General features: G+C 38.3%; 35 protein-coding genes, 8 long non-coding RNA genes and 1 other non-coding gene across 103 annotated transcripts; 25 read left to right on the forward strand and 19 right to left on the reverse strand.

Annotated features, from left to right (window-relative positions):
- Positions 1-410: 410 nt before the first annotated feature.
- LOC126921386 (uncharacterized) lies at positions 411-2557 on the reverse strand. The gene is made up of 2 exons (XR_007712313.1): positions 2247-2557; positions 411-1472 (listed from the first exon to the last, which is right to left on the reverse strand). It is a non-coding gene; the product is annotated as an uncharacterized LOC126921386 (long non-coding RNA).
- On the forward strand, positions 518-8461 carry LOC126921362 (sodium-coupled monocarboxylate transporter 1-like). The gene is made up of 15 exons (XM_050732885.1): positions 518-1061; positions 3178-3380; positions 3494-3653; positions 3727-3792; positions 4070-4121; positions 4194-4261; positions 5923-6074; positions 6156-6296; positions 6384-6608; positions 6681-6864; positions 6938-7024; positions 7321-7490; positions 7673-7831; positions 7896-8007; positions 8072-8461. Exons 2-15 carry the CDS (start codon positions 3193-3195, stop codon positions 8105-8107), a joined length of 1800 nt encoding a protein of 599 aa, XP_050588842.1. The 5' UTR covers positions 518-1061; positions 3178-3192; the 3' UTR covers positions 8108-8461.
- A 975-nt stretch (positions 8462-9436) lies between these two features.
- On the reverse strand, positions 9437-13718 carry LOC126921383 (uncharacterized). Of its 2 annotated transcripts, none has more exons than XR_007712307.1 (4): positions 13525-13718; positions 11977-12170; positions 11295-11814; positions 9437-11174 (listed from the first exon to the last, which is right to left on the reverse strand). It is a non-coding gene; the product is annotated as an uncharacterized LOC126921383 (long non-coding RNA). The 2 variants fall into 2 exon arrangements; XR_007712308.1 differs by having other exon boundaries at positions 11977-12173.
- A 70-nt stretch (positions 13719-13788) lies between these two features.
- On the forward strand, positions 13789-493213 carry LOC126921379 (LIM domain transcription factor LMO4.1). 14 transcript variants are annotated; one of them, XM_050732924.1, is made up of 10 exons: positions 13789-13967; positions 55092-55278; positions 97350-97402; positions 205882-205965; positions 270143-270175; positions 360888-361018; positions 408394-408931; positions 416867-417075; positions 486843-486986; positions 488582-493213. In XM_050732924.1, exons 7-10 carry the CDS (start codon positions 408563-408565, stop codon positions 488739-488741), a joined length of 882 nt encoding a protein of 293 aa, XP_050588881.1. In that variant the 5' UTR covers positions 13789-13967; positions 55092-55278; positions 97350-97402; positions 205882-205965; positions 270143-270175; positions 360888-361018; positions 408394-408562; the 3' UTR covers positions 488742-493213. The 14 variants fall into 14 exon arrangements, with proteins under 14 accessions (XP_050588881.1, XP_050588884.1, XP_050588879.1 ...); XM_050732927.1 differs by lacking the exons at positions 13789-13967; positions 55092-55278 and adding exons at positions 64431-65204; positions 70944-71093; XM_050732922.1 differs by lacking the exons at positions 13789-13967; positions 55092-55278 and adding an exon at positions 64431-65204.
- Positions 212990-217477, forward strand: LOC126921274 (uncharacterized; the record flags this gene model as incomplete). Its single annotated transcript, XM_050732730.1, has 3 exons — positions 212990-213123; positions 213256-213278; positions 213341-217477. Coding segments are annotated over 3 exons (225 nt in total), but the record flags the coding sequence as incomplete, so codon positions are not given.
- LOC126921388 (uncharacterized) lies at positions 363042-364056 on the reverse strand. Its single transcript, XR_007712315.1, has 3 exons — positions 363673-364056; positions 363494-363589; positions 363042-363407 (listed from the first exon to the last, which is right to left on the reverse strand). It is a non-coding gene; the product is annotated as an uncharacterized LOC126921388 (long non-coding RNA).
- Positions 493214-507099: 13886 nt separating the features above from the next.
- LOC126921384 (uncharacterized) lies at positions 507100-507969 on the reverse strand. 2 transcript variants are annotated; one of them, XR_007712310.1, is made up of 2 exons: positions 507836-507969; positions 507100-507617 (listed from the first exon to the last, which is right to left on the reverse strand). It is a non-coding gene; the product is annotated as an uncharacterized LOC126921384 (long non-coding RNA). The 2 variants fall into 2 exon arrangements; XR_007712309.1 differs by having other exon boundaries at positions 507100-507620.
- On the forward strand, positions 507633-511283 carry LOC126921380 (uncharacterized). Of its 3 annotated transcripts, none has more exons than XM_050732937.1 (7): positions 507633-508125; positions 508193-508736; positions 509498-509682; positions 510142-510258; positions 510321-510438; positions 510695-510956; positions 511125-511283. In XM_050732937.1, exons 3-7 carry the CDS (start codon positions 509533-509535, stop codon positions 511261-511263), a joined length of 786 nt encoding a protein of 261 aa, XP_050588894.1. In that variant the 5' UTR covers positions 507633-508125; positions 508193-508736; positions 509498-509532; the 3' UTR covers positions 511264-511283. The 3 variants fall into 3 exon arrangements, with proteins under 3 accessions (XP_050588894.1, XP_050588896.1, XP_050588895.1); XM_050732939.1 differs by having other exon boundaries at positions 507634-508125; positions 511026-511283; XM_050732938.1 differs by having other exon boundaries at positions 507636-508125; positions 511039-511283.
- A 416-nt stretch (positions 511284-511699) lies between these two features.
- On the forward strand, positions 511700-518725 carry LOC126921369 (uncharacterized). 3 transcript variants are annotated; one of them, XM_050732903.1, is made up of 9 exons: positions 512717-512890; positions 515366-515482; positions 515880-515997; positions 516073-516334; positions 516406-516522; positions 517610-517700; positions 517767-517903; positions 518136-518268; positions 518360-518725. In XM_050732903.1, exons 1-9 carry the CDS (start codon positions 512741-512743, stop codon positions 518405-518407), a joined length of 1173 nt encoding a protein of 390 aa, XP_050588860.1. In that variant the 5' UTR covers positions 512717-512740; the 3' UTR covers positions 518408-518725. The 3 variants fall into 3 exon arrangements, with proteins under 3 accessions (XP_050588859.1, XP_050588861.1, XP_050588860.1); XM_050732902.1 differs by having other exon boundaries at positions 511700-512890; positions 517610-517903; XM_050732904.1 differs by having other exon boundaries at positions 511700-512890; positions 516256-516334; positions 517610-517903.
- Positions 518726-519486: 761 nt separating this feature from the next.
- On the forward strand, positions 519487-529315 carry LOC126921368 (odorant receptor 67b-like). 8 transcript variants are annotated; one of them, XR_007712302.1, is made up of 10 exons: positions 519487-520269; positions 521013-521129; positions 521935-522389; positions 522468-522584; positions 523037-523127; positions 523191-523327; positions 523623-525509; positions 526253-526369; positions 527077-527194; positions 527269-527521. XR_007712302.1 is itself a non-coding variant. In XM_050732896.1 (7 exons), the coding sequence occupies exons 1-7, from the start codon at positions 520120-520122 to the stop codon at positions 528925-528927; spliced, it is 1293 nt and encodes a 430-aa protein (XP_050588853.1). In that variant the 5' UTR covers positions 519487-520119; the 3' UTR covers positions 528928-529309. The 8 variants fall into 8 exon arrangements, 5 of the variants coding, with proteins under 5 accessions (XP_050588853.1, XP_050588858.1, XP_050588857.1 ...); XR_007712303.1 differs by having other exon boundaries at positions 521935-522052; positions 522128-522389; positions 523037-523327; XR_007712301.1 differs by having other exon boundaries at positions 523037-523327.
- Positions 529316-529372: 57 nt separating this feature from the next.
- LOC126921371 (uncharacterized) lies at positions 529373-536663 on the forward strand. 3 transcript variants are annotated; one of them, XM_050732908.1, is made up of 9 exons: positions 529373-531101; positions 531416-531596; positions 532097-532213; positions 532276-532393; positions 532789-533050; positions 535157-535279; positions 535366-535456; positions 536008-536141; positions 536321-536519. In XM_050732908.1, exons 2-9 carry the CDS (start codon positions 531447-531449, stop codon positions 536508-536510), a joined length of 1185 nt encoding a protein of 394 aa, XP_050588865.1. In that variant the 5' UTR covers positions 529373-531101; positions 531416-531446; the 3' UTR covers positions 536511-536519. The 3 variants fall into 3 exon arrangements, with proteins under 3 accessions (XP_050588865.1, XP_050588866.1, XP_050588864.1); XM_050732909.1 differs by lacking the exon at positions 529373-531101 and adding an exon at positions 536540-536663 and having other exon boundaries at positions 531112-531596; positions 536321-536453; XM_050732907.1 differs by lacking the exon at positions 529373-531101 and having other exon boundaries at positions 531112-531596.
- A 182-nt stretch (positions 536664-536845) lies between these two features.
- On the forward strand, positions 536846-541287 carry LOC126921370 (odorant receptor 13a-like). Of its 2 annotated transcripts, none has more exons than XM_050732905.1 (9): positions 536846-537805; positions 538222-538338; positions 538407-538548; positions 539068-539332; positions 539396-539515; positions 540024-540114; positions 540187-540320; positions 540770-540902; positions 540971-541287. In XM_050732905.1, exons 1-9 carry the CDS (start codon positions 537659-537661, stop codon positions 541019-541021), a joined length of 1200 nt encoding a protein of 399 aa, XP_050588862.1. In that variant the 5' UTR covers positions 536846-537658; the 3' UTR covers positions 541022-541287. The 2 variants fall into 2 exon arrangements, with proteins under 2 accessions (XP_050588862.1, XP_050588863.1); XM_050732906.1 differs by having other exon boundaries at positions 536847-537805; positions 538407-538524.
- A 71-nt stretch (positions 541288-541358) lies between these two features.
- On the forward strand, positions 541359-553545 carry LOC126921275 (uncharacterized). Its single transcript, XM_050732731.1, has 17 exons — positions 541359-542522; positions 542656-542772; positions 543309-543426; positions 543513-543774; positions 544051-544170; positions 544401-544491; positions 544563-544693; positions 545315-545447; positions 546323-546517; positions 546755-546871; positions 546940-547057; positions 547604-547868; positions 547932-548051; positions 548511-548601; positions 548678-548811; positions 549149-549281; positions 549350-553545. Exons 1-17 carry the CDS (start codon positions 542373-542375, stop codon positions 549395-549397), a joined length of 2343 nt encoding a protein of 780 aa, XP_050588688.1. The 5' UTR covers positions 541359-542372; the 3' UTR covers positions 549398-553545.
- A 48848-nt stretch (positions 553546-602393) lies between these two features.
- On the reverse strand, positions 602394-736328 carry LOC126921382 (uncharacterized). The gene is made up of 8 exons (XR_007712306.1): positions 736073-736328; positions 735402-735763; positions 735227-735326; positions 733419-735145; positions 732017-732297; positions 731632-731731; positions 602938-603166; positions 602394-602810 (listed from the first exon to the last, which is right to left on the reverse strand). It is a non-coding gene; the product is annotated as an uncharacterized LOC126921382 (long non-coding RNA).
- Positions 617881-729739, forward strand: LOC126921357 (storkhead-box protein 2). 2 transcript variants are annotated; one of them, XM_050732871.1, is made up of 8 exons: positions 617881-618903; positions 674960-675220; positions 689945-690140; positions 721141-721596; positions 724258-724464; positions 725012-725196; positions 725380-725853; positions 726383-729739. In XM_050732871.1, exons 2-8 carry the CDS (start codon positions 675020-675022, stop codon positions 727622-727624), a joined length of 2961 nt encoding a protein of 986 aa, XP_050588828.1. In that variant the 5' UTR covers positions 617881-618903; positions 674960-675019; the 3' UTR covers positions 727625-729739. The 2 variants fall into 2 exon arrangements, with proteins under 2 accessions (XP_050588828.1, XP_050588829.1); XM_050732872.1 differs by having other exon boundaries at positions 725033-725196.
- Positions 736329-736410: 82 nt separating the features above from the next.
- Positions 736411-783179, forward strand: LOC126921358 (follistatin-related protein 5-like). Of its 2 annotated transcripts, none has more exons than XM_050732873.1 (17): positions 736411-736594; positions 769477-769563; positions 775429-775564; positions 777449-777688; positions 778216-778400; positions 778481-778615; positions 778702-778834; positions 779008-779168; positions 779327-779450; positions 779519-779812; positions 780150-780271; positions 780451-780588; positions 780679-780894; positions 780978-781128; positions 781219-781419; positions 781505-781651; positions 781724-783179. In XM_050732873.1, exons 1-17 carry the CDS (start codon positions 736562-736564, stop codon positions 781951-781953), a joined length of 2733 nt encoding a protein of 910 aa, XP_050588830.1. In that variant the 5' UTR covers positions 736411-736561; the 3' UTR covers positions 781954-783179. The 2 variants fall into 2 exon arrangements, with proteins under 2 accessions (XP_050588830.1, XP_050588831.1); XM_050732874.1 differs by having other exon boundaries at positions 736434-736870.
- Positions 742819-752631, reverse strand: LOC126921376 (acyl-CoA Delta-9 desaturase-like). 4 transcript variants are annotated; one of them, XM_050732918.1, is made up of 6 exons: positions 752500-752631; positions 745127-745372; positions 744498-744628; positions 744206-744411; positions 743636-743818; positions 742819-743514 (listed from the first exon to the last, which is right to left on the reverse strand). In XM_050732918.1, the coding sequence occupies exons 2-6, from the start codon at positions 745338-745340 to the stop codon at positions 743250-743252; spliced, it is 999 nt and encodes a 332-aa protein (XP_050588875.1). In that variant the 5' UTR covers positions 745341-745372; positions 752500-752631; the 3' UTR covers positions 742819-743249. The 4 variants fall into 4 exon arrangements, with proteins under 4 accessions (XP_050588875.1, XP_050588874.1, XP_050588876.1 ...); XM_050732917.1 differs by having other exon boundaries at positions 745127-745341; positions 752500-752628; XM_050732919.1 differs by having other exon boundaries at positions 745127-745355; positions 752500-752626.
- Positions 744510-745131, forward strand: LOC126921385 (uncharacterized). The gene is made up of 3 exons (XR_007712312.1): positions 744510-744640; positions 744717-744771; positions 744851-745131. It is a non-coding gene; the product is annotated as an uncharacterized LOC126921385 (long non-coding RNA).
- LOC126921356 (uncharacterized) lies at positions 782096-789997 on the reverse strand. 3 transcript variants are annotated; one of them, XM_050732870.1, is made up of 15 exons: positions 789878-789997; positions 789550-789767; positions 788835-789069; positions 788618-788727; positions 788525-788557; positions 788130-788410; positions 787784-788054; positions 786968-787695; positions 786443-786715; positions 785554-785811; positions 784680-784988; positions 784366-784583; positions 784173-784289; positions 783972-784090; positions 782096-783892 (listed from the first exon to the last, which is right to left on the reverse strand). In XM_050732870.1, exons 3-15 carry the CDS (start codon positions 789041-789043, stop codon positions 783720-783722), a joined length of 3099 nt encoding a protein of 1032 aa, XP_050588827.1. In that variant the 5' UTR covers positions 789044-789069; positions 789550-789767; positions 789878-789997; the 3' UTR covers positions 782096-783719. The 3 variants fall into 3 exon arrangements, with proteins under 3 accessions (XP_050588827.1, XP_050588825.1, XP_050588826.1); XM_050732868.1 differs by having other exon boundaries at positions 788525-788727; XM_050732869.1 differs by lacking the exon at positions 789550-789767 and having other exon boundaries at positions 788525-788727; positions 789878-789986.
- Positions 789998-790414: 417 nt separating this feature from the next.
- Positions 790415-795699, forward strand: LOC126921360 (type II inositol 1,4,5-trisphosphate 5-phosphatase). 3 transcript variants are annotated; one of them, XM_050732880.1, is made up of 19 exons: positions 790415-790636; positions 790838-791015; positions 791110-791290; positions 791412-791546; positions 791632-791747; positions 791827-791969; positions 792045-792218; positions 792326-792488; positions 792571-792749; positions 792829-793050; positions 793127-793262; positions 793340-793519; positions 793580-793676; positions 793746-793883; positions 793954-794051; positions 794326-794503; positions 794579-794706; positions 794785-794896; positions 794966-795699. In XM_050732880.1, the coding sequence occupies exons 2-19, from the start codon at positions 790950-790952 to the stop codon at positions 795130-795132; spliced, it is 2613 nt and encodes an 870-aa protein (XP_050588837.1). In that variant the 5' UTR covers positions 790415-790636; positions 790838-790949; the 3' UTR covers positions 795133-795699. The 3 variants fall into 3 exon arrangements, with proteins under 3 accessions (XP_050588837.1, XP_050588836.1, XP_050588835.1); XM_050732879.1 differs by having other exon boundaries at positions 790880-791015; XM_050732878.1 differs by having other exon boundaries at positions 790415-791015.
- A 346-nt stretch (positions 795700-796045) lies between these two features.
- On the reverse strand, positions 796046-798880 carry LOC126921365 (importin subunit alpha). Of its 2 annotated transcripts, XM_050732893.1 has the most exons (9): positions 798714-798873; positions 798466-798533; positions 798248-798349; positions 797782-798092; positions 797432-797687; positions 797225-797363; positions 796774-797132; positions 796349-796681; positions 796046-796268 (listed from the first exon to the last, which is right to left on the reverse strand). In XM_050732893.1, the coding sequence occupies exons 3-9, from the start codon at positions 798311-798313 to the stop codon at positions 796173-796175; spliced, it is 1560 nt and encodes a 519-aa protein (XP_050588850.1). In that variant the 5' UTR covers positions 798314-798349; positions 798466-798533; positions 798714-798873; the 3' UTR covers positions 796046-796172. The 2 variants fall into 2 exon arrangements, with proteins under 2 accessions (XP_050588850.1, XP_050588849.1); XM_050732892.1 differs by lacking the exon at positions 798466-798533 and having other exon boundaries at positions 798714-798880.
- An 826-nt stretch (positions 798881-799706) lies between these two features.
- On the reverse strand, positions 799707-801280 carry LOC126921381 (vesicle transport protein SFT2B). 2 transcript variants are annotated; one of them, XM_050732941.1, is made up of 5 exons: positions 800881-801279; positions 800743-800756; positions 800455-800624; positions 800036-800153; positions 799707-799947 (listed from the first exon to the last, which is right to left on the reverse strand). In XM_050732941.1, the coding sequence occupies exons 3-5, from the start codon at positions 800619-800621 to the stop codon at positions 799819-799821; spliced, it is 414 nt and encodes a 137-aa protein (XP_050588898.1). In that variant the 5' UTR covers positions 800622-800624; positions 800743-800756; positions 800881-801279; the 3' UTR covers positions 799707-799818. The 2 variants fall into 2 exon arrangements, with proteins under 2 accessions (XP_050588898.1, XP_050588897.1); XM_050732940.1 differs by lacking the exon at positions 800743-800756 and having other exon boundaries at positions 800881-801280.
- Positions 801281-801474: 194 nt separating this feature from the next.
- Positions 801475-806870, reverse strand: LOC126921359 (nuclear factor NF-kappa-B p100 subunit). Of its 2 annotated transcripts, XM_050732876.1 has the most exons (19): positions 806855-806870; positions 806580-806697; positions 806058-806195; positions 805835-805980; positions 805551-805717; positions 805280-805418; positions 805019-805160; positions 804839-804943; positions 804634-804745; positions 804399-804526; positions 803943-804146; positions 803804-803871; positions 803471-803716; positions 803221-803344; positions 802733-802977; positions 802490-802645; positions 802283-802399; positions 801924-802178; positions 801475-801852 (listed from the first exon to the last, which is right to left on the reverse strand). In XM_050732876.1, exons 3-19 carry the CDS (start codon positions 806182-806184, stop codon positions 801748-801750), a joined length of 2586 nt encoding a protein of 861 aa, XP_050588833.1. In that variant the 5' UTR covers positions 806185-806195; positions 806580-806697; positions 806855-806870; the 3' UTR covers positions 801475-801747. The 2 variants fall into 2 exon arrangements, with proteins under 2 accessions (XP_050588833.1, XP_050588832.1); XM_050732875.1 differs by lacking the exon at positions 806855-806870 and having other exon boundaries at positions 806336-806697.
- Positions 806871-806930: 60 nt separating this feature from the next.
- LOC126921377 (lambda-crystallin homolog) lies at positions 806931-810322 on the forward strand. Of its 2 annotated transcripts, none has more exons than XM_050732920.1 (6): positions 806931-807038; positions 808776-808963; positions 809078-809286; positions 809397-809554; positions 809621-809763; positions 810014-810322. In XM_050732920.1, the coding sequence occupies exons 1-6, from the start codon at positions 806974-806976 to the stop codon at positions 810229-810231; spliced, it is 981 nt and encodes a 326-aa protein (XP_050588877.1). In that variant the 5' UTR covers positions 806931-806973; the 3' UTR covers positions 810232-810322. The 2 variants fall into 2 exon arrangements, with proteins under 2 accessions (XP_050588877.1, XP_050588878.1); XM_050732921.1 differs by having other exon boundaries at positions 806968-807129.
- A 145-nt stretch (positions 810323-810467) lies between these two features.
- LOC126921366 (serine/threonine-protein kinase pelle) lies at positions 810468-813436 on the forward strand. Of its 2 annotated transcripts, none has more exons than XM_050732894.1 (5): positions 810468-810812; positions 811172-811376; positions 811488-812114; positions 812193-812632; positions 812731-813436. In XM_050732894.1, exons 2-5 carry the CDS (start codon positions 811244-811246, stop codon positions 813070-813072), a joined length of 1542 nt encoding a protein of 513 aa, XP_050588851.1. In that variant the 5' UTR covers positions 810468-810812; positions 811172-811243; the 3' UTR covers positions 813073-813436. The 2 variants fall into 2 exon arrangements, with proteins under 2 accessions (XP_050588851.1, XP_050588852.1); XM_050732895.1 differs by having other exon boundaries at positions 810468-810735.
- A 773-nt stretch (positions 813437-814209) lies between these two features.
- LOC126921364 (scavenger receptor class B member 1-like) lies at positions 814210-833049 on the reverse strand. 3 transcript variants are annotated; one of them, XM_050732890.1, is made up of 11 exons: positions 832783-833049; positions 829317-829415; positions 823552-823643; positions 823242-823402; positions 822998-823142; positions 821748-821948; positions 817208-817368; positions 816834-817120; positions 816218-816336; positions 815637-815762; positions 814210-815154 (listed from the first exon to the last, which is right to left on the reverse strand). In XM_050732890.1, the coding sequence occupies exons 2-11, from the start codon at positions 829348-829350 to the stop codon at positions 814894-814896; spliced, it is 1587 nt and encodes a 528-aa protein (XP_050588847.1). In that variant the 5' UTR covers positions 829351-829415; positions 832783-833049; the 3' UTR covers positions 814210-814893. The 3 variants fall into 3 exon arrangements, with proteins under 3 accessions (XP_050588847.1, XP_050588846.1, XP_050588848.1); XM_050732889.1 differs by having other exon boundaries at positions 832696-833049; XM_050732891.1 differs by lacking the exon at positions 832783-833049 and adding an exon at positions 831813-831831.
- A 6735-nt stretch (positions 833050-839784) lies between these two features.
- On the forward strand, positions 839785-852065 carry LOC126921353 (HEAT repeat-containing protein 5B). Of its 3 annotated transcripts, XM_050732863.1 has the most exons (35): positions 839785-840085; positions 840296-840464; positions 840604-840815; positions 840895-841042; positions 841109-841219; positions 841291-841474; positions 841548-841708; positions 841788-842037; positions 842129-842272; positions 842348-842598; positions 842686-842797; positions 842895-843147; positions 843247-843356; positions 843436-843599; positions 843812-843844; positions 844145-844219; positions 844292-844567; positions 844652-844933; positions 845067-845256; positions 845332-845501; positions 845590-845911; positions 846000-846266; positions 846343-846524; positions 846600-846845; positions 846906-847125; positions 847208-847474; positions 847551-847713; positions 847781-847896; positions 847965-848249; positions 848312-848548; positions 848631-848782; positions 848853-849066; positions 849175-849189; positions 849311-849456; positions 849550-852065. In XM_050732863.1, exons 2-35 carry the CDS (start codon positions 840333-840335, stop codon positions 849724-849726), a joined length of 6267 nt encoding a protein of 2088 aa, XP_050588820.1. In that variant the 5' UTR covers positions 839785-840085; positions 840296-840332; the 3' UTR covers positions 849727-852065. The 3 variants fall into 3 exon arrangements, with proteins under 3 accessions (XP_050588820.1, XP_050588821.1, XP_050588822.1); XM_050732864.1 differs by lacking the exon at positions 849175-849189; XM_050732865.1 differs by lacking the exon at positions 843812-843844.
- LOC126921374 (prostaglandin reductase 1-like) lies at positions 851994-854645 on the forward strand. 2 transcript variants are annotated; one of them, XM_050732911.1, is made up of 4 exons: positions 851994-852138; positions 853444-853738; positions 853872-854148; positions 854226-854645. In XM_050732911.1, the coding sequence occupies exons 1-4, from the start codon at positions 852033-852035 to the stop codon at positions 854565-854567; spliced, it is 1020 nt and encodes a 339-aa protein (XP_050588868.1). In that variant the 5' UTR covers positions 851994-852032; the 3' UTR covers positions 854568-854645. The 2 variants fall into 2 exon arrangements, with proteins under 2 accessions (XP_050588868.1, XP_050588870.1); XM_050732913.1 differs by lacking the exon at positions 851994-852138 and adding an exon at positions 852921-853079.
- A 719-nt stretch (positions 854646-855364) lies between these two features.
- LOC126921363 (uncharacterized) lies at positions 855365-883945 on the reverse strand. Its single transcript, XM_050732888.1, has 4 exons — positions 878971-883945; positions 874533-874742; positions 872744-873024; positions 855365-856500 (listed from the first exon to the last, which is right to left on the reverse strand). Exons 1-4 carry the CDS (start codon positions 879845-879847, stop codon positions 856258-856260), a joined length of 1611 nt encoding a protein of 536 aa, XP_050588845.1. The 5' UTR covers positions 879848-883945; the 3' UTR covers positions 855365-856257.
- Positions 883946-896510: 12565 nt separating this feature from the next.
- Positions 896511-913889, reverse strand: LOC126921361 (uncharacterized). 5 transcript variants are annotated; one of them, XR_007712300.1, is made up of 10 exons: positions 913349-913889; positions 912790-913222; positions 912551-912691; positions 911532-912220; positions 910841-911222; positions 910601-910766; positions 898384-898544; positions 897850-898237; positions 897632-897772; positions 896511-896968 (listed from the first exon to the last, which is right to left on the reverse strand). XR_007712300.1 is itself a non-coding variant. In XM_050732883.1 (8 exons), the coding sequence occupies exons 1-8, from the start codon at positions 913443-913445 to the stop codon at positions 910224-910226; spliced, it is 2085 nt and encodes a 694-aa protein (XP_050588840.1). In that variant the 5' UTR covers positions 913446-913889; the 3' UTR covers positions 910217-910223. The 5 variants fall into 5 exon arrangements, 4 of the variants coding, with proteins under 4 accessions (XP_050588840.1, XP_050588839.1, XP_050588841.1 ...); XM_050732883.1 differs by lacking the exons at positions 896511-896968; positions 897632-897772; positions 897850-898237; positions 898384-898544 and adding exons at positions 910217-910329; positions 910416-910486; XM_050732882.1 differs by lacking the exons at positions 896511-896968; positions 897632-897772; positions 897850-898237; positions 898384-898544 and adding exons at positions 910217-910329; positions 910416-910524.
- Positions 913890-914006: 117 nt separating this feature from the next.
- LOC126921373 (transmembrane protein 115) lies at positions 914007-915751 on the forward strand. The gene is made up of 4 exons (XM_050732910.1): positions 914007-914556; positions 914789-915044; positions 915126-915302; positions 915440-915751. Exons 1-4 carry the CDS (start codon positions 914106-914108, stop codon positions 915642-915644), a joined length of 1089 nt encoding a protein of 362 aa, XP_050588867.1. The 5' UTR covers positions 914007-914105; the 3' UTR covers positions 915645-915751.
- A 2234-nt stretch (positions 915752-917985) lies between these two features.
- On the reverse strand, positions 917986-920354 carry LOC126921435 (E3 ubiquitin-protein ligase Hakai). Its single transcript, XM_050733033.1, has 5 exons — positions 920141-920354; positions 919814-919917; positions 919374-919685; positions 918952-919140; positions 917986-918873 (listed from the first exon to the last, which is right to left on the reverse strand). The coding sequence occupies exons 2-5, from the start codon at positions 919913-919915 to the stop codon at positions 918193-918195; spliced, it is 1284 nt and encodes a 427-aa protein (XP_050588990.1). The 5' UTR covers positions 919916-919917; positions 920141-920354; the 3' UTR covers positions 917986-918192.
- A 191-nt stretch (positions 920355-920545) lies between these two features.
- LOC126921424 (choline transporter-like 1) lies at positions 920546-925634 on the forward strand. Its single transcript, XM_050733006.1, has 12 exons — positions 920546-920874; positions 921014-921159; positions 921244-921635; positions 921710-921799; positions 921890-922029; positions 922108-922294; positions 922371-922502; positions 922579-922723; positions 922808-922948; positions 923026-923185; positions 923279-923500; positions 923577-925634. The coding sequence occupies exons 1-12, from the start codon at positions 920761-920763 to the stop codon at positions 923727-923729; spliced, it is 2022 nt and encodes a 673-aa protein (XP_050588963.1). The 5' UTR covers positions 920546-920760; the 3' UTR covers positions 923730-925634.
- Positions 925610-927061, reverse strand: LOC126921439 (ribosome biogenesis protein BRX1 homolog). Its single transcript, XM_050733043.1, has 4 exons — positions 926919-927061; positions 926525-926801; positions 926059-926414; positions 925610-925967 (listed from the first exon to the last, which is right to left on the reverse strand). Exons 1-4 carry the CDS (start codon positions 927030-927032, stop codon positions 925686-925688), a joined length of 1029 nt encoding a protein of 342 aa, XP_050589000.1. The 5' UTR covers positions 927033-927061; the 3' UTR covers positions 925610-925685.
- Positions 927062-927226: 165 nt separating this feature from the next.
- On the forward strand, positions 927227-929670 carry LOC126921434 (prenylcysteine oxidase 1-like). 2 transcript variants are annotated; one of them, XM_050733031.1, is made up of 8 exons: positions 927227-927260; positions 927589-927642; positions 927817-928023; positions 928100-928241; positions 928335-928638; positions 928712-928835; positions 928897-929246; positions 929324-929670. In XM_050733031.1, exons 1-8 carry the CDS (start codon positions 927242-927244, stop codon positions 929576-929578), a joined length of 1455 nt encoding a protein of 484 aa, XP_050588988.1. In that variant the 5' UTR covers positions 927227-927241; the 3' UTR covers positions 929579-929670. The 2 variants fall into 2 exon arrangements, with proteins under 2 accessions (XP_050588988.1, XP_050588987.1); XM_050733030.1 differs by lacking the exon at positions 927227-927260 and having other exon boundaries at positions 927382-927642.
- A 181-nt stretch (positions 929671-929851) lies between these two features.
- On the forward strand, positions 929852-931857 carry LOC126921437 (solute carrier family 35 member E2A-like). Its single transcript, XM_050733040.1, has 5 exons — positions 929852-930439; positions 930555-930806; positions 930944-931130; positions 931240-931443; positions 931528-931857. The coding sequence occupies exons 1-5, from the start codon at positions 930178-930180 to the stop codon at positions 931718-931720; spliced, it is 1098 nt and encodes a 365-aa protein (XP_050588997.1). The 5' UTR covers positions 929852-930177; the 3' UTR covers positions 931721-931857.
- Positions 931858-933352: 1495 nt separating this feature from the next.
- Positions 933353-936708, reverse strand: LOC126921436 (putative cystathionine gamma-lyase 2). 6 transcript variants are annotated; one of them, XM_050733038.1, is made up of 9 exons: positions 936556-936698; positions 936195-936372; positions 935960-936098; positions 935397-935684; positions 935158-935292; positions 934956-935091; positions 934722-934874; positions 934320-934485; positions 933353-934245 (listed from the first exon to the last, which is right to left on the reverse strand). In XM_050733038.1, exons 3-9 carry the CDS (start codon positions 936092-936094, stop codon positions 934101-934103), a joined length of 1158 nt encoding a protein of 385 aa, XP_050588995.1. In that variant the 5' UTR covers positions 936095-936098; positions 936195-936372; positions 936556-936698; the 3' UTR covers positions 933353-934100. The 6 variants fall into 6 exon arrangements, with proteins under 6 accessions (XP_050588995.1, XP_050588993.1, XP_050588996.1 ...); XM_050733036.1 differs by lacking the exon at positions 936195-936372 and having other exon boundaries at positions 936556-936708; XM_050733039.1 differs by lacking the exon at positions 936195-936372 and having other exon boundaries at positions 935960-936094; positions 936556-936683.
- Positions 936709-937366: 658 nt separating this feature from the next.
- Positions 937367-940164, forward strand: LOC126921440 (transmembrane protein 59-like). The gene is made up of 4 exons (XM_050733044.1): positions 937367-937611; positions 937698-937812; positions 938029-938312; positions 938583-940164. Exons 1-4 carry the CDS (start codon positions 937471-937473, stop codon positions 938910-938912), a joined length of 870 nt encoding a protein of 289 aa, XP_050589001.1. The 5' UTR covers positions 937367-937470; the 3' UTR covers positions 938913-940164.
- A 538-nt stretch (positions 940165-940702) lies between these two features.
- LOC126921425 (uncharacterized) lies at positions 940703-945616 on the reverse strand. Its single transcript, XM_050733007.1, has 5 exons — positions 942321-945616; positions 942012-942222; positions 941832-941941; positions 941392-941766; positions 940703-941310 (listed from the first exon to the last, which is right to left on the reverse strand). The coding sequence occupies exons 1-5, from the start codon at positions 943455-943457 to the stop codon at positions 941164-941166; spliced, it is 1980 nt and encodes a 659-aa protein (XP_050588964.1). The 5' UTR covers positions 943458-945616; the 3' UTR covers positions 940703-941163.
- Positions 945547-946660, forward strand: LOC126921450 (uncharacterized). Its single transcript, XR_007712337.1, has 2 exons — positions 945547-945683; positions 946107-946660. It is a non-coding gene; the product is annotated as an uncharacterized LOC126921450 (long non-coding RNA).
- Positions 946592-951190, reverse strand: LOC126921418 (protein PFC0760c-like). The gene is made up of 8 exons (XM_050732988.1): positions 949493-951190; positions 949331-949421; positions 947952-948994; positions 947657-947870; positions 947427-947588; positions 947059-947347; positions 946802-946997; positions 946592-946724 (listed from the first exon to the last, which is right to left on the reverse strand). Exons 1-8 carry the CDS (start codon positions 950834-950836, stop codon positions 946656-946658), a joined length of 3408 nt encoding a protein of 1135 aa, XP_050588945.1. The 5' UTR covers positions 950837-951190; the 3' UTR covers positions 946592-946655.
- Positions 951191-952201: 1011 nt separating this feature from the next.
- On the forward strand, positions 952202-959973 carry LOC126921429 (lamin Dm0-like). Of its 2 annotated transcripts, XM_050733024.1 has the most exons (9): positions 952202-952806; positions 955661-955973; positions 956090-956382; positions 956512-956706; positions 956825-957053; positions 957148-957369; positions 957451-957555; positions 958087-958145; positions 959163-959973. In XM_050733024.1, the coding sequence occupies exons 1-8, from the start codon at positions 952403-952405 to the stop codon at positions 958108-958110; spliced, it is 1785 nt and encodes a 594-aa protein (XP_050588981.1). In that variant the 5' UTR covers positions 952202-952402; the 3' UTR covers positions 958111-958145; positions 959163-959973. The 2 variants fall into 2 exon arrangements, with proteins under 2 accessions (XP_050588981.1, XP_050588980.1); XM_050733023.1 differs by lacking the exon at positions 958087-958145.
- On the reverse strand, positions 959644-961438 carry LOC126921454 (uncharacterized). Its single transcript, XR_007712347.1, has 2 exons — positions 961299-961438; positions 959644-961203 (listed from the first exon to the last, which is right to left on the reverse strand). It is a non-coding gene; the product is annotated as an uncharacterized LOC126921454 (long non-coding RNA).
- Positions 960737-960809, forward strand: Trnav-uac (transfer RNA valine (anticodon UAC)). The gene has a single exon. It is a non-coding gene; the product is annotated as a tRNA-Val (tRNA).
- Positions 961439-961862: the final 424 nt, after the last annotated feature.

Genomic DNA, 961862 nt, shown 5'->3' on the forward strand with positions numbered 1-961862 from the left:
TAAGTCTTATTAGTTTTTCCTATTAAATTGTAACTACGAATGCGTACTTATTATGCATATATTTTTGCCAGTTTTTAGATATTTGTTAATATTTTCCCAAAGGATATTGATATCCCATTTTTCTTTATGAAAATTATTCTGCAGACTTGTAAGAATATGGACATATTCTTTATTTGTTAAAATTTTGTTAATATACAATATTCTACAATATTCTTTTTATTTGTTGAAATTAGTTACTGTACGAATATTTTGTACACTGACCGTAATTTGCTGTAAACACTTATTTCCGTTTTATTCTACATCTTATATACTTATCTACCTTACATCATTAACCAATGATATGCAGGAACATACATATAGATCTATCATGTGCCAATTGAGGGAAGTAAAAAAGCAACAGGATACGTGAGTAGGTTAAACCATATTTATTAAGAAGGAGAATATTTATTTACATCCATGATTAGTATATTTGTGAGATTATTATTTTAATTTCAAATTGTGGAAGTTTATATTCTTAACTAACATTCCTTTATTAAAATTTGAAGTAACATAAGAATATTTTCATGATTATTCTGATTCAATCGCTATTTGAATTTTGTAATGATTTCAATAATAATTACGGTTTTTGCTGGAATTTATCTTCGCTTAAAGATCGATATAAGGATCGATCGAATGAATTATGTGTTTAAACTTTGTTACTGCATGCTTAATGCTTGGAAAAAGTTGAATGACTTAAGTCTATCGAGGAAACCGGTTGCTCTGTGTTGAGTCTCTGACTTCACGACAGTTGGTTGTTGATCACGGTACATGGTCGTTCGTTACGTTATTCTCTTCGTTCGATTATACTTATTCGCTGTATTATTTTGTCTGGCTTTTTTTTTTTAATATTTCAATCGTATGAACCTATCGATGGAAATATGTATACCAACATTAACATCACGGGTCGCGTAATCGTACTTTCTCATTGTAATTTTCGCGGTCTTGTTTGATGTTCTATGTCATTACTTGTGTGAAAGGAACGCGCTTAATTTCCTGATCGGTAGCTCTGAAATATTGTTACGGTATGTAAGTCAAGACAAATAAAATATACAAGTGAAATGACCAGCGGCACTTTATTTTTTCTAATTGTTTTCGATAGATTGTGACGTGACAAAATATTTGCGACAGATATAAACGATATTATGTCACATCATTTCCCTATGGATATCGTTTCTGTTCTACGAATATTAAGTTGTTTTTCGTGTGACGATTTATTCACATCCTATCGTATTGGTATTTAAATTAGTGATTGATATACGTATATTCTCAATATTTAAAAATGTTTTTTCGAAACTTATGATAATTTTATTTGTTGTCATATGGAATTTTTGTAACGATATAATCAGTTTCTATAATTCCTTTATATTTCAAATTTAATTTTTCCACTTTTTTATTGAATTTCAAGTTAACTATGCCATTCCACGCATACTTTACTAAAAAAGAAAACAAAAAAGAAAAAGATCGATTGCTTTCTAATATTACTCTCTAGAAGTAAATTGTTTCGTGGAAAGTATCTCTTGAATAACGAGGCAAGAGAGAGACAGAGAAGATGGGGATCAACTCAGGTAAAATAGAAGCAATTTACGTCAAAACTGAAGAATTCAGTTATTTGTTTGCACACTTTTTACCGATTATCGATCGACATCAAAGTGTCACTGTCAGAAATATAATTAACTCTTTTTGTGAACGCGAAATAGATCCGTGTCCGTAATATTCTCATGTCGTGAACGTATAGAGGACAAAAATTTAGTCGCGTAAAACGGATACTAGTGCACCACAAATTGTTACTAAATATACAGAAAACTATTTATAAAGTTGAATAGCAAACGTTTATCAACGATCGGTCTCTACTTCATCGTTTACTAATTGTCCGGTTCAGTCGGTAATATCATTTAGTCAACCTTCACGTATGTATGTGCATATTATTTTTGTATTAAGTTGCATGCGTATAATTGCATGTAAGTAGTAACGAAAAAAATACAGTTATGTATCAAGAAAGCATATGAAACCGAATATTTTTTCCACTAGCACGATTCACAACGAACCAATGTAATTAAGAAAGATGTGGATCGTGAAATATATTATATATTAGAATTCTCTTCAATGTAATGGTTAATATGATCAAGAATTATGTCATCGTCATAGGATAAAAAAATCTTAAGAAGCAATTAGGCTTTTGTTTTGTGAAGAAAGACGTAAAAACTTACAATGAGGTGTAGTGTTTACGCAAACCTATATCCGTGATACGTAATTATTGTTCGTATTCCTGGAATGGTGTTTCATTAAATCCTTTAGTGTCTTTCGCTTTGTTCTCCCATGATTTACTGATCCCTGACTATTCATATTACCCGGTAACATGGTACACAGTTCACTTTCTCGAATTGAAATTGATTTCCGTATGGCTCTGACATCTGTGACTCATCAGGCGATACTAATGCAAACAGCGCCAAATTCAAACATTTGATATTCCATAATCGCTGCTAAATACATTAGTAAATATGTAAATATGATAAATAAATGTCTCACAAATGTTTCTATCGAAAAAATGTGAATAGCGTAGCAAAATTAATTTGCTTATTTATCGAAGGAAAACATAGAGAAACGAGCAGTTTGCCCCGATGCTGTGTTCAGAAAGTGCAACGTTTAGGAAGTTAACAAGCTTTATTGAAACACTAACAGCTGCGAGTCGCATTAAGGTCGCATGTGTCAATTACCAATTAGGGATATACACGCAATAGATACATGCATTAGTGTAAGAATTCCACAAACTCATTGTGAACTAATGGACTTCTGTACGTCTGCTACGTTCCATTAACACCGCGCATCGGTATATTATCGTTTTCCAAGACTATATTATATTCAGCTCTATTCTAATAACAACAATCTTTATTTCGTATTTTTTTCAAAATTTCAATAAAAGCTACGATTTATTTAAGCTTATTTATTAGTAAAAGCGAATTCTTGCCTATTGCTACATACTGTATAGTAGTGGCAAGTAAATGGCCGTCAAAGATCCATTATGCGTATCATCGCAAGAGCTATTAAGCTTTCATATGTGTTACTTGACTTCCATTACGTCTATTATCGGTGTTATCAAGCAAATCTGGCTTCATAAATCAGGTTTTCGCTCGTTTCCAGCTTCCCGAAGCTAGAATGCTGGAAACACAGGAGAGGGGATACTTTCATTGGGCAGATTGGCTGGTGTTCGCGCTGATGCTAGCCGTATCTGCCGCCGCAGGATTATGGCATTACAGGCGAGCGCAGAAGTCGAGCACGGAAGATTATCTCTTAGGAGGAAAGAGTATGGGACTCTTTCCCGTGTCCGCTTCTCTCATTGCTAGGTAGTTTCTCCCTTGAATCTTTCTAATTGCCACTGAATTAAATCGTCAGAAATTTCATCGTGATTGATCCGTGAAAATATAAGTATAGGAAAAGGAATTTTTATTCTTTCCAGCTTCATATCTGGCGTGACGATTCTTGGAACACCCGCGGAGATATACAATTTTGGAACACAATATTGGATTACTATTATCTCAATATTCTTTTCGGGCGTTGTCGTGGCTCTTATTTACGCTCCAGTCTTCGTTTCGCTAGGATTGAATTCCGTTTACGAGGTATATCTACCGGCAATATCTAATGAACATGCTAATAACATGTACGCATAATTTATTTATGATTTTCTTGTAGTATTTGGAAATGAGATTCAATCGCGGTGTAAGGATTCTTATATCGGCGATTTTCGTCGTTGATGTGGTAAGTGCGACAGTATCGATAAAGTTTACGTTGCTATGTAGCACCTATTTATCCTATGAGCTTAGGTATAAAATTCGATAGGCACAATTAAGAAATTCGAAACTCTGAAAAATATTATTTATTAACGATTTTAATTCGACGAAAAATTATTAATAACAAAGTTACATCACGTTACGTTACGAAAACACGAAACTTTAATTTGCTTCTCTTTGAGAATGACCAATGGTACCGACTGATCCCATGTTGCATTAATAATATCGTAATAAACCAATTTTAGGTACTTTACCAATCGATCGTGGTCTACGTTCCAGCGTTGGCGCTAAATCAAGGTATTACGTGCCCATATTATCCATAATAGAATATTAACCGAATATTACTAAAATCTTTCTGATTAATTACAGTCAGCGGCATTGATGTACATTTGATCGGGATCATTGTATGCCTTGTATGCGTGTTCTACACTGTTATGGTAAGTTCTCGTTTTGAAAATTCATCACGGTATATGTTTAGCCGATTTGTCGTTAATAAAACGAAATGATATTCTACAAAAACTGTTCCTTTGTTGTCCAAATGATCTTTGTGTTAGACTAGAGCTATATCACTAGTGATTTTCGCTTACTTTGACTTTTACGAAACTCAATAACTCGCGCTACCTCTATATCAATAAATTCGATTTTGCTTCGTGAACGTCTCGATCCCATGAATTCGTATAAATATTGAACACGTAGAAAACTGTGTGCGCTGTCGTACACAAAAAATTCTGGGGTCACGTATTTGAAGTTAAAAATACTCGGGCAGTGCGAGGCAAGGACACGTAGCTTCTACGAGCTGTAAAACTTGCATGCCTCCACAGTATTTCGTGTGAATTTTTTTTACCAGCCTTCCTTCCTCTTAATAATAGTTTCATGAAGCTTTCTCTTTGATCCTCGCCAGCTTTGCTTATAAATATCCCAAAAAACGAAATTAAACTCTATAGGTTGTTAATAACGATATATTTATACATAATAACGTTTAATGTATTGAAAATTATGTTGAGGGTTTCTAAAAATTGAGTAGAATTGAAATAGCTTTGAACAAGTTTCCAACAAACTTGATATAACTTTGAAAGCACTGATCCAAGTGGTAATGATATATTTTTCTGTCTTCGCAATCTTCTTAAATATAAATAATAATAAACTAGATATAATGATAAATAAAATAAATAGAAATACCTTCGTAGAAACCATGACGGTAATAATGATCCAACGATTACGATTAGATCAAAAATCGATAAACGTATTTAATTAGGAGGATGTGATCGCGTTGAATTATCGTGACGAAGCTGATTCATCGTGAACCCTCGGGGACTTAACAAGACGTATCGCGGTGACGGAACACATGTAAAACGAGCGTAGGGCAGACTAGAAGTCCAGCCTCGACCGGGTGACTCGGTGTCTAGGTATATGGCAGCTAATTTTCCAAGGACGCCGGTTCAGCGAATTCTCCCGGGGATAGCTGGAGTTCCTCGGACGGGAGGATGCCGGTAGCTGGTAGGAAACAATTTTCGGTGGACAATGCCGCGAAGAATCTCTCACGCGGACCCGGCTACTGGAAATGTTTATGGACGGAAACTGAAAGCTCGACAATGGCCCAGCGGAAACAATGGCGCGGAGCACGTCGAGTGCTCGTTCCCCGTGGTAGCAGATCACAAAGCCAGCGCCGAAGTGATTAATCGCATGCTCGCGCGCGCTTGTAATTATTCAAGCAATTTGTTGTAGCTCGCGAATTAATGAAAATTTATCGCGGCCCAGTGACTCCTTGGAAATTTGTTTATTACCGCCATGGTCGCTTTCGCGTGTCTGTAAGCTTGTCTTTCGCTTAACGATCGCGTCTACCAAGACTGTAGTCCGCTTTTTCCTGGAGCTTTCGAGGTCATTCTTTCATGAAGTTTGATGGTTCTTGTTGTTATGATAAAGGAGCTTCGCGTAATGACGCTTTGCAGGTTGCAGGTGGCATATACTATTTCTTGTAGATTTAAGTGTAACGATGGATGAGACGGAATTCAATGAAAGGGTAGTTAGTCACGATTGTTCATGGCTATCGATGGATACATAGATGAAAGGTGGGTTAATTGGAGAATGTCATTACTAGGGTGGTATCAGGGCAGTAGTTTGGACGGATGCGCTTCAGGTCGGAGTCATGATTGCCGCTGTACTGACTGTTAGTATATTGGGTACTTATCAAATGGGTGCCACTGAAATATGGAAGATGTCATTGGAAGCCAATAGAATTGAATTTTTAAAGTAAGAAGAATTTAACATTACGTTAAGCAGACAAAATAAGTTTGAAACTCCATCGTTTTATGTTATATTTCCTTTTTGTAGCTTTAATACGTCTCCTTATATAAGACATACGGTATGGACCGTGTTAATTGGTTCGTGGCTCTATAGCACCGCTTACATTGCTGTCAATCAAACTATGGTACAACGGTATAGGTCGTTGAAAGATTTGAAAACGTCCAAACTGTAAGTGAGTACACTATTCATTTCGATATATGTAAAGTTATTTAATATATTATTTGCTTGTTATCGTATATAAATGTGTGATTTCAGATCATTAGCGATATTTACTATCAGTATTATGTTATTCATTTCATTATGCTGCTGGTGCGGCCTCGTCCTTATAGCCTGGTGGTCTCCACCTAAGTGCGATCCTAGAGCTACCGGTCTGATAACTGCTGACGATCAGTTATTGCCCGCTTATGTAATGGAAGTTGCGAAAAATTTACCTGGAGTACCGGGCCTCTTCATTTCTGGCATTTTTGGAGCAGCTCTTAGGTAAGTACTTATCATGAATTTACCCTTATCTATAAATAATTTTTTGTTAAAATATGTTTTATCTTGTCTCAGTACCCTGTCTGTAGGCCTTAATTCAACGGCCGTAGTGGTCCTGGAAGATTTCGTGAAGGGTTGCTTCGGCTTGAAACTGACCGACCGATGTTCCCATCTCTTTGTAAAATGTCTGGTTGTCTTGCTTGGTTGCATAGCTCTGGGTTTGCTATTTCTGGTCGAGAAACTAGGAGGAGTTTTAGCTGTGAATATTTTTTCATTTATTCGACTTATAAATTAAGTATTTTTTTGATAAGATTGCTCTTATTTTGTTATAGATAACTGGAAGTCTAGCAGCAATAGCTGCAGGCACTTCTTTCGGAGTGTTCACGCTAGGTATACTCTTTCCATGGACAAATGCTAAGGTGAATTATTGAAAGGCTTGAATTTGCTTTTTTTATATTTCTTTCCTACATGCCTTCTTAATCTGATACCTCGACTGTGGATATTTATGGGATGTTTAAAAATGAGATCTAAGCAGAGACTCGTGCCACCTATTAAATATTGTAGCAAGTACCGTATTTTTTCACATCATGTGCATTTTATGCATTTTTATGCCATTGAATTTCCTATAAATGCATAAAAGCGATCTATTGATATCTTTCGTCAACATCACAATAGACAGATATAAAAATTTCAATACTTTTGTTCCGTCGAATAGGGTGCATTTATGGGTGCTATCGTAGGATTCGTGATCGCTGGCTGGGCGAGCTTAGGTGCAAATTGGTCTATCGGTGCTGGGTTGCTGGTTCCTAAGAAACTTCCAGTCCCCCTTTCTCATTGCCCAGGCAATATCTCCGAAAGTTTCCTGAAACAGTTTGATCGTCCGAAGTAAGTTAACCTTAGCCTTGGCTATAATTATTAAGTCTTTCATAATCAATTAAATCCCAAGTGGCCACCAGCGTCATCGTTGAAACGTATGACCAGAGTTATAAATTGTTCTATTATCTTATTTGAAACTGTAACGATACGGGTTTATCCTCGTATTGAACAGAATCTCTCCTTTGTTTTAGCGAAGACGATGTGTTTCCTCTGTATCGATTATCGTACCATTGGTTTACTGGTTTAGGCACGTTAATCGTTATCGTCGTAGGCAATTTCATTAGCTGGTGGACTGGTCCTATGGATCCTTCTTCTGTTGATAAAAAGCTGCTTTCGCCGTTAATTCATTCGTGAGTTAAAAATAATATGTGTTTAACTACTCATAGAACTCTTACAAAATTTTGTATCTTTCAGATTGTTACCAGAACCAAAGGACGAAAATATTGTTCCTACTGGAAATAACGCTGGAAATGGCGAATTAGCAACAACAGCAAGTCTCTTATTATATGATTTAAAGAAAAAAAGGGTAAATATCAAAGATTAATATTAAAAATATTTTCTAGTTAAAAATTTCTTCGGTTTCGTTACAGAGAAGTCAAAATTTTCCTAACGGGGCTACAACATAATCCATGCATCAGGATTGAATAGCTTGCTGAACATTTATAAACACATTGGAGCTAAACCACTGCTATGCTGCTGTGGATAATGCAATACTGAAAGTAAAATTTTCAGGTCGGGCGCACGCGAAATTTTACTTCTCTTGTTTGTCCCTCTTTCTGTACTTATTTAGGTTTAAACACCATTGTAGACAATAGTGTTCACATCGTTATAAGTCGTAGATCGACTCACTCACGTAAAGCAAGGTTTCGTTAGTAAGGTCATATTAAGACGCTGTTACTAGAAACGTTTACGAATTGTTTTATATAACTTTTAGAGTATATATAGAATAAATTTTTATATTATATTTTATGAACCACATACTTCATGTCATGTACTACTTTTCGTTATGTACAATCCTACCTTAATTTTTTCAATCTTATTTACTTCAATTTTATAGAAAATTATTTTACAGAAAATTACACCGTGATTGTCAGTAAAAATGTACAATCTTTCAGTACAATCACCGCTATTAAATTAATGATCGCCTAGGACGAAACAAAGTCAGTCCATAAACGTGGCAAGCTGCGTAAGAGAATCGTGGATGCGGAGAAGGATGAGTTTTGCCGGCAGGTCCGGTTGCTCCTCACACCGAGTTCTCTAACTGAGTTTGTTCGGTTTTCAAGCTTTGGTGATTCCCGACGGTGTCCGCCGTGCGGAAGGCGAGCGAGTCAATGGAGAAAGGGAGACGAAGGAACAGAGGGAAGGACAGAGAAGGTAGACCAAGGGGAGCCAAGGCCCCGGGATATTAGCCGTCTTGTTAAGGGAAAGCTAACGCCGTCAAACGTCCTTATTAAGGCCACGCAAATAGCTGGTACGCTTCTCCATGCTTATCTCTTGACTCGGCTTCCTCGAAATTCAATTTTCGCCTGGTCGAAATACGCCTGGTCAAAAGCGACATCCTCCTCCAGCTCGATATTGTTCCTGACGCTGATCGTCAAAATCGATATCCGCTGTGTCGTCACAGTTTTTGCACTGACGCTTTGAGGCGTGTCTCACGATTGGTCGGAATCGCTTGAAAGCTGGACGAAATGACGACAGGTGATTCGAGAAGAATTTATTGGAAAGAGGAACGGTTCATCGGTGTACGTTCTCAGGATGGTGGGGATGAATTTATGACGCAATGGTACGAGACGCGATTTCTTGACGAAAGTAAGTCAAAAGTTTGAGCTTGATAGAGATTATTTTGTGGGAAGGTCCTATAAATGTTATCGCTTTGAATTTGACCATTAAACATAGAAGCAAAATAGAAGTTTCGTAATACAAAGTCTTCTATTTATAATGGGAATAAAAGAAAATAGTTCTTAAGTCTATCGTTTTATTTATATCCATAAAGTTTATTAGATAATAGAATTTCCGTGATTTACTAGAAAAGTTTTATTCTATGGAACTTGTATTCTTATGAACGGATCTCTTTCTACAAGGGAGTTGAAATGGCCCTCGTTCTCTCCCCTGGGCCGAAGCTTAACGATCCCGAGTGCGTTCTTTTTCTAACGGTATCGCGGGACGGAGATGCGTGTTGAATGGGAGCGTAGCCGCGAATTGCGCACGGTGCATGCGAAGGTTTCATTAAGAGGAGCGTGCGACACGTAGCGTCGAAAAGAAAATTGCGAGTTGCGGGCCGCGTGCGAGGCTTTATTAAGCGCGCTTCATGCGCGATTTGCATTCGTCTGGGTCGCTGATAGATTTGAAATTCCCACGTAGAACGTGCCACGGTTATATAGGGTCGAGAATTCGAATCGGGACGAATACTCGGTGACGCCTAGCGGAATGTACCTACGTAACCATGCGTGATTGTGTCGATGAATGAAGCAGGTCGAACAGAGACCGAGAATAGATATAAGGTACGTCGGGGGAATAGGTTGAAAGAGGAGAGGTAGTTGGTTGCGGTTCGAAAGGGTAGAGAGAGAGAAAGAGAGAGGGAGAGAGAGAGAGAGAGAGAGAGAGAGAGAGAGAGAGAGAGAGGGAGAGGGAGTGAAAGACGGACGAAAGTGAGAGAGAACATAGATTTAAGAAGGGGGAAAATGAAGCAGTGCTGCATAATCGAGAAAAGGAACGCGAAAATCAAACGAGTGAGAAGCGGTGACGGTGGAGCAGGGAAGAAAGTGCATGTAGGACTTACATTCTTAAAAGGAATGGCTAGAGGCGAGAATGTATGAATTTGTGAAATAGAAAACGACGGAAGTCGAGTTAAACGAGATGCACGATTTAACGGATGAAAAGAAAGTGGAAACATTAGATGGACGGAGGACCAGATAACGGGGCGAATGGAATCGCCGGAACCTCGAAAAGAAAAACTTTTTTGAGAGAGCTGAATAGAGGGAGCGAGATAAAGGATGTTAAATGGAAGGCAAAACATTCGATCCGCGAGGTGAGATTGAAAAGAGATGAGGCTACGACTGTATGTGTATGGAGCGAGCTATCGCATTAGGAAAGGTAAAGCGAATGAAATAGAAGATTACGTGTGTGGCGAGAGAGCCGGTCGAAAATTAGAGAGGGATACAGGGCGTGCAGAAGAAACGTGCGGCAAGAAACGTACGTCGAATTCGAACGGCGAATGAGGACTGAGTTTTCACCGAGTAGGAGGGAAAATCGTCCTGTGAAGTCGGTGCAAACGAGACGCGAGTTGAGAGCAACAGAGAGGCGAAGTTTGGTGATGAACGAGACGCACGGGTACCAGGGGGAGGGTGGCGGTGAATGAGGGTTGGAACGAGCGAGACACAGAGGCTGGGCTGGTAGATAGAGACGGCTAGAGAGAGGTCGTGGCGGTTTGAATGGGGCTAGTTTGAGATAGTTAGCGGGCCTTCAGAGGCACAATCGGCCGCGATTGGCGGGCCTACAATCACACGTCGCATTATATGTCCATCAGCGCAGCGGATCTTGCAAATACGTTAGCGCGTGAGCCAACGAGTTACCGTCCGCAAAAATCTTCAATTCAAACCGTCGTCGATGCGGATACGGGTTTCTGTGGTCAGAGACGAAGGATTCTTAGAAGCGTTGCAGTTGGCATGAGATGTTGGCCATTTTGGACGTGACCTGTTAGAAAAAATATGGAACTCGTGAACGTTGGAATTGTGAAAAAAAAAAAAAAATAAATTCGATACTAATTTAAATATGATAAAGAATTGAATGGAACGATTTTATGGATTATCGTACCCTCGATTTTTGTTCTATCTGTGTAATACCCACGTCGGAAATTTCCATTGTAAGGGAAGACAAATAGTAAGCGATATTAAGTGAAGGCGCATCTGCGATTAGACGCAGAAGCACCGAAGCAAATATTGTCTTTTCTAATCTGCTGTTAGAGTCGTACTATCTTAGAATTACCATGGGATAGGATCGAATTCTTAGAGAGTTAATTGGGTCCTGGCTAGGGATTTCGCGCGAAGATTCTCTGGATGCAAAGACAAACGAGAATGGTCATAACCCTTAGTCTTGTTTGCCCAAGAGTAGAGTTACATTCAAAGGATATACTCCGGAACTGTTATCCGATGATAAACGGGCCAGCTACGCCCACTATTAAAGCTTTTCCGAATAATTTATAACCTTGTATAATCTCTAACATCTGACATGTATCAGATTACATGTATTACATCAAATTATGTCAGCTTCGCGGAAAAATATACTTTTTGATTCTGCAACATTAAATCGCCACAAGACCTGTAGTTCCTTGTTTCTGAAATCAAGAAAGAACAGAAAGAATATGATCAGAGAATATTTCCATCGAATTCTATCCCAGTCATCGCGTATATGTACTTAGATAGTCGAACGTTGGGAAAGCTCCAAAGGTCTTCAATATAAATAGGCATGACTATTCGAAACCTCAAATCAAACGTACCTGGAGGAACAGCAGCAGACGACTGACGGAATAACTAATTTATCAATTCTTCGCTTCGGTTGGCTCCGATACCTATGGCTATATTTGCGAACTCGTGTAAACAGACCTTCGAACTCCCAGAGCATGTTGTCGCGTCGTCGTCGTTGTATTTGGCTACGGAAGATCTCCAGAAAGCTTAGGATTCCGATGTTATCCTGCTGAATTACGTATATTTGTATTTATTCAATAAAATTTTTTATAATGCGTTATTTTATAAATCATATTGTATCGTATTTAAAAAAAGGTATGATATTATATTTTTAAACGAGAGCTAAAATCGTTACAATATTTAAAAGAGAATAGCATCAAAGTAGGATCATTAACAAAAAAAAAAAAAAAAAAAAAAAACAAGAAACAAAAAGGCAGCTAATTACAAGTTCGGATTATTGTTATTGCTATTGTGCTCATGGATTTAAATTTCCACGTTTTCGATGAAAAATATTTTTAATGCTTGAAAAAACAAGGTTTTAAGAAACACCACTCGAGGCAAAAAGCGTAAAACAAGCGTGCACCGTGTAATGCAGAGCAAGGGACGGGAAATCGGTTTATCCCAAAAAATGGGCAGCGCAGTAATGATGCCAATTAATGCAGATCGAGTAGCGCCATCATGGATTGTGGCGGGCTTGTGTTCCGAAATATTGTTCGCGATACGACGAGATTGTTAGAATAAAAATTTCGCGCGCAAACGTGACGTATTAGCTGGACGAGCGAGGCATAAAGGCGTATAATTACCAGTAGGACGTTCGATAAATTGTAACGAAGATAGAGTGACACACTCGTGAAAGGAGCGTGTTTAAAGGGAGCCGTTTCGCTAATTGAAGAAAATTGCACACACGAAAAGGCTTTTAATTAAATTGACCGATTCAGCGAACGAGTTGTATTTATCTACCGTTTTATCGAAATTAAAAAGAATTGGTATTGTCAAGAGAGCCTATTTACAATTGTCAATGCTACTTGTTACTTTTTTTTCGAATATGTATGACGAACGAATCGATCAAATTCCTTTGTATCATAATTTATTTAAAGAAATTAAATGAAAAATTGATCTTTTTCAGTTATCCGGCAGTTCGACGTTTTGTATAAAATTCAAGTTGTTGCTCGTAGTAACGGTTACGACTTATTAAGGGAGTTTTCGCATTTACGCTGTCGAATGGGTACAAACGTGTGCGCGACGTGTTGAAAATTATAATTCCCCTGTGTATACTTTACAGTGTTGCCCGTACGAATTTTAAAAGGTCTCGATGTTCAATTTAAAATTTTTTAACACGTAACACGCGAACAGTGTTGTGCGTGACTATTATTAATAGGGGTAGGAAAAAATCCAATCGAATCGAGTGCGGTTGTAGCGGCGATTTTATCGTTCGTCAAGATGAAATTTATAACAGCCGTTGCGCTTAATTTGTTTCGAGTGATCGAATGGCGTTCGAATTTTTTTTTCCTACGTGCAATTGTTCTATTTTTGGCGTGACCGTTTAGTAAATTTTTCCACAATCGTATATATTTACTTACCATTTATATGTTTCCGTGTGTGCATTCGTCCGTTTCATTTCACTAACGATGATTGATGCTGCTCGTTTATTAGCACACAATAATCCGATGATAAAAAAAAGTTTCCAATAAGACACGTGAATTTATCCATTAACCTCTAATGACGCGAATTTATCTACCAACCATGGGAATCGAGCGTGGAATCGAGCTAACGATGTCTCGCATCTACGCTTCTATTCGTTAGTTGCGTGACGTCACGATGCAAAAAGACGGCAACTGTGGAATCAGGCGTTCGGTGTGTACATTTTTTCGTACCGCGATGTTTGGATTGTTCTGTTGCTATTTTTGTTGCAATTCTTTCAAATAAATGGATAAATGTGTGTTCCTTATAATGTGAGACGTGTAAAGGCAGCAGAAATATGAATGGATGATATATTCAATAATGAAATATGAATTGCAGTTAGGTAAGTACGATTCCAACCTTACAATTTCATACGAAATGATACTATCATACTATGCATATGGTATCTAAATATATGCTAATTATGAAATTAATAAGTATCAATTTAATAAGGATCGACATTATAATATCACGATACTCAATAGATAGATACCCTGAATGTCTATTAAATAAATATAATTCATTTTGCTATGTAATTGTCTATTCGATATATTGTAGAAAGGTTAGGCTATGATTACAATGGGCATAGAGGGATCGTCTAGAAAGTAATACTCGTTTTGAAATAACAGCAATACAAATACATTTTAATAAGATTTCTCGATCTATATTTATAACTTTAGTATATATATTAAGTTATTTTTCAATATATCCGCCAGCTCTATTTGAGCACTTATCGTAACGTTATACGAGCTTTTGTATATCGTCATACGCTTCCGCCGCCAATTCACATAACCATCGTCTTACGCAATCTTTTAAATCATCGTTTCTTCTGAAGCATTATCGACCAAACAATCCTTTAAGTTTTGCAAAAAACTGTGATGAACATCATTTGCAGTAAAATCGCAGACACGTTCTTGAGCTCCTTTGTAATAAGAGACGGACGACCTGAATGTTCGCGATCACTTACAGTTTTTCTCTCCCTATTGAATTCCCGCATCCACGATCTTACCAACAGTTCATTTATAACTCTACTACCTACTTTAATTGCTATTTAATTTATTTAATAATTTACTTAATTTAATTCTACAAAACCCTGCATTAACTGCTGTAATTCGGCGGTGAATTCCTTTTAGAAGAATTTTTTCAGCGTTCGCATCATCATTTCAAACGTATGATACAACGACGATGCTAAATATTTAAACACAAAATTTTGTATGATTTATGTCGATACATGAACGAAGCTAGACAACCTCCTATAAGTACATTCTATCGTTTTATGTGACTTCTATATATAAACGGGTAGTTCTTTCTGGACGACCCTCGTATATTTGATTGTTCTGACGTATTCGTCAGAATGACAATTTGTCAGGACACGGATCCACCGTAACCACAGGTTTGTTAGACGTGAAGTATAGAGCGTGCATTATTCAAATGACAAGTTAAGGTTTTACGAAGGAAATAATTTTCATCTATTTCAAATAACTGTTCGAAATGTCAATCGAAACATGACACATGAAAACGAATTGAAACAATAAACTCGATATCTTGTGTGTTGATACAAAGCACAGGTGGTTAAACGCACATGAAAATAAGGCATTGTTTCGAGAAATGTGTACCATGCAATTGAAGAATCAGATAACCGTGGTTCCTTTTTTTTTTTTTACATAAAGCTATTAACGTTTATTCATCAGTTAAATATTAATCCCTTCTATATTTGACATTTCCATCTTGTAAACGATCGTTTTTATTGGTCGTACATATTGCCAATTTCAGGGTTAATTTATATATGATTTCGGTTTGAAACGTCCATTGTAAACAACCACAGACGTAATTAGGACGGTTATACGACTGAAAACGTGTATTTTGTTGATATTTAATTTACGCTAGGTCGATCAAACGAGCGCGTTATATTCATGAATTTTGACTTCATACGCCAGGCGAGAAGGAAACGCCCCGAACCTGAAACCCAATTGCGTGTTTTTCATTTCCAAGACAATTGATGAATCAATTATTTTATCGATTATTTGTTCCACTCATTTCGTTTAAATTACCACTAGATCTTTTTCTCTAAATTTTTTTTATTTATTTTTGACATATTAAAATTAATGATTCAAAATTCTCTGTAATACAAATTACATAGTAATAATGTAAAAATAAGTAATAATGCGAAATAAATTAAAAAAATACTATTTCAATTATTTAAAGGTTTAAGTCGTTAAATTTAAACCACGACCTAGCGTGTGAGATCGCGAACGATCTTCCCTTAATAGAATCTTCTTTTGAATTGAATTCTCCAATTACTCAAACCGTTAATGCACATATTTCAACACATATCTTTGCAATCGTAGTTGCAACATTATCATTTCCTACGTTCGTTGGAAACTTTCACGTTTTCATTCGGCGTAATCCCTCAACACGCGCCTCGGTGATCGGTAAAAAGGATCGTGGACGAGGCAATTAATCACAATAAACGTCATAATTACTTAACGCGTGACGCAATAAACATAGCTCGTCGTTGGCAAAGCGAGAGGCTGACAAAAGGTTAGGTGGTTTGAAAAGACGCGGCCAGGTGACTTGTCGGTAATTTTTTAACCCGCCCCGAGTCCTCGGGGATCCAGGACACAGAGGTTCGCGTCATATCGAGATTACGCGAGGAAACGCTGCCTATCAAGCATCCACCAATCTCCGGCCGCGAGTTTCAATGAAGGTCCACTGGGATCTCGTGACTTCGTGTCGAACATAATGATACTGAATATTTTTCGCTGGCATGCGGATTGTCCTAGGAATCCACGTGTCACCCTTCCAACAAAAACATTCAGTTTCGTCGGTCTGTTCGTTTTATTCCCTCTTTTCACGGGTTTAAATACACGTCGACGATAATGCAATGTATTCTATGAATTTCGTGATTGGTAGAGATGTTCGTTAATTTTCCGTGTTTTGTTAGTTTTTTAGAGTGAAGTGGTGCATTTAGTTAGACGCCAGGGAATATGGATTTGCAAATGAACGTTTGAAATTTACGGAATCGAGAATTGGAACACGGAATTCAATATCGGGGATTTTTCTTGAAATGTATTTAATGGCAGGATTTATGGGGGAAGAAGATCGATCAATTCGTCATATTTATGAAAATTTATACCTTTATAGACGCTATCAGAAAGATTGGATCTAAACAGAAAGCTGGTTTGCTTATTAAATATTATAACGAATATTCTACATTGATTATTTTAATATTTTACGTTATAAAACATATATACGTTGGAATACGTGCGCTAAATATTAGAACGTGTCCTAATACTTCTGATCGGTTGCGTACATCCCACGACTTTTGCATTTTTAAATTTCTCAAAAATATCTAAAAATCCCCACTATATATAGTTATATTACTATTTCATGAAACTAACACAATAACTTACTAACAATTTTAGATCTAGAAATATCATCTTTTCTTACAATCCATTTTCTCATTAAGCCTACAGAATAATGTTAACTATGTATTTCAATATATAAGCAATTCATCTCTTATTCTCACTAAAGCGAACAATCGGTATCAATTAATCTTACAATTATTCGCGTAGTCCAATAAAATAAACGAGCGAGGAATATCATTACAAGGATCAAACGGCATCCCCGTGTACAAGCGTCTAACTAGGGTCTGCTTTGTTAGGAGAAAGCGACGAGACTCCTCTTACTGAGAATGTCTGCGTAGGTTCGTGCTGGTGGTCGTAGCCACGGTCGTGGTCGTGGTCGTGGTCGGTAATATTTCACGGTAACGGTATTTAGCGGAACCGTCGCGACTGTCATCCGCGATGAAACGGTGGAGGCAGGGAAGACATTAAGCGTAATGAATTACTAGCCGGGAGGAGTAATGTGTCTTAATTACGGACCCGCGGCACAATAATTATGTAATTAGGCATTGTTTGCCGACCAGCCCCTAATCACAATCCCGATGTCGCAGCCTCGTCACGGCTCGAGGTGCTGCACCGCGTTATCGACCGGCTCCGTTCCAACGTCGTTCGTCCGCGTCTAGACGCCGACGCTCGCCTCCTGTGTGACCGGCTTTGTACGACCAACTTACTCCCCTAACGAACTTCATCGATAAACGACTAGAACATTCTTATTCATTTACTTCTTTTTTTTATATAATTTTATGTTATACATTGAATGTTATATGTTGGAAGATGTTCTCTGGGCTAAAGAGCGTGTGGTAATTTGTATTTAGGGTGGTATGTTCTTTAACGATATGCTTATTAATTTGTTAACTGGATCATAGATCAGCCAAAAAGATCCATAATCATGGTATTAAAAGTTGGCACAGACAGATCAATTTTAGTTAGATTGATTTTAATCCTTAGAAATTTAAGTATAATATAATTTATCAGTAACAAAAATGAAGCTTTATATTGAAAACGGTATATTGAAAAATCAAACGAAGATCTATAAATAATGAAATCACTTTGTCCAAGAGATTAGGAATTCGTGTGACGAGTTAATTCGTCTTCTTCGGTTTCCATTAATATTTTTAAAAAAATTGTATTTATAAATATATAAGCAAGACTACACATAGAATATATAGAAAATATATTGGATATGTGGCTATTGTATCTTCGTACATCGTAAAGTATTAGCTACATATGGGACAAAATGATGTGGCAATACAGTTTCTTTTAAATACCACGGCACAGTTAATGAACGTGAAATCACGCGATTGCAGATATTTATTAAACTATTTCTAGTATAAATACGGTGATATTGGAATTTTCGATTCTTATCGCCTTATGTTGGCATAGCAATTATAAAAGGTGAAAAATGCTACGAGTTTTAATACCAAGTCGTTGAGAGACATGTAGTAATATCCGGGCTTTTTTAGATTCTCGCGATACGATACACGTTAATTATACGCCTATTCCTTCCTTTTCGCCTACGCTTGTCAGAACCGCGTTCGCCGTGGTTAGGAACGATTATGTCGAGTTCAGCTGTCCTTTCCCCTTTGTCAACATAGCGCCTTCAGATTCAGCCAGTCTGCACAAGTCATCTCTTGGATTGCTATCATAACCAACGTTTAACCAACTACAATTGTTCTTTGTTTTACCACCGTAATCGATTAGAATGAATCGAAACGAATAATTTTCTAGAATGATATCTTTTGATAAGTAAATCTTGTACCCAGATTTCACCAACCTGTTCAGTCGTCGCTCTTAGGCATAATAATATACATGTATAAATTTATGTATAGATTGTATTTATACTTCAAAAAATAAAACTAACGTAGGTGGAGAATATGATAAGTCAAACTTCTTTTGTAGAAGAACGATTTTAAAATTCAATATGTTGCCAATCAATTCCACTTCAATATTATTTTCTCATGTGATTTCGGACTGAAATGTATTTTTGTACTAACGTAATAACTAAACTGAAGTTATCTATTTTTTTTTTTTAATTACTGAATTTATTGTACTTCTGTCGTGCAGTCTTCAAGTTTTAATTTCGTGATTAGAAGTTTCTGGTTACAAGACGACTAGATTAATAGGTTAAATCTCTCTCTGGTAATCAAATAATGGAATATAATAAAATTATAGAGTACAATCCAATTGCCAAAATATTCAATCGAACTTTTTTAATCTTTCGTCGATGCAGTCACACAGCATCCATCGACACTTCCGGCGCACAGAGGCCAGGGTGATCACGATGCATTAATATTTATGCGCGAAATCAAATCCGTAAGCCGTGAGGTCTCGACCTGGTGGAAACGTAAGCACAGGAATCGAGTCACCTAAAACGCAAGACAAACACGATGGTATGTCATGGGCTTCGCAGATTTCCTGCAGGTATTTGGGATACCTTCTCCCCCGGCGTCGTCGTTCTCCTCTTCATCGTCTACAGTGCAAACCGTTCCATTCCAAAATTTACATCGTTCGTCGTACTCGCGCTTCCCAACTTGGTGTCGTCGGATTTAGAACAGTCGGATTAAATTTTCAGCTTTGTATCGAGCGGTGCGTAAGGCGCGTGCAAAATACCGTGTTTGCCTATCCGTGAAATAACACCAGTTTAGCGGTGATATCCGCTTAGCCGTCGAAACCTTCGAAATCGATGAAAATAAACGATGTTTCTACTGGGTTGTTCATAAAGTTCGTCGAGGAATTTTGGGAAAAATTTGAAGATATCGTATCTTTATAGAGTTATCAGATCATTAAACAATATATGCAGCGTATCTTCCGATAACTTTTTGTTATTTGTCGAGTAGCATAATGATCGCTTTTCCCAAAAAGTTATTTTAGCGATGAATTGAAGTATTGTAGCCTTTTTCAGGTTTATAAATTATACAATTTCTTATTATGAAAAAACCTTTGCAAAAATTGGAAATCTTGTTAGAAACTCTCTCAACAAATGTATTTCCACAATTTCTCAGGCAATATTTACATACGTAGATATCAGGTGGTAATATGTACGTTATAGCAGAATATATTGCTGCTTTTCGAACCACTCGATACTAGAACATCCACGAGATACGGCTATCTTCTTTAATAAATGGGACGACGGTTACAGTGTCTCATTGTTTCTTTAAATAATAATCAACGATGAGAAAACTGTTTAAGTTACTTGGTACTTCGATCGCGTAATAGACTTGCGTAACGGCGAATGAAAATAAGAAAGGTAGCTATAAATCGTATCGGTCGAAGAAAACAAAAGAAATAAAGATTTGTAGGGAAAATTTAGCGGAACGATAGTTAAATGAGGGACATTCTGTTTTCTAATTTATTTCCTTATCTCATTTGGTATAAACCGAGGCCTACACGCTCAATTATTCCTCTTGGAATAACCGCGTAAACTGGTTTGCAGAGTTAAGGCTACAGGAGAGGCAGCCTGTACAAACCAGTTTGTGCAGTTCAGTACGCACGGGCAACACGGCGTATTTAGACGGTTCTACATGCTCGGCCTAATCCGTACAAACCAGTTTGCGCAGTTAAATACGCGCGAGCAACACGCTCCAAATTCTTGATTATGTTTTCCAACAATGCCGCTGTACTTTTGATATACCATCAACTTTAATGGCATCCGAGAAGAACGGAACTTTCTTTCTTGTGTCAGGAGTACAATATAGTTCAAACTAACCCTGTTAACGTTATAAGATGATTTTATAGTAAAATCGTTCAGGAGATATAAATGGTAAACGTGGAAGGTAATAGTACACTTTAAGATAAAACTTCTACTTGAAATACGTAATACGAGCATTCTATATTGTCGTGAATAAATCAACCATGAATTTCGGAGCCATTAATCCCGAAAACAGCTTATTGCAGTTCGAGATCGAACTTTTACATCGGCCTCCTTATGGCTGATTCATGAAGTCCGTTACTACTGCCATGAATCTATTACGATTGGCTGTTATTCAAACGGCGCGGCGGTTGGACATTCGAACGGCAACAAAAGATCATCCACGAGCCTTACATGGTCGTTATGTTCGATCTATTCCTAATGGTCTCGGCCTTCACGGTTCTTGACCCTGTTCGCTATCATAAATCGCTCCAACATTGGCGAATAATCGATGACATAGAATCGGCGGTTGTAGGGCGTTCGAATAGTCATAGAGAGATGTATGTACACGCGTTTCACGTGAAAGCCAGCGAATTAATCTTGAACGAACGAGTTTCTCGAATTTTTCTTCCTAAAATCGTCTAAGCTGATGGAGTGCTACGACTTAAAATTATCGTAGCAGACATTTTCGTCGAGTAATCGATGTTCAATAGCCCTGTTTACTCGATCATTGCGATAATTTACCGAATATCAGCGAACGTATCGAATATACCATATAGAACGCGAATTCTCGATGACATCTTCATTTTCTTGATACCTCGACGACTCTATCGTTCTTCCGGAAGGGATAGAGAACGGGACGACAAACAGGCTTCGCCGGGACTTGTCGCGAACGCGAAATAGATGGCACGCTGCCATCGCGGAATGATACAATGGCACGGAATTATTCATAATTTTCGCAAGTTGGTTTAATAAACTTAAAGCGAAGGTGGGCATTCATCAGGACGCAGTGAGGAGCGTAGCTCGAAGGAAGGAAGGAAGGAAGGGGTTATAAATACGTCGCGAAGACACTCTTTAGCCGACGGAGAAGGAAGAATGAAGAAGATAGGGGGAACGGGTTAGTTACATACACTTCTCTGAGTCCTGATTTGCATGTCTAAAGCTTAAGTTTAACATCCACGGAGTGTCGTGGTCTCTGGCGGGAACAGCTCATTTAAACGTAAAAAGGAAAAGAATGTAGAGAGAAAGAAAAGAAAGATCGAACGTTTTACGCTTATGACGATAGAATGCTTTCGGCTATACTTGAACGATTAGGGACACGCTAATAGAGGAATAAAGAAAAATTACCGAATTAAATATAAATGAAATAGTTTCGGGATCGGCATAGGAAAACTAATTAAAGTTATTTGTGAACTTTTGCATTCCGTAGAAAATAACCCCAAACTTTTAAAATTCTCTAGAAAGTAATTTTCTCGTAACGACCTAAATTAAAAATAATGGATTCGATGATATAAAATTTGTTTCTTCAATTGGATAGCTTTGATAACTCGCAAAAGCTACTATCGATCTAGGCAATAAACTGTGATGTATGGTAATAAGAACCAGTTTAATCACGTGCATTTATACAGTTGCCATACTCGGTAAATGTTTACCATAGAAAATTCATTACAAGTTTGTACGGAACGTTCTTCTTTCTCCTGTTAATGCCCAGTTGTATCAGTTTCATTGAATATGCATAGTGGTGATCCAGGCTAAAGCGAAAATAGAGATTTCGTGGGATAAAGTGGTATTGATTTATGAAGGTTTCCAAGCATCTGTCAGGCCGAAACAGGTATCGTGAATCGTAGACTGCGGAATAGCCTGCGATATGAAAACGATTTTTTCACCTAGGTATATCCTACCTTTGTTTAGTTCTGATACCATTTCCATGATCGAACGTACGATTAAATCGCGCTCGTCATCGAACTATCCCATAAAACTACTTGTATAAATCTTCCTTTCTTTTTTATAGAAAATCTAACAGATTAAAATAGACGCCGAAACCCTACAAAATCTAAAATAACTTTCTCCGGTTCTTACACGTAACTCGGTTTAGAACGTAGGTAGATTACTTGATGAAACGAAATTCACTCCGTGGAACAACTCGGCAACTTCTGCATCGGATTCTGTCGGTGCAAATGGATGTTAGGGAGATCCGTCACTCTCTCACCGGCACTTTTATAACTTTTCTACTCTTCGAGTGGGCCAACTTTTGTTTCCATAATGTATTAACGAAAACGTTTTAACGCGATCGAAGACAGACACATCGAGATGTGTATCTTTCTGGATCGTCCCGTATATCGAGCACCCCTTTAAAAGTAGCCTCCGTCGAGTCGATTGGGGAGATAAAATTGAACGTGGCTGCCGCTATCCTGGTTAACCAAATGGTATAACGAAATTCAAATGGTATGCGATAAGGAAGTTGCTGGAATTCGAGCTATTAGTCTTTACGATGTGTAATAGTCTCGTAAGTGTATGCTACCGTGAGCGGAAAATCATATAACGTTCATAAATAAGGCAGTGTCATGGCTCGATGTAATGTAATGCAATAAATCTGTGCGCGGAGGAAGTGGAAGTGGAAGTGGAAGTGGAAGTGGAAGTGGAGGGGTGGAATAAATTCAAGTTTGCCCAAGGCTCGGCGAAACTGGCCAAACGTAAGAATGCATGGCGTGGAACCGACACGCGGTGTAATATCATCGATGTAATTGTATGGAAATAAAAAGCACACCTTATCGTTTACATCTACGTGGGTCGAACTCGTGTCGAGGGTTTAACACAGGGCGAGGGGATGGGGAAGAACGAGAGGGAGGGAAGACAGGGTCAGAGTGGTGTTGGTGGAAGCCGATGTAACAGGACGAAGGTGGAGAAAGGGGGGCGCCAGGGATTTATGTCTCGAGTAATACTACTCTTAACCGTAGCTTATTATGGAAATTTCCTTAAATTGTCGGTTGCCTCCGCAGAGAACAATGCAAACAGAAAATGGATAATTATTGGACTGTAAATTGTGGCGGGCATTCGGTAATTTATGTTAATACCGATCGTAAAGTAAATTCCAGTGTAGCGTAAGTGATGCGCACGTGGTACTTTGTAAACCAGTGAAAGTACAAAGCCGTTCGACGAGCAGCGTTTTTAGAACGTTGTTTTGCTGGCAGAACCGTCCGACAGAGAGGTAAATCGCGGCCTTCCATTAGCTACCCGAAACGCAGCCAAGCTTTATCGCTTCGTTTACTGATCTAACGATGCGTTTCCATTATGACCGAAAATCTCCATAATTACGAACTACGTTCTTCATTTTTTTTAACAAGTACAATTACGCTCGAATACACAATCCTTTGTAAATATAATAATATGGATAATGGACGAAAGAATGTGCCACTTTAACCAACAAATATCGCTGGAACGTGCCCAGTTGGGGGGGAAAAAAGTTGCACCGATTTTCACGAACGGCGTTTTTGACTTCCCTTTTTGCCCCGAGCCGAGTATAGAAATTGTCGACGCGCGAATGAAGGACCTCTTCGGGGGGTGGTCGCCGGGTTACGTCGATTCCAGCCGACAATCGCAATTATCCAGTAGATAACGATTCCCGGAGGGCCGCCGCTAATTAATATAACCGGCGACGATTCGTTCACGATTGACAGGAAAATGCGCGGAGGCCGACATCGTGGCCACCGGCTGCTACCTCATGGCCACCGTTCGAGTTGGTTCGCCTGATGCCGCTCGCTCGTTCGTTCGTTCGTTCGTCGGTTCCGCTCGCGCTTCCATTCGTCCGCTTCTGTTCGCTCGCTTCCGTTCGCGCGCGTCGATCGTGTCGTGGCAGCCTGTCGGCGTAGAGGGAGTTCGTCACCGAGTACGCGGAAGCGGAGGGGTGACCGGGAGGCTCGCAATTTGTCAGGTGACAGCCGAGAGACTGGAATAAATGGACAATTACACAAATACAATGTTTGACGTCATTTCAATGACGCGAGAGACACCTGTGATTGATTGTTAATTGCCTCGGTTTGTTACCCCGACCGGCGGTGTTGGTCGGGGCAAGGGAGGGAGGAGGGTGGTGTTGCGGACGAGGATGGGGTGGCGTGGCGGCGGGGGGTGGCTTGCCAGGAGGAGGTGAGAGAGGTAACACGGGATGGGCGCGAATAATTTAATTGAACCGATCGATGCGCGGCCTGTTTTCACCGCTTTTTCCGCTACTTTGCCACATTCTTTTTATTCAAATCGAAACCCGTTCGTCTTTATCCGCGCGCAACCGACATCGCTTTCCGGCTCTATCGTTTCCATTATCGGTCCCGGACGGGAATACCGAGGGGTTTTTTTTCGATTCGTTAGATTTGCTTCCTAAGTGGTAACTAACTGAACGGCGCGTAGTCTTGATACGTACCGTTGGGTTGTTTCTCTGGTTCTTAATATTAACTTGCTGGTATCATGGCGTTGTACGTACGTCTTTATTTCTCTCGTTTTCTTTTTCCACTCTTAACGCGTTACGAGCACGAGAACGAGCGCGAGAAGAGGCGCGACCGACACTTCGGTGGACGTTCGGCTGAATGTTTCAAAGCGGCATAACTTGCTGGCTGAGGGGTGAATAATGGAGAGGCAATAAAGTGCGCGGGCAAGAGGTTAAAAGATACTACGAAAATTGTATCTTCTGTCCCTTCTCGCTCTCGTTTCGATATAGTAGTATATCGTATAAGCATAAACATACGCGTTCAACCGGCCAATCGAAATACGGCGGCGTTCGTGAAACAAATGTTTAATTTCCGAAACTAAGTTATTCATATCCGTGTTTTCAATAGGAATGAAATTTATTAGCGGTGTCTTTGTTTGTTTGTCCGTAAGTTCGTGTATATGAAAGTTTCGGTTATGTGTAATTACGAGGATACTAAATAAATTGTACGGTTATTGTTTCTAACTCGGATTTTCAATGTAAAATGTACTCCCATCAAGCGTTATGATTGCCTCGTGCGCGTTCGACCATTCGGGAATCCATGGAACGATTACATCGGTCCTCGAATGATTTAATCCGTTGATTTTGCTCGATCGATCAACCCTTATCCCTTTAGACTCTGGTCCTATGTCTGGGCTTGACATTCGATTCTACTTGACCTTTTCAATTTTTGATATATAACAAATATTTTCTTGTAATATTATAATGTATTAGGTATATTATTACATTTTTTAGAATTGCATGAAATTTGGAAACATTTTACCGATTATGAACTAATAGAGTTAAACGTTGATGAGACTGTAAAGGATTTGTAAATTCAAATATATTTAAAGAAAACCTTCGAAAAATTTACTTTGCACTCGTCTCTTTTTTCCATCAACTTCGATACGCAGAATCGTGGTTTTTTGCCGGTATCGACCGTTAAGATTCGAGATACGAACGAATCCGGTAAATTAATTCGTCGGACGTATCCCATTAGAGCGCATATTCGCCGGACTAACTTCGTTAAGAATGCATCGACTTGCTCTATCGTTCGCATCAGAACCGTGCAGCTGCTCGTTTAAAACTGCCAAACACACGTTGCTGCCTGCCCCACGAGCTATCTTTTTTTTTCACGTAGCGTTGATATCAGATACTTATAACCACGCAAATTAAAAGTTTTCATCGCGCAATGGAAACTTTTCCCGCCCTTCTACACAGCACGCACGCAACTTGTAGCACAACATTTCGATCGCAGTCTGCTTACTTCTACGGATTTTCGACTCACCTGTTTACCATTCCGTTTATTCACTCCGTTTATTCACTCCGTTTATACACTCTGTTTGCCAGGGATTTGCTTTTAATTATCAATCATTTGATAACACTATAGGATTTAATTCTATTCCAAAATATTTTCATTTCCCTGTGAATATTTTCACACGAGAAGTACCCATTAGAGGACTGAAATTAATCAAATTGGGAAATGTATAAATGTACGAATTGTAGCATCTCGTTCACTTCCACTCGCAAATATGTGGGAAACACAGCAAATTTAAAAATCTCCTAAGAAATTATTAACACCTTTAATAATAGATAATCCCACTGACCTCACTAGAGAAATAAAATAGTCAAACTCGAAGATGGTATCCCGCTGGGGATAGCCATCCACATGTTATTTAGCAATAAAGCTAGAAAAATGTACCGAATGCCCAGCTGGGCAAATTGTAAAGTACAAATTAAATAATAATAAAAAACCTTTAATAATTACTATTCCGTAAGAAACTTCAGGCTATGAAAAAGAGTTCATGTATTTAATGGTATAAGTAATGTTAAGTAATATCGTTGTAAAATCAAATTCCCTCTCTCGGAGTTTAGATAAACTTCCTTAAGTCATGCACAATTTTCTTAATAAGATTTCAATCTAGAAATTGTCAGAAGCAATCTATGATTTTGAATACATCCTGCTCCGTAACTCCTGCAACATTGTTGCTCGCTTTGTATTATTATTTTCCATCAGTACAAAATTCTGGCCTGTTAATCGCTTTCTCCACACTGCAACTCAATTTTCCCGTTTCGTATAAGATCAGCAGCTGTCCTAACATCTATGAACGTACATTCAGTTTTCCATTAAAATGCATGTACAGATACACTGTGAACTATGTTTATTCGCCTCTCGACTAGAATTTCGACTCATACAGCTGGCTCGCGGCGCGTTATTACGCGTATAAGCGCAACGCTCGCGATCAGCCGGTGTTTGGACCGTAAACGAGTGAGGATGAGTGTGGATGGCTAACGGAAGGAGATACAGAGGGAAGCGTAGGCTCACGTACATCGCAGACTCCTAGGTACGCTGGCAAACATAGATAGTGCGTCAGCGTGTTAATGGAGCTATCAGTCAACATACACGTTTGAGCGACGTCTCAATCAAACAACGATGCACTCCTGACCTGCGCTATATCAACGGCTCTGTTTTCGTACTGTGCTCGATTCACCGTCGCGTCGGCCAGATTCTCTGTGCTACCTCTTACTTCATTATGCCCGGTGATTAGGCCTCCAACAGCCAGTTAATTAACGCTGGATTTCCTTAACTTTTAATTCTTCAATCCCCGCTTGAACAGACAAGGAGGTAACGACCGCGATTCGAATACGTCGATTGCGACCCAACAGCCGTGGATAGTTCGGTTTTCGACGATTAAGTTGAAATTCGAAGTTATATGTTGAGTAGAGGATTTTCTTTTTTTTTAAATTAGCGATTTGTTTTCAACTTTCAGTTTTGATTCTCGTAGACCGTAAAAGCTGTTGATCATTTAGTAGCGTTGGATCAGTAAACGTATGGCGTAATGCGTTTGATACATATCTAAGAACATGTAGATATCGTACAAAGAAAGGAAAATACATAGATTTCGTAGAAAGTAATATGTTAGATGGGAAATATGAGAATGGAAAGAAAGGATAGCAGCCTTAAGTGATAGTCTTCTCAAACGTTGTGCGAGCTTCAGGTGTTTACAAATACATTTTAACGGACACGGACCGATCATTGAGACGTACAGAACGAAAATCGACCTGTCCATCGCCGACGAGTATAGCTACGCGAAAAAGACGCGAGAGCGACCCCGGGGACAGGAGAAAATTAATTTTCCACTGTCTGTATTTTACAACAGACGCTGCACATCGGGAAATCCTATTTAATCGGTCGTATTTCGACGTCGCCTTTATTATCCGATTTTATAAATCGCCGTAGAATATTCTCTGTAAAATTAATTAATATACACGTACAAGTAAGTGCAAGTCCTGTCTCGTGTATGTATATTCTTGATACGAGACAGGGGTGTGGCGAGAGGGAACCGATCCAGGTCCGTTTTAATCCGCCCCTCGACAATTTTCTTTCCACGTTTTCCGCCGATGATTTCGACCGGTCTGCCATCTATCCATGGAAAATTCTCTCTGTCTCTTCTAACAGAGAGGACATCCGTCCGGGGACGAGTTGTCCCGTATGCAAATTCGTTTTATTGTCGCGGCACAGAGAGTCGACCAGACGTGGACCCGTGTAAACGGCCATCTTCGCTACCCGCCTTAATTTCATTCATACCCTCTGCACTGACCCCGTCCGCCCCCGGCCACCTTTATCTCCTCCCCGCTTTAATTACTGCCAATTGCCCTTGCCGCACGCGAATTATGTCATTTCCACATGAGCAGCACTTTAGCGAAATTTTCGCCAGGTAGTCAGGAACGAGACGACCTGCACACATGTGTATACGTACATGCACACACACACATACACATACACACACTCACGGATATAGATACATATACATATACACGTATACATAGTCGCTTTCCTAGCCTCCTCTCTACTTTTCCAGAGAAACCCTTCGACCCCTTACCTCCGCAATTCCCTACCCCTTCTCCGCCAACCTAAACCATGCCCCCATCTCTTGTGTGCCCTCTCGTAATAAGGGAATAATTAATTAACTGCACTTTCGTGCTTCGTTTTTGCGCCGGTGAGCCTTGCCAGGAATAAAATTTATGTGTATCCGGGACCTTAATTAAATGGTACAATTTGACGGAACTGGCTGCATGGAAGTTTATGTTAATTTGCGAACGTACTTGCACTACCCTGACCCGTCGCCCGACCGTAGTCCTCAACGGGTGTCGCTACTCTAAATCGTCCCTTATCCTATGCTTTTAATTAACGCGCGATTCGTATCTCGCCGATAAAAGGCCACGCGTGACTTACGATTTTCTAACTTTCCAATGTTTCTAAAATTTTCAAAAAATCAGCTAGGTTTTTCGCGCGAACGATGGAAACACACGAACGCCAGTTCGAAACTTTCCATTTTCGTTGCGTTTCTATTGAAACGTATTTCACGAGGGCCGCGCGCGACGTTAATGCAGCGTTTCGAAGCTGCGCGAGATGAAATAAGGCGCGGGCTCGTGTTTTTTATTCGGGCGCTGGCTACAAATCAGTAGAGCGAGCAGTGTACTCATGCCGCCTAGTCGTAGAATACTCGCGCACGCTCACCACGGGGGGAACAACACCGCTAATGGAGAAAAATCACCCAGGTATGATAACATGCCTCCGTACTAATGCAATACACGATGCTACAAGCGGCGTTGGTGTGACGCCAAAAATTTGTCCGACGCGCTTCTTGTTTTTCGAAAAAAAAAACGTGGTGCGCGTACGCGTACGCGTTGCACCGGTTCCCTGTGAAAAACCGGGGCTAAATTTCGGCCCGTCGTGTAACCCGCGTTCGATTTTCCACTGAAATCTATGCGCGACGAGAAACTGAAACTAGTAGCTGCGACGACGGACAACGACAATATGTTCTTCGAAATGGCGACGTTGTCGCGTGATCATTTTCGAAAGTAGCAGATATAGTAAATCCTACGCCTTTTTGTGGGACAAAGATTCGAATGTTTATTAAAACTTTGGATTTTTTAAAAAACGCTTTCTTATTAATACTTTCGAGTATTTTAAGAAACTTGCAAATTTTTAAATATTCGGAGATTCGTATATATTTGGAAGCTTAAAAATTTGAAAGTTGTAAATTTTATAAGCTTGAAAATTTGAAAGTTGTCTTCCTACATTCCGAGACGATTCGCAAAGTTCGTGAAGAACCGTAATAAAAAGACAGAGTTTTAATAATCCAGCGCGATAATTTGTCTCTCACAGCGTTGCTTGTCAGAAGTTGTTAAGTATCGAAGAGGAAGGGATGGACTTTGACAAGTATTATATCATTCGGTCCGTTTACCCTTCTGCGTCTGGTCGGGGGTTAATACGACTGATTTATCTAGAATGGCGAGTGCGTGGTAACCATGCATCTAGGAAAAGGGATCGGGTGACCTGATTTTCCGCGAAATTAGCTTTGAATTCACTTTCAAAATTGTTCGACGGTCGGCGAATCGAGCAGCCATGAACTCTCGATGTGCGCTTCGACTGGCGTATATTTTTTGGTTTATTCCGTGACCGGTAAAATCAACTGGTTTCCTTTGCCGATTAAACGTGCACGACGTATCTAAAGGAGGGGATTAAACACGATCGAATCGGGACGAAGTTTAGGCAACTGGCAGATCTTTCGAATTGTCCGAAATCGAGAAACGTGAAACTTTTATGGGTTCTCCCTTCGGACTCGTTGGAAATGTCGAAACGTCGCTACTGACCGACCCCGTTCGCTGAAAATTCACCCCTCTGCGCATCCGCGTTTAATAACTCGAACTTGATGGGGTGGTTTGTGCCCGCGTATGTCGGTAACAAGGGATAACTGTATCAACGTGACTCTTGCAGTTTTTGTAGATTAAACACTCAAGTTATTTTTCTCCTCGAACCTTATCCTTGTCGTTAATTTCTTCGAATTTAATAGCACGTCGGCCACCGGAAAATTTATTTCACAGGGAAACAGAAAATTAAAGGATTACGGGAAAAATGGCAGGGACCGTTTCGTTTAATTTGCATCGAATCGGCCCAGTTGCAGGAAAGCAAGGATAAGAAAGGATTTGGCCATGGCTGCCATTAATTCTCATCTTCGGACCTTACCGATTGCTCTTGGATTCTCTTCTTTTCGGGACGCGGCAGTTTAGTCGTCACTTAGTTAGTTACTCGCTTCCTTACGTTCCTTAGACCACTTACTTTAATCGGGCGCTCGTTCCCCGCCGCTTCAACCCGATTTCCACTTGTTTTTACGCCTTATCCCTTAAGGCTAATTCATTAATTAATTCCGTTAGTCCTCGTACCATCGCTTCTTCGTGTTCCACGTCCGCCTCCTTCGTTGGAACTGCCACGAACCTCTTCTCCACTGAGCATGGTTGGGTGCTCACTAATTAAAGTAATTACTAAATAAATTGCAATTACACTAATGGATCGGGTACGACGACGAATACAGTCATCAGGAACTGTCGTCGAACTTTTCCAGGGTTATGTTGCCGATTTACACGCTTTCTATTTTCCACCATCACCCATCCAACCCTCTTTCCAATTCAACGATATTTGCATTTAAACGAGATTATTCGCTTTATTGCACGATACGTTCATTGTCTTACATTAATGTTTACGGTCGACTAGGATTATGGATTTTTAATTAAGTCAGTTTTTATATAATATTAACAAATTCTACAATTAGTCGTAATATTTCTTTTACATACACTACCGTCCATAAGTACCGAATCGAATTGAAATTGAAGCAGGTAAACCTATCACCGCTAGACTAATTTTGGAGAACAATTTAGCTAGCGATTTATATTGTCTGGCGTTCCAACGACCGTAAAAAATGAATCCAAATACGGATTTAATTAACGAAATAGATAGTCGGTGGACGTGGTGATTGACTGAAAGCTTACCGGAAAAGACATTTGGATATTTCATTACGACCGGTGCCAGGATAACGTCAATTATTCAAATTATAGGCGTATCACGGAGGTTCGAAGAGAAAAGCTGAAAACTTATTTATTATAAGCTTTTTTTAGAATGAAATGTTTGTCAGTTAATCGTGTTACGTATGGCACGTTAACGTTCGATTATCTTGCTAAATCCATCTGACCTTTTTTCAATCTTTCACTCACTTCGATATCTCGTTGTAAATTCTTCGTTTCTTCAACGGCATACGCTTCTGTTCACAAGTATTAGGACATTCAGGAAAATTTAGATAAATCCGAAGAATCATTAGGAAACTCAGAATGTTTGAGAATTCTTATCTCATTTGAAACGATCGACCATGAAGAACTCGTACATTCGGTATTATGATAATAATCCCATGTATTTGGTATAACAAAATTAATTTTCACTAGATAGGATACGTGTTAAGCTTCGTTTACGAGATTCTTAATCACGGGCAAAGAAAAAAACGGGGACAATGCGTTAAAATGACAGAACGTGAAAGGAGGATAGTGTCGCTGGTTTCGAATGGAATTACAGTTGTTGGTCATCGAATAAACGTTCTCAGTGGTAACGTGATACAGACTTCAATCGCGTCCCTTATCCTATCTACAATTTTCGAAATGGAACGGCTCCGCTTAATGAATTGACAGGTAAAACTCTATTATCGAGCCAACCAAATATTTCAGTTTGTACGCGAAGATTAAAGGCAATCCATTTTAAAAACATTGCGTATCGCGCGCGTATACTCTTTTTTTGTTTCGGTTCCGTTCAAATCTCTCGAATAGCTCGAAGTTTTCCTATGATGCGCAACAAAAAAAAAAAAAAAAAAAAAAAAAAAGGAAAAAAAGATGGAAAAGGGAAAAAATTGGAGGAAGGAGAAAAAACAGAAAAACAAAATACAAGGTAAAAAAATCGGGGAAAAAATAAAAAACAGCAAAACATCAGACTCGCACAAAGAATTTCACGCATGAGATTTTGCCTTTCGGTGATCAGTTTTTCAATTATTGGCGTGTACACGAAGACTGGGCTAGGGCCTTTGATCGCGTCGTGTTGATTTCCGTTCTCCGCAGGCGATAAAAAAGAGAGAACTCCAAAGCAGAGAGAAATAAATCGCCGCTGTCCACTGTGTTTGATTTCGACTAAACAATAATGATCAGTAATATCGACTTGTTTATTGTTCCATTCCATGGCTAACCCAGCGCGCCGACGTTATTGCGGAATTTTTCGCCGAACCGGCCTTCATAAAAATGAATAACCATCCACCTCGGTTCCCCTGTCCTATCCACTTCGATAGAACTCTGTTACAGAGATAGCATGCTCGTCAGAGTTTCGTTCGGAACAATATTGTTATTAAGTCTCGGCTGTCCTACCGGTTCTGTATTGCAAAAATTAATACGTACGCCCCGCGTGTTCGTCTCTTTTTGCCCTGCGAATCTTGCGATTCGTTGCGTATCGTTACGTGATCAGCTAGTTAAATCAAAATAGACGATGCACACCTTTGATCCAGTCTATTGCATCCTTCGGCCCATTTTATCAAACAACAATTGACGTAGAAATATCCAATATTTAAAAATCGAATGTTCCTTGAAACTCGTCTAATTTTACAACTCTTTCGTCGGCACATATTTCGAAGCTATTGGAGTCACCTAAGCATTCAATCGAATAATTCAGTTTTGAATTTTGCGCGTAGTAATAAACTTTGTTGTAACTTGCGAGGCACCATTAGACTTTCATATAATAACAAAAGAATGAGAATGTATCGTGTATTTTTGATGCAGCAAGAAAGTATTAAGAAACGAGAAAATTATTTCATTAACACTATGGTAGAGTTCTTTGAATCGGCGAGGGGACATTATACGAGAAGTAATAAAATAAAAAAGAAAACAACTTGCAGGAATAAAGTAATGTACGCATGATACGATTTTGACGGATTAAAAAATAAATTATCAGGTTGTCCGAAAAATTTCTTTCGTTTTATAAGGAAATAATAGACGCACAATATTTTTTGTTTTATATTAGTTTATTGAATTATGCACGAACGTAATAATAGAAATAGAACGAAATGAATCATACCTAATTCAATAAAATAATATAAAACCATATATATACCATATAAATAAACATATAAATAATATAATTCAATAAAATAATATAAAATAGAAATTGTTGTTCATCTATCATCACTTTATGAAACGAAAGAAACTTTTCGGACAAGCTAATACTTATGTTGACTCAAATATCTTCCTGATTCAAACAATCCTATAATATAAAGATATCCTCGTTACAAGACCAAAGTCCATATTTCGAAGAATAATCCGTACGATAAAATATCCAAACGGTAGTTTATTTTTGGCTATTTTTAATACGAAATTGCTAGTTTGTCCGTTTCCGAGTGCGAGGATGCGATCGTCCGGATATTTCATGGATGCTTAAAATTCAATAAAAACCATGTTCCGTGCGCGTGTGTCACTTGGCCAGCAGGGTACAGGGCCGTTTTCGATTCGTGACAACGATCGCAACGTTTGTATTTCGTGATCGTTTTGCGTTTCCCCATTGTCCATGACACTAGCCGGTTCGCGCTTTGTGACGGCAAATGAACTGGAAATCAGGAAATATGTTGGGTGTTCGGGGTGCCGGCCGATTTTACCCGTGTGAAAGGTCGTGAACAGAACCGCCCCCTTCCCCCACTTTTCGTCCCGCATGAATCGCGTGTATTATCCGGAAGGAAGACGATCGATTTGTACATGTATCTCGTGGTTTCGCGACCGTTTTCGAATCGTTTTTCCGTGCGTGCCGCTGCACAGCGTTCCGCCGTATTTCGCGCGGGGAGCATTTTATTTTATTATGACCGGCTCTCTGTAATCGGTATCGCGCGGCGTGATCGGAACCGTAGAACCGTCACGGTGCGCCGGACCATTTAAATCGATTAGAAACGTTCGTGGAAAATACAAATTTTAATAATTTATAGCGGGCAACAGACCGCACCAGGAGTTCGGTTTTTCCATTCTTTTTCCCTCTACTGCAATGTCATTCGTGCGATTTTCAAGGCTCAAATATTTTAGGCCAATTACCTTCTCCTCTGTTTCACAGAAATTAGTTTAATCTTTGATTTCCACAGAATTTCGTCAGCTTATCAATTACTTTTAAAAGATTTGTATCTTTTAACCTGATACGTCCATTTGGATGATGATTCTCATTTACAATTATATCATATTTATATCATATTCATATTTAATCGTGAAGAACATTAAAATGAAAACATGGCAGGATATTAGAATGAAAATACCAACAAAAATGCAAAAGTAAGCATATCACATTTTTCGCTCGCAATCTTTATGTGATTTGAGATTTGGTCTTCTATGGTTGCTGATGAAATTTCAGAAGAGGCTTAAGCTTGATATTCTTAATATTCTACCTAAACTGGAAACGACTCGATAAATGAAAAAGATGCGTGTCTGCACTTTGAAACACGATTTCACTTAGTCCGTCGTGGCAATGTATCAAAGAGACGCGAGAGCATCCGATCGAGCTCGTTCGACAAACGACAGCCTATTACTTCGTTTTCCCAATGAAAAGATTCCCCATGTAACTCTATTTCTATTTCTCTCCATTGAAAACTCGGTTTCTCAGGATTCGATCTCTGGTGCGAGGGGGTTCTCTCCTCGGCTCGAATCGAAGGTGCAGACGGACGCATTGAAGAAGCATTTGCGTTTTGACACGCTCGGTTGCCGTAAGCCAACTTCAATTGAAAGGTAGGGAAACGGAAGGTGAACGAGGACGGACGATGTGAAATGAATCGGGCAAACGGACAGACGTGACAGACATAATTCCCCCGGTAAGCAGTACTTATCGGGGGAGCTACCTCTAGGGACACCTGTCGATTCCCACCGGGAAATATTGCCGAGCCACACGAACTGTCTTCTCGCGTTTGGACTGATACCGTTGCTGCTCCGAATGCACATGCGTCTACCGATACCAACTTCTTCCATCCCCTGGTGTGTGTACTTAGTTCTCTTTGCTCGTCGTGTTAGTCAGTCGTTATCATGTCGGCGCGCACAGTGTGTCGAGCAATGGACAAAAGTCAAGAATCTGAAGTCTATGAATGATAACTTTTTATATGTTTCAATATCAAGAAGTGAACGTAGATTCTAATACTAACTATAATTTTTATTAAATTTATCAGTTTGTTGTAAAAAATGATACCAGAAATTTATTGGAATTTTCGGCACATTCTTAAATGCTTCGCCATTTGTAGATTGTTTGTAAGTTTAATTTGATTTCTATAAGTAGTGTTTTGTATTATACTACCTTTGAAATGTTAATCAACTTTGAATCGAGTTTGAAAGAAAAGTACCAAAAAGTACCTTCGTGATGTTTTGTATATTCGATAAGTACACGTTAAACATTATATTAATATGAAAGTTAACTGCCCAAACTTGCTCGAACTAGAAAAAGTAGTCAAAATCATTATCGATGTCTTCACCGTATCGTGCACGGTACCGTCTAGACCTTCAGTGTCATATTTATATATTTCTGCATTAAAAAAATTGTACTGTCATTGCCATTCCGTCGACCTTCCTCGGTCTTATGCGATTTTCTATGTTACAATAAAAGGAGATCCTTTCAGAAGAGTTTGATTTGCATGGTGTAATTTTGTAATCGGGAATTATTGTTATCCGCATCTTTGACTGTAATAGGCAATTAATGTCGTCATAAGTACCAAGTAGATTGCGGATTTTTATGTATTTATAGAAAATTTGAACATGTAGAAACGCCCAGAATGTATATAACACGGAAAAATATAGTACCTTGCAGTATTTAATAGACAAAACAATTCATGTACCTAACATTCATTACTTCACTATTTATAAAAGTATACATTTGCATAGATATCCACATGTATGGCATTAAGAAACACGTTAAACGTTGTAGAGGTTGTTCGTGATTACAAAATGTAATAACCGCGTGTAAAAATGTATCGTGGTGAAATAAGCGAAAGTAAGAATACGAAATTCAACTGGCATTGAATGTATCAAACGATCGCCTTGCAATATCGAGTCAAGGCTTGAACATAATCGACTTCACCTACGAAAGAACGAGTTTCGATCGCAATCAGGTCGACTGACATTGTTTTTTGTTAATTAAGCGGTAAAAGCCAACGGCGTCAAAATAAGAAAGTAAGGTGGCTGGCGGTGAATGGAAGCATCGTTAATGGGGCATTATTAAATATCGTTAAGCTAGATTTATTACCTTGCCAGGCACGGGAAAGTGGCAGAGTTTTTAACTTTTTTCCTCGAGTAACTGAACGAATTTTCGAGGATAGAATTGTCAGTTGCGTTGAGAAATTCGAAAATTTCATCCGGTGATTTATGTCGGGAATTACCATCGAGCATCGAGGTATAACTTACCTTCTTGTTCGTTCGGTTAAGCGTGTCTTATTTTCGAACGAGAAGGAACATATTCAAAGTTATCGACAGAACGTAACGCGTGACCGTCTCGCGACGATGGTCGAGGTAATTGAGTGTCTTTTGGTTCACCGATGTCCGTTAACTTGTCTTGTATATAAATAATGGCAGGCGAAAGGATAAAACGGCCACGAAATAAAATTCACCGGGCTCACGTTCTTCCCATAATACATAAACGTCAAATTTTTACTTTATGCCGACGATTAATTCTTTTCCTTCTTCCTTTTTCTCCCCTCGTGGTCGTTCCTTTGTATAGGTCGCATCGATAGCAGTAATATTTGTCATACGTATGTACAATATTTCGCTCTCATGAATCTAACGTAAGCTCATTTAAATCACGTGCGATCTTGATGGCGACTGCCAAGCGAATTTACGAACGTTCTCGACACCAGTGGGGCTTGTGTAACGCGAGGGAGCGTATTTCTTGTTTATTCCGATCGTAAATAGTACTTCATCGAGATGATAAAGAAGCAAAGAGAAAACGGTCGACGAGAAATTAGCAAGAGAAGGAAGAAATGAGCGATGACATGAAATATTTAAAAAGTTAAGATATCGTGTTTATCGGCATTAATCTTTTATAAACTCGTGTGAGTTACAAGTTACATACTAGCATATGTATACGTTTCTGAAATTTTATTCTATTTTTGTTAGTACTATACGTGATGTGGATGTCTGTGCAACTTTATATTACGATATTTAAGATTATGATATAATTATATTATACTAAACAAAGTAGCTATTTATTAGATATATTAGTGTAATATTATATTATATTAAATATATAACATAATTTTCTTTTTTCTAACAAGAATTATTAATCTTTTATAAATCGTAACTTTTTTTTCAAATAAAATTATAATTATAGAAGGCTAACAGATTTGTTGACCATTTTAACATACTTTTTGTTGCTTACTTTCAACGTTCACCCTAACTGATCTATTAATGCGTTCTTCAATTACTGAACGTGTTCAGTAGTTTAACTTAAGAAAAATTCAACCGTAATTTAATTATATATAACTCATTTAAATCAATTATACATAGTTGAATTATTATAACAATTACTACCGCTACTACTACTATAATACTTCTCCGTGTTCTTCCTTACTTTTTCCAAGCAGCAGTAAACTTGCTTGTCTCTTTTAGTTTCCCCTCCCTGATTGTATTCGCTTTTGAATAATAAAAATATGTTTGCTCTAACGATACTTGACGCGCGCGTTATCTATACGAGGGAAGAGACTACGAATACATTTTAGGTATACACGATGGAAGATACCATGCATACAGCGAATTCAGCTCAGATCCTGCCACAAATGGATGTAGCTCTATGTTCTTGGGGGAATATCATATGTCAATAGCAGGATAAGCGGCTTATACTCGCTTATTGTCGTCACGGCGCGTCGTCATAGCTGTTGCACGGCCGGAACTTCGCAATTTCTCATGCGATACTTAATTAAAATTAAAAATTAACGTGGTCAAAATTTGCGAATAAATTCCTTTGACTTGATGGAACATTAGCTTATTTAGATCTTTATTTTCGTATCTTTTTTTCTTTTTAGTTAAAACGAGATCTACGGTTCACGGTTATTAATCCGGTTTTGGTAATTGCAAATTGCAAAAATGGATTATCCTTTTCTAAAGTAAAATTGCCAAGGATACGCTACAATGGGTTCCGTAAAAGTTATATTCCCATGGGCTTTTGTATTCGAAATTATATTTTATTACGTAGATATTTCGTATCGAAACATCGGGACTGGGCCACGCTAGGGATGTTTGTTATACTAAAGAGTCACTCGAATTTCATTATAAAAATTGCCGCGTTGTTGCTGTCGCGTTTGGCCACGGAGAGTTTGGAGTGTTGGTGGATACTCGAGTGCGGATCTTTCTTTTTTTTCCACCGAAACGGTCTCATCTCTAAATTAATTCGCGATGCGGTGTCCCCTTTAAAATGGTTTAATGTGTATATTATAAACCGGTGGCGGGCATCTCTCTGCGTCTCTCTATACCGTATAATCGTGTCGGCCGGTTTGGGTTAGGTGGAATGTTTAAAAGGGTGGAACGCAGCGTGCCGCTTAAAAAAAATCTCTTTCCACAAAGAGACTCGCGCCAGCCAGTCACACGCGAAAGCACTCGACACGAATTTGTTCTATTTTACGATATTTGTCGGCGCTTAATATTTTCAGCAAACAGGTTAAGTGCCTCTAAGTGGTCGAGCCAGAGAAATGAAGAGGGCTGCCGCGCGTGAGGGTTTGTCAGGGGAGGCAGACGGATAGCGGAGGGGGTGAGGAAACGAGGCAGGGGAATCGACAAGGATCGAGGGAGGAAAAGACAGACCGTTGCCGCATATTTGCGTATACGCGGGAACTGAAAAGAAAAAAAGCGTAAAGCGAAAGGCGAAGGTAGACACATTAGTCGGCTGGCATCTACCTACCTTTGTTCATTTTGCAACGGTCGAACGCCTGCGATGAGGTCAGACGTATATACGTAGGTATCCGGGAAGATCGCACGTTTCATCACAAATTAACACATTTTCGTGAAAATTCTCTGACCAGAGAGGTCGAACCCTCTCACTCTCTTTATTCGATCCTGGCTTTTTATCCCACTGTTTATGTATGAAGGAAAAGTTAACTGGTCGGCGAATGTTGCCACTGCTCCTCATTTTCCCTCCCTTAAATTACGTATTCCCAGTGTGTAACGTAGTTTGGAGCTATCGGGAATCAAATAGTAACGGCGCCAGTGAAAAGAGTCGCTTTTACTGTCTGTGTCGTGAACAGCTTTGATTCGTGATATATCAAAGGAATCTTATATCATTCTTTACATATCGACGGTTCGTAATATCCGACTACATGCTGCGGGCATTTCATATCCCGCCGATTACTTTAAAATCCTTCAAGGGGTACCGGGATAATTAAAATATTTTCTTACAATCAATATTATACTTACAGAGTGCAGTAAAGCATACAAAGAGCGGAAGAGGAAACGTTGGTGGGGGTGGTGGATGGTAGGAGCGAGGCCTTTGATCTGCAATGCAATCTGAAAGTTCGGCGTCCGACGTTTTCTCGGATAAATACATCCTCTCTCGGATAGATGCTAATGGGACACTAAGTATCCCACGTAGGCGGTTACGTTCTGTCAATGTTTGCCTACCCTTATGGCGTCCTGCTTGCACGGAGTGTCTTCTTAAACATAATTTTCTTTCTCGATCACGCGGCCTCGTACGACCGTTTAAATTACACACGTACGAATTATCACTATGGAATACCGACTGGTCGTAGAATTCCCTCTTGAATAAATCATCAACCAAACGACATTATTATTCTCATCGTAAGTTAACGATAGAACAAGATATCACGACCGACGACGACGAGAATATGATTTTCTTCTCATTCTACATTCTACATGCTTGTGAGAGGAAGTATGACCGTTGACTACATACAATTTCACAGCAAATAAGAGGGTAGACTGTTTAGAAGGGAATTGTGCACGCGGCGCATAGCTGCTGTGTTACAGCGGTAAGCATTCGCAATCAATGTCTATAATTCAATCGTAATTCATAACGCTGCCCTGGAATACAATCCGGCTAATTAACTCTAGAGACGTGCGTACATAAACGTACGCACGCTTGGAGGATTAATTACTTACTTACTTGCCCGCCATACTTGCTTAATTCGAGATACAATAGGGGTCGGCTCTCATTTGCAATCGTAAACTGGAATTCGTGCGCGAGACATTAAGCTGAGAGGGTGAGTCGATTCTCTCTCTTTCTCTCCCTCTCTCTCTCTCTCTCTCTATTGCTCTTGGTTTCCCTCTCTTTCCGGTTCTCTTCGTCTGTCGCGCGCGAGATCTCTTTCTCTTCGTCTTTCTCCAGCGCCCTTCGTCTCGCTCTTTCCTCTTTCTCCCTCTGAAGCGCACGCTCCGGGGTTAATTGCAAATATAATTAGCGGCTCAAGTCATAAGCGCAGGCGTTCGTATTTGAATGACTGCCTTGGTGTTCTCACGACCCCGATTGTCTATGAAGTGGATCTCGGGGCCGCACGCGGCAAAAGTAGCGAAACTCATTGCTAATTATCCGTGGAACGCCGTTTAATTAAGGCTGCGGCAATGACGGAGGGTATCCAGATGTATAGAGGTGTAGGTAGTAGGTACGTGCCTGCATGCAGAGGGAAGGCACACGCTCAAATTAGGTTTCCATGGAACGAATAGCTCGCTCGCTCGCTCGCTCGCTCGTTCGTTCGTTCGTTCTTTCGTTCGTTCGTTCGTTCCTTCGTTCCTTCGTTCATTCGTTTGTTCGTTCGTTCGTTTGTTCCTTCGTTCGTTCCTACGATCGAGACTCGAACGTCGCGTTTCGAAATTTCTCTCCTTATTTCCTTCCTCTCTCTATTCTCTCTCAGCTCTTTCGTTTTCTCGCGAATGTCTTTTCTTTTTTGTTTAAATTTCTTCTACCTTTCCGCCCGCTTACCTCGTATTTCCTTCTCTTCTAGTACCTAATTTTGTATTTTTTATGTTCTTTTATTTATTTGGAATTTTTATTATATTTTTATCGGTTTGCGCTATTAATTTTGTCAAGTACCTGGGTGACTAAACTCTAGCACTCGTATCGCAAAAACATCTCTTTCCTTCATTACCTAAATTCTTCCATATTGTTTCACGCGATCGACAGCTCATACAAAATCTTTGACGATTAAGCAATATTCAACCTTAACAAGCTCAAATTAAACAAAATATCTTCGTCCTAGTAACAGTAGGGTATTTATTACATTTAATTACAAGAAAGTGGCAATGTAAAAATCAAACTACGAAAGTACTAAAGCGAAAACATATTTTATATAGACATCACTCTGAAAAATATTTACAGATCATTAACTCAACATCTTGCACGTTTTTCTCTTTTTTTAAACCAATTAATTGACAATTACTTAATTCGCAAAAACAGCATGATTAGAGTGCCATCGTGAACGTTCGCTTTCGCAGCAAGAAGTCTTGGCGGAGCCGAGGATTGTAATTGACTGGTAATTAAGAATTGCTAATTATTCTTGGTCGGCAAGCGTGGCCTCCTCTTCACCCCTCCTGTTCGTGCACCCTCGATCTTTCTACGTTTCCAAGCCTCCTTTGTGAGGCATTATAATGAGAGGCCGCACAACACTCGAGACTCGCAACTCTAACTCGGAGTCGTGGCACGGGGAAGAGACGTATTATTATTTCCTAATTGGGCCATTATTCACGAAACTAAGACCACGTGACTGTGGTACGCGTCCCGCCATACAATCCCGCCGACGGTCATAGTATTTACCGTGTTTTCGCGTTACTTTCGCTGCGATTACCTGCCATTTTTCCTCGTTCACTCAGTTCTTCCTTCTAATAACGAAGCTCTTCGTGATCTCCGCTTTTAGGGTTTTCGTAGCTTTTTCCTGTTTTACGATCACTCGAAACTGCGTGATTTATTGGGTCGCTCGACAAATTCGTAGCGAAATTGAAGAAAAATTTATAGACGACGTATTTATTTTCGTTGAATTAATATTTTATCGAATTTTAAGTAGCGGCATATTATTGCGTCTATTATGACGCTTACAAAACTATGAGTACGAAAATTTAACGCTATAAACACGAAACATAGAACATCATAAACCTCCGGTTTCTTTTTCAAACCTCGGGTATAATATTTGTTTTAAGAGCTTTGAAATATTGGGCGAAAATTCATGATAAGTAATCCTCTTCTAATCCTACCAAACATATACATTATAATAAACAAATATATTATACATATCTACTGCCAAAACTTTTTGGACAACCTAATAAAAACATGGATCAATTCGTTGATTTCTAACATCGTAATAATTTTTAATTGGCTTAGTTTCAAGTAATTTCAAGTAGTTTTAATTATTACTCCGGGAAGAAGGGCTTCGATTATTCGATGAAAGCTTTCGCTTGGATTTTACAGTGACGGTCCAGGAACACGCGATAAAACCAATCGAATATTGTAAACTGCACGGCGGATACAGCGATTAAGGAGCTTTAGATGGAAATTACAACGAATTTACGCGCAACTTTCGCAACGGTTTGCCATCCTCTCGTTTCCTCTTTGTCTCCGGCAAACAATTGCCGCCTTTCGATGAGGCCGCCGCGTATTTAGTCGGTACGCGGGCTTAGTTTTAATAAATAATCAGCATGCCGTCCCGGCATATAATTCCAATTAATAATTCATTCGTGAACGTTATGGGTGGTCCTCGCGAGCTACACGACTGTAGTATTAGCATATACGTAAATTAAGAGACCAGCCAATTATAATAATTGTGTAATTACGATAATTGCTGGTCCAGGACCTCTCTCGCTCTCGAGCGTGCTTTTCTTCCTTTACCTTGTTCGCCGTTCTATCATCGCCTAACCTTCGTCGAGGTATCGTAACGAGGTTGTCTCTATGCATGTGCGCGGCTTGATGGACCGATTAAAATATTTCTACGAAGCGAACGTGTTGTACAGGACAATATGAAGCGGTTGAAAATGGAAGTTTCAAATTTATATAAAATTGTTTCCATTATTTCTTTCTTAATATTAAAATAGAATCCAGGATTGCGATGGTTTAGTAACATTCTGTATTAATTCAGTGGATATCAGTAATTGATACGTTGAGTTAGAAAATGTCTTTCTTTAACGATTGATGATAATTTAAAGATATAAGATGTATACAAATATAAACATATCAAGTTTGGAATTGCAATTGAAAACGTCATTGAACTAAAGAAGTAAATAATAGAATGAAATGTCTGGAATATAAAATAGTCGACGGTTAAAAAATCAAGTGACGAATAAAAATTCCACAATCAAGATCATCGACCCACCAGAGTACAAATTAGAACTGTACAAACCTTACTAAAATATACAAAATATATGAGTTTGAAATATATCCAAACTCAAAAGTAGTAACTCAGCGCAATAGAATGTTTTTTTTTTAGAAACTCGATAAGGTGCATGAAAATGTATTGGGAATCTACTCGAATAAAGCGATGACATTTTGTTGGAACAGTGGTTCGAGCGTCTCGTATTTGAGGATCGAAGAATACAACGAGCGGAAAGATATTCGCAGCGAAATAGCAATCGCTAGAAATCAATTAGAGAATCCATGAAAGCGGCAGTGATGTCAGAAAGGATCGTAATCAGCCGCATAGAGCGGCCGCGAAATATAGGCGCTGATAGATCAAACAAACGTCGGATTGGATTATTTTTATCGTTGTTAATGGGGATGGCTCGGCCAGGTTTCATTTCACAAAGCCTGGTGCTAAAATCAATTCTCCACGCTGTGATCCCCACCCTCTTTGAATCTCCTGCTCGATCGGCTCTTCGCTAGGCTACCCTCGCACCACCCTGCTCCATATCTATACGTATCTCGCTTATATTTATATATCTATATATATTTATACACGTACACTCGCACAGTTCACTCTCCACGCGTATGTGTATCTACATTCATATATATATATATATATATATATATTTTCAACTTCGACATGCAGAGCGAACAGGTATTCATCCGTTTGTGCGATTTCGACGGAATCATTTGAGCGGGTCGCTCTGCTATTAATATCGGCCCTCACGCGCCATCATCATCCGTGTACACTATGTAAACCGTTCAATAATCGTTGGACAATTGCTGGAAACTATTTACGGTGGCTCAAAGGTGGTTCGTTCGTCTATCCTGAGGAATTTTCTCATAATTGTTTCATAAACGTAAATTATATTTTTTAATTTGATTCGATAGGTATGTCGATGAACGGTACTAATTCTAACTAGTTCTTTTTTAATTTATTAACCAGAAAAGACGACTCGTTATTTATTGTCGGTGGATATCTATGTAGGAGCGTTAGATATCTGTTACGAATTTACATAGCTTTCTTTCTCATCACTTACGAGTTACCATACGCTACTCGATATTTACACTATATTTAAATACCATCACGTATAATCTTTCCATGTTATTAAAAACTTCGATGTATATATGAAAAGCATTCTTTGTTTCAAAGGTAGCATAACGAAGGATATCGAACAGTCATCGAAGTGTCGATTAAAAGCTTATTAAACACCCTCTATTTGTGCTTAACTGCGGAAAATGAAGAGTTACCGCAAGATGACACTTGGTTATACCATCTCAGGGGAGGGAAACCATCGTTTATACTGAAACACTTGGAACGTCAAACACAATGGATCCGCAGACGGTCGGCCCGTTTGTTTTTCGAAATGGCCCAGGGGAGGATGAAACGAACAGAAAATCGATACATCGATCTCGATGTCGTACGAATGGAGGAGACCTCGTGAATAATTTGACGAAAGACAAAACTGATACCGCGATCGGTCGTGTGCCGTGTCAATAGGAATCTTGGCAATGGAAGGTACACAGTCAAATATTTGAGGCGGACTGTCGAATTTCAAAAATATCGTCACCGACTGTCTGCCGTGCATAGTCCCGATGAAATGTTTAATTCACGGAAGGTCGCAGGGGGTTGAGAACCGGTACCCGGTGTGACATTCGCATAGAAGTCTGCATAAATCTCTTTTCAGCTATTCGACCTCTCGCCTTTCTTTCGTGTTTGCACTACCTCGTGCCTTTCTGACCGTTCAGCGAGGCCAAAATCGCCTCTCGATCCTCATTGAGTCGAGGGCGGGGCGCGACGGTCGCTTTTGTTCGATGGCCGTTTCGTTTTACACAGGCGCGCGCGGTTCGTTCGCTTTTTTCCTCTTCGATTACGCAAATTTATAGCTGATGCAAGACTAGCCGGAATTACACTGTCTTTTACGCATATCTTTCTGCCAGCTACATTTTCTTGTTCATGCGTGTAATTTTATGCTGCAATGTTATCTCTCCTTCATAATTATTCGAACCACGTCAATGGATAATAGGCGTGTTTTAAATAATTTAGAATTAAAATAGGTACGATTTATAATCAATTTTTAACTGGAATTTATCATTCGATTACACGATCCGGACATCAGCGTCTTCCTATCTTATAAAACAGAGTTTAGAAATCTGGAACGGATGTATTTGTGCATTGAATAAAAAGAAATAATAATAATAATAATAAAATGGCTTATAAGCTATGGAGTCCAAAAAATTAATTTCTGGAATTTTTCTCTGTCTGTTCGTTTTTCTGTTTATACTTGCATCACGCAAAAACTAGTGATTTAGTATCCGGGGAAGAAAATAGAGTATCTTTCATCTCGATCCGTTTTATTGAAGTTGAGAAATAACCTGGCGTCTGAGTTGTATGCGTTCCAATGTTTGATAGAGGTCAAAAGCAACGATGGTTATTCTTTACCTCGCGTTTATTTTCAAATCGAACTTTTCCATAATTTAATACTTTTTTACTCCGAAAAATAAACTAACTGTTAATATAAAAAATATATAGGTATTTAATTCGTAAAAGTTCATCTGCTTAAAAATTGTTCCGTACATTAGTAGTCCGCGCGGACGAAGTAGCGGGCTAAAGCTAGTCGCTAATAAATAATTAAACAATATCCATCCATCCGTATTAAGCGTGACAGATAAAATCCAAGAAGATTAAATCCTCGAAAGATTTGATTCGTACATAAAGCGGAGGCTCATTCCGCTTTCGATGCAGCGGGAACAGCACCATTAAGGGATCTGAACGAACGGCAGAAGTACAGCAGACAAAACTTGAACAGCAAGAACTACGTTACCGTGGAGGCTTCCGCTTTTTAACGGTCACTTTCGCGCCGTTGTAGACGTTCGGCCGTCCTAACACGAGATCCACGCGCCTGTTACCGCCTAATCGGAAGTTTATGTCTTCATCCGAGGGAATAAAGGGGCCCTGCTCCCCGACGCCGCGAAATATTCGCCGGTATGGAACATTTAACGCCGCTCGCGGTCCCTCGCGCCGCGCGCCGTGACGCTACAGTAAAAACGACGATGCGCGAAGAGCGATAGTGAAGTGAATCGGCGAAAGAGAGACAGACCTCGGTGGAAGAGAGCCTCTCTCGTATTTGTGCTCTATACCCGAAACCGGTATATTCCCTGTGAAATTCACCTGGTTTATATTTTCTGTCGTTTCCGGTGCATCGCGTAATTTTCTCTCCCTTTCGCGCGCCTCGTTCTCTTTCGCTCTTACCAACGCGATCCTCGCTCGTCCTCTGCATACCCTCTCGTCCGCCATCCCGTGTCGTTCCATAGTACCCAGCTCCGGCATTTTTATGGGGATAATCCACCCACTCGCGGATACGGCACTGACACTTGTTTTATCCGTCGCTGAACGACGTTTCATGCTCTCCCGTGTCCTGCCACTTTTGATACGAGAAACGGGGTGAACACGGCGAGTGGGTGTACAGGGCTTGGACATCGGGATGGGTCATCGGTGACAGGGGTGGTGCGTAAACGATTTTTTATTTCGTCGCTTTTCCTCCGTGTACCAGTGTATCCCGATGAAGTCCTGCAGCTGCATCCGATGCGCCATGTAATCGTTTATTAATTGTCGCGGAATAGTCGAAAGGACGTTTGTGCGGGAATAGAAAGGACGGGAATGGTGACGCTTCGTTTTGGGAAACTGTCGATCGAGCGATCGCATGTGCCTCGTTCCGTTAATGTACTATAAAGCTGGCCGATTCAAGGCAAGGGATTGATCGGTTTATAGCGGGATATCGTGTTGGCGTACGTCGTTAATCGGAGTATGATAGCGGTTATTGTAAGGACGTGTTGTTCGAATGGATATACTTGTTGAATTAGTATTTTAAGTAATAGGGGATCTTTATCGCTCGACAACAGAGGGACGAATATTCATTTTTTGAAATCTTTATGTCTTGCAGAAGAAAATTTTATCGACGGATTATCCGACATGTACTACGATACTAAATTCACCCTTCCATTTACTCTTTTTCTTCTTCACTGCTATTTTACGATATAACTCTCGTACGTATCTGGTACATTTTTGCTTGACTAAAAATACGACGTTTTCCGTCTCGAAATTCCCCTATTCGATTTCCACAGAATTGTAAAGCATCGCGCGACAAGCTAGCAAAGAATTTCTTATCATCGTTTCTCCTGGCCGTATTCAGCGTTACCGGTGTAACGGCGGACTAAGGTGGATAATGCCCGGTCGGGAAGCAGATTCGCGAGAGGAGAATTTCCCTTCGTTCCAGCCGGGTATCCGAGAAAACTTTATTGTTGGCATATTTTTAAAAATTCACGATCGTCTCTAAGCCGTCGTTCCGCGGGCACTAAACGTTCCGCAAACGGCCACCACGAATGTAATTTCTACTCGGCTTTAGCCGCGTACTACTCGGCCCCGCCGAAACCTGAGGATATTTCACGGTTTTCGCGGGACGATCGAAACGGCACGTCTGAACGTTTATCGCGCGTTCTCCACCAACTTACACGACTCGGGGTAAACGCGCACGAGTGCGCCCAACATTCGCGCCGGCTTCTGGTCGTTATCATCCCATAACGTTTCCTCCGTGAAATTGTCGAAAATATTTCGATAGTACTTTTCGTCTATTTCATTGAGAAGCTTCTTTCGTGAGCCAAATTGGCTGAAAACTTCACAAATTATAGAAAATTTGAATTTGAATTAATGATTTCTGATTTATTTATCAGTAACATTATCACATCCCTTTTTCATTTGTCGTAGTTTGGTTGAATGAAGTTTTGGCTTTAAGAAATTACAATTGTGTATGCGGCGTTACTCGCGATTTGAAGAAAGAAATAATCATTTCTATTTCTCATTCATAATTTCTATTTCAACATGATATTTCACGAAATATACACGTACGTACATGCTGAAAATATTTCTGGAATCCTGTTGCTTGTATCTTTTAACAGTTCAAGCGCTCCATTTTTCCGATTGTTCGCTAGACAAGAAAACGTTTAACCAGATTCAAATACCTGCCATCAACCAGCATCTTCATGGCCCTGAATCATTTATCAGTTCCAGGTCCGCGTCAGAAACGTTTGTCTAGACTCGTGACTTGTTTATGATGGCTGCCCTCGGTGCAGTTTCATTTCAGCTTCGCGCCTCATATGGACAGAGCAAATAACTTTTCTCGATAGTCGGAGTTCGCGCTCGCTTTCTAGAAGGAGAGTAAACAGCGTGCCAGAGAGGATGGAGAGAAAAAAAAATGAAGAAGCTCGTTCTCTCTTGCGTTCACAGTCGCGTAAGGGAAAAGCGGAAAGGAAAGAGCAGCAACAGCGGGTGGAAATTCATTCGTAATTCATGAGTATCGGGCCGAAGTCCCCGTCAAAACTTTGGATATTCGTCCGTCAAACGTTTCTCCCGTCAACTTTCCGAGTGTCTAAAGCCGCCTATCCCCTTGGTCCTCGTCCAGCTGACGGTTCTTCCCCGAGAAAATGATAACCTTGTTTTCGACCACTTTGCGCCCGCCTAGTCTCCACGTACGAGTTTCACGAACTACTCTCTACGATCCCCTTCTACTCTCCTCTCTTTCTCTTTCTTTCACGTATACCTGACGTAATCGCGTTACCTTCACCATTTTCTCTATCGCACCACATTTCTATTTCGTTCCAACTCGGGTTTTTCCCCAGGACGAAACGCGTCAGGATAACATCAAAATAGCTGTGCGTGACCGCTAATCCGCGACAGTTCGAGTATCACGTAGCCACCGTGTATTCGCGTCAATTTACTTCCACTTACTACGATTCGCCTTGTCGGGCTGGATTAAATTCTAACAATTCTGCCTCTGCCGCTGGCTATCCATCAATCGAAAAACTCTCATCCACGTCGAGAGCAGCGAAATATTATCCGGTCGAGTTATTCGAGAGAAAGCAACGATCTTGGACTGCGTGTCTTAAATAACAATCGAGTAAACGGCAAAAAGGAGGGGGTGGAAGGGGGAACAGGTTTGAACGACGACAGCGCGAACTGTTTAGCCCCGGAGCTTCCATCCGAGACGGGCAACAGTAAAACACTCGGTTTCGTTCGCCCTCCCGCCGTTTCTCCAATGAAGATTCGAAGAAAAAGGCGGAGAAAATGTGCGCGTTTGCACACGAAGCGAGAACGAGATAGACGGGGCTCCAGGTATTCTCTCCATGGCGAAGAAGTCGAACGAAGCTGCCCAAGGCAGTCGTCGTTGTCTGTTCGCCGCGCTCTGTACTTACCGCGAAATGAATCAAGTCTCTGCTTCCAAGCCGGGCAGGTGCTTATTACTCACTCGTAGAGGCCACGGCACAGCCCTCTTTCCACCTCCGTACCAGCGTCCCTTGGCCCTTGTCTTCTTTCTTCTTCTAGTATCACTACTACTACTAATATCTCAGACTTCTTTGTCTTCCTCTTTCTTTCACGTAGGTACATATATCGTTGCGCGGAGACCTCCCTCGCCCTCTGGCTTCACTTCGGAACTCCTCCCTTTATCGTTCGCGCCTCTCCAATGCCTCGGAAGCGGAGGAGATTGTAAACGTCGCGATTCGTACGATTATCGCGCATGAGAATAATGTTCCCAAGCTTTAGTTGCGCCAAGTTGCCACGGAAATCATCCGTGTCCTCCGGTTCGAAGCTTCCGCCGATAGTTGCACCGACTTGCACATTTACCCGACACCCCTTATGAGACTAACTGTACTTGTTATCTTTGATTCCGAACGAATGGTGTTGCTGAGTAATGGCGTTGCGTGAATTTTCAGTCGGTTAATTTATGAAGTTATCTAAGCATTACGTTCATTAGACAGGGAAGTAGGTTGTATATTTAAAATTTCTAACTACAATTTTATGCTTCGTATTTAAAAATAAGATAATTGGTATACCATGTGTGGTTGGAAAATTGGATAGTGTGATGGTAAAAGAGCGAGAGACTCGATTACTTAATGAAAAATTTACTTGATGAAAAATTGACTCTACCTAATGGAAAATTCACAGTTGATGTATAATAAATTGATACTTTCATGAACATAATTTAAAAGGTAGAAGGTAAACAGGAATTTAATATAATAACAGATACTACGGTTTGAATATTTCGTATATTTTTGCGTATTACGTACATCTTGTGCATTTTTGTTCTTTGAAATTTATCATGAATGCCTAAAAACCCGCAGTTCAGTAAGAAACAAATATATTTCAATGATATATATATATATCGATGAAATATATATCGTATCATGAAAGTTGAATGTATATCGTACATATAAAACAGCATGTTTATGCGCGTGGACTTGCGTGAAATTTTGTAGCGGGGAGTTTGTCGTTTGCGAGGGTAGCGGAGGAACAACGAGGAAAACGGAACGAGGGAGAGATGAGGGACGCGCTTCTAATGGCGGTCATCTCGAATGCCCTAAGGCGGCTATTGTCTCGGTTTATGCCCTCCTTGCGCATACCAGCCCATACACAGGCCGGAAGACCTACAACATGACTACCTTCCCGTTTTCAAAGGGTGATCAGACGTTCACGGAATGCTTACGTGTACACACTTGGACGTCCGACTCGTACAACATCCCGCTGCCTTATATTCCCTTTAAGGCACTGCTTCGTTAGCTTAATGCCCGGTGATAATCATCGGTGGTTTGTTATATTTCGAAGGCTTCTCGAATGCTTTAACAACGCGTGATCCGACATCGCAGATGTCGTATTATACGTCTAGCGATTTTGATCCTCATGCTGCCTGTGAATCACGCGAGACATTCTTGTACTCGAACACATTGTTGCATGGTAGACAATGTAGCTACGATGGAGATAACAATGTGGAGGAATGTTACATCGATATTGGAGCCTGTAATTTTGTTAATTGCGCAGCTGGAGGGAAGTAGAGGGTAGGATATTCAATCCAGGGTGGATTACGTCACGAGCAGTTTGTAGAAAGATAGGTGGAATGATAGGAGATTCTTAATTAAGCAGCGAATGCGGTACGTGTTACGATTAAACGTAGTTTTTCATTCAATCAATTCAACCAATTTTGTTGATTTTTTAATACGCTCCTATTTTATGATCTCTGAATTTGTCGAGTAAGATAGGAATTTCCATCCCTAGCTTAAAAAACGTAATCTCGTAATATTCGAGTTATACACAATCGTGTTAATAGTGTACTAGACAGATATAGGTGCATCGTAATTTTACTGACATAATAGTTATCCGTTTCAAACAAGTTTAAATTTGCTCCCTCTTACATAATAATGTAACAAATAACAATAATAGTAAACTGATAAGCTACAAGTTATGCAGTTTTCTTTCCTGATTCTATAATCTTCTCTTACATACGATAATGAGATAATTCGTGGCTTTTACAATTTTACTAACAACACCATCTCTAAGATAGCTAATTAACGACGATAATTAATGCTATTATCCTAAAATTAAGATAAAATAATACATAAAACCTGTGAATACTTTTTACACATCGTTACTTTCTTACCAAAGATTCATCAAAGACTCGGACATGAAATATTTGCATATATAATAATAATAATAATGATAATAATAATAGTAATAATAATAATAGTAATAATAAGAGTAATAATAAGAGTAACGTCGTCGTAGGTATAATTGTGAGACATTAGGATGAGAAATTGGGCTGAGAGAGACGAGGGTGCACACGGTACGTAGAAGAGCCGAATCCGCCCGGGGGGACGATTTCGATCTCTTGAACTATCATCCGTGGTGCAGCTATAATGCTGGTTTGTGTAGTACGTATCACGAGTTACCTGGTTGGGGTGCTTTCTATCGGCGATGTAGTCGCGCGTAATAACCGCGAACGGTTCGTTTCGTGGATCAGATTAGGAGAGACTCGGTACGTCCGCGTATTAGATCCTCCTGAGTGCGGTAGGCCGAGATTTTATCGTGGCGACGGTAAAGAGGAAGCCAACCCTCTCAGACCCTCGATCGGACACTTTCGACTGTCCTATAAAACGGCTCGATTAACTGCTTACACCTATGCCACAGGATAAGACAGATAATCTCGACGTTCTCGCCGTTTCCTACTCGATTTCCTGTGGTTCCAAGGACGTTTTCGGGGTGTGTTCCAAGCTTTTTTATCCTTCAGTCACATTACTTGGGATTTGGTTGCGGGAACCGTGACTCGAGAACTTTCTTCTCAAGAGTTGGAAACTTGATCCCAGTAGTAGGAAAGTTGGAAGAAGTTAAATGTGGGAACTATGTATTTGAAATTTTGTTTATGATTTGAATTTTTGTTTGTTTACATTCTTTTAGTTGCTTGGGCGTACAAATAATCACACACAGTAGGCATACATCGGTCGGATTCGCCTCGTATTTTAATCCAGAAATATTCTTCGACCAATGTATGTCTCGGAAGCTTCTCAGCGCCAAATGTATCTGTTCGTGCTCAAGATATTTGATAATTTAAATAAAATATTTACCACGTACCATCGATGATGATCAATTGAGGTTTACTTAATTTTTTACTAATATAATATTGCCACTCCTGAAATTAGTGCTCTAGCTATCGAAAGGAATTTCCTTTACTTTCATAAATTTTTGGCGATGAAATGTTCTAAAGTAACGTAAATTTAAGCAAAGCTTTTCTTTAAATTCTTCTATGGGATCTTAATTAGGATCTTAAATTCTATAGGATCTTAAATTTCTCAATAGGAATTAATGCCAACGTATAACTAATAATTTTCAACTCTTTAATACGGCTCTCATTTGAAACGGCGAAAGCACAGAAATATAATATCCTTCCTCATTTGTAAGAAATGCAATCGTCACATCAGAGAGTGCATCGATAATTTCAGGTAGTTCAAACTTTGACGATGTCTAGGCATTCGCGTCAGACACGGACAGGCATTTTGTAGGGCAGTATTTCAATCGGTAGATAGTAGACGAAACGTATGGATAGGGTAAAGAATTAACCGGAACATCGTGAAAGTGCCGCGGGGCTTCACTTTGACAGCCGATCACCGCCGAAGGGTGAATGATACGAACAAACTCGCCCGGCATTATATTTCAATCACGTTTGTGCAGCCTTTGATTACTCGCGATTCGAGAGGCGACGCTAACTGAGAGACTAACGAACGATCTCTCTGATATTATTGATCGAGTTGTCTAACAATTTTACACGGCTTTCTGGCTTTCCCCTCATCCTTTTTTCGGATGCATCACTCACGCTTCATGGATCTTCATCGCGATGCAAATAATTTTTGCAAATTGCAAATCGAGTATATTCACTTCATATAGATACCAATTCTCTTTAGAAATATTCCTTTTATAAAAAATAATTGGTTAAAACAATAGTCGTATCTACAGATTCTTTGTAACTCGTTAAACACGGCATGGTGCAATAGAATTTCCATTAGATAGGTACTAGTGATATAACAGAATTTGTGTTGAGAATTTAAGAAGCACGTCGTATCGTTAAAATGGAAAACTTTCGAATTTACGAGTATTTTATTCGAAATTCGTGAGAATTGTATATGAAAGAAACGCAGAGGATAAGGATATCGATATAACAACGTAGAACTAAACCAACATCGACTAGCCGTAAATTAAAATATTGTTCTTTCGCGTTTAATTTTATATAATGCATCGTTCCGCAAGCGGTGCGATAAAACGCATAAAAACGCTGGTTGAATAAAATACGTTGCACGCGGAACATTTATCGGAAAGCTTCTTTAGATCCCCGGTGAATGGATTCGCCATGGAAAACTAGCATCTCTGGCGTTACAGTTCTCTACTCTTGATTTTTGCTAATTTACAGGTGAGAATGCTCGAGGAAGCGGGCCCGGCGAATGCAGCATTAAGGAGTAACCGGTCGACTTTTTTCTCCATCTCCATGGCATTTACCCGAGATAGCCGCGGAATCGACGGTTAAAAAAGCATTTCACGAAGCTGCAACCAACCAACCAACCAGCCAACCAGGCAAGCCAGCCGGTTTCGAATAAGAGGTAAGCCGATAGTCCTTCCTTTTCGTTGAAGGTGGAACAATAGGGTAGATTTTCCGAGATCTGTTTTACGTCTGCTCGCACCGAGGGTATGGCCCAGCATGGTAGCTCGGCCAGCCCCCGCGAATAAAATGAAGTAGAACGTTCCAACCGACCCCGTGTGTTTGCTTTTTGCTCGTAATAGCACCCACATCCACCTGTATCTCTTCATACATCCACTTTCATCGTTGTACCTGCTCCCGTAGAGATCAGAACGACGGCTTTTGACTGAACATTTTCGTAGTTAAATACCGCCTCTCCCCCCTCTCTCTCGCTCTCCCTCTTCCCCTCTCTTTGGCGTACACTCATTCCTAGTCCTTCCTCTTTATCTTCTACCCTTCCTTCGTTTTTTTTTTTTTATTTTATCCTCTGTGTCTCCGCTTTCGTGTTTCTTCCGTCCCGTCTCTCTCCTTCCACTCCCTCCACGTTGTTCCTACGGGATCGTCCCGCTTACGGACGCACTTGTACGCTCGCTAGAGTGCGGGGCAGGGGAAAAAAAGCAAGATCCGTGAGTATAGATTCGGCATGGAGCACGCGAGCGAGTTTTTTAATCTTTCAATGGGCCTTCTACGCTCTGGAAATCTCTCTCGCTCTCTTTCCCCCCTTTCCCTGCTGTTTCTCTGTTTCTGTTCTTTTCCCGTTTTACTCTCATACTTTTTTCCCTTGCTCTCGCTCTCTGTCTGCCATGGCAGACTTCCTCTCCTTTCTCTCGATTCTGCAAACCCCTCTCGAAAGTTCGTCCCACTTCAACCCTAGCTGCGACCGCTCGGCTGCTTGTCTCTCGATATATTTACATATTTTCGTGATATTTCGCGACGTTAATCCCTGAGCCGGCCTCCGCCCCCCGCTTCACTCCGACGAGCGCGAATTAAATGTGAAAACTCGCCTCCGGCCTTTTTTTCTCTCCATCTCTCTCCTCAACAGAGGTTTATTGTTAAATTCGCGCTCAGCTACGGCTTGCTCGCTCGGCGATTTTATCTCCGAGCTTCTGCTCTCTTTCTAACTCGCGAACGTACGTAACCTCCGTTTCTCTGTCTGTCTTTTTCACGCTGTTTTTCCCTCTCCTTTTTCTATTTCTTTCCTTTTTCGTTTTTTACCTGGGAAGGTACGTCGATGTTGTAGCGTCGTTGTTGTCGTTGTTCTTCTCGCCGTTCTAGTCGATTCCGTTCCTTTTTTCCATACCAGTTCCGCTTTCGAACGAGTCTATTCACTCGTGGTTAGGTCAATTCAATTTCGTCTCGAAATTTCGTCGTTGCTCCGTGATTACGCGAAATTATAAGCGCAGAATTACATTGCCCGAGAATGTTACTTCACGTTAATTGTTCGTTAAATGTTCTATTTTATAGGGAACAAAGAGATAATTGAATGAATAGAGGTAATAAGCGAGCAATAAGAACAGAATATCGCGGAGCTGTTTGAATTAATAATTATGCGCAAGCTGGTTCCAAAGTGATTGGAAAATCATAGTCGATCCGTGGTTTCGTCCTTGCTTTCGTCTCGCGTAGACCTGCTAACGTAATTCGCACCGGAAGGCAAAGAAGATCGCACGAAGCCGGAACTCAGCTCGCGGTAAGATCTTTCGCATGAAATACGAAGTCTCGCGGGAGCAGGTCTTCCTGAAATATCGAGTATATATTCCACAGACAACCGTGACTCTTAAGACTTTCTCAGTATTTAGCGATGTTTCGAAGAACGAAGAAATAAAATAATTATAGTAGTTTGATGCTTGCGTGTTTTGGCCATCTGTACGATTTGCTTTTACATGGCTCTTTTTACCGTTATTCATTTTGTTTTAAACTATATTTTTCATTGGACATTTTTATCTGATATATATTCTCAAAGAGCCGGAAATTAATCGATAACGAGCTACGTTTAAATGATAGAAGTTTAACAAGTAACAAGGTAATCACAGCTGATCATTTTTGAGCGAATACAATTCTATTACGAATTTCTATACAAAATGCTAGTTCTCCGAAATAGCAGATAGTTCGTCTACAACGTTAACTGGAACGGATGTACTTACAGGGTATAAACACTTTACAGGTCTTGCCTAAAGTTTCTCGAATTTCGAGACACGGTGAAAAAAAAAAAAAGAACGCGGAAGATTCATCCATTTCGGGTGGAGGCAAAACGAGTGCAATTTCGTAGATTAAAAATCCCAGGTTTGGCAAATGCGCACGATTCTTACCGATTTCAATGAACCTTCGCGTTAATCCCGCGCGTAATTACGGCCACGCGATTGTTCGACGGCAATTGAATTGCGAACGGACAAACAATAAGCAAATTATATTTCCGAAAGTACCCTCGTTTAGAAAATTAACCGCGGTAAAAAAAAAGAAAAGAAAGAGAGAGAGAGAAGAATATGAGAAGAGAGAAACACGGCTGGAAACGATCGTTCAGCGAAATCCTTGGTAATTCGCGTCTTTAGACGGGGAAAACAAAACAAGAAGCAAAGAGGAGGGAAAGAAAGAAAGAGAAGGAGGCTCGAGAACTTGTATTTTCCTACAGCTTTTTATCGACCTCATTCTATACCGCTGAAAATGAAAAAAAAAGGAAGAGACGTAGAGGAACGAGGGAAAGGGAGAAGGGGAAAGCGAGGGGAGGTTCTTTTCGAACTCGACTTTATTCTGCGTCATTCAGCCGCTTCCGAGTTGCCGCTGTTTCACTTCCGGCCGATGATCGTACAGCGGATGAACATTTTGTCCCTTGCAATTCATAAGCTGAAAACTGCGTGGTAGACGGAAGGCGGAAGAGCACTCTTTATCCGTTTTGTTTCGCGAAACTATCAGCCACTTATCAAGCGCAAGTAGGCTAGTGGCGCGGGAAAAATTACGGACAATGCTGTGCTTAACGTTTCGATGGAAAAACCGGTATCATTTATTCAAACGGGAATACCTAATCAGTCATAAACCTTGAATACATTATTGTTTCGATTCGTGATCGGACAGAAATCCAATACATATTCAGGGAAGATCAGATCATTGTTCATTTGATGAACGATTGGTGACTCACAATGATTATAAGGATCGAATATTTAATTAATCTGTCTAAAGTACAAATATTTCTTTGGTTTATAGGTGAAAATTATTAAAGTTTGTTGTAAGAAAAATCTTTAATAAAGTGCATTAAATTAAACCCCATCCCTCTATATCAGATCCTACATTTATTTTGTTAATCAATTATTAGAAGTGGGAAGCGAGTAAGATAATCATGCCAGAATAGCGTAACGATACAGCGGAATTTGCCAGTTAATTTTTATATTTATCCTGTGATATTGTCCCAATATTTAAATGACTAAAACAAATATTCAAACTAAAAACAATCCTCTTACAAATACAATATAGCCTTATAAGTTATAATATATATGTGTGTTGAGAAATGCTTATTCAATTCACTACTTAAACACAAACAAACGCGATATAAAGAATTGTAAATTCTTAAGGATCGTCTCTATTTTTCATTAATTAAATATTTTCATAAAACAATTTCACCTTTGCTACAAATTTTAACCAAAACGTTTAACTTTCCCACGACGTATACCATTGTAATCGTTGGAGTTTGCGGAAGAAATCTGAATCGTACCTTACATGCGACACGCGTACTACAGGTGGTGAAGTTTTATAAAGTGACGATCCCTCGCCGTAGTAAACTTGTCGGGCTTGTAGTAATCTCGTTAACGAAGTCTCTTCGGGTACCAGGACGGCTCTCATGCATCTCATCTTATCTCGTTGTCTTCTCCATTCGTCTCCTCGTTATCGTCGAATCGCTCGTAAATCGAGCGTGCTCGTAGAGGCCTCGTTCAGGTTGTTCGCTTCGGGAGAATCGATATCGCTCTCTCGTGTCTGTGGGATGCCAGGCTCGACTTGATCTTACAAACCGGAGCTCTCGAGATCGCTCTTTGACTTCGTAGTCTCTCAAATCCCCTCTCTTCCTTATCAGATCGCGTCACCGGGTGAAAGCCGAACGAATGGACCGATCGTTCTCTGGTTCGATCGTCTGCCGGACACTGCGAAAAATAGTCTTACTTCGATACCTTATATCCGGCTTTTCCGAGTTCGTATCTTTTAATGTAAAAATCCTTGTTATCTTCTCTTTTCGTGATTAGGATTGTTCCGATTCTTTTCCATTTAATACAACAGTAATGTGACTTTATGGTGTACGAGAAAATATATAACGCAATGAATTTTATTTACATATTTTACAAAAATACAAATTTCCAAAAATGTACTGTTGTAAGTTTAGGAATTTTCTTTGAAGAATCGTGAATTGGACAGTTTGATTATATTTCGCATGGTTTATACGAAATTATGATTACCTTATTCGGTCTATATAATCTTTATTTATTATTCCTTTTTTTATTACTCTTTTTTCTTTTCCTTTCTGCATGTAATATATTTTCACAGAATTAAACATAGTATGAGACGATAAAGCCGTAGTTTCATAAGAACTTCAAACCTCACGGTAGAATGACCCATCAATCGCAGTAGATTTACCCAGTCGCCGTTCAGACGAAACAACATCGTAATACTATAAAACTAGTATCCTAACAAAGGCGTAATTTCAAAGACGAAGACGAAACTTCTTCACAGTACCAGGTAAAATGATCTATCAACCGCAATAAATTTATCCGATCACCATTTAAACAAACCCGTTAATCAGTCACCAACAAACTCCACTTCATCTAATGCTATATAATTTCGTACAAGTGCTATCAGCTTCTGTATGCGCGCCATAAACTCTTTTTCTCGTCTCGAAATCCATCCTAGTGAAAAAAAGGGGTTAACATGTTACTATCCGAAATGGGACGTATTATGAAATTTTGAAGCAGCGAGTGGATCGTGGTAGTGGTACGCGTGTATATATATCGAACAATAGGAGCGTCTCTATCCAAAAACAATGGTCGTGGCATTAATTAAATCGCACGAGCTCGGTCAGACCTCGGACCGGCCAACGTGTGGAACAAGAAGGGGACGAAGTACCGTGACCCGCTGGGCGATTCAAAAATAAAAGGAATAATTTTAGTCTACGTATATCCCCGGGCGGAACGGATATCATTGTTGGATAGGACGGCACGGCTTATTAGAATAATACGGTCGCAGGAGATCCTGGAGGGGGACGATGGCCGGCTAAATACGGAGGTAATTGTTCGAGGGATTGTTGTTCCAGGTTATTCTTATGTAAATCTTGACCAAACCTTCCATGAAGGGATAAAGCGGAGGAGAGCGGTGGGGTTGGAGGAGGTTGAAGAGTGGATAGGGCGCAAGAGTGCCTACGAATATTTGCACGAGGTAATTATTTCGTCCCCGGAGGAAAGCCGGATTTCCGCCGGAGAGTTTTCCACGTGTTATTTTGCGCCACGCCACTCGGCCTCATTATATAAGCCATTGTTCTTTCCCTTAGCGCCTCGCCGACTTAACTATGTTCCGCGAGTCGATCCAGCCTGGCTTGGCTTCCGTTTAGGGAGAGCCATTTTATGCTTGTCAAGTGTCCTCCTTCGGTCCTTTGTATACTTCTATTACGTAGAATCGATATAGCAAGATAAGCGATAGCGATCGTTCCGAATAGATTAAAAAATGGATTTTCATGGATTAGTTTCGTTTGTGGTATATTTGGATTTAGTAATGCGACGAGTAAAATGGATTTTATTATTGTTGGGGGTAAATGATGGTTTCTGAAATTGGGATGTAGAATGAAACGAGCGGAGGACGCGTTACGAACACGTGACATTCTGACGTTCTAAATAATTTATGTGCAGAACACGGTGGTGGCCTAACCTTTGCTCTTTTTAAAGTTTCCAGCGCGAACCATTGTTCGGCACTGCCTAGCACGCTACAAATTCATCCTCTTAGTTAATATATTACAGTATTTTTCCCGTTATTTTGCGCTTCCCTTGTGATATACGTGCTTTCACATTCTTTTTTTCGAAGAATTTTTTTGCAAAACGAAATATCGCCGGATTACTTTGTCACAGAATATTATTATACGTTGTCATTGAGTTTTACTCATATAACTTTTTATTTAGACTTGTACTTCATTTAGGTATATGTAAATTTTAATTTTAAAAGAATTATATATAACAACAAATTCGAAGGTTTGCAAGTTTATCAGATTCTTATCGTAATTTAAAAGAATTAATATAAAATTCAAAGATCCGCAAGTTTATCAAACTCATGTCGTAAAATTCACAGAAATATCGTCGATATTTTGTGGAAGGGACTACGCTTACCGTGCATCGCGGTTGATCTTTGTAATTTCCGAGCGACAGATAAGCGACAGGGCAGAAGTTAATAGCAATGTTATTCGATGTTGCGTGCGCTTTTGAAGCAGCTACGGCAGCCGTCTGTCTGTCACATAGGTTATCCACTGCCGTAGGTGGTTAGCTACGACTTGTGCTCAAACGAGCAAAGTCGATTACCTTGGCCCTTACGTGGCTCGCCGGAAGCCAGTCGGACATCAAAGTGCCCCGTCTGGCTTCCTGGGTAATTAATTCCTCCTGCTGCCAACTTTCATACAGAGCATCGTAACTGTCCTTCCAACAGATCACATCAAATCTTCTACGGAAAACAAAAACTGGCTACGCTGTAACCGGCTTGCCTACCATGTTCCATGTTTGCGATGAAAATCATGAATCAACTTTTAATTAGATGAATGCTTCTCCCAAAGAAATACATCTTTTATTTTGTATCACAAATATACATATTCAATCAGTTTTCAAAAAACTATTACGATACGTACGAAATAAAAATTTATGAAATTTCTTTTAAAACAATCAAACACTATTAATCGAAACTTTTTTCAATAATAATTAAAAAATAAAGATTTCATCAATTTTTGGTTCTTCGTTGTTCTTTTATCAAGATCCTATCAAAATATTTTAATAGTTTTATCGATATATCTCCAAGATCATCGAGAACAGTTAGCTCGCGTTAAAGTAGAATTATCTATCAGTGTCAGACACGTATGTTCGAGCGTTTCGGTTCCCAGCGAAGTTCACATGCGAAAACTTCTTATCATTGTGAGATATTTCTATTATAATACATTGAGAAAGCATTCTAAATAATTTTCAACTATCGTATTTGTGTTAACTAATCAGACTGTTGAATTACGACAGCGAGTTCTTCTTCTCATCTCTTATACTGTCGGCTATAAATATTAGGACACTTGACGATACTTAGTACGAATTAGATGTCTTTCACTGTTTGCATTTCCTATTTATTTTATTCCCATCATATACATTGGTGGCTAAAAATGATTCATCATTTTCAGAGAATGTATATTTACTTTCCACTTTCACAGTATGCTTTATAACGTGAAATATCAAATAAAATAAAAATTATTACTTCTCGACTAAAATACATGCTAATAATTGATAATGTACCATCTTATGTTCTTCTTTATTTACTAGAAGAAAAGCTCCTTTTCTCTACTGAATGTCTGACTACTATCGATTCGATACAACAATGCAACCAACGTACATGCACATTCTATCACATAAATTCGTCATCAAACAACGTCATCGTTATTCGTTCTCCCTATAGCAAAGTTTCAAGTCTGTGTGAAAGACGTGTGCACGCCTTATCGGTCCAGAACTGATGTGACCGGTCATGAAACGAAGATCAGTCGTGTGGTGGGGGGTGCAAGGTGATTACTAACATCATGCAGGTGTATTAATAGATTCCGTATTCGCCGCGGGGGAGGAATGGATGAAACGGGGGGAGTCTTTCTGGCCAGTAGAGAGGGATGGATCAGGGGAACGGGGTGAAGAACGGCAAGGACACCGGGACCAAGCAGGTGAACAGAGTCGCCAATCACGAGCCTCTCTCCGGATTCTCTTGCGTCTCGCTCCTCCCTGGCCGAGCTTGCGGAGGTGTGGTTTGCACCTGCGCTTGCGCTGCACGCCCCGCCTCCCGCACCTGCGGCTTTTCCGCGCTTCCGCGTACGCTTTCCGCACTTCGTGCTGGTGGGGCACGGAACCCGAGACGAGGTACCACGAGGTTTCGGCCGCTAGTGCTGTCTGGACCGCGCTGGCTGAATCTACTTGCATCGTCTAGGCGGCTTTCGTACCGCTCCAGATCGTGCTTCCTCCCAATCTTTATGATATTTTCTTTTAAACTATGTTTGACAGTGAATGAGTATTTGGGAAAACTAGCATCATAGTGATAAAATATTTACAGATCGCAATACGCATACGTAAGAGTAGTAATAGTCGTATACATATTTGATTGCTTTAATGTATTGAGTTCATTAGAACACCAGTTCGTTCGAATACTTATTCGCTATAATCAATAGCCTTAGGTATTTAGGTGAAATCTTTCCGAATGACAAATGGTAATTACTAGTTGAGAAATTTTGTTGCGATGAAAATGCAGTTTATCGTTGCTGTTCTTTTTGCGTTTCTTTGATCCTAAGTGGACGTTATATTTCAATATCTCATGTATCTCATTCCTAATAATTGATCTTGCCAATCAAACTAATCAATTCCATATTGTATAAGATTTTGAAAATTGAATTTTAACAAGCAACGGACTTATTGCCATGAAGGTATTTACCGCAGAAAAACAGCATAAGTAATCGCAAATTCCAAGATAAGTTTGAGAAGATAATGTCTATACTTGCCATTTCTCTTTGCATTTCAATTTATGCAGTTGACCGCCATGGCTTCAGGGATGTTCGTACATCCAGCCATTCGTCTCAATTATTTCTACATCCTCGTACACCGATTCTTACCAAACGCTCGATCTTTCTTCGTCATAGTTCGCTAAACCGTGTCTTCGATCGTTGCACAAGTAGCGATCGATGCCCGATCCTTGGGCACGAACATTAGCGCACAATGGTCGTGAGACGTCAGACTTGGTGCTTCCGATTTCCGATGTTCCTCATTGTCTGAAATCGCATAAAAGTTTCATCGCTAGTATTTAGGGGATACAATAGCACAGGCATTCAGAAATATACCCCAAAGTAACACAGACACACATAGAGAAAGAGAATTATAGAGAAGCGTAGAAATGGATCGTCTTCCCCTCTATCGTCGTCCCCTCCAGCGCGTACGAGTAGAAGGGTCGCGTTTTACGGCGGGTTCCGCTAGATGGCACGGATGCTTCCTTACGCGGTGGCTCGCAGTCGCTCCGCGGCGCCCAGACCGTGCGGTTATCCGTCTCTGCTCGAAAAAAGCCCGCCACGAGCAGGCGAGCATCGACGTTCTTCTCCGCTGCGAAGCGATATTACGTCCCTTTCTTGCAATCATCTCTCGCCAGACTTCTTCGTCTCATTCAGAATCTATTTACATATTTCCGTGGAAAAAATCATACTAGGAACGAACTTTGGAGAATTTAATTGGAACGTGTTCTCGACCGAATCAGTCGGTCCCAGGAGAACTCGGGAGCGCACACTCCTGACGTTTCTTCCCCCGTCGTTTCAGTCAGCCGCGGGCAACCGTCGCGGTGTCACGTGTTTTCGTATCGCCATCGTGTATATTTGCAATTAACCAGCAATTAACAAAAATCAGCGGTATTCAATTTTACTTCGAAGAATTATTCGCTGTGAAATTACTGCCACTTAACGAACGATGTTATCGAATAAAGTTCAATTAAACTTTAAATAAACATTTGGAATAAATTTCCATATATAGACTGTAGAATTTTCGTCGTCGCGATTAACAAGTTCGAAAGACCTTCGTGCACGGTCGTTTTCTGTTTATTCTTCTTCGCTCGCTCCTGTCTCCCCATTGGACGGCTCGCTCGTGATCGCCACGTGGTCGTGTCGCGATCGATCAGTGGTGCATCCTATAACCGGCCGAGAAGGAACGAGCACGACGTGGTGCCGCGAACCGGAGATAAGCGAAGAGGATCACTCGGAACTGGTGCTGCTAGGAAAACGTCCTGCCAGCCAGAGTGAGTACCCTTGTTACGATCAACGAACTTGTAGCATATTGTTGCCTTGCCGCATTTCACAACCCCCACCCTCTAGTCGCTGCCGCTACCCTCCTGTTTACGCTCGATGTCGATGGTCCTTGAACTTGCTTTGCTGAGAGAATGTGCGTAGGGTAGGTCTTTATTTGTTGCGCCAGGCTTAAATGTCAGAGTTTGTACATTCTCGTTTTATTATTTGCATATTTCTATTAAGTAAACCGCTTTTTCTTACTTCATTTTGCCGTGCTACTACATAGACAATTTTTGTGAAATTTTTGTTAAAATTTATATAGACATATAATCGATATGTGAATTTATACTTCTCAATTGCTTCTACTCGGTAACGCTTAGTAATGGAAATTTGTACGCCAAACAGAAACGTATCGATAGGACAAGTTTCTCTCACGCAATCATATACATAGGACACACGAATGTTTGCTATCGATGGACTTTTAAGATTTAGTTTCGAATAACGTATCTTATAATCGAATGTAATCGAATAATGTATTCAAATAGATACATTTTAGTATACGGAATAAAATATACATACATTTGATTTGCGTATTCACTATTCGATGCCCGGAAGAAGAAACGGGTCAGTTGTTGTGTCGTAATAAACATAATACATAGTGACTAGTCAATTCTACGCAAATTCATAACTAGACTGCGGATGTTTGTAGGAATTTTACGTTCTTGTGAATATAATTACAGAAACGAGAACTAAATATAGAGATTTGTTATAGACATTAAATATTCTTGTGTGCGTTCTATTAGGTTGTCCGAAAAGTTTCTTTCGTTTCATAAGGTGATAATAGATGAACAACAATTTCTGTTTTATATTATTTTATTGAATTAGGTATGATCCATTTCATTCTATTTCTATTAATATGTTCGTGCATAATTCAATAAACTAATATAAAACAGAAATAGTTGTTCATCTATTATCACCTTATGAAACGAAAGAAACTTTTCGGACAGCTTAATATTTTACATATTTCATATATTATTGCATATTATATACATCTTGCATTTTTAAATTATCTGCAAATGCATAAACATCCGCAATCTATTTATATCGGCAGATATCGCGATTACATGGTGCTGAGTTCACGTTCATGACAAAGTCAGAGTTTCCTTATATCGTGTCTGTCTGAATTAGTAATCTTCAAGAAGCTTAGTGTCTCAAGCTTCTAATTTTCTAATTCGGTCCGCAGGAAATCTTTTATCAAAGATAATCCGGCTAACCAACGTCGACCGATCAGAGATCGCAATTCAATCGAACTTTCCGCGTATTCTGGTCGAAAATTTCGCGAGGTTATCGGGTCTTAGGCGGCACACCATCGATCTAATTGCATCGATTGTCAGCAAACCGCGTGAAGAGACTAGAGCGAGGCCTGCGCCTGCACCGGGTTTAGCCCTTTAAATGACTTAGCAGACAATTTGCCCATTAACTCAGCCAGTCTCTAGCCGTAATGGAAGCCATTGTTCGACCTATCTTGTCAGTAATACACGGCTGACCTGTATGTGTGTGTGCGCGCGCGCGCCGTTCGCGTGGACGTATTACAGGTAGATGTTGCCGTGTGCACGCACGAGGACATCAAGACACTTGCGATATCGGGTAGCCCACATTGTGCGTCGAGATGAGATCGTCTCATTACGATTACGTTAATTAATCTAACGTATTATGGTCTGATAGTCCCTTAAGAAGGCTTGTCCGAAAAGCTAGCGCGAGGTAACTGTTTTCGGAAATGGGGTCTGAGAAGGATAAAACGAGGATATAGGAATATTATCCGGTAAAATAATTATTCGATATACGCCCCTATCTGAAATCAGATCATCTTAAAGATCAGAGCATCTTAAAATTTAAGAGGAAAGAATGAATTCCTTAAGTCGATAGATATCTTATTCGTGATATTCTTTTATGCTATAAACAGATATGTAATATTTATATAAGATTATATAAGATTATATTATATAATTATATTATATTGTATATTATATTATATTATATTATATTATATATTATATAAGATTTATGTAACAGATACTGTACAGTTTTATTTCATTTTTTCAATTTTAATTAATTAAAATTAATTTCAATTTTAATAAACTAAATTTTATATTTAAATGTAATATTCTTATCCTTTAGAAAAAGTTTGTTTCGAGCAGGAGCGTATATGATTTTGATAGATTAATATTCGGTACTTTGAAAGGTAGTAGTTCAGGATTACGTTTGACGTTGAAATAGATATGTGATTTTGATCTCAGACTATTTTGATATTCGGATTTTCGTCCATTAGACTGTTTTATAACTTGATAGGTTAGCTATTTGTATTAGTATCGAGTAAGTGAAGTATCTAGATAGATACTAATAGATATATAATAAATAGGCTTTTGTATCAATTATGTTCTGCCTATGTTCTAACTTTTAAAACGAAGAATGTTTTATTAGACTAATTTTAGTAATAAGTGAATTTTTTCGCACAGAATATACATTCAATTTTTACATGACTGCTTTGGTGAACCCGATTTTTATTAGAGCGATAGTTAGAAGAGAACAGTTTGTATAAAATTTAATGGAAAAATCTTGAGTTTGCAAAATTTTCATGCGGTTCCGCTACCGTGCTCTTTATATCAATATCTAATCCATTTTCGTTCGAAAAATATAAAAATTTTGTAAAAATCTGTAACACTTGATGCATCTTTCTACCTATTTGTTACTTTCATTCTTTTTATTTTACAAACTTTTGCATTTAAAGGATTTGCCAACAAAAACCTTTCATACCATATTTTATTTATTCTTAAGCGAAAGTTACATTAGCAATAGATAAATAATTATATCTAGAACCCACGTGGAAAGTTATTTTAAATTTTCCGATGTGATTATTATTACACATCGTCGCTCTCATCGGTAGTGAAAGGGTTCGCTTATTTACTCATCAATCATCATTCCGTTATCGAATTCATATACCAAGACAAATTACTTATTAACAATGTAGAACCTATCGTCGACCACGCTGCCATCCTGCTTTCTAACATTCTCCAACCTGCATCATCATTCGCTTATAACGTCTTTAATGGTGCACGATGTTCGTCGCCGTTGTCGCCAAGAGGTGCGCAGAGGGAAGCGGAACCAGCGTGGCGCGAAAGAGTTGTCGGGTAACTTTCACGCGAATCCTTCGCCGCGAGGACTTGCGGTCAGCGGAACTCGCAGTGGAAGGCGAGTTAGGACTCGGTAGTGGGGGCTGTGTCGGCGCTACCGGCGGGCGCAGAAGGCGCGAAAACGTCCTGCCGTGATTAGGCTGGCAGCTTGCGACAGGAGGTAGCACAGGACTAAGCTAGGTGGTGGCGCCGATCGCCGTGCGCAACGACAAGGAAGAACACCGCAAGAAGAAGGAACAAGAGAGACGGACCGACGTGTGCCGGTGAGCATAGTCGGCGACGGTCCTGGGACGAGTGCGAAACAAAGACGAAGAACGGAGAGAGAGAGAGAGAGAGCGTGGATAAAGATAAATCGAGGTCCTTGATTCGCAGAGCAGAAGGTGATCGTGCCGGGTCGAGGGAAGAAATTGTACAGCGATTTGTAATTGCATTGTACGCCAGACATTGATTGGGTTTCGCGATGATTTAGTCCTTTGTGCTCGAGCCTGGGTTATGTTACCTCGACGATTGTTCGATTAGGGGGAACGTTGAGTAAGATATTTTATCGGCCTCGAGTATCGCTTCTTGAGGGGTGGGGGTGGTATGATTGTGTTGCAATTTGGAAGTTCGACGGGGGCTTGAAGCAGGAGGGGGTTAATTAGAACGATAGATTACCGCCAGTAGTAGGGAGAGGGTAATTTCTAAATTGAACGTTGTCACGAATAACTTGTTAAAAAAGTATTCAACTTACACGAGTAAGAATTCAGTAGCTTAGAGAAGAGCTTGCCAGATTTTGTATATGTAGTTTGTAATGGCACATTGCGTCGATACAGGTATCGTACAGGAAATTTAATAATTTTTGTCAACGCTATTAGAAGAATATATTAATGAAGGGAAAATGTATCTGTATGATCTTATTTAGTTAAGTGCATCTAAATCTCCTACTTCGTAAACACAAGCCGATCACTTAATCCGAAATATTTCTTGTAACAAAAAGCAATTTCTCTACCACTTAGCAAATGTAAGAAGACACTTGTACCGGATCGATCGGTGCCGTAAGGTCATAAAACTCTCGGGATTCAGTGGGTTATCTGTGTGCTATAACTGGATTTTAAGAATCGGCTGGAAGCACGCGGGACACTATTGTCCAAGGTCGTTGAAGAATTTAATCGAGGGCTGCCGGAAACGATTACACCGGAGAATTTGATTTTCGAACACGGTATCCGAATTCAGTGATGGGAGCGAGCATAACGCGGATGGAGGGAAATTCGCGAGTGAAGATTCTTCGTGCGGCATTTATTGGATCGTGACAAGTAGAGAATGGGGAAAGAGGGTACGACAGCGATGAAACGCAAAAGGGGGAGAAGCTGCAAAGGGCAGAGGACACCAAGCGCTCGCTCCATAAGAGAAAAGACGAGCAGCTCTCATTAAAAGTCGAGTATTAATATTTTAACGGACGCTCGTCACTTGAACGAGGTCGTTGCGGTGCCCAACGTCTCCTTTCCAATAATCGACCGGTGTATCGTAAACTTTCCAATATTTTGTTTCTATGGTGTTCGGATGTCAAAATCGCTCGACAACATTGACGCAAAATTACTCGATTATTATCGTTCTACAATGCGATCGTTAATGCGTTCACCTTTCCTGTTTCTGCATTCAATTCCGGATCGATGTAACCGTTAGATAACGTCTCGTTTTTGTCCGGTGGTCGATCTTATCCTATCCAATTACGAATCTCACCAGGTGCGCACAGGCTGTATTGGTGCAACCAGATCGTCGTGATTCGTAAGAAAAATCGTCCAACGACGACGAGATTATCGCGGAACCGGCGAAAGAGGGTAGAGAGGGGCAAAGAAATTGCAGCGAAGGCAATCGCGAGATAAAATGACGCGATAATCGCTTTACAGATTGACGGCGGGCCAACGTGGTATGGCGGCGCGACCGTGTCACGTCGATGCTACCGGCGTCGATTCTTTGGAACCTTACGAAAGTGACGCTCGTTTCCGCGACGCTTGAGCACCGCTGCGTCCGCTCATATTACATCCAGGATTAATATTAAATTTCACACGATGAGTGCAATTTCATTACCCCCCTCCAAACGGCCCTTCGCCGTCCCAGCACCGTCGTTTCTCCACCTTTCAGCCAAACCTCGCCGATGCTCGCGCAAAGACCTATAACGAATTGGCTCTATGAGAAAAATTGCAGTCGCAATATAACGCGATAAGGACTTACTGGAATGGCGGGTTCCGATCCTATGGAGAAGTAAAAATTTCAAGAATTTCTACAGATCGATGTCTGACTCGTTGATCGTTGGTGTACCGAAGAGTCGTAGATTTACGATGAAACATAATATAAGATTGTGCTTTGTAATTTCGTGATTTGGGAACAGATACCGGTTCAGGCTACAAATCGAGCTCTGCAGGACGCTTAGACTTTTTTTTATATTAACAAATGTGACTTTATCATAATAGGAATCATGCTTTTAACTCGTTTGATCTGTACTCGTGAATCACAGATTAAAGTAAACATACTATGTTTTTTCCACTGTAGAATAATCGCGTCATGAAATTCTTCTTTTAGACGTTCGTATATCGGGTGAACGGTTGGTGCGAACGGAAAAGACCTGGACGGGCTGTTACGCACGAAAAGCCGAAAGTTAGACATTAAACCTTCCACCTTTCGCGTTCGTTTGCACGACCTACAGGCACAGATGCGTCGGCCGTTGTGCAGGTGCGTATACATATATGATTTTACATGTGAGCTTTACGCGCGCGTGTAGGGCCGAGAGGGTTGACTGGCTCTCCAGTCGATCAATAGCACCCCCACGTTTGCGTCCCTGGGTGAATGCATGCGATAGGCACCCCATTGCTATGCCACCCCGAAAGCCACTTTATATTTTAGTGGGAATGTTCTACAACCCTTGGAAAGACACTCTCGAACCGGTTCGAACGCCCGGAGACCGATGTGCCAGTGCGTCGCTGCTCTCTCCATCCGCCGCTTGTTTCGAGTCTGGCCTGGATGAATATGACAAGGTCATTTCTCTTGTTTAATCCACGTAATTAGTTTGCGCCTTTTCCCGCCCTCTGCCTGCCATGCAAATCGATAACTTCTTTCTGTTGTTTTTTTAACGAGGCGACATCACACAGCTTTGATACTCGAAAACGATTTCAGAACAGAAACTGTTATCTTAGACCATTTTTTTTTTCATAAACAAGTCCGTGTTTCAACATTCGAATGACGTATGTTGTTACTAAAATTTGACTATTCATCTCTTCTTTTTGTAACAAATGAACACATGGAAATAAGTAATTTGTTTTCGGAGCTTGAACATTAATCGTGTATTTATATAATGAAATTGTGAAATTCTGATAAAAAGTGGAGTTGACCGGCACGACTTCTGAGCAGCTCATTTATTACCGGCAGTCTGGCAATTGAATTTCAGATAATTAATATAAAGCAACGTATGCATCGATAGCAGCAAATATGTTAAACTTTAAGAGGTATCGTTATTCAATCGAACAGTAGGCAAATGAAAATATCGATCCTTTTTGAGATTGGAATTTCGTTAAGAAACTCATTACCGTTCACGACAAGCACGAAAACGTACTGTTCGAGAAGCTGGCCAAGAGGTCGAGGTAGCTTCGGCAATGAATTAAGGTCGCGACATTAATCCTGGCCGGGGTAGCGGCCATGCTATCACGACATGTCGTAAATAACCGCGGAGGGACGGTGGGCGCGGGGCGGGACAGAGGGTAAAAAGATTTCTAAAGAAATGTAAATTAAGGAATAAATTGATCCGTGCTGCTCGGTACCAGCGACACTCGCCTCTAACTGGCCGCAACGAGTGGCTCCTTAAGCGGGCCGCGTGCGCCGCTTCTTGAATGCGGTTCGATCGAACGGTCACGCAAAAAATTAATTTCGTTACCTCGGCCCCGTGCACGCTTGTAGATTGTGTCGCATTGCGACGTAATGGTCTCTGATACAACGATTGATAAGCTTACAAGATAACCTTTCCTCGATAAGACTAACAGGCTTACTTGATATTTGAGTCTCTCCCTCTGAAATGAAGCCTCGTCATAATAGAAGTATAAATAAAACGGTAGAAAGAAAAAAAGAAAAGAAAACAGGGAAAAAAGGAAGAAGATATTCATTATTCACGAAACAACGAAAAATGGACGAAACAACGCCAGCGGATTTCCAGAGAGCGCCTTTTAGGGATGAGAAGCACAGTCGGTACAGCAGGTAGCTGCAGCAGAATCATACTAGGTCACGTTTTCATCAAGACCTCAAGGTGCGGACGAGGATCCGGGAAGAAAAGAGAGGAAAGGACGAGCGAAAAGAACGGGCATACGGATAGGGGTTGAACACACCATTGTTTTTCGACACACTTTCTCTCGGCCTGGTCCTCTCGAAGACAATGCGTGCCTTACTTTTAACCCTCTCTATCGTGCTTAGCCCGATGGCCATCGTTCTTCTCGTTCTTCTTTCTCCCTTGGCTGGTATGTCGCTGTGCTCATTAAGTAAATCACCGTAATGGTGGCTCATCATCCGGGCTAAAGTGAAAATTCACTCGTGGACAGGACGCGGAATCTCGATCCTCGAAGGAATTCCTCTTCGTCGTTGTTTCGGCTTCCGGAAATTCGAGCTGAAAAAATTACAGCAACGCGTTCGCCAGTAGGGACGCTTTGTTCTTGCTCGTTGAAGTCCGCGTGTTTAAGACGTTCATCGTGGAACCTTGTACGGTATTTATGTATAAGGTGTCGCAGAAGTATAGGCCGATTAAGTAATAGGTGATGAGAAGATGAGATCTTATTTTTTGTGTATATTGTTTGATCTTGTAGTATTTTTAGTAAATGCGATAGATGTCTATAAGATTCATAACTAATTGCCGGTTTGATTACGATAGTCTAATCTATGTTAAATCTTCTGTATTAAAAAAATAAAACGAAATCGCGCACACGTTTATTAGAAAAAAAAAAGAAAGGAATGTTTCTTCATCGTCTTTTGCTACATCTTCCTCGATTGACCTGTTGTTATGAAACACTTTGTACCTTTGTAAGAAAGGTGACGCGTGTACGAGGTGTGTAGGGGAAAAAGAAAGAAGATACACGCGCGATCTCTGTCGTAACGAGATGGAGCGGCGACCGGTGTGTGTTAATGAGGTAATGAGAATAATGTGCATCGTCTGGTAGGAATATTAACGGCGGTCCGTCCTGGAATTTTGTACGCAATCTGTCTGCTTTCGAAGAAAGTATCATTTGCAGCGAAGCCGGAGAGAAATAATGAGCCGCGCCGTTGATCGATACCTCACCGCGCCGCTAACGATGCAATTTCGACGAAGTTATAAACGACCGTGGCGATCGATCAATGAGATTGAATTTTGCAACGGTCACGTTGAAAGGATCGACCGCCGCCAATGAAATAATACCGCTCGATAGCTTGTAAATATTTCGATACCCGGGCCCGACGTGACTTTTTGCTCTTCGAACTTTTCGTACTTTTCTTCTCGCTCCTTCTCCTCTTCTCTTCGCTTCCCGACCGACGTTAGCGTGTTTTCGCTTCTCCTCTCTTCTTTCCTCTTTCACTCTCTGTCACCCTCCTCTACCTTCCTACCTCACCTTCTGGATTTGATTGAATTTTTTCCCGAGGAAGAAATGTTTCCACCAAATGAATCCGTCGAAATATTGCATTCCGACAAGCACGATCCAATTTTTCGTTTAATAAAAGAGAGCTTTTCTCTTCGCAGACCTTTCATTTCTTTCTCACGCCTTTTCCGTAACCTTCACAGGGCCGAAGGGCAGAGTTTAACCCTCGCCGCCGAAACCTTCGATTTTCGATCTTCCATTGATCGCGTTTACACTTTTCCCCATTCCTGCATCTCCTCTTCCCTTAATTCTTCTTTACTATTTTCCTAATTCTCTCCTCCAACAGCAACATCTACAAAGTTCGTTACACAAGCTCGACGAGGCACAGTGCGAAGAGTTCTTTATCTGTTTCAGCGAATAAGCGTTCAACGATTAATAAAATATATTTAACAGATCTTTGCGTGGATCGTTTCTCTTTTTGTTCGTTTTTCCTCCGGACGGTCATCGAAAGTTACGATACTCGGCGACATTTAATCGCGCCGGTCAGACTGCAACTGCGACGAAATAATTTTTTATTAGTCGATTCCACGCAGCTTCTACTTTTAATTTACCCGTACATTTTAATATTGCGTATCGTTGCTTTGTGAGCTTGTAAATACAGCCGTCTCTCTCCGCGGCATCGTCCCAACCTATACGCAACTTCGCCTCTATCCTGCGGCGTGGAGGCAAATATGGACGATGGTGTGGGACGAGGGGGTTGACAGGGTGAAGGGAAGGGGTGGACCAACCGGATAGTACTGAATAAATATAAACGATAACCAATAATACCTGTAAAATTAATAATAATCATGATCGTATCGACGGGGCTCGTTCTTGCGGCCCTCCTCGCCGCCCATCAATCACATCAAAAATTCTGGATTGGTCGATACGAGCCGTCGTCGTCCGCTGTCGCTGTTCGCCGACTCATTTCGATGAGTTTGTAATTAAAAAATTAATTAAACGAAATCCCAGTCGCCGGCTGATTTTTTCCGCGCGTATCCCCGTCGTCATTGTATACACTCGTATCCTGTGTATATCGCAGGGGTCATTATGACGACTGCATTTCAACGATACCGCCCCCATCTCGCGATACTTTTCTCTACCATCCCCATTCCAACCGACGGGGATAATTGCCTATGGTCGATTTGATAGGTCCAATCTCGCTTTTATGAATTGTATATACCATTTTTCTGCACGGCAGAAAATGCCGTTTCGTTTTTAATCGACTTACGATTAGAGAATATTACAGTTTGTTTTAAACTTTATTCGATATTAACGTATCGACGATATACTCGAATAACGAAGAATTCAGAACGAACGATTTGAAAAATAATGATCTCTTTATTGCGAAGGTAGTTCGCGTTTCAACGTTTTATCGGATGCAAGTATCGATAATTGCTTTACGTATGATGACACTTAAAATGTGACATTTACAATACGAAATTTCGTGGCTTGAGTTTTTCACTCTCATCGCGAAAGTGTGAAACCAGCAACGATTACGAGAAACTATTATACGAAAAAGTCTCTGGAGATCGGTCCAAAGGACGCAAACGAGGGAAAGGAATGGAGTTCGGCATACGATCCGGACAATTCCTGAACGGTACACCGTGCTGTGACATAAATTTCCAGAAGCGCCGGCCAGGTAAAAGGGTGAAAAAGTCTGAGCCGTTAACAGCAGCGGGTTCTCCAGATCTGAGAATCGGCCCCGAAATTAAATAACTTCCCAGGGGGATTCGTCGGCAGAAAATTTACGTTGGCCAAATAAATTGTGCGCGGTCCCACATTCCACAGGCCGCTACTATTTTAACTATGTGTATAGAGAGCCGCAACGGGGTCAGGGGTGGAGGGTTGGGTGCCAGGGACCGGACGAGTTCCGACTTATATCGCGTGAAAGGCGAAAGAAAAAACTGGCGAGGAGGAAAAGAGACGCAGATACGGAAAGACACATATATCGGGGCCATTTAGAGCAACGCTCGACAGTTCGAATTGTTAGCACCCACCGGTCTCCACATCGGCTTTAATTTACTCTTATTGGCCGGAATGGGATTGCGTTGCCTAGCCTGGAATGCTTATCCATCGTTCTTTCTTTCGAACGAAGATAAAGTTCGCTCGAATTAATCGCGGAGATATGCTTGCATTCCTTTACAGTCGATCTTCGATGTAATACTCGCTGCAAATTGGGCCGTCCTTCTTTCGTTCCTCCATCTTTGAACTACGCTGTGTTTCCTCTATTTGTTTCGTTCGATGAAGTTGCAATAAGAGGTAGTAACCAACTCTGGCCACATACTCGCTACTCTACTCCTTGTCACAGTTATCCTTTTTTCCTTCCTACTTCTTATTTTCCTCTACATTTCGATTTCTTTCCTCATCCTCTTCACCTACCAGTTTCTATTTCTATCAGCCCTGGTCGTCTCCCTCCCTCTTTTTATTCGAGTCGTTCTTTATCTCCGCTTTCTAGTCTACTATACCCTTTCTCGCTCGTTCCCAGTCTCTCCACTTTGTCTCTCGCTTTCTCTCTCATTGCCACTCTCCGTTCGTCTCTGTCTCGTTTCTTCGTGGCCAGGAGTGAGCCAGAGGTCGTGTGGCCAGGGGGTGGGAGGTTCGGATTCAATTATCCGATATTAAACTGCCCCTAACCACGTTCGTGTCGACCCCTTTGGCTGTGTGGGTTCAAATGGTTGTTGCTAGCTTGCCCTCCCCGGACCACCGTCCTACCCGTAGAAGTATTAGATTGAATGGACTTGGTGTTGTACTCGCTGTTACCCGGCCGAAGATACGCCTAAAGGTGGTAGTTATAGGATCGCGCTCATGTACGCCACTTTTCTTTCCACGCTACTTCTCCCATCCTCCTGCCACCCCCTTTCTTCAATTCGTTTGTTATCGTACGGCCGGGTACCGGTACATTTGCTATAAATGGACGTCCATTCAATCTTTCAGCAGATTGAGAGCGTAATTTTAACCGGCGGAAGGCTACGTGCGTCGAATGCTCACCGATGGATTAAAATATGTGAAGTTAGAGGGATAAACGTTTAATAGGCGGATGAACAATTTCAGTATAGGATTGGTAATAGGGAATAGAACTGGCAGTTATTCTTGAAAATAGGTTTTGCGTATGGTTAACTCGGGCAGAGTTTTATTCGCGGAAAATCAAAATTCGATATATTGACAATGGAATGAAAATGAAAATTCCTTTTCGAGAATTGAAGTGGCCGGCTCCGCTCCACTTTCTGTTAAATGAAATTTTTCTCCTTTGATATCTAATATTCGCGAAAATCTGTACCATGTATTACCGATATGGCAAATTCCACGATTTACATTCGGCAAATTGTTTCGTTAGAATTCCATTGTTAACAAAGATTATTCTCTTTCGATATCTAATAACTACCAAAAAACCCTGCTATATGCCAGATAAATACCGATATTACAAATCTTGTAATCGTTACTTTCCCTTCGAGATACGATTTAATAACCCACGAATGTTAAATATCTCCGATGATATCAACCTCTGCCAAGCGAACTAATAAAGTCGAATTACACGTTTGCTGGTGCGGCAACAACATAATTTCTTCGTACACGTACCGATCGGCTTTCCCGCATGGTCGGTCGAGGAACTGGCACGACGATACACCGGCCGAGACCACTGATCTCGCAGCTCGATGATAATTAAATTGCCCCGCGGAGCTAGCGGTGACTAAACAGTCATTACAACGACTGGGTCATAATTGCGAAACTAGCAACGAACATGCTGGCAAGATAATCGTCGGCCGAGATATATCTACCTAACAGTCTAGGTCAGCCGTTAATTTACCATTATAATTGATTTGCATATAGATTGAATCAGATAAATCCGTGGGGACGAGCGGGTAGGGAAGGGGGGACGCAGAGAGGTTAGACTTACGAAGGAAAAAACCTGGGAAACATGGTCAAGTTCGCGTGTACTCTATTTTCGTTTTTCTTTCGTGGCAATAGTTTCGCGTCTCTGGTCATCGCTCGACATTTCCAATATTTTTCTCCTCTTCGACGAAATTGAGAGGCGTAAACGAATTCTAACAGCAAATTTTATCAGTTATTAAAGTGTTATACACGCATATGTCGATTATTTGTATATTTTCCCTCATGCGATAGGTCATATTCCTTTCAGTGCAGGTTAAGAGATACTGTCCTGTTTTTGCGACCAGGTTTTCAGGACAGAGATGGAAGTAAAAGACAATATCGTATATAAGCACCGCTCTACAGCGACTTAAATCTAATTTAAAAATAGTAATACTAAAAAATGTAATTTCGACACACAAAACATTGTATGGCTATGTCGTACCGTCACGTATCGGTACTTTTGCCTAAACCACCCCACAACCGAAATTCATTGTTTGTTGTGAACAACACACACATGTAATACTCTTCTACTGGTCAATAAACGTTATAAAAAAAGCACGCTAAGAGATCGTAGCGAAAGCGTATTTTCACTGACTTCGATTGGAATCACGGTTGATGTCTTTGAAAGAACGAAATGAAAAGGTATCGCGCGGGAAAGAACGGGAAAGAGAATCGGAACCATTTATTTAGTTTACCGTGCGCGCCACCACGAACGGTGCATTAACCGATTGGATGACCGATTAAGAGACGCCATTCTTTTTCATTCGATAGATCGAAAGGCTCCTCTAATGACGACAGGTTATTTACCGCTCGCACGGACGACACTTGATGTTTTTAATCGAACAACGAGATCAGCCTGTACGTATGCTACCAACCATTTCATGAGATCACCGTGTGTTTCGTGTTGCATCAGCGTTATCTTTCTTCCCATTCAGTAGTTGTTTCAGTTAGGCACAGTAATCCAGAAACAGAAGTCAAATTACTACAAGAGCACATCAGAAAAATAGAAAAATGGCTATAAGATAAACAAATAAAAGCAAACTCCAGTAAATGCAACCATATTACATTTACACTAAGAAAACGGAAACCACCAAATATCCAACTGAATGGCACGCACATAACGCAAACAAGGCAAGTTAAATACCTAGGACTTCACTTAGCACACAACTTACATGGAAGCAACATACTAAATCAATTATAGACAAAATACGGATAAAAAGAGACAAATGTACTGGTTAACTAGTGGGAATTGTAAACTCAGCATAGAAAATAAATTAAAAATATACAAAACGATAATTGTTGAAGTGGTCACCACTTCTACGAAAACTCCACATCTGGTCTTTTTAGTTTTCTCAAGCGCTGAAGTCATTGACAGCATATAGACAAAAGATTAGCAGGAAGGCAGACCATAAATAGTAGACAAGCGACGTTGGCTTCGGGGTTTTCAGTTATAAGGTAACACTGCTGGTGGACCAGCTCAAATTGTATTCCTACTTATTGTTACACTTCTCTATTAAATTAAATATATATATATTGTACCTTACACTTTATCCACGCGTTTTCTCTCTTTATACATCTAATAACCTCAACAATAATAAAACTAATTTGGACGTACGGAATGCCGCTATGAGGGACAGCAGCAATGAGCCACATAAATAAACTAGAATCGCTACAATCGAAGATACTGAGAACAATAATCAACGCCCCATGGTATGTCAGAAGCAAGGATATACGCAGACTTAAAAACACCAACGATCAACGAAGAAATCGGCAGGTACGGAGAAAAATACAAGGAAAGAACGGCAACACATCCAAACCAGCTGGCTGCTGAAGCGAGCAAAACTGTTATAGTAAGAAGACTAAAAAGAAAACACCCCATTGACCTCATTAAAGAAATAAAATAGTCAAACTCGAAGATGGTATCCCGCTGAGGGTAGCTATCCACATGTTACTTAGTAATTAAGTTAGAAAAATTTTACCAAATGTCCAGCTGGACAAATTGTAAAGTACAAATTAAATAATAATAATAAAAAAGGAGTAGTTTCTTTCATTTATCATTTTCTCTTATACGAATATTAACGTACAAATATGGCGATATTTATAACATTACTTTATCGAAGATCCAAATAAGGAAAGATTTCGCTCTGATCTGCTATCTTCATGGAGACTGGGATTTTGGATAGCTAGGAGATTAAAGTCGCAAGGAGGAAGAAAGCCGCGGCGCGATTAATTCCACGATAGAGGCGTTAACAAGCCGTCGAGCCGGGGGCGTTTCACGTTTCGTCGAACCGTTTAAATTTTCGTCTGGTCAGTTGTGAGATACATTCTCGAGCCATGATCCGGCGAAGAGATTCAGAGCAAAAGGCCAAGCACTATGGTTTCGTGATCGCTGCTGAATCTATTAGCATCGATTAGCTTCTTCGACTGACGAGATATCTGATCTTCCGGTACCGTTGTGTTTCCAGCAACTATTCTTGCTACACGAACGCTTAAAATCTCGAGTCGTATTAAATGCATATGCGTTTTTCGAAATTCCTTTGTCTATAACACCGTAGCTTGAAATCACAGAGCAAACAGCGCAAATCACAATAACAAATCAGGATGAGACAACTAGTTGTGCCAATTTTGGTCTGTATCAATCTTGTGCATCAAAGTTGGCGAATCGTGTGAAAAATCGGCGCGATTTCATGAGCGTTAGCCGGTCCAGCGATAAACTAACTGGTGCGTGTAATGTTTCATGCCATTAAGCGTAATTTGTCAATGAAAGATTATCGAGTGGTGATATATCGGCAGGCTTTTAGCCGAACGCATTGATATGTCGTATTTCAATAGCGACGATACCGTGTGGAGGGTTAACGAGAAAACATTTGTAGAACTAATTGAGGATTGTGACAGGGGTTGGCTCCGAAATAAATCGATCGTGGCCGCGCTTGTCATTGTTTCCGCTTGACAATTTTTTTTACGATGCTCAACGCCGTTTCTACGTATTTCGAAACTTAAAAATATCTACGAGAAAAAATAACTAGAAAGTTGAAACATCGTTAATTAACGGTAGAATTTGTCCTTTTCCTTAAGAATTTTCACCTCCTTTCATTATGGCCATTAAAAGGAATTAACTGGGAAGCGCCGCGAAAAAGGACTCGAAAAGACTTGCAAATTAATTAATTTCAACATTTGTTGTGACAATTTTTCAAATAGCTCTATTCTTCCTTCGTCTTATCTTCCTTCTTGGTTTTATAGTTGGTTTACTTTCATTCGACGTAAAAATTAATTCGTCGTCTTCTTTCTTTGGTACATTCTTAGTTTTATTTAATATATTATAAATTCTTACTTCAAAGTCCAAAAATGGTGTGTAAACGACGAAATATATAAAATGGATTTGTAATTATTTTAACAAGTAAAAGCATCGAATTAATTTCTACAGATAATATACATACAACCTCTTTTTTTACCTTTTTCCTCCTCGTTCTTCTTTTTTTATTGTATCACTTTTTAACATCGAGCATGGAAGCACTGTCCATGACCAAGCCCGAGTGTTACAAACAGCCACGCCGTCGAACGCAATGAATCGGATAATTAATCTGTGTTCCCTCTCGCATACTCGCAATATTTGCTCGCGAGTTAGTTGGCAAAAGCCATTTTAGCGATTATTTTCCACTCAAAAAAGCCCATAGAATAAACCCCGGAGATAGACGGCTATATGGGAGAGAGATGGCCCGGTTTAATATTTTTTAATTGCGTCGCTGGCCTGCCCGGTACCCGGCCCCGGCTTTATCACTAGCACGTAATTAAACTTTATGTTCAGCTGTCATATTTGCATTCTATCTAAGCTAGCCATTTGAAAATTAAAAAGCCCCGACGAACCTTTAATTTCGTGCCCGCGGTTTAACTCGCGGGGATTGTTTACGAGGAATTTACATAAAGTTGTTTCGCGGCTATTTCCCCAATATACGTATATATACCGTGTATAATCTTAACGAATTAATACTGTGTTACGAACCAACGGATCTATATGTTTAACCGATTTCCCCTTACTCTTTTTCTCCATTCTGTATTCAATTCTGTTCTCCCTTTTCTTTTTTCGTTGTTACTCCTTTTCTGTTCCTTTTTTCTATTTCTTTCTTTTTTTTTCTCTCTCCTCTTTATTAGACGCGTGTTTGCGTAACGCGGCCGCAAATTGTTCATTCGTAGACGAGGGGAAGGAAACGAGCCGGTCCGTAAATTGCGAAAGTTAACCGGCAAAGTGAAATTTCAGATTTCACCCGGGCAACGAGAAAAGTGTCGCGGAAAATTATGGGAATCGTTGCCGCGACGATAAATACCTCAACGTGATCTCACTGTGTACCTAAATATACCTCAGATAAATATACGAGATATCTCTCGTCACGAGTATACTGTTTAGCGGATCTCCGTGAAGCGATCAAAGTGATTCTTTAACGAAGAAAGGAGGCAAAGATCTGAAATTTGAAAGCGTTTCGCTAACAAATACGGGGAATACCATTTTCATACGATACGTTCGACACTTTCTTCCCTTTGAGTGAATGTAATTCAGTGGATATAAATCATCCGCGATTAGAAAATTATAGATATAATTGTTTTTTTATTATTTAATTTGTACTTTACAATTTGTCCAGCTAGACATTTGGTAAATTTTTCTAACTTAATTGCTAAATAACACATGGATGGCTACCCCCAGCCGGATAACACTCTTCGTGTTTGACTATTTTATTTCTTTAACGAAGTCAATGGTGTGTTTTCTTTTTAGTCTTCTTTCTATGGGAGTTTTGCTCGCTTCAGCAGTCAGGTGGTTTGGATGTGTTGCCGTTCTTTCCTTGTATTTTTCTGCGTACCTGTCGATAATAGCTATAATTGTGAAGCTTTTGCAGCTTGTCGGATTTAAACAAGGGAATATAAGATAAAATGGTGTTTTTCGTTGAAATTTCATTGAAAGATTTAGTTCTACCTTAATGTCAGTAACGTTTGAATTGATAATTAGGGTAGCTCTTATATTTACTAGATAAATGAAATTTTCACGAGATACATAACTCAATTGCTCTTCAATTAGGGATTTTTCTAACAAAAATCTTCAAACTATGCAAATTTCCGCCCCAAAATTTCTTCTTCGTACGATGCATCCTCGCGTATGTACTCGGACCGAAGGTCGAAATATAAAAAGCACAGTATTGAACAGGAAGAAAGTAGGCTGATTGTCCCGTGGTACCGTGACGCTTTGATATTAAAACAAACGTACAGGGAAAATCACTTGAATTGCGCGGTAATTAGAGCTAGGAAGTTGCTTGTTGACGTTTATTTTGGTCGCGCGAAACGCGCACAACTTTTAATGAGATATGTCTGAATTATAGAAAGCCGTTACCGAAACGGAAAGACGGAAAGATTAAAGCGCGCGCGGCCGTAATTACTTCATGTTCATTAATTGCTTTTCCAAACCTTCGTGAATTAAATTATCGCGAACTTGGCGCCATAACCGTGCCGAGGGACAAACAGACCCTGCCGTGAAATCCATTGGCCAGTCACGTGTGTCTCTCGCTGTATGAAACGATTTTCCAGGTTAAAAATAACCGGCTTCGCATCCAGAATCAACGTTGGCAGGATTTTCACTGTCGTATATCGTCTCCATGGATATGCTCGTAGCGTTGTTACGCCGTGCCGAATAATCGTTCTACGTCATTTGCACAGACCAGTCTCTGGAATTAACCAAATACTTAACGACGTATTTTAATGCAGTCAACAAGCTGGTTAGTAGGTTCGTTAAAAACTTGTTGGCTTGTCTTGCTTCATTTGAAAAAATGGAAAGTGGAGCCTGTTTTTCGAGTACAACCATGTCAGAGGATAGATACAGTGATATTCAGCTATCATCCTTTCTCGTTGAAGCTTTTTAACGAATGTTGTTTGTTTCACGTTTTTATTGCAGCATTTTCTACTTTATTTTTATTTAAAAAACGATATTGTCCTTTATCCAAACTTTTTCTCTTATTCTGCCTTTCTTCGATGATTTTAAAGTCTGACTGGTATACGCACATGTTCATCATTTAATACGTCCATTTCTATAATCCTTTGTGAAACAGTTGTCACGAGAAATTAATTCGACTGATAAATAAACGTATAAGGAATTTATCCATCAATCGGTTATTTACCTATCAAGAAACAACACGTTAGAACTTCAAACGGTATAACGAATAGGACAAAGATCGTTGATCGCTATTACCGATGGACGTCGATCAACGTTAGCGTCGACAGGTCGAAGAGGCCGTTGAAGAAAACGGGAGTCGCAGCTGTGGGACGCGTTTTATCGTGAATGTGCTAAAAGCAAAATCTCCTTGATATACCATGGAACCTTTTAGCGTCTTCTCGAGTGAAAGTCAAACGAGGTTCGAACGTCTGCGAAAGGCCCGCATGGCCGACGAATGGTCTTTGAGGGCACTCGCTCGCCTCTATTTTCATTCGAACTCGATTTTCACAAAAATTTACCATTCAAACGTTTCACCGTTAAAGTTTCACTTTTTTTTTTCCATGGGACCTTCGAAAGATTCCTTACCCTTTGATAGGTCTATACATTTTTTGACGCTGCTTTCGTTCCCCTTCTTTGTTTACTTGGAAAAGAAAACTTTGATACATAGTCGATCCGAGCGATACCGAACCGTTTACGGAAACGAGAATCCTAGATACGAGGACACTTTGCATTTTCATGGGCTCTCCCAAACATTCTACGTTTTTCAACTGATCGACGAATTTTTCTTCTCGTTCCGCTTCTTCGTTTACTTAAAGAAGAAAACCTTAACATACGTAACGTGTGGTTGTTATAGCGATACCGAATTGTTTATGAATATGAGAATCTTAGACGCGAGCACATTTTACTTTTTCACTCTCCTTCGCTGACTTTGATAGATTCAGTAACTTTCGATAGACTGATGGACTTTATTCGCACTCTTCCTATGTCTGTTCTTCGTTTGCTTCTCGAAGAAAATCTTAACATACGGTCGAACCGAGTCGTTTACGAAAACGAGAATCCCAGGCACGAGGACGTTGGCTGGGCGGGCTACCCCTTTTAATTAAAATAAATTCCGCCGGCGAAGCGGAGCGGCGGCCACGGAATCGGAAACCCAGCGAACACTACACGAGGACAAAGGTGAGGGAGCAGCCTACGTGGAAAGACAACGCTCTCATCGATGAGACGAACGCTCAATTATCAAGCCATCTCGTTCGAGGTTTCCGAGAACCTGTCCCTCGTTTCTCTGTTTTCCCTCCTTCCCTTTCTTCTTTTTTCCCTCCTTTGCTTTCCTTCATTCTTTCTTTCTTTCTTCTCTTTTTTTTTACCCTTTTACCCATGAGATTCCGCTTCGCGCATTTCGCGAATGGTCGATCGCTATTAAACGGAACGAAATAGCGCGGCAGAGAGCAGGAGAGAGCGAGTTGAAACCAGATGAGGGACGCGTGGATGGATTGGGGGAGGAAACACGAGGAACAAAGACAGTGGGAGAAAGGTGGTAGGTGGTTAGAGAAAGAAACGGATAGTATAGAAAAAGGAACGGGATGGTAAAGTTGGAAAAGGAGAAAAAGGGAAAGAGAAAAAGAAGCGAAAGGGAGGAAAGAAGGAAAGAAGAGCGTGGAAGAAGGAGGGAAGAGGGGTGAAGAACGCGACTGGTGTATAAGGGGGAGAGGGAAAAACGAGAGGAAGGGAGGAAGCTCGCGCATCGTGCCGGCACTTAGGCCTGGCTTTTAATCTTCGAGCCTCGAGAAGAGCTCTAATTAGAGCTGGCTCTAGCTCTAGCTACGAGCCCGGGCTCCGTTATAAGCAGGAGTTAGAGTAGGTAGCGTACGGGGAAAGAGGAGGTGGAGGTATGTTTAGTTTTTAGCCAAGCGCGCAGTTACACGCGGTGGTAATTAAAATCTTGATTAATGCACGTGTCCATCAGGGCTGCCTCTAATGAACTTTCACGTCGCCCGTACTCGTAAGTCCACACGAAACCGTCGTGATCGTCTTCCCGGATGATCCTAATCGTTCTAGACGAGGTAGACGGGTGAACTGTGAACTGGCGGACAGGAATGAACAGTGGGAAGGGGTTGTCGAAGGGTGAGAGACAGGTGAGCGAACAGGAGAGATGGACGAACTCGGTTCGACCATTGTCTTTCGCTTGGTACTCTTTAGTACCAGTGCTCTGCCTTCGAACCTGTAACATTTTTTCGCCAGGTGTAAGCTATTTTCCGCGAAAAACCGGACAGCTCGCGCGTTACCTCGTCGAACGGTGTTGATTCTTCCCGTTTCAACTGGTCCAACGTTCGATTTGCGAGCGAAGTAGCGGGAAGGGAGGATGGGGTGGGTTTTGTACAGCAGCGCAACGAAAAATAACGAGTTTATTATAGCCGGTCGGATGCGAGATATCAAAATCGCGCGCATGTATTTTTAAGCATCGCTCTTTAATTAAATATCGTTTTAATTACCGCGGCAGCTTTGAAATTCACCGGTCGTAAAAAAAGAAAAAAAAAGAACAATACACGTGGGCGAGTGAGTGTGCTCATTCGCGATCATTTCAAACATTTTCATTTCGGCCGATTCTTACACCCACCGGGCGGTGAATCGACTCTGACAACAAAACCTTTTATCGGAATTGATTTAAGTTGGACGAAGCTTAAATGAAATTCAAAGGGCGCAGTCCACGGGTTCGTTTATTAAACTTTTCTGCGGCTGATTAAATTGCCGACCGGTCCCGAATAATATGTAACGAAATAAAACATCGGTATCGCTGGTAACGCGGTTGCTATGCCTCTGCCTCTCCCGTGTATGGAAATAAATAATGAGGCGAAATTCGAAAAATCTGGCGATATTTAACTCGTTCTCTGACCTAGACCGTGATTAATTAAGTCGCGTAATCGCGAACAATGCGCGAGCTTTTCGCGGTTACAAACCGAAGTTGCTTGAAAGCCACGACAAAAATCGTACTACTATCGGTTGACTTTTTTCTACTTGTGGCAAAGTTGTTTAATTACTTTAGATATAACAGGAGCACATTTAGATAATTGGAACACGTGTCTTATTGAATTTTATGGATCTTCTGTTCTCTTCCCGTTTTTTCTTTAAACTCCCTTCTTCCTACGATAACCTAATTTTTCTTTTATTTCAAACCAATTAAAAACTCGATACAATAAGTTCTAATACCATTTCCTAAAAAAAAGAAAAAAAAGAAAAATGAAAAGAGCGTATATCGTATAGGAAATTTCTGTCAATTGAATTAACCAACCACAAAACCTCTTTGTATTTGATATTCCTAACCAATTGACAATTCCAAATTTCAATATTCAATAATTTTTAATATTCTCTTCTGTTTTTCGAAATTAATAGAAACAAATAACGAAACACCTGGGAAAGTCTGCTAATTGAACCGACTAACCACGAAGTACTTTCGTAGATGCTTAAAAAAGGAAGTGCTGGAAGTTCGACGCGTTCGTCGCCTTTTCAAACAGAAAAGTGAAAACAGGCAAACAGTCAGCTATGAACGGTGGACGCGGAGGCAGATATCATTAAATCACAGAAACAGCCTCTGTTATTGACTCCGCGGACAAATTTATCGTCAGCCGGGTACGCGTTTCGTTGTATAGTGGTCCTCAACGGTCCTCCCTCTCTACACGTTCCCGTACGTTCCTGGTAACCAGTCGTCTCTCCTCCTACCACTCTTCCCTGCCACCGACTACCGTACTCCGCAACCCCCTCGTTCCACCCCTTTCTAGGATCACCGTACCCAAGCTACGTCATTGTTCTGGTTTATTCGGTGATTTGTGGATTTTACTGCCTCCTACCCCTGCTCACCCAACTTTCACGGTCCTCTTCTTCCTACCGCTTGCTCCAACTGCGTTCTGGCGCCCCCAATGTCGTCCTATTTGCCGCAAGATCTATCAACCGTCTCCTTTTGGGATATCTTGACTACTTTCAGGTGTTTCAGCGTGTACTCTTTCCAATGTAGCATTATTTATCCTTTTCATTTTGCATGGCGAATTGAAAGCAGCAGAGAAATGTTATTTAGTGAACTTGATTCCCCGTTTAACGAAGGTTCGTGTTCAACATCAGAGAACTCTGTCTTGCATTACAATTATGTTGTCATTAGTTGCGCGTACGAATCGAATCGGTTGTCGTATAGATCCTACTCCAATCTTCTGTCATTCATCCACAATTGTTCATCCACAACGTGTGACTTACATTTGCATACTCGCACCTATCCACTCACAGTCGTTACACACGCATCTCACATTAGGCGATCATTACACACACTTTTACATATACATATATGTAACTATATGTATATTTGCTTCGTGGTGAAACGTTCGTGGACATCATTAACGTATGACGATTACGTGTAATGACAAGAAGCTTTAAAGTACTTAAAGTTTGGTGACACATATATGTAGGACGTTTACAAGAATATCATCTTAAATATCACGTTTACAGTTAAAGACTCGTAAAAGGAAAGAACTGATTGTATAGAAAGAAAAAAATGGTTGCAGGAAATTCTGCATCTATTTTCTAAAATGCAACAGATCTATTCGAATCGCTACGTACCTATCCGTACTAAATCGATCTCTCACTCCTCCACTTTCGAAGCATTATCCATTATCGCGCGAGCGCGGCTCGTCACGGCTCGAAGTTTATTTTTGAGGTACAAGGGTGAGGAGTACGGGGTGGCATAGTGGCGGGGGGCGGGAAGGGTGTATGAGACAAGCTCGTCGAAAGGCGGCGCGTTAAAATGAAAGCCGGGGGTGGAAGCCAGGGAGCGAGCTTTCCGAAAATCCGCCTTAGTATGGTAATTGATTTAATTTGGGGGATGAATCCGCCCTTAACGAACGCACCGCGGCGATGGGGTTGGAAGGCTAAAGGGACCGTAAAAGCACTGCGACGTCTATTTGAGGCGAGACGAGCGAGATTTAGAGACGGAGGAACGTCCACGCGAGAAGACGAGCGCCTGATTACTAACGATCTGATTAATTCATGATTTTTAATTAAGGGGAAAAGCGACTGGGGACGAGCGGGTGGTGGGTAGCACGGGGGGATGTGAAGGAAGGTGCACGCGGTCGAAGCACCAAGTTATTTAACACTCTGTGAACCGGGTAGAACCTGTACGAGTAATCATTACGAACATAATTACGGAGAGTGTCGCGTAATGATTACAACCTTTTATAGGGTGGCTCCTCTTCCCCTTCACTTTTTCTTCGCCAACCTTATTCCTGGCTAGAGGAGAAGAAAGAGAAATGAAATAAGAGAGAGATAGGAATCGTCGTCGAGGAGGAAGCTCGAAATTAAGGCCGATACAGAAGAGAAGAAACGTTCGTTTTACGATTTCGTTCAATGTAATTTTCTCCCATAATGGAGATAGTACGATGAAATTTGTTGAAATCAAGGTGTAAAAACTTACCTTGTCGTAGGTACACTTGTACGTACAGTTTATCGTGTATGTGTGTATTATTTGGTATCGTTCTGAATCGCTTGCGACGCGGTTAGATCGTTGATAATCACTCGACACGCATAACTCAAATTATATATAGGTTAAACTACGGAAGAGGGGTCTGCGAGTTTCTGGCGGCGCGTAGCAGTGGCTGGTATTATGATAGTAATGTTTATGGCTTGCGCCGGGCATAGTAATCAGAATGGTGACGGATTCCTAACCGAGAGCCGGAAAGGATCGCTAGGATGCCCTCATCCGTTGTGAAACCTCAACTTGAACGAGAACCACGTCACTGATATTGTCGTTATCCCAGTGATAAGAACTTGCTGGCAACCCTTGTGAATGTTTGCGAATATTTACATTACAAATTCATCTCCGTATTCTTCTCCCTTGTGCCGCGTGTCTACATTTTTCGTACATTGATCGGAGAATTTTGATTCTTCTCAGTTCTCTCAATGAATATCATAAGCTGGCAAAATTTGAATTCTTTTCATCGTAACACCCTGTATATGATAGCTCTGTTTCGAAATAACGTGTAATCATCATGACGAAGAATGTCGCAGATAAAGGCTGTGAATCGGACCGTGATCAGTGTGTATTAATAAATAACAGTAAATTCGGTCGACCTGACAGTCGGTGTACTAATAGTTGAGAAAACATTTGGATTATTAATGGTCTCTCATTTGAACGATCATTTAACCGATTCATAAATAATCGGCTAATCTGGTTCACGCCATTAGATTGATTAACCGATTAAACTCGTTAAACATTTAATCTTTTATCTAATTAGCTATTCGACCGATTAACTATCAGCCTGCACGGTTGAAATGAAATGTATATTTACCCTGATCTATCCATTCAGGTTTCGAAGTTAGCTGTCGCCTCCATTCTATATATATAAAATGTTTCACGGGATGTCGCGTTAAAAGTACATAAATTCAACGTATGAATAGTAAAATTCATTGTGACAAGTTTAATTCCGAACCTGTTATTTCTATTTCCCCGCTATTACTACCTTCTAATATTCTAGCTCTCTTGCATAGCAATTTATAGTTAGTTCACATAGATCCTAAAGTTAATCTGTTCGATAAAAATCATGAAAACTTGCTTTTACAAACGAGCAATATCTCACTATTTTTAACAGGCTTATATCTTTGAATCTATCAGATTATTTAGAGTCTTTGATCATTTCATATTAAAAGACTTCTTTTTCTTTTTTAACAATTTAATTAACAAAAGTGGGCTTGCAATGTTCTCATCCAATATTTTCCTTTCTTTCGTACGATCAAATTTTTCTATCGACACGAGAGTGCCTGCAGATGATGAACCTACTTATTCAATAAATAAATACTATAATAAATCTTGTCCACGATTTTGTATAGAAAAACATGAAAATCGTCCGTGACTAAAAGGCTAAGCGTCTTGGCATTATGCGTAGTTTTCGTTATCCTCCCGCCGGCTAGTTATCGCGTATGCGTAAGCGTATTGTGCATCGGCGCGAGCGAACGATTCATATCGAGTCGGTAGTCGCAGTTTTATCGGCGAGATGCCAAGCGACCGGTATAATTGGGCCATTGTTGGCTGGCAGGTGGTAACTAGCGGCCCTGTGTTCATACCAGCTCTGACAAGAGAAAGATCGATCCGAGATTAGACCGATGCGCGTACGTACGTATGTATATGTATATATATACGAGGCTTTCTTCATAGCGGCAAGATTTATGCGCGGCTCGCGTCAATTGGTGGCCGCGCGCGCGCCTAATGCGATCGATAATCGTGCCGGAACAATGAGAAAGATCGCTCCTGGATCTGAGAATCTAATAAGCCGAGGATCCACGAAGGGCCACGCAGGGACGACGCCGTTGATTTATGCGATTCACCAACTCGATCGCTCCTTGCATCTGAACCATCGAGTAGGTTAACGAAGAATCTAAACAGCCCAGGACTTTCGTGCATTTTACTTAAATTGTCAAGTAGAGAATGTTAGAGGAAAGAAATTCCAAAGTCTCGTTCGTATTATTTAAATTGTTTGAATTGAAGCGATTATAACGTAAACGATTCATATTGGTAATGTGATGTCAAGCTGCTCGAATGTATAGTAAGTAAATTTATTTTTCTGATAAAAGCTCGAAGGGATAATTTTCACCAAGAAACAATTTCACATTAGAAGATAAGCATTAAGTGCACTTACTTTCCAACAGAGTAAATCGAGTGAAGGAATTAACTGAAGTAATTTTCGATTTACTCCTCTCTTTTGGTTACGATAAAACATTTACACATAGTTATTTTATTGATGATGAGGTTGTATCATAGGAGCGCACTCATCGGTGATCGACGAACACGAAAGAGCGAGACGAGAGTGATAAACTCGTCGCGTCTCCGGCGTCGCGGTGAGTATTCGACGGCTGATTTGTATTCACCGTTTCGAGCGATTAATCTCACGACTTTTGACCCTGTCAGCTTGTCAGTCTGTCAGGAGTGCAGGCCGAGTTGTCGCGCGTCTCGCCCGATGATCGATCATCCCTCTCGATCCGTTCTATCCGCTGTCAGATATAGATCTTTCGCGGCTATCGACGTGGATCTCGATTTTGGTCGATGTTCTACATTTGTATTCGAACTACCAACGGAAGAACTTCAGCTCAGTTGTCCTTGGATCGACGATAAAATGGTACAAAAAAAGATGAGGAACATACGAGATTCCATTGAAATTTCATGCACGACGCATTTGGTTATTGAGAAATATTCTAATCGTCGATCGACCAGATTCCTTAAATCTGATTGTTTTTCTGGCGGACGATTAATATTCCATTCAGCATTTATATTCGAACAATTCTTCCTAATTTTATCAGGCAATTGTCGTTTCCTCTATCGATCTTTTCAATGTGGATTAAAACAAGGATACAGTGTAATAATAATACCATAACATTTTTTAAAAGATATTGGTTCACGTGGATTTTGTATTAGATTGTTCGGAAAGTATCTTTCCTTCGCAAACGTGTTTTTGTATAACAGTGCACATTCATACAAACGTGAAACCAAGTCTGTGAAATGTCGCGATGTCTATCTCAACAGAAGAAAATGGATCGTACGTAATTCGACAAAATAATATAAAACAAAAAACCTTGTGCGCCTATTATTTCCTCATAAAACGAAAGAAACTGTTCGGGCAACCTAATAAGTTGCCATCTATATATATTAGTCAATACATACTTTATGTATGGTAAATTTTAAAGCAAGAAATACATGGTTGTTCATAGTACCTTTCACCTCTCGATAATGAAAAGATTAACATAGAAATCACTATAGAGGACAGTGTTCTTCAACTACGCTCATCTCGAATGTCTTAATTGTCTGCATATCATACAAATATCTTTCTGTCGTTCTAATTCCTCCACAAGCCTCACTCTTATTCGATGAAACTGGACAAAATTTACGAAGTAAATACTCCACTTTCTCTATACTCACAACTACCTCACCTATTCACTAGAAATCGAAACGATCCTCACTTAACCGTTCGAGTTTGGTAACACATCAGAGAGTCATGGTACGAACTGGTGATGGTGAATGATGGGGCAACAGCGATAGAGAACGTTTGGTAAATATAAGAGAGAGAGAGAGAGAGAGAGAATGGAGCATAGGTGAAACGAGATGGTGAACGCATGATCGAGGGAGCAGAGAACGGTGTCTTTGTGCCGGTGGTGGGCGGCCAGGCGCATATGTCGGCGGAGTTCGAAATCGGGATATTGAATTCACGCCATTTCTGTTTTGACGTATCGCGGCTTGTGATACGATCCGTCGGGGTTTATCAGCGGCCGGGCACGAGGAAGTGATTTTTTCATTCTAACAAATAGCCTTTTGCGGTTTATCGGATTTCAGTCGGGATATCCACCGGCGCGAAATCAAGCGCGTACGTTCCGCGCCAATCGAAAAGCAAAGCGAAATCATTGAAAGATACAGTGGTTTACGATTGCGTTTACAACCGGCCGACTCGGAGGCCTGTTTTTCCTATCCATTCTCGGCTTTTCATTCGAGCTTCTTGTTTTTGAGGATAGACACGGCCGAAGGAGAACGGCGAGCAACGACCCACTAGTGTTTGAATTTTCTTCCCTTTCGCCACGGTTCCTTCCTCCGCACTTCGAAACGTAGATCTGTCCGTTAGATTTCGGTGGAATCTCGAATGTAGATTTTTCAGTTGAACTAGAGTAGATCGATTTACTCCCATTTCAAAGCATTTCTGTTTACGATTCACAGAAATAAAACTATTCCTGTGTCAGTTTCATTCTTCAGATGCCCTTTACCGTTCTCGATTTTTAATCGAATAAAAACGAAGTAATCTTCGCGACTGACATTTACTTTATTACTTTGAACCTTCGATCACGTTACAATTCTAATCAATACAAAAATTTACAACGTCTGTTTAACGATGGATAATATAACGAAACATCTTCTCTGATAATTAAATAAAGTTGGACGAACGAAAGATGCAGATTTTCACTTCGTCAAATTCGATCCTTCTCTCTCGAACCTATAGGTATAAAAATTACGGAACGCGAGCTCAACTTGAAACATCATGATCCAGCTGAATTCTGTTCTATTGACCAAAAAGAGGAGAATATATGTAAAGTGTCAAAAGCCGTGACATATATTTTCTGGATGCTTTTGCTACGAAATCCATCCTCTGTCTCCCGTCCGATACATTCGGAATTACGTTTTATAAAACTCGAGTGAAATACGTTTTCGCCGTATCCAGAGCTCCCGCGAACAATGATGCGCGTAAGATATTCTTTGTTTTTTTTTTCGTCTACCCGTTGTTTTATTATATATGTGTATTTGTATTTTTGTATACGAGTACACTCTGAGAAAAAGCGAGCGCCCAGGATAGAAGAGGACCAGAGCGCTCGATCGTGAAACGTCGGATGAAGGCTGATTTATACTGCGCGCGGGAAGTCAACAAAGCGGAACGGATCGTGACTGCCGCGTCACGATATATTGTAATATATTTAAATATAATATTTCCGCAACGGATAGAAGGAATAATTGTATTTGCGCACATTACACCGTATTACCAGTCATCCCTCGTTGACGTTTGCACGCGTGATCTACTGTTTTTCACGTATCCGTGATTCAACGTTGTTGAAAGCGACACTGGCGAGTAGAAAAAAATGGAATTTATCTGTTTTGTCGTTCGTTCGTTTCCAGTTTCGAAATTTGCATTTCTTTCACACTGTGTTTGCGATTTTTTCACAGATTTAATTGTTAAATATTGTTAATATTATTCTTTAGGCATTACAAGTTAAAAGTGATCGTAAAACTATTTATGCAACTTTGAGGAAAATGATAAGAAGACTGAAAGTGAAATTTCATTTTAACAATGCGACCTATAGTCGTTTCGTCCATTAATTTACTAATTGATGGTGTTGATAAATTGAGCATTGCCTTTTCATTTATACGTATCCATAAAATGATCTTTAATCAAACGCAAACGCGTGCTTAAGAAATATATTTCGAGGGTCGTACGAGCCGATATGCTTGAAAAGTTCGCTTTTATTAGCGCGAATTTGATAAGGACCCACAACTTCCAACCGATTGAGAGAAGCTGCAAGGTCGATTGGAATTCATAGGGTATCGCGCGAACTTTCGAATTTCCCCTGCAATTTCCCTTGCGCGACTAGGAGCGAGCGGCGCGCGTAACGGAAGTACGGGACGCGACACGGCGGAAATCGCGATGAAAATTGGTTGAACGCTGTCCCGATCGAGTAGCGAACGTCGTGTTCAAGCCTGAAAAATTTTGGCGGGATTCTGACGGCTCGTTGGACACGCGAATGGAGACTCGCAAGATAAACGAACTTTTATGATCAAAGGATCATCTTAGACGTTTAGATCGTTTTATCTTCTTACATGTATAATAGCAACGTAATGAATTTGTTAAATTGTCTCAAGAACTTTCCGTTGATTAGAATAGACGTAATTGTTTAAACTATTTTTAATATCTTCGGAACAGTGTTCGTTTTAAACTTACTGCCTCGCATTAACAATTCTACGACTCTATCAATTTCTTAATTTCATTACGCAAGAACACGATTACCGTTTCATTCTGAAAAAATAAACGATTATTTCAAAATTTCATTTACCGCGAAGAAATGACATAAGTAATCACTTAAAAAATACTGTTTGCAGCAGCATCGCGTTTCTCCGCTTTTCAATTTACAGAATTGATCAATATGGCTTTGAAACGGCTCTTATATAGATAAACCAAATAAACGACAGTAATATTAATGTACCTTTGAACACTGAAACCGGTAAGTCTTGATATACAATTCATAAGACAAATAGGGGTCCGTGCCATAAATGAAGCTCATAGAAACTAACCCTAAGTTCTATCGACAATCTCCCACTAACGATAATACGGCTTGTTATTGATTGGCAATTTCACGTTTCACGCACGTGTCAATTAACCGAGAGATTTTCTTGGAATAAAGGAAAATATTCATTTCTCTCGATTATACACGGTGTCCAATTATAAGCTGGAAAAATGCATGGAGAATGTGGTCGGAATACATCGTACGTTCGCGAGTCGCGAGTTTACGACATCGTTGATAATAAGCGAAATTTTCTCCTTGTTGGTCGACTGACTGATTTGCGCCGCGACACTTCATTAAGGGTGTCGAACAATCTCGATATGGCCAGCCAATTTTCCATGGACAATTTCTGTTCTACGGCACACGGCTGAAATTTACGCCACGTTTCTTCTGCAACGAACATCTGCCACGTGATAGCTTTGTCCTTTTTCCACGCCACCTAAATCATCGCTAACGGTTATCACTCGTACTCGATACGATAATTGTAACTTTTCCTACATTTAAGCTTCGTTCACAAATTAGTCAACTTGTCGGAGTTCAAGCGATTCGAATTTTAACAATATGAAACTATTTCCCTGCAGTGTCAATTCGTTATTTATTTGTTTTCGAATATTCTATCTTATAATTGTCCTATGTATCTTATAAGAAAGATAGAATGGAAGGAGCACTGACCAATCGTTTACCATAACGCCACTCCTAGACATTAGTCGGTTGTACCGGCTGACATTTGTTCAGGCACTGGTTCCTCGTTCGAGCACGCTTTCCTCTTAAGCTGATTGCTTGCCCGTAAACAAGGCGCTTCGATACCGCGTTGCTTCGATTGCGTGCTTCTAAAATGCACGATGGCTCGTACCAGTCGAGAGTGTCGTGATACGGAAGACACTTGCGACCATATTTGACTATGCAAATAACGGTGCTACTTATGACTTTTCTAATCTACACTTTCTCTGTAATACATATCCTTCTGATTCCTCTTGATCATTGGAAAGAGTTTCTAAATATCGACAAAAATTGCTTGCGAATTTACTATGTATTTTGTTATCGTATTCTTAAAACTACCACGTTGTTATAAATTTCTCTTTTCGTACTTCAAGTACAAAAGTTGCTAGTATGTTGCTAGTACTTGCTGCAGTAAACATAGTAAACATAGCACAATTGAAAATGGAGGGTCGAATACAATTTTTTACTTTCCCAATATTGAGATATGTGTAATTTTGTGTGCTACACTAGATTAGTCGCGTAGTAGTGACACACATATATGAGTATGAGTGTGTGGGAGTATGTGCGTGCACAGCGTCTCGTAAAACAGACGAATGCAACTGTTTCGTTGGTGATGTGGTAAAGAAGATGGCGAGACAAAGAGAGCGCTGAGACGCGTGTAAATGCGCATCGACGAATATCTTGTAAATCAAATATTAAATAAATCTGAAACTATTTCAATATCAATTCTAAGTGTAATCTAAATGTTCCTATATATTTATTTCGGCGATTAAGATCGACAATTCTCAACAGCAAAAAATAAAACTTTGTAGGAAGAAATTTCACTCTTATGTAACCATATGATTCCGTAATCCTTTTACGTACATGGCAATACAATGAAATTAGCAAACCCGATCTACCGATAACTTAGGATCGATAATTTCTCTAACAGACGTTTCTAAACCATCCATTGTTTCGTTTCAGTTGGAGAGGAAGCGTTACGAAGCAGGAGAGTTAGAGAGCTTCGTCAAAGATCGGTGAGTAACCTTCGTTCTATGGGGTCTAGATCGATAGGAAGAGGCAAAACAATTAGAAAGGAGAGGATGTATTTCCCATGAGAGAAAACAAAGGGTACTGCGGTGGGTAAAGGTAAAAGAGAGACGATACCGTGGCGCTGGCACGCTAATGGAAAGAGCCTCGATACACATTTACCGTCTACGTACTCGCGTGAGTCCGGATCGATCGATATATCGATGGACCCTCTTCGTCCGTGTATCTGCGCTGCATGCTTAAAGGGGTAGTTAATTACGTTTAATACCCTCGATTATGTGTTTGCGCCGAACACACGCTCCACTCGAGCGCGTCATACCTCTCTTGCCGCTGTCGTTTCCGCTGCGTTTTCATCTTCTCCGCTGCATGGTGATAGAGCCAATGGCCGTTTTAATGTTGTATTATAGCTTTCATTCGCACAGTACTTACCATGTTTGGATATTCGAAACGAACAGCTTTTACACATTGTATGTAATATGAAATCTTTTTTTCATTCTTCAACTTATCTTAAATTTCTAAATGTTAGGTCGTTTTTGTGTTACCTCTCTTTAGCAATTTTCAATCCCGTCAGCGTTTCCTTTTTCTTACGAATCTACTAAGTAGTTTTAAATTTTGAACAGACCGCCAAACAACGTGCTCCGCGGCATAGAGCCATGAACGGAACATTCAGCGTCTAAAATATGACCAGCAACAATCTCGCTTTTACGACTCGGCTGCAACAGACGTACCTATTCATATTTCAAGCGTTCCTCGCTTCATCTACCACCCTGTAAGACTTTTTCTGTCGAAACGTATTAACCGCCGCTTACAAGCCGAGCTTCGTCTCGTCAGAAACCTAAGATTTATCTACGAATTTTCCATTGTTGCAACGATCCGCTTGTGGATCTTTTCAAATGCAATTACATCGTGGCTTGTTTGCGCGTGCGGTAAACTCGAAGACGTTGCTATAAGGGGTGGTATGCCTGGGTTAAAAGGGAAATGAGAATGAATGTAATAATATATTTAATATTCGTCGGGTCCCTGCCTCCTTCACTCTCGGTATTACAAGTCGACCAATATTCTCGCCCCCGTCCTTTCTACTCTCCTCCCCCTATTCCATCCTCCTTCACTCTTATTCTACCTTCTCTTTCTCGAGAGAGAGAGAGAGAGAGATTCTTTTACCTTTCCCCTACTCTGTTCTATCGTTGTTCCTTCGCCTTTGCTGACTTTCAAAGTGCACCGACATTATTTCGGTTGTAAGCAATGCACGATGGGATGGTGAGTTCCAGGGCTGGAAGGAGAGTAGCGGTTTTCTTTATCTAAAGAAAACGCCAACTTGCACCATTAGCCATTTATTTTTGTACGTTTAATCCTTTTACAGACACAGACAAGATACGAAGACATTCCGCGTATATTTTCATTAATGCCAGATGCCTGGTCCAGCACATAATCCATAAATCAAAATCGAAAGATATGAAATACCTCGGCCGTGGATACTAAGAGATCAACGTACAGTGGCTAAAGAAATTATTGGCACGTATAGAAGCGTTTTCCTGATAACCTGCACACTTTATTTCATAGTACCAAATCTTGGTAAACGTATGAAAGTACCGCTACATAATAAGCAAATTCAATAAACCTGAACCTATTGAATTAGTACGTATCCAAATGGTATAACAGATACAGTGGCATGCCGATAATTTTTGTCATCAAGTATAGTTTAGGTATATCTTCAACATAAGAGATTTACGTATTTGGTTGTCCGAAAAGTTTCTTTCGTTTTATAAGGAAGTAATAGACGCGCAATATTTTTTGTTTTATATTAGTTCATTGAATTATGCACGAACGTAACAATAGAAGTATAACGAAATGGATCATACCTAATTCAATAAAATAATATAAAATAGAAATTGTTATTCATCTATTATCACCTTATGAAACGAAAGAAACTTGTTGGACAACCTAATAACATTACACCGTCGAAATTAAATTTTCAAATTTTTCTTCCACGCGAAACTTATACACGTTGCAATTTAAATCGCACGCAAATAACATCACGTCATAATTAAATATATCCAGTAGATAGTTTAAACACATCTCCCGATAGCTTCCTTTTTCTATCATATTCTCCAACTATTTATCACGGAGACAATCACATAGCCAGAGAACAACCACACGGAGGCAACCGCACAAGGCGTCTTCGACGCTCAAAAATTCACAATAGAGAAAGGTGAAGGGGTGTGCGGGTGGTGCACACGAGTGCCGCTGCGTTGGCATCACGTGCCACGTGATATTAGTTCATATATATCGCGGGGGTAAACATGCAGCGACGCAGAGACAGGTTGACGGGGTAAGGGGATGGTTGGCGAGGGGAAAGGGAATGGTTTTTGCGAGGGTTGGAAAAGGAAAGGGTATGTGTAAAAGTAGCTGGTCCCGCGAGGCCCTACGGAGGAAGGGCACGTATTCGATGTAAACTATAAAACGGTACCCCGTTTGTGGCCCTCTACCCCCGACCTCCGCCCCTTTCCTACGTCTCCGCCGCCGCTCTTCCAAACCCCGCTAACATCGTCGCAGAGTCTACCCCATTCCATTGCTGGCAACCTGCTCGCTCGCGTAGCATATTGAATCTTATGAATTTGTGGCCCGTGCGGTCGGGCCACCTCCGGGGAAAAATTTAATTTCCAACGATTTCGGGCTTTACGCTGACGTGGGCAGCGTTCCCTGAGATCGAGGGGGATGTCTTGTTCCTTTCTCGCGAAACTTATCTTCATCGCGCTTTGCCTTGTTATCGATACCTGGATTTTAATAATTGTACTTTAGCAAGGCACGAGGAAGAATAGAATGGAAGATGGTTTGATATAGTGTTTCGGAAGATGTAATAAGCTATGGTGTAAGAAAAGAATCTTGAAAGCGATTGATACTAGAACTATTGATCACGTGTTTCGAACAAATTAAATTGGCGAGGATGTATATTATTTGTTATAAGTAACCGAGCACCTGCTGATATTTAGTCCGATGTGAATGTTTTTCGATAGTTTCTTGGAGTTATTTTATCTCAGATCTCGTGTTAATTCGCATTATATGTATCTTACAATATCGAATACTAAACAAAGTAAAATTTGTTTCCCAATAAATGTAGTTGGTAGATGTCGTAGTACTCATGGCTGGTAGTGTATATGGAAAAATACATAATGCAAGGTGAAGAACAAGCTTCTATCATTGAAATTTGCAAAAGTGCATCGTTGCAAATCTGTGAAATTTCTATGAATGGGATTGATCAAGGACAGCTTACAGAAAGCTTGAATTCCTCTTGACGTGAATCTCTATAACGAATTATTCTTCTCTCTGCTATTGAATTCAAATTTAATGCTTGTCTGGCTTGCCACGATTTTCAAAACTCCGCTACCATCAAATTTCACAAATATCGCTAATTAAGCGCATCTGACAACTAAACAGTTGCTGAGACGTCGTTCCATGAAGTATTAACTGCATCGAAAGTTGCCGTGCCTCCGTACAGGCAAAAACTACGGCCATTGGTCGGCGCCGGATGGCCGATACGATTCTCGAAAACGCTTCATGAATATAAATACCAGCCATCCACTGAATTCGATCATAACGCGCGATAAGGTGGCACGCGATAGTAAATATCCGGCGAAGTGTGCACTTTCTTCGATCGGATCGAGCGGTTACGCGTCGAATATATTGAATTTCGTCTCTGGTAAAAATTATCCTGCTCGCCGCCAATTAGACGGGAACACGTTCATCGTGTAGGTAAAGCGTGCACCAAGTAATAATGGTTTATTATACGCCGTGTTACGCTAACCAATTTTCGCTTGGTATAATTCAAGAAATTTCGATTAAGTCTTCCAACTGCAAATTATCCGCCTTTCTGTTCCCGCCCTATTTCCCCACTTCGTCTGGTCTGTGTATCACGAACCGAAAAATATTTCTCATGAAAGGGACACGTTATTCGTTAAAAGAAAAAAGAGAAGAAAGAAAGAAAAAAAAGAATAAAGCTGTTGGTTCACGCTGATCTTCTTCCTGCCGGTAGAATCGTATTTTTTTACGTTCTACGGGCGCTGTTACATATTTAGAGGCGATATACGATCTAATATCGCGCACTACGATACTACCACCGACGCGACGTCGCACGTGCTACCGTATAAAACGAATACCTGTCAAACGTTCGAACGAGACGAACCGTTTTCGTCGTTATCTTTCTGGGACAACGTGGCAATGATTTTTTCCAATCATTTCCCCGATTGTTCTATTCTTTTCACGTTCGACAAGCGATACGCGTAATGTTTGTCCACGTGGCTCGGGCAGACATTACCATAGAAATTGGACGAAGTCCTCGGTTTAAGCAAAGTAACAACCGGCCTGCGTACATCGGTTTGTTTTTCCATCGATTCGAAATTATTATGGATAATATTATATGCCGTATACTATTCACTAAAAGTTTGAAACCTCTAGATGTTCTATAGGATTCAAAAGTTCAGCAAACAATTCACCTTCGAATCCTTCTATTGTGTTGGCAACTAAGTGAGTGCGGATTTTGTCGTTAGGTGGTATTGACAAGATCCGCAATCACTTAGTTGCCAACCCAATAGCTTAACGAGTGCTTTCCCTTGAAATTTGTCGAGGTAAAGTAAGTTATTATCTGTATCAAGATTGATCGGTATGCTTTCCCATCGATTTGCAATTATTACAGATATACTACACACGAACGTTGTTATCTAAAAGTATGAAATTGTTATTCGCTTCATAGAAACTTGGAATGTAAAATAACTACAGCTTACAGCTCTTTCCTCGACAATTTATCCGACTGAAAAGTAATTATTATTGACACGTAGAATATTGGACTAAATTACTACACTGGATTTTTGTATACATTTATGAGAAACTTAAGGTGCAAAAATGCATGAAATATGCCATATGCCAAGGATACTTACTGTAATGATAACTAAAGCACATCTCTGCATAGATTACCTTTATTTGCATTTATACACATGTGAATTTGCATAAATACCAGTAATCTATCGATATGCACGACGTTAATTTCCAAACGCTAAGAAAATTAGCAGAAAATTATAGGTGTAAGCGGGGAAAGTGATTCCAAATTTTTGATCAGCAGTGTATATGTGTATCGGGGACGCAGGTAATAAAGTAAACGGCGTGTTTTAAGATGGATGGCGTTTTAGGGAGTGGAAACCAGTCTCCATCTGATATAACTGTAATTGCATGGCCGTTTAGACACGTAGGTAGATATACACCCAATACCTATTGGTCGAGCAATAAATCACAGCCTGGCGTGGCTTATTATGACCGCTCGTTTATGTTCGTAAGTTATCGTCGAGGGGAAAGATTGTAGAAATTATTGACTTTACGGTACGTACCGTGTAACGAGCGAACCAACACACCGACGTGACGACCGATGTCGGGACCAGCCAGAGATTTTCCTTACTCGCGTTCGATTTAATTTCTAAATTATGACGCTAAAACTATTCGCCTGTGGGATAGTTCGACGATTAGGCCATCATTTTCGCTTCGACGATTAGATTGCTGGTTCGTTTTACTTGTTCCGTTTTAAAACGACGACGCATGTTCACCTTTAACAGGTCGACTATCCCGCGAATTTTGTATAAGTATCTTGCCATGAGGGCCACCATGTAACATTGAAATATGCTACACATAACATTACATTTTTGCAAAATATATCAGCAATAAAGAAACAGCTACGATATTTTGATTGTATTTATCTGAAAAGAAAGAGGAGTATAGGTTTCACAGTGAAGAGCGCGATGATTTATTACTACGAATATTAGTTAATATTACATCACATTCGAAAAACTATTTGATTTTTATTTTTTTTTTACTCAAATTACTGACAAATAGAGATATCTCCTTGTTACAAGAGTCCCTTCAATCTCTACGCCGTTAATCGAAGAAAAGAAAAAAGGGTGAAGAAAAGAACGTCGGGAACAAACTAAATTCAGCACATTCGAAAATAGTGAAATCGCTTTCATCGCGAAATCCGACAGCTTCCCCCGGGCTCCGTTAACCGCAGGAATCAGAACGATCGAGGGTATTCGGCGTAACGTTATCCGACCCGGTGGCCATTAATTTCTCGGCGCGGGGCTCGTTACGAATCGCAATTTACACGCGCGCCAGCGTCCGCTCGATGGTGATGCTCGTAAAATTATTCAGGATTTGTAAATCCTTGAAATTACGTTGTTACGAGTTCTTACACGGGACAAGCGCGTCTCACTCTCTTTCTATTTCACGCGTGCAGAAATATTTCATACGTGACACGTAATGAGTGAGCGAGAGTAAAGCTTAAAGCTCCCCCATCCCTTTTTCACTCTCTCCCCGGACTGCCTGTGTTGGTCGTTCATCGCGACGGCATGTCTTGATTTACGTGAGAGAGGCGTGCCTCCACGGAAGCCGCAATTAGTTTATTAATAATTAGTAAACGAGCTGCCGCCGCTCGAATACGCGCCGCGGGACTACGACGCCCGTCGTGAGGCGGCTACGGTAAAGAGAAAAGGAAGGAACGCGTGACAAACGCGAACGGTGGACGAAAAAGAGCGAAGAAGCAGGAAGACGTAGGGCCGCGGATGGCCGAGATGGTAAAAACTTGACGCCCAAATGCGAACACAGCTGAACGAGATCGGTTTTCGTGGAATCGCGCGGTTAATGAAGATATTATCTTCGATAATTTTACGAGGACTAAATGACTGGATAATATTCGAGCGCGCGGCTGGTTCATCGATCTTGCCTGCCGGGACCGAGGTGAAAGTAATTTGTCGAGTTAGCGTCTTTTTGTCCGGCCTCCGACGCTACCGGACGCCGTTGGAAGCCGCTCGACGATACGATATCGCTCAGAAAATTCGTCGATGATTCCGTTATTCAGGTAATTGTTCGTGAATGGCTGCTGGTTTAGGATTGTACGACGCAGACGTTCTTTTCTAAGGTGCAACACACTAAACATGCCATGTTATAACAACACTTATGCTTTAATAGTGGCATAAATTGATATGTCCGTGAATACTTATATGTTCATTATCAAGTACCAGTATGTTAATATTTCCAAATTCATTGTGACAACCAAAGCAAAACACATTGCCTGCACAGATAGAATTAAACAACGCGTAAGCCGAAAAACTTATTCATAAAATCACCAAAGACAGAAAGAAAAATAAAAAAGAAGAAAGAAGAGAGAGAGGGGAGGGAAAGAAGCAACCTTAAAAGAAGCAGATAAAGGAAAATGGTTCAAGTGTCTTTCCTCCGTTACTTTCTTGTGCCAGAGTCACCCTTCGCGAAGAGGACGCCGCTGACAACCGGTTGTCGTCTCTTCAACGTTCGCCGGTTCTTCCGGCGAGTTTTATTCATAGCGTGGCGTTGCTAATAAAAAAGTGCGCATAGGGACATTAAAGTCTCGGTGGATGGCGAGTTAGGGTGGCTGGTCCTGTCTGTGGTTTCGCTGCTGCCTTGCGGAAGCTCGCCTCTGTAGATGTCGCGCGATATACTTTGCGCGTGGCACGTTAACAAGGTATGCATTGTATCGCCAAAGCGTATATTTACTTACACACGCACGTGACCCGTAGCTGGTGCTCGTAAAAAGGGTCGGCTCGTACTTCCATTTATTCCCCTTTTTTCTTCATCCCCGATTCGCTTCGTCCTTCGTTCCTTCGTCGTCTTCTCAGTGACGTTCGGGCCTCGTTTGAGAGGTAGCCAATGTACACGGCCATACAGCACGGAAGTGCTCGCATTATGTACCGACAAACTCGAATCGAGTGCGGTTTACGATCGGTTTATTCGTCCGCCGCCCGTGAGCCGTTTCAACGCTGTTGAGCGACAACGTGTCTCTTTTGGCGATTCTTACGGCCCGTGAAAAGTCGCTTTACGAGTTGTGCAGCTCGTGGCTCTGAATAATTGCATTCGTTTTGATCGTTTAATCTAGCGCCGTCGAAACTGAACTGAAGAGATATTGGAACGTATCTTCGTTCTGTTCAATTTTCGTATTAAATATCTCATTTCTTTATTCGTTGAATATTATATATATATAATAGAGTTATTAAAAACCACTAATATAAATAATTGTATTATTATAAAAAAATTGTTGAGTTTGCATTTTACACGGTTCGCACATCGATTTTGGATTTAGTGAAAATTCGTAAAATATAACCGCGACAGAGAATTTATCGTGGTTTAGAAAAGTTTCGCGAGTAGTTTTAATAAGACGACGAGTATTAATTTAGAGAACAAGCAACGCGCATCGGGCAGGCCACGTAAACTGCTTACGTCTCCTGCAGACATGGCAAGATGAAGGAGGACGAGGCGGCCAGGATATGCAGATGAAAGAAAACTCGTTACTGTGTGACAAGTGCTCGTTGCGTCCTCGTAATTATCACATCCGACGTAATTAGAAAGAACGTGCCTTATCCTAACTCCAGCATCATAAACGATTCTAACGCTTGTCTTCTTTTGTGCAACCGTGGGACGCGTTTAAATATCGGGCAGCCGTCGAAAGAACCGCCTCAAGGATTGTTAAACCCTCGAAATTCTATACACACGACCTTTTGTCTAAGATTTTACTCGGAATATTTTACAAGAGAAAGTTTCCTTTGTATCCTTTGGAATCGTGAAAGAATTGCTTTTGGTCAAATTTTAGTGCGTTTATGTTGATCCCATTGACATACGTATGTATCTGATTTTCGTATATAACTTACCATACATATAGATAGTTTCAACACATCTAAATCAGCTAGCTGCTGAAGCGAGCAAAACTCTCATAGAAAGAAGTCTAAAAAGAAAACACCCCACTGACCTCACTAAAGAAATAAAATAATCAAACTCGAAGATGGTATCCCGCTGGGGGTATCCATTCACATGTTATTTAGCAATTAAGTTAGAAAAATTTACCAAATGTCCAGCTGGGCAAGTTGTAAAGTACAAATTAAATAATAATAAAAAAAAGAAATATAGATAGTTCAGTACAATTCTTCGTTGTTGAAGTGATTCTTACTTACAAGAAAACTCTACATATTCTCTGGTGTTTAGTTCTTAGTCCACAAAGCCATCGAGTATTGTTTAGCTCTAAATCAATGTGAAGGGCCTTCAAGCCTCATAGCCTTTTCTAGGAACATGCCATGCACAGATAGTGTAACGAGCCAGTTTTCGTGATTATATAAATTCCCATAGACCCATGGCTTCGAAGCTCTATTGTAAAATAACACTGCCAGCTTACGGATCTGGACTAGTATACATTCTACTTATACTTACTTAAATATATTTCTATTATACATTCATTCACGCATTTCCTCTCTCTATTCCGAGATAAACCTCAACACTCATAGTAGTTTTTTTATTTCTGAGAACTTATATTGGGCTTTGAATCGATCGACTACCATAAACTATCACATATATTAGGTTGTCCGAAAAGTGTCTTTCTTTCGCAAACGTGTTCTTTACAGCAGTGTACCTTCATACAAACGTGAAACCAAGTCTGTGAAATATCGCGATGTTTATCTCAACAGAACAAACCTACGTAATTCGACAAAATAATATTCTTTTTTATTTGGAAGAATTTTACAATCAATTCTCATTGAGAATTATAAGTAAATTATTCTGGTGTGGTACTATAACTTATGTCTTTTTAGCCTGCGGATCTGATCTGTCGTGTCAAGTAATTGAGTAACTAGTGGGTTTTAGTGGTTGTTAATTCTTATGTTATATCTATTACTGAATTTGGATATTTCTTTAACTGTAGGTATCCTAAGGTTGCGATGTATTGTTTCGTTGGTAACATACCAAGGTGCATCTATTAAGGATCTTAGAGTTTTTAATTAAAATCGTTGAAGAATTTCTATGTTGGAATTACTCGCTGTTCCCCATAGTTGGATCCCATAGGTCCAAACAGGTTTTCATATGGCTTTATATAGCATTATTTTACTCTGCACGCTTAAGTTGGAGCGTCTGCCAATGAGGCAGTAGAAATTTTTTAATTTTGATCTAAGTTGTTTGAATTTATCTATGATGTGTCGTTTCCATGTCATTTTTCTGTCCAGAATCATGCCCAGATATCTGACTGTATCTTTGTTTGTAATTGGAATATTATTTATGGTCACCTGCGGGCAGGATTGTTTTCGCAGAGTGAAGGTTATAAGACTGGATTTATTTTCATTTATGACAAAATAATATAAAACAAAAAACGTTGTGCGTTTATTATTTCCCCATAAAGCGAAAGAAACTTTTCGGACAACCTACTATAATATATATATGTTCGACTAGAAAGGAATATTTCCTACGTGTAGAAATTTCTATGATTTTACCTAGCTAAATACTTTAGAGCCAGATCTTAAAGTCATTATTGTACCGTGATTGATCGCCACTTGTGAAACACAGTCATAACTCCCCATTCCCTAGTCTAACATAAACAAATTGCTCCTTTCATTACCCTAACGAGCATTTGACAGTAACGCAAGACAGAAACTCTGCTCGTGACCATCTTAAACTATCTTATTTAGTTAGAGAATCTTATCAGCGTTATTCGAGGCGAATGAAAATCTGTTTCAACGTGACATTTGAAACGGTTGAATCACAACGAGGATCAATGGTTAGACTACGGGGCGACGAGAGTGGTACGCTTACTGTCGCCCACAACTCACTTTTCCATTGTCAGGCAGCTAGGTTCGTTCGAAGCACGTGGTTGGACGATCTCTTTGAAATCGAATTAGTTCCGATCCAGCCGGACAGATACAACACGAACGATATCCTTCGCCTCTATATAAACGGCTATGATATACCTAATACTACGCCGAATCGCTTCGTCATTCCACGGCTGTAATGCCGCGTTATTAGGCTGCGTCAGTTCTCAATCAACCAATTAAATCAACAAACGAGAACTTGACAGTTTGTCCTTTCATTGCTCGTTACATATTTGCCCGGCTTTGTGTCGGCGTACAGAAGAGGAACAGAACGATAGAAAGAGAGGAAGAAAAACAGAGGAGAGAATCGTTCGGCGTCGTTGGAACGCGTTTCCGTCCCGACTTAATGAAATACTTTCGAAGACATCGCTTTCGCGATTTAAAACTTGATTAAATATTTCGTGGCTCACGTTCTACTTGCTCGAGACACGTGTTTGTCCCTGGAAACTTCGTGTCCTTTACTTTCTTTTTTATTCGACGAATTAGTTGCGAATCTTCGAGATACCGCGTGCAAATCGGACAATTTGTCTAAATATTTGCCACATTGTTTAACGTGTGTTTTTACAACACACGGACTTTTTCTCCCTTTTACCCGAACTTAATAAAGAAGTTTGTAAAATGAACAATAAGATTGGCAAAAGCTAGCTGTTCCCTATCAACTCCGGCAAGCACATTCTACGATAAAAAGTCACCTACGAAAGACTGACCAACGATGTAAGTATCGTATCGCAAATTGTACGGTTAAAAATACACGACATCAGTAACGAGTATGAAGCTTGTCGCGAATAATTGATATTCAGATGGGAAGATTTGATTCGAGTCGTACAGTCGATACGTCTCCGACGGGTTTTCCAATTATCGTGGACGAGATGTCATTTCGTCAACCACCGTCAGGCCGCACCCAAATTCCCGTCAACGAATTTATTCCAGCCGGTACTTCTGGACCGCGAATGCATCGATACGTCTTACGGTCGCGTTCGATCGATATGCAAGGTCGACCACGAGCTCATCCCGTACGCAAATGCGTGCACCGAGCGCGAAACTCGCTTCTGCCATCCGGTTGTTCGGTCATTCGTTTTGCACACCGAGAATATTTAAACGAGTATTAAATGCATATTGAGATAAAGCAAATTAAACAGGCGATATCATAAAATTCAAACAGTTTAAGATCATAAGTTAAATCATATATTAAATACGTTGAAACATAAGTCATATTGAAAATATAGAGTTGTCAACCACTTGCACATCAAATTTATTAATTCAATATTTGATGATCGAAATTCATGTGATGCAACCATAATTCCGTAAACGAAGGAAACGTAGTTTCACGTAGAAACACAGTTTTTCACCGGCAATATGAAACGTTTATAACTTTGATAAGACAATTCCACTTTAGTTCCACTTTAGTTTTTGGTTCTTTCTTTTGCTTTAAGTCTTATTCGAAGCAGAGAGAAGTGCACAGTAAGCCATTTGTACAGTTTCGAACGACTGAAATACTCTACAGTTTTCAGGTTTGTGTCATTTTGATAAATTGAGCCGGATATTTTATATACTTCTCCCTTTTTCAGTTCTTAAGCTTTACTGCGTTAAATATTAATTAATATCAATATTATAAAACTTTGTCGCACGTATAAGATGTAAAATACGTCAAACCGATCGTTCGTCTGGAGATTATATTTTAGTCTTCGGCGTTGATCCGATTTTAAACTGTCAAAATAAAGAAAATAAAGAAAAGTTGTTATAATAATTTTTACATCTAATACGTTACTTTTTGCTTTACTATGTCAGTCACAGTAGAATTACGAATATACTTTTTCTAATAAATGCACTCGTTATCATAATTATCGCTTTCTAGGGACGTTAGAAAATATTTTTGTCAATTATTTTTCATGTACATTTTCCTTTCTATAAATGCACCCATTCTACGATAAGAAAGTTATGATCATCCGAAGTCATCGATTCGAGTTACCAATTTAACGATTACCAATTTTTCACTCTGTTAGCTTCATAGTTCAACTGCTTTTTTAACAACTTTCCCATCATATCGCCAGTAGAAAACTATACTGTTATAATTCATTGAAACCTACAGAACGATGTCTTATAAATATATTTGGTGCCTGAGCTACACAAGAATTAGCCATTTTCGAACATCTTTCTTTTATGTGACAAACATTTTGAATAACTTATTTCTTATCCAATTCTAGCTCCTTATCAGTATTCACGTTAGAATTTGTCTACGACTGCAATATCGCTTCAAGAACAGCGCTACCGTTGTATTTCAATTGCAAGAATTTCCAAATTCCAATTTCTACCCGTTTCTATCTTTCAACGCAGACGACGTTCACAACAGAAAAGCGAACGGTCCACGAACTTCCATGATGGAAACACGATGATTTCGTAAGAATAGTGGATCCGTCTTATGAATGGTCGAATCGGTCAATGACGTCATCGTCCTTTCTCCTTTGTGGCACCAAGACCTTCTTTCCCGCCCTCTCTCTCTCTCTCTCTCTCTCTCTCTCTCTCTCTCTCTCTCTCTCTCTCTCTCTCTCTCTCTCTCTCTCTCTCTCTCTCTCTGCATTTGCTCGTTGTCGTTCCCCTTCTTTATATCCGCCTTTCTATTTCTCCGTGTACGAGGCAGACGTTAATTTTCTGGTTTAATAACCGGGGCCGCGTTTATTAACGAAGCCGCCCCGAAAGCGGGCCAACCGTGAACTCTGGTTATTTGTTTCTTAATTAGAAAGAAAACTTTGACTCGCTCCGCGGCGACGATTATCGTTCCCAACTCCCATTAGAACTCGTTAACGCGGTATTGGAACGATACGTCTCGCGGGATGGCGACCCGATGGCCTTCCGTTTAATAACAACGCTCCTGGATACGCCGTTTTTCGGTGGGAACCGGAGAGAATACGGCGCGAGAAAAAGACGATAGGAAAAGAAAAAAGAAATGATTAAGCTTAGCCTAAGTTCCCGTTTAATCGCCTCCCGTTCCCCGTGTTACACGCAGCCGATTCAATTAAAACCAGACTCTTAAACGACGCGAAAATACCGCTCGATACAGCTGACCTCGGACTTTCCGCTTTAAACGCGAAGAATTTGTGAATAAGTTTCCACCTGCTAGAAATTTCCTGGATAATCCTTTTCGACTGTAATCAGCGAATCTGTAGTATTAAACGTGTTTCGATGTTCGACAATGTTTGTGTATGTCGATTAATGTTTGAAAATATCTCGAGCGGATCGTTAAAACAGCCGCTATAAAAATTGTCGATTTTTTATAATAGCGATGCACATAGTATAATGTATGCAAAGGCTAATTGGATTTCCAAGTTTCAGACTTCGAATTTAAAAAGTAAATATACATCGCAGGAAATCAGTAGCGGATAACTAGTATGAAAATACGTAATAGCGAATCTACGTGAAATAAAACAGCACGCTATAATTGCCGACTAAGCAAATCGTAAAATCCGAAAGTAAGAGCAAACGAGTAGCCACTTTACTTCTTTTTTTTTTTTTATATGTAACACATGTAATTTGCCTTACCATGAACGTACAAATTTTACTCCATAATCCAGCGTGCATCGGGGAGCCGCGTGCCGTTTTTACAACCGCACGCGTCGATCCGGTTTGATTTTGTTTGCCAGTGTAACACTCCGTTGATGGACCGCCGTTGATGGGAGCACATCAAACTATGATTTGGTATTTAGTCACCATTAGGGACGCATTAGCACTGATTACACGTGCATCTAGCCTATCCTCCATCGTATGGCCGTGTGCACGCGTACACACAGGCAAACATGCGTATACATACAGGTGAGTCCAATATACATTAACCCAGATACATCGTGCGGGTTCGCGTACGTTCACACTGAGACATACAAATGTTTGCACGGCCATAATCGACCGATCCACCGACGGATTTCTCATGAATTCTTAATTCCATATTTACTTTCGCTGGTCGGGGCCTCGATGCCCGTGAAATTCGTTAATATTCCACGATCCTAAGTGTGCCGCCGACAAATAATCGGCGAAATCGCTCGATCGATCTGTTCTTCGTACGTAGATCAATAGATTCTTCCTGGTATTAGTCACAATGAATATTTCTTTCATCCTTTTTTTTTTTTTTTTATTTTCTGCGCGAGGATACGGGCGTTGAAATTTGTACGATCGAATGCAGTGGCAAAATTGTTAATCGAATGTAGAATTTCGAGATTCGATTAGTCTGCGAAAGGACTAAATCAGCACGAAGGGAGGAAAGTTTGGACGAGTTTCGAGATGTAAACGGTTATAATTATCGGAGAGTGAATGGGTTTTAATTCTAGTCTGATCGGAGTTTATATTCGTTTCCAATTAGCCTCTAATCAAGAACTAAATTCATATTCGGAAACTTCGTTACGCTTAAATCGTCGATTTATTGCTAGCGTATATTACAGCCAGTCCATAAATTACAGTCGATGAATTAACAAGTCGATAAGATTACGAGAGCCAATAGAGTATGGAAAAAGTCCAAATACACAGACAGCCACGAGTGTGAGTGTTGGTATACAGATCGAACAACTACTCCTCTCATTTGCTAATCTATATTACCTATATCCTGTTCCTCTATCCGCATTAGCGGATTGAAACGTTTAGCCAAGGCAGCTGGATGCATCAATTAGCGTTCGACCAAGAAGGAAGCGTAAATTCATTGACCGCTGTGTTTATTCGATGTGATGAGAGTGCGTTAGAAGCACTTACAACTGTGTTCGCACTACGACTAACAGAGTAATTCCCGAAGAAGTAAGTAAGAGCATGGTGGCAGGATTCGCGCGTCCATTAAATGTCTTACGATTCGAACGTGGACCGAGTCGTTGAATCGTCGAGAAAGCCACGATGGTTCCGCTTGGAACGCGGCCTTATAAATCACGATAATATCTCTGTTCGCTCAGAGCGACAACGAATAATTATTTGTATTAACATCACGATACGTAATTGCCGAGTATTGCCAAGCGAGAGACGAGAAATTTCGTCTGGAAGATCGCGAACGAAAGATCGAAGATCGTCGATGAAAGAGGGAAGAGCGACCTTTGACCCTTCCGAATCGTTCTCCACTTTCGGTTATCATCGTTTCCTTTCGATGTTTTCTTATTTACGATCGTGCGCAGCTATGCAAATAACATCGTTGAGGAATGAGCTTCAATTATGCTCCCGGGGATCCGGGAATTCTTTCGAGAGTTGGTGCGCGAAGTGTGCTTACCCGCGGCAAACGATTAATTAAGTCGATTATCGGCGGGCATCGCGTGGTGCGTTTAATTAGGCGCATATTAAACCGATCGCGACTCCGAGGTTTCATTTTAGAGCGAGGATCGATCGCGTGATTTGTATAGAAAAGCGAAGATGACGGGTTAAGGATTTGACTAAAGATGTTGGCGGAAAATTGAGCAAAAAGTTGGCCTTCGAAAGACGAGGCAAAACGTGGATAAATCACGCTGTAAATTGTACTTGTGATTTATAGACCCGAGATACGAGAAGCTACATAATTCTTACTAGAGATTTTCCTCAAAGAAGGGACATTAATTCAGTATTTAATAAAAGATGTGATTTTAAGGAAAAGAAAAAAAAAAAAAATCGAGAATATTCAGATATTTGAGAATTTTGTATAGGTTCGCAGTACCTTCTACCATAATATTTTATAATGATTTATATGTCCCTTCGGTTCTGCTTCAAGCTTTCGATTCTAGTCATTTTTCGAATAATGAATATCGATGAAAAACACCAATATATTATGCACATTGCGTTCGTTCGTTTACAGAAATTTTTTATGAATATATTTTAAAATTTCATTAGCACGATAACAAGACCATCGACACTAATGAAATATCGACAAGTTTTCTACAACATACACTATACGTTCGTAAAATATTTCTATAATAAGCATCCAAATACCACTGTAACCCGTTCTATGGATATATTATTTGTCATTTATCTATTTCAATTTGTATCACCTCTAACAGCTCACGATAATCGTTCAATAGTATCTCACGACTACTATCATCCGCTCGTTCTCATCCTCCGTTCGAAACAATTCACGCATCGAACAACATCGACGACGGATCGCACCAGCCGCTATCTGTCACATCCTAAGGCAACTTCCCCTAGTGTGCGCATCTCGGTAGGGTTAAACGTGTGTGTTGGCGCGCAATTCCGCGTATCAGCGGGTAAACACACGAGTGCAAGTCCGGCGAGATGCATCTCGCACGCGACTCCAGTATTCGGCTCTTCCTCATCATCATCGCCGCGTTCTCCCCTCGATCTTTCCTCTCCTTCTCATCCCCTGTTGCTCGACAGAGGTCACGGGCCACGACTCAACGCTATACTTACCGAACTCGAAGCTCATCATCTCACAGACATTTCATTATATGAATCAGACAACGGCGTCCCACCACCTCCAACGTTCCCCTCCCTTCCCCTGCAACCTCACCTACACCTTCACGTTTTTATCCAGCAACACACGCGTTGCAGCGAACAGAGAAACGTTCGAAGTAAGACGAAGCGTATTCAGATAGGTAAAGGAAGGAAATACATACAGGGTGTTCCATTGGTCATAATACAGTCGGTGACTGAAAGAGGGCGATTCTTCGTGTGAAAATGAGTGGGAAGTGGAGAGTAACATTTTTCTTGAAAACTTATTCTATGCTTCTGATGTATTTTTGCATGTAGAATAACCTCTTCATTTTCATATCCGGTTGTTAATTATATTTTGATAATGACATAGTGATAATTCTGTAATTAATCATGCAAGTTCACATATGCAACGAAGGTGCGTATGAAAAAATGTTACTCCATACTTTCGATTTACTTTTCCCCGTAAAATCACCCCTTTGTCGATTGTGCTATGATTACCAGGACACTCTATATGAAGAGAGAATACTATCCGCATCGCAATCTCCGATAGGCCGAGACTTAATTCCTGATTGGAATTGCCTCGTACGAACGCTATGGCTCTTCGCGATCATCGTGGAAGGGGCCACATTGTGAGACTTGCGCGACGTGTTTTTCGCACGCGTCGACTAGCCGGATCTTCGATTCGACCTCGATAATTTCGATCGAGCATCGATCCGAAGTTCAAGTAGGATCGAAATCGTGATGAAAGTTTCGTTATTTGGCCTTCGACCGCCTTTTGTAATAACCACAGACAATTGATTGATTATATTGGTAAAATTTGAAACAAATCTAAAAATGTATACAATTAAAAAATATTTTTGCAAAGATATATTTAATACAAAATTTAACGCACGGTATGAACTTCTGAACTATCTTAAGCACTTAATAAATGTTAAATATTCAATATTTATTGTCGCACAAATACGTGTGTCACGTTATCTGGTAACGTTCTCTGAAATCAAATAGCTTCGCAAGATATCGATCTACATATCGTTCCGGATAAACCAACCTTACTATCTCGCTAGCTAACCACACCAGCGTTGTCTTCAACGACAAATCGTCACTCAGCTCAACCCACCAGAAACTATATCCCTCATCGTCACATCGTCCCGTCCCTACACACTTCCCATCAAGCCATCTTTCTCCCAGCAGATCACCGACCATTCACCGATCCCGCCGCAAATCAATCGTTAATCAAACCGTAGTCGAAGACAAGCGTTCGCGTTCCAGTCGAAATCGCAGAGCCAGCAACGACTTCGCCATCCTTCTTTTTCTCTTCTTTCGAATTACCCTTCCTCCATCGTGAAATTGTCGTCGCGTGCGGATTCCCTTTGGCTTTTTGGAAGGACCCTTCCGTGGAAGGCGGTCTCGAATTTCCATACACGCACCGCAGACCGCCGCTGAATATACTCACTTCCGGCAATAGATTTCCTCCTCCTGTGCCACCCTTCTCCTCGTCCGCCACCCCTTCACTGGCGCTGGCTCTCCCTTCCATCCCCCCTCTCTCTTGTGTCGGAACTACAGCAGGATAGTTAGTTAGGGGTTAGAAGGGCCGGGGGGTGAGCGCAGTAGCGTACACAATCGGGGCCATTGTGCGCGGTGATTTGTGGGGACGATTTTTTGACTTCCGCCCTCGGCAGGGGGTGGCTCGCGCGCTTTCTGTCTCTCCTTCTCACTGCCTGTGCCAGATCAACCCTCGCGCTTCTAGACGAGTCACCAGATACAGCTAAATTATCGGATGGCATCGGGTTAAAGGTCGATCGCCGATTTATTCCTGGAGAAAGAAAAAGGGGTGGATTCGAAAGGAGATCGTAAGGAGGAGGTGTGGCAAATCGGGCTTCGCCGAATTTCGTTACCGCTCCAACCTTTTTGTTTCGTTCTCGTATCGCTGCGCATGCGAATTTTTTTACCAACCAAATGTTTTCTTTCGCGATTTTCGCGTTTGGGCATTTGACGGAAAATGTAGATTACTGGTTCGGTATGTTTTGGATTAGATATCGTTTGTGTAATATTTGAAAGGAGAAGCGATACGATGATCACGCATTGGTATTTCGTAATAGACACTGTTACATTTATTACTTTTTATTAACTCGTTTCTATCGTTTTGAAACAGAATAGACAATTAAACCTAACGTATTTACTTTTCACTTTTATGTTATCATGCTCTTTGGTAATCATTGGGGTTTATATAAACGTGCATGAATTGATGATTTCCACTAAGTAACGGAGCATTCGAATAATTGAAAGTTATCGTCGCAGAATCTACGATGCTCGTTTTGCTTTCTAATCCGTGTTGATTGCAAATAAACTTGAATTTGCGCGCTCTTGATGAAACAAACGTTCGAAGACCAAAATCAATTTAAATGTAAATCAACCTATCAATCATCGCAATCACAAATTTCCCATTCGCAGTTTATAATTCATAGCTAATGAACTCTATTGCCTGGTCCAAGTGTTCATTTTCGACTTGGCTAATAAAGCGAATCGAATTCTTCGCGCACGTTGGAGGTTAATAGCAGTAATGAGACAGAATACCGCGAAATTCCGGCAGGCTGTATCTCGCTTATTAATAGACAGCGGTGTTTTTCACAGTCGGCCTCCAAATGTTCCCGTTCATCTCGCGCGTAATTACGCCCGGCATAACTTTAAATTTTAATCCCATTTTTGAAAGTGCTCTTTGTCTTTGCGTCGGCGCACATAAGCAATATCGTAATTAAGGGAAATGAGCAACGCGCGTCAGCATAACTCAACGTTACATGCCTCTGTTCGTGCACACTGTACGCGGACAAAAGCTTAATATAAATTTATATGCATTATTAACGAGGGCTCCTCGTCGAGTAACCGCTGTAAAAACACCGGCTACTGCCTAACTATACCACACGTTCCTTATTATTTGCTGGTATATAATTCGTCGAATCTGTCGAATCCGCCAGTTGAATATATCTTTTTAATGGGATTAATATAACATATAAGCGATGGGAGAGAAGTGAAGTGAAGAATTGGAAAAGAAGAGGAGAAACAATAAGGGAGAGAAACATTATAATATTAGGTTGTCCGGAAAGTGTCTTTCATTCGCAAACGTGTTTTTACAACAATGCATCTTCATACAAACGTGGAACCAAGTCTGTGAAATGTCGCGGTGTTTATCTCAACAGAAGAAAATGGATAGTATGTAATTCGACAAAATAATATAAAACAAAAAAACGCTGTACGTCTATCATTTCCTCATACTAATACGTTGTCATCTATATATTAGTCAATACATACTTTATGTATGGTAAATTTTGAAGCAAGAAATACATGGTTGTTCATAGTACCTTTCACCTCTCGATAATGAAACGATTAACATAGAAATCACTCAACTATAGAGGACAGCCTTCTTCAACTACGCTCATCTCGAATGTCTTAATTGTCTGCATATCTTACAAACCTTTCTGTCGTCCTAGTTCCTCCACAAGCCCCACTTTTATTCTTTTCGGACAACCTAATATTTTCGAATTAAAATGATCGTACTTTGTTCTAATTGACCATTCGCTTCTCCCAATTTCTCTTACCTAAGCGTGGTAATTAATTCCTAACAAACTGTCGCTATATCCAATCTAAATTGTATTTCATCGTTTTTTTTTTTTTTTTTTTGCATGCATCGGTATTCATCCATCGAAACGGGAAGTGTCAGAGGAGCGCAACGTGCGATTTCCATGGTAACAGAAGTGACAGGAACCGAATTGTTTTACGAGTCTGTTTTTCCTTTATGCTAATGTACGATTGCGATGATCGCGATCATTTCACTCTCCCACCCCCCTTACCACTCTCTTTACAATTTACTACAATTTTGATTCATAGACTACTACGGATACTTTGAAGTTTCGGAGATAAGTTTGCGAAGGATTTAACGGGTCTTCGACCAGTCATGACGTCCGTAATGTTATTCTCCCTGTGGTCGATCGTAAAAGAAGTGACTCGCATCGACCCCCCGTCTGTGGCCATCTTTTCCACCCTCCTTATCGTTCCGTTCGTTCGGGAAGCAATTTGTATACGTTCGTCATGCGAACGGGGGAGACTAATGGGAGTAGGAACTGAGGAAATTAGAGCGAGTCTGAATCTCGAATGAGACTGGAAACCGATACGAATCTCGCGTTTGTTCTATCGCCCCTTATGAATAAATCGAAGAACGTACGAATAAAATCTCTTTAACACGTTGATTACTATGCAATTTTTCTATATTTTGTCCTTGTAGTCTCGATAGATATACCACACCGCGTAACATTTAATCTCTGCAAAATATTATATTGTATACGAGAATTTTTTCGCTGATAACGTTATCTAAATCATTCACAATCTTGAAAATTTCATAATCTCTGAAATTTATCTTATTTTGATCTTATCTCTAATAAATTTACTTGATCATTCTTTTGAAAAACACCCTTCAACTGCTATCGCAACGAACCACTAGCATAATAAACCCGACTGAAAAAATAAGTCAACGCAATTGGAAGGAAATCGCGAAGAGAGAAGTGTATTCTTTCTTCGATCTGGGACTTGCAACGCGAGCGTTTAGACCGATTTATAAGTCGACTGTTGGATCGCGTGGACACGCCTGTTTCGTGCCAGGGCTGCCGATTTGCCATTCGAGCGGGGTCACGAAGACGACCCCTATTTATTCAAGAACGTTTCAACACCTTCGAACTACTTAAGAGACTCTCAGGAGTCGACGTGGATCCCGAGGGGGCAGGATCGACTCCGTAGGATAGAAATAAATTTTCGATGGAGAAATTGTGAGGTAAATTCGAGTTCGAGCGTAGGATATCTTCTTCGTAGGATGGTGTGCAACAGCGTAACGTTTTCTTGGAAGATGGGATGCTATGAACGCCGGGTATAATAAGGAGAGAAATCACGTATTCTTATGAGGAAATTTTTATCACAAAGCTTTATTCATCTATAAAGGAACGCGATAAAAAATTTGCCAAGACTCCAGACAGTGTAAATAGAATTATCCGTTATTACTAAAAAATTACCTTCCCATATGCATATTGTTAAAATAAAGAGCAAGAGTATGAACGCAGTCATGAAATGTCAATGAGATTCAATTGTACGAACTTTCTCGTATTTTGAAATAGAAAAAGGGTGTAACCATACAACTAAATTTTCTTTTTTATTATTTAATTTGTATTTTACAATTTGTCGAGATGGACATTCCTAAATGGTTATAAATTTGGTAGGTAGCCGCTACTACTGTATTTGTTTGTTAGGACCTAATGATTGGTACCCTCGTTTCTTCTTCTTTTAGGCATCATGCAGTGCAACGAGTATATTGTTATACAATGGAAGGTAAAAGAAATTTGAGGAGACAAGCGCCACAGAAAATAGCATAATTTTACAACAGAAGATTATGTTTCAACATTAAACTTGTTTTCCGCCGTCACTGTATATTTTATTTTCTACTACATACGTACGTTCAAATACAGACACACTATATTTCGGAACTATACTTCGATATCTGTTACAAGACACTAATCATTAACAGTCACGCTCACCTAAAAAAATACTGAAACCAAGAGGAACGACCGTAAAAACTTCAGTAAGCAACTAAAGAAATTCTCCATCAAAGTAGCTAACTTTCAAGCTCGAAAAATCAGCTGAAAAAGGGGAAAAATCGAAAAACAACAAACTAAAAGGAAAGAAAAAAAGAAACAGGGACACGCAGGAAAATAAAAATGATTACGTAGCCACGGTAGACGTACGTGCATTGCGTGACACCGGGATGGTGTGCACGCGCGTGTACGCGTCCGGCGTTTATGCTCGTACGGATATTGGACGAGGGTGAAGCGCGGCGGCGAAATGTCCGTGAGGGGTAGAGGATAGCCGAGGAAGAGGAAGGGGTCGGATGGTGTCGCGGGGGCGTACGGCGGGCCGCCGCGCCGTTACCGCGATGTTTTGTAATTTAAATTAATTGAAAAATATGCACTATGTGTGTTGTCCGATCGCGCTCGTGTTGCCGGCCCGAAACGGGGAATGAGACCTGTGCGGCAGAAAAAAAGAGCGAGACCGGATGCGACCGCGCAACGAGGATCGAGAAACTCCACTTTGGGGGTGAGGAGGGAGGCCGGCTCGCGTAGAATAGGGGTGGTTCACGCGTGTGTGTGCGCAGAGAAAAACGGCGGAGAAATGCGGCCAATGCTTCGACCTGCATCGCGGGATCGAGAGGCGTGCAGGCATACCGCGTGGCCAATCATTCGCGCCAGCCGACCAATAACTTATTGGTTTTTCACGTACGATTTGATTCATTATCATTCCGTTATTTATATTTGCCCGGCCTGCTGCGAATTTCGGGGATTTCGGGGATTTTGTGACAAAGGTGTGGGTGCGTCACGAGCCGGGGGTGACGCGTAAAAAAAAAAAAAAATGGAAAAGCAGTGTATGTACACATCGGAAAGCACGTCACGCCACGCAATCGTGTACGGCCGATGGTTTGCTGGTGTTTCCACGCGCGAACTTGAACCCGTGATTGGGGTTGTTTTTTTGCCGGGGGTGGGGCTAGGTGTTTGTCTTTGGTTTTTGGCCAACTTGGTGAAGTATCTTTGGAGGGTAGGTTAGCTGTGAAGATGAATCTAGGGGTAGGTGTTGGAGTTTTGTGGGGTTGTTAAAGTGCGTTTATTAATGCTTAGAGGGTTTCTTGCGGAAGATTTCGGTTGAAGAGGATCGAAGATTTTGGTTGAAGATTTTTGCGATTATGTTAATATCGATGAAAAAAGAATTAAGCTTGTTTGAGCTACGCTTCTGTTGAAGTTTATAATCCGGATAAATAGGGTAGCTAAATTTTCGCGATCGAACAAGTCGTATCCACGTCGGAAGATTTTTTTTCTCTAATTATGTAATGGTATTATTTGAGTGAAAAATTGGAAATATAACATTTTAGAGCAGATATTGTTATTTAAGTGTAATATAATATTGAGAAACAAAGGACCTTTTCCGTTTGCTATATAACCAATATCAGGAATTTTGCAACAGCTAACAAAGGTTCTAGTTTCTTTTCTATTCTTAGCAGAAATACCTTTACTGTTAAAGGTCGTGAATCATTATCTAATTCGAAAGTTACTACCGCATTTGTCAGATTATTTTCTATAAAGGAACATGTGAACTGTACTTTCGTTATTCCATTTGGCGCCAGCTGAATTTCTCTATCCATAAACAGTGGCAGCGTTTAGAATAGTCTTTAACCATGGACTGAAAAGAGCATTAAACAGCATGTTTGTTAGCCCGTACTTTTTACTTGGCGGACTTCTCGAGTTACGGTTATTGTTTCGTCTAAGACTTCTGAGACCCCTTATAAATATTCATCGGTTCGCTTTCAAGCGGCAATTGTTTTCAGCGTACATAATTTCGCGATTTGTGGACAGAGTCGAATTACTGAAAGGGGTCCACTGTTGCTCGACTCTCGCTCTCCTCTTCATAATACTACCCATTCACCAGTAGACCCCATACGGATCTTGTACGTTCTCCTTTTCTCCCGTGTAACATTCTTCACTTGTTCTCTTTTTTTTTTACGCGACGTTTCTTTACACTCGTACCGGAAACATACAAATTTGAAAAGCAGCGTTTCATCTTTGTTCATATATTTGCATGAATATGCAGTAATTCTGGTGAAAAATCATTAATTATACCGTGTGTATTTCATGGGAAGCAATATTGGTTAGAAAAATAGAGCAAGTATCATTCAGATATTCTAATTAGAAGCAAAATAAAATACACATAATGATTTTTATCCTAGTAAATCCGATAAAAAGATAAAATGTTGAAATATTTGCGATAACATTGCGAATAAGACAGCGTTTCCCAAATTAAATAAAAATTGTTTTCTAAATAACTCTATCATTTTTATCACCTTCCGTGAGAGTAACAGAACTGGCGAAATATCGTTCGGGCGTATCGAACGAAACGATGCAACAACAGGGACGACAGAAATCTGTGATGTCGCTCTAAATCTTCACCGGCTAGCCACGGTTTCACGTTATTATTCATCGCGGTGTATTTGCCCAGCGAAAACATTTATCGAAGTTCGTGCATAAATTAATTACGATATTTTAGTACAACTGATGTTCTCAAACATCGTCGAACGATGCATTAATATAACTCATTTATATATGTTTTTAATGCGCGTTAATGAGCTATAAGTACGTTAAATATTTGAGAGAAAATTAGAATTAATAATTAACGCTTCGTTGCCGTTTAATATGTTGATTATCGGCTACATTTGTGCTCTCTATCGCTGTTCCTGGTCGTTGGATATTTTCAGTCTGTTGCCGATTATTTAAAGCACTTTCGTGTCTTCCGCCGATTCCCAATTGCAAACGCTCCTGATATTGATTTAATTAAAACCGTTTCTCTTAGTAATTATCGCTTCGAAAGGGAAAAAGAAAACGTGAACGTTTCCGGACGATTAACTCTTTGCTCTGGGAAATCGTTTGAATCCCTTTGAACGTTGCCAAGCGAACTAAAGACTGTTTTGAAAGCTTATGCACACCCGTGTTTGTAAAACATCAAAACGTTTTCAACGTGCCCGACTTGTGGATTTATTTTTCAATCGTAACGCCGCGCCGCGCCGACGCGATAGGCGCCTCTCCAAGTGATCGCTGACGTCTATCAGAATCTGAAAAAAAGAGATAACCGTCCCGTATGAAAAAAGCAATTTTTCATCACCGTTTTCCATATTTATGTTTCAATTTCTTTTTCTTTTTTTTACAAACTACCGATACGAGATACAGACGAAACCTTTTAAATTACTTCAAACTCCTGCTCTAATCGACGTATCTCCAAAAACGACGAAATACAGAAGATACGGCGGGGATTACTTTCTAACCATCTCGTGGATATACAAACGAGCTGCGGTCAATTTTTAGGCAACAATTTCTCTGTATCACCCTCTGTACCATCAAATTTCGTCGACGAATAGTCAGAAAAATATCAAAACCATCAGTAACAAGGAATAAAAAATTCAACTCGGAATCCATCGTCGGTAATTCCAAGTCTTCCCAAACATTCGGCCAAAAGGGTTCGATCCGAAGCTTCGTGAAACGTGAAGTTGCAACTTTCTCTGGAAACTCTCTCGTCGCCGTTTCGACGGGACTCGTGCGTCGAGTTTACAGTCCCTTCTGGCCGTAAAGTAAGCCATGGGGTGCCAGGTATCGTGGCTTCATCCGTTGAGAAAAAAGAAAGAAAAAAATTCTCTATTTATACGCGAGCACGGGACGGAAAGTCGGCCGGCCGATATTTCGCCCCGGTATACAGTTTACACGTAGAGACAATTCCGGAGGAAAAGTCTCGCCAAGACGCAGGCTTGCCCCGCTCCTTTCCAGGACCAAGCCTTTTTAATCATTCACGAGGACCTGACGGCGGCCGTGCCTTTAAACGATCCAACTGAAATTCGTCCGGACGTCCAACGTCCGAATTTAAATCCTCTCAAATATTAAACGTGCATCCGGGCTGCTCGCGTGTCTACACGCATGTATATGGACGGCTCGTGTACACATATGTGTTCAGCCACCTGACTTCTTCTTTCCTTTGCAATCCTAGTTGGATCTGGTGTACGTACGTACGTCTGTAGAGAGCTCCGTTTCCAACGGGCGAGCTGTTAAACCCACTCGACTAGGAGGAACGGTTTGTATCTGGTCGACGAGCCGAGTCCGAAAAGCGGATATAATAACGTAGGAATTATTTGAGTAGACTCGGTGGAAAAGGTAGCAAGCAGAGAGAAAAAAATTCATATTTTGTATCACGTCTGCCGACGCAGATCGAGGATGGAACACGGCTCGGACGATTTTGTTCGAGTAGGGATTAGAGATCGCGTATCTGTAGCGTAATACGTTGGACATCGTGCTCGTATTTTTGATCCCTATGTATGTATATACACTACTGTCGATGAATTGGGACCACGTCAAACCGATTCCCCTTTCAGTCAAATAATTATCCTGCCTCTCTGTCGATTTACCAGGTTCATTAGCCACTTGTTCCCTTTTTTCCTGCTTCTTGGTTATTGAAAATATTCTTCCCTTTTTGTTATTGAATGTGAATTTTGACTATTTACCTTCCACAGGTACAATGGTACAATAGTACAATAGTACAGGTACTAGGTTCTTGGTATGTCCTTTGAAACTGGGATCATTGGCCGTCATTCAGCTTAGAAAATTGAATTTTTGTCTGAATATTTTTATCTATTTTATACCTAAATATCTTTGAAAGTTAACCCATTCTCCATTTTCCGGTTTATTTTTCAAGCAATCTATACCGTGTTTCATAAAAATATTTCACTTTTCAAGAATGTTTCCTGTTTTCTTTCAACGAAAGCCACAATCTACTCCCACCCCGTTGAATTAATCGAAGATCATCTTTCACCGAGTCGCCATCCAGCAAAAAGAGTGGCACAACGATTAAACAATCTTTCAGGCCGCGATCGTAAACCCGTACGACGATGCGACGGCTGCGTTTCTCGCGGTTGTAAAAGTCACTGGAGCAGATCTTGTAAACCGGGACACCCGGTATAAGCACGAGAAGGACGAGGCGGCCACGTTCGTTACGCGGTTCATAATAGCGAGCGTGATGTGGCATCGCGCGGACGTCCGAGCAATAACTCGGCCGGCTCTTAATTACTTTAATTAATTAGGAAACGCGGCTTCGTGGAAGTCCGATCTTATGGCCTCTGCTGTACGAGATGCCCGCGTTCTTCTTGTATGGGCGTGTATGTGTACGTGTACGTGCGTTTTTACACGGGTGAGAGTGTGTACGAGCGCGAAAGAGCTCGCGAATAACACGAGGAAGGGAACGCAAAGCACGAACTACCCTCGAAATGTCTTCATTAATAATTTCTGCTCGAACGATTCTGCTACGGGACCACGGGAATGTAAAATTGATATTTTTACCTCGAGGAGAATCTACCTGTTTCTTGCAGGTGTTTGTAAGTTTAGTATACCATTCGCCGTCTATTGATTCTGCCGCCATAGAAATGGAGATTGGACGATGGATTAGTGATGAGGACTTGCGATGGTCTTTAGAAATTCTGGTTCCCGTTACGCGTCACGCCCCTACGAATCTGCTTGTGCTGATTTTCCGACCTTGAAATTTCGAAGAACTGTAAGTGCCACCAAGAGCAAAGAATTTATTTAACGAGAGTAAAAGAGCATATCTAATGGCTCTATCTCAAAGACATTCTACTCTCACATCCATAAATAGAGCGTAGATTTTTATACAAGTTTATATTTTTATGAACGCAATTAGAAAAATATGTGTTTCATATTAAATTATAATTTCCTATAAAATCATATCAAAATACATAAAAATCTACGTACATAGAATATGATATTACATATGCTTTATCTACATAATCGAAGATCGAATATCACGGAATCTTGTTATCTGACGATTTTTCTTGGTCAAATAAAATACGGAAAACAGTGGCAATTAGTAAGGTTTCACCGTGGAATCGGTGTTTAACCGAAAGCGAAACTGGTTAAGATGGAGGCGATGCTGGTCCTCGACGGCGTGCCGCGGCACGGGCGCAATTGAATTAACCTTAAAAGAAATACGCGAGCCGCGGCTGAGGAAGAGAAGAGGGAAAGGAATTTTATCACGGACGAAAATACTCCGGAGGAGAAAATCCCGGCGCCGAGGTTACGTTAGGTTAATGCTTGCCCGTGAGGAGGAACGAGGCGAAAGGGCACAAGAGTTAACAGAGTCGTTTCTGTAATTGTGTGGTGGCACACACGAAGGAACAAGGAAGAACCATGGAAACTTCACCGGTCTGGCTAGGGTGGGAAGCGAGCGAAGAAGGGACATACGCCTCTGTGAATCTCAGCCTGTCTCCTTCCGCGAGAAGGATAAAATGTTGTTGTCGAAAGGAGCGCGGGAAAAGCTGGAGAAGGACGAGAGGATTATTCGGGAGGAAAAAGGATAGGACTGAACAGAAACGACCGACTACGAAGACGACGACTACGACGACGACGACGACAAGGTGGTAGGAACGAAGAAAGGGAACCGGGACAAAGAGGGACTAATGTCGTGGGAGGAAGACGGACAAAATGTGGATGGAATGGAAACGAGGGAAGGTGGAGGTGTGCAGCGAGGCACAGGAGAGAAAGAGAGGGAATGGAGAGAGTGGAACGACTCGATGGCATCCCAATAAGAGCAAAATCGCCGGAACATTATACCGGCAGTGTTGGTATTGCAACGTCTTAAACGATGCTTCGCGAAAAGAAAATGTTAGGCTCGGCTACAAATATTTCGAGACTTCGATTCTCGTGCCGCGGTATGGCCGAATCTTTTTCGATGTTCATTTTCCATCCTTGCCACGACAACCGCGGACTATCCAGTCATGAAAGATCGTTATTAAAGTCTATTATTCAACGATTGTCCCGACACGGCGTTCGTTCGACGACGTATCGCGTATCGAATCGGACGGGAATCGTGGGTTTCGCTATTAACGAAGTGTCAACGGTTAATGATATCGTGAAATCGTGCAACCTTGCGGGTGAACTATCGGTGAGCGCCGCTGTATTAATTGGTTCACCTCCCATTCTACCGTCCGCGTTCCCACTCCCATTTCTATCCACCGGCCTCCACTTTGTTGGCCCGGTTCAACGGAAGAGCGTTCTTCGATAAAATTATTTAATTAGAAATTGACTTCAATTAAACGAACAGGAATCACGGGGACGAAGAGTTTAATACACGGATACCGGCGGGCGACTAACGCAATAGCGGCACCGAGGCAGCAATAATTCTGATATAATATCGTTACGTTTACGAAGGAGGGTAATGCTGTTCCAATTTCTTGTAATATCGCGAACCGTATCTCGTCGTCCGGTATTATAACCTGAATTCCTCCCACCCTTCTCCGCCTCGCCACGGCAGCCGGCTGTATCTTCTACCGGGTCCCGGAGATTTTATTGCCACTTTTATTGTGACGGTGTATAGGATTAATCGCGTTTCTCTTTATAACGTCGTTGGATCGACCGGAGTAAATCCCTCGCCCGCTTGAAATCTTAATGCGGGTCGCGTGTCCCGAGAGGGTTTGTTCTCCTTTCTCGTTAATTATTCGATCAGATTGTTGGTATCCGTCGAATCTATTCGACGATCTACCGTGTAATTATTTTATCGTAATTTCTTCAAGACCCTGTGTGTGCACGTCTATCCCTTCATGAAGCCTGGCATTTCTTCCAAAGTGTCGATTATCGTTTAGCGTTGGAAAAAAGAAATATAAGAGGAAAGAGAAAAAGAATGCTGGACATCGAAGAAACCGAAGAATCGATCCCCGAAGGATCTCCTCTCGCGCGATAATCTGGAACATCGTCATTTTCAGCGGTTTAATACCTTTATGGCACGACAAGAACGTTATTAGCATCGACCACCGTCGTTCCTTCCCTATCCCCACGTCCTGCCTCGTTCACTTTCGCGTTCCTAAATTTAATTAAATTTCACGGTTTTTCGCGATTAAGGGACCGTCGCGGCGCACGGGAGACGTTACAAAATTAGTTTCGGCCAGGGATAATGAATTTCGTTAATTATGCCCCGCGAATCGGCGGTTCTCAGCCAGTGGCGTGGTTAAGGCGTCTTAATCTGGCAAGTCGCTTCCGGAAGGTGAAGCCACGCTTTTGGCACGTTCGTGGAATTACCGGCTTCGAGTTCTTGTCGAATTTAACCCCCTTTTAACCCGGTTCGATCAGCTGTCGGAATGCAAAGGAAATTCTAACGGAACTACGTGATCAAACACTCGTGATCACTTTCCTTTATACTTGATTGAAAGATTCGACGAGTCTGAGATTATAATTCGGCACGTAATGTATAGATCCTTTTCGTTTCTTTAATCGTAACTGTGTGTCGGTTTCACGAATTGTACTCGTCGTTATAGAGAGAGCAAGAACGTGTTTCGTATAATACGACACTATCTATTCGGTAAGGGGAAGCATATTGACGTCTTGGTGCTGATTAGTCGTAGGCACCGATGAGGTTTCTCTTCCCTATGGCGAAGCCCTTACGACACCGCGCGTACCCTCGACCATCCGAAGGCTTTTAACTCCTGATTAACAGAACCTCAACTTTCTGTCAATGTCATAATCTCTTTGATAAGTCTATTCTATACCCTATTCGAAACTGTGTACTTCGCCCGTATCGTTATAAATTAGTACTCTCAATCCTAGATAATTTAAAAAATAAAAGGATAGAAGCTTAAGAATTAAAAGTTCAAGATTTTTTCTATCTACATGGAAGTTAAATCAGGGATTCTCTTATTCGCACGATCGATCACACTTCTCGACTGGTTCTAACACCGAGTACAAGTTCGTCTACTATTTTTTCTCTGTTTATGGTCGTAGTTGATACGCCTAAAATTGAATCGCGACTTCGACCATACAGGTAGTCGGGGCAGACTCCGGCAAAGACTCGCCCTTAGACGATCGCAATTAATTCGCGACTGGAGAGTAGGTGGGGGATGGTGAGGAGGGCGGGAGGGTGGGCGGGGGGAGGTAGGGTGGCGGGAGCGGGGGAGGTTAATGGATTTCCACGCCGCCATCCGTACGGTCGTTCCCTGGAAGCTCGTCAGAGGTTCCATAATGCAGCACTGTGTGCAATTTTAAGCAACCCTTTATCCTGGCAGCCTCTTCCCCCCTCCTCCCTCTAGCGGAGCTCCACACGTATAAGACTCCGGTCCAATTACCTCCTTGCTACGCCGGCTGCTGCTGTTGGGAAGGGGTTGCATGATAGTTAATTACACCCCCTCTACACTCCCCCGCATCACCACCACCAGCATTACCACCACCACCACTGCCACCGCCACCGCCGCCGCCACTGCTACCTACTCTCCTTCCATCCTCTTCGTCCCCACCAGCATCCCTTCACCGTCACCCCCTTCTCTTCGTCTACCTCCTCTTCGAACCCTCTTCTCTCCCCTTTCACCCTGCTTCCTCCTCTTCCTCGTCGTCGTCGTCGTCGTCGTCCTCCTCCTCCTCCACCTCCTCCTGCTCTTCATACATCTCCACCTCCTCCTGTTCGAGCTTCTCTACCGCTATCCCCTGCTCCGCAGCCACCCCTGCGTTCCTCCTCCACCTCCGCCTTCTTCTTCTCTTGCCGCCACTGCTAATTACTATTTTTAAAACATTAAAAGTAAAGTTTGTTAAATGAGTGGGAGTTAATTATGAAGCTACCGGGAGAGGCCGGAGGTAATTGGAGCGAACGACAAACAAAGGCTCGTACCTACGGCCCCGGACTCTATACCTATACCACACCACCAACCCAGCTACCTACTTTATTTTCGCGGAGAATTTCTGATCCATTCGCCATCGTTAATCCCGACCACTCGTCCTCGTCCGCGGGGCTCTTTCATTCGTCCTGCCAATTACGAGCTCGAGGCGAATGTCGAACCGGTTAAATTGCGAGGCTCCTCCGCAGCCTGAGGCGAGGGCTGCACGCGAGTGTGTCCTCGTGTGCGTGCAACTACGACGCAGCGCCGCGCACCCTCCTCTCGCCCACACCACCCCTTCGACACCCCCTCGACATCCCTCCGTCGTTCACCCTCTCCTCCACCTCCATCTACTGCTCTACCTCGTCCTCTTCTATCCACCTCCTCCTCCGCCCCCATCTCCTAACCCTCATCCTACAACTCGTACTGTTCCTCCCGGAGAGCCACCCTCGTCACCCACGACACCCTACGCTCCGCTAGCCCGCGTCGCGTTTGATTCTCTTTACCCACGTTCTGTGTTTCTTTCTGCAATTTTCCGGTTATTAACGTGTTCGTCCGTTAATCGAAGTTAATCGATAAATTAGGTTGCATCTGCATCTTCGGTTTTTCTCTGGCTAACCTTCCTTTCTTTTGCGTTAACAAAGTACTCGTTTTCTGGTAACGATTATTGCACGTAATATGTTTAATCTCTGTTTCTTGGGAAATGATGACAAGCTGAAATTTCTGCGTTTTTACTATTGCTTGAAAATTATCATTTTTAAAAACAAAGGTGCAGCTGTGTACAGTGATAGGCATACAAAGAAGGAAATACTTGCAAATTCAACTAATTGTACTATGAAAGGTTTTATTCTTTCCTAAATTTCTTTTAGCTTTTACTTTATGATGCAGGGTTTAAAAATACGTTTCTTGTCACTTGAATTTGGGCCAATAAGCTAAATTAAATTGAATTTGTTATATTTATAAAAATGTTTCTGAAGGCCTCTAATAAAATACCATATATACAATTAATATATATATCCTGATTAAACAAAGTGTTAAAAACAGTTTTTGAATGCTGACAATCTTCTTATTAAGAAACATAATTTCATTGTGCATAATTGGTAAAATAATGTCACTAACAGCCATCCTAAAAAATAATACATTTTTAAAGTTCATTTCTGCAAACATCTCTAAATTAATGTTTCTTGGGACGTGTTACTCGTTTGACGAAGTAACTACAAACCTAAGGTGACAATTATAGGGACAGCTCCCCACGACTAACGAAGCTCAGTTCTCTCGTGTTTGCCTCGCATATGGCACCACCGTTGATCGACCAGTCCCGTTTAACGAGCGGATTTCGTGGATCCTAGCGATACACGGCCCGGAAGGAATTCCAAGACACCATCCCGAGGTGGCGTCTGTCACGGCCAGTTACCGATGAATTATATGCGTCGGACAATGTTTCCATCCGGCGACGACTCCTCATGTCGTGCGTTGCCACTGGCCGTTTCTTGGCACCACGCACTGGTGAGTCAACGCTCCCTGAGGAGGCGTTTCTGACGAGCTGTGACGTAGCATTTCTTTGGCCCTTTCTATTAAGGTTATTAGACTAGAATGGTTTGATCTGTTGTTCGATAAACGGGCCCATTTTAACGCGCGTGTATTGTATGAAATTGAATGGAATTGTAAAATTTCATTTGAGGAATTGTTTCCAATAAAATAGAAAATTAAAATATCCTTGAATGGTATAATAAAATTCGTAGCCTTCTAGCATTGTATCGTTATAAAACTATATTATATATTTATTTTTACATAACCAAATTTAAAATAAAATGTTTTACTATGCATGATTAAATGCATGATTAGTCAGTATATTATTGCTAGAAAAGAATGGATTTTGAAAAATTCGCTTTGGAAAATTTTAGCGAAATAACACATTTCAATTATTTGTAATTCTACGAAAAAGATTGAAATATTTTACAATATTGTTTTAATCAGTTTTTTACTATTGTATTATCACAATATAGGCGATATTGCTTCGTTTACACGTTATTATCACACAAAAGGTAATACGGTAATCATGGCGAATAACACGAAGCGCATATAACCTATACAGGTGGAAAACATGAATTAGATGGTACTATTAAGTACCACTCTAAAGGTTGGGTATGCTAATAAAGGGATGAGAGACATAAAGGAACTTTTTACCTGTTTGTGGTACACCGTTATGTAGCTCTTTAATGTAGTAAATAATAAGAGCTCTTGCGTTTGTAGTACATGGATGTGCCGCAAGGTGGCCTAAATAAGATATTTATTTTCTCGTGAATTGTCACAAAGGTAGTACGTTGGAATATATACAACAAGGAACAAGTAAGTAATCCATTGTAAGGTACACCCGAGTTGGTGGTGTACCAGTGAAACACTTGTAATCACTTATGTTATGTACTTTCTTGTAACTCATATGTTAAATAAAGAAAAAAATTTTTTTATTTTATCATCTCTACATCTAAAGAAATTATTGAATCTCGACAACATATATCGAGGTTTCACGCACTCGTATCGTAGAAATATCGGTCTCAGTAATAAGCATATCGGCATAGCAAGCTACGTGTAATACGTCGGACAACGTGATAATAACTTGCGGCCTCGAGTTTTAGTTCACCAAATTTATTCTGCGGTGATTGAACATCCGGAGTACGGAAGATTCTAATAAACGACTTCCGTTCCTGGGAAAATTCAAAATGTCAGAAGTTCGGCCTTAGATTTTAAACGTTTTTACGTGTATTCTAACTATAATTTTAACTTCGACTTTCGTGTCCGATGCATTTTTCAGCGGGTAACACTTGTCAGAAAAATCCTAAAAAATTATGATATCTTCAAATGTTTTGGATTAAAATTATCATAAAACTTTTATCGAATGACTTTTTTAGGCTAGGAAAGAGAAAGTTTTCTTCTTGCTCCTTGTGAGGAACTCAACGCGGTCAAAATGACTTGGATATGAAATACCCAGTTCTCTACTGTTCAAGGGTTAAATTTTCTTCATCTTTTACATTCTTGTACACTCTTATACTTGAACAATACAACAGCAGATTATTAGATCGCGACTGATGGCACTGCCGAACGAATGATCTTCTACATTAACGTAAAAGCAGCTGAACACTTTTATGGAATTTTAAATAAATTTTTCGCACTTTTCATAAACGTATTAATATGTGTCATACGTAGCGTGAAATTTCATTAGCACCCTAATGAGACTCGAAACTTCTGAATGTTTTATATAACACATGTAGTAACTTAATGGATCTTACAGTAAGGTCAAGTAGGGATGCTTTATTTGTTAACAAGGTGTTTGGTTTGTGTATTTAATAACGATGAATATAGTAGTAAATCGTGATAGATTATTCAATGTCAACGTGTTCGTTCGGGTTCGCGACTTCATCCACCCGACTTCTCGACGTGCACTCTTAGAATCTTCAAAAAGGACTGCTTTGACCTTAGATCATTGCTTGATCTTCTCGAGGAGACGACCCCCCCCCCCCCACCCACGCTCGGATCACGCCTCCGTTCGCGCTTATGATCACATATGTCGCATTCTTTTGAAACAACAGACTAAAATCGACGTTTCTGGAAGTCGCTGCTTGGCGACAACTATGCGCTCGTCGATACATTGTTTGCCCCTCGTTTTTACTATTGTTTTATATTTGTTGTATTGTATTTGTTTTTACTATTGTATTATCACAATATAGGCGATATTGCTTCGTTTACACGTTATTACCGCACAAAAGGTAATATGGTCATCATGGCGAATAACATGAAGCGCATATAACCTATACAGGTGGAAAACATGAATTAGATGGTGCTATTAAACTATAAAGGTAGGGTATGCTAATAAAGGGATGAGAGACATAAAGGAACTTTTTACCTGTTTGTGGTACACCGTTATGTAGCTCTTTAATGTAGTAAATAATAAGAGCTCTTGCGTTTGTAGTACATGGATGTGCCGCAAGGTGGCCTATAAGATATTTATTTTCTCGTGAATTGTCACAAAGGTAGTACGTTGGAATATATACAACAAGGAACAAGTAAGTAATCCATTGTAAGGTACACCCGAGTTGGTGGTGTACCAGTGAAACACTTGTAATCACTTATGTTATGTACTTTCTTGTAACTCATATGTTAAATAAAGAAAAAAATTTTTTTATTTTATCATCTCTACATCTAATGAAATTATCGAATCTCGACAACATTAATCGAGGTTTCACGCACTCGTATCGTAGAAATATCGGTCTCAGTAATAAGCATATCGGCATAGCAAACTACGTGTAATACGTCGGACAACTTGATAATAACTTGCGGCCTCGAGTTTTAGTTCACCGAATTTATTCTGCGCTGATTGAACATCCGGAATACGGAAGATACTAATAAACGGCTCTCGTTCCTGGGAAAATTCAAAATGTCAGAAGTTCAGCCTTAGATTGTAAACGTTTTTACCTGTATTCTAACTATAACTTTAACTTCGACTTTCGTGTCCGATGCATTTTTCAGCGGGCAACACTTGTCAGAAAAATCCTAAAAAATTATGATATCTTCAAATGTTTTGGTTTAAGATTATCATAACACTTTTATCGAATGACTTTTTTAGGCTAGGAAAGAGAAAGTTTTCTACTTGCTCCCTTGTGAGGAACTCAACGCGGTCAAATTGACTTGGATGTGAAATACCCAGTTCTCTACTGTTCAAGGGTTAAATTTTCTTCATCTTTTACATTCTTGTACACTCTTATACTTGAACAATACAACAGCAGATTATTAGATCGCGACTGATGGCACTGCCGAACGAATGATTTTCTACATTAATGTAAAAGCAGCTGAACACTTTTATGGAATTTTAAATAAATTGTTCGCACTTTTCATAAACGTATTAATATGTGTCATACGCAGCGTGAAATTTCATTAGCACCCTAATGAGACTCGAAACTTCCGAATGTTTTATATAACACATGTAGTAACTTAATGGATCTTACAATAAGGTCAAGTAGGGATGCTTTATTTGTTAACAAGGTGTTTGGTTTGTGTATTTAATAACGATGAATATAGTAGTAAATCGTGATAGATTATTCAATGTCAACGTGTTCGTTCGGGTTCGCGACTTCATCCACCCGACTTCTCGACGTGCACTCTTAGAATCTTCAAAAAGGACTGCTTTGACCTTAGATCATTGCTTGATCTTCTCGAGGAGACGACCCCCCCCCCCCCACCCACGCTCGGATCACGCCTCCGTTCGCGCTTATGATCACATATGTCGCATTCTTTTGAAACAACAGACTAAAATCGACGTTTCTGGAAGTCGCTGCTTGGCGACAACTATGCGCTCGTCGATACATTGTTTGCCCCTCGTTTTTACTATTGTTTTATATTTGTTGTATTGTATTTGTTTTTACTATTGTATTATCACAATATAGGCGATATTGCTTCGTTTACACGTTATTACCGCACAAAAGGTAATATGGTCATCATGGCGAATAACATGAAGCGCATATAACCTATACAGGTGGAAAACATGAATTAGATGGTGCTATTAAACTATAAAGGTAGGGTATGCTAATAAAGGGATGAGAGACATAAAGGAACTTTTTACCTGTTTGTGGTACACCGTTATGTAGCTCTTTAATGTAGTAAATAATAAGAGCTCTTGCGTTTGTAGTACATGGATGTGCCGCAAGGTGGCCTATAAGATATTTATTTTCTCGTGAATTGTCACAAAGGTAGTACGTTGGAATATATACAACAAGGAACAAGTAAGTAATCCATTGTAAGGTACACCCGAGTTGGTGGTGTACCAGTGAAACACTTGTAATCACTTATGTTATGTACTTTCTTGTAACTCATATGTTAAATAAAGAAAAAAATTTTTTTATTTTATCATCTCTACATCTAATGAAATTATCGAATCTCGACAACATTAATCGAGGTTTCACGCACTCGTATCGTAGAAATATCGGTCTCAGTAATAAGCATATCGGCATAGCAAACTACGTGTAATACGTCGGACAACTTGATAATAACTTGCGGCCTCGAGTTTTAATTCACCGAATTTATTCTGCGCTGATTGAACATCCGGAATACGGAAGATACTAATAAACGACTCTCGTTCCTGGGAAAATTCAAAATGTCAGAAGTTCAGCCTTAGATTGTAAACGTTTTTACCTGTATTCTAACTATAACTTTAACTTCGACTTTCGTGTCCGATGCATTTTTCAGCGGGCAACACTTGTCAGAAAAATCCTAAAAAATTATGATATCTTCAAATGTTTTGGTTTAAGATTATCATAAAACTTTTATCGAATGACTTTTTTAGGCTAGGAAAGAGAAAGTTTTCTACTTGCTCCCTTGTGAGGAACTCAACGCGGTCAAATTGACTTGGATATGAAATACCCAGTTCTCTACTGTTCAAGGGTTAAATTTTCTTCATCTTTTACATTCTTGTACACTCTTATACTTGAACAATACAACAGCAGATTATTAGATCGCGACTGATGGCACTGCCGAACGAATGATCTTCTACATTAATGTAAAAGCAGCTGAACACTTTTATGGAATTTTAAATAAATTGTTCGCACTTTTCATAAACGTATTAATATGTGTCATACGCAGCGTGAAATTTCATTAGCACCCTAATGAGACTCGAAACTTCCGAATGTTTTATATAACACATGTAGTAACTTAATGGATCTTACAATAAGGTCAAGTAGGGATGCTTTATTTGTTAACAAGGTGTTTGGTTTGTGTATTTAATAACGATGAATATAGTAGTAAATCGTGATAGATTATTCAATGTCAACGTGTTCGTTCGGGTTCGCGACTTCATCCACCCGACTTCTCGACGTGCACTCTTAGAATCTTCAAAAAGGACTGCTTTGACCTTAGATCATTGCTTGATCTTCTCGAGGAGACGACCCCCCCCCCCACCCACGCTCGGATCACGCCTCCGTTCGCGCTTATGATCACATATGTCGCATTCTTTTGAAACAACAGACTAAAATCGACGTTTCTGGAAGTCGCTGCTTGGCGACAACTATGCGCTCGTCGATACATTGTTTGCCCCTCGTTTTTACTATTGTTTTATATTTGTTGTATTGTATTTGTTTTTACTATTGTATTATCACAATATAGGCGATATTGCTTCGTTTACACGTTATTACCGCACAAAAGGTAATATGGTCATCATGGCGAATAACATGAAGCGCATATAACCTATACAGGTGGAAAACATGAATTAGATGGTGCTATTAAACTATAAAGGTAGGGTATGCTAATAAAGGGATGAGAGACATAAAGGAACTTTTTACCTGTTTGTGGTACACCGTTATGTAGCTCTTTAATGTAGTAAATAATAAGAGCTCTTGCGTTTGTAGTACATGGATGTGCCGCAAGGTGGCCTATAAGATATTTATTTTCTCGTGAATTGTCACAAAGGTAGTACGTTGGAATATATACAACAAGGAACAAGTAAGTAATCCATTGTAAGGTACACCCGAGTTGGTGGTGTACCAGTGAAACACTTGTAATCACTTATGTTATGTACTTTCTTGTAACTCATATGTTAAATAAAGAAAAAAATTTTTTTATTTTATCATCTCTACATCTAATGAAATTATCGAATCTCGACAACATTAATCGAGGTTTCACGCACTCGTATCGTAGAAATATCGGTCTCAGTAATAAGCATATCGGCATAGCAAACTACGTGTAATACGTCGGACAACTTGATAATAACTTGCGGCCTCGAGTTTTAGTTCACCGAATTTATTCTGCGCTGATTGAACATCCGGAATACGGAAGATACTAATAAACGGCTCTCGTTCCTGGGAAAATTCAAAATGTCAGAAGTTCAGCCTTAGATTGTAAACGTTTTTACCTGTATTCTAACTATAACTTTAACTTCGACTTTCGTGTCCGATGCATTTTTCAGCGGGCAACACTTGTCAGAAAAATCCTAAAAAATTATGATATCTTCAAATGTTTTGGTTTAAGATTATCATAAAACTTTTATCGAATGACTTTTTTAGGCTAGGAAAGAGAAAGTTTTCTACTTGCTCCCTTGTGAGGAACTCAACGCGGTCAAATTGACTTGGATATGAAATACCCAGTTCTCTACTGTTCAAGGGTTAAATTTTCTTCATCTTTTACATTCTTGTACACTCTTATACTTGAACAATACAACAGCAGATTATTAGATCGCGACTGATGGCACTGCCGAACGAATGATCTTCTACATTAATGTAAAAGCAGCTGAACACTTTTATGGAATTTTAAATAAATTGTTCGCACTTTTCATAAACGTATTAATATGTGTCATACGCAGCGTGAAATTTCATTAGCACCCTAATGAGACTCGAAACTTCCGAATGTTTTATATAACACATGTAGTAACTTAATGGATCTTACAATAAGGTCAAGTAGGGATGCTTTATTTGTTAACAAGGTGTTTGGTTTGTGTATTTAATAACGATGAATATAGTAGTAAATCGTGATAGATTATTCAATGTCAACGTGTTCGTTCGGGTTCGCGACTTCATCCACCCGACTTCTCGACGTGCACTCTTAGAATCTTCAAAAAGGACTGCTTTGACCTTAGATCATTGCTTGATCTTCTCGAGGAGACGACCCCCCCCCCCACCCACGCTCGGATCACGCCTCCGTTCGCGCTTATGATCACATATGTCGCATTCTTTTGAAACAACAGACTAAAATCGACGTTTCTGGAAGTCGCTGCTTGGCGACAACTATGCGCTCGTCGATACATTGTTTGCCCCTCGTTTTTACTATTGTTTTATATTTGTTGTATTGTATTTGTTTTTACTATTGTATTATCACAATATAGGCGATATTGCTTCGTTTACACGTTATTACCGCACAAAAGGTAATATGGTCATCATGGCGAATAACATGAAGCGCATATAACCTATACAGGTGGAAAACATGAATTAGATGGTGCTATTAAACTATAAAGGTAGGGTATGCTAATAAAGGGATGAGAGACATAAAGGAACTTTTTACCTGTTTGTGGTACACCGTTATGTAGCTCTTTAATGTAGTAAATAATAAGAGCTCTTGCGTTTGTAGTACATGGATGTGCCGCAAGGTGGCCTATAAGATATTTATTTTCTCGTGAATTGTCACAAAGGTAGTACGTTGGAATATATACAACAAGGAACAAGTAAGTAATCCATTGTAAGGTACACCCGAGTTGGTGGTGTACCAGTGAAACACTTGTAATCACTTATGTTATGTACTTTCTTGTAACTCATATGTTAAATAAAGAAAAAAATTTTTTTATTTTATCATCTCTACATCTAATGAAATTATCGAATCTCGACAACATTAATCGAGGTTTCACGCACTCGTATCGTAGAAATATCGGTCTCAGTAATAAGCATATCGGCATAGCAAACTACGTGTAATACGTCGGACAACTTGATAATAACTTGCGGCCTCGAGTTTTAGTTCACCGAATTTATTCTGCGCTGATTGAACATCCGGAATACGGAAGATACTAATAAACGACTCTCGTTCCTGGGAAAATTCAAAATGTCAGAAGTTCAGCCTTAGATTGTAAACGTTTTTACCTGTATTCTAACTATAACTTTAACTTCGACTTTCGTGTCCGATGCATTTTTCAGCGGGCAACACTTGTCAGAAAAATCCTAAAAAATTATGATATCTTCAAATGTTTTGGTTTAAGATTATCATAACACTTTTATCGAATGACTTTTTTAGGCTAGGAAAGAGAAAGTTTTCTACTTGCTCCCTTGTGAGGAACTCAACGCGGTCAAATTGACTTGGATATGAAATACCCAGTTCTCTACTGTTCAAGGGTTAAATTTTCTTCATCTTTTACATTCTTGTACACTCTTATACTTGAACAATACAACAGCAGATTATTAGATCGCGACTGATGGCACTGCCGAACGAATGATCTTCTACATTAATGTAAAAGCAGCTGAACACTTTTATGGAATTTTAAATAAATTGTTCGCACTTTTCATAAACGTATTAATATGTGTCATACGCAGCGTGAAATTTCATTAGCACCCTAATGAGACTCGAAACTTCCGAATGTTTTATATAACACATGTAGTAACTTAATGGATCTTACAATAAGGTCAAGTAGGGATGCTTTATTTGTTAACAAGGTGTTTGGTTTGTGTATTTAATAACGATGAATATAGTAGTAAATCGTGATAGATTATTCAATGTCAACGTGTTCGTTCGGGTTCGCGACTTCATCCACCCGACTTCTCGACGTGCACTCTTAGAATCTTCAAAAAGGACTGCTTTGACCTTAGATCATTGCTTGATCTTCTCGAGGAGACGACCCCCCCCCCCACCCACGCTCGGATCACGCCTCCGTTCGCGCTTATGATCACATATGTCGCATTCTTTTGAAACAACAGACTAAAATCGACGTTTCTGGAAGTCGCTGCTTGGCGACAACTATGCGCTCGTCGATACATTGTTTGCCCCTCGTTTTTACTATTGTTTTATATTTGTTGTATTGTATTTGTTTTTACTATTGTATTATCACAATATAGGCGATATTGCTTCGTTTACACGTTATTACCGCACAAAAGGTAATATGGTCATCATGGCGAATAACATGAAGCGCATATAACCTATACAGGTGGAAAACATGAATTAGATGGTGCTATTAAACTATAAAGGTAGGGTATGCTAATAAAGGGATGAGAGACATAAAGGAACTTTTTACCTGTTTGTGGTACACCGTTATGTAGCTCTTTAATGTAGTAAATAATAAGAGCTCTTGCGTTTGTAGTACATGGATGTGCCGCAAGGTGGCCTATAAGATATTTATTTTCTCGTGAATTGTCACAAAGGTAGTACGTTGGAATATATACAACAAGGAACAAGTAAGTAATCCATTGTAAGGTACACCCGAGTTGGTGGTGTACCAGTGAAACACTTGTAATCACTTATGTTATGTACTTTCTTGTAACTCATATGTTAAATAAAGAAAAAAATTTTTTTATTTTATCATCTCTACATCTAATGAAATTATCGAATCTCGACAACATTAATCGAGGTTTCACGCACTCGTATCGTAGAAATATCGGTCTCAGTAATAAGCATATCGGCATAGCAAACTACGTGTAATACGTCGGACAACTTGATAATAACTTGCGGCCTCGAGTTTTAGTTCACCGAATTTATTCTGCGCTGATTGAACATCCGGAATACGGAAGATACTAATAAACGACTCTCGTTCCTGGGAAAATTCAAAATGTCAGAAGTTCAGCCTTAGATTGTAAACGTTTTTACCTGTATTCTAACTATAACTTTAACTTCGACTTTCGTGTCCGATGCATTTTTCAGCGGGCAACACTTGTCAGAAAAATCCTAAAAAATTATGATATCTTCAAATGTTTTGGTTTAAGATTATCATAACACTTTTATCGAATGACTTTTTTAGGCTAGGAAAGAGAAAGTTTTCTACTTGCTCCCTTGTGAGGAACTCAACGCGGTCAAATTGACTTGGATATGAAATACCCAGTTCTCTACTGTTCAAGGGTTAAATTTTCTTCATCTTTTACATTCTTGTACACTCTTATACTTGAACAATACAACAGCAGATTATTAGATCGCGACTGATGGCACTGCCGAACGAATAATCTTCTACATTGACATAAATACACAGAAGCAGTTGAACACTTTTATGGAATTTTAAATAAATTGTTCACACTTTTCATAATCGTATTAATATGTGTCATACGCAGCGTGAAATTTCATTAGCACTCTAATGAGACTCGAAACTTCCGAATGTTTTATATAACACATATAACACATACATAAATTCCTTTCTATGGAAAATCCAAATACTTTTACGAGCTACCGTATGATGAAGATCGATCCACTGGAGTCGCAAACGTTATGAAGAAGAGATACGGAAGAAAACTATGATCGTCTCGAGGGAGCACAAATCACGGCGACGCGTGGTGCCGAGAAAAGTATTAACACGTTGAGAATCCGTGGGAAAGAAGCCGGAGGCATAGGTCAGGTCGGGCGATCGGAGAGGCTCGTCGGACGTCTGAGGTACGCAGAAAAAACTCGCGGATCTGTTTTCATTAAATAATTCGCTAATTAAGACGGGGCGGCCGGTACCGCGTATAATTCATGAAAACGTTTCGCTGAACCGGGAACAAAGGGCACGGTAAGTAACGTTACATTTACGAGAAAAAGTATTAGGTTTAAAAAACCCGTGAAAGGAACTTATTATTCCGGCAAGTTTTTAAAGCATCGCGTTTCATGCCATTTGTGCGCGCGGTTATACGCCGCTACGAGAAGCAAAAGGAGTGGAGAAGGGAGAGAAAGAGAGGGAGGAGAAAGAGAGCGTATCTCGAGGAAATCAAATAACGCGGCGCCGTGCACAAGCCGGGGGTTTGAGTTTTACGGTTATTAATTAACCGATACCAGATTTCTGCATTAGCACTCTGTCCCGGCTAATGCACGGAATACAAGTACTCGGATAATGTGTGTCCTTTTCGCGGTAGATGGATGCGCCCGATACGGAGACACTCGCGTGCATCGACAATAGTTACGCACATGGTAATCCTGCCGCCGTCATTTCACGAAGATTCTGGCCTTCTGCGAAACCCGAAAGAAACGATTTTCGCGCGTATCATATATTTTTTTGTACAAGTCGTTTTCACATATTTTACATTTGTTTTAATTCAATTGAAGACCTAATATCGCCCGCGATACCTGCAATTTCGTGGAATACCAATTGATATGTAATTAAAATTACACCAAAGTAGGGCTGTAAAAACGATTGGAAATGTATCGCTATTTAACGAATATTATAATAAGTATGTGGGCATTTTAGTCGATGTTGCAGTATGTAGTTACTTCGATGTAAATTAAAGATAGGAAATGATATTTATCATTTTTCTATGGTCCCGATAAATTATAAATTTTGTTACAAAATTTAATATGCCAATTAATCGATGTGCCTTATTTAAAACTAATCATACTACTATTTCTATCTTTATCTAGCTTTGACGATGGGAAACTTTATAAATAGCGAAACATCATATACTTACTCTACTACGTATAGTTAATATCTGAACATCAATTATGTCGTGATGTACATAATCATAACAAAACTAAAAACTATTCTATGGCATTTTCGTAATTTTTTCATTAAATCGTATCCTATCAGAGATAATCATGTGTACAAATACTGTGGAGGAATAGTTGGTGCACGCAAGTCGAGTGTCGAAATCAAACTCGACGCGTTCAAAGAAGAGTGAGGCGCGATGGTTAGTTGGCACGCGACAGAGAGATCGCATCATCGCATCGGGGCGACACTCGGATTCCCAGACGGCTCGACACCTAACCTTCGACGATGCTTTACGTTCACAGTATCCCCGCACGGTGAACGATATCTCTCGGCCGTACTTTTCGCTATTTCCGGCGCTATCCGTCAGGCCCGGTTACGAAGACACCGACGACGCCCCTCTACGAGAGCTATGCATCTTTCACAGACGGTGTGCGCCGAGTTATGCCCCTAAAGAGGTTTCTATTTAGATCGCCACTTCCCGCCAACACGTACGCCCCTTGTCTTATTCTTCTTCTCCGCTTTCGTCGTTTTCTTCTCCGTCGTCCTCCTAGTTTCTTTTCCTTGCCGATTTCGTTGATCTTATTCTCTTTTGATGCTACTTAGCATCCTGAGAAAATTAGGGTACATGTTCGCATAAGTGGTGTTTTCCTTATTGTATCTAATAGAAGAATAATATGTGGAGAATATTGATATAGACAAATTTTAGGGACTTTCACAGATATTTAAGAAATAAAGAAGCGGCAAATGTTTGTTTGTACCTATTATTTGAAAATTATTTTTTCTAAAGACAAAGATGCGGCTGTGTACAGCGAGGGGCATACAAAAAAGGAAACACATGTAAATTCAACTAATTGTATTATGAAAGGTTTTATTCCTTGATAACGAGGAAACAACACTCCTTGATGATGCGTTTCTGACGAACTGTGCCGTAGCATTTCTTTGGCCCATTCTATCAACGTTATTAGACTAGAATGGTTTGATCTGTTGTTCGATGACAGGGCCTATTTTAACGCGCGTGTATTGGATGAAATCGAATGGAATTGTAAAATTTCATTTGAGGAATTGTTTCCAATCAAATAGAAAATTAAAATATTCTTGAATGCGATAATAAAATTCGTAGCCTTCTAGCATTGTATCGTTATAAAACTATGTTATATATTTATTTTTACATAACCAAATTCAAAATAAAATGTTTTACTATGCATGATTAAATGCATGATTAGTCAGTATATTATTGCTAGAAAAGAATGGATTTTGAAAGTTTCGCTTTGGAAAATTTTAGCGAAATAACACATTTCAATTATTTGTAATTCTACGAAAAAGATTGAAATATTTTACAATATTGTTTTAATCAGTTTTTTACTATTGTATTATCACAATATAGGCGATATTGCTTCGTTTACACGTTATTATCACACAAAAGGTAATACGGTAATCATGGCGAATAACACGAAGCGCATATAACCTATACAGGTGGAAAACATGAATTAGATGGTGCTATTAAGTACCACTCTAAAGGTTGGGTATGCTAATAAAAGGATGAGAGACATAAAGGAACTTTTTACCTGTTTGTGGTACACCGTTATGTAGCTCTTTAATGTAGTAAATAATAAGAGCTCTTGCGTTTGTAGTACATGGATGTGCCGCAAGGTGGCCTATAAGATATTTATTTTCTCGTGAATTGTCACAAAGGTAGTACGTTGGAATATATACAACAAGGAACAAGTAAGTAATCCATTGTAAGGTACACCCGAGTTGGTGGTGTACCAGTGAAACACTTGTAATCACTTATGTTATGTACTTTCTTGTAACTCATATGTTAAATAAAGAAAAAAATTTTTTTATTTTATCATCTCTACATCTAATGAAATTATCGAATCTCGACAACATATATCGAGGTTTCACGCACTCGTATCGTAGAAATATCGGTCTCAGTAATAAGCATATCGGCATAGCAAGCTACGTGTAATACGTCGGACAACTTGATAATAACTTGCGCCCTCGAGTTTTAGTTCACCAAATTTATTCTGCGCTGATTGAACATCCGGAATACGGAGGATACTAATAAACGACTCTCATTCCTGGGAAAATTCAAAATGTCAGAAGTTCAGCCTTAGATTGTAAACGTTTTTACCTGTATTCTAACTATAACTTTAACTTCGACTTTCGTGTCCGATGCCTTTTTCAGCGGGCAACACTTGTCAGAAAAATCCTAAAAAATTATGATATCTTCAAATGTTTTGGATTAAAATTATCATAAAACTTTTATCGAATGACTTTTTTAGGCTAGGAAAGAGAAAGTTTTCTACTTGCTCCCTTGTGAGGAACTCAACGCGGTCAAAATGACTTGGATATGAAATACCCAGTTCTCTACTGTTCAAGGGTTAAATTTTCTTCATCTTTTACATTCTTGTACACTCTTATCCTTGAACAATACAACAGCAGATTATTAGATCGCGACTGATGGCACTGCCGAACGATTGATCTTCTACATTAACGTAAAAGCAGCTGAACACTTTTATGGAATTTTAAATAAATTTTTCGCTCTTTTCATAAACGTATTAATATGTGTCATACGCAGCGTGAAATTTCATTAGCACCCTAATGAGACTCGAAACTTCCGAATGTTTTATATAACACATGTAGTAACTTAATGGATCTTAGAGTAAGGTCAAGTAGGGATGCTTTATTTGTTAACAAGGTGTTTGGTTTGTGTATTTAATAACTATGAATATAGTAGTAAATCGTGATAGATTATTCAATGTCAACGTGTTCGTTCGGGTTCGCGACTTCATCCACCCGACTTCTCGACGTGTACTCTTAGAATCTTTAAAAAGGACTGCTTTGACCTTAGATCATTGCTTGATCTTCTCGAGGAGACGACCCCCCCCCCACCCACGCTCGGATCACGCCTCCGTTCGCGCTTATGATCACATATGTCGCATTCTTTTGAAACAACAGACTAAAATCGACGTTTCTGGAAGTCGCTGCTTGGCGACAACTATTCGCTCGTCGATACATTGTTTGCCCCTCGTTTCTACTATTGTTTTATATTTGTTGTATTGTATTTGTTTTTACTATTGTATTATCACAATATAGGCGATATTGCTTCGTTTACACGTTATTATCGCACAAAAGGTAATATGGTCATCATGGCGAATATCATGAAGCGCATATAACCTATACAGGTGGAAAACATGAATTAGATGGTGCTATTAAACTATAAAGGCAGGGTATGCTAATAAAGGGATGAGAGACATAAAGGAACTTTTTACCTGTTTGTGGTACACCGTTATGTAGCTCTTTAATGTAGTAAATAATAAGAGCTCTTGCGTTTGTAGTACAGGGATGTGCCGCAAGGTGGCCTATAAGATATTTATTTTCTCGTGAATTGTCACAAAGGTAGTACGTTGGAATATATACAACAAGGAACAAGTAAGTAATCCATTGTAAGGTACACCCGAGTTGGTGGTGTACCAGTGAAACACTTGTAATCACTTATGTTATGTACTTTCTTGTAACTCATATGTTAAATAAAGAAAAAAATTTTTTTATTTTATCATCTCTACATCTAATGATATTTCTACATATTTATTTCGGCGGTTAGGATCCACAATTCTCAATACGTCTCAAATTTTTTTGTCATATTCTCTACCGATTACAGATTTGATTTACGTTGAAACGTAAATAATACTACCTAGTATAACTGATTGTAATTCCAATATGGTTTTTTTATATTTCCAACATGAAAACAAATCATAAAATATATATGTGAATAAAATATTCAGCACAATCTTTTCCATATTGTTACTTTTTTGTTAATTTTAGCCGATTATTAAATGCTGAGAATTCATTTCTCGCGAGCCATGTGCAGCCGAGTTATGCGACCGAGTAGATGTTTCTATTTAAACCGGCGGCCCGTATACGTGTCATCCGGCCGCTTTTGATCTTGACAGGTGAACAACGTGAGAAAAGTCTTATTAACGAGGCGTGTTCTTCTGGTTGGCGAAAAGATTTTTGGTCGCCTCATAAATAGCCCCGCTTGATCACCGGTGACAGCCGTAACGGTCGGACAAATTCTCGACGGAGGGGTGTTTACGCCCCCGCGACGCGGATGTTCTCTAAATCCCGTTGAGAATCGAGAATCGAATAGCCGTTCAATCCGTAATTACTCGGCTACATATTTTATTGTGGCGCGAACTCTGTATCCACCCGCGGTGCTGCGCGCCTCGAATTATTTACTCGGCAATTACATTAATTATGTTGTCGATAATTAATCCAATTACAAATGAATATTGTCGTTGTCTATTCTGCTAATGGCGTTGTTTCGCGCCATAGTGCGTTTCGCGATCGGCATTATTATTCTCTGGTCGTTCATTAAGTAGCAGACATTTTGGCTAATCGTTTACATTGGGAATATACAATGGGCGATACAACGAGAGCGAAAAATGAGTACGCAGCTTGCAGATGTGAGATTCGCTTAAAAACTCATCGCATATGGTGTATAGATTAATTAAGATTATCATATAATTTTTGTCAAATAATTCGTTGAACTTAACTAACTTAAAACGAGAACTAGCTTAAGAAGTTACAAGTTGTTTTTGCATATACCCACTTTATGAAGCCAAGTTTATTTTAAATATTTCGAAAATTGTCTTTTACCATTATACGTTATTTTCTGTTGACCAGCGGCGCTTCTATCGTAAAGTGGGATTGTTAAAATCTAAACAGTTTCTGTTCGTTGTTCGTTTTATTGTATAATAATATTCTTTATCGTTCGATCGTTTATGGATCGTTTGGTCCTTTCCTTTTTGATGATATCGATTGTGTTTTATTTTGAGATTATGTTTGATACAGCAGGTGTAAAATTAGGGAACTCGACGCGCGTCTGTTCGATCGGCCCGCGCAAGAACAAAAACTGTTTGTTCGACGCGAATAAAAGTGCAAAGCGTCGCGATGGACGATTGCCTTGCCTTAAAGCGATAGTTTCGAACGCGCCGCTCTTGCGCTCGATAAAGGACACCGATGCATGGACCGACGCGCCCCTTTGCCTCTGTTTAGCAAACAGCACGCTGAATTTTCTGTTCATCTTCTTTTTCAATCTTTTTTTCCATTCGTCCAACTATTTCGTGACAAAATGGTTCTGTTATCGCTTGTTTTCCATCTCCAATGAAGAGGTTGAGTTACATTTACGGATTCCTGCTATTTCTTCAATGACCTTTTTTTTCTTACCTAGTTCCTAAACAATAAAAATAAAGATTTTATAATCTCTTTAAAATGTATCGATGTTTTTAAATCGGTACCTACACCACGAGATAAAACCCGGTTTTTGATACTTTCGAAAAATCTTATTTCCCTTTGAGTCGCGTGAATGGCAATTTCAGGAAGCAAACTATCGTTTTCGATTGTGCGAGATTCATTTAAGACTTCTAATGATCTCTAGAGTGCCTCTCTGCCTTTTGATTTTTTGCTGCCGGAAAAATCTATTAGACACACTTTTACAAGTGCAAAAAGACTGGCAATTCGAGTGACAAGATATTTCTCGATTAACAGGTTAAGTTCTCCTTGTTAATTTTCTGTATTTTATATCTTTTTACCCGCTCTGCATTTGTTAAATTATATTTACTGTTCATCTCTTATTTCATTTATTCAATTTCTATTATGCTCCTCGCTATGCACCGATATTTCTCTTTGCATACTCTCGTACCCTTTCCACCTTTTGATTCTCTCTCTCTCTCTCTCTCTCTCGCCACACATTTCCCATCCTCCTACTGTTTCGCGCTCTGTCTCATCTCCCACCCTCTGCCAACGAAGCCCCTCGAAATATCTATAACAGGGGGTACACTTTTATCTGCGTTACACGAACGTATCGAACGGGGCAGAAAACAAATGCGTTGTCGAACGTTCTCCACATAACGTAAAAATAATATGGCGATACGCTGCCAATGTATTACGAATTATGTAAAAGTAAAATTTGAATTTTAATTAATCGGAGGGGCACGGGAAAAAGCGTTCGGTGTACGGTATCCAGTAATTACGCGACGGTTGGTAGGGTTAGGGGTGGCTGTAGGTACACGAGAGGGACGGGAGGGACGGACGGGAAAAATTCCGTGCGATCGTCCGCGAAACACAGCGTAATAAATATATTTGATTTCCGCGATGTTTCGCGCGGCATAGTTCGAATTTTGCTTTTATTTTTTATCAGGCCACACCTTCTACCCCCGTATATCTCGCCCAACACCCTGTAAACCTCCCCACTCTGACGTTAATTGATTCATACGCGCTGCGTTTCTAATTAAAATTGTAACGATTTGCGAATCAGCGCGACTTTCCGCCAATATTTAACGTCCGACGTTTCTTTCTTTTTTTCTTTTTTTTTTTTTTGTTAAATAATAATGTTTTCGCGAGCATCGTTCGCGGGAAAATCCCGCGGAACGTGGAAACGTATTTGCTCCTCTTCCCCGATGATGTAGCGAATACGCGTCCGATGAAAAACCGAATTGTCCGCTTCATTAATGTCATTTCCGACTGTGACGAGTGTGCACGATGCAAGAAGCTCCGGCACTGTATTTGCGATAATTCGACGATAATGGAGGAAAATGTATAAAAGCGGCGGAAAAGTATTATGAAATTGTAACTGGGAAACGTGTATTTTTGTAATGTCGTTGTCGATCGACGCTCGTAAAAGGACGTGTTTTCAGGTCTTATGTATTAAACAATACGGATAACACGCTGGAAGATATATTATGATTCACGGAGAGGATTTACAAGTGTACCTCCGACAGCTTTAGTAGCTGCAGGTACGTCTACAAACAATGTCAGCACAAATCTGAAACATTTATAGTAATCGCATATGAAATGTCGCTTTTTAAAATGAAACTTTAAACACGCGGAGATTCTTCGATATATTGCATTTTTAATTCAAATAATTTCCATACATTTCTATATTATAATTTTATTATTTCTCATTTATGAAAATTGTAGATCCTGAAATAAAAGATTTCTTCGGCGCTGTTTTAAATGTTACGAGAAAGATAAGATTCGTAGAATATCGCAGTTAGTAATTATTCTTATTACGATTGTCCGATACGTAATATATCTCCATTACGTATCTTTGCTCAATGGATATCTTTAGTTCGAAACTTCAATGTTTCCTTATCAAATGTTACATTGTAATTGTCTCGCTACTTGAGTGCACTGATAAGTACAAATTGTGCTCTTACAGTTATTCTTCTACTTAAGATTACTCACTATCCTCAAAGATAAAAATTACAAAACAAACACCAGCAATTCTTAATCGTTTCAAACGATCGTTGGTTAGGAACATAGTGACGAACAATCGTATGTTACGGCTTTATAAATAAATTTTATAAATCCTCTAAGAAGCTGTTAAACACGTTTTAACGCATCCTATTCCGCTATTAAAAATTTAAATGTGAATTTTTCTGTCGTTAAAGCGCAGCATCAGAATAAAAAAGTTTTCCACTTCGAAACTATGAAATTAAACGAAAATTAATCATTTTTTCTCACTTCCCTCTTTTCTCGCGTTTCTCCTCTTCGCTCCTCTGGCTGCATGGCAGATTCTGTTGCTATTCTCTTTAGTCTATTTCGTCTACTCACAGGGAGAGAACGAGAAGGAAAATGAGATTCATAATTCGTTGGCGTATTAGCGTGAATCGCGTTATTACGCGTCGTCAGCGGAGAAGAATACTCAAAATCATTAAAACGTAGAAGAACGTACTAATTAGAGACAGTAAGAGTTTATTAGGGAACGATTTATCGGTAGGAAAATCCTCTGTCGAGTAAGATGGAACTCTTGAGAGGTGACGGTACACGTGTTGACCACGTGGTACGATGTAAAGGTTGTAACGATGAATTCGTTGACAGTGTGAATGGTTTAATTACTCGTGGTGAAGGGAAGTAATGGCGTTGTGAAGAAACCGATGATTTATCGTGTGAAAATTAGAAGAAGATACTGGTATATTTTCCTTTAAAAATTACAGAGACAAAAAGAATTTATTTATTTTAATATAGAAGTAGAAAATCTGCGAATAAGCATCCTGCAATGCAAATCGCCATATATTTAATTAATCGACACGAATTATGTTTTTGAAGCTATCGCTATCAAAATTAGATATCTCGATCGTGATCGAAATAATTCAAGCGGTTGCCGGAAAATATTTAATTGCTTATTGTCGAGCTAAGCAAGACTTAAACCTCTTCGTATGTGGTTGTTGACGAGGCGACGCAAACACTATGAAATGCATGGGGTAAAAGCCCGGCTTGCGAGGGCTAGGTTTACTGCTAATTGCCGTTGTATTACAACGACCAGTCAAAGGCAGCTCTCGACTTGTAGAGTGCCGACCAAACCTTCCCCTTCTTGCCGCTCGGTCGCTCCAGCTAGTTGCCTCGTATTATACGCAAAACTCTAACAGATACTCGGCAATAACTGGAACGACAGCAATGGAGTAATAACCAGCGGCCCTTTGCTCAAATTCGATCATTCGCTACCTTCGTCTGATAATTCACGCCAAAGGAACGATGATATACCGATGAATTTTAGAAGTAAAACGAAGAAAATTGTGCATACTTTTTTTTTATTTTTTCTCCTGTTATTGCATACTAAAGAAAAAATATGGCAAACTTTGAGAGAGAAAGGAGAAGCTTCGAGTTCTGAGCTCTTTTTACAGATATTTAGCTGTTACAAGAATTACATAGACTGTTGACAAATTAAAAGATTCTGGCTAATTTTAAATAACTAATTTCAACTGATCGAAAGGGAATGTGAGAGAAAGGTAAAAAGAAGAAAGAGAGAGAAGCAGAGGGAGAAATAAAGTCACGTGGCAGAAATCTGGAGACGAAAATCAATCGATACCACCGCGGGTATTGGCAAACAATCGACGAAGCAACTACTCTCACCCTCTCGGGATGTGTAAACGCGATCGAAATCCCGCGAGCTGATACGGCGCCGCGGTCGACGCGGTGGTAATTTATTGGAACTGTCAATAGCATTGGTCACGTTAATCAGCCTGTGCATTACTACGTCTGCGTTCGCGTGGACACGCGGGATTCTTGAAACGCGGTGAAAAGCGTTCGAACGAGGATCGAGCCAGGTTTACCAGACGTTGGCCCAACATTAAGCCGTGGCCCCGGCGTGCCGCGTGTGTGGCAATTTATCACGGCCACGTCTTGGCCATTATACGCGCCGCGTGACCGGGCTAACTCGAGAGGTCGACGGACATTAGGTTGTGACGGACGCTCGATTACTTTATACGCTTTATTACTTTATTTCCAGTATGGGACGACTGTGACGTCGTTGCTGTACATTTCTCTGAAAGTCTAGGGAAAAATGAAAGGAGAACGAATAATAAATTAACGTTCTTTCAACTGGTTCGATGTTATCAGACGACATTTACTGAAATTCTTTCTCGCTTGAAGGTAGAAAAAAGAAGGAGCGTCGTATTGTCGTAACTGGCGAACGAAATCGATTAAACGGCGTTGGTAATTTTGAGTGACGCCGGTTGATTAAATTTCTGATTCCGTTGCTAAATATAGCTCGCCTTTCGGTTATGCGGTAATTCGTTTCGCTTTATTATTTCTTCCATCTCTGTTCCTCCCACACCGGTACGGATGTGCTATTTGTTCCGCATTTTGCGACGCGATGTTGGATTACCGTAGGATTATTCCGATTCTGTTTGGTTTTCCGAATTTGTTTCGTTGATCGTTGCAACTTTCTCTTTTGCAGTTAATCGTGTGGATACTGATAGCTCTGAAATCGTTTCTTCATTGGTTACAGTTTCAATTCGATAACTGTATTTAACGATAGTTTACATTTAATATTTGAAACATTTACATATAGGTTTTATATAACCTCCAAAATTTTAGACACATACAGTTCCAGATCATTTTTATAGTTCCATAAAATGGAGCATAAAGACATTGGAGTAAGTCATTATCAACAATAACTAGGAAGCAAATTACGATTAAAATCTATTTCGTATCATTTTGACTAGTGTTTTGAGTTTTCACCTTATCAGTTATCTGTCTAACTGTTTAGACATTTTGAACTTGGACAATAACTTGGCCAATTTTATGGTCTCGTTACATACATGTATATATGATACGTATATAGAAGACCTAATCATATTGGAACCAACTGAAAAGCCAACAACGAGTTCGTAAGACGAGCAAAACCGAATGCTCGTTGACAGCGAGGGAAATCTTAATCATCGTAATCGAGTAACAGACAGCGTGAAACGTTTCAAGGTCTTCAAACAATCGCCGCAATGATTCTGCAATAAACAGGCCCGTCAACGAACCACCGTCATCCTTCCAGCCTTTATCTCTTTATTTTCTTCCTGCAGTTTATAACTTCGTTACACGAACTTCATCGATCGGTTGATCGAAATCTGAAACGAACCGCTCGAAATCACCTGTTCCTCGTCTATTGTCTTACCTTTCCTCTCTTTCTCCTCTCTTCTTCCACCTCTCTGCCACGATTCTCTTCGTTTCTTGATTAAAGAATTAAAAAGGAGGAGAGGAGAAAACGAAATATCGAGGGCGTGTGTCAACGGTGTCCCGGCAATTAAACACAGATACGATGTTATATTTGGCAGATCTCGAAGCAAGATCGCAGAGCCGTTCGATCGGGATCTTAAAAGCGTTTGAAGCCTCACCTGCCCAATCTGCATAATGAGAAGCGTCCATTAGCCACCGGGGATTGAACGAGGCATGGGGAAAGAGCGCTGTTACCTCCAAGCGCGCTGTCAGCCGTCTTAAATAATAACTATCGATTACCTTCGTGAACAGCGTGCTGTGGTCACTTTGTTGCCGAATCGTTGTACCACTGTCAGCCCTCGTTTCAATTTTCGCTCATTTTTGCATCGAGACACCGTTTTCGAGAAGTTTCGTTATCTTAATGGTCGGCCAAATCAATTTGTAGATTGAACTATATGCCTGATTATTGAGTCAAGAGAAGCAGGTTCTTGCGAGAGTTCTGATCACCGTGATAATTTTATGCAATTGGTAAAAGAATGGCCGAGATGAGAGAAATTAATTTAACGAGGGAAGTTTAAAGGATGGTAATTATAATAAGCAGCATTTTTTCTCCGGTTGTAGCTTACTCTTATTTTTCTTGTACATTTGTACATAACGTTATGATAATTAATTAAATGTAATACGGTATCAAATTAAATTCATACAATCCCAATGGCAAATATTCGCTTAATTATTATGTAAGATACATTCTTCGGAAGGTAAAGATATTACGATCGATATCATTTCGTGTATTAACACGAAGGAATTCCAACACCCTCTCCATTCAAGTTTATTACTCGTGCTCCTTATAATTCGTTCCTTCGACTTTGCCTGTAAATCAACCTGCGCTGGGACCTTGCGTTACACCTCAAGTGGATGACCTCATTACTTCTTTACGCGGACCTGCTTCAATGTTCCTCGGTAGCGCTCACGCGAGTCCAAAACCTTATTTATATTGTACCACTAGGTCCCGTGAATGTTTGAAAAAGTTTATGTCGTGCGCGTCTCCTCTTTTCCTCCCCCTTCTCAACCGAGACGTCGTGCTATGTATTATTTGCGTATTCAGAGCCATGCAATTCGTAGATTGCATTTTAATCGGGCGAAAAGGAACAACGGGAGAATCTTTGTCCCGAGGAAATTTTCGTGCAACTTGGACGCACGAGCATGTCTTGGAAGTGACACTATTTGAAAAATATCCCGACATTTGCTTATTTGCGATATTTCACGATTACAATTCATTTCAACTACAACATTATGAATAAGTGCAATGATTTTATCTTCCATAATCCCAATAGCTACGTATTAGATTATGATAGAAATTATCGATCGAATAGATTTTTAAAAGCCAATTTGAAGGAGTAGAAGTAGCTCTTATAATTGTTAAACTTTGTAGAATTATTGTGTTTTATTGAAATAAATAACCCAAAGCGTCCAGATGTAGTACCCACGGTACTATAAAAGATACGTAATCGCCATCTACCTGGCTTAATCTACTTATTTCTATAAAGTTGACTTCACGAACTCGTCCAGTTTCTGGTCGACGAAAAAATCTAGAAACGGTGGAATAATTTAGCTGAACGAATCAAGTGCATTCACTGGATTGAAGTATTCTTTGCCTTGAACAGGTTTCAATGGTGCAATTAAGGCATGAACGATGGGATTATAGCGTTAAGAAGGCGAGCCTCTTAACCCTTACGAGACTAATGGGACAATACGTCCCAAGGCATCTTTTAGGGAGATTGCTGGCTTGCTGTAAATTTTCTGACACTCCTCACATCTATTCAGACATAGAATTATAAATGGAACTATATTTTATTTAAAAAATTATGATTAGCCCATATATTTTTCAACTTAAGTGTATTATAGTCTGCATTACTATACGTTACATTATTACATATTACAATTACATTATTGTACGTTCATTGTTAGAAGAAATTTGATGGATTTTCGGTATATGTAAATGATGTAAGATTTACGTTAGGTTTCTGGCTTTGCATAAATTCTAATCATTGTTCGATCGTGAGAAACCGCGCGAAAGAAAAATGAAGTAGAGTGATTCGTTTCAATTAATTGTATCTTAATTAAATATACAAAGTATCTTCGCATATGCTTCAAGTTTCCCTTTGAAGAGAAATTTCGTATTCGACTTAACGTTAGCCAAAACTTTTATACCAGTTAAACGCGTAGGGCTACGATTTAAATCAGAAATATCCTGTTTTGAATGGCGCAAATTTACAACGGGGATTTCTAAAAGCTAGCTTTACAGCCTGGAAACTTTCAGAAATAACATAATCCGATCGTCACGTAAAATTTATATGTATTCCCGAAACTGGTCGGATAAATATACAAAAATTGCCTTCGAATAGAACCGTTTAACGAGCTCATAAATCCTCCTCTAAGACTTTCTGCCGTTCGACGGTGATGCTCGTCTCGTTCAATTTCACGGAAAATCCAGCCGTCTCGTAACTTTCCTCCTAGCAAAACAACATCCCCCGTCCCTGTGGCTCTGTCTTTTCTATTTGTGCCGCGCAATTATTGCATGAGGTGCTGGTGGTGCGCGCGTTCCTTTCGAGAGTGCATGCGAAAGTAAGCTTAAAAGAGATGGTGACGGAGGTACAGAGAAGATAGAGAGGAGGTTGGAAGCATTGTCGCGTAGCGAGTAGAGGGATAGATGGATGGATGGATCGATCGATCGATCGATCGATCGACGAAGAACACCAAGCTCAGGGGGACAGAGTAGGCCTTCCATTAGCTTTCATTTGTTTGGACAGCCGGTACCGTGTCTCGATCTTAAGAGGGATAGACCAGGGCTATAGAGACGGGGTGGGTTTGTTTTCTATCGATACCGTGGCCGATCGAAGCTAGTCGGAAGTCCCGATTAGCATCGTGGATTCGAGTCGCTTTGAATCGTTCCTCGACCCTGCCGTTGCTATACCCGGTCGCTTCTTCTATTTAGTCGATTGCCTGTCCCACCACCACTTTGCCTATTATTTCGCCGGGCTGAACCAGGGTTTGTTCGCGGCGACGGGTTTTGTGGATTTTCTACTGTCGCCTGTAATGCCAATAGTGCAATGCTTAGGAAATTCTTTATGTCCTTAAAGTCCGTCGTGATATGGAAGGTGTGAAGAAATAGATTACGATCAAATGATCGATGTTATCGTATTTTTGAAGGATAGGGTGTCGTTTGAATATCTTTTACGAAGCTGTGTAAAGAGATATTTATTATGCAGGCTGTTTCTAATATAATCTAGTTGACAAAATAAATGAAAAATGTAGAGTAAGTTATATTGTTTCAGTATCTCCTGTAAATAAGAAGAATATACAAAAATATAATTATATATTGTTTGAAAATGACTAGTAGAATTGGTTAAAATGTCTAACATTCGTTTTCCATTATCCTTGTCCCGATATATGGAACTTAGGGAGATGATTTGCGCTATAAAGTATAAGTTCATTTAACTCATTTGCTGCAAGGGAAGCTTGCCAAAAAGCATCTTCATTCTACAAGCACGGTATAATCTTCGTTATACTCTACAAGGACATACTATTTTCTATATGTTTCCCTGATGCTTCGCAACCTACGTTTTCTTCCATTTACACAATTATTGCAAGTCAGGTTATATGTACAAAAAGTTCTTAAAGAAACGCATTACCTCGTCAAAGTAATTTGTTTAATCATATACAGCGATAAAAGTACTATTAAAAGATACGAAACTTAATATATCCGAATCTAATTAATTAGCAAGTGTAACAAATAAAATGTCTTGCAGATACTTTTTATAGTCGTTGAAAATAACACACAACGTCATCATAAACAAGAGTATCGATTTGAAACTCGTCACCCTGTACATCCAGCGAATGCTTTCACAGCCATTCGGACGGTCTGGCCATTAACCCAAATTAGTCTTGCAAGTGCTCGTGCCTTTTCGATTCCACTCGAAAAGAATCCCCTGCAAACACAGCTTACGCCTTTCCGCGGCGGTCAAAGAGCGCTAGGAAGCGAGAGTGTCTCGAGGAGATCGAGGGACGAGCGTTGCAATCGTCGAATCCTATTTTCAGCGATCGATATCGCGCGTGCCCGCGCGAGAATAAAGCTGTCGCAAGCCAGAGAGAGATGCCTCGCTTTAGGTGGTGTATGTCAATCGGTTAGAGCGACACGGTTAAGTGGTTAACGCGGCCCCGAGATTAGAGAGCAGAAGCGGCGATTTAAGAGCTGTCGTTCGCCGTTAAGATGTTTTCATTAGCCTGAGCTGCACGCGTGTTCGCATTCAATCGACCTCTTAGCTGCCTGTCTCCACCAATCATTTGACAACTAGGGGTTGAATGAGTTTTTATTCCTTCACCAACTTGAATCACGTTGAATCACGGTAACGGATGTTGCAGATGTTGTGCGTATCGTTCGACAAAATGCTGAAGACATTTGTGATCTATGGCTTGATTCGTCCAATAAACAGCGTATCGTGAATTCCAATACTATTGAAGATTCAAAGGTATCATTCAAAGGAAACATATATAATTTATTTCAAATGTACTAATTAGTATGTCCGAATGTTTGTATAAGCAAATTTGTATTGTATGTTAAATTGTTTTATAGAGATTACTTTTTTATATAATACATTCCTATACACATACTTTGCATATTTAGTGGGAAGAAATTACCTTTGCCCTTAAACCCATAATATGATCGAGTCAGGTGAGTTTGAACTTTCTACTGAGAAAACAGTATATACATGTATGTGTACATACTAATACATAATACTATTTAATACGTACGGTGAAAGCATCATTATTGATACGTTCATATTGATCTTTTTGCGAATCATGGCTAAGGGAGGGGCATTCATTCAATAACGCCTTCGACGCGAATCGCGGTTGATTGAATCTAACGATCGTAATTAATTAGCAGAACGATCTGGGCGACGCGAGCACGCGATCGATATAATTTTCCCTTCCTCTGATATGCCACCCCACGCTGTTTACAGATCGCGCGTTCCCTGGTCCCTCGACTCGTTCGTCGCGAAAAAAAACTTGTCCGATTAAATCGCGGTCCATGTTTCTCCGGAGGGTTGCTTGCCATATTACAATTAATCAGCGACTGCAGCGGGTACGCTTCATAATATAAATAAAGCACGTTCCCTACGAATTGGTATTATAGCTCTGATCATTTGTATAGCATGCGCGATTATAAAAAATAACAGTGAAGCTCATAGCGAACGTGTTAACCGATCATTCTATGATTTTGTTTGTAAAAATAGCTGGAAGATTAGACTCGTACAGTACCAGAAGATGAACATCCTCGGTTCTTATCTTAATTCATGGACCTTCGCGTAGCTCGTTTCGTAGCAATGCCTGTAACAACGATTCCTTCCTTTTCGACCGGAATCGTGCCGAATTTGTCTGCGAATGATAAATAATCGATCCGGCCGCAATATTCGCGGTTCGTTTGATGGGACTGGCTCGCGGGCATGGGATGAAAATTTGGCCGGCCATTAATTCCGGCCCGTAAAATAAGCTTCTTACGAGCGCGTTATCTGGTCGCTGGTGCAAATACACCGCAAGGATAATAGAAACATCGTTCGCTTAATAACGGGACGCGATAGTGCCGGAGACAGGGGCCATTTTCGCGCAAATGCCTGGCCGAAGGTTAGGCCTGCCCGGAGACTGCCCCGTACCCTGTTCCCCCTTCCCCATTTCGCTACTCTCAAGGATGAACACGCCAGGTAGACACGGCCCTGAGGCAACACCGGCGGACCTTGATAAGCATTCAGATTAGCGTGACGCCTCGAATGTGTTTACGTTTAATTACGCTAAGAGTCTCCATTAGGCTGGACCGCTGCCAGCTTCAATTCGGAGGCCGTTCTGTTTTACCCGAGCGTAGGTGCACCCACTTAACTTCTTTCTCTTCTCTGTTTCTCTGTCTGTCTGTCTGTCTATCGTGCTTCATGTGCTGCTTCTATGTTCCTTTTACCCTTCCTCCGCTAACGTCCCTATTTCGTCCTCCAACTGCTCGTTCCTTCTTTTTCATCGTTAGATTGCTATTCCTCTTTCGGTATATACATTTTCTTTGCATCTGCATTTTTCACTTACTGATAATAACTCGAGAATTGTCGAGAATTTTGCTCTCTTACCTTACACTTAAAATTTCATATCGCAAATTAACAAATGTTCAAACATATTCAAACTGTAAATATAAATTCTAAAATTTAAAACATCCTTAAAAAATCTTTGCTCTTTGCTTAAACGATTTTTCAATCTTAACAATCGCCATTATAACTAAAACTATGACCAGTGTAACTGTGTAACTTAAATTATTAAGTAGCCTTAAATCCAGAAGTATTCGAACCTATCTAAACCTACGTACACCTAAGCAAATGCTGCTGCATTACGTTTTGGAGCATCGATACACATTGATGCGGGACTGATGACCTAGCAACAACAGCCTAGCGAAGGTTTTTGAGAAAGAGGAACGCGAAGAAAACGCGCGAAGCACACCGAGGGATGGGGGATAGGGGGTAGAGTTGGCGGAATTTAAAAGCGCTTTTAGCTTTTAGCCCGGGCGATACCGCTAAGAAAACGTTTTAGCGGATTTCATTTGCTCGTCGTCGCGCTCTTCGCGTACTGAGGCTCCGAGACGATGGATCTCAGAAGAAACGCCGGTTTGAGGGGATGACGGGGAGAGGGAAGGGTGAAACGCGCTTGGCAAAAGGGTGAGAAAAAGAGGCGGCCGTGGTGGTTGCTCCGAGGGGCGTCGGCAACACCGGTTATTAAGTAGATGCTACATTGGTGGATGAATATTTAAGACGTTCAACAAGTTGCGGATTTTTCTTTAATCAGCCTTTAACCCGCCCTCCAACCTCGCCACTTACTCGAGTTATCGCGGCGCGCCGACTTGAGCGGAAAGATTCGAAGAATCTGCCACTCTTTGTCGTTTGACAAAGCTGTTTCGTAAGTGAAACGAGTTCCGCGATGAATTTCTTTTTCATTGAAGGAATTATTTTATATTCTTCTAATTTGTATAGAGGATTTGTTAAAAACATTTGAACAATATTTGCTGGATAACGTTAATTAGATAAAGGTAGCGTACCTTAAGTTACGGAATTAATATCGTAGTTTGAATGGTTTTTTAATTACCGTTTCGATATTGTTTCGGTAACGAAAACGTAACGTACGAAGTTCCATTTAAACCGAGATTGCTAATGGAAACGGAAGTTTTCTTGGTCGGTTTCACCGGGGCTTACCTTTTCCGAAGTTTCTAATTATTATATCACAAAGCCCGATCGTAATCAATCGACAGACTCGTCAAAGTTAGTTAGCTACTTATTATAAATTGTTCGCTACAGTATGCAGCTAATAGCCGGCGCGCTCGATCACGCCAGTAAGTTAGTTTTAACTTCAATCCAGGTTAACGAAGGTTGAAACGTTCGTTCTATCGCCCGAGGAAAAGACGTGATTGCGCCATTTATTCTGTATTTAATATTGTCCTAAAAAGGAGAAAGCTGTCGCATGAAACAACGCGATCCGTTCAACGATCATTCTGCACAATGTGCTTCCGAATCGACACGTACTTTTAACTTGTATAATAGATTTAACAATTTCTTTATTCGAGGATTTCCTATTTTTTTACGTGACATTTTTTTTAAGTAAATTATACTTACAACGAGAGAAATTGGTAATATAACGCACTGAATTTAAAAATTATCTTCTGTGAAACATGAAAAGTATGATATATTCTTCTCCTGTGATATTCATGTGTAAAGTTTTACAACGCAAAGACAAGTACTACATTGTAGGTAACAAAAATCGAACACGCAGTGTTTGTGTCGATCGACGACCTATATTCTGACCACTGTAGATCATTGACAATTACGCGAATCTTTTAAAACTCAGCGTTACCGCTTCTTAAATTTCAGCTTCGTTTTTATTGCATCATAACACAGTGATCCGGTGAAGCAGCCAATTCGTTGAAAGAAGAACCTGGTGCACACGGCTAGAGCTGGAAAGGTGATCAAATTCTCGAGTGCAACTAGGAAGCATGTTCACCCTTCTGACCGCTCTCGCAGTGATTTAAATGTGGCTCGCACCGCGCCGGCCGAATCGATCGATTCTCTGTCCATCTGCTGAATTGGTAGCAACGGATAGGTCGATGTACAATCGCCAGGAATGAAGTTTTATTTGCTCCGTGTATTACTCTTCCTGAGATGGCGTTCCGTTAGGATCATCGCTCTCCTCGCCTTTTGCGTCAAGCGGCTGGTAAGCGATTCGAGTCGGCTGGTCGCGGAAAGGTTCGCGAAATGCTCTAAATCCCTAAGACAAATAGTTTTTTCTCGATATCCGTGGGCCAGAAACAAACAAGATTCTTTATAGACGAGGCGAACCACTCCACCATAAGTACGTCCTCTCTTCGCCCTTGTGCCCTTCCTCTGGAACACCGGTCCACCTCTGCCTATGCGATCGTGCAAACTTCGCGTATATGTTACCGCGACCGTCTTCGTCCTTCTTGCGCGAGGGCGAAAGTGCGACTGTATGAGGATTTTGATGGTGGAGATATATATATATATATATATATATATATATATATATATATATATATACAGGGTAGTCCGTAATTGATGGTACAATTGGGTGATTGTACGAGAGAAAATAGGGCGAAAATGTAAGTGAAATTTTGTCATATGACACTTAATTTCTAAGAAAGTCAGGTTTGAAAATTTGCCAAGTACACTTAAACTTAGCCAATTCCGGATCAAGTAGATTTGAACAATCGATAGCAGATTAAACTGCGTGTGAAAATAAGTGAAAAATGTGGAATAAAATTCCCTCGCAAGACGCTTTGTTTTCGAGAGAAATAAATTTATGTATCAGGTCGTCTCTTATCTAAACATGAGTATTCAAACTAAAAATTTTGCTTGAAAATGAAGTCTCAGACGGAAAAATCTTGTTTTACATTTTTGGTTTATGTTACTACGCATAATAACCTCCTGCTGATTGCTTACTCCTGCCTAATTAGACAAATAGTAAGTTGTCAAAGTACAATGTTACGTTTGCGTAATATCGATAATGGGTTAAAACATCACGAATTCTATTCAAACTTTCAGAACGGAAGTATTTTTGAAGTTTTCTGTTGATAAAAAAAAAGGCAGATAGATTTTGATAAAATAATCTAACATCAAATTATGCATAACATTTAACCACTTATTTTCCAAACACCCCGTATATAAACTTGCTTTCTCTATTTCTCTTCTGCACATCTCCCTTTCTCTATGTTCGAACACGCTTTGCTCGTGTTCGGTCCGCTCGCGCGCTCTTCCGCATGTATACAACTGTGTACGTGTCTCTCTTCCTCTGAATGGACATACACACATGGCCGCATGTTGTTTGCGCGTGGCCGCAACAGCTAGCCAAAGTAAAGTAAGCTTTTAGCGGAGTGGCTGATTTATCAATGTATTTATTCCGAGATATTGAATTCATCTAGTTAAGTACTGCTACCAGGGCCGGTCGGCTCTTTCTCCCTCTCTCTATAGCTATTTTCACCTATAGTCAAACCATCCCATCCTATGCTGCTGCGACTTTCTCCTCTCGTTCCCGAATTATTCCAGCTTTCGACAGAATTTACCTCGCGCGACAAAGTTGACTCGCTTCGACGTGTGTGTGAAAGTTGCGAAATGTCTTAAGTGCGAAAGATTGGTGATTGATACGGTAAACTGCGAACCAACAGGAAGAAAAAAATGTTCGGATAACGGAACAATCGCGTTTCTGATATCGAACTTCACATTTGTGTTCATATCGATTGAGACAGTTGTCGGTTCGTTTGAATATTCAAGGACCTCGTATTTCTTCGCTACTGAACTGCATAAATTTCCGAAAGAAAACGAAGTTTGAGAAAGTACCTATGTCCTGATCATTTTCATCTACATACTTATAATATCGAATCGGGACACACTATGGTGCACTATGAACAGGAATCGTATTGAAACTGAATCTTCATTTTAATTTCAAATTCCGTTCCATTTTCTAAAACTGAATGTTATTAAATTTTAACTTACACATATAGCATTGTTGCAAAGATGTTTTATCCACGACGATGCTTTAAAAGCAAATAATTCATTTCAGCGAATTTGTATACTGCAGGACAAATTATAAGACAAGGGATTGATTAATACACAAAAATACGAACGATATAAATTGTTCAATTTCTTACACCTACGGTCCCTTATTTCCCTATTTTCCATCACGAGGCAAAGTTTCGGTCGGATGGCTACCCATTGGAAATTACTTTTCCAAGGGAGTAGATTTCCGCATAGGCGTACCGTACGTCGGTTGGAAGGGGTTGGGACGACTTATTGGAATTTTTGTGCCGCGAAACTGGGACGAACTGGCAGTATAGTTTACAAATAAGCTTCGACCGGCTTTGTACGTGGTCCCGTGTCTCCGCGTTCGATTCGTTCGTGGCGTTCGCGCGACTTCTCTTCTGTCCGGGACCCGTTTCGATCAGGCCACCCTATCTTCGTTGTTTATTCGATTTCACGTGTTATTTTACTTTGGTCGAAACAGCGACGGGATCAGGTCACTTGTAACAAAGTTTCGTAATTTAATCTGACGGCGTAACGTGCTTGAGTGCTGGACGAAATTTTGCCCTGAACGAACCCCGTCCCTGTCGCGGACATTAAGTGCCATACACGCAAGCTTTTTACTTGAAACGTTTCTATGACAATCGGTTGGCTGATTAAATGTGTCACGTTACGATGTGTCTACTTTTTTTCCAACAGTCACGGCCAACTCTTTCTCTCTTTCAGTTCTTTTTTTTTTTTTTTTTTTTTGAGCACGATCCCTGAAATGGTCCTTCTACGATATTTAGATACACGCGCTGTGAAAACATTTTATTGGAAGATGGTGGAATGAAAGTAAGGGATGATTCATCGATTCGTAGTATGCGATGTAATCGTAAGAGTAGTTTGCGCATCAAATTTCGCATATCTGAATGCACATGATGCACGTGCATGCACTCAAATGTGAAACAATCGTGTCTTCTTGATTCGACATGGTTACTTGATGCAAGAAGTGGTTTCTCTCTTTCGTTTAAATTATACCGAATCGTACATTTCACTTTGATTATCCGAGACTCAATTGAGAAACTTGCTGAAAAACGGCACCTGTAAATCTATACAGTAAATATATACAGTGAGTCATAGAAGTACTTGTGCTGTCTCGACTGTCGACTTTTTATTTTTACCATACCTTTTTTTGTCTCCTTGTTTTTAAAAACCTCATCGATTTCTAAACTCACCTTTCTGCATAAACAAACTACGATGGAAATCTGTCGTGTGTATTCATCCGAAACGCGATCGACATCGATACGAAAGGAAATCGCGTCGCGACCAGAGGTGCAAATCTCCTCCAACTTTCGTGCGTCTCTTACTCTCGATCGTCGAGTGTAACTCTTTGCTTCTCTTTCCCCTCGACAGTTGCAGAGGTAATTAACTTTCAACTCGTTATCGCGACAAACGAAGCAACGAAAAGGGCGTTCACCAGAACGTCGACGAGTAAAGAGAAGACTATTCGCCCCGTAATCGAATCACGAACATCCTCCAAGCATCTTCGGTGAAATATCGAAAGATATCGAACGATCGATAGACGTCTTCCGCGTCCTTGAAGAACTTTCTCTGTCTTCTTTCGACATGGATAATTGCTGCGTTAAAATTGTCAGCCCGATTACGTAGCCAAAGTTATCGTAATCGGTTCGAGGAACACGCACGACCTGGAAATGTATCATTAGAACGATCGCTGGTGTTGCACAATCGACATCTGCGTTTACGTGGACGTCGTCCTTGTTATTAGCACGACTGTTCGCCGGATAATTGGTGGCCACTGGCCGACGTCGTTGCCCGGGAACTTTGTTACCATGCACACCACCAGACGTCTGCAAACGAAATATTTACATAATTTTAAGTAGCCGGTAATCGGCCGGTTAATTGAGGGTCACGTCTCAATCGTGCGGTCGGTACCGCGAGGCGACGAACGCGGTGTAAACCAGCACGAAATTAGTAGCCGGAACACGAGTGGAGCGTGTTGCGTTCTCGCGAACCACTGCTGTCAGAAAGTCGTGGCTTGTTCGTTGCTTGATATCTGTAGAGATGCGATTGCTCCTGTAAAAACAGCTAATAACGGGCAATTGAAGGAAACGTTTGTTACTTTTTGTACACGCTCTATATCTTGCTCCTGCTTTAAGCTATTTCACGATATATTGATCTCGTTCGAGGTTAATCGATCCAAGGCATTTTGTATTTTAATGCGAACATTATAATAATCGAGATCAGATTGCTCGCTTAACTAGTTTGGGGAGGATCATGGTCTATAACGATTGAGCCCTCAATGTCTGATTGCAATGACAGATAGCTCGTTTATTTTGAAGTTTTCTTAAATTAATTCGTCTTATCTATATTCTATCAATATTCAGGACATCATTGTCTATATTCGTGTCAACCAATGAATCAAAATCCTACGAAATTCATTTTTTTTTTTATCAGTAGAATATAATTAATTGATAATCTATATGTAAACTAATGTAACGATTAGCTTCTCGGTGTCTAAATACATGTAAATCGTTCATCTTAATGTTTTAAAATTAGTTCATCTATATCTGCTTAAATTCGTATGCCCAGAATCTATCAGTCGATCAATCAGGAATCTAAGAAATTGATATTTTCTCAAGAATCTCTTAGTACTTAAAATTATAACTAATCTCATAGCCTCCGAAATTACTTCGCGTCAATAATATCTAAATCTAAATCTCCTCGCAATTTCCATCAATCGATCGATCACGAATTACCGTCCAACTTTACTCGAGCGAACGATCGGCCTGGTAAGCAACTGCATCGCGAGCTCGCAACCTCGATATCATGTTCTCGAACGGAAACGTGGCGTCCTTAAACTGTCGCGTAAACCGTCGTAATAATTGCGTTAAACAGCCGATCGGTATCTCCGACCGCTTTCGTCCTCCCTTCGTCTTGTTAATCGCCCCCTCCCCTGACCGCTGTCATTGTTATCTTTCCTGGGATAATTACGCGAGCAATAATCAACGAGGTTATCCGTTTTGATCTCAAGCCTTGGTGCAGCTGATCGCTGGACTTGTCGTTTCGAAGAACAGTCGAGTCATACGCAGGCCTCACGAGGAATTATTGGCATTACCGAGGGTGTACGATGACGTCTTGGTGTTCGGCGATCGTTAATTGTGTACGTTAGCCGCGAGCAGTCGATCTCTCGTTTCTCGGTTCGCTGGCATTTCGTGAGCATCATGTGTCACGACATACCTGTCGTCTAGCGGTTGGCAGCTGCTTAATGCGTGTCCTAAGGGTAAACGCGACTGGCCGCTGCTTTCACAGCTAATTTCGAAACCGAGTTCATTTTCTTCTCTGCTTTCGTACTGTTTCTCTGTTTGTTTCTGCTTCTGTTCCTCCTTTTCTTTTTACTCGTGAGATATTTTCTTCCTTTATTCGATCTCGTTTTCGTTGCAGACCGCGCACCATATCCACGTATTTTTCCCTTTCCCTTTCGTTTGGAGTTTTATATTCTTTTTATTTTGGTACCCAATGGTCCATCGCTGTGCTTGATGTTCTTTTACCGACCGAGACTTAGATTCGTTTCATTTTGTCTTTTTACATTTTGTTCTTGTCCTTTTTCTTAGTTTTTTGTTAACTCTGCTTTTGTTTCGTTACTTCTCCGTCGGTTTGCTCTGCCTTCGTTCTTCTGCAGCGTTGTTGCGTTTCGACTCGTCGTTCCTCTTTTTACACCGACTAGTTTTCTTTTCCCGCCGTTTCCACCGCTTTCTCTCTGTTTTTCCTTTTTCCACCGTCCCCGTCCGTGCTCCACGACTCGTCCCTCTCTTTTTTCACCCTTTTCGGTCTTCTTAGTCTTTTTCCCTACTATCCCTTTTCGCTTTCTTTTTCGTTTCGTTCTACTCTCGCCCTCCTATCGAACGCGAGAGCCTACACCTGGCCTTCATCGAGATAACGAGAACGGTCCTTTACGAGCCTTAAGGCCCTAGCTGGCGTTAACTCACTGCGACGCGCCTATCGGTCGCCCGATTAATTGAAATATACGCTTTAAAAGTCGACAATGAGATAACAGGCACGCGGATTCACTCGTTCGACCGGTCGTAAAATTCAGTCATCCCGTAGTTGGTAAATAGTTTCTTCCTGAATAGAGTACCTTGAAAATAGCGTGAATGGAATAACAGTTTCAGCAAATATCGATAAGTTATCCGTAGAATTTGAAATTTAAATGGGACATCGGAATTAAAGATCCGTATGGAATAATTAGAAAATTTGGAAAATTACTATTAATCCGTAAATTTAAAAGTTCATAGATTCGGAGGTCTAAAGTTAGAAGCTCCAAATTTCGGAAGTTAGTAAATTCATAGATTTCAAAATCTAGCAGTTAACAAAGAATTTAAAAATCTACAATTTTGAGTTTAAATGAAAAATTGTCCTAGAAATTCCACGACTTTTACGAAACTATTACAAAAATTTCCAACCTTACCAGTCTCTGAAAAATTAGAACGAAAGAAGAGCTGATCGAATGTACCTAAATAAAACGGTTCACATGAATTCATCACACTTAGCTAAAGCCATGTGCTCGTCATAATCGACGACAAAATTATATTCACGATGGCTATTTTTACAATCGTTTCTTGGCGTTTCATTGCAACATAAAACTCGCATTTGCTCCGCCATTGTGCCTCGTCATCTCCTTAAATATAAAGCACTTCTAAATCACCAAGCAATTACCGCTCGTTACCCTCGTTTCAAGGTGAATTCTCGTGTGACATGAATCAATTCAATTAATAAGGATCGATAATTAGACCGGTTTGTCGATAACTTAGCCCGCTTTCCACGGATATATTGGCTCGCAGTCGAAGCAACGAGCACCGGTCCTAGATAATCGATAATAATACACAATTATTATCCTCCCGGCCCGCTATAATTATACTCAGCTTCAATTTTGGGAATTAAGCGGGGCTATATCGCGAAATACGCCATTTACAAGATCTCTCCCTTTCTCTTAGACCTGCTGCAGATGTAACATGTAGGTTCGTTTCTATTTCGAAAGTGACAATACTATTCACTTCATCGGTCTTGTATTTTATAGCGAGTGTCCTTATTGATAATAAGTAGACCGTCGATGTTTATATAGAGTCGTATCTTTCTAAATGGAAACTACTGAATTTGAAGCCAATTTGAAGCTAAATTTATTAAAATTGAAACTAAAATCGTATACTGAATTTTCTAAAATTTGTCTACGTACGTACTAATTTTTGGTATGTTTAATTCTATTTTGTACGTTACATTCTGCGTGATAAAAATGACTAATAGAATTTAATTAAATGAAAAATATTTTGAAATAAATTAATTATTACGGTCATATAGAACGTAACGATACCATTTGAGAGTTAATATTTGCTAAATTTCTGTTTTATTAAATTACCTGAAAATACTGAAAGTTCTCCGTGTACCCAACCATCTATTCGAATAGGAAAGCGATCGGAACACGTAGAAGTACGCGGTCGGGTGTCGCGGAGGCGAGAGACCGCGTTGCGTTTACACCGCTAATGAACTCGACTTCGCAGACGGCGGTCGGTCCATTGTCTCTGGAGGCGGGCACAGATTGCGACTTCTCCTTTTATCGTGCGGCTCGCTCGGTAATCGGATTAAAGAGAAAGGAGATTACGGCTTTTTAAATATCCCCGGTGAAATAATAACAAGGCTTAGGAATCCGACGGTGGGGAATAGAGTGTAAGGGCCACTGTAGGCCAGCAACGTAACATCGTTACAATTTCGCTGATTACGCTCTATGATTCAGCAGTTTTATGCGTATTATAATATACATACGATCATTGGATCGTAAATTTGCGTAATACTTTGTAGGGAAAATTTCGAATATGAAAGTAACCAGAAGACCTGATTAATCAGTTAACACTAGAAGTACCACACCAGTCATATTTACTGGTTTTACAAATTTATTTAAAAATTCGTACTTTATGTTATATTTTTTCCGCTATGATGTAATGACTCTCGCAATGATAATTAAAAGAATAATATAATGAATTTTATTTTGTTTTTTATGCATTTAAACTCGAAATAATTTTTATCAAGGCTAGTTATACCAAGTACCAGTCAAAATGACTGGTGCTTGTCAAAGTGTAAAAGGGTATTGCAATCTGTTTATCGAACCCCAAATAATCAGTTTCCTCGTTTTGTAAAATTTGCCACATGTTTTTAAAATTTATTATTCAATATGACGATATCAGTTATTAGGAAAATTCCGGATCGATCGCTGGATCGCTAGATGCTAATAAAAATACCATAGCAGTCAAACTGACTGGTTCTACAATTTTATAAATGTGTCAACCCTCGTTTAGGGATCATGGTCCCAGATAGATTAATAATACCAAAAATGTACTACATAACATGGAATTGCTTCTGTAAGAAAGTAATAAATCAATAAATATAAAAATATTCTAATATTACGTATTTTTTAAAGACCAGTCATTTTGACTGGTCTTTCGTGTTAACTATCGGTAGTTCTAGTGTTAGTTACCTGACCTACTTTGGAAACACGTATTTTAATATCTTTCCACGGGATATAAAGTATAAAATATTGTATAATTACAAGTAGATATATAAAATATGAAGTAAAAAGCCAAAATTGTGAATAGGATAAACAGTAGAAACTTTAGAATCTCTATTGGCCCCTTTTACCATTTTTAAATCTAGAAGAACCAGAGGATGCTACAGCGTCTTTAATTTCTGAATGCCATCTTTAACATATTTTAATCGTTTAAAAGGAAATACTACGATACATGTTTCTTATCAGCGCTTCTGTAATTATATTCCGGACCAATTACACCTAATTAAATCATGAAGTTGTGTTCCTCACGGCAAAGCCCTCTATAAAACCGGTTAATTCTCATTCGACGATAAATCAAAATATACATAATGGATCATTTTTTACAAATAGCAATTCCACTTACATTGTTAGTCTATTGTCTAACGATAAAAATCCTGAAACTATGACTTGGGTCGTTTTCTTTGCGTGTCTCTCAATTTTGAAAAAAGAAAGAAAAGAAAGAAACAGTGACAAAGAAACTGTGTTTAAGCTTAAAGTTTTTTTACAATGGCTATATCCACATGAGTAAATGAATTCATTATTTCACAGCTCACGTGATAAACCATTTAACAAAATTGTCAGAGGCTGACTAGGATTTGTTGAATAAATCGATGGAAACTGGTTGTGTACGCGCGAGCGTAGCGAAAACGACGGTAAAGTGTTTCCGTTTTCTTTGTGACCGCAACGCGACGCCGTGTTTCGCGCTATCGATCTGCTAAGTGACTTATTTCATAGCTGTACACGGGCTCTGACGTAAAAACCCTTTGCATGTCCGTCTGCGATGCACGACGTAGGAGTCGCGGTATGAATAAATGGCACGCAGCCCGACTTTATAGCATTCGAGCTCGCCGGCATCCATTAGTAACGAGGCTACATGCAATTTGATTAAGCAGAACGCACCATCCAAAAAGAGTCATTTTTCCTGTTTCTAGAGCTTCTTTTACATCTTTTGCATCTTCACATTTTCGAAATATTCGTTCGACCCTTCTTCTTTGGTTTCGTCTTTCGTTCGATTCAAATTTTATTTGTCAAATATGTAATTATTATACGAATATTGACGTATTTTTATTAGCCATAATAATTATATAAAATTGTTAAGAATTGCCGAAATAAAAGTAAAGGAATACTAAGGTTATACTTAGGATTCATATTAAAATAGTTTTAGATTTATTTAATAAACGATTTCCAGGATCTTCGTCGATATACATTTGCACGCTGAGTACACACATACTTCCATACACTCATACTCGCATACGTGTGTCACTACTACGCGGCTAATCTAGTCCAGCACACAAAATTATATATATCTCAATAAAAATTGTTTTCATGGAGCACATAATATATTCATTTATTTGCCAGCTTAAAATGAAATGTAAATTAATCTTTAAACGCGACACTGCGAACATGTTAAACGAAACAAAAACGACGATTTTAAATAAGAGAAATGTAAGTTTATACGTAAAACATTTTAAATATGCGAAAAGTCAGGTGTTTCAAAAACCGTGGGAACTTTCAGGCTGAACTGATGTGTATTTTACTTTATTATATTTTGATTATATCTTCTTTGTCATACATATTTAAAGCAGCGTATATTTATTACGAAGGTTGATGAACTTACAAACGGTATCTAAATATAAATAAAAAACGGATGGAATTTTTGAGCGGCAGCCTACAAGTTAGAACTAGAGTTTCTATATAACAAAAATTTACCGGCTCTTATTCATCCCGATTCAAGATCGTGTGTAGTCGACGGAAGAGGAATAAGGCGAGTCGTAAATTCTTGGCAAAGTTTTGGAGAAATAGCTAGAAAAGGACTCCTACGCTGTTCAGAATCGTATGAAATATCTTAACCCCAATACCATTACGTTCCCATTGCGGAATATATTTTTAAACTTTCAGTTCTGAGATTACGTGGATCCTTTTGTCTTCATATCGAATAAATCGAAAGATTATTATAGCTTAATTATATCGTCGGTTTGACAAAGGAGTAACACACATCAAAAAATTGCCACTGTTCAGATATCTTAAAAGTAAACTAAATTTTCTCAGATATCGAATATCAATCACGTACCTGTATAACAAAATTGGAAACTTCATAGAAAGCAGATCGTTATGGCTTTGAAGAGGATCCCATTATACTCAATAAAAATACATATCATCCATGGCTTCTGTCAGACACATAAAAGCTGTCTTTTTCGTCATCACTGACGTTAAGCGGACTCGTACATTGAAGAGGAATGATCATGAACGAAAAATAGGCAGTATCAGGGGAATGTTAAAAAATGTCCGACTCGGCCAGCCTGGCCTTTCACTTCTTCCTCTAATTAAAGGCCTGAATATTGCCGTGACCGTCTGTGAAACATCTCGATCGGTTGGATTCGCGAGCAGCGACGCTTATAATTATTGTAAACGGTGTACGCGCTGCCGATGATTCGCATCTCGATCGCCTTTGACGTGTCCTTTGCACGCGAGCTCTTTCACCTATCTATCAGGGTTCGTGCTTTATATGGGATACAACGGAGCATTTTATATTTTTCAACGAGGTTATTTAATTTTTTAAACCGCTCTAGGTTTCTATACAAGCAGCATTTAAAACACGAGTTCACGATTATTATGTTTCGCGTTACATTTACATTTGAAAATACGATATTTAAGAACATCGAGCAGTGTCATAGGAGAAAATAGGGTAAAATTATTGGCGATTAATTGCAAAAGAACTGTGTTTCATTATAGTAATAATCAAGCAATTTGCAAGCATTTGATAAGCACTGTACCGGAGCGAGCTGCCCCAGTTTCCCCCAAAATAAGGATCGAGATCCGCAATTTAAATTATGATCGTTCATTGCTAATTTCCGTAATTCTACCCGTACCTTTCATCGACATCGGGGCGTTATAATCGCGCGTTATTACCGGCATCGCCGGCCTCTTTTCGTCCTCGTTCGGTTAATTAGAGTAATTGTAGTGGCCGCGTCAGGGTGAAAGTACTTCGGCGAATGTCTTCGCCTGTTTGACTTTTTTCCACCGTGACGATCGTTCGTTCGATTCTTAAAGCTTCGCAGACATTCGCGGAACGTAAATTGAACAGACGTGTCATCAACCACGTGCCTTATTTGTTCGTTAAACGGAAGAATCAGAGAAATCGATGCTAATCTCCCCCATTTACGTTCACGTAGCGCGCGCAGTTTTAATTTCTAGCTTCCACCTTTAATATTATGAGCTCGTTTTACTTTTAAAGGTTCGAATCTTTGATATTTCTATAATCGAATTGTTATTCTTCTAATTCATGACAGTTTTCTTTTGCCTTTCGCAGAAGTCTGTTCGATCGAAACTTTTTTCGAAAGGAGATCGTTGTTTGAATGTACCTTGCGATGTTTATTTTATGTTAATGAAGAACGTTGAAACAAAGTCTACAAATATGTGCAGCATTTTATAGACAATGGGAAGATCGCGTTTTGCAATATATCACACACGATGACGTATACATGAGACGTAATAGTTCTAGTGTTAATAGTCGCAGCATTAATTCCAGTAGGAACACTAATAGTATCGATTTAGCCAGAGTGTTCCAACAAACAGGAATAAAACACGCAGCAAAACCTACCACGTTACGTTGTGCTCTAGATACGGTATTCAAACAATCGCATCGTTTTCAAGCAAATTCGCTTCTCGCATATATCGAGGTAAGCCATGGAGCAATATCTCCACCAAAGAACCAACCCTTTCTAGCTATTCCCTCAATTACACACCGAACATTCCTCTTTCACCAGAGTAATGTCTCAACGAAAACGCAAAGAAGCTTGCTTAACCCAAGCAGAACGCCAGAATTCATCTCCGTTCAACGATCCACCCCTTATTTTCCCCAATTCCACCAACAAACCACCTTTCCCCTCAGTCTTCCTCCAAGAAACATCGAGATTAGGGTAATCTCAAGGTCGATGGGGTTCGATTCGCCGAAAAATTCGTACAAGTATAGAAGGAAAGATAGAGAGAGAGAGAGAGAGAGAGAGAGAGAGAGAGAGAGAGAGAGAGAGAGAGAGAGAGAGAGAGAGAGAGGTTTTCCAGGTTTTGCCCGTCGGTCAGCCATTGCTGGCTCGCAACCACCCCAAAGCAGCCTGGCCGAGGTGGCTACCGAGGGTGGCTTCGCCTCCCTCCTCGCCTCAACCCCCTTCCGCTCTCTCGTCTCTCTGTTTAATGCAGTCCATTAGAGTGCATTTAGATCGAGGGATAGTTAAAGCGCGGACCAGGTACACGGCATTGTGCAGCGGCCGCCGCGTCACCATGGAAAATAGTGTGTTACACGTCGGCCGTCTACCCGCCCGTGTGTGTACTTAGAAATGACATTAGTCGCGTGATCGACTACTAGCTTCGACCTTTCTTTTCGTTTACTCCGTGTTACGTTTCGGTTTATGATCGGTTTACTGGATTTCGGATGTTCCCTTTGATACGTGATATTTTATCGCGTTGATTAAATGAGGTTGTGGATACAGTGGATGTTTGGATGAGTGGAATATCTGAGAAACGAAATGCGTTCAATGCGGTTAATGTTATAAGAATATATATTCATATTTGTTTGTTTTAATGTATTCGTAAAAAAATGTATGTGATAGTCAAAGATATACAAGAAACGGCTCTTTTCCGCTTGAATTTTCTTGTTTTAAAGAATCTTTACGCGAAGTTGTCGCACGTATGATAGCTATGTTGCACAAATTTCAGAACATCGATCGGGTTCCTAAATGAAGACACGAATAAGTTTTAGTTAATAATTAGTCAGTGTCATTCTCTCCGTTTGAAACCAATTTAGCTCGGCTGCTGTTTTCGGGTCTGATGAAGATATCCGAAGAAACACAAACGTGAAGAAGAACTGCGAAGAACATTAAATTTAAATCGAAAGCAAACACCGTTTCATTCCCTGTCATATCCATTCTGCAATTCATCGTCGATTTACCGATCGAATTCTCCAACGAAATAATTCCGAGAACCTAAGAATCGTAAATTTTTCTATAACACAACGAAATGCGTGGCTCCGCGGAAGAAGCAAAGTCTGTGGCTAACGAAGCTCGGAACGTCGGTCATAGCGTGGATGGTGTGCTCGTCGGAACATCATGTACGACAAGGGGATAGGGCCAGTCAGGCTTGGGAGTCTCGGCCATTGTATGCCGAAGGCCGTTATTCAGAGAAGCCGTCTCGATTTGAGAGCCGCGGCGATGCAGCTGGCATTTAGCAGGCATTCAATTAAATATTGATCCAGCTCCGTTTAGCGTCGGTAAACAATTATGCACGCTAATTAATGCCCCGCCGTTGTCGGCGCAATCAAACCGTATCGTCCTCGAGCGCGCCGAGCCGAATCCAACGATACCACCGCGGCCGTGGATCATCGATCCCGCGGGGATGTATGGCGACGCGCGCCTCGCACTCTTCCCTCGTTTCTACGTAGCACGCGTACACAGAGAAGCGTGTGGCTGTGCTCCTCGATCGGTCGATCCTAATTAAAAACTGCTATCGACGCCCAAGCGAAGCTGAGAACGTTGGCGAGCCTTCGTAACGAGTGCACCGTGCTTCTCGAAGGAATTTTCTTCGTCGCATTGTCGTTTTTAACTCGAGAGATTCTTTCGTTCGATCGATGGGAAATTTTCCACCTGGCCGAGTATAGCTCTTCCGGTTTGCGCGTAGTTGCGGATATTTATGGAATAATATTTTTATTTCGTCAAGATTGTTTCTGTCGGAGTAATGTAACTATTGTTGCGCAGCAAGGGACTATACCGGCTGCTAGCAGCGAAGGTTTCAGTACTATTGGAATTGCCGTAGATATATCGCAGAAACATCTTCCCAGTGAGAACGATGTTAGCTTGTTTCTAGGCTGAATATTCTACTTGAAGAATCGACTAGATGTAGAATTTGGTGTCGATTGTTTTGTTTTTCATATGTCTCGTTTTTCTTCCTCATCGCACGGTGCTATACGACGTAAATGGAGAGCCGATAAATTCATATACCTATCAACTCTGGCCATCTGGATTTTAATAAATGTTACAATATGACGCTAAAATTAACAAACAGAATCTCTCGACCGTCGAGGTACGTATAATGGAACGAAACCGCGACGCAACACGGTGTGTGATTACGCGAGGAAAATCTCTTTTCCCTTTTACCTGTAACAACACAGCGGCACGCGAGCGTTGCGATCGCCGTTCTAATCTCGCTGAGCATCGACAAAGCTTCCCCTTCCTCCGAAGGCAGCGTAATTAAACAGGAAAAAGACGTGGCGGGAAAACGCGAACCGTGTCTATTACTCGACAGATCGGTAGCGGTTTTTCCCTACGAATTAATAGCCGAACCAGTAACCGTTCGGCCCTATCATCCACCAACCACTCGAGGTACCCTCGCCGCGAGAATTAGCGATCGTCGAGTCGTTCTCGCTCGATTCGTTCTCCATCGGCGCCAGGCTTCTTCGTTTATTCGTTCGTGTTTTGTTTCCGGTTCACTTGGACACAAACTGTTTGTTTTTCGTGACAGGATGGATCAATACGCGTTTTCTAGGGGACGGAGAAGGGGCGCAGTTTATACGATATAAGAAATTTATTCGTGGGAGGAGAATTATTAATCGTATTTCTTGTTGAGTGTGGAATAGGAGCTTATAGCGTAATATTGAGATGCTTTTAAGGTTTCCTCGCACGATAATTTAGTATAATAATAACGAGTTCACCGATATGAATGATAAATGGCAAGTAAATTCTACGTTTCTCGCTCATAGTTAAAATTATACTATTTCGTTTCTACCACCGATCGATGGGAAATTTTCTTTTATTCAACTCTTTTCACTAATTCTTTATCACATTCTATCAAGTAACTCTCTCTTAAGTTTATTACATGTTTCTTCTCTATCGATGTGACTATTATTCCATCAAGTTGCGAATCAATTTTTTAACAAATCCAAATTCACTGGCAGCAGAGTCCTTGGAATATACCGACACCGAATTCGCTACGCCCAATACGATTCATCTTCCCTGCGGTAACCGAAACCTCGTCCGGCAAGAAAATCAGCCGCCTGTTCCTAGACTTTCTCTCCCTTACGCGAGAAGCAATACATTTCACCGGAAGATTCGACCATGCCATTCAGGCAGCCTCCTTTGCATCGCGCGAGCGCGAGCTCGTTTAACCCTTTAAACCCGGCTATTCCATGCACGTTGCGCGTCGATTCGTTAGCCACTTTGAAGCCGGATTCCCTTGAAAACACGAAACATCCCGGAAACTGCAACCCTTGCTAAACCTCCTTTTTAACGGCGCCGATTCACGAAGAACCATCCACCATAGGGGCGAGTAAAAGTAACGGGAGTTAAAACAGAGAAGATGAGATCGGGGAGGAAGAGCCGCGCGAGACTTTTAGGGAAGGAGGAAATGCGAGGAGAGAAAGTACGGGAGAAAGGGAAAGCTGCGAGAGGGACGAGGAAGCTCGTTCGTTTTGTTCCTCCACCAGCTTCTTAGCTCGCTGGCCACTCGAAGGAACGGCGCAACAGGGGTGCGAACGAGACTCGCCTTCGGTCGTTCGCTCTTATTTCAGCCATTGTGGCACATAAACGCGACCACAATCTCGGTATAACGCTGGTTCGAAGGGGGTTAATCACAGAGTAACACTGTCGGCTAGAAGTATCGAAACATCCGCATGAAAAATCAAACTTTGATGGTTAGACTGCGTTAAACAAAGCAGCGGACCCTAAACGCAGAGTTTCCTTCACCTAACATGTTACAAAAAGAATCATTTTTCCCATCTTTTGTATGCTTTTACATATACGAAATTGTACATATGCATCTGGTAAAAACAGAATAAAAAGAGATTAGGCTTACGAACGTTTATTTCATTAAACCTAGTTTATATATTACAAAAAACAAGTGTTATTGTATTTATTTTGCAGAGGCAAAATATGTATAGTGATCGCGGGGTTGGCGATAGGCAAGTATGGGCACCTGTGCAGATCCGTAGTTCGGTTGGCCGCCGGTTGGCGGCGCACTCTTCGCGGGCTCGAGGGTTGATTTAAAATTGATTTATGCAAATTGGCGCTGCACGAGCAATTAACAATTCCTTGTAGACCGGCTCGAGTATAGCTTTTCGAGGGTGTGGAAGGGCGGCTGAGACGGTAGGTGAGGATGGGTAGACGGTTGCGCGGAGGGAGGAAGGGTAGTGTTGGAGGGGAGCAGAGTGATAGAGGACAAGGAGAACGGAAGGGGGAGGGAAGGTTTGGTAAGGCACCGAGCCAGAACTCGAGCTTCGAGGAGGTCGGCGAAGCGCGAGAGGGTGAACGGTAGAGGAACATGCGAACGAAAGGGGTAGAAGAAGAGGAGGAAGTGGAGGAAGAAGGGGCTGAGGAGGGTGAGTAAGAGAGGTACCAGAAGGAAGGGAAACGGAGACGTAGGGGAGAGTATAGAGCAAGGGAAAAGGGGTAGCTGCGCATAGCCGAGCTGATGAAGGACGAAACACAGAGAATGCGCGATGCTCCGAGAAAATGGAATTAATTTGCTAGGATTAAATCCGCCTAGCGCCGCTACAGAACGCTGAATGTTTCTCGCGTACGTGTGCGGACTTATTTCAAGAGCACACGCGGGGAGAGATACTCGAATGTGCTTTGCACCTTCCACCGGCTCTGCCTTCTCGTCCCTTCTTTCTCTTTCTCCGCGTTTCTCCACTCTCTTTCCCTTCGCCCTGGCTGCGCCTCTTATGCTTCAGGGCTGCAGCTCAAGAAAGCGCTACGCAGGAAACGCGCCAGGGATAAAGCGTATCTTTTTCAAACATTAATTTAATATGGAAAACCATGGCGGAAAAAGCATAGCTGCGTTAACGTACACTGCGGATAGTTTAAATCGAATTTCGTGGTTTATGAACGCGGCTATCGTTAGGCTTGGCCAGCGTGCACGGTCGCTCCGATCGATCGCACATTTATTTCGTATAATATAACAATTCGATTTCAGTTTTCGGAATTGCACCGCTTGTACGTATACGTGCAACGTTTGAAACGATGCGTTCTCGATTGTAGAGTTGTTTTATCGCTTGCAACATCGTTGGAGAAACGCGTGATATTCGTGGATATCTTTTATATAAATTTAATTCTACTCGATATCTTCTGTTTTATTCGATTGTTTCGCTGTTTTGCCGTTATTTTCGATTATATAAGGTGAAAAGTTCAAGGTCGTTCTTTTTTATCAAAGTAATTTTCTCCGAAGAGAAGTCTTTTCCAAAAGATATTTAAAATTGCTATTTTCAATCAACCACTCTACGAACATAAAGGCTGCCATTGTGACAGCAGTCCATGAAAATCTTGGACTGGAAAATCAGAGGAAACGCTGGTTCTGAGTAGCGAGAAACGGCGAAACGAGGGGTATCTTTTTCAAACATTAATTTAGCACGCAAAAACGGGGAAACAAGACAGACGGGCAGAGGCATTAAGCTTGTTACACGGTTTATTAACGAAACGGGTATTAGTTTCACGAAGGAGACGTTGAATTTCTTTCCCCGGGCATTTTCCGCCCTCAGAACGAGATTGTTAAACGAATAGCGAAACCTTTTAACCGGAATTGAATTTCCACCCTCCTTAGAAACTCGTTTCTTGACGATTTGAATTTTAATCGAATCGAATCAGATGGCCATCAAACAGGTGTCAAAACTGAAAAATCCTGACGAGCTCCGAACATTCGCCTATTTTAACCGTCTGCACCCTTAAACTTTTCTGCTCCGATGCTACCTGCGACGCTGATCGCCAGCTTGCTGTTAGCTTGCTTCATGCTTGCACGCTCGCGTCGCGACATTATTCTACCCTAAAAGAATCCTACTCGAAACAAGCTCGCCGTTTCCCTACGAAAATTCGTCTCTTTCGTAGTTAATATAAAGTCGATAGCTCCAAACGTGTTCTGCTTCGTTTCTGATATATGCAAATCAAGAAATGTCGCTTTGTAACATAAAAACGCAATATTTTCGGAACGATCTTCAAAAATTCCAAATTGTCAACTTTCCCGACGTGGTTCACGCAAATTCGCGTGTAATTAACGCTAGAAGACCTGAGCAAGTAAGCTAGAACAAGTAAGCGCTGGATAACGCGCTCGAAATCCGAAAAAATCACAAATACATCAAACTTCGATAATTATACACTTACCTCTCTTTGTTTTTAATCCTCCAAACACCGCTCTTCGTTCCGCGAAAAGATTATCCTCGCACGGTCCATCTCGAGAATAAGGAGACGAAGATCGAGGGTGGACGAAGAAAGGACAACGCTGTAATCGAAATTTCTAGTGGCGGGCCTTGCGAGCATCTATCGCGGAGAGGTTTATACGCCGCCCGGAAACGGGGAACGTTGGCAAATGTCTCCGGTGAGTATTTCGCAATAACAGCAGAGACGTCGTGAGGCCGAGCGCACACGGCGATTCTCCACCTTGCACGTACACGCGCTCGTAACAACCGGCTTCCTTCGACAATTTTGTCTGCAGGGATACTAATTTTGTAACGTCTTTGTCTAATCATCCTAAAGGTCTCGCGGTGTGCACAAGTGTCTGTGTGTATTCCCCGCTTCCGCCCATACCAAACAAAAGGAGACAGTCAGAGAGACAGACGGACGGAACAGTGCTAAGAGAGAGGGTACACCGTGGTGGAGAGATCGAGGGACACAGGGGAGAGACGTTGGATTCATGGTAGAAGAGGGCTGCCCGAAACGGAGGGAAGATGTGCAACTAGCGAGAGAGCCCCGGTATAATTAAAACAGCGCCGAGGAGAGTCTACGAGAGGAGACAGACACCGTGCTGATTTCATTAAACGTCTTACCTCAACGCAGACCCGGGTCTACGCGCGTTCGGCCCGCACCATCCCCTCGAGCTTCGTAGTATCGTTTTCCGTCTGCTGTTTGCGCGGGAAAGATCGTTCGTAACGACGACAACGCGCGATTTTCAAGAACGGCGAACAAAAATCTTACGGAACACGGTTTCCTTAAATCTTTTTGAGGTGCATGTGTTCTTCATTCCTGAAGTACTTTTGGTAAAAGTTATTATATTATACAGTCATTTTTATTTTAGTTATCGCTTAAATATGGGCGATATCTCTGTTAGTCATGTGTCTTGACGCTTCCCTGGTACAAATAAATTGTTTGAAGCGTTAGCAGAATTACGTCTGCCGATCGTCTGAACAATCTACCTTTTGTTGTTTTTGTGATTGGATTGATTGACAATAATATGTGCAGGAGTAGTTAAGTTATAGTTAAGTTATGATATTGCTACATATATTTTCTTTGACGAGATAATCCATTTCTTTTATTATACTTTGAATAGTACCTCTGACTATTCGTAACACGTGAAAGATTGAAATTTCGTATTGAGTGCGTGCAATATGTCCTCCATCTTTCGAGCTTCATGGTTCATGACCGGTCTACAAATCACTGATTTATGCGGTGTTCGACATATTGGTGATTAATCGCGCGACGATAATTCACGTTTCGAACAGAACGATCTCGTCATTGCCAACATCGATGCATCGCGTACGTTTCAATTGTTCTTTTCTTTTCTTTTGCTCATCCTATAATGCTTGAAGACACGTGGAGCGTTATTCGTATAAAGCATTTTGTTTCACCCCTTGTGCTCGGTCCACGTTTAATTATTTAATCGATCAAAGCCATTGAGTTAAAATGGTAAAAGGAGAAACGTTGAAAAAGAGTTTGAAGAATAGAGAAAATGAAGGAAAATAGAAAGATGAGAACGTTCTTCTTTTGTGGATAGATAAAAATAATGATAATGTAGTCATATAGATCTCTGCTATTTTATTTCACGACGTTTCCTCATCGCGTTATACATTCTGTAATTTTCATCCTCTCTCTGTTCGAGATGATACGAATCTCAGAAATTTATCTAAAAGGTACCCAAACACTCAAGTTATTCAAACTACCTCACCTACATCAAACTACGTTACTCAAACTATTTAACGCATTCACTGCTATTAAAATATGAATATCTCTCATTCTGACCAATTCGTCAGAACTTTAGCTCATCGCAAAACGCGTCTGATGTAATCATAGCTTTAAGCTTGGCGATACCATGCTACCGCGCTTCAAACTTTGGACGCAAACTTTTTTGCATTTTCGTCTCTTCATCGAAGATCGTAACAGGAGCGATTCTCTTAGTGGAAGTTCACCAGACCACGTCCGGTTTGGGATAGCGGCCGACCCTCCAGTTACATTCTTTCTGTTCCCCGTCCGGTTTCGGGAGTAACGAGATCAGCAACGTCGTCGTCGTCGTCGTCGACTGCACCAATAAAAGTGTACAAAGCCAACGCCTTGTATTTCCTTTCTCTGAACGAATCTTGACTCTCCGGAGGTCACCAGGAATGTAATATGGGACCAATTACTCGTGGTACCTAACCTGACCCGCACCTACCATTCCGACAACACGCTATATCGCGTACCCGAGACAGGCTCCAATTTTTCGTGCGATCCTGTCGAGCGATTTCGTTTCTTCCGATGAGATATCTCAGCTTTCCCTTATCGATCCTTCCAATAATTTCATCGAAATTTCCAAGAATTTCTTGTTTAGTTGAGAGATATTGTAACGTTGAATCGTAACGATTATATAGTTTTGAGTATAGTTAGGGAGGGAAGATGTAAGATGAAAATTTATGGTATAGCTTTGTTACGTCCAGTGACTCTCTATACAAACCAGGTCAATTAACCAATTGACAGCGAAGTCTATTTCCCTTATTCTCCTAACGAAAACTTGTCCTTAACAGCTTATCAGCTTATCTCGTGTCCTTAGACCCACCCATCACAAGCTTTCCTCCATAGCATTATCTTCACAGAAAGTTCAGTTCTTTTACATTTTTTGATCCGTCACCATATAGACTTACGTTGCGTACTCTGCACAGTAACTTTGTCTATCAATCGAGATCTTAATTATTCTATCAACTTATATCTATCTATCTAGAACGGTCGAAACAAGCTTACAGTGATTTGTGAAGAAGTAAAGTAGCGATTTGTTTAATGCGACAGTTTACATCGAATATAATTCACTTATTTCTTTTAATTTCAAGTAAGAAAATGTACTATCTACCTATGGAAGAAACTAGTATTTATTAAAAAGTCGATTCATGGTAAATCGTAATAAACGTTTTAAATCATCGTGTCCGAAAATAAGCGATTTTGAGAAAAATTCATGACGCGTTCTTCCCCGTTCGTTGCATATTGGATCCCGTGCTGGTCTGGATTTATTGTATCCTGAAAGATTTCTCTGAATTGTCCACGCGCACCTCTTTCACCTATACTTCTCGCTAGCAGCCTGTTCCCACCCTTGTGATTCCCAGGCTTCGCAGGAGTTGCGTAGCGAAAAGATTACATGACTCAGGAATCATGGGTACATCCAACTTTGATATTGAATTCTTCATGCATTCTTCTTCGTTAAATTTGAATTCTTCGAGTCCTCTTTTGTTCGACGATACTTTTCTTCCTAAAGAGTACCATTCATACTCATTCCCTTCCCTTGTTCTAATCTACAAAGCTATTTCATCTTTCACTGTTTGTCTGCCTTATATTAATTTTTTTACGCGTATACATGTATCATATACGCTTATTGTCTTTTACTTTAACAGTCGGAATGACCAAGATAAGTCGCTCGTAATTCCAACGTCGATATTTACGCGCAACTATAACGCGAAATTCATAAAAATTCTTTCACCGTTTCAACTTCCATCTGTGGAAGTTTTTGTATAATTTCATGTTGTAATTGCGAGTTTTGGATTGTTAAATTCCTTGGCTAACGACTTCGTTATCTGTAACGAGATAGGAGACGTCTTTATTGGAAACTTTCACAATAAAAATATTCTTCTTCGCGCGATCATAAAGTACGCTTCTTTGCAACTTTTCTCCCTCTCTATTCGTAGTTTTTTTTTAGATGTAGATATATTCATTTGTAATATCAGTCGCGATACGATAACTACGGATTTATTAAATAATTCGAACGATAGTCGAACGATACAGTCGCTGCTATATCAAATCTCCTATCGCCTGGTTTCCTACTCTCGAAATTTCACACACAAGTACGTGTTCCATCAAACGCGGAATGTTAACCCCACACGAGCCACATACTAACTCATCAATTAATTTCTTTTTACCCATTTCGCTTCTTTTTTTACGTGTTTTGTACGACAGTTACCAGTGACCGACTTATCGTTAGAAATCCGATGCCAAATCGCTCTCGTCGGATAATCGAGGCAACCGTATGGTCGCACGAAGGCCATCGCGGGCGCACAGTTTTTCTAGTTGTTTGTCTTGCATTTACAACGTAGTCGCGCAAAATGCATTAAAATTTATATCCTCCGGGATGAAATGTAGTCGCGATCCTGCGACTACACGTGCACGGTCTGTCCACCTGTATTACAGCCACTCGATCGTGAGCCAATGGTGGAATGGAAAAAATGTTTCGGATAAAAGTTGCATGATTTAAAGCTTCCAATCCCCCTTGCCCGCTCTCCACCACCCTTTTACCTTCCCTCTTTCCCTACATTTCTCCCCTCCTCTCTTTCTCTCTGCCCCTTTTTTTCTACGCAAATTCGCTTTCGACCGAAGTTCCGACGTGAAATATTATTTTTTTAACAGGCCTCTATGTAGCTCGTGTCCCGAAACGGGAGGAGGAGAGAGAAAACGAGAGAAAGAGAAGGAGGCCATGCGCACGCTGTAAATAAGATTTACTGGAATCCGATGACGTACGATTACGTAACCGTTTCGATAACTAAATTGTAAGTTACGAGCGCGATGTGTCTTGATTCGACTTAGAGAATCGCCCTCGGACCGGCGGCATTTGTCACCAACCGATATTCACTCTCTTCCGCGCGAGCTTCGCCAGCAAATTTATTGCGCCAAAGACGATACTGCTCGTATGCGCGTATAATCGGATAAAAACGCACCGGACAGGGAACAAAAAGGCCACGAGATCCGTGTGAAACGCACCCTATTGTTTCTCTACGATTGAAATCGATCTACGAATCCTCGTGAATTGTTTCGAACGAACAACCCCTTCTTCGATCTCCCCTCTTCGAACAAAGGAAAATCAACGAATAAAGCTGACTTGACTGACTCACAATGGACCACAAAAAGACTGCCGATGTCTTCCACGCAGAGAAAATAGAGCAGTATACTCGATGTTCGTTCGTTTCAGCGTCTAAGCAACAGATTATTTACATGACAGTCGTGTGGTCGTCAACGTCGTCGTTCTCGAAGTGTTCCGAAGGGGTAAGGTTGAGTTCGGTTGACACATGGCGAGCCTGGACGCCCAGGAATGTGTTAATGAGATCATTTAGTTGCCCCTATCTTCTTCCTTTATACTCTTTAGTCTGTTTTCCCTTTTACGTCGGGCTCTGGGACCAGCTTCTGCTACCAGCTTGATTTACGCTGTCTTTCTTTCCCTCTCTTCGCTATTTCTCGTTTATTTTCTTTTTTGATGCGTAAGATTCGGAGCTTAGGTATCGTAAAATGGAAGTTATGCGCAGTTTCCGAACTAATCCTATTCCTCCTCTATGTCTCTTTTTTGTGAAACTACGCTATAAAAACGTATTGATATAAGGAGAATTTATAATCGGAGTTGTTTATAATCAACTTATTTCTCCTTTAGATGTTTGCGATAGCCAATTAAATCCTATTCCTGTTTTTACTTCTCATCCTCTATTCATCCTCGATATTTCTTTGAACATTTAATCGATAGTACTGAGAAGGATCTAATTTATGGCACCCCAAATGTCTGCCGCTTTCTCTTCATGGACTAAAAAACAGCCCAAGTTATAGCTTAAAGTATTAACTGGTGTGCTTGAAATTTCATGTTTTCCTACATACAAGATGTTTTCTTTATCTCGAAAAATCGAGATATCTCGTAAATGATTGGTCCTAGCAAAAAAATGTGTTCACAGAAATTATTCGTACCATCATACAGTGCCAATTATTTTTTTGCAGCTGAAGTAATGGAGGAGATTTTAAGGTGAAAAATTATTAATCTATTTATGTTGAAAAACTATCAGTTTAGCAGATATTTTAACTTGTATCTGTCAACTATAACAAATAATAATTTGCGCCACTGATGAACCCCCCGCCCTCCTCCGAATCAAACAAATTTTATTAACATTTTTTTTGATAAGAGATATTTGCGAGATATTTCGATTTGTCGAGATAAAGGAAACACTTTGCATATATTTGCTCGCGTTTTCTTCTTTACTATTTTGTGATTATACTTTTTAACGAGACGAACTGAAAGCCAAGTCGATGATTTCGACGTCATAATGAGAATAGGAGGTTTGGTACGGCCGCGTAAACGTACACACGTATGAATTAGCGTCACGTAGAGGCGATATTAATGTTAGGCGGTGCGGGATAATTATATTGTCTATTCTTCCGGCGGCCAGCCGACGTCGCTGTTAGTTTTCCCCGATAAGATAAGCCGAAGTTAGAGTGCATAGAGCCGGAGGATTTTAATTAACGCGCCTTCCATATTATATATCGCGACGACGCTTAGACCGGGCCGGCGTATAATGGCAGCCCGCTTGAGAAATTAATTGGCCCTGCCGCATAATGTAACGACAAATCTAGCACGCTGTAATTGCGTCCTCTGCCCCCTCGGCTAAATTACCGTGCCGCGATTCACTTTTCCTCGATGAAAGCGTGCTCCGCTTCGATCCTCCGTCACAATGGTTGCGTCATATCAGTTGAATTATAATTACGACTGAAATTGTATCGGAGAAAAAATGATCCTGACCAATCATCAGGCTGATGCGTACAGCGTGTATTGAATATTAATATGCGCTGTATTAATGTGTTAAATAAAATTGCTAGAAGTTTATTAGCCGACATGAATTATCCGAACGTTTGGCTTGTAAGAAGCTTGTGTAACTGTTCGTTACGAAGAATACGGAATACTCGGTTGTAGATAATTAGCTAAAGTTGAAGTAATGATCGTTTTCCGGAAATTAGTAATTTTCAAGCGCCATTGCAATCTATCCACTTTCACCGCTTAACACTTTCGCTGTTAATGACGCGTACATATATGTATGTATTACAGCGTTTCAGTTGTCTGTTGGTTATACAACTATTGCATTTTTGTTTCTATGCGTTTCGATAAAATGCCGTAGAAAAACAAGGAAGGTAGCGAGAATGTGATATGATGGAAGAAACGTTATTGAAATAAATAAGATTCTAATAAAAAAACGTATAATTCCACGGACCATTCAATCGACTTTCTACCAATGAATTCATCTAAAAACGCTTCGTATTTTTAAAGATATTCAAAGATGAATCGAGGATGCGACTGTTTGTCCAGTAAATCGATGGTAAAGCGTTATTAGCCATGTCCAATTCCACGTAGAACGCGTGTCCACGTAAAAGCGAAACACTTATAAATTTTCCTTACGATGGCGCCATTAACGAAGGGTTCTTAATGAATTTCTCAGCGGGCAATCTCGAGGACCAGTTAAAGAGTGCGTCGAACCTTTCGTCGATGCTCTGATTTACGCCCAGCGATCTCTGAACTTCGACTGACGCGTGGAATAAAATCTTCCTCACCCTCCTCTCTCAATCTCCTCTCGTCCGCTCTTCAACCGCCTCCTCCTCCTTCTCCTTCTTCTCCAATAACGTTCTTTATACGAAGCCAGCATAAATAATCCTCGCAAATTTATAATGACAATTACCATAAAAATCGTCACACAATAAAATATTCGAAGAAATTTACGACGTTGGTTGGAAACAGGATTTTCTGAACGCACGAGTCACGGAAAGGGGAGGCTAGACCTTGTTCCTTCGTCGTCCGCTTCGTAACCCTCTTCTGCCCTGTTCCACGTCCTCCCTCGGCGTCTTTTACTCCGCGTCTCGTGCAACTTTACAGCCAATTATTCTATGCGTACGTTTATTGTGCCCGTGCCTCGTCCGTGGGAGATCCTCGTTCGCTGTTGACCGAAAGTTGTTTTCTTGTCCACGAATACGTTTCTCAATAAAATTCAGCATATTTGCCAGGATATTGTTATCGTAATCTCCATTATGCTTATTTAGTTAAAATCGCGCTGAAAGTTATTTATATCGTCATCGAGTATTAATTTTATGTTACGGCCTCTTTCTTTAACGCGTTAACTGCGTTACTGTATTTTTCGGAGCGATTTGCAATTAGATAACATAGGGAGAAAAAAGTGTGCAAACATAATAGGAAATAAATTTAAAGGGGAAAATTTAAATATGTTTAGAAGATAAAAATGTAAAACGACTTGAAACTTACGCAACGATTAAACGGTTAATATTAATATTCGGTGGAGTTTCGATGGAATATGTTTCTATGGCGGAACGCGTGATTACATTTGCAAATTGCAACATTTACCGAAACCGAAGCGCAGCGTGGGAACGTATCGAGGCACGTGAAACGACGTTCCAAATAAGCGGGCACGATGGTATTTCAAATAATAAACGAAACAGAAATAATGTTTTCAATTTTTATCTGCGAATCGGTGAGCATCGATGGGAAGCGCGATCCGCGCTCGTGCTCGCGTACACTAGCCCCTCGGACGCATCGAGTAATTTATAAAAATACGGGAAAAAGTGGAATGTAAATTTCCGGGATGCGTTTTGCATGAAATGAGCCGCCTCATAAATATTGGAATTTTATTCAGTAGCTGCATTTCGGAAACCGGACGGTCCGACGCTCGTTATGGATCGCCCCTTTTCACTGGATTGCCAAGCATCTGTTGTATTTCGCCTTTTTGCTTCGTGAAACGTGTTCATTGTACCGAGCTTGTTTAATAGAATGAACTGTGCGAACTTTCAACCGGAAACCCATCGATTGTACCAGGCTTGTTTAACGGAATAAGCGCAAATTTCAAACGTATGGTTGTTCTACTCCTGAACTTTCCTAAACTTCACACCGTTTAATTTTCTTTGTTTGATCGATTTGAACATGACTCGAGAACAGAACTCCGAAGATAAGACGCCCCATAAATTTATGGAGATGACAAGCGGTATCGAATCTCAAAATTAAAATTTCTTTTCGTTTTAGCGACGTTTATAATGGCGCTGTCACAAACTTAATCGCAACAAGTTCTACGTTTTACGACTGCATAATAATTATATAATAATACGTCTGAGAGCGTCATGTGTGCGAATTTGCGTCGATTTTCTTTACGGTTATCATGGAATGATAACATTTCACAATGTCGAGCGCTGTCGTCAACGTCGTGTTAGGTCTGCGAGGTCGTTGCCATGCAAAATGACGATACTAAACCGGGAAATACGACGGTTAGGTGCAACGCGTGACGGAAAAGCAGCGTTTTTAAAGAAACATACTCTAAAATGAAATGACGCCTCCAGGGTCAACCTCGTCACAGTCCACCCGCATCACACGCGTTTACGATGATCCCGAGTCTTTATATAAAGTGGAGCCTCGAGAAATTCTCGCAGACGTTCGTTCCTCGTAGTCAGTTTTCCAAACGACTTCATGCCACGTACAAACTTTTTATATACAAGTTAAAAAAAGTTTGAAAAATGTTGGTAAAAATGTATCTTCTCCTTGAATAATTTTCTTATCGTCAATTTACTTATTTGCTTGTTTATTCTATATTAACCTGATTATTATGGTGTTCTTAATTTGTTAAATACGTGTAATATTCTTATTGTTACGTAGAAATTTTGTTTCTTTCTATTTGAAGGATACAGATTAAAAATACAAGCCGTATTTCTTCGAATTTCGTATATATTCGAAATTATTAATTCATTATTATTCCCTTTTTCGATTCTTTCATAAAGGCTACTTCTTTCCAGTTACTCAAGTGACATAAGAGTGAAAAAATGAACAGAAACTTGTCATGGCTTTTCCATTCGGTGTTCGTATACTTCGCTTTATTTTGCTCGTGGAGCTTTAAATTCATAGGAAATCTCATTCGTTGATCATTCTTCCGCATTGAACGGCGAAAGCAGCACGATCGGAAGAAAGGAAAATAAGATCGGATAACGGTACGCGATACGGTCGCGATAACCAGCCGTGCTAGACCTGACAGAGACATAATTGAACGTAATTTTTTTTAGGCTCTGAGATTGCACGTAAGGTACAGTCGAACACCGCTCGGCGATTAATCAGCCGCGTGACTTGCATTTTCGATTTTAATTAGAACGCTTCCGCGGCGTATCGGCCTGCTCCATAAATAATACTCGTCTTTTTTGCCGTTCGCTTCACCGCGATAATCAAATTCTGATAAATTCTAGATCGAAGTCTCCGGCATAAAAAGGAATATTATCGGACGTTACGCGTAAACCATCAATCTCAACACCTTTTCCTTCTTTCGTTGACCATAAGTTTCACTCAACTGATTTTATTCGTCTACTTTCATCGTGCCTATGTCGTTCATAAGTCTTTAGACGCTTCTAAGATATCAAAAATATTCAAATGTTCGAATATATTAGAATGCAGGATACGTTTAAAATAAAAATGGCGATACTTTATAATTTACTACGTATAGTCATTGCTATTTACTCCAGGATCTCAATTACGTTCAATGAAGTCGTTTAATTTTAAATACTCCAGGTATTCGTTTTTAACGACTTTTCAAGTTTCTCGTTTCCCGAAACCCAAAGAATAACGATATGTAGAAAAATATCTTTTCCTTTGAGACCAATAATTCTGATCGGAAAACCGCTTTGACCAAGACTAAGTTTACTATATCTTAAAATATTAGGTCGTCCGAAAAGTTTCTTTCGTTTTATAAGGAAATAATGGATGCACGTTTTCCGTTTTATATTATTTTATCGAATTACGTACGATCCATTTCGTTCTATAAAAATAAAGATCACAACGTTCAGCAGATTAGGTTTCATGTTTGTATAAAGATGCGTCGTTGTAAAAGACGTGTCTGTAAAAGAAAGACACTTTTCGGACAACTTAATACATACAAGGAAGAATCATAATCGAGATACGACTATACTACTACAAGTCTATATTTATGAAAAGAAGGTCGTAAACGAAGCAATTGCCATTTGAAACATGGAAAGTTCGCATTGAATTGAACATTATCGATGACGATGAGGAGAAATAAACGGCCATGGCGGACAAAATCGAGCGAGACCTAGGTAGATTTCATCATCCTTTACTTCCGGCGCGGCTCGCCACGATCGCAGCAACATACTGCCACAGGGAGGTTACGCAGTATTGCTGGCGTGTAAAGGTGGAACGTTCCACGTCTTGAGATGCGCATACATTACGTACACGCGAGCCCTCGTATAGAGGGCCCCGCTGCTGAAAATTACAATTTAAATGGCCGCCGTCCGTTCCCTCGTGCTCGCTTATCTCCTTGTTTTCATCTAAACATCTCATTTTTATGCGCCATTCAAATTCCACGTCCCTTCTTTTCACCCCGCCGACCGGACTCTCGGTCACGCGATACCACGTCGTTGTCACTTTGCGAAACTTTTTCGCTACCTCGCCTCCGTCGCTCGTCTTTTCCCTGTCGATGCTCTGCAAAACGAAGAACGCGATCACGAACGGTATGGCACGTTCCTTTCGATAGAAGAATTTGGAAAATTTGACCAGGACTCAGCGAGCGCGACTTGCTCAAATCCTTTCGAGGAAAGCTAGTAGCTGTTAAAAGATTATTAAAAATTGCCACTGGGAAGTCGATGGTATGTATTGGGTTGGCAAATAAGTGATTGTGGATTTTGTCATTAGATGGTATTGACAAAATCCGCAATCACTTAGTTGCCAATCCAATAGTTTTCGTATCAGAATATAAAAAATTTCGATGGTAAAGAAACAATTGATATAGAGATAAATAAAGAAACGAGAGATTGCTCATTCTGAATTCTTCTTCGTTTTAATATCCATGAGTTAATAACATTTAAGCAAGTAAGATTACTATAAATTGCTATCTTGTCAATCTTCTTGCTGACAGTATCGTTTTCTCATAAGGAGTCTAGTTAAAAGTATTGATACCAAGGTGATGAAAAATCAGCATACCAATTTATCATTAGCCTAAAAGGAAAAAGATAAGATGTAAGAAAAACACTTTGGCGTCGTAAAGAATTCCTTTGAAAGTGGCATGGGGCGAGAATAGCAGAGGTGAAAAGACGAATGCCGGCTATTAAAGCGGTACATGATAATAGAAAGCCGTGTTAGCCGCGAGACATAACTTCACGCTGGCATATCAATTGATCAGAATGTACAGCAGAAAGGGTAGAGGATATTAAAACCGTGCTTCGTTCCATCGTCCGATTTTATTGCCCGGCGATATCGATAAGCTTCGTTATTAATTATTGCTAACTATCTCTAATCGACGTATTGGGTTATCGGGTATCGGGACTTCAATAAAGCTACAATTTGATAACGTTAGAACGCAGTGTGATTCACGTCAATAAAACTAATTGCTCGACGTTACGCGTTACTCGTAAGATCGCGTGCCAGCCGGCTGTATATCACGCGTAATTATCTGAAAAATTACAGTTCCGGGAGACAAGTGACTGTGACGCTTTGCGATGAATTTCAGTTGCGCAGCGTGATCTAGAAAAAATACGATATAAAGGGGTTAACACGTTTTCGAATTGAAATTCTACAGATTCGCTCGCTTGGTGGCTAAAATGGTGTTATAGGTGATAAGAAATTTCGTGGTTACAGAATATGAAATATTAGTTGAACGATTGAATAAATTGAACTATCGAAGGTCAAATAATCAAATAATTCTTAGATATAACATTTATACGATATTATTAAAAAATTAAATAAAGTCAGATTGTTTCATTTTGTCAAGGCTTATAGACAACTTACAGATAAATAACAATTTGGGAATGAAATTGTCCGTTCTTCTTCGTTACTTTCGTGGATTTGAACGTTGAAGAAACTTTTGACAATCAAATTGTCTCTTAATCTTATTAAATTTTTGTTAGAATGTTAGAGTCAGTAGATTTTGAAGAATCTTTGTCTGTACCGTAAATCATGCAAGTAATAGTATAACAAATTAACTGAAGTAAACTATCGTTCAATTTTTCTCTGGCGATCGCAACAAACGCGCGTAATTATCCGCGAAATCACGGCTTTCCACTATGAAAGCACTTGTTTCTGTAGCGGTAATTGGCAGCGAATAGATATCCGTGGCTGGATCGATCGATCGAACGTCGCGGAACGCGCACCGGCCCGCTCGAGAAACGAGTACACTTTCTTTTTCACGGAGCCGCGTTCCACTTCGAAGCGGCCCGTGGAAATCGGCTGATCGAGCCGGCAATAATGGATTTAGGAAGCGCGGCGAGTTTGATTAATCGTGGCCCGTTGTATCGATTAATTGTTGCCTTCGACGGAGCCAGGAAATCGAACTGCCTTGTGTTCGTAAAGCCTCTGTTTCTCGCAAAAGTTTCTCGATAACTTCGAATGAATTAGAAAATCCGTGGATCGTAGCTTTTTTACAAATTCAATAAAAATTGGGAACCTGAAGTTTTTTCATTCTGGTTGCTATCTTTCTCTTTATTTAATTAAGATAATTCGTTTAACTTTCTAATTATATTTATTTAAAATCTATTTCTTCGTTTGATACCGTGAAGAATATGTTGGAACTCCTGAGAAGAATAATGTACACGCACGTGACTGGGTATGATCAAGATGCATATTACCCTAATTTTTTCAAACTAGATGATTCTTACCTGTTTTGTTCTTTCTCTTTGTTCTTAATAAAATACTGGTTGACAAATTGAATGGTTGAAAATATTTGACAACGACAAGTGTGTTTTTGATAACATCTGTAGTCGTCACCGTTTCAACGACGAATTTATTAAGCGCAGAAAAAAATAATTGTTTCCTCTTCTTTATTTGTATTTATTCACAAATATTACTCGATTCAATATTTTTGAAAATCACAGATATGGTTACTGTATCTTTGCATATTTAAACGAAACAAAGGAAAAACAAATACATACGTATATGTGCCAGTAACTCTCAGAAAGTTACGTAGAATTTAGATGTAATGACGATAAGAATTCAAAGATAGAGTTTGAAAATATTGTTAATGATTAGTAGAAATGATTTAAAGAGATAAAACTTACAATTAAATATATCTACAGGGCATACGTTAATTCGATTCCTATTATCCAGCGGTACGACTAAGCAGCTTCTACCGATTAAACACGCGATATGTACCTTCCATTTCTAGCTACGTTCTCAATCCTTCGGTAAACATCGATATCGAATAGACAGTTCCGTTCACGAGAGCCGAAAATGTCCATCCGATGTGAACGTTTAACGCTGAAAGGACGAAATTTCGCGCGAATTTCCTCGGTGTAGTTACACGCGCGTATTGGAACTTTCATTAAGTCGGTTGCTGATAATTTGTGACCGAGAACAACGGAGACATTTTTAATTCGAATGCTAATTAGTGTTATAGGTCTTCTATTTATCAGTGGAATGTTTTATAGTATAATTTGAGGAAGGTACAGAATAAAAAAAAAAAAGAAAAATTAAGGACATGGATAAATGGAAAAGAAAATAATCACTTTGCTATTTTTAAAAATTAAACAGGATGGATTAGAACATGAAATTATGTCACATTCTCTTATTCGTTCCATCTTGTACTCGCGAGTTATCGTTTCCGCACATCTAGACAATTTTCTAAATGAAGCAACCGTGAAAGTACTACGTTGGTACTTCAAGAACTTTTTAATTCTAAAACTGACGATTTTAATTAACAGAGAGGAATGAAATTAGATAATTGTTATAAAACCTGCGCGAAATTAACGACACTTACTTAAAAATTTTTCTTAAAAGAGCAATAATTCAAAGCAATGGTTCAACGAGCTAAAAATTAAAACGATCTCATAGGAAACAGATCAACTTATCAAAATACTATTCTGTGAAAAACGAAGTTGAAATTGGGTCGTAGGATACCGTCAGCTCGACCGTCGATACAACGAGTGGACATTACGGACGCGTTGTTCCGCATAATTAATTTTATAGAATTCTGGATTGTCCCCGGAGGCGAGCGACGTTTCGTCGCGACGTCGAGCGTCGCCCCGGTGAAACTTCCACGATTGTTTTGAAACGAAAGTAAATTTAATTTACCGGCTAATTATCGCCCGCGCAAAGTTCCGAATTAAACTTGTAATTGGCTTTCGCTTGATTCAAAGAAATTGCACCGAGCCACGCCGCACCTGGCCCGCGACCGGGACTTCTCGCTTGTAATTCGCGCTACGTGTACACGCGTGCGCACACATATACATACACACACATATGCTGTTGATCTTTGGTAGGATCGATTTTTCTACGTGTTCGTTCGATTCATTTAATTGTTTTTTTTTTTTACGTTAAGAATAAACATGTCTTAAACCTATTCAGGACCAAAATTGCGTTAACGCAACATTATTTCATTTGCAATTTTTTATCAGTATAAAAATACAGTTAGATTTAAATTAGCGTTACACGAAGTACCGCTAATTTTTAGGAAAAGAGCTTCCAATAGCTGTAGGATAATTTCATTATTCGCGTCACACCAATGCGGCTCATTGGTTCATACTAAACCGTGCCCATGTTTTTCTCATACTCTTGAAATTTATTGCTTTCCAGATATGTGACAAGTACTTTTCTATTTCAAGAAAAATCCAACATTACTTTATTACTAGGTTTCTAATTAATTCCTGTTTCTTCAATGTTCCAATTATTGAACCATCACCGGAAGATCCATATAAACTACAAGGTTAAAACGTTACTCAATTAGAAAAACGAGTTCGAACAATCACCACGATAAAAGTAAATCTACCTCGATCGAACGTCTATGGCTTTTCTATCTTCCTGTATTCGTTTCTTTTTTAACCCTATCGACTAATGGCTAATGGGCTGAAATGCCTGAAAGATTATTACCCGAAAGCATCCTCCGCGACCGGCAGAGCGGAGGATCAGTTCTTTTGGTTATACTCGAAGCATAAGACCGTGCCACCGGCAATCTTCTGTCTTCTGGTAATTAACCGCTTCCTTAAACCAAACCGTATCTCCCCTTATCTGTCTCGACGCATCTACCCCGTGTGGTTACACGTACGCACGCACACGCGCACAAGTCCGCCCACAGTAGATGTTATGACCTCAAAACAAAGAGTATTTTCCCAGACAAGCTTTCCCCGCAACACGATTTCATCTAAATGTACACCAATTGGAGAATTCCAATGATTTCGCAAAAATGAAACGAAGAAGTGTTTGAGGCAATTAACAATTTCTACAGATGATCTATGATCCTCAATTTGGATGGAAGGATGCCTAACGCTTTATTGTTTGCAATACTTGAATTTTCATGCTCCAAATGATTCAAAAATTACAGCAGCATTAATATATGAGCGTGGGGTTGTGTCATAGATGATAAGAGAACTGAAAGTCAGAAAATGGCACATAACGAATGATGACAATAAGTATAAAACAGGATAAAAGCAAATAAAGATGGAGAAGGAAGAAGAATCCCAAAATCAATGTCACGTATGAATCCAACTACATTATCAAAGAATAAGTAAACGAACAAATAAAGTTACTTGTAGAAAATTATTTTCATACAACGAGAATAAACAGTAAGAAATAGCATTAATAAATCGTTCAACATTTCCCGATATACGTAAAGTATTTTAACGGTTCTCTACTTTTCCTATTATTTTTAACGTTTTGTATCCTTTGAACGAGGCCGCACAAAGTCTCGTTATCTCGATAAGCAAATATAGATGTAATTCTCTATGGACGTTCGTTCGTTCGTTCGTTCGTTTTTCCTTTACGGCGAACGTACGTGCACTATTATACTTTCCGCAAACCTTTATCGGTATTGTCTCGCGAGTTATTCATATTTTACGACAGCATTAGTTGAATACATAGAAAACAGATAGGGGCCATACTTCAGCCCCCGTGACACAAGTGGATTTCCATTCCTTCGTGAATAAAACCAAGCACACGCTATAGGTGCATTACAGTTGACTCGTTACATGTATAGCTACTACTACTGCTGCTATTACTACTACTACTACTACTACTATTACTACTACTCTCTCTCTCTCTCTCTCTCTCTCTCTCTCTCTCTCTCTCTCTCTCTCTCTCTCTCTCTTTCTCTATCTCTCTCTTTCTCACCTTCCCTTTCTCTCAATAGTTCATTTCCAACATCTCATAAATTTACAAGTATAAATTTACAATTTGAATACGGGGATGAGCGACCATTGCCAGCCTCAAAGACTGTCCTCGCGCACATCCAGCGGGAAATTAGAACAGAAAGTTTCTCTATTTCTTAACGTTGCTCTCGCGAATTTTCGCGCTCGTCACAGATCTCTTAGAAATCGATGAAAAAGTTGCATAATGTCGCCTTACCACTGATTTTTATCCCTATCTAATTTTCCTCCTATAATTCTACTCTCTTCGGTTAAAACATTCCATTCGCCATCTAAACATTCAGGAGAAACTGAGGTTTTATTACTTTCTTCACTGTCTTTGATTTTCTTCGCTTGGTTGAAATTTCTTAGTTAAGTAAATAAATTATTGAAGTAATTAACAGTTGGTATAATTTTTTACACGTTTAATAGTTATACGTTTGTATAACTTTACTTGCAAAAGTAAGATACACGGCGAAATTGAAATATTATATTTGAACATGGCTTGAAAAATGAAAAAATGTTAGAAAAAATAGCTCAAGCAACGAAACTAAGATTACTTTGTGACAATATTTTTTAAATTTTCAACAGTATGAAAACTTCATAAAATTGAAAAGAATAGGAAATGTGACTTATCACATTCTTTATCGCGATCTTCATACACGTTTGAGTGAGATAACTTTATTTTAAATAACTGCGTCGTAAATTATTTTAATGTATATAATACGTTCTAGAACGGTATACATGGAGCAAACTCATGATCGTAATACACACCTTTCGAACGCGTATCACGGGGAATCATCGCTGCGTTACTTAGACGGTGCGATGCGCGCTCAGAAGATTATTAATTTCATTTTCGTCGAACAACGAATTACAAATGCGGTAACAAGCAGCTGGTAATAAGTAGAAAATTAGGCAAATTTGCGCCATTACGTTCCCGCTGAATGGATGAGTAGATTCCAGAATTTAGACTGAATTACCATCAGAAATTCCGGACGCCTGGCTGCGACTACGACTCCGTTGTTAGTTCATGCGAACGGGGCCGTGTTCGTCGTAGGAGATTTCACGTCTGTCCCGGCCAGTTTTAATCGATACAACGATGGTTATTATATTTTCGTCACGCTATTAGCCAATTAAAGCTCGTATTACTTCTGATCATTATCAATCCGTTTAAAGCAGCAGGAATAATAATCCGAACGGTCCTTTCGCTCTTTCGATCGATTATTCCGTTTGCGCCTAGCCCGTTGGAAAATTATCCGATGGTTGTATCGTTCCCCTGCCTAGTCCGTTGTTTTATCGCGCGATCGTTTTTATGAGCGCCATTATTGCCTGTCCACGTGTTTTCCTTCGAGTAATGAGAACGTACAGGATCGTGTAATTTCCGTGGCTCGGTGGTTGCAACAATTTTTACTGTCAATCTTCTACGCGCACTACCTACTTGTATTTTAATTAGCCTTCCGTTGAGAACTCGAAGAAACATATACTTTCTTCTTCTGCTTAGAATATTTTTTACGTCGTTCGTAATTGAGAGAGCTGGTTGCTTGATGAGAAATGACATAGAAGGAAATAAATTCTTTTTTATTGTAGCGAAAAGACTCACCTAAATTTCGCGCAATTTTATTCTTTGAAACTTGTACGTTCTGGCAAGCACGAATTAATTTCCATGGCGATTAATCGTGGTTTCTTCGACTCTAACGGTCAAATATTAACCTTCTCCGCCACTTTTCATTGTATCCGGCTGTTTCTTTTAAACCTTTCATGAAAACGGCCGGAGACATCGAGTATTTCCCCTCGACCCCCTGCATTCTTCGATACGTGTGTAAAAAAGAGCGGAACCGGAGAAGGAGCAATGCATAAAAGCCCAATTATGTGACTACTTGAAAAGCGAAAGCTCGAAAAACTTGTGATTGTTTAATATTTTGCGGGAGAAAGAGACGGAGTGGGCGTAAGAGAGAGGAGAGTGGAAATGAGAAAAAAAACTGAATACGTGTACAGTGAGCGAACAGAGCCCATTAACCGACGGCACGATTTTAAAGTCATTTGGCACAGTTAAAAGACCGACCAAAGAACTCATTACCAGAAAATGAATGGTCGTTGAAATTTTCATTGTCTTCGAGACTTACCTCGAAATGTGCAATTCGCGAGCAAGCAAACGAGACCGACCGATATAAAGTGAAGAAAGACGAAAACATGGAGGGGAAAGGGGCTCGAGGGAGAGAGGAAATTGGAACGAATTCACGGCGAGCGAGTGTTGCCGCGAAAGATATTTCCAACCACTTGACTTCGATGGCGATTCATTTGTTTTATTTACCTAAACCTTTTTAAAATTCCAACGATAAATTATTCCCTGTCTGGACCCCTCCGCTTTTAGATCGTTCTCCACCCCGAAATTTATCGTTTTCCAATGTGACGCACGTCCAAGGCTGCATTTCCAGCCAAACATTTGTTAATCGACCACGTTAGAGGGCGATAACCTTTCCGATTTTACCGAAGAAGCCACGAATCGTTCGAACACGACGATCGTTCGTTCGGTGCACGCGTAAAACGAGGGATTCTTGTTCCGCTGACGTCACAGGACACGTCGCTCAAAAGCCGAGAATGGCCGGAAGTCGTGAAATGGAATTACCTGTTCCTACGTATGCGGCCGTTCCAAGGTGATAATTGAATAGATAGCCAACGCCGTTTCTTCCACCATCTCTTCTTCGATTTTCCTTCGTTAGCCGACCAAACCGACGCGCTACGTGTATGATATTTCGTTTTTTGCATCGTCGTGTTTCATACAAAGCAACGAAAAATCTTTCGCCTTGGTTAAGTTAACGCAAGGTGTTCAACCGATTTAGTTAAACCAAGTTGTTGCAATTGAAAATTAAGTTACTTATACAGGGAAATAATATTAGGTTTTCCTCGAGGTTCTCTGGAATCTACTATTGTAGAATAAACACCGTTTTCTCTATATGCTCGCGTTTTATCGATTGTCCACACCTACCTTCTAAACTCTGTCGTAATATTACTCCCATATCGCAACAGGTTATCCACTGTTCCTCTGATCTCTCAAAAACTTCAATTTTTAACCACAATTCTTTATTAATAATTATTCTATCCATTAAATGAATCTCCAGTGTCACAACCACGGATCTGCTCAAAACATCAATTTTTAACCACGAGTCTGTGTTAATAATAATTCTTATCCATTAAACGAATCTCCAACAGTCAAACAGTGTGTGTTCAATCGCCAATATCTTTAACCCCCTGCCAAAATCTCAGTACGACTGTCACCGTGGTAAACCTCTGCTGTAACGGGGATTAAAAAAAAAAAAAAATGTACGTCGCCCTCATCGATGCAGAGCTTCCGCCCTTTTCAATCGGCAAATTCATTACCGTTCTCGATGAGCATCGGGGTCTGTCTGACTGTCTGTCGACCGAGGGTTGACGAGCGTGCGTCCCAACGAGACCTAACCACAGCGTTTTCTCTGGTGTGCAGGGCGAGAAGAGAGGGGTTCCGATTAATGAGGACGGTTTAACACGCGTCTCGGGTCTCTAGAGTCGTGCGTTCCCGGGAGCCGATCTCTCTCACCGGTTCCTCCGCATCCGAGGCACGCGGAAGAGGCGCGTGTGCGTAGGTGGCCCTGGTACACGTGTCCTTGTGTCGCGTTTGCTACCGTGCAAAACCGTGTATGTGAATATTTCTTGCGACATGGGAGCCTCCTTTTGATCTCTTTTTAGCCGTCGAGTGCAATCGAGGCTCCCGTTCCAGCAGGCTTCAAGCACCACCGGAGCCTCGAGAGGGAAACGCACAGGGGTACAGTAAAGAGGAAGGGGACGCGTCGCGTCTTGCATGTGTTTCGACTAATTAACATACGTGAAAATCCTCTTAATTGGGTGATTAAACGCCTGCGGAGACACTCTAATGGGGAACGGACCACCCCCGACCTCCCCCTTTTTTCTGCTCTTTCTCTCGCAACCTCCATTCTCGACTCTGAACAACGGTTCCTCTCCGATTACTGATTCGCTTGTTATTCTTATCGTTCCATTATTTTTAACGTTGATTATGTTAACGTTTACAAGGGGTTGAAGATGGAAGAAAGATTAATTATAGAGATTCGTGTGTTAATACATTAAGGGAGGGTGATATATTTCATAAAATTGTAGAATTCAGATGAAAAAAATAATAATGGGAAAAAAAAATTTAATGAATTCTTGGAATTTTCTTTCACAGCCATAATGTTAAGAAACAAAATTCGATAGTATCAATTGATTGCAAAAGATTACCAATCAGATATTACGTTAACCTAACTTAACTCTTACTGAATTAATGTCATTTTTTAGACTGATCGCGAACGGACTTTCTTGAGAAGACTAAGCGTTTGGTTTTCGTGATTACATATATTTTATTGTTCATGAAGTTAATAACTATGATATAAGCAAGGCGAGAATAATTAGTGTTTGCGATCACGGTCGCGAGTATACACGAGTTTCTGCGGAAATTTCGTGAAATATACGGGCAAGACCGATCATTCTCGCCGGGCATCCGTTTTTCTAATTAAATGGCCGCGTCGGTAAATAAAGTTGAAGCGGAATTTACGTCAGCTAGATAGCCGACCGCTTGCAATTACTTGCGCAAAGTTACCGCGAGTAGGATTGGTTCGATACTAGACTCTATCCGTGCTCGTGCACGTTTCCCTTCTCTTTTATTTCACCGTGTGAATGGTTTTTCTTCTCCTTTTTTTTCTGTTACGCTTCTTTTTTTGTCAGAGGAGATTAAGTAATCGAGCGGACGATCGCGTATCTTACAGCGAGGCTTCAATTCTCGAGCAGCGAAATCTCGAACGGACACGAGCGTGTTTAGCGCTGTTATAACGAAGTATTTGCGTAGCTCGGTTTACTTGGCTCGCGAGGCGGCGTAATTAGAGAAGTTGAAGAGACTTTTGATGGGACTTTGGCTATCCAAAGTATTTACAAAACGAAGACAAATGGAAATTATGATTTCTTGTTCGTGAAACGTCGCACGGAACGCCGTAGGAACAGAGAATACGAGAAAACGCAGAGGAAGAGTAAGCTCGTCCTTTCTGGTGATTTTATCCCGAAATAAAATATTTACGACGTCTTCGTTAATTTCCACTTTCCGAAACTTTCCGTCAGTTTTTATAGGAAACATTTAATTAAACCGGTGTTGTTTACCAGTTTACTTTACAACCGGTAACCAGTGTTACAACGCCCGTATGTGTTCCTTTGTTAATTGCTTCCCTCCATTTTAATTTTCTTACTTCTGTGTTAATTACCGTACCGCGTCCTTCGACTGTCGTACTACTTTTTTTTCAACCGTGTTTGTGTCGCTCGATTTTCGATTCTACCATTCCGAAACGAAATTAATCTAAATTCATATACTTTTGGAGTGCTTATTTATAGAGATAATGAAAAATAAACAGAGAAAAATTTCGTCTCTTTGTTTAAGATACGAAATATTTATATTCACGATTATATTAATGTATATTTGTGTTTTATAATCTTCTAAAGCGTAGTATCTTCTGAGATAATTGCCTGAATTACTAGGAAAATTAATTACAAAGCAAAATTTATTCATTGTAGATTCTAATTAGAAAATTTTTAATAAAATGAAATGTTCCATGAACGTTGCTAGATCCACACTGTACGGTATATGTTATAATGCTTTCTCCAATATTTATCAATAGAATCAAAATAACAAACAATTCTTTAAATCTTTGTCATCGTATCATTTTCATACTTGATATTTTATTTCCTTGTGTAATATTTGTGTATATGCATGTATCAATCAAGAAAATGCTTTCAAACATGAAATTCGTTTTTAATAATTCCGAAAATTAGATACGTTTGTAATAGTCATATTATGATAAGAAATTAATCTAAATTCATAAATTCTTCAAATATTTTGAATAACTTGTTAATGAAAGTTATGTGAGCAATAAACAGAGACTTTCGTCTCATTATTCAATTCAAACGTAACTCTTTTCATTTAGGATATATAAATATATACGTAACTGAAAGTTAAACGAAATCGATATCGATCGTAAGATATCTCAATTCGAGAATCGAAGGATCTCAATTCCATTTATCGACTGAGCGTGGCGCTTCGATCGCGCGTCTAACGACTAGTTCCCGCGTAATTTTTTCTAGGATAGTCATCCCGTCGCAATGTCAAATACTATTGTAAATAATTTATTTAGTATGTTTACCTCGATGTTGAATCGGTTATAAATCTGCGAAAGTTCGATTAAGTGCTCGGGTTTGTATTGGTGCGGTGAATAGAACGTTGTGTTTATTTACTTTATGATCGTGTCGTTGTCGTCATTGCGTGGTGCGAAATGTGATTCAGTTTACCGTATATCGTCATATCGTTACATCGTTGCATCGTCGCGTTCTGTGAAGCATATCGAGGTCTCTTTGATCATTTCGCGTAAAATAGAACGAAAGTTTCCTTAATTCTCGTGTTCGTTTCGTGTCCTTATTGAGTGTTTTTCGTCTTTATCGTAAAATCCGTGAGATAGTTCAGCGTGTCGTTCTCCCGTGGAATTGTGTGGATATTTTGAAGCGTCGAAAGCAGTAATTATATTTAACAATATTTAACAAACTGAATTCACCGTTTGAAATAGATCTGAGCATAAGATATTCATTGTAACAATTAATTTCGTTACTTTGTTTGGATTGATTTTGAAAAAGTGTGTATAATACTGGTTGTATCTATATATATTCTTTCTAACGTAACAAACGACATTTCCAAAACGTAACAAAACACATATGAAATAAATCTAAATTTTCGTATAAGTAATACAGTTTATTAGTATAATTTGATGTTCTGAATTTGTATTTCAGAAAAAATCTAACATTCCATTTTTGATCTCAATTAACATCAAAATGCCTTAGGAGTAAATTAAATATACGAAGCGCGTTTTAATACTATACCTACTGGCGCCATAATTACTTTCTGTGTACCGAACATGTAAAGTCGTTCAGCCATATTGAACTTTGGCTGTTTCGAAACTAGGTTGAGCAGTTACAAGTACGAATTCGTTAGTCGAGTCCTTTTCTTCCAAAGTGCAAACGATGAAAAACATTTTGCGTATGTTCCATAAAAATTATCAGTCAATGTTTACATCGATTATTTCTTATAACCAATAACCATTTCGAATACTGATTTATCGACAACTTAAATGGTTTAGTCGTCAAAAAACGAAGAGAGACCCACGCTGCCCGCCTAGTAATCCTGTCGATTAATTTATGTTTATATTTATGTTCACATTGCATACTTGCGGTATTTAGCATGGTAAATATATTTCGATAGAGCTATCTTCATTCGCTTAATCGTCGATTTTATATAAAACACAAATTCTTACAAACGGTTAATTCTAATTATGTACCTAATTATCTTACATATACATACATAATTGTCTTACATATAGAACGCAACAGGATTAAAAAACACATCGACAGATTCGAAACATTTTGTATATTACGAAATGTACAGTACAATATACAACATACACTATCATTCATAAGTATTAGGATACAAATTAAATGATTTCCACTTCTTTTACTTAAAATAAAAAAATAAGATATAAAGTCTAACTGACGATTTATTTAATCAAATAAAATAACATTTAATAGAACTTTTCAATAGATACAACGAATACGAGTCCTAGTATGTACATACGTACGGTCAGCAGCGTAACCAGAAACGTAACAAGATAAACAAAATAAGTAGAAGAAAGAACTTTGATCATTTCACTCTATTCTTGCAATCGTTTACGAGTTTTGACAAAGTCAGTCAGCGTGTTGAGTGAGTTTCGTTGTTGAAAGTTCTGGCAAGCAGAGTCGGGCTTAGAGTTCGGCTGGTAATTGAAACCTGCTTCTTTCTCTAGAAGCGAACTCGTTCACTCCGTCTCGTTGTTCGAATTCCGCGAGTCCGCGCGCGTCTTTGAGGCTCCTCTAATTTAAACTAGCCGACGGGTGGCTCACGTGTCGTCCCCAAGTATTTTCTGCAATTAAATTGACATCTCGTATATCAGGGAAAAGTATGATGATTCGCAGAATGGAGTGCACACACTCACGTCCCCTCTGATCTAAATTAGTCCCGCGAAATTCGTGGAATTTGGCACGCCGGCCATCCGGAAGGCATTCCGAACATTCGTCAATCTTTTGTCATTTACGTTTATGTTACATTGTAGTTATAGAGAATATGTTCTATTCATTTGGAAATTGTACAATGAAACGTATAGATATACATACGTAGTTGTTAATTTAGCGAGATTTGTTAGAGAAATATTCGTGGAAGTAAAATGTATATATTTTAAGTTTGGATTGTCATATTGAATAAATTTATACTTTTTAGATTATAACGTAATATCTTAGTTCTAGAGATATACAGAAAACAAATTGATCAATTCAATCGAGGTTACTCATTTTTGAAAGAATGTGAATTTAATATTAAATTTAGTATTAAATTTAAATTTAATAGTATGCATATAAGTTTATTAGAGGAACAGCTTAATAGAAATCGGCAAACAATCGTAGAAATGAAAGAAAATACGCTGTTGATTAATTATTAAATACATTATTTATGAGATAATCTAATAATTAGAAAGTATTAATTTAGATACAAATTGAACATTTCTCGGAAAATGGTTTGGTTTCTTAACGGTTTATATAAATTTGCATATATTATATTTTATTAAATTAGTAAAATGTATTGTTTCAGAATTATTTGTCGGTGAAATGGAACTCGAGTCTCCGCAGCTTTATTAAAACTTTCACCATCGGGTTTGAGAGACCAGTTGATAAGGTTTGTGATACTGATTACGATTTTTAATTACATTTCGTATGTAACCCCGGTAAATACAGTCTGTATATTGCTCACGTACATCGGAAACGTTTAACGAAATATTTTTGTACATATGTATCCCCTGTTACACGTATCGTTGATATTTTAATTACACTGCAGAACCGAAAAACCGAGGGGGGAAAAAAAGAAAGCATAACGAAACGCGTGTTCACGGCATGGAATAATTCACTCAAATTCGTAATTACAAACGCGTCAGAAGGAAACGTTCAATTAAACTGTCGGGTTTCGTTCGAACGAAATCAAAGCTTGTTCTTTTTTTTACACCGCCCCCCCCCCGCCCTTCTATCCCGACAAATCCTGGACCACGATGCGGGAGCATAATTGGTAATACGATATGTTTGTTGTTTCGTTAACACTGCCAACAGTATAATTATGAATAAAGAGTTTTTCAGTCGCCGTGCCTTTCAATGATCTCGATATCAGTCTCGTCTAATTAATTCATAATTAATATCCTTCCTCTGCGACGTACCGCGATGATATCCTATCGATTTAACGCATCAAACCACGGTCCTCTTATATATTTTAATTTTCCAGACTTTCAAACCACTCTCGATCCTTGTAGATCGTTTTTGCGGTAGTCACTCTGTCTTGTAATTAAACTACGTTACATAGCTTTTACGTGGGATATTTGGACGACGACAAACCGCGCAGCTAAATCTCATTAAAAAGTAACACCCTCGTCCATAAATCACGAAATATAATAGATCTACAATAAAATCTTCAAAAACATGGGATAATTTAGATTTCTTTGTAATACACGCGGTTAATCAGCGTTAGGTTGATTTTGTAATTCCAGCACTCATTTATACTAATCCTGAGTACATTAAGTATCCTCTCACTTTCAGTTACATTAGTAGAATTACCATGCAAATATTTTTGTATTTATACATTTCCTTTGCATCTACTTTTCTTCGTATACTAAATTAATCACTTAAAATATCATCTATGACAAACGAGTTATTCGAAAGAGCTATAGAAAATTATTTATCAAAAGAGATAAGATACATCACATGTTCGAAGTAAGGATAAGAGCTCGTCTAGAACTTCGCTTAGTCCGTCGAAACGACGACGACGACGACGAGAGAAACCTACATCCATCTCTTTTTATCATTTCGCGATCATCGTTATCATTATCGGCAACCGTTGTATCGGTCTTTCGAAGTCGGTCCGCTTTTCTGGCCAGGATGCTCAGACCACTCGTGCGCCCGTATATTTGACCACTTGTTAAATCGGCCTTCGTCCCTTGTCGGAGAATCGTATCGCGTTCGTGGCCCGAGGTCCTGCGGTAATAACTGGACGCCATTATAAAATCTCCTGAGGGAAACCAGCTAAGGGTACCTTTCCCTTTCCCTTCGTTCCTTTCCTCTTTTCTTCCTTCTCTCTCTCTCTCTCTCTCTCTCTCTCTCTCTCTCTCTCTCTCTCTTTCTCCCCCTCCTCTCTCTTTTACCCAAGCTCAAGCCTTTCTTTCCCTCTTATTCTTTCTCTTCGTTCGGGCTCTTCCTTCCCTCCCCCTTTGTCCCCCATGATTTCTTTCTCTCTGGCTCTCTAGCTGCCGACTCTCGGTCCCGTTCGTCCATCCCGGTCGTTACTGCCAGGATACGGATTTTCTCCGTTGACCGACGATATTTCTTTGCCGCGATTCGACTCTCGTTTTGCTCGCCGTACGTATTCCTATGGCCGCCTTGTTCGACCTTACGATATTCTTGGATTCCGTACCTCCCTGTTTCCTTCGTGGTTTCTTTTTTTTTCCTTATCCGGTTCCTCGTCATGCTTCCTCGTCCAGACTACTACGGTTCAACCTCTCGTCTTCTGTCCAACATCCTCGACGTCGTGGTCGTGGTCGTTGTCGTTGTCGTTGGCCGGGACCTCGTTCTTTCTCCGCAACCCTTTCTCGAAAAACGGCCGGATGGGAGCAGGATTTTGTGTGACGAAAAAAGGAGAAACTCTAGCGAACGATTCGACAGAGAAACGCGGCAGGAAACGAGGGAGGAGAAGGCAGTCGTACAGAGGGTGGCTGTTGAACAGCGAAGGTAAACGCGAAGGAGAAACGAGGAGAGGCAGCGAAGGGAAATAGAGAGGGACAAGCCGGAACAGGGATGCGATTCCGCCCAATTTATAGCGGACCGGATTAAGCCGTAATCCCCTTTGGTACACGCTGCGCGTGCGGTGTCGCGTAATAATGATTCGAGTGAAAATATAACAAATATACCGAGTTGGTGCCGAAAATGTCTAAATTAGAGTGGAGTCGGCTGATCCGCGGCCGAGTCGATCAGCGCGGCTTTCAGCCGAAATCGAACGGATTTTCCCTCGCGTTCGATGATCAGGCGGGGGTAGGGCAGTATCTGGTCACTCGCGTAATTGTATTCTACACCGATTTACACACCCCGGGATCTTCGGCCGGATTGTTTTAATAAGGGCCGAACGAAATTCCGGATACGATTATTTTGTTGCTCGTCCGCGTGAATTCGGAGATCTAGGAAATGGAACGTGCTCCGTGTTTTTGGAGATTTCCCTCGGAAATAGCGTTATAGTTGGTTACTATATTCGGGGGCAGGTAGATACGATATTAGAATAGATTAAGTTTGTAACGTTTTTCATTGCTGGCATATCTTCGATTTGAAGAATTTGAGTTTGATTGAATTTTTATTAAATAATAAAATGTTAAATTAATAATAAAATATTATGAATTTCAATACTGCGCATAGTTAAGTTTTCACTAATACGGGAGACTAAAAAGAATTATATGCTAGGATTGATTATTTTTGCAAGAAATGTTTTGCTTTTCAACAAGGCAATGTTGAACCTTATATGCGAATAAAATAAAACTGGAAAAAGAAATTATTACCGAAAAGTATGAAAAAAGGGGTCGTAACGCTAGGTAGAAAAAATTATCCAACAGAATATTGCATGTATTATAAAATAATATTTGTAGATCGCTAACAATAATAATTTTTTTTTTAATTTCGCGACGAACTTTCAGGATATCTCAATATTTATTAGATTTGCTAGACTACCAATGGGTACTGTATTTGTACTATTTATAAAATATTTTGGAAATTAAAATATATTCTTTTATTAAAAATATTTTCTATAGGATGTCTTTAAAATATTTAATATAGCGAAATTTCCAAAATATACATCAGAAACTATAACGTATAATAGTTGACCTAAGTACCTCCATTGGCTATTAAATTTTCATACGCCCTCTAAGCACTTGGTAATTATTTGTCATACACGATGGCCCCGAAACAGCACACACACATTTATCGTACACTCGAACGTGCAAGCTCTTGGGTGCATGCTCGACGTACGAGCGTCATTAACTTTGTTTCCGCGTGATTTTGTCAAAGAAGGGGGCTTAATAACTTCGTCAGATACGGAAGAACCATCGGAAAAACGAACGGAAAACCGAGGCGAATAGAAAATTGGCGAATGTAAATTCCGCGCGCGGATTAAGCGGCCAGATTCGTTGCCTCGTATTTCTCGTGCTCGTTAAATCCTGATGTACTTGTCATTGACGCGTTCTTATTATCACCGTTCATTACACGATAATCGCGTTTATGATTCGTATTTATAAATCGTATTTAAGTATCGTATTTATAATCGTGATCGTTATACGAGCATCAGGCCATTACATTGTCGTTAGCACGGCTGACTCGTCCAAGCCGGTAAAATCATTCTTTCGAACGATACACACGTACATACATACAGAGAGCTGTGCATATGCAAGAATGACGCGTACAAACGCATTGCCTCGATTTCTGCCGGCATAAAGAAGTTAATTATCGCGACGTTTAATTATGTATTTATTTTTAGAACCCTTTGTCGAGCCACGAGTCCTTTACCGAGAAAAGAGTTACGCCGATTCTCGGTAACCCTTCCCCCTTCGTCCATTGCTAGCTGACTGCTAATGAATTTTCACCTTTTTTCGCCTTATTTGCTCATTAGTGCCTTACCCTCGCCTCGTCTCACCCTCTCCCACCCTTTTCCTCCCTGCCGTCCGCTATTTCTCCACGCTATGCGTCGTCCACCATTTCTGCCTTCTTCCATCTTCCGTCTTCCTCCCCCGCCTTGGTTAATCCACCGTAGAAGGAACTCTTTTCTGCGTTCGTGTAAGAGAATGGAATCCGTATACACGTACGCACCGGGATCCTTTAGAAGGCTCCGCTTGAAAACTCGATGTTTGGCGGGTCGTTGGTAAAATACTTGTTTGCAGGACGGCAGAGTACTAATTAAAGTTTAAATAATTCGTTTGTTGATCGTTAAATTATTAGCCGGATCGTAGGAATGTAAATTGTTCGGTTGATTAGCTGCTATTCTATGGTAGACGGCCAAAAAATCGTTAATAATTAGAACGTGGACATTCAGGCATTTATGGGAAATTGAACGACACAAAAATGTTCACAATGAAAATATTGTAATGTGCAACGCTACATGTACAAAGTATCCGGAGCAACGGGTTTATTATAATATTCAGCAATGTGGAACATATATCTGTATTTAGTTTGCACTTCTTTATATTCGTAAAACACGAAATTGCATAAGTAAATCTGGTAACATAGATTTTTGAAACTACGCTATGAAGTAGAATCGCGCTTTGTCGAAGGGATCTATCGATTATATCGCGTGAATGGAGGAAGTGGTGTTCGATCGTGGACGACCGTACAGCATCCGTAAGGAAGCGATTCGAGTCGTTTAAAAGCGGGAGCAAAAAATTAATTGAACCGCCGGGAAAAAGGTCGCCGCGAAAACGTTCAATCTCTAGTGGCCTTACACGCCGGCCACTCATTACGCTTCTTCATTACGCTTTTTCTCGCAATAATATCAATCGTTCCACCACCGACCCTTCGATCCCCATTACCGAACGTCGGTGCTCCTTCGTGTTCCTGTGTCGCGTGAGTTACACGCACGTTCCTCCATGAGAAAAAGGACCGGCCCGAGCAAAGAGGAAAGGAGAAGCAAGACAAAAAAAGAAAATACGTAGGAACAATGAAGGTAGAAGCAATCGAGCCGGTACGACGGTAGCTAACGGCCTCGTTAAGAAACCGATCGCGGGCGCGCGGATCGAAGATGCGTTTTTAATGATTCTCGAAAGTTGCTGGCTCGCGGGTTCCCGCGTCTCTCGCGATTCCATAAGTCGCGGACGTCGCTTCTAACGAGGGAGTTGCGTAGTAGTAGCGTGACGAGCATAGCCAGGAAAAGGGGCAAAAGAGAAGGGACGAGCGCCACAGCATACAGCACGTTGAAGAAGGTGGAGTAGGCGAGTGAGAAGAAGAAGGGATGAGGGTAAGGGGAAGGTGGATGGTGCTTTACCGAGGGTACGACATTATTAACAGTCTCTCGTTATTTATTCCTCGTTAATCCCATGCATTTATTACACGGCCTCGTACTCTGCTTTCTCTCTAAGTATTCGTATAGACCTCCCCCAAGCAGCTCGGTTCTCTTCTCTTGGCCGCGACTGATTTTCCTCCTCGGCTGCTCCTTTCCCCTCCGTTTGAACCTTCCCGCGCGCACCATCGAGGAAGCATAATTACTCGGCCGTTGAGATACGCTTTCTCGCATGACCCACACGTAAGCTTGGAGCTGTAATGAACGGTTGGGAACAACGACTTGTAATGGCCGAATGAAAGCATGAACGCGAACGATAGAGCGAGATAGATGTCGAAGGAGGAGGGAGAAACGTGGCAGTGCGCGTTTCTAGCTTAAAGGTAATTTATTATCGATCGCGTTTGTAATCGCGTGTTAGCCTTCGTAGTGCGCCGTCTCGCTCTTCGTCGTTCTCTCGCTCTCTCTCTTTCTCTTTCTGATTCCCTGTTGGTCGGTCTCGCGCGCACAGACTGACCCCTCCGGGCGAGCGCGATGAACGCGCTTAATTAGTGTGCTTAATTAATAATTCCAGCGGCGGGGCCACTCCTCTACGCGGAGATGCGTGAAAACGCTCGTTATGCCTTCCTGAATTCCTCGGTCTCCGACGCCGGCCTTTGTCAGAGCATTCGCGGCGATCCTTCAGTCCCTCGTTCTCTTGATCTTCGATAAAGATCTCCGCTCCGAGGACCCTCACGGACTGTCTCAGTGTATCGGGCATTTGTATTCCGCTATTCGAACCTGCTCCTTCCGCTTGTAGATCTATGTAGATCCTTGTTCAACATCTAGATTACTCTAGGTCGCGAACTTGACGCGCGATAATATTTAGAACGACCGTAATACCGGTATTAGCCGAGGGAACAGAACGACGGATATGTAATTCTTTATAAGTTTTAAAAATTTGTCATTTTTTGAAAAACATATTTCTTGAAATTTTTACACTTTGCTCTTTTAGTAAGTTAAACTCTAAGGAATCTTTGATTTCTGTTTTATAATCTTAGGGAACCTCGAGCACACTCAAAGCTTGTTTAGTCAACCATGCAATAGTCCCATTATGCACCATAGTCATTCATGATACAATGTCCGTTTAAAGCCACGGGACGTGAATTAAATGATCCCTGACGGTCGATGCTAGGAAAGAAACGTCGATAGAAAGCCAAGCAGGAAAATCTAGAAACGGGTCGTACGTTGGTGGAGACCGTGAGGCGCGTCGTAAATACGTAGTTAGGGGAACACAAATACCTAAAATGATAATCTCTTTACGAAGGATACAGGAAGGTTTACGTTCCATGGCCCGTTTCGTGGCATCGCTTCCTTCTCGGGCTATATCCCCGTGGCTTACTAACTCGTTCGAATGTAAATGGTGAATAGCGGCCCGCTAGCCGGGGTGCAGCCGAAGGAGGCAGCCTCAAAGCGCACGGCAAACAAAGTCTTTGTTTCGAGAAGACGGCGCGACTGGAATGCTGCCACAGAACATTAACCAAGCAGCTAGCATAGCAGAGAACATAGTAATGTTCCGGCGAGCGGGCTAGGTGCATAATGTGACGTAACGTAATATAATGCGACGGGACCATGCCGTTCGAGCTGTTGCATGGAGTAAACCGAAAGACCAAAAGCAGAAACCACGTGGAAAGACGGCACTCGTGGCGAATGGCAGGGGAGGCAGATCATACGCTCGACAAACAATTCCATGGTTACAAGGTCAAAGGGACTGCGCTGTGGCTCGAAAACCTAGCTGCCGTATCGTTTTTTAAGCCCTTCGCTTTTTCCAGTTAGGAAACGTTACGGTTTCTCTTCTTTCTTTTCTTTTTTGCTAGGCAATTCTTTTTCACATTCTTCCTTTTTTTGTTCCTGTGTTTTAAGGAGCACAGGGTGGATGCAATATTTTCGTGGAATTTTCGAAACGAGATTTGCTCTGCCTACGCTCGGCTCAGGGATTAATCCCCCGTAGTACTGGCCTCTGTCGGGCTGTTTCAAGGCAGATTTCGTTGTTCCACGCGATTTCAACCGCGCTTTTAAACGTTAATAATATTACGACTGTAAAAAGTGATTTACTGGCCTTCGAAGTTCCTTTATTACTGTCACGAGTCGGTAGAAATCACAAACGTTTCTAGGACGAATCTAAAAATGATGTAAAGTAAATTAGCTATTTAATGGCCGGTAAAATTAGATTCGAGAAAAACAATGTACTTCGAAAAATGTGCACGGAACTCTTTGGAGAGTGATAATCGTTTTCTTGGTCACTACCCTCGACGTAGTGACCTATTTGCCCGCGTAGGCGAATATCGATACTCGTCATTTTCACGCCGCGGAAGGCAGCCCTATCCCCTAGTTCCCGAATCGTTTTCTGTTATTTCCATATTTCAAATTTCAATCTCGAAATTCCCCTCCACCTCGCCCTTCTTCGCGTGTGCTCGCACACGAACGGACTGAAACTTTTCGTGCTCGGAACCCACATAGGGACACGCGAAATTGAACTTCGTACGAATACACACAGATCTAACGGTTACACCAACGAACTCGGGAACGTTGTTGTATCTGTACGACACGCTAACTCGATAAAGCTACAAGCTGAACCGACGTTGTGTGGGAACAAATCAGGGGAGTTTAGAGGTCTGTACGAAGGTCTTAGCTGCGCTCGCGATGCAGAAATATTGGAAACGCGTGGATTAAGTAGGCCATGTAACGCAATTGCCATGAATTTACAGGCTGGTACTTGAACAATGCTATTTTACGTTGTCAGTTAATTGTTCTAACCCAAATTTAATCGAAATGGGACTTGTAAGAGTATATTTTAAAGTAACTTGTTTAGTTATTCGTCGTACAAGTTATTTTTTAGTATCTATCCATTCCCGATTGAAAAACTAACAGTTGTTTAGATTAAAAAATAAAATCTACCTATACTAATTCTTTGAACTTAATATTCATAATTTGTTAGAAAATTATAGAAATCTCCTAGATTCAAAATTCAATCTGTCCGTTCCAGCATGCAGAATTTGGTATTTATCTTCCATTACAAATCTGTAGAAATCTCCGCTTTCCTAAAAATTAATCTATCCATTTGTTTTATAATTTTCGTACAATACGGCGTCAAAGGCACCGCAAGATCACCCCAACGTGTTCATAATGCGTGTATACCCTGACGAGGGAGGAAGTTGGGAAGACGCAATCGTGAAGAAAGAGGAGAACGTGCGATAGGACGAGGAATGTGGAGGATCGTGATAGACGAGGAAAGAGGTTGGCGAACAATCCATATATGCAGATCCGAGATTTGCAAGAGGTGGCCGGCTTCGATTCTGGGCTCGAAGTTATTATCACATATATTAGATAACTGACCCTACTACCCCTTGCTGCCACCTTTCTTCTATCACTATACGTCTGTTGGCGTGTGTGGCTGCCGCATTTCGCCCACCCCCGTACCTTCTCGCCCGGCAGATACAATATCGTGCCGGCTGAACCGCGCGGTTATGGTAAGAACCCTTTATTGTTTTATATTGTTTCCAAGCTGCCTTTATTATATGGCCAGAGCAGCCATCTCCTCCTCTACTCTTCCTCTTCTCTCTTTTCCCTCCTTCCTCGTCGTACCGTAGTGCCGGCAGAATCAAAATAAAATTGCCGTGAACGTGCGCGCTAGTATTATACGAAGGATTAGGAGATGCGCAAGGGGATGCTAGGCAAGAATCAAACTTCGCTGAGAATCAAATTTAGTCGGAAACCAGATCTAACAAAAATAGGAAATGATAATTTCAATTACTAACGTATGATTACTTGATGGATGATTCGTTAGAGCTTCGAAATTACCTCTCTGATCCCTTATTAATTGCTTATATAAAATTTGAATGTAGCTTATTGTTGACTATACCACACCTCCAAATACTTATCATTTACTATTATACATCGCGACCTTAAGATACCCACAGTTAAAGAAGAAATATCCAAATTCAGTAACAGATCTAATATAAGAGTTAACAACCACCAAAACCCATTAGTTGCCCAATTACTTGACACGACAGATCAGATCCGCAGACTAAAAAGACATTACCCTTTAGATCTACGCATTAGGTTCAACTAGAATCAAACATACTATAAACACTTATAATCCAAGTTACACTACCACGCCAAAATAATTTACTTATAATTCTCAATGATAATTGATTGTAAAAATTCTAACAAATAAAAAAAAAAAAATTTACTATTAGGTCGTCCGAAAAGTTTCTTTCGTTTTATAAGGAAATAATGGATGCACATTTTCCGTTTCATATTATTGTATCGAATTACGTATGATCCATTTTGTTCTATCAAAATAAAGATCACAACGTTCGACAGATTAGGTTTCATGTTTGTATAAAGATGCGTCGTTATAAAAGACGTGTCTGTAAAAGAAAGACACTTTCCAGACAACCTAATATATCATAGTCAGTAACTCAACTATGTGTTGTATTGGGTCGTCCGAAAAGTTTCTTTCGTTTTATAAGGAAATAATGGATTCACAACATTTTCCGTTTCATATTATTGTATCGAATTACGTATGATCCATTTTGTTCTATCAAAATAAAGATCACAAAGTTCGACAGATTAGGTTTCATGTTTGTATAAAGATGCGTCGTTATAAAAGACGTGTCTGTAAAAGAAAGACTTTCCGGACAACCTAATACATACTGGATAGCAAAACTCACATTGCCACTCGTGTGACACGGTCGTAACGTCCGTCGCTTCGATTGTTTGCGATTTAAAACAATTTGGGTTAGACTTTTCTCTAGTTACGGTTATTTTAAAATGTCATCGATTGCGGAATATCGAATATTAATTGAGACACAGGTAGTTCTTAAATCGCCAGGCTCGTAGAAATATGTGTATATGTTAACAATGTTCGATTTTACTCGCGCAAGCGACAGTGATAAAGGCCCGGTACGAGGCGAAATTGACAATAACAGTGTTGCGGCGTCACGTTCATTGTTTGCCCGGCGCGTTACCATAACGAAACGGGAACTGATGAAGTGGTTCCTCGAAAAATGACAATGATTATCGAACATTTTAATTACAATATTTACACGCCTATCAACGTGAACAAAGCTGTTTGTCGACGGCACGCTTGTCCCGGCAAACGAACGATTACAGGTCGATCATCAGTCGCTCGATGCAGATGGTCGTTGATGGCGCGTGGACATTTGATGTTGTCCAGCTTCTATGGTTGTTAATAGCATAAGATCACGTGTGAAATATCGGTCACTGCAAATTTGTCAATAATCGGACCATTGTATTACCTTCTGAACGATACTTGTGAAATAATACTTTTAGCTATTATATGAATTTTTCTCAAAGTATCATTTGCTGTAAAACGCAATCAAGTATAGTAATATTTACTCTTCGCCCATTTCGGACCTTCTCTGCCTTGAATTTGTTCCAAAACTTGAAAATTTTGATATCTCTGATTCTATTCGCTATATATGTATAAATAAATTATTAAAATTGATGGAAATGAAACAATAAACGTACATAATCAACATATATAAAATAAACAAATAATATTTTAATCCGGATAAAGAAATTATTAATTTTGCACGTATTCTTAGTAATTGCAAAAAGAAAAAACTAAAATTCATCGTCTTGACGTGTTCGATAATTCTGGCATTAAAGTCATTTATAATACCCGTTAATGGCATCATTCGAACCTGTATACGAATCAAAATACAATAGCTCTCAATTATCGTCCTACTTAAAATTATTCAAAATTCTATAACAGATTATGTACACATTTAACACATCTAGCTTTTCGTCCCTTAAACCAGTACGCGGTTTTACTTAACGTTCCCCGATAATGGAATGTTAAATAGTACAGGTATTTTCGAGTCTACACAGCAAGAGCCAACATCTCCCTTTTTCATCCTCTAAAAGGGTGTCGAAGGAGCGATATAACGCAAATACAGGCCGGTTCCCTGGAAAGAGATTTCTTCCGTGACGGGATCGATCGATCATCCACGGTACTCATCGATCGAGATGAGTCCCGCGTGTCTTCCGCTCGCAACCACAACCCACGATACCACGCGAAAATCGCACGCACACGCGCACCGCTCGTATTTACCTTGTGGTTTCGATCGTAGCTTATTTAAATATAAATTACACGCGCGCGCGCGCACTCTTGGTGAACTGCTTCGATTATCGTGGACGATCTTGCGCCTCGCAGACGTTTCGATTCGATGGTCAAAAGAAGATCAGCTGTATCGTTTCGTGATCATAATTGCGAAGAGGCCAAGTGTGATCGACGATTTTCGACCGATAGTTGGAGACGGTTCGACGATTGAGAGCCACTCTTTGTGCCTTTTGTGCTTCGCGGATAACGATCATTATGCGATCGTAATGGCGCGAGATTGTCGGTCTACTCGGTCCAGCCGTGTAAAGCCACCACACCCGTTCTATACACGTGTATACCCACGTTCGACGTACCGATGTATCAATTTCTCAGAAGACATGACCAAGCGACATAATAATCTGCCCGGGTACCTACGAACGATCGATATCGATGTTTGAACGCTCGCTCATCGATGCTGGAGACATTGCGGAGAGGTTGTTGTGTTTGATCGATTTCAGCTGTTCCTTTTCGTATCTAGATTTTCAATTGTTTGAATATTTTTGAATTAGTAAAATCGAAGTTATAAGTGAATCGTAATTCTTCGTGTAGCGTTCACCTGGAGATGACTTTTTGGAATCGTGTCAAATAGATGTATAAAAACAGGCGTCTGTTTGTCTTCTTTAATTTTTAGTTAGATCTCATATTGATTTGCTCTTGAAAAAACTGTGGGAAAGTATAGTGCTAGTAAGTTTGGTAACGGTATCATTTGTTTCAATATCGTTCACGCCAACACAAAATCAAGTATGATGCTCCGTCAGTTTTTTTTTTTTTTTTTTTTTTATTATTTAATTTGTGCTTTACAATTTATTCAGCTGGACATTTGGTAATTTTTTTTATCTTAATTGCTAAATAACAATGTGGATGACTACCCCCAGCGGGATACCATCTTCGAATTTGACTATTTTATTTCTTTAGTGAGGTCAGTGGAGTGTTTTCTTATTAGTCTTTTTTCTATGAGAGTTTTGCTCGCTTCAGCAGCCAGCTGGTTTGGATATGTTAGCGTTCTTTCCTTGTATTTTTCTGCGTACCTGCCAATTTCTTCCTTGGCCGTTGGTATTTTTAAGTTTTGTGTGTATCCTCGTTTCTGACATACCATGGGACGTTGACTATCGTTCTTAGTATTTTCGATTGCAGCGATTGTAGTTTATTTATGTGACTCATTTCTGCTGTCCCCCATAGCGGTATTTCTTACGTACGGATTGGTTTTATTATCGTTTTGTAGATTTTTATTTTATTTTCTATGTTGAGTCTAGAGTTTCGACTAGTTAGCCAGTACATTTGTCTTCTTTTTATCCGTATTTTGTCTGTAATTAATTTAGTATGTTGTTCGTCAGTCTATATGCACGCAGTCACCATTCGTCACTCACTCCTCTCGTTACAACGGTTCCAACGCTCTTTTTTCACGTTGACCATCCTCCTTGACAACGCTGACAACACTAACTTCTCAACTTACGACTGCCTGTTAATTCGTCTTTCTCCCTTAAGCATCCCTTTGTCTTTTCTCATAGCCCCAACACGTACGTGTTCCACAACCATCCGCAGCCATCATCACATAGGGCTTTTTTCCAAGTAACTATTCGACTGAAGGACCGACAACACATTGAAGGGCTCATTGAAGTTTCCAGACCCTTTTGGCCTGTCGGCACTTAGGCTTTCTCGCAACATTGTTTATGGTTCACGCGATATTTCTTAGACAATCTGTCCACGATACTACAGAACCATCACGTGAATTTATCAAGATAATTTCATCCGGATATTAAAAGTTATTAATACGGTAGATTCCTTCAATAAATATCCATAAACATGAATTGTTGGCTGTCACGTGGATTCTTCAGCGAAAGGGGTCAATGGCCAAATAATTGAAATCGGAGGTATGCGCGTGATTGCCTAGTAAATGCTCGTTAATACGCGACGGCCAGCCGAAACGTTAGCTTTGTTCTAATAACGTTTAATTTACTTTGACTGGTTCTAAATCGTGGCAAATTACACGGGATTGCGGCCGCGTTGTTCGTGATCGAAACCAACATTCCAACGTCTGAATCTACGCGCGTGACGAGACCCCCCGTTGCCTCTGGTGCAAGTGCAACGCTCAAAGATGCGTTTCCAGCGCGGATGCGATCGATAGTTCGCCGAATGCGAATAGCAGCTGCGTAAATTTCTACATGAACGATAAAACATTCCCTAGAAAATGTACGGAAAATGGTTGTTGAAACTTGTAACAGCTTCGGGCTCTTCTGTACTCTCCCTAACATTTCACCTTTCTTTACACGATGCTGATTTTCACCAATAATAATACTGATGAAAATGCTATTAATAATGATAAAGAAGAAAAGAAAGAAAATACATTATAATTATAATTATTGAGCTGGAATTATGTTGTTTCATTTTGTAGAAATTTACTCTGCTAGAGAGGACATATTTTCTGTGTAAAAACTGTTGTGTAAGTTTGTTCACATAAGATGTATGTATCTTTGTTTTGTTATTCTTTCCAAATGGATCGATAAAGTTAATTTTTTATATCACAAAGAATCCATTTATGTACTCTTATGTTCTTCGTAAAACAGTTTTCCAAATATTGAGACAATTAATTGCTCATACGAACGTAAAGTACAATTTTCATAAAATTAGTTTGTAATCTAATTAGTATGCCCTATCAGAGAATTCTTTTAACTAAACACTTATTAAGATTTCTATTATATTCCTTAAAATGTATCATCGAAAAGCGAACGAATGCATTACACAAGCTAATAACATCTTGGGCTTTTCTTAGTTTTTCAAGTACAATCGAATCAAAAAGCTGTTGTTTGCTTCCAGAATGTATAAGTACTTGAAAAATACACAGTCGCTCACGGCATCTTATCTTATACTTTGATTACGGTACCAAAGAACAACACGTCTTAGCCCTGGAGCGTCTGTGGGCTTCTTGTTTTAGCCTGGGAAAACTGCTGTTAAATTATGCGACTTCTTCGTACGTTTCTTGTTGCTTATTCGCTTATTCTTCCCCTCACCCCGGTGGCTCGTGTAATTTTCTGCGTAATTAATCATTACATCGGACAAAAAGCTCTCCCTCGTTAACAGCGGCAATGATACAGAAAGTATTTTAACGAACCTGTTCTTAAGCAGCATGACTGGGTACAATTATATACATACATGCATAGACATAATCTACTTTTAGATTACAGTAGAATTACAATCTAACAAATTCTCATTAGTTAGTTAATTACGTGATATAAGAAGTGGCCGTATTAAACGTCTCCTTATTTTCTAAAGTACGAAATTAACAGGTGGATGCCAGGTTTGAAACTTTGTTCGATATTCAGTCGTCTTAACTTATCTTAAGAAAGAAGAAATTTTATACGATGCGCGTGTGTTGAGTATTAAGAAGTGTTATAATAAAATTGTCAGAACTTTATTATTTGACGTCATGAATCATCAGAATATTCTTAACCTTTTTAGAAGCTTAAGCTTGGGAAACATTTCGTACAAGCCTCTATGATTATAAATTTACCACTTGAAGACCTTATATACCTAAATGTTAAAATAATCTGACGCTGATTCGTGGAATTCATTTTTTAGATTTCAATCATCGAAGCAATATCAGTATGTATACAGCACCTTGGTGATTAACAAGCTTAGTCATTAGAATTCCATCGTAACCCACGATTCTATTAAAACGTTAAAAAGTATCGGAACATACGGCCGAAAATCAATAATCAAACGCTCTAACGATATTTCCTACATCGATAAAAATACCACAATAAATCAAAAGGATATCAAGACCAAAGCAAGAGACAGCAGACATCAAACCAATGAAGATGACGAGACATAAATTTCATTCCATGGAACGCAATATCCTGGTGCAATGGCTAGTCGACGTAAGAAACAAGTAAACTTGCTCGCGATCCGCGACCTCGATTAAGGCCGCAACGGGCAATGTTGGATCCTTCGTCCTTCCCGCAATCGTTCTGTTCCATCCAGATCAAGTTGAATGTCTGTCGAGGGAGCTACTTAATTCGCGATGGCGTGGCATCACGGTAGGCCGCGCGACACGCTGCACAATGGCTCAGAACGCGATTCGAACTCTGCTGTCGGGCAAAAAGTTAATTCATTTTCAGGGTTCTTACTGAGGATACGGTGACCCGCAGGGGCTCTCAGTTTCCTTGTACACTGCTATGCCCGGTGTCTATTTTGTGCAATACCGTTGTTAGAATGTACAGTGGCGTACAAAAGGAGGTTTATAAAATAAAAAATATAAAAAGACAGCGTAACCGTACAAACTGAATTTATATTTAATAAGAGCAACGAATAAATGTAATATATATTACACATAGATAATTGTTAACAATATGCTGAGAAATTTTTAGTATAGAAATTACGAAAATTGATAGCGTGTCGGTTTTAAACTTTCATTTATCCATCGCTCCTCCTTTTTTCCCTTTATTTGGAAGAATTTCACAATCAATTTTCATTGAGAATTATAAGTAAATTATCCTGGCGTTATACTATAATGTGAATAATAAGTCTTTATCGTATGTTTGATTCTAGCTGAATCTAATGTTTCTAATATTTAAATCTAGAACTCGACTCCTGACATTAATTTCAATTTTAAATAATCTTAAATAATTGCTTTATAATACAGGTTATTTCATAGTATAAGATAGTGCATATTTTAATTCGACTAAAGAATAAAGTATCAATTCAAAGAGTCGTATGTATATTCTAACAATCATATATTCATAAAAAATAAGTAAGTATCTGATGATTTATGGACGGGAGTGTACACCTCGGACGATGGATTTCCACGTTGGAAACGATATAGGAAGACGGTAGGAAGGATCTCGTTTCAACATCGTCTCGATCGCGAATCCGATTTCTAAATAACCGTGGAGATTGGGTGTTTGCAGTGCTCACCGGCTGAGGAACGGGGATTTGACTCGTCTGGAGGATCGAGGTTGAGCAATGCGACTCGAGTGCTATTGTATTCGAGGAGGAAATTACGCGAGAAATGATGAGGGGGGGAAGGGTGCTGGGCTCGACCGAGTTCCGCGGGCCGGCCGAACGAATTCGAGCACAGACAGTCGAGTTTGTTGCAAACAAACAGATGCCGCGACGATTTAAGGATGACGGAAACTCGATCGCGAGACTTTTTGATTTTCAAAGTGATGCAGAATGATATAAAAATTGGGGGATAGTAGATTTATATTTATATAGATTTTTCTTCACAACTATCGTTATTGGGGGGCGCGTCAGAGACTGTAAATGTTACAGCAAATTCAGAAGTTTTCTGAAAAGAGATCCTATAAATCTACGACATATGTGAAATATGTATAAGTATTATAAAATTTCTATTCGTTTTGTACATACAAAACGGACAAAGTTCTTTAAGAATGATTATAATTGTGAATTAATCTTCTCAATAATGTTTTACCGGTCCCTTTTCTCAACGAGTGTCTCTATCGTGACACGTATTTGGTGATCTTTCAATACACAAAGGCTAAATGGAACCGATCATCATTAAAATTCTTATGGTTATTTTATCACGAATATTTACTCGTTGTCAGAAGCTAGCTGCCATATTTCCAAGCATACAATATCGTTCTTATAAACCATTGTATCGCGGCAAGAATAACAAAATCCGCTTTCGCATATTCGACCCGTTTCTTGATACACAAAAGCTAAATACCATAACTGCGGCACAGTTCCAACATTGCATTGAAGTAGAGAGTTTTTTCGAAACACGTATTCTCGTGTATAGAAAATAGATTTCTATTTGCCTGTAAGGAGCTTGATTCGTATTATCAGTGTAATGCCAGTAATAGGTTCTTAATTATCCAGGCTTTGCAACGGTTGTTTTATATGTACATTAATTTCATCTGTGTACATATAGAGCTTACGATGTGTCATAGCTTCGAGTTTCGTGCGCCATAAGGTGCAAGGGACCGAAAACGCAGGTGTAGCCAACAACAGATGGTATCAGTCCCTGTCGGTCGATTGGAGCTCATGGGGATTTGTTAATTCAATTATAGACTCAGTCGACGACGCAATACGATCATTGAATAAGTAGATACAAATGCTTCCTCTCTTCCGACTATGCTAATTTGATATGCGTTTAAAGAGGGTAAAAACACCAAATGTATCTATCATTTGTAAATGTAAGGAGGATGTTTATGCAAATTTATCAGTTAGATGTATTTTATCTGCCAAACATCATAAGAAGAACCTATTGTACGTTGCATATTTTATATTGAAGATCACAAAGAGAAAATATGCAAGATCATTTATCTTCTCGTAGCCATTGTATTTAGCTTTAAAAATAAATGAAGTAGACTATTTTGGTAACATGAGATTGATTGACAATATTCTGAAATTAAGGACTGCTCCCCTGTGAAGAATGGAGAATATGACATACCGTGTCCAGCTTCTGTAATCATCATAAATTTTGCATGATTTTCGAATTCTGTGTGTTTTTACAACCGTATTTTTCGTAAATGCACAAACATTCCTGCTCTGGACATAACCCGATACAAAAATAGGAAGACACAACTTCGACGATAAGCAAAATGAAATCACACGAAGAATGTCAAACTGCAGGTGGCAAGGACGATCTTAGAGAGAGAGGGGAGGAGGAGGGGAGCAACAGCGTAACAAAAGGAAACGCGCAGCAACTCCTTCTTCCCTTGCTTAAAAAATCTCCCAAAGTATAAAACAAACCATAAACAGGCGCATTAATTCAACGGTATGGCCCTTAAAATGCGCCCGCGTGGGAATGGAGTGCGGTACTAATTAAAATCTCGAGCATAAACTCGCTCGATTCAAACGCATACAACGAAGAAGGCGGGAAAAGACTTTTGATCGGCTCCCTTCGTCCTTCGTTACGCGAAATGAGGGGCAAGCATACAGTCGGCCCACACCCTTTGTTTTCCGAATGCAAATAAGTAGCCCTCCGCCACTCATCGTCTCCCTCGTCCACCCTTTCTAACTCACGATTCGTCTCTCTTCAACCCCTACTTTTCAGTCCCTGTCTCTCACGCTGAAACACCCTCTCGTTTCCCAGCACCCTCTCTACTCGTCCTCCCTCTCTCTCTCTCTTATTTTCTCCTTCTGTCCCCGTCTTTCTCGCGCAAGCTGGTTCTACTCGCGACCTCTTCGTTGCTCGAACGTGGTGAATACAGTAGGCACTCTCACACTGCGAAACGCACAACAGACCGCATGCATATTCATACGTGGGCCACGGCTATGTGTGCACGAGAGGTTATTAATTAACCGGAAGCCTAATCAAGGCTCGTAGTCGAAGAGGGTAGCAGTCGCTCTGCATCGTTGAAACCCCTTCGAAATTGCGAAGCCACCGTACAGGTGACGCTCTCCCACTCTCTCTCTCTCTTTCTCTATCAATCTATCTATCTATCTATCTGTCTATCTCTTGTTCGCTCGGTCGCTCTCTCGCTCACACTTTGTGTTTGATCGACTCCGAGCGGATAGATATTTGGCGAACGCTTCCGTGCCGGGATCGAGAGGTTCCCGTGGCCGCGCGCTCAATGCTCGATGCTCGATCTTTGATTTTTTGGTTGTCCGTTACACGGTCGAAAGGGTGCTCCGTGAGGCACGTATTTGCTGTTCAATCTGTCGTATAGGTTTTTCGAGCGGCGATAGATACGTAAAACGCGACCGTTTTCCCGTGCCGACTTATTTTCATATCGATTCCCACAAGCCGTGTATTACTCTTCTCTTTCTATTTTTATTTTTTCCTGTTCTAGCCGGGGTGAATCATTCTGTATTGAATAACGTATTTACGCAAATTCCATACGAATTACCACCGTCCCGCGTAGAACGCTACATCATCCAACGTTTGCCGTATACCTCGATAAACCAGCGATTCGCTCTTAAATCAACCGGATGCATTTACGAATACAACCCAAATCGATTCTCCGTATAGAATGCTGGTTTACGCGTTAAAAAATTCAATTCGAACAACAAGACGAAGTTGCAGCGCGTAAATATAAATTTCGCGCTATTCAATTAAGAGAAACGACCGGTGGCCGCGCTATCCCACCAACGTCACTCGATCGCGGGATTGAATCAGAGGAGACGAATTTTTGCTCTCCAATCGGCCCGATTAGCCGTGGCATTATTTCGATCGATTAGAAAGCGGGCTTTCGTTCCTGGTTTCGGGGTTGTTCCACGGGGGATGAAACAGGGCGCGCCCTCTTTCCCCCGAGTAATCCAATGGATTAGTCAATTATGTATATACCATTACGACTCCATACATTTGGATGGGTCTCCTTCTCTCTCTCCCTCTCTCTCACCCTCTCTCCCCCTCTCTCTAAATGATCACGGACATACATACAGAAAATATACACACACGCGTGCGCGCACACATGTACACATGTACAGAGAAGAGCAAAGAAGGAAAGTAGGAAGAAAGGAAGAATCGTTGATTCGCGTGGCGACGGTATACGATGGTGTGGGATGATGGTAGAATCGGCTTGCCACCACGGAAGGGGTGCGTATATGTATGTGGGGTAGTGGCTGGGGTTGGGCGAGTAAGGGGTAGCGCAGGGGAGGAAAAACCAAATGAAAAAGAGCCTTTGTGTTTGGGATTCCTGCGCAGCGAGAGTCGAGGGATTGAGAGAGAGCGAACGGGGGATGCAACTGCAATTTGTACCTCTTACTGTCCGCGGGAAGAATAGGTATTGTCTTGCAGGAGAGAAACGAATTGAGCTTCTATGAAGCCCGGCGTGCGAATGGGAATCGATATTTTTAATTTCAGTAGAAGCCAAACATCTCCGGGTCTCGTCACTCCTCCGCCCTTTCTCACTCGTACCTGCTCGCCATCTTCCATCTATCCTCTTCCCTTTTGGCCGTGCCGTTTAAGCCACCACCGTTTGTACACACTTGTGGCTGTAAATACCTGTGGTACTTGGCTTATACACACCTGACCCCTTCGATCGACAGTCGACACTCGCTAATTGCAGTAGCGTATTCGCCTCGTGCCACGAAAATCGACACGTTCGCGTGTGACTCTCGAGCTCTCACGCGATATTCCGTCGTTTCGATTAAGAATGTACCCGTGCCAGTGGCGAAAGCTTGTCGTTTCTCTGTTTCGGTATAAACATTCGCTGAATAGACCGACTGCATCGTCCTGATTGCTTGCTTCGTGGGTTTGCGAAGGGGAAAGAGACAGGAGAGCTAAACAAATTGCGGATGAATGTTCGCAGTTTAAGGTCGATTGGAGTTTTCAGACTCATTGAAATATGGCACAATTTTGTTTCGTTTCATCTCGGCGCGGCCGATATTAAGAAACTTGACCGTTTTCTCTTTCTTCGTCACTTCATAATGGAATTACCCGCCACCGAAATTGTGCTTATAATAGCGACTTATTTCGCTCTCTAGCCTTACGCTAGACGATTAAACAATCGTTGTTGCTTCCCACGCGAGTAATGTAGGAATACTTGCGTTAATCGCATCTCGTAACGAGCGTCTAACTTACGTTCTCCGTTTTTAGCGTTGTCTTCCTAGAGCGCTCAATATCGTGTTTATTCTCTCGATGACGTTGGTGGACTCACTTTTTACTTGTGAGACAAATCGAGATGTACTTAACTGCTTTTTTTTAACTATTTTTATAAAAGAATGGCCATGTACATATGTAGTATATCAAAAATAATTCGAGTCATCTAAGCTTCAACACCTTAAAATCTTCAAACTAGATCGCGTAAGTACCATTCATAACCCGTTAATAACAGTCATAACACATACGAATTATAAGACAAAATATTTAGTTCGACTTAAATATCTTTCCGATACAATTAACTCTGTCTTGCATCTATCAATATTCACAACGCCAAGTTCTCCCATATCATTGCAAGTTATATAACATCGATTGCATAATACTTTCGATTAACATTCCAATTGCTCGATAAAGAGGCTCGTTCCAAACTAAATCGGAGATTCTTGGAATCGTATCTGGCGAATGAAAGGAATCCTCCACCACTATCGACGCACCATCCAAAGGTAACAATTTGCTGCAGTTTCTAACCAAAGTCCCGGACAATTTGCGCACTACATGTATCATCCTAATTATGCAGACTCCTCGAAGCCTATCCGAAGTTGCGAAGCAACGGGGCCGCAGCTAACGCCTAACTTCGCCCGGTTGAATCTCGTTTCGGACCTCGAAACACCTATAACAGGATCCGATTCGAAGCTAAAACGGAGGGAGTCCGCTTTGGAAGTTGGAGATCGCATCCGGTCGAATTATCAGAGGGTGCTCGCTGCGCGAAAGACCTCTAGAATTCGTTGGTTCTTCTCGGCTCGGTGGAATCTAAGCTTGGAGGATAAAGGAGGAAGATTCACCTCGCGGCTAGAGACAAGAGGCACGCTATCGATAGGATGAGCACGAACGGTGCCAGGATGATTTCATTCCCCATAACTGACCGTTCCCCTGGGATTATTATTTTTTCATCAAGCCACGGAAAGCCGTGTGTGCGAGCAAGGAGAACGAGGAGGTATAGAGGAAGGCGGAGGTCTAGGGCGAGGGTCCAGACGGACGGAGCAAACCAGCACCCCGAGAAATTGCATCTCCAGGGCCAGCAGCGGCAGCCGGCCTCTCTCCCTTCCTCGCTCGTTCCTTCACCAACCTTCGCGAAATATATACGAGCCGGCAAATTGAAAACTAGCGATCGGCTCGCCTGAATAAAATATCGTTTAAATTTATCGTAACACCTGGTATATCGGAACTCGACCACGCCACGCCGGCTGAGTGCCTACGTTATATCGACGCTTTCCAGGCTACGATTGCACTGTAAACGTGCCGTACCTCCGATACCTTCGCGGACTGCCGATCTTCTCTCCCTTCCTCTTCTTCGTGCAACTCGTTTGAGGATACTTAGGGTATTTTATTCGCGTCGGGGCTTCGATCTGCTAAAAGATGCAAGCGGCATTGGTCTCGCGTCACCTTCTACTCCGAGATATTAATATCAATGTTGGCATGAAAGTGTAATTGGACATTAAAATTGGACCCAACTCTCATAATTTCGATGTTGAGTACCTAGAAATTATTTAAACAAAAGTTCGCTCTCTGCAAGTTGGTTTGCTCGTCGGCTTGTTGAAAGAAGGTATCTATATAGAACTTGAGGATAGCAGCGATCTAAGTAAATTATTAAATGATATTACACCGAGTATCGGATCCATTATACCATAAACGGTGAACCCGCATAATACCATTCTTATTTCCATTATTATCCGCAATTTGATACCGATCTTTCCATCAGCCGGTGTACGTCGTGTGCACCTACCGTCTAAATTTAATTCCAAGGCTGTGCCACTACTTGGAAGTAGCTGATTCACAATGGCCGCGATCCAACAACACGATACACGTTAATAAAATATGCAACGAGCCCTGTGCGTTACGGTCCACGCGGATAACTGGCGGATGATTCGATGTTCGGCGATAAACAATCGGTGTTTTGGTGTTCGCAATCGATGTTTGAGATCAGTTGTTACGATCGTAGATTGTTACGTAAATCGTAAATTTCCCTTTTCGTATTTTTTTCCCCCTTTTGTGGAGCAGAAAAATTACGATCGAACTATAGAGAAACTGAATTAAACAGAATTTTTAACTTTTACGAAGGTAGCGTGTTCTGACCTCGATCGCGACCAAGTAGGAGGACCGACGAACAGAAACGCGGCGCTCTCGACGAGGTCGAGCCACGCCGCGTTACTCTGGCATTAACTCCCTTCTACCTGACGCTGTATAATGTAACACGCTCATTAAGAAAATACATATCATTTAGAGGAAGTATATTACAGATTACTCGAAAGCGAGTAATTATCGGACCCGGTGTTCTTCGTGCTTGGAGAGTGGAAACTGAGTAACATAATAATTCCGTTGCCAGTGGAGGAAAAAATGAACCCGATTTCTAGATGTAATATATCGTAGGAAAGTTGGTACAGCGTCTTGAGATAAGAATATTTAGTACCGCTCTAAGTCTCACTAAATAGAATCGAAATGGAAGTTATTCGTTTCTCGGTATGGAAATAGAAATTCTTCTTAAGATTTCTATATCCTCGAACTTTCTAAACGTTTTCCGCTCTACGTTTCTTCAGTCACACGCCATCCACGTAAATTCATATTCTCGCAATGGAGAATTCTAAATTATCCTTTGCCTTTCCTTCCACCATCGTTAGTTGCTTCTACCAAAGACCATGAACAATTCCGTAACAAATCCATCGAAGGTCAGTTAGGCTTTATGAACGGAACGTGTCTTAAACGAGTTGGGCATCGTTTTAAGGAGTATGTGTTGGGGTGGTTATTTTAATTACTGTCCGGCGGCTTTAAATTAAAGAGCCAGGTTATTCCAACCCCTCTGTTCTTCCTTCTGCTTCGGTAACTGGTAAGCACACAACCACCCTCGTTGAACGCGCGTCTCTGTCTCCTTGCTCCCTCGCTGCTTCTCGGTTCCCTTTTCGTTAGGTAACCTGGTGCGTGGACCGACATTACTGCCGTCATTCTTTACGCCCGGCCAAGTGGCGAGGTTATGTTTGACGCTAACCGTGTAACCGCGCTAAATTGTCTAAACTGCGCCAGATTAAGCGAGGCTGCCACCCGTTCAAACGTGGCTCGCCATGCCGTCGGTGTCCAGAAATTAACCGACCCTCAGTCCCGGTCCGAAGGGAAGTCACGAAGAATTCCAGGAATTGTTTCATTTAGCTGCGAACATCGAGTCCTCTATAGAGAGCCGAGTTTCAAGGAAGTACGAGACCCTCGGTGCACGCGAGTTTTACGCGACGTCGTTCGTTCTAACAGATTCGAAACATTTCAAAGTTTCTAAGGTGATTATATGGCTCGTAAACTGATCATGTAAAAGGGGAACGTTTTATATTTCACGCAGATTTTGGGATCGAGACGGTTATCTTACATTTCAAGTTGGAATCCTTTAATAAGACGATCGTTGGAAGCCAGAGTTTTTTCTTATTTATACAATGGTACTTCGATTAATCGTTTTTATTGGGACTGAAGCAGCAGGGACATATAAATCGAAACCTAAGATGAATCGTGCATTTAGATATTGAATCGCATATCTCATTCGTCGTCGACTTTGAATTACTTGATATGAAATAGATAAATGAACATATGTTATTTGTGGTTCCTGTAAATGTGTGAACGTGTCTAAAATAAGAAAGGGGATCAGCGGTCGTTCCTTCGAAAACCAACAAAGAACTCGACTGTTTTTCCAAGACACAGATTTCGATGGACCGAAGTGGGGACACGCGAGGACAGTATCCGGTACGCAAATCATCGCGTAGGCACGTTTCCTTTTCCTTCGCATACGAAGTCAGACGGCCACGACGATATTCTAATGTATTGTAATAAGGCTGTCGAAGGGAGGTAAACCTTCTCGCGCGACGGGCCATTGGCCCATTTTCACTTAAAACCACCGTCGATTGGTAGTCCGCAGAAGAAACACTGCATTATGTATGTTCCCGTTATCTCCTGGCCGAGAATGTTTCAACACGCAGATTATCAGCACCTTCTGTCCTTTCTCGTTCATCTTACACTACCTTTAGAGCGTCCCTTTGCTTTTCGACTTTCAACGTTCTCTTTCTCTCGTGCCCTTTCAATGGTTCCACTCGGAGGCAAGAACGATCACCTTCGTTCTCTCGTTAGTGTTTCCAACATGAAGAAGAATGGTTGGACGGAGACTTAGCGAGTAGGAGTGTCGTTGTCCCACTAATTTTAACCCCTACTGAGCTGCTCGCGGTAGAAGTGCCGCCACTCCTCCGACACCACGCTTCCTTTTCTCTCGAAATTGAACGAACCCGCCAGAGATTCCCGATACGGTTGGTAAACACGCTCGGGATTAGTATCGGCGATTCCATTGTCCGATTGCGTTCCTTGGATGGGATGAACCGGGATTTACGATTCGGCCCGACGAGTGGGACGGGATGAGTGTTCTTTATTCTATCAAAGAACTTCTGGCTAGGTATTTTGCACTATCAATGGGATGGTGAGGAGCGGAAAGGGAAGTAACCGAAAAGGAAAAAGAGAAGAAATAGGAGGGAAGAAAAAGAATTATTCGCAAATGGTCTGTACCTTGTTTCAGCTGTTTCCAAATTTCTGGCAAGACTACTTCGCAATTTCAATCTTTCAATGACATATTTATATTTCATTCAACGAATACAAATTCCATATATCCATTTTATCATAGAATTTAACATCCTCCATGTATTTGTATAATTTCATACAAAACTTGTAACCACGTAGCACAGATTAAGGTCATTGTACCTCTCAAATACGTCGCAATCTATGACGCCAATTTTAAGACCGCGGCCACCAAAAGGTTAACGAATAAATTGCACTAAATTTCTTCATACCGGACCATAACCTTTTCCATACGAATTTTCCGATATCGAAGTTCTTTCGTCCAGCTTTAACGGCGTAGCGTATCGCGGCTGCTCTACGAAGGGTTGCTTTAACGCGGTCGAAGGCTGTCCAAGAGGGATTCCACGTTGGGAGGAAAGGGGGTTGGCTGGCTGGCTCGCAGGCGTCCTCCTCGCGACGGTTGGAAGAAGGGAGGGCACTCGATGTTTAATACATAGGATAGTGGCGATATTGCAACACATAGAGGGGTAGTCGCAGTAGGTCCGTGTCTCGGTGACAGGGTGCGAAGTCGCAGCGGCCTCCTGGCGGGACGCGGCACTCAACCAGGGAAGTGTTGTCGGGCTTTTCAGGAGCTTTCAAGTGCTTTCGCAGTTGCCTCGAGTGCCGTAAGAGGCTTTCAGAAACGGAGGCAGAAACGGGCTTTTTAATAGGGCCGAGGAGAGGGCTTTCCCTCTCCCTCTATCTTTCTCTCTCTCTCTCCTCCTCGCTCCTTCCATTTTTCTCTCTTTCTCATTTTTTCCCTTCTATCTTGTCCTCCAACCTCCACCTCCTGTTCCTTCGTCTCACCGACACGAAACCCTCTTCCTCCACCACCGCCCTCCTCCATCACCACCTCTGCTTCCCCCTTTCTCGTCCTTAGCTTCTCAAGCACGCGGCCAAACGATTTCCAGGTTATCGTTTGACGCGAAACAGAGCGTGCTCTTGAATCCCAGCGGGGATACCGATGAACCTGGTGATAAGGTTTTCAACATTGTTGTAATGGATCGAAATTTTCCTGTAATACTGGCCGGGAACTGGTGTGAACAAGGTGTTTCGTGTGTTACGGAGATTTGAATATACGTTCGAAGAGTACGAACAGTCTAGTGCTTTACCGATTTCAATCGTTTCTCTTCCAAAAGATGTCTCAGATGATTTAAATTTTTTGGATAGAAGAAATCTTTATTTAGGTTCCATTTGTTTAGTTACATTCATAAAAATATGAAACTGTATAAACATACATAGGCTAATTGCACGTGTTTTTGTGTTTACTTCATTGGTTTTTCGAAAAGTATTGCATTTATGCCACTTTTCCACTGATTCTATCAATCAACATCAAAGGACAACGATTATTACTTATTGAAAATGGAAAATTTCGTTTTTCCTTCGTTACGTGTTAGACGCGAATTTTGCCTCAAAACAAAATTCGTATGCGAGAATAGTACATACATACACACTTCCTAATTACATTTCGGCGAAACGGTCGTTATAGCCCGTTATATTTAACATGCGAATCACTTGGTGAGCTGGTTCGCCTAAATTGTGCGAACCGAAAGCTTCGACCTGCAAGACGCGAGAAAATGCTCCGTTTTCTTCGCGATGGAACGTTACTCGGTAACGTAACGCATTGTTCGAGCTGGTTAGTAACGCGCAGAGGATTCGTTCTTTCTTTAATTAATCACGATCTCGACACGGCCGCGCATTGCGAAAAATTATAATTAATAGCGATTTCCATTAACGCGCTGGCGATGAATTTACCGGTGGCGGAACGAAGGACGGGGTGCAAGTATTAAGAAAACACGCGAAACGTTTAAAAAAGGAAACGTTTCTTCGACATTTTATTCACCATAGAAAATCATTCTTGGAAATCGGAATCGAATAATATCCTCTTGTCGAAGAAAATATTTCAATACTTCAAAGAATTATTTCCTAGAATTATTTATTAAGAAAAAGGCTTTTCTGATAATTCTGCATTTTATCGGTAGAACGCGAAGGAAAGATATTTACACGAATTTTTAAAACATTAATCTAGACATTTACAATTTTATTTATATCCTTCGATTTATTCGTTTACACTTTTCGTTTATTGATTTAAACTCCTGGTTTGTCCGATTACATTACAATATGTTTGCATAAAATTTCCGATGTTTCTCTGATTCGAGTGAAAGTTCGAAAGTATCCAGCGTTGTCTGACTACGTTGTCTACTCAAGTTTAACGTATCAGAAGGTTTAAATGAAAGGTTCACCACTATATCTAGCAACGCTGAATAGAAATAGACTGTCTAATAGCGAAAGAAAGGTCCACATGTGATTTACAGCAACGTTTGAGATAAAAGCCAAACAGCTTCGTCTCGTTTGTCGCCCTGTTCTACTCTGTAGGTTTATGTAACCATGTTATAAGGAGAGAATTTAATGTTACGGTTCAATATTCTCGTGGAAACCTGTTAGAACGTGAAACGCTTCTAAAAACGTTCTTTCGTGCATTTTTTTCACTCTCGTAGAAAATAAAATACTTGTAAGTTGAACAAAAGTAAGAATACAGGTTTCAGAAAAATTATATTGTTTAGTTTCGATAAAATTCAAATATATTCCTGTATTTCTTAGTAATCTTTTACGGTAACGTGACACGTGAAAAATATAGAAATTTGATATAATATTGAGCATAGAACATCCCTCAGAAAGGATCGATCGATTTAAAAAGAAAATTTGCACTTCCATTTGAAATAGAAAAGCACTTTACGACCGCACTTTTACACACACAAAGAGGACGAGTGCTTTCTCTGTCTCTGCTGTTCGGAACCAAGTTATAATATATGATGAGCGTCCCTCATACAGAGTTCGTAACGCAGAGTATAATTCTCAATCTGTATTAATATCTTTAATATCTATGCCTATCTAAATTGTAATAAGTCCAACTTTCGCGATTCAAACTTTAATGCGAATATCATATGATTACATAGAAAATTATACGAAAAATGTGAGGCACGTGATTCGAATAATCCAACGTAACGACTGAGATAGATATCTTTCATTTTACTTTATTTAATAGGAAAGTTACGCATAAAGTATCACGTACAGATAAATGTAACTACTTCAATGAAGACAGAAACAGTACGGATTTATCTGTACTTGCAATCAGTTCGTAAAAATTAATTTTTAAAAACAAATGTGTATTTCGAACGTCGAAAATACTACTACGTAAGTACAATAGAATGTGACGAAGTAATCGAGCAAAAGTCCATCGTTAAACAAGAATTCGACGATCATACGAATACAACGATTCTTTATTTACGGATATTGAAATTATTTGCGGTAAAGACTTCAACTTCTCCATTTTTATCATTAATTATTAATGAATTCTTAGTATTTGTGATATCAAAGTATTTTTCATTCATTAAAGAGATACGAAGGAATATTATGCTTCAAACTGCGGCAATTTTTCGATCAAATATTTGCCTAAAATATAAATAAAATCACACTAGAAGCTCAAGAGGGCAGTTATAAGCACATCTACCCTATAAACCTCTCAAATACGACTCCATAGGTAACTATGATTCTATTTTAAAATACGAGAAGCCTGTTACCGAATCGGAACACGATTCGTATATTACCACCATCCCTAAAACCGTAGAAACAATGAACTGAGAACAACGAGTTTGGTATGGAAGCTAGAGAAAAATCGAAAATCCGGAAACGGAAAGTCCTAGACTTTGGCCGGTCTCCACTCGACAAAGGGGCGACTTTTCCCGATTTTCGCATTTCGCGCACGTTTCGGCCGTCAGTCCGTTCGCGTTGCCGGAAACTCTCTTTTAATTTTCCGCGAAATTCGAATAAAGTTGCCTGGCCAAGCAGAGTATTAGGGACAGGGGTATTCGACGTGTGCACGTCGCCAGGCAACATTTTAAACTCGCATTTCACTGGCTTGTGAGCCCTAACTTTATCCGCTGGCTCGCAATCGCGCGCGGCGTTCGGGGTTTGAAGCCCCGCGATGCGACAACGTGTACCATCAAAACGAGATTCCGATGCCGGCCGGACGACGCGGCCAGATTTGGACAGAAAGAAAAGTTTCGCCCGGCGAACTGGCTTGAAACTTCCTCCAGCAGGGATTAGACGACCGTGCCTTCGTTTTTCGTCATCTTGCGAAGCAGATCCATGCAAATTTTCGTTCTTTAATATATATTGGTAAACCATGAATTTTTATGCATTTATGGGAGAGGAGGTACAAAAATGTACAGAATACATGTAACACGCGAAGGTATATAAATATCCGAAGCGTGGTATTTGTTATGATTTTTAATAGGTAAAACAAGTCTTAGTTTTAAAATTGTATTGGTAAAAAATATGAATTTGCATAAATAGAATTATGGTTGCTAGGATCTGTGATAATCTTATTCATCGTGATTAGATTGCGAATATTTGATTTGATTGCGCATATTCGCTTTTTATAGAGGTAATTGACGAAACTAAATTTAAATAGAGATTTGTTTAACCTGCTTAAATGTTATGACGAGCATCTAAATCATCGCAATGAAAATGATGGATCGATGCTGACGTTGAATGTTTGTTTTTGCTGTTGTACACGGTTTTAATAACTCGTGATATTTACGAGATTAATGTTGTAAGGAGAATGTTCATTATCCTGGAATAAATCGATCAGAAGATCTTTACTCATCAAATCGATCCCATCAGTAAATTAAACGATAGGATCGACATCTGTCAGATTTTTCGAACAAAATTCCCGCGAACATCCATCCGTTTACCATACCGTTATCATTGCGAGCGAACACTGTTGTACATAACTCGCGAAATTGCGAACTTGCAACGACCGTAAAGTAAATTTACGACTACTAAATCGATGAAACAGGTTTTATCCAAAAATTCTTCTCGTCTTTCTCGGCCATCATCTCAAAGATCCAATTAAGCCATTCGATGCATGGAACGTACCAAACACAACGGAAATTGACTGAAAATGCGCGAAACACTTGCAATCGAAATACTTTCTAACTTTCTCGAGTATCGTTGCAAGAACCGGACTGATTCGTTTCGAAACAACTGCAGCCTGGTCTTTTTCACAAGTGAAGTACAAAGTTGCAAAAAGGTATCCTGTGATGGCGAGATTTACGAAACAAAGTTGCATCGAAAATCCTTTCTATCTGACATGACCGTTGTCGAGAGTCCAGGTTTTTTGCGATAGCGCCAGGGATAGCCGTGGCAAATTTTTATAGACCGTTTACGAGGGCGCGGAACGATTTGTAACACGAGGAACACGAGCGTCAGCACGTTGCCCATCGGCGTCGACCAAAAGAAATCGTCGGTCGTATTTACCGAATTGTTTTCGACTCCATTAGCCGGCGCTGCGCCCCGCCGGTCTTCTCGAACGCAAGAATAGAAACGAAGCGATTAGTTCTGTTGAACCGCGTTCTCTTTCTCTATCGTTTCGAACATCGTCTCGTTTAGTGCTACTGTTAATAGCACCCTTGCTACGCTGATTTAATTGGAAAAATTGTTTATCGTCGTACGCATTCCCGACTGGGTTAAATGTTAATCGAATCTACTGGCAGATGGTAGACAGTTGCCTCGGTAATATCGATGTTTGCGATCAAAGGTATGGAAATTGTAGGACGAGGAAATTTAGATGCTCGATCTTAACGAGGTATCAAGCTAAACGTCGGTTTGATAAGCTTGAGAATTATAGCGTAATAAATTGGAACGTGTAATGCGTGGTAATTTCATTTTCGTGTTATATTCATAAAATTAATTACATTTGCGGATGTCCCAGAGGAAATTAGTTCTTAAGCACGAATTTGGAAGAATCGATTTACCTGATACACGATCTTAAATACTGCTTGTACTTACGTGTGTTACAAGCAGAAAAAATATATTGAATATTTTTCAAGCGAACGCTACTCGTTCCAACCATCTGATTCGTCTCTACCGCTACTATGTACAACCTACGAATTCTTTAACTGTGTAATAAAATGACAAACAATTTAAATTCAACTGTTTGGAAAATTATTTTCTTTTTTTTTATCGAGATATCTTGAATTTATGGAATCGTAAACAAAAAAACACATACTATCAGATTTTTATAGAAAATAAATATTCATAATTACGTTATGTATTACGAAAATAGTACTATATCCGATTACTTGTTCAAAACTTGTCTTTATGTATTTCCTGACACAAAACTAGTGTCACATCAATTATTCTTCCTTGTACAAATGGAACAGTAACTAAGTACTATTAGAAAGGTTCATGAAGAGCACCATTCAAAGAAGATCGGGCATAATAAATTCGTGTAATAAATTTGGTGCAGTGGTCGAAGCGACACGCGGCCGGTATCTAGCATCGGGCAAATGCCATAATAAACGGACGTGTGAACGGTGCCTTAAAACGCTGGGTTATCTGGCATGCTGGAAACCGAAAAGCTTTCGAGTGTCCACGGAGATAGTGGGTTAAGTGGCACGCCGGCAGAATGGTTGTACCGCTAATTGCCTTAATTCGATAAACTACTAACCCGTTCCTGCTGGGTTGCCTCCATCTTTCAACCTTTTCACGACTTCTTCTTCCTGCCATCTCTATCCCCTTACCCTGTCTCTGTCGTGATCCACGCTTTCTCGCTCGCCTCTTCATTACACCGCACCAAAGGTCAGCCGTTATTTAATGTCTCCGGCTTTGAATCGTTCATTCTTCTGCTTTCTCGTTACATATATTTCTTCGTTGAGCGTGACCAATCGGTCGGACGACTACGAATCGTCCTCTCTCGGCACGCGATCTCTCAGGATCGATTCTTTAACCGAGCCAAATTGATTTGACTCGTAATATCATTATCGAATCATGATTTATAGCCTCGTCGTAATTTACACGCGGTTAATTAGAGATTTAATCGCGACGTTGGATCATTCTTGTGATTTCTCTGCAATTAACAGCAAACGTATAAGATACACGTTTCTCCATGGGGAGAAGATTTCAGCGATGCTTAATCGCAACTCGTGCCCGTGTAAAATCGAACCATCGACAGTGTGTACAGTATATGTACGGTTCCTTCGTTGGTTTCTCTGGCTCGCGTCGCCAGCTAGACCCTGGAAGATGGGCCGAGTATCGGTTTGAACAAGGGGCCGAAGAGAGAGCAGTCTCAAGATATAAACACGTACACGAACGCCAATTTAATTCCGGCTCTCTCGATTCCCCTCGATTCCCTATCCAATTACACATAAAGCACTAATCACGCAATTAATCTCAATCTATTTAATAACACCTTCATTACCAGCCACTATAGGTACCGATTCAACCAGAGAGAATCTTCTTTGGCTCGTACTTTTTCCCCCTTCGTTCACCCTGTCTCTCTTTCACCCTTCACCCTTTCTTCGTTTTACAAATCTCTGCCTCTCTTTCACCCCTTACTCTTTCTTCGTTTCACAAACTCCTCCGTCTCTCTTTGCCGTTCGTTTCTTCTTCGTTGTTCGTCGGATAATTTGTTTGTTCGTCGTTCTTCCTCTCTCGCTTGGTTCAGTCGTCTTGTTTCTCTTTTTCTCTGTTTGTTGGATGGTCGTTCTTCGTTGGCGTTCGTTCTCTCGATCCTTCTCGCAAATCGTCGACACGCCCCTGCTATTCGCATTCCTGTAGAACGCGAGACCCACTCGCACAAGGCTCGATGTACACTCGCGGAGAACGCGAGCCGGATTACACGATTCCGGTTAATTGAAACAGCCTAAGAAGCGCATCGGTCGAACGTCGATTACACGTGCAGATATATCCTTTGCTATTGGTCACCGCGCACGATTCCAGCGAATATAGTTGTCACTCGCTCGATGGTGCACCCTTTCTGCTTGGGTATTTAAATATGCGCTGCTGAAAACGCTTCATCAATCGATGGAACGATCGATGGAAGAATTTGGGCTACAAGTGATATCTCTGTTTGAGATGTCGCACCTCAATTGCGATTTCCTTAATTTTCACATCTCCGAACTCAGTTCTTGACATTTTAAATCTTTAAAATTGTTTAATTCTCAAATTCTCCAACTCCCGAAATCTCACATTTGCCAATTTCCAATTTCTGCCTCACTTACGCGTATTATTTCAAACATAATTCGCACGAAATTTATTTCACTGATATCGTAAAACGGTATCGTGAAATAGCTTCAGAAGCCGCTCGACCATATCCCAGAGAAGACTTCGAGTGTACCTTTTGGATCGAGATTAAAACACGAAAGTGGGGGGAAACCAGAGACAGGGGCGCAGAAATAAGAAATTAGAGTGGAGTCGATAAACAGTAAAGCATCGGTTTCGTGACACCTGCGGCGTGATTTTTTCGTTTCTCGGCGCGGTTCGACGGTCAATTTGATGGTAGTCCGCGAAATTTTTCCGCTGGTCCATCCGACCTTGTCTCTCTTTCTGGTTCTTGGCTCGCGGCCGCCACTTCCGGCCGTAGGATGATCGCGGACTGAGACCACGACCACTTTCGTGGCATCGATGCGCAGCGAGGCGCGAAACTGTTATTGAAGAAGAAATTAATTCCTCGCCGATTTTGTCCCGGCCGTCCTTGTTTCTCGTCTCACGCCACCCTTCCGTTACGGATTCCGGCCGATCTCGATTTTCCGCTCGGGGATCGGACCGGACACTGCTCGAGGTGTTTTTGCGATCGTTAAGCTTCGCCGCTCGAGGACAGATAGGTGTTCTCTTACGGTGGAAACGTTGAGAATCGTCGAAATAAGTCGATTACAAAAATCTTTTTCCGAAATATATGGAGAACGAATGTAATATAAATAGATATATGGAAATTTACAGATTGTGTAAAATACAGTAGGTACAGAAATCTGCGACACCATTGTATTTAACGTGGTATTTATATATTAATTGAGCTCGAGTATATCAAATTTCGTATTATTTACTAGTAGTACTTTCATATAGCTTCGATAATTTGGTATTATGAAAATACAATGTAAAATCTGATAAAAAGGTGCTCCATTGAAAACTCAGGGTATGTACAAATACTTCCCGTAGCCACTGTAATTTATAGAAAAAAGCTCGTGTATAATGTTATTGACAATGGTAGAATTCCGTTTATAATGAGTGATAAGTTATGATAATCGCTTTGTATCGAGGAAATAACCGCATACCAACAAATTGTTAAGATTCTAGTCTCCTTTAAAACCTAGGAACGAGACATGCAGCACGGATAATCGGTATTTGTCAGTATGATAATTTTGTTCGTTAACGACTCGGCTCGGGGCTCGCGTAGTTTGGACTGAAATTACAGTTATTTTAAGGGCCCGTATAATATCCTCCGGCGCAGTTGAGAAACGCACGAATGGGCACGTTATTATTGTATCATCCGTGTGCCGTAGCCGCAGTAATAACAAAATTAATACTTGGCCCGCGCCCTCGCGTCCATGTTAACAGACGTTAGCGTCTCGGAAATGGAAGTCAAACAGAATTTTACGTCGCTCATCTCTGCGAATTAAATCGGCGCGAATTTTCAAATTTTCCTATACCGAGAAACTAACAAAAGCGATACTTATCATCTTACGGAATCAACAAATAGTACATTTTAATTGTTCGTTTCAAATTTGACAAACAGCATATCAAAATTCAATACGCGATTCATCGATATCCCTTAGAGACTTTTCCAGAACGATTTGTAAGTAAGGACGATAAAGAAGTTTTTCAAAATGATTTGTTGTAAATTAAATAACATAATTGTTAAAAAATTAGATCTGGCTGCATATGTACGCGAACTGTCATGGATTTGGACCCATAATGTATACTTTGCGAGACGAAACCAAATGTACGTGTAATCGACTAGATTGGATTACTAGCTCAAAGCCATCGACACGAATAGAATTAAAGTTCGTTACATATCAATTACGTTGTTTGTCAGTGAGCTTATTACGTGAAGCATATCATTAATCAATTAATCGCGCACCCCGGACCCCGTTAATAAAGAGAAAATAATCAATCAACGGCGTTGGCGGCGGTTCCCGTCGATTCCGTATTTTGATTGATTGTTCTATGAGCGCGAAATGCGGTTTTCCTTTTAGCATTCGGCGAATGTGTTTAAATAAAACGTCATTAACGGAGGGCTCCGAACTGGGTTAGCGGGCTGCAACATTAATGGCCGTTCGATGTAACCGAATGAGTTAATAGGAAATCGAATCAACTTATTTCCGTGCATTGTTTCGCGCCATTGAATGAAATTCCTCGTTGATACCAGCCACGTCGTCTATTTTTCGCAGTTGAAAATCCACGCTCTAATTTCTCACTCCGTATGCCTTTCGTATCTCGTCGAAAGTTTATTTACAAAAAAAATTCGACGAGTCTGTGTGCAAATCGACGAAAGGTACGCGTACGTTGTGCGGGGGAAAAAGTAAAATAAAAATCATTTTCTCTGCAAGCGAATAAACTCATCTCGGAGAAGGAAAAAATCTCTCCGGTGCGACGCAACCACGCTGCGATCTACGGACCAACTTTCCCTGTTTACGTTAATTTCATAATGGCGAAAGTTCGTTCGTTGGTTTCGATGGAACTGACTGGCCCTCGGAGATCAACGCGCCACTCTAAAACCAAGAGAGTTCTCTGGCAACGCACAGGTTGCGTGTACGTGTGATTTATGGGGTGTTACAGGTAATATGGAAATCAAAAGGAGAGTGAATGCTCATTATCGAAATTTATTACAATTAAAGTGTTTGATCAAAGATTTGAACCTCGTTCCTATTTAATTAAGCTTATCAACAAAAAATTGTTAGGTTTCCAACGTGTGGCTACAGCGTGCGGAAATATTAATACCCGTGTATCCTTATTTTCCAACGAAGCGTCCTTTTATCGTTCAACATTTGATCTTCGTATTCGTATGAAAGTATCGTACTACCAAGTGATACGAAATTTAACATGCAATTGCTAACATGGATGCAATTAATTAGTATGTAAATGCTATGCTAAATACGATGATGTACCAATACTTTTTGTAGCCGTACTGTATGCACGCGAGTGCATCTTAACATTCCTCGATGTATTAAAATAACTCCACTCGAGAAAGAACGGCTATTCATTGAACTCGACGTAAATCAGAAAGTATGTAATCGAACGATCGTGACCACAGGGTACCGCGAGGACGTAGGCGTCACATCGCGCGTCGTTTCGATCGGGCGACACCGGAGCCGCTGAAACATCGATCTGTTTTCAAGCCGGCGAGCGAAAAGATGCGGTACGGTCGTTGCGTGAACTGGAATATGCACTTAAACCCCGAAATGCCACTTTTCCATTAATGAAACCGTGTGCAACCCTTCATACGTAGGATACACCCTCATGCGCTTTGGCCGCCGTTCGGTTTTAGGTGGAATGGAAAAACGCGCGTGTGTATGCGCGCGTGTATCCGGCCGAGCCTATACAGATAGACGCGCACACGAATCGTGTGTATCGCGAATCAATCGATTCGATCGGCTTGCAATTTACCAGCGCAAGAAGCATCCGCTGGAATTTGCAGATTTTTGCCGGGCGAAACCGACTAATCAGTCTTCGTAATGGAAACACAAAGATCGTTTGACTCGATGATTCGTCTCAAATGGACCGTTTATTCAAGTTTATTGTAGTCCACTGAGAGAGGTCGAAAGTGGATCGGAGTAGAAGATAATGGATGAATGGCCGGTGTAATAAAAAGGGTTTCGTGGATGTTGGATTCGCGTGGATTATACTGGATGGTTCATAGATTCCCGTAGGTTTTATAGATGTTTGCTAATGTATTTTGCAGGTAAAAGCGAGACCAAAAGATAGTGCGATATATATTTTGTATTGAAAGGTGATAAAAATACGAAGTCTATAGGGAAGATAATGAATCTAATATTGAAGCAAATTAAGTGTATTAGATAACAAATTGTTTGACAAAATATCGACTTCTCTGATACAAATATCAAAATAGCCTACTATGAAAATAGATAAACATGAGCTGGTAAATTTAATCGACGTACAAAATATTACATCGTGAAACTAGTTCGTAGCAAAGTACGATTCTTATTTTCCTATGTTACTCGAAGAATAAAACCATTATCTCTTCTATATTTTAATTCACAAAACAACATTAAACTACCTCAATTTACGGAACGCCCTATATACTAGGCCCTATATACTATATACTAGTTAAATAACGTAGCATAATCAGCGTGACGTACAATCAAACATTATCATTCCAAGAAATATTATTAAACTGTCGTTCTTCCCAAGGTCCATTTAACTAACGGCAATCTTCTTCAAGACCTTCCCGCTCAAAATACATCCCATTAACACCCCGCTATCCCCGTGAATATGTGTTCACGCGGGTTCGTAGCTACACGAACTCACATGTATCCGCCCACCTATGTACTCGCACGCACACATTCTAGCAATCTCTGATTGGTATTCGTTTCCGCGCACGAATTCTACGTTGATGTGACCGTTGGCCCACGAACACATGCTGCCGTGTGAACCACACGTTACGGAAATGCGTACGAGTGCGCGTGTGTGGGGCCAAACAGAGCTGGATAGTATACGGGCCAGGGGGGTGGAGGGAGTTGCCGCGTAGCTGGAACGAGGCAACATATCAGAACGACTATCTATCGCTGCCTTTTACGCTAATTGATAAATCGTGTTACGTTAATGAATGCAGCGGACGAGGCGGCTAGTCGGGGAGGGTTCGATATACTCGCGGACCTCAGGGAGGCCACGTAAGGATAACGAGGAAATTGAAAATCTTGCGGTTATGCGGCCGGTATCTTAAAGATGCCGCCTGCGATGACGCGATTATGGCTGCGTTAGACCACAGGACAGAGTTTCTCTTTCTGGATCGTTTCTTTTCGAAATGGATTTTGCCTCTTCTTTCACGATCGCTGCCTGCCCTTGTTTCTGCGAACGATGACGCTGACGCTACACAGGTTCGACCAAATTCTTACTGTTTCCGGTTGGAATAAACGCTATATTCAGTGGTTTTAGTATATTTAGGATATTTGTTTAAGGTGTTAACTATTTAACCATAAAAAGATCTCGAGTCTGGAAGGGTTAATTTAGAATCTCGTAAATAGATGTTGAAGAGTTATCATGTTCAGGACATTTAAATATATATTAACGATACATATAAGCAAAGATCTGGCAGCATTCGGTATATTTTCTAACTATCATACAGTTTCTCTAATTAATCTGTTAATTAAATCATACCTTAATCACAAACGACGTAATCATGAAATCGAAAATGAATAAAGACATATGAGTTTCAGATAGGTTGGTTTCTATTCTTCCAAATATACGTATAACATGAAATAACGTGTTAAATAATCCATAAATAATGTATGTTATTCAAGCGACGAGTTAGCTGGTCTTTTTTCAGTTATCGAGTTAAAGACATTCGGTGCCCTTCTTTTTGTTACTTTATTACTTTAATATAAATGAAGAAGCAAAAAGGTGAAAATTCTGCAATCTTTCTCCACGTTGTTTCGTTTGAACAAACTCTCGATGATCCGTGACTGGCAGTGTATGCATGCCAGTGGCCGTGATCGGCCGTTGACAGCAGCGAAATGAAAGGCAGAGAACGCAGCGGGCATGTAATTTAGTGTACTTTCGCCGATTTCGCAGATAACCGGTGATGGGCGTAATGTTGCACGGGTAAAATGTTTCCGATGTCCTGTGCTGCGGCCTTTGATAGTCGGGCCGTCTTTTTAATAAAGCCTCGAAAAACAGACGCCCCGAGGGGTGGGTGTGGGCGTACGTTGACTTCGGACATCCCGACGCGTTCTCGAGTTAATCGCCTCGTAAATTTACCTCGTATCGGCAGAGTCCGAGTGTCGGTACCCGAGTTTTTCGGATCCTCTTACTGTGTAGTAGAGTAAATTAGACTTATAGCAGAAACTTGCTTTATCGGAAAGAAATCGAAGCTGTTATTGACTTTTTAAATCTTGGAACGATGGTCAATAATAATAACAATCAAGCGCTATATGCGCTAAAAGTGAGGTAAAATTATCATTTTAAGAGATCACTTTGTTATCGAAATTTACCACGATGAAATTCGCGAGTGTTCACGGAATAGAACGTTGGTACGGTGAAGTACAGAAATTACCACGAAAACAGAGCTGCGTTAAAAACGTTCTAAGCATAATAACAGGAATGGTCGTAAACGTTGTGAATAGTATCGTGTTTTCATAGATTGCATGGAGAAGGTAATAATACGCAGGTCATAGTCGTCGAAGGGGAACGTTTATGCGAGCTTCAATCGGTCCGCATAAAGTGGATCGCGTGAGTGCACGCACTATATAAAAATGCACGGTCGCACTCAACTAAGATTAAACCACCGCACCGGTACACGTCTTATAGGGTTTAATCGAATTAATAAATCACCCGTGTTCACCGGCCAATTCGCAGCGTGATATTTTTATTTCACGCTGAAAGAAGATACCGGTGTCTTTTACGAGTCCCGTCATCCTCGTCATTTCTTTCCCCTTCTCTTCCCCCCCCCCCCCTTTCTACCTTTGCGTTTTTTTTACCGTAATCAACGAAAATATGAAGCTTCGGGTTTTATATGACTGTAGATAATATTAAATTACTCTTATCTCGTCAAGATTTTGTTGTTAATGGGATTGAGTTTGGATTAAATGTTTCAGATAAAATCTACTTACGACTTACGTAGGTAGAATGTCGTTTTTAACTGACGTTAATCTTACGTAAATCGTCGATGAGCTTACATTATAACTTGTTGTCAAAGGAATTTTATGATGAATCTCGAGGAGGATTCTTCATTACGAAATATAAACTGCATAGACGATTATAAGACAGTTATGCCATATTAAAAAGACACACTGCGCTACTGCACATTTTTATTCATTCGTAAGAATCATAGAAATATATAAAATTTCCAATGTAAACTTCTCCTTATAATATTTAACGAGCGAAACGAACCTCTACTCAAGTTCTACTTCTTTAATCCCATTCATAAAAATATGGATTTACATAAGAATTCGCAATCTACTAATGACAAAATTTAAAAAACCAACCTTAAACTATCGTTACTAAATTTTGCATCCTTCATGAAATTCCCCGTATATTTGTATAAGCTGTTGTAGGAAAAGATTCATTGGACGTTCGATCGGTTGGGCCGCGATCGGCGCGCTTGTCGTCTTCCACTAATACTCGATCGCTCACGGTACGATTCCCAATGGCCAGCGAGAGATCTCGTCCGCTTCCGAACTTCTCTGGCCTTCCCGCACGAGACGGCCAATCCATTCATCAACCCCGTAGCATCGCATGTCGGTGCGCCCAGCGGGGGAGAGTTAACGCGCAGCAAGGGCGCTGCCCTCTGAACCCGAGAAGATTCTTCACCGTGCGAGTAAATCGCTCGATCTCGGACTTCTTCGCGTCGAGTTATCGTTATTGGCCACGATTGTGCTCGGATCTCGGCGGATACGCGCTTTCCAGGCCGATCCAATATACATAGGGATATGCACGTGTAATTCTCCGCGACTCTCGCGTCGAATGTTTCCCTATCTCGATCATCATCTTCAACACAGGGATTTCTCGTTGGCTTTTTGAAAATCTAAACGATCTGTCCCTATTTCCCTCTATCTGCTCTTTTCTTCTGCTTCTCTTTTTTTCCTTTTTTTTTTTTTTTTTGGTATGGTATCTTTCGTTCTCGACCCTCGACGGTCATCCGAGTCACCTCAATTATCAAGATTCGCGGCTAGATTCTAGAGGAAACTAGACTATCTGATGACGATTCAGACTGATTCTCTTCTGGCCACTTGCCTGGGATTTTGATGCGGTTATCTGCCCCTGAGATGAAACTGCGAGTGACACGAGTGCGAATTGCGATGGGAGATTGGAAAGGTTTTAGCGTAGGGTGATTTTCGATGGAGAAATTTGTTCTAGGCGATGCGTGTATTTTGTGGTAAGTTGGGGTAATGCGAAATTTAATGGGGATAAAGAGGCTTTATGGTACTGTCGGCTGTAACCGAAGAGAAGCATTTTGTTTCTACTTGCGAGTAAATGAGTGCGCTGACGAATACGTTAAAGCAATAAAATATATAAGTAGATTCTTATGAGAGTGTGCATTTCGATCTCCAGTTGCTTTGCCAGAACGATAGTTCGACAGAATCCGCATATCCACTGTAACAATGACCTAAGACGAAATGAAAATGTGAAATCCAAATTTGCAAAATTCGGAAATTCCAGTCAAGAAGTAGCTCACTTTCCGTAAACAAATTCGTGTCCTCAGCGAGGTGACCAAAACGCGAAACGTGTTTAGATAAACTATACCGAGGTTTTCGCGCGTGCAGGCAATCTTGCAGCGCGTATGTTTTTCCGTTTTCCATTCTTTTTTTTTTTTATATTTATTCAGCCCACAGATTTCCGCGATGGCTGGCTGCGAAAAATTATTTTGCGCGTACCACGGGGCGACGATGAGATATGTATCGGGCGCAAAAAAATTGCATGATGTCGCGAAAAGGACGGAATCGCGGCATTTCTGAGCGTTTTCGACCGGGCAACAATGGCGAGCTCGAACAAACAGTTGCTGTCTGCGAAACAATCCGCGTAACGCCTTGTTATCCCAACACCAATCGCTTGTACGCTTGCTATACCGGCTGTCCCGTTCGACGAAATTTTTTTCTCGCCGAGATGCGACTGATAACGATCACGCGGCACCCTTTCCGGTATCGATTTCGGAACGTTCGAAGCATCCCCTTTCGTCGTTGTGTAATTCAGGAGACATTGTCCGATGGTATTTGTCGCGAATCAAATTAGCTCGTTATCGGAAAACCGGAATGATTTACTTGCTGGAAATACTAGGAACCTCATTTCCTCAACGAACAAAGCTTAATGGACAGTTCTATGAATGCCGTTTCAAGATTCATTCGCTCAAACCGAACAATCGAGTTTTAGAAAGGTCTGAGACGCACCTAATATGTTTAAACTTTAAAACTGTCTCTTCCATTCAATCCGCGAGTGAATCCCGGGATCAGTTTTTAGAAAGGCCAACTATACCACATACTAATGTATTCAACGAATTAAAGTTCCCGAACAGAAGGAGAGAAAGAGAGAAAACGTCATTGGCAAACGAGGTCGCGATCCAATAAAAGTGTCCGTCCCTTTTATTCGAATCGAAGATTCATCGCAGCCGCTCGGTAATATTTATTGTTCTTACGGGCGTCGATTCGAGAAGATGGCCCGACGAGGTTGTATCAATGCACGAGCGAGGAAGAAGAAGAGAGAGATAGAGATCCGTGAAGTCCGATCCAGGCGACCTTGAATAGGCACGAACCGCGTGTGCAGGACAAACAGACGTGCACCGAACGGACAGAGAGACTGGACCGCTAACAGAGAGGCTGTATGGCGTCTCTGATTGCCCATTGTCCGACTAATAAGATATTCTATCATCTGTGGTCGTGGCGGTGGTGGCCCCGGCCGTTTCGTGAGACGAACTTTCCAACTCGGCACCCACGGCCAATCACCTTCGAGATTTAACCGAGATCGACCAATGGTATCGCGGTGCCGCGGCCTCGTAAGTGCTCGGCGCTCGTTTTTCTTCGGCTGGTCGTTTTGCCGGGCAAATGAGCTCGGCGTAAGTCAACCGATAAATAATATCTGACTTCGCGACCAGCTGCGAGCTTTAATGCGGCCCCGTGTAAAAGTGTAATGGGGGCTTAATTGAACCCACCCAGGACATCCACGGACGTCTACGTAGGTAGCCGTCTATTTATATTCGTTCGTGCATACATCTGCTCCAAGCACCGTTTCGCTGCCTCGTATATTCTTCGTTCGAATCGTGGATCCTCGATCGCGTTACGATTTTCTTCCTTTCGAGGGAAAGTATCGAATTCATCTTGAGAAAGTACGTATAGACAGAGGCATCGCATACGTTGTGCCAGATAAACGGCATTTGATCCTCGGATCGCCTCTGCCTCCCACGGTTTTCCGTCTTCCATTGCTTTTCAATTTCAGAGACGGTTCGATCGCGTTTTAATTGCCATCGATGAGACAGCAGGCTCGTGTAGTGCACCGCGCGTCGCGCCGCTACCGCTAATGCCCGGGATATCGATAATTAGAGTTAATTGGTTTTCGCAATAGAAAATGGCCGGCGCAGCGAACAAGAGCTGCGAACAGCGGCGCAAAGTCGCCCCGGAACTCGTTCGATTCCACGGTTTCTCTCTCTTTATCTCCCTCGTTTCCTATCGCGTAGCGAGTTTACCGTTCCGCCAGTCGTCCTGCGTAACTCGTTCTTTCCTCTCCCCTTTCCCTCTCCTTCCTCGTTTCTCGCGCGCCCGCTACGCGACAGGAATTAAAGGCGAATGATAAATTAATTCGATAAAGACGTTCATTAGGGAGCTAGCAATGTATCTCGTTTTGGATGGTGTGCCTATCTGGACACATGTATCTCACCGAATTCTCGTTCTCGTTCGCCAAAGCCGCGCGTTCAAAACAAATCTGCCTTCAAGGCCTTTCTAACGCGTTCGAGATTCGACATTTACGCACGTGTACCACCTGCGAGAATGTCTCTGCCCCTTCCACTTTTCATCTTTTACCCTTCTACTTTTGCTTGGAGAAGAAATCCATCGATGAGGTATCGCGTTACACGACGAAGCTCGAATGATTAACGATTGCGATAATCCTGCGTCTCTTCAGGAGTTTTCCGGCTCCAGCTAGGCTGGTCGAACGGTCATTTTGCAACGTCCATTTCACTCGGTCCCTCGCAAGCCAATGAGTGCGCTAGCACGCGAAATAAATGCAACTTTCCCTGGCAAGCCACTCGACTCTCCAGCAGCCTTGATATATCGCTTCTGAATTCCGCTCGGGCATTTCTTTTTTCCCCTGGTTTCTCGTTTTTTTCTTCTCGACCATCCGACCGCCAACCCATTATCCGGTGCACATTTTTGGACGATATCGGAGGGAAATCTATCTTCGTCCCTCCCCTCGCTAACCCTTCTATCGAGCTTTCTTCTCGCGAAGAAAGGGTGCACAAACATCGAAACGTTGGCAGCAAGTATCGCGACCAGTCATCTTTTAATCGAAGAAAAATGTTTGCTTTCGTTACGATATCGTCGAGTCGTTTGATTTTATCGTGCGGTAGATAGATAGAGCATGTATGGTATCAGGTACAAGGTGCTTCTGTTACTGGTGACAGCTATTTTTTAGTGGATAGATGGATTTGGAAGTCACGGACAGATTCGTAGAAAATCATACATACAGATACGTTCGCTGGTAAACGTGCCGGAAATGCGGATGTTAAATGTCAAACCGGAGGTATAACAGAATTTGCGTGGTATGTTTAGAACAATGAGTATGTATCAATATATTACAGCCTGGTTTAGAAAGCGACATAAAGACAATTCCTCGGCAAATAAATTATAATGATAAAAATAATACATAAGAATAATAATATGATTTCACTAAATTATCATCGAACTACTTCATCCCCTAAACTCAGCATCTAAGCTACAAAAACAAAAGAATTAAACGAAAGAATAGAGAATCCACTTGCAAGTCAATTGTACGTGATTATGCTAGTCGAGGCTGTTGGAAGGAACGTTTAACGCAAAAACTACGTGGCCATTGTTCTCTATAGAGTCCATTCTTGAAACGAGTACCATTAACAGCAGCACACCCTGTATATATCGACGTGGCCTACCCGGGCATTCAGCGACGCCGAGAAACGAGAATGGATTTCGATTAATCTGTAGGCAGAGGAACAAACACGGATCCGGTTTTGTAACTGAAAACGTTAACAACCGACTCGTAAAACACGTCATTCCCGTCCACTCGGGGATTAAACGCGTCTCGTACAGGAAGTTACATTCGACGAATCCTTAATTCGCGAACAGGGGTCCAGCGTGATTCGCGTGCGTTTCGAGATAACCGCCGGATACCCGGTGCTAATTGAGCGATAGTCTTCGTCGATAGTTGTAATACCCTTCATGCTCTCGTTCTTTTATTTCCTTCTGCTCGTCGTCTTCGTTGCATCGAGTCCTTAACAAGTGGTTTTCTTGGAAACACACCTGTCAATGTTCTTCTTAATTCAATATATTTTGCTTCTGGCTTTTCCCAACGATCGGTTCCGGTGTTTGAACGTTTCACGCGGGTTGATTCATTTGTCGTGTAATGGAATTTTCTTTATATGGATTTGTTGGGATACAAATACGTAGATAGTTCTAGACAGAACGAAATGAGAATTTTCGGAACGTAGAATTGATCGACAGTGTACTGAATCTTAGAAATTGTCGCCGACTATAAAATATGAAATATGATTTATCGTATTTTTCCATTTTAGAAAAATATGTAGAGACAAAAGAAATTATACACGAAAAGAAACTAGATTATTACAGTGAGACACGATAAAATTAACACCGTTCCACTTCAGCATCGTCTTTTATCTTGCGATAGCATCCGCGTCGTTGAAGTTTTCAATCTGTAGTTTACGAAGGACGTTCGCGCAGTTCCGTTTCGTAATCGAGACATCGCCGGAATACCGAATGGCAAGTTTAAAATCCGCCATGAAATTCCCCCGGCTGGTAACGAATTACATTCTCGAAAACGTTACAATGGTCGATGTAGAAATAAGAGGACGGAACAGGGATGAGAAGGGAAACTGTTTTTCGCCATCAGAGGAATTTCATTCGACGAAGTGAAATAATACGATCCCGCGCGAATAAGGGGTGGGGAATTTTGTTATTTTCGTTGGCGAATACAACAGACGAGCAGCGACTCGAATGTTTGCCGTTTAACACGGCCACGCCGCTCTTCAATGAACTTTAATAGTGTTGTAAATAATATTTCTTCCTAATTATACCGCTGGCGGTTCGAGCGTTTACGTCGCTGCCGACGCGTTGCTGATTAAGTTTCAAACTGCTCGTTTTATTTCCCGTTGCTGTTAGCCGTATGTTGTACGATCGAAAAAAATGATGTCACAAAGGGACGGAGAGTACAAAATAACCGCAGAAACAACGCGCCGTGTCGTCTCTTTAACGCGAAAAATGAATTCCAACGTTTACAAATCGTTCTTCGTCGCGTAATACGCGGGTAGCAAGTTGATTGGAGGCAGCCGAATTATATTAGCCGAAACGAAATAAAACAGAGTGAAAAAGACGGACGAGGAAGAGAGAAAAGGGATGGAGGAAAATACGCAGACAAATCGTAGAGGCGAAATTATAAATTCTAATTTTGTGCGCTCGCGACGATGTATTTACACGCCTTCCGGGCTGTTTTAATGAAAGCAAACAGCGATTTTTCAGTCACCGGCCCAGACGGAAATTCGTCAACGTTGTAAATAATAACGTTACGCTGACTGTACGGCGCGTTCGCTCGACGAAAATCTTCGACGAGAGCTGGACATTTTCTGATTCTACGAAGGTAGACAGAAAATTAGAAGCTGGGTAAAATCACGAGGGCCTGGCGGAATAAAATTAATTAAATGCATTAGAAGAAAAAGAAGGAGATAGAAATAGAAGGAAAGAAAAAGTAACGGAGGAAGGTGAAGAAGGAAAAAGGAAAAGGAGGGTCGAATCGAAGCCATTGGAAGCGGTATGGTCGTAGCAGGCTACGGGACGAAATTTCCCGGAGTGGCAGTTTCTGGCTCACACGAAAAGGGTTGTCGCATTTACGGTGGCTCTTTTGGTTCTGGTCCGTCTCCGGGAAAAACGCAGCGAATTTCGCTGTATGAAGGCGGCGATCGTTTGGGAAAGAAAGAGGGACCGAATCGACGAAACGTCGAATTGAGTACCGCCCTAATCGTGTCGAGATCTGGTCCTATGGTGTGATGCACGTGGGTATATGGCGTACTTAGTCGACAGCGACGAGAGATCAACGTGGAGAGGCAGCGGGGATCAACCGGGAAGAGATACAGGGAAGAGTGGAGGCCACGATGGGGACAACGCGAGAACGGGCCACGGGAGAAACACGGCCGATAGACGGAGTAAGAAACAGCGGAAAATGGACGAGGGTGAGCGAGAACGGGAACAAGATCGTGAGAGAACCGGGAGGGTGAGAGGAAGGAGGGGGTGGATTCGAGTGAATGAGAGTCCTGATGGTAGAAGGAGTACCAGAGGAGGGTAACATCGGAAAGGGAAGGAGAGAAGGAGAGAGAGAAGGAGAGAGAGACTGCTGACGGTGGTCGAGAGAGTCGATCGAGCGTGGGTTGCGGGGCTGGCTAATGCGAATATGCTGTCGTCCAGATAGAAAGAGATACCCGATAGCGAATCTGTGTCCGACACGGATGTCGAATTAGCTTGGATTTAGGTTGCCCGGGGAACTGACAAATAGTTATTGCTTGATTAGGTGCCGGTAGTACTGGCACCTACCATACCGGCGCGACCAACACCCCTTATTCTCCTTTTTCCCCTATGGTCGAATCATGGTGGGGCGCGATTTTTTGGCCGACAAGGGTACCTTAGGGTAGTTTATCACCGAAAGAATACGATCGCGAGGGATTTTCGAAAGAGAAGAAGATTTCGAGGTTGGCAAACATTTTGAGACGTCGATGAAACCTTCCGTTTCTGTGCTAACGATTCGTCGTATAGAAGAAACTCAGGTTTCCACTATCTTTTCGTGGCAACTTTTCTCGATTCTTCTGCTAGCTGTTTCCGTTTACAAATGGACACATCGATAAATGAGTTTGTCTCCTATCTTTGACCCGGAGTCGTCTTAAATCGTTTCGTTTCTTATTCGTCGATTCTTCCAACGGATCGCTCTGATAAAGAAAAGTTTTCGCGTTAAACTTGTTTTCCATTCTAGACACGGTATTCCGAAGGGAAATGGTAATTAAGCGATTCAACTCTCGTAAATACGTTAACAGTGTAGAGAATAGAGGAATTTAATATTTAAAAACAACCATCGGTTTATATACGCCAGCGCTAGAGCGAGCGGGCATTCAACGAATTCGTTTTAATTTCGCGCGGCACGGTATCACTCGGCGTATTTAGCCGAAATATCGAAAATCTATAGGGCGAGAATATCGTTAAACGTACGTCGAAAACAACTTTAAAAAATATTAATAAACTGATAAAAAGCGTCACGTCCCGCGGAAAAATAATCAACGCTAATTGAAGCGTGTAGCCGTGATGATGCGGAAAAACAATGCAACCAATACATAAACGGGAGAGCGCGAACATGTATACACGTACACACGTGGGTGGGCGGGCGCGCGTGCGTGGCATCGATTAAAAATTAATCATCCCAATTACACAAGCTTTTTCCGTAGCGGCCGGCGTGTGCACCGGCGTTCGTTATTGTAATTGAATCTCGAAAAATTCAATGCATCGAATATCACTGTCTGTAATACAAATCAAACTTTATACGCACCAGATTTATGACATTTATGATATCATTATTATTACATATTTTCATTATTGCTCGCAACTGAATACGTACCCTTGTTCACGGCTCGTATTGTATTGAGGAAATTGAATAGAAAATAAGCGAATGAAATAAAAGAAAAAAGGCAATACTAGCGTGGAAAATAGTAAACCATTTTCTCACCACCATGCGTCACGGCACGGTATATTATGCTGTATCCACATTGGAGTTCGTGAACAGATTTACAAACAGTATGGGTTAAAAATCCTCTGTTCATGAAACTGTTCGAGGAGAACTGGACCCAAGCGTTTAATTATTTTCATATGTCCTACGCTATCCTTCGGCTGCTCACAAGCTGTTCGTGATTGGTTCGCCTACAGAACCAACTTTTGGCGAACAGCAGACGAGCACAGAAGAAAAACACACTTGGATGTCATGGTGTATGTTTGTAATAACGTAAAAGAATTGATTGTGTTTCTTATTTAATATATTAAAATGAATATCGTTGTTAATAAAAGCATTTGCTTCATTCATTTAATACACATACTTCCTTAAATAATAAGCGATAACAGTATTTAATTTACATTAAATTATATTATTATATATTTAACGATAACAGTTGATACTTAATTTATCGCTTGCTATTTAAAAAGGTATATGCACTAAATGAATAATGTAAATCTTTTATCAACAATAATGTTCGCTTTAATACAATAAAAACTATCATAAACAAATATATTCAATAATATGATATTTTCGACATCATAGTACCGAATATTAAATATGAATCGCTACATACTGCTTTACTTTACTCTGTCTATTTTATGTCACTCGCGCTGCCCATTTCTCACTCGTGTTCTGGTGCACGCACGGTGCTTGGAAATCTAAATATCTGGAGAGGTTCGCAGGGACACCACTCCATTTCTTGGTATTCGGGAATTGTTCGCCAATTTGTTACAAGCACGTTCGCGAAAAATCAACAAGCAGCTGTAACATGTTTGCGAACAATGTTCGTCAACATGTTCACTGACAGGGACGCGCCTTACACGATCAAGTAACGCATCGAAATTCTCTATTTCGTTTGCATCTCTTTCGTCTTTACAACTTATTCTCCAATATAGCGCACACAGTTTACGACCAACGGTATCCCTTCCCTTTCGCTCCGCTCCCGAAACTTTTTCCATTTAATTAGTAGAATTATTCCAATTTAAATTTCACCACTGGCGTGAACATTCCGAATGTTTTTTCTTGCCCCCCCCCCTTATTCATACGTTTCTTTACCTCACGCTTTGTCATTGTTGTTATTGTTCGTTCGTTCATTTCAATTTATCAATTATCTACAATTATTATACACACGATGTGAACGATATACGATGCCGTATATATATTAAAAGAAAAAAAACGTGCATGAACGAAACGGGGTGGCAGATCACGTATGACGAGAAGGACAGAAATTAATGGTAATAACTCTTTTCCGAGTCATGTGTCGTACCATGGCAGAAACAACTGTTAAAGCCAAATGTCGTTCTCATCAAGGATTGACGATGGTGGCCGTGTCAGGCTCGTAATAGGCCTTTCTAAAACAGTGGCTGCTATGAGGAATGGATCGTACGTGGGTCAGTTGGGGATACGATCGGTTGGTGACGGTATAATGCAGAACTAAGAACGGCCATCTTTTCTCTTCATTTGACTTGTCCGTGTTTATGGAGGTTAACGAGACCTACGGGGGCGACCGATCGAACGATTTTATTTGTTAAATTACGCGCAATTAATGATTAATCCGTTCGTTAACGGCAAACACGAGCGTAATTGCTAATTACAAATTAATTTAGTCGACGGGCTTACGGTGCGCGTACACGGCAGACGTAATTCGAAATTAATTACTATATGATCCGTGATTTAAATTTATAATCCTATTCGGCCGCCATTGTAATTTCCGAGTTATTACCGTTTACTGTCCCAATTTCTGATCGAACCCACCACCATTAATATATTCATCCTTTATCCGCGTGATCGCACGAACAGCAAAATTAGGGATTTCCTTGCGACGAAAGCTGTTGCAGCCGCATCGCTGCCTGTCAGCTTTGAAACGTTAACGATCCACGTTTTAACCTATGTATATATAACGTTTTCTCTACGATATATATATGAATATAATATAACTCAATATAAAATAAAAAATAAAAAATATATAATAGATATAATATATGGTATAATATAACTATATATATATATATAATAAGATGTAATAAGAGATTTTATATATATAATCATATACAGTAACGTCAACATTCTTTGTCACCAGAAATACAGATTTTTCTAACCATGTAAAACACGTTGGCACGGCAGCAAAAAAATTAGAAAGATCTAAAAAAAATACAAAAAAAAAAAATCAGTGAGCGGAGGGAGTACAACGGAAAGCTGGATACGGACAAACGCGACGACGGTGCGAAATCCGCCGTTATAAAACAACAACCGTGAAAATTTGTTTCCAGTGTAGCAAAACTCGCGAGAGCGAGGCTGGCGACGTCAAAGTATCGTCCCGCACTGTTCTATCCTGATCTCTATGGCGTCGCTAACCGAACCGACCAAGCTAAATCCAAAAAGGTAGAAATAGAGAAAAAAAGAAGAGAAACAGGAAGAAATTTTTTTTCGAATAACCGATCCTCGACTCGGGAGCCACGAGTCGAACAAAAAAATCGATAGAAAACAAGCACGCGTGGCGCGTTACGGATCGTGGCCGAGTCATGCGACCGCCGTCATTTTTACCCTCGACCAGCCCCATAGGCCGGGTTGGTTCTATGCATGTCTGAGTGGTGTCCTACAAGTAATGATTACCGGATTACCAGAATTTCCCATGTGCCGGTCGGCGCGTACGTGTATCTCATCAGTCCGCGGCGGAACTTCTCGTTCGGAGATCGATAACGAAGGGCGGACGAGAAACGAACGAGATCGAGTCCGATCCAGTGTTACCTGAAGCCATTCCGGGAATCGTTTGTTCGTTGAATTAACATATAAATTAGGCCTCGACTGGCGTCCATTGCCTCGCGGACTCGTACGTCTCTCTTACCTCTCTTCTATAGCTATACGCGTTCAGGTTGGACGTATTTTCAATTATTCCCTGTGTCTTCCACGGAAACCACCGATATGGTTTTGTGTAGTCGCCGGAGTATCCCGAGTTTTTGTTGGTAAATAAAATATGTGGATGTTACGATTTTGGGGCGATGGTTTTGGAATTGTTGTTTGACGTGAAAGGGTATGCGGAATTTTTATTTCAGGAAGGATAGGAATTTATTTCACAAAGGAAGTATTTATATATATGAAGTATTTTATTGGTGAAGAATATGATATTGTTTATTGGAAAGATGATTTTAAAGATTTTGCTGGTTGATTTTTATATAGTGAATAAAAAATACGGGTGTTACGATTTTTGACAGGATGTTTAAGTGCTCCGTTATGGAATAGTGGAATTTAGTATCTTTTAGCGCACAAACCTGATGTTTTTCTCCTATGTATTTTTATATTTTAGGTGTTAAATAAATATTAGTCTAGCGATATTAAAAATACGAATTCCCATTTTTACTGCCTCAATTGTAACAAAATATTTGTCTCGCTTTTAAAATAACGCGCGGTGTGTGTATTTGTTTCCCTCCGTATATTTAGCCACGAAGATAAAGGTTATAAAGGTACGACTTTCTCCTATTTGTAAAATATACAGGAAAAACGTGCAATTTGAAATTACTTTATTTAGTTACGAATTAATCATATTCTAAAAAAAAATTGGCTACTAAAATATGGGCTACAGTTTTTAAGTATGATTGGCCAAATTGGAACACTAGCATGAATGTTAGTAAAATGTATGAATTAATGAGAATCTAGCATCTAGGAGCAATACATATCATGTTATAATGAAATCAACAAATAATCGATATCTTTGTCAAAAATATTGGTTATCATATCTTAAATGTTAGATATTTAATTTTCAGGTAGAATAACAACAAAATTATTACTTATCACATTTTGCCTTGCGATATTCTATTAAAATTGTTAGAATTGTTAAAATCAAATAAGAACAAATGAAAACCGCAATAAATTACAAGTACAGAGTTAATTTCGTTTGATAAAAGAAGCATTTTCAATATTTACACGAATTTTAAGTAGCGAGAGAAAGAAAGAAAATCTACGAAAAATTGAATTAAATCCACATAATTGCGGCAAACAGTCGGAAGGTTGATGGAAAAAAGGAGCAGGCTAACGTTAATTCTAGAGAACGCGGTTAATTAGAATTTTATTGGGGTCCGAGCGGGAAATGAATACGAATGAAAAGCCTCATTTTTACAAGCGATGGAAAAAAGGAAACGCGTTTGATAGATGGTTCCAGAAACAGCCGGTATTATTTGCAGTTTTATATAGAATATCAAGAACGAGAGTGAAGTCTCTGCAGTAACAGAAGATCAGTTTTATAGCATGTTCTGGTATTTCCATATTAAATCACGGTCGCCGGGAACGCGAATGCGGTTATGGAGCCACAAAGGCAACTCGTAAAATATATATATATATATGTGTGTGTGTGTGTGTGTATATATATAATCTATATATATATATATACAAAATGAAGAGAAGAAAGAACACGAGAGAAACAGAGACAGTGTATAAGTATGTAATTCATGCACGTGTTTCTGAATCGGGCGATCGTCCGAATCAAAGGTTACGAAACACCGACAAATAATTTGATTAGACACAATAGAAGGATTTACATGCCGCGGCCTCTTTAAAGCGGCCACCAAAAATATTAAGTAGTGTTGCGACGTGACGCACACTCTCAAATCCGAAACACAGTTCCAACTTCTTCGTCCCCTTTAACGAAATTTACGTCGGATACCTCTCGAAACCGGACAAAAATTTTGTTGAACAAAACCAAAGCTGCGGTTCAAAAGTATCCAGACACTTGCCTACTTTTGACAAGATATAATTTAATTACAAAATCGTGAATAAAAATTGTAATATGTGTCCATAAGTAATCGTATTATTATTGTCATAGCACTATAAAGCTAATAGGCACGAATAGATAGAAACGTATTGTACCATAATTTTTCAACAAAATTTATGACAGAACATTCTTTATATATTCCTTACGTATCAGGATAAAGATTCTTCTAAACCCGTAAAAAGGCTAATGTCATTAATTCAAGTATTAATATTCCACTTAGTGGAATTGATTCTAATTACATAGTTTTCAATTAAGATCAATTCCAAAGGACTTTGCTATTTAATAGCGATCGATTAATCGAAAGAGATTCACGGTCACTTTCGTTGACGAATTATCGTGGATCACCGCAGCACGAATAAATCCCTAATATTCCCTCTATTACGTTGGAAGCTGGGCCGACGCCGCCGTTCACCGATGAACCGTCAGTTCATTTAGCTTGCCCGGCCATCAATAGATAGTGTGTAACGAACGTGTAACGTAAAGTTTCCATCATGTTGCACAAAGCAGACGCGTGTATGCGGAACCACCGTTGCGGTAAAGCAGTGCGGTTCGTATCCCTATATGTCATATTAGCCTAAAAGGTTAACCTCGACTGTTTTACTCGGTTAATTGTAAATACTCTCCATGTACTCTCCATACTCAATAAAAACTCTCCATGACGATATATTATATATATTTTACAATGACGCGTTCGATGTGGCTGACTGTCGTGTAATTAAAAGACAAATATCACGAATTCTCGTGAGCCGGTGGTTACTTTGATCGTATACCGAAATTGACATCAAAGTAATTGTCGCGAAGGCGAAGAAGTGGTGTGGAATATGTTACGGACAAATGTGAAAAACTGATCGTTAACACGCTCGTATCTTTATTGCCAAGAACTTTGATATATCTGTTATTATTCGTTATAAACTTCAATAAACTGCGAGTTAAGTGTTTCAAAGATGGAAAATTGAAGGCTGAAGAAGATTTAGAAATTTAAAAATTGATTCTAAAAACTTAAAGATTCATCAATTTGGATTATTCTACCACAGTCACTTTAAATTTCTCCAGATATCTGGTTTCAACGATACAAAGTTCTCTCTTCATTTATCTAACGAATAAGCTACATTGATACCAATTCATTTGCGTCAATCAAAATTCGTTGCACCCTGCGCCGCGTGTCAAGAGCGCTAAAGCGAAATGTGAGTGTGTATCACGGCAGCTGGTTTCGATTGTAGCAATAATCGAACGTAAATATCTAGAAATAGGTAGCTGGGCACCGTGACTCGGTCCGTATTCTCTCATGGATTCTGCTCGATGATACTTATGGTCGGGTCGCGCGGCGAATTCGCGTAATAAGCTTACACCATGGGACAGTGGCCTTGTAAAACGCGAAACGATAACATATAGGAATACTTTTTAGTGGTTCGATTTATCCGCCGTTTTTACGGCGGGTCGGAAAAATGAAATTTTGAATAGATCCAATTTACGTTTTTAGAGCTATCGTTCCGCGATAAGATCAATCGTACTCGCTGGCCGGAATCGACGTATGAAAATTTTTACGTTCAATCAGCTTTGTTGCCATTTACCCCCGGAACTATTCTACGTCAACGGGATTAATCTTATTTTTTCTTTTTTTTTTTTTTTTTTTTTTTGTTTTCTTCCTACTTGGTCGAATCGATCGTAGAGAAGTCGACTTTTATTCACTTGCATTTTATATCCTGTCTTTACGATCGGAACTTTCAACGTCTGACCAATGCCAGAGTTCTTCAAGTTCGATAATATGTATACATCTTGCACCACGTCCATGCCTTCTATTGTTCGTTGCACGTTTCGAAGCTTGGTGTTCTAAAGAGTACGCGTAGCACGTGTTTGCTCCTTTTCCCGTGTATTCATCGCCAGATATCGACTCATTAACGACATATTGGTTTACCAACGTTTAACAAACAAGTACCTAATGAAGGCTCAAGTTACGGTGGATATATTCCATCGTGTATCTAATTTAGAACATATTCATGTTCACCATGGTCCGCGCGGCGAGATCGCGATGATTAGGCAACACGCGCACTAACGTGTTTATTCTACGAATAGTCTACATTTTCACTATAAGCTCGAGCCTTGCTTCACGATATTCATACCGTATCCACGGTATTCCTATCGAATATATAAAAATAGAGAAAGAAAAAGAATAAATGTATGTATTCTATACCAAAAAATTAGGAATAAATCATGTACGCTCATCCCCTGTAGCGATAGGGTAATAACTCGAACAGTGTAAACCAATGCATCGATAGAGATGTCGACGTCCATCTGAAAGCTACGAAGAGAAGGGATGCTGTGAAGGGTGAGTTGGCGATCGGTAGATGCGCGTCGTGGTAACGCCATTAATCGCGATATATTCTCAGGGAAAACGCGCGTGATTTGGACAGGGGTGTGGTGTCAGTGGGTGCGGGCGCGTGGAATCGATGGAGCGCGGAATCGGTCGCGGAGTACCGACCAATTAGTCGGCCGATGATTGGCGCGTGTAAACCGAAACGATGACGTCGCTGGCGAACCAACGACCGACGCCCTCGCCGTTCGTAAACCGGCCGGGACCGTACGGTTACCTATCGGTCTCTCTACCTGCTGCCAACACACCAAGCACACATACGCTTTCACATGGCGCTACACATACGCGTAATACATAGAGGCACACATAGACATTGTGCAAGAGAAGAGAAGCGAGCACGCGCACCCAAACAGGCCAGCACACTCGGGCTACCATCACGAGCACCGTCAAATATCCGTGTGGACGGTTACAGGCCGGACTAATGGAATTGATTAAAATGTGTTCGATCAACCGAACCGCGGGCCCACCCCTGACCATCCACCTAGCGTGTTCACCTAGCTTCCACCTCCATCCAGCATCGCTTCTATCTCTCTACGCCGTTCTGATCCACCCTGCTGCCTCCTCCCTGTCCTCTGGCTACCGAGGCTGACCCTAGAACCAGCGGGGCGCAATCGAATATTTGCGTTTAGGTAGCCACGTCGACGCGGAAAATGCTATCTTTGTCAATTAATTCAACCTGTTGTCGCTCGGCAGCTCGACGTGCTCTCGCTAGCTCGCTCGCTCGCCCGCTCTTCCGTATACTCCTGTCTGCTTACCAGGCTGGCCTACACCCGCCTCTCTGTACGAGAACGACGATCGGGAAAATTGGCGGTTTTGTGGTCGCCATCCACCGGGAAAGGACCAACGCCTGGGAAATTTGTCTCTCGCGAGCCTATTCGCGATACTTTCTACGTTTAACTTGCATTTCCTACATTTCATTTAACTTGGATTTGCATCGATATTCGAGTGTCTCTTAACAGGTGTCATTTGTTGCCTTTATCTTGTATCTGATAACGCTACGGTCAATTTAATCCATTCAAGACTGATCTCGAAATAAACGATTCCCCATTAGGTGTAGACATTTTAATGTCCTGATATTTCTGATCGTAAACTCGCTTGAACTCAAACTACTCACTTTGTTCTCCGTTTTGAAAATAATATTCTTTCTTAACCGAGTTGATATTGGTTACTATGAGATAGAGCTAAAGTTCAGGGTATTCATTTTCGTGAATAATGAAATAATGACAAACTATTTCTCATTAAATATGAATGAAATTAATATCTGGAATGTTCCAATATCTCAAGCTTAATTTATAAGGTGTAGATTTCGCTGTATGACACACATGGTCTGATTTCGAACGAATCAAACAAGGATTTGAAAATTTCAGAAATAAGAAAGTTCCTTCATTTCTATCACTTAGCAGCGATTATCAAATACCTCAGCATCTGACAGACTTTCTACCTGGCTTCTATAATTGTCCTAAGCTAGATATCGTCATGGGTTGATCAAAATCGTTAAACATACAAGAGCATGGTTCGTGTAGCTACCTATGTTCGTAGATACAGAAAGAGAGGAAAGGGGGCGAGCAGAGACGGATAAGGTGAAAAATAAGGGAATAAATAAAACAGATGTCTCCGAGGCAGGCCTTAGCCAGTGTCGCTAATGAACTGGTCTTTCTCGTCTCTCTCAGGCCGACATGGCAACCCACTGTTCGCCTTCGTTCGCAGCTGTTCCTGGACAGTACTCGACCGGTCTTCATTATACTCGCCTCTCTGTCGTTAATTGCGCACGCACCTACGTAAGCATGGCGCCGTGTCGTACCGCCCGGGAATTAACCCGATATCGCGTGGACTCTCGCGTTCCTGATAAATTTATGGCTGTTCCGCGTGCGTTGCCAACAGCGCGCCGCGTTGGAAAGCTCGCGTGCACACGGGCGCGCGTTTTACCGACACGTTGGCCCTACTTTCGCCACGACGAAAAATTATCTGTCGAAGCAATCACCAACACTGTGCCGTGTGATCACCTGGCTGTGGCTCTTTCTCGTCTCCCTGTAATGTTCGTATCGTAGTCAGGCTTCGGAGAAATTGTACTATCAAATTTAGTGGTAGACAAAGTAGACAAATATCTTCTAGTCGTATATGGATAAAGATCGTTAGGGTAATAATGTGGCCACACAAAACCATATACGTGTACGTCATTCTTTTCAGAAGTTCCAAGCTATTTTTCACAATATTATCCGTCTCAATCAATATTTGCTATTTCTTTACCATCCCAAATTTATTTCAAACTTCTATGATCGATAGGTTGCACGTTGCACGCGATAACCCGCTGCTATTTTTTCATCACAAGCATTTGACAAGCTATAAATAAGCCTCAAACTAGAGTCATTAAAAAAATCTTAATACGAATGCAAATTTGCCATGCTCCTATTAAAATATTCAGGGACTTACTCGCAATGCATCGAACCACGCAGGCTATCCGTCTCCTAATGGAAAATTCACAAAAAGAAGCTCGTCCCCTGTATCATCAACAGCTCCTCGAGCCTCTAATAGAACTACCTACATACTCCAGCAGCAAAAAGCTACATATAGTACAGTCGCGTCCGGTAATCACCGCGTTGTCGATGAAAAACGCGCGAAACCTCGCAATGGCGTTTCACACGTTGTAGATCGCGATTGACAACGAGGCAGCGATACCACACGCAAAGGGAAGAAAATCGTCGATGAGTCGAAGTCGACCGCGATTTATCGTATACACGAGAAAAGAAATAACGCGAGAACGAATCCGTGCATGGACGTTGGAGCGATTGGTCGCTAAGCTGACGAGGATACAGGGTTGAGACGCGTGGATTACAAATCGTCGCCAAGTATCCAGTTTCAACCTGTTACGGACATTGAAAAATCTGGCAGGTACTCGCGCTCCAAGGAATTTCCTATCAATTAAGGACAGGTTTCCACGGTACGCCGGCGTTGGAGGACGCCTTTTTTACATCCCCTCCTCTTCTACGCTCGCCACGCTGGTCGCCTTATCCGCGTTTTCATTCCTGTTTCTCTCATTTGTACAGTTAGCCGCTTAAACAGTTCCCGGCCATGAATAAAAGCGTCCATCCTCGCACGGTCATTCTTCTTATTTACATTCCCACGATTGCGCCGCCGCGTAACTTTTACCAGGGTGAATTAATTTACCGTTGTAAAACTGCTGCTAGATGCGAATCCATCCCGAAACCGTATCCACGGACGTCTCGATTTATGAAAATTGATTTTCCGCAAACGGTGCCTTGATCGCGATGTCTGATGCTCATGTGGAAAATGAATATTTTCTTGGCGTTTTAATAATGGTTGACGTGATATTATATGTTTTTTCGTGGATAAAGCATGGACAGGATTTTCTCTAATATTATCGATGAAACTATACTAACTAAAACTATACTATATATGTATACTACAAACTGAATCCAGATTTACTACTTAGGGATTTACAATATCAGATCTTTTAAGTATTTTACAATTACATATGAAAAATTATGAATGTTTTATTATTATATATTATATTCAATATTATCAAATATTATAAAAAAAGAATTTCTTCTGTTTATTTGAATTAATAATACACGATATAAAATATTAAAATCAAACTTTGAAAATTTGTACCTTAGTCGCAAAAATTTGCGGATTTAGACTATCGGTGATTTAAAGGGAAGAAAAGCTTCTTATACATATATTTGACAGAAAGTTTTTAAATTTTATGATTTAATTGTAGATTTATCTAAATTGCCGATTTATGTGTACCGTAGAAATCGAAGGACTGTTTAAATATTAACATCTCCAATACGACATCTCTGATACACGAATTCACGTGCCTAAGTTTCACTTTCGTACAGAACACCAAAGATTTCGACAAAGTTGTCCCATAACGAGAACTTATCGATTTAGCATGTTACTTAAATGCAAGCACTGGTTCATTTATAGCGTTGCAGCAGCGAACGAGCAACAGTTCCCTAACAGCGACTCGCATCTCGATCCATCGAACCCGCGTTACAGGCTGAAAACGCGATAACGCGAGTCGGCGATGTGGCGCGGTCGCGAGTAGCGGATTTGCAATTCGGATACGTCGTTATTTTTCGCGGCACAGTTTTACAGCGCAGTCCAGCAGCTGCATTGCTACAATTTAATTATTCGGCCCTTCTCCCCTTCTCCCGATACCCTGCGCGCTCTTTTTTCATCTGGTCCCCCTCTGGTCTGTGAAATCCGCGCGATGGCACGTATAAATTTATTCGAGAGAGCAAAACGTTGCCGAAGGAACGACCGGACAACGATAACGTTTGGTAACGTTTGAAATGTACAAAAAAAAAAAAAAAAAAAAAATAAGGGAGACGGGGCAACACAGGAGAGAAAAAGAGCAAGAGGCAAAAAAAGGGGAGGGGGTATTTACATAGTAACAAGGCGACCGGTGGATAATTTTTTCGAGAAAGGTCGACATCAAAGCGTGGCACCGGTTGATGCGGAGCCACGACGCGACGGTGTTCCAAAAGGGCGTACATACACGCCATTTTATGGCATCCCTCTTCCGCGAGTGAAACGCTTCGTATCTAATTGGCCTTTAATTGGCCGAATGTAAATTATACATTAATGCCCCCTTTAACATTAAGCGGACGGAATAACCGTACGTTTGGCCTGTTGCAGACGACGCAGCGGGAGCTGTGCGGGCTGAATTTTTTGAAAAGCCCTCGTAAATGCCGCGCGCGCAGTTCACTACCTTTTGATAGTTCCCCCGGACGTTCGTTCGCCTCTCTTTTTGATCGTAATTGCAAACCGTCCATCCTCTTAAGATTTACGCTTCCAATTAGCTATACTTTATGGTTATAATGAATTTACATTCGTCTCCGGGTATAAATTAATCATGACCGAGGCTGATTCGAGAAGCGATTGCAGCGGACTTATGTCCACCGTGTATGGCAATCCGTCGCTTACATTCATACGTCTTTCGCATTTTTCTCCTTAATTTCTTCTTCTCCGTTTCTTTCATTTTTATTCCGATTTTTCAGTTGATAGCTGCTTTACGAATTATCCCGCCGACGTGATTAAACGAATGATACATCGCTTACTAGAAAGTAATCGATGATGTAAGATGTAAAAATATTTATTGGATTCTCGGATTATGATATTTAGGTTGCGGGTGTCTCTACATTTATGGAAAAGTCATAAGGACATAGGGTCAAGTCATAAGGATGAACAGAGTAAGCGAAAATATGATAAAATATTCCTTATGATAGTAATGAGTGAAACTGATCTGCGCAGTATTTCTATAATTACGATCATCATTCTAACGATGATTAACTTTATCCCAGAGGACAGCAATAAAATAGTATGAAACGATATTTGTCAAATGCGCAATCACTCGAAAACAAGGATAAATATCAGCTAAAATCGATCGAGATGACGAACGTGGATCACGTGGAACGAATCGCGAGGGACGACGCTAAATGCCAAGGTCACAAATTTCCACTGTACCACGTTATATCCGTTGGGACGTAAGCCGCGCGCAGAAGAGATGATTCTCGTATTTGGATCCGGTCCAATTCGAAAGAGGATGCGACGTGGTCGTCTAATGTGCTTTTTCGAATAAAGCTACTTACACGAAAGACGGAAATATAAATGGTTGTTATGTATGGACGAGGAGAGAGGAAGGGTCGCGATGCAGAGACGACGCGCCGTTTCCAAGACATTTTGTGTCGCGATTTATACGATGAAAAAATGGATGTTGCTTCACGAGTTTACACGCATCGATTTCATTTAAGACAATAGCACAGGATATCTAAAGTCACGCGAAGTGACTCACGAAAGTATTTGAATAGTTGTTGTAAAATACTTTTATATACATGCACATATATTGTACGCGTTATATAAAACGTGTAAAAATTTCACTAACGTTGTAATGAGACATCAGGATTGTCTTGATCTTGGAAAAATTTGAAGCTGATCTGAAAATTTATATAGATGAGATATCTATATGAAGATTTTTCTTGTAAGATTTTACAAATCATTTCAATCTATAAAAAAGCATTTTTATAAAAAAAGGTAGCTAGTTGTTTCGAAGATGAAGAAAAGCGACGGAAGACGGGGTATCTGGCGAGTCCTATGAGCCATTGAATCGCTCGATTTCTACGCGATCTTCGTAGAAGACACAAGGTTGAATCGGTCTGGGCGAGGAATCGAAACAAAAAGACACCTCTCAATGGATTATTTGTATCTATAGAAATGAAAGCGACCGGTGAATACGCGAAAGCGGACGATTCAGGCCGTGTTGCGTTAATTATCATGCTAGCGAGTCACGTTTCAATTTTTCCTGCGCTTCCTCAATAGGCTAGGATTCAAAAGGAAAACGAACGAAGAAAGCGGGTTCAACGGGTTGAATTCAGTTTATAATTATCCCGACGATAGGATAATAGCCTTATTGATAACGCTGTGTTACAATCGACGGATCGGCTAATCGTAAATCCAGCTGCACGTAATTGCAAACTCCATTTGCGAATTTACATGGCTACACAAATTGCTTTTAAAAAGCCGTATAAAATAATAAAGATAGTACGACAACTCTTAGCTATCCCGATCGTTAACGTAGATTCGTCTTTACGGCTTCGATGTGGTGCAGGAGTCTGCGGATATTCGCAGCGCATCGAGTGCCAATAAATCTCTCTCTCTCTCTCTCTCCCCCTTTCTTTCAATGGAAGCGAAATCAGCGTGTGGAAAAAAAGCCCGGCACAAAGTGACCGCGTCGATTTTTATTCGCGACGCGTGCACGGGAATTTATTATTGAAATCTCGATGCCGCGGCTGGATGCTGCCACACACTCCGTTTCATCGAGTATCGACCGCGTGGCAAACGCAACAAATCCGGCCAGAAACTATGTAATTCTCCCGCGTTTTGTTTCGTTTCGTTCACGCTCGAAGCTCGTGTCATACATCTTAAATCGATCTGACGTCGATAATAGGAGAAGACGTTGTTCGAGCTTTAGCTCGTACTAGTCTATACAAAGCTTAATGGCCAGGACTTATGGCCGATTAGCATTTGTTTGGGTTACAGTCGGATGCGGGATAATGATGCAATTAATAATGTCGCGAAACACAGAGACAAACGTTCTGCCTTGTCTATAGAGTAGTATAGAGTACAGAGGATCTCCTTTGGCCTAACATGCCAGTATTGTACCGATATACACGTGTAGATACGCGTGCTTCTACGTATATATAGAAACACATGGATGAAAGGGATGAAAAGGAACGACGGAGAGAGACATAGAGGAAGAGACGAACACAGCTATATGTATAGGTTTGGGTAGAACGCTTGTGCCGTTGTCGCCCGTTTGCGAGAGCACAAAGTGCATCTCCAGATTTATCGATGGTTATCGATGCACGGTTCGTTTAGCGGTAAGTAGGAAGCTGGCTCTCGCGACACGAACCACTTAAGCGAGATCCGAGAGTTGCATAATGATTGTTTCTTTATGGCCAATTAAATTTCGAACTCGTCGCCTCGTTGCGCTCGTCGTGCTTCTACTGCGCGTTTCGCGCACGGCACCGCTCTCCCGTTCGATGGAACGAAATAATTAATGCCATTTCATAGTCGTTTCTCTGCCTCTAACCCTCTAGCGATCGTTCCAACTCCTTTCAAGACCTCTTCGAAAGATTCGCTTCGATGACGTTTCTTTCTATGTATTATTCTATAACCCCTCGTTTCGGTTCAAATTGAAATGATCGATGTAGGCTTTCGAATATTTTATTAAGGTTCGTGTTTATTTTTAATTTGTGAAAAATTTATTTTCCATTTAAAATATGTTTATAAAAGTTCTTTTTGTTCGTGTTTCAGAGCCGGAAACAGTATCGACGAGCAATCGTTACGGTGAGTGAAAAAAATATTTCATATCATTTTATAATATATTATTTTTATAATCAAGGCAATGATGTTTAGAGACTTTTCCCTCGAATATTTCCATATATCTTGCATTTTGTATATACATATTTGAGAACCTAGAAAAATTATGAAAAACGTCCTTCAAGAATAAAACCGAAATCGATAATTCTTTTTAACCCAAATTCATTTAGCCTTCATAAATTAGCATGTTGGAACAACCTTAAGCAATAATATTTCTGTTTCAACGCTAGGAGAACGCCTAGTTGATAAAGGAAATTTATGCGGAAGATAAGGCGGTTCTGTTCTATTTCGCTGCACCCTGGAAACAAGTCAAATCGACCGTTTGATATCGAGTACGTGTTTCGTTCGATACGATCATTGTGAATTATTGTCGGGTGGTGGCACCTTGTCACCAGGACCCTGACTTTCGCTCTTTCGTTCTGCGTAGTTATCCTCGGCCTTGAAACGCGCTACGCGATGACCATGAGCGGAGCCTCCTCAAGTACAAAATCGTGTCATCTTGTTCTTCATCGTTCGCTCTAATTTAATTCGATCGCATCCTTACGATGTAGTAATTTATAACTGAAAGAATCTGAAACACATTTTCAAATTTCACACTTGCGAATTTCATATGTAAAGATCGTTACATTTATTAATAGATAATCCTCGATTAATCATTTCCTTCATGACCTAGGTAAATTATTACGCCATGTGCAAGATCAGCAGATATCTTAATATTTATGAACAGTAATATATAACTGATAGCTTTCTTATTTAATAATGACTTGCACAGCCAAGAATAATTTATCATTTATGAAATATTATTTTAATTACAAAAAAGACATTTTTCCTTGTGATATTCATTCGATTACCAAGCACTGCAGATTCTAGAATTCAGTAAACTTCTCCTCAAATTTCTTCTCTCAATTAGCCACATCTCGTTAAGTGAAGCAAAGCTTTGTCCATTTTCCGTGGGTCGCAATGAATCGTCCGAAAATTTATGCAACAGCCAGCCAGCCACTGCGTGTTTCGTATTATGTTTGTGACACTTCGGAAGCAATAAATTCCACTGATAAGAGTAGAACGAGCAACCTCCTCTTTATTATGAATCGCTAACTCGCACCAGTTATTTTCCACGAAAACGTTATCAGAAACCACCTTAGTGTAGAAATTCTATTTTCCTTGGACGATTTCAATATAACAGTTACATAAAAAGAAAGAAAAAAAGAAAAGAAGAAAAGTTTCGTTATATGCAAACTGCCATGGAGATATATTCCATTATCGCAATTTAGTTCTATATTCGTTTCCGTTGCTCGAATTCGAGCAAAACACAGGGAACGGCGTAAAACGAGTCGCACGATCGAGACGAAAGTGGTCGAAATCTGCAATGCAGATTCGCGAATCGTACCGGTGTCCGATTCCATCCACCAGTTCGTTCCCTTTCGTTCCAGACACCCGGTGCTAATTGTGAAACGCGCGAGATTCGTGGCTCGATTCGCGAGCGAAACAGACTAATGGACGTAAGCGTGCGTTTAAATACCGGAACCGTATAATCTTATGTGTGTATATAGTATATCTTGATATAATACTAGGAACAATCGCTAATCTGAAAGTACAAGTTTTCTTTGTTCTGTTATTCATTACTCTGTTGCTATCGAACACTAAGTAGCAGGAAAAATTACGCGTTTCCGGCGAAGTCGCGTGATAACCTGACGTCATGATTGTTCCTTTGAATATTCCAAAGAAAAGTTCTCTTAAGCAGTGATTATCTCGAGTTAGCGGTACGTGAAATTATCGGCATATGTATGTTTATTAACCCTTTGTTTCGTGGTATTGCCATAGCCGCGATAGACTTTGATCGACATGTTCTACAAAACAAAAACTGTGTTCAAGATAAATTTCTCATTATAACTTTAAGTTTTGTTCCAGTTTGTAAGATAGAAATCTACTAGATACGCAAAATTTCTCCTTTATACGTTCTATACATTCGGTGTCTTCTTAAAACATCATTTTAAATTTTACTAATCCTTTCTGTTTGCTGAAATAAGAAGAAGATGAAACTGTAAAAATCGCAGGATTGTAGAGAGATTAAATCCCAAAGTACAAAATACGATCTTTGCAATTTTACCCTTTTCTTTCCTTTTTTTTCTTTTGCCTCGGAGATGTTCGATATTATGCAGAATGCAGATACACGAACTGCTTAACTTTTATTTCTTCAATTATAATTTCCATTTATTTAGAAATCGTGCGTTAATTAGTTGGACCGTTAAAGTAATTTAACCAATTCAATCGAGAGAAGGGAAAAAGATAGAGGCAAAATAGATGATCGAAAGAAGAAAAATCCTGGAACGATCCGAGAAAGTTAGATGCGGAATTCCTGTATACACAACCGAGCCCCTCGAATCGAGGCTTTCGAATGCCAGCGAGAATCAAGGGGCTATCGACGGCAGGGCTCATTTTCATAAATTATATTAATTCGCCACGCCGGGGGCAACCGGTTGATTGGGTGACACGTACTACGATCATCGGATGCTTCTCGTCTCCTCTTTCTCCCCTTCCCACGACTTTCTTTTATCTTTCTCTTCTGCCTTCTTTGAAAATTCCTCGGTGCCAACGAGGGAACAAGTTTTTATGGGATCATTAAAAACGTGAAATACGGAGTGTCAGCGGTATCGTGATTATTAGAAGTGGTCTAATCGGCATAGAGGCGTTAATTAAGAGCGACGCCCAACTCGAGTAAAATAATCTTAAGAATTTCTCCTGGAAATATGTATAGTTGTATGTATATGCATGAAACATGCGGAAAATGATATTTCCATGGGAAATTGGAATCGAAGATTATGTAAAGTTGTATGTACAGCGATTCAATCTGTGTATTTACATACATCTCGTGGAAAACTTTTACAGATATGTTATGCGAGCGGAGTAAAATTTGTTGAAATTTCGATGCTATTGGAAATGAGATATCGTGATTATATTAACACATTTACGCCAGGGAACGTGAATCAACGTCTTGTATTTTTCAAGCGTTGCTAAGGGCACACTAGATGCTGAAACTATGTCTTTTTGTTTCTTCAAGCGCCGTCGCATTTTCCACTTATACACTTACCTCGCAGAATTGTGCGGCAGATGAAAGTACATGCATGGGGCAGCATACCGATGTCACGGTGTTAATAAACTTTGAAACAAATTTGGAAATGTAAATGGACGATACGAGGACTCTTTGATTTGAATCAAAAGGACGTTCTCCTTGCTTTAACAATATCTTTCACTAACTTGCAGTTGTGGAAAACTTGGAATAAGGAGAATAAACGACAAAACTGTAAGATTTCAAGAAAACGTCGCTGTTTTTGTCAACGTTCAGTACCTTTCGATAGAAAACTAAATTGTAAGAAAATGCTGAGAAATTCTTCGTTTATATTAGGAAATTATTCGGACAAATAATTTTCAAGTTTGATCCAAAGAAACGTCCTTGTATTTTGATGATATTTTTCCACTAATTTCCAAGCGACGAAACACTATGAAGAGAACGAATGATGGAAATGGAAGATTTAAATAAAGTATATTTCCCTTTAGGGCAGGTTCGAGTAAGGTTCGTTATGGCGAGACCGCGAGTCACAAAATCAAGGAAATAATTACGTTCGAAGTGTGTCCCACCGCGAATCAATTAATCCTTCGTGAAGCCCGGGGACGAACTTGCGAATGAACAAACTACCGCTGATTTTTCGCGTTATTTATCCCGGCCGGAGGGACGATAAAACCGCGCAAATTGAGTTAGCGTTCGCTTTACACGTCGGACAGGCGTCACAACGCCGCCGCGTTACAACGCTCTTACGCCGTCATCTATACATTAAATGGGCAGATCGCGAGACCAAAAACGATTCTACGCGAAAATAACCGCTTTTATCTGAATGCCGTATCGCGTCTGTGATTACCTTGGTGCTGCCGGTCTTTTCCAAATCTGCACGAAAACCATTATGGACTTATTTAAAACCGACCGTGTTTCATCGATCAAAGAGAAGTTATTACGTAACAATTACAGCGAAGCTTATCGTTTTACACGCCTTCTCCTTTGTACAGTTAATCACCAAAGTGAACATTTATTGTAAAAGTGTTTCATAGATATTTTATGTGTTTCATACATTAACGCTATAATGAGAGACAGCTATAGCGATACAGTTTGAAAGAGATACAGTGGAAAAATGTACGTATATTTTATAGAACCATTGATACAAATATATACTTGATTTTCTGGAACTCGATTTTCTAGAAAATCAACTGGCCAACGCGATTTTGTTATCCTTGATTTTCCTCTTATTTTCAGCCATAGAATTCCTCTGACTTCATTTGTACCACGAATTTAGACCCACGGTGTATATTATGTCTAGGGTCGAAGCGTTACATCAACGTACTTACGATTCGTAGGGACACGCTTATATACGTCGTACAATGCGGCGCGAGTCGTTCGTCTTTCGAGAGTTCGTCCTCGAGCTCCCTTTCCTCGGTTTTTTCGGCGCGCTTCTGTCGGAGCCGAAGGTGGCTCCGGCGGGGTGCTGGGTGGGAGGCACCGATTTTTATTTCACATCGCGAGAAACCAGTTTGTAAATAATGTAAATCCATAGAAAACGACCATCTGGAATCTCTACGAGCCCCCGCGCGAGTCTTTAAAAGTGGAATGGCTAGTGGGGGATCCACGAATGGATTGGGAGGTGGGGTAACAGGCAGAAACGAAGAAGAAGAAGAAGAAGACGAAGAACTGGCGATCGCCGGCTCTCGCAACTGTGGGAATTCTGCGCGTATGAAACGTTGAATCATTTTTGAAAAGGGATTCGCGGAATCTCCACGTATGATTCGCTTAAATCGTGAGCGCACAGAAAAAGCATCCAGTTTCTACGTCGTTTTTGGAACACGAAATTGCTTCAGTTTCGTCACTGGTTTAATTCTTTTCCTGGATTCCCTTTGACATGTTTTTTTTTTCTTTTCAACAACACGCCGCGAAAATTTCAAGCATACATCGTTTTGTCAAACTGGCTAGCTATACAACTCTGACTGTTAAATGCGCGATTCGTCGGATAAACGACTTGTGGTTAAGCGCGGTTTCACCTGTTCAACTCTGCGTGGCAAAAATGATAAATTATAAGGTACATATGTGTGTATACGACGAAGGTAGCGCGTAAATCTGCTAGTGTAACCGGTGCTTGTAAAGGAAAGGAAAAAATGAGTTCGAGGCAGGAGTAAATCGTGGTAAGAGAAAAAAATGGAAGAGGTATCGGTATCGAAATACATAAATGAGTTTGACCCTCTTTTGTCGAGTACATATTTGCATATGCTAATGAGGCGAATGTTCAAGGAACAAAATAACGGCTCGAAAACGGACCAACTGCTCCCTCTCTCCCTCTCTCTTCGTCAGTTACGCATCTGTTTGCTATCGCAATCCAGCAATGGCGAGTACTTGCCGCTGTTAATTGCTCCCTGTTGCATGAATAATATCGATAATTGTATTTCCACAGTTTCAGAAGATGCTTTCGCTTTTGACCAATTGCAAAGGAGCTTTCGGACTAATTGAACATGCAAATTTCTATCTTTAATCCATCGTTAAATAACGCAACTTTCGATACGATTTCACGTAATTAACTTGATAAATATTTGCAAAAAATCTGTCATAACACATTAAGACCAATCAAACATCCTTTCATCATCTTCATCTCCATAAATCACCAATCACCAAGCACACAGTTATCCCATCGCCTAGAACCACCACCATCCCAATACCTGATTCGATCGGTCAGCCATCAAGTTGGCAAGTTGACCTGAGTCCGCACCACAGTGTCTCCAATCGCAGAAACGGAATAATCCCGAAGTTGTCCGTGGCCGGAAACCGGTGGTGGATTTTCATCCGCTGGCGAAAAGACCGGTTTCTCTCGTCGTGTCGGCGCACGACACCGCGCCATTGTAACCGTTCCTCGTTCTCTTCATCTGGTTCGACGATATCTTGCCTGTTCCTCCCGCCTCCTGAACTTCTCTTCTTCTTCTTTTCTCTCTCTCTTTCTATTTGCTCTGCTTTCCGTTAACGGAGGTTTCGAGAGCAAGAGCAAGAAAGAGAGAGAGAGAGCGAAAACAGGGTCGAAAGTATAGAACAGAGGAGAGAAAGGTAGGATAGAGAAGAAGAGGGTGGTTGAAGGAGAAAGGAGGCACGAGCAAAGGAGGAAAGAGAAGAGAAGAGGAGAGTGGCTCTCGACACGATCGCGAGATTATAGCTACACCCACGCCAGGAGATAATAGATAGTAATTGCAGGGTTGTCCGGTCGGGCTCGGAATCGGCTCGACAGATCGATCGCCTCGAACAGTAAAGAGGGAGATAATGATGCGGCCAAGGAAGAAATCGTTCTCACATTATTTTCTCGCGGCGGCGCAACCATCGCCGCCATTATTATTATTATCATTACTATTATTATTATTATTATTATACATATGCATGTGTACGCGTGCAGTTGAAGCCGATGGTTGAAACTCTCGTGATGGCGATCGATCGAAAATCGAAAGGGAATTCCACTCTTGTTTGATGTGCTACAAGATAGATTTTCGCGGTGCCAATGGCCTACGGTGTTGTTTCTCTGCTTCTAAACTGTTATTCTGAGATTCGGAGTATACAGTTAGTTTTAAGGATTTCGTATCGTTGCTTTAAAAGACACTGTGTATAACGAGTTATGCACTCTGTTTCGTATTTACTTGGTAACAGAGGCTTCCGGCTTTTTTCTTTCGACAGTTTGATCTGAAAACGTGTAGCAGAGCTTGAGAGTTTTAACTGGTGGTGCTTTTTGCGGTACGAAAGTTGCAGCTAAAATTAGAGAGTTAAGTGGTGTTTTTGTAAGGGTGAACTGGCTCGTCGTACCACGGTTTGATTAATGAGTGAACAAATTGGGATCGTTAAATATCGGCCAGAGGGGAGGAAACGTTGCGAGGTAATGAAGACGATACGGGCCGTTTTCCTTTATTGGCAGTTACTTTCCGCATATTGGAAACAATAACACTAACATCCGGGAACGCTAAGATAACGAGTAATTGCCATTCTGAAACAAACAGCCATTTTCAATGGAGAAATGAGTCGATTATCGCGTATTTCGTCTCGCTACACTTGTTAACGATAACAAGCGTCGATAAGTCAACTTATGCTTGGGTCGATTACGTCGTCGATCGACGATTCTACGTGGGAAGATCATAGGGAAGAATTTTCTTGAAAAAGGTCATACTCGTCGCTATCCTTTGCCTGTATCGTTTGAATATATCAAAGAAGGATTATGTTAAATGCTATAAGATTAAATCATATTGACATGTGTTCTAAAATATGGAATTCTTGGAATTCACTGTCTACAAGATGTTCCAGAATATCAAACGAAATTTTACCTCTTTGCACTTGCACTCATTTTAATATTTTTCCCCAGCGACTCGCGGCAATTAAGTTCAAATTCATGGAGGAAGTACAGGAGTGCAAGGGTTTCTACTTCGGAAAACGACGGATAATCGCGAAAGAAATTAGATCGTTCGAGGAATTCGTTGTTGCGCTCGGGGCAAGCGAATTATTTCGTACCGCGGCTCGTAAACACGCGACTGCACGTCAACGCGATGGCAAATTATTATTTATCGGCCGATCTAAAGGCGCGAAGCCCGAATCGACTAACGGAACGAACGCGACGCGGTCAATAAATTTCGGTTTAGCTGGCCCGATCTCGTTCGCCGCCGATTGTAAATCGCCCACGCTGCCCACTCCATCGATACCCCGCGCGATTAAAGATACTGCGAACAGATACGGCTAAGACGTTTTTACCGTGACCGAACCATTGTGTTACTTTCTAGGTTTTCTCTTGATATCTCTGCACGTGCAACCTTCGCGAATAATGGACCTGAATTCGTCGTGTTGATAGCGTAATGGTGAATTAGCGACGATGTTTGACAAAATACCTGTAGAACATGGAGAAAATACTTGTGAATAAGGTAATTGTAATTATGGAAATCTGGAATTTCGGTTTTATTTCTAGAATTTCAAGGCTGTGAGATGTATTTACAACGCTCGTACGAGGAAGTATCTTTAAGTATAAGCTTTCTTTAGTATCACGTGTCAGGTTTGATATCTGTTGAAGATCGTCAAATCTACTCTTCAAGGAAGGATGTGTAGCGTCACATGAGTCATAGGACAAAGCTAATCATGCAGTGTTTGCCTCGATGTATTAAGACTGCTAGAATACAAGTAATGTAAAAACAATGTCACCGCTACCAGCAACCGTCGTAGGAGGACAAATTCGAATTCTCTGATTCCCCTCGACTAGTATAAATAATCCGACGCGATTGAGAGCGATAGTTCTTACCGAGTACGTATAGAGTTGATAGCAAGTATTTAGTGGCATCCGGAGTGACTTTAAATATCTAACAAGCGTATATCAGATACGTGATAAGTGTTTGCGAGTCTTTATCCCGCGATTTTATATTGCGATTTATACTACTACTATTATTTATATAACGTCTATGTTTATACTTTAACTTATTTGTCTAAAATACATTCGACGGTTACGACAACAAGTGTCTCGTCATTAATCCTCACGACCTGCTACCACATAAACATCTACAGATGTTTAACATTAAACCTTCCCAATAACGAACAAACTTGCGCCGTTCTCTTTTTCGTTTCATTTTGTCATTCTTCGTTCTCACGCCATCGATTTGACGTTCTCGCGCTCGTCGATCCCTTGCCCGCGTCACCCTCTCCCTTCCGCTACAGCGTCTCTTTATCACTGCACCCTTGCGACACGAACGACGTTACGAGGGCGATACCAAGCGACGCGACGCCGCGATACCTGCACGGCCGTCTCTTTGTTCCAGCGTGTCCGCCATTGTACCGTTTCCCGTTTGCCAGACTATCGCGATAAACAGCCGGAAAAGCCACGATGAATGACGCGCCACGCTGTAACCGTCGCGGCTCGCGACTTTCGCGCATCGATACCTCGAGATCCGTGTTTTCCAGCGCTCTGCAGATGGTGTCCAGTCTCGTTCGTTACGAACGGTGAACATCGTGTTACGCTTGGATATTGAAATACAGTTCATTGATAAACGAATTTTTTAATTATGTTGTTGGACTCCAGGAGAATTCAATGTATCAGTTAAAAGTATCAGGAAATTAATTAAAGCAAAGAAACGTAAACTGTGTATTACGAGGTTTATAGTTTCGGAGTAGCTGATTTTTATTTTCTTCTGGACACTTTTGTTCAAATGTTGGGTCACTTCGTGGTCCTATTACTCTAATGATAGATTATCGAACGAATTTATCAGAATTATATGATCGTCTAGCACAACGATACAGAATACACAACAAAAATTTCAATAGGTCACTTGCAAAATTTATAGAAAAATAGAGAATGTGAGATTATGAAACCCATACATTTTTCGATTTCAATATTATTAAAAAAATTGTAAATGAGTCAATGACCTTTTTCTCTATACAATCTTCCTTTAAGTATAATGATAAAACATTGTCACCCATAAACGACTTGTAACCGAATTGCTTACTAAAGAGTTATATGCTCGTGAGTATTGTAATAATAATGATGATAATAATGATAACAACAATAATAATAAAAATGTATAGTACCAACGAATGACGTATACAACTGCCAAAAATAAGAAGAGTATTTACAATAGACTAGTAGTTTCTCAAAGAATTCTTGCTCATCCTCATTGTCAGCAATCGATGGAAGCGAATTTCGATTCATATACGTGTCAGTAATAAAACGACAATATGCGTGTAAGTATTAGAAATTTAAATTGAATTCCTTAAATAAATACCTAGATACGTTTCTGCGAGGAATTTTCGATGCTCTCCCGTAAATGGAATAATTCGTAGATCCGGAATTTAGATCCCGGATCGCAAAGTCATGCGCGCATACATACGCCGGTCCTTTGGGCTTCGTATCTCGCGTTGCACAAATATGTATCCTGGGTCTAATAAGCCCAATTAGGCTAATATAGCCAGTAATTAATATAAATACCAGCGTACGGATATAAAATTTAAACCCGTATGCTAAACTGGAGCTACGCGTCGTGCACTAATCACCACGCTGTGATATCAACCGTGAAATTATTCAGCAATATTAATATTGTATAACAATTATTCGTTCTATCTGTTTCACGTTTTCAATTAAAATCAACTCTTTAAAAATCAACCGTCCATTCAAAATATACTATATTATAATCGTTTAATAAAAATATAACAATTGTTTTTAATATTTTCTCATCATTATGATAAAACTTCCAGATGCCTTCATTATCGTACACTTGACAAACGTCTTCGTAAACTTGAACGCATTCGCAAGCTCGTACAACGATGTATATGAATTTTAATCACGAACATCTTCGCGCTTCGATTGTTTGCAAAAAGAAACAAAGATCTACTTGTATATTGTTGAGATACGTCGTCTGTAGTTATTATATCAAATAATCTTCTATCTAATTTCATCGTAATTCATTTAAAAGAACGATCTTGTTAGTAAATGAAGCAAGTATCTGTCATCTAATAGAAAAAAAAAGAGAACAAATCGTCATAAGTAACGAATAAAATAATGTCGAATTAAAACACGCGTTAACTGATTAAGCTCGTAGCAGTTTTAGCAGAGTAAACGTCGGTATAGTGGCGTGTATTAATGCGACACTAATTGGATAGGTGGCGTGGAAAAGAAAGAAAGAAAATTTGTACGAAATGAAATCCGCGACATAGCATAAGTTGAGCGAATATCGCTGTGGAGATAATTCGAGCTATGTAACAGAGAGGTTGCTGGTACACTTGTCGCGGGTTTTGCGTGCCCTCCCTCGCCGATGATACAATAAGGTACAGTCAAGGCTGTCAGCCGCACTCTCGTCGACTAAACAGAAGCGTATTAAGGCTGTCAAACGCATTTTCATCGACCGGTTGAAAGAATACTCGAAATATTTGAAGTATTTTCCAATCAGACTGGCCCGTCGCTCTTACGAACGTATCGTTCCTCGTTTCTCGTTAACGGATCGCGATCGATACTTCCGATTCCCAACGAAAAATCTAACGGAAATTTTTTTCCCAGGGACCTGCCTTTTCCAACGGGATTGCGCGTTAGAATATGATACCCGGAAATTACAATTCGAATTCCAACTTTTTCCTTTTTCTTTTTCCCTAGTAGATTGGAAAAATGTGTAACGAGAATATGGGTTTTTTACTACGTAAGTGTACAGATTTCGAAAGAGAGTTTGTTTCTCCATGGAAATTGACATTGGGTGAAAAATAGGAACGGCAGGTGTCCTACTAAATAGCACACGGACAACGATTTATTTGATAACAATGAGACGTTCGTCTCGATAAGACGAGGATAAGATGGCGATATTTTAATGCGCTGTGTTACAGCGAAAGTTTCAAATCAAAGGCAATGTAGTTTTTAGACATCCGACAGAAAATGAGTTTACTAACGAACATCGTTAAAGAGACGATCTCTAAATCTTCAAAATACCCATTTAATAGAATGTTTTCAAATTCCTTGCAACGTAAGAATTTAAACGAGCCCAATTCCAAGAACATCTACTTAGGGACCATTTCGGAAGGTCCTAACACAAGACAGATTCCGAAACATTCTACTTCTGTTCTTCGCGAACCCGCTTCGTAAGAAAAGCATACTTCACTCGACGAAGTGAAAGAATTCTAAAATAGCAGAGTTGAATCAATTTAGTTTCTAAAAGGTTCATCTGGTGCCACAAATACTCGCTAAAATCGCGTAAACTGCGGAACGAAAGGGTATTTCAGTGTTTCAAGTTCCCTATCGCGAAGAAACGAGGTTCGAGCCTTTAATTACTCGGCGGGTGAACCGTGACAGAGGAACGACTTCTCGTCCCCTTGTAACCGGTCGACCGGTTGTTTTAGCAACAATTTAAACTCATAACGTTGCAATGTAGCCTCTCTCGTTGCTTTGGACGTGTCCGTACGCGGAGGCTTTGCCATAATTACTCGACCGGTAATACAGAACGGCCCTTGAGTGGCAGCTCATATTACTCGCCTAACCCGCGTGAAAACTAACCCCTTGGGGAATGAGCTGGAATGGGAATTACCATGGCTCGTGGACGCGCCGAAGCGGAGGGGAACTCGCGCAGCCGGGGGTCCAAGGGTGTAACGAACAACGGAGGAAAAAAGAAGTCGATGCTCGGCCTTTTCGACGGTCTTCTCGTCCGCTAACGTTCCGACGGTTTCTCTGTTTGCTCCACCGAAATGGCAAAATAAACTGCGAATTATAATTCGAGAGTGTTACTTTTTTGATCGAGAATGTTGTGCTTGAAACGTTGAGATGAATTTAATACGAAGATACGATGTTGACTTTTTACGATGACGTTAATTAATGCTTTTGCCCATGCGTACGTATTGGATATTAGATATTAGAGTAATTGCCGATCTCATACAGAACATAATAATCGATCTATATTGTCAAGGAAACAATTAACTCACCAAAATTATATTAATACTAAATTAAGCTATGGAATAATTTGTGACAGTAATTTGCAAGAGTTATATGAGAATAACAAATTAGCAATTACATATTTGTGTCAGTCAATCAATCCTTTGATTTAAACAACACAAAGAAATTTCTAGATGAATTAATTAGGAAATTCATGAAATCATTTATGAGATATACGAGATCTAACGATAAATACAGAGAAAGAAAAAATGTAAATAACAAAGAGACTTGATTATGTTATTTATTATTGATTTCGATCATAACGTAGAACATATAAATTCTTTATTAAGCGTGCTAATTCTTGTGGACAGAATAGTATAAAGTTAAAGATCTACATAGTTCACGTTCACACTTAAACGTGAGAATCGATTAGGTTCGCGGATTCTAATAAATTAATGCGAACCCTATCAAGGAAATGGAAGTAGAATCGAGTCGGGCGACTTTCGCAAGGCGTTCTGCAGTGACGCGTGCGATCTTCCGATTTTGCGAGGGCTGCAACCGCACGGTGCAATAAATCGCGGGTTGGCCGGAGATTACGCGGCAAACGTAATTCTTGTTTGTAGTAGATAAGATAGGAAACTCGATGAGGTGAGGAGACCTAGAAAGAGAGGAGAGAGAGGGAGGGAGAGAGAGAGAGATAGTATGAGAGCGCGCTCGAAACGGCAGAAGGTGGCGGAAGGGGAGTTTACGCCTCTATCGGCGCGGCTTATCTCAGGAAGTTGTCAGCCAGGACGTCGGGGCAGCCCGTTTAAGGCCGAGGGCCTGTTTAACGTGCAAACTTCTTCTCGGAAACCTGAAAAGTCGCGTCCTTACGTCGCGCCCAAAAGTCTCTCGGGCTTCAAGAACCGAGGAACCGAAGCGATAACACGGAACGATCGTTTTGGGAACAGCGAAGAACAGTTCTGACACGTTTTGCTCTGCGTGACTCAACAGGTCTCTAGTCTTTATTGTGGAAAACGATGTCTTGCTGTCTTCTCTTCGTCCTTCTCCATGCTTTTCAATCGATCGAGTGTCACTTTATGCCGTCTTTACCGTCACGAGATTGAGAACGGACGATCGTAAATTTTATAATAAAAATTACCCTTGTCTTTGTCTTTTTCCAGATATGCGAAAGAATACGTTAGTATCTAATTCCTGTCGAATGAAATTCAATTTTTGTAACAAATTTGTTATCATATTAAGCAATTATTGTAAGTTTAATTTTCATTCGACGATAAACCAGAAGATAAATCAATGGAAGAATTACTAATTCAGAGTTTGGAGACATTGGAGATCTCGTAGAATTTTACTTCTTGAGGGATTTTGAGGTGTGGTATGTTTGACAGTCGAATGGCTTTCTGAAGAACTCGACTTTCGTTAAAGACCCCGTTTGATCGAGTGTCCAGCTCATCGACAAGAAGTGACTGCAAAGGAGACGTTAAAAGACGCGTGTTCTCGAGTATCGACGTCGTGACACGATACTGTCGCATTTAAACGACGAAGAAAAAGCGAGTTTGCTGGCTTACAGCGTGAAAAACAGTGGACAAGTATATCGATAGCTCTCTCAATTGACGTCAAACTTCGTCGTGGCAGCGTGGAAAAACGCTGTTGGGTAGATCCAATCGCGAGTGTAATTAATGAAATCCGCTTATAAGATCAGCCCGAGAATCCAGTGTAATTACACGACTCATATTCAAAAAAGAACGACTTTCGACTAGCTGGTAGGCCTTGTGGTGGATTTAGGGAAGCGGGTCCGAGGAAACAAGCAGCTTGGCAGAGACAAAGCGACCATAGAAAGGTGGACAGAGGTCGAACAGAGAACGCGAGAGAAGTTAAAGGGTCTGATCGAGGGAAGAAAAAGCAGAAGAAGAACGGAACGAGCTGAACAAGAAAGGGAGAAGAATAAGCAGAAAGAGGCTGAGCAGAAGACTTGGCTTGACTCGGTGGGGAAGGGGCAGGAGTAGAATGTGAAGGAAGAAAAAAAAGGACGAAGAAGAAGAAGAAGGAAGAAGAAGGCAGAAGAAAGAGAGTGAGGTCGCGGAAGGTTCTCCGTCGAGGTGGGGGAGTAAGTTGTTGGAAGAAGGGTTTGAGGCGAGTCACCGAGCCTAACCGTGCACCACTCGAACTCGAACTCAAACAACTTTAAGCCGTGTGTACTCGCGCAAACAAAACAGCGCACTAATTGCTTACGTCACTCGGCAAGTCAATGGACTTCTTGACTGAGAGAAGCTCTTTCTCTCTCTCTCTCTTTCTGTTTCTGCACTCTGACTCATAGAACGAGTCCCAGGCCGCGGTGCTGCACCGCCGGTGTCGAGCTGCACCTCAGCTTTCAATTAAATCACGTCCACGCACTGTTTACCTCGCATAAACGCACCACGAGGACTGCCTTATACATATATACACCGGCGCGGCGACCGGGATCGCGTTAATGACGATGACAACCCCACGAACACGCTCGTAGAAAAAGTTACGCGAGATGTCTTCTCAAGACCGATCGTCGTTAATACGACGCGACGCAAGGAATGGGTTTTTCGTCCTTGATCAGGTGGCTGATCGATCCCATCACGCGGTTTAAATATAATTAGAGGCCATTAAGCCGGATAACACGTCCCCTTTTTCCTATCGCGAATCTTTTCCCCTTCTTTTTGCGCCGACACGATCCGGCGCAATCGTAAGACGAAAATTAGACCGTTAATGACTTCATTTTCACGAACCATGGTTCACTTCTCTTTCGCCTGGTTGATGAACAACGCGTCGCGATCAGATTGAAATTACAGAGAGACCGAATGGGCTTATTCCTTTCTGAGCGATAATGACGCCAACCGGGTCCGTGTACGGACTCTATTAATGTTCCCTGTCATCGATCTTATTTTCTTGCCTTACCGGTAATCGTGGCTATTCTATCTCGACTACTGATATTAATACACACAAGGAAGATGACTCGAGGTTCGTCGACACGGTGTGTAGGCAAAGGCCACCGTGTATCGCGATGGACGATCCGAGGTTTCGCAAAAACGCGCCGCTTCGATAGCCGCGTGACTTCGCGGAGAACTTCTACACCCGCAAAAACTTGGAGCTCCGCTTAGAGACATTAACGATCTGCTGATCGAGGAACAATCTTGATACGAAAGATCCATTGCAGTGATCATATCGTTTGCCCTGTTTGATTAGTACTATTTCTTCGTAGTAATACAAATGTATGTGTGCCTCTGTCTTCTTTACTATTCTCTGATGGAAATTATGCATTCGTGTGTTTGCTTCTTAATTTTATTATCATATTTATTACTGATTGTTTCACCCTCTTTACTTTCTGTCAACAATTACGCTTATATTATTATTCAACACATTGTGCTTCAATAGATTGAATAAATGATTATAATCAATAATAACTAACTGAAAGATAACAAAACTTTTCTCGTGAAATTGCTCTTACTATTAACGTACTACACCTTCTTTACAAAAACACCAGGAACAATGTGTTTTTGTTACCAACAATTGACAAAAATCCTGACAAATGATCAGAAAATCTCCGATTAGGTTTCGTAATTTAAGCACCTTTACTTTCGTTAAAGTTTGAATTTCCTCAGTCGCATTCATAAAGATATGAAACAGCAGAAACATGCCGCTTTATCTTCCTCAAAGATGATAATCCGTTAAACCATTGGAACTTTTGCTTTCTCCACGACGAATATCCCCGGACAGGTCTCTCTCAGAATTCGTTCAGCTCAGCAGGTGGTTAGAACACCAGAGCAGGGATCCTGGCGGACGAAAAGCATCCAATTGATTCGAGTATCGCTGGAAGACGCGATCGCAGTCCCAAATGACCGAACGTTAACGGGAACAGACGGAAATACGGGTCATCTGAAGGATCGTGGCCGCTAAGAAGCTCGAGGCTGGCCGAGTTGCATAGGGCCAAGAGTCGAAGAGCGTATTCAACCGTGCAGCACATATCCCCCGCGGTATGCAAGCCTAGCAAGGGGCTATACAAGCTATCTTAGATCGAACGGAGTCCAATTACCGACGTTATTAATTAATCCTCTACCCTTGCCGGTCGGTCCATCGTCTCTCGCTTCCATTCTCAACCCCATCGTCGTCCGTCTGTCCGCCAGAGATACCTGCCAGAGATATCCCCTCCAGCGCAGCGTACTTCGGGTTACTCCATTACACACCGTGGCTCGGCCTTCGAAAGCTCGAAGGTCCTTTAAACACGTGCTTGGCAACCTGGCCGCCATTATTATCTGGCCGATGAATTTTCTTCGATTGAATGTTATGAAGACGTGGGTAGGCGTGGTCTGCCAGGGTATCAGCCGAGTGAGATTTAATTGTGACGGATGGTGGCAATTTTCTAGTTGTTGCGGAATGTGCCAGGAAGTTGTTAAGAAAATGTGCAAGTCGTTTTGGGTTTCGATAGATGATGGATGAGCGAAGATAAGGGAGCTGTGTGGTCCAGTAAGGGTAGCTTTGTGAGCTAATTGGATGCGTCTGTGATATCATGTAGAAGGCTAATGAAGTATCAAACATGATTTTATTAACCCATTTTATTGTCGCTTATTGGGAGTCTTTTGTTTGCAGGCTAATTTCGATATAACTATTGTTAATCATTATATATAGCATAATCTTAATTTACAGTCAAGTAGTCAACTATCAAGTTTTTGATAGTTTACGCAAAGAGGATTAAAAAAATCGCCGAGCAGAGAAGTTTCTACGTAATAAGCAACCGAAGGCGCGAATATTGCTTCGAGTTCGGCTCCGTTGTTTCTCTCAACGAAATGCTACGTTATTATACCCCTTGTACGCCAATGGTTATTGAAAAATCTCGAATGATCCGAAGTCAAGGTCAGCCGAGGTTATAAGCGAACGCAAAGTGATGATTGGCTGAGATACAAGCCGCGTTATAATATCGAGCGTGGTTATTTCTTCAGGATCAAAAATGTCCAATTACAATAACAAATTTTTTAAGATCGTGCTAAAACCGTGTTAAACGCTCTAAACGCACGAAACATTACGCGAAAGCGTAAGGAATCTTGCAGCTACCTTCCTGAAACAACTTCATCGTCAAAAATTCGACCAGGTATCGTCACAGTTGACTTCACCGCGGCCACGAGGGAATTGTTTACCTCGTCGGTCCGAGATCTTTATTAACTTTTTGCTTGGCACCCGATGGATCTCGATCCGTCCGGTTACGTACGCCGGACCAACGATCGTCCAGCGAAAGCTTCTACTCGAACACGACACTTTCTTGCCTACGGTCTCCTGCTTATCGTCGTTTGATATCTACCGCGTTTTGTGCACCGAAACCTGTCCCTGTTGGTCTAACGGTAACGGGCCTCTTTTTTTCTCCGTGTTGCTCGCGATCGCGATAACCAGCCGTGTTTTTCGACGTAGCCCGACGAAAACGACGAGTCGCGATCGCCTCACGGTTGACAAATCGAGTCCAGCCGAGTTCGATTTGAAGGAATCGAAGGAGCAAAGTCTCGTCTCTCCAGAGTCTGCGAAGAAGAAGAGACGGTTTTGTCGCCACGGATCGGTTTTCTCTCTTCATTTCTTTCTCTTGGTTAGAAACGTCCGTGAAATAACAACGAGGGACGATGAGCCACGGTGAAACGAAGATGATCGTGGAAAAGGGAGATAGAGAAGGGGTTAGAAGGAGAAGTTAGAGAGAAGCTAGTCGCTTTACCAGGCTGGTTTTTTGCTCGCGGCTGTCTGATTGGTGTTTTTGCTTCGAGCTCGAGATCCGATCGAGTCAGCACGGCTAAGGCGAGCCGAGAGGCTGCGCGGTGTCAGTCAATTACGCCTTAACAATAGGGTTACGTTTCAATTACATCGACCAGGAATTGGGTAGATCGGCTGCGAGAAGTGGGGCGTATGCCTCGCGTGAACCCTACCGGGAGATATAGGAAGGGAGCCTCGTGTGAGAGTGTTCTTCCTATTAGATACTGCTATTGCTACCTTTAGGGTTCTACTATTATGGTTGTATTACGATAAATCGAACACTGTTATTTGTTAATCGTTCTCTAATCAATTTTAATATCTTTTCTCCAAATCTTCATTATATCGTCGGTCATATCTATTCGAACCTCGTAGATCGATTTCTTAGAACACTCTTGTACGAGATGGTCAGAAACAAAATACAGGAAGATATTCATGCTATATACAGCACGGTATCCGTGTAAAATCGTAGAAGAAAAGCTTATAACCCACAAGCTGTATCTTGTCAATTTACTAATACTATTACTCGGTAAATTACTATGTAAAGGGTTTTTGCACACGTATCTTCGTGTGAAAGCACTGTTACTCATCTTCCCCTAACAATTCTTCCTGATTCATGCACAACAGAGAGTGCTTACGACGAATCGTGTGACACGTATTAGTCCAATTTCATATAGCCTAGTCCCTTTGTATCTTGTGTTTCACGCCGAGCCGATCGGTGAACCGAGACCTTCGATTAAAACCGTGAACGATCGAGCATCTCTTAATTGATAGGCGCATCATGGAATGCACAAAGGCCAGTCTTCTCGTCTCTTCGCCAGGCAACAATACCGTGTAACGAGTCGAACGTGAAAAAGACGGTACCGAGGTGCGGACTACCGCAAGACCGCCGAACTCTGGGTGAAGCTCGATCGATCGAAAAAAATGGCGTGGCATGACGTGCCGCGTTGCGTGGGCCCGGAGATAAGGCCTCTCGAGGCCTTCTGCCGGGAGTGGTGCGACCCATAAGATGCTCGGAGTCGTCGAACCGGCAACGCCGAGAGACTCTGTGGTCCCGCAGTCTCTCAGGTAAGGAGAAAAAGGGAGAAAAAAGGCAGGACGGTGGCGAGGAGCGAGGGGAGAATCTCCCCCTAGAATGTCCTTTGTCGCGGCCCCCTCCTCCGTCGCCTGCGTCCACCCTCTCCTCAGCGACGAGTCGAGTCCTAAGGCCCCGAACACGGGGCCCTTCACGTGCGTGGAATGCGTGCTTCTCTACCAGCCGTGCCTCCTGTTGACGAACCATTTTTGTATGTTTCCGTTCGACAAGTGGTTCCTTTTTATTTTTCATTTTTTAGTTGATGAATTGGGATTGTGGAAAGGATTGGAATTGGGTGTGTGGAAAGGAAAGTTGTTTGTTAATGGGAGGTTGCGGGAATGATATGGTTATGTAATTGAAAAATTATACAGTGAAGTTATGTTTTTATAATACTAACTTGAATATACACAAATTTCTTCTGATATTTCTTGGAACAATGTGTGTTTTCTCTGTTTGGAGTCTAAATTGAAGGTCGTCGATCAACTCTCTGACCATGGAATAAGATGACGACGAATTTACAACGGACTATCTTAACGGTGTCATTGAAGTGGTATTATGTAAAAATGATCAGTTTCAAAGTCAATGTTAATTTTCTTAAAAGCACTTGCCTAGTTTCAGTAATTGCACAGACAAATATCTGTGATCCATCATTTTGATAGATATGGTAGTTCTAGACTCCTCGATGAAAGTCTACGTGTATTTTGCCAAATCGATGATCCGTCAGTTTTATGGATTTGATCATTCCGATATTATAATGTTCTCTGAACTAACCCCCAAAAATGATATAGTAGATAAACTTCAACTGGTACATCATCTTCAGGTCAAGTAGATAATAGAGATCAAAGTATATAATAGCTGTAAATAATAATACCATTGCTCTCAGTATGTATTCGGATGGAAAAAGTCCACTCTGAACCTACTTTCCCAACTGTCCTCGCGTTTCCCTGCATGACGTTCGATTCTCTCAAATTCGGCCGTCGATCGGGCTCGTTATACGAGATCTAGGAATCTTGATCGCGTGTCCGGTGCATCGGAAGCCTGGTGAAGAGGGATTATTGAGAAGAGGGAAGACGGAGGGTGGGAATAAGGGGGCAGAGGGTGGGCTGGTATATACGAAAGCATCGTCCGAACTGTCGAATCGAATATCTGGGTAATAGCTTTCTGGGTCTCCCGCTGCCAGGAACACGGACCCATCTACGGCGAGCTTAAATTAAGGGTGGACCTTTCATTTTCTTAAAATATTAAATCATCGTGGCTTGGTGTCGCAGCGGGGCTGCCAGGCACGGACCCCAGAGGATCCGAAGAACGAGGCCCAGGGTCCGTGGAGGAATTAAAATTCATTGGTCTCAGAAACCCATGTCACCGGTCGAGTGCCATCGTAAATACCTGAGTCTCTCTTTTCTCCGTTGAGCGAGGTCACTGTAAAAATTATGCTTCCACGATTCACCAAGGCCAAGGGCCGATGATCTCCTCCACCGCTACCATGCTACTCATATACAGTATCAAGATAATCGAATTTTGTAAAGGAAAATGTGCTTGGTTGGTTGAAGAAGCGAGCCTCTTAAATTGATCACTTTTTATTCATTTTATCGCATAAGTACATTCTTACGAAACAAATATATCTTGCTTCTTACTTGCACGAAGCAGAAGCAAGAAAATGGCATAGATAATGGTAAATGAAAAAGATGATATTTCTAACACGATCGTTTCTCTTACATTTTCCATACTTTTTAATTCATGAAGTCGATCGATATATGGCTTCTATACGGTTCAAATATCGCAGCTTCTCTCAGACGAATAATATTACAAACGACAATAGCGGAAGTAATAGAAACGAAATGTTGTATGCTATATTTATTCATTTTTCAGGATACGTTAAAACATCTGCGACTTTTATCTTTTAAAAAAAGTCACAGAGCAGTAGAATCTCGATTATCCGGTGTACTCGATAATCAATCGTACGAGATAATTGGACTATACGTATGAAACGATAAAAACGAAAAAACTAATTTAAAAAACCATCGTGGATAATATGCTAATGCGATTTATTAACAAAAATAAAATGTGAATTCCTCCAGTTTCTTCGTCATCTGTTTGGTATCGATATTACTGTCGGATGGTCAACGGTAATTTCTTTGTTCGTGCGAAATAAGATTCGCGACGATCGCTGAAGAATAGTCACAGCGAACGTGCATTTTTCCATTTGGTTAATCGGAACTCTACTGTATACGGATCAAGTATTTTAAATTAGACAGAGAAAATTAGACGACACGAATGAAATGATAAAAGTTCTATTTTTTTGTAGCTTTAACTAAGAGAGACAGTTTATAGATAAATTACTCGCAAATAAATTACACGTATCCATATCGAAATATTTTATCGCGCAAGTTAATAAATCACACTGTAGATACGAGTAAAAAGACTGCGCATCGTATCTCGTTATCGCGTTGTATCGACTTGGACTTAGCACTGTACTATTAACTCAATTATTTCGCGCCACAACATCTTCGCACATTATAAGCCCGTTGCAAGAACAGACATCCTCGTGTCTCTTCTGCCTCCTCGCCCATTCATATCCACATTCATATCCACTTACTTTTAATAAATCCCCATACGAAATACTCTCTGCTGGTCGGAATCCGCGAGTATTTCCATGCAAACGATCTGTTTCACCCCCGACGCTGCTCATTACGGCGAACAATAAATCGAGATTAAGCGTATAATTGTAGGCTCGCGTACGAACGCCAGAGGATGGGTTGCGGACGCGCAGGTGCGAACCACGATTTCCTGTTAATCTTATTCCAATGACTATGGAGCGTCCCTCGGTGAAACACGCTTGCAGCCGCGATCTGGACCCCCTTTAAATCGCACGGCAGATTCGTTAGAAGTCGGGGCGCATTAGTCGCCCCTTTTAGCCCGTTTCCAGCGTCGTCGATACGATCTTTCAGGGCGAGCAACACGAGAAACGAGGCGGAGGCGCGCGACTGCTTTGCATTTGCCGCGTGAGATTTTCATCTGTGTTTTCTCGGAACGCCACGATGAATAAATGCGCCTGAACGGATCGTTGAAAAACCGTAAACAGCGAAGGAAACGGTGAACCGATCGCTGCAACTATCGGCGACCCCTTTGCCTTCCTTAGCCGGTGAAATTGTTGCTGATCGGAATTTCGGTGAAATATACCAGGAAATTATGGTCGAAAGTGGAGCACTTACGGCATTATCACGATGTATAATATACACAATTACACAAGTATATAACAATTTTCGTAACGTTTCTAGACACTTTTTACGAATACGGTTTGTCACGTCCCGCGCTCCGCGCGATCCGTAGCGCGAAAGTAAAATTGGTCATTTCTTTCAAATCAAGGTAATTTAAAACGTTTATTTGAAACCATGTTAGTTATATCTTGCGAAAACTTATCTAACTATGTTTCTATATTTACCTAACTATGTTTTCATAACGATATTAAGACAATTTAAATTTAGTTTGAACAAACGTTGGAGATCTTTCCAAACATTTTCAAAAGAAAGACCCCGACGTTTTTTCATCTCCGACAGATATAAATAAATATAGCGACTCGGAGAAGTCAGTAACAATAATTACCGTTCGTCAACTGAATAATTACCATTCAAAGAGTTAGTTATCATTTTGTCTATCGAAGAATTTTATATCCGTCAGTCTGTCAGTTAATTGTCAATATAGAAATCGAGTAAGATTATAAATAAATCATTACATATTGTTAATTTATTTTCGAACAACTTTAATCCTCTCCCGTGCCAGTATTCCCGCACATAGCAGATTAGTCGAAAGTGGAACTTATTGCCAGTTGTATTAAACATCAGTTAACGCTACCTTCTCGTCGGCAACTAAATAGAACGTAACACGGTTAACAAAAATTTGTGTGATACATTTTGTCTATACCAAACACTCGCTTATTGTACTTAATTATATTATACGTTCATTTCTCTTGTCAATTGTCACTCAGTCTCGTAATTTCTTTTCTTCTTACGAGTAAAGAGAGTAAAGAGATCAGCACACTCGACTTACAAATTAGTCTCGACAAAAACTTAACACTACAACAGCGCTACAAGTCCATGTGAGGTTTAGATCGAAGGTAGATGAAATTGGGATTGGACAGCAGTGAAACCTAAATCGGAACGAATGTGCATTTTGATCCGTGATATTTTCGACTTAAGGTCGAGGCAGGGATAACTCGCAGGCAACTGTGTCATGGAAAGGGTTGAGAACGATTTCTATATCGCGACGGTCCTTCTTCTACCTCAACTTATATTCGTAAACAATATTAAACGCATATTTATTCGTCGTTCGAGTTTCCACCGTGTTTCTATTAAGCGCTTTATACCCACGATTCGCCAACTTGTTCGAGCAGAGCTGATCTTCGAAGCATCTTTAATTTCCAACCTGCTCTGAAGAAACGCGCTGGAATATTCACGATATGCCGGAACGAAGCGCAACGTGCCAATACAAATATGATAGAAATCCGAAGAACCGCAAATACATCATTGAATGATGAAAGTCTGAAATGTAAAATGTTAAACACCTTCTGTAAGCGATGCTCGAGAGTCGTCGCGTTTGTCAAGTTGACAAATCAGTATTCTCGTGGAGTAGAAAGTCTCTCGTTCTCTCTGCGGAGGGGTTAATCGTTTTTAAAATTTCCGACACGTGAAAGAAGAGAAAAGAAAAGGGAGAGGAGAGATGGGATGACCCGGGGCTCTCTCAAAAGAGCGTATCTCGCGCAAGCGGAGAACAGAGCCGGGTACCTGTTGACAGACATTTGCATCTGAATGGAGCGTGCTGTTCCGCTAAACGACTCGCCTAATCTCCCCGAGATTATTTTCTCGAGGACACGAGTTTCCTGCCCATTACCACCTCTTACGCCGCGTTATTATCGCGCTTCCCTCCTTTTTTTTCTCCTTTTTGCCCTTCACGTTTCTCCGCTGTTAATCCCACGGAATCGAACATCCGAACCGACAAATGGAATTCCAAGTGGCGTTCCTCGTAGTTGACACTCGACATTTGTCAAAGGGAATACATTATATGTTGATTGAGATCAAAGATCTCGCGCATACTATGAACTTAATCGCGTTATTAGGTTATTCGGTACAGCAAGCTGTAGTTATTGGAGCTGGCTAAGATTCATCTTGAAATTCGATCGCGGATTTCCTATGGAACAATTTAATTTATTGTACTATGCTAGACGATATTGAACTTTGATGCAATAACGGAAGGATAAGAAAATGCCGTTTACTCTAAGTGCAAGAAATGTTTGATAAATGAACACTGGACAAATTGCTCAATGAAATTCTAATTCTGAGAAAATGTATCGCCCGACAATTTTTCTTCAGTTTTTGCACCAACTTTACAAACCAACCCATATCATAATCACAGCTATTAGAATTCCAAGAATTTCAATCGTGATTGATAATTTTATTATTAAATTCATCGACTTTGATGACTACCACGCGTTAATAACTTATTACCAAAATTAAATATTAAACGAAGATAATACACTGAGGTCTTTCCCATTGTATCACCATAGAGTGCGAAAAGTTACAAATATCAAAATACTCATACCACCAAGACCCTCGACACAGTCTCACATTACACATTCCATGCTCAATCAGCTTCTTGATCAGGCTGTTGTCTCCTTCGAAAATGTTCATAAGTAGATACGAATAATTTATCGCCAGTGTCTTCGAAAAAATTCCGCATGAAAATTCCCGCCAGCGCTAACCGGATAAAAAGTCAATTACACACCAGGGTACAACAAGGTGCAAGCTGATCGGTGATCAGCTGAAAAAATCAGAAAACCGGCGCCTATGCTGCTCGAGGTCCTCGTCGCGTATGCACGTTTCCGATATACATGCGTGTTCATGCACCAGCGACTTGCAATGTTCCTAGCACACAGACGCGAGATACACCTGGTCCACGTTGTCAGTGGCATATCTTTGCATTGACATGATGGACGGCCGACGTGAAATTAACAATCTTATCCGGTCATTAATCCCGGCGTGCGCGCATAATGCACGGCCACGCGGCCACCCTATTAATTAAATTAGCTTTATCTAACATTCTTTCGGTTCTAGTGGCGTACGAGCTTGTTCCGCCTCGTTGCTACAACTCGATTTCATTACAAATTCCAGATAATATACCTGTATTTCTAAGAAAAGCACAGTCATCAATTTTTGACGTAGATAAATATAAACTGGGTCGTGTGTCTGGTTCGTGGGCCATCGTCTGAGAAACGTAAGCGACCTGCAATCGAGAAATCGAAGTTATCAATGAGAAGTGGTTAGGTTGGTAAGTGCAGTGATTTATCCGGTATTTAAAATTAACTAAATGAGTAGCATAGAATATTATACCGATGTTTTATAATAAATTTCTGATAAATTTTCCACCCCTGGAGACGCTACAGACTTTCCAATAAATCTAGCGAATGGTGAAGATTTACACCATTGCTGTATTATCGCTGTTTAATGTTAATTTTGATATTAAACTTCGTACAGCTAACGAACGTTTATATTATGAATTGAAAGATAGAATTGGCAAGTATGATTAAAATATCGAAACGTTAATAGGTGCGATTATGGTATTAAAAGATTATATTGAATTGGATCTACTGATGGTAAAAAATTGGAAAACCACGAGGCTACAAATATTTTTATCCTGATTTACAGAAATCAAGTTTTTACGCGAGCTATTATCAGCCGAATGAAGTTGAAACTCGGCCGGTCCAATGTTCGGAGTCATTTATTCGACAATTTCATCCGCGGTATCGTTCTATCGTTAGAGAGCAACACGTGTTGTTGCCCACGGTGTCATTAACAGGTTTTCGATTGCAATCCTCGCGCAGATCATATCAGAAAGAGTATTTGTAACACCTTTGAAAATCAAGACCGCAAAATTTCAAGTTACTTCTCTGGATTTTCTAGTTCTCTCGTAGAAGTATTCTTGTTCCCCGTATAAAAATGGTAGAACGTTTTTGTTCTTTTATAAAAATAAAATAAAGTCTCTTCTATTCCTCGAGTATCTTCAATCATAGTTCAAATTTCGTCTTGTGGAGAATCAATGGTCAAAACAGGAATACAGAAATAATTAAAAACTTTTCAGTTTCCACTCTAAATCCTTTAATACCTGTATAAGGTGTCTAATTAAATCCATCACTGCGAATGTTTGAAAACTGTTCATCATTGATGGGAAAGCATTTCGAACAAAAGTTACATAGTTTCGAGTGAAACATAATTTGATGTCGGTATTTTTTTCTAAGTAGAAACGTAGACATACGAACGTCAACTTTATATTTTTTCGTAGGACCATATATTTTTCAATACATTAATCTATACGTCTTAGTATTCCTTTTATTAGATTGTCCGAAAAGTTTCTTTCGTTTTATAAGAAAAAATAAACGCACAATGTTTTTTGTTTTATATTAGTTTATTGAATTGTGCACGAACATAACAATAGAAATATGACGAAATGGATCATATCTAATTCAATAAAATAATATAAAATAGAAATTGTTGTTCATCTATTATCACCTTATGAAACGAAAGAAACTTTTCAGACAACCTAATAAAAAGTTACATCACTAATTAACATCACTTTATCAACATTTATTAATCTATATCGAAGTAAACTATGAGTTTAACAAATGTCAATGGATCTCCCCGTATACAAAATTTCCCTATACATGAAATGCGATAATCTACTGAAATCACAGGCCTCCAACGACGAGACGACGTTTCACGGGGAATCAGTGGGCACAAAAGGACGTGCGAGCAACAATAAGATAATAGGAAATTCTTCAACGCCGTCTCTTATTATGTTTCACATCTCGGCTAGTCTCCGCGAACAGCGTTCCTCGAACGGGGTCCAGGCCGAGAGAGAACAAAGCGAAACAGAGAGACGATGGAGAAAAGGAACAGTGGAGGACAAGCGAATTGGATGAACAAGAGGGAACGTGGGACAGCTTTAGAGAAAGACGGAGTGAAAGGGGGTGGGGAAAGGGGAAGGGGAACAATTAAAACACATTTATACGCCGGCCAATTCGTGATCACCATTCTCGTCGGCGCTGGGCCCTGAATAGGTCCCTGGATGACGTATTAACTCATATTTGTCTCCTGACAATACCCGGCTAAACTCTCTGCCCAGGTGTCCGACGTTTTACACTCTTCCATCTCTCTAGAGAACGTACGGACGACGAGCGTGCATGCTCGGAATTATAATGGGATAGACCATAACAGGACGAGAGACCAAGGGCCACGGAACAAGCTCGGGGGAGTCCCAGAGGTAACAGGATTTCGTGAAAGGAAAAAGTTCATTTGACCAGGAGGGAAAAGGTGGAGAAGGATCGCGAAGGCCGCGATATTTGTAAATAGTCAATTGCATAATATAATAATAATGGGGTCTAATTAGAAGATCGATCGAATCCGAACGGTGCAATCACGTGATAAATTAAACGCGTCGTTAATTGTACGAGGCGAGTTTAGATAAAGAAATGTGAGAGCTTGCAAGGTTTCGTAATGTTCTTTGGGTAGTTTTGACAATATTAGAAGGAAATTTTTAAAATTCTCTTTTGTCGGCGTTGTGAGATGATAAGCGAAGTTGGACAAATATTTAATATTAATTACTTCGTTATTTATCAGTGTTTTGATACTTGCGCACTTATGGAGTATACATGTGATGATCGATGAAAGGAGCATTTTTCTGACCGTTTAACGCGATGATACTACGTGTACTTATATCAAAAGCAGAAATTGTCGAGGAAAATGTGTCCTATCAGTTGTATATATACGATTCTTCTGAAGACGTTGCGTTACACCATAGTCGGTAAGGAAAGAAAGGAAGAGAAGAAAAAATGAAACGATACGGGGTCGGTTGGATTTTCGAGTTTCGATTTAAAAAATGCAAAAAGGGATTAGGATAAGGGACATGAGAAGGTGATCGATAAGGGGCGAAGAGACGAACATCGCCGGCCCTGTCGGTACAGTTCCACATTCCACGTTCACGACGGGTGGCCCGTTCTTCAAGTATCGCTGTCTTCCTCCGCTTCGCATTAGAGACACGACAGTTCCGTTGTGTGTTTTTGTGATTGATCACGTGATCTCGTCATTCGATATAATAAGATTCGCTTTAATCTGGCCGGAGATGGAACGACGCCGCCACGGTCGTAGATTACCGCATACCAAGATAAAAACTGTTTAAGCACTGTTCCTCCTACTCCATTTCGCATATTATTTCTCTGATGTAACAATGTAACGTTTGCTTTCCAAGAGACGCGTTATAGTACGCAGACCGTATTCGATATAAAATTGGATCTGATGTTGTGCGCCTTGAAAAAAGAAGAAGTTGGGAAAATTATTGAGAAATCGAAATTTAACAGCGATCGAGCAGTTTTATTTCAACACATAAATAAACTGTTACCTATCGTTAGATTTACGCTAGCCAGTGAACTACACTGTTTTTAACCGAAATCCTTGTAATGTCAAGATCCCTTGCGCTTGAAAGCACAACGATATCTACATGAATTCAAATTAGAAAAAATAAATTTTAATTCCCATGTGGTGTAAGTCAGGTCAGTCACCGCGTGTCAAATCTTTTGCGTCGTTTTTCAAAACAGTTACAAGTACCTAGCACCTAAGGTGTATTGTTCTCGCCAGAAGCCTGTACTAACGTCACCGTTGCTTATAGACCTGCTGTAATTAACAGATTAATTGCAAATAAACTTGGTATAAAAGGAAATTCCTGCGTTACCCGGATCATATTGTACTTCTTATTTTCCTCGTACTCGTCCAAATCCCTTACACCGTGATATGCAAACGGAAGGAAACGTCGCTGTGAACGATTACACGTGACAGAAGAGCAGCGCAACTGGAACAAAAATATCAGAGCGGATACATGCAGCGCGACTCGTTGTCGAGATAAAATCCTGGACTATCGCGTGGTTAAGATTCATTAAAATCGCAAACACGCCCGAATCCCGTTGTTCACCGAATCCTAACCCATGCGGCGGGGGAGGGACTGGACAAAAAAGGAGGAAAGAAAGAGAACGAAGGCAGAGAAACGGACGTGGGTATAAAGGAAAATTCGTAGAGCCAACCGTGTATTTTTTCCAATGGCCGGTGGGACTGGCTGGCGCTTAATTAGCCGCACATCCTCGCCGAGGAGAAGAGGAGGCGTTACATCATGAAATGTTTCGAAGTCCGCGCTGATTACGTCGGCCGGGCGTTTACACGGCGCGAAAACTTCGGAATTATTCTCGATTATTCAAATTTGCAACCCTTGCCGCGCTAGGGCCGATTCAAATTTATGCAAAAATCCGGCAACGCGAACCACCGTTCTTATTAATATGGATCAATTTGACGTACTCGCCGTGTCTGTCCGTGTTCGCGTCTCTCCTCGCCCGTCTTCTTCGTCCTTTTTCTCATCGCATCCCCTAAAATTGGACCACCTCACCGACCAGTTGCCCCTGTCCAGATGCTTGAATCCTTCTGTCGATCTCCAAGGTTGTGATCGTGTACAACGATTGCCAACAGAATACTGGAGGATCGATATAGCGTGTATCGACAATGGTATATCGACACAAGTCGAAGGAGAATGGTTCTTTGAGAAAAAGTGAGTGAAATATGTACAATGGCAATTTTTGATACGTGTATCATACCTTTAGTTCTACGATTACACAATCAAATTATAACTCAACTTTGTGCCATGATGCATTTGTGCAAAAGTGAGTGAAACATGTACAATGACAATTTTTGATACGTGTATCATACCCTTAGTTCTACGATTACACAATCAAAATATAACTCAACTTTGTGCCATGATGCATTTGTGCAAAAATGAGTGAAACGTGTACAATGACAATTTTTGATACGTGTATCATACCCTTAGTTCTACGATTACACAATCAAATTATAACTTAACTTTGTGTCATCTAGAATAGTAAAATGAATTTTATATAATGATAAATACAGAACACATTATGATGAACAAGAATACATCGAGCTACACAGCTCTTCAAATTGTCGATCTACATCTGCTTCGTGTTCTTTTACACGAGAAACTTCTTTCTTCGGCTTAAACCACGATTTTCATCAACTGCTGGATAAGATACGTAGAATGTATATAGAAAATCGAAGCTGGTGGAGATCGAAGGTACACAAACCAGTAGAGAAAGTTACATTGGGAATAGCGGTAGCCGACGGGAGGTTATCCTTTTTTACTTCGTGTTAATTCTTTGCGTTGGAATTTAATTAGCGCTGGCGGGTCGAGCATGCTTATTCAACTCGCCGCTATTTAAATCTCCTCCTTGCTGTATCGCGTAGAAGACATTTAAATTTGATTTTCCTCGGAAACCATTTAAACTATGGCGTAATATAAAACCGAGCGTATCTTGTTGCCGGTGCTGGGCTCGTGTAATTATTGTATTTATACGGATCATTTTTTCGTTGGTGTTGCCAGATGCTCGTTCTAGAACATAAAACGTTATTTGATACACAGAATTGTGCTGTCCCTTTTTTATTATCGACATTTTTTTAATTTAAATACTACAATACCAAATAATAAATAGGAAAAAAACATCGATGTTAAAACTATCGACGGCTAAAGCGTAGATTTTTGGCGAAGAAATCAAAATGAATATCGCAAACTTAGTTTAGCGAAATAGAAAAACTACGTGGTACACCGTTGTGTCGGAGGAACTTTCCGATTATTGATTAATCGCGATATCATCGTCTGTAGCTTCGTAACCCCTTTAAATATCATTAAATGTATCCGACCGGCAAAGGCTTCGTATCGTAAGTTGGGAAAATTTAAATTCGATCGTGATGCGGCTTGTTACGTGCGCGTTATTCTGTAATTTCACTTTTCGTGAGTTAACCATCGAACTTGCCGAAGAAAGTTTTCGTAGATGAGCGGCTAAACTTTCATCTTTCCCAGAGCGAAATGCAGAAGACGCTTGAATTTTAGTTCTCTATTTTTCTATTTTGTAAATTGCTTGACCCCGTTCATTGTTACTTTCGATTATTTGTTTCAGAAATCATTTGGCCGATTACGTTACATTTGAAAATCGGGGGTTAGAAAATCTTTTGCGTTTGATCGTGGAGAACGTTCTTCAGAAAATCAAGGTGAATCAGGCGTCTGACAAATTTCTTACGAATTTTTATATTGTTTAAATAATGTTATTGTCAGTCTGCGAGTGTTTATATATTTCTGGGAAATTGAAATATCGAGCGCACATATTAAGTTACTGAATAGAGGCAGGTATTATGTGAAAATTATCTGTTAGTAAATAGCATTGTATATTATGCAAATGAAATTCACAGCAAACGTGTTAGTGGGTGAAACAAAGTCCTATCTAAGATTTACATATTTCCTTAATAATATTTCCAAAGATGTAAATTTACATAAACACCCCCTGTCTATCTGTTATTCGAAATATCTATATCGTTATCCTTATAAAAATATTACAAAATCCATCAAAAATCATATTCAAGAGAAACATTCTCTTTGTCCTTCTTCTTGTATAAATATAAAAATAGACTTCTTTAAAAAAAAATCATTGTTCCGAATCAAACAAAGAACGTATAATTTCTCGCTCTGAGAAACGTAGCTCGAAGCACGAACATTGAATGTTTCACACTTGCCTGGTTAAAATTCCGCGCTAAATCGGGCTCTGCTCAAGGAAACCGAAAAAAGGAGCCGGAACAAAGGGAAAAATAAAGAAAGCGGGCTGACTGAATACATTTGTCCGGGCGACAAGGTTCGACGAAAGTCGTCTGGTGGCCAACTGGTAAGAAACAATCGCACGGCCCCGCGACGTTCGATGAATAGAATCGGGAAACAGCGTGCTCAGGAAAAGGAAATATTTGGCGACCGCGTCACGCGTCCTTAGAGATTGCGCGCGACCGCGACGGCGTAAAAATCGTGGGTGGCGGAATACCGCGGGTACCAACGACGAATTTCGTATTCCCGGATGGTAGGCTAGTCAGCTTCTGACAATACCGTTGGTGAGTGACGTCGACGTATGTACGCCACAGTATATAGACCTAACTGTGCCATACGAAATGCCCGCCTGACCCTATTGTAGCAACGTATCTGAACCTGACAAAAGAATCGAGCTGGAGGAAGATGCACCCAATGAATTTTAACATTCCTATATTTCTACATTGAGAATCTTAGAAAGCAAATTGATCAAGTGTAGTTTTTATAAATTTTGTATGTAATATCGCGTGATTGAACTACGCGTGTAATACATTGACGTTACATTTCCGTAAAACAGATGATTTACTTGCATAAGCTAAAGAGTAACGTTTATGACAGTATTTTTCTCTAGTTTTCAGTTTGTGGAGTTGGTCGCGGTGTAGTCTCCTAAAATTTGTCGTTGCTTTACACGATAGTCGTAAGAATCTACATACATATTTGATTGCTTTAACTTGAATGTTTCATCGGAATGACGGTTCGTCATCCATTGTAACCATAGCCTAAGACAAGTGAAGAGGAGGGTAAAAAAACTGACATAGACGGGACGAGTGCGCATCAAAAATTCGCGTGGAAGACAATGCGAGTTGATTTGGAAAGGCGCGTATCGATAGGCCACGGGGGAGTTCGGTCAGCGGAACGTTGCGACTCTGTGTTCGCAGCTATAAAAGAGAGAAAGAGAGATCGAGGGAAAGAAAGAAGGAGAGAGAAAAAAAGAGCGAACGGTCGAGGCATTTTGTTTCCGATCGTTGCACGAATGAGCCGGCAAATTGGAGTCGAATTTAGCCGGCTTTTGCGAGCCGTTTAAACCTTTCGCTATGCCGCGGCGCGCTCGTAGAGTTTGCTGCACGCAAATGAAGAATTGTCAGCCAAATACGGTTCGAGAGTGGTAAGGGGCGGCGGCAGGGGATGAATGGGGCGTAATGCCGGGTCTACCCTGATTGTTGCCCTCTTCTCTCCCTTCCTCGACCTCTCGAACCCATCGGAATTTCCAGTACGAATTTCCGTCGGTGCCTGCGACGTCACTTCCGTCCCAGGGACAAGCAGAATCGTCTAGCTGCGGCTCGTCGCCGCGTTTTACCTACCGTGTGCCACCCCATTTTCGTACCTTTCGCCGTGTCGAGGTGGTCCCATCGAACCGTTCTAAAATCAACTTTCTAATATTCGATCGATTAGAATCGAAAAATCAACTTCTTCAGTTCGGCGATCGTAGACGAAACGGTTCGAGTGATCTTTAGGAAAGGCGAGCTCTTCTTCTGAATTAACGAAGCGTTACGTTGGTGACCGCTCGTGCTATTTATTCGATTATTCGAGAGAGACGAACACGGCGATCGGTAGGCAGAGGCCAATGAAATTCCCATAGAATATCGCCCCATGTCTTTCACAGTCCGATGAACCTTGACAATCGGCCCTCTCGGTATTGGAAAGGGAACGCGGTCAATTTGAAGCAAACGATCGCTGACAACCGAAGGCCTGACCGCGCGCGATGAATTCCGGCTAAAAACCTCGAAAACGTCGAATAACGCTCTTAAAGACCGTGACAAGCTTTCTTCGGAACGAGGAGGTTGCGCTCCAGGTGTGCTGCTTCTCTCCGCTCGACCTGCCCCTGGGAAAGTGCCGGCTCCGTAGGGTGAATAACATCGGGGTACCTTAGCTCTTAATCCGTCTCACTAATCCTGACAAGTATGTCTTCATTACCGAAATAACGACGTCGTTTATTGACGTCATATCATCCTTTAAGGTTGCTTAAAAGTAAATAGGACAGTATTCTTTTTTCTTGCTATGGCTACGTAACATGAATAGCGTACTTGATAAGCAGCAGAACTTTTCATAGATCACATGATTTTGAGTAAGCCATTGTACTTGGAGCAATCTGTAAAACGTTAGCGACTTCAATTGGAATAATTTCTAATGGTCTTTGGGAATATTCAGTGATTTTCTTTTATTTAGTTTACCTGAACATTTACAACGCTGATAGCATCTTTTTTCTTTTTTAAATACTTTTTAACTTTCCACTTGTGTAAATCATGTAAAAGAATCTACGTAATTTCTACGTCAATTAAATATTGTCGCTTGTTAAGATCTAACTGTGAGAAAGTTATTCTTCATGCACTTGAAGATACCATCGAAAGGTAAAGTCCTTTCAAGAAGCTTGTCAGTGTGTAAGGGTTGTCTTCGAGGAAATTTCGCCGCAGCAACAAAGTTGAAATTATCCAACGTTAACAGGCACGTTAACCATCGTAAAAAATTACGTGAAACTTGAAAAAAGCAACCCTTGCGCCGAGGGGTGGAATATGTCTGGCCATTCGGCGACGAAAGACCGGCCTAAAACACGTCGAAAACAATGCCACGTAATATAATATCGCGAATGGTTACGTGTATCATTATCCTGTGGCTGTTATCGAGTACTTGCGGCGACAACGGAAAAAACGATTTCGTACTGCGATGCTTCCGCGCGTCTGTTGATACGCGCCACCTCATCGTCTGACACGTATTATCGTTAGGCTGATCGTAAAAAGGGGTTACACCGTCGAAGGGTAGCAAGATTGGGATAATTCGCGAGATAAACGCGCGACAGTCGCGTGCTCGATGTGTTTGAAAAGTGATTACGAGGGGTAATAGGCTGTCGGATGATTTTTCTTGATAATCTTTTTAATTCCGTTTTTGGATATGGGATTTTGCATTTTGAGAATCAAAATCCAAAGAAATGAATATAGTGGAGAAGAGGAGAGCGAAGGCTATGAAAATCTATTATTCTCGGTCTTAAAAGCTGTACATAATAACATGCTACCTTTTGAAAACATTATTTCTCGTCACCTACAAATTGTCTTTTAATTACTTCGCGTGTGGTAAATATCGTAGAGGCTAACGTTTCGATCATACGCGGCATACAAAGACTCGTACATTTTTTTGTTCGTTCCGGGCGTGTTTTATCCGCGACACCCTCACAGTGCTGTTCCATGGGGGTGTTTCGTTTCGCGCTTTACGCCAGCACTACTCTTTATTATCGTTATCGTCATCATCGCAGCACGGTTTTAACGTCGAAGCTCGACGCGTACATTGCGTTACTTTTCTATAGCCGTCGTTTCGGCGTCGTTGTTACGCCGGTAACTTTCGACACGATTGCGCGTTGAAATCCAACAATATTTCTAATACGATCCTCCGGTAGCAATTGCGGTATCATAAAAATAATTTGATACTTCGTCTATTGTAGAGTGGATGTTGGAGAAGATATGAATTTTCAACATGGAATAAAATTTGTATTGTTACTCTTCACGCAATATTCTGAATTTAAGAAGAAACATGCACACGTGCATATGAAGGATCCACTGTCAAAATCCACGCTACAGTTTAGTCATAATATATTCATGAATTTAATCATTATAATATAATGAATAAACCGTTGATTAATGGTTTCAGCAGCGGAAGGATATTTACTCGACAGATGTCATCTTTAACGACTTACATTGATTAGCTTCTGAACTCTGTATATAGTAGGGTGTTTTGTCAACTAAAACCTGTTGTATGTATAATTTTATTCTAATAGGGGTTTCATTTTTAAATAAGCCTGAGAAACAATAGATTGTTATAAAAAAATACAAGTATAGAAAATTTCATATAGAAATATAGGACGTATAGGTCTTATGAATATACAGATTATATTCGCCCAATAAGTATCAGCCCCATTCCTCTTCTCGTAGTTTCTTTCGGAAAATGACAAAAGAAATTCAATTTCTAAGCAACTTACGTTCGATCTAACCGAAGGTCCAATTAGAGGCGAGACTATCGCGTGTGAACGTAGTCTAAAGCTGCACGTGCACGACCTATCGACAGGGGAAGCAAGGGGAGGAAAGTGTGTACTTCAGTATCGCCGTTGGGACTTCACAAAACAGATTTAGCAGGTGAGGTCGGCAGCAACAGCGGGGGCCCCGTAAAGAAAGCGTTTAATTAACCCTTTGATCTCGAAAACAGCGTGGCAGCCGCGCACTTAGCTAACGGGCTACATTGATACCGAACTTCGTTAAGCACTTTAACCTTTACGAGGTTCATTTTCGAATTAATCCGCCCTGTCGATTCCCTGTTCGTTCGTAGCTCTCTTCGAAAAACACGATTCGCCTCCCGTGTCTTCCGCGTTCCTCGGACACGATCATCGTGCGAGCAACGAATTCCCTCTCACAGCCGCGCAATTTCCCCCGAGAGTCCTTTGTTCTTCGTTACTTACTCTTTTCCCATTGATCGAGTTTCGTGATTCAAGGTAAATCATGGACTAAATATCGCAACTTCTATACAATTGGCGTGGAAAATACGAATCTTCGGAGAACTTCGCGCCAGATTTCTTCACGATATTAAACTTTGTCCGTTTAGTTAATGTGTCCACCCCTAATACAGATGTTAGTTTAAATCGTTTTCAATTTTAGTTTAACTATTGGCCCTTAAATCTTCACGGAAATTTGTTCCAAAACGTTTTTACTTTTATTGCATTGCAATACCTGACACCCTAGTAAGATACACAAGGAACTACGGATCATTATCGGATATAGGTCAATATTTGCGTAAAATTTAATCTGCCGATTAGCAGGTGGAGGACCGCGAATCCTCGCTTGAACGCAGTTGAGGAAGAAAGAGGATGATGAACAAGGCGACCCCGTCCGTTGGGCCGTAAATAATAAAACTGCGAAGGTAAATATAATTACCTAACTGTGTGTGTAACGTGTTTGTAAGCGGGCGTGCCGCGACGGAACAACAATCATAAGGTTCTCTTGAAAACGAGCCGCTTTTGAAAGGGCTATATGCCCCTATGCCAATGGCGCGGCAGTTTGAATTAAGATTTCAGTGGTCCCCGGTACTCGTCAAGATTGCGCCACTGGCCAATTTAATCTCCACCGGTCCGCGAACGAGATCCTTTTTACTGGCCCTCCCCCATTTTGTTTTCAACCGGAAATCACAATGCCCCCACGTAAACATCCCACTGAATGGATAGCCGATTAATTAAGCGACCCTCTTACTCGGGGTGTCCTTTATGGTAGCCACGTCTAAGACGAATGTGGATACACGAGTCACGCGTTTCTAGATTTAACTTTGATTTTCTTCCCTCTTGGGAGATTACATTAAGAAATTGTAAAGTAGAACGGACAAATACTAATATTTTTTGTCCTAAGTGCATAGCATAAATCGTCTATTAATTTTCTCGTATTTTCGAATTATTTATCAGCGAACTTCTGTTTGAAATATGTTTGCCTGTCATTTATGCGATAAACGATTCGAATGAACATTTTGATATTCGAGCCTCAAATCATGAATCGAATTATTAACAGGCATTTTCTACCACAGGTTTACCCGGTTTTCCCGTATTTCCTCGCCAAAATACTGTATTATACTTTTTCCTAGCTATCTTTAACGTCCCTACGATACGAGACCGGTTGTTAGCCGAGCTTTTTACCAATTAATTTCACTGCCACATATTCTCTTTCGCCATAAAATCCTCGACCATTCCAGAGCAAATTCAAAAACTCGCTTTAATCGAACGCACAAACGACCGCCATTTCTCCTTCGACAACCCTTGCTACCGTTTGCCCTTGGAGCAAGAAAAAAGACTGGAGAAAATTCCTCTTCGACTTGCCAGTAAAAATGATCCACCGGAAAATTTGATCGGATAAATGTTCCCAACGATGGTGGTCGCGAGCTACCCTTAACTCGATGCCCTACTCCCTACGATCTCGGCTGGAGCGTATGGCAGCGCACAATGGGAGCCGAGCGGGTACGTAGCTAGGCGAACATTATGTGTATCTGGCTCCTCCAGAAAGAACGTACGAGCGAGCAGGTAAATTTAGCGACGAACGTTCGAATGCGCCGCTCGTATGCGAGCACTCGCGGTGACTCGAGTGCGCTTCGAGTGTTCGCGTAAGGCACGTAGATAAAATACGTGCTCGGTACACGTACGCGCGGGCTGCCCTCTCCCCCTTTCCAGCCTCCCCAGGGTAATTGGCCCTCTTGATCGCGTTCGTAGGACCGCTTTTCAATATTCTCGTTGGCGTTCCTTTCTCCGCGCCCTACGTCCGCCCCGTGTTCCTTCTATTTCTTCCTTTCTTCTTCTCTCAAACCTCTTTCTCGCGACGATTCAACTACTCGACGCGTCCTCTTCGACTCACCGCTTTTTGATATATATTTTCTAATTCTATCGGCGGATTTCGTAAGATGTTGAGTGTGTTGGACTTGGTCGAATTTGAACGTAATTCTGAAAATTATCGTGTCCTTGTTTTGGGTTAGGAAACTTGGGAAACTTAGAAAATTCTGATTTAAGAATTATTTTTTTTTTCTTTTTTTTTGTGTGTGTTGGTTGTTTCTTTGGTCTGCCTGGCATTTGTTACGAGATCAATTCATTTCTTCGTCACATCGGTTTTGTCTAAATTTGGATTTGTCTAAATTGAAAGCAAAAGATAACTTCAATACTCTCAACAACAAACTGTATAATTGACTAAAGTAGATGTTGGTTTAATATAATATTGAAATAGCGAAGAATAAGAAGAAAATATCCTGTGCAATAACATGTGATTTGGAAAAAAGAAATTCTTCATTTTGAGTTGAACGGTGAGTTCCTTTATTTATGATAGGAACGGCTTATTGAAGTAAGTTAATACTACAAGTGCGCATTCACATAAAAAATTCACCTCTGCTCTCGATGCCTTAATTACGATAAATATTTTCTTGCGCGTTATCTTCGCTCGCTTCTGTGAAATTACATTCACGATGGACAATGTTTTCGTTTCTGGCTGGTGGCAGGCTTGGAGGAGGATTTTTAAAAAGCGGACGGCTAGACCCCACGCCAAGTCGGTGGGTTGTTCAGCGGACAGGTCAGTTTGGAATTCGAACAAGCTGCTACCGTAGAAGCTGCTGCAGGGCGGGGCAAACGTCAGGCAAATGGGAAGCATCCCTAATTTGAAACTGAGAAGAGAGAGCAAACAAGTGGCGAAACCCGGTTCGACGCTGTTACGGTGTCGATTTTTCAGCGGCAGACACACGGTTGACCCGTAGATTTCGACTTCGATGCCGTATAATTTCCTTGCCCGGTATGATTCCACAATTTATATAAAATTACGCGTGGAAACATCCTCCTTCACGCTTGCGACTCTTTCATTCGGATATTTTAATAATTATCGTTTAAGAATACAGTTTCCTTGTAATTTATGTGGCAGTGATTTTGACATTTGTCGAAGTAATTTCAAAATTCAGCAGAAAGCTCACGATACAGTTCACAGGTTACCTAAGCGGAATCGAAATTTAGAATTATGAAAGAGACCTTGGTCCTAGAATCCCATGAAGAACGAACCAACACTAAATGATCTTCGATTTTTATTATATCCGCAGATGCAGAAAATGTATAATTATGAAAGTCACGTTAATTTCAAGATGCTATGAACCCTAGTCAAATCGTTCTATCATCTTCAATCATCCGTAGCATCCTTTTACCACGACAAAAGGATATCACCGAACTAAATTAACCCTACGATTCCTTCCTTTCTCCGTCACACGATGATCAAACTTCCAGCCACGTAGACAGTCAAACGAAAGGTAACAAAGTAAGCAACGTGTCCTCGCGGAAAGTAGCTTAGCGGATCGTTACGAGGCGCTAGCGCGGTGTTCATCGACGCGACCAGAATGCAAATAAGGAAAAAATACGATATTCTGCGTATCGAAACTCGTTCCTGATGAGAGGGAGAACGGACAGAAAGGTGGTGAAAGGGTGGGTGACCAAAGGCAGTGTTCCTTTTTGGACGTTTGAAAAAAATTTAACACCCCGTGACGCGCGGATCCACACCAACGACGACGCACACACCGCCGATATGACCGTTATAAATTTGCCGCGGAAACCTCTGATTTTTAGTGGCAATGATTTTACAGGGATATGACACCCGCCTACGCCACGCTACCATGTAAGGTGCGTGTATTTTGGTGATTTTTACGAGGCGAGTTTACGAGGCTCGCGCGCCCTCCGCGGCTTTCGTAATGATCTTCGGAAGTTTGCGGAAAAAAAGGCGTGACCATCGAACTCACAGACATCGATCCCTGTTCGTTCTACGACCAATATGTGTGTTTACTGCGATCTGCAAACAGAATCGTACGGCTTAGTCAATTTTATCGGGTATCCTTTATTATATATTTTATTCTGTTTTTAATACTATTTACAGATTATATTATAAAATTCTTAATTTTGGATAATCTTCTGATATCCGATATAATCTTTCACGATAAAACAGCTAAAGTTAAAGTACTGTTGATTGTTCGGATATCATCCATTTGGTTTGTTTCAACGTACCGTTAAGAAGTCATCTCTTGTTACATACTAAGGAACATCGAATACTCTGTGGACATTGTAGTTGCATAAATCGAATGATCAATCACGCAAACTCTTGCCATCCGAGTATCGAAGTCTTCGGCTAATCTTTAGTATCCTTAAGACATTCTCTTCGGTATCTTTTATGACGACATTACATTATATCTTATTCTTAGTCCCTTTACACTTTGTTCTTGTCTCATTACTCCTTGCGTATATGCATCTTCTTCTTTTCTTTCGTATGTACATACTTATCATCCTATTTTCTGCCGCCTAAGTTAATCTTCTGGTGTATCCCGTAATAGCAAATAAATACGTGCAACGTGAATCGAAGACAGTGAAATTATTCTTCGAAATTCTATGGAAAAAGCTATCCCGTTAGAAGTTGCCATATTTTATTCTATCCATCCGTGTCTCAAATTTATTCTCAACTATCCTCTGAAACACTAAAACCAGAAGAAACTGATAACAATTACTTCCAAATACACTATCCTAAAGAAGAACTGAAATTATTCTTGCAATCTCTATCGAAAGAAACTATCTGCCGAAGAAAAGAAGCAGCAACGATCGTCGGTTAAACTTCGGTTCACCCAAAGCATACCCCACCAAGTATACCTATAGCATGGAAGAAGTTCTACCTCCACGAAGGACAATCGAGTCCCGGGTTTGGGAATTTTATCCTTATTGGATTACGAAGAAACAATCCTAAGTCGTCCTAACGAGTGCTTGGCCGCGTAGGATATCGTTCAGGCTCACGATAGATATCCTAATGCCTCCTGACAAGCGTGCCTGTCCTTAGCCGGTCGGCACCTTTTCGAGCTATCCGCTACAATTATCCGAAACCACGGCGAGCTTCGGTCTCTCTCCTTGTTTTTTTCTACCCTCCATTTCGCCTGTTCCTTCGACGCTTGTCCATGGCCAGCAGGATCCTTTCCAGGGATTCGCCTATTGTCTGCGACCGAGAATCCTTCGGCTTCGCTGTTTTCTTGCATCGCGGTTGGCCCGATGAGAAGCTAGATAAAAGTTTTGACAAGATTGCGGTGCCCGATACCTGGTGAACCGATAACAAAAAGCTGGTAATGAAAGTTAGCGCGTTCTGTCACGTTACCGAATGTTTTGTTTGTTGATACTCTGTTTATCTTCGCTGATTAGATAGGCACACCGAGGAATTTTAATGATGTATGCGCTGATAACGAGGGATCGCTAAGGAAATTCTGGTTCGGGAAGTTCACTCGTACGTAGAACCGTTTTAGTAGTGTAAACAGAGGCGATGTTTAGACATGTTTTTTGTATGTATAATTTTTGTGGTTTTAAGGCTTCGGGTTATCGTTATCTCTGACGAGACTGAATGGGACTGAATGAACCTTGGAGAACTTCCAGAATATTACGTGGAAATTTTCGTAGATCTTGTAAGAATCAAAGTTGCAATCGAATACGTGAGACTACATATTTAATAGTTTTAGATTAAAGTATAATTCTGTGACAAATCATTGTGAGTCGAATATGAATCGTATCCTGTAGAGTAAGATAATTTGGATCATCTAACAATTTCGCAGCATCTTAAAATTCAAGCTTGAACTTTGCAGAACAAAGAAAAAGAATATGTTCATCTACTATTGCCAACAAAAACCCAGTGTATTGGAAGACGCGAACGAAACAGTTCGTATCTGCTAACGTAATTTTTTATTCCGCCACACGCACGTGTCGTTAAAAAAAAGGAAATATCCGTGGTCAGGATTTACAGTGCGCCAACGAATAATAGAGACGTCGAGGGAACAAACGATTCTCGTGACGAAACGCGACAATGGCGCGCTTCGAGTTCCTACTGTATGCAAATTGAAAACGCATTCGGATAAGTTGCAAGCATCGATACGTAGTACAGTGTGTTCGTTCGTTCGGTCGGTCGGTCGGTCGCACGACTTGGCCAGCAGCGGCATGCAATACGCGCGGTACCAGCGTCGCTTTAAAAGTTAAGGATCAATCAGTCGCGGCTATTGTTTCGTGGCATTGTGCGACGAACACCGACTTGTTTATGGTCCCGAAACGATAGCGTGGAGAAACGATAATAATAATAGACGGGTGCACAGGGGAGTACGCAACAATAAAGCGGAGCGCGATCGCAATAGTAAGCTGTACGACGAACGAGTTCGAAGCCGCGAGTTGGCTTCAGAGTGAAAAACAAAAAAAAAAAAAAAAAAAATTTGTGAGCGAGAGAGAAAGGGTGCCACAGTGTGAAATATCCTCCCACGCGAAATTAGAATTTCGACGAACGACGACGCGCGGGAAAATACGGGAAGCTGGCCGGCTTTTGTACCGTGCGCTCTATAGTCGTAAAGCATATTCGAATTTTTCGCCCGCGCTTTCGTACTGCTACAATTTTTCCTTCGTTTTATCAGCAACGGTTCTCGATTCGTCGGATGATCATGTTTTAAGATAGTTTTACATACGTTTTACGCAGATTTTATTGAGTATGACCGAATGTGTATATATTTCAATTCCCCTATGTCCATTAACTTATTCGCTATATTCTTTTTCTTAACTAAAGCTGCTGCTCGATATTCAATCAAATTAACAAAGATTACACAGTTAAATTTGCAAATTGTTTTATACAAAATAATTCAAACTGAATTTTCTGCACAGTTCCTGTAAATGCCGAGTATACTGGTTATTGCTAATAGAAATCAAGGAGACTTAGTGCATCGTATCGTTACAATAATAATATATATTAGGTTGTCCGAAAAGTGCCTTTCTTTTACAGACACGTCTTTTATAACGATGCATCTTTATGCAAACATGAAACCTAATCTATCCAACGTTGTGATCTTTATCTTGATAGATCCATTATTTGCTTATAAAACGAAAGAAATTTTTCGGACGACCTAATACTAATAATATGTACATGTTCTTGGTGATATTTTATAGTAGTATTGACTTCGCATAACAATCTCAGCCTGTGAGAAAGGGACATTGCAAAATATGATATTTTTGATTGATCATCCATCCTATCCATGTATTGTTGACAACGATATCGTTAATAACGATACCTTGTAGTCGTCACACAAACAATCTGCAGCAATCAGCAAAACATTGATGCTGCTATCGAGGTACGTCGATTCTATACCGTTACCACTAAGCGCACTTCCATTAAAATACGCATAATAACACGAATATGTCGTTGTCGATCTGATGTCGTTTCCATGCATTGTGCTGTTAGATGGACGACGACCTTTATCGACCGAGATATACAATTACTCGAGGCAGGCGATCCTCTAATTATTTCGAGCGATGTAAATTGGAATGGCGGAGTTCCGCGGGATCGGCTCGTCGTTGACCCGAAAGCAGGCACGCCGATGTTTTAATCATTCCAGACGTGAGGGAAATAATTCATTCGCGTTGCTATTTACCGCGTTAATTATTAAAAGTGCATTATGACGGTGTGCCGTCGCACAGCCTCTGACGTCGCGCGCATACCCGCCGGAATAAGTAGATCGCAATTAATAAAGTAATTAATCATGGGATAATTGAACGAATTAAAGCCGGATAAACGAGTCGCGAGTACTTGTACGCGTGCCACGGTACCGTGCGCCATAATTTCAATCGCGTTCCTCCTTTGTTTACCCGGCGAACAAAATAGGAGACGTGAAATATGGACGTAGATCGACAGACAGGTACTGACCTGTAAGGCATTATATACAGTGACTAGAAAAATTATCTATGCATGGTCGTATTTGTTATTGCATCTAGATATTAATTAACTAAATCCAAATGTATTAATGTATTAATGTATGTTTCATACCATTTAGTATACTATTATGCTTACGACATTTAGTACCTAATACTTATGACTTACTGATCTTAGTAAAGACTACCTTTGATAATATGAAAACGAAACGCAGAATAATGGAATGCGGAAATATTTTTTATAACCACGATATTATAGTATCGTGTACGAGGGGCCTGGGGGTGTCGGGCGAATTATAAACAAGCGGTTGTGGAGAATGTGCGTGGTGAGGCTAACACAAGGGGTTGTTAAGGAACGATAAACGAATTAACAGTTATTGTGAGTTGAGAAGTCAGAGAGTGCGAATTGCGTTGTCGAAAGAGTGTTGCTAGCGTTGTCGAGAGAGGATTGGGTCCGTGGTGACGAGAGTTGCAAATTAATTATCTAATTGTCTTAATTATAATACGTTATTGTGATTAGTTCACGTTAAACAACCATCGTTTTCTATTTAATCAACATCTGTTTAATCCATTTATTGTTAATAAACTAATTGTAGTAAAGATCCTAGAATTTTATTTGTATTCAAATTTAGAACGGTTTATGTAAGTTGTTTCATCATCTTTCTTGGTCTTTGTATAACGAAGATAAGGAATTGTTGAATAATCGAGGAACTTTCTGTAAGAAGATCTCATAAGGCAAAATGGCAAATCGAATAGATTTATTGAAAGTTTCGGTTCTGAGTTTTTAATGTTATATTTTATATAATGCATAATGTATTCAAAGATTTCCTCGTAAAAGTGTTCAAATACTTTTGTGAGCTACCGTAGGTATATATTTTTCGTACTGTCTTAAGACTAGCTTATATCACTATAGTATAAATTAGTTGCTCAAGATCCGCATATTTTATAATAATAATGTAAAACGCCGAAGAAAGATTTGTTCGTATTTTTAATACCAGAACACGATCTGGAACGAATATTCTACATTCACATAGTAGAATCTACAGCGATGTTACAATCAAGCAAAGAGGTTGTAGATAGATTCCAGGAATGACTGGAAAGTGGAAGTAAATCGAGTTTCAACCGTAGAACAAATAGAAATAACACGAACCTGGAGGTGGATCGAGCCACTGTTCAGCAGAAACAGTAAGACTTTCCATCCTCGTTGCTTCCCTTCTTCTAGCGCTTGCTCTCGCTTCGATGGAAGATGACGCGACGATGACGAAAGTCATTAGCTCTACGTCGGCTTTCAATTAATCGTCCTGGCCGATTGCAAGTTTCGATTAACCGATTACCATCGACAAAGTACAAACGGAGAGCTTAATTGGATGTTCGATCGTTTTCGACCGAAGGAACGAGGATAGCCAAGTGTAGCTCGCATCCAGACGCGAAAACGAATTCTCGAACGTTATGCAAACAAACGTGTGTGAGCTTGCGCTAAGAGTATAAAAGCAGCCGGACAGCAATTAAAATTGGAACTTAATGAGTTCCCTACGAGTTGCATACGAAAATGAAGACGATGCGGCTTCTCTTTCATCAACGCGAGAAAGACGAGATCTTTTCAAGACACAGTCAGCGGTCGTGTTAATCGCGTGGCATTTCCTTCGTCCGTTATTTTACTATTATTTCCTTCGAGCGGGTAGAAACGAGCGTATCAACGAAGAAAATCTTCATCCGAGAGAGAAAAGAAAGACGAAAGAAAAGAAAAAGAAGTCGAGGGGAAGAGGAAGTGGTAGAAAGTGGAAAGAAGGGGAGTCTGACCGGTAAACGGAGTAATCATTTTATCCCGCTTTAAGGGAAGCACTTGAAAGTGTCGTATAATTTTTCCGGAGCACGCGCCGCGCTATTTATGCGCGTAACTCGTGTTTTCCGCAGCCGCAACTGTACTCTCTCCCGAGTTTTAGCGTAATCGCTGAAGCTATGCCGTTTCACGGATGAATATAAATAGACGCGTGTGCCACTAGACACGGCCCGTTCCAGCCACTAAGAGATTCGACTCCTAGTTTTCATTCTGGACGCGACTCGCCAACAGTTTCGCGTGGACACGCGCGCGTTGAATTCGCGAACGAGTCTCGCGCCGATCGTTTCAGGTAAATCGAAAGTGTTTGAAGCTGCGAGTCCTCCAGATACGCTGCGAATACACGTTGATCGTGCGCTTGTTTTCGGTAGAACGTCGGTCGAGTGAACTGTGCAGCATGGCAAAAAGAGGCTGCTTAGCAATTGGATTAGGTAAAAGCTGGTGGACGACGACGTTCCACGAAACACGCATTCATTGCCGATGGAAGAATGCTGTTCCACTTGATTGAAGAATCGAGAGCTGATTCGTGTGGAGATACATGCGAATCATAGACCTCACGCTCTATCCTAAATGAATTTTCATGATGGTCTTTTTCCTTCGCCTGAGAAGTTTTGTTGTACATATTGTTCCATCTAGTTATCGTCCAGTGATGTTTACGAAGTTTGCCTGCGACTATCATTTTTATCCCAGAAATATAGATTTATAAAGTACGAACCGATATAATGGGAATTCGCATAAATTTTAAGAAAATCGAGATCGTTCTCTAATTCGGACTAAGCTACAATAGAAATATATCATTTATCCATAGTCTATTGTACATGGAAGGTTCAAACGACGACTAGAAACAAAAGCAATAGGAGGAATACATTTGCTCATTGATGTTAATTAGACGAGACGTTATGGAATCTGTGGTTTGGAGCGGTACTAAAAGACGCGATACGTATCAAGAGATATGTGCAACGAAATATGGTGGTCCACAGAGAACGGCACTCGTGGTTGGCCAGCGATAAGTGACGTTACGCGGCCCATGGGAGGGGCAAAGAGGCTGAAAGTAATAAAAATAAGTAATTACTCGGAGTAATCGGCCACCATTCCGGATTCCCGAGGACCGTGGTCGTTCAATTAGCTGAAAGTGTTCTTTCACTTCCACGGTTACCGCGGCAACCATTGTCCGGGACCTTCAGGAATTCATAGTTGAAACACAGGGACGGGCGGACCGATCCCCGAAATGCTCGCAGTTTCGTTGGTTTTTCACGATTTCTCACGTGACAACCTCGATCTCTGTATATCTGATCCTATAACGACGTAACACGTAATCAAGATAGCCGTGTTGCAAGCACAAAGTAAGCAGATGAACGATCGCTACGAGTTTACTACAACGTACTTCGGCCGAGATAAACCTATTGCAGATTGTAATACGCAAAAAAGTGGACTTAATAACGCTGACCAAGAACGGTGAATGGCAAACGAACCATCCTCGTCGTCATCGTCGTTCTCGTCCTCCACCTCTGCCTCCTCATCGTCGTCGTCGTCGTCGTCGTCATCGTCCTCTCGTCGTCGTGAAACACGAACACAGAGTGAGACCCAAGGTAGGTGGGGGGAAGGCAGAGAGGCGGAGCGTAATAAAAATAAGTAATTACTGCGAGTAATCCTCCCCCTCCGTCGCTGGCCTCCTCATCTTGCCGCCACCCCTCTCGTTCTCTACGAGAGTCGTTCAATTAACGGGAATACTGTTGTCTTCCCTCACTACGTTTCCCTTCCATTCCCCCTCCGACAGCCGGAACCCCATCCCACGCCCAGCGTCCGCGAAACCCGCGAAATGTTTCACTCGTAAAGTCGCGTGGAGTGCGGACTGCGCTCTCTGTACATCGGGGTAGGGCGAAAGAGGGGAGATATCGATGCCCCTCCTTCACTCACGCCCCTGACGTCCATCTATCCTTCCCCCACCGCGCTCACCCCGTTCCCCTAGCATCGTGCGCCATCCCTCTCGCGCTTCTCTCTTCCTCGTCCCCACCACGCTGCGTTCCTATCCCCACCGCGCGCCCACCGCGGCGCTCCCCGCTCCCCCCACCAGTCACCCCGCCATCCCCTCAGTTGCAGCCTATCCGCTCGGGCGCCAGGCGCGCTCACTCTGGCCCTCTGCACGGCCCGAGCCGGAGTGGGGGAAACCTCGAAAGCCCCACTCGCTCGTCCGCCGTCGTGCTGTACGGTTCGTGTCGTAGCTCGTACATGTTCTACGTGTCGCGCGGTGTGCTTTCGCGTCCGACTCGATCTTCACACACCGGTCCCATATCTCATGTTTGACAGCGGTGTATTTCGCGATTCGAGCGAACAGTTACGCGAGATTCACTGCGTCTTCTCGTCTATCGGCCGATATCGCGAATCAAGTCGCGGCTGCATCGTGTTACCTCGTCGAGTTCCGATTTTCTCCTACCGAGGAACAAGCGGAGAACTGATACGGAACACCGCAACACAACTGTGCTCGCTGTATCCACGCTAATCACCTGGACTACGTATCTTGGATGATCGGGAAGATACTGTCGTTCGTAGAAGGGAGCATCGTCGTCGATGATCGAGTGGACTGAACTACAGCCGGGAGAGGTGCATCGTGGTCGGTGCGTTACGAGAGTCGTTAGGTGCGGGATTCGCGATACGAAGCGAAGCTTAAGATCAATAGTCGAGCGTGCAAGACGCGGGCTTTCGAACGAAAGCTTCGTTTTCTGGATTCCAAGGTTTTCGACAGAGTGACAGGTCATACTCGTTGCAGGCACCGTGACACTGGGAAGGATCCGCAGGACCGGTGCGTTGACACCTGCCCGTAGCTCCATACGGACCTCTCATAGTTCGTAGTTTCCACGAATGCCGTACCGTTTCGTATAATCTTTCTGTGAACCATCAGATCGACCAACAATAACAAGCATCGTGTTCACACGACGAAAAAAAATATAATAATAATCGTGTCGTTAGACGAGTGTCGTTCGTCGATCTACTACATTGTGCAAAAAGTGTATTTGTTTGTTGTCTGTTCGGCGGCCAGCGGCTCGAGGGAATATTACCGTCGACCAAGAACACAGCCTACGCATGCCGTGGATCGAGGTAAGATATTCCCGTACCTTTGCCACGGACAATTAAAATTCACGTAAGTCCGTCAGGCTCTGTATCTACTTTGATCCTCGCGCGTCTTATCGTGATCGCCTGCTATCTGTCGAGAAAATCGATATCGTAGATCGCAGATAACGCTCGAAAGCCCTTGTATTCGACAAATTCGAGTGAAGCACTACATCTGTTTAATTGAATCTCACTGCACGATTTACAATCGTTCAGGTGTCTTGTCAAATATATCGAGGCTGTAGGTGTCAGGTGAGCGTAGTCCTCGCGAGCTTGCTGTCTGATTGTGAGTTTAGGTCTGACTCGCGGTGGCTCACGTCACGTTTTCCATCGTACGTAAAACATATCGGAAAGCGAATTCTTAGTACAAAAGCTTGCTTAAACGCTATATAATATTTTACCAATGAGTCGCGAGGGTATCGTGCCAACTGGTGGGCACGGGAAGACTGAGAGAAGAAATTTCCGTGTAAGGTCTCGAGGCTGGCTGGGGCACGCAGGCGCGTCCGTTGCCACGTGGTCGAATGCTGATCCGCGCTAGTCGAGGTGTTAACCTTTTTCGAAAATCGACGGGATCAGCCGCCGGCTGCGGCGGTGGCGGCGGCTGGTGTGGCGGTTGCGATGGCGGTGGCGGTGGCGGTGGCGGCCACGGCCTAGCCTGCCGCGGGGAGGGTGTGCACACGCTTGGCAAAACAAGTAGTTAGTTACGTGAGCGCTGGCAGGCCGCCAAACGAGCCTCGAACTTTGAAATTGCGTTCGAGGCTTTCTTTCGCCGCGGCGATTATATGCGCGTCGGAGATAGGACAATGAACGACAGAGCAAGAGAGAAAGAAAGCGAAGGGAGAAGGAAGAGGAAGAAAGAGGGACGCTTATATTCGAGATTTCTACGCTGCAATTCGTCCAACCTAACCTCTTACTAGGTTGGCCGTGTATGGCACCAGGGGTGTCCTACCCTAAAGTTCGCCCTTGTTTTCTCTCTCTATCTATCTTCTTTTCTGTAATTCACGCGGCTATCGCCGGTGTATCTCCTTTCTGGCGCGGCCAATTAGTTTGCCGCCGCTATCGCGCCTGCTGGCGAACAGATAGCATCGGCTAAAATGTAATTGGCTCCTTATCGAGCGTGGCGAGCTTACGATTTCTGGACTGGCCAGCAGTCCAGATCCTTTTCGCCACACACGTAGCGCACGAACCGATTCGATCGTTTCTCCGTGGTTGTCGGCGTTTTTTCGGGGCGTCGCTCAACCATTTACAGCGAAGCCTCGTGCTCCAGCTAAATCGCCAGAAAATTCGCACGGGGCCTCTGTTTGTCAGCGAAGTCTCGAAATTGCTTCTATCTGGCGCGCCATTAATCTCTGGAAAGTAACACGGAAAGCAAAGGAGAGAGAATACGCGTTGACCAAGAAGTTAAACTGTAGAAAGAATCGTTGCTTTATCGAGACTCGGGACCGGTTAATGCGCCCGACCTTTATTTTTCGCGTTCCTCCGCGTCATTTGTATTCTCGTTTCAACGATCGCGCTGGCCTGGCATCTATGCGAAATATAGGACGGACGAGGTATTTTCGAGGTAAGGAAAGACGAAAGAAGGTTCCGTGTAGAAAATCAGCTGAATCGAATTGAAGAAAAATTGACTTTTGCTTTGTAACACCGATTGTAACCATGTTGTTACTACGTTCTAAAATCATCGTTTGTAGGATACGTTACGAAGGATTATTCGCTACATAGTGTGCTACTCATTATAATAAACGGAACGAAGATGCGTCAAAAAGTACATCCTCGTTTCGGGACTATGGTACATTTTCTTTCTTTGAAATCAACTTTGATAGACAATTTAAATAAAGAATAAGAATTAAATAAAGATAAGGAATTTAAGGCGAAGATCGATTTCCACTGCCACTCGAATATTACATCCATTAGAAAATGTATTTTGAAAGAAAGATTGTTTCGTTATTACAAATGTAGGTATATCGTAGCTAGCTTGGTAATAACTATATCTGAAAATGATTCGGTGCAACTAATCGAGAAAGAGTATTTTAGACGAGTTGCCATTATCGCGACGTACATACTATCGATAACATAATTTACTCTGGCGTAAATGCAAGACGGTTATAAAGTATTTCTACGCTTATAATATCATCGTGGATGTTATTTCGGGTTTGCCAACTGCGAGTTGTTTCGTGCTACAGTTCGTGCACAAATTTAGGGCAATTCGACTGTCGTAAATAGAGAATTATTGAAGCTATTTGCGATAATGAAATCGAACTTTAACTATTACGTTAATCCATATAACGCAGTGGTTTAATAAATAAAGTTATCAAATGATTTAGGAGACTACGTGATTGTAGTTGAACGTCTGTAGAGTTTAAAAACTGAATATAAAGTGAATAGAATTTATCGACCCAGCGTGATTCGTTCTCAAAATTTCCAATTAAATGTTATTATACCGACATTCCTTCGTACTGTTGCTAATAAATTCAATTAACCGTGTCTGTATATGACAATCATTGTTCCAAAAAGTATAACAGGTTCTCTCGTTATTATTCAAAAATGGGTTGAACGGTCCGATCGGGAGAACAGGATTCAGGCAGGAACCGGGCTGCGAAAAAACAACTTTAGGATCTGTTTCCGTCCGTTCAAGCCAGAACGATCGTGAACGTGCAAAAACTCGGATCTGCCGACTCATTGTTCCCCGTAGCGTGTTCGTTAATTGGAAAGTTTGACACCTGAATGAGATCGTAAAAATGTACCGTGCGGAATTGGGGAGGTCGGGGGAAAAGGCGCGAAAATAGTCGTCAGGCAGGCAGGTAGGCAGGAGAGAGCATCGTAAAATAATAAATTTGGGTCCTTGACCACCCTGGAACCCATAACCAGCCCCCTACAACCTGTCAAACGGTCGACCCAAATACTTTGGGCACATGAATAGTTTCAGGTACCTGCTGCACCCCAAAAACGAGGGCTATTGTCCTTCAACATCTTTCGTTTTTCTTTCGTTAGAGAAATATCGATAGTACTCCGTGTTTAGTTATAGCTGAGATTTTAGATTTTGTGCGTTGTTTTCATCTTTATCGAATATTCGTCAAAAATATCTCCGAGAGACTACTCGTATGTTTATAAGAATATTTGAATATTTAATATGTAACGTTATTAATACTTTTGTATTTAATGGTCCAATGTCTAAAATTCTCGCATAGATATAAGTTTTGACGTAACGATGTTCGAAATACAATTTTGTAACATCTTCTGTATTTAAAAGACTGTTAAAAAACATATAAAAATATCTACTAGGTTGCACGTTAATAATTTATTACGTATGTGCAGTAAAATTTTCAAAATTTGTAATTTACTATCGAAACGAATTGTCATGGAATGGAGTAGCTGCTTGCTACAACGGCCAGTAGCTTTTTTATTTTAGTCGCGCAACGATTCGATTTCGTAGCGCATCTGCCGCGTGGTGGGACGAGTTCGCGTCAAATGAAATTCAACAAAGGATCCAATTAAGTTCAATTAGAAACGTATCGCGCGACGTAGAACAGCTGTCACGCAAGATAAGCTGCAGCCTCGCGCCGCGTCAGATTAGGCTCGATTATCACCGCGATTCGATAATGTGTGAAAAGCTTGGTACATTTAAATGTCGCGTTTAAAACGACACAAAAGAAAGATACAATAAAACAATATCTATGTATCTGGTACGGAACATAGAAACGCAATAACCGTCCAGTTCCACTGTCTCTCGCACGCAAAGACTTCAAATTATCATCCATACAACGACGATGACGACGATGATCGTCAAATATCAATTTTCCAGACTCGATTTACAACGATCGACTTTTACAATTTTTAGCTCTGCGGGCTAGACATACTTTTTTTTTCAATAGCGTCTCAGCTGTCACGTTTCACCTTCGACTTATTATCCCGCATATAGTGCTGTCGCAGTATCTTTTCCTTTCTTTGTGCTCCTCTCTCCGAGACTGGACGCAGGCTAGAGCAGACGTCTTGTCGTACGAAAGTGGCAGTTTGCAATTAAACGACGATGTTATCGTAAAGGACCTGTAGGTCGGTTGAGTGTACATGGCAGCGAATTAAAATGTAAATACTTGATTAAAGTTAATCCCGGTCAGGTGAATAAACCTGCTGTGGCGGGAGACAGAGGAACAGGGGGCGAAGAAGAGAAAGATAGAAAGGTGGAGTGGTGGAGGAGCAGAGAGGGACGCGAGGGTTATGGAGGTTGGAAGGGAAAGGATGGGGGCCAGAAGAGTAGCGGCGAAGAGGGAGAGAAAGGGGGTGAAAAGCGCGAGAGAGCCGTCGGTCCTAAGGGGTGGTTTTTATTGCCGGTTTTTATTAGCTGAGTAGGTGTACTCCATTCTGCCTTCTACCCCTTTCCATGCCACCCCTCTCTTCTGCTCTCCTCCTATCCGTGTCTATAACCCGTGCCCCCCTCTACCCTCGTGTCCTCTTCGCGTGGAAACGGGCTGCGTGCTTTGGGGTGCGAGGGGCGAGGAGTGAAGGGTTGATTAAAACTAACGTTGCGCCAAGAATTACCCCGTGAGATTGAAAATTAAATTAATATACAAAACCCCCTTCTGGCCAACCGGGGCTAATTAGTTATATGATAGTGATTAAAAGTTAAGTGTATGTCTTCGGGATCGGTTCGTTGCGACGTGAATAGAAAAGCGACAGGAGTAATCGATTCGCGTTTGTAATATTGAAATTGGGTTCCGTTGAAATTGCACGGTGTTGGGAAGAGTTGAGAATCGTCTGGTTTATGTTCGTCGCAGGTCGTTCGGTAGCGCGATGTAATTCTTCGTATACGATAGTGAACTTGTTTTTATCGTTTCCAACCCCTCTACCGTCGTAATATATTCTCCACCTTCGAGATTACTATTTCTTTTTCCTTTTTCTTCTTTTTTATCTGAAGTTGTATTTCGTTAAGATTCAATTAATTACGCTGGCGAGATGCAAAACGAAACGAGTTTAGAGTTGAAGCGAGGCAACTCTACGCTTTGAGAGTTAAATCAGTGACTTGCAAGACAATCTTTTTTCTTCCGTACTCTTCCGAAGATTTTTTAAGTTTTATCTGTAAAGGCGGTTCCCTTTAAGAGAAGAAAGACGAGTGGTGATTGCGACATCACGATAGTTTCTATTTGGAAATTTTATTCGGCTTTGTTCAGAGATTATTATTATTAAGAGATTTCAGGCAAATACACACGAAGCATTTGTGAAAATTAATTTTCCTCGCTTCTATTAGAAGTCGCTGGTATTCTTTATAACGTAAATACAATAGTTCAAGGTTCACGATATTAAACGTCTAACAAGGCCACTGCAATGGAAACCGATCCAATCGAGTAACAGATCCGGCAATCGTGAAACACGGGCAAACAGTAACGAATCCGCTGCTCGATATACGTTATTGGAAGCGTCGTAATTAGGAAATAGCTGAAGTACCCGTAAATTTTCATTACAGGGACAAAGAGAGTGCGTGGGATCGCGGTCGCAAAATGAATTCGCGAAACACGTGAAATGCAACGTCGCTGGACGCTGAATAGTTTTCTCAAGGTATTTTCAATATATGTTTTGTTGACATTAAGCCAATTGAATGTTTCACGGAGGAATGAGTGATAAATGAAATTCCTTGGCGGATTTAATAATCGCTAATGAAAAATTTATTCGCTATAGACCGTCGAGCAGTGTAAGGGGGAATGGAACGATTTCTCTTAACGAAATTAATCCAGGTAGCAGAATAAATAGTTTCAACGTCGAAAAGGTCGATCCTCACGAGAGACAAGCTCGCTATGAAACACGTTTTATCGGCTTTTAGCGAACAAATTCTCTCATCTTAATTTGAAAAGTAAAGATTTTTCAATGAAAATTACGTATCACTGTCTTGTTTATGCACCACTTTTATTCTTCCAGGATAAAGATAGAATTTATCAGGTATATCCTGATATAGCTGAAAAGTCGTAACGCGAAGGCGGAGAAATTCGGTCCTTAACAATCCAATTATCCGACGATATTTTTCCTTTCGAACCGTTCCGTGTCGGTCCCTCGAAACCCTCCCAATCCGTCTGTTCGTTCATTTCGATAATTAAAACGAAATTTCGCTCTCGGATACAGATTTAACGAATCGAACTTACGGCGGGCGCAAATGAATTGCTTCGTTTAGCGCGACTCGCCGACCGTGACAGAAATATAATTTTCAATCTGTGCGCGCGTGTACGCGCTAAGTCAGGCCAGGAGTGTGGATAGAGATCGATTCGCGAAGAATTTTGTTAGGAGAAAAAAAGAAAAGTAAGAGTAAAGCGAAGAGTAGGAGGAAAAAATAACGAAACCTTTTAATGGCGTTAAGTGCGATTCGAACAAATAATCGAGCCAGTATTTCGCATTCGGAGTTTCATTATTTTTAATGAATATCCATTATTTTTAATGAATCGTCGAGAAGAGACGTTTTGGAAAACGTCGACGCCGAGGAACGTTCGATAATGGACGATGTCGACGTTCCTCCTATTTGTATAGACTGTTTTATCTAACAACGTTTATCTATTACCTCGCCACCGAATAAATCCTCCTTCGCGATGATAGTAATATCCGTCATATTTTAATTACTAGTCTGTTGATCACGATAGCATTTATCTTAAATTCAATATTGATAAAGAAATAAATGGCGAAAGTTGGTGGCTAATTCCGATTCACAGATAATTTCCAAAGTGGACGTTGTTATGTAAAGAGAAAATATCGATTTTTTATAAGAAAATTTATTTCATTCTCAAATCTACTCTATCCTAGCGTGTGATTTTCGAGTTTGTATATCTCAGTTTTATTCTCACTTAACAAACGAAACGGCAGTTTTAACGTTCTATGAAGATATTTGACATGAAATTGAAACGAAAAATCATGCACACCAATATTAGATTTGTTCTCATACTTTGCAGCTTTAGAACATATTTTTTATATTATAATGACCAACAGAATGCGACCAACGAGTTAAGAAACGTCGTGTTCATAGTTTCTTGTGTAACTGCCTTTTCTAATTTTAAACTCGACAACTTAACCCTCTCGTTAGTCAACCAGGGTCGAACCTTGACTGACTAACTGCTCGATAATACCGAAGAGTAACCTCTGCAAACAACAAATCGTCGATCTTCGCGCAACTTTGAAATAACGATAAAACAAAAGGATGGTTCCCTATCAAAAGCACGAAGAAGAAGAATATTGGTTTTTTCCCAGGGGGGAAGCTTAAACCCTTCCACGGAGTTCACGCACTCGGATGCTCGCACAGTTTCCTTTGGTCGGTTACGTAATACAGCTAGAGCCTGGACGATTGAAAATCTCGCTTTGAAATAAGATATCCGGAGCCTGTGTGTCTATGCTGGGGGGTAGGTGGTGCAGTTACTCGAACGCGTTTTCAATCTCATAAAGGCGTCCCGCCGTCGATTATTCCCGTTCGATACTTGGCAGAAATTTTTAAGTATATTAGGAATACACTGGCGGCCGGGCTGAATTATTCGAATGCTTTCAAGAAATTGCAGGATGCATTAGCTTACATTACGCCGCTTCCATTACATTATGAATATTACTCTGCCGTATATTGATGAGGAGAGTGGATCCGGCGGGCGGCGGAGAGCGGCCGCGCGCGCCCGACGCGACGGGGGCTTTTATTATTTCTTGCGTTTCAGACGCGCCATTTACGAATTACCACGTTAATAGGGGCGCGACGCGAGATTTATCGGATTGGTCGGAGCGCGGCTGGGTTCGCGAGACGACGCGTGTCGCGTCGTTTCCAATTAGCTTGAAAGAACGGAGGGAAGAAAAGGAGCGCGAACGAAGGTGATGGAAGTAGGAATACTCGATGGGTAATACGACCATAAAAGTGTCACGATCGGGAAATTATTTTCGAAGCTTTCCAATTCAGCCTGACAGATAATAATTGATCGAAGCCTGACGCGGAAAAAAAGAAAAAGGAGCTGAGCATTAGCGATCTTGGGGCAACTCTTCTGGCTGCTCTGCTCGTTTGTATAATGCCGAGAAGAATATTTCAAGTGCGGAGAGAAAACCTGTCCCGATTTAGGAGGCAATTTTAAAGAAGCGTGTATCGGTTCTGTGAAGTCTATGTTCGCGTTACTTTCACACTCGTTCGAACGCACCAACAACTACCATCTCTCGTTGTTTCTCTATCTGACACGAGCCACTGGTACACTCTCCTCCCTTTTCTCCGGGACGCCTTGGAGCATTAGCTCGAATACATCCATGAATATTATCCCGTACTTTGGCGAGAGCTGAGAAGGGTGTCTGGAGACGTGGAGAAGGGGAAGGGAGGCTGGTGAGGGGTCGGATGGTATATAAGGTATAAGGTAGTCCATTAGCGTTAATATTATAAACGTTAGCTGCCCTCTGGCCATCCCCGTAACATACTCACGTGCGCCTGCGCTTTCTCTCTGTCTATTATGCATCTTCCTTTCTCTCTCTTTCGCGCACCACCACCCTCTACGTTCTCTTCCTTTCTCCTCTCCATTTCAACGACCGTCCCCTCATACTTTTCATCTCTCTCTTGCTTCTTCTCTTTCCTTCTTTCTCTTTCTCATTTATTTTCTCGGTTGTTTCCTATCTTTCTCTCCTTCCTTTTCAATCCCTCTCTCGTCCCTGTTCTCTATCCGACCACGGACCTCGTCGAGTCTCTCTCGTCTTTACGTTCATCGTCGTACAAACAACACACGCTAATATACCTCTTGACTACACACGAAGAAAGAGAGAGCGCCGTATACACTGTGCTTCGTACACGGCGAACCTCTTACTTAGGTGTTCTGTTACCATACTTTATCCCGAAGCCACAGTCTATAGGGTGACCGGATTGAGATCCAACACCGGCCACCTATACGACAGGTGGCCTGTGCATCAGAATGAGTCGGTATACTACTCGATTAGGCTCGTCGCTGGATAATGCGCAGTGTATTTTCTATTTCGTCGATCGACTTCTCCAGCTAGCTAGCTAAACAAGCTAACGCGCAACGTTGACACAACTTCTCCGTCTTTTTCTCCGATTGTAACGAAGGCTTCCAGGAACTCTGACAAAGTGACTTCTTCAAATCGACGCGTTACAGGAAAGTGTTTATTTTGTCGCAATATCCGATGAACAAAAGTATGGTTAATGGTTGACGATACTTGTACAATTACGATCTCTCTAAATACTAGTAAATCTACGTACTGGTATAAATATTTATTCTTCTCTTCTGCAAGATTGTACAGACAAGTTACCAACAAAGTACATTGAGATAAGTTTACTGTTAGGTTAATCTGTCTTGTGAATCACCAGATTTGCTTACGGACAATTTTTAAGCATTCTTAATAATCTACGTTTGTGAACAGCCTATTTAATTCGTTATCAGTGGCCTGATAAATGATGAAACGTATCGTGCACATCGACAGCTTTACGAGGATTTTAATCATCAAAAGGATTCAATTCACCGAAAGGACAGTTTGTACAGCTTCTATTCTAATTGATTACCTTGTGTAGCTTTTTCTTCCTGAAAATTATTTTGTCGTTTGTTTTATTAGTTCTTCCTTGCTGGCTCGAATATACAATAATTCTGCTCTATCTAGCATATACTGGACCAAAAATACACAAAAGTTCTCGCATTCCTTCTGGATAAGTCGTGATAGGAGCTGAAGAAACACTCGAGTATAATTAACGGTATATTTGTTAACAATACTCGCTGTGTACACTTTACGTAGAGCTCGCGATTACACTTAGCGGTTCGCACTTCGAGTTACAACTCGACTTCTAGACGGTGTGTTACGATAGCGATTGAGCAGAGTGCGCAGTACAAGATAGGACAATGATTGCTCAAAATGCGTCGAGGAACTCTAATCAACGGTCAATTGCCTTTCCGTCACGATGATGTTACAGAGGAAAATTATGAAGAGGTATGTCTAAGGATCGGATTCGTCAAGGAAAGCCTTCGTTAGGAAAGTGAGGGAAATAGACGTCGTCTTTTTCTTTTTTTTTTTGGAAGTAGCTTACAATCAATTCTCATTGAGAATTATAAGTAAATTATTCTGGCGTGATACTATAACATGAATAATGAATGATTATCGTATGTTTGATTCTAGCTAAATCTAATGTTTAAATCTAGAGGGTAATGTCATTTTAGCCTGCGGATCTGATCCGTCGTGTCACGTAATTGAGTAACTAGTGGGTTTCAGTGGTTGTTAATTCTTATGTTATATCTATTATTGAATTTGGATATTTCTTTAACTGTAGGTATCCTAAGGTCGCGATGTATTGTTTCGTTGGTAACATACCAAGGTGCATCTATTAAGGATCTTAGAGTTTTTAGTTGAAATCGTTGAAGAATTTCTATGTTGGAATTACTCGCTGTTTCCCTTAGTTGGATCTCGTAGGTCCAAACAGGTTTTAATATGGCAAACGTCGTTGTTAATTGGTTAATCTCTAGGTCGGTGGTTGAGGAAAGATGCTAACCGCCCTCGAGAGAAAGTTGCTAGCGGGAAACATCGTACGTGAGAAAACCCAGATTTCCCGCATCTTTCCGTAGTAGATAATAAATTTAGGGAATAATAAGACAAAAAATATTTGTTGGTTTGAAGGACCTTAGCTAGAGTCCTTAGAAGGGTCCTTAGGCTAGTTGAAAGTATGCTATGAAAATGTTTCGCCATCTGGCAATCATCTTGTCCGAAGGATAGGGTCTTTGTGTAGCAAGCCACGGGACAGAAACTGTTGGAAGGCTTGCTGTCAAGTGTTGCTACACTTCGTTAATATAGCAAAGACTAACGATGCCTAATAATTTACAAGTTTGATTATTCTGTGCAAAGTTCAAGATTGAATTTTAACATGTCGAAGCGTAGGTAACTGAAATACCTTACTACGTCACAGAATCTTAAGATTCGCAACGTTAAGAGAGTATCATAGTGGTTCCATAGTACGATTTCGCCTGGAGATCAAGTCCGTACTGGTCCCATTATAAAGAACGCATTCACCGATCATCAGCTCGCGACAAGAATGCAAAAGAGCTTTCAGGTTCTTGGACGATGAGAATATCTGGTTTAGGCAAAAGAAAGAAGACTAATAAGAACGTGTTGGCTTTTAGACATTCCCCCGGGGTTAAGAGAATGGCGCCAAAGGTCGGGCAGAAGTCGGTCCGGCATATGTCCAGCGGCTAAGAGGAGACGGTAATTTCCTGTATAACTGTACCACGATTATTGTTTATTATGTATACTAATGGAGCACTAAGGGACCGGGCAGCACTCGGGCCACTCTGATTCGAGAGGATTTCGCTAATTCCCCGGCCGCGGTCTTTGCTTTCTAACGATGGATCATAGCGTAAAATGGGAATGCAGAGTTTACTTGGCAGAGATGCTTTTCGAGCGTAAGCAGAGATTATCTACGGATGCAACACGCAACGTTGATGCGCCCTGCCCACCCTTCTCCTCACCCTCTTTAACGCGTACACAGCGTTTCAACCCGTAGCTATAGCACGAGCATGTGTCTCCCTACTTATTTGAAAATCGACCAGCAGGAGCTAGCTGGTTATTTTTCGACGAATCGCGAACCATTTCGGATAGGTAGGCTAAACCAGTCGACGAAAGTTAGTCGGATCGAAGGACGTCGAAAAGTTAATTTGCTCAACTTTTCTCATGAAATTTCCGAAGTTCCGTTTCATTTACATCCGCACGTTGCTAGCCTCGGTTACATCGATTCGTTCTCATCGACGGATCTACCATTTTCTCTCTTTCTCTCTCTCTTTTTCACTCTTTTGTAGGACGATGATACTGGCCACCAGTTAATGTACGAGCGAATGTTACGAACGGTTTCATTGTATAGGAACAATGAGATAAATTTTTGTAAAAAAATAGCGTTCAACTTAGTCGACTTGCGTTTTGTGTTTCGATATATTTTTTTGATAAATTGCAGTGATATATATTTCTGAATAATGTTGTAGATCTTGTTAGCTATTTTACAAATGTACTTCGACAGCGAGAGGTAAAGATGTAATGCATAGATCAATGATGTAAGAGCTTCTAGCCAAATTTTAGATGGTCGTTTCGTACATTCAAACACACATATATACAAGTACTACTGGTTAAAAACGTGAATTTATGAGCTTGGAAAAAAGCTATCCTAAAGTTCCTCTATCTTGTGATACTTCTCAATAAAAAAAATGTATTGCCCAGAGGGAAATTATCATCGAGGTCTGTAAAATTAGTTCCGAATTAATAGTAAAGTCAGTAGAAAATTCTATAATTCTTTCAAAAATCGAAGATCGTGTAATTCTTTACAATCCTTCTATCTTAAAATTTTCCTTAGTCAAAAATCTACCGTTAACTTTAAATTAATAACAAAAGTAGTTAAAAATTAATAGCAGTTTCAACATGAATGCAACTAGAGAAATGGTTCTAAACCTTTGCTCAGCTATATATATATATCTGTCGTTCGTAAAATATATAAAAATTACTATCTCCAAAATTACGTAAAACATCGTCGATGCTATCGATAAACAATCTCGTTTCAATGTCTTTAAATTACGAATCAATTCCCAAAGTGGTTTTCCCACTAACTTGCAGTCCATAGATATAAATGGTATACGAGATTGACGTGGCCACGTTAATGCGAAGAATTGTCGAAGGGTGTGCATCAGGGAGAGAGAATCCAACCTCGTTTCTTATCAGATACGATACGCTTGAACCAGGGAGATGGTCTCAAGATCGCGCTATCGAGGCCACTCTTGATCTTCCATTTCGTAACAGATGCCAGAGAAGCGCGCGCGCGTTATCAGGAAAAGCGAGAAAGTGGATTGAAACGCGAAGAACAAGACTGATTGCGCGACGTCGCTCCGAGCAATAACGTTAATTGCTGTAATTTCGATTGCCACGGATTAGTTGGCCACTCCGGCTGTTGCATTGTAGCGATTTCACGGGAATTGAAATACCAAAGGATGATGACTGCCACATGAATATTTTGCTTCTTTTTCTGTTTTCATTTCCAGTAAGTGTAGTAAAAAAGAAAAGAAAACTAGGTGTGATAGGTGTTTAAGGTGATACAGCTAATATATGCATAATGCATAATCTGTTTTTTATATTGCTTGTGACTTTGACTTTAGATTACGGATTTTTATGTAAATCTATATCTTTATAAACACGAATAGAGGAATGGAGCTTATAAGTAGAGGTTTATCGGAGGAAATATCGTTTTGTTTATTAATAACATTGTTCTAAATACGGGCAATTTGAAATTAAATTCGATACACTTCTCGATGTCGTACTGATGATGTGTACAAATCATGCATAAGTTTTCTTTATACTTCGTGGGTCAAAGTACGGTAATAACTGGACTATGATCCTTCATGCAAATTGACATATTTATAAACGCAAATAAAAGAGTGAGATATAGAAGCAGAGGTTTATTTTGCCACTCTTTGTACATCTTTCGATTTTTGTCACGATTGAAAGTATACTTAGATCCAGATTTCTTAACAATTTTAAATACAAATTTTAGATTGTTGTAGACTAGAAAAAGTCTATTAAAATTGATTCTACCTTCAATGACTTACGAGTGGATAACGGTTTTCATAATAGTCAATGAATAAAATCAAAATTTCACTGTTGCATCTTATATCCAAATTGAATGTCTCTCAAATATAAATGCACAGATGTCCTCGATTTACTATTAACGAATAATAAGAAATTTCGAAGCGATGTTAATTTTGAAACGATCAAGGGAAAGATCTGTGAATAAGAGAATTTCATGACTACAACTAACAAGTAGCGCAATAACAAAGATAATAACAAGAATAGCAATGTTACAATGGTAACAAGAAACAACGTTGTTCCTAGTTCCATATTAATAGAAGAATTTTTAATGTCTCTGCCAGGGAATATCTCTCAGCGAGACAATATTTATCGTTGGTAAACAGCTTTCTTGATTTGATATTCATAACTCCCGCGAAACGACATTCAGAAATACAATTTCTGTCTATCTGTTTTTTCGAACACAGATATGTATTCAGACATTTCTACGTGCATACGCTTACAATTGTGTTTCCTCCTTCGCTATATCTACCCCAACACCATTATTGGAATACATATGTTGCTATTAACAGAGATGTTAACATCTCCGCCAAATTACAGGTTTGATATGAACTTCATAATATCATAATTAGCTAAACTTTTCAAACATTTCACATCGAATGTGGAAAGCATTAAAAATCAAAACTAAAAACTCGTATTATTCCAACATGAGAGTATTTACGGATCGATAAACCCGTAGCAACCTTGCAACCTTGTAGCAAGAAATTGCTTGAATACTATACATCATCCTCTCGAATCATGCTGCTTTGAGAAGCACTGATCGCCTCATTTTACCCCCGGTTGAAAAAAGGAAATGCTCGATCATCTTTCACGGAACATCTCACGAAAAGGAAGAAAGGGAAACTATGAAATCGCATCGTATTCGTAATTTATACCGATTCCAGCATCATTCTGCAGATGTCCAAGCGAACGTTTGTTTTATTTATCGTTTGATCGGCGAAACGGTTTTTGCCCTGTACACTGGTCGTTGTTCAGCTTCGATTTCCCACTGATGTCTGTGCGGACTCGGAGAACCCCTGGCCGCGCGTAGAATCCTAAGATCTCCTCTGACGTCTGCTTAATTAATTACCATCCGCGGTTTTAATTAGCTGGGGCTTCTACCTTCTCTCGTCCTCTCTCGTTCTCCACGCATTCCCTCGCCTCCTCGCCGTGGAAAACCATGTGGCAGCCAGTTCGTTGCTTCGTTCTCTCTCTCTCTCTCTCTCTCTCTCTCTATCTTTGTGTCTGCGTCAGTATTTCAGTGCATTTGTACGTATGTGACTGTATTGCAATGTGTTTGTACGTGTGTTTCTATCTCAGTATGTTTGCACATATATGTCCGTATCTCAGTGCGTTTGCACGTGTAAGTATGTATGTGGTTGCAGCACTCAGAGTCGTTACGAACCAACCGTGACATGTCCACACCTTCCACGCGAGCACCAGGTGCTACGCACTCTGTCCTTCGCGTACGTATACGCGTAACCTAGAATGCGTTGCGGTGTCCGAAGGGTGATAAAGAGGATGATAAGGGCTCGTAAATGGAGAGACGAAGGATCGACGACGGATTCGGTGACATTTGATTCTCAGCTATCGTTATTCCGGGGTACGACGTAGTTCGATAGTGGCGAGGATGTCCAGCTGCAGGGAACGTCGAACGAAGATTACCGATGTTTCTCGTTTTACGAGCACAGCGAATCGAGGATATTGAGTGAAATGTAGTAACATCCGATGGTTGAGGATATTGTGAAGACAGTTGACAGTCAAGTGGCGGATGAAAGTATTTGAGCACCGTGTATCGTACGTTTCATGTATAATATTTCGATGTAATCAGACACGATTGTTATGATCGTATCGGTATTCAAAAGCAATCTGAAAATGCATACGAAAGTTAGAAGAAATGCTAATGAAATTTCAAAATGTTTCATATATAATACACATGATATATTCAGAAAGTATTTCTACAACTGTTCAAATACATTCGTAACGTATGTGTTCTTTTACAATAGAAAAATTGATTTTATACATATACGCAGAATTGGAAACGTAGAATCAGAGGGCAGATATATGTTTGTAACTTTCGAAGGGAATTAAATAAATTAGCGTGAACTCCGTGTAAATGTTATGACAGAAATTTCCTGCGAACAATTTAATTGCGCCCGAATATGAATATTTTGCACGATGAAATGTTGTCATTGTCGTACTGGAGAACGAAATTATATCCGCAGTTTCCCAGCGTGGAATAATAGTCCGTTTCGCTGAATGTTGTCGGCCGCTATTGAATCGAACGCGGAGCCGCCATGTCTTTTCTCTTCGAATTACCGATCGTCAATGAAGATTAAGATCATTCCGTATGAAATTTCCAATAGCTTTTATATCGAAGTACAAATCGATTCTCCCTAGTGAATTTCATATCCGCGATTCTCAATAATAAAGTACAACTTTTCGAATATAATTAAATACGCGAACATATACAAAATATCCAAAGTAAGCTACTCGTTATTATATTTGAAGAGAAACAATATTTTACGTATTCACAAAACCATAAATTTGCATCGAGATTGTCAATCCATCAATAGTAACAATCAGACTCTGAACAAATCCTGTTGCAAAATACTCGGGCATCAGCCTATCAAATCTTAACATCCCACAACTTCAGGCTCGCGAAACCTTGAAAGATCACCTTTTCGAAAACAATCGACCCTCCATCACGCGAGTCGATCAAATCGAGCATAGTGGCGGTAGCGGCGAAAACAGCAACAGCTAAGCTCATTTACCGAAAAAGGTTTGCGAAAGATGCGAAAAGAGGGCCTGGGAGAGATCGGCTGCAGCTGAGGAAGGAGGCAAGAAACCTCGTGAAAGGAGACAGGAGTATAGGGTAGTCGAGGACCGTAGCGGTGAAAAGGGCAGCCACGCAACAATACAAAGACAATGTGTTTGTTGCCGATTAGCAGAAGGATGAGGTGAGGTTTTTACGAGAGTTCGAGGTACGGGTCTGTCGATGGCGAAGTGGGAGAAGAAGAAGGGGGTCAGAAGAGAGGCGGAAGGGCGAGACGAAGGGACGCAGTCGTTTACAGCCGAAGAGAATCGGGGCCCGTGGCTTAAATGACCCCTCTCTCTTGGGTCGCCACCCGCGGCTTCCCCACCTGTGGCAAGATTTACGGCAATTCGCTTTTTGCCTCCTTTAAGAGCTTTCGTATTATCTTACTGCCTCCGTTGCTGCTTCCTCCGCGGAGCAAATGTACTTCGGCTTCTCTCGCTCCTCGTTCGTTCATCAACCTTTCTTTCTTCCCTCGTTGTCTTCGATTCTCGATTTCTGTCTGTCTCGCGGCCGGTACGTTTTTCTCGTCTTCGTTCCCTCTTCGTTCGTTTCCCTTCGTTGTCTCCTCGTCAGCCATCCTCGTCTTCTCTTTCTCCTTTCGGCCCGTTGTGACTGGTACCACTCTCGTCCTCGATACAAACGAGTATATTTGCTCAGGTAAGAAACAGCGGATACAGGTGTAACGCAGACGCGAATACAACGGGACACCTGAGTCCGTAATTATTTCGGGACGGGGGCAGGAATCTTCTCTCTTCGTTGCTCTTACGGAATCGCTTTAATTACGCCAGATTTGATTAAATCGCGTGTCTCCGTTGCAAAAGGCGCTTCCCGTGCTCTTGAAACTTTTCCTCGTTAAGTAATCCCCCGGTTACAGGAGAGATATGTATTTTATCGAGCATAAATTGCTACAAAACGATAGTTTCTTTTATGGGAGGCTTCTTAATCAAAAAATCGTATTTCTTCTTTTCTTTTTTTTTCTTTGGCCGTTTAACACAGAGAACGTATCAACCTGGATGCTTGTTACCCTGAATTCCGGGATGCGCCGTTAACGTAGGCACACCTTCCATCGGACGTTTTAATTGCCATTGTAATTCCCTCAACGTTATGGTAATGGCACCGCGTTTAAGTACCGCGTTATCGTCCGTTAGCATAAATCTTATTATTCTAATGCCGTTATTACGATCCTAATCTACAGGTATCCAAGCGTGGTATCTTTCCTTTCCTCGTCGCTCCGCTCTTCGAGTCGATTCGATTCGCTCGCGGGCCCCCTCCATTTTACACGCCTCCTCTCCCCGCGTTCTTGCCTCTGTCTCCATCATCTTTTAACCTTGAACTCTCCCTCGTTACCGTATCACGCTTCAGAGCGCACGGTTTCAAGAAGTTTTAGAGATCCTCCGGGAATCCCATTATGAATCCCGAACCTAACCGAGGCCACTCGTTGAAACATACGACGATGATGAAACGGATAGATCGTCCAATCAGCCCGTTCCGGTTGTTCAATTCCTCGGACTGTCGAGAATCGTTGCTCGATGCTGATCGCATCGTTTAAGAATGTTTCCCGTATACCGACGGTGTTTGAGCGGAAGAAATAACGTTCGACTCGTCGTTCAATTAGCAGACATACCGGGCGTCACATTATCGTAGTTGGTACTTCTCCGACGACTTTCACCTAGAGAGAAAACAATCGTGTTTGATCTATACTCCCTGGGTATTTGTATTGTCAATTTGTTTCATGCTTCTGATCATCTTCCTCTTAACGCTTGTCGAGGTATAGGTGGCGCAACAGTTATCTCACTCAAATAATCCTGTTTCACTGTAAAAAATATGAAGCAATAAATTCTACGAAAAGAGCTTGCCATTTTCTTCGAAAAATTCAGCAATACAGAGCGGCGTGTCGATGTCGCGCGATATAGTACAGGAAGGACACGCGGGGGCGTCGGCAGGCACGAAGGCGGGACGGAGAAAAATTTAATTAGCAAAAGCCCGAAAATTAATTGCGCCTGGCGTCTTATTGTGCTCTGGCCCTGTGCCTCGAAGCGTTGCCGGGGACCCGCCGCGTCTATATACACAGGGAATGTAATATTCACAACAGCCTATATTCCAGCTAGCAGTCAGTCTGGCCACCCCTTCCGTTCACCCCCGGCCAGCTTTCCTGACTTGCCTCCATCGACTTCGCCATGGTATAGTAGTTACGTACCCAGCTTTACAGTTCTCCATGCCAAAGGTAGCGTGCTATGCTCCACCACGTTGATGATGGTAATGCTGTCGTGTGTTCATGAGGTTGTATGTGCCGTGAGGATTCCCTGATTCTCATATATTACAGAATACACAATGATACTTATCGTTGCGAAAGCTTTGTCATACGATCATGCATCGACGTGAATGTATCGTGAGAATCGTTCATGAGTTCATCATCGACGTGATCAACGATGTTGCTGGTTACCAGAGTAGTAGTGCAAGAGTTTGTGTAGATTCTAGACTGTTCCTATGACTCTAATGACGTGGATGTATAGCAGAAATCATCCATGGTCCTATCATCGACATAGTGGACAGCAGGGCCGGACATCAGAGTAGTGCAAGTTTTCGTGTCCATTCTAGACTTCTCCCCCCCGTAGCTGTAATGACGCGAGCAGAGACTCGAGGGGCGCCACAACGACGTTATTAATTGCTCCACAATGCCAGCGGCGTGTAGGCACACGAGGGGTGTTCTCCCCCTGGCGCTCGTCGATCGACCAGCCACGTCGGAAATTTCATTAAGTGGATTCTTATAGACGCGGTTTTCAGATTAACAGTATGATATGTGCTCTATCCCGGCCCGGGCAGATATTAGATCGGGGACTTGCTGTGCCTGGATGCTCTCCTTCTTCTCTCTTTCCGCGTCTCGATATCTCTGTCTTCCATGAGCTTCCTGGTCGGTTCGTAGGATGGCTGGCTGGTTGCCCGCGCACAAAGCCTACTGCACACCCCGATATACCCTTTACCCTTCTGTAGAGCTTGTAATATCTACAGACCTTGCTACGGTGGATCCTGTATGAGGCGTCTTAGGAGTTGAGAGACTGTTCGAGGGTCTTCTAGGCTGGACTCACGCGAGAGCGGATTATCAAGCTTCGTTTCTTATAATGCAATATAGGAGACAGGGATAGCAGGTGCAATATATACATATTAGACTATGTCGAAAGTTTCAGGCTATTCTGGACAATTCGTACAGTTTAACAAGATCCTAATTCTGGTGTTAAGTCGTTTCAAAGAAACGTGATTGAGGTTCATTGAGCTAATGTTGATAACACCGCGTAATAATCCTAAGGAGATTGTGCAAGATTGTGCATTAGCAATCAAGACCACTTGACGGTCGAGAGAAGATGTTCGATAATAGAGATTTTATGCGAATTTGTCATAGGTCTATTTGTTAATGTATACTCTTCGCATATTAGGTTTTAAAACAAGGGATGCATAGTTGCTCAGGTGTTTGTAACAATTTTATACTTTTCGATGGCTCTCTCAACAGTATTAATTTTAATAGGTAGTAGTAAGTATCAGGAATAATTGTACCGTGCCAAACATTGGAAATGGAATATCAGAACCTAAAAATAATTTTTAAAATCATGATCGCTGATTATGCTCTGGTTGGGAAAAAATCATGTTTCTCTGTAGGGCCGCGTCGAGTGATTCGATTAGCGTTAACCATCCGAGCACGTAGAATATTCAGTAAATTTGGCAAATATGCCGAGTACCAAATAGTTGGTGAATATTCGGTGCATCCCTAACAGCAATTAAAGGCAGGGAGATTAACCATGAATGCAGCAACTCGGTCGGTCAAAATTGATTCATTATTGTCGGTTTCTCCGGCGGAGAGAGAGAGCACCACGCTCTCTAGCTAAGATAATGTACACTAACCTCTGCCCTTCCGGAGTCGTGTGGTCTTAAGTTTCCTTCATTATTTCAGTTATTGCTGTTATTATTATTCCATTATTCCTATTATTTCGCGTATAATTATTATTATTATTATTATTATTATTTTACGTTAACTCGATGACTAGTAATCAGCGATATTTATTTATTCGTATATCACCGTACAGAATTTCGAGTAGGAAATTAATTACTATTGCCGAGCAGGGTTCTAATTGACTATTAATTAGGAACGCCTAGTCATAGCGTCAGTCAAAGCTGCTTGGTGATCTCAGGCTGTGTATTGTATTGTATCCCTGTTGCTTGCAATTAAGCGGATAATCGAATACGATAATGAGAGATTATCCTAGGGAATTCTTTGATAATAGATCGTTTATTAAACTTGTACGAAACTCTAATTACGTCCGATGCGTTAAACGATCTATTTCTATCCAATTTGAGTGAAAATAATAAAACACGACGATTGATAGGTAATTATAATGTACAATTAATTGGAATTCATCTTTGAACCGCCGAAATTTTTAAATTAAAATACAAACGAAACCAAGTCTTGTGCATTTTTAAACTGACGCCCAACCATCAATCACTGAAAAATCGTTGGCATTAAAATTATTTACGCGTTTATTCTAAAATTCAAGCGAAACCAAACCAGTCCTGTTTGAAACATAAGTGGATAACGAAAATATTTGAACACTTATAATACATTCATAAAAGGTATCTGCGAGTGTTGCAATACTTTCGTGATCCACTATAGACACATCCATTTAAAAGCATTTATTATAGAACACAGCAAGCAAATAATAGACGGCAGACAACGTGTATCATCGTTTAGATTTTTCTTCGTTAACGTACCGTTACTGGTCGACGTTCTTCGCGTTTCTCCGAGGGGTGGGTCGGATAACGAACCACGCGGGGTACGGGAGGGTTGCAAGACCTTAAGCCAGAGGGATGAAGGGGGTACGCGGAAGGGATCGTGGCGGATGGGGGAAAGTTGAAGGTAACCGACACCCTTTCGCAAAAAGTAATTGGTTAATGCCTCGGAAATGAGTTTAGTTCCTTTTTGCTTGGCGAGCGTGCTGCTCCTTTTTCGGCACCTTCACCATCCACTCGCTCTTTTTCTCTCTTCTGCGGCCTTTTTCTCTCTACACATACACACGTAAACATGTAACATAGACAGGCGTGCGCGCAAGTGCACGCTCACACGAACGAAAAACACTCTTTCTTTCTTCAACCCGTGAAAGTCTCTCTTTTTACGCTGGCCTCTCTTTTCTCGGGTCTGCTCGGTCGGTCTTCCCGTCGTCCTTTCACCTTCCAAACGTTTCTCCATTCTCCGCTCTCTTCTATTCGCCAATTCTCCCGGTATGTATTTATTTTCTTCCCTCGTCGTTCTTCCTCTCGACGTTCCTCTTTCACCCTGGCCTCTGTTCTCGCATGCACGCATGTGTTTTTATGCTCGCTCCGGGGCTCTAGTCACGCTTTGTGCCACATTGTGTGTGCCTTTGGAGCCCCATTATCCGCGTGTAAAAGTGTCATTACGGCCCGCGGCGAGGCTCGAAGACGAGCAGAGCTTCGCCTCCTTTCTCTCCCTGAGCGTCGCGACACCCCGGGTGGAAGAGAGAGATAAAACCCGCTTAAAGGATTTGTCTCCGTGTCCGGGCCGATTCGTTAACCCACCAGGGACTAGGGATTTTCTTCCCCTCTCTTCGTCGCCAATGCGGACACACCGCGACTTTGTTTTAAAATTGGATAAGCGTATCGACTTATCGCGCTGGAACCTCCACTCATTTGCCAGATCATTGGGTGGTATCTTAGTGTAGACATTCGCGGACTATTACAGGGGATAGTTTTTATGGATGGGGGATTCCGGGCTCTTAATGAAATCTTCGTTATTTGATTGGCTTTTGAAACAGATTTGAGGAAATGAAAGAGTTTTATAGGTATGCTTGTAGTAGTACTTTAATGATTTTTTAAACGTTTCTAAGAGAGAGGTCTTTAGATTCGTGAGATATGTTTTTTAAATTCAGTTCATCGTCCATTGATCCTGTGTTATCAAAAATGTCTTGCAGTCTGTTTCCACATGCCCTTCATGATTAAGCAATATTTAAAAAATATTGCTTACCACGATATTAAACTATTTCTTTTTAACAGTTTCTCACAATCGTGTCTTCTTTTCCAATCTACCAGACAGCTTTAAAACGCGTCGAATACGTCAAAATATTACATTGTAGTCTTAAAGTGGCATTGAAATAAGAATATCGGTTGATCTAAAAATATACCTGTCAAATATTTCTCCTACGCTCTTCGTATATTATATACCACGATAAATTCTAGCCTTTCTACTAAACTAAACCTAATCACCGGACATCAAAACAACCAACGTAGGTAACAGTCTCAATTATACTACGATTAATCCCAACCATCTCTCCGCGAGCCCTGAGATGGAAAAGAGGAAAAGATGAGAATGACTTTCTCACGTGCGAAACAAAAGCTGGAGAACCAGTTAACCCAGCCATTGAGAACCTAGAGAGGACACGGATTCGTTAACTCCGCCGGTGTTTCACCACAGAGTCGTTCCCGCTTTCCTGCGGCCGCGACGGCGACGCACGGCGGCGATACGATCGTCATTAGCAAAGGAAGAAGCAGCCCCGTCGTCGTCACCCTTTGTGGATTCTCTTGCGCCTCGTGTGTTCCTCCGTACTAATGGTCTTAACGAACCCGACACTACGAGCCCGCTCCGTCGAGGGTTAATACATCAACCGCGGAGAACCCTAGCTGATATTCCGCTGCCGCGGTATACAGCATACAGTACACGAAGACTTCGATTATCGCCAATTTACCAGCTGGCTCGTGTTTATTCGGTGACCACCGGCGTGGCCCCCGGTAACGCCAGCATCAGGAAATACTGGATACGCTGTACGATCGATTCTCCACCCCTTTGGAATCGTTTGACGAAATTAGACGGTTAACCGATCTCGGCGAATACGAAATGTCAGCTTTTATTCGTTGATTAATTTGTTTATCGTTTTAGTAATCTTCCATGGTTTAGTCATCCTCACAATTGTGCAACTTGGATGAACGAATAGGCCGGTTCTTTTGTTTTTGGGTTCGTTGATTTACGAATTGTATTTTTAAATGGTAAAGCTCGATTCTGAAGAAGGTGACGCTGAAGAAATAGAATTTCTTATGGGACGTTAGGTAGAAAAATACCAGAGTTTGTTTTATTTTCATTTTCCTTTTACATATATTTTTCTCATATCTGAAAAATATCTTAAATACTGTGTATTGTATGTAAAAAAAGACACGGAGAAATACTTTTCTTTGCAAAGAAAATATTTACGGATAATTATATTTCTTTAGTGAAAATAATTTTTGTTGATTTATTAATAAATTAAGATGGTCAGAATGGTCTTCCTAGTTAGGAATCTATAATATAATAATTTCTGTATTATTAATATTAAATTATTAATATTCGTTTAGAAAAATTGGCTTAACTTATCCTACTCAAATATTCGTTTAACGTAATATTATTAATTTTTGGAAGTGTAATTATTTTCTTGTATTATGTATCTCTAATACCGATGGAAATCAACCTCTTAATCCTTTTAGTTCTTCGTAAGTAATTCTTAACGACGACGTCTTATTCGATCTTCTTCAACGCTTGTATAGTTCCTTTTGAAAAAGCGAAAAGGGTTGGTAGTGGTCGATGAAACGACGGAAATTAATGGATATACATGGTGAGCATAGCGAGTCGTGGTCGGTGTTAATTGGACCGCAACGGAACGGGTTAAGCCGCCGGAGGAATGATCCCGTGATTCTGATAATCGATACAAGTGCCTGTTCGATTTCGTTCGCCGCCAGCTTGTTTAGAGGTTATGGATATAGCGTAAGGTTAATCGGATCGCGTTTGGAAGCGTTGCACCGTTTCCCATATACTTTCGTTTCACGTTAAATTAAAGTCGCTAATTTTCTCAAAGTGCAATAACTCGGTTGCACTGTGGGATAAAATTTGGGATCATACGAAATGTTTAATTCGTGGCTAGACTTCGGTACGGTACGAGTCATTAGGAGATTAGACGTAAATCTCGAAACTGGTTTCCGTTATTCTCCGTTATCAATTCGTGTAAACGGTTCTTATTTCTTTGGAATCGACACGAATCAGATGATATTTTTCATGTATTTCAGTTTGCTGAAATCTTCCACACTTCATTCTATTTATTAAAGATCTCCTTCTAATCGCTTTTCATTAAACGCAATACGTCTACTTCTAACAGTCTAAAGAAATTTATAGAGCAATTTGAATTTTAAAATTTTCAATGAAACGTCATTTTTAATTTTCTCAATCTGCTTTCAAATATAGAACTGTAACGTTGTATCAGACTGTCGAGGTACTGGAAGGATATTTTAGTAACACAAATTAAAACATCGAAACAATTAGTTTCTCCCGATTTAAAGAACGAGAACGACAGAACTCTCGGGTCAACCTGACATAAAACAAACCCGAAAAATCACAAATCTGTTACTTAGTTGAACAATATTCTCCCTGGCATCTGTCAATCAATTACAACCAATCAGCGAGGCACAAGTCCCAGCGCAACGGTATCCCCGAATTAGCCACAGATCCCGGTGGACCGCGTAACGTTTCCGTTTTTTCTGACCGTGTCTCGAGGGTGCGCTCGCGTGTTCGTAATTTCGTTTACACCGGAAAGCGTCGGTAAATCAGCGACTTAATGAATTCAGTCGGGTACCCGGGCGACGCGGGGCCATTTAGAAAGAGCGACGTGCCCGCCAGAAAGGGGTTATTCGCGGTTATCTTTACGAGTCGAAGAGATACGCCTGCCCTTGTCTCTCTCTCTCTCTCTCTCTCTCTCTTTCTCTCTCTTGGTCTGTCCCAGAGGCCGTGTCGGGATCGTAGGGCGGAAGGGGTGGCTGGGCTGCTCGTGCTGCCAGGAAGTCGACGCTAAATCTTGTCCGATGTCGAGCCGCCACCGGCCCGGAACCGTGCCCGTTCGTTATTCTTGTTAACGTTATGATCATTGCACGCTGAAACGTGTAATTTCGGATTAACCGCGATGTCCAGAATCGGAACGCTGACGTCCCTTTTGTCCCTTTTCGACAGTGACGTCTTCGTGACATGGTAATTCTAGCCTGATTTATGCTTTCTCACTGAAGTTTCATCTGTTCTTGTTTATTTTTAGTAGGACATTTAGCATACAATATGTATACTCTTCTCAATCCAATAAAGTTTTATTAAACGTAGAAATTCATTTAGCGTTTGATACTATTTAATAATATTCAATTAGAGATTTCAATTGGAAATTAACGTATCTACAAAATTCATATCCTAGTTTGCCAATCTAAAATCGAGATATCAAAAACATTTACGATATTTCATTCGTACTAGAGAAACTGCATGTCTTTTTTTTTTTATTAATCGCAGACATCATTATACCACGGCTCTACTTGATTAGTTGAGTATCAAAGAGCTAAAAGCATATTAATACCATCCGTATAACACACGCTTCATCTCAACGGAACAGAAATTCTTATTATTTAATGAATTACCATTCATTTCCGCAAATATCCAATTACGTAGGTATTCGTAATTTTGGTTGATCGAAATGAGTTCCAGAAACTGGACGAGCATCATCGTAAGCCGTGAGGAAACATTCTATGCCACTATCGCGCTATTGCTCGATAACGTCGACCGTTCGAGCGGACGAACGTGTCCGCGTAAAATATTCAACCAGTCGTTCTACGAACGCGTGTGAACGGTCCGGTTGTGAAACAGAGAGAGAAGAAGGGAAACGGTATAACGAGCACGCGTCCTCGCCTATTTTCGCGTAAACGACAGGGCACGCTGAGTGTCAATTATATTTGTAAAAAATCACGAGACGCCTAATTGGGAGAGGCGCTCTAATTGGGCGACGTGTTTAAACCACGTAGACAGTGAGACGCGGAACCGCTTGGGTAGATAAGCCTCCTAGGAACAGGTTATATCATCGCTTCTCTCTTTCTCTCTCGGGAATGATTTCTTGATTCCGAGGTGGTTACGCTCGAGATAAACTAATAATGTTGCTAACGTAAACCTGTTTAACGTATCTATTACGCGCGGGATATGCAAATCCTGCATGCGTGGCTGGATGATCGGTGTGTGTTCGCGTTCGACGGCGAACAACCGTGTAAAATATTGATTTAATCAATCCGAGTCGTTTAAAACCGTCGACTCGCTTTTATTTGCCGTACGTTCCGCGCCATTTATTATCCTTGACTCGACTATCCGAATTGTTTCTGCGAAAGGAGTACATTTTGATCTTGGTTACACAATTTACTTAACCAGCTTTCTTTCAAATTCTGTATTTTCCAACTGTAGATTATTTATTAGTAGTTTCCTTTATTTAAAAGTCTTCGTGTTAGAGATTATATGATTCTAGGGGTTGATATTTTATCTGGTCAAGGTCGGTGCTTGTAGTAGAGCATGAATTATAAGAGAAAGAAGTACAGTAGAATATTCTAAACACAAGATATGAGAGGAAAAATATTTTTCGATACTTGACACGCGATATTATTCAGGTTATATAGTGTAACCTGTGTAATATTATAAAATGCAGAATCAGCGTTACTTACAGATACGGTAACATGTCATTTAAATATTAAATATTCTTGAACAGGTAAATCCTCAATCAAATCATCAAATAACGTTAAAATCATCTACTAATAGCCCAGGCCTATAGATACACAGCTGCCCTTAAAAGCAAGCAGACTGTATTTAATTTTTAAAGCTCTTGCAATCTCGCGTGAAAAATATCACTACGGCATAGTTTCGACCCAGCGAAAGGGTGACCCGGCCCAGTCGCCGAGAAGGGGCAGAGAATGGGTTGTGTAAAAGGCCGTAGCACAAAGCCGGGAATCCCTTGAAAAGGTGTTGTTAAAGCGTTCCTTCGCCGTGTAAGACAACGTGAGCGCGGCAGCGCGCGCGTCTTCGCCTTTAATTAAACCCATAAATCAATGTCAATTAGTCTATTCGCCGGCCGTCCAGTAATTAATTATAATCAACGATTAATAATAGAATAATTAGTGGCGAAGACAACGAAAGTTTCCATCGGACGATGATTTCCCTATATTCTACCAACGAAACCATTTTCTTATTAGCTTAAATCCTCTCTAAGTGATCGCGTCTTGTTCCAAGAAACGCAATAGCGCAGCCGACTTTTATTTCAGACATTCGGTTTGTCAACAGCGTAGCTATAACCAGTTACGTAGTTTCTCACGAGTCAAAGAAGAAACGATCCTCTTTCAGGATTGTTTCGTTAACGACGCTCATAACGAAAATATCGGTCAACTTGCTCTCGAGCTACGGTCGATCATCGATCTCGGGATTTCGTTAACGCGGTTACGTTCGCTTAAACTTCGTGGCGGGATAACGAGATCCTTTGATTCCAGGGCTCTGTTACTCGATACGAGAGCAAAGTGCTGGGGGCTTCTTTTTTTACGAGCCTCGTCGTTTTCCTTTCAATTTGCGCGACACGGCGGTGGATTTGGCCTACGTTCATGGAAACATCTCTGAAAGGGTTTACGCTCGTAGATTAGGGAAATTGTTAGTGGGCAAAATGTAAAGAATAGAATGGCTTTACACGTAGATTATAATGTCACAGTAAATTACATACCTAGGTTAAGTATGAATTTTAGGTACGTTTTGAATAAAAGCAAGATATAGCGAGTGGAATTTAAATAGTAAGTTGATACCGCAGTATATTTAACATCGAATTACAGTTTTTATGGAGTCTCATGATGTGTATTCTAATGAATTCTTCGCATAAAATAAACATTCCCTTTTATTCCCATTCTTCTACAAACTCGATCAGAACGAAACTGCGAGTAAAGTCCCAAATCGATCTTCGCGCGATCCTTTCGACTGTTTCAACTCGTAACGGCCCGAGTTTCGGACAGTACCGATGAGATTCGAATAAATTTAATGGCAGGGCTTCGTGTCAGGCTGAAGAGGGCCTACGGGCCTCGCTAGGCGAGCAGGTGGCCGGTATGGTGGGGTTGCGTGGACCAGACCGACCGGTTTACATGGTTGGAGATCCGAGAACGCCTCTCAGCCTGGTCCTGGGAGCGAAACAGACAACGAGAGGCGCATCCACCGTACCAGTCGAGACTCCATTCAAACCATGGAGGGGAACGATCGCAACGGCACACGTGTTGGTATATATGTACATACACACGATGAGGAGAAACGAGCACTGATTTCTGGAACTACGAAATTTAGCTTGACATTACTGTCAATTGATCGACGATCATATTGAACCTAAAAGGCAGTCTGAGGGATATGATGTTGATCGTTTGATTGTTTAGTGGACTATAGGCTGCTTTCGTGGTTGTCTTATTTTACGATTAAGATATTCATTTTGAGGGATTTTCAAACTGCAGATCCAAGGGTTTTTCACTGTGTATAGGATGTTTCGAAGACTTTTAGTCAGACTTGAAGGAATCACGTGAAACATGCTTATTAAAATAAAAAAAAATATTTTAAAAAGCATAGGTCTAGAAACATTAGTTTCGAAATTATAAGACGGTTTTCATCGGCGAAATTTTCATAGCGTTTGTGTCATTGTGTCTGGTCATCACGTTCCAAACGACACGCAACATACGTGAAAGGAATAGAAGATGTAAAGGAAAATGATACGAGGGAAAGCCATTGAACACGTTCTACAGATTCTTACCCGGAATTTTCCACCCTCTGGGGTGTGCTTCTGTTTGTTTCCCTTCTGTCTTCCATCTGTTTATTCCCCGTTTCTTCTGTTGCTCTTTTTATTCCTGCCACCCCGGTTTGTCTCACAACTACAACAGCGGCGTGTCTCTTCGGCAATTATTAGCAGTTTTCGCCGAGCGTTCCTTTCACTCGTTTCCTTTTCACTTGGCTACACCGAATTTCACTCTCAATGTTGCGTACTGAGTCTCGCGTCACGGATGCTTCGGGTATTTCTTCGACGACAAATGGCGTGCGAGTTAGTCGAGCTCCGGAGAACTTGCGAGGAAATTGGCACCCACTTATGGGTTAAGAAATAGTGTAAAATTTCTTATAGAACCTTTAAGAATAAAATAATATTTGACTGATCAGAAGTATTACGTATCAGTATAACTACTACTACTGGGGTTTCTACTAATCTTCGAGTTTCGATTAGGTCGATATAGAGAGAACATATAATTTTTGTCATTATATTTTAAATGTTTTATTCCACTATCTACTGGTTACTTTTATTAACGTCTAATTGTATCTCATTAATTGATTAAATTTTACCATATTGTATTTATTATTCGTGATGAGCTGTACATTTCTTACGAAATAATTTCTTTCGCCTAAGGGATAGTTATCTACTTTAAGTTTCAAAAAAATGTGCCGTTTAAAAAATCGAATTCTTTATTAACAATCGATAGTGCTTAAAGGAGAAGAATCTTAACCCTTCTAGTGATGTAATTTGGTAAGGTTTGAGACAAAGATCATAAAAAAGAAGGAAGAATGATATTTGGAAAATTGAAAAGGGGACATATTACGAAATAAAGGAAGAATCAATTAATGTCAATTGTATTTCAATGTTTGTTGAAAGTCATACTAATAATATTTATTCAAAATAATTAGGAAAGATAGAGAAATCAGTTTTTTTTTATAAAGAGTATCTGGAAAGATGAAGAATTTTCTTTTGGTCGTAGTTTGATGTAGAACGCATAGTATAAAGCGTAAGTACTGCATTCTCAATTATTTGCAATAAAATGTATACAATAATACCAAAACACAAAACTAAATGATAATCGCTTCAAAACTCGTGATTCATGTAGCTAGTGTAACATCACTGAAATAACATTCCAATATTATTATAAACGTATAAAGTTATCCGGCCATTGAAAATGTATAATATTTACTATTTATATGAATGTATAATATTACTAACACAAATAATCTACTTAGCATTGATGGTTACTAATGTGCCGCGTAATCTTTTATTGCCCAGATTACAAATTGCGCGTGATCCTCGTACAGGTGTAACAAAAATTTTATTCTCGGCCTGTCGATGCAATATTATTTTCTAAAGCATAAGAAGATATTCTATTCTAAACAGTGTTATCTAAAACCTGTGATTACTGTCTCAAGCAAATCTCCCCTGTCGGGTTTTTATCTTACGGCATCAGCGTACACACAGTCTCGGTATCAGGCATCGCGGGAATAAAATCTCAAAAAGTTAACACCCATAAACAATTCTTTCAATTCGCAGAACATCTCGCACAGAGCTTCTGCCGAGAAATTCAACCATTTATAACGTTTTATAAATTTATCCTGAGATAAAGTTGAAAAGAACGATATATTGTTGCTCGGCACTAAAAGACTTAAAGGAGCAACTGGACGCGATTATAGTCGCGAATCGCGTATCGCATCGATCGACGCAAGTGTTTCTTCAATTTGCAAAACGTTCCTCTCGGGACGGACAAGGTAGAATGCCAAGCAGACAGATCATGTTAAGGAGGCTGAATGGAATAAACAAACAACACGTTCCAAAAGCAGAAGAGTGAAACAGCGGCTGGTGGAGTGTAGGAATAGAGTGAGAGAGAGAGAGAGAGAGAGAGAGAGAGAGAGAGAGAGAGAGAGAGAGAGAGAGCGAGTGTGGGTGGGCAAGGAGAGAGGAGAGGAGAGGAGAGTGAAAGACGTCGATACAGAAGGACGCTCGAGCAGCGAGGATCGGGCTTAAGAATGGTAGAACGAGCGGATAGAGGCGGGCCAAGAGGGGTTGCAACGAAATGGACGAGTCTTGTTGGAGGTTGAAAGGGGCGAGCGAGAGGGTAAATCTTAAATAAAGTGATATGGAGTACTTTCGTATAAAAGCTCCATTTCCAGTGCTCCAGTCGAGGAATACCTTCAACACGATTCCAACGTTGGAACTTTGTAAGGATTTTCGTTCCTTCCTTGCATTGACCTCATGAGGTGTATGCGTCCTCGCCCCCTCTTTCGAGCGGGGCTAATGTTTGTGGTGCTGCCACTTAAGAAATTAAATGACCGATCGTGTCAATACCACGATGGATACCCTTCTATTAAGCTCTTTATCGATCGAATGATTCCCTTTTTCTCTAAACTTAGAGGTTGGAAACAGTTATGATATTGGCTTGGGTCTTGAAACAGTTTAGTACCAAGAAAATGTTATAGATATAGCGACTCTGCACCATATCGCTTTCGGTTTCAATTCTTTAGAACCGATATTTCATCGGTTCCATATCGATTCTCTAACTGTTATTTTTCGGTTCTGTATCGGTTTACGATTCGATTCTATATAATTTATAATACGTATAGCTTTATACCGGTCTGATTTCGGTTCTTAGTTCTTATCAGTTTTTCTTATCGTTTTTGACAAAATAATATATATCAATATGTATTAAATATTGCAATTATGATATTAACATTCTAAGATTTCCTTTAAAGATATAATTTACGACGTAATAATAACTGCTACTAATAATTTTATAATTACCATTAGTACGGTATTGAACCAAAACTGACGTTTTAAGCCGATGTATTACGGATTATGGCGTTGAAACTATACATTGAAACATACATAGTACATACATAGTACCGAAAACCGAAATAATATCGCCAAATCGTACAGGAAAGAATATAATGCTTCGATTTTCGATTGTCGAAATAGAAGCCGTACCGATTGATGCCGCGACACTTGACATATGAGACCGACAACGTTCTGCAGATTGTAACATAGTAGTATGTATGTTGGTTTCGGTATAATGGTTTTGAATCACGATCTAAAAATATTTGGAAAATTATAATAAAATTAGAAAACCGGAAAAATGACCGGTGAATACAGTTAAATTCCACTTATATAAAATCCCGGCATTGAAATTTATTTTATCTCCATATCGTTCGGAAATGATTGAAGAAATGATTAACGACATATTATTGGGTTGACCGAAAAGTGTCTTTCTTTCTCAAACGTGTTTTTTACAACAGTGCACCTTTATACAAACGTGAAACCAAGTCTGTGAAATGTCGCGGTATTTATCTCAACAGAACAAAATGGATCGCACATAATTCGACAAAATAATATTGTAAATTCGACCAATCGCGGGGAGACGCAATCGCGAAGAAACACGTCAACGGGAGTCGTAAATTCCCGTTACGATTATAATAATCGTCGCCGCGAGTAGATCGATCCCCTGATTTCCGTTAAGACAATAGAGGTGGCTGAAATGATATAACTCCGAGATTAACAGTGTTATAACTTATATATTTTCCAACAACTTAGTATAATCACACACCTTAGTAACGTAGCTGAGTATGAGGATTGCCTTGATTGCCTTGCTCAGATTCTGACTGCCAATCTGATAGATGAAGGTCCTTGTGTTGTGATAGACGTAGCGATTGATCAGATCCGACTTTGACTGAATCGAATCAACAGAATCAACCGAATGACCGAATGAATAGACTTCGACTGCTTGACTTCCACTGTGTGACTTCGACAGGTTGACTTGAACTGCTTGACGTCGACCGTCTGACTTGACTGAGTGACTTGAACTGACTGGCACTGAACTGGAACTGAACTGAACTGACCTGAACTGACCTGAACTGAACTGAACTGACTGGACTCCCTTGCGTGACTCCCTTTGGGGATGCGAACCAGTAGAGTTGACCCTCTTGGTGGCGTAGAAGCAGTAGTAGCAGTAGTAGCAAAGGAGTAATAGAAGCCGTAAGAGCTGTAGGAATGATAGGCACTGTGAGAGCTATGGGGACTCTAGCACCGCATACTCCTTCATAACGAAAAATATGAACAACGAATCAGCTTCCTTCGTTCAAAAACCACTCCCATACCGAGCTTTCCTCCGTAATTACATCAGAACGAACTTCAGAGTTCCTATAATTCCGACGGAGAGTTCATACAGTTCATACGGCTCTCAGAGTTCCTACGGCTCTCACGGTGCCTAGAGTCCCCATAGCTCTCACAGTGCCTACCGTTCCTATAGCTCTTACAGCTTCTATTACTCCTTTGCTATTACTGCTACTACTGCTTCTACGCCACCAAGAGGGTCAACTCTATTGGTTCGCATCCCCAAAGGGAGTCGCGCAAGGGAGTCCAGTCAGTTCAGTTCAGGTCAGTTCAGTTCAGTTCAGTTCCAGTTCAGTGCCAGTCAGTTCAAGTCACTCAGTCAAATCAGACGGTCGACGTCAAGCAGTTCAAGTCAACCTATCGAAGTCACACAGTTGAAGTCAAGCAGTCGAAGTCTATTCATTCGGTCATTCGGTTGATTCTGTTGATTCGATTCAGTCAAAGTCGGATCTGATCAATCGCTACGTCTATCACAACACAAGGGCCTTCATCTATTAGATTGGCAGTCAGAATCTGAGCAAGATCAAGGCAATCCTCATACTCAGCTACGTTACTAAGGTGTGTGATTATACTAAGCTGTTGGAAAATATATAAGTTATAACACTGTTAATCACGGAGTTATATCATTTCAACCACCCCTATTGTCTTAACGGAAATCAGGGGATCGATCTACTCGCGGCGTCGGTAACGGGAATTTACGACTCCCGTTGACGTGTTTCCTTGCGATTGCGTCTCCCCGCGATTGATCGAATTTACAAATATAAAATAAAAAATGTTGTGTGTCTATTATTTCCTCATGAGACGAAAGAAACTTTTCGGACAACTTAATAATTATAATATTAAACTACGATAAAATTATAAGCAATTAGAATTCCCAATTTATGGCAATACATTTTTCAATGTAAATCTTAACATACTTAATACCATTTAACATTTTCGCAAAATCAGTAAAAGAATTAATAAGAAACGAAATCAAACGGACACTTGTTAGTGACAGAAAAGAGACTATTTTCTATCCTTTATTCTCCATTTTCTAACTTCAAGAGAAACAAGAGAACAATTCGAATTCGCAATTGCAAAGTAAGATTGGAAATAGAAAGTACGTAACACAGTGTTAAATCATAGATTATAAATCATTTACAGTAAATATTACCTACTACTGCTACATACATTAGATTGTCTCAAAAGTTTCTCTATAAGGAAATAATAGATGCACAACATTGTTTGTCTTATATTATCTTGTTGAATTATTCACTCTGTTTTGGATTATACATAATTCAATGAAATAATATAAAACGAAAAATGTTGTGCATCTATTATTTCCTTATAAAATGAAAGAATCTTTTGGGACAGTCTAATGTAATAAACAAATATGTCAAGTACTTATATCTCACTCGTGTTCGATGGAAAAAAGAAATACTCAGGATTTTCTACAACTATATCTCCGTCAATGCGATGCGCACATAAAATCCGAGCGTTTGACCACCAATGACCAGTCAACACAAAACTATACTATATCAAAACGTTATTTGCCTCCGTCATTTAGATAACTGATAATCCAGAGTATATACGTAATCACATCGTACAATAGAGCAAATCGTAAATCGTTGTCCTTGAACACCAATTCGAGCATAGCTATACTTATCGTTACACTCGTTAAACCCCCACGATACACAAACTTCTGTCTCGTTGCACTAGGACCGCGCTTTCTTCCCTCGTTCTCCTTTCTGCTCTCCTCTCTATCTCTGTTACTCTGCCTTCTCACTTGTTCCCCTACCTCCTCGTCTCATGATTTTCATTCTTTTAATCGGTCGTTCTCTTCCATCGTGTCACTTGGCCCGGTAATTGATATCGGTACGCAGTATGCAAACTCATTGCAGCGTGGTACGGTTTAATTGGGAAGAGCGGAGGAGAGCCTGTGAAACGGTGGCTAGGTCGCCTCTTATTGGATCGCGTAGGCTAGAGAGAACGGTGGAGAAAAAAGGAAATGGAAAGAGAAAGAGGATTACCGCGTTATACTAAATACGAGGGGCCTGGCATTATTCGGGACCCCTGTTGCTAATTGGAGTAACTTCGTTTCTCGAACGCGATTGTTTACCGTTCCCCGGTGCACGAAGAGGGATCGACGCGTGTCAAGCCTTTGAAACGTCCTTTCTTTGCCCCGACAAGAATAGTAATTATCGTGGAACGTAACGGCTTGGTGGCTGGTTGCTTCGCTCGAGTCTCGACGTCTCGATGACGACGACGACGACGACAACGATGCCACAACGGAGTCGCGTGTTTCAAGGTGTCCCGGCCGGTTTTACATTCGACGACCGACCAGGGGAATGCCCTTTTCCGGGGCGACAGAGTGAATGAGAGAGAATGAGGAAGAAAAGGAGAGAATGAGGACTTTATGCAAGGGATCTTTATGAATAAAACAAGATCGGTAATTGTGGTAATTGGAGGGAACAGTTAATTGTTCTTTTCGTACGCGAACCGCGCGTCCACTTTTGCTTCTTACAGGAAACCGGAAGTGGCTTCGATACACGAACCGCTTTGCGGAACTCGATGTCGACGGATGAGTACCTGCGTCTGCAGGAAAAAAAGATGATTTACCATATCAGAGGTAATTGCCTGGTCGACTGGATTTACATAGCAATTCTCTGTGTTTCCGTCGAATCATTCTATTAATTAAAACAAACGTATAACGTTACGGAAAGACCACAGGCAAAAGGAGTAATACATTATTTTAAAATTCAATAATCAATATCATCTTACCAATTGATTCGATATTTGATTATTTACTGAATTTCATAGATTTATCCTCTGCTTTCGAGAAAGCTATTTGTGAATCTAAAAAGATATTGGAGATCAATAAATTAACCAAAATAATCTGGTCAAGTTCTTCTCGTATGTTTTTCACATATAAGAATATTTATTAACGATAATACGCGAAGATGAGAGAATTATCCTTGATCGTAGCTAGTGCATACTTCGCCATTCATCTTGCTCGCCATTCATTTCGCTCTACCCCTAACAGCAAAGCAGAAAATTAATTCCGTCCACTTGCCGAGCCCGTGCACATTCCTTAAAAACCCCTTGGTTCACACGAGCGAACCACTCCAATCGTGAGCGCACGATCCACCAAACAGTTTCACCTTGTGCACACTCATTGCGAAAAGAGCTACCCTACCTCCCTCCCTCCCTCCCTCTCCGTATAGCCAGTAACAGCAAGAGCAATTCGTAGACGAGAAGTCTGCAAGTAGGCAGCCGGAGTTGCGCGAAACGACACGATTCCGTGAAATCGGTTTTCGGAACGCAGTCTGTTATACATATACACATATATAGTTACTATGTACACGTATATGCACACATCTGTATATACGGTATAAAGCGGGCCTTCGTTTTAATTAGCAGTAAACAGCCTCCATTAAGCCCGAAGCAGTAAATCACCTACACTTATACGAAGCCCCAGAGAGGAAGAGAGAGAGCCTCTCCCCTCGTATGGAACAACGAGGCATCTTTGGTCGGCATGCACAAGCCCGAGCCGAAGGGAAACGAAGAGAAAGAGGAGAAGGAGCGAGCAACATATCGTTGAATGGGCGAGAGGTTTGGCCGATCGAGAGGCCGAGGGGGTGGACGTTGGAGGGGTGTACATTACATTTCAATTTGGATCTGTCCGTCCTTCTTGCAAAGAGGAGCACTCTCCCGGACCGTCAGGCCAATGCGCACCACCGAAATGGGGGAAGGAAGGTTGCGAATTTTCCTGGTCCTCTCTCCGGAGCGGCGAGTTTCGTTGGAGTAGAGAGGAGCGCGAGAAACGACGCGTTCTCCCTGTACAGCGAGATAGACGTTTCTTCTCTTTCTATTTTCCCCTTTTTTCTTTTCCGACTATTCTTTCGCTCTTTCACTTGCCGTCAGCCGGTTCTCTCTCTACAGCAGACGACAATAGAAACACCTGGAAGTTGCCGTCGCGCTTCACGGTGCCCGGAAGAAGTCAGCAGGAACGGAGCTTATGTTTTAACTTCGATTATTGATTCCCTGGTCTGCTGGTCGTTTTTCCCCGCGACTCATCGATCCATTCTCCGTCCCCGTTCGTTCCACTGTCCCAGCCGCCCGCATAGAACTTCATCGTCCTCTTAATCTTTTCCAGTTCTTGTTTCGCGGCTACCCGGCAGAAACAGATCGCTCGAGTCCCCGTGGATTTCAACTTCCTTGCCTTTGCTCTCGTTACGATGCAACAGTGAGAAAGAAGCTGCTATGCCGTTGATTCACCGATCGTCGACTCTCTTTTCTGTCTCTAGGTCAGAACCAGTGGCAATGGCAATGATGTTTCTTGAGGAAACAACTCTTCATACCAAGGTTTCATCATCTGCGTGTATTTGCTGCGGATAAGTCGAACGGATTCTCGAAATTGGCGTGGTCTTTCCGCATAAACTGGCTCACGAGGATCGATAAGCATACAGAGAAAGAGTAAGAGAGAGGTAGAAGTTAGAGTGAGAAAGAAAGGCAAGAGTAGGCGGGCAAGGATGAGGGGGAAAAGCTGGTCTACTGCAAGTGAACCAACGATATACGATCCTGCAACTTCATCTCGACCTCTTCCACGAGTCAGAGGTCGTAGGTCGAGGGCTTCGTCAAGTCAGGAACCCGTCGATCCAGTTTGTGCCTGGAATCACGGTCCCGTTTTCACCTCAAAACCCTTGAACTCGACCCGGGAACCGAGTGGCGCTCACGCTCGCGCGCACACACCTCGCGTCATTCCACGCACGTAAAACGCCTGAGAAAAGCGAGAATCCTTGTTTGCTCGAAATCCACCGGCGAGTTTTATCGTCTTACTACACCGAATTCTCCGAACGGTAAATTCGCGGCAATTCGATTCGATCTGATCTCGTGGGACTGTCTTTTTTTTTCTTTCTTTCGAATCCTTTACTTTCGTGTTTACCCATTGTTTGGGGAATCTTCTGAGGCTTAGAGATCTTGACGCGAATTCCCGGAATCATTCTTCGTCTTGTAATTGTCCAATTCATTCCTTAACATTAGTATTACAAAGGCGATCGAAATAATAAATACCTAAATAGAAAATTTCATTTTCTGATTATACAATCTGGTATTTAACGATTGAATCATCGAAATAATCGAATTGACAAATTCATGAGTTTCAAGATTATCTAATTTATTGTTTAATACTGGAATACTCAGAATGGTCGAAATAACAAACTTTGCTTAGTTTTGATTGATAAAGAAGTTGGCAAAATTTTGTAGATTTACAACGCTGCATTTTTGGTAATTTAAATTTGTAAATAAAGTCCAAACACGAGCTTTTTCTTCCCTTGTACTAAATATCTTTTAATGTATATTTCATTTCGTTTTTTCTTTACCACAAATCTTATATTATAATCGTCGGAAATTCCTAAGACAGTTCACTAAATAAAATTTCCCAACATTGTATTCTCGATCTATTTAAACCAGACAAACACTCAGCCACGACAATGCAGAAAGTCGCGTGAAGGATTCGTTCGTTCACGTGTACGATACAATTTCTCGCGATTTTACGGTGTTGAGGATAACAGTGTTGCCAGGTACAATAACCGGCGCTTTTAGCGAACATCAATGTAGCAAATTCTTATTACCGAGAGAATCGTGGCGTTCGAAGAAAGAAGGTGGGAGCGGGAAGGTCTTACAGACCTCGTTTCATGCGGCCGCATAGCTGCAATGGAACCCTTTGTGAGCCCGGGGGCCCAACAAACGGGCCTTTGTCCTCCCTTAAAAAAGGCGGACGGGGGGCAGACCGTAGAATGGAAAACGTTCGGTCGAACAAATCGAATCTATCGTTCACGTTGTTTAGTTTCGCGATCTGAAAGGTAGCCCTGTTCTCAATGCGGATTTTGTTGGTTCAGTTGTTCACGATCGTGTTTTCAAGCATGATTACGTCTTGTGTGTGTGTGTTTTTTTTCCTTTTATTTCTCTATGTATCTCTCTCGATCGTTTTTGCTTCACGTTGAACTTAATGTTCTGAAGATCGTAAATTTGTTGGAGGGAAAAGTAAATTTCTAACTTATCATCGACGAATATGAATTTCTATAAAGTGTTATTGAATAACACATGGCGGACTAAAATGATACTGATATAAAAGTTTAGATTTTGAGAATTGAAATTTAGTCGCGTATCTCAACTTTTACAAGTAATAATCCTTTTAGTATCGTTAATTGTGGAAAGGTTAAGCATACTTCTGGATTTGAAAATATCTTGTTTAATTACCTAAAAAGTATAATACTTGCCAATAAATGGTACCGATCGACAATACCGATCGATAATTGAGATTCAGGATGTTTAAAGTGGTCTCGTTATCGATATCAGATAATTGGTTGAATAACGATACAGAGGAAGCACCTTGAAAGAAACAAAGGGCACCAGGAGTCTCGTTATTAAAAAACGAAGGGTAGGAAGGGAAAAGGAAGGCCTTTCGTTTAATTCATTCCGCGTTTTATTAAACGACGAAAACACGGCCGCTTTGTGCCGAGTAATAATTCACATGGGTTCATTGTTCCTGCTCGTTAAGATTTTCCTTTGAGGCTTCCGAATCTTTTACATTGGCTCGTCTTTCCCCTATCGCCTTAATGGTGTCTTCGTTAAAATTACAGCGACGCAGGGAAACTCGATGGTCGGAAGGATAAGATTATCGAATCTATCCACAATATCTGCAAATTTTCTTTTACAAAAAAAGATATATTGTAAATTTCTATCTTCTTTGTATTGTTTCCACCAGTAAGATTGTTCTATTAAATCAATCTAAATTATCTCCTCCAAAATACAAATAATCTTTTACTATCGACAGTAAAATCGATGCTAGAACTGAAGTCTATCGAAGTGCGCACGTCATACGAGCACATCGGAAAATGTAAACATAAGATTTACGATCGTTATATGGGCAACTGTTTTTTAAAATTTATCGTACAAGAAGTATCAACCATGTAATAAGGTCCGTGTCACTGTTACACGTCATATCGTTATTTTAACTCATAATGAAAGGGTTAAACATCTTCAATCTAAAAACAAAACTACATAAAACATAAAAATCGTCCTAATCGAGGAGTACAAAAGTCGGAAAATCAGCTGGTCCGTTGAAAGAATGATCGCGACGCTAGTGTTTCCAGCTCGTCGAGCCTCCGCACTGGTAATTCCCCTTGGCCGAGCGTTGCGACGTGACTGCACGCCACGGGCCGACAGGATGGGCGAGACAAGCAGAAACATAGAGGGGGTTGTCCTTTCCCCGAGAGACCGCAAAATCCTCGTGTCGCAAAATACAGACCACTCGAGCGTCCCGGTCGTGGAAGCATGCCGTCGACATAGGAAGAGATACAGAGTGAGAGAGAGAGGGCGCGGGAGGGGGGGCCGAGTCCTGACCGAGAATCGTAAGCAGAGCATCGCGTCGTCTCGTAGCAAGTGCACGTGCTGCTGCCGGCAAAGAGCAAGTTTCTTTCGTTAAAGGGGCGCCGTGGCTTAGCGTGGGCGAAAGAGCCGAGGAGAGAGAGGGTGGTGGTGTATCCACGGCCGATAATCCCTCCGGTGTTTTTCTTTTCCGTTCCCCGACCACGACCCACTTATCCCGACATCGTAGAAGACCTCCAACCCTCTCTACGGCCCGTTTTATCGGGTGTCGCCGCGGGTTATCGTCGTGGTTGCTGCCACGGAGGGTGAAAAAGGGGTTGAGCTGCCGTACTGAAGCAGCAGCGCTGGTAGTGTGAGGTTGCTACCACCTGTTGGCAGGACAACGTCTTAGCCCCTACCCCCGATGCCAGCTCTCCTCCTCCTTCTTCTTCTTCACCTTCTCATCCTCTTTCCCAAACACTCTCGTTTCCTTCTTTTTTATCCCTTTCTTTTCACTCTCGTTCTCTCTCTTCCTTCACGTTTCCTACGCTTCCTTTTTCTGGCTTCTACCCGTCATCCTCTTTCTCTTCCCTTTAGCCTCGTCCCCAAGCCATTCTCGCGCCAACGCCAATCATGGTTCCCGTAACCACGCTCTTATGTATGTATATATGTATGTAAGTATTACCTAGAGAGAGATGTACCCTCGTTGCGTGAATTAATACCTGCTTGGGAATATGTGTTTTGCGAAAGTGATAGCGTTAAGATGGGATTTTTTAGGTGGGATGGAATAGTTGCGGGATTTTTCGAAATCGTGAAACTATTAATTTTCGATTAAATAGAAACACTGAGGAAGAATCGTTAGAATGCCACTTGTAATGTATAATAGTATTATGAAGTAGTGTTGTAAAGCGTGTCTTCATAAGGTTATGTTCTATTCTCTTTAGGTCCTGAAACTACCTTTCTTATCCCCCATATGCAAGTACGAACGAATTTTTCGACTGCTGCATGTGACTTAGATGGCTGGGCAATAAGGGATCTAGGAATTCGCGAGTGTCGTATCGGCTGAGCCTCGACGGTAAGTTTTCGTTCATTCATATTTGAAAATAAGAATACCGTAAAATTCCATGAATACATAAAAATCATTCACGTCCTGCTTTCCTCCATATATTATATAAACACAAAAATAACAATTTTATCTTCTGCGTATACGACGTTGTAACTAATTAACTAAATAATACGCGTATTTATTTTCCGTGAAACTGGTCTCAAATTTTAATGCTTCGTGTCTTCTTTACAAACTGTCCTGAAAAAAGCCAGCTCTATCACAGATCTACGAGTATATTAAATTTAAAAAATGTCAGTTATCTATAATTCTTTCATAAACCTATATAATATTTTTAAAAATCCCTGATTCTATCTGTGATCATTTCTCCGTGATCATACCACAAATACATCTGTAAATTAAAAAAATTTCGATCCTGTCCATCGTCATGGACTATATTCAGATCGCGTTTACGTCCCATTTGAAGCCATCCCCGCATTTATTTCCAGCATAATTGAATTATACGTCTAATTGCGATGCCAGTATTTAGCATAGAACCTGTGGCCAAGGGGCCTTGGTGCTCCATCAAGATCTATCAACCTGTTTGCGTCGGTGTACGCTGTTCTGTGTTCCGCAACGGAGAAATACGACCACGGGGTTGGTCGAAGGAAAGGGATGGAGTAGTGAGATGCGATGGCCGGCTATGAGGTCCGGTAATGACACCACTCGCTTCTCCGCCGTTAGTATTTGACATCACGACACGGTAATGCTCCCGTGCATCCTGGCCCGCAAATGGATCTTGACGAGGCTAGAACGACCGTGTCACCTGATAAATGTTAGATATGACTATTTACGCGCAGTCGGCCTCCCGGCCGCGGAAAACATCGACGCCGTGTTAAATGAGAGCAAACGATCCCTTGGCGGAATTTCACTGACGTCTGCCTTTTTGGAAATGAGCGTTGTTTCTGTGGAGGCTTAGTCGAGGGTAAATAGTGTGAAATAATGAAAACGAGATATTGCTGTCGCAACCCGTTAAATATATTTCGAATAAATAAGTAAACGTACACTGTGTCGTAAATACAACAAGTAATCCGAAATAGATACTCGACATAATTTATCGCGGAGATATTCGTTAAGTGCTGTTGATCTCTATCGATACTCACTTGATACTGTACTATACTCTCTCTCGCCCGCGATCGCGTCTGTTTATTTATACTGGTCGGGGGAGAGTCGGAAAATTCGAATTCGTCCTAATACGACGGTTGCTCGTAGCGGCGACATTGTTTTGCCCGGAGTTTATTTGTTCTTACATTACTTGTATTCTAATGGTCTTGATACTCCGAGGCAAAACAACAACATGATTTGATTTGTCCTCTAAATCATGTGTCGCTACATTTTCGAAGTTTTGTCTTTTGGTCTTTGCGTCCATCGCCTGAACCAAACCGAAATATGATAAAATACGATGGCACGTTGTAAAGCTTTTCTGCTCACTGATGCAAGTAGACAGATTTATTATAAATTACTCCGTAAAGTTTGATTTATCGCGTGGCTTCGTTATCTTCGAGCGTAAAGTTCATTTTAATGGACTGTGCGATTTCAACGATTATCTTGAGGTTTCTTATTTTAAAAAAGTGCTTAATATTTTAATCTACTGAGATTAATAGATAAAGTATTCGATCAAACTACAAACAATTTATGTGGTTCGTTTTAAAATGATTAAAGCTTAATCCACGATTCCTACATCTGGTTATTACCAGCTCGAAATATATTTTACGTATCGATTTCAATTTGAAAGAACGCATTGCAAGTTCGATGAACAAGATCATGATCTCTCATGCTTATCTGTCCAACAGAAGTGGACACTAAGACCCGACTGTTCTCCGTCGTCATCGTGCACGATGTCGTAATAATGATTGTTCGTCGTATCCGTGGCACTCGTTTGTCCCGTGACTATCCTCCCTAGACAGGTCTATCGGGAACGTTCTATATCTGCTAGTCATTGCTGGCAATGAGCGTCGAACGAAAACACGCAGGGAGGTGCTTCTTGTTTGCCCATTTTCGTCCCGTTTACCTCTTCATTCTTGCTTCCCCTGGCTTCTTCTCCTATCGTTACCTGCTGCTAGTCTCAATTAGAACGACTAAGAGGAAGGGAAACCATCGAACTGGTCACGCGTGGGTTTTACGAGGAGCCTGCCGCGTTCAAATTGATTTAAAGAAAAAGTTTCTCCGCTTTGTGTCAGTTACGTAAGTCCACACGAGGATAAACGTGGGTTGCTATTGGCTGGAATCTTCTGAACTCTATACTGTTATGGTGCATCTAGTTCCAATAGGAATCGAATTATTTATGATAATTTAAAAAGGATTGAACCTGGACAAGTTTGGTCACTGGCATGACTCATCGATGATACAGCATGTTCCACTACTGGAAATTAGAAGAAAACGATTTTTAACGTTATGACATTCAGTGATGCTTTTTATCGTTGGATCATGTTGACTATTATAAATTACACTTATTAAATCTTGTGAAGTCCTTCTCTTCATTCAGGCAAATGTGTTGCGACATACCACGTCTGAGAATAAAGTATTTGAAGTGACTGATTTGTTCTGTAAACGAAATAAAAATCATATTTTAAAAGAGATATTTCATTAAGTTTTGGAAGAAATAGCAGATCATTAATGAAATTTACAAATAAAATGAGAATAAATTTTCATAGGATCGGGGAATGTCGAGTTCGTTGTGGTCACCCTCGCATGAGAGCGAGTTCCGTGGATCCTCTGTTCCTTATTGTAAACGCAAATAGAGAAACGGGGCCCGAGGCTGAGTATTGTGAGCTCCAGAGGCTTTGTTGTTTTTTCATCGAGTCTCAGAAGAAACTCTCAGGCCCTCGCCTTTGGAACTATTCACGGGCAACGGAGTGGAAGTCCCATTTCTCCCTTGCCTTCTCGTAATCCGATTCCTTGGGACTCTATGCTCTTAACTGCTTACGTCGTGAACGCTGATTTCTTCTCTGTAAAAAAATTCTTCCTTCAAATAGTCAAATATTCATAATATCATATAGACAGATGCGGTTGCAAATGGCTTGCAAATTTCAAATGAATTCGATAATGAAGTTGTATTATTTGTACAGCATTTTTCCTCTCAAGTCTTTGACAATATAGTCACAGCTTCGGTACCGCAAATATACATAACGAAGCACGCTATGCACCGGTATTTGTTGTACTTTAATGCTTTTAGGTGAAAACATATTTCTCGTGGCATTCGATCGGAGAAGAGAAAATATTATAAGCTAAAGTGTTTATACACTTACGCATCGCTTATTCACGAATGGATTATACGTTTCGTAGTAGATATAATAATTCGAATAATTCCAAGAATACGTACATGAAATATTACATCTGCCCAGAACAATTAAAAGACGAACGGTTTGAGTCAAGCAATCATGTTCGTTATTCTTATTGTTGCAGACGAAACGACTCGTGAGTTATAATATCCTGCTTTCCGCCTTGTTACGTTTCAATATCAGACCTTTTCGCTTTTCGTTACGAAGCACAAGCGTAAAATCTCGTCATAGTGACAAATGATGGAGTAGAAAATGGCCAAGAAGAGAATCTATGGAAGAAATCGGTGGTAGGTCGAGCAGCTTGGTCCGCGAAGAAAGAGGCAAGAGGGACAAATTGCGCGCGAGCGAGGTTTACGAGAAGCGTAAAACGCCCGTAAAGATCTCGCGAGTGCGTATTAATGGCCCACTGTGTACACTGTTATCGCGCCATTATGGAAATTCATTAATGCCCTCGACCAAGCCGGAACAACCGGCCATTCCTCCTCGAGAATCCCTCGCTTCGGTCACTTAGATACGAGATGATTTACAGCCCACTAAAGCCTTATCATCTCAGCCGATATATTGAAACTTCTTGTAGAAATCGTGGGATCCTGGCCCGGATGGGAACGCGGCACGCCGCGCTGCCCCGTTCCGTTTCAGCACCAGCCACCTCGATCAAACTTAATTAAATCTCTCGTATCTTCCAAGCCAACGACACCCTTGAAACTAACCGCGACATTTAGAAGCTTAAACGATAGAGGCATTTTCCAAACCATTATGAAAATGGTTTGATCGAAAGTAAAAAGAGTTAGCGTACCGTATCGATTATTGGAAAGGTTCAAGTCTAATAGTATAATTCAGAGAGTAGCGTAGAAAGCGAAGTAGTAGAAGTAATATCAGTCAATGAACAAGTTACAAATCGTAGGTTACACACTTCTCTCTTATAATTTTACAAATTTTATATTCGAAACCAGATAACTTGTAATTTATTAAATTTCGTTTGCTTCGTTAACAGACTTGCAATTTACTGATACACATTGATAACTTTCAACTTGTGATTTGTAAAAATTCGCTAGCGATATTGATTCAATCGTGCCAGAGGGTTGTAACAGACATATACTGGTCTAGAGACTCTTTAGTTCGACATCGACCTTCCTAATCGCGTCGTTAATATCTAGATATAGCCCGTACCTAACACGTTTACTGTTGCTATAAGATACCATTACTCCTCAAATCTCTCTCGTCTTCTTTATCTTCACGAGTGTTTACAAGTAAACAAGCGCAACGTCTTGCGTAACGTTTAACACACGTTAAAAACGTTCAACGTTTCTTCAGAAATAGTTCGGAAATAGCTTGAGTGAAGCAGCAAGAAATCGAGAACGCCGTATACAGAGACGGAAGAAGGGGAACGAGAGTCGCGCGGTGATCGTTTAACGACCACCGATAAAACGTGCTCGACACTGAGACGACACGTGACGAGAGTCTCGTGAGTAGCTAAAGCGACAGGATCATGGGGGACGATCAGCGCGGTCGATAAGAAATCGCTCGGAAAATTGGCTTATTCCGATCGACCGGCTCCGTCTCTCTCTCTAATGCTGACAAACGACTCTGTCGGAAGTGCCGAAATACCTGCGCATACCGGCCCGTAAAGTGGCCCCGTCGCTCGATATATCGACCTTGACGCCCTCGACAACGATCCTCTGTCGAACGATAACGGACGCTGTTAATCGGTCCCGATCGTTTTTCGACCACAACACGGCCGATCGGGACAGCTACCACGCTTTTCGACTCGCAGATCTTTCTCTAAGTAGAATTCTGCTCACTCGAACTACGTTTATTAGTATAAAATCTTGATTAGCGAACTACAGTATCTAAAAGTGAATTCGTATACATGGAAAGTCATAAACAACCGAAAGAATCAGTAAATTCCTATCATAGGAACAATTTGTCCTACCATAAGAACAAATGGAAACAAATCATAAATTAAATCTTCAAATCTTAGAGACGAAGTTCAACCGACTGTTCTTAGGTCAATGTTGTATTACTTGGACCATTTCTTCTATCAAGATGTTTAATCGTTAAACCTATACGAGATAGTAGTTGAACATTATTTGCACGTTATTGGGTTGAACATTGATCACAGAAAACTTGAAGATTTAATTTATAATTTGTTTCCATTTGTTCTTATGATAGGACAAATTGTTCCTATGATAGGAATTCACTGATTCTTTCAGTCGTTTATGAGTTTCCATGTATACGAATTCACTTTTAGATACTGTAATTCACTAATCAAGATTTTATACCAATAAACGTAGTTTGAGTGAGCAGAATTCTAATCACAGTGGTCCATTTATCTTGGTAAATTTCTATTAAAATAATAAATGTTCGTTTGAAAGATAGGAAATATTAAATAGTTACAAGTACTGTAACTATTGTGCATTTCTGAAGGGATATCAGCGGTGTTAATCTCACAGTAGTTAAACAGCATAATCGATAGTGATTGCACAAACACTCGAGTCGATGACGTAAATGACAGAATATTTTAACGATTACGCAATCATCCACATAACAGAGTTGAAAGGAAAACAGGTTCATCGTGATAATGATAGGTTCTGATAACGATGCACCACGTTTAGAGCGTTAGGAAAGGATAAAATTGGCGAGAGAACAAGAAAAGCGCAGATCGATTAATTTGTAATCAAAAGACGTTGTAACCTGTAATCGCACGTTATATTCTAAATACATAACCCTTCTTGATCAATTATCAACGAGCAGGCTATACAATTGCTTCATTCGAGAACATCCGATTGATTCATGCGTTCATTTTCTATCGACAGCTATTTTATTAACGAACGAAAACTATATGCGTAGTTTTTCTTTTAAAATTTTATTTCACAAAGATTAATTTATGCAAAATTACGCCACCGTTCTGATTTTGCAAATCAATCTCCTGCTTTCAAACGTTATTATACTTTACATCGTTGTAAATTAATTCTTTTTATTCTCATTTCAACTCGGTTTATTGGAACGAAGTACCTCGTTGAATTTTACAAAGTAAATTTAACACATCGAAGTTGATTGATCGATCATGTGTAGGCGACTGCTTTGAAAAAGGAGTATCGATTCGTTGGTTTCAAGATATATTAGTTAAAGGTGGATTGTTCCTCTGAGACAGGTGTATTTTTGGAAACGCGGCATCGTTCCAAGCAAACGACAAGGTGCTTATACCTGTGGAATCGAGTTCTAAGCGCATCCGCATTTAGATTTACAAATATTGGATTGGCCAGCGGCCAGTCAACGGCTAGAATTATCAGCAGGACACAATTACAAGATACCTCCACTGACATTGACATGACGTAATCTTCCGATCGAATCAGAGCCATTAAACGGTCACTGCGGAAAATAACTTGCTCGCGAAGAATCGAACGGAAAAAGTCGAGTACAATGGCCGGTAATTTTTTTTCCTTTTTTTTTTTTTGTTTCGATCGCTTTTTTGCGTGATTCGATTGTTTTCCAGTGATTTGATTTCGACTTCGTGGACCGAGTGAATTGCTCGAAATAATTAGATTTTGGTCCTTTGTAAAGGGACCTGTGAATAGGTACTGGTCCACGTTACACGAGGTTGTTATTGCGAAATTTTCAAAGCTTCAGGGCGGAAAAAAATATTTTCGCTGGTGAAAAACATTTTATGTCCTCGCGGATAGTACAAATATCGTTGTGATAACCTATGTTTTATTTTTTCAAATTTCCAAATTAAATTTGCTATGAATAAGGAAAACTCTCTCTAATTCTAATTGATACCATCGATCTTCGATTTAATTACGTTATTCACAGTCGACTGTATACCATCATCGCGCGATTCACGTTCAAAACAGCTATCATTTAAATTAGGGTACGTAAATTTCGCGTGGCCAAGCTTCCTGTCCACGTTCGATGGTCGTTCGTTTAAAGATCATTTCTCGACTTGTGATCGGTATCGGTGCAATTTTCTTGCCACATAACTGGAACGTTAGTGCAAATTTCAATTGTGCATTAAAGGGATACGTGGCGCTATTGAACCTGTTGCGGTCACCGTCGGATTTCGTGAGCCGTTGGAATAGCTTTATCGTGTCTCGTCTCTCCGGTCCATACAGTTTCCACCGAGATAACACACTATATCCGACGACTCCATAAGATAATCTTATTGTTGGCGTGTATCTAACTATTGTTACAGAAGGTAGTTTATGCGAATCTTTGATCTAGATATATATATGTGTTGCATATATATGTATATGTGCATGCGCAGTCGGACCATTTCGCAGGATGAAACAGTGCGCTTCGATAACGCAGACCCGCGTTAATTGGTTCGTTTAAGACCAGTAATTGCGTTTCCTTCGAGCTGTCTGATTGTCTGGAATGAATCTTGCCGGTTGAAGTTTCGATTCGCGACCGTGCACGAGGGGAATTTTCATCGTGCACCGTGCGTGCATAGAATGACACTTGAAATCAGTATTTTTCCACCATTGTTCTCGATTTCACTGCTATGATGTGGCAGACGGTAAATTGATTGGGTAGCGATGAAAAGTATCTATCCAAATTCCGCGAATTAAATTTTATCCTACAATATTTATAAAATCACTCTATTGTTTTATATAAAGAGAGAACTATAATTTCAACGTTTATAGGGATATTTTACATAGCTATTTTTACAGAGCCAGGTAGATTTATATCAATTATTGATATAATTTTTCCTCGTAGCTAGAATTTAAGAAATATTTGAATTAGAAACTATACAGAGAAGTGGAAAAACGGGGTAGACGGTGGTGAACAACAAACAACGACCGCGATGCTTTGGCCAAAATAAAGTCTGCCGCACGAATTGGATAGAAATAGAGAGAGGCCGTGTTATAGTTTCGTGCAAATATTCGTCGGTATTCCTTCCTTCTCCCACTGGCATAATACGTATCAAATGACATTCGGAACAAATTTCCACCGTCTATTTTCCGGCAGATTAAATTCGGTTTTCGATACGTTTAACGACTTCGATCGGCAAACCGTACGATTTCGTGCCTCCTCTCTTCATACAAGCTACGGAAATAACGGGCTTTCATCGATGCTACTCCATGAAATTCCGTTCGATTATAAATCGTATTTTTTCGGGTGACAGTATACCGTGTAATAAGCAAACGTCTTTTATAATGTGAACGAATTTGAAGAAAGACCTGCTCGATAAAGTACAATCGAAGATGCGATTAAGATTTTCGTATCTTGCGATCACTGTATCGATCAATTTTAACATTCTTACGATTATTGCATATTTTATAACTCAGTTCCTTGGAATATCTAATTCAATTCATCTTCTATTTTTCGCTAAAATTCGCACTTAGAACGGTATCGTAAGTGACTGATAATAAACAATAAAGAATGCGGTGATTCGTGTTAAAGTGTGTCGTGACAACGTAAATACGTTTGGTGGACGAACGTTTTTATGGAGCGAGTATGGGTAAGAATTGAGCAGAATGAGGCACGTGAAATTCCATCTCGTCGGTGGTGTGCTTTCGTCCAGGATGAAACGTGAAACATTTTTACGAACCTCGTAAACGAAGCCGTATCGTCGAACTGCTGTCGCGTACATCGAACGAATTTAATTTCGCTAAATGGTAAAGAAATATTTCGATTGCTTTGGTAAATATTTGTCCGTGTATGTAGGTGTATTCTAAGTGGATGTGCTGAACGCTCGTGTGAAGAGCTTAATAGGTATATGTACGTATATGCCGTGTATGACAGAATGTTTGTTGAGAGACGCAATTAGCTTTTTGGAATTGGACGTGCAGCTACTTGAGACCGGTTTCGCAGTTTCAACATTGGTAGGATATTTTTCTTTCGCAATCTCGACGCTTCGCGTATCAAATTTATAATTAATGATCGCCATGTAACGCAGTTAGACGCCGTAAATATAAGTTTCTTATTAACTTGCAAGCAATACTATCCACACGTTCCGTACGCACCGTTGATCGTAATTTATTCGAAATAGAGACGGAAAGGCCTACTTCGACGATTCGAGAAAGGATAAGTATTGTGCTATTGACAGTGTTATACGATACTCGATATCAAATGGAAGAAGTTTTCATAATTCGACGATTAATTACGTTCTTTAGTCCATTAATCGTCTTCTTCAATCTATTAATTGCCGAATCAGCTATTATGAAAGCCTTGTGGCCTACGGGTATCTTGTCCCTAGCATTGTCATCAATCAATTATAGACGTCAACCTACAGTCTCTATAACGTAACAACCGAGGAACATTCCATGTCTTAACACCAGTAAGTATTTAAATTCAGTTATTTACTGCGTTTATCTTAATTATATGGAAATGAAAGCTATTTAAATGGAACAATAAACATCCTACGAGTGCCACTTTTCAACGTCAATAAATATCGAAAGGATAGCACAGTTGCTCTATTCTTGACACCCTGAACAATTACTTTAACGAAATTTACATAAAATCGGTTTCACTCACACCTACAACCTTATTCCAACTAAAGAGAATTCCCGATTCTCCGCTATATGATCTAAATGTTTAACTCGCGATCTAATTATGACCAATCAAGCCCACGTTATTTTCCAACTATGCGAAGTGTAATGGTGAATCTGACACGCCCCGATCGAACTACGTACTCTGTTTCACAAGATTTCACCGATAAAATCTGTACCTTCTATATCATCGATATTAACTCTCGTTGACTGACATCGTAGCCATGGTTAATTCCGCGTCGATACGATAGCCTCGTGCGAGTACACTGACGGCCACGCACACGATAGCACGTGGGAGAGCCGGACACGCCAGATGCGGCGCGCCCACGCGGTGAAAGTCGCGGTAATTGATTCCGTGCTCTTAAGACATCTCCCAAGGAGATCCCGCGGCGAGATTAAGCGCGAGAGAGGATCGCCTGAGAACACCGTAGCCGCTTCGATAGAAATCTAACGGGGCGAGGGAAGGCCTGTGACCGTTATATGCGCGTCTGGTCTCCAAATCTGGAAAGAAAAAATAAAGACGTCCATCGTGCGCGCGGAAAATTTACACTCGTGATTTCCTCGGGCTGTTAAAGTATGTGCTGGTGAAGGGATGACTTCTTGATTCTGTCCGAGATTGCAGATTGATGATCGAGATTGGAATTTAACAAGCAAGACATTGATTTAGACGTTACGCGAGCTTAATTGGGAATCCAACGAAGTTATGGTTAAGTGTTTAACTTGGTATAGCGGGGAATTTGGAATTTGGTTTAGTCGAGATGGAGCTGAGGGGGTTAGTGAAACTGATACTGTTATCGTTCAAGATCGAATCGATGTAGCTCTTTCTTTTTCTTCTTTCTTTTTTTAAAGTGGGCTTAGAAATTATTTTCAAAAGTTTGACGGACATTTGATATTCGATGTACTTGCCAGGTGCAATTATCAGTCAGTTTTGTAATGATTTCACTTTAAAGTTGGGAACGCAGAATTCAATTTTTCCAGAGACTTAAATATTTGCACGATACTTGTACTTAACTATGTCTCAACTTGAAACTGGAAAAATTTATATAAAACGTGATATATGATACACAATGACCATGTAATGATGCGTGAATACGAGTTTGGTGTTATTTGTACAATTAAAATTTTGCTTTACGATGTGGTAACGAAATTGATTTGAACTTTAGACGGGGTTAATTGGCAATCGACTTGTGGGAAAGTTATTGGCGAACATGGACGGCCGTCAGCGTATTGTTGGAAGAATACAAACGCTTTGGCTATGGAGAAAGTGTAGAGAATGCAGGATGGTAATTGATGAGTGTAAATGATTGCCGTGGTTCTGTGGTATTTAGAGCTCGACGGAGGAATGTTTCACGATATTACAAAGGTTACCCTCTTGTAATAAATTCTATGAAGAATTTTCATGTTTTATAGATACTACTTTCTTATAGCAAATGTTTTGTTCAGTTATCAATACTCCGTCTCTTCAACTTTTCTGTGATAGTATTAGACAAATGTATTATCTCAAATAACGAAATAATCGTGACACACGCTGCTCATATAACTGAACTTTTCAAATAATCAGATAAGTTTTAATAATTTCATTTAAATCTTTAAAATTTTATTAATCTCTTCGAGTTTTTATCCTTCTGTTATTCAATCATTTTTTAGGAAGTATCATTTGCAAATATTTTTTAAATGTTAAATAGTTGCTAAATGTTTCAATAATCGATCGTTCTGTTAATTAATATTTTGATAATCGAAATTCTATCGAAATTTTGCGAAAAATCTTGGAGTTTGTAAACTTTCATCTTCGAATTCTTGAATATCGTTTGAATTCTGGTATTCTATCTCCTGATGTTTTCATTTCCCGCCGACCACCGTCCACGAAGTCAAGTGGCCGCGTCTCGAGGGATCGGCTCTCAAGCTTCGAAATGCTTTCTTTATTTTTTCATAATAACGATGAGTCAACCGTGTGCAGCAACTGAACGAACTGCATAAGGATCGAGAATCATCGAAGTAAAATGAATCGTGAAGAGCGCGACGTTTTCAAAGACGAATAAAAAAGCACAGTGCCCCTTTACTAAATGCCTGATTCTTCGCCATTCGAATTTCGAAGATATTTGCATTGCGTAGGCTGCAGATAAAACACGGAGCGCGATTTAATGTTTATTTTAAAACACTCCAGACACTATTGAATTCGGGTCTGTACGACAAATAGTTCGAAATCATGTCATTTGATTAACGCACCTTTCATATACATACTTTAGCTTAGTTTAGTTATTTTTTTAAATTTTATTGAAACTATGTTTTTTAATTTGCTTCATTTCTATATATTTTCTAGATATTTTAGAATACACGTACAAAATTACTAGATGTATTAAAACGATACAAAATTATAGCTGTTGTAGAATTGTCATAAGCTCTTGCAAACATAATAGAACAGTTAGAAGTTTCAATTAGCCGAAGAATATTTCATTCGTTTCTTTAAAAGATAGAATATTTTTTCTCAAGATACACGAAGGACGTTCGATTAAGGTTTTATTAAAAAATTCGAAGATTTATGAAAGAAAAAATGTTGTCGATTTTCATCGTCACCATTCGGTACACGGTCAAATATATTACGTTCAATAAATTTGACAGTAGGAGTATCAAAAGAATCGATCGGATGCGGTCTCGTTCTCTCCCTGTTTCGTACTTGCGCCCGACTATTCCACAATAGACACCAAATGTCGCGTTCAAAATTGAAAGCTAAAACGCGTTAACAACATTCCGCCCATCTGAATCGATTTCGTAACAGCAACAACGTAACTCGCATTACAAACTCTACAGGAGGACGTAAATTTCGTGTGTCGCGGCTACGGATTTTCCGGCAATATCGAAATTTGATGGAACACGTTCTGACCGTCTCAAAACGCTTCTACCGATATAATTCTAAGACAAAGCACAAAAATGTTTGTAAACCTCTGTATACAAATTTCTATATAGCATCAACAATTTTATTAAAACGCGCGTGCAATTTAAAGTCGATAATCTACCTCAAATATCAAACTTTCATTAAACACAATTTCGAATGCTTCATAAAAAAATTCACGCAATATCCTATGCTCTTTAAACGGAAGCGTATAATTCGAACTTCATAAAAAAAATTTCATCGATCAAATACTGTAATCGTTAATCACGAATGATAACAACGGACGAAAATGATTCTTTTCCCGTTTGTTGCAGTGAGAGAATAAACCACCTCCGCTTTCGTACGCGGCTCGTTAACCGTTAATAATGATCATTCGATTACGGGCATCGTGCATAATTCAATAACGATCCGCGCGCGCGGTTTAGGCGTAACGTTGCAACGCCATCGTCACGCTGGCAAGCCATGACGATGACACTCGTCCCGCGTAATCGGTCATTACGGCCGATGACGTGCGTTTTGCGTGAGACTGCGGCCGCCGCGCGTTAACTTTGTTAACATTCGAACGAGATTCCCGTTGCATTAGCGACTGATGGACTGCCTCGGCCCAACAACGTGCATTAATCTTACTCCCGAGACTCTCTTCTTATTGAGGATCCGAGCCAGCTAACTCGACGATCTTCGATTCTTTGGAAATACACTTGACTTTGCTTCAACCACTTCGAACGAATGTTCGGCACCCGTATTGGTTTAGTCCAATCGATTCACTTGATACACTATGAATTCTTTGTTTTCCCTTCCTCCACTCTTTCCCTCTTTTTCTTTTTTCTTTATTATGGGGATGAGGTTTTATTCTCATAAATGCGACAAATATATTGGAGATGTCTATGCGAATTGGTATTTTCATGAATATCGTTCAAAGAGGATTAGTATTTCCAGCAGTGAAAGAAATATTTGAAGCAGTGAAAAAAATCGATCCTTTTTTTATTACATCTTTTTCTATCGTTGTATCTTAGCTTGAAAATGTGATCTTGTATTTGTATATCTAAAGATGAAATGACAAAGTTGCGTAGTTGAGGCTGAGTGCAAAACTTGAAACGTGTTTTTCTTGAAACTGTGTTATTGCGACCTCTCAACTAGGTGGCGATCAGTTAAATTGCAACTGTTCGGTTGTGGTCTCGCACCTTGAAAGATTTCAACGCTCAAGGTGGAGGGAGATTAAAGAGTTCTAGTTTGTGTGTGATTTGTATCTTTATTTGAAGTGTTTAGTATAAGCGTAAGAGATGAAACGTAAGCGTCTTCTCCTCGAAGCGCCTGGTGCTCATATTGTACGTTTTCTACGAGGTGGGAATCTATGTCTGTTTAATCATGTAACTATGGAACTGTCGTTGACGTTTAGCAAGTAGTGCGTGTCATGCGTACCTGGTCGAGGGTGCGTAACGTAACGTTACCTTAGTGACCTTATCCGGTTGTCTATTGTCGAGTTCTAATCTGGGGTCGAAGATTATGACACGTCATTTGCTATTGAACGGAGCGCTTAAAAATGCTAATTATGTTGTCGATGTGATCTGAGTTTTAAACTTTACAATGTGCAATGTGGAAAATTCCAACTTGTCAAAAATAGCAGATGTGCTGTCCGTGTCGTAAAGTTGAGATAATCTTATATCTTCAACATCTGTTTAGCGAAATTGTTTTCATAATCTCATAATAACTAATTTCTTGCAAATTTTACTTGTGTATATATTATAAAATGGATGCCTAATAAGCTTCTTAAGAAAATAGAAGTTTAATAGAAACTTTCGATTTAATTTTCTAAATATTGTAATGGCTACTTTACTTTAAGTGCTTTATTTCGTATACTTTTCATATTATGTGTATTTTATACAATTCTGCACCATTAAATTACTCATAATCAACAATTTTGTTCTCTCTAATTTCACATAATTGAAAAACAAGTAATTGAATTATCAAAGTGGTATGGAACAGCCTATAGATTGTCCTGTTTACAGGAATGTTTACTAAAGTAAGGATTGTCGTTTGATAAAATTTGATCATCTACATATGTATGTACCTGCGAACCGTTAAACCAATCCATTCCGCTCGTGACATTTATAACACATAGACACGAGGCTAAACATTTTCTAAAGCCTGTTCAAACGATTCGAAATTCTACTCTATCAATTATATTAATGTTTGCTTTTTTTACATTAACTTCTAGTATTGAAAACAGCTTTCCTTTTAGAATTTTATCACTATTCTTGTATTAACTATATTTCTCTGACATCGTGGAATTTTCATTACTCACGCCTTCCAATTATCATAATTTCGGATATTCATGTTCCAACGATAATTCCAGTTGTGCCAGGGAATTTTCCTGATACATATTACATATTCGTGATAATATTACAGCATCAGATAATGACTAAGTACTTGTGTTTGTTAAATATAACTCGCTTATAATCTATCAAGCGACTATTAATCTTCCACGAACGAAGATAGATGAACTATAAGAAAGTGACGCATAAACCAGATATTTCTTCTCCGCCTGCAACCCACGAGGACGAAATCGATTCTATTACGCGTCCTGTCTTTTCACCTCAATTATTGTCCGTTTGTTTGCTATTTTTACGATCATTCCGATCGTTTGTTCAAAGTAACAAATTTACTAGAAGCGTATAATTATTTTCATACCTTTTAAATATTTGTGCATGATAATTTATCATGCACAATGTAGTAAGTACTACAATGTCATGTGAAAAGATTTTATTGTCCTTCTTCTATCGATAATTTATTGAAACCTAATCGTTGATTTTCTTACGTACATATCTGTGTCGTAAATATCGCCATTTACTTACGTCGCGTGTTAACATCGCAGCCACAATCGCGTTTTATTGACAACGGCATTCAGCTGTTGAGCTTCCATTCGTCAACAGGGTACAGTCTTATCGAGCTCACCTTCTTCTTACATATGTACGACCATATCATCTAAATTATTTACATCCCCTACGTGACTTATCGATCCGGTGGTTAAACGTTTTCTACTGGCTCTTTTGAACGACACTGGCTACAATACATGTGTTGTTTACAATTACTTTTCGATTTACCCTTATTTCTCTTCCAAGCGATATAGAAATGGAGCATCATAGTGGTGATTACTCTTGAACTTCCTTATTAGCCTGTCAACGTTTGAAAATATTATTTTTTAATTAAGTCTTCGTGTGTTTTCATAGCCTTTAATTTCGATTCCAGACAGTGGAATAATTAAGTTATTCCTTGTGTGAGTAATGTGCTTTTTTATACATATATTACCTATAATAACTAATTGGGTTATTGCCAAGGATTTGCAAAGCTTTTTCACCACAGTTATCTTTAATTCAACTAATAAATGTTTATCTCAATGGGAAGTGAATCGATGCGTTTTTATTAATTATTGGAAGTCTACCAACGTATGCGTCAATGCGTGTACACATCGTTTTTATCAAACTCCTATCACAACGGATACTATTATTCCAAACTCAGTTTTCGGAACAACTTCGTTATTTCTGGACCTAACCTAATATGTACCTTGGAATCAATTTAGTTAATTCTCTATCCACCCACAAAACGTCCTCGAAACAGTTAAGGAAAATATTCGACAAACTTTTTTTTGTCAAAAATTGAATACTGGGAACCGGTCATGTGTGGTAAGAAAGAAGAGAGTTCAAACGAATCCGTACGATCCACGGGAGAATGGTCTGGACGGGCAGAGCGACGTTCTCCGTACACTTCTAACGAGCACGGTCCGTGTACAGCGGCGGCAGACTTACGTTCACCTCGGCAACGAAACCGTAAATCGATAACAGCCGTCCTAGGCACCAGTTACATAATATCGAGCCGAGGCACGGGCACAGTATCCATTAATTAATTGGCATTATGCGCAAGATAGCGTACCATCTCCCTTCATCTCGCTGCTTCCTTTCTACGGCTTTTTCCCTTCCCCTTCACGGTTACCCCCACTCCACATGCTTCGACTCCCACGCGACTTCATCCGTGCTCTTCCTCGTTCCCCCACTATTGCCCCTGTCTCTCTCCCCACCACCGGCCCCTTTTATTCCCCTACCCTTTCGAACGTCTCTGTGCCCGCTCTCTCGCGCGTCGAACCACTCTCTCTCTCCCTTCCCTGACGTCCATTAGAATATTAATGCGAATTGATGCACACGTGTCATTACCGTAATGAGTTGGTTGGTGCTGTCCATGGGTGTACAAAGTGTCGTCTGAAAAGCAATCACGAAATTGCGGGTGTCTCTTCGTACCATTCCTCCCTGTCCCTTCCGCCCAGCCACCCCCTTGTCCTCCATCTCTTGGTGCTCGTCCTCCTCCACCTCCTCCGTTCTCTTGTAACGGCACTCTACTGCTGTCCTCTCGTGCTCCACCGTTTCTCTTTCCTTGCTTGCTTCCCTGAGAATTTAAGTACCCGTGGCTCAACTACGTGGCTGCGACACACATGGGGCCCAATGTTCGACTATCGAATGGTAAGGCAGGGCATTCCAAGTACCTGTGGTACCTAGTCTCTGTGCCTGTGAACGATACTTCGCTTCCTCCCATTGATATCGATGGACGAGCTCTGCTTCGGTTTGGAAGTAAATAGGACTTTTGCCAGGGAATTATCGTACAGAGGTTACGTTTGGGTTAGCTGGATCGATGGATTGACGTGAATAGGTTTAGGTGCGAAAGGGATATTCGCCTATTCTGGACAATTTATTGTTTTAATCCTACCGATTCGATTGTGTTCGACTTACGAAAGATAGATGGGTTTTTTTTAGAGTTGTTAAGGTTTCGTTGTGGTTCAAGCGTGCGGATGTTTCGGAACAGCTGATGAAAAGAAGCCGGCACGGGTCCCAATGGGATCGTAACTCCCTAATTATGTCTCGTTTACTTTCTTGTTTAATTACAGACACGTGCTGCTTCCTTATTATTATATTTCGTAGCGTGTAATCTTCTCGCCACAATCGAATACCTCATGCACACACAAATTGCATTCGTGATAATTATATAGAATCAATTAACGCGAAACTATACGGTATCAAAAAAACCTAACCAACCGTTATCTTTCATCGTTTCAACACTTCCATCGCAAAATATCGTCGAAAAAAGTAAACGTAAAGATATTACTCGTGCATCCTATCGACTCAAGCGTTCACGAAGAAACATTCAATCGTGTCTACAGACAGTGGACTACAGATCGTATCGCGTCTCATAAAGAAGATTTTCCAACTAGGGAAGAAGCAAAGGGGCTGATCGAAAAATCGAAAATCGCGGCGACTAAGTCGACGTGCCAGCCGAGTTGAGTATAGGGATCTCGGCGAAACGAGCTGTAAAGCGATCGTTAGAGAGTACGGGCCATGGTATATACGATCGTATCGGTAGCTAATGGACGTACAATTAACGTGCCGCGCATCTGCGATTGGATCTCCGTCAAACGGCGATAAATTAAGTTAATTAGCTCGTTACACGTATCACCCGGTGGCTCTGGCCACGGTTTGACGAATGTGACGCTCGTTAATCGTCCGACCGGGACTCGTTCGCTTAGTTTCCTTCGATTCGACCCTGTTCCCGCCTTTCGTCAGCCCCGAGATTCTACACTTTTTCAACGATCCCTGTTTTTCATCGTGATCGACTTCTCTGATCAAGTCTTGTCCTTCAATTGGTTCGACTTCATTTGCCTTTGGCTACGGTGAGTAATGTTAACACGCGAGAAATTGAAATGTCGCGAAAGATTAAATGTAGAACAGTTTATTTGCGCTTAATGTAATTTGCAACTCTTGTTAATATTGTACGATTTTTATTTTTGTATAGTTTCCAAAGTATTCTCTGCTTTCTGTTGCCTTGGATCGATGGTAATGGAATAATCTTTGTGGCTGGTATAATTTTCTTCCGAAGGATTAACTTTTATTGAATATTGAAGGTTAGATCAGTTCTGAGACACAGAGATATTATATGCTTATTATATTCTGCTTTATTATATAGATTATATATATATATATATATATATATATATATATATATATATATATATATATATATATATATTATATTGTATTATTATTCTGCTTCACTCATAAAAATTTAGTTATCGCATAAAAGTAAGAAACTTTTTTCATTTAACTGCGCGCTTTATTACTATAAAACAAAATGTTCAATTTCATTCTTGTGGAAAGATTATTGCAGTTCTTGTGGCTTGTAGCTTGTTATTTAACGTGTATTTTCAGAGAACTTTCGGAATGTTCGATTGCATTTTATGGATGGATATAATCATTGTGAATAAATATCTTGTATTATCAATGATGTTATCAATAGATATGAGTTTATCATACTATATATTTCTGTTGCTTAATCTATCAATGTAGTGAAACGTACGTATATGTAATGTATAAACAAACGATAAGTACGTCCAAGCTTTGGCAAGGTTGCAAAAGTAAGAGATTCGATAGCTTGTAAAATATTTAATTTCGATTATAAAGGATATAATATGAAGCGATCGAAACAAAGAAAACCTGAAGAAAATACAGAAGCAATATCAATTCTTAGGTGAAGCTTATTGAATTCCGATGCATCGTAAAGTTTCATCAAAGTCACTGAATTTGATTTCACCAGGCCTCGTGTGAATAATACCAAGCATATTATTATCAAAGTTACAGACAGCAATAGCAGCGATCCACGCACAAAAGAACGCATACGACAGGCCAGCTATTCCGTTGGTCGATCAATAAATGCTACCAGTATAAACCCTATTTAATATTTCCTTTTATTCGCTCACACAGCCATAATATGGACAATAATAATATGTTGGATATCAGCGGTAATAATCAACCGCGTGACAAAGCGTTTACGCGTTCCAATAAGCGCGTGTTCTAATGCTTCTTCTGGTTCAACACGATCGCCTGGTTTACTAAGAAGTGATCGCCGTCTCTTTCTTTACCAAGTCGTACTATTGTTAAACATTGTAGCGTCGGACAGAAATTTCATAGTTCACTTTAATTTCTAGACATTTTTAAAATGCAATGAGAAAGATATACATCCGTAAACGAACATGGATATTCCTAAAAATCTTCGAAAAAAAAAACGATCCTAAAATAGAACGATTTTGTACAGCGTAAAATTTGATTCTTCTTATAATGTACCTATTGTCCTTTAAAAAAGCCACTTATCATGTTTTCCTTCTGTAGTCTATGCTTGAAAGAAATATTATATTAATAAGTGATCACCCAACGTAAAAAACATAGAAGATACTGGAGAAATGAAGAAAATAATTTAACCAGCTAATGAAATGTAAAAGGGAAGAAAATACAGGGAACGGAAAGAAAGACTCATCGAATAGCATGTGTGCCTGGTTCGTATCACGCGCTTTTCCTCGTGGAGAAGCTTTTTTCTCTCTCTGCCTTCCCCTGTCTCCGCTGGCCAGTGCTCGGTCGATTGTACAAGCTGTAGGAGAAACGGAGCCCTTTCCATCCCCCTGTGCGGCCCGCTCAACTTGGAAATTGTTCTCGGCCCCCGCTCGATTCTGCCCGGTCCTTGTCGGCACTCAAACTAATAAGCTCTCCGGATTAATTAAAATTTTGTCCGATGTTGCTGGCCGCGCGCGCGGCCAAACCATGAGCTTTCGACGTATAAACAGGAACGCGGACCTCTTGTTCCCTGGTTCCTTCCTTTTTTCTCCTTTCGTTTTTCCCTCCATCTTCTGTTTTCTCTTTCCCCTTCTTCCTTTCTTTTTTCTTTCTTCTTCTTTTTTTTTTATAATTCGTCGATTCCAACTAATTACGACACGCACACGTACACAGCGGGTCACGTAGCTCGTTATACCAGCGTGGTTGTATCACGAACTCGACGTTTCGATGGCTGCTTCTCGCGAGCCTCTCTCTTCCTCTCTCCGTTCACCGCCACGCAGTCTTCGGACGTTTTTCTCTCTCTACCAGAATCCCCCTCTCTTACTCTCTTCTCAGGTCGTCGTTTTTTCTTTTCTCCTCGTTTCTTTTTGCGAATATTCCTTCCTCCTTGCCCGATCTGACTCTCTCGTCGTTAATTGCCGTTCGAGCACTAATTACTCATTAACGACGGAGAAAGAATCGTAAGAATCGGGGATTTACGGATACACTCTGGATAATTTCATAGGCGAGCACACAACGAACGAACGTATCCTTGCATGTGTATGTGTACGCGTGTGTGTGCCCGCGCGCGTGCTCGAGAGAGCCCCGTTATCGAGGTGAAAGGATCTTTTATTTAGTAATAGAAGTTCGAAGTGGAATGGGTTTAAAGATAAACATCGTTACGTGCTCTCGTGGCTGCGGCGGATAATTATTAACCATTAAGTAGCCTGGCGTAAGGTCGTACTGTTTTCCAGACCCTGGTGCTTTATGCTCTTCGTTTCGCGAGATATAGTTTAATATGTTGCGAATCTATTCTCTACGGTACCGTCTTTTTTTTCGTCTCTTCTAGCCAGCGAAACGAGATGAGTCTGTGAGAGGGATAAAGAAGTTTACGAGTGATTCGGATGATAAGCTGTAATTAGAAACCATCGTGGTTTAGGCGAATCAGGGTAACTTGAAATATTCCTGAGGATACAGTAACGAGATATCTGAATTTTTTCTCGGCCATCAGAATTTGCTTTGTTCTCTTTAAAAGTTTCTTCTGCGAGTATAAACGAGTATCTTAAGAAAGTAGATTAGAAGGAAAAAGTGAAGAAGTATCTGTAGACATACGCTGATGGTCAAATGAAAGTTGACGATTAATGGACTATAAATATTAAGAACTTGCGTATTAAACATTTTCTACGATGTTGTTAACAGTCATTCGTTCCACGGTATATATATTGTTTAAAACAATTATGAATGATTTTATCACGATAATTAAGAGTACAGAAGCGAAGAAATGTCCTATTGGCTTGATAGATTACCATATTATTTGTACGATGATGTTATAAAGATTGGTTTTAAGACAGTCGTTAGATATTAAAATTAATATGATGTGGGAAATGACCCTTTAATTATTTTCAGCAACGTATTATATCTATTTATTACTGCTGTCAGATATAATTCCATTTTATAAAATTACAGTGTACGCTCGGTTTGTTTATCTTCTAATCTTTCTTTCGTCCATCACCATAGTATAACGATATAAAAATAACATTACGTATTTTCCCTTGCCACCTGTATCCAGCTATAAATTCACACGAGCGACGACAAATTGCCACGATTGACTCTGCTTCCACCCAAACGTAACTATGCGATCGTCATCGAAGCTACTCACCCTACGAAGACGTGTCCCCTGTCCCCTTCTCAATTTTCTACGGACCCTCGAATAACGCTTCAATCCAGTATAATATCGCAGCTGTCGTTGCTAATGCGTTATTATTTCCTGTTTCATAAACGAACGCCGTACAATGTTCAAATGCACTGCCGACGTGCATGCGTGTTGACCGTTTCCCTTGTTCCGCGAGCTTCTTTCTTCTATTTTTCCAATTCTTTCTAACTTATTTGTTAATGTTAATGTTATTAACACTTTGACTGCCACGTTGGTCGTATATGACCGGCCACGGTTTCTCCTGTGACGCCACGGTGGTCATCGGTGACAGGAGCGCTTGAACTTACAATTGTAAAAATTGAATGAAAATTGACAGTTAGGGCATTTTGAATATAACCGATAAATAGAAGATACTTTGAAATAAAAAGTGCCCCATTGAACAATTATACATTTTTATTAGAACATCAATAAAAAAAAAAAAAAAAATGAGAACAAATCTTGCATCAAACGGAGCACTGTGTTTGCATCCATATCTTTGAAGGGTAATCTACGAATATTAATATAAACACACCTTAGAAAATAATCGTAAATGCTGCTTTATAATCATAAAATTGAAGTTTGAAGTGTGAACATACCTTGTTATTATATATAGAATGAGCAAATACTGTTTACTAATATCTTCTACACGTTTCAACAATATATTCTGGACGTTTTGCTTACGACGAAATTTCGAATGTGAATGATTTATTGAAATAAACGAAGCCTTGTTATAATATGTCGCTATCAACTGTTACCAAGGCACCACAGTGGTCACCCGTGACCACCAATAAGATAAACGGTCCATTGGGGAAGAATATTATCTTACATTATCAATTTATTATTATTTTGCAATTATATGCACTGAATAATAAAAATACTTCCTTGGCGTCCTGAGCGAAACATGTGATTTTGGCGTGGCAGTCAAAGTGTTAATCAATAAATATTATGCAACTTAGATTCGATTGTCTCGTTGTATCCAATAAATTAATCGCAGAATTGAGATTTCTCGTGTAAGTTCAGACCTTGTATACATTTGAAAGTGTATGATAACTCCAAGAGATTTAAAACTGAGCTTGTCCATGAGTGTTTCTGTTAAAATTGGTCTGCACCAAATACCAAGGCCATTTAACCTGGCAGTCCACATTTTGGAAATGCGAAAACAATCGGTCAGACTTGAATAACCGCGTTCACGCCACGAGCATATTTGCACGACAAATATTCGAACTTCATACGCTCGAACCGCGTGCCTCGAATGAGAATTAGTAGCGAGAATAGCCTAATAACACGTATTTGCATATTTATCCACCAAAATTCAAAGAAATTCCAAATACGCAATCTGTTTGAGATAGATGTCAGTTCAAAATATTTAATGAAACATTTGTTATCTAGCTTTGATAAGGGAAAATATAAATTTTTTCTTTCGTGTGTGTTCATTGCTATAAATTCAGATTAAGAAAAAATGTGACTTACAATTAACCCACTTTCGCTCTCAATGCCAAGCCACGACTAACTTTGATGCAAACCAGGCGTGCGGAGCTTTCAATACGATTGCAACGGTAGATTGTTTGTGAGTAGAAATTTTTTTACTGAACTAATATATTTTTTATCGTGTGTTTTTATTGCGTTTTTATTGTATTTATGTTCATTTATAGCTATAAGCTGTACTAATCGTAAAAGAATGAAAGAATCCATTTTCTTTTCAAATTGAGTCAAAATATGTAACGAAATCAATTGTTGTACTGAATTTAGTTGTTTAGCCAGCGAATTACTCGCAACTAATCCGTGAAATAAACAGTCTTTCACTCAGAATTTTTAATCTGCAAAAGAATTGTTCTTTCTTCTTTTTTCTATATCTTCATTCACAAATATCGGTACTTTCGAGCCTTCGAACATGATCACCGAATTTAGTCGCCTAATTTCTGCTCTTCCATCGACCGAGTTATTTTATGTGTAATACTTCTTTGTAAACGTAATTGACGCACATACGTGTTTACGCGAGTCCTCGCTTTGCACGCGTTCACGCGCAAACCGCAGCCGCGTAAGCTGAGAACCGACAAATGTTGGAAGCCATGAGCGATTCAGGAGTAACGTCATGCTGGATTGCATCTGCTGAAAAGAGTTTTATTATTCTCGCGGAGGCAGATGCGTGGCGGAGGGAGAAGGGAATCTGTTAGAAAAAGAGAGGAAAAGCAGGAGAAAGGGGAGTATGGAATTGTATTAAGCGACGCAGGAGAGAGGGAGAAGGGGGGGGGTGAAACGGAAGGATGAAAAGGGGGAGAATGCAGGAAAAGAGAAACATTGGTTAGAAGGGGTGGTTGTGGAAAAGGAAGAAGCGCTTGGCTCTTTAAGGACTTCGGCCCTTTGTCGTCGCCGGGCAAATTAATTCGATGAAGGCACGTTAAGGATCCTGTCCTCATCGTCATACCACCACAGTGCCAGCCAGCCGACTCCTTTCTTTCTTCCCCTTTTTTCTTTTCTCGCCGGGGGTGATCGCGTGAGTTCACTCGCGAGCGAACGTCGTTAGAGGGATTTACAATTAGCGTGTCATTGCACGACGATGCAATTAGGATGTTGCCGGCTGAATCGTTATAATTGGGGATTGTAGTAGTTAGTCTCGATTGTACTTGCGTAAGGTGACCTGGCTGACTTAGTCGTTTTGGGGGGAAAAGGGGATCAAAAGTAATTGACTCGATGTTATGAGTAGATGTGACACGATGACATTGGACTTTCCATATAGTATGGATACTTTATTCGTCTTCTTCTTCGTACAATATCGATGAGAAATGTTATTCAAAATTATCCCCTTGTTTTATTTATAATATCGCGTTAGCCTCCTCGTTTACGATTCAACAAAGTATTTTTTATTTATACTAAAGTTCTCGTTTCAGTTCTTCAATAAGAATTAACAAAGGCAACTTGGGAGAAACGTTGAAATTTCTTCCATCGTTTCCAGAAATGGTGAATTTACCAAATTGCGAAGCTTTCGATCGAAACGGGGGGTGATTCTACGTGGGTTGCGGCGAAGAAATTAAATTGCGTTCACGGAGCAGACCGTGATAAATCTGAAAAGATATGTGTTTGACAGATATTGGTCGTCTTACTCTCAGTATGTCCTCGTTTTCACAAACAGACCTAGCCTGTCTCACTATTGCCGGTTTCTTCTCTGTTTCTCCTCTCGCACCCGCTGTTCTTCAATCCCCTATCCCAGTTTCTTTCCGTAAAATTACCATACCTCCCAGTAACAGCTGCCACAGTCATCCTCAGCATCTGATAAACTAATACTAGTGACACATGCTATAGTTCGGGGGTGTACAATCTCTCTTTAAGGTTCCTTTCTTTCTGAGATTTTTCCTGGCAAAGTGTCACAGTTTTGTAGAGAACTTGTGTAGAGGATGGTTGACCGTGAGATTTACTAGATGTTATTGCTCGTTGTCGTAACCGTCGAATATATTTAAAATACTAAATTATTATACGGACTATATTCGCTGAGACGCTCGTACACAGTATAAATTGCAAAGTAAAATTGCTAATTAATACTCAGTAAATGCTCGCTAGATAATCGTCTATAACTCGGTAGATAGCTCGTCGATACGGAAAGATACTCGTGGATACTGATAGATACCAAACTCTTTTCGATTGCGTCAGTTTATTTATTGCGGGGGAGAGTCGGAAAATTCGAATTCGTCTTTGTTCGACAGTTGCACGTAGCGGCGACATTGTTTTGCTCGGAGTTTCGTGCGTCAAGGTGGTGTCAATGTCTCGAGGTAAAACAACAACGTGATTTGAATTGTCCTCTAACTCATGTGTCGCTGTAGTTTAATATTTCGGAGCATTTGGAGCCGAAGTTTCAGAATGGTTTTTGGTTTTGCACATGGTTAGGGTTGCATGTACTGTTTCAGGGGTTCTTCGGTTATAAATCGAAATTTATGGACGGATTTTCCGGAGAGTTCGCGTTTGCCACGCCATCATTAGGTTTGTAAATTACACACGTTGAAGTACCGTTTCCGGTCTACGAACTGTGACGCACTTTATTGCCGTTGGTTGCCGTTCTCAACCTTTTGTCACTGTATCTCGTTTGAACCTTTTTCTTTTTCTAGTCGCCAATTGCCAAGGTCATCGAAACTGGCAGAACGAAGGGACGGTTAATTCCCAAGGTTGGAATTTTTATTCTACCACAGTTTCTTTACATTTGCTTGTAAGGCTACCTGTCTTGATTCAAGTTCTACCATTTAGACGGTCTGTTGCAATAAAAAGATAGTTTCATTTTCCAGTAATTTGAGCAAACTAACAAATACGAATGAGAATCGTTTATTTAATTAAATTGTAATTAAATTACTTTTCGAAACTATGCTATAAACTCCTAACCAACTAATGTTCGCGATAGTGAACTTTTGTACTTTCAAACGTGGAATCTGTATTTTCGCTTGGTAAAATTGTAAAATTATAGAAAGAAACCCACAGCTTGTTACTTATCGATTCGGTAATGTTCTTAGTTTGGTATCGTGAAATTTCATCTTACGTGAATTTTGTCTTAATATTATCATCCTGTGTGAATACCATTTGCGAACAATAATTTTTCTAATCTTCATCTATCCAACAGCGAATAAGAATAAGACGCTTGATTCGAATCTATTAACACTATCAATTTCTTACTTTAAAGAATATATGCTACGGCGAACTTATAGCCGTGGTAACTTTGAAGTGTTGGATTCAAGATTTGCAATCTAAAGTTGAACGTTCAAATTGAAAACTTACGAATTTGCATACGTAAAATTGTACCATACGAGAACACCATAACAAAATTCGCCCAAGTCCAGACATTCTTTCATTTCTCTGCTGTATGCTATTCCCTACACATTTTTACCGAAACACTTATCACGGTGACCTGAAAGACTGGAACTACACTGGTGGGTGGCGAACCGTCCGTTTCCCGGAAACGTAACAGAAGCCTCGTATTTCATCCGTGTGGAGGAGGGTGGTCGTTGGAAATTTCGCCGAATTACGCAGTGAAACGCGGCTCGAGCCAATAACCGAATCATAATCCCTTAGTTTTACACGGAAACGCGGCGCGCGGGGACAGACCGGTTTCGGTGGGGTGGAACGGGTCGCGGAGCGGGGAACTTTACTGCGCAAATTAAGGCGAAGTGGCAGTCAGTAATTTTATGTGCCCATCTCAGCCACTGATATTGAATTTCCTTAGTCGCTTAATCCAAATCCTCGAACGGGAACGGGGCGAAGAGAGTGTGTTAAGAGAAAGAGAGGGAAAGAGACAGAGCGAGGAAGGGTGGGCGCTGAAAGGGGTGGAAAGATGCGGGGGGAAGGGTGAGAAACCCTTCGTAGCCGGCGGCGGCAGCGATCTCGCGAAATTGAAATCATTACTTTACGGGCGCACCGGCAAAATTGGCTACACACCCGGTGGATCACGATAGAATTTCTAAAAAGCGAGTAACCCTTGATCGTTTCTAATCAGTTGCCTGTAAAACCTGCTGGTCGACTGCTGATGGATGGATTGGCCCTCACGACGATCTATCTTTTCGTATTGATCGCATCTCCGAATAGAATGACAGCGTATACAGTCGAAACGTTTTGAGGCCGATTGGCTTATGAATTTTTTCTAGGCTTCAAAAATGAGATTGCTTGGTGCAGGATTAGTTAATCGGAGATATTGTATTTTGGTTTTGAATGACAGTACGATGATTGAAGGCAGTACGATCTTTATGCGCCTTTATCAATAATTTCTATGTCTCTATTTGGCCGAGTCAGAAACAAAAAAAAAGGGGGGGTGAGAACAAAAACTCATCATAATACAATTAGTTGAACTTCTCAAAAATCATTTCTCCGTTTATACATTGATCGTTTGTCTTCAGTAATAGAGTTACCAAGATTTTCTACAATTTCTTACGATTACTAAAGATACGTCGGTACTTCCTTCATAAAATCAATGTTACATGTGATAGAGATTGGAACACGTTCTAATTTATATCCATTGTTACTCGATCGATCGATACGGTACTAAACTAGAGATTGATTTTAAGGCAATCGCTAAAAAAAGGGATGTATAGAATCAGTGAGTAGATGTAATTAAAATTTCAATCATCTCTACATACTACATTTAATCATACGTTATAAATCCGTAATTATGAATCCAAGCAATATGGACAACTCCATCAAACACGCTTTCTAATAAGTTTCAGTCTTTGTAAAGTCACAACCCATTTACCCAAGGAACAAAGACAGCGACCCCCCCGATTGAAGTCAGAACCGGTGATTTTCCGGGTGGATTCTTCGGAACACGATCTGGAAGCCCCATTCCGGGGAGACATGGAGCGGGACACGGGCCGTGTACGCGGAAACCGCAGCGCGTGAAACGCGATTCCATCGGTGGGCCAAGTAAGCCGACATTTCGATAATCAGCGGCCACGTGTTGCGCCGCGCGCGTTGACTTGCTATAATTACTTTGGGTGAACCGTTAGCGTTCGCCGGCCGGCGCCGATGCAAACGTGGAACACAACGGCCTCTCGCGCACACACACGCCGCGGGATAATTTATCGCGAACCGATGCACGTTCCCGCGAATATTATCCCGTCGCTGGGAACGAGAAGAGAGTAGAAAGGAAGAAGAAGAAGAGAGGATCCTTGTTCCTGATGCGCGTGATCGTTGTTCAAACGAAACGAAACGGTTCAAGTTGGAGAAAGAAAGGCAGAAACGAGAAGAGGATGAGGATGAGAAGAGAATGGAGAGAGGGAGAGAGTTAGTGGACGAGAGGGTGAAGAAGGACAGAGGGTAAACGTTGTTGCAGTTTGCCGGCGGGTGCATGAGGCAATTACAAAATTGCAAAAATTAACCATAAAACCTGGTCGGCATGCTGCGCGCTACCATAAAACTAGCCGGCCGGCCGGCCAATCGGCGCATATTTTTGGCGTTTACGACCAATCACGTGGCCGCTGAGAACGCTCGGTACTTGTCTGCCCTTTTCCTTTCGCAGCAGCCACAGTTGCCCCTCTTTACAACGCGAATATTCCTCGCGCGGGAAAGAAAATTGCACGGCGATTTTGCGATGCTCCGCCGATCGAAACGCCGTAAAACGACTGCCCCCGTGCCAACCATTCCTCCAGTTTAGTTTTTCTATCTCGTGTTTCGCTTCTTTGTAGGTGGTTCACGGAGTAGACTGAAACGAGTTTAGAGACCTCTTTGAGTGTTTTTAGAAGTTCTTTCGTTTTTTTCGAAGGAGTAATAAAGAGTTGTTTGATACTTTTAATCTACTCGCGAAACAGAAATATTACTTCCTTATGTTATGTAAATTTGATGCTGTTTGGTGGACATATTACAGGTCAATAATTCTAGTACATAATATCTTACGTATTACTCCTTTGCACATTCGAAATTTCGAAGTACGTATACATATATTTTCGTAGTGTATCTAGTGCATACATGTAGAATATATGTCATAGTATATCTTCTTCTGTCTGATATATTTACACGACAGATATCAAATCTTCCTTCTAATTTGATATGTTATTGACACTTTGTGTTTTACGGACAGTATTTCGGTGGATAAAGTATCGGTGGTTGGTACGTAGCCGGGATTATAAACTGGTCTGTACTCATTCAAGGCCATTCGCAATAATTTCGCTGTGGAACGGCCTCGATAAGAAATCTGTGATACGGTCCCCTCTAAATTGAACCGGTTCGAATTGGCCAACCCCAATTGGATCAATTCTGGGGACGCGCTCGAATTACGCATAACGTCGCTTTACGACGATCGTAAAGCCACTTCCAAAAACGTCGCCTCCACCTATATCGATTTGCTTAACCATCTTTTGCTAACCATGTTCAGTCCCATGCGAGGAGAGTACAAACAAGTAACAAATAAAATAACAAAATGGAAAATGCCGTTGGAGATTAATGCAATCCTTATTTTGTACGAAGTTTCATATTTCAGTTTCATAATATCAAATCTTTTCAGTCATACTACTTGATCATACAAAATTCAATAGACTTGCTGATCAATTGAATCAGCTAATATGTAAATGCTAGAATAATTAAGTACACGGTTTGCAAATACTTTTTGTAATTACTGTACCTACGTCACGACAGTTAAATCAAACATATCTCTCAAAAGAAACGAGCAGCGTAAACACAAGGGGCCTGCGAGGCTAATAGTGGGTCGTTGTCTAAATTGATCGGCATCCCTTAAACGCGATCGTGTACGTTCTCCAGGGCAGCGGTAAAGCGAAGCTCGGTGGGTGTGGGGAGGAAGAGAAGAAAGGAGAAAAAGAGCATCCGGACGAATTGATCCAACGTTCCGTTTGAACGCACAATACCGCAACTCGTATACAAACGTGGCGAACAACTTTTCCTCGGTCCCTCCACGGCACAATAAATTTATGCCTCCATTCAGTGCCACTACTTAACCCCCCTCCCTATTCTCAATCTCTCCCTTTTGCATCTCTGTATCGCGCACACGCGTGCAAACACGCGTTACAATAAGTCCGCGACCTGTTTAATAGAATAATTAAGGGCCCTCGTGCGGCAGCTGATGCCTCGATCGTGCGTTTCCGCGCGTGCACACGCGCGCGAACTCTCGCTAGCGGATCTGTATCGTGGACGATGTATTGTTGATTCAGGGGGTGCGTATGCTTCGCGGACAATGGGGCCACAGGGGAATTAAGCATCGATCCGAATTCTACGCGGGATTAACGCGCTAAAAAATGGTATCCAACGGTCCAACTGCAAAGATTGCCCCGACAACGTTCCTCTGGTTATATACCGGTTCATAATTGACGGTATATCGAATATTTAGAGCAGGCTAGAGACTATAGAATTCAATTCCTAATTTTTCGAAGTAGAATTTAAATTAAGAAGCTCGTATATTTATATTTATATTTGAAACTTTAAACGTTTAAATTTGGAAATATGAGAACTGAAAGATTTACGTGTAAAGATATAAAGGAATAGGAATTTTAATTGTGAAGGCATACGAAATTAGAAAATGTTCATTTGAAAATTGAGAAATTAAGTAATGTAAACGTGCAGATGTAAAAATTCGAAGATTTACATCTGATTTTGAAAATTGATTGAATGAATCGATTGAATTTTGACGATAGATTTGAATTAAGTTTTGATTTAGATTTTTCTAAATATAGTCGCAAGGTAAAGGGACAAATTAAATTTCAAATTCGCTTATCTACGGGACATGATGGAAACCAGAACGTAATATAAAGTAGACAGTATACTTTCTGGACGTTAGATTCGAGGACGAAGGATGTCGTCGATAGTCCGAGTAGTTAGGCTGCGAAACGTTCTCATCAGGGTGGGCAACGGTCCAAAAGTTGGTTAAAAGTTTTCATGGTAAATACGAGGAATTGGGACCACGTTCGTTTGCATCCTGGCCTACTGGACCGTGATAATACAATCTAAATACACGTTGTATTAACCGTGTACCGGTAGATTTATCGAATTGACCTGTCGCAAGCAGTCATCAGGCTATAAAGAAACGTGCACCCGCTACATATCTTCTAATTATTTATATAACCTAATCAAATTATAAATAAAACTATGTACATTACGATTCTTCCTTCCCTAATTCTAACTATTTGCTACAAGGTCATCTTCGATCGTCAACAGATTCAGATTATACTTATTCGCACAAAATACATTTATTCCTCTCCCAATTCTGTCTCCTTTCTACAAAATTATCTTCGATCACCAGTCGCTCTCGAAACGAAAAAGAAACGGTTTCATGGCGAAGTTGGGTCCACCAGACGGGTGACCCACTGGAGACTGTGGTAATACGGTTTAAATACGTACGATGCGTGAAGGCGTTGATATCGCGGCGGTGGTAAGGTGTAAAACCGCAGGATTCCAATGGAAACAGTTATTTGCGGTCACGAAGTGTACCGTGACGTATCCGAGCTCGCGCTTGCTCGCTCGCTCGCTGACTGGCGCGCGTGCAAACTTACTATACATGTCACCTATACCTATATAACCTCTTACGTGCATATATATATACACATATGCATATGCGCAAACACATGTACAAACGCGTGTTCTCAAACTATAGTAGACACAAATACCTGTATACGTACATACGTAAGGGACACACGTACATACATAGAGAAGCGTATCCAGACACCGCGTAACCGATGGTAGGTGTACACACCTTCCTTCCGTCCTTCCTTTCCCAGGAAGTGGAGTCAAGTGGACCCACCGCCACCGCCGGAAACTCCACTAATGACTAAACTTGCTAATTTCGACCAATTAGGCTCCCACCACCTCCCGTTTCACCGTCCTCGCTGTGTCGCTTTCGCCCTTACCGCTTCTCTCTCTCTCTCTCTCTCTCTCTCTCACTCTCTCTCTCTCACCATCTCTTTGCTTCTGTCGCTTTTCCACTCTCCGTGGCCCGGCCAACTTGCAGCTCGTCTAATGCGCGCCGCATTTACCTTGACCGATAGACGCTCGCTCCTAATTTCGTGGTACATTGCGCAGTGCGGACTGGCTGCGGATTAAATATTTTCTTATTAAACATCGTGACCAACGGTCTTTGTACTTACATTTTGTCGCGTGCTTTCTGGCCTAGCACATTGCGAGGGGTTGGCTGGACTAACGAGGGCACGATCGAACATAGACATTCGGCCGATGATCGGGTGACTGCGCTTGGTGCAAACTGCCAAGGATCGATTGGTACTCGAGTATACCTTCGAAGGATAAACTCTACTGTTTCGTTCAGGTACGATACCTTGGAATGGGTGTATTTGTTGAATTAGGATCACGCGTGGAAATTTTGTATTTACTATGAAAAGTAGGATTACATGTAGGAGTTTCACTTTTATCAGAATACGTACGAGATAGATCGGAATAAATAGAATGACGAGTTGTTTAATTTATATTTAGATATGTAGGTGATTGCGTAGTGAGGACAGTCGCTGATATTTAATACAAACTGAATGCATTTCACTGCTTTTATTTTGTTCAGTCACTTTAAAATTGTTAGTTGATTTTACAATTGTCATCACGTCACGTCATATATTGACGTACGATCTCAGTATGAATGGAAATATACCTTGTTCTAAAAATTATAACTAAGTTGTATTTCCTCAAACTTGGACCGTATTATAGTCTGTGCTATTATATCACCTCATTCATTGTTACAAGAGAAATCGCTTAAGTCTGAAGAGGGTTAGATTAAGACCAGGTAAAACAGTTCTTCTATATTATAAAGAAACATGGGTACCTTTTAAACAGCTTAAACTAACTTAAACATTCATTGGATTACTTTATGTTTTTCCTAGCGCCGGAGCCTCTTTTACAAAAGATAAAGACGAAGGTAAAATAAAGTTCCCAAAGGGCGTGCAGGTAATCACAGCAAGATTACCGAAAACTACCTTACTCTGTCGGCGTCTCTTTCCCTCTCTCTCTTTCGTAGATTATTCGGCAATTGAACGCGCGACCGGTTAAGTAGTCGAAGGATATTGAGTGTTGTGGTCGGTTTGAAGTTCGCATGGTGTGGAGTAACAAGCTGCCACCGTTGGATATTTATAGGGGCCGTCAGGGGTCGAAGCCTGTATTGTGGAATACGTGCGCGAAGGTCTCTCGCAGCTGTGCCAAACACAACAGTTTTACACTTTATCCTTAACCGTGCACGCTTCCTTCGTCGAATTCGCGACCGCGTCTCCTTTTTTTTTGCCTTTCTCGAAAGCTCGTGCTTGTGCTTGTGCTTGGTGCATATTTTCTACCACCGTCGAAAATCAATTTTCTTCGGTCGTCTCGTAAGCATATTTTGATTCTGATGAATACGTCCTCTGTTGATTTACCATGCAACCTCATTGCGATTTCGCGATTGTGAGTCGCTGTGAAATTCGGCAGATTTGTACAGTGTTGCTTAAATTCGAATAAAGTGGGTGTTTGTGTCATGATCCTTATGGAGGAGGGTGGATTTTATCTGAGGAATGTTCTCCAGTCTCTGGACAAGAAGAAGGGACGTGTTTAGTGATTATAAGGGAGAAAGATGTACTTCAAGCTTAGTTTTCCTGTATCCATTTTATTATTTGTGTCAACAGGTTTATTTGTCAATAGACACCAAGTAGAGTAGAAAAAGGCGAGAATGGTTCATTTAAATTTGGACAAAATCAGTCCATTGAAAAAGCAAACATTAATGAATTTTTAACGATACGGTGCACATGATCACTGCGATTTTTCTATACAAACTATAAAGTTACCGAATGGTATAACATCAGTATTACAAAATTACAGTGACTATTTCTTTCGCTTACGATACTCGCCTTTTACACAGAATATATAATATTATGCATGGTTGGAAAGTATTAACATAAAAACGAGATCTGTAGATCCGTAGATATAGATAATCTATAAATTAATTTAAAGTCTCGCTTCAGTCAATAACGAAAATTCGTGTGCCCTATTTAATCCTTTCACATAGAATGTGTTCCTATTATTAATAATTGATAAAATACAATGTTTCCCACAAATCATCATACTTTAATTTCAGGTAGGGGTTAAGTTCTCGAAAAATACATCTAAAAACCGTGGTAAATAAATAGTATTGCGACAACTATAGGAACATATCATAATCAGGAGATCTTGTATCATCTACCATGCCATGCAACATTGTGCCAAGTGGTCGAACCGACTGATTTATAGACATGTCCTTCGTTTCCTCTTCGTTTCTTAGGTCAAGGGTTAAGTGGGAACCTTGGGAATCGAAATAAAGAACGGCTCTTCGAAAATATTTACGAAAAATCTCTGAATGTTAAAGCAGAGGGAGAAAGGGTGAAAAAAGTACCTCATGGGGACATCGATAAGGGTCTCTCGATGGTTGGAGGTCGCGAGTGACCGTATTAAGGGGCCAGTATGGAGAACGAGAGACGGAGAGGGAATGGTGGACTGACAAGGGCGTTAATGCGCCGGAGATTTATGTCGTAACGGGCAGGATGAAATTCCATCGCGGTAGGTACGCGTACATAAGTGGCGCTGGTACCGGCTGATGTCGGCGGAGGCGCGAGAATTATGGTGGCCCGTACTGATATCCACCATAAACCCCGCCTGTGCCCCATCGACCGGTTGGGCATACTTAATTAAATACGTATTAAGGGGCTGAGTGTGTTCCAATGTACGCCCGTATCATGGGATAATATATGTTCACCTGTGAACGTGCGACATCACCAAGGGACACCACGAATTGTTTCGGAATAATCACCTTTTGCGACCTGTTACCCGATAGTTTTTTGGATCCTTGAAATTCCGAGAGAAGTTTTAGCTAGAGTGAATAATTCATTTTCTAGCCTCGTTCTTGTAATTACATTGTAGCGTTATGTGAGCTGACGGAAGCTTCAAATCGGAAGACTCATATTGTTGTACCTTGGAATATCAACATTGTTTTGGTTTACTAGGTTCAAAGGTAAACGAATACCGGACAAAAAAATTATCGCCGTTATTTGTAATCGTCAACCAAATTTACATTCGAACTAGATATAATAACAAATGATCTCTAGGGCAGTCAGTATAGCGAGTCCTTATAGCGAGTCAGACAGTCGAATAGCGGGCTATGAATCAAAGTTTAATTTGTATGGATGAAGATGTATGTAATAATTTTGATCATTCATAGGTTGATTTAAGAACAAACAAATGATAATCCGTGGAACGAGCTCTCTCTCTCTCTCTTTCTTTCTCTAGCGTCGTTTCTCAGCCCTTTGTCTTCTCCGGGCTGCGCGCAACAAAATACTCGGTACGTAAACGCTTCGAGAGAATGTCCATAATGATAGCAAAGAGTCCGTTCTTCCTGGTGCAGGTCGCGACCGGCCGTTTCGCAACGCGAAACACCAACGGGCTAACGTCCAGAGGCATTCCTGAGCAACTGGCCGACGACAATAAAATAAAACATTACTATCTCGGAATAGCACCTCCACTTGGACGTTCTCATCCGCGCGAGAAGATTTGCTTTCAGTAATAAACGTTTCGCAGAGTCGCGAGCGCCCTCACGGCCCTTTCGTGGAACGGGTGCCAGTCGCCATTTTACAATATAATCTTCACCACGATTTGTCTGCTCCGAGAAACGTGCAAGTTTACGCTTTTGACGCAAAATCTATCGTTGAAAACTATAGGCTAAAGTCGTGGATCGTTTCGAAACGATCACAAACTACGCATCATACGCTGGTAGCGTAAAGGTGGGATATCCTATAAGCGAAGAAATTCACGAGTGTAATATTAGTTGAAGATCATTTAAAAATATGCTTTTTCAATTTACATATTACTACATAATAGACGCATCTCATATTGATAGGGAAACATTCTGTATGAACACTGTACAATTGAAAGACAGCGTATCTCTGATGCTTATAGGGCATTTCTCCTTAAGAACTAGACCGGCATTCTGCACCTTTTCTGTCCTTCAGAACTTCAACGTGTAGTCTTAAAATAACCAAAGCATGTATAAAAAAAAAAAAAAAAAAAAAAGTCAGAGGTAGTAGATGACTAGCATTTCGTTCAACCTGAACTTAACAGGAATAACATAGAAAAAAAGTATCTTATAACGTATAATGCAATATAAAATTAATTATAAGAATGACCAATATTAAAAAACACTGTGGTTCTTGAACCAGAAAACACTGGGTTATAATATAATACTCCGAGATATGAACGCAATAAAAATCAGTGAATAACCGCGCTAATACAGATTAAAAATTTCGTCTAAAAAAATGTTAAAAATCCCTATTACATATATCGATACCACGATATAAACACGCAATTTATCTACGAATCGCGACAGAACGACTGAAATAAGTGAAACAAAAACCGGGCTATGAAAAATATTCACCCCGTGACCGTAGCGGAGGCAAACAAAAGAAGGCACCGTGGCCGGGCCAAAGAGGAATCGGTCGGAAGAACGGATATAATGATAACTTGGAGTCAGGTATAATGAGCATCGAGGGACAGCGCTCGAAGACATTGAAAATAATCTAATTATTAGCGGAGACGATTATAGTAATTAGATGCAGCGTCCATGGGCCGGGGCAAAGTCGGGTTCCCCGTTTGCCGCGCACAGCCCACCTATTACAGGTATACTCTGCCTATGAGAGCGGTCAAATGAAAAGGTGTACACTCCTACGGACCTCTTTTTCGAGGAACCGTGTGCCCTCGAGATAGCCTGTGTGTGCACGCGGGCAAACGTGAAACGAAAAGACGAAGAACGAAATGGAGAATGTCGAAAAAGAGAGAGAGGAAGAGGGACCACGTTCCCGGTGTGCAATTATGTAGGAATCCTGACGGCGGAAGAAAGCTTACTCGATCGCTTGGCTATGCATTGAATGCAACAACTTTGAAATGATTCGTGCCTCAAGGTGGACGCGTTGTTTCACCGCGATGGCTCGCTTTGTGCTTCCGCGGACCATTTTCTTGCGACACCGAGGTCCGCTGATTTAGATCCTTCCTTCTAGGAAATGGGATCCAATCCGTGGATCGCGATACACTTGCTCCTTTGTTTCGATTTTTCTTCGCATCTGATATAAGGACTTTGTAAGAAACGGGGAAGAACTACAGTAAGATTTATATAAATTGGTCACTATAAATGTTGTGTCCTGAACCAATTTATACGAGCCTGTTTCATTGTTTTCGTATATACGATCAATCCTTGAAGTGGCTTTACACATTACGTGACACCAAGTATAGGATCACCATTAATTTATCTACGATAATTTACAAAATCAATTTACTATCCTCCTCCGCTCCATCACCAAAATAATTAGAATAAATATTGACCTCATAAGATATTCACCGAACAACACGTTGCTTTAGTTTATAATCGTTACCCCGGTGGACGCGTTTGACGTCGATTCTGCACCCCATCTGTTTTACCAAAAGAATGTTTTTTTTGTCTCATTTTATTCAGCGTGATCGCAATGCTAGAGCCAGTGGATATTTGCATTTTTTCATGGATCTAATGGAGCCATAATAATCGTAACACGCGGATCAACTTCGGCTGCCGGTCAACCACTCACCCCCGCGAGTCTGTGCTCCCCTCGAGTAGCAGGGATTCTTTTCGTCGTCCACTACAAGCATCGGAACGGCGTCGTTATTGTATGGAACGAGGCGTCCTCGTTATCGTCGCTTATCGCTAATAAGATCGCTGGACCGCTCGTTATCGTCGTCGTCGCACTCGCCCTGTCCTCATTTTCGTACGATTGCGATCGTTAATTATCCCTATCGCAGCTGATCGTCCTCTCTCTTCTCTTGCTTCTCCTCTCTACCCTCGCCTCCTCCTTTTCCTTCTCTCTCTCCTCCACTTCGTTCGAAACGTTCGCGTCCGTCCTCCTCCCATCCACATTCTCTCTCGTCGCTGTCGTCGTTGTTGTCGTCGTTCTCCTCGTCATTATCATTCCGGTAATTATCGGTGTATTCCCTCGTTATCATCTTGTTATCGCTTGGCCGTCGTGCTTCCGCGGCTGATCGAATTTCGAGGGCTCCCTGGGTCAGGGGTCGTAAACAGACCTCTGATCCTGCATCTCGCGATTTTCGTCAAACACCGTCCCCCGAGCCAGATGTTCCAGATCGAATCTTCCTTTTTCTTCTTCTTCTTGTCAAAGAAGAGAGATATCGATCGCCATTTTGTGGAAGAGAATTTTGTCGTTTTTTTTATTTGTATTCTCCTTGTTGGATCTAAAATACATACCATTTTCTCATTCTCTTGTTAAACTTGTTTTTGGCCATAGTTACATGTTCATTTATAGAATCTTTTAATTTCAAATGTATCGTCTTATTCTTGTTTCAAATAATTTGTCATATTTATATTTAGATCTATTCAAAGCGCACTTGCATTTAGTTTAATTTTCTTAACTTGTTTTTACAATTATAGAGACTTCTGGTTAAAGGATGATCCGGTAACAGGACTTAATAAAATTAAGTGTATGATATACATTTAATTAAACTTAAAACAATATAACAAAGACGAATAAGAAGTACCAATATATATTTCTGTCGTGATGAAAGTATCCATTAATATCGCCAAAAATGTTTGCATGTTCTTAGTAATGAAAAAATGAAAAAATTTGCTACCAATCATTCTGCTTACACTGATACCTCGGCTGTTAAAAGCTAATAGTCTCGTAATATAACGGTATAATTATTCCGTGTAAAATTCAAGGTTAAACTTTAAGCTGTCGAAGCTTAATTTACCTCAAATAACCCTATCTTACTTCAATCCGTTTGAAAGGTGAGAATTTTGTATTGCATGGAAACGACTTTAGGGAGATATAATCGACAAGTTTCTATAATGTTCCTTGATAGCTAATGATCGTCGATCTATGGAATTTAATGATAGTCGTGAGAACTCGAATTTGGATTAATTGTATGATACCAACCGGTGTCGATGAGGCTTGACGTATTAATACAAAGATCGACGTTTATGCTTGTCCATTTTAATGCATCATCTGTGGAAGGAGAGAAGGAGCGACGATAGCCTGGAAACGTTTCTTACAGGGCCTCAATTAGCTCAAAATGTTTCGCTGGAATGGGAAACGGTGTACACCCTAACGTTTAGAGATGTGCCTTCGATCGGCCTGAATTCGACTAATACGCACTTGGACTTCGACTTTAAGTATAGAGGCAGCACGATCTCATCGAATCCAAATGAACATCCTGCTGTCGGCGGCCTGCTGTGTAATTTCAGTGCGCGTAGTATACGTGATTATTTGGAAGAAACGTAGAATTCGAACGAAAATCTTTCTCTCGGAATAAGAAAGAAATTTGGAGGGGCAAATTGATCGGTGTCGATCGATCTTAACTGAGAACAGAGAATAAAATGTCAAGTTGTATCGAAGCTTTATTTCACTTTCAGAGAATAAAAAACTGGGAAATATTCGAAATAGACTTGTCACGTGAAACTTTGTGACGCGTTGCTATTAATCAGCTGACAATAACATTACGTAAGCGGCGCTCGTGGTGCGTAAGTCATATCTAAATATAAGACGAGGAATCAGATTCATTAAGACATTTTGAAAGGCGGCACACAATTTCTAAAAATAATTTCGAACGTCGACGATACACAAAGTCTGAAATGCTTTGTAACGCCGATTGAGAATTCCATTTAGTCGCAGGTGTATCAACATCCAATATAAATATCATAAATTATCCATATAAGTACAGACACATAACTCGAACCGAAAAAGATTCTTCCAAGTTAAAAAATGTTATGACGTTTAAAAATAAATTCAATTACAACCTCAAGGTTTATCTCTCGAAAATAAAGACTCGATTAAGAAATCGAGATCACAGAGTCGACTTATTTTCTTCCAAAGTATCGTGTTACGCACTATTTCTGAAACGACTTGTAACGAGGAAGCCAGTCGACGAAGGTTCGTGCGTTCGATTCAACATATTGGCCGCGCTTCCTCGGCCAGTCTGGCCGTAAAGACTTCAAGCGCGACTGCCTCTGCATTGACCTTCGTTAACTGGAACGTAAGTCACCGTCTCGCCTTTATCCGGCCGAATAATCGTAGAACCTAATGAACAAACCTCGCAACTAATTGGAACAGATTGAACGTACGATCGTATTGTGCGTGCACGCGCGTTTCTTCGCAATTAATAGCGCCATGACGTTGCACCAATCTGCGTAACGATTGCATCAGTCCCATATCTCAATTATTCTTTGTCTCCCGGTCCCTTTCTTTCTTTATCTTCCCCCGATTACTTGTATTTAATTGCGATTATTACCTTGCGATTATTCCATAAAATAGGAAGGAACAAAGGTTCGCACAATAATGATTACCGTTGGAATTAACCGATACGTTTGAAAACCTATGTTAAGAATCCATGTTGTATCGATACAACGATATTGTAAATAAAGAACACGACTCAGAAAGAAAACCAATTACATAATAATATTATGAAGAAGTCTTGTACGATAATAGCGTTGCATCTTATACCGATATTTCCCGCCCCCCCCCCTTTCACGGTTCATCTTCTTCATTCAACCAGGACTAACTTAGATATTCCTATAATCCTTCGAAAAGGATAGTTGGAGGATAATTTTATCCTATTTTACGATTTTTACAGCGCCCCTTACACCATCCAATGTTCCTTAAATTGGACATCCATCTTTTGAAAACTAAATTAAAATAATTAGAAAACTTGAAATAATACAGAGACTTAATCAACACAATTTTATGTAAATTTCAAAGAAAAATGATATTATTCCGAAGAATATTGCAGCAAGATTCAACTCTCAATCAGGACACACTTGCGGTTTTGAAATGCAGTTTCATCGATCGTTTCGTCCGATATGCGCGTCTATCGACAATCGTTCACTTTGAACGCTCCTGTTGTCTAGATGGACCGATAAGCCCAACCAGTAGTTAATAATTAATGGTTAACAATTAAGATTGAAATTAACGTGTAACACCGCGAGGTTTAATTGGATGTAACACGAAAAGTGGGAGGGTTTGGGTGGTGAAAGAAACGAAGAGAGATTATGTGAGGAGCGAAGAGAAAGAGCTAGATAGAGAAACTGGCAGGTGGTAGCGCAACGGGACGCACGACTCCTTCGACGTTTCGCTTTGAATTTAATTTCCTCCCTGGTATACATTGGCTGATAAATATTGCGGGTCCCGGGAGATTTTCAAACGTCCGTATAATTAAATCCGGTAAAAATGCTTCGGCCGCGTCGTCATTCACCTTCCACTTTCTCGCTCTGAACTTTCAGACTTTCGCGAGGAGACGCGATCTCGAAGAAGCGCGCCAGTGGGAGTCGTAAATTCCCGTTACGATTTGACTAATTGACGCCACGAATCGTTCGATCCCTTATTTCTTGTAGGATAATAAGGGTAGTTGATTGAATATAACGCTGCTATTAACAGGTTACTATATATTTTGAATGATCCAACAACTTCAATGTGATACAAGATTGCGTATTTGAAATGACAACTACGAATGAGTACGACCTGAGACTCCTTTCGTGTTGGCGACTATGATGATGTATCTTCTGTCGATTGACTGTCTTCGACTTGTAGATTGTGCTTGACTTCTGAGTCTTGCTGTTCCTTGCACTGTCCTTTGACTCGTGTTAATGTAGACTGACTGATGAGATTTGCCTGTTGAATGTTACTGTGGAACAAGTCTAGTGTAATAGAAGAAGTTGAGTTGACCCTCCTGATGTCGTAGAAGAAGTTGAGTTCGTTCTTATGTGATCACGGAGGCAAGTTCGGTAAGGGTGTCCCCTTTGAACGAAGAACGTGGGGTTCTGGGAACGTGGGGGAAGATTCGTTGCGTTATGACCAACGTTAGGAATCAAGATAGAAGGAAGAAACCTCCTACCAAAGTGGCTCATAGGCAACATTGTTTATGGGGAAACGCAGCTTTTCCTTTAGACAACTATTCATTTTTCCCATTAGATAACTATCTGCTTTCTTCGTAATTTGTAAGAGCGTGCAATAGATATAAGGGCTTTTTCAAGTACCAGCTATAAACCGAAAATATTTGCAGGATTAAAAGTTACTGCAAGCTAATAAGTTAATAATAATTTGGTTTACGGTGGGGCCTTAGATTTATTGAGAGTCTGTCTAATGGTGCTTGGGCCTTAACGGTCTGACAATGAAGGGCGTCGTACGGACCGTTTCACGCGACGTAACACGCTCCTTTGCATATCTTTCTTTCTTCTTTTCTTTTTTCCACCTTGCATCTGTTCTGATTGCCTTTGTAATTCGTTTTAATAGGCGCAGTGACTCCTGTGTCCATGTATGATAAAGAACCGGTAATCTCTTACGATTCGATAGTTTCCGATGGATTTTTTGGAATCGCACGAAAATACCGACTCGTCAAGATACGGTTTTGTTTGTAGCTCTAAGAATAGTAGGTATAGGGTGTGAGGTTACTTTATTAACGAGAAAGATGAAATCTATTTCATGGTGAAGGAAGTTAGTTCTAAATTTGATTGACTGTACTTCCATTCGTACATTATATTGTTAATTACAAAAATGTTTAGAGTAGATAAGAGGGGAGGTAGACGTATAAGAAGAGAAATAGACATAAGAGATGTAAAACCGAAAGTCCAAAGCCGAAAGGCACCGACTAAGCAATAATAAATAAATAATAAAATAAAATACAAAAATGTTTAATCGTAAATTTAATCTTATGTATGATGAGCGTGTAACGTTTGTCTCCTTTCCGAATTTGACGGTGATTTTAATTATTGCGAGGAATATCGATGCAAAATTTAAAGAATAGCAAGGTGGAGAAAGATGAAGCGGATGAGTGGTGCAGATCGAAACGCAGTTTCTAACGAAGTATTGTTATTCTTGCGTGACGTTAAGGACGCGTTCTTTTAAGCCGCGTATACACGACTGCAACAAAGAAGAGGTCAGTATAACCGCATCGCACAACTTTCACGGGAAACCGTTCAAAATGAAGTTGAGGAAGTTCGAATCGGGCAACGTGAGGGCGCGACGAAATTTCGTTCGGTGTTCGTTATACCTAACGTTGACCACTGCTCATTCTTCACTAGGTTGCTAGAAGGGACTTGGACTGTAATAGGTAGCTCGTTTGAAATGGAACAGGCAATTATTCTCCCTCCAGGATACAAATATAAAGGATCTAGGATAGCGATAGACTCTGCTTCGTCTGCAAGTAATTTTTTTCTAGTTGACGCGCGTTATTTGTGATAAAAGTCACAGCAAACTGTAATTAACGTAGGGAATCCGTATAATCATTCTTTCCAACTTTCTCTCTCTCTCTCTCTCTCTCTCTCTTTCTCTCTAGTTGTATACACTCGAGCTACTCAGTCGATCAATCACTCTCCGATTATTTTCTGCACGACTATTGTATGCATTTCAATAATTCGTAGTGTTCTACGTATTAAAACCATCTTACAAATGTATATACGTAATTGTAGCAGGAAAATATTACATGGTACGTTGTGTTTCATATAAAATTGAAATTTGCTTCGTTTCGATGAGCCTCACGTGTCGAACAGCGATACTTTCTCACCTCTTTTATTTACGCACGCAACCGAGCCTTACGATACTCGCCACATCACGCTTGTAATCTTAACTTCCCTGTCTGTAAAAAATGGAATTAACAAAGTTACCTGGTACTGAACAAGCCAACGGTGAAAACATTCTGTAAGAGAATAAATTGGATATTCCATGGATAGTATATCTGAGAGCAACGCAGGTTCGTTTCACGCGCAGTTTTCTCCAGAAAACGGTCAGGAACCGGGCACCGTTATATTCTTAATGCTAGGGACCGGGCAAAATAGGGTGACGTGGCGCGACCGAAGAGAAGAAAAGGTACTCGTTATCCGGCCCCGGACAAAAAGACAGAAGTTTCGTATAGGTCGGCGATCGTGTCCCGAAGCGACACCCGCTGAGCTACCAGGAAGGAAGATTATTGTTAATTAAGGTGGGCGTGTCGGGCAAGTCGCACGCCGGTTTCACGGCCCTTAACGAAGGGACAGGTCAGCTCGTTTTATGAATCCTAATGCCGACTTGGCCGCTTCACCAAAAATTCACCAAGCATTTGCATTTCATCGTCGTCACCAGACTTTTGCGTCCTTTTCCCTCATATTCTTCGACTCGTCGCCTCTTAATGTAATTAGTCCTCCTATTCACCTTTGTGCGGGATTATCCGACGTTAACGAGGTTGTTTGATAACCAATCGAACAGCCATTGTTCGTCAAATGTGTTTTCGGGCTTGACGCTAGGCTTACCAGGCACAGTCAAATGACCGGTTTCAAAATTTAATTTAAAATTGTACATTCGTTGTTATTTCTCTTGTTCATCTAACTTTATGTAAATTCTTATATTATCTGATTAATCAGTTTCTCAATTTTTGTTAATATAAGAGAATTTACATAAAGTTCGATGAACAAGAGAAGTAACAATGAACGTACAATTTTAAATTAAATTTTGAAACCGGCCATTTAACCGGGTCTGGTAAGGTTACTGTTAACGACTTCGTGGAATACGTATATGTTTCTGGAAAGAGAAGATTCAATTGTGAGGGTGAGGTGCGTAAACTGGATTGTTCGAAGCTTAAGAAAAATAATTTTAAGAAACTACATTATTTTTATTTGATAATTATAACCAGCGTAATAAAATATTTCATGACGCAAAAGTTAAACTCATGCTATAAACCATGCAATAAAATTACTCTTAAGAATAACTTTATAATTTTAACTGTTCGATTTTGGACTATATTTCTAATCAGACTTTTTTCGAGTTACATATATCTTACTTTGTGTTTGTATAAGAATTGAAGAACATTTAAGGTAGGATGATTTTAGAATTATAAGTCGCAGAGTATAGACTGAAACAAGAAATCTCATTATTCAAGGTCACTTGCCTCACCATAACCCACGTCAGCTCCCCACTTTGTTCTAATTTTCTTCCGTGTAACCACTAGATAGAACTATGAAGAGGATCTTTATAACCGTGTTAGATTTCATAGGAATCGTGGAATGGTTAGAAGATGAATCGTTTGCTTTCGAGGAACACCTATATCACGTGTCGGCTCGTGACTAGAAGGTGTTAACGGCGATGAGTTAACGAGATTAATCGTGCGAAGAGCGAGGAAAACGAGGAGATCCGATTGGATACCGGAAAAGATCACAAAGGTGTGTAATTAGAGCAGGCTTTGTTCCTCGTCGCCACAGCGGACGCTTCGTTTCCGGTGTCTGTGGTTCCCATTGGGGAACGTCCTGATCGAAATTATCTTTTTTATCGATTTCCCTGAATCCCCGTTTTTCCGGGCCGCTATTCTAATTATAACTGGGAAAATTAGATCTTTGACGTCACGCCTACATCAGCCGCAAAAAATCTAGCAGTGCCACGAAATGGAAACATAAATCCTCCGTTACACCAAATTCGACGTTTCCCTTCTGTCGACTAATTGCCTGAAAAGTAAAATACTTTTCGACCTAGTTCTAAAAAATCTAATAAAAAAAGCTGGAGACCATTTGTCAATCACCCTAATACTCTAAGTTAATATCTAAAGTTTAAAACCGTAACGTGACTTAACTTGATTCAAGTTTTAAAACTCATAAATCGAGAAAATCTAAATGAACGAGACAAGTTTCATGATGTAAATTAGAAACTTCGAAATGGCCCTTAGTCGTTCGACTATAATTACTCGTGAGCTCGATAAACAAACCATCGCATTGATTCTCGTAAAATGTTTATTATACCAATCGTCCCAGTATTCCTTGATGTCTGTAGTTACAATAACAATCGGGCACGTCTTTATCGTGCGGTTCTGTTGGTGTGAAGAGAGGTTGGTACGGGCAGAAGAAGCATCAAAGGAAACAGAAGTAAGAAGAAAAAGGACAGTCAACGAACGATGAACAAGGCCACATTTACCACCTCTGTTCGACCACCTTTCGTCCCTCTAGTTTTCCTCACTCTATCTGTAGGAACCGTGATGCTTTACTACCGTTGTATCCGGATTGAATTTAAATATTCCTTCGACGGACGAACTCTTTCGCGAATTGCCCTGTCGTAAAAGGTCCATCATCCGTCTCTCTTCCTACCACCCCCTTCCCTACGTTTTCCCTCGCGAACCTCACCGACGAATCGTTTTGCTACGAACTGCTGTTTCATTGGAATCGTGGCAGAGATGGAGAAGAAGAGGGTAGGAGAGAGACATTATGAAATCGTTGCGCGTCGTCTTAAGGGCCAATAAAATTGCACGGAACTCCGGCCGCCGGTGAAATTAATATCAGCCAGTACAGTTTCATCGCAGTATGCAATGCGGCGGTCGTCTTTACGACTAGTTCGGAAACTGTTTCGGCCTAAACATTGTGTGTTTTCGAGATTTTTCGCCAGACCGTCCTCTTATGAAAGAAGTTTCAAAGGCTGCTCCAACTTCTTCGTAACGATGACCGATCGAATCTATTGATCAATACTATTGACTCTGGTGGTAATTAGACTTTCTTTATAGAGTGTTTTGAAAATTCTAGAATGGAAGTCAGGGCTACGAAAGTTTTGGTACGAGTTCGATAGCAAGTCATTCGCAGACCTTCCGATCGTAATTTTAATAACTTTTATGAAGCTTTCTTTAATAAATATCATGATACAACTCGTACATCCGTGTGGCTTAGTGACTATTAATGCATGACCTAACGCGTAATGTTACCGTGGCATCACCGGTTGCCATAACGTTGTATCTTATACCTTTAAAACTTGTCAAACACTCATTATAAACCAACTTGAATACCGCTTACCTCGTCTTTATAACACTTTCTAACCTGTGACGTCCACCTGCAACTGTAATCCACATTACCCATCAACACCCGTAGCCATTGCCTATAAATACAAACAGCCCCGCAAACAACTTTCAGAATCACCTCTATAACCTTGTTTTTTCTCGTTTCAGGTAACAGTAGAGTGCCGGAAGAAGAGAGCCGGTTCGAAAAGAGCCGGTCTCCAATAAGCTTCCAGTTAGGTAGGCCACGAGCTCTTGTTTTTCGTCGTGAGAAGCTGTTGGTGGGCTCATCGGGCCCACCCTCTCATCGGTCAAGCTGGCGAGCGCTCTAACCGCTGGTATGAACCCCCACCATCCGGGCCATTCCGCAGCCTACCCGCATCATCCCTCGCTTTCGAGCAGTCCGCATCATTCCGGACCCCATCACGGCTACAGTACTGGCGGCGGAGGCGGTGGGGGTGGCGGTGGCGGCACCACAACAACCCCAGACCTGCCAAGTCCCCATTCGCCGCCTCATGGGCCATCAATGGACCCAGCCACCCCCTATGGGTCCCTTCAGCCTGGACAAGGCATGGGCAGTAACGGACATCACCACAGCGGTGCTGGAATGATGACCGATCATCCACATCACCCCGGACACCCACACCCCCACTTACCGGGACATCCTGCTTATCCACCGGTCAATCACAACAACAATTGTACGCTTAAGGTAAGTTTGTCAACTTGTTGAGAGGATTGTAACGTAGTAATTTATTTAATTTTACAAAGTGCGCGAAATTCGAACCTATGCTACGCTGAGTAGCGTATAACTTTTGGCATTTGAATCCATAAACATAAAACGCTCTTTTCTTTCTCATCTCGAATCCCGAAATGTATCTGTAAATTTGCTCCGATCGTAAATTAAATCATTCTGTAGATGGTTTCTTCAGATTAATTTCACATCTCCAGTTTTCAATTGGTACAGAGGAATCATGCGAGTAGCGTAGAAATTTATTTAATTTTACAAAGTCTGCGAAATTCGAACCGGTGTTACCTCAAGTAGCGTATAACTTTCGACATTTGAATCCATAAACATAAAAAACTCTTTTCTTTTTCATCTCGAATCTCGAAATGTACCCGTAAATTTGATCACATCGCAAATTAAATCATTCTATAGATGGTTTCCTCAGATTAATTTCACATCTTCAGTTCTCGATCCGTACAGAGGAATCATTCCCCGTATCATTGTATTGAGAGTTGATGCGAATAACGTAGCAATCTATTTAATTTTGTAAAGTCTGCGAAATTTGAACCTGTGCTACGTCGGTATCATATAACTTTCGGCATTTGAATCCATAAACATTAAAAACTCTTTCCCTTCTCATCTCGAATCTCGAAATGTATCTGTAAATTTGATCACATCGTAAATTAAATCACTCTATAGATGATTTCTTCAGATTAATTTCACATCTTCAGTTCTCAATCCGTACAGAGGAATCATTCCCCGTATTATTGTATTTCCTGTTCGCTTTTATTATCCCACTCGTTGCCATTCTGCCCCCTTATTCTCGTTCCCGACGACCGTTACAGAATCAAACGGCGAATGAAATTAAATTAAAATCCCTCGTTAATGAGGCCTGGTCGAGTGGCGTTCGTTTCCCGCCAACTCTGTTTCATCGAAGGGGAGGAAAGGAGAGAAGGAACGGTCCGGTCTTGGAAGCGTTTCGTACCGCGAAACGGTTCTCCTCGTACGATTAAAATGCACTTTCTACGCTGGCTGGTCGCGCGACGATGGTCACGAGAAAAAGTTTTCAACCGGAAACAGCTGGAACGTGTACGCGGCTCATTGTTCGCGTAATAACCAGCGTCGGCCGTTCATTACGTAAGTTCATTCCCTCTGCACTGTCTAATTTCTCCTAAACAATAATACTTCTCATTTGAAAAAAATGTTAATCGTAGGCGACAATCATATATGTAACCTGAGAATTATTGATACACCAAATATATCCATATTTTAATACTAGAACTACAAAGTCCAATTCCTTCATGAATTTACAACAACGCAATTTTAAAAATTCCAGTAATTGTTCATCAAGTATGTATACATACAAAGTCTTACATTTCTTTTATTACCGCAGCAAACTTACCCCGAGTAACCAGATTAACCCATGCACCCTAATCTGCAAGTATTTGCACCTTGATCGTGTCAATAGATTAGCGTGTGAAACGACTTTTCACTTCGATGCGAAATCAGTGTAACGTACAGGTGCGGTGAGCCATAGCTTTACAAGTAACATTGCCTGGGTCGGTAACGAGAGTGACGAACGAGAGAATCGCGGCAGCAGGGTCGCAGGCTAAAATTCAGAAGACATTATCCGTCTACGTGACCCTCACTTAGCTTGCCATTGACAAACGTAACAATATAGGCATTTACCATGGAGAAATATAATTGAATAGGGGCGGAGGGGAACTGGAGGAGGCCGGCTGCCCCCTGGTTGCCTCTTTCCCTCGAACGCCGCCCCCTCTTCTCTCCGTGCAACGTGTTTCACTCCATAATACTTAGCACGATCTCTGTTCAACGTTCCCCTACCACCTATCTTTGTCCTCGTTCGGCCTGGCCGGAGCTATGGATGGGTCCCGTCCCCTTTCAACGTTAGTTAGGTCCTTTCTAGGCTCACCTTTTTATTTCCCCCACCAGCAGGCCCACTCCTGCTGTGGCTGGCTGGGTTACCTGAACCCGGGGCCTCTCGCAAGGCATTCAGAGGCCCAAAGCAGCCACGGACCAGTCAGTTTGCTGCTGACTTCGGTCGGGACCGGTTCGTCTTTTTCCTCTGTTCGTGGCGCGTGCTCTCTCACCTTCTTCCTTGCTTTATATATCCGTCTTTATATACACCGTTTCTCTGTGTGTCTTTCGCGCGCTCTGTGACCGCTTTTTGCGTCGTGTAGCTGCGATCGTCATCGCTACCACGCGTAGTGGTTTTTGGGACCGATCACCGTGTATATAGCTTGGACTAAGCCCACGGGATGCTACACTCGGCGCGTTACAACGAACCAGGAGAAGCTTGTTGTCAGTTGCCGACGGCAACGCAACTTTGTCGCGACGCGTAGATTCCAAGAACAACGTGCTCCGTGCAGGTCCGTGGAAATATATCGTGTTTCCTGAATGGTTTTTCGTGGTGGTTGGTGTAAGGTGGTTCAAACAAGGTGTATACCAAACAGGATTTATTTTCGTGTTGTTAACGATTCAAACGAGAACGAATTATATCAGTGCCCGCGTGAATACGTGAGAAGTGTTTGAGGACGATCATTTTCGGGTACTGTGTCCAGGGAGCCTGTTGGTGATCATGGAGGTGCACGCGCATCACTACAGCGCCATCGCGTCACGGATGAACCAAATGAAATGTTTCACCGGAGATAAAATTGTACGAGCTAAATTATAATATTACTTCATCTTTCGTCATTTGGATGATTTCTCTGTGGTATTCATTGCGACAAACGTGGCAATATCTGCGAACTAGTTTCACAGTGGAAGCTGTGGTTTGCTTATTTCGTCCTAAATATTTTTCGTAACCCTAAAGTGTCTTGAAGTGAATCTATGCTATCGTTACATAGCTTTTCGTGTTGCATAAATTGTACGAATAATTAACGTGGATCAATGAAATAAAAAAAAAAGAAAACCGTTCAACGTTCGCTAATTCTGAATCGATTTTCAGTTGCAAATTTCGAGGCTGGACGTTCGAATTTCGTCAGAATCTGACCGGGGACGTTCGACAGTGATCCTAGTTGTAGCAAATTGCTCGGACGACTCCGGCAGTTCCGATTGCCTTGATTTGTCCCGATGTTCGGCTGTTTCCGATCTCAGCCTCGCGTTAATGGTATCGTTGTGAATCGAACGTTCGTATTAGCCACGTTCTCCCGCCTAAATATGCATATTTATCGATCCATCCTTTTCTCTATCCCTTTCTCTATCCCTTTTTATCTCTTCCATTCAACAAAAGACAATACACCATGCTTTTTTGCCCATGTCGCGAAAATGGTTCTCATTAGGAAAGCTGTGGGGGGACTAATTAAATTTTTCCAACAAGCTAACGATTGCGCAACGCAGAGAACGTTTCTCCTGTGTTTGTTTAATACGACGCGTCGCTGCTTACGTTCACTCTCCCCTCTCTCTTTCTTCTGCTCTCCGAATTTTTCCCTGGCAATTTGCTTCGACTCGTTGCCTCGGAACCGTAAGAACAATCGAATCCACGATGATCAACGTCGTCTCTTGTTCCCTACTACATTGTGACTCACCTCCTACGCGCAATTACGCGAGTTTCATTCGATTATAGTAACTGGACGATCGTAATTGCGTGGTAATTGCGAAAGAAGTGTCGTTAGGTCGAGGCAAAAAGTGAGAAGGAAAACGATTTTCCTCGTTGATCGAACACGAGCACCGTTCCTCGATAAATTACCGCCGCTGCACGCGTCGCTTTCTAAGAAGACACTTTTTTTCTTTGTTGACGTTTACTCGGACGAGCCACCTTGAACTCTCTCACACTTATAGTCTTTTTCTCTTTTGCTCTCCACTTGTTGTTGCATTTTCTACCTTTCTTTCGCGGACTCGCGTGGACAGAAAGGTCGTTGTCGCGATATCTCATGAGATGCAAGTGGAACGATAAGCCACGCGATTCTTGTAAGCAAATTACAACAACGATTTTGCAAGAAGTTTTCTATAGAGATCAAAGTTCGCGGAGAACTGTAGCGCCAATATCGGCCTCGATTTTGAATTTACGGCGTCACGTTCAGTGTCTCTTGGTCCTTTCGTTTGTGCGTTCTTCAAGTCCAGGCTTGTTCCGCCCGATTATCATAGAAATCGTTCCAGTAAATCAAGCAACGGCCTCGGAACCAGTTGCGCGCTCGCTGTTTTTCGAAGCTTCCACGCTGGTACGCGCGACCGCTCATCGCGCAGTCGTCGCGCGTGTAATAACGCTCGACTCGGTCAGAAATAGTTTCGTTTCACCGAACAGGTTGCAGGAGATGACGGAATCTGGAATAGACTCGCTAAATTTGATCAGTCTTGTGGAAACCGTTTTTTTTTCTGTTGACTGATTGAATCATTCATTTCCCAAATAAATTGATTTTATAATATTGGAAAGTTACTTATAGTGAAGTAATATAGTTAAAATTTTGGTTAAACGACCGTTTTCAAATTTCTCTTTCCTATTGTTACACGAAGAACATGCCAATTTATGAAGCCTATAAGACTTCTTTTTTTCGGTTCATTTGACGATAACTATTTATGGTGATATATTGGCCGGAAAGTTCGTTGCGATTTACATTTCGATTTGATATACATTTATTGAATTGTATAGGTTCAATTTTGTTGCACAACGTTTCTTCATCTTTCACGCTACTCGTATACATATTCTAACGTCCAATTACACGTTTCAAATTCTTTAAGTTTCAATTTTAATAGGAGGAAAAATATGCACGTTAAGCTGTATCATTTAGACACTCGAAATTGATTTCCTCTAGTTGAACAGTGAACCGAAGAAAAAGCTTGAAGTGGCCGGTCTTTAGCATGGCTCACTCGAATCCGTTTAGAGTTTATTATGCGCTTGACAGAAATTAATGACGTTCATGACCGGCAAGAAAAGGTACGTCGCTTGAATTCGGGCTTATTGAAACGACACTCTCCGCTTCCCAACAAATTGGAAGCGTCTAAATGTGCAAGTTCCCAGAAAACGTGTACTTGGGCCTGTCTATATTTCTTTTTTCCTTTTCAATTTCCTGTAATAAAAGATTCACTTTAAAGATAACCTACCCCTTAATTGTTCCGCGCGTTAGTCACGCTTCACGTGAATTTTTACTTTGAAACAGATTACAATCGCGGTATGGTGCCTCGAATTTATCCACCGAGAATCCACGCGATGGAACACTCGATCAAACGAACGAAAATTTCGATGGCGACACTACCAAATGTCCTCTAACGTCTTGTCATTTTTCAAGATATATAATGGCTCACGAGAATATTTTAACATTTATGCATACTTTTCGTGAATATGATTATATCTGTTACGCCAAACATTTTGAAATTTTATTAGCGCCATAATGTGTTTAACGAGACACGACTGTCACGACGATTGGTAAAATAACAGAGATGCTAATGAATCCAAGATAAACGAAATATTCTTTATATACTTGGACAAAATATCATGTAGATTCTATGTATGTACAAGTTCAGATTCGTTACCACTATACATAATGACAGCGGATTCTCGTTACTGTGACATTTCAAAGCCATGAATTTTCAAAATGTTTTGTATAGAACATGTAACATATATAGGAAAGATTTCTACAAATTTCCAAATATTAGATTATCCGAAAAATTTCTTTCGTTTTATGAGGAAATAATGGACACACAACGTTTTTTGTTTTATATTATTTTGTCGAATTACGTACGATCCATTTTGTTCTGTTGAGATAAACACCGCGACATTTCACTTGGTTTCACGTTTGTATGAAGGTGTATTGTTTTAAAGAGACACATTTTTAAAGGAAGACACTTTCCGGATAACCTAATACTTTCGTGAGCTATTGCATGTACACTAACTATACCATATTGTTATGGAATAATAATTAAATGTCGTCAATTTAATTAAAAAAAAAAAAAAAAAAAAACGAAGGTAGGAGAAGGTAAACTATGGAAGTTAGATTTTCTCGAATATTTCGAAATGATGTGGTAGATAAGACGTTTCAAGGAGAGACAATAGAGCACGTACAATATTCTCGTGGAAGCTTCGTACATCGAAAGGTTGCAATGATTTTCCCGGTGCAGAGCTGAGCAGCGACAATTCTCAGCTTGGTTTATCAGATAGCCGTATATTTTAATAATCAGCGACGTCGACCACGATTATTCACGCTTACCGGCGTTTACATAATCGAGCGACTAAGTGTTCGCCGAGATTGCCCGCTTGACGCTTCACGATGATTTATCGTCAGTTAATGACTTTCGATTTCGTATTAATTATAGCAATGCTTCTCTCTTTCTCTTCCTCCTCTTCCTCCTCGTTCCCTCTTTCCTGGTAATAGAAGTACCGTGAATCGTCGCGGAATCGCGTTGCAACGTGTTATTACGCTTAACATTTTCGTTGTGTAATCGGCTGGTGGACACTCGATAAAACAGCCAAAGTCTTTGCCGATTAAAACAAGAAATACCGCGCCGTTTAATCGATCTACTAATGTGTCTTTACGTAATTACGCTGCCATGTAATTGCGTTCACGTTAATGGGTGCTCGCTTGTTACGAAATGGTGAAAAAGTCGCGCAGGAACAATGCGATGATTTATTATCTTCCAAATGTAAATTTCGTAGTTTTGTCTTTTTTTCTGATTCCATTGGAATAATGAATAAAATTTGTAGAATGATACTGTGTAAGTCATTGTTATATTGTCCAACTATGTGGAAAGGCAGGTTCTAAAGAACCAATTTGTGGTAAATCAACTTAGTGATAAATAAACTTTTATAGCTTCAGCCATTAACATTATAAACGATAGTAGGTACTTCATAATACGCTTGCTGTTTTATTTATTTGTGTTTAATATGGTTTGTTTAAAATTACTATACTATTGACTTTTTTTAGTGGAATTTATATTTTATTTTATGCCTCGTCATAAGTCAAGGCACAAAATGTTCGTAATTATTCACAGATACAAAGAAACTCGTCTTACATTTCTTTGCAGTTATTACTTTCACGATTAGACCATATAATGCCCTTATTAATCAAAATTTTATGTAGATACTACCATTTGCAAATTAAAGAAAACCGAAGCTTTATTATTTTCTTCGTGTTATCTGTTTTTCTTCATTTCATTTAAAATATTTCATCATCATTTTGTAACGGGTCTGTATAATACAACTTCACCTAAAGTAGAAAGCTCGAGGAATTTCATTTATATTTCAAGACATTTTGAAAAATAAGAGAATACTAGATAAGAAATTCTGTTTTAACCGAGGAAGGCAATATATAGTTCCCTTATAACAAAGAATTAAAATTTCTATGCTTCATATCCCGTTTTCTGCGCACATAAAATACACCGTGCGAAAATTTAGGAAAATTTATATGTTATACTTCATATATTCTTTTATCCTGTAGCAGAATATCAATTGGAAAGTGTTCCATGTACTTTCACGTGTATCCATGAAAGTAGCATTCGCCAGTTTGTTTGGACAAATCAATTTCCACTTCGCGCCGTTTGGTTGGAGAACTTCGCAGTTCTCAGTGCCGCAAGAAGTTGAAGTCACCGAGTAACTTCGTTGCTTCCTAATTGCGTGAGCCAATTATTATTCGAGAACTTCTCTAGGAAACACGATTTCGAAATCCTGAAACATTATTTACTCTACCTGGGAAAACTCTTGAAAAATTTACCAAAAATCTTCTATTATATTTCTAACCAGATTCCATTCTTTAATTTCGATATTGACCAATTGAAATCGTTCTGAATTTCAATTTACAAATCCTTTCAATATGATTTTCACTTTGCTGACAAATAGTAATCGTAGCTTTCTGGAACAAGCGACCATAAGACGAAATAATAAATCGAATAAATTGATTTGCAAGTTTTAGTATTACATAAGGAATTATGCAAATTATGATGAAACATGGTGTTTCCTTTTTGCTACAGCAAGAAGGTGGCCCAAGTGGACCAACGGGGATCCAGCAGTGCGCTGGTTGCGGCGGTCAAATAGTCGAAAGATGGCTGTTGCTGGCGATGGATCGGTATTGGCACAACGGTTGCCTCAAGTGCTCGTACTGTGGTGCGGCACTGGCGGAAATCGGCCACTCGTGCTACACCAGGAGCGGCATGATCCTCTGCAAAAGCGACTACAGAAGGTAAGGGTCGTACTCACTTCTCTTGGAAGTAGCCCAGCTAACCATTCAACTACCTAATGGTACGAGTATCGTTACGAATTTGTGAAACGAACTACAAAATTCGTACGATCGCGAAATTCGTTTCCCAACAACATCAATATTTCTATATTTTCATGTATGAAAGAGACAAACTGAAAAATATCAATCACATATAATAGCAATTTTCGCGTGTAGAAATTACACTAGTGAGGTGGTTATAACGTGTATGCGTATTTGATAAAGTAACGAATGGATGAATTTGCAATAGTCAGATGTATTAAAATAAGTACAAATGCAGAGATAGTGTATACCGGTTTTAATAATCGCTCGTTCAATGCTACTATACAAATCGAAGAATAGATAATAATACTAATGTTCATACATTTATATCAACGGACGTTACCACAAAAGGTTAACCTCTTTGTGTAACTCTGGCTGAAGATTATAAGAAACAGCAATAACAATTTTCTATTTTTTATGCAATATAATTTTTTAAGCAATGTTCAAAGTTGTTTTTCTTCTAGACTTTGTAACCCAAAACAAAGTTAGTATTCAGAGACACAATAATATGGGTCTCTCCCAGATTTGAATTTTCCGTTTGAACTTGAACTTTCCCTACGCTCATGTGTCGCTACACTAGGAAAGATATGCTATAATTATTCGATACTTTTTTAATCGTATTCGTCGTTAAAATTCTTCGGTTTCTATGTCACTGGCAGCAGCGGCAGTAGCAAACTGCGAATGTTTATGTAAATTTGTATTTCTATGAGAAGTTATTAGTAGAGAATTAAGTAGTAATTAATTGTTAGAGAACTGAAAGCCACGTGGAGATAATAATTGGAGCAATTTTGAATATCCTATATACTTTTTGCGTATTATGCGAATCCAGAGTACTTGAATTTCCCATAAATGCATGAACGTCCGCAACCTAATCTTCGTTAAAATTCTTCCAACTTGATTATACAAACTTGAATCGAGCGTTATCGTCAAGTGTTATAAATCTTTTCCCGTTTACTCTAATTTCTATAGAAGACGTTTATTCAAGTACAAATTACGTTTTAGCGGTGCTATTATCAATTGTTGGAAACGCTGGCGTTACTTAGGGGGATGACCCGATTGCTCGCCTGAAACGTCCCAACTCGCAGCCGTTGATTGATCGCGAAACAGGATTACACGGCACGAACGTCGCGTTTAGAGCTTCATTAAATCGCAGACACGCAATTGCTCGACCGATTAATTCCGTGGCCGCGTATTCGTATCAGCCTGTTCGATTATTAAACGTGTCTACACTAGCGGATAAGTAATACGATGAAGATGATAAAACTTTTAAGCGCCGGAAGAAAAAGAGGCGTGGATTATATGAGCGAAGTTGCATAGATTCGCAACTGACATAGGAATTAACGATAATTGATACGCAACGTTTTCATGCTGATAAACGCTTACTACGGCTGAATTAATCGCACCACTTCCGGTGCATCGATGATCACCAACCGAACAGACTCGTTGGCGCCAAGTATCGAACAATCAACATTCCGCTGGCGCAAAATAGCTGCAATCTACGAAGCTGTCACTTCGCTGTGACACTTAGCCGTTGATTATAGGCCGATTCCTTCGTCCCTCTTTTCGAATACTGTCTTTGTAACAACGTGATGTTTTGCCCCGGTTCGCGAGTCTCTTTGATCATACCTTTTATCATCGATTTCTTGAATAGATGGTTTATCATCGAGTGAGCAGAGGTTCTTCATTTTTAGTTCGTTAAGTTTAAACGAAGGGAAAATGGGAAACTTTGATTTCTGATACGGTGGCTATGGTAGGTTAAGTAAAAATTATGTGACAAAATTATTATAGCGATCTTAATGATGTATCGATATAGCGTTGAAAACTTCACAATTTTCAACATTGTTTGTTCCACTATAATGTGATACCGGTCATTAAATTACTGATATTTAGACTTGTATTATTGTCGAAGGTTCAGGATTCCAAACAATCTTGTCGATATGTCACATCGATTCTCATTCTCAATAGATTGAAAAATCACCGAGATGGTCTACGTCGCGTTTGAAAACGGTTAATCGACGGAGACCGTTCCAAATTTAGAAGATTCGAGGTCAAAGCGCAATTTAATGAGAAACAGACGCAGAAGTTAGTTGGCATCACCTTAAAATAGATCGGCACAATCTGGCCGGGGCAGCCGGTGTGTACAGAATCCAATGAGTCTGTCCATATTCTCTTTTTTCCTTTGTCGACCTATTAATTCGCCGCGAAACGATGCTTCTTTTCATCTCTGATTAAACCTGGAAAATATATGATACAGTCTTCGAACGAGCGAGCGTGATGAAATAGATACTGAAACGTAATTTGTTCTCGTTATTGATCACAGCATATATATAATCTGATAAATTTATGGTTGATTCTCATTAAGTAGATTGGATGGATAAATTAATATTTCGAAAGTTGTATTACCTGCCTTTTTTTCTTTCGATTATTTTTTTCTTGAGAGTTACGTAATTGTTGGAGAATTGACAAATTAGATAAACATGAAAGAGAGTGACACGTAGTTGAAACGAATTGGCCAGCGTTCCGGGGATGGAACGAATTAATTAAACGGTCGACAATGAAGGAAAATATTCAGCCCCGTGGCAGTTCGAAGTAAAACGGGTCGGCTGGTCGTTATGAAATTTTATACTTCGTTTAATTAATTCCTTTATTACGATCTTCGACGGGGACTGGTTTCGTGTAGCGAAGGCTTTAAGGAACATTTGAAATTTTTGCTTTGAAAAGATCGTAAAAATATCACAGATCATAATCACAAGAATATTAATACATGTAATTATATACAAGATCTAGTCCAAAATTAAAAATTTAATGATTAATACCGTCGTTGGTACAGGCGTTTAATTCCTCTAATTAATTTATTTCATCATTCGTAAATAATATTACAGATCTGTTATTTTATTTTTTTGCATTCTTGGCAAAATGGCTTAAAAAAGCAAGATAAAAGTAGATTGAAGAAAATGTTATTAAATGGAGACATTTCTAATGAAACATATATAATTCTACACATGAATAGCCGCATTTTTAGCGATGAACACAAAAGGAGAACAGGTGAAAATTGAAAATTTTGTTTTTTCCTTAAGTCGCATTAATTATAAAATTCCTTTGATCATTTACATTCGTGACCGTGGTAAACGTAGTCCCTTCTCATCCGTCATTCGTACAATCCTGTTTATAAATATATAAAAAATCTATTAATAGATTAAAGAAGGAAACGTTGAAAGTTTTATCTTAGATTTCTCGTAACAATAGAAAATTTCGTTTTCTATTGAATTATTGTGATTATAAGATTCCGTTGGACATTTGTATTCGTGGCCGCGTTAGTCGTGGTCCTTCCTTGTCGAACCGATCGCGAGAGACTCGTCCGCAGCAGCACACGTACGCCCTAATCTGTTAGCACAGTCCAACGATTTAGTCTAGCGTAGTATCAATATTTGATTACGAGGCGTCTCCGTCCCGCATGCCGGAATTGGAGACGGATTCGTCCATCCAGATGTCCAGTGGCGCGCGCGGTTCCTTCGTATTTCCGGAAGTCGGACGTCGTCCTAGAAATCGATCTCGCTGGAAACACAATGCGAGTAAAACTTGGCGTTAATTACGATCGCGTGTTTTCCTCGCTGATCTGTTTCGCAGGAAACTCATTTAGGATGTATATTGTAACTTGAAAGCTGTATATTTTGTTAGTGAAATTAAAAAAAAAGAAAGGGGAATAGAAACAAAATAAGAAAATGTATTTTCACTGCGAGTGGAGTTACACGAAGTAAGTTTGACTCTGTAAAGATCGAAGTTCCCGAGGAAGAATTCGAGGCGACGGAAAAATTGAATCGAAAGAGGCAAATTTTGGAAAAGATGGTACGCCAGTGTCCTTGGATCGATCGTTCGAACTTGGAAGATGGAAGTGAAACTCCGAGAGAATAAGAGATATTTAAAATACATAAAACAAGATTCAACGTCATATTTCATCGCGGGAGTTCGACAGAACGAAAAGTGGTTCAATTTGCCGGCAACGATTGCCTCAATTTAATATCCTGTTCAGTTTGCTCGTTAGGTTACCCGGGAACTCGGAGCCGGCAGTATCGTTAAAGACAATCCTTTGACGGAACGACTCTCGCAAGACACAACCACGTCACGGTCCTTCTTCGTGTATACCCGTATGTGTATACTTGCGAGTCAGCCACGACAATTCGGGAGGCGGCCGCCTCCTGCCCCCTCATCTGCCTGCAAAGGCGTAACTCGTCGAGAAAATTTCCCCGTGAAATTTCGAAGGAAAAACAAGCCGCTATCCGAATTGAGAGAAGTAGCACTCCGGAGCAGAGTGACGCGACAGAAGCATCGACATCAGGCTTGCGGTAGGGGTTGCTAGAAGGGGGAGCCAGCCGAGAAAGAAGCGCGACGGACGATGGGAGAGAGACGGTCGAATTGCACATCCGTGGATAGAAGGCAGCAGAGACAGCTGGTGTAAGAGTGAGAAAGAGAGGGATACCCGGAACAGAGGGAGAACCAGCGATCGACCGAGTGAATGGGGAGTAAAGGCGAAAGAGAAGGTTGATCCAGAGAGAAAGTGAGACAGGATAAGCGTGGGGAAGAAAAGAGAGACAGAGCGGAGAGATAGGCGAGGGTAGGAGGTAGTGGTTCGTTTCTTTTGGATTCAAGGAATGTTTCAATCAGTTTGATTGAAGGGCTGAGCCACGGCAAGAGGGTAAACTCGATTTACAGCCGTGCACGAGGGGAATGGGGAGAAAGGGGAGAAGAGGGAGCGAAAGAGAGAGAGAGAGAAAGAGAAAGAGAGAGAGGAAGATGGGGGAGTTTGGGTATAGGTATGGGAACGGTTCGAGTCGGGACACACGGGGTACGAAGGGTGGGTGGCTGAGTGGGTGGTAGTTTCGGGAGGAAAGAGGGAGGGTGGTAGGGTGGCGGGTGCCACAATCACCGAGATGCGTCCAATCACCCCCAGCCTCCAACGCCATCGGGTTTCGGGTGCACGGACGAGGACTGAAGGGATTGAAGGTGTACGGAGGGTGAAGGGGCATGGGTTGCGGAGTGAAGAGAGCGGCCAATCATCGCTCGGCTTTCCGCTGGAGCGACGTCGTCGTGGTGCTGGTTTGGCCTAGATGTGCAATCAGACCGCTTCAGAGCACCTCGCTCTCTCTCTCTCTCTCTCTCTCTCTCTCTCTCTCTCTCTCTCTCTCTCTCTCTCTCTCTCTCTCTCTTTCTCCACTTCTCCTCATCCTCCCGTCCACCCCCTCCACCCCACTCTCTCTGTGTCCCGCTCTCTGTTCACCGTTTTCTCTGATTCTCCTCGCTCCGTCTTTCTGGCCGAATACCAAATTCCAGCAATTTGGGTAGGTGGGTACTTTGTTGAATCAACATGATTGGGCTTGACGGAGCCCGGCGACAGGGTGCTTCGTCTGCCGTCGTGCCGCGATTCCGGCCGGCTGCTTGCCGGGAGAGGACATCGCCGATGCGATCCCGCCATTTCGCTTTCTAACCCTTTCGCGGTCCCGGGGACCGGTTTGTAGCTTGTAATTCCATTAAGAGCAGACGCGGTCGAGTGACATGCGGCTCTTCGCCCCGTTGTCACTTTGAGGGGCTGGAATGAAAAGAAAAAAGAAAGAAAAGCCGAACGGGTTCGGCCAGATCGGAGTACAGTCGGGATGTTCTTCTCGCGGCGGTTTCCGCGTCGACACGCGATCAATGACGCGTTAGAAATCGATCTAATGCACACGATACACGAGGCATCCTACTCTTCGATGAAAGATTTCATCGTATCACCGTTGGTTATACATCGTCGCACGAGTTCACCGGCAAAGGATCGTTGATCGCGCGATCAACGCAGCATCCCGGGTGCAAAGAGCAGCGTGATACGCGCGAACGATCGTTCCTCGGACGGTGGAACGTATTTACAAAGTGGTGAGAGTGTAATAGAGGCTGGCACGCGAACGACGTGGCGGGACGAGTTTTCCGCATGACAGGAATCGCGATCGACGTGGTAATGGCACCTTATCGCGTTGGTCGTGCGACAACACACGATCTGATGACGCGGCGCGCGCGGAGGAGGGTCACGGATAAGAGAGGGCAAAGGGTTGCAGAAAAAAGTCCGCTGAAGTGAAGGAGAAAAAGTTTAAGAAGAGGAAAGGGAAGAAAAACAAGCGACAAGAAACACGCTGGTCGTGTCGCATGTATAGTGTATAGGAAGTGCGGGTTTGGTATGCAGGCAAAGTAAGAAGAAGAGTATTTCAGCGTTCAGACCGATGCGGGCTCGAGTGGTAGAGAACACGCGGACACGTACAAGCGGCCTGGTTAGTCGTTGGCTGCTGCCAACTATCGGGGTGTTGGTTTCGTAGTAGTGGTAGTAGTGGTGGTAGGTCGCTGAAGAAGTTTGAGGGTGGTGGTAGCAACGATAAGGGGTTCATTAGAGACAGTTTATTACTGCCTTTGAAGTCTCTCGCGTGTTGCCGTTAAGTCGCTCGATATCTCGTAATATCTCGCTCTAATCTCGCGAGGAGAAGTTAATTGCTACCTCCACCTCTGCCACCTTCTCACCTCCGACCTACCCATATTCGCTTCCCCGCCGGCTCGATCCTTGTGGAACCTCCCCTAACCCTCTTACTCTGTCTCTTCTACATCCAAGTCTCCCTACCATTCCTCTTTCTATTCGTTCTTTGCACCGCATACGACGCTCATACGTGTTGCCTTTACAATTAAACGTTTAATTCGGGCTACCATCGAGACGATATTTTCATCCTTATTCCCCTACCGGTCCCACGTCTTCCGCTCTCACCCCTACGAGCCCCTTTTCACACCTTTCGCCTCGAAAGTTTCCTGTCCATGGTCAGCGACGTGTCCTGACCGCCGCAGTTCGTAATGCTCCTCGTGACTCGCCCGCGACCGGTGACTTCTAATTATTCCAATTCTCGGCCCACTGCTTCACGCTCGGCTTGCGTGGGATGTTCCTCGACCCTGGTTCGTCGAGAAACCGTTGCACAATGGGATCTGCTTAATACCGAGATAGTGGGTTAATTAGTACTTGCAGGTTGGTAGGTTTGACAGGTGGATGGGGGATTTTGGTTTTTAATTGTCAGACATTGAACCCCGGTCATTTTGACCGGATGCTGGTGCCCAAGTTAGTTTTCTTCGTCTACTTTTTTATATTTGCACTCTGGTAACTTTGACTATAATTCCAAGCGAACTTTTGGAAGTCTTTTAACGAAATTTTTGCAGAATATTCTTCGTACTATGTACCTATATTTAAATAAGCCAACAACAATAGATTTTTTGAATTATTAAAGATATTTCCGTTTTTAACTGTACTTGGATCCAGTTCTTATTCTTAGCATGGAATATACTAACGTTACAATGAAATTTTGTAGGATTTTATTTTATAAAAAATATTATCGGTTAAAAATCTAGATTATACGAAGATTTTTATGGATAACTATATGTGTATTTTGAACCATTTTGACTAGTCTGCGATATTATTAGAGTAGTCCGATTTCTGAGGATTAATAAGAGAAATTGTAACTTGTTATCGCATGATTATTATATACTGATTCGTCTAGAAGCAGATCTTTAACATAGAATATAATACGATCTCCGACCTTGCCTCGTAAACGTATCTCGTAAGTGTTTATATCTCGTATAATTTGCTTTTTTTTTTCTCTTTTTGGTTACGAGATTTTCGAGATGGGGGGCAAAAAGCGATCGTAAATTTCCTGTCCGATGCTTGGTAGGAAGTAACACGAGCGCTCGGCTCGAACGTGTCGTAATTAATTGTACGTTCTTTCGACTGCTAATCCCTGGAAACGGCTGTCTTAATGAAGGTAATATTTCACCGCTTAGCAAATAACAACGTCCGTTCTCCAGCGAGCGTATTGCTATAATGACAGTCGATGCTCTAACACGACATTACCCTACATAATAATCACAGTAATATCTCCGTATCTAATCTAAAAAACAAGTTCCTATATAAAACAATCTCTTTAACACCTTGACGGACACGCGATTTTTAATCCATATACTTTGTCCTTGGAACAGCACTAAATTGAAATATAGCACATCGCCACGTTTAATTTTTACGAAATATTATATTGTATTTGAGTACTTTTTCTTCCATAACGTTATCCAAGTTATTTGCATCGTTGAAAATGTTTCAAATTAGCAAATGTGTTATTTTAATCATTGTAAAAAAATCTAGTAACACGACGATCAACGTGTTAAACGTTGTATATATTTTCGATAGCTCCAACAAGGGAATATTCGATCTCATTTCAAAAAAATCACAACTTGTAATGTCAGAGAGGTCTTTCAAATGGCTCAGCGTGTATCGAATATCTTCGATATTTATTATCGTCCTAGTGGAAGAGCCTCAATTTTTCATTTGACAGCTTTTATAGTAAACCATAGGTGGCAGAGTAACGCAAACACGACAAAACGGGCCCCGTGATTATAGCCTGTAACGGCAAGATAATGTTCGATCGGGACTTTATGGACGCAAAAGGTCCACCCCTGATTTTATTACCGATGAAACGGCGCATTTCGATATTAACTACTAACGCGGTCCCTCGATCGGGGATGGAATTTCTGTCGGCAATTTAGTCGAAATTCCGGACATCTGGCTAATAATGGTCGATAACAAACACGACATTATTGGGCCACCTTTGACGGCGTTAAGCTTTGTGTTCCCGTATTTCGACCGCGAACCGCGACGGCATATTAAGCGGCTCGACGCCGACCCTCTCCCTGCGAATACGAAATTCAGCTCAACTTCGTTTTGGGCCATACCGAATTTCTCATTTTTTTGTTTTTTTTTTTTTTTGTTTTTGTGTAATCTTTGATGCGTAGAATATAAAAATACTAGTTTCTATGTATAACGTTTGTACGTAATTTTTATATATAATGTTCATTGAATAGTTTGCTTGGACGCCTCATAGACTTTAATTGGGTAAAGCTGTTATGATACCGCTCTCTGTCAGCGTCTAATATTTTGCAGAACGCCAATTAGCTGATATCCATCAGACAGCAACTTATTCCTTAATAATATTAATCAAGTCATTTAGAAGCTACATTAATCAGTCTCATAAATTGAAAAGTCCAAACAAGCGATGTTGTGATGATAAATATTGTTTTTTAAATTTATGATAGAACACAACGAAAATATCGATTTTCAAAGTGCCACGAAATCTGCCACTAAAAGACTTAGGTACGTAGGCATATCTTTGGACTAGGTAGACTGTTGCTCTTTTTAATTGTTATATCAAAGTACGTTCTTTTAACTATTAAATAATATCAAGATCAGAAAGTGGAAGAAACTGTATTTATATGCTTCGTCTGTAATCTTCAGTATGTCACAAAAACGTCACAAATTCGAGATATCTGGAAACGAAGTTAAGCGAGAAACCCTGCAAACGCGTCTGCAACAGTTCTCTATTACTTTCGCCTGGATATGAATTCTTTCTCAATGATTTCTTCATGGGCTAATTGAAACGTTCCGCGATAGACGGGGCTAATTGACGCGCACGTATCCCGCGGCACTCGCCAATTGCATAAGCAGTTTCCGTGGCTAACGTGTAGGTTGAGCAATAGGCGCGCGATGCGATCGGTAACGTTTCAGAAAACACGAGAAGGCGAGAGATCGTCGTGCGATGTACCGTATGAGAATCGACGTTGAGGAAATCGCGAAGTGAACCGGTGAAGGAAAGATAACGAGGCGAGCGTCGCGCGGCTAATTGCCTCTCCTCGTTCTCGTTGCTTCGTTTGCCTGTCGAGTACCCAACGATTCGTCCTATCGAGGTCGTGAAACAGCCTCTCGACTTTCGTAAAGGAGTGTGATTTGAATGGTGTGCTCTTTTCTAAAGCACTGAATTGAGAATGATCTGTTTCGATAATGTGACTATTACAAGCTTAGCTATTATTGGCTAGTACGAAATGCAGTTATAAGATGTTTTTGATAATTATAGCGAATTATTGTTTCCATGATGATAATTAATGATTGATATGAGGTGGATAGGATGTGGTAGGTGCCAAAGGAACACTCAGAGATGTTTAACACGTTGACTGCACGCGTGTTTCCACTGAAATCTCCGTCGGGCCACGCGTGCCGCAGTACCAAGCGTTCTCTGCTAGATACTCCCATCGATATTTTAGTAATGCGAGTAAATAATTTTTTTAATAAACCTTTTTCGTATTATTATTATAACAATTCAATAGTTTTATTATTTTCTCTAGAATATCTTTTCAAATACCTACGACGATCCTTCGCAAGTAGTCAAATAAGCGCCACCCAAATACGGGTGACGCGGCCCTACCGGAAACTTTGCTGTCACCTGAATACGGGTGTCGTGGCAGTCAACGTGTTAAACAGTATATTTACTAGCAATTCTCGCTTTCGACACTTTACGTAGAACTCGCGATTACAACTGACGATTCGCATTTCTCCGTTACAACTCGACTGATAGACGATGAGTTAAGATAGCGATTAAGCAGAGTGCGCGATATAAGTTAAGATGATGACTGCTCAAGGAACTGTAGTTTCTGTGACGATGATGCTGCGGAGGAAAATTATGATGAGTGTGTCTAAGGGTACGAGATAATCGGATTCGTTAAGGAAAGTTAGGAAAGTGAGGGCAATGGACGTCGCTGTTAATTGGTTAATCTACCAGGTTGGTGGGTGAGGAAGGATGCTAACCGCCCTCGAGAGAAAGTTGCTAGCTGGGAGCATCATACGTGAGAAAAACCAGATTTCCCGTATCTTTCCGGAGTAGATAATAAATTAAGAAATGCTAAAACCAAAAAATATTTGTTCGGTTTGAAGGACCTTAACTAGAGAAATCCTAAGATTTATTGCGGGTCCTTAAGCTATTGTAGTTGAAGGTATGCAACGAAGATGTTCAGACATCTGGCAGTCATCTTGTCCGAGGGATAGAGTCTGTTTTGTGTAGCAAGCCACGGGACAGAAGCCGTTGGAAAGTTTGTTGTCGAGTACCACTACAGATACTTATCAATCACACATGGAGATTGGTATATATCGAGCACACCTTAGACTTTAAAATGATACATAATTGCGAAGCGCTGTCCCATTGGCGAATCAGGCTCTCTCTCACTTCCAACCAATATACTTCATAATGACAGAACAAAAGTTTACAAGAAAATCCTAATATGCTGTGTTCTACTCTACGAAACAAATTCAAGTTTAAATTCTTCGATGGCCTACCGTGTGTTCATTGTCCAGAAATGGCAGGTACTTGACCCAAACGAAGAAGGAAAGTACATTTTCACGCAAAAGGAAAAGTTGCGCGCCATCGCTGGGTGCAGGTTTTTCATGTTTCCTTCGCCAGCAATTAACCGACCATGCATACATAGGTACGCGGGAATATGAGTATCGACGTTATCGAGTAGCCACGTCAAAGGAAAGGCCGAGCAGCAGTAGCGCCGGGACAAATACGTTTCGAGGTATGGGGATCGCCGCGGCATTTATTATTCAGCTGCTGAAAAGGGTTCGCCCTGGCGCGTGTGTGCAGTTCGATCGTGGGTAAACGTCCCCGGGACCGTAATGTGAGCTTTACTTTAACGATTAGATTTTTCGCGAACATGCAAGAGCATCGGCCTGTGCACACTCGTCGCCACCGCCGCCGCCGTCGTCGTCGTCGTCGTCGTCGTCGTCGTCGACAGGACGGCTCACTCGGAATTGATTCGGGGAATAATCAATGCGGGACTAACGTCGTTCACGTGTACGCGCTCGAATAAAGCGCCGCGACGAGACTTGTGTTTGCTTCCTTCCGCGTCGGGAGCTGCTCCCTATTCGCGAATCTTTTTCATTGATCGAATCTCGTTGAAGGATGGAAGGGGGATAGTGGAGTAGAAGTTGGTGGATCAGATTTTTTTTATTTTGAATTAATTGTTAGTTAGAATTGATTACAGTGATTTAAATTTGATTCGGGTGTAATACGTTGTTGTTCGAACATCGAGTGATTTTTAGAAGGGGATGATGAACAAAAGTACCTGTAATTGGTGGATCTTAATTTCCTCTATCTTTAATCGACTATTAGAAAGAATAGGGTTGATCCATGTGGCTTATGTCTAGTTCCGATATAAGCCAAACACTGTGTTGAAATAGATGTGCTTGTTTAAGATAAATAAATAACTTACTCGTGATAAAAGATACAAATGGCACGTCGTTATATTTTAGTAGCGGCGAACGCATCATACCTCAATTAGTATCGTTATAATAACAAATATTCTTCGCAATAATGTGAATATGTAAACACAGATATCTAATTTCAATTTGTATTTGATATTTAACACGATAAATGCTATTAATACAGAATATAAACTACAATGATGTACTCTAAAATGAATCGTCCAACTTAATCTCGATTACTATTAGTTCGATGGATTATTATTGGAAGCGATGCAAATTGAGAATTTTTATTTTCCAATTAATTTTCAATAAATTAATAAACATGCGCATCGTTTCTCATAAAAATAAAAAATAGTTGTTATTTTATACATAATATCTGACAATGAATGCTCGCTAATTACTTCGTACAGATTTGTGTATAAATTATTTATCGAACGACTAGAACAGATACCTTTTAAATTAGTTTCCTGTAACTTTTATTTTTCCAATCAATAACCAATGCACCTATATCGGGTATGTGAAAGACTTTAGAATTTGAAATATAAACTTTCTAACAAATTTCCATCGGTGTAAGCAATTTTCATCGATATCGGTGTCTAGAGATAACTGATTTCTCTGCGAAGGGGTAGGTTTCCTTTGCTCGAAACGTTCGTTGCCATTGTTTCATGTGGGCGGGACAGGTGCGTGAATTGTCATAGAGCAACAGCTATTGAATATTTAATGAACATCGATGGCATCGTTTTGTCAACACGCGATCCTGAACGTGGCGAGTATCGATCGCGCAGGCAAACATTTCATTCGGCCGCGGATACCAGTTGTCGGTTCTGTGGTGCACGATTAACCGGAAGAAAAGGTCCTCTCCTTTTAACCTTTCTTCTCACAGATCGAGCGAACGTGCTCGCCTGAATAAATTTGAATATTAAGCTTAATCTCAAGTTAAATCTCTGAACAATAGAAATCTCAAGCTGAGTATCCCTTGATGAAGGCCAAAAGAATATCTGAAGATTATCCGAAAAGTGAGCGTCCTTCGAAACTTTAAAACTCAAAGTTGAAGTTCGTTTAGGTTATTCTGTAATAGCAAAGTCCATTGAGGTATTAGAAAAGCAAATTAATTATGCTTCTCTGAGAATATCTTAAGGGGGCATTCTAGTTTACAAATTTGAAAAAATTGAAAATTTTTTTTCATATTTTAAGGTTCATGCTATAGCTGCATCTATACTAATTAAGAATCTGTTCGGCTTTTTTACTTCACATGACAAGAAGGGTTGAAATCATGCACGCCAGGACACCCTTTTTTGGACCCTCCACTTTGCCAGCTCATAACTTTGTGAATTTTGAGCTTTTCTCGGTTAATTTTTTGTGTAATCTTAAAATATCAATAAACAAATGATAAATAAATGGATAGTAAAAATATTTTTTGTTTCGTTTGTACAGAGCTCCAAAAACCGCCCGAAATGCGTGCCTCTAGACTAGAATATCCCCTTAATCTGAATTAGAGAACACACGATTAGTAGATATAATATGCATATAATACGCATTCTGCATATTTTTACTTCTTTAAATTTCCTATAATTATGTTAATAAGTCAATGATTTAATACTTCAGAAATCAACCGATTAACCTCTATAAAGTTAATCAATTTATCTGTGATGTTTTGATGGATTGATAAATTTGTACCGTTTAAACAATTAAACTGCGTATATCATTGAATTCTCTCATAGTAAAAAATCAAAAGAGTCCATTGTGAAAGGAAGAACTTAAAAAGGATTTCTCTCTGTCGCGAGACTTACACTGTGTATAGAGAAGAGGTCACAAAACTGGCAACGTCTTATTACAGTGCCCACAGCAAGCACTAGTAAAATCTCAATCAGCACTACTATTTCAAGTTTCGTAGACCTCGTTTGAACAACGACCATAAACTCTCTGTAACTTCCGTAAAAACCGCACAGAACATCCAAATTTACATCCAGGAATCTAAACTCGGCTGTACATTATATGTGGGTCTTGTGATTAGAGTAAGCGTAGAGCAAAGTAAAGCAAATCTTAACAGAATGATCGCCGAACATCGTATTCCAGGCACCAAAGATGAAACGGCTAAACGTATAAAGTGTAGTCAGCCACGGCGATTACTGAAATATTAAGAACGCACAGCCACGAGTCTATTATTAACCTCAAAGGGAGCCTGTCAACGCGAACCACGCATAAATGTCCGTGTAATACGTTGCTAGTGACAAACGCGACGCTTTGTCGCAGGGAACTCGCGAAACGTGGAATCGTCTACGTTCAAAGGGAGAATCGTTGGCCATGGCTGTTCTTGTTACCTCGATAAATCGGTCGAATTACGATTTAGGCTAGATGCAAATAGAATTGAATAGAAATCTCAAATAAGGATCTACAGACCATATCTAGCATATTTCGGGAAAGAATGGTTTTTATGTTACACTATATTCGATAAGCTGTGACGAATGTGATTCTTATGCGCAACGTTATATTGCCTTCTGACGAAATATTTGCAACCTGTGTATACTAAGACCAAAAGGAATTGCAGAATCATATTTTACTGTTAATTGAACTTTGACCAAAATGTGCTATAGATCCTTATTCGATATTTCCATTGACATAAGCTACCATAACTTACCATTTCATAAACCTTAAGAAATTTTTCGGTTAGTGCGAAATGTTCGTATCACGAATGAAATATATGTCGCTGTAAATATTGTAATATCTACATATTTTACGCGAGTGGTAAAAACGGATTGTTTCTATTTACGAAACATGCTCGTCACTGTGACTGTTCTATTTAGCACGTAACAATAATAGCATAACCGTAGAGTATAAATACAACATCAGATGTTCGTCCCATTCTCTCTGAAACCAATCTATCGAAATAATGAATGAATAAGAGATTATATCAATGAGCTATAATTATCTCTTTCAAAACGGAATTCGATTTTTACTTTGGAAGAAAAATTCTATTTTCTTAATTACAAGCAATGGTTGAATATTTTTTAAATGATTTTACAAAGAAGACGTAATGCGCTACAATTTGAGATCACTTTTACCAGAAACAAATAGTTAATTAATAACATATATATACAACATGGAGGGTGAAATGATTAGACGAATCTCAATTAATAGTAATAACGGAGTTATCTCATTGTGAAAAGTACGAGAGCACTGTAAGCCAGTTGAAAGCGAGAAGTTTAGTACGGGCTGGCTATCGACGAAGGCATCTGAAACGAAACCGAATTTATGCATCGGTGCCTCAGAAGAATATCCACTCGGACAAAAATATTCCCCGAGTCACGAAATAACAGAGGTGAGTTCGAGAACCGGTTTCAGGAAAGAAAACGATACGCACCGCGTTAAAGGGGTTAATACGATCGTCTGAAAAAGTTGGAATTGGCAAGGATCACAGTGGATATCTCATATTGGTGACTCGGTTGGTTTCTTTCGATAAAAATGAAGAAAAATAAAATGTAAGTCGTTCAACATATCGAACTCGAGATACCGAATCGAGGATCTAACCTGAATTCTATTCTAAGTTGAGTGGCTATAGTGCGCGTAGTGATCGAATTCAATGCTCCGCTATCTCGAGTTCCAGCCAAACAGTTAGAAAATTCTAATTAAACTGATTGGCAAAGTTTTAACAAGGTATCAGCGTGATGAAAGTACGAACCTTTTAGGCTGCAGATAGATACGTCAAACCGACTGAACCGACTGATAATCTGTCCATTTATATACTCTAACAACGTATTTTTTTTTAAATTGTTACCGACTGACAAACTAAAGCTTTATCTACCTAATGGTAATGATGTATATCGATACGATCTAATAATGCAGATTTTACACGAGTTCCTTCAAATCCTTAGAGTATTTAATTTTTTTTAATTAAACTATCCCAATTAAGATTCAGGATTTTTCCTATTCATCTTCCCTCTTCATCGACATACGAGGCTCAAAAAGAAAAAAAGAACAGGATCCTTTGAAATCAGCGAAATCAGCGAACATCGTAAATGCCAATGCACTTGAGCTTAGCTGATCGAAAAAAAGGCTATTGCAGATTTTCGTGAGTATAAGATCGTAATATAGTGAACACAGTGACTTCTAACAGTAAAAAAACATGAGTGAAATGCCTATCTATTTTCGACATCTCATGTTATATGAATTTTGGAAAGGAAGTTCTGTAACAATTGCCACGAAAAACATATGTGCTGTTTACGGAGAAAATGCGCTTTCATCTCGCACCTGTAGGAAGTGGTTCCAACGTTTTAGAGCTGGGAATTTCTCTTTAGAAGACGAGGAACGCCCCGGGCGTCGTCCTCAGACAGACGAAGATAAAATTCGGGATCTTGTTGAAAAATCACGAAGTTTGACAGTTCAAGAGATGTCAAATGTTCTGAAAATACCTAAGACAACGATTCATAGGTGTTTAAAAAAAATGGGGATGGTGTCAAAGTTGAACGTTTGGGTGCCCCATGAACTTACGGAACGGAACCGTCTTGAACGAACGACAGCGTGCATGTCATTACTTGCGCGTAATAAACATGAGCCATTCCTTAAACGCCTGGTAACTGGTGATGAAAAGTGGATACTTTACGAAAACCCTGAACGGAAACGTAGCAGGTCCCAACGAAATTAGCCACCTCAACGCTGTGCAAAACCAGGGTTACATCCACGTAAAGTTCTTTTGTGTGTGTGGTAGGATTATAAAGGAATACTCTATTTTGAACTTTTATCTAGTGGTGATACCATTAAGTCAGATAAATATTGCACTCAGTTAGAAAAATTAAGGGAAGCACTAGCTGAAAAACGACCAGGTTTAGTGAATAGGGAAAACGTTATCTTCCATCACGACAACGCTAGACCGCATGTCGCGAAAAGCGTTACAAAAAAATTGTCTGAATTTAATTGGGAAATTTTACCACATCCCCCATATTCCCCAGGCATTGCCCCATCTGATTATCACCTGTTCAGAGCATTACAACACTTTTTAGTAGGTAAAAAATTTGAAAATATTGACATTCTCAAAAATAGCTTAGAAAATTATTTTAAAGAAAAACAAGAGAACTTTTATCCAGACGGAATAATGGCCCTACCAGAAAAATGGGAAGAAGTTGTACAAGGAGAGGGGGATTACATTTTTTCATGATACTGAAAGGTATGTAAACAATCTTAATATATATAACCGCTCGAAAAACGGCACGAACTTATAGGATGACCTAATATATAATAGTTTTCATGAATTTCTGTTACTATCTAACTTGGCAGAATTTATCATTTCACGTAGTTAATTATACCTTTACCAGTTCCATACAATACACTATGTATTGACTGGTAGATGCAGTTACCAACTTTCCAAACAATCTAATGCTATACATAAAATTATTCTTGAAAAATTACAACCTTTCGCAGAAAGGTTCGATATGTTATATTCACAGCTTACGCAGTAATAGAATCGCAATGTAAATTGCATGCGGAACTCGTCGTTAAAATATTAATCGCGAATCGAGAGATGGGAAAAAAGAAAAAAATAAACGAGTTGGGTAGCGCACGAACAATCGGTTTTCCGATCGTTCAACGGGCATCCGTGTTTTCTAATATTCCTTCGCCTCGTAACAGGCTTTCGATGTGATTGCCTGTTGCCCACTCTCCCTTGCAACGACGTCGAATGATGGATCGACGAAGGTTAATTAGTTACCAGGCGTTGCGCCGAACATCCGCCGCAGTTTCCTGCATGCGATTAATTAGATTTTCGCGATTTTCAAGGTGCGATCGCGCGGAACGACCGCTAGAGACGTACCAAGTCTCCAAACCTCCAAGTCTAATGAAGAATAATAAATTCTTCTTAAGAAAATAGCCAAGCATCCGGCGAATATAATTAAAGTTGAAACAAGGGATTAAGTTCAATTCTTTAGCTTGCTTTCATTATCTTAGTTATCTTTTACTAACAAATTTGTTAAAAGATTCTCAACCTAATAATCTATTGAAAATCTCCAAACAATCGTTATTCTAGATAATACGATTTTAAACTGATTTCTAAACTTTTTTGTTTTTAATTATTCTACGAAACCCAAAACGATGTCAGTTTTCTAGCCGCAATGGATACATTGTTCGAGGGAAAGTTTTCAACAATTAACACATGCACTTTAACAAATGCACTATTACGATTGAAAGTAATTCATCCCTGTGTTAACACGTTAAAAGAACATAAAAAATCCAAAAGAAGAATTTCAAGGAAGAAGAATGTAAAATTAAAAACTAATATTTAACCATTATTTCCTGGAATCTATTTTGTTGCCAACGTTATGTGTTTAGTGAATAATTTTTTCTAAGCAGCCAAATAGTTTTCCGTTTTTTTCTGAAAATGTCATTTGAGTTATATTACTTTTGAAATACATATGCAAATTATTCGATCAATTTGTCAGAAAAATTATCTAATCATCGAGGAAACTTTACAATACTATAGAATATAGCAAACACCGTTATTACCCACAATTACTCAACGATCGTGTAGGAAGACATCGTTTGTGTGCGCGCAGCAGACGTTCAAGCGAACCCTTCTAGTAAACCTTCCAGGTCATACGAGGCGCTGTCCAAATATCATTACCCGGCTCGATGGCGAATCAAACGCGATATTTGAGTCGTTCGCAGGCTGAATATTCCCGGAACGGGTCACCAATGGCTTTCACGTTTGCACAGATACGCGATAACAAACGTCTAGGTCCAGGTTACACGTTGAAACCGATTGACGCTGGCTCTTCTCTTTGATCGCTCGTCCATCTTTATCGACTTTCTTTAAGCCGTGTTTGTGTCGCGTTTCATTCATTCTGATACCATCGTGTCAAGAAACAAAACGAACAATCGTTTGAAGAAACAAATTTTGTGGAACGAACAATCTGCGACTTTGATTCGGTGAAAACATGATTTTAATTCATTCTATTATCCAGTCGATATAAGAGGAATTTATCTTAACAGGTTCAAATTTCGCGCCTATATTTGTTTCTTGATGCATCGATACACTATTGGTTCGTGCGAAACTTTTCCTCAACAGAGATTTCCGGTTAGGCTGTCGGCTTAAAGGATAGAATAAGAAAGGGTGGGAGAAGGAAGAGAATAAGAAGGAGAAAATACAGGCGCGCGCGTGCCGCAAATAAGCGTCGATAAATCCGAGACGTAATACAAGCTGGTCGGCCGCGGGGCAACTTAATCCAGGGCCAAATTAAATCGTGGCCCCGACAAATCTGTGCTTTCCGAGTGATTTGTGGCTCCGTTTGATGCCGCCCCCATATCGGAAATAGCTCGAACCGTCCATGCCCCCAGTCATGGTGCAGCTCACGAATCAACGCTGTTGGAATTTCTCCCTTGTGTTTCCTTTTGCCTCTCGACTTACCTTTCGTCCTTGCCTTTTTGCAGAATTCGATGATTCTCACAAACTTGCATCTAATAATCGTAGTTCAATTATGATAATCGCATCTTTCTTTTGTTTTTTTAAGACGATTTTAAACATTTTATATTTTTTCTTAAACTTAAAGGTCGATTACTTTGCCGTTTCATTTCGTCGTAGATTACTATTTACTTACGTAAATGTTTAACTGACTTAATTCCTGACATTTGATATTTTGAAAATCGATGTTTTTCTTCGCGAGTCTTTAAATATTCTTTCGTTAAATTATTAGATCATCCCATAAGTTTGTGCCGTTTTTCGAGTGGTTATATATGTTAAGATTGTTTACATACCTTTCAGTATCATGAAAAAATGTAATCCCCCTCTTGTTGTACAACTTCTTCCCATTTTTCTGGTAGGGCCATTATTCCGTCTGGATAAAAGTTCTCTTGTTTTTCTTTAAAATAATTTTCTAAGCTATTTTTGAGAATGTCAATATTTTCAAATTTTTTACCTACTAAAAAGTGTTGTAATGCTCTGAACAGGTGATAATCAGATGGGGCAATGCCTGGGGAATATGGGGGATGTGGTAAAATTTCCCAATTAAATTCAGACAATTTTTTTGTAACGCTTTTCGCGACATGCGGTCTAGCGTTGTCGTGATGGAAGATAACGTTTTCCCTATTCACTAAACCTGGTCGTTTTTCAGCTAGTGCTTCCCTTAATTTTTCTAACTGAGTGCAATATTTGTCTGAATTAATGGTATCACCACTAGATAAAAGTTCAAAATAGAATATTCCTTTATAATCCTACCACACACACAAAAGAACTTTACGTGGATGTAACCCTGGTTTTGCACAGCGTTGAGGTGGCTAATTTCGTTGGGACCTGCTACGTTTCCGTTCAGGGTTTTCGTAAAGTATCCACTTTTCATCACCAGTTACCAGGCGTTTAAGGAATGGCTCATGTTTATTACGCGCAAGTAATGACATGCACGCTGTCGTTCGTTCAAGACGGTTCCGTTCCGTAAGTTCATGGGGCACCCAAACGTTCAACTTTGACACCATCCCCATTTTTTTAAACACCTATGAATCGTTGTCTTAGGTATTTTCAGAACATTTGACATCTCTTGAACTGTCAAACTTCGTGATTTTTCAACAAGATCTTAGACGAATTTTATCTTCGTCTGTCTGAGGACGACGCCCGGAGCGTTCCTCGTCTTCTAAACAGAAATTCCCAGCTCTAAAACGTTGGGATTACTTCCTACAGATGCGAGATGAAAGCGCATTTTCTCCGTAAACAGCACATATGTTTTTCGTGGCAATTGTTACAGAACTTCCTTTCCGAAATTCATATAACATGAGATGTCGAAAATAGATAGGCATTTCACTCATGATTTTTTACTGTTAGAAGTCACTGTTTTCACTATGCTACGATCTTATAGCCAAGTAAATCTGCTCTAGCCTGTTCTCGATCAGCTAAGCTCAAGTGCATTCGTCCCTTATCGCCGTATATTTATAAATCGACACATGAAATGTATACACAAAAGTCGTCACGAACTTATGGGATGATCTAATACTTCGTTTCCTATTCTAACCCGATAAAGTTAAGGTTCAATTAGTACGGTCTGTTGCTGTATTTCGCCTTATATCAAACCCAAACCCTTGTTTCGTCTTTCAGAATGCGAAATTTAAAATTGGAAAGTTTCTAATCCTAAATTTTATACACGAAGTTTAGAGTTGTAAAAGTTGGACAAGCGATTATTATTATTATATTACGTAATCGATCCATCAACGAACCGCTGTGCATAATCACTTTTGAAAGTAATCAATTAAGCTATCAAGTAATTTACGAAGCGATATCGGAAGTGAAAGAAGTGAATGTAACGTGAGGCGACGGTTGTGGAATTTTCATGGCGGTCTTCAAGGGGACCCCTAACGTTTCCGCGGTTAGGCCGCTGGATCCGCGTCGTGTACGCGGATCGATAACCCTTAATGGCGGACAAATTGTAAACGTTGACAGGAAGATGGAACGGCGGCCGTTTCGCGGCGAACTGAACTTCGCTAATTGCCATGGATAATCGAAGTTAACGGTCCCGGTGAGCGATTTTAACGGTTGCGACGCTCCGAAGGGATTCTTCGCGGTGAGATCATCGCGATCTCGCGCTCCAGGAAACCGCCATACCTCGTTCAAGTGGTATTCCACGTGCCACGCGCGTTTCAGGAAGAAATTGTTTCGAGATAACTCTGAATATTTCTCTAGCAAATTGATGTTTTCTTTTTTCTTTGCAAATTCTGAAATGTGTTTTATTCACTGCGGAATATTTTTTGCTCGTTGATGTTAGAAAAAAATCGAATTTGAGTATTTTTATTACAGTTTGGAATTCCACATTGTTTTGGAAAATTCTACATGTTATACTATTACTGTTATTGGTAACATATTTTCCTCGGAAAAATATAAATATTACCGGAGAAACTTTTTTCATCATGGTCTGGAACATGTTGTAAAGAATTCCATAGAGCGTTTTATTATTCGTAAACTATTTGTTTGAAATGTTAATGCAAATGGAACATTGTAAGATAGAATAGCGAGCATAAAATCTGATACTGCCCCTGAATATTGTTCGCAACGATCCACTACATATTTTGGTAATTAAAAGGCAGTAAAAGCGGGTTTACGCGTTTGTCCTTGTATTTGAATTATGGTCGTTTTTATGTTCGCTCAACTTGTAACAGTTTATCTTTATAGCTCGGCGTAAACATCCTTTTTTATTCATTTATTACATCCTTTTTTTTCGTACAAAGAATTTAATTTAACATATCGTAAATGCCAATAATTTTAACCTAACATCAACGTTTAATTACTTTGCCTGATTAAAATCGCTTCAAGCCTCGGCGGATTAATTTCATTTAGTAATTTAGAATGTTACTCTATTATCACTTTCTCAATTTATGTGTTCATAAAAATATGAATTTTCCTGAATAGGTATGCCCAGCCCAATAATTAGTAAATGAGGTGACTAAAGAATTAAATATTTCAAATTGAATTAAATATCAGCAGGTGTCCTGATACTTATGGCCTGTATCATCGTGTATGCGTAATGTGCATATGTATAAGAGAGATAGGAGGATGTTGCTAACGATCGAGAACGTCAACGTCACCGGTTCAACCACTCTCGTTTTCAACGACGTCGGCCTTCGTTCTCTTTATTTCGACGAACCGTTCGAAAAAGGAAAAAATATATTTGCGGTGTTCCTTTTCCCGGGATGCGACGGGAAGAATTAAAATTCATGGGCGTGCAGTGGTGTGGCGGTCGGTAACAACCCCCGGAGTTGGGAAAAAGAAGAGAAGGGATCGGGTTGCTAGCAGAGGCTGAGGTAAAACGGCTCGCTCTGGGCAAGCTCTCTCCGACTCCCGCGTTTCTTTGCAATAGTCGTACTTCTTCTCTCTCTCTTTCTCTCTCTCTCTCTCTCTCTCTCTCTCGCAGCGATCGAGTTTATGTAGGTATATGTACGAGTAACCCGCGTTTTCTATCCAACATTTGCGGCTCACACGACACGTGGAAAATAAATCGTCGAATCTCCTAAGATGTTCTTTAATTTGAAAAGAAAAGACGAGGAGGGGAAAGAGGAGAAAAAAAATAAAGAGGAGGCGTGAAGTTAAACGGACGGTTAAAATGTTTTACCGCTTGCCAGATTTATCGCGATTAAGCTGTCGTAAAATTTCGCCAACAGATTTAGTGTTTTAATAATCACTGCTTTATGACCATGTACCTCGTTGCTTGGCTGGAGAGATTTAATTAAGTGTCCTCTTTTTATTGATGAATTTCCTACCTCTTTTTTCTCCCTGCTCTTCTCATTCTTTACGATTCTTGTCATATGTATGCAGGCTTCATATTTTAAAAACGGGGCATCTTCTGGGCGCCACGGTTTAGTTTCTAGAATTTCAAACGTTTCGCAGAGTTGGTCGTGTCGGGGTGATTCAATTAAAAACGATTCGGGACTCGCCGGAAGGAAAGTGTGAATTTTTCTTTCCACCGGACGATCGTGTAGCCAGAATGTACATAGTCGGGAACACCTCAAAGCTCGCCTCCAGGGTAAACCACCCCCGTGGTGGACACTTTGGTATCGTTTGCTTGTAAAAATAGTGACGATTCGGGGGAAAACTCGAATTAGCGCTCACTCACCCTTAATCTACGCCACGATATGCCTACCTCCTGCTGTTCCTATATGTTTCTTTTTTCCCATTTGCCTCAGTTCCGACCCTTTTTGGCTGTTTCGTTAACGCGGACCCCCGGCCCTTGTGTAAATTCATGTTGATTTTTCTTTAGATACGCCGAATGAATCGACACAGGTCGTTATCTGTCGATTCCGCGAATTTCCATTTTCTCCTCGAGTGTCCGCCAGGTTTGATGCTGCCTGACGTTTCTCGTTGTTTTGGCAGACGCCGTTTGAAGTGTTTGCGAAGGGCTTCTGTTTAAATAGCAAGAGAGAAAACGAGCTCATTTTCTTTTTTTTTTCTAAATAAGCTTCTTTTTGATAAGAACATGAGTTTAATTTAATTTCGATTGGAATCTTTAAGCTTAAGTACAATATCTTTTGTAGTATATGCTAATACGTATACAATTGGGAACAAAAATAAGCACACAGGTTGTGGAATTAGGTATCAAAGAAGTTTAGACAATCGGACTAGTACTAATGTCAACTTTACAGTTATGTTTGCTTTATTATATATCCTTATAGCAGGTAGATTGTTCAATAAATAATTGAACTTAATATTCCCTTACCTTCCTCTGCTATCTATCCACATTTTCAAAATTTTTCATGGTGTAATTTCAAAACTTTCTATTTAATTGTTTAGAACCACAAGCAGCCACGGATAGTGTGATATCGTGGATACGGAATAATCAAGTTTCAAATTACACGATGTACCAATCTTTAAAATTCCCTTCTTTAAAATTCTCCGTAGAGAGGCAGTTAAAACACCTGTGGGGGCGGCCGCCTGTCAGCGCTGCTGTTCGAGCACGACTATAATAATAATCGTATTTTGCGGCTACGGGCCGCATAGCAAATAGCACCGCGATGTGAATTTCTCCGGCGACGGGGGTGTGGTTCGACGTTCGGTTCGAAACAGAGTGCACGCGCGCGCGCGCTCCCGCTACTTCGTGTGACATTGTGCGCGCGCCACGGGGTACAGAACACATTGCTTGAAGGCTGAAACGTTGGTTAAGAGGGACGGAAGAGGCAGATGCGATGGAAAGAGACAAACACGGAGGAACGTTGTGGAGGAAGAAAAGGGAAACAGAGGAGGAAGATCGGCGGAAGGGTGAAGAGAAGGGTGGGCTGGCGAACAGGTCAGGGTTCGGTCGAACTACGTTCGGGGACGGTTCTACCGTGTACTCAACCTAATAACCGCGATCAGCCGTCGCTTATGTGTACCTAATATATCAAATTATGGCGGCGTGCCTCGAATGACAAACCGCCCGACGCTAGACATAGAAAGAGGGTGCGTGTCTAAACTCCTGGACTCTGCTTATGATGCTAGATGAGGCGCATTGAAATATAACTTGCTTTTTCTCGAGTGTCGTTCTTTACCTTTGACTGGTAGGGTGAAATGGAAATAAAAGACCATTTATAAGTATTAGGATATTTACTGAAAATGAGGCGAATCTCAAATATTATTAATAGGCTGCGGATGTTTAAGTAAATTCATATTTTTATTGATATGTTAGAAGTAGAATATAAATAGAGATTCGTTTCACCAGTTAAATAGTCCATTAAGTATTCTACTTTGAATCTTTGTATATTTTTCCTAATATACTTGTTTACATATTTTTGCATTTTACAGATTATCTTAAATGGTAATTACAAAATTTATGTGCTTACAAGAATATTTCGGTTATTTGAAAGTTTTCTCTTTTAATTGTTAATTAAGTTATTCTCCTGATTGTACCATCTGTGACACGAATACCTTGGATCATCTATTTAAAAACTGTCGTAGAGTTTTGTATCAAAATTTCTTTGTACTTTCCTGTTGGATTTTAATTATCGCGATATTCTCGATCAGCCGGCGTGCACGTTCGTCGAATCATAATCAACTGTAAAGTTTCGGCAGACAGCGATTAATTAATCGCTACGATTGACGATCGTCTGAGCGTTCGTTTCCAGCTTCCTTACGGGGTCAGAGAATTTCGATTAAAAACAAACACAAGCGCGGGAACGCGCATGAATTATGTAAGAAATTGACGAGTCACGAAGGGAGGTTGGATTAATTGGCAAATACTTCGGACCACTTTCGTCCACTCACTAACGAGTACCGTCGTTTCGAATGTCTTCACCCCTTTTTATAGCGTCTCCGTGTTCTTGCTTTGTAATTACGAATCATTTCGTGCATACAGCGACAGAAAAATGCAAAACAAGCAGAATCGAATCGTCACTTTTTAACACTGTGCGTCGATCTTGGTTGTCTCGTCGAATCACTCAAGAGTCGTTCTAAATATGGTACGATCAGTAAGAAAGAGGAACGCTCTGAATTCTGGACCAGCGCTGACTCTTTGCTAAGTTTGCGCGGCTCCACAACGCAATTTAAAACCTGGCTGGAGAGCTGCGCGCATAATTGGCTGCCGCAATGTCGCCTGTTTTCCCTTTCGCGGTGGAGAATACGCGGGAATTGAATTTCGCGCGAGCCGCTGCGTACCGACGTGTACAAATAGCGCGCCATGTGGAATCTGGATGTCCAACTTTCATCTGTTTAAAAAATTCCTAATTAATTAGTCGGACTTCAAAGATCTAAGAAATTTTACTCTTATTATAATCGATTACAGTTAATTCGGACTCTATGGACTAGAATGATGCTATATAGTATTTTCAGGGCCGTCCTGCTCAAATTTGCTTTATAAATATGATTAGCGAAATTTTACTATTCGCAAGTTACAAATCATCGATGGATATTAATAAATAATTTCACGTAACAGTAACAGGATTGGTATTAAAACAAATGAAATTCTACGAGTAAATTTCGTAAATTACAAGTTACCTGATTACTTGATCAAAAATTATAAAATCACAAAGGACAAGTTTATAATCTACAATTTATAACTTAGCAACGTGTCGATAAATTTTGTAGCGACTGTTCGTGATATAGCGATATCGTTTCAAAATCGGACGATTCGAGTGTCCAGCAACTTGTATCCGAAACTAGAAATCGGAAACACCGGAAATCTATAGCGAGAGCGCCACGCAGTTTCGTATCATTATCCCGGCTGTAGATACGAGAGCGCACACCACTGGTGGCCTGGTCAATTAAACACGAAAACGTGGGGTCCCCTGTACGCATACCACCCTCCCTTCCTCCCCCTTCGTGCTACCACTCTTCCTCTGTATTTCCGGCTGGCATTACTTCTCCCTTTATCCTTCAGCCGGTCGATTTCAAAGCGAGAGACCCACCTTGCACGGCCGTTCTCGTTTCGAGTGTATCGATGAGAGGAGCGCGTAATTGGACGCGGCGGATAATTGTTTTGCTGTCCAGCGTCTCGCGTTAGCGAGCCCTTTTAGACGGCGGACTCATTACCATTAAGTAGCGCGGGACGACCCGTCGCATCGTTGCCCGTTTTTGGGAGCTAGAAATCTATGGCGGTGCACCCTGACGAGGGTTCGATTCGACGATCATCGCTAATTGGGCCGATACGTTTCTTTGTGCGCTGCGCTCGACTGAACGCTATTCCCCGCGGATTCGCGCGACGATGAACGCGCTGTGTAACTAGTCCCGGTATCGAATAGTCGCCAGCGTGGATTATACGTCATTTTATGAAATGCTGTATAATTCTTTTTGAAGATGTTACGCTATGTTTCGTAGGTTAGAGTTAAACAATTTTTTTAATCATTTGGTCATATTTTTAGAAAATGAATGGTCGATTTTGATTCTTTATTCGAGACTAAATTTGTATTTATCTAGAAGTTTTAATACATTCTATAGCGCTATAATTTTGAGAAAGGTAGAAGCGTGTTTTATGCGCAGCTTGGTAGTGGGCACATCAGTAAAGTGTAATTTTGTACGGATCGCTACAATTGAAAATTATTTGGAAATATGTTTCTTCAAGGTATCGTGATACAAACATCTCATACAATAGAATGCAATAGGAAGCGTTCAAACGCATATATAGTCGTTGGTAGTGAAGACCCAGTTTAAAGGACGTTAATGATGTTAAAATGACTGAAAAATTTCATCGAACAGCAGCATTGAATATAACAACCTACTATTTAAGGGAAATTGCAAGAAAATGGGCGCCTATAGTTAAGGCTTAAAGTTCTACATTTTAAACAAGTAACATAAAATATTCCATTCTCAGGCGGTTACCTAGAACACGGAATATACAAATAGCCATATTTTTTCGAAGAAAACCAAGCCATATATTCAAACAACCCCCTCCGGCTAGCCATCGCCATGAAAGGAAGTTCATTTCTTTCGGTGGATTTGCCAGACGGGTTGAGGTTAGCGACGGAATAATAATGTCTTGCGGTCGTAACCGGATTTTGCGCGATTGGTACGTCGACGGCGTTCCTCGTCTCGTCCCGGCGATACCTTTTAACGCGAAATCTGTCTCATTAACAATCTAATTAATAATCCAATTACGCGGTAAGATCCAGCTCCCTACGGTATATTTTCACGGTAACGGGAAAACAATTCTGTCGGTCGTTTCCCTTCTGGCTCGGTACATACCTTTAGGTGGATAGAGAAATGGTGGTGTGTTAGAGGCGGGGTGACACGGGGCGCTTCGGGTTGTTGCCTCATCGCCCTGGAATTTAATAAGCAATTACCAGGGATGAAACGAGACGCATCTGTGTACCTGTATAACGAGAGCCAATGTGCTGGGAACAGCAAGTTAGAGAAGAGAAAGAGGGTAGATAGTCGGGGGAAGTTATATGAATCGAAACCGAGGGACGAAGCAGAAGAAAGAAAGTGGGTGAAAACGAGAGAGAGAAAGGGAGAGAAAAGACTGTGTTCTCCGCGATGGGAGGTGGGGGAAACAACGCCTAGGTACACAGTATTTCCGATAAATTATGTTTGGTCTGCACGATTTGTCCAACGCTCCGACCGGAATTCCAAAAACCCCTTATTTGTGAAATTTAGTAGCTTAATGTGAGCGCGTTAGTCTCCTCGTCGTCTCCAAAGCGCGTAATTCGAGATACTATTGTTCTGATGAAGTTTATTATTGTGTTGAATAGGGATGCCTGCCAAATTTGAGTTCCCGTGGATGAGGATCAAGTGAGAATATAAAATGAATTATTCGTAATGTGTTAATCGAAGGAATATCTTAAAAATCTAATTCTTTCTTGTCGTTGTTTTTCATTTTTCGATTCACCTTTTCTTCGGTAATCTATTATGCCATATTAAAAATTATAATTGCAAGTTTATGATTATAGATTATGATAATGGAATGATTATAATGATAGAAAATTATTGGTAAAATCATAAAAGTCATCTTTCTATGTGTTTGAAAGGAACGTTTAACACGATCATTTCACGTAACGGCAACGAGCTGGGCGAACGGTTTCACGCTCAGCTTCCGTTCGACGATCTCGAGGGCCGACACGCCGAGACTTTCGATCCACACCGGTGGAAATTCGATAATACGCGTTCCCTACAGTCGGTAGCCCGCAAGATTCGAACGCCTCTCGAAACGCCACGCCACAGGTGGTTGCGAAGTGTCTCATCCTGCGGACCCTCAAATTTTCCACACGCCGTGCCACGTCGTGCCGATTACGGTCGGATCGAACCTTTTCTTCTACAATGAATCTCTTTGGAGATCTCTTCTCAACCTTTTCTATCGTTCTATGAAATCTCCTAATATGCCTAATAATTTTATACAAAGAATAAAATAGAAACATAAACGAGATATAAAATGGAAAAATAAATATGATAGGTATTCGAAGATAAAAGAGATGTCAAGTATTTTCTTTGGTTTTAACGTATATTTTCCTTTGATTATCAAATTTTTTCGCGACTGATCGAACGTTTCAATTGAGAATTCCTGGTCGAATTTGAAAACGATTATTCGCGTTGATGAGAACGGATAAAATATTGCGGATTCCAGAACACGATCTCGCGAAGGTTGCAATGCGGCTGTTTCATTGGTTTCCCCTGCTTTTCGATACATATATATCGCGAAATTTCCGAGCGGCCGACAGGGATGGTCTAGTCGACGTGAATCAAACGTTTCGAAAGAATGGAATTTAAACGGCACGCATAATTTTGCGGGCTTTTATGCATGAAAATCGCATTCGCTGACCGTTCATTGCGAATTGTTTGCACATATTATTCACCGCTATTTTAAAAACTTTGTATAATCGTCTACCGATTAAAACTTAGACGATATATCCACTGATATATATCGACCATTATCCCTGCTTCTTCTTTACTCACTTATTCGTATCCTGTTTTCCACGCCTTCTTGCCTCGTACGTGTATAATCAACCCAAGGTACAATTATCGCATTATCACCCTATCATACAGATTACCTGCCGTACTTAGTATTTTATCATTATCTATATATCACTATTGCCACATTATCCTTGAAAAAAATTACCTAATATGAATTGAAAATCACCTCCAACATATTACATGTGAAAACGATATTACGCAGTCGTACAATCAGTTGAGAGCTAAAATTTATACTTGAAGTCTTTCTAATTTATCATTTTCTCACCAAGATTTAATCAAAGAATTGCAGGCATCAATATATACAGATAATAGTTAATTCACTACGTTCTCATAACTTTTAATTTTTAAATCGAATAATTTGTAGAAACTTTTCCTACACATTCTGAATTATTATCTTATACGAATGTACAATTTCTGCCGATGACCATTCCGTTAATAATCCAAACTAATGGCCACATTTTGCATAAGATCAGCATACGTTCTAACGAACGTAATTGTAGGTATCACGGAGAAAAACAAAATCAGAATAGATTTTTCGTTTGAACATTTCGAACCATCCGGGACACGCACATTCTCCACCGGAGCAAAAGGTGTTAATTGCTATTTACCAGGTTGATTGACTCGCGCATAAATTGTCGCTCGAACCAGTTTCCGGAGTCCGGTCACTATCAAGCGGTCTAGCAGTGTGTGTTGGCTGCGAGGGCGGCGGAGGCGTCGTTGTCCAGAGCGCGGAGGATTAAAATGAGAACGACGGCGAAAGAGGGAACTGGTTACGCGTAGATTGTCTCCTGGCGAGGGAGAAGGTGGTGGTTGCGCGCGAACGAGCTACGGGAAACGTCTTTGTGTGCGTTTTACTGCCACGAGAGTAGACTGTGTGTGGGATCGAGTGACTGGTGGGCAGCGCGGAGCTAGGTGAAAAGGCATTAACAGCCTCTTAACATGCAGATTGCCCTCTAAAGACTTTGGGAGTTGCTCGAACGTTGATTGGACGATTATTTAATACCTCGTCGAGAGGCCTCCGTTAACGTCCACGTGTGTGCGCGAGTGTCGATTCACCTGCGCGATTCGTGGCAATTTCCGCGGCCGGCACGCTTGAAATTACGTGCCGATGAAACTCGTACCTCTTACGTGTTCCCCCTGGTCGTTCGTTTTGGAAACGACGACGTTGCATACGCTTGTGACCCTAATGACGTAAGGATGTGATGTGCGGGGCGGTTTCTGCCTGGACAATCGATCGGTGATTATGATGATCGGGTTATAATGGCAGTAACGAAGTAAAATTGCGCGCTACCAGTGTTCGCTGATACACTTTTTCGGTTAGTTTGGCAAAGTACCAAACATAATACTCGAGCATAAAATTATTATACACCTATCATCTCTTTGATGTAAATCTATAGATTTCTCAAAATAAAGAAGGGACTTGTGATTCTATCGCATCAAATTTACAAAAAAATGTTATCATAGCAGCTAACTTAACAAGATACCCTTCACCCGAAACGAAGATCAGAAAGTAGACGAATAAAACAAGAAAGAACGTGAAGTCCAAGAGAGAGAGACAGAGAAAGAGAGAGCGCCTGGATGGGACAGTCCGCGTGCTGAATCGTTAATTCGAAGAACCAGGCGAATACTCTAGACGAGGAGGGGCTGCTTAATAGTAACAAAGAAGAGAAGGTTAGAGGAAAGAGTAGAGGGGAAACGGAAAGAGATCACTAGTGGAGACGAGGGGCTCCGGGGTCCAATCGCGTTTAATAGCACGAAATTACACCGAAATTGGATTCTAATTTACCATCCGCGAGAGGCAAATGTATTCAAATTAGCCGGAGGGGAAATAACGAGTCCTTCGGCCGCGGGATTAAATAAATTTCCTTTCTGTTAATGATTATGTAGATTGAACGACATCTCCTCCTTCTCCTCGTGCGCCTCCCCCTATGCTTCCCCACTCCATAGGGTGTATCAGGACTACCAGGCCCCGATGTCGCGGTTTTTTTTACGTAGACCAGGGTTGGCATCGGTGGACCCGCAGAGAGAGAGTCCACCTCTACGATGGGGTGGAGCGGGACGTTCGAACGTGGGGCAGGGGGAGAGCGAGGGACCACAGGACCGAATTAAGGATAATTGCCTCGCGGCGAAGAAACGAGAGAAAAAAGTGGAGGGACAAGGGGATCGAGGGGACAGACGTCGTGAACCGGCTGAACGATATCGGGCCACAACGTGAACGCGTCCGGACGACGCTAGTAAAAGCTGCCGGTCACTCGGTGAATTGATTTTCGGCCACGCCACGTGCTATAGGAGTCTCTCCGTTTTTACCATTCACCCCCGATTTTCACCCTCGTAGATACACCTCTAGCCAAGCTTTTCTCTCCTTTCCTTCGGCCACGTCACCACGATTTGCATTGGTGATGCGTCTCGTCTCGGAGTTTACGATTTAAGGAATAAATAATGCCCAGAGTGAACTCGCGAAAGTGCACCTGCACGGGCTGGTTAATTTGAAGCGGGATTTTTTGTTGCACAGGTAGGATAAGCGGGGACAAGTACTAGGAGGATTCGGCGAAATAGAAAGCATAAGTTAGATCTGTGTATAGCGAGAGGACCAATTGGGCTTTAAGTGGTTGTTTGGAATTGGTTTAGTTTTAGAATTATTTAACAGACGATTCTTCGGTGTAGAATATCGAGTTTAACGGTAACCGTTAACGATGTTTCTACATCGTTGTTTAGTTATCAGTCACGAGGATTTATAGTATACAACGTTTAAAATAATTCGAAGATTGCTCTGTTTTAAATGATCGTCTTAAATCACTTTTATTGCAGTATCATGTTATAACATGTCAATCTATCAAGTTTATAGAACTTCCTATCTGCTTGATTGACGCAATAAAATCATTCATAATGGTAATCTTCTAATTATTTTGAACAGTGTATGGTTCAGTGACTCCTTGACAATCTGATTGAAGATCTAGAATAGTATAAGTATCACTAATTCGAATCATTTCCATTTTGACAGACACTAAGTGATTTATCCTTGTCTCTAAATAATCCTGTCACACTATAGAAGTTCACGTACCCACGCGTTCAAATTCTATGCATTGTCCATACGTTGATTTTTCAACGGCAGAAGTGAAATCGATTAATTCCCGCGTGGGAGTAAGAAAAATTGACTTAACTTCCTGGTCATGATCCGAAACAGGATTGTTATATAAACTCTGATCCGCGGTGCGTAATTGATTTCCATCATAATTTCGTTATAACTAATTATAACGCGGCCGATAATCGTTAACGCCCTTTTTACAAGAACAAAAACGCCCCCGTAGTAAACGTGGTATATTTATAAACGTGCATATATACATATATTCATATACATATACATATATATGTGTTACGTGTCTTGGCACAATGTGGGCTACAAGTCGAGACTTTATATAACGCGAATGTGGCAATACCAATTATAAAGCTTCAACCAAGCAGTTATAGTAAATTCATTAACGAACTTTTCTTCCGGAGCGCGGTATAACAAAAACGAACGCGAGGGCAATAATAAATGTAATGGGCTCTCGAGTAGAGTACCTCGTTGTTTCCACCCTTCGGCCCAGAAAGAAAAAGGTGTACAACCCATACACCCACATGCTGTGTATGTTCTACGAACGAAATGAAAATAATCGTGTGTTGCATTGTTTCTCTGCAAATTTTATTCCTTCGACCATGATCAATTCCTTTGCGTTAATTACGATTTATCAACATTTTTTAATGAACTTCCATGCACGAATCATGCCAACTATTTAGGTATTTGATTTGTATTCACTGTACGGTTTCTTTATTTTCTATTTCTTTTGAAAATCTCGGATGACGAGCATGATAAGTCACATTCTGTGGATTTAATAAGGAAACCATTATAAAATTCAGTATACCATTTGTTCGATCGTTCGCGAAGAGACGCGATCGCGAAGAAGCGCGCCAACGGGAGTCGTACATCCCCGTTACAATTTAATAATCGTGGTGTCGAACGACACCCTATCTCGGTTAGGACAATAGAGGAGATTGAACTTATGGTAACACTTAGTTAACAAATTAAAATATCCACTTTATTCCAACAACTTCGTAAATATAAATAGTTACGCATGGTGTGTGTAGATGTATTTTCAACGAAGTGTTAAGTAACAAGTTAAACTGATGACTGATAAATCATCATCAGAAAATCAGTCAAGAGATGGGGACTGATCTAAGGATGAAAACCAGTCAAGATATTGCCTGGTCAACGGATGAAAAGCCCGTGAAATTTAGTGAAGATGCCGTCGCAGTGGAAAACTATTGATGAGTGTTGGTCGTTCTACCATCCGTCGCTTGCGGCTGGAAATGACCGTTGAACAAGGGAAAAACCCTGCCTTCCCATTTTTCATTTGATTGAACAATAACCCTAAGGAACGTCTCGACTTGAAATATAGTTTTGTAGCAATGAAGGGCTCGACGATAAAATAAAAATGCTTAGTTTTATGATTTCCTTAGAATTATTGGGATCCGATTAATTATATTTGCACAGCTAGTGGCTCTCTTGACCGAGGGATGGATTTTGTACAGATTAATACTGTTATTCCATCTTCTACTACCAGTATTATATTCCTATCCACTTTTCGGTTTATATACGTTTTTCGTAATTTTTGTCAACATTTCAATAAATAATAATTAATATCCTTTTTCTCAATTGTCAAGTAACGTAAAAATAAACTCCCATGTAATTTTCATATGCAATATGCTGACAATACGTCGAATCAAACATTGTATCTTACAACTGTTTACATAAATTAAACAACGCGACACGATAGAAAGGTTACATCAAACTAAAAAAATTTGCAATTAACAATGATTTAAAAACGCTGATTTAGCCCAATAAAGACACAAATATACAATACCGGATACATCAGGGTGGCGGTACTCGAGTTTCAGCCGTGAATCACCCGCTCATAACGATTTAATATCGTAACTTTCCGCAGGTGAATGGTGGAAGGAGGTGCAAGGAATGATCGGTTGGGAGCGGGTAGAATGCGGCGGGAATTAATTGCAATTTGAAAAGCGCGCGATTAATAATTTCTCGTTCGGTGTTTTCGAAGGGAACCGCCGCTTGAAATCGCGAGAACACAGCGCATTTTAACTAATGACGATTCCAAAGCCTTTCTAAGAAACCCCACGGAACTAATTGCGATAAATAAGAGGCCTCCAGCGTTTCTACGCTACGTATGCGTGACTGCTTTTTATCCGGCGTACCATCGTGCTTCCAGCCCCGCGGGCTCCAGTCTGTAATTTAAGTCGTAATAGCGCTACATTATATCTCAGTGTTTTCGCAAGAAACCGCATTTGTCCCAGTTCCAAAAGTTTCCAGCGTTTTATCGCCGCCGCGGCTGTGCGTCCACGGCCGCTTTACACAATGTACAATTTGCAATAATTCATTGCTGTAGCCGGGCCACGAGTAAAGAAGAACCGGCTGAAAAACTCGCGAAATACAGTTTCCTAGACACGATAGGTTAAACGCGTGTTATATGGGCATCGCGAGTTCGTAAAACAGAGTGAAGCTGGTGACGAAGGATTTGAGCCAATCGTTTCTTTATCTTCCAGCTTTATACAGTTAATTATTACTTATTCGCAATGAAAATTGGGAGGAATCCTAAAACTGGCATGTCAAAATAAATATGTACTTTTACCAGGATTTATTCGTTGAAACAAATCCTTATCAATTTGCTAATATGCATCAGTATTTTAGAAATTTTATTTGATTTACAGCTCCAATCGTGATCATTTTGATGTAGTATGATAATTGATATACTTTTTCTAGTTTTATATATATTAATAATAAACAGCTCAATTATTGTTCCATCATATTCGCAATCAATTAACCATTCTTTACTGAACTGTTGAATGTACTATGGGAACATAAACAACGAATAGTTGATTATATAATCTCCAAAGATTAAAATGAATTTATTTGAAATTAAAATTAACCTGTTTTATTTAAGATCGTTGATGTTGTATAAAAATATAAAATATTATCGAATATCACAGAAAAAGAGCAAGAAAGATGCAATTTTACTGTAAAATCAACGCCTGATTCGTAAATCATAGAGTACAGCATAGAACATCCCTGACGCGGATTTTCACGCTGATCAAACTAAAACAAATCAGAACGAGTTACAGGGTGGATGTTGCGTAATGCAGAGTGCGTCGTGATGTAAACATGAGTGCAACGACGGCGCCGTGAGATACACCCTTATCAGAAGGGTGGCACGCATTCCCTCATTACTGTGGCCCCGACGACCAACCTGCTTCCCTCTGGCCCCCACGTTTGCAACCCTCCTTTTATCCTCCAGCTCCCATACGCCACTGGCGTAGGGAAACGGGACGAACGCCGCGAAGATAACGCACGTCGGCATGTCCAGTAGATATGGTTTGAAAAACGCCTGTTTTCCTTTCGCTGCTGGACGCAATCGATGGAAATCATTCGAAGTGTGGTACATGAGTAATCACTTTGATCAATCCTTTTGATCAGTTTTTAAGAAGTGTTATAGCTATGAATATCAAAGCAAGGGAAGATTAAAGAGAGAATTACCGTGCTGCTGATTTTTAGAATCATGTGTAATCACGCAAGTACATAATCAACGCACAAAATTTTTTTTGATTGATTATAATAATGAAACTAATTAAATTCTTGCTGCAGTTAAAGAAATAATGGGTTTTGATACATTTGGACATACTAAAATTTCTTCGACGAAATCATAAAATATAAAAAGTTACTTATATACACATTTAGCAAGTAAATTTGTCTTTAAAAAAACTAAAATTGTCCTTCGCTCTTAATACGAAACCAAATATCCACATCTAAAATCTAAATGATCTTTATTTAATATATTATATTACATTGTTCTTATATTATATTCTTATATCCTTGTAAAATCTGTTTGAACAGATTTTGAACAGATCTTGAAGATTTAAGAACTGTTACTAGATTATATAAAGTTACAAACGATCTAGACTTGGTTATTATCGGACCCGTTGTTGACCAAAAACGAAACGGTTAAGTAAGTACACGACGTAAATTATGACGATACACATCATCTAGAGGAAACGCGGAGAAACTCGTCGTGGATCAAATCCGGAACCATGGATTTGCGAGTCTGCACTCGTTTATATAATACTCAGCGTCGAGTGAGTATTATGCTCGGCGGTTGGCGCAGAGATAAAGCGGAGTCGTTATCTCGGTTAGGGGTTTCAACAGTGCCGTCAGTGGGGGCTGCTGGGCGGCATGGAGGGGAAGGAGGCTCAAAGAACGTTGCTTAAGGGTTGTGAATCGTAATGGGCTGCGCCCTCGGGCAGGAGTTGACGATGTCATTGGAATATGTAACACTCGCGCTTCGCTTTTTAGTTTTAACGATAATAAATCCGACACCGGCTGACTCTACTCTGTCTCGTGCGCGTTTCAGGTTGGATGGACAGTAAATCATTTAACAAATGGAGATATGATTATTATTACCTGGATTTCAAAATTCAGTTAACCCATTTATATTTTCTACGGAAAAAATTTTTCTTATGTACCTATAATTCATAATAGAAATAAATTTTTTTTGTTGCTTTTGTAAGGCATAGGTATATAATACTTTGAAATTAGAATTTTTACCCTAACGATTACATTTATCGTGTAATTAATTAATGATCTGTTATAGCCTTGCGTTATATATGACATATTATATAATATATAATTAATATTGAAATAGCTCCTTATAAAGTCATTATCGCAATTTAGAAGCTTTTAGATCGAACATGAAATAACAGTTTCCTTATTTCTCGTAGGTAGTCGTAGATAATTTCGAGAAGTTTCTCGCCGAATGTATTAATGAATGAAATTTAGATAGCTGGAGAAAATTTCTAACGTACCACTCGAAATTTCTGCTGCTGCAAAATGCACGTTTCCCTTCAGCATGCGAGGTTACGTTAAAATTTTAATTAAGCCTGGCAACGCGAGTGCATTAAAAATTTCAATATTTAAGGCGCCAAGTAAGACGAGTATCCTGCAACGGAAGGATGTAAGTTGCTCGTCTGTAATTTCCCGAAAACACGAAAGTTTATCCCGATATATCTTACAGCCAGCAACTTCCACAGGCCTTTTCGTTCATTTACAAAATTTCCGCAAGAAGCTAACACTTTCAACGATCGATCGGTTCTACGCCACCGCGTTTGCTTGACGTCGAATCAATTACTAAGCGACAAATCCGCGCGTGTAATATGCAATTAACGGTTTATTAATCACAAGCAGTCGGTATAATCGCGACGCGCGCTGTAATTAACGTCGCCAAACTCTGTTTAGCCTCGGAGAACTGTTAACATCATGCAAATGTTCCAGTAATGACGCGTACTGACAACGCACTTTTGTTTCGCAACCTTCATTTAGCCTCCCGTTCATTCTCTGGCGACGGGCATCCCTCCTCCTCGACCGCGAACAATATGGGAAGTGCCTTGCGAGTCTAACATACCGGGTGTTTCTCGCGAACACGATTTCACAACGACACTCGGTATCATTCAGTGTTATTGATGAATATGATGTACCCGTTTATCATTGTAGGTGATGTGTTTTCCTTTAATTAAATTTGATAAGCTTCGAGGTATAACATTCGCTCTAATCGCGGAGTTTTTATCGTTAAAAGATTTCTTAAGTTTGAGAAAAATATAAGAAAGGATCGTTATCACTCACATATTCACTGCTATTAACAACGAATTTATATCCGATAATAACAAATCAAAAAATCAATCAATTCTATTAAATCACCAAAGTTCACACGGCGACCACTAATTCGACCGTTCACGCAATGGTTGTTCGTACCGCGTTGTCCTCGTGTTGGCGTCATTACTTAAATGCGGACGATAGTTGATCGGAAGCATTCCGCGAACACCAAGTTAAACGCGTATATAACGATGTACCGAAAAAGAAAGGGGAAGTGAAAAAGGTGCATCTAACGGGGTGGTTTGGGCACATAGACAGAGACAACGAAAAGTTTAGAAAAAGCGAGAGGGGGAAAGAGTAACAGGAGATGGTTGATGGTCGCAAGAAAAGGACCATGTCGAAGCGTCAGCCACACTGTGAGAGAGAGACACTGTGAACGAATGATAAGGAGAGAAAGGGGGCCAGGGCGAGAAAGGTGGCAGCCTCGAGGGGGGAGGATGGAGGTAAAGGTTGGAAGAAAGGAGGTCTTTTGAATCGGAGGTAAGCGAAGGTTTGCAGGTGTGCGCCGGTGCATCGACAGTGAGGCTCGTCTGGTTAGTGGAAACGAGACGATTCGAAGGAAAAGACGAAGAGAGTGGTGGATGAAGGGAAGAACTGACAGCGAAAGACAGAGAAATGATCAGAGTAGGAGAGATTGAAAGGACGTGGGTAGAGGGGGATGAAAAAGAGAAGGAGGGAAAGTGTACTAAGCAGAGAAAACGAGCGTGCAACGGGGCAAAGGGGGTGGATGAGGCGTTGTGGGACGGCGGAGGGGTGGGGGTGGTGTGCGACATCGCCTGCTGCAAATTGCAATTTTGTTGTGAGATCATTATAAAATACATAATGCCGAGTCGCCTACTGCCTCGCTCTTCCCCTCGTTGCTCCTCCACTATCCCCTGCCCCCGCCCCACTATTCCGTCGACCGAACTCGCTACTTTCCTCCTCGTTTTCTCTGGCTGTGAGCGCCCGGCGCGTTCCAGCCCGCGCGACGGTGCTTCCCTCTTGCTCACCTCCACCGACTGTGTGTGTACGTTGCTGCTGCTTCTGCATCCCTCCCACCCGTTGTGTGAATAAAGAGGGAGAGATTTTGTACAGGAGAAGGAGAGAGTAAGGGGAAGAAAGAGAGAAAGAGAGCAGGCAGCGTCTCGTTAAAAGTTTCTAGCGACGCGTATTCTTAATAGTCTGCGCGCGGACACGCCGTCATTAAAATTATAACCAACCGCCTGTATCACCACCCCGGTCCTCCATCGCCTAGCGTCACCGGCTTTGCCGCCTATCGCCACCCATCCAGAGGCCCCGTTTCGTATTTTTAACCCCCCTTTTCGCTCGGGGGCCAACCACTCGCTACTGATTTCAAGACGCGTCCGTTTAATCGAATATCGACCAACTTCTGCACATTTCGCGATATTATATCCTGTGTTTTGAAAGATGAGAGTCTCGAGGACGTGCTACAAATGTATTTTGTCAAAAAACTTGTTGTTCAACGCTAGTTGCGTTAAGGAAAATAATCTTCCATAAATTAAACAGGTGCAACAGGACACTGTTTGTATGAATTTCTCTGCGAAAATAATTTATATAGTTGGAGTTCAAAAACTAAAAGTGCTTTGATTCTTTTCACTATCTATGATTTTTCTTTTATATAATATACATTCTACACTTTTATAACACGGTACTATGAAAATTTGTTGTCGATATAACACAGTGCAAAAATTACGACACAGTTCCACATACGACTTAATAAACTTGGACAACCCTCATATAATACGAATGTTTCCATCACATTGTTTCGGTTTCGCTTAACAGGTTTTCGATACAACGTGGAGCGAATTAGCTGTGTTATAGGAGAGTTGAATGGATTATCATATATTATCATATAATAAAAGTTCAGGTAAGTTGATTCAATTGACAGGAATTCACTTAATCGGACGTTAATTAAAATTTTGTTGGAATAAATGGATACTATATTTAAAATATTTCAAAATTCGTAAAAAATTAAATCATTATGAAAGTAAATAAATAATAGTAGGTAGATATTTAACAAAATATCAAAATAATAGAAATTTACCATAGTTATAAAATGGCGGTTATTAATGTCCCCAATCGATTGACATCGTTCCAAGCATAACAGCATCTGAAAGCATTCGTAATGCAGTTAGTCAGACAAGACGATAAATAGCCTATGTTGCGAAGAGACGAATCAGTTTATCCAAACTGTCGACCAAGACAAAGATGTTACTCGTGCAAGTTATTTCCTTGCCGAAGAAGAACGATTCGCCAGCATTTCTTCAGGCGTGCGGACCTATTCGACCAAGTCTCGGTCATAGTTTTTACATAACCTGTCCCGACGCAAGTATCCGTGGAAAATCATTAATCACCGGAACCGCGTCGTTTGCTCGTAAAATGTCCTCCGGTCGCGGCTCTGGAGTATCGTACTTTCTCCAGAAGCCCGTCAAACAGCCAGCGAAGGTTCGTTCGCATAGCCATCACAGTTCCAAACTATCCCCATTCCTAGACCAAATCGGTTAGGTGGTAGGAGGATGAAAATGGTCCAGGGGGTGTCTGATCGCGAAACGAGCGTAAGCAGCAGGATTCCACGCTCGTAAGGAACTCGCCCAGCCGTGGCTAAGAAGAGAAATACTTTCCGTCCGGATAAAGGCGGCATTAACTGGAACTTACGCGAACTCGTGGGCTCTGGTAAATATGTAAATATGAGGCCAGTGGATGTTATTACATGTACACGTTGCACGTTGCGTAGAACCGGCCGAAGAGATAAAGAAGAAACCCAGAAAAAGAGAAGGATGGTCGGTTGGTGGAGCTTCAAGGCTCGGCTCGAAAGAAAGCCACGGGTATCCCGTAATCGTCCGATATTTAAGTAGCGAGTTTAGGTACACCGGGTATATTTAAACGCGCTTATTATCATATAAATACAAGTTGGACGTTCAATTTACGCGTCGGAGTGCCTTGCCGCTCTTCTCCTGCCCTCGCGACCAGCTCGTTCGTACCTCTCTTCTACATGGTGTGCGCGAGCGCACGCGTCGCGTTCTCGTTCAGTTCGCCCCGTCGCGTCGTCGTCGTCGTCGTCGTCGTCGTCGTCGTCTCCTCTCTCTCTCTCTCTCTCTCTCTCTCTCTCTCTCTTTCTCTCTCTCTGTCTCGTGCCGGTGTGTGTCGGCAGAGTTACAAAAGTTATTATTGTTATTACCGTACCGTTTAGAAACTTTCGTTGCCCGCGATAGATACCAACCTCCACCTACCCTTCTGCCACCCACATCCATGCTCCACCTACCTATCTTCGTTCGTGGCCGACCCTATCCTTTGCCCACCTTTCCACGTGCACAATCCAGCCTCCGCGGCTCCGCTATCCGGGGATTTCAGTCCTTACACGGTGAATTTATTGGACGGAGGACCCGGTTGCGACGACCTTTCCAGTCGACTTTAGCCGGGGGCGCAGGTTGTTCCGCGACTGAACGCTCCCTGTTTCACGATTTTAGCGTGAGTTTAGAGTAGTAAATACACAGGCCTCAGTAACAGGAGCGTTATGCTCAAATTCTTTAGTGTTCGTTATCTTATGGATATTTTAGTATCGAAGTTGGGATTTTTTTTAGGACCGGGTGCTACAATAGGATTATTAGTAAGGTATTAACCTTCTCCCATTTCTGTTAGTCTGGGAAAAATCATTGTTTATTATTTGTTGATAGTAGAAATATATATATTTTTTTTTTTTGTGATTTTATAAAGAAGGTGTAAAATATTATAATTTGAAAGCAGTTTTAGTGAAAGCTAATACATTTGTTGTTATATACATATCAATTAGTAAGGTATACAACGACGAATGTTTTGTACTTATAGAAGTTAACAAAAGCAATTGATCAAATTTGAAAGGATCAATTAACACATACTTTTTGAGCCTTTGTATTCTTTTTGATTTGTAAAATAATATCTAGAAAGAAATGACAAAGTTTCGTTCCATATTACTTTCAGGACATACTTGTTTTATAATGAACTTTGATACAAGTTTAATCTTTTGTAACTGGAAGTTTCTCTATTTCTTAAAAAAGAAAAATGTCTGTAATTGACTGCAATTAATTGTCCCGTTGTCTCATCCTTTGGCCCTTCTCGCGACGTCCCATCAAATCACGAGAAAGGTACACGGTTCTTCGATTGCTTTCAAGATGGACTCCGCCCGCGGTGGGATGAAGGTTTATGAGAAAATTCACTTAATAGAACAGATCGATATCTGCTGCTCGCATGTTTCTCGCCCCAGAATCGTTTCACTTTGAGAAATAAGTGGATCAACTGAAACGGAGGAGAGGCGAGATAAGTGAAACGCGGTTCGTTTCGTTTAATGACGTTGTCCCATTTGCGGTCGTAGTGAATCGGTGCCACTTATGATTAAGAAAACGAACGATAAGCTGTTGCTCACTACTTTCTCGGTTGCAAATAAATGTGCCTGACGTGCTACAAAATTCAAATAAATTCTTCTAAATTTTTTTAAATGGATACATCCTAAAATAAAATATAAAGTAACGATGTTTCAAGAAGGAAGAAAAAAAAGTTTAATAGGGATATTCTCTAGAAAAATGAAAGAAAGTTAATAATTCATAGTTGTACGGGTAGACAACGGAGGAATGAGAACAAACGCAAAGTTCGATTCCAGAAAAGAGTTCACTGTTCGGACCATCAATCATTAACGAAATCTTGAAATATTAAATCGACATAGCCTTTGCAGACGCGAGGGTTATTTCCCCTATCCCATTGATACGCATCTAGAAGCGGTTCAAACACGGTGATGAGAGACAGAAACAGAGAGAGAGAGAGAGAGAGAGAGAGAGAGAGAGAGAGAGAGAGAGAGAGAGAGAGAGAGAGAGAGAGAGAGAGAGAGAGAGTTACTCGCGGGGCAGGCAAACGCGAGGGAAAAGTGTGCGTTCATCGTAATATCGAGCGGGCGCGCGTCGACCTCGATGCTCCGGCGCCTTCAATTTCTGCTGAAAAATAGCGTGCATCGTGTTCCACCGGCTGGGAGGGTTCAATCTACTGGTACGCGAGAAATCTGTTATCGCCGAAAATATCTGTTAAGCGTCGAAAATATACAGGACCCGTAATAAGTTCCGAAAAAGCACGCACATACACACATACTCCGTTCTCTTCGCCGCCCACTGTATGCGCGAATTTACGAGCTTCGAGGCGCGTACCAGCCAATTTTTTTTATTTTTTCGTCTTTTTTCCTCTCCAAACCCTTTCTTGATTAGAATTGATACGCGCGATAAACGTAATCCGCGGGGAAAAATTATTATTCCCCTGCTAGGACCCCTAGCCAGCTGGAAATCTGCTATGGGCCGAAAGTAAATTCGTTAACCTTCTCGTACGAAAATCCCGCTCGGCGATAAACAACGCCAATTAGCGCGTTCGATCGAGCGGATCCTCGTTTTGTATCGCGACCCAGGGATGGGAACGAGTTTGGGAATGTGCGACCTTCAACGGGTGAGAAGGAACTGGAAAAAGGGTTACGAATGGACGAGAGAAGAAGAGCAAAACGACTGACTTCCTATCGCCGACAATGTGATTATTGCCGCTTGCTGGTGGTTACTTCTCGCTATTTGTTTTCGACCGGGTTAATAGGCTGATATAATAGATCGGTTTTGTATGCTCTTAACTAGCGATTCAGTTGAAAATTAAGTTGTTCGGTGAAAGACGATAGGGGTTCTTAAAAAGAGACGCTGTTTCTTTTAGATATTATTGGATAGAACAGTCTTTTTCCTTAATCTCTTTGCATTGCAGTTTATTTATTTATATTTGTATTTGGTTATTAATTTTTTATCTACATATTTAGTTAAGGACATCTGTTCTTCTCAAAAAGTAGTCTTCAGAAAGAAATTTGGTGTATTGTGATATATATAATATGTTTCTTAATTTTCGTCCAATATCGGGATTGTTAATAATTATAGATGTGGATATTTATGCGTTTATTGGAAATCTAAAAGTATACAGAATACATTCATCGTAATAATATAATAAAAATATATCAAATACCTAAGTTGTCATGTTCTAGTAGATGAAACAAATCTCTGCTTAGGTTTCATTTCTTCAACGCTGTCAGGGCGGAATCCCCTTTTTATCCTGTAAGACAAATTGTCTTTCGGTTGATTTTGTGAGAAAGACCGGATACAATAAAATCCGAGATCAGTTTTACGAAAAATAAACACATTTCTCGTTTAATTAATTAATAACTTATTAAAGTGCAATACAAATTGATTAATTATACTCGTAATAATAATCTCATATTAATAATTTAGCGTGAATTAAATAGAATCTACAAATTAATTGATTTTTATACTAACAAATATGCTACTTATAATAATAAATTTACTAATTTTTAATTGAGAAGGCATTCGTTCATTTCTCGGATCTCGAATACTCGGAATTAAAGCCGATTCATCGAAAGCGTTATCGTTGACAGTGGTCACCGGAAATGAATGTGGAGAAGAAGAAGGGAGAGAGAAAAGTGCGTGTCTCGTTGGTAACTAATCAAGACGTATTAATTGCATCGCGTTCCGTTGGCCTGCGTTCAACGTCGGACGACCACCTTGAACAGCGCGGCATCGCGAATCATTTAACGAGTTCACGTTGCCCGACACAAACCCACCAGTAACTATGGAACGTTATTCGTTTACAAATATTTGTGGCCATATTGTCAGCCGGATTTATCGGGCACAATTTTTAACGCAGTCACCGCGGTTTAATGAACCCAGTTTTAATTACTACGCCACATCGTGAACGAATAACTGCCGATTCCTCGCGCATACATAGGAAACGAGATTTTTATTGAAAGAATTGTTCAGTTCGAAGCGTTAATTGATTTGTATAAAAATGTAAAATTTTCGTAATGGCAAGAAGGACAACGGTGATAAGAATTTCATTAATTTATGTAATATGTATTACATATCATGAAATCATAGTTTGTGTGCGTTTTGATCGCGAGTTGAAATTTTAGAAAAAGGAGAGATAAGAAATATTAAGTTGTTAGAATAAATTCACTCATGTTTCGTTAAAGAAGCGTATTAATTTAGTTCTGTTATCTAATTTTATTATAAGTAACGTTTTATTAATAGTCTTCGAAATATATACATATTACATTACACAATCTAATACATTGGAAATTGTATTTTATTATGAATTATTAGTATACTTTGTTAGTTTAATAATTCGATGACAGACAAGTAGATGAAAAGGTTAATAAATATTTAGTCGACCATTGGCTATCGAAGCAGCACTCGATTTTTTTTTTTAGCTAGCAATTCAGCTAACGATTACACGTAGTGTAGATCGGTTGATACACTTTCCACGTCCTGTGCTCGAGCGATGGCTATTCTTTCACTTTTGTTTCTTTCACTTTCTAGCGAACGGTGTGATAAATGTACAATACGCACGCGATATCGCAAGGAATTCGCGTTCACCTACTTCCAGAAAGCTACTGTTCCATACTAGTTCTTTAAACCTCCTGAATAGCTCCTTTATTACTATCAAATATGAAATAAAATAAGATGAATTTCTTAGAAAAATCTATAATCGAACTGATTAACCTTTTATAAATAATTCAATTTTATTATCCAATACGTGGTTAATATTTAATTTTAAAATAAATAACTTCCATAGATTCATAAGGAAACCGCATGAATAATAGTACGTTTCAAATGAATTTAGAAGAATAATATTCATAATATTATCACATTTGCTCTACCTTTCGATTTATGTTTTCGACAATTAGTCCCTGTATTAATATTAAAATTTCCTAGCAAGCTAACGATCATTGATCAACTCGTTCCAGTTCTCTGTTCAATTTTTACCTAAAATGATGCCAACATGTCCGGAAATGAGTTCTACTCTACTGACAAGGCGATCATCAAAATCACGTCTCGCTGAAATTTCGGAAAACTGACAGGAAATTGTCTTCGGTCCGTGACGTTTCTCTTTTCATAGTGTGTACACCAGCCCACCCCTTTTTAACCCCATTCTGGAATCGTTGTCGACTATAGCTGGGGGATTAAGGCGAACGCCGTCGGAACGAGCGTTCTTCTGGTGGAAGGAAGCAGCTAATTTAAATAGATTAATTAAGTCGAAGCTCAGGTTCCTTGTTCCTTTCTCTCTTTCGTCAGCCAGCCACGGTCTTACGGTTTTCACCAAATCGAGCAATTATTACCGGTGCAGGACATCTGTGGTTTTACGACCCCGCAGAGTTCGATTATACGCGGCGAAAAAGATTCAGAAGGAACAATGGATTTGCGTTTTAGTCCTCCGCCGTTTTGTTAGCAATTCGTAACGAGATTTGCTTGCCGGATATGAAACTTGTTCGACGAATGAACCCTAGTGTTCCTTGAACTTTCATCCACGTTATAAATCTCGGTACAATAATATTCTGTATTACTTTCCATTTCAATGACGTTTAGTGTGTTTTGAGGGGGAACTATGAGGTCTGAATTTATGGAAGTCGTTGAGGAAATACTGGCTGTCTACACGATTTTATTTTTGTTAAGCTGTAGCTATTTTATTGCGCAACCGGGAATTTAGTAAAAATAGGGGAATGACTATTTTATGTCTTCTAATTAATTTTATTCCATTCTATTTTATTAATACTTGGACAGCTTATTAAAGAATTGAAAAAAGATGGCAGTTTTTCCACGTTTAGTTCAAAATAACAGCAAATTATCATTTAGCAATTATTTTGAAACTTCACATTTTAATAGAAAAGCAACATAACCAAATGATAGACGATTAATTTTACAATCTTCTACTGGAAAAAAAAGATTGAAATTTCTATAATATGTTCAAGCAAATAAAGTTACTCGTATTCTTCGCTAACGTATTAACATTCCAGTTTTACAAGGTTTGGCCGTGACGCCACGATGTTTTATTTATTATGCGATACATATAATGTTAAAATATTACCTACAAGAGTTACGATGTATAATCATTATTAATGAATTTATCTCACTGAGGTTATCGGTGACCTCCATAGCGTTATAGTGTAACTTTGCTCGATTCACTTATTTTTTATAATTATCAATTATCTCATATTGTTTCCCCGCGTTGTTGAATAATTGCTCTATTTTGTTACGTCCCGGGACCTACCATAAACCATAATCCATCCCTCGGTCATACTTATTCGGACCTCCAATAATTCTAAAGGACCGTCACGAGATTTAGCATTTTCTACTTTACTGTCAAGGCCCTTAATTGCCATCATATATCTTTCAAGTCGAAAAGTTCCTAAGGGATATTTTTCATTAAGGTAAAACACGGAAAACGCGGTTTTCCCATTTTCGACATCCACTGGTGAAGGCTCATATAATAGATCTATATTTCATGTATAAATAAAATTATTTTCATATGTTTTATACTGCATTAATTTTGTCACACCATTGTAGTAACGACGGTAATAATAAAAAATTTATAACTATTGATATTTGTTCAAATTATGTATTTCTACTAATTTTGGTGCGCCGGTCACTGGTGACCCCCACAGCGCCACGGTCAAATTGAGTGCCGGTTACACAGACAATCAGTACATACTGACTCTGTACATTTATCAGAGTATTTCAAATTGTTGAAACATTAAAATCTTGCTACATAACTTGAAACTGATCTTAAAAATAGAAATACATTGGTATTTCCCAAAATACCAGCTATTTTACGAAAGTGTAACAAGTATCGCTTTTAAGAAACACGTATATCGGACTAGCTTCAAAGATTGAGTAAAGTGTACACAGAGAGCTACGTTGGAAATTGAGATGTTGATCGAGAGTCTTGACAGCGGTGTTGCGTACACGGGTTCTCGATACCGGTTCGATAGGGTGTTTAAATATCAGAAGGTAGATCAAACGAAAGACAATGCGCAGCCTGTGTAAAGTGACAACTATAGGAAAGTGAAATTGTGTTCGGTATAGGTGGGCATGTGTATGTGTATGTGCGTCTGTGTACGGCCCACGCACATGCACACACAGAGAGTGCCAGTCACGACTGATCGATCCTCCTACTGCACGGTCCCCTTGTTACGGGGGTGGACTGGACTGTGGCGGGTAAGGGACGGTAGACGAACGACGGAGAGGAAGGTTAGACGAGGAAACAAAGCATGCAATCAAAACGTTAATTACATTAAAATGAGTCGAAGATCAGACCAATCAGAGTAGCCTGACGATGGCCTCGAGTGGCATTCGAACTCGCGTATACCAGAAATCTAACTTGACTCGTATCGGGTTCAGAACATTTCGATTGTTTAGGATCTTTCAAACTACTAAAGTATATTATATATAATTGGTTTATGATATCGCATAGCAAGTTTTGGAAATTTCTTGAAAATTGAATTTCCTACGAGTGTATAGAGAATAGATGTTGGTTTATAAACGTATAGAAGTTTCCTGCTATTCTAAAATTTCAAAATGTCTTAAGAATTGAATTTCACGCGTATGTACATAAGAAATTGATTGTTAATTTTAGACCGTATGAGAGTTGCTTGCTATTATATAGTTTCTACGACTTCTTGGAAATTGAACTTCTTATGTACATGATCTAAGATTCCTAAAATTTCTTGATAATTAAATTTCTCGCTCTATGTATGATGTTATAAAATTTCCAAACGTCTTGAAAACTGTGTTACTTACATGCGTATAGAAAATTCACATAGTTTGTTTAAGACCGTAGAAAAGTAATTCGCTATTGTAGAATTTCCAAAATTTCACGAGAATCGAACTTTTCACGTGTGTATAGAAAATTGATATATGTAGTTGGTATAAGATCGTATGGGAGTTGCTCGCTATCGAATTGTTTTACGAGCGACATTACGATCGCTGAATTTTACGGTTCGGCTGTAAAATCACGATTTTCTAAATTGAAAAAATAATAATGGAGCGAAACGAGAGGCTGTTCGAACTATGCCGGGGTCAGGAATAGTTGAACTGTAGAACACGGACGTAGTTAAAATCAAAACGAGGACTTCTACATCCAGATGTATACATAATTCAGTTTACTCATTCGCCGGATTCACGGCGAAATAACTTCATCCATTCTATAACAAACCTCGACCTCGATTCGTTCAACGTTTCATTCTACTTGTCTCTTCGTCCTTAAAAAAAAATCAATTTCACAGAAAGAGAAGCAATAATTTCTTGCCGGACGCTTAAACCTCCGAACGAGTCGAAAGAGCACAAGACGTCTTTCTTTATGGACCAGGGCGGAATTAATTCGATTTCGCGACCGACTCGTAGCCATTGCTGGCCCCATCCAATATCTCAGCGAACTTCTAATATGAGCGCGATGTTCGGTATATCCGGCCAAATTGCGCTCGGGAGCTAATAGGAATTTTGATTGACTGAATTAAATAGTTATTGGAAATTCGGGCTTTTTGTATCGATTAGCTATATTAGGACCGAATTGTCCAGATAGTCGATGCAAAAGGGCAGAGGAAGGTTGTGAAAGTGATGGGGGGCAGTCAGTTGGAAACGAGCTTAGACGAAACTCGAACGAGACTTAGAATTGAGGTGAGGGAGGGGGTTCACCGAGGTAATTCGTTGTTAAGTCGGAACTCATTTTCTGGAACGCACACTAGTTAATATGGTCGAGCCTGCGGGCCACCTCATTACCGGACCTAGTCAATTTCAATCTAATTTGCCGGTCGGCCGTTTCGTCGCGGAAAGAAGGACGCAGGGTGGCGAAGGGTGGCATACAAGGGAGAAGGGTAACGAACGACGACGAAGGATGGTAAAAGGACTGTGAGGGGATGAGGAAGTGGAATCAGAGAGGGGGTTGCTACTGGTTCGTCATATGCCGTGTCGCTTTTTAATTAAACCGGGCTAGTCCGTCCGAGAGCGTACGCGATTAATCGTTATTATGTAGGAAAAATGAAAAACGCGGGTTCGAGGCCGCGCACGCTCTCGAAGATACCTTCCGGTCGCGCAATTAGCCCGCGACGCTCGGACGAATACGAACGTCGCGTCGCTAGAGAACGTCCGTCGTTGTCCGATACACGCACTCGTTGTGCGCGACGCGGTGTGCGCGGTGTGGCACGCGCGTTTATTTAGCGGTATTGGAACGAACACGATTCGTAGAATTGGCGGCGTAATTTTCTGTAGTTAAATTAGCACGATTGCAGTCGCTCGGTATTTAATTTCCTCATTGCCTCTCCCTTTCCGCGCCCCCTCGCTCTCCCTCTACCTGTCTCTATTGCATCCTCGTACGATACGCAGAGCATTTCCTTCTTTCTCCTCAGCAACCGTATACCACCCTTCAGTCCGCATCGTCTACGGTCTGCCGCTCGCTTTTTTCCACGTTGCTGCAGCTTTTATTTAATTACCACTGATTCGATACGCGGGCCCCGTCCAGTACGTTTGCTTTATTATTATGATTCCAGAGTCGAAAAATTCGTGCTCGTAATTGGATTAATGTGTGCGCACTGCTTCGAGAATGCGATTCACGGTAGAAAACGAAGATAATGCGTTTTCGTTTTTCGCTTCTATCTTTTTTTTTCTTTTTACGTGTTTCACTTTTTCCCGTATCTTTTTTTCTGTGGTTCTTTTGTATTATCGATCTCGTGTACCGTTAGGTTTCTATTTGTTATTTCTCTCTTTTTTTTCTCTCTCGTTTCTTCCTTTCGCGTCGATTCGTCGGACTTTGAGCTCGTTTACGATTGCTACTTTCTCGAGACTCATTGCCATTAATAACGTCCAGCGTTTCTGGATAATCTTTATATATGTACACTGTTAGGCGTTCGTTTATAAGGAAGACGCGATATGATCGAAGTGGCAAGTAGCTTAATTATATTCAAAAGCCTTCAGCGGTTATACATCGCGGCAATTATATGCAGATTAACTAAATTGCGCTGTCGGGCCCCTTGGTGCGCGATCAAAATTTATATAACCCTATCGCGTTACACGCGAAATTCGACGGACGCCCGAAATCGCCTTCATTTTATCTCGAGAATTAACCCATTTAGTCTGCCACCAGGGCTCGTGAAAGAGGTATACGCAATCTGAAACACGAGAATCGAGAGCACACCGAAGAACCGTGTCCTTAATTATCCTTTCTGCTCTCTGAAGCCTGGAATAATCATCGTAATGAGTTCGGATACACTTTGCTTCCTTATTTCGTGGATATCGTAGAATCGAAACGGTTGCCTGATTGTTTCTCGCAACTTCTGACGAGTACAAAAATTATTAATAATACTGAAGCGAAATTAAGTCGATCGATTGGTGATTTTCTCACTTTAATTTCCTTACTATAGATAATATATTCGAAACAGAAAGTCCGTTGCAACTATATTACAGTTGCGTTAACGAGCTGTCGTAATTGATTCCATTCTCTTTGAAGCACGCACTACAGCAATAATATTACAACATTTCCCACCAAAAGCGCAAGGATCAAAGACAGTCGTTTCGCGAACTCCGAACTATGAATTTCGAACGTCTCTCAAATTAGACGCATTTTAAAAATCATCGTTACACTGATTAGGTATCACCGAACGTTTGCATTAATTCTGCTGCGATTCTCAAATTTTACGTTTCAATCGCATGTTCGTCTCAACCGAGAAATTCAAAATGTTGTCTGTGAAAAGACGCAGAACATATTTTATAAAGAATAAAAGTGGACTTACTTCATCGTTATGGTGCTTGGCTTTTCATATTTTCTCCAAACATAAGGAATATTCTAACGACAGAAAAATACGGTTCGGTAGAAACTGATCCATAGAACGGACTAGTATTGGTAGGCCATGCAAAATTGAGTTGTACTGTGCCTTCATCCCGCTTAATCCTTAACACTTGACTGATACCGAACAATTGTCCATACAGCGGTGACCTCGTAATTCTTCCTCGGTATTAACAAGTATATATGCACGGTGCATCAAATTCAAGCAAAAAAAGTCACCAAAACTCCCCCAAGGCAACCCTTGCCGTCGTCTCTCGCTCAATTCTCTTGTTTCACGGCGCACGAAACAACTTGGCCCCACCGCCATCTTTCGTTCGTCGTTTCCTCTCGTTCTATCCTTCCGTTCCGTCTCTTCGTCTGTCTGTTCGCCCATTTCCTCGAGGGTGATCACCCTCTTCTATCTCTTCCTCTTCCTCCTCTTCGCCCCTCCACCCCCTCTCACCTCGCTGTGTCTCGCTAACAAGAGGGAATAAGAGGGAAACATGGAAACGCGCGGGCGCGTCGAAATGAACGCATTCACACACGCATTCCCGACGTGCACACGTGTGCATACACGAGGCCGGCTCGCTGTTAATGAGTTAGACCACCTTACCCTCGCCACTTTAATTGTCTAAAGCGCAAATTGGGCGGCTTTAATTAGCGTAATTATTTGGTTCGTTTGTCCGTTTATCCAAGATCCCTGTATCGAGCGGCCGAGGGAAAGGGAGAGAGTGGCGGTGGTTGCCACCCTTTCCGCGGCCCGTCTAAATAGATTCGTTAGCGCTTCGCGCGATTAAAAATCCGAGTTCATCGGTTGGACAACGCCACGCTTTCGTTTGAACTTGTGTCCAATTTTCTATCTCTAGTGCCTTGATTTTCCAAATGAATAGACTCAATGGTACAGGAATTCATTAAGTAGAGTAGTACGATGGTGTTAATAAATACGCGTACAATCTTTGCTGCTTGCAGTATATAGGAAAACCTTCTGGTTCTGGGTCTAAGAGAATATTCCAAGAGTATTCGGGAGGTTTAATATCTCTCGTTTGTCTTTCATTGTTTCTTTTAAATTCCGTGTAAGATAATGAAATTTGTCAAGTAATTTATAGACCGTACATACTTGAGGACAAAGGTACACCTATTTGCATTCCGAAGTGGACTATACGTTCGATAGTACTCGAAAGATGTTGGAAATTTGTTCATTGAACATCATTGAACGGTACGTTCTACGTTGCACAGAATCAAGAACTTGTTCCACACGTCCGTAATAATGATCCATATTTCTTTGTCAGCCATGAAATAAGATCTCCGTTGATCGAGTGTCCGTTCCTGTTCCTAAATGGATTCATTATTGTTCTGCTTCGCGGTGTATTCTACTCACATGGAAAGTCGGCCTCTGATCGTGTTTATAAATTACTACCTTTTTTTCTCTCTCTTCTTTCTTCTCTCATTGACGAGCCAAAGCGTTCCGCGGCTAACCTGATGGAATACATCAAGCACCGATGAATAGAGAACGAACGTGTATTTATAGAACTCGTCGAACGTACTCCCTTCGGCTTGATTCGTCTCTTTAACAGTTTCGTAACTTGGCAAGTGTAATAAGCCGCTGTATGTACAAGGTGTTTCCGAAAACGATCGATATTTGATAAGGAAAAGTTTTCCGCCCGTCTTCGTCAATATTTCCTCTTATTTTCAATCGGAATGGGTTCGCGATCAAACATCATTTATCACATCATTATACATACATATATTACGTCAGACGTAAATTTCCCTTACGCCGTTCTAGAAACACTCTGTACACACGGAGTCCGACCGAACTATAATTGGAATTACGTTCTAACCTACCCCTCCGGGCGCGCACCCTTCCGACACGCGTAGCGCCCTCTCTCGGCACAGCCGTCATTGAATGCGGTACTCATTTTCCCTGCTATGGAATGTAATAATTCGCTATTCAATTTACTGAATCCGCGCGATTTATTCGCCCCGTCAGAGGGACATGAAATATTCATTCGCTCGCTCGAATTCGCGCGAACTTCGCCAGCCGCGAGATTCAAGAAGAAAGGAAAAAAAGCCGCGCCTTGGCGTCACGCGTAAACGAGATCGATTAAAAATTTCTTCTTCTCCCTTATTCTCGTAAATTGGCACACAATTCGTATCTTTATCGTCGATGCATTGATATTGCATTGAATCGGCAACTGAAGAAAGAAGATGAGAAGAAAGAAACACGAATTACGCGAGCATCGTCGATTGCACAATTTTCGTGGTGTTAATTAACTGAATTCAGTTCTAGTAATAAATGTGCCCCGGAGAAGACAAAAGGATAATCGTGGAAAAGTGTTCCTTAATCGTAAGGCCGTTTAATAACACAATGGAGGAATTTCACGCGGAGATGGGTGCCCCGTTGCAGAGGCACTTAATTAAATACGCCCCTCTCACTCTCCACCATCTCCCACCCTCTCTCTGTACCACTCTACGTCGTCTCACTCTCCTTCTCTTTCTCTCTCTCTTTCGGCAGGTGCAATCAAATTTCAATTAGAAAAGGGACTTTTTGCACGAAACGCACCGGTGTCCCGTGCAATTTGATTTAATGCCATATTATTACACGGCGAACGTGCTAATAATAATAGGAAGCTCAAATTGCCCGTAATAGTAACATACGCGTGGATACAATATGGATAAGACCAGCGCGGATGGCTTTTCGCTTGAAACATATTTTACGTACACTATTTACATAATGGCCATTATCGTGGCGCTTAAGCGCGACAAAACAGGAACAAGAACGAAATCTCCAACTTTCTAACGTTCTTTATTATTCCACGTTTTATTTTTACTCCGTTCCTTTCTTTTTTTATATCTACGCTTTCATAATAATTTTTAAAATATAGACTCGTTCCGAAGCTCCGATTTCTCTCGCCATCGTATTAACTGGGCTAGATGATTTAGTAGATTAAAGATTGAATATAATAATTTCTTATTCGAGGACTTCCTATTTCCTTACGTATCGTTCACTTCTGTTAAAAATAAATTACATCATATTTACATTTTCAAGCATTAAAATATTCAGGTACCAATTCATTTATCCTCGTTATCTTTCAAATCTGTAATTGTAGAAATGTTTGGATTTAAAGAATGTGCCGAAGAAACTAAAGTGTTATCATTTCTTTTCCGTCATCTTTGTCTTCCTCTATTCATTAAGAATATTTAGCCATTATTTCGTAACAAACTAAGATCTTCTAAAAAAGGAGAGATTTTGGAAATTTGGAATTCTATTTTTGTTATTGTACGTTCATTACAAAGACACTTAAGGCACACAATCTTGATTATGCAATTTGTTTCATGCATTACAAAGTTATAGACTTAGAACCATAAGTAGCTTGTACTTGTATCCCAATATTTAAATATTCAAGAAACAGGGGTAACTTCGAATATTTCAAATATCTGAACAACGATTAAGATCAAGAAAAAGTTCCAACGATTACGAATATAGAATTTCGTGAAACTATCATCGCACGTGACATGGAAACATCCATAAGCTACGAGGAGCGCATTCGTCGGACATTCCGGAGGTTAATTAGGAGACGAAAGAAATGGGAAAAAGCATAATAACGGGAGAATCGTGGGGCAAAAAGGAGACGCGCGATAGACGGCGACCTGGGCGCAGCAGAGGAGAAGAGGTCGAAGGAGGAGGAGGAGGAGGAGATTTTTATGCGCGCGATCACCGGCCGGTCGGGTCTGTGTAATTTCTTCTACTCGTTCTAGTCGATCGACGCGGGACGGTCTGGCCTCTAATTAGTAATTAAGGAGAAATCGAAAATGGAGCGATTCGGTCAAGCGGTCGAGCATCTCCGCTCATTACGCCGCAAAGGACGCGCGCCGGATCCATCGTTGGCTCGATAAGGTCGGAGCAATTAAAAGTTGCCACGTCGATTCGTTTGAGAGAGGGGCCCTTGAACGCACCGCGCCACGCCATGCCATGCCGATAAACAGCCACCCGCTTCGATTGGGATTTTCGTTATACTCGAAACGATAAATAACAAACGATAGAAGATGGGAAAGATTCGGCGAGAGTGCGAAGCACTGAGATATTTCGTAATTGAGCCTTCCCACACTGTCCTTATTAGTTAAAATTTAGCATTATTTTCTATTTAACATTTTTTTATAATTTCAATTCATTTGTCATAATTACAATATTTTTCTATCTAGTAATTTTTCATAATTCCAAGTAGGATAATTTTTGGAAAGTTGACGCAGTGTATTTTAGAGTAGAGGTAATAGATCAAAGTACTGTTGATTGGAATCATCAGTATATGTATGTGCCCAACATTGTTTTCATACTGTTGCTGGTAAGGCAAGAGTAAATTTTGCTTATTACATATTTTATTATTTTTTCACATTACTAGTTTCGAAGTCTTCGCTGTTTTTCCAGATAACTACATAGCAAAAATTGGAATGTTCAGAGAAGTGGAGGTATTCCGGAGACTGTTTTTAAAATTGATCGTAGAATTTGTTTGATATACAGAGCAATAATAACACAGTTCTTGATTATCTTGACATAGAGCATACTAAATTTTCAATTTCTTGTAAGCAATCAAAATATCGATTTCTCAGCGAAGCATCCATTGGCTTATTCAACTAAAATCGAGCATGAGAAAGTAGCTAAACTGGTAGAATATAATCGAGCCTCGATGAAAATAACACGCGCGTTCACGTTTCAATTTCGTGAACCCGGTTGATCCGTTTTCCTCGCTTCCTTTTTCTTCGGTGGAATAATTTCCTCGGGATGGATACTGGTTGTTCCCAGCAGTGGCGGTGGGACGAGCGACCTGAAAGAGGACGCACAAAGAGGCTCTCTCGCTGGCACGGCGCCTTTTCATCTCGGCTGTACCTTCGCTCGGCATTTGTCCGTGTCTAACGTGTTAATCACTGCCGTCTGATTAGATTATTAATTGTCCTGCGTGGCAGATGGGGCCCTGGCATGCCCGTAATTACGGCTATTACGTACGGATCGTACAATCGCTCCGATTTAGGGATGTGAGGGGGGAGGGCGCGGAATGGATTACACCCCGAAAAGATTGGAACGCGCACTGGTAAAGTTCTCTGATACATCTACGTTTCTAATTTTATAAGTTATTCGCACGTATGCCTTGTGACTTGTATTTTGGATTCTTCACTCATCGACAATGCGAATAAATGACGGAAATTTGGAAAATAATTATTCCTTTATCATCAAAATTTTTTGCGTTTCTGGTATCGAGTACGAGATACGCACATGGGGTTGTTCTTAGCATTTTTGTTATGAATTTCTATCAAATAACGTTCTTAGTTGGATCTCTTCAAGAGAATTAAATGCGAAACATATAGCATAAGTAACATAACAACATCGATCATATCTGAAGCTCGATCTATCGTCTCCAAAATTATCTCACTATTTAGCGTTCGATTCTAAATTTCTATCGAATAATTTATCAAGTCTCCTGTATCCACGATATTGTCATGAAATGGACGATATCGATTTTCCTTCACATAAAATCTAACTAAAAATAGAAAATACCAAAGTGCATGCAAACATCCCTTTATCCTCCAATCTTCCTTTCTGCAACACGTCAATGAAAACAAAAAAGTCGATAACCCAAGTCGTCGTATTATTAACCATCTAAAGCTATCTCGGCAACCAACTGCTCCCAATTTGCGGAGCTTTGTTCCCGCGGCCTGGATCCTCGCGCGCCTTCTAGCTCGATCGCGTCTCTTTCTCCTTCCGCTCTTTTTTTCGCCCTCCTTTCGCCGTTTCAGTCGGTGGATTGTGTGCAAATCGACCGTATTAATTAGCGACACGAGGCCGCGACAAACCGTTCCAACACGGCACGAATTCTCGTTAACCGCGGCAAGATTGACACCGCGCGTATAATTAAGACGCGAGAGTGGGGGGCGTTAGGTGATGGCGGGTGGCGTGTGCGGGTGGGACTCGAAATGAATTGCGTGCAAGACGGAAGATGGAGAACACAAGGGTGTACCCGATGGTTTGGTTCAATTTCGAAGTTCGAATTAGTGAAATCAACTAATTAGAAATAGCGCGGATTGCTCGTTAAAGATCGAGCCCGCCGGCTGTAATCACCAATTACTTCCTTAAGTAAGCCGCGCGCTGAACTTCGCTCATTAAAATTATTAAACGGTTCGCTCGTATAGAATCTGTATTTAACCTTGATACACGAGGCCGCCTCCGCCGGCTGAATTTCTTCCTCTCTCTCTCTCTCGCCCTCTCTTCCTTTCTCTCTCTTCTTCGTCGTGTCCCCGTGTATTTTCCATTAATCAATCTGTCCGTGTCTTCGTTAACGGGGTTCTCTCCATGGCGTCTTTCGCTATGAGACGCGGAGGACGTTTCGACCGGAGACGGCTTTGAATTACAGTCACGAGTCTCTCTCTCTCTCTCTCTCTCTTTCTCTGTGTTTAATTTTTCTGATTGGCGTGTGCGATCGTTTTATTGGCTGTATATGAAACGAGAGAATGATTCGAATGGAATGCGAAGTCGTAGATGAAGTTATTTGTTGAAAGTTATTGTGGGATTGTAAGGCAGAGATGGAAAGAAGGAAACTTAATTTATGTATCTTTCGATTTGTTACTTCTTTCTTTCGAATTGATACTTTCCAATCTGGATTCTCCAATAAACTATACATCTCCTCCGACAATCTCTTTGGGGATTCACAAATAATCGAATCTCGCTGGAAGGTTAAGGCAGAATCTCCACAGAAAATATTTTTATTCCAACTGCTCGTTAATAGGGGGAAATCGGTATCTTAAAAGACTTTGGTTACGGGATCCGGGCTGAGTAACGAGATGTTAAATAGAAAGAAAGGAGAAAAGATGAGCGAGGGTGATTCGAAGACCGGGAGGTCTTTTGGTGATTAAGTCGCATTCCGTGGCGCCGCGTTTACCGCCTTTCGATATAATTAATTGCATTTCGACATGGCGATCGACGATTCTTACGGCGGTGTTATAACGGTCTTTGGAAATTGCTGGACCCGTTAGGGGAATAGCCACGTGTGCGCGCGAGTATTTGTCCAATAGAGACGCGGCAGCGATGCGATGGCCGAACGATAATAAGTTTCACGGTACGCCGCGTCGATCGAAAGATCCCTTTTGGCGAGGATCAAGGCGCGATCTCTGCTCACCAATCTGGCCAATTGAATCCGAGGAAAGCGCGACTAACCGCGTAATAAGAGCATAATAAAGTTCGAAACAGTTACGTGTTCGGAATAGCTATCGCTTTGATTTCGAATATTAATATCTTCTACCCAGATTTCTTTTTGATCGAGAGGAATTTAATTAACGTCGTTGAAGATTGCGGGATTAGATTTGAGAATAAATTAAGGATTTAATTAGAGATTTATTCGACATCGGGACTTGGGTTTTACGGTTAATCGAAAAACATATTTTATACTAGGAGTATCGTTGATGAAATCGGTAAATTAATTTCTATGTCGTCGAATGTACCGTTCGTCGTTGATTGGACCGACGAGCCCTACAAAAGTAGAAACAGCTTATTAGACGACTCCTCATAACCTATACAAGAAAATCACGCTTCGCATCAAACTAGAAAACGAACGCTCGTGAGCCACAACACACGAGTATAAATCATCGAAACATCGTAATCGAAGTGGGAAAGTTTGCTAGGATACTTTCTCCTCATCATCGTGATTCTCATGGTTCCTTGATTCCTGGATAAAAATCTCTATTTCTTCGTTGTTAAACGCATACGTATTATATATATACTTAAACGAAATATAATCACGATATAAACGATCGAAACAATGTGGAAAAGCAAAGAGCGAGGAAGGTTTGCTAGAGGATAGAAAGAACGGGATAGAAGAGGTATGGAATAATAAAATTAATAAAAAAAAAGAAAGGAAAAGAGTAAAAAAAGGAAACGAGGAAGAAAATTGGAGAAAGAATTGAAACGTCATTCCGGGAGCAATCATCAAGCTGACTGGTTGGCTAGCGCGCGATCGGCCAGATCCTGGACAGATAAATTAGCAATTTAATTATGGAACTGTCAGGCGGTAATTAAATTAATAACGAGAAACCTCGAATCCAATCCGATCCGTCGTGGCAACCTTTCGCGCTCCACGGGTCTCGTCCGACGATATCGCATCGATATGCGCGCGTGTGTACGTCGCGCCATTTTGAAGGCTGTCAGAAATTGCAGACAATTTTCTCCTACGCTTCGCAAGAGCTCGCTTCCTCTATCTCGTTATTCGCGCTCTTTCTTCTTTATCCTCTTTCCTCTTCCTCTCTTCTTTTATATTTGTTTTTGTCGGTGCTGTGTTAGTTGCTTGTTTCTCATCGTTTGCTCTCCCTCCCTTCTCTTCGCTGTTCGGTATGAGGAGATCCAGCAGAGGTAAATTATACGCGAATTAAACAGCGTTTTCATGAAGGGATGCTTATTAGAATCGTGAGACATGATTGATGAGGAATTTTGGGACAGATAAAATTCGTTTTATACCACAGGTTTTTACTTGGTAATTGGAGTGCTTCGTAATATCATGGAAGTTCGTCATGTTTGATTAACGGTGGTTCTTCGACGCCAATGAAAATTCAGTGGTAAACTTTTCGGATAAGTTGGAAAATGATTAAAATTTGTTGCTTCGAATAGAAGTTACTGTGTGGAATGGTTAAGGAATTGAAGTTATTCCTTTATACTGTAAATTCCACTTCCAACGTCCCATGAAAGGTTACACTGTACTATAGAAAAGTCTTTGACAATTTTCCATATTTTTCATTTCATAGCGCACATAAATTAATTGCTAAAATTCTGCGACACGCTAAAAGATAGCGTGATCTAAAAAGATCTGTTTGACTCAGGACAGGATATTCACCGCACGGTTATTGTCTTCTTTTATTTGACATTCTAAGGGAAAAGAGGTTAGTGCTGTTCACCAAATAGTCAAGTATTGTTTAAAAAATTTTTGCGTTACGAAGATTGAAAATTACGGATCTAAGACTTTTACAGGGCGCTGTCTGTCTACGTTCTACAGACGAGGTTGCGAACGTCGATCATCCTCGACGCCAGTCAGAACACCTCCGTATCCCGTCGCATTGTGTGGCGCTCACGTGATCCAATATACGAAAAGCAAAAGTGTTTACAGGCTGGCGGGCCGATACGAGATTAAACGTCGACGGTGAACCCGGGCCCGATTAAAATTCCCCGATATTTTATCGACGCGGCACGATGGTCGGCGCGGCGAATTCGACGCTTCCTCGCGATGCAACATAAATGGGGAATCGAGCGGAGACGCGCCTGAAACTTTCATCGACGTCGATCGGCTCGCGATCATCGTCTATACATGGCTAAATTGCCGAATTCACCACGTTTGATGCCATCCTTCGATATTTTAATTCTTCCTTTTCATCGAATTTTCCACGCAAAGAATCAACAGGTTTCCTAGTTGATCTGTGCTTCGTTTCTGGCGTGGATTATCGATTATTCGAAGAAGGAATCGAGCACAGATTCGTGAACCATCCTGTAGCTAGTGTATGCCCTATATAAGAATGTCCGACAAAGTATCGCGGTATGCAAGTTGCACGTGCATACAGGTGCAGTAACTGTGTCCGAGTCGTTACGCTCCAACGAACGCGAGCACCGTGAACGGACAGCCACGTGTTCCGCGTACCACGACAGACGGAAAATGGCTCGATATCGTTCCGTCGTATCGAGGCTGGATTTGCTTCGGGTTCTCCTCCTACTCTTTATCGTTGTGCGACTTTTACAGAAAGTACCTGTGCTTGGGCAATTGGTTTGTATTTAAAATATTTGTTCCCATTTTTTGAGATTTTATTTGTGCTTACGGAATGATTATTAGAATTTCATTGAATTCTATGGAAATATGAACCGAAGATAGAATTAGTTGTTTCTTTACTCTTTTTAGTGATACTTTTTATTCGTTCCATATAGACTTGGCAATTATAGGCGCTAGCTCAATTTGAAGGAATACAAAATGAGAATAAAGTTTCTTTTATGTTACTTTTTATTGATTCATTTATAAAAAAGTTTGTTATCGTTTAGAAGATGTCACAACGTTTCTGATCGGAGATAGCAATGTTACTTTACGCTTGATATAAAGTTAGGATAAAAATAATCATATCACGAGAGAGAGAGAGAAAGAGAGAGAAGGGGGAAAGATAGAGAGAGAGAGAGAGAAAATAAGTTTATGGCTTGCCTAGAAGCTCATAGATTAAAAGTTAAAATCGAAAGTTTCACTACAGCCACTATACCAGTAAACGTAGAATAATAAGAGTAAAATGAATCGTACTATAGTTTCGGTCTTTCGAAACACGGTCAAGTTTCTACTGTGTCTGACAAACGTAGATCGATCTACTTAAATATATTTACAACATAGCCAATATATTCCCCTTGATCTGGCTAGAATCAAAATCAAAAACTAATCAAACTTTCATTTAAGTAACTCGCGGCTCTTCGAGGGGCAACTTGGTCCTTCGGTTGAAAAGGTCACCGTAATTATTAGCATTCTTGATTAATCAAGCAGCAAGAACGAGTCGGTGCAACGAACCGGTGAGTTATCGATCTCTCGGCCGAATGAATCGAAAATCGAACGAACCAAGGTAATTTCAGTTCGTTTCGATCGATTCCTTTCGTCGTTCTGGACAATATCGGACGCGTACGTGTGTTCGTGAAGGTGGAACGAACCAACGATTCTACGCATGTGTTCCTATAGTAATACATGTGGACGTCTATGTATTCAAATACTTACACATAACCATGGAATATAAATGTGGGAGGCCTTTCACATTCCGGAGAAAATTTGCTCGATGGGCATTTTGCACTCGTGGTCCGTAGGAAAAAGTTCGTTTCAACAACGTATCTGGTTCAGCAACGAACGATTATAAGTATCGCGTTCCGAGAACCATCGTAAATTAATGAGAAAACACACGGGGACAAAATCGAGCATGGAAAGAGTTTTCTTCTTCCGCATCTGGTCGCTTCGAGCTTTTTGTATCGTCCCGCTTTCCTCCGTTCGTCCTCTATTTTTTTCTCTTCTCCCTTTTTCTCTCTCGCTCGTCTTTTTTTCTTTTTTCCGACGATCGATCCCGTCGAATGGATCACGTATGCAAAACGCCGCCTCTATCCGATGCAATTAAACGCACAACCACTCCCGTGACGCGCGCACACCGGCAAGAACTTTGTTTCATTTTCTCCTTGCACGCTTTCTCATTTTCACTTCCCCGTGTGTTATACCTGGCATAAATAATCCGGTGAATCGAGTCGACTCGCTTGTATGTGATTCGTACGCGGGAAAAACACACGGGAGTCTGCGCGGTTTTATTGCTCGATCAACGTAATTCTCTCACTCAGCGGGAATATGGAAACCCGGAGTATTAAGTAATTATAGGATTTATAGTAAATGATGAGAGGTTCCATTGTCCGACGATTTGTTTCACACTGGTTAAGTGATTAGTGATTACAGAGTAGCGTGGAAGACGTTACGATACAATGAGATTCTAAATTGAAGCATGATATTTTACTTTTATCGATAAGTTTAGAATCGAGCCTGAAAAATAATTTATATGCTATTCACCGAACTTTCGCTCTTTTTATCAAATATTCTTAATAATATTGAGATTTGAAATTTTTACATTTGGCTGCAATTTATTTCGTGAATATTTCGAATCAATAATGCGAAAACACTCTATTACTCCAAATATTCTATTATTTATCGTAATCAAAATGGAATTTGAAAAATTTCCACATTCACGAAAAGGAATCTTGTAAGAGGATTTCTGACGCAGCACTCCGAAAAAAGGAGAGTATTTCAGTTATAAAAGAGCAATGCAAAAGCAATAAAAGAGAAATAAAAAAGTAAAGATATAACACGATAAAATAGCAAAATAAAAAAAGTTCCAGTAATAAAGAAAGTTTGCAAGAACGTTGAAAAAAAATTCGAATAATTTAAAAAGCACTATAACTTCCGAACAACGAAGAATTCCAATAAATAAAAACTGAATCCTTGCAACGAAAAAAGATATATATATATCTTTTTTTATATATTATATATATATATATGTATATATATATATATATAAAATATAGATGATTTTTAAAAAATGTTGACCTCAATTTACAGAAGCAACAAAAGTCGAGGCCTGTTAGAGTCAACTTTTCCTATCAATTCTACCATCAAAAAGGGGCCTTTATCCACCATGTAACTTGCTAAACTAAAATCACTATACCCTATAGACGATTGCGACGCTTTCATCATCGATCAAATTCCGCCTCTATACATAACCAAGCAGAAAATCGAATGATTTCGTCTATTCGTCGATCCTTCATCGGATTTAAAGCTTTGAAATTTCCGCTTCGAAATTCCCGAAGATCGAAGGAGAGGCATCGCGTTATGCTCGATTCGATGTGGCCACGTATCGTTACACGGCTAATTGCGGTATAAACAGTGGACTTTACGAGGCACCAGTGTATGGCTGGCAAACATTAACCATCATTAACGAAGATATAAGGCCGCGGTATTGATGCGTCCGCGGTTTGAAGATCCGGAATGTCAAGGGAGAGTAGAGGCTGAAATGTTGAAGATCGTCGTCCCATAATCGAACACCTGACGCGAAATATTCCAGGAAATTGGCCGAGATAGCACGGCGTAATGCTAATGGATGGATATTAATCTACCCCTGGCGAATACATTTTAACTAATCTGGCGAATATCGCGAGTTAAAGTTAAGAGAGAGAGTCAAGAGAATATAGAAAGGTTGGGGTGAAAAGTTCCGTACACCGCGAGTAACCAGTTTGTGGGCAGGCCTGTTAATCCGGAAACTCTGCATCCTCGATAACGTCGATAGATGACGACATTATGTTATTATACTATCGACGATACGACGATATATATACATAAACTCATGAAAGTATTCGAATGCTTGTAAGCGTCTTTTATCAATATATGTATTATAATATATGAAACATTTTGAAATTTCATTAACGCATTTAATACAAGTACCTATATTACATACACTTATATAGAAATCCTGAAAGTATTTAAACACTTAATTATAGTTAAATAATTATCATATTATTGGAAATGGAATTTCCTTTATTGTTCAGAGTCATATGCATGTATAAATATCGTTTACTTTTTTTAAACACCTAGTACCTATACATATACGAAGAAAAAGAACGCGAAAAGGGGAGTTAAAAAGTAAAATAAAGAAAAAAAGAAAAGAAACAGATAAAGGAAGATGTAAAAGGGACGAGAAGGGAGCAAATTGAAACGAACCGACGAAAAACGCTCGACGCTGTCCGATCGAGCTGGGTGAAATATCGAAGTTCGCCCGGTGAATTAATGGGAATTTCCATCGCAACCAACGCGGGTGCGAAAGAACGCGCGCTTAGAAAAAAATATTCACCGACGCCTCGATAATATATTTTCCATTGTTGACCGCTGGCAGCGTGTCGTTTTTATTTTTTATCAAACCTGATATACGCGCGCGTACGTAGCCTAACCCCGATAAAAAAATTCGACATTTCACCCAGAGAAACTTACTAAACAGAAATTTAGCGAACATCTCTAGCATCTTTCAACCCTGCTGCATCTTTCGGATATTTCCATATCAATTGCATTTATCTGCCGTTAAAATATATTTCAAGTTTGTATAAAATACGAAAAGATTTTTACTTTATATCTTCTTAATGCATAAATATCTACGATCTAATTATCACATTTTTTCCGTGTGATCATTAAATATCGCCAATTTTTCAGTAACGCACTATATATCGTATAGGTACTTCATCAAGCCGCACCCACTTAACCCAAATATATTAACATTGATTATTTTAATTGCTCCGTAGCCTGTATTAATAACCGCTTCGAGAAAGGACCTCGCGATTATAAAGCGTGGAATTTTAATGATACACAGAACCTAAAGGGGTTGTCGCGAATTGTACACGACGAGGGAAACGTCCACGCGTTGACGCGACATGCTGCGCGCATTTAAAGATTATAGGGACCTATAAAGCTTTAGTCACGCAACGCGGTACATTTTATAAAGCCGATTATTCGGTATCTCGAGATAGCACGAAGCACCGAGGGCTTTATTTATTTCTTCGCTTTACCGGAGTCATGGCGGACCTTTCAGGAATTCGAGGCGCGGACGTTTGCCCGTTTACGCTCGACCAGATCGCCGAAGGAAACGTTCACGATGTACTTTCCTGTAAAATTGACAAAAGCTGGACCGAGACGATTGCAACGGATGAAATTTCTAAGTGTCTCTCCAGTTTCGTTAATCCTTCTGCCCTTTGGAATACTCGTATTCTAGCGCGAATTTGAATTCTGACTTTCCTTTCTGATCATTGTAATTCGTTAATGGAGAACAGAGTGATAAAGAGATAGTGTGATGATAAAGAAGGATGAGGACTTGTTATTTTGAAATTATACAGCGTTGCTCTCGAATCTTTATCATTTCGCTGGCTTATGTCTATTGTCGCTGTGAATTGGTCATTTTATTTTACTGAACTTTTTCAATTGTAATATGAAAAATATATATCTCTTGTGCTATAATTTGATTTAACAGATAAAACGTAAGAGAAAACATTATAATTTTACTAAATGGAATTATATTTGACAGTATGACGTAATATATATATGTATAAAATTTAACAATATAAATATAATACACATACACCCCCGAATATGTAGATAAATATTACCGACATGTCAACTTTTCTTTTGTCTCTGATGCAATGTGGAAATATATCTGAATGATGAGTTTTTAAAAGTACATTGTTAACCTTGTTATGTTGTTTCAATTATGTCCAACTTATTTTTGATCGTATTTTTCTAAGAATCAAACTCTTACATTACAATACAAAATTTCCACCAAGCAACTTCGGTAATCGCTCTACACAAGATTGCCCAAAGCCAACAAAAGTGACGATCTCTATGACGACAGGACTTCTTCTCGTAAATTCTTTAGGCTCCCTTTTTAACAACTAACACCATCTCTAGTTCCCGGTTACGATCCATTATATGACGTATTAATTGCGAACGACAGCAGTGAGAGAGAGAGAGAGAGATAGAGAGAGGGAGAGAGAAAGACACAGGTACAGAGACGAAGTGAGAGAAAAAGGGTTTATTAACTCGCTTGTTGGTGTAGCTAGCACGACTAACGACGACGTTTAGCCTGAAAGAAGGCGTGCTTGTTTTGAAGAGATCAAAAGGGTGGGTACATAATGCTCATTGAGCTAGCGGCTTCTGAAAGCTGCGAAATTCGCAGCGACGCATATTTCCGACTTCTCATTCCATTTCGCTGTTCTTCGTTATGCTTTTCTATATTATTTTCTTCTTTCGTTTTTTCTTCTTCTCGCGACTAGAACAGTTTGAAACGTATTTAGGAAAGGAGAGGAGGATAGATTTCGCGCGAACGAAGACGCCGCGACAATTATATATGCGACGCCTTATTATAATCGGTCTCTCTCTCCCTTCTCTCTTCTTCGTCTATTTCAACCTCTCTTCCTCTTTCTCTCTGTGTCATTTAAAGCAGCTGGAACATCAGTGGGACGACGCATAATAAGGGAGAAAAGAAAGGGAAACCTGGCGGGTTGAATATAGGATTCTACACGGTCCCTCTGTTGCCGGCCTAACCTCATTTAGTTAGAAAGTGTTTGCGCGATGAGACTGGCGCGAGGTTTAATTGGAAACGCCTCGTGTCTATCGCGTTCAAACCGGAGCCGGAGAATGTCATCCTCTGAGCCCTCGGCCGCGACCGTAATTGGTCGCCTTTCTCGCTTCATCCGACCGCCAGGATTTTCCAGGGGATACCCGCCGCCACCACCCCTCTACCCAATGATAAATTTGTATATTCGGACTAATGGCGTACCTCCAGGAATCTCGGCAACGAACATGTTTCGGAGATTCGCGACGAGTTCAAGCGATGAAGCTGTGTTGGGTTTTAAAATCTTTCCTGGGAAAGAACGGTTGATGATGTTGAGGTTGATATTATGTTCTACGTAGGCGAGACGGCTTCGATGTTATTCTGCTTGTTACAAGTTTATTTTAGAATGCAAGAGTTTTTATAATATTTAATATTACAAGAGTAATGTTACAGTAATGGGACAGGAAAGGAAAATATTGACAATGATTGTGCAACTATCCTGTAATGGTAACAATGGATTACATAATAAAAGTGGTTTTATATTAAAAGGAAGGAAGGAAAGGAAAGGAAAAGAGAAGTTGGAAAATAAAGGGAAGGAAACAATGGAGAGGATGGAGTGCAAAAGGATAGAAGAGTAAAAGAAGAACAGAACAAGAAAAGGAAGAGAAGAAAAAACTATTAAAACCTTTTCCTCATGCTAATTCCGAGGTTTAAACAAAAATTCTGCTTGTCTGACATAGGATTTTTATATTCTATGCCTCGACTAGCTCACTATAAATTCCTATGTATTAGCATTAAAAAGATCGGGTTTTTAATGAAGAAAAAGTGAAGGAAATAGCAGGTTAATTAGATTAATCTCATTTCAAAGAAATTTTTCACTAACTTAACTGGTAATGCGTCGTAACGAGTCCGGACACCATTGGAATCTATTTATTCGGCTTCGAGGGAAAATCACTTTGTTAATGCCACGATAATACGTAGAATATACATATATTCAACACCTGCCATATACATATATGGGTACTTATGTTTTTGTGAATTACCACTTTTCAGTCAACATCATTGAATTCATAATGCGTAGCCGGCATAAATGTGGACTCGTTAGTGTAGCCAGCTACGCGTATAACCCAATGAAACATTAATGAACGTAGAAATATTCGTTTTCGCGAAACAAAGAGAAATCTCGTAATTATCGGCGCCTCGTTTCGCTTTATCCATTCCTTCCCTGATCGACCTAACCCTTACTTATACAATATCGTTCCTAAAACCCATTGCCTCTTTTTACAAATTCCTTCTTATCAATCGTTCGTTATCAGCCTCTTCAACCATAAATCAAAGTCGAATTAACCCAAACAGTGAAATATATAATATATACAAGTAACAAACGCGATATTATTAAAAACAAATATTTTATATATTATTATAAAGATAATATTATTAAAGAAAATATAATAGAATAATAGACGCATTAAAGTGACGTGCTATATAGACTACACACAAAACAAATGTTCTATTTGGAAGAATATATTTTATCATAGTTCTACACATGCTCCAACTTCTTCAAACTTTATAATACCGTAGATATGGAATAATAATTAGACTTGCGGATTAATCTAATGTGTAAGTAATCAAGATTTTCGATTAATCAATATTGTTCACGATTGTTTCAGGATGTTTGGAAGCAGTGGTGCTTGCGCAGGCTGTGGCAACGCGATACCTGCCACCGAGCTGGTAATGAGGGCGGGTGGATCAGTGTTTCACCAGAAATGTTTCACCTGCAGCAAATGTGGAAATCAACTCGTTTCCGGCGATAGGTAAGATTATGAACTAATAAACGAACTTTATAAGTGTTATTGACACGATAAAGCATTAATATTCCTAAAGTACTTAGTTTTGGCTGTCACGTATGTAGGTGGAAGTGAAACATGAAGTTAGGATTTGACAAAAGTACGATCGAAATTAATAAACTAGTTTTATGAATGCTGTTAATAGACAAATTAATATTTTTGTTAGACTACGAATGTTTACGCATTTACGAAAAATGTCCAGGTAAAAATGTACCCATGATATACGATAATAATATAAAATATAATAACAATAGGTATAATAATAATAAGACTATAATGTAAAATATCAATATGGGTCATTAGTCACTAGTAAGTCCCACTTCTTTGAAAATACCAATTTGCATAAACATCCACTGTTTAATTGTTTTGAGGTATAAATTTCGGTACAAAATGGAATCGATCATATAGTAGATTTAAAGAAGTATGTATCAAGAAACGTGTATCAAAGGTTGGAATTAAATATAATCGCGATCAAACTAGAACATTCGCTTTACAAATTCGCTATTATATAAAGTGTTGAAACATTAATAACATTAGTGTCTGAATTTTTAAAGACTGGATTTTAAGATAGGATGGTATTGATCGCGGATTCAAAGGGATATCAAGAGGAATCGGTTGAGGGGTTAGGATTTGGCCGCGAATTTTGCTAGGGAGCATAGATACGACTCGAAGAGGAAACGCGGCAATTAAAGGGTTGGAAAAGAGGCGTGTCACACGGGACTGTCGGTTAATTGGTGGGGATCGCAACCGGGGATTTTGTAATAAAGGAGGAGGGACACAATTATTGCAGGCCAGTAATGAAGCAATCTTGTTTATGAGCATCGATTTCGTGGATACTCTGTGCGCACGTCGTGCTCTGCTTGATTGCCAGACATTCGTTTCGAACCACGGTTTTTGTTCGTTTGAAACGATTGTTTCACGTCCATGTTTCTATACTATCACGATTTTCGTCAAGTGTTAATGTCCTTACTGTTTTGTGGCCCCAGCGATGTTTGATATCAATAATTGATTCATATTCGATAAGCTACTTTCAATGATTGTTCCTAATTTGGATGTTTTTTCTTATTCTCGTAACCAATAATACATCTATGCTGATGTAATTTTAAATTTAATTAATCAAAACAATTAACCCCGCTATTTATCAATTTCTTAATCTTATCATATAAGTACACGATTAATATTCAGTACTCAAAAACAAATTACTTCCATGAGTACAAGAAGATGACATAAATAATACTAAATTTAAAAATTAATTAAAAAGATAACGTTTTATTCTGTTTTCCCATACATTCAGTACTTTACAAGAATTATTGATAATTACATTATGTATGATCTTTAAGATGCAGAATTTATGGTACCATATTTACCAACATGCCCATCTTTAAATATACCTCATGCCACATTGTGAGAGGGTCAGTTACATCATCTATATATCATTTATATTCGCTTTAACATGTTACAGGTCATACTTAGATAGTTGTAATGTTAAGATTAAATCTAAGGACCTACATAAATAATACGAATAACGGCAAAGATTAATAAGAATCTTTTTTCTTACACAGGTACTACCTGTTGTCCGGGTCACCGGTATGTGAAACGGACTGGCATAAAATCGTGAAATCGTCGAGCGTCGCGGCCGCCGCCGCTGCAGCGGCGGCCGGGAACGGCGGCGCACCGGTAAGAAAAGGTAAGGTTGGTCGGCCTCGAAGAAGCCGCGAATGAGGTGGCAACCCGGTCGGTCGCCCGAAGAAGGTACAAGCCTCTCCGCAGCCGACGCCCGTCGTCGTACCATCGCAGGTCGATGTCGTGGACGTCGCTGTCGGAGGGGATCCCTATTCGCCGCCTCCGCCGGGTCATCAGCAGTACCACCATCATCACCACCACCATCACCATCATCATCAGATGGCACTCGTACATCCTGGACTGGCGGTACAGCAAACACACCTGCAGGCGTCCACCTATCAGGACTGGTCTCCGTGGGCACAGGACACCTGTGATTGAACAACTACCCTCGTTGATTAACTTTATCGAGGTGTCAGGCCCGTTTCCTGGCTGAACGAATCCTCGCCCTGGTTTCGAGCGCCGCCGCTAGTCTTCTTCCTCTCTCAGTACCATCATCGTCGTCGATTCGAAGATGGAAGAAAGGAAGAATGGAGTACTAAATAGAGTTCTTACGATCTGTCATCTGAAAGAAAAGTTGTAGCGACGTTCGAATCGTGAACTCCTCGTAGCTTTGATTAGCCGATTCGCGAGCTGTCTCCTCCCGCTGAGATAGAGGAAACAAGTGATAGACTGTATCTTGTCCTGTGGATAACGCGAGTTCTGTGTACGAGTGCAAGAGGAAACGAAGGATTATCCTGGTGGACAAGGAACCTGCCCGCAATACGAGGTTCTCGTTCTGCTTGTGACCGAACTATATGTCGCTAGCAAGTACTCCATAAAGAATGGAGAGAACAATGTTTCTTTTTCGTCTTTCGACGTGCTCCGACCGATCGAACGTATCTTCGATTCGGTCTTTCGTCACGTGATAATTGTTTGTGCGCCAACGATCCTCTCGATCGCCACTTTGAGGGCGATTCAGACGAACTTCGAGCAATAGCATGCACATGTCTCGTTGGATTGCTCGATAAATTGCGCGTACGGCCACGTGCGAGAACGCTGAACGCATCCTCTCAACTGGTCTCCCCCCTTTAATCGATAATCTTTGCTCAATCACGGAGAATCGAGAATAATCGAAGCGTCCCGCGGTGCACGGACGCGTGTATCGTCGCCGACAGCAGTGTAACGCAAGTTCTCTTCGGCTCCAGTCGATTCTTTGGTACTCGTCACTGTTTAATCGAATCGGTAATCCTGTTAATCTCACGTCAGCCAATCGACAATCACTTTCACGCTTGTGTTTCGCTGCGTTTCCTCTGTAACGTGTTTGCATCCACACTTGGTACTCCCTTCTCTCTTTTACGGTTGTTTATTCGCGATATTTTGTAATCGATTTCGTTTGGTTAGCCTTTGTAAACATTATACGTCTCGTGATTGCTGTAAATCACCCCTTCCATCGTTTTAGTTCCAAGATAATATTATTTTAATCTTCGGCAAGTTGTTCGTTTTATTAACGTTGCAGCGATTATTAATCTATGGCCTATTGGCTTTGCTTTAATCTCGAGGGAAAAATATTAATAACAGTTAATAGTAAAGAACAGTTTCTCCGTTCGCAAAGGTTCAACCGATCGAAGCTTTCAAACACGTGGCTTTACGTATTCTTCTCTTCGAATAGAATTTCTAAAGCAGTCAGGACATGAAGCGGGTACGTCGAGATCTAAAATCGCGTATGTCAGAAGATCTCATCGATCTAGATAATTCGACGATTGAAATTGTCAGGTTCCGGACCTTACGAAATTATTTTTCTTTCAATGTCGCCCCCATCTCCGTCCTTGAAGCGTGGCCTCTCCCTGTAATCTCATTAAGCGTTCCTTGTTCTCGCGTTAATCGAGTCTCTCCCACGGTGAAATAAAAGGCCACATCGAGGTGAAACTGTCGAATGAGCGAAATTATTATTCGAATTTTCCTTGCCAATGCCCTCGTGGTTGGATTGATTCTTTTCCTTTTGCGAAATGTAGTCTGTATGTGCACGATTCATGAGACGTAACGCAATTTTCATCGAACAAAAAATTGTATTTATCAAACATCGCATTTGCAGTTTGTTATTAGCGTCATTTGGTACTGTAATATTCTACCCACGAAGATGAAGAATTTTTTCATTTAATATTCTCCAATAACGATGGGGAATACAATTATATTCAATTTAACAAATTCCAAAACGTCGATAGGATCTACGAAACTTTTCGTTCAGCATCAAAGCAATGTGATCGATATATTTTGTTTATTAAAAAAATTGATACGTAGGATGCACGATAAAGAAAATTTCTGCAGAGAGAAACTCATCGTCCTGAATCAAAGCAAAGTGTTTTGTCGATATTTTCTGTTTATTAAAAAGTTGATGCGCAAGCTGCACAATAAAGAAAATTCTTGTAGACAGGAAATAGAGTTGATACACTGTCGGATGACGAGAGCGCGAGCACCGCTGCCCAAGGATGCTCATGGCGAAGGATTGAAGCGTGTAACAATACTTTTTCTAAGTGGCAGGGTTTCGACATCCGTAATAAACATTTACGTAAATGTATAATCGTGAACACGTTACGATATATCTACTATCGCCCGAGTTTGTCGTCGGTTTCCGTGTCGAAGTCCCCCGTTACAAGTTGTACAAATTGTTTCCTTTTTCCATCAAGACACGCTGTTCCGTCGTCGAAGTCGACGAACCGGCAGGGAAACCGGAAACGACACAGGTTCGGGCACGTTCGAAGCTCAATGCGAAACTAAAGACACATGTTTTGGGTGTAAATCACGCGGAAACGGCTGGCTCAGTTCGCTTTATGGCGGTCTACATTTTCTTGTCGATTTCTCGAGATATGTACTGTAGAATTCTTCGTTTGACGAACGATCGTCGAGATCATTACAAAAATATATCGAACGAATTCTAACGAACATTGTGAAAAAATTCGTACATTGTATAGACCTAAATAGCATACTAGCTAATAGAAAAAGAAAAATCGTTGACAAATGATCAGTGATTCTCTAATTATGATATACGACTTCCTCTTCGAGGTTCATTCAAAGTAATAAGCTTTGTTTGTAATAAATAGAAAATATCCTTTCCCTTGTTTTTTCCCCGACGTTTTTCATATACAATGACTCGCATAGTATTCGGATATTTCGTAAAATTTGAGAATTATTTACCTTAGCATTTCTTATTTAGGAAAGCTATGTACATTAGGTAAAATGTTTCTATCAACTACAATATTTCACTATTCAACTACAGGTATTTATTCTAATATATTAAAAACAAGTCAACTAGTTAATTACAAACAATAATGTTTCGCGTACCACGTGTTCGAATATCAATGCGAGTCAGTGTATGTTTTCCGCGTTATTTTAAAATCGATCGACAAGTGCCATGTCCGAAATTTCTATAAAGCGACCGAACGACCGCCTCCGTGCCGTGCAACTGATCGTTACTCGTTTACCCGTCTCGTTCTTAGCGAAACTTTCGTCTCTCAGAACGCCGCCTCGCGCTTACGAGGATTTGAGACGAGAATGATAGAGTTAAAGAGTTAACGGAATGAAAAAGAAGTAAAAGGAGAGAACTAAGAAGAAAAAGCGGATGACGATGTTTTCAACGCTCGATCGCCGCAATGGTGCTCGACGAAAGGGATCCAAGGGAGAGCGCGTTCGTTCCCTTGCTGATTTCGCGTCGATTTCTCTTCGAATATAGCGCGCGTATTCTCCGATTCTTTCGACCCACGACGCGATCGTGCGAGAAAACGAAAACTTCATGCTCTCGAATGGAAGAAGCTCGATCGGACGAAGGAGTTGTTTGCTGACGGATCGTGTAATTTAATCTTGTACATAGGGTACATTTTGTATATTGTTAAAAGTTTGTGTGATATAAATGGTTATGTATTTACTATTAAATGCGGCGACGGGGCACCGCGCGTCCTACGATGGACGATCGCGGGTATGATGCTTCGACGGCCATCACTAGTGGATGCACGATTTCGATCATCCGCTACATTGTACGATCGAACGTTTGACACGCTTGATGATTGTGTTCGAGCGAGGTGATCATTTTCGCCGGTCTTATTCTAACATGAAACTGATTATTTTCTTTTATCTCCTTTGTATCGTTAATGAAGATTTCGGTCAATTTTTCTTTTTATCTATCTTCGTTTAAAGCGACGTGAAATTACGATTCCTCATACTTGGTTCGAAATCTTAATTTCAAGATCTATCCGCTCGTCTCGACTCGGACCACAAGATGATGGTTTCCAATATTGCGAAATGGTCGAAGAAAACTGGAAAGATTGTATACGTAGATCGCATCCATTGGTGGTGGTACGTCGAAGAACATTGTCCTCGGTTGAGCGTACACGCGGTTGGATCAGATCACGATCTTTTCGCGTTTAGTTAATTTTGTTATTTGATTTATCTCGATCTTCTTATTCGGGACCCGACGACATCTCTGAATGATTTCTCGCGTCCTCTTGTAAAATACAAAAAAAAAAGAAAAAAATACACACGACACACAGACACATACAAAACACGTTTATTAATTAAATAAAAATCACAAGTTTTTAGAACGTCGTTCGTTCATGTGAGTCACATATATATGCTTGGTCATACGTTCGATTCTTGATGTGTGTATATACGAGAAATATCACATCCGTCCCAGTTCTTCCGCAGTATACTTACACGATCATTTCCTTGGCAGTCTACTGCGAACAGACGCAGACGAGGAAGCCCAAAACGACCTCGAGGTAAGCGAACGTTACTGTCCAATTTAAGAAATTGAATCTCACGAGATATCGTACCCAGCGTGGCGAGATTAATGAGCGAGCTTTCCAAACTTTTCATGCCTCCACCTTCGGAAACTTATTGGCCGCGTTTTCGGGAGACGGGGAAAAAGTTTCTCTTTCCCCGTGGCGGAAGTTGTTTTGCCATTGAGGAAAGGACGCGATGGCAATTTCTTTTATTTCTTGGGAGAGAAAGGATCAAGGACGTTTCAAGGTCGGGCGAAAAGAGCCAGTGGAATATCTATCAAAATCATTGGAATTTTTATTAATTTATTAACCGAGTCGTTGTTAACCAGGAACTTTATAAAAGACAGATCAACTTCAGTTAAGTCGGTTTTAATTCTTGGAAACATAAATATAAAATAATTCGTTTTTAACAGCGATTACGTAAACAAGTAGCGGATTTTTAATTGAAGATATTATCGTAACTGAGAAAGTTGCAGTTTGAGTGACAAGTTGGCTCGTCTCCTCTGGTTAATAGATTAATTTGCTCTAACAATATTTTAAATATTCATCAGTTATTTTAGAATCTATAGATTTCATTTCTTTCATGCTTTCGTAGTTCTATAACTTACTTTGAAATATTCGTCTACGATGTAGTTGCCACAGTCATCGAGTAAATGATCGAATTGTTCGATAATCAATTATTATTATTCGTCTACGCGTTATCTGCTACTCATCCATCAACGATATTTTCAAAAAGGACATGAATAGATGTAATAAACGTTTATGAATAGCAATCTTGCTGAAAGTTGGCTGTCGAATACCGAACTTCAGAACGGTAATGCTACGCAATTGAGTGCAGGTATTTTGATAAAAAAGAAAAACCTATACAGGTGTCTTTGTCCCTGTACTAAGCCTTATAGGTTTGCGTAAAATTTTATTAATTGATTTTCCGATAATTGGCAAGTTTGCAAGTATGTGATTAATTGCTGAATAAATGGTGAAATAATGTAGACGGGAATTAATTTGTTGAAAGATCTAGAAGCAATCGATTTAAGGAAACTACTAGTGCGACATCTGTGGCAGACTTTAACATTACGCGGCACAGTTGCAGGTTTCTGTAAAAAACGAAACGTAGTTTTGTTGCGAGATCTTGCTACAAATCTTTTATAGTTGATTTTCATTTCACTATGGCGAGGTATAAGTACAGGTGAGTTTCATTATTAGAGATTATTAAGAAAGTATACGAAGGTTATAATATTAGCAATTTCCAACTTTACCGACTGAGATATCATCAGTGAATAACGTCTCAATATTTCTCAGTTACTTCGTGTTTTATGGAGGTTCAGTAAAAGAATTGCGGCGATCGATGAATAAAAAAAGAAATACTTAAATCGCATATGTATTTTCTAAGGCATTTTATAATCAACATTATGGAATATTACAAAAAATAACAAGTTTCAACAGAGATTACGATAGTATAAAAACTTAACGACGTATATTTCCCTCTTTCTCCTGTATTCTATTTGTAAATACATCATCATATGTGTATATATAAAATGTACATACATTACGCTGCACATTAAATCAAGACAACATTTAATAACAATAACTTGAAAAAAATAAAGCATTGCAGAAATTTATTTGACAACCCGGTGTACTTTCTTAAGTTTCTACTATAAATATGTTTATCGAATCGGAAAGATTATCTGTGAAACAATTAAGAATCCGAATATCGGACATTTCTGACAGAGAAATCTCATATCAAAGTTTCATAGCTTTGGATGTCTAATTTTTTGGAAAATTCAACGCAGCACACGGTTGCAAACGTAGAATCGGTAAACGCACAAGCGCGTGCTCGCGCGCACGCAATCAATTTTTCATGTAATCAGATTTTATTGGAACGGCTCTAATAAAATACAATGGAATTGAACATAGTTCGAACTACGGTGCACCGCGCTGTATCGTTTTCCTGGGCGTACGATAAACGAAACTATTGTACGGCAATAACACAATTTAAATACAAGCGGCGCATAAGCACCGGGGCCAGCTCCACTCGATCGAATTATTATACACACAGGCTGCAGTAATTGGCAGCCATTGGTGCCAGCAAATTCAATTTAACCCCTGTGAATTGACTTCGAAGAAACAAATCAATTCCATCTTTGTACATAGGGAAACAAAGAAGAAAGAGAACAACGCAACGTATAGGGTAAAGTAGAGTTATTCGAGTCAATTAAGCTACAACATTTTCGATATTCGATCTCGAACTTGGCACAAAATAAGCAGATTATGAGACGTTATTAGTTTATAATATGATAATGAAAAAATGAAAAATATCGTGTACTGTAGGTGGAGCAAGAGAAAATATCAAAAACGAGAAAATAATTCGGATAATCCTTTAATAGGATTATCTAAAATAGAAAGAGGTATTTATTATACAGGAAGTAATAAAATAAACAACCAAATAACTTTCAGAACTAAAGTAGTATGCACACGCTACTGAATTATCATAATTACAACCGAGAATATTAATATTAGTTGAACAAACTTTCCTTTCGATGAGTGGAAGTTATATTCTTATAGAAAACTATGACCGTCAAACTGTCAATAATATTTTCTCATATCACTAGCAACGAGTCAAGGAATCTATTTTCATAGACCAATCGTTGGAAAGAGTTATTCGTAATCGAATTTGATATATCGCCAAATGAATCGCGTAACTTGATTCAAGTATTCCACTAATTCGACTAACTCTTTCTTTCCCTACGCATTTCCTTGCACAAGAAGGAGAAAATAGGCTGACAGTTGGCCGAATAAAAAGGGAAACGGAAGAATTTATTTAATTAAGGAATCGTTAATAACCCCACCGGCGCAGGGTGCATGAATCACTTGGTGGACAAGCACGCGGTGGACAAGATGGAGGATCGCAAGTATGTAAAAGAAGAACAATGCATGTGATCCTGCGGGGGAACCGATGGGCCGAAATAAAACTTTAATAATAGCGTAAAAAGCGTACGGTTTAATGGCCGAGCAGACGGCCGTAATACATTATTTTCGAGCCGACACTCTTCTTGCGACGGAATCCCTTTGAGGACGCGCAACTGCTCCAGCTATCTGCGCTTTGTTCCAAGAGGAGATCGTAAAAAGAGCAACCACAAGGGCTGGGACGGGGTGGTTGCAATGGGTGACGGTTGAGGTAGGAGGGACAGGGGTTGGAGAAGGAGGAGGCAGCAGGGCAGGGAGAAGAAACGAAAACAATCGATACTGTCGGAACAGGAAAGCAAGGCCAATCGGCCCATGCTCTATTCGCGGAGTGGCCAATCAAAATGCCTACTACGTCGCCGGCAGGCCCGCTAATTAGACGCCACGTAAATCAGTCCTGAAACTCAACGTTAATTAACACGGGTTTCCGTTGGAGTTGCTTACCTACCTATTTATCGAACGACACAAATGCAATATGGTCGAACACGTGCACGTCTGTTAAATGCCTCCTCCTCGGGACGGAGAATGCCAGATTCTGCCTCACTCTGTCGGTCTCAGTGTACGAGAACCCTGCGACCTCCGACGTGCACCTATTATATCCGTAAGTTTATGCTACTTTAAATAAAAGTGGTCGTATAAATAGGCGTGTGTTCGCGAGGTGTAACCCTCGCAAAAAGCGTCGAGACACCACGACGTGTTTCGCTCGTTAGAAACGTCACCCACCCCATCTGACCGACCAACGGATCCGCTTTGTCTCATTCCCCTTAATGACCGCGGATTTCTAATAATACACTGTCGGAATTTTTCTTAATTGACTGTCGCTAACTCGTTACCGAACCGTCTTTAATTACGACGAATGTTTGGCGGACGCCCCGGATGCCTCTAAATATAATCCCAGGCCAAAAACCGCGGTCCTGGCTCGTTTGCCCTGTGTCGATCAAGAAGCCGTTATTTCTTCCGATGTATCTCGGACGCGTGTTTCAATTTAGAAATTCCGACGGTGGACAGTCGTCCTGAATTGGATGGTTAACATGTAAATTTCTCTTTTTTCGTATCGAATGATTCGAGAGAGATGGCTGATTGTAGTTGATCATCTAGAGATCAAACTGGAGAACACCCAGCTTGAACGATGAAGATCCTGGAACTTACCGCTGGTGAAGTAACTTACTTACCTAGAGAGCTACAGTTTTCTTGGAATATTAAATTCGAATAATTACCTTAAAATGGACTTTTCTTATTAATAACTCATCTTTGGTAAATTTTCGCAAGAAAGCAAAATTAAAACAAAGACTGGTTTTACAAAAAATAAATGTATCGTTGGATTAACCCCTTAACCTACAACTACAGGCATAGCCCGTAGAGCAATGATCGGGCCAGACGTAAATATTACGGGCATAGCCCGTAGTACGTACTACACAATGGCGTAGTGCGAATGGCCCGAAGGCTGCGCGAGCTTGTTTACGTTTTCGGCCCAAAATTCTCGAACGTAAATCGTAGGTTAAGGGGTTAATAATTTTTTAACATATAACATCGCATACCAAACGCGAGAAGGTTGACAAGAAAAGAAACAGAAATGACGATCATTGACAGGAAGAAATAAAAAACGACAAAAAAAGATAAAGTTTACTAACTTGAAGGAAGGAGAAAACATGGGAAAATAAAGATAGGGCCGAGCAAAGAGAGAAATCCCATAACATTATTGGTTCTTATTAAAATGCAAAGTGCGTCTGATTGCAGACGGATGCAGAATTGCCAGGACGGGCACTCGGCCCTGTCAGTAACAGGCCGATGAGGAACCAGAAACCATCAATAACCAGCGGAACCGGTGCTCGCTTAACTCTAACGAAGGACGATTTCTAACGATCCCCCGGCTACGTCCAACTTCTGGACGTAATTAATTCCCCGGCTAACCCGGAATGCTATAATTAATTGCCGGTGGCTGATGAGGGGTAGAAGGGTGGCTGCAACAATATGTACCCGGTTCGATTAGAAGCACGGACCTCCGTGCAGTTATGCAATTAATTAAATTCAGTTTGTTATGCGCGACCGATTGTTAATTACCGCTAAAGTTGTAGAAACCGGGGGCTGCCCCATCGGAATTGGTCCCGTGTACTCTGAAAGACTCTGTCGTTGACTATTCCTCCCATCGAAACAACGATAATTACGCGTCGTCGAACCGATAAACTTTTGCCTTTGTCACGCGAAAAATCAAACTTTCCCCACTCTTTCTCTCTGATATAGGAGAAACAGAGGAACAGCATTATAATTAAGGTAGAAACGAGTTCGCGATCCGTTTAACCCGCTTTTACCTGGCTCGATTGTTTCGAGACAACCGGCTGTTAGTAACAGGTTAATTCGAAGTCGAGCTACGATTCTTTTATTGTGTGCGATGATTTGCGTCTTTTATGAATTAGTGATAAGATCGATAGTTGTCAGATTGATAGTTTTATAAAATCTTGTTTAATTTGGTTATCTGTTCACGAGCATCCGTTGCTCGTTTACGATCATTCTTAATGGTCGAATCATTTAGCTTCAAGTTAATCGCATTTAAATAGCTTCGAATATCTTCTCTGGAACACTTTGTGCAAATCTTATGAATATTATGTATATTATATTATGTATATGAATATTACGTATATTAAAGGAAACATTTTAACTTTTATTAGGACTGTTAGAAGACTCAATTATCATGATTATATCGATAAAATGTGAAACAAATCTGGAAATCTGATACAGAAACTACAAGATATTTAATATAAGTATGTATATTTCGCAGAATCAAGAATATCTAGAGGCAGTCAATTATTATATTAATGGGACTCTTATTAGATATATACTATATATTATATATCATATTTTACACTATATATATATATTACACGTCTATTCACACTATATATTAATTTTTTACTAAATATATTTTGGCAACAGACGTCTTGCAATTTCTACATATGCCCATTTTCAAATTGGTTTCTTTCCAATATAATTATGATAATCGTGTTTCATTACAACGTTAAAGAAATTTCACAATTTTTCATATAACGCATGACGCACTACGAACTATAATAAGCGTCCGAATAACTTTCGCCAATCACTGTACCTCATCTGTCGAGAAGAAGAAAAATTTACCGATCGAAGGTCATACCAGAAATGGAAGGCTAGTTAATCCGTTCGCTAATTAACGATCTATTAAAAGGAGGAGCAAACGAGATTACAAGCGACCGGGCGTTCGATCGTGCGGACGTCTTGGAAGTGGTGTAACCGCACGCTCCGCTTCTTTTTATCCTCCTTCCAACGACACCCGTTTTCCGTTGCGTGCAATCCTGTGAAACGAGGGAGAGCGGAAAAATAAAAGGCATATATTAAGAGTGTCTCCGACGGCGTTCTCTGCCCAGTTCGCCGGCAGTCCGTTCGGTCTAATTTCTAATTATTCCGCCGGAGTGGTTCTAATTAGCGTAGCTACGTAGTTAGCTACGTATAACTGTTTTCCCTGCGTCTGGGGGTGGTGTGCAGGCTAAGTAAATAAGCTCCTCGACTCTCTTTCTTGCTTCAACTAAGTATGTATGTATGTTTCGCATATACATATACAAGTATACATGCGTGAGAAAGGGAGATTGTGTGCATGTTCGTGCGAATGAATATGTGTTGTTCGCCATCTACGGAAAGGATTTTATCGTGCACGCTGCACGCTCGTTGCCTTCGGTACAATAATTATTTCACCTTCGAAACGATATCCGCCTGCAAAGGTTAGCCGATCGAAATGCACGTAAAATATGATGCGTATACACTGGGTTATATCGGTGTGTCTCGGTTGAAGATACTAAGATTTTCTTGCAATTTTGGTCGGTTGGTTTAGTGATCGAAACGCTCCGTGTGTTCTTCAGATTCCTTTTAAGATACGGTGCGCGAGACCTGGCTCCATTTGTGTGTTTCACTTGTAAATATTAAAAATTTGTTGGACTTTTGGTTAGTTGGTTTAGTGTTACTTAGTTGGTTTCCAACTCCTTTCAAAATATGGTGCGTATATAATGAGGCGTGGATCCATCGATGTGTTTGAGTAGAAGATATTAAAAGTTGGCTGTTAGTTTATGAAAAGGTGATCTGAAATGATAAAAAGAAAAAGAAACAAATGAATTACTATGATCTGAGTAGCTTATTTAAAATATTCAGGTAATGTATGTTTGAATTTTAATCTATTATACAATTTTATGTATTATATATTATATATTATTTATATTACGTAGAACATTAGAGGTATATTATGTGTATATTAAAGAAATCGTCCTTTCTCTATCATAATTTTATATTCGATATTTTTTCATTAAGTACCTCGTCGAAACAAGATGGCAAAAAAGAAAGTGTACCATTGGGGCAAATGAATTAAGCGCTATGCCAAACTCATTTGTTTATCTGATAAACGAATATAATTTCTTCTAATCAATCGAATGAGTCTCCATACTTGAGGATTTTAATAAACGTCGCAGAGGAAAAATCTTGTTAACTTTTGCACCTCTGGCAGAAACGTTCGAATGGAAATCCTCCATTGCTAAAACTTTTACACTCGATATTCGCAGCGTTCCCAGTGTCCGTTCCGGAATCAAGCGACGATACCTGTTGCAATTGCTTTAATAACGCTCGCAGGATCACGGCGTTCGAAATAATTAAAAGTACAATATTGTGTCGCGAAATAGAGAAACAGAGAAAGAGAGAGAGAGAGAGAGAGAGAGAGAGAGAGAGAGAGAGAGAGAGAGAGAGAGAGAAGGAAAAAGGAAAAAAATTGAAGCACAGGGAGGAAGGGAACAAGTTTTCTGGTCCAGAGGAATTCACAAAGGAATTTATTTTCACATATTTAATTGAAATGGTTGATGAATACTTTTCGACGCAAAAAAAAAAAAAGAAAAAATACAACGTAGATATTAATTGCTGATGTTATTAAATCGTTCGTTTCATTCGCGTATTAAGCTGAAATTTAATTAATTCTCTAAGCTATGCCATTCGATTGCTGAGGCGAGGATAGCTTTGTTGTTCCTTCTTTTAAGTCACGTTAGTTAAAATAAAGCGTAATTCGTATATCAGTAGTATAAATGAACATAATTTTTAACAGTAACTAAATAAATACAGGAAACAACGTTTATTATACATGTTTAACTGTATATATTTATTATATGTGTTTAACTAGAAAAAATTGTCTACTAACTAAACTAAAAAAAGACTAAAAAGGATTTTCGTAGAAATTGTCATACCCTTATGATTATCTATGCTAATGCAATGTTTCAAGATTAAAAACAGAATGATACGTCTCAAGATAACTTTCATAGTGATTGCTGGATCATTACGTATATTTTTTTCATCGCCACTGGAACGATATATTTTACAAAAGTACTGCAATGTGTCTTTTGTAAAGAATAAAAAAATGTTCGTGACATTGAAAACTCGACAAAAATAGCTTCAAAGAAAGAAAATCTTAAAGTCAATGTTATTCATCCTAAATCAACTAATTTTCTATACCGATAGGAGTAACTTCTAAGATGTATACGAATCCAAAATATTGAAATGTTTCGTGAAAACCGAAACATTTTCACTTGGTTTCTCCTGGACTGTAGCGATCATATCTTTACATTTTCTCGAAACGTAAACGCAGAAAGGGGAACGAGAAGATGGACAGGAAAGGGACATGGGCCCAGAGACGAGGGTGAAGGGAACGCAAGAGCGAAAGCTGACATCCAGATGACAATTATTATTTCGAGTGGCTGGCGTCGGAACGCTGGTGATATTTTATTTAAGATACAATCGCGTAATAGCTTGGTTCAAGAGGATAGATAACGCGTTGGCAAAGGCGGATGATCACAGGATCGCATGAAGGCCACAAAGGAGAAAGAAAGAAAGGCGAAGGAAAACGAAATTGATGCTTGTGAGAGACATAGTTGGGATGAAACAGGGTAAAATCAAAAGGGAGATAAACGGCGAAGTTTGAGGGGAGAGCGTGAAAACGGATGGCTTTACATTAGTAAATTAGCCGGTACCCACCATTATTGGAAACGACAACCGTTTCTTCAAACGTAACTTTCTACTCGCAATTCGACTGATTTTGTGAATCAGCTGATTTTGTTCGACCTATAAGATATACGATTTTACAGCTCTTCATCATCGAAATAGAACTATGCGCAGAATTGTCACTTTTATAAGTACAGTATGTCATAAACGTACATGCACTGGCTCAAAAAGCTATTCGAATACTTGCAAACGCCGTTTATGAATACGTTATGCGAACATTTTGAAATTTATTAGCACGTTATGAGGTTATTGGTGAAATATACGTATTGAGAAACATACAATTAGTGGTGGCATGGCTTAGATTTCAGTTGCTTGGTGGTAAAATGGCGAAGTACTGAAAATAGGTCCTTCGGTCTTCATTTATTTATTCAAAATGAAATGGTTTGTTTATATTCCAGATACTCGTACAATCAGTAGCTTTCAACAATTTTCAAATTTATTTAATCGAAAAAATGTTCTTTGAAAGCTGCTCTATCCGGCAGTCTTTTCTCTCATTCTTTTTCATTCTTTTATTTGTTAATTTCATGTGTCATTTTTATGTTCACGATTGTAGCAATCATACACGCAGCAATATACAGTGGTCGGCTTTAAAACTCGGACAGCCTTTAAAACAGAAACATTTTTCTAAAATTGGATCAAACGATTTGATATTCTTTGGATTAGTTCACTAGGTGCAAATTAGTTTTCTAAGTGCAATTACTCGAAATCAAGAGGAATAAAGCAAAAGATCACTTTCTCCAACTTGTTTACCTAAGTTTGTAATGAAAATGTATACAACACATTTTGTAGAGATTTATGTTGGTTATATGTGTACAGGGCGTACAAAAAGTAAGTGTAAAAAAAGGTGTAAAAAGGGACATCGAGCATGATTTTCAGGGTCAACATTTTTTTATTCCAGTGTATTCTACTCGTCACGAGGAACAAAACTCTCAAAGGGACCACTGGTCGCACGTGACCTCTCTCGGAAGAGATGTTAAAGTTTTAATAATTCCTAAACTGGTTTTATGTACAATGTGTTTACATTCTGCAGACAGATGCAGGGAAAATAGTTCTTACTGTTGCACGTAGATGCCTCAGATCCACCATTATATACCCCATGTCTTATTTCTTTTTTACCTTTTTATCTTTCTCCTTTTCTTCTTCTTTTTTTTTCGTTCCGTCTATTTAAATAGCCCTGAACTCGCATTTCTACATTTCTCCCCAAGATTACGTATTGATTTTGTATGGAAAAATCCACATGCAATCGCATGTAATCTGTTCACTTGAACTACAAATAATTTCTTCCGCCCCCAAAAGGATCCACCGCCAACAAATCTCATAAACAAGGAGATTGAATGTGGAAGAAAAGTGGAAGAAGGAATGTGAGCAGCAGGTCCACGTGTTACTCACGGTAACCCAAAATTTTCGTTTAAAAATTGGCGAACCAGTTGGCTATGATCAGATGGAGAACCATCGTGCATAAAATAAACGAAGTGACTATCCTGGCGTGGTATAATTTCACGTAATTCGCTTAAGAGACGTGAGCATAAAAATCGAATCGCAAATATGTTGCACTTGTTATCGATATAGCCAGAAGGATAGAACCAATAATACGATTTTCCTTGATTAGATCTTTCAACTGTTGCATGTGAATTCCTATAAGCTTAAATCCTGACATTTTGTCGATTGAGGATACTACAACTCGAGAAACTGCTTTCATCCGTAAATAATACAAGCTTAGAAAAGTGAAAAAGTAAAAGAAATTTTATACAGTAGTAAACGTTCTTCACGAATTATTCATCGCACTGTCAACTGATTGATTCTCACTGGGCGAACTGTTTTATGTAAGTCTAATAGTGGATCAGCACGAGCAAAGGTGTTAATCTGTTCTTCTTCACGCCAATTGATACGGACTCGACCTGCATTCAGATGTCGCAATATTAATTCTTGATAGTCAAATTGTTAATACGGCCGTTCGAAAATCGCATTGTCACGGAATGTCCTCTGCAAACAGACACCTGCCATTATTCCTGTGTTCTCATATATTTCACGAGGCAATTTTTAATATCCTGTTGCATCGTAAAATAGCACGCTACTTTCTCATTAAAGTTGATCATAAATGTAAACACATTGTGAATAAAACCAGTTTAAGAATTATTAAAATTTTAACATTTTTTTCAGGGGGTGGGGCGGAGGCAGGGTATTTGCGATCCATGGATTTTTCGAGACTTTCGTTCTTCCTGATGAATATAATACGTTGCAGTGAAAATCATGCTTGTTGAGGTTTAGAATTACGTTGCGGTGGTTTTCACATTTACTTTCTATGCGTTCCATACATGCTGAAATTTTCCTCGAAATCGATGAACGTTACTATGAACGACAAATGATTAAAAATAGTAAAAACCGCAGTTTCGTGATAGTCGGGCTAACATGTACAGATTCTTACATCTTTCGATGTCTGTCGCTTGTTTCCGTATCAACTGATTTCGATAAAATTTTCAGTACATACTTATATAACTGACACAACTCTAGAAAATGTGTTATTTAAGTTCTCACTACAGACTCAGGTAAAAAAATTGTAAAAAGTGACCTTTACTTCCTTGTTCGCGATCCCGAAAAATTGTAAATTCTAATTTCTAACTTCTCAAAAAAAAAGAAAAAAGAATTGTCGTTTGGTCGTACCTAAAAAAAAGATGTTCTGTCGTACAAAGTGTGCGTTCACTTTTACTTATTACTGTAAATCATGCATACGAACCAAAGTATCGAAAATTATAAAATACGCAAGATAACAGGCGTCTATATTTGGAATAAGTATGAAAAAGAGAAACAAAGATGTAAAGCGGTCTCCAGCTGTTGCTTATCGCCTGTTATTGCTACCGGCAGCAAACCAAAAATAGTCAAAGTGTTGAATAGTGACCAGTAACGACAAGCGGGAAGTTAGCCGTTGACAGACTCGCTAGGCATCACGACTAATTGAAAATTGAAAGTACAATCGCGTTATTTGATAAGTGGTCTCTCGCGCAGCTCGACGCGCGGCACAGGCTAAAGAGAGGGCACATCTCGTGTTTTTTTTTCGTCAGTCACGGAAACTCTATGTCGAAACGGCTAACGAGTTCACACACGATGTGTGTATCGGTGGCAGGCCAACAACGGGCCTGACGTTTTCCTCGGCTTGACAGCGCAGCCAGAGGAATTCGTTCGATTTTCTATGGGGAGGACATAGTTGTTCCATAGGTGGCCGCTGGCGAACCGAGCAAATCGATGAGAAAAAAAGTTAGGATACGCGCGCGAACGCGCCGATATGACGTTATCCAATTAAAAAAGCTGCCTTTGTGTAACTTGATCTGTCGTAGTAGTCAGTAGCAGCAGCTACAGTCTATGCCGTTACTCTTCCAATCTAAACCAACCCCCGTTGCTCCGTGGCAGCGGCCTAAAAGGCTGCATCCAATTAGTACGTATCTTCCACTCTATTGTAGCAAAGCTAACACGTACGACAACGATCATGGCTACGTTCTCGCAATATCTTTGCGAGCGAACGTTCCTTCCACTGAAAAAAAGAAAGAGAAGATATTTGTTAGAAAAAGAGAAGACTCCATAGCTGGGAATACTCGTTAAAACGAGTGTGGTGGTTCGATCTAATGAATTAATGTTTAGAGTCTATAGAAAATAAGCAGTCATTGTTTGTATTAAGAATATGGTTATAATGGGTATATACAGTGGACAAATGAAATATTTGGGGTTCAAAATAGATGTTTCATAAGAATCTATATACATATAATAAGGTACGAGCATATAGCTGAAATAGTTAAGTCTGAATATTTTAAAGTTCAATCTTGAATTTCGTATAGAACAATCAAACTTGTATATTATGAGAGGCGTAATTAGTATTTAATATAATAACGAAAGAATACAAAATATCGTATATCTTATGAGGTACAGCAAGAGGTAATATCAAAAAACGAGGAAACGATTCGAATTTGAGTTAGCAAGAAGGTGTTATATAAGAACTAATAAAACAAACAAACAAATCATGTTACATATTTTCAAGTTTGTCTGTAGTGCCTCTGGTATCTGTATTCATCGTGGCAGACATGACTCAGATCTATATATAATAGTTCGTCTTTTCTTTATTCTGCGTTACTATTGAAATGATATTCAAACATTTGAAAATTGGAAAAATAAAAATACGGCATAATTTAGGATTTTATTTTTGAATTTAGCGCTGGTATGTATGTGCTGCCATCTGCAGTGAGGTATCGTAAACCTGTCTCTATGCCTTCTTTAAAAGCTTTTTGCCTAAACGCAGGAAATTAATAAAATAATACATTATTTTACAAATACGATCTGACATTGACTAAGGACCACGATCGTATAAACAGGACTCAACACTTGCTAGGGACAATCGCTCGAAAATTGAGTCATGAAAAATCAACATGGAGGCCAAGAAGGTTCTTGTTCTACGAGACAGACAGAGATGAGCGGAATGTCTCTGTCACTGTTTGATACATTCATAGCATGCCACGCATGCATAGAACGAGAACCTTTGTCTCATTTGTGATTTCGCAGTGATTAAGAATAACATAGATATTTCCTGCAATGTAAATAAGCGACGCATAGCTTGAAGGCTGCATAGCCCTCCGTATACCTTCATATAATACTATTTTAATGTCTAATGCGACATTATCGGTTCAGGGTAAAATAAAATACTTGCGTTACTGGAACGGTATAAGTTATACTTGAATCAATGATCGATATAATTACAATCGGAATCGATTTACATATATTCTATAGTAGACGAGCATATATGCATATACAGAACAAATCTTGCATCTTATGGGACTTCGTCTTCCATGTTCTGAAATACCGACCGTGCAAAAACTCAGTGTTTCTTACGCCCTCTGCGATTTACAGCGGTGAGCGACGCAATTAATTTAATTCAACTAATATAGTTGGTAAAGCTACAGACGAGTGTCGTGAAGTCAACAGGAGTAAGAATCTGTGGTAAAAATACCTCTCTAGTTATACATTACACGTGATTACAGAGCTACATTTGTACATTTTCTTTTTATTAAATCTCCATCTAAATCTTCGTAATATCATTGACTAAGAATAAGATAGGTTTTGCATGCGATAGAATAGTGTCCCACAGTGCGGAAACTAACGTAGCCCGCCACACCATTTAGGTGTCACATCCGACATTATCGGTTTAGTATAGAATAAGATGGCAGTGCTACTGGAACGATAGAAATTATAACTAAGTCGTATTTACAATCGGAATCGATCTATTGGGTTGGCAACTAAGTAATTACGGATTTTGTCATTAGGTGGTAATTACAAAATTATGTTCGTACGTTACGTTGTTCGTTTGCTTAGTTTAATCGTTTAAAACGAAATGTCACAAGTTGTTGAGTAAAACTCAATATAGAAAGTGCGTGTATCCGTACTTACTACATAATAATTAGTAAATAAAACGACAGAAGTCGTTTTACCGTGAGAGGTGTGAGGCAAAAAAGATCTGACAGGTGCCACGTGAAACGGATATCCTCAGGACCTTACAGGTCGAGAAAAACAATAGTCAATATAATGAGCAAAGAACCCAAAATTACATCCTCGGAAATGGGTGAAATAGTAAGAAACGAATCTAACACGAAAATAAACTCCATAACAGTTCGAAGAACATTTAAAGCCACTGTCATAGAGCATTTGACGATAGAGAGGAGGAAAGAGCAGTGATTACGGTAACGATGAAAAAGATATTTTTTGTAATTTAGAGATATTTTCAATTAATTCTTATATTCTTTATAGATCAATAGAAAAGCAGAGGAACGAACGGTCATTTAGAATAATCTCAGAAACTAAAATGTAGCGGCGGTAACACGCAAAGAAAAAAGTTACTCAAAATATTACGCTGATGGAAAGTTCTTTTTATACAAAAACAACAGAGCATTTATCTAGGACTACTCGACATATCGATTGCGAAATTGTATTTGATAAATCAATTAAAATACCTTGTTCAAAGTACGATCTTTTTTTTGAATGTTAAAAACAAACGTAGGTTCTTGTCCATCCTGCGTAATGTATTTACTTGGCACTGCCATCGCTCGTGCCATAATCCCGAGAAGTCGAACATCCAATAACTGGCGTCTCTTGCGTCTGTCACATGCTTAGTACGTGATCGTTCTGTTTAACTCTGCTAACTTTTCTCGTTGAACAGAATATAGTACATATGATAAACTTGAATGAAAATCAACTTGTTTGTTCTATAGGATATTTTTCTATACTTCACACGTAAGAAATTTGTAATCAAATGATTTATGCCTCGTGAAATTGGAAAAGAAAACATTGATTGGTAGGTATTGCTTCTATCAAACGAATCATCCGTTATGTGAAATATCAGCTGTGGTATACCAGCTTGCAATATGGTGCCGATACCAAAAGGAATGTAGCTGCCCCTCCACCATTAATTTTTCATATTGCCTATATAGGCGCACTTACCAACATATTACATATAAATTATTCTCTTCAACGTTTATGTACTTACTATGTACACTAGTACTATGTTAAATTAAATTACCTTTAAATTAATAAACCTTTTTCACATAGAAGTATTAGCGATAGCATGCCACTAAAATAATTCCATTTCCCGCATAAATTAATCAGATCGCTAAAAGCGAGTGCAATTTCTTAAAGCGATCACAAAATTGCTATTGTTTTTGACGTAATGGAGGATATACACGTTTGAACTTGGCCTACTTGATTACTGCTGTGTGGACAGTGGAGGGTATTAGTTGCATTTCTGTTCATTTAATGTAACTCTTAAATTGTAGAGATTCATTTGAATTTACATTTTCATAAACGTGACACTGGTGAACAGTACTTGATCAATTTTATTCCTTTTATTAAATATTATAACGAGTATTTTACTCTCGTTATTTTACATATTCTAGTATCTTCTTATATGTACATTCTCTTATACATTCTACAGATTTTTGCTTGAAATTTCCTATAAATGCATAAACATCGCTTAGGCTACTAATTCTAGCCAGTAATCAAGTCGTGTCAATTCAATTTTAGTCCAATCTAACGAATTTTATATCTCACGATCTCTAGCGACCTATGCAATACTGATTATTGGTTGAACGACTATGGATTGGCAAACAATCGAGTTTCAATATCTTAAAACCATCAAATTTTTCGGGCAGCTTGTTGGTGTGTGGCCTTATCAGGAAGAATTCCGGAAAATTACAATGCGATTTGTCACATCGATTGTGACTATTGTCTGTCTTGTAACTCAGGTATTGTCTTCATTAATTAATATTATATCCAGCCTATACGCTTCTCATTTATAAAAAATATCTAGTAATCGAGTGTTATTTGCCATAACCATTTTGTTTATAACCATTAACGGTATTAATATAAAAATGTGTTATACTAGTTAGAGACACAGTATCTGTAAAACGTATTCCAGAGGTTGACAATTAGACTGTGTCAGCGTATTTAATACATATAATACATATACATAGATTACAAAGCTATATGCAAAATGGTTTTCAGATTCGAAAATAGTTTTAGTGCGATATTAGTTGACAGCATGTTGAATTTTAAAGTTCTTATTTAAACTTTTACAAAAGACGGGAAATATGATATCATGTTTTTCACATGTCGCTTTTATATAATAGAATCTTTCGATATGATAGGATATAGAGATTATAGATGTAAATATGTAATGTAAATATTTTTTCTGTATATTGTAGATATCACGGATACTAACGTTTTACAGCTTGGACATATTGTTAGAACAGATGCCGCATTTGGATGTAACATTAATGATTGTTCTCAAGCAGTACAATTACATTCTGAACGAGAAGAAGGTGAAGGACAGATCGACATTCTGTAATCTCTTTGATTATTATAAGCATCTTTAAAATTGTAGTTGAAAGAACTTTTAAGCGAAATCGTCGCCGAACGTCTGATAGAACGACCAAAGAGGGAATTAGAGATTTTGGACATATACTCTCAGAAGGCAATGATCATGTCCTTTATATACAAAGGTGACAAAGAAAATGAATCAATTTTCACATTGCACTAAACTTAATTAAAAAAAAAAAAACTAATTCAAACCTACTCTAAATTCATTTTAAGCCATAACAATATGATATACTCGCGTAACACTAAAAATGTTTATGCGAATATATGAAATGAAGTGCAATTACTTGGCAACAAATCCCAAGTTTACATCAATTGATGAGGTGTGTCTGCCGTAAATAATTGCTATTTTATTTTGTATTTTATTCCTTTTGCATTTAGTCAGCACATTTGTCACCGCCGTTATGTTCGCCCTCATACCGGCTGTAACACCTATTCTGAACATCGTCGCGCCCTTGAACGAGTCACGGAGCCGCGAATTTATCTACCCAGCTTATTACTTCGTGGACGAAGAACGATATTATTATGTCATACTAGTGCATATGGCAGCATCGGTGTCAATACTCGTAGCTGTTTATATTGCCTGTGACACCAGTTTAATTCACTTCGTACAGCATGGTTGTGCCCTGCTGGCTATCAGTGGGTGAGTATACCTTAATTTTTGCACGCACATTGCACATTTTATATTAAAAAATGTGGCCAATATTTATAGCGTGTGGTTTTAGACATCAGCACAATGAAGAAAGTTTATGCAGAAAAATGTCGTTTCCGGTTTATTTTTCAAGCTATATATGTATATGATTGGTTACAGTGGATACGTATTCTCATGGAATACCATAGTGATGAATGAAACATCTGAGGATCGAAATGCATGCAATGTAATCACTCTCTTAAGAATTTCTATAAGTTCGCGAAGAAAGCGCCCAAACATTTGTAGACATTTCTTATGAATATACTTTTATATGGAAAATTCATTAGCATTGTTAATAAGATTTCACAATTGCGATTATATGTGTGAAATTTGAAATCTCATGAATTTCAAAATATGTTTAGAAATTACAAGATGTCTAGTATAAGTGTATGTTTCGCACAGGCCAGAAAAATATGTGAACTGTATTCCATTATATTATTAATAAGCCCTAACATTCAATGACAATATATTTAACATTTGTTATACGTTTAAGATACGTTGCATACGAATCTCTTATTAAATATATATTAAATGTATATTTGCACTAAATATCTTATGACTTCTATATAAATTTTCAAATTCATTTCAAATATCAATATTGTCATGACAATCGTATTGCGATACTAATGAAATTTCAACATGTTTTACGTAACGCGTACAATACATACACAGAGATCTATTTCAATGTAAATTGTGATATTATTTATGACTTAACTTATCTGAACAATTCAATAAGTTATGGTTATTTTTTAAAATGTAAGTAATGTGATATCACTAGTAGCAGTAAAAGGTATATAATTATTAATCATGACAGGAAGGTAAACTGTTCATGTGCATATTATTGAAGGTCCATTAATTTAATGCGAAATTTCAACCTGGAATCTGATCCGTGGTAGCTTAAACGTTTACGAAACTCGGGGTATTTTCTCAAGGAGAAGATAGACGGGGGTAAAATATCTTTCATTTAATCGTACCTTAATGAAGAAAATAACGAGATCAAGATCCGTATAGATCTTTTTAACCTTTTTGTTACCATTGTTTAAGGAAAAAATTACTGTTCACAGCTCAAGTTCCAAATTTTCAACATGTTGCGTAATATGATATATATTTTTACGTATATAATAATAGAAAATGGTAACTAGGCAATACATGCTGCACTTAGAATGCGGCACATACATATGCGTGACGCCTGGGGCTGTAGAAAGCAATAGGGCGTCACATATGTGAGACACGTGGCAGCGAAAGAGCTAATTAATATTTAACTATTCTCTATCCTTTTATACAGACCTGTCTATACACCCAACCACCCTTTTCCAAGTTACCTTTTCTAAACAATTTTTAGTCGAAATATCTAAAGCTATATCTTAAATTAATTATACTTGCTAATGATTCGACATGGTTTTTTCAGAGGAAAAACACAGCGACAAGAACGCACATTAATATTAAGCTAATACTTTGATCAACAGCTTACTTGTACATCGTCATGAAAGCTATTTTAGGGGTACAAACTTAACAGGGGTGAATGAATGATTAAACCACCACTTTGGTTTATGACGGTCGCAATGGCAGCAGATATAGAGTACTTAGTCGCATTCTTTGTGTAAATATTACATAGCTTAAATGAAGTAGAAGTATAGTGGCTGATCCTAGACACTTAACAAATTTCACTTTCATTCATTAAATGTCAGTCCTATATACTAGCGTGTACTCTTAACATCATCAGTTTTCTCTTTACAATGGACAAAGCCACTGTAGTAGACGAGTATATGAAAGTAGTGAAGATATGCACTATGATTATCGGAATTTGGCCTGACCAGAGTAAATCTTCGAAGCTCGTCATGCGAACGATTATATACATCATTAGTGTACTATCGTTTGTTACGCAGGTACGTAAAATAATTTATAACCAACAATCTATACTAATTTTCTTGGTTCACCGGTATTTTGTATGCTACACTAATTACTATAACATCTGTATTGTATTGTACAGTAATCATCTTTTTATTGTTTTGTGATTGTTTATTTCCTGTGATTGACCTGTATGGATCGTTCGGAATTGGTTGGCGTTTGCATGTGCTGTGCCGACTAATAAAATTAGCTCAAAGGACCACTTCGTGTTAGAGATTAAAACTATGTATTTCAACAAACAAATAGATTATGCTGTTGACTAATGGTACATAACGATGAAGGCTAACTAACGAAAGACGAATGACTGAGAGTGTCAGACGAGTGATGATCGAGAGAAGACAGACAGTTAACGATCAACGAGTAACTACTCGAGATGGATAATTAGCAACTAACTTATTCCTAATAGTCCGAGCGGCTCATATTCAAAGATTCGAGAGAGGCCTTCAAATGTCACCTACAAAAATACTAATTACATCAATTAATGTCTTCCTTGGAACCATTCAACTTTTATTTGAAACATTTATCGATATAATTAACACTTTCGAAGATATTGTAGATCTTTCACTCTTAGGTGACTCAGCTTGCATATGAAAATATGTAGGAAGGCATCTGATCGCATGTATTGGACATTGAAGATTAGCCTGTCGCGTATTTGCAGCAGATAGAGGTGTGGTACAGCTTTTTATCCGTAAAATAGAAATTATATTGTGATTTGTATAGCTATTATGATCTTGTAATCGATGACGTAGGTAACTGCGTGTAACAACTCAATTTGTTAGTCGAGATATTTTGCTGTTAGTAATCGAACTCAGCAATGAAACATGATTAAATTTCTTATACTCTGTGATGTAGGTATAAGGCCATAAAAGCGGAGTTTCTATATTTAACATACACAAGGGTAGGTTGTGTTCCGACAGACTAGGTGTCTTTTGTTTATTTATCTCTATAATCTCTTTTTTTATCTCCAATAATTTTTACAATTTGTCCTAAGGAACACTTGACTAAGACAATTTTGCCATAACAGTCAGTAGCATTGGCTTGCGCTTTAATTTGCGTGTTTTTTAACTGCTTTAGCGTATAGTTGTCTTGAGTAATTGATTCTAGAAGATCTAATAGAGGCTTAATAATAATTGGCATCTATGTAGATTAGGGGAGGCTTCAGTTGAATAATTTTTGTTGCAGCTTTTTTAAAGAGGTTCGTTTGTAATTTCTGGAAGTAAACTGAAAGAATTTTGGTACTTCTGGTAACCATTTATCTTCATCTGTTATTGCATTTGAGGTGTTTGTAATTCTTTTTATAAATAGCGAAATTTTACGTTTCGTGCTTAATGTTGATTAAGAACCATTAGTTGACGGTTTATCAATTTCCATTAGGTTCGCTGAATTTTAACTATCGTTGTCCTCTTGCTGTTTACATACTTGCATTTGTTTGCACTTCAAGTAACTCTAAGTTGAAAATTCTCAGTTTATGTTGTTTCGGCAATACACTTGCCAAGTGACAAGCCTACTCAACCTGGCTTATATTAGCCACTGACTCTAATAACACACGCACTCAGAACACATCGCTATTGGAATCTCTTCGTGTAGCATATCTTAACAATATGATTGTCAAAGCGCGATTGCTATACTATCAATAGAAACACAATGTTTTCTTGTACTCGATAGAATGAAGTATACTGCGATCGCCGCTTCGCCCATGCAGACGATCAACCCTTAGTTGCACCCTCCAGGTTCGTTCGTAGCGTGATATGCCCATGAGCGGGGTAAAGAATCTGATCATTGGTGGATAGCAACTATTAGGGTAGTCCCACCAGCTCAACATGGGCATTACGAAGTATAGAGAATCGTTAGAGTACCCTGAGACTATCAATACATATTATCAATATTTCAAAATTCTCAACTAAAAGCATCTGTGGCGGCACTCGACACTAACTTATATTGGACAACGGCATCGCAGTGATTAGCGCCTTAGGTTACGAACTTTCGGGACCCGGGTTCTCAAATCCCGTCCGATTTTTCTTCCACGCATCTAAATCAGAAGAAAAATCAGCAGTAGCCCAGCAGCGACATCTACAGCCAGCGCTATAATTATCACGAACAACATCTACATCTTACATCAAAATTACAATTACAAATTACATTTTCGTTGAGAATATGGGATATCATGATTATATTATTGATTGTTTGAGGGCAACATTACGTTAGATGCTGAGCATCTGAATTCGCTCTTCATCTAAAAGCTCTTTGGAATATAACTTTACTGGAAACGAACAATGACCGACCTTTAATCAATCAAATTTTTACCAAGTGCCGGCGAAAATTTATGGAATAGCGGAGTAAAGATATATGACACTTCGTTATACCATAAAGTCACAGCATTTTAAACTTTTTAATAGCGTTATATATTGATTCGAAATTCTTTATATGTTAAATTAATCGAATGTTGATTGTAGATCGCAAACGTCGTGCATTTCTTTAACATGAACGTCCTACTAAACCAGATTTGTTTTCTCACTGCGTTAAGCGGGGTGTTGTTGAAAGAAGGACTGTACATTATCAAAGCTACGGAGGTAAAGAAATTTTTTGCTTCATTTTCCATTTTCTATTATATTTCTATCACATTCTGTGTAAAAATCACGTGGAAAAATTTGATAAGTCCACTTTTATTGAGATACTGACTCTTACGTCATTGAAAAGCTACAGAGAACTATTCTGGTATGAAATATTTGTAAAAATGTATAACTCGATAGATTCGTAAATTAAAAGCTTTTTGAAGATGATGGTGATGAATTCAAAATATTCTGTAAGAAGCGAATAACACAATTTGGACACAATTAATAAGTCTGCATATCGTTAATGTGTGCTAGCAAAAATATTTCTGTACCAAAAAAAATGAGAAATACAATTTATTGTGTTTTCATACCTTCGTACATATCTTTCGTTTACATGAGACTGATCAAATTACAGTACAAGATGCTACTTACCGCTATTTGGAAGGATTGGTCAACCGATAGTCACAGTAACGAATTCCACATTATGGCCGAGTACGCCAAAAAGGGAGCACTCCTTTCTTGGTTTGATTGTGGTAGGATAAGTTATATTGAAATGATGTGTTTTCATTTTATAATTCACTTCACGTGTCGCTGTAATTAATTTACAGGAATTGGTGTTGTCTGTATCGTAGTTTTCTTACAATTATTTTTAACGCCATTAGTTTTGGACATAATTTCACCAATGAACGAAACGCGGGATTTACTAACCATTTATCCAGCTTATTATTATATCGATGACCGGAAGTATCGTACAATTATAAATTTACATATGGTGTATACATATATTTTAGGAATTATTGTGTATGTTGGTTGCGATACAAGTTATATGTGCATTGTGCAACACGCCTGTGGACAATTAGCAGTGGCTGGGTAAAAAAAGAAATATTACTTGGACTAAATAATTTTAGCTGGGAACTGCAAGAAACATAAACTTTTTGCAGACATCGTTTCAAGAATGCGATTTTTGATTTGTCTATTGTCAATGAAACGAGTGCCATACAGGATGAGATTCATGAAAGAGTGATTCGTTCGATTCGACAACACCAATATGCTATAGAGTCAGTACTGAAACTGGCAAAACATTCCTTTTCCAGTATTTTTAAACTTATTTTTTATTCTTTAAATATATTTTCAATAATCTTATTTTTTAACAAAATAAGGTGCATCACCGTTTAAAGATAATTTTGTTAGGCGTAAAAAGTTTTTTTTACAACAATATGTATCTCAAACACCATATACTTCTTCTAAATTGTTAATAAGCAGTGACAGTGATTTTTTTCCATTAATTGAACTTTACTGTGCAGTAGCGTAACAATTAGCTAATGTATTCTTTAAAATTCTCAAACAATGTCAAGAATATCCTAAATACTTTCAAAGTAATTTAATGCGTGTACTTGCGTGTATCATGTACAAGGTGATTGGACTTAATCTACTAATGCATATTACTTGTACATTATGTGTTGTATACAAAAATTGTTCAGACAGAAAGTAAACACTTTTTAGGAAGGTTACAACCTGGTGTAAGAATATTTTGTAGATGAACACGTAAACTTCATATAAAGATAACAACCGTTTTGTTAAATAGGATTGTATATTCTTTAATGCATTAAACGATGCAGCCTATTATTTTCTAGACAAATGTATTAACATACTTATACCGAAAAAGCATAGGGATTTGCAAATATTTTAACTTCAATTTATCAAATTTAATGTATGAAAGACAATGAAAAACGCGATTAAATATTTTTCCGTTTACGTTATCCTTGTCTTTTATACGCTAAATACGACAAATTAAAGTTAAAATATCTCCTAAACTAATGTCTTTTCGATATAAATAACTTCATACAATTTTGTAGAGAATGACGAGCTGCATCGATTAGTGTATTAGAAAATATGCAATTCTACTTAAAAAAATTTATGTCACCTTCATATGACCTCTGCGTGCCTGTCCACAAAAAAATTCTTACCCACCTCATTCGTAACCCCCTCAAAAAAATTCACTTAATATCTGAACTACTTTTTTATACAATTCATAATGTACTAATAATTTGAATTTATAGAATAAAATTTGTCACCCTGTATGTACATTACTGAATCTTTTATCGACTATGACCTCTTAATTCTGTTTTAATGGTTCCAAAACAGTTACCTGAAAACTATTCAAAGCATTCATTCTACTTATCTTTGCATTTGCATCGGTTTGGTAATGGTAACTTTTAGCGTCACGTTAGTAAAGGTGAGCTCTTCAACGTACAAATTCACACAGTTTGACAGTAATTGTAAATACCGTGCTTCAAAACAGGTTGCAGCACAATCAGAAATTTCTGCGGAGTTTATCAAGGACGTTGTATTTCTCTCATCTCAATTGACACACATATTTCTATTAACGGTACAAGGACAATTCGTACAGAATGCGAACGATGAAGTTACCGAATCAATGTAAGTAACTTATAAATACTGAGAAATATACTTTGCTCAAAGTATTTTGGTTTTTGTCCGGAAATCAAATTTTATTACAATAACATACATAACATAACAGGTGGATCCATTAAATCTGTAAGGTTCCTTTATTTCTGTTATGTGATTGATGCTAAAAGTATGAACTGATGTAAATCATTTATTATCATCATCCTATATGAAACCTTTTTTACTAAATTAACACCGTTTACAGATATGACGCGTTATGGTATAATTCTAATAATAAAACGAAACTATTGTTTGTATTAGCACTAAGAAATTGCTTAAATCCTCCCACTTTATCAGCTGCTGGATTAATTATCTTGAATTTGAAGAGCTTCTCAGAGGTAAGTAATTTTTTATTTAACCAGAAATTAATGTGGAAATATTTCAAGAATATTTTTTTTTAAATAAATGTATACTATGTATGTTTTTCAGATTTTAAAAACATCTGTTTCATACTTTACCGTATTGAAATCTACGTAAATCATAAAATACTCCCGACAGAGGCAATGGAAAACAATACTCCGGAACAAAGATTAATGGATAAAATATGAAAATAATTACAGTGATTCTTATTTCTAAACTACTAACTATTTTTTGGTTTTACCCCCACTTGATGATGCTTGGTGAGAAAATGATTTATGCTAAATTTCAGAGTGATTAGACAACAGGAACATATACCACATATAAGTTGAAGTTTTCAAGGTTTAATGTTTTCGCATTAGTTATGAGCATAATCGTGTTTTGTTGTTTTGGAAATATTAAGGAATATTTTAAAATAAAAGCACAATGTCTAAGATCTATACTAGCAATGCGTATATATTACTTCCAAGATACATATGAAAATGTTTGGTTTGAGTTACCTGCTTGATTTGCAAAAGCCAGCTATTCATTTAGCGAATCTTACAGGCTTTTACATATGAATTGTCTTCTGTCACAAGTATTGTAATAAAGGTAGCCATTATTTGTATCATACTAGTAACTGCAAGCGTCTGTTTTCATTTTTAGTTGAGATTCCGATGTGTTTATATGGCTGAACTGCATTTAAAGAGAGATTGAATATAGAAAGATGGAAATTGGAAACTTTGATGTAGTACACCGATTGGAACATGATGATACTCAAATTATTTAATCAAATATTATTACTAATGATACATTTAGCGTGTACTGTTTTACAGTGTATGGAAAGTAGAATTGTCCCTCAGATTAAGTTATAAAGAAAACGCAAGTCGTTTTAGGATAAAATAAACATTCACCTAAATAAAATATACAATATCGTTTCTTGTGCAAAATTATCAGTGACGTATGAAAAGTGGCAACAGTTTTAATAGCATAACGGAATTTTAAAATATTTTACATAACGTACAATATATGCAAAAGTATTTACTCATATATTAGTATAAATTATAACATTACATCTGATTTGAAAAATGCATAACTGTTTATCATGGAAAGAAGTTGAACTATTAACACACATCGTCCGGCGCTTTTTATTATTGGTACAAAAAATTAATTTGCGACCAGGACTGGCGAAGCAAGTCAGCTTAAACACGCATGAAAAACACTACTCTTTCTTACACAGAAACAAGGTATATTTTGATTATTCACAGTTTGAAGAGAATTATAACCAGATAAAAGTCCGTACAGATCTGTTCGATCTTCGACAATCATTTCAATCTTTCTACTTCGCTTAGCCGTTTCGGATAGGAACTGTCTGTTTCACCCAATTGTTCTATACCAAGCTTTCTAATATCAAATTTATTCAAGGTATTCAAAGTACCTATGTCTTAAATTATTCGTTACTAGCAATTTGCCAATCAATCGATTCTTTCGAGAGGATATTTGATGTTTCAAGATGATTCGTCGCGGGGAAGTGGATACAATGTAAAGAACACACGATAACGACGAGCTAATACTTCGATCGAGTTACTTGCACATCTTTATCTTAAAGATACTTTAAGGGTATAAAATTAACAAGGGCGAATGAATTATTAAATCACCACTCTGGATTACGACGATCGAAATGACAGGCAGGTACACATTACTAAGCTGCACTCTTTTTGTAAATATTACATGGTCGAAATAAAGTGGCAGCATAATGGCCAATCCCAGACACTCAACAAACTTCACTGTCACTCGTCAATTGTTAGTCGTATATACTGCCGTGCACTCTTAACATCAGTTTTCTCCTCACTATGGACAAAGCCACAGTAGTAAACGAGTACATGAAGGTAGTAAAGATATGTACTATGATGGGCGGAATTTGGCCTGATCAGAGTAAAGTTTCGAAACTCGTTATGCGGATGATTATATATATCGTCATTGTGATATCGCTTGTTACGCAGGTACAAGAACATTAATTTACAGGCAACTTGGTAATCGTATCACAATCGAGTAAGCGGTGATTCCACTGTGGTGTAGAAATCCGTATATAAAATAAAATTTTTTCATTCGACGCTTCGTCGCTGTGAAAGCTGAATTTGAAAATTTGTGAAGTATACTTCAACTTGGCTAATTACAGACTAGATATAGGTAAATAATTAACAGGACATTGTCATACATACGAAAATAAGTTGAAAATATGAAAGAACATTCTTTCGTTTAAGGTATCCTTTTCAAAAAAATGAAGTTTAAAAGTGTTTAATTACGAAATGATCTGGGACACGTGTATCATACACATTCCAAATTATTGTTTTAGGAAATGAAACAATTTATGAAAAAATTTTATTGCATATTTTTTATTTATATTCAAATACGAGTTTAAGCACATTCAATTATTTGCTCTTGTTCAGTCAAGATAATGTATACTTGTCAAATCTTTAACATCGATTTTCTCGAAAATGGAGGTAGAGGGGAGGTAATGTTATATCAGATTTTTGTTTTCATTTTTCACAGAACTGCCGCCTCTCCGATTGTGTTATGATTATCGTTTCAGCCTATATAAATATTAGTAATCACACACAAGCATTGTGATGTTCGTCGAATATTTCACAAAACTCCAAATTTTCTTAATACTCTATGTAATTATGGCATTATGTACTAATGTGGGAATTCCTTTTTTATTAAATTACACGATCGTTGATTGTAGATGGCAAACGTTGTGCGTTTCTATAGTCTACAGACCGTAGTAGAGCAGGTATGTTTTTTTAATGCAATGGCTGGGGCATTGCTAAAGCAAGGGAATTATATTGTGAACGCGGCGGAGGTAACGGAACTTCTCGTATCACTTTCCATTTTCTATTTTTGTGCTATACATTATATAAAAACGACAATGGAAGATATGATAAGTCGATATTTTTGATCATCTGATTCTTATGTTATTGAGTGCTATAAAGAAATAATCTGGCATGAAATATTTACAAATGGGAATAAACCTGACAGATTCGAAATTATATGCCTTTTCATAATAATGGAGATCTACAATGTTTCCTAAGAAACGAATAATATTTGTTCTGCTTTTATAATAGCGTTTATGCACACTGTTGACTAGCAGTCGGTGTTTCAACTTCGTGGGGTATTTGCACGTGGTTTACCGACTGACAAAATTGACTCGAGAAGCAGATAGTTTGACGTAATTAAAATAAGTCTGTATAACAAATATTGCTAATGTATATTTTAAATGGTCAGGACTATAACAAAAGGTATATTTAAAATTGAGGATCATTTGGAATTGCACTTTGAACCGCTAAGTTCCATCTATTTCAATTTTGTTTTAATATTTTTCCGTATTAGTAATTTTTCTAGATTATTTATGATCACCGCAAACAGTATTTTTTCTATGATTGTCTAACTTATAACCGCACTCGCTTGACGTAATTAATTTCCAAGTCAAAAAAATATCTAGAATGCTAATATGTCAGCAATAATGAACTTACTTAACATCCCTCTCTCTTGATAATAGTTTTGTAGAATCAAAATAGCAGGATCAGAAAAGACGACAAATACGACTTATCATGTTCTTCATGCATTTATATATATTTTTTGGTTGCACGATACTGATCAAATTGCAGTACAAGATGCTGCTTACCGCTATTTGGAAGGATTGGTCAACCGATAGACTGATTGATGAATCTGACATTATGGTCGAGTACGCCAAAAGGGGAGCCTTTTTTTCACGGTTGTACTGCGGTAGGATAAATCATATTGAAAAGTTGTACTTCCCTTCCGTGATTTACTTTATACACCGTTGCCATCGAATTACAGGTCTTGGCGTTTTCTGTGCCGTATGTTTTATTCAACTATCTCTATCGCCATATATTTTAGACATAATTTCACCGAATAACGAAACACGAGATTTAATATACATTTATCCAGCTTATTATTATATCGATGACAGGAAGTACCGTACGTTTATAAGTTTTCATATGACATATACGGTTATTTCAACATTTTTTGTGTTTGTCGGCTGTGATGCGAGTTATATATATATGGTGCAACACGCCTGTGGACAATTAGCGGTGGCTGGGTAATAAAGTGAAATATCAGTTGCATCAAATAATTTTCGTTTAACTTGAAACTGCAACAAGTATAAATTCCTTCACAGGCATCGTTTCAAGAATGCGCTTTCAGATTTGTCTATCGACAATGAAAAGGGTGGCATGCAGGATAAGAGTTATGAGAGAGTGCTGCATTCGATTCGAGAACACCAATATGCTACAAAGTCAGTACTGAAATTAAAAAAACATTAGTTGCCATCATTCTCTTGTTAGCTTATTTCATTTATTTAGCTTCTTTTTCTCCAAAGACATTAAAAACAACTATGTTTTTGAAAAAAGGCAGTGCCCTACCGTTTGATGTCAATGTTGATAGGAATAAATAATTTTGCTTGTTTCACAAAAATATATAATTCGAACACCATGGTGTAATGTATCTCCTTAGTTGACGATAAGTAATGAAACATTGGTTTCTTGTCATTAATTGGATACTTAATGTACTATAGTATAACAATTAGCTAACACGCGTTCTTGAATATTCTTAAACAATATCAAGAATAGTCTAACTAATTTTGAGAGATTTACATGAGTTTACTTCCGTGTATCACATATGTATGTATATTATTAAACTTTTTATGGACAATGGCCTGTTGGTCCTGTTTTGATGCCATCAAAGCAGTTACCTGAAGAGTATTCAAACCAGTCATTCAGTTTACCTTTGCATTTGCATCGGTATGTCAATGGCATCTTTCACAGTCTCATTGGTGAAGGTAAGCTTTTCGTCTAATCTCGTACTATTTCGTAATAGTCGAAGTTACCGTGCTCCAAAACAGGTTGCATCACAGTCGGAAATTTCTGGAGTGCTTATCAAGGACAGTGTGTTTCTCTTGTCCCAATTGATACATATACTTCTTTTAACTGTGCAAGGACAATTCGTACTGAATTCGAACGATGAAATTATCGAATCGATGTAAGTGATGCATAAATATTGTTCAGTATACGTAACGCAAAGTACTTTCGTTTTTATATCCTTTTCTTGTGTTAGTACACTGTTCTCTTAAATCGCTAAATTACAAGAATGGTGATAAGATTGTCTTGGAATGAATTTTTATTATAGTATCGAACGAATGAGATGTCCATGTGTCAAACTTATAAGATTTCTTTTATTGTCTTTGTGTTATTAATGCTGTATTATAAGAACTGAATTAAGTTGTTCATTATCATTAACGCATGGACCATCTTTTTAAATAAATTCAAATTCACAGATACGACGCATCGTGGTATAATGCTAATAAAAAAACGCAATTGTTGTTCGTGTTATCCATCAGAAGCTGTTTGAGTCCTCCAATTCTATCAGCTGGGGGACTTTTAGATCTGAACTTGAAAACTTTTGCAGAGGCAAGTATTTATCCCTCCTTCAACCCACAATTATTGTGCAAGTTCTAAGAATACCTTTTTAAAATAAATCTACGTAATATCATACCTTCCAGATTATAAAAGCATCTGTTTCATACTTTACCGTATTGAAATCTACGTAAACCGGAATCTACTCCTGATTGAAGCGATGAGAAACAATACTCCGGAACGAACGAATATCAATATATAATATAATATGTACTGAAATGGAATGGTGCTTGCTTCTCAACCACTAATTTATTTTGGGTTTCATTCTCCTAGGCTATGGCAATGAATTCGGTGCAGAATTTCGAAATGAATCCGTGTCGCATTTGAGTTTAAATTTTCAAATTATGTATAATTTCACATCTATTACGAGCATGATAATGTTTCGACATCTTGGAATTATTTGTGAATAATTTTAAATCAGTGTGCAATGTCTTAGATTTATATTAATAATACGTACGTGTTACTTTCCAAAATATACATATGTAAAATTGTTTAGTTTTGCTTAACATTATGCTTGGGATATAACGTGGCGTCTGAGTTAGCTTCCTGATCTGTAAAAGCAAGATCGCATGTGCTGTTTCACAGTGCTTAAAAGTATAACTGTACTTATGATTATGTGATAAAGAAAACGTGTTGTTTTAAGATAAAATATACATTCTCTAAAAAAATATACAATATCGTTTCTTGTACAAAATTATCAATGTCGTATGAAAATTGGCAACATTTGTAATAGCATAGCAGAATTTTAAAATATTCTACATAACGTGCAATGTATGCAAAGGTATTTACCTCATATATTAGTTTAAATTATATCATTACATCTGATTTGAAAAATGCATAACTGTTTATCATGGAAAGAAGTTGAACTATTAACACACATCGTCCGGCGCTTTTTATTATTGGTACAAAAAATTAATTTGCGACCAGGACTGGCGAAGCAAGTCAGCTTAAACGCGCATGAAAAACACTACTCTTTCTTACACAGAAACAAGGTATATTTTGATTATTCACAGTTTGAAGAGAATTATAACCAGATAAAAGTCCGTACAGATCTGTTCGATCTTCGACAATCATTTCAATCTTTCTACTTCGCTTAGCCGTTTCGGATAGGAACTGTCTGTTTCACCCAATTGTTCTATACCAAGCTTTCTAATATCAAATTTATTCAAGGTATTCAAAGTACCTATGTCTTAAATTATTCGTTACTAGCAATTTGCCAATCAATCGATTCTTTCGAGAGGATATTTGATGTTTCAAGATGATTCGTCGCGGGGAAGTGGATACAATGTAAAGAACACACGATAACGACGAGCTAATACTTCGATCGAGTTACTTGCACATCTTTATCTTAAAGATACTTTAAGGGTATAAAATTAACAAGGGCGAATGAATTATTAAATCACCACTCTGGATTACGACGATCGAAATGACGGGCAGGTACACATTACTCAGCTGCACCCTTTTTGTAAATATTACATGGTCGAAATAAAGTGGCAGCATAATGGCCAATCCCAGACACTCAACAAACTTCACTGTCACTCATCAATTGTTAGTCGTATATACTGCCGTGCACTCTTAACATCAGTTTTCTCCTTACCATGGACAAAGCCACAGTAGTAAACGAGTACATGAAGGTGGTAAAGATATGTACTATGATGGGCGGAATTTGGCCTGATCAGAGTATAGTTTCGAAACTCGTTATGCGAACGATTATATATATCGTCGTTGTGATATCGCTTGTTACGCAGGTACAAGAACATTAATTTACAGGCAACTTGGTAATCGTATCACAATCGAGTAAGTGGTGATTCCACTGTGGTGAAAAAATCCGTATATAAAATAAAATTTTTTCATTTGACGGTTCATCGCTGTGAAAGCTGAATTTGAAAATTTGTGAAGTATACTTCAACTTGGCTAATTACAAACTAGATATAAGTAAATAATAAACAAGATATTGTCATATATATGAAAATAAGTTGAAAATATGAAAGAACATTCTTTCGTTTAAGGTATCCTTTTCAAGAAAATGAAGTTTAAATGTGTTTAATTACGAAATGGTCTGGGACACGTGTATCATACACATTCTAAATTATTGTATTAGGAAATGAAACAATTTATGAAAAAATTTTATTGCATATTTTTTATTTATATTCAAATACGAGTTTAAGCACATTCAATTATTTGCTCTTGTTCAGTCAAGATAAAGTATACTTGTCAAATCTTTAACATCGATTTTCTCGAAAACGGAGGTAGAGGGGAGGTAATGTTATATCAGATTTTTGTTTTCATTTTTCACAGAACCGCCTCCTCTTCGATTGTGTTATGATTATCGTTTCAGCCTATATAAATATTAGTAATCACACACAAGCATTGTGATGTTCGTCGAATATTTCACAAAACTCCAAATCTTTTTAATACTCGATGTAATTATGGCATTATGTACTAATGTGGGAATTCCTTTTTTATTAAATTACTCGATCGTTGGTTGTAGATGGCAAACGTTGTGTGTTTCTATAGTCTACAGACTGTAGTAGAGCAGGTCTGTTTTTTTAATGCGGTAGCTACGGTATTGATAAAGCAAGGGAATTATATTGTGAACATGGCGGAGGTAAAGGAATTTCTCGTATCACTTTCCATTTTCTATTATTTTTGCGTCACATATTATATAAAACCCACAATGAACAATACGATGAGTCGATATTTTTGATTTTGTGACTCTTATGTTACTTATGTTATGTTTCGTTAGAAACAAATAATATTTGTTCGGTTCTTATGATAGTGTTTATGCCCACTATTGACTTGCGATCGGCGTTTGAGCTTCGTGAGGTATTTGCACGTGTTTTGCCGACTGATAAAATTGACTTGAAGAACAGATAGTCTGACGTAATTAAAATAAGTCTGTATAACTAATATTGCTACATATTTTTTAAATGGTCAGGACTATAACAAAAGGCATATTTGAAATTGAACATCATTTGGAACCGTATTTTGAACCGCAAAGTTCCACCTATTTCAATTTTGTTTTAATAATCGCACCGTATTATTAATTTTGCTACATTAGATATAATCACTGCACACAGTATTTTTTCTATGTTTGTCTAACTTATAATCGCACGTATAAATTGTCTAATTTCCAAGTCAAAAAAATATCCAGAATGCAAATATGTCAGCAATAATGAACTTACTTAACATCCCTCTCTCTTAACAATAGCTATAAAAATCAAAATAGCAGAATTAGAAGAGACGAGAAATACGACTTATCGTATTCTTCATGTAATCATACATATATTTAGCACAATACTGATTAAATTGCAGTACAAGATGCTGCTTACCGCTATTTGGAAGGATTGGTCAACCGATAGACTGATTGATGAATCTGACATTATGGTCGAGTACGCCAAAAGGGGAGCCTTTTTTTCTCGGTTGTATTGCGGTAGGATAGATGATATTGAAAACTCGTACTTTCCTTTATGATTCATATTATACACCGTTGTAATCGATTTACAGGACTTGGCGTTTTCTGTTCCATAAGTTTTATTCAACTGTCTTTATCGCCATATATTTTAGACATAATTTCACCGAATAACGAAACGCGAGATTTAATATACATTTATCCAGCTTATTATTATATCGATGACCGGAAGTACCGTATGTTTATAAGTGTTCATATGACATATACGGTTATTTCAACATTTTTTGTATATGTTGGCTGTGATGCGAGTTACATATATATGGTTCAACACGCCTGTGGACAGTTAGCGGTGGCTGGGTAATAAAATGAAATATCAGTTGGATCAAATAATTTTCGTTTAACTTGAAACTACAACAAATATAAATTCCTTCACAGGCATCGTTTCAAGAATGCGCTTTCAGATTTGTCTATCGACAATGAAAAGGGTGGCATGCAGGATAAGAGTTATGAGAGAGTGCTGCATTCGATTCGAGAACACCAATATGCTACAAAGTCAGTACTGAAATTGGAAAAACATTAGTTGCCACCATTCTCTTGTTAGCTTATTTCATTTATTTAGCTTATTTTTCTTCAAAGACATTAACAATAACTATGTTTTTGGAAAAAGGTTGCGCCTTACCGTTTGGTGTTAATGTTGATAGGAGTAAATAATTTTGTTTGTTTCACAAAAATATATAATTCGAACACCATGATGTGATGTATCTCCTTAGTTGACGATAAGTAATGAAACATTGATTTCTTGTTATTAATTGGATACTTACTGTACTATAGTATAACAATTAGCTAACACGCGTTCTTGAATATTCTTAAACAATATCAAGAATAGTATAATTAATTTTGAGAGATTTAAATGAGTTTACTTCCGTGTATCACATATGTATGTATACTATTGAACTTTTTATGGACAACGGCCTGTTGGTCCTGTTTTGATGCCATCAAAGCAGTTACCTGAAGACTATTCAAACCAGTCATTCCGTCTATCTGTGCATATGCATCGGTATGTCAATGGCATCTTTCTCAGTCTCATTGGTAAAGGTAAGCTTTTCGGTCTAATCTCGTATTGTCTTGCAACAGTCGAAATTACCGTGCTTCAAAACAGGTTGCATCACAGTCGGAAATTTCTGGAGTGCTTATCAAGGACAGTGTGTTTCTTTTGTCCCAATTGATACATATACTTCTTTTAACTGTGCAAGGACAATTCGTACTGAACTCGAACGATGAAATTATCGAATCGATGTAAGTGATGCATAAATATTGTTTAATACACGTAGCTCGAAGTACTTTCATTTTTATATTCATTTCTTGTGTTAGTACACTGTTCTCTTAAATCGCTAAATTACAAAAATGGTGATAAGATTGTCTTGGTATGAATTTTTATTATAGTATCGAACGAATGAAATGTCCATGTGTCAAACTTATAAGGTTTCTTTAATTGTCTTTGTGTTATTAATGCTGTATTATAAGAACTGAGTTAAGTTGTTTATTATCATTAACGTATGGACCATCTTTTTTAATAAATTCAAATTCACAGATACGACGCATCGTGGTATAATGCTAATAAAAAAACGCAACTGTTGTTCCTGTTATCCATCAGAAGCTGTTTGAGTCCTCCAATTCTATCAGCTGGGGGACTTTTAGACCTGAATTTGAAAAATTTTGCAGAGGCAAGTTTTAAGAATACCTTTTTAAAATAAATCTACGTAATATTATACCTTCCAGATTATAAAGGCATCTGTTTCATACTTTACCGTATTGAAATCTACGTGAATGGTATAGTATTCCTAACTGAGACGACGAAAAACAGTATTCCAGATCGAACGAAGATCAATATATGATATAATATGTACAGAAATATAATGGTGCTTACTTCTCAACCACTAATTTATTTTTGCTTTTATCCTCCTAGAATATGGCAATGAATTTTAGAAAGAAGTGATATGTGCAAAATTTTAAAATGATTAGACAATGAAAACCTGTGTCGCATTTAAATGGAAGTTTTCAAATTTTGATGGTCTCGCATGAAGTTCAAACGTAATCTTGTTCGCTATTTGAAAAGTACTAATAAATGTTTTTGAATAAAAGTACAATGTTTTAAATGTATAATAATATTTATGTAAATATTATACACACAAACACACACATATATATTTACATAGTATATAATATTTATAACTGGTGTATCAGAAACTTATGTACAAGTGAACACGAGGTGATTTCTTATGAAAAAATAAAACAAAATATAAAATGAAATTATTTTGTTCTGAGGCTTCGTTTTCAAGAAAATCGACTTTGAAGATTTCACAAGTATACTTTAAGTTGATTAATTCCGGACTAAACAGAAGTAAATAATCGACAGGTGTTTAAATTACGTCTCTTTTCTCAATGAAATTTCTTCATAAGATGCTTTATTTTCGATTAAAGTTTGAAAATGTATTATGCGCATTTACCAGACACCTCATAATTAAATATATTCAAATTTTATTTTCTTGAAAATGAAACCTTAAATGGAAGAATTTTATTCTATATTTTTTACTCATTTTTGCATCTAGAATTACTTCCTCGCAGTTATTTAATCCTTGAAATTAACCATGTTCAAATATACTTGACTAAATTTAGTTTTCTGAAAAACTATACCTCGGACAAAAATGTTTGCTTTTATATTTTTCTTCCTTGTTTTATATGGAATGACCTCATGTCCGCTTGTATATAACCCATCAATTGTGACAATTTGTGCAGATACATTAAAGTGCATTCAAAAGAAATACTTGTCCCCCATAGCTGAGGATCATCCTAATACGTAATTTAATACATTATTGAATCCTTAATTGAATTGAATTAATCCTGATATTCGTCATCATTTGCCGTGAAGTATCACAGAAAACTTCACGGTCGTTTTAAAAGCACTTTAACTATACACAGAATATAACGAATACAAAATAATATATTATTTGACCAATTTCATCCATTAATAATCTTTTGCAGAATGTTGGAAATGTTTCAATTTATCTACATATTTCTGGTTACTTACATGATAATACAAAGATGTAATTCCAGGTGGAATGTGAAGAGGGCAACACGTACATAATTACATACATTGGAATATATTTAATCAATATATCAGTACTTATCATCAATTTATATTAATTAAACTCAATTTATAGACTAACACATCATTATTTCAAATCTATTATACATATACACGTTTCAATAAGAGATATAACACAAGGTTTTATATTTTATAGAATTTTTTTTATACACCACACACGAAAATATTTTAACCGAGAAACGTACGCTTCATAAAATTGAGAAAGAAAACGTTAGTTGATTGCTGTTGCTAAAAAATAGTCCGTGTGTTATGTGAAACACCAACCCTGTCATATTCTAAAGCACAATGGAAATCAATGCATGTAACCATTAACTTTTCATATCCCTTAGATAGACCAACTTATCTACTTATTGCATATAAATTATTCTCTTCAATATCCCAGGACTATGTAGAATTAAACTACATTAAGTTGTTTTCTAAACCTCTTTCACATTGAAACGTTGAAGTTTTTTCATGGACAAAGTAAGCGACAAAGAGGTCTTTAAAATTGTTATTACCCGGCATGAAATCATTCCATTTTCCGTATAAATTAGTTAAACCGGAAATTTCTTGTAAAAGCGAGTGCAATTGAGTAAAATAATAATAAAATTACTACGTTATGGTGGATATACAGGTTCGAACTTGCCCTACTCGACCACTACAGTTTGAACAGTGGTGGACATGAATACTGTTGATAAACCATTATTCAGGATTAAATAAACAAATCAAGAGAATTATTGAAGTTGGCCACGCGAGTATTAATTGCATTTTACTTTATTTAATGTAATTCTTAAAGTTGTAGACATTTATGTTTTTATAAACACAACTAAAGAATAATCATTTTAATCATTTAATCATTTTCACCTACTAAATACTAGTGTTACTAAAAATTAGGGTTTTAGTTCTGTTATTGTATATATTCCTGTATCTTTCTATATATAAATATTGTATTTATACTTTCATGCATTTTCTACACTCCTGCTTTAAATTTTGTATAAATGTATAAACATTCGCAGTTTACTAATTCTAGCCAGTAATCAAACTATATAATTAAATTTTAGATTAATTTAACGAATTTTATATCTTACGATCTCCAGCGATATAATGCAGATTCTTGTTTGACCGACTATGGATTGGCAAACGATCGAGGATCAGTGTCTGAAAGCCAACAAATTTTTCGGTCAGCTTGTTGGTGTGTGGCCTAATCAAGAAAAATTCACGAAAATTATTATACGATTTGTCATATTTATTATTGTTATAACCACAATTACAGCGCAGGTATTTTTTGTAGTTATGTTATCATATGGGACTTGTATCCAGTCTATGTGCTTTTCATCGATTCAAAATATATATCATCGACCTTTTTTTTTATTGCTGATAACCATTAGTAAGAATTTAATATAAAAACATGAGGTTGCACTTATACAAGATATCCCAAGGTTTAACAGTCAAACTTTGTCAGTGTACCAGTATTTAACAGATATAATGAATGTAATCGAACAAAAAATATTATATAATGATTATTTGAAATTTCGTAAAAATATGGTGCTAAAAATATGAAATTAATATTAAATATTAAATTATTAAAACACGTATTATATATAATTATAATTATTAACACGGAAAATATTAAAACACGTATCTCGAAATCATTATAAAAAATGGGAAGTGTGACATTTCATGTTTTTCATTCGTGACTTTCAAATATAGTATTTTCCCATATCACAGAGAATTCATATGTCAATATATAATAGAAGTGTGTTTTCTATATATTATAGATATCGCGGGTAGTGGTATTTTATAGTTTGGAGGTGTTGTCGGATCAGATGCCGTATCTCGATATAGGATTCGTCATTTTAATCAAGCAGTACAATTACATTCTGAACGAAAAGAAGGTGAAAGATTGATAAACAGTTAGTAATTTCTCTGATAATTATAAATATCTTTAAAATTATAGTTGAAAGGACTTCTAAACGATATTGTGGCCGACCGGCTAATAGAACGACCGAAGGAGGAATTAGAGATTTTGGACATTTACTCCAAGAAGGCAACATTTCTCTCCTGTTTATACCAAGGTGACAAAGGGAATGTACAAATCTTTACATTACAGAATCAAATACAACAGGGATAGTCAATAACGAAGGCCTTAATAATTATTCAGTTGATATTGTTAATGCAAATCATCATTGTTCAATGAAAATATACATTCTTTGAACAATGTTCATATATTTACTTTTTCTATTTTATTATTAATAATCGCTTATAAGGAGGCACATGTCAATGCTGTTTTTACAAATTTAATTGAAATAAAACCTAAACCTAATCCCACTACAAGTTTATCTTAAATCATAGTAGTATCAGTGGGATTATACGTGTAATTATTTAACAATATATCTCAATCAAATTGATGAGATGCGTCTGCTGTAAATAATTATAATTTTGTTTTATATTTTATTCCTATTGCATTTAGTTAGCATATCTTTTTGTGCGTTTATGTTCGTCCTCCTACCAACTATACCACCTATCCTGAACGTCGTCGCACCCCTGAACGAGTCACGAAGTCGTGAATTCATCTACCCATCCTATTATTTCGTGGATGAGCAGCAGTATTACTATCCCATACTTGTGCATATGATAAGCGTGGCGGTAATACTCACAAGCGTTTATATAGCCTGCGACATCAATTTGGTTCATGTAGTACATCATGGTTGCGCCTTGTTGGCCATTAGTGGGTGAGTATACTTCGGTTCCTACGTGCAGATTCCGAGTCTTTTATGTTGTACAGGGTGGTAAAAAAGTGGGCATTATTTATAATTGATTTATTTTTCGAGTTTTCAACAGTGTTATCAACATTACACCATCGGAACATCAAAATGCATGCAACATAATCACTTTCTTAAGAATTTGCATAGACTGAGAAAAGTATCGAAATGCTTGTACATATTATTTATGAATATACTTTGAAAATTCATTAGAATTATTTAAATAAACTGAAATGAAACTACACGGTCATGATTAGTTTTATAAAGTTTGAAAGCGGATGAACCTGAAAATATGTATGAAAGTTACAAATGTCTAGTACAAGTATATATTTTGTGGAGATCACAATAGTATTAAATAGTCAGTTATCGATTGCATTAATAAGCCTCAATATTCAATAGCATCATATTTAACACTTGTTACATATTTAGGTTGAATAATAATCTCTCATTGCAGATATATTTGCAGTAAATGTCTTGTAACTTCTATATACATTTTTAGATTCGTTTCAAATACCTACTGCTATTATCATGACAATTTTGTCGCATTACATTACAGTATATTACATATATGCATAAAGATGTTTTTCCATTTAAATTGTAATATTATTTATGACTTAACTTGTCTGCATAGATTCAATTAGCTACAGTTGTTACGTAAAATACACCTAATGTGATATAATCAGCAACAGTAAGAAATATATAATTATTAATAATAATTATAATTATATAATGTAATTATTAGCCATTGAAACAATTTGACTACTACCCTTCACGTGTAAGACTTATATACAGCCGTGTAATCTTTACATCATTTTTCATTTTACTATGTGCAAAACCACAGTAGAAGAAATGTACATGAAAGTAGTGAAGATATGTACTATGATGGCTGGAATTTGGTCTGATCAGAGAAAATTCTCAAAACTCGTCATGCAAAAGATTATACATGTACATCGTTGTTGTACTATCGCTTATTACCCAGGTACGTAAATAATAATTTATTTTTAATCGTATTTATTATATATTTAAGAACTGCGATTGTCAGACTGTGAATGTTCATGGAAATGCATATTTTAATGAAATTCAAGTAATGAAACCTAAATACACACAAATTTCGTTCGAAAAACCCTTTTTCTTAAATTAATCAATTATTAATCGTAGATGGGAAATGTCCTGCGTTTTTTCAGCCTGGATACGCTGATGGAGCAGATCTGTTTTTTGTCTGTGGTAGTCGGGATATTGGTGAAATCAACTTTTGTTACAGTATAATACCGTTTCTACGAACGATACGGTATAATACAAAATACACAATCTCGTCCGTAATAGGTAATAAAATTGGCTACTGTGGCACAAACCGTACCTCGTCTATGGTGCTACTTACTTACATGATAATGTATAGATACAATTCCAGGTGTAACATGAAGAGGGCAACGCATAGATAATTTCACCTATTAGAATACGTTTAACCAATATACATATATACCCACTATGGATATTTATTGAGCCGGCCAAAACCCGAAATCTTCTTTCAATAAACCTTTCAATAAATAGGATAAAATTAACCTGTTATTTATATATTTTTGTATCTTCTTGATATAGCATATGATATATAGCATATATATGTATAAGTACTGAAAATACCTCTACGAATATGTGAAATAAACTAAAGTTATTGGACAATATATTCCGAAGTCACATAAATTGGTGAAATGTGTTTACCGCAAATAATTAGTATTTTATTTCATATTTTATTCCTATTGCATTTAGTTAAGATATATTTTTGTGCGTTTATGTTCGTCCTCCTACCGACTATACAGTAATATTACTATCCCATGCTAGCACGTACGATGTTAGGAGCATCAATTTTCACAGCCGTTTATATTGCCTGTGACATTAATTTGGTTCATTTTGCACGTCATGGGTGCGCCTTATTGGCCATCAGTGCGTGAGTATACAGGAACTTTCTTCGTTATCTTGATGTCTAAAATCACACTATATAAATATTACCCACTTTTTTTAAACGCCCTATATAATATATAAACGAAACTTTGACTATAACCAATGAAACAATGAGAACAGGTATCGTTTCAAGCACGCAACGGATAACGTGAACTTTTCCAATGAAAAGTACCTGGACGTGTTACTAGATGAAACCTATGCGAAAATAAGCCGATCCATCGATGCTCACAAAAAGGCCGTTGAGTTAGTATTATTGCATATTGTACAATATATATATAATATAAACATAAAGTCGCTTGCCAAATTTTATACACTTTTTGTCATGTTAGATATGTGGATAAAGTTGACGCCTGCCACGTGCACTACTTCTTCATCATCTTGGGTCTGATAATCGTAACATTTACATCCACGTTCGTGCGGGTAAGTTTCAATTCACCAATACACATTTAATTTACGTTTAATTTACAGACACAACTTAGGCTATGGTTGCAGTGGATGCGTTTTCTAACGAAATAATGTTTTGACGAATGAAACATTTAAAAACCAAGAAGCATGCAATGTAACCAGACTTATAAGAATCTACCCGAAAGTATCGTAAAACCACGAAAGTATTCAGTCGCTTGTAGACATCTTTTATGAACGTATTATATATATTTTGAAATTTCATTAGCACTAAGACTCAACAATCATAATTATATTGAGAAAGTTTGAAATCAGTCTGACACGATATGATAGCCATGTCTCGTTACAGTAAGTACTTTAGAAATTTCAAAATGTTTTATATAACACGAACATATCTATCAAAATGTTCTATAGTAAATGTTCGAATAATTTCGTGAGCCATTATATATACTGAATAGTCTTGATGCGCCTATTTATTAGTATAACGTAGTTTGTCAAAATATGCATCCACTGTGACTATAGACATATGCTGCCGTGACTTAATATGTGATATTATTCTTTGTAATTAGTTGTCAACGATGGAAGTAGGAGTCAGATACTTCACATTCTGCGCGTTCACTATTAGCCAAATGACTCATCTTTTGTTTTTGACAATAATGGGGCAGTTTCTGATAAATTCCAATGATGAGACCTTCCAGACAATGTAAGATCGATATAAACTCCCATTTATAAGTATTAAGGCATTTTCTACTTCCATAGAAGATGTTATAATTGTTTTAAATTATCAAGTAAATGAAAAAAAATATTGAAATGCTATTTAATTTAATTTGATCGACACGATAAAATCGACACGTTAAATTCACGATAGAATTCATTGTATAGATGTGAAGCCAATTGGTACAATGGATCGTCGAAAGCGCAATCGTTATATCTATTGGTGTTGCGAAAGTGTTTGAGCCCGCCTAAACTAACTGGTGGAGGAATAATCTCTTTGAATTTGGAGAGCTTTGTACAGGTTAGCTTATCATTTCCACGAAATACACATGAGAACAGTTCTAAAAAAAACAATTGACGGTTCATTAACGACTAATATCTTTTTAGGTTTTAAAAGCATCTTTCTCGTATTATACAGTGTTTAGATCTTCATAAATTGAAGAAAGAACAGTGTGAATTGGATGGTTCGAATTTATAGATATATGCATTCAAATGAAATTCTTTTTTCAAATGTTGACAATATTTTTAGCATAGTGTATATTTTACGTTTCACTTGAGTTAGTTAACATTTCACTTTGAACATAAAATATAATGGTTTCTCATTACTTCTTTCGTTTTCTCTTTTCCTCTGCTCTTGATACAACGAATACATAAATATCTTAAGTGTTATTGATAGACATATTGATTGACAGACATATGTATGTGACGAATAAGTCTTATTATTACCGGCCCTTATTTTAATTTCTTTACTTTCATAAAATTTCTGAAACATTCGGAAATGAAATTTATTTTTCAGCTGATCGACGATAACAAATCAGTCGATATATTATTTTATTTAAACAAAGTAAGTAACTAAACATCTTTAACTGAATATTAAATACATTTAATTCCCAATGTTTAAATTGCAAAAGAAATAAAATATTATTATCTGAACTATAGCGATGTAGGCTTAAGCATTCTTCATTTCGAACTATATAAAAGTCAATTACCAGAAATTATAAAAATAATAGATATTAATAGAAACATCAGTTCTAACTTCAATGAAGCATAGTTATTAAGACATTTATTATCGACTTTTAAATGATTACAAAAATAATTACGTACTCACAATACCATCTTTTCCGTTGGCCCGTCTTGTCGTATTTTATTTTTAGCTTACAGATCATCTTTTTCATGTCACACTTAACACTACGGCTCACGACTGAATAAATGTAGTCCCATGTAACTTTGCATACATATGTATGTGTGTACTTACACATGAGAACAGACAATATAATGATTCCTCCAGCAAGTATGATGATTCAATATTCATAATGTGCATGCAGCATATACGTCGAATTAATGACATACGATTAACAGCAATTTTGAAATTGATGCACTTTATCGTAAATACATTTTTAATGTATGCTTTACGATTCCATTAACAGAACCAGATCCAGAGGTAGTAAAAGTACACTAACGTACGGAACTGTCAAGGGTTTGGTTGGTTAACATTGGATTCATATCATGAATAGAGTTATAATCGAGAAGCGATTCTTAAAGATAACGAAAATATTCGCGATACTGAGTGGGATTTGGCCAGGTCAAAATAAAATTAAGTTCATTTTGTGGGCTTTGGTGCATATTACTATGGTATCATCTGTCATCGTACAGGTACGTGTCTATCAAATTATATCCACCAATATTTCACGAAAAATTACGACATCGTAAAGGAATATTTTACGATACTTGCAAATCACATTATATTTCGGTTTCGATTTAACTAATAGAAAATGCAAATAAAATTTATAGATATTCCTAATAATTTCCATTTCAAAACCAAATTCTCGGGGCCCTTAGATAATTTAAGGAAGACACAATTAACTCGTAAATGCTACAATAAAATTTCACATCTTGCGAATTTCGCTTTAATACCAACATCCCACTTATTTTAAATTTAAATAATAATTTCCTAAATAAAAAAATGTAAGAAGCATTACCGTGGTTTCGTTGATAATAGCCTTTAAGGGTATAAAATAAAAGAAAAAAATTATAAATAATTAACGATAGACTCGTAATATTAATTTTAGGTAGCAAGAATTATACATATAGGCACTTTGGAAGTCGTACTGGAGCAGTCCTCCTTTATAGGCGCGATAATACTCATGATCATAAAACATGGTAACTATATCCTGAACGCAAAGAAGGTAAGAAAATGTTTGCCAATCATGACAAGATACTTTTGATTTGCACACCAACCTTATAAATATCATAGCTTAAATCCCTTTTGAATGACATGTCCGAGGATTGGGCAACCGATCGATTGAAAGAAGAATTTGCCATTATGACGACATACGCATATAGGGGAACCACTCTTGCGATGTTCTACTTTGGTAAATCAATATCTAGAAAAGCAGGTTGCAACTCTGGTTGATAATTTCAATAGTACACAATATAGACTGATGTAGTTAACGCTTACGTAAATAATCAAAATAAAACAATTAATTCTAAATTACTCAATAAATGCATAACTAAATTTAAAACGTCAATATCGAAAACTATTGTATTCGTGACGTATAAGTATACAATGAATGGAAATTTGGTGTGGTTTTGCGATATTTTTACTAGAAAATAAAAAAATTAAGAATGGGGTCTGGTTGTCCACACTAGGGTTCATTATTTAACATTTTGTAATATAATTAATAGACTGCGAATGTTTGTGCATTTATGGGAAACTTAGAGGTATGAAGATGGATGGAATAGGTATAATATGCAAAAAAATAATAAATGTCCAAGATATATAGCATTCGTTATACAATATAGTGAGTGAAAAAAATCTTTGCTTAATCTCCAACTTTTTATATGTGTTTGCAATAATATGTATTTCCATAAACATACGTAATATAACAATTAAGATAGCAACTATTTACTTTCAGTAAACGCGTGCATATGCACAGTCCTTTTTATACAAATGCCATGGACGGTGCGCCTAGTACACATGTTGAAACCACACAATACATCCTCACCAATATTATACACTATACCAGCTTACTATTTTGTCGAGGATGACCGCAAATATTATTATTATATTCAAATGTATCTGGCTCTCTCTGTATATGTCGTTCTCATTGTGTTCGTTGGTTGTGATACTTGTTACATGGTCCTTGTGCAACATGCATGCGCATTGTTGACTGTGGCCGGGTAAGCAAATCGAAAATTTCCTCCATACTTCATATCTTATTGAATAAATTGTAATATTTCTAGATATCGCTTCAAAAATGCCATCAATGACCTTTCCTACAATGCGAGGAATCCCGAAAAGGGGGCAAAGGAGATATATAAGAAACTACGTTTCTCTATACAAGGACACCAGCGGGCAATAATGTCAGTATCAACCAGCGATTATAAACAATCTTGAATACTTAAGTGAAAAAGTTATGGTACAAGAATTCATATCTTAGTTTCAATGATTCTTTTTTACGAGTAACCATGACAAAGGATTTAACTATTTTGGATTAGTGGTAATCATTATCGGCGATGAAAATTGTTTTCGATTACTTTCAAACATCATCAACATTGTAATATTTTCTACTGACATTACTTCTATCAATAGTTATATTAATAAATTGTATGTTATATTCTTAATGATTTCATTTTTTAAATTTTATTAGATATTTTTAAATAGTTTTACTTTTTAAAAAATCTTTTGAATCGCCAGTCATTATCTTTATTTAAACAAAAAATTGACCTTGTCACAATACTTGAAATGAGTGTTATTCTTGATCCGTGACTGAGGTATTAGATTTTGATTTTTAATCATGTATTTCTTCGCTTCTTTTCTGGAGATTTTTGTTCTGGCTGAGCAATATTTTTCTTGATTTTACTCAAATAGGTTTCTGCGGAATATCGAGAGCACACATGTTACTTACCTTTTTATGTGTATGGGTATAATAGTCCTGTGTGTTAGTATTACTATGGTAGAGGTAAGTTTCTCGTAATCTACTTCATATCGTTGAACGCGACTTATCAATCCACTATCAATTATTTGAGATTAGATCGCTACAATGGATCCCTGTTGGGATTTTTACAAGTTTATCGGCTTTCTGATTATTCAATTGTTGCATCTATTCTGTCTAACGATGCAGGGACAGTTCATCATAAATTCGTCCGATGACATTTACGATGCAATGTAAGTACAATACACATTATGACAATTTTATTTTCTTCCATTGCATTCTTCCATAGATTGTAATTTTATCAACCACTTGTATGAGAATGCAATAATAATGCAAGAGAATAAAAAATTATGAATATATATTCCTGCGTAGGTTAAGGCATTTCATGTAATTTGGTAGTTCTTTTATTTATTTATATTTCTTTAATTTGACCCCCACAGTAGATTTTAGAATTGTCCTTTAAAAAAAGAATATTTTATCAAATTTAATTAATATCCAGAAAAATAAATGAATTTTGTAACTTGAGAGAAATAAAATTAAAGTACAATTAGTATGCTTTTGTATGCCATTAGCTTTTGTAAATAGAAAATTTATTTATTTAATAATTTATTTTCGCCTCATTCGAGTGGTTGTTTGATCGATATAAGTATATGAAATTTATAAATTATAATGACATTCATAGATACGAAGCACAATGGTATAATGCGAATCCAGAAATGCAAGCATTTTACGTGTTAGCATTACGGCGAAGTCTAACTCCACCCCGTTTAACTGCCGGCGGTTTAATACAATTAAACATGCAAAGTTTTTCAGAAGTAATGTATCACTAGTGTTATTTTGTACAATTATGACACATTCGCTGGAACAATATTGGTGTTTTCAGGTGATGAAACTATGCGTTTCGTATTATACAGTGTTGAGAACAACATCGTAACTTCTTTAAATATAATTTTCTATACTATACAGTACGCAGTATACACGTTATTGAGAGTAATTGTTTTATCAATACGAATGATAAACTGATATTACAGAAATAAATATTTAAAAATATATGGTTTTGTTTTTACTTACAGCATCTCACACAGATTGGATTCAAGACCCCTTTAATGAATGTTTATTATGTGTGTCTTGAAATTGACTCTGTAGTGGAACACGCATGTTATGATTGCGTCGGTAAAGTTTGAAACAAATCTGAAAGTATTTATAGAAGATATTTAATACAAGTATGAGCATGAGTGGATTCAGGAAAATTAAATTTGGAAATTCCTCGTATTAGTGGCCATACTATTGACGTAACTGATTGCACCTTAAGTTATTAAACATTTATAAAATTTGTGTCTGTCAAGTCGTTTAATTTTTATTCAATGATAAATCAATATATAGAACATTTTTCACAATACCGATTTCAGCACGTTGTAAATTTTCCTTCTAGCTTCTAGAATGAATTATTATCTAAAAAATTAGAAAATTCGACAAAGATCTATAGACTATTCCCAGCTCTTCTCTCCCGTGTGATAAATTTTACTAAATCAAAGTTAAAACATCTTTCCAAGTAATTGTTTTATGATCCAAATACTTACGTAATTGTAAAAAAAAGTAAAAAAGAAACATTTTTTCCTTGGAAAAGTTGCTCTAATGGTTACTTCAGCGTGCAAAAAATGTTTCTATAAGTTGCTGTTTGTTAGACGTGTTTTGAACATGCAGTAACACTAGTAACATATACAGAACTGTGCAGTAACATGTTGTTGCTGGGGATGGGGTTTCACACGACTGATACTCCACTGAAAGCAAAATGCAGATTTGTTCATACGCAAATAATTTAATAAAAATGCGATCGAAAGAATAATACACAAGCATCCTCATTACAGACATCACTTGACAAATCAAATTTTACCACTGAAACTAAATTTCTGTGCATGTAGAAAACAACAGCTACTCTAGCAGCGATTAATATTGAATAAAACAATAAGCTTTTATGCACGACCGTTTCTTTCAGTCACTTGTAAATATGTAGTTCTCTAAATGGAAAGAAAGCACTTGGCATTGAATTGCACGTAACAAAGTCGTTCGTGAGCAATTTTCTTAAGAGAAGAGTAAATAAGTCATGAAGAGCTATTAGATCGATAGCGCTTAATAAGGACAATGACAATTTATAATAGTGGCTTGTATCTGTCTAAGAAATTATTCAATGGAACACCGCACGGGATAAAAATCATAAGATCATTGAAGATAGACTATTGTCTCGTGAAAAGTCGTTCTTTCTGCGCGTTCTTTATATTATTTCAATGGACGTGGAAGCAATGGAGAAAAGATTTTTAAAAATCAACAGAATGTTTGGAGTGCTAACTAGTATTTGGCCGTATCAAAAACCTTTCCCAAGATTAATACAAAGAATCATTGTTCTTACGATATTGTTTACTTCTTTCGTTACGCAGGTATCGGTGTTTAGTTAGTTCTAATTCGATCCTTGTAAAGTTAAATTTTTATTTAATAATTTTAAAAAGAAAAATTAGTAACAAAGACTTATGAAAAGGGGATAAGCGTTATAAGCATTGTTTATAATTATAGACCGCGTACCTTATACTTTTCCCCAGTATACGTGGAATTGTGACTAGTATGCCTTATTATATACTAGTGCTTGGGACGTTTGTGAAAATGGGTAATTACTTTATAAACGAAACGAAGGTAAGAGTGTTTTACGAAATTACTCCATCTATTTAAAATTCGCATTGTTTTTTTAACATTATATTAACACATTGACGATCACTGATGTTAAACTTTTATCGTGGCTGAAGTATATGTAATATCAATGAATCTAAGACAACCAACAATTAATTAATTCAATGCTATTTAGCAGTTGAATTTCGAAAATTCGTTGGTGCTCAGTGTATATTTATTTTTAATGAGGAGTTTGTTCATTGAATGCAAAATTGCCAGCTTTACTGGATATAGAAATACGATCATCCTTCGAGAAAGAAACATATATGTACCTCTTTTTCAGCCTTATACGTGTTAAATTCGCGTGTAGGCGTTGATGAGTAAATCAGTTACTTTTAACTATAGACAACGAACTCTTCAAACCCATGTTCTTGTCGTAATTGCAAAAACTCGTTTTTTACTTTAGGATTTTCGTAAAATTATAAGCCGCGAATGTTTTAAGATTTGTGAAAGATACATATACTCTGTTCTCAATACATTCAAGCTTTATCGGGAAATTCTAGTTGAGATCAATGCTGAACCACATATTCACAGACTGGGCAACGATAAAATCGAAAGAAGAAAATGACATTATGATCACATATTCGCAAAGAGGACTTCTTCTCACGCTAAGCTATGCTTGTAAGTTTTTGAATATAATGCTCAAATTTCTGTATCGATACTGATCACTGTTTGTAATAGATACCATTTACATTTTCCATTTATAGTACACGCTTTGATTACTGGCATATTGATGATTTCGTGGCCCCTTGTACCACCTATTTTAGATATCCTTATGCCATTAAACGAATCCCGACAACGCATGTTCATATACCCAGCTTATTATTTCGTGGATCATGAAAAATACTACAACATTTTAGCGATACATATGGTAACTGTCATGTGCATGACTGGTTTTGTATACTGCGCATGTGATGCGAATTACGTATACGCAGTGCAGCATGCTTGTGGACTGCTAGCCATCACAAGGTAAGAAACTCTTGCAAATTTAGTTTGTTTCCGTGACGATGCACGCTGTTGGTTATAAGTATTAGGACACCTGCTCATATTTAAAATATAAATCGAACCGTCTTCGTTGACTTTATTTTCTAATTATTTTGTTATAGATATCTTGCTTCTTATGTATTATATGTGTGTACCTTATAATGTAAACTACTGAATAACATTTGTTTGATTGCTTTTAACCCTTAGGCCAATAGTATATAATTATATAATATAAATTATAATTATGAACAATTTATACAGATATCGGTTCAGAAATGTAACCGAAGGTGTGTTAGATCACTATAAAAATGATGCAAAGTTATCGAAATTTAATTATAGGAACGTGTGTAAATCGATTCAAGCACATCAACATGCTCTAAGGTCAGTTCCATCACTCAAAGACCTGTAAATATATCATATAACGAGAAGAGAAATACTTTTGCAATAAAGCGGTTTTAAAGTTAAAATTCGACAAGTTTTCAACTAGATCTGCTTCGTTTAAAATATCATAGGCAAATTCGCTTCTCATTTCATGTAATGGCTCATTTAGTGAAAAAAATGATATTGTTTTTGAATTCTTTTGACAGACTAATTTGCACACTTTAACGTAGATATCTGAAGCTAATTGAAACCAATCATCACACTTATTTATTCATTTCTGTGGGAATGCTGATAATGTGTATCTGTGTATCCTTGTTACAGGTATAATGTCATTTGTTACCATTAATCTTACATATATTTTCCATATTGATTAATCAATTACTCGAATTTAGGTGGCAAATGAAAAGAATGATTCATGGCTAGTTCAGTGTATATTTTTGTTTGCTCAATTGTTTCACACACTTATTCTTACTGGACAAGGACAATTTGTAATAAACGGACTAGACAGTGTTTTTAACTCTATGTGAGTAAAGAATGAATATTAATAAAAAAGTAAAACGAATTTATGTTGATATATATCATGATAAATAACCTATTCCTAAAACATAAAATAGCAATTGGTCCAAAATATTTTTAAAATTGAAGTTTTCTGGACTGTTAATTTATAGATACATACAAGTTATAACTAGACCTTGGATGTTTGTGCAAATTCATAAATTTATCAAAGTGATTAAAAAGATGAGACCTAAATGGAGATTTATTTCACTTACCAAATATTACAATGTACACTGTAGTTTGGATATTTTGTATAACTTCTGTTATTACGTGTGCAAATTGTATCTATAAATATCCTATAAACGAGTACACATTCGTATACTGATTATAAATACAATAACTACTCGGTTACTGGAAATAATCATATCCAAATACACCTGTCTCGAATATGTAGAACATAATGAAATTTTTGGGTGCGGTACTATTTTCTCTCAAAAGATTACCTAAAATCTTCATATCGCGGGTGTGATTTTCTTAAATACACTGAAAATATAATATTTGACGTTTTGAACCAGTTTCCAATTCTAATTCATTTTTTTTAAATCTTCCGATTCTCTATCTTCTTATTGAATAAAATTGTTCTTTACAGATATGAATCGCCATGGTATACTTTTCCAGCGAAAATTCGAGCGTTATATATATTAGCGTTAAGAAGTTGTCTATCTCCTCCTCTGTTAACAGCCGGTGGTTTAATAGTATTAAATTTACGATCTTTCGCAGAGGTAGTATAACAATCTGATTCCAAGTTGATTTTAAACACTTTAAACACTTCAAACGCACAACTTTGTTTGAACGGAATTTTCGTTTCCAGATCATCAAAGCAGCCGTTTCTTATTACACGGTAATGAAAACTAAGTGATACTGTTGATATGGAATATAACGATAATATGAAAATTATAATAATTAATAATAATATTTAATAATGTGGAGTATAATAAACATAATGTGGAATAGGGACAAGTTACGTAATTCGTGTGAGATTCATATCAATATATTATACGTTATCATCATGTCAATACACATGTTAGTTAATTAAAATATTTGTTACATGTAATTGTAGAAAACGTAAATCATGACGAAACATAATCCATTACACATTACATCAATAAAATGTATATAATTATGGTTATTCATGAGTTCATTATCGAATTTACTTATTACATTACGAATTTTTAACGTGAAATAGAATTACGATTATTAACTTTATAAGAATAATCAGACGCTCAAAATCCTTATCTTCTTATTTCTTTATTTTCTTAACTTCGCTGTCCTGTTGCAAACCTACTACATTACATTAGTTTGCTTTTCACATTATACGTAAAACCCTACGCTGACAATGTATAATTCTGTAAATATCACTCGTTTCCAACATCTGTCATATTCTATAAGTAATACCTATGCAGAATAAGGACAACTGATTCCGCCCGTAAGTGCAATGATTAAATATTCATGTGCATGCAGCATATACGTTACATTAGTGACATATGATTAACAGCAATTTTGAAATCGATGCACTTTATCGTAAATACAATTTTAATGTGTATTTCACGGTTCCATTAACAGAACCAGATCTAAAAGTAGTTATGACGTACACTGACGTATGGAATTGTCATGCGTTCAGTTGGTTAACATTGGGCTTCTTATCATGAATAGAGCTACATTCGAGAAGCGATTCTTAAGGATAACGAAAATATTCGGAAAACTGAGTGGGATTTGGCCAGATCAAAATAAAGTTAAGTTTAGTTTGTGGGCTATGGTACATATTACTATGGCATCATTTGTCTTTGTACAGGTACGTGTCTACCAATTTATCTACGTGTCTATGTAAAAAATTCTCGCAGTCTTTAGATAATTCAAAGAAACATGATTAACTTTTAAATGCTGTCATTATTAAAATTTCACACCTTGCAAATTTCGTTTTAATATCGACATTCCATTTAGAGAAGAATTTTGCTTGCGACTTTTGAGTGTTGAGAACAGAAGTAAAATTTCTAAATAATTATGGATAGACCATTAACTTCAATTCTAGGTAGCAAGAATTGTACATATAGGCACTTTGAAAGTCGTGATAGAGCAGTCCTCTATAATTGGCACAGGAATTGTCATGGTCGTAAAACATGGTAACTATATTCTGAACGCAAAAAAGGTAAGAAAATGTTTGCTAATCATTACAAGATACTTTTAATTTGCACATCAATCTTATAAATATTCTAGCTTAAATCCCTTTTGAATGACATGTCCGAGGATTGGGCAATTGATCGATTGAAAGAAGAAGTTGCCATTATGACGACATACGCATATAGGGGAACCACTCTTGCGATGTTCTACCTTGGTAAATCAATATCTAGAAAAGCCAGTTGCAATTCTGGTTGATAATTTCATTTGTACACAACATAAACTGATCTAGTTAACACTTACGTAGATATTCAAAATACAACAATTAATTTTAAATTACTCAATAAATGCATAACTAAATTTGAAACGTCAATATCGGAAACTGTTGCATTCGTGACGTAAAAGTACACAATGAGCGGAAATCTGGTGTGGTTTTGTGATATTTTTACTAGAAAAAAGTAAAAAAATTAAAAATGGGGGCCGGTTGTCCACGCTAGGGTTCATTATTTAACATTTTGTAATATAATTAATAGACTGCGAATGTTTGTGCATTTATGGGAAACTTGGAGGTATGAAAATGGACGAAATATACATAATATGCAAAAAAATAATAAATATCCGAGATATATAGCATTCGTTATACAATGTCGTGAGTGAGAAAAATCTTTACTTAGGTTCCATCTTTTTGCATGTATGTGCAATAATATGTATTTGCATAAATATCCGTAATGTAATAATTAAGATAACAACCATTTACTTCTAGTAAACGCGTGCATATGCGCATTCCTTTTCCTACAACTGCCGTGGACAGTGCGCCTAATGCACATGATAAAATCACACAATACATCGCTGCCAATGGTATACGCTATACCAGCTTATTATTTTGTCGAGGATGATCGCAAATATTATTACTACATTCAAATGTATCTGGGCCTCTCTATATATATCGTGGTCATTGTGTTCGTCGGTTGTGATACCTGTTACATGGTCCTTGTGCAACATGCATGCGGATTGTTGACTGTGGCCGGGTAAGCAAATCGAAAATTTCCTCCCTACTTCATATTTTATTGAATAAATTGCAATATTTCTAGATATCGCTTCAAAAATGCCATCAATGACCTTCCCTTCAATGCGAGGAATCCCGAAAAGGAGGCAAAGGAGATATATAAAAAACTATGTTTCTCTATACAGGGGCACCAACGGGCAATAATGTCAGTATTAACCAGCGATTATAAACAATCTTGAATACTTAAGTGAAAAAGTTATGGTACAAGAATTCATATTTTAGTTTCAATGATTTTTTTACGAGTCACTATGACAAAGGATTTAATTATTTTTGATAACTGGGAACCATGATCGATGTCAGAAATTGTTATTGGTTACTTTTTCAATCTTTAATTATTTTCGACCATTGTCAACATTGAAATAGATATATATTTTTTATAACTGCAGTGTCAGATAAATCTTTTATATATTATATATTTATATATTTAACGATCGTGGTGTTCGACATAAACAGAAATTATTATTCTCATAGTTTTTAAACTGATTCCTATTCTTGAGCCCGTGTTGTTATGTTCTCACTTTTAATGTTATATTTTTTCCGCTTCTCTTTCGGGGATTTCTGTTGCGGCCGAGAAACGTTTTCCTTAATTTTACTTCGCTACCAGGTTTCTGACAAAAATCGAGAGCGCACATGTTATATACCTTCTTCTGTGTATGGGTATAATAGTCTTGTGCCTTAGTATTACGATGGTACAGGTAAGCTTCTTCTAATCGTCTTTGTGTCGTTGACCATGACTCATAAGTGAACTAACTATTGATTGTTTGAAATTAGATCACTACGATGGAAATATGTCTGGATTTCTATAAGTTTGTCAGCTTTCTGATTCTTCAGTTCTTGCATCTGTTCTGTCTAACGATGCAGGGACAGTTCATCATAAATTCGTCCGATATGATTTACAATGCAATGTGGGTATAATACATGAGTATCATGAACATTTTATTTTCTTATGTAGTCTTATCAACCACTCGCTTGGGCTATTAATAATGCGGAAGAACGAAGAATTATGATTCTATATTCCTGTATAGTATAAAGCGTTTTAGGTAATTTGGTAGTATTTTTATCTATTTATGCTCTTTTTAATTTTCCTGTATTGCATGTTTTGGAATTAAATTAAATATAAAGTAACTATGTTTGCCGTAAGCTTGTGTAAACCAGAAATTTCTAATCTATTTTCACCTCATTGGAGTGGTTGTTTGTACGACTTAAATATATGAGATTTATAGATTATAATGTAATTCGTAGATACGAGGCATCATGGTACAATGCAAATCCAAAGACGCAAGCGTTGTATATATTAGCGTTGCGGCGAAGTCTAACTCCACGCTATTTAACTGCCGGTGGTTTAATAGAATTGAACATGCGAAGCTTCTCAGAAGTAATGTATCAATAATGTTATCTTCGATAATTACGATACATTCGCTGGACAATATTGATCTATTTCAGGTGATAAAATTATGCGTTTCCTATTACACAGTGTTGAGATCAACATAAACAACGGACCGATATACATTGAATTATAGTAACTTTTGAAACTAGTTTTTGTGAAATTGGATTTTAACCCTCAAGTGCTATCATGGATGCACTTTCATTATGTGGATTTTGTTTCATTATTGACCTTTTAATATTATTATTACAACGTGATTTGTGATCACTGCAAATAGTAATTTTTATATTTTTCACGTAATAGCAGATTATAGCAGAATATGAAGTTAATTGTATTTATTTGACATTATTAACATCTAAAATAAGGAAAACATTTTCATCGACGCGAAGACCTTATTTTCGAATTACCAATTCGAATAGTAATGTTCAATTTTACACACGGAAAAATAATTATAAGATTGTTATTCTGGAACAGACGAAACTTATTATAAGTTTCGTATATCTTTTCTATATTTTCGGTTCACGAGACCCGAAAATTTTCAGTATGAGATGCTGCTCAATGCTATGTGGAAGGATTAGTCAATCAATAGAGTGAAAGATGAATTTGACGTTATAGTAGAGTACGCCAAAAAAGCTGCTTCATTTTGTCGGATGTATCTTGCTGAGATAAATGATAAGAAAACTACGTCGTTTCATTCTACAATTTATTTCACATATCGCTGCAATCAATTTACAGGAATGGACATTTTCTGTGGTACAGGCTTCATACAACTATCACTGACGCCATTTATTTCGAACATAATTTCACCAAAGAACAAAACGCCGGATTTAATATACATTTATCTAGCTTATTGTTATATCGATGACAGGAAGTATCGTGTGCTTATACGTTTTCGTATGACGTATACTATTATTTCAGCTTTTTTTTTGTGTTTGTCGGCTGATTGATCGAAGATTGAAAAACTATCGTACTAATAGTTTCGTGATGCTGTTGTCGCAAAGGAGAACTAGTGATGGTTGTGTCTAAAGTAAAGAACAAGCAGATTCGTTGATGGCAATTTTAGTTAGGAAAGTGAGGGCAACCGTCATTGCTGCTAACTGAATAAGAAAAAGGCTGATGGATAAGGATGGATGCTGGCCCAATCAAAGGTCGCTCGTCGTTTGCATTGTACACGGGAAAAATCCGCTTTCCCGTGTTTTCTCGGAGTGGGCAACTCAAAGGAATGCTTCAACTTAAAATATACTTGCGTGGACTTAAGGACCTTAACTTTAGAAAATGCTAAAATTTATGATAAGTCTTTAAGATTATTGAGAGTCCGCAATAAGGGGCTTAAAGATGTGGTGATCTTGTCCGATGAATAGAGTCTGGTTTATGTAGAGGGTCGCGGAAGGTAACCGACAGCTACTCCAAACTCCGAACGATAGTTGTTTAAAGCTAATTTAATGCATTTATTTACATATACCATGAACCTGTTTTAATGACTTTGAAACAGTTTCCTGAAAACTATTCAAACCAGTCATTCTACGTATCTTCGTATTTGCATTGTTCTTCCAATGATAACTTTCAGCAGCACTTTGCTAAAACGAGGATATACGCAAAGACTTAAAAATACCAACGGTCAAAGAAGAAATCCGCAGGAACGCAAAAAAATAAAAGGAAAGATCGGCGACACATCTAAACCAGCTAGCTGCTGAAGCGAGTAAAACTCATAAAAAGAAGACTAAAGAGAAAAGACCTCACTGACCTCACTAAAGAAATAAAATAGACAAACTCGAAGATGATATCCGGTTGGGAGTAGCCACCCACATGTTATTTAGCAATAAAGCTAGAAAAATTTACCGAATGTCCAATTGGACGAATTGTAAAGTACAAACTAAATTAAAAAAAACCTTGTTAAAGGTGAGCTTTCTACGTGCAACCACGCCCTGTTCCATGATAATTATAATCATCATGGAAACGGTTGATATCTGAAGAATGATTCTAAAGAGATCCATTATAATAATATTAAAATGTACCATATAAATAACGTGTGTTCATTTGTAAATTACTAATGCAGATTGTTTTAGGGCCATGGATATACACATTAGTGGGTGTTTAAACAATCGAAATTGAAAAAATTAATCGTTTCAATCCAAGATCGTCCACTGAAGGATTTACCGAGGCAAGTACATAAATCTCTCGTTTTAAGCACGTTCTAATCGTCTCCTTTATTTCATCGTCACGTAGAGAAACGTAATTCTCTTAGAACACCATTCTAAAATGCCGTTCTTATTATCGTGCACTGCGCGTGCAATGCATTGTCTACATTTGTTCATAACAGTTAATTCGTTAACTGCCTTCTAACATAGCAAAATGTTTTTGCTTCATATGACTTGCACGTATCGACTTCTTTTACATTCGGATATAAATCCATGTGGATGTCGAAAGGTGAAACTATGGTGCACGCAACGATGGTTAGTTAGTTTCTCAATGACATTGTTGGATTCAGAAACGGAAAAAGAGGCCGGGCATCGGCGCAGGTGTCACGTATATGAATTTCAATTCCACGTTAATCGAGCGTTGCTGGATTCGTTGAAAATTATGCCGTGATCTCGCGCGTATACGCGCACGAGCTATTCATGACTCGAGGCACGAGGCTTCTCGCGAAAGTAAAGAATCTAGAGTAATTGGCCACGTCGGGACAAGGAGAGCGAGTTTTTCTTTCTTTCAGCGGATATCTATCGCCTGTGGACGTCGTTAATCCCCCCGCTTACGGGACAATAACGGTTCTATGAGTAATTGTGGAACGGTAGCGTTGAGCCTCTTCTGCTTAAAATTATCTTACTTAGGCCTCCCTGCGTTCAGACCAATTGGTATAATTGAACAATGTAATTAGCAGGCCCACGAAAGGCTTGTAGATGTCTTTCACGACTTGTTTTCCTTTTTTATCATTTAATTTGTACTTTACAATTTGTCCAGCTGGGCATTCGGTAAATTTTTCTAGCTTAATTGCTAAATAACATGTGGGTGGCTACCTCCAGCGGGTCACCATCTTCGAGTGCCTTTCACGATGGATACCTTCCCATGTGTGTTGAATTATTTTGAAACTTTATAGAAGTTACACGATACTTATATTAAGTTACAAGTGCGTATATGCTTTGTCAAGATTACAAAAGTATTTAAACACACAATGTTCCATTATATCGATGAAACCCAGTATTCAGTGGCCTGAATCCCCATTTCTCGAATTTATTATCATCTACTACGAATCATACTTTCCTAATACAAGTTCCCAGTCTTGGGCCAAAAATTCTCATTGATTTTCGAGAAATTTGCTTGGAAAAATTCTTCGGAAACATGTCGTATCAGGAGAACTATTTGACAGAGGAATTTCGCGCGCCATCTTCTTACACCTCATATTCTCCTAACATAATCGCCGACTTTAATTCTTCTTTCTACGTCAACAGCCAGTTTTCACCTGCCCGTAAGCTGATTCAGCGCCAGGCTATTTCTACGAAACAATCAATCCCGCGGTATTCCGACTGCCAATTGAATCTCTCTCCTATCGCATGATTGCCCATCATCGAACAATCACGTCGAAAAATCGCGGGCCGATTCATCCATGCGATCAGCTTCGATATTTGAAATTTCGAAAGAACGAGGAGGAAGAAAATAAAAAGATGGATTTCGTGGCTGGTGTAGAATAAAATCCAGCAAGATGGTTTCGCGACGTACGTCGATTCGAACGTAGGAGAAGCGCTTAAAGGTAAAAGTCGTGACTCGTGATCGACAAACTCGTTGGAGGAACGATCGGTCTTAACGACTCGTCTCATCGGGAATTTTCAAGGATCACGGTGTTAATAAATTGCTGCAGGATAGGTGGCAACGAGCGTAGTGAACGAACCTGGTGGTTTCGTTAATTCCGACGGGAAACGCGATGAGAATCGTCGATTGAAAATTGTGCAATCTCGATTCGTTCCGATCGGTGAATGTCCATAGGCGACTTGACGAGCATTCCACGTCCTGTAATCTTGCTTCAGGGGCGTTCATTGGAAAATGGGATTGCATTGGAAAATGGAATTGCGTAGGAAAACGCATGCTGAAAATTCGCAATCGTTATTCGGTGGAAGATGTTCCTTTTAAGTGATTTTTCCTTTGAAAATAATCGTAATTGACACCACATTGATTTTTCGTTGGATGTAATATACAAAACATCGTAGTATAGGGTTTACACATACACTGGCTCACGAAAATATTTGAACTGGTCATAGATAACTTTTATAACTTTTAAACTTTATAATGCTATAAAGTATAAAATTATTATGAAATAACTATTATGTATTCTGGAGGATTTTTTTACCAATTTTATTCGCTATCACAACGATTAATATTTTTAGTAAATATTATATATAAAATTGAAATGTAATGGGATAATATAGAGGACTAAATTGATCAGAAGTCAGAATCCTAGAAAATTCTTCGGCTCTAAAAGGAATGTACTTTACGCAGGAAACATCTCGCTGACGTAACCGCAGTTCATCAAATCTAATGACCCGACTCCTCAACCGCAAAGCTAAATGAAACTCGTTTCGCATTGGTTGCTGGGGAAACCTAAACCGACGATATGATTTCGCTATCCGAAAGATGTGTAACTTGAACTTGCTACGAAGAATTGTGAATTTTATAAATTATCAGTGAAACTTAAATAATTGAACAATCTTCTCAATGCAAAATCAATGAAAGTGTGTTTGCTGAAAGATTACGGTGTAGTAAGCGTAATAAACAAGATGGATAGCAAATAAGAAACAGCATCGAACGATAACCGGGTCGTAATAGCGTCTGATATTTTCCATTTCACGGATTTAGAGGTTTCACGATTTACGACCACCGTTATTCTCTTGCAACGATACCCGCTGCATCGTTCCTCCTGGAAGTTGCAGTCGTTACGTCGAATAGTTGAATAACGCGATTTCGCTGTTTCTCTTTTGTCAGTACGCTTTATCACGTTTCAATGTTATCATTTTAGCGTATTCCTTTTAGGATAATTAGCACCTAATATTCTGGAACTCGATGACGGTATCCCGCTGGGGGTAGCCATTTACATGTTATTTAGCAATTAAGCTAGAAAAATTTAGCGAATGTCCAGCTGGACAAACTGTAAAGTACAATTTAAATAACAATAAAAGAAAATATTCTGGTGTTTATTTTTGTTATCTCGGAAATGATGCCTGATCGATGTCTAAACGAGGAATATCGTTCACTTACATTATATTAGAGTTGGAACCTTTGGAACCTCAAAATTTCGAAATCCTTCGATTTTCATTTTGATTGATGAACTGAAAAAGTTTCAGAAGTTCGAAACTTTGTGCTATTTTTGTGATTCGAAATTCTCAATGTCTAGGTAAATAATAATTTGTACACATAGCTGTAGACGATGTGATATCGTTTTATGATATCGTGACGGTATAAAGTTAATTTTATTCAACTAATAGTAATCTCTAACTATATTATAAAAACAAAAATAATTTTCTTTTTATACGTACAAAGTGTTAATAAATTTACGATTATAAATACGATTCATTGATGTTTTCTATAGTAGTTACACGAAATTCGATCTTTTGCATCTGTCGTCAACAAAAAAGGGGCACCCTACTCATTCGATATGATAGATTATACATAGAATCAGATGGGGTGGTCATTGGGGTGTACGATGTGACAAATTGGGGATGATGCGACGTGTCTTCCAATCGATAAGTACCGGTGACAAACAGGGTAGCCTTCTTGATAAGATTACTGAAAAATAGAAATATTGCAAAAAACATAGTAGTTCATAAAAATATTTGAACACCTGGTATAGAAAATTTTTATGTATATGTATATTGTATCATATGTATGTTATGTAACATATTTGTAAATTTCTTTCGAACTGTAACGAGGTACGACTATCACAATTACATCGACAAAATTTTAAATGAATCTAAAAATGTACTTAGAGTTACAAAATGCGTCGATTAATAGAATGAATAAATTTTTCTATTGTACACAGGAACTTAATCAACAAATTACAAAAGAGGATGTGTGATTAGTTATAAATTAGGCAGTTTCATCGTTAGTATCTACATTAAATTAATCCATTTACTTGGGAAGATCAGTTAATCCTTCACTCGAATTGCCAATCTTTTGGATATAATCGTTTTATTTAGATTGTTTCATTTCTATCAAAAATAAATTGCATTATATTCACACGTATAAGAACTGAATCCAATTTGACACTTATTGAAATTGATTTCTCTGTATTAACTTTCAGGTGCTAAACTGTGGAAATCTTCAGCTAAAAGACGATTCATTCAACAGGTAAAATAAATACTTATAAAAATCTACATTACTAAACCATCATTTATACTCAATCGCGAACAATTCTTTTCAACAAGATCCAATCTTCGCTATACAGCAACTACCAGCAGAATAGTAAAATATAAGGCACCTCGTGCACTTACTACCCGCATCTACGTGGAAGAAACACCGCCACTGAAATCCCATGGTTGCATCGAGGCGCATCCGGTTCCATGAAGCGAAATTACGCGAATCTGTATGACCATAATTTACGCGCAGCAAAACGCGAATCTATCTTTGTCCTGAATATCGGCACCTATCGCGATCGAGCCGCGCGTTCTGGAAATATACAATCTGCCGTTGGTTTTCACTCCGCTTTCTCGCGCCGCGAAAAAATTCGAATGACGAACGATCGAACGAAAAGTGTCCTCCACGACGACGATGGCTTCCGTGTGTACTTAGCTGTTGCTCCCTGATTCGCTCAATTTCACGGACAAACGAACATGGAAGACGACAACGACGGTGTGTTAGTTCGATAAAGGAAAAGCGTGGCAGTTCGTTTCGAACCATATACGGTTTAGCCTAATTTCTGCCTCGTCTTGCGAGCCACCTCGTGGAATTTCTCGTCGATCTTGCGACAGACCGGCCGCTTATATGCGCATTTATCTTCTAGCGATTCTGCAAGTTCCATGAAATTGTGTCTTAAGTGAACCAATGGTTCGTTCGGGGCGGACTTTGGTTTACAAGCGTCTTTGATCACTTGATACACACGAAGTTACGGTCAAAAGAAAAGTGAAAATTGCAGTTTAAATTGCACAGGAAAAACGCAGTTATTCAACAAGACTGAATTCTTATCGACAAGAAAAATGAATGTACACATTATATGTCCTATAATGGAAGAGTATTTAGAGCAGGAAAGATTTAACTCAAATTTTACTTGTACTTATGTACACAAGTATCGATGAACTTTCTTCTATACGTCCACCATCGTGTCAGTGACACGTGTTCCGGAAAAGAAATCTTATTTTCATAAATTTATTTACCTATTATAAGGAAACAGAAGATAAATTATTACGGGGAGGTAATAATAAAAATATAAAATTCGCAATTCCATTTGAACGGTTAAAATCCAATACGTTGTCAACCAATTCCACGTAAAGATTATCTTTTTGTTTGATTGTAGAATGAAAACCGTCTTCTGGCACTCTCCTAAACATTAAGAAATGATATCAATAACGTTAATCAACGCGATAATCTTCAAGAACCTATAAAAACTGCGAATTTCAAGTATCTTGAAGTTAATCATTTTTCGTCCATCAAATGTAATCAACCAACATTCCACAATTTTCCTTCTAACTCGGATCATTTTCTTCTTCTGTGTCTTTTCTTTGAAGACCGCAACTTATTGAAATTGAGCCTCGAGATCAGGAGGTTCCTTTTTAGAATTTCTCCTCGTGTACGACGCTCTTTTGCCTCGTACTCTCTCTTCTTCGAGCCGCCCCATCGACGAAAGAAAAAAGGGAGGAAAAACGTAGCCAGAGGCTGGGCAAATAGGAAGGGCACGTCGACAGTTCCGCGGAACTGTAGAGGATTTCGAGGTCCTGGAACTTTCTCATATTGATCCTGGCGAGTCTGTGAATGGCTCGACGTCTGCGTCTAAGATGTCTCTGCGTAGGAGGAAGTGGTCTCCTCCCTCTGGAATGATGCATTGCGACAGCGTTAGGCGCTTCTTCGAACAAACTAGATCAGCGTTGATATCGGGGCCGTGTCTTAGATAGAGATCTACGGTTAAATCTCCGAAAGCCAGTACGCGAGCGGAAACGCTTCGCTGAGATTGGTTCCTCGACTCTCGCGAGCGCGCGTGAATTTCATTTAGCCGACTGCTGACTCAATTTAAAGCTGTGATCTTCAACCGGTGTGCTACGGAACTTCTTCAAACATGCAATATGTGGCTATTTAAATTTTCAGTCTTTATGATGGTTGATGGATGTCATGCTTGCTGATTTTGAGCTTGGCACGACAGTTTGCGTATAACTTTGCAACAAAGAATCGCAGCAAAACCTCATATAACTTAATAACTTCTGTTATTTGTCGAGAAGATTAGAAACGTCCTCTGTATATCGTCATATTTCTTACATGAATCGAAGCTAAGGAACGTATACGTTATCTTCGTTTCATACTGTTGGTGATAAGAGTTTCTCTTGAGAAATCAACCTCGGTTTAAGATAGAGAAAGGTCCGAATGAAATATGCTCGAATATTCGAGTTACGACTTATTTCCAATGTGCGTTGATCTTTTTGATCGGAGAATGATATTACGCAAATGGAAAGCGTAGGGCAGCGAGTTTGGGAAAGAATTCTCGTCGGAGATATGGACATCGTAATACGCGGTGACGTGACAGCCTCTTGAAAATTGAAACATTCTATTAAAATGTATGATTCGTTTACACTCATTCCGTTAGCTGTAAACATTTCAGATCTACTTCGATGACATTACACTTTTAATCTTTGTGCTTCATACGGAAACGTTCAACCAGAAAACCTTTCATATGGAACGATTTATCGTTGCGGTTTGTTAAAAGACTAACATAAATAAGGTAACACTTCATACAACATTTTCTTCTTATTTTTCCTTGTCGATATTATATCTCTGTAACTTGCCCAAAAAAGCTAGAAACATCCTACAAAGATAAAGAATCGATGGTTCCGTGAAGCGAAAATCGATGATCTACACCGCAAGAACATTTCAAACATTTCTTCTCTTTGTCTCTTAATAGCTTGTCTCCTTTCAGACGAAGGTTTGTGTTTATGTAATGTGTTCGATTCGTGGTGAAGTCACGAGGGCGGTAAAGGGTGATAAAGAGACGACCGTTCGTTAAGTAATGTTCGAGGGCAAGTGCGCAACCATATATACGCGGCCATATTTATTTGGTTCGTAAAAGTTTCTTTACGAGGCAAGGCGCTTTACGACTGCCAACGCGTGACATTCCTTTCTTGGCTGCCTCGTACTCGAAATCGACGATTTCGTTGAAAGTCTCAGAACGTATCATTCGCATAAATTGTTCGCAAGAATCGCCACCTATGCTCTGCTGGATTTTCCTGTGGTAGACTAACTTCTATGCTGAAGTTCGTAGAACAGGTCGTCTTTGAGATCGTTTTCGGCCGTGCAATATTTTTATTTCGCCTTTATTTTTATTTAGACTCGTAAAGGAATTTCGCGACGATCGTTCGAGTGAAAGAATTCTCGTAAAATTGTCTGTACTGTCAAAGGTTAACGGTAACGATCGATTTTCGATAATGATTAAGTGTCGTACTTATACTATAATTCTTTTTATCTTAAAATTGTAAATTATTATCCCGAAGCAACAAAGTAATACAGATGTACGTATAACCTGAAACACGAATTAATTTATAAGTTTCATTGACTTTCAGCCATACTTTGTAATACTTTAATGCAGATTTTTAATTAAAACTCAGATATATCCGAACTTTTTTATATGTTTCAAAATAATGCCTTTATTAAGGTTCTGAACTGAACGTATCAATTAAATTTTTTATTACTACGTACCTATTTTCCAAAAGGATGTTGGCTAATATGAACAATAACTGAGGAACTACAAAGTAAAATTAGATATTTACCTCGCAATCATTCTTTTGGAAATACGATACGCATATTAAATTTCATTATTATGTTTAAATTAATGTCGTCTTTCCAACATTTGAAGTCGTTAATTAATTTATTTTTTAACACGAAAGCGTTTATTAAATTTTTGTATCGTTAACTATTTCCTTCGTTCCAAGGGATAATCGGTAGCGTGATCAGGGTCATAAAAATTCTAAAATATAATAAAGTTACTTTCTATGACATGTACATTTGTCAGTTGATAAAAGAAGTTGAAAAAAAAGTTCCTAAAAATCTAAACGACGCTGAGGTACAGTGAATAATCACCAAAGAATAATATATATAAATTAACGCGATTAAAATAATTAGATGGAGAATAAAAATACTTATTTTCTATTAGTTGTTGACTTAAGAAAGTTCAAGGTTGAGATTTTTCTTCACCGAAGAATCCACGGAGCGAGGTATTCGCCGAATCGGCGTTCCAGGATGGGCCGGTTGCGTCTCGGGTAGTCAGACAAGTTTTAAAAATACTTTACCAAACCTGTGCCGTCCTGTCGGAGACTTTTTGCATGATTTGGCGCCGGTTACCGATTCACACTGGCGAATATCGACTTACTCCCTGCGTTCGAATAGGTGTAACGAACTTTGCTTTAACAAACTACATCGCTAATGCGCGACCACTTTCAGGCATAATTTAAGCAAACAAATTACAGTTATTTTAATTTTTTGTTATATTTGTACATCGAAATAAAGAAAATAATAGTAATTAAAAATTGAAATATTTCGATAGCGATATTGCGTAAGGAATGTTAGCTTTTTAACATTATACTTTCTTTATCTTGTTATAGCTCTTAATATTTTAAAGGCAGTCACTGAAAAATAATTTGTAATTATTTTGAGCAAAATACAGAAAAATCTGCTTTGCTCGAAATCGGTTTTACGAGTCAAGAACTTGGGAATAGTTATACCTGTTACTTAAAATAATAATTTTTGCTGATTCGTCAATGGTTGGTACTTTCAGTATAAATCGTTCAATTTATTAAAACTTTTTCCTTTAATGAAAGTCCTCACTCTCCATATTATTCTTCCTCATTTTTCCATAAAAAAAATAAAACTGATAAAAGTAAATCATTGAACATAAACTTTCCACGCGACGACTTTTTCTTTTTTAACAAGGTTGTAAATCAGATGAACAACATGATCTGAGTTAGATAATGATATTCAAGGATACCATCCAAGTGACATAATACCATGAAATCATAAAAACACGTAATAACAAGACATTCTCAAAGGATTAAGAATAAACTAGACTTTTGTATCCAAGTTGAAGGACAGCATCTCTGGATCTGTGATTCCAGTGATCTATAAAGATTCTCCACTCACCATTATTCCGTAAATACAATAAAACAGAAATTTTTCACAGAGAATAGAAAAAGATTGTCTCATAAAAAATATGTAGCCGATGATATGCGAACTATTTTTCTCAGCGTTCTGAAATCGACTCAACAAAGCTTTCGACGAAGTGAAAAGACTGCATTTTAAACGCGAAACACGCGTTGGCCGGAAAGGGCGCCAGCTACATTTCAATCCCCGAATATATTAATACGAAACTACAAAGTTCTCCCTGTGACCCTGCTAGATGCGTTGTTCGCGGTTCTCTGGTATGCGGACAACGTGTCGCGCAATTTTTTCTCATTCGTTCGCGCGAGCCGCCGATAGTACGACATCCAGCTATTCAAGAAACTATTTGAATCTAACATAGAAAACATTTAAGAATATACAAGGTGTTTCATATACACAAGGTGAATATACAAGGTGTATACAAGGTGAGTTATAGTCAAATTTCAAAAATGTGAAAACAGGATGACAAAGTATTCGAACATTAAATACCTTTTATAAATATATCATTAAATATTTTGTAAGCTTGTTATAGACTTCCAAATTCGTTTCAAATTTTACCAGTATAATTATGACTAAATATCTGTCAATATAATGACAATTGATAGTTCAAATGCCTTGGTAATCTCTGGCGAAGTATATGGTTGCAGGAAATATCTTGTAACTTCTGTATACATCTTCAGATCTAAGATTCCAAATTTTATCAACGTCATCATGACAATCGTGTCTTATATTGCTAGTGAAATTTTTAATCGTTCTACGTGACACGCAAAATATATTCGTAAATGTGTTCTACGATAAACATTTGAATATTTGTATGAGCCTTATGTATTTGTATGCCGACGTGGTGAACTTCTGCACCATGGCTCGTCGTCATGAAGAAAACGCGCCATCGTTCAACCTTGCCCCCTTTGACGTCTCGCCGACTCGAAAAGAAGGAACGCCAGCTTCGCCGCCCCCATCCCACCCGCCGTGTTATTATTTAACGCAACTTACATAAGTAATAAGTTAGCCGCGTGGACGTCTCCTCCTTCTTCGAGAAGGAAAGTCGATCGTAGGTGGTCGTGGAGGACCTGTGGTTTAGCAAATCATCCGAAGAAAAAGAAGTGGAATGCATAAATGGTGATTCGAGAGAGACGAAGTGAAAATCATGGTGAGATAACTCAAGAGTTTCAGAATTTGGATTTAATCACATATTTTAATTCTTGAAAGCACCATTTTTTTAGGTTCATGGATAACTAAATCATAAATTTAATCGGTGAAAAAAATAAGGAATTTTCTATATAATGATAAATAAACGCAAAGTGTTACTTAATAAAAGATAGCAGTTGACTGACTTACAATGCTATGATTCACACCTCTTCGACCGAGGGGCTTTCTGAAACAACAAACTACAAAAAGAACAGTATTTTCTTTATATTCAGAAAATGAAGAAACATTTCATAATAATTCAATTATTCGACAACCGATTGAGAAACTACACTCGGCACATGCATGTACATAAATTTACCACAGATGTATAGATTCCCTTTTAGAAAACTTTTCAGTTATGGAGGAATTTGACGTAAGAGGTGATATTTTATTCTTGCATAAAATGTTGCGGTATGAACAGAACGAAGTGAAAATGCACTTTGTCCTGACTTTATATATGGATTTTGCATTGAGGCTACCTAAGACAGCCGTGGCATTCGAGTGGGCGGTGGTATACGGTGTTAGGACAGGCGATTTGTTCAAATAAATCGATGGAAACTGGAAGGAAACAGGAATTTCGTGACGATAGTTGAAAAGAGGCGTGTAAAATGTCACCAGCAGGAAGTGTAATAACTAACAATTTAAGAACAAATACTGTAAATAGGGAGTGAGACTTCAAATATTTTAGCAAAAGTATTTTAGAAAAATGGAAAAATGCTGGGTAAGTCGGATAGTACATGCAATAAAAACACTAACTCACCGCGACTCTGTCACAATATATATTTCACTGGTCGTTAAACACGCTATACAACGTTAAAGAAACATTTCTCGCTTACTCTGCGGACAAGCCGAGAAACTTCGTTGTTGTCCAAAAATCGCCAGCAACAAAACCTCTCTCGGAGCAAAGTTGCGCGCACGAGTCGGCTACACGATGGCCAGGAGACTCAGCCGCAAAAGTTGTTCGCCAGAATGGCGGCGGTGTCTGGCGGATCCGCGAGGCGACACTCTTTATTTTCGCTGTCGCGATACCGCGCACGAAAACACGGGAACGAGGTCCGATAAAAGAGGGCCGCGGAATTTCGCGGCAAGTGACAAATTAGCTTGCCACGCGGCTTCGTAGCAGAACGTAGCAACATATTTATAGAGCGTCTGGCCGCTAATGGTAATCCAGGTGTTTCCTCGGCGACTCTATTTTCGTCCAGCCGTTTATCTACCTAGCGGCCCACGGGATCGCCGGTTGATCTTTTCTTTTCTCCTTTCTTTTTCTTTTCTCTATCTTTGCATTCCCTTATCCCTTCCACCAAACTGTCTCGTTCTCTCGAACAAGTTGAATAAATACAAGCGTGGACATTACCAGATAATGGCGTGATTGTTAACCGCAATTCATTTCACTACCTACGTTATACGGCGCGCCGCGTGACGTCCAGACGCGGCGTGGATTTATCGCTATCTAAACGCTCTTTGGAAAGAACGTGCCACGATGTTCCGCGTTAATCCACTTCGAGCACGCTCGCCATTTACTCGGTAACCGCGTGTATACGAGCTTCTTCATTCTACGGGCTTGTTAGCCGCCGACTAAGGTTAAAATGAGCGCGAATAATTGAAACGTCTCAGCTCCTGCTCCCGTTTTCAACGGATGTCCCATGTGTGTTTTGCAGATAGCATGTGGGGAAACTAATTGTGCAATTTGTTCCTGTTTCCGGAACGACACATGTGATCATATATTTATTCTTTCCACGAGAATATATTGATGTTTTTTTTTCATAATTAAGCAACTCTCCGAAAAGATACTAACAATGCAGGTAATAATAGCAGAGACAGGTATTGACAGTGAACACTCCGATAATTCGCAATTCCGCACATGTAGCTCGATGAAATAAAATAAGAAACAGGGATTTTTCTGTATTTGTGCACGGCGCTCAAGTCGACCGAATGATGTCCAGACATGGCCGGGTTCACCGAACTCGATGTTCAGAAATGGTCCTTGGCATGTTCGGGAAGCGACTCGAAAAGGGTGCTGCTCGTTCACAGTCTGAGTCATCGCGGGAATTAGCACGGGAGGAGTGAGGTCCACGAGCGTAATTCAGCGGTGAATGTGTCGCTAGTCTTATGAGTGCGCGAACGCGTTGTGCCACAGTGCGTAATATCATGTAGGTGGCATTAAAATGGGTGAAGGTGGCCCCGGGGCATAATGGCTGCTGGTACAACGATACCCTGCGACGCAACAAGTGTTAGCCCACGCGCTCCGCCACATGAAACGATACGTTGGCACAGGTACGGTCGGATGAGTAAAACAACCTTTATATTAGGCTACAGTTATATCAAATGCGTGGTATTTCTTACGAGTATGTTAATCCTGTTGCGTTCTTTGAGTTATTTTTGTTCTGGTTAACCAATGTTGTCTATTGTAAATGCGATTTCGTGTAAATATGGTTATGACAGACCAATTGGATGTTCCTCTCGAAAGAAACATAATAGACGTGTCTATGTGTCTCAGCTGTTTCGTGTAGAGCTTAAGAAAATAAAATGCATAGATGATAAATGGACGAAAGTCTGTGTTGGTCGATCTGCATGGAGAACACGCGCTGGCATCTCACCTTGAAGCTGTTTCTCGGATTTCTACGCGCTGCCAAGGTGATTTCAACGGGCTCCTGTTCTCCTTTACCTTCCGGATGGATTGCGATCGGGGACCACAGCGTGAGAAACTCAAACGACAACACTGCTTCTCCGACGTTTTAGATTTAGGCGGCTGGGATGTTGCATTATCTGCTCTTCTGCACTTTCTCGAGTTTCTTCCTTTTTCTATCGCTTTTCTTTTATATTCAAAATGTTAAGCTAAAATACTTGAATGACTGTGATTTATAATTAACAAAGTAAGTATAACTTATTCTTATAATAATTAATTTATCATCCATATATATGTTCTTTATATCTTGTAACCACTTGACTGTTTCTCCCAAATAAAAATGATTCTATTGTCCTTCGATATGATTGGCAATTCCGGAATGTTTATGACGTATTTGAAGGTTGACGATTAATTTATGCTTTAAATAATTGACGGGTTGGAAAGATCAACGACGAAGATCAGACAAACCTGGGTCCCGGATAATTATATACAAACTTTCTTCGTTGCTTGCATTTTACACGATCGTAACCTATTGCATAACGCTATTTACTTAATTTTCTGCTTATTTTCTATCAACTTTCAAATTCATCAAACATCTAATTCAAATTGAGCAATGCTGTCAGCGATTGTAATTTTCATAGCGAGGAGGGAAACGAACCCTCATCATGGTAATTGCCGTCATCGCTTAGTCTTCAAATCGAGGTTACACAGTCGCCTGATGCCAGCAATTAAATAATTTCCGTGTGTTACACGGATAATTTCTAGCAGGAATCCAACGTCAGATCATTGGAGAAGTCTCTTCGTTTTCGCGGGCCCGAGAGAATTAATGGCTTGCCCCACCCTGTTCCTGGATGTCGTAGCCTGTATCATTTTCGCGACCCGCAGACTTTCACTCGAGACACCGTGAGGTTCCTTTTGTTATGAGACCGCGCGCCTCTTGTCGCACCTCGCTCGATTCCCACGTATTTTTCTGACGACTACGCATCGTTTGAAAGTGATCCCTCGTGGCCCTTTTCACTTTGATTACTTTCACGTTTTCGTGGTATGCTTCAAGCACTAGAAATCACTGTAAACTTATGATTTCTTACAATCAATAAAATTTAATTGAAGCGGTAAAATTTCCTACTTTGATTACTTTCATATTTCTATGGCACGTTTCAAGCGCTAAAGATCGTTTTCACGATCAATCGATAACATGTAATTAAATAAAATACAAAATTTAATTAGATTTAATTAAAAGGAACGGGTTTTGGGAGGAAACTAGAAAAGTATGGTTCTCTGTGACATTTTGTAAATTAATTACTTTACTTGTAGAGTGCCAAGCATTGGAAATGTCTATAAATTTCTTATAATTTTTTATAGTTGGTACAATTTCATCGATAGAAATAAATTTTAGAACGAATTACGTAGTTTTCAAAGTAAAGGATTACGTTGACATTATAGAGTTACGTTTCTCTCTCTCTTTTTATTATTATATTGTATTCAAACATTTTGTAAAACAGAAGATTGCAATAAAAAAGTACTTTGCCATAATCTATTCCTATTTACCAATAACAGAGAAGATGATAAAACAAATTTCTTTTTAAAATGATATATAACTATTTCTATGGTCAGGGAAAAGCAGAGGAGACCGACTAATTAAAATTATTTCTCAATTAAAGATCGTTGCTAGCGTTAGAGGTATTCCAGCAGCGTTAAACGTACAAAAACGGCATTTCGAGAGATTAGAAGGTGCAGTCACGTTGTGGTCGCCCTTCGAAGCGAAAATAGCGTCGGAGCAGCCGTCTAAACCGGTAAAATTAACCGCAACAGGTGTAATTTATACTGGTAAATTGCTGTCTCTATGTACTCGCTATCGCGTACATGCGTGTAATTACACAGACACGTTTGTGTGAAGTGTTCGTTCGTCTGCAAAAGCGCTTTCAACACGTGCATCCCAGCGATGGCTCTTTAACGCGGCCGCTTCCGCCCGATTAACATTTTAATATCTTATTTATAACTTGACCATTGATCTTTGGCGAATGAAACGGAGAAAGATGGGAGGAGTGGAATAAAAACGAGCAAGAATTTAGGTTTCATTTCAAAGTCATTAACGTTCGGGTAACTCAATATTTGAATTAAGCAGCTTACTTATCTGTAAGTACCAAAGTGTAATTAAGGAAAATTGAAGTAATATTCATAAATAAACGTACAAGGTTGAACTACGTTTCACCACTTTTACTCAAATTATTCCAAGTCTGATATTGGAGTAAAACACGAAGTCGCAGGCTATCACGTTACGATCAAACGTACGATATTTTTCATTACTTTTTAATAAAATTCTGAGGCATATATTCTATCAATAAATGTGAAATTCCTGCATGTGATCCTAACTTCGTGTCTAGGAACTAGGAACTGTATAAAATTTCGAATGTTCACGATCCAATCTCAAATAAGAATACTTTCAACGTTCGAAGAAAAACTGTAACGAAATTGAAACAAGAAATCACACATATTAAGATTCATATCATATTCAGATATGTATATGTATATGTATACTTCTGTATGTATATACCGTATGTATTTCTCACCTATGTTTTCTTTTTTGCTAAACCTGAGAAATTTTTTAACAATAGAAAATCCACGATTGAGTTAAAAACAGTTCGAAGGACATAGAGGGGTCAATTACCTCACCAAATCCAATTAAACACAATTAAATGCAATTAAATACAATTAAATGCAATTAAATAGAAAAACACCATCTAAATTCGTCATCTACAACTATGGAGCGACTCGACCAACGTCAAATACGTCCAACATAATCGAACCTCGGGCAAAACAGCGAAGTAGGACATGCAATCCCCCGCACAATGGGGTCGCCGAAGATGCGGTCGTTGCATTTCCGTTTCGCGGTGAACAGCAAAAGGCGAGTACAATTCATGGGACGCGGGCTGACGTTGTATGTCATCGCGCATCGCTGTCGTTGTCGTCGCATGAGAGACCGGTATTGTTTCATTAAAAGAACGTTGCAATTCACGACGATGGATAAAGACTGGTGGGGGATTCTGGTCGAGGTCTGCCAGAGAGGATCTCCTCAGCCTCTTCTGCTTTCGCAACTACCAATTCTTCCTCTCGCGACGTCCGCCCACCTCGATCTCTCGATCGTGACCTTATATACGAGCTCGAAACTTGCGGACGTCGTAGACGCTGTCCCGAATAGATCGTGGCCACGAACCGTGAGGAACAGAGAGAAAGAGAAAGAAAGAGAGGAGACTATCACGGAGAGTCAAGTTCAAGGAGAACCTCCGGTTACTCTCTCGATTACATATCTGCTGGAGATCTGGCCGGTTCCCATGAAACTGACGAGAGAAAGGCGCGAAATTGTGTTGTTGTCGATGGAATAGTTTTTCAACGGCGAACTTTTGCTTGTTCGATCGATCATCGTAATTAACAGAACTTCTACACCGACATATTATGGCAAAGGATAGTATATGTCGAAGAATCAATTCGTGGCATATAGACATACACTTTTGCAGCTTTAGTCATGAACTATGTGAATGATTATATTCGAAAATTACAGGAGAAGAATATGAGATATGATGGCTACAAAGAATATATGTACATCATCGTATTTATAATAGCGTTTATACACTAATTAATTAAGTCCAAGTGTATTGAGTTTCATATCATTTGGTAATAGCTGCGTATAACTACAAAGATTCAATATATTGCTCTGGTACCCAATGAGAAAAATGCTGCATTGGAAAATAAGGATATACGTAAACACTTTTTCCAGCCATTATATAATATACTCATAAGATTCATAAAAAGTTTCTACAAATTATCCGTATTAAATACAATTTAATCCGAGGCTTAAATATCGAATGTACAAAAATGCGGTGTCAAAGACAATTCAACCTTAAGCGCAGAGTAACATCAAATATAAGTTTGCTGAACACGCAGGATATCATCAGACCACGCCAACTTTCGACCATATTGTAAATTTCAACGTGCGAATTTCGAGTGTTACGATAACCATATATAAAATCAAAAAACATTAAGTAACGTTACGCAACCATAGCGCGTCCCGTCACGCAATATTTGCATACCAATCGTACTTCCTCCTTGATCGTTATGTTTGCGATGACATAACGCTCTCTCCTTCTCGCGTTTTCTCGTGTACGCACCAAGCCGTCGAGAAAATTCTACGTGCTCGTCAATACATCGCAAAAAAAAAGAAAAATATATAGCCTAACCGATCATTTCTTAACTTTTTTAATCATTACGACATATTGTGAATTATTTTTTTAAATATTCCGCATTAATGTTATTCTATTCTCCTTTCACTTGGTTTAACATTTCTTTAAGCCTTATTGCAGTTTCTCTTACTCGTCGATCTAATTTATGAAATTAAATCCTTGAATTCTTAATTCGTAAATTTTTTGTAATATTTAAACTGGAGAATACTAGCTGCCATTAAACGAACTTAAATTATAAGTAATGAAGGTAATGAATTAGATAATTAAACTTTTATTATAAGGATCTGCTTATCTTTTGATAGCTTCATATAAATTTTGTTTTTCTGCACTCGTTCTTTACGTAATTGGTCGACAAAGATTATTGCGAATGCTCGATTTCCTCGTCCGGTTCGTCTCCGTTTCGCCAGAAGATTTCTCAGATAAAAAAATGTAATTACACGGTGCCGATATTGGTTTCCTGGTGCTCGCCTCTTCGCCCGTTGCTTTTTTCAGGAAAGGGACCCCTTATAACTCCACGGTTATACCTAACCGCACCGTTAAATTGTTTATTAACGCGTTACGCGCCGCGTGGATCATCGTCGACCCGGTTCACAGGAAGATGCGTTACACGATACCCTAAGAATGAAATGAGAAAGAGTGGAGATTCAGTTTTTGAAACCAGTGGATCGGTTATTTTGTAATTTTTTAAATTCACATCCGTATGAATATAATTAAAGAAACAGAATCTAACTAGGGGTATGTTTCAGTATATAAATACTATGACAAGTATACGTTGTGTATTTTATGTATTCTTGCACATTATCTCAATTCTACAAATTATTGAGAAATTTTTAGTCCATTAAACTTGTCTTACTTTAATCATTCTGAAAAATTTAGTAACATGGGTTAGCGATAATCACCGTGGTCGTCAATATGTTAAGTAACGCGAAATATTAATTACACCCTCAACTTTTTTCAAATGTCTAACAAATGTTTAGCTTTTTTGTTCAATTTAGCGCACTTTCTCAGACATCTATTTATGGATCGAAGTAGGACAGTAGGTATTTTATTCTAAAAACTGCAGGGTCTCCGGTATAGTACTATAAAGCTCGTCTTCGATATTCATGACTGAAGCACCGATGCGTCGTATTATGATGTCGAAATGTTAAATAAAGTGGGACGCTTAACCGTGTCGAAAAATTACGACGCGAGACGAAACGATTACACGAAGAGAATTGCGAACGTCGCTTATTTGCATACAGCCGCTTAGATGAAATATCCCCTGCCGGAGGACATAAAAACCGAAGAAAAATTAATGACGCTTTTCGCGGCGAGCTTCGATAAAGACAGGACTGGCCTTACGTAAAATTAGCGCGAACGCCGTAGGTGGGTAGCTAAAGAAAACGTGCAGAGCGAAAAATTGTGAAATTTAAGGCGCTGCTTCGCAACTTAATCCAATGGTAATTCTTTTACGATCCAGACAAACACGTAATTACGTGAATTTTTATTTGGAATTTCGTCCGCCTTCGCAGCTATAAAAGATGCTATATACAAATAAAGATTACGATTTAAAGTTGCAGCGTTGGAACATTTATTAGTGGAGAAATTCACTGCAATCCACAGGCGAATAAAATTCTCAAGGCGTCAGAAACTGTAAGCTCGAAAATTGCTAAAGACACCAGAAGTTATTAAAGCGTTAAAATTACCGAGATTCAAAGACAGATTAGTTTCGTGAATCGCTCAGTTTCTAAGATTGTTAAAGTCCTAAGATCGGTAAAATGCGAAATCAATAGAACGGAAAGTCTCCGTTCTTGAGATCTTAGGGTTGTTGGACTGACAAGATCATGGAGATTCGCCAAGAAGTCACTGCTGAAGATTGATAATTGAGACGTCTGAATGTAAATACATCTGTCTTATGATCGTGAACATAAGAATATCCATATCGAATTGTTTGGATCAAAAGCAGTATTTATTGAATCTACTAAGTTTTCGAATAATCGATATTGGATGTGCTAGTTCTGAAAAGTTTATCATCTTGTTTCAGGTGGCTACAGCTGGATCCTATTGATCAATGATGTTTAAGTACAGTCATAAAGTGATACATATTTATTATTTGATCATTTTCCCAGTGTACAATTTAAGGCAAGGTATACGGATAATTTTTAAACATGAAAATGATCGTTCGTTTCTTAATCGCGTAGTAGTTTCAACAGTCGATTCAAGGCCACTCAAGTGATTCAACGATGAAATTATATTTGAACCGCGTTATGCGTAGCTCACCACAGGTGCAATGATATTTAATTTTAGCACGGTAGGCGTTATCCTTGACTAGCTATGCCAGTTGAAAGGTGTGTCTACACAGGTTTCGCGCCCGATCGCTAAACGTATTGCACACATTCCAGCGTGCCTCATTAAATCATTTGACAAGAATAATGGAAGATGTCCCGGCGGGTAAGATGGAGAAATTTATGCAATACTGTCCTCGTACACGATGATACCACGTTAAATCACTCGACAAATTCATCAATGAAAAATACAGGTAGAAATGAAGTATCATTGAATCTAATCGTTAACACGCTATTATATCAAGTAGGTGAAATTTATCTATAATTTATTAAACGAGGAAAAGGAAATCGCGAAGCTGATGTGGTTGGTAAGCTATTAAGAAAATTTTTGTTTCGCATATGAGTAGATTCTTTCATTCGAGAAGTCATTCACTCCTTCGATTACATCACCAATCGCTTTTCAGCGTTCAGCTGTTTGAAGATCCCTGAAAAGATTGAAACAGGTGGCGGCTGAAAGGCGCAATTTGTAGAGAAAACGACAAATCATTCGGCAGATTCGAAGCCAGGTCTATTAATTATTCCAACAACACCAAGAATAGATAGTAATTTAGTGCTATCGAAGACTGACAGACGATAATCTTGGCTTTAACTTTTACACTTATCATCGTGTCGCTACACGCTGTAACGTGTCGAATTTATTTTCTTCGGACACGAAGACAAATTCACTTACCAAGAGCTATAGCCCAAACCTAATACAGCAGGGCTTTCTGTCTTCAAAGCCCCATTATCTGAATATCCGAAATTTATTTATGTGGATTCCATCGTCAATGCGATTAAATTACGCGAGCGCGGGACACGGCTTATCGCGGCGGCATCGCGATTTCTACAATGACCGGCACCCTTGTATTAGGAAAGCTGGTCGAGCGTCGATCTTTTCTGTTTTACGCGTACCTCGTAAGCAAGAAAGACGAAAGCAGGGTAACAGCGCGACGTGAACGTAACTCGTCTGTTGTAAACGGTGCATTAGTGAAAGTGGCGCGGCCGATTACACCGATAACACGGCAAGAACCGACGTATTCGATGCTTTATTGGTGTGATTCCTTTACCGATACTTTCCTCCTGTTCCCCGGTGACCTTCCACCGGCCATACTTTTTTTCTCCAGAGACTTCACGTTCCATCGTCGATCACACGTGTTCTCGCGTGGGAGACGCGTGAGCCATTGTTTCGTCGCGTTTCGATGAAACCAATGGTACCAAGCCAATGGTACAGAGATAAGGTGCTGTCTGACCGATTGAAATCAACTTGTGGATTGATCTATGGTGGTTCAAATTGGATCGATCTTTTGAATAGTACGACAGATCACGAAAGCATTCAAACACTTGCCACAGAATATTTGTTATTCAAGTTAATAATTATAAACTCTTGCGAAAGTACTTGAGACGTTGCAGGCTGTCCCAGTTCTTTCCGGCCAAACGTTGTCGATGTATTCTATAGGCCAAGATGAGGAAAAAATATCATATAGACATATGTCATTGGAAGCATTGTTAAATGGTTATAACAAATGAGCGAGTATGAATAGATCAGGAATATTTGCATCTAGTAGTAGTCAGTAGAGGTACCATAATACTTACCATTCCAACTTCAACGACTAATAAATGAGAACTTCAACAAGTAACAAACGAGAACTTCAACAAGTAACAAACGAGAACTTCAAAGAGTAACAAACGAGAACTTCAAAGAGTAATAAATTCAATTGTTCTTGTCTTGACAGCAGTGGTGAACATTCTGAAATGGAGTTATCGTTGGTGTCGTAGAAATATTATGACACCTTCTGACTACTACTAGATATAAATTTCTTTATCTATTCATACTTCACACCCCATTCATACTTTACAGTAACGTTCGTTATTTCTCAATTTTGTATGTCGAATTTTTTGTTACAACTCCTTAACAATGCTCCCAATGACAATGACTTTAATATGGCATTTTTTCTTATCTTGATCTATACAATATACCCACAACGTCTTATCAGAAAAGCTAAGACACTCTGTATGTTCTAAAATAACTTTTAGAAACACTATGGAGATGACGCCATTCACATCTACTATGAATCTCCTTTTAAGAGTTTATGTTTGGCTTATTTCTTCAGATTTGAAATATGCTATATTTTATTAAGTATATGTTATTTCATTCCAATTATATTATACATAATGAAACCTATTATATTTTATCATATATAGCCGTTATCGCTATATCATCGTATGAATCGTTAAAAGAAAACTTTGTATCGGAGAAGATAATCGATTCGTTGTACGAAACTCGGTAAAAATCTGAGCAGCTTACGACAGGAAAATGGAAAATGGCTAAAGGAAAATGGCCAGTGTGCGCGATTCGTTAGAAGAAGCGGAGGCAAACGACGCTACGCGGTGAAAGTAATTACGTAAATACAGCGGGGGCAGCCTCGCTGTCGACCACGGAAATCGAAAAATGCGTGTTAATCAACGTCAGCCTTGTTCGCTCGACTCGCCGAACTACATTCATTGTCGACTGGCTGAGTATCGACGAAACCAAACGATATATGTATCCATGTATTGCAAATACAATATAAACACGAAGAGCTTTCGACGGAAAATCAGCCGACTTCACCTTGTTTCCAGTTCGTGGCGAGTTCCCTATTAGCAACGCCAGACCTTTCACCGCAGACGCGTGCACGAGTACGAGCACATGGTCGATCGTTTTTCTCTTTCGCATGAAATTGTTACATCGCGTCGTTTATCTGGGTCTCAGGCGGTTGCCGGTTTCACCGCCTTGGAAAGGTCGCATCGTTGCACGATAAGCCAAACAGCCGTGGTAATTGCTCGTTCATAGGGAGAAAGAGAGAAGAGAAAGAGAGAGAAATTGAACATAGCCTCGATCAAGGGAAGTTTTCGCGACGAGACGAATTTTAAAGTCAACTCGAGCTTAGAAAGCGCCGCTCTCAACGTGGAACGCGTCCGATCGGCGCGAGCTGGACGTTAATAATTCGTCGACGACTTTCGCGCTCGACAGTAGAAGAGTTACACTCGGCAGAGACCACGCGGTTTGCTTTCTGCGAATTTCACGGTTATTCGTTCGCCGCGTTGAGAAATTCTCGCATCGTAGCGATTAATAGATGTCGAACGTCTGCAGAGATGAATTCAGGCTCTTGGTTTCGTCTGTAGTAAAGATTCGTAGAAAGGTATTACACGTAGTACAGCTCGTAATTATTCAAATGATACATCTTTGATATTTTATTTTACTTCTAGAATATTAGGTTGTCCGAAAAGTTTCTTTCGTTTTATGAGGAAATTATAGACACACAACGTTTTTTGTTTTATATTATTTTGTCGAATAACGTACGATCTATTTTGTTCTGTTGAGATAAACACCGCGACATTTCACAGAATTGATTTCACGTTTATATGAAGGTATATTGTTGTAAAAAGCACGTTTGTGAAAGAAAGACACTTTCCGGACAACCTAATACAAATTAAATAGGGATTTCTTATTATTTTAAATACATATGGTTTTTTATGAGAAGAACGAACGTTGTTTTGATTGTATTATTACCTATACTTGTTCGAGTAAGTACGAGTGATAGTGTGCATCAAGTTGTGCTCTAATTGACAGAATAAAGTAACATGTCTGTTTTAATGTGAAATTTAAATGCTACAATATTTCTAATGCTTTATAAAGATTTGAATAACTTTATGAGGATTTTCTCTTGAAAGTTCAAGTAAAGATTAATTTTCTTCGATTAAAGATTTCGTATTTCCAACCCCTTCAATCATATATCTCGCTTTTGAGCGATTCTTTACATCGGCTAATCGTTGCAGGTTGATTTCTAAGAAGCACAGGACAATTCTTGGAAGAGAAAGTAACACTTTCAGCCACGCAGATACACCCACAACAACATAAATCTACCAATCATCTGTAACGCATTTATATGCAGCATGCGAAAAATCTAGCAGTAAAAACTGATTTGTATTAACCAGTAAAGGTGTCAATGGATTGATCGATCAATCGACGGTAAGACCTAGAATACGTTCTCGAATATTATCTGCGGATAGTCGGTCTGTTGTGACTTTCGTGCTAGACCTCATCTAGAGAATACGTTTCACCATTTAGTCGTTATATCACTTTGTCGCTTTCGAGTAGCCCTTACGATACTAATTCATCGCTGTCGGAATGGCGGAGCATCGCGAGAAAGGATCGACCAGCATCTACTTGCGACTTTCTGCGCAGCAGAAACACGCTGTTCATTGAATACGAAGCGCGATTCTTGCTAAGAAAGTTCCACTAAACGTCACTTCCGGAATAATTCCTCAGAAAGTTATTGTCGACGTTCTCGAATGCTATTACATCTTGCGAATTGCTTCATTATGAATCGTGGTTCATTTCCAGTGTGGCAATTTGGGATGAGCAAGATTCATCGACATCGTGAAATTAGTTGAATCATTAACTCCAGCGAAATAAATTATCTAGTTTGTACAACTGGACAGAATTGTAAATTAGTCAGGAATATACACCATATATGGACATAATCTGAAGTCTAACGGTGTAATTTGATTCAATAACCTATTTAATAAATTTTGTTCCTTTTTGAAATAATTCACATAAATATACTGCGGATGTTTATGTAATTTCATACATTTTCATGAGTGACACTAAAGAAATAGAATTTACATAGAAATTTGATTGGCTCGTTAAGATAACAAGTGTCTTATTTTGGGCATTTTATGTATTATTTTTGTATATTACGTGTATTCTATGCATTTTTTACGCTGCTAATATCTGATAATCATTTAACAGTAACATCTAATAGCCAGTGAAAAACCAAGCTCTATGAAAATTCCAAATTTATGTCTTCAATAAAACCATCATAAACATATCTGCAGTCTAAAGTTGCAAAGATAGCTGAACGATTACATCGCGGATTACACAAGACAAAGTGTGGAAAGTCAGTTGGCCTAGGTACGAAAAAAGAAACGTACTCTCGTGACACTGGTATCCATTCCGGAAGACAGGATGGCCAGGTCGCGTCCGAGATTAATCGCCGGCATTAGCGGGATTTATCGGACGTGCATCGTTTACTTCGCGGCCTGTACGGCACTTGCGGTGTATCGTCTCGTTACTCAAAACGACGTTTCGACCGTTTCCACGGTTCTTGGCTCGCGATGAAATCCGGCCCATTCTTCGGCCACACGAAATCTCACGGTCTCGGACGTCTCTTGATGTGACATCCCGATGAACCCTCGCGCCACATGGGAACGCCGCCGTGGAAATTTCATGTCGCGCGTTCTATAGTACGGCGAAACCTACAGGCCGATTCAAAAATGTATATTGTATGATTCGAAGCTTCGTGGGGATTTAAGAACGAGCAACAAATCGAAGCTGGAATGAACAGAGCGTTCCTAATGAATATTAAGGAACTCTTACATTGCTTTCTTCGAGATCGGAGACTTCTTAATGAAAAGGTAATGGTAATGCCAACGTGGATTGAATGCTTCGATGATGGTCTTAAGAATTAAGGTATTTCTTGAAGAAATTATGGAAAGTTATTGGAAAGGAAGATTCTTGGATTGTATTACCTACTTCCATTATTTAATGTATAGAATTGGAGAAATATTGGAAGATTGTTTTCCTATGTATTTATGTATTTATTTAAAAGCCAGTATTCGTTATGATACTAGCAACCATGGTATTTATGTGTATTACATAATTAATAAATGAGGCAGAGTTATATAATATGTCAATTTTGTTTTTAAAAAGTTTCTTAAAGAAAAGAATTGAACTGGATTGTAACAACTTCTGTTACGTCATATGAAAGAAATTTGAAATCGGATGCGTATACTAACAAACAATTCCTTTACTAAATACATACAAACCCATTGTTCCACGTTGCTGTTATTAAATGGTATAATTATAAGTCACGTTTATATAACTATTTATTATATGTTCATATATCGCAAATATTATCAAAAATCTTCATGATATTCCTCAAAATGTAGCATCAAAAGACGAATTCATTACATGTTCTATACCAATGGTCAAAGAAGAAATCGGCAGGTACGCAAAAAATACAAAGAAAGAACGGCAACACATCCAAACCTGCTAAAGCGAGGAAAAACTCCCATAAAAAGAAGACCAAAGAGAAAACATCCCATTGACCTCATTAAAAAAATAAAATAGACAAACTCGAAGATTGTGTCCCGCTGGGGGTAGCCATCTACATGTTGTTTAACAATAAAACTAGAAAAATTTACCGAATGTCCGGCTGGACAAATTGTAAAGTACAAATTAAATAATAAAAAAATTACATGTTCTGGTATTGTTCATTATTATGTCGGAAATTTGTATAAAGAACATATACGCGAGACCTCTGATACTTTCTTCGAGCATTAGCTGTGTGACTTAGATGAGATAAGCGTCAATGAACTCCTTCTGCTTACTTAATTGCAGATGCAATCTTCCTTGGGATTAGCAGGTTGCTTTTGTATCGTTCTGTAGAAACGCATGCATCTAGTACGTATATCCTGTCCCGTATACAAGTAGAATTTCATTAAACGTATCCTGACTCTGGTTGAATGCTACATTGTTTTGAAGATGCCCCCTTACATTCTGAATTAAACGAAGAACTCGTGACTCAGTCTGAGAAAGAACAGATTTATCTACGTGCCGGAGAATGCACCACTCACTGTGCGACTGCGGCAATCTCGCCATCATCCCCCATTCACGATTTCCCTCGATAAGAACATTCACAAGCGCGTGTACGCGTGTACCGGGTCGTTCAAGAATCCTGTCCCGCGATACGTGCACATCACACAAACTTTAAAGGAAGCGATACGTAAATGTACTTGCTGTTGGTATATACAACTGCAAAATATAGTCATTTTTGTCTCATGCGCCAGTTCGAGACGAATCGGAAGGCGCGACTAAGATCTAAGAATCGGAAGTTTGAAAGTTTGCAAATGCGAATGCTTGAAAATTTGGATATTTAAAAATTTAAAAGGAATGTATTTAAATTTGAGAACTTGAGAATTCCAAGTTCGAAAGTTTGGAAAGTTAAAATTTTGAACCCTTGGGGATTGAAATTATCGACAATCTGAAAATTAAAAGTTTGAGAATATTTCAATTTTTTTATTTGAAAATTTAGGTGTTTGGAAGTTCACAGGTTTAGATTATACAAAATTTGTAAATTTCAAATTCTCAAGATTCGAAGAATTGAAAGTATTAAAGCATAGGAATTCATGAACTTGAAAGTTGAAAAATTACAAAATTGGAATTTTAAAAGCTTGGAAATTTAGATTATTAACATTTTACTTTTAGTTCAAAGATTTCAAATGTTTAGACATTTCAAACTTATTCCGTCATGCCTCTGGCTTAATTTCCAATCGACTTCGCTCTACTTAATTTTTCATGGGAAAACTAGTTTCGCACGGTTCTAAATATTCGAACCACTTTGGATTCCAGACCCAAGATCCATGCCAACGAATAGCTCGAACGACTCTTAATCTTTTCACGCATCAACGCGAGGGAGGAAGATTTCACAGTTCGCAAGGGCGGAACTTCGGCTCGCCGTCCATTTCCTGCGACGAATTACTGAACTACGTTTCACACGAAGCCACAGACCAAGGTGTAAAATTTTAGGTAATCCGTAGTTTGAGCATTTGCGTAGAAAGCAGGTAAACGAACCACCTGTAGAACATAGAAACCGGATAAGGCAGCGACAAGTCGCTGTCGTTCCTTTGTAATAAGGGTTGTAATAATACATGGTACGTTGAATACGTAACTTCCGGCCCGGCTATTTCTCACACAGAATATTATCCATAATATTCGATTAAAGATTAAGAAGAAGACCGACACTGTGCTGTCTGAAAAAATTAACATTAAACACTTGTAGCGGCACATGAGCTAGAGGACAATTCAAATCATGTGGTTTTGCCTCGGAGTAGCAATATCGTTAGGACACACATAATGTAATAATAAATAAACTCCGGACAAAACAATGTCGCCGCTACGTGCAACCGTCAAACGTAGACGAATTCGAATTTTCCGGCTCTCTCCCGACCAGTATAAATAAACGGATGTGATCGTGAGGAGTTCAGTTATCTATTAGTTATGTATCAGTTATCAGTTTGTCGCGCGAATCAATATCAGAGTATCTACGAGTATCGATCAGTTATCAACGAGTTATCGGCGATCTAATTAGCGATCTTATTTTGCGACTTATACGCTGTCTTAGCGAATCCGTTAGTACGAGTGTCTTTGCGAACATTAACTGTATTTATTTATTTAACATTTTAAATATGCTTGACAACAACGAGCAATCTTGTCTAATAAAAATCACGATCAACCATCCTACACAAGTCCACTGCACATTTCTATCAGATGAAATAATGAGAAAAATCCTAAGCTATTAGGTTGTCCGGAAAGTGTCTTCTTTCGCAAACGTGTTTTTTACAACAGTGCGCCTTCATACAAACGTGAAACCAAGTCTGTGAAATGTTGCGGTGTTTATCTCAACAGAACAAAATGGATCGTACATAATTCGACAAAATAATATAAAGCAAAAGACGTTGTGCGTCTATTATTTCCTCATAAAACGAAAGAAACTTTTCGGACAACCTAACATTATGGAACAGATTGTACAAAATATTCTTCCAAATGTTCATGCAAATATATGCACTTTGCGAAGCTGAACCTGAGGTCGGAACTAATCTCGAGAAATATGTCAAAGAATTTCTAATAAATTTCTCATGAATTCATCATCTGTATAATTTCGCCGAGGGGTTGAATATTGATAAATCCATTTAATACGATATCGTATCGTACGCACCTCGTTTCTACGGAATTTCAAAAAGTTAAAAGGAAAAATCAATTTGTTGAAACTGTCAGAATACTGTAACTGTAACCCATTAATTATCCTACGAGTAATCGGTTGGAGTCAAGGTCGTTCCGGCTTGCGACGTGAGCTTGCTTCCGGTGCAGTGGTATGGAGAAAGCGGTGACGACGAATTAATTTGACAAGCAACGTATAATTGCGAAAATAATGTTGATTTATGGCTAGCTGGTAGAAAAAACCCGCTCTTCCGAAGCTGATCGCCTTTCTCTCTTCCCGTTCAACGACTGTATGCTAATGATATCAAGCGTGAAAAAGCAACCATTAATGACGCTAAACGCGGCTCTTGATTTATCAGACGATAATTGGAATCGGCTTTACTACCTGGTTAGAATTCACCTTCGTCCTATTAAACAGTACGAAGGATTCTGAGGCCAAAGAATCCTTCGCCAATCTCGGCCTTTTCAACTATCTTGCAATTAGATAAAAGGATGCATAGAAAGCGGCGTGGAACGCGGATATATCGCGACAAACACACGATTATTAATTTCTGCTACAGCGTGCATTTCTGACCTACTGCCGATTAAAAACCGCGGCGAACCACTGAAATGGAATTTCTCGAGCGAACCAACTCCGGTGTCTCTCCTTTTTTCCTTAAGATGTTATCGCGAATATTTCCACTAATTTTATTGCGTGTTGCAAGATATATGTCTTCCGCAATCTTTAGTAGCGCGATCGTGAACTGATTAATCGTTTTTCAACATTCTTCCAGGTGATATTCGTTTTAGCGAATATCAAGCTCGAGGAGAGTCTATTGCCTAACGTATAAAATGTTTTTTTTTATATCGGTACATCGTTTCCATTAGCAGTAAATACAGAATAGGTCTAAGTATCAATAACTCATGTTTAGTTGAAGGTGAAAAATGTTAAGTGGTGTCGGTGAATCTATTTTCTAACGTCACCTTTTTCTAGTATAAGTGAAAGGGTATAATTATAAAATTTAAATGCACCTTCTCTTAAGTGGCACTGATTAAAATAGTCGTTTGGAAAAGGAATGTTTAATTACGAAATTCGTACTGCAATGATTTTATTCTTCATAATCGTCATAGTTATGTATAATATTACAGGATATCATGGGACGATTCGATTAATTTTTAAAAATCGATATCTAGTAATAAAACTGGCTAAAGAAGTCCTTCATCTTCAGATTACTTCATTCTTGACTTATAAAGTCAGATTAACCGACCGATCAGATAGAAGAATTTAATTTCTGATTTTAATGCAATTTGATTTAATTCTGACTTTAATGCATGCAATGATATTTTTAAATTATAAATAAATTATATATATTTAAAGAGTAAATGTATCTAGTAATATATATACAATGTATTAATGTATAACGTATATTATTGTACGTATCGTACACGAATAAACAAAATGATATGTATATAACAATACATATGTACATATATGCATTGCGAAACGAAGAAACAAAGAAAAAAGTACGCAAAACTGTAAACATACAAACACGTATCCTCGTTAAAAAATCAAGAAAATCCAAAAAAGAACATTTTAAGCTAAATCTTCATCTCGTTGGTCTCCATATCGTTTCAATCTTCGCAACCACCAATCAATCGATCCACGGAGGCAACATCTCGCGTAAACGAAGATCCCGAAGATAAGGAAAACACGGTGATCAGGGTTCGAGACGCGTGATTTCAGTTGCGTGAACGTAATTACAAGTAACCTTGGCATTGGTATCTTTCCTTCTCATTCTCCGGCCTCTCTTCCTCCTTCTGTGTGAACGGGTTCCATTCATTTACGTGGCCGGCGTTCCTCGAGCGTTACGAAGGTGTACGTTCGCCGCAGCGCGTGTTAAACCTCGCGTAAAGATCCCAGACCAGCCGCTGAGATTCCATGGGGACGGAAGAGGAAGGCGGAGACGACGGGACGATGCCCCGGGAGCACGGTTGACAAAGTCACTTTACGAGCACCGCTTTTACGACGTGCTTTAGCGACCTCCGCGTTCGAGACAACTTCCAGTTCCACCTTGAACTTCCTGCATGGGGTAACCGGCTCGTTCGTATCGTCGCGACGATCGTCTCGTTCAACAACCACCGACGTTTTCGTTACGCGATTCCAATTGCGTGGGAACGATCGTGATCGTTTCGACGGAACGACTTTGTTTTCGTTCAATAAAAAATTCGAGTACCGAGCCTGAATTCGTTTTCATTTCCGCAGATTTAAGCTTCAAACGTAGATCGATATCGTAATAGATCGTAGCACAGCAATACATATATTATACAAGGTAGCATAAATAAAATATTACAAGCTGTTCTCTCAGAAATTAACGAAGATATCGATTTCATTTTTGTTTTCTTTTTTGCGACCAATTTTTTGATGGATTTTTAGAGGGAAACAGCGGGGCCTTCTAGATTTTTCAAACAAAAGGAGTATTAATTGTTCGTTATTCGGATAGCTTTTATCAAACTGAATAATTTGTTTGAACCATTTTTTTTTTTTTTTTTTTTTTTTTTTATTACTTTGTATTATATAGTATTCAAAATTACTACTAAGGAATCAAATATAATACTTATAGCAGTAGTAAAATGTATGATATACAAAAGCGTTTAACGAAGATAAAAAATCGTTGAAATTTCCAAAAAGTAAATCGTTATAAATCTATAAAATTTCTGATCTAATATTAGACTTCATGTTTCTGTGAATTACGTATTACTTATTTTGATTACTGCGCTATACCGGCTCTAACGTTAAGAGAATCAATGTTAATGTGGAAAGTAATGGTGTGTTGTATAACTCGATCGAAATAATTCTATTAAGAAATAATTCCTCTGTATAATTTTTACGAGTTAACATTTCCTTAAAGATTGGAGAACGTGTTCCTGGAGGGCGAATTATAAGAATCATTCGCGACCTATCAAAAAAATGTATTTTTAACGTACTTTAAAAACACAGCAATAAGACGTAGAGATGATTATAAAAAGGGAATACCAGATACGTCGAGTAACATGTTACGCGCAATTTCATTAGAAAGACGTCCAATCAATTATTCGTAACGATATTAAATTACCGAAAGTGCAACAAGTTTATGACAAATCGTGTTACATTCACGAGCATCTGTTCTTACCACGATTTCACCTTTCAGACTAATCCATTCTACACAACTATATTCGCCTGCGACTTGTCCCATCCGATCGAATATATTCATCTACTATTAACTTAATGTTCCATGTCCATGTATTATTTGACAGAGATACGATACTCACCACGATTCATTATATAACTAACGTTGATCCATAAGGGCACTATAGAAAGAAAAAAACGAGATATATTCGTTCGATGGTTTCTCAAACTCGGGCCTGATTAATTGATACACGCAGGTTCGCGCAGAATCTGACGGAACGCTTCGAATTGTTCGGCTCAAAGGTTAATAAGATTATATTTGCAAATAACTGTGACTACGTTTTGCGAGCGAAGCTGTTGATGATTAATCGTATCCTCGCTGGTGTCTGCGATCCACGATGACTGAATGATATATTCCCGCTGACGTTTCACTCTATTCTGATCCTTATGATATTCGAACGCGTCTTTGACGTTGACTCTTTCCTTTCTTCCTGCTATCGTGCTTTTTTTCACTTCGAGTGAAGGTAGATACGCTACAGTTGTCTATACTCCACATGTTGCCGATGAGGCTAATATTTCATCGATAATCATACCTCCGGACGAGAAGAAAGTCTCGATTTTTACTACCGTCGATTGTTTTAAAATTCTCGAAAGGGAAATGCGTAAATGTACCGCAAGACGATTGGCTTTTTTCCTCTTTCTTTCATGATCATTCCCATTCTGGTTATTATGAAAAATATCTGAACAGTGTATAGGCGTTTCGTGACGGTGAAACTTCGCCGTTTCGTTGTTTAGAAAATGATTCCGACTGCGAGGAAACATTGGCTCCGTAGCGATTATATTAACGGAAAGTCGTTGGTCGATCGTTTGGAAAGCCCACTCGACTGTGTGAAAATAATGCCACGTTGCGCCGATGTTATTGTACGGCTATTGATGTTTCGTGTCTTCGACATTCAATTATTAGGAAAATTAGTTTTATTGTGTGTAAGTGTAAACTGTCACTTCTTGACAACTATATTGATGGAATGCCACCGTTTGATCAGTTTTAGAAAGTTGCTGCCATGGAAAGGGCAGCTATTTGATTGAACAGGAAAATTTTCCAATTATTTAACAATAACGATAAAGACGGTGGGAATGAATTATTATCCTTTTCACAGACGAATTTATGAAAACTGAAAGAACATTATTTTCTTACCTTTTTTTAAGAGAAATGACCATCCTTTTCTAGATCGTGCTTGTCATCTTTCGTAGATTGTATTTTATCAATTATTGATAATAGAAACATGCATCTTTTATGTTTTCACAAAGAAGACATAGTGCAATTAACCTACTATTAAAGAAAAGAGCTGAAACAGTTTTCAAATTGCTTTTCGTAGTTATTTCTAGATCGACGATCTTTTAAATATATCACTCCTCTATTAAACTTAATTAGCAATTAACTTTCACAAATTCTTCCATTTTAATGATCTTGATTCGATTTTATATAGAAGAAGGTCGCATTAAATCCTGAGTTTATAAATTATTAAGATGTTATACCTTCCCAGCGTCGTTCCATATTATCTGATACGAATTGCATGATTAAATTCAACTTACCTTCATGTATCCCATGTATCCCATTTCTCAAGGTGTCGCGCATTCTCGTGTGCAAGGAAACGGATGCAAAAAGCAGTCACGAACGCACACGCTCATAGATATGCAATACGAAAGAGAAAGTGGTCGTCTAACAATAAGTGGCACCATTCAGGCAAATTAGTCTGGTCGAATAATAGACTAATGTGCCAGTTCTTTTCGCGTTCAAACAGCTAATTATCGTTGGCACGCAGGAAGGTCGTGCCATTTTACATACTCGGTCATTGCCATAATATTCGGTTCGCCTTTTCACGCGTTGAGAAAGTGTAAAAGCGCGACTTACAGGATAATAGAGTACGCGTGAATGTAAAAGCAAACGGTAAATTCACAAGAAGCATTCAATTCAAGAAGCATTCGCAGAGGAATTCGGGAACATCGTCGTCTCTATTCTGACAGAAACAACTGTAGTGCTTTGTGATAAATAGGTTCATACAACAAAATAATGAATCGAGTAAATTATGCTTAGTTTTCATTATGGGACACGATGATTATGACAGTCATTTTTTTTTTATGTTAGCTACATTTGAATTGATAATCAATTTTTTCTGTTCATATTTACAAGATGAAGAAAAATCTCATAATATAATTCAACCATTTGATTGGAAAATACGCTGAGCACTTATACATCTTATATTTATCTTTCAAAGCTCCCTTTTAAGAAAACTCTTCAATTTATAAATTATAAAATCGTATAAACGTGCGTATAGAAAGTTTGGTATGAGTTTTAATGTGAATGACTAGACTGACTATTCTTTATTTTGTTGGTTCGTAGATTACGTATTGTACAAGTTACTAACATGTATCAAAAATATTCAGAAACCTTGAGCGAAGACCTTGTACTCGAAAAATATAATGTTACGCAACGAGAAAAATATGGAACACGACAACACGACGATTATGAAGGGCAGTTTTATGTCAGACAAAGATGACTTCACAGAAAATCGTTTCTAAATCGATCCTGTCTGGATTGACAGGTATTCAAATGCTCGATCTCACAATCAACAGTAAGAAACGTTTGAATATTCTATTACAGGCACAAGGATACTCTTTATGATCATTTAATAGATCCGCATACTCTTTGAATAACATAAACGCACTCGACAATCCAGGAAAGAAAGAAGAAGGAGGAACTAAGGATAAGTATGTCGTGCAAATGGATTGTGTTTATGCAAATTTATGTCGTTGTGAATACAACTAAAGAGATGAATTTTACATAGAGATTTGTTTCAGTCATTAAATTTTATAACAAGTATGTACTACATTTTATATATTTTGTAATCAAAGGAAGAAATATTATATCAATATAGGGTATCTAAATTTTTATTAAAGAGTTATAGCCATAATAATAATAATAATAATAATACCATAAATTTGTTATTGTAACTTCTCCTGTATCATATCTTTATTATTACTCTTTTAATAAAGCTTGAAACGACCTAATGTTTTTATATAATATCGTTTGTATAATAAATATCTTTAATACTAAATTTGTTTATACAAACTGCTTAATTATATCCATAGAACATACTGACCAAGTTTGCTTATCAAATTCTAAGATGTCCTGTACATCTCCGCATATTAGTGTGTGTACTTTTCATCTTCAAATTTCTAAAATATAAATACATAAACTTCTCTTTGCTGGGCCCAGCAATCTTACGTAAACCCATAAACGGCGTTCACAAAAAGCGTCAGAAATAATTTCGAGAAACGACGCGATTTCCCAAACGGTGACCGAGCTTATGGAGAGATAGCGTCCATAAATTACGGTCAAAAACGATGCAACAAGAAGAAATAATTTGAGTACGAACAGTTTTTCAACGACGACACCAGGGAGTTAAAGTGTTGCGCCACGCCACGTTGCAAGAAAATCGTCACGATGCTTCCATCGACTGGGAGAGATCGGTAGAGACAGGCAAAAAGTTGGCTGTTACGTTAACAAACAAGTCGAGCTGGGGATAGCTTTTTTTCATACGTATAATTATTAGATACGATCGATGGATCATAGAAGATATCGTGCGTCGCAACACGTGCCACCGACAGGTATACAAACCGGAAGTAGATGACTCCTATGTTAACGAAAACGATCGAAGCAGCTATTGCTATGGGTTTCGGTGGTTGCTAACTCTTATATTATATCTCTTACTGAATTTGGATATTTCCTCTTTAACTGTGGATATCTTAAGGTCGCGTTGTATTGTTTCGTTGGAAACATACCAAGGTGCATCTATTAAGGATCTTAGAGTTCTTGATTGGTTTGTCAGAATTGTTTCGTCCTTGTTAGAGGAAGAGATAAATGAATGCAAATTACGACGTAAATACACATATGTTTCTCGTTCTTAATATGTATTGTAACACTTAACGAAAGTAAAATATATCTAACAAATAATTAGGAGGTTATTAAAATCTTTGGAGTTATTATTCTGTTTGAAATCTCGAAATATAAGGGACCTATATATTGTATATGATAATATAAAAATCCCATTAATTGTAAATAATATAATGAAATTGCTTTTCTTATTATTATAAATTCATTAATGATGAATTTTGATATTTGTACTATCAGATTTTCCATTGTATCTGTCGTTCCTTAGTCTCTCGCGTTTCATAAATGATTTCAGACCCCTGTGAATTTTTGCTCAATAAAATATCTTTGAGAACCATGACACGGTGAACCGGAACTGCAACGTCAACGAGGTCCCGTCACGTTAATTACCAACGGTTGAACCAAAATCGAACCACGTATTTAGGATTGGAGATCGCGCGAAAGCGATGCAGCGGCTAATTGGATTTTACTAATTAGCTTTCACCTTTGTACAATTAAGCCAGCTTTTTCAACTCGCGAAGACGGAAGTCGAGTACTGTTTCTCCGTCGCGTTGAACCCGCGAACAGCGGTGGCGACGCTCGCCTCGATCTTCTCTAGCACGAGGCGATCGTTCGCGTGCGACTCGTTCGACGAGCGATTAGGCCAGCCGACTCCCGGGATTTCTACGGGGTTCAACGGCTCGTATTGTTCGTCTCTTGATTGGCGAACACACGGAGGCCGATCAGACGTTTTGCCTGCATTGCTGGTGAAAGTGGAATTAGGAAATCGGCGAGGAAATTCGAAAAGATTCGTGCCACAAAACAGGAGACTTTTAAATGCCAATTTTTTTGAGAACACGTTAGTACCTCGAACAGAAAGGGTTATATAAAGGAAAAGAAGGAACAAGAAGATAAAAGACAAGGAAGATTACGGCCGTTGATTACTGGGGAAAATTAAATCGAATGACCCGAAGCGCGTCGTAAAAGTCGAAGCAGAATTGCTTGCATGACTGCAATAAATGCGGTGCGTGAACACGAACAACGCCGAGGGACAACTTCAACGAAACCTTCAACCCGGTCGTCCCATTCTCGTCGGGAATGTATTGGATCGTTTACAAAAAGGAACGACTTTTTTATCGAGATGAATAGGTAGTGGAAGAGCGCGGAGCAATTAAACCTACCCTTAAGGTGCGTAATCTAACCGCGAGTTCGAGTTGCCTTAATTTATGCTCGTCGCTTAAATTGCCAATCTTAAACGCCCTTCGCCTTCGTAATTCATAAACAATAAATAATTACGATTATCTGTACAATAGGTGGTCTAAATTTAATTAACGCATTCGCTGCTACTAAAATATGGATACCGCTCATATTTTTGGAGCCATACAAATATTTATTTTAAATAACAGTTATTACGTCCAGTGACGCTTTACGTTTGAGGCGTTCACCAGCTGTGCACATAGAATTAAGCGGGTCGCAATAATGCTAAGGAACGGTCATAAGACGAGGTTTTTTGATTCACCGTTAAGACCGGTAAGTGGCATAAAACATTTTCGATTCAAGGGGTTCCATATGGTTATTGCTCCATCAGATGAAAATTGGGTAAACGTGGATTTTCTCATGTTTCCCGGGGTTTCACCCGCAAACGACCATTGGTGGGGCGATCACCACCGAGTAAGAGTTTTCCTTTGCAACAGTATCGTCACCGGACTTCACTGGATCTAAGACTACAGATCAGTCAACATCTCTAGACTGGTTCATCATCTTTAGAACAGTCAACATCTCTTTATCGGCTTTACATCTTTAGATCATTCGCCTACTTAATTTATATCTTACGCACCAGCGTAACTATCTTTTCTACAAAGTTGTTGGGAATATATACTATCTTTGAACTGTTAATCAAACGTTATACTAATTAAACCACCTCTATTATCCTAATCGAAATAGGGAATCGATCAGTTGGTGGCGTCGATTATTTAATCGTAACGGGAATTTACGACTCCCGTTGACGCGCTACCTCGCAATCGCGTCTCTCCGAGACTGGTCGAAAAAACAAAATGTTATTTTAATGTAGTGTTTCCTGTCTTGCTCCTCTTCTGAAATCTTTATATCGAAATTCATAGATTTAAAGACGCAACAGATACGCTAACAATATTATTTGGAATTAGGATATAATATATTAATATGTATAATAATGTCTAATATATAACAAATATGTACAATAATTCAATCGGTGCAACAGATATTCTAGTGTCAGCGAAAATGTTAATCGTGAATTATGGAATGAAACATAAGTTAAATCTTATTGGTTATTTCCTGCGTTGTTAAAAAGTAATGACAGAGGAATTTTTTCCAGTCATTTAGTAGTCTCGTTGATCGTCACGATCATGTGCTGCTTCTAATAGCCGACAACTAACTATTTCTCGATTTGCATCGCATTAGCGGCGCATACAAAGAAGTATTGTCAGGTGTTACGTCAGGTAACAACGTGACGAGAACGATAATTAAACCGACCGCCTCCTTCTACGGGAAATCGGTGCTCGTTACGTGTGCTGTGTATCCGACGTGCAAATTGTCCATTTTCTGATGACGTTAAAAACAAAAGTGTCGATCAACACGATTGAATTGTAAAACCGTTACGATTAAAATGAAACTGAATGGCATTGACGTATATATGGAATTTATGACGACGAATGGAAATGGAATAAAAGCGAAAAGCTGTGCATTGCAGAGATTCCGCGGTCCTCCGGGGAAAACCGGAAGAGTCTCTGTCACGTGGAAACTGTATCCAAGAATGATATTCCAAGAATAACAAATATTCAATACCAATACTCCTTCGCCATGATACATATGTAAGATAAATTCCATGAAGTTTAAGATGCGTAGAATTTCAAATAGAAAACTAAAAATCCGTCATACGATACGACAAGATCCTCAATTTTTTATATCAGAATATCCTTAAACGTAAGATAGAGAGATGTAAAAAGAAATGTTAAAATAAGAAGAATCGCAGATATGACAATTCTGATATTGCTAAATGTTTTTAAAATCCACAAAACAACCTAAACTCCAGGCACAAATTTTTGACTAAATTTCTTTTTCAAAATATACTATCGGCCGATGTTCCATGCGAGATAGATAGTTTTGCGAGGCACGAGCACTGGCACGGCCGCGTTCCTCGATCCTGTGCACACGCCCTTCCCGTATTTTTTCCGACTCTCCGCTGACGTATACGCGGCTGGAACCCGACGTCCTCGGTGGAATGCATTTCAGGTACCAGCGGCGTTGTACCAAGAATTGGGCCCGTCGCCCTCCGTGGAATGCGGCGCTGGCTAATGTCGTTTTGCGATTATGCTCTAGCATATTTTCCACCAGACAAGTACTATTTCTCGTTTAGAAGATGGTATCTGAGACGACGACACGGGATCGAAAGGAATACTTTTCTCCTTCACCCATTACGATAATACACGATGCTATACGATCTTATTTGTACAGTTCCTAATCACCGAATTAGCATCATTCAAAATTTCCAATATTATTCTTCTGATAAAATTGAGGAACCCGTGCAAATTGTAATAACCAACTTTATTAATCACTATGACGATATTTTCACAAGAAGGTAATTTAATTATTTGTGTTTGTCTTTTCTTTGCCTTCATTGCTGGTCGTGTGACTGACTGTTGATGCGAATCTTTTGAGCAATACACGTGTCTATTTTTACGATTGCATTAGGCCTATGAGAAATAACCAATCAGATCAACATTCCTTGCAAGTGCCTTCTTCTGAACGACGAACAGTACATGCCTGCTCGTATAGGCCCCCGTGGCATCCCACACGTGTGTAACTTCATCGCCGCGCCGCCGTCGCCAGGCTCTTCGGCCGCTACGCAGATCGTGCATCCAGATACGAAATGGCATACGTGCCCGGTTGCCCGTTTCCACACAAGCGGATCTCCAGTTTCGCTGCTGGTCGACGCTAACGTCGAACCTGCAAACCGTGAACTCGTCTCCCTCCTCTTTGCACGCCGTTTCACGCTCGCTGGAATCTTCTTCGAGATCAAACGATGCGTTGGTGGCTCGATGGACTTCTTTCCAGATTTTTATCGGATTACTTCTTTTTGCTGGGCAAGAGATAAACGATATAGAGCGTGGTTCGATGGTTGAATTTTGCTTTCTTCAGCGTGAATTTTGGTTTCCTTTCGAGAATATTAATGGGAATTGAAATATAGAGCAGAGAGCGTATAAATAGAGAAATTTGTTCATAAATTGAAATAACTGTATTGTTACTTTATTTCTAAAATGAAGATATTGAAACTTTATTTCTATCTTTTTCTGTAATGTATATAATAAGAGTTTTTAATATTCTTATATATACAAATATTTGTAAGTATTTTTAACGTATAAGGTTGGATGTATGTAATTCATAGCAAATATCTTGTCTTTTAATATCGCCCACTTAATGAGTAGTGTTAACCTCATTAATAAGTAGTTAGTTGTTCGAGAAACGACATTTTGTATGCACCGATCTAATAACCTGTGACTTCTAAAATACCTCTAACAATATTAATCTAATTACACAATAGGATAGTCATTTAAATGACACCAATTACATTGAACCTAAACTTTTTCAAGTACCCAAGGTTTTCAACTAATTACCCTTTCGTCAAAGCGGGAATCGTAATGGAACCACGGTAAAACACGCCTGCAGGTACTGGCTACCGATCTGAATTAACAGGCGACTGTACCTACTTCTTATGATGTACGCAAGAATCTCGATTAACTGATACATAACGATGCTGTCTCGATTGACGTTCAGTCGGCTCACGTATAACAATCGGAATCCCGCTGGCAAATAAATGAGCTCGCTGAAACGGGAGGAATTTCAAAGCGGCGACCTCGCATCAAGAAAAGAGAGTCTTGAAGCTAACCAATAAGTCACGTCAAAATAGAAAAAGAAAGGAAGAAAGAAAGAAGAAGTTGCATAAAATCTTTCATGGTTTTTGCCGCGTGGAACATTTAACAAGGAAGAAATCCGTTTATAAATTAAACAGCTTGGTTCGCAATTTGGTTTGCACAATCCAACGGCGGTGCAGCCGTTTCTTCGAGGTGTCGAAGTAGCTGTAAGTTCCATAAGGTAGCTCTTTTTGCCCGAATGTAATAGCGTACGGCTCGTTGGCTCGCGTAGATCGGTCAATCGGGGTCTAACAGTTGGGCATTTCTTTGCCAGCGTCTTTGCGGCAATTGAGATGGAATCTCGTTTTCTTAACCTCCTCTCCGTACTTTTAACCAGCAACTACGGTTAAGTCATAGTCCGACATGTGCACAACGGCCATTCATGCAGTCGATTTCATTGATCATTTAAATGTCAGCGGAGAACATACATGTTGGTGCTAGGTTGCCCGGAAAGTGTCTTTCTTTCACAAACGTGCTTTTTACAACAATATACCTTCATATAAACGTGAAATCAAGTCTGTGAAATGTCGCGGTGTTTATCTCAACAGAACAAAATGGATCGTACGTAATTCGACAAAATAATATAAAACAAAAACGTTGGACGTCTATTATTTCCTCATAAAACGAAAGAAACTTTTCGGACAATCTAATACTTGTACGTTCGAACCTTGGAACAGAAATCTCAAACACTATGGAAAATTTTAGATTTTAAACTTTCACGATGTTTACTGGATGATGTATTCGTGGGTTTTCCGGCTTCTATTGTTCGTTTTCATAGCGTACTATGCTTTTCTTTGACGTTTCAAGTTTCTCGATCTGTTCTAAAGAATTAAGCTGGAATGATCACGAAATTAGAAGAAATAATATTTTAATATGTAATTTAATATCAATGTTTCAATAATTTTCTCTTTCGTAGGGCGATATTTTTAGTTATAAAGCAAGTGGAGGAAATGAAATAACAGGACTCTTGGAATTATAACAGGAATTTTCATAACATGACTCGTGTTACTATAAGTGACAACCTATCGAATTTAAAAACTGCTCCGTAAAAAGTGCAAGACGTGGCTCCTCCCCTTCTTCCTCCTTACTCTCCAAATACAATACAAGATTCACGTATCATCGACGATTTTATTCAACGCTAATCACGAATATATGCGGCTGACTATCACGAAAGCGACGAAGAATGACAGAGGATCGCGTGCTAATGATATCGACCAATCGATAAAGGTAGAAGCGTCGACCTTTCGTCCAGATGACAGCGGCGGTTCGCGGAGCACGGCCCGTTTAACTGAGAAAATAATAAACGAGGGGAAAGTCCGGGCAAGTTATCCCTCACACGATTATGTCCTGACTTACGTTCTGACTCCCACGTTATGTAGCGGTGAGGATTCGCCTCGGCCGTAATTTACGGCCGTTTGACATTATCCCGTGGCCCTTGCAGGCGTGACCCGTGTGTTCACCGTCGGCTACACTGTCACCGTGCCAACGACGTCCGTTAGATCGGCCTAGGGACCCTAGCCTGGGTGGGAAGAACGAGCGAATGCTTGGCAAACCTTCCAACTATCCGTTCAAACCGAACTTGCCTGCTTTCGGTAGAGAACGATCGAGACGCGACTGCTGGTAGACTGGTTTGACTGTGGGAATATTCGCTGCTTTTGTCTCAGTTTCGTGCCATGAGATGTTTATGAAAGCGTACTTGCAACTTGGAGTTTCCATGAGAATCTTTGAGCGAGTCGATAGCACTGTCGGGTGTCTGAGTAATACGGACTTCTTAGAAGATAAATTGGTCACGTGGCACCTTTTATAAAGTTCTAGGTTCCATTCAATTCAGGTTCATAACTACCTGATAACTCAATGTCTTAGAAGATATATATTACTTATCTTCATGAATTTTGTAGTTACAGAGTTTGCAGCGGTAAGCAGGTGGACCTTGTATCTATATCGTATTTATTGGGAAAATATAGGTTTCACATTAAGAAAAAAAAAAAAAAAAAAAAAGACGAGGTTTATTGTAAACTTGTGCCCCTTTCGCTTAAATGGATCATCTGTTCGTAAACTCATTACCTCTTACAATAATCGAACCGTTTTGCATTATTTTCAGAGAATTCTTAGAGCATTCGATTTTCGATTCATCAAGCAATCGTCAAAAGTCAAAAGAATGTTCGTTTACATTCCAATTTTACCAAAATGAGGAAAGAACAAGCATTCGCTTGCTTGATCTAAATGCGCCTTTAGGAATATTCAACGTGACATAACACAACGAGTTTCTTCACCGTGAAAATACGTGATTCCTCCAACAATACAGAGCGAACGAAGAGGACAGACGAGAGGAAACCGCGCGACTCAGCCCCAGGTCACGCAGGATAGCCAGAAGAGGTTCCTGTCGCCGGAGTGCGATGCCCTCTGACGATAAAATACACATTCGTCTGTCGCTGGTCCCTCGGCGATTAACAACGAAACTCTCTCGCGCGTAATTAAGACGTAACTCGCGAGCACTGCGTTGGCCAGGAAACACGTAATCTTAGGTGTTCGTTTTATGTCTCCTCTTTTTCTCTTTTTTTTTTTTTCTTTTTTTCACGATGTAAACGTAACGACTTCTCGTAACGACGAAACGACGAAACGATAAGGTCGGATTATATCACTACTCGAACTCTCACTTTTACGCGAACACGCGATTTTCGTAATCGCATTTTGAAAATGGGACCTCTGCGCCGCGTTTCACTGTATCGTACCAAAAACGTAATGATCGTTCTGGCTAATATATCCGGCGTAATTGAACGATAAAATATCGCCCGACTCTCGTTTGCGATAGTGGAATCGCGCCATCGTACGAAAAATTTATTTATTTACTCGATCGAATTCGAGATGAAGCAATTCTCTGGACAATTATTAAACGTGCCTTGGATCAAACTCGGACCGAGGTGTGTTGTAAAATCCCGCGATACGTTTGATTTATATTTACTGTGGCGGAAAGGTGCGTTCCACGGCATAGAGAGAAAAAAGTAGATACATATGTAACAGACGGCTGTTCCATATAAATTTATATCCGACAGACCGTTGCATAAGAGGGAACTTTAATTCTCGATAGCCGAAGATTGCAGATGTGAAGTCACGAACGTGCAAGTTACGATTAATATCGACATGCTACGACAATTTATCCAACTTCTAAACGTTTTTCAATCAAAATTTACAAACTAACAAACTATAGAAAGGCCTTGGTATAAGAAAAATAGGACGAGTTTAATCGATTTCGCAAGCTTTTCAAGTAAGTCTAGAGAAGTCATAGGAAAATCTTGATGTGGCAAAAGTAAACGCTTATTCACCCTGCGTCTAAGAAAAAATCGTAAACTCTAGAAATATGAAAACGTGTCAATGTACAAAAAGAAGAGATGCCAACGTATTCCATCTCCAAAAGTACCATTTCCAGATATCATAAAAATTATAACGCAAAGAACCTTACAGAGCTATCATTATAGAAAATAAAATGGAAGAGACGCTCGTTTATTCGATTTGTTGCAACAGTTTCCATGCAAAACTTACAAGGTAGAAATAAATGGACGTATAAACGTCTGAACATTGGAATATATAAATATAATAATATAAATAGTTTGATCCCCAATGCAGCGCGATGAAATTCAAATTAGAAAGTCCTCCTCTTGTTTCCGCATCGTCGGTAGAAAACAGTGACGGACATTTACTCGTGCAAACTTCCCTGGCACCAGTAAAACGTCAAGAATCCCTGTTGGAAGAAGAAAAAGGACATGGAGGCACGAAGACATGCAGCGAGGTCGAATCCACACCGGCCGGGAAGCGGAAAGCAAACGTCTGCCCGACATTTCTCCGGCACGGGCGTCTCACTGTCAATGTAGGTGACCTCGTCTCTTAATTAACATGGCTTCACTCGACGTAAGAGCGAGTTTAACTAACTTTTACATCGACGTCGCTCGTTCGGCGAGATAGCTTCATTAGCACCGCTTCATCCGCGTGCACTTTAGAAAGTGGCTGATGAACGTGCAATATGTTGTGGAACCGCTAACATCGAGCTTTCCTGCATGAACAGGAAAATCTGATCGGAAGACCAACGCCTCCTGCCAGGGCTACTCCTGCAGAGAAGTGCTTCGCTCGAGGCTGATAGAAAAACGACCTATTGCCGAGGTGATTTTACAGAGGACGATAATAGGACATACGATACTGACGATTCTGGCAGAGTATTCTGATCTAGCTGTAGGTACATTCTCATTCAGAAGTATTAGAACGCCTGTAAATTCTGTATACAACGTGATAACTCATTTGATGATTAAGACTGTCGGAGGAATAATTAGGTGGAATTTTATATTTGTGTGCACGAATAACTCAAAATATACACAGTAAAATATTGTGATAACCATTCGTGATCTTAGAAGGAAATCTTAGTAATTAATTCGTGGAACATACAATCTTTTCAATCTATAACACGTTAAAAGAATTTGAGACAAATTAATAGCTCGAAGTTTGGATCTGATTTATAGGATTGTTTGTAACATATATGACAATAGAATACCTAATGTAGAAGATACGAATATTATATAATGTCACAGAAGTGTGAAAATATTTCTGAACAATGATTTATATCATTTAGAATATGAGAAATATATCTATGAGAAATAAACCTATGCAAAACTAACGGTACAAGTTTCTTTACATAAACTTTTACAAAAAATTTCGCTTAGTTTTAGCAACGATTTTTAACGATTTAATTTACCTAAACATGTTTCATTACACGAATGAAAAATAATAACCAGCGGAGTAAAATCAGTAAATTTCTATTGGAAATGAAATCCAATTATCGTGTGCAGAATAGAAAATTGAATTTTAAGATATTAAAGCCTAACTGAACCAAAATGACCCTAAAATCACCTGCTGATTTTTAAAGTGTATCACATTTTCTATCAAATCGGCGATATCGTTTAACAATTGTTTCAATGTATATATATTGGAAAAATGGAGGCAAAGAGGGAAGCAATTTCTCGGATTCCCTCGAAAGCTTCGATAGATCCTGCTGTCGAAGCGAAATTGCATTCGATCGTTTGGCGAAGAAGGCGCTCACGCTCGAGTTCATTTTTCCCGTTTGGAAATGCTCACGCGGAGAGTCCGCTACGCAGATGGGTATACACGACGACCTTATTCGGCTTATTTGGCATGGACAGACGCAGGTGCTGCAGGAAATCGACGGGAAAGGGGTCGACCGGAAAGAGAAACTGTGAGCTAATCACATCGAGAAAAGGGGCCCCGGTCGAGAGCAGATATACGCTCGTTAAACAATTATAGGTGTTTCAATAGTACTTAAGATTTACTCTACCACTTTAACTTCAAATGTCGTATTGTTGCAAACGTTTCTTCCAAAAATGCGTTAATCTCTGTCAATGATTAATATTTTAATGTGTTCCGGCAAGGTTTTTCTATTTCAATGAAACAAAGTTTAGATTTCTACGTTTAAGATGAAAAAGCTCAAGTATTTTTTCGGAAATTAATAGTCGTTACTTTTTTCTTGCGTTGTCTTGAAATATTTTATTATTCTTTATAAAATAATTGTATACTTAATTTTTATGAGAAATGAGTTGACTGTATTCAGGTTTCCTTCTATGAAAGCGGCGAATAATTTATAGTTGGAGTTCTAATCACGGTATCATTAACTTAAAAATCAATACATCAGTTTCACAATTTTCAGATAACGATTTATGGCTTTGAACGTTAAATGAATAAATCGTGCATCGATAAAAAGTTCTTCGCATGTAAAACATAATTCTCTGTGTTTCGTGATATTTGGATGTTCGTAACGTCCAATTAGCCTTCTACAAATTATCGCGGTCTGTAATTAAGAGAAATCTTTGCATAATGAAACAACTTTCTTATAGATATTAGATGGTATACGTTGGTTAAATCGGCTACGTTTTCGACAATGAGTTTCAGCTTTTGTTTCCTTCGTTTCATCGCCGTACATTCGTACATTTGGTTTCCATTTATGGAGCTCCTGATTTGTTAAGTACACGCGTGGCTTATCGTCACGCGTCGTCTACTCCTTTGTGTTCCATTCCTGTATCCTGGTAGATTCAAGGTCTTACATGCCATGACGATCGGTGCATTGCTTTTGTGGAAACGATAGAACAACCGTACTGTAAGTGGTACGCGATGATTTGTTTGTAAAAGTGATCTTTCAATACTTTTGGAACAATGTACATCTGATTAGAAAGTACTCGCGTTTCCCAGAATTTCACAAGTAGCTCCACGATCGAATATCTTCCTGAAAACATACTTTCCAAACAAACAGGGTAATTGCTTCAAAAGCCTTGAGAAACCGAAGCAGGAAGCCATTCCATTCTAATCAAGGACGTACTGTACTCGAATCACTTTTAACCTGATGTTTTAATTCGATATGTATCTAATTGTTTAATAGAGACTTTGTGTTTTACTGAGAAAATGATGACGCTATACTTTCGTGTTACTACTAAAATTTTGATTATAGTTTATCATGGTTTTGCACTTTTAAATAAATTTTAAAAACACTACGGAACATCCAGAGCGGCTGTAAAAATGCACATTGGTATTTGCGTTATGTACAATGGATATTTTACGGCATTTTTACTTTGAAACACTGATCATTAGACTGCGTATTTTTATACATCTGTGGGAAATTTGAAGGTGTGACAATAACAGTACCAATGTAATACAGAAACACATATAAAGATAGGCAAACTATAGTACTCGTTATAATATTTAATTAGTAAAAAAATTGCCTACTCAAGTCCCAGTTTTTTAATTATTGGATCAGTGGAAAAATTCATGCCCGATTCCAATGGATGTCGCCAAATTATTTGTCTGCAAGTCTGTTTTTGCATATACAAATTTCATAGCGGATGAAAACATTCTGGGATGGTGTAACAGTGAAAACTGCTGTAAAAGACATTCAGGACGTTTACCAAGATGATGCATCAGTTCGGCCAATTTCATGCCAAAATTCGGGCAATTTTCAACCAGATGTCGAGCCACGCTCTGTCCGATCTTCTTTGATAAATGATGACGTTATGCTTAATTCATTGCAAAATGATCATCGAATTTCAACTGAAGAAGTTTCAGAGAAACTTTTTCTATTGTACGAAGAGCTAGCTGGTGCACGGTCTTAGTAAACGTCCTGAATGTGTCTTACAGCAGTTCCCATTACATCAGTTCCCATTCTTAAAGAATGACATGACGCAAATGAACCCTTTCTCCGTTCATTTTCGAAATCTTTTCCACAATGCAGATACTGTCAGAACACAGATGTCTGCTGGAAGTTGAAGTAACAATTGAATTTTGTTATGAAGTTTGCACATGCAACAACAGATGTGACTTGCAGAGAAATAATTTAGTGACATCCATTAGAATCGGACACGAACCTTTGCACTGACCCAATAAATGCACAAAAATCTGAATTTGCATGAATAGCCACGGTCTACCAATCACGTATCCTGATATTGAAATTAACAAACTTTCCAAAAGTTGATCAATTTATCTTCTGTGTGTCACAATTATTAATGTTCGTATCATGGATGACGCATTGATCTAAATTTACCTATATATGCATATGATACCATGAGCGCTTTTTCATTCTGTTTTTCAATAACTCAAGCTACCCTGTTGCTCGATCCATATGCAAACACATGGAAATCGTGTCAAGAGCACGACATAGAAAAAGAACAAATGTCGATAGCTTGATGACGCTATAGTTAATCTTTTTTGCAAAATTCGCGCAATATTCATCCTACATACACGAAGCAATTACGTTTCATGACGGTCGCGTCGGCAATTTTCTGGGAGCTTCGAACCGTGGACTCGTGATCGTATCAGGTTAATTATCTCGATCCATCGTCCACTATCAAATCCGTGAAGAACCATAAATTCGAGAATCTTCGTCGTCTTCCTTCTAGGTAGAAAATCCTGTTACGTAACTCAACTTGCCTATACGGGCAAAAAACCAGGATGTCAAACAACGGTAATCACGGAACAAAATAACAGCCACGCCACGAAAATTCCAGCTTTTATAATCGCACGAGAAAACGATCACCGGTGGCATAGCAATTACAGAAGTCTTGTATAAAATTAATATCTCGACCGGAAATGGATCGTATTTCTACAATAATGTTGCATAAACGCTTTTACGAATCGATCTGAATGCCAGACGTTTTTTCAACATTTGTTAAAAATCCTCCGATGCAATGCAAGCTGGGAAATGAAAGAACATTGACAAAGTGGTATATAACTTCCGTCAGACGAACAGTCAGTCACTAACGCGTGAAAGTGGCTATTAACCTTATAATATTAACACTTCTACTCGTATTAACCTTGTGCCGCACATACTAAATTATCGTTTTTCTTTAAACTCTCTTCAAACGCTCCATTTTCGTCTGCGTTTTATTCTCCACGAACACTTTCATAGAGATTCAACATGGCACGTGGCCGATTCGCACGAGAGACTATTAAACTGTGCTACGGTTTACCTTTTAGTGAAAACGGTTCGCTCTACATTACATATACATATACATGTCATAGCGTATGTGTATTACACATACATATATATATTACGTATACATATTACAGCGAATATCTTGAAACTTAGCACAACATAGTCTAACTTATTTTAACTTTCCGTTGTATTTCCGGCTCAAGTCGTTACAATTAAAACACGAACTACCTTTAACTACTAGATACACGACTAGCATACGAAAATCGGGCTCTGTTCGCGACATACCTATTACTTGAACTTAAATCTCATTGTCAACGATACTCGTGCGCCGTTTCTTTTCCAGCTGTACGGTGGAACGAGTTAAAAGATAGCGAAACACAACATAGCATGACATTACAGCCTAGGTACACGTGGAACGTAGAAGAAAACACTTGTTCCCCATTGTTCGCCGATGGCACCTCGCTGAGGTAAGATCACCTACGGTCTCCCTCTACTTTCCTTCCGCCTATCTTTTGCCTTACAACCTTACTAGGAGCCATCGAAGGTCGACGTAAAGCGACGCTGGCGCTTCGTTCGTGGAATGCAAAAGAACGAGCGATTCTGCTCGCTCAGCCGTTTTGTCATTGGTCAAAATAGAACGGATGAAAAACGCGAGAATAAGGGGAAAGAAAAAACGGAAGCAGGCTGTCCGCTTTTGAAAACAACGACAGCCAGAATAGATTTGTTCTTAGGTTCGTGCCTGTTTGTAGGCAGGCGGCCTCTTGTTTGTCCGGAACGCGCGGCCATTCAAAGAAAGCGAAGATTATGAATCTTAAGTAGCGGTGTGGTTTCTCATAAAAAGGTGACGCCGTCGTTTTCCTTCATTTCTCCGTTCCTTTTTCAAGTTAGGGATAGTTACGACTGGGATAACGTGTTGACTTAAAATGTGCGAAACGTCTACCAGCGGGATAACTTGGTATAACATTTGTCTATGAGTTTAGTAGTGCCCATGGCTGCTGCTGCTTTTCTCTACACGTTAACCGTGACGATAATAGAGACAAAACTGGTTCGTACATAGGTTGCCTCGTTTTTCGAAACCGATGCTTGCGAAGTTAATTATAGACCAATAATCCTGGTCAATTTAAAAACTGCTTCGTGTGTAAGTTTACCACTGCATAGCGGGGCGCTCGTAACAGAAATAGCACGATGTTTTCAACGACAATGATCGCTTACATGTCTCGAATGGAAATCGGAGAAAAATGTTTCCGCTCTGGTCCATTCGCTACATAATTTATTCGTTATCTGCCACGAACGCAACCACGGATCGATCGTGCTCATGCGTGCAACGGACAGAGAGATAATGGGTAAAAACGACGACTAACAAATTCCAGGCAATAAGCCGGATAATTTAAGGCCGGAACCTTTTCGACCGGTTTCTCTATCTCTCGCTCTTCGTCTCTCTCTCTCTCTCTCTCTCTCTCTCTCTCTCTCTCTCTCTCTCTTTCTCTGCTTTAATACGGCCAGACGTAGAACCGAAAAAGAAACCACCAGTAACGCTCGATGTCGTTGAGTGATTCTTTCATTTTCCAGCGAATTGACACCTCGGTAACGTTGTTGGCGTATGGACACAACGAGTCGAAAGTTTCCTAAGCGGACGTTAAAGTATGACGAGAGTAACCGAACGCGACGTTTTGCGATTTACACGCGGCCGTTGATAATAATCGATCGCCAAAAATGGAGTCGTTTGCGTAAATATCGGCAGCGTTCTTACGCTCGAGACCGGCCAATTAACTGATCGACCGTCACGCGTCCGTTTTTTCATGCTGTTTCGTCACACTTCACCGTCCACCGTCGATAACGGCCTCTAATTCGCATCAATAGCAATTCCTGCGAAAAATGAAAACCAGTTTCCAGCTAGCATATCCGTTACACTAAATCGCGTTTTAAAAGAATCGTTAGACCGAATCATCTTCCCAACGAATCGATAAAAACGACATGTTAATTGCACATGCGCTATTGTCCATAGGCATTCGAAAACTTGGTGCAATTCGGTCAAAAGATTAATATCCTTGCCATCCGTGTTTTTATGAATGTAACTGAACAGATGGTATCCCAGAGGAAAAATTATTTTATTTATTCGATATCATAAGGACTACTCTAGTTCGGACATTTTATGTACATTTGCGTATTACTATACAATCTATATATTTTTCTGACTTAATTGCTATACAATACATTTACTATATTTTTTTCCTAGATATTAATTTGCAAGTGCCTAAATACTTATGTATAATCGTGTGTACGAGGAATATGGTAATGAAAAAATAGAACTATGTCATTTATAAAACGTAGAGCTCGTGCTGTGCCATTTTTCGCTTAACGGTTCGAGCGATCACGCTTTTTGCCGCTTTTAACACATTACTTTGAAGTGGTACATGATGTTGCGAGTTTCTTTGAACTTTGCGTGTGGCGTGTGGATGGTGTTGAATGCGATTCGTTGTGCGCTTGTTGGACAACTGTAAAAACACTGGATTCGAGAGCGATAGATACGAAATGAAATGCGAAAGATAATCGATAAAGCTGTTAAGTAAGTTTACAGTTCTGGAGAACGGTTAATGCGCGTCTTAATAACTGTTATTTAAACCAAGGCCTACCTTTTTATCCTCTGGTTAAGGTGTCGTTAAAACAGTCACGAATACTGGCGGCGGTACTGTCACAAAAGCTCCGTACGAATATCCATGATTCGAGTCGAAGGTTCATTCCAGAGGTCGCGGACCTTAACGGTCACCCGCCTTTTTGGGAACGATTCTTCTTACCGCGTATCGCTGTTTAGTTGCCACTCTATCCTCATTTTCCATTTTCTACATTTACTATCCTGCATCGCTGGGAAAAGTATGAAAAATCTTCTTTGAGTTGGTCGTAAATCAATAGCAAAGTAACTTCGAATTGTGTGAGAAGAACGTAAATGAAAAAATTTTAATATTCATACCTGTTCAGGCTGAACATGAGGAGTGGTTAAATAAATCAATAAAAGTATAACTATAATTAAAAGTACGATTATAAGTAGAACGTATATGTGTACGCTGATCTGGGCCTTTACTCTCATAGTGTTACAATATAATAGAATCGATAGAGAGCACGTTCATATATTTATAGCAAAAGGACATTACCAAAAGTAAGTTATAGCTCTCGCCAAAGGCTACAAGGAACATAAATAGAAATCTATTTATTAGTTCCTTTGTTCCTAGATCTTATAACCTAAAACATAATTTATATTCAAGGGCACAATAATACGGACCCCTCCTTATTTAGAATATTTTTGTTTCATTAAATTCTATTTTTTGCGTTATAGCGGTCTCCCGGTCACGGATATACAGAAATAAAGATGTAGAGTTTTTCTTCAAGTAATTACTTCTAAAATACCTATATATGTAAATAGGTATTAGATCATTCGATAATTTCATGCCAATTTGGAAGTACACATTTCCAGTAATAATTGGTATCTGCATTCTAGCCTCCCATAATTCTTTCGATTATTCGTACATTCTATCAGAATGTCTTTTAGGGGCATTCAAGGGATTAAATTTCCGTTTTGAGGAGGAATTCAGGTAGCTCTTTTTTTTATAGTCGATACGTTACGCTGTGTTTCGACGTTCCCTGTACGTTTCTATCGATTTGAACAAAATTTCAATTTAAATATTTCCTCATCTACTCGTTTCTGGAAACTTTCCAGAGGAAAAGGAAGGACTCTCGCGAGAAAATCGACGAGATCTTACTCTTATTCGCTAGGCATGGCCCCGCGGACTAATTACAGCGTTACTAATCGCAGAGAGGATCCTGGGCGTCGCACAACGACCGCTCGACTTTCTTCTTACGGGCGAAATTGTTGTGACGTTCGAGCGACGGCCGATATTAATTTTAAACGCCAATCCGCGCATCATCCATAAATGGAGTGTCGTGATTCAGCCGGTCTGGTTTCGAGCCAACGCACGCAGAGAACTTGACCTGCTCGTCTTTCCGTCAGAACTTCTTTCCTCGTATCCGATGGACTTTCTCGCCGAAGCGATCGCCTAACGTTTTTTTACCCGTTGCTGCTCGGCTCTGCTCGAAAATTAACGAAAGCGTGGAAATCGTTACAACGATCGCAGCTAATGACCGCCTGCCACGGACGTCATTATTGTTGTACCGATCTCGCCGAACCGTCTTCACCGAACGGTTCGGTCGAGAAGGCATCGAGGATGATTGAGAATCGCTTGACATCGGCTCTAACGCGGAATTATATACTCGAGGTCGTTGTTAAGAAATCGTTAGAAACGTTTAGGAACCGTTAAGATTCGCTACGAACTAATCCGACCCTGCTATGTTTCTTGGCTCAGTTTCGGGCCATTAGAAGTTTTGTTAGGTGTTTTCTTAGAACATTAAAGATCTTTCTGTTTGTCGAGGACCGCAGGAGGATTAAGGCAAATTATGATATATCCACTATTCGTAAGTGTTAGAACAAAGAATGATAATTAATCCGACCGATCGATTGAGATCTAAATTATCAAGGGAGAAAAATAATCGAGCCAAATCTTGTGTTTATGCAGAACAACGATCTAGGAATTTGTAAAAGTTATTTGTAAGATTTAGAAGAGAGCAGATGGAATTTGCAGTTATCTATGCTACTTCCTTATGGTAAATGAATCGATGAAAATACATTCTTTATTTTTCAAATATTTAATATTATTTATATATCCAGATAACGAATTTGGAAACTTCGTACAACATGGAATTGATCGATGTAACTACTGAGAAGTTCACATACCAGGAAAAACAATGTGCGATTAAGTATTTACCCCTGGTATTGGATATGTTTTTATAGTAAGAGCAGAATTAAGGAACGAACAGGTATTCTTCTTGACAAGTGCAATATATATTTTCTCAATAAAAAATCAAAGCTAGGATCGCTGTAAGTTGCACGTTCTATGAACCGTGTAAGATTCTCTTCCCACGAAATCGTCATGGTATCAAGGACTCATTAATTCCTTCAGACGTAACAGCGACACTGTTACTCGATTATTCAGTAGAACTGTTACAGCAACCCGAGTCGTATATTACGTAAATGTCCGCCGCTTTCAACCGAACTCGTGGCACTGAGTTCACGGTTAATCCTAAAAAAATGGACAAGAAATCGCAACACCGGAATGCAACGTTTGATTTATACTCTTTATCGCGTCTAACGGGCGCTGTGTGCATCCACTATGCAACTGGTCACGTTATTAACAATAATTAATTACCTGTTTAACACGGCGATTGCAACGTTCAGCTTCTTCTTTTTTTGATTTTTTGTACGTGTGCGTGCACAGAGAATATTCAATCGCGTTAGATTTGCATACGAGTCCGTTTCATTTCTAGAATGAAACGGGTTAGTCGTTTGTAAAACGGTGTTTTGTTGTTTCTAAGCATACTTGTTCCGGTGGAAACGAGTTTAAATGTCTTTCGAAGAAACTAACGTTTACGTCATATTCGCTTTGTGCAAACTTCCTCAAAATATATACGTAGACGGTATTTTTAGAGATTTTAGAGAAACGTTTAGAAGAGGTAACACATTTCACGGGAATTTTTCTGTTTCCTAACTCGCACGTTCCCACAATCGATAGATGGTTAAACGTTTAGAATTATAAGCACAATGTTACTTTCGTCGAAAGGTAACTAACAAAATTATAGATACCTTCCATTTCATTCATGAACTGCTTTACCTATTTCTTAATATTAAAATATTTGTACGAATTGCTTGCTTATAATATAAAGCAAACGCAACTAACAAAATTTATTAAGCTTCATATTCTTGCTCGGTCGAGATGAATTGGCATTTTTGTATGTAAAATCTCCAAGGAAAAAGTTGTGCTGCAAAATATCTTGATAGTACAGGTAGAAAATTCTGCTCATGAATAAAAGCGTGCAATGTGAATACATAACTAATAAATCACGAATTCAGTCCGCTATTCGATGCTCTATCCTTAACGTACAAACTTCACCAAGCAAAAGTAAAAACCGAAGCGTGGTAGGAAATATAATGTATAGACTGGCGTCTCACGAACCACCCTATCACCTGTACACATCTGCACATCCATCAGTCGTTATCTTGGCGCGTAAAATTCCCACGTGTCAAAAATCGCTACGTCAACGAAAATTCCCATCGTCATTCGAAAGTTCAGCACAATCGCTGTAGCTATACCAACGTATACAAATACAGTCGTCTCTTCCATTACACCGGAGCACTATCGACCTCTGATAATAAATCGTATGCGCACAGTGTTATCTCCGCGATGTAATTGTCGACACTGCCCTTGAATTTAATCTCGAAAAATTCACCATTTGCGAGTTCTACCTTTACGGGATCGACGGAATCAGATAAATGGAATTTTGGTGTACTTGAGATGCAAGGAAATTCACGAGGCGATTGAAAGCACGGCCGAAAACTGAACGCGCAGAAAAAGCGAGAAACGAGGTGGGAAGCTCGCTCGAGCGTGGAGACACGAGCCTGGGGCCAAGTCAACGCACTCCGATCGAATGAACGCAACGTGTGCTGACCGGATCTATGCACACACGTTGCGTGTATCAAACAATCCGTCGGTTGCGCAAGATACGACGATCGATTCAGAACTCTGCGTCTAATACGCTCGCTTACGTTGACAAGTTATTGTGAAATCCGCGCGCGTTCGCACGAGGCTCGCGCGCCTTTCCACTCGCCGCACTCCTTTTCATTGTTAATTGATCGAGCCTCTCCTCTTAGCGTTCGCTTCTTGTCGCTTTGCTAACGCTGAAACCGTGCCAGTTTGACGTTTGACAAATGTCCGTTGAACGTGGTGATAATCGGAATGGAAAATAGGATTCTCCCTACGGAAGCAGTATCCCATTCTCCGCGTGAAAGTTTCCTACTGTGCCTTATTTGATTTTCAGACTTTTGAGACTCTACTTTTGAATAATGGTGTATACGTATTACACTGTCGACATCAGCCTACCGGAACCTTCTTCTGCGGTTTCGAACAGCTGCCAACACATCGACGCTGGTCCATTTACCTCGATTTAATTAAGGAAACTTGCAAACGAGTCGCTGCATCTACAAGACGTTTTCATTTTCACGGAAACGCTGTGATACCGTTCGTGAAGGAGATTAGCCGCTTCGCTGCGTTACTAGGTCGAGAATAATTTTAGTCGTGTTTTTTACTTCGTCAAAACTTCCGAAATATTCTTTCCCTTGAAAAACCGTGAAACGAGAACCGAAAAATACTTCGGTCTAATATAAGAGAACTCTGTATGTAATGTTGATGCGATTTTAATGCGGCGTTACTTGAAACTTAATTATATTCCCAATAATGATATCGTACACTTAGGCGTGCTGCGTCATTAGAAATATAAATCTGTGAGATCGCAAAACGCCACTTCAAATTTCCTGACGAATACGAATATTTACGCGAGTGTAATTTTATACACATGAAGAATAAAATATTCGCGATGATAGTGAATTTTTTGCATTCGTTCGCTGAAATGCAAAATTTTTGTTAGCGCTATGAATATTTCACGTTGGAATAATATCCACTAACAAAATGCGGTACGCAACAACCTGTGTTTCAGCCTTTCCTGTTTATTAGCTTGCTTTAACCACTGCGAAATGGATTTGTTCGCGAGTAAACAATTAAATCAAAGAGACAACGCTTGTGTTAATGTTTAACGCTTTCTCCAAAAACGATAAAACATTTTCAAGCAGTTTCATATCTATCTCTATTCTATCGATCGAACATTGTTAGAGACATTTCACAAAGAATTTTGAACAAAGCCATCACGTCGCGTCGTCCCGCGATACATAGTCGCTAGAAGTAAGAATTACACGAGGCACGAGAGACATAGATGCATACAGGCCTCGTTTCGTGCGATCGCTCGACCTCTGTGCATAAGTCGGTGATAAGTGGCCGACTGTATCAAGATAGAAAGCAATCTGGCCACGAGCGTCGCCGGTCTGTCCCAGATGAAATGGAAAAAATATCCTATTAGGAAAGCGCAGGAGGCTGCCGTTCAAATACGCCGCAGTTTGCGCAAGAGACTCGGGTTAAGTTAACAGAGGCAACGGTATCTCGTTTGACCCCATAACAACGCCGGCCACTTTACGTATCCGTGTATTAGGAGCGCGTTTGAAGATTCCATCGATGCCATTGGAACGCAAATGCTCGTGGAATGACGCTGTGATCGGGCAGGGGTAACACGTACTTCACGAGACAATCGTGCAGGCGTTTACAGGATGGCATTGTCTCGCGGTTAGCGAGTATACGATCGAGACACGTACGAATTAAAAGGCAAACAAAAATTATCCATGTTCTTATATAATATGTTGCGATACATTGTTATATATTGGGTTGTCCGAAAAGTTTCCTTCATTTTGTAAGGAAATAATAGACACACAATGTTTTTTGTTTTATATTAGTGTATTGAACTCTGCACGAATAATAATAGAAATAGGACGGAATGGATCATACCTAATTCAATAAAATAATATAAAACAGAAATTGTTATTCATTTTATTATCACCTTATGAAACGAAAGAAACTTTTCGGACAACCTAATAGATACGTTGAGCTAATTAAACGACGATCTTTTTTTACGGTTCTCAATGATGGTTCGGATTTGATGTCTTTAAATTAAAGTAAGTAACTCGGGGATAATTTACAGAAAGTTTTTTTTTAACTTACCAGGAGCGCTTTAAACAAAGGAACTCTTTGGTTTTAGAACTTCGATTCCATAATTTCTACCACGTTAGTTAGTGTCATTTTCTAAATTCACTTGGCAAGACGTACGTCAAAGAACACAATGATTCGATTATTTAGAATAATTCAAGACGTCCAGTATCTGTTAGAACTACGAAACTCATTATCAAGAAGAGAAAGTGATAAATACTCGAAGGCGCCATAAATTTGACCTTCTTAGGTACTGCGTCATAAGCCAGATGGATCAACCGTTTTGCGACTGCGACGCAAGAAACTGGCGTTCACTTCTTTGACTCTGACGAAAGCCTTGAAGAGGTATATATCTTATCGAAGCTTTCCCTGCTCTAATTATTAACACGTATATCCTAAAAAAATTTGCAGATATCTGCGTAAGCAATTATTCTATTTTGTTACATTATCAAAGTCTGGCCCTGAAATCGCTTCTTCATTACTCCGATTTTATTAAGAACCGAACCTACAAGGCGTGCAAATGAATGTATGTAGTAACGTCAACCGAATATCCAATGACGTCTCATCCGTGATATCCTAACATGACTGAAACAACCAGAGGAAATAGTAAAATAATTGATAAATCGGAAGGCGAAGAAATACAGTTTACCTGTATGTACACACTCGTGTATAGGATAGAAATAATGGTTTTAGCAGCCGGTGATTAATGTTACGATGGCAAAAGCCGGAGGAGGAATTAGCGCGTCTGAATGTGACGAGCGGATAAATTTCCATTTTCAACGTCGCGTCGTGAGCTTGCGCACTAGTTTAATTATCGATGCAAGCGTACGAAGAGAGGAGACGACAGCTTTCTTAACCAGATAGTAATACAAGGTCTCGCCGTAGCCCCTACAGCTCCCCTGCAAGGCTAACTGGAATATTTGCATAATTATTATAATAATACAGCATCGCGTTTAATAAACCATTTACCGATGGAAGAGGAAGAGAAGAGGGGCGTTCGATCATGCGTAGGGAAATAAGGGGGAGATCATTTAGAGAGGCGAGGATAAAATCACTTGGCACTTCGTGGGCAACGATATCGGCTATGTTTAACGAAACTGAAGCAGTTAAAACACTCGCTCTAGGCAGGAATATTAAAATAATTATTAGACGAGAAACGCGAGGGAAGTAGCTGTATCTCGACAAGTTGGTAACGAACGCGATTGAAGTGTAATTCGCGTATAAAAGGATGCGTCAAATGTATATTTATCGCCACGCATATAATGATTGGATAGTGCATAAGATGTTATCATCGCAGGTTGATTATAATTATTCGAATATAGATTTTCATTAACGAATGCACGTACTGTGAATATGGAATTCTCAGATGTGAATACATACAGTGGCGAATGAAAGAATGTTTGAAAGATAAATAGTACGAAGGAGTGTTATAATTCAAAAAAATTTATAATTGATAATAGTAATAAATTCTAATAAGTTTAAAGATTTACTTAAGATACTTATCTAAAGATTTATGAAACTTCTGAAACAAAACTTACTAATATTTAAATACGCAAGCAAGTACTGATTTTTAAGCTTCTGTTAGTGTATGTAATTTTAATTAAAAGCGAATAACCTTGTAGTTAATTGCGATCTGATAAGCTGCACTTTTATCGGAATAACAAAAATAGACATCTATTATTTAACTTCAGCACGTTAACTTTCGCATACGAATACCGTAACAACGGTTACAGGAACGTTAGTCACAGGCACGAGGATGTATACTAGTGTTTTCCCACTGTCCTACACAGGCATAACAACGTTACGCGTTCCCGGCGTTTATGCTAATTTTTTCCGACAAGCCTGGCTATTTCAGAGGAAAACAGAGCCGCGTACGTAATATAATCGTGTATAACGTCGGCTTGGTCGAGACGAAGAAATGGGATTTTCCACGTTTACGGGACATTCCACGTGGAATTTCCTGCTGAATCGCGTTAAAGGAGTTTGGCAAAGGTTCCCTGCAGAATTATACGTCGTTTCACTCGAATATGGTCTTGTTTTCACGTTCCTTTTTCTGGAATCCACCGCATGACAATCGACATCGTGAAAACAATCACACAGCAAAAAGTGCACACCACGTGTTCCTGGTGATTTCTATTTTGACGTAGGATCGAGACAGAAGACGAGAGAGTTGCAATTAAACAGCAAATGAAACGAGCGCGGGTGTACCAATATGGCGAACAAGGGAAACTGTGTGAAACCGTGATCGCGGGAATTTAAATCGATACGCATCAGACAGTAAGAGCGCGGTTTCTAGGTTTTCTCGATTCTCTTTTATTTTAATTCATGGACGTTGTTACATAGCGGGTTGATGAAGTATCGTGTAAATATAATTTTTGTTTGCTAATTAATTTCGCTAACACAATTCTTTAGTAATTGAATATTGCTCTGCATGCTGAATTGACGTAGAAAAAATTAAGGTCTTTTTTAACGTAATTTTATACCAAGGTTTTTGGTGAGTTAGATGTTTCAATTTTTTCAAACTGCTTTAAAAATACATTTACACTTTACTGTCAGCATGAATTTTCTAGTAACTTTAAACAATAGCCGGCGTCTTTTTGGTAAAAAATTTTAAGTTCGTAAACTTTACGTAAAGGGTCAACTTGCGCGTGGCTCCAACGTGACCTCACTGGACACTAGCATTTAGCTTGATAAAACGTTCCTGCCACCGGATATAGAAATGTTAACACTTTAACCAGCACGCCGAAATCACATGTTTCGCACAGGACGCCATGGGAGTATTTTTGTTATTCAAAACATATAATGGCAAAATAATAATAAATTAATAATGTAAGACAACATTCTTCCCCGATGGACCGTTTATCTTATTGACGGTCACGGGTGACCACCGTGGCGCCTTGGTAACAGTTGATAGCGACATATTATAACAAGGCTTCGTTTATTTCAACAAATCATTCGCATTCGAAATTTCATCGAAAGCAAAACGTCCAGAATATATTGTTGAAACGTGTAGAAGATATTAGTAAACAGTATTTGCTCATTCTATATATAATAACAAGGTATGTTCACACTTCTAACTTCAATTATATGATTATAAAGCAGCATTTACGATTATTTTTTAAGGTGTGTTTATAATAATATTCGTAGATTACCCTTCAAAGATATGGATGCAAACACAGTGCTCCGTTAGATGGAAGATTTGTTCTCATTTTTTTTTTTTTTTTTGTATTGATGTTCTAATGAAAATGTATAATTGTTCAATGGAGCACTTTTTATTTCAAAGTATCTTCTATTTATCGGTTATATTCAAAATGCCCTAACTGTCAATTTTCATACAATTTTTACAATTGTAAGAAGTTCAAGCGCTCCGGTCATCAATGACCACCGTGGCCTCACAGGAGAAACCGTGACCGGTCATATGTGACTAACGTGGCAGTCAAAGTGTTAATGATAATTGTATCGTTATGTGAGTACAAATAATTTTGTGACAAAGTACGTCTATAGAATCTTTGACTTTGTCGGTTCGTAATTGATTAATAACGTTGGATAAATAAGTTGATAGACATAATATGAAGAATAGTGGAGCACCGCGCCCCATTTTTTACGTGTTTTTGAAACAATGTTTAATTATGGCGCATAATGTATTATTTACCGGATTCAGTCGTATCGCAACAGATTCCTCAAATATTTGAAAGCGGCTCGCCGTTCGCGTTTCTCTGTCGAGGTATCGTCGATTAATAGGGCGCTCGTGTTTGTTCAGCTGTTGCCATCGCCTCCCAAATTTTTCAACAGCAAGCAAACGATCTGTATGGACGGATATCACAAGGCGAAGAAAATTTGTTGACGTTCCATGGCAGTGTTTACAGAATCCGTGGAAACGCTTCTGCGGAGGAACTCCAAGAACAAACAGCCCGAATAAGAGATCTATACGCGTGTCGAGGAAAAATACGGTTGTGATACGTTCTCCATTGATTATTATTCTTTGTGATCTTTTGCGAATCGTATAATTCCAACGATTCACGGCAATGATTTAAATGGTCTAAGCTTAAAAATATTTGAATAACATTGGCTGAGTACCAAAAGGTTGAAGAATCCAGGGATCGATAATTCGAAGGTCGAAGGTTACGGACTGAAGCTTGGAAAGAAAATTTAAAAGTTGAAAAATCTAAGGATCTAATATCTAAATTAAATTCTAAACGTCGAAGGATTGAAAGGCTGAAATGTTAGAAGTGCGGAGATAAAAAGTTCCAAAGCATCGTAACTTGAAGTTTCGAAAGGCCACAAAGTGAATGAAATCAAAGATCTGGTACTTCGGGCATCTAAAGATCCGAAAAAGGAGATCCAAAAGGTTCAATACCTTGGTAATACAACAAACTTGTTGCCGCATTAAACCATCGATCTTTCTGCTAAGCCTTTAAGTACCATACACGTAACAGAAGATCGTAATGTTATAAATGTGTGTTAAGCAAATCGTCGGTAATACCGCGAAACTGTATCCTTCTCGTTTTACCCGTGCAATTATCCTCAGCATCGTTTCCGGTTTATAGCGCATTACGATCCGTCTATAGGCAGGAAGTCGAGTGGTTCACATATTAATCTCGGCGAATTAAAATGCACGACGCGCACGCAGCTTCTGTTTTAGTGGCGCAATGAAACGCATTGAGTCACGCTCGCGTGCCAGCCAAACGGCAGAAAATACCGTGCGGTTTCAAACGCTGCTCAAAGTTTTCTGGCGGTCTGCGATTTTTATCGCATAATCAACTGATATCTATGGTAAACAAAGCTATTCTGAAAAAGTTCGAGAAGCCAGCGTCCTAGATAACATAAAAACACTGAACCATTGCTCAGATAAATTTCATCAAAATCAGAGGGGACTACGTTAAAAAATAATAGTAATTTAAATCCCAGCCGAGGATACAGAAGATTCATAAATATTGAAACAAATTAACGATTTCCCTGGATTTCTGTTTGAATACGCGAAATTCGTTATTAGAAAAGTGGTCGTTGCATTATGTAAAAATTCCACTATCATTTTTATCTGTTTCGATCTGATTCGAATATGAAAAACTTTACTGTACTTCCACTGTTAAATCAAAAATTTTTCAACCTGCCATATATTAATAACTATGCGCTATCCACTATCATATATTGATATATAAAAAACTATAAATCAACTGTTACACGTTAGTACGAATTAAACGTAATCGTCGTTTCATGACACAGACAAAATTCAAATTTTACTAAAACCGTAATCAAAGTCGACAAACTTTCATCGCGATAGAAGGCGCCAGATACCGTTGCGGTGGTGTCTAGAAGAATGTCCTCGCGCCGCTATCGGTCCGAGAAGTGCCTCGAAATGTAACCGTTGAAAACACGACAGGGCCGATTAAATCGCGAGAGAGGTAAGAAGCAAGAGAGCAAGCTTCTCTGAGCTACGTGGACACCGACGTTAGATAGAGGCGGTGGAGCGGCGATTCGCGGACGGACACGGTCGCTCGCGGATTCGTAGCGGGCCAAAGCAGGAACACGGGTTCGAAACAGGTTCTGGTGACGGCAGAAACCGTAGATCCCCGAGATGTCATTGAGGCAAATGGTAGGCGACCGGCTACGGCCGAGATTTCACTGTAAATGTCAAGCGTCGGCACATAAAACGTCCCGGCGATTTGAAGGAAAGTCGTTCGTGGCACAGGCGGAGGCTCGCTGTGTGCTTTTTTCGCGTTTTGTTTTAACTCTGTGTCGCCTTCCGACTCGTGTTTAGACACGGGGCTCGGTAACCGGCAAATATTCGACGAGTCGTGAGATTGCCAACGACGCAAGACATTTTCGATCTTTACACCCGATAAATGTAGGAAAACAAGTGCAACTTCGTGGCGATAACCCAAGCAACCAAGAGCGACTCGGTATCGGCAAAAGTGGAAAAGTTATAAATTCCTCCGACCACGCTGGGATCATTTTGTTCTACTCTGAAAGATCTCCTACTCTGCCTTGTCTTTTCTTTTCGTATCTTCCTCTCTTCTTTCTTCTTTCTCCGATCGAACCTCTTTTTCCGTCTGCACCGTCTGCTCCACCCATTTTCCTTGTCACTCCCATTCGTCCTCCTCGTCCTCTTCGTCCTGTAGCTTTCTCTCTCTTGGCGAATACCTTTGCCAGACGGTAATGCCTTGAATGAAGTACGGTTACTCCACGCTCTAGTGTTTGGTATTTTATCAGTGACATTATTATTCCCGCGTCGGCGACGCTAGTTCGAATTTATAGACCGGCAGAAATGTCTCCGTTGTTTCGCAATCGCTGTATTTTCGCGTCGTGGCACGAGGGACCACGTTCCACCGAGCCTCGTCGTTCGACTTCAAGCGTACACTGTTGCTCATAAGTACACGAACACTAAGTGTCCATTTTAATGGTCTCCTTCTTTTTTAATTTACTGTAGCTACAAAAGATATTCGCCATTATATTTGTTACAGTATTTAATCATAATGATTAATTCCATCTTAGTATATTAAATTTTACATTATTTAATAGCGCTTTCGTATAATTATAAAAATCTGATATTATGAAAATGAAATATATTTAGAACCTGATAAAGGAATTCTTCGCTGGAAAATAAGGGTATGTAACCACTGTATGTTTATAAAAATATGAATTTGCGTAAACATTCGCGGTCTAGTTCTACGTCAGATCTAACGAAGCATAAAATCGTGCTGAATCTTCCCACCTGTATTTCTCCAACTAAACTCGATTCCATCAAAAATAAGCAAATGGCTGTGTTCGATCGCTTCGCGGGGAGACGCTTTCACAGCATAACACACCAACGAGAGTCGTAAATTCTCGTTACGATACGATGACCGACGACACGAATCAGCCGTCCCCTATTTCGATTAAGATAATAGGGGTGGTTGAATAATTATAACACTGATTTAACAGCTTAAATATACTCTCTATTTCCAACAACTTTCCCTCGAAGAATATAAGGTGAAGAGTGACTAACAAGTTGAGATGTATTTTCTGTTGCTATCCCTTCTGTTGAAAGGTTGCTAGCAAGTAAGGTGTTTTCTGTGAAGGCGATATTTACAAACTAATGATGAACTAATGATGGCTGTTGTCCGCCCTTCATCAACAGTCGCTTGCAGGTGGAAGTGGCCGTTGAATATTGTACTTGAGAAAATCCGTTTTTCCCATCTTTTCACTTATTGAGTAATAACTGTAAGGATCGTTTCGACTTGAAAGATGTTTCTAACGATTAAGGGCCTTTGACAGAAAGGTAAATTATTGAACTTTATGGGGGGTCCTTAGGATTATTACTGATCTGAGTTGATATGTTTGTACAGGTGGTAGCCATCTTGACCAAGGATGGATTGTGGTTTATGGAAAGGTCACAGGACGAGACAGGTCGCATACTCTTGAGCTAGTATATACGTCAAGTACGATATATATAATGCGCAGGAGCACGAACACGCTCGAGGGACCAGGTTTCGGAAAGGTGCTACGCCTTGAATTTTGGAGGACAGCTTTGATTTAACGACGTTCATCAGGCTGAACGTTACGAGGGTTCTTCGCCCCTTGTCAAAACCGTTCCCCTCGTAGAAAGCTCACCCACACAAGTAGCACTCGCGTATACATAGAGAAAAATCGTCGGTACGAGGTCTAACCGTGCGTTCGGCTCGCCCTGCTCGGTGCAGCTGTTTGCGAGCTTTTTATATTCCACTTTCCATCTCGACGGCAGGAAGATTCTTTCGAGACGCATTTACAGTTTCTTTTTTACAGGTTTACTACTTAAAATTTAAATCTTTAAACGGGGACTGGTTACACTGGTATCCATTATTAAAATTCTTCGCCATCGATAACGGTTATCGGTAATAAAAATAAAATTCGGGTCTCTTATATTAGTCAGTGGTAACCAAAATTAAATTTCCATCACCGATAATGATCACCGAAAATCGAAAAACATTTAATCATTTATAATGGTTATTCGTAACCAAAGTTTCTTAATTACAGGTATTAGCTCTTATATAACTTTTAAAATTTATCTCACAATAGTCATAATGTCTGGATTAATCTGAACCAGAATGGCTGAAAGATAATGTTGTGTTGTATGGCCAGGAACTCTTAGGCAGAACGTTCGTTTTATCTTTACGGAGATCCAACGCCTTGTTTTTTCCAAACAGATAATACTAAAAGGCAACGTTCCAAATTCTAATGCTTTCTACCTAATTACAAGAATCGGGGGTCATATCTAAACGATTGTGCAATTGTATCAGTAAAAAAGCCCGACATTTATCTATTCGGTTGTAACTCAATCATGACCCCAGCCACCGGTTATAAACAACGAACTGGAAGAAAAAAATCGTTGATAACCGTGGAACATGTTCGAAGGGGTTCAGCGACTCATCTGGACATGGCCCGAAACGCTTTTCCAGGTTGAGCGTCCGTGCCATTTGTGAGAGCCCAGAGCGTTCCCCTCGTCTCAAAACGCAATCGTTTTTGCTGCCGGTCCGGTTCTCCTCTAGCACCGACCTACCGGAACGCGTGGAACTCACCCAACATCCATCGAGGATCGGCTACGAAGTGCTGGAATATCAGCGATTCTCGGTGTGCCCGTGAGCAACCGAGAACTCACGACTCGCGACTCACAGCGACCGACGGAATGAATCGAGATGAGGAGGGGGGATGTTCGAAGCGCGGTTGTTGGGGTAGCTGTGGGGAGGTTCCACGAGGGTAGGAGGAGGGAGGCTGTCCACGACAAGAGAAGGTGGAGAAGGCGAAAAACTGGGGCGAGGAGTCGAGGGGAGGCACGAGTACGTTGCACGAGCCGTGTATTCCCACTCTTGGACCAACGATGTGAAAAGGAGTGGGGGAAGGAGCCGGAGAACAGCGGCGGAGAGCAAGCGTGGAACTAGCGTAGAGTCTGCGCTAGCTCCGACTTTTCAGTGCCGTCGCCAGTGGCAGAGCCAGTTTCTCGTAGCATCGGTGAGCCGGCGGCATCGAGGCGCCCCTTCAGTATGAAGCCGACGACCGTGCCAGCTGCAGCTGCTGCACCTGTCGTCCCGTCTACCGCGACAACTACGCTCGTCGTACGCTCGGGTGATCTGCTCGCCGGACGCTCCTGATCGTGGATCCATACAACCGCTCGACACCGATACTACATGGATACCGTGCTCCAGGCTCCGATTTCGTTCATCGAGAAGGACTGAGCGGAAGAGATACGTCGCGCGGCCGATACACAAGTATATATACCGTGCCTCTGGATAAACCGTTCCCGTGGATCGTTCAGTGGAATAATACAGAGGAGGTAGGAGGATCGATCCGAGCGATTCCTCGACAAAGATCCCCGGGACGCCGCGAGAGAGAATCTCGTGAAATCTCCTGTCTCCCTTTATTTCTCTAGCCCTGTTCCTCTTTATATTTTCTCCTTCGCCTTTTCTTCGCCGGTTCTTCCTGGACGTGATCGGACGGCGATCGGCTTGTGCTCCTCCAGTGTTTCTTATTCCTTTACCCTTCGCTGGGTAAAGTTGCCATTTCTTTCTTCGTCGTTATCATCGTCGTTATCATCGTCGTTGTTGTCGACGTTGCTCCAGTTCATCCTCCTCCACCTCCTCCTTACGTTCACTTCGTCGCGTCTTCTATAATATATAGCGGCGCGACGAGGTCGACCGGTCGCGAAGAAACTGTGATACGTAACGCGGTGAAGAAAGAGGAGACGCGTGCGGGACTTCGTATAATAAAAGTGAAAACTCGTTCCTCCGGTGTCGTGGTTCGGCTACTCGAACGAGAATCCGTGGAGCCTGTATCCCATCACCCCTTCGTTTGGATATTTCGGACTACTGCAAGGAACTCGTGGTTGGATCTCGAAGCATCGAACCAACCGCTCGTCGTTGGATCGAACGGGCAACCAGCGTGTGCATCAGTGGCGAGGTAAGTCCTTCGAACGATAAATTCCAGCACCCTGGCACGAGGGTCAAGAGCGGTCAGACCTCTCGCGCGTCGCGACGTGTGTAGACTGGTTTTCGAGTTCTAGGACTCTCTGTCTCTTTCTCTTCTTCTTGGTCTCGCATCTTCCTTTTCCTTCGTTGTTCTCTGTCTCGCGTATTGTCGTCATATCGTTTCCCTTTCTCCCGTCCTGTCTTTTTCTCTCTGTCCATCGAACATACCGGTGATAAATCTTCGCGATCTCGCCGACCGTTGACTGAGCAAATTACCACCGTGATCCTTCATCTTCCTATTACCACGCACACGCTACGTCGAAGGGTGATTGTTCTGACGGCGCGACCGTGGGACCATGGGGTTGCGTCGACGTGATCAGCTCGTGGAAAGTGAACGCACGTCGCGGACGGTCCACGACCGTGAAACGAGCTCCGCTCCGAAATTGGGATGGTGAAATTAGCCAGGATCAACAATGGCGATCGGTCGATTATCCCGTTCGACGCAGCTGAGCAAATAACTGGGCTAAAATGCGTGTCCCGTATCGTCTTCTCTCCCTGCGCTTTTACTCTTTTTGCAAAAACAGGCTTTAATTATTTTCATACCTCGTCGCTCCCTGATTAACTTTCTCGATAATTCGACAACTTTCTCGGAAGTATACGGTCGCTGAAATATACGATCGATCCGTTTCGAATGGGAATTTCAGCTGGACGAAAATATCAAAGCAACTGTTAGAGGATCCTCGAATACGACATTGATACGATAAAGTGGAAAACGTGCTCGTCGTTGGATCGATAGTAATAAGTTATACTAGGTGCATTACGAAGCAGAGAAAATTACCAGCATGATCTTTCATCTTCCCATTATCGTCCGGGTAGCACGGTCAGGATCACGTCGATCCCTGTCCCGCAAGCAGCTCCGATTCAATCGACTTGAGGGACTAGTCAATGTTACCGGAATCTCCGTGTTATGTCCTATGATCAACAGAGACGCATAACGAGACCTTCAGCCATTCAGAGGATCGTATTAAGCCGGACGATTATGTTAATTCCTGTGATCTTAATCTCTGAGAAGATACTGAACTTTCTTAGGTGACGAGCGCGTGGCACGCCAACGAGTTTAATGCGACTTGCTTCAAAATATCAGAAGATCTAGAGAATCAAAATCTTCTGAGTTACGATGTAGACAGTCAGAATATTATGTAATAAATGTACTTCTAAGTTCGAAGTTTCAGCACTATGACATTACTCGGATTATGTGAGTGTTAATTCTTATTATATAATTATTATTAGTAAATTTTCAATAGCCCTATAGATTTGCAAAAATTTACCGAACCCCGTAACATGGAAAAGAAATATTTTAAATTATTCAACTTTTCTATAAACGCGACAAATTTGGAATTTTCGTAAAAATATTTAAAGGATGAAGATCCAGAGCAGTTTAGTAATATTTTTACTAAGAAATAAGAAGACTGCTAGAAGAAATACGGCAAAATATATATATACATAGTTGCACTAATTAAACGGGAACGTTCTTACAAAGACTAATCGAAATTTTTTATGAAGGTTAACGTTATCGATTAATTACATAGAAATCGAACTATCGAAGGTTCGCATAAAATTTACACCACTTTCGTCAACGATTACACATTCGACTTAACGATTCCCCAAGTGACCCACATAAACGTTCTCGAAACCGGTGGATTCCACCTGAATTCTCTGTGCGTCGCGCCGTGCCCCAGCAAGAGTAGAAAAGTTTCCTCCAGGCGAAACTCAACACCTTCACCGACCCATCAATGACGAGAATAACGAATCATTTTGCTCGTCCACGTTCTCGTTTACCGATTGTTCAAACAGACCGTTTCGACGGAGGTCGATGACCTCCTTACACGAATCCCAGGGTTCTTACGACCTCGACCTCGAGGTATAACCGCGGAATAATTCCACGATGGGATAGTTAAAAGAGTGGACGCAACGTGACGGAAGATCTCGAGGCCAAAGGTGAGATCGCCTCTCGTTTCGAGACTCTTGAATCTGCATCGTTCGTCAGATATCCAGCTCGATTACTCGAACGAAGGTCAGTCCTCTCCATCGACGCTTCTTCCGTTTCATTTAAACCGTAAACCAGGAACTATTAGCAAACGCATATTGCATTGAACGAGACAATGTAAAAAAATCACACGATAAAAGAGCCAGGATTTCCATAGAAAAGTTCTGTTTCCACGTTGATGAGAAAGACCGAGGTTGCGTTCCCCGCGGAATTCTTCGTTTTGAACCTATGTACATTGTTCCATGGTGGCAGACGTCATAACAGTAATTAAACGTAATCTAGCTTCGAAGAGCCGCGCTGGGAACGAAGAAAATAGGGGACGTTATTAAGTTCGAATTCGCGCAGACAATAATCAAGCTGGATTGCGTCCCTTCTTAGAGGAAAGTGGCCTAATCCACTTTTCGTCTATTCAATTATACCAGATTACCATGGGAGATTCTTCTGCGTTCCGCTAACGCGAAACTTCATTAAACTTTATCTTAGGACGTCAACAATTTCTCGCTATATTTTTTTCCAGATCCCTATATTTTCTAATAGTAAATACTCGACAAGAATGTTAGCTTTTAGATTAGAAAAGTTCGTTTGCAAATTACTTTTATTAGTCTCGATGTGTCACAGGATTTAGTTTATACAGTAAGCGAGATTAGGTTTGAATCAGGATTAGAATAGGTGGGACTCGGCTTAAGGTTTAAATTCAATTATATTTAGATTTGAATTCAGCTTAAATTTCACAAGTTCTCTATATACTATAAAATTAGTATTCTCTGATTCTGCTCGCCAAATACTTATAATTTGAATAGATAATGATTTTTAATTAAACAAAACAATATATAATTGTAAAAAAATTTGTCTACGAAACAGCAGGAATTAATTAAAAAATTTGCATGTTAAAGCGTTACAAATGTTCCCCATTAATCGATAACAAGTTTAGCAAGGAGCCTTTAAATTTTCAAGAATATGTCGGTATAAAATAAAGCAAAAGAGTTAAAGATAATAACTTCGACAGACGGCAGGTTGATGAAGCTAATCGAGAAGTCGTTTGCTTCACGAGGCAAGTTCGCGAAGAGACGATGGCTTAATGTTTCACTGATCGAACAACTCAGGAGGAACGTGGCCGTTTTCATCCGGCAATACGAAGCACCAAACACTGTCTATACTGCAATCTTGGCCTAATCGGCGATTCATCCAACAGGCGGAAGAGGAATGCAAATGATAGATCACGTCGCGAGTGACGTAACGTTTGTCCAGGTTTGCGCAACGCCACCGTTTCACGGTCAAAACGTGCGACACGTAGCTGAAACCAGCTGGTCGAACTCACGGCTAAGAAGACGATTTATGGTCCTTGGTGCAGGGAAAGCAGAAATATTATCGTTTAGAATACATTAACCTTGCGAAAATGAGATTTATGTATTCGCGATTTGATCGAAGGATTTGCGGGATCGTGTACTATGCACGCGAATACATGAGATCTGGGTCGAGATATTATTGAATTCTATTATCACGTTCGTCTTTGTATCACTTGAAACGTTGATTGTGTATCTACAATACTACTTGAAGTAGTGTGTTAGTGAAAAGACTACTACTCTCGAAATAAGCGAAATATTTCGACCATAATCTTAACATGTTTATGAATTCATTATTAAATCGTATTAAATCGTGTCATATATTCAAAAACTTCATCGATAAACAAGAATCACTTTTTCAAAATACCTCATTCTTTAAAATTATCAGCATATATTGCAAGCCACTGTAAAACATTGCTTGTCGCACTTTGCAAAAAATCATCTCTGCTATGTACAGACAAGACTTTATCTGCCTTGTCAAATTAAAAAGTAGAATTCCTATGTTATACTTATGCACGTAACCTTGATCTTTCATGCAAAACCATTGCGTCACACATAACTATGTGAATGACATCATTTAACTGTTGTTTATGCAATTTCATATTCTAGAACAAATGGAACATATTCTTAAAAAAATGGAAAAATCTGAAAATACACAGATTTGTTCTATCCAGTAGATATAACATTGAACGTTTTACTTCGAATGTTTTATACATTTTACATTTAAATTTCTATATCTGAAGTGTATCCTAAAGGCATAAATATCCTCGATTTAGATACCACGCGTGCTAACAACTTGTTAAAAAACGCAAAGACTATACTTTCTAATCTTAAACGTGTCACGCCAAACTACTATACAAATTCCATCTAAATCCTCAAACAAATGCCGCTACCATCGAAGACACGATAATTAACGACAATTCGAACCAGCGTTCTTCGTACCACGCCACGTAATATTTGCATCCAAAGAGGCTAGTCATTTCATTGTACAAGTGAGCCGCCGTTCTTTCTCCAGACACCGATCGTTAGCAATAGATGAAACGTCCTAAAAAAATTAGCGTTGTTCAAGCGACTGCGCTGTTCGCTGGTAGCGAGGAAAATTACGGTTTACGCCGAGAGCACGCCGTTTATGCTTTTTACGCTTTGCACGCGGATCGCCGTTTAAGCGCTGTTTACAACGATCCTCAGGGCAATCCGCGAAGAGTACGGTAGGCTACTTGTAATTCAGCGGCTGGATCGGCTGAAAGTAAGTTAGTCCAGGGTTACCGGTTCCCGTGGTAGCCGTTGTCGTTCAGTCGACGCGACAAAAACCGCGTGAACTCGGGCGTGAACGCGAGATCTGTCTGCGAACCTGTCGCGAACTCTAACGTTCCGTTCGGATCGGCCTTCCTCGTTCATCGGCGTCGCTTCTTTCGCGCTTACGAAGCTGCACCGTGCGGTTTTCCCACTTTTTATCAATGATAACGAGTAATGGCTAAATTGAGGGAGAATTGTTAGAAAATGATGGAATATTTTGAGTAAAAAAAAAAGTCATTGAATTTCAACATAATGTCTGTGTTGTTTCTATAGCCAAAATTTGGATAGTAGACGATAGTAGACGAATAAATAGGTACAAGTACTACTGATAGTACTTAACAAGTATGGATCATCGATACTATTGATGGAAAGTATTTTCTGTTTCACGTACATTTTTGACGAAAACGTAGCGCATTGTCTTTTTGTTTCAAATATATTTCTGTTTGAAATGTTTTCTGTTCTTTAATGTCCATTACAGTGTGTTTGCGAATATTTCAATTAGTGCTATGACAGATTTTTCCGATTCGTAAACTCCTTACGACATAGAGCTATTTATTACATTGCAGATACTCTGTTGCGTATGAAAAGATATTCTACATATGAAAAGCGGGCAAATATCCTGGAAATTTCCAAGAAAACTTCAATACGCGATATCTTAGAGACCAAAATGCAATCAAATTATAATCACAAAACTAGACTAACTTGGTTATTAGAAGAAATGTTGCCAATAAAAGTAACAGACAGAGAGTTTCTTTGATTATTTTTCCGCGCTATGAATCACCAAAAAATGTATCGTTTTTCTCTCTATAAAAACAGGCAAAAAGAAGACGTCATTGAAATCAACGCGTAACGAAGTTCTTGCCCATTCCCATGGGCAAGCGAGTAGAACGTAAAACCAGGGAAAAGCTTGAAATCGCTGGGAATTGGTTGGATCGCGCCGGTGAAAGAGACTTTAATGCCCGCTAACAAGAAAGTCTACGGCACGAAGGTCGTGGTAAAACGAGGGACGAATTTTAAGGGTTCGAGAAGAGAAAGGCAGAATGGAAGATTGGCGATGTTAGAGAACAATAAACGCAAAGTAACGCGGCAATATCGCCGGCAATTAATTCAATTACACAGTGAAAGGAAGTTCAATGTCGACTAACAAGGCTCTTCGCGGACGTCACTGTCGCGGCGTACGATCGTGTCTGCATGCAGGGTTTTCTTTCTCTTTCCTTTACGATTCGCCGTTTCCATATTCCTCGGCTATGAATGAGACACGCGATAAATCTGCCAGGAAAAAGCGAGTTGCCAAGAAAACTGCGTGGCATCCGCGTTTGACCTGGACTCGACCAAATGTTACTTCTTGCCAGATTAAAACCTCTATGCACATATTTCGATTTCATCCGATATTCGATGCATAAGTGAATTAATCTTTTCATTCCTACGATTAGGTTATGCGTCATCAATTTAATCCTGCAATCGCCGTAAGCACAAGTGCTACCTTTCTGGTTTCGTTCTTTCTCCAAACGTGATTAACAGCTTTTCTGTAGAAGAAAGCTTGTTTCGTATGGCTCGATTAGCTTTTTTATTCCACTGTGATCACAAAAGAACATATAAATTATGTTTCGATTTTTTATTATTATTTCAGATTCATAGAAAATTTACTACAAGTTTCCAACACGTACAAAATAAGTCCGTATTACACCTAACTTGACAGCAACTTGTCTCTAAAATTGGAATCTAACATAGGAAGATAATAATCGAAACCAAGGCTGTTCAGGTTCTGCAAACTGCATGATTTCTGCACGAATAATCCAGTCGTTTCGCAATAGGATTTCAGACAAATGAAGATAAATATAGTAACTATTGATGAAGCGACACATGCAACGACCTTGCTGAACAAATGCTACGATCACCGGTACAATCACACATCGTGTCACTCTTCTATTCATCTTTTGATTCGATTTCCCATACGATTCGCACCGTGCGTTATCTGCAATCACTACGTTCGAGCGTTTCAACGTATCCAACGGACAAATGAAGAATAATTGCCACGTAGATAAGTTTAAAAGGGACGACGGCGTTAATTTTTATCGATACACGCGGGTCGGTAATCGATGAAGTAAGGGGGATAATTGATAGAATTCGTGGAGGGGACAAACGATCGCGTCGATTACTCGGGGATAAGTTATTTTCTCCGACGACGACGTTGGTCTCTCGATCGATCCGCGGGATGGCCGTTAATAAATCGCCACGGCGATAAAAAGACATTGCGAATGGTGCTTTTCCAGCCCGCGGGGCAGCTGTCGCCGCAATTACTTCTAATCGGTTTAGAAAATCCCGCGTGCCGAAACATAGCGACGACGTCCAATTAAGGAACATCCTCGACGATCGATCGCGATCGTCGAGTTCTTTCCGCGCTCGGCCACTCGACCGCGCGTTGCTGATTCGGCCCTTGATTTCACCACGCGCTCGATAACGAGCATCGCCAGCGAACCTATTAAATCTCTATGGTATCACTACGTTATGCTGCCTTTTGCTATTTCCTACAGATTCGTGTAAATTGGATTGTGTAAATTAGACAGTAAAAAAAAGACTTTTTTTTATAAATGAAGCGGAAATAGATATAGGAAAATTTGGAAGAGTCTGATCATTTAAAGAGAATGACTCAAACCTTTCAATATTTTTCGTCGTTATGAACGACAGACACGAATGAATTCTAATGGCAGAGATTATTCATTTCTAATGTTATACGCATACTACGGCGCTAGTAAATTACAGGACTTTTTGTATTTTATTTCGCTTCTACTATAAACGCTAAGTAAGCAGCGTATCATTAGTCAGACATTTTCGTGTATTAAATTTAGATTATTCAAGCAATGTACATCAACTTTTCAAGTGATTCGAATAATTATGAGCGGTAGTGCAAGTGGTACTAATTCGATGATCAAAGACCGTATGACGAGGAAGATAAACGTACTTTAATTACTTGTTATATAATTTTCAAATGAAATAACAAATGAAAAATAACATTTCTAACGAAGATTGAAGAAGCATACTAAATTCTGCGCGAACTTCAACATTTTAAACTATCTTAGTACGTGCTACAGAAAAATATTAATGCAATCGATTGATAAATTAATTCATAAATTCGTTTATTTTACTTTTACCCAGCTATAAAGTAGAAAAATGTATTTATCCCTTCGAGAAACTCGTCGAGTTTCCGGTAAACGTGAGCAATAACCAACCCAACACCGTGGACATTAATAAATCGGTCATTTTCTTTACTTTTTGGGCGGGACACGCTACACACGATTTCTACTCGCATGTAATTTCCAAGCGATTGCACTATTTGCAGACAGAAAGCTGCTGTCAATTACTCTTCCTGTAACATCAATAATCACGGTGTCTTGGAAGTGATTCAGGGGAGCAGCTAGAGGAACATTTGTCAATCAGGGAGCACGAAAAGAACCGTTTCTGATAGTTTCGAAATGTAAACTCTAAAACTGGACCGACGTCGTCGATCCTAATTTGCTTCTTGCTCCAATAATAAATGAATAATGAACGCGAGTGAAAAAAAGATCCATCCGTTGCCTGCTTCTTACTTATTCTAACGGATGTGATCTGTCGTAGTGCTCGAGGATTTCAGTTTAATCTAAATTACCAGCAAAGTTACGATTAATTATACGCGCGAGAAAAACGAATACCAGATACGAATTGTCTTTCATCGTCCACGATGCCAATTTTACTGTTGAACCATCGAGAAACGAAAGGCAGTTACAAGCGTTGAACGCTAAGCTATCTGCGACGACGAATTCAATATATCGTCACCGCGAAAGGATCAATATCGTTCGACCAAACTACCGAAAGAATATTACAACGGACCGATAGAAAGCTACGTATCTCGATTCCGTCGCGTTTCATTTCTCCAACGAGCTAATATATGCCATGTCCATTTTAACGCATGTAATTACGATTGCAGCAAAAAAGCCAAGTAGCCATTGGATCGTTAATAAGAGGCGACTTCGCGCCAGGAAAAGTTCCTAACGGGCGTGTCAACCATACCGACACCATGGGCGAGTTGCCTGGTCGACATAACTAGCCGTCCTCGATAGTCGATTAATAAAGAAATTATACGACGTAAACAGTGACCAACGGTGCTTGCGTGCCCCGTGACGACTTGCAGAAGATTTCCAGTTGCTTTTCTAGAACCGCATTAACTATAGCGTAGGCTCGCGCGAACGCAATTACTTCTAATCGTTTTAGAAAATCCACGATGTCGCTGGTTGATCCAGTCGAGACCAGACGCGAGTTGTGTGACTAAGCCGTCCTTCTGGTTTCTGTACGCCGGCTTTTCAAACCTCGTCCAGGTTTCCCCGACGCGTCTGCTTTAACCGTATCTGGCCGATAATGCCTCTTACCCGGTTGTGCATACAAGTCGCGAAGGAAGAGAGGAACGTAGCCAAGAAGCACGTTGATCGTTCCTCTTCCTGCAGCCGGTCTTGTTTTTCCCGCGGAATCGAGCGTAGGAGAAATTACCCGGTCGTCGGCTCGAAAAGCCGACCGACGATCGTTCTCCCATTAGCCTCGTTACGTTCGAGAATGGGTCGAGGAACTCTCTCCCTCTTCTCTCTCGTGTAAGTACGTACGTGGCTTGTCGCGTCTCTTCATCCTGTTCGACCGCCTCGATCGATCGCCACACAACCATGTGATAACGACCGGTGACGAGATGGTTTCTAGGTGACGTCGTAGGTGGACTGGACAACATGAAAGTTGCGTTGTGCCTGATGGGGGATTCGATAGTGGTTTTCGAGACGAGACAATGATTAGAAATGAAAGGAAAGGAGACGAAATAACGTTGCTGATAATGGATCAAGATATACCTATAGCGTTCTTACTTAATAGACGCGTTTTCACCTTGGTACTTATTTACTTCGATGGTGGGAATGTATTAAAATTAGAACGATATAGGCAAGATTAGTGATCCTCGTATAAGGATAACACACAGAATCCTGAAACGTTCCATTTTGTCTTTATACTTCTGAAGGATTTGTCAGTGGGTAATATTAATGTATAGCTTGTTCAAATAAACCAAGTATCTCGTACTTGATTCTTAGTGATATTGATGTTTTAAGGTAAGTATTTCTTTACTCGTCAAATTTGCAGGTTTTAAAAAACACTTTAGAAGAAGTGAAATATTTCAAAAGGAATTTTATGGAGTAGCTGCCAAGTTTTATTCCAGCAGTGCTCTGGTATCGTGAAACTCTTGAGATCTATCACGTTGGCAGATAAAAGTTTGTTTGTCCATAACTATGCGTTGGCGTGGAACTTTCGTGGAACAGTTATACAGAGGTACAGAGCAATCTCTGTATCCCACCGGGACAAGAAACGAATTCTACGAGTTGGCAAACCCGGCTAGTTTTCTACTAACTTGACTAGTTCATTGAACGTCATGCTTTCAAATCCAATTGTTCCAAAAACGATCCTAAAGTTTCCTCCAACTATGATCAGCATCGAGCCAGACGGAAAATTGCTCGCCCGAAGGCGAGCAAAAGTTTTTCAAGCAACTTCTCTCCTCGAGGACAATGGCCGATCTTATTCGGAGCAAACACGAGTACTTCGTTGAAAAAAGTTTGCCAGAGAAGTTTCCAACTAACGAGTGCACGAGATAGTTAAACGATTTATCAAAATTTTCTAAAAAGATAAAGAATTATTTAATTTTATTGACTTTTGTTATCAGATTCGTCTTTGTTGAAACGTTAATTGTGTATATGCTAGGAGCAATTTATTGATAAAAAGGGCGCTGTATTTGTCAGAAACGAAAGATTTTAGTCGAAATCTTAACACGTTTCATCATCTAATCGATTAAATTATACCGTATACGCACGTATGTTGTGACTAAAGTTAATGAAATTTGGGGATCATAATATTTCAACGGTTAAATTAACTTTTATACTATCACGACATATTTTATCATAGCACTAAACAAAGTTTGATAAAGCATGATTTTGCTAAGAATCTTCAAAAAGTAGGAGAGTCTTTAATCTCATTCCCCAGAAGAAATAGTTAAAAGTTTAACCGGAGAAGTTTGAAACTCATCAGAGCACACGGGATGGCTGTACAATTTGTAAAGTTAGCTTCACCAATAGACGATCTTTTCGAAAAAAAAGTAAAGTGAAAGAGCAAAGAATCACACGTTTATCGAGATGCGTATCTATACGAGATTCGTTATTTATCGTTGGTACCGTAAGCACCTTCACCTCGGTGCGGTAACGAATTTTTCCGCTATAGATCGGCAGTGTTGCTGATATTTAGTTAGCCTGGCACACGTGGAAATTGGCGGCGAAAAATGATCGACTACGTGATTCGATGGATTTGAAAGTTTCAATTAAAAGCGCCCCGGATATGAGTGTTGGGCACCGTTTCTCAAGTTTCACTGGGATCGATCACGTATTTCATTAGAATTTACGTACTCTAGAACATGCCGGGGCGGCTCGTTACCTTCGAAATCGTTGCCTTGCAGCTTTTCGACTCGCCTATACCCAGCTTGCTTCGTACGATTTAATGGCTTAATCGTCCTCCATTTTTCGCTTCGATAAACACTTCAATCTTGCGTAGTAATAGCCGCAACGATTTGCTAAATAAGATATCAAGATATGGGGATTTGAACATTTACAAGATTTGCCACCCAGAGATTGGAAGATTTGAACAATTGATAGACTTGAACGTTTAAATATTTGAGAATTGAGATATATTTAAGTATTTAAAGAGTTGAAAATTGAAAGATTTTAAGTTCGGAAATTTGGATAGTGGAAGATTATAAAATTTGAAAATTTGGATACTCGGAGGTAAATATTAAAAGATTTAAGCGATCGAAAGTTTAAATACTCGAAAGTTTGAGCTTTATAGAATTTTTATATTCGCAAATTTAAGTAACCCAAAAATTAAAAAAATTCGGAAATTTGAAAATTTGAAAATATATTCTTCTGCAACTTCGCGCTTCGTCGAAACTTGATTTTCTACGTATGTAAATTTCAACAATCTATCAATGTGTCAATTCTAAATGCAACATGCCAGACCTTGAAAATCACATATCAGGTGGGTAGTAATCAGTTCAAAAGTACAATGCTTAGTTCGTAGGGGGCTCGTAACAAAGTTGTAAATCAGCGGTTCGCTAACTTTCTCGAGACGTCGTTACTATCGATCATGCGTGCAGCTGGATGGAGCTGTTCGCGTGCCATTTCGCAAGGGGCTACGTTCGTTCTATTCTTAATGTCCGCGTGACTCCTTATATGGAAAGTGCGTGAAACGCACAGCATTCCATATAACGAGGCGCACTTCGGGAACAGAGAAATGAATTTTCGCGCGTTTTCACAATTTGACTGTGTATCGTCTTTAACCCCGAGACGTACAATTAGCCTCGCTAAATAAAAAGGAAAACGGTCGATCTCGCGACTCGTTTCTCACGCCGTTCCAGACCAGACCGCCATCGGTAAATTGTTGGCTCGCGCTGTTCGCGAAACGTCCATTAATCAGAAGCAATAACGCCGCGACGTCGGTGCATCCTGTTTTTACGGTTATTGAAAGTTATTACTTTGTGCAGACTGTTTCGGAATTATAGGCTAACAGAACTGGATGAGAAGAGTCGAAAGCTAGCAAAAAATTCTCGATAAACTTGTGTCCATAAACTAATGTTACATGGAATATTCAAGTTTCCACTTTGCGTGAATGTACATTAGTTCTCTTTTCACATTTTTACCTTATAGAAACGCGACTTTGTTGAAAATAATTCTCCGATGCATTCGTAAGCTGTTTCAACGAAGATTATTTTCTATCTACTTCTTTGGAACATCCTATAAACGAATTAAAAAATTAGCAAGAAACAAGTCATGTTAGTAGTGAAACGTAGAAAGAGAACTCATATACATTCCACGTTCTACTTTACATTCGGTATTTACCTGAACATTAACATACATTCGTGTAAAGTGGAAAACCGAAAAGTGGCAGAATAATTATTCTGTTATTTCTTTTTTTCTTGACATCACATAACATTTTTTAAACATCGTATTCTACAATAACTTCTAGTTAAAAATCATCATCTTCATTCCGCGTCACAGAATTCCACTTTCCATCTCGTTCGACTTAACCGACTTAACCTCGGATAAACGAGGACCTCAGAACGACTAAATTTCAAGGCGAATTTTCAAAAGACCGCGAAGCGGACTCAAGTCGACCTCACCAACAAAGCTGACACGTGAAAGGCAATTTTCGCTTGAAATCGCTCAGTAGCGTTCGAAGAGTCCGTTAAACCCGTTTCCGTGCAAAAGGAAGCCATCGCGTGGCACGCGTTTGCGGGAAGCTTTCAGGACGTCGACACGCAGGCAAATCGACTACCCGCTTCCTTTACTTTCTATGAGAACCGCGCTTAACCGGTAAATTATGCGCCGTTGCGGCAAGAAGTCGCCACGCGAACCGTTTCCGAACGATCACGCCCGATCGAACGCTATCTAGTTCCTAAACTCGTGATTTCCCACCGAACGAGTCGGCAACAAGAAATTTACCCGTTTCATCGGATGTAAAACGCGTTTACTTTCTTCTCTCGGTGGATACTTTTCATCGTGGCCATGGAATAAACGGATGAGAAAGGATGATTTACGTAATTCCACGGGCACATTTCCATCGAACGATCGACCAGCGGGGAAACGACTGTTACAGCCGAGTCGTAAATTTGCCAACTCGATCTCTCGATTGTCGCGTTAACCTCCTAGCGGTTATTTATACGTAATTCCTGGCGATTTACAGCGACCTCCGTTTGCGTCCATCGCAATCGCGCCGGAAGTCGAGGATACGCGACCCTTGACAGACCAATGTGAACGTGCACGCGCGCCTTCCTGTCGCGCGTGAAACGCAAACCGCCGCGATCGACGCGGATCGTAGGATCAAATGCTATACTCCTAGACGAAACTCTTGCGAAATAAACGTCCACATGACTTTTCTATCCCGAGCAGTTACAAATAGTACCGACGACTTTCTACGCAAATCGCGCCTTAAGAGGCGTCACAAATCATACGCTACATCCCCGACCGATAGTCTCGCAGGCAGTTTCATGAGATTTACGTTTGCTATTTTTCTCATTCGACTAGGCGAGTCTCCTGTGAACCATTCGTGTCCTCGATTAATAGTAGTTGTCGACCGAAATCTCCAGGTACTTACAGACATACATACGTGCATCGTAGAAATCTTTCTGTTTCCATGATGTTTGTCGATTATCTTAATCCTTTGCATTGGATCGTTTGTTTATTCAAACCTAGTATTTTTTAATATTCTAGGCTTTCAAACTTTTTGAAAAAGTTCTTTGATACTAGAAACTCTCTACTACTGTTACGTCTGGTGACACTCTACGGTCGTGGCGTCCACCAGCTGTGCACATAGAATTAAGCGGGTCGCAATAATGCTAAGGAACGCAATAATGCTGTAAAACGAGGTTTTTTGATTTACCGTTAAGACCGGTAAGTGACAAAATATCTTCGATTCAAGAGGTTATTGCTCCATTAGGTAAAAATTGGGGAAACGTGGGTGTTTCCCGGGATTCCAGCCGCAAGCGACCAGTGGTGGGGCGATAACCAGCAAACAAGAGTTTTCCTTTGCGACAGCATCGTGACTGGGCTTTACTGGATCTACGACTACAGATCAGTCAACATCTCTATACCTCCAATCATTCACCTACTTCTCTTATACCTTACGCAACAGCGTAACTATTTTCTCTATAAAGTTGTTGAAAATATATATTATAACCTGTTAACCTCAGTGTTATACTAATGCAACCACTCCTATTATCCTAATCGAAATAGGGGATGAATCTGTTCGTGGCATCGATTATTCTAATCGTAACGGGAATTTACGACTCCCGTTGACGCGCTTCCTCGTGATCGCGTCTCTCCGCGACTAGTCGAATAAACAACTACGTTATCATCAACCATCAGTTAACTCGAATGTTCCGAACATTTTCAAGAGAAATGAATGTTCGGAGGAAAGAAATTCAGGGGTAAAATACCACTGAAGTCACCAACGATCCAACTCACCTATAAAGGTGTTATTATCTTCCGAACTTTCTCCAGTTTCGTGCTTTCCGTCAATAACGAATTTCCATTTGCGAAAGAAAAAGAAGAAAATCCAGCCAATATATGGTAATAATAAAAATTGCTTCTCGTAAATCCGAAGAGTGGCTTTCGCTTCGAACGCACAATTTGCTGAAATCAGTCCGTTGAAATTGATCTTGGTCGTGCACACGGAACCATATTCCTTTGCCAGTTCGTCCAACGAAGCTCGCCGTACATACAAAAATCGACGTCCGCCCCAAAAAGAAAGTTTCGTTCCGTTGGTTTCTGATGCGACTTCCTGTGTAGTCGCGATTTCTAACTTCGCGCAGCACTTCCAGCTCGGAAAGCCGGTTTTACGATGAAAAGTAAGAGCGTTTCACGGTAAGACGCGTGGATGCGATTCACAGTGTTGGCCCGCGTGATTTGTTTCGACGTGGAACACGTGTGAAACACCCACGTTGCGCCAGAGTTTCGTGGGGGTCTCTCGAATTTCATGCTTTCTCCGTGGCAAAACGGAATTCGAGATCTTGTGCCGGCCGAGACGCATGAATAGGCCATCCGGGGACCTGCGCCGCTTTTTTTCAACTGTTCGTACCTCGTCACACTTCGGGTCAATGGCGAACAATTGGAATTCGTGAAAGCCTGACAACGTGTCAGTAAGTCACGCCTTTCAGTTGAAAACAAGGGATGAAGGGTAAGGGTTGGCTGACGTACTGACAGAAAAGGATTCAAGCTTCGTATGTGTCGTAGAAAGCTGAAAGGATGATTAGACAAAGCAGTGCAGGTCTGATTAGTTGTTTCTGACAGAGTTTTTACAGTCAGAAAGAGAGACACGCGTATTGGCGAAGTGCTTTTAGCATTTAGTAAGCTCATTGACGAAAGTATTGTATACAATCTGGGATAAAAATAGTTGTATAGGTAATGCACTAGTTTTATTTATTATACTGCACTCTTACAGTAGACAGATCATTTATCGAATAATCGAAATTAACGTTTGCATTTTCGTGTAATACAAGCGTCTTAATTTGTCGTATCATTTGAATCGATTTGTAACAAATCATATTTAACAAAATATTATCGATATTCTCTCTTTTCGACTACCTGTTCACTTATTTTTGTTTTCGACGGTACACAAATATTGTAAATAAGATAATGTTAGCATGACGCTAACGTATAATACTTCTCCTGTTTCTATGCAGTCCCGTTAATCATCTTTCGAGTTCTGCACGGCACTTATTGTTAGTTAAAAGAGATCAATCATTTAAGGTGTAAGAATCGAACGTTTTGATTGATAGATCAACAGATTGACAGGATAATGTGAAGTTTTAAGAGTGCAAAATGGTTGTTTAATTTTTGTCAGTGTTACAGGACTCATTGTTAGCAAGAGAAAACGATAAAGTCTCGAAAGTGTCATAAATTAGATTCTAAGTACTTTATACTGTGTCATGGGTCAAGTTTTTGCCACTACGACATAGAGAAATGGTATTCTTTGTAAGAATCACTGGCTAGGAAGAACATTCAGACAATATACGTGCAACAGATGTACCACGGTGTGTACATTTTTCATAATGTTTAATCTTAAAATTTTCTGGCATTTCTCTTTCGGAAAGATTCAAATGTGAAAGTCGTCGGATTACTCTTTGAAGCTTATAAATGACGAAATAATTCAAAGGTCTAACGTCGTCATCGTCATATTATTATTAAAACGTTACTAACTGATTAAGCATACATTGCATTTATTTCCGATGAAACTCATGCTAATTTTAATGCATTACATAATTTTTTTACATCAGAAAAAATGTATTTCTATCGTCAATAATTGACAACACAATTTTCCATATATCTGGAGAAATATTCAGTCGTGAAAAGGTTAAAGCTGTACATTTCACATGCCCTATCCGTTGATCCCAAGTATTATTCGCAAAGTATCACATTCAAGCGATTATTCCGCGATAAAATCCTGAAGAAATGGTTAAAGTTCCTTCCTCTGCCATCGGCTGTTTCAGAAAACTCGTGACTAAGGGGCATTACTAGATAAGCATCGCTTAATCAGTTCGTGCCCCGGGGCCACGAATAAAAAGCGAAGCAATAATATCAGGAACGAGAACCATATCCCAGGACGCAGCTCTTTTCAGCAGTGACGTCATGGCGCATTGCGGCTTTTCTACTTGACATGGTTGCGTATCGGAACTAGTTTTTCTATCGTTGCAGTGCCTAGCGCTAGTTAACTCGGCATAACCAAGAGAAGGTGAAAGAGCAAGCGTGCGTTTGCAAAGGTCAAAAGTATAACTCGTGACACGCGAAACGCTCATATTAACCACTGCAATAAAAATGTTCGTGCCGAATCTGGCAATAATTAGCAATAATAAAGCCCGCAGATCGGCTGCAATACCTGTTCGTTTTGCGAACCAGAACAAGCGGAAGTTGACTAACCACAGCGAAATATATCGCCTGATGATATGTTCAAAATAATTTCATAATGGTCGTTTGCATCGTACAAGGATTTCGAAAAAGAAACATGTCAAATTTGCTTATCCTTTTCATCTTTGTTGAAGCGAACAGTTCTGAGAACGCACATGGATGCACGGTGTCATGTGGAGATTTAACTGCACGTGGTAAGAATATGTGCTGCGTACGTGAAATCTGTAAGAGTGTAATGTGCTTGTGAGTGAGGGAGTTTTTTTACGACACGTCAGAAAGTACAAGTCATTCTAACCCGATACAGCAGTGTAATTGAAACGTATTATCACATATTTAACTCAAGTGTTTCGTTCATTAGTCGAACACGCAATTCTTACACAGAGATCGATTTGAAGCATAATTTAACTACGATTCGGAATATTTGAATAATAATACTGAAAAATAGAAGTGATTCTGAATTTCCCACTATCATAAGATCAAGGGTGCTTTGAAGTTTTCTTATTTAAAAAATATAGGAAAAGAAGAAGAAATTGCTATTCCATGTTTAGTTGTTTAATGGAATAGAAACTCCTCGATTAAACGATATTATATTTTCATCGTTCACATTAAACGGTAAACCGCGGTCATAATGATCGCACCGTAATTGGTGATTCGTCGAAAAATCAACAGTATCTAATCACATGCAAATAGTAGCTGACATTATCATGCATATGATCTAATCTTTGAAATGGACTTCATCAAAACTTCGTTTGAATAAATTTTGCACTACTTATGTAGGTCGAAAAATATAACACCTAGCGTACCCTGTTCACCTTCTCGAACTATGCCAAACTATCTGCGATCCGACACACCACGCCCTTCTTAAATAAAGATATCTAAACTTTTTCGAATTCCAACGCGAGATTTACTCACAAACCATTACCCTATCTCGACACTCCATCTCGATGCTAAATAACTCGGCGAAAGATTAAAACATTCTGTCCTTCGTTGTTCGATCACACCGGTATCAATTGTACAATCACTCGTACATTGTACAATCGACCAACCATAAATACGAATAATATGTAGGTAACTCGTTAATCGTGTCAAAAGCATAGAGTAGAATTTTTCTAAACTTTATTTATTGAAACAATTCATATCCTGTCCTTGTTGACTAAATCAACTTACCTGAACCTGGACTTCTATTACGTTGTTTAAATGTAATTTAACGTCTTCTTCAAGTAGTCTTCAAGTAGCGTGATATTTATATCTTATCGATAAACTAATGGTCGCAATTATAGTTAATACAAGTATGGAGAAATATACAGTGGCTACGAAATAAGGTGGTTCTTCGTTAGGTTTTACATTTCATTTTCAAAAAATCAATTCTTTATAATTATATGCGAGTACTGTTAAACGGTATAAAATTTAATATACTTCAATATAATCGATTAGTATGTAAATGCGATAATAAATACAGTGTCAATAGTTTCCGCTAACTGTTCACTTACTTTTGTATATATTCGTGTAACGTGAAATTCTACCGTAATTCTTGATAAGCGCTGTAGCTATTCTCAATAAAAGGCATCCATAATTCAATAAATTCACCGTCAGGAATCGGACGATTTTCTCAAACAGCAGCGCACGGAAGGCTTGGAAACCGGTCGACAAAAACAGCGTCGGCCATTGACTACCGGTAATCCTTGACGATCCTTTCTCGTCCTGTGCATCGAATAAGCTCCGTAAGGTAATTCACGCGGCTTGCTTGCACGCGACACAGGATATCCTTGAAGCCTGCTAACGGTGCTGCTGGGATCGGCCCGCGTCTGCTCGCGATGCCACGGGAACCTCGACTGAATTTTCCCATAGACCGCTCATCGCTCGTGTGCACACACGACTAGATAATACTGAAGCTTGCGAGCTTGTCACCGGCACGCTCGTCGTGCACGTGTGCACCTGACCAGGCCCATCATTCGAGGTAACGGAGCCTGGTTTCGATGGCATTGCGGTTTCACGGAACAAGATTTTCACCGGTCGTGTGTTGCTTCTAACCACGCGATCCTTTCGTTCGAATTTGGCTCTTTACGCTTGCTAAGTCTTTGTACTTGGAATACTAGTACAAGGCTGGTACAATTTTTTTTTTTAGTGTCATGAGTCATGGTCATGAGTTTTATAAATATATCAAGTTTAGAAAATTATTAGATTGTCCTAAAAGTTTCTTTCGTTTTAGAAGAAAATAATAGATGCACAACATTTTTCGTTTTAATGCAAACGAAACATGTTCGACGACAGCTAGAAGACATTAGAATTTCATGTTTGTATCAACATAGCCTGATAAAGCAGCTGCATACAGATAGCGAAAGACATTTTTGGGACAACCTAATACTAGACGCGATCATCTGATTCGAATGTGACCCACTGTAATTCCTTTTTGCAGCTGTGTGTTTAAACCTACGTATACCCTTTAAGGTTATTAGCGATTATATCAAGAAATTGTAATCGTTAAGTTTTCACTCTCTAAGTATTGATTGTTCTGATACGATTACTGTGATATCACGACTCACGAGTCTTCTGAAGTGATTTGATTGGCAGAATGATTTGGTTCTTGGGTAGCTATGTTTTTTAACTGTTCTAAATTTTAAAAGATATAATAGAGCTTCGAATTCATAAATTGTCTCGTTCGCGATCATATTCGTGAAACACAGTTCCTTGCAACGTCTACACGTTTTTGTAGGTTGTGAGAAATAGCACTGTTCGCTGATGAGTATGCACTTTCGAATTTTGCTTGGGTCATTAACGATTCGATCAAAGCCTCTGACTCTAGTGAAATATCGTAATCTTTTGTAATCCAATGCAAAATTAATAGCGAGTTGTCAAATTATTGTACGAGTAGCAATCCCATAGTTCTATTCTAACGTGCGTGGTAAAGAGACAAAAACCACAACGAATTATCCGTTATTGTATCAGGCAGAAAAAAAACACGCAACCTTAGCGGTAAAGTAATTTTCATTAGAGACATCATCGATGTTATCCGTCAAGTTATAAAGGAGCCCGTAACATTTACAAACAATCGCATGCAGGATAATTAATGAGCAAGGTGTACCAAAGGTTTTCAGAGCCTCAAGGCCGACGTTTCTATTTATACCATGGACTTCCGGATGCGAGACGCAACCACGTGGAAAGCAATATAGGTTTAGGTGTACACAGTGTATTTATGGAGGAAAGCTTCGAAATGCTTTCTCGACGTATCTTGTCGTTTATTTTCGTACGAAAACGTCCCTGCAGCCACGATGAAACGTGGAATACGTAAATGTTTGCATTCCAAAAGCCCAGCAAACTTTGGCTGTGAAATATCTACGACGTACAACGTATTAACTTTTTCAATGATCGAATTATAAATTCCGGCTCGAGCTAAAATCTGACGCAAGATGATTTAGAACGTGGACGGCCGTTCTAAGCCGGTGCGATAAACGAATCGATTAAAAATGCATCGTAAAGTTTCGCAGCGGGCAATATGCGTTCGCAGAGAGGAAATCCCTGGTGAACATGTTGCTGAACGCGTGCAGTGTATGCACGAGTCCCTTGCAATATGAAAGGGTCCCTTTAAGCCTCGGAGATTCATAGCGTGGAATCAAATGTAGATGCAGACGCGCAGAGCAAAGCGTACGCTCTGGCAGAGCCGCGATCCCATACGATTCGTGCCGTTACTCTCATTTTTCTTCCCACACACGTGCCGTTGTTGCCATACTCGCAGTTCATTTGGTTGTCCTGCTCGTGGGGATCGTTTTATACTTCTATAGAGAAACGAAAGGGTTAGCGGAACTGCGCGTTTCTGCAGCGTTTGCACGTTTGCCTATAGGCGAATAATATTCCCAATTGCAAGGAAAATTTATTATTGGTATTATTTATCTTATTGCAATGATCTATTATAGTCTCTAAGTTTTAACATTTTATACGTATTCTATTTGTTCTATAATTTGTATTATTATATAAGTTATTAAGTAAATATGATTTGATCATATTTGCGACATTCGCATAGTGTTTTATTAATCTTTATGTTGCGTAATTAATTTCTTTAACTCTTTAAGATAGATTTTATCGTGTAATGTACCACCGTACGATTACATAATATCGAAAAGAGATTCGTTCCAACATTTTCAACCGATACTCAGAGCGAATAAATGAGCAGCGAATAAATAAGCGGCATTCTTCGACAGCAGTCGAACGTTGCAGCGTAAATATTAAAGAAACGCGTTTAATAGCGTTTAGTTGAAAAGAGAAATCGCGGATTATTCTTTTAATATCGTATTTAAAGTCATCATTTTTAATGATACTAGCAGTCTTAATACGATATAAGGAAATAGGCTATTCAAACAAGACCAAGAAACGAGATAGCGAAATAACGAACCATAGAGGAGCCGCTATATCCGCGAGAAAAAAGAACGGCTAATGAAATTGACACACGTCAAGCGAGGATTAACGCACGAGATTGAAATCGTTGTTCTCGTCTTCTTTCGATCCTAGCTCTCGTCTCCGGTATCGTGCAATTAAGTAATTATATCGGGTATTCCTTGTCGTGGGAACGCAGCCACACACTTATATCAAAAAGTCATTAGGATTTTCGTTTTAGATAGGCGGCACAAAGTAGCTTCCACACGTGGATGCTCTATTATTTCCTGCTCGGTCATCGATTTCACGAAACATCGTGTTTGTAATTTGCAACGCAACCTATCCATTACGAACTCTCGAAACGCGAATTTCCAACGATTCATTGCCTCTCCCTGAATATATCCGGAGACTCGGATCGCGAGACGATGTTTATTCGAGCTATCTGTTTTCGCGTATGAAAACCGGCTCGTCGTAAGAGTCACGCTCGAACCGATCACAATGAGAGAATTCTCGGACGGTCGAGTCTCAGAGAGGCGACGCGTCACTTTTTTCTGGTTAAGACGGGATTTCCTATAAACGTCAGATGCATCTACAATACAGATACAATGGAGAAGCATATCTTCGTTTTCCTATAGGCGAGTTTTATACGTTACGTACACGTCGGACGATCACCCGCCTGCTGCAATAGCAATCTACACGCGAACGATTAATTTTTGTCGTGTTTGAAAAGTTTCAACAAGATCTTTTTTTTTTGTGAAGAGAATGAAATCTTGTAATACATTGCAAATTAACTTATTCTACAAAAGTATTTTCAGATATCTATATCCGCCAATGAATAGATTTTTAGCCAGATCTTACATTTCATTTCCATAGTGTCAAATTCTTATAGTCGTATAAGAATGATACTAAATAATACGAGATGTAATGTACTTGGACCTAATCAACTGGTATGTAAATGCTATAATAAATACAATGGTATGCAAATACTTTTCGTAGCCACTGTATATAATAGTAGCGAGAAAAATTAGAGTTTCAGTTCACTTTAAACACATATTTCACTTTCTCTGTACGTAACTCTCTCTTTTGCTAGACAACAATATACTAAATAATGAATACATAAAGAAACGAATGTGTTATGCTCGTACAAACCGTTCAGAAGTCACATAGATCAACCGTGTACATTAAAAAGCAGAAAAAATTCATGTTGGAGATATTACTTTTTAATCTTATCTGGGAATTTGCTATTATTTGTCATCGCCTCGTGATAAATGAACTCGTGGAAATAATTTGTTTTTTATGAATCGAACGTTACTCGTGCACTTACATAATAAAATTGAGAAATTGCTTAAAAGTGAAGTTGACCGAAGAAATTGATTAAAAGTGACTCAGTCGAACCATTTTACGTTTATGAGAAGTCTCATCCGCGCATGGATGCTGCGTTCAGCTGACAGCAGAGAACGTATACGTTTAAATGTTCGTGTCTAACGCTTACAGGAAATCCTGCCTTTGCTCAAGGAATATTTCCTACCGTTTCATCGCGAGTTTCCTTTTCCTCCACGCAACGACAGCCTCCCATATAAACTTAATCGCGAGAACTGTTTGTTACGGGTGGCCATTACAGACTCTCAATGGCGAAAGACAAACGCCACTTTGTTTCCCTACAAACACTCCACGATAGACCAAATGCGCAGGCTTATCAACGAAATAATACTAGCACTAGAAAACAAACAATACTGCACAGCCCTCTTTATGGACATGGAGAAAGCATTTGACAAAATAAGCCACGAAAGCCTACTACAAACAATTAGGAAACAATTCCCGGAACAAATACACCAATTAATAAAATCTTACTTAAACAGCAGAACCTTCGTAATAAAAATCAAGGACACATACTCTGAAGTTAAAGACATCAAGGCAGGGGTTCCGCAAGGAAACTCCTAGGCCCAATACTATACACATTATACACGGGTAACATACCAACAACTACCAATAGCAAAATACTGACATTCGCGGACGACACAGCTATACTAGTCAAGCACACTAACCCAGAAACATCAGTCAAATTACTACAAGAACATATCACAAAAATAGAAAAGTGGCTACAAAAAAAAAAAAAACAAATAAAAGCAAATCCCAATAAATGCAACCATATTACATTCACACTGCGAAAACAGATACCACCAAACATCTTTCTGAACGGCACGCACATAACACAAACAAAGCAAATCAAATACCTAAGACTCCACTTAGATACACATAAAACCAATCTGGACGTACGGAATACCACTATGGGGAACAGCAGCAATGAGCCATATAAACAAAATAGAGACAATGCAAGCTAAAATTCTTAGAACGATAGTAAGCGTCCCATGGTAAGTTAGAAATGAGGACATACGGACGGACCTGGGAATCCCAACGATCAAGGAAGCAATCAGCAGCTACGCGGAAAGATACAAGGCAAGAATAGCAACACACCCAAACCGGCTAGCAGCGGAAACGATTAACACTTTAAATATGGAAAGAAGGCTAAAAAGGAAACACCCGGCAGACCTCGCAAAAGATATAACCTAGCAAACGCGAAGATGGTACCCTGTTGGAGGTAGTCACCCACATGATAATAATACCGCTAAAAAATTCTTCCAAATGTCCGAATGGACAAATTGAGAATGTAAAGAAATAAATAAAAAAAAACCTTCCCTCATGTCGTTCCTCTCGTGCGTGTACGTATACGCACATCTCGTTGCCATTGTGTCCATTGAAGGATCCAGTTCGTGATTTCATCTAGATCTCCGAAAGCCAACCGGCTTTTCAACTATTGCTTAATCAATTTCCAACTAGTAGATTCTGGGTTGTAATCGGTGGTGGAGAAGCGAGTTGATAATGGTGGGGTATGAATACTCCATTACCAAGTACATTGCTCTGATTGAAACTAGTCAGCGAGCTAACGAGGGCCAGGTACTAAGAAGCTCGTCCTGTTCAAGATAAGTCGTCGATTAAAACTTTGGTGTAGTGACTCCACGTCACTTGGAAACGCTTTAATTCTCAGACGACGAAGAATAGACCAATTCTGATTATCCAGACATTTCACGTTTATTACATTTTAAGTTACGTTCACGTGTTATTGCTTGATATTTTTATTACTTATGAACAAACGGAACCTAGAAAGTGATTTTTACCATCAACTAAATATCATAATGAGTGGCTTGTCTGAGATATTTCATATATTTTTTATACCATACATAATTTATATTTCTCATAAATGCGTAAGTAAATATACGTTAGACTAATTATCATTGTATCGAACTATATACAATATTACATTTCCTATGTAAATTTAGTTATCATATAGGGGCAAAACACCTTGTCTTTGGTTTATTACTCTAAAGCAAAATATTCGACGTTGATGACAACAACGAACGAATTAGGTCTCCCTGTATCGTAAGATTAACTTCAGGAATAAAGCGAAGAGAGGACAAGAGACAATAAGCACAAAGAAACTGCTCACTATCTAACTTCCGGGGAAATTCCTAACAACGTCACTTCTGATTGTGGTTTCGTATCCAATCTCGTTTACCGTGAAATTAACCGAATAAACCTCGTGCCCCTAAACGAAGCAGCATTCTGAATAGAAAATTTAATTCCCACCTCTGCAATGCGTCTTTCATAACCTTTCGCTGCCTGGTCCAACACGATGCGGGTGCATTATTCGTTCAAATACTGGCATAGATCCAACTGGAGAACACGCAACATTTATACTCTAAATAGTTGCTTTCCGTGTTCATCGGTGAAACGTTTGCATAGGGACGTAAAACGTCGACAGGCAGGCGCAAGGCTTTTTTCTCCGTGATCGTTTCAACGAGCTGACGTACCAATTTCGATGATCGAGGATGATCGAAAGCGGATCTGTTTCAGAGGCCGAACCGTGCCCCCGAATTCGATGGAATCCAGTTCAGGACTGGTTTCAGACCAAGTGCCGTGGTATCCGCGCGTTGCACCGTGCCATCGGTTTACCACGCGAATCTCGGTCGCATGCAAATTGCATTTCATAACTTGTTACCCGTGCCGTGTTCACTAAGAGTTTATCGGCCTGATCTTCGCCTCGAAAACCGTGCTCTTCCTCCTGCATTTTTCCGCCAAGATCGATGTGTCCGCTGTATACACCTTGCGACTCCGATCAATTGTCTCTTCACATTAGAATACTTGTTCTTTAACGTTCCTCTTTTCTTCCTCTCTTTTTTCTTTTGTTCTTCTTCAAAGATTTGTTAAATACTATATAAAAGTGAAGCATTGAACTTGAAATTATCGAAAATTCTTTAAGTATGGGGTAGTACAAAAAGCTTTTGTAGAATTAGAACGACATTAGTTTGTATGTGCATCGTTTCGTTACGTGGATGTTTACCAGTCACTGGGTAGCTTCCACGAATACATCTTTCTGAAGTAGTTTGCGCAAATCACTTTTCTTGAGGTAAAAACAACTTTCTAAATTGTAGAATAAGTGATAGGTGGACGATGTTTATTGGTGAATGAAATATATGGAGTCGAATATCTCAAATAAAATCTATATTTCTCGCTCTTATTCTTCGATGTACGATTTGATGGTTGCAGCCAATCGCGTAACACTAGTTTCGCAAATAGTACTTTTCTAATCTCTTCGAATGTACAGGAAGTTAACATGGATTATGAAAAATGTTATGAATCTTCTCGAAGAAAATATAGCATTATTCGTTGCTTTCAAGAAGAATCTTCAATCTTGACAGAAAATTTGATTAATCGTAAAACAAAGGAAGAATTAAGTGGCTGATCCCTTCGACGATAATTCGCTGTTTGTTTTAGCACAACCATTAAATTACCATTCACCTGCACATCTCGTAATTAGAATCTAACTTCTGCATCGTCACACTCGGAGGGCCGAGTGAACTTACAACCAGCGAAAGATATTTGAATGATAATACGCCGCGGAGACGTTCAATTGCATCCGGTTCCCTCAATTATTGCCGCAGCTGACCCGCATACCATTAATTAGGTCGGTGGATCGTGCAAGATCAAAGATCTGGCTGGAGGAGTTTCATCGTGAATCTATAGGCCGTGTACTGCTTGTTCCCTTCTCGCTTCTTATCTCTCGCGAAACTCTGTACTCTCACGATTGTCCTAGGTTTCACCTTTGCCCTCTCGTCTCGCCGCGAACGAGACCGTTGAAAATCGATTAATCGGCGAATCGATTTTTCACGCAACGCCACCACGACCGATCGGCTACAGCAAGAAACAATAAACAACAGAATCTGATGCTTCGGAACCATTGAAAAAGAAACCGCGTTGGCAATTGGTTGCGCCTAGCAAGGTGACGGAACGTTCATAAAACTGCACAATATCCAGCGACCCACTAAGAATTGTTCGTTCTTCGGAGATCTTTGTTCCAAGAAAACGCCTTAAATCTCGGTTCGCCAAGTAACAGGCAACTGTCCCAACCATAATTCAGTTCCGACCGAATGAAACGCGGCTCGTATTGATGCGCTCGGAGGACCAAGAGAATCCAAGGTCACCGGAAAACGAAACTTCTTTGGAAAGAGCGAGGATCGCACGCAACAAATTTTGACCCAAAGAAACCGACTATTAGCCCCTAAAAATAGATGCATCTGAAAGCCTTCTACGATTCTTTCCGACAAATCGCTGTTACCAGGAACCCTAGCCAAACCGAACCTATCCTAACTTCTGTAAATTAAAGCAGATATATGTGGAAGAAGACCGACGAAGCTCGTGAGAATCGAGGTTAGGCCGGTAAGTAGCCACGGATGTACGTGAGTTGGCTCGATCCAACTCCTCTATGTATGTGCCACGATCTTATGGAAACAAGTCCAACCGATGTGGTTTCGAGCGGTGAGAATCTAGCCAAGAAAGATCTTGGGCTATGTTAGGTTGGGTTAGCATAGGGCGCGACCACCGCACTCTCATGCCACCCAAGACTCTCCGTGCTCTGTCGGGTCGCACCAGGTAGAACCTGAATCTCGAAGGTTCTCAACCGGCTCTCTCCTGCGTCTCGTCTCTCGTCAAACAACCTGATCTCTCTCGCGAGAGGCTCGCCAAGAGATGTTCTTTCTTTCGTTCTGTTAACCGACAAGGGAACCGCGGAACGGCCCAGGTGAATGGAAAGCAAGTTTCGGCTACCATTTTCGAAGGAGCCGAGTTGCTCCGGAAAGAAGATGACCGATGAAAAGAGCACGGTTCTTTCTGTCAATGGAAATGAATGGTTTTCTGTCTGCGTGACGTTATTTCTGTACTGTTGTTCGTGTCGTGTCATGAAAATATTCCCTATTTCGTAGCCATTTACGAGTAAATTCTATAGAATTCGAAATTAGGATATTATATGGTAGAGCTCGTTCGAATTCCAATAAATCGGAGTTCCGTATTGTAATTCTCGCAGAGCAATAATGATTTTATTCCGGGACTATTTTCGTGCTCTTTAACAAGGGAAAATAATAGTTCTGGTAAGAACACGAGAAGAAAGCATAATACTTCTCACCTGCTCTCGCTACTTCTATTCATTGCGTTTAAAAATAGGTTTAGGTTTTGCTAACAATGAGCTCGAGTCAGTCACGGTCAATAGCGAGGAATAATGGGTCGCTTGAATTTAGCAGAAACAACTCCGTAGAAATTAAATTTTGTTACTAATTTTAATACGCAGATTACGTACAATTGGCTAATAAAACAATGACACGATCGTAATTCGCGTAAATTCTCTGGACGCGTCGATGATCGTTACGCGGCATTACATGTCCGTGAGCAGGCAGCAGAAAATGTATATAGAAAAGGCCATTCTATCTTATCGTTCGTGGGTTGGTGAGCAAGGAAATTTGTCGTGCGGCGGTGCCGAATTTTTATGGGGCGGTAAGTTTTCGTTAAGTGGAACGCCGTCCGATTTTATTTGGTGATTCGGTTGCCGCCACACCTCGGCTCGCTTGCGCCGAGGCGAAAAAGAAACACTGCAGCAAAAAGAAGGATAATTAACGGCGGCTGTGCAATTCCTTGCCAAAAATGGCCGCGTGGTGTAACGCGTCCGCGGGTTACATAAAACGACCACGTGCCATAAAAGGAGCGTGTCAATTTGAATGGGAAGGATTCACGGGGAGGGGCGTGGAACATTGCAAAGTCGAGAATGAATTACATTTTCAGTAACGTAATAATAAAGCAATACCGTAACTACGTAGCCGATGCGCAAACACAAGCGAAATAGGTGTAGAGAGCTAAAAGAAAGGTGTGAACGCTCCTCAAAGCCAGATACAGAAATTAAAGTACGCGAAGTTTACCAGTTCACGGTCGTTGCGCGCTACGATTCGTTGCAACGATGATTTATTAAACCTCGTGTGCCTAGTGTACCCTGCTAAACGACCACGTTTCTTGCAGTGTTGCAAAATAGACGAAGATTAGAATGATACAGCTGGATTTATATCTACCTGTGTGGCATTCCTCCCTTCTTCGTCTATTTACGGCGTAATAAAGAGACGAGTAGTGACGCGGAAAGAACGTTTTGACCATTTCTACCTGGATTTTAGCTTGCCTATGTGACAAAAGTTACGGCTGAATACTATAGACAGTTTGTTGTTTTATGTACAACACCTTAGTAATAAATAAACTCTGCCACTAGAATTGGATAAATGAAATGTATAAAAATTTCGACTGGTCCTAATTCAATATTATGTTTTAATCGCGATGAATGGAATTTGAATAAAAACATAATTTGAATGTAATTTAGGTTATAAAGCGCAGTATTTAAACTTAAGTAGAGTATACACAGCACGCTCAAAGAATATTAAATTCAGCGTGCCTATTAAATTTTTCCAGCTCGACCACAGTCGTATTTGTATCAAAGATTAAACGTAAGCGCGTTCTGCCCGATCGTTCTGGGAATATTTTAACGTTCAACCTACCGAAGAGTCCTACATAATCATCGAGTGAAGAGAACTAACGACCGCTACCTTCATCGTAGTTCCAAGTGATTAATGAGTTCCCCTAATTTTTATCTGGGCTGTTCAGTTTCGTTCATCGACGACAACCATATTCGGCGCCACATATAGCGTCTGTCTCTGATTGGACTTTCAATATCATCCCGTTACGAACGAGATTTCACGTTTCATTAGGATACTCCATGGAAGAATCACGGCAAACGTATCGCTGCAATTAATGAAACGGGATCAAAGGATGCGCCGCTTTCAACCTCGACCCTTGACTTCCTATCATGCAGATCGACCTTGCGCTTATTAGACCGATTCACCGAGCGGCATTTAATTAAAGCTCAGAGCAAAACAAACATCGATAATCGTAAGACAGGAATGACTATCGTGGACTCTTATTCTCGAAACTACCGTTCGTTATACGCCCATTCTTGCGAGTTATGCTCTAGTAGTTGGCTCGAGAACCAGCCTCGTCATCTAACTGCCATAACCGCAAGCGCTGCAAACCCAGTGACAAATCCGTCAGACATGTGGAAGAATAGGTCAACTACTCGTAAGGCGATCTGAATTCTCAACATTCAGCTACCGTGTCATGCAAATGAAATTATTCGTTGTATGCGACACGGAATTACGTTAGAATTTAAATATTTCGTCATACTTAACATTTTCTAGACGAATCCTCCTTAGTGTGCCCTTTTTAAATGGAAACATTGAAATATCTGGCAAATCATTGGAGATACGAATTAAAACGTTTGAGTAACTAAAGGATCGTTGAAGATGTGAAAATATCAATCATCCTGACTCTGTAATATTTCGCAGTCCAAACAGTGTTTAATATTTGATTTCAACTATTTCATAGATGATAAATTATGTTGATAAGACTTAACTGAGATAGCATGTCTAGTGCTATTTAATAATGAAACATTTTATAGCATTAAGTAACTCTACATGACGCACCGTAGAAAAAATACTATTGTATTTGTATAATAAATAATATCGTAAAACATTCCATTGGAAAAATGAATATAATTTTGAAATCTGCCCAATAATTTCATCCTTTACAATTCATATAAGATTTACGCCATATGAAACAACTCACGTAATATCAATTTCCGCATATCTCTGATATCCTAGATATTTCCGCATTTCTCAACTAAAACAAAAGATACTTACTTAAATACCTAAATTGTAGAAAATACTATTCGGAGGATACTATTAAACACGTAACGCAACGTAGAAAGGTTTGATTGTAAGTTAATTTCCAATTGAGAGGCTCGCTAGGAGAGAAGGTTTGCCTTTTGCTCGACTGGTACTTTCCTTCCTGCATTTAGGCACGCGTCGTCCGGCAGCTGGACACACCAGCATGTTACACGGTCGCGTGTCCACCGAGACGGATAGAAAGTATACGTCTCGCCGCGGAAACGAACCTCGAAGACTACCTGCCACGACATTGTCGAGAACAATGCAGCCCGGCCTCGGACAATGTGGTCTGATGTTAAAGGAAATATCCCCGGTTGCGTCGTGCTTGCAGTGTCGCTTTTCACTGAATTTCGTCCGAGAAATTTAAGCGTGCCCTTTGGGTATTAATGGCAGAAGGCTGTGAATGAAGTTCAGGTCACGCGACCGCTCTTTTGTTCGAGTAATCCGACGGTTTGTGACAGACCATTATCAGTGATTCTATGGAAGGTGAGATCGTTCTTTACACAGCTGGAGATTTATTTCTGAAGCTATTGTCTCGCAAATTCTACGAAGAATAGAATTATTCGTTGCTCTGTGGATAGAACTACCCACCTGAGATCTAATTATAATCTATGTTATTATAACAATCCTGTTAACGTATAATCAGGGACTGAATATCTTGGATATCTCAATTATGAAATTAAATAAAAGTTAAATCTAGGGAGTTGTGAAATAGAATCTTATAAATATAACGAAGTCAAATTTAAATTAGTTTATAGTTATTATCGTATAGTTTTCGTTTACCGCGTTAAGACGCTATCAGGAACTATTAATAACAGAGGCCTGCTATCTCTTAGAAATAATGAAGAATACAATACTTCGCTATAATTTTCCAGGGTTAAAGTAAATTTCTATGGACGATCTGAATAAATGTCCAACGATCAAAATTTTCGTCGACTAATATTTTTTCTACCGTGCTCAAGTCTATATGACCTGATCGCAATTATCTTTATAGATTAATGTAACTTCCTTGCATTGAACTTTATTGAAAACAATAATTTTTCGTCTTATTTATTTTTTCTTTACGCATTTTAGAACATGTGATTAAATGTATCACTAGATTCGTTGAAAAGATATGCGATCATAATTTACGCGAATAATAGGACAGTTGACTCGATGCTCAACGAAAATTGTCCTAACACTTAACGTTGTAACACTAAATTTCAACCGGGGCTAAGCATATCGCATCCCAAGGGAGGATCGAATAGTTTCCAAGTATCCTTCCCTTTACTCCACCTTAGAAGGATTCCTTCTACTACAAGGCTTTCCTTGATCGGCTTATATGGCATAAATGTTCGACGCCGGCATGAAACATCCGGATATACTTGTGCGCTGCTTTTAAAACGCATAGTCTCGGAAACACGTGGCTTTGATGTTACGACGTAAAAAGCTGTTGGGAGCTTCTTTGACTCCGGTGCCCGTGAGTAGCACAATGATTGACACTAAGAGGTGACTGTCTGAACGATGCGCTCGACAGCTCGACGCACGTGTTTTCTCTTCGCGCGATATATGTTCATCGCTTTTACCTGTTCTTACGCTCGTATTTTGTTTAATCATCGAACGTTTCTCACGAAACAAACGGAGATTCTCTCGTTCTCACTAGAAACAAATTTTCCAACCAACTTTCCACCTATGTCTTCTCACGATATTTCTCCTCTCTGTTTCTTTTATTTCATTGATATCGATCTTTCATTCCCCTCGATTGGTTTAAACACTTAAGAAGACGAGACGCGGTGGTGGCGTGCAAAAACTTTCACGAATTCAATTCGCAGCCAACAGCTTCCTGCTTTCTCGATAACGACCCTAATCCTCGGGATAAAGACGGTATTGTTCGTTCGACGTCGGCCGCTTTAATTGTTATTTAATTAGTCATTGTTACGGACGGCCGAACCAACGGATTCACGCTATCGAGATCAAGGCGTTCGACCTCGGTTGAGCCTTCCAGATTACCCTCGCATCCATATCGATTTTATCCTCTTGTACAAATCGATGGTTCGCGAGTTGAATCAATTGTTTACTCGTACTACTTTTGTCTTGCTCGCGATACCTTTTCATCCTTTCATTAGGACAATTTCAATCTCCATGAAGAGATTATTTTGCAGTATATTTACGATATATCTTCAACGCTGTTTTCTGTTATTCGTTCCAAGACATTATTATCTACCGATTAAATAATATTCTAGTTTTCGATTTTACTTTTCAATTTATGCACCGAATTCGAATAAAAAATTACTTCCAATCATCGTCGCGATCGTTATTACCGTAAATCGAGAGAAACCAATCATCGGTTAACAGGAACTAACCAGAGTCTATAAATTGAAACTTGTCTTGCTAGTGGTTCAAGGATAGTCGCCAGAGAAGAAGAAATGTTCTTCCGGGAAGAGCTGGTCGGAAAGACGCGCCGCTTGGAAGAGAATCCCGAAGGTGGATACGCGTGCGTGGGTATTACACCACCGCCGGGCTTGGATGCGGCTGATCATAGGATATCTAATAGTCGTGAGAAGTTGAGCAAAAAAGACGAACGAGGAAGATGCTTTCCTGCGGGCTCCGCGTACACACAAGCCATCACGCGAGCCCGTAGGAAGATCGCGAGCTACGAAACGGAACGTTACCAGGCAAGGCATTGAAATAAAGGGATAACGGTAGCTGGCCTATTACATTGCCACGTCTCTGTTTAACGTTCCGACGTTGACTCGTGCATAGAATTCGCATGGAAAACGAGCTTCCAGCGAAAGAAGACGTTGATGGAAAAAAGTGCTTCGTTACGATTGTTAATTACTTTCTCTGGTTCGTGATAAGAAAACACAATTGCTTGGTTTATGATGTATTGTCTGACAGTTATGATCTTCTATTATATAGTCGGGCTTATTATTATTCTTCCGACAATAAGCGTGGCGAAGAAAAAACACGTGGAACGTTCATTTGTTTGAACTCTTTTAAGGATTATTTTAATAGCGTTACGAAGGCGATATGGATCAAAGTGTAGAGAGTACGTCAAGTTCTAAATACATCTAATTGTCACTTTTATTAACCATTCTATTGTATTCTTCGTCAAAGCTTACGCTCAGTGTATTCGTGTCGTGTAAATTCTCCCAAGATGTGCATCCCTCTATGATTATACCAGCTGAAGCAACTATCGGTATGCCCGATAAATCTTCTCAACAGACCTGAAGAAATGGCACGGCAAACAGGAAAAGGGCACGACCGATACCGCTTTGCATTTTTTCATCAGATTTTCTCAAAGACCCCTTCGACTACTTACAACGAGTCTTCGTGGTAAATGCGACTCGTGTTTGTGATAATTGGGCCATAATCCCTGTCGTTGGTATTCCTCTTGTGCGGCCTGTCGATGTTCGCCATAATCATGAAAAACATCGTATAACATAAATACCGTGCTCGATCGTTCGACCAGCGAAAAGGAATCTCTAGCATTCTGCGACTTTTACCAAGTCAGAGAAAGGGAAAAAAGACAGGAAAAGAATGCCGCGAAAGAAATTTATACCGAGATATCTGGCACTTGATGCAAGGCTATCGCAGCTGGGCACAGAAGGTGAACTCGTTTCGCCTTTGGGCATCGATCTCGAGAAGAACCGAGCTTCCCTCTCGTATCTCCTCTTTCGTCTCCGCGCGAGCATTATCCAACGATCGGCCACACCCGAACCCTCCAGCGAAATCCGTCGTGGTATTGCAAACGCGTACATCTTCCTCCGGAATTCCTCTTTCGGCCTGGCATCGCCACCTTCCTCTTCCCATTCCCCCTCGACATTCGCTGGCCCTAAGATCATCGAACACAAGCCGATCCTCGTTTCCGTGTGTTTTATTTCAAGCTGTATTCCATGAGAAGCCGCCTTCTTCGTCTCGAGATTTGCCTGCCGGAAACTCTTGTCGATAAAATTTACTTCGTGAGAAAAGTCGGCCCTTGCTCGTACGCGAAGAAGACTCGTAATAATTATTTATTAAGGTTGATAATTAAGTGCTGATAATGTACTAGATTAAAACATCAATTTCAGCGAAAGTAGATTTATCCTTCAGTCAGTTACTAATTTGTCAAAGTACAATATGGCGTATATACAGCGTCGACTACGAAAGATGTAAACATGAAGAAACAAATTTCTTACATATTTGACAGACAGGTATTTAAATGGTACAAAAGATCCATAGCTATATTGACAAAATTCCTGTAAGCAGAATGGCGAAGTCTATCAATAGGTAAAATCTCAATTAATGAACAATGCAAAGATCTTGCGTTCTTCTCGTAAACTGCAACGTCGAATGTATAAATAAGGAAATATAAACTCAATTTAAAAATAAATTTCTTGTAAGCACCATAAACATAAAACAGCTTTCAAATCTTCGATTCGAGCAATAATTACGACTTAAATTAAGTCGTATTCGGTATAAGGACTTTCCCTGTTTATATGCCACAGTATCTTTGCGATCCTTCGAAAGTCAACCTACTTGTTCCGAATATTCCGTACAAGTCAAATTCCCAGAAGCGACACGCGTCGTCGTGCTTCGATCCTCAAGAGCTTTCTCTCGCGGGCGTCTATTCGGAAGCGTCGTGCAGCAAAAACGCGCACGATTGCCGCGTAAAACGATTATCGATCCCCTAAAGGACAATTCAACCGTTCCACCCGCTTAGGGACGAGCCGCGTAGACGAATGGATACAGAGAGAGGGAGTAGAGAGAGAGAGTACGAAGCTGTCGGACAAAAAGCTGTTTCACAGTGAAAAATCCGTGAAGCGGCGCACTCTGGAGTCGGCGGCGCCTATAACTGGCCGACAGAAGCCGAGGGAAAAGAGAGCTCGTTATCTTTTCTTTGAACGGCTGCGCTAAACAGCGCCTCTACATAATTGAATGGCTGAGGCTATTCAGGACCAAGGATCGGATCATTGGTGAACACTGACCGTGCTTTTTGTACCGTTTTCTGCTCCGGAGACTCTGCGCTCGGACAGAGGATCTTTCCCTGGCGGCAGCGAAACGTATCACCACGACTTCAAGAGGAAATATTTATATAATACCGCGTCTGTATGCTTGCTTGATTTGACGTGGGTGGATTCGCCGAATGGATATGTCGGATTTGTAAACATTTGACAAGCAGCCGACTGTTTCGACCGATGAACGAATCGATCCGTGTCGCTGGATGAGGAAACACTTTGGAGTTACATCGAAGCAAGTTTGATTTTTCGACTATTCTATTTGCATTTACTTGATTAATTTGTAATAAACGATAACGATATTGCTATATACGCTTTACAGTGCACTAATCGCATGAGCGATTTTATTTGCAACTTGTGAAATTGTATCGTATGATATATGCCTATACTGAACAGTGTAAAATAAATTGTTATTATGGATGAATAATAATTGTAGAGGAAGATCAGCACCGTGCGTGCAAAAATATTCCAACGGCAAAATCGTGTTCGGTTTTGAAGGATTAATTTGAAAATGAAATAAACATCCACGCTGAAGAGACCGATGAAAAACAAACGGTAGGAAAGCAAAATAAATACCGTGGACTTGGAGCGATTAACGCCCGCCGTGTAATATTCGTCGGCGAGATTTCTACTAGTTGACTCTCGTCTGACGTGCGGTTGGCCTCTCCTGTAACCTTATAACCGTGCCAGCAGCGTGTACACGCACAGACAGGGAACTGGCAAGGAGACTGGCCAACTAGACGACGAAGAACGACAGAGATTAGCTGGGAACAGGCTATGTGTACCAGGGATCAAGAGAAAAGATCCGGTGAAAACAACCTGCGATCGTGTCTCTATCATCCCTCTATCGTGATCGATCCCTGCAGAGTCCAACGTTGAGAGCGATCGTCCCGAAATCATCAACATTACAAGTATCAGATCGCTGAAAATGAACGATTCGTAGCTTTGGTCAACTTACACAGAAGGCTCGTCGCCATATCGCTGATGTTGAATGAAACTAAGGCATTCAAACCAAAGAGTAAATAACTCTAACATTCACGAAACTGCAATATAATTGGAAATGTAAAACACGTTTAGTCTGGTAGAAGATTATTGCTGTTAGTCGAGTATGAAATATTTTCTTCCCGAGCAAACATTTGGTAAAGCTTTCTCTTCCTTAGTGGATCCTATGTTATTTCAACTCGCAAACTTTGTAGCACGTGTTGAAGAAACAATTCTTCAAAGTCCAACTTATATTACTCGCACCCTCGTTCGAAAAGTGTTGACCTTAGGGAAAGCCCGCAGATGGAGCGTTCGAGTTACAGTACCGAACATAACTCCTATTCAGACACGTTGTAAGTCACAGATAAAATTCTCTCCTTTTCTAACTGTTCAACTTTTACGGGACAAGCGTGACAAACGTCATGCGGGACATCGATCATACTGACTAATGGCCGAAACCGACTGTGTTGTCTAAAGCCGATTCACGGTTATCGTTCACGGTGTTCGCGTTCGTTTCTCACGTCCGAAAATTTCCAGTTCGTTGTTCCGTTGCTTTTCTTGTTGAAATCCGCTGTCTCAAACGATTGACCTCTACGAACCCGTTTCTCCTAAATCGAAATATGGAAACGAGGCAGCCGACGTAAGCGTGGAATGCGGTCAACCAATACCATCGCTCGAAAATGCAATCACATTATATCATCCAGGAAGATAGCCGATATTTTAGAGAAACTTCACCAATCTCTACGGAATGGATCATAAAATTTTATCCACGTCATTTTTTTCTTCTTATGACATCATTATCGTCTTCTTATGAAAGGCGCAGTCCTTCGATCTAGCTATATTTTTTCGCTTCTTCAACGTCTTGAAAGTACCTTCCCATTAAAATTTTATGTTCAATTACGAATCAAGTATGCTTAGAATCCTAAAATATAACGTCAAATTCAGAAACGCATTTGGTAAAAAATTTAGAACGATCGTCTAATCGCTCTATGTTCTCGCGGTGCTATTTCTTTTATTAAGATGCTATCCTGAACCAAGTATGATTAGAAGCTTGATAATATATAACGTATATATGGTGTATAATTGATGATGTGTAAAGATATAACTTGCATAGAGTTCTATATATGCATTTATGCTCTAGTAAATGCAAAAAACTTGTACAGTTACCATGCTTAACGTATATGTATATTATTAGAACGGTGTTGAAGTATTTAAAATAGCAATAACATATAAGAATAGCATAATTTAGCTCATGAAAGGTTAACGAAGACGGGTTGAAGGTAAGAGAAGGGTATATAAAAAAATAATTCAGCGAGTCATCCGGACGCTGGTCTTTGTCCAGTGAGTGAAAGAGACCGGTTCAACCGCCGGAGAAAGGCTTCTTGTCTGTCCTTGCGCGTGTAAAGAACGAACGGAAAGAAAAAACCAAAAAGCAAGAGTGATTTTAACCGAGAAACTTGCGTGTTCCGTGTCTATCAAGGTCTCCGGCGAGTTCGTTCGTTACTTTGAGTCCTATGGAACGATATTCTGACGCTAACTCGATATAACCGTCTCGGAAATCGAATCTCTAATCAAGAAGACGAAGAAGTAAGACCAAACGAACGATAAACGAACAATGGGAATGCTTTAAATAGAATTTATGCCAGCGTCCATCGGATGTTAGAACTAGATCGTTCAACGCGTTTAACTAACGTCGTATTCCTTCCTATTGACCGTATTGGTAATGTAATTACAGGTCAATTTACGTTCAGCCGGTGTTACGTTTCGTAAGGCAACTTTTTCCCCTCAAGCTACACCAATTCGTCTCACTTGCCGTACCATGGAACACGTATCGCTTTCTCGCAGAATTTTAAACAGTAAATTCTCTGCGGCCGAGAATTGCTATCGCGCCGTGACGAAAACACTTGTACTTGGTCGAGCGTCGCTACCAACGACGGACTCGTTCCACGATATTTTCGAAATCGATTTTTATCAAATTTCAACATTGAAAAGATATTAAGGCTTTCGACAGTTTTGAATATATTTGTAGCAACATCGAGCAGATAATTCTCTGCAGGAATACAGAGAACAGTTAAACGACACAACTACACTACTACATCTACCGTCTATCACCGAGACACCCTTTCAATTTCTCAATATTCTTGCTCCTATTTTCTTGTACGAAACTACAATGTCGAATTTATTTTGTGTTTTAACACTAGAACTACCGACATTTGAAACGTAGCTATCTCTACCAAAGCCAGTCAAAATGACTGGTCTTTAAAAAATACGTAATAGTAGAATATTTTTATATTTATTGATCTATTATTATCTTATAAAAGATAACTCCATTTTCTGAGATCATAAAAACTATATAATAACAACTATAATAATAACAATAAATACAATAATGAATATTCAGTACCAAAATCTTTGGTAACAAGAATATTAAAATAAATTTCCATTGGTAAATATAAGAAGTATAATATAATAAAGTAACTCCGATCTTCGTAATACCGGAAAACTTCAAATTCTTCTCTTTTGCCTCGTAATTGCGATTCATACGCTCTTGACGATACGCGACTATAGGAACACACGATCGTAGCGAGTGCCGATAGTCCAGAACCACGTTGGCAATTGACTACGTGTTTAATAACGAACGCGGAGCACGCGCTTCGATCGAGGTCCGATTATTTTCTGCGGGCTCGCGAAGAGAGAGAGAGACTCGCTCTATAAATTTCGTACGCGAGGACAATCCACGATAAATCATTTTCCAGCGGCAGCGAACAACTAACGGTAATTGGTCTAGTCGATGCATAAGCACTACCTGGTTCGGAAGGTAGTGATATTAATGATCGCGAGCCGACGTGTATAACAAAGACCCGTTGTTCGTTTTGTGGTATCGCGAGGATAGTCGGTGCGGGTACACCCGGCCCGTTTCCCTCCTACGAACACTTTCTTCCGTGAAAAGTATCCGCACAGAGAAGAAAATACCTTTCTGCCTTCGCTCTTACGTGACGTTATTACGATCCTGAGGAAACAATGCTGTGTGTGCACGAATGTGTGCGGTCGATAGGCCTCGATTTTCTCGATGAAGGATAAATTTAGTAATTACGGCTACTAATTTCAACCGGCAATCCATCCACGCGATTAATTATCTTCGTTGGCGGTGGTCGCATAATTTCGTGAACGTTCGAAGTGAATATGCAAGCACCGTAACGTCGAATATCTTACAAAATGTAAAAGCGTTAAAATATCTTAAGCAAATCCTCCTTTACGGGCCCATGTTTTCATTTATAAACCTTGCGAGATGTAAAAATTCCAAAAGAGTCGACATAAATCTTGCCCGGTATTTACCGTATTCGCATTTGCGTCCCTTGCGAAATATAAACATTCCGCAAGATTTTAAATCTATCTTTCTCAGACTTATACGTTTGTGTAGGTACATTACCTACAGATCCTACGAAACGTAAGAGTTAAATTAATCTTCCTCGTACTTCTACGTCTCTATATCTACATCTACAGCGATGATCATCTATGAACAGCCGAAACTACTAACAACTACTTACAGACTTCCAATATGCTAACAAGCAGAGAATAAACTAATGTTGAGATACGAATCCACGGTAAAGAGTCAAGGGAAAATTGTGGTAATAAAATATGATCCGAGAGAGGCAGGTCTGAAAGCGGTATGGAAACGTCGAATGAATTGCGAATCGACCGAGCAAATGTATCTCGGGTCCGGTTACGATAATCAAGTAAATGATTTAACGAGCGCGCACCTATTCGCGAACCGCAGGATATTAATGATCGTGGACCGTGGAGAGGAACTCGTCTCGCTGTTCCCTTTACAGCCTGGAGAACACACGCGGCCAGCAGCCAGATTGTTTTCCTCCTACAGCCGTCACTTTCCTCTCGTACGTAGCAGGTCGCCGCGAAAAAATCCCGCTTTCAAGACTTCAGCTCGTGTTCCCCACCTTCGTACTGCGACAACCTGGCATCGGGAATGATAATTCGCTTCTACGAATGCCTCTGCAAATGTTACATGCCTCTTCTAGTGCGTGAATGTAGAAGATAAAGTGGCGAGATGGGTTATATAATGAAAGACAAGCATATTCTGTGCTATGAATGATGGAGCAGTTCAGTGTTTTAGGATTAAGATCGATCGGTCGTGCAAGTATAGTTAAACAAGACTGGATGCGTTCTAAACTCGTGAAATGGAGTTGAGAAAGGAAAACAGAAGCATATCGCGGTGTGCGCATCGAGAGTGGGTCTCTTAATGGATCCCCAAGTGGTAGTGAAATCAAATTTCGAGAAACCAACGAGGTCGTGCTGCTTTCAGGCAATAATTATCTCTAGACAAGTTATTTGCATACCTCGCAGTTCGGATCAACTTCCGCGGATGCGTCGAGTCGTAAATTGAACCATATACCGTAACAGATCTATCGGTGAAACCTGCTCGTGTTTACAGTGGATTCTTATGTAAATTTGACCCGAGAGAGACATTAGCGATCTCGATACGTCCTCTATTCATCCAACTATCAATTTTTCATCGACAGAATATCTTTTACGCCTCCGCTCGATTTTCACGATTCAACGCATTTTCCACGGTACGATCGTTTATAGACGAACCTGTCGACGCCAACCTGCATATTTTTTCAACTACATGACGTCAATGGCAGATACGTATCTACGCAAATGTTCCGTCGTTTTTTCTACAGGGTTCAGATGGTTAACGACAATTAAACCTGTATAGCTCTGCGAACGAAGTCTTGTCGCGAATATTTATCGTATAATTACGATCTGCGTGTTCATTTTCCTCTTCGATAACGTCAAACACGTGATCTAATTTACACAACTACGATACGAGGAAAATCATGGTGTCACGGTGTCAAGTATTCCTTGTAACGCGCTATCGTCTCGTGTTTGCACAGCCTTTTAACGGTTCGTCGATTCGTATCCATCTTAATCCGCGTTCTAGAACATCGTATATTTTTCGAAAGGCAAAAACGTATCGCGAAATCGAACAGCCATCGAGTAATTACTTGGCACACGATTCTCTGATGGTAATCGAACCCATTGATCATTCTCCTACACGATCTCTAAATCACGTTTGTACGTATACACGTCAGTTTCTGGACAAGTTCCCGGGGTCGGTGGAAAGTGAAAATGGCTGACTCCCGTTTCCAAGCGATGGTATGTCATAGTCATAGGACCATGACGGGTACGACACATCGATAATGATCCACGCGACTATAATTAGCCCCGGTGGCTGCGCGGATCGTCGATTAATCGCCTAGCGAAGAAAACTAAGGAGGAAACGCATGGTTGTGGATGATGCCGCCGCGTAATGATCTTCGTGCACGCGCTCGATCCGCGCTCCCGCAATTAATAATGCCACGCGGATCGGTGTTCGTTCACGATCCTTCGACATTTTAAAAAATTTCCCGCTGATGAACTCTGACCTCGACGCGCCAAGCTTTCTTATTCCCCCACAACCACGTGACACTTATTATTTCTCCGTGTGTACGATAATCAGCTAACGATTCTTTTAATCATACTTTTAAAGAATCTCTCGTTTCCGCGTTCAAACTACCGGTTTCCTGGAAGCCTCGCGGGAAAAATCATTAAGTCACCGTCATTGTCCAGGATGCTAACTGTTTTTACGACGCTTGAAAATTTCCATCCTGGAGACACTTTCGTGCAAGCGAGTTTCCATTGGATACACTTTCTTCCGAGGTTTAATTTGTCCGCGGGCGTCGCGACTAATCTGTCCGTGTCATTCGAGATTTCTACCATAGCCATTCTCCTATCTGTCTTCGATATTTACTAACGCGTCGTGTTAAAGTGCATGAAAAGTTCGTAATTGTTTCGAGACCGGAGTATTTTCACAAGACTGTTCCCTGGAGGCTGACGTCCCTACAGGTATAATTTGTATTTTGGTAAAATGATGGATGGTTGATGGATGGTGTGGTTCTGGGATATCCATTTTTTACTTAATCCGATAGTGTATCCTTTAGACAGCTTCTTATATAATTCACCTCTTTAGTAGGACAATTCCCTTGACTGCAATCCGATAATTGATTGATAATTCAACTTCATACAAATGACCCATACGTTGTTGTCGACCATTAGAAGGCAGTAGAGTGAGGCTCGATGTTATGTACCACGAGCAAATATACACGATGCCAACTTCTAGTAAACATAAGAAAATACTAATCTTCCTAAATGTACAATGCATTACTACGTAGAATAATACAACTACTGATACACGCGGTAAAATCATATGAACTATCATCAGCCACAGAGCAACTAATGATTCAAGAGCGAAAGATGTTTCTGCTTCCGGTGGTGTATCTTTTATACATTTTCTTCTCTAATTACTCTGCTGACTAGTTAGTCGGGAAACAACCTTTGCCATATCATCTTTAAAGATCGATGATTCAAAAACTGTTTAGGTCAATAGTATACATATGTCTTAATAATGTGTATCTCACCATATGTATCACTATATATCAACCCAACCCAAATGTATGCAAAGAACGACTGAATTTTTGATATCAAATAGAAGCTAGTTGAGACGATAACAGGTGAGAATTATAAAAATCTGAAATCGAAATATTCGATTCTAACGGAAAATTATTAAAATAATTCGAAGTCGAAGTTATGGAGCCCAGTGTATGTTGCACCATCGTCGTCAAGAATCACTCGTTCAACTCGTTATGTCCGATGCAATTTATCCTGCCGACTAGTGTTACTCTCCTGACAACCGGTAGTCACACTCGACTGCAGTTGACATCCTTTGCCTGGATACCGAGAGGCGACTGCTTCATATTCCTCGATTTACGTTTGTTCGTTAGCGACTCGTAGAACCTGATCTCCGGCACGATGACATTTTCTACCCTGGAAGCGGCCATATAAAACCGCCTCGTTGGAACGGCATCGTCGAGAGTCCGAGTTTCCTTCGCGCACCATTTACCTCGCTAACGACACGCGACCCGCGCGAATTCCTTCGTTTTCTAATCGTTCCTTTCCTCTCCATACACGATCCTCGATCTCACGTCTTGTACACGTAACTGAATTTCGAAATTGCCTCGCTTCGTAACGCTGACGACGTCGTGTTCTTTACCTGAGACAACCACGGAAAGTTTAGTTTTGTAGAAAACTCTTTCGCGTACACAGTATCGATAGGAGCTAATTTCATGGTGGTACCCAGGTAATTAGTGCTTAACATCGTAGCGTGTATTAACGGCAATTTATAATACGCCACGGCAGTACCGCTACGTTTGCCTATCGCTGATCGAGACCCAGTTCCATAAGTCGACGTCATTAACAACCGAATTCATCCTGCTAAACGCGATCTTCGTAATTTTCACGCTGAACAGTGCGAACCTATTATTATAGCTACTGTTTATTGAATTAGGCTCGTTCTAAATTTCCATTTTTCACTCTTTTGAAAGAATTAAGCGGTAGAATTGTGAGTGTTTATTGATTACTGTGCTACTATTTATACGTACATCAGATAATTTATATTTCCATCTTTATCATCGTTAAAGCTTCATGCATATTCTTATGTGTTAACCACGTGACTTATGAATAGTAATTTTTCACGATCTTCATCAAACATCTCAGATCACAACAACTGTATTTGATTGAATCAGCAATAATAGCGCGATATTAAAATTAAAATATCTCCTAAAGTAATAGCTCCTTGATGTAAATAGAGTAATACTTTCTTTATAAATAATAATGAGTGGCATCGAACATTGTACTATAGCAAAAAAAATGTATGATTTCATTTAAAACAACAGACTTGGCATGCCCTCTGTACATCCATTTACAATGAGGTAGCTACTAATATTAAACTTTGAACTTTGGTCTGTGATATTTTTACCGGAGATAATAACAATTTGATTGTTTGCATTTTTAATAAATAATAATTTGAGCAACCAGGGATAATAACACGTCTGCGTAGATACGATCGTTTTTTGACAAATAAAACTGAGATTCGCTGGGATGGTCAAGCTCGTCCCAGGCCAACCGAACCTTTCCCTCTATCGTTATTTCAATAATGTCCATGTACGGTGCAATTTATACTGTTTGAGCCGCATTATCCTCGCGGTGACCCATGCGCTAACGGCCTCAACGCAATTGACATCCTTTAGTTGAGAATGCATCAGCTCCTCACGGCGTCATCCTCGTCATCCGTCGTTTTACCGTTGTTTGTCATTATGGAGATACGAAGCCTCGGTTATCCCTCGTGACCCTGCTCGCTAGTTGCTTTTCTGTATTTTTCCCATCTTTCATTTTTTCACACGACGCCCAACAGATTTGACGCGAATGACTCTATGGAAATCGTCTCGAGCGATCCTTGGAAAGTTCTCTGGATTTATCATGGACAATGTTTGTCTACGAAATGTGCTACGATTCTCGAATACTGTTACGTCTCAGTCCTGTTTTATTATCGTCTCGACCGAGGAAAATTTTCTTAATGTTTTAAGGAAATCTTTGAGATACGAGAGAAATCATGAATATCGGTAATTCTTTGAAGAAATTTTCTAGGGATGGAAAAATACAATCTGGTCGAAAGTGAGCCAAAGGGTGCAGAAGAATTATATTTGGCGCGTGAAATAGACGCCAATTATATGGATAGAAAAATAATGAATTTCAAATACATACCGTGATATTTGTGAGATATTGGATAATGGAGCATGATGTGGATAGTACGAGTAACATCTGAAAAGTCATAGTGGAAGTGTAAATAAAAAATCAAGAGTATACTGTTAAAAATGTGCGGCTATATCATCTTCATTACTTCATAAGGTGGATATTGCATAAGGTGCAAAATAGTTGAATTGATAAAGACAGTAATTGGTATCGACTTTTTACTGACAGCTTTTTATACTCCTGTTGCAAGTGAGTTTCATAACAAGCTAGATAGTCTAGCGATATTCTAATCACATATTCGATTACATGAAACGCACGTTTCAAGCGCTTTTTTTGTACTCATAAGAATTACATAATATATATACTGTCATTTCAGGTGAATATCAAAGTCACCTTTACGCTACTTAGTAACTTAATAAACCAAAACGTTTACACATAGAATTAGTCTTATTAGCTTTTACCTTATAAGCATATACTTATTTTCGACCTAATTGTATTTTTCTAACGCTAAAAAGATATCTTCAAAACTCGCAAACTTGCTACAAATGCTTCTCCGTTCCAAATTTCGTGTTAAATATTTCCTTAAAACATAAGAAACCTTTCTTATTTGCTAAAGTATGAACAAATTTGAGATACAAGGATTCGCAAAAGGATTAAAAATTCAAAATTCGTTGCATTCTAATACGAAAGAAAATAACGTAATAATCCATTAATCTTAATTGTTCCACCGTTTTCCAAAACGCATTACATGATCGTTGCATAAAAATCGCGAAATTAACTCAACTCATTAGCGAAGCAGTGCGAACACGTTCGAACGAATGATTTGCGTTAATCGTTGGCGAGACCGTGCAAATTACGGACAATTTGAGGCTTTCCGTTAGCATATCGTGGCTATGTGTACATAAATCTTGATACGAGATGCTCGTTGGTCGTCTACTGAAATACGGTTAAAAGCGGAAATCAAGTATCCGCGGAATCGATAGACGATTTAAATGATAATTTATCCCGGCAGGAATACTCGAGTTTTATAATTATTGACTTTACGAGCTTTAATAGGCTGCTGGTCAGCTTTCCCATGTGGATATACTATATCGTTAACAAGGACCCAACAGCGGTGGCACTGTTGCGCGCAAAAGCGTTAAGGATAAATAAAACAACAAATGAAATGAAAGTAAATGCATAATGCATGTAGTAAGAGTAACGATAACTCCGTGCTCTATTTCACGTACGAGGACGATCATTTTAACAGACAATCAGAAGCAATTTCGCAAGAACGAAATTATGCTGGACATTTACAGTGTCCGCGGGAAACACGCTTGATACTGGCAATTTTAATATCTACGTGTTCCGCTGCAAATACAGCCTAACGATTCGAAAGATCGCCGAGGCAGTTAAAATGAAACGAGGAAAGTACCTAAAGTATAAAAGTGATACAAAAACGCTAATGATATGCATTTTTCGCGTGTATAATGTGTATTCTATAAAAGATTATACAAAACATTTTCATCGTATCACGTAGCTTTGTTATAATATAGGTTGATATTGAAATAGAATTTAGACCTGCATTTAATTGAAAAGTTCCTATGAATAGCGCACCGATAGCGCAGACAGGTGCAAATTAGTCCGCGAGGAGGCGCGTAATAAATAGGAATTCCTACACATTCTCTCGCGGCGATGCTAAACGACGCCGATAGGTGCAAAATTATTTTCATACACGAGTGCGAAACACGTAGTTTGTTGTTTGGTTTATTCCATCCGGATATCTCACATACATCAAATGCCCGTTAAGAAATAAAATAGAAGGATCTAGAAGTTAATACGAAGTAATTACCACTTCTGCGAATACACGCAATTAGACTTTTATTAATCTTATACTAACGGAAAATCATATCATTTGCAATTATGAAATATTTTTTCCATTCGCTTCCTACGAAGCATTTTTCACATCCTTTGTATCAAAGATAAAAGATACCTGTCATATCTTAAAAGAAACAGAGTATTCACGTAAGAAAGGAAGAACTTCGTCAGAAAATTTGTCTATCGTTTCCCACCTTTAAAATTGATAAAAAGTAAGAAACTTCAAACAATCGTAAACTCTATAACTACGAACAAATCCTAATCTAAAGATCCTGATCAAACCACTAGACAACCGAATCACGCAAATCGAAAACTCTAAAACATCAAGATAAGGCTCTGAACTTTCGCTATATCCATTAAAACAAAATAAAACCTCTTTAACAGAAAACACCAGCAACCTCGTAGATTCCACCGTGGAACGTTGCCATAGAATGGTACACCTGCCCGTCGCATTGTCAGCGAGTAAAGAAAGATAAGCGGAGCGTAGGATCGAAGACTGGGAGATCGAAGTACCGGAGGTTGTCCATAAGGAAACGGAGAACGAGGCGGCTGAACCGCGTGTGTTCTCCAGGACTCCTCTTCTCCTTCTCTCACCGACCGCGACTATGGTATACGAGCGTAATGGACGAATGGGCAGCTGCTGGCAAGGATTTAACGCGCGGACCTGGGTGGTCCCGGATAGATACGTACTCACGAGAGTTATACGTGCTCGCGGCGCTACGTATTCATAACCTTATCCACGCTCCGCAGAAAATAATACCGCGCGCCATTCATTATGTATACGTTTGCGAGCCGCGCCGCGGCATGTGTCCGCGCGGCTTGTGCATCCGAGCGGAGACCGCATGCGGCGAAAACTTTTCCCGCGAGCCGTCCCGTCGAAAGGGAGCGCGCGTACTTCGTGTCTTCGACCCCCGTTGACGGGACAACGCGACGATCACGATCCAGTTGCCTCGCCGGAATCGATGAATGCTAGATAGACGCGATCCAGCGTTCTCCAATAAATTACGAACGTGTGGAGTGCGCGGGTATACGTGAGAAAGAGGAAATGTAGCCGGTTGCAGAAGTCTGTTTACGTTCACTCAATTTATTCGTCTGCGTTGTTGAGGAATCTTTTACGCTTGCGCATCGATACGAAATGACTCCGAATTGTGTTGAATATTTTTTTTATTTTATAGCGGTAAAGAGAGGTGCCGAATGAAAAAAGCATTTTAACTATGTGATGGTAAAATTTGTTCGGAAAATGTAATTGTTAGTATGGTTATATAATAACAGGTAAATATAGTTTGAAAAGTAATATATGTGAAATATGTCATATATAAACATGTATATAAAGATTTGGATTCGATTTTGGCAGAAATGGCGAAGCTTCTAATTTTATGGGTGCTAAGAATATTTCTTGTTATTAATCCTTATGGAGAACTTATAAAATGCCTGTTACTATGATTTTATACATATGTACGTATATACAGACAGAGCAAGTACACGTACTGCACGCTTTTGCGATATTCTTCTCTTTGTTGGAAAATCGTCGATTTGAATAAAGTTTTGTCCCCACGAATTACGCACAATTACAGAACATGGTTGATAAGCAGCGTTTACTTTTGTACATCTAATAATACGTTTTTCGCCTGCATAGCGCGAAGAAATCTTCACAGTGAAGTAGAAAGAGCCGTATGTATAACAACTTGCTTACAATGACCCTCTGTTCGCAGGTCTTTGCACCGATCTGGAATCTTTCCCATGACTCGAGAAAAAAGATTCATTCCATCTAAAACAATAAAAAGTCACGCTATCTCGTAGGCTTCTTCTATGAAGAAACCATCCCGTTACTTTCACGGTTTCACAAACATCATCGATATTTTATTACACGCGTTTGATTTATCTTTCTCTCTGTTCCTTTGTTCGTTTCTCTGTTCTTGCGTTTCTTCGATCGTTCGTCATCTGTTTCTTCGGGCCGACGCGCGACGTTGTATATCTGGTATATTTGTCAAGTATCGCTGCAGGGTGAACTCAAACATAATTATACACCGCACTGGTCACTGTTATATAATTACACCCTGGTAGATACGAATATAAACCGTGCGTTCAACAGTTGGCTCGTTATCTGCATGTATCGAGGCTGCACGAGCCGCAACTCTTTTCCGTGATTCAGCAGTAGGTGGATACATCCTCTGTTCGCCGTGTGTGCTTATAGTCGAAAGACAGAACGACCAAGACTTCCACTTCATTGTTGCCCTTGCTGGTGCTTACAATGAAGTCACGTTGAATCGTTGAATGCAACATAAACCGTCGCTTTGCTGTATCGTGCTGCTTGATTTAATAAATCACGAAAGCGCCGCGTTTAATACGCGCATCTCTCCCATCAATAACGTAGATACGCAGCAAACCCTCGGGGATCGTTCTTTCGGGATGGAATATTGTTCGTAGAACTCATCTCTCCTATGACTTCGGAGGATCGTAAATTCGAAAATTACACGCCTCGTTCAGTTTAGCAACGGAGCCAGAAACGGAGGGTGGTAAGCTCAATTATATGGCGGATAATCGAAAGGGAAACGGAACAGGTATGAACAATCGTCAAACTGTTGGAATCTGAGCGTGAAACGCTACGACGAAATTTAGCTCCTAGATCGTCACGATGTTTATTAGATATTTGTGGTTCTTCAGGCTAAGATCGTACTTTCGATGATATACCAGTGGCATCGGTGATAGCAATGGAAAATCCATTACGACTCAAAGTCCAAAAGCCCGTTGTTTCTTGACAGAAGTTGGATCTCCAACTTTTTTTGTCTCTTTCTAGATTCTGAATTTCAAAGAACGAGAATGAGTAATTTATTTGATAGACAAGTCAGCACATATGATGGATAAGTCAGCGATTTGATCATCCGATACAACCATCCCATCGACCAACGTTAAAAATATTCTCCGACGTTCGATCACTCAAGTAGTAATTTCTCTTTTCTTATACATATTTTCGATAATCGACATTCGTTTTTAATCGTGTTCGGTGGTAAATCAGATTAGTCATGGTGCTCGCGGAATATACGGAGTAACCTTCGGCAAAAATTACAGCGCGATTGCATCTGCCGGCGCGTCAACTTGCTTTTAATTACCTAATTTCTCTTTAGGGACGTCTGCCTTTATTTGGCCTATCATTAGGGGCGACGTTCGATCGTACCCGTTATACGGTTTACGAGGAATGGTCCGACGATGTGCTTTCTAGACACTCAACGAAGCTCGTTCCGTTCGCTGGAAGAGCCGGTGCTACATCAAAAGGTCCGTGGCAACGGTTAATATATGCAAGCCTCTTCTACTCGCCTCGCGTCTGCATTCTACGTATATACCCGATTCGACACCGTACCAACAGATGGATGAATAACGACAGAGTGGCAAATTGATGTTACAACGGATCGAAAGCGCGCTGGGTGATTTATTCGCTCGTAAAAATGGTACCTGTGCAAATATTCCGTGGTAGCCATCGTTCTCGACGATTCTACCTTCTCGCCGATGAGCAGAGAAGGGGGAACACTGAAATCCTGACAAATATTTATGTACGCGAACGGCCACGTATTTATCGACAAGTTAAAAAGTATTATAGTTGAGCACGATTCTCTCTAGGCACGATTCAACTTCTCAGTCTTGCTATAGCTTGCGCTATTATTCATCTTTCATAAACACCGGTGTGTGTACGCGCTCGTGTGTGCGTCGATATGTTCATATACAGATCCGTGCAAGGCTAAACAGATTTTCTTACGGGCAATGGCATGCTCATCCGCGTCTAGCGTCGACTAATTGTGAAACGAAACGACGAGACTATGATAAACTCGCGGCCTTCTTGCCTGCCTCCTGGGAAAACAGTCTTAACTCGACTGTTATTTTAAGCTTTCTCAACCAACGTTTTACATTTTCCATTTGGAAATCACTGGCAAACACTTTCCAGCAATAGTCAGTTTCGAATATTTCGAATTGATTTGCTTGTACAAGATATTTTGCGCGACCTTGAGCAACAATTATGAACAACTACTACTAAAGCACCATGACTGTGCTTCGTGTCGTGGCGTTACAGGTGCGTATTAAAAAGACACGGAGGATTGCGTTGATGTGCTGGCAATTAAGGGTGTAATTATCGTGTTCAATTTTGAACGTGTAACAGGCAAGAAAGAAATTACAACGGACTTATCGGACCGGCGATCAATCCTCGCCTTTCTCAAGCCACGATAGTCTTCACTGTGGAAGATGAACCGTGCGGCCTACTTTTTCATTCTACCATGGAGCACTAGAAGCAATCCACCCACAATATTCGAATGTAGAGCCTGTGAGATCTTGATCGTCATTTTAGGTCAAGAATCGCGGAATCTGTTCGTTCAGATGGGAGGACGTTGCACGAATGGAACGAGGAAAACAGACAAGAAAGTGGTTTTTTGGAAATTAGTTTTTCGAGAAGAAAAGAATAAAGTAAACAAGATATAAATAGAAAAGAATAAAAGAAATAAACAAGAAAGGGGCACGTGAATATCGACAAGCAAAGATATTGGATAAATTCCGTTGGAATCGTTTCACAGAATGAAGCAATCAGTTTCTTTGATAAGACGAGACATCCTTTGGAAAAGACACATAACTGACGCAAGGAATGCATTTAAATGGCTCCATTGTGAGCAAAGTCCTGCGTATGGAATGGAACTCCGCTGGAACGGTTCTATCCCCGGTTCAATCTAACTTTGGGAAAGTGAGGGTGATCGATGAAAAATTATGTCGATAAAATTGTTTAAGGACAATGTAAAGGATGATCATAGTTGATTCTGTCTTCCCTTAGGACATGGTTCATTCGATACATAATCCTTTTCGATTTTTGAAAATTGTATATTCGACGTATTTTTTTATATTAAAAACGAATCAGAAATCTATAAAATCGTTCTAGTTTGCGTTCGATCGAATTCAAAGACGAGTTAATAAAGCGGTCCAGATCTGAATGAAAAATAAGGCGTCTGTCGAATGACTTTCTCTCGACACGCACGCCAATGAACGAAATTGGTACGAGTCGAAAAGGATCGTTGAACGATCTTGGAATCAATCTATCGACATATCTGGATGGCCAGTTTCGGGAGACGAGCGGTTAACAACAGAACCGGCATGACTGACGGCGACTTAATGAGATTCGTCACAATGCAAAGACACGCTGATGACTCATACTGCAGGAAGTCTACCCCGAGCGAAGCGAGACCGGATGTCTTCCGTTCTTTAAATTGGCACGAGGTGAAACGAAGTCAGTGACACTGCCGGTGACAGAACAATCTTAACCGTTTCAAATTCTCAGGTTTCTACATATTTAAATGTTCAAACGTGCAAACTTACAAACTTTTTCCAAATTTTCAAATATTGGTATATTCCAATTTTTAAATTTTTAGATGCTTTGAAGATATTCAAATATTCGAATTGTCAGAAATTTAGAAATCTTTCAGTTATCGAATCTTAGTATTCGAAACTTCACAAAACTAAAACCGAACTTCAATCGAAAACTGCAAATATCGTATTCAGAAGATTGTTTCAGGAATAGAAACCTACTAGTCTTTAGAGATTCGTTGGACTTTCGAAGCCGAATGATAATTTATACACCTTTTAAGCTGTGAATGACAACTGTTCACGATCAACTTTCGCCGACGCGGTTAATTTGTCTCATAAGACAAATTTACCCGGTCATACTTCCCAAGATTCATTGATGAATCACTCCGAGACAAATTAATTTTCTCTGCCGCGTCATCGCGACCTTCACTCGTAGACTTAGTATATAAATTCATCGCGATTTTATCGAATGTACATATCTTGTTTAATGTTACCTTGTAAATATGGTTGATTTTATTTCCTGTCTTATCCTTATCCATAAAAAGCATGAACGTATTACGCGATTCAAGAAAGTGCATGTGTCGGTGAGTCACGCCAGAGGAAGTTCTCTTTTTTTTCTCCCTTTCCGTTTTCCTGATTTTTAGTCGACTACGATGTAGGCAAACTAGCACAAGGTGAAACGAAGGAAATTAAGCGACCATACGAACAAAAAGCATTAACGGAACAATTTTACCTGGCAGGGATCGCGTGTCTATGCGCCATTTTATATCTACATTTCTAATATTCAATCGCCGCAATACAGGAGAAGTTTCGCCTGTTCTCAAGATCGGCACGATAATAAAATATGATGAACGGTCTGCTAATTGAATACTGAGAAAGTTACATTATTGTTCCATTAACAACACCGATCTATCCTCTCTATGTTCCTCGACTCGTTCCACGTTTTACAGAAAATTCTCCATTTGATATGTAATAAGATATAAAAGATGTCTCACGTAGCTGTAATTCTTTACAAAACGATCAATAAAATCTCCGCAATTTCCTCTTTACGACTATTACTTCTCCTGAGAATATTTAATTTTCTGATTCGTAATAACATTTAACAAAATCCAATTTACGTCTAATTTCACTTTACTCTCTATCGAATGATGAGCTGGAAAATATTTTCACTAATGAAAATATGCAAATATTAAAACATCAAATACCTTGGTTGTTATTTGTCATCGCGAAGAAAGTATTCAAAGACTGTCAACGTTTCCTTCATTGTTCCCATATTTCAGCAAGGGACGTCAAAAAGTTTATAGGACCAATGAATTTCGTCTGACCCCAGGGGACAAGGGACCAAAGAGAGAAAAATATTCGCGGACGAATTTCATGGTCGGTGCAATTTCTTCAGGGTAGCGCAAACTGCAACACTATATTAGAGGAATTGTCTGGATCGACTGCGCCTTGGAGCGTTGCCAAAGGCGCGAGATTACTTCGTTGATTCCTTCCGGGCCCCACAATTCGATGCGGCCGTAATTGCCAGGCTTCCGTGCCAAATTTACGACCGTTCTGTTTTACCAAAAAGATCTAGACGTTTTAGAGCGTGTATCTTGGCACGTTGTACAGCAATATAATATTCATCCATCCTGTTATCAGTGATAGCTGCAAAAGCCATTTTTCTTCGCTCTGTATCATTATTGAACCTAGACCGCGAAGTAGACTTTTCCACTCTGCTACAAAGCAGAGACAAGCTTTAGAATAGAATAATACAATAAACTTTATCTCCAGATGGTTAACCAACTTAAAAAGATTATAAAGTGGCGAGTAAAATTATGACGAACTCGATTTAATTTACGAAATAAAAATGTGCAAAACTATATTTCTCCAGTGCTTCGAGTTAAGATAGATTCGGGAAAAGAGTCACGTCACATTTTTATATGAAATATTTTCAATAGAAAACGAAAGTGTGCCGAGAAAAAGAATTCTTCGTCTTCTACTACATTTCGCTCATAATGAAATTTCCAAAAAGGATGTATCCACGAGAAAACAATTTCTTCCGACGGTGTTTCACGTCAGAGCCTTCGCGTTGATGCAATCATGTCCCCTTCGCACATAATTCTTCTCCGAAACGGCTCTTCCCTCTTTAGCACCCCTTTTTGCAATCTCTAGTCCTAGCGACCACGTGGATTTTTGCGGATGAGATTCCTTCAGCTTGCTGATGACCAAAGGGACGGCGTAAATCAATTAGGACGCCGGCGTGGTAGTTGTTGATACAATAAAGAGAAACGTGACGTTGCTTTGTGACCAGCAGGAAATGAGGCGAAGGGCGAATCGAACGTGTCGAGATGAAAATGAACGTTTCATCTGTTACATTTCATCGACTTTCTTCGCTTAGGTTGGTTCTTCGCTAATTATCCTACTTAATTCTTCCCAGTTTTCTGCGTTGAAACTCCCCTGTCGTTAAAAAATCTTGCAAATTCGAAGAAAATGCGAAAGAATCATTGTTGGCACGTATGCCCTAATTTTTGTTTCAATTTGGTAATGGTATCAGTTTTTTTGCCTGCTGAAATAAAACTGAGGTTGAAATACGAACCGTTCGGATACCACAGTGATCAACTCTGTAAATTGGAAAGTACAGATAAAAGGTATCACAAATATTATTCTTTTACATTCCAACAGGGATTTACTGTCAGTTGCGTCATTTACTTGTAATTAGCGAAATTATAAAAGTAAATTATCTGTTTTTTGAAAATTGAACATCGCATATATTGGCCAACATTACGAAATTAAGAAATTTATAAAAAAAATAAGGTTAATCAACTTGACTTTCGTGAGGCATATATGTACAAATTGAAAGAATAAACATCCTTCCACCGTGTCAAAAATTTTCTACAGAGAAATTAAATACATATATATATATATACACCTATACGATTATTCCAAAAGTTTACGATCGTGCTAATGGAAGGAAACCTTAAACATATTGAGAAACGCAGCAGCTCGAAACCTTTTACAAATCGATTCGCGCGTTAAGTATTATCCAGCTGCGTTTAATTACTTTTAAGAGGTACTAATTGCCGAACGTCGATTCGAGGTGAACGCGCAGCTGCAGAATTCCTCGAAGCAGCCTCGTGGAATAATGCAACTAATGCAAGGTGCTGCTTCAACGTCCCATCCACCCGTGTAGCTTGATAGTATGCGCAGCACTCGAGTTTGCGCGAAAGTTTCATAAACGAGGATAACGGTACCGCGAACTCCACGAGTGTTATCGTTCCTCTACGTAATCGTAGATAAGAATTATCAGAGGAAAGCTTGTATACACAAACGAATTCAACGCTTGCCTACCTGTCGGTTGAAAGTAAACGAATAAAAGCCATTAAGAAAGAAAGAAAACACTCTTACGAGTTCATCAAACTTCTTCGTTCGCGGATTTACGATCGAGAGATAGTGGCAAAAAGTAAATCGATCTTCGATCTAATTCAAACTCTAACTTTCGTCTTTTTCTCTCGACGCGAAATTGCTACATCAGAAGTACGTTAACGGGTTCGTTTCCTGTTTTTCAGATTCCGTGATGCCACCACCACCGCCGAGTATTTGGAATCGTTAAGAACGGGCCTCGAAAAATGGGCTCGATCTTGGGAGACGGGACGAGCCCCGGAGGCTCGGGACCCTCCCGATGCCTCTTGCTTTTACAAAGGTCCCTGGCGATTCAGCTGACTAGGGGTCCGCCTCCTCAGGTTCTGAACGCCAGCCCACGGGAGAGTCCTAAGGAGCATCCAGCCGACGAGATGTGGATGTACGATAAAGGTTACAATTTGTTTCAGGTGAGTCGACGTACACGCCGCATTATCCTGAATTATCTGTATACTTCTCTATGCGTGTTATAGCCCGCGGAACGCATTCCTCTCAGCAGAGTTAGCCTTCCAACATTTTTCCATGTAACGATCTGTTACAACCGTACCGTGTGGCTACCGACTGTCCGTCCATTATACCCAATATACTTTTCTTTTATTCAGAAGCGAACACAACTAGTTACATGCTTTATGCCTCGTCGAAGAGGCTAGCTATTCCGTATAATCTGACTCGATGATGGCGACATTTCGTTACGCTATTATAAATCCTCGTACGAACCCTCTTTTTGTTCCTTTCGCGCGAGGTACGAATCGAATACGAACACCATGAAACGTGACGTTCGAAATTGTTTTTGGCGAACGGCCAGATTAGACGTTAACGACGTATATGATACACGTGTACGTATAATAAAACGCTACGGTGTATCTCTTCCGAACTGCTGGGCCGTTTTTACAACTCAGCGTTTCCGAAGCGAAGATTGGCGTTGATTGGATGCACCGTTACGCTGGAATGAGACAATATGAATTACGAGCAATTTTGCGAGGCAACCTTAACGGTAGGGGAGTATGAGACGAGGCAACGAGTTAAGTGGCGGATGTTCTATGGTCTTGTCGACTCTTCGATATCTGTCGTAATCCTTGTCCACGAGGCCTTTTCTACTCTGTCGGTTACAAATTTACGCGACACGCAGCGAATGTGACAAAGCCGCTGAAACACCTAGATTCCACGCAAACGTGTTCCATCCATGGGTCTCTATCTGCCCATAAACAAGTTCCAGAACGGCTGATCGCTAATTTAACCGAATCGACGCTTATTCGTGAAGACAGGTCGTTTATTGACCACACCTAGATTTCTTTTATCTTCGGGAGAGAACGATCTGTTCAATGGTTGCTCATCGAAGCTCACGCTGCCAGGCAAAGGAAATCAAATTGGGATCCGCCTTTCGACGAGGAAGAGCACCTCTTCAGTTTCAATGAGCACTAGCCGGGGGTGGAGCACTCTCCGGGGGAACGTTAACCACGGCTGCTCCTTCTCGCAACGCAGGAAATAAGATGATAATAGTTTAGCTAGCAGGGCTCATTGATTCGTTCGATCTACGACAATGCCACCTTCGTGCCAGCATCCTCGGCAACCTTTGACTTTTCCTTTAGCTTTATACCTGCACCTCACTGAAGCTTGACTTTACAATCTGTGTCTGGGTCTGTTTTAACACTTGTCCTCGCACATAAATTCAGTAGTCGGATTGCGAAGCATCTTTTTAGACGTGTAGTGTGTGCCACACAAATATAGCGAGGTTGTAAATTTAACAAATGAATTCTTTCCATCTCCGCAAATTTGATGCCGCAAAGGTGTTAATCTTGAAGAGAAATCTTAAAGGACCTTAAGACGACGCGGAAGACAAGAAACATCTATTAGAAAGTCAAAGTTTTGAGTATTGAATGGAGGAGGAGGGACTTTGTAAAAGTTTATGAGAGTTTAAAAGGTTTCATGCCCTTTTTACGAGATCAGAGTCAAAGTCGTTGACTACTTTGGAGGCTGTATTAAAGATCAAAGAAGACGACAAATCTCCAATGTCTTTCTTCTTTGAAAGAACGTGAAAACGTCAAATTGATAAATTGGTGCCAGACAGATGCTTTCGTCACGCTTAGCAAGCAAAGGCAGTCGGGGAAGAATCGATCGTTGAAGGCAAACGATAATAGCACGAGCCACCCTCTTCTTGTTTTGCATATCGTCACACGATCACATCCCATGAATGCTTACTTCCCTTGCGCTTACGACCTTTTTTAGGCTTCGAGCCAGAAAATATCGTACGAATAAGTATGCATATACGTACTACTTGTATTATACCTTATAATTTTTGTTGAGGTTGACTGATAGAATAACGAGTAGATGAATCTGTAATAGAAAAATATATTGAAATAAGTATAGGTATAAGTATAAATATAAGTATAATGTATGCTGATCCAGATCCTCACTCTTACAGTGTTACAATACAATAGGAAGAAAAAATGATAGGGAGCACGTTGATATATTTATAGCAAAGGACATTAGCGAAAAGTTAACCTTGGTGTGTAACTCTAGTTGAAGGCTGCAAGAGACAGCAATAGAAATGTACTTATAGCTCTTTTGTTTCTAGACCCTGTAATCCAAAACAAAATTTATATTCAAAGGCACAATAATATGGACGTCTCCTTATTTTGAATTTTTTCACTAAATTCTATTCTCTTCGTAACAGCGGTCTCCAGATCACGGATATAGAAAAGAAAAGGTGTAGAGTTTTTCTTCAAGTAATTACTTCAACAATTTTAATAATTTTTGTCTTTATTGTTACTCAAGTCACATGTTTTGTGATTTGTCTCAAGTCGCATTCTCCGCGGTTATTTACGAGCCTGTTACGTCATTTTTATCTAGCAGAACAGTTTATTGGTCATTTTGTACTTGGTAAATAACAAAACGTAAAATGATTTGAGTAGATCGGTTCGATCGTTAAGAAAGGGTGTGAAACGATCTCTTGTTCGCTTGATAAGGAGTCATAATCTTACGGTGAATTGGATCAACGCACTATAATTGTCAGACTAATTAGAGCCGCGGCAGAAACTGCTGCATTTACAGCCGACGTTGTCGTTTCACAATACGGAGACCAGCTTATTTATTGCCACCGTTAATTATTGTTCGCCGCGACTGACTTCAAGAGAGATATTATCGATGTTGTACGGAACTATCGAGTTGGTACTGCTGCTACAGATTCCATCTCGTTTAAGTCTGCCTTATGTTCGACGTTCTCTTTAGAATATTATACGATCCTCGATGAACGCTGGTATAGATAAATATCAATCGAATCTCATTGTACTTGTGGTCGTAAATTGCACTTAATTGCAGGGACTTAAACTCTGGGACAATTAACAGGTAATTGTTCGATCGAGTGGTCCCTGTCGCTCTTCACTTAGAATGGATTCGCCTATTATTGAGACATTAAATTAAAATCGTTTAGACCGTTTGAAATCAAGGACGTATTGTAATTAGTAATATCTGTGAAATGATCGGATATAAAATTAAACCTGTCCCGCGGAGTGAAAGCGCGACACGCTAGCGGTAACTGACACGGTGCAGTGTTGATTTTGCTATAGTCCAACGACAGCTACTTGAAAAGAATGATTATTCGAGAAAACATAGAGAAAATTGAGTTCTCAGTTCGAAGATCCCGTGTATCCGGATATTGTAAATAAACGAGCTTTCGCGTATCAAAGGAAAATGTTTTTCGAATCTGTTATTATAAGGTTTGGATGCTGTTCCATCCATCGCGAAATAACCATATTGTATAGCAACGGAAAAGTCAGATACTTGAGCATTTCACGACTATAATCTACAGATTACACAAGGGGTGAGCAGTTTACTTAGGGTCGCCGTAATCAAGCCAACTTTGCCGATCGATATCAAAGCAAACTTTATTTTGTGTCTCTGGAAAACATCGTTCTCCACGAAATAGCCGATCGTATTAAAGAAATCGCTTTATCATTCTTTGTGCGACGAGAATATTGCCATAACACGTTAGAAACGTTAGAACACACACGAGAAACAACATTTTTAGAAACAATGTCGTGCGGATTGTAAACAAGTTGAATCTCGAGTGCATAAACAACGTATGTACTCGATTACACACTGGAGGAAGGAGTGAAACCATAGTCCGTTTTATTGCGGATATTATGCCAGGAACACACATATTTGCGATACGTTTTCCTTTTGAACGTGAAACACGATCTTAGAGCAGACACCACTACACGACAGCAACAGTAACATACATCTCGAGCTGGATGCACCGAGGAATCGTGTTACCCCTAGTGCCGCCGTAAGCGGAAATGGATTGTAAATAGGAGTAAAACCGCCGGATTAATATAAATATCACGACGTAGAAAATCTAGGAAGTATACCTCCTAGAAAAATTTTCCTCTAGATAATCGGATGAGTTATGGTCATTTTATAGAAAATAATTCGCTACAGTTCGCTAAAGAATCGATCCAGACTCGTGCCTTTTATCAATTTGTTACGTTGCAATAACAATAAAAACGCAATATGCACATCGTTTCATTATTTATGAGCGACCTTATCTTCGTAATTTCTAATAAAAGAATTTGCAAGAATTAACGATATATTTCTCATTATATCGTTGTGTCCACCTGACACGAAGAAATCAATTAAACTGAGATAATTTAGAAAAATGTAGGTTAATACATTTAAAAATTCAGGCAGCTTAATACCTTTATGAATCTTCTGCTAAAAGCATTAACGAGGCATTCGTTGTCGATATATGCAAATTTATATTAATAATGGCACGCTTTCTCCGTGAAAATATCGAGCTAACGTTATTTGGCGATAAAAACCCGGATATTTAAACAGCGTCAAGCCGATGTTGTTTATGTATTCGCATAGTAAACAGTTAACGGTAACTCGGTCAAATTAAGCTGATCTTAGATTGGAATAACGCTGAAATCTTGACGCATGATAGATGCTCGGTGCTATCACTGATACCGGCTAGAAACAAGATAATATACATAAGCATTGCGCAATAGTACCGCATGCCGTATTATACATGCAAGACGCGCGTAGATCACATTCCATGTGTGCCTTGCATCTGAAATACGTAATTCCGTCTATAACGGATGCTACGTAGACGATTCCAGAGAAACTTCCAAACTAAGCATCCAAACAGTCATGAAAATTATTCCATTAACAGTCTATATGGGGAAGTCTCAAATTCGAAATTGGCAGTCACTCTGTACGAGTGAAGGTATATGTATTCGCGATCTGAGTTGGTAGTATACGAAGAAATTGGATTCTTCGAAGTGTTGCGACAGGTGGGCCTTGATGGTTGAATTACTCCTATGAAAGGCATTTTCGCAATTACTCTCGCGCTGTGATGGCCAGCATGTTCATCCTTCTATATTTGGAACGTACCGAATCTTCAACGTGCAAGACTTTCAGATTCTTAATTTCGGATTCGAGTATTTGAAATTTGAAATTTGAAATTCCTCAGTTTTAACGATTCTGGCTATCGAAAAAATTTAGAGAAATTATGAGATATCTATCACCGTTTCCAGTGCGATACAATCATGCACCAAGTCAAAGATATTTCTCAATAGAAATTCAGAGGAAAGAAAGTGAAAAATGAAATTTCCCCTATTTACCTGATGGCTGTTAAAACCAAAGATTAGAATAATATTACGATAGAACCCATACATCGGTTACGAATAATAATCACCGACATACTACTCTTTCGTGATACAAGAACAAACCCGAATCCATCACAATCGCTAAAATCATTGAAACTGTACGATCCACCTGATCGCGAGTAAAACGATAAAATGATAATTTCCCCAGGAACAGACCTCGTTAGACCGCCAACAGTTCCTGCTCAATCTTGGAAATAGTATTCTTGGTAACTGGTAGAGCAAGTATCGCCGGTTGAAACGCGTGTATGACTGGCCATGTTGGAGCTTGAGCATGGGCGCACGCGCACGTGCACGTTGCATCTCGCCGGAAAGGGTTTCTATGGCGGGTAAGTCGTAAAGATGCAATATACACGCGGCCGAGTTCCTCGTTTCCGCGCGAGCATTCGCCCGACGCAAAACGCCGTGAAATATGCATAAAGATAAGCGACGCCCTCTTCAAGCTGTAGGAACTCCTTTGGTCGCTTACGCTGCATTACCGCCGAGCTGAGGCCAGCTCGCAGCCCTACGGCGATTTAGGATCCGTTCATACTGATACGTCGTGAATCCCGTACCCTCTCTTCCGTCCTAGTGTCAGTTTGAGCAATAATGCCTCTCTCCGCTGGCGAACAATACAATGGGCTGCATATATCTGAGCGAGCTTTGCGCAAGCTGTGCCAGAAGAACCAAACGAAGAAGAAGAAAGAACACGATGGTTCCATAGATCTCGATGTGCTCAGATCGCCTGTTTAATTCATTTCGAAAAAGAATAACGCGAATATCGCAAGAGGAATGTGTCAGACAGTCGAAAATAACGAATACGTACGTTTTCTAAACCTCGTAACGGATTTCAAAGAAATGCAAATTGCTGTGTTCCTTCCGAATTACCGTTATTATGTCTGGTATGTACGTATTGCTTGAGAGACCAGCACTAACGCAACCAGTCGGCGTAGACGTCGAGCATACGGGTACATCCACGAGGATTTTGGTTCCAGAGGCCGCGTAGAACGAGACCGGCCCACGTTTGAACGAACTGATTTGCATAAACACCAAGCAACAATGTGCATGGACCATAAAAAAGACATTTTCGAACCATGTCTATTTAAGTGGCAGTTCTGTTTACGCGACGATGCGTAGTTTGTAATTAGGATTTTATTTCCTTCCTAGATCCGGTACATCCTCGTTGGCAAAAAATATATGGTGGACGATATTTACCTTGCCTCTATTTCTTCCGTAGATCCGAGTTGAGTTTCGCTACGAGGCTGTACGAATAGCAGCGATCTGTCCTTAAATGACCGTTATTACGATACATTGATCACGTTACCTTGAGGATGGTCGATGCAGCAATCGAGCGGACACTTTCCATCCGCATGGCGATTTCTGCCACGAGCACCGCCGCAAAAACACCGTGCTTTGTGCCGGCCTTCTCCGCCCATAACCGCAGTGTAACCAAGGATACCGGTTTGTTATATTCACCTTTTTACAATCTCAACAGCCGAGACTTCGATATTTGATTACAAACATTTTCTATCAACTGGAATGATCGTCAAAATATTTGGATCGCGTGTTTTCAATATTTCTGACTGTGAGATTTTTAAATCGACAGAATGATCTTTGACTTCTCTACGAGATTAGCTACAGTGAAAAATAATCGAGGAGGAAGCTATATGGCCTGGAAAATCGTTCCGTTTTATTGCATTTCACTTCACGCCAGTTCTTTTTTCTTTTTTTTTTTTTTTTTTTTTTTTTTTGTTTGAGTACTCTCGATTAACCGCGAAGACCAGCGTTTTTAACTCGCCACAAGAAAGCGAAATAAACCGGGTAAACAGACGGGGCCGTTTAAGAGAACTTTCAAACGTTCCTTCGGCCGGTAACGCGCGTCTGTCTCCTTCTATCGTCGACGGAACACAGCCGCAGGATTAAAAAGTAGCGGGTAATTGCCAGCAAATTTCTTCATCAAACATACAATTTCCAAGAGCATTAATCAAATCGCGCGACTGCAACGCGCTTCTTAATATGCCGTTCAGGCTGCTGGCTTCCGATCGTGTACGCTCAACGAGTCACACGTACATCCACTTCGTCTAATCCGACCGTTACACGTACTACGATAAACGATCAACAGAACCAAGGGCAAGAAACGAAAATAAAGAAATGATAGATGGGAGAGAAGGCGCTTATACAGCTACGATTGCCTCAAAGATATTAATTAAGAAAAAAGAACCATTCTCGATACACCCTTGAACAACGTTCAAGTACCACATTGACTATGATACGTCTAGGTTCTCTCGATGATTAAGATTACACGCCCGTGCCGGCGTAATGCATCATTCCATCGGACGATTTATTCAAAAGTTAAAACGTGACTATTCCATAACAGTCATATAGAAAAAAATTCTACAAAGTTGTTTATTTCGATAATATAAGGATACGACTAAACGTTTTTCCAAATATGATATCAAAACGATCCTTGGCTTACTTCGTCGTCTCGATCGTCGCCTATGTCGTTGACTTCGTAAATCAGCATGTCGTGCAGCCGTGCATCGTGAACAGACGTGGAGACTTCTATCCACAGCGCGAGAACTCGTTTATCCGCAGGATGCCCATTCACCTCGCAGGCGCGTCTTCCTTTATTTGTTTGCCAATTTAATTGCAAAAAAATGAACGAGACCTATCCCCTGTTTTCCCTTCGTCCGCCTCGCGGCGTGCTCCCTTCCCGTTCCATGGCATCTGGCCCCCCAGCCCCAGTTTCAAGTTTACGATGACATAGAACGACGACATTGCCGGCAACCCTGGCTCACCATTGGCGTCCATCGAGAAATATTTCTCGATGATGCGCTATTATATCGTAAATCCATGTGAGAAATTAACATACCCGCTACCAGCATCGTATTAATATTTTCACCTGATACTTCTTCAATAAGTCGAGATTAAACCGTATACAATCTTTAACCGATAATATAAACGAAATAATGTTCCTTTTTCTAAACGTATGTGTTAAAAACAACAAGGAATTCTTACTTGATTCTCATAGAACGAGTGAAGTAAAGTATAAAATGTTCGAAAAATTATAAACGGCGCTGTAAGTGTGATGTTTCAAAGTTAATTTGGGTTAATCTTAAATATCTGCGAAATAAATGAACATGAATAGACTCGTTCAATTAAAAAAAAAATACACCTCGGACATTTATTATTCACAGATGGAGAATTTAATAGATGTTTAGAGTGATTAATATCTATTTATGAAAAGGGAATGATTAAATATGATTAAACGATAGAAATAGTAGATATGAAGGTTTAAGTTAATCGTTTATCGGAGTTTGTCGATAAAAGGACAACACAGTCGACGAAAGTCGACGCCTATGTAGTAGCCGGATACGTAGTTATACCCAGTTAAACCCTTCGCTCTGCATTGCGTCCGCGCAAACGCGCACGCTGCACTCGCGGTATTAGCATATAAATTATGTTATCGTGATTTATGTTCGCGGGCCGCGTGCCCACACAGGCACTGTGGGGCTACTGATTAAAATTCGACGGCAACCAGATCCGAAGGCCTATCAAGCCATTGCGAGCCGACAAAATGCTTCGATCTTCCGTTGATATCGACTTTCCATATCTCAATGGAAAGACAGGCTCTCCTTGATCGAATCAAACGGGGAAAAAATGTTTTCAGCGTACTACCTTTATGAAATTTTATGTAAATTAATTTTTCATCGATATTTAAATGTAAATCTCGGTTTCCAATGACTTTGCACAATTTCACACGTACCGTGAATGAAGTGTACATTTTTACTTTTCTTACACAGTTAGATCTGTTTAAAACTCTGTATGTTCTTGATTTCGCTTATTTTTCAACTCAATCGTATTTTTCCATCGTTGAAAGACTCGGTAAGTTCCGTTGTAACTTTGAGTGCATTCTAGTCTCATTCTGAAGTTTGTGTTACACCATTGAAAAAGGGTAAAAGTGGAACACAAACTCGACCATAAAATTCGATGTTCGTAACAGGGATAAACCTACTTTCTTCCAGCTCTGCCGTCCATCACCATTACCCTCGATTACCGAAATCATGCGAATCGTTGTTAATCTTCCATTTTCTCCTATTCATCCTTTTGACCTTCTATCATCTATCTTCTCTGGAGCTCTCCGTCATTCTATTAACAATCTATTGGTCGTAGGTTTCGGTAGTTTCGATTGTCTAATCCGAGGTCGACTTCCTCGAAACATTTGTTTCTTCGACTCGTCGCGAGTTCTTATTCGGCCTCGCGTAGCCGAGCCTCTAAAAGGATAAGCATGCTCGCGAGAGCATGGCTAGCATATTGCATAATAATTAGTGGGCAGCCAACGACCGTATACCCTGTAGAGTGAATTGCCGCAAGTTCATTGTCGGCAAAGAAATAGCAATATAAACGTAACGTGCACCAGGAACACCGAGCCGATTAGCAACGCTATTACAAGAGTTCTCTCAGTTTCCACCTCTCTCCCGCTTATCCCTTTATTTCTCTCTGTCTGTCTGTCTGTCTCTCTATCTCGTTCTTTATGCACTGTGTACAGGTAACTTTCATATAACATGTCAATCAGTGTTTAAAAAAATGTCACGTTAGAAAAATCACATTCCATCAAACTCATATTACATACAGAAAACTTCATATAAAATCAGAATTATTAACGTTAAAAAATACACACAAAAAATCACCTTTAATTATGATTACTAAACTACGGGTATTTATGTAGTTAAATTCACATTTTTGTAAACATTATAAAAGAACTGGTATCTGAGTAGAAATTTGTTTTATCTACGAAATATTATAGCGAGTCTATTTTGAGTATTTTACATATTTTTGCATATTATATATCAACAGTCTCCACATTTTCGTATCTTTAACTTTCCCAACAATGTATTCCGTTGATATTTCTTTCTTGGTATAGGTATCACATTATACAATGGTTAGCAGTATTTTCAAGCATACCGCGGCTCCCTCTCATAGTTCTTTTCATTCTTCCTGGTGTTATCGTAAGTAATGGTCGCTCAAGAAGAACAACGATCAAGTTTATGTACTGTTTACACGGTCTTCGACCGCTTTCTTCATGCATCGTTCCCAGACGCACGTTTTTCCATCGCGGTGAATTTATGCGACGCGAATACTGCCCTTGAAAATTCCTTTCCGCATTCTGTGCGCATAGAACGATTTGTCGGAAGAATCTTGTAATTATATTGCACTAACTAATTAATAAAAGTGATTTCAAAGTAGTTTGGTATTTACTCTATGGTAATATTTTTTATTTAAATTTTTATTGAAAGGAATTTGGCTATTCGCCGTGATATTAAAGAATTTTGTAACGAATTTTGTAGCACCCAAATTAATGTGAAACATTCTCAATGATGGTAATAATGAAATTCGCGTATGTCGTATCTGTTGGAATATTGAAGAATGGAAACAACAAAGTTAAAACTGAGCAACCGCTTTCTTTCTTGTACGCAATGGACCAAGAAGACTGAGGTTGCAAACCATAGGAAGAGGTTTCGTTTCGAGATGAAGAGTTCGTGAAAGAAACGATTTCGTGAAATCGATGTGGTCGATGTTATGCGTCCGCGTGAGATACGAATCAACGACCGTCGACAAAAGAAAGTTTGACGTAATCGAGGGAGTTTCACCTGCCGAAACACAAAAGCGATCAAACGATAGCAATTCCCCGAGATTGGTCAAAACTGCATCGAAGAATTGCGAGATCCGTCGTCATCCTTGAGGGCGCCTTGACACGAATAAATCTGTTAAATCACCGCGTTAAGTAACGTCTTAATAAAAGCTGAAATGTTACTACCTACGATTCTCTCACGTGGCTTGTATTGCGATTATGTCCATATACCTTTCAATTTAATTCTTTTTACGACAAATTTTATACTTTGATGGATGGTAATCTTACTGTTAAATGATTAATATCCAAATGATTATTTCTTTACTCAATCGTAACCTTAACGATTTAAACTTGTAAACAATGACTTGCACTAAACATATCACCTCATAATTTGGTGTTATTACAATTATTCCTTAAATGGACCATTATCTCGTCTTATACTAGCGAAAAATCATCCAAAAGAATTCACAGATAATGCGTAACTATTTTCACCGATTGGAAATCGAACAGAGCTGTTATTGGCCAATCTTTACTTCCGAACGATGGAACCTTCCTGCTGCGACGAATTATATGTAGTAAATCGAATCGAGAACAGCACGAAACTCTCTCGTTTTGTGGCTGTGCAGTCGAGCAACGCGAAATTCCCATCGCGGCGATCGTACTGCGCATTTCGAATTGGGACGATCAGAGTACTAAGGAACTCGAGTATGCTTTAAGGGATGTTATAAAGGATAACTACTTTCCTGTTTACGTGTGTATACTTGAAAAGTATTCTCGTGGCATTTTGAGACTCGCTCGGAAGAATATCTTTCGTTTCCGCGATTCGAGCACCGATATTTTGCCAAGCTGAAAGTTTCTAGAGCTTGACATCCACCGAATTATTTATTCCAATTTCCATTTTAATAATGCAAATGCAGAAGTTTTTAATTAATTAAGTCTTCATACAAGATGGATTTCTTCTGTTTGAAATTCTAATGATTATTAAAGAAATTAATTGTTCAAAATATCTTCGTTATATGCTAGAATTTCGATAGTAACGACCATAATCGTATACCGTCATCTATCGTCGATAATATTCGAACGATGGACATAAATTAAGAAAGTTAAAATACGTATTTATAAGTTTTATATTTGATAGTCTAATAATATAATATATAATATTGTAGGATCTTTACCACAATTAGTTTATTTACAATAAATGGATTAAACAGATGTTGGTTAAACAGGAAACGATGGTTGTTTAATATGATCTAATCACAATAACGCATTATAATTAAGACAACTAGATAGTTAATTTGCAACTCTCGTCACCACGGATCCGACAACGCTAGCAACATTATTTCCTTAACTTCTCGATTCACACTCTCTGGCTTCACAACTAACACTGACTGTTAATTTGTCTTTGTCCCTTAGCAACCCCTTGTCTTTTGTCTTAGCCTCACGTCTTTTATCTTGGTCCCACCATACACATGTTTCACAACCGCTTGTTTATAATTCGCCCGATATCTCTTAGGCCTTTCGTCCACGATACTACAATATATAATATATAATATATAATATAGTATAATAAATCTAATAATATAATTAGATTATTAAACGTCTTTATGGTATCGCAGATATAGTTCAATAATTCAGCCAATTTTATAACTCAACATTGCCAAAGTATCGAGCACACTGGATTATTGGAATTTTACGACAACTTAATTTTTGAAAGTATCAGTCATTTCATTCAGAAATATCTTATTTTCGACGCACGGGAATGATTTTTAGCCCGAATTGGATATCGTTAGCGAAAAGTCACGCCCTGAGAGCACAAGTGCCATTACGGTCGATACACGGTCGGATTATTCGCGACGTTTCGGGCAGGAGCTCGTTGAACGCTTTCAATCGGGGCTCCAAGTGAAAAATGTCCTGTCAGGTGCAGAGAGTCAGACCCTATCGAAGGTCCTCCAACATAGGAGCTGCGTTGAATGAGCAAAAGGAAAACGGGAATACAAAAAAATTTGTGGAGAAAACGTTTCACCAGTGCACAGCACTAAATTGGTAGTAAGATTGTTGGCATCGAATATAGTGAAAAGTATTATTAAAAATGACTGGCTTTGAAAAACAAGAAACTGAAAGACCAGATTTAAATCGACGATCACGTAAGGTAAGTCGAATATATAGGATAACACTTTTTCATATAATCCTTCCTTTTTTGAGAAAATCGAATATTAAATACGTACTTATATTAGAACTCAGCCAGTTTCTGACTTGACAGAATTGGCGATCGACAGGACATTAGTTATAAATTATCCTATAAATGAAAATAAGTCGAATATTGACAATGAAGTCTTTTCGTTTGAAACCACGTCTTCAAGAAAACCAAGTTTGAAGATTTATCGACATACTCAAACACCATTTTAAGGCACATGCATTGTACTGCGAAGTTAATCAAGGATATGTGTTTGCTCAATAAATATATTTCATACCCGAACAAGTTGTCTTTAGTTTCTACGACTTCCCGTAGTTATAAATTTCTCAAACATAATAAAAATTAAAAATTCGAATTATAGCTTCATGCACGATATGACAGTCCTGCAATTAAACTAGTTGCAAATAGAATTTGAGCAAGGTTACAACGCGAGAAAGTACACTAAAATCAAAAGAAGCGTGTGATTAATGCCGAAGAAAGTAAGTAGAGAGAGGAAGTAGCAATGGATAAGCGACGAGAAAAATATCGCAATTTGCGATAACCACGAGAAACGTATTCTTGCGATATATTAAGTCGTGAACAGAGCAATAACCGTGGTCACGAAACGAAAACAACTATGTTTCCTTATCTCAACCTTTCTGAAGAAAGAAACAAATCTTTTAACAACGATCCTCTCTTACCTCTAAACGAGTCTTTCTAATCTCGGCATAATACATTGCATAAGAAAAGATTTAACTTTCTAACTCATTATATAAACATAAACGCGTGCAACATTATGCTCATTCAACGTGACTAATTACCGATTTATCATTTATTTACTTGCTCTTACTATTACTATCTATTACCATTATTTAAGAAAAGTCGTAGCGAGAAAAACTTTCGTTCCAAATATCTATCATCCTTTGAAAACCTTTGACGACAAGAGTAACATCAAAGCTACATGATTTACGGGTCACGTGTGACTCCTCCTTCCACCTCCAATAGAGAGACGAACATCATGAAATGGACAAAAGCATAATGCGTTGTATTCCATCCGCACAAAGGCCGCAATGAATCATAGTAGCCCGTGAATCGACCAATCGATTCGTCCACTTCTCTCTAATTTCATGGTTTATCGTGAAGCACAGAGGGAGAACAAAGTTCATTGATCACGTAGCGAGACAGAGAAGGAAAGGAAGGAAAAGGGCAATCGTCGGTGAAAATCCTGCGAGGCCATTCATTTATGAGTACGTACTGTCTGGCTTATTCGACCCCCATCATGGCTTACGCCTATATATACGGACCGTAACTACATGGGGAACCGGGGAAAACTACGAGGGTGGCACAGTTTCGGAGTTTGTGAGAAGGGTGAACGCCAGCCAGCCCCGTGGCACTAAACACTTAACTGCCCGACCGTATTTTACAGAATGAATCCTAAGATTCTATCTTTCGTACGACCGCTATCTCGGTAATGGAGGATTCACCTTTATGGCACTGTAGTCGACAATTTGGCGAAATTTACATTTGCGGACCATCTGTTACGCAACGTCAAAGAGAATTATGATTATCAGGTTGCCGATATTTGTGTAGATTTATTTTTATATTATTATTTTTATATTAGAATTATTTTTATAAACATGGCTAAAGAAATGAAATACACATGTAATTGTGATTCAAATTGTTTCAGAGCTTTTTGGAGGCGAACTCCAAATGCTGGTGGAACGCAGCCTTGGTGGACGCAACCCGACAACTCAGGTACAAGGGTCACGTGTCACCTGGGGTGCTGATGGTCGGTGGACCACCCTGTGCCCTCGAGGTCTTGAGGGCAGCCTGGGCTCGGAATGTCCTACGACCGCCGGCCGATCACGCGATAACTTGCCTTGGTAAGTACATTCTCAAGCTTCTAACCACGATTACCCTCAATTTTTACGTACTCCTTCGTCCTTTTCAAACCAAGTTGTTACGTACAACGACCGAGACCTGTTCTAATCGTACCGATTAATTACAGAACGATTTATTTCGAATGCTAATGAAACTCGAATCGAACGCATCAGCGACATGCGTCGATTATATCGCTGATCGAGAGAACGTCCGATGCCCATAGCTGGAATGGACGCGCGTACACCGTTGCAAATAAACAGAACTGCTATGCCACGCGGTTGTATCTCGTGTCGTTAGCGGAAGCGGATGATAATGCAAATTGGATATGGCGTTAACGTTTGGTTGTGCATCGCGCTAGTATACGTTTAAATCGAGGAGAGCAACGTATCTCACCGGCTTTATCTTTACGCAACTATGGTTCTTGCATTATCGGCACCGCTTTACCGCGTTCCTTTGTGCAAGTATTCGAGTTCCAAGGAAGTCAAGCGGCGTATTCCATGCTCTTACGCGCTACCATGTGCTACCTAAGTATCGTTCGCTGTTGTCGTTCCGTGTGTCTCTAAATGCCTCTACGAAATTCATTTCTAACAGCGGCGAATAGGAACGCGAACGATACCGTCGATAGCATGTGATGTTTTTCTGTTTTTTGTCTTCTCGTGTACCTTTTTCACCAGCACGTTATTCATCGACGTGCCCTCCATCTTCTTTTTTCATTCCACACCACCACTATTGCCATTTTTGCGCATCGTGTTCCTCTATCTATATACACCTACGCACCACTACCTCGCATACCAAACGTATGCTAATGCGTGTAAGTTCCAAGGTACATTGGCGTAACAGCGCAATTAATAACGTCATGACTACAACGTTCGGTCGCAGAGGTAGCTGGATCACCTGCATGGTTTGTTGGATTTTCGAGTCGATTACGTTTTACTGGCCCCGTCGTAGCTATCTCCACAGCTACGATCGAAATAATTCCGATGGAAACTTATGCCGCGTCCTCATTGAAGCAACAATGCTTATCGTCGTCGCTGCAGAGCGCTCAACAAAGATATTAACTCGTAGAAACATTTTGCAGCAACGTAATCGAAAGAATTCACGCGTTGATCATCATGTAGAAATACCACGACACGAAATTTCCACTCGAAAAACTTCGACCTGGAACTTGATTACACAATGCGGCAGTTACATAACGTGTAGCAGACAGTTATCGAAACATCCGTAAAATACACGTTTGGCATTTCACCATAAAACTCGAGCCAATCGTAACGTTAAAACAACGAGTCACGATGTCAGCCGATTCCTCGCATTATCCAACACCACGGTTGGCTAAAATTTCCGCTTTATCAGGAGGATTTTGTCAGCCGCCGCGCCGGCTGATAAACGCGTTCAAACACACAGCAGGGTACACGCGCCTATGCGACTCGCTGCTCCGGCGGTGTCTCCTTGTAAAAAGCAAACGATAGCCTGCTACGTTCTACGTCGTTTATCTGCTTGGATTATAGAGCATCCGTGGTATCTAGGGGCCGCTTTCCTTATATGCTCGCTTTTCTTCTTCCTTCCCCTCCCTTTTCGCGTGTCTCTTTTCTATTGCCTCGGTATCTCCTTCTTCATTTTCCTTATTTTTTCCTTCTTCCCTTCCCGCAGGCCGGCTCTCGTATGCCTTAGACACTTAGATACACCTACACTCGGCTATCTCGCGTATCGGTTTTATGCTAATGTATATGCATTCCAACATGCCCGGACACAGTCATATAATTAATGATACCTTGTTCTCGCGGTTACTTTTTTCTACAAGAGGATTTAGAAAACTTCGTACATTGTTCGCGGCCTCGTTCGTTACCGCGTTCTCGTGATGAATACCTACGAATACCAATGACCCGAGCTTTAACGCGAGATACACCCTTATTCATGGGGTTATTAAGAAATGTTAATTTTGTATTGTACGTGGTAATTGATCTAGATCGCTAGAGAAACAATTAACATACGATGAAAAATCGTGGAAGCTGTTTGCAGCAGTTTTAGAAAATAATAGCGAATTGATAATTATACGTAGACATAACTGTACAGTGTTTTCTATAAATGTAGTTGAAAGAATTTTGAGACAACTCAAATGGCCCAAAATTTAAATCTGCTTTATGAAATCGTTTGTATTGTGGGAAATGATCAAGTAACGCCATATAAAACATAGCAGTATATTAGAACAGAATTATATAAATATCGAAATTAACTGAAACAGTAATCGTGAGATAGAATGAATAAAAACGTTTATTACATACATAATTGTTGATGCTGACCATACGTGATCTTTACAATCTAAAATTTCAAACGAAGTTTGATTTCCAAATGAATTAACAGTTTCTATTTTGTTTTTCTGTAAGTGTCCTGATAAACGGCATAATGTAGATCGTTCGGTTATACTCAAGCTAAAACCGAAATTGATCGCGTGTCGCAGCTCAAAGTCACCCCAGCCATATAATAAAATGCTACCCTTCAACGAGTATCGATACGAGATCCACCTTCATCTCCCATATAAATATCTTCCACTATGCTGGTAGCGGAGAGTCTTTGTAATATCTGTGAAAACTGTCGGCTTAACACCGTGAAATCTCGACTCTCTAAGAGTATTACGCAAGCAAGAACAGCCGCGAATCTTCGAATGGTTTTCGACGAGTTTATCGAAAAATGTAATCTGAAAAAAGGGGGCTGTTGAGCAAGGCGGCTTTATCGTCGATCATTAAAGAGGCACCGATGGTAATGTAAATGAATCGTGGCGTAAAGTTCTTCGCCTTTCTCGCCGAGAAGATCCGTGCCAACGGCAGCAGGCACGGATCTTAAATCGCGAAGTTGCCTTATCTCGAGTACCTTATCTTTACGCGGCTACGGTTCTCGCTTTATCGATACCAGTTTACCCGCGTAGCGTTTAGATGAGTTTGCCCTTGCAACCAGAGACACGCGACGCGTTTGCACGAGCGTGCAAACAGCAACAGCAGTCTCTCATTTATTAACAACGATCGTCTCAAGCACGAACGTCGAAATCGTTCGTTCATATTCCAGTTTAAAGATTGCGACATACCGACATTTTCTTCGTCGTCTAACGTTTCTTCCCTCTTTCCTATCGCCTCGTTTGCATACGTTCTGCTCCAAATTCAACATTCCTATCTCCGTCGCAGGCGCGCGTATCTCGGCGACTAGCACGCGCTGACACCTATGTGATTTCGTTCCTCGCCATTCTTTTCCTCTTTACCATCGTCTTTGCGTTCCTTAGCTTCTTTTCTCTCTTTCTCTTCTTCGAACCACCGTGCTTCCCTTCCCACCCTGTCGGCATTCTTTTTACTCTCTTTCCACTTTTTTACACATCGTCCGCTTGTATCTACACACGCCTACGCATGACTATCTCGCATACCAGGCTTATGCTAATGCACGCGCATATCAACGCTCACTGGCGTAGGAGCTCGTTTAATATTATCCCCGCGCCGTGTGACCTTATTTTTACGAGGTTGTTGCACGAAATTACGACGCTACGCTTCCTTCTTCTGCCGTCTCCTCTTTCAAGCTCGTCGGAAATTTTTCTTTTTCCTAACTCGAGAGAATTCGTTCGGAAGGTCGCCAACGGCGCAACCGAGCCGATCTCCCGGATGATCAAGCGCGTATCTGGAGGGCACTGGTCGTTCGTGTCAGAAATTCGAGAGGGAAAGGGCTTCGAGGATGCGGTTGTATGTAAAAGACACAACAATTCCCTTCGACTCGTTGCAAGATTTTCCATTCTCTTCTCGCGTATAAGTTGAAATGGACGAGAAATATCATGTTAATGTCCCGATAAATTCGCGATTTCTCCGTAGTTGCGAGCAACGCACACGTTCGTGCGTGAACATAACGCGCGAAGCGAAGCGAGTTTCACGCCGGCAACATAATTGGTCTCTCGTCTACCTCGTGGACGCCGGACGGCTTATCCGATCTCTCTATTTCCCTTCTTTCATCGTTTCGTTGGCTGTGTGTCACGAGAATGGCAAGCGGGATCCATAAAAGCGGCCGTAGTCGCATGCCTTGTCTGCTCGATCACTATCGATTTCGCAGAGCTACCTCAAAACGTACGCATCAAGGACAAGCATTACGCGCCGATGCTAACTACAAAGATTCCTCCCTCGACGCGATAGTAAAACGAGATCCGTAATTTGCGACTTCTAATCTCGTTATAGAAATTGCGTTTTATAGAAATGAAAACATTGGTCGTTACTCGTGGTTAAGATTTATCTTGCCGAACTATCTTTGCACGAAATGAATGTACCGTTTGTATCTTCCGAAGGGATGATTCATTGCATTTCCTATGGGAACCGACTAATGGAAGGCGATATCTATCCATCGAAATTACCAGATTTAATTCAGTACTAGATAATGTAAGAATGTAATATAAGAATTAAATAGAAAATTTGTAACTCGTTAAGAAATTTGACGCCTAAACATACAGTACAATCTTCCTCGCATCCTACAAGCTTTTCCGTGCATTAAAAGTTACCTTCTTTCCGTCGTAATATTTTCATCCGCACAAAGGGTGATATGAAACTTGTAAATTTCGTGTAAGTGAATTTATTTTAACCGAATGAAGTATTGTATTGCATATCTTTTATAATATAAAACTACGTTTTATGTGATTTCCTTATAAGCAGAAAAACTGAGAATAGCCAAGGAACAACCATACGCTCATGGCAGAAATATCCGTAACTTCCACGGGAAGGAGTTAAGATTGCATCGCTTTTATGCTACTCTGTACATGATAACCACGCAAAGTTTACAGATTTAATCGATTAGAGGGTAGCACAAGCATAGCAGTATTACAAATTTGAAATTCATAATGGAGAGCTTCATGAACAATTACAAGTAAATGATCCTTGCATCATGCTGCTATGTTATGTACTATACAATTCTTTCAGTGTCCGTACAAGCTCCTCTATAAATTGAGAGTTAAGGTCGCTACTTTATACAGTATTTACACAAAACGTACAGATCTCATCGAATACCGGGTAGTACAAGAATAACACAAAAGAATAGTAAATTCGTAATTCGTACTTGATGCGCAATTATAAATGCACGATCCTCGCATTATGCTACATATTATCCCAATATACAGGGATACCATACAATTCTTTCGTCGTTGCTACAACCGTTTCCCACGCATTTAAAATTAAGATCGGATCGCTTTTGTGTAACTCCGTACATGGTGTATTTACGCGAAATTTGCATCTTAAATAAGGAAGAAACCTCTCTGCGAGTTAGCCATCGATTCGGTTCGTTCAACTAGACACGCAAGCCAACCTAGCACAATGCTTCTTCCCTAGCACGTAACTTTACAAGTTGCGCTGCATCCGCAAAAGATCATTCAATCATAAGAGCGTCAACATTGTCCGACTTGTCCGATCACTGCGACTCACAGCCGTACGCACCGATAACCGGCCGATAAATATCCCCGTGTCGCCTGATCACGACCAAGCTATACGAACCTGTCCTGTTAAAGCCATACAAGAACAAGACAATTGTAACCCACGTGCCAGCCTGTGCACCAACCCTCCTATCATTTTCTAGTCAGAGAAAGGGACGTTGTTAGGTCATGCCAGCTATAGAAACGCTATCCACGTCCCTTCCCCCTATTTCCGCCACTTCGTCGCGCCCCTATGTGAAATCTATACGCCGGACACGGCAGCACCGAGTGTCGATAAATCAGGCTCTGCGAGTCTATGCGCGGTTGCCTGCATTCCGGGGCAATTGATTAAGCCGCCATGCAGTATTGGATAAATGTACCCGACAAGCGGCGCGTTTCCATACATAATTTTCTAACGAACGATATATCGGCCGTTTAGGTGGCCTACCGATAATCCGACTTTGAAGCGACGACACATTAGAAGGAACGCGAGCTATTAAAGGTCGCCAGCGAATAGCCATTATTCATTGATAAGGCGTGGAAAGATCGCCGCTTGATTTACGAGGACGTTTCACTTCGTTGAACTACTTCGACCGCTAATTAGGACATCTACATTGATCGAGCTTGGTACATGCTTACTTTTATGTAACACTTTTACATAATTTACGGTGTCTAGGTTTCTTCTTTCTTCTTTTTTCCTCGTTTTTTATTCACGTAACTCGACGAAGATCCGTCTCGACGAAACCTATCGCGTTCTTGGGAATCTAATTCCTGGTGTTCCATTATCGACACCAAGCAAACACGGGTATCGTTGCTCAGTAACCGATGCACTGTATCAGTGTTACAGACAGCCATCCGTATCCGTATGTATAGGACGACGCAACGATCGTCGACTTGTGAAAGTCATAATTTTAATAATTCGTCGTTATCTTTAGATAGAAAGACAGAAAGGAAGGAAAAGAGTGTCTCGATAAGGTTGATCGACTTAAGTCGGAAAGACCATGAGAACCGAGATCGGTGAATCGATCGAGATTAACCTATTATCTGTGCATGTCTTTCCGTTCCTTTTTTCCCCCTTGCGGCGTAAACGATCGCGATCAAGGTTGTTATTTCGATATCGAAACGATCAATTATCACTTTTATCGGGTGAAAAGCGTGGCGGGCTGTAATGGACGGTTGCAACACGGTTTTCATTCCACGCGTATCTCACTCATACGTGCATGCGACAATGAAACACAGTGCGACAGACGCACTTGTACTTTCACGCCCGGCGACCTGGCTGCAGGTCTCCCACTGCTTCCGGAAAGACCAACGTTGGGGAAAACGTCTAATTCGCTATAAATTTATCTCGGTATGCCGGGTATTAGCATACACGACGCTTGTTGGACAACCTGGAAAGAAGGTCTCCGTTATCGTGAATAACAATAAGCGGCAGAGCACGACTTGGAAAGTGGTTTATGAGTTGTTCCCCGCGATATCCCGCAGATCGCACTCGCAGGATCGCCGAGGCGATTCGCTTCGCTTCACCACACGCCAGAATTGGCGCATTCCTCTCCGAGATATATCGATAGCCGCACGCTTCTTGCTACAACGGCGCATGCATTATGCCGATAGATACTTGTTTCGAGGTCCCGGCCACGTGGATCGTTCAAATGAGAATTCCAGATGCTAATGCGGACAAGTTAATACCTCGGCTAGATAAGGGGGCTCGTTAGAACAGAGATAATTCATATGTGGTGCCGGAAAGAACAACCGTCGCCGTTGGTTACGCTGTGTACGCACGCTTCGTTTTCGATTCGAATTAACAGACACGTCGATACAATGTACAATTACGTCGGACCGGCAGATGGAAAGAAAAATACAATCTGAAATAATCTGGGTGATGTCGATCGTTTGATCGATTCTGGAAATCGAAGCGTATCTTAGCTGTGCGAAATTGAGAATGTTCGTGAAGGTAATTGCTGTAGATCTTTATATTTCGATGAAAGAATTTTAAATACAGAGAAACCAGAAATCTTGGGAAATTAATCATCGTGAATACTTAGAAGGATATTTCGAAAATATCCAGATATAAAATACCTCGAAAAAGTAGAGTAGGGGATACTTCGAAGAAATAAAGTTGAAGACTATCTCCTCAGATCGTATCAATTCGTTTTTATAAACGTATTAAATAGACATTTTTTAAATTGCACTCTAAACAAACTTTCTCTTATATACTTCATATCTTCCAATTTTAAATTACATTCAATAATGGAGCAAGTACTAGTCCCTTTATCTCAACTCTAATATCATCTCGTCGAAATTCTTGATGCGTCTAACGCGAAATCCGAGATACATGTCGGCTGAGATCACAGTACCTTATCCCTTATGCGTATGTAATTACGTATCGATCCGACTATGATCGACTACGATCGCCCTACTGCACTAGAAAGCTCATTTTCTCTATTATGATAATTCACAATTCGTTAATAAATTTTACACTAAAGTCATAACTTTCCAGAAATATTTTAATATCAATTATCTAAAAAAATCCTCGCTATATATTCCACATTAAAGTTCCAAACATATTTATATGTTTCTGATGTATCTGAAATATATGTATAGATATGATGAAATAGACTGCATCAGATATCTCAAGTATCCAATTGCTCAAAAACTGTAAAATTTTCGTTGCCTACACAAGGATTAACAGCAGATTAACGCTCTCTACCAATGTAACTCTTCTAAATGCAAGGCTTAACTTACTCTCAACGCACGCAACGATCACATAACGATCCTATAAAGGCGCAATTCCTCGTCAATAAACGTACATAAAACCTGTTAAACACTTTGCACGCGAGCAACGTGTTCTCAAAATTTAAAGCCGATACGAAAGTGTATCGCGTTCCAGTGTTAAGCCTGGGGAGCGATTAATCGATTACATCTCGAAAACAGCTTGAACAAATAAATAAACCGTAGGAAAACGTTTTGCGTGCAACGTGGCCGTGTTTGATGCATATTCTCGAGCGCATTAGACGCGCATACGTCAACGTTGCATGAACGTGCGTTCGAACACGAACCGTTCACAATGCCGACAAGTTATGCGTACTACAGGCCGTGGATCACTCGCGATCAGCGTGTATCAAATCGTTTCTAGCCGCGTATTTATTTGTTCTGCCACTCTCGAGCGGAGCCCCGTGGGACGTTCATGTAAATTGCCATTAGTACGAGCAACGGTTGCTCACCCATAAGACTTCGGACTTGTTCGTATCCACGCAGCTAGATAGAGAGTGGAAACAGGTCCCACGGTTCCCCTCTGTTTGATTCTTCCGCCGGCAGCGGCGGTACACGAATAAAATAACAGAGAGTCACAAGTAGCTATCTATTTGCCGCGGTGTAAATGTTTATGGGCCCATCAGGCTGGCCCATGGCGTTTTCGAGTGACAACTTCCTGTCGAGTGGCAGCTGCTTTCTCACCATCTCCTAAGAGTGACAATTGAACTGATGACGGTGGGATGGAAACGCGTACACCACTGTCGTCTTACTATCAGCTTTCCTCCGTGGATCGTCTTTACGATAATGGCCGTTAGCGATCATTACGATAATGGATTGTAACGTTACTGACGTATCTTGCGCTCTATCCGCGCATCGATGTCTCCGCTTGTATTTATACGCTATATACACTGTCTACATACTGTCTTCGTTTGATAGGAGCGTGGTTACAGTTACAAAGAAATAGGGTAAACGGTAATTTTCGTGAAATAATTTCATTTACTCTTCGTTTAACATCCATCATATTTTTTGTAGGAATAATTATACCAAAAGCAAAGATATTGTATTAAAGGATTTTTTTGATCTGTTTGCACGTACAAATCATTAATGCACTATGTGTTCGTTTCGAATCTGTCGACTCTCAACGGTACTTGAAAAAGTAGCTCCGCAACTGTGGACGCATCTGTATGTAATTATAATCACAAGACAGTTATTCGTATCATTTACCACGGTGAAAATTGAATTTACTTTACCGCGGTTTCCACGCAATCTTCGTTGCATCAACAACAATAAGCGTAACAACCGCTCGCCCGATGGAGAGATCAGAAGTTGAAGACGAGCCTAGCATAGTTCCGCGTAATAAACTCGCAATTAAACGATCATTCAAGACCGGTAGCAAGACATTTCGTCTTTGCGGCGTAACGAATTCGCCTGCCTTAAATCAACATCGATTTTACCATTGATGCAGGACGCTGAGAGGTATGTGCAATTTGTAGTTGCAAGGAGGCTGCACCGAGCAACGGATAATTGCGTCGGCTAATAAATTAATCCCAGATCTCCTTAGGGCACGCCCACCACAGGCGTATATAGTATCGTCTAATAGTCTAATAAGTACCTTGCGCCGTTGCGATTGATCGGCTTGGGTCAAGGTGTCAGTGTTCGAGTAAAAACCACGCTCGGCGACTAATCAGCTCGACGACGTGAGAAAATGCGAACTTTAATTGTATCGCCCTAATTGTATCGATATTAATTGAACGACTGCCGCGTGCTTTCAATAACAGAGATTCCAGAGACCTGTTACAGATCAACGAGTTTTCTATTCTCTCACTCTGATAATATCAAGCAAATTAATTCGATCTAATTGCTCGTACATCGAGCCGATGCGTTACGACTCACGTAATTTATTAAACGTAATAGGCAGGCTTCTTTGGTTCGACAAGAAAACCGAAGCCATCGCGAAGATAGAAAAATGGCGCGTTCTTTATTTAAAATTTTATTTTCTTCGACGACGATTTATATGCGCTGTGCGACTCGTCTCGCGAAACGAGTCTCGCCGCTTATACACGTTCAAGTTACACGGCTCGCAACGAAGGGTAACTTTTATTGCCACAATCTAATTTAAGGACCAGCCGAGTTTCTCACCCCGCAATTTGGATTAATAACAAATGTAAATCAGCACTCCCCCCCCCGTCCCTTATAAACACGCTTGCCGGAGTCTGGCATTCTTTCACACGTTGTTTGTCCGCCAGCGATGACGCCATTTGCGGCCGTAGCTTTATTCGATTATTCTCGACGAGGGGTTAATGCTTTTATCGCAGCGGACGACGCGTTCCAGAAACAAACGTATCTTTTATACGATTTATTCACTTGCCTTTTTGTCCACGACGGCGACTTTGAAAAAGCGACGCGAACAAACGACGAGTTTTGTATACTTTAAGCGTGTCGAGAATGCATGAAACTCATAGTTCATGGCCTGTTCTTTCAAACAACGCTATACATAAAGGAGCTATGAACGAACAACGACTTATTTGTTTGTCAGCCGCGATATTTATTTCCCTGTTGGAATACATCGGTATACGTAGGTATATTCGTTCGCCTACTCTATCGCTAGATCCGAATATAGCTCGGCTAGGACGAAGATGACACCTAATCAACCGAGTTCAGGATCAAACGACATGAAATACAATCTCCTGTTCGATATAAATCGCAATCAGTGTTCTTCGAACATCGCGAAACTCGCCCCTCAGACGCGATTTAAAGTTACTACGAATCAAGGTACGCGCATAGGAGAATCGCCGAGCAAGAGATCTACCTCGATTCACGACGCTTGAAAATCCGGATTCGAGAGAATCTTGAGAATCTAAGATCGATCGGATCCGATCTTCGATGCGCGGAGAAAACGGCTGGGAAATTACAGTGCAGAGGAGCGGCGGTTCGGACAACAAGAAAAGGGAAGATCGTAGCATTCTATCTGCGAAAGGGAAACTCTTGCTTCTCGTGGACTATCGTGTGGTGTTGGACAAAACTCAGTTCGAATGAATTATCTATCGTGCTCTTCCAACCATGTTGTTGCGGCATGATGTCGCGGTAAAAACTTGATTCTTACCGCCGAAAAAAAGGTACAAAAAGAGGAATGACTCTTCGACGATCGGAAGGAGAAACCACGATACCGGATCTTTATTTCAGACGTGCCAGAGACAAAATGTACTATGAAAAACGATAGAGAAAAGACGAAGAGTTTCGTCGAATGGCGAGAAGAGCACGCGCTCAATTATTTCCCTCCTCGCTGAATTTTCACCTGATTGTTTATCGTTCGAGTCGTAACAGATTCGTAATAAATGGGTCTTTTACTTTTACCGCTTTGGACTAATAAATAGCAACGGGCTGGACAGAAATCTGGGCACGTCGTCGCCGGAGCGCGCTTAATAAGAAGAGAAGGATAAGGTCTCGTTTGTCTAGAGGAACATGATGCAAAGAGTGCTGGTTTATCTCGTATGAGTATAACAACGTCCGTTTACTTTCGAGAACCACGTTGACTGTTATCGCTGCATCTTAACGAGAATCGGCAATCTTCACAGAATGTCGTGCATAGACGGCCTTGCGCACTTCGCGTACCACCGTACTGGGTGTCTGGGAATTTCCTGCGTTTTAGATGAATTCTAGAAAACCTGTCCGACATTTTCTGTTCGTAAGATCAAGATCGACGTTAATCTAAGATGCGAATCCTAGGCTTTGAAATATTTTATATATTTCTTTTCTTTTCTCGAATAAGCATATTATGTCTCCTGTGCAAAACTTTTTGAAATATCGCGAGACACACTGTGTATATTTTCTGTTTTACTTTAAATATTATCGATACATCTCATCAGACCACTAATGAAATTCTAAAATATCATCGCGCGTAACACGCAATATTCGTAAAAGGATTGTGTCAGTGATCAAATACTTTCGTAAGCCAATGCACGCAATGTGTTTCCTCTGTATCAATACCTTTATCACGAAGTTATAGATTTTCTAAATCTACTATTAACTCAAAAAATATCACGATGATATTCGTTCATGTTCGACGCTGCTGTTCAATTATTTTTGTAAGACTACTTAAAATTATAATTTATGCAAACATTCGATAAATGTTGTAAATGTTTCGAAGGCATATTCGGTTGCCAGTTTAACATGAATTATAGTAGAAAGCTGAACGATGTTTCGAATCGAACAAACGAAACGAACCACTTCATTCTACGTCAGAAACGACACCCAGTATACGGGATAGCGGACTAACAGTACATAAACGTTTGTGTATTTAAACGAAATACAGTGGATGAAAAGCGTAGGAAGATCTATGCACCGATTCAGGTTTCCAGTGGATTCGTAATTGGAGAGAGTGAAAGTGCACTTTCAAAAGGTACGACCCGATATTCATACAAATTTTCCAAAACAGTACCCTCGTTAACGGTGCCTTGATTGTCGGCAATCACGTCCACGTATCGAGCGAGCACTGCTGAACGAACAGGAACAATACGAGTTATACGAATCCCACCTATATACTCGGGCGAAAACACAGCTTTCCACCCAAGTCAAGTCGAACCAATTACTCGTGACGCAACTTCTGAGATCTCCTTGGTCATCTGTTAAAACTGTTCGATTCGAGCATGCAATTTTTGCAGACTCTTTTCGGAACGGACACTGTACTGTGCTCGTTGAGTTTCAACGAGCGAAACGTTTTCAGCAAAATGCTGTATCAGAATGTAGGTTAACATAGATAGTTGCAAAAATTGAAAGATGAACGTCACGTTAGAACGCCAAGCGAATCTGCCATGCGTAGCAAGAAGCGAAACATTTTTATAGCAACAACACGGGAAAACAATGTTAAAGATATCGGTAAATCGTAGACAAGTAACTTGTATAAATATAATAATGAATTCCGTTGCTTTTGCTTAAAATCGAACATTGATAAATGGAATATTTCCAAGGATCGTCGAATTCGAAAGACACGAACAAAGAATCCACGAGCACATACAGTTCACAAAGGAATTTCGCTGAGGCAGATATTAAGGGTTGGCACGTTAAAGTACCGTGGCCTGTTCCAGCAGGAAACATATTTCTCGTTCGAGGAGGTATACGTACGCGAGGAGAAAGACGCGTAGCCGGAACGATCCAGTTCCCATGGATACTCAAACCTGTATACACATAGGCAGCAGAATTCTGCACGACTTTGCGCCGCAATGGATATTTGTTATTCATAAGCCTGCCAGTATAACTTCTGGCCGGCTTCTCGTTTGCCGATACTGACCTGCACCACCCCAGGCGTTACTCGCGTACTTCCCATTTAGATCGTGGATTCGCGATTCGTATCTTCGTTGTATCGTTGTGCGACGAGTTTCTAAATCTGACGCGTCACGCGCGCGCTTGAAACGTTAGTTAGCCTCGTTATTGGCGAAAAAGAAACAACAAAGAAATTGGGAGAAAGAGAACGTTGGCGATATAAATGGCTCGAAATGGCGTGGCATCCTTTTTACGTGATTTTACGCCGAAACACGTGCGCGATTCGCGCGAATGTAGGCTAACAGTTTGGCGTGATTCCAGCGCGAAAATTGTCGGCAATGCGTTTAATTTTCATCCTCTTGATTCGCATCGAATAGCGTTTTCATGTGACTGGACGGATTAATTGCGTCCCTTTCGGAACGCTTTTGTAGTTGCTCCGTCAATGGGATTGCGAATCCACCCAACAGGATCGAGTGTCGCGATTCATCGTTGGCCTGTTGGAAATTTGATTGAACCTCGTTTCACCGATTCGGTCTCCACAATCAAAACGTTGCGCTACTCCTGGTCTACGTAGAATGGAGTTTCCGATGAAAACGCGGATTCCAACGGGATTAAATCTGAGCAAAGCAAATGTTTCAATCGAAACGTATACATATACTATATATACGGAGTGTTTCGTTTAATTGGAAACGATAGAATATCTCGCAAGAGGTTATAGTTATGAAGAAAATGTTTTAACAAAAGTTGTTTGATTCGAAGCGGGGCACTATATAGTGGAAATTATTCTTTTTTCAGATCGAATAACGGCAGAGATTTTCAAGTTTATTTCTTTAAATGGAATTATATACTTTTTAAATACGTTACTCGATGAAGTTGACTTGAAAATTTTTCCCACTACCCGGTCCGCAAAATAACTAATTCCTCGAGAGACGTTCTACCGTTTTTAGTTAAACAAAGCACCCGTATACGAGGGAAACTTTTGGGCAACATTTTACTCTTGGTCGTCAATCACGCTTGTAAAACAATATTTCGTTTCTCTAATGTATTTCATTGTTCCGTAAGAGTACAATACGTTTTTGAGTTGGCATCTCAAGAGTTACTTGTCACCAGCCCATGAAACAATGTTCGATCGCGTATAAAGATTTAATCGCGAATTCACAATTGCCTTCGACTCGTCTTCGTGCCATCGATTCGTGGCTGCTCGTAGATCACCGGCAAATCTGCTTCGTGCATCTTCCACATCTTTGCTCGTCTTCGTGGGATTTTATCATTTTAAACGCCTGTACGATATTGTCGATAAAATATCTGCATTTCACTCGTAACCCCCGATATACGATAATTTAACAATTTCTCCTCGCATTGCGTTACGTTGCTTTCATCGCTTCGACTACGCGTATCAAACCGCGATCTATCGTAATTTAATCAAATTGCAGATCGAAGTAATAAAATCCTTCGTTCATTATGATATTAACGTGTATTAAGTATAATGCAATGACGGTAGAACAGTGTTATTGATGATGAGCTTTCTGAAAAAAGAGGCCAAGAGGACATACAATGAATCGTGTAAATTGCATTGGACGTTTCAATCCTAGTTTTTTAATATCGACTGTATTTCAATCGATAATAAGAAAATATTTTAAGTTACATTCAAAATCTAAAAGGACTATATAAAATAGAATTTTAAAGGATTTTTAATTTTTTAAGATTATTTGACTATTTGACTAGAAAATATATCTATATATTTACGATAGATCCTTGCACTCGTCTTTTTCAGAAAACCTCTCAATTGCAGATAGAACAATCGTTCTCCTTATTTGTAGTGCAATTTATGCTACAGTCTCATAACATATTTTTTCACTGAAATATTACTTCGAAAAGTCTCTCGATGTTGTTTCGAGATATTTTCTCGTTTTGTTATATTCACTTTCCTTAGGAATACATTTACTCTTACCAACTCATAGTTCAAACTCGTATTTCGAGCAGTTGAATAACACCCACATGAAAATGCGAGAAGAAATTCTGAAAAAGCTTGCGCAATTTTGCCAGCTATTCGTTGCTTTTGATTTTTACCACATTCATGACGCAAGACCATGGACCGTAGAGTATACGTAGCATTAGGAACCTCACCTAATCTGAACGCGACAATGAACACTTGAATCTGGACAAAATTCTTTCTGCAATATCTTTCGTTGTTCCGATATACGAAATTAGAGAGAAAATTGGAAAGTTAAGACGTCGATAGAAACTTTCGTCGATCGAACTCCAAATCAAGGAAAACTTAAGCGATACTCCGCAAGGTCGCGAATAAACTTTCCTTACACCAGTGGCGAACACCTGTTTGCATAGTTGCGTCCTTGAATGTCTGAAGATCGGACAGAAGTATTCTTGGCGGCACTCGTAGCGCACAGAAGGCAGCTCCAAGTGGATTTCCATGTCTTGCTTTCACCGGTGTGATGTCCTTTAAATCGAGTGGCTTGTTTCAAAGTAAGAAGGGAGCGAGCAAAAGAGAAATAGAAAAAGAGGGAGGGAGAGAGGGGGGAGGGAGAAAATAAGAATATCACGCGCCACGACAAAAAGTATTTTTAACGTTGTTACGCGAAGCACACGTTCGTGCGGTTTCGTAATTGCGAAATCACATATAAAATTCGCGCTTCCAACAAATCCGGTCTAAATTCCCGCGAGAAATCCAAAAGTATCTTTCGCAAGTGCCTCGTAAAAACGTCGCACGAGATGTCGCAGCCGTGTCATAAATTAACACGAACCACCAATCCGTTTTTTGCAACCCGTGAACTGGATTTAAGAAACTGAAATTCTGAGAACGGACCGGCTGAAAACCGACCGGTATACGTGTCACTGAGAATATACGGTAAACGTTGATATTTCATGGTTTTTAGTGATTTTAGTGCTCCTGCGTCAAGCGTGGGAGATACGAGCATTTCTTTAGAATTCAGAGAAATACGTAAATCTGTCGATACAAAGGTTGTTTCGACAAAATACGAAAGTAGAATATAAAGTCACGGAAAGTTTCACGGATACACACGGCTTGGCGCCTTGTTACGAAATATAATCACTGGTCTGCCGATTTACGAAACCACGGAAACAACTGTAAACAATTCCGAGTATTGACACCGATAACGTTGGTCCTATCGTCCCTACCTAAACGAAATGCCACGACGTGGATAATTCTATAAGTGGCGACCACGACAAGAAGCACAATTACACCGAGCGTGCGCTAACCTGTCGGTAGAGGTGAGAGGCGTGGCAAAAGGTTGGTAAAACGGGTCGTTCGGCATCACACGGACCAGTAAGACCCATTAATGCTGTATGTAGGCTAATGTCAAGAAAGCATGACAAGCCGCGCGAATGTGTGCGATGTGATTGATGACGCGCATCATCGCCCACTCTATAATGTCCAATTTACTACGTGAGACCAATTCACGGCTAGAATTGCTTGTTAAGGTGTAATAATCCACTGGTTCGATCTCGCGCAATTTTCATTTACCCGGCACGTCGCGATTGTTATTCCATTAAACCACTAATATATATTTGATACAGAGAAAGTTTGCAAAAATTCTGCCGGGCCTGAAATTACCCTTTAAAACAGCTAACGAGACAACCTTTTTCCTTCTTTTTTCTTTTTTTTTTTTTAATCGACGCTTTCTACTTGTTCTAGCGTAATAACGGTGACACGAACGATCATCGCGTGGTTGACTCGTTGCACGACAAGAGTATGAGCGGCCCGTCAAACGTCGGACAGAAACTTGAACCTGCCCCGACAACGTCGATTTCACTTTCCGCGATCAGACGATTGCATTCTATATAATGGGAAAAATTAGTTCTCCCTTGGGATGCCATCAGTTTCTAGTTAATGGTCGTCGCGACGCGGACACGGGTCGATAATTTCAGTGCAACTTCGCAAGTTGCGACGTTTAAATATCATTAAATGTGTACGAGAAATGTTCCGTTCGACGGCCTGTCGATGCTTGTTAATAGGAGTAAATTGCATAAATCGATTGCAACATACACACGAGCTGGATCTCCCCTCGCGTGCCATACTGGCTACATGGAAATCGAGAAGCTCTTAAATTTCCTTGATATTTCATACGTACGTAGGTCGAACGTACGTATAGAACGTGGAGCGATTTTCTAATTAAAGCGCGTGTCTACGCGATTCGATCATTCACGCTGGCGCCATTTAACGTGTTCGTAACAAAGTTGGGAAAACGCAGGTTACACGGGCGAAGATATATCGTCAGCATGCGTTTACACACGAAATACGAAGCCGGTTATTAATATCGCCCACGATTCTGTCGTTACTTGCGCTATCTTTGATGCATTAACGGCAATAACCGGAGCATAAATTTAACAACTATCGGCGAACATGTTTCGCTAAGTTCGCAGAAAACACTATGGCTCGCGATTGCAAATGAGAAATTCAGCGCGTCTGACCTGAAAATACCGGGCCTACGTATAACGTCCCTAACTCCGAATGCACATAATTTACCTTATATAATGTACGGAGCGTGTTTGACCTTTTCCATCGTAATTTACGGAAATACTTTAAGAAACATTTCCCTACCGAACGATAATCTGTGACATGGAAAGTGAAAATCATTCGCCATGTCTCACGAGGACCTACCTGTCCGAATTTGATAAATTATCACGAGTATCGTGCATTGTACGCTGTTGTTTTTCTGTCAGCCAACTGTCGTTTCGCAAACTTTCTTCTATGAAACGAATATATTGAAAACAATGACGATAAGAAATATCGCAGTTGTCCCGAGAAGAATCAAAGTTAAAATCGCGATATATTTTCGCGATACACATTTCATGGAACAAGCCACTTTGTAGATAGATAAACCGCGATTTTCCATCAACTATTAATGTCTCCCTTCACTTTGATACGTCGTAAAAGACACTTGATGTGGATACGACGAAACAGTACCAGCAATGGAAAACCCGAAGAAAATCGCTCGATAACGATAAGAATTTCAATTTCCTTACATATTATTTACTGGTGTCGAACGTATACCGTAGTGGTATACGGAAATCGATCGCAACGTTCCCATCCTGTTACCAGACAGCTCGAACTCGTTCTATAAATCATACAATAGTCGAGCCACGTATCCTATCGCTTGCTGTTTGCAAACTTACGAAAACAGTCGAACTATCGTTCGATTAATAATTGCAGAGCCGATAGAGCTACGGCGCGAGGCAAACGTTGCAAACGTCGAATCGTTGGATAATTCCGAATTCAATAACTCAAAGCTGACGCGCGCGGTTAAAGTGTAACGCGCTAAAAACGGCATCCTTTCGAGATTGCACAACTGGTTGCCTAAGAAACAATAGCAGGCGAAGCAATAAAACCATCTTAATGACGGGCAACTCGCTCGAGAATCGTGCCGTATGGTACGATTCGATGTTTCATCGCGGCGAAAAAGCTGGATAATTATCGCTAGAATCGCGTTACCCAGTGAATTTATTGGTATTTATCTCGAAGGTAAAACGAGGGCCGAATCCCTTGGTGTCGGCTTCCCATTATCGAAAATGACCGATTGCGATTGGTTAACCACCGATAAATCAACAAAGAAACTAAACTTGTTCATTTTCTTTCTTTTTTCAATATTGAAGGGAAATTGAAATTCCGGTATTTTCTCCATATGTCACAAGAATCAATGAGATTGCGTATAATTGCTTCCGTGATAACATAAACACAGTATTTTGTGTTATTTTTTTTTATGAAGATTATACTATAATAATTGAAATACACTTTGAGCATCTTCATTGTTGACTGATTTATTAATTACTTATTATTAGTTGATATGATTAATTTATTAATTATAGTTGTAATATTAAAGACAGTCGATGGTGCAACATTTGCAGTGATTGATGAACATTACATGTACAAATCGAGATCAGGAATCAATAAGAAATGTATTACTATGTACAGATGCATACGTATGTACTTACATCGTTAAAGAATAATTTATTCGAGTATGACAGTACTACGATAGAACCGCCGATAACCAGGTGCTATTCCAGATTGGTTAACCATTGCTCGTTGTTTTATTTTCAAAATGGGTAGTCGCTTAACATCTTTCACGGAGATTAAATACCTTCTCCTGTTTTATAGTACAAATATCGAAAATATCGGGAAATGATCTGAAGATAGGAATTTAGTTCCTGGCCATTTATCGTACAAAGTTGGAAAAGAAAGTCCGCCGAGACACAGCGCAGAAGCAAGTGGAGTACTCCCTCTATGCGATCTTATTTGTAGATATGAAACTCTCGATCAATCTTACGACTGCATTAGATATATCAGAAATAACCTATCAATCCTGTATCCCTCGCAGTAATTAAAAAGAAAAGCTTGAAGATACGAAAACATCAATTCATTTCAGCGATTAAAAAGAAACAATACGAGGATATTAAACAGAAAATTGTAGAAAGAAAAAAAATATTACAAGAATGTGTCAAAAATCTAAATAACGATCGATAAGTCATAAGGAGAGACGTTGCAAAATCGCACGAAAGTATCAACTATGAAACATTGATATACGACAAAAAAAGAGAACTTTTATTTTTAAGCAACATATATGTGTAACGTGTGTTAACTGATTCACTTGGTGTTCTCTCTTCTTCGGGTGAAATTCCTGTCTGAAATATTTTCTGGGCCATTAAACTCGCTGGAAGAATGTGTTGAATATTCACGAGCGAACGAAGAAGGTATCTCGTCACTGTTAATAAACGTATTTGGCGAACAGGCGAAGACGCCATTTCCAGCAACGGACTACATCAGATATACATAGGAACCGGCGGCTACGCCCTTATCGGAAAGAGCTAATGGTACCGGTACACGCGGCGCGACCTCAGACGGCGGAATCCAGGCTAGCAGTCGATTCTCATGGCCTCTCTCGTATCTTCGTTCCGGTCGACGAAAAATCGCGAACATTGAGAGATTCGTTTTAATTAAATGACGGCTGCTCTCTACCTTCCTATTCGAGTTGCACTCACTCTATAATTTTCAAGCAAGAACATATACTATTTCTTAACGAAAATTATATATCTTTCGAGAGCTTTGATTTCTTTTAACTAAGAAGTATCTTTCGTGTACCTTTTTAATTCATAACTAGGAACTTAGAAAATTGATAATACCATATATTCGGCAGCTTGGCCAAATTGCCGTGATATAGTATGAAAGGGCAAATATGGGAGTTAGCTTTCTCGATGCGTGATCTCCGCGTGTATCGGCGAGAAATCGATCTCTTTTTTCCCCGACCTAACCCATTATTCTTCCGTGTGAAAAGATTAGAACGGGAACGATTACTAGAAGAAAAACTGGATAGAACTTTTAACAAATAAGAACTCGTTAGCTCTCGACTATAGGCAAATTACCGCCATCACTCTGAAAGATCTTTCGAAACACTTTCAATCTCTCGTAGCTGATTTATGCGGGCAATGGATCGAGTTCAACGAACGAAAAAAGAAACAGCCACTCTGTGAAATTCTAATTTCTCCGTTTGATATCGAAAGAGAGAGGACGTCGCGCCTAACGATCTAAACTGCGAAGAACTCTTTGTCGACGCCTGGAGATAGGCTAAACACGCACGGATAGTCTGAAACCTGAACCAGAGTGGAACTTTACGAGGCCTTAACCGACGATCATTAGGAACGCGAAGATCGTCCTCGCCGTGCGCCAACCACATTGTCGCGACCCGGATCCGATCGCAGAATTCTCGAGGAAGATCACGACTCCCATCACGACTCCCATCACTCCTCGTGACTGTCGTTACTCAAAGGTTACCTACCTACGAGACTGGCCTGCAACCCATTTGCATCGGGTTCCAACGATGTCGGTCAGTAGTTCCTTCCGAATGTTCCATCAGCACGTGCAGCATTTGAGGCTGAGCCCTGATTACGCGAATATATAGACTGTTTCGAATAGTTTAAATATCTCTCTACTCGTGTGACACAAAAGGTACGGGTTGAGATAGTTAGATTTTCACAAGTAGAAGAAAATCTATGTCTCCGTAAAATACGATTAACCAGGAATAAAATAGCGTGTTGTCAGACGTAGATCGTTTCAAAATTATTCTTAAATTGGCGAATTACAAATCGCAAATAACTGATAGCTTGACTCCGACGTCCTATTATCTCAAATAACTCTACTTTACACTAATTGGAATGTCACTGTACTCACATGAGCCTGTTGCAATTCATACGATCCTTGATGGAAGATATATTCGACGTTTCAACGATTAAAATTTATTGAATAGAAATTGCGAAAGTTTCCTTTAAGGAATATACACTTATCTTTTAAATTGTATAATATAATACGCAAGGTTTTGCTGTACCGTTAACAAGGAATTTGAGCCAAATGGTTTTGCAATTGATCCAAGAAGCGTAGAAAAATGATTAACTAACGGTATCGGTGACGAAGTGGTGATTATAATCTCGTGGCACGATTTGATGAACTATTTACTACATAAGAGGTACGTAGTGGTGAATAAATAACAGGAAATACGTACGGACATTGGGTATAGGATTTCATAAAAGCCCGCAGGGCAAGCTGCGTGTATCCCCATTGTGTCCTGTGTTGCGACTCAGCCTCACGGTGAAAGCTGACGAATTCACGGAAAGTCAAGATTTGCATGAAATTTACAACGACAGGCCTTTTTGTCTCGCGGCCTCTTCCATCGCGCGATTTTATTCTTCAAAGGTCGTGGGTACCTCGATATGTTTCGCTCGAGATATCATCTTTCGTGACTGTCCATGGAAGAAGAGGCGAAACACAGTGCGGGCACGAAGACGCATAGACTCGACCAACTTCATGAAAAGTGCCAATCATCTTTGCAGAACCGGCTACGATGAACGAGCCATTGTTCTCGAATCAATATCTATTTACACGGGACTACTTGTGTGTACGCACCTCTGGTGGCGGACGAATTTTAAAAGCCACGAGGAAATCACCATAGAACATCGTGATTGTTATTACAAGACTTCGATAGTCCTATTACGTGTCCACGAAATTTTTCGTTCGAATATGCATAATCGATCACGAAAGTATTCGTACATTTGCCAACAATTTTTACGAATATGTTACGTACGTACGTTACACGAAACGTTTTGAAGTTTCATTAGCGCTGCAATGACACCTAACTATCAAGATCATATTGGCAAGATTTTTAATGATTCTGAAACTGTATATCAAAAATGTGTTATATGTATAATATCAACGGTAAAAGCTTCATGTGGTAAATGTACGAATACTTTTATCAGCCATTGTACATTTTCTAACGCTATTCCAGCAGCTGGCTTCCTTCGCATAATTTTCAATAAGCTATCGCTGTTTCCGGCTCGATACGATACCAAACGATTAAGTCGAGCAACCGTTTCATACAACACGTTTATTACACGAGCCGGACAAACACGTGCTTCTATCGACGATTGACTTGTGCCTTAACGTTACGCAATATATTTGCATTCCGCTGCTCGGATAACAAAACGGTCGGCTGTTAACTCGGTAGTGTATCGATTGCCGACAGTAATACATAAATCCGATAGGAATGAACGAGCAACCTGGCCAGCATCTGACCAAAGTGCCAGCAACCACACCTTTCGCAAGAGAAATATAAAGATTCCTTTTGAGAAGGAATACAGATTTGAATCCAACGTTAATTCTTCGTATCTCTACTTTCTCTGATCTCACCCCATTTCAACAAATCGTATTTTACCGGTATCCATAATTGGTAAGATAAAGTTTATCAGACAATAATTTTCACTTTCATGATGATTTGGAAAATGCTCATCGCGAGGTATTAGGGTAGAAATGGTAAAATGTTAAATTAGGGACACGAAAGGCAAAGGTTTACCATCGTCGCGATATCTTTGATCAAGTTTATGGCTAATTGCGCTTGTTATAGGTACTCTAAACACGGAACTATTCCCTGGTCAGACTACCGTACACCATAAAGACACTATTTGCTCGCGACTAAGAAGTGAAAGGTAAAGCGTTTTCCTAATGAATACAGCAGACTGCCGACCACGCACATACGCGTCTAATATAATCTATCAACCTCGGTGGTAAAACTCATTACTACGCAGCCGTAACCGGGGAGAACGCGACATTCGATGCGTTCCTCGCCGAGAACATCAATTTGCTTACGAGTCTCTCTCCGTATATGGGAAAACGTGCAATAGAGACGACACACACAGGTCAATGACGAAATTAAGAAAATCGAAATTTAGAAAATACATTAGGACGTGTATCGAAGAGGAAAAATTAGACAAAGGGAGAAAGATGGAAAAAGAAATGAAAAACGGAACCAATCGCATCCTTCGTGTTTCCAGTGAAATTTAAAAAACAGATTACAAGGCAGGATAGCAAAAGTTAAAAATGCAAATGAAAGAAAGATAGATGATCGACAAAAGGGAGACAGAGAAGAGAACGAATAGAATCGTATGGGTCTCGATCAATGGGAGTCTAAATTCGGAAGGCAGATGACGAAGAATTTATAAATAAAAAATGGAAGAAAGAAAACTGCTCGCCAAAGCAAAGAGAACACGTAATGAATACCGTTCTCCGGATTTGAATCAAAAAGAGTCGAAATTCGAAAGGCAAATCACGACGGACATCAAAGAGAAAAAAAAATAGATAAAAGAAAGAAGGAGAAAGAAAGCAGGTCTCCAGGTGGATAGAGAAGGGGGACGAATAGCAATCTATAGATTTGCATAGAACAGCGTCGCCGGCTGGTAGAGGATAGGCGGAGGACTCAAAGGTCGTCTTGTTACGAGGTGATTCCTTGCAAGTGGTCTTTGCCATTTCCCATGGGCAGACCCATAAAGCGGCGGAGGTCGGCCAACCGACACGATGGATCACGGCGATAAGGATATATGCATCGTGTTCTGCACCGTGTACCAGTACACCGGAAGTGATCCGACCGTGTGTCTCGAAGTTCGAAATGCGCGCTCGTTCGCGTCCAGCATCCTTCTTGCACCCCTCCGGGGTGTCTCTTTTCTGCCTACATGATACCTCAACGATATTCGCGTGGGCGAATCGACCGAATACCAAGTCTGCCTCTTACTTCGTGCGCTATCTACGTGGGCTGTTTGGATATTATAATAAAGGCCTCGCGGAATGATAGAAAGGTACAAGGGAAGCTGGTAATAATAGCGGCTCGCGGAACTCGCCTGGTTGGCAGGTGTTCATCCATATTTACCGAAAGGCCGTCTCGAAGATTCAACTTTATCGTTACGACAAAATGGTAAACTGTATTTTATAATACAGTTTAATTCCTGGAAAATCATGAGATCCTGGATTGTTGTGTGTGCAAACGTATCGAAACTCGATAATAGAAGTTTTGCACGAAAGTAAGATTTTTTATGAAAAAGGATAGTATTTATTAAAGAGGCAATTCCTGACATATTGAAGTAGAATTTTACAGCTTCTATCATTAACATTTTAAACATTAATACTTTAGAGTATTGTCTAAAAGATAGCTAGGTGATTTTTCCAGGAGAATGTTATGTTTTATTGCAAATTAATGCGTAAAATGCTCACAATTATACAAAGCTATTAAAATTATTCAAAAATTCAATTATTCAAAGCTACAAAAAATTCGTTTTACACATTTTTGCAGTTACTGCCTCTTTACTTGAACAGTGTAAGCATCAAAAGCGTTCGATTAAACCATACCATGCGATTCACATACAAAGATTACCCGTCTTAACGTGAGATACTTGTATTAGGTTGTCCGAAAAGCGTCTTTCTTTTACAGATACGTCTTTTACAACTACGCATCTTTATACAAACATGAAACTTAATCTGTCGAACGTTGTAATCTTTATCATGATAAAACAAAATGGATCATACGTAATTCGATAAAATAATACAAAACGGAAAATGTTGTGCATCCACTATTTCCTTATAAAACGGAAGAAATTTTTCTATACTCCTAAACGATTTTCAACTGTCTTATTTGCATCTCACTTAACCTCTTACTCTATGATTTGTTTGACTGCATTCGTTAAACTTTGCTTTTACGATACCGTAGCTAATACAGAACGCTACATGTAACCTAGCTGCAAATAGTTTTAATTTCATAATTGGAAATGAAATGTAAAACCAAAATAAAGGTTCAATCTGAAGGTGATTCTTATGACTCGATAATGTAAGACGAGAAGTTAACGGCGATTCTTTTAAAAGAAAAGAAAAGATCGCTCGTGATCTCCTCTAGTTGAGTTAAACGTATATCTTTCAAGACAGTTTTTGTTGCGTCACAAACGAAACGTACCGCTTTTCCACGGTTCCCGTGTCTCTTGCTCTCGTCTTTTCTCATTCTTGACCGTAGCCTGTGTGTAATCCTAACGCAAACACAGAGGCGAGAAGTACGATGCTACTTGCCTGTATTGGATACCTAGTCCGATATGTATGTAGTGGAAAGCATTCAAAACGCGCCCGGGACAAGATTCTCACGAGGAACACGATGTTCCACGCCCCAGAAACTGACGTATCGAGTTCCACGATCCAACTGGCCTCTCCCTGACTCTTGCCTGTCTGCGCCCCTCGTTCCGTCCTTGTCGACAGCCCCACGAAAATTGTGCAACCGAAACGTTTCTCGGTTTCTTCGTGATCCCCGTTGTTGGCAGCTTACGGGTGTAACGACGCGGGGTATTATCCTGCCACTTTTTCCGACCGTGCTCTCGCGCCGGATAAGATCTCGTAAACGAGATCGAAACTGGCCTCTCCCACGCAGACATTATGCCGTCTTAGTTGGGCCATTTACTGCCCATACACCTTGTGTATACGTGCTTCCACATGCGAAACAGTCAACGATCGCGAATAAATTTCAAGCCCCGGAGACTCGCGTGGGGGACCTCATACGCGTCCACCTCGGCCATTCAGAATGAAAAAATTGAAATAAAATTTGCTATCCGTACTTTACACCACAGACTTTATAACTTTCTTCGGCGCTGATATCAGAGAATAAAACATTTTCAGAGCTTATCGTTGCGATTCCATCGAACCATATACCATGGAAAATGTCTCAACGATTTTTCATCTCACGAGAAACTACATTGTTATCGGTAAATTGAATTATGCTAACGCTACGAGCGAGGCGTACGAAATTACATTATCACCGACTCTCTCTCTCTCTCTCTCGAAATTTCTAGAAAGATCGTGTATACGAATGATTTCATTCGTTCAATTTCATTCGCGTGTCTGGTAACACGAGAGACGATAAATAACGTCAATGTAACCGAAGCCCACTTATTCTATACGCTGTTCTAATGTCTTTTGGCGAGGGCGTTGGGTAGTAAGCTGTCGTTTCTGCGAAAAAACCACGAAAACCGGACGAGTTTCGAACCTGTAAAGGTCTCGCACCTGTCTGTAAACCGTTCTCAGCTCTCCCCATCCGTTCTTGACTCGTCGTCGTCGGCGGCTCGTTCCTTAAAAGGAACGCGTGGGTGGGCTACCTCCTTGCATAATTACGTGCGTGCAACTCCCTCCTCGTGGGCCGTGGAGAAATTCCAGGCAAGTGGGCAACTGGACCTCGTGCGGCGACCGTTTCCAACTTTTCCATTGAAATAACCACGTGATGAATATTCCATGAGAAAGTCGCGAAAGAATCGCAATCATCGTCGATCGGACTTCTCTAGCGCCATACGCAACAGTGATTTCTCGATGGCGTATTCCAACGATAAGTTCTCGGTTTTATCTCGCGTTCGACACGGATGCCGGTAGAAATTGAAAATCTGATATTACCCGATACATTACAATCGTCGGAAAGACAACTCTCCAATGCAAACTGGTTTCTCGCGATAATATCCAAGGAGGACGCACAGCTGGCGATACTCGTCAAGGAACAAATGAGAAAACTCGCGATAGCGCATGAAGTACAACGAGATCTCGCCGGTAATTTCTATACGAAGAATGTCCGGCCTATTTACGACAACCCTTTAACAAAAGCGTACCAGAGAACAGACGCTTTCTGGCGAAGTTGAACACATAATTACAGCTCTGTTTCTTCCTACCTGTCCGCGAATAGGGACTCAAAAGCAACTAGGGGACTAGAACAGCGAGCGTCATCGAGCGGTGCACGGAAATGGCAGTGATCCGTGATCGCGATCTGTTCCAGAGGGTAGATTCATTGTACGCCCAGGATTTAGTGAAATTCAAAAATACGAAAGATACAACCTTGGGAAAATTACATGCCACGCGACTTCACGCGATAAGCGTTGGATACGAACCATTTATGTACAGAATGATTTTATTATCTTAGATGGTACGTAGGATCTTGGAATGATTATACAATTGCTTATTGGACATTGAAGAAGCCATTCGGAGTATTTTCACTCAACGAATTAGCTAAAATTATTATTTTCGCTAACGTTTTAATTATTGGCAAGGTAATTGCTAAAGGATAAATATTTTACTAGATTTTGTTTAAAATGTCATCAGGTTATTATTGAGGTATAAAAAAGAGTATACTTAAGAGAAATAAATATCAGAGGTACCATTATTAAGAGGGTGTGTGCGTGTGTGTACAAAATAAAAATTAAATTTTTCTTAAACGCTGATATTCGCGAAATTGCTTCGTGCAACGTTCATCGAATATTTTTCAATGTAGAAGCGGACGATCGATATCTGTCAAGGGTCAGCGCAATATCGTGTACAGAAGGCCGAGCTACCCTTCGAAATTGGCATATGCCACGCGGAGATGAGGGAAATATGTATATTAAAATGCATTACGAAGGCCCATGGTGGTTCAAAGTGACGGCGCACGAATAAAAGTATTCAACTCAGTTTTATTGTGTCACAGGGTCCATCGTGCAGTGTATACAAATCAGGAATGAGGGTTAACTTTCAAACAGGCGAATTCGCGTACCATCTGTTTCGTTCATCGGCCTACCGACGTAACAAGCGAGCAGCTACAATGTATCGCTGTACTCGATATTTTTGAATTGTACAATATTTCAATAAAGGGTAATCGTCGGACAAAATTGAACACGCTGACAGAAGAACTTTCCACGTAATAATTTAAAAATATATGTCTGAATGACTAGGAACATTGCAGGCCTATCGAGGCATATCTCTCATGTATGATTCGCAACTTTTAATCGTCCATCCATTATCCTCGGATGCCTACCTGACTCAATCTCATAAATTATCTAGCTTTCAGCTAACAACGGAGCTAACTGCAATATTTCAAACTATTATAGACAATTTAGCTGAAATTTAAATTTTAGTCCTAATCTTATTGATTTGCCTAGCTCGTTTCCTTGAATTACCCGAGAACATCATCAACTCTGCTTCTCATCTAGTTTGCGATCTAAATACACCAAACATCCAAAATAGAGTACTCGTTATAGTTTTTGATGGATAAAAAGAGGTCTTATTTACTTAAAAGTGTAAGAGCTTTTATTTTGTTTGAATAAAAACTAATTCTAATTCTACCGTTGCGACCATAAAAATATACAAATATTTGAATGAAAATCCGTAGTCTATCGATGGCTAGCGCAATCTGAACTGTTAAATTGGACGTTGTATGTCAAAAATCAACGTACAGTAGGAAGAAAAAGAATAGGAGGATTAAATGTGACAATCTCCCTACGTGTTTGGAAAAAATTCACATGGTGCAAAGGTGATACGGTTACTCATACATTGCAACACAACGTCTCTGATGACAAGCTGTTTCCTACACGTTGTGCTCTTGTCACATTGAATATTCTTGGCACGAGCGTGCGGATACCACTGGAATTTCGGAGTCCTTCAGAGTCGCGAGCTTAGAATAATCCATAGTCTTTTCGTGGGCGTGGACCAAAATGTATGAGAACAGGAGGCCCTCAGGGGCTTGAAAGTCACCTTAAAACGTGACCGGAAGAACAAAGGCTTCAATTTCGCCACGAACGTCTCTCTCTTTTTCTCTCAATCTCCTTACGGCGTCGAAAATTTTCAGTTTCCATTTAGCCTTAATTACCTTTCCTATGTATCGCGTTTATGGTACGCCGTTTGACTGACGTTTAAAACGCTAATTAAGTATTGTTAGCCCGGAGCAGATTTGTTCTGGCATACTAGTTTTCTCCGCTCCTAGAAATTGACCGTTTTAGTTCTGACTCTCTGTGATCTTGCACGTGGGAATGCATCTGGTCGGTGTGGCGTTTCACGAAAATCGAGACTACGAACCAAGATACGCATGTATACAACGTTTCTGTTGTTTCGTACCTAATTTAGAAATTACAGACGTTGCGCCGTCGACGATATTATAAATAGATGGAAAAGACGTTTATCACGAATGGGAAAGTGTACCGTGGTATTATCGGTATCTGCTCGCCCGGTTATGACTGCGATTTAACGAAAATTGTTCTCTTTCTCTTTTTCTCCGCGTATCGAAAGGTTGAGATACATTCGCATGACCAGTCACGGAACGTTATATTACGTTGTTAAGCATTCAATAAACGTATATTAATAATACAACCGACAAATCTACGTTTACCCGTGTTACTGTACGAATGACCGAATCGATACCGATAAACTGCGATTTACCAACTATCCGCGCGGTCGTTTAAATTTTCCGCTTTCACGAAAGCATAGCTACGCGCTCATCGCACCATGCTATGCACGACAAATTCACGAGAATATTCCGTAAGTGGATTTATAGGCGTACGTCGCTCGCATGCGAATGCACCCGCAGATCTGCCGCGATGTACTTGTCACGAACTTAATACAGCCGCCCCTGTCTACTGGAAATGAAATTCGATATGTTTCGCCTTGTTAAACCTTCGTCCCATGAATACGTGAATTCAGTGGTAGAATTATCTTGGGATTATATGGAATAATCTGGCTCGAAGAGCCAGCTGAATTTCGTCGACCTCCGAACAGTATCGGGAACAGAATCGAAAGATATTTGAAATCGAAGCGTACTATACGTAATATCGGGACTGTGGATTTTTGCGAATTTGTGGGAAACTTAAAAGCGTAGAAACGTTTAAATATCACGTTGAACGAGCAGAAAGTTACATACGTTTCTTAATGAAACACTTTGTTTGTAGCTGGTACGCGCATGGAAACTCGAACCGTCTCGGTTGAAACTAGAAAGGCAGTTACCTGAATGTTGCTAGTTTTTAGCAGGCAACCTAGCTGTTACAATTTCATTCTGTCCAGCGAATATACATGGAGAATTTTAATGAACGCGAGAACTTTAAAAATCCGATAGCCACATCTCCTGACGTCTGATCTTATCGTTCGTACTTCCACGAAGCTCTACATCCGCTGCTTGTTTCGCCTTGTAATCAACCTTGATCTCCCTTAGTAAGCGACAACTGTTAAACTTGGGGAATGCAAAAGTATTTAAACGTCAAGGACAGAGAATTAACTTTTTCAAAAATAAACTATGCATCCATAGTTAACTATTGGCCGAAATACCGTAACAAAGTGTAATTATTTTTTAATAAAAAAAAGAGAAATAATCGACGATTAAATCAATTTCAAAATAATCAGAATCACGGATAAAATTCATTCCACATCATGCGCAACGACCTGACGTATAATTGGCATTTTCCTTCCTGTGCAGGCGACATCGACGATTGCCTGGTTGCCCCAGTGGCCCAAGGACAATTCACACCTCTACCGGAAGCTCTTTGTTGGGCCATTTTGGAGTTGACTTCTCAGAGGCAAGCTGCCACGCTCGACACGCTCAAGTCCGCCCTTAGGAACGCATTTCCGGCGATGCAGAGACCGAGCCGCGAATTAGTTTACGACGCCCTCGCGAAACTCATGCAAGAACGAAAAATTTATCACACGTCACAAGGTTACTTTGTCGTTACGCCCGAGACCAGGAGGCTGAGGCGCGATTCCAGCAACTCTAGGAGATGTTCCAGAGAGGTGAGCGGATCGAGAGGTCAGGGTAGCATGCTCATGTCCAACGACGAAGCTATGGCGCTCGTACACGGTGAGATGCTAACCCTGAGGGACGGCGACGTGACGCATCAAGCTGTGCAGACGAATCTCGCAGACGTTATTTGCGGAGGTAAGAAATCCCTGAGCTCACAGAAAGTTCTCTTACTTTTCTATCAGATTTCATCGCGAAACTTCATCGACAAGAAAGATTGCAAATCGTGTGGAATTTGTTTTTCAATTTCTTTTATAATACACAAAGGCTAAAGAACACAAGGTACTACTAATATTACTAATTGCAAGAAAATTATAGTTGGTGCATATGAAATTTCAAATGAAATAGATTTACGTAAACTACACGTAGTGTCTTCGAAACACCGTATATGTATTTAATGAAAAGTAATATCCACGTGATTCGATGCGCTTTCCCAAGGACTAACACAGTTACGTTATTCGATTTTCATTATCAGTTCTCGAATTGAAGAACTCTTGGATTGAAGTTTTTTCTCCATTTATAGCTTCATTTAAAATAATTTTGTATATTAAAACATCATCCGGGTCGAGTAGAGGATGTCTTTAACCTTCCCCAAATACTATGTCTTCGGTAACTTTCATCTTATTTCTTGCAAGTTCTTTAAGTTCGTATAAAGAAACTTAAATATTCCGATTATTCACAGTGGTCGATAGAAAGACCTTAATATTTCTTTGCGTATCTTCTTTGCGATAATTATACGTGATATTTAGCAATTTTCTTCTTCAACCTGATTCGTAATTATTGACAATGGGAAGAGACGTATTTAATGACTGACTGACATCTGTTCATCGTTCGTTTAAAATTTGGCGAAACGTTTCATATAAATTGCTACATTGAAATCAAAATTTAGAGGACCGTTACACATACGCATCGACTTTTAATGAAACGTACGTATATACGAGCGAAAATATCTAACAAAATCGCGAGTTTTCGTGTAAAAGATTAGCCAGGAAACAAAGTTTCTCTTGTCGTGAAGGAACTTAATCGCGGAGAGACTGGTCGATCGTGGCAAACTCGTTCGGCACGTGTTCGGGGATCGTTCCGAGTGTCCAGGAGTAGTGTTCGTTGGCTCGGCTTGCACCGGCAGATCTTTTTCTCTAAACTCGATGGACGAGTCCAGTGCGTTTATGTTGTTGTCGTCCTTGGCAGCCACGCAGTCCCGCAGCGGAAGACGGTGCATTCCTACGCCGGATCGGATCGAAAAATTGTCGCGATTCGATTTAAATTGCGCCACCCTTATCTTGGTATTTAGAGTGGCTGTCGTCTCGGTGGCGAATTTATACCTAGTGGTATGCTTTAAAATTAGAAATTCAAATGGAAACGCATATTACCAGAGGACTATATAAAGAAAAGTCTTCTTTATCGAGTATCGTGCGTGCTCTCTCGCTATGGTCAACGCGATTTCAGCATTGTACGATAATACTCTTTCCATATATTGCCCTGTACTATCAGCGTTTCTCCATTGCCATCCGGTAATAGCTAAAATATCGCGTGCAGCGATGTTACATTGTTACCCGCGCCATTGATCGCCGCCAGACACCATGAATCCTTGCATGCGATCGCATTTGCTAGCTTGAAAGCACGCTTACGTTTCGTCCACGTCGAAGTCTCGCAGTTGTAGTTGTGATCGTCGTTGTTGCTGGTCGTGGTCGTGGTCGGTCAAAGTTTTGGAGCCGCGCAAACTGGAATTTTCTGGCGCATTGACACGGAAACACCTTCAGCACCTTGCATGTTTCGCCTCTTACATACATCAGCACGTGTATGGAGGACGTACACGCGAGCATCGGTACATACAACAAGAAGAGAATAGCGTCCGTGCCAAGTCGACGATCCCTGGAAAGCGTTTAGCACAGCCGATATATTAGCTATTGGTCACGACAATGTCTACCGTTACACACGCTGTCGAGATCACGTGGGGGAGGGGGGGCACGTATATAATCTTCCTACTTTTCTCTGACTCGTTTCTCGAGTGATTCTCACGCTGCTAACCCACACTCGGTCGTCGCCACCGCCTCTGGCTGTATACCACGATGAAAATCAGGGACGAGGGTGTTCCACTTTTTGAGAACGCGATTCGAGACTTGCGGCTTCGAGCTCAAACAGTGCTTGGAATGGAAGCCTTCGACGACATTTGGAAATTTGGAAATTTCTTTGTTTTTTTTTTTTTTTTTATTAATTACAATGAATTTTCACCCGGAATAAGTAATCGATATTTGATGACTGTAATGTTAATTCAATTGATGTTTGATTGGTACAGAACAGTTGCATGGGATATAATAACTTCAATTGCCTGTGATTTGTAAGAAACTGTACAAAGAGAATCAAATACTAAACAGATTATAAGCTGTTCTTCAGCTAATGGCGACAATAAGCGGTAAGGTCAGTGACTGCAGTTACTGAGAATTTAAAAAATTCTAAGCGATACAATTGTTGAACATATTTGTAATATCGTAAATCTTTGAAGTAAATAAGACGATCGATTCTGGAAAATCGAGTTTATTTTGGGAACAAATTAAATTATATACAATAACAATTAGTAACAAATCTACTAAAAATTTTACCAGGGAAATTAAGAATCGATTTTCTAAGTCCTAAATTACCATTCTTCTCCCGTTATCTAATCTAGTCAGTAAAATAGCTGCCGATAAAACAAAGCAAAAGTAAAAATGTCGGTTGGCGGATAGCTTGAATTCTATAGAATTTACATATAAATATACGTAAACGAAGACACGGAAAATATGTAACTGTTGGTGTTTGCAGGTAACCCCAACGACAAGGTTCTGTTCGCAAGATGTCGATCGATGCCGGGTCGCCTCGAGAGGCGACATTCTCTGCGACTTTGGGGATCGGCTAGACGTTTACCCAGAAGCGGAAGTTCACGGTCTCTGCCGCGAAGGCCAGAAAGAAGCGATACTTCGTCGAGCGCGGAATATGCGAGCACCGACAGCGCACCCCATAGTCCAACCAGTGAGTCGAATCGGGGAAGGGATTGTTTTGGTGATGGATGATCATCTAATCGGAACGTATTGCCTTTCCACTTGAAGCTATTACTTTCGATCTGGATCACGTTCTTTATAAAAGAAAGCATCTCGTTTCAAATTTTATACACGGAGAATTTTCATCCTTGCTATATTGCACGAAACAAGATATAAAAAAATATGTTGGAAGATACAAGTACGGAAAGCTTATCGCACTAGCACAAATATTCAGCGTTATAGCTTTTACTTAAAAAATATTATTATTCGAATGCTGAATAATTTTTACTTTCAATGAAATAAACTACCCAACCACGCTTTGCAGCTCTTGCATCTATCTCTGAAAACCTTAAGACGAATTAGAACGAAAATCCCGATTGAAGAGTATCTGCAGTTCCCCAAGTTCCTAAACCCGCGAACCACAGCTGAGCATCGACCAAAGAACGAAGCTTCTTAGTCACCTTTAGCTGGCAAGCCCTTCCTCGATCCCCGATCTTTCATTACGAAATGCAACATCGGTTCCTCTCTTTTTTCTCAAGGTTTCTCCGGTATTTTTTCAGAGAAAATAGGTCTACTCTCGAGGCTATTCCGACGAAGTACGCGAAGAAAGGGTGCACCATTAATGGGCACGTTCAGTGCTCAGTATCCTCCTACCGAGTGGTTTAATCCACGTGTCGTTCATCTACACAGCGTAGCCACGCAAACGAGAGCCGCTAGCCCTTCGGTGAGTTTTAAATCGGGACGATGCATTCTACTAACGAAAAAAGAAAAAAAGAAGATAAAAGAAAGAAAGCATCCATGTTTTTGCTCTCGACAGACGGAAATTGAACGCGAACGTCGAGATTAAATCGCGCGAGAACTCGAGAGGAGCGAACCGGCCAGCTTAACAACGGAGTAACATTTTCAGATGATGGAGGGTCTAGCTCAGTCACAGGCCAGTTTCCAAGTATGGGATGATTCGAGCTCGGTGCGATCCGCCACGCTGCCCAGGCGACATCGACGCCAAGCCAGCGGTGATTCCTCTAGTTTATTGGCGAACTCGACGCCCAGAAGTTCCAGACGACATCGATCACCGTGTTCGACAATGCCCAGATCAAAGTGCTCTAGTTTAAGCAGATGTACGTCCAGAGCTTCTGTTCTGCCGCCAAGTACCAACCAAGAACCGTATCAGAGTCGCAATCAAACGCAAAATGGTAAAAATTCGGCGAACTCGTCGCCTAGTAGAAGCGGCGGAAGTTCCGGATCAGTTAGAACTACGAATGCTAGCCCCGCGAAAACGGCCACCCTGGGCAGATCCAGCACGAGACAATCTAATTCTAGACGTCCCAGTCACGATTCCACTGGTAGTGGTACCAAATCAAACGGATCGCCTCAGCATAAGGTAATAGGTAGCTTTGATTTAGATACATAGTGATCGTGCTTCAGCTACAGAGTCTATACGTATCGTTATCCTTGGCTCCATGTATCGATACTGTTTAATTCCTGGATTTCCAAAATTTCTATTTTATGTGTATTTGAAAATCTGTTTAGTACGAGTTAAAATCATTTTTTATATGATAACCTAGATCATTTAGGAAGTTTCACTTGCGAATTTTTTCGAGATGACTTCTTATTTGCTCTGGGAAAGTTTTTGAACGTTCGACTTAAAAGCTTAGATTCGTAGACTGCGATGACTTCTAGGACTTTCTCAGATTTCTAGAAAGTTTAAAATAGTAAAAAAAAAAAAAAAAAAATGACGCGAACATAAATGGCTTTACCTATAGAAACGTAGATACACATACATATAATAATGTACGTGATTGTTTGAAGCGTTCAAAATTATAAACATATGACTATAAATTTCAAATTCATAAACACAGATTCTCGAACACAGATTAAACAGAAGGCCGAATAGCACGTTATCTTTGCAGGTTCTACAAAAGACATCATCCGGTCACTCGTCCCACTCCAGTGGAAAGTCGATTTCGAGCGGTAAACTCTCATCGTCACCGTTGAAAACATCCACGTTACCAGCAAAATCCTCGCCGCTCAAAGTGGTGCAACAAGGATCCTTGACCCCGCTTCAGGAGGCACAAAATTCGATAACTCTACAGGTTTCGACGAATTTAAGTCCGGTCAGTCCATCGCAGGAACAACGTACGATACAGAACAGCGTGACGCTAGCCTCAAATGCGACCAGTACGACAACCATCTCCGGGTCCCCCGGCACAAAAATCTACGTGCAACAGAACAACTCGCCCATGAGATCCGTCATTACGTTTGAAAATGGCACGGTGAAGACCAAAGTGGCTGACAAAGAAACGATGGACTGCAAGGAGAAACAGGATCGGGAATTGATCGGTGAGAAACTCTATAAGACCAAGATAGACGAGGAGAAGCTATTCAAGTCGAAGCTCGACGAAGAGAAGTTAAACAAGTCGAAGCTGGACGAAGAGAAGTTGATCAAGTCGAAGCTCGACGAAGAGAAATTGAACAAGTCGAGCAAGCTCGAACGTCCATCCTCCCTTTACGCTTCCAAAGAGTCGAAACCGAGCCATCTCTTGTCAGAGTCCGATAAAGAGAACAAGCCGAAAGCCGACGAGGAAATGCCTAACAAATTGAAACTGACGAATCGATTGAATAACAGCCAAGCTCATTTAATAGACGGATCGACCAATAATATAGACAAGAATTCTTTGGTCAACGAGCATCCTCCATCCGCGTTAACCAGCATGAAGAATACCAATGATGCCATGAACAATTCGAGGAAATTGAGTTTATCGTTATCGAAGGATGCCTTAAGTTACAGGAATCTTCTTCGTCCGGATTCGAAAAGCAATATTGCGTCGAATCCACCATCACCTACCAAGTCGTTCGATGGCTTCGGCGGATCCTTTAACAACGTCTACATAGAGAATCTGGAAAGTTCTAAGCAGCAAAAGGCGCCGCAAGGTTCGGAACCGAATTTGGAGAAAACGGTCAGTCGAGGTGATCTTTGTTCGTATCCAAGCCTAAGCGACATGCAGGTTCAATTCACCAGCCTAGCAGCGCAAAAGATTCTCAAAGGTTGCCCGATTAACAGCGTGGACACGTTGGTTGAAGTTAACATGGCAGCTGCAGAAAAGCCGAACAACTGCGACGTTACCGTTCACACTGACTTTGGTCTCGTTTAAAGTTTTCTTCTTCGTCGATCATCAGGAAACCGGGCGTGGGTTTTTCACACGTTTTTCGTACAGTGAAAGGTTGAACTTTAGCACGATGAACTTCTCGGTATCTCGTATGCTTGCGTCGTGGTAGAAATGTTAAATAGCAAACGGAAGAACGCTGTACTGCTTAAGCATATAGAGAGAGCATTGTAACAGTTACCAATAAATAAACGTTTGTTATGTTCATCAAATATAGTATATGTATCGTACGATCGCACGTTATCTCTTTCCCCGACAGTTTTCACGATCTGATTGTAATATTGATCACTGATTGTAATATTCACGTTAAACGAATCCCATGCGATTCTCATTGAACATTGTGCTTCCATTTGATCATCTATATGCTTACGCGGCTGAACGTTCGATTATATTGTGTAAAATAAAAGCCAGCCATTCCATAGAGAATATTCGTTAGCTTATTTCTAGTTGCTCAGAGCTCAACACTCAACCAATCCGGCGAATTCTATTAATTATCAAGCGTTGATTTAACATGAATTAATTTTATCCGCGTGATATTTAAGTTACATAGCGATATTTGAATGCTGCTTGCATTGTCGTTTCACCTCATCCATCTTTATTGGCCACTCTCATTTGAAGATATCGCATTTTTCGAATTATCACACCTTTCGTAAAGATGTTTATTAAGAAAACAAAGAAGTAAATATTCCTTTGTCAAAAATTATTTTTCATTGTTGCTCCTACATTCAGCTTAAAAATTATTCAGAAAACAATGCATTGCGCGCATCAAATTTCATCGTGCCTCCATTGCCCTTTCATATTCTTTTCTTTTTTTATTCGTGGTTTAGTTTAATATATTACGCAAAATGAACTATAAACGGGTACCACAGCGTCGTAACGTTAGCAGTTTTGCATCGCTTTACCGAGCTAAAGCGATTTGCTAAAGCAATACTTCACGTACGATAGCCTGACAATTTGCCTTACTCGAACGGAAGAAAAAATAAAGATGATAATATTTTATGCAAATTCCAAATACTGCCAATTTCGTAGCGTCGATTTAGGATAGCGATCAATCTCGAGTCTTCGTGGAAGGTGTAAAAAAAAAACTGGTAACGTAACGTGCACCATTCGTTCGTCTCGAATTAGTTGTCACAGTGAACGAGCGTCTATAAGCGTTAGACGATATTTTATTTCGGTCAATATGCCAAAGTAGAGAGGAAGCGTAGTGCAGTCAACTTTTTGTAGAATTTAGGACATAGTTATTGACTACACGAGCTATAATTAACAACTATAATTAAAAAGTTACGGCTATAGATCGTCGTTACAATTATCGTATTTATAATGAAATTCAATTAGAACGGATCAAACTTTTCAAAAGGAAATTCTCACGGATAACAGCTATGCGTATAAATTTAATACCTAAATTATGCCCTTTATATATATACCTCTGATAAAACTGCAGTGAAATAATTGGAAGGAATATTTCGATCGGGTTCGTCGTTTATAAGAGAAGAGAAAAATGTAAATTTAGATTGAAGTTTGCAGATGTATAAAACGTTTATACCGAATGAAATAATCGTGACGCGAGAGACAAAAGTCAACTGCCTACAATATCACGAAATTCTAGTGACATTACACGTATAACGAAAAGGAGGTGCATTATTTCCCCATTGAGAAAATAAGCGGTACCATTTTATTCATTAGAGCAATGGTAAATCTAAGTGCCAAAACCGTTAATAGTACTTAAAATCGCCTTAAAACACTCGCAGCGCGACCTCATAACGTGATATGACAACGAAGTCGCGATGTAAACGAGTTGTCCGTGTAACGTTCGAATTACATTATTCATCTTAAAAACGTCAAACACGTAGTCGTAAGATGGTAAACGAAACTGGGCCCTCATGAATGGCCCCTGCTTTGTACATTTCGTACGTTGTATTACCGATTAACCGATGGTAATTTCAATAAGCCTCTGAGTCTTCCAGTTTTTGTGGAAAATGGAACGACAGCGACCGTGTTATGTCTTTATTTCTTATCAAAACTAACTTGTAGAGTACTTGTGTAATCTTGTTCTTAATAATTATAACAACGAAAGCGTATGATAATAAAGAAGATAAAAAAATACATACACCTGTTATTTTTCAACCCGACAGTTAACAAATTAATAGATTTAATATAATTAATGAATTAATAGCTATTAGTCTTTCTTTTATGATCTCTAATATAAAAATCAAGTCATCGAAAAGTAAACATTAAGAATGCACAAGAAAATAGAAATGTAAATAAAAACTAAATGATATATCGAATAGAATGCAAAATGGATTGAAAGACTCGGCTACATAGATTTGATTACATTATGTATGCAATAATCCTTACACAAAGCTATAGAACTGCTAACACTAGATGTTTTTTAAATCTTAGTAGTAAAGGCGAGAGCACTCATAAACCGATATACTTCTTATTTTAGTGCTTGATGCTATTTCCAACATTTCCAATTTAATAGAGAACAACAGCTGGTTCAAAAGATATGGTTTTTTGATCGATTCGGTAATTTTTCCAAATCATTAACAATCGAAAGCAGTGTCCACACATTTTTGTATCTTCGCCGCACGTTCAACTCTTAAAACATATAAATCAATGGATTCATTGAAGCGTGTAATAGCTGTTACTATAATAGCTCATTCATAACTACGACAAATCGTTCACTTATCGATTCAACTGTTTGTTTGCTAGTAGCACATACATAGGTTTCATAAATGTGTTTATCGTGAAATTACCGATTTGGTCGCTTTCTAGTTAATCTATCTTTTACAATACGATGTACCCAATATCTTCTGTTGATTCTTTTTCTATGACGGTCGGTAATACTAAAACGTAATAAAAAATGTGTCTGACAAATAACAGAATAGACGAACAAATAAAGTATAAGCATATGTTGTAAAATTACCGAATCGGTCAAAAACCGTATCATCTGAACGAGTAATAAGCTGATAACGCTGGTAATGACAGGAATTAAAACTAAGTGCCATCATTGACTAATCGTCGATCATAGATGTATATACGTACTTTACCAATCACAATATATTCTACCGTACCAACCACCAATCTTACCATTTTAATGTCATTCCCGACATTACCGATTTAGTGTAGACTAAAATTATTGACCTCGTCTATCATACCACTGACGAAGAATTTTATATACTCATATACTATATACTGTAGACTCGTCTATGATAATATTAAAATTTTAGGCAGCATTTGTAATAGTCATATGTAATTGAAACTAAATTCTAATAATAAATTAGCAACAAACTACGCCTAATAATATATGTACATTATAAATAAGATAAATTATACATATCCTTGTATAACATAAAAATCAACGATTCTTTAAATTGTTTAAGATATTACCATAAGAGAGTTATAACAAAGTCAAACGATATCCAATCACGGATAGACAGGACCTCTTTATGAAATAGTGAACCACTATTCAGGTAAGTAATCTCAACATTAACATATGTGTTGCTCAGAATAATACTGATGTATCTCCAATCTTATCATAAACGAAACCATATTACATGTTGAAGACAATTTTAAAGTATCGATATAACAAGAAAATATCTGCACGTATACTACTTTAATTATTTAATTAGGTCAATGATTTTAAAAGAGAGTTTTGCGTTGAATATTCGGCAATATTCAATATTTCACAAAAGCTTGTTTTTCAATATCAATACTGAATATGTTTCGATTCTACTAAGCTTATATTAATATCGTATCAGACATCAGACATAAAATTAGTATTACTAAAGAACGCGATATGGACAACAGAATCCCATCCTGAAATGATAAAACACAAAGAGGAAATGTTACTACTCACGGGTATAATAAATACCCATGACCACTATGCTCGTTGAAAGAATCTACGTAATGCAACCAGACGGCGGTCTCGATTCAGATCTTTTACCCTAAGACATGATTGATTAACCAGAGGAACAAAAATGCATGCAACTTACGATTAGATGTGGAGAACGTTGTTATCAATGTTGCTATGGCCCAGAAGAAACCGTCATCAAAGCATCGAACCTTATCGTAGATGTGGAGGTTGTGAAAAGTCTTTGGTAAAAAAGAACGAGACTCTATTAAATTCATTTTAGTGATAATAAACATTAAAATTGTAATAACGATAAAAATTGTAATTCTAACCTAAAAGCTTGAATCTAACTAAAAATGCAGATTCTAATGATTTCTAAAGTATACTAAACGTTCCTATTTTACAGCTTAATATTGAGATTTTTAAATTACATTAAGGTTTGTTACAATAAAAAAATAAAGATTTAAAGCTTCCAAAATTATTTTTTTTCATCAGATCACAAACAGTAAAATAAATTAAAAGCTTACCATTTTTAAATTATGCAGAGGATGGATCCCTTTGAGAGAAGTTTTGAGTTTCTGAGAAAACGAATACTTAAAAAGCTTATTATGAATTACTAACACGGTCATTTGAATTATAATCGACGAACAAACACTGACTGTAATTTCGCGAATGAATTGTATTTTTCATACAATATATTGTAGATACAATTAACTCTGACCCTAATTGTATTTACGATACAATTAATTAGAGCTAATGTGTAGACACTGACTCCACTGACCGCATCGCGCACGATCACAAACAGTCTCTGAAACAAAAATAAAACTATATTAGTAGGAAAGCAGAGGCAAGCAGGAAATCAAGTAAAGAAATAAAATCTAGTAAAATATATTGTTCTTACATTCATTTAAGAAAATACAGCTAAATGTTAGTTATTCACGTAATCATATTATCATAATCACCATAATCACAAATCTATATTAAACAAAATTAATGATAATAAGATAAAGCTACATGAAATAATAATAGCCATCCTCTGTCAGAAATTCGTAATACAAGGATGATTCGATCAATCAGAAAGCAAAAATGATAAATGATTAAATAAACGTATAGTAAGTAATTAAATAAAGCTGATGGAAGTGTATAAATGTACTTACAAAGCGGTTAACGACGCATGTTAGATGAGGTTAAACATCTTAACTACTGTTTACAACGACGCACTAATACTGCATGCCAAACGCGGAAAGTGGTACGAGCTTGTACGAAATACGAACATATGTATTTTTCTATATATATGTGCACACAAATTTAATTTGATACGACCAATAGGAAAGAAGCAAATTGACTTCGAAAAAACTATGTAATTTTACTTATTTTCAATTTTATACAAATATTAAAAGAAATATATAATAAATGTTTAAATTTAACACGTTGTAACTAAATGAAGTTGATAGAATAATATAAATGCTTACAAAATTCCAAATCATCGAATTGCCACTAATTTTTTAACATTCTGCTTACATACGTAGTTATTATAATTATATTTTCGTTATTATTAATAGCACGAACGTTATATCAATTTTTTTATTTCTATTTTCATTACTACGAAAAATAAACGAATTCACATCATAATTTTTTTTCTTTCGTAACATCATTACATTTAAGTATAGCAGATGTAATGTTCCACTTTAATTAAATAAAACAACATAAGTGCTTAAATTAATAATAATTGATATTGTCTCCCAAATATTAGTACCTCAAAATATTATTATAAATATTAGAGAACTAATATAATATTAATTTTAATATTAGAAATATATTACTATTTGAAAAACGATATTAAGATAAGAACTATTTTAATACAGTCCGGTGTAGATCATCCAAAATTATTTACGAAATCCTTTGATAATTTAGACTAAACTGACATACCTCTCGGGGACGCCATGGGAAGTCGTGCGATATCTCGGGAACATCACAGGATGCGTGTGTTTTAGCTTTAGTTAATCATAAGATAGATACATATGTTAAGTTCATCGTGAGTCCATTCCGTACAATGGTACACTTATTTAATTTGGAACAAAACATAAAAATCTCTTCTGTCTTGCCCCATGAGTTTATCACATAAGTCGATCTTGCGATTTATCGGTTCGCAATCGCCCAATTCCTTCGAATTATTACGTGGCGTACTCGTTCGTGCGTATTTCGGATACGCACGAATCAGCGTGCATTTGACAACCTCTTGTATTCATAAGTCGCTCCAAGGATCCCCTTATCTAGGTGACTGCTCAATGACTATTCGCGGTTTGCATCGAGTCGCGGGAGTTCTCATCACGACCATGGTGCTTACAGAGTCCAATTGAAGATCCTACCCGATTGGTGCTTCGGTACTCGGACAGGGTTAAGACCAGTAATTTGATGTCCTTCGTAATCCTGTTCAGTAGTTCATCCCACCGGGAGTGAACCCCACTTGTTCAGTCGAGGACTAGTGCTTCGTAATCCTATTTGGTTCCTCCTATCGGAAGTACCACTTGTTTAGTTGGAGTGTGTCATACTTCTATGTGTACACGAAGGCAAAATCAAAATTTTGCCATATTTAATAGGTCCTTGAAAATTTGTAATGTTTGCTTTTCTTTACATTATCTCGATCCTTGACTAATCTACCGCAGTATCATCAGTCGGCAGCTTCGACGGTGGATTGTGTAAGTTTCGAATGGCCAGACAAAAATCGTGTGATGGTCAATCCTAGAGCCCCTCGTTGAAACTTGGAGGTCTCTTGTGATACCGAATGCTGTCATCGAATTATTGTACAATGTTCTTATAACGTAGCGTGGGAGATAGTTGTTGCGTAATGTATGCGTCCTTTTAAGTTTTAGGTTTAAGTATTAGTTTTCACTCTCAGCTTAAAAACCTACACCGTGCAATGCATGCGTTATAGCTTTAATTAATCATACAATAGATATTCGTTAATAAATTATTAGCACCAGTTGTAGAGAGATATTGCAGGGATATATTGCAGGGATATCGTGGGGTACCTGTGTTATATAATTTAATTTCTTAAATTTCGTTCTATGTTACAGTCTTTGATATGAAAAGCTGCCAGTATAGCCACGTCCTAATGCACATTAGATTGATATCTATCTAATATCTATTTTTAGTTTAGTTTTACATTTAAATAGGTTTTAGTTCTAAGATCTAAATTACGTTAATTTTAAGCCTGATTGTTGGATGGCGTGAAGCAACAGGGGACTTACTCTTTGTTTTAAGTATAATTTTTAACCTTAGTCTTAAGTCTTACTTTCAAATCTTACTTTTAAGTTGCTTCGTTAGTTTTAAGCCTTAGTTTTAGTATATTTATGAAGATTGAAGTACTTCATCGATACCTTTATCCACACAAGCAAATTGTTGATGATTTTTTTGCTCTTTTCGTTTGTGCGCAATTTATCTATTTAAGTTATCCATAAATTGTGTTGCGAGTTTCTTAGATTGAAGTATGTAAAAGTGTAAAATTCCATACTTCATTTATAATTACACCATATCCTAATTCGTATTGTATTTGTAATTTCATAGAAAACTTTACTGGTAATTGAAATCACTATACTATATTGAATTGATAACGACGCATGTAACACAAAAATGGTAGAGGGTACGAATGAGACCTACAAAAAAGCATTGCATATCACATTTATTCTGTTCTTAGCACAGAGATATAGAGATAGGGTATGCGAGTCATACATTACCGTGTAAGTAGGTGCGATATGGGAATAGATAAAGAACGTTGCGCAGAGACCCTTTCTGTTCATATTTAATCAAATATGCACACTGACACCAGTCGTTGTTCTAGATTCGGTGCAGATGAGAAAAAGAAAAAATAAGAAATAGAATTCTTCTGTTTCACAAAAGAAAGGTACATACATACGCATTTTCTTTTTCTTCCAACCCGCTGTCGCTGCGGCGATTTGCCGCAAATCATTCTTGTCCGCTCGATATCGTTGCTATCATATGTCTTTCTTCGTTTTCCTATTAAGAACAAGAATAGCAGATATAACAGATCGCAAAGGGATTGGGCGGTAAAACGCCGCTCATCTACACGGAGACTTAGTCAATGATGTCACGTATATTCTGTTCTTTGTCAATGCTTTAGCCACAGACGGTTAGCACCCTCGCAATTTGTTTTGATCAATCGGTATTTCAGAACATGCGACACAGAATCCCGTAAGATGCCAGGTCAATTTTGTGTCTCATCTGTAATGCTACTGCTAATAGAAGAACCAAATCTGAAATACCGATAGTAGCAAAGTTTATCAATATACAAAAATAAAACATATAGTTAGATAAAAATACATAATTTCTAGATAAGTTTGCAATCTTATATTCAAACTACAGATTTTAAATTGTATTATTGTTCACAATCTATTAAGTGCACTTGCTTCTTTTAGTCCATTCCAAACATCTATTAAATATATATATAGTTCATCCTAAATTAAAATATGACAAATTTTCTCTTCGTTATTCTTAACTTGGCAAATTGAGTAAAGTAACAGGATTTACTTTATTTCATTTAAACTTTAATAAATTGTACTTACAATTATTCTGGTAAAACCAAGAAAGTTCAAACTCATTGACCGTAGAATCGTTTAACTTTATCCCATCGACAAATCCCGTAAGAAAGCTTGCACGTGAGATTCTTTCGGCGGCTGGAGCACTTTCGCACAAAAGTAATGGCTATACAATAAGAATCGAACGCATTAGTTAATCCCGTTTCCGCTTTCCTTCCTAATTGCTTAAATTGCCGGAAAAGTTTAAGCGAAGCAGAGGCCACGCAGGCGCACTGAGGCGCGCACGCTGCGCCACTACCACTCTGTTAGGTAAGGTTAGATTAGATTCTACATCGTTCTCCAACCCTCTCCTCATGTTCAGTACACCCCAAGCTATCACTGCGGTCGGTAGGTTTCACCTGTATAATCACATCGACGAATGCACGCGCACACATTCACACACGCGCACGTTCGTGTATTTGTTTATACGCTTGCACGATCGCGTATTCGTTTTGTTGAACATCGATCTACACATCAATGCGATCATCTAGATTATCAATTAGATTGGTGGTGAGTAACTAAATGAAAAGATGAAACCGTCACTTTTAAATACAATTTGAACGATTCGAATTTTGTCTAAACTGCCGTCAAAAAATTGCGGAATTTCTTAGATATACAGTCGTCTTTTTCATAAATCGAGAAACGTATTAGTAGACTAATGCGAAGATGCCTAAGAAACTTTGGTTGGACTAAACAAACTCGCGTAGTGTTGTCGCGGCGGTGGTTGTGAAAGTGGCCGTGAAGATTGTTACTACAAAGTAGTCTCGTCGGAACTAATCACACAGGGTGAGTAAAATAATTTGTAGTTCACAAGATTAATGTTTACTCTCGAACTATCTAAAACTTTTTCGCGTGGGAGCACGAGGATACTAAACTCGTGCTCCCTTAATGCAACTGATTTAGAGGTCTATGACTCAAGTACTTCGGAAGTTTCGCACAAACTAGCTCCCATAATAAATTTTTACTTAAATCAAGCTATACACCGGTTTTTTTTAAGGAATTTACGGTCCTTTAATTTAGTGGAAAGTTCGCGTACAATGCACCGTGGTTTCGTACCTACACGTGAAACTATCGTCACGATTTTATCAAGTCCACCGTGTAATCGTGTTTCAATCATGCATCAGCTAACTCAACAACAACATTGCGAGCACAACAGGGAAACCTCGAGCAAATACGAAACGAAAACTCATCGGTTTAAATGTAACCGTGCACCGGTGGTTATAAATGTCGTAAAAGAAAAATAAACCGACAGCTTTCGTTCACAATACAGCCGATCCTATTAGTAGATCACGTAATCAAAAAATGCGTAAATGAAAGCACGAACGTCAGAAACGTGGTAATGACCAGAAAAATCATGTGAAATAGAGAAATGTAGGGTAGTGGAAAATAAAATGAGATATCATGGTCCAGGATGAATTGATATAGAACAATTCCTCGATCCTGGCAGCGAGTACCTGGCCGCGTGGAATGAACACGTACAGGCAGCTGCATATCTGTAATCACGCAGGTGTGAGTGACATCTACGAATATCTGAGCATGACGCGCAGGCGCCTCCACCTGTAGATACGCGAGGCTAAATACTAGATTTATCCGTCGGTGGAACAGACCGCTCGACGGAGTATGCGGATCAATAGAATTATCTTTTTTTTCCTTTTCTCGCAAAAGAACGGATCCTTTTACCCTGCACTTTTTACCATTTGGTCCCAACGTTCGGAGTCACGGAATCATACAGCGCACCGTCGTGCGTTGTAGCTTGCAGAGAACTAACTAACGACGAGAAGATCGATAAAATTACGTATCTCATTGAAAGAGTTCGCATTTGTGTCGCTCCTACTCTTTTCTTTTACTCGCCATAAGGAAACTCGATCCCTCGATCGTAGACATCGTGGAATTGTTCTTCTTTGAACGACTCATCCTTTTGCTTTCTACTACTTCAACGATCCACATCAAGGGAGAAGTATCTTGGAGATAGAGAGATGCTTTTTCACGATTTTCATTTGTGTCGAATGAAAGAAAGGAATATACTAGTATGTAGTATCGAAGTATGTGACGAGAAAATGAAGCAACACTCGCTATACACGATATATTTCCGAATTTTGACAAACGATCTTTAAGAAAATAGATTTTGCAAACTAAGACTGTGGCTTAAAAGGCAATTCAAGTCTCTTTCGAGAAATATTTTTTTTAATTAAAATTGTCCATCGTTCGCTAGGACGAAAATTAATTTGGCTACGGAAGAAAATATAGGCAAAATACGTGGTATCATCGTCGTTTGGTTGTTCTTACGATAGAGGCTTGTTTAATCAAAACCGCTGATATTTTTATTTATTCAACTCCATACAATATATGCCTGTGTATCGAGTAGCGATACACTAGAAGGGAAATAATCGATCTGCTGCAAAACTTTTGATAGTTGCCACAAAATATTCTCTTGTAAATAAACAAATAGTCGAGCATTTTATTTTCAAGGTATATAAAGGATGAAAAATCCGAGTGATCTCGTTAAACAATTTCACAGGGTCTGGCTTGGGCGACAGTTACAACTACAATACTGTTCGTTTCACCCTCGCATTTCCCTCGTATTATCTCGTGCTCATTGCTGTCGTGGCCGTTTTCATTGTTCTTATTATTGTTTCCCATGCACGACGACGATCCCTCCATTAATATCACGGCCACCGCCAACTCCCGCCCACATCCCCCAGCGTCATTAACATTAGCATTTTTATGATTATTAAGGTCCATAAGCATTATTATTTTCGCCGGTGGTTTCTGGAGACGGGAAAACACGAGCGGAACGCATCACAGTGTTCCGTTATGAATTGCATTACCTTTTCAAAACAGCCATGCATTATACATACGTACGCAGGAGCCACATGCAAAACGATAATGCCACCCCCGTGGTCCAGCTGTGCCGGTCCTGGACGCGTGAAATGTGCAACACGGAATAGAAGAAAATAGGGAAACGCGATGGAATAGACGTCTGTCGGCCGTACAATGGTCGCCGTCGGGTCAAAAGTTCAGAACTTTTGTCATGTAACTACATATGTAGCTGAACTAGGAGTCGTATTGATCTCGAGCGAGAGCTGGACGAACAAAGTTCTTGGAGATTTAACGAGAGGCTCTTGGCGATGAGCTGCTTTCCAAACAATACTTCGTATGCGCTACTAGGAAGTCCGAACGAGCGCGCTTATGCTCGAAAGTAACTCCGTGCACCGCACACCACCGGTTCGCACATCGGGTCGCTCGCCAACTTGCAACCTATCCTCTTTCCTTCCCTTTCTTCCTCTTTTTTTTTTGAGCCGAGTCGGCTTTGAGTCGCCACTGCTCTCTACGCCATTATCACCGGCTTTTTGGTCGCCTTCGAAGCTCGATCCACATAATGCCTACGCTTTTACCTCTCTTTACGACCTACGAAACGAGCCGGAAATGTCACAGCCGTGGTTTGTCGTTCCCTTCTATTCTGGTTGCGCTTTAGCGCACGGTGTAATGTCTCCTTTGATCGTCTCTCGGTGGAACTCGCGTTCTTCCTTCCCTTTTGCTAGATTAAACCTCGAACTGTTGCTTCGAAAGTCGATCGTTTACCGTGATGATGCTTTTCCTTCTTTGATTCCATCGCAATATTCTATTTCCACGATGCAGTTTCAAGAGGCGAGCGTGTATTTTACGGATAACAGTTGGTCTTTCACCTCTGTTTTACCTCGTATATATGGGATCAGTAAGTAATAATGAAACCTGGACAGCTGCTGGTAAACTTTATTGGTGTATAAGTATAATTAGAATTTTAATAAATGTGAGCATAAAATTGAGCGATCTACTGTAATACTACTATATAATACTACGTAATTATACCCGTAAATATACGTAAATTACACCCGTACGTATAAATTCTTTTTTTAAAGACATATTTCGAAATAAGACCCGCTAATGCATAACTTAGGCACACGCTAACGCCTAATAACTAGTCTGATGTATCACCGTCAAGGCGTTAAGCTGTGCAAGACTGTGACCATATTTATAGTTATTGTAAGCCCGTACCGCGCTGTACAATCATAATTCTCTTCTAATTAAATCGTTAACTCCGCTGCAACGCGCTTCTTTTCAGTAACTCAAATTTTCTTGGCAGTAGGTAATTCAAGAATAGTTAGTACCATATATAAATGAAGTTCGCAAATTAGAAACGTGTATGCATATGGTCAAGAGAAGAATAATGAAACAAAGTAAATCTGATTTTTCTAGTCGTATCGGATCAACGAACGATCTTTCTCTGTACATATATGCGATTCAAATTTATTCCATCGCCTCGAGGCGACGGTAAAAGACACATCAGAGGCGCGCACAGACAGAATGTGTCTTATCGATCCGTTCTATTGCGATGGTCATAACAAATTCATAGAGGAAAATACTCGACGATGCCGAGGGAATGGCAGAAATACACGGTGCATAGTGTGAGGACGCAGACACTGATTTCATCTCTTATCGTTAATCAATACACGAGAGAATTACCGGAGAAACGTAGAGAAGTGATTCTCCGCGAAATCGTTTCCAACTAAGGTATAACCGTAATTGAAGGTAATCAGAATCGATAAATGTCATGTCCAAATAGGATCGTAAAAAAAACGTTAATTTTCCATGGCATCCTTGTTTGAATATAAATACCCTTAGCTCGATATGAGAGCAATGATTCATCCCTCTGTTTGAGCTACTTTGCATTTTAATTTAGACGAGAAATTTTGTCCAACGAATTATTGCGTGATTTTTTAGAAATACATTTTTACGTCTCTGAAATATAACATTCATCGATTACCATTTTCCATTTTTAGCGCATACTTCTTCCAAAACGATGATACTGCGTAGCTAATAAAAAACTAGTCTCTACGCTGTTATTATCGGCTACCTATCATCCGAGAATAACTGTCGAAGATAAAAATACTATAGGCCAGTAGCCGTACATACGGTGAAACAATGTCCTGTCCAGCTATAAATATGAAAAGTCGCTATAACTGCGCTGCCTTCGTGTCATACTTATGGAAACTCGTAGTGTATTTTTGCCCGACTTTACGATAGTCTGTAGTTTCGTGCAATGTTTTCTTTCTTTCTTTTTTTCCTTTCCTCTCTGTCTGCCTAAAAATAAACGGGGGTGATACCAACGATAATCTAGAACATAAATGAACAATATCGTAGAACGAACACGTGGAGAGCAGAAATGCCGCCGGTATTTATAAAGCGTGTAATCTATGCGCGATATCTATCGCGTAGCTAATACAAATCTGCGAAATATTACACGATTGCAAACACGACCGGTTACGTGTTTTCTCAGTACGGCGAGCAACCAGCATGTAATTACTACATCGTTAAAGCTTCAGTAACCGTTGTTGCACCGATAATTAATTTCCGCCGTTTCGTTGAATAATTCGTGCGATATGCAAGCGCCGCGTGTCGGAACGCGACAAGTGAAAGTGGCTGCCGCGTGTACGCAAAATACGCGCGACCATCATTACCGAACACGGACCAATAATGATCACCTGATGAAAATTTACACGAGCCTCATGCATACCGAACGCGGAACATGCCGAAATTATCTGAAATTGTTTCGTTTCCGACGATTGCATGCTCGTTGATTAACATTGGTTTAGACTCGATTAGAAGCGTTTTGCCTCTGACTAATCGATATTAAAGTTTATTTATTGCCGAGAAATTGACGCTTATTACTCGATAATTACGTTTCTACGAAGAAGTGACATTTTAAGGGACAAAGAGATGGACAACACAGAGTACCTACCGGAAATAACCGTGCTGTATATAGGTGTACGCCCGAATAGATAGGCTAAACACGGTTCATTACTGCAGCATTCATTACGTACCTTCCAAAACGACGACCCTTCGTTGGTGCTTTGACTGTTAAAGCAAGGTAGAACAGGTCGCTTTTCGACAACTCCTACAGACTTCTTGAATAAATGAACAACGCGATGCGTAACAAGCCCCGCTATCGTATTTTCGAAAATGCTCTTGAAACGTTACTTTTCACGTTCAGAAATATAGTAGTATAGTACATAGTATCGAATAAATAATTTTCACGTCCTATATAACGCTGTGGCAGAATTTGGAGCTTGCAAACGGTGAACCGTGTTTAAAGTTTGTTGTCAGCTCAGCGCTGACGGTTGTGTATGCTACAACGGGAAATTCGTAAAGTTCCTTGGTAAAGTAAGCCTTATTTCGTTTCATTTGCAAATGCTATTTGCATTTCGAGACGAACTTCCGTGAAGGTATTCTGTTCGTTTTCGTTTCATTCGTTGTACTCTGTAGCACGCTACAGTATATAGTATACCATCGTAAATATTCAATATCCTTGCTAATTAACGCGAATCTATCTCGATTACGTTCTACGACCAACGAACGGATGTTTTTTCAGCGTCATTTAATATTTGAACAGATTTCGATTGTCCGATTTCGCTGTAATCGGTTTCATTATAAAAACACTTGCGCTGACTTTAGTTCGAGAGAAACATAAGTACGATAGATACACGTAGAGGAAACTATTTGTTCCTACATAAACATCGGCCTAGCATTATACGCGTACGTGTTCACCCATATACCTGACCCGGCCTGATACGCGATGCGAAAACGCGCTAAATAAACCTGGAATGATAACAGCAAAAGGATTCGCGTGACGTCCGAAGCATATAAATCCCTCTACAAATACGAAAATATACAAAAGCATTTAAATAAAAAGAATATTTTCACCCCACATTGTTGCTTTATAAAAATAATATTTGGTATCCGAGGCTGCTGTTTTTCTTCTTGCAGTCATATAAAAAAAATTAGTATGTATATCAAATGGACGCGATACAGTGAGATCGCAAAATCGGTCAGTAAAATATATAACACGGTTGAAATACGTAATTTGAAGGACATAAGCAATTACCCAGAGCTTCGTCCAGGATTATACTATGTCGACTCAGGATCAGTTCAAATTTTACAAAATTCTGACTTCTATCAATTTTATGACTTATCATTGTACTGTCAGAAATTTCAGAAAGCTGACGTACGTAAGTGCCAGCGTGCATACAAAATGCACATAACCCTAGCTGCAATTAGATCAACTAGTGACCCTATTTTAACGCTTCGTTTTACGATCTGGCTATATCGCTCCCGATACGAAATCTTCTCAGTGTCTCCGACGTCCCCAAAGACTGTCCGTTCCATCGCCCTTCTTCAGTATCGTTCGATCGACCAGCTCTTTCTTCGGTGTTTTTAAATTGTACGCCAAGCCTAAGCGCGCCATCAGCTCTATAAAACCGGTGGTAGGATTCAGGCCATATGCGCCCAGTTCCGCAGCCTTGTAATCCCACGGGAAAGAATGATGGTAATTATGCCAACCTTCACCCAGCGCGAAGAAAGAAACGGTTGGGTTTTCCGTTGGCTTGACCCTCCTGCAGCGGAGTAGAAACGAGGTTAAATCGCGTTTGAAAAACGGCTCCGTCGTCGTTCGCAAGTTTTAATTAACTTGGCCCCGTGATCAGGTAGCGCGGCTTGAGTCGCGCCAAAACTTGCCTGTTATATGGTCGATTTCCCCACATGTGGGCGAAACTGTTCACGATAAAAGTGGCGTGCAACGACCAGACGTAGCGAATGAGCATCGCATGAACGCTTATGAACCACGTTTCGCTCCACGCGAACACCGGCAACAATATCGGCAGTACGAAGCACAGCGAAATCATGATGACCTCGTAATACCTGCAATGAGATAGCAAAATGCCCAAATGACCGCGTTTCACGGTTTGACTAGCCGCGACGAAATGTAATTCACGTTGTTTTAACGCGAACGAGATCTTGGAAGCTTCCATAGCTCAGCCTCCGGTAACGTGAACACATATTCGTCGGCTCTCATTTCCGAGTTACGTGTCTTTTCAGTGGAATATTTCGATGCTTTGATACGGTGTAGCTTTATCAAAATTCCTAAGGAACGCGAAGCTAATCATAAGCTTGTAAAGGAACGAGGAAATTCATGAATCCATTAGAACAGGACTGATATCTTTGAATTACCACTGTAAACATGAAGATGAGCGAACACGTTCCGACAGCCGTACGTGTAGGCAAACTAGCTTAGAGGAAATATCTTACTTGTCGAAGAATTTTATTACAGGATCCGCAGTGATGTCGCTCATATCGATTTTACTGCCGTATTCTTTCACGGCTGGATGCCTTTTAACCATCAGCCAGCCGATATGAGAGAAGAAAAATCCACGGGTCGCATCGTGCGGGTCTGCATTTGTTTCTGTGTATCTGTGATGTGTCCTGTGATCTCGTATCCATTTATAAAAATGCGTCTAATCGAACAAGAAACATCTATGAAATTATTGCTCGAGACAGTTCCACGAGCGTGAACACAGAAAGTTAGGAGGGATTAACCTACCTGACCAGCCATGCAATATAAGTAAGCAAGAAATATTCGCAGAGGAATCTTAGCGGAATAACTTTTATGCGCCCACAGGCGATGAGCTCCTGCCGTTATTCCCAAACCAGCCACGACACCGTACGCAAAACCTTCAGGATGATGTAACATAAAAATGATACGTTAACGTCTATGCTACTATCCTTGAATATTTATATCTCAGTTTTGTTTTCGTTTCAGCCAAGAGGGTTTTTGATATTTAAAAGGTATATACGTTTAGCATGAAATCGAAATGGTGAGTCACGCATATCGATACTTAATTTCTTGATTGATCTTCCATTTAATAAATTTCTTAACTTCTTACTTTCTTCAAGCTTAAAAGATTTTCTAACGGATAAAGGAATATTTGGGCGAGAAGAGCGCAGGATGCTTAAATCTCAAGCTTGCAGATTGAAAGAAAAGGATAGAATCGAGAGAAAAATGGGATAAAAATCGATTTTCCAGCAAACTCAAATATTTGATGCGTCAATAAATGGTTTGTTTGAAATTCTGAATGGATAAAAATAAAAGAGGTAGAATGAAGGAAATTTGAAAAAGGAGAAAAGCGAATTTCCGGTACGAAGTAGAAACGAGTCACGATATGTACTTACTCCAAATCCACGTCCAAAGCTTGGCATCTCGATAACCGCTCACGAAACCGTAAACGGCGAGGAAATGAAGCACAATGATACCAATCACATTTCGCCATATTATCCGTTGGCTAGCCGAGGTTCGTACTGGCAATGGAAGCGGTTCCACGTCCTTCTCCATCGTCTGATTCGCCTCCTTCTTTTCTTCGTACCATGTTACCGTGGTGGTACACATTCTTGAAACGAGATGCTACTCGATTTTCACTCCTAATTTGAAAATTGATAGATACGCGTGCTAAAACGCCGATAAAAATGATCCTCTCCCCGATCTCCGATCAAATTTTACGACCAACCTTCGTGTAAAATTTCTGTTCGTTAAATATATTACCGATACTCTAATTATCTTACTATGGCCGCATTAATTAATTAACGTGATTAACCATTAAGCCGGCGATATGACTATAAATTACACGTACAATATAAAGGCAGTAATTGCATCCACTTCGGTTACATCATCGATTCTCGCTTCTCTGCATAAAGGATAGAAACATGCGTTGCTATATAGCTGTACATATTCTACTAAGCTTCACGGGCGCGTAACCCGTTCGATAGGCGTAATTTGTCAGATATAAGGAAGTTAACCATCTCTTTTACGAGGCATTTTGCATTCGCGGTGGAAGAAAGTGCAAGGTCTGGCACGAATCGCGCGAGCCAACGCTGCTTGATAGACTTATATAAATTTTGTAGAAATACACTCGCAAGCCTGTGAAATAAATCACGACTGAAGTTTTCAAGAAGCGATAAGCACTTTTAATAATCTCCGTTTAATTGAACGCTCGTTTAATGCCAGAACTAAAATAAACTCCGAAGTCGTTCCAGGAACCATTTTTCATTCACGGCAATTGCTGTTCGCTAAACAATCGAATCGAATTGCTGCGTAAACGAGATAAAATAAATAATGTTTTCTACGTTACAATTGGCTCTGTCTATTAGATTACCCGTCTCGCGAAATTTGTACGATTTGCTCCGGGATGAATATCGTAAGTAACTAAATCGATCTGAAATGGCGTGGAAAGAACTTGAATAGCGCTGGCGATTTTATATATAAATGTTGTCGACCGTACACCAAGAAAGTATCTGTTAATCTCTGGTAATCTTTATTACCACTTGCACGACAGAAGCTAGTATTTCGAGACGGCGAACAAATCGACCGCTTATCGTTACAATTACGAGTAGATTTTCAACGATTTTACAACACGATCCAATTATTTACAGAGAATGTTTATTTTCAGGACTGTGATTTCTTGAGTTGTGAAACAAATTTCTGTTTTCTTTTTATAAATTATTAGAGAAATTTTACAACTTAAGCCAACGAGATCTTTTACGTATGAAATAGTTCTTCTCTTTGAACATAGTGTGTAAGATAAAAATAAAAAAAGCCACGTCTTTATTTCAGCTATAAATCCCCATCCATTTGAAAAACAATCAATTCTATATTTTTATATTCCATATCCGTTTGTTTCAAGTTTAAATTGCAAACTAATTGGCACTGCCACTCAAAGTGAAAGAAAGAACGAGCATTTAGTGACGTTGCACGAATTTTACGTCGAGCACCCGGATTCAATCAAAAGTTTAATGCATTCTAAAACAATTTCGTACAACGTGAATTATTCCAGAGTGAAATTAGAAGACAAAGAGAGCGGTGCCAAGATTCTCAAGATTCTTTATCATTTCTATTATCACCTCTATTATCGCTTTAAAATGAAATTGCCTCGTGAGGGCGAGAATTTTATCAACCGTTTTTGTTGTTGGAACGTGGTCGAAACGCATTTGGGCAGATGTCCGGCTTTATATTAATAATTCAATAACACTGATGACACATATGCGACTCTGTGTCCGCTGCATGAGATCGGAGCATAAAGCTACATGGCGGACATCTGCGACTTCCGGGCGCACGCTACGCGGAAAAGATATTCAACGATATATGGAAAGTTTCCTGTTCCTTAACCGATACGTATGTTCGTAACAGTTTGACGTCGAACCAGTTACGATCCCAGGAATTCTATACCATCGTCCTATAGATTTATAGATTATGGAAGGTCTGTCAACCCTCCTTAGTTAAAATCTAGCATTTCTTCGATCTTGGTTATCTAGCATTTGGCATATTTGTGGTTCTTTGCGGGTTTCAATCGCGTTTTTGTTAGTACGCCGCGCTTTGTTCCAACATTTTATCGACATTCCGCTTCATTTCTTCAGGGCAAAGCGGAAAACTTTATTTCTCTTGAATCGCGTTTCAAAGCCATTTTATGGTGATACGTAAGTGTAAACGATTTTATGAGAAATTTTCTGCCGGATTTTTATCGAAGTCCGTTATTACGTTCTTTTGATAAGTCAGTTATACAAAGACGGACGAATTACATAGATCTTTGCGTACTGTATATCGATCACTGTATATTGTAATATAAACAGACATTTTACATTAATCTCTCTCTCTCTCTCTCTGTCGACCGATTGAAATGATTGCCGACGTTTCATCATTTTTTCGTGTTTTTCGTACTCTTCGATGCATTTTTGACACACACACACACACACACACACAATTGCGATTAATTCGGTTGGTCTTAATGTACGTTTCACAAATCCATATGCAACAAAATTCATATATTCAACCTGCTAATCACTTTGGTCATTAAATGATTACGCGTGTTACTCCACATGGTGTTCTATTCCAACCCAGCATCTTTCGAAATTCGGGGAACCGTGATTTACGGTACGCCGCGCATAGCGAGCATCAAACCGAGCCTGCCCCGCTTTCGCTCGTAAAATTGCGTCTTTCGACATCGACGGCAATTTCCTTTTCGTTTTCTATGGCAGTTCATAAAAATCGGTGCGTCGATCCGTGGTCGCGTACCCATATAACGACGACCACGTATGATGGACCGTCGAACGACACTATCGTCGAAACTGACACGAGCGCATGTTCGTTAAAATTATCGTCCGTTTTCGCGTTGTTCGTTCACGATGCAACGAAACCCTGCTTGTAGCAACGATGTCACCCATGATAACGTCCCTGACAAATTCAATTGAATTTTCAACGTTAATGCGAGCGAGGTCGCGAACAGGTTTAAAATTGATATTGTTGCGGAAATAGAATATTGCGGCACTTAGGTCTTTCTATTAACTTTTAGAAGGAATTGGATATATTCTTGCATGTATCATTTTCGTATCAATTTATAGAAGATTCAACAAAACTAAAATTCTCGTTAGAAATCCTGAGAATCTACTTTGAAAACTGAAAGTCTAAATATATTTAAAATCCTAAAGTTTACCAGGTCACCCTTTAATCAAGAACTTTTATAATTAAAGAATTAAAAATTGACGAAGACAAATCAATTTTAGTTAGGATGATTATAGTTCTTGCTAGTGTAACAATTTTTATAGGTAACGAATATGGAACGAAATGACACATTTAAAAATACGCCTTTTATGAATAAAGAAATGATCATGGACAAGTCGTTGGGAATCGGGCGACGAGATAATTTTAAGTTAACCTTTCGAGGCGAATTTTTTTTTTTTGCGCTATCTAGTTGATGAAACTATATTTAGTTGATGAAACGCTATTTAGTTGATGAAACAAATGCCTGCGTGATTTCCATTTCCTAATTGTTACATCAAAAGTTATAAAGATCGTGAATGTTTATACAAATTTCAATTGTTCTGAATACGATTAAAATGGAAATTAAGCGGATATTTATTTTACTCGTTAAATTTCAGATCGCTACGCGTTTAATATTTTTATTGTATTTCTATATATATTGTTTGCGTTACGTATATTTTTACATCTTTTAACTTTATGGGTAATAAATAAATGCATAAACATCAGCAGTCTAAATAGAATAAATTAGCAACTTCCTAACAATTATCTCAGGATATCTTGTCCCGTTAGTCTCGAAATGCTTAGACTCTAACTCCACTCATTCAATTAACGTTTCGCAAACAAACCATTGCAAAAGTTTATCTAATCTAGAACATCCTGTCGAAATATCGTACTGTCGAAATCTCTCGAGCGAGTTTTTGCCTTCTCTTCCAATCGCTTCACTTCATATCCCGACTTCCGGTATCAACGTAGCACGAACACCGTGACTATTCGCAGATATTAAATCCATGCTCGATTGCCTCAAGCCAGTGGATAACACTACGCTACAACGCTACGGGTAACGTTTTGTAATTATCTTCATCTGTTAATGATGCTTCTGCGATTTGTGTAACCAGCAGGGTCATAATGGGAGTAACAGAGGAAATTGCAACTTGAGAAACGCGCCACGAATTTCCGCGGACGTTTGTTCGTTAGCGAAGAAGAAGAATCGGAGGAACGGCGTGGATGAGCGCGAAAGTAAGTTTCCGGAGAACGCGTTTAACATTTGTTAATGTCTTGCGTCTTTTTACGAGCAGGGTCGAAGTGTTGATAATGAGTGAAAGCTACAAATTGATGGCGGCGAATTTATTTGTCTTTCTTATACGGCTGATTTCGAAATTGCGATCTAACTAGACGTTATTCGTCACGTAAAAGTAGATCAAAGTATAAGATAACATTTTTCCATACAACGCTTTGTTTTCGGAAAAATCAAATATGAAAATTGAGCGGATAATGGCATAGTATGCTATAGTTAACAAAAATATATCTTATATGATGTATACATATGTCGCAGACCAATTATACCTAATGAAATCACGAAGTTGTGGACTTCGTAACGATAGGTTTCATTAGAACTGGTTTATTTTTTCCAACAATAATTTAAGACAGCATTTTCTCGAAAAGAAAATGTACTATGAAAAAGTGTTATTCTACATTTTAAATTATTTTTACGCGAAAAGGTACGTCCTTCTCCGATTACTGTGTATCATCCATCTTTTTTATTTCTCTATTCGGGAGTAAGAATCGCTTTCTCGCTGAGAAAATGTTTGACAATTCATTAAATCGATCGAGTCATAAAGAAATGGCGTTATTAGTCGCACCGTCTAAGCTAAGTACTTTAAAAGAAACGAATGCTTGGGCAAGCGTTACAAGTCATTTGACCGGCATAACGCGTGTAATTTCGACTATGCACGTTAAGTAAGAGATACTTTCGATTTTTCTATATATCTACATTCCCTGACCATCGCTCAAAACTTTCGATATTTCTTATATTCCTAGTAATATTGAGGAACATGAGCAAACCTTAGTAGCAAAGACTATTATTTATTAAAGTAAAACATAGTGAATTATCTCACTACATTCTGTGCAATAAGAGCAATAAACCATTAAAATACATAGATCGAGTTTAGAGCGGATGAAAGATTGGTACCCGAAAGCGTGATAGTGCTGAAAGATTTGTGCAGGATATTGCGTTCTATTGTAGCTGGAATATTTGTCGCCCCGCAGGAAATGGATTCTCCGAATAAAAGATAACGCGCTGTATGCGCGCAAATACAAAAATGAAAACATAGCGCAACGAAAATTTCATTTCCTAGTATTCTACTCATGGAGCGCGATGAAGGAAGTTATAATAGAAACTACCCAATCCATTAATGAAATTGATTGAATTTTATTGATTTTCTCTAAAGTACCTGTATAGATGGTAATTAATCGAGGTTAAATTACTGTAAAAACTTTCCATCCCATGTTGCATGTTGCTGCCAAAACGAGCTTCCCCGTCTTCGTATGCGGCGTTCTAGTGGTAACGAAACAACGTGGTATAAACTCTGGGTTTGTAAACGCTTCTGTTCGAGTTATAATCTTTCAAAGTTCCAGCATCACGGAAAATGTTCGTAGTGGCTTGTTCCAGGGTAGATACAAGCTTCGTAACATCGCTTCGTCTCCTATATTGCTGAACGCTCCGAACATTCGAAAATTCTCTGGCTGCTTCGGATCGTTTGACAAACATCCACAATATGCTGGCGCGGATATAGTAAATTAATAACCAATATTCCATAAATCTAATGTTTGAGATATTCTCAAAGCAACTGGTCCGCTAATGCAGTGTTTAATAACTCGTACTATGGATTTCAGCGACGAAAAATATTATTTATGCACGTATAGGCAAAAATACATAATTGCAAACGCGTTGATTGCAGAAGTAAAGAGAATACAAATTTAGGATTAAATACCTCATTAGGGAAATGCTTGCATAACCATCAGCAATTCTGTGCGATCATTATAGAACCGATCAAAATAGATACACAAATATACATATTGCTTCGATATCGCGTACCGACTTTGATGAGCAAATTAGGATTCTAACTGGTTTGTCGGAGTACAGACTCGTCTATGTACCTAACTACCTGGAATACCAAGCAACCGTATCTATAAAACGAGATTGATGTCTCGTACTGTCATTATCAGTTAACCGAATTATCATGATTTTAACTGCAATAGAATTGTTTTCTATTCCCAAGCGTTTTAACTTACTTCGTTTATCCGGGCTAGCGGTTCTTGTTTCAAGCTGTTTCGGGACACGAAATTTCACCGTTTCATTCATAGTATTGCATACCCTGTTAAAGCAATATTGAATGATTCAGTACATACTTGTGTCATGGATACATAGAATGGTCTAATTTACTTGATATTTATTCATCAATGGTCATTAACGTTTAAACTAGCGGCTGACTAATCCTTTAATAGCGCATCATTTATCAAATGTTAATGACTGTACAGTAGCTTATCAAACACTCGGTCGAAACCACTGTATTAACTGTTACGAATTATCAAGCTATGCACATGTGTTATTCGTTAAATATATCGCAATGAAGCATCATCTATCGATTATCGATAATTGCCAAAGACGTTACCCTGTTTTCAACGCGCCGAACACGGCATACCTTATAGCACGGGTGGTTTAAACGTAAAGATTACACGTAACGGCACCACATGGTTAAATAATCGTTTCAAAGGAAGATCCACAAAGTTATTACTTCTATCTGTCATGCGTATATTTACATGCTGACTGTACGCATGTACATCCTTGATTTGTCGCAATTAGTTCACTCTGCGAAAAACTCTTGAAACGAGTATTCTCGATATTCGATCCTCTTCCTACTTTTTTATTCCCTGTTTTGCCTCCTAGTCTAATTGCGTGTCAATCGTAGCGGCTAATTGCTAGCGCTGGAAAACCGGGTAGCTGACGTTATTCTGGCTCGTAATCAGAGAGGAACATTTTCGTGGAACGGCGAAGTCTCGACAGTCTCGTCTGCTGGCTAAACGACGGTAGCCGTCCAACTCATCGTACACACCGGTGTGCTTAAGTATCAGTAATCGATACATCTTGTCTGCGCCGATGTCACCGCGAACACCGGAGACCGGAGTAACATCGAGGACCGTCAAGCTACTCGGCGTACTTCGGGTTCTCTCTACTCACCCGCCGTGTCGGCCGACTACCAGCCACTTAGAAAGCCAGTTAAACACCACAGCACTAGCACTACCGGTGCGACGCGTGTCATCGAACTTGTCGATAACGTTTCACAGCGATTCCCTTGGTGGCCAGCCGTTTATAAAGTGCCCCCTAATCTCCTGACGTGTTCGTTCATTGTTAGATGCCTGTCCAACTATCAATGCCTCTCGAGTTGCTTGGAGGGGAGATTGCCAACTATACCCGATAATCCATAGTTTCTGAGATGCGTGGTGGTAGGCCCCGTCTGGAAAACAGGGAGGAAAGCGAGTCACTCCAGCCGTTTCAACTCCTACTCTTTCTTCCTCCTCGATCTTCTGTAATCTCGTTCCCCCGAGTCTTCCACATCCTGCTGTGCACAGGGGGTTATGTATCGTCGTATACACGGTATATATACGTATACTGGCTCGCGTCTAGACAAGCGTCTACACGAAACACACGTACCGACGTTTCGTATTTTTCCTGTTATGGCGAAGCCATTTCGCATCTCGCTTATCTTCGCCGAACTATTGCCCTCGTATACGCGCCCCTCTTTTTGGATTCCCCGCTATTTATCTAAACGTCGGCGTGGTCGCGGGTGGAAGAAGCTGTCTGCATTTCCGACTATGATCGAACGAGATTTTGTCGAGATTGTCGGAGTCAAATTCAAGAGACACGCGCCGCAGGAAGTGTATTAATCTTGCAGCTGCATTTTGTTGCCTCCGGAGATTTATCCCTCGGAAGTTCTCAGTGTCTATCATCTTCAAATTTGACAAGTTAACATCTTTCATTCAAAAGCTGGTGGAAGTTTGATTTTGGAAATTCGTTTGGAGAATTCTTTTAATATATATAGGTGAAATCTAATTTTATAGAAGAACACACGTATGGATAGAGCATCCACGTTTTCTCTCTTTTTAAAAGGATATATTTGCGAAATCGTGTTTTGGTGTCTAGAAGCGTTTCACGGTAATCGACCTAATATGTTACCGTTGAATTCTCCCCAGAACTGGGTTCTATTGGACTTTGGAGTTTTCCAGATCGATCCATCTTGCATCTGCTTTTACTTCGCGATAAATTGAAGGTGAATGTACGAGAAAATCGGGCAAATTCGAAAATCCGGGTAAAATCCACTCTTGGAGGGAATTCAAGAGTAACGTATCACGTCGAGCGTGGTGAACACCGAATGTACAGAGCTTTTGCTGAAACGTGTTTCTTTTTTTTTTCATCATTTGTTTCACGGGTATCAATACTACTATAAGGATAAATAAATATTTGTATTCCGCTATATTCATACATTACCGAAACGTTCACGAAATATACCTAGTCTTATACATTTCGACCCTCGTTCTTTATTTAACTTTCAACTATGAATCAATATTTTATTTTTTAAATTCGCGTTTCTTATAAAATTCTACATCGACCAATCAGGAAAACGTCGATTCATCGTTGAATAATTCATCATTTCTTGTTGAATGAAATGCAATACTAGAGATTGTTACGGCAAATATAGTAGTTGTCTTAGACTTCGATGTTTGATAATTCTGGGTATTTGTTTAAGGATTACACAATCTCTCCGATATTCCGAGCTTCCATCCTAGGAAGATTCTCCAATACACTTAACCTTGCATTAGAGATCGTGGAATTATGCTTTCGAATTAAAGTCTAGCATAGTCAAGGAATGTTGCGCTACACATAGAAATTCGTTAGTTCCGTGTAATAGCCATTCAGTGGCATGCATATAAGGTGCCAGTCACTTTTATGCCGGTGATTTATTGCGATCGCATTTTGAGGGACCCGTGAACGTAAAAATGCACACTTTCACTCGCCGGCTGTTTTTTATCGCGTTCGAGCATATTCCGAGATCAATTGATCTTATATTACTGTGGCATGGGCGCATACTCTTTCAGTAAAAGATCATCGTTCTTCCGACTCCAGATGAGTGACAAAGGATTTTTAATTTTACAATGTCACAAACTCCATATTTAGGATATAACGTTAAAAAATATTTCGAAATTGCATAAATCGTCGGTGTCTGAATGTTGATTATGTTGATAACGTATGTTGGAGGATTTTGTCCATTTCAACCAAGTTACAGGAGCTCGTATTTGCGTGGAATTGTAAAACGCTCCATGCGTACGTTTAAATTAAGCGTGACAACAAATAGTGCACTCAATGAGCTAAGACTCGTGTAAAACATGGCGAACTCTTTATCGAGAAACGTGAGATATTCTAGGGAATTTTTTAGATACAATCACGCGCATCGCTGCACACAATTGCGGCACGTAGGAAAGAAAGCGAGGTTACGAAACACAATCATATCGTACAATTAATTTTGAATGTGGCAACTTTGAAATTGTTCGGTTTTTGCTTTTCGTACAGTCATTAAGGTTTCCAGGCTCCCTTTTACATAAAAAAAGTGCGTCGTCATTAGCCTCGTAAACTTTCACCGCAACTAAAACCGCTTACTCGTCATATGGCAGCTAATGAATACTACTCGTAAAATAAAATTGTACGCCCACTCGTTTATTTCTTAGACAGCAATCACGTATTTCGATTTAACGTTTGACAAATATCACTGTGAAATTTCAACGGATTGATGATATGTACACATATATATCAAAAGATGCGAAAACGTTGAAAAGGTGTTTCCTACGTATTGAGTCCTCTTAGAAATTGTCCAAATAGAGCAGTGGTTTCCCAACAAAAATTTAGGAACCGATGAAAAGAAGCGTTCGCTCTATTTTCACAAACCCGTTCCTGGATTCCGCGTGCCTCACGATTGAAGATTTTTCGCCCTCGCCAGATTCGAATCTTTGCATAATGCCACCGATGATAAAATACTCCCCTACCTGCAAATCGAAATCCCGGCGTGGCCGTATACGTACGTAGGTATATATGCACGTACGTGTACTCGGCGATCTTCTTCGCTAGTATAGGAGAGAGGGTGTCTGTAATCAAAATGCAAAACTCTTCGGCTTTCAATTGCATGGAATATCGGAATATCCGGGGCGCGAAGTGGATATCGAGTTACCCCGGACACGGTGAAAAACTGCACGTCCCGGTGCATGAAATTCCTCAGAAGACGGCTCGGTTCGCTTTGCAATTTACAATCGCCCGGTCTCGGGAACAGATTATCCTACGTTCCATGCACATCGATGATACACAAAGGGAGAAACGTACGCGGATGAAGAGAATTCTTTCTTGCTTCCCATCCTTGCGTTTATTCCTGTGAACGGAATAAGTAATTCGAGAAAGTCGAGGAAAACACACCCTCGACCCTCGACCCTCGACCAAGTCACCCGACGATTCAGCTGCACGCGTACAAACCGCTCCCCCAAACCTCGTCTGGCCCATAAAATTTCACCCGGCAATTTGGGAAATCGTCCAATCGCGAGGGATGAATGAATCATAAAACACGATAGGACACGGTCCCTGTGATTACCTCAGGAAAGATTTGGTTGGAACAATGGTAAAACTTGAAGCTCATCTCGCGGACGTAACGTTTCTGAATCTTCCAGGATGACTTCACGATTCCAGCTTCCTATGCAAATTCTCTGTGACTCGTAGACGGCGTTCGTTCATGGTAGACAGTAAACGGTCGTCTGCTGACAGGGATTGGGACAAACGGAGGGCATAGTGTAAACGCAGACAGGTGGACACACCGTGGGGCAGATACACGGTGACGGTGACGTTGGGCAAACTCTCTTCGTTTCCGCGGGCGGCATTACGTCTGGACGATTTTTTCTCATCTCTTTCATCAAGGCCAATAGTTTCTGTACATTAGCCATTCTGAGCATTAAATTGAATTCGTCGCGTTTGCGTTTCCTCGCCTTTTTCGTCTGCGTCGCCACTCCCACTAATTTGTCCATGAGATCTTTGCATCGACAGATCAAATTGTCAGGATGAAGGGGCGGGATGATCGTCAAGCTGCCCCAACAGAAGGATTCCAGATCCATGGTATTTAATTCCCGGAATTGATATCGGTAATGGTCGTCGGTTTCCTCGCGTGCGTAGAATGCTGTTTGTATGCTCGTAGGGGAATGTACTTCGGTTATGATGCATTTACCCAAGTAACTGATGCGTATGTAGAGCTCAATGGTGGCATCGGTTGCTTGTAAATCCTCATCCAACAGAACGAACGTGCCGCTTGTCGACCTGGACGATTAACATAATTTTGTTCTGTCTTTACTTTTTTCTTAATTCAACCGCGGAGAAAAGCGGATTCACAAGCACCTGTCAGGCGTCTGAGCCGTATCAACAAGCGTTTCTGCATACTTAGAGAACGACGAAACATTAGGTATCTCTTAATTCGTGTCTCGTTAATTCGTGTATTATACTCAAGAAGAAATTGTAGCGCAGGAAATTTCACTAAAACCAGTTTAACGTTTACACCACCTGTACGTTTATCTTAGCGAGTAAAACGTTTCGAACTAATCCGAACGAGATAACAAGATTAACAAAGACCAAACAGACACGCGAGATTACTATCTCCTTTTTTCAGGAGGGGAAGAAAGATTTTTCCCGATACGATTCAAACGGTTTTCGATACAAACAAACCGGCTGCTGTTCAAACCAATTCAGTACTACTTGGTATAGCAGTTTTTTAAATTACATTAACCCGGCCGACGTAACATTTGCCGTCCAGTAATTCGTTTTGCCGGCGAATTTGCATAAACGCCAGGTCCGCGTATTTAAATGCATTTACCTTGATATAGGTTCCCGCTCCAGTGCGGCAGAAAAATAACCCTCCAGCTCCTTCCGTTCGCAGAGGTCCTTGATAATACTGTTAAACAGATCGTCCATCCTGACGAGGGCGAATCCGAAATTCCGTCGTGGCTCCAGCTCGAAATACTTGGACACTCCTTTGTACACATACAGCTGCAGATCTACTCCGGACATTTTCTCCTCGAACATAGTTTCCGGCACGGAAAACAGCACGGATCTGCCGCCATAAAATTGTTCGTTCTCGTAATTAGAGCCACGGTACGAACGATAGTCTCGTCGATTCGGCGACAACGTTGTCCATTCGTCATCCAGCATTCGAAACATTATGACAGTCCTCTTCATAAGCGCAGAGTCGAACACGTCGGACCATGGCATGTACAGCTGTTCAATCGTGTCAATATAACGGAATTTAGTGGACACCGTGCCAAAAATATAGGTTACGTGGATTGGTTTCGTCGAGTAATTTTTACATCGGTGGAGATACGTTGTTTTATTGTAAATATGTCATGTTGGTGAAATATTTATTTATGGAAAGGTTTTTGCAGCTTTTTTTACGAGTGACTTCGCGCAGTGAAGCACACATCTTGGTCATTCCATGCTCTAAAAATACAGATTTTAAAAGAGGAAGAGGAAACGGTGGTATGATACTTTTTAATACTATATGACGTATCCTTACGCTCTTACGTGACTGCTAGCCCATATACTCGCCATTACGTGACCGGCACAGAACGTGTTAGATTTAAAAATTTCAGGAAGATTGCGATGTCGGCTAACCTTATGTACAAAAAGCTAAGCAACCACATTTATATGCGGTTATAGAATTTTACTATAAAAGCTCTTATATCTTCGATCATCCAAATCGTTAAAATCGTATTTTTAGTCGTTATTATGTAAAAGCTTGCAATTTTGCAAAAAAAAAAGAAATATAAAAAAATATGTTGTAATACGTATCAATCAATAAGTTACTTCTCCACTCTCTAACTCGTGTTCTAAAAGAGACATATAATTGCCACTAAGTGGTAGATGCAACACCGTTGTCGATGTATAGTCAGCGTCAACTTGATTGTATCAACCAATCTAATATTACCTTGTGTTAAACATAGAATGTCGTCTAACAAACTCGTCCAAGTTCGGGATACCTGCCGTTATACCGTCCTCGGACGAAATTCTGTTACGTAAAAATGGGGACAATAGGAATATTTCCTTTACAATCCACGCCTATCGCTATGACTTTTATGTTCGAGTGAAAAAACATATAGATGGGAATCGTCACAACACGGATGACGAAGTAGAGGATGCAACATCACAATCTTCTTGAAATATGGGACACAAATTCTTTAAAAACGTAATTTATGAGTTAATTTCCCGTTACGAAAGACGTTTCCGACTCAACTATGGCCAAAAGTAATAACTGAACGTAAATGTACGTTAACAATGAGAAATATTTTTTCTATTCGTTCGTATCTTTCTTAAAGGGGAGGAATAACATACCGATTGACTACGTAGCTACATAAACGTCGCGATGATATACAACTTATCTATAATTACTCACATTTTTCACAGCTACCTCCAACAGCATAATTCGCGAGTCGTGCATTACGATCAGGGACGACATGGTATAATGTATTATACGTGTTGCCCGTTTTACGCTTCCTTCAACGAGTTCGCGTGAACTTCTCTCGGGGAGTTTGATTTATCGTCGATAAAGCGTCAAGAGCGTAGGGAAGATTCTGAAATTTTTGCTTGTTACAAACTATTTCTTTATGTGTTTCGCGGAGTTTGAGGTTGGAGCGTGTCGCGCTTTCCAATTCTGCGACATCGCTACCCTCCTCCTCCTTCGCCATTCCCACCGAGATATTGGTGCTTCTTTCGAGAAATAAATTCTATCCAGTAGCGACTGTCCGCTAACTTCATTTCCCTGTTCTCCCAGAACAATATACCGAACAAAGTTCCGCTGCAACCTAGTCTAATCGCGTTCGGATACACATAAATGGTTAACAGACAGCTTCAAGGAACTTTTATCGGACATGGGATCCGACGAGATATCGAACGAAGGATAAATGGATTTTGCCAAAGGATCCGATCTGGAGACTTTGAAATTCACTTCATCGATCTTTCAATCTCTGCTATCTGCTTTTTCGTCTTTATCCTTCGTTCCATTTCTCCCCTGCTTGCGTTAGATTAAACGAACGTAAATTTATGGTATTATCGATAATGTCTAGATGGAAACAACGGCTCCATGTCGATCTCTTTTCTCGACCGTACCGCTTTTTGTGCCCGTTGCATCCGTGAGTTGTTTGCAGCACACTGAAAGTACTCGAGAAACAAATCCTGGTCTCTGTTTCGGTAGGTGGGAACGCCATTAAAAATATTTGGTCGAAGGATACGGAACATCAGGGCGTGGCGTGGCAGAAAATAAAACAACAGGAACAACAATGGGGGGAAAAAAGAGCACGAGGTAGAAGGAAGGGGCACCGCTCGAGGGCGGAGAAATCGTATTAACGACGGAAATAGCGAACAGCCGAGGTAAAAATCGGCGAAACACGAGCAATTTATAGATACAGCGAATGCGCGAAAACACGGACGCAATTTATTGACCATGCCGAGAACGATCTTACCCTAAAAGTAATATCGTAAATCGCGCATCAGTTCAGTCGTTCGGACTACATTCGACGTGGGGAAAAAAATGTCGTAATCGCGCTCTTCCAACGAAGGAAGTCTAGTAAGCCGAAACGCAATAAGCGTGGCGGCACGACGCGGATGAATATGACGTAACACGCGTGAAAAGGAAAAGCTAAATGTCGTTTAGCGCGTCCTTTTTACCGTTAATTCGTCTGCGATGCAACGAGGCGCATCGCAGAGAAAAATTTCACAGCGTTTCGTAACATTTTCGCATCGGCTTTTCAAAGAACTGTTTATTACTATGACACAAAAGAGGAGAAATTAACAATTGTTAGAATATTAACGCTATTCTTACGCAAAAATAAGAATGGCGTGTCGCGTGTATCTTCTTTTTCCTCTAAAAAAACATTTACTCTTTTGCCTGACTTTGTCCCATCGTAGTTACGTTTTTACGTATCATTCAAAATATCCACTCGCCCTTTTTCGATAAAAATGATGCACGCCGATAAGGAATTCAACCGGCACCCTTCATCTGATCGATTAAATAGATCCGCTAATACCCGGAAAAAAGCGAGAAGTTCGACTTGTGAGTGACGCTATCTGACGCTTTTAATCGAGCTACCATAAATCGCTCTTTCAGCGGGCCGCCGTTTTCGCGATCGCTAATGGTGGCCGACGATAGGTCGAGGAGCGAAATATAAATTGCTGACACGGTTAATTCAGCCTTGACGCGGCGATTGCGAAATAAAACGCGTTCCCTCGGTCTGATTGAATTTGAATTGAATAGGAGCGTCCTGATTACGTAAATTCGAGGTGCTCGGTACTCGGAGATAAGACCTATTTAACGTTGATTCTTTGAGAACTCGAACACCCAAAGCATGTAAAAGAACGCGATTAAACGACGAATTGAATTAATTATAGAACACGGATCGTCGAATCGTCGAACTTTACCTTAGTTTCGACAGCACCGGCGATGAAAGGATCAACCAGCCCGTTGCAAACCTTCCGCGCGACAGTCAAGCTTAACGATTATACCGTGGTATTCGCGTGCTAATCGTCGCATGTCGACATTTCGGCAGATTACACCCGCAAATCATACCGTGCAACATCGCGATGCAAGTATGAGGCGGCTGCTGCTGATCATTCGGTCGAACTAGCTACGTCAGTGGGCATTTGGAACGAACGGGCACTATTGAAACTGACAAATTGCTCAAATTTCAGTGGCACGGCAAGAAGCTTTCGAGAGTCAATGGACAGGGTCATGCGATTAATATATAGAAATATTAATATGTGGAAATTTATATTTCTGATATTTTTTCGGCGCATCGTATATGCACAAGGTGCTTTCGAATTGATATTTTACGAAGCTGATACGTGAAGCAATAAATAAAAGTTATTCCTGAATAAATCGATGCTGGAAATCATTGAGTACATCTAGTTTTTGGTACACATACATGTATCGTGTTTATAACACAGCTGCTCGCACGCAGATTTGCCTGCACGGTATTTGTTTTTATAGCAATTTATGCTTATTACCTTCTGTTTGAACATCATTTAGGATTTGAATATCGAAAAATGCTTAAACACGGGTTTGTTTATCTTTAATGACAAATTTATTTCCTGTATAATATATAATTCTAAATCCCGCAGTTATTGGATATACGGTTATTTTTTCAGAAAACAACTTACCCCTTTTTCATTCCCATAAGGGTTCAACTTCGAAAAACGCTCACATACGTGCTTGTTTATTTTCAATAAGGATTTGTTTACCGAATCCCAAATCTCCAGCTTCAGTGAACATAGAAGTAGTTATAGTTATCATTCGAGAAAAGAACATATATATAACCCTTTTATTATATATGTGCATCATATATGAACAATATATACAATCATACATATCTCTATACAGATTGAATTTCGAAAAATGCTTACACGCGTATTTGCCCATTTTTAATGAGAAGTTCATATGCTGAACTTTACGTGGCCAATTTTAGCAACTCGTGGAAAGTGGCATTCTTTTAAAAAAATTTTACCTCATTTCTACCCCGTTGGGATTACTATTTCCAAAATTCTTATCACATGCCTACGTCGCATAAGTAGTATGCTGCCCAAATTTTACGTTTCTAGATACAACGGTTTGAGCTAAGCGTTGATCAATGAATCAGTCATGTGACATATATTATAATGTGTTTTATACACTATTCTGGTTATTAGATAGTAAAACTGCATGTCGTAAGAATACTATAACTTTAATAAGAGTAGAAATGAAGCATTAAATAAAGATTTCAACTTGATTCACTATTCAATTCACAAGCGAACTTTGTTTCGATTGAATACTACTAATTGATTTGCTGGAATCATGCAGTGAGAATGCCTCATGCAGAGGCTCCATTGATGCATAGCTCCATTTCAGTTTTGATTCATAAATGCATTTCAAGTGCTTCAATATTGGCACTCTGCGCCTTTTTTTCTTCTCGCAAATAAAAAACGTTTCAATGGATATCGACTTTAACTCTTCGCAGTGAAAGAAAACTGTGGACCTGCTGAGCATCTTGACAAAAGATCAATTGTTACACTGTTTTGAAAAATGGGAAACGCATATACAGCGTGAAGATATAGGGATGGAGAGTACTTTGAGAAGAGACACAAAGACTATTTTTATCGCACCAGTCCAATTTAATACTAGAACAACCAGTTTCTATCGTATACTGAAATATATTGCAGATATAATTTAGATAGATATATTACAGGTAATTATAGTTGAAATAGTATATTGACTATATATAATCAAGTTCTAATCTCAAAATTCTATAGGGATTAATTTTTCCTTTAAATCATATATGTCATTAACATATGAAAAAACGTAGCAAACTACCTGTCTAACAAATTTAGTAATTCTAATATTAACAGTCAAAATAGTATCTATAATGTACAATAAAACTTTCTCTTGATATATCTCCACAAAATCCTTCAAAACCCAGTTCTAAATAATCTCCCAATCGAATCAAACGTGCCATTGATTGTTCGAAGTTCGAATACCTTTATTGCTCTCGATTCTATGCGTATGCCGAAGCATTTTCTAGTGAAAGAATGAAATGTCAGAACACTCGTCATCCCGGCCGTCATTTCCGATCGACCGGTGCAACTAGAGCGATTGCAAATTCGACTGATGCTTGACCTACCTTCGGCAATTAATGCAGTCCAAATATTCGGCAGTCCGTGCTTTCATAGGCTTATGGACTCGTGAATAATGGTAATCGCGGTCGCGTAATGCGATAACAGAGAAATTCCGCCGATGTTTCTTAAACGACGCCAAATTCCAAGCTGCTTCCGGCTTAATGAGCGCCACTCGAGCAACAGCTGCTGCTGCTTCAAAATATTTGCGCTCACGAGTTTCACCGTTGCAGACTGTATCGATATATTCACATAGTCCGACGACGCACTTCAATTATGGTAACTACAAGTTTTGCACGTTCAGACATTCGATGTTTCGTTCAAAATTAATACAATTTAAAAGTGCACCCAAATAGCTAGCATACATGGCACGTAATATAGCTCTCGTGCACAATAATTACGAGAAATATATCGTAATGTGCTAACACGGAGGCTTAGAAGGATGATAATAGTTTATATGTATATAGCGATACTCGTTTGACTCTACTTTCAATCGTAGCCCTTTCTAAAATAGTAGGTTAATGAGAAAGTAATGTGAATATAGAAATTACTTAACTTACTAACGTTTCTCTTTATATTTCTTCTATTTAAAGAATTCTTCTATTTAAAGTATATGTCATATTTGGAGAATAAGGGATTTTTCTTATAAGGGATCCTTCTTATAAAACGATTTTATCATAAAGCGTCACGTATAAACCATTTGAAAATGGTTTTATAGTATAATCAAAAATCTACATTATTTTACTTCCAACCAAAACCTAGTATTTCTGAATTTTCAGTTAGAACAAAAATCGAACCATGTTTATTCACAGCATCGATGTAATAAATAAAAAAAGAAGAGTGAAACGCGCTGTCGTAAATAATTGATAAGCAAATATCGAGTAAATCGGTTAAAAAACGCTAGCCAAGTTAATCCCGTAGAACATCGATCGAGGGAGTCGCAGGTGTACGAGAGATCGAGCAACAACGGACCAACGTCCACAGCCCATGGAATATTTTTTCGGACACGATTAATAGAAGGACCCGTTGGCCGAGCAGCAATTTAAAACCACAAGAATAAAGCTCAGTTGGCCTCGCTGCTCGTAGGTACAGTCTAGGCAGAAATAAACAGTGCAGCCTGCCTTGTGTATTTAAATAACACATAACACTGCTTTTTATGTTTGGCTCCCTAGTAAAACGTTAAATTGTTCTGCCAAGTAGAACTTCAATGGAAAAGAACTGTGTTTGTTCGTACTCGTTATCGAAGATAGACATGCAATGAATCAAATTGAACCTATTGTAATGTTTCCCAACGTTTTTCAGAGCCCGCTTTCCCAGCCATAGAAGAAACATCTTTAACCCCTTAACGTTCCAATAAATTTGACAAAATCCATTTGAGATATTTTTCTATTAGGGCGCTGAAAATCCTCAATTAAAAATGTTAAACTACGACGAACATCCAGAGAACACTTTACGACCCCCAAGGAATCTACTTTTTCTTTTTAACATTTATCACGACGATATTAAAACAATTGTATTAATAAGCTGCCAGACAACGTATCGTAAGACAATATAGCTGGATTCTTAGGACGATATTGAAAACAGAAACTGAGGCAAAACCCCGCATCGTCCCATTATCTCTACACGCAATAAACCATTCCAGCCAGCTCCTCCGTCTCCGGTCGTCGAGCTTCTCCACCCCTTAGCATTTCCTCTTCTACATTCGTCTCTTGAAAAAATATCAGCCGTTCTCTCGCTACACTCTGGCTTCTACCGTCCACAGTTTCTCTTTCTTCGAATAATTACAGAGCCATGCAATTCGTCTTCCGGTGGCCGAGCTTTTTTAAACGGGACAAAGATACGGGATGTAAATTAGAGACACCGTGAGCTTTCGTGATTAAGCCGCCGCGCCGCACAAGGATGGAAAAGGATACTTCGATCTACGAGAAAGCGAAGCAACTCGGTGAAAACGAAGAAGAACGTGAGAACTTCGTTCGAGTACGTATTGGTGACGCGTTTGAATCCGATATGCTTCATCAGAAAGAATCCTATAAATGATTATTCGTATTCAATTCATGGTTCATCTTGGCGAACGAATCTAACCTAGTTTCTTCGTTCTCTAATTTAGTAAGGACGAAAAATCAATTATACAGGTTTCGGAATTCATTCCTGGTTTATCGTGCCGTGTTCTCGCGTTGGAATTTCAAACTTCTTGGTATCTGCCTGATGTGTTTTTATTCGCACAAACTTCACTTTTCCCTATGGTCTGATGTTATTCCTTCTCCTTTTTAAAGAATTGCTGGTTGCTTCTGCAGTTACTATTGCTTCTACCGTCATTGCGTTACTTTTTTAACGTTTTAACCGTTCTTCGTGTCCTTGCGTTGCTACTTCTTCTTTAATCCAACTTGTTATTATAGTATCTTTTATAATGTCCTTCTTTTTATGGTAAGAATTCCATTTCTTAGTTTTACACTTTTCTATGGTTCTTCTGTTGTTACGATTTCCTTTAGAATTTCAAACCCTTGCTTTTGTAAATGTAGAAGATTCCTTTAAATTACAATTTCATCGCGATGAAGTGAACTTCAATGAAAATATTTACTGGTTAGGGAACTGTAGAAGATGATAGATTATTTTCCATCATTGATCGCAGACGGATACGGTCCATGGAACTAGTTGCAATGAGAAGAGAATCCTTAGAAATGTGGATACAATAGCCAACTATATATGGTGAATGTTGGAATCGATTTTGGAGAAAGTGACTACCTACTAACCAGTAGTGACCACCTACTGACCAGTAGTGACCACTGATTGACCACAGAATGGATGTTGTCCATGCCCAGTAGTTGGGATGAAGGAGTAGTAGTGATAGTACTAGTGGTAGAGGAGGAAGCTCCAGGCACTCATAGAAATTGAAGGCACAGGAATTATTTAGAAGCCCGTGTGAAAAATGTGCTTTTACTCATCCATCCTTCCGTGAACTCCCGACGAGTGACGCTTAACCTGGAATGCACCACCACCCTGCCATCGTCTAATGTTTCACTGTATTTTCGGATTTGAGTTGACTATTCTTTAATGAGGTACACGAGGACATGCACAGCTGTAGAATTATCGATTTCAAATCTTGATTCTCACACATGCAACGATGATTGCAAATGCTGCATTACTTGCTCTCTTACGTTAAATTAATGTTATCTATTCGCTTGAGTACTCTTACATAATTGTATTATTATATATGATAGTATTATTAATGAAATTTTTCAGTCGCCAGAAGTTACCACAATCGCAATGAATTCGTTTACATGATAATAGCAAATATGATGATAAAAGAAATGGAACTTTACAAGCAAATTTTTCAAGCTATATAAGTCATCAGAGTACGGTGTTTGACGTAAAGTTGTAAAATTACAAAGGAGAAGTTCATTTGCCAATAGCCAAGATCAAGTGAAGCGGTTAAACCTATTACTCTCGAAACTAAGGAAACAATAAATTAATAAATACTGTACAAACATTATAATGACCGATAAAGTCACAAATCAAAATTTATATTACGTTGAATCGATAAAAAGACAAAGTTCCTTAGATAATGCTTCAAGACCTTATTTAAGACTACTACATAAAGCACACTTTAGTTGTGGTTCGCTCCTTATCGAGAAAAGTAGAATGCTATATATGACCCTGGGGAACCGTGCCTCAATCGGTATCGCTACTTGCTACTTTAATTCGAACTTGGCCGTATCATAAAAGCTAATGTTGGTACATCGATTCATCCTACTAATTTTCTCACCAAAATCATTCCCCATCAAGCGTTCAATTAGGAAATAAAAATACGGTGATGAGGTGGGCGGGGGGGAGGGAGGGGAGAGGTAAAAATCGGTAGCGTAAGCAAGCCTGGAACTTTTTCAATCGCGTTTCAATTTCCCCGCGGTAAAACGGAGTTTAAGGATGGAGGGGGTTTATAAAACTCGTCGGAAATCAGAATGCTAAACGGACCGAAAAGGACTTACTTAAGCGATCCGAAAGCGAGGATCCGCCGTGGCTTTAAAGATAAGACCCCGGAACATCGAAACGATCCGACCCTCGTCGTTCCGGCGCGTAACTTTGAAAATCGTCCCGACGTGAAAGAACCGCGACACGGAGTGGGAAACGCGAAAGCAACGCGCGTGCAACTCTCGAAGCCCGCCGGAATCGATCGAGCCCGTTCTTATTCGTTAGAATGGCTTCTGCTCTTACTCGTCTAAAGAAAGTAATAAGAATCTCCGCCGAGGAGGATCGACGCGAGGATTTACAGCGAGCCAATCGTTTGCCCGTATAAACGTTTTTCAAATATACTGCCGAGCGGGGAACGTGCTGGGCCTCCTCTTGGCCAATAACAATATATATTTCCGCCTTTATCAAAGCTATTTGTCTTCGAATTGAAAAGCCGGGAATGAATTCAGAAAGGGCGGAAAACCTATGCCAGGAGCGATCCCGAACGACAACGGAACGATCTCTCTTTTCTGGCCAGCGTCGAGACGCTCGATTTACGACTTCTGGCTGTGAGACGTCGTCGGATTTATCTTCCGCTTCACGCGCGCGGATTAAACAGGCTAAATAAAGCATCCCGTATACCAGGGAATACGGTTAAGGAAAATTCATTTTTCACCTGAAACGTTATATGGCGCGTACGTGAGAAAAATTTAGTATCTAACCGCGAAAGGCTCAATCTTCACATCCTCCAACTACCGAGGATCGCAATTCGTCTTGGGGACACATTAGCTCGTAATACATCCGAATAAATAATTTCTGATCGATTCCGTTAGAATGAAATTTCATTTTAATTATCGGGCTCGAATCGGTTTTAATTCGTTGTAATCGATAAACGTGATACGTTTCGAGTGGCAGACTGTAGGAAAAAAGATAAAAGATAATCGAACGATGGAAGGATTCGAGGAGTTCGCAAAGATAATTGAGTTAAATTATCGAGGTGAAGGGTCGAAGATGATAAGTGGAAATGTTAAAATCATTTTCCTATTTTCTATTAAAGGCTGCTAAATATTAAATCTGAAAAATAAATTAGCGAAAAGAATTGTTCATTTAATACCAACTCGTTTTACTCTCATTTGCGAATTGAAATACTACTCGTGAAAATGATTTCTTGAAAAGCTTAAGACGTTCCGTTTAAAATGAACGTATCATTATACGTACCTTTATACGTGTCTTCTATAATTTTATTCAATATATATGTATTATATATGTATTCAACGTTTCCTCAATGATTACATCATACGATAGTAATAATCCAGCGCAACATATTCCGCTGAAAATGTTCTTGACGTTTCGACGACGGATCAAGCGATCGGCAGTGAAAACAATTTCCGACAAAAAATCGCATACTCGCCCCGAAGCAGCCTTTTGCTTCGAATGAAGCCGACTAGTTCAAAGCAAAAACAGGTAGCGGCACTTTTAATTAATACACCCGATACTCGGCTGACGTCTTCATTTTCCGTGCGTGATATTTGCCTGGCACACAGTAAGCAGGTCACGCGAATGCGAACAGTTCGCGAATCGCCTTTGCGTTAAGTCGATTAGAAACGTGTACGGGTATGTATGTTCTCCTTTGCCATAACCGTGTCACCAGTTTATCGAATATATGCCGCGGTGGCAATTCATCCGCGAATGACTCGTTTCAGTTTCAGCCAATATTTCAACGTCCCTCGTGTAAAGGACACTCTAAAACGTTCCCAGGGTTGCAATAGTCTCTACGCTCGTTCCCGCAATTTATGAAAACGACGTTCAACCGGAAAAAAAGATCGGGCAGAAGAGGACGAAGCGAACGATTAAATATCGCACGAACAATTAAGTTTCAGCAAAGGAAATGAAAGGGCGGAAAAGATCTCGGTGGTAGATTGTTGGTTGGCAAGGAAGCGTTTAAATTCTGGGACACGCTTCACCCCGAGAATCGTAAGGGATTCTAATCAAAGAGGATCTTGTTCGCCAGCTAATTGAAAATCAGCCACCGCAGACTAGATAAACATTTATTACGCAAACCTCTGACCGCCGAATAAATTCAACGAATCCTCGATCGTTACTGCGTTTTACAAACAGACTGACACGCAGAGTTGACCGATGATTTATCGCGGGGATAAAGTGGATTAAATTAATAAACGTAGACTCGAATCTCCCCTTCCCACAGTCAATAAATAATAAACCTTTCACTTCCTGGCTGCAGCTATTAAATCGTATAATACAAACTTGCCAACGAACGAAACGGCCGCGTTTGCTGGTCGTTGCAATATGTCGCCACGTAAATGTTGCGATTCTTATATCACTGTATCTACATAGTTATAGTCTCTATACATAGAGGATCGTTCAAACTAGTTTCACTCGATAAACGTTGGAACTATAATTTAGATTCATCGACTTCATCGTTGCAACGAGAATCGTGAAAAAAGCGACATTTCTATTAACGCATACGCGCGTTTGTTCCAGATGAGACGGAAATTTGAAATCGCAGCCCTTTACTTCCTCTTGCTGTCGATCACCTCCACTTACGTCGTCTCTGTCGCCGGTTACAAGGTGAGTATCGAAGCCTCTGTGTGTTACGTGTACATCGTTTAACATAATTATCATGGCCTCGACGTTCGGCACGAAATCGCTTACCCGGGGAAAGAATAGCATGGAAACGACGGAATCACGTAAAATCGTTCCGTTTCACGCTAAGCCGTCAGCCAGGATAGCCTAGCCATTCGTCTGCCACGAAAACGCACAATATTCTACTGAGCAGATTTATGGTTCAACCTCGTGCACCCTTCGAAATTCTTTTTCCCGCATCGTCGCCTTTTTGCTCTTCGCGGTGCACGAAGTTATCGACGTTAAAGGCGAGAGCTGAACGCAGGTAGACAGGACGAAGAAGCAAGAAATTACCAACAGCTCGAATACTCGAAGGAATAAAAAGCGTGTGGGTTTGTTTCGTGAAATTCGACCAACAACGGAATAACGGTGATTCATCGTTTCCTCCGTTTAATCCTATGTTTAGTTGGCCCCTCGCAAAGGAAAAAAATGAATCGAGAAGATCTCTGGAAAATGTGCCCATAAGTTTATGGTAAACATACATACATATATACATTCCGTCCGTTAAAACATTTACTAAAACGAGACATAAGTCTCAAATATTATTAGAAAATTATTAAAACATCTAAGAATTATTATCTCGTTTAAAATCTTACATTAACATAGATAACACGTTATCGAATTTTAAGTATAGTATAAGATCATCAAATACTTGAATTCTTGTTAAATTCTTATTTATTTTGTAAGTATAAAAAGAACAAAGTTAGGAAACTAAAACTAAAATTTCTTATCTTATGCAGCCTTTCTCCACGAATCTCCTCGATTGTTGTGAAGGAAAATATTGATATAAAGTATATTTAGTCTATACCTCTTACACGTGTCCTTTCGACTGTTCCGTCTGTACCGAATGTGGTCAATTACAATGGGATTCTACTGCAGAACTTCCACAAAGGATAGGCAAAGAATCGTCAGGACATTGTCAAAGGTATTCCGCGACCCAATACCCCAGCGTATTTCAACATTATTCACCTGACGACCCACTCTTCGAGCAAGAAATGGCATAACCGGTTCCTTCCAATAGATTCTAGCGTACAGTGACCTATTTACAGTAACGGTAATAATCGATCAAACTCAAATATGATTCACTAAAATAGCGTGCATTCTCTATGGCAGCAAATTATTTGGAATAATGACACGAAAGTCAAAATAAACGCGACATATGAAATGCGTGCTGATATCAATCGTCACTAATTTGAAATTATTTATGCTTATATATATCAATGGAAACTGTGGTTACATTCGTGTAATATATATACTAGGTCATAATAATTTCCGAAAATATACAGTTTTATCATTGTCGTTTAGATAAATTTAGAAGGAATAAATTTACTTCTTATAGACGTACAGAGTTAACAAGGTACTTTTAGACAATTTTTTAAACATTTTACTTCCACTTAATTTTCACGTTTTCCTAAAGTTAATAAAATACGCTCGTACATAGATGACGTAACGTAAAATTGAATGTTAAAGATATTCGATTATGTAGAATTTAGGATTGCCAAATTACTGAGCTCAATTCAAATCGCACTAAAATGGTGTAATCCAAATGGAATATCATTCAATTCCAATCCTGAGCTACTTAATATGTAATATCAAAATCCTTCATAAACTATATCAAGACAGATTACCCTAAAATAAGACCACGAATCGAGCAATTTCGAAATTGAAGAATTCATCATGAATTATCTCGGAACGAGAGACGTATACTATGTAGAAACGATATAGCGCAGTCGTAAATTAAAGCTGGGGTTAAATTAGGGAGGATTAAAACGCCTATTGATGTAATTACAGAATGGTACGCGTTTTGTAGATGAAATTTAATTTTTCGTCTACGAAAGTTATTTGCAAATTAATATTCTACTCTGCTCATATTTCTGTTTTAGACCTATACTGTAATTGTGGTATTAGTAAAAATTAATTTATATTTGTTAAAAAAAAGCTTTTGCAGAAGACAGAAAGAAACAGTTCCAAGTTGACATTGCACAATTCTGAACGAAACTCAAGATCCTCGCCTCTCCAAAAATATTTCCAATTACATGCTTCATCACTCGAAACTCTAATTCCCCATAAATTTTGCAACCATGCTATATCATTTTTACAATTTCATAAATCCTTCTAAAATCGTAAAACCGCAAATCGACCTTAGGACCGAAGAATTCCCAGAGAATCTCGAAGTTAAGAAGCTGATTACAGACTATCTTAAAGTCCAAAGATCCGTCATGAGATCAAAGTATATCGACTCATCTCACAGTATACTGAGATAGTTTACCCTCTAAACCATATCATGGTTGAAGGCCACGTATTGTTTGGGTTTAGGAACGTTGAATTCGGAATGACCGAAACATAACCCTGGGGGTAGATTAAGATGAGTCTCTCGACCACTAGGTAGTCCATGACAAGTTCTTAACCCTGAGGCAGTCCAAGAAAGGTTCTTTCAACACCGAGATTGTCCTTGGCAGTCCCCTCAAGCCTGAGATACTTTCTGGCAAATCCCTCGACTCTGGATTCGCCACGAAGCCCTCGATCTTAAAGCGATCTGTGGTAGATCTCTCAACTCTAAATTGATCCAATTTGAATCCTTTGACTCTGAGACAACCTCGGTGTTATCAATTCATATGGCGTTATATTATCAAATCCATGCATTAGAATGGCATACGTTGTCCTTCTTCCTTCATCGTTAGAATAGAACAGCGGGATAGCAGAATAGAATTTCTTCGCTACTTTTGATTCCCTGGAGAATCTAGTCCAAGTTATACCATATAGTCCGTTTCTCAAGTTCTCTCCTTCTATCGGAACCTACGGAATCACAGCATGGACATCTGACTTGCCGTCATTGCTGCACGAACGGCTGTGCTGACCATTCCGTTAATGTTGACCGGAAGTGTTTGTTCTGATGCATGTGCACTAGTATGCTAGACACCACTTGTCTCATGGATCGTGTAGCGTTGTAGTCCAACATAATTGTTGGCGTGCCAGAATTTACCCAACGCATAGGTGGTTGGATCGGTGCCGGCATTTGTCCCGTGTACGTCCTCCAACATGCGAGGATAATTCGCTTCACGGCCTGAAGCGGATTTGATTGCACGACACCCATGATAAATGTAAATGCAAACAACGTCTGACAACTGAATTCGAGCGCTGCAAACTGGCTAATTTCCATAGCTGGTTGTTCTTCTGATTTCGATCCTAACGATCTTCTCAGACAACTTTCGCTCGACTGCGTTCCATCCGCAAATAATCTTCTCCCACTGCTATTACTCGTGGTTCGTCCGAGTGATATAGTATTATCAAGTAATTATCGTCCTCGTTCAAGAAGTTTCAAGCCCACGGTAAACACGAAACGTTCGTACGCGACATTTCATTATCTCAGGCGAAAATAATGGCACGGTAATTTCGTATAAGGGGCGTACTTACGAGCGTTTTTCGTGGCAAGGAACATTCTGCTGTTACTTCTAATACCCGAACTAGTTCCCTCCAACTTACCTCTTAATGAACGTCTAAACGTGTACCTGTAACACCTTTTCGTTATATTCGCTTCAAGTTCGCCTCTTATACCGATTACTTCTTTGACAAAGAACTGAAAATTTCCTCCAACGAACGTTCGAACGAAATGGAAGGGTCCTCCACTTTCGCGCGATAAAATTGCACCGATTTTCACGAACGTGGAACGTATTGTTAAAATCCCGATACGCCGTCGGCTGCACTGTAATCAATGGCATCGGCCACGCTGACAGCGTTAATCGATAATCCAAAATAACACGCGTTAATACGGCAAGTCGTGGAACCAACGAAATAGCTGGTCGTAATTGGATCGGACACGGTGTCGGACGTATCTACCGAACGTGTGAATGTATCCTTGCCTCGAGCGAAATCGTAATTTTTCCAAAACGAATTGGCTGTTTGCGTTCAGGTGATCGATTTGATAAAACTTCGAAGGAAAGTATATGAAATACGGCTCGAAAGCTGAATGGTACGAGAAACAGAAATCGCTAGTCAGATCTCTAATTTGTGTGATAAATAAAATGTACTAAGAGGCACATCACTCGATGAATTCGAGTAGTGGTACAGGATTTATTAGGTGTCGTTACAACCAAGATCTTTCTTCGGTGGTTTGTTTTTAGATAATTACATTGTGAAAGTCTAACTTTCTGCGGTTAGACGCGCTTAATATTATCTAGCATGCAATCGATCAGACGTCGTGTAAAAAATGTTATAAATCAAATATTAATTCTTAATAGGTAAAATAGAACGTATACTTGAATAAAATTTAGCCATTTAATCGATCTTTACGTTGTCGTTAACGGACACGATCTTTTTGTATCATGATCGATATCGAAATGGTCACAATATATAATATAATGGTTGCAATATACAACAATAGTTACATTATCTGTATTTTTCTCATGATGAAGATAAAATATTAAAATTGAAAAAAAAGTTGAAAATACGAAATCTGCGGGGTGGTGACACGAGGAAGAGACGAGTATGTTTAGAAAATATGTTTAATGAAAAAAGCAACGGATCCAACGTCAACCACAAGAACGAGAGAAGCTGCTTGAAGTTTAATGATTCTTAAGGACGAGTTCTCGGACTATCTAAATTAATTCTTAAAGTTCCCTCCCAAAAAGTTATTCTCCCTAGCGGCCGGTAATTTCAGGGAGTAATTGAAAACACCCGTTCCGTGAATGAACAATTTTAGGCGACGCTAATGGAGATACGGAATGCCGCGGTGTCCTCGTAAATTTCCTCGTGAAATAACGCGGTCGCGAGAATGAATGAATCCTAAAACTACTCATATTTTTCGATGTCGTTCTGATATTTCAGCTTCGTATATTAACCCCTTGCTGAACTTCCGAGTATCCGGCGAGTTTGACCGATCGCTTTGAGATCTCCACCAACCAATTCCTGTTTTCTTTTTTGTCTTTCTTTGAACGATGCGACAACCAACCAAACTATATCCTATGGCGTTCCGCTGTATGAAAAATCGAACAGATAGAAACCTGGATGCTCGATCCCTCTTTCCAACGTGTTTGTCTCCCGATATTGATACTTTATCATCTTTCATTCCAAGCAAGAATTTAACGTCGGATGAACGTCAAAGACCGAGAATCTCTTTATTTTTCGTCGAAATAATCATGGATGGAAGTAATACAGATCAGAAACAAAAGGATTTCATCGTGTCTCGAAACAATTTATTTACTTCCTTTTTCTTTTTTTTTCTTTTTTCCTTATTTTCAATCAATTAAATAAAAGGTACAATTAACAAAAATAAGAAATAAAAGTCTTTTGGTAGCAAAGATACGAAGCAATCTCCTTTACGAAACATCCTCCCAGCGGTTCTTTTAACAAGACTAATTTTCGTAGCGGATGATGTATTGTATCAACAACGACTCGAGCACAAAAGAAATTACTTGGTAACAAAGTTTACTAATAACGATTCGTTCCTTCTCTTCTCGCCGAGTTCGACTTTTTAATAAAAATGGAAAGTAATAGTGGCTCGTGGCAAGTCGGTCCGGCCTGGTCAAACTCAAACGAAAGTCCGTGTGTTCTTAGAAAGAGCATGATACCGTGACACAATGCACATATATGTATACTAGCCAGCTGCATCATCGACAATGGGTAAAGTGCTTTGTTCTAATTTTCGTTAACGATGCATTTTTTCCAAACTCGATCGTGCCTAATCTGAACTGTCGATCGTGCCTTCCATCGATTCGCCCTGCCAACCGTATACGAGCCTGTTTCTTGACCCTCTCGCGTCTTTAACCCAGTTTTCTCTGCGGTTCTTACGTATGCATTTTTCATTCCTTTCAGCACTCAAGGCGACACCGAGACTTTACTGTGGCCGAGAGCTACGATGCGTCATCCTCCAACAGTGACAGCCTTTCGATGACGATACCACCATCGATCGATCGGTCCTCGCTTCCTGAAGAATCATACCTTCCTGAAAGTAAGAAACGAAGGTTAATCTAATAGCTTGAAATTTCCACGTGAAACTTTATTCCGTTTTTTGTTCGTTAATATCCGTTTCGTTCTCTGTGTCTTATAAGAGGAAAAAAGAAGATCTATTAAAAAATGTTGTACATCAGCTGCAGTAGGAAGGCAGCAAAGATACGTGTACAAAGTCGAGCCTTTGCAAAATTAACGTACAGCCATCGTTTCTTCTTCCACGCGAGAGAAACGAAAATTGAAAAGCCAACAAACTGGCCGGCATGCCGGAAGAAATTAATGAACGCGTTTACACACAGCGTGCATTTGATACAGCTGACAAGAATAAAAAAAGAAAAAAGCGAAAAAGAAGCTGGTCATTCCCGTCATCTGTACTGTGAACGCTTTATTCGTGGTTACGAAATTTCTAAAGCAAACTTTCGCGTTATTCTTTCGTCGGCGCAACTGCTTTTCCCGCGAGTCTCGTTCAACATTTCTTAATTAAGTGATTATTCCGATGAATGTATAATTTTCAGCGTACAATGGCGCTATTCGAAGACCAGATTTTCGCGTTCTTACTCTCGAACGATAGTCGTTTAAAATGGAAAACGAAGAAGCGTCGTCGGCAACGGAAACGAGACCCATTTGTTTATGCTGTTTTAGGTAAACGTCGTCAGTCATTCGAGAAAAGGGATTTATAAGTACTGTATTTTCAGGATAAAGAACACCATAAAGAACACCACGCCGGTGATAGTCAGCGCACCAAAAATTTGAACGCCTATCGAAACCTTCGTGGTCATTCTCTTTTCCTGTTACTCCCGTTATCTTGATTCTTCCTCGGAAGATCTCTCTTTTAGTTTTTCGTTCTTTCAAACTAAACGATACGCCGCGAGAATCGCGTAAAGAACAAACCCAAGGATTAATATTAACGCGACTACGTAAAATAACGCGCACATCGCATATCAACTTTATCCGGTTAAAAAGTAAATTTAATTGTACGCACCGACTTGCACTCAACTTCGCATCGCAGAAATAAATAAATAATATTGAAATACGTGTACATATATCGATATTACCTGTGATTACTTTGAACATATCCATTGAAATCAAAACGCAGCTCGACACAACAGCGACAACCGGTTCAATTATCGATGATATCGCAATATTAAATATCAGAAAACGATTGAATTTGTATAAACACAAAGACAGTCGATATGTTATTATAATCGCTGATATAATAACTCGAAGCTTTGCCGTAAATTTTACAAATTCGAGTGCTAATTAGCGTCAGTCATGACTGGTACCCGTATTAATTACGGCAAACACGCGTATGAAATATTTATCCTGCATTGTTGACCAGAACAAGTTTCAGGCAGAATTTATCTGTCGACGTTCACCAATAATTCAACGCTACGTCTCTGTCAAACGAGTGTAACATATAAAACTCGAAATAACCCGAAACAGAGAAAAAAATACTCGTCCAGTTCCAAGCCGCGATTCTTTGTTTAATACGCGTCCCCTTCTCTGTCAAAGCCGTAACAAGAGGGCTCGAAATCTGGACAAGACCACGGTAATAAAATATTCGAGAGAGTCTCTTTGATGAACGAACTCAGGCCAAAGACAAGGAGATCGCAGATTCCGTAACGCGAAGCCACTAAAAAGAAAGAGGAAGAGGGACGAACTACCTCGTAGCCAAAAGATTTAAATAACTTTAACCGCGAGAAGATTTTCGAGGATCTCAAAGCCTCGAATTCAATTCAGGACAACTTGAAATCGTGTACCAGCGCGCAACGATCGGAAAAAGCAAATCGCACGTGTATTTGCGGAATCAATCGCTCGGGGATAGCTTTCGATGTTGTTCGAAGCCCATGGCGAAATCATGATGTCTCCCATATTTTTCTCACAGGCCCACATCCGATCGATCCTTGCGTGGCAAAATATTGCGGGATCGGCAAAGAATGCGAACTGTCGCCAAAAAACAACACCATCGCCGTGTGCGTTTGCATACGAAAATGCCCGCGAAGGCATCGACCAGTTTGCGCCAGTAATGGAAAGATTTACGCGAATCACTGCGAGCTACACAAAGCTGCCTGCCACTCTGAATCGGCGTTAACCAGAAGCAGACTAATGCGATGTCTACACCATGGTAAAAATCTTATGTTATTTCACTACAAATTATTATCGAAGTTCTTTAACTATTCTCGAACACTTTGTGCTAATTAGCTTTGACACATCTATCAGACTGCTTAGATTCTTTCAATTATTTCTTCTACATTATTATTATTAGACTACATTATTATTAGACTATGGATGTTAGTGAAAATTTTGATTGAAGTGGAGCTTACGCAAAAATCGATTTAACCTAGTAAATATTTAATAAATACTATATTATGGGTATTTTATATATCTTTGCGTATCATGTGCATTCCGTGTAAGTATCTCTACACTTTTTAATTTCTTTATAAATCTCTGCAGCCTGGTTACTATCGAAATCTCAAACCCTATGAATCGTTTATGTAATGTTGCAAATAGTAAAACAAATTACAGTACAAATCGTCGATCAAATTTTGAAAGAAAATATTCCACTCGTATTTAAATTAGGTAAAATGTTAGAGCTAATGTAATTAAATTCGAGCCACATTTTAATCCAAAATCTCGTCTCTCTGAATCCAGACATCGAAAACGCTCATATCCGAAGAACCTTACACATGAACAGAACATCCCCTAAAACGGGCAGGATCGTTTCTTATCCAAGATCCAGAAGCCGAAAGAAGGGTGGTTTGAAGGATAACTTGATACCAGAGAAGAACGACTCGGACTCGAAGGAGTGCTCGAATCAAGAATACGAAATAATGAAGGTAAGAGGAGATATGTAGTGAAACGTCGCCTATAGTATTCGATCATTAAACGTTGTGCGATTATATTACTTCCATTCCAGGATAATTTGCTGCTCTACAATCACGCGAGATTAATGTCCCAAGATAACCACAGCAAAGAATACCTTGTCAGTATAATGTTTTCTCATTACGATCGGAATAATAATGGCAATTTGGAACGCGAAGAATTAGAACAGGTAACTTTCTTCTATTTTACTTTCTCCACGATAATCAATTTAATCGATGATCGTATGTATTTTATGTGACAAATGGTAATTTGTAGTTCGCGGAGAACGAAGACTTGGAAGAATTATGCAGAGGCTGCAATCTCGGTCACATGATCAGCTATGACGATACAGATGGTGATGGAAAACTGAACGTGAATGAATTTTACATGGCGTTCAGCAAACTTTATAGTAAGTATTCTTTCAAACTACTCGATCTAACCAATGTAGCCACAAGTTTTCATGTTTTTAAAGGTTCAGCGATATTTTTCATTTAATAACGAAAGCCAAGATACGTGCATTTGTATAGAATTAAAATCTTTACGTACGTATAGTATCTTTTAAACTAGCGCAATCGTTCATAGGTGTCTCGGTGGTATCTCTGGACAAGTCCCTCGAGATAAACCACATATCCGCGAGGGTAAGCGATAATGTGGAAATCAAATGCGATGTCACGGGAACACCGCCACCTCCGTTAGTGTGGCGACGCAATGGGGCTGATTTAGAAACGTTAAACGAGCCTGAGGTACAATGAACAAGTAACAATTTCTTAAAAAAGACGACGACTCTCCTTTTACATATCTTTGTAATAAATAGTTCGATAATAATTTAATAATTGTCATAGACAAGTGAACTTTCATACTTCAACAGTAATAAATCTATAATTACTTTTTTCTTCGGTAGATTCGAGTGTTCAACGATGGCAGTCTTTATCTAACGAAAGTGCAACTGATACACGCTGGAAATTACACTTGTCACGCAGTTAGAAATCAAGACGTTGTTCAAACTCATATCCTAAGTATTCGCAGTAAGTATTACGAATATTGCAAAATTCGTTAACGCAAGAACGATCATTTTTACGAAATTACTTTTTAGCTATTCCCGAAGTGAAGGTAACACCGCGATTCCAAGCGAAACGTTTGAAAGAAGAAGCAAACGTAAGGTGTCACGTGGCTGGTGAACCTCTTCCACGAGTGCAGTGGTTGAAAAACGACGAGGCGCTGAACCATGATCAACCGGATAAGTACGATATCATTGGGAACGGTACTAAACTCATCATTAAAAACGTTGATTACGCCGATACTGGAGCCTACATGTGTCAAGCTAGTAGTATCGGCGGTGTTACAAGAGATATCAGTAGCTTGGTGGTTCAGGAACAACCTACTCCAAGTAAGTCACTTGTTATGTGTATGTATAAACCTGTTCTTCTATACGTTAACATAAAGTAAAAAATAGTCTCTCTGTCTGAGATATATAATTATATTCGCAAATATAAATAAATATATATATATCATTTATCAGTTATGTGATAAATTAGTTACTTACTATGCATATGTATAAACGTGTTCTTCTTCTACATGTTGGATAAGGTAATATAATACGTACAGCGCAGTATCAGTTAATGAAAAATGAAAAAGGAAAAGTAATTGTATCTACAAATATAAAATATAGATCATTTATTGATCACGAATTTCGATAAATTAATAACAATTATGTTCTTATCTAGCGACCGAGAACGAAGAGCGGAGATTCTTCTCTTTCCACGAATGGGGCATTTTGGTATACGAACCGTCTGCTTGCCGACCACGACATGAAATTCGCTCTACGGATGTGATACCTGGTACACAGGTAACATTAAACGTGTTATTAAATAATTGTCTGTTGTATAAACGATTCTAAGTTTTCATAGTCGAGATTGCTATTGTTCAATAAGTTTCAAATAATTTCAAATATTTAATAATTATAAACGGTAGCCTGGACTAACAAATTCATTTTCATGTTTTCATGTATTAAATTTCGTAACTTAGGAATACGTATGTGGCATTAAAGGTGTCCCTTGTTCATGGGGACGTGCGATTAATGTAGCAAATCGATATGTGTACGTCAGTCAACCAGATAAAGATCGCGTACTTGTCATCAGTGAAATACAAATGGTTATAGTCGATGTGAGTAAATTTTAATTTGTTGATATTACTTCTATTCGTTAAATACAACTACTACGATTAAAAATAAATCTTACTCTCTTTATATATTAGGTGGTACCGACCGACAAAAACCCTGTTCAGCTCTGGTATGTTTCCTCTCTCGATCAAGTATGGATATTGAACTGGCGAAACGAGAAAGACATCGATGTAAAAACGGTGCAAGTAATAGAAGATGCTGCTCAGAAAAAAAAGCACCGAGCAATTCGACCAGAGCCTATCGATGCGCAATTTGATATAATCCAAAATATTTATATTCCTGAATCACAAGTAAGTCTCTTAATCATTGAAAATTATCATCTACTCTGAAACTACATAAACGTAAGTATTACCGTATACTTTTCATCTTTTAGGATATTGAGAACGTGTTCAAATACGGTTACGTGAGTCATGCGAATCAACGTAACATGTATAAACTTGATTTAAAGAATATGAAATATACACGTAGCGCTGATTTAAGTTCTTATAATTGTGTTCCAGTGAATGTCCAATTTTCAGTCCTATGTGAGTAATTTATTTTAGTTATGTATTAAATTGATAAATGTTTGATACATAACTGAAACAATCTATAAATATACCTTACAATTTTTTCAGATGGATTTGTAGTAATCGAATGTCAAGAACCGGTTACCAACCGACCAACAGGCCAATTGCTGTTAGATTATTTAACTGACACCGTTCTTGCATACAAACCAAATCTTTTAGGGAAACCAACTATTTCACCCGACTCTCGGCACCTTGTCACGTTAGACAAACAAGACACAGGCGTAACTCTAGTCGTACAAGAAGTATCATGTAACTAGAATTTATTTTTTCTTTATAAGATTATTAACGGTATTACTCATAACAATTAACCAATCCTTTTTTTTTTTTTTTTTAGCTGATGGTTTAAAATTCGCATTTGACGTAAAAACGACATTGAATATCAGCGATATCGCGCTCTATCCATCACAAACGACGCACGGTTATGATATTTACGCATCATCCATTGACAAAGAAAACATTCTCTTCCTTGATCTGTCCACCGGTATGATGAAAATTTTAAAACACAATAATATAATAGTACATCAAAAGTTAAAACATTAATTTTTAACTATAGGTAAAGTGGAAATGATAACAGGCGTGGGTAAAGCAACGTCGCCTAATTTAACAAAATGGGGAAACCCGAATAGACCAATTGTACAAAGTGGCATATTTGGTAAATATATGGTCAGCCCATCTAGTGATGCACTATTTGTTTTAAATGGTGAAACCCGAACAATAAATTGCGAGATTGGAGGTCTGGAACATCCTGGAGCAGTGGTATGGTTTACAGTGTCTTTACATTAAACAATCGAAATTTTGACAACGATACACGGCGCGCATAGATAGAGAAAAGTAGGCAAACACAGAAGAAACAGTGATATGTACATCACCATTTGAACAAAAGGGTAGAATAATTGTAGTTTTGTTAGGTTAGAGAAAGGAACGGTTGAAACAAATTTTGAGAAATATATTCTAACACCAACATACCATTATTCATGGTTATCGTTAAAATATCTAAAAAGTTTTCAAGTACTGCTCTTCAATAATTAACGGCGTATTTTTGACACCATCGAGCAAATAAACGTTTTTGATCGTTACAATACAAATATTTATCGCGAAACATTTAACGATAAGATTTTTAATGTACATACCAAAGATCGTCTTTTACATACATATTTAACGTACCTAATCATTACCCTATCGGTGGCCTTAGTTTCCCTCGATTTTGCATATCTCAATCTTTGTACTAATATATTTCTCTTTCGAATAAATTTTTGATGGCTATAAGAATACAATTACAATTCTTCCAAATAGCAATTAGAATAATGTTATTTCTTACCCAACATGTACTATAAATTATTAAAATTTAATATTATTAAACTCAATATAACAAAACAATTTAGAAATTTGGCGATTTTTATCTCTAACGATATATTAAAAGTTTTTCGTTAAATGATATCAAGAGATATTAATGTTATAGCCAAAAATCAATAACTTGTATATCGTAGCTAAACCAGTTGATTAGAAAACAAGAAACAATCACGAAATTACATAAATCGAATGAACACAAATATAATACAGTATAATCACTTCGTAGTTGGCAGGTCTTAACCGAAAAATTAGAACCATTTCTTTTTCGATAATTTTTACAATAACCTATCCGGCAAAGACGTATAATACAGTTATCGGGCCACAAATAGTATATTAACAACGGGTATGATGATTATGTATTATAACGCATGCGTGTGTCCATTGTACACGTGAAAATACGAGCGCATATAACAAGTAAAATGAATACCTTGTAATAAAATTACAACAAAACTAATTTAATAAATAATCTGCAAATACAAATCCTTTTTGCTACAATGTACATGCAGATTACGAACATTTTAGCAGTCTTGTATCCATTCAGATAAAAAGGAATTAGTGATACAATGAATGGTTACGCTCCATCGTTAAGAATCGTACTTTTAAGTGTGTCTAGCCGTAACGTTCGCCTTTATTCACTAATAAATTACGTCTGTTCAAAACCTCAAAGTCTACTTTAATCACCTACTGTACAAATTCGACGTACGTTTACGCACTAATCTGGTATAAATACGCTTAGTTCTTTCCAAATTATCAACTCTTCCTTGCATAACTGCTGTTTTTCACGATTAATGTCATTAACAATCTGATAATTACACTATACCTTCCAATTCAATAAACAATCACCGATAAAATGCAAGAATTTACCCCTAGTGATAGATACAATTGACAGTCAATGAATTTCCACGTGTATATCCCGCTCGCTATACCGTCTGTAAAATGTTTACTGCGAATTGAACAGCATCAAATTGAATAATATAAGGAAGGAAAAGAGACACAGAGGCAGACCATGAACGAATTATTAGGAAAAATAGATCGAAAGATTTGTAAGCAGTTTTCCATTCAATATGACGTAGTCTGATCAACATATAAACGCAGCACCTTGTAAACTCTTCTCTTGATTTCCCAGTTACTCTTCTGTTTCTCACACTTTGTATATCACTGGCACTATCTATTTGCCAGTTTCTTTGTTCCAGCACTGGTTATATATTGCACGATTTTAAATTGGTCCCTTGCCGACTGTAAAAAAGTATATATGCATTGCTAAAATCTTCCTCCTGAGGTTTTTGTCTGCTCGTAATTTCATCATTGTAGTAGTACCACATATCAGTGCGAGGATTTTTTGCGTATGCTGTATAGTGTCCAGCTGAGACCCCTTATAATACATTAACAATACATAAGAACATCTCTTACATCATTTTTAACTACGAATGAAATAAAATGAAGATATATACCTCCAAAATGACAAACGCATGCATAAAGATCGTATAAGTGTTGTCCAACGCTCAAACCAACCAAGGGAAATGTAACTTTATCGTCTAACTTCATACTAGTACACTCATAAAATACAAATCTATAATAAACAAAATACAATTATCCTATTTTGTAGAACAAATTTTATCTTTACGTCGCCATACAATCAAAAGTAAACATACCGTTTCAAATATACTATAAGGAACTTGGGATATCTATGAACTGTGAGAGTTTTCGTAGCGCATCGATTTCGTTCGCATTTTGGGCAAAACCAAGGATTGTATTCGTCTAATGTTTCACTATAAAATATTATTTATTAGTTATTTGAAAAATTTGTAGAACTAGAAAATTTTAATCATCAATGATAAATTTTACCTTTGACTAAATGCTTGAAGACAATCATATAAAGACAAAGGATGATGAGGCCTTTGTTTGCTGACGCTAACATGATCAATGGGCGATGCGGTCTTAGGAACCTGTTCCGTATAACGTACAGCTAGAGTATCACCATTACACAAGATTACCATACCCGTTTCGGGTACACTGCACCCTGTACAATGTGTAGTATACATACAACGAGAACAATGATGCCCCTATTAAGAAAGGTGTATTCGTTAATATATTTAATTCTATATCAAAAACTATTTATATTGAGATTAATATCCACAAAAAATAATAGAGATTCTAACCTGTCCTGTAACAAAATGAAGAGTATAATTTCCTTCTTGTGGTACATTTTTTCTTACAATATCATACAAGTCCTTAGCGTTTACTCTTGAAGGTAATCTTACTAAATGCGGATATCCAAAAAGTTTTGTTCCTTTACGATTGTTTGTCGTTTCATTTGTTGTATCATGTCGCAACACCAATGGTACATTTAAGATCCTAATTGCAGGTCTTGGTCTGCCTGTTTGATCTATTTTAATAAAGGATGATGCAGTCATATAGGTTGAACACATTGGACACATTTGCGGTTCCGTTTGATTTTTGAAGTAATTCTGTTAAATTAAACATAAAACAATAACTTACAAAGTTTACATTGTAACATGTGAGACTTAAATATATACTTAAAGTTCAATTTTTGCAATGTGATATGACTGTTAAAGGATAATATAATACCCTCAGTATACAGCAGCTTCAGATTAGTCTGAATTGAGTTCCAAAGTATAAGTCTTTTGGCTTGCGGATTGTACTCAAATAGCGAATCATACGGGGTTCCATCTTTTCGTTTCCAAGTACCTCTACTTCGAGCGAAGTTTCCTGGGCTAATTGGCAACAAAAAGCTATTTCTGGTTCCCGTACGTACCCTTATGATACCGTCCGGCTAGAACGTTTATTGACTGAATCTCAGACCTTCCCGAGGTGAAAACGTGGTAACTATGTACCTTGCCTGTACACCCCTTCCGCTAGATTGAAGCTGCCGTTTTCATCATCGGGTTTACGTATTATACCAATTACGATTATGCGAATAAAGTATCAATAATAATGTAAAAAATAAATTAATAGGAAATTTTGATCGTTTAATGCTGTTCATTAGAAAAATTCAGCTACAGAGTAGCCTACCTCAATACAAGTATCGCACATAACAAAGTTGCAACTATTTCCGCTATGCTTTTTCAAATCTCCGTCCAATTCTTCGAGACAAATTGTACATGGAATTTCTTCTCCCATAACTGTACATTTTTGACAGGAATCAGCCTCCGTTATACGATCTCCACCACCGTCTGATACTGAAGTGTACGCATCAGGAGGTTCCGTGAGTTCAAAGGCATATATAGATCGATTTGTATCATTGATGTGTCTCAAGAGTGTATTGTCATCCTTAAATGTAAAACCTTGATGTACAATCCAACAATGACAATTCCGTCTAGTGTGATAAGTTACAGCAAACAAGATACATAATTCCCGATACCTACGGTGCAAGGGTAAAATAATATAATCGAGGAATGATGGCCATAGTTGGCCAATAACAAGAAAGTATATAACGAAAACCAAATTAAACATATATAAAAGAATACAGAAACAAAGAAATTGAATCTGTGTGATGGAATGTAGCCTCGTAACTAAACTTTACGCTACGAGAATGTTCTTCCACAACATTTACTCTTGGAGAGCAGTATCAACGATTATCGAGACTACTCGATAAGCCGCCTTCTTCACCCTCCATAATTATTCTCGCATTAACATATAGACCCACGCACCGTTTTTCATGATATGGAATAAAATTGAACTTTATCCCTAATTAAAACAAATAACTTGATACATCCTTAAAAAACATATTGGATTAGAGGATTATCCTAGTAACCTCATTATCCAAATATCTACTAAATCTGCAGACTTCTTTGAAATACCATAAACTCACAATGGACTGACTAAACGAATAAAAATTTCTTAATATATACATACATGCAATAGACATTAGTTAAGGAACAGTTAAGCTCTATATGCTTACCAGAATCTTTGATATATGATTTTCTAAAACTTCGGCAAGTGCAATATTTCTTACTGCAATATTTTCTTTCCCAAGTGTTTTTAGTAGCTCCTTCTTCAATTTCCCAATGCGTGATTGCTTATTTAATGAAACAACACATTTTATAGGTTGATCACCATTTGCGGGAACATATGTAACGTTTAATTGTCTTTCCATTGCATGGGGCAGCGGTACTGATAAATACATGAAAGGTTCATATGTAACAGAAACATGATTACATACTGCACAAACAACCTATAAAGGAAATATAACAATGAAAGTTATTTCAATCGTATATATAAATAACATGTATATTTGTAATTTAAACATTATCATATATCAGCAAAATGAGACCTGCTTTTTATGCTTTGCAAAGCAAGAAGGTATAACTGCTGAAGTTTAATATAGGAAACATTTTACGGTAAAAATCAATTATGTGTGTAAATTACCCCAACGCAGTCTCCATAGTATAAACATAAAGTATCATATATGATACAATAGATTTACCTTGCTTTTAAACTGTCCCTGGAAAGTATCAACGATAATACTCCTATTAGATTTTAAATGCTTTGCCCAATGTTTGTCGGCTTCAAGCTCATCTTGTGTCTCTATAGCACCATTTCCATAGCTTTGTGACATTCGTGTACATTGAGAACTAATGCTTCCTTGACCATCACGTTTATGATTCTTCTCCTGATCATCCAGTCTCATACGTTTTACATTACATTTTTCTAAGCCATTATCATATTCTATATCAGAACCACTTGATGCATAATCTACACCACAATTGACTTTTTGAACATTGACTTCCTTTATTCTTTTGATACTGACACTTTTATTGTCAAAATCATGATTTTCCATTAGATTTGAATTGTCTAAAGGCATTCTACGAACATTTTCCTTTGGAAACTTTTGAGAATCATAATGAATCTCATTATTACATTCTTGTTGTGTTACTAAAAAGTTTGCATTGCTAGTTTTCGCTTCTTTATGAATATCATAAAGACCATGATATTTTGGTACATTTTTCGAAAGTTCGATTAATGTTTCCAGCCTTAACGAGGGTGCAACTTCACTTTTTTTTTCATCAACTTCATTGTGGATAAACGTACTTGACTTTGCTTCAACAGTTTCATCAGAATCAAGCGTTTCTTCATCATCTTCACCATCGTTTAAAGGCGATCCTCGTGGCGAATTTGCAATACTATCTAATTCACCTATTGGTGAACCTAAATCTAAAATCAATTAATTTTTATAATTTCTGTGTATGTACCATGTATATAATTTTTACTTATTATAAATCTATATTAAGTATATTTTTACCTCTTGGTGAACCTGCCATAGTAACATTAGGACTATTTGGACATTCTGGTGATGGTAAGCAATCATACATTTCCAATATATCCGTATTACAATTGGAATTACTAGTGGCAGTGACTGGGGACATCATTTTCCCATTTGAATTCTCAATTGAATTAATAGAGTTGGCAGTGGTTGTAGATGAAGGAGTTTGACAATTTTTTGTACACTTTGCTGTATTCATTTGTTCATGTAAAGAATCCAGTAACAGTGCAAGAAATTCTTGACAATCATGCTGTTAATTATTATTTATAATAATTATTTAAATTATTCAATAATTAAACAATCTATAAAGATATCTTATAATTACCTGTCTATTGTCTTTAAATTGTGAATGATACGCGCCTAATGTCTGTTTAAATTCAGTAGGCCTAAGGACACTATATTTTCCAGACCACATTTTGCCAAGAAGTACACTAAAATGTGCCATCAATGATCCTGGAGGAGGTAGTTTTTCCCCCCCCTGCTGTAAATCCAAAAAATGTCGCAGGACTGGTGGTGTTGCAGTCAAACATTGCAAACCAGCAGCCATAAAGCAAGTATTACCAAGATTACGAAGACCACATACTCCAGCACGTAAAACTACATCTTCTATAACATAGAAACACACAAAAATATTACTATTCAATAAACTTAATAAAGAAATTCATTTCAAAATGAAACTATTAGAAGTGTATACATAAATACATAAGAATTTATACACACCCATGGGAGAATCATCTTGAGAATCTCCACCTTCTGAAAACAAATTATTTAGAGCTGGAGTACCGGGAGGTAAAAATGGGCCATACTCTATACCAGTTCCGCTATCACCAATGGGATCTGCACCAACATCTGTGAAATCATTTAAACCAGGTGGTGGTGGAAGTGGAATAGCATAATCTGATGTAGAACTATTTGCTTCAGTCCTATAACAAAAATGTTGATATAGACCAATATGATTTGTTATATATAGCAATATATATATATATATATATATATTGCTAACTATTTGAACAAGTAATATTAATGATACCATGTATCTTCGATTCCCATATTAACTTCTGATGAAAGCAATTTATCTTCTTGAAGAGTTAGAGTATGATCTAAAGAAGACGTCAGTGGACTGAGACCAGTAGAATCTAACACCTCTGATATCTCTGCTACTTCAGGCAGATAAAAGATTTCAGACGATCCAATCATTGAAATATTTTCTACTTCTGAGACATCCACCTTATTGTCCATTCAGATAGTAAAATAGCAAGTGTTACCTAAAAGTATAATTATTACAAAAGAAAGAATCAATGTACATTTGTTAAAATCAACATTATATCTTCTTCTAACATAAATACATTTTCTTCAAAAAGTTTTTCCATATTAATAATTTTTAAAATAATAAAAGCTTATATTTGTCTTAGCAAAAATTCATGAAATTAATAATTTATATCTATAACAAATACAAACCTAATATATATGAAAGTATAAATATCTAATACTATGAAATAATACAATACAGAGTACATTTACTAGAAACAAAAAGGTTTTATAAGATTTATTTGTTGCTTTGTTTTTCTTCTATTTTTTTGTTAATATAACATGCATTACTTAAGTATGTTTTATTTACTATAAAATTAACGATAAATAAACATGAAGGAACATTACATAAAAACATAAATGCCATTTCATACTAAACTTTTGCAAATTATATTATATTACATAAAATCATCAAACAATACTTAAATCATCCTAACCTAAGACGTCGGGTACGATTACCGCGAATTCTTTGGCGTCCTATTCTTGTAAGCCGGAAAACTCCTTGAGGAACAATTATTATCGGTAACTGGATTTTTTTGTCTTTTATAAGTAAGATTATGTTATATTGGCTAGTACACTGATCAATATGGAAGAAACTGAATTCTATAGTCTATAAAAGTACAACTAGACCTTGCCCACTCAAATCGTAATCATCCTGTAATGTTGTAATACCATAAGTTCGATATAAATTTACACAGAAAAATCATACAATTTCATATTTAATATGAATGCATAAAAGAAAAAACAAAAACAATATTCACTTACATTGCAGAAAATCCACTTTCTTCTTCGTGAAGTATCTATACCGCCATTGCAGTAAACGGCATGGTCAATGGAAGCGTTAGAAAAGGAAGATTTACCTACGGCGCTTCAGGAAGTTGGCATATTTTCTAATTTATAATGTAGGTACTTCCTGCTTCCTAGGGAAATTTCATTTGCGCGCCTAAAATTGTATTTTACATTTGATAAAAGCTTTCGTTTCTACAAAAAATTATTTTATGAAAGACGATGTGGATATATCAAAAAACAATACATATTTCTTTTACTTCAGAAGAATTATATCTGATTATATATATAAGTAAACAAATTATACAGATACATGTGTAAAATGTAAATATTTTAATAATGTTTTATTTTATATAAATGAATCAGAAGATCTAACTAGATCTAACTGATTTTAACGAGTTTAATGAGAAATCCTTTTATCTTTCTTTTATCTCATGGAAACACTCCATTTGTGTATACACATTTTCATTGACGAATATATGTATATACAATACCCATACACATATTGAAACTAACAAAGCTATATATCTACTGATTTCTTTGACACACACGAGGGAAACAAATTTAATCATGTCTAATGTCAATTATCGTACTTTGTCACTCCTTTCTCCTCAGTGATAAATTAAACTATATAGTATAAATTAATTAGTAATTGTACTGGAACATATTTTAAAAAGATATAGCAGTCTATATGAAAAAAATGCAATGATAGCTGAGTTTTAGTACAAATAAGATAAGGTAATGTTTGATCTGGAAAGAAAATAACATTTTATGACGAAAATTCGTTAATAAAAAATAATCATTTTATTTAGCTTTATGAAAATTATATTATTAACACTAGTAAGATTATTTTGATTCATTACTATTAGTATAAACAAGCATATACATTATTCTTATTGTCACTCTTATTAGACATAATAATAAATAAATCTTTGATAGAATTAAATTATAATTTCATTAATATTTGACACTTATATGAAGAGTATTCATCCACCACACAAGGATTTTCTATTAAGTCTTTCAAGCAGTAGATAATACTTTATTGATAAAAATGTCATCATCAGAACAATCAATGATTGTACAATCAAAATTTGTCTCAGGGGAGACTGTAATAATTGTATCCTTTTATTAAAAAGCAAGATTATTGTCTCTTGCGTTTTCAAAGAATATATATAAGATATATATTTATAAAACCTTAATTATTTATAAAGGCAATGGATGCATCATTGATACAAGGTTGGGTTAAAGCTGCACGAATTATAGCACTTCTTAACAAGGGAACCACTCATGCATTGGTTATTTTAATTACTTCAAGAACACCTCCTCAAGTTTATAGTGATCTTACCATAGAAAGAGTATTGCCTATTGATCAAGATTTTAAATGTAATATAAGTATGTAATTTTATTTAATTGTTTACATGTTTAATAATCAATTTATATGTAATTGCAAGTTACAATTGAACTACAACTATTATAATATTTTATCTACAATTTATCAAATTTCATTTATTAGATACTGATGAAAAGCAACAAGATGGTTTAGATGTTTATCTGAATGTTACATCAAGGAAATTACACCTTGTATTTGAAATGAGGCCTGGAGTAGCAACTAGCTCCTTAGTGTCTGAGATATTTAGGGCTATAGAAGGTAATCATGTTATTTATCATTTAATTTTATATTATCAACAATATTTTTCTATTAATAGTTAATATATGTTTTTTAATCATTATAGTATATCAAAAAACCAAGAATTCAGCATCAGAGTTTTTATGGGTTCAAAAATTGACAGGAAATACACGTAATTTAAGTTCTAATACCAATGAAGAAATACAAGATAATACCGATCCTGTTAGTAGTTATACTAATTTTTATTATAATGATATTTTTTTAGAAATTAATAATGGAAATTTTAAAATATTCTTTATAGTTGGTAGATTTAGAAAGTCCAGTTTTAGTTGTAACAAGACGCAGCATTGCTTCTGGCAAATCACCAGTAGCTGCCAGAGAATCAGCAGTGCGATATCAAATGGCATGCAAAGAAGATGATTATACATACAGTAAAACATTTCGGTTTGTTTTATTTTCCTTATATATTATTAAATATGAAATATTTCTATTTGTCAGTCTATAACCAATTTATTATAGTATATTTATTGGTACATGGAATGTAAATGGCCAACCGCCAAATGGTATTAAATTGCGTGAGTGGTTGAGTTATGATAAAACACCTCCTGATGTATATGCAATTGGATTTCAAGAATTAGATTTAACTAAAGAAGCGTTTCTTTTTAATGATACTCCAAGAGAAGAAGAGTGGAGGTATAAAATTTATAAGGAAATATTTACGTTTTTATAATTATTTAAAAATATTATTGAACAGTACATCAAAGTTATTATTGCTATTCGTGCTATTAATATGTTTATAGGCAAGTTGTAGCAAAATCTCTTCATCCAGATGGTGTGTATGAGCAAGTAGCTATTGTGAGATTAGTCGGTATGATGTTACTTATATATGCTTTACATGGTCATATACCTTATATAAAAGATGTATCAGTTGATACAGTAGGTACTGGTATCATGGGTAAAATGGTAATATTTATCATGTCTTCTAAATGATTAAACGCCTCAAAATTCAATATGTGCGGTATTATAGCAATTTAAATCTTATCAGGGTAACAAAGGAGGCGTAGCAGTAAGCTGCTCTATTCACAATACATCGATTTGTTTTGTTAATGCTCATTTAGCAGCACATTGTGAAGAATATGAAAGACGAAATCAAGATTATGCAGATATATGTGCGCGATTATCTTTTGCAAAATATGTTCCACCTAAAAGTTTTAAAGATCATGAGTAAGTGTTTTATTCAAATATTGTTTCAGAGTATATATTAATAGAAGTATATTTAAAAACACAAAAATTTTTAATATAGCCAGATCTATTGGTTAGGAGACTTGAATTATCGAATAACAGAAATGGATGTTCTAGTTGCTAAACAACATATAGATGCAGAAAACTATGCTCCTATCTTAGCTTTAGATCAATTAGGTCAACAACGACGATTAGGCCGCGTTTTACAAGGATTTCAAGAAGCAGAAATTACATTCAAACCAACATATAAATATGACCCAGGCACCGATAATTGGGACTCAAGGTTTCACAATTACATTTACAATTTTTCTCTTTGTATTTAAAAACTTTTCATTGAGCATAAATGTATATAATCACAGTGAGAAAGGTAGAGCACCAGCATGGTGTGATCGTATACTATGGAAAGGTGAAGCAATTACATCAATAGATTATAAAAGTCATCCTGAATTAAAAATTTCGGATCATAAACCCGTTAGTGCAATTTTTGATTCTCAGGTAAATATAAATATTTTTTAATAATATATAAATTATATATTCTTGAGCTTTATATTTTTATATCTAAAAATTTATAGATCAGGATCATAGATATGACAAAATATCGTAAGATTCATGAAGAAGTTATGAAAAAACTTGATAAGTTAGAAAACGAATTTTTACCACAAGTGATGGTTGATACAACAGAAATCATATTTGATACTTTGAAATTTCTTGAACCTAGCAGCAAAGAACTTATTATTGCTAATACTGGCCAGGTAAATAAATTTTTCAAACTTATACACTTATTGTGTATATAATAATTATACTGTTCATAGGTACCAGTTCAATTCGAATTCATAAAAAAATTAGGCGATGCTAGTTATTGTAAAGATTGGCTGGATATAGAACCGTTTAAAGGTTTTATAAAACCAGGTATGATTTCTTCCTCTTTTTCTTAACTTGATTAGATATTTTATAATCCTATTTATACATCATATTTAGGAGAGAAATGTGATACTAGATTCGAAATATATGTCGACAAAAGATCGGCATGTAAATTAAATTCTGGAGAAGATAAATTATATGATATTTTAATTTTACATCTTGAGGGAGGAAAGGATATATTCATAACTGTTACAGGTAGCAATACTTTTAGTCGCTACTACATTGCTTTTAAGAAACAAAAAGGCAGATTATATAATTTTCTTAGGTACTTATGAAAGAAGCTGTTTCGGATCTTCAATGGAAGCTTTAGTTCACATTCCAGTACCAATTAGAGAAATTCCTATCGGTAGATTAATGGAACTCGTAAGCGTATTACATATATATATATAAATTATATACATAGGGTATCCTATTTAAATTAATTCAATTAATGCTGCTGGTCATTTGGGAAAAATTTCTTACATCAAATTATGTGTCCTTTCAAATCGTTCAATTTTGATCTGAAATATCTTTTAATATCATCAACAGTTTCCAAGATATTTGAATGGTACAATTTAAATGGAACATCCTGTATATAAAAGAATAAAACTAAAATACTACAGTTAAGTTAATATTACTTTATTTCATCGAATTGTAGGAAAATAATAAAAATCTTTCTCAAGAACCATATGCTATACCTAAAGAAATATGGCTATTAGTTGACAGATTGTATCGACATGGTATAAAAACGACGGGGCTTTTTGAGACACCCGGACTTCCCAGTGAAATTATAGCAATAAGAGATTGGCTAGACAATTGGAGCCAAGATCCAATGCGTATCCTAATCTAAATATTAACTTACAATATTATATATTATTATAAATAATTCTGATTCCTTAACTTCTACAAAGCTGGTAGCGTACATTCAGTTGCAGAAGCATTACTTTTACTTTTAGAATCTACAGCAGAACCTTTAATCCCGTATAATCTTCATAGTGTATGCTTATCCGCAGCAACAAATTATTTACAGTGCAAACAGGTGTGTAAATCTATAATTGTTTAAGAAAAGATAATACTATATGTTATGTTCCTTATTATTTAAAATATTTTGTCGTAGATTGTAATGCAACTTCCAGAAATAAGGAGAACAGTTTTTGTTTATATTTGTTATTTTTTGCAAGAATTATTAAATCATACTCAAGATAATGAATTGGATGCCAAAACCCTCGGTAAGGCTCTACACTATACTATTTATTGCTATAATTAAAAAACTTATTTGTTATTCATTTATATTGTAGCAACAATATTTGGATCAATTTTTTTAAGAGATCCACCAAGAAGTAGATGTGATAGAAATCAAAGTAGTCGTACTCAGATCATCCAAGCAACAATTGACCGAAAGAAAGCTGCATTTGTTTATCACTTTTTAGTAAATGATCAAAGCGACTTTATTCTTGGCCGATAGTAATTAGTATTTAAAACTTCAAAACAAGTATTTATTAAATGCAGTGCAGCTAATGCAAGCTTTAAACGAAATAAAATGTTTTGTTTAGGAGAAAATAATTTTATAGGTAGCAGCATGTTAAATAAATATTTTATGACATTAATATTTCTATAATAGTACTTAACAATTATGCGAACAAAATTTTTATAATGAAATAATGCACGTATATAAACAACTTGCCAATCCAGAAACATTTTAGATGAATACATCGTGTGCTTACATGACATACTCCTATAATCGGATAAGAAATTCATATTATAATTTCATCTAGTCTTTGTAGCCTAAAACGGTTAAGTATGTATTATACATGACTTTATTTATAGCAAGAAATTGTATTGATTTAAGTTAATTTTATATCAGCTTGTAATTATTATTGAATATTTAGAACTATGACACTGAATATATAAATTACTTGTTCAACGCTTATGACTGTATTATATAAGATTATTTAGAACTACACTATCAATACATGTTAACTTTTGTATCAAAATTTTATTAAAAAATACATATAAATTGTAATGTATATAAGTAATGTAGTTCATAATATTTTATAGACACATAATTTAATAAATCATGACAATTACATATATAATAAAAAGACATAAAAATAATCCATACATAAAATTTAAACAATGATTAAATACAAAAATTAATGTTTCAACACGTATGTATTGTAAATTTGAAAAAAGGACACAAAACATTAAAATGATTTTAGAATATCGCAAAATACATAATTCATACATTACAGAATATTCTGAAATTAATACCAGGAATGATAAATAGCGAATTCTATTAAAAGGAAAAATGAAAACAAATAACTTGAAAGCTATATATAGAGAGGAACATTAATTGGAAATTGATGTCCAATAAAGCATTATGAAAGAGACAGAAAATTTCGTTTTTAATGTTCATTTTTAACGACAGAAGGATGTAAATCTATTTACAAAATGAACTGAAACACACACTAGTATATTAAATGACGTAAAACTGATCAAGGGGTTTTAAAAATTGAATCCGCTCTGTGCAGTTTCAGTTGTTTTAAACTCCAACTGACCATCAGCTACTGCAGGTGTTGCCAATGTTGATTCCTGTGCCTCCTATAAAAAAAATCTTTTTATATGATATACAAGTACAGTTATTGGTAATTAAATACTAAATTTTTTATAAACTTTCTTACAGGTTCTGAGAAGAAAGTATCTATCATTGCAGTAGCTTTTTGATATACTTGTTCTACTTCATGATGTTGTAAAGCTTCTAATTTATCCAAACCTCCAACTTCTTCTATCATAATAGCTACTCTATCAACTTCTCCCATTTTTTCTGCTGCACTGCAGATATTACTTAAACCATCAAGAACAACAATTATTGTTTTCCAATCTTTAGCTTCTAAAAGATTGCAAAATGGCCCAAGCACTCCCAATTGTACTAATTGGGCTAATTGTTGTACCGATCCACTTGATGTCAAATTTGTTACTGCCCATGCTGCCTCCTTTTGAGATTTAAAATCTCCCTAAAAAATAAAATATATAATTATAATTAAATACATTATAATATTCTTAATAATTAATTAGTTAAAAAACATAATTTACACTCTTAACTTACACACTCTAGAACATGTATCAAAGGTGGTAACAATGCAGCATTTATAACTTCTTGAATTTGTTCCATGTTTCCAGCAGTAATATTACTGATAGTCCATGCTGCCTCTTTAACAATATTGAGGCGATGATGTTGTAGCAATAAACCTAAATATTGTAAACCACCTGCTTGTATTATCACATCTGTCTGTGCATCATTGCCTGTAACTATATTTCCAACAGACCGAAGTGCTGGTGTTAAGACTGTCACTTCAGTTGAACCGAGTAATTGTACAAGTTTTGGGATAACCCCACAATCAATAACTGCTTGTATTTTATCGTTAGGACCATCAGTAAGATATGAAAGAGCCCAGCAAGCATCAGCTATAGTGAAAAACTTGTTTATAGTTACAAGATTTAGATTTATATTTATAGTTAAAAATGCAGCAAATGTTACATAAAAATAATCAATTTACCAAGTATGTCTTTGTCACTATTGCTAAGTAAACGATTTAGCACTGGAAGAGCGGTTCTCACAACATCAAATGGAGGTGGAGGATTTTTATTACGACACAAATTTGATAATGTCCAAACAATGTTACGTGTAAATGTTATCTGCAATGATAACAAACTTAATAATACTATTATACCTTCATTAAAATGAATATGTATATTGTACATACAGAAGTGTCAGGTTTAATTAACTCTAATAAAAGTGGCATAGCATCAGTTCCAAGAACAAGATCTCGAGCCATTGCTCCATCTCCAGCAATGTTTCCAAGTGCCCATACAGCTTGTTCAGCAACATTAGGTGATGCAGATTTAAGTAGTGCAACCAATTTTGGTATAGCACCATGTTTAACAACAGCAAGAGTTTGTTCTGTTGTACCAGATGCTACATTCGTTAAAGCCCACGCTGCTTCAAATTGCAATGCAGTGCTACAAATATTTAATATAAATAATACTTTACACATACACTGAATAAGATTAAAACAAAATTATTATATATATGTATATATATATATATATATACTTGTGATGATAATCCAAAAATTCAACACATAGTGGAACAATTCCACGCTGTATCATATTATCTATAGGTGGACTTTTTTCCCGGCTTAACATTTTTCTACATGTCTGCGTTGCTTGAAGTCGAATTGTTTCATCCAAAGATTTCATGCCATTAACAATTTCATCTATTGATGAAAGAAGTGAGTGATCACTTTCACTCACAGAGTTTTGTGATTCTTTGCCTATATTTAAATTTCTCCGTTTTAGTAACTGTTCATCTTTCCTAGCTTTACGTAATTCCACTGATATTTCATTTCTTCTTCTACGTGCTTCCTATAATAGTAATTTGTACAACATTGCATAAAACAATAATTCAAAAATTCATTTTTACATATATGGAATATATTTGTTCATTAAAGAATGTAACATAATATTTTATATATTTTTATAAATTATGTGCTTTATAAATATATAATTGATTAACTTACTTCATGTTTATAATTGAATTTAAAATTAGCTTTACGACTATGGCAATCAGCTTCTGGTGCAGGCATTTTCGTATCTTAAGCAAATTAGATCTAAATTTTCTTCTGTAAAAATATAAGTAATATGAATCACTAATGTATGCAATTAAAAAATAGGATGTAACTTTTAATAAAATTCTACAATATATAATTAAAAGAATATGAAGTTTGTTCTTTCCCACCTACTAATTATATACGTAATGACTTCGGCGTAATTGCATGTAATGATTGTGATATCCTGTCAGATAGCCTAGTATAAATGCGAACACTGTATTATATTGTAAATCGCATTAAAATATTACGCTAAATATTTTAAATCTACGTTTCCTAACGGTTATTTACTATTTTTTTTCAGCTCTTCTCAACGTTATATGACATCTATCTATAGTGTAATTTTAAGTATATATTAAAGTTGGAAAATTTCACTTACTGAAAGTATGTCAATAAATATTAAGATACGCAGAATAAAGGATGGTTTATCGAACACTTCATGAGCCGATCGCGACCCGCGCGTTAAAGGTACAATGGCTGCTAAAGAATTTTCTTTGTACTTAGAACCTGTTGCTGTTAATCGAAGGACGTAAAAGAAATTATTGTTTATACCTTCAACCAACTAGAACTTCCATCCGTGTATGACGAAATATCGTATTGAATCATGATTGGTGGTTGCAATTATGATGAGATGTGATTGGTTGTTCAATATTCAACGTTTAATTTTTAAATGAAAACAAATTAATCAAAGTACCATTTATCTTCATGTATTTCATACTAATCTATATAATTAAAATAAAATAATCTATTTAACTTTTATAATCTTTTACTAATCTTCATGATAGTTTTAAAAAATGAAGATATAAATTGTACTTGAAAAATTAATCGTAACGGGACATTTTAGCAATATTTTAAATTTACGTTTTTTCATTGCCTTCTAGTGTTTACTATTAAAATTAGAAAGCGAATTTTTTATAATTACATTATTAGTATAAGTAGTACATTAGTATAGTATATTACATTATTAGTTTAATTATAATAATAGTTAAAGCAAGATTAAGTCAGTATTATACAAAATATACATTTACAGACATACATACTTATAAGTAGAAGATAATAGATAGATAAAAAGATAAAGAAATTCATATTACGAGCAATAAATAATTTGATTTCCATTTAATATATAAAATTATTAATACACTGTACAAAGATTAATAAATATAAGACGTAATAAACATTACAAAAGAAATAACATTATAATATTACATATCTTACATAAACTTAGTAGATTCCTTTACTTTCCTTTATTTACAATATTATAAAATATTACAATATTAAATATATGTGCAAAAACATCTTATGGTATACATCTTATGAGGTATACGTATATTTTAATTGTAAAAATTTCTAGTTGGTTAATACTACATTGTGCCTTAATTAATTTTTTTATTTCAGTTTATAATTTATATAATATAAAATAACAGTATATAAGTTTGAACATTTTTGTTAAGTTAGGGATATTATTGTACGTTTTGCAAGCTTTTTCATGTGATACATGACTCCAGAGTTTTTCTGACAGCATCACGTGCATAGGGGATATAAGACAAGGAATACCAAGTCATTGCCAATGATTGAATAATTATAAACATAAGAGCCAACCCAGGATTCTTCAACTAAAAATATGCATATTAATTGAGTTAAATGTTATTTTATATAGGGAATAATATTCATGTATAACAAACTTTATTATATTATACTTACATGCAAAGCTGCAAATAATGTCATTACAATTGCGATAAATACTAAAACAGTTGCCACGACTCTTGTTGGAGCAAACATCTTCTTAAACTGATTGAATGGACCCATCAAAAAGCATGTGCTATGAATAAAATAAAAAATATTTTTCTTTTATCAGAATTATATGATTATACTCAACTATAAATTTCATTGAAAACAAATATTATATGTAATTATAATAAAATAAAGGATTATTAGGAAAATGATTACACTGAATCTATGCTAATCTAATTTTTGTAGTTCTTGTTATACTATATTAACGAATTCACTGAATTATTCATTGTTGAGGCCCCTTAAGTAAAGAAGCAGATTATAAAGAAAATGTATCATGTAAATACTTAGATATAAGTTTAATGATATTCGATTTTAATATATTATTTTACCTTGCTAATGAGATGATATTGCCTAATGTATAAAATACAGCAAATACTGTGAGTCCTTTGTGTAAAAATAAGGCAAAGGATCCAAGGAAGGAGCAGAGGATACCAACAATAAAACAAATAGCAAAACCTTTTATTCGAGTAGACCAACTTAATGTAGATTGATCCATAACCTAAAAATAAAAATTTATACAATTTATCTTAAATTTAAAAATTCTTCACGTGTTGATATATACAGTTATGTTGAAAAATATACACAACTTTGCATCCTGTTTTAATCTACAAGCTTACCAAAGAATCCACATCTGTATTCCATTAAAAATTGTATGCATTCATAACAATAATTCCATATGAATAAAATAAAATTATATGTATATCAAAAAACTAATATTATTAATAATTATATAACTTTAATATGACATTAATTACCTGAGTAATAATACCACTTTCTTCATCGCATTGATCATTACCACTTAAAGCTCTCCTTAACTTATCCATCGTCCGTTTCAAATTAATTAACTATTATTTTTTTAAAAATAACGCTTTTACTTTAATATTTTAAAATCAATACACTATCCTTTCATAAAATTAAAAACGATCTGTCTTTCGTAAATATGATTCATTTCAACATTCAACTATGATTATTATAATATAAATATTATTAAAATTGAAGAAACGATAATCTAATACAAAATGTTACAAAATTTTTCACGCGGGAATGAATACTATACTATGCGGAACAGCTGTTCCCTATAAGCTGCACAATTGAGTACATGCTTTATTTATCATAAAGATGCTCCTTTTATCTTGAATGTAAATACGTAGATATACAGGATGTCTTTAAAAGGCATTCAGTGATGCAACACAATAAATTTTTCAAGACCTATAAAATTGAAATTTTTAAACTATATAAACAGTTATTTTATTTATAGGTTGGGATGATAAGAAGTACATGATACATAACTTTGGTTCGGCTATGTATCAATATTATCTGTATTGTGATACAATAAAGTAAATCACAAGTTACATTTAGCATACTTGTAAAATAAATTATTTTAATACAAAAATTCGATATACATAGTATTTTTATATGTCTAAACTGGTAGTGTAAAATATAATTAAATCTTCAAATACTTAACATTCTTTTATATATATATACATATACATGTATAGTAAATATTTTTATCACATTTTAATAAATGTAACTGTTATAAAATTAAAAAGTATATAATAGTGATGTACAATTAGTATATGTACATTTTATTATGTAAATATTTTTTGGAACAAATGGATATTTTATGAACATGTAGATGAAATTCCATTTATGTAATCTGCTGCTTCTTCCTCTTCAATTTCTCTTAACACTGTTTGTATATCTGTGAGCGATAGGGATGCCTCTACCTAAAAAATTTTGTATATTTCTTACCATTCAAGATTTCAGTAGTCTCATAATAATAAAATATATAACTTACGTCAATGTAATTTAAAAGAATCAATGATGGACTTGTTGAACTATATTGAAATGGTTGTAGTAAGTATTCAACACCTAAATGTTTAGCAAGTTTTTGCCATCCTTGTGTTTTGTCTAAAAGGGTAGATAATTCTTTTTTGTGTTCATCATTTAACCAACTTGTTTGTAAATTTTCATCTTTTAATTCTAACTTTGTAGCAACTGAACACATTTCGCTTGTGGTTTCCCCAGGTTGATCATTAAAAAGCTGTAAAATCTTTATAAAAAATGTATTTTTTATTAAAACCTTACTATAACTGCGCATGATAATAAATTTTTAAATCAATATTTTCACATATATATATATAAAATAATAATTACGTCTGGTTTATTCATAGCTAAATCAAATGATGACTGCCCAATAGTTCCTTCTATATTTTCGTCTTCTGAATCTACTTCGACTTTCACATTAATATGTGATTCGTTCTTTTCGTCCACCTATTGAAGAAATCAAATAAAGGATATTATATATCATCTGAAGCATCTGAAATTAGAATAAAATATTTTTTACAGAAAAAAATAATGTACATCATCTGACTTCCGATTATGATTTTGAATATGCGGATCTGCACCATGTTGTATTAGTAATGCACACAGTTCTTTTGCTCGTGTTCCTGTATGTACAACTGCAGTATGCAAAGCAGTATTTCCACTAAAGTTTCTTTTATTTACAAGTATATTTGTCTATAATAGTAACAATATTTAAATCAAAAATATATTATAATCATAATTAATAATTGTGTATTTATATTAAAATAATAAGTAACATACCTTTTTGAGTAAATATTCAACTACATTTTTATGTCCACCTTCAACAGCTATATGTAATGCTGTTCGACCATAAGACATATCAGTATTATTTACATTTGCTCCAGCACGAATAAGTGAACATACTGCATCGTATGACCCTGCTTCAGCTGCAAGATGTAATGGCGTCCATCCAGCATCATTGTGTGCTTCAATGTCTATTCCTTTTTCAACTAGTAATACATCAACACACAACCCAGCGTCGGGGACTAAAATATATAGGTGCATTAAAATGACTATCAATTGTAGGTATTTTAACATTTTTTTTTAAATCTCCTTTTCTGGAATTTTTTAAGCACTAGATTCTATTTTTATCTATTATAAATAAATTATAGCAATTATGAAATACGAGACAAAAATTTATGATATAAAGAAATAGGAATTAATTTAGTTTACATATATTTATTATATGTAATTGTATGTTAGTTTTACTTCTTAATAATTTAACATACTTTTTACTGCTGCATGTAGTGGAGAGAATCCATGCTCATCTGTTCGATTTGGATCAGCTCCAAGTATAAGTAATGCTTTTGCAATTTCAGGTTGGTTTTGTAAAACTGCATAATGCAATGGGGTCTAAAAATAAGATATTATATCTATTAAACTATATTCAGTACATTTATAAATATCCTAATTGGTAATGTTAAAATCAATTTAAAATTAATGTAAATATTTTATAAATATTTTAAAAAGTATATTTACTTTTCCAGAACTATTTTGGCTATTAACCAGCGTTTTACAATCCTTATTAGTACATAATAACATTAACAGGTATTTAATAATATCACGTTGTCCATATCGAAGTGCTGCATGTAACGGCGAATCCCCATATGTTGATCGATCTCTGAGTAGTTTTTGGACATGTTCTTTTACATTTTTTACATCCATTTTCATACATTGCATAATTTCAATAAGTATATTTTTAGCGAACATTACATCATCCTGGCGCTAATAAGAGAATATTCACATTATTTATTAATTCAAAAATATCTTATAAATGACTTAATATAAATTGAAAATAGAAGAAATATATACTTGTACAGTTGATAGGCCATCAGTGGTTAACATATCCTCTTCACCATTAACAAGGAATTTTAAATAATCTACAAAATGATGCAATTAAAATTTTTCAATAAATTCTATCTTAAGAAAGAAAAAGAGATTGCTTACTTACTGTCAACATCCATATCTTTCAGAAAATCTTTGCACACTGGTGTTGGAGGACCTTCAGATAATAATTTTATTATTTCTTTAGATAATTCTCGACTGCTATTACTTAAGAGTTCTGATGTATTTTCATTTCCAATACAATTGGGACTTGATAGTATATGTGATAATTCCGAACTTCCAGAATGAGATATTCGTTGACGTTTCCTACCTAAACATTTATTACTGCTATTTTGAATGTGCGATTAGAGTTGCGTCGGCTTATGTCAAAATCTTGTAAGTTTGTAACCACATATGTATGTTCAAGTACTTGCTATCCGACTTGATTACCTCCCAACCTGAATTTAACCCAAAGATACCTTTAGGTGTTTGACATAATTATGTGATTTTCAACTTCCAGGATCTTGACTCAACACGAACCTATCTTCAAGTATCTGTACATCCCTTAATATTTATTTATTACCTATAATTCTATCACTTGGTTTGTAATAAAATTTCTTTGGTTCAGAACAACCTCCATCAGATGGCCGTTCTAACTGTATGAAAACTTCTTTTGTCGTTGTGATATTTTGATCTTTATATGGTGGTGTTCTATAAATATATATATATATATATATACATATATACATATATAAGCTATTATATATTTTATTTGTATGTCAAAAGTTAAGGTAGCCTGTCCCTAATACACAACTTACCGAAATACAATAGCATATTGATGATGCACATCCAATTCTGAAAAACGTCCATATGCACTCCAAATTTCACAATCATCCTCATTTAATTCAAAAAATTTTATTTTAATATTTTCTACAACAAAAAATATTGTATTAAAAGTATTTGTATAAAATTACGTTACTGCTTTTTATATTTTGTAAATCAATAAACTAATTTAATAATTACTTTTTCCTACTTTTTCTACCAGTATGAATACTTCTTCTGCTCCCTCAACACTACTAGTGTGTTTATCAATTCTGCATATTTTAAGTTCTCCAGTTAATGCACTCTCTATCAAATTATATTTTTTCAATTATTTTGCTTCTATAAGATGTATTTTTAAATATTCTATTATTTTTCACTTACTAAGATTATTAATAGCATGTGAATATACAGGTTCTGTTATCGGCCTCATAATTCCATGATCATCTAAGATGAATGCTTGAAAGCACAGTGCAACACTATTCAAATTCATACATTTTTGATAATTTTCAGCATTGACTTTAATCTTTAAAGTAAAATGTACACTTAATTAAAAGCTTAGAAAAAATATGGGAGAGTATACTATAGAGTATACATATATATTAATATAGTTAATATAAATTATAAGGTATTAAAATAACATACTTGTGCTTCCTCTCTAGTAGTAAGAATTGCCTTCATATTTTCAAGTTTCTTTTTCTCTAAAGCTTCGGCTTGCATCTTTTTTATAAGTTCATCTCTAATATGCCTTTTTCCTGTGTGTATAATTGCCATTCCATGGAATCTAGATATCATATAATACTAGTGATGTATAATACAAAATAGTAATAACATATCAGATTTTAATATATAACATAAAATTTACAAAAGATATAGTATGTAACACATGTAATATATAATATATTATATAACATACATTGCAGTATATCCAATTTCAGAAGATACTGTGATATGATGTGGATCATCATAATCGTGACCACCATCTCTACGAATTAATCTATGAGCATGAGGAATTCTGGGACTTCCTTCGTCAGATGTAACAAGTGTACACCGTATTATTGCAGACTCCAGGAAATTATTTAACTAAATGAAGTATTAGTGTTATTTATTTATTATTTAAATAATTTAAAAACTCAAGATGTCTGATCTTTTTTATCAATATTAGATAAACATTATAAGAATAGAATGACAGATATATACTTGTACTGTTGGTGCATTCTTGTGACGATTAATAGCACTATTTGATCCCACTAAACTTCCATGTGTTCCTACCATTTCTGATTTGTATCGAAATCTAAATTTTTCTATAGGTTGTTCCAAGATTGTTATAGATGGCTCTCCAATAACTTAAACAAAGCAATGATATATTTTCCAGTACCTTTATGCAAAAGAAGGAAATCGTATATCATAAAAGATATTGTACCTGTTGTATCATTTAATGTTAAAAATTCATTGCCCTGTAATGGTGACAATGTAGTAGACATAGGTGAATTGACGCTCGCTGTCGCTTGAGATCCACTAAGTGGACTATAAACACCTTGATTGTTCATTGCTTGTAAATCTTAAAGAGAATAATATATGTATATGTAAATGAATATTTCTATGTCATATGTACATATATATATTTCAAATAATCTATTATGTGAATTCACATTGAACATTTGTTTAAAGTACTGAAATTAAAAGTAAATTAACAATTACCACATTCATAAGAATAAAAATCCAGATTTTCAGAAATTGGAACTGCGTAATTCTCGTAAACTTCAGGCATTATGTGTTATTAAAAAATTATCACACAACTAAATAATTATTCACTACTTCAAATATAATATTTATAAATATGACGATGTTTATATTGGACAATACATAACTATATAAAAAAGTTTACAAAAATAACAGGAGATTTAACAGTTCGGTACACCTCTCTAAATACTCACGTACTCACCGAACGTGAATATTTCTTATCTCAATTGTATATCCCAATATAACCTTGATGCTAATGTAGGTTTTTCCCCGTTAAATAACCAATCATACTTTAGAAATGGATTTTCCGTAAGAAAGGGCTGTAACAAGCAGTTAAAAAGCCCCACTTTATGTTATGGTTTTATACGAATCTTATAAGTAATATTAGAAATTTTTAATATTTTGTATTTGTTTACTAATTATGGAAAATGATTGTGTTTTTTTCTTCTTTATTCAATTTCATATATATATACATACAAAATTCTCACATGATATTAGCCGCTCCTGCAAAAACGTAATCAAATGTACTCGAAACTACATTTCATAAAATTGACAAATGTTAATGGTGGGGATACCTTGTAAATACATGCGTATGTATGTATACGTACGAATCAGAAAGGCATGTTCATATAGTGTCAGACAAGGCATTAGTACACTTCAAGTACGTATTTCGTAGAATAAAGTTTGTAAATACTTTAAAGTAATTCAGAAACGATGTCTCTCAAGGGCGAAAAGATCGGTATAATTGGCAGGTAATAAAGACAAATAGATAAATAGAATGTAATTAATAATATTAATTATTTCTTACATATATTTAGCTTTATTAATAACAAATGAACAATATAATGATTTATACACAATTATATTCCATATAACTTGGTTTTAATATCATAAAATAATTTGCAACTAGTAATTATTTAAATACGAATTTCATCAGAATATTTCATGGAAAATATATCATCCTAATCTGTTTTATAATATTATATATCTAATATTTTTTGTATTTGATATAATGTATACAGGGTGGATCAGGTAAATGGGAGCACTTAAATATATGTCTTATTTGTTGTCATATAAGAAAACTTCTCAGAAAAAAGTTGCATTTTTTTAAAAAGTTGTTAAAAACTTGTAATTACTACAAATAGTTTTTTAGTGATTATTTTTCACGAGATCTTAAGGTCACTGATATTATTTTGTTGATAATTCTATACTTATTTCTGGATATTTTTGTAGAATGTGAAAAAACAAATTTAATTTCAAACAATAATTTAAACAAATTTATAGAATTATAGCATTCCGATCATTTAGTTTTGAGATATTTACGTTTAAATCTATTAAAATTTTACGCAATATCTCAGGTTACGCAATACGCTTTTATCTGTGGGGTAAATAAAAACATTTAGTTTATCGCGATAAATGAACATCGGAGAACACGAAGGAAAGAATTATAATTGCAGGTACATCCATAATCTACAAGAATTAGAAAATATGCACGAAGAAATGCTTAAAAAATTCCAGTTACCATAGCAACAAATTATCAATTGATGGTTATTTCTCATTTTTCTCATTTCGGAACATTTGTAACCGAAATATCAATGAATTGTGAAAATATTTTCTAATGATAATTAATGCTTACGTTTTGATACGAATGTGTGACAAATATGCACATTGAAATTGAATGCAAATTGAAATGTCACATAATCAGAAACAAATATCTCAGAAATATATAATCCGAAGGATATGATTCTGTAGGTCGTGAACTTGTTTTTTACGGTTTGCAAAAATATCCAAAGATAAATATATTGTTAAAAGAATAATCACAAAAAAAGTATTTTCAGTATTACATATGTTCCTTGGAACAGTACAACTTTCTTCTGAGAAGTTTTTTTATACAACAACAAATAATACAGATATTTATAGTCTGTCCAACAAGACGAGGCAATAAAATTTGATTGCTGCGACTACAGACGGTAGATGATACCATTTAACTGGTTCATCATCTATAACTTATTAATTAAAAATATATAAGTACAAAATCTTTTTAACGAATATACAAAACTATATTGGTAATAATAATTGTTTACACAAGAAACTAGAAGATTGCATTTATCTACAAAATATTTTTAAATTATAATTCATAAACAATTTAGAAATCATGGTGCTGATGCTCTGAATTAAATCTTCTTTGATAAGATAATATTGTAAAAATTTACTGATAAACAGTAGAGGATTACATACGCTTTTTGGTATAACAATATATAGCTACATATATATAATTTATTATTATGTAAATATCAAATATAATATTTCACTTAAATAACACAATGAAAAATAACAAATTATAAGATTAGAAAATATATTAATATTGGGCATACCGAATTTTCTTAAACTATTTTAGCGGTCTAATCGGTCGCAGTTGGGCGATGCTTTTTGCTAGTGTAGGATACGAAGTAATTATTTATGACATTGTAAAAGAACAAATCAATCGTGCTCTCGAAGATATTCACCAGCAATTGAAGCGTCTTGAAAGTAACAGTCTTTTGAGAGGTTCACTTACTGCGGATCAGCAAATTAAATTAATTAAAGGTTCGCTCTTATGTTTATGGGTAATATATATATATATATATATTCATAGAATTGATATTCGAGTAAATATAACTGTAATCTATTATTGAGATCAATTTAATTAATTATTAACAGGATCGTCTAACTTAACGGAAGTTGTAAAAGGAGCTAAATTTATACAAGAATGCGTTCCCGAAAATTTATCATTAAAACTTAAGGTTTACAACGAGCTTGACAACTTAGTTGATAATAAAGTAATTTTATCTTCTTCAACGTCTACCTTCCGTCCATCCTTATTTAGCGAAAAGTTAAAACATCGTGAACAAATTATTGTGTCACATCCAGTATGTATGCTTTTCTATTCTATATGTATATGAAATAAAATAAATATGTATTATATTTAGCTTAAAACATTTCCTGCAATAACTAAAGATATATATTGTTTTAAATATAGGTAAATCCTCCGTACTATGTGCCACTTGTAGAAATCGTGCCAGCTCCTTGGACGCGTGCTGAGATACCAATACAAACAAAAGCTATTATGACTGAAATAGGTCAAACGCCTGTTGTATTTTCTAGAGAAATTGATGGTTTTGCACTTAACCGAATACAGTATGTACTTTTTTATAATATATTAACTTATTAATCTTTATATATTTATCAAAAAAATTTGGTTAGATATGCAATTTTAAATGAAGCGTGGAGATTAGTAGCCGATGGAATTTTAAATGCAAAAGATATGGATGCAGTCATGAGTGAAGGTCTTGGAATGCGATATGCATTTCTCGGTGCTTTCGAAGCAGCACATTTAAATGCTGAAGGTAAAATTTTTTATTATTCAGCAAACAAAATTAATTTTGTAATTAATTTTTGTAAAACAAATTAGCAGCAAAGTTATGCCTCTATTTAGTTCCTGATGCAATTTTTTTTCGTGGATAAAAATCGCGTAAATGAAATCTGCCAGTACAATAAAAATAGATACCTCGTAAAGTGACAAGGAGACTGTATGAAAGTACCATCTAAATAAAGACATAATGGCAATAAGTAATGCAATAAATCACTTCATTTCAGGCATGAAAAAGTACTGTGAAACGTACAAAAATTCAATTTATGATGTAAGTATGACATTCGGTCCAGTTCCAAAATTTGAAGGTGAGATGGCAGAAAAGATTAGCAATGAATTAAATGAGATGTGTCCGCTAGAGAAGCTTCAAGAAAGACGTGCATGGAGAGATGAAGCTTTGACCAAGTTATCCTTATTAAAGAAGGAATTGAATAATAACAAGTAAAAATATTCCTAGCATAGCAACATATGTTAAAACTGAGCTTGTTGTTTATTAACTAATAAAGTAAAATGAGTAACGTGTGCTTAAAAGCTAATTCGTGTTATTCGTTTTTTATTAATACCTGTTGATATATAGATACATATTAAAATAATAGAATGTGTATAATATATATAAAGTATATAAAGTAACAATATAAAATAGTAAAACAGTAGAATGAATAAAAGAGTTTATAGTCTTTAATATTAATACTATAATAATAATTGACATGTATTTATCCGGTAGATATGTATTTATCATGCTATGCATGGTATGTATGCGTAGCATATGCTAACATGGAACCAAACAGAGCAGATCCCTAACTTTATAGGTTCTTGTATATGTTAGCGCGGAAGTTCAGCATTTGTCCGTATGATGGAGCACCTGTATTGTGGTACACCTAAAACATGGGCGCAAGTATTCTCATTTCCTTTTTCGTCATATAAACAAGTCTCGTCGGATTAGATCACAGTTAAGTACAGATCTGGAAATTCCAGTGGAGAGATAAGGACTTGAGATAATCTTACGCATCAGAAAATGTTTCTGAAGTAAGGCTTCAATCGATTTGTTAGGTTTTGTCATGCAGCGCCACTTGTGTTTGCAACTTGCGATATGATCAATTTTACAACTGAACTCTATCCTATTATATAAGTCAACATTTTTTTAAACATTCTTCTGTATCACATGAAATTTATTCTAGATACACTGAAAAAATTTATGAGCAGTAGTTTAATTTACATTCTTTGCTTTCGGTGGTAAGAATGGCGAAAGTGGCGTTAAATGCAAAAGTCTAACAGATCTTCTGCAGTGCTATGACCAGCGGCCAATTTCTAAAGCATTTACGACCGTATGCAGAACGATATCCGGTGTTGTTGCCATATTGATATTTTTTGGCTTCATTTGACAGATGCTTGCTTTATGTTTTTGACATTTTTGGTATAAGAGTGTCCAGACTGGTAACTCTGGTTTAGATTAGTATATGTATGTGACCCTAACTATGGCTACATTAAACTCTACGGATAATATCAAATATATTTATCAATTGCCATTTTTTGCACGATCGGAGATTTGTAAAATACTTAATCAAAATGATAAGTGGGAAGAACTTGCTGGTAAGTTCCAATAATATAATTTTAATAATTAAAAGTGTATTTAGTATAATTTAGCAATACTTCATAAAAGGTTCTAGTAAAAAGTTTAACATTAAATGGGAATTCATTTAGGAACATGGATGAAATATGATGTATTGACAATACAGAGTTTGCGAAAAGAAAAAAATCCAACGGATGAATTATTAACAATGTGGGGTCACTATAATCATACGATATTGGAATTGTTTGTGCTGTTATCTAGAATGCAGCATTATCAATCTATGGTACCATTGAAATCATTTGTCGAAGAGAAATTTCATAAATTACTTTATAATGGAGAAGGAAATCTCCATAGAATACTTGGGAAACGCTTGAATAAAAACACAAAAGATTTAAAGATTGGAACACAGAATTTTAATCAAATTGCACCACCAGAACCAAATATGCCGAAGATTATTGTAGAGAAAAATACTAGGGAGGAATCCCATAAAATTTTAAATCGACCTATGCAAGCCTTGCATGTTGGAGTTGTTCCAAGTAATTCTAACAACTTACTTGTTGCTTCTCTAGCAGCAGCAAATCCTGCATTAGGTTCTTTACAACGTACTCCAACTAGCGGAAGAAAAGATAATGATGCTATCATTTTCTCAGCAGAAGCAGCTATACCCCATGTTCCTTATAGTGAACTAAGTATAGCTACCAATGAATGGAACTTATATAATATATTAGGGAGAGGTGGCTTTGGGACTGTGTATAGAGGTAATCAGGATAGAAGCAATAAATTTTTTAATATATATTAATTTCATCTAAATAAACTATTATATCTTTGTTATATAGGCACATGGAAAAATACAGCTGTAGCTATTAAGAAAATAGAAAAAAGAGGGACAGATTCTGATGAAAGTCATCTACTTCAACTTCAACAGTCCTTTAGAGAAATTAAAATTTTAAATTCTTGTAGGCATGAAAATATATTACCACTATATGCTTATAGTTTAGATGGCAAACTACCTTGTATTGTTTATCAGCTTATGAAAAATGGATCTTTAGAAGACCGGTTATTGTTAAAACAGAAAAGTCAGCCATTATCTTGGATCCAACGTCATGAAATAGCTAAAGGAGCTGCATGTGGTTTACAATATTTGCACACAGTTGGAGAAAAGCCCTTGATACATGGTGATATAAAGAGTGCTAATATTTTGCTTGATAAAAATTTAGAACCTAGAATTGGTGATTTTGGTTTAGCGAGAGAAGGTCCTGAAAGAGATTCTATGGAAGTAAGTTCTGTTCTAATGATAATATTATTGAAAAAATGTATGAAATATCTTGTTATTTATTATCATTATTATTTGTTTTATTATTATTTTTATTTCAGGTAAGCAAAATTCACGGCACTAGACCATATCTCCCAGAAGAATTTTTACATGGACGAAAATTATCTACGAAAGTCGATACATACAGCTATGGTATAGTTTTGTTTGAACTAGCTACTGGTTTACCAGCTTATGATAAATCTAGGTTGGGCAATAGGTTTCTAAAAGATTTTATTGACAATTGGGAAGACAAAGATCTTCCTTTGCTAATAGATAAAAAAGCAGGTGAGAAAGATAAACAGGTTTACAACAACCTAATGATTTTGGGAAAGTGGTGTACTAATCGTATGGCACAAAATAGACCTGAAATGGATTATGTATTCAAGAAACTAAATGATTTATAATTTGATCACGCTTTTATTTTTTATTTAAATTGTATGAGAATTTTATATGTTTCTATGTGAATATCTCGTAAATTGTATATATTTAATATTATAGTATAGAAATTGGCAATATATAATGTTTAAGATATGTAACTTTCTCATAGAATTGTAGTATATAATTTATGACTTTGTTACAATATAAACATGTGTATGTAACAAATTATTACCAATTCCTAAGGAATATTTGTAATTGTATGCTGTGTAATACTTTTGTTATAATTATATTAATATTTTTATTCTGTTATAAAATATACATATATTTTTATATAGATTCTATATGTAATAACAATATTTTTAGAGGAAATAAAATTTTGCAAATAATGAATATACAAAAGACATTTTATTTCAATTATCTATACTCTTTAATAAAATAATAGATAACTTATCACAGGTACTGAGTAAATAAATTTTACGTTATGCGTTTTCAATAAAAATTTCATTACAAAAGATGAAGGAAAATTAAAAGAGAAATTAAAGAGAGTAATCATATAACGAAACGATTGTAATATTTATGGTTCATCATAAACAGGCATATTTAGCAATACATGTTTTAAGGAATATATAGCAAATACAACTTCATTTTTACACGTTATATATATATGTATTGCTTATTTTTTAAGTAAAATATCTTAACAAATCTGAATACCTATATAAATTATTGCTGTTATCGAATGTGATTTTATTTTTCAAATTATGAAAATAGAAGTCAAAATTGTCTTAAGTGTATAGTATGATAAACTGAATTCTAATTTCAGTTTAGGAATATCATTAAATAGACGAAATCGCGAAAAATATAAAGAAATTTGAGAATTAATACGTTAGACAAAATTAGAACATATTTTTGCGTCCTAAATATAATTACTTAATAACTGATAAATGTAGTCCAGTAGTATAATACATAATTCATTTTTTACAATAATTAAAAGTTATAGCGAGCGTAATATTTTCTACGAGAAGAGAATGTTGTATTGAAATACACATTAAATTCGTTTTAAACAAGTAGTAAAGCTAGGTACTTCCGATGGTGTAAATCGAAACGGAACAAAGTGATAGCTTTCGTAGTGATTAATGTTTCAATTAAAATACTGAATACAGGAATAATAATATGTAAGTGATTTATTATATTTGAATGTTTCCTTCTTGACATTAAGTATGAAAGAATATTGTATACAACAACAATTTTTTTGCGAACGAATTCCATTAATCGAACTTTTTTCACAAGTATACAAATGTCATACGTCATATTCTTCTTTTTATACATTATCAGAATATATTTATTATTTTATATTCGGCAGGTTTATATTATTAGTTATGTTACATATTGGTAACATATGTATACATAAGTATATAAATCCAATATGTAACAAATAAAATACTGCAATAAAGTTTCTGTATGTATACATGTGATAGAAGAAATATTATTACAATATCATTTATAACGTACGTTTAATTATGTATAGCGAAATATCAAATGAATTCCGTGGTACATCAAAAGAGAGCGTAAATTACTAAATGAATAAAAGCATGCAACGATAATATTCTGTTAGAATAATATCGATCCATATCGAGAATATTTTTAGCGCAAAACCCTGAATGTGTACTGTAACGTAGAATACCTTTTGCCGTATTCTGAGTCAATCAAAGTATATAATAGAGAGCGTTGGTGCATTTTCCACTCATAGGAAAATAAAACGAATATTATCATCTAATGTTAAAGTATATTTAGTTATATTAAAGTAAATTTGAGCATCGTACACGAATACTTTTATAATGTTTGGTTAGTCAGTTTTTGATAGCCGATAAAATTTGTATCGTTGTGTATTGACCATAGTGTAATGGTACTCGTAAATCATAGCTATCTCTCCTGTCTACCGGAAGTGATTGTTGTTGCTGTTTGGTGTTCCACAATGTGGTTATCAATAATACGAACATCGTCACCCCTGCGATAGCCAATAACCATATAAATACTTCCTGCATTATTGGTCCTACTTGAAGCAGTAATCTCACGAGGAACAACAAGTCACTGGGTACTTGAGGTATTACCTGCAAATAAATTTATGAAAATATAAGTTTAAGACATTATGGTTGCTTGTAATTGGAATTATTATAACTTTCCAATTTTAAGTATGTATTTTTCGAAAAATGATTATGACTAGCGTAATATATATTTGTAGCGTAATTAACATATTAAACATTATATGTTTGTATTGAATAGACCTCGATGCACTTGAAACCTGAATGAACATTTGTTCAATGCTATTTAGGCTATTTCACAATACTCATACATATCCTACTCTCACTTTATTACCACGCTTAAGTATATATAGAGAAAATGTTATCGGACAATGTGTTGAACAGGTTTATAAAAGAGGCGATTATTTGTGATAGTATTAAGAATGTTGATCTGTCGACTTTAAAGGTAGATTAAAGTAGATTAGGTAGAGCTTCATTCTACATGCCCATTGTTAATTACGAACGGTTTTACGAGCATGTTAGATGTAAAAATCTGAATGAAGAATACTCACCAGGTCACTCCAGAATAATGGTATTACTAAGTTATTAAAAATTTCAATCTGTGAATTGTACTGAACAGGATGCATAACAAGATTGATCTGTACTTTTGAGTTTACTTTCATCGGGAAGCCGATTGTCTACGAAGAAAAATGAGAAAAATATGGTCTGTTAATCATCGATTCTCAATAATAAAATTCGACTTCGGTTTTTCTATACAATTTCGATATTATTGAAAACTATTCAATGGATTTAATTGCTTTGTTGATTTTTAATGGTTATTAGTACCAATCTCACGAGCACATTAAACATTATCGTTGTTCAATTAGGTAACTAATAGATCGCTTTCGAATATCTACGTTATTCTCGCATATTATGTCTTTACTTGTGAAACACGGCGTAACACTTTCGTTAAGGAGAATGTGCTTTTGATAAAAGTTGCTCAAGCAGTAGCCAGCCTCGCAATACTTACATAAATTACGAAGCAAATAATAAAATCAAAGAAAGAAGCTACGTTATGTATCTTAAAGCAATCATAGATGCCGAATAAATCCTAGCAAATGTTAATAAGCTAGTTGCTTAGTATTGTATTTACCGGTTCTAGAATGATCTTCGTGGTGTGTTTTTCTGGATCTGGATTAATACCTTCGATATTCTCTTGTAAACTGGGATCGGCGTGAAGAAAATGCGGTAAAGACATCGCTGCAGGGATACCTTAAATAAGTAAGATACCTTAATAACAAGTACTTTTATATATCTGTATTAGTTATTACGTTTCAATCAACGTTATAAAGAAAAAGCACTATGAAATATCTTGATCTAGATGAAAATTTCTAAGTCTTCTAACCTTTTAAATTTGTTAAGAAAGGGTATAAAAATTGTATTTAAAAAAGTTGGTTATCGGTTTCAAAAACAGTATAACAGCTACGTTCAAGAAACGCTTAGTCTAATATTGTTTTATAGAAATGTTTGGTAGACACGTGGTCTAACACTCTGCATTATATTCGCAAAGTTCAGCTTTTGACATTTAATGTTAGAGTCTGGCCGATGATGTTACGCTCACAGGTAGAAACTTTGCTATTCTGATATTTAGTCGGCGAGTCTGATTCGTGCAAGAACTTATATCATCCAACAAGCCAACGTATGGTGAGCTAAAATTGGTAAGAAATCTAATATCGCTAAGTATTCATCAGTTAATAAGAGATACGTACTGTAGTAACACGGCGTCATGTCAGTTAGTCCTTTCTTTAAACATTTTCCTTTTTTCTTACAATAACACGTATTATCCGGATTTGCATCAGGAGTATCTAAGAAATTGTCTGACATGCTGTAAAGATAACCACCTAGACCGTTTTCTGCTACCACTTCCTCTTTGAAAACAATTGGTATCGTTCTGCAGAACGCTTTCCTGAATATTCTGAATGCAGCACGTTTGTCTAGATATGCTGGGAATAATTCTCCTTCGGTGCTTCCTCTAATGAGATTACAAATAGTATTCCTGTAATGTGAAGAGTTTGCGATAATACTCAATTCTTCCACTTAACTTTTTATTAATTGACTTTTGTTGTTTTTCCTCTCCACTTACTCTGGATATGTTTCGTTTCTATTATCTTCTCGATATCCCCATTGTGACATTCCTGGACTGCCGTTGTACAATTGAATACTTAAATAACGTCCTTCTTCCTCGGTCATATTCTCATTGTGCCCGATATTCATGAGCACGACATTGTTTCCTTCGTCATACATCTAAAAAAGTTGTCAATAAATGCTTTTCGTGAATGCACTTTGATCATCGATTATGCATTATCGATATAAATGATATAATTTCACAGTTAATATAAATTTCAAAAGCAAAAACGTGAAAAGATTGCGAATAAAGGTATAACAAAATGTTTAATCGCTTCTTAAAATATTGATAAACGTAATTCGAAAGAAGAAAAATGGATATTATTAAATAGTATTCATTTTCTACCATTCCCGTTGCAAATTGACAATAAATGATTAAGTTACTGGTGGAAATATTAATATCGAAGTAAGCGGAAACATCATAGATCATAGAATTATTTTTAATTATATCTTGGTGGCGGATTGACATTTCTCACATATTTTCTAACGACAAGGAAAACACACGCGAATAACTGTTTGTATGCAAGTGAGAAATCATGCCAACGTGAATAAGAGGTATACGAAGACGATTATTATAAAACGTTCATTGAACTTGACATGATATATGATATGCGCTTGTTACTATATATTATGCAATTATATCGACTTATTTGAAAAAAAGGCGAGATTCTTGAAATGTATTGTGCACCACCATATGACGAAAAAAAAAAAAAAAATGGGACAAGATACATATATTAGAAACATAACTTTCTGTTGCTGAATTCTCATATGTTATTTAAACTATTCCAAAATTTGAAATGATATATTTCTATATTATTTAAAACTTAATATTTTTAATTGATCAAATAAAATCATTTTAAAAATTTTATTATATTAAAAATAGAATTTTATGCCTAATAAGATGGGATTTTAATCATTTATGAGATATTTTTATAATTGAATATAAAAATATCCATGATACAAATTAAGTAGTTTTAAAAGTAAACGAGATTAGCGATAAAGAATAACTTCCGATCAAATTCATTCGCTGAACATACACTAGGACAACCTGTTCATGTTTACTAATATATAGTTGTTTTTTGTGTAGTTAAAAGTTGTTGACACTAACCTCGTGAACCATGAAATGCATGTTTGCACAAACAGTGAAAGGAGCAACGGCTAGAAATAATTGCGTAAACCTTCGGTAATTTGGCGTATTATGTTTGCAATATGGTGCACATGTGTATATCTGATATCGCATTTGACTCATGTATTTGTGTATATATACATATATAACATTTATATATATATATATATATATATATATATATATATAAATGTTATATTTATAATATAAATGTTATATATTATAATTTATGTTACATTTATATATATATATATATATATATAACCTAATATATATATATATATATATATAAATGTTATATTTTTCACATAATCGTTAAATCGCGTGGAGCTTGTATGTGTAATTGGCGGTTGCAAGATGTTGATGTGATCGTGTATATGAGAGTTCTGCAACAAAAAGCTTGAAATGATTCGATCGATTTATATACAGACGAAGTTAGTTACTTGTGTCAATAACCGGTATATTATTCATTTGATTTTTTCGTAGCTAATTTATCTCATACGCAATACGATATTGGAATTGACGCATTTGCGTCAAGTTAATCTACTCATGTCGATGGTGTTTGCAACTAATTATTGCAATCTTGTTTACAAAATTATTACTTTTAAATTGTTTATAGTTTAAGTAGTTTATATTTCAGATATGTCTAATTGCCGGACGTTGCTCTTAGTATTTTCGTTACATCCTTTAGGATGTTATTAGCATTTAAAGTTTAGCAGAAAAAGGGGAATGCCGATTTTAACGAATTTTGACATTTTTTAGTTTTACATTTACAAAATTTTTTCGTATACTCTTCGTTTCCATGTGCTCTTTATCATTGGACATGTCGTATTATGAATTAAAATTTTCTGAGTAAATCATAAAAAATTCAAATGTACAACGAAAAATGAATACTTCTTATTCTTTAATATGTTATGCATATGTTATTTAAAACTATAAGTGAAAGTTGAAAATGATGCAGAATAAAATGGTGTTTTATTTTGATATATGAGAAGGTATGAAGCTGCGACATTATAATATCTAAAAATAAATTTTTGTTTTCTGAGAAATGTTAAAACTTGACATTCTCTCTTTCTCTTGCCCAACCTTCATTCGAGATTTCAATAAATTGAGAACTTTCTATTGTTTAGTGTTTGGTGGTAAAAGTTTCTTTTTCAGCAATGCTGTAAAAATATGTATTGATATTTGTTCTATATACAGGATGTATGTATGCTACAACTATCGCCACGATTTTTCAATGACGATTTCATTCATCGCATTTTACTCCCAATAATCTGACAAAAAAATATTTCAAACAAAAGTTAATCAGTTTTCAAAAAATTGTTTCTTCAATGAAAGGTTAAAATCACATTGCATTTTCTTACATTGCAACGTTACTTATATTGTCTTCGCAAATCGTTTTTTCCTAGAATTCACAGTTTTCAAAAAAAACAATTTGAAAAGAAATTACAAATTTTCAACTTTTGAGATGTTTTGTGCTATTACAGTATGAGCTTGCTGTTTATCGGTTCCGTTATGCCAAATGGCAGGCAAGGTAACCGGCAACATTGAATGTCACTATCGCCGCCGCGTATTTTGTTAAACTGTTTCGCTTTTATATTGTAAACAAAACATGGTTTTCTGGTTTCTCTTGATGCTTTCCTTAGTAAAAATGTCTGCTATCGGATCATCATTCGGTTTTGAAATAAACCAAAAAATGTAAGCAAATAATGATGCGTTCTTTTCACATTGATCATTATTTAAACATGTTTAACCCTTTGCACTCGACGGCCTTTTCAGTCAGGCGTAGCAGCAACTCGAGGTAATTTTGCGCGTATATGACGAGTGTCTCGTAGGTAATATAAAATGATTGTATACAAAAATTAACTTAAAAAAACATTATATTTTAATAATCTATTTATATTTACATCTTTGAGTATATAATTTTTTAATATTTTTTTTGTATTTTATTTTTTTTTACGATAAATTATAAAGCATCTGTCAAGATGCATCCTTGGCTTATCGGGACAAGTATTGCAATAATAAGTTTCGTATCTCCCTCCTGCTTTGTTTCGGTAAGAATACACCTTACAATCTCTTTTTGTTAATGTTAAAATTACATGAAGCTTTCCATTTAACCGAATTTCATCACAATTAGTACGTCGAAGCTCGATTTCGCGGTTGTCGAATATCTCCTCTCAACTGGCTGACTAAGGTTTTTATAAATCGCAGGTAGTTAAGTGGCCTTTTGTTCTTTTGCTTTTTTACAGAATATATGAATTAATTAAACAAATTTCCAAATCCATTTTTTTAGAGCTTCTAAATTTACGAAACTATAATACTTCTGTCACGATCGTTGAATTTGAATTAACGTCGGAGACGTTGCCAGAACTATAATTTCGGAAGAATTTGAGCATAAATATTTCATTTCCATCTTAAAATGTAACACTTCACACTTCATAATAAACAATATAAAGAGCTAAGGAATCTATTTATGAATCAATACTTCGCTCTCATTAATTGGAGGGGTCGAAATCTAGCATATACAGGGATTATCGCCTCTCATTCTTCTCTCGAGTTGTCACACGGAACGCCGTGGCGACGGAAGATCGCCTCTCGAGTGCAAAGGGTTAAAATTTTATAACGCAATAATAATACATATCATTTTCTTCGGCAGAATCCAGAGAATCTTTTTATCTCAACCGCAACTCAATAGCTACTACTGCAAAAGCACAAAACATCTCCAAAGTTAAAAACGTAGAATTCTTTTCAAAATTAATTTTTTTGGTTCTAAGAAAGGACAGTTTACAGATTCGTGTTTAGCTCACAAAGATCTACAAGAATTGCCTATTGAAGGATACACAATCAAATACGCGTTGAACAGTGCTAACGGAAGTCCCTGAAGAATCGTGACGACAGTTATACCATTCACCTAGTATAGAGCAATGGTTCATGAAAAGCAAAGATCAATGACAAAACGTGACGCGTAATTGTTCGTTACAAGTGCTTTTACGAAAGAGTTTCTTATGCATTTGATTATTCCGTTTACGAAAGCATTGGCAAAGCAATTTATAATAATGATATGTATATTGTATGATTCCTTCTGTATTTATTGCATGTGTTTGTCTTGAATAACTATTCTTACATTTTATTAGCTTTTGTATGATAACTCTTGGAAGACTTTTCTTAGAACAGAATAATGTATCTAAGTACTATGTGATAAATATCGCACCTTAGAGTTTACTTATCATATGTATAAGCAGATTTGTTAATGTGATTAGGTTTTCTTGGAGGTAAATCATCATTTATTCTTCTTACATTTATTTGTTTTATTAATTTTAATTTTAATGTTAATATTAATTGTTTTTATTTACAATTAAAGAAAATAACTTACCCTGTCAAGCAGCCCGAATTTGCCGAAGTTTATGAAACTTGGCATGATATTGCTTGCAAGATGAATCAAAGAATCTTCATAGCCCCACAGATAATCGTGAACGGTTAAATGTAATATTGGTTTACTGTTTAACAAGTTTATCAGGCTATTCAAAGGGTAGTTCACAAAAAATCCAGCATCGTGCAGCGTTGAAAAGGCTCCCTGTGAGTGTTAAAAGTGTAATAATACATATAAGAAAAATTAGAATCATTAATACAAACAATACAACGAATAAGAATATAGTACGTACTAAAACTATTCAGATATAAGAATCATGGATACATATGGAATAATGATATTAACTTATTTTATTGATCATGGATTTATTGCATCGCGTGAGATAGTTTTGCATAAATTTAGTGCGCATTTTAAATATCATTTCAGAATAAATAATCGTGGATATGTAATGTAAAGAAAACAATTTTTTAATGGAATGACATCTCGAAATCCTATTTGTAATGTTGTATATTAATTGTCGTAACTGACAACAAACAAAATACTATAATTAAAGTAGTAAATCTCCTATGATGATTTATTACTGATTTATTACTGATTTATTACTGATTTATTACTGATGATTGTTTCTTTTATTAGCGAAAGCTGGATAATTGTATCACGGATAACGACTTTGAAATATCGTTGAACTGTTATCATAGGAATTGTTATGAATCATTACGACTAATGATTAATTAACATTTGCTCACATAATTATAATAGGATCATAAATTGATAATTGTAAGATTACTGCAATTAAACAGTTTTGTACTTATTCAGCATATTTTGCATACTCTTAACACTAAATCAATCTCACGTTAAAGAATATGATATCGTAAAACTATTAAAGCATTTTCAAAATTGATCGTTTCATGTCAATGCTTAAGCATTATTGAAATGTGACCATCAATAAAAAAAATGAACATATGATGTTCCCATATAAACTTTACTATTGGTAAGCTTCTCATTCTATACATTTTTATTAGTATCTTTCTTTGTAGTTGTATATAACCATATCAATTAATTGAACTATTCTCTCTGAAAAAACTTTTAGGATCTCTTACTGGAATTTTTGAACGCTTATCGTCAGAACATTAGAATGATTGAAATATTGTATGCGAAACCACATTATGACGATCATAATTAACTGATTAATTACTCATACATTTGTAAATAATAACATTATCCATCAATTTATGAATTTAGTATTTACTTACCAACATGGGTATGTTTGGAGCAAACACCGTATCTGTTTCCGGATCGCCAGTCGACAGTTCTGGTACATACACTATCTTTCTCTTTGGAATGTACGAAACCGTGCTGTTCTCGTGCCAGGTGACATTTGTGTTTTCTAAAATTTCCCTAAGAGTGAAAAGAAAAAATCAATTATGAATAGTTTGTCAAAATGTTGAATAGTCTATCTAACTTATAAAATGAAATGGAAAAGTTCGTATTAATTACTGGTAGACGTAGGGGCCAACTTCTTCAACTTTTAACTTTACTCCGCCTTCGAGAAATTCTTCCGCATTTGTGATATTGAATATGTATATTTTCATGTAAACATCAACGATAGGCTTCCTCCATAGTTCAAAAATCAATGAATTCGGTGTCATTCGAAGTTCCTGAAACAAGTTTTTGCAATTAGCACGATGCCTTGTTTTCAGACAAGCTGAATAATTTTGTTTCAATGTCTCGAGAATTGTCATAGAAACTTATTTATGAATTTTTAATTACAATTTCTACGAACATGGTATTATTTAGGTACACTTACTTGATCTAATATTAATTTCATTGGATTTATAGTACGTATAAGGCAAGCCAAAATGCTGCAACTGATGCCTACTGAGAAGAATATTATGCATTCTGTAATAGAAAAGAAAAATGATTAATAAAATTTGTTTAACTTTTTTGTTAAACAATCTTTTTTATAGGAAAACAAATATAAAACTAGTATCTTATGTCTTTCTCTATCTTTCATATGGTAAGTTTTACAAAATAAAAGTTAAAACATCTATTAAATTAATAGTTTTCCGACATAAGTAGGTTAGTAATTTTTTATACAAAATCTTGAGCTGCACAAAAATTAATGTATTAAGAAATATATGATCGTATTAAAAAGAAAACAAAGTTCACCTCTACATGATCTTTACCTACCTACCTACAGAAAAACTAATTGTAATATTAAAATATGCCAGCTTTGAAGCCATTTATCCTTTATCTGAAACATTTCTCAATATAATTAATGACGTCGAAAATATTTCAGCTTAAGGGGTATTCTCGTGGAACAACAGTATATGCAAGTAGTTTTTATAAATTTTTTTTAACCAACTATTGGTTATATGGGGCTAAACGTTTTTGGGATGTAAATAGGGAGTTTTAAATGTAATTTTTTTATTCCAGTTTCTTTTATCGTTTATTATATATTAACCAAGTTTCGTGATCATCTTTAACAATAGTTACGTTGTTGGCGTGCAGAATAGCATGCGTCACTATCATCAGAATGCAAAAATTAAGAAATTTTCTTAAAATTAGATAGCTTATGTGATTGAATCTATTTTTGAAAGATAAACGAAAAATTTGAAAGTTCTAGTTTTTAAAAAAAATTGACTTTATTTGGCAGATAAATGAAGTTTATATTGTTAGAAAAAATATTATAAATAAAGAATCAAGTAAAAATTTGAAGTTCAATCCCTGGATTGTAACAAAAATTTGTAACAAAGTGAACAAGTTTTGTCCAAAATTGACTAATCAATTTGTTTTTTAGTTATCGTACACGCCAGTTTAAAAAGTTATTAAACGCAACAATTTAAAAAGTCAATGAACAATAACAAGGATTGAAAGGAAAAATATAACATTTTTATTTCAAGACTATATTTACATCCCAAGAATGTCTAGTCCATATAACTAGTAGCTAGTCTAAAAAAAATGCATAAAAATCATTTGCTTTTATTATTGTTATACGGAAATCGTCTCTCAGATAGGTAACTCAGCCTGCACATTACATAAATTTAATAAGTCATTACGAATTACAAATTTATTGTTGAATGCCAGAAATGACGATTGGTCCAAGTTCTAAAATTCCGGATTATTTATATATCTCTGTCAATCTACTGTTATGTAAATCACACTTATAAACAAATTCATTAAATTGGAAGATAAACTAACAAGTACATATATTTACATCACATGCAGATTGAATTAAAACATATGATAATTCGTTCAATAATTGCGTTTGAGATATGTAAATAATATATTTCACATATGTAGATAAAAGTGTTGATAGGAGTGCGAGGAGTACAATATACATATCTTCTTTTTGCATTTGTATTTTATTACTCTATAAATATTAATAACAATTCTATCCATTGGATAGTTAATCGCGAATAAATCTTGCGTCAAAAAACTGAACAATATCAGATAATTCCTAGCTTTTTGTTGCTTTATAACGTAAATGCAATGTCAAGTAGTTGTCATTTATATTTCTTAATCGAACCTTGAATTTTTTAAACGTCTTTTTTTGACCATAGTACCACCGATGATCAACATAATAACATGCTAGAGCAATTTTGATCTCTTGAATTAACTAAATCTTAAGATGATTATAAATGATACATAAAGAATTTATTATGCAAGTTATGACGCGTGTATTTACGTGTATGTAATTTCTCCTTCTAGTACTTGAATTCGATTATGAATTTGATTTTCAAGGAATTCTTTGTATTGGAGGGCGATTTATAGGATACGTATTTTAGACGAAGTGTCAAGATATAAATATTATTGATAAGCGTCAATCACGTTCTACGGTATGTTTTGTGATTCGCACTACCCTGCTTACCTTGACTCAAATTCAACATTAAGTAATATATAAACCTAAGAAAAAGGACCAGTTTAAAAATTATTTCTTCGGTTAGGTAGATGGTAAAAGTATTAGTTAGCGAATTGCCTTATTCTGTCGTTCATTATGGTTCTCATCTCTTACTCATCTTACTGCGTTGTACCTTAATTTGGAAGGTATTATTTTTACTGATGACGTAAATTGCTGGTAATTCATGGTTTGCTAAAAATTAGGTTGTTAACGAAGTTTCGTATCGTTTTATTTTTACACTGACAAAAAGTTGGACAAATTGGGTTAACGATTGTTCCTGGGGGGTTTTCTTACATTGTATGAATATGCAGAAATACATGAATCACGCGCAATACGTTTTATGAGCGATTACAGTGATTCTAGCAAATTAATTTCCACTTATGAATAAATGACGCATGTAAGCATCGAAAGCATCTCGTCTCAGAATTTAATTGTTGAATATATGTATTATAGATTACAATATTATTTCCTAGGAGAAATTATTTCATTTTGGAGATTTTGAACATTTATAGTGATATGTAATGAAATATTTTATTTATGTAATTTGTGGAATTTGAAGGATAAGTATTTTCTTTGATCACTTATAGTAATTTACAACAACTTGATAATTGTAAAAGGTTGTTTGCTGTTTGTTTATTGTAAAAGATAATAGGATGCACTGAACGTTACAAAATTTGTAGATTCGCTCAATTTATAATTTATTGCTTTTTAAAGAGAAGAGAAACAAAATAAAAATAATTGATTCCGTTCCAACGAACTCGTCAATATACCTATCCTTTTTATTACGATAATGTCATTTTTTTTTTTTATTACAGACAAATACGACAGACGAGTAAACAAGACAAAAGTTATTTTTATCTGGCCATGGTAACGTAATGCTGAAATTATTCTAGATAATGAAGTACTGACTTACTACCAATGCGCTTTTAATATTCCTAAACAAATAAAAATTTTTTCTCTCGATCCATCACTTTAATTAGTTATTTTCTTAAAAATATGCAAATTTATAGCTTGTATAATATAGATAATTAAAAATATATTCCTTGGTAGAATAGATGTTCATAATTATTTATTTTAAAATAAGTAAAATTATTATTACTACTGTGTTAGTATTAGCTTCCTAAAGCTCTATAAAACAATATGAGGTACTGTCATGTTTGTACATAGCTGGAGTTGCGAGGTCTCTCGGGTCTGCCTCGTACTGTCTGTACTCTGTACCCTGTAACTACATAGCTTAGAAAAACGTAATTGTAACGCGTGCCATTGGGAGCTACTGTGTGTATACGAAAATGGTGTGTGTGTTTATTTACAGCGTCATAGCGAAAGTAATGTATGCAAATGTCATTATGTATGAGCTAATAATTGCCACGGTGGACAGATGTCATTTACTTTTTTAGTTTAGCGGCGTGATTTGAATGAAGAACAATTAAAACGATAATCGGTGACAACATACGTTATTACATATGTAATCTCGATATGTAAACCTATCATGAATAGAGAAATGATATATTATATATGTATATCATTACATATGCAATGTACTAATGGAATCAGGATGTTGTGTTTGTTATTGCCATTGTTGTTCACTAAACGCATAAAATTTTAATTTACAAACTAGGAAAATGTAAACGAAAGTTGCATATGCAGTATCAAGAATTCAAGAGATAAAGTTTGTCAATTTCAGTTTCAACTAAACATAACCAATTCCCAATACAGCAAGAATTAATCCTTGACCTAAAGAGTCTGGCCATTCACAAATCAAAACAATTTGTCGGAAATATTATACTAGCCATTAGTTACGACTATTCACGTATATCTACATAAAAATATTATAAGAATTGCAAATTTTTTAGTTGCATTGGCATTCATATTGAATAATTATGTCATTTTATCTTGTATGATAAAAAAGCGATCAATGAACACGTAACTTTTTTAATAATAATTCGATATTTTTAATGTGGTGCGCTTCACTGTTTATTTCTGACCAAAGATTGTTTCGTTTATCGTAAAACAGGAGGAAATTAGTGGAATATAAAGTATTCGAATAAAACGATAAAGACAGAGTTATGATGTAGAAGTATTTTAGTCAGAATTTAATGAAGTATTAATAATTGAACTATTACCACGAAATTCATTATCTCTTCTTCGAAGTATACTAATTGATAAGTTTGGATTATTTATAAAAGTCTCTGACATATCGTGTACATTATGGCGATAAATGTCTCATTAATAAAAAATAAAAGGTTCTTCTTATCTCAAATATCATACAAGATCTCAGATATCATAGATTTTTTATTCAGTAAAAATCGATCATTCAAGACAAAGCAGAAAAGGTATTCGTGTTGAGGTCAAAATCATGCTATCATATTAACATTCCTTGACTTTCTTTAGAAATGAAATTCAGCATGTACAATTTTCGAAAGTCTCTTACGAAACTTCGGTATTTTATTACCGGTTATACACGTTTGAGTAGTTCTTCAATGGCCGAGACCTTTAAACGATTACCAAAGTTGATACTAGTTAATATATGTTAATATATGACATCCCGTATCATTAAAATCTTAAATCATTTTCAATCAAGGAACTTTTTTGACGAAAAATTTATTAACATTCTACTCGTTATATGCTTGTTACACATAACAGACAGTTAAAGTAAAATACATACGCATATGTCTCAAAATTCTTTTGTCTATTTTTCGACTTCGTTTAACTCGGTTCTCTTTAATTCATTAAAAATTGTTTTCAAAGCTTCAGTTATTTAATATTCTCGAAAAGTGATATCTTTATATCCTAATACTTATGATGTGTGCGATAAAAATTTGTGATATATCTAATAATCATAAATAATTATAGAATCATATAACTAATTTAAATTCGGATTATTGAATTAACGTCTAGAAACCAGAAATAGAATATAGTGAAACTAGATTATGAAACAGAGTATTTAATTTTTGTCTAACGCATTAAAACATCAACTATGGAACGCCTGACTGAAAATAATTATTTATACTGTATAAGATAAAAAGAAGAAGTAGAGGCTGACAAAAACAGGAAGGAAAACAGGAAAATAAGGAAAAGGTATCATCATTTCGTGCAACACTTCTGATGTTTTTCCCATATTATTGTTTTTATGTAATTCATATGTTTAGATAATGAAAACATATTGTTAAAACGTGATCGAGGTTGCGTTTCTACATAGTTATCGAACATTTGCAGCGAGTAACAAGTTTTTCTACATTATAGATCGCTGCCTGGCATTAATAGTAACAGAACTAAAAAAATTTCAAATTTGGTTTTATTGAATAGAACGTCTATATTATGTTTCTACTTTTATCGTGTAATACGGTATATTTATAATTTCATCAGATTTGTGTCCTCGTCAGAGGGTAAAATTATTACTTGTGCCGTTATCACCTTGGCCTTAACTGTACAACAACACCTTCAGTTGTTTTGTGACGCTAGAAGTGGAAACTTGCATTGCTTTCGCAAATAGGGACATATCATGTGTTAAGCAAACCTTATATGGCCTTTAAGATTCTTACGAAAATTTCTTTGTAAATATTAAAAAACCACTCTCGATGCCGATTATTGACATATTTATAAAATACGATATGCTTAATGGTACCTATTGATTGACATATGCATATATGCATGTACATACGATTACTCACTTTTAAATTGCGGCAGCGGGTTTGTGAATTTCATGGTTGCGACCTGGTTTTCGCGTGTCTCGTTGCCTTACTTTTTTCTGTCTCCTTGATCGTAAAGTTCTGAAACAGAGGGATTGCTTTATTATAGCGCCTTGTCGATCAACTCTGTAACCCTAATTCAATATAATAATATAATTCAATATAATCAATATAATTCAATAATTTGTTTTCATTCAGGTACGAAATAGGGAAGAATCTCTTTTTCTCATAAGAATTTGAAAAATTTTTGTCACAGTTTCATTTTCGAAATAATAATATTTAAGCATGTAGCACATGTTTTATTAGTCTTATTGTCATATCTTGTTCCTACTGTCATAATTACTAATTTAGTATTTTATAAGATAAGCGGAATATACAAACATACTCATTTGAAGAAGTTTACGTTTCGAACATACTGTTTTACTAGGAATAATGTGATTGTATAGTACGGGAAGTTTAAAAAGACACGTGCAAACACAGTACATATATCTATTCGACAAAGTCTGACTGAGAAAATAGATCTAGAAACATGTTAAAATTACGTTCAAACTATACAAATACATATTCAAAGTTTGAAACGGGATTTCATCTTAATTTGTCAAGGTCATTGACACGTCCGCGTTATTTGCACAGCTATTCACACAGCTATGAACAAAATAACTTTTTTTTGGCTGTAGAAATTTTTCATTCTCGAATTTTTATTCCGTTCCTGTTTTTCTTGTACATGTTCAATGTATGTGGTAACTTATACGTTTGAATATAACTCGGAGGTATATCTATCTACATGATAGATTGTAGATTTTTATCGGTAATATACATCGAAAATTTGCAATAATAATAATACGACAATAACCATTTACAGTAACTAACTGCAGCAACATCATGAACAAAAGTGTTCTTTGGGACTTCTATTATTAACACGAATTATTATTTTATGTTGACCGAACAGCAAAAACAGTTGATAAATTAATTGAACGCATTTTGAATTCATAAGTTAATAGCTAGCGTGTCTTGTAATTTTTAAATATGAGAGCCGAATCATCGAGGTGTCATAGGTAGATGGTCATCAAAATCAACGAATCAATAAAGGTTAAAAAAAAAATTATATAGGCGTTGTTTTGTGATTTAATTAATGCGTTGATCTAGCCAAAATCTTTGGTTAAAAACTTGGGAGAAATTCATATATAATTTATGATTCACTCATAAACCTTCTCTGGCTCACCTTCTTTTCTTATATTATTTGATAAATTTGATGTTTTCTCGTTATATATATCCTTCAATATTCGCATAAAAGACTTATTCTTTTTGTTTTCTTATCATAAAGAAAATGTCATTTCTTTCTGATTTTAAATATTACTTTTTATATAATACAATCGGAAGATCGTTGAATATGTTTGCATCTTGCTTCTTTTATAACTTTTTTCCGACTCTGTGATTAGAATTATGTTATAAAACAACCGATAGTTATAACTATTTTATTGCTGTTATTCATAAACATCTGTGGTTCGAAAATACTATCAAAAATCATATTTGTAATGTCATAATGTAATGTCATTTGTAATGTCTAAATATCACATTTGACGTCAGTTGAAATATTTCTTAAAATAACCCCAAAAAAGTAACTAAAAAAAATTTGTGAATAGATGATAAGCATTTCTTTACCGCTGCAAATAGCCGAGTAACTCTGAAAATAAAATCTGCCTAGGATATAAAATATTTGTTCATATCTCAGATAATGGTATGGCATGACATTTTCAAATTTTGTCAGTTTCTTAAATCATGCTTTCCTTTTTATATTCTTTGACGTCATTAAAAAATGTAAAGCTTTTTTTACCTTCGATATGAAGTGATGGAATGAGGTAGTCGTTAAATTATTGTCTCCAAAATATTCACACGTAAGAATATAAATTATGCTTGTTAACTCGTGAACACTTGGTAATTAAAATATTGTAATAATAGAGTACGTAATAGTAGAGTAGAGTGGTTTGTATTTCGAGTACATAAATATACAATGTTTAATTCGGACGAACTAATAAAACTAAATTTAAGTGTTGGGAACTCTGTTAAACGTTACTGTGATCTAGTTCTTCTAGTGATTTCAATGCCTGGTTAAGGAATCTTTATGTTGAGAAGCATGTACACCAACGTTTGTGATCTGGAAACTTGATAGAAGGTTATCTTCCCTTAAACATTTACTATCGAAGTTTCACATTTAGGCAAAACGAGTATTCTAAAAGGATTCAATTAACACCTTTATCCATCGTTTTGAATGTAAAACGAGGTATATATTCAGTAAAGATATTCTCCACATCTTCCTTAACTAAGGATTCGTTCCTTTTAAACTAGTGGAGTATACCAAATTTCTGTCCAAATGAAACGCTAGTAGATTGAATGTTCAAAATTTCAACAGTATTTAAGACATTATCCTTATTTAGAAAGTAATAAAAAAACAAGATAGCACAAGTATTATGAACTTACGTAAATGAAATAATGTCTGAGCACTAAACATGTCTATTGACCACATATTCAATTACATTTATATAAGGGAATTTTTGGTTTTGAACACGTAATTTCAAATTAACAGTTTAAATAATTTCAATTTTTTAACAGTTAAATAAATTCATATAATTTTCGAGTTCCGTATTTATAATGATTAATTATAAAATATAACTTGTAACGTAGGCGCTATTCACTCATATTTGTTTATATTGCTTTTAATTTCACAAATGTAAGCGTAATTTTCTAATATCGCGCACAGTTATTAACATGATGACATAATAAACAAGGTGATCCGAGTAGATGATCTGTCATCTTTCAAGTACGCATGTTGCATTAATATCGAAGTATAAAGCGAAAGAGAGTGCATATGCAGAATGAAACGTGTCGTGAGTACCTATGAAGCATCTCTTGGTGGAATCAGAGCTACCAAGCTGTTCGAAGAAAATATATTCTGCATACTTAATAACGCCAGCATACCTTGATGTTAACAATTTTTATGATCTTTACCCGCTGTTTCTTAGCATAGAAGTTCGTAATTTCTCGCCTTGATACGCGTGTTCTTAGAAAAAGATTCATAAAAAGATATATGAAATATATATCTTCATATTTGGAAGAAAATGATTATTTATTATATTGTAAATAATTAGTAGCTTCATATGAATTTCAATATAATTCTAATTTATTATCTCATCTATCTACACAATGAATCTCTACGAAATTAGAAAACACATTACGTTACGGAAATATTTGATTGTTAATTAGCCTCATCATTTTTTATTTTTAATTTATTGTATTATTTCAGGTGTCGCATTGTTTCAGCCAGTCAGACAAAACTTTTCACATAATACGACGAACATCTTACCACATGCAAATTTTGTTATTTGTTGCGGACCGACTAAAATTTGGAGAGAATAAAATTGTAGCACATCACTCAAACTACTTTACTTACTGAGTTAGAACTTTAGTTCTAACAGGTCGTACTAATTCGAAGGTATAATACACAGAGTAACAGAAACAACATGTATCACAGTTCCATCTTTCCTGTGCGATTCGGAATTTCGTTGTTAATAAAAAATAAAACTACACGTAGTTTGTTTAATGATCAAATTCGCGGCACGAACACGACATGAAAATTCGTAACTACTCCAGCAAGACACTTTATATCGTTTGCCACTATACATTCCCTCCCTATCTTGCCATTAGTGAGCACGAGTCTTGTGTTCACTCTGCTTTATACTGTCTCCTGATCACTAACCCCCATACGACGCCGATGAAGACAACGTCTACGATTTCTCTCGTTCCTCGAACATCAATATACTGATAGGACCCGATGTCTGGCATATAAAAAGTGATATATTCAAGACATCCTGTTAAATGGGAAAATATTCGTAATATAAGCTCAATTTCTAATTTTATTAAAATATCGAATTAATTTCCAGAAATAATTTGCTTTGGATTAAATTTAGAAAACTGGATTCGTAAGAATCTGTACATGTTAAAATTTGGTATTTTGTGATCAAGTTATTTTTCTTTCTGCATTGAATTATAAATCAAATATGACTTTCGTCGGTTTTTCTGTTCTTTAAGTAAAAATAAATTATCTTTATTTATACACCGCTGGAAAAAAGTTGCGGACTTTGTTCCAACTTTTGCACACAAAGCTTGCAAAAAATTTACAAAAGTAATAAATATTTAACTTTTCTGGAAGAAAATTCTTTAACGTCCTGCTTAATACCGAGCATTATGTAGCATTGGAAATATGGTCAACTTGTTTTTTAAAGTGAAAATTGAATAACATCTCTCATACTAAAAGCAGACTCATTGCTCGATTCAAAAAAGGAAGGTATTTATCACTATATTAGAAAGTGTATGTAATTAGTAAAATATTTGTGGTAAACAATTAGTAAAGAAGTGTAATTAGCAAAACATTTAGTTTTATAATAACAAAATAAATATTTTAAATAAGAATATTTAAACAAACACAATTATACATTTATTAAAATAGATATTTTACAATATCAAATATTATTATCATTAATGTAGACAAACAAAATATTTTAAATACTAAGAAATGCATTTTTAGTAAAACTGGAAATACAGAGTGTATCAAAGCTATATGTCGTGTCATTGCAATAACATTTTACATCTCTGGTTTTATGGAGATTAGATAATAAAAAAGGAACTACAAAACTAAACAGCTTGACCTAGAAATTGAAAGCCGCATCTTTTTGGTCTCTATCATGTTCTATTCATTAGGAGGATAAAACTTGTCAAAAGAACCATTATTCACAGTTGAATCTCTTGAAAAATCCTCTGAATTCTCTTGAAAAATAATATTGAGATTCCAGTTCTTATTGTTGGACTAACTTTTTCGTCTCCTTTATATTTTTACACATTCTTTTGAATTGATTTGTTTCAGACGTATAAAGATCTAAAGATTACATAGGTAATCTTTAATAAATTCTCTTAAAAAAGTTAAAATATTTTTACATGTATTTATGTGTCCACGTTCAGTATCCCAGAACATAGATCCTTCTTAAAAGTATACTGTCAATATCATTTTTTAATTGGTTCATTAAACCTATCAATAATTCAGAAGGAAACGTGTTCAAAATTGACAGGTCAGTGTATTAAATAATTTGAGAAGATACATAAATAATCATTTAAGATTAAAAGTCACTAAAATTCATTTTAAAATTAAGAAGTTAACAGTATAAAAATCAAAGAATTAGATTTAATTGCGATACCCAATTAGATATAGTAACATAATATTCTAATTCTTATTTAGATATATTTTTATTTATTTATATATTATATTTTTTTTATTTAGATATGTACATATTGGGCAAGTTAATGAGCTGTTTAAAATATCTTATTGCTTATTAAATTGAAAATAGAAAGTTTTCTATATAAAATGAATTGTATTCAAAAAAATTGTCTTTAATGAATGCGTTTTTATTTATTCTTTCAGATTCTTTGAAACATTGAATAAATTATTTCTACCTGTTTCTTTCAAATTCTAGAGAATCTTAAATTTTCTGGGATAAAGCTGCATATTCTTGTTAGTGGCACGTTGAATCGATAAGAGAATGAATTTAATTATATCAAGGTGATTCTCTGTTAACCTTGAACTTCAAGACGAAAGTACATTACAAGTGATAATATTACCTGCTGCAGAAGTGATAAATTTATCGGGAGCTCGCCGGCCGTTTGCAGTATCCTTCATCACTTAAATTTTACTGATTCTATTTGATTTTGATTGTATTTGCTTAAGCTAATTCTACGCTGATAGACAATTGCCCGCAAACACATATCGTAGGCAATCATCGTAAAAAATCCGCAAAAAGACAGACACTGATTGGCTGCATCACGTTTCTGCGGACAATTGTCTGACAATGTAGACAGCTTCACTTGTGAATACAAACCGAACTGTGATTTACTGGAAATCCATATTAATTTTTTGACTCATAATGTTCCACCCATATGTATGTAGTGTCTGTGTTATCATGACTTGACGAATTGGACAATTCATCATTAATATTGATACTATTAAATAACTGGTCTCAAATTTTTTCTCTTTCTAATTATTAAATACATAAGGAGGTATCTGTCTAAATTAATAATGAACTTTTAAATTCATTAATTTCAACAATGAAATTCGATAGAAAGCAATACACGATTGTTTCACGACAACCGAAAAGTTTTTATGATATGTATATATAAAAAGGGAACTCTAAGGACCCTTTTTAGAGACAATCAATAATATTGCCAATATTTCAAGATTCTTAACGGAAATGCAGTTTGTCAATAAATATTGACAATATTATATTGACAGTACATATTGATCCTTTTAGTTGAGAACCTTGAAATGCTGACAACATGTATTGATAGCCTGAGGATACCCTTAATGATATAATGATAATCTTACGTGTAGTTCGCTTCTATTGATACGTAATTACAACAGATCTATGATAAACATGTATGTGTTTTCGGCATACCATTCGATGACGTATATTACTTTTTACCATTTCATACGTCAAACTTTTTTCAAGATGTCTGATGATGAACCTGTAAGGATATAATAATATGTATATGCACACATGTTCTGTAAGAATTTTTTCTTTAAAATTTTATGTCGTATAGAAAACGTCTAGCTTTAGATTTAAATATTGATTTCTCTTAAAATCGGTTTGAAATATTTCTGTAGTACCATCAAGAAAGAATAACTATTCAACGAAATCAGATTTTGCTGACATGAGGATTAGAAACTGACACTATGATGGGAAAAGTTCATAAATATTCAATAAGAAATATGAATCAATATAATTTTGGTGAAATATTCCACTTACCTGTCAGACAAAATATAACTTACTGGCAAATATCAATACTAAATAGTATTGTATAACAATAGTAGACCACTTATTTTATTACAATTTATTCGCAATTATGACCCACTTTAATTCAATTAACAAAATCCAAAGTATTCTGGCTACTTATTGCCATCGATGATTATAATAACACATGTTTTACCGTCTTTAACAGCAAAGATAGTTTATCATTGCACTCTCGATCATAAAGCTAACGAGTCTCTTGACAATGTTGCTAGTTATTGCCGTGAACCATAATAATCAGTGTCATCATTTCCTTTTATTTTCTTGGAGTTTCCCGATAACTTTTGTAGACCACGAGCAACACGAATGCTACTTTCATTTCAATGTTTATACAGTGACATTGTATGTATGCCGGGTTAACGTGTTTTAAAAAATAATTTGTAAGTTAAGCCATACCTGTAGCAGCAATATACAGTGTGTTCCATTTATTTGTAAACGTGTGCAAATATGTAAATATTTCGAAACCTATGCGATACGAAGGAATGTTTGAAACAAATGCTGCACGATGGTAAAGAAGACATGTCATATCGCTATTTATCTTACTGTGCGACGACCTTGAAAATCTCTGTACATGTTTTTAAACGGCAACTATATTCTTTTATTACATATTCTTGTAGCAGATATCGAAGCGTTTTCAAAGCGCTATTTACTTGTAACTTTCTCATAAACTGCTATTGAGATACTAATTCTTAAGAAGGATAAAAAATTGTATACCTTTTAATGGTAGATGCGTAGGAGGAAAAGCGACTAATTGCTTTAAGGATAGAATTTGGCATACACCTATTTTCTAGAGCCACTATAATGTACAAAGTCCGACCGAGTAACCACCCCGTTGTTTACAATGGATAACGCTAAGACTCTGACGACGCATCATATTTGAAATTTAATGTCTCGATAGTAATTTATACGAAAGATGCAAATAGGTAGTGTTCTGAAAACGTTTCGATATCGGCTGCAAGAATATGAAATAAAAGATATAGTTGCCATTTAAAAATAAAAATCTTCATAGATCTTTTCAAGATCATTGCAAAATAAATATCGGTATGAAATGCCTCCCTTGGTATTATATAACGTTCGCTTCAAACATTTTTCCGTATCGTCTATAGTTTTCGAGATATTAAGATGTTTATTTAGGCATTTCCAAGTATTACATTTCCAGTTAAATGACACACACTATATGATAAAAGGGACAAGTAGTGGCGGGAAAGTTATTTAAATCGTTGCATAAATCGCGATCGATAAAGCTGGCAAAAACTATTAAAATATGTATCATGGAAATAGGATATGATGTAATAATTTCTAAGTTCGTATAACATGATTAGTAATATTGTATGCATTTAGGAGTGAGAGTTTTCTGCTCCATTTCATTCAGTTTCGTAATAAATAATGTAATTGATTTTCGTAATTTCCAAGATTCGGAGCAGAGGAGTAGCGTCACAGTTGCCGCAGCAAATTACTGCCGCGTTTGCGTATTTAATTTTTGTTGAAGTCCATAAGAGCGTTTTGCATTAATTTCCCGTCTAAGATTTGCATCCCGCGTGAACTGATTCGTATGAATTTATGCTATCCTCAAACGGCAAATTGTCGCGGCGGTGACGCTCGTCTTTACCGAATCTAACTCTTTCTGGTTCTGCACATATTGTTGCATCATAACAAGGGGTAATAGCTATTTATTAATCTGCGAATGTTTATTGCAATTTGATAGTTTTACGGTTATTAAAGGAATAAAATTTTGATCAAGATTTGTTCTTATTATTATTAGAGTACCTTTTAAAAATAATTTATACAACTTTACATCATATGCGTTTCAAATTTCCCATAAATGCATAAAGACTCACAGTTTAATTATTATGTTTGTTCGAGTGTCGAGACACCAGATGAACGCAAAAAAGTAATGTACTGGTGACGTGAAATCCGTTGATATATTACTTACTGATACATGCAACTATGATAATTACGCATCTGTGGTTTAACGATCTTGGGACATTTAAATAAAAATCTAGAGGAGAGACAATTTTTACTCTTTTTTTTTTTTAGAACCTCTTAGTATCCGGAAAAATATGCAAAAAGTTATAATTAATAAAAAGTAGCAGAAGAGAACGCTACCTTCTACGATTGCAAGTACTTCCGTCGTTTATATAATAACCGTTTATAAATCTGAGTATTTGCGAACAGTGCATTATGAATTATGGAGATTAATGAAAAAAAATGTAACTTCATCACGATTCATATTTATAAAGTAGCTTACATACTAACGTATATTACATATATTAATCCTCAATTATCATGTATCTACGTAGATGTGTGACTAACAGCTTTGTTTCGCAGAATTGACTTTCCTGTTATGAAATTAATTTTAACAAGCGTTTCCAAAGAAAAAATGAATACCTTGTTTACTTCTATACATATTCCCAAAAAGCTCTATGTATAAAAAATCTTACGAATATCCAAAATGGAATATTTTGGTGATATGGGTTTACCGTGGTAGAGAAATAAAGAATCCTTTTCTTTTTTAAATAAAGTAGTTTGACTGGTGAAATGTTCAAAAAATATGTTTATACATTTTTCTGCATAAATTAGAGACAAAAAGAGTGATATAATTTTTCTCGAATAATTTATCAGCGCTAAGAGACTAAAGAAAAGAAAAAGGCAGTAGTGATACGATCATTAATGTTTGCCATTATCAGTAGACATATCATTAACTGTGAAATTACTCTGACAAAGCATTAATTCAAGACATACATAGTATATAGATCGTACATTTCTTTACTGGAGAATATTAATGTTATAATTATCCATGAGATGCATTATGTCGAAATTATTATGACTGAATGTTGATAATGTTATGTTTGAATTCTTTCATGAAAAGCGTATATCCCGTGACTTACAAACACGAATTTATAGCGCATATACGTGTTCCAATTGATTTTTAAACGTCATGCAGCAAATACAAAATTGCATTCAGAAAATTTTTAATCTGTATGTATACGTTATAGATATGTATGCAACACAAAAATATGTATACATCTGACATAATGATTTGAATAAAAAGCACTTTTCACAAGTGCAAATTTATTTACGTCAATATCCTTAAAAATAATTTTCAGCAAATTAAATTTTATACTTCTAGGAATCATATAAGAAAAAATTATTTTTATTATTAAAAATACATACTACATCTGAATATAGACGTAAACTATAAGCAGTATGATAAACTGCATGTGACATAAAGTAATAAATTAATTTATTTATAAATTCAATATTAGTTGTACATATAGATTGAGTATGTTATAAATAATAATTAAATAATACATAAGATATATCTATATATTGGCTTCCATACATAGAAAAAAATTATTAACATTTTATATTTGTTATAATAAAAAATTTTTTGATAATATGTTTCATAATTACCTTTTTTCAATTTAACATGATTTGTTATTTTATTAATTTTATGATAATAATTCAAAAAGATGAATAATCAATCTAACATGGATGATATACGAACATAATAAAAATACGCCAAGTAAGCAATCTTAATAATTCGTTGTCAATGTTTCTCATCCAGATGATTACGATCTACCCTAACCTAAATCAGGTTAAGATTTGTCAATTACGTGGAAAAATTGTATCTTGCTGTACCCGTTTATATAAATTGTTGAAAGGTGTTAAATACCGAATGACATGCTGTTTATAAAGTGATTTACTTTACATCGTTTTATTTTTTAATGTGAAACGTAAATAAATACGAATACTAACAGTTTTACGTTGATGAAATGGAGTGATTACAAATATATTATATAAAAAGAAATAGAAAATTATGTTATTTCCTGTATACTGGTGATATCGGCAGTATTTCTGGTATTTAATTATATATTTTTATCAAATTTTAGTATTAATATTTATGTATTGATAAATAATTTGTTTGTTTCTAATATATGATAAAAATACATATGTGTATTTTATGAAAGAGAGATATCAAATTGTTATGATTTTTTAAAATACATATTTAGTTCTTCAATTACAAATAATAACATTAAAAATTTGTTAATAATGTATGATTAATTGCAGGAAGAAAGTGGATAACATTAGAAACTAATTTATTGAAATGATGATGGAGTTGAGTCATAGTTTGACTCTCAATGAGGATGCCCTTAATCAAATCCCAGAAGCTAAGAGGCCAGTTTTTATATTTGAATGGTTACGTTTCTTGGATAAGGTTTTAATAGCTGCACAAAAGGTATTATTGATTTAAATGATATATTTCCTTGTAACAATGTATTTTTGTCAGGCAATATATATATATATATATATATATATATATATATAATACATTTGTTGTTGTGAACTTTTATTTTATAATAATATATAACTTTCAGAGTGATATTAAGGGATGTCAGCAAAAGCTAGTAGAACAATTAACCAAACACATGCAAGGAGCTCCTGGGCCTCCTACACGAAGACTTATTGCAAGATGTCTTGCAACTTTATTTAGTGTTGGTGATACATTTTTGCTTTTTGATACTGTTAATAAGTGTAATGATATTCTTAGAAATAAAGATGATTCTCCAAGCTTCCTCCCAACAAAATTGTAAGTAAAATTCTTGTATATTTAGTTAGTTATAAATTTTATACATTCTGTAACATCTAAAATTTGTTACTGTTTATAGAGCTGCTATATGTTGTGTGGGATGCATGTATGAAAAATTAGGAAGAATGATGGGCAGGTCATATGAAGAAACTGTACAAATATTAATAAAGTCTTTACGTTCTGCAGAATCACAAACTCGAATAGAAATTATGCATACTCTAGAAAAGGTAATATTTGATATCATACAGAGATTAAAATTATTTTGAAAATCTTACATATATTTGAATTATTAGGTTTGTGCTGGCATGGGATCTGCAATTACAAATGTTCATAAAGAAATATATAAAGTTTCTAGACATTATCTTACAGATAGGGTAATGGCTGTAAGATGTGCTGCTGCAAAGGTATTTTATTATGCTTTATTTAATATTTTGTAAATATACTGCTTAAAATATATTTGATAAAATATTTTCAGTGTTTATTAGAAATGTTAAATCATGCATCATTTTTATATACTACTGAAATAGAAAGTGTTGCTACACTTTGTTTCCGAGCATTTGAAGGTTCGAACTATGAAGTACGATGTGCTGTTGCAAAATTACTTGGTACATTGGTGGCAATGACTCAACTTCCAGCTCCAAAAGGAAAAAGTCCTTCAGGTATTTTGAATCTGCACGTTCAATTATGCATTATGCATTATGCAAGAACTATTTGTTATTATTATTATTTTAGTTACACAAAATAAAAATTGTAAACAAATTTCACTTGACGAAGTCTTGAATATTTTAATGTCCGGATTTTTAAGAGGTGGAGTAGGTTTTTTGAAGGGTACTGGAGAAATAATAAAAGGAAATTCTAGTGTTAACAGAGAAGTTCGAGTTGGAGTTACACATGTAAGAAAAAATACAAAAAATAACATCTCATATTTATTTTATAAAACAATCTAATTAATTATTCATTGATATTTTACAGGCATATGTTGTATTTGTTCAAATGCTAGGAGGATCATGGCTTGAACGCAATGTTGGTACATTAGTTGCACATGTACTTGATCTTGTAACGAATCCAAAAGCAGCAAGCTCACATGTTGATGCTGTCTATTCTAGAAAATGTGTTAACTTTATATTACACGGTACTGTAGGGAAATTATTAGGAGAAGGGGCTCAAGCTGCTGCATGTAAAGAAATAGCCTACATTATTTTGAAACAGATGAATTCTATTGGTAAAAATAATTTTTTTTAGTTTTTATTGTTATAGTAATTTAATAGAATATACGTATATATATTTTTTATCTTTTTATCCTAAATTTTTAGATTTTAGTCCAGAAAACGCAAAGGACTGTAACCAAGAAACATTATTCAGTCAACATTTATTAGTTTGTGCACTGCAAGAAATGGGAAATTTGATTTTAGGATTGGGTACAACAGCTTGTAATTTATTGTCTGATCAATCTTTGAGTATGTATCCTAGATATATACGATATATACTTACTAATTTTTTTGATATTTATATTAATTTGAATGTTTTTCCAGATTTAATTGATACCATTATGGCTGTTTTGATTCATCCATGTCAAGCAGCTAGACTTGCAGCTTCGTGGTGTTTACGTTGCATTTGTGTAGCAGTACCAAGTCAGATAACACCTCTAATTGATCGTTGTGTAGATGGAATAGAAAATATGCGTAGTTCACCAGAAGCAATAGCTGGATATAGTAGTGCATTAGCTGCAGTTCTCGGTAGCGTTCGTTTATCGCCGCTTGGAGTTCCACATACAAAAGGAAAAGTAATTATTTCTAAATAACATTTATGTCCCTTCATGTGATTTTATGATGGCATAGAATTTTGTAAAACAAAAATAATTTCATTTTAGATTATATTTAATACTGCAGAAGAACTTTTGAGAAGCGCAAGTCAAAACAGTCGTTTATCGTTAAACAGAACACATGCTGGATGGCTTCTAATTGGAGCTATAATGACTCTTGGTATAGTAAACTTAAAACAATGTGTTGTAGAACAATTAAATAGTAAATGTATCCGCATCCTTAAAATATTATATCTAATAAAAAACCATGGGTTTAGGAACGGCGGTGGTAAAAGGGTTATTACCTAGAATGTTGTTATTATGGAGAAATTCTTTTCCTCGTTCAAATAAAGAACTCGAAAGCGAAAAGGCTAGAGGTGATGCTTTTACATGGCAAGTGACTTTAGAAGGTCGAGCTGGTGCATTATCTGCGATGCATAGTTTCTTGTTACATTGCCCCGAACTTTTAAATGACGATATTACAAGACGGCTTCTAACACCAATTGAATCTGCATTGGCAATGTTAACAAAGTATGTTATATTTATATATATTTCTGAAATATTTCTATTTCTCTAATATTGCTTCCAACATATTCTTAGTTTAACGTTATATCCAAAATAATATTTCAGTTTATCACCTGTATTGAAAAATTATGGTCAACAATTAAAGGCTCCAGCTGCTATGGTTCGTTTGCGTTTATATGAAACACTATTATTATTACCACCTCAAACTTTTGAAGGTAATGATAAATATTTGTAATTATAAGAATTATGTGGAGGTACTACTTAAAGAAGCGAATAATTGTAAATATTAAACAGGTTCTTATACACATCTCTTAAGGATGTTAGTATCAGAGTTTACATTAACTGAAAACCCTGGAAATACTACAACTTCATTATTGCGTGCAGTTTGTCATGCCAATGATTCTGTAATCCTTGGTACATGGTTACAAGAAACTGATCATCGTACAATTGAAGATCAAGTATGTGTTTTAAAATACTACTTTATAACAGTGTTCTACATACATTTTTCATGTGCTCTATGTGTAGATGCTGTTAACATATCTTTCATATACCATTATTAACTTTTATTAATGTAGAAATTTAATGTAACAACTAAGTGGTCAAACTGTAAGGAAATTTAACATATATAATATTAATTGAAATTAACATTCATATTTCCACTCATATCCAGATGGAACCAAACAGAAGGGCAGATTTGGAACATGTGAGTAATGTTCTATGAAGCCTTTCATTATCTGCTGTTCATCTGCACAATTTTCCTTTTACACTTTTTTTATTTCTTATGAATATTGTAAATTAATTTATAAAATAATGATAAATATTAAGATTGGTAGTCTCAATTTATACTTTGTTTTAAAAACTGTTAATTATAATTAATTTCACATTCATGGGTTCTATTAAGATTTTATTTTTTACTTTGTATTGTTCATACTATTGATAGTAAAAACAATAAAAGATAAAAATGAAATTTACTCTATCTACATATATATTGTATTTGTTTCAGCTGCAACCAAATAGCGCTGCAGGGTCTGGAGCTTTGGAACACAATCCATGTTGTCTTTATAGACCTGTACCACAAGTAATGTTTTTTAGATTTTATTAAAAATATAGATTTTTTATAATGATTTTAATTCCATTGTTGCTGTTTTAGGACGATATAATTCCTGGACCTTTACCTTTGGGAGTTGCAGTCATTGATCTCTCTGTATCCCTGTTTGGTCAGATCTTCCCACGTGTAGCAAATAAGCATAGATTGCAAATGTTAGATCATTTCAGTGAATGTATAAAACATACAAAATCTGGTAGACAAGAAGCAATACAGATGAACGTTTTTACGGCTGTGCTAAGCGGATTAAAGGGACTGAATGAAGCAAAAACTGGCTTTGGTCAAGAAGATGTTAAGAAATCTGCGACTAATCTCATTATTGTAAACATTGTCTTATAATAACATTACAGTATATTTTCATTTTATTCGTTATAGAGAACTTAATTGATGTTGTTTATATTATAGAGTGCTTTGGTAAGTAGTAATTCGATACTAAGATGGGCAGCTGGAGAAGCTGTTGGAAGAATGGCTCAAGTTATTTCTGATCCCAAATTTACGGCGGAATTAGCACAAACAAGTTTTGACCGCTTAAAATCTGCTCGCGATGTTGCTAGTAGAACTGGTCATTCTTTAGCGTTAGGGTGTCTTCATAAATACGTGGGTGGGATGGGATCTAGTCAACATCTGAATACAAGTGTCAGTATTTTACTCGCACTTGCTCAAGATAATTCATCTCCAGTAGTACAAGTGAGTCTATATTGATATATGTATAACTAGTTTTAGTTAGATACTCTTTAGGTTACTCTTACATAGTCTTTTATGTGTAGTTAGTTTCAGTTAGGCACTAGTTAAACAAATTTAATTTTATTCTTTTATTCAGGTATGGGCATTGCATGCTCTTGCACTTATAGCTGATTCTGGTGGACCAATGTTTCGAGGCTATGTTGAACCTACATTATCTTTAGCATTGACTCTTCTTCTTAATGTTCCTCATTCTTATATTGATGTACATCAGTGTATAGGAAAAGTATTATCAGCTCTTATCACAACAATAGGGCCAGAATTACAAGGTCTATAGCTTTTATCATACTTCAATTACAAAAGTTTAAATACACATAATGTATATTGATTGTTTGTATCTTTAGGTAATACATCAACGATTTGTATGGCACGTTCATCGTTTTTGTGTGCTTGTGCAATTATGCAAGATCATCAAGACCCTCTTGTACAGGCAGAAGCTACAGGATGTCTTCAGCAACTACATTTATTTGCACCAAGACATGTTAACTTATCTTCTCTGGTTCCTACACTATGTGTAAGGTTTACACTACATTTATATTTCATTTGTCCCATATAAATGATATAAAAATATTTTTTTATATTGAAATTTATTTTATTTATAGCGAACTTTATCAAGCAATCATTTGCTTTTACGTAAAGCTGCAATCTCTTGCCTTCGACAATTGGCTCAACGCGAAGCGAAAGAAGTATGCGAACATGCAATGACATTAGCTAACGAAAGTCGAGATACCAATATAGTAGAAGGTCTTGTTATAACAGAAACTGGTCTACCGGGGGTCTTGTTTAGTATGTTAGACACAGAAACTGATAGCAAATTAATTAAAGACATTCATGACACGCTAACAAGTATGCTGCAAATCTTAGCAGCAGATCATCTATCTCAATGGTTGTCCTTATGTAAAGATGTTCTTACAATAGCTTCAGGTATTATAATATACTGTAATATGTCAACAAAGATAACCATTGCTAAATTGAATAAGATTAATAAGATATTCATGCTTATGACGTATAGAAACATGTAATAATGAAGAAGGAAATACTATTGACGTTGAAGATAGTACTACGGATACTGATAATGCAGATACAGAAGGAGATGATGATCAAGCTGAATTTCATGCAGACGAATCTACAAAACAACGGCCAACTATTACACCAAGGTGGCCAACTAGAGTATTTGCAGCACAGTGTGTTAGAAAAATTGTCGCTGCTTGTGTAAATAATAAACAAGCGCACTTTGATCTTACCTTAGCGAAAGAGATGCAAACATCTAAGGGAAAAAGTATTAATTCTTCAAATTGTAATATTTTTAAATATAACTACCAACTTATAACTTTACTAATATTTTCTAATTACAGGCGACTTTCTAGTATTACATCTTTCCGATTTAGTACGGATGGCATTTATGGCCGCGACAAGTGATTGTGATCCTCTTCGGCTTGAAGGATTGAAAACATTACAAGAAATCATAGATAAATTTGCCAAAGTTCCTGAACCAGAATTTCCTGGACATTTGTTACTTGAACAGTTCCAAGCACAAGTAATTAATTATAAATATAGAATTTTGAGGTATATTTCATAAATATATCACATCATTATTTAATAATTATCACAGGTTGGAGCTGCATTGAGACCTGCATTTTCAGCAGAAACAGCATCGCATGTTACAGCTGCAGCATGCGAGGCATGTAGTGCTTGGATTGGAAGCGGAGTTGCTAGGGATCTCAATGATCTTCGTAGAGTACATCAGCTACTAGTATCTTCTCTAGAAAAATTAAGGGAAGGACATACACGAGCACAACTTTATAACGAAAGTTTGTTAACACTTGAAAGATTAGCAATTTTGAAAGCTTGGGCAGAGGTAAGAAACAAATTATAATACTATCCTTTCTTTCTTTATATTTATTACTTTCTTCATCAGGTGTATGTAGTTGCTATGGTAAAAGATGGTTCCGCATTAAACAGTAAAGACACATTCAATCAAAATTCGAATCAAATTGATGATGATAATTGTGAAGATTTTGGGAAATTTGAATTTCAAACTGAAAGTTTATTAAGCTTAGTGCAACCAGAGTTATTAAGTTTAAGTCAATATTGGCTAGCTGCCTTGAGAGATCACGCATTACTTTCCTTACCTCCAGGTATAAATAGTCTCTGTGCTGTATATAATTTTTTAAATTATTTATACAAAGTACTTACAACAATAAGTCAATATTTTATTAGAATTTTCCAGCCAATTACCTCATGATGGTGGAGCTTTTTACACAACAGATACAATGGAATCTGCTCGACCTCATTATGCTGAATCATGGGCACCTATTTTACATGCTGCAACACTTTGGCTTAATGCAAAAGGATTTGGATTAGAAGAGAGTAAAAACGAAGTGGAAGCATCAAACGCAACTAATAATAATAACAATAACAATAATAATAACAGTGATGTCTCTACTAATAATACTACGAACGTTGAACGTTTCCATTTATTATTTGGTAAAAATCCTTCAATAATATTAAATTAAACATTATATCTTATTTTTCAGATAGTTATATTTATTAATTATTTTAGGTATATGTATGGAAGCATTATGCAGCCCTCGTGCTTCAGAGTCTACTCAAAATACAGAAACATGTTTAAATGCATTGTATACTTTATTAGATTCTACTTGGGCTCGTAAAGTTTTAATTACAGACCGTTCATTACCGATTGAATTATGTAATGTTCTTCACAGGCAAGTCCCTTATTTATATAAATATAAATATACATATTATGATATCTTACTGTATATTTTGTTGTAGAATGCTTTTAACAAGAGAAAGTTTCGTAATACAAATGATAGTAATGGAAGTTTTGAAACAAATAATGAAAGCAGCACAAGAAGATTTGACAGAGAGAAAAAAATCTAAATTGGAAGGTAAAAAAATTTTGTCTTACATATTCAGGAAAATTAAATATACAAATATGTATATTATTTTATAACAGAAATAACACCAGCACATGAAGAAACCAATGAAACTCAACATGTAGATTTACTAGGGGAAGGAGAAGAAAGTGGTGAACTTAATCCTGGAAAGTCATTGGTATTTGCTATTCTAGAAGTGTGTTTGTGTCTTTTAGTCCGACAAATCCCAGCACTAAATCCTAATCCTGATGGAACAACAGCGATTTTATCCCAAAGGGGATATATGCCATCTGAAGAAAGTGGAAAACTCATAGCTGCTGCTCTTAATATAATGGAGTCTCTTCCTACTCTTTGTTCTCCTCAAGGTAAATATATGCTTTTAAACAAAGTAAATATTTATTTTTAATGCATACTCTTTTAATATTAGGAGCTGTAGCAATTTTACCAACACTCCTGTATTTATCAACTGGAGTGATCAGAGAAACTGCAGTCCGTACGGACAGTGAATCCAATAAAACAACATCAGATGCACCAGTTCATGCAGCTTTACATTGTATAAAAAGTCTTACCACAAATAAATATGCAAAAGATCATAGAAGTCAGGAACAATGGACAAGTCTTTTACAAAGTGCTCTTGCCAAAATCATTGATCTGGCTAAAACCGGTATTTGAAGTTAAAATTACATAAAATTTGTTTTGATACTAAAACATATTTAGCTAATAAATTTTTTAAAATATATTTGTAGGAAATGATGAAACGAAAATGGACGAAGTGGCGATGATGTTAGGTATTGCGGTATTTGTTCTTCATGCATCTTCTGAAGTTGTGAGTGCACCGAATTTACAATTTCCGTGTATAAATCATTTTAGACACGCTTTCCAGTCAGAAAACACAATGGTAATAATGTTTCAATATTATGTTATACATTGTTTATAATTTGAGATATTTACCCTTTGAAATTTTATAGGTCAAATTAAAATGCGTTCAAACATTGAGAACGATATTTCTACATCCAGATCGTGCAATAAGCACTCCTTACATCCATGCATTAGCTCCAAGATTAGTAGAATATCTATATAGTGACAAGAGTAAACAGATTACAACTGATTTAGAATTATCTTTCACTTTGGAATGTATTAGCACAGTTGAAGCTCTTATAGGACTTGCCGATCTTTCACATCGTACGTATTAATCTGTATTATTTGTATTTTATTTATTACATAACATTTACAATAGTATATCAATATTAGAGTAGTGTTATGACAAAAAGTATGTTACATGCTACTCAGGAGACTTTTTACAAGGTTTGTAAAAAGAGAGTAATATGTTTACTTTGTATTTTATATGATAAAATGCAGTTTATTTGATTAATTGTAAATTATTTTAAATTTGTTATAATCTTAACATATTTTTGTAATTAACTAGGCATACAAATGTTGACTTTACTTGTGCCAATCCTAATTAATTATTTATTGGAGGGAGATCAACTACAACATGCTTCCAAATATCAATTAAGTCTTCATCAACAAAGTTTTCAATGGCTTAATAAGATAGGACCAAAATATCCTCAGGTACTTAGTTCATGTTTAAATAAAATCGTCTTTAAATACAAAATACAAAATAAACATAAATCTAGTATCTAAGTATTCAATATTTTATTTTAGGAATTTAAGATGTTAATGTCTCAATCTACAGAACTAAAAACTAAATTAGAAAATGCAGTGAGATCCACTCATCAACAAGCACAAAGACATACTAGACCAGTAGATCTTGTAAAGCCACAGATAAAAATTTCTACACCATCCATTAAACTCAAAACAGATTTTTCAAATTTTAATTGAAACTTTCTATAATCGAATTTGACATGTTGTATATTTATTAGGGAAAGAAATGTAGTTTATTTATTATAATTAAAACTTTTATAGCTTTAACAATTAAATATATGTTACAGGAATAATACAAACAAAATCTAGGTTTTTATTTTTTAAACAAACATTATACTTTTATAACATGAAGAGTAAAAAATAAGATAATGTAAAAAAATAGGACATAATAGTGTTTCTAAATAATATACAACATGTTAAAAATAGTGCATCTAATCCTACTAATGAATAATAATATATCATCATTGTATTAGTTCATTAGTTAAATTCCATGCATGACGTGTGGAACAGATATAAGATATAACTTGATATTATGTGTAAGATAAAATATTTTAATTATGAAATTTTCATAAAAATTTCATTAATATAAGTACTTGTTTCATAGTACTTATTCCTTAGCACTTAGTATTATTTAAAATAAAATAATGATTTGATTTAAATATAAAAACATTTAAGAAGATAACATTGGCATAATTATGCAATATATAAGTTCAAAAACTTTTTTTTCATTGTACGGATTTATGTTCCTTAAATAAAGAAAATTATTGCTTTTGTCTCTTTTAGTAAGTTTTATGTATAAAAAATTTAACGTAATTTTGAAAATGTATATTAAAATTGTACAATTATATTTATTTAAAAATGTAAATTGTATTTTATAGAAAATTTTAATAATTCTCTTAATTTTATTTATATCTTTATAAAAAATTGAGATAGTAGGGATTACATCAAGGCACAATAAAAATTATGTAAAGTAGTAGAAAAGTGTAAGTATTTTATATTCCATAACTGAAACAATCAATTTTCATAAATTATTTTTCATACAGTTAATTTTCATATCATATAAAACTATAATATTTTGTATTATTAAGTAAAGTTTATTTAAAAAGTATTTTATATTTTTTAAAGTATAATTTTGATACCTTAAAATTTGCATAGATTATTTACAATAATAATTATATTTTACAAACTTTAATTTCATACAGTGATACATAATAACAAATATAACAAATAGTTCAATATTTTAAATGAGTAGTATAAATTTTCATTGTCTAATAATCTGTAGTATTAAGATAGATATATTAAACTATGTATACTGTCAAATAAATTAATTACATAACAAAGGGCAACATTATATGTGTTATAAAATAATATAATTTATACAAAATTATGCTAATCAAATACAAAAATATTAGAATAAAACATAATCATTATATAAATGTAATATGAAATACTCCTTTATAGCATAAATTAGGTAATAAAATATGAAAAATATGTTATATTATTATTAATTATTATTACTATTATTGCAATATTAACTTCAATATCTGTTAAACTAGTCAGATAGAAATGTATTAGATATGATATCGGAAATTATCAGATATAAGCAAACAGACAAACTTAAAAATATATTTAAAAAAACCTGTATTGCTTTACTATAAATATTTTCAAAATATTACAATAATAATTAAAATTTGAAATATACAAACTACTTACTTAATAAAAGACATGTTGAAATTAAAATAATATTTATGTTCATTTAAATGTCTGTTTTTCTATATTACTTCTATGTGTATACTTATCACACTAAATTTTGATGTAAATCTTACAAATATTATGCTCATTTTGTTTCTAAAACCAATTATAACTTATATTGAAATTTTAATTATAATGAAATATTCAATAGAACATTATGCATTTGACATGTATTATAATAATAATAAAATGTATTGATATTGTATTAGATGTTAGATAATACAAAGTATTAAATTAAAATTTGATCCTTTACAGATATATACATATGTAAGTTATGAAAATAAAATATTAATTGTGTACAGTTACATCTTGCATTAATTTCTGTTATAATTTCGATATTTTTAAACTTAGTATAAACCTTTATTAATTAGGTAAATTAATAGAGTTCGATTTAGTATCTTTAATAAATTAAACGTATTGTTGCAGAAATATCAAATGAATTAAAAATTCTGTTATTTCATCAAGTCTAATTACTTTTCATCAAGTATAATTACTTATCGCGTAGAAATAGAGGGGATTTCCAGAAGAAAATAATCATCGCGATGAGAATAGTCTGTTAGTCAGTTCATATAAAGTGATCTGTCGATTATATACAATTTATTTCATTGATTTAGGTAGTTTATGTTCGAGTGGTTATTTTAACGACTATAATTCCAAACAATATTGTGCAAATTATCAAGTTAAAACTATTGCGAAGTCATTATTCTACTGCCTGTGAATATTTATTAAAAATGGTAAAGACAAGAAGATTCATTGTAGCAAAACATTTTCAAAAGAATCCAGAGCCATCAGATTTGCAATTGATCGAAGAAGAATTACCTTCTCTTCATAATGGAGGTAAAGATTTTAATAATAGAGTTATATATGTATCGATTAAACAAATGCAAGTAGATGTCACATGATTTGTCATTAATCAACATTTGACATTGATGATTATGTATTTTTTAAAATAAAAAACTAGTTATATTGATATTCTTACTCATTATACTCATAAATTCATAGATCCATTATATTCATTGTTTGTGATTACATTTTTTCCCTTTAACATTGTACAACAACTTCAATATCAAATGATATAAGATGTAATTATGTATTTATTTAACCCGTGATTCGTGACTTAACTCAACGGAGGTCACGATTAATATCTACGCGGCATTTATAAAATATCGTAGACATAACATTCATTATTTTGTCCTAAAATAGAAAACTACAGAATATTGTGTTCAGATATGATTTTTTAATACACATTTTTCTGATGATCAAATTGGAAGATATAAAATATCACTCAACAAAAACATACAAAATATACTCATTACTTTGAATTTACAGAGAAAATTGAAGAAGATTATATTTAGAAATATTCGTTTATTATTGATATGATTTTTAATATATGTACATTTCGTTGATATAATAGAAAAAGAAAAATATTATAAAACATTATTCAAAAATAAAAAAAAAGGACACAATAAAAATTTATCTATGAATTTTAAAAATAGTACAGATAAACATTTTTTATATAAGAATTGTTTATATAGTGAAATTTGAATAAACGTTTTAGAAAATAACGTTGCATTGACGGGATGAAATTACATAACTTATATAAAAAATACATGCATTATACATGTTTCCAACGTCTACGCTGTGTGTTGAATAAGTTAGCAATCTATAAATGTCATAAATAGAGAAGAGTGTCATGCAATAATGGATGTTTTAACTTCTAAATGACATCATTATTCAATATATTTTATTCTTATGAAGAGAATGTTTTTAATGTGTTTGTACGTATTTCGTAGCTATCGCGATTCCGTAGGGTCAAATGAGACAATTATGATATCATTATCAACCTACAGACAATATCCCTTGTCATATTATTGCATAACAAATTTAAAATAAATCTTGCATTAGATGATTTAATATCTTTAACATTATGATTATCATATTACTAATAAGTACTAATTGTATGCAAAAATATTGACATTAAAAAATAAAAGATAATAAGAAATAAAAATATATTCTGTTTATATTAATATTTAATAATATTGTTAAAAAATTAAATATTGAAATAATTGTAATGTTGTGGAATAAATACATATATACATATAATGTCCTAAAAGCTGAATAACATATGATTTATGTTTTCAGAGTACCTTGTCGAAGCAGAATATCTCTCTGTGGATCCTTACATGCGAGTTTATATTCAGAGATATCCAGTGGGTGTAACAATGATTGGTGCACAAGTAGCCAAAATCATTGAATCAAAGAATCCAGATTTCCCAGTAGGAAGAAGAATTGTTGGTTATTTGGGATGGAGAACACATACTATTATAAATCCACATCATTCATCTGAATATGAACTTTTAAGTCAAAGACCAACACTGGTACCTGATATTGGAGATCTATCACCATCACTACATTTAGGAATTTTAGGAATGCCAGGGTAATAATTATTATATCAAATGTGTATTTTGTAATCTGATCTGTTTTTATATAATTTTTTATAAATTTGACCAATATGATATATTTATCCATTGTAAACAATTTATTCAAAAGTTTCATATTCTCTATGTTAGAGCCACAGCATATTTTGGTCTTCTAGAAATTTGTAAGCCAAAACAAGGCGAGGTTTTTGTTGTGAGTGGAGCAGCAGGAGCTGTTGGTTCCCATGTTGGTCAAATAGGAAAACATGTTTTTGGACTTACTGTCATTGGTATTGCTGGTTCAGATGAGAAGTGTAAATGGCTTGTAGAAGAACTTGGTTTTGATCATGCTATTAATTACAAAAAAGGAGATGTTGAAGTTGCTTTAAGGAAAGCTGTGCCAAAAGGAATTGACTGCTATTTTGATAATGTACAGTTCTCTAGCATTATAAAATAATATCAAAATTTTGTCACAACATATTTATTATGGTTATGTTATAACAACAGGTGGGAGGAGATATTTCCAGTACTGTTATATACCAAATGAAACCCTTTGGTCGCGTAGCTGTATGTGGATCTATATCTTCGTACAACGCAGATTCATCATCGCTACCAAAATCGACGATTCTTCAACCGTCGTTTGTGTTTAATCAATTAAAGATGGAAGGTTTCGTAGTGACTCGTTGGAATAATCGTTTTTCAGAAGCCACACAAAAGAATCTTCAATGGATACAGGAAGGGAAGCTTCGCTATCGTGAAACAATTACAAAAGGTTTTGATAACATGTTTGATGCATTTGTTGACATGTTACAAGGAAAGAACGTTGGCAAAGCTGTTGTTCAAGTTTGAAGGCTCAAGAAAAGAATATTGTAATTTGTTTAAAACTACTTGTATACCTCTCTAAAATACATATATTTTTTGTCTTAATTTCATAATTTTGATTATAAACTCTCGTTGTTCATATAGTAATTAGTATAGACAAAAGATACAAAGTAATTAGCATAGACAGTTTTATTGCAATATATTACACAGATCATAATGCATCACAATGAATAATTACATTCGGTTTTTTTGATGCCCGAGAGCATGATCCTTAAACCTTAGGTACATATCTTAATAATCGTAACGTTATGTCTAGTACAACCTTATACGATACCTTACTGAAAATTACGCAAACTTACATCCATTTCTACTTACAATATAATACATTTCTCGATTTAGTGGAAATTCCATTATACCGAAATTTCCTCGAGAGATAAAAATTTACACAGAAATTTCAATAATTTAAACAGAAATGTATTTGAATTCAATTTACATATACGCTATTACGGCAAATATTTCTGGTGATACAAATTAATTTTTATAATTACATTATCAAGACATCGTTGATGTTATGTCATAAAGTAAAAAGTTATTCAGAAAATATTTTGAATGTCTCATAGGACAGTACCTTTTATACAACTCAATTTCTTATCTTCAAGCTTTTCTTCGTAGATTTAATTTATATATGCTATAAGATCCATTTTCGCGAATCGAACATAGTACAATGGAACATGTATACAATGCTGTCGCAAAATTGTCGATGAATTAACTTTATTCGTTCATTTTGTCTCATAAAAATTATTTAGACTTAAAAAATTCGAGGCGCGATAAAAATCGGGCATTCATTTTAATAAACAATGTAAGGAATAATTCAAGGAAACTTTGCTTATTTGTTTAAATACTTTTTTCTTTAATTATAAAACTTCTCTAAATTTAAATTGTTTGTTCTAGGAAATTATTTTGGCACAATTTTGTTGCGATTTTCATCGTGTCATATATTTCTGATTGTTTTACATCATCTAGTTATTAGAAGATGGGTTCACAGATCGCAAAAAGTAAAATTACATCTACACAAAGATAAGCTTTACCGTTAAAAAAGATAATGTTGCAATTGCTAAATACAAAGATTGTATTACGGTTAAAAGATTGGAAATCATTTAGAAGCTCTAAATCTCAGGATACGCACAGGAGAACTATCACTCTCACGAACGTTTTTTTCAAGTTCCATAAGAATTTCACGGATAAATTATAGAATGATTTCATACATTCAAGGTCACTTTAACTGCAAGTTACATCTACCAAACATGACTCAATATTGCTTTTTATTCCTTTTTCTTATATAATGTATTGGTATATTAAACATTCATAGTCAATTTAAACGCAATCTTTTACATTTCTTAACATATAAAATAATTAGGTGTCATAAATAACTTAGTGACCTCGACCGATCAAAACTTTTATCCTCAATCATAGTCTAAATTGTTGAATTTTCTCCTGTGAATCCCGAATCTGTAATGAACCATTATTATTTCATCGAACAGACACATTTTGATTATGATTTAAGCGGTAGTGAAACTTCCTTTGAAATTCACCAGATGTGTTTTTCATACACTTTCACTGCCTGCTAATTGTTCGATGTTTTTAATCCTGAATCATGAGTCACGATCGTGTCTCATCAAACGAACACGTTTATATCAGGATGTTCACTGGAATTTCATCACGTGACATTGATCTCCTCGTCTTCTTCGTTCTCTGTTTGTTCTTCCGGCCGTTGAGGACTCGTTAAAGGACTCACGTCGCTCAAGTCCATCCTCGGCCTATCTCCATCCGCGTCGCTTAAGTCAGGATTCGGATTGTTCTTGTTTGGCAACGTTTGTTCTCGAGAACCTCCGGTTGCTAGCAACTCTCTCTCTTTGCTATTCCTCCATTTCATTCGCCGATTTTGGAACCAAATCTTCACCTGAAAATTATATTGGTAATTCGAAACATGTTCATTTTGGATGATGATGTACAACTTATTTTAATAACATTGTAACGTTCGAATGACAGAAGATACGATCGACGATTGATCGAATTGTATCATAGAATGATCAGTGGAGAAAGGTGTAATAAAGTGTAGGTGTGTTAAAATTATATTGATAGACAGTTTGTCTAGAATTAATTGTCTATCATTATCTTTACCGCAGTAAAAGCGAAAAAAGCGATTTTATATTAAACAGGATCATCTCGAATTTTCCCCTAATGGCGTCGGAGAGATGAGTTCTTCGTGTTCTTTGCCTTCTTCCTGGTGAACATTAGATAAAAATTGGAGGAGAGATCGGTAGTTACTCTTTCTATTAACGTATCGATGATGTCAATCCTACATTTACATCAAATTATTCAAATTCTATCGACTCGATAACGATGGACGATTATGAACATTACCTTTTAAAATATGCCTTAGACTTTGTAATCACTTACGTGGGAAAAAAATAGAAATAACTAGTTCCTCGTGTTGTTGTTGTTTTTTTTTTTTTTTTTTGAGATACTAATTATTAGATTGCGGACTTTTATGCATGCTAAATTTAAAGCAGTAGAAATGTATATAATACGCAAAGATATGTAAAATACGCGTAGTAGAGAACAAGATATAATTTTTAGTAGTTGAAACAAATCTTTACTGAGGTTCCTTTTTTTCACTTCGTTCATAAAAAATGTGAATCTTTCTAAAAACCTGCAGTCTATTAATTACGTACTTGATTAATGAAAAATTTATAAAGAGTGGCGTTGATCGACTTGCCCTCTCAGAGACTCACATGTTAATACAATAAGTATTCACATATGTATATTTCTCTCCAGCTCTCCTATAAACGTGGTAACCTGCGAAATGGAGATGGGAAGAGGGTGCGGCGTGATTTTCGTAATATTAAAGACCATGCATTACCGAACCGTTGAACGGGCCAACGTCAAACGCACATGAACTCTGAAAATTTTCCACCCTTCCCATCCCTTTCCCGCCGAGTTTCGCCTTCGTACCACCCTTCCTTTTCTCCAGCCTGATCCTGCTCGCCACTTTATTATAGCCTTAAGCTACGTCGAAGCGTTGACCCTGGGGCCGTGGATTGATTTACCTAAACCGCTTTTCGAATTTTCATCGGTCGCCACTCTGTGCAAGAGTGCCTGTGAGCCTAGTACGTGAATGCATTTGACATCTTTGCTGGATCTTAAAAGTTCTTTTCAATTTGCCTTTGGAGTTTGCCAACAAGGCGTTAGACCTTATGTAGAATCGACTTTATATTGTACTTCTCGTTCTTGCTTCTACTTGGAGAAAGGGAATCCGAGATTTTCAGCTTACTTTGGATTTTCGTTTCGTGAAGCAAAGAAATCTGTTGAATTTGAGTATAATGAACATACGTATGTCGCTGGGATGAGTTATTTGAAAGGGATCGTATTAAAACTCTTTCAGAATGAATTTTTCTTTTAATAGTGAACACGATTGTATAATACTGTGTGGTTATGTTTTATTCGAACTTGGAAAAGTTATAGGTTCGGCATAATATTTAAAATGGAATATGTAGTTGCATTTGTGATGGAATCGTATATCCCTGTGAGGAGGTCTCAATGTAACGATATCACAATGACTAGAATGATCTAGCAGTTTTTTTAAAAGCGACCAGTTTTAATTGTCTAACATCGTACAACGTACAAAAATCTTTTCCGTGGCATAAAGAAATACGAATTTAAAAATGACACACACAGAAACACTAATTGATTTCATCGTTAGCGATTATGTAATAGGAAATAATTGGTGACGTGAAATCGATGGAAAAAATCATTGTAGTCATTGTTCATACGTTTTATAATCGGTTGTAATTTAGGATGATATTACGAACGATTTTGCACAAAGTATCAACAACTTTTGAAATCCGTTCAACAACATTATCTGCACTTGACGTTCGCCCCGTCGTTATTAATATTGCTTGGCTTCGGTGGTAGGGAGGGTGAGAAATTGATAAAAAAGTTTATTATTCTTTAATATCTCGTCGAATATTTTATGAAACTTCGTTTACGGACGTGTTGCATGCATCTGACATACTGAAATGCGAACGATTTGGGTGCATCATGTTACCTTTCATCCTTTGAACTTTCATTTCTTGAATTTTTTTATTTTTACCTTTTTTTTTATTTGTTTCGATTCCTTCTTTTTTTCTAATAGAAATGAGAATGAATTTTAATAGAAATTTTTAAATAGAATGAAGTTTGCGTTATTGATAGACTCTATATTGGTAACGAGCTCATTCTGACGGTTTCGCTGATGGCAATCGATCATTTTCTAGATTGGGTATTGAACATGTGTCTAGGTAAGGATTTTTGCATCAAAATTTTACATGCAGTTAGTTCAACTTAACGTGGATATTAATGAGAATCTATGAGAGTTTAATACGCAGTTGGATATTTCAAGCTGCTGATTAGATAAGTTTTTATAGTTTATCGAAAGTACTTTTATTTGTAGAATTCAGAGTTCGTTATTGCCAATCATTTTTGATTAGATTGATTTCAATTTTTTGTAAATATAGATATGACAAAGTGTATTCTGAACACAACTATCAGTCTACTTAACAGTTAATAGTCATTGAAAGAATAAGTTTTAAATAGGACTTCGAACTTGTTTTTAGAAACTTGTTTTAGAAAAATATTTTATTTTCAAATATAAAGCTGTACTTCCTTTCATATTAGAAATTCAACTTAAATTAATTATGTTATATATAATTCATATAATACATAATATATAGATATATTATAATTATATTTAATATAAAATAATAATACATAATTTGATCGATAATTAACTATATATTAACACAGTTAGAGCAACGATGAATTGAAACTTTCACCACGCATATAAAAGTGTAAAATTGAACTTATAGAACGTTAAAGAGACAAAAGAAAGAAACACGAGTTAGATATGACGGATTAAACGCAATAGGAGAGGCGAGAAAATTACATGGATCTGCCAGGGATTAATTTACACAAATTGTTTTCGTATTTTCATTCGGCAGGGTGTGTGCGCTTGACAGGATGCAGAACCCTAACGATTCGACGCGATAATACGCTCTTTAGCAATAGGGTAAACGCGCGTTGTATTCTCAATACCGCGGCTGGCCCATCTTTGTCGCGAAAACACCATTGCACAATCGCCATGTAATTGCGCTGTCGACGTAGTTCATTGAAATTGAATGAAAAAAATGTTTGAAAAAATATTGAAAATTTTAGACGAAAATATTTGAAGAAAATAAATTTTTATTCCGCTTAAAGCAATTGTAGTAAATAGTTTGGTAACAATAATTTGTATACTGTTTAAAATAATCAAGGAGTTACTCTTGGAATTATTTAATAACATTTTGATAATTTCGCATATTACATGAATTTACCAATTTAACAGACATTTTTAAGTACCTAATAATTATTCAAAGATCTTATACATTTCTATATTTTAATAACTGATATAAATTGTTCTTTATAGATTTGGCGAATGATTTTATGGAAATGAATTTTTGTGGCATTTAAAGTAGCCAAAAGATTAATCTTAATCGTTCGATAGTATTTTAATAATTTTCTACTATATATTATACATTTTTACATTCTAATAATTGCTACAAATTGTTCTTTATTGATTCTGTCATTTATTGCTTGATAATCCATTCGTTTAAGTACGATCTACAATTTCGCGCGAAATTTCGCAACGTTTAACTTGACAGCGACGTTTCAACGTAGTGCGTAAAAATTCTGTTTAAAAGCTTTTGTTTTTTGCTTGGTTAATTAAATGATTTATAATTAATAATTTGCTGCTCGTTTAAATGAAAACTTCGGGTAGATATATTCAGGAAATACACGCGTCGGCGAAATTGCCTCTTTTTTTTCACGAGGGAAGTGTAAATCCGGGAAATCGGACGAGCGGATGAAATAAACGCTCGAGTGTTCGCTCGTTTAAAAGGCAAAAATCCCTCGAAATCCGATGCTTCCTGCGAACGAAAGAGATTAAAGAGGGAGGTTAATATCGAGCTCAAGACGTTGCTCGCTTGGGGTTGAACACTCCATCCGAGGATCCTCGAAAATCAAAAAGAGGGGATCGTTTCACCCGAATATAAATATTAAAAAAAAAAGTAGAAAGTCATTCTCATTAACTGCTTTAACTTTTATTCTTCGTTATTTCATGTTTAATGAGATTCCTTTTAATTAAATAATCGTAATGGAATTTTGAGGATGAATAGTAAAGAAGATGAATCGCGTGTAGATGTAATAACAGAAGCAAAGAAACATATATATATATATATTTCAGAATATTTCAAATAATCTCTAAACATTTTACTCTATCTTTGAATAAATGTTACATTTATTCGTTGCTATTTGATATTTAACGAGGCTTTTTTTTTAATTAAGTAATTGTGAAAACGAATCAACAAGAAAATCTTGGGAAAGATAGATTATTTATCTAACACTAATTGCGCTTATATAATATTAAAAGCAAAGGGAATTTTGGGGACGATATTTGTACGAGTTTCGAGAGAACGGAAATTGCGGGATGCATTCCAGGGAAATCAAGGGATTCGGTACTTCCGCACTCCCCTTTTGGCGTGATCCTTCTTCTTTTCGTTTTACGTTTTGCAAGTGGCGACGGTGATTGATTGTCCCGTCAGCAGCAGACAGATTCGGAACTGTATAACAAAAGTAACAAAGCGGTTCTCCGTTCGGTGTGAAAGACGCGAGGCTTTTCGGAGAAGTTGAATCATTTCGTTGTTCACGCTTTTCGTTCGTTTTGTCCGCGTATCGCGCTACTCCTCGCTGCCGTCGATCATTTTTATAAATTGTTCGAATTGTTTCTGTCAGCTGTGTTGAAAAATATTTCTTATTCTCTTTCTTCTCTACATCTATCTTCCCTTCATCACTGACACCGATCGTCCCATTTTATTTCAACTATTTTGACACTCGGCTTATCAGCTCGTGAGGATTGGAGTTGTCATTAATGACCGTAACGCGTTATTTCGACAACAAAACTATATAAAAGTGATTTAAATTATAACGAACGATTACTCGACCAATCACGTTCGATGAGATATAATCACTTCAATCGTTGGACTGCAATCTTCGATTCACCCTCTCCACCCTCTTCACCGTTTAATCGTCAACTTATTGGCCGTGGCCACACAGTCGCGCGTTCCTTTCATCCACTCTAAATCCTCGTCTCGATTAAACACGTCGATAGCAAAGTTCGCTATATAAGGTGACACGCTATTCGAAGTGCTAAAATTGTCATAACTCTCTCCCTCTCCTACCGTTTAACTCGCCTTCTGCCACTTCTGAATCATTCTGGCGAACCCAAGACCATCTCGAGGATCTATATAAGAAATATATAATTCTCCTGTAATATAACTGCAGCCCTTTGGGATGGCTATTAAAAAAGGAGCTGGGAACGTTTCACGCGGGCCGCGCTAAGGATCGGTCCATACGAAAGGATCGGGCATAACGACGACATCCGAAACGCGTTCTATAGAGTGGGTAATCGTTAAACGATTGGCTGCAGCCAGCCTACCGGTCTCTCCTTTCGCGAACCACCCTCTAACTCTCTCCCTCCGCCGTAGCTTGAAAGTTCTCCTCTATTCTGCTCCCTTCCTCGCGCCCACACGCGACCGCCCTTACTTCCGCCTCTGCCCACCCCAACTTTCTGCCCCTACCTTCAGGACTATGGCTACCACCCCCTAGTTCTGGCACCCTCTTTATCTCCCTACGACTCACCACGTCCCTCCTTCGTCCTCTGGTATATACACATACACAGTCACACTCACACGTATATTATATATACAAATACAAATACGCTTGTATGTATGTGCGTATGTATATAGGAGGTACGATAGGTATTTCTGTGCGCGGTGGTGGCGCCATCTGGTGCAGTTTAATAAAAGACGATCGATTATGACGTCGGCCTCAGAACTACCCCTCAGTCTCGCTCTCTCCATGATCCTCTTCCTCGCCAGCCTGTCTTCCCTCCCCTCTTTTCTTCCCCTCTTTCTCGGTACTCCTTCTGTACATAATACTTCACCAACCCCTCTTTTGTCTCTCTACCCCTCTCGATAGTCTCACCCTATCGCGTCGTTCTTTCCTTCCTGTCTCTCTTCTTCGTTCCTCTTTCGACTCGTAGCGCTGATCGTCTTTCTCTTCGTTTTCCTCCCCCGATTCGATTCGAGCGGCTCGCCACCGCGTGCACCGAGAGAGGAAGGGTACAGCGAGGGTAGAAGGGCGCATAGAGAGAAGAGAGAAAGGGTGCACCAAGAGAGGAAAGAGTGCAGCGAGGGAAGAAGGGTGCACCGACACCCTCCGCCAACCTGGTCACGGTACCGGGTCGTTTCGTGGCGGTGCGGTGGGGCGAAGAGATCGAAGGGCACAGAGGCGGAGAAAAGGGGCGAGAAGCGGGCACGGACAGGGTGCTAGAGAGCCAGAGAGGGATTCTCTCTCTTTTCTTTTTTTTTTTTTGAAGGGGGTATGGTGCGGTCAACGGAGGGGCGAGTGGGTGAAACAGGAGAAAAAAGGAGGAGAAGAGGAGGAAGAGGTACGGCACAAAGCTACCACGGCGCGATTCTGCGGCCGAAGGGTTGGCTGATGTATGGAAAGGAAGTCGGCTCTTAATGGTTGAGGGTGGGGAGGGAATCCAACCCTCCGGATTTATATCGGCGGCCCGCGTTTCATCGGTGATGCTTTAATCGAGCCAGCCACCCGCTGATAAACGATAGTGTTAATCCGTTTATCCTTGAATCTATGCCACGTTTAATTAGTCCCTCTTTTATGGGACGCAATCGTGATAGTAATTAGTTTCAAAGACCGATGTCGATTAAGTTGGTGCATAACGTGTAAATTATTTGCCACGTCGAATTTTTACTCTCGTTCGATATCACTGGGACATTAATAACAACAATAGTTTAAATTGGATTACTAATTTCTCGAGTATTTTATCTCATTTTATATTTTACATTTTAATTAATTAAAATAATTCTCCGTCGTGTTAAAGTTCGTAAAAATCGTCAATCATCTTTACCACGTAAGATGCAAAGTATAGATTAAATTTGGAAATATGTAAATTATTATGATCGTCTGTTACCGGACGACAACAATAAGGGTTAACCCTTTCGATATGATAGTATAGCAGAGTTGTGTAAAATGCGTACTAAACGTAGTTACACTTTTGTGTATTTAGAAAGAAAGTAACTTTCCCAGTTGCTTTAATAAAAAGCAAATTCCATTCTTCATAAGATTTGGAGAAATTTACTGGACAAAAAAATCGGGTTCTCCTATTTATAAGACTGTCTGATTTTATAGACACGAGCGGAGCAATTTTCACGAAGGGTGGGCGCAAAAGGGGAGCGTAACCGGAAATCAACGTCGACCGCGGCTGCTTTTACTTGGGACACGAGCTGCGAATTTGGAATTCGTCTGCGTGCCAGTGGTATAACGCGGTACAGCTGTGAATGGCTACGACCTGGCACGAATGGGAAGCGATATTTCCGGGCGAAATGTCGCGCCAGCGATATCAAACGCATTCGATTGCGACATGTGAAGATGTTTGAAGGCCGTTTTGAAAGTTATATGACAGGGAGAATGAAACGGTCGTCCTGCTATCTTCCTAAAGAACTTTAACACGACGGAGAATTATTTTAATTAATTACGCGTTCGGAAGAGTGTTGCTAAATAGACAAAGCCAAATTAACTATTATCAGCTAAACGAATATACGTAGTTCCATAAAATTTGTGTCCTACGTAAAATGCCTTCCTCAAAACAGAGCAAGTTCAATTTGAGACATTTTTTCGAACGATAAGTGTATTGCAATGTTCAAACACAATACCCGATCTACTAAAGAATGTACTAAAATATACTTAAAAGAAAGGAATCGTAAAAGATTGTACAATGTAAACAAATTGAAGCGTATGAAAGATCAAAGGAACTGTTGAAATTTAAACTACCTTAAACTACATTATTAAATTAGTTGGGAGAACTATCCTCCTTCAGAATTCCTATAAATTATCCAGATAATGCTCGAAAGTCGTCACAAATAAGAGGTTCTCAAACTTCCCGTGAATGTGCAGCATCGAAACCAAGATTAACAAATTTCAATACCATCACGAAAAAAGTACTCATCCTGAAAAAATTTTGTAATAAATAATCAAGTGACACACAAAGCGATTAAAAAACGTGCAAACCGCTTTTATCAAAATCGACAGAAAAAATAATGGTGAAGACGAACCTAATGATTCCATGGAACTTAATGGCAAGCAAGAAGGATGAGGAGAAAACAAGAATCTATCGAGACTCTATTCGATCTTCAGCGATCTTATCGGTCGCAAGGCGGACACTGCGGTTTCGTGGAAAGTGATTAAAGTTGATTCACAAAAGGATGAATCTATATGTATACCGCGGTATTGTATATTCATGGTTTCTTAGTTCGTCTGGCGTCTGGGGTAGCCGGCGCTTTCTCAAAGTAAAATCCATAATGCATGAAGGTCCGCGGGCTAAGCCGAACAGCTTAAGCCGTAAGATATTGCGCGACGTTATATTCATGTTATGCCCTGTAAGAGGCGGCCTTTGTTTTTAATATCCATCGCAGACTGTACCGCGGCAAGTTTAGGGTAACGTTATGACCAACTTCCGTGATCTCTCGCTCAATTTTTGATCCTCTCTGAAATCTCCCGGAGAAGAGATCAACGGCGCGGCGTCTTACAAAATATCAGAAACAAGATGAAGTAGAATCTTTACTCTTTAATCGTCCTTCGGCTCGTCTTCGCTTGACTCGCATTTTTCCGTTAGATTGTAGATTTTCCATTAGATTTTATACTTTAGAAAATTTCCTAGATTTGAACCAAGAATGTGAAAGAATTGATACGCAGTATTCTCATGACTCGATCTTAAGATTGTCTTAAAACGTTAGAATTGCTTTTCTTGGTTGGAACTACAATGAAATTGGGGCATGAAAAATTCAAGAGTCACAGCAGTATCCGAGAGATTAGAAATTCCACGTTTGAAAGAAATCAAATGAATTAATTTGTTTTTGCTACTGAGTTTTCCTAGAGGGATTTCATGGCCGAAGAATGGTCTGATTAAAAAGATTAAACGTGTAACATGATGCATTTTTATTATTTTATTTTAATACATTGAAAAGGGATTGATTTCGTAGCTGTCGTCTATTCACTTGTTTCTAAAATTCATTTACTTCTAAAGACGCTATAAAGAAAAGAACACGACTTCGCGAAATTCGGGGTACGAAAATGAAGGATATGCGTTCAGGGATATTTTTTTAAATACTTTCGCAAGAACTTTCATCGACATTCTCGAAAACGTGAAAGAACTACATGAAATATCTGTAGTAGCATTCTTCATCAAACGAGACAAACGATCAAGATTACGTTTACTGATCGGGGTAAAAGATCGATTACTGTGTAAATAGTAGGATGGTCCTTCTATAGAGAACAGTGACCGATTGTTCTAGGAAAAGGTTGTTCAAAGTAAACTCGATCCAAGAGCAGTACTAATGGCTACAAATTGATTTGACCGACGGAATTCAGGAAACTCTATATTTGGGTGAAATGCAAGCCTAATGGTCGATCTATCTAACGTGTCAGTGTCAGTTTCATGGGAAAGGGCAAGCTGCTTCTATTTTCCGCGCGAACCCATTCAAACATCGGGATATAAACATGGAAGAACAAATTAATTTAAACAACTCTTATTCTTTCAATTTTTTTTTAATTCTGTTTTAAAAATAATATTAGGTTTATTATCTATCTAGAAAAATAAAAATATTTCTGAGCGAGATATAATATCGACAAGGGGCTATTGTTTTGGATCAAATTAAAAATCGAAGACTAAATGTACAGTGAGAAGGAGAAACTCGTTTTTTCCGTGAGGATTAAATAAGCTGTCAGTAGCACCGAATGCGAGCTATTCTTCGCGCGACCTTTATAATTCGTTAAATCTTCAAGACGTCTCGATCATCAGAAGAGTAGTAGCTTCCTTATTTTGGAGATAAAGAAATGGAAAAGATGGAGGGTGCGTTTTAATTTAGCATTTTGCGTTGTGAGATCTTCAACTAACGCCGTGTCTTCTGCTTTTCCTCATCTCTCCACATTCTTGTAATTACTTTATTAAAATAAATTAATAATCCGAATGCTTTAATAAATATTTCCAGCTGTTACTTCTTACGTTTCAATTAATCTTGTAAATAATATAATAATTTTCATTAAATAATAACGTAGCAAACCAACAATAATCAAATAATTAATTATCTGGTATCGAAGTATGATAAATTCTTAGAAAAGATATGTAACTATAAAATAAGCAAAAAATAATAAATGCAGCGTATAGAAATAAATAGAAGCAGGTTCGTTCTTAATTTGATTTTCGACGAGATTAAAAATTACTCTTTATATCATGAATTAATATTGGCGACGTGACTCTGACAGGTCTGGTATCTTGTAAGAAAGAAGAACCGACGCGATGCCGTCGGTTTTGATTATTAAAAAGATAACAAGCCCTCCGGACCCTCTCTTTACTTTTTCCTACGCTTCCGCTTGCCCGACGGAAACGTCTTAAGCACAAAAGTGCCTGCTGCTCTTAATTCCGCTTAATTTAAGGTCGACGCGTTGATGAATCTTGCCCGGAGGCGATACGGACGGTTTTGACATGATGCTGTACCTACAATGTTACTTCGTGACAGGACTCAAACTCTTTCATTCGTTGTTTATCGTCTGATCAATCCTACTAAACTTTTCGGAATTTTATATCTTCACGGACAAACAATAAAATTAAAATTAGTATGATACTTTTTAAACGCTACGGTGACGAAAAAAATGTTGAGCAGAATTCTGGAATTTTTTTTCATAGCGACGATGTTGAAAGACAAAATTCGATAATGTAAATTGACCGGAAAGAGTTGTAAATTAAATATTATAGCTGTAGCCACAGCCAAGCAATATGGAAACGGGAAGAAAAAGAGAAAGTACTAGGTAAGTTCTTAAGTATTTAATTTTTCTATAAAAAGGCCGGCGATAGATGAACATTTTCCTGTCGTTAAACGAATCGAGAGGAACAAAGACGTGGATACGGTCGGAGAAGGGTGAGTTCACTCACCATTACTAATTACTTTAGTCAACCCCCTTTAACCCTCGACGTCCCTCTTAAACCCACCCTCGTCATAAACTGTAGTGAAGACTCGAACCTGAGTGAAACGGCACCTTGCCTTCTCTTCACTCTATCCCCAACCCTCTCTGCTCCGCGCCACTTCTCAAAGTACAAACCTACCCCTTGGAAAAGCTTTATTATTATCATCCACCCGTACACCGCAAGTCTTTAATTAAATCTCACGAAAGATTCATAAAACCGGTATGATTACAGATACGACAAAGGACGGAACTTAATCCAAAAAGATGCCTCCACAATACAACGGGAGACTTCGTCTTTCTTCAAGATTCATTTCTTTTAAATATCGTTTTTATTTATTTACAGATGCAATTTTTATGGAAAAATTTGGAACGAATTTAACTATTTCCTTTTCTAACCTTGATACACGGATTGATTCATTTTGTGTTTCAATTTTCAATGAATACTTTAACCCTGCTACGATCTTCGAATTCTTATATTTCAATCCTGCTCTCATTTCAGTAAGAGAAAATAATTGGATTTGTAATGCTTTAAGAAGATGCTTAACGTAACATTCAAACATCCGGAATACCAATAAGGATTTTTTCATATTTTCTTCAAATTTAAAATATTTTTTAACATCGGGCAAATATAATAGAGTCAAAAATGATCCAAAGAATGTAGTAAAATCAAATCAAATTCCCATTTGAACGTTTTACAGAGATCTTTGCAGATACAAACGAAAGTAGATTTAATTAATAATTGGTAAATTAAGTTGAAAAGTAGTGATTAGAAAAGAACTCGTTGCAAGAGATCAGGAAATCCAGCATCTGCTGCTTATAGTCGAACATTATTAAGAGAAACAGAAAAGAGGAACTCGAGAGGGAAGAGAAAGCCATCATCGGACAATAATCGCTTTTATGGGTGTTCGTGTGGTGAACCGTGATATTAGATAGCAGCCAAGTGCGCAAAGCCCATGCTCCTCAAATCGCACAACACTCAACATACCTTCCAACAACTTGGAGATTGTTCTTTTCTTTCTCCTGTTTCTTACGTAACGATAGAAACATTTACGATCGAGTTACGTTTTATTGTTCCAAAAATAACATTGTCACTTCCAATATCTCGAGATTCAATGTCACAAAACTCAAATCCTCTGCACAACTAAAATCCCGTCAGCTACTTCTTATTAAAATAGCTCTTTTTACTTACCGACTGACGTAAGTCTGAAAATTAACAAAAATGTGCTTTCCGGGCAGAAAAATTTCAATGAAAAACACAAAATGCTCCAAAGCTCCAAAGATATATCGCTACAATTAGGTAACGTCACTTCCAACGATCTTTCTTTGCTAAACAGGGTTGTCGACGATTCTGCTGACCGATGATATTTCAACCCTTTAACAATTTTATTGGGACAGCTCGTGAAATCTCGTTCGATATGCGGGAGCCTTTGCTCGTAAAAGAAGAGAGATCCTTGTATCTTCACGCTGGTACTACCAGTTGTTTCAACTAAAGCGGAAGAAGGAGAAGAAGAAGAACCTGAAGAAAGCAACGAAAGAGAGAGAGAGAGGACTCTCTCTTGTATATGCGAAGTCGCAAGAACCGTCAATTTACTGCAACTCCAAAGTATATGTATATATCTACTGGCATACATATATACGTATACGTGTATTTTTGTGTGTGTGTGCAGGTTTCTGTGCAGGAGTATGCGTGGTCTTTAGATTTCCTCGTAAAACCACAGGCAGAGTGGGCTTCAACCAATGGCAGTGGAGGCATGGCGCTCGAGGTGTGAATTATACATGAGAATATATCCTTCCGTGCCCTTTCTCTCCTTCTACGTTCTCTTTCTCTTACTGCCAACTTCATCTCCGTCTATTCAACCCGTTGCTAACCAATGGTTATCTCTTACCGTTATTTGCGCTTCATCTACATACTGCCATATGCTCGTAGCTATGCAAAATGTATCATCCTACCCTGGCTATATGTGGCGAATATAAACGGAACACCTTTTATCTGAGAAAGATCAATGTACGTGGTTGAATTTGCTCATAGCTATCTCTTCAACTGATCGAATCAGACGGGTTTGAATAGAGAAGCTTAATTACAACTAGACGATTGAATTAATTAGAATATTTGAAGATAGGTGAAACAGAGGTTTCTCCGGGATAATGTCTTTCCTGATTTTTGCAAAGTTATAGATGGCCATTTATTCGTTCCATTTCTTCGATATAGCGCGAGAAGTCTATGTACACAAATTGTAATTGTTCAATTTAGCTGAGACTTTTACGATATACTGTTTGAAATTAGAACGAGCGATTTTGATAAAGGATGAATGCCGACGTAAGAATTAAAGCGTCATGATTATCGCAGATTTGTTTTAGGGACAAGATGTATCGAGAAAGGTAACTTCTGAATTATGTTTATTGTCGTATCACAACACGATAATGAATCAATCCATCTTCTAACATTGTCCAACCTGGAATCCAATTCGACACAATTTCATCGTGCTTAGATAAATTTCATTGAATTACTTAAAGAACGATAAACTATACCACTCTATAACAAACTTTCACTCACAGAGAACAAATGAACGGTTCGAAAATGATTAACAACGCTAAACGTGCAAAAACAAGTTAAATTTACAGAACAAAGTAACTGACACGTATCAGGTATAGTAACTTTCCACGATGAAGCGACGATCGAGGAAATGTATGTTATAATTATCCGACATGATAGAAGGAAGCACGATGACGGCGGAATTCATTGGCCGAGTAGGAAACAAAATTAGCTGGAACATTGCCGCACGCATCCCCCGGTTATCCGAGCGGATCGGCAAACTATGCTCATGAAATCAAATGAAACTAACTTACTGTGCCATTTTCTGGGCATCGTTTGTTTCATTTGCGTCGCCACAACGAAGCTCTGGCCTGCTAGCGACGGCGAAGCTACGTTGGTGTGTTGCACACGACCCCACGCGTCGATATACGTGTGCAGCTAATGAACTGGCATCGCCCGATTAACCCCAAACCGGGGGTATTATATGCTTCTAGCACCATGTGCAGCCGCGGCTCTTTCTCCTATGTACACTACCGACGCGAGGTGATGATATCTCGCGTGATCACCTCCGCGTGGTCACCGCCCACAACTTTAAACTTCGTGATTTCGACGTTAGAATAGGACAGAAAATATCACGCGTCTTTGGACACTTCGTTTCTAATTGCGTTTAACCATTGAGGCGATAATAAATTTAGTTCATCTGTTTTGTTGGCTCGCTAATTGGTTTCACTATGGTGATGGTTACACATTAATTTCGTAGGATATGAAAGTTACTTAAGGAATTTAGACGTGTGTTTGAATTTTTTGATGAAAGATACGTAAGATTTTTGATACAGATATAAGATATACAGAGAGATAGTATATATAAATTACTCTTTGATTAGAAGTACATATTATATGAAAATAATAACACTTGCTGCGAATGAACTTGTTATTCTTATTTGATTGTAATATATATAACTTATTAATATAATTTATGCGTCAGTTTGTTGAAAGTAGAAAAGGTGTGTTAGAGGAGTACATACTGTTAAAAACTCGATACACAAATTCGATATATGAGAAAGATCGCCATAGTTTAGAACAAAATAGTTGTGCAGAAAAATGCATCGTGCTGATTTGCTCACTTTGTCCTTCATTGAAACGATCCATAAAAATTGTATAAATGCAAAGTTATTAGAAAATATGTGAATCAAGTAAGTATACATACTGTTTTGTCAAAGTACAAAGTATGTATTGAAAAAATAAATTCCTTACGACAGCTCGATACATAAATTAGAGATACGATTTAGAAAAAGAATAAATGCCCACAGTAGTATAATATGACTTTAAGTTTAATGTTTTGTTAGAAATAATTCTATTATTAGTAGGTAGGTTAATAATCCCTATAAGAGGAGGAATCGGACTTTCGATGCTTGTACAATGGTGACGCTATAAACGTGCTACGATTGTTAGAATCGCTTTTTGATTACTTTGCCGCTAATGACTCAGAAATGTATTAAATCGGTTTAATGGGATAACCGTTACGATCGAAATGTTTGCAAGGAGTTCAAATAGCCCGTAAAGTTGTTAGTACACGGGACTAGTAATGCTCTTTCTTTCGTTCTAGACTTGTGTTATGCGCATATTGTATATCTTTTATGTAAAGTAGATGCATATGGTAAAGTTTGAAGGCCGATGTATGTAGATACCACGTGAGAGTTGGCTCGGCGAAACCTGAGCATTAGTCTCCATCAATTCAGTGAATGGAATCGCTGGAGGGTGAGAGCAGTGGCTTCGTCGCTGAATTAAATGCTCCGTTGGGACCAGGTTTCGTACTTCGTTAAAGCGACAATTAGTGCCCTAATAAGGTCATTAAGCACCTTATATTCTACGACAACCTGGTCCCCTTACGTCTTCGTACGGATTAATTTCTTGATTATGCGCTCCACTATCAGCGAATATCGAATGCAATCATTTATGACGTTAATTAAATAAAAAATGTAATACGACTGATCGTGTTACAGCATTAATAGATATATCGTGATCTTTTAATTACTGTTATTAAAGAAAATTCCAAACAAGGTAATTAGATTTTACCTTGCAAACAGTGTTATCAAATAAAATAAATTTACAAATAAACTAACCATTTAATTCTTAATAATAGTACAGCGTGAATCCGAATAACAAAGAACTACGCGCTTCGCTAGCTGGATCAGCAAATTAGTACGCTATTAAGATCATTAAACGCGGTATTAAGCATCACGTTGTTCATTCATGCGGCTGCGAAGGCAACCGCTTGATCATGACAAGCCTGTGTACATTATAATACACGCAAGTTTACCTGAATATGGCATATTTGATGCTATTATCTCGTATAATCATTATTACCCACGAAACTATTTGAGCTTTGACTTATTAACGAATCTGTTGCCTCTAATATTATAATCGATCATTCATACATGATGAAAATAACTTTCATTTATAATAAGTATTTCAACAGATATTTCCTTACCTGGGAATCCTTCAGGCCGAGCTTCTCAGCCAATTTCTTACGATCCGGCTTGCTGATGTACTTCTGTATCTGAAACCTTTTCTCAAGGCCACGTCTTTGAAGGTCCGAGAAAACCGCTCTTCTCATCATTCCTCGACGAGGTTTTCCACGTGCGTTTGTTGCCCATGGAAATACCAGGCCAGTGCTCGTGAAATCACCCAGCCCACCTTGAATCGCACCTGGAAACGCTGTCCCACCACCTGGAGCACCCGGATGATGACCTCCAGTTCCAGAACCCGCAACTACCGATTACATACGTTTTACATTCAGGAAGATTGCCTTGAGACATGATTTTTATTTTAAATGTTGAGATTGAAGTTATAAGTTACAGAAAAGAATATATAGAAATATCTAACACATAACACATAAGAAGTTATAAAAATTACAGATATATTAAAATCATTCTCTATAGATTTTAGTTAAAAGTATTAAAAGTAAGCAAAATGCACAGTAATATATAAGTAGAAATAGTGGCTCGCCATAGACACTTCTCATGAATATATTATACGTGTTATATAAAACATTATGCAATTTCATTAACACTTTAAATGAGATACTACTGTCACGATTATAATATTATATGCACACGAAAGTTTTCCATCGATATTGACATTCAAATTTTGGAATTAGTAATAAAACATTGAATTTCATATCGTGATGATAAAATGACGTTTTTACCCCAAAAGTATTAGGTGGCGCGAAAAATTTCTTTCGTTTTATAAGGAAATAGTAGATGCACAATTTTATTCTATTGGAAAAATGGGCCATACGTAATTCAATAAAATAATATAAAACAAAAAATGTTGTGCATCTGTTACTGCCTTATAAAACGAAAGAAACTTTTGGGACAACCTAACGTTATATTTTTATAACCAGTCCAAAATTGCACTGTACAAGGAACAACCACATATTTACAGACACGAGTCAATTAGTATTGAAGCAATGTGTTTTCTTTTTTAATTTTTTCATTAGAACGTGAAACCATTCTATCAGCATTTGGAAAAATGTCAATAGGCAAAATTTATTGCTCGTACGTTAAAGGCCCGGTCTCGATAGTAATTGAATCAAAGTCATCTAATAACGAACGGGCAATTGAATCTCCAGATCGTATCTGTACAATATTGCCAAGCTGAGCATGACAGTATTATCTGCGCCGATGATATTTGCACGCACTTGTTGCATGCGTGCATTTTGCTTGTGGCGGTGCATGTACATAATATGGTAGTGCTTTCACTGCACTTCATATGCACTCCATGTCCCATACGAGCCTACCTATAACAAGATATTCGATAAACCCGTGCCCGTGCACGTGCCCGCGTTTATACGCTTTGGCGCCATGTGCGGAAGTTTCGGTTTTAAATGTTCATCGAGATTGTGTTTCCGCCTCGCATCCAGCTTGTTTATTAACTTTTTCTCTCTCGAGTATCCCAAAATAAATATATAATGACCAATATTTTTTTGTGAACAATTTAACACCATCCTTCATCGCTTGTTGCGGCTCTTTTTTAACCAGTATTTGCAAACGACTGGAATGATTGTAGAAATTAGCAACAACCTTTTCCAGACCTTTTCTTTGTATATCTTTTTTTTCTTTTCAGTAGTTCTTTATCTATTTTCTTCATATAATAATGAATTGAAAAATCTTTGTGGAAAGTTTAGAAAAATTGAAGATATGTCTCCTAGTAACCAAGTTGATTAACATAGCTCATTAAAATATAGATCTACGAGTTGTAAAAAGAGAAGTATTTACCTGTTAAGTAGGGTCCTCTGTAGAACAATTGTTGCAACGTGTGGTGCGCATTCGGGGGTAAATGACGCTGAGGTGGCTGATGACTCGGCCTGTGATAAGGATGATAAGCCGCTGGTCTGGCGATCGGTTTCGCGATACTGTAACTCGCAGAATTTTGTAAATTCTGCAAGAACGCCGGTATCGCTTCCGGCGGAAGTCCTTGAAAATTCTCTGCACAAGTATAAGACACATTTTATGTTGCCGATAAAATTGTGTGTAAAGTACGTCAAATTTCCCGTTAATAGGTCGAGTGATATTAATTCGAAACATTCAAACTGAGGTAACAACGCGTTTTTTACGGACGAGTTCCCCGTGAAACGCCCAAGGTTTCGAATCTTCGCACGTCGGATTGCTCAAGTCGTCGTATTCCTTGCGATACATAATTCGAGCTGACACCCCCGACTAAAACCCTCCTCAACAGCTCCAGGCGGAGCCCAAACGTCTTGTTGACGCACGCTTCAACACCTCCGATATAAATATACGGATATTTGGTACGTGTGAATCGCTTAGATATATATTTTACCTTCCACTGTTCAAAGAATAAATATATTCTTGCTATATCATTTTTTCATTAAAAATACCCCTCTCTTCCTCTAAGCAAAACTTCTATCCAAAAAATCTGCTTAAAAAGTTTTTGAAGAATATAACAGTTGCCAATTGTATGAACCATGAAATTCCATTAAAAATGAACAAGCACTTGATAAACCGCAGCTTACTCTCAAAAGAATAAAAGAGAAAAGAAAGGTGTATACCAATCATTTACAGGCGTCTAAGAGGGTTGATGGTCTGACGTGTGTTTGCAACATGCATTTTTTCAGTCGCATCGCCACGCCCAATTTAACCGAGCCAAAAAGGATAGCAAGAGAGAGGAAGCGAAGGCGATGTGTTTGAAAATAATAAAATAATAGAGCGGCACGGTTCCCGCGTACGTTTCACGACGACCAAGAAGCTAGAATCGAACGGAGAAAGAGAGGTTTGCCTTGCGTTCCAACCAGACAATGCTTTAACAATGGCCCATACACGACGTCCTATTGTGCCGGTGTACCCCATAAAATACTCATCGCCTTTTATCGTTGTTTTCCTAGCCAGCCAATAAGAGGAGCTGCCTGCCAGGATCGCGAGCCCTGGCCAACTAATAACGGCTTAACCTCCAACGGAAACATTGAATGGGAATCGTTTTTTAAGCTGCTCCACCTCCTTCGAGCCTACTCCCTTCGCGAATACTATTTCCATCCCTTTTTCAATTCTGTCTTCGTTCCTCTACGACCATTCGAATCGAGCAGATTAAACGTCGAAAGCCTGTTGAGGATACGAGGATATCCAGGACACAACGTTCTGTTGTTACAGTTGTAGAACTGTGCTTTTTTTCGTCATTCCTTTTTTAATGCCCGGGCTTAAAGACCCTCCCTTCGCTTTTACCCCCGGATTCACTACACGACCGAGATACAACATATCGGTGGTTATTCTTTGGGATTAGGGTATTTGATGCATTATTAAGTAGACACCGCTGCAGGTTTCCCGATGAATGGGGGTACTACGATTTATGCACGGTAGGAAACGATGTTGTTCGATAATAGAGAAACGATGTTTGCCTTAGCGCATGGTTAGCGGGCTGACGTCCCATACCGGCTTATTACGTCTGACGTGCCAACTCGATCGAGAGTATAAGACGGGATGGTTTTTCTTGCGATACCGGGAATTTGAGTCTTCAATTTTCAATTTCAGTTTCTAATTTTAGTTCCTTCGTGGGTCTATATAGCTCATCAAATTCGTTGGAGTGGGATTAAAAATTTACATGTAATTAATGATTAATGACTGGAGGGGAGTCTGGAGCAATAAGGACAGGTGCGATACTTAAATTGCATTTATTGGAAGAAGAAGGAAGGCATATGTTTCACGTTCTAAAGTGCAAATGTTCGATTGATTTTCATTTTGAGTTAGTTTTCGATGGTTTACCGAAATATTGGAAAATTGGACTACCTGCTTATCGCAGTTTCCCTTCAAATTTGTTTTTAAACCTACGCAACTTCCCATCCAAAGGTCTCTGTAATTAAATTTCTAGCAACGTAAACGAGTTACTTCCAAAGAGTGATCGAAAAAGCGAGGACAGAAAAAGAAAAAAAATAATAAAACGGCACGGGGTACACGCATTTCGCCATCCATCTACACGAGTCTCCGGTCGTGTCACGCTCGATATCGAAAAATATCAATAATAGCGACAAACAACAACGAGAAACAGGCGGCAACGGGGCGGTGGGAAAGGGGGGTTGGCGAAAGAGAAGAGCAAGGGAGACGAATAAAAGCGTGGCACCGGGGAGAGAGACGGAAACAGCACGCGCCACGCACTGCAAAAGAGAGGAAGACGAGAACGGAGAGCGAAAGAGTGCGAGGATCTGGTAAATCGCACAACGATTGGCGAAAATGCTATTCGAAATTTAACGTCGCTCTCTCGTCAAACGCCCATCCACTCCAGACCGTGCGCCGCGCCAACCCCTTCCATACCTAACTCCACGTTGCCACAGCGTTCGTTCGTGTCCGTCGATGAATTTCGAGTTTGTTGCCAATCACTTTTTCGCGCAATTATTTCACAACATTTCGACATGACGTACAAACCAAGCGGACCGAACGATAGTACCCGTGGTCGCGAAGGGGGGAAGAGGGAGAAAGGGGAGATGGAGGAAGGGGGTGGATTGTTGGGATGAGTTGCATCAAGAGGGAGTCAGGGGGAGGAGACAGCTCATGGACGCTGGAGGGTCTATCGGAGGCGATGGATTCACGCAAGAGGAGAGGGTGGGTTGGGGGTGGCAGAGGAAGGGATGTAACACATGCACGTGGCACGGTCAATGCATCCGCTATCCGACAAATGCATGAAACCCCACCCCCCTATTTCGAGTGCACCAAATTTCCCCGACTACTCTTCTCTATCTCCCCAACGTTACCTTCTCCTCTTCCACCGGCGCATGGATGCAATCCGCCAATGTTAAATGCAACATTTGCCTCTCCACCTATCTACATTCGTCCACACGTATCCCTCCCCCTCCCCCTACTGATGAACCATCTCTCGGTTCTCTCTTTCCTCGTTCGTCTCGTTCCCACTTTTCGGTTTCCTATCTGCTTTCTATCCCACTAACATGTTCGGCACCCGTTTATGTATTTATCGTATGTGCATGAACTTTATCGACTCGTGTCAATCACTCGTTAGTAGTAGGGTGGGGTGGATGAAACAGAGGAAGGGAGGGAAAAAAGAACGACGGGGATGCAAGAGATTGTACGGTTGATGTACACTGAAGTGGTTCGGATACGTGATGTGTTTTTCGTTTTCTCTTCTGTTTCTTTCTTTCTATTTTTCCTTTTTTTTCTTTTTTTAAAGAATGAAAGAAACGAATTTTCGATTGATTTCATCGTTTGTTTCGACTCGGTGGTCAATGATGAAACGATTCGAGAGAATAATGGAACGTCCGTTGTAAGCTACGTTAAAGAAGTATTTTACGTTAATAAAATGATAAAAGGATAATAGGATGATATACAGATATTTTCATGGTACAGTTATATCACCGGTTCGGTCATAAATCGGAAGGTTTGGTAATAGGACGAGCAATTTCGTGACGACGTCGCCGGAATTACTGTGAATAAGGAAACGCGATAAGAGGCACGGTAATACATCATTTGATCCTGCCGCTTGTCTAATATTATAGGCACCAATCGTAAGGGCTTAATATTGGGGTGAAGGTAAGTGGCGGACCAGCTGACGTCCTGCTCCACCCTGCACGCACGCTGCGACTCGTCTTGAGGGTGTGCGGATGAGATTTAGGGACCGACGACAGAAGTCTGCCGGCGACACTGATTTGTGGTGAGCTTTGTTTCAACACTCTAAATGCTCAGAGATGACTAAGATTCTTCTGACGTGCTCGTTAATCCGAAACTTATCTTCCTAACTGATAACTCTGCGAAATTTAATTAGAGATGACGATATTATAACCGACTATTTACTATACCTTATTCGAAGATTCTATTAAAATTCTATTAAAACAGCCTTTAATAAGGATAGCTAACAGATTATAAGGATCATTAACGACAAGGATCGTTAAGTAAACAACGATTGACGATCTTGTAACTACTTTTTCAAGTATTATTATTCCTGGAGAATAATTATATTCAACAAGACGACGTTTTAAGACACTACTCCTGTTGTTCCTATGTATATGCTTTATCTAACATTTAATATAAAAAATTGCAAATCACTGTTTAACATAAGTTTATGAAAGATTCGCCATACCGTCTTTTTCAAAGAATCTATTCTCCAATCGCATCTACGGATCGAAAGCTACCAAAACTACGTATCTTAAATCTAAAATCACAGGCGATAAACGCGTGCCAGGTCTCAAGTTAGAACAGTTACCCGAATGCGGTCGCCTGTCATGATTGCCGCCAAGTATAGCGTTGACGCTGAACTTGAGCTGCGGCTTCTCCTTCTCCTGGATGGTCCTGCATGCGGGTCCTAAGCACTGCTCGTCGCCGCAGGAACAGGCGGTCGTTCTCTCACCTATCCTGTCGACGACACGCTCGACCGCCACGTCTCTCTCCCCTTGAATCGTCATCTCATCGGACGTGTGCATGACGTTTCTACATCCAAGGTCGTACCGCCTGTCCGGCTGTAATGCCGTCACGCGTTCACCTCCTAGAATTCCATCGTCCTTTTCCCTCTCGCCTTGAAGTCCTCCATCCATCTCGATACTTGTCGGATCCTCGTCGACGTTCGAGTTGCACGAGTCCACCGCGGAACTCGATCGGTTCTCGATCCTCTCGTTACAGAGCCTCTCCATCGCGCATAAACGATCCACGATTACGTGTCCGTCGATCCTCTCGTTGTCCACGTCCACGTACGTGATCTGACTCCTCTCCATACCATCCTTCTCCCGTAGAATGTGCATGCGATCGTTCTGTCGATCGATCCTCCCGGAAGATCCTCGTTGGTGGTCCCTGCAGTCGATCATCGAACTTCCACGATCCGAGCCACGTGCACCGGTGGAGGATCGTTGATCCAGCTGATCCTGATTCGCGCTCGACGGCGAAATCTTCTCCCTGGAGATCCTTAGGTTCGCCTCGCATTCTCGTTCCCGCTGTCTCGCTACCAGACTCGCCGCCCAGTTCAAGGTCAAGCTGGTTAAATCGGCACCGGGCGACGCCTTGCTCTGGAGCAAGTTCTCCATCAAAAACGGCGAGGTCATTGCACTTTGTTGCAGATTCTTCAGCATCGCCGCTGACGAAGGAAACATACCACGGCTGTCCCTCCCCTCTTCCCCCAAACTTCGTTTCCACCGATTGGTCTTCTGTTTCGATCACAGAATCGTATTGTTCTCCTTGCAATAATGGTATTGTCTTTGACAATCGATAATAATATTTGAGCTGTTATGGATCACAAATACATTTCCTTTCGTTCACTCAATCTAATACTTGTATCAAATGTATTATACATTAAAGTCGTAGTTTCTACAACTACTATCTACTCAAGAGCTTTATACACAATTTAACACTCGTTGCTTTCTATCTAAGCATAAATCAACGAAGTCCTCGAGTTCTCCAGCTCCAGCCAGCGTAAACAGCATCGATAGCTCCCACGATATTCGAAATCGACATTACACGCGTATCTTCGTCATCTTTGTAAAACCAGCAGTGACTAAACGAACATCACTATATCGTCCCTCGATCCATTCGTGCGTATGTCCGAGTCCTCGTCTCGGATCGATGCGTTAATCGAAGCACGCGACCGCGGAGCATGGCATGGTCTCACTCAAAAATCACAGAAACGTTCGATAGAACCGTAGACGCGTGTCATATCACTTCGCAAGTAATCAACCGCCACGGAACTGTCACGAAGGTGGTTACGTCGTGGAAGAACGTGCGATTTCGGCAGCGGAATGTCAACTGACGTGCATGCGAGCGCAGAGAGAGGGATAGAGAGAGAGACAGAGAGAGAGAGAAAGAAGGGGTGCCCAGAGTGTGGCAGCGCAACGTGAGAGCGTGCAACCCTCGAATGAAAGCCGACAAAGGCATATAGCTAGCTGTGTTGCCCCTTCCCCGTGAAGCGGGATTCACGAAACAGCCCCATTTAACGTATAGCCAGTGGCTTGTGGGTATATAGGTAGAAGAGGGTATAGAAGGGAGGCGGGAGTGTGTTACTCTGTACCCTTGCCCCTTCTCGATACCGTTCCACCTCTTGGAGAAAACCGGCGTGCAAACCGCCCCTCCTCTTCCCTCTTAGGTGAGATAATACAGACTATAAGCCGAGCAATTCGGGGTTTGGCTCGCTCGGTAATGCCGTAATAAAATCATACTCCCATCAAACGGCGCTGCGCGCACCCCCTTTAAAGGTAACGGAAGGGAGACGGAGAAGGCGGGAAAAGGACGGAGCTCCGGAGAAGAAGGAATGAAGTGGGAAGGCCACGGTGCACGGTACAGAGGCAGGGGTAGCTTGCCAAGTGGCAAGGGAGGAAAAAAGCTAGGAGACTCGCATTCCTTTGGTCCTAACGATTGGATTTTATTTGACGAAGCAGACCAACGGTCCGTCCAATCGGCTGCTTCGAGGGTAGTCCATAGCCACGCCTACTCACCCCTCTGACTACCGCGCGTGTTTTCTCTCTCTCTCCCTCTCTCTTTCTTTCACCCCGTTCTTACTCCCTCTTGCTTGCTCTCACCCTCTGTATCCTTCTTCTTCTCGCCCCTTCCAGATACACATACATACGCGCTACACAACTGCGCGCACAGTTTTGCTATGTCCTTTTCGCTCTTATATTCGTTCGGTTTAGCCACCGGAGCCAGTAGGGGTTGCCGAGCGGTTCTCTCTACACCCTTATCAACATTATTATCTCTCACTACTATCGACGCCGCGGATGTACGTGTGCCGTTTTATCGGCGTGGTTAGGTACCGTGGCCCGTCTATTGCTGGTAACACACTGACGCTGTACACACGCGGCAGCGTGCGCGCGCGTGAACGTACGTGTTGTACGAGATCGTTTCGCCCAATGTGATTTTCTTGTAGGTATAATTGCTTCGCCGGCCACTTTTCTCCTGCTTTAAACCGCCGCTATAACGATTATAACGATTACGCTGCCTGGGTGTATGATTATAACCGTTATAATAATAATAATAATAATAATAATAATAATACTATTAATAATAATCAACCAGCTTGGCGATCGTCCACGATCGATCTGCCGGCCGAACCAACTCGGCTGTTTATCTCCATTAACACTTTTCTTTCACCTTTCTTTACAGACCTTAAATAGAAATCGCAAAACATTAAACGGAAATTTAATTCTTCGTAGGAATTGAATTTTTTTGTTCAATAACTTTGATACGAAATCACGTAAGTATTGGTATTCGATTGTCCGAAATCTGATTTTCGTTCGTATACGCATCCAGGCACGCGACACACGCACAGAAGTCGTCGCTTTCGTCCGGCGGAAATGTCGGCAGGGTTAATCAAATTAATGAGCACAACGATCCCCGGAATCGGACGTTGTCCGTGTACGTTGACCGCTTCCGCGTCAAAGAAACAGAGACAGCGTACGCGAACTACATTAAATCTTGATCGATCGTGTCGGAGACGGGCACGCGAACTACCTCGTGCGATATCCCGTTGGCGCACGTACTCCTTCTCCAACGAGTCATCGAAACACACGAAAATAACAATAGTCGGGTAGAAAAGAAGTAAACGAGCTACGCTGGCGTAGAGAGAGAAGGTAACAAGGGTGGGTGGTTTAGAAAGGTTGGTAGTCGGGAACATATTTGGGAGCTTAAGTAGAATCGTCGTCGCGTAGAAAAGCCCTAAAAACAGGAGGGGTGGTTCCATCGGCGATGGTTCTCCGGCTTTTTCTTACACGATTTTCCAGCCTCTATAGTGACGTCCACCAGCGGCGTTGCCCGCGCCACGTGGTGGTGGAGGGTAGTACAGCCAACGAGAGCGTACCGCGAGCCACCCTTTCCTCTCGATTCGACCCCTCGCACCCCTTTGCGGAGGGTGGGATGCCACGGCCACGCCTACCCTTCGGAATCACCTCTACCTCGTCGACGTCACGACTTATCACCCTCTCAGCGTGGATGGTGGTGGGTCGCCTCGTGTGCAAAAGGGGATCACGGGGGTGGTAGACGAGGGAAAGAGAGGGGCTGCGGCAGTGACGAGACGCGACGAAGGGTATACGACGTTGGCGATGCTCGAGGAAGAGGGACCAAAGGCGGTAAAGAAGGAAAAAAAATAATGAAATGAACATCGCGCGCGCGGCTTTCTCAAGGGAGGGGAATCGTGGAATTATTATAAGAGTTCCGGGGTTGAAGTTGCCACGGCTTATATAAATTGGAGGTGAATTCGGCGAGTGGTATGCAACCTCTCTGCAAAGTGTCTCCGGGGAAAGAGGGATATTCCCGGGAAAAAGATTCGTTTTGTACCAGCGGCAGATAATTATTCATTCATCCAACCACCTCGGAATGGGATATCAAAGTTTCAAAATGGGCGAATAATACGGTTTTTGGGCGCGAACTGTTCACCCTTTTCTCTCTTTCCTTGCCTTTTTTTCACCACGTCCCACTTTTTACGATTCTTTGGAGATAATAACTTCCTCCGTTTGTACATTTTGATCGTTCAGCTCTTACGTTTATGAAGGTAGGCGAATTCCAATCATTTTTAACGAATTTAAAAAAAAAGGAAGTATGTCTTTACTAGCTTCTTAAGTAGTTCACACGTATAATAGTACGAATCGATGAACCTTACGGTTAAGGTAGTCGTAGACACAAAAGTAAGAAATAATTCTTTCTTTTCTCTCATAATACCAATTAGTTCGTTAATAGCGCGACTTAATGAATCCTGCAATTAATGTACCAAGGATAGGAAGGAGGCGGGTGTCAACGAGACGGAAACTACGAATTCCCTACACTTGCCGGTACCGCGATATTACCCCAATTTGCATCTTTGAACTTTCCTGCTGCCGTGCCCGAAACTTCTTTGCGCTCCTCTCGCCCACGCTAATGCTAATCAGGCAACCGCCTCGTACAAATTGATATTTAAGCGGTAAGTTCTACAACCGATGAGTTGTCCGACCAAGATCAAAATTCTTCCCGTTAACATGTAAAGTGGCGGCGATAAGCCGACGATTTGCCCGCGATGCGGAAACTTGTGCGTTTTCCTATTCACGAAGGACGAAAGCTTCACAATCCGGTTGAACGGAAAAAAAAGGGATGATGGCGTAAAGAAACGGAAACTTCGAGAACAGGATACGAAATAAAGTAGCCTTCGATTCGACACGTTTCTCGCGTAACATAACAATTTTGCAGAATATCAGAAAAGGGACAAAGCGAGGAGCGAACGTCTCGCGTCACAAGGATAATCGTAGGGTGGCCCAAGTAATAATATTATTCTGATAGGGGGCAGTTATGAGCATATGACGCCATGGACTTATGTCTCTTATCCCATAACAACTTTGCCTATGTGTACGTGTATATTTTCCATCGCTGTCGATACTATTCCAAGCGAACAGTCATATGCGTATGTGACGCAGTTATTGTTGAGCGCGTCCGATACGAAGAATCGCGCGTGAAATCGGCTTTATTGAATACGTTCACCCCCTCCTCGATAACGTGGCATTAAGTACACGTATCGACTTCTATAGGTCGTTCTAATGACTTGTTATTACTGTACCATTTCATATACGACTGAGGATCTTTAAAAAGAAGAATCAATCTTTTAAGATTCAATAGCGGTATCAGTAATTTGTTTCTTGAATTATATTTTTATCGACTTATATGTGCCATAAGTCAGTTATTGTGCAACATTAAACGTAAGAATCATAAGAATAGGAAATATACGGAATAACTGAAGTTCATACTACTAGTATAACTGAAAAAGCAATCATAATTGATCATTTACGTAATGATTACGTAATATCTCTGCCGACAGATCATCTTGAATATTTATTAGCATAAAAAATATATTTAAATAGCACTCTCTCATATCCTTGAATTTTGATCATTTGTTCGATATGCAAGTCGTAATTCAAATAGATTTGAATGCGATACAAGAAAGATATACATATCTTATACGGATAAACATACTGACCATCTTAAAAAATTCAAGGAAAAATATATCACTAGAAGAAATGTATTTTTTCATCATACTTCTCTTTTTCAAATTACATGTTCAACATTCCCAATATCGTTAAAAAACGTCATATATGTATCGTATTTAGATCTTTGAATTTTGGAGGGACACTTTGTAGGTGTCTTTTTTTTTAATCTATTTGAATTGTCAGGCATTGAATCGTATCGAAGCCGATATTTTTTGATAATAAACGACGAAGCATGGAACTGTGAAAGCGTCCGTAGCCTCGCGCGAGAAAGACGTATCGAGTAAGTTGTTATATAGGTGGGCGGGTATATAAATTGTCACCTAGCAGTCGCACGTAGGGGCTGCTGCTACGGGTTCGAGATTGCTTTGTTTGGGATAAAGAACGGTAGGAGAGGAAGTCGGTATAGAAGGATAATAAAGAAGAAAGCGGCGGAGGGAAAGTAGGGTGGCCGGGGAAAATCCGATATCTCGGTGAAATGAGAACTTCGCTGCTATATCGATGTACATCGTACGTACCCCCGTGTACACATCCTACAGAGAATCGAGACTTTCTCTTACTTTGTGTTTTTTCTTTCTCTTTCTTCCAAGAGAAGAAAAAAAACGTGTTTCCAACGATCGATCATGAACCAAATTGGAAGAATTATTCAAATGTAATGGAACTTATTTCGTTCCTTTCTGAATTATTCATACAATAGATACATTTATGAAGACGATTTATCGCGATAAAACAAACAATTGTTAGAAAAGGAAGGCTTCGGAATTTACATTTAAAAGATATTGCTAAAGAATTTATCGGAGCCATAAAACAGCTGTTAAACCGTTACTCTATCACAAAGCAGGCATAAATCCTAATTATAACCATCAACTCGTAATATTCTAAAATTCACCGCCGACACGTAGTTTCATTTCAAACTTCCGTACTGTTATTCCATAAAATTAAACAAAAAAAAAGAGAGATCAACGGTAAACGGTTGTACGATTTATTTGCGAAAATTTGTTTCCAACAAACATAACGACCATACATATACGCGTAGCCCGCGTAAGCTTGAGGGACTAATTTGTCAAAATTTTAATTAAATTCAAAAGCCTGGCCGCGTTACTTCACCGAAGCAACAGCTCGAAAATTAATTCGTCCTGCTTCCCCGCGTCGCAACACGTATTCTACGATACACTTAAACAGGATCTAAAAAAGAATAAACATAAAAAAGACAAAGTGGAAAGAAAAAGAACAGAAACACAAAAAAGATAGAAACAGGAATAGAATTTCGCTCGTCGATTCTCGTACGTACTGTCGTGTACACGGCGGTCACGTATGTCGTTCGAAGGAAAATGTGATGGAAAGAAAAGGAAAAAAAGACGACATTTCGCTGTTTTACCCGACCATACTGAAAGGATCGACAGAGAAAGGGTGAGAAAACAATTTCCAGCCCGCTCGTGCTCGGCCTTCGAAACGGCGCTCGCCGCCATGCTCATAGACACGTTCGCGCCGTTTTTGCCTGACGTCCGGCAGCTCGAAAGCTGCTTTTAAAAAAGCTCCGCGCGTTCACGGTCATGATTCACGCTACGAATCGGTACCACGAAAGCTTCCACCACCAACCTCTTGCGTGTATTCATCTAACCGACATTGTCCAACCCGTGGAACGTGTATCTCGCGCAGAACGGTCTCATATGAAACCTTCCTTTACGGATTAACTCTCATGTTTCTTTTGTCTGTTAAATTGTTTTACAATATATCGTGTATACGCGTGTACTTTAAGAAATATTTGCGATGATAAAAGAGATGGAATTCTTGAAGTTTTCATTGAGAATGTTTCTTACGATGAAAAGTATCTTTATGATAGTTCAGATATATTTATAACATAGCAAAGCTAAAATCGAGTCGTTGAAGCGATCAGAGAGAACGAGTAGACCATCCTCTTCGACATGAATGTCAACCATAAAGCCCGAACTTGTCGGTTCCTATGAATAGTCAAGAACTTGCACGATTAATCGAAATACGGATCCTATATCCCACAACGTGTACATCAAGGACACGTTCGAGCAGTACCCGATTTCGTATTAATCTAGTCGAAAATCACGAGGGCACCGGTGCGCGGCGACATCGAAATGAACGATGAAATTACACAAGCTGTCCACTATCCAAGGGCAGGTATCAAGACGCGTTGCAAATTGTTTCGGCTGCCAGCAACCTTCCCAGTTTCCGCTCGTTGTGGGATATGTGCGCCTTGCGTGACACTTCAAACTCGAACTCTCTCTTTCTCTTTGTCACCTTCGAGGGTGAGCAATAGCGAGCATATGGGACAGAAAGGGAGAAAAGTGACAGAGATCAAAGAGGAACAGAGAAAGACAGAAAGAGAGAAAAAGGGGAGGAGAAGGAGGAGACAGAGGACTCGAAGGGTTCGTGTTAATTAATATCACGTCACACGCGTTGCCCGGTTAAAATCTGTCTCCGCCTCCGCTTTGCCGGAATACTTCTCTCTCTCTCTCTCTCTTTCTCTCAACCGCGCGCGTGAGCGCTTTCAACCCTTTCTGTCGTTTCTATCGCGTTCCTTCGCCGTTTCTCGTTCCTCCACGGCCTCGACAGTTTGCATAGGGAACGCGTGTGCGTACACAGGACCGTTTCACACCATATACATACACGTATAGTATATGCACGTATATGGCGAAGCCGAATAAGCGGTAATCGCGGGTTCGCTTCCTCCAGCGGCATTGTTCTTGCCGTTTCGGCATCGTTTGACACACGCGGGAAGGATTATACGCGTACCCCACTTTGCGCGTTTCATTATGCAACTTTCTGCACGTGAAATTAATTACGCTGTCACCGGTCGCGCCTGGTTACTCCACTACTTACGACGTTACAAAGGGGAAACACGCTGTAAACGTTCAGGAGTTTAATCGATGATGTGCCCCTTTTTGCGGCACGCCTTACGCGTTCCTATAATTAATCCCTGATTTATAAACGTTCGCTAGAGCTTTGAAACTTTAGGATTGACGAATATACGAGGAAGATTCTATAATATCGTTTCACGTATCTTCCATGTAAAACTATCTTTAAACAAATATAGTGATTCACGATAGTATTCGAATACTTGGCATAGAAAACTGTTTCGTATAACGTACGTGATATATTCATAAAGGAAGTCTACAAATGCTCGACTGCTCCCATGAGACACTCTATTCTATGTATAACAAATGCTCGACTACATTCGTGAACCACTCTACTCTATTCATAACAAATTGAAGTGACTCAAAAAATAAATACTCTCTTTCAAGGAAATCTTGCACTCTCGTGCAATCTAATTATTACAGAACCCTTAAATTATAGAGTCTCTTTTCCCCTAACAATAGTTATTCCCAAACGTATTTTTATTTCCGGCGGATTTATAAATTCGCGCGGCCCTTTTGTATCGGCTGCCCTCGGTCGCTTGATAAATTAATAAAAACTATAACCGAACGATATCGTATTATGCCACGGCTTAATTAACCCCGATACCTCACTCGTTCGTTCAACATTTTCTGTTTGAAAATCCCGATTGGAGGGCTGAGAGAGAGAAATATCGAATAAGAGAGAGAGAGATGATGAGAAGGGAATTAATTAAACATACCGAGAGAACGAGCAACACCCGGGACCGAGCTCACCGTCCGCACTAATCAGTATCGTGGGAGGATTTAAAATGTGGTTTTTATGCCAATTACACGCGAATCGAATGGAAGCCGACCGCGATGGATACAGGGACAGGGCCAAGTGTTAGAATGATGCGGTCCAGGCCTTTATCGGGCAGGACACGAACGGGGATATTCTGTGGTCCATTCACAGCATCCGCGTTGACGCTTTGATCATTTGTTTCATGGCGGGCGATGAAAGCGTCGGATGAAGGCGATGACAGCTAATGCGCCGTGAGGGCCACTGCTGCCGCTGTTTTCACGGCGGTAAAATCCAAATTCTCTCCCATCGCCTATTTCGCTCCTCTTTCTCTCTTTCTTCCTTTCGTTCGATCCCTGACGCGTGCATACTTTGTCCCGTTCGAGGCCTGTGACCTTTCCCTCCAGCGGGAACATGTCTACTGGTTAGCCTCGGACACCTTTCGTGAAAACAACGTCGCGATCCCGTGAATTGGTCCAACGAATCGTCAAATTGCTATTCTTCGGTGATGTATCGTTGCGAATTGATAGAAGAATTTACGATATTTTACAAGTTTGCCTATTGATGTTTTAAAATTTTGTATATTTGAATATATTTCTGTCGGGAAATACGAGAGACAGTGCGGTATAACGAGAAGAGATAGAACTTTTAATTGGAAGAAACTGAATAAAATTAGATATTAATAAAGAAGACTACACATACAAAAAAGGAAGCACGTTATTGTGCCTTATTTATTAAGCTTTAAAAATTCATGACATGATTCTGTATGCGTTATTTTCTGTGCTATTTTCAGTGAATAGTTTTTAGGGAAGCTCATCGCCCATACAAATATAAACATAGAACAAACTCATAAGAAAAAGTATGATTCAGCTTCTTTCCTCCTTGCTAGATCTATCCGCGAATCGAATAAATTGATCGTGATTATAGAGGAGCTGTTATATCCAGCGGGGAGGAAATCGGTTGCAGAGAGCCCGTGGCAAATCGGACCGAGTTGGCCGGCACCGAGTGGGCTAGGAGAAAATCGTAGGATCAAATATCCGGCGTGCTTTTACGGTACGCTTCCCTAATTTGTATTGCGTATGGCAGCGGTGCCGAGATATTAGGGGCAGTTATCGCAACGTATTGCTCCTAATCGTTCTGCCCTGACGGTAGCTGGCGAGGGCGGCGAGAGCGTGGAGGAGAGAACGAGCGTGAAACAGAGAGACCGAAGAGGGCCAGTGTAAAGAAAGAAGGAGAGAAAGGAGGGCCGTACGCGTCGATGGGGTGAGCCAGGGAAAAGAGGAAAAGAGCGAAAGGGAGCACCAGCGGGGGTGATAAAGGGGGAAGAGAGAGGAAGGAAAAGTGGGAGAAAGAAAGGAGGAGGTAAAAGAGGCAGAGAGCGTGGAGAGAGAAAGAGAGAACGATCGGGGAACACAGCGTGCACTGGTGCTTTTGACAGGCCGATGAATTGAATAATCGCAAGTCGAGTCGAGGGGGTCCGCCAAATCTCAGTGCCCAATACGTCGACAGATTATAGATATAGGTAGCCACGTACGTACGTGCCGCGTGTATCTGTATGACCAGGGTCCGGGATCTTGTGTCGGTGCGTGCGTGTGCCTGAATAGGCGAAGCTGATCACGGATTATCAGGTTTGTGGAAACAAGCCTGCCAAGTCGAGGGTTAACGATATTATCGTGTACCGCGTGCGTACAGACACTTTGACGTTTCTCGTTGATCGGTTTCAACTTGTCGATGGTTGCTATTTTCTCAATGGTAAGCAGCCCGGTTACGTAGCGATACCGCGATAATAAGAACGATAGAGAGGTAAAAAAGAGGCTGAACGACGATACGCCGGCTTTGAAATTCGATTCCGTAAAAGCGAATGACGTTTCAACGACGGATGTTTTATCGGGTGCGCCTTTGTTTCGATCGGTGCTGATAGCGTTAATCGTAAAACGTTGAATTAGAGAAGTCACAACGCGACCGATTACGTATGTGTAATTGCGTATATGTGACTATAATGGTAGAATAATTTATGCATTACACAGTGGGATAAAATTAAATTGGATTTACTTATAGCATTAATTCGTTCAACACGAAAATTCACGAATTACGCGGTTCGACAGTTCGCAAGCTACGGACGACGTCTGGCTAGCACGTGGCCTCTTCACTTTTACTGCTTCTGTTTTGAACGTGTAGCCAGCGGGAGGTAGTGCGATCCCATAATGCGTAGGGTTCGATTTCTTATTGTAGGCATACGCGTAGGGGATCTGACCGAGGAAACGAATACGTTTGCTTTGAAGTTCATAGCATGCAAAACGGAAATACTATTGGAAGATAAGGAGAGAATGGGAAGCATTAACCCTTGAGGCAACATCTTTTACGTTTACTTACTCCTAAATCACGCATTTACATGAAAGCATTTAGCTGAAAACTCAATTATGTTCTTTCGAACAAATATAACTTTCTTTGACAATTTATGTACCCTGAAATTCATCGCCTTCAAGCGACATACACGCGTTAACTCGTGGTAGAGCCATTTGAAGAAAAACGATAAAACGCGCAGACCAAAAGCTGAAATTTCTGACCATCCCCCTGGAAGCTAAATCGAAACTGCATCAAGGTTCGTGTATACACATACATGGTGAAAGGCGATACGTTACAAGCAGTCAGGCCACGGCTTAGGTTTAGGTACTGACTTCTGGCTCGGCCTGGATACGTACGGAGAATGAGAATGGGTGGAAACCAGTCAGAGAGCGAGCCGAGTCGAGTCGAGTCGAGCGTCTGGTGCGTTTGACGTTGATACCACGATAAGATGAAAGAGCCTCGAAGCTTATATCCGACCTATATGACTGTATTGTTGCGCACGTCTAAGCATAACGTAATGCGGTGCCGATACACGGCTGATATATATTTCAGACGTGGTATTTGCTCTTTATCGAGAGGGAGAAATACGAATCCCTCCGAGGGATTGCTGAGAGATGTTCTCCTCGAATAACTTTGGAAACTGATCTGATTGTGTCCCATTTCGGGCTGAATCTAGCAATTAAGATATTCCCTATCGGGAAATCGAGACATCCAACAGCAAACGTCGCTTGTGATTGTAAGAATCTTAAAAGTGGTTATATTCGAAATAAAAATATCTATACTCTCATATCTCATATAATATCTAACTCTCATCCGCTCGAAGTAAAGTGCATACGCGAGGTTCAAAGTGTAAAATAATTCAAATATCAAGAATGAATTGAACAAACAAAAGTTAAAAACTTAACCCTGTGAAAGTTACGCAGTTGTACAAGTGACTTTTCTCCTTTTCTAACTAAACGTGTTCTTCATCGGAAATCACTTTTAACTTTAACAAACCTTAATTTTTCGAACAACTTTCTTAATGAATTACTATCTACTCTGTAAATCTTAAATCCTTCTTTACACGAATTCTAACGTAACCAAGATACGACGATACAAGGAAAGAACATTCACCCGATGAAAACAAAAATCGTCAAGGCGTAATGCGGATGGATGAAGCGATACCAAAAAATAGCAGGGCACGCAAACACATGTATGATACGTGTACCTGAAACACGGGCTGTAGAATTACGCGTATACCTAACATTCGATTCACCTGTTTTCCGGCGTTTCGCCGATTGGCTGCCGTAGCGGCGTCGTTTCGTTCCTTCGTTTTTCATTCGACCAGTCGAAGAGAAAGCGAGATAGAACATGGGCGGTTCGTTTATTTAAACTGCAGGTGCCAGTGGAAAAATGCGGCCTCTACCCTCCGAACCGACCACACGAACACACTCTCCTACACGCGACTTGCACACGATATCACGTACGTGTACGTGTACAGAAACGTAGAAAAGAGAGACATACACATCGATGCAGCCTGCGGCTGACGAGCGACCGAACAACAAACGCCAACCAGGAAAACGTGGAACCGCGGCTGATTGCGGCTTGAAAATCAAGCCAAACCCATTGTCGGGACGTCCTATTAGTTTTCCATTTACCCGTGACTCTGTCTCCCTCTGCCTCTCTTTCCCTCGCTCACTCAACCTTCCGTTTCTTCTGCCTTCTTTTTGGGACCGTCTTAATTCTGTCGCTTGATGCACCATGAAACGAATAGAGAAGACATCTATGGTGAGAAAGAGTTAGTATAATGAATACCTAACGAATTTCTAATAATGGTTATAACTTCAAAATTCTGAATTTCTACCTACCGTATATAATAATAAACAAATCAAACTTTGAAAGAGTTATTAATTTGGGTGATGGTATTAATCGTCATATGAACTATTTGATTAAACTTATCAATTTGCTATTATTTATGCTATATGATGACGATACGACGGCATGTCATTTGTTTCTTGAAAATTAGATATCAACCGCGTATCTGTGTGATAAAATTGACAAATTTATAAAAAATCGAATTGATCAGTTTGGCTCACGTGTTAAAGGAAATCTATGAAAGAAGATGTCCTGGGAAAGGAACACAATGTAGCGATATCCAGAAGAATCATCGGTAGAATGTTACAAGTAACACGCGACGATAATGGGCCGATCAGAGTGGCCCTTGGAGTATCTTCTTAAAGGGCCTACAGACGAGATGTTTCATGGGAAGGTCAAACGTACAGTATTATAGTTGCTATCTGTCTTCGCGTATGTATGTCGCTCGGCAGTCAGAAACACTCGTCCAGAAATGTCACCCGCACGCCGCCTCTATAAAGGATTTCTATGGATCGGTCGCGTGCCACCAAGTATATGGTCCGACGAGTTGTATGCAAGTAGAAATCGTTGTCTGCATTTAATCTGTCGGCGATTACATATTGGTCCGTTGTAAGTAGCTCCCTTTACGACCTACCGCACGATCGTTCCGATATCAAATCGTGATCCCCGAAAAGTGGATAAACAGATGGTGGAAACGTGTCGATAGATGGTACCATTGACCCTGATTGATCGAACGAGGAAATGATCGAGTATGGAGAAATATTGTGTACAAGTTTAAATAAATCGGATGTTACGAGTGTTCTATTTGAAAAGTTCCAGACAAACTGAAATACAACAAGAATCAAGATGTAACAATACTTGACGTTCGTAAGTACGAAGTACGGCAAGTTTGTTCCAACTGAATACTAGAGTTATCCGGTTCTTTGTATCCGGCAATAAAAAGTTTCCGCAACATTAGCTACCTTGTCTCTATTTCGTTCGACTACCTGGTGCATCAAAGCAGGTTATGCAAATTTCAAGAGACTCGAAATACGACCGCTCCAAATTCTTCCCGCTTCCAGTTTTAATTATCAAATTATGCCGAAAGGGAGAGAAACGAAAGGTACGGACTGTTTATTGCGAGTACCCTGAAGAACACCGGGACCTTAATCGTTCAATCGAGCGGATCATGGACAAAGAGATATCATTCTTCGCGACGAATGACGCCCCTTTTATTGTAGATAATTAATGTAACTGGGAACGACGTAATTGCTTGTTAATACGAGCTGCACATCTGCGTTATGATATTGTAATCTAGTGTCTAGTAACGCTATACATGATATTAAACGAACTGAATGACACGTACCTACATATTTTAAGTGTTCACAATGTCGGAAAACTTTTAAACTGATTAATGTTAAAATGTAAAATGAAAATTTTGTTCTAGCGAGGAAGAAAACAAAATTCCTGCATAAATTTCGTTGGTTCGTATAAAGATGACCGACCATCTTGAGAGTTTGTTCAATTCCATCGTCTGTTGCACCTTCAGTATATTGTACACGCATACACGAATAGTATCGTTACAAGCGCATACAGACTGGAAAGGTACGGACACAGTAGCAGCTTTAGACCTTATACAGCAAAGCTATGCCGTGCAACGCGAGTTGGTTGGTTCCATTTGAGTCAGGGTATCGAGGTGTCAATAGCAGCTGCTATGCTACACACAAGACCCCTGACTACGGCACCCCCTTGTTGTATTCACTTCACTTCTTCACCCTTATCTACAGCTTGGACCTGGATACTAGAGGCATATTCATGTCCAGACGGTAAACGAGCTTCAACAATGTCCGCAATTTTTCTGACCGATTTGTACTTCCCTTTTCTTTACACTACCCTATCATTTTCCTCTTTATATTTCTTACCACATAAAAGGATTTAATGTAGCAAACGCGAAATGGAGAAATTAATTTGAGGAATCTAATCATATCACTTCTTAATAATGTTTTCAAGTAGCATAACCATTTGAGATTCAACTTTTCGATAAGAATTCTTTATATTTTAAATATACATAATAATCGTATTTGTATCTTAGTTTGTGATCTATACGAATAAAGAAGCTACCGCAATAAGGAGAAAACTTAACTTTCAAGAATTTGAGTAACATGCAATCAATCAAAACGAAATTAGTTTTCCAAACGTATTACAAATTCATAGTCGACTAATGTTCCTAATAATAAATTTTCGCGCTTTTAAATATGAGATCCATGCTTTTCTTTTTCTTCTAATAAATGCGATATAGATATTGGATCTGCTTGAAATCCTTCGGATTTTATTTATTACAATCTGCAACAGTGATACACTCACGAATAAAGTATCACAAAATTGAAATAGATCCTAAAATCCATTCCAATTTATACATGACACCGGATTAAAGTGAATCGGTCCAATAAGATCCAATTAGACGATATCCCCGGTCGTATACCTACGACAGTTGATTAGCTACTCCGATAAAGAAACAAAAGAGAAGCGGCAGGCGGATGCACACGGTCGATATGCAAGTAAGTCAGCCGATTCGGTCGCGATAAAATGCGCTTCCTCGCGGATGCAGTCTCGCACGCTTGCAAGGTAGGTGGAGCGCCCCCGCTGTTTTTAAGCGTCGGTGACTAATTGGTGATGTCGCGGCCAGGCGTTGAGACACACCCCTCTCTCACTCTCGTCCTCTTTTGGTACTCACCCTCTCGACCGTACACCGACGACCCTCTTCTCGTCGCCTCTTCTCCGAACAGACGCCACCACCTTCCCTTTCTCCTACCTTCCAGCGCTCTTCGCACAACAGTGGTGTATTAATGGCTGCGTTCTGTCGGCACACCTACGACAGAAAATTTGAAGGTTTGTTTGCTTTTCGAGCAGCGCATTCAGTGTTCACGCGCTAGTAGATTTAAATGGAAGATATCTTGGAGTATAGGCAAATATTCGAAAAATACTAATAGGTCTTAATAGGGGATACTAAGTATTATTTTTTGACAATACAGAAATCTTTATCGCGTATGATAAAGGCGTGATTTGATTCAGACAATGTTTTATTATGTGTTTATATATAGGGAATATACCTATAGATATTATTACCTTTAAAGTTTCTACGGTTTAATAGAATGATAATAATAAGAGAACATTTATTTTTTAGCTTTATTAAATAAGTACTTGAATTGAATTGGTGTAGAAGTCTGGAACACCTTTGTAAAATACGCTACTGCCGCCTCTTATCCCCTAACCTCGCTCCTCCGACTGTTCCTCCTCAATAGGGGAGGTACAAAAGGGAGCTTTAGTTGGCTCGTTATTATTACTATACACGCCCACATGAAATAATTATACTCCACATTAGTACGTACGTGCACCACGGAGAACGAACGTTTTCTCAATTATTAAAGTGAAAAAGAGAAGTGAATGTTTCCAATAGAAAGCATCGATTAATATGTCTTTTGAGTCTAAATCAGTATTGAAACAAAATCAATTATTATTCAATTATATACATCGATACATTTATTCGTATAGCTATTGCAATCGATTTCCACCCCTTTCATATGTTTCATATTAAACTACTTGCAATCCAATAAATAAAATTCATAACGTTAATTTCCTATCCTATATTAATCTTTCTAATATTAATCTTGCCAGAAGAGCAATTAAAAGAAATTATAAAAATCACAAATCTATTAAAATTATAATGATACACAGTTTGATGTATTTCTATGAACTTACTTTCGATAGTCGTTAGACCATTTGTAACAGGACTCGGTTAGTCCGGTATATTTGCGGGATATCCTGCGTTCGTAGATAGAACGGCTAATAATGGCTGTGGAGTCAGGTCAACGACAATGAGCTCGACTGGGTGTGAGCAACGTTTACCCCATTTTTCCTGAAAAGGAGAGGAGAAAAAAGAAATGAAAAAAAAATGGATGAAAAAATCGACCTCGCGCATGCCTGCCGCTTGTAACCCCTACGTTTTTTCCACATTTTTGGAAAACGATCGAATTATGCCGCCCACTTCTGCTTTTTCCCTTTTCAATTCTCCTTTCACACCGGTAGAAACGATTTCTCTTCTTTTTTTTTCTTCTTCCCTTCTCTGTCTCTGTCGTTCGATGATTCCCATATACGAAAGAGCGACACACGGTTGCCAACGTCCATTCGGCTTTGTACGAAAAGTTTCTCTGTCATCAGTCATTTTCTTCGGGGCGACCGACAATAATATGGCATATAATAGAATCGGCATAATGCCAGTCGCCTTACATCCTGACACGAAGTCGAGGATTTTATTATGACACATCGCTCGTTGTTACGTCTGTCGCGCACGTTCTCGCGCTTTATGATGTATAAATTGATGTATAAATTAGCGCCTAATATTTCCCATATTTTCGATTTTAGCCGGAATAAAGGGAGGTACATTATACATAGATTTGCCTGCAACAAAGTGTTTTTCGATAAGCAACCCCAAATGTTGCCAATAGTTTGCTTTTCTGTGTTATACATAAAGCTATTTACTGGTAGCTTGCATTGATGATTTGACTGTACTACAATTTTATTTTGGAAAATTATTCGGAACTCTGTTAAGGACTATCTTCGTTTCTATCATCGTGTTTCTTCGTCGTAAAGTTTTTATGCGATAAAATTTGTAATTAGAAAATAATAACTCAACTATATCATAATTTCATCGTATTACACTATTCTGAACATTATTAATAATTATCTCTGTTTGTACTGCAGTGTTTCTCAGTTATAAATTTGTGTGTGAGAAAATTTATAATTGAACGATAAATTCACAGAATTGGAAAGTTCAGACGTTATCAAAATTACGAATATAGATTTCATTGAAAGTTGTTAGCGATCAAAAAAGTTCTTGATTACAATAGATTCCATCGAATGCACGTTTAGTATAATCCCCATAACGGTGTGCCCTTTTTTTGCCAGAGGCGTCGGGCTTACTAAAAGGCACACTCCAATGTTTGACCAAGCTGTGCAAATATAAACGAACATCGTGTAGATCGGTGTAAGAGGAGCACAATTCGAATGTGCTCCCAAACCTCCCTGTTGGCAAACATTTTAACAGGATTAGAACACACTTACCGGGTCTAATCTGACCAAATAGTCCTATGGGAAACCGCAAGCTTTAAGTAGCTGTCATAGAGTTGTCGGCTCCGCGTGATTTACGTTCTTCCATGATGTATTTCAAACGAGGAAAACAGATACTTTCTTTAGAAAAATTATCTGTAATAAAAGATTGATAATTCACGAAAAAAATACACAATTATTTTTATATCTTATGCGTATTCTCCAATAAATACCTCGATTAAAATAGTAAAGTTATTAGAAACGAAATGTCTTCAATAAATCTGCGATGTAGCGTTTCGACGATCGTAACACGTTATACTGCGAATTTCCCATTATTATCTCTAATTTATTTCATAATATCTTTCGCCTCTTGCTAATTTTATATTTCACTTTCGCTGGTATAGAATTAATTGCTATTCTACCACGAAGAGCCAGAGGAACACGCACGTAAAAAGCAATTTTCTGTTCATACAATTCTCCGAAAGAACTTCATCCTAACGCGTCTACTATTGAGAATATTATAAACGGAAAAATATTGTTCGATATTATTACTCGACGGAGCGGCATTGCAGCGTATCTGTTATTCGAAATTCTGCTCCAACTTTCTTCTTCGTTCCCATCCTAAATAGTATAATTTACTTAAATAATTTAACATTTCGTTACTTGTTTCGCGCAACAAAGCCTTCCTTTCATTGTTAAAGTTAATTTATTTCTCATCAGAAAGGCACATTTTAGAGGAGAGAGAAATCAGAAACAGAGAAATATACCTCTACTTGTGCTGCATGAAACCAACTGAATCTTCGCGCAAATATCATTCTTGCTTGATTTTTTGCAGGATTTCCGTGCCAGCTCGCGATGCGCTGCGCCGTTCATTATACATTCAAAATATTATTCTTACGTGTGTGTTTGCTGTGTAAATGCAAGAGAGCTGCAACGAAAGAAAAAAAAGAAAAGGTAAAAGACTGTTCAGTACGTGTTTGCTTAGAATAGCAATAGTGTCAGAGCTCATGACGTGCTCTTTGTAATCGTGACGGCTCGGATGGCTGGTTGGTTAGTCTGCTCGTCTCGTGCATATGCATGCAATTGCAGACGCGTATTTGCCTTTCCACCGATTCCCACTTGTCTCCAAAGTTATACAACAAATTGCTACAAAAGGGCCACGACGAATGTAGTTTGTTATCGAAACGTTTTCGATATGACCATCTGCTACAAGAGAATTTTATTATGACTCTTCGATAAACAAATTTTACCAATTTCTCTTTTAACTAGAAATAAAACATAACTTTAACCGAACCTTAACTAAAAAAGAAAAAAAAGAAGAAGATTTTTCAAAGAAATATATGGCTATAAAAGGAGTATACATTTGCGCAAGAAGCACACGCATGAAGTCCCGTGATGAATATAATAGCATCTAATGGAATATTATCATTATTCGCAACTAACTCTATCGCTCTTCCTCTTTCTCAATTCTCTCATCTCTGTCTCTCTTCATCTCTTCTTCATCCGCTATTGGAACACGCCTGCTGCACTCGTAGATGTCCATTAATCACGGACATAAGCAGGCGACTAATTGTTGGGTTTCAGGGAGAGAGGTATAGACAGAGTGGAATGGATAGAGAGGCATAAAATAACGTCCCTTTATCGAAGGCACGCACCCCTTACACACGATGGGCCCTTCGATTCATCCAGAGATCGGGAGGATCACGCTGTGAAAGTGATCGTGGATCGTGCGACGGGACGTGACTTGTCGATTTCACAATCGTTTATTATTTCTTCCCGGTCGTCGACTATTCTACCCGGCTGTGTCTCGTGTTCGTGTGACGACGCTCTTAACATCTCAGAAAGTATATATTTTATGAATAACTTGCGTTAGGCGTTTATTTGAAGTTTTCTAAAATTGTCCAATTATTTCGTTAAAAATTATCAAACTTGGAATAAAATTTAATTTTATAAATAAGAAAAAAGGAAAATGCATGTTAGCGGAAGTATGACAGATCGTGCCGCGAATAGAGAGAAAAGCTTCCCATAAAATTGGGCGATCATTTGCGAAGCATTTAAAGGCGGAGCCATGAAAAAACCGACTACCCCATTGAGGACAATTGCAGGAATGTCAGCAGAGAGAACGAACGTAAAGGTGCGATGTGCCTATAGGTACAAATCAACGGCGTACGTCGCTTCTCCATAATCCATCATCGCATGCCTATTCGCGGAACAGAGAGACGATCTGTCATCCACTTTCGTTTCGTTGCGTCAGTCCATTCTACCCGAAACATTTCGGTCCTTGTCTCGGCCATTTAGCTGAACTCAGCCACAGCTTCTTTTTTTTAATATATATCTCTGATTTTTTTAATTCGTCCCTTCTTTCTACCTTCTTCTTTCCATCTGCACTCAATTCTCGAAGCGTTTCTTTTTTACTTCTTCTTCAATTTCGTTACATTTTATTCTCCTTCTTTGTTTACAAGAATAGTTATCAAGATTACACAAATTGTAATTATCTTCATAGCCTTCTTGCATAATTGAACACTATTATTATTAATAATAATATTAGTTAATAAATTATTGTGCAAAAGGATCTTGTACCTTTATTACAATTTCATTGTAAATTTTGATCTATAGATACCAGAAACATTTAGCATTTGCATTCCAAAGGTAATATGATATAAATAGCGATACATTCTACGTATGCGAAATAATCCTGCAGACGTCTAAAAGGCAGGATCTATTTGTCATTAGGTCTGAAATAAATGTGCAACTGGCTTCGCTTGTTGCACCTCGATGCGCATCCATCGTACAGAAATCGGTCGCCACTAATGACGTTGATTCGTTCTACTTCGTCGCCGCTGCACCGCTAGTATTCTTTGAGATCCTTGCACCATTCAATCAACAGTTCTGCAAACGATTTGGCCTGTACGCACCTGGTTCATCGAAATTTTCCGACAACCTTTACCAAGGAAAGCGATCTTTAGTTTGGCCTCAAAATTCATTATTTGTTCGTAATCTAATTTTCTAACTAAAAAATATTCGCGTCTTCCATTTCGTGATTAATAAATCTATTTGCCTTCTATGTGACCGCAAAATTCATTCTAAATTCAGTAACTCGATTCGTTGAAATCGTCGAATACTAAATTCATAGTTTGTTGTTTCTTAAACCGTCGCTGTGTAACGTCGTGATGCTACAGCTTGGTGAAAGATAAATGGCGTAATGGTCGATAACGAAAAAATAAAAGGAATAATAGGGCGGTGGGTCTCGGTTCGTTACGACGATCGCCGTGCAGACCGGAATTCGGGGGAGAGGGTGTCCACCCGTCCCACGTTTCCAACCCCTCGCAGGAAAGTTCGCGCTTAATATTATTAAATTGAAGGACAATGGCGGTGGCCCATGACACGCGACGTTTAAACGATTTTAATAACATTTCACGGAGATTTTTTTAATAATATGATAATAAAGGGAAATGAAAGAAAACGCTCAAGGGATTATTATCATTCTGTCACGGAGGCTCCATCCGCACTTCGCTCTGCCTCCATCTGCCTCGTCCCGTCCCTTTTCATCCGTCACCCAACCTGCCGCTTCGATTCTCATCGCCAGATATACCGGAACTTCTGTTTCGCTTTCGTTTTAATATTCGTCGAAAAAGAATTCAGTATCTTCACCTCGTTGCTCCCACGCGTTCCACCAGTACCTTTCAGCCCTTTTAATTTCTCATTCCCCTCCTCGCCATACCTTATTCTCGATACCGATCCTTTTATTGAGAGGCAGAAGTTAATATTGGCCACGTTCATGTTCATGTTCACCCCTGTGTTTCGTGTTTCAATTAAAACCGTCTTTACCGGTTTCACGTACTTGCGGTCGAGAACATGTCTCTTCCGGTCACCTTGGCATTCTTTTCATCCATAGATTGATTTATAGGTATTATCTTATCCTTCATATTATTACGCTATGGTCATAGTCGATATGTGTTCTGACAAATACATCATACAAGGAATATAATGAACACTTTTGTTGATCTAATTCTCATGTTACTTATTGTTAAAAAAAACTATGATAAATAGAAATGTCTTATCGTAAATACCGCATACGTATCTCTTTACAATATCGATCAAAGTGTCTTAACTTCAGTGATTCTTCTGAATAAATACAGTTTTATAATTTTACATTTCAAAGACAAAACCAAAAAACGTGAAACGCGAAACGTGATCCGTGCTTCAATCCTTATGGTAATCCATCTTAAGCACGATATGTCCCTCATTTCGACTTCGAATCAACTATAGCTCACCTTTCATGGTTTTATACTTTGTATAGAATAAAGGAGTGATGCGCGGAAAACGCGACAAGCATTACGGGTTAAAGAATGGGGATATTTTACGCTCGGTAAAGCACAGTCCATCGGGCAAGTCCACCCCTATCCATGCACAATAGACGGGGTGGTTAGGTGCCCTAGGTGTCAACCCGACCTCGTTTTCGTACGGGTGGTCTCCTTTCGATACTGTTCTTTATTTTCGTCGAGTAGAGCTCGAGCACCCAAAAGAGTTCCCTTTCGGAACGTTCAACGTATTTCATACTACAGGACGTGTTGCATATTTTTTTAGCCGATTTGTCGCGTTTCTCTATAAACTAACGACAAATGCAAAATTTTTCAACTTAGAAACGAAATATTAAATGTGGCATTTTTTTATTTCGAAGATTAGATATAAAAGACAGTTAGAATATTATCAAGTGCGAAAATTCCAAAAATTCGTAGCGAAATATTACATATAGGGTAGTTATTAAGTATGTACATAATCGATTTTAATATATAAAAGAAACTGATTTTATTATGGTATTACTAATAATATAAGTAGTAACTGATAATTAAATTAAATTTAAGTCGCTTCGATAAGAGTTATTCAATTGACCAGTCAATTTTAAACTATTAAACGTATCAAAACACGATCACAAAGCACAATTATCGCAGTTCACTCTAGTCCAAGAACTTTCTTCGTTTCTTGTTGTTCGCCACAATTAGGTTGTTTTCCCCGGCGGAAATTTCGGGTGCTCGAGAGAAGGGCGAGAAAAACGTTGGATGGATGCCCGCGATCATTATCATTAACGCGGCCGACACGGGCGTAGAACTCGGCCCAACGAAGCATAGATAAAGCTACAAAATATTAATCTCTTGTCGGGGCGAATGTATTTTTCAAAATTTCAACGTGCCGTTCTATAATGCTCCAATAGTTAATGCGGGACCATTAGTCAAACGTCGGGGCTCGTGCACACGAAAAGAGAAATTTCGATTTTAAATCGCTACATTTATCATGCAAGCAGGCGCATATGACACCATTCTGATTTTATTTTGTTTCTCTTTCTTCCCTCTCCCCGGTTCCATCTCTATGCTCCAAACCCTTTTTTTCTCTCTCCCCCCTCGTGTTTCTCTTTCTCTGTTTCGAGAACCGCTACAACGTATGGGCTACTGGTTGCGAGTTGTTCCTTGTTTTTCGAAAACCGATCCGCTAATAACTTGTAGCCATATTTTTTCCTTGGCCCGCGCTTCAAAACACGAGACCCAGATTCAAAAACGGACTGCTGAAAAAGAATCGCACGTTGATTGATATAGGAATTTTCAATCGAACGATGAATATTTTGGTAACTGAAGCTATCGAACGACTATACTTAATTGGTTCGATTATTTTCATTCTCGTATCATGCTAGGGTAACTTTTAAACTTTCTCGTTCTTAACTTGATAGACATATCAGTTTAATTATACATAGGTACCTATTAATGATAATACCATAAATATAGTAAACATTGAAATTAACAGGTTCAAGAGTTGTAATACCCCAAACGATTTAATTTGTTGCTACCATTTTTGTTATATTTATTAATTTGCTATTGAATATGTTAAGGAAAAAAAATTTTGTGGAATAATAAATTAACAAAAGATTTGATCTTTTTACGATATTTTCAGATAATTCAAGAAAAAGCGATCGGTCGCCACAAATTGACAATTAATGCGTACGAATGATTCCTGGGTCCTGTAAACAGTAACATATATATTTTGCAAAAGCGTCACCTATACCTAATCTAAAACCCATACTTGTCTCATAAAGTACGCTTCCATTCATCCTTCCTCGTAAACATGCTATCAGAAAATAATAAAAACGCCAAGGGAAATCGGCCTGATTCCGCACCGGGAGCCATAACACACCGGGCCAGCTCGTAAATTTTGGACTGCCGTTTTACTCTCCTATTTATTTCTCCTTTCCGAGAAATCGATCAGAGTATAACGCAGGTATCAAAATCGAATCGGTCTTAAGCGAACCACGTTGCGTGAAATGTAACAGAAATTTTTATTAACGGCGGTATTACTTTTTGGGGACCAAAGAAGTTACCTACGGGTTAATTTCAATCAAATCGAATCTTCATTTTAATACCGTGCATATATTAATTATCGTTCGCCTCCCTCAACGTATAAATTTCTCCTTGGTTTATTAGCGAAAATGATTAAACTTTTATAATAAAGAGCAACTTACTTGCAAATGGATATGCAATATATTTTTATAAGATATATCATTAGATATGTTAATATAAGACATCGGATCTCTTGAATTCGTAAAGATCAATGACTAAATTAAATATAATTTATACCTACGTAACATAGACATGTTCATTAAATAGTTAATCTAAAAAAAAAGAATTATTTCCAATTATTTCAAACATTAAAAATGTATTTCATTTATTAGAAATATGCCAAAAGAACGTTAAATCGATTATTTTAGTTTTTTAGGAGCTTCAACATGTTTATGTCTGCACGATATTAATTACTGAAGGTAATTCGGTAAATGTCTGCCGCTTTGGAAATTAACCTTCGAATACATCGTCGACTAAATTTTCATTAAACGAAGATTAAGCGTTCTCATGTGAGAGAAACCCGCGAGACGCGCGCCTTTGATCGCTTCTTCGCCACAATTGCCTGTCAGTGCAAGCATACGCACGATATTCTAGCTGATCAATTAATTACGTACCTCTAGCATATTAATAAAATTCCAAGCTATCAAAGCATAAACGTTATTCTCGTCTTTTCCAATCGATTTCAGAGAGCAACGAGCGAAAATGTTTTTCAAATAACGTTTTGGCACGCGCTGATGACTATAAAATGAATATGTTTTGTTAATATTTGCATACATCACGGTGTACCAACGCATAGGGCAATAAACAAATGCATAATGGTATGAATATTCATGATCGGTTAACGATGGACAATCATGAAACATACAAGAGCAGCACAACTATTCCACATTTTGCATATACACATAAAAAATATCTAAAAATTTACCATACTGCTTGAAAGTTAACCTTACAACTTTTTATATTATTAGCAGTTCATTTGTCAATTTCTTACAATTTGCTCTCATGCTCCAGCTATTTCACTATTATACAAAACCTCATTACTGAAGTGTACATAAGAATATTATATATCATAAATCTTTTAAACTTCTTTAAACTATTCATAAATCATTCAAAATCATAAAAAGTTAGGATCAGACCTTTGAGTTAACTTGGAATTATATTTTGACTTCTAGTCGAAAGAAGCAACTATGTTGCGATAAAACCAAGGGTAGATCCACTAGTTCACAGATCGTCGCAGGTACAACGCGACCATTGAAATGTTCTAGGTACAAACGAGGGAAAAAAGGGGGTTGCTTCTCCCAGGAAGGTCTGCGAATGGTAAACTGGGCGTAACCCCCAATATCATCTTACAAGTGTGCGCAGGAATCGGCGCCAGGGATCGAAAGGGAGAGAAAGAGAAACAGAGAGGAAGAAAGAGAACGGATAAAACGTGGCTGATTTATTTATCGAATCATAAATTACCGGGGTTACAATACGTGGCAGCATGCAAAAGCCCGCGCGTCTCTACGGTGTTCCTTTTCTCTCTGTTCCTCCCAAATGGTGGATCGAAAATGCGGTGAGGGACCGAGGGCGTAAACGTAACGCATGTTTGCATTGCGTGCCCGACCGGAAACACGATTTATACGATGCAAATTAAATGTGTACGCTACACACACGCGCCTGTCTAACATTCGTCCATAACAAAAATCCCCTGCCGAATCTATCGTTGTTATTCTTAACGTTTTCATTACTGTGTCTCGTGCTTGCGATTTATTCCTTAACTACTTGTGCATACTATCTAATTTGACTTCAATTCTCATGAAAAGATTTTCATTTATTCTAAGAAAGTTTAAGAAGAATTGTAAACAAGAGGTGGTAACGACTTGTGTAAAACTTGTATAGGTTTATTTGCCTATTGGCACATTCTTCATTTTTATGTCGTTTAAAATCAGTTACGAATCTTGTGATAAGTATTCGATAGCTTACGTGTATTACTTCTACTTGTTTTATTCACATTTTATTTCAAATATTTTAATTGCAACATGTACATACATAAAATCCTATAGAAATATGTAACGAAATTTCTTGTCATTCCGTTCTTAATATTTTATAGATGTAACATGTGAATTTTATTCTAATTCTCATCTTTTGTTCAAACTACTGAATAGAATATGAAGATTGATAATTATGGCATTCGTTTGAATACAAAGTTCCAGCAATTGACAGATGGATCTATGATGGTCAAGGATTTGTGAGCGATTATTATTATAGGAACTAAAATACTTACGTGGTTGAAAGTACGGTTTGGAACCCTTTCTAAATCAGAATATTGAATAAACTGTGATCCATTTGAAACGCGTGCGGGGGATTCTTCACGGTCGCGTCCACATGTCTACCAATTAGATACGCAGGATACAATCACTATTACCCTCCGTGGCCTGCAAGCAATTATTCATTTCTCGCAGCAATAAAACGTCTTTTCATTATAATTTTTATTCGTTATCACCTTACGATGAACAAGAGATTTCATTAAAGAATTTTCAAGATAGATACAATTTCGAATCAAAATTATTACACTTCCGTTGTATTATTATTAGATCGAAAATTTATGGTTGGTTAAACAGAGCAGAAGATTGTTTCTACCTACTTGCTTTGCGTTAAATAACCAATTTATAACACGTTACAAGTACAATTCATTTTAATGTGATTCGAATGAATACCCTTACCAGTTACCTAGCCGTGTTGTGACAATGTTTAGGGAACATTTTGGGGTCTAACATTTGTGTACGCTCCCCTTTTTAGCCAGTTTTCATTGTATAACGAAAACGTATCGGCCATTGACAAATGGGAGATATTAATTTTAACGTACCAGAATTTCGCGTGACATCCACGTCATGGGATACTACCCTCGATTGTCGCGTTCATTCTCCCGTGCTCCTCTCAAAATTCGCTAGATACATCCAGATACCATAAATGTAAAATCTAAAATTTCAGGTTTATAAAATTCATAAACTATCATAGATTTATTCTGCACTTTCTGCAATAAATGCAATTGAAATATCGTCTAATTAAATAGCTTTATCTTTACTACATAATAATGATGTATCCAATATTTCAATACAATAAAAAAAATCTAGCGACAACTAAAATTTGTAATACATTAGACACTCAATAATTTTCTATTTCTAAAAATTAATTCGTTCATTCATTCAGAGCAGTGTATTAAAAGATATTTATCGAATGTTCCAATAGTTCTATCGATCTTAGACGATTTCATTGTAATGGTTGTACTTGATCATACCTGTAATATTCATTCTTATAATATAAAACATACCTACTACTTATCCCGGACACAGAGTTAAGGCCGTAAAATGACGCGAACGTATCAGACGGAAATACGTTCGAAAAGGTAGGGCGACATTGGGAATTGAAAAATAGTGCCTTGGGCCGCTGTCGTTCACAGTGATGGTTCCGTGACAGCCAATGTAACGCACGAATTAACGAAATAATTGATTTTCATACCGTTCGGAGTCAGCGGCGCGCGCAAAAGACTGAGCGAGCCGATCGCCGAACCGAGGAGATATTTTCTCGATTTCCTGACCACAGGTGCATCCACGTTACTGCATCGTGTATAAAAAAGCTTCAGCCTTAGGCGAATTTTCCTTTACAACACGAAAATACTTGGCTCGTTTTTCATATAATTCTATACGCTCCTTTCCCGATTTAACATGAATACTACTGTGATCTTTACCATTATAAGCAAACAATGTTTTAACAATTTTGGAAGATATCTAAGATCTCTCGTTTCTTATTATCGTATACATTGTCTTATTACATTGCCTTATTACATTGTCATTATCTCCGTATATATTGCTGAAATTAATCATTTAGAATGTATATCATTAATAAAAAGTTCATTTTTAATATTTAACAATTTCTGCTTAAACATCATATATTTACAACATTAATAAATCCTCGATGAAATGAAACTAAAACTTAGAGAAGACTAAAATGTTTGTTAATACATCTATTAGTTTTCATAACTGTACATTAAGTAAAACTAAATATTTTAATAAATTGAATATGTGCTTATCGCGACAGACGAGGCGTGTTCCACTTTCTGGCTAATAATTCACCAAAGTCGAGTAAATCGGCGTGTCTCGTAACGTTAATAGGTAAAGCGAAAGAGATTATTCGTAGCCAGCTGGATAATATAAGCCGGCGAGCACGCTGCTATATGGATGGGGGGGTCGGTCGAAGGAAGGAAACGAAGGCGGAAAGAGAAAGAGAAGGAAAACGGGGAGAGAGAACAGATTTATATTTGAAATTAGATTAAGCTCCTGCGCTTGAAAGCTATATAAACGCCCCTCTAGCCAGCAGTGCCGCGTACGTTCCGCGTTCTGCAATCCACTAAGAGGAGAGACTCAATAAACCAACCACTCACTCTCTTTCTTCCTTCATCTTTTTCTCTTTCCCATTCTCTTTTTCCCTTTCTCTCTCGTATCTTTTCTTTTCCTTCGTTCACTGCATTTTTACAGAATCCAACTCTGTTCCTTGCTTTCTTCCTACATATCTCTTTTTTATTTTTATCAATAAAACTACCCGTCAAATCGTCTTATTTCTCTTTCTTCGCAGTTTTGCGAAGTGTATGATCTTCCTTGTGTGTTTCTATTTTTCACGAAAAAATAACCATTCTGCTTATCCTGCTTTATACTTTCGCCAATCCGTGGATACACTCGTATTATTCTTGAAATAGCTGCGTGGAACTCGAGATATTATTCGTGCTTTCTCTGACGCCTTTTGTTCTAGCGGAAGACATCGACTTTGCCACAGTACTCTTACGATTAACTTTCTTTTCTTCTGATTTTCTTTTCTGGTCGCAATCTTCATATTCTTTATTTTATATTAACTTAAATCCTTTTATTATTGTTACAAACTTACTGGTTATGACAAGTTTCCTAATGTTTTTCAGGATCCTTGTACAACATAGCAATGCATTTTGACTTGTAATTTAGATAAATATTAGAGAAGTAAAGTAATGTAAATTGTTTTGTAAATTATAATTATAATTATATTTATAAATAAATATACTTATTTATTTATTTGTTTATTTATTTATTTATTATTTATTATATATTAGCGATCTCGATTTCACGTATACCTAAAATATACGTGTATACATATAGTTAATATCTCCGTGTTTTAATCCGTGTACTTCTCAATACACGGGTATATGGGTATTGAAATATACGGATCGCAATATCTGCACATGCATCCGTGTACTGACTTTCACGCATACACGTGTATAGAAATTATATAATTTCACTTGTATTAATCCGTACACCATATTTCATTTTTAATTAGATATCAGAATGTTTAGATATGCAAATAAGTAAATAATTTGTGATAGTCTACTAGCATTTTCATTATCGCATGAATTTTCTGGCGATATTCGTTTGAAGTATTAAGATATATTTAAAAAAAAACTATAATCTCGGAAATTTCGAGACGTTTCAAACTTGAATGGAACGAAGGTGACACTCTTTCATTAAACCATATATCCTGTTTTTTATCTAAGTACACGTGTACACGTGTATTTTCAATATACGTTCAAAATCAGGAATTATAATAAATATAATTGTAGCCTGATTAAAGATCGATCAAAACAGTGTCGTCTGTCCTTCAGTTGTTAGTTTACATAGGGAAAAAAGCCTATGTGACTAAAGTCACCTAGTTCTTGCGGAGCGTTGACATGATGAGATTAAAGAGAGGAAAGAATTACGCTAATGGAGGGGGACGATTTGAATTCAAAGAGTGTTGATCGAGAAGTGAGAGTGAGTCGAGAGGTCAGAGCTAGTCGAGAAGGCGAAGAGTAGAGTTGTTAGCGTTGTCGAGTTGCGAGAGTTACTAGCGTTGTTGAGAAATTGAGTTGTTAGCGTTGTCGAGTTGCGTGAGTTGCTAGCGTTGCTGAGAGATTGAGTTGTTAGCGTTGTCGAGTTGCGAGAGTGGTTGAAGTAAAATAATATTGTCGCATTTAGTTCAAGTTAAACAACCATCGTTTTCTATCTAATTAACATCTGTTAGTTTATTTATTGTAAATAAATTATAAATAGTGTCAGGAAAAATTTATACTTAAATTTCCCCGATACTACAATATATATATGTTTATAAGAAAACACACTCTTTATAAACTATTAACTAAAAATTGTCATTTTTAAATTATCTATAGCTAAAGTTTTCAATCAATGACATTTATTAATCTTGTATAACTCTACATGGGAGTCTGTAATGTACCTGGACCCACACCATATCCGTATCCTTGAGGTCCGAAATTTCGAACGTAACATTCTAAATAGCAATATAAAATCGATCGTTTCGCTAACTGATAATTATAATGAAGAATAAACAAGATTGTAAAGATCAAAATAACTAACGTTTGCAATAAATTTCCCCACAATTCTCCTGATACGTTAAGGGTTCCAAGGGTTTTCTGCAGCAATAACAGCTGAAGCATGTATTATGGAATGGTATACCAGACACAATCTTAAACGGGCAACGTTCACGCGTTTCAATGTCAATTAATAGAAAACTATTAATTGATCAAATAATGCAAAATTACCTGCATTTCAGCTTGATACACTTTTCGGCCACAGCGCTGACAATCAAGACCTCCGCCAAAACAATCGCATGCAGTTTTCGGTCGGCAACATCCTAGATCAATGGGTTCTGCTCTATCGGTACTACAACATCTTCTGGTTCTTACTCGATATATTGGACTTTTTGACCTTCATAGGTAAAGAAATGTCACTAGTAAGGCACCATAAAATAATATAAAGCGACAATATCGAAATATTCTTACCGGCAACAGCATGTGCTACCTCCATTTCCACAACAATTTCCACTTTTTGGACCACAACAACAAATTACTTGAGGAGAACATGATCGTGGTGGAGAACAAGGTGAACACGGTCGACAAGGTGGTACCACGCAAGATTTCGCAGGTAAACACGTTTGTCCAGGTTTTCCACAACCACCACGACATCCTCCTCCACAACATCCACCTCCACCACAACTTTGAGATTCTACAGTACACGGTTGACGACATCTAAAAATCGGTTTCTTGCAAATTGGCCGTTCAAGCGATGATGAACAACAACAACGTCTCTCAATAATTGGTTGAACATTGGACGAACAGGTTGTACAGGACGTTACAGCTGTGCGACATTGTTCTGATGGATCTCCTGAAACATAAAAATTACAATTCTGACTAGTTTTCTTTATAAATAAATTGTTTTTATGTACTATAGTAGATTCCCGGTTATCAAATCCCGTTTTAATCAGATTTTTACTAAAATGAAAATAATTAACATATTCCATTATCCACATTATCTAGAAATACCTTTTATAAATAATAGACAGTGTAGATACATAATTGTTTATATTATGGTGTATGTGATAATTGCTATATATATTTGCGGGTTAATTAACTATTCAGTCCTATAAGGACAGTTAAGCGGGAGTCTACCATGCTTGGAACTCAATATATTTACTTCTGCAAAGACAAGCAGTTTCAACTTTTGTTGTTCCACACGAAGGTCTAAGACGAGGTCCGCACGGTCCACCGCATCCTCCCCGCATTCGTTCGTTTTCATCAAGTGATGAGTTCGGGCCACTTTGATGAGCGTACGTCATCATATCTTCTTTCGACGATGCATCGTCTTTTTCGTTCATTATTCTGTACGTGCGCGACTCTGAATTGCCTTTGACGCAACGATCTTGCCCACGATTCTTCTCGATGTCATTGCATTTGCTTATCGTATCTTCTTCACCGCACTCTGACGCGCTTTTTTCAAAATGTATTCTGCCACTATCTTCGGTATGATTTACGTTAACATTTTCGTATCCGCCGTCATTTTTACCAACCAAATCGTCCGCTTGCCAAATATCGTAAGTATTATTATATTCCTGTCTATTATCGTTATTGTAACGGAGCCTATGATGAGCATCCTGCATTTTCGTGATACAATTCTGGTGGTTTTCGCGCATATTTCCGAAGACGACGTCATGGAACGAGACTCGTCGTCGGGAAGGCAGCGGACTGCGAGGCGGTGGTACCGGCGGATACGCAAATTTTCGTCTTGACGGAATAATGACGCTAATGTCACTAAATTCGTACACGGGGTCGTATTTGTTAATTTTATTATTCCGGTTGATAGTTGTCACTTGAGTTTTGTCTATGCTGGAAATATCTACGCTTAGAAAGCCTTATTTTGACAAGTTGTCACTGCACTGATGTTTTTAGATAAAAATACAGAAATAAAAATAGAAATTTGAAATTAATGACGCAACGTGGCAACTAGATTGTTAAGCAACCATTAGAGGATTTGAAACTACCGATATCTTACCGACGGATGCTATTTCCGGTGAAAAGTTGTAAATACAAATTCAATGTAAATGCTAGTCTAATATATCCAATTATTTTTGCACTTAGGGCTAAACATTTCTTCAGAAATAGCTTACAAAAATCTGGAAGAATAGGAATAAGGAAAATTCAGAAAATTTGATATACCTTAATTGAGCCTCTGTAATGTTGACTTCATTATTACTAAACAAAATCTTTGGCTCAGATTGATCTGTTTCTTGTTTCTGCGCTTCAAATCGACAATCTTTCGCGATATCGTTATTCTTCTGCGACTCCAGAGACAATGTACTGTTTTAATAAGAACATTATTAACAAGGCATTTTTGCTCGAAACTAGGTATGACTAGAAAAGACGGAAATATGTATGTATCGAGAATAAATTTAAACCTGCGGAACTTAGAATGTTGACGATTGTACCACGTAGTAATTGCGTTAGGACTGGGTGAAGGGTCGCAAATTGTTGTCATTGAATTGACAACACCCAGATTTGCACACTCGTTTTCTAAGAAATGCTTTTTCTCCTTGTCAAAATAAACGTTTGTCTCCTCAACTTCGCTACCTCCACCGCGAAGTCTATGCTTGTCAGATTGATAATGTTGATTTCTATTTAGTGACGCGTTACCGATTGAATTTTCTGTGTCAAAACACTGGCAATTTAATGATTCCTTTGCCGAAATTGTTAAGGTTGCAGGCGAGTGCTGTACTTTTTTGATTTCATGATTCACAGTTGACAAAGACAGACGAACATAACAATTCTTGCAAAATAATTCACCGAGATGCGTCACAACGTTACAACTATTCAGTAATTTTCGACAATTACCTATGGAGCATTAAAAGTCAAATTTAAATAATCTTAGATTTATGATCGAATAATGAAAGAAAACATTACAAGAGGAAGACTAATTGACTTAGATTAAATTTTTTAATAGAAATTTACAATACTAACGACAAGAGAAACAAAACGTATGCCAAACTTTTCCAAGGGCTAATTTCTCTTCTGCGAAGTAAACCTCGCGATTACAACGTGGACAAACTCCAGGCATTTATTAATCAACTTTACCTACTTCTTGTTAGTATTTGAAAACACATGTTGCAATGATTTTTACATATTACTATCCTCAATTATACTATACACAATTTACATATTAAAATTCTCTTCTATTAAAATTTCTTCGATTACTTGTACGATGTACGTTCTAACATTTATGAACGTTTGCAGAATAATCATTTAGAACACAATAAATTTCACACATAGTTATTTTTTAATTTATAATAATCAATTTTTGTTATATAAAAACAATATATATAAATTTCCCAAAATATGTTATAAAATGTCGAACATCAATTACACATCGATGTAAAACAAAACACAAACATAAATATTATAAAATAATATTAGAGACTGTTAATATGCAAGATTATATACAATTATCTTTTACAAGTAATAATGTCAAGTATATTTCATTTATTGTAGTATATATCATTATTATTATAAAGAAATACACAATTACTCTATTAGCAACGTTTGAAATATATATTTGTTTTTTTACATTTACCAAGTAGAGAAATTATAATTCATACATATTACATTGGTAAACGTGTGAAGGAGGAAGTCAATGTGTTTAATCTACATGCAACAAACGTCAGATCATAGTGCAAGTGGCTCCGTGATTCAAAGAGGTTAAGAGGGCTGCCTAATAGAAATGGCAGCAATAAAGGGCCTGGGTAGAAATATCCCCTATCTGAGGCAACAATTTGCTGCCCTTTTAGGAAACACCAGTACTAGTGTTAAATTCATATGCATAGTTGTTCTGTTTTCCTATTGCCTTTCTTTCTCCACGGAAACGGTACGTGTATTGAGCGTAACACCAGGTTACCTACTGCCTCCAGTTTTTTGGATTTGGACTGCATTCACCTTCTGTTTCCTTGAGATACATTTCTGGGAAGTATGCGTGGATATTGTGACAGTAGGTCTTTGTGGCAAATTGATCGAACCACTATGGGGCGCGATGGAAATGATGACTTTCTTTGCTATCGTTAATTTTGGCGTCGCTGTATTATCTGCTTTATTTTATTTATTCCTTTATATGTGCACCAACGATCCGGATCTGCTATTTGATATACACATTCATGGACTAACTGGATATATCGCAGGTATATTCTTTATGAATAGCCTTTTGTTGTCATCGAACACATGTCATGTAATATGTGTATATATACACATATATATGTATAGATGTATAATATATTTTGTTATATTTTTTTCAGTATAGTATTATAGTTTTAGATAATATTAAATACATGAAATATATAGAAATTAATTAAAGAAAATTACTTGCATTAACTTGAGACATAATTAATTAATGTTATTTATCTTTGTTTATAGGTGTTGCAGTAGCTGTAAAACAAATAATGCCAGATCATATTTTAATTAAAACACCAATTGGAAAGATTACGAATAGGAATATACCATTAATGGTATGGGTTATGGGAGTGATATTATGGCTTTTTGGATTATTAGAAGGCACTCATCCAACTATGTTTCTTAGTGGTTTATTAATATCATGGATATATCTTAGATTCTATCAAAAACATAACAATGGCACACGTGGTGATATGGCGGATAATTTTACATTTGCAAGGTAAATTTTATTTTAATGTTATTGAAAAACATGAAATTAGATAGAATATTCTTAATCTTATGCATATAAATTTGATTATAGTTTCTTTCCAAATGTCTTACAACCACCAATAGCAGTTGTGAGTAACACGGTACATGGCTTTTTTGTACGAGTTGGAATTTGTAGAAAAGTAGTTAGAAGATTTGACATGTCCAATGCCCCACCTGGTCTCATTATAAATCTTCCTGGTATCGATCCACATGATAGTGAAAGAAGAAGGTTTGACATTCTTTTGCGTTTATTAAAAAATATGCATATAATAAAGTAAAAAAGAAGAACAGTTAGTTCAGTAACAATCTTAAAGTTAATTTTGAAACAATAATATTCGTAGGTTTATAACTGATAATAATTTTCAGGCAAATAGCATTAAAAGCCTTGAGTGAAAGATTGAGCAAGGATCATGCAAAACCATGGCAACAAGAAAGAGCTAAGAAACATTCTCCAGTACCTCCTGCAGTTTCAATCCCAATTCCTGATACTGCTACACCCAAGCCACTTGCATCTCCTCTCATTCCTCAAGTTAGTGTTAACATACATAATCATACTTCTACTAATACGTGATCACATCAAATAGACTGATTTCAAATACATGTATAAATATTTTAAGAAACTTCTAAAGAAAATATTAATAATATGCAACAATATGGCAATGTTTCGTGAAATAGTAATTTTTAGTAATATACATATGTAAGTAAAGCGCGATTATAAAACAGAGATACTTTTAGATCTTTCTAATTTGTAATTATACAGCCACATCGAAAAAGCATTTATTTGTTAATGTCTATTGGTAAATTCAAAGAACAATATGTAATATTCAAGCTGTGCCTTGGCGTTTATAACTTTTAATTAATTTGTGTATCCAACCTTAAATCTGTTTTTAAACATATAAACGCCGAGTTGATTTGTTCTTTGATATTACCACATACAAAATGGCATTTTGAACGGTAAATAAATTTATATATATTAACCATAATGCCATATTGCAGATTGTACATTATATAGTCTTTAGAAGATTCTTAACAAGAAATATAGGAAAGCCGATCTTTCTAGTTTGTGATGATATTTTCCAAGAAAATCGCGTTCTTTGTTACTAAGAAACTATAAACTCTATTTATGTAACTGAGTATTGTCGGTAAATGATAAATAATTAAAATTTTTTTAACAAACATGTTGAAGGTCCTGAAATACTGTATAAGTGCAGCAAAGTTCCGTCGTTAATATTATTCAGTAATAGCCGGAAGGTAAAGATACATTACTAATAACAATGAATGAAAATAGACTAGTTTCCAGTGTAATGTAAAATAATTTTACTAGGGACAGATTTAAATTTGGAAAAAGTTATTACTTTACCAACATGTTTTAGAAAATATTTTATACAATCAGGATTACAATTAAATATTCTGTATAGTGTGAAATGTTAATGTACAATACATATACATGTTGAAATGAGATAACGATTATAAAACACAAACATTTTCAGCTTATTTTAAAGTCATACTTTAACAAAAATTGTAGGACGAAATGCTAACTTTTTACATCGTGAAAAATGATTCTTTTACAAGAAGAGATGAGTATCAAATGCATTATTTCTGTAGATCTTAAGGCAATTATTTTAGGACACAGAGAACAAGTTTAACTTCAACAAATTATTTTCATATTATTTCAAGCAATAATTATATTTATATCTGTACCTAAATACCTAATATAGGTATATTAAAGATTTTATCTAAATTATAAAATACATGTATATTTTGATTAATACGCATGTATTGCTTGTATACACATAAATTTATATTATTTATGTTCATTGTGTATTTTATTAATTTATTCTACTAATCTTGTCCTATATAGCTCAAATATAGTTAACATAATTCTTACTGCTTATTAGGTACAGGTATTAAAAATGTATTCATTTAATTACATTGTAACACACACATTATTTTCATTTTATATCTGATCTATATTTTCACATGTAACATCCTTTCTTTACTTAAAACAATGCAACGATCAACTATTGTGCCACAAACACATGTTGCAATTTTTTTCGCCATCTATTGATATTTTTAAACAATTGTTAAATATTGATTATTATAGTTTAAAAGTAATTGTTTAAAAATATATATGTATGAAAGGTGAATGGAAAGTAGTTCGTATAAATGTATAGCAATGTGGATAATATTTGATATATCAATAGGTTGTAAATACAAGGAGTGATGTAAAACGTGAAGGGATCAAGACACTATAATAATGCAGTAATTATACATAGATAGATACATTAATACATGTGTGACGGAGTAAGATTAAAAACTATTTTCATGTATGGTTCAAAAGTATCCCTTAAGAATGTATGTTATTCATATTTTGGCCTTCCACTTAAAGATTACTGATAAAAAAATTTTCAAGTACTTTTATTATAAGATTTTTAGTCAATTAATATTTATTATAAATATTACTAGAGTTAAAAAGTGAAAGGCCAGAATGGAGTGTATGAACAAATGAATATTTGTTAATTTCATTAAATACATTATAAGAGTCTAATATAATAATTACACATTATATATATGTACATGTTATATATAATGAGTTTTGTACATATGTTAAAATCGTTACAATCTGTACAATATTAAATTTTACTAAAAAAATACATATTTCCTATTTTCCTATACTGCTTGTAGGATAAAATTATAACAATTAACACTAGATATTCAATACTTAATAGAAATACTTATTTGAAATATTAATATCTTATTATTTAATTTACATTACTCCTAATTTGTTAATTGTATATAAGTAATAAGTATAAAATGTTTTCATATTACATAAAAAAAGTATCTCATTCTTTGTTACAAATCTTCTTTCTTAAACTATAAGTTCAGAAGCGGGAAATAAATAAATATATCTATAGGATGAAAAGAACTTTATTGCTATTATAATATATAATCTTTGTCATTGAATGTTGCAATTATAGTTCTTGAAAAGTATAAAATATTCCGAATATTTTCTAATGGTGGCAGCACATTTTCAATATTTAGAACTACTTTTAATTGTCATAATAACTTTATCACAATTTATATCATACAAGTCTTTACAACAAAGACATATACTTTCTTTACCTATAAAATTGTTGTTGATGCTGTGACCATTGTGTTTGTGGTGGCGGAGCTTGTTGTTGTGGAGGTGGTGGACCATATGATGGATCTTGTATATATCCTGTTGGAGATGGCCTTATTGAAGTTGGTGTAGAAGATACATATTGCTGTTGTTGTTGTGGTGGTGGTGGCACATAAGATACTTGAGCAGGATGCTGTGGTTGCGGATAATATTGTGTTTGAGAAACGGGTGGTGGCACATTATATCCTCCATAATTAACTTGTGGAGGTGGAGGATAATAATGATGACTTTGTTGCGTGTGTATGTCATGTGTTGTCATAGCTGTATCTTGAATAGGTACAGTTATAAGATTTGTTCTTAATGGAGCATTATTTGGCGGTGGAGGTGCAGGATTTTGAGAATAATTCTGTATTGATATTAATGCCTGTGGTCTATGTTGTTGTCTATGCTCCACTGGAGTTTGATTGACCATTGAATTCACTCTAGGATCGTTTCCCATTATGGGTTGAACCATATGTGATTGCACTGATTTTATGCGGGTATTCTGCATAGCAACCGACGAAACTTTTGTTAATTGAGATTCTATCTCTGATTTAGAATGCACATATTGAGGAGGATCAACTTGCATTCCTTGAACTTGCTGTGGTGGAGCTGATATATGTCGATGATTTATATGAGCCTATGTACAAATTGATACATCTATATGATCAAAATAAATTAATAAAAATTAGAAAATTTGAAAATAAAGAGAAATTACCTGCAAATCTCTTTGACTAAGGTATGTTCTTCTACAACCTGCATTTCCATATCTAGTTCCTCCATGTGTACACATAAACACAGTACCCAAGCCAGTTTGTTCCACTCTAGAAACCTTTTCCATACAACGAGGACAAACTTTATCTTCCCTTTTGGCACAAGATAAGCAAAATACATGTTTGCAAGGTATCTGAAACAAAAATATAAGCATAAAGATTTATGAATATTAAATTAAGAAATATTATTAGAACACTTAAGTCAATTGATTTTATAATGGTTTAGTCTATGCTAAAGATATACTATGCTTATTTTTTAAGCTTTTATGACTTAGATATTAACTATTAAAAATTTATTAGATTTGATTTATATGTATATAAATATATATTTGTTTTAATATCTTTTCCTCATAAAAGAAACTCTCACCATACGTCCATAAATAAGAATTGGTTTCAAACATTTGTCACAACAATGTATCATAGGATTTAACACTTTTTCTCCAATGAGATTTACTCTGTGATCCCATCTTAAACGTAGCATTGGTTCAGGCGGTCCTCTATTGATAGTTGTAAAAGTTGGGGCTTCCAATTGTGATATATCAGCTTCCAAGTCAAACTGTTGCTCCAAAGGAAGCTGCTGTGTTGGTGGAGCTTCATGTTCTTCTAATTCTGTTCCAACAACTTCAGTTGGAGCTTCTTCTACTTGTTGAGGAGTATCTTCTTCATCACTTTCAATGACCTATTTGAAATATATATACAATGAAATAATAACATCAGCTAAGTAGGAGAGATATTAAAAAAATAAAGAGATAAATTAAAGAAATAAATTAATCGAAAATGTAAAACTAAAAGAACATTCAGATTTACCTTTACTTGTTTCTTAGACCTTCCTCTAGCTCTCCCTCGTGTTCTACCACGTGCTCTACCACGAGTTCTGCCTCTCATTCTTTTACCACCATCTTCCTCCATCACTATAATTATAAAAATTTAGAAACCTAATCATCTATTATACAATCATTAATTTTTAGAAACATAAGATCAAAGAAATAGTACATTAGTTATTATCTCAAAAATTAAACAAACAAATAATCAGTAATAAAAGTATGGTTTAATTCGATTGATTCGACGTTTTATATATTTTATTGTAAGGTATATTTTAATTTCAAAATTGTATGTCGGTAAAGCGGTACTTACCTAATTATGTAGGTTATATTTCTAGTTCTAGGTAATAGATTATAATATCAATTATCATATTTATTGATAAATGCTTTAATTTACTGAGAATAAAATGTTTACACCTAACAATTAAAAAGTTGAATTTTTTTATTATTGGACTATGTAACGTCTCGCACTGAATCTAGTTAGACCACATACATATATGTATGAATGAAGAAATAAGCTGTTGCTACAATCTCCATTGTAGTAATCCATGTGACGTAGTATTTTGTTGTTACCTTGGAGACGACAGTCTACTTCACACAAAATGCAAAGTCGTATATTGAAACAAAGTACCCTGCATCTTTATGTTTATCATTGCATTTTGGCTAATGTTAGTCAATATAAACTTGATTAATTTAATAATTTTACTCTTTTTTGAAATTATCCTAAATAATGTAAAATTATGTAAAAAATATGATTAAATAAAATTGTTACTTTACATTATAATGTGTTCATAACTGAAGACAACTTCAAGGTAATCCAATGGAGGGAGTAGTTCTGAAATCGAAGACAACTTAAGTGTTTTTAACATAATATTTAAGTACCTTATTTTGTAATTTGTAACAATTTATTTGTAACAATAAGTTTTATAAAAGATGTCTTGCTGTTCAGGAGATGAGGATGATGAACAACGGCCTGAACCGACACGTGTGCGAGGATGCACAGATATTTTCTGGCTTTGTTGCTTTATAGTATTTTGGTTTCTTATGGTATGTAAATGAATGTATCATTAAATTTTATCTTAAAAGTATATGCAGTTAAAAATGTTATTAAACATCTTTTACATAACAATATGTATAATTTTTGTATACAAATGTACTATTTGTTAATGGTGATATTATATTACAGATCTTAATAGCAGCTTTTGCTCTTGTTTATGGCAACCCTTTACGACTTATTAATGGATATGATAGCTTTGGAAACACATGTGGTATGAAAAATAACCCAAAATTTGGTAGTATGGAATTATCTGGACAAGATACTAGTGATAAACCGTTAGTATTAATATAAAAATTATCATTTTTACAAATAAAATATAGGCAAAAGAATATAAAGTCTCATGAAATTGATTATTTTAGATTCCTATTCTTTTTGGATATATATAATGTTACACAATCCTTAAAAATTTGTGTAAAGAAGTGTCCAGATCGAACTATGACAACAATGAATGATATATGTAAATTTTATGAAGAAACAGGATCTCAACTTTGTCATGACAAGCCAGGAAATGATCTAAGTGCTTGTAGTAATGGAAATAGAAAAAATAAAACTGGTTCTTGTCCTGGGTTACCAGTGTATAATAGTATACCAGTTCTTAATCGTTGTATTCCTAAAGCTATTAAAGATGTGGGAGAAACTATAATTGCAAATTTATATGGCCTTATTAATTCTTGGGATATTATTGAACAAATTTTAGGAGATTTGTATAAAACATGGAGAGAGATTTTGTCTTTATCCTTCTTAGCTTTTGGTATGAAATTTATTATATTCATTGTTAATTTTATATGTTCTATAAAAATAATTCAATGAAATGTTTCATTTCAGTCTTATCTCTCTTTATGATTGCCATATTTCATTTATTAGCAAGTATTGTAACATGGATTGTGATGATTCTTGTCAGCATAACTACTATAGGTAAATTATTGAAATACAAAAAAGTGTTAAAAAATCTGATTATTTAAACTGTTATTCAATAGAATATAATTCATATATTTGATTGTATAGCTGGAAGTGTATTATTATGGTGGACATATATAGAGATTAAAAGAACTTTGGATAAGACTAATCCAAATCAGCTTCTAGAAGAATCTGTTAGAAATGAAAGAGCGTTTCTAGCCTTTTCTATTATTGCAACAATAATAACTGTAAGTAACTATCATTAACTATTACTTTTTTGTTTGGTTAAAATATTTGTTTCTCTTATAAATTTTCATATATTTTAGGTCATTTTATTATTAGTTTTAAGCATATTAAGAAAACGTATTGGATTTATGACAGCATTATTCAAAGAAAGTGCTAAATGTTTAGCAGAATTACCAGGTTTATTTTTTCAACCCTTATTAACGTTTACTGCTCTGATATTATTTTTTGCATTTTGGGTAACTGTAATTCTTTGCCTTGCTACAGCCAGTAAGTATTTTAATTTGTCTGTGTTGCATAATCTCAAAATAGAAGTAATATTTATATAACAATGCAAAAATTATAGATTATCCTGGAACAAAATCTGTACAGATGTATAAAAGTCATATATTTGATCCTCTAAATTTTAGTCTAATTAGAGAAAAAAGTGCATATGTAGAAGAAAGGAAATTTGACTTTTCTCTTGATTCATTTAAAAGTAAGTCTGTACTAACATATCTAACATATATCCCTTTTTTAATTTAGCATTTGTTATTACCATTAAAGTGTTTTAGCTTTCACACTTGTGGAATATGTAGACCCAACTTGGGTAAAATATATGTGGTGGGTGTATATCATAGGATTAATATGGACGTCTGAATTCATTATTTCTTGCCAAGATATGGTGATATCAGGAGCTGTAGCTCACTGGTATTTCAGGTAATATTATAAGAACAATTGTCTTGTGCATATAAATAAAGCAGAATATATATATTTATATTATATATATATTTATTATTTCAGAGGCAAAGACGCTAGTGCATCCCCAGTATGTTCTGCTATGGGAAATTTAGTTAGTTATCACCTAGGTTCTGTAGCTTGTGGTTCATTTTTAATAACACTTTTTAAGTTACCTCGTTTGATCTTGACATATCTTTATGCTAAGTATGTTTTACTAATAAACATAGATGAGTCTATAAGATGTATAAAATATAAAAATTTGTAATATAAATATTCCATAGATTCGAGAAAAGCAAAGAAACATCTCCATGTGCACAGTGTGGTTTAAAATGCTGCATATGCTGTTTTTATTGCTTAGAAAAATTTATTCGATATATGAATCATAACGCATATACTGTAGTTGCCATTGAAGGAACACACTTTTGCAATGCAGCTAAAATCGTATGTTATAATTTATTTTCATCTGCTAAAAATTTATAAAACTAATGCTATAGAAAATATAATGCAATAATTTACATTTTTCTACTTTTGTAGGCATTTACAGCTCTTGTTAATAATGCTTTACAAATTGCGGTAATTAATGGAATAGGAGATTTTATTCTATTTTTGGGTAAATGTTTTGTCACTGCTGCAACAGGGAGTGTTGGATTGCTATTTATGAAACAGGATCCCAGATTACATTTTTATGCAGCACCAATTTTTGTTATCTGTGTTTTTGCATTTTTTATTGCTCATTGTATTATTTCTCTTTATGAGGTATATTATAAAGATTGTTTATATGAATAGATTACATGAATCATATACATATTTATCATTTCATGTTTTATTACAGACTGTAATAGATACACTGTTTCTTTGTATCTGTGAGGACAAGAATTTAAATGGAGAGAATGGAAAGTGGCGTCAGTCAGCATTAGCTCAAATTGGATCTAATACTAGTTCAAATGGACAACAATCACATGAATTAATACCAATGAACACATAAGTATTATGCTAGAGCACAAACTTCCTTCCCAATATTCCTTCACTTTTATAGATGCTTTTATGCTACATTATATCATCACATTATATCATAAAATTAAGATCATCATATACATACATATATACTATTATACATACATTATATAATATTATATAATAATAGTGTAATAGCAATTATATAATATATATATGTATGTACATATGATTATGAATATGTACCTTACATTGAAGTTATAAGCTATATTTATATAACAGCTTAAACTTATCAATTAACAAATCTTTTTATACATCTAAAACTACTGCCATATATGTACAAAATATCTTTGATTTGTAACTCAGGATTTCTAATCAGTTTTCAATCAGTTTAGCATATCCTTAAAAAATGCATAAAAATGATATTAATTAGTATTTCTAAAAGCTATTACACGAAAACCATGAAAATTATGTATTTTGATTATAAAAATATTAAATTAAGAAAAGGTCAACGGCCGTTTATATTTTATGTACGATTTTGTAAAATTTATTAGTAAAAGTATTGTTTGCTATTTTTATAATACTTACTATATATGGAGAATACAGATTTTAATCATGCATTTTTTAAAGTCCTTAGATACATATATTTTCATAAAAACATCAACAAAAAAAATTGGTTTTTACTATCTTGGAGAGAATACGGTTTTCTTTTCCTTTTAGAATTGTTATCAGTATTTATAAATGTAACATAAATATATAATTTTCTATATAATGAAAATAATGAATGACACAACTGAAGATGTGAAAAATGATATGAAAGATCTACAAGTGCTATTATTCACTAAAATCGAAAGAACTAAGTATGTATACTACGGAATCGTGACGTCGAGACTGAATTATTTTGGATTTGTAAAATCTAAATTGAACTACCCCAATGTTATTGCAACCTCAATTTCTATACTTATGTGATTCCGTAATACATTTGTGTTGGTTCTAAGGTCTTTAATATCTTATCTTCTAGTTCTGAAATACATTATTATCATGTGGTATATGCAAATAATAAAATATTTTTGTATGTTCTATTTTAGGTGTTTTTTTAATATTAAGTGAAAAAAGAAAAGTATAATGTGTAACTATAATAACCATCTCGCTATTTTTAAATTTTGAATCTATACCTGAATTTTCATACCTGAATGATTGTTATTGTTTAAATAATTCTTAATTAACATCTTAAGTCAATTTAAATTTGAGCTTAGAGTTTATACATGAAAACATACAAGCATCTGCATTAATATGCAATGTATAAGGTATCCTATAAAGTGTGCTTTAATGTAACTAAATCAAGTACAAATATGTGCCAGCGCAATTTATAACGCGATAAGAATCTATGAATAACTTTATGTAGTATTATCAAATGACATATACTACGATAATAAATTTACTTTTATTTCAAGCCTATATAATACATTATAATATATTATACATATATATATATATATATATATATATATATATATATATATATATATATATATATATACATTATAACGTAGAATATTATCTTATTATCGATGGAATCAAATATTCGTTTTCTGTCTATATCTTTGTTTATGAATTATATTAAGTGCAATAATGTAATTTTTTTCTTCAATGATGTGTAATTATACAAAGTAATTATACATGTTTATTCAATCGTATTTAACATTATGCATTTTATACAAACTGTTTTAAATAAATCACGTTGCTATGTAGTTCTATGAAAATGTATGCGCAGTATATAAATTATATAAAATTTAAACAAGATATGTATAAAGTTCATATACGTGTATTTTATATATTTTAGACTGCTAATTCTTCTGGGCTTGTCTTTATAAAGTATGTATATTACACTGTATGAAGAATAAAAATATATTGTTTATGAAATAGTTAAACAAAATTTTATTAACGTAATATTATTACAATATAATAGAAACTTTTGAATGCAATGTTACAGTATTAATTCCTTTTTTTTCTTTTTAGAATTATTTTTTTTTATCTTCTTCCCTAATCGCATCTTAATTTTTTTTTTCTTTCCGCTATCATTAGCCTGTACTTCTTTTGTTTCTTTCTGTTGTAATTCTATTGCTTTCTCTAATGGATCACCTTTAAATATTTCATCCATGGGATTCAATGAATATGATTCCTTTGGTTTACTACTCTCTTGTGCCACTTTCTGTTCTACCTTATTTATGTATTTACCAGCAATATTCTTCTTCAAAGACTGTCGAAACTATAATATTTAAAATGTTATAATTATTAAATTTAGTACTTTTAATTTTGTCACACATTAAATTTATCACAAGAATTTGATTGATTTATACCTTAGCAGGGGATATATAAGAAGGATTATCCCAAAGTACTTCTCCACTAAAGCTATTAGCAAATATTTTTATTGGATTTAATACAAATCTTGGACCTATTTCAGCTAAACCTCCATCTTCTGTTAAAATTTGGAAATTTCTAAACCATATTCTATTGTCTAATATAGTGAATGTATATATATGGTCAAAAAATGGTTGACTCTTAGGATGATGATTAGGAACACCAAAGATTTGAACAAACAATTCTTTCAACAAACCATAATGTGGTTTTGTGTTAAAATTCTCATCAAATGATAACAATGGTCTAGAACCTCTTAAACAATTTCCAGTCATTTTTAATTCTGCCATAGTATAAACTACAACATAGAAGTCATTAATCTATTTGTGACATTAAGATTATTTATAATATGATATAATATGAGTTTATAGAATTTAACATTCTATAATTAAGTATTATAATACGTACTATTTTCAACAAGAAATTTTGCACATGGTCCTACCGAAATGTTAGAAAACCATAAATATAAATCCCTTTTTCTTCTGCCTTCAAATAATATTGATTTATTGCAATTTTTCATTTCACATATTTCATTAATCACTTGTAAATTTTTAGTACGTTCTATTTTAGATTCAGGGCGATGGTGAGGCATAAGAGTTTTTAAATCATCCATGAGATGACGATGTCTATAGCTGATTCCCCTAGTAGCAAATACTAACACTCTTTGCTTATTAATCCATTTTATCTATAACATAAAATGAAAATGTATAACAAATTTATTACCAATTGAAATATGTTTTATATATATTTATATCTCTACTTGCTAGAAGTTGAATAAAACAGAAAAAAGATATTTTTAAACCTTTTTTGGTGGCGGCTCATCGGATATTCTTTTTGCTGGTAAAACTTCGGGTTGTAGTATATTTTCTTTATTAAGATTATCGATTCGTTTACGTTTTAATTCCTTTTTCGCCATTATTAATTCGAAGGACTCACATAAATAAATATAAAAATGTTTCCAAGAGTAAGGTTAACTGTACAAGAATATATTACACGTGCTCCCCCTATCATGGAGGCAATAAAACTACACAGACTACATATGGATATTCTGTTCAACATAAACAAAATTTGATTATTGGGGCTGCAATTATTGGCTGTTGACTAGTGAAACTCAAATACCACTATATGTATGTATTTAACGTAGGTACATAATTTATTGTATTTAAAATACAATGCCTGGATTTATGTAAAATAATTTAATTAATTTTGTAATTTATATTATGTTTTATTAGATATCAATCACATTGTAGGATATAATAAATCATATTTATATGTAGTATATAGTATAAGCTCTATAATTTTATAGACTATATAAGTATTAAATTAGAAAATATACTAGTCATTAATAAAAAATAATGTAACGTAACGTTAACCATTGATATACATATATATATAGACAATTAAATTTCTGTGAAAACAGTACGACATGAACATAATAATCGAGATCATGAATTGGCGTATAATTTTGTTAGGTATACTGATTTTTAAAAGAGGAATTTGTTATGAAAAGTGTAAGCCAAATATAGGTGAGTAAAAGAATATACTAATGATATAAAATAATTTTATGTAATATTTTTACGTTTAAAACATAAGAAAATTGAGGCAAAGCAAATGTATTTCAACTGATTTCAAGCAATGAAGCATATTATTTTCACGTTTAATAAGATATATAACAATAATTGAAAACTTTGTTTTTTTAGCAATTATTGGAGGTGGTATTGGTGGCGCAGCAAGTTCTCATTTTCTTACAGAACTATTTAATAATAATCTTAATATCGATTTATACGAAGCAAAAATTATCGGTGGGCGTTTGGCCACTATAAAAATTGACGGTAATGAATTCGAAACTGGAGGTTCAGTCATACATCCTCACAATAAATATATGCGAAATTTTGTTGAATTACTCGGTACTTTGTTTTTTTATTTTTACATTTCTACAGATCTAGTTTCATAAATATCTAAAATGTACGTCTGTTGATTTAGGTTTAGAACACAGACCATCTAAAAGTAAAAGAACAAGTATTTGGAATGGCAATGAAATTATATTTGAAGAGAGTAACTGGAAGATATTATCATTTATTAAATTAATTTACAGATATGGTGTTCAGCCATTCAGTCTCAACAGGTATCCCATATGTATTCTTAAAAAAGTATATCAAACATCCCATCACATATATTTGATATTACAGTAATAGTTGACTTTATTAATTTTAAACAGATACGTAACTTCTATAATAAATAACTTTGAAAAAATATACCATCTACAGGATGATGGAGAAGTTTTCTCGAATATCAGTAGTCTTTTGTTATCTATGAATCCTGAATTTCCAAAGTTGTTAGAGAAATCTATTAAAAGTGAAATTTTGAATCTGGGTTATTCAGAAAAAATAATTAATGAACTTGTGAAGACAACATTAGTAGTAAATTATGGGCAAGATACAAATGTTCATAGTTTTGTTGGTTTTGTGTCTTTAGCTGGAGCAGGTTTTAATTTGTGGTCTGTAAAAGGGGGAAATAAAAAGGTTGTTTTTTTTTTGTTAATTTTGTAGAAAAGATATTTTCATTTCATAGTCAATCATTGTACTAATATTTTAGGTACCTGAACATTTAATATATAGAAATAAACAAGTAAATGTTGTGCCTTCACACGTGACTAAAATTGTTAACATACTAAACAATGGTACTCAAAATTTATATGAAGTGCATTATCATAATCAAGGTATGATGTAAAAATGATAAATGATATTTTTATAACGATTAAGAAATGATTTCTATTTCAGACAGTACAAATATAATGAAAGCAACATATGATATTGTAATACTGGCAATTCCACTTATCCATAATCAAGAATTTCCTATAACTTTTGAAGGGTTTCCAAACAATGATTTTTTCAGTCCTGCAAAGTACCATGAAACTATAGCTACATTCGTGAAAGCAGATTTAAAACCACACTATTTTGGCTTAGAGGCAGAATTAGATAATATTTTAAGCTGTGATCCTAACAGAACGATAATTAGTTCTTTGGGAAGGTTAAATTCTGTAGAAGGTTCGATGAAGAATAGTAATGTTTGGAAAATATTTAGTAATAAACCTTTAAAGTCAAATACTATAAATGGAATGTTTTCAAATGTAAGACTACTTTATAATATTTATATAAACTATGATATATATGACATGCAACATAAAATTAATTTGTTATATTTAAGATTCAAGAAATAAAACAGATTGCTTGGAAGGCATATCCTGAATATTCAACAAAAATTCATGAAGCAAAATTTAAATTGCATAATGCACTCTATCATGTTAATGCTATTGAATGGATAGCTAGTGCAATGGAAATGAGTGCAATAGGTGGAAGAAATGTTGCATTATTAGCACATAGAGATTTTTTTAGAAAGTCTTGTTTTGAAAAAACTATACAGACAAGTTCACTTAAAAAAAAATTATCCACTGAATTTTAATATAAGATTAGTACAAAACAGATAATATTAGTTTTAATTTTAAAAATTGTAAAATGTGTATAATTTTTGTAATAAAGCTATCATTTAAATTACTGTAATATTTTTTATTACAAACATGAACAGTTTTTAACTTATAATTTCACACAGTATATAATTTTAATTATGTTATGCTTATTTCATATTATTCATGTTAATTTATATTAAAATAAAATAAGTAGAAATTTTTATTTCAAATGCAATTAGTTTCTGAAGTGCTAAGTAGAAATGATCGTATGGTAAACATACGAATTTAGTATAACTACAAATATATACTATTTTATAATAATGCAATGATTATAAAATAACTATTATTACTCAAGTGTAATCAAGTAAAAATTGTGTATCAATGTTAATATCAAAAGCTTTTCATGTTGCATAATACATTAAAATTAAGATTTTTGTTATAAATTTAAAAGTCTCTAAGAACATAACCTCTTTAATCCTTGAATGAAACATATGAATGTCAATATCATACGAATGTGACATGTGAAAAATGTGATCTCAGAAGCAAAGTTGTATGTAATGTTATAAACATTTCACTTGAAAAGAAACTGTATGTAATGGAAAATCATTCTGTTCGTATAAATTACGCGTTAACACCTCGTGACACAGAACAGCAATTAATACATGATGGTGAAACTAAATCATATGAAGAAAATATTAAGAAACACGAAGAAACGATTGTAACAAGTGAAACTATGGGTGGTTCATTCTATCCCAGAGCTATGTTATTTCTAGTATTATGGTATCTCATTAGTGGATGTACTTTATTCTTGAATAAATACATATTATCATATATGGAAGGCAATCCTACAATTTTGGGTAAGTTAATATCTAAACTGATATAAACTTTCTTTTCTATTTCATGTTTAAAATTATAGACTTGAAATGTTAACGATTTTTGCCTTTAATATTAAGTGTTAATTTATTTGAATAGGTGCTTGTCAAATGTTAATGACCACAGTTTGTGGATTTATTCAAATGTATTTTCCTTGTGGAATGTACAAAACACGTCCCAGATTAATGAGACCAGCAGGTTTTTATAAGCATATGATATTGGTTGGATGTACAAGGTTTACAACTGTAGTACTAGGGCTAGTATCACTTAATTATGTAGCAGTGAGTTTCACAGAAACTATTAAAAGTAGTGCGCCGCTATTTACCGTCCTTATTAGCAGATATTTATTAGGTAAGAGTCAATATATAGTTATATTTTATTTTCTATTATTAATATACAATCTTTTAATAAACATTTCTGCTTACAAATATTTTTAAGTTATATAAATATTTGTTATTCGAAATATTAAATTAATATATTATTTACAGGGGAACATACAGGGTTATATGTAAATTTATCTTTAATTCCTTTAATGTGTGGTCTAGCTCTATGTTCAATAAACGAAATTAGTTTTGACCTCAGAGGATTTATTGCAGCTATGGCTACTAATGTAACAGAATGTTTACAAAATGTTTATTCCAAAATGTTAATCAGTGGTGATAATTTTAGATATACGTAAGTATTATATATATATATATTAATATTAGATCTTTTATTTATTGCCATTTATATCTTAAACTATTCAACTAATTTTTTTACATTCATTAATAATATGAAATTACAGGCCTGCAGAACTGCAATTCTATACTAGTTTAGCATCAATAGTGGTACAAATACCAGTATTGATCTTATTTGTAGATTTACCAACACTTGAACATTCTTTGAGTTTTAAATTATTCACAGCATTTTTACTTAATGGAGTGTTCTTCCATTTTCAAAGTATTACAGCATATGTACTTATGAATTACATCAGTCCTGTGACACATAGGTGTGTTTTTTATGCTATTTTAAAATAAAATATTTATAAGATATTTTGAAATTTGATTACTAACTGTATTTTGTATCATTGCAGTGTCGTTAATACAGCAAAGAGAGCATCTTTAATCTGGCTCTCTGTTTTACTATTTAATAACCCTGTAACTGGTTTATCTGCTATGGGAACATCTCTAGTAATAATAGGAGTATTATTGTATAATCGAGCACAAGAATATGATAAACTAAACAAAGCAAAGTTACGATACAATTCTAAAGTTAATTTACAATAATATTAATTATTCAAATTATAAAAATTTGATATTTAATAAAAATAATTAACGCGTTTACGTTAATTACGTAATAAAAAATGAAAACAAATGTAGTAATAATTTTTATAATAAAGTATTTTATTCACTGCAATAATAAATTATTTATAATTTCAATTCTCTTTATAAAGTAAAAGTATATTTTATACTTTAGATGCATTTTACAGTAAAACAACTTTAACTGAATACATGTAGTATCAAAAAAGAGGGAGGTGTACGTTTTGTTACGCTGCGAGGTTTTAGTATGGATCGCGTTTCTGGCCGTCGCTCGCGGTCCTACAATGTCGCAGGCGGATCACCTTATTTGCCCGACGAGGGGCATACAATGTATCGACGAGTGCATAGTTGTCGCCAAGCAGCGACTTCCAGAAACGTCGATTTAGGTCTGTTGTTTCAAAAGAATGCGGCATACCGTTATTAAGTACACAAACTATATCACCTTGTTAACAAATAAAACATCCTTACTTGTCCTTCCTCTAGACCCATTTAAATTACTACATACATGTAATAATTCAGATATTCATCGTTACGTCGCGTGATAAGGTCCGCGTGACGTCCTTCATTGTTTGACCACCAAGGCCCAAGCCCCGTTAGAGAAACTCTCAATAAACCTAAGGCCCCACTATAAACCGAATCTTATTAGCTTGCAGGAACCTTTAATCCGGCAAGTATTTTCGTTTTATAGCTGGTACATAAAACAGTCCTTAGGTCTATTGTACATTCTTACAAATTACGGAGAAAGCAGGTAGTTACCTAATGAGAAAAACCAAATAGTTGTCTAACGGAAAAGCTGGTTTTTCCCATAAACAATGTCGCCCATGAACCACGTTGGTAGTAGGCTTCTTCCTCCTATCTTCATTCCCAACATTGGTTATAATCAATCGGCATCGCGGATCATTGCCCTCACTTTCCTAACTAAAAATGTGAGCAACGAATCCGCGTTCTTCGTTCAAAGGGCACACCCATACCGAGTTTTCCTCCGTAATCGCATCAGAACGAACTTCACTGTTCTTACTGTTCCCACGGCTCCGATTGCTACGACTTCTACTACTGCTTCTACGCCATCAGGAGGGTCAACTCTACTGGTTCTCATAACCAACGAACAGTCACATTCAAGAAGTGCTTACACTCACATTCAAGAAGTTCTAACATTCACCGTCAAGGAGTGCTAACACTCACATTCAAGAAGTTCTAGCATTCACATTCAAGGAGTTCTACCAGTCACAACCAAGGCGAGTCAAAGTCTGGTCTGATCAATCGCCACTTCTATTACAACACGAGGGCCTTCATCTATCAGATTGTCATATCTCAAAATCTGATCAAGATCAAGGCAGTTCTCATACTCACAATCAGCGACGTTACTAAATAGTCTGATTCTACTAAGTTGTTGGGAAATACATAATTTATAACACTGTTAATCACGGAGTTATATCATTTCAACCACCCCTATTATCTTAACGGAAATCAGGGGATCAATCTACTCGCGGTGTCGATTCGTATAATCGTAACAGGAATTTACGACTCCCGTTGACGTGTTTCTTCGCGATTGCGTCTCCCCGCGATTGGTCGAATAAAAGTTTTGTCGTATACAATGAGTATATCGTAAGAAAGGAATAATTTATTTTTTGACAGATTAACATATATGTATGTAAAATATTACTGATTTAATACAAGATTAACAAAATTTTAAGAATAATTTTTTATCTTATTAAAAAATGTAAAAAACGATAAATTCCTTAATTTATAATTGTATTTAAGTTTCTTTGATCACTATTATTTTTGTATCATTATTTTTATACACAGTTTAAAAATATTAATATACAATTGTCTAAAATCCTCTAAATTCAATGGGTATTGTACAACGTTGTACAATTTTTTCATGCAAAGAATAGATGATATAAAAATATTACTGGATACAGCACTATTAGAATAAATGGTGTACATATAATAATGTACATTATGAAACATGCGAACATCAGTGTAGTGTGGAATGTTAAAATATGAATGGCAATATATCCTTCCCAAAATATTAATTAAAATCAATCAAATATTAATTAAAATCAAAATATTAATTAAATTCAAAAGATAACATGTATAGTGTCATAATTTTCTATCATAGTAAATTAAGTTGGCTCCTACTATATTAACACATTGATTGCTATGATGACTGGCATTATGTTAATATCAGAATTAATTAGATGTAAATTAAATAAAAAATTATTCATAAAATTTTTACTATTTCTAATAGTTATAGTTTAAAATATTAAATGCACCACAAAGTGCTTGAACAACTTTTTTTTTTTAGTAAAGTATTACGTAAAAAATCATCCGGCAATCAACATGTTTACAAACTAACTTTAAGAGCTTGATCAAGGTCAGCTAAAAGATCTAGTTCTGTTTCAAGACCAATAGATAAACGAATTAACTTATCAGTAATGCCTAATGTTGCTCTAGCTTCTTCAGGTACTGAAGCATGAGTCATCACACACCTACGCAAGAAATTAAAACAATAAAAATAGTGGAAAGACTTATATGTATTGATGATAAACTACCATTTACTCACGGTAATTCAGCAAGAGATTCATAACCACCAAGTGATTCTGCTAATGTAAATACTTTTAAGGCCTTTAAAAATTTGCTGGCATCACCTTTTAGATAAAATGAAACCATTCCACTATGACCAGAAGTTTGTTTAAGAGCAAGTTCATGCTGTGGATGTGAGGGAAGGTCTACAATCAAATTTTACATTTTACAAGATGATGAAAGGTATCAGTTACATACTATCTAATCGTAGCGAATATTGTGTTACATTTTTCTAAAATTGTATTAAACGTTAAAACATATAAAAGTCATAAATTTAATACGTCATAATACATACTACTTAATATAGTAGTAGTAGTTAATATAGTAGTAGTTAATAATAGTAGTATATAGTAGTAGTTAATATAGTAGTACTAATACATACATGGATGGATTACTTTTTCTACACAAGGATGCGATTCTAAAAATTGTGCAACTGCTAACCCATTTTTCATATGTTGCTGCATTCTAATCTCCAGAGTTTTTAAACTCCGATTAACCAAAGAACAATCTACAGGAGATGGAACAACACCCATAGCTAACATAAAAATTGGAAATTATATAGGGAATTAATTAAAACTAAAATTAAAGAAATATTAGGAATGTAATTCAAAAATACCATTTTGAAGAAATGCAAGTCTTTGTGCTAGATCATCTCTATTTGTAATTGTTGCACCCATAATAACATCTGAATGTCCATTCATATACTTCGTTAGAGAATATATTACAATATCTGCTCCAAAATTTAATGGTTTCTATAAAAAATATATAACATAAATTACGTAATCATGTTACAATGTTAAATAAGATGTACTACCCACCTGGAAATAACATGTTAGGAAAGTATTATCTACTACTACAATAATTTCAGCATTTTTTTGTTTGACTGCTTGAACAACAGCCTGAATATCAACTAACTTTAATAGAGGATTAGTTGGTGTTTCTAACCAAACCATCTAAAAAATATAAATGTATAATTCATATGTCTTAAACAATATCAAAATTTGTTTATTATTATAATTAATATTATAAAAAATAAAACTTCAAAATTTCTCCACACCTTTGTATTAGGTTTTATATTGGTTATAACATTATTAATATCTAACATATCTACAAATGTAACTGTATTATTTTGCCTGCATAAACATTTTTGGAAAAAACGATTAGTTCCACCATAAATATCATCTGTAGATATAATATGATCTCCTGCATTTAATAATGAAGTTACTACTGTTGTAGCACCTAAACCTGATGCGAAAGTTAATGCATATTTTCCATTTTCTAGAGCAGCTAAACAAGTTTGTAAAACATTTCTTGTGGGATTGTTACTTCTTCCATACTCATAACCCTAGAATTTAATATAACATATAACATTAATAAATGATAAAATAATGACCGAAATAGTAAGTATATAAAATTTAACTGTTTAAGATTTTTATCAGCTATGATTAATAGTTATTTGATAATACAATTGGTATTAATTTTACAAATTAAAAATTGTTTAATTTATGTATAGTTTATATAAGTACTCACATTTTCATTATGTTATAATACCATAAGATACATTGATAATTTATAAAATATCACTGAAACTAACTTAGTTTTAAAATAAAAAGCATTTACCTTAGTTTTCCCAGGTCCATCCTGACGAAAAGTAGTGGACATTATAATAGGAGGTACTACTTCCCAATGATTCCATTGTAATGGATCTTGTCCGGCATGAATAGCTTTTGTGGCAAAACCCGTTTCTGTTGACATCTTGCTAAATGCATTTATTATATAATTAACAGTAATTTTTATTGAATGAAATGGATTTTAGATAACAGGATATTATTGACAATAAGATTTGGCACATTACCATTAATCATATATATGATTTGTTAATGATTGTCTTAATTTGATTTCAATTACATCATGTTCATGTTATAATAAATGCCATTTTTTCTTTTTTTAATAGTTTCATCGAAAGATTAAGATTTGAATTTTTTTATATATATATTGTCATTATCGAGCAAAAAGAAATTCATCCATTATATCTAAGACAAAAATGTATTACTTACTTCAGTTATTTTTAAAGATTTTTAATAGTAACACAAAAATGATAGGTTGAAAACTTATATAAATTAGAATTTATATTAATGTTCGAAGAATTTTGGCACACGTACTTTTACTATATTCGATATAAAATGATAACCCCGCATACGACAGTGTCTACTTACGATTAGTTATCTAGAAACGTCACGTATCGTCAATCAGAAAATTACTACTAAGTGCCACTGATAAAAGGTTGATGAAACACGAAACTCCTCGTAATTGCTTCAAATCCTACAAATTTTATATACGTCATAAGCTCACGATATGTATCGAATTAGATTGTATTATCGAGATATCGCTATCGCAATTCAAATATCGTAAAAAAGGAATTTTACTTGAATCTATATTAAATAAAGAATAATAACATTTAGTTTTTTTCTTAAGATCTTTGTTATATGTTATATGTTAATATTTCTAATATATTAATATTTCTAGTGAATTTTTGATAGATAAAAAAAACAAAATATATAATAATTGAAAATAATTTATTCTTAATTATTTCAACATTTTATCTCAACAATTAAATCAACATTGACAAACATTACAGTATTTGTCTTAATTTCCTATATGTAGTTTACGCTGTTTTTTATCTTTAGTAATTTTTTTTAGTACTACTGTTAATCTAGAATTTAAAAATAAAATTTGCAAAAAAGAAATCATAATGTATCTTTGTAACATAATATATCATAACTTCAAATTTTAAAGAAAGATGTTGGTTTAATAAAAAGTTACTAACATAGGATAATATTTTATGAAGCTCGTATGAAGCTTTTATTCATAATTTTACTAATGCATAGAAAATGTTACAGATTAGCGGATGACATGCATTTATAATTCTGAAAAATAATATTGGTCGATTCTTATAGACGACAAACATGTCGACCAATGCGACGCATTCCCACCATAATTAAATCGATATTTATTCGATTATTCGAGGAGCTATCAACCTTCTCTCAGTGAAGTCTCTTCATCTAACGAATTATTTTGATTGATACACTAAATACTCTTTTACAGAATACAGAACACAACAGTTCTCTGAGATGAGAAAAGAAAAGGGAATTATTTCGTTGCTGTTATTATTTATTATAAGTCTTGTACGTGGTGATATGTTTTGTAGTCTTGTAAATCGAGAAGATCCGTGCATTAACTTGTGCGAAAAAACACCATTATCTTTTACAAATGTACGCATTATCAACAAATACATGTTTATAAGTTACATATTATGAACTGACACATTAATGATGACGATGACGTTCATTAATTCTAGAGTAAATATGTCAAATCATGCTGTCAGCGAGGATGTAGATTCTTCAATTTAGTGGATTTACATTATGGATTAGAACCAAACAGTTTAAATGGTACTAGGGATGCCTGTGAAGCTTGTATGTAAAGCATATAATGATTATAATAGCATTTAAATTAAAACTAAATCTAATTTTAATTATAGAATAATATTTCATATAATTATTAATTTAAAAGATTATTTTTGCATGCTGATTAAAAATATTTTTTATGATGTAAATTACTTCCTAAAAAATTACATAAGATTATTGTAACTAATAAATTTCTAAATAAATTATTTCTTCATTTTGTTGTAGCATGTACAGAAGCATATACAGCTCCTCAAGATCGCTATGCATGTAGCACTGGTTGTGATTTCATGGCCAAACAACGTGTTTCAGATTTGTTATCACTATTTTCTGTTGCTGTCTATATAGAGGAAGGTGTAGATTCCAACTTATTTGTAATGTCACCTGATATACCTGAAAATGATATTTTGAGTGATCCAGGTTTGCGGAAGGAACTTTTTCCAGGATGGTGGGATTTTAATGGATTTAAATTGCCACAGACATATATTAAGACTGTTCCATTAGATGCTGGGGTAAGTTTTTAACTGTGTATTTTATAATAAAAATTTAAATGATAAAATTTTAATCATTTATTGAATATATCAATGAAACTAAATATATATATATAATTCAATGAAACAAAAGTTTCTTGTTAATGTAATATTTCTATTTTTTTAATTTATTCTATTTTAATCATAATATATATTCTGTTTTTGATATTTATCCTGTTTGGAAATTCACTTTATGTAGAATATATTTATTTATTATAAGTCATATAAATTTGATTGATCATGATATGATAGACAGTGGATTATGGTGTACCATCAGACTACTCTGGAGAAAATGACCAATCAGCTTCAGTACCTGGATCTGATTGGCTTCAATGTGCCTCGAAACATATTGGACTACCACATTGGCTTTTAGCCTCTGCTATTGCAGCAACAGCATTGTCTGCATTTTGGTTATGTTTATATCCAGAAAAAACCACTGATCCTTTTAAAGAAATACTTATTGAAAAATCTGATATTTCTCCAACAGCTACATTATATGTACACGAAGCACCATTTCATAAACAACCTCCACCAAAATATTTTGATAGTGTAGATCCTGCAGAAATTAATATCAAAGTTTAGCAAGGACTTTTAACTTTATAATTTTTTCAATAATTTTGAAGGTCGTTGAAATTTCAGTATGATAACGCCGTTTTCAAGAAATTGTTTATATTATGTATCATAGATTGTTGTGAATACTATAATTATTAAGAAGTATCTGCACTTTCAATTTTCAACAAAATTATTCATAGACGAAAAATAATCTTCTAAGAATATATGTGTATAAAAATAAGACTAAAAAGTTAGTTGAGATTTTGAAACATACATATGAAAATCAAAATCAAAATATATGATAAAATAGGTAATAAAATATTTTGTGGGGAAAATTTATGGTTGAATAAATGGTGATATATGATAAAATTATTTTGTACAGAATAACATTGTTTTTTATAATAACAGATCTTATTATTCTTCTTTTCCCAATAGATAAAGTAACTGAAATCAGTATTGAAATAAAACTTGCAAAGTAAAAAGGTATATGCACATGTATAAGACTGCAAATTATGTACTTTATTAATAATTGAGTAAGGATTGAAAACTTTTGTATTTGTATCAATATATTATTTTGTTAAATATAATGTATAAATATAAGAAAATTTATGTATGATCATTGAAAGCAATTGCTTTTGGGAAGTTTTGTTTTATTGTTCTTACATTGGTTATTCATTTTAATAATGATAAATTTTATTTTACATTTAAGTACAATCAGCTTGTTTCAAGATGTTTGTATATTTAATGCATGCATGTATTCTTTTGTATCTTTTATATCCTATATTATAATATAGTGAAGTTTAAAATCATAAAGATGAATTTTGGAGTAAAAGGGTATGTATTTGTAAAAATTATAGTTAAAAATTTATTTTATCAACTTATCTCAACTTTTATTTTACATAGGAAAATGTGAAATATTGCAATTATAAAAACAAATATGATACAATGTATAGTTGAAGAAACTCTAAAACATTATGTATGATATTATGTTGTATCATTTAAATACATGATATCTTATGTCATTGTAATTATTGAAATATGGTTTGAGGCTTTTCGATAGTACATGTCAACTACATTATGCAGTAATATATAAATTTCATATTTTTTCTCAACAAACTAAAATTAATATATAATTATGTAACCAATGTAAGACATTACTTAAAAATAATTAAAAATGTCACAATGTCTTTATCCTTTAGTAGAATATTATGAATTATTGAATATGCAATGTTTAACAATTTAATGTAATTTAAAATAAAGGGTCAATGAAATAGTTACACAATTATTAGTGTATTTATGTATTAAAAAGTGATATCTTTTTCGTATTACTGTAACGTTAAAGTGATAAAATATATCATGGTTTTATTCAGAATAAATATTGATATATATTGGTGTAAATGTTACAAATATGATGCTAAGATGATACATTAATGCTATAAATTTTTTGATGAACTAGTTTATAAACAAGTTTTATGTGTCTTGTATATCATTATAGGAATTGATTTCAAAATTTGCTCTATAAAAAACGAGGAAACATTTTTTAATGTTTAATATCGATATCGAAAGCTAAAGTAATTATAAGTCTTTGAAAAATTGTCAGAAATATTCAGAACTTTAATATGTTATGAAAATTGTAATGGAAATTGAAGTTAAATATTTCTTTATTTACATAAGATGCAATATGCTGTAATTATTAATATAATTAAAGGATAAGAAAGTGTATTTTAAACCAAAGTATCATGTTCCTTACATATGATAGTGCTAATTTATTGTATTAATATTTATTATCTCATTATACACTGCAAAAATAAAAAAAAAGATAAGGTATGCAAATAGTACTTTTTATTATACTCCATATTCGCACTATTTTATTCAAACAGAACAATTTTTAGAATTCTTATTATGAGACAGGGCGTTAACTTCAACACGTAACAAGTGACAAGATTAGCACCTTTTAAAATGTTGATTACAATCATCGAACGTAAGTATATTCTACTGCAATAAGAAAGGTTTACATTAATAGTAAGTCATTTAATCTATTTAATGCAAAAAATTGTATACAAAAAACAAATAACTATTTTGAAATTCTTTTATTATTTTTTACGTTAGTTTGAAGTTTTCTATGATAAAGAATTATTTTTTTAATTCAAGATAACCACAATATGTACAGTATAAAAAAGTATCCTGAATCAAAAAAATATTTAATTCTTAAATATAAAAGGAATCAATTTGTACAGTATAATTATCTTTGTTTAAATATTATCCTAAGTAATTAAAGCATTTACAGCCAATAAAGTTTTGGATCATCTCTTCGCACTTGTAATTTTAATACATGTCTATATATTTTTAATGCTGGACCTAGAAGTAAATCAAGTCCACTTAACACATCAGACCGTTTCAATAATAATAAAGAACTGCCATCAATATCCTGAAATACATATCAATATATGAAATATTTAATAATAGATACTAGATAACACAAGTTTTTTTTGGAAACAAAAAAAAGTACCTGTTGTCTGAATACTTCTGCTTCTTTTGGAAAAAGTCTTGCAAAATATTGATACACTTGTTCAGATGTCCAATTAGAAGCATCAGGTATATTTGGATCAATTCCATCTCTTGGACCATCATCTTCCATTTGGTCGGAAGATCCTCTAGCAGGAGAAACTTGAGGACTTAGAACTGGAGGTAACACAGGAGGATTCGATGGCGTATCAGGCCTGCTAGTAACCAGATTAATATTCTGGTTTATATTTGTTTTATATTGTTTCTGAACACAATCATTGCATTGCCACTTTGAATTTGATTTAGGAATTATTATACGTGGCGTATGGCAATAATAATGGTAAGCATCATCACAAGTAAAACATGTTGCAAGTGGTCCCTGTAAAATCAGGCTATATTACAATTGGGAAAAAGTTGTTAATATATTTTTTATAATCTACTTACAGCGTCTGAGGTTTCACAACATATTGTACAACTCTTGCAACGTTCACATTGCCAATTGCTACCTGCTTTTTGAACCATTTCTTCTGGACTATAAATACAACTTGGATGTGCTATAAATAAATGAAAATATATTAAATCATTAATTTAAAACATTTATTATATTTTCAAATATGGTAATACCTCGTACAGTACAATCACGACAAGCAACTAAAGTTTCTTGTTTTTCTTTGGCACAAAGACTACATTGTCTACAAGGTCCATCCTTAACAGTTGTTTTAGAAGAATCTTGCGATTCTTGAGGTATAGAAGATTTATTTTGCGAGCCTGGTTGTCTCCCACGTTTTCTTTTTACAAGATTATTGTCAGAGGGATCAAATACTTTTTTTGCTCTCTGGAAAGAAATTGTATTTTCAATTTTTTCAATATATACAAGTCGAATTAAGAACCTTAAGCAATCAATTATATTTAAAAAATAGAAAAGGTACATACCTTTCTACGAGCACTACGAAAGCCTCCAACATTAGTGTTGGATGGTGTAGGAGAAGGATTGGTGGAACTTCTCCCCGCATCCTCGTCCTCTCGTTCTTCGCTCAAATGTCCAGTCTCTTCTCTCTTTTCTTTTTGCGAATTTATTTCTTCTTTATTATCTTTTTGATAGTCCTCAAATTTGATTTCTATGTCCATAGGATCGTCTGTTCGAACTAGTAGGCGCTGTTTACGCTCAGCTTTCGACGACCTTTTAAGGTTATGAGTCTGATTATCCGTATTTTTTGAGTCTTCTTTCACATCTTCAACGGAGGTTTGCGATGGCTCCTGCGGTTCTCGTTCTTTCAAAGAATCGTGTTCTACTGATGATTCGGTATTTTCGTTTCTTCCAACGATTATCTCGAAACATTCTTCTTTTCTGATCTGTGGGTCAGATTTTGGGCTTGCCTGACGTGAGGACCTCGGTGTATTCGACCTAGAGTCCGTAATCGTCAGGTTTTCTGTTTCGTCAAAATCATAAAGACCACCTGTAGTTGATGAAACAGTTTGTAATTCCTTACGTCGCACGTTTCCATTCTCAAGGGTAAAAGATTCTCGATGTGTTGGCTCAGCGGTGGTTGTCATGTCAGACGTCGCCACCAACGAGTAATTGCCGTTAGAAAGACGCGTCAAATTACCACTTGCTACTTCTTTTCCAAGAAAATCTTCTACCATACGTCTAGAAGTAGGATTTGAGACACCATCAAGCAACTGTTCGATCAATCTGTAAGCTGGTACACCTTGATCAAGGTAATCTGGCTCCTCGACAACGAGTTCTGCCACGGCACCCGCTACCATCCCGGAGTTTAATTTCTCTTTGACGAAACCCTCCGGTCGATTTTTGTAAAGCTGTAACCGTGACCATTTCGAAGCATTTCGGTAACTAGTATTACCCTTATAGTCGACCTGTATCACTTTTTCTGCTTCGATTAACCGATGAAGATCGGCTATGGTGTCCCGTGCATCCACCGAAAACTTCCTTAGTAAGTAGTTGCAGATGCGATCAGCGTCGGGTCGCGCCTTTCGTCGACGCAACTGATCTATTGCCTCCAGGATTTGCTCCTCATGGAGTATTTGCGTTTCTACTCGGTGTTGCTGCATTATTACGCGTCGATAAAACCTTCTCTGCCACAATAGTATATCTGACAATTTCTATTCGCACGATCGTTAAAAAGAACGTAAGACCGATGTAAATTCGTTTCACGATGATCTCTGCACGTTTTCACGGTGCTCGATGCATTCGCGCGTGATGTCATAACGACCGGCAAAATTCTATATATTGCGCGTATACATCCGCTCTTACTTTATCATTTAGTTGACTTTCGCATAAATGTCCGCTATGTTTTCGAAATGATTCTTCTTAGAACGTAACATGAAAGCGAAACTCTTGCAACCGTATACCTATCTCAATTTATTATCGCATAAATATCAAAAGTTCTTGATTACCATTCGAAACAAAGGGTAGATAAAATGTCGATCATTCTTGCGGTGGAAACAGTCCGCTCCGCTTCATATCAAGCGCAGAATCGTTCTTACACATATAAACAAGTTGAAGCAATACGTTATAATAAAAACGTGTATCTCAATATATTTTTACGTATACGGATTGTCTAGTCGCTTTTTTTTCAACTGTACAAGCATATCGGATTGAAATGAGAAAAATAACACGACCGATGAAACTCGTTAACGTGATGCAATATTATCGATTGCACGGATCGACCAAGTCAATAACGTGCAAAATCTATGGCGCATTCGGAACGCGCGAAATGTCCGCTGACTGTTTGGCATTAATCAGCCGAGTAAAGCGATTAAACGCGGCTCGGAAAACGAAGCTCACGAATTATCACTTTCTACCGTCTTATGTCCGCTACCGGGAGAAAATTTCGAATCGCGTACCACAACTGCGCTGATCCATTGTTGGACTGAAGCCGAGAGAGGTGTACACGACGGCGACGAAGAAGCAATCTGACAAAGTCAGGTCGTCCGCCGCTGCTGGATCGAACATCGAACTGCAGCGCGACGCATTTCACACCCTTTACACGCACTTTTAACGACGTCAGGATACTTTCGTGTCCACGTACGTAACTTCCTTCCGGTAATCGTCCTCACTGACGATTTAAAATTCGAACAAATCGTTATCGAGGTATCGCAGTCCGAACAAAGATAACTGTCTTCGTATTGGTTCGAAATTGCTTGCTATCTTTCTCTTTTGTTTCGCTTGTGAAAATCCACCGATCCATGCACCCATAAATAATGTCTTCTTCACGAGGACGAAACGGTATAACCGGGGAATAATCGCACTACATACGTGCCAAGTGACCGTCGAACGTTTTCGCCACGCGCCAATCGTCCAACAAAACGGATACCTCTCCTCTTTCGCTGATCTCTCTCCCTCACCGTCTGTCCAACAACTTTTCCACAGTATTGGATCTCTCTCTGTAAGCGCGCTTCGCGACAAGCCACTTCGATACACGCGACCAAACGACACACCACGATTTCACGAGTCCACAGTCCTTATGTGCATGCCACACCAACGCGTATTCGCGCTTACGTGTATATATGTTATACGCGTATATGCGTATACGTACCACGCGGGATATATCGTCGCCGGTTGCGTTCCCTGTACGATACCTTTGTACGTGTTGACACTGTGTACAAACCGTTCGCTAAATCTTTCCACGCTCTATCACCTCGATCGTATGCGATGACAAGTACTGCAATTTTAAGAATATCGATAAGCTTAGACAATCGTATCGCACAATAGCTACCGCAGCACACGGTAAACCTGCGAGACGCGGTCTTTTACCGAGGTAGACTCGGCGCGCGCCAGCCTCTTTTCTTACTCCCGATTCGACCAGACAAAAATCATTGCGAATCCACGCACACCTACAACATCGATTCGCTTATTACAAATCGCTTTCACTTCAATCAGTTACGAATTTTTTTCATCATTTCCTATGTCGTTCCGCGATAGTTTCACGAACATCGCATAACTCCGATGTAGCGCAACGCGTGAGACGCGCTCTTTTCCTAGAGGCGGCCTCTTGTGCGCGCCGCGCTACCTCTGGCTCGTTTCTACAGAACGCCCAAAAAGATCGAACTCGGAGAAACTGTGACGCACTTCACCTCACTGCCACTGTCACTTCCGAGAATTCTCAAAAAATCGTTTGCATCGCCGATTAACTTTCCAAACGAGCTGCTTTCACAAATTATTTCGACAAAAGCGAAGAGCGCGAAGCCGGGTGCGGCTACACGCCAGTGTGGACGGACCGCCGCTGGAGTACGGAACACGCGGAGCGCAGTTTTTGCGGGGACGGGTCCGTGCAGGTACGGCAATGTCTTTCTTAACACCCTGTAGGAATCGGCTTCTGCGCATTGGTTTACCAATTTAACAGTTATTCTAATAACACCTTTTCTCTTTCCTTTCCTACCCATTGTCATTTAACTACATAATTTTGTCACCTTATTTAAGTAATTCAATTAATAAAACATATTTTTTTGAAAAATATTGATAGATATTCACGGAAAAAAGATTTTAGGAATTTTACTCTTAATAACTACTTTTTTTTCATATTTTGCTAAATATTTAGTACGGTATGATATATTACGCAGAATTAAGCGATAATTTATTATATATGAGTTTAAAGTATAATGTATTTTTTGTAAATTTCAATTGAAATAAAAGTATGTCTTGGAAGAAAATTTTTTCTATGATTTACGTGTGGTACGTTACTGTGTCTGTGATTTTAGAAACGACCGTGACGTATCGGCCGTTCCCGAGCGCTGCTATCCTCGTTCCCGGCCGAGTAGCTCCCTTTTGAGCCTGCTTTCAGATCGACGGATCTGACGCAACAGATCATAAGCAAATTTTAAGATATGTTGCACGTGGCACAATTTAAATACGCTTATTTTTGTAGAAGCTTTTGATACCAGGATCCGTTTGAAACGCGTAGAATTGGACTTTTCGAAGGTACCAAGAGTATCGAGAAAAGTATATAAACTGTTGATTATGAAAATACAAATGCTTAATGCTTAATGCGCAAAATAACGTACGATATAATATTAGATATATTTTGTATAACAAAATATAGATTATAACTTTTTACGTTAGACTAACAAATATGTCCCATAGTAGTAAATGGAGAAATAAAAGAAGGAAAATGGTAATTATTTCGTGTTTCAAATATTTTATTGTAAAACACTGTAAAAAAATGTAAATGTAAAAAATACACACGTTGTAAAAAGCTTTATGTATGTTTAATAATACAACCATTATCAATTATAAAGGAATTTTATAAATTAAATATAGCTGTTTTCTTTGTCCATCACATTTGTACTTGTAAAACTGTGTCGCTCAAGTTTTGAGATCTGTTAAAAAAATATTATAATTTAATTACTATTTACGAATATGGATGATTATTATTAAGATACGATTTTGTACATACCAAATTGGTCGGCTTTACTTTATGGATAAGTTTGTTACTATCCCTTAACGGACTTCGCTGGATATTGTTTCCATTTTTTACCTCAAATGAAGAATGTAATCGTTTGCTTATAGGAGGTGTTTGTGCTTTTGGAATACCAGATTCTGTTGGTCGTCGTTTAGGTGTCGTTTTCTTTGGAGATGGTAATTTATTACTTCTAAAAAATAAATTACTTTTTATTGTTCTAAGTTTTCAGATATAATATAAGTTTAACATACCTTCTTGGACTATTATTTAGCACATTGTTATTACTGACATTTACACGCGTAGTTACTGGTGAAATGTCACAAGAAAAGTTACGTTTTTTTGGGCTGTTAGCTACATGCGATTGTACTTTTCGCGTTTTAGAATGTTCAGTATCTGGAGTTGATGAAGCTACCGGTTTTGAAGATCGCGATTTTTTTACTGATTGAAGTCCGTTGGTTGTGGAATTAGGTGTACTACTAATTATCTTATGAGGTGGTGTTGTATTTCCAATAGATGAAGTTATTTTTTTATTAATATTTTCTGCAAAAAAGGCAAATAAAATATTAGTATAATAAGGAAAAATAGAAATATAATTTTTTTTATTCATTTAACAATATACCTCTTTTTTGCATATTTCCTATAGGAAGAATAGCTTTCATTGGCCCCTTTTTATTTATTATATCAATGTCTATCTTCTTCTTCAATCTATTTTTAACTGTACATGTCATCGAAGTTTTTTCTTTCTGTAGATCTAAGGTTGCTCCCGTTTTAGTTTGTGTATCTAAAAGGAGATATAAATTAATTATCTTAAATATTTTTCTTGTCAATGTTACAAAAACAAAAAATTACCTCTTGGTAATTGATTTTTATTGTTATTTATAATGACTTTTTTATTCAATACTGGGCTAACAAAACCAGGATCACTAGGAAAACGTTTTGTTACTTCTTTCAATTGAGATGTATCTTTATTGGTAGATATTAATGAACCTGATTGAGTCTTAACTGGTGGTGTTTGAGATACAGATACGCTTCTTCTAATAAAATTTTTACTAATTGTTTGCTTCTAAAATAGACATCATTATCTATATTAATTTATTACGCAATTTATTAAAATTTTGCAATTTTCTTATAGTATTATGCTTACTTTTGATCCTAAGTTTAAACTCAATCTATTAACCGATTTCGATAGAAACGATGACTGCTTCTCGTTTTCAGATTTTAGTTTTGATTTTTTTGGAGTTTGTTGAATTTCTATATAATCATTTTTACTTTTTGTATCTTCATCAACATTACAATTATTGGAAGCAACATTTAATACCTTTTCTAAATTTTTAAGTATATCCAAAGTTGGATGTTCTTTAGTCTGTCTACATATTAATTTTCCTATGTTTGCAAGCAGTTCGATTACCACTTTTTCGTTCAATGGACTGTTATTTTTCTGTTTACAAGAAGAATTGTTTTCAGATATTTTTTGAGCACTAAATTCATTTTTATCATTTTCTTTGTTTATGTTTTCAATATTTATTTCGATTCCTGAAGTTTCACATTTTAGTTTATTATTTATATTATTTAAGTACTTTTGATTATCAATACATTTACTCGTATTTACATCATTCAAATTTATGTCTTCAAAGAATACTGATTCTTTAATACTTTCTGTTGAATCACCAGTCAAATTACCTTCTTTACTATATTCCATATTATTTTCTGCCACATTTTTAATTACTTCCAAATTACTACTTGATTTTGGTGGACTCTTTGATAAATTATTGGTTGTATTAAAATAAGTAGTTAATAATTCGGTATTATTCTCACAATTAATGCCTAAAGCTTTCTCCAAATTTTCCAATAATTTATTTGCTTCTATATTCTTTTCTGTTCTGATTAATTTTTTAAGGTCTAATAAAAGTGTTACTGCTGTAGTACGTTTTTCCATTGATATTGGTTCAACAAGTTCCATTTCTAAATCTTCCACATCTTTTTTCATTTTATTACTAAATTCGTCTTTTCTATCTTTATGTGACTCATTATCTTTATTCTCTGTAACTTTTATATTTTTTGATTTTGAACCAGCTTTATCAGGAGATACAGGCAATTCAATTAAATTTTCTGAAGTTTCATCATCAAATGCTGGTAACAACTCTAATGTCCATGAAGGATTGCTTGTAATGAGATCATCAATGCTTGCTAAACAATAACATGCAAAATACATATCATTTTAAATTATTGTTGCAAATGTATATTTAAACTATGTATAGATTTAAATATCAATTATGCTTATTTTAAAAATATATTCTAGTACCGATCATTTCTATATTTTCTTTTATATTTTTTTATTTTAGTTATTTAAGGCTTAATTATTGATCTTTTTTATTATATACTCTTGTTACATTTTCTGATATTAAAATTTTATTAGATCAACATTATCCAAAGAAGTTAATGAGAATTAGATTTTTGATAAGCAACATCGATATGGTACTTATTATATGTATTTAAAAAATATTGAATGTAATAAGAACTTACAGCCTGAACTGGTTTTTATGGCCAATTCTTCAAAAGTTTTTGCAAGAAGTTTTGCTTCCTGAAGTATTGATTTATTAATCTTATTTCCTTCCTGTAAAGTAAAAATGAACTAAGAAATGTTTTTTGACAAATAATTTTTTATATATAAATTAGGAAACTTACAAGGAATACAGAGTCTGACGATGTATCTGAAATATTACTTTTATAGTGTTCATTGCTATAATTACTGTCTGGTGTGAAAACATCAACATCTATTAACTTATTATTTATATCACACATTTCATTTTTTTCAGTTACAGCTGTACATTCTTTTATATCACTGGGAGAATTATATGTGAGTTTATCTTTATTACTGGTACAATTTTGAGGAATGTGAATCCCTGATAATCTTGCCTTAAGTTTATTAAATCGGTCTGTTAAATCAGACAATGAGGATCTTGTTGATACATTTGCTACAGAAATCTCTAAATTCTTTGTTGGTGATAATGCAGATTCTCTTTCCTTATTATGATCTTCACCTTCAGTTAATTTTGTATTTCCTGATCTTTCTGACGAACAGCTTTCTAGGAATGTTCGATTCATAGTTCCATTTGATAACATTAGTGATGAACTAATAGTTGAGGAAACAGAATTTAATTTAGGTATAGAAGAAATATTTGACAAATTTGAAGATATAGAACTTCCACCATCACTTTTTAAAAATCCTTCATTTAGCATGTCAAGCGAATTTAAGGAAGAGATGTTACTTGCACTATTAGAATTAGTTCTTAATGATGCAGATAGTGATATTTGATATGGACATTCTGATCTCTTTGGAGATGTTCCTCCTTGTGAAAAAGAACGTCTAGATTTTGCAATTTTCAAAGTTGCATTAGGAACTAACATTTCTTTTTGTAAAATAGATTTTATTTCATTTTTATTTGATTCACTGTTTTCTTCAAATAATGTATCATTCATCACAGATTGATTCAAGATGGATAAATCAAGATCTTGAACATTAATGGTAGGTATAACATTATCTGATTTAAAATTATTGCTTAATATATTAGTATTACCTGAATTAACAATTATACTTTTACTAGTTATTTTATTAGCTTTTGCATTGTCTAGATTTAATTTGTCATTAATTAAAAACTCATCTAATGTTTTATTCAGTTTTAACTTTTGTCTATTTTTCTTCTTAGAAACACGACTATCTGGTAAATCAAAGGAACCTGATCTTAAATAAGTATTCTTTTTGCATTTTACTTTCAATGCTTTTTCCAAAGTTATTTCAAAAGGATCATCCTTTTTCTGAATATATTCCGTAGTTTTATGTAGCACCATATCAAAAGGATTATTTTCTAAACTATCACGTTTTCCTATCATTAGAGAACTTGTTTCGTTCATTCGAGTATTATAGTTATTGCATATAATATCTGTAGGAGCTGGTATTAAAGGCGATGCAAGTCTTGAACTTAATGAACCCTTTCTGTCAGGGCTATCTAAATCTATAAGATCACACATATTCACGTTTTTCTGTTTACGACGTTTGAGACCTTCGCTTCCAATAATAGTATTACAATGTTGTCATACCAATTAAATGTTCCTAAAATCGTAACGAAATTTTATGATACATATTATTATTATTATTTGCAAACACCGTTGTCACAATCTGTAAATATGTGAGTTGTTTCTCAACAAATACATAATTTCTTGATCTATATTAAATTTCACTTTGATCATTGATATTTAAAAATCATTTATGTTATATGAATACCACCTTAAATATAAATTGTTTATTTTTTGTATAATATTCACGTATTCAGAGATACTAACGTCTAAGTCTAGATACTTACAGTTACTATTACAGACAATTTAAAAGTTTCTACTCTACTGCCCTCTAGTAGATATTTAAAAACTAAATGCTAAACGGAAGTTATTTATAACGTATTTCAAGATAATTTAAGAAACAAAAATAGATATATGCATAAACTATGAACAAGTTAAAAAATTATTCTGGCATAGAAACTTAATTTCTAGATCATACAAATTATAGAAGAAGCACATGCTTAAAAGTTATATTGTTATATTTTCATACATGTATTACCATTCCCTACTACTACAAGCATATTCACATTTCAGTCGCCGTTATACGTCACAGATCTTACTATCAGAAATCAGAAGTTGTGTGGAAACTCGTTAGCGTTCTTGATTACCTTCAGTATTAAATCATATGAGTAAAATAGATTATTATTATCACATTAAAGTATGCAAAATATTTTAATATGGATATATATCTTTTCTTTAAATTAACATTGAATTCTAAATATATGAGTATAAATGTATGAAATTTATGAGCATTGTGAACTGTTTATAGAAACTATTTATTTATATTATCTCTACTTATGTAATTCAAGATTACCGGATAATAAACAACTCGTTATGATATCCTTGAAATATTTATTAAGATATAAGAAAATCTACATTGTAAAACAACAAAAATGATTTAGCAATAATATCTAATGTATAAAATTATAATAAGAACTTCTAATTTATATTATATATATTATATTTTTATATATATTTAAATTTTACATAACCTCTGTATAAAAAACTAAATTTAAAATCTGGCAATTTATTTAAATACCAGCAAGTTTTATCATACATATATATAAAATCAAAACTTTCATATTTTCCTTCTTTTTATACAGATTTTCTAGTAAAAGTCAAAGATTGTCGACGCGTTTCACTAGTGGTTAAACGTTCCGCTATTGGCGAGGACTTAGAAGGAAATGACACGCTATTGGCCAGCGAGCGTTGTGTATACTTGGACGTAACCTATCGCTTTGCTCCGTTGCGTTTACTAACGTAATATAAAGATGCACATAAGGAGGTTGCTTCGTTAATGTTGGCGTCACCGCTAAACAGTTCTTCCGTTGACCGAGGCAAGAGGATTTGGGCTTCGGTAGTTTTTTAAATTCGCTGAAAGCGTCTTTCACGGACACGGTGTTACTGTGCACCAAATTGATGATTTGATAGTGCCAGGGCAAGTGATAGTGCAATAAAAGAATTGATTTATTGTGAAACAAAATGTCAACGAAGGCAACGAAGAAGAGTACAGCGGCGAGTTCGAGTGGCAACGTGCAGTCGTCACAATTTAGCACATCAACGCCGATCGGCCAGCGGCCAGGGAGTCCTTTGAGCCCGACCCGTTATTCACGTCTTCAGGAAAAGCAAGATTTACAGAATCTAAATGACCGGTTGGCTTGCTACATTGATAAAGTACGACATTTGGAAACCGAGAATTCGAGACTTACGCGGGAGGTACAGACGACCCAGGAGACTATCACCCGCGAAGTATCTAATATAAAATCTATGTACGAGCATGAATTATCCGATGCAAGGAAACTATTGGATGATACTGCGAGAGAACGAGCGAAGCTGGAGATTGATACCAAACGGTTATGGGATAATAATGAGGAGCTCAAGTCCACGTAAGTCACATTTAGTTTTATTCTGGTCGAGTGATAATGCGTCTCGGAAATACGTATGAATCGATGCAAGCCTGATTTCAAAGGGACGAGGCCGAGGCGATTATAAAATTTACGATTTCTTGTATCCAGCATGTCTCATGTTTTAGCGTTGATTCTCGCTATGTTTACGAGCTCGAAACCATTTGATTTGCATTTATATTTTATGTATATATTATGTATAATTTGCATTTTATTACGTATTATTTACAAAAATATTGGAAAATTTGGGGTATAGATGGAGGTGATCATTTGGAAAGTTATGATAAAGGTATACTTATATTTATAGTTGATAATATATTTTTGCGAATAGTATTATTGTTTCGCAATGAATATTTCCGAAATTTATAAAAATAAATGGTTGATTCTGTAAGGGTTGTTTACATACGGTTCATTAGATATATTTTCTATCTGATTTCAATGTTATTTATAAATTTCATATGACCAATTAAAATGTAACAATATTTGAATTTGTTTACCAAAGAAAATTATAAAATTAATGTTGATACTTAAAAAAGATTTTGTTCTCTAATAACAATTTAAAGTATATTTGTAAATAAAATATATGGAATTGAAAGAAGATAATACATGTTTAAGAAATTATTAGAATTAAATACAAGGATATCAGGAAGTAATGTATTTTATAATTGTCTATTTTTATATTTACGAAATGTATTTTGATATATAGACGTACATCATACTTCAATATTTGCATGTTAGAATTCTTATTACCCCTACATTTGCTTGTATACATTAATGAATGGTAAACATGTGTAATGATATGCAAATGCTTTATACATTGGTTCAATGTTAATTTAATGACTCTTAACTTAATTCAGAGTTAAGCCATTGTATACATTTATTGATACAAATTGTTTAGTTACATTTTTTATTACATGTATTATGCACTTTACTTACTTTAAATGTGCTTTACTATAAGTCAAATGACGCTATCAATGTTGATTGCTATAACTAGGCTAAATATCTAAGGAACATCAAACATAAATGGGATTTTTATATTATGTTAATGCAATAGGAATTCACTTATAGCATTTGTATAGTTTTATCAAAATATGAGTATAGATATATATCTGTGAAAAGAACTTGTACATTTGTTTACTTCTCCCTTTACCTAATTTGTTACATTCTAATCTAAAGAAAATACACCACGAAGTTTATCTGTAGTAGTTATCTATAGTATTCTTTAAAATCGAATATCAATTCCTTATGTTTATTTTTCCGAAATATATATCGCCAGAACGTAGTTGAAACAAATTTTCAAGAGTATGATGTTCCATTGATAAAATTCGTTATAAAATTTTCGGAATATTTGGGTGTGCCTAACTAACTTGAAACGTGACGTTACTACGAGCGATTGTGTCACGTTTACTATGCGGCGGTGATGTCATCTTCAACCGCATGTATAACCTCGACTAAAAACATTGACCTCCTTTCGAGCAAGCGTTTGAGCAATCGATAAAAATACGAGTAAAACGAGAAACGAGAAGCGGGAAATACATATTACTTTGTTTAACAGGCTAAAAGATAGAAACGAATAAATGTATGTATATACTTATAGTATGTAGAAATGTCTTTAAATTTATTGTAAACATATATTTAATATTATGAAATATTGAAAATTTAATAGTTTATATTTTTATGAATAAACACAATAAAATAATAATAATAAAATGGAAAACTAATGTTTCGGTTGAACTGAAACTTTGACACTTTGTAGTTTACATATATAGTATATTTTGAGGAATATCAATATAGTATATATGTATATATTTGCTTGTGTTTTGTTTAACGGAATATCTCCACTATATTTTTGAACGCGACTGCTGAGGGTTTTAGCGTCCGGACTTATATTCAGCTTTTTGTTTTATTACAAAGTGTAAGCCAGTCGTTAAAAAATTCGAAATATGTAATATTTTTAATTTTCCCAATCTTTTTTTATCGATCTTCAAAATTTACTGCAGTTATCATTCTGATGAAACTATATGTAACATACATGTATACATACATTGTCAATGTTGGCTATATAGCAGTTATAAAAAACGATGCTTCTTGGTGAAGGAAGTGACATTGATAGAGTTGTAAAATACTTGTTTTCGTATGATGATCCAAACCTAGCGTTTTTTGTGGTAAAATCTTGTCATGGGTAAAATTTATATATGTGTAGCCTGTAAATTTTACTTCATTCCAGGAAATCGTTTTCAATTTAATATACTTATTAGTTTTTAATTGAGTATTTGAATTAGTTTTTTATTTACTACATTTTATTTTATTTATCATATTTTTATATCACATTAATACATATTATATTTTACGAGTCTAATATACTGTACATTTCAAAATAACGAAATATTAAAACTTTTCGAGACATCGTTGTACAAAATAAAATTCTCGATGTGGGTCGTTGCCTGAAATAGTAACACCAAAGCTCTCTTGTTTTCGACTACCAGAATGTCTTAAACGATTAAAATTTTTTCATGGAATTTATTATGTATATACATACTTAGAAGAGAAATATGAAAAGATTTTTTGTATTATACAATGTCAAATTTAATATTTTTAATACATAAATGGAGAACAATGCATGAGATTGCATTGTTGAGTTACGAAAGTTTTAGACATTATATTTAAATATAATATGATATTATACATTTTATCGTATATAGATTATAATATTTTAATATATTATATTATGATATTAAATACTGATATTATAACATTAAATTTCTAAAATCTATAACTGTATTTTAAATATTTTTTAACTAATAAATTTTGTAAATATTTTGTGTGGTTTTTTCAGACTAGATAAAAAGTTAGTGGACTTACAAGTTGCAGAAAGAAATTCATTATTATATGAAACACGCTATAATGATTTACAATCACAATATAATCAGTGTCAAGCAGAACGTAAAAAGGATACTGAGAGGAGAAATGAACTAGAACAAGAAGTAGAGAAATTGAAGGCATTATTAGAAGATTCCCGTAAACATCTGGGAGAAGAAACTCTACAACGTATTGTTCTTGAAAATAATATTCAAAGCTTAAAGGAAGATATTAGCTTTAAAGACCAAATGTATCAACAAGAATTAACGGAAACGCGAACAAAGAGACAGGTTTGTATTTGAGGGTATTTAGTTAGTGCCATTTTAGAAAATGACCACATAGTTATAGGTATATTTAGTATAAATGTTTCTGTATGATTGTCCATTTTTACTATATTTTATTCTAGATTGAAATCTCTGAAATAGATGGTCGTCTTGCTGAGGAATATGAAGCTAAAATGCAAAAATCTTTGCATGAATTACGAGATCAATATGAAGCTCAGATGCGAGCTAACAGAGAAGAGATTGAATTGTTATATGAAAATAAAATTAAAAATTTGGCAGCCCATGCCCAACGTAATAGTGGAGCAGCAAGTTTAGCTGTTGAGGAATTAAGGCAAACAAGAACAAGGATTGATACACTTAATCAAAGAATCAATGAATTAGAAGCATCAAATAATGCTTTTAGCGCACGAATAAGGTAATTTATTATAAACTAATTGAATTTATATTTTTATGTAATAAATTTTAAGTATTTTAAGCTATTGTAAAAGTTGTAATAATTTAAATGTAGGATAAATTTAAATTTATTATGCAAATTTAAATACAGGGATTTAGAAAATTTACGTGAAAATGAAAAGGCCCGTCACGCAGAAAATGTAGCATCTTTAGAAGCAGAGTTAGCACGTATACGTGATGAAATGGCTCAACAAATACAAGAATATCAAGATCTTATGGATATCAAGGTTGCTCTTGATTTGGAAATTGCAGCATATCGAAAACTTTTGGAATCTGAAGAAGCCAGGTAATACAGTTAATGTTCTATAAAAATATTTATAAATTTTATATATTATAATACAATGTAGTTACAAGCATTAAATGAAAAAGAATTTTGTAAATATTTCATATTTATTCATTTACAGATTAAACATCATGCCTGTACAGTCGAGTTCAACAGCGTCTAGTGGTAGGACTACTCCTTCAAGACATACGCCGTTAAGAGGTGGAAAACGAAAACGCACTTTGTTAGAGGAAAGTGAAGAACGTAGTAGTACTGATTATAGTGTATCTGGAACATCTAGAGGGGACATAGAAATTACAGAAGCTGATCCTCAAGGACGATTTGTCAAACTCACCAATAAAGGCAATAAAGTAAGATATTTAGCACTGAATAAAGTATTTCAGCATGTTCAATAATTCTATCATACTATATTTAATGTTTTCAATTTATTTTTATTTTTTATAGGAAATAGGACTTAGTGGTTGGCAAATTATTCGTAAAGCTGGTTCTCTGGAAACAGTATTTAAGTTTCATCGTACTGCAAAATTAGAAGCAGGTGCAACTGTAATGGTGTGGTCTGCTGATATTGGTGCCACCCATGAACCACCATCAAATATTGTTATGAAAGGCCAAAAATGGTTTACATCAGATGTTATGACAACTACACTTCTTAACAACGACGGCGAAGTAAGTATTTCTTACATTTTGTTACTACTGTGTTATTCAATGAATGTAAAGAATATCTTCAATATTTTATTGTTCAAATAGGAAATAGCTACTTCAGAGTGTAAAAGACAACAATTATCTACATCTCTATCCCGACATAGGGAAAACTTGGGTTTTCGACCTTCGGAAGAACTTCACCATCAACAGGTATGTATGGATATGCAGATATAATATTAAAATAAAGGTTATAGAATTATACATATTATGATAGGCTTATTCTTTTTTTTATTCACAGCTAAACCAAATCTTAAAAGGTTTATTTTATTGTTTAGGAATAAGTATTAGCGTTATATGTTTTTAAAAATATTTTAATATTATTTTAGTCAGTAATGATATTAATAAGAACATTGAAAATATAAGTGAGAAATATCATAAATACGACCTTTAAAAATTGTTACTGTATCAATGTCCATAATTGCAATGAAAATTTAAAAACCAATTACAAAATAATTAATGATCTTCTTATTTCGAAAAATTGTTTCTTTTTTATAATTGTATTTAGTTAATGAAGACAATGTGGCTATAAAACATTCTGATTTTCTTGTCATTTATTTTTATAAAATTCTTATACAAAGTTTTTTTAAGTTTTCTTTAAATTGATTTTATTGTTAGATTTAATGTTTTAAATATAAAATAAAATCGGGATATGTATCATCAACGAATCTTCTTATTCCATAGAGAAGATATCTCTACCCATATTAAGTGGGCGAGCGAACGGTTCTGATGGGTCAATTTATGTAAGTTTTCTACTTATCGAACGTTAAAATAGTCGTCGATGATCAATGTCATTCGCGCTTTAAGTAAAAGAAATTATTTGCTTTGTGTTTTCTTCTTCACAGCACTTTATTTTCATGCTCACGCTTAACTAAAACATCATGAGTGTTAAGAATATAATGTAATTTTTGGTTAAAATATAAACATCTCATTAGTTAACCACATTGTCTTTAAGATATATATTTAAACAAACTCATTATACATATAAATATACAGTTATTGTTCAACATTTTTCATTATCATCGATATTGTTATTAACATAATACTATTGGTATTCTTACTTATTTATACTTATATCAACTAAAACGTTAAAATACTAAAAAGTTATTAACATATAGTCCATCACTTTATTGCTGTTATATTCACTTATTGAATTGGTTGAAATTTATACGAATCAACATCTTTTTTGATATATAAAAGTAAAAAAAATTATTTTTCATTTGTATTTATTAGGGGCTTATTAGAAAATTTCGCCGATGTGATGCATGCATAAACATTATTTTAACATCTTTCCAGAAAAGTTTGGTATTAACTAAATGAAATCAGTTGATGGAAATATTCATCAAATGATTTCATTGTTTCAAAAGTACATATATATCATTCGTTAAATTTAATTTACAGAATAACAGGTTCCATTAAAATATACAGATTGCCTGCGTCAGTAATAAAATAATTATATATTTCTTACCAATAAAGTAAATATTATGTGCGTGTATATTTTTAATATATGCACGTGTGTATATCTTTACACGCATGTAAGAATAAACGTACAATATTTATTTCTCTCATAAATTTCTTCATAAAAAATTAACATTCATTAATATTGGCTTAAGATTCTGTAACTAATAATTGCCGAATAATATATATGACATAATATAATCATATCATGCCAGTTGGATTCATCAAACGATCCAATTTTAATTCAGGTATCCAATCTTAATATTTTTGTCTACATAAATATGATCCTTTTTTTGTTTCAGGGTGATCCTCAAGGAGAAGAATTTTGTCGCCTTATGTGAAAATAAGTCCACAAAATAATCTCAAGAATTCTAACAGCACGTTTTTAAAAATGCTTAAAAAAGGTACACAGAAAAAGCACTTGAGAGAATTTGGTTTAGAAACCAAATCTCAGAAGTTTCATTGATATAAAGAATTCATATAAAGTTTCGAATGATATATTTTGCTTAAGAAAACAATAAAGAAGAGATTAAAAACAGAATTCACAACACATGTTAGTACTTTATATTTATAGAGATATGTACTACATATGAGAAAATATTCTGTAATATAATGTTTAAATCAAACTTAATGAAGAGTTTCATGAAGATTGAAACGATTATTATTGCATTTACATATTTGCACTTCGTACAAAACTTATTTGTCTGTTATATCAGAGTTGCTGCTTTATTGGATAAGAAGCACGAATAATCTTTTCAGCGAATAACTATTTTTGGCGTACCATTTATTTCTACCTAGTCGTTATCGTGCCTTTTTAAATGTAAAAGAAAGAGATCTTTTTTCTTAGTAGGTAGTAGTATTTATTTTTAAGTACAAACCCGGATGCAATAGGAGCGTGGTGCCCGCCGTATATAATATTCAGATCGATTCGTTTGACAGGAAAATATTTTCTGATATGTATACTGAGTTTTCTATTAATTAATAAGACAAATAAAAAAATGGAACTATGTTTATTGCAAAATGTATCAGCTCCGCCATCCGGAACATCATTTTGTTAATTGTATTCGACTTTATACCATTTATACAAGTAATAAAAATCTATAATTAACCATATCCCTAGTATCTTTTCTTATAGTCCTTATCTGTCATTAAATTCTATGTAATTTAATCAATACATAATTTATATTTTTTTCTTATAGAATAAATTTCAATTTTGCTTTTTGTGTTAAAAATTTAGTAAAAATAATATGATATCCATTCTTTTAATTTATTCAATGATTTTACTAAGATTTTAATTATTTTATAGTGCATAGTTTTGAACGGTCGGTATTACAGAATGTCATGCGATAATTCCTATATTCTCTGTAGCAAATCGCAAAGGACCTATAAGAGCGTTCAGACGATCAACATTATTGTCAATATTTAAGGTTCTCAACATTCTATTGACAATATATATTGATCGTCCAGACTTTAGATGGCCTCTTAATATATATAATAATGTTGAGAATCTTAAACATTGACAATAATATTCACAATAAAATATTGATCGTTTCAGGATATGTGATTCTTCTCGAGATCGATAGTTCAAAATGTGAGACATGAAGTCCCATTTAATATCAGGTCTATTCTATACTTAGTCAATCCCATGGCGTTACAATTATAGAAATTTATCTTTTATCAGTGATGTACTGCCATCTAGTGGTGACTGGGGTAAGTAATTTTGAATTAAAAATTCCTTAGTTGATTGTTATAATTTCTAATGTTGTATAATTTTTATATTAGATGTTATTTGTAAGTAAAGATCTTGTACAATATAATATATATTGGTAAAATAATGGTGGAGCAGATACATGTTAACGAAAAACTGATACCAGCGGGTTCCGTAGTGTAGCGGTTATCACATCTGCTTTACACGCAGAAGGTCGCCGGTTCGATCCCGGTCGGAACCACACTTACCCAATTTTTTTTTAATATCTTCGTTTTACAATTAATAAATATGCTTAAAAACGTCAATCAATAATAGTTGTAGACAGCAAAGGGTAGAAAACACATTATCTTCTTTTGTGTCTACTTCATTCCTTATCACAATTCTAAAATACTGTCCATTAAAGAGAGAAATCTTCATAAATATATACAAAAATCATATTAATCATTATTAAACAATTACAAATGAGGGTGTCGTAGCCTTCCTTAACACGTACAACATAATATAATGCAATGTATCCACTCGTCTTATGGCTTGGAACGAATGAAGAGTTCGTCACAAAATATATAAAGAAAGAAAAATAACATTTTCTTCCAATGATAGCAAACAGGAATAAAGATTAAATGACGTTTTTTACGCTGTATATAGAAAGTATGGGCAAAACCAGGTACCTGGTTTCAGTTAAAACATCAAAACACCGTGTAAAGACTCTGGAATATAATTCAGTTCTTACCGTAATAGATTCTTTAAATCCAAGCGTTATAAAAAGCTCAATTCATCAGCGCGACACTGAAACTTTTTAACTCGAAATTCTTAAACTTCTATGGATGAAAAAGTACGACGTTCTCTATTCTGCGATTGATTTCTTACTATCGCGAGGTCCAGCCGCGAACGTAATATCATCCGTTGGACACATATTGCAGCTCTTATCTTAGAAAGATATTAATATGCGTCATGACCCGCGTATTCCAGTTTGCTCCACATTTCCTATCATTAAGCTATCATCGTACTCCTTTTGTTCGGCTTATCTGTACTTCGTTTATAGTTAATTATCACACCTGACATTTAAAGTCCAGTTAAACGAAGCAAGAAGAAATGGAGGGAATCACGGAACTGGAAATCAAAATTGGTATATTCGGCTGGCGTTTGCCCTGTCATGCGTTTATGTTCGCACGATAGGATGAACAGAGTGTGTTTCTTTCGTTGCTTTTCGTTTCTTCATTCGCTGTTTCCGTTCTAGCCATCTGGCAACCCACCTGCACCGCGTCGCAACCAACTGCTTCGTTTCTTTGGCATC

This window comes from Bombus affinis, chromosome 10 (assembly GCF_024516045.1).
Source record: "Bombus affinis isolate iyBomAffi1 chromosome 10, iyBomAffi1.2, whole genome shotgun sequence".
NCBI classification, from domain to species: Eukaryota; Metazoa; Arthropoda; class Insecta; order Hymenoptera; family Apidae; genus Bombus; species Bombus affinis.

Excerpts from the sequence above, each read along its gene's own strand:
- LOC126921362 (XM_050732885.1), top strand. The coding sequence starts at position 3,193 with ATGCTGGAAACACAGGAGAGGGGATACTTTCATTGGGCAGATTGGCTG. Across the intron at positions 7,491-7,672 it reads AAACAGTTTGATCGTCCGAA|CGAAGACGATGTGTTTCCTC; the intron begins GTAAGTTAACCT and ends CCTTTGTTTTAG. Across the intron at positions 7,832-7,895 it reads CTTTCGCCGTTAATTCATTC|ATTGTTACCAGAACCAAAGG; the intron begins GTGAGTTAAAAA and ends TGTATCTTTCAG.
- LOC126921379 (XM_050732924.1), top strand. The coding sequence starts at position 408,563 with ATGAACCCCCACCATCCGGGCCATTCCGCAGCCTACCCGCATCATCCC. Across the intron at positions 408,932-416,866 it reads ACAACAATTGTACGCTTAAG|CAAGAAGGTGGCCCAAGTGG; the intron begins GTAAGTTTGTCA and ends TTTTTGCTACAG. Across the intron at positions 486,987-488,581 it reads CAACTCGTTTCCGGCGATAG|GTACTACCTGTTGTCCGGGT; the intron begins GTAAGATTATGA and ends TTTCTTACACAG.
- LOC126921380 (XM_050732937.1), top strand. The coding sequence starts at position 509,533 with ATGGATTGGCAAACAATCGAGTTTCAATATCTTAAAACCATCAAATTT. Across the intron at positions 509,683-510,141 it reads TTGTCTGTCTTGTAACTCAG|ATATCACGGATACTAACGTT; the intron begins GTATTGTCTTCA and ends TGTATATTGTAG. Across the intron at positions 510,259-510,320 it reads ACATTCTGAACGAGAAGAAG|TTGAAAGAACTTTTAAGCGA; the intron begins GTGAAGGACAGA and ends TTAAAATTGTAG.
- LOC126921369 (XM_050732902.1), top strand. The coding sequence starts at position 512,741 with ATGGACAAAGCCACTGTAGTAGACGAGTATATGAAAGTAGTGAAGATA. Across the intron at positions 512,891-515,365 it reads TACTATCGTTTGTTACGCAG|ATCGCAAACGTCGTGCATTT; the intron begins GTACGTAAAATA and ends TGTTGATTGTAG. Across the intron at positions 515,483-515,879 it reads ACATTATCAAAGCTACGGAG|TACAAGATGCTACTTACCGC; the intron begins GTAAAGAAATTT and ends ATCAAATTACAG.
- LOC126921368 (XM_050732897.1), top strand. The coding sequence starts at position 520,120 with ATGGACAAAGCCACAGTAGTAAACGAGTACATGAAGGTAGTAAAGATA. Across the intron at positions 521,130-521,934 it reads ATATTGTGAACGCGGCGGAG|TACAAGATGCTGCTTACCGC; the intron begins GTAACGGAACTT and ends ATCAAATTGCAG. Across the intron at positions 522,390-522,467 it reads GGACAATTAGCGGTGGCTGG|GCATCGTTTCAAGAATGCGC; the intron begins GTAATAAAGTGA and ends ATTCCTTCACAG.
- LOC126921371 (XM_050732908.1), top strand. The coding sequence starts at position 531,447 with ATGGATTGGCAAACGATCGAGGATCAGTGTCTGAAAGCCAACAAATTT. Across the intron at positions 532,214-532,275 it reads ACATTCTGAACGAAAAGAAG|TTGAAAGGACTTCTAAACGA; the intron begins GTGAAAGATTGA and ends TTAAAATTATAG. Across the intron at positions 532,394-532,788 it reads TCTCTCCTGTTTATACCAAG|TTAGCATATCTTTTTGTGCG; the intron begins GTGACAAAGGGA and ends TATTGCATTTAG.
- LOC126921370 (XM_050732905.1), top strand. The coding sequence starts at position 537,659 with ATGAATAGAGTTATAATCGAGAAGCGATTCTTAAAGATAACGAAAATA. Across the intron at positions 537,806-538,221 it reads TATCATCTGTCATCGTACAG|GTAGCAAGAATTATACATAT; the intron begins GTACGTGTCTAT and ends TATTAATTTTAG. Across the intron at positions 539,333-539,395 it reads GCATTGTTGACTGTGGCCGG|ATATCGCTTCAAAAATGCCA; the intron begins GTAAGCAAATCG and ends TAATATTTCTAG.
- LOC126921275 (XM_050732731.1), top strand. The coding sequence starts at position 542,373 with ATGGACGTGGAAGCAATGGAGAAAAGATTTTTAAAAATCAACAGAATG. Across the intron at positions 544,694-545,314 it reads GACAGTGTTTTTAACTCTAT|ATATGAATCGCCATGGTATA; the intron begins GTGAGTAAAGAA and ends TGTTCTTTACAG. Across the intron at positions 548,812-549,148 it reads GATATGATTTACAATGCAAT|ATACGAGGCATCATGGTACA; the intron begins GTGGGTATAATA and ends TGTAATTCGTAG.
- LOC126921357 (XM_050732871.1), top strand. The coding sequence starts at position 675,020 with ATGGGCTCGATCTTGGGAGACGGGACGAGCCCCGGAGGCTCGGGACCC. Across the intron at positions 675,221-689,944 it reads AAGGTTACAATTTGTTTCAG|AGCTTTTTGGAGGCGAACTC; the intron begins GTGAGTCGACGT and ends AAATTGTTTCAG. Across the intron at positions 725,854-726,382 it reads ACGGATCGCCTCAGCATAAG|GTTCTACAAAAGACATCATC; the intron begins GTAATAGGTAGC and ends TTATCTTTGCAG.
- LOC126921358 (XM_050732873.1), top strand. The coding sequence starts at position 736,562 with ATGCGATCATCTAGATTATCAATTAGATTGGTG. Across the intron at positions 778,616-778,701 it reads AACGCGAAGAATTAGAACAG|TTCGCGGAGAACGAAGACTT; the intron begins GTAACTTTCTTC and ends GGTAATTTGTAG. Across the intron at positions 780,895-780,977 it reads TTTATATTCCTGAATCACAA|GATATTGAGAACGTGTTCAA; the intron begins GTAAGTCTCTTA and ends TTCATCTTTTAG.
- LOC126921376 (XM_050732918.1), bottom strand. The coding sequence starts at position 745,340 with ATGTGTACCACCACGGTAACATGGTACGAAGAAAAGAAGGAGGCGAAT. Across the intron at positions 744,412-744,497 it reads TATATTGCATGGCTGGTCAG|ACGCATTTTTATAAATGGAT; the intron begins GTAGGTTAATCC and ends TTGTTCGATTAG. Across the intron at positions 743,819-744,205 it reads GTAATAAAATTCTTCGACAA|GTATTACGAGGTCATCATGA; the intron begins GTAAGATATTTC and ends ATCTCATTGCAG.
- LOC126921356 (XM_050732868.1), bottom strand. The coding sequence starts at position 789,043 with ATGGACAATAAGGTGGATGTCTCAGAAGTAGAAAATATTTCAATGATT. Across the intron at positions 788,728-788,834 it reads ATGGGAATCGAAGATACATG|GACTGAAGCAAATAGTTCTA; the intron begins GTATCATTAATA and ends TTTTTGTTATAG. Across the intron at positions 787,696-787,783 it reads TATGGCAGGTTCACCAAGAG|ATTTAGGTTCACCAATAGGT; the intron begins GTAAAAATATAC and ends AATTGATTTTAG.
- LOC126921360 (XM_050732878.1), top strand. The coding sequence starts at position 790,950 with ATGTCATCATCAGAACAATCAATGATTGTACAATCAAAATTTGTCTCA. Across the intron at positions 792,219-792,325 it reads CCAAGAGAAGAAGAGTGGAG|GCAAGTTGTAGCAAAATCTC; the intron begins GTATAAAATTTA and ends ATATGTTTATAG. Across the intron at positions 794,504-794,578 it reads TTGGAGCCAAGATCCAATGC|CTGGTAGCGTACATTCAGTT; the intron begins GTATCCTAATCT and ends ACTTCTACAAAG.
- LOC126921365 (XM_050732892.1), bottom strand. The coding sequence starts at position 798,313 with ATGCCTGCACCAGAAGCTGATTGCCATAGTCGTAAAGCTAATTTTAAA. Across the intron at positions 796,682-796,773 it reads TGATACATGTTCTAGAGTGT|GGAGATTTTAAATCTCAAAA; the intron begins GTAAGTTAAGAG and ends TTTATTTTTTAG. Across the intron at positions 796,269-796,348 it reads ATACTTTCTTCTCAGAACCT|GAGGCACAGGAATCAACATT; the intron begins GTAAGAAAGTTT and ends TTTTTTTTATAG.
- LOC126921381 (XM_050732940.1), bottom strand. The coding sequence starts at position 800,949 with ATGGATAAGTTAAGGAGAGCTTTAAGTGGTAATGATCAATGCGATGAA. Across the intron at positions 800,625-800,880 it reads AAAGTGGTATTATTACTCAG|GTTATGGATCAATCTACATT; the intron begins GTAATTAATGTC and ends TTTTATTTTTAG. Across the intron at positions 799,948-800,035 it reads CATTATTTGCAGCTTTGCAT|TTGAAGAATCCTGGGTTGGC; the intron begins GTAAGTATAATA and ends GCATATTTTTAG.
- LOC126921359 (XM_050732875.1), bottom strand. The coding sequence starts at position 806,405 with ATGCCTGAAGTTTACGAGAATTACGCAGTTCCAATTTCTGAAAATCTG. Across the intron at positions 805,718-805,834 it reads AGAATGCACCAACAGTACAA|TTAAATAATTTCCTGGAGTC; the intron begins GTATATATCTGT and ends TACTTCATTTAG. Across the intron at positions 804,944-805,018 it reads ACATGCTATTAATAATCTTA|AGAGTGCATTAACTGGAGAA; the intron begins GTAAGTGAAAAA and ends ATAATTTGATAG.
- LOC126921377 (XM_050732920.1), top strand. The coding sequence starts at position 806,974 with ATGTATACGTACGAATCAGAAAGGCATGTTCATATAGTGTCAGACAAG. Across the intron at positions 808,964-809,077 it reads GCAAATTAAATTAATTAAAG|GATCGTCTAACTTAACGGAA; the intron begins GTTCGCTCTTAT and ends AATTATTAACAG. Across the intron at positions 809,764-810,013 it reads AGCACATTTAAATGCTGAAG|GCATGAAAAAGTACTGTGAA; the intron begins GTAAAATTTTTT and ends ACTTCATTTCAG.
- LOC126921366 (XM_050732894.1), top strand. The coding sequence starts at position 811,244 with ATGTATGTGACCCTAACTATGGCTACATTAAACTCTACGGATAATATC. Across the intron at positions 812,115-812,192 it reads CTTTGGGACTGTGTATAGAG|GCACATGGAAAAATACAGCT; the intron begins GTAATCAGGATA and ends TTTGTTATATAG. Across the intron at positions 812,633-812,730 it reads CTGAAAGAGATTCTATGGAA|GTAAGCAAAATTCACGGCAC; the intron begins GTAAGTTCTGTT and ends TTTTTATTTCAG.
- LOC126921364 (XM_050732890.1), bottom strand. The coding sequence starts at position 829,350 with ATGAAATTCACAAACCCGCTGCCGCAATTTAAAA. Across the intron at positions 817,369-821,747 it reads AATTCGGGCTGCTTGACAGG|ATGTATGACGAAGGAAACAA; the intron begins GTAAGTTATTTT and ends CAACTTTTTTAG. Across the intron at positions 815,155-815,636 it reads CATTATTCTGGAGTGACCTG|GTAATACCTCAAGTACCCAG; the intron begins GTGAGTATTCTT and ends ATTTATTTGCAG.
- LOC126921353 (XM_050732863.1), top strand. The coding sequence starts at position 840,333 with ATGATGATGGAGTTGAGTCATAGTTTGACTCTCAATGAGGATGCCCTT. Across the intron at positions 841,043-841,108 it reads TTATGCATACTCTAGAAAAG|GTTTGTGCTGGCATGGGATC; the intron begins GTAATATTTGAT and ends TTGAATTATTAG. Across the intron at positions 848,783-848,852 it reads TCCAGTCAGAAAACACAATG|GTCAAATTAAAATGCGTTCA; the intron begins GTAATAATGTTT and ends GAAATTTTATAG.
- LOC126921374 (XM_050732911.1), top strand. The coding sequence starts at position 852,033 with ATGGTAAAGACAAGAAGATTCATTGTAGCAAAACATTTTCAAAAGAAT. Across the intron at positions 852,139-853,443 it reads ACCTTCTCTTCATAATGGAG|AGTACCTTGTCGAAGCAGAA; the intron begins GTAAAGATTTTA and ends TTATGTTTTCAG. Across the intron at positions 853,739-853,871 it reads GGAATTTTAGGAATGCCAGG|AGCCACAGCATATTTTGGTC; the intron begins GTAATAATTATT and ends TCTCTATGTTAG.
- LOC126921363 (XM_050732888.1), bottom strand. The coding sequence starts at position 879,847 with ATGTTTCCTTCGTCAGCGGCGATGCTGAAGAATCTGCAACAAAGTGCA. Across the intron at positions 874,743-878,970 it reads TGACAGGCGACCGCATTCGG|AGAATTTTCAAGGACTTCCG; the intron begins GTAACTGTTCTA and ends ATACTTGTGCAG. Across the intron at positions 856,501-872,743 it reads TCGGCCTGAAGGATTCCCAG|GTGAAGATTTGGTTCCAAAA; the intron begins GTAAGGAAATAT and ends TATAATTTTCAG.
- LOC126921361 (XM_050732881.1), bottom strand. The coding sequence starts at position 913,445 with ATGCCTGGAGTTTGTCCACGTTGTAATCGCGAGGTTTACTTCGCAGAA. Across the intron at positions 912,221-912,550 it reads ATTACAGAGGCTCAATTAAG|CATAGACAAAACTCAAGTGA; the intron begins GTATATCAAATT and ends AGATATTTCCAG. Across the intron at positions 911,223-911,531 it reads AACTGCTTGTCTTTGCAGAA|GAGATCCATCAGAACAATGT; the intron begins GTAAATATATTG and ends TTTATGTTTCAG.
- LOC126921373 (XM_050732910.1), top strand. The coding sequence starts at position 914,106 with ATGGCAGCAATAAAGGGCCTGGGTAGAAATATCCCCTATCTGAGGCAA. Across the intron at positions 915,045-915,125 it reads GATAATTTTACATTTGCAAG|TTTCTTTCCAAATGTCTTAC; the intron begins GTAAATTTTATT and ends ATTTGATTATAG. Across the intron at positions 915,303-915,439 it reads CATGATAGTGAAAGAAGAAG|GCAAATAGCATTAAAAGCCT; the intron begins GTTTGACATTCT and ends AATAATTTTCAG.
- LOC126921435 (XM_050733033.1), bottom strand. The coding sequence starts at position 919,915 with ATGGAGGAAGATGGTGGTAAAAGAATGAGAGGCAGAACTCGTGGTAGA. Across the intron at positions 919,686-919,813 it reads GGTCTAAGAAACAAGTAAAG|GTCATTGAAAGTGATGAAGA; the intron begins GTAAATCTGAAT and ends TATTTCAAATAG. Across the intron at positions 918,874-918,951 it reads TTAGTCAAAGAGATTTGCAG|GCTCATATAAATCATCGACA; the intron begins GTAATTTCTCTT and ends ATTTGTACATAG.
- LOC126921424 (XM_050733006.1), top strand. The coding sequence starts at position 920,761 with ATGTCTTGCTGTTCAGGAGATGAGGATGATGAACAACGGCCTGAACCG. Across the intron at positions 922,030-922,107 it reads TTATTGCAACAATAATAACT|GTCATTTTATTATTAGTTTT; the intron begins GTAAGTAACTAT and ends CATATATTTTAG. Across the intron at positions 923,501-923,576 it reads GTATTATTTCTCTTTATGAG|ACTGTAATAGATACACTGTT; the intron begins GTATATTATAAA and ends GTTTTATTACAG.
- LOC126921439 (XM_050733043.1), bottom strand. The coding sequence starts at position 927,032 with ATGGCGAAAAAGGAATTAAAACGTAAACGAATCGATAATCTTAATAAA. Across the intron at positions 926,415-926,524 it reads AAAATTTCTTGTTGAAAATA|TTTATACTATGGCAGAATTA; the intron begins GTACGTATTATA and ends TCTATGTTGTAG. Across the intron at positions 925,968-926,058 it reads CTTATATATCCCCTGCTAAG|TTTCGACAGTCTTTGAAGAA; the intron begins GTATAAATCAAT and ends TAAATATTATAG.
- LOC126921434 (XM_050733030.1), top strand. The coding sequence starts at position 927,543 with ATGAACATAATAATCGAGATCATGAATTGGCGTATAATTTTGTTAGGT. Across the intron at positions 928,024-928,099 it reads AAATTTTGTTGAATTACTCG|GTTTAGAACACAGACCATCT; the intron begins GTACTTTGTTTT and ends CTGTTGATTTAG. Across the intron at positions 928,639-928,711 it reads TAAAAGGGGGAAATAAAAAG|GTACCTGAACATTTAATATA; the intron begins GTTGTTTTTTTT and ends CTAATATTTTAG.
- LOC126921437 (XM_050733040.1), top strand. The coding sequence starts at position 930,178 with ATGGAAAATCATTCTGTTCGTATAAATTACGCGTTAACACCTCGTGAC. Across the intron at positions 930,440-930,554 it reads AGGCAATCCTACAATTTTGG|GTGCTTGTCAAATGTTAATG; the intron begins GTAAGTTAATAT and ends TTATTTGAATAG. Across the intron at positions 930,807-930,943 it reads TATTAGCAGATATTTATTAG|GGGAACATACAGGGTTATAT; the intron begins GTAAGAGTCAAT and ends TATTATTTACAG.
- LOC126921436 (XM_050733034.1), bottom strand. The coding sequence starts at position 936,537 with ATGCGGGGTTATCATTTTATATCGAATATAGTAAAA. Across the intron at positions 935,293-935,396 it reads ATATAAAACCTAATACAAAG|ATGGTTTGGTTAGAAACACC; the intron begins GTGTGGAGAAAT and ends TATATTTTTTAG. Across the intron at positions 934,246-934,319 it reads GAATCTCTTGCTGAATTACC|GTGTGTGATGACTCATGCTT; the intron begins GTGAGTAAATGG and ends TTTCTTGCGTAG.
- LOC126921440 (XM_050733044.1), top strand. The coding sequence starts at position 937,471 with ATGAGAAAAGAAAAGGGAATTATTTCGTTGCTGTTATTATTTATTATA. Across the intron at positions 937,612-937,697 it reads CACCATTATCTTTTACAAAT|AGTAAATATGTCAAATCATG; the intron begins GTACGCATTATC and ends CATTAATTCTAG. Across the intron at positions 937,813-938,028 it reads TAGGGATGCCTGTGAAGCTT|CATGTACAGAAGCATATACA; the intron begins GTATGTAAAGCA and ends ATTTTGTTGTAG.
- LOC126921425 (XM_050733007.1), bottom strand. The coding sequence starts at position 943,457 with ATGCAGCAACACCGAGTAGAAACGCAAATACTCCATGAGGAGCAAATC. Across the intron at positions 942,223-942,320 it reads TTCGTAGTGCTCGTAGAAAG|AGAGCAAAAAAAGTATTTGA; the intron begins GTATGTACCTTT and ends ATTTCTTTCCAG. Across the intron at positions 941,767-941,831 it reads GTTGTGAAACCTCAGACGCT|GGACCACTTGCAACATGTTT; the intron begins GTAAGTAGATTA and ends CTGATTTTACAG.
- LOC126921418 (XM_050732988.1), bottom strand. The coding sequence starts at position 950,836 with ATGTGTGATCTTATAGATTTAGATAGCCCTGACAGAAAGGGTTCATTA. Across the intron at positions 947,589-947,656 it reads TAAAAATCAATTACCAAGAG|ATACACAAACTAAAACGGGA; the intron begins GTAATTTTTTGT and ends ATCTCCTTTTAG. Across the intron at positions 946,725-946,801 it reads AAGTAAAGCCGACCAATTTG|ATCTCAAAACTTGAGCGACA; the intron begins GTATGTACAAAA and ends TTTTTTTAACAG.
- LOC126921429 (XM_050733023.1), top strand. The coding sequence starts at position 952,403 with ATGTCAACGAAGGCAACGAAGAAGAGTACAGCGGCGAGTTCGAGTGGC. Across the intron at positions 952,807-955,660 it reads AATGAGGAGCTCAAGTCCAC|ACTAGATAAAAAGTTAGTGG; the intron begins GTAAGTCACATT and ends TGGTTTTTTCAG. Across the intron at positions 955,974-956,089 it reads AAACGCGAACAAAGAGACAG|ATTGAAATCTCTGAAATAGA; the intron begins GTTTGTATTTGA and ends ATTTTATTCTAG.